Source organism: Chrysoperla carnea, chromosome 2 (assembly GCF_905475395.1).
Source record: "Chrysoperla carnea chromosome 2, inChrCarn1.1, whole genome shotgun sequence".
Taxonomy (NCBI): domain Eukaryota; kingdom Metazoa; phylum Arthropoda; class Insecta; order Neuroptera; family Chrysopidae; genus Chrysoperla; species Chrysoperla carnea.
Window position 1 is genome coordinate 18365949 of NC_058338.1, and position 1112231 is coordinate 19478179.

Genomic DNA, 1112231 nt, shown 5'->3' on the forward strand with positions numbered 1-1112231 from the left:
ATATGATTTTGACGACAATAATTTCAAAATATTTGGTCGAGTAGTTTCAAGTCGGCCGATTTTTTATTCTAATTCATTTTCTACAACTATTTATTATGCTGCGAAGTTACTCGTGTGGATCTCAAGGATTGCACTAGACCCTCCCATCTTTTTTTTGTGCATATCGGTACAGTTATACAATTTGATTATCTGTTAAAACGTTCATAATTGAAAATTATTAATTCAGTGGATTTTTTAACAATATGATTTCCTGATATCTGTATTCATAGATATGAATTACTCCGAAACATATCAGCTAACAAATTAAAATATCCTATCTGTTTTCAACATATTGGAAAATGTATTATTATTTCTAACAGCGCACGATAGTTTCAATGAACGTAAAATAAAACGTTTATGTATAAATTTTACGAGAAGTATATCAAATTTATTATGTCAAGAATTCATTTCTCTCTGTGGACAAGTGACATGACTTACATGGTGGTACGATATAACCAACACTCAGGCGAGATGTACAGTTATCGGCTAGTAGTACAAAAAATAAACTATATTTGTCTATACTAACAATCATCAACAAGATCCTAAGTGGTCGAGCGATCTAAGGAGTTAGACTTTGAAAGTTTGTCTACTTAGACTTAGGTTGCAGTTTCGAATTCAAGCACCGCCAGTGTGAGCAATTCGTCGCTTGGATAAGAACGAAGTACACGACTCCACTCACATGAAAAAAATGTAATTGTATATATGATAGTAGTTTAATAAATAAAGATTAACAAATAATGATGTGGGTGGCCTCTATTATAGGCGTATATGTCAGAGAAACGGAGGTTCAACCCCATTATTATTATTATTATATTAATAATTATAAATGGTTAGATTATGTGCTACACCTCACTACTAACTACTGTATAAAATAACAATGTTATTTTATATAACTATATAACAATTGTAGTGTTGTGATATACGAAGGTACGTATAAAATAACAACATCATATATATTGATTTTTACAATTCCTTTGAGTAATAACAACAACAACAACAATAACATACAACAACATGTCAATGTTAAAATATTAATTAGATTTCATATAGCTTTCTAATTATATTGTTCTATCGTTCTATGTCTATCTGTGTAATATGTTGTGTTCTGTATCCATCTATCATATATAAATTCATTTCATTTATGGGGGTGTGGTATTTATTACCTTAAAATATTAGTGCGGTAAAGGATGTTACAAAATTCGTCTAATAAAGGAAAACGAAAGAAGCCGATTTTGCTAAAACTTGAAATGTGTTTCTTAGGTGTCAAATATCATTAGTAACGCATGAGTTAGTGGTCCAAATGTTTTTGTTTGATAATCCTGATCCTGATATATTATAAATGCGAAATTTTGCTATGATGAATCAAAGAATCAAACTAATTATAACTGCTAACCCATAAGTATATATTTAAAACATACAAGAGATGTCACATTCCGATTTTATACTGGCTATGCTTGCCTCAATACTTAATTTAACGGATTGTTTAAATCATTCTAACCAATCCGTAACATATTTCATATGTTTCCCTATAAACGTTTGTTTGTTTGTTTTTTTGTTATGCTTTCACCCAAAATCTACCGAATGGATTTGAAAGAAACTCTGGAACAATATAGCTCACACATCAGTATAACACATAATTTATAAAGATAATCTGGCATTTCATATGATCATAATTTTGAACCATAAAATGATTTCTGTAAAAATTAAAAATAATAAATGAATTTAAATAAATTCATGGCCATCTTTTCTGATATACTCAATGAATTATGACTATTTTACTCTTAAAAAAAATTGAAAAGTATGAGTTTATTTTAGCTGTATAAACAATCCCTTTCCTTCGAGTGTTATGGAAGGGGAGTAAGTGAGATCAAGGGAGATGGAGGATATAAAGCGGTGGTTGTTACTTTTAAGTCCAGTGATCGGGTTATCGAGCTATTAAACAATAAATTGTTCAACGATCAATGTTAACTGATAAAATTTGTAACTAGGCAACTTGTATGACGTAAATTCTAAGAGTTTGTCAAATATTCGAAAACTATTTTACATGTATAACGTATACGTTATTCAAGTTGCCAATTATTAATTTTGTTTTGTCAACTATAACAGTAATCGTTCTATTGAATATACAATTTATAGCTTATTCACGAATAGAAACATTTGCGCTATTAACTCATGCATTACTAATAATGTTTGACAGGTAAAAAACAAATTCCATGAGGTTTTAGCAAAATGCGAGCGGTTTCTTTTATTTTCCTGTATTTGTAACATCTTTAACTGTACTTTATATTATATATAAAATCAATTTTATTTTAGGTCGATTGTAAATAGTCTAATCTCTAAAATTTTAAGAGATTTTGAAAGTATTTATAGGAAAAGATCTATATAAAATTTGTTCATTATTCTTTCAGACTTTTAACTTCTAACAAAAAAAAAAAAATTAGTTAAAAGTAAAGTAAAATGTTTCAATATTATAACAACAATATTGTTCTGGACAGTTGAAAAATGTTTCAATCCGAGAGTTTTGCGATAATATTGGTTTTCCAACTTTCATTTTTCACGAACGATATCCGAAACGATAGAAAAGTTCGAATATTAACCTAGGCAAAATTGAAATTAACGTTAATTACAATCGACTCACCGACACAATATAATATAAACTAAGCATATAAGACTATTTATCTATAATATAATAATAATATACGTTGAGATTCTCAAAAGATACTTTAAAACAATTTATAGATAATTATGTTGTATGTAGGTATGTATGTTTACTATAATTATTGATAAATTGTTGTTCGATTGATTTGTATCGGTTTTGTCTAATTCGATAATTAGAAATACAAAATTAATAATAATACAGATTGCTTTATTATTATATTAGTTTGTTAAATTAATTTCTCACATGTGATTTTCACTTTGTGTGTTAATAATTAATTTATTGTTGAATAAAACGATGCGTGATTAAATAGTTTTAGTATGTTCAAACTGATTGGATTAAAAATTACTACGAAATAATCAACATCTGTAGAGCTAAGATATAAATAATTACAGTTGGTTAAATCGTTCCACTATTTACATTGTACCTTTTCTATCTATCAGGAAAAAAGTCCATTTTTTTCTCACTTTAAAAAAAAAGACGAAGAAAGGTTTCTGGAGAAAACCCCGGGTGATATTTTGAGAGTCATATTATATATTAAGAGTGTTTTTGTTATTAAAATACTCATTTTATTTCTATATTTTTAAGTACAGCAATAAATGTTTCAGCAGAGAAAGGACAAATCTTCAAAATGAAGATAGATATTTATTTACTGTTTCCAAACTAAATATAATATCAAAACTGAATAAATGAAAAATAGTATGTCATAGGAAAAAGTTTTCTACGACAAATTGACTGTAAATTTTCCACATATTTATTATCAGGTGAAGGTTCAGATTCACATATTTGTATAATCTTATAGGATGATTTGCTTGGGTGTATATTTTCGCGTTACAAATGTAATAGCGAGAAGATTTAAGGATGATGCTGGCTTATTTAAAAAACCCAAATTGCGAACTTTTAAACCATAATGAAAAGTTACAAATATGTTTAATTATAATATAAACAAATAGATTCCGAAGATCTACTGGAGATATGGGAGAAATTTATCAAACACTATTAAACAGATACCATAAAGGCAAGAATTTTCAAAAAACCATTATTCTAGTCGTTAAGCTCGATATCGTCGGCGCGATGGATATATGGGAATTAATGAAAAATGAAGAAGCTAGTGACATCTTTAACAGTGGTTTCTTCTTAGTTTGGCTTAGGCTAATTGATTCATGACATATTATCCGTACGAAAACAGATTCAATGATAATTGAACTAGCTTTTTCTGGCTCGCACGATTATTTTAAAGTCGGATCAAACGTTTCGCTGCAAATATTTAACATATCCAAGACGATTAACATTTCCATGCTAAGTTGACCTAATTAACTGGGTATAATAATGGAATACAAATAACGTATCAAGTGTCATACTCAAATTAACAACTGGAATTGTTGGTTGTCAGGCCAGCAGTCCCACAGCTGTAGTAAGGACTATTTCAAGCTTTGTAGTTAGTTTTACGGATAACGGAATATAAAGTTCTTAGAACAATCCATCTAACAAAAGGAAAGCGTTATAGGTGCCAAGGCATACTCCGCAGTCTGGACTGATTAAATTGAAACAAAGAAAAATGCCGGTAGAGCCATAAAGCAAAAGTTCCGTCCGGCAGAGTGTGAATGGTAAATTACTCTTAGCTAGTAAATCACCATGTACAGTGAGGATTATTTGTATTTGTGTGCGTATGTGTGTATAACTTATATTTTTAGTTCATTTGAAATCAGTGAAGTTTGTAGAAAAGAAGAAAGTTTATGTTTACTTTCTCATATATTATGTGAAAAGAAAATTGTGACAATCATGGTGACTTGTATATATAAAAAAAAAATAGTGTGGACTATTATTTATGGGATGAGAGTGTGAGAGATCAGAGACTAGATCAGACTTATTTTTGCAGGAGAAAAATGCAGTTAGTGAGGTAGATTTTGATATTAGGTTTAAAAAAAATGAAAATTATTTAATCGGGAAATGAAAAGAAGTATGAGCGAAAAATCTTTAACAATATTATATTTAGATGTTGGTGAGAATACTTGTTAGTCGCGAATTTTATTTAAACTGCATTTATTAGTCAACTTGAAATTCCCGGATTTTCACTTCTTGTTTTAAGAAACACAAGTTTGTGCGTCTTATACAGAAAAAAAAAAAACTATTATTTATGGAATGAGAGTGAAGAAGAACTCAAAAAAACAATTTAAAAATTAAGTATTATCAGAAAGATAGTATTTCTACAAAAATCTTTTCTACAAATTTCGTTACTATCTTTTGGCCGAAGCCTTCAGTAGTGCAGCTCGCTGCGACCGGATATGGCTATAAATACCTATTCACAATACACGAATAATAATAAATACTACCTCAATACTATTCAAATACCTGTTCACAATTCTAGATAAATATGGTGGAAGCGCAAATAATACATAAGTACATACAAAGGCAATATAATGCATTATTTATATGCGTTTCCATTCATTTCCACGTTCCGTTTCATTTTCTAACATTTCATTTATTTTCCTTAATTTTTTCTTAAATAAAACATTTCTCATGATATTAAAAAAAAAAAAGAATTAGCGAAATTGTTCCATCCGTTCTCAAGTTAAAGCGTGGCCAGGGTAAAAGAAGGTACATTTATATATATATAGATTATTATGATATTAAAATATATAAATTTTCTTCGACCTTCGAATTGAAAAGTCATGGGATTATGAAAAGCCATAATGATGTTCAGCTTGTAAAAAATGAGAATTATTGCATACTTATTCTATTACAGTATTTAAGGTGTATATTTCGAGTTCATATTACCAAATGACTTATTCATTTTATAGTATTTACTTCTAATTGTTTTACGAACTTTAAATAAGTTCTTTTTCTCAATTAATATTGTACTAAAGTTTTAAAGTTTAAATGTTTTAATTATTTAGGTAAGATTTGTCATTTGTTCATTCGATGACTGGTGTGTCGTCTTATAATTGTGTCTGATATAATGATATTTTACAACAAAAATTCATTCTTTAAATATAAGGAGAACATTTACTCAGAAAGAACAAAAATGATTTACGTTTAAACAGGATGTTTCGGTAGTAGAAACAAGCAGCTTTTACATTGTCCGTGAAAGCTCTTATTTCAAACAGAGTAGCAGAAATTTAATAAAACGAAAAATTGAAAAATGATTACTAATGTTATCAAGTAGTCATCATGTCCAACAAATTCCCTATTGCGTTTTTTTAAAAAGACAACTCAATTATGACGTCATCAGTCCAATACATATACAGGGTGGGTCATTTTAAGCTATAATGGCTTATAGTTCGTTTTGTAGTTAACCAATCAAAAAATAACTTGTAGAGTTTGGTGGAGGACATTTTCAGATTGGACCTAGTTCTTCGGGTTTCTTTAATAGCCAATTTAGATCCTAAATGGTAATAGATAGAATAACACTTTAAATTAGAAAGTGGATCCTCATAAAATGGCTCCCAATTTTAGCCAAAAATTGCTTGTTTTTTTTAATGAGGATCAACTTTCTAATTTAATGTGTTATTCTATCTCTTACCGTTTCAAATCTAAATTAACCATCAAAGTAACCCAAAGAACTAGGTTAAAACATGGATGTCCCCCATCAAACTCTATAATTTTTTGTTTAAATTGGGTTAGTTAAAAAATGAGCTATTAGCCGTTTTAGATTAAAATGACCCACCCTGTATAAGTAAGCTTGCACTTTTTACAACATGTACCTTTTCCTTTTCACAAAAAAGTTTTTCAGTAAAAACAAATAATGTTGAAATATCAAGAAATGGAAATAATTAGATATTAATAAATCACACAACATTAGAAACAAAAGCGTCTTGTACTCCATTATAGTTTTACGAAGAAAAAAAAACACGCAAAAACCGACGTTATTGCAACGAATTATTTCTAAACTCTCACAATCGTAAAAAGTATTGGCAACTGTGGTTACAATAGGTTACAATCCTCTGATTAGCATCTAAAGCTGAATAGTTGTAACACCCTGTATATATTTACGTCCATCAAGTTTTAAACAGTTTTCATTTTATATAAAACTTTATATCTTGGTTCCTTACAGTACTCCTAATAATATTCCTGTTTTCTACATTTCATTATAACACAGAGAGAAACTTCTTATTTTACCTCAAGCAAATAATATTCCTAGTTATATAGCTTGCGCAGCGCAATAGCATGGTATGTATGTGCATGTGCCTTCGTGTTATTCATCACCATCAGGTTTTCTCATTAGTTTTTAAGCAAGCGAAAATGTAGAAATAAATGAGCGACTTGTGGGTACAAAAATATATTATTTTATACAAGCTATATACAAATTATTATATTTATTATTATAACTAAAACAAACTTTTTAAATGAAAATTTAAAAACTTTTTATATTATTTCTACTTACTTTTTGGGTAATTAAAATTAAGGTAACAATAATAATTATACTTTAAATTTTTTTTTTATTAATTATTCATTACTTTATGGTTATGTATTCATCATGACAAAGATATTGTCTTGTTTTTCAAGTGAAGTTATTAAATGTTATTATTTATAGGATTGGATTAATTAAATAATGACCCATTAAAAAAAAGTTTCACAAATGATCAATTGTCTTATATATTAGAGGAGGGTCGAAAATCTAGTCCGTTAAATTGAAAATGTTTCTAACGCAAAGATGGCAAAATATTCAAATTTAAATGTTTAAGAAAATTAAATGAGTACCTTTTTTGTTTTCGATTACCAAATTGTTAAACGCAGTAAATTAATTTTCTGAATTCTTACAGCAAGGCATCAAATACAAAACATAAAATGTAGGTGTAGCTTTTAGAAAAGTATATTATTTTCCATTTTCAGTTTTATATGAAATACGATATTTGTTTAAATTGAAATATGAGGTTACATTTTTATTCCAAAAAAAACAATATCTATGTTCTAAAGATACAGTTCCGTTCAGTAACATGGTTCCAATAGAATCTGTGACAGTTCAACGAATGTAAAATTTAAAATTCAAAAGAAGTTTAGGAGTGTAACTTCCAATATTTTACAAATAGCGTTTTAATTTAACTTATCTACTGTCACTGACTTGCTAAACCCTAAGTAAGTTATCTACGCCACTGAATCAACGCGTAGCAAAAATAATTCCACAAAAAATTTGCATTACAGATCCATAGCTAATCTAGCTAGATAGTCGCGAAAACGAAGCACTTAAGTTCGAAAATTTGAACAGTAAGACAGATTTTATTGCGGTTTTCTGTATTCGATTCGTTAGTTAGACCGTTGTAACAAAAATTGGTTTATAATAATATAAAAATATGCAATTTGCATAATTAATATGCATTTTATAGTTGTATTTCAAATTGACTGCAAATAATCAATTCACAATTCGGTTAACAGTGATTCGTTAACCGTCAATAACGTAGAATAGAAATACCATTACGAGCTCCAACTGGATTTCAGCAGGCATGGAATAATTAGATGGATATAACAAAACCATAGTAAAAAAACCAATAATTTACAAAATATTGTTCAAATATGAATGAATTGTCCAATAAAAATAGCCTACTCTAATGGTCCTAGTTATTCCAGTTTTTTTTTATTGATTTAAGCCTGCTTAAGACTACCATATTGACTGCTTAACGTCATTAGTCATTTTCCCAATACTGAATGTTCTCTGTTTAGAGGGTTTCTAGCATTATGTAAAATTTGATTTTATGACAAGTATCTCATGTCTCATTATTTTTGAATGTAAGTATACATCTACAAAATTCGGGGATAAATACAAACAAAAATTAAATTGAAGAAGGTAAAAACGTGTATATCTATATTTTCACATGAAACTTACCTGTATATTGGCGTTTGTTCATTTTTATACCATACAATCAATACAACACTATCGTTTACTGTTGGTGGTGTCAAATCACATGGTAATAATGCTGTTCCTTTATTTACTGCTTGTACGTGTAACACAGTACCCCCTGTGAACAAAAATTTATAAAGTTAGATACTGAAAATATTATATACCATACTTTTTACTTATATGAGATATCGATTTTTATTTTTATCCTAAAACAAAAGGTTTATAGTGTTTTCTGTAGGTGATTAGAATATTTAAAATATTTTTCAGGAATTATTTAGATTCTCTACTCTGCCAAAATTTTGTATCTGTAAATTTTATAGCGATTGTGAACAATTTTATACTCTATTCTATGTATTACAGGGCTGTACATATATTTTTATTGTTTAATTATTTATGTTTAAGGTTTTATTTTGATTTGTAGTCTTAATTGTTTAATGATTTATGTTTTAGTGCTACAACATGAAGATGATTACCAAGACAATCAAAATCAGTCCAGCTAATTATTCACAAAACAATCTGAACAATAATATTCTTCAAATTTAATTGTAAGAAAAAAGACGAAGTACATTCGTCCTTAAACGTGTAGAAAAACTGTATTTGGTCCCTAGTACATGCAGACAAACATAAAACTTTTCTGTGGGCTGAGTCAGAGTTAAGTTTGCTGATCACATAAATGTGTTGATTTTGTTTATAATACTGGAAATAGTTGCCAAAAGACATACCTAATTAATTTTGGGATTTAATTAACGAGTTATATTATTTACAAGGTAAGCTACATTTAATTTTGTGTAGATATATCTATACAGAATGATCTAAGTTACAGAATAATTCCAATAAATGTTGAATAAGACTAAAATAAAGAGAATTTTAGCTTATGGTCAGGAAAGCTTTCTTATCTTGATACGGGGTATCAAAATTTTGGAAGAATAATAATCGATTTGTGAATATGATAAAAACGCTTGCTAAGAAGGATTGTTAATTTGGCATTGTGGGCCAAAACTTATTCGTGATTAAAGTCTAAAAATCTATATATAAATGTGACCTTGTTTCGAGAGAAAATCTCTAGCGGTGCTGAAATTTTGTATCTAAAAACCCTCAGTATCTGAAAAGAACATGTTCTCGGCTATCAATATATAAAAAAATTTTCATTAATGTAAAATTATCAAAAATTTGATAAAATCCATCTGTTATAGCTTAAAACATCCTGTACATATGTAGGAATGGGGAAAGTTGTGTAAATTAAAGGTGATATTGGCCACATCTTTACTTCGTTGTACTTCAAAAGTATTTTCGTAGAATTTTAAAGAAGTTTTTTTTTTCTTTCTTAAAAGGATCATTGAAATATATTCGTGGAACTTAAAATATATATCTACACATATTCGTAGAATTTTATATGTGCCTACTCGATGAATTTCTAAGAATAATTTAAATATTAATTGCATATCGAAGGTCATGTTCTATATATTTTTATTCTAATATGTTTTATATTAAAAAAAATTTATTGTCTGAATATTAAAAAGTAGATCAGGTGGGAAAGTAAAAGATAAAGTTATTGTTAATACTTGCTTCATATAATATAGATCTTGAGAGCCAAATCAAATGTTTTTAGAAAACACAGATCTTCAAAAATGAAAACCAAAATTTTTATTGTAAATCAAGTATGTTCAATAATAATTTAATTCCTTCAACACAATTCTAGATAGTGCCAATTTTCGTTGCCCCTTTTAAACGAAAATTTTTGAACGCATATTACCAGTAATACATTTAATGCTTATGTTTTAGATTTACCTTAGAACCGTATTGTATATACGAGGTAAGCACATACACGTATATCGCACATTACTACATAAATGGGTAGTAGCTGTCTGTGATCCGACTACTAAGTTCTTTATGAACTCAGCAAAAATATTAATATAACAATAAAGATTAATAAAAAATTTATATTGTAAAAGTTTTTATAAAATTATATATTGTTACTTCAAAAATAATTTATTGCATAATGTATCCCTGTACATAAGCAGTTTTCTTGGTGGCGAAAAAAGTTATGTGGGCATGGCTAAATATTAAACTAATAACTTAAAACCCACCAGCACAATGATTTTTGTAGCTCTAGTTTATGGTACATAGACTTTAATCTCAGTGGTGACTCTTTTTTTCACGATTCTCAGTGGACAGATTTTTTTTTCCATAGTGATATCAGTTGCTTCTTCAAGAGTATGTAATATCACCAATCAGCTTTTGCGGCAGTACAAATTTAACTTGCCAGCATTCGTATTATGAGCATTTTGCTCACGCTCGATTTAAAACATAAATAACTTTTACTTTTCTAAAGGTATATATGGTTGAAATTTTTCTCTCTTAATATCAATAAACCCTTTTCATGAAAAACAAAAATTTTTTTTGATAATTTTTTATGAAAATATAGGTCGATTTTTTTTTTGCCTCCACCGCACACGTGATCTGTGATGTCAATCCGACAAGCAATGACAATAAAATAGTGTCAACAGTTGTATTAATTTATCACTAGTATCAACTTTAAATGAAATCAAACCAACTTTCGTGTAACATCGTGTGTTTCTGGATCGTTTTCGCCAATTTGAATTTTAATGATTTTCATTGTCTGTTTTCTCGGTCATATGGCTTCAAAAAAATCGGGGAAAAACATTAACCCATTTTAGAATTCCATATAATTTTATCTATTTTCGAATTAGGACAGAAAGTATTTTTCGGTCTATTTTTTCCTAAATCCATTTTTCAAATTCTTTTAATCTATCTATCTTTGCAATTTTTGGGTCTCTAAAAGATGTTTCTAAAGACAATTAACATACGTTCATTTGTCACATCCTAATATAGAAATAACTAAAAACTTATAGATTTAGATTTATAATCAGATTACAAAGACAGACTTTAATAATAGCAGTTAATAATAATAATAATAATTCATATAAAGTTCATATAGCATCTAATTAAGTGTTTTATATAAATAAATTTTAAACTATCAACTGTGTAATAACGTTAGTTAGTTAGTCAAAACTAATGTAATAATGTATATTGTATTGTTTATTGACTTTACTCTAGAAATTAATTTTACTTCCAGCCATTTGGTTATTATTATAAATATATGAGTGTATCTTTTGGTATTATTACACTACATGTACAAAAATATTAAAATTATTCATATTTTAATATTTATAATTTATTTATTCATTATTAAATTTTGTTTGCAATTTTTATAGAATACCAAATTTAAATTGCGAATGATAAAATAAAACTTTATAAATACATTTTTTGCTTAATAAAGTTTCCAAAAATCACAAAAAGTTCCAAGGTCATTGAGCTTTTTATTATTCTTTTATCGTTCAAAGTTGGCTGAAAAAATGATGAATCATATAGGTTATCCTTTTCAATTGGATATTTCTATATCAAAATTCTGGAAAGTGTGATAAAAAACTATCTAAAATATTTAGACAATCCTGTAGTTTATAATAATACCATAAAAATATAAGGTTGTCGATGGTATAAAAACAAAATTTTAATTTAATTATGAGTTCATCGAAGATCAATCAATTGATGAACAGAGACTATAGTTAGAGTATCGACGATTGAAGAGAGATATCTATATTATAAAATTTATAAGCAGCAGCACTTTCAATGAATGTAATATATATATTTGTAGTTGCGTGGTATTGTAAATTTATTGTCTCAACTCGAAATCAACTAAAATTCATCCTTATATAAATTGATCAGTGTTTTGTAAGAAAATGGAAATGAATTTTCGAAACTAGTCGTATTTTTACAAGTAGATATTTGTTTTTATTTCCATAAATTTTCGGAAAATGATAATTTGCATGAAATCCTTAAGGTACAATGATACACACATTTAATTTTTTGGTGACTGTAATAAAAGCATAAATATGTAAAATACTTACGCTACACACTTTGTTATTATTCCTTTAAAATCATAATTTAAAAGGAATTATCTGGGTAGTGTGTGTGAGCATGCAAGCAACCAGTTCATCGTTGTGTAGTCTCGACCCTGAGCACATACTGAAGCATAATTTTTATGATTATTTATGTTTGCTTTTTTGAGGATTGGCAAGTTTGGAAACGACAAAAATTCAAGTTTTAACTGTGACTCATGTAACGAATATTTGGAAATCATGTTATTCGATCCTTTGCTTTGATTTTCATATTTATAAAATTATACAAAAGGAAAACTTAATAAGAAAAATTTGAAAAATAGTATGCAACTTTCGGGTTTCAATTTACTTGCTTTTCCGAGAAATTCAAACATGCCCCGCTATTTGAAAAATTACTTTCTTTTTACATAATTCAATTATTTTTTTTTTACATAAATAGCAGACAAAGGCATCGTCATAATGAAATTTCCCCAAATTTGCCACAGTAAAATTTTATTAACTTACTACTATAGGAAATTATTGCAATGGGTCAGATTTTCGAAATTGAAATTTTCACCATACCTTTACGTTTCATGGTTAGGACAAGCCATTAACACTAATTTGGAGAACAAGTATGTGTGTGTGTGAGTGAGTGAGTGAGTGAGTGAGTGAGTGAGTGTGTGTATGTGTGTACGTCCGTAGATATTTTTTTCGTCTTCGATATCACGCGAACAAAAAATGATATTGACTTCGTTGAGGTGTCGATCGATGTGCATTAAAGGCAATATGATCCGAAAATAATTTCATAACTTTCGATCAAGTAGTTTCGAATTGGTCGAGTTTTTATTTTTTAAATTTTTTATAACTTTTTATTTTGCTGGAAAGTTCTTCGTGAGAACCTCAAGGATCGCACCAGACTCTATCGACCTCTTGTTTTTACTTATCTTTGAAATGGCATAGAATTGGTAACATAGAAATTTCGTTTCTTTGTGGACTCACTGTCTAATGGTGTAGTCTAAGTATATGTATATATGTTTGTATGCTATATATTTTATTATATCCTATGAAAACTTGATGTTGTTGCAGTTTATTTATATTACATGCAACAGGAATTATTTATCTATGATTATAATATGGGTACCGAAGAGAGAGTTTTGAATTATGAACATTATCTTTATTTTGTTTTTACAACAACAGCAAAATACTAGAAAGTACAGAGAAATGGTGGCTAGATATAGCTGCAAGTATGTTTCATGCTTACTAGTAAGCTAAACGTTTACATGGAGAAATTTTTACTGATCATATTGTGACCAACATTTGAAAGACAGACTGTTTTGAAAATATGAAACAAATATATACGTTTTGAAAAACACTTATTATGAGATAGCCAGGGTTGTATGAACTTTCACTATATTTCAATCAGGTCTACTTACTTACTGCTCTTTTGAAAAAAAAATACACCAATGAAGATTGACATCCTATCATTCGCTCTACAGACAAATCAATAATTTGGGAACTATACTTATTTTGTATACCATGTGCCACTTATTTTGTGGCTGTACATATTTCCGAGTCTTGTGTTACCAGTCAAAATTTCATGTCAATTCATTGAATAATTTTCGAATTTTGTGGCCACATGCGTACGTATGCTGAATTTTTATAAAATGGCTATCAAATACCCCGCTTCGCTAACAATTTTAACTTAAAAAGCAAAGACAATCGCGTTATAATTCTCACTGATTCTCCTTTTTAATCACAATTTAACTTTCTAAAGGTGAAATAATTTTTAAAATCTATTAAGTAGTTATAATTCAAAAATGACGAATTTTTGTACGAACTATCATCCCCTTTTCACCACTAAAAGGGCGGAGTTTCATACAAAATTTTATTCCCTACTTGATCTCCTTAAAGAATGAATTTTCATAAAAAAGTGAAGTATGTCTCCCCAACCATGAGCTCTTCTGTCAATAATTACATTTCTAACTTCAAAAACCATAAAGTTCTTTCTATCCTTTTTTTCAAACTGTAAGGTGATAAGTTTCAATAAAAAACAAAACATGTCTTTCATCAATTGTCTTAAAAGATTGTTTAGATTGCCCGCAAACTTTGCCCCCGTTTTTCTCGCACTTAAGGATATATATTCTCGGATAATCCTTTCTTATCAGATGCCTACGTCAAAAAAAGAACACAGCCTCCAAGTTTCAGGTCCCTACGATCTGAGATTTAGGTTGTGAGTGGATCCGACAGCATTTTATATATGTAGATGCGATGAGGTAAAAAATCCCCGTGTACTAATAAACTAAATAGACTACGTATCTCATAATAGGGTAATTCTAAAGCTTAAAATTTTAATCGGTGAAAATAAAATATATGTACATCCATCCACTACCACTACGTTTATGTTGAAACGTTTTCAACGTAAATGACATACGGTAACGTGATTTAAATGGTTAAGATTACATTGAATGATAGGATTTTATGTGTCGTTTGAGGACTTTATTGAGGGAAACATGCTGTATGAGTACATATATTTTAAATATTTATTTTATAGACGGATATATTTAAACAGTCAATAGACAATTTATGAAGATGAGCTAAATATATCACAGCCTTTTGAAGTAGCGAGTATCATCCGTGCGGGGAGGAGGGTACACTTACATTCTCCTGTCTTGAAAGAAAATACACAGAAAAATATAAAAAATTCATTGTCTTGTATATTTCCAAAAATAATCGATTGAAAATTTTATTTTCTAGGGTAAATATTAAATTTATTTGTTTTTCGAAAATCTTTTACAAGACCAGTAGCTGAAGCTACCTTGAAATTTTCAACTGCTTGTCTTATATAGTTTTGGAGAAAATGAACATCAAATTTTGTCTTAAGTAGGCCCTCTTGAAATTTTTTTCGTAAATGTAATTGTTTACGAGAAAATGTTTCAAACAAAAGTTCTTTTTTTAAGACCCAAGACCTAAGTAACTTATTTACAAACTCAACCTGAGCACGCTTTACAAATTTCAGCTTGATATCTTCCTTCATTTATGAGTAATCATGTTTACGGACAGATAGACAGAGAAACAACCGGAAATGGACTAATAAGATTATTTTATGATATCATATATAGTTGCCCGCCCTTCTTCTAAGTTTTTATCATACTTTTTGACCCAATATGTCTTTAAATGACAAAAATTTGACCTTCCCATATAAGTTAATAATCAATCCAATATCGTTTAAGTAAAATATTTCCTAGAATTTATGTAAAATTGAGCAACTGACATTTGTGTTATAAAAACTCTGAAATCATTTAGATTAATCCCGAGAATTAAAAATTGGATACTTTGGCAGAGTTTGGAACTTTGGTACACTTTCTCTTTGTCACAATTTGGAGCTTTGGTATACTTTCATCGAGGATTTGCTGAAAAATTGAATTTTGAATTCAATAAATTCAATCTATTTTCTTGGTCGAAAACAATTCTTCAGGGTAAAACACGTTTTAGAACGACGTGTTAAAAAATGTAACATTATTCATTCAGTTGATTCTTCAGTTATAAGACTATTCAATTTCAAAATCATAGAAGTGTCTTCTCAGACGTTCTTCTTGTATATGATGTTTAATTTCTCAAGAGAATCAATGAACATTGTTGCTTTGTAATTGACAAAATACGAAACATTGTTCTCTAGTTTCTACGTTATGAATTATTTAGAGAACGTCAAATGGGACTGTACTTCAATTTTTATATTTAAAGAACTAGCAGGCGAGAGTGTTATACCTAGGATCAAAATTTTCTTAAATATGTTTGTAAATTAAATATGGATTAGCAAAAGTCCCACTAATTCGAAATGGTTTAGATGGAATGTGATTTAAGGTAGTACGAGAGCCAAGACAAGTTTAGACTAGACATGTGGTTGAAATTATTTGTTCCTTATTTTCAACTTTGATGATGAATTTTGTTATAATTTCTTTGTCTTATATTGTAAAGTTATAGCATAATTTACCATCAAAATTGGAAAAACTATATATTTTATAATTTGTGTCTCCACTACCGTGCTCATACATCTTTAATTAGTCGGGCAAAACAGATTTTTTTGTTATTCAATAATTTTTCATATTTAAAAAAAATCAAGCTTTTTATTTCAAATTACCCTGTTTCTCGCATTAAAGCAAACATTCCTTAGGTTGTTTTCTTTTCGATCAGTCAACTGTGTCTTCATAAAGTTGATACCTCATCATAGTTTATTTTCCGAGAAACTGAACTATATTAAAATTATATCCAGGATACTACACCTTACCCTTTATCATTTTTTTTTCAATCAGAAAATACGAGAAAAATCCACTATGCAAAATGTAAATGAAAGCATCATAATTAAAACTAATTAACCTAACTTAATGAACAGGAGCTTATATTTGTGGTGAGCTCATGCAAAGCTCTTTTGCAAAGTTTCAAAAAGAAACTTCAACGTACTGGGAATCAGTATTTTATTCCATTTGGTATTAATTGGTTGATATTGATTTGAGCCAAGTTTTTCCGATATAAGATGAAACGATATCATTATTTTTCATTTAACGGAAAATGGACTTACTTTTCATCAAATAAACATTCTCTTTATTGAGATATGTTATGGATTATAATAAATATTTTAATGTTTTTAAAATATAAATTAAATAGTTTTGTTAAAAAGTCTTCAAGCTATAGAATATTAGTCTTACTTTATACTAAAAATAACCCTTCAATTTAATATTAACGTTGAATTTAACTTAATACATAAACCAAATGGTCGTTATAACAACAGTAGAATATAACCAAACATTTGGTCGTTCAATAAATATGGTGATAATATTAAAGCAAAATATGGTTCCGTATATGTTGTACGGGCGAACAAGTGGATAAAGAGAATAATTATCATACAGAATATTGCCAACTTTTAAAATGTTGTAAGAATGTGAAAGAGTATGCCTTGTTGCTACATTGCTACATCATTCATTTTTCAAAATTTGAATAGATTCATTTTTCAAAATTTGATTAGAAAATTTAACTTTGACATTTTCAATAGGTACCTAGGGCTAGAGGCTTCATCTTTTCAGTGTCACCTGCCCTTCCTTTAGTTTTCAACAATTTTCCATTAGGTTTGTATCAATTAAAAAAAAAATCGACAAATTTTTCTGATACGGAACCCTTAACTCGCACTTGAAACATATATAAGAACAATCTTCATTGAATTACCTTTTTCCTTAAAACTTTTTGAAAATCGTCGCCAATCTTTTAGTAATTTCCAGGTACGTAACCCTAAAGTTGAACTTGAAACATAACGAAGGACACTCTCCAATAAATTAGCTTTCAAACAAAACCAAAAATATCAACATCGGTTCTTTCGTTTAGGCACTACGATGCCACAGACAGACAGACACACATATATAGCGATCAAACTTATAACATCCCTTTTTTTTTAGTTCGAGGATTAAAAATACGAAACTTGGAAACTTCTTAGAGAATGGTCTAACACTTCTGCAATTAAGTTTTGTCTTTGGATAACTACGAAATCACACTTGTGGTAGTTTATCTAATATCTTGACGGTTCTTTTTTTATAATGTTGATAATGGAAAAGTTATAAGATTTTGTTTATCTTAAATGAAAATCATTGTACAATACCTAAATACATTCTAACTTTATACGTAGATACTTATATAGCGACATGCACACACATCACTTTATACTAAGTTTTATGATTGCACAGGTAGTGAAGGTTTTTATTAAAAAGTTTTTTTCTAAATAAAATATTTAATGTTTTTTAATAAATTATATTTATTTTTGTATCAAGTAAAATATTACTTACCACTTTCTAATATAAATAATAAAAATACGAGGTACTAGTAGCAGGTACTCAATTAATTCGTATACTTTACGCAGAGTTATTTTATTCAACAAAATAGCCTTGATATATTGTGTAAGATTTTAAGTTCAAAATAGACATAAAGCTTCATTAATAAGAGAAAACAGGTCGAGTTAGATATCGGTGAGGAAGTTCAAAATTGATATCTAGAAAATTCTAGGTTTCATTTCTTAAAACCCAAACCACCCCAGCATTGAAATTTAAATTCACCCCTTTACTTGTGATACCTCATTTGAAAGGGCATGCAATTGTCTCTTCAACCATCGATCGATTAATCCTTCAGATAGACCATCCAGAAGGTGAAATCATACATTCTTTCTTTTGTGCAGTTTATCTTAAGAATCAATCGATCGATTTCATTTTTTCTGTCATGGTTGAAGAGACAATTGCATGCCCTTTCAAATGAAGTATCATAAGCAAGGAGGTGCCATTTGAAAGTTGGGGTGGCTAGAAGCGAAATGGGGAAACCGAAAATTTTCAAGGTATCATTTTTAAACTTCTCTCTCGATATCTAAATCGACGTATTTTCACACAAAACAATAAACACATCTGGTCAAGAGTTATTAAGTGTGGATACTTGAAATGAACGCACTGTATGTAGCCTCTGCTACGTATAAAGTTTGTGATCTTAAAAAATATTTCGTATCAATAATAATTTCAACCATTTATGAGAAAAGTTGGAAGGCCCACGTGTAGATAAAACAATAAAAATAAATTTTTAGGCCTTGGTATACATTCCACCACAAATCTATTAAAATAAAAACAGAAAGTTTTTCTGAAATAAAATTAATATAAATAATATGAACATAATATATATAAAATAAAATAAATGTAATTTAATGGAATTGACCATTTACAATATCTATAATTTTCTTGTCACATACATACCCAGTTCACAGTTATAATCATAGTTAGTAATATCAAGAGAAAAGATTATAACAAAAGTCGATACACATTATGTGGTTCTTAAGTGTACAGTGTGTATCAGGGAGATAAATACGTCATTACATTAGGCATACTATCTATGGTTTCTTGGAGTCGTGAATATATGTCAACGTAGGTACCCATGCATTTTGTACTATATGTAATTTTATATTCTTTGATCATAAAACCAGATAAACCTTAAGGCGATTGTAAACCTACAGTATCTATTGTAAAAAAGTTTTGGTTTATTGCACGGTACATACACATAAACCAAATACATGCGCTTTGTTGTCAAGTAATGAGTTATTTTTGACTTTACAAAACCACGAAACTCAACTAAAATATATAATATATTGTGTGCAAGTGATGCTTATAAATTTGATAATATAGATATCGCTCTTCAATCATCAATTCTCTAACTGTAGTCGTCTCTGTTCATCAAAAGATGAATCTTTGACGAACTCATAATTAAATAAAAATTTTGTTTTTATATCAACGGCAACCTTTTATTTTATGGAATTATTATAAACTACAAGATTGTCTAAATATTTATGATAGTTTTTTATCACACTCTTATCCTTTTATCCAATTGAAAAGGGTAACCTATATGATTCAACCTTTTTTTTAGTCAACTTTGAACGACAAAATATTTGGAATGGAATTTTTTGTGATTTTTGGCAACTGTATTAATCAAAAATGTATTCATAGTGTTGTGAAGTAGTCGAACAGTCGAGGCTCAATAAAATCTCGACCAACTCAAATCTTCCCAATTAAGGGGCTTGGACTTGTTTCTTTCTTTTCATATTTTATTTAACGCAGTCGCGTTTTTATTTTTTTAATTATTTATTTTATTCACTATGAAAGAACGCCAATAAAACCAATACCTAAGTCATTTTGAAAAATATTAATTTACCCATAAATAAAATAATTAACTAAATCTTTAATAAGGAATATATTGGTATTTAGATCTCCATAGATCAAAATGTATTCCCAAATATTATGAAACACAAACTTACAATATTTAAGTAGGTATTATAACCGAAACTAACATGAATTTTCTTGAACATAATATCCAAATGAGCAATTTATAAATGAAGCACCATGTAAATAACTAAACCACATTAAATAACAACATAGATCTTACCACAAAACAATAATATATTTTGTATTGTTCAAAAACATGTTATTGCTTTTATTGTTATTATTGTGATTATTATGATTATTATATGATGGGTTTTTTATTTAAGGTTTTGTTCTTTCATTCTGAACTGGAATGTTAAACGAAAAATAATAATAAAAAAAAAATATATAAGAAATATTATTGTATATTACTTACTTACAACAATTTTATGTAACTTATATAAATAAACCAACTTTTACATTTATTTTCTTTTTTTTTTTTTTTCATTTATACTGTATTTGTTCCTTTATTTATTGTGTTTCAAAAGTTTTTTAATAACTACATTGTATTATATGTATAGAAATAGGAGACGCAAAGCACATTGAAAAATCAATCATACATATTTATTATACTACAATTTCCTTTTGTAAAGAAGCTTCCAATCTAATTTTCTAAGCTGTGAATAATGGTATAATATTCTGGACTTTGAGATAAACAAAGCTACACGCAAAAAAAAAATTTCAATATAAGGTATATAAGGTAATTTTGACCCAAAAAGTACAAAATTTGGATGCATTTGATGACTGGTCGAATAGTTCTTGAGATACGGACTAAAATCGTATAAGACTAATATAAAATAATAAATGAATTTAAATAAATTAAAAGATTAATTATTTCTTTGTTTTTTATTTACCGTTGTTTTTTGTGACACTTTGAATATTTTTATGCACATAACTTGTACTCAACAAATAACAAGAAAAAATTATAGTAAATATAAGAGTAAAAAGAATTTTTCAAAAGTTATTGTTATTTTTTCAGTTGAAACAAAACAAAAAGTCGACATACATTTTATATAGACAGTACAACTTAAATTATTATTCTTGATAAAGTACGAGTTTCAAAAGAAATCTTACGGTCATGTTCACCAAGATAAACAGAAAACAAATTTTTTTTAATATTGTCGTCAATAATTGTATTTATCATTAATGAAATCGTCTCAAACTTTGAAACTTTTTTCTTTAAATATATTTTTGTACCATCTCAGAAAAATAAGTCTTTACAGGAATATGAATTATATGAAGCCATCATAATAGAAACAAACCTTTAAGAACATTTTTATAACTTTAAGAATTAAAAAAAATTAAATAATAGAAGTAGCAAAAATGCTACAAAGAAGGTTGTAGAAGACGAAAGGTAATTTTAAACAAAAAATTCCCTTTAAATTCTAAGTAGTTTGTCAACTTTAAAATCCACAATCAACATTGTATTAATTACTTCGTTTCTTAAGATGCTTAAATAATTTTATTGGTTTAATGACAACTTTAAAAGAAAAGTTTGAAAGATAAATGAAATAAATAAATATATTTTAATAAATATGTTTCTACATTTATTGGATAATGGTATAAAAAAAATGTACAATGTCATACAAAAACAAGAAACCACTCAATACCATGGCAACGAGTCGATTTTTCCCAATTTTGGAATTGGGAAAACGCTATCTTTAAGGAAGTCACTATATGTTTAACTATATCATAAATTTTTTCGTGGCTATTGAATTAATTTTATTTATTTAAAGAAGAAGCATGGGTACTGATATTTACCAAAATGAGTCAGATAGCTCCTATCTTGGCTGCAATAATGGCATTTGTTGAAATTACTTCAACCATAAACACTACCAGTCTTATTTTCAGCTATTCAAATGGTTATAAATACCATTTTAATTGAATTTGTTTTGCATTTTTATCAACACAAAATCAAAAAAGTCTCGTCACAAAATGATCTTTATCATTAAATGGCAATCAAGTCCAATTAATGTAATTAAAAAAAAAAATTTTTTCGAAGTAGACGAAAATCGAAATGATTCGAGTAACGGTAAATTGTTGCTGAAAAAAGTTCCTGAACTTATTCGCAGATTCAAACTAAATCGAGAAAGGAGTATTAGAAAGTTTATTTTGTTTTATATTGGTATGAAAAATTAATGATTCTATTTGCTGTTTTTTCAGAAAGTTCAGAAACAAATACATAAGACATTAAAGAAATAAGGTAACACTTCGATACGTGGATTATTAACGTTATTGAGGACCGTAATGTATATTTACTTACCATAAAATCCTTAAAACTTCAATCTTTTTTTATATATTTTTAATTGAAAAATGTAAATAGAAGATCCTCTTATTATTTTCTTTTTCAACAATAATTTTCTAAAAGTAATAATAATTAATATTTTATTATTTGAACAATATTTTATCATCCAAACTTGTTTCGTATTTATCGATTTAAAAGTTAAATATATACGAATCTAGGTAAGCAAGTATTAGAAAGTTTTCTTTGTTTTATATATCTTTAAAAAAAATGAGATTCTTTTTCTTTTGTTGTTTTTTCTGTAAAGACATTCTTACATTCTTTCTGTCAGATCTTGATGGTTTACGTAAAAAGATATACGAGAAATATAAAATTTGTAAATTTCATAGATGTGCATATTCATAGAGGTATGCAAATTTATTTTTAAACTGATAGAAAATTATCAGTTCAAGGTTGTATCTTGAATGTTTATGTGTTCATCATACTTAATGAGGCGGAAAAGTTTAAAAATAATCTTACATATAAAAATGATTCGCTGAATGTGTTGCTAAACGCAAATCTCGAGAGCAACTGAATCGATTTCACTAATTCTTTTTTTATATAATTTTCCTTGAAGTGCGAGGAAAAAGTCTAAAAACAACACTTTTCTATATCTCATGCAGAAGATTCGTAATAGGTAATAACTAAAAGTCAACTTGAACTTTAATACCATACCATAAAGTTCAAGTGTTAGTAGAGGGGTTCCGGGAAAGCAAAACAATTGAGTGACGTTAGTATCGTATAATTATTAATGTCAATAAATGTACTATAGTAACATTGCTCAAAAACAAATTGTCTATGGTAAAATGTAAATTGTCTGTGGACCCAACTCTATAAAACCTTCTTGTTCTTTGAGATCATGGTAGAATATATTGGAATAAGTATACATATAGCGAACGAATGATGATACAAAGAATATATAATAAATATACAAAAGTACGAACAGCTAAGTAAAGAGGCATCCAACCAGCAAATATAAGCCCTACAGCAAAATAAAATATTCTCATTTATAACAAACTTATTTAGCAATGTTTGTCAAGAGACGTTCTGGAAATAAAGAACAGAATGATAGAGTTCATTTATTTATAAGGTATATGTACAGGATGCTTTAAACTTCATGTCATACTCTAAGAAGTTTACGTTTTTGGTATTATTTTTTCAAATTTTTTGTAAATATTTTTGAAGTGAAAACTTCTTTAGGCGCATCAGACGATATGTAATATATGAATAATAAATAATTTTTGGTAGGATAAAATTTTTATGATTTCACGTCAGCCGCATGCTATGAATATATTTACAGATATAACACCGTAATCTAGGAAACTAAAAGTTTTATTAATCGAAAAAGCGACACCTATATAATAATAACTAAAGCTGTACAATTAACAATTAACTAAGTTATCTGATCTTTGGTAACTGATTACTGTTCATAGATGGCGTTTTATATTAAATTTGAAAAAAAGACAGTTATTTCAAAGTTTTAAGTTTTTACTTCCGCCGACATATACATCGATATCCTTTTTATGACAGCGATTTCAAAGGATGTTTTATAGAAAAGTTGTTAAGCTTTTCTTTAAATGAAACAGAGTATTTTCCGTTGGTGTGGATTGTAAGAATATAACATAATAGAAAGCAATTGACTAAATATTTGAAATTAGGCTTTTTTAAGTCTTTTCCAATATAATTTAGTTAACGTCTCTGTTTATTTGTAAAAAAAAAAAAAATATGAAAACCTTACCAGAGCAAATATATCTGAAAATGTATAAATTTTGTTAATTTAACAGATGATTCTTGAAGTTGGAACACGCTAAAAGGTTTCAGTTCTACGAATCAGTGTAAACCATTCTAATCGAACCTTTTAACCAAATTTTTCCTAAACTTTTTGCGATGTATTTGAGACATTCTGTTCATGTAGATACATTGTACAGAGGTATTTACGGATGTAGTTTATACTTCTCGAACAAATTTACAAATATCTTTTACCATTTACAATAAACATACAGGAAGTTATGCTAAACAAAAAGCATATAAAAATATATGTATTATGCTTTGAAGTACATGTAAAATATGGAGCTATTCTTTTAGATTATAAAGAAAATACGCAAAAATTATTTGAAAAAAATTTTTTTCTACAAAATTTACATGTGCTTTTATGTTTTATGAGTAAATGTTCAAAATAATTATTATTTCATTTACGAAAGTTATTTTGGTTGCAGCTATGGATTGCCCAAGAAAATATGGCTAGTTTTTTTTCTGACTACAGACTTAGAGCCACTGCACAAAAGTTCCAGTTATTTGTTACAAGTATGGCGAATCTTAATGGGGCAAAATACGCAATTGTGGAAAGGAAAATGATTGTCTTGATTAGATCGATCGATTATGAATAGAATTTGTCGGTTAAATAACGTTCTTCAATCAATTTTTATACTTGCCAAGACACTACAAAGACATATATTTAAGTGCAAGCTATTTATAACTGAGAAAAAAGTATGACCACATTATTTTCCTTAGTAACACATACAAAAATTCAGTTGTATTGCCCGTAATAAATTCCAACTGTTGGGTATGAAACATCGGTTACGTCTTTTATAAAATCAAGTAAAAAAAACTTAGCTTTTCGGAGAATTTTTCTTTAACAAATCATTTGAAAATCGAAATCCGATTAGTTCGATTAAACATTCTGCGATTCTGCTCCGTAGCAAAATGTTTTTGAAATAAACTTGCACTAATCCTTTAATAACTTATCTTTTAATAATTATGTAATTTGACATAGTTGGGGTCGCCATAATTTTAACAAATGACTGGAAATTTTTGGTCAGTGTCGCCGAGTCTACATAAAGAGATAATAACAGGTGACAACTATTTGTATTTATTTAAAGATTATTTTTCGTTAAAACGAAGATAACATTGGTAGATAGGTGGAAGTTGCATTAAAGACTGTACTTCTAGACTCTAGAATCTAGAGCTAGACATCGTTTATATAGCAACCAAATGTATAATAAAAGTTTATGATATTGCAATAAAAGGACAATACAGTATACTTATTATTTAATTCGAAGAATTATATACAACAATATAAATCTTTTTGTAGAATGTAGAATAGAGTAGAAATAGGAAAGTATTTTTTGTGGATGTCAGTCACCATTTATTCTTTGTAACTTTCTAAAATAAACCCTAGAAAAGTTACAAAGTTCAAAATTTGATAATGAAGTAAAATCTTCGATAAAGATATTATTCACTTTTCCGATATTTGCCTTTAATTCAACAATTTTTCTTTCACAAACAACTCATAGTCCTGGATACGGGCATATTTTTCCAAGTCAATAATAACCATGAAAGAAATATCCAACAACAATTTTCGTAGATAAGATAGTGGGGTGACTCGGCACCCATTATTCCATTACCATTTGGAATTTTTATAATTCAAAGTTAGTTATTTTTTTGACATCCGTGGGTGACTTGTAAAAACACATGTAAACACATGTAAAAATATTCTATGTTTTATGTCATGTATTTTTACAGTGTTTTAACTTGCCTTGGGTATTTTTAATTCGGGATTTTTGGTTTAGGGAAAAAATTGTAAACAATAGAAGCAGTAAAAGTATCGACAATAGATCTTAAAACTTGAAAATTCTGAGAGAATAAACTAATTTATATCACATTAACACCTCCGTTGGTAAAATAACAGTGGTAACCGAAACCGTTTGCAGGTAATGATGAATAAATCAACCCTTTTATAGCAATCATTCGAGGCTTCGAGGCATTTTATTCACTTTTTCCAAAAGCTGATATCCCGTTTAAATGTCAGGCACATATTATATATTTCTTTTTTAATGTGCAGATTTTCATGTATAAAAACATGACGATGACACTAAAAAGATATTTCATAACAACGATTTTAATTCTTATTTTAATAAGAAAATTCAAAATATTTATATACAACATTTCAAGTGTAATAATCGTAACAATAGAATTTCTAGATTAAATTTCAAATGTTTGTTAATGCTCTTCTCTTATTATTCCGTAATAAATTTTTATGTGCATTCGTATATTTTGTGTCTTAACAAACACCTTTTAAGTGTTCCATAGTAATATACAGATTGAATATATATCGTTGAATAAAGCAAAATCATTTAGATTTTTATCTGCAATGTTATAATACCAATAACTTAGAAGCCTTTAGACAATATGGAACTGTTTACTAAAATTCTCATTGAAAGTTTGAGCAATTTTTAATTGATTTTCCGAAACAAAGTATCAGAAAGATGATATCTTCGAATCAATGGGTAATTAGAAGCAGTATTTAGAGTAGTGTCTCTAAATACTGCCTTAAATTATTAAGCCACACCCAAAAATGGTGACGTATTTTACATAGAACAAAATTGTTTCGTCAAATCTAATATAATAACTATGCAGTATGTTACCCCACCCTAAGATATATACCTCATTCAAGAGACAAAGCACCAAAATTCTTCGAGCTGATTTGGATAACTAGGTAACAATTTTCTCATCGACTTCTCTTTTCTCATCGTTTTTCTTTGTTCGTTAATTTTTCGAAAAAGCTCCTTGCAATTTAATACAAGTGATAAAATTTAATTATAAATTCTTATAGAATTCCATAATGTAAGAGAAAAACTAAAGGCAGAAGACTCAGCATTTTCTACTGTGGCGATCAAAAATCTTCATTAAATTTATCATCAGTTTTTCAAAATCAACTCAAATACTCCTGTTTTGTTTCCTCTGATTTATTGTATTATTGTAGTATGTGGCCACAGGAAATTTTTTTATATTTACTTCTGTGAAAATTATGTGCAGCTAAATAATAAACAAAGGAGTACTGAAAGAAATTATAAATAAGAAGGCATTTGTGTTATAAGAAAGTGAACTATCTCAAATTACTCTTAAGACACAAAATTTAATTAAGTTTGCTTTCTATTAAATGTGAAACCATTAAAATAAAATACTCAAGACTATCACTTACTTTATATTTCAATACAATACAATAAGTTGTTTTCTTTGCTTTGCTTACGCAGTGAGCTGAACTCAACGAATCAAAAAGTTTGGGAGTAAATTAGTAACTTGTTGAAGAAATTACATAGAGTTAATTGTTGATATACTCTACATAGAATGTGTTGAATGTCAGTGCTTGCATCATTTTTTATAAATTAGAAGAGTTTTAAGAGTCATGGTGGCTTTTCGGCCGTCATTTATTTGGTCATTGACAATTTCGAAAATTTTTCGAAAGTATTTCAGAATTTTGTTTTGTTTTTTGAGAATATTTTAAAGGACCGCTAGTTGAAGTTACCTGCAATTTTTCAAGTGCCTATTTTGAATAGTTTTGGAGAAAATGTACACCAAAGTGTTTCTCATTTTACCTAAAATTATTCATTTCATAGTTAAACGGTTTCATTTTTGAAAATCTTAAATTTATCTAATTCAGTAAATCTTCAGAAATAACTTGATGACTGTTGATTAATAGACTTGACTTTGGGAAAATCAAATTTAGAAATTGTTATATCTGTTTTCTGTTACCATAGTGCAATAATTTAAATGTGTATAAAATGCTTGATTTTGTACGAATGTAAAACCTTATTTGAAGTTAAATTGATTAATTCAGCCGCCCTTAATTATTAATAAACTATTACGGACCGGAGCCGAGCTCATTATATTATGCTCTCACAACAAAGAAACACTGTACCTAAGCTAGTTTTTTAAACAAGGTATTAATAAATCTTGTAAACCTACGCTAAAACATATTTCTAAAACCTAACGCCAGAACTAAATATAAATTTATGAGGAGGTCTACAAGTTGACAGACATGATGAAACAAAACATATCGTCACATCCAATTAAATGTTGATTTCAAAATATTCGATGATTCTCTGGATATAGAAAGTCATGCATAATAATTGCATTGTTAAGAAACTCGACTACTTGTATTAAATAAACTTTACAGAAGTAATTTACCCTAACCCCAAAAACTGTATTAGATTTTGGTTCGCCATTCATAATAATGGTAAACTATAGAGAGTTCGTAAAATATTTAAAATAACAAAATTATTTTTTTACAAGCATGCATTTAAAATGATACAAATCTTAGACAGTTTTCAATATTTCGATAATTCTGATCTATGAAAGAATTATGACTTATGTTTTGCTGTAAACTTATGATATTAAACATTTTCATAATAATCATCTTGGAAAATATATTTTAATAGGTTATTGAATCGGTTTTATTATGTTGTCAGTTTTCAAAAACCTGGAGAAAGGCCGTCAAGAAATATTACTGTGCAAATTTTTAGCACGCAGCATTTGATTCGCTGCTTTATAAGTCTATACGCATAGGTAAATAAAATAAGAAACACGTAGTTTTTATTTGTATATGTTAATTCGAAAAATGAACACGTAAAATGCTAAATAAATAATAATAAAGAAACAAAATACTTTCAAGGATATATGCGCATGACAACAAAGTTTGATTTAAAGGCTCAAAATTTGTTTGTAGGTAGTCTTTTACTCAAAGAATATGTGATTAAAATTTCAGGTTAGGTAACCGTGCAAATTTTTAAGAAAAAAGTCATTAAAAATCGATATAAAATACATTGGCTCTCATGGAGGAATCTCAAAAAACGACATATTTTGGAAGTTTTTGATAATTTTCATTTGGAATGAATGAAAACAAATTTAAAAAAAAACTTTTTAATAGAAAGTAAACATATTAGCAATGAGTTAGAAAAGAAAAAAACTAAGTGTCACCGTCCATATAAGGGATGTAAGAGCAGGGTAGATTAAGGATTGAAATTATTTTTATCTTATTTTCAACTTTGATGATGAATTTTGTTATAACTTCATGAATGTAGACGAAAAATAAGAATAAAATTTTTCGATATGTGTCTTGGTTTTCGAAATATCGAAAGCTAAATAATTAAACAAAATTTTCAATTTTCGATATTTTGAAAATTAAGCCAGATATCGAAAAATTTTATTCTTACTTTTCGTCTTATATCGTCAAGTAATAATATAAATTTATCATCAAAATTGAAAATATCTAATTTTAAATTTGTGCCCCCACTACCATGCTCATACATTCTTAAAGGAGTGAAAAAATTGTAAAATTTATTTATAAGTAACATTTTCGGACCTAATAATCATCGAACATTACTGAAATAATTATATAAAGGTTAATTAATATAATTATTGTAAGAAATTTAGGAAATTGAGCGAAACATTCGAAAATTGAAGTCACATTATTAAATGCAATAAATGGTGGAAACGCATATAAATAGTAGATTACATTGAATGTTCATATGTAATACATATTTATTTGCGCCCACACCATAATTATCTAGAATTGTGTACAAACTCTCTGTGAAGTAGATAACAGAATAACATAGTTCTAGTTATAGATATGGTGGATACCTTTCATATTAGACTTGACGATGATGTTGTTGATGCTGGTTTGTTAATATTAATTAATATTATTATTGTTGTTCCATCATTTCTATTCTTAATTTAATCATTATTATCTAATGATTATTATCGCCATCTTAAATGTAAAACCACCACCATAGAACAGATGTATGTTAAGATATGTAATTAGTTTTTATGGGAAAGGTTAATGTATGATGATGATAACATTAGTGAATATTATTTTTTTACTTTTGTACCAAATAAATTAAATGCGGTGATGAAGTAATTTGAAATAATTCTGGTTATACGGTAAACGTCGAAATGACCGCAGGGAAATATAAATGAAAATTTAATAAATCATGACTGATTGACTGATTTCTGTAAAGTATCTCAGATTAATAAATGGAATTTATGGAGCCCGTAAAAGTGTTTAAGTTTACTTCAAAAAACAATAAACAATAAAATAGGTAATTTAAAAAATCAAAAGTCCGACTGCGTTAAATAAAATCTGAAAGTCAAGCAGTTTACGTTAAATTGAATATGACGCCCTCTAGAGGACATTAAGTTATGATCGAAAAACAAATTTCGATTTAATTATAGCGTGTTTGGTATCAAATTAAATGGCGTTATTAACACTTTTCAAAAATATATATATTGTTATACTTAATTACGAAAATATATACGCAAAATAGTGTAAAATGTATGTTTTTTCGTCTGTTCCCTCCGAGCTCCTAAACTACTTATTACAATTTGACAAATGAGGTATCGTTAGAAGCTTCTTGATCGTCCGCTGATTATGGTTTATGTTCCGTCACATTAAATTGAATACGACGGCCTTTAGAGAAGGTAAAGGTATGAAAGCACTTTTCATATATATGTACGGTGTTACACTTTCTCACAAAATTATAACCCCAAAATGGTTTAAATAAAATAAAGCTCGAAAACAAAAACCTCAACAATTACAGAATCGCACTCTGAAAAGTATGAAAACAATAAAATATTTTCATCTGATTTAACAGGACCATAGGACCGAAAAAAGGTCCCCCGACTGTAATGAAGATTTTACTTATCATAACAATTTCAGATGAAAATATTTTCTTGTTTTCATACTTTTAAGAGTGCGGTCCTGTAATTGTCAGGGTTTTAGTTTTTGAACTTTATTTTATTTAAAGCATTTTGGGGTTATAATTTCGTGAGAAAAGGTAACAACGTACATATATTTGAAAGTGCTATCATAGCTTTATTTTACGAACTATCGAGTTTTATTTTATTCTTAAAACATTTTTCTGTGTTTGTTTTACTTATGAAGAAAGGCCTAATTAAAAGGTAGCTAAAGACATCTGGTATATTATATACAAAGGTATCTGTACAAACATCGTAAATTAACCTGAGAAAATAATACGCTTGTTTTGAATGTTTGTTTATTCAGTACTAGCATAAATAATATAAATTTGTTGTCATGTGCTGTTTGACATTTAAATATTTTACGTAATGAATTCATAAACATGACTATAAATATTAATTATTGACACCTAATATATGCCTTTATAAACAGGATATTTAAACAATCTATAGAAATCAGAGTTTGTTTACAAGATCTTGGTTAACTATTAGAATGCCATCTTACACCTTGAGCGTACCCAAGGGCTGGTTGTAGCAAATTCTCCCTGATATAAAGTTTTTGAAGGGAAAACTTCTTTAGCCGTGTTGAGTATGTTTGTTTTAAAAGTAAAAAATCACCGCTTTATAGCCTCCACCCTCTCTTGATATACACAGTTTGCAATTTTGTTTAATGTAAAATAGTCATAATTCATTGAGTATATCAGAATAGTTGGCCATGATTTGTTTGACATTTACTACTTAAAATTTGTACAGAATTATTTAATTTACGATCCAAAATGATGATCATAGACCTGCTTCATCCATAATCTTCATTTTGAACCATAATTAAAACTACATTATATTATCGTTAATTTTTTTACTTTTTAATGCAATTTTATTCCAATAATTACCGTTTATTTTCACATTTTTAAGGCGTAGATAAAAATTTTAATAATGCTCTTATCTCAATTGTATCGAAAATATCTATTTCAATCTAAAGTTTTTGAAATGTTTTACAATCACTGACATATTTTACACATCATAGAAAATGTACATACGGTATTTAAATTCTAAGCTAATGATTCTATTCTCTTAATGAATACTTATTTATAATACAATCATCATCATATACAACAAACACTTCTTCCTAAAACAAAATTTCATCTCACAGAATCCGATTTGTACATAGAAATGAATGAATATGGTCTTACTATCTAATACATTTACCTATATTTCTCTACCTATACAATTATGAAGTAAAATATCTATACATGTTTACTGTACTTGAAATTAAAGCTAACTAACGCTATTATTGGGAGTTTATACTAGAACAGAACTATACAAGAGTAGATACTACTGTTATATTGAAGCATATGTTAAATTACTGTTCATAGATTCCTTCAAGTGCAATATATAAAGAAAATCTTGCATCAGTTTAATATATCTTGATATTATTATATCAGTCGACCTGTGCGCACCGAATTCCGTAAAGCACACCAAATCAGCGGTACATTTTTAGACCGTGGATTTTTCGTCATTAGCCGTCTCGATAAGCTTTTAAAAGAGAGATAACTTATGAAATTTGATAAAGGAATAAGGAACAACTCACGGACTGACAGAAAACTGGGTAGAGAAATCTGCTTTACTTTAGTACTCTAAAATATATTAAAATCAAAAAAATGGGTGACACATGAAAAACAAGTGAAAACAAACAATTGACTGAGTTAATTGTTGAAATACCATGTATAGGCATTGTTGATTTCGCAACTGTTTGCTTTTTTGTATCATTTAAGTAAAGAAAGAGAGCGTCTCTTAAACACAAAGTTATAAGAGTATCTTTTCTTCTCACATCCTCAATGTATGCTATGTATATGCTATGAACAAACACATGCATAATATATGTACCGTGTAAATTTTAAATATATACAGTACCTGTTTATATACTATATAATGTTTCTAAATTTGCGCCCTCACGGGTAAACAGTTATGTTTACGAAAAAAATGTTGCAAACAAAAGTTGTTTATTTTTTACAAGGGTCATTCTATACCTTTAAACTTTTGTTCCAACGATTTACAAGGTGAGTCCAACGGGCTGCCCAAGAACCAATTGACCTATGTTGCTCGTTTACTAACTCGACCTTACTTTTTTCGTCCTAAGCACGCTATAAAAATTTCATCTTCATATCTCTTTTCATTTTTGGCTTATCGTGTTGAAACGCGGACAGATGAACAGATTTCCGGAAATGGACCAATTAGGTCATTTTATGAACACCAAAATTTCGTTTGAAGCATGAATATTTTTAAAGAAAGAAAGGCTAGGAGACACCTTTTGGCATTTCCCTTTATTCATTTACGAAAATCAATGTATCATACTCTATGTCAGCGATAGTTTTTTTGTTGGAATGGAAAGGCGTTCTCTAAAATTTACTATTTTAATATCAAGATATAATAAATGTAGTTTATATACCTAAATTTAGAGATGTTTATGCCAATCTGTGTAGTTTGTTGTATACAATCATGATTCTTACTTTATATAATAATACATTCACGTTAAGAGACTAAAATATATAGACAGAATTCTTAATTAGTTAATGTTAATTTTATTGTGGGATATATGATCTATAATTTTACTTGGATGTAGTAGTCATAGTCAGATCTAGTGTGGTAGCTACTAATAGATCGTAAGCCAATGATGAAATCAAGTTACTATCATTCTTTTGGTAAGTGCATTATTTATGAATCTTCTGTCTTTTTGCTCTCCTAGAATTTTAGTTATTGTAAAGATCTTTAATATATATTGCTGGAAGCACAAGATAAAATGTAACATTTCTGTTTGTAAGCAAATTGAATATCAAAAATAAAACATCAAAACCCTGCGTAAACATCAAAAATATTTTTAATTTGTATTACGTCGAGAGTCTTTTTAAAGTTTGAAATTTAAGCTTGTCAATGTAGAATTTTCAGTATATTTCAGTGCGCAGCTTGTGACATTCATGTTACTGTGCTTAATACTTAGACGTAGTGTGTATACAAATATATGTATAAACACTACATATATTATAAAAGTTTTAATCGTGGCCGAAGTATATAATTTATGAAAATGGAGTTTTTCAATTTTATTATTTTGACGATGCGTTATTGACTGGCGTTTTTATGAAAATGAAAGACACAAGCAGTAGAACACGTTTAGAAACAAAGGTCAAAATGTTTGAAAACATGGAAAAATTTCATTGTTCTATTTGTTTCTACGTATTATGTTGTATAATGACTTTCTTTTTAAAAATTTGATACTCAACCATTTATAGTTTATCTCAACCATTAACTTATCCTTTACCAATCCTCAAAACGGCAAATATTAATCATAGAAATTTCGCTTCATTATGGGCTTACAGTTTATAAATTGCTCAAATCATTTATAATACTATGAATAACATAGAGAGTCAAGTCGTCACTTGCTACTAAAGTACTCTAAATTTTATGACAAGAAAGTTTTACATTTTGAATTTTATATCATTTAACTTTGTAATATAAATAGGTTATTTATTGATGATTTAATTTAAAAGTTACAGGCATTTCATAAAATTTGTAAATCTTGATATATATCTACAGATATTATGTACAACGTTTTAACTTAACGGTATATTTCATTGACATGGCGTACTTAAAGACGTTTTTTCAAAAATTATTGACTAGGCTAGAGGAACTGTCATATTTGATAATAAAATCGAACCAACGTTTTTAAAAAAATATTTAGTTACCGACGTTTAGTTTTTCGTGTCAATGTGTACGTACACGACATACTCCCTGAAATCGAATCAAACAATTCAACTTAAAAAAATTCAGGTTAAAAATCCCTAAAACCATTAAAAAATTCCTTGAGTTTTTGAAGTATTTTTTTTTTAAACGATCGACAATCATATACAGTTTTGGCAACCGATTTAAATTTATATGAAATGTAATTACATTTGTGCTTTCGTAAATATATATATTCAAAATATTTCTATGCTAAACATTCATATTAAAAAAAAAATACAGACAAAACATATAAAAATTGTTTCTAGATAAATATTTAAACAGTATTTTTTTCTGTACACATTTTAACGTGTATCAGTTAAGTATTTATTCGAACCCATTATTTGATATATTTTATAGTATTTACTATAACATTATTGGTATTTTATAGTTCTGTAATATATCTATTCGTATTATATATTCTATATAGTAGCTACAAAGTGCTTCATGAAAAACCGAACAATTTCTTTAAAGATATGTATTCTTGTATATACCTAATTGTTTGTTGATTGATTTAAAGCACTTTTTTAAATCTAAATATAATACTTCCTGCTATTTGCCAAAATTACCAAAGAAAAACACAATCAAACCATACCTTTAATTGACATTAAAGCAAAATTGATGTTATTATTGCTTTGCTCATATAATTGGTAGAAAGGTAATTTAACGGAGTGTGTTCTTAGCTATGTTTCAAGTGCGAGCTTAGAGATACATACCCAAAAAAAAAAAAAAATTGGTAAGTTTGGAAAAGGCATGACATATAATTTTAACATATAAATAATTACTATAGAAATTAATGGTCAAATAAACCTGGAACAATTCATTTCGAAAAGTGAAATGGTAGAATAAGTAGGTAATTCAAAACAATAATTCAAAAGATCAAACTCAACTCAAATATGTCAATTTTAATTAAAAAATTTCCAAAAATGGGTCTTAAAAAATGATAGCTCTCTAAGTATCCTTTTTATCACATCTGATGTCCTTGACCATCAATTTTAAATGATTTAAGGAAGAGGGTTATGAGTGTAAAGTGTTTATCTGTGCGTCTTGATTGAGAACATTTTATAGCTAAGTTTTCAAAAATCGGTTTACAAGAATTAAATCGCATTTGCCGTGGGTTTTTTAAATTTTGTAAATTTTACTTGCATTTACTTTCTTTAACATAAACATATGATTTACAAATTATAAAATACATGTAAGTAGTTACATCTTAAGCGTGGCATATTTTTTTGGTAAATATTATGAAAATATAAGCCTGACTGGGATTTTGTTAGATTTAGCTGAACTCAAAAAGTTTTTTAATGAAAAACTGAAAGAGCCGTTTGAGAAAAATTAGAAAGAAAACTAAACAGCTGTTGAATTAATTAGTTAATAAGCAATGCAAAGCGGAATGGATCTAAGAAAGATAATATTTTTAACACGAAAGCAACAGACTGGAGAAATGCCGGATCGTGGTAGATATAAAATATCATCTCAAGACGCAACTCTAGTAAAATACTGAGACATAGTAACTTCTGTGCAAAGTAAAGGCTAAAACTATGATATATAGATTAAGTTATAGTGGCTGCCCCCGAAGGGCACACATAGGCTATAGAGCCAATTGTGATACCATATATGTGTTTTACCATCTTTTCGCTGATAATTTCATTTATCAGCTCCTCAATTTCAGAGGCTGAGTGCACCTTTTTCATGCATTTACTATGCACTACACCAGCCCATCACAACTATTAATTAAATAAATTTTGTTGCGACGGCGAGAATCGAACTCGCTACCCTAAGCATACCCCGGACGGAATAGGCTATGCCTTAACCAACTGAGCTTAAACTATGATATTTATATTATATAAGTATTTGAATTGTATGTCTATATTGAAACACTCTGTACAAATAGTAAACATTCATATAAAATAATATTACTGAAGTTAGAGTTAGAGCTATACCAATACGTAATATATATAAACGAGAGAAAAAAAAAACACATAGACACAACTTTAAAAAAGTAGATAGTATGGAATGAATGGAATTGGATTATTGGATGTGCCTTTTCCAATATGTTACCAGAAAATAATGTATAAACATATATTGGGCTGGATAACTGTATAATATAATAAATTATCAAATGTCAACATGATGTACTGTTGACTCTCTATAACAATCCAATAGAATTCAAATAAAGTTTTACAATGATTGTTCTAATAAAATATAACAAAACATTTAAATATACAGATATATATATGTTTAATAAAACTACGTACGTATATACTACGTACGTACTACGTACTACGTACTACGAACTACGAACAAATTTATCACAAAGCCCTATTTGTTTCATCTATAAAATGATACAAACTATAATTAGATTAGTGCGTACGATTTTATATGTTTTTATCTTGTTATACCATGTTTGTGAAATATACCAAGGTAAACTAAGTTTAGTCCCAAGTTTGTAACGCTTAAAAATATTGATCCTATGAACAAAATCAGTCAATTTCCGTCTGTCTGTCGTTTGTCCGTCTGTCATCACGATTACTCAAAAACGAAAAGAGATATCAAGCTGAAATTTTCATAGCGTGCCTAGGACGTAAATAGTAAGATCGAGTTTGTAAATCATCAACATAAATCAATTAGATCTTGGGTAGGTAGGACCAATCTTATAAACCGTCGGAGGTAGAACAAAAATTTAATGGAGAAAAATGTTCCTTTAAAAAAAATTTAATTTGACATTTACCATTTTTTAAATTTTTACAGAAAATTTTAATTTATGGTTCAAAATGATGATTATACAGGGTGTTCTGTTATTGACTGCAGATCGTCGGCCTTCAGAATGAGTTCATAAAGACGAAGAAAAAAGTCATTTACCAATTTTGGATTTGAGCCCTAGTTTGTTTACGATAAATTAAAACAACGCCTTTTATGACTTAATTTGTTTTTTTACTAAGAATCTAATGTTTTCTTGGAAAAATATAATAAAAATAAAAAAGTAGGATTTGACCAAACCAATCAAATACTTTTTTAAAATGTTTTTTCAAAATGATATAATCCAATTGAAATCAGTTCATATCCCTTCTTTAGTTTAATATTCTTGAATAAAATATACTAATATCTACTGATTATCATTGGCTGCTGGTTATCGAATCATAGTCAGTGAATGAACAAATTTATTAATTTTTGCCATACCTGTAGCGCCCAAACTAGGGCTCAAATCCAAAATTGGTAAATGTCTTTATGAGCTTAATGAAGCGGGCGGGTATCAATCTAGTTTTTCACATAAAGTTTAAACACATAAAACATAATATACGATAAGAACTATTTTTTGTTGAAAAGGTTATTTTTTAAGAATGATAGAAGTTTAACTAATTTTAACATAAAATTCACTCTATATATTATATAAAATACATATGTTGGTACATATCTACAAATATTAGATATATAAACTATGCATGACTTCATGTTTGAGGGTAAAAATGTCACTAAAATAAATGTTAAAAAAATTTCATTATAAAATAAATAATATTACATGGTGTTGTTATACATATATGTTGTAAATACATATGTAACAAGTGAAAACAAACAATTGATTGAGTTAATTGTTGAAATACCATGTATACACAGTGTTGATTACTCTGTCACATTACACATACTATACAATTTGCGCTCTTATGGGTAAACAGTGATGTTCACGAAAAAATAATTCAAACAAAAGTGGTTTATTTTTTTATAAGGAACATTTTTTACATTTAAATTTTGTTCTTTCTCTTACGATTTACAAGATGGGTCCTATGGAACCAACACATAATTGACCTATGTTGCTCATTTACGAACTCGACCTCACTTTTTCTTAGCGTCTTAAGCACGCTATAAAAATTTCAGCTTGATATCTCTTTTCGTTTTTGACGACAGACAGACGTCAGACATACAGACAGCCTACACCTATGTCAAAATTTTGTTCATAGTATCAATATTTTTAAGCGTTACAAACTTGGGACTAAACTTAGTATACCTTGGTATATTTCATGTACATGGTATAATAAGTTTATGCATGTTGATAGTGTAGTCAGTAGTGTACTGTGTTGTAACGTCTTGGAAGATATCATGCCTTTCTTATCATGTAAAACAATTTATTTATCAGACAACTAAATAATACCTATATATTTTATACGTTTGTTTAAAAAACTATTTTGCATACATACATTCCGTATTTATAAATAAATATACTACTTATATTATGTAGATACAATGGATGGTATTTCAAATATTGCAAATTATTTTACAAATGAAATACGAACAATATTCATTCTTTGGACATAATGAGAAATTTATGAGATTTATTCGAAAACGATCTTGTTGCCTCATAGGTTCTAAGTAAGATGTCGGTGGCATTATTTTGACGTTGTCTTACGTCTCCGCTTTACTCGAAAGTAGTTGTTTTATCTTTTACGCGTAGCCTTACTTTTTGGAAAAAAAAATACTGCTCATGATATTTGCTGATAAAAGGACCTTCTATAGGTCAATAGAAAAAAACGAGAAAAACTAAAAAAAAAATTTTGTTTTGTTTTTTGATGAAACTCGGTGGATGGGGTAATTTTGATCCAAAAAGTGTAAAAATCAGGTTAATTTAATGATTGGATGCAGAGTTTCTGAAATATCACAATATTTGGATGGATTTTAGTCCGTATCTCAAAAACTATTCGACCAATCGTCAAATGCACCCGATTTTTGTACTTTCTGGGTCAAAATTACCTTATATACTGAGTTTTATCAAAATTGGAGATACCAAAATTTTTTCGATTTTTTGAAATTTTTTTAAGGGGTACGTACCCCTTTGAAAAAATCGAAAAAAATGAAAAAAAAAAAATTTTGTTTTGGAATTTGATGAAACTCGGTTTATGGGGTGATTTTCATCCAAAAAGAATGAAAATCAGGTTAATTTTATGATTGGACGCAGAGTTTCTGAGATACCGTAATATTTTGGTCGATTTTAGTCAATATCTCAAAAACTATTCGACCAGTCATCAAATACACCCAATTTTTGAACTTTTTGGGTCAAAATTACCTTATATACTGAGTTTTATCGAAATTGAAGATAATTAAATTTCTCGATTTTTTGAAATTTTTTTAAGGGATACCCCTTTGAAAAAATCTAGAAAAAAGCAAAAAAATTTTTGTTTTGAAATTAAAATAAACTCGCCGGATGGGGTAATTTTGAGAGAAAAAGTGTAAAAATCTGGTTAATTTAATGATTAGATGCAGAGTTTCTGAAATATCGCAATATTTGAATCGCTTTTAGTCCGTATCTCAAAAACTATTCAATCAGTCGTCAAGTTCACCCGATTTTTGTACCATACCCCTTTGAAAAAATAAATAAAACTAAAAAAAATTTTTTGTTTCGTTCTGATTCAGATTATTTTTCTCCTGAGAAAGATTTCGGATCTTAAAAAATATAAGAAAAAAAAAAGTTTAAATAATCATCAAAATCGGACCCTTCTTTGAGGACTTCTCATAGAAAGACTATTCATAGAAAAGATGTAGCAAAAACAAATTTAATCAATCAGAATTTGAAAACTAAATCTTTTAAATCTATGGCTAATAAAAAAGCCTAATGCCATCAGTTTTTTTTTTTGTAAGTTCAAAATAATTTTCGTTTCTTTTTTTTTTTTTTATATTTTTGTCATCATGATCATCTAATGTAGTCACTTTCAATAAATCAAGTGATGAAATTACACTTTAATATACATTTTACCTCCACATATGTACATTACACTATACATGCTTACACACTATTGTTTATATAGAAACGGAAGCATAATATATTTTACATAAAAATGTCATTTTATGTCTATAAATCTTGAATTTTATTATCATATACTTTTAAATATAAATTTGATTTGAGAGAAAAAGCATTTTGATAAAAGGGACATAAGTCGACATCATAAGAATATACCATATGTTTATATTATAATATATATATATATAAAAAGAGAGTGTTTGTTTGTATGTCCCCGATTTTCCCTAAAACTAACCATTGACCTTCGGTAGGGGATTATGTCATTGGGTAGCCCTTAGGCTCCCATTGTGAATAAGGGAGTTTGGTGGGGGTGGAATTAAAAATGATGTAGGAATTCATAGAAAATAGATAAAAAATAGTTCTAATAATTTTCAATAGATGGCGCCACTGTCAATAGTACAATTTTCACTAGATGGCGCTACTGTCGAACAATCTGGAATGTTCCATGGGTTTCTGTCGAATTTTCTATAATTTTCTCGAACATTCTGGAATGTTCTATGGATTTCTATCGAATTTTCTAGAATTTTCTCGAACATTCTGGAATGTTCTATGGATTTCTATCGAATTTTCTAGAACTTTCTTGAATATTCTGGAATGTTCCATGGGTTTCTATCGATCTTTCCCTTACTTTTCCGTACACACAGAGAGTGTAGACATAATATTGGGATCGGCCAAAAAAATCTTACTGTTCCGTACACACAGAGAGAATTAAAAAAAAGTCTCATTTAACAATTTTGATATTTAAATGTGCAAAAACAACCCAGCGAAGCGGGTTTAACAGCTAGTATATATATAAGAATTCAAGCTGACTGATCGATCAACGCACAGGTCAAACCGCTGGGTCTACAAGCCTAAAATTTTGTACACACGTTTCTTGAATGACGTAAGTGAGCACTAAAAAGGGATTTTTGGAAATTCAAAAATTTGTTTTGGAATTTAATGAAACTCTGTGGGGTAATTTTGATTCAAAAAGTATAAAAATTAGGTTAATTTATTGATTGGATGCAGAATTTTTGAGATATCGCAATATTTGGGTCGATTTTAGTCTGTATCTCAAAAACTATTCGGCCAGTCATCAAATGCAACCGATTTTTGCTCTTTTTGGTTCAAAATTACCTTATATATCAAAATTGGAGATACAAAAAAATTTCTCGATTTTTTGCAATTTTTTTAAGGAAGTACTCCTTTAAACTTATATACTTTGATCCAAAAAGTATAAAAATGAATTGAAGACGGTTTGCTAGAATTTTATCGACCTGCTTCTAGCATTTTATTAAAACCATCATTTTATTACATACTATTGAACACATGGTATACTTGTTCTTCTTGTAATGCATTAAAACAATGAATATGGTGAAATAAGATTTATATTACACAACCAAACATCAAATTGAAAAAAAAACTGTCAAATATGAATCCAAAAATGTAGTTGTAACCAAAATAAATCTACAAATTTAGCTTGGATAGTAAAGTAATTCATACATACCTTCCTGGTTTTTATTTCAAAAAAAAAAAAAAAAAAACATATAGAGAGGCATAATCTAAAATTAAAAAATATTGACTCGTTTAAAAATTTTAATTTCCCCGATTATTAATCAAAGCATTTCAAAATCCAAAAATCCTAATGGATACAACAAAAACAAAATTACAAAACATGATGTGGTTGTTATCACTTTTGAGAGATAACCTTTCTTAAAAAATTACTATTACTATTACTAATATAATAAATTTTCTAATAATTATCACAAGTGACAATTACAAAATTTAAAAAACCCCCCGCGATTTATTCCTTGTAAACCGATTATAACACTTCTTCTTAAATCAATATCAAAGTGATGGTCAAGGACTTCAGATGAGATGAAAAGGATACTTAGACAGTTATCATTTTTTAGGTCAAATTTTTGAAAATATTTTAATTGAGATTGAAATGTTTGAGTTGACTTTGTTCTTTTGAATTATTGCTTTTAATTACCTAATTATTTGACAATTTCACTTTTCGAAATGAATAGGCCTTTTCATCGATTTGTTTTTATTTCGGACAGTTTTCAAAAAACTATTCAACCTAAGAAAAACAAAAATATTTTATCTTTATCAAACAGCGCTTTTTGACTAGGATAGAAGATATGTGATAAGTCTTTACTTAATTGAACTTTGTCCGAAACAAAAAAGAATTATTTTGTAAATGAAAAGCCCTATTGAATCAGGTTTATTTGACCATTCATTTCCATAGTTATTATTTACATGTCGTGTCTTTTCCAACCTGAATCGATTTTGAAGATCATCGCCAATTTTTTAGTTTTTTCGGATACGGAAACCTAAGCTCGCACTTGATAGCTAAGAACACTCTCCGTTAAAGTACCTTTCAAACGAAACCAAACACACAGACACACACACATAGCGGTCAAACTTATAATTCCCCTTTTTTTTAGTTCGGGGGTTAAAAAGGTTATACATATTAATTGAGATTACTGGTTCAGATAGTTGCATTTTAAAGATTTTCTCACAAAAATATTTGCATATATGAAAAAGCGTTGTTATATTATTTTATTCAAATTTTTGTCAACCAAACTTGATATGATGTAATTCTTTATGATTCGGTCGGTATGCCTGAGCGCAACAATACCAGATGTGCAATATTCTATATAGAACGCAATATGTATTAAAATATATTAAAAAATTTGTCATTTAGCAGAAGAAGGAATTTTTTTTTCTTTATTCAGAAAATGATTTATATGATAGAATATAAACTACCAAAAAAAGATGAAAAAAAAAAAAACACACAAAAATGAATTTAAAAGAAAGTCTACGAAGCATGAATGTTGTATATAAGAATGTAGAACGCAATAGCGCAATGAAATGTAAAATGTGATATCACAATGAGTTGTGGATGAACTACTTCTATTGATAGTGCTACTGGTCATCATTGTACATACATGACTTCGTATAATACTAAAAGACGAATTTCATGATGTTGCACTGTAGGGTAGATATGAAATATAGTTTATTATATCACAAACTATGAACAGTGCTGTCACGAAGATGAAACGCACTTAAGCGTTTAAAAAAATTTGATGGCTGGTGACATATCTATCATTTCATTTATAAAAAAAAAACAATATTTATTTACCGACTTCTATACTCAAACTTGAAGTAAGGTAAATGTTGAGCAATAAGGTAGGCTGCGACTTGAAGCTAACTTCAATTGTGTTTAGACCACTTAATAGTGATAAAGTGCATTAAAAAAATCGAAATAGCAGTAAAATGGAAAAGTTACGTAGGTCTGAAGTTTTTTGTGCAATTTGTTATTTATTTTCATCATTTCTAAAGTATTACAACTCGAAAGCAACAATAAAAAAAAGAAAAGTAATGTATTTCATATAAAACGATTATTTTTTTCGTATGATGGTTTATCAATTTTATAATGGAAATAAAGATACTTCCGCCACTCACCACAAGACCGCAGCAGCAAGTGTATAGGAGTACGCACGCACTCCTATACGACTGCTTTGTGTATATAAAGTGAAGCTGACTCCTCTATACAAATTCCAAGACATTTATAGACGTGCTAAGAAGTGGTATTTTGCATTCGTTTTATACTTGAAGGAATTCCTTCAAAATATTAAGGATTATAAATAAGCCGCCAGGGTAAGAGTCGGTCAAACCCGCCGCGAATGATGTTTCGCATCACACATAAAACTAAACTAGGGCTCTTTGAATGGTATATTTTAAGAACCCAGTAAGTCTTTACTTTTGGTTAATAATTTAACCTACTTTTCATGGGTAATTTATCTTAAAATTGCAATACATTAATTTTTTTTTCATATTGTATGTATATAAAATGAAACATTTTCATTGAATATATAGATAATCTTCAATACATAGATATATAGACAGGTAATTTTTCCATTTACAAAATCATAAAAGCTTTCACTTGATAAATGGAATTATTCCAAGCACTTTAAATTCGAATACCAGACAATATATTATTTGAATGAATGTGATAAAATAATGTCCAATTTACTCTATAGATTTTCTCTATATATATAAAATACGAAATAAAAGTATAAAAAAGTTGTAGATTTTCATATAGATGGAGAGAAAAGAAGTAGGATATGTTCTCAATATCCGGACAGTAAGTATAAAACTTGGGGATGATAGTTTATGTGTTACCCTGTCTACAAATACAATGAATGTTTTCGTTCTTAAAAGTCAACACCCTTGAATCACAATCTGCAGGGAATTTGTCACAACCAGTAGGATAACTAACAAACCAATACCATTTACTTCTTGTACAGAATGATTGATTTATTTTGATAAATATATTCTGGTTTAGTCATATCAAGTAATAATGAAAATAAGGAGATTTTTAATTTAAAACGGATCTGCAACTCCCTAACAATTTTTACTATTTCAGTTCTCTGAAGGTGTCTTACTCCAGGTGGCTCTACACGACGGATTAAATGTGAGAGCCATCTATTATTTTGGATAATAATTTACCTATTTCAATGGTTGTTGGGGAAACAATATTTTATATATTTTTAAATAAATAAACAAAACGTCTTTCAAACTTTGCATATCGTTAAAATTCGTTGTATTTCTTTATGTGTATTATCAATTGATTGCGTTTTTTAACTTTTTTTGGATCATTTGTGTAGTGACTTCATTTAACTGTTTAGGCCGTTTTCATTGTGTTCATTAATTATTTAGTCTAAATTTGTTTCAAATATTGCAATAAATTATTATTTTATTTTATTTTACTTGTTATTTTATTTAAAAAAACCTCAAATTCCCGCCATTTAAAAAAAAATTAGTTCACTCTAAGTGCCTTACTCTAGGAGGCCTTTTTGAACAACATTTCATGTTCAGTAGAGTTGCCTATGTCTTTATGTAATAAACTATAATCTGTGATATAACCATAAAATTGAAAAATAAATAATTACCACAGCAAAATTCAAAGCTGTGACTTTTCTTTATTAGTGACAAGCTCTCAAATATAAAGCAGGTTTATCCATGCCAAAGCAAAATAAATATTATCGAGTTAATATCAGTTGAGTTGATGACATCACTGGACGCACAGAAAACAAATTTAAATCGAAATTTAATCGATTTCAAAATAAATTTGTTTCGTTCCTTTTATTTGTGGGCAATTTGTTTTTTATTATTTTGTTAAACAACGGATCCTCCAAAGTAACTAGGAAACCACAAAATCATTTTCAACACTTTTGTGAATAATCCACTAGAAAAACCGTTCAAGCAATGTATATACATTATTTTCCACGACTGAAAAGAAAGAATTTAAAGATGGTCATAAAATCAAATACACGATTTAAGAAAATCTGACATAAAATATGATATTGTACCGTATTACAAAAGGTACAATACCTATACACTCGTATAATAAACGTAAGACGAAGTAAGTACACTTTATATAAATTCAGGATGCATAAACAGTTCTGTTCTTTTTTTGGCGTTCTCTATAATGCACAGTTTTGTATACAACTGTATGTAGAACATATTTTATATGGTTATATAAAAAAAATAAAAATAAAAAAAATTCCGCTTGAAATGTAAAATAGTGTACTTTTTAAACATGCTATAAAAATTATTTCATTTGTATACCAGTTTATTTGTAAGAATCTATATTGGTAAATAATAAGTTGAAAACTAATTTGCCCACCCTAATGTTCCCTGCGGACTAATCTATAAAGGACCTCGTAAATTTCCTTTGAGTTTTGAATATCGGTTTCTACCGGGGCACTAAAAAGTTTGAAATAAAAACAATAGTTAAAACAATCCGACCGCGGTTATTTAACTGAAAAGATTTCAATAGTTTACATAGTGACACATTAAAATTTAGACATGCTTAAATCTTCCCAATAATGAGCCCCGACTGTTAAAGATCGGAAGGATATCTATATTGTGGTTTAGGATTCTGATGAGAATCTAAGTAATAAAATCACAAAACTTAAATTTAATTAATTCCTTACAAATTGAAGCGTTTAAGAAACAAGTGAAATCAAACAATAGACTGAGTTAACTGTGGAAATACTATGTAAAGACAGTGTTGATTACTCTATCATATTACACATACATGCATGTCACACATAAATAACTGATATTCCCATATAATACATACTATACAATTTACAGCTAATTTGCTCTTTCACGAGTAAGCAGTGATTTTTACGAAAGAATGTTTCAAACAAAAGTTGGTTATTTTTTTATAAGACCCAATTGACCAATGTTGCTCATTTACGAACTAGACCTTACTTTTTACGTCCTGAGTACGCTGTAAGAATTGCTTGATATCTTTTTTCGTTTTTGAGTTATCGTGCTGACAGACAGACGGACAGACAACTGAAAATGGACTGATTAGGTGATTTTATAAACACCTATACCAAAATTTTGTGCATTGCATCAATATTTTTAAGCGTTACAAACTTGGAACTAAACTTAATATACCTTGCATATTACATATATGCATAGTTTAAAATGTATTAAATCTATCAATATAAGCCGTCAAAATGTGTTCTGACTTCTTTAAATACCTTGAAAACAATAAGGTTTTCAAGCCTCATAATATTTTAGTAAGGGATATTATTTTGGAAATATTAGCATAATCGTGCACATATCGTATTTTAAACTCAAATCATTCCTCAGGATTCTGATAAGAATCTAAGTAATAAAATCATAAAACTTAATTTAATTTAATTTAATTCTTTGCAAATCGAAGCATTTTAAGAAAAAAGTATTGATTATGACAATATAAAGCCGTCAAAATGTATTCTGACTTGTTTAAATACCTTGAAAATAATAAAGTTTTCTAGTCACTTAATATTTTAGTAAGAGATATTATTTTGGAAATATTTTCATTAGCATGATCGTGCACATATCGTATTTTAAACTCAAGTCAACATACCTAAACATCATACATCAGTAATAATACATAATAGTAAATGCATTTCAGTATATTATATTTATTATATTTAAGTTTTTAGATAGACGTATATAAATAAATCAAATACCATTCTGAATTTATGGTATGTATTTCACAATATCGTACGTACACCTACCTACATTTATTTGTAAATGTTTAAATGTACTCTGTGTATACTATTACTATAAGGGCAAAGTGTTGTGCCGAAATATTTACTGATTGGTGCACCATTACAACTATTTTACGTGTTCTTTAACCCATATATAAAGATACATCCTTGTTTAAGGCGGTTCAATTTTCACCAGGTGCACAGTAAATCTTTGAAAGTATCCCCAAGCTTACATTGCGTTATTCGAATAGAAAGATGATCGGATTAAAGATTGTTCTCTTTGTTTTACAAACAAATGTTAATTTTTAACTATACATGAATACGTTTTGCATGTTATTTTATTCATTTTTCTGTTGCTTGTGTCTGAAAATACAGGTTTGTCACCTACAATTGGCAGACTGTAAAATATTATTCATTTTTTTCTGTCACTTTCACTCTAACTTTAATAGATAGTTCTATTCACAAGTATATTAAGTCAATTAAAAAAGTAGTTCTGGAAGCAAAGGTGTTGCCCATAATTTTTATTAATTCATTGTGATATATATCAAGGTATGCTCAGTTTAGTCCTAAGTTTGTAACTCCTAAAAATATTGATGCTACGTAGCAATTTTTGGTATAGGTGCTCATAAAATCACCTAATTAGAACATTTCCAGTTGTCCGTTTGTCTGTCTGTGGATTCAATAACTCAAAAACGAAAAGAGATACCAAGCTGCAAATATATTATATTTATAACTTGGTCAGATCGTAAAAAGCAAGGCTATGCTCGCCAATGAGCAAGATATAAATGAGCAGGTGAATTGAGATAGAACACAAATGTTCCTTATAAAAAAATTAATAACTTTTATTTGAAACATTTTTTTTGTAAACGTCGCTGTTTATCCGTGAGGGTGCAAATTAAGACAAAACTTTGGTGTCCCGAAACGAAAAAAATTCTTGCTAATACTTTAGAAAATTTTCGAAAAGCAGATAAATGGCATAATTGTGTTGGTTTTCTTAAACTCTTCTAATTTAAAAAAGAATAATGCAAGCACTGATATTCAACACACCTTCTACAGGGTATTTCAACAGTTAACTAAGCCAATTGTTTGTTTTCACTTGTTATATTTAAAACAAAGAGATGAAAATTGTAATCCAAGGTACGATACTCCACTCGTACTGCCATTACATTTCACTATTTCATATTCTATTACATGTACATTAGAAATTTTAAATAATTTAGTATAAACTAATAGATTTTATATGGAAAATAGAGAAAATAATTATTCTAGTATCATCCTATACCGTATTTTAACAATAAAAATGAATCATTATTCTTGGAAAAGTGGTATAAGGAAAGTGGTATTCTTGAAATTTTAAAAGCATCATTATTATCGATAAAAAGATTCAATTTCAGCTCAAAATAATGATTTTGAAAATAGCTTAGACATCCTTTTTTTTTCTTTTAAGAGGATAATAATAAACCTAGAGATTGTTTCCTAGATTTTTTTACTATTTATGTTCTTTTATAATTTAAGCTAAACCTTTCGAGTAATTTAAAATCAGTTACAGAAAAAATTTCGAATTCAATTTCTGCCAATCATATCAGACTTTAAACAACAATGTTGACTATTCTTTTATAGAAAACCTTCAACTGTCTAATCAATTACGAACAAGTTCAATTTAAATGATCCTAAATACACCATCAAGACATTTGTTTGGTGCTAATTTACTGATGATGACTACTTGGTAGTCGAAATACGTATTTAAATAAAACAAAAAATTTATCTTGGAAATTGGAGAAAAATCGAAATTTATTATGCTTTTGTTTATTTTCGATTCTTTGTTTATTTTCACACATCTTTGTGAGCATATGGTCAAAAATCAAACACCATTTATTTAAACAACCCTTTCCAATACAATTAAACGTGAATACAGTTTTTATTTATTTATTTTTTCTCCATCTATATAAAAAATAAATTCAGAATGAAGAAAAATAGAAATAAATATATTATTCGGTGTAATCAATCAATAAAATGAAGCTAAAAAAATAAACATTTCATCAAATACATAAAAAAAAATCAAGTGTAGACATGTTTGTGTTTACATGTATATTTTTATATATTAGAAATGCGAAAGAAAGTATGTTTGTTTGTTTGTTTGTTTGTTGAACGAGATATAATTTATAAAGATATATTAATAAAAAAAAAAATTAAAAATTAATTTAATTTGACATTACCATAAGTTACAGATTTCTGTAAAAATAACCAATATAAAATATTACATGGCAATCTTTTCTGATATACTCAATGAATAATTACGACAATTGTACATTTAAAAAAATAGAAAACCATACATTTATTTTACCTGTGTAAAACAATCCTTACCATTATTTCGAGTGTTATAGAAAGGGGATAAGCGAGAGCAATCTTTACTTTTAAGCCAAGCGAAGCGGATTGGTATCAATCTAGATGTTATAGTCGTATGTATGCATGTGTGTATACAAAACACCATATATTTATGCTTTATTCAAATATTTATTGATATACTTTGACATATAAATAAAATGTTAAAATTTATGTACACACAACACATACCAAGGTATGTTTGTTACATATATTTATACCTTCATACGTATTATACAATCTACATGTTAAAAGATAGATATATGTTTATATATCATATTATATAATATGAATGTTGTATGTATGTGTTATATTATTAGTATAAGAAATGCGTGACTTGGGACGACACTTTTATGTATACACATACTTTTATTTTACAGGTGGTGAAGAGTTTACAATGGACAAAGTTTATTACGAGTTTAAAGTGTAACTCTTCGCACTGTTGTTTTTCCCTATATTTTAAATCTAGCATGTTTTTATATTTTTCGCAGAGAGTTTCAAAAATTTCAGTAATTAAGGACAAAAAGAGAATCATTGTTAAAGATATTTATCTCAAAGAAGGCTGAAAAGAATAATAATATTCATAAAATGTTCTCAATCAAGTCGGTTCTTCCGTTTAAGGGCTGTGATTGAGAAACACACGGACGCTCAGATAAACACTTTAAACTTATAACACTCCTTCTTTAATCAATAGCAAAGTGATGGTCAAGGACATCAGATGAGATTAAAAGAATATTTAGGGAGCTATCATTTTTTAGGACAAATTTTTGGAAATATTTTAATTGAAATTGAGTTGACTTTGTTCTTTTGAATTATTGTTTTATTTAAATTACCCAATTATTTTACCATTTCACTTTTCGAAATGAATTGAGCATGTTTATTTGACCATTCATTTCCATAGTAATTAGTTATATGTTAAAATTTTATGTCATTCCTTTTCCAAACTGAATCAATTTCGAAAATCATCGCCAATTTTTCTAAAAAAAAAGGGATGTTTTAAGTTTGACCGCTAGGTGTGTCTGTGCCTGTGTGTTTGTTTATCTGTGACATCGTAGCGACTAAACAGATAAACCCATTTTAATTTTTTTAGTTTCATTTGAAAGGCAATTAAACGGAGAGTGTTTTTAGTGTTATTAATGTTCCGTACCCAAAAAACTAAAAAATTGGCAATGTTCTTCAAAATCGATTCAGTTTGGAAAAGGCATGACATATAATTTTAACATATAAATAATTACTATGGAAATTAATAGTCAAATAAACCTGGTTCATTCATTTCGAAAAGTGAAATGGTAAAACAATTAAGTAATTCAAAACAATAATTCAAAAGAACAAAGTCAACTCAAATATTTCAATTTCAATTAAAATATTTCCAAAAATTTGTCCCAAAAAATGATAGCCTTCTAAGTATCCTTGTCATCCATTTGATGTCCTTGACCATTACTTTGATAATTATTTCAGAAGGAGTGTTATAAGTTTAAAGTGTTATTGTGCGTCTGTGTGTTTCTCAGTGGCATCGTACCCCCTAAACAGTCGTACATGTAAATAATTATGAAGTATGAATTTGAAATCTACATTTAAAATTTTATCTTTACGTTTCCATTTTAAAGTTATTTTTTCGTTAATTTGCATCCACAACTCTTATACTTGAAAAAAAATCACACAACTTGTATAATATAAAGAAATATGGTATATAAGTTATTCTTAGTTATATCATGTAAATCATGTTTTAGCTTCTATACCACTCACGCCTTGTCACATTTCTCGTCCGTTTCTTGTGTATAAAACAAGTATACAGGAACTTAGAAACTTGTAACTGTACACGTTGACACATACACATACATGTATGTTGTAGGGGTTGCACAATATTTTTGTAAACATGAAAATATTTATTTATCAAATGTGACATTTATATTTGTTTTTCATTTCATTTCATTTAAAAACCAAGTTATATTTTACTATTATATGCAGGATGCAATATGTATACACTTTTAACAATATGAGTATCCGATGCGAATACCATTTGATTTTGAAGTCATACAATTTAATATTTTAAAAGAAAATGATGAAAATAAATTTGCGTTTTCTCGATTTTTTCAAAGGAGTGCCCCTTAAAAAAATTGCAAAAAGTCGAGAAATTTTCTGTTTCTTCAACTTTGAGAAAACTCAGTATATAAGGTAATTTACACCCAAAAAGTACAAAAATCAGGTTCATTTGACGACTGGTCGAATAGTTTTTGAGATACGGACTAAAATCGATCCAAATATTGCGATATCTCAGAAACTATGCTTCCAATCATTAAATTAATTTGATTTTATACTTTTTGGGTCAAAATTACCCCATCCACCGAGTTTCATCAAATTCCAAAACAAAATTTTTTTTGCGTTTTTTCTCGATTTTTTCATAGGGGTACCCCTTAAAAAAATTGCAAAATATCGAGAATTTTTTTGTCTCTCCAAATTTGATAAAACTCAGTATATAAGGTAATTTTAACCCAAAAAGTACATAAATCGGGTGCATTTGACGACTGGTCGAATAGTTTTTGAGATACGGACTAAAATCGATCCAAATATTGTGATATCTCAGAAACTATGCATCCAATCATTAAATGAACACGATTTTTATACTTTTTGGGTCAAAATTACCCCATCCACCGAGTTACATCAAATTCCAAAACAAAATTTTTTTTTTCGTTTTTCTCGATTTTTTCAAAGGGGTACCCCTTAAAAAAATTGCAAAAAATCGAGAGTTTTTTTGTCTCTCCAAATTGAATAAAACTCAGTATATAAGGTAATTTAGACCCAAAAAGTACATAAATCGGGTGCATTTGACGACTGGTTGATTAGATTTTGATATACGGACTAAAATCGATCCAAATATTGCGATATCTTAGAAACTATGCATCCAATCATTAAATTAACCTGATTTTTATACTTTTTGGGTCAAAATGACCCAATCCACCGAGTTTCATCAAATTCCAAGACAAAATTTTTTTTTGCGTTTTTTCTCGATTTTTTCAAAGGGGTACCCCTTAAAAAAATTGCAAAAAATCGAGAGTTTTTTTGTCTCTCCAAATTGAATAAAACTCAGTATATAAGGTAATTTAGACCCAAAAAGTACATAAATCGGGTGCATTTGACGACTGGTTGCGTAGTTTTTGAGATACGGACTTAAATCGATCCAAATATTGCGATATCTCAGAAACTTTATGCATTCAATCATTAAAAAAACCTGATTTTTAAACTTTTTATCCACCGAGTTTTATCAAATTTCAAAACAAAATTTTTTTTTCGTTTTTCTCGATTTTTTCAAAGGGATACTTAAAGGATGAATTTCCTTAAATTCCCTTCTTAGTGCTCACTTACGTCAAAGAACGTGTGTACAAAATTTCAGGCTTCCAGACCCAGAGGTTTGATCCATCAGTCAAGTCACCTTTAATTCTTATATATATATATAGATAAAACAAAATCTATATAACTCCAGGAGCTAGGTAAATGTAATCATGGGATTTTAATTATAATCTCACGGCCGTCATTTTTTAGTAAGCAAATGGATCAAACCAATTCTTTGCTCAACCCTTAGTTTACATTGTATTAACAATTTTCTATGTTAGTTTATTGGTACATAAAGGTACACATTTTATGTAGTTATTAATCCAGAAACAAGTGAAAATTTAACATTATTTCTTATAACTATTAAAAGTTATGATAACACACCAAACTATCTGACATTTATGTGTAGTGTGTGTTTGTATTCAAATTTGTTTTTTGTTACATAATATAATGTTGATTTAGTAGTCTTCTATATTATTATGTAGAAATATTTCTTACAAATTTGATATATTAAATATTATTTTATACAAATACTCCAATCATCTTAGGTTTTCACCTCGGAATCGAACGGAATATGATAAATTTTTGTACAAACCATTATTGTGGTAGTACAAATATTGTCTCAAAAGTTGTGGTCACGCGTGTGCGTCCTTAGATATTCATGGTCAAAGGTCTCTCGTTTCTGTTACCTTCAATAACATTAACATTTATTATAAAAGTTGTAGAGGATAAAATTTTCTACAAAATTTGTCTGAAACTTTTTTTGTACTTTGAACCGCTTTTAGAATAGAAGGCGCAGAAGATGTTGCGCTCAGCTTAACGTATTTCACTGCGTATAAATATAAGGTTTAAAACATAATAATTATTTAATACCTTATATTTACAATTATTGACCCAGCACCGAAGTACGTTAAGCAATGCGCACCATCTTCTGCGCTCTCTATTTCAAAAACGGTTCAACATACAAAAAAAAGTTTCAGGCAAAGTAGAAAATTTTTATCTTCTAGAACTTTTATAATAAATATTAATGCGATTGAAGGCAACAGAAACGAGATATTCCCAAAAAAAGTGATTTTCGAGAACTTTGACCTTGAATACCTAGGGACGCGCACTATTTTTTGACTTTTGAGATAATTTTTGTACTATCAAAATAAAGGTTTGTACAAAAATTCAGCTTATTTCATTAGATTCCGAGGTTGACCACTTATTTTGACTAAGATGATCGGGTTAAAATAAATTAACTGAATTTCATTAAATTCTGTAATATATACTGTAAGAAGAAGAAATTGAACAAAAAAAAGTTGTAAACTATATTGTGTTGCCTCTATCATATGCTTAGCTTTCTGACAATGTATAGGTTTAATATAATTATTATATTTCTATATTATAATTCTATAACGGGACAAATTTCGATGAGAAATTAAAAAGAAGGCAAATTTTGGCTTAGAAGGGACTTCTTCTATAAATCATGCGATTTTTATCTTGATATTGAGGGTCATTTAAAGCCACCTTAGACTTCTGGTTGGTAAGAGATAATGTTTTAAATTAGAAAGTTGTGTTCCATAAAAACAATTTTTATATTTCGATACATTTTATTAAGATAAAAAAATTGCATGGTTAATAGAAGATGTCCCTTCTAAGCCCAACGTTTATTTTTATTGAAAATGAATTAAAATGAAATATTGGATAACAGTTGTCAAAATTATTGAAATAAGAGTTCATGTACGCCGTATCATCTCCTTAATTATTTCATTTTCCGTCATGTGAAGTGTTAAGTGAGTTTTTACTAAAACAGGCAACATTTTTGAGTTTCTCGATCAATTAAGTTATCAATAGTTGTAAAGACCGGCATGAATTTGAATACATTGTTTATCCCATAGAAATAGAATACTAAGTGATATGAAAAATATAAATATTCGGCGGCGGCTCAAAAGATACTTTCTGAATAAAATATTAAAAAATAATATGATATTAAAAATGTAATACATAATAAAAACATGTACTCCAAGTAAATAGATAGTACATGTTATTTTTGTTTCTCATTTATTTACTAGAGATACTTTTATTGAAACACAGTTTAAAAAGACATTAAAACATCACGTGATATAAATAGATAATATAAAAAAAAAATTTTTATATACAAAAACTAAAATCACAATTACGTATCTTCATATCTTTACCACACGCAAATTACAACATAAAAAACGTTTATATTATAACATGATAATATACAGGATGCCAACTACTTTTGCATATGAACCATTAAAAAAAATATACAGCCTGTCTCAAGAAACCTTTATTTCAATGTAGGTTCAAGATCGACTCGTTTTCGTTACTGTCTTTCAAATTATGAATAGGTTTGACAACAAATGCAAGTCATTTCTCTCAAAACTTTTGAAATTTAGATTTCAATTTTAAATTGGTTCCAATATTAGAATTTCGCAAAGGTAAAATGCACATTTACTTATCAGAGATTAAAAATTCCAAGGATTATCATACATTCATAGAGATTTCCATGCCATTTCTATCGAACCAACTCCTATTCAAAAATATAACTAGTTCGTGTTTAATTACAAGGAACAACGCTGTCATTTTCTAATTGAAGGACCAACTCGTTACAGTTAAGAAAAAGAAGACAACTTACTGTAATCACTTACCTGTAGCGGAATGCTTTGAACTGACTATGATTAAGATCAACGTCCAATCCAAGGTATCAATGAGAAGCCAAAAAATGTTTTGCATGAAACATTATTCTGTAACTGACTTGCCTTCGAAAAAATACCTCATTAAAGGGTGGTTAAGGATTTCAAGGACATGCTGTAGATAAACTAAAAAGTTCAAATAAAAACATTATATTAAATTTTGAAACCAATGAAAGTTTTAAATAAGTGTTTTAAGTTACTAGCTATATCATTTTAAGGTGACCCTAAAGGTCTTCAAATTTAAGATTTGCAAAATGTGTTCGAAAAGAAAGGTCCCAAAATGCGTTGTTGTGAATTGTTTTATGTATTTTATGTACTTTACGTTTTATTATGGATAATAGGAATAGTTCGCTAAAACATTACCAATTCTCTCGCGATCTTATGGTCTATTTTACAATCTATAAGAAATATTATTTTGAGTCTAAACCGTTGTGATTTAGAATGAAGATATTATTTGCTCTTAAAACAAAAGTATTTGATTGAAATGTTTAATTTTATTCGAAAAGAACCTTCTGGTTTTTTAAGAAAAAGAAACAAAAACAAAATCAAATTCAAAATCCAAAGCGGTATGAACTTACCAATAAGAATTAATACTTTCAATAAGAATTAAACAAATATAAGACTCAAAATTAAAAAAATTATAAAAATGTAACATTTATACAATTACAGTTCAGTGGCCACATTTTTTATGAGCAAATAAAAGAAAGGAAAAACAAAATAGGAAAATTATTTACGACAGTAAAAAAAATGTGTAAATAGGGGTAGCGTCGATGAGGAGTGACTTGTGAAGTAATACAGATTGACTGATGGTGAAGGTGGCACATATTTGAGTTGTATAATAAATAGAATTTGTAGAAAAATATTTTTTTTATCACACATTTTGCGTGACATTATTTAAAGCTATGAATGTATTATTATCAGAACAACACAAAAATGTATTAAATACATTTTAACATTTTTATTTTATAATTCATCCGGCTTCACTCGAACCAGATTTCATTTTGGGATAAACATCACTATTAGGAAATTAATTTTGCCATGCTACAACCGACACTACCAAATAGTAGGTACTACGATAACAGAGCTTTAACTTGCTTTCAGCAGATATTGAATGAATTAATATATGCCATCTACCAGCACTGTCATATAAATTTTAACCAGTTGTACTTTTCTCGGAAAAATTGTCATTTAAGTGTTTCGGATTTCAAATAATGAAAAACTAAACTTTATAAAAATAATCTAAATCATAGGAATTTTTTTGAATTAAGAGGCTTCTTTCTTTCATTATCCATTGATTGAACTTAAAGTTTTTATAAAACGCGAAAGAAATAATAATAAAAAAAAGTTTCTTGTACAAAAAAAAAAACAAAGTTTTCAATTTTAATTCTATGATATAATTTTTAACTTTTGTTTGAGTAACATATTAATTAATAGCTTTTTGTAGCATTCGTTTAAGACCTTATAATATGTTTGTCTTAACATTCTCGCAATAATATTTTAATGCTAATTATTATGATTATTATCATTCCTTTCTTTCGCTAACTTAATTATTACAAATTGAGCAGTTCTCCCGGTAAAAAAACTAAAAGGAAAAGCATAAATTTAATCGAAGATACCATTTTCGAGTCTTGATCCTTAATACCTCTTAAATAGAAAGCGTGTTAGGCGACGAAATTTAACTCAAAAAACGTCAAAACCGCGAAAATTTCTAAAGTAAGATGGATGGAGAGGGGGATTTTTGCATTAGGTTCTAGAAGATATGTATACACTTTCTGAACATTGAAAATTATAAAATTATGGGGAGATAATTTTCCTCGTTTGTGCATTAAAAATGTATTTTTTGCGATGCACCATTTTAGACATCTAAAAATAAATTATTATCCCTTCAAATGTATCAAATGGACTGAAAATGGTTACCCAGGGATTTTTGAGGTCGCTGAAAACGAAGCCGATGTAAAAAAATCCCCTCAGAGTACTTGGGGCCTTAGGATCCTGATTTCAAAAGCAGAAAATTTTTTTTTTTAATTTTATAAAAAACTTGTAAAGATTATGAAACGTTTTTCGCGGTAAAATGTGAAGTTTCTTCGTCTATGTATTAAATTTGTAAGTTGCACATCTTTGTTCCAATACATTACCTAATTAAAATTGCAGTGCTATTTTAGGCAGCTATTGGTAGTTAATTATTTTCATTATCTGGGAAGTCCAACTCATATGAACAGCTTGTCTAACTCCTTGTTTGACACTTTGGCGTACCAAGAGGCAATAACGCATTTGTAGTTTGTATTAGCAACTCTCGTTTAGTGGGAGAGTTGCTAATACAAAGAAATTCAAATATAAGTACTGATGTTCACAACATCAGATAGATGGTTATGAATTGATAATAATAATAATAATGATAATATGAACCCGTTGAAAACGATATTATGATAGAAAGAAATGTAAAAAAGTTTTTTAAACAAATGATGTAAGTTAGTCGTGCAAATAATTTGTATTAATATGCATGAACACTTTTTACCAATGCTGTGCAATCATCCAAACTGTTATACAAAAAGAGATAAAAAGATGTATAATGTAACGTATATAGAAAGATTTTGATACATTGGATTTTCATTATACATATATTATTTTGTGTGATACATGGAGTGCAAAGAGTATCGAAATCCTGGATAATATATACAGAATGTTTTCTTATTGACTGCAGAACTATTGCATACTAAAAAAAATAAGAAAAAAAAGAATAAAAAGTTCTTGACCAAATTTTGATATGAGACCTAATTTACGAGATAATTATCCTACTCTTATTATAATCAATTAATAAAAAATACATTCCTCAAAATTAAAGTCATCCAATAAAACATTTAAACAGTGGGTGTGGTTTATCAATTTAAATAACCCATCAAAGGTGTGCTTGCAGTCACCAAAGGATGTACTAAAATTTGTAATTAACCAATAAGTATACAATAAGTTTTTATCAACTGGAGTTTTTCAGGGGAGAGCTAAAATAATGCTGCCATTTTCAGTCAAATAGTTTTGGTATATATGGCAGTATAAAAATTAGATCTCAATCACGGATTTATGGTGAGGCTGTAATGGCAAAATCAAAAAAAAATTTTGTCCCTTGAACTAACTAATTTATTAATGTAGTATTTTGTCACAACGACAGTCAATCTAAATCATTCTCAATTCGTGATGAAATGATCTAAAACAGGCGTTCGTAATCTGAAAACTAAGTAACTTTTTTTATGATTTATTTATTTTATAATTTTTATTGAAAGCATTCTTACTGATACATAATCCATAAGTATATATATTTCCTATATAAAATAGCTTTTTTCAATATGCAAAGAATTAACTGAATAAAATTTTACAAATTCGTACTTAGTAAATTAAAAAAAATACAACGCGCAAAATATTTGGCGAATGTGGAGAACGCGTGAGCTAATCTCTCACCACGGGACTAAAGAATCGAATGGCCCATCATCTTAGCTGATTCAGCCTTTTAACTCAATCTATCGGGACCAAATTCACTGTGAATTTCACACATGCTGTATATGACAAAAAACACACACAAATGATTTTCTATTTCACTTGCACTTATCGTATTCTATACACATAAATAAAATTGACTAACTAGTTTTAATTAGTTAACAACTTTGTTGTGGGGTTTAGTAAATGGTATCAATTAGTCAGTATTTTTTAATTGAGCTTCAATGTGAATGTAGCAGATAATATGTTTGTTGCTTGGTATTTATTTTACTTGTACGCTACGATTTAAAATATTATCAACTTCATTCTATGTAGCACTGGTTGCTTGGTTGGTCGGTCGGTGCTTGGTGACGAGCTGTTGGAACATGATGGCTGAGGTTGTTATCGATTCATAAAAGGTTTCATAAAAATGTTAATTGTTCATTGTGTTTCTGTGTTTGGTTCAATGAATTTTTTTATTAGTCAAAGTATTTGAATTATTTAATTTTCTCGAAATGAGAGTTTTATTTCTGTATTTCAATCACACATTTTAAATTAAAAATTTATTTAAAAAAAATAAAAAAATGTTTTTTATTATCTATATGTAGGTATTTATATAAAATTGTGATTTAATTTGCCTCTTACGTCGAGTGTGGAATATATAATAGTTTTTATCCTGAATACCAGACTAATTTTTTGAAAACGTGAAAATCAAAATTTTTTATTTTATTGTTACCTCAGGGAACCAAATATTATTATAGAATCACATATGTTCCAGTCGACGGTTTTTTCAAATGGACGCTAGTTTCCGTAAATATTTCGAAATTTACTTAGGTTACGTTTAGTCACATAGGACCATGCGTAGTAATAGAATTAAAAGTTGAGTTAATTGTAGTAAATAAACGAAAATTTAAAAAAAAATGCAGGTCCTAAAATATATCAAGTGTAGAGTACTCTTGGAGCAAGTGTGATATTAGCAATCATAATTTAACTGAGTAATGAGAGTATGATTGGTATAAAATGGCTGGCAAATCGTCGTTTAGAAGTTCACACAGAAGTTAAAATTTTTGATTTACAAATGATGAAATTTTAATCAAAAAATTTTAAAAAAGAAAAACATGAATGACTTTTTTTTTTTTTTAAGTATTAATTATAATATAGTTTTTTTATTTATAAAATTCTCATAAATATATATTCATGTAAATTGCCCTAAATAATAAAGCTTACGTCATGTTTACACGAAAAACAAAAACCTTAATTCATGGTATTATATTTTGGATTACATTAGATTAGTTTTGTTAAATAGTAATAATTGGTTGTGAATATTATGACATGTTAAATAAAATTACCATTTTATTTGCACATCCGTGTAATTTTAAATCTTATTTTTGAATATACTGGGGGTTATATTTAGCTTGAGACTGCGTTATACCTCGAAAAAAGGGTTCGCCGCGCAAAACTAACCTATCTTACAAAATATGTAAAAATGTTAACTCATCATATGAGGGAAACTTTAAATTGTAATGTTGTTTTTCATAACAAAATCCACAATATTTCTCTTTGCTTTTCGAAAACGCATACATTGAGGAAAAGCTTTATATTCAATCTCTCAGCATTTTTGAACTTTTAACAGACCTTGTAATTCCAATTCAATTTCATGATGAATACAAGGTTTTTAGATATACAGTTTTTGGTTTTTTGGGTTTATAAGAATAAAACGACACCTTAACTGTTGAAATCCATCGAGCGGTTTGGAAGATACAAGGAAAGAAATAAATTTAATGCGCACAAGATATGCGCAAAAAAACATAGCCACTTCTTGACAGTTGGGTAAAAAGAAACCCGTTTCTAAGGCTAATAATTTTGTGATGGTCTTGAAAATTTACAGTAATTTTCTTATTTTACTAAATTCTTTTAAATATCTTACACTATTATGCAATAAATTCATCATAGTAATTTTTCCTTTTTAAATTTATCTAAATAAACATTTAAACGACTCTTAGAGATGGTATCATCTAATCATTAATCCACTCAAGTACTTTTTTTTTAATTTTAATTTAAAAGGAAAAACATTTAAAAGGAATAGTAGTTGTGAATTCGAAGAAATATGAACACATTTCTAGAAGTTTTTTTTCTACATATACTTTTTCAAATATAATAATAATCTAAATCTAAATCTAAAGTTTGTTTTTAGTTTTTCTACACAATTTTTGTAATAAATACATTCATATAAAATTTTTCGTTTTCGACAAATGAGATTTCTTTTTACCATTATCGTTTATAAGATTTTCTTTACACAAAAGTTTAAACCAAAATCTATTTTCCACCTACACGAATAAAAGAAGTTGATTTATTTTAGTTTATCAAAATTTTTGTTCTTTATAAATTGAGAGTTTATGTCAAAATTATTGGATCGCCCTATTAGCTCAGTTGGTTAAGGCGTAACCAATTCCGTCCGCGGTATGCTTAGGGTAGCGTTAGGTAATTAATAGTTGTGATAAGCTGGTGTAGTGCATGGTATATGCATGAAGTAGGTGCCCTCAGCCTCTGAAATTGAGGAGCTGATAAATGAAATTGTCAGCGGAAAAGTGGTAAAACACATAATGGTATCACAATGAGCTCTATAGCCTAAGTGTGTTCTTCGTGGACAGCCAATATAACCTAACCTAACCTATAATGATTGGAATTTATATTTTCAGAGTTTCAAAATTTAAATAGTTGGATGTATAAGAAAAATTAACCTAGCTTTACACGCGGGGAATTAGTCTAGAGAAATAGTACATAAGTGAATAAAATATTTTTATAGGCAATTTTGTTACAGATATGATATACAAATTACATAGTAAACAATATTAAATATTTCCTCAGCTTTACATTTTTCGACCGTGAGTCTATTCTTCGTCAAAGCCAGCACGATAACCTTTAAAATGAGGTGTAAATCATGGAATTAGAAAAAGGAATAAGGAAGATATCACATACCCAGGAAAAAACAGTCTGGAGAAATAATACATAAGATAAAATTTCTTAAAATTTTATTTCAAAGATTTATAAAATTAAAAAAAAAATAGAAAGTTGCAATGGTAAAAATATCAAAACACTCAAAAATCTAATTTAACGTTAAATTGGCAGAAGGTAAAGTGAAAATAATTTTTTAACACTGCATCATAGGTACAGGTATGTATTTGATATCAAATCTCATAGATAACTCAGTATGACCACATAATAGTAGTTTTCAAGTACTTTAAACGTTTGGTTGGGTTGATTCATGGTTTGATTGTTTTGTATAACCGGATGTATCAAGGCAGTTAAAATTATAGCTCACTATTATCTAAATTTTATTTTACAAATCAAAAAACTTGTCTGTAAATCGTTAAGAAATTAATGAAAGCCAAATAACCACAAGAAACCGGGTCCTTCACTGTATACTAAAACTAAAATGTTGGGGAAAATCTAAATATAATGGCAGGGTAAAACGAAGCAAATTACAAAAATCACGAAGGCAAGAAAATTAAAAAACTGGCAATGGTTACTACAGATGAATCATCATATTAGAGGAAATGTGTCTATTTATTATAATCTACGGATAACCGTAAGACAAGCATGCGTAGACGAATATTATATGTCATAGTTGAAAAGATCTATTCAAAGTTACACTACATTTACTTAGCTGTAGAGATTATGATTTACAAAGTTAAATAATATTTGACGTAAGTACAGAACGCGTTAGCAAATCTCTCATCAAGAGAATAAACATTACAGAACGATTGACGCCAGTGCTAACGGGTTAATTTCAATAATCTGTAAATTTAATTCGGAAAGAAAATAAAAAAATCCACTCAACTGGAACTTTTCCGTGACGTTGCTGAGCTTTTATACTATAACATGATACCAGTTGACATCCTGTATGTAAAAATAATAAGAAAATGCAATAATCACAAGAGCAGTGATGTTTCTACGATACATTCTTAGTTATATGTCGTTTCTTGTTTATTTATATGTGATCATCTTTTATGTTGTTTCTATGTTTGTCTTTTTGTCGTCAATTTGACAACCTCAAATAACAATTTATTTATATTAAATTTGTTTCAAAGAATATAAATAACTTTCAACAAATCTTTTTGTATCGTTTATCCTCACAACTACAGCTGTAACACTTCTACTTATATACAATATTAACAATACTAGCCGATACAAGTGAAATTTTCCAAATCTAAAAAACCCCCGACAAATGCGATTTAATTTTTGTAAACCGATTTTTGGAAACTTAGCTATAAAATGTTCTCAATCAAATGGGTTCGACCGTTTAGGGACTACAATACCACTGAGAAGCACATATAAATACTTTAAACTTATAACACTCCTTTTTAAATCAATATCAAAGTGAAGGTCAAGGATTCATTCAGGTTCAAGGTTCATGAGATGAGATGAAAAGGATAGTAGTGGTTTTTTTAAGGTTTTGCGTTTTTATAAAGAACAACTTTCTAATTTAAAGTGTTCGACTAATGTTATAGCCAGTTTGAAATGTTTTTATTGAACCGGAAAAATAAGATTTAAATGAATACTCGTATGCCTTTGAAATTATCATTTTACGTTTGAATCATTTCCGCAACTTATTTTATTTTTCTAGTTTCACGAATATCAAGTTAAAAAAGACAAGACAGGATGCCTTTTTTTCAGTGTTGAACTTCGAGCAATCTGTATTGTCGAGTATCAGATAAAATAATTTTCATGGAGAGAAAGTTAGTTTGGCACCACTTTGGAAAAGGCTTCTCAATTTACAGTTTCTATAACTAAAAGGTGTTGTTCAAATTTAATGGCTCAAGATCAATAACGATAAATTTCGATTAGTATGTAATTTCGTACAAAATGAGTGTGCAAACCACAAATACTAAATTTGCATGGCATTGGAAGATGATATATGCAAATGAACTTTTTTTACAAACCACATTGCATAGTAAAAAATCAAGCAGTAAATGTGAATGGGGAAAGTGTTTCTAGCATACTTCTTTTTTTTTTTTGTTATACTTGTCAACATAAATTGTGATATAATTATGTTATGTTACTTGTTTATGCATAATAAATAGACTTTAACTACCTCAAAATTCTTTGTGACGTGTTCACCAGTTGTGAAAATTAGTATATTAAAAAATAAAAAATAAAATATATAAGCGGAAGGAAAAATATCAAAAAAAAATTTAATATTATCACATATACCATGCACGTTTTATAATATACTTTAAGTTTCAACATTGAGTTATGGTTTTTTAAAGAAAATTTATAATAGAAATATTATTACTTGATAACTTGTCTCCCCAACCTAAGGTTGACAACATATAATTTGGTTAAAACAAGAAGTAAAACAACCACCGTAGTTAATTGTTTTAGATCTTTACTAAATATAAACTTGAAAGCCTAGTTTACTCGAATTGGTTTTTATGGCGATAATTTGACGATATTTGATAATAATAAGCAATTCAGTAGGTACTCTTTCCATTGTGATATTTTAAAAAATGACTTAGAAAAACAAATAAATGAAAATTAAGATCTTCTGGTCCTAAATTCTGCTATATGTACTAAAGAAATTCATCTTTTTTATGGAAGAGAAACATACTTTTTAATTTTTCTTTTTTTTTACAAGGAAGATATTAATATTTGACTACTCATGAATCAATCCTAAAGTTCCTGACGTGAAGAGTTTGAAACTTAATTGGAGAGCTGTTCTTATTGCAAGAGCAAGTTCAGCTGGTTGGTTTGACGTCCACTGATTCAGTGAGCTTAAGGTAATTTTTCACCTCCAGTATTTATATAATTCTTAGCAAAACAACGTAATTCAGTAGCTTAAAATATGTTATAATTATGATCTGTATTTTAACATTTACATTCGAACGAAGGTAATATAATTAAAGGTTATATACATTATACAGCTTATATGTACGTAAATATGTCCTTGTACTCTGATAAATGATCACATTAATCACCTAGGAATACTAACGTACGACTACCTAATATTCAATGTACCCTAGCTAGGTATACTCCTTCACCACTAGTCACCATACACACCAAACAAAAAATTATTCATATTTTATTCAATGTTCCCAGTTCCCTGTCATTTACACCGATAGCTTTTCTCAAAAAATGATACAAAATTGTATCTCCTTAAACAACATGTCTACCATTCTACCATCAGTTTCATTCACTTTTAATTTTAAGTAAAATAAGTAACATTTTTGTGAAATTCGATAATCATTTATATAAATAGAAACTTTTTTTAGAGTTATTTAACGATAAAGATATTTTTTTGTATATTATTCGAGAAAACTTTTTGCATTTAAATTGCAATATTTCAAAAAATATTGATTCGAAACTGCTAGAATTCTTGAGCCTGTTGCCAGTATATAAAGGTAATAGTAATATAAAGCGGCAAGCATTAATTTTAGTTCCCGTGGTAAATTTTTATCAGTTTTTTGTGCTGAATAAACCATAAAAAGAAAGGTCCGAGAAACTTTGTTTTCATCATAAATCCGTCAATTTTCAAGATGACTTGTAAATTTTTCCACCCCCAAGAAGGAGTGGCTGCTATCCCCTGGGTAATGTCGCACAAATTTTTGTTTTTTATTTCTTTAATTAAGCTTTAAACAATGCAGTCGCACAGTTTTTATAAAGATTCATTGACTCTTCTTGGATTTTGTACTTTTTAGATATTTATACCTTACGACTGGCACTCTAAGGCTGTTCGAAGAAATCTGATCTAAATAGAAATGATTTGATATCCATAATGTTTCAACTGGTTTCTTTTCGTAATCATATAAAAAATAAGTATAAAAAAAAACTTTTTGAATTCAAATAATAATAAATTACGAATAATATTTATAATGATAAACCTAAAGCATTATTGTAATTAAAAAATAATTAGGAATTTTATCAAACAATACTAATATTATGGATATAGATGAATTAATGTATAATAAAGTATAATAATTCAAAACTTTATTTATATGTATAATACAATGATGTGTTTATTATTATTGTATTTGTGTTACGAATACAAATTCGTAAAATACTATAGGAAAAGTTACTTCTGATTTAAGTTTTATTTTTACACCGACTATACAATGCCGAGGGTTATGTGTTTGGCCGATATGTATGTATGTTCATCGGTTCGGACCTAACTTCTAAACTACTAATTATATTTTGACAAACGAGATATCGTTTGAAGCGTCTTGATTGTCCGCTAGTTATAATCTATGTGGCGTCAAATTACATATAGCGCCCCTTAGAGGACATTAAGCTATGATAAAAAATCAAAATTCGATTCAATTATAGAGTGTTTGGTGTCAAATTAAAGGGCGTAATTCGCACTTTTCAAAAGTATATTGTTATACCTAATCACGAAATTATAACCGCAAAATAGTATTAAATGTATGCATTGCCGTCTGTTCCTTCCGAGCTTCTAAGTTACTTATCATAATTTGACAAATGAGGTGTCGTTAGAACCGTCTTGATCGACCGCTGGTTATAGGCTATGTACCGTCACATTAAATTTATTACGACGTCCTCTAGAGGATATATGTTGTTATACTTTCTCAAGAAATTATAGCCCCAAAATGGTTTAAATAAAATAAAGTTCGAAAAAAAAAACCCTATAATTACAGAATCGCGCTCTTAAAAGTATGAAAACAAGAAAATATTTAACAACAAAATCGTCATCACAGTTGGAGAGCCTTCAAGATTTGACAGTTTTTCACAAGACCAAAAAGAGTGTAATAACGTTTTTACTTATCATAACAATTGCAGATGAAAATATTTTCTTGTTTTTATACTTTTAAGAGCGTGATTCTGTAATTGCCTTTTTAAATTTTTCCAAACTAAAAAATAAATAATAATAATAAAAAAGTAATAATAACAATATAAAAATAAATAAAAACAATAATATTTATGACATTTTGTTATAATTACATTGATTTCAAATTTGATATATCTTCTGTTATTATCATGATTATTAGCAGCAATTAACATTAGTAATCTGATAATTATATGTACCCATTTGCATGAGTTTATTTTAATATAAACTCAGTTTTGTGACATAATATTGTACAAAATAACAATGCTACAAGAATCATCAAAAAATAAAGACCACAAAATTAAATAATCCTCTACGAAAGGTAGTAGAACAAATTAATATGCACTTAAAAGTAAAAAATAACGAAAATATAATGTAGTTACAATTATTGTTATTTTTGAAGTCGGTGTGAGCCAAGTTAAAGTAGCAAACTGTTCTGTCACAGTTGCTTCTTAGGAGTCGGTGTTAGCCAAGGAAGCAACTGTGACAGAACAGTTTGCTACTTTAACTTGGCTGACAGCAACTCCAAAAATAACAATAATTGTAACTACATTATATTTTCGTTATTTTTTACTTTTAAGTGCATATTCATTTGTTCGTCGAAATCGGTTTTTTTCTGTTAAAAGTTTTTTATTTTATTATTTTTAGTGAAGTAAACTAACTAATTTATCACTAAAGAAAGATTCATCGAAATCGGTTGGTGTGATACTGAGTTATTCGTCAATTTGTCGCGCACATAATGCAAATTTAATTTATTTGGTTTTCACATGAATACCATTGTCAAAACGGGACCACACGAGAAGCACGAGCTTTCAAATAGATAAAGAATCATCAAAATCGGTTCACCTAGTCGAAAGTTCTGAGGTAACAAACATAAAAAAAAAACAAATACAGTCGCATTGAGAACCTCTATCTTTTTTGTTTGAAGTCGGTTAAAAAGTTAATTTTCAGTTCAATTCAGAAAATTCATACCTTCGTATGGATATATGTTTTCATATGTGGAGTCTACATCAAAAAACCGAACAGCTGGATTTTCTAAATTCATGTATTTTATTAGGGAGCAAAATTTTGAGACGCTTAAAAATTATGCAATTTATTTGCTGTAGATACATTCAAATACAAAATTGTAATTATAAATACATCCTAAAATTTTAATCAATGTAAATATTTTGAAACTAATTATAATGCCAGATATGTTATGAAATGGCCAATAATATTATTATAAACATTTGAAAATTTTATTATAAATTAACCCGACATGGATGAGGTCACACCCATGAAAATGTAAATAATTTTTATTGCAACTGTTATAAGAAATACCTTTTACCTTTCCTAATATTTTTAATATCAAAATTGAATGTTTTTGCTGCATTTTCAATCCGGAAATGAATTTAGTGAATATACATACTGTCGAATAGGTATAATTTTACGATTAGGTACTGTCGAAAATCGAAGGTGATTTTTTTTATCAAGACATTCGTAATCTTTAATCATATTATCCTTGAATAGTTATTCATTATATTGGTTATTTCTAAGATAATTTGCATTAACACATAAAAATTTTTATTTTGTTCCTGGATCCAATTCTGAGCTCCATGCAAGCAGGCACTCGCAGTTTCCTGCCACTTCATTTCTTTTAAATGAGCAAAGATCTGAAAATATTTTGATATTAAAATGAAATGTCGAGTCGAAATCAGACTCATTTTCTTCCTTAGTTTGTACAACAACCCATTTAAATTTAAACTAAGGAATAATTTTTTTGAATTAAGAAAATTATTTCCTTTTAGTTAAATAAATAATAAAAACGGACTAAATATCTTGATCTCTTACAAGAACTACGACAACTACACCCTGGCTACTCAGTCAAAATGCTTGTCCTCATTATCGGTTGTCTTGGCGGAATTCGTCACACTCTCGAGACGAATCTATCTCAAATTCCGGTATGCAGGTCTCATCTTCGTCACCTTATCTTTTCTATGCAGAAGGCTGTTATCATAAGCACCCTTCGTACATTGAGATCGCATCAGACTGTCTTCAAGTAACAGCCCTTGAAGTTTATTTTGATATTTTTTTTCTTTAAGTAGGTTTCACATCGCTGCGGTGCAGGGACGAAGTCTGCTGGACCAGGATATCATACAGACTTACGTACCCCCGACTCAGAAGACAGACAGACCAACGGACGTCGCGTGGACTGACGGACGTATAGACTACACGGCCACAAGTCAGTGAACTTTCTTCAAAAGACGTAGCTGCCTTGTGAAGATTTAAGTCTCTCAAGGAGATGGGTGGCTCTGGGGTGTAAATCCTGTATCCTCTCTCCCTCCTTGGCAGGCATGAATTCGTTAATATTTCAAATTTAATAATAATAATAATAATAAGCACATACATGAATTTTAAAATTGAGTTTGAAATTCAATAAATTTTAATCATAGGTATTATAATTCACTAAATCACCACATCAATGGAAATTTTAATTGAATGAATTCGTACACTGATTTTCATACACACACTTGATACGAATGCAAACAAACGTTATTAAATAATCAAGCTCGTTACATTCATTAATTAATATTCACGCAGGTTTGTACATTTTTATTATGTGTGCAATATACCGAGAATATACGGTATGTTCCAAAAATCTTGTCTTGTTTGTCAGTTGTGTGGCATCGTAGCACCTAAACGGATGAGCTAATTTTGATTTTTTTTAATAACATACTGTATATTATGGCAGTTCAATAAAAAACATTTGCTAGAAGCAATTATTAAGGGTGTATGAGCATGACAACAATGTTTGATTTAAAGGCTCAAAATTTGTTTGTAGGTAGTCTTTTACTCAAAGAATATGTGGTTAAAATTTCAGCTTAGGTATCCGTGCAAATTTTTAAGAAAAAAGTCATTAAAAAGCGATATAAAATACATGGGCTCTTATGGAGGAATCTCAAAAAACGACATATTTTAGAAGTTTTTGATAATTTTCATTTGGAATGAATGAAAACAAATTTAAAAAAAACTTTTTAATAGAAAGTAAACATATTAGCAATGAATTAGAAAAGAAAAAAACTAAGTGTCACCGTCCATATAAGGGATGTAAGAGCAGGGTAGATTAAGGGTTGAAATTATGTTTATCTTATTTTCAACTTTGATGATGAATTTTGTTATAACTTCATGAATGTAGACGAAAAATAAGAATAAAATTTTTCGATATGTGTCTTGGTTATCGAAATATCGAAAGCTTAATAATTAAACAAAATTTTCAATTTTCGATATTTTGAAAATTAAGCCAGATATCGAAAAATTTTATTCTTACTTTTCGTCTTATATCGTCAAGTAATAATATAAATTTATCATCAAAATTGAAAATATCTATTTTTAAATTTGTGCCTCCACTACCATGCTCATACATCCTTAATATATGCCGTATTCTAGAATATACATGTATAAATGCTCAAACTTAGACTTTACTATCATACCTACTTTTGTCTGCACTGATTTGTTGCACAGACAAAATTCTATAGAAGTCTGTTTGAAGTTGGTATCGTGTAGACCTACCATTAATGTATATTATCTCCATGCGATTTTAAAATTTTACCAATTGAATAAGATAATGTTCCCATAAAAGGAGATGGTTGTACAGCTTTGTTGAATTTTTTGTACCTGAATTGTACAAAGTGCTTACATATAAATAAATGAATTTCGGCATAATTGTAATCTGATATGAAAGGAAACTGTTTTTCCATACATGCTAATAATAATATTCTATATCATTATTTTTAAATTAATCATGGGATTTAAAACCAAAATTAATTAGCACCTATTTATAATTTTGAAAGTTTTAAATTAATAAATGAATATACAACGTATCATACATGTTTTATTAAATAATCTAGCCCATAGCCGTAGGTATTTAATTTTATATAAAATAATATAATGCTGTTGAATAATTATATATCAAGTGGCTAAAAATAATGGGCCTAGATGATGGTTTTCATTGTGCACGACGTAAGGAGATATGCAACGATTCAATAATACTAGGGATTTTAATAAAACTTTATAAATACATTTTTTGATTAACAAAGTTTCCAAAAATCACACAAAATTCCCAGGTAATCGGGCTTTTTATTATTATTTTATCGTTCAAAGTTGGCTGGAAAAATGATGAATCATATAGGTTATCCTTTTCAATTGGATATTTCTATATCAAAATATCTAGAGAGTGTGATAAAAAACTATCTAAAATATTTAGACAGTTTCTTGTAGTTTATAATAATACCATAATAATATAAGGTTGACGATGATACAAAAAAAAATTTATTTAATTATGAGTTCATCGAAGATCCATCATTTGATGAACAGAGACGACTATAGGTAGAGTAGTATTGATAATTGAAGAGAGATATCTGTATTATCAAATTTATAAGCAGCACTTGCACACAATATATTATATATTTTTGTAGTTGCGTAGTATTGTATTAAGCTAAAAATTAAACATTACTTGACTGCAAAGCGTGTACTTGGTTTATGTGTAAAAAAATAATTACTTAAAAACCCCTATATTTGTCCATTGTCCGACAATTCGAAAATTTTAGAAATTCGAAAGTTCTAAGTAGTTAGACAACCAACGTTTAATTCAGTATTAGATAAAGGATGGTTCCTTACATATAAAAAGATTTGGCTCAGATGCACGGACCATTCGGTAGACTTGATAACATGCTTGTCGCATGATACTGCTTTGCTTTGATGTTCGATGCATATCTATCGCATGAATCAACGAGAATTGGGTATATGCATAAAAATGATTTTGCTCATAAAATTAATTTAATAAATTCTTTGATATACAAAAAATATCAAAATAAGATAAAAATTTAATTTCAGCAATTGATTTTTAAATAAATAAACAAAAGTGGTCTAATATGGTATAAAAATTACGAGACGCGAAACGTGATGCGATTGGTCTGAAGTCGCTCAGACCAATAAATGTTTCTCATTTACAAACTCTACTTTACGCAATACAAATTTCAGATTGATATTCTCTTTTCGTTTTTTCATGTTCACGGACAAAATTTTGTTCATAGCATCAACATAAGTGTTAGAATTTTGGGACTAAACTTAGTATACCTTGATATATTTCATATATACATAGTATAATAAATATTAAATGGACTGGAAATTCATCCAATTACCCAATTAATATAATCAAAACCACAATCAATACAACCTCGATCAGACACTTCATTAATTTGTCTCGATAATTATTAAGGCGAATACAATTGGAGTAGTTATAATATTATTTAATCATTTTAGGAAATTTATCCAATGATTTTTGTACATTATACGTTGAGAAATTTTTTTATAGAATACAGTACCTTTGAGCGGGTAAAGACCTATTTATTCAAAATCCGGAAAATGTCGTCATATTGATAAATTCCCGTACCCATAAAAAGAGATAAATATTCGAAACGTCTCTAAGCACTTTATTGAAGTTCCACTTCAAACGTTTTACAATAAATGAACCAAAGTAAATAAATACAGACTGTTTGTACTTTATACAATATTTCCATTTTTTTTTTTTTGCGTATATGATAAAAGACCACATTTGATTCAATTCTATTGCAATAAGTACTTTATGAGCGTTCCTCAGTGCTTTTGGTATAAAAGCTGTTAGAAGATAGTTTATTTATGTTACCAATTTAAATACAAAATAACTTAGGGTTTAACTTTAAATTCTATAGTTATACATTTTTGTTAAATGTATAGTATGTCTTTCCTAAGTAAACAAAATCACTTTACTGTCGTAATAAAAACAAAATTGAATTTCCAAACGGATACAGTGATGCGCCAAAATTGTAGATTTTGTGCTGTCTTACGATGGAATCGCCATTGTATCCACACAAAATTTATGCATATTTTATTTATTATATGCACGTACTGTAAAAATTTTTTCAAAAGCAGATATATATTAATAAACTAGTGACGTAGTTTAATATTTATATGGCATGGAACTTCGTAACACATAGTTTACATACTCACCAACAATGACTAAGATAACGCTCCAAGAAAATAAATTAAGTTTTCCAGAAAGCTTTATGTGATTATCATCACTGTGTTTTCATGGTGAAAAACTTTTTATTTGAGTAAATCGAATATTTTTATTGAGAAGAAAAGGCGTTTCCATGCCATACATGCATTAATAAAATAAATAATTAAAATAATAAAAAACCCGACTGCGTTATAGAGAAAGAAAGAAGTCCAATAGTTTACAAAGCGACTTTAAGTCGGGGACCATTAAATGTAAACTACTGACTGGACTTGTTTTTTACTATTTAGATTCTATTACTCGGGTTGTTGATTTTTTTCATTATTTTTTTTGAAAGGCCCGATCTTTATTTGAATGTCGAAATTTTTTAAATATATGAGCTCGAAGCTATATTCATGAAACTAGTTCATAGAAGCAAGGTTTAACATGGGACTAAATGGAAATAAATTAAATCTACATTTCCCTTAAATAATATCGGTAGCTATACTTGAATTATCATCTGAAATTGTTCTGAGAAGTAAAATTTTCATGACAGTCATGGGACCGTTCTGTGGCAAACTTTTTATCGGATAGATCCCTCGACTGTAATGGCGAATTTACTCATCATAAAAATTACAGATTATACTATTTTCTTTCTTGTTTTTATAAAGTACGTGATATTTGGCGTGAGACGTCCGGGTTTTAGTTTTTAAACTTTATTTTATTCATAAGCCGTGAAGTAAGTAATAACTTACTAAGCATATGTATATATAGGCATTAAGGGATGGAAAAGAAAAAAAAAATCATTAAATAAGGATAACAAGGTTCCAAATAAAAAATAAACCCAATTGCTGTTTTTTATTCCGGATAAAATAATTTCTATAATAGTTTATTCCTATACAAAATAGGTATATTCAAAATTCAGAAGTGTTTAATTCGAACCAACTTGTAAACAGTAGGTTTGCACAAACCTTACACAATATAAAATGATAAACAAAATATATTTCTGTTAGAGCTGTTTTATTTTATAAACCGTATGTGAGTAAATAGTTTTATCCGTGTAATCCTATGATTGTGACACCATCATACACACAATATACTACAACATAGGTATAGGTATGTATATAAATACAGGATGCTTAGAAAAATATTGCAAAAATATGGGCGGAGAAAGAAAATGTTTTTAATTTAAAAAATGATGATTCTCCAAAGGGAATAGAATATACTTCCATATTTTAAAACCTATGCAAATTCTCAGCTCTACTCCTGAAATAAGCATTTTATAGTCTGCGTTGGGAATATGTTCAGTACATTCAGTGGAAGTTCAGTGAAATAGTATAGCTCATTCTTGCTCTTTCTTTAATGAATTTCAGATATGCTAGCCTTTTGATCGACAATTTTTGGAACCAACTTTATTTAAAAACAAGGATCAACATACTCCACATTTAATTCAAATTGGTCTTCTTGCTCTCAAGTAAAAGTCTTACCATAGAACAACGTTTTATTATTATTTATAAAGATATATGATGAAGTCATTAAGTTAAAATTCATCAAGAAAATGATGCAAAACACGCAATAAACCAGAGCGAACAATTCTTTAGACAAATGCGTTCCTTTAAATATTTAATATATTTATTGACCACCCTGTGCATAACATAATGGGAAATGGCAAGGGAAATAAAGGAATGGATAATAATAAAGGGTTCAAGGATAAACATTGCAGAATGAAAGGCCTGACCTGAATATTTGCGGTTTCAATTATACTTATCGTTTGTTATATGAGAATGTATATCATCATAACATCTACAAATCTACTACAGAACTGTATACCACTCCCTCTCGCTGCGGATATTCTATTAAAACCATACCTACTCAAAATATTATGTAAAAATACATAAATAAATAAAAAAAGTTTTCTGGATGAAAAAAATTGAAAATTATTATACAGGCACAGAAAACTATCAACAAGTACTTGTATCGATTTTATTTACACTATACCAACTTAGAAATGATGATTTAAGAATGATTTTTTAAGTTTTTAGAAACAATTGCCGTATGCATTAACTATAAATTGGGATAGGTTAGGTTAGGTTAGAGTGGCTGTCCTGGGGTGGGACACACTTAGACCATAGGGTCCGTTCTGATACCGAAAAAGGATTGGCCCATCCCCGGCCACTACTCCATGAACCATTTCTCGTCGGTCGGAGAGGTCATCAAAGAAGCTGGCTCAAATAAGTCCATCTTCTCATTAAAATAGTTGGGGAGTGACAGAGAAGATGAGACATTGTCTCCTCTTCCTCACCACTGTGACAGCTCCTGCAGTAGTAGTGATGCACTGCCAGGCCCAAGCGTTCAGCATGCCTATAATAGCCGCAACAACTTTACGAACAGAGGTCCTTGGAAGTGATATAAGATCTTCGGAACGCCTACAATTGTAGACAGACTGTCTTGTAGTACCACAAGTACGTTCCACCCTCCATCTAAGATTGGCCCTTTTAAGATATCACCTTTGAGGAGCAATTTGCAATAAATTGGGATAACTGTGTATATAATTACCAGTTCTAAAAAACCGACTAAAATTATACTTTTTCGTAACTATAACTATGCAGTTGAACTAAGAAAATTTACTTAAGTCATTGTACATTATGCGCCGTGCATCATTTTTATTTTTGGGAATTACTATAGTAACGAAACACTATTTTATTAATATAGTTGAATGGATGGACGTATAAGACAATGGATTCAATATATGGTTTTCAACGAAAACTTAATAATATTTTCTAACAAATTTAAATGAGCAATGATGTTAAAGTAATATTATTTATACAATTTGGTCTCTTATTTTCGCGGAGAAAATGTTTTTGATATTTTTACAAAATCTAAAAAAAAATTGTCATATTCCTTACTAGCAACAAGCTATCCTACTGTATTTTTTACCCTGGCTGGATTTGCTGATAGCTTAAAAAAGTCTATTTTCTTATTTTTCAGGAGGAAAATTGATCCGCGTCGCACTGGTACGATATATCCTAAAATTAAACGCAACACGTGAATTCTATTCTATTCTATCGCCGTTTACTTTTAACAGCACGATTTGTTTCATTTATAATATTTAAAACATCTATTATGTTAAGAAAACAAAGACAAGAAATACAAGATAAACGTGATAATACTTCATCAAACAAAGTAAGGATGAAACAAAGTTATTGTATGTGTTTCTGTGTAAATATTTAGTTAAATAAAATACATAATATTACACAGGTACTTAAATTTATTAATAAAATTGTGATAATTTTCATTGTGAAAATGACATAACAATATTATTATTAATAATTTTAATTTTATTGCTTAATAATAAAATAAAATATTTATTCATTTACTTTAATTACCAACGACTTGTTTATGGGTAACACCTAAATAAACATTATGTTTGATTATAAATTTTGGTGTTTAAATTTATTTTTCGCGTTTAGATACAGCGTGTTTCATGTGAAATCTTTAAGGACGAACAAATTTATCCTTTTTAAACCAACCAATAATTCAAAAGAACAAAGTCAACTCAAATATTTCCAAAAATTTGTCCCAAAAAATGATAGCTCTCTAAGTATCCTTTTCATCTCATCTGACGTCCTTGACCATCACTTTGATATTGATTAAAGAAGGAGTGTTATAAGTTTAAAGTGTTTAATTGTGTCTTTCTCAGTGACATCGTAGCCCTTAAACGGTCGAACCGATTCCGAACATTTTATAGCTAAGTTTCCAAAAATCGGTTTGCACAAAACAAATAGCATTTGTAGGGGGTTTTTTAAATTTTGTAAATTTCACTTGTTATATATAAAATCTAATGGATGCTGCTATTATTCAAGTCATTTTGCAAAAACATGCTTTCACAAATTTGGAAGAAGAATCTTTATCATAGAATTCTAGTGGAGTATTAGTAAGTACTATATAAAACTTTAAAAACTCGTTAATTGGGGATTGCTTTCCAACAAAAAAGGGTGTTTTTAACTCAAAAAAGTAATATTGTTGGAATATCTCAAAACAATGTGATATATATAAAAGTCTTACAAAAGAAGAAAAAGTTTTATCAATTTACTAAAACAAAGGTCTTTTTGAGAAAATTGCATTTAAAAGTAAAAAAAATTGGTTTTTGTATTGCCATCTGCACTGGATTAATAAAAAATTATCATCTGCACTCAAAAATATAAAAAACCAAACCCAATTTTTTTTCACGTAGTTTCAAAATATAAATTGTTTAACTGAACAAAAATTGTTAAACATTACTCAAGGAATTTCAATTTAAAAAAATGAATAATTAAGAATTAATTCAAAGATTTTTTTAAATATAAACAATCTTTTGGAATTAAAGTGACGATACCCATGTATTCAAAAGACTTTGAAGCACTAACAGTTTTTTTATGATTTCATTTGTAAAACAGAATGGAGAACAAAACAAAGAGACTTTACCTTTCACTTTTTATTATCGGAAGTGTACATACAAATATGAATTTAAATATAAAACTTTTATATTTTTTTCTCCTATTTTCAAATCGTTAAATTCTCCTATCTAACACATACGATATAATTTAATAAAATATTACATATATAATAAGAGCGTGATGCATTGTGTAAATGAAATTTGTAATGGAAAATTTTGACGTGACATTCTCTGTTAGTATTATAATAATATACATAATATAATATAAAATTCGAATATATTTAATATCTTATGAATGTGATATGTGAAGTAATGCTATGAATTAAATTAAGGAATTAGATCTCCATAGATTTGTGTATACAACAAATATATACAAACATTACAGAGAGTCCTTTTCTTTTATAACTTTTAAGAAATCGAAGAAAAATCATTATATAAATAAAAATCAGTGTGATGAATTGTACTGAGTTTCGGGATTAAATTTTTTAATATTTTTATTTTTTATGGGTGCTGAAAATCAGTTCCAGCTTATTTTTTACCTGCCTTGGCTTTTATTCAAAAATTTAAAAATAGGTTAAATAAACAAGCCGCGGATAGTCTGGTGCGACCTTTGATGTCCACACGAATAACTTCCTAGCATAATAAAAAGTTATAAAATTTAAAAAAAATTAAAACTCTTGACTTAATACGCTTCGATCCGTACCCAAACAAAGTCGATATCATTTTTTGTTCGCCCGATATATAGGACGAAAAAAATGTCTACGGACTTTCGTACGCCCGTACGTACATACACACAAATACTTCTTCTCCAAATTAGTGTTAATGCCATGCCCTAACCATGAAACGTAAAGATATGTTGAAAATTTCGATTTAGAAAGCAGACCCATTCTGGTTATAGGTACTGCAAAACATGATATTAAGTTATCAAATTATTCAATTAACGAAAGCAATCCTGTAAATTATTGTGAGATTATAGAAACGAAGAATCTATCATTCAAATTTCTTATCTGTTTAAAAAAAATAAGTTGACAATCTCATGTGTATGTCAAATTCTTGTCATAATAAATACGTCTCTCATATTGGATCGACTATAAACATTATTATTATAATATAATTGAATTTACTTTCTCCATTTACGATCACACATCCTACCCACGCTCGTCGTTTTTCGTCGTCGATATCGCGCGGACATAAAATGATATCGACTTCGTTGAGGTGTCAATCAATGCGTTTTAAAGAGAATATGATTTGAAAAGAATTTTATAAAATTTTTATAAAATTATTCATTTAAAAAAATAAAACTTGAGCCTCAAATGAATTTCCTGCGAGTCACACAAGTTGAGAAAATAAATAGCCAAAAAGGCAAAAAATATTTCACGATAAAATCATATTTTTTTGTAATTTAGTATTGCGTATTTGAAAATCAATAAATCTTCTGTGATATTGATCTCTTGTGGATCAATATCACACAAAATAGTTCAAAGCAAAAGTTCAAACTCTCTTTTAACATAATTCTTGCAGTTATTTTATTCGAAGACGACATCGACATTTATTCTAAGACATAACAATGATACAAAAATTCTAATTTATTTCATAATATTAATTAATAAAAAAAAAGAAAACTAACAATTTTCCTTCAAACTTATTTCTATATGGAGAAATATACAATTTATTAATGAATGTTAATTTAATTAAAACTTCAAAATTATCCAAAAAAAAAAAAAAAGCTAAGAAAAAAATTGTTACGATGAAAAAGTTTCTGTGATAATTAATTTAAACGATGTGATAAAAATGTTATATATAGGGTAGGCTGTCGTACCTTGAAAACAACGGAACTTGGAGCAATATTCAGTGTTTATAAATATATTGCTATTATGATCTTGTTTCAAGAATCAAATATTAAAAAGCTGTCAACACAGCTTATCGATAGTCATTTAAAAGTTATATTGTCAAAAAAAAAAGAAAAACATATAAGAGCTGAAAATAGAGGTTGACTCTTATGAAGCTTGAAAAAAATTAAAAAATTACACGATGAATACGGTGCCTGTCAACACAACTAGTGGGGTTGATCATTGGTGAATTATGATCTGGTATCAAGAATCAAATATTAAGAAAATGTAAACAGAGTTTATAGATAGCCATTGAATACTTAAATTGTTAAAAAAAACACAGGGTATTGAAATGATAATGCTATGTGGAGAAGCCATTTTCATATGTAAATGTAAACTATGATCCAAGTTATGACAATCTCCCTTATATAGAGTTAACTAAAAATTAAATATACATTACAAGTGTGTTACAATGACATATTATATATGATAAGGGGTTGGTTAGTGATGGGGTTGGTTTAAGCAGTAGCACTAACTAAGACGTGAATAACTTTTCCCTTTTTTATGTGATAATTTTTAATTTTATTTGTGTGAAACAGTTAAATATTATGTGTTTGGAAAAAAAATTGCTTATTTAATAAGTTGAACAAGCAACAGTTGTGTACTTCGTTGTTGAGTTATTTACAGTAAGAACTTTTTTTAAAATTAAAAATAACATTTTTTCTTGGAATGACGAATTTTTTTTTTTAATTTTATTTTAATTTGATGATTTGGAAGAACACGTGTTTACTAACATTAGGTGACACCGACTCCAAAAACAACAATAATTATAGTGCATATTAATTTGTTTTGGAATTTGGAAAAGTTTTTCTTTTAAAGTCTTTACGAACTTGACCTCACTTTTTACGTCCTCAGCACGCTATAAAAATTTCAGCTTGATATCTCTTTTCGTTTTTTAGTAATCGTGATGACAGACGGACAGACGACAGACAGACAGACAGACAGACAGACAAGTGAAAATGGACTAATTAGATGATTCTATGAACACGTATACCAAAATTTTTTTCGTAGCATCAATATTTTTAAGCATTACAAACTTGGGACTAAACTTAATATACTATGTATATTTCATATATACATGGTCTAAAAATTCAATCGAATTGATGAACTCCTCCTTTTTTGTTTGAAGTCGGTTAAAAATGGTTTATGTTACAAAGTCAACACTTGGATGGTAAAGTAACAATCTTCGTTTAGGAGTCTTGCCACAAGAGTACGGCCAAGACTGAGAGTACTCCCGATGATCATAAGGTAACTTTTTGAAATTTATTCTTCCATAACTATATCACTCAAACAAATAGTATTATATACTCTTTATATATAGGTACATGAATAGAATATTTACTACTTCCATTAATCATCACTTATGCATATTATTCATTTGAACTGACGTAAATATATTAATTAAATCCATATTATGCATCAAAACATCAAAATATGCAGCAGTATATGAAAACCCATCACAATAATAATAGTATATTATAGTAATTAAAACACAAATATCCAATTTGGTTCTATGTTTAAGTTATATTCACCAGTTCCTACAAGGTAATAATTATTTATGAATTATGTATACCTACAGTATATCCCAAGCAAGTGAAATTTACGAAATTAAAAAAACCACCAACAGATGCGATTTATTCCTTGTAAATCGATTTTTGGCAACTAAGCTATAAAATGTTCTCAATCAAGTCGGTTCGACCGTTTTGGGGCTACGATGCCACTGAAAAACACACAGGCGCACAGATAAACACTTTAAACTTATAACACTCCTTCTTAAATCATTACCAAAGTGATTGGCAAGGACATCAGATGAGATGAAAAGAATACTTAGAAAGCTATCATTTTTTGGGACAAATTTTTGGAAATATTTTAATTGAAATTGAAATATTGGAGTTGACTTTGTTCTTTTGAATTATTGTTTTGAATTACCTAATTATTTTACCATTTAACTTTTTGATATGAATTGAGCCACGTTTATTTGACCATTCATTTCCATAGTAATTATTTATATGTTAAAATTATATGTGATGCATTTTCCAAACTGAAACGATTTTCAACTCATAACTAACGAAATCGTGCGACTATGAAACACAAATCAAAACGTGAGGAGAAAAATTGGACTCTCAACAAATTATACCTAACTTAAAAAGGGATGTGATACGCCTGTGAGCCCGAACAAACACTGAAATCGAGTTATAGAGCCGCAAAACATAGGAGCATGCCAAGATAATATAATTTTAACGTCATTTAACAGTTGTTAAAAAATATTGACATATTGTTTTTCCTGTTAAAAATTCGTGGTATATTTAAAAATACAGAGGTAAGGACTCTTAACTATGTGTATGTTTCATCTGAGTAAAAGAACTCAAATTGTGATAACTTTCTTTGAGGCCTTCTGTAGTTAACATTTATACTTTGTGATATAGATAGGTATTACAAAATCAAGTCAATTGCATAGCTTTACCAAGATTCATGCTATTTTCTTCACGTAAAATCTCATTTGTGTTGCATTAGTAAACAACAATAAACGTAAGAAACAGTAATTAATCAGTGTAATAAAATTTATACATAGTGGTATTCAAAATTATAGTAAAACTATTCTAGACCATGAATAAACGACCTGGAAAAAAATATTGCTATACATTATCTACTTATAATGAGCACTACGCAATATTCTTACAATTTCATGACATATATGAGAATTTCAGGATGTGTTTTGTTTGAAGAATGTATAAAACATTTTTCAGGTTATCCATTTTTTCCAATGTGTAGTGACATAAAAAAAACTTTTAACAAAAAGAAAAACGATTTCAAAAGAAAAACTTTTCCATTACAAATTAATCTACACTAAAAAGTAAACAAATAACAATAATATAATCTAGTTAAAATTATTGTTATTTTTGGAGTTATATTATCGTTATTTTTTTACTTTTTATTGCATATTAATTTGTTTTGGAAAAGTTTTTCTTTTGAAGTCGGTTTTCTTTTTGTTAAAAGTTTTTTTTATTTTGTAATTTTTAGTGCATCTGAAGTACACTAAGTAACTTGTCACTAAAAAAACGAATCATCGAAATCGGTTGGCGTGATATTGATTTATTCGACCTCTTGTCGTGCATACTTTATGTAACTATAAGACTTTTATGGTTTTCTCATGGATGTTGTTGTCAGAACTGGGCCAAAATGAAATAGGACCACACGGGAAGCACCAGCTTTCAAATAGATTCATTTTTCTTTCAATAAATTATCAAAATCGGTTCACCCAGTCGAAAGGTCTGAGGTAACATGCATAAAAAAAAATACAGACGAATTGATAACCTCCTCCTTTTTTGTTTGAAGTCGGTTAATAAATATTGTGCAATACAGTTTTCTAGTTCATATATAGAAATTTGTCTTATAAAATCTAGTAATCATGGTATATTTCCCATTTACCGCCCTTCGTATTAAAAAACGGAAATCATATGTATAAAAGATCCGCTTTACTATAACATATACATTATATATAAACTCTTGATAATATACACAATAATAAAATCCTAGTTGTTATTCACAAAAACATAGAAGAACAGTACTTTTAGCAAGCTTACAGTATGATTCATCAAAAATAAAGTTCAAAAATTTAAACTCCGAAGACCACAAAATCACGCTTAAAAAAGTATGATAGCAAGAAAACATTTTCATCTGGAATTCCTATGATATGTAAGATCGTCTTAACAGACGGGTGAATTCTAAGATTAAAAAATTTTCCACAGGGCGGAGCAACAACTTTTTAAACAGGTTGACCCGCTACTTGATTGACAATTTTACTTATCACAACAATTTCAGATAAAGATATTTTTTTGTTTTCATACTTTTTACCTGACTGTCAAGGAGATGTTTTTTTTCGCGCGTACCTTGTATACTTTAAATTTTTTTGGTTTTATTTGAAATGTAATTTAACGGAGAATGTTCTTAGCTATGTTTCAAGTACGAACTTAGAGTTCTGTTCTCGAAAAAACTAAAAAATTAGCAATGATCTTCAAAATAGATTCAGTTTGGAAAAGGCATAACGTATAATTTTAACAAGTAAATAATTACTATATGAAAATGAATGGTAAAATAAAATAAAATCTCTCGTTCTAAAAAATTGGCGATGATCTTCAAAATCGATTCGGTTTGGAAAAGGCATAACATACAATGTTAACATATAAATAATTACTTTGGAAATTAATGGTCAAATAAGCCTGGTTCAATTTATTTCGAAAAGTGAAACGGTAAAACAATTATGTAATTCAAAACAACACTTCAAAAGAACAAAGTTAACTCAAATATTTCAATTTCAAGTAAAATATTTCCAAAAATTTGTCCCAAAAAATGATAACTGTCTAAGTATCCTTTTCATCTCAGCTGATGTCCTTGACCATCACTTTGATAATGATTTAAGAAGGAGTGTTGTAAGTTTAAAGTGTTTAATTGTGCGTCTGTGTCTTTCACAGTGGCATCGTATCCCCTAAACAGTCAAACCGCCATGATTGTGAATCTTTTATAGCTAAGTTTCCAAAATTGGGTTTACAAGGAATAAATCGCATTTGTCTGGGGTTTTTATATTTTGTAAACACTTGTGTACAAAACAACATACTGTATACATACTTTGATATGTTTATATATAAACGCGTATCATTTGTCAAACATGCATATAAAATAAATTGCATCACATTAAAGTAAAGTTGTGAGTGAGAAAACATATGTCTACATATATCTTCTTACTACAAATAATATACTATAACAAACATACATATGTACATATATGAACTATACATTACATGTCACACTAATGTTACAGTATTATTTATAGGATTTATAGCTTCAAAAATTAAATTTCATTCATACACGTTGCATACAATCCTCTGTTTATGGAGGTAACTTTGTTTTAAACGTTTTGAGAAATTTATAAAAGACAAACAAAATTGACAGTCACAGGGACTGCCGATAGATGTGAAAACTTCGAGCTTTTAGTATAAAATTTTGAAATTTCATAATATTTGAATTAAAATTATCAACATCAATCTGGTTTTTACATCTATTGACACTCCGAGCAACAATTATATGCATGTTTATATGGTTTTTTATTATTTAAATATATTACGGGCTGTACAAGATTATTATTTGTGGATAGTATTTGTATTTACATAAATTTCAATATACTTGTTATATACGCATCACTAATATTACACAATACGTCAGCTGTATAGCTACAGATATACTGGTGTAAGAATGTGGACGCACGCACAGCATGTGGGTAACACGAACCCATAATATTATCCCCTACCAAAAAGTGCCCAACGTCGATAAAGAAGTCTTCACTTCAAAACTAACACCTCAAAATATTACTTTGTAAAAAGAACGATTATTTCCATCGTGAATAGATTGCTTTGAAGTCAACAGAAAGACTATATTAAAACAAAGAAACCTTTGTCCGAAATTTCATTATGGTTACAACAAAACTTCTACTCGCATGTCTTCATACCAGAAGCGAATTTTAATTTCGTTGAAATTACATATTCATGATCGGATCTAACTGGCAGTTAGACTGGTTTCAAATATCAGTTTGACTGGAAGTTAGATCTGACCAGAAATATGTGTACATATTAAAAATGATTACGATCATCCTGTGACGTCCTAATGACCAAAAATGATCATTTCTCATTTAAAATCGACACAAAATAAAGAACCAGTACAAAGACATTAATTTTCGGTATTTTTTTATAAATTTATTCTTATATGGAGAATGTAATCATCATTCTATCTATAAACATATAGAGCATAAATTTGAGAATAATTAAGAATGTTGAATTTTCCACAACTCCTTATCTTAAACTAATTCGATAATCTTGTCAGAAATTCAAATTTTTATCCCTTCTAAAAATCGTGTTTTTGAGTTTTATTTATTATATTTCAATTCCGAAATATAAAAATTTAAAAATCATTTTGTATATTTGAAAACCTCACTTTATTTACCCGCTAATGTGAGAATAGTTTTCAAACGACTCCAAGCGTTCCAAAAATTTTGTACTTCTATTAAATATCTGCATACTCCTCTTTTATGAGCAAATAATAAATACCTTCAAATCAAAACTGTAGACAGACGCTAAAAATTTAATACTGTCAGATCAATTTAATGTTGATCTAAGACCATATTTATCTATAATTAGTAGTCGCTAGAAACAGTTACCTTTCTGTAGTATTGATAAATAAAGGTAAACATTTTTATATTATAATATAAAAAAAATAAAGCTGCTACACAACAGATATTTAATATAAGTATATAATTAAAATTATTACATATTTTTTAATGTACTCATAAACGCATTTAATAGCTCAAAACATAATAATCATATAAAAAATATTTTCCAATTTAGTTTTCATCATTTTTTTTTTTTTTTTTTTGTAACAAACACAAAGTTAATGATAATAATAAATGTTTATGTTTTATAAATTAATAAACCGTTCTCTTCACTCATCCCAGAAGAAAAGAAAGGTTACTATCCATGATCAGCCCCCAAACGTACAAGATGGTTCAAATCGCTCAATCTGAAGAAGTTTCTATATTTATATTTCTGCTACGGAAATGATTCTTAGTAGAAAAGCTTTTCATAGAAACGAATATCATGAACTCTATTATCTATAACGTCACTTGTAATAAAAATAATGCCCGTTTTTTCTATGTGGAAAACGGAAAACATGTCAGTTAAACGACCTATTGAAAAAATGTGAACAGCCATTTACTTTTTTCTGGAATGCAAGATAAACGAATATAATAAGAGAGAATTTTAGTGGACTGGAAAAATATTTGGCCGTTTGTCGTGACTTCAACCTCAACATGTCGGAAAATTGAAGGTATGAAAATTTATCAACATCCAGCTAATTTTTACAAAAAAATTATTAAATATTAGTAAAATTGAATGCTCATACTGGCTTACAAATTTCATGAGCCGTTTACTCAAACCTACACCATAAACATGCCAGTTTAACGATGTTTTCTGGCTTCCACATTGAAAACGCCCCAAACTGTTCTTCCCATAACCTATATTCTGTATGTGAAAAACGTCTTAGAACGAAAGCAAGAAGTATAGAATTCTTTAAAGTTCCTCAAATTATACAAAATATATGTTAAGGATGTATGAGCATGGTAGCGGGGGCACAAATTTAAAAATAGATATTTTCAATTTTGATGATAAATTTATATTATTACTTGACGATATAAGACGAAAAGTAAGAATAAAGTTTTTCGATATCTGGCTTAATTTTCAAAATATCGAAAATTGAAAATTTTGTTTAATTATTTAGCTTTCGATATTTCGAAAACCAAGACACATATCGAAAAATTTTATTCTTATTTTTCGTCTACATTCATGAAGTTATAACAAAATTCATCATCAAAGTTGAAAATAAGATAAAAATAATTTCAACCCTTAATCTACCCTGCTCTTACATCCCTTATATGGACGGAGACACTTAGTTTTTTTCTTTTCTAATTCATTGCTAATATGTTTACTTTCTATTAAAAAGTTTTTTTTAAATTTGTTTTCATTCATTCCAAATTATCAAAAACTTCCAAAATATATCGTTTTTTGAGATTCCTCCATAAGAGGCAATGTATTTTATATCGATTTTTAATGACTTTTTTCTTAAAAATTTGCACGGTTACCTAAGCTGAAATTTTAACCACATATTCTTTGAGTAAAATACTACCTACAAACAAATTTTGAGCCTTTAAATCAAACATTGTTGTCATGCTCATACATCCTTAATTTGAAACGTTCTGTATAATAATGTAGCTGCTAGCTATTCGGTAATAATACGATGATGCATTTATTTTTTAATTATCCATAAAATTGTTATTGTAGAAGTAACAACAACAACAACAACAACAAGGGCAGTTCTTTTCATTTTCATAAATTATTTTACCATCACACGTTTCTTTGTTGATGTTGTTGATATGTTCGTAAAATATTTTAATGAGCATCGTTAAATTTTTCTGGTGAAAGAAAAGATCTACGCTTTTTTTTACTGATGAGGGTGGTTTAAAAAAAAAACTTGAATATAATATTTTAAGAGGTTAGTAAAAAAAATATCATACACAAAAAAGTTATTTTTAATAACAAAAATAGAGCGAGACAGTCATTCAGGAAATGCTTCAAAAACTCAATTTGTTTTGCAGGCTGTTATTTTATGAATTTATAGATGTCGGTACATCCAATTCGTTAGCGTTGAATAATTCATTCTCGCCAAAATAAGTAGAAAACTTAAAAATATAACTGGAGGTAAAAAGCAATAAAAATTATGAAAGCAGACAATTATTTGGTTAAATATAAATAGAAAAAATTATTTGGTTAAATATAAAATTAACTCAATCTCTAATAATTCAGAAAATTCAGAAAAAAAAAGTTTTAAAAGCAGCAGAATTTAAACAAAATCCTTAATATTATTGAAGTCAATAACGTTTTAACGAAAAATCCAATTTAATATAAGCTTATAAACCTTAGTATATAATATAACTTATGAATGAAGTTCTTGTCTAGTTAAGGTGAACTAGCTGAGTGCAGTATTAATGCCTTCAAATGCATTAGTCTTTAAAAAATGTTATTTTTTTCAAAAGCTATAGCCCCAATCAATAAATCCCTATTCGATTCGATTAAGACAATGATTTGTTTAATATTGACTAATAGCTTGATATCCACCCACTTCGCTGGGCTTAAAAGTAAAGACCACCTCATTATAACCCCCGCCTCTCTTGATGTCACTTATCTGCCTTCATTTAACACTCGAAATAGGGGGAGGCATTGTTTTACACAGGTAAAATATATGTATATATTTAAAAATTAAAAAAAATCTTATATAGTTTTGTTTTATTGAATGTGTCATGATTCATTGGGTAATTCGTTCACCATTTTTTCAGAAATATTTAATTCATGTTTCAAAATGATGTTCATGGATGGCGTAATGAAATGTTTAAATTTCTTTTTTTTTTTATTAGAGTGATCTTTATAAATTTTAACTAATCTGTTATTCTGATGTATGAGCTATATTATTGTACAGTTTTATTCAAATCCATTTAGTAGTTTTTGGGCGAAAGCGTAATAAACAAACAAACAAACAACTTTACTTTTACATTTATAATGTATATGGATGGATAGGGAAGGGGTGATATGCATTCGCTTGTACATACCATTTGTCATTTGTTTTGTAAGCTTTTCTACATATCTAAAATAATTATATATCCAACTGTTAGATTTGGAAAATTATATCTTACAATTATTCCAAACGCAAAAGGAGTAGTATTTAATTCCGTCCGCGGTATGCATAGAGTAGCGGTTTCGATTCCCGCCGTCGCAACAAAATTAATTTAATTAATAGTTGAGATGGGCTGGTGTAGTGCATGGTATATGCATGAAGGAGGTGCACTCAGCCTCTGAAATTGAGGAGCTGATAAATGAAATTATCTGCAGAAAGGTGGTAAAACACATTAATGGTATCACAATAGGCTCTTTAGCCTGAGTGTGTCCTTCGTGGACAGCTAATATAACCTAACCTAACCTAGAGGGGTTCAATGTTTCTTAATTTCATTTGTCCTTTGTCCATATCTATGCTTGAAAAAACAAACCATCTCCATGAATTATCTAATAAATACTGTCAGTAAAGAAACATGACAGATATTTATTACATTTTTAAATAAATAAAAATTCGTTTATAAACAGAACAATTAATATTGTTTTTTATTTATTTATTTCTAAAATAAAAAAGAATACAAAATGAATTTAACGAGTTAGATTTATTATAAAATAATAATAAAACATATTAACAATATTTTCAAGTGGAATACATACAGTACGATAGTAATTACAATGTTGCATGTTTTAAACAGTATTTATATTGTATTTATATTCTAATAATAATGCACTTGTATAATACCTTATATATTATATACATATGTAGTTAAGGAGATGGTGATATGACCCGATATTGTTTCCTTTACACCAGTGATTCCCAAAGTAGTCAATAGGGACTCCCAGGGTTCTAAAATTATCAACTAGTGGTAAACTGTGAAAATCAAAGTACCAGGATCATCCCTCTCACTAAAAAACTTTCTTTATATGTAATAAGAGTATAAAAACCAGTGAAACCGAACGATTGACTGAGTTAATTGTTGAAATACCAATGTATAGACAGTGTTGATAAATCTCTCACATTACACATACATACATGCCACACATATATAACTGATATTCCCACAGAGTACATACTATTTATACAATTTGCACTCTCATGCAAAAATTAAAACTTTTGTTCTATCTCTAACGGTTTTCAAGATGGATCCTACGAACCCAAGATCCAATTGACCTATGTTGTGCATTTACTAACTCTACCTAATTTTTTACGTTCTAAGCACGCTATAAAAATTTCAGCTTGATATCTCTTTTCGTTTTTGTGTAATCGCGATGACACACGGACAAACGGACAGACGACATCATTCAAAATCCTATTCGCTCCGTGCGTGAGTTTCGTTTCCATGGTAACGATACACTACTTTAATTATAGAATTGTATGGATGCATATATAATTGTATGGATTGCATTTAAGACTTACATTTAAAATTTAATATTCTTGTCTCACAAATTTAAATAAATAATTATGATAATTTACATTTGAAAAATAATATTTGTTCAATTTGATTTCTTATTTTCACAATTTTTAATGCATTAAGTTTAATTAATTCGTGTTTTTCAATAATTTTAATTTGACATTTCTATTACATTAACATGTAAAGAATTGCAAATTAGTCATAACAGCCCCCTTTAACTCCAAAATTTTTCACTTAAAGCGCTGGCATCGATTTTATTGTCCCTACCATGACTACGCACACAACGAATAATACAATAAACTAAACTGTTGATGATTCACGTCAACTAATTCAGACCTGCTATGGAAATAATATTATGCATTTTTTGTGTGTTTTTATTTTATGTATGTAAATAGAATGTAGGAACACCCCCTACCCACCTACAATATTTTATAGAACTGTAATTGGATATAGTTATTTAGTTTTTATTAATATTTTATTAATTTAATTTGTTAATTATCTCGCAAACTAGGCCTTAGATCTAAAATTGGTAAATAACTTATTTCCATCGTCTTTATGAGCTTATTCTGTAGGCCGACGATCTGCAGTCAATAACAGAACACCTTGTATAATAATGCATGTTAGCTCCTTAACTATAAGTAATAAATATAAAATATGTAAGATAGTATGTACCTATGTAGTTATAAATACTCATTGTTCATCATGTTTTTATTCATATGTGAATATACAGCTTTTCTTTCTCGCTCTAATATTTAATAGGAATTTTAATGAAATTGATTATACTTCGTAATGAACCTTTAATAATGAAAGATGAATGAATGATTCGCTATAGGTGAGTATATCGAGGAGGAATATTGCAATTGATTTCCATATCAAGTAGAAATATTGATGCTAAGAACAAAATTTTGGTATAGGAGTTCATAAAATCACCTAAAGAGTTCATTTCCGTTTGTCTGTCTGTCCATCTGTAAACGCGATAACTCAAAAACGAAAATTGACATCAACCTGAAATTTTTTTAATGAGCAACAAAATTTTGACCCAAAATTGCGATATCTCAGAAACTCTGCATCCACTCATTAAATTAACCTAATTTTTATTCTTTTTGAACCAAAATTACCCTATCTACCGAGTTTCATCAAATTCCAAAACAAAAATTTTTTTTTTCGTTTTTCTCGATTTTTTCAAAGGGGTACGGACTACGGACTAAAATTGAGATACGGACTAAAATTGCGATATCAAAATATTGCGATATCACAGAAACTCTGCATCCAATCATTAAATTAACCTGATTTTTATACTTTTTGGATCAAAATTACTTCATCCATCAAGTTTCATCAAATTCCAAAACAAAATTTTTTTCTCGATTTTTTCACTTAAAAAAATTGCAATCTCTAATTTCGATAAAGCTTAGTATATATGATAAGTGAGTTCTTTGACGTATAAAAAAAAACATTATTCTTTGTATAAAATCTAAAGGTATTTTTAGAATAAAATCTAAACTAAATTTAATAACAAATTATTATTAAAATTTGATTTTAATTTTATTTCAATTATATTTGCACCATAAAATGTTTCCAGCTATGATATTCTAAAGTTTTTCTAGGTCACTCCTCAATTGAAATATGACTATTATATTTTGTATTATATGTTTTATATAATATTAGATACATAGTTTTACAAAATATTATAAAATTTTATTTACGGATGCAATAGATGTAAATATTTACTGTACTTCATAAAAATTGTTTTATTGAATAAAATCGGTTAAAATTCATAAACATACTATTGAGTAAGTAGGAACGGAAACATTTAAAATTTCCAATTTGATGGGATGCCCATGGTTCTACATTCTCTATAAAGAAATAGTTCTCTAAAAGAAAAGTACATGGCTAACTTATTGAAGTGATATTTATTTTGTGGAGGTGGTAGTATTTAGTGAAGTAAACTGGATGTTCTTTTTCTTCAATCCATATTTTTTATATTTTCCAGATCAGTTAATCTGCTACACCATACCTTTGAAATTTTCTGGTCTCATTCCGGCCAGAAAAATCCAAAAAAATTTTGGTTACCTGTTTTTTTTTCGCTTTTATATCGTTGGTAGTTAAAACGTATTTCGAATTTGTGAATAAACTGGGTGGAGATTAATTCCATTGATATAACAATTATAAGGATAATCTAGCACAAAAATTGCCTTAAATCCCTTAGAAAATCAGGCCTTTCATATCAGTTTTATTATTTATATCATAAATAATAATATCAATTATTTATATCAATATATTATATACTATTTATGTATAAATAATAATAATAATATCAAAAAATATCAATTTTATTATTTATAACTACTACATTCATCGTTTTACGATGTTATGATAAAAGGCATTTACTGAATATGGTCATTTACTGAACTGACAAAATCGCTTTCGTTTCAAAATGGAAACCAAATTCTTCTAAATGTTGGTCTCGCAGAAATGTCTTCCTTATTCTAGTCAAAATTCTTCCTTATTCTAGAAAAGCTGTACATCCCTTTCGAGAGAGGTAACAAAATGAGGTCCTTTGAAATATTATCATCATGTGAACTAGACTTTAAAAACATGCTAATAATTAATTTTAGTTTAAAAAAGCTAATATAGGTGGATAATAACTTTAATGGGAATGAAAACTTCAAAGCGCTTTGTGTTCCCTACATTCATTCTTTCAACTAGCTGATTTGTCGAATATCGAGCACCCCACGCTTAGAATATTGCATAACAATTAAAATTATTTTCCACTTTTTAGTGTAATAACTCTTTTTTCTTAATCTTTTATTTATTTTCTTAGTTTTTGGTCTCGCTAAGTAAACTATTAAGTACTCTTTAGCTAAAAAAGTAGAATAAATGGATTTCGATCTTACAACCTTGCGCTTGCGAGGAGAACACTATCACCACTATACCATCTGCCCGTTAAGCAACTATAAATATTTCAAGAGAATATTATTAAAGCAGTAGAGATAAGATTATTAATCGTTTATCCTAATGATCCTGATCAGGAAAATAACGTTGAAAGACTCTCTAACATTCAAACACACATTTCCATAAAAGAAAAGCTAAATGGATTTTGATGACGTCATGAAGTTAAAAAATTCAATTTTTTTGATAACAGAGGCATATTTGATCCGATTTTATTGGAATTGTTTTTGAAAGCCACTAATTTTAGCTCGAACTTTTCAGCTTTGATGTCAGTTTTTTACTAACTATCACTTATGTGCTTAATTCCGGGACGAGGACTCCACATTCTTGAAATCTTTTATAGCTAATAAATTTTGACCACAAATTTGAGAAGTATGACCCAAATTTATTAGGATTACATACTTGATTTATTAAAATTGGATAAATTTGGGATGTGATAGAGCAATATTAAATTTTTTTAGATTTAGTATATTTTATTTTCGAAAGATTTACTCCGAATATCAGAGAAATTGAACGCAAATTATTGAATTAGGTACATGTTGTATAAATCAGGTGTTAAAAATAACCTCTTTGAAATTCTATAATATTGTACGGAATCCTAAAAGTAAAGTAACTAAGTTTTGTTATACTTGCTGATCTAAATAGATATACCAACCTCCCAATACATACAATATTATGTACAAAACAACATTAGATAATGTGGGTATATAACCATTAGTTGAATTCATATGCACATAAATTCAATTTTAAAACATTCTACAAATTTAAGTGCAACCAGTATATATATCGTCCTAGAACCAACGGTAACTATATGAACTATGTATATATCGTAACGTAAATACGAAAATAAATATTTAGTGAAAACTATTTTAAAATGTTTTATTTAAAAACTATATTATTTATATTTGGAGTACATAAGAAAAAAAAGTGAAAAATTTGAAGAATGTTCGATATGGTTATAAATACTTAGAGAAAACGAATGTTGTTTGCGTCAATCAAAATATATTCGACAGAATGATTCTCCCCAAGGTGAGGGAGGTTATAGATCTATTTCTCTTACCCCATCGCATAGCTTGTGTCCGAAAGCGGAAATAAATATAACGAAATAGTCTTTATATTTAAAATTTCAATTGCCCAGCGAAGCGGGTGGGTAGAGTTTCTGAGATCACGTAATGTTTGGATCGATTTTAGTCCGTATCTCAAAAACTATTGGACCTGTCATCAAATACACCCGATTTTTGTGCTTTTTGGGCCAAAATTATCTTATATACTGAGTTTTATCGAAATTGGAGATAACAAAAATTTTTCGATTTTTTGCAATTTTTTTTAAGGGGTACCCCTTTTGAAAAAATCGAGAAAATCTTAAAAAAATTTTCTGTTTTTGAATTTGATGAAACTCAGTGAATAGGGTAATTTTGATCCAAAAAGTATAAAAATCAAATTAATTTAATGATTGGATGCATAATTTCTGAGATATTGCAATATTTCGATCGATTTTAGTCCGTATCTCAAAAACTATTCGACCAGTCAACAAATGCACCTGATTTTTGTAATTTTTGGGTCACAATTACCTTGTAAACTGAGTTTTATCGAAATTGGAGATAACAAAAATTTTTCGATTTTTTTGCAATTTTTTTAAGGGGTACCCCTTTAAAAAAATCGAGAAAATCGGAAAAAAAATTTTTGTCTTGGAATTTGAGGGAACTCGGTGGAAGGGGTAATTTTGATCCAAAAAGTATAAAAATCAGGTTAAATTAATGATTGGATGCAGAGTTTTTGAGATATCGAAATATTTTGATCGATTTTAGTCCGTATCTCAAAAACTATTGGACCAGTCAAGAAATGCACCCGATTTTTGTCTTTTTTGGGTCAAAATTACCTTACATACTAAATGTTATCGAAATTGCAGATTAAAAAAATTTTTCTATTTTTTTACAGTTTTTAAGGGACAAATATCGAGAAAATCGGAAAAAATTTTTGTTTTGGAATTTGTAAAAACTAAGTAAATGGGGTAATTTTGATCCAAAAAGTATAAAAATTAGGATTATATAATGATTGGACCTATAGAAAAATGCAAAAGACATTATAATTTTCTGTAGGTCCAATCATGGGCAAATCTTCAAAAAAAGTTAGAGTTCCCCATCGAATAATAAAATCCATAAAATTGAGAACAAACGAGAGGATCTGAATATATATTTGGCTGTAGATTCATCCTCAAACGATACGGCGTACTTAAATTCATGGAATGTATGAAATTCTTTACGAAATAATCATTCGCGTTTCAGTCAATTGATGCAAATTGTTATAAAATTGTTCACTTACCCCATTTTAATACCTTTATTGTCAGTTGTCATCTTACAATGGTACAAATTTATTATAAAATCACTTACCTGAAACAAAAAAAACCGAAATTAGTATATTTCTTAACATAAATATTTGTAAATATTATTAAAATTAACTTTAAAATAAAAACGTATAATATGTATGTTTTCTGAAAATATACCATCATGATTATAATCAGTCGTTTAATTAAGTTATTCTCCACCAAAGAAATTATCTATATTTTAGATCGTTTTTACTCTTTAACTACACGTTATCTTTATGAAAGTGCTTAAAATGATTCAATAAATAATGTTTGTACGCGGTTTATAATTCGAAGTTTTCCGACTAAAGTCGGAAAACTAATATTTTAAGTTGTTAACGTGGATTAACAACTTTCAAATGATTTTCTAGGTGATGTCGAGTTAAAAATATTACAAGCCGCTTTCTCCATGCTAAACAACTGAGTGATACCATTAAAAATTGACAACTATGCATTACGTGATTTAAGACTACCAAACGGTTGACGCTGGTTCTGATCGGTTAACTACACCTTTGCGTATAATTTTAATCTATGGAAAAGGGGTATATAAACAGTAAAGCCTTAAATTTTAAAATTTAAGCATGAGATATCTTCGAAAAACCTAAGTTGACTCAAAATATCTTTATATATGTTTTTCTCAAAAAAGATTTTGTAAATTTACACCCTGATTACATCCAGCTCCTGAGTTGTACAATAAAGAAACAAGTGAAATTAAAATTTTTTTTAAACTGGACAAACTTTTCGGGTACGAAGCCCTAAACTCGCACTTGAAACATATATAAGAACACTCTTCATTAAATTACCTTTTTCCTTAAAGCATTTTGAAGATCGTCGCCAATTTTTTAGTTTTTTCGGTTACGAGACCCTATTCTTGAACTTGAAACATAGCGAAGAACCATCTACGTTAAATGATTTTTCAAATGAGACCAAAAAATTTAAAATCGGTTCATCCGTTTAGGCGCTACGATGCCACAGACAGACAGATACATACACAGACACACACACACATAGCGGTCAAACTTATAACAAAATATGTTAGGTTTGTACACCGCCATTGGTAGATGACAAATATTCACTCTGATCATAAAAAATTAATTAGTAATTATTTATCTAAAAAAAAAAAAAACGAAAAAAAATTCAAAATGGTACCTATTCATTTATAATCATTATGTTCGAGAGCTCATTCAAATATAATTGCTTAAATATGAATGAATATTAAATGAACATTCATTATTAATATATTAATATATTAATTATTACATTATATTAATTGGTTGTTTCAGTAATATTAAATTTTATTCGATTAGGATATATTATAAATAAATTATGCATTTTGGAGCGATAATTATAATTAGTATTAAATTCATCAAAATTAATGGCTTTGTGTGTCCACTTGCTCGATGTAATTCAACGAATTCATAATGCAAACACTAAAATAATAAAAACCGACAAACGTGAAATATTAAAAATACAATAAGTACGCAGAATTGTAGAAAATAGTTTTGAAGGAAATTTAGGTTAGAAATCGTCTACCAATAATGTCAAAAGAGCTTATCATTTAATATTGGCACTAAGGGTCAGTGAACTTCTTGCAATAGCAGAGTATCAAGGTGCCTTAATTCCTCATTGATACAAAAACTGTTTGCTTGAAATATTTTCCTAGATTCTAGAGATATACTGTACATTAACGCTTAAATATATATTAAGTCTACTACACCATCAAAATTTTGCAAATCCCTGGGTTTTTTTTTAATAATACAACTGGAGACACAATTTAAAAAAGTAAAATTGTCTTCTTTTTAACCGACTTCAAACAAACAAGGAGGAGGTTATCAATTCGTCTGTAATTTTTTTTTATGTGTGTTACCTCAGAGCTTTCGACTGGGTGAGCCGATTCGATGATTCTTTATCTATTTAAAAGCTGGTACTTTCCGTGTTGTCCCATTTCATTTTGGTCCAGTTCTGACAACAGCATCCATGAGAAAACCATAAAAGTCTTAAATTTGCATTAAGTATGCACCACAAGAGGGCATATAACTGATTATCACGGCAACCGATTTTGATTATTCTTTTTTTAGTGACAAATTAGTTAGTGTACTTCAGATTCACTAAAAATCACAAAATGAAAAAAACTTTTAACAAAAAGAAAACCGACTTCAAAAGAAAAACTTTTTCAAAACAAATTAATATACACTAAAAAGTAAAAAAATAACAATAATATAATCTAGTTAAAATTATTGTTAGACTTGTTTCTTTGACTGACACCGACTCCAAAAATAACAATAATTTTAACTACATTATATAATCGTTATTTTTTTTTACTTTTTTACTTTTTAGTGCATATTAATTTGTTTTGGAAAAGTTTTTCTTTTGAAGTCGGTTTTCGTTTTGTTAGAAGTTTTATTTTTTATGAAATAATATATAAGTATTAAACAAATGGAGCAGAAATACACATTAATTGATTCAACAGCTACCTACAGGTTTAGATTTTAATCTAGGTTTTGTACTTTAAAAACCTTAACATTAATAAAGAGATCCTTGTACAAATGCATACAGTATAAAATATTTATAGCATTATATCTAATACCCTACCTACTTACTACAATATTCTGTTACATGTAAGTTTTACAGTCACGAAAAAGAATTCATTAGTACAGATTTATGCACTATATATGGTTGTTTATGTGATGTAGTAAAACGTTTTTATGTGCAATAATTTTAAATAATAATGCAGAAGATTTGCGTGAAAAAAAAAAAGAAAAGCTATTCAAAGGTTTATTTTTTAGTATATAATTTTAATCACTATTCATAATACAATTTTAATAAAATATCTATGGCTTCTGTCTATTAATACTATAGAATTTCCTTAGTAATCGATGATCTCCTCTTCAGTATCGAATTTTTTTATCTTTATACCATTTATATATGAAATATACATAGTATATTCAGGTTAGTCATAAGTTTGTAACGCTTAAAAATATTGATGCTACGAAAAGAATTTTGGTATAGGTGCTCATAGAATCATCTAATTAGTCTATTTTCGGTTGTCCATCCGTCTGCCTGTCAACACAATAACTCAAAAACGAAAAAAGATATCAAGCTAAAATTTTTGTATGTGTGACATGTATAGGTATATGTGTAATATGATAGAGTAATCAACACTGTCTATATATGGTATTTCAACAATTAACTCAGTCAATTGTTTGGTTTCACTTGTTTATCTTTAAACTTTAGTATCTTCAATTTGAAAATTAGAAATAATATATAAAGTCATATTTCTAATGTTTACAAGGGAGAGTTGAAAAAATGTTTATTTGAAATTTTCAGCTTTGATTCATTACTAAAGCATCCTCTCTTAATCTCTAAGATAAAGTTTCTTTAGGGGTGAAACGGTATTGCAAGCATGGCGCTTTTAGGTTAACGGGGGAGAAAAAGTGGAGAAAAGAGAGCCTAATGAAAGTCAAGGGGAGAGAGTTTTCGAATGTATCAATTATCTATTTAATGGAATCTTTGAATGTGATTTTTACTCACTTCAGAACGTTAGATTGAATTCAAACTTCCCACACTTATCAAGAACTGATGAAAGTACAATAATTTATTTTGCGTTTGTATGATTATCCTGATTAAGACCTTCAGGAATAACCATTAACTACAAAATGTTTAATGGTGGGAGCGCAGATAACATTTTATAATTTTAACATTTAAAAAAAAATCTTTTGTTCGTAAAACAGCGGGAGGAGGTTTTAAAGATACTTTAAAATGGTTTTAATTTTATCAATATCTGTCAATAAAATATTAACAGTAATTAAATTTAGCAGCCTACACTTTTTTACGATAAAATGATTTTTTTCGTAATCATTCTTTTTTGTTTTATTTATGGAAATGATTTTATACTTTTTAGTTCAGCTAGTTACAAAAACGTGCTCTTTTAGTTCTTTTTAAATATTATTTATTTTTTAGCGAAGCAGTCCGGCCAGGATCAAGGCTTGTAAATTATAAGAGACAAAAGAATAGTAATATTTATTACACGTGTAATTGGCTGGTATGTGAAGTTATAAATATTTCTACAAGGGTTTTAGCTTTACAAATATATAAGAACTTTACTAATTATACGTTTCAGATAAAACAATAAGGTAATAATAAATAATTACGATTTTTCCTTGACAAAATTCCACATTTTCCTTTAGTGTTTTAGTGTTTTATTTTCACGTTTCCTGGTGAAAAATTTTTTGTAAATGATAGCGTATACTTAGTTTCTCGTTCCAACAATAAAGTGTGTATGGATACATTAATTCTTTCAAGGGACTATTTTTGACTCACCAAATGATTACAAAATTGTGAACGTACGTGTGTAGTGCAAAATTTATGAATATTTTACAGCCCTTTCAATTTCATTATTTTTTTTTGTATCGTTTTTTTTTTCCAGTATCATCTTTTAAACTAACTAACTGAAAACTTGTTTGCTTTTTTTCTATTTCACTTATTTGTATAAAATGTGTGGGAATGATCAATAATTCAATGTGAATGTTAGATAGAGAGATATATCTTAGTTTTGTTACCTCCATAGGGAGAAATGAGTCACACTTACATCCATTATATGTTAACGACAAACGATACTTTAATGCCTGCCAAACAAGAAGAAAAGAGTTTTATATGGTTCGAAAGTTGTTATTGTTCAGTATAGAGGTGGGTTCATAAATTTCGCAGACAACTTTCTTCTATGTAGGTATATACTACATATATAAGTATATACTTTTTGTGTGTAGAACCAAAACCAATATAATAGATAAATAAAACCTGTTTAGTATAAATCGAGTAGCACATTATGTATATATGTGAATATATTTTTGTGTCTATATTTCTAGGGTTGTTTTTCTATGGAAATCTATGTTTAAAAACATTCATAATGAAACAATTGATGTTCTTAAATCTGGCATTATAACTTATAAAAAACTAGAGGGATACCCACCCGTTTCGCGGGGTTTAAAAGTAAAGATTGATAAAGATTGCTCTCGTTTATCCCCTTTCTATAACACTCGAAATAATGGTAAGGATTGTTTTACACAGGTAAAATATATGTATGGTTTTCTATTTTTTTTTAATGTATAATTGTCGTAATTATCATTGAGTATATCAGAAAAGATGGCCGTGAAATATTTTATATTGACTTTTTTTACAGAAATCTGTAATTTATGGTAATGTCAAATTCAATTAATTTTTAAACTTTTATAATTTTTTTCATTAATATATCTTTATAAATTATATCTCATGTGTTATTCTGATATATTGCTGTACAGTTTCATTAAAAACCATTCGCTCTTAAAAGATCATTTTCGATTACTTTATTTTTCGATATTCGATATTTAGACCAAGGGGTATCATTACTTGTTTCATAATCTATGTGAGTAAGTGTATATGTAGAAATTGTTATTTCTACTAGAAAAATTTTTAAATTTATGTTATTTTACACACTATCAAGCACCGAATCTTTTACAAAAGATCAATACGATGCTTTCTTTTATGATAGAATAATAACTGCATACATTTTTTTACAGTTATATTTGCCAAAATTTGATACCAACCAGGTTATTCGTATATATGTATTTTTTGTATTTTGTCGGTTTACTTTTGAATGAAACGTATAGGTTTAAATACTAATAAATTCACAAGATACAATCGACAGTTTTAGATAAGTTATGACGTGAATTATATTATGGAAGCTTTATTTAAGTTTTTTCTATTTAAAATCCTTTGATATATAATATTTATAATATTATATTTATCAATATATGATAGGCTAGAAAGTTACATGATAGCACAGGCACCAGGAATGAAACCTAAGCCTACTTCTTCTATAACTTCAACCTCTGTAATTATTTTTGTTTCATTTAAGAAAAGTAGTATTCTTTTTTAATAACATTAACAAGTTGAATTAACTACAAAACCAGATTTCTGTAGTGCTAAATTCGCACATAACACTTATAAAACATTTTACTATTGAAATGCAAATTCGAAGTTTTTCCACGTACCCATAGATCCTCCAACAACCTAATTATTGAATATAAATTGAAATTAAATAATTAACATAATTAAAATATTTATTGATAATAATAAAATAATTGTTTTAATAATCTATCTCATGATTATAACAATCAAAATACAAGTTGATATGAAACGGTGTTAAAATATTCCATTATTTAATAAATTAAATTTATGACAGAAAACAAGTAATTTTAATAATGTTCATTCTTCCTTCATTCCAATATCAAAATTATATTTAGTGAAAATAATTAAACAAGAAACATTTCAAAATTACTTTAAACATTATAGTAGTATACAAACATACACATGTACAAGAAGTCCTGCAATATCGTGTCATATTTTTAAATAGCAATTGAAAACAATTCTTTATAAAAAGAAACTAATGGATCATCATTAGTATTCGAATACTTTTCGGTAGGCATGGTGTCATAGACGTAATTATAAATCATTAAATTTCATAAAAAACAAGTGAAAACATACAATTGATTGAGTTAATTGTTGAAATACCATGTTCAGAAAGTGTTGATTAATCTGTCACATTACACATACCTTACATGCCACACATATATAACTGATATTACCATATAATTCATAGTATACAATTTGCGCCCTCGCGAGTAAACAGTGATGTTTACGAAAAAATGTTTCAAACAAAAGTTGTTTATTTTTTTATTAGAAACATTTTTTACATTTAAACTTTTGTTCTATCTCTAACGGGTTACAAGATGGGTCATACGGACCCATGACCCAATCGACCCATGTTGCTTATTCACGAAATCTACCTCACTTTTTTTGTCCTGAGTACGATATAAAAATTTCTTGATATCTCTTTTCGTTTTTGAGTTATCGTGTTGACAGACAGACAGACGGGCAGGCCGAAACCGGAAATGGGCTAATTAGATGATTTTATGAACACATATATCAAAATTTTTTTCGTTGCATCAAAATTTATAGCTAAACTATGACTAAACTTAATATACTATGTATATTTCATAAATACATGGTATAAAAATATGTCTCATATGATAAACTGCGACCTTATACCGTCTTTTCTATTGTTAGTCATAAATGATTGTAGCGTTGTAGGGCAGGGAATAATTAATTAGTACCTTATTTACCAAAATCGGGTTAGTATTTTTTGAGCTAGTGTCATTGATAAGGTTTATTATCACATCATGATATAAATGATATTCCATTATAGTTGCCACACATTAATTTAAGACATTCTGTACATATATATGTAGACAAACTGTATTAGACGTATAGTTTTAAACAAGTTTCAAATTCCATAGTAATTTTACCACTATGTGTAATAATCATAACAACTATTTCTGTATTTTCGTAGTAATTGTAGAAAGACCATATAATATAATCATATACACAAATGTTCGTGAATATGTGTTTATAAATAATAAATCTCATCTATCAGAGAATTAAAAGAACAATTAAATTTTACTCGCATGTGATGTAAAACTGCAATTTTATGGAATCAATAAAATATCCCTACCCCTATATATTATAAATGTGAAAGTAAGGATGTTTGTTTGTTTGTTTGTTACGCTTTCTCGTAAAAACTAGCGAATGGTTTTTAATGAAACTGTACTGAAATTTAGCTCATACGTCAGAATAAAACATGAGCTATACATTATCAAGATATAGATATTTAAAAAAAATTAAATTTTATCTGACATTTACTGTTTTAAATTCTTACAGAAATCTTTAATTTATGATTCAAAATGATGGTCACAATTCATAGCCACCTTTCTGATATACTCAATGAATTATGACTATTTTACAAATAAAAAAATTGAAAACTGGAGGCTATAAAGCGGTGGTTTTTACTTTTAAGCCCAGTGAAGCGGGCGGGAATCAAGCTAGACCACACATATCATTTGATGTTTTTATGTATTAAATCGAATGTGATCAAAATGCTCATAACCGGACTGCTGACGGGTTAAACAAGTAGACTATTTTCTTACTAGGCATTTCATTTATATATTTTTGAATAGCATTGTTGGATTAAACCATTACTATGGCTTCTTAACTATCTATTTAATCCTGTTATCATAGTTCTATTTTTAGACACTGATTATCGCATGGAAAAAAGATTTTACTAATAATTCCACCATTATTTTGGTTTAACAAGAGTTAAAATGAAAAATTTGCTGTTTTTCCGGAATATCAGATATTGTTTTTCTAAATATTTTATTTGAAATTTTCGAAATATACAGTTTCTATCTCTATTCAATAATAAAATGCAAGAGATAGAGTAACATTAATTTAAAACAAATATGAATAAAACCGTGTAAATTAAAAGACAAGGATAAAATCATAATTATAGAAATATATACTAATGAATAATAACAATTCATTAGGGAGTGTAATATTATAGTACCTACTGTTGTCATCGTCAAATTACTGTTTCTTATTCCCGTCATCGTTAAAACACATTCACTATACACTATTCACCTATTATTCTTATTTACAGGATGTATGGTACTAGAGTTGCCAACGTTTACGTGAAAGTATTTTAAGATGGCTGAGTTTCGAATATTTCTTTCTTTCATGAACTTATGGATGAAGTCTTACATCTAAGAGCGTTACCGAGCATTAGCAACGATATAATAGGTGTAGGCGTCACATGGTGTGTGAGATTGACGTCGAGGTTAGACTCCTTTTTTTTGTCAATCCCAGAATATTTTTTTGAAGGATAATGTAGGAAAGAGGTATACTTTTCTTCAATAAATTTACTTCGATTACTTGTTGTATACAGTTGCTAAGCTGTCTATTTCTGAAAAAAGATGTAAGTATTTTGAAAATAGTGCCCACTTGTCTTGAGACATTCAGTAATTCTCACATTTGAATGAATGTGTAGCTTGTGATAGTTGTTAGAGCTAGTTAGTTTGTGTTTTGGATTTGGTTGCAAGCAATACTATTCATTTAGTTGCTTCATCATATCTATTAACAAAACACCTTATTTAAAATACTATCATTATTATTATACCCTGTATATATGTAATATATATCAAGGTATACTAAGTTTAGTCCCAAGTTTGTAACGCTTAAATATATTGAAGCTACGAACAAAACTTTGATATAGGTGTTCATAAAATCACTTAAAGAGTTCATTTCCGGTTGTTTGTCTGTCTGTGAACACGGTTACTCAAAAACGAAAAGAGATATCAAGCTAAAACTTTTATACCGTGTTCAGAACGAAAGAAGTGAGTTCATCAAATAAGCAACATAGGCCAGTAGCGTCTTGTAAACCGTTAGAGATAGACTTATTAAAAAAAATTAACAAACTGACCGTTTATCAGTGAGGACACAAAACTTTCGCGGCCGAAAGGCCGCCATAATTATGTTGGTTTTTAAAATCATCTAATGCCAGCACTGATATTCAAAACTTTCCACGCAGGGTACTTCAACTATTAACTCAATCTATTGTTTGTTTTTACTTTTTTTCTATGGATTCTGCCATACAGAATGAATATTAGAGGATAACATTCAAATGCGTATTTTAAAAGGCACGGGGAAAGTAATGTCACTATGACATCTTACGTTTTCAGCGCTTTTTGTTAGCTAAAGTCTACAAAATGACTACCAGCGTGGAACACCTCTATCCAGATCAAATAAATATAATTTTATTATTCCCAAAACTAAGGATGTTTTAGTATTGCAAATGATATTTTGAAGTAATATGCAATTAAAATAATAAAATAATGACTCGTGAATTTCGTAGACTTTCGTAAGACCGTAGCTATTTTACACCAACAAGCCATTCTTGTAATACGTAGAATATATTTAAAATAGAATCAGAATGTGACATATGTTATTATTTCTACACATTATCTCTCTTATTTTTGTATATATAACCTACATTTTACATTTTACGTACGCGGGCGCGGATATTCACTCGATATTTGTGTCGAGCATCATTTTTTTTCTTCTTATTAAAATTTTTATTCAAATACCTTGCTTAAAGAATAAAACAATGAATTTATAATTGCCACAAGTTGATATATTTACTGGAAATATGGTTTTTATACCATGTATATATGAAATATACGTAGTATATTAAGTTTATCACCAAGTTTGTAACGCTTAAAAATAATGATGCAAGGAAAAAATTTGGTGATAGGTGTTCATAAAATCACCTAATTAGCCCATTTCCGGTTGTCCGTCCGTCCGTCTGTGGACACGATAACTCAAAAACGAAAAAGATATCGAGCTGAAATTTTTACAGCGTACTCAGGACGTAAAAAGTGAGGTCAAGTTCGTAAATGAGCATCATATAGTTCAATTGGGTCTTTGGTCCGTAGGACCCATCTTGTAAACCATTAGAGATAGAACAAAAGTTTAAATGTAAAAATGTTCCTTATCAAAAATTAAACAACTTTTGTTTGAAACATTTTTTCGTAAACATCACTGTTTACCCGTGAGGGCGCCAATTAGGCGGAAATTTTATAATATGTACTATACTTGATTATCAGTTATGTATGTTTCACATGTTTGTATGTGTAATGTGATAAAGAAATCAACACTGACTATGCATGGTATTTCAACAATTAACTCAGTCAATTGTTTGTTTTCACTTGCTATCTTCAAAAGTATGTAAAATACAATAAAAGTTTTCGAAATCGAGAACTAAGTCCAACCTGATGTCAGAGCCTGATGTCCTCCATCCAACTCTACAATTTTTGTTTGAGTTATTTTTTTATTGGTTCACTACAAAACAAGCTGGTAGCCATAGATTAAAATAACCACCCTGTATACATATTAGACATACATAAAAATGATTAATTAGAAATTAATCCTAACTTGTTTAAGAATTCGGCAAGAATTTAGAGCAGTTTTTTGAAAAATAATAAAATATTATTCGAAAATTATCTCGAAAACATTAAGTCGAGTATACAATACCCAAGAGAAATTTAATTAACGGTATAGAAAATATGATCTACATATTGCAAATGAGGAGGTAAGAAGTAGGTGAGTATAATAATATTTTATCTTACATTCACCCACACAAGCTAGATAGAACAACTATTGTAATGTCATTTTGACCTCGATCTTATATTAAACAATTTAAAACAAAAGTAGGATTACAGAAGTCATTGTCATAATATTATTGGTCAAGCAAGCTATCTAGCCATACCAACCCAACTACTACAATCGCCAATTATTATTATAAGTAAAACCTAGTTATTTATAGGGAGTGATACAATATGTCCTAGTATCATCTACGCGAATAAAATTATCGTAAATTAAATTGGTGATGGGTGTATTTTCTTAATAACCCATCATCACTTCCGTCACGTTACGCCAACTCGTCGATATTCTTAAGGCCCGTTCTTTATTGTTTTTATTTTTTATTTTATTTTAAAACCGGCACTACAAAACCCTCTTATTATACTATATTAAAAATTTAAAGCCAATCTATTTTTCCGAATTAAATTTAAACATATAACATATACAAAAAATTAAAATTTTCCTTATTTTGATACCATTTTGATACCCTTAATTTTTTTTTTTTTGATACCTTATTCGATAAGTTTTTTTATTAACGCATTATTATTTCGCTCCAAAAATCCACCATTTTGTTTTGTTTTTTCAAATACCTATCTAAAAACACTTGAGTTTTTGAGACAAATTTAATGATACCTTAAATGTTGAAATCCATTGAGCTGTTTGAAAGATACGAGGTAATACAGAAATTTACAAACAAATAAACATACATACATACATACAATAAACCATCCTTTACAGTCGGGTAAAAAGTTGTGATTTGTGCTTACAGATTATAAGGTATAATATTTCAAATACAAAAATGCTCAATTTCTCGAAGAATACCTAATAAAAAAAAGTCATAGCTCTAAAGAATTATGCTCTTAATATGGTAATAAGTAAATATTGCCTTGGTTCAAGAAAGCATTTACTTGGTATGCGAACTAATATAAGTTTGAATTTAGTATTGAGATCGTTGATTCAAAAATGATTTTTACTTGTTAAAAAAATTTTATAAACGCTGTCACTTCACTCGAGTAAACTTTTATATTGTGTAGAAGACGAATATACTATGATTATCTGCACTGGGTCAGTCTGTACGTACACTTTAAGTATTGTAAAATATGAAGGTATAATTCATATAGAATGTTATTTAAGTTGTGTTCTCAACATTGTTTGTTAGTAGTTAAATTTGTTATAAATGGTTTGAGGGTGCGAAAACCACATATACTCAACCACAAAAGCTGTAAAGAGATCACTAAACCACTATTATAGGTTCTTTGTCTCTTATTATAATTATTATTATTACTAGTACTATTGGAGAGGCAATATAGTGGCAATGAAATAATGTAAGCTTAAGTTATGACTTTTAATACCACCATAAGATCCATTCATGTTGACTTGGGTGAATACTTAATATTATTATTATATGTTTTCAAAGACATGTTTCCATGTTGCGTGGGTCGTTGTTTAAACTATCTCATAATGCATAAACAATTATAAAGAAACAAAGTTCATTGATTTAAAATATTTCATTTAATTTTTTACGAATTACAATTTACTTCTATCTTGTTTAAAGTGGGACCCACACTCACTCGCGTTCTCTGCATTTTGCTCCCACTTGGTTTTTAAATAGTACATGTGGTTGAATCTTTTTTATCTTCATATAAGTTTTTCTATTTTCTATGTGAATTTTTCAGATTTTTTGAACCTATCGTGGTTTTTTAACCAACTTCAAACAACAAAGGAGGAGATAATCAATTCGACTGTATTTTATTTTATGTGTGTTACCTCAGAACTTTCGACTGGGTGAACCGATTTTAATGATTCTTTATCTATTTGAAAGCTGGTGCTATCTGTGTAGTTCCACTTCATTTTGTTCGAGTTCTGACAACGGCACCCATGGGAGAACCATAAAAGACTTAAATTTGCATTAAGTATGCACGACAAGAGGAAGAATAACTCAATATCACGCCAACCGATTTCGATTATTTTTTTTAGTGACAAATTAGTTAGTGTATTTCAGATTCACTAAAAATCACAAAATAAAAAACACTTTTAACCAAAAGAAAACCGACTGCAAAAGAAAAACTTTTCCAAAACAAATTAATATGCACTAAAAAGTAACAAAATAACGATAATATAATGTAGTTAAAATTATTGTAATTTTTGGAGTCGGTGTCAGCCAAGCTAATGTAACAAACTGTTCTGTAATAGTTGTTTCCTTGGCTGACACCGAGTCCAAAAATAACAATAATTTTAACTACATTATATTGACGTTATTTTTTTTTTTTTTACTTTTTATTGGATATTCATTTGTTTTGGAAAAGTTTTTATTTTCGAAGACGCTTTTCTTTTTGTTAAAAGTTTTTTTTTTCTTTTTTAAACATTGCACTAGCCTTGTTTACAAAAATACGAAAATTTTTCAAACGAAAGAGTTATTGGTTAAAATGGTCAATAAAAAATTATAAGTGTAAACACGATGAATGATAACAAAAAATATTTTAACAAAATTATTTAATTTTGACGACATTTAAAATGTAAAGTAAAACTTTTTCTATGAATTTGAAAAATAAAATTTTAATTGAAATTGTGCACAATAGTTGTGTATATTTTACAATAAACAATAGTTAAGATTTACATTAAAGATACAATTATTTACATGATATGAACTTTGTATGTGCGATTCATAAAATAAAATAGATACAAAACACACACCCATTCAATGTTCAAACACAGCGGGTAATCAAACACCTTTTACAAAACAGATTTAATGGTTAACTTTGATATAATAGAAATAGTATATTTCTATCTACTACCTGTGTTCACTTGTTTCACCTAACCTAAAGAACTAAGTGACTAGTGAGTGCACTTTATATGATTGAACACCTCTGTTCTATAAGCTATGTATTATAAAGTTCTCTACTTCTACTTTCTTAGAAACTGTTAGACTATTAAATAATACCTTTAAAACAATTAAACTAAAACTATTTTACTTAAAACAAATTATCAAACGTATAATGTGTAATAAATGGTTATTAAATACATAATAGTTAATAAAAAACTATTTCGCTTTCGTTCTAGCTGAACTAAAAAGTAGTAAATTAAATTTTTACAAAAAATAGAGTGATTAAGAAAAAAATCATTTGATCATCAAAAAGCGAGGCAATTATTTTCTACTTTTCAGTTCAACTGGTTACAAAAGTTTCTCTCATCAGTCCTTGATAAGTGTGCGAGATTTGAAATGGGTGAAAATCACGATAAAAGATTTCGTTATATAGAGACATAGTTTTATTTAAGTTGGCCTTTTTTTGGTAGCTTGAATTAAATATGTGGGTTAGGCTAGGTTGAATTAGTTGTCTAAGAGTTACACAATTTTGTACCCATTTACAACAAGTAGAAAATTTTTGGGGACGTAGTAGCCCTAAGCTAGTGTGAGGAATTTTTGCTTAATCGTACTTTTTATTAGGTAGTGTAACAACACCACCCAATAAAAAAATAAAGGACTCTCCAACAGTGTCGACTTCTTTCTGAAATTCAACAAGGCTAAGTTTCCTTGACCAACATTTCGAAAATTTTTAATTTTACTTCAGTTGAATAACAGATACTTTGTTAAATTAATGTTGTGAAAAAATAAAATCCGCCTAAGCGTTACAAAGGATTCGTGTCTTTAAAGATATTTACTTCGCATATTTCATGTTTTTCGAAGATGGGGCCCTCAATTACGAAGAAATTTTCTGTTTTGTAATTAATTTTATGTTCTGGTATGCTTTCAAAGATGCTGTCAAAATATAAACCTAAGCATTAAAGATAAAGCAAAAGCATTTTGAAGTTGTTTAATTTCAAATATTTCATACTGGGCGAATATTTCAAAGATATTGTAAGTTATAATCAATATTATAGTTTTGGTGACATTTTTAATAAAGCCAGAAGTTCGTATAATTCAAATATTCTATGCTTTTCCAAGTTCTATGGTATTTATATTTCTTTGAAGACTTGGTTCGTTAGGTAAAACCATGCAGATTTTCCAAACCAAATTCATTCCGGGAACGTTTTAAACTCTATCTATATAACATTCAGTACGAAGGTAAAACTTTAACACAAGTTACGACAGAATACATTGACTTTGTAAAATTTATTAAAGAAAATTTTTTTCTTTTTACATTATGTAACATTATATATTATTATTTTTAATGATTCTGAGAAATTTGAGAATATTTGTGCCATACTGATCGAGTACAATTGCAAAAAATATTTTTCCAAGTATTACAAAATATTATAATTTTGTTAATGATAATAACCATATTACCGCCGTCATACTATGAAGTAACTGTTAATAATTAATTGAGTATGAAGATTGCTTCCCGTTTTTTAGGCAGGATTTTATTGCTTCATTAAGTCTAAAAATTGCGAGAGATTTTTAAAGCATTTTAAGTTTACGGAATTCAAAGTCTTGAAAATTATATAACTTACAAATAAGTAGCAAATTAGCGGATTAGTGACAAAAAACTAAAGAGAAATAGCTCCTGTGTTCAAGCCAAATCTGCAACTATTTAGAACGCAAGATCTAAAAACATCAAAACCTAAGCAACTTCTCTATAATAGACAAACTCAACCCAACCAACCCGTAATTACAAGAATACCCCGGGTCTATAAAATTTTCGGTCTTTTTTTTCGTTCTATATTTTCCGTTTTGAAAAAAGATGAATGACTTTTTCGAAATTTTTGTGAAGGGTATCAGAAAGTGAAAAAGGTTTTTTCATATTGTTAATCGATCACCTAGTAATTCTCATTTCATAATGTAAAGTATGTTGTAATAGAATCTTCTGAATTTTTTTTACATTTTTATTTTCTATAAAAAATTATTGAAGCATATATCTCTTCCTTGTTATTATTTTATTTTTTTAAGTCCTTAGCAAAGATATAATAACAATGAAATATTTCAAGATACAGGAAGTGGAAAATTATCCCTTATGCATATCAATAAAAAAAATATTTGTTTGAATTTACTTCACTTGTCACGGTTAATTTAAAGATGTAGGAGCAGGGTATCATCTTAAAAATAAAGGCCAGATTTTTTTTATATGTAGTTCAAATACATAATATTAAATGCAAAAGTTACAGGGAGGATCACCGGAGTCTTTAATGAATTATTCAATGTTAAAGTTCCAGTTTTAATGCATTGGTCGCATGAAGAAATATCAAAAAACGACATATTTTGAAAATTTTTGATAATTTTCACTTGGAATAAAAGAAGATGAATAAAAAACAACTTTTTGATTGAAAGTAAACATATTAGCAATGATATATAGAAAAGAACAGAACCGAGTGTCACCATATCAGGGATAAACGAGTAGGATATATTTAGGATTGAGATCTCGGTTATAACTTCATAAATCTGGACAAAAAATTAAAATTAAATTTTTAGATATCTTGCCTGCATTAAATTTTTCGATATCTGCCTTTTAAAAATATTGAAAGCTGAATATTTAAACCAATTTTCCATATTTTGAATACATAGTTTACCAATAAAATTGAATATCTATTTTTTATACCATGTATATATGAAATAAATCAAGGTATACATGTTTAGTCCCAAGTTTGTAACGATTAAAAATATTTATGCCACGAACAAAATTTTGGTATAGGTGTTCATACCAAACGTCTGTCCGTCTGTCAAAATAATAACTCAAAGACGTAAAGAGATATCAAAATAATTGAGTAACATAAGTCCATTGGGTCTTGAATCCGTAGAACTCATCTCGTAAATCATTAAAGATAGAACAAAAGTAATGCAAAAAAATAATTCTATTTTCAAGGCTTCAAAAAGAATTTTAGGTTTATATATGGAAGAAATAAGGAGTCCCATAATATTTTAAAACATATCAAATAAAATATTAATATTATATAGTGAAGAAAAATTACGGAGAAAATTCATTGTCAGATAATATAAAATTGACGCAAACTAAAATTCAATTTAGTATGAAAGTTAGTTAATTAACTTGTAAAACAAAATGTAGTAATTTAGAACTTTGTTAAAACTGTATATACTGGAGGTATGTACCGTCTATTATATATATACATATAAACTCCTTACAGAGAGTATTTTTAAAGGAAGATATCTGATACGAAAGCCTTAAATTGTTTTTGTGTATAAGAGAACGTCGAGTACAGTGCAAAAAAAACGTCTAAGGTCTGGTTCTCATTTTAATGCAGTTTTCCTTTGATGAGTATAATTGTTCAATTATGCTGAAAACATTGAATTTTGACAATAATTTTTTCACTTTTATTCATATAACTTATGAGAAAACATGTTTTAGGAATCTCTTGTTGAACATACGTTGTAAAATAATATGTTTTCTAATTCTTTTGGTTACAAGGAACACTGTGACTAAAACTCTGTGTGGTGTCCACTTTATATTTTGTATACCTTGTATATATGTAGCATCAAGGTATACTAAGTTTAGTCCCAACTAAGTTTGTCGATGTTCATAGAATCACCTAATTATCCATGCCCAGTTGTCCCTCATTTGTCTGTGTGTCAAAACGAAAACAGATATCAAGCCGAAATTTTAATAGCGTGCTCAGCACGTGAAAACCGAGGTTGAGTTCGTAAATGAGCATCACAGGTCCATGTCTTGGGACCGTAGGACCTATCTTGAAATAGAGAAAAGTTTAATTCAAAAAAAAAAGTAATCAAATTTTGTTTGAAATATTTTTTCGAAAACATCACTGTTTACCCGTGAGAGTAAACATTGTTTTGTGAAACATTGTTTTTAATTGTTTTGTGAAACATTGTTAAGTACTTTCGAAAACTTTTCAAAAAAACTAAATAAATGGCGGCTGCCAAAATTGTGTTTTTTATACTCTTTTTTTAAACTGACATTCAACACTTTCTATATTTATACAGGATATTTCAACAATTAACTCAGTCAATTCTTCGTTTACACTTGTTTCTGTAATTATAATATTCTCTTTCTCTACATTAACGATATTTTATGCCACATTCATGTGATATGCTCACGGTTTTCTTTCTTTCCATTAACTACATAGCGGATTTTTTCGATAATGTATTTTCAATTTTCTTAAATCTCGAAACCACTTCATTGGTATTATTATTCACAAGTTCATTATACCATACGTTGGAGAACAGAGATATAGACACACAAGATGTACAATTTGTAAAATGCGAGAATTAGTGGTGTTGACGAACGGATTTAATGATTGCCATGAATACATTTGGATCAATATAATGTAATTTATTTTAATTATTCTCATCTTGTTTGCATAATCTTATTTTAAATGTATTTATATACCTATTGAAGGTTTTGTTAAGTCTAATTTTCTTCTTTTGTGTGTATGTGAAGTATATTGAACTCATACAGATGTTATTTTACAAGATGTTCAAAAGACTTGTATGCATTTTTTTGGCTGAGGCTTGTGTACAGGCATCAAGTTGTGATAATAGCGTAGGTGTCGATTTTTTTACACATGATCAGGCAACATAATTTTCAATCAAAAATCATAATTTGAGAGATTTCATAGAACATTTCTGTATCACAGGTTTACATCAACTTTGTATCATACCTGTATCGTGTCTTAGCATAAATCAAATTCAAATAAATCATGCAGCATTTCATTCGTGTATGGCGATTCTTTATTGGTCAAATTACGCAACGTTTGAAAGGAAATTGAAAGCCACACTGATAGTCGGAGCGTAAACATAGGACGATTAACTAAACTAATTAATTACAAGCTTAATTTAATTAGTAACTTTCGAAAATTTATCAGATTACCACTATAATTCTAAATCTATAACGTTTGGTATAGGTGTAATTGCCTAATTAGTTCATTTCTGGTTGCCCGCCCGACCGCCGGTGGACACGATATCTCAAAAACGAGAAGAGAAATCAAGCTGAAATTTTTAAAGAGTGCTCAGCTGGTAAATGTGAAACATAAGTCAATTGGGTCTTGGATTCGTAGTATCCATCTTGTAAACTGTTAAAGATAGATCAAAAATTTAAGCGTAAAAAATGTTTCTTATAAAAAAATTAACAACTTTTGTTTGGAACATTTTTTCCTAAACGTCATTGTTTATCCGCGAGGGCTTGAATTACGACAAACCTTTGGTGACCATTGTATCTAAAACTATGAAAGAAAGAGAGTTCACAATATGCAGGTAACGATATAAAAGAATATCTTAATTTATAAAAATAGATGCATAGCTTTAATATACAAATAAAAAATTATATTCTATGCTCACAAAGGTACATAGTGTGAATACATTTGTACGAAGCTGCATATAACAGCTAGTTTTACATTGAAATCAGTACAAGTCAGTCTCGTTTACATTAATACAATAATGTTGTAATAAATTAATATGATTGTGTTATTGTTAGTCAGCTCAGCTCGTAGAACCTGTAACGTGTGCTGATGAATTAACATAACAATAACATATAAAATGATATAGTGAATAAAATTAGATTATTTATTATTTATGTACTCATACAACAATTATAGGTGGAATTTTTGTGAAATACTATGCTTTTTCAAATGTAATTATAATTTTAAGGTACTCTAGTAAAACAAAAAGAATTTGTTTTTTTTATATATTTCATCTCTGTGCCATTACACCTCTGTATGTAATACAGAGTAGGGCATAAGAATCTTATCTATTGGACTGCTTTTGGATGGTATATCTTGAAGAGATAGTTGACGTTTCGTTTTTGAGTTATCGTGATGACACACGGATAGGCAGACAGACTGGCGACAGATAGACGGATAACCGGAAATGGACTAATTAGGTGATTATGGTGATATGTTACAAACTTGTGACGAAACTTAAAATACTATAATATATTTCATATACATATTCGCTCCGTGCGTGAGTTTCGTTTCCATGGTAACAATACACTACTTTAATTATAGAATTGTATGGATGCATATATAATTGTATGGATTGCATTTAAGACTTTCATTGAAAATTAAATATTATTGTCTCACCAATTTAAATAAATAATTATGATAATTTACATTTGAAAAATAATATTTGTGCAATTTGATTTCTTATTTTCACAATTTTTAATGCATTAAGTTTAATTAATTAGTGTTTTTCAATAATTTTAATTTGACATTTCTATAACATTAACATGTAAAGAACTGCAAATTAGTCATAACAGCCCCCTTTTTTCCAAAATTTTTCACTGGAAGCGCTGGCATCGATTTTATTGTCCCTACCATGACTACGCCACAACGAATACATGATATAAAAATGATTGTAAAATACGGCACAGTAAATTTCATAATTTTAATTTCTATTCCAACTATTTTTACTATAATTACGGATATGTAAAGAAATTATCTGCGTATGTCGGTATCTATTTTTTTTTTCTAATTCTAAGACAGTTTTGTATATTCTACGGAACCATAACAATTCAAAATAAATTTTCTCATAAGCAAATAAAGACAAAATTCCTACAAAGAAAAAGGAACATCCAAAAAATAATTTTTTATGTGGAAAACTTGAGCTATACAAATCTCATTGGTGTACTTTATTTTGTAATATGTGCGCTTACTATATATACGCACTTTGATATATAAATTTCCATCATATGTTTATAGACATCCACCATATTCTTGCTCATACCATTCATATAAAATCAGTATACAAAATATACTACAATCATCTATCCGCTATACAGGTTGATTCAAAAATAATTTAACAGAAATCCAACATGGATTTCTTACAAAAGATACGAGAAAAAGTTCATAACATAATTTTCATTATCGAAATGTACGTAATAGTGTAAGATTTTTTGTCAAATTTTATGATTGAATATACCTCGAGAGTGACTTGATGACATAAGAGCTTGATTTTTTTATCGTTCTGTAAGGAATCTCAAATCAAATTTAAAAAATGCTTACCATTATCATATTTTAGTTAAGTTTGGTCTGATTCAGTATTTGTTTAGTATTTCTTTAGCGATGTTGGGCACTTTTTGGTTTGGACATGCTTATAGTAGTATATCTGTAGCTATACAGCTGACGTATTGTGTAATATTAGTGCTGCATATATAACAAGTACATTGAAATTTATGTAAATACAAATACTATCCACATATCATATGATTGTATATTAATTGTTATTTCAATTGAATTGTATTTATATTTGGTCATAATCTTGTACAACCCGTAATATATTTAAATATTAAATAATCATATAAACAAGCATATAATTGTTGCTCGGAGTGTCAATATAGATGTGAAAACCAAATTGATGTTGATAATTTGAATTCAAATATTATGAAATTTAAAATTTTTATACTAAAAGTTCAAAGTTTTTTTTCAAGGAGCCCATGAACCAAATTTTTCACAGCATTTTTGAATCATCTAATATAAAAGCATACTTCTTGGTTGCCTATATACAATACAATATATATAATACACATTTAAAGTATTTTTATCCAAATATTCTGTCTCATTCTTAACTGTTGTTGCTACTTCTTGCTTGGGTACAGTTGTTGTGCTTTATCGTCCGCCATACCGTGCCGTCTCATTCAGTCATTACACATTCAATTCCTTTTGTTGTTATGCTTGTAAAACCGACCGTTTTATTAAATTGTCTTTGTTTTTGTGTTTTCCCGTCTATTTCCTAAGTATTATCACGTAAAATAGATTTATTTTCATACATAGAATAATGATGGACATATTGTTTTATGTGTATATGTTTATACAGGAAGATATTGTAAGACAACTCGTCACAAAATTTGAAAGCAGAACTTTCTTATGACAGCTCTTGCCAAGATGCTACAGTCTCGTGGCAAGCTCGTGGTTCCCTAGTTGCTACATTCTTCGCCTTGTCTAGAGAAATAACCCAACATATATGTTGGATACTAGAGACTGAAGAAACAAACCTCGACCACTTGTTTAGTTTCGAAATTAGGGAAGGAAAGCTTGTAGGACACTTTCAGTGACGCTGAAGAAGTGAAATAAACCATTGTCAAAAAACAATTCTGTGGATATCATTTAGTACAATGCAGTTGAAAGTAACACAATAACTTTTGTTAGAACTGCTGGATTTTAATCATGGAAGAGCCATTTATAAATAACTTCATGGCAAAAAAATACCTATAATTGCTAAAAGAATCTATTTACGATGGGTAATGCTCATTGTCGAAACAAAAAGCACCAAGTTGAAGTACTATAACAATCATTATCCGGTCAATTTAAACATCCGAAGGTACAAAAATTCGCCCGCGGCTGAAATTTGGTACCTTCATATTGGATTTGAAGGATAAGAACAGATAGTGTCTTTTCGTTAAGTGATGAGATGAATAAAATTCGATAGAAGTTTCTTTATTTAACAAATGCAAAGCCATGAGTAAAATTTTGGATTAAATAGACACCTTCCTATAAAAACAAACGTTGAAAGTTAAATAAAAGCTCCGAACACTAAGGTTATTCTTAGAATTATAACGAACCGTGTAAATATATTCTTATTTTATTAATGAAATTAGGTTGAAATGCGTGGTGAGTATGAACTAGTAATATGAAGTTTTATTTCCTAGAAAAATGCTTGTAAAGTTTAACTATATAAATATTTAAAGTTCTTATGTGCATAAACATCATTTAATTTCAATTTATTATAAAATTTGTAACATAAGTTTGAGAGTTAGTAGATAAAATTGTAATTTTAAAAACACCATTAGAAATCATGCTCAGTAATCAGTACCCGGTAGGCTGATTTCTACGCCTGTCGTAATTTGTCAACATACTCTTGTCGATAATTATTGGCTAAACAAGCAGTACACTAGGTTAGGAAATATTTTCTTGAAGCAATTCAAAAAAGCCAAACTATAATAAGAAAATAACTATTTACTAATATATTTTATTATCACAGGTTCGTTTCTAGTACACTAGCTGGCATAACAGATCTCCATTCGTCGAATAGAAGTGCATTAGAATGAAATGAATTCCAATTCTATTTTGTGACTATCTATTCGTTTTATGCGTAGTCATGGTAGGGACAATAAAAACGATGTCAGCGCTTCCGGTGAAAAATTTTGGCGTTAAGGAGGCTGTTATGACTAATTTGCAGTTCTTTACATGTTAATGTTATAGAAATGTCAAATTAAATTTATTGAAAAACACTAATTAATTAAACTTAATGCAATAAAAATTGTGAAAATAAGAAATCAAATTGCACATATTATTTTTTATATGTAAATTATCATAATTTTTTATTTAAAATTGTGAGACAATAATATTTTCAATGTAAATCATAGATGCAATCCATACAATTATATATGCATCCTATTCTATAATTAAAGTAGTGTATCGTACCATAGAACTCACACACGGTGCGAATACTCTGTTATCAGTTTGTTGTATCAATAAAATTTTGTTAAAAATAAAACCTGTGACATCCTGTAAAAAAGAAAAAAGAAACATGTGGTTGTAGTATATATTTTTTTGACTGACGTGAATATTAAATTTATTTCGAAAGGTTATGTTGTATTAAATATATATGTAATCTGAAAATATATGAATAATATATTAATATCGCTTTAGTAAGATGCCCTTTTTTTTGCTTGGTATTTTTTCTTAGAATTTTTTTTTCTCATCTAAAAAACATTTTATTTTCTTCTTCTATTTTCGTGAGAGACTAATTTGAAAAATTGTTGAATCACTTTAGTGTTTACATCGTCATGAATAATTTTCTTTTATTGACAAAAAACATATTTTTAATCTAATTTATCGAGCACGAATACTTCTTTGGGATTTTGAAAAATAAACATAAAATGCATTATTTTCCAAGAAAGTTTCGTATTCAATATTGATTTGTAGAACTTGAAAAAATAAAGTGAATGTGGTGCAATCCTTGAGATCCACTCAAAAAACTTCCCAGTACAATAAAAAGTTATAAAAAGGTCCTGTTAACATTCATAGATCATGTTGCTAACATTTTTTTATGCGGTTACGATCATTATCGTCATAGATAAATTATGAGTTTCACCCACTTTTCAAATTCTGTTTATCGAGTTTGTCCCAGTTTTTTTATTACCATTAATAAACGGCTCAACCAATTCTGCTGAAAACTTCATTACATTAACTTCCTCTGAGAAGTTATAAGCTGTCAATGCTCGGAAGAAATAATGACTGAAGTGAATAGAATAAGTAATTAATTCTAAAATAATTCTAAGCTTACTTGAGTAGTTACTTAGAAATAAATTTTCATGAGAAATGTTTTTCACAATTTTATTCGAACATAGAGAGTAAAGACTTTTGCGGCGGGTTGTTTGTTTTAAAATTACTTGAAAATCTAAGACAAGTCTTGTGTCATAATCATGATTCATAAAATACGGAGAGCGAGAAAAGATGATAAAGAAAGTGTTTCTTAAAGATGATAAAATCGTAAAAATTGTTATGTAAACTACTGGGCATTGTTAAAATGGTTAGTAAGGTACTGGACTTGATTTTTTCTTTTAGATTTTAATTTAACGGAGTCGTATTTTTTATTTTTTTTTATTTTCTTTTTTTTTCAAGCTAGTTTTACAAATTAATGGTTGATTTAAGCCTCAACGACTCGTCCTATACGAAAGCTATTTGATTTCCGCTGCTTTACATTTTCATAATATTACTTTTGCCTGCTTGAAATACCCCATATTTCTTGAAATATGGGGTGCCAAGTATAACGATAATACGTGATTCGATTTACACCAAACAATTGCAAATAGCCTCTGTTATTAAATCTGATACTTAAACTTTATATCAAATTTTTTGTATTTTGAATAGTTATAGTGACGTCCATAAAATTTACAAATTGAAGGATTATGTAACTACAAATGAATTTATGTACAAAGTATTAAACTATTGTGGTATATTCGACAAACCTCTTGAGGTCTAAACAAAAATCTTCAATATTGTAAGCAATAACCCGCCACATGCATTATAAATCACTTTATAGTTAGTTTATAAAACAGAGGTTAAAAATAAAGTTTGTAACTCACATAAACTCGACAACCTAAGAAAATATAAGATAAATAAATATATTTTGTGCAAAAAAGAAATATTTCGATATAACTGATAAAGTAATAAGATTAAAAGTAGTTTTCACTCACTGATTGATTGCTTGTATTACAAAAATACTAAACCATATTATAGGTACACAAAGAATAAATACTACCACACACATATCGATTGAATTACTACAAGTATAGTAAAAGAGAAGAGTCGATACAAACTGAAAATGTGCAATATTTCGGAATAAACATAAAATTAATATCCTGGAAAGGGCATTCTTTTTTATGGATGAATAATTAACAGCAAATTGAATTCATGAAATTAGTAAGAAATTTTTAAACTATATACTGTTAATGTTTTTAAAATGTAGTTTAGATGAAATATATGCAGTTATTATTAAGACAAACAAGTGAAATTTACAAAATTAAAAAACCCCTGACAAGTTTTTCGAGTACGGAACCCTTAACTCGCACTTGAAACATATATAAGAACACTCTCTCCATTAAATTACCATTTTCCTTAAAGCATTTTGAAAATCGTCGCCAATTTTTTAGTTTTTTCGGGCACGACACCCTAAGCTTGCACTTGAAACATAGCTAATACCCCCCCCCCCTTAAGGTTCATCCGTTTAGGTGCTACGTTGCCACAGATAAACACACACACATAGTGGTCAAACTTATAACAGCCCTTTTTTTTTAGTTCGGGGGCTAAAAAACAAAAGAAAATTCAGATAGAACATAATTTCAAAAGCAAAGATTTTATAGGGGGTTTTGAAGATACACTTTTAAGATAACAACTTTCGTTCTCATGATTGGTTTTAGTTCTAAAACTATCCTACTCATTTTATTATGAAGATTTCTTTTAAAGTATCAGGAATAACGGAGTTTTCTTGCAAAACCCCTAAATTTGAGCACAAATCGAACTAAAACAGTATTGAAAATTCAAAAATCACCTTGAAGGACAAATTAAACTTGATGCGCATAGCTATTGATGTAGTCTTTAAAAATACCGTTTGCCGAGCTTTTTTTTTAAATTGAAAACCTGTATTGAATCGACTATAAGTTCTATATATATTTCAGAATATTCTATACTATAGTTTATTTACAAAGTCACGTATGAATACACCCAAATGGTATAGAACTAAGTAGTTTAGTTTAGTATACAGTTGTCGAGGAGATGGAACGGTATAGCTAAAGCTGTAATAAAGATTACACAAACGAAGCGCTATTATTTTATTTAGTTTCTGTAGGTCTTCAACCGGAAAATATTATTAACCTTAGTTTCCCTTAACATTTTATTATCTCTTGGTTTGTTTGAAAAAAAGAAAAAAAGCAATTAAGGTATTGGTTTTGTACGAAACCATTTATGTAAGAAAGGTATGTGCTAATTAATCCTAAATATGGTCCAGCAAACCAAAGTTTTTAAATTGATATTCGGTTACCGAATTATAATATTTGGCCATTTAAGTCTTATTATTTACCTTAGATTATCAATATACAAAGTGTTTCGTGACTCGATGGACATAGCTTAAGAGTGTGGTAGTCATACAGGATGATGCGACACATTTTTTAAGATATTTAACCGAAGCTTTAAAATCAGCCTACAACAAATTAGCAAATAGGACCGAATCTTAATATTTTGCCACGCGTCTGAGATGGTTAGAGATATTGAAAAAAATTATTTAAAAAATTTGTAATAATTTGGGTTACAATAATGAAAATGTAGGTACTACAAAAAGACAGCCTGTGCATCAAATCTCCAGGGAAAAAAGTCCCTAGAGATTAGAAGATGAATTTCATTGTATGTTTGTTTAGTCAATTTCATTCAAAGATTCCAAAAAACCAGTGTATGTCCAACTGAGACAGTTCATTGATAATAATGTCACATATGACTTCAAGCAAAGCCGCGAAAAAGACGATGTAATCTTAGCTGGTATAAAGAAAGTAAGTAATATCAGGAATTTTATAATCAGATTTCTTAATGGTCCACCAAAGAAATGGAAACAATTGAAGAAGATGCTCCGTTACAAAAAATAATTAAAAAATGAATATTGACTTATTTTAGTTTTTCTAACAATAAAGTCCAGTGTTTTATAAAAATAATGTAGTTTTCTTATTTAAATATTATTGTAAATTTTGAAAAGGACACAAGTCCAGCACCTATTTTTGAAATTTTCTGCCACTTTCAATAAGTAAAAACACAAAATAGAACTCTATTGATACACAATATTTCAATAAACTATTTAGCAATTTTTATTCAAAAGAAAGTTTTTTTCTCCTGTAAAATTTAGTCTGCTGGACATGTGTACTTCCCAAAATAATCGATTCAATTATACGTTATGGGAAAACATTACGAACCCTTGCAGGCTGCATTAACGTTCCTGTTTTAACCGATTTTATAGTATATGTTGTATTGGCATATATAACAAAACGTTCTTCAAAGTTATAATGAGTCTCTCTCACAAGAAACCAAGAATGGTACAGTACTAAATATACTTCTATACACATGTAGAGAGGTATAGTAATGTTGATTTGTGAAATTCGATTAGAAAATCTTTGTGTATGTGCTTCGTTCGTCTGTTGTAAGTTCGTCTTGTGTGTATCGTTTGTTCCATATTTGCCTGTTCGCTGAGAATCATTATATATTTGTGTTTTACATAAACTAGTTGTGTTGTGCGGTTTGAAGGGATGTTTATAGTGTTTTGTTTTTGTTTTTCTTTTTACTATAACTAAGTAACATTTGGTCTCATTATCCGCTGTGTCGATGTGATTAGGTGAACGTAGTATATTATTTGATTGAATATGATGGATATTATAAGAAAATACTTTCGACTATTTCATCACTTTCTGTTTGAAGTTTCTTAGTAAATGAATAGGCGCTGGATCGTAAAACAATTTTCTTAAAGAAATTGAAATACATTTTTGTACGGATTTTCAATGTGTCACCAATCAAAATGGGGTACAGTAAGTGAAAATACGTAAATTGATTTGGTTACAACAGCGCATTTCAATCGATCTCAGAAACTCCGGGTGCGTGTATTACGCGTATGTCCTAAGTATTTTATTGAAAATATACGCCTTCAGATGTTCTATCCATGTGTAAATAATTTGTCAGTATTTTTCTCAAATATTCAACAATTTCAAAAAATTAATTTGCAAATGTTTTATACCTATATCAAAACATATGGCTTAATTGCATGACTTAAATAATTGACAATATGGATATCCCTCTTCAATCATCAATACTCTAACTGTAGTCGTCTCTGTTCCTCAATCCATGGATCTTCGATGAAATAATAATTAAATTAAAATTTTGTTTTTATATCATCGACAACCTTATATTTGTATGGTATTATTATAAACTACAAGATTGTCTTAATATTTAAGATTGTTTTTTTATCACTATCTCTAGATTTTTTGATATAGACATATCCAATTGAAAAGAATAACCTATACGATTCATAATTTTTTCAGCCAACTTTCAACGATAAAATAATAATAAAAAGCCTGATGACCTAGGAATTTTTGTGAATTTTGGAAACTATGTTAATTAAAAAATGTATTTCTAAAGTTTGATTGAAATCCCTAGTACTATTCAATCCTTGCATATCTCCTTAAGTGTAGCGCAACCCTTGTTTTCAAACTATGTTATTAAACTCGAAAAATCATTTAATTTTGAATTAGTTTCTACCACAGTTTACCAACGCGGCCATGTTGTCATGTGTTTTCATGAGTTGTGTTGTTAACTCATCCTCTTCACACAGTTAACGTCTCGTATAAAAACAATGATACAAAACTGACTCATATAATAAAATAATATTTATTATACACAATTTAAATATCTCACATTTGTATTACATAAAATGTGTAGGATGGTGTAAAACAAGCAAACAAAATTAAGTACTTAAGTACAATAAATTAGAATTATTATCAAATAAATATTTTATAGGTATGTGAATATTAGTTTATACACTGATTTCGTTTATATGTATAATATTATAATATTCTGCTCTATTCTTGATGAAAAGTCAACTTTTACAAATATCACAACATGAGGCAGCTTTATTTGTTTTTAACTGTATACCCGATATTAGAAAACTTTTCATCGGATTCATAAATGTTTAATAGAGCATGTTAATCTGAAAACTACTTCTTTTAATCGACTTCAAACAAAAAAGGAGGATGTTATCAATTCGACTGTATTTTTTTATGTGTGTTACCTCAGAGCTTTCGACTGGGTGAACCGATTTTGATGATTCATTATCTATTTGAAAGCTGGTCCTTCCTGTGTGGTTCCATTTCGTTTTGGTCTACTTCTGACAACAAAATCCATAAGAAAATCATGAATTTGCATTAAGTATGCATGACAAGAGGACGAATTACTCAATATCACGCCAATCGATTTCGATGATTCTTTGTTTAGTGACAAATTAATTAGTGTACATCAGATTGACTAAAAATTACAAAATAAAAAAAACTTTTTACAAAAAGATTTCAAAAGAAAAACTTTTCCAAAACAAATTAATATGCACTGGAAAGTAAAAAATAACGATAATATAACGTAGTTGATATTATTGTTATTTTGACTAATGACGCAAAGTGTTCTGTCAGAGTTATTTCCTTGACTGATATCGACTCCAAAACTTACAATAATTGTAACTACAATATATTATCGTTATTTTTTTACTTTTTAGCGGTTGCTTCTAAGCAAAGCTTTTGCGTTCAGATTGTACTTTTGTATGGCATTTTTTGAGATACTCAGTTATTATTAGATACTTTATAAATATTATTATGTATTAAACAACAGAACTTAGCGACTTAAAGTGGATGGATGCTATGCGAGAAGTAAGAGCAAGGAGAATAGTAGCATTTCAGCGCTGGTTGCTATACCGCATTTTATAATCCGATTAAAACTTATGCACACATTATTTACTGCAGAAGAAAATACTTATAATAATAATAAATGCGATGAAGCTTGAATGTTTACTAAATTACTATATTTTAACATTTAGTTAAAGATTGGATGTTAGGAATCAAGATATAATATTTAATATAATATTTATCAGAAAGTTATCTGAGTACCTATTTAGAAGAGTTATGTAAGTCTATTTATTGTATTTTACACAACCATTTTTTGTGTCAAGTCTATGGTACTGGAGCTCGCAACGTCGGCAAAATAAGAATTTTATTATGGCTGATTTTATGATATGTTGTTCTTCTTGCTCTTTCAGTTAGAGCTTGGGCCATCTGACTGGCGGTAGTGGTTGCGTTTAGTACTGCGCAGACTAAATGTGCAGGTAATCATCCTAAATTTTAAAAGTATTTTAGTATGCCTATTATTTTAATATTCTCTTGTTACTTTGGTTTGACAAAACTGTAGGTATTTGAATTTTACTTAAAAAGGAATTAATTTGAAATTAGTTATTAAAAAATAATGCTAATCATTGGCTTAATATGTTCGCTAAAAACAATTTAATGAAATTAAAACTTTTTAGCGTCAAAGTTCATGAGCTCGACAAAGGGTATTTTTATTGCAGTTTGAAAATTCACTTACAAATATATTACAAACTATAAACCTCAATAAAGTTTTACATTGACTTTTTTATTATAAGAAAAGGTAAAAATAAATCAAATAATCAAAAGATAATTTTTGAATCATCATAAAAACTACACATAATTTAGTATCACATTGATATTGTATTTGGGACCTGTACTGAATGATTTACTCTTCACTAACTCACGACCAACTATAATCTCTATGATGGTATAGAAACGGGTAAATAGACAAACATATTCATTTTTGAACCACTTAGTTTTATTTTTAACCTCCGAACTAAAAAAGGGGTGAAGGGGTGTTATAAGTTTGACCGCAATGTGTGTGTGTCTGTTTGTTTGTCTGTCTGTCTTTTTTGATACATTTGAAGGGTAATTTAACGGAGAGTGCTCTCAGCTATGTTTCATGTGCGAGCTTAAAGTTTCGTACCCGATAAAACAAAAAAATTGGCAATAAGATCTTCAAAATTGAATCAGTTTGGAAAAGGCATGACATATAATTGTTTACATATAACTAATAACTATGGAAATGAATAGTCAAATAAACATGGCTAAATTCATTACGAAAAGTGAAAAAGTAAAATAATTAGGTAATTCAAAACAATAATTCAAAAGAACAAAATCCAATCAAATATTTTAATTAAAATACTTCCAAAAGTTTTTCCTAAAAAATGATAGCTCTTGAAGTATCGTTTTCATCTCATCTGATGTCTTTGACCATCACTTTGATATTGATTAAAGGAGTGTCATAAGCTTTAAGTGTTTATCTGTACGTCCGTGTGAATCTCAGTGACATCGTAGGTCTAAAACGGTCGAACCGACTTGATTGAGAAGTTTTTATAGCCAAGTTTACAAAAATCGGTTTACAAAAAATAAATCGAATTTGTCGAGGAATTTTTTTAATTTGGTAAATTTTACTTGTATTTAGTATGTATAGAGTTGTCAATCATCCTGTATGTGATATAGCAAAGATGTTCACACACCAAATAAAAGGATTCACCTATATCATTTTGAACATATCGTTATAAACTTAAACACATATAAAACAATGAAATTGTAATAACGCGATCGTTAAACAATCGTAAATAAAATACAATAAAATCGTACTTCTATCAATGGGTATTCCGTTTTGTGTGTTGTTATAAGGAGTGAGGTTAACTTATGGTAGGTAGGTTGGATATGTTGATATTACGAACACCTTCATCTATTTATAAGATGTAATAAAAATGAATGTAAGAGATGAATAAAGAACATATTAAATGTATGACATAAAATTCTTGAATGGAAACATATGTAGAAAATATACTTCTTGGAAAAATGGTTTTATTTTTTTTTTACAAGAAGTTTAAGGTGAAATTATAACGGTTGCTTTACGTTTATCAGACCAAGTAAATCAAGTGATCAATTGAATCAACTTATGCCGGGTTAAATAGATTGTTCGGGTTAAATTTTGAAAATGAATTTTTAAACTGTTATTCTGAACCGATTGAGTTGAAATCTTGCATTGTTAGCTAAGTGACGTCCTAATATTCTCATCGCTTCCAACATATCTGATATGTGTATATATAACTTTTTTAAAAACAAGTTTTTATTGTACTAAAAGAAAGAAAATAATTATTTCTATAAGTCACTTGTACATGACTGTTTGTAACAGCTTCAGGTGCCGATTATTCCTTGATATTTTAAAGTGAGCGAGCCTCTGACAGATAGAATTAGTCACGTATGAGTGAGTTGCCCTTTAAAAAGTATTTCTATTTAAATTCTTAAAAATTCCATTCTTTGCACCTTAAAACACTTAAAATAAGTTGAATTTTTTAGGAAAATTGTAAATTGTAGTTTTATTTAAAGAGAGTTAATTCTTTATCTGTATGTGTTTCTGTTTGTAGCACCTAAACGGATGAACCGGTTTTAATTTCTTTGGTTTCATTTGAATGGTAATTTGACGGAGATTCTTAGCTATGTTTCAATTCAAAAGGACAAAGTTAACTCAAATATTTCTTTTTCAATTAAAATATTTCAAAAAATTTGTCCCAAAAACGAAACCTCTCTAAGTATCCTTTTCATTTCATCTGATGTCCTTGACCATTACTTTGATATTGATTTAAGAAGAAGTATTATAAGTTTAAAGTGTTTATCTGTGCGTCTGTGTTACTCAGTGACATCGTAGCCTCAAAACGGTCGAACCGACTTGATTGAGAATATTTTATAGTTAACTTTCCAAAAATTGGTTTACGGGGGATTTTTGAAATTTTGTCAATTTCACTTGTTACTTTAACATCTGCCTAGCTTCTGCATATCTCATATGACTTATTACAATCAAATTTTTTAGTTAAAAACGTACAGAACTCTAGATAGTTCTAATTCGATTTGCGCTTTATTATTTTTATTTTATTTTAACATCTTGACGAATAAAATATATTAGAACATTAAATAACTAATCTATATATATTTATGTATATATTATATTACAATCGTGCTGTAGGTAATGTTGGTTTTCTTTAGGTTTTATAAATGACTTCTGCTATTATAACAAAGTTATGGTTATTATATTAAATAGTAATTAAATGTTTCTTACTGATAAGGATTAATATCTTCACATTTTATGTATGAAACATACTTTAATAACATTGCACATAAGTTTTGCACATAATATTGGTTTTATTTTTTATGCAATTTATGGTAAAATTAATGAAAATCTCACTAAATTTAGGTAACCGAATGAAAAAGTAGTAGTCTGTTGATTATGTCATATAGAAAGGAACTGTGGAGTTCACGGATTTTTATCGTAGAAATCGTTCAATGAGTTATAAAAGAAAAAAAAAATCGGGGAGTGCTGTTAAATGTGAGGGTGGAATTTGAAGATAGGGATGAAAAAGTACGTCTTTTGGTTTTATCCAAATATCTCGAATACTAGTTTTCAAGAAATTTTTTTTAGAAAATCAAATTCGGAGAATAATTACATCGGAGAATAATTTAAAAAAAATTTCATTCTAAAACAGTTAAAACTGCTGTCAATATCTTCCAACTCCAACTGGTGCCCTTTATATAAACTAATTCTATATTCTTGCATTTTCAGGGCTAAAAGATCAATCAATCGAACAAAGATCAATTTCTTGTTTTAATGTGTTATCAACAATTGGTTTTATTTTTTGTTTTGAATAACTTAAAATAGTTCAATACAAAATAACGGAGGTGACAAATAAATAATGACTACCAAGTTTTACATAAAAATTGACAAGAAGTATCGATATATTATTATTATTATTATATATATCTCGATTATGTACACAGTGAATAGATGGATGTTTCCGATCTCATATTATTTGTTTATTCAATTGTTGTTATTTTTCAACATATTTGTTTTGTCTCTTCTCTTGTTTGAATGGTATTTTATTTCAATAACGATAAATACTATCCCAACGATGATCAAAATAGTTGAATCTATCTCTATATGTTTAACACTCAATAAAATTAGTTTTCGTTTCAGATATCATTCTTTAGTTATTGAATAATAATTTTTGTTATTTCAGAAAATTAATACTCAAAAACAAACAGGATTGGCTTGTCAACCCTGGATATGCATACATATAGGGCAGACCCATTTTAATTATGTTCCAACTTACTTCTTTTTTTGGTTAAACTAGCAGTTACCCACACTCACTTGTCTGATAAACATATCCCCTCTTTTCTGTAAGTTTAATTTTTAAAAAAAATCTTTAATATATGTCATATTACCATATTACTCGCTGATAATGTAACTTTCTATGTGGGACCTACAAAATGATGGATTTTTATATGTTCCATTTCCTTTTCACCATCTCATAAGTTAATTTTCAAAAATTCTTCAGTATCAAAGAAAAAAACTTACCAATTTGCAAATTTTCACGGTCCTAGCCCCTCGCTATGGCTTTGAGTTGATGTTGACAGATCTTTGTGACGGTAATAATATTTTGTGTTGATAGTTCTTTTTCTAAAGCCTGGTATTTTACAAGCTTTTATTTAGTTTCACCTGTCCCGATGTCTGTCTATAATCAAATCTTGCAAGTCAAATTTGATCCACTTCCCGGTTTCCGATTGAGCTGAAATTTGGCAAGACCATTTAGTTTGGTTGACAATGCATGGTAAGAGGGACGTTTTTGTTGTACTATGAGTAGAAAATAATTTCATCTTTGAGTCACTAATACCCGGCTCTTTTTAAAAGATTGAGGCGCTTAATATCAAGAATGAATCGAAAAATAATTAGGCATGTGGAGTAGATGAGGCGTTCCGATTCATTTTTGATCATTTAAATTGAGCGCCTCAAGATTTTACAAATAGTTGGGTATGAGTGACTCATAGATAAAATTATTTTCTACTTTTAGCACAGAAAAAGCTTGTCTCTTAAAAAGTAATTTTTATTAAAATTTTTTTTGTATATATTCTCTTTATGCGTGATCATTCGAAGGCCATTAATCGGCCACAATATTTGTATACAATAGTTATTCCGACGAAGTCACCACTCACCACTTTTAGCCGCTAACTTGTTTAAGAATTAATTAAAGAGAATTGAAACACTCGAACCCGGACTTCTTGGATTCATGTCAAGCGCCCTAACAATTAGGCTACTCGAGTTCTAGACACGAATGCAATTTTTTCAACTCAATGAATTTTTTAATTTGTTTATCCACTTATTTATTATTATTACTTATTGTTGTTGTTTACTCATTATTATAAGTAAACAACAACAATAAGTAATAATTGTTTAAGAATGTTTCAGTTATGTGTCATATCCGATGTCATATCCGACAGACTTTGTTTGAGTTTACACAAGCTAAGTAAGCGATGGTTAATCAAGGTGGCTGGATTCAAAAGAGCACCGTTTTCGGGCAAATTTATTGATCAGTTTTTATAACTTGAAAGAATAAATCTTAACTACAAAATAAAATAAAAAATATATTGTATTCATTTTTTTAAAATTTGGTTGTACATACCATACCATTATTTACTTTTTTGTTATTTTATACATGAAAATAAACAAACAATATTAATGGTTTTCTTGTTTATCCATGTTGCATCAAAATATAAAATTGTATGTAAATATTAAATTAGTTTACTGATAAATATTATATATAAAAAAATATTTTATTTTTTAATAGGAATGTTATTGTTGTAGACACATTGTTATTGTTTTTTCGAAACGACATTTAAAATGGAATAAACTATTTAAAGGTGAAACGACCACAAAACAACTCGAAACTAAAACCATTATAGATTGAGAACTGGTCGTAAATTTAGGTGAGTATAACCGACGTGATTGAAAATATATGTAAACAATAGGCGAAAAACCGAAGTAAAGCGTGAAAGCCCGCCCGCGTAAATATGGGAAAAATCGTTTAAGTGTGGCTAAAAGTGTGGCTATTTACTAACTTACCTAGTTGAAATTACGCCGAAAAAGGGCGATGCTTGCGAAAGCTTGTAGAAAAAAAACTCACCCTACTCGAAACTACTCCGCTTGAAGTCGACACCATTTTTATTTGCGTGATATCGATCTGGAAATAATTGACCACGAACGTACGTATACACATACACACATACTTTTTCTCCAAATTGGTATTTATGCCTTGCTCATGAAACGTAAAGATATGTTGAAATTTCAATTGCGAAACTCGGATCCATTTGAAGAACTTCCCATACTGGAATGTTAATGATTCTCTCTCAAAACTGATAAATGGACCTTCTTTTGTCCTACCTTATTTGTTAAGAAGGCAATTATTATTTTTACATTCTCACTCTCGTTATTTACGGATGACAAATTTTAACTTTTTTATGAAACTATGAAAGCTGCTTGAGGTTTTAAACTAGAGATACTCGGTTTGTATTTTTGAAAAAACAAGGTGTTTAAAAACATTTGTATAAATTTAATTAAGATAAGATATGAATACATAATATTCGCATCGCAATAGGCGCACAGGTTAATATCATAATTAAGTAACTATAAATTACACAAACTTTGTATAATATACTTATATTATATAAATATACGTACAAATATATATTTTGAGAATTCTAATAATGAGAATCCCTACTGTTGTCTTTTACCACATGTGTACTTCTTTGTACAAAGCATTCTGAAAATATTTGAGAAGTAACATATACAATTACTTAATGGTACAGTAAATCTAGCATTTTGACTGGAAAAAATTACAATAGTGGATCTGAGGTTATAGATCGATAGGGGGGCATGCAAATAACTTAAAAAAAAATTAAGAGAATTTTTCGTTCCGCTGTTTTTGAGAAAATCCAAAAAATGGGAAAAAAAAATTTGGATTGCGTTTTTCTCGGAATCTATTGATTTAAGGGAAAAGTTTTTCAAATAAAAAATGTAGAAGACACTGTCAGCTACATTTTATGTCATTGGAATCAACGCGAAAATGTACTAATTAAAGAGGGTGACTCGTCAGTAATAGAAAAAAAATTAATTAGTTGATAATTATTCGAATTCTTAGTATTTTATAATTAATGAAACATATTATTATACAGTAAATCGCATTTAAGATGAAGAAACCTTCACACTTTCGTCAATTAAGGGGTACCCCTTGGAAAAAATTGAAAAAACCGAAAAAATTTTTTACTCTCAGAATTGGATAAAACTTGGTTTATAAGGTAAATATGACCCAAGAAATCCAAAAATCGGGTTCATTTAACAATCGGATAAGTAATTTTGGAAATATGGCCAGAAATATTGGTCGAAAATGCAATATCTCCAAAACTACCGTCCCAATTGCGAATTTAACGTGATTTTTGAATTTTTTGGGTCAAAATTAGCTTATAAACTGAGTTTTATCAAAATCGGAAATAATATTTTTTTTTTCAATTTTTTGCAATTTTCTTAAGGGGTACCCCTTCAAAAAAATCGAAAAAACCGAAAAAATTTTTTACTCTCAGAATTGGATAAAACTTGGTTTATAAGGTAAATATGACCCAAGAAATCCAAAAATTGGGTTAATTTAACAATCGGATAAGTAATTTTGGAAATATGGCCAGAAATATTGGGCGAATTTGCAATATCTCCAAAACTCCCGTCCCAATTGCAAATTTAACGTGATTTTTGAATTTTTTGGGTCAAAATTAGCTTATAAACTGAGTTTTGTCTAAATCGGATATAATATTTTTTTCTCAATTTTTGGCAATTTTCTAAATTTTCTTACTTTCCCCTTCAAAAAAATCAAAAAAAACTGAAAAAAATTTTTTACTCTCAGAATTGGATAAAACTTGGTGTGTAGGGTAAGTATGACCCAAAAAATGCGAAAATCAGGTTCATTTGACGATCGGATAAATATTTTTGAAAATATGGCCTCAAATATAAGGCGAATACCTCGAAAACTACCTACTCTCCTAAATGAACTTCTCTTTCAAAACTCTCGTGAAATGGACTCGAGTTTTGAAATTTTTGGCTCAAAATTAACTTAAAAATGTGACTTATCCCCCTGTATGACAGTGAAACTTTTCAAATTGATATTCCTCTAAATGACGAAAGTGTGAGGGTGTCTTCATCTTAAATGCGAAAAACTGTATAAAACAAAAATTTGGGTACCTTACTGATCAATTAAGAAGTTTAATTAATTAAAAATATACTAAATAACATAAACATTCTCATAACAGGTTATGATACGTAGTAAATTTTTATTTAATTAATTACTCTCTTAATTAATCGGTAAGATGCCCCAATATTTTTAAAATATAATAATATGTTTTGCTAACTATAACATACTAAAAATTTCGAATATTATCTACTAATTTATTTTTTTCTATTACTGGCGAGTCACCCTCCTTAAGTAATTTTTATGAACACAGCTCTTTCAACCGATCCAAAATTTTCGATCTACTATCAGAATTTTTAAGCACTGTATACTTCAGAGTAAATTTTGAATATTTCTTACTTACTCATGCGGATTACAAAAATATTTAAGGCACCTCTGAAAAATTTTGAAACAATCATTACATAATAATAATGTTGATATCATTGTATAAATGGTAAATACTTATATTGCTCGCGTATAGGGCTGGGTAATGTAGGTATTTAAAATAATTTATATAATTACTTAAAATCTATAAATTATTATTTTAATAGTGGGTAATATTTTAAATTAATTAAAATCAATTCATGTACACATATTTTATTGTAACCAAAAATTTATTTAATATAATTCATATTATATCATAAAATTTATTAATAATAGAAGTCACTTGTGAAAATTGTCGAGGTAATAATATAACTTTTTGTTAAAAAAAATTATAGACGTGACGCACTCTGATTTAGCTAAAACTTTAATAGATTAAAACTTCAGTAAACATAAAATTTTTTCTAGATGAAATTTTTAATTTTTACATCCTTTTTAGTTAATTTGTTATAATTATATTGATTTTTTTGTGATCTTCCACAAAAAATTAACAAGAGACCCATAAAACTAGTAAAGGAGCAAATGAAAGCTTCTACGTCTACGGTTAGAGATAAAAATATAATAATCATAATATCATTTATATTATAAGCTTTTTAGAAAAAAATCATGAAATTGAAACTTTGTGATGTCAAGATTAAATTCCTAAATTCACCAACACGTCTTTGTATATATCCTCACATTCGGATAAAGACAGTTGGATTTGTATGCTCCAAAGAATCCAAGACGCGAGTCAAAAAGTTTTTGAATCCATGTAGGCATTGTGTGTTAGAGATAATTATATTATCGTAAGAGAAAGTATCACAAAGGAATGATTAAAATGTTAATAAAATGATTCATACATATAGTTATATATGTATGAATAGTTATAGTTAATAATAGTTATAGTTATAGTTAATAATAGTTATAGTTAATAGCGTCTTTTGTGAAGCAACTTTTGTTATTGTGAAAAAAATGGAAAAAATGGAATTTCGTGTTTTGATAAAATACTGTTTTCTGAAGGGAAAAAATACAGAGTCCGGAAACTCATTATCAAGCCAAGTTTTTGCTTCCACTGTATTTTTTCCCTTCAGAAAACAGTATTTTATCAAAACACGAAATTCCTTTTTTTCCATTTTTTTCACAATAACAAAAGTTGCTTCACAAAAGACGCTCTATCTCACAAACTAATTGACTTACAGACGTCAAATTTTGACACGAATCATTTGAAGGTTGGTACTATATAAAAATAATATGCATTTAATACTAGCGACGCCATCTATGTGTCAGACCGGGGACTTATCAGCCAACCTATTATAGTTATTTATACATCAAAGATTGGGCATAGGTTTTCAACCTTATAGTAAAAATAAAGTTGCCTTTTCATAGAATACAAAAGCTGAGGACAGAGCTTAAGTAGAAGGGGTTAATATGGTAATAAATTTCGATCTCCTAACACTCAATGACATCGAATCACACAAATTACATAAATGCATGTAGTTCCAAAATTATAGACGTAAATTAAGTTAATTATTTATTTTGGTAATATTACAATTTGTGTAATTTTGTTTTGATTATACGCATTCAAATTGTTAATAAATCTTGGAATGAGCTAGCTCTTAGAATGAATATTTAATTAATATTATAGTGTAAACTTGTCACGTTTCCTGGTCTTATACCACAATAAAATAACTCTAATGACATTCGCCTAAATTTAATTTTCTTCTACAAAACTAAAGAATATTTCAAAACAATATTCATTAACATTATATACACATCTATCACATACCCACCTATATCAAATTAATAAAATATCTTTTATTACATATCTCATGACAAATTTTGGGAGTACAGGATGTACTGGCAAAAGAAACAAGTAGGAATCACTGATACATTGCTAGTCTGTGAATAAGGCTACTCAGAGGTTAAATTATTCACATTTTTAACCCCCGAACTAACAAAAAAAGGGCGTTATAAGTTTGACCGTTATGCGTGTGTGCCTGTGTATGTGTGTGTGTCTGCCTGTGGCATCATAGCACCTAAACGGATGGTTTTGAAAATTAAATGGAGAGTGTTCTTAGCTATGGTTCAAGTGCGAGTTTAGGATACCGTACCCAAAAAAACTAAAAATTGGTCATCTTCTTCCAAATCGGTTCAGTTTGGAAAAGGCTTTAAGGAAAAAGGTAATTTAATGGATAGTGTGTTCTGAGATATGTTGCAAATGCGAGTTTAGGGTTCCATAGCTTAAAAATTTGTCGGAGGTGTTTTTAATTTTGTAAATTTCACTTGTTCAAAATTAACTTGACAATAAAGTAAGAAAAATCGAAAGGGGAGACATTATTCGCAAGCGTGCCCTTCCCTTTTGTTTTTAACTAAAATTATTTGAGCAGCTGTGAAACTTGCTCCAAATACACATAATTTAGATCTTTTTCGAAAACAGTAACCAAGAGTTATTTTCTAACTTAGGGTTTCTTCAAGTTTGTGCTTTTCAATCAGTCTTTTTTTCGATCACAAGACACAGCAGGTGGAATATATTCGGTTTGATTCGGTGCTTTGAAAATTTAACCAATCACAAAGTTTCTGGATATATCTGTGATATGAAAAAAAAATATGTTCACGATAATATTTTACTAAAATTTTCACTTTTCATTATTTGTGTGCCTTTTACTACTAATTCCAGAAGAATATGTTATTGATTTCTATAAAAACGTAACAATCGTGTCATTTTATTTTCTGTAATAAAGGTACTTTTTATTTAACGCCTCATACAACGAATGGACCAAAACTTCTTGGACGATATTTGCAAGTAAGGTACACCTGGTATAAGTATGTTATAAAAGCCATATATGAAGAAGAACTCTCAAACTTTACTAATATTTTACACCATATAACACTCATACACATTTACGATGTGAAAAAAGACAAAATTATAATAAAATGTATGTTTAATGAAAAGAGATAGGTTGTACTCATCCACATTGGAGAATGTTATGTGACGATGGTGATGGTGAGATGATGATGATGCTGAGCATACAAGCAGAAATACACAAGTGTAGACAATGTGACATCATGTGCAAAAGTAAAATCGATTTTGAGTGTTCCGCAGGTACTTTGTTAAAATATTATATAAGAGATGATATTTTCTGTATTTTGTGAGAAGCCCATTGAACAATTAATGATACATAGTACAACCAATAAGCCAGGTTGGATAGGAAAAGTTGGGAAACAGCACCAAGGAACATTCAGCCTAGGATCCTAGGCTATAGGATCCCGAGGAACCTAGCCATAAGCTAGCATGGTATGTTTATTTTGGCTTAAAATTGTTATAATATAGTTATTTTTAGTCGCTGAATAAGAATCCGATCTCCGATTACACGAATTTTATCTCTTATTCTTCAAATCGTGCATTATTGACCCAAAATTCCACTTTTTGACACAAAAAAGGAAAATTAAGTACCTATTCATAATGTCTTTCGAAAATCGTGTCATTTTTGAACACTTAGTTTGCTGTTTTTGTGCCAAAAAATGAAATGGTTCAGTAATCAAAAATATCTCCTAGAGCCAATACCTTCTTGGCCAAACATGACACGGTTTTTGGGAATGCGTGACAGAATCCCTTCATCTGAAATCAGATTTGTAATAAGCGACCAAAAACACCTCCTGGATAACAGTTCGGACGATAAATACTTAGTTTTCCGTTTTTGTGCCAAGTCTTATGTAGTTTGACATGGGGTTCGTACTAAGCGATCAAAATTATCTACAAAGTGGCAATTTTAAGACGAAGTAAGCATTTGGGATACATAAAAAATTTGATACATATTCTGCCCGCTGGGGTCCTATGCGTTAAGATAGCTGAATATTCCTCGAGATCCTATAAACACGTTACAAAAGTTTTATTAATATATTTTGTTATCATTTTTTTCAAGGCCTTTACTTAGACTGCCTTAATATTTAAATGCAAGCTAAGAATGAAAAGTTAAACATATTTGTAGCATTCCCATACATAAAGCTATTCAATTTTTTGATACTTTTTGCTTTGTTGAAACAATGTACTTATGGGAGGACAAATGATATTCAAAAAAATTATGAATATATGTATGTGGGTATGTATGTGGCAGTGTTCGCAGGGATGTTTAAAATTAGGTTAAAAAGTCAAATTAACGTTAATATTTCAAATTATTTTTGTATTATACAATAACTTGTGGAATGTCAAAGTTTAAATAATGTAAATTTTTTTAATATAAAACTTATAATATTTAGTTTTACATTTTTGTGTTGAAACGACATGGTTGGTATATTGAAATAAATTATAACTTTTTTATTTTTTTGCGATTACATATAATATAAAAGAAAAAAAAATATCTGGATATTTAAGCTAAATAAATAGTTATGAAACATACAGATGACAATTTCTCGTTAACAACTTAGTATAGTTAATGTAAATGGACGTATATATGGTATGTTTACTACTCTACATGCCTAATGATTTGAATAAACCAGCAAAAATATTGTTCTAAAACATTCCTTGTAAAAAATATCTGTGCAAGAATATAATTTTCAAATAAGAAATTAAAAATTACAGGCACAACAATTTTTAATTCCGATTTGCTCGATTTTCCAAAGAAGAAAAAAAATTGCAAAAAATCGAAAAATTTTTTTTATCTCTAATTTCAATAAAACTTACTTTATAAGGTAATTTTGACCCAAAAAGTACAAAAATCGGGTGCAGTTGTTGACTGGTCGACTAGATTTTGAGATACGGACTAAAATCGATCCAAATATTGCGATATCTCAGAAACTCTGCATCCAATCATTAAATTAACCCGATTTTAATACTTTTTGGATCAAAATTACCCCATAGACCGAGTTTCATCAAATTCCAAAACAAATTTTTTTTCGCGATTTTTTCGATTTTTTCAAAGGGGTATCCCTTAAAAAAATTGCAAAAGAATATTTTTGGACAAGAGAGTCTGATTTTAGAAGTGAGTGAATATGAACATTACTATATGAATGTCATCTTAACATATTCACCGTCGCTTTTGACTTTCTTATACTATCACAGATTCCTCTCGTAACTACGCTTCACATGATTATACGAACAGGATATGTACCATATAAAAGTTGTTAGACGTCTACGATGACAACACTACCATAAGGAAGAGAGAAGTAAGACCAAAATGCAATTATCTCCGTTTTATATGTGTGTTAAACATATATAAGATTTCTAATTTGTTGTAAATGGCTCATGTAATAATAGGCTCTTTACAATGTTAATAATTTATTTTTTATTTGATTTTTAACTAACCATTTCTAATAAAAACGTTCTAGATGGAGAAGAACTTACAGCCAATTGTCATTTCATAAAAAGATTCTAGATTTTCGAAATATTTAAGGTATACAGTATGTCTCAGAAGTCTTCAGTCATTCCTTAAATAAATCTATCTTTTAAGATGAGGCAGATATACTAAAATGTTTCAGTTGAAAATTGTTAGGAAAATTGTGAGCACTTTAGATCACATCTTGACTGTCAAGGTCAGTTTAAGGTCAACCCACAGTTTTTCTTGGCAAGAGATAGAAGACTACTGAAAATTAAGAGTATTATAACTGAATGTAAAACTGGGAAAGTAGTCTAGCGTTAAACTTAGGAATATGAATACGTTTTTAAACTCTATTTTTTATTTTTGTTTGAGGTATAAAAAAATTACATTATTCAATATAATCCATTGTCCAATGATAACTGGAATTTAGCAGGTAATTTTTATATCACATCATCAACAGAAATTTTTTCGTCAATTTCATGTTACTTAATCTGTTGCAGAAGGATTGTGGTGGTGTAGTTAATAGAAAGATTTTCTTCAATTAACAGGTGTATGATTATCATGTATGATTAAACTAAGTCGATGGTGTTTGCTAGGAAGTATAACGCGTTTGAATCTACTTTGTCACTAATCATTATTTACTGAGACAATTTACTGAGTGGACTGTCGTGGCTAAAATATGTTGACAAAAACTATGGGAGGTATCTACAAAAATATACAAGTAAAGATCCACTTGTTTTCTTATCGTTTTGGATCTTGGCTCTTTTATATTACAGGAGGTATGGAAAACATTCTTCTGCACGTCATTATATATGGGCACTTATACTGTTTTTTCGCATTATATTCAAAAACCTGCATAATAATATGTCATAAAATTGTGCAACTTACCCTTATTTTATCATTTTAATTGCGAATGATCAATGGTAGAAATATAATAAAAGAACACTTACCTGAAACAAAAAGACAAAATTAGTATTTTTTAATTTAAGTATAAAGTTTGCATGAAATGTTTTAAGGAAAAAATTTAAACTGTTTTATATAAAGAAATGTCTATCCATCCAATATATATATATACAAAAGCTATTGAAAGTAGTAATATGAATACTCACTGGCTATACTTCTATATAAATACAATAAAAGTACCACAACACAGTAAAAAAAATTGTAATTTTACAAAATATTAAATAAAGAAGTATTGCACTTACAAAACTAGTACATCATTTTCGCAATACAATTTAGTATTAGTAGGTAACTGAATTTATATTTGATTTTTGGTAGTATACCACTAGTTCGATTTACATCTAGGCATATACATATCACGAGTATGACAGAATACATGCATTAAGCAATGCATCTAAGTGAGAGGTATTATTTATATACATGTGTTGACCCCACTCTCTTCAGGCACACAACAGAAGAACTGTGTGTATTCGTTGTGTGCGTAGTCATGGTAGGGACAATAAAATCAATGCCAGCGCTTACAGTGAGAAATTTTGGCGTTAAAGGACGCTGTTATGATTAATCTACAGTCCTTTACATGTTAGTGTTATAGAAAATGACAAATTAAAATTATTGAAAACACTAATTAATTAAACTGAATGCATTAAAAATTGTGAAAATAAGAAATCAAATTGCATATATATTATTTTTCAAATGTAAATTATCATAATTATTTATTTAAATTTGTGAGACAATAATATTAGATTTTCAATGTCATAAATGCAATCTATACAATTCATTATGCATCCATACAATTCTGTAATTAAGGTAATGTATCGTTACCATGGAAACGCCTCTAATAAAACTCACACAAGGTGCGAATAGATTTAAAGACATCGAAGCCACGATACAAGTCACATTTCATAGAGCATATTTAATAACTCTTACTTAGATGCATTGCTTAACGCATGTACTCTGTCATACTCGGGATATTTATATGCCTAGAGGTAAATTGAACTAGTGGTATACAATATACAATAAATACAATAAATAATTATATTATTGGTGTATGACTACAAGTTGTTTTATTTTCCCAAAATTTTTCGAATTTAATTTTTTTATTTTATTAAAATGATAGAAAGATTTTGTGTTAAAACAATTCATATAATATTTTTACCATTTAAAAACACTATAAAATAAATATTAAATGACATTTTGTTATTTTTTTTAAATTCAATTACTTAAAAATAATAAATTAAATAACAAAATATAATAAAATTCACATTGGCATTTTCACAATAGTTTTGTGTGTTGTGTTATATTAATTAGTTTTAAAAATTATTGCACCATATGGATTCACTGTTGTTGTATTGATATCATTGGAAAAATCCATAAAGTACACCTGACACACTTAACAAACTACTCGTTTCTCGACTCTGGTAGGTAGCGGTAGGTAGGTACCGACTCTATAGTATATCTCTTTGCAACCAATACCAACCACTGCCTATACTATATCATCATGTTTTATAATATAATATATGATTATATATACAGGGTATGACTGACAGCTTCAAATCGAGAATGGCCAGAAATTTCCAAACAAAAAAGGAATTCTTGAGTATTTTTTGTAAGCTGATGGGAATCAGTCAAAAATTCAATGGGAAAAGCAGTTTTATTTCGTACTCATATGGAGACAAGAATTTTTTATTTTGCTTACATAAAAAAATCAAGGTATAGGTCTTTTAACTAATAAAGGTATACACTACTAACTTTCACTTTCGTCCAAAAATTGCACTCCCTGGTAAAATTAATCTCCGCCCTATTTAATATTGATTTGTATATGCAAATTTCAATTTGATTTTAAGGAAGAAACATAAGTCTTCTAAATTTCGAATTACAACAAACCTAACATTTAGTAAACAATATTCGATATTACAAAATCGAAATTAACTTTTATTATACTGTTAGATACGTTTGTAGGACGGTTAGTTTTGTTGCTGGGTCACTAACTTCTAAATCTGTATAACAGATGACCTGATTCCTTTGATTTGCTCGCTTCCTACATGATCTTATATATAATATGATATCCTCTAATTAAATAATATTTTCTCTACAATTGTATCTTCGCTAAATCATATGAGTTTTAAAAAAATGCAGCCATGATTAATGCCTTCTAAAACCTTACAGCCCTCTCAGCCTTGCCCCATTTGCAACTATTATACTTATTCTTTGTTATATGAAATTATTTTCTGCTGCTATCCCGATTATATTCAGATCTATATAGAATATAATGAAGTCTGTAATATTCTAAGTAATTCCAGCCTAGCCCGATTGGTTTAATAGCTTCATTGGAAGAACAGCATACTAAGAATATGCGAAAAATACATGATAATCATATTTTTTGGAAAGCTGTTACACAGCACAAATATTCTTCTTATCTTCAAGGATAAAGTTTTTCGATTTTGTTTGTCCGGTTTGAATAATTATAGAAGTTTTGCTTTAATTACATGATATCACAAAATATGGCCTTCAAATTAGTACACTACAGTGCATTTAATAATTTCTTAAGCAAAGTAAGGGATTATAGAATTTGAAAATTTTTTATTTAAGAATCAAATTGAAATCGGTTGCCAAAATGAAATGACAACATAAAATTTCTAAACACCTGTACCACTCATTTTCTCTCTTTTCTTATATTTCTTGATGTTAAAACTTAAAGTTTCTCCATTTCTTATTGTATTATATAATATGTGTACACTCTGTAATATAATGGCATATGATACGAAACAAAATGAAATTATATTTATATATATATATATATAATAATCATAATAATAATATTTAGTATAAGAGAGAAGAATACATATACAATGAAAATAGAAATAAGTCTCTCTTTTTATAATATGTATATTTTTTGAATGCATTTTATAGATTTGAAGTGTGCTTTTTAACTATACGTACGTACGCTGCTTATATAATATACATATATAATAATGCCTTTTGGTTCAACAAACCATTATCGTAAAAAGAAATGTTTGAATTTTTAACCGACTTTGAAATGAACACGGATATTGTATATTTGGAATACATATATATACAATTCGATAAAAAAAAGGCAATACTCCGACGAATTTGATGAATTACAATTTTGGCCAAACGCCTTGTTATTATTATTATTATTTTTTTTTTGGTATTTACCATCATCAGTAGATTGATTCACTGAAACAGTATGTATTAGTGGCGGATGACACTTCTCGGGAGAATAATTGCAATAAACAATCAAAATACGTGTTTAAAATACAAAAACTTGATCTCAGTTTTAGGGCGAATTTTAAATTTTATTTTAAAATAGCAGTTACTCACCCGCTTCGTTCGATAGCTGCAATTTAAAATCCATACAAACCCGTCATTAGCATATATATTAGTTTTTATATTTCTATCTGCAAAAATGACAAAATTTCTTATTATATTTTCACCCTCTATTGTACCCTCATAAAGAAGGACTTTGAAAATGTTACAGCAGTAAAATTTTGTTTAGAACCATGGGCTTTTATACTTTTTTTTTTTTTCAAAATTTACCAAGAGTCATGCAACCTTTCAACCCTCATTTTAAATCCTTAGGAGATAAGTCTACAAACATTTTTTTCTTAGGGCACCTTTCATTTTAAGGAACATTTGTGTGAAATTTCATGCTTCTAGACCCAGCAGTACATATGCTTCATTTCGATCTACTACAATTCGAACTAACTGTTTCTTAATTTTCTGACAAGAAACACAGATTCTACCAACTGGAGGTTAATTTATTAACTTTTGCATGAATTTAATTGAAAATGTATTTGTTAATTGTTTGTATACTTTTGAAATACCTAAATATATGAATTAAGACAAAAATAACTAAAATTTCAATAGCAAAATTGAGAAACTTTAAGCCTATGATTCATCACCTTTGAGAAAAAAATCATACCGAAAATGGGCGAGATTTGATTGTAAATTCCAGTAATATTAATCAAATTTCTGTCATTTCAATTCTATTAATTTCTGTAATCATTTTGGGGACACGGTGAATGGACTTTAAAAAATTTTATCGTCTGCATGAAAGGAAAATATAACTCATAAATAAATAATTTATACAATAATTAAAAAGCAATACCCCGCAACCAAGTGGGCACACTCTGGACCACGAAAACTTATTTCTGTGCCGCTATTTGGTACACTTACAGTTTTAATCAATATTAAAATAATAAATATTGAAAGAACACTTTAATATTAAAATTTTAAGAAAACGGTAATGTTTTTCTTTTTCGAATTTTGTGTGTCACTTTTTTAAGCTCGCTTCTATTTTTTTTTTAAAAAGTTTTGTTATGATATTTCGTTGTTAAAAAGAATTACTAGACATACAACTTTTTTCATTAAGTTATATAGACAAATACTGCATAAAATTTCATTTTTACCAAAAAAAAAACGTTCTTCAAAATAACAATGTTGCCAGTTTAACACTTCTATGGTCCCTATTTTGAACGTTGGGTTATTATCAGAAATTACTTCTATCAAGCATTATGTTAATTATAAAAAATTTCGAAATGAGCATTATAATACACGAACAATTTTTGAATTTAAACAAGTAAAAAGAAACAATTGACTGAGTTATTTGTTGAAATACTATGTATAGAAAATGAGTGTATGGTATAAAATTTGCCACTTTTTTTATTTCTTCAGTAATAAAAATAAATCTTTTTTTAATAAATGTCAGTTCAAATCGTATTATTTAATATACATGAAATATTTTTTTCTTATTTCTTATCGAATATACATACAAACATGCATACTAAATTCTAGAATATCTAATAATAAATATTTGCCTTCAAATGATACCGAAATCAGTAGCTTTTTATTATATAGAGTGTAAATCAGTGCATGGGTTTTTTTGTGTATGATATTTCGTAAATACAACGCTTGAATGACTATGTATATTCCCACATTTGGTCAATTAATTTGAAAATGGGTCCTCCAAAAACAAATTTTATACAATTCTTCTAAAATAATCGCACAACTTCTCTAAAATTTCCACAAAACAACGAAGATAGACAACATGGGCCAAATGTCAAAACTTTCAAATCTAATTATTTGAAATGGAATTTGCGATGGTCAAGAAAAAGACACTTTTAAAATGGATTGACTAAATGACCCTTTTCCTCAATCATTTACAACAGCGCTTAGCGAATACGAGGAGCTATACGAAAAATAAGACTGGAAAAAAAGAGTCGGAAAAAATATTCCCGAAAAAAAATAGAAATTCCTGAAATTCTAAAAAAAGATTTCGGCAAAAACCACCTGAAAAAAAATAACTGAATGTAAAAATGAGGATACTTTTTCCAGATTTATTTCCGCAGCTTTTTTTCTGGGTCTATGTTTTCCGAATCTCCTATTTCTGGGTCTATTTTATTTTTTTTGGTCTTTTTTCCCGGTGTATATTTTCCAAGGCTTTTTTCTTTCCAAATAACAATTAAAACTTGCAGCTGACAAAACTTGCAACTTGAATAAACAGAAAAAGTCAAGAAAAAATATTTCATCATATCAAAAATCAGAACAATATCCTATTGGCATATGGTACGAAAAAAGATGTATGGTGATAAAAAAAAAAAACTAATGGAAAGAGTGATGTGTTAGAAAAGCATACAAGAAGAATGATTGGAGTAGACATATAGAATAAAAGCTATCCATAAAATATATATAGAGTATACATATCTAGGTGGGTAACATCGGTTGTTCCACATCGGTCAGCAATAAGACACAAGAACAATTTCTTGTGAAATTATCGAATGTTGAGAGTAATACATATATGAGAGAGTAGAAATAGAGGGGGCTGATATCGAAAGATAGCTTGCTAGCTAAATGTGGGAGGATAAGGTGGTTTACTGTCATCATCGTCTTGTTCTTCTTCTTTCGGGGGTGATACAATTCACTTGAATTACATGTGAGAACATTTCCTTCCTTTTATTTCAGCAGCAATAACCTAACTACCCATTGGGCATATGACGACTTTTGTAGTTTGTCTGAATCAAATATTTTTATATTTCAACGAATCCAATTTTTTTTTTTTTTTTATTTGTAACAAAAAAATTTATATCATACGAATTTGACAATAAAACGTGTTGTTAAAAGTTCATTTTAGTTTTATTTATAAGACTGATCGATATGTAGGTTTTTTCCAGTTTATATTGATTATCTTTTGAAACAAATTTAGCATATGTTATTCTAATAGTCGATACATACTGATACATCAAAAAGTCTATAAATAAAAAATGCTTTATTGAACCGAAAAACATTTTCATGCAAAATGATCATGCAAAAATAAATGAAACGAACATTTTCTATAAAAAGATTTACAATTCATAGTGTTCAATCAAAATGTTAAGTTGCATTAAAAAACATTTAATGTAAAAGTTGTGTATACTAAAAATACAAAAAAAGGTACATAGCATTATATAGTCTAGCCGAAAAGCTCAAATTGGTGAAATATAGAAATAACTAGCTTGATACTCGCCCGATTCACTGAGCTTAAAAGTAAAAACCACCGCTTTATAGAATCCAACTCTCTTGATCTCACTTATCTTCCTTCCATAACACTTGAAGGGATTGTTATATGCAGCTAAAGGATATCCACAGTTTTCAATTTTTTAATTGAGTATATCAGCAAACCCTAGCACTTCCAAGAGTGAGCGTAAGTATTGTTTATGCCGAAACCCTAGTTTTTCTTTAGTTTTTTTTTCACCTTTGAATAATTCCACGCAATTCATTATTTTGAGTGGACCATCATTCATATTCTTGAACTGATAAGCTGGATGGAATAAGGGTGTAAGTTGTATGTCTGCCAAGGATATCTTGTCTTTAAAGTTGTTTATAAAAACAGGTTTTAGCTAATTGTTTTTGACTTCAAAATAATTCTATTTATCTCAAATCCAAAAATGTTAGACTTTTTTCTGATTTATATATACAGATTAATAATATAAAAAAATTATTGTAACTAGCCAGCCATAGAATAAATCGAAAAGAAGCGTATTTGAGCGATAAGATATATGTAATAATATGTAAAATCCTCAACTTTAGCCTTTCTTTTATGAAATTTTTATGGTAGGTGAGTTTTCATAACAATAATTTAAAGAAATTTATTAATATATTTTTTATTCAACTTTAGGTTCATGAAGTGTTTTCTAAAACAACTAAAATGAACATCAATAAGTGTGTCCACATCATATATTTAATATTTGACAAAGTATATTTGACTTAGTATGTTGATAAAAGTGTTAGAAAGCTCATATTAGATTTAGAGAAAAGAGTATAAGAAGATGTGAGAATGATTTGATGCGAAAAAACCAAACAGACAAAATGACGGACACCCTCACTCATTCATTCATTCGAGTTGAAGATGTAAGGTATCTTGTCACTTTGTTTGAAATGACCATTGTCTTTTTTAACAATACACATTCAAGTCGTCACCACTTTTTCTTTTTTTTTTTCTGCTTCTTATATTATTTGTATGTTGTTTGCTCTTGTATCTTGTGTATTGTACAGTAACTATAATGTTGTACATTACTGTGGTATGGTCTCCATTTAATCTGTTATATATTTGTTGTATACAAGTAAACAAAATCAGTTTTCAAACGTTACGTTTGTTAGAAATGGTGGTCAATGTTTTTTATTGGTTCATAATAAAAGAGTAATTCGTTCCTAAAAGAAATAAACACTCTTAAGTTTTTGTCGAGAGTTATTACAATTTTCGAGCTACAAATTTTTATTAGTATTATAAAATGGTTCAAACATACGAGAGTACCATTCAGGTCAAGTGGGAATTTTTCGATTTCTAAGCCTTATCAATATGCTGGTTATAATTATTCAAATAGGGTACACTATTTTAACATTGAATGGTTCTTTCAAACCTAACGTCCAATTCTTTACCTACTAACAACGTATGTCCACAGAATATACAGAATGTTCGATTTACATCCAGGCATATAAATATCACGAGTATGACAGAGTACGTGCGTTAGGTAATGCATCTAAGTAAGAGGTAGTATAGATGTTATATGAAATTGAAAAAGTGACTTGTATCGTGGCTTATCTGTTGTAGCTCATCTATTCAACTAAGAAACTCCAAACTCCCACTCTCCAAGCGTCTAACAACTCATATCGAAGCTTCAACACATGCATATAATACCTCTAACCCCTTACATGTATTCTGTCATACTCGTGATATTTATATGCCTTGAATTAAATCGAACATTCTGTATATATTACTTTCAATACCCATTACCAGTCAGAATTGGTTCTAACTAAAAATACCAGTCAGTATTGACGGTGAGCACACAATTCAGTCAAAATTGATATTGGCAGGAAAGAAAAATCAATCAGAATCAATATTGACTGAACACTTCAGTCAATATCGATATTGACCGCAAAAGTCAGTCAAAATCCATATTGAATGCAAGAAAAATCAATAAAAATTTATTTTGATTGGCAAATGTTGGTTAAAAGAGGATTATAAGTATAATTGTAAAATTTACAGTGACAATGCTAAGTATATGACCCTATACTTACATGTATTCTGTTCAAAAATCGTACACATGACTCATGCCTTTCGCCCCTAATTAACCCTCCGTTACTAGATAATTCGGTGAAAATTTATCGTTATTTGAAAAAAAAATTGAAAATTTATTTGTTACTCCTTATCAATTATTCCTAACAATTTCATAGAGATAGGAAAATTCAAGTGGAAGGGGTATCGGTTGATTGCTTAATCTCAATCCTCAGGTAGATTCCAAAGGAAGTGATTTCTGCAGATTCATTTCATGAATCCAAGTAGACGACGTGATTTTTTGTCTTAATCAAAAATATGAGACAATTATTGTTATACCTGATCGGCATGTGTAATAAAAAGAGTTAAAATCTCATAACTATTATCTCTTAAATAAAAAAAAAAAGATAATGTTTTTTGTATTCCGAATAACACGGTACATATTATATAAACTTAGATAGAAAGAAAAACATATTCTAAATTGTTTGTTTACCCCATCATCTCTCAGGTTTGCGTTCATTATTATTTACTCAGTTATTATCATTATAATTGTGGTCTAGAGAGCTGTATACCTGTCCATCTTAATAATGTCCAGTCTAGACAACAAGAATATAATAAATAGTATTTATTTATGTTTGTGTAACCTGCAAAACAATAAATAATGTTGTCTTCTACTACGTATAGGCCGTGAGCACAAAACAAGCGACATTACTGTGATTGTTCCTTTGTTTTTGCCATTTAGAAGACTGATATAGGTAAGGTTGGTCAGAAAGAAGAATGAGGCTACAATCGTGGATGACATGTCGATTTTATAAAAGTCTTGTTTTCGTGTTTTTACACATTTTTTGAATGTTTGACTTGTTACACGGTCATTCACATGATTATGGAAAATTCGTTCAACTAAATATAATCCACTTTCGAAATTTTTTTTAGGATGTCATGATGAATGCTTGACTCTATTTTTACCCTGATACGATGAAGGTTATATGTTTGACAGGTGTGTGAGTATTTATTTTCATCTGCTCCCTCATAACTGCTAAACTACTTATCATAATTTGAAAAATGAGTTATCGTTGAAAGCGTCTTTGCCGTCCTTGGTTATAAGCTATGTGACGTTACATTAAATTGAATATGGTGTCCTTTAGAGGACACAAAGCTGGAACAACTGTCAAAAGTGTCAAAAAACGGTTTCATTTTTAATGTCGAACATACACTTTATCAATCGTCCAAATAGTCGACAAAAAGATTCTTAGAAATTCGCTTCATTACGAGCTGGTGGTCTAATATATTTTAATTGTATCTAGCATTAACTACATTTTATTTAAGTTTGTTCATACATAATGTTTGTTGAATATTTAATTAAAAAAGTCATTTTATAACGTTTACACAATTTACCAAAAATATAGAATGTTGGTTCGTAGATAATTATCAAGAGAATAAATAAAATAATTTAGAATATTCCACGTCCAAGTTGTTAATTGGAAATGCCTGGTGCATAGTAGTTATAGACTGGATGCCTATCAGCATGGGCTGTCATTGTTATTATATCTCTAAAAGCTTTTTGGATTCCAAATGCAATGAAAATTTTGTTTTTAATTAAATTGCAACGTGGTTTTATCGAATCCAACATTAATTAAATGGCCACGAATTTTGTTTAATAATTATTTTGTTCTCTATTGGTACTCTCTATTGATTAAGTTCTACTTATGGTAGGCGAAAATGTTTTCCAGCGCTAGAGCAAAATGTCTTACGTGGTAGAATTTAGAAGGCAATTGTTTTCGTTAAAATAAACATTTCTTGATTTTAATTATTTTTGTTTGTAATTTTAATTACGGGACATTCTGTATATTCACGTAAGAGTAAATTAACTTTATTTTCTAGCAACAGTGTCCAATTTTTATCTTGACTTATTGTTGACTTTTTTATCCTAAATTACACATCAATTTATTCAACCCTTAGCAAAGTGTTCATTTTTATAAAAATAGTTTGAGTTATAAAAAATGAAATGAATAAAAATGACGGTTTGATGTTTAAATATGGAGTTTGGCCGTGCAAGATGGATTTATAAGATATATATTTAAATTCATCGTCGAAAATTCATCATAAATTCCTCCACTAAGGGGAGGAAATATTAGTATACATTTATTTTCATTAATAACACTATTAATTTTGGTAGATACTCTAACATCCTAAGAAATGTTTATTCTGCAGTTAAACTCAGCATATTACGAGAAGTCTCCATCTTACCTGACCATACTCTTAATAAATGATCATTTCCAAAAAAAACTTACACACATATACCTACACGGTAAGAATTATTTTGTGGATATCACTATGTCAATATCGGTGTAAATGGCATACTGTATACTGTACAAGCTTGGTACCCGCCTACTGCACTGGGCTTAATTTTAAAAACCACCGCTTTATATCCTGCACCTCTCTTGATCTCACTTATCCCCTTTCCATAACACTCGAAGGGAATGTTTTCACAGCTAAAATATATGCATAGTTTTCTATTTTTTTAAGTGTAAAATATTCATAGTTAATCCATTGAGTATATCGGAAAAGACGGCCAGGGATTGTTTGACATTTTACAGAAATCTTTAATTTATGGTTCAAAATGATGATCATAGATGAAGCAGTAAAATGTCAGATTAAATTTAATTTATATTTAATTATAGTTCATGTGTTATTCCAATTTATGAGTTATATTGTTGCATAGTTTCATTCAAATCCATTAGGTAGTTTTTTCGTGAAAGCGTTATAAACAAACAAACAAACATTCTTACCTTCACATTTAATATATAGGGCTTGAGGGAATAGTAACATTATCAATAGTTATTATGGTGGACGAGTCAATGCAGTGTATGCGTCAGATCCATACTGGTTGGCGATACCCACAATACTTCTAGTGGATAGCCCTATTCGATACTGTTATATTACCTATGCCAACATAGATACTATATGCATCTGTCTCTATATCATACTAGCATTGAAGTAAACGCTATGCATTTCTTACCGTGTACCTGTACATACAGAAATATTATTGGTATAATCCTAAAGATGAAATGGATGAAAGAGCCCAAGACAATATAATGTATGTTATGTAAATATTGTAACGAGAGGAAAGAATGCTGTGATAGAATATTCAAAAAGGATATATACAGATGTATGTATGTATTTAAGCATACATGTATGTATGTGTAAACACTATTTTTGATATGTTCAACTTATGCTTATGTATGACATACGTCCGTTATTATTTACTATGCGTTTGTATGTAAATAAGTTTGGCAGAAAATCTAGATTTATAACGAACATACAAGATGTTTGATAATTCGATACACTGATTGAAGAAGGTTATACTAGTACTTTTTTGTAACCAGTGCCGGATTAAGCCCATCGGGGGCCCTAGGCCAATAAAATTTTGGGGTCCCCATTTTTTGAATAATTGTAAAATTAATCGTTATTTGTGTATTCATAGCATTCGTACAGCCTATTCATATCATTCCAAGGTTATAAACGAAATAAAATGAACAAAATATTGAATCATAAACTTTATAATAAACCTCATTTCGAAATTTGAAAAAAAAATAACTTGAAATTGAAAATTTTTGTGCAAAAATAATCATATCAGATTTTCGTGGGAGCCCCTGCAGTCGGGGGCCCTAGGCCATGGCCTAGTCCGGCCTAATGGGTAATCCAGCACTGTTTGTAACATATTGAAGCAATAAACCGATAGTCAAACATGTACGGTGTTCGAGCTGGCGCAATTTTTACACTTTTTGTTTAAAATTACGTGTCTTAAAAAAACTAAGGGTTTTTGACCAAAAAAATCTCATATTACTCATTTTGAAGATTGGCAATGTTCTGCAAATTAATTAAATATGAAATATTATTTACCTTGCGATGTTTCGAAACATTTTCATATTTTAAAAATACTTTCTCATTGGCTATTAAGAAAAAGAAAGTTTTATGTCCAAAACGCCATAGTTTGTGTACGACACGGCATTTTGAGTTTGAAAAAGGCTGAAATTGTGTCAGCTCGAAAACTATACATTTTCATCATCCGGTTTATACATAAAATATTTTGAAAATAAGCGCTATAAGTGTAATCTCTTTCAATCTTTGTATCGAATTAATACCCTAAATAATGTAATATGCAGAGTATGGCTACAATGAACATTACAATAACCTTCCCTTTAAGTTCTTACATTTTCTCTCTTGACTTAAAAAATATCTTTTTGATCCATAGATCTCCACTGATAAATTTTTATCTGTTGATGTAAATACCAGTTAACTTGAGGTTTCTGTTACATTTTTTTTTTATTTTAAGTATATATTTTTTTTTATTTCAGTTTTCATTAATTATGATGTTCTACAAGTTATTTGTCCTTATAGCGCATGCAAGTGTATCATAAACATTGATAATAATTGAAAGACTTACATGTTAAGATTTGAATACAAAAATATATTACACAAAAAATAATAATAAATAAATTCTCTAAAACTCATTCCAATCTATAAATCCAATATTTCTCAAGTATCAATAAACAAATGTGAATTACATATAGTTTAGCTCTAATATTGTAGCTTAATAAAAATAATATCAAATGTTCCAAATACTTTCTTCAATCACATTGTAGTTTGTTTATTGTAAACATTAAGACAGAAAAACAGGAACAAAGTACTTAATAAGTAAGACAGAAATAACCAATTAAATAATTTGTGATTTGTTATCGATTTAATTGCGTTAGTTATTTCTTAAACAGTATTTCGAAGTTCATTTGTATTAACTAGTTAAGATTTAATTAGTTGAAAAGTTAGAGGTAAAATAAAAAAAAAATAAAACTAAAATTTTTTTTTATTTATTCAATCGAAAAAAAATGCTAGATGTCTAGCTGTAATAATGTAATTTTCCAGTTTCTCGAAAAAGTGTACTATTACTTTCTTTGATCGCACAAATACCAAAACATAAAGTCGTACACCATTGCACCAGCAAGGACTTTTAGCAGTAGAGTCCGATACCTCTATGACTAGGTAAAGTTGATACACGATACTAGAAGTGGCATTAAAGTCGGTGCTATTTCCCAACTTTTCAACGATCGACATTTTTTCCAGCCAAATTTTTGAAATTTAGTTGAGTTCCATTGACCGTGACGTTTAGGTATATTGTCATAATATGTACATATAATATACATGTATGTTCATAAATTCTGAACACAATATATTACATATCGTTTTTTTTTCTGCTCGATCATTCTATCGAAGTTGTTTAAGCTTTCTTAGTGTATACTTGAATATTTAACTAACACTAAGACGTAAAGGAATGAACAAGAAATAAAAGTAAACGATGCATATACTGAAATCAATTCCCATGACACCGTTTACATATTTTTATGGAAAAATATTCAGATGATGTTCTGTTCTTTTTCACCATCCGTGTTTCCATGAACACACACAGAATACGGGACAGTAGTTAAGGGTGACAATGCCTTTAACTTTTGTCCATAACATTTGACGAAATATGAATTTAGAGTTTCTGAGATATCGCAAAATTTGGGTCGATTTTCGTCCGTATCTCAAAAAATATTCGGCCAGTCATCAAATGCACCCGATTTTTGTAATTTTTGGGTCAAAATTACCTTATATACTGAGTTTTATCAAAATTGGAAATACAAAAAATTTTTCGATTTTTTGCAATTTTTTTAAGGGGTACCCCCTTTAAAAAAATCGAGAAAAACGCAAAAAAAAATTTTGTTTTGGAATTTGACAAAACTCGGTGGATGGGGTAATTTTGATCCAAAAAGTATTAAAATCAAGTTAATTAATTGATTGGACCTATAGAAAGTTACAATGTCCCTATAGAAAGTTACATGGTGGCTAATAAAAAAAGGTTGAAAATTCCTTATGGCCGGCCTTTACATGAGGCCTGCCTAGCTTTCTTTCCCCTATACAAAGTCGTAGACACAAAACAGAATACAGGAAAAAAAACTACTTTGTTCTTATTTATTGCGTATATTCTGTTCGTTTCGTCTCAATAACAAAATGTATAAAATATTACAAATTACCGTCAACAGTTTGTTGGAAACAATATTTAAAATAACTTTAAACTGTTTGCATACCAAATTACAAAATTTTGTTTCGAATATATTATATAAATGTTTTTCTATGGTTTGTATACCGGGTAGGTCGTTTAAATACTAGTTGAAAAATCCTTTAGGTCAACTGTAATACATAGAAAAATTTCCAACAAAAACCGTTGTGCTCAAAGCGTGCATCTCTTGAGAACTTTGAATTTCACCTGGACATTCATAATCACCTCGAACTCTTTACTAATAAAAAAGACCTTTAATTAAAACTTTTTCCTCATAAATAATAGAAAACTTTGTATGATACATCATTTTTTCCAGAATCGAATAGCCGCGACTGAAAGAACATACGAAAATAGATAAATTTCTAGTAACAACTTTCTAGACAAGAACATACAAGAACATACAAGAACAAGATAAATTTTTAGTATCAATTTTCTAATTTCAAGTATTTTTTTTTCTTTTTCAGATACTATCCCGAGGTGACATCTAGATTGCCCGGAAGTTCGAAGTCACATTCAAGGTGTTTTAAATATGTCCCTCATTGAGTTCAAATTTTTTTGTTTGAACAATTTTTTTGTATTTAAGTTATTCACCCTATATAATATTTAACGTAAAAACGAATTTAAGTAGTCAAATTCTCGAAATATATTTTATATGGAGTTATGGGGAACCATTTGAATTTGTAATAACTTCATTGTGAAACGAAATAAGTTTTCATGTATATAAAATGTTTAAATGTTTTTTAAATCCAAAACATTTATAAAGCATAAACTTCAATTTTTTTATTCATCCAGAAAGAATTGATTGGTGTCAAATTGAAAAATAAAAATACTAGACCGGGAAAAAATAGACCCGTATAATACTATCACTAAACTGTCATCCTTCGTCGAAATACTTGAAGTTGATATTACTTAAATTCACAAAATTTAATTGAATCACGCGAGAGAACATTAAATTTATAGTAGTAGTTCGACTTGAAAAAATATGATCCTATTAATGGTCTTCTTGGGTCATTTTAGTCGAATGATCTAGTAATAACCAAGATTTTTCAAGGGAAATATGAATAAAATAAAGTGGCGAACTCATTGGGAACTCAAAAAGTAAAAGTTATAGTGGAAAAATTTAATTATTTTGCATTTTTGGCATTATGTTCGAAAAAATTGCACCTAAATCTGTTTGTTTCATAAAATAGACAATAATTTTCTTGAAAATTGTTATACATTCTAGAACTGGACCACCAAGCCTGAAACACTTCATACACCTATTTGTTCGGAATGTAGTAGTTTATTATTAGATTGGACGGATATCGACACAACCTATCAATTGATAGGTGGTAAACTATTTGGTCACATTCATCAATACACCTACAATATATTTTATATGTGGGCCATCGACATTTATGTCTGCAGAGATACTCTTCATAAAAATTAAATTCCAATCATTCCACCATAAATCTTCTAGCAACATCATTTTCGTACAAAATAAATTACCACTATAAATATGAATTTATTTTTTAAATTAGGTTTGAAAATAAGAAAATCATTTTAGATTATGTTTTTCTTGAATATCCTTTGGTCAGTGAAAATCTGTGGAAATTAACTTTAATATAGAATTTGTAAAATGCTTATAGAATTTGTAAACAGCATCATTTTTTTTAAAGTACTTATTTCCCCTATACAAGTGCTAATACTTCGGAGGTTATGGTAACACCCAAAAATTATTGATGGATTTTTAGGGATTTGTTTGCTTTAAAGTACCATCATTCCTGAAATATCATTTTTACGACTTGCCTGCAAGTGTGGATGTGTGAGTTAGCAGATAGCTCTAAACAACACCTATATAATTCTGATTTGGGAAAAAATAGACCGGAAAAGAATGCATCCAGAAAAAAAATTTCTGTAATCGTGTACCTAATATCATAGTGTAGCTAATACCATATCATTCACATAAAAATATGAATAATGTAGATGTAAAAAGTTTGGCTCAGATTATGGTTTTCAAAATTGCCATGAAAATGGAAAGAAAGACGGTGGCTTGGTTTCCTAAGACACTCATAGCAATCGCCAGGAAAGTATAATTCCAAAAAAGTTCATTGTTTCAAATATACGTTAGTAAATGATTCTTATTCTGCAAATTATTATTTCAGACTTTTTTTTTTAAAAAATTATTAAAAATCCCATTAAACAAGATAGAATAACAGCAGCATATTTAACTGGATACTCCCAAAAAGCCTTAAACAAATTTCTCTTTTTTTTCCACAGGAATCGTGAAAGAAAAAAAACACACCCTAGTTACAGAATATTTTAAGACATTTTAAACAATTATGCAAAATATATTTCACAGATATTCGTTAGTCAAAACAAACGTTTTTGGCGTCTCTTTACCCATTCATAAAAATCATCGATCATTTTATTTACGAAATAAAATGAAACAAAAAGAAATTAAACGCTGCAACAAAATTTGGTAAAGGAGAAAAAATAAATACACATAAGCAATGGATCCTTTCTATACACACGTATTTTCGATATAGAAGTTATTTACTGTACATACAATCCCACAGTAGGAAAAAAAACACAGTAGCAATGAGTGCAGTAACCGTGATCATAAAAATCCTTTTTCGTTATGCGGTTATTACATGTTGACCTCTCATATAAACGACGATACAGTGTAATACGATGATCGTCCTTGATTGCAAGTATACAACAAGCCTTATATATATATATATCTTTATATATAAAAATTACGTGTCACGTTGTTTGTCCGCTATGGACTCCTAAACTACTGAACCGATTTTATATTTGATTTGCACACGATGTGCAATTTTATCCAACTTGAAAAATATTCTATTTGTCTTTTATTTGACAGTCACAATTATCTGTTAGCTCCAAACTATTCTACCAGATGGCAATATCTGTTGACTGGATTTAGTAAGTATTCAATAGATGGCGCTATGTTAAAAATACAAACGTTTCATATGAGCTATAATTTACCAGCATAACCACCACGGGTTGCTGAGGCTAAGGTATAACCTAAATTTATTTTGTAATAAACGAAAGACAAATAAATTCAACTTATCTGCCCTATCTACGTCATTTATAAGTTTAAGTGTCACATGTTATTTACTAACAACTTTGTACTATACTCATTTGTTACAAACTTGAATAAAAGATATTAATAAATTTTAAAATTAATTCATTTGTATTGATTTTTGCTAAATATCAACTGTACGAAAATTTTGATCAATCGAGTTCAAATTCATTCCCTTTCAAATCCCAATCCAGTAGATTCTTATATCATCTTTAACGTTTCCGTCTTCGTTCGTATATAATAATTTCATCGTATTTAGGTACTACGGTACTAGAAAATCAGTCATGTAGGTCGCCATTTTTTTTTACAAATGGCATCTATGTAAAAAAGCATGGTGGTCTTCATAACTGATGTCCTCCTACTGTTCTCCTTAAATAGTTGTAGTTATACTACAATGTAATATAGTAGCCGGGTCTGCTAGTATATATATATTTTCGATATCTTTCTCATTTTCTATATTCTATTCAGAAGAGCAGTAATACACTAAAACCCATCACACACAGCCATAGTACAGCACTCTCTCAACTCAGATCGAACGATATTATTCAAGGCGGTCAACCACATGCATGTTTGCCATGGGCATATCTCTTCCCTAGAACTAACCACTTTAGTACCATCCGTGTTTGTATATAAATACGTAGGTGAGACTCCCGTACCTTGGCATAAAAAATTACCTTTCGTTGTATCCCAGCCTGTTTTTAAAATAAAATAATTCTTCTTTATACCACCAATATTCTTATACAATCTTTATTAAGAATTTCAAAATTTTAATAATTATTAATAAAAATTGTATTTATATTTTATGGAAATATGGAGATTCATTAATCGTAATAGGTCTTAATGTACCTGGAATCACAGATCGATTTATTTTTAACCCCCGAACTAAAAAAAAGGAGTATTATAAGTTTGAATGTTATGTGTGTGTGTCTGTTTATGTGTCTGTCTGTGGTATCGTAGCGAATAAACGGATGAACCGATTTTTATTTTTTTGGTTTTGTTTTGAAGGTAATTTAATGGAAAATGTTCTTAGCTATGTTTCAAGTGTGAATTTAAGGTTCCGTATCCGAAAAAAATTGGCGATTGGCGAGATCTTCCAAATCGGCTCAGTTTGGAAAAAGTTTTAAGGAAAAAGGCAATTTAATGGAGAGTGTTCTTAGATATGTTTCAAATTCGAGTTTAGGGTTCCGTATCCGAGGCACTATAGATCCTCCTTTGAATAAATGTATAGGATACATTTATATCGATATCGAAACACTAGATGTATTGGAATTATTATACTGAAGATGTTGAAAACTCTACACTTTGTTTGAATCTTTTTTATGATGTGTTTTATCTATCACACAAATACATATATAAAATTTAGTCATAAATATAAGAAGTTTTAAAATGTTCAGAATAAAAAAATACACATTTGGTAATGGATATCTCATCGGATTCACTGGACTTAGTTTACAACTGTGTCATTTTTATTTCTGTAAATGTAAAAGTTTCTTTAATTTGATATTGTCCAGTGCATTTTCAAAAAAAATATATAAGTCTTACATTTTCCAACATGAAAGCTTCAAAAGCAGATTTTCCAGTAGAATAATATTCTGTTCAAGTTCTAGAATGAAAGAAAGTGTACTTTTATGTACATGATTTATATAGACTTTAGAAAACAATTTAGATAATTTTGAATCAATCCATGCTTCATTCTTAAGTCGATCTGTTCCAAGTCTTAAAAAACGATTGACAAATAATTTGACCTTCAATATATTGAGAACCTTTCTTATTTAATAAAAAATAAAATATGATGCTATGAAGTTTTGCTTTCAACAAAATTTACTACCAATGAATTTTAAACATGACGTATATTATTATATTTCATCGATACATATCGGAGTTGTTTTTTTTTTTTTAAACGAAACTTTTTATAGGATAAACCACAGAAATTTTATATTTTCATCACATATGTATATTTGAAAACACGTTTCCTAATTATTAAAGTTGGAAAAATAATTGAAATATTTCATTATATTGAAAGACAATGTCAAATAAAAAAATTTACATACCTAGCCTAAGACTGTTAAATAGTTTAGAAGTATTTAAGGCACTGTAAAACTTTGTATAATACTACTTCGATAATGAATGAAAACCAAATCGAAGACCAGGCTGAATTTTTAACGCGCTTATCAAACTTCACTCACGCATAATAATTTTTCTCGGTCCGAATATCAGTTTGCCTCAAAAATATATGCTTTAACCGTCTGGTCATCTTCTGAATCTGCCTACATCATAATCTGATTTTTCATTTTCCCTGAATGATAGAAAACCAACTTAATTTTCAAATGCTTTCAGGATACTTCTGCAAATAAGATAAGTAATCCTATTTATACTTCTAAGCTGCTTTGCCACCGCCTAAATCCGCCACTGATTAGTAATATATGCCAATATGTACATTTGATCTAATTCAAGTACTTCAAATCAGCATTAAAGCTTTTACTTTTTCTTACCTGCTTCATAATTGTAGGAGCAATTGCTTTACTTGTCTATTTCTGCAAATACGAATAGGAATACCATTACTAGATCGTGATCTTACAACCTTATACCCATCTTTTCATAGATAGTGCATGTATAAATATTCCCAACTAGTTTTCATTAAAGCGGTGTCCAGGTGTAGCTGGGTGTACACAACACATACAGATATATACGATGACAGATGAATACTGACAGCGGTGGCACACAACGGACATGTAATGAACTCTACACAGGAAAGAATTCATAATGAGCAGTTTCATTTCATATTTCCTCTTTATTTATCTTCACTACCAAGTCATGAATAATGCAATTAACTTAAGCACCTTTCATTTCATTTATATGTACGTATATGATATGAATATGTGTTGCTGGATGTCGTGAAGTAAGTATATTATGTCGGTTTGTGTCATCTAATGATCTATCTTCACTTATATAGTGAAACGAATTGAAAAATCAACAATCTACGTATGCTATTAAGTTCCAGTGTTTGAACATAAATGTTATGACAACACTGCAGTGACAAAAACAGCAACTATATTATTTCTCTAATATGTTTTTTCTTATCCACCCGAAATTTTCCTTGTTCTGTATAATAGACTAACGGTTCAGAAATGTACCCCTTAGCAAACAAACAGGTAAGAGAAATAATATTAAGATTATACTTCTCTCATTATGCAATTTGTATTTAATATCTGTAATAAAATTGTCTATAAGTAAAAATGGCAGTAAATTACTATTGATATTTCATATGCTGCCTGCTTTTAGCAACAAGTACCGCACTGAGGTATTCTGTAAGAGTCGAGCTAGTAAAAAAGTATTCATAATCCAGCCCTCTTGAAATCAACTTTTTTCGCATTGTTACCAACTCTCAACGTAGAACAGAAGTCAATGCACATTGGATTCTCCCGTAAGTAATTATTGTGAAGTAGAAAGGACTGGGTTTTATGATAAACTACTTATATCATCATACAAAGATTCTATTACTTACTTATAACACTAAAATAATATTACACGTTCAAAGTACTCTTTGTAGTGCATTAAAACTAATATGCGTCTGTTATTTATGATGGTATGAATTATAATTGCCATTTTGCTTACTAACTGATAACCTGAAACCGATTCGATTTTTACAAGTCGACCACTGTAAAAATATTCCAACTTATATTAATTTTCTTGACCACTATTCGTTTAATTATAATCAAATTGTTATTCAAATTTTAGTGTATTCAATTGTTTTGGCTTTTGAGTACTAACCTACGTAAACTTACAGTAAATAAAAGAGTGAGAGGTGTCGTGGGACTTCCGGTGGGTTTCTTTCGCTAAAAATATGCTTTTGGAACTATTATTCCTAATCCTTCGATATCGTTCTGATTTGTTTGTTGATTGGGAGGTAAAGCCAAAAAAAGTGCAACAAAAAAAACGACACCAAAAACCGACCATTTTTATCTGACCTAGGAAACTTAAACTTTTTCAGTCTATTCAGCTTGCCATAAATTTCGAGAAAATGGACAAATATTTTTATAATTTGTTAATTTTTGTTTTGAGTAAAATTTTTATGTAAAAAATTGAGTTGTGATAGTAATCAGATGAGACAACATCAACAATTTAAAGTAAATACAAGGAAATTTTTGTGTTATGACATAATAAATATCCTGATCAAACCAAATGTAATGTACATTTTTTCGTGAACATCACTGTTTACCCGCGAGAGCGCAATTTAGGTGAAAATTATATAATATGTATTATATGGGAATATCAGTTACGTGTTGTATAACTCTGTTTATACATGGTATTTCAACTATAAACTCAGTCAATTATTTGCTTTTAGTTATTTTTAATTAAATTATTTATTTAAATTTCTACGACCCACTTACCATGGACTACTTTTTATAAAATCCATTTAATCTATTTTGATAAAATCCTGAATATAATAAAGAGAAAACTAATCAAAATTATTGCATATCAATGAATTCTACTTTTAATTTTGAAACATACTTTAGTATAATTGTATATTTACCTACAATCCAAATTATATGTTTATTATAACATTATTCGTGCAAGTATTTCAAACATCAGCATTAAGTGGGTTAGTCGTCAACCGGTTTAGTTTTCAACCATTTTTTATAATATGCTAATAAGTGGTATATTATACTCTTAATAACGTAACTTTTCCGCTCTCGTCAATTCGTCGTTAAATAATACATTCTTGTAAATAATAAAAACGTCAATATTTTATTACTTTTTTTTATATTGACGCACCAATGAGGAAAATTTTTTAACTGAACTGTTTATAATTAGCTTGCTTACAGTTAGCCATGAAACATTTGTTTAATAAAGAACCACGCAAATTTAATATTTGATTTGGAATTCAGTGAAATTTTTACAAAGTTTAGGCGTTTAAAAATTTCAGAAAAATAAAGTGTGTGGCCGATGTCGGTAATAATCAGTTTTTAAGATCATTTTCTCCTAAAACGTACAAATATTTATTACAAAATAAGATTAGTAAACCCCGCCCAGGCGGGGGTGTACATGATATACACAGCATCCCAAAAAAATGTATACACTGGTGAAGTTTGAACAAGATTTACCAAAGGGGTTCACAACTACTTATTTGCGAGATAAGCTTAGAGAAGAAAGAACAGTTGAAAGTTTCTTAGGGAATTATTTCGGAACGTTCATCTTCCGGATGCACAAAGGGAGAGAAATTCTTTGAAAAGTATTAGTAATATCCTAGAAAATTCCTCTTTTTTCTGTGGGATTAATTTATGCACAATCTTTATAGAATAAACCAAGCTACAATGAAGATAAAAGATAAAAGCAGCCATTGAAAATGAATGTGCCCAAATACTCATCAAAACGATTAGGAAAATTGTAGTGCCTGGACCACAATAGCCACCAATCTGAATAATTTCGATAAATGACAGATTTCTACACTCGATCACATTTTTTTGGGATACTGTGTATTTTAAAAACTAGAAGCCTGGGAAAAGATTTAACAGAATTTTTGTTTTTTTTGGAACAAATTACCTATTACCTTAAAATAATCATTTTTGAAGACTATGACGCTGAGGCCCGACCCTAGTGGCTCGGTTGATTAAAGCTTAAACAATTCTGTTTACTATATGCCCAGGGTGGTTAGTGTAGTGCAAAAATAATTGAGGAGTGGATAAATGAAATTATCAGGGGAAAGGTGTTAAAACACGTAATGAGCCCTATGGGTGGGTCCCTCGTGACCATCGAATATAACCTAAACTTACCAAAATAATTGTCTATATACTTAGCCGAATTGATTTGTTTGGATTTGAAATGGACATGACATTAGCATCATCTATCCAGGGTTTAAACCAAAAATAACTATTATTTTTGCAAACCTTTTAGTCGACTAGACGAAATATGACGCATATCGTTCTTAAATAATGAATTAAAAGTAGAAATAAACAGGCAGTAATTTTATTACATTCTTATTTACCACTTCCATAACTTTTAGCGCCCTACCTTTTCTTTCTAGATTACAAACGAGAGGAAGAAATCAATTAATAATATTTTATACTTTTTTTTTCTATCAAAATAACACTTGATAACAACTGGAATACAGTCCTTTAGAGTCACTGTAAGTAAAATAGCGTATAAACAGAAACAATTTTTTTGTTATAATAATTGTTGTTTACGACCATGTTTTTCCTGTCAGTAACAATTAAGTTTCAATATAAGAATCATTTGTCAACGTCCAGCTTTCTATTGTACAACAAACTAACCAACTAAAGGTATCTTATATTTCAGAAAAGGATTTTATATACTGCGTGTCTCACAAACATCAATTTCTATCCCTCATTTGTTCAGTTCAGAAGTTTCAGTTCGAATATTTTATCGAGTGGGTGGACTTTCTTTAAATATTACAGAAGGTTTGTCAGACCACGTGCTTCCGAAAACAATATTTATTTAAAGAGCAAGGGAATCTGAGCATCAAATACAATCAAGAAAATATCTATTTGTTAAATCAGTTAAATATTGAGAGATTTTACGTAAACTAATTTTCTCGAGAATACGCTCATGTAATCCCAGTAAACGTAACCGATTTTATATTGCAGACGAACTTCATCCGTACTTCATTCATACTTTAAATTTCAATAAGAAAATAATTTAAAACAAACTTTTAACAAAAAGAAAACCGACTTGAAAAGAAAAACTTTTTCAAAATAAATTAATATGCACTAAAAAGTAAAAAATAACGAAAATATATTGTAGTTAAAATTATTATTTTTGGAGTCGGTCTCAGCCAAGGAAACACCTCTGACGGAACAGTTTGCTACATTAATTTGGCGGACACCGACTCCAAAAATAACAATATTTTTAACTACATTATATTATCGTTATTTTTTACTTTTTAATGCATATTAATTTATTTTGAAAAAGTTTTTCTTTTGAAGTCTGTTTTCTTTTTGTTAAAAGTTTTTTTTTTATTGTGTGATTTTTAGCGAATCTTAAGTAAACTAATTTGTCACTAAAAAAGAATCATCGAAACCGGTTGGAGTGATATTGAGTTATTCGTCCTCTCGTCGTGCATACTTAATGCAACTTTAAGACTTTTATGATTTTCTCTTGGATGACGTTGTCAGAACTAGACCGAAATGAAATGGGACCACCCGGGAAGCACCAGCTTTCAAACAGATAAAGAATCATCAAAATCGGTTCACCCAGTCAAAAGTTCTGAGGTAACACACATTAAAAAAGAAATAAAAATACAGTCGAATTAATAATCTCCTTCGCTTTTGTTTGAAGTCGATTAAAAATATTCCAAAATTCATCCATACTAAAATCAACTTCTTTATGACATTGCGAATATCATAACAATCTTACTTCCTTTATCCAGTTCCATAAAAATTATGTGTTACCCACTCAATAGATACTAATATTTATAAAACAATAGCACACATTCTAACATAGTATAAGTAGGTAGATAGGTAGGTAGTATATATGTATATAAAATATAAATCGTTGATACAAAACATTCTTTACATGTCATATAAAATATTCTATCTCTATTTTCCAGAGAGTTAAATGACTAAAATGGATCATAACAAAACCACATAATATTACAAAAAGTTTATATGATTTATATTAACAATTTGTATGGTATAAGGGATGTTTTAAAACAATTGTCGTGATCAGAATATATCCCTATAAAAAGTATTTGTTTCCTTTATCATAACATATTTATTTATATATATTTCTCTCTTGCATAATATAAAGTATACATATGTAGGTAGCTTTTTAATAACATATTTATTGAAATAGACCAGACGCTAAATTGATATTTATGACGAACATTGCGATTTGATTTTTCTTCATGATTTATTTCTGCTAAAAAGTTATAGAGAAGTTCCTTGCTCAAAAAATGGGTTTAAGCTCCATTTCAGTGGCAAATAATATCAATTGTTGGAAATACTTCAAAATTTATAGCTTTCTTCGATAATTTTTATTACTTTTTTAATTTTATTATTATGTTTACTTTGAAATAAAATGAATTCTTCTCAAATTTGATCGCCATTTATATCAATTTGAAACTGAAAGATATTTGGGTTGATGACTAATATCGAATTTGCCACATCACCCATGAAAATGGCCTTGATACCATAACAAAATTTGAAAGTGAAATTAAAATTGATGAAAAGCTAAGAAATTATAACCTTTTTCATATCATCTCTATGGCGCTGCTCAACAATAATTCCACTTTTGAAGAATCTTCCTCTTTGTTTTATAAGGAGTTTTAATCGAACAAATTTTGGATTCTTCTAAAGATTTTCCAACCAATTTCACTTTTCTGTGAGTGCAATTTTGCACAAAAATTATTACAATTTTATTGAAATATTTGAATACATTACACGATTAAATTATAAATCATCAGTTTTTACATTCCATAGGACACTAATTTTAAAATTTTATTATTTAATTTTAGAACTAGTGTTCTGTGGAATGTAAAAACTGGAAAAATTGATTATTTAATAGTGTTATGTATTGAAATATTTCTATAAACTTGTTATAATTATGAGTGTGGACTAAAATTATGAAAAAATTAAAAATGCTAATTTTGTCAAACCCACTACCCTAGGTGTACCTCGAATAGAATTGGTTACGCTTTAACCAACTGAGCTACTAAGATTGGCAATTTGCTTTTATTATATTTGATTTGTTTCTTTGTCTGTTTTTTCTTTTTTTTCTTTTTTATTCGAATGTTTTTTATTTCTATTTTAGGAAAATCGAAATTTGGATATCACTGAAATTTTGAATAACACTGAATTGTATAATAAGTGAAAAGTTACATGTTACTGCTTATCGAAACGGATCAGTTCATATTTGAATACATATTTGCATTATGTTAATTCACACCAACAGTTCCAACTATGCATCCATGATTGATCGAGCTGATTTTTACTCCAAAAACATTGAATGTCTGGTCTAATATAACTTTTAATACATAATAAATTTAAAACATACAATGTTTAAAATATATAATAATACGTAAGTTATATATTTATTAACACAAAAGGTTATAATTATACTTACATACATAACTGGGTTTGTTAAAATAGTTATTTGTCTTAATTAATTGTTTACAATACAAATAATCAAATACTTTCATTGAGTTATTAAATTACATTACGCAGTTGAAGGTAACTAATAATATTTAATATCCTAGGGTAAGATGTAGTACCTGTCCAAAATGTATCATCACACCTTGAATCATTCTGTAGATACTCGACAGATATTGCTATTTATTGAACAGTATTTGTAGAGAAATGAGAATATTTTACCAAGATGCAGGAATGTTAAAGAGCAGTTGTTACTGTAAGTTTGTTTTCAAATGAACTAAAATAAAAATTTTTGCGAAGAAAGTACAATTTGTCTATTTGCGACTATTGTACATCATACTCAACGTAAATCGGTATTAGTGATATTCAAATTAATCTATTATTTAAAAACAAGCTTTTAAAAACATATACAAGTAAATTTTGATTCAAGGTATTACACCTTCCGCTATACATTTATGTTGCTCTTAATTGAATTATTAATATGTCTTGAATAATATTATAAATCTATGATTTTAATTTTTTGAATGACTTGGTTTGAATGGTATTAAAGAAAGCATCATTTTGGTGAAGCATTTTAAGTAGACTCAAACAGAGCCAAAGCTAATAGCATTTATTTTCCAGGTAGACATGTATTCAATTGCCAATAGTTGAAATCATATGTCTAGAGAGATAACAGCTTCAAATTTTATCGGAACATAATGAATTGGAGTAGGTGTGTTACGTTTTGGTCTAACTACTCGTTCATTTTTGGCATGGAATTTAGTCTTAACTAATTTATAAAAAAATAGATTTCAATTTTATCAATTTTGTTTTTTCTCCAAAAAAAAATGCATACTATGCATTAAGGGTCACAAGACTCAGTGTACAATAATTTATCGTATCTAAATCAAACGGATATAGTTTAATAAATCCTCCCCCCCCCCCGAAGCTTCTTTCCCAAAATTATATGTCATAAAATACTCAAGGTAATAACATCCTCTTATAAGTGATATAAGTGATACAAAAACTTAAATTTTATTCAGTTTGGAATCGTCAGGATATCAAACCTTGGGCTGTATTTAGATAAAATAAGTTTAAGGACAAAACTATTCATGAATATTCTCAGGTTTGTTTATAAACTCATAAAAAATATTATTTCTCATTATAGCACCGGTTGTGTCCTACAAAAATAAGAATGATTAGAATTTAAAACATCATTTTTGACCATAATTCAGTGGAGATACGCTACTACTAATCACATTCCAAATATACCGTTACACACACAGTAATACTTCGGTACAGATATATTTTCGAGAAATTGTATTTGAAGACTACTTCAGGCATTATATAACGACAACCATAATAATATAGGTAGCTGTGCTCTAGCTATAATAATAACTATGGTTTGGTATTTGATATAAGTGAAGAGATACAACAGGGAATGAATGAATGCTAAAGGGATGATATATACTAGAAGACGAAGTATGATGGTACGATGATAAACGAGAATGGAGAGTAAAGAGCTTATTGAGTTAGGTTTGGTGAATGTGTATGTGTGTGTGTGTGTGTGTGAGGGTATGTGTGGTTGTCTATGTGTGTTGCAACAATGATGGCCATGAGAGGAGAATGATGATGCTCAAACTTAACTTGAATCCAACAACGAACGACCCAGCTAAACAATGGCACAATAGAATTTATGCATGTATTGAATGTACTAAAATTAAAGGAATCGTATTGTGTATTTGTTCTTTCAAGAGGAAGCATCTTTACTAGAACTAAAATCAATTCCACAATATCGTAAAAAAATGTATATGTGTATATAAAATATGAAAAGGAACGAGTGTAGTCGTGGCAAGCCCGGTAGGAACTATGTTCCTTTCGTACAAATAACTGTATTAGTTATTAATTATGAATATTAGTTTTGTGGGACGCTTCCTTGCAGGTTTAGTGTCATTCGTTTATTTTCATTGTTTTTATTTTAATTTTTTTTTCTTTCACGATACTGTTTGCATATCTGTGCATTGGTAATTCTGAAAATCTAAAGTTTTAATTCATGAAAGGTAAATACTTGTTTTATTGTTTAAAGAATTAAATATTATAGCTAGTTTAAATTTTTTGATTAATTGTAATATTCGTTTAAAAAAGACATACTTCTGATTTAGTAGTCAACCCAAGTAGATATAGATATCTATATTTAGTAGATATTTAATCAAATTTGGTGGATGGTTTTGCCTACGACCATTCGAACACTAAGAAAATTATTCGATGAATCAGCTCACCAATGAATTATCATCATTGTACTATTAGTTTCATACGTGAAATATTTCGTATAGTATATGCCAAATCCGTGCGTGCGGTATATTGACAATTTCACCCTAGAGAAAGTGAGAGCAAGTGGAAACTCTAAAAGCTCTAATTGTTAAAAGAACAATATTTTTTCTACGAATGCGAGAATTTTTCCTCTTATGAACGATTTTCTATGCAACGACAAATAACTAATTGTTCATCGAGGACGCAAATTGTCGTTTGCAAGCGAAAAGTAAATGTAGTATACGAAATCGACAATTAGTAGTTTGTCATAAGGAAAACAGTACGGACGTAGATTTGTACGAGTTAAAAAATTCGTATTTATGCCTCATTCACCAAATGTTGTCAGCAGATGATCAAATCGTGTACCGTTTTTGATTATTATTGGCCTATTCCTACAGATAAAGACCATATTGATATATGAATAAGATTCTTGACCACTCAATACATTTTACCTAATAATGCTTGTTATATTATATCTATAACAGTATAAGCAAAGGGTAACAGTATGAAAACCAACATAAAAACCTATGACAGGAAGTCCATACATTATATGTATCCAACCAAACTTTAATATGTTATATGAGCATAATTATTTTATCACTAATTCGACTTTGTTTCATTTTTTGTATTGCCAAGCATGTATCTCATTTTTGTGTCTGTGTATATTGTGGTGAGTAAATGAACTAACTAATTATTTACATCAAACATGGAGAGTTATATATATATATATATATATATCGTTAAAACCGATATATTTTGTACCACTTACCAATGATAGGATTAATTTGAAATTTTAATATTCAGAATAAACGGGTCATTTATAGTGAACGGATCATGAGCGCATAACGAATGGAGATTATTCACGATCCTTTTTAAGTTTCCTATTTTCAAGATTGATAAAAATGCATATAAAACTGACGTTTTGTTTGTGGCTCGAGTGTGTACAAAAATTTTTTTATCTGTCGTCTTACATACATAATTTTTTCAAACCTTTTTTCTCGGGTCTGAGGTCTTCCTTATTCACTTATCAATTTCCATGATTTACACCCGCTACCTTTTAAAGTTTATCGTGCTTGTTAATGGTGAAAAAAGACTCATGGTCTAAAAATGTGCCACTTAATGAAACACAGAATACAGAAATAATATTAAAATTTGTTCCGTATGTAATTTGTATCAAATCTTTAATAAAATTTCCTGTAAATAAAAAGAAAGAAATTACTTTCTAATCGTTAAACTAACCTGATTTTTATACTTTTTGGATCAAAATTAACCCATCCACCGAGTTTCATCAAATTCCAATACAAAATTTTTTTTTGCGTTTTTCTCGATTTTTTCCCCTTAAAAAAATTGCAAAAAATCGAAAAATTTTTTGTAGCTTTAATTTCGATAAAACTCAGTATATAAGGTAATTTTGACCCAAAAAGTACAAATATCGGGTGCATTTGATGAGTGGCCGAATAGTTTTTGAGATACGGACTCAAATCGACCCAAATATTGCGATATCTCAGAAACTCTGCATCCAATCATTAAATTAACCGGATTTTTATACTTTTTGACTAAAAATTACCACATCCACCGAGTTTCATCAAATTCCAATACAAAATTTTTTTTGCGTTTTTCTCGATTTTTTCAAAGGGGTACCCCTTAAAAAAATTGCAAAAAATCGAAAAATTTTTTTTGTTTCCAATTTCGATAAAACTCAGTATATAAGGTAATTTTGACCCAAAAAATACAAAAATCAGGTGCATTTGTTGATTGGTCGAATAGTTTTTGAGTTACGGACTAAAATCGATCCAAATACTGCGATATCTAAGAAACTCTGCATCCAATCATTAAATTAACCTGATTTTTGTACTTTTTGGATCAAAATTACCCCATCCACCGAGTTTTATCAAATTCCAAAACAAAAAATTTTTTTGCATTTTTTTCGATTTTTTCAAAAGGGCGCTCCTTAAAAAAATTGCAAAAAATCGAAAAATTTATTTGATCTCCAATTTCGATAAAACTCAGTATATAAGGTAATTTTGACCCAAAAAGTACAAATATCGGGTGCATTTGATGACTGGCCGAATAGTTTTTCAGATACGGACTAAAATCGAACCGAACATTGCGATGTCTCAGTAACTCTGCATTGTAACTCATTATAGGTGACTGGTTTCAAAATCACAGACAAAACAAATACATAACATAATTTTTTATAATTTGAAAATTGTGCAGCAAACTTGGTCGATAAAAGTTTATATAATCATATACGTTTATTAATATACAATTCTTTCACTTTTTATTTAAAGTTATTTAAAATTTTTCCGAGGTAAAAGTTGGGTATAGTTCTAGAAATAATGTCACATTATAATACCTAAGTATTTCAAAATATCTTTCTTTAAAAAAAATGTTATAATTAATTGTTTAATGATTTAAATACTAAAACAAGGAAATCATAAGACATATTCATTATTATACGTACACATAAAATATTGAACGAAAAAATACAGACTTACACTCACTTAAGAAATATGTTTTTAAATTATTACTAACTACTCTTTGTTATATAAAATTAATCTTAAAAACAAATAATACAAAAAGGAAGATACGATTACAATTTAACAAGAACATATCTTAACTGCTACTTATATAAAACATTCTTGTTGTCGGTCTTGTAGTCCGAAACCTCGTTGAAACTGTTTTTTACTATTTTAATTAACGAAAAAACCCGTAAAAATGAGTCTAAATCCTAATTTTTTCATTAATAATATATAATATATAATTTCCAAGAAAAGAAAAGGGAAAATACTGTAAAAACAACTGAAAACTTTGGTGTTTTTGAATACTTGTAAAAGCTTGAGGCGCTTATTATCAAGGATGAATCGAAAAGTAATTAGGCATGTGGAGTAGATGAGACGTTCCGATTCATTTTTGATATTTTAAATTAACCGCCTCAAGCTTTTACAAATAGTCGGGTATGAGTGACTTATAGATAAAATTATTTTCTACTTTTTAGTACAATAAAAGCTTGTACCTTAAAAAGTATTTTTTATAATATTTTTTTTTAAGTTTAAATTCCTTAACGGCTTTCAATTACAATTAAAAGCTCACTATGATTCTGATACGAGATAAAAAAAAACACTTCAAACTTAAAATTGTTCCTAATTAAAAATGTAACATTTTTGGAATTTTCCCTGAAATAGTATTTTTGCTCGTGATTTCTGAAAATTTTCAAACATCCGTTTTCGAAAATTGTGTCTCAAAAAGCTATCAATATTTTTTCTATGAAGATTACTTTTGTTCTATTTCACACTCTTTTAAATTGCATGACAAAACGGCTCTTATCGAAAAAAGGGTCCAATTTTTTTTTCTATTTCTGTTTATATTATTCGTTTTGCAAAACCAAACTTTATACGGAAGAGCATTGAGCATTGTAGTTAGGACATTTCATAAAATTCCATTTAATATGACGATAAAAATATATGTTTATTTATCATCTTAACATTATTATATCATTATTTTATGATTATATAACTTCTTATGTATATACATTTTATTATAACTTAAAGTTGAAGCAAATAATGACTATTATAACGAAAAAAAGAAATAAGAAAAATTGTGAAATTTATTAAAATTATCATAAATATTAATAGCACACAAGTGATGTAAAGTAAGTAACAACGTTACGTTCGTATAATACCTTAAGTACTTATTAATAATAAAAATAAAATTGTTACAAAAAAAAAAAAATTATAATGGTTTGTTTTAATGATTGTAATGAAAAATGTTATTGCTGACAATACAAATTACAATTACTTATACATAGAATGCTGGCTTATATAGACTTAATATTCATGAGATGTAAATAGAACGATGTAAAAATAGTCGTGAGCGTAAGGAAAATGGATTAAACTCCTTCGATACCGATATTCTAAATATCTACATTAAACAATTCTTTTAATTATGATAACTAGATGGAAGCAAAAATTTTAAAACTGTTAAATAATTTTTTATAAAGAATGTTAAAAAGATAAAAACACACAGGTTTTTTCCCTATTTTGCATTGTTTTCACAAGGACAAATTTTTCTTTTGCAATAAACTTGTATAGTATTTTTTCCTCTAAAATTATGAACTTTGAAAAATTTTTTCGACCAAAAAACCGAAATTGAAAGCATCTATATTCCATAAAATATCGACGAATTTACTTTTTTTACCCTTATTTCTTAGAAATATTTTTGTAATCTATGTATTTTAAAACGCGCCCCAAGCTTTTACACGAAGTCGTGAATGAGTGACTAATTTTCCTTAAAGCTTTTTCTAAACTGAACCAATTTTAAAGATCATCGCCAATCATTTAGTTTTTTCGGGTCCGGAGCCCTAAACTCGCATGTGAAACATAGCTTCGAACACTCTCCATTAAACTACCTATCAATTATACCAAAAAAATCAAAATTGGTTCATCCGTTTGGGCCCTACGATGCCACAAATAGACAGACAGACAGGCAGACATAGCGATCAAATTTATAACACCCCCTTTTTTTTTTAGTACGGGGGCTAATAAAACCAAAATAGTTTATTCGCACTTCTCTTAAACTTCGTGGAGTTTTTTATGCAATTTTATAAGTGATCTACCATCATCATAAGTCCCATCATAAACTACCATACGTCCTTTAAATTATTTGCATGCTTAAATAAAGTTGATTTGAATAAATTTTAAGTTGCTTTGATTAAATTTTTTTTATTATTTTTTTTTTTAAACAAATTTTATTATTTGTTTTGATTAATCGAAACTCGTTTTTATCTTAATTCATGACCCATTTTTCTCATAATTTTTATTTAAAAAATGAAAAATAAAAACGTTTTTGAACAAAATTAAATTTAATAAAAAATCCAATTAAGATGTTAATAAACAACTTATGTATTATATTGAATTTTTTTTAAATAATTATACAAATAAAATTCCTCAAATACACATCACATAGGTACTTGAATCAATATTAAAAATTACGTACACAAAGTATGAAGAGAGATCGATATTCGGCCTCTATATACGAATTTTCATAATTATGAAACATATAATTGATATTTTAACACAACACCTAAAAAACATCTAAAAAAGTTTAATATAAATAGTATGGAGGATATATTTCAATTTTTGAAAGTGTTTGGATATGTTTCTCAGTCAAATAAGAGGCTTGTAAACTTCAAGATCTAAAGTAAGTTCATATTATCGAAGTGACATTTTGCACTTGTATATAGATGTTACAGTAAATTACAAATTAATATTTTTTTCATTAATTCTTTTATAAGACCGTATTTTATATTTTAGGCCGTATTTTATATACCTTTGTGTATTATAAAGTGAGTTTGTAACTATACTAACGTCCAAAATACAATCTCATTTTAACAATCTTATTAATTTGTTATTATCAATATTAATTTGAGATTAACTTTATGTCTAAACTGAAGTATTTTTTTCGGTAATATTACCCTTCGTTTGTACTAATTATCAAACTAAGGCCCAAGAAGAGTAACAATAGCTGCATGCTATTATCCCTCTTCAAAAAGACTTTTGAAACGAAACAATGATTCCTGAATATTTTATTCCACAGCCTCGTATTTCTCTTGAGCTATCTTACTGTAAGTTGTTTTATATAACATATAAAAATATAATCTTGAATAATGACCATACAATTCTTGATTATAAGACCTAATAAAAGAATGTAGAGTAAAATGGTTTCAATGTCATAGAATTTGGGAATAAATGTTTCTGATAATTTTATCGTTAGTTAATTACAAACTCTTTGTATAATATTTTATGTATATTATTGAAATGAATTCAGTTATGTAAATTTAATAAATAAATTAACTTTCATTTTTACGAATATTACTGCTTTTGAAGTATAATCATTAATAATTAAATGAAAAACGAAAATATGTTTCAATTTATTTGATTGAATTAATTGAAAAAGTATATTAGTGTAATATCGTGTATGTAAATTATTAAATTTTACAAAGTGGGGTATATAGAAGTCTGCAATTTCGAAAACGCCATAAGATTTAAACGTAAAACATTCACATTTCAGCAATTCCAAATTATGAATTACATAAACTATAGCTAGTTGAGATACAGTCCTTTCATGATTCAAGCGTTTGAAAATGAGTACTAGGAGACCCCCACGCAAGAAAGAAATTATGCCAGTGTCTCAACTGATCTGATGTTTTTCTGCAACTCAGTTTTTTTAGAAAGGGCCCTTTTCTCGGAGAACTTTATAAAAGATTAAAAGAGAGCAATTTTAGGGAATCAATGGGGTAAAATGAACACATATTCACTGTCAAATTTGGTTAAACAATTGTTACAAAATTTGTGTTCGTATTCGGGTAGTGAATACCGACTAGACTACGTACTAGACATACTACAACCCAAAGAGTGTGAATATGAATACGAAAACTACTAACAATAAATCCCAAATTAAATTGTTTGCAGTAACAAAAAGGGATATTTTTTGAATACCACTCGACGAAAAGTTTAAAAGAGAAATGAAAAATATGAAAACCTTTAAAAATAAAGAAAGATTATTAATAAGTTAATTCCATTTTAATTATTCATAAATTATTATTTAAAAATTGAAATTAATTGAAAAAAAAATTTTTTTCCTATATATAGAATTTATTAAAATATATTAAAAACGTTCTTCGTTTCGTCTAAATACAAAAAAATTTTTATACATAAAAAAGTTTTTAATAAGCAACTATTATGCTCAAAAGGTTACTAAACAATATATATTTATAAACAAGGCGTGATGAATACGACTTTTTGAGGTTGGACATATAACTCATTTAAAAAATTCAGTTACCTTAACTGTTCTTATTCTGAGAAATTTAAAATTATCCAGTTTACAATTTTAACCAAGAAGTTTTTTTACATTTCCATTTAAGCAACATTTATCGAGAAATACCCAACTATATCATCCTAATCGAGATATCTGCGGATAACACCCTTGAAAGAACTTGAGATAATATAGCAGTATCATTTCCCAATTCGGCAATAGGTGCATAATTAACCGAAGGGGTGGCAATAGGTGCATGATTAACGGAAGGCGTGGCAATAGGTACATGATTAACTGAAGGCGTGTCAACAGATGCATAATTAATTGAAGGCGTGACAATAGGTGCATGATTAACTGAAGGCGTGCTAACAGGTATATAATTAACGCGGTGCACTTAAGCAACATTTAGTTTTTCTATGTAACCTATGATTTTACTAAGTTTGGAAATGATTTTTTTACACGGAATAGAGAGAAAATTATACGTGTATGTGATTTACTCGGAAAACTCCGAACAAAGTCATTCATTACTGTCAAATTACTGCAATGGGCACTAGTGATGGTCATTAACAGTATTTGTTAATAAGATGAGATAGCACTAGATAGCAGAGAGAAACTTTTTCAAACTACTCCCAAAATGTTCTTCAAATCGTTCTAATCAAAAACTTTCATGGTCACAAAACTTTTAAACGAATAGTTTTCGGGCTACGAGCGATTAAAGCCACACTTACGTTATAGTTGTATAATCCCTAGCTCGAAATCTACTTGTTAAAAAAATTTTGTTGCCATGGGAGCTTTTGATCAGATAAATCCGAAGATCATGTTGGAGGTGGTTTGATCAAGTTTCCCAGAAAGCAATTTTCTTAGTCATTTAGGCCGCTTTTGTTCAGAATGATTCGAAGAACATTTTAGAGTGGGTTAGACAAAGTTATTAAGTTAAGCCATTTTCCTATTTTATATTGCGGAATCCTTTCTAAGGGTATCATAATATTTTTGATTTTCATGCTTCAAACAATTCCATTCTATAAAAACGTTACTAAATGTAGTGCTTTTATAACTAACCGTGATGATACTATGGCACTCACCATTACCCCATAATAATAACTCTGTGCGAAGTAAGTAGTGGTTGTAGTATAGTAGTAGGTTAATTTAAATAATAATTTAAAATACAAATTCCATTGCTTTGGGGTAGATAAGAAAATTAATAAAGTAACAACTCTTTTACATTTTAAGTAACAAAATTGTATATTGAATATAATAGTATTAAAATAATTATTATGAATTTTACTTCTTATATACCTAACACAAGAATGAACTGCCACTATAGTACCAAAGTATAATACAGGAAGGTTCAATAAGATGTTATCACTTATATGCTAGAATATTATATTAAATTTTGTATTGTTACAGACCAATATGGTACCCAAACTAATTTTGGAAGATAGTAATTTGAGAACTAGTATCTTCCTTCACTCTTCCAAAGTCAGTCCGGTGGCCATATTAGTCTACCACAATTGAAAATTGACAATTATGGAACAAAATATAAGGGGTTAACTCCTTATTGAACCACCTTGAATATAAAATTACTGACGTATAGTATAGAGGATGTTTAACAATATCACACTTGACTTCTATTGTGCTTTTATACGCCAGGAAACTTGTTCTATGGGTGTTTCAAATGGATGCCGGGCAATAAGCAAATAAAAGTATGGGATAGTCAAATTACTCACTCGCATTTTCATTTGTTTCATTATGGGTGGTTTCATTACAAAATAGTTCATAGTTTCCTAGAAAGTTTTTGAGTATATGTTTAAATCTATCATACTTTAAACTTTGAAGTCTTCAAGCTGCTGAATAATTTATCTCTAAAAATTGAATTCAGAAAAAAACAGTACCGTTGTCAAAATCAATGAACACAAAATCTTCGACCTACTTTTCGACTTCTATCAGCTGAATCAAATGAAGTAAGTACCACACGCGGGAGCCACAATTGACAAAATTTCGATTAATAATTTTCGGCCATATAAGGTAATTCAAGCAGTATGTTTAGATCCAACTTTTGTCTTTTCACCCTATCTTGGTTTTTAACCTTTTACTACCTTCATGCGATATAGTAACTAATGCATTTTTGTCTAATACCGTCTTTTCTTGGTGAAAATAGGGAGCTCACTAAATTAAGATAAGATATATCTGAAAGAATTATGATCTACCCATAAAAATAATTCCCTAATATTCGAATATTTTATTCTTGACATTAGATGTAAATCTATCTGCAATATCTTAACAATACTCTGTATTTATCCTTTCTAAAACACTTTCTACCATCTAGTCTGTATTTTATACGTTCGATAACACTTTACTATATTTAAGCTTTAATAGCTGTTACAATGAACAAGATAAAATTTTTATGCAAATTAGGTGATTACAATATCCTTTTCTCATACGGAAAATTATTTCCTACTATTTAAGATACAACTAAATTGAAATAAGATTATTTCTATTTGATACAGATGTGAAAATTTTATTTCTCAAAAATAGTACCATCAAAATTATCCATACATTCGTTTTCCAATGGATTTAGTTACTAGATTTTAATCTTTTTAGAGTTAATTTTATTTTCTTGTCCTTAAATCATGTTGTTGACTTTGAACTTTCTTAATCAAAAATTGTATTTATTATTTTTATTGAATTTTTAGTATTATTCTTCAATCCTTGCATATTTCTTTAAAATTTCACTATAAAATTGTAAAGTGGCTTTAGGAACATCATGTATAACATTATAATGAACAGTATCACATATCTGCATCTATACGATACGTATTTAAAAAAATTTCCCGCATAGTGAAAAAAAAAATTGATTAACTACAAAAATATATGTCATAGATCATAATTAAAAAAATTTAATATCTTTTAAAAACATTTTTGGGTATAAATTTCAATTTTAAAAAATGACGATACATTCATTTCAATTGTAACAGCTTTTTCAGTTGAATACCAGTCTATAACCATGCCACATACACCTTTTACAATGGATGTGTATATGTTTAAAAAATATATATATATTCAAATTAATTTCAAAAGTTTATTTATGTATATAACAGTAAACAACAAGCCTCTGCAACAACATAGAAGAACTCATTTAGGGGTTGTCCAAATATATTATCATTTTGTTACGAAAGACTTATCACAATAATTTAAAAAATGATTAAAAATAAAGTTTCTTTTTTAATTCTTATCAATGGGCTCTATATCCTAAGTATGTCCTTCTTGAACAGCCAATATAACCTAGCCTAACCTAACCTTATCATACACTGGTTAATTACCAAAACTGTGATGAAATTAAAGGGAAAAACTCATCGTGAACTGAAGATAAAATTACTTTTTTGTGCATTCTAAAAGTTTTTATTTTAAAAAAACCTAACCCTAAAATAATTTTAATCAGAAGTAAGTTCTCGACGCGATTGGCTTCGAAAAAATTATCGATAAAAATAGCTCAACGATAATTTGTCTTTCTAAGATTTATTCGTCGACCTATTTTTCATTCTTGTGTTTGAAAACTTTCATTAGAACTGTCCATTAAGTTGCCCGGACACTAAAATTAATTTTATTATGTAAAATTACAAAATTACACGTGGTTCTTTCTCAGACATTGGTTATAAAATTAAAGGTTTAAGCCTGCTATTATTTTCAGTGTAAACAAACAAATTTTTTAATGAGATTTTGATGCTACAGACAAATAGAAAAGCAGATAGACACATACACATAAATAGCGATCAAACTTATACCACTTATTCAACGGTTAATAATTTTTAACCTAAAAGACTAGTGTTTCATAAATTTCTAAGCCCTTAAACGATTATAAATGTGTTAAAATGGATATTACATAAAATAAAACAATTTTCAATTTATTTTATGAAAAAAATGCGCAGATAAAGGTTAAAATTTCACAGCGTAAAAAGGACACACTTGACTATTTTCATTATATTCGTTGAAAAAATTCAAGGGTATCAAAAATACATTCAAATAATATCTATTATATCGCGGATTGCATGAAATGAATGAGAATATGAATAATTGAATATTTTGACATGTGTATGCTGCAGGGAATGTACAGCGAGTTGTTTTCTTTGTACTTACAGCATACATTTCGACATCTATAATAAATTATGTTTTATGAAAATAGTAAGTAAAAAAGTTTTTATAGTAAAAGTATTCATAGGTTACAGAATAAATACTTGGACGAAAGTTAACAAATTTACTAGCATCGCAATTTATAAATTAATGACTTTTAAAAACATAATATTTTTTATATAACAAAAAGATTTTTTGATTTTTGTCCTGCTTGATATTGACAATTGAACAAAATTCTTATTAATTCTTTTAATCATCGGATTTAAACTTTTATTTATTCAAGTTGTAGGTTTTTTATGTACTGTCGGATAGTGCCAACGTTTTCAAAACTTGATCATGAGACAAAATATCTCAAAAAAAAAAAGCAAAAAACTCAAAAAAGTCCCAATTCGCATTATTACAAGAAAATTATCCCAAAAACTTGAATATATGAGGTTCATACCATTTTCTTGAGAATTTGATGTTTTGTTATGTCCGTAGTAAGCAAGGTCGATGGAAAAATTCGTAAAAAACGACTTTTTTATTTTATTCGTCTCAATCCGATCAATAGAAGCAAAGCTATTCAAGAAAACGCCATCAAATAATACAATATAGAGATAAATTGTCCCGAAATCGCGTGCAAAAGGTCGTGTGGATCGTTCCAAAACCGAAAAAATTCCATTTCTCTGTTTTTTACACCGAAAGGAGCCTGTAGCGGACGCATCTTTCCGTTGGCTATTAATTATTCAATTATAATTAATAGACGAGGAAGGCTGTGACGATGCATTTACCATAACGACATAAATTGTATAAACATTCATTCGATTAATAAATTCTTAACTTTGAGTTTGATTTATTATTTCTTGCGCGTCTTTCAGGAGAAGGTTCAAGTGAAGTCTTCATATTTTGGTTCCGATACCGGGAATCGAACCCGAGCCTCCTGGGTGAAAATAATATATTGTTTCAAAATTTTGTGATATTTCTTTTAAATATCAATCATTTTTTTAATTCAAACCAATATATTATTTTTTTTTCATTTTCTTTAATTGTTCAATTTTTCATTTTATCATTAATTTTTTTTTTCCCTGGCCAAAAACAATAATTATCAATAATTACATTTTCTTTTCTTATTCACAAGTTAAAATGTCTCTATTTTCTTCCAAATTAGATTAAAAAATTTTTTTTTTCCAATTCTAAAATTGTTTTTGGTCCGTTTTTTTTTTTTAATGCAGATTTTTTTTGTTTTTTCAAAGTTATCTCACTATGTTTAGATTTTTTTCTTTTTTTGGGGGGGGAGTAGATGTAGCGGACGCATCTTTCCGTTGGCTATTAATTATTCAATTATAATTAATAGACGAGGAAGGCTGTGACGATGCATTTACCATAACGACATAAATTGTATAAACATTCATTCGATTAATAAATTCTTAACTTTGAGTTTGATTTATTATTTCTTGCGCGTTTTTCAGGAGAAGGTTCAAGTGAAGTCTTCATAAGCCCATTAAAAAAATTATACTTCTCAAAATTCAAAATCCAGTTGATCTACCCCACTATTTCCAATAACAGGACCATTACTTAAATCTCAGTTAAATTTTTTTGTATTACTAACTTTACCTTTAAATGAATGCTTTAATAAGATAGGCAAAACTAATAACACAAAATGTACTCCATTCTTGATGCACGGTCTTAGCAGTCTGTTATATTTCTACAGTAATTTTACATTTAATTAATTTATTGCAAATCAAAATCAAATAAATTTATTACAATTAAACACAATTTTCAATACCACAAGTATTAATATTAGTAACAACAAAACAAGAAAGCTATTAATTAATTATAAATGTTATTCATCAGTAATGCATAAAAGATTTTATTTATATTTAACAACAATAATAATACAATTTAATTTAAATAACAGTAAGTCACTTATTGTGAAGTTATAAGAATAGTTAAAGAGGTCACGAAACTATATCCTGTATTGTAGATTTCACATGTTTAAAATTAAATATATGTATATTACAATAGGTTTGTATTACAATATGGTTTTAACCCCCGAACTAAAACAAGGGATGTTATAAGTTTGACCGCTATGTGTGTGTGCTGTGTGTTTGTCTGTCTGTGGCATCGTACCGCCTGAACTATGTTTCAAATGCGAGGTTAGGTTTCCGTTCCCGAAAAAAAACCTAAAAAATTTGCGACTATCTTCAAAATTAATTCGGTTAGGAAAAGGCATGACATATAATTTTAACATATAAATTACTTTGGAAATGAGTGGTCACATAAACCTGGTTCAATTCATTTCGAAAAGAGAAATGGTAAAATAATAAGGTAATTCAAAACAATAATTCAAAAGAACAAAGTGAACGCAAATATTTCAATTTTAATTAAAATATTTCCAAAAATTGGTCCCAAAAAATGATAGCTCTCTAAGTATCCTTTTCATCTCATCTGGATATCCTTGACCATCACTTTGATATTGATTTAAGAAGGAGTGTTATGAGTTTAAAGTTTTTATCTGTGCGTCTGTGTTTTTCAGTGACATCGTAGCCCTTAAACGGTCGAACCTACTTGATTGAGAACATTTTATAGCTAAGTATCCAGAAATCGGTTCTCAAAAAATAAATCGCATTTGTCGGGGGTTTTTTAAATTTTGTAAATTTCAATTGTTTATGGTTGATTTAACGCTTAGTAATAAAAAAACATTATGACAGTCAATTAAGAGATCAGAAAATAACTTCTTTGTAACAGAAATAATTGGGTTAGCAACGACAGTGTGATTTAAGCCTAAGACCTAAGTCTAAGTAGTCCAACGGTTAAAGTCGATTGCGCTTTTACTTGCTCGGCCACTTAGCCTGTTGAAAGAATTAAATAAATATTGTCATTTCAAATCATTGATTTGAACTTTCAGTCCCTTATATAGGTAAGCCAGAAATAAACTTTCGGTAACTGTTTGAGCCTTCTACAACACTAACACTGTTATATTGGTAATCAGGCACATTGAAAATTGTGTTGAATATAAATTTCAACTTTATTGTAAGATATTGTATTACTCTTATCAATAAAGTTAGCTAAGACTAGCTGAAAATGGATGAATTGTTAATCTAGTTAAAAAATTAGTTTAATAACAAATGCAAAAATCAGTTTTCCAAAATTCGAAAACACAGTGCCCGTTCAATAATTTATATTACGTCCACAATTTATATCCTGTTGAAACTGGAAATGTTTAACGAGTAATTTTAGTGCTACGGGCAATCAAAGCTGCACATACATTATAGTAATGTAGTCCGGAGATCTACTCGTTAAAAATGTATGTGGCCGTGGGAGCTTTTGAACAGAACGATCTGAAGAACATTTTGGGAGCATCTAGAAAAAGTTTCACAGAAAGCCATTTTCCACGTCTGATAAGTACCTACTATAAATATATGCGTAGCTTTGATGACACGAAACGCGAATGCTATTCGTTAAAAATTTTTGTGGCTGTGAGAGCTTTTGATCAGAATCACACAAAGAACATTTTAGGGAGAGTGACAAAAAGTTTCACAGAAAGCCATTTTCCTATCTAATATTGCGGGCTCCTTTAACTAACTTAACAGACATTCTACTATAGACATTTTAACATTTTATAAACTTTAAGCAATTGCCAGCTAGTATGCATGACGTACCATCGACCATACTAAGTTTAAATACCGAATAAGGTACCATGTATTATTTACTCGAACTCGAGTAAACGCAATCTCATTATATATTAAGCACTTTTAGTCACGCAACTTTAAATCTATAAACTGTGCACACTCAGTAAAGAGTAGTTTATAAGGACTATGATAATTTTTAATTTCGTGAACATGCAAAAAATGTAAATGAAGGTCGTTGGTAAATATAAAAATTATTTTCTACGAATTATAATAATCATGGCGATGGCTTTAATTTAATTTTTATAATATATCTTCGTAAAATGTACAGTAAAGGTTCGAACAAAGTTCAATTTCAAATGTTTGTCTTTCAGAGACTTGTTAAAAGTTGATTTACCTTTCCGAATCAAATTTATAAGTTTAACTTGCTCAGTTTACGATGAGTACAATCTTTGAAATAATAAAAATGCAAGAGATTTTGAATTTTTAAGAGATCATAGTGTAACACACAAAAGAGACAACAAAGTTCAGAACATAGAAATGTATTTAAAAAATCTTAATGGAGCATAATCTATCCAAAGAACTAACCTGCAAGTGCTCAGAATTGGAAATGCTAATTGGAAAAGAAGTCTTGAAAACCGTGCATGAAAATGACAGATCAAATGAAGTATCATACAAATTGGTCGTAGAGTCCGATAAATTCCTTACTGCTTTTTTCAGACCGATAACTTTAACATTATGACGTTATTATGATCATTTCGAAACGCAGCACTTTCGAAAAAAGTCATAGAGAGAAAGTTTGGTAGACTTACTAAGAGGAAGCCACTCACGTAAATTTAAGTATGTAAGTATTAACCATTTAGCAAAAAGGAAGTTGTCCCGCAAACTATAAGTTATTGATGATATCTACTAAATTTTACATGGAAGGATAATTTATGTAATTGCCTTGTACTTTAAAATACCTGTGGGTAAATTTTCAGAACATATGTCTCACATTTCATGCATGTATATGTATACAGCGTGTTCTGTTATTATCTACTGAATATCATTGGCTCCTAGGTATCCAATGATAGTCAGTGAATGAACAAAATCAATTTTTGCCATACCTGTATCTCCCAAATAAGGCCTCAGCGATCCAAATTTGGAAAATGGTTTTTTTTTTGTTGCTCTTGATGAGCATATTATTTTGGGAAGGTTTATGCAGCCAATAACAGAACACGTTGTATAATAGACATATTTACTTATTAGCCAAACGAATATAACTTATGTGTACACGAGCTTTGTAAATTATAGCAGGGAAGGTAACTTTAATAGTACAACAGATTCATGCTGAGGCTGACAAATGTATAAAGCCAACCAACAAACATCAAAACATCACACAATAACATCTAACAGATATACAAATATCACTTAATGTGGTTTTGATGCCATTATCACAGATTGTTCGTAGACATATCATACAAATAGTTTTCTTTCATGTCCGATGCTCTAAGTGTGTATAAAAATGCAATAAAAAATGTTTTATAATGTAAAAAGACCAAATATATTATAAAATGTCGGACGCAAAATGTTGTACAACGATTTTGTGTGACCAACTTTAATGTAAGAGCGACAACACATTTAATCTAAGGTAGGGTTTGCAATACTACAGTGTCTTCGGCATTAGATAATAAATTTTTCAACGAGTTATCTAAATCGTTTGGTAATTATTGTTTATGAAAATGGAGAGATATTATTATTATATTAACACTTCGCTAACAAACAAAGAGATTGATAAACAACACAATTATGCAATGATAAGAGCTGAATGGTCTGTCAATAAAATTTAATAATTGATCATTTTACATTTCAGTTATAGTACAATGAAACTAAATATCTAAAAAGAAAAAAAAGTTGCTTGCACCTTTGAAATTTTTCATACAGTTGTCTTTTAGGTTCTACAATCTTTTTACAATTTACAAAAAAACAACGAATCAAATAAAAAAAAATTCAAATAGCTGTGCACATTTTTTTTTTATTTGACTTTCTAGAATCAAAATTGACCAAGATATGCCAATTTTAAAATGGTGTATTTTTGCTCATTCAATCAAATGAAAAAGTATCAACCTTGTAAGCCATTAGAGAAAGAAAAAGTTTGAAATAAAAGTTATTCCTTATAAAAAAACCTAACAACTTTTATTTGAAATATTGTTTCGTAAACATCACTGTTTAGAGAGATATCTATATTATCAAATTTATAAGCAGCACTTGCATACAATATATTATATATATTTTTGTAGTTGCGTGGTATTTTAAAGCTAAGAATAACTCATTACTTGACTAAAAAGCATGTATTTGGTTTATATGTATGTACCGTGCAATAAACCAAAACTTTTTTTACAATACTGTAAGTTTACAATCACCTTAAATTGTTCATTAGATGTTTTAAATTGGTCAATATTATGCTGACTATTTTCAAGAGTTTGAATTACGAAAAACTATAGGAATTTAATTTAACTTAACAACAGGACAGAAACTTCTATAGTTCATGTAAAGGATGCCTATTGGTTAATCTGGCATTGACTATATCCGTTATTTAAATTCAAATACGGATTATTGTGATAAATTCGAATTAATAACTATAGATATTTACTTTATTATAAACAAAAATATTAATTTAAATCACAAGGGAAAGAAAGGATTACTATCATTTATTGTGGTTTTGGTCTATTCTATAAAACAGGTTATACAACTAATCTTGGCAAACAATTACACAAAGGTTTGTAATAAATATTGGTTACAGAATTGCATACAAAAAAATACGAACAAAAGTTTCAAATAGATGAATAAAATCTTGTGAGTAACAGAGCTCGATTAATCTGGAGAGCCTGCGCAAGCTTTGAAGGTCACAAAAAAAACCTCCATATCAATTCTCAGCTTCATAAATTTTTTGGGTCTGTGGTTCATGTTGGTGAAAAACATTTATAACACATCCAAGCTAATCCCCGTTGACTTTCAATATAGCGCTCAATTTGTAATTGAATAAGCGCATAAACCTAAATTTTCTTTTTTCAATGTTTTGAAACTTTAAGTCGGTAAATCAATAAAACTACTCACTGTTTTGTTGTTACTCCATCTGCTGAATAACTAACCAAAGTGTTAATTTTAACTTAAGACAAAAACTTGTTAAAGTTAAGAAAAATCCTAAACTTTAAGTTTTAAAAAAACTTCTGTTAATTTCTGTATAAAATTCTTAATTAAAACTATTAAGTTCACCATGCGACGAAAATTTTTTCTTCAGACGTTTTCGTTTCTCTTTCGAAAAGTTTTTTAAAATTGTGTGTAAATTTCAAACATTTATGAAAAAATTTTTTTATAAAAATAAGCTATCATTCCCTTTTTGACAACTCGTGAATCGATTCGTTAAAAAAAGTGCCCAGTTTTTTCCGTCCACATTTATATAAGCGCCCACAGTAAATTTTAAAGTAAAATATTGTTAATATGACAAATATAAAATAATCATATCTGTTCAATGATATTTGTTCAATGACTATGGATTTCTCGATTTATATTCAAATTTGATCAGTGATAAAAAAATCTAGTTGTAGTTTGTAGTACAAAAGTTTAGTATATCATAATCATAACACAAAATCAATACTTTTATGTAATTGTTCAGTATATTATGATGATGTTATTAAAAAAACTAAAAAAAAAAACTAAAATAATAACAAAATTTTATCAAACTTCACATCGTTATTAGTAAATGAAAAAAAAAAAAAATTTATAATAAAAAAAACTGAAAATCCATAGGTTTTCCAATATTGGTTTGTGTGGTTGGATTACTGTTTTATATACATAAAAAAAAATCAAAAAAAAAAAAACTCAAATATTGTTGGCATTGAACATTATTTATGGTTTTATTCCTATTGGTATTAAATAGATTCTAAAGGTGAGAATACACAGAACAGAAATTGCCAAAATTACAAATTTGTCCAAAAGTGCACACATTATTCAGAAATACATTAAATTTTAATTGATAGAACTTTATTTATTTTTCTCTAGTTAAGAATTTAGAGACTATACTTGGATTATTTCCAAGTTGCTTTTCTACTTGTCACAAATTAATACAATGATTGATCTATTCAGCTCTAAAAATTTTGATTTTACATATGCCTATTTTATAAAAAAATATCGATCACAACTCCAAAATTATTATATTAGATAATGTTTCCAAAAAAATTAAAAAGCTATAATAATCCATTTCTTGTAACTATATCAAAACTCCCGCTACCAATTTGCAATTGATATTTTTGCTGCAAAATAAATAACGACATTAAAAAATACGAATCATTGTTTTCGAATTATATGTCTTGAATATCCCAAAAATAACATCTCTCAAAAATGTGTGAAAATAAAATCAATTAATAATATTAATTAATTTTTAATGTTTGAAAATCGGTTTATCGGTTGCGGGTTCGAATCCAGGCAGCGGTAGTGTGAGCAATTATAATTAATGGGGGCGGTAGAATTGATCTCATTGTCGTCGCTTGGATAAGAGCGAAGTAACCGACTCCACTCACATCAAAAAATGTAATTGTATATATGATTGTAGTTTAAAAATAAAGAATAACAAATCATAATGTGGGTGTCCACTGTTATAAGTGTATATGTCAGAGAAACGGAGGCTAAACCTCATTATTATATCATAATTATATCTTACCAAATTTATAAAATATATTAACATATATTTGACAATATTATTTTTTTAAGTATTCTGAATATATAATCAATCGAATTTTCTGAAGCAGCATCAGTTGTAATGTATATGATCGAATATCCAAATGAGAGTAAAAAGATCATTTAAGATTTCCCGTAGTAAAAAATAAAATTAGATTTTATCTCAATATTTTTAATCGAAAACATTTTACATTATATGGATTTTTCTTGATAGGAAAAGAGTGCTAAAGTTTATATTCTCTAATGTTTGTTTTTAAAAATACGCTAACATAAGAGTCAATGGCTTACTTTCGTCTTATAAACAGGATGGTTCAATAAGATGTTACACAAAAATTAATTATTAAATTACTCTGTATGACACTATTTACACCGTTTAAACGGTATCACAAATAAAGAAATTAGTATTATTATTGTTATAATACTACGTAAATGGAAGACATGTTATGGGGAAAATTTCTAATTTGAAAGGAATCACTTAAACTAGTAGGTACTACTTCCACTTAATTATTTTCCCATTAAAACTAGTAATATCTAAACTATCGAGCCAAGCTTGGGTTTTTTTTTTGAGTTAAAAAGACACAAATTTTATCACTAATATAAGACCGTTTAAAATGTCTCTACACAAATACCAATTTGAATGTCCCGGTAATGTCTTTTATTTTGTTAACTACGATAGACACCAATAGATGGCTGAAAGAGTCATATTTTGCAGTGCATGTTTCAGTTTATCATGAAAAGACGGATAAAATGATGTTTTCTAATAATGAAACCTAGCTACATCGACTTTGCGCCCCAAACAACCCATTGATACTCATTTTCATGAAAATCGTTGTAGCCATTTCCAAGATTTTAGGACATTAAAATAACAAAACGAAAAAACAATCAAATGAATATTTTTGATTTTAATTTAAAAAAATTGTTGTAGCTCTTGAAAAAAATTAAATTGTGTATAGAAACGTCGTGCATGCATAATAAATTAATATTTATCAAAAATTTGCCTAGATACACGCTGGATCCATATATTTATAAATGGCACAAACATAACATATAACACTTATATTGTTTTCCAAAAATAGACGCCACTCCCGATCCCATTTAAGACGTGATATCTTATAAGAAAGTATATCTCTCCTATTTACGTGGTAACATCCTAATAAACCCTGTATATCCTCAAAAGCTACCATTTACAATCAAAGTATATAACTAACAATCACACATAAACATAGATTAAATCGCATTTATTTTCTCCTGAAAACTTTTTGGTTTGTACTTCTGAACATTTTTATTTTTCGTTTATAATAGTTTAGAATGAAAATTTACCGATAAAAAGGAAAAAGAACAATTAAATAATCTTTAAAAAGTTTTCATGATGTCTTAAAATTTTATTGCTATCATGATTTTTTTTAATTTATTTATTTTTAGAGTACTTTCATAGTTATTGCTAAAAGATTAATGTTTTACTAAAAAAAAAAATAAGTTAAAAAGATTTTAAATATCCTCAACGTAAACACACCTTCAAAAGTAGGACATACTGCCGAAACAGCCCGAAAAAATCATCAGGCATTAGGCAATGGAAGTGTTAATCGACGCACTGATCGACATTTGTAAAAATTCGGTCCCCAGATTTTTACCGCGAAGATTAACCCCGATTTAGTCGACCTAAAGGAATCCATAGTAATTCAGGACGAGGATTTGAGGACTTAAAAAGTATTGTAAAGGTCAAAAAGCTCGAAAAGAGGATACATTATAGATTTTTCAAACAGATCGTCACAGCATTGTCCCATTGGAGGAAATCGATGAAATATAAAAATCTCGTCAGCAGCAGCTGGTACTGATCAACAGTAGAGGTCCTCGTCCACGACAACGCCCACCCACACCATACTTCGAATTGAGCGTCGAAGTTCTGCCTCACCTACCATACTTCTCAGACCCATCACCATCCGACTACCATCTTTTCAACCACTTAGCTAACTTTTTCACCGGTAGAACCTTCGCAAAGACCAGGCAAAAATGACAACTTCATCGAATTCTGAGTACCCAAATTTTATGTCAAAGGAATACAGCGACTTGTGTTACGTTGGTAAAAGTGCACAGAATTTTATTGGCACTTATTTCGATTAAATTTTATAAGTATTCACTGAGACAGAAATAGATAAAAACGGACAAAATTTTGAAAACAACCTACATTAAAGCAAAATAATTGACTACACAATGGCTGACAAAAATAATTAGGAAATTTACGAGCGTAGAAGGTTAAAACCTTTGAAGATTTGAAGTTAAATTATAAAAAACAAAACCGTTTGCTGATTTGAATTTTTATTTGTTATGTTTTATCCTAGCCTATCGTACATCTTTGATTAAATTCCTTAATAACAAGCGAAAATAAAATCAAAATAAATATAAAGCCTTAATATCCAAACGCATTATATTTACCAAATGGAAATAAACAATGTATTTAAAAGTATTGTTTTTTTAAATAGCAAACTCTGAAAACAACTTTGTAAGGGAAGTAAGAAAGATGGTTTTAAAAATGTTTCAATTTGATTGGAACATGTCGATATAACTTTTATTGATCACCTACTTAAATAAAAACATGATCACCATGGATTATTTATTTTGTATTTTATAAATGCAATTAAAATAGCAAAATGAAGAACATAAATAAAATGTAACGTATTATTTCTGTACATATAGGGTGGACCATTTTAATTTATTATGACTAACAGCTTGTTTTGTCGTTAACCAATCACAAAATAACTTTAACAAATGTTGTAGAAATCTCTCTAACTGCAAAATAACACAATCAAACTAAGGATGAACAACCTATTAAGGATGTATGAGCATGGTAGTAGGGGCACAAATTTAAAAATAGATATTTTCAATTTTGATGATAAATTTGTATTATTACTTGACGATATAATACGAAAAGTAAGAATAAAATTTTTCGATATCTGGCTTAATTTTCAAAATATCGAAAATTGAAAATTTTGTTTAATTATTAAGCTTTCGATATTTCGAAAACCAAGACACATATCGAAAAATTTTATTCTTATTTTTCGTCTAGATTCATGAAGTTATAACAAAATTTATCATCAAAGTTGAAAATAAGATAAAAATAATTTCAACCCTTTATCTACCCTGCTCTTACATCCCTTATATGGACGGTGACACTTAGTTTTTTTCTTTTCTAATTCATTGCTTATATGTTTACTTTACTATTAAAAAGTTTTTTTTTAATTTGTTTTCATTCATTCCAAATGAAAATTATCAAAAACTTCCAAAATATGTCGTTTTTTGAGATTCCTCCATAAGAGCCAATGTATTTTATATCGATTTTTAATGACTTTTTTCTTAAAAATTTGCACGGATACCTAAGCTGAAATTTTAACCACATATTCTTTGAGTAAAAGACTACTTACAAACAAATTTTGAGCCTTTAAATCAAACATTGTTGTCATGCTCATACATTCTTAAGATGTTTTATTTGCATTTATTTTCACTTGTTTTTCTCAACTTTATCTCGTTGCAGTAACGTAAACAATTGTGTCTATTCAACTTGGTTCCACTCTGTATATAAGTATACCCGTTTGTTTAATGTTGTGTTTTGTTGTTTTATTTGATGAGAGAACATTGTGTCAATATAAGTAATATCGTAACAACTATTTTTATTAAATTGTCTTACTTTCAAATTGTATTTTCGTTTGCTTGACTTACATTTTATTCATTCGACTGAATGAACGAAAAGAAAAGAAACACGAATACAATACAATTTACTCACAAACTATACGTTTCGTGGAATAGAGAACAATGTGATTTTGAAAACACTGTAAAGAGTCGATCAATTTTACCAAAAAACACATTTTTTACCATCTTGAAATACTTTAAAAAGCATTTACGAAAACGCAATAATTAAACTATGTAAATGATAGATGGTATTTTTATTTAACTATAGTTAAGAAACTGTACCAGGATATCTCACGACTAACAGCTGAAGCACTGAGCGAATAGAACTACTGAGAATAAGTGATTCAATTCCTGTAGAATGTGATTAATAACTTGGTCACCTGGAATAATGTGTACACCTAGTTGGACGTCATCTAATTACTTATGTGCTTTTTTGAATCGATTCAGAAAGTGATTCAGTTTGGAAAAGGCATGACATAAAAATAATTACTATGGAAATGAATGGTCAAATAAACTTGGCTCAATTCATTTCGAAAACTGAAATGATAAAATAATTAGGTAATTAAAAAAATAATTTAAACAATAGTTCAAAAGAACACAGTCAACTGAAATATTTCAATTTTAATGAAAATATTTCCAAAAATTTTTCCCAAAAAATTATAGCTCTCTAAGTATCATTTTTATTTCATCTGATTGATTTAAAAAGGAGTGTTATAAGTTTAAAGTATTTGTCTGTGGGTCTGTGTGTTTCTCAGTGGCATCGTAGCCCCTAAGCGGTCGACTGACTCGATTGAGAACCTTTTATAGCAAAGTTTCCAAAAATCCGTTTAAAAGGAATAAATCGCATTTGTCGGGGGTTTTTAATTTTTGTAAATTACGCTTGTTTATGTAGTTTAACAATGAGTTTAAAGCACAATTTACTTAATATGGTTTAAAATATAATTTTTCATTCACTTGATTATACAATTGAATTTATTTTTAACCCCCGAACTAAAAAGTGGTGTGGTAAGCTACCGCTTTGTGTGTGTGTGTCTGTCTGTCTGCCTGTGGAATCGTAGCGAATAAATGGATGAACCGATTTGGATTTTTTGGGTTTTGTTTGAAAGGTAATTTAATGGAGAGTGTTCTTACTAATGTTTCAAGTGCGAATGAATAGTGCGAACTTTGGCGATGATTTTCCAAATTGATTCAGTTCGGTAAAGGGTTTAAGGACAAATGCAATTTAATGGAGAGTTTCTTAGATATGTTTTAAATGCGAGGACATGGTTCCGTTGCCGAAAAATTTGTCGGTGGTTTTTTAAATATTATAAATTTCATTTGTTTTAATCGCTATGGAAAATTTGTAAATTTAACTTGTTTCAAATATATTTTTAATGTATTTTAAGATACGCATTTTCAAAATTGCACGCTCTCTACTCTCTCTCGTCTTATACATATATATATAAAGATACGTACGTTATTCGTTGGGTACATTGTGTAACATTGAGAAAAACTTTTCCCACACAATTTATTTTTAACAATTCTTAATTATATCTTTCAGTTAAATTTCTTCTTTTTCACTTTGGTTGTGTATATTTATTATATAGAATGAAAATCTAATGGTAGTAACATTTACTAAACAAAAAGTCATTATTTATTTTGATCAAATAATAAATGTTATTACATAAATATAACATTTTTTTTTTTTTAAAGATTTACTTAAAATGTATACGAATGTGCTGTTTATATTTCGGGGAAAAATAATAAATTTTGTATTATCTCATTGCTTTGTTTTAGATCAAAAGTTAGTGTTGTGTTGTTAGGCTCCTCAGGAGTTACTGATATTCATATTTCGTATACATTACAAAAGTATCTTCGCAATCTAATTATTATAGAAATAACATGAAACTAATTAAAAAATCGAAAAAAAAAACCCGAAAAAAACTTTTGGAATTTGATGATACTCTGTGGATTGGGCAATTTTGATCCAAAAAGTATAAAAATAAAGTTAATTTAATAATTGGATGCAGAGTTTCTGAGATATCGCAATGTTCGGTTAGATTTTAGTCTGTATTTCAAAAACTATTCGACCAGTCGTCAATTGCCAATTTTTGTACTTTTTGGGTCAAAATTACCTTATATACTGAGTTTTATCGAAATTGGAGATAAAAATTTTCTTGATTTTTTTGCAATTTTTTTTTTTTTTTTGGAGTTACGTACTCCTTTGATAAAATCAAGAAAATCGCCAAAAAAAAATTTTGTGTTTTGGAATTTGAAGAAACTCGGTGGATGGGGTAATTTTGATCAAAAAAGTATAAAAATCAGGTGCATTCAATGATTGTACCCATAGAAAGTTACAATGTCAACGAGTATCATGGGCAAAACATCATTTTCAAAAAAGTTTCACATCTGCCAGGCGTCCCGTGACGGCTCACATTATTTTTTATAGAAATCTGTAATTTATGGTAATGTTAAATTAATTAAATTTTAACTAAATAAATATGATATCACTTTATTTAATTGGACTATTTTCAAGAAATCTCATAATCTCAATATTTGCATCAGATCTCTTTCTTTGTTTTTAATATTAGGTATTAAAAATTTTTAAGTCTTCTAGATGCATTAACACAATATAAAATTAAAGTTTTTAAAATTACCTCTTTTTATCAGTTTATTAATATCCAACTCGTTTTTTTCTACGACTTTCCTTAAAATCTTTTTGTATTTTACCAACAAAATTTTATTTTATTTAAAAAAAAAACAAAACAAAATGAACTATATAGAACATACATGCATTCACCTACCTTCTAGAATCCACTTTTTATGAGCATGCATTATTTTTGCGAACAAAAATGATGATATTGTAAACGAGAAAAAGCATCTAAAGAGAGAAAAAGTACTTACTATTAGATCCTACTTATTTTTCTCCTAACTGTAAAACATGTATATATGACCAAATGTATTCTGAAAGGTACATTTTAATATGATAGTCGGAAAAGAGTAAGCAGATACCGTGGAAAAATAGTTATTTTCTGGTGCTATCGAATTATACCAATACTTACGTTGTTTGTTCTTTTTATTTTAGAGGTAAGAGAATTGCTCATCATGCAATCTATTTGAGCTGCTTTATTTATGCATTTGAGATGTGAAACATACGAAATTGAGGAAAAGAGAAGAAACTGCTATTGGAGACAAATATAAGTGGCAATTGATCGCTTTCGCCGGTGAATAATCTCCAAAATAAAGTTAATACGACTAAAAATATCGTTTCTAAAGTTAAAAAGAGTTTCAGAATGTTGTTTTATTTTACTAAACCTAAGTATGTGTCATAAATATTGGTCGCTATAGCCAATATAAAGTTAAATCTGATTTTATGATGGCCGATACATGTGAATATATATTTTGATTTTGTCAAGACCTTTCAAGTTCGTCGTTATAATCGATGTCATTAAAACCGGTTTTGATTATAGAAATTCGTAAATTAAATTTTTTTTCTACTTGAAGATCACCGTTAGGTATAACTACTTAAGAATAAATTTAACTGAAGGTATCAGTTTGTATTTATTACTGAAAATTTTCACTTAAGGTGCATAAAAATGCACATTTAGTATGATAGAAATTACGGTGTTTTCTACACTTTTTTGGAAAAAGAAATTGAGGCAAGCAATTAATATTGTATATAGCACATATAATTAAGTTGAGTGTCTCGGATCTCTCTGTGCCCCAAGTGTTGTATTCAAAGTAAGAAAACAAAATCCAGTTTAAAAAATATTCAATAATAAACTACGTTCTTTGAATATTAATAAAATAAATACTCTTAATGACTTTTGTATATTTAATCCCGGTCAGATTCTCTCCTCCTGAGAAATTATAGGAGATTGTTATGTAAGAGTGAACTGAAAAACAGAACATGTTATACTTGAACTTTTTTTTTGCAAAAATAGAATATAACGATATAAATAAAAAAAAGAATCATACAAGAGCAACCACAAAGAAAATATTATCTACTCGTTAGTTACTTTTAAAAACGAAAAACTATTGTACAAATAACATCTTATACACACTCATACTATACATATACAGAGTGTCCAAGAGTAATGAGTACCAGTGGAATGGATTAAAAATGAAATGTGCGCAAATTTTAGACTAAGCACTTTGATATTTTTATGCTCCCACGCCACCATAAACTAGTTACTTCTTCATTAATTTTGAAGTTTATGACTTTCTCAATTAATATTTGTAAAATTGGAACTTTTATATTACACAAGTTGAAGAAATTAAATTTACTAAAAATTATTATCACCCTTTTTAACAGATTTAACAGGTCAATTAACATTTAAAGCTCTAAAGCATAAAATTCGAAGAAAACTTTCCCACAAAATTAAAATTTGTCTTTTGGAACGTAAATTTTCATTGAACAAAATGATTATAAAATTAAGTGAATTTTATTTCTAATAAGTTTGCTAATTATTGTAATATAAATGTAAAGTTTTCTTGGTATAAATCGAACAATTCTTTTAATTGCAAACTAGAATAAAGTGTTATATTGTTAAGGCAAGGAAAATCCAAGTGCTTTTATCATATACTTTGATCATGATCCTTCATTTTTTGTTATTTATCACTTTTGGGGCACTCTATATAAAAAGTTTGGTTTAGCAACAAAATAACAAAACGAGAAACAAATTCAGTTAACAATTCCATTTAAAATTATATTTATTTATTTAACTGTGTCTAGAAGATAATTCGATCACTAATGCACATGTACAAATATGACGAATCACGCAAAAACATACACAACATATTTAAGAGGTGTTTTATATAAAAACACGTCAACTTGGTGAGATTTACAAGAAAAAACCGCATTTATTTTACTTGAGATTTACTATTGCTTAGAGAATCGTGCAAGTATTTTTACCAAATGTGTCCACTCACTTAAAATTATTTTCAAAACCTCGTGCCTTTTAGAGACACTAAAATATTAAGCAAATGAAAATTAATCTTAAATGTTATCAGGGAGAAGTCAAGGAAAATTGATTAATTAAAGAGAAGTAAGTACCTACTGATGAAGAAATTCATTTTATTCACCGTATATAAAATAAATAAAACCGTAATAAATTGTCGCTCATTATTTTGGCAGAAATTGGTATCCTAGCATTACAAATGATACTTTTTAAATTTCATGTTATTTTTCATTTTACATTGCGTGAATAAGTTGTAATATAAGTTATAGGTTAATAAATAAATTCAGATATTGAATCTATTTTTTTTTGAAGATCCTCATGTAAGTAGAATAATATATTTTCTCTTTTTTGTATTCCATTTTCATTTGATTTTTAACCAATTTTTTAAAGTCTACAATAAATTTAGTATCAATTCAAGAAAAACTCGAAATTATAATTAAAATTCTAGTATTAATATATGCAATTTGAAATATACTTCAAATTCGAATGCTTTATTAACTTTATGATATATTTAAGGCGTCTAGTAATTAAATTAGGAGACCGTGCAACAAAAATCATATAATTCCATATTAATGGTAATGAATGAAGCATTCTATTGAAGCTAACATTTCATAAAGTATACTATCCTTGGTTTTTCATATATTTTCAATAACTTTTTCGTTTAAACTTTTGTTCTATCCTTAAGGGATACAAGATGAATCGTTTTATTTTGACTGAATGAGCAAAAAATGCACTATTTTAATATTGCCTTTTTTCGGTCAATTTTGAAACTAGAAAGTTGAAAATAAAAAATTTGCACAATTAAATCGACAAAATTTTTAGGTGAATTTTTTCTTATTTGATGCATAGTTTCTTGTAATTTGTAAAAAACTGATGAAAACCTTAAAAAGAGTGGGTTGGTACCGCCCCTAAGAGGTTGATTTTTTGGTACGAAGTTTTTACAACCGAATAAATAAGATGCAATATTTTTTTTCTTTTTAGTTTCATTTTCACTATTTAAAGAGTAATTATTCATTAAAGAAACAATTTAACATACTGGGCCCGTGACACATAAAATGTTCATGCTCGACTAAAATTTTATACAAATAGACACAGATAAAAGTACTTCATCACAAGTTGACGATGAAGGTCTCCATTTTGAACACATCTAAAAGTAGTAAGAAACTCTTTTAACAAACTAAAAACACACATATTAAACTCTTCTGCTCAAAGACAGCTAATTAATGACTACTACATTATATTTAGGTATATCCTTTCATTGTGAATATGTGTTGTATATGTGCTTGAATTTACTTCATCTTAGAAAGGTTTTGTTAGTATTAATTTATACAGAGTGTTTCATAGAAATGTTTTTGGACAAAGCAAATCAAAATTTCCTTTTGGTGATTCGACCAACGAAATTGGAAAATAATAAAATAGAACAGAAAATTTTGTATTTCACTAATCAAATCAAAGTAACTTTCATGAATATGGTGGAAACGCATGTAAGTGCTTAGTACATACTAAGAATTGTGGTATCGCACAATTTAATGGCGTGTCCACCACTTAATAATTTTTTTTTCATGTACAAAGTAAATTAAGTCTTCTTACCGCGCAAAAATTTCATGTTGAGTTTTCTTGTACCACATAATGAAAGCATATAGTCATGATTTCTTGTTAGTTTGAGATTTACACAATTTTCTTGAGAAAATGAGTACCAGTTGAAAAAGGGTTATATAATACAACAAACCTTTTACGAAACATTTTGAAAATTTATATTTTCGGGATGTCAGACAACAGTTTTGGTAAGTGTTGTCAGATTAGCTTACTACCACCGACTAGAAAAATTTTGATTTGCTAATAGTTCAAAATGTTTTCTTAATTATCTATCGTCCAACTTTTTATACCATGTATATGAAATATACCAAGGTATATTAAGTTTAGTCTCAAGTTTGTAACGCTTAAAAATATTGATGCTATGAACAAAATTTTGGTACAGGCGGTCATAAAATCACCTAATTAGGTCATTTCCGGTTGTCTGCCTGTCTATCGTCTGTCGTCTGTCCGTCTGTCATCACGATAACTCAAAAACGAAAAGAGATATCAAGCTGAAATTTTTATTGTGTGCTTAGGACGTAAAAAGTTAGGTCGAGTTCGTACCGTAAACCGTTTGAGAAATGATCCTTATAACAAATAAACAACTTTTGTAAGATTTATTTTTCGCAAACATCACTGTTTACCCGTAAGAGCGCTTATTATGCGCAAATTGTATAGTATATGTGTTGTATGGGTATATCAGTTATATGTGTGTGGCATGTATGTATGTGTAATGTGACAGAGAAATCAAAACTATACATGGTATTTCAACAATTAACTCAGTCAATTGTTTGTTTTCATACATCATTGCTGTTGAATACATCCGATTCATTCTGTATACGAGTATATCGTACATTATTGACTGTAGACTACAAATGATGAGATTGAAATATTACTTTCATTATAGTGTGTTGTGCCTAATGGTGTAAGAGTATTAGGGTATTTTAGTTATACCTAAATCCAATCTACCTATACTCAAATTTACATACTTGAAATGATTTGACTGACATTTAAGTACATGAAGAAAAATGATTTATCTCACGCACAATGAAAACTATTTGAAGAGTTTATTTGATTTTAATCAAACAATAAACTATATTACCTCATAAGATAATGACTTTGTCTTTATTTTCAAATTAATTAATTTATTTAAAAAAATCAATTTGATGTTAAATGAAAGCCTTGCGCATTATACCCTCTAATTTTTGGGCCCTTGTACTTTTTCCAATGTTTTCTTCTTCAGATTTATATATACCAAGATTTAGTGCCTAAAACACAATGTACTTCGATAGTTTGAATCATGCATAGCTTCAAGGTCTGTGCAGCATTTGTAGTTAAATAAGGTTATTTTATCGGAATTCAGGTAGGCTGAAAACTCATCGTCAATGTGGTTTTGTTTGATAATGAAACAAAATAAAAATTTTTTTTCCGATAATCAAAAATTTTGATTCTTTTGAATAAAGAAGTATCATATTTGTTTTTCGAAAGATTACTAAAAATTACAAAGAAAAACTAAAAAAAAAATTAATTTTATAATTGAAAATGGTTTTTCTAAACTATAAATTTAAACGGCATTCTCGTCGACACTTCGCTTTCGTAACACCATCGCACGGAGAAATAATAAAATATATGAATAATTATAAATTTGTCTCTCAACTGACTTTCACTATATCAAAACACAAATTTCCATTGAAACCGATTGGCTTAGTAAATTATGATGAAATGAAGAAAATTATACTAGTACACAAAAGAGATTCCGTCTGATAAGTTGTCACATCATGTTTATTCACTGAATTTAATGACAATTAATAAATGTCAAAAAATATTTTTTTAATGATTTTTTATTTTATTTTATTTCATATTGTTTTATTGTTTATTAAATTAATCCATCGAAGTTTTTTTTCTACATTAATTTAATTTATTTTTTATGATTGATGCTTCAACGTATGTACGTTAAACGTAGGCCGTAGCATAACTAACTAGGTAGGTTCATAAATAGGTTCATAAATAAAACAAAAGAAAAGTTGTGTTGAATATTTGACAGAAAGTATCTGTTTTCGCTCAGAAAAGATATTTTTACTCTTTGATGCCTGCAATGCTTAATTATAGTTAAAAATTTATTTATATGTGTGTTTCTGTGTGTCTGTTTGTGTATCGACAAATATTTTCGCAAGATTTACCAAACTTTATACTACGAAATTGATTACCAAATGATAGCATTCCTATATTATGATGATATTTAGAAAGATATTTTATTATTGTAATGTTCTGGGAAATAAAATTCGGACAACTCAGTTAATATAAATTGTAGATAAAGTTGAAATATTAGTAGCTATCAAAGAATTCTTACCTTATTTGTCAAGTTAATCAGCAAGTTATTGATATGTTCATTACAATCCTTATGTATCACGGCTTGTTTTATTTTGTTTCACTTACAATTCCAAGAAAAATGAAAATATAAATATTTATATACTTTTATAATTAGTTAGTTGGAAAATGATTGAACATTAAAGTGTTTCTAGATTCGGTTCAATAATATTCTAGAAATAAACTTGACATGTTAATATATGAGATGTAATATCAATACAAGGCCAATCTATTTTTAAAAATTTTATTGGAGGCATGACAAACTAGATCCTGCATGATTTAGGTACTCTGTTGGTTTTTTATACCCTCAGACAAGGTTCAAAATAACCGATCAATTGAAACTTTTGTTTTTTATTTATAGCAGAACAAGTTCGAAATTGATAGGTTAACTTTAAAATTATAAATTAAACTCTTCGTTTTGACATAGAAAAATACCTATTTTTATAAAAGAAACCACACCCATAAAGTATTTCATTTCAAATGAAATCCCCGCGAGAAGCTCAGCTAAAGTATTCATTTCTCATAAAGATCAACATCAAATAATCAAAATTATTTTCATTTGAGGCATTTAGACCAGGCATGGGCGAGTTATTTTAAGTCAAAGACACCATTGTTATGAGTTTATTGCGTGTCATAAACTTTATTCTGTATCTTTATCCAAGTCCGCATTGCTCATAGAGGAGGAAGCGAGACGGGTATACGACTCTTCTACCTAACTCAGTTTGTCTATTAGTAATGAGATAGGTAGAAAAAAATGTTGTCTCTCTGTCTTACTCATATAATTGGTTGACACTGGTTAGGGTATCACTGTCTTACTCGTATGTTACAGAAGTTTGAGTGGCTTCTCTAAGCTACGTTTGCCCATGCATGATTTAGACTCTATACTCTTGCTTCTTTTTATGCATTTTTATTGACACTATTCTAAATTACTTTGGCGTTAAATATTTTTGAATTACGTTATATGTTTCATATTATATGAATTGAAATATAATTTTCGTCGAGCACCAGGGAGTCAGTCGAGGTTGATTCATGCTGGATTGATACGTTACGGGCCCGAAAATAATTGAACAAATTTATAATTTGTATAACATTTATGTTAGGAATCTTATAACATATTATAAAAAATTAAATTATAAATCATAAACTGGAAAATTGTTTTTTTCTCGAACACCGTATTTCACATTGAATTTAAAAACGTTGTTATACATCAAAAGTCAATTTATTGACTGGCATTACTTACAGCTTTGTTTTATTATTTTATTTTGTTATTTTATTTCATTTTTTTATTTATTTACATATAAATATTTAATATCATTGAATAAATTACAAAAATAAACGACTGAATACAAGAAATATGTACAGTAGTATATATTTTATAATAGTACTCCTGGCACATATTAAAGTCGTTTATATAACATGAGCTCAAGTGTAGTTAGTTACAATACTGCAAATATTTTGAACTATATATTTTTATACCATGTATATGAAATATACCAAAGTATACTAAGTTTAGTCCCAAGTTTGTAACGCTTAAAAATATTGATGCTATGAACAAAATTTTGGTATAGGTTTGGGATAGCATAAAATCATCTAATTAGTCCATTTCCGCTTGTCTGCCTGTCGTCTGTCGTCTGTCGTCTGTCGTCTGTCCGTCTGTCCGTCTGTCATCACGATTACTCAATAACGAAAAAAGATATTAAGCTGAAATTGTTATAGCGTGCTGTAGACGGAAAAAGTGAGTTCGAGTTCGTAAATGGGCAACATAGGTCAGTTGGGTGTTGGGTCCGTAGTACCCATCTTGTAAACCGGTAGAGAAAGAACAAAGCTTAAGTATACAAAATGTTCCTTATAAAAAAATAAATAACTTTTGTTTGAAACATTTTTTCGTAAACATCACTATTTACCCGTGAGAGCGCATATTATGCGCATATTGTAGTATTAAATGTATATCAGTTACATGTGTGTGACATGAATGCATGTGTTATGTGTCAGAGTAATGAACACTGTCTATACATGGTATTTCATCAATTAATTCAGTCAATTGTTTGTTTTCATTTGTTTATAAATAATACTGAAAAAATCATATTTTGAATGTGTTAAACAATTTCTTAAATAAATGTACTACAGTATTTAGAGAATTGTTATTTTATTTTGTTCATTTTGTACCAGGCACTGAGAAAAAGGACATTTACTTTATTTAAAAAATTGTTTCGCTCTTGGCACTTTAATAAATGAAATTCATTTGCATTCAATTTAGACATTTTATATAAAATTTGTAAGATCCAAAATTTTTTTTTAAAAAGTTCTTATGAATTCGTAGTAGTGCACCACGGACAACTGGCAATATAGATTGTCCCATCAATATAACAAAAAAATTTACGACATTAAACAAAAGAAAATAACAGGAAAAAGTTTTTATATACCTTTTAAATAAGCCTTTTCGTTTTCGAGGTGTACGAAGCTTCGAACAAAATGTGAAATAGCCAGAAAATTTTCCAGACCGGTAAGATTAATTACTATTAGCTAATTTATACTGATGATGACTGCATGGTAGTTGAAATTCGTATTTATCTATATATATATAAATGTTATGTTGGTTTGTGTTCGCTTCAAAAGGTGTGTGTTTCGCTTAGAGGATGGATTTTATCTATTTTTACCCTCGGCGCAAGTGGGTTATGGAAGGGGAAGTGGGGATGAACAATCAATTATTTTCAAATATACCCAAGTAAGGTATCGAATAAAAGAGCATGACGTGTACATTACGTACATAACTATAACCCCCGACGCAAGGGGATATGGGAGTGGAATGGAAGTAAGGATGAACAATCTGAACTCTTTTATCGGAAGGTTTGGAGATTCTCAAATTTTATAAAATTTACAATTTGTTAAACTATTTTCATGCAATCATAATGTGTCACAGCGAAGCGTGAAAAGGTAACTGGTATAATATAAAAATTGATCTTTAAAATTGAAGAAAAATAGACATTTAATTTGAAATATTTTAGAGTTCTCATTTATTATCTTTATAATATTTCTTCCTATTTGGTAGTTGGGTTAGCTATATAAAGGTGGAACCAGAAAACGGTGTGGTCTATAAGTCGGGAATGTTATAGTCAATTCCTACCTTCAAGTTGCAATTAAATGTCACAGGAAAGAATCACCAAAAACTCAACTGTTGACGAATTAAGGCAATGTTGGGGTGCAGTGTCAAGATGCATTTAAATGTCACAGGAAGGAAAAACCAAATACTGAATTGTTAACGAATTAAACAAACTCTTGGATGCATGCAGTGTCTTCTAATTGGTTTAGAAATCTGGTAAATAAAAAATAATGAGTGAAGTCACGATAGCATACAGGTTTTGGTTCTCCAAACCAACTAACCAGGCCAATCAAGTAAATTATTACTTGATTCAATTTTTGGAACAACCTGTAGTGCAGAGGAAATTTAAAATATCTTAGTGGTTGTACGTGATAAATAAATTCCATTTAAACAATGTGTCTATTAAATAAGTTTATACGGGAAGGAAAAAAAAAGGATAAAGATACCATATATAGAAACAATGTGTAGCTCGTAAATCATTGTCACTTGTGAGCTTATTGATAGGGTAACATAGCTCAAAACATTCAAGTATAAATATAATAACATATACAAATAATAATGTGTTATAATTACCACATTGAATCACATTCTTCTTCAATGTTTGTTCCACACAAAACAAGATTTAAATTTATTTTAATATGGTTTACATAATAATGATTCCCTAAATTTATTGGTATATCAACAGTAAAACCTTATAATTTGGAATTTATTTTACATCTTTTGCTTCCTGAAATATTATCCGATAAAGTACAATCAATTTTAAAGGCAATGAATTAAAAACTATACATAATTATCTCTACGGTGTTGGGGGCTTAAGAGAATTACCTAATGATTTAATCAAAATTTTTAGGTGCATACACACTGCGGATAAAGGCCGAATTTTTTCGAAGTGGTAGAAGTTAAACTGGTGGAAAAAGGCTGGGTGGAGACAAATTGGATGAATGCTATTATAAGATGGTATTTGTTTTTATGTTGCTTTTGGCTGTGCTGTCAGAAAAAAAAAGCATGGTTGCATGCTATGGAACACATATAGAATAGGCTTGCGCACAAGTATCATCCTCATTGGCTAAGCACTAGTCAACTGATGGAATTAATTTGGTGGCGCAACTGATACTACAGTTTGATAGATACTGTGAACAGTATAAATTGTAGGTACACAAAAATATCATTGTGCAGTCCGCCACCAAATTAGCAAAGAGTAACATTCACAATTAGAGCTCTGTGTGTGTGTGTCTGTGCGGGTTCTGTCTGTCGCATCGTAGCGCCTGAACGGATGAATCGATTATAATTTTTTTGATTTCAAACTGATTACTATAAATATAAACAATAAAACGTACAAAAATAGAAAAGATTTTATCCTCAATATCAGGATCAAGTTTATAAATTATATTAGAATTTTATAAAGAGTTTATACTGTATTTTATTCGACATATAATTAATTATAGACAGATTAATTATTGGCATGTGAGGTTTTTTCGAACAAAATTGAATCTCAATTATCATATTTCAGTAATTAATAAAATGTTTATAAAATACACACTCAACCAATGATGTGTGTATTTAAGCATAAGAATGGAATTTTGATTGGGTATATTATTCAAATAACGTTATATTATTACGTTTTTCCAGCAGGGTTCCAATAATATAAATTTTTTTACTCTTTAATTTTTTATAAATAAATTAGTAGCTTCTATTTTCAATTTAATAACCACAAAGCAAAAAGTATAAAAAACTGTGATTATCACTAAGTATCATCAAATATTATTTTTTAATGAATGAATTATGCTCATCCTTATTTTGCTCTTGCTAATTTTTGTTCGAAATTTTCGAAAAATCTTGCTGTATTTTTGCATGTTTTCAAGTATTTTCCCATTTTAATTATTTTATTATACTATGTATATGAAATATACCACGGTTACTAAGTTTATTCCCAAGTTTGTAAAGCTTAAAAATAATGATGTTATGAACAAAATTTTAGTATAGGTGTTCATAAAATCCCTTTATTAGTCCATTTTTGGTTGTCTCTCTGTCTGTCTGTCGTCTGTCCTTCTGTCATCACGATAACTCAAAAACAAAGGGAGGTATCAAGCTGAAATTATAGCGTGCTTAGGACGTTAAATGTGAGGTCGAAATCGTAAATGAGCAACATAGGTCAATTTGGTCTTTTCTCTGTAGGACTCACCTTGTAAACCTACCTTGTTACTTTCGTGACGTCAAAAAACAAGCGATTGCGTCATCAACACTGTCTATACATTGTATTTCAACAATTACCTCAGTCAATTAATATTTTTTAACTTGTTTAACTTAAATTCAGTTTTCTTCAATGCCATCAAACTAAAATTTTGGACATTTCATAAATATTTTCACTTGTAAACTAATTGTATTAACAATTACATAACATAAAAGTTTGAAAGCATTCAAAGTAGAGCATAAATAAATTATATAGAAGGGAAAAATAGAATAAAAGAAAATCTTCATGAAAAATCATTTATAATAACTGACAGTGACTAATCACTGTACATTTCTACAGTTGTGTAGAAGAAGACTCTGTAGTCACTGTTTAGTATCACAATGAATAAGTATCGATTCATTTTAGTTAGAAAAACAAATTATTTTCATGAAGAAAAACGACATTAACCATATTAAAATTATGATTTTCATGTTGCTTTATATAAGCAGTATAGTATTTTTTTCATTAAAATTTATTTTTTAACCCCCGAACTAAAAATAGGAGTGTTATAAGTTTAACCGCTATGTGTGTGTGTCAAGGGATGAATTTTAACTTGTTTGATTTTATTTGAAAGGTGATTTATCGGAGAGTCTTCTTAGCTAGGTTTCAGTTTCAGTGCGAGCTTAAGTTTCCGTACCCGAAAAAAAACTAAAGAATTGGCGATCATCTTCAAAATCGATTCAGTTTGGAAAAGGCATGACATATAAATAATTAGTATGGAAATGAATGATCAAATAAACCTGGTTCAATTCATTTCTAAAAGTGAAATGGTAAAATAATTAGATAATTTAAAACAATAATTCAAAATAACAAAGACAACTCAAATATTTCAATTTCCAAAAATTTGTCCCAAAAAATGGTAGCTCTCTAAGTATCCTTTTCATCTCATCTGATGACCTTCACCATCACTTTTATATTTATTTAAGAAGGAGTGTTATAAGCTTAGAGTGTTTTTCGTGGGAGTGTGTGTTTCTCAGTGGCAACGTGGCCCCTAAATAGTCAAACCGGCTCGATAGATAACATTCTATAGCAAAGCTTCCAAGAATCGGTTTACAAGAAGAAAATCGCACTTTTTAAAGACAATTCATTTATTGATTTGGATCATTAAGATTATATTTAAAATTATGTATGCTAGAATCTGTTCATTGATCTCAATTACGTGTATTATAAACGGTCATAAATAGCTTTTCAAGATGGTTATTAAACGTCGCAGAGCGAAATTTAATTTACGGTCTTAATATTAGTAAAATATATACATTTTCGATACAAATAGACTGTTGAAGGAAAAAAAATTTCCTTTTTTGTAACAGTCCTGTGTTCTAAAGTTTTTTTATTGCTTCAATCGACGTTCATTATTGTGCAAAAATATCGTTTGAAATCTATTTTTTATAACATCAAAAACGATTTTACAAATATCATGTCTAGTAATCTTAATTAAAGAGAATTGAAATATGTAATTCAAGTGCAAAATTTTCCATGTTCAGTAAAAGAGAATTTTTGATTTACGTTTTGGAAAGTGAATTAAGAATAATGAAATGAAAAATGCCCTAAGAATTGTAATAAGTCCTTAAATAAATGAAACAATGGCAATTAAATGTACAAAAAATATTTTTTCATTAAAAATATTTAAATTTTTGAATGCCATATTTTAATCAAATATAATACAAATATATATAATGAAAATTAATATGAAAAATATTCAAAAATTTTATAATATATGAGAAAATATTCGAAAAGTGAAGAAAAAATGTTTGTTCTATTAAAATGATAAAAGAGTGTTTTATATTCATATCCAGTAATAAAAAGAAAAACTGTAAAAATATAAAAAATAAAACGGATGAAAAAAAGTAAGAAAATGAAAAAAAAAACAATCACTAAATTTCACATTTTGTTATATATTGTTGATCATTTCAAATGAAATACTATAAAGACAGGAACTATCATTCAATTGTTTTAAAAATGGTCGCCAATTTGAAAATAGAAAAATAAAACTTATGATGCATGATACACGAATGAGAGTTCAGAAAAATCCATAACATAAATCGGGAATTAGTTTTACCACCTGTTAATTAAAAATCAATATTTTATACTTCACCAGTAAGTTAAGCCAAAAAATAATTTGCCCTTCAAAAAAAATCATACAGGTTTATGAGTCGAAAATAATGCTTTCTATTACTTAATTGATTTTACACCGCCATTATTGATCAGAAAACAAGATAAAACAAATTAAGCGTTTATATGAATATAACATGCTCCTCTTTGGGAGGAGAAAAAATAGTCCTGCCATTTTAACATTTCAAATGGAATGACTTCGAAATCTTCGGAATGATCAGCGACCCGTAATTTCCCGAATATACTTTTCTGACCCATTTTGTTGACTATTTTCAGAATGTTGTTGTTTTTTACCAGAGGAGAGGGGAGCGAATTATCCCAGGAAGGGAACGAAATAAAAAAGGGATGTTATAAGTTTGACCGCTTTGTGTGTGTGTGTGTCTGTGTGTTTGTCTGTCTATGGCATCGTAGCGTCTGAACGGATGCACCGATTTTAATTTTGTTTTTGGTTTCGTTTAAAAGGTAATTTAACGGAGAGTGTTAACGGTTCAATAACAACTCCTTTTGTACAATAACAATTGTTAAATTTTTTCAAGAAAATAAGGTATATCTATGCACCTTCCAAATTTTTAAAAAAAACTGACCCAATAGGTTGCTATACAAAATAATTTCTCTTTTTACACTTTTTTCGTCTAAAATGCCACGACTAGTAGATATATGCCAACTTTCTTAGCTTTGTGCTTCTTGTTTTCAATATCTCTGTGTTTCTTTACAAAAAATATGTGTATTTTATGAGAGTGCTTAGCTCAGTTCATCATGAAATTACGAACATTTGCCACATATCACGTGAAATAACAGTCAATAATAATACATGAATAGTATATTACAGCGTGCTGTGTGTATAAATAGGAGAAAATATAAAGAGCAAATGTAAAACCAATCTCAGTTTCTGTCAACAAATGTTGAAATGATTTAAATGGTTCTTCTTTTTTCCTTTCTTTTATTTTTGAGAAAAAGTCTTTTTCCATCGTATAGTGAAAAAAAAGAAGAAATTGTAAGCTTGCATATTATTGCGCTAAAGTACCCACTCGTTGTTCTACGTTCGTTTCTCTGTTGTAATATGTAAATGTATGTTAAGAAAATGTGATGACGGTAACAAACATAATAAAAACTTCCCAATCAAAACTTATATAAGATAATAATAATGTTTGCAGCCATTTTATATTTTATTACCCACAATCCATCTTACTGGTAAGTATGTGTGTATGTAGGGTGTCCCAGTCCACCTGTTCCACTCATTTTAAATCTGGTGAAGTGATTATCCCAAAATTTATAAACAAAGATTATAAGTTGGATATCGAATAAACATATTCATTATAACTCCACCAGGAGTTTAAAACCAGAAATTTTTATCTAACATAGTATTTTTCAGTGTTGGATTCTAAATAAATATTATTAGAATTGAATAAATTTATCATTTGATGTAGCCTTTCATTTATAAGAAAATATTATCCATAGTTCATTATAAACCAGCTCAGTGGGGGATGAGAATTAAATCGTTTTAAAAATGTTCGGTTACTGACTGGGAGGTTGCGGGTTCGAATCCAGACAGCGGCAGTCCCCATGATTTATTTATGTATACAATTTTTGTATATATTTTAAATTTATTCGTTACATATACTATGTATGTGTTTGTTTGTTTATAGAATGTACTATATCCACTGAGGAAGTGAGAAGAAAGATACTCTAATTACTTTGTGTGTAAGAGTGATCTTTCCTTACTTACATGAAGTAAAAAACCATTGCATAAAACACACAGACTATACATGGTATTTCAACAGTTAACTCAGTCAATTGTTTGTTTTCGCTTGTATTTTTTTTTCTATAAACAATAAATTTTGTGTGTCTGTGAATGCGCTGATATAGTTAATAATTATAGGGTTTTAATTCGAAACTGAAATGAAAATTAATGAGACTTAAAATATTCACTTTCAAAGTAAAATGGCATATATACTATTTTGCAATAATAATTGCTCCAGCGTTAAAATGATGGTGCGGGTGATCTGCGACACAGTTCATACATGTGTACACTAATACACAAACAGATTTTGATATTATTTCTAAGAAGGATTTAAATTTTCTATTAAAATAATGTTAGCGTATATTCTCTAAGTAACAATTTTTTAATAATTTTTCTGCTATACGTATTTATTACAAGTCTGTTCCTAAAAGAATTGAAAAGATACTAAATCATTATTTAAGAGACTTACATTGTTTACCTAGATGATAATGGTTAAGTTGTTTGTTTATTTAAAATGCACTATTGGTAAATTTAACAAAAAAAAATGAAGCTTTCAACCAAATTATAGTTTACAGGCAAAATGGCTATACACCGATTATTAACTCCACACGACAAAACCGATTATTAACCCTAGTTGAGTGCTTGAAATTTTTAAGTTCTTTATATATATTTTTTGAAATTCATTATGGCCAAATATCTCCGATTCAATTATACTTTTCACTGATTCAATGTAAATACATGACATACCCACCCGCTATAATTTTAGTCACAGCAACTCAATTTTATTAAGACTGTTTCCATCATTCATAGCGTAAGATGGTACCTTAGCTATTTAAAATAGAGATCCACTATTAATAATTTCATGTCGTCTTTTTTCCCAAGAACAGTAAGAAGGCTAAGATAAATGACTGCGTTGATATCCATTTTTGTTAAAGCCTCAAACAAGTCGCTAGGGTTGGCAAGTATAATTAAATCACACTATAATTTGGAGAGGTTTGTATAAACTCCAATGGGTCCCAGTACCTTAGTGTATTTCTCAAAAGAGAATAAGAGCAAACAGTTAGTTTTCACGATTGGTACAAAAATATGGCTTTTTGTTGTGAATTTCAGTGTTTGCAGTGAATTGCGTACATATATAGTCCATAGTATTAAAAGTGGTATAGTTGGGTCAAGGCACTTGTGAAAATACGACGTTCAAAAAACGATTCTTAAATTTTAAGCTAATCCATTACATTTTCTAGAAAATAACTATGTATATGTTTGTAAGAGAACAACAGGGTTATTTCTATATTGATTAATAACGTTAATATTGTCGAAAAACTTAAAACTTATGAAGTATAAGAAACCTTGAAAATATTCTCAATATGTACGCTGTGGTACCAAGCCCAATTTAAAATAGTAGGTATAACAATAACTAAACAAAAAATAATAAAATAAAATTAGTAAAGTCAATAACAGTATATTTAAGGGTTCTGTTCATTTATATTGTTTTGAATTTTTGATTGCATTAGTTTTGCGAAGCCTTAAATCAGTAGAGGGTATCACATTTGACAACTCTAACGTTTAGGGCATAGGTATTTTGACAGTAGAGGCTAGTCATCATAATTAGTTCCTAGTTCAATGATTCGTATACTTTTTCAGTTTCATTGAGATTTAATAAATTTTTGTAATGTTTTTTGATGCGCTAGTTCGATTTTTTGAAGGGTGATAAATCCAAAAATTATCCATTATTTAGTTATTAAAAATTAAATTGATAAAATGGCTATACAAAATTAGATATGCATTTTATGAAGATTGCTGCGAACAAATTATATACTTTTATTACATTTTCTTTTTTGTATCGCAGAAAATTAAAAAAAATACATATTCATTAACTCTCTGCAACTCAGCTTCCATTAGCCCGATTGTGGTTACAAAAAAAGGACATTCCAGTGCCGTACATCCTCGTTTTCCAGACAGATATGATTTAAATACAAAGTATACGGAATCCTTTGTTGATTGGTTTTTTCCTTCTTTTAAATAATAATATTAATCATAAATTTTCTTATCAGAATAATTTTAATAATTTTCCAACACTTTTAAAAGACTAATAAAATTTTACAGTCTAGACATCATTATAAAAAATTACTATTTATTAAGAGTTAAATATAAAACATGAATTTTCATTTATTATTTTTTTCTTTTGCAGAGGAAATTAAAAAGGAAAAGTTTGTTATTATAAATACTATTGGCATACATACAATAAATTCTATGAGTGATGGATACAGAAAACATTGTGCTTATTTATCAAAACTGGATTTGTAAAAGGCTTTCTATAAACAACTCCTATTTCAGAAATCGCAAATTTTTTTAACTATTGAAACAGCATTTTGTGATTATTTGTGTGATATGGGATAGCAACCAAAAAGCAATCGCAGTTTCACTGAGTGTCACGATAAAATTAATATTGTGAAAATCATTGTGCAACATTTAATGCATTGAAGAATTAAAATTATTGAGATCTTTTATCAATTAAGCGTTCAGTTCAAGTCATTTATCAAGCTACTTCCACAATTATCTTCATTAGATCCTATTGTCAAAATAAGTTGACTTAGAATGGTTTGCTGGAAAACTTTAAATTACTTGGTTCAGCAAATAATCAAAAAATACTTGACGTCTTATAACTTCTTTCTTATGAGGTTATCTTCGATCGGATGTCTTTAAAACAGAAGCACGAGCAAATAATTTAAACAAAAATTTCTCATACGCAAATTTTTAAGTTTAAACTTAAATCTATCGTTCTTAATGTAAAGCTGTTTAAAAGGGAACATTTTATCGACTTTTATAGAAAACAAAATAAATATGATCTCTTTATTTTTTAGAAATGGAACTTCAAGCTTGAAGAATAATTTTAAGATTAATTGAATACAAATAAAAATTCATTATGATGTCGTTTGAAATTGCAAATGAAATTTTTTTGATTTCCGTGCAAAAATATTGTCTTCGAAGAAAAGATATACGTTATTCTACCATGAGTAGAACCGTGTACATGAGGATAAAAAGAATATTTCATTGCCATAAAATACAACTTCAAAAATCGATCATTATTTATAAAGTGTAATTTTATCTTTCGATATATTTTTTTGTCCACCTTTTTAATACGATATACAATAATGATTCCTGTTTTACTGAGAGTTTTAAAATTATAGAAGATAAAATTATAGAAATGTGTCTCGTTTTCAAGTGAGAACAAAAACAGTCTTCAAAACATAGTCATATTGTTGATGGGTCTGTAGCTCACACCTGCAGTCAACCTTCACTTTTGCCATTTGGCTGAATGCACTTACAAGTTCTTAACTCAAATTGTTTGGCATTTGTTTTATTGTCGTTTATGTTTAACTCGAAAAACAGCTCCATAAGAGTTTGTCACCAAGTCAATCAAGCTAATTATTGAGACACACTCAAACACATACACATTTTTTACCGATATAAGTTATTATTGAAGCATTGTAGACGCAATATTTTACAATTAATACTACTTGAATCGAATTTATGAGCATAAAAAATCTACCTTGAATATCTTACGAACTCTATAAAATATAATAATAAGAAAGTCGAGAACCAATTTTGAAATAAACTTTATTATATAGTATCATGATATATAAATGATGATCCGTCATAAAATAAGATTAAATTCTTTAGTTAAAAACATTTGTTGCCGTTTTTTTTTTTTATTTTATGACTGTCTGTCAAACATTGACTTTAGATGTTTTTGTTGGTGTTGCCTGCTGCATTCTACATAAAAACATAAGTATCAAATAAAATATTTACTGTTTATAGAAAATATAAGCAATATTTTATTCAGGTTGGCATAAAAGAAGTTCTTCACTTTACATGACCGTTCAAAGGGGACATTTATTTGTATGTATTCACTACGAAAATTGCATTTTTGAATACAGTAACCTGGGCATGCAGATTATCATTTTCAGGCTATGATTATTTTAAAATATATTTGCATAAAGTGGTAGTTCTTTTGAATTGCTTAAAGCTATGTTCTTTTCAAATTGATTACTAAATTTTGATAACTTGTATTTACACTTTAGCTTATATATACACTCCTTATTTTCTTTACCATTTATTTCATATGGTTACATATTATATGATTATTTTTCAGCTGTGGCACAAACTCTAATTGCTACGGATTTTAAGGGTCCAATAGACAATTATCTTGTAAAGGGAGTACTTTAGAGAAACAAAATTTAAAATCGGAATTAAAGTGTATAGCCAAATACCATGGCGATTAATATAAGTGAAATTTATAAACCCCCGACAATGTTTTTGGTTATAAAACTCTAAACTCACACTTAAAACATATCTTAGAACACTCTCCATTAAATTACCTTTTTCTTAAGAGCCTTCTCCAAACTGAACCGATTTTGACAATCATCGCCTATTTTTCAGTTGTTTGAACAGAACCCTATTCTCGTACTTAAAACACAGCTAAGAACATTCTCTATTAAATACCCTTTCAAACAAAATCAAAATCGGTTAATCTATTTATACACTTCGATGCCACAGACAGACAGCGGCTGTTTAACGGCACTAGATTTGGCTACACGACTTTTTCTAAATTCGCTCCACTCGGCTCGGTCATGATACGCTAAGGACAAATATCAAATTTAAATACCTACCACAGGCTTAAAATTTGCTTCTCTAAAGAGCCGAATATTTAGGTGATATTTTAGGCTTAATTTCGATAATCATTTAAGAAACCTTTACCAAAAAAAATATTCCTCAAAGTCGAGAGAAGAATGTCATTATGGCTCCCGAAAGAAGCTAAAGTTCACTAAAGACACTATATAAAAGAAATTTCAGGGAAAATAGACCACTTGGGGGTGGCCAAAAGATGGAGGCTCGATAAAGAAGTCTTGCTGAAATTAAATACAACTGATCGATTTAAGATAAAATATAACAGTTTTTACTTGACAAATTTACTTACGTAATTTTATCTACAGATAAATTTATTCTAGAAATAAAACAAAATAATCCAATAAATTAAAAAAGAAAGTAGTCGAAATATTATTGGTTATTCGAATCCACTGTATATAAAATCGTAAATGATTCGTCAATGACATCGATATATCACTAGAATTAGTGGTATGCACTATCAAATATTACAGACAATTCGATGAAACTCAAGTCATGATGATAAGATATTCCAATCTATCATCAACATATCCATATCGCATAAATTGGAGAACCAACAATTTAATTGAGCGGTAATTTAATTATGTTGTTCGCTTCTCCAAGTACACATTGATATCTATATATCTTGTGTCCTTAGCAAGACATATACATAATATATATATATTTGTATTTATGTTATATAACATGAAACGTGAAACTGTTGAAATATTAATGACACTTTTAACATGCAATTTTTTTTTTCATTTTTCTTGCGCGTTAGTTCGTTATTAGGTCAGGTTATCAATTTTGTTATTAAGGACTATTTTGAAGTTATTTAATAAACGTGGTTTTGCAGAAAGTGAGGAAAAAGATATTTGCTACCAAGACTGTCAGGATAAAGCAATATTTCTTTTGTTAAACATAAATGTGAAGTTGGTTTTTTTAAATGTGTACAAGTATGCAAGGTATGAACGTTTAAAATTGATAATTAAACAAAGAGATACCCACTAGTGACGTCATATGGGGGTATCGCCATAGAGATTACGTATAAAACTTTGTTTTGCTAAAATAAGATGGACAACCTTTGCATGAAATCTTTGAATGCTTATATCAAGTCTAGTTTTATATTTTTATGGATATTGGCCAATTCGACATTAGGATTGTCCCCTATAAAGAGCACTGAAATTAGTACGTACAACCAAGGGGGTGGAATCGAATTTTTGTTAAAATTCTGGAAACTGTCAAGATAAATCTGAACTTTAAACTCATCCTTATACAAATTGACAAATCGAAATCGAAAAAAACTATCAGAAAAAGTTGTTTGGAATATTGTTTATGCCCATATACCGATTTTCATGGCAAAATTCGCATGAAAACGGAAAAATTAAACATGCGAATTTTGTCGTGAAAATCGGTATATGGGTATAAAAAAGTATTCTGCGCAATTTTTTTAATGGTTTTTTTTTTTTCAATATCTCTAACCATCTTTGACGCTAAGTAAAATACTACGAATTGACCGACTAATATTTTTTTGTGAGACAAATACTTTCAAACGTTTAGTTGCGTTTCTAAATCTAATCTAGATTTCGTGAAATGACGTGCTTCTGTAATTTTGCTATCACCGCAGAGCAAAAATGTTAACTTTATATAATTTTCAATTGCTCTTTTCTTGAGTGATATAAAATTTGTGGTCAGATTGTGTTCAGAGAGGACATTTAATAAAATTTTGTATCAATAATTGTCTAAAATACTTGAGTGGTATTGGTTAGTTTAAAGTTGGTTGAATATATCTGACTTTAGAGTTGCTTTCTATAATGTAATTAACTTTAGATGTACTCGGTGAAGTCACTCTTGACTTTACATTATGGCTTGTAAAATGTATAATGATCATTCATATACCATAAAATCATTTAACCTTTCTTCATAAAATGAAAGATCAAAATAATATATAATTATTTGTTTTTATTTCAGCTTCTTTTAGTTATATTAAAATCATTACGATCAATCAATAATAATTACTTTTAAATTGAATATATTCGGCAAAATAGAAACTTTTGACCAGAATAAAGAGTCTGTGTGCATTGTTAAAGTATCTCTTACTGGGACTATAGAACAAGGAGACGGTATAAGGTCAAACTTCACCAATCTGATACCAGGATGAGATATATTTTTAATATTCGCTGACATAGTAACTTCTTTTGGGTCCAATCATCAAATTAACCTGATTTTTATATTTTTTGACTCAAAATTACCCCATCCACCGAATTTCATCAAATTCCAGAAAAAAAAAAATTTTTGCGTTTTTCTCGATTTTTTCAAAGGGGTTAAAAAAATTGCAAAAAATCGAAAAAAATTTTTTGTCTCCAATTTCGATAAAACTCAGTATATAAGGTAATTTTGACCCAAAAAATACAAAAATCGGGTGCATTTGTTGATTAGTCGAATAGTTTTTGAGTTAGGGACTGAAATCGATCCAAATATTGCGATATCTCAGAAACTCTGCACCCAATCATTAAAGTAACCGGATTTTTATATTTTTTGACTCAAAATTACCCCATCCACCGAATTTCATCAAATTCCAGAAAAAAAAAATTTTTTGCGTTTTTCTCGATTTTTTCAAAGGGGTACCCCTTAAAAAAATTGCAAAAAATCGAAAAAAATTTTTTGTCTCCAATTTCGATAAAACTCAGTATATAAGGTAATTTTGACCCAAAAAATACAAAAATCGGGTGCATTTGTTGATTAGTCGAATAGTTTTTGAGTTAGGGACTGAAATCGATCCAAATATTGCGATATCTCAGAAACTCTGCACCCAATCATTAAAGTAAGCGGATTTTTATACTTTTTGACTCAAAATTGCCCCATCCACAAAGTTTCATCAAATTCCAGAACAAAATTTTTTTTGCGTTTTTCTCGATTTTTTCGAAGGGGTACTCCTTAAAAAAATTGCAAAAATCGAAAAATTTTTTTTTGTCTCCTATTTCGATAAAACTCAGTATATAAGGTAATTTTGACCCAAAAAATACAAAAATCGGATGCATTTGTTGATTCGTCGAATAGTTTTTGAGATACAGACTGAAATCGATCGAAACATTGCGATAGCTCCGAATCTCTGCACTGTAGCTTATAAATAGGTGAAATAATTTTTTAAATCGGTTAATTGTTAATTCAAAATTGCCGAATTTACATACAAAAAAATCTTTTATATTGGTTTCCTTTAGAAATCTTTAAAAATAATTCAAATTTCTATCTTTGGTGGTTTTGTCCTCAACTCTTCTTGCTGGTTTGAACTTTAAGTACATATCTTCAAAACCATTGCTTTTGGGACTAAACTTAATATATATTCATATATTTCATATACATGGTATAATATTCTCTGAATAAAACACGTGATTCGTAAACGTGGATATTCAAAAACGTAAAGAATACACATTGAAAACAACTAAATGTACATTTATGATTATTATCGTATTAAGTAGTATTTTTCGGTTCTAAAATTTAATGTTAATATAACAGTATTAATATCGAAATTAACAACAAAAGCTATACATACACACACATACATACGTAAACATATACAGAATGTTCGATTTACATCTAGGCATATAAATATCACGAGCATGACAAAGCACATGTGTTAAGCAATGCATCTAAGTCAGAGGTATTATAGGTGCTATATGAAATTGCAAAAGTGACTTGTATCGTTGCTCCTCTGTTGTATTTTCTCTATTCAACCAAGAATCTCCCACTCTCCAAGCGTCTTACAACTAGCTCAACGAATATCGAAGCTTCAACTCATGTATAGAATACCTCTTACTTAGATTCATTGTTAATGCATGTACTCTGTCATACTCGTGATATTCATATGCCTAGATGTAAATCGAACATTCTGTATACAATAATTGAATTTGTGGATAGTTGAAGTTAATGGTGCAATCAACAAAATGGTTACAATATTATAGAAAACATTTATAATACACATTGTATAAAACCAACCAACTGGACTTTAGTATAGAGTATAGAGTATAGAGTATAGCAGAATGAAGGTAGATTCTAGCCAGATATTTATGTATTTGTTCAGGATAAGTCATTGTATTTTGGTTATTTTGTATAGAATACCATATATAATATAGTTGGATAATATTGAGAACCAGTGGCGTAGCTAGGTAAACAAGGGCCCCGGTACAAAAACCAAAAACAAAAAAAGTGAGGTCCCACACACACATTTCAGATAGCTTGAACTACTTTTAACCGATTGGCCCTGAAACAAAGAGATAAAGGTAATAAAATAATACAGTGGCTAAAACTTACTCCTAGCAGGATAAATCTATACGTCGTATTTTTGAAAGGTAGAAACCGTATGTGGTTAATCAAGGAAAAGTAAAATTTCCAAATTCTAAAAAATCCTCGAGAAATTTTTTGCGTACGGAGCCCGAAACTCGCACTTGAAACGTATCTAAGAACACTCTTCTTTAGATTACCTTTTTCCTTTCCTTTCTTCTTCAAACTGAAATGATTTCGAGGATCATGGCCTATTTTGTAGTTGTTTCGGGTTATAGCGTTACAAGAAGAAATTACTTCAATAATTTTTAATAAAAATGATAATAATAAAAATAATAATAATAATAATAATAATAATAATAATAATAATAATAATAATAATAATAATAATGGGGTTTAACCTCCGTTTCCCTGACATATACGCCTATACCAGAGGCCACCCACATCATTATTTGTCAATCTATATTTTTAAACTATATTCATCTACACAATTATATTTATGATGTGGATGGAGTCGGTTACTTCGTTCTTAGCCAAACGAAGACAGTGAAATCAATTTTACCGCCCCATTAATTATAATTGCTCACACTGTCGCTGCCTATTTTCAAACCTGCAATCTAAGTCTAGATAGACAAACGGTTAAAGTCTATCGCTTTAGACCGCTTGGTCACTAAGGCTCTTGCAACCCAATTGCATTATTTTTTTTTTAATTTAAAAGTTTATTTTGATTTAGAGTACTACACCCTCCCCTGTACATATAATACAAAATATGATATGTATAGGTGGATATATTATGAAGTGGAGTAGCAGATAAAATATATGTATTACGTATCAAATATTATATAGAGTGTTTATAGATTAATATTGTAAGTATGGTACGCTTACGAGAGATTATTTTTAAAGGGTTCCGCCACAATTGATCCCCTGATAAGCATGAGGTAGATTTCATATACACAAAATATGAACGACACAAATCTATTTTAAAGCGAAAATAAACATTTATTTTTGTTAAAAATACAATTTGTTTTTATCAAGCGAAAGTTCTAATTTGGTCAACTTTTGTTGGTACCATCCTTTTGGAGAAAATGTATCCTATTTATGTGCCAACAGCTTAAACTACATTTTGAACTACATTGTATATATTTAACCATGGTTTTTTCATTTTAATTTTTATAAGTAAGATTCAACTTAATTGCTAGAATAAAAATTTTAGAAGCTTCTTATATTCTAGATATAATCATTTATTAAAAGAATGATATTATATTTTATGTTTACTTGTGCCAGAGCTTATAAAAGCTACAGTCGTATCAATTAATGTTTTTACCAACTCCTGAGTCATCAATAACAAACCCAATTTTGATGATTTTTTTCCCAGTCGAAATCGCTTATGATAAAAGTTTGAAATTTTGAGTAGATATTGACTTTGTACTGTAGATGTCATTTAAGCAAGGTTTTTTCAAAATGCATCCCCTAAAAGGGTGAAATAGAGTATGAAAGTTTGTATGAAAATATATACAAACCATTTCACCATGTAGCATTCTATAGGTAAAAGAATTTTTTAAATTGATTAAGAAATCAAAAATAGCCATGATTTCACTATATAAATGATTTTTACTATTGGTGCAGAATCCTAATTTTTTTTGAAAATACCTTTCTATAGGTAATGGAATTAAAATCCGTTAAATAGAGAACTCAACAAGTGAAATTTACAAAATTAAAATTTCCCCTACAAATTTTTCGAGTACGGAATCCTTAACTCGCATCTGAAACATATCTAAGATCACTTTCCGTTAAATTACCTTTCAATTGAAACCAAAGAAGTTCAAATCGGTCCATCCGTTTAGGCGCTACGTTTCCACAGCCAGACACGTACACACACATAGCGGTCAAACTTATAATACCTTTTTTTTTTTTAGTTCGAGGATTAAAAATGAAGATTTTTATACATTCTCATGCAAACTTTCATCCCCTATTTCACCCATGTAGGGAATAAATTTCGAAAAATCCTTTCTTAAATGACACCCACAATATAAAAACAATATCCTCTCGAAATTTTAAACTTCAATCATTGGCGATTAAGAATAGGCGTTGATACACCAGTCGGTAAGATAATTTCCTCCCTCTGGCAAGTTTTTGATTTTAAACAATATATAAAAAGAAAGATTTAAAAGAAAAAATCATCAAAATCGAAGGTCTCCCTAAGAATGGCTATTTTATGTATTCCTTTATGCAACTACTAATGTAAAAAAGTATTATAAACTTAAATTTTTGTGATGTATTCCTTTATGCAACTACTAATTTGAAAAAGTATCATAAGCTTAAATTTTTGTGATTGATTTACCATGGTAAAACATTTTTCATGCGGTATATTATGATTATCAAATAAAACACATATAGTAAAATATACGGTATTCCAGCCAAATAATAGTAGAATACTATACGTTGTACGCTAATATATGAAGAAAGTAAGATACACATATACACACCATAGTAAAACAATGTTCACTTTACTCTATCCTTTAGAACTTAATTGTGTGAATGAAAATGGGTAACCAAATTATATTATTCTGTAAGTATTTTGACCATTGTAGAAGTTTAAAGCGGATTTTGAATTGTGGCTTATTGTATATATCTATACAGGGTGATTTTTTAATAACAATTTCTGCCTTTATAGTATGAAGACCTTATGAAAGATTTAATAGCAAAAACACGTTTTTTCTAATTGTAATGTAAACAAAGTATCTAGTTTTTTAAAGACGGGAACGTCTTTTAAAAAGGATAATATTGTTTGAAAATTAATTTTTCTTGAACTAAAAACTGTAAGAATAGTATCGTAAACATTTTCGATAAAAAAAAAAATCTGTTTACAAAATTACTGAGAATTTTCTGAAAAATAGTTTTATTTTTCACTTAAAAAACCCCGAAAACACAGTCGCGGTCCAGAAAAAAAATTGTGTTTCTTTTGGCAAAGAGCAAACATATGTAGTTCTATTTGCCATGAAGACGTTACAATATCAAAAAACATAATTTTATATTCTCTAAACAAGCTATGTTCTCCAATAAATAATCTCGTACATGTTCGCTTTTTGAAATATAAGATGTAAACTTTTTTTAAAATCATCCCATACATGTTTCTATGAAGATTATATTTATATATATTTGTATTATATAAAGGATATTGTTAAACAATATAACTATATTAATGAAATTGATGCAGTTATAACTACATATAGATTATATTATGTTGTTATCATATGCAGACGTGTAAATAGATGTTAAATTCTATGATAAAGACTGAGTGATGAGGCTGTATCCTATCTTAAGTCAGATCTAAATAGATCGAGTAAGGAATATAATAGACTTTACTTTATTAACCGACTTCAAACAAAAAAGGAGGAGGATATCAATTCGACGGTTTTTTTTTAATGCGTGTCTCATAATTTTCGAATAAGTGAACCGATTTTGATGATTCTTTATCTAATTGTAAGCTGGTGCTTCCCGTGTGGTTTCATTTCATTTTGGTGTGGTTTCATCTGACAACGATATCCATGAGGAAACCATAAAAGCCTTAAATTCGCATTAAGTATAAACGACAAGAGGACGAATAATTCAATATCACGCCAACCGATTTCGATGATTCCTTTTTTAGTGGCAAATTAGTTAGTGTACTACAGATTCACTAAAAATCACAAAATAAAAAACAACTTTTAACAAAAAGAAAACCGACTTCAAAAGAAAAACTTTTTCAAAACAAATGAATATGCTCTAAAAAGCAATAACGATAATATAATGAAGGTAAAATTATTATTTTTGGAGTCGATGTCAGCCAAGCTAATGTAGCCCAATCCAATGAAACCCAATCCAAAAACTTTCTTTTTTGAATTTTCGCTACATTTTTGGCCTACAGCCACACTGTGTATACAGGCTACAATAATCTATGCATATGATAATATCTTATAGAAATACAAACACGGTTTTAGGCTGTTTTAAGAACTAAAAATCCAAAACAAATGTTTTTATAGGGTTCCACCCATTTTGAATTTTGATCAATATAGCAGTATTTTCTTGAAGTTTCAAGAAATCTTAACCAAAAGCCAAAACCAATTATAAAAGTTTTGGGTCTTTTGTTTTTGTTTATATGTGTTACCATTAACGTTTTTCTAAATTTAATTTTTTTTATATAAGTACTTCTAATAATCATTAATTACGTGGTAGGACATGTATAAGTATATGGTAATAAGTAGCTAAGTGGACACATTACACTATAGGAACATAATAAATATTCCTATTTATAATAATAATATTGACTCTAGGAATGTTTTTAATAATACCATACAGTTATATAATTAGTGTTATGGTTGTGATAAATTATCGTAATAAAATTTATTTTTAAACAAAATCTAATAAGTAAATACTCAAAATACGTAATTGGTTTTAATCAATTATTGTAATTTTATATTATTATATACCTATTTAGGTGTTTTATATTTTAATGGTATCAGTAATTTATAACTTGCCCTATCTTCAAAAAAAGGCTTTGAGCTTTTTCACATAACCTTTGATGGACAGCATTAGAATGCCATGATTGCCGATGTCTATTGAAGTGACATGGCACACAATGATGATGAAAATTAATTATTGAGACTGCAGAATATACTATAAATAAGTTTCTAAATTAATCAACATTTTCTAAATTACATTCAACTTAACCGAATTTGACCATAATGTCCATGTCCATATACTATAACTAAGAACAAATATGAGATATAATTACAAGTAAAAAGTATTTTTTGAGATACAGCAATTTTTCAATTAATTTTTTTAATAAGTTCAGGTGTTTGGACTCGACATTTGAAAAACTGAAAGATCACATTCAATCGTCACAATGAAACACATTACTCGACGTTTTTAAAAAAAAACCTCTACATTGAACAAAAATAAGCAAACGAATACAAAGCTCAACAACAAATCTAATTTCTAACTTATTTGTCATGTTTTCACTATTTCTCTTTTCTATTTCTCAGTCGGTCTTCTTTTGCCCTGTAGTTCATACAAATTCTGACCGCTGTGTGTTTTGGGATGTTAAATATTATCCTATATACAATATATACATCTCCTATATATATTTTATATATATTTCGAGTATGTAGTTGTTAGTCACTGTGCTGTTTCTTCTAAACGGACGGCCCGATTTTGATGAAATTTATTCTGTGTGTTCAAGTATTTCTCTCTGATGATGGGTTAGGTTTACTACATATATTTTTGAGGGTTCCACACCAAAAAAATTAAATTTCACTAATTGGTGGGAGCGCATATAAATTATATATTACATTATACTACAACTTACTATGATCTATTTATTTTTAATAGTATTGTGAATAGGTATAAATTAGAGCTTTAAGCGAGAACAGCGAATTCCACTGTCGAAGGCCAGACCAAAGGATGAAGGGTGGGTCGTGGTCTTACCAATAGAAAGGAGTAAAATTTGAGTTTAGCGGCATAGGTTTAACGTAATAGGTTAAGCGAAATAGATTGATTGGGATGGGTTAAGCAGGAGTGGTTTAGCGTGTAAGCTAAGAAAAGTATAGGTATTAAAGGATTGGAGTTAGAATTTTTTTTTTAATAGTTACGTTTCTACAGGACACGGGTCCGCTAGTATATATATATTGTATAATCTCGGTCCGCAATAATACAACTTCCAAGTTATTGATGGTATACATAGTCGACAAAGAATAACGTTCGTCAGGATACACAACATACCAACATACCATATTTCCTCTATACATGTTCAACAGAATGTTTAAAAATTTAAAGATTTCTTACGTAGTTTTGAATTTGATTTCAGAGAAGATATATTACTTGTATTTTGTCAGCATTGTATTTCGTCTTTGCCTGTATGTCACAATAGAAAAAATTTCGCTTTTCTCTACTAAGATTAACGCGAGTCGACAATATGTTATAGTTAACGAAACATATTATTATATAAAACAAAAATTTGAATACCATATCGATCAATTAAGCGAGTAATTATTACTTAAAAATACACTAAAAATCATAACCTGTTGAGGATAGTTATTATTATTTTTCTATTACTGGTAAGCCATTCTATTTAAGTTAAAAAATTCGTCTAATAATTCTAAATTTCTCCGTCCAAGCCGAATCAGTTCCATCCTTATTGAATCAGACTATTTCATGGCTACTTCTGATACACAGGCTATAGAACCTTTCTATAGCAAGACTAAGTAATAGTTGCACAAAAATTATATTGGCACGCTAAAAACTAGGATTACATTTACATTTGTCGCTTCTTCAAACAATCGGTAAACATGAGCTCACGCATGAAAATAGGCAGTATTAGATTTTAACTGAATTTATGTAAAAGTTCTTCAAATTTTAAGATTAAAGTTTTGAAACACCTAGTGCATTTTCCAAGAATCACCACAAGCAATGTTGTGAAGAAATATCTAGATATTTATTACAACACACAATTCTACATCGTTCTATGTAGCGTCTGTGTGTATTGTACACAAGGCGACGTCACTATCTAGTCACCATCGTTCATCATCCTACCCTCTGGTCGGAAGCTTTTTCTCTCTCACTTCATCTATCTCGTATGCAAGATTCTACAACAATATTATTACATATCTTACTTTATATCAATCTGCCTTTTGGAGGAGAGATGGATGTTCTTATATATATTACTACAATATATGAGTTAATGCAATAAATGTTAACTTTAATTCAAATCGTCAGAGTGTAAAATTTCATTTCTACAAGATTTATTGTTTATATTTACATAGAAACATAAGAATGGTGATGATTTTAACTAGAAATATGTTGTCTTAATCCAATAATTAAAAAAATTTGACAATTTGTATTAATTTTTTTTATTAAAGAGGAAAGTTTTCTTAATTAATAAAACTCGACAAAATGGCATGATTTACGTAGTATATTACAATATTTGCACATTGTGGTAGTTTCTAAAGAAATGTTTTGTTTTCCAAAGTTTTTCCAAAATTTTAATACTAAGAAAGACTATTTAGAACTATGAAAAAAGAATATTTAAAGGAAATGTCTGCTTACAATCTTGTAAACTACACATATCAAAAAGGTAATTGTAACAATTTTTAAAACACAAATTTTTCTAATCACATAAACTAAAACTTAAAAGTGGAAAATGTATTTGAAAACACACGTAACCATAAAATTAAAAGTAAAAAAGAAAAGAAAATTAAAAGTTCATAATGAAAATAAAAAATTATAAAATTAAAAGTCCTAAATTTGTATTTAAAAAGTACTCTCCGTAAGAACCATCGCAGCGAAATCGGTTCAGCTGCTCTCGAGATTTACGCTTAGCAACACATTTTTAATAATTAAAACTAAACTTTACATCTGAAATACAGCTCACAAGCTACGGAACACCTAGTTAGTGTATGTATAAGTGTAAAAGTAATATACCTTACCTAATAAGTGAAAATTATCTTATATCAGAAAAATGTAATAAATAAAATGGAAATGAAAGCAAATGTATACTATTTTCGAGAGAAAATTTATATACATGACAATATTAAGTGTATGTTGCACCCTATTATTATATTCAACCTACATACATGCTGGCGAAAGTAGTAAGTAGTTTATAGAAATGCTATCTTTGATACTTGTTTGAACTTAATATATACATGAAATGTTAGGTATATAGTAACACTTACTTATATGAGTACTAAAAGTAGACCATTGCATCTAAAATAGTCAAAGTCTCTGATTTATTGTGCTAACACTTTTATAACCTAAGGTAACAAAAATTATGTGTTTCTTTTTTACTGCTTATTTTCAGTACGGAATTAAGTTGATCTCTAATATGATATATTTTTTCCAAGTCCATGATTATTTTCAGCTAAATAATTCGTAATCCATTTATTTTATAGACAAAGTTATGTTCTCAATAAAACGTGATTATTTTGCACTTTCTTACGAACTTTGTTTCGGTTAACTTTTACATCAAGATATACTCAGAATTGCTATTAATACATGCATTGTTTAACGCATGTACTCTGTCATACTCGTGATAGTTATATGCCTAGATGTAAACCGAACGAGTGGTATATTCTTTCCGCGTTTCTATAATTCTAAATGTAATTAAAGGCCTTTTGCATAGTTTTAAATAAAAACATTTTTTTACATTTATCATACATAATTCCATTAAAATAATAATAATAATATTTGTATTCTGTGTCTGTAAATATATCTTGTGTTTAGAATATAAAATGATAGAACATTCATGAATTGATCATCATTGTATGCAATGTTGTCCAACGAAGGTGCACGTAATATTTGACGGATATCGTATATCACAAAAATTGCTATAAAATACTCTTTCAAATAAAAAGAATTATTTTTATGATATCTCTTACACAATTTGTTTATTTTAAGCTTAAAGTTTTATCATTTAAAATGGAAAACTTTTAATATGCCTTAGTGTTGTTGTAAAAGCAAAAATACAATGTACAAAACAAATAAATAACAAATAATAATGATTAAAAACATATATATTTATAGTGGGAAAAGAATATTGTATTTTTCAGTTACTTTGTGTAAAATAGAAGTAATAATTCTTTTGTTATAAATGCTTAAATGTTCGATGTCAGACAGGCTAAAAAGAATTGTTCACTTTAAAAGAGAGGTTAGGTTATACCCTGACGTTTTTTTTCTTTTTTCCTCTGTTTTTTGTTTTTTTGTATTTTCTACTAACCAACGAACACCACTCTCTCGTGCCGCGAATAATAACTGATAGAAGTATAGCATACGAACGTGCATTGAAATAACAATATTTTTATACATGTATTTTAAAAGAAATTTATTACTTTAATCATTTTTATTTAAATTATTATACATTCATATATATATATATATATATATATATATATATATATATATATATATATATATATATATATATATATATGTATATATATATATATATATATATGTGTGTATTAACGGTGTCCCATCGAGTACGCCGGAAGGGACAACTAGTAATAGTAAACACAATTCATTATATCTACTTTTATCAGTAATTGTTTCTGGTTTGTTATCCCAGATACCCTAATAAGCCAGTGTTCTTGCAGTCAAAATTAAGCTCGTTTAAAAAAAATTTGCGGTTGGCTGCTGATTAAAAGATATCAGTTTAGTGAAATTCGCACACTTTTTTTGAAATTCAAAGGTGTTGTCGGATTTTGTTATTGATAGCAAGGAGTAAATTTGGATTTAAACTAAGGGTTCCCAAATCTATCTCTCATATTTCGACCTTTTTTCCTACACTCAAAATAGGGCCCACGGTAGTCTCAAACGCATCTGATTCTCCGGTTCTAGATGAGATAAAATGAATCGGCTGACGGCAAAAGTTGAGTAGTAGTCTACTCTAAAAAATGTGTAAAATTTCTTAAAATTCGTAATAAGCGCACAAAATTACCCCTTAGAAGAATATTTTTAGCCATTCGCAAAAAGAGAGAACAACAAATCTACCAGGTGACTGGGGCTGTAAGAGGTATTAGTTTGGACACTTTCCCATTTTTACTTTGCAGGAAATATGTATTATATCTATTTCGAAAATGCTTAGCATTTATTAAAAAGCATCGGAGCTGTTAAACTACTTTGTCATATTAGCATCAATAGCTATGACACCAAATTTTACCTTTTTTGTAAAATGAGTTAAAATTTGAATTTTTAATACGTTTGCATACAATCATGGGTGTTTTTCTCTTCGCTAAGACATCATTTCCTCACCTTTATTTGTACGATCTTAACTGTACATTTCGTGGATAAAGGTTGAGTATAAGGTTGCTAAGATCATATCAGCTGAAACCTTGAGTTTAATTTTGTACTTTACGTGCTTTATTATGTGCTTACTATATTCGATAAATTTTTGTCGTTATTTCATGTGGTTTTTTTTAATGGTAAATATATTTCTGAAAACTATAAATTTAAGTCGGTTTGTAGAAATGTTTTTCTAACCACGTTTCGGAATAACCGCAAATCAAAATGTATCCACGTTATATTGCAACAAGTCTTTCTAATGAAATTCCATGGAAGACACCCTTTCTTTATGTAAAAGAAAAAGTATAGTGAGTTAGTTCACTAGGTATATTATTTAGATATTATCTGAAGGTTGTTGAATGTGAAATCGTTAGTGTAAATTAACTGTGTGCAACGAGGTTTAATAGATGGAAAATTATTTGAACGAAAAAGAACTACTAATTATGCCATTTCAATATGTAATATTGAAACGGATACGGATGAATATAATCATATTTATTTTTGAATTGAATGAATTTCATTTGCATATGTCATAAGTCTCTCTAAGACTGCCGTATTCTATCTTAGACCAAACTAAGATTTTTTCGTCGAATATTTCGAATTTTTTCTTAAAAGTATCAGTGTTTTGATATTCATGCATAAAAGATAACTCTTTGCTATTATAAGTATAATCGATAAGACGAAATTCATTAGCTTCGTAATGCCGAAACTCTTATTAAGGTAAAATCGATGTGGTAACTACATACAATTTTGATGAAAGTTCACAGCTTAAATTCGAAACAAATAGAATTAAAGCAAACTATACTTCTCATGCTAAATGTTAGAAACGGATTTTCTAACGAAACCTGCACAAACTAATGTAAACCTTAAATAAATACTTACATACGATTTTATTAACTTACTTTTTACATCATGCATATTATGTAATATATCATATATCAAGGTATACTAAGTTTACTTTCAAGGTTGTGGCGTTTGAAAATATTACGAAATATTATTATCGAAAATATTACGAATTACGAGCAAAATTCTGATAGAGGGTGTTCTTAAAATTGCTTAAAGAGTCAATTTTCAGTTGTCCGTCTGTAAACACGATAATTGAAAAACGAAAAGAGATATCAAGCTCTCAAGACGGACAGACGGACAGACAACCGAAAATGGACTAATTAGGTGATTCTAAGAACACCTATTCCAAAATTTTAAGTTTAAGTTTAAAGCATCAATATTTTTAAGCGTTACAAACTTGGAACTAAACTTGCATATTACATATATGCATGGTATAACAAGTAGGTCTTAACACTTTTGTGACAAGAAGTCGCACTTTTCAAATAATTAAATTTGACAACAAAAAAAATATAGAACTAAGAATACTTGTTGATGTGTTCAACGCCGTGGCGCGAAGACCTTTTAAATCAAATTTATTTTTGTCGCACAGAAAGTTGTAAACTGTTTATTATATATAGGTAATTTAATATATACAGAATTTCCATTTAAGTTGAGACAAATACTACTAATAGCTCGAAGGATTTTCAAAAAAAAAAAAACATTTTAATAAGAAGTGGGTAACATTTAAATGTATACAGATTCACCACTTTAAGGTTCACCTTGGCAAGCATGGCCTATTAAAAAACAACCCTTGCTCATTACTGATAAGAAAAAATTTAGGCCTATCCCCAATTGTTGGTTAAGAAAGGCCTCAGTACAATTTTTTCTACAATTTTTAGTTGATATTACTTTTTAAACAACTTTTTTTATATTGAGACACAACTCAATCTCAAGTTAAATGGGCCACCCTGTATTAATACACTTTTACTATTATTATAAAACTTTATTCACTATTTGTTATACAATCTTCACATAAGTACAAATAATAGACGAATCAAGATCAAGAATATGAGATGATGATGATCAAATGTTAAGAGAAACATTTCAATATTTATTTATAAATATTAAACAACCAAGTTTTTGTATTTTAATAACATGTAAAAAAGGTTACAGCAACGAGAGCAATAGAAGTACGTGTATGATGTACCTACTCAAATACTATTGTTTGAGTTGGAACAATCTATTTTCTAACATTAACTAGTACCTACGAGTAATTTTGCAGGGATGTAATAAAATGGAATCCAATTTCTTTGCGATTTAAGATGATGTTTTATTATTGAAGCAGGGCGAATTGGTTCACTCGTATGACATACCTTAGTGTATGTTTGATCAAATGTTTTTGAGGTTTACACAATGGTCAGAGAAGCTATCTTTTGGAAAACAAAACCACACGAGAAAAAGAAATACTTTTTCATAATTTATCGAATTTTATGTAAATCTTAAAAGTAAGCCAAACATTGTTTGCTTTAAAATTTTTGTAAATCTTCAATTGAGCGAATATCTTGAATTTTTAAATGATGCAACTTACCCTAGTCACTGTATCCTACAAAATTGTTATATTCTAAATAGAAAATCCGATAAAATGCAAATCTTATAAATTAGTTTTTCATTAATCAATAATTACCGCACTCCATGTTACTTTATTTGAGCAAAACGGTTCCAAGAAGATATGCTTCAAAAATTTGGCCTTAAAAATACAAATTAACTTAAATAGATTTGTCCAATGATCACTTTGATCAAAGCTACTTAGTTAATGGTTTGAGGTAATGAAGAGATACATACTATCGTCTACGATTTCCTTGACCTATTAACACTCGCGTCAACCGTTCGGTAATCTTAAGTCGCGGGATGAAAGATTTGCTCAAGCGGTTTACACATGCCTCAAATATTTCGCGCCTTAAAATATTATTAAACTTTGTAAATTATAACCTCTGCATAATTTTATATCGATTTATTTTTTAATACATTAGCTAATGAAAAATAGTTTGATTATATTATTATTAAATGTTGATTGAGAGTGAAGATATTACAGCAAAGATATAATCTAAAAAATTAAAAAATAATTAGAAACATCAAAAAGCTGAATATCCTTGAAAATGCGTCGAAGATTGATGTTAAAAGAAACATTTCAACATATTGTGCTTTTGTCATAAGATAAAACTATCAAGTAAAAATATATTTTGATTGCATCAATAAAACATTGAATTAAAAAAACACAATAGAATACAACTCTGTGATTTTAAATACAACAAAATAAGAGACTTTACCTCCTAGTGGCGGTGAGTAATATTTATTCTTATATAACTATTACTACGTAACAACTATAAGAATACTATAATGTATATGTAGTGTACCATATTGAACGTCAAGTTGCAATCTTGTAAATATTTATTGAGACAAATTGAGTTTTATAACAAGTTATTTGTAATAGATTTGTTTTTTTTTTTTTTTATATTTATGTTTTATACAGGATGATTTTTTAAAGCCTTTTGCACTTTTTAGCAAAAAATAATAAAATCCGAAGCTTCTTATAGTCGTCGCATAGTCCATGGTAACCGTTGTTTTATTAAATGAAAATTCCTACCTTTTTTTTATTCAAATTATGACATTTTACCTCAAAAAATAAACTTTTAGTAACTTTCTTTAATTTTGATCCAAAAAGTATAAAAATCAGGTTAATTTAATGATTGGATGCAGAGTTAATGGATATCGTAATATTTCGATCGATTTTAGTCCGTATCTCAAAAACTTTTCGGCAAGTTATCAAATACACGCGATTTTTGAACTTTTTGGTTCAAAATTATCTTATATACTGAGTTTTATCAAAATTAGAGGCAAAACAAGTGTTCGATTTTTTGGAATTTTTTTAAGGGTTTGAAAAAATCGAGAAAATCGCAATAAAATTTTTGTTTTGGATTTGATGAAACTCGATGGATAGGGTAATTTTGATCCAAAAAGTATAAAATTCAGGTTAATTTAATGATTGGACCTATAGAAAGTTACAATGTCAGCGAGTATCATGGGCAAAAGTTCATTTTCAAAAAAGTTAGATTACCCACCAAAAAATTAAAATCCATAAAATTATGAACTAAAGAGATAATAAGTGAGGGCTATATCGTGATAGTTTTTGTTTTTAAAGGAGAAATTGCCCAGCAAAGCAGGCGGGTATCTGCTAGTATAATATAAATTGGATAGGAAGTTTGTCAACTATCCAAGATGTTGGAAGAAATACAGTGTCAATTTGGATATTCTTATTTCATGCACCTATTATACTTTTTACTTACGATGTAAGTAAAAAAGCATATATAATAAAATAGAGATAGATTAAGCTTTTTTAATAAGACCGAGTCTTAAATACAAACGCAAAAAAAGAACAGCCTTAATAAGCCACTTCAAAAAAGTTACATGTTTTTCGAACCATATAGCCTCACAAACTAACTCTACCGTAGTCTTTTTTGAAACATTCTGTATATTTAACCTTCAAACAATAACTAAGCACTAGGTTTTAATATATCTTGGCGAAATTGTTAGATATAGTTTTGACTACTTTTAAATGATGTGAGTTCTATTTAAAGTACTTATACTTTAAAAGAAAAATCAAATCGTTCGTTTTATTTATTCTTGACCATAGAAACCCAAGTCTAAACAGTTACTATATCGACCGATTAAACTACAGCTTATGCATACAGTGAATATTCCTGTCGTTTTGAATGGTCCAGTTTTGCGAAATTCCATCCGGTGTCCCTTACAATATTCGAGACGTAGAATTGTCCTTTTCAAAAACGCAACTGATCGAAAAATTAAAGTATATGTTCCAAAATTTCGGTTTGCAGAACTTTTATTTTGTCGATATTTTTTTTTTTAGAATGTCGTACTTATGCTTTAAAACGAATTAGTATTAGACAAATCTATTTTAGTCGAAAAAGCGAAAATGTTTTCAAATAAATTTTGATAGATACACAAATTAATTACTAAAGCCAAAGAAGTCAAAACGTATTGGTAAGACCAAAAAAAATGAAAATTGAAAAGGCAAAACGGAGATAGAATTTTGTGGGAAATCATTTGCTGGAATGGAAGTAAATGGGGCCAAATGGATAGAAGGACAGCATGATATAGATGTATCTTTAGAGTTGGCATTGTCTTTATTGTGAGTGTAATGCAGGGAAGATAGCCTGGGACAAGGGGGCTATAATGTAGTAGACAGCGAAGCGGCTGAATAACTGCTAGTTGTATATGTATCTACAAATACTATAATAAAGAACACATACATTGTCAAATAAATAAATAAATAAAATAAACTTTACAATCGATTTTCATTCATTTACGGATTTAATTGAGAATATGAGAGATAATAATGTAATTTAAAAAACAATCAACACAAATCGAGTATCGTGTATCGTATGAATTTAAATAAATAAATAACTAAATCGTATTGACTGACATACGACCGACCATAAATAATATAAATTAACCAATTTTATTTTTCAATTTTTAATCCATGTTAATATGATAAACGTAAATGTGTGTCAGTTTTTGTTGATTGTATATAAGTTTGTTTCTTTTTTAGCCCAAAAAAATTCAAATGAAACTAAGACCAATATCGTGGCAAATATTGAAAAAAGATATAAGTTATTAACAAATTTGGCAACAATGACGCCGGATTCAGAGGTAAATATATCATTTTCAATGAGGTATTGGTACAGTGTGGGTTATTTTTTCAATAAAGGTTAGTTTTGAAAAATGAATCCGCAAGTTTTTTTTTATATCAGCATATCCGTCTGAAAAAAAAGGCTTAATGTTCGAAATGGTGCGACATTTACCAGAAATACTCAAAGCGATAATATCCAGTAAACATTTCACATAAATTTAAATACAACTGTTCTTCAAAATATATTTTTTAATGCCCACACCTGAATAAATACATTTCAGCCTGGTTTTATTTTATCTCTTTTTGCTTTACTTTTTGATGAGAGCCCCTGAAGTTATAATCATTCATTTTGTTTTAATAATTTTAAACATTTACGTTTTGGAATGACAACCATTTAAAACAATTACGAATAAAAATCGTTCAGGTTAAAACCAACATGTTTATTTGTGTTTATTTCTGAATAAATTTTTTTTTAAACGAATTAATCCGACGTTAATCTTTTTTATCAAAAGATAAAACTGTATCAAAAATATCATAAAATAGTATTATAACAAATGAATATTATATATCTAGATGTATACAGTGTGTTTAAGAATTATGTTTCCTTTCTCTTTTTTTTATCCAACATGAAAAGAAGAAAAATGACATGTGAAAAAATATAAAATTTTAAATAAGTATGAACAAAGTTTTGGGACACTAAAACCCTTCTGATAGAAAATGCAATAGAAAAACTTCTAAAAGTAAGAAATAGTATATGTTTGCTCATTAGGCCGAGTTGGCATCGCGAGGTAAAAAGGTTGTATTGTAATAAGTTTGACCACTATGTGTGTGTATTTATCTGTCTGTCTGTAGCATCGGAGCACCTAAACGGATGAACCGATTTTGACTTATTTTGTTTTGTTCAAATGGAAGTTAAGTATTCCGTACCTGGAGCAACTAAAAAATAGGCGAAGATCTTCACAATCGGTTCATACAACGCACATAGCAAAACAGGTTGGTGAATGGGTGTCCTCAAAAAATTCAGTTCACTTTCTGAGAAAGTAAACTTTGCGCCTCGATATTAGTTAAGGATGTATGAGCATGACAACAATGTTTGATTTAAAGGCTCAAAATTTGTTTGTAGGTAGTCTTTTACTCAAAGAATATGTGGTTAAAATTTCAGCTAAGGTATCCGTGCAAATTTTTAAGAAAAAAGTCATTAAAAAACGATGTAAAATACATTGGCTCTTATGGAGGAATCTCAAAAAACGAGATATTTTGGAAGTTTTTGATAATTTTCATTTGGAATGAATGAAAACAAATTTAAAAAAAAAACTTTTTAATAGAAAGTAAACATATTAGCAATGAATTAGAAAAGAAAAAAACTAAGTGTCACCGTCCATATAAGGGATGTAAGAGCAGGGTAGATTAAGGGTTGAAATTATTTTTATCTTATTTTAAACTTTGATGATGAATTTTGTTATAACTTCATGAATGTAGACGAAAAATAAGAATAAAATTTTTCGATATGTGTCTTGGTTTTCGAAATATCGAAAGCTTAATAATTAAACAAAATTTTCAATTTTCGATATTTTGAAAATTAAGCCAGATATCGAAAAATTTTATTCTTACTTTTCGTCTTATATCGTCAAGTAATAATATAAATTTATCATCAAAATTGAAAATATCTATGTTTAAATTTGTGCCCGCACTACCATGCTCATACATCCTTAACAGTTAAGATTATAAAACAAACAATTACATATGAGATAGTAATAGTTGACTATTGTCATGTCTCAAATTTCCTTCAGAAATGGAACATCAATATTTTACAGTACCTTGTATATCTAAATGATGCATCGGTAATATTCTGTGTGTGTTATAATACTCAGCTGGTAAAATTGGTAGGTAGTTTTGTGTTATAAATTTGATAATCCCATATAAAATGGGGTATGTTGGTTGTGCTCTTGCTGTCGGCAATTGTTCGATGATGTATATCACTCACTTTATACATATACAGAAAATATATACACAAATCTACATAATGTACCTATACAAAATATATTATCTATGTTTATCATATATTTTGCATAAAGCCATCACAAAGTAAAGAGTCATAGAAAATAATATTTCAAGTAGAAAACTAGAAATATAATATTTCCATGTGGCTCCTAAATTTTCTTGCCATGTGTTCGAAACTACTCGACTACGATGACACTGAGAAACATACAGACGCACAGATCTACACTTTAAACTTATAACACTCCTTCCTAAATCAATATCAAAATGATGGTCAAGTACATCAGATGAGATGAAAAGGATACTTAGAAAGCTATTATTTTTTTAAACAAATTTTTGGATATATTTTAATTGAAATTGAAATATTTGAGTTGACTTTGTTCTTTTGAATTATTGTTTTGAATTACTTAATTATTTTACCATTTCATTTTTCGAAATGAATTGAACCAGGTTTATTTGACCATTCATTTCCATAGTAATTATTTATATGTCATGCCTGCCTTTTCCAAACTGAATCGATTTTGAAGATCATCGCCAATTATTAGTTTTTCCGGTACGAAAACCTAAGCTCACACTTGAAGCATAACTAAGAACACTCTCCGTTAAATTAACTTTGAAATGAAACCATAAAAATTAAAATCGATTCATTCGCTTAGGCGCAACAATACCATATAGACAGACAAACACACAGACACACACACATAGTGGTCAAACTTATAACACCCCTTTTTTTAGTTCGAGGGTTAAAAATGTAAATATGCAACAATTTTCTAGAACACTCTGTAAAATATATCTATTGATACACAAATTCATTTGAATTATACAAAATACTATGTATAATAAATAAACCAATGATTATAAACGATAGCCGAATTGATAATAATCAAAACAATAGATGAATGAATGGATATATATTTGATGTATAATACATAACACAGGTATGAAAATACTTTAATAAGGTACATGGATTTCACAATATTATAATAATAAATAATATCTACATGTGTTGTCCCAAGTGTGTAAGCATATTACTACCAACCATGCTTATTATGGAAATGAGTAAATTAATAAACAATTTTATTACCAGTATCAAACAGTAAAGTTTTATTTGTTATAGACATAAATAAATTTTAAAGCTGATAGATTATCGACGCTTATTTCTTGTAATACAATTATTAATTTATCTCATTTGAAACAATTAGTTCTGAGAAAGAGCTCATATTTTCACCTATATTACGTATGTCAAGTATATTACTTCGATTTAAAGCAATTGTTTAACGTGGATATATTTTTAATAATTTAGCCCTTGTTTAAGTAATTTTAAAATATGTGATACGTGAAAATATTTTTAAATTTTAAATAAAAGTATTTATAAAGAATCTTAAAATGAAAAGTATTTCTAATGTTTCTCTAACCTTTATCAAATTCTACGATATACCTCACCCTTTAAAACTTATCGTGAAGGCTATTGACGAAAAAAGTTTAATAAAAAAGGTTTTATTTTGTTCCTTATGCAATTTGTTTTTTATATCTGTACTAAAATTGCCTATAAATAAATAGAAAGTAAATTAATCAGTTCTCTCTAGTCTATTTTTAGCCACGGGTTTCTTACTGCGGAATTCTGCACGGGAAAGTAAAATTTTAAGCAAACAGAGACAAATTGGATGATCTTAAAAGCTTTTTTGATTATATTTATTTACTTAAATGTTTTAATATTTTTGGCAATTTTTTTGTATTCAAATTGCAAACATGCCAAAGTATACACATACTTAAATGAGCATGCCACCCTTCTAAAGTTTCTAGAGTTCATTTAAGCCTATTTTAACTACATAGAACAAAAAAACCAAGAAGTTGTAATCCTGCTATTACTTCCAAGAGCAATAATTATGTCTATTTTTTAGTAACTACGTCTATTTTGTGAATATTTTTTTTATAATGCGTAATCGTTTTATCGATAAGTCTTAACTTGTAGATTACATTTATTAAAAAAATATACCATTGCAAACATAATTGCGTTAAGAGTATAAATGCATGATTTTCACTATAATTTATGTAACATATATTACATTACTCTGTGTTTACTTAAGAATATGTAGGACGTTTCTACTTATACATATACATATGTAGCTACAACTTACAAAGTTTAAATGGTTGTTGAACTTGTAAAGCTTACAAATAGTTTGCTTGTTGTTTGTTGTATTTGTAGTTAATTTGAAGAAACTACATATTCGAATTGAGTCAAGAAATTGTTATATGTGTTATATAACTTCATAAATAGTACATTTAATAGTAGGTGTATTTATTGTAATAATAATATGCATTTACTATAAACACTAAGTGTTTCAAAAACTTGGAAGGTATAACAAAGTTCTGAGATCACTCATAATGAATATTCCTTTATCACAACTACAATCATGAATTAGCTGGATTGAAAAAGAGAGGAGATTGTAAGACAATCAGTTGTCTTGAACCATTATCCTTGAATTCTGAACTTTTGGCATCAAAATAACTAAAACTACTTTGAAATTCTCCCTCTTTGCTACGCAACCAGTTCCCAGTCAAGTCAAGATGGGTGAATAAAACATTTTTATTCAGTAGGATCACGGAATAATTAAGCGCAAGTAAGATAATGCTTATCATCCGGCTCTTTTCTGCTACTATGTTTGATTAAGAAAATTACTGAAAAATCAAAATCATAACATATATCTTTCAAAAAATTTGTGTTTTAATTTTAAGATCGAGGTAAACTTTTTTCAAATGAAAGAATGGTTTATTAATCAAAGTAACCACCTTTAACTTTTTCATAACATCCTGTATTTTTGCATACACATGTTATTATTATAGTTACTTACCTAAATAAAATACATTATTATGTCTTGAATATACGATGTATTCTTTCCGGTGAAAAAGACCTTAAAAAGGTGTGAAGACAATTGTTTAAACATATTATATGACAATTGTTTAACATCTTAAGTATGCAAACTAATTTATTTATACGTTTTTCATAATTAATGTAAGCTTTTTTAGACAATCGAACTCATATATTAATCCATAAATGCTTCAATGTATAGCCTTCCTATGAGTGCTTCGATGAGGTATCTGAGAACCCTGTATCTTATAGATGAAGTAATTTTTTTGAAACATATTAAGAATAGAATCTCTTATAGTCAAAGGTCAATATTGAAATCAAAATTTGTTTTTATAAAATTCAGCCGTTTTTGGCATATTTCATTTTCTGTTCTAGAAAAATGATAATTCTGCACTGCACTGAATTTAGATTTTTCTACATTTTTAAAAATTTTACTCCAAACTTTAAACTTGTTATTACGACAGACTTATATATGCAATAAATTTAATGGGTCTGAATTTAGTTCTTTGATGTAGTTAGTCCACTCATCGCTTTGAAAATAATATAAAGCTGGAATTGAGTGTTCATTACTAGAGATAAAACGGGTAAAAGTTTGTTCGAATACAAGTGATTCGGGAATGTACTAGGCTGAAGCGCCGGATATTAAGCTACCGGATATTCGGCCCAGTAGTTCTTCTTTTTTTCACTTAACGTTATAGTTTTATGTTTCATTGATTAACAAGAAATGTCATCATTAAAAAAACGATCGAAAATTTTAGAATATTTTGATTCAAACAGTGACGATAACAAGTACGCGGCTTGTTTATTGTGTCAGAATAAAATTTCTCGAGGTGGTGAAAGTAACAGACTTACAGTAGCACATCATCACCTGGTATTTGAATGAAGGAAGATAAAACTGGATCCAACTTTACACGTGAAGCTCATGACACTGGTCTGGTATACGAAGCCGAGCGGAAACGCCATCGATTTTTTCAACAATCTTCTTTACTATCACCGTATAATAACATACATACATTATTATAATGAATATATAGTGGCTTTGTTTATATATAACCAAGTCATAGACACATTCATTATATAATAGAATCTACAAAAGCTATCAACTTAAATTCATTTGATTATTATTATTATTATTATTATTATTATAAACATTTTGTTATTTAAATTTATCTCATTTAACTTCATATATTCTGTCATTTATTATGTTTTATGCACAGAGTTTAGTATAGTTTGATAGTAGTAATATAAGGTAGCAAGCACAAGCTAAATATATTTAGTCACTATCTGTTGTTATTAGTAACAGTAATGTAGTAGGTACTGTTACTTTACTATGAATATAGTAGAGTACTGTCAAAAAGTTATTTTTGGATGGGTGTATGATTTGGTAGACTATTGTACCTTGGTCAAAATAACCCAGGAGCACCATTCAGTTTCTTGAAATATATTATAGCTACTACATGAAGAACATGGAAATTCCAAATTCCAAGAAATGGTGGAGCCCGAGAGGTTTATAGAAATGGCATAATGCTGCCGACCACAAGCATCAAGAGGCATCCGGTAGTTCTGTCTGTAATTGCAAGCAGCTCTTTAAAAAGGATACCTGAAAAAGGCCATGGAGGGATGATCGTATTTGTGGTAATAAAAGACAAATGTACTCTGAGTTCTATCGTTAGTATTCCGAAGGTCTTTTATCTCTTACAAGGGTCGTTTTTAGCAAACTTGGCTACTACGGGAAACTGAGTAATCGGCAAGCACACAAGTAACGTCTGTTACCCAATAAAATACAGAATAAAACTGTGCAATAATGAAAAGAAATTTTCGTGGTTTTTCATCGGTCTTCTTGAGGATTGATTAACGTAAGTTTGGCATTAAATATAAAGGCTACAATCAGCTGGAGTTTTCTGTTCTGAAAGATAATTAACAGAAATTATCGAAAGAGTCACAGAGTGGTTTTGCTCTTTATGAATTTGATTAAATTTTCAAGCCCTTCGACAGTTTAAAACTTACAGTCCAGTCATACGTTGTTCATAGCTTTCGTTCAAAATTTTTGACATTCGATTCGAAAAATATCGATTTTCATAAATTCTATATTCGATCAACATTGAAAGAGTCAATTTTTTTTCTGTCAAACTTACTTTTATAATTTCTCATATTGGCAGACAAAAAAACCATTTATTATTGCTTTATTATGAGATGTATTGTTTTGTCCTTTGTTAAAGGATGGCTTGGAACCTTAATTCAAGGAAAAAAAGGGCAAATAAAGGTGACTATAATTATTAGATGAAGTGTTTAGTGCTATACTCCGTAATATAATCAGTTTCCATGATCCAAGATACATTATGTTATGATCAAAGGTATCCTAGTCTCCCAAAATTATGCATGTAGCAGAGTACTGTCAAAAAGTTGTTTTTGGATGGTATGTATTTATAACAATATTATAAGATATTTTATTTATGTTGTTGCATTTACTTGTTATGTTATATTGTGCATATCATATTTAGGTGTATAAACTTTTATAAAACATATGTGATATGCAACGTAAGATAATTGTATTAATAATAGTTTTTGATATCAATCATCTGTTATATATTCAAACGTTTAAATCTCTAGTACAAAATATTCAATTCATATGCAGGATGTCAACAAAATCATCGGACGAAACCGAAAGTATAAATTCCTTACAAAATCTCTTTACTGTTCTTGTCTAATCTGACTGACCTTCATAAATTTAAATCTAGTTAATAATCGTATTTAGTCTTTAAGAAATAGAAAAAGTTATGGAAATAAATTCTACTAAGATGTTAATTTATTAAGTTTTCGGTAAGCTTCAGTTTTCAAAATAATTGACCAAATATGCAGCTCAATCGCCCATACGTTCGTTTGGATTTCTGCTTATAACCATATTAGCTTCCAGTAACTAACATTTTAAAAAATTCAAAAATACCAAAAAAAACACATATTTTTACTCCATTATTAAATGTGAGAAGTCTTTTACATTTAAAGTTCTAGGATATAAAATAAGAATATTTAATATTTATCTTAGAAATTTTGTAAGAACGAAAATTGCTCCCTTTCAAAGGTTTCTGATTAACATAAAAGGAAAGAAAACGCTAAAAATAATCAAAATTGGAGCTTTTCTTCTGGACTTATTGAAATTGCCTTGTTTATGTATTAATTGATGCGACTAAAAATTAAATTAATAAATTCAAAGTTATAACAAATTTATTCTTTAAATAATTATTATGTTAAAAATAAATTAATAAATATTTGTTTAAACAAAATCATGCTATTATGATATTGTGTTTTTATACCCATGCTGAAATTTTGATAAATAATATTATATAGTATAATTAATAAGTCACATGCAGAACGAAGAGAAAGGTGACAAATAAGGACGGGACGTGAAGGTCTCTTGTAAGAGACGATAAATGTTGTATAAGTTGGAAAATAAAATACTTATTATCCGAAAAACACAGGCAATATAATTACAATTTTTCCAAGAATAAAATCATCTGAATGAGTGGGAAGGAAATCTAATGTCCTAATTTTTATACCCTGTATATATGAAATGTATATCAATGTATACCAAGTTTTGTCCCAAGTTTGTAACGCTTGGAAAAATTGATGCTACAAACAAAATTTTGGTATAGGTGTCCCTAAAATCACCCAATTAGTCCATTTGAGGTTGTCTGCCCGTCTGTCCGCCCGTCTTCACCATAACTCAAAAACAAACAAAAATATCAAGCTGAAATTTTACAGAGTACGACTGTCAATGAAACGGAGGTGCTTTGATCGACTCCTTAAACATATTTTTAATTCTAATTGTAAGCCAAAAATTCTTACTCGTTTTCCTAGTTGGAAAGTGATAGGAGAACAACTCAAATAAGAAGTTGTAATTAATTAAAAGCATTGTTGGAAATAGCTTTTGGGAAAACAAATACATACAGACTGAAATCAAATTTAAAAACAGTCTCATAATAATCTGGAGTTTGAATTCCTGCTAAATATATTCGTCTTTTGAAAAAATGTTTCCTACAAAAGTTTCTGTTCATTTTATACAGGTGTCTTAATCAATTTTTTCTATATTCTGGTTTGAAGCGGTAGCTGAATTCACCAACCTGTTTTGCTAGGTGAGTTCATAGGAAAACCGCATAAACCGCAATCTAACCTAACTATACCTAACAAATCTCATGAATGTACATCCTTAACTAAGACATCCAAGTTCCATATTCAATAAATTGCATATTTTGACTTTTATAAGGAGTGTACAGATAATTTAAGACATCCAGTAACGCTAATGATAAAAAAAGGCATTTGTTTGTATTCTAGGCACATAAAACTTTTATTTATTTTATAAATCATGTTAGAAACTTTGAGCATACGATAGCGGTACATAATACTTTTAACCACAATTATTATTCTATTCTAGCTAGAATTGTAAACATTGTTTAATATGCTCGTTTCTGTTACCATATTATTCTGTTTGCTTGTACTTTGAGTGTGTGTGAACGTAACGTAACGTTAACGTTAAGTTCGTTTGTATGTATGTTTGTTTGGCTGTATCTACATTTTCTTCATCGTCGTTTGCTTCACTTCTACAATAAGTAAAGTATGTGTGTGTGTGTGTGTGTTGTTTATTCTTATGTTTACATTGGTATGACTAACTTTAATTCAAAGGTGTGTTACTTAGATAATTTGTTACTTTTGTTCCAAGAATAAGTTAATAATAATGAATAAGTTGTACCTACGTACGTACTTACGTATTTATGAGTCATACGGAAACCTGTTGAAACGAAGGGGTGGCAATATGCGAGGTCCCATTTTAAAAGTCAGAACTATTAGTTGAGGAAATAAGATTTTTACGGGATCGAGCAATCACTGTGGGTGAAAATGAATGGTCAAATAAACCTGACTCAATTCATTTTGAAAAGTGAATTGGTAAAATAATTAAGTAATTCAAAACAATAATTCAAAAATACAAACTCAACTCAAATATTTCAATTTCAATTAAAATATTTCCAAAAATTTGTCCCAAATAATGATAGCTCTCTCTTTCATCATATTATCTGATGTCCTTGACTATCACTTTGATAATGATTTAAGAAGAAGTGTTATAAGTAAAGTGTTTATCTGTGCGTCCTTGTGTTTCTCAGTGGCATCGTAGCCCCTAAACGATCGAATCGTCTTGACTGTTTTTTAAATTTTGTAAATTTTACTTCATGAAGAGAGAGTTTAAATTATCTAATTGGAGTCACGATTATTTTCAACTGAGTATAGACCATCGAATATTCAATACGGTCGCATTTTTAAGAATGTATATGTACGTAAATATTATAAAACATTACACAACCAAACTCTAATAACAAACCACCTCACCACACCGGTACACCCATTTTAAGTGTGGTGAAAATGAATGGCGTACAGCCAAAGGTGTATATGGAAATTTTTATTTTTTATTTTTATGTACGTCTGCTGGTTTAATGATTTATATCTTTCAAGAATAAACAATTCATCCTGTTACAGACAATCTGGTGAAAGATATTCCTAGTTTGTTTGTTTTTTAAAATATTTTTTTCAGTTTTTCAGTTGGTGATAGGAACGGTAAGAGAAATATTTTCGTAGCACACGTTTTTTTGGTAAAAGCCACAATAATCGTGTTTTGTTATTTCATTCCAAAAAATTTCATTTGGTTTTATTTAAGAAAGTTATTTTCGTTTTCTATGATCAAACACCTAAAAAATAATCCATCATTTGAATAAAGAACCGCACACTCCATCAAAAACTCAAGCAAAATTTAACTCATTTTTATTTACTTGTGTTATGAGCATTTTCCTCACGCTCGGTTTAAAACATAAATAACTTTTATTTTTCAAATGGTACATGTGGTTAAAACATTTTTTATCTTTTTTTTCAGATCTTTCTACAAGTTTTAAAAATATACTTCATGCAAATCCTCCAGAAATGGTCAAAATTTCTCTCATTAAGGAAAAAGGAAAAAATATTAACTTGAAAAGTTTCTTGGCCTGTTCGTGTACTTTCATTAGTTTAATATAAAGTCGTACTAAGTAAATTAAAACAACTTGTGGCAGAAATATGGTGAAATTAGTTTAAATGAATTTAATTATTTAGATTATTTCTCTACTCGTATATTTTCATTCTCAAACATCAAAAATAAATATATAGAAAACGAAGCAGATATTACGATTTACAAAGTTAAAGAATATTTAACGCGTGAAAAGAATATTTAACTAGTGCAAAGGATTTTAAATTTATGGGTATGATTTTGCTAAAGAATAAGATATTTTCCGTGCCTTATAATTTCTATTAATGATACATCGTGTGCGTAGTCAACTAAAAGTATTAGCATAATAATTTCCAGATCCAAAGAAGATTAAGAGTCGTAAAGCAAAGTATTCGGTATATTATAAAAATGGTTTTCGAATCTTTCAGCAATAAAACATCGCAAACATTGTAATATACAGTCATCGTTACATAATTTTTGCACCGGCATGAAAACATTGTCGTTTTCACATTTTTCCGGGAAAAAATGATGTTGACCATCTCTTCTTGTTTTTAAGTTATCGGGTTGTTAGGCGGACTGACAGACAGACAGACTGGTGGACAGACGAACGTACCACCGGAAATGGATTTTAAGAAAACCTATACCGAAATATTGTTCGTAGTATCAATGTTATTAAGCGCTACCAGCTTGGGACTAAACTTAGTATACCTTGATATGTTTCACATATACATGTTATAAAAATTGTGTATCCAATTAACTATCATTCTCACCGTGCAATAATACGAAAAGGATTCACTAAATTGAAACTAATTTTTAAAAAGTATTGAATAAAAATTGTTTTTTATTTGGTCGAACTTTCTATTTATTTGCTGATGTATTTTGATAACGAATTGATATTCACCCTGTATTTGAATTTTAAATAGTAGGACATCAATCATAAATATAAAATATTATATATACCGACCTTATTTACCATTTTCAATGCGGGTAAAACAACTTGTTGAAAAATGCAAAAAAGCAGAACATTGTTTACCTTGTTTTACGGGTTATGTATTCGAAAAGTATTTGAAAAAGTTACTCACCTAAAACAAAGGAAAAAAGTATTAATAATTTAAAAATAAGACATTTTTTATGTGCATGTTCAAATTCTAAATATTTAAAAAAGAATTTTTTAGTGTATTCTAAGTTATAATAATTTTTTTATTATAACTTTCTATACGGAAACAAGTTGTACTATTATAGTATAAAAATAAACCTCCTGCAGAAAACATACAACTTCCAGAAATAAATGACGACGATTCTACGAAAAAAATAGATTCAGAAGGTCAACACACTAGTAATTTTTGCAAATTATAGAAATTTACTTCCAAAATCAATATTAATTTTGCGAAAGCTGTATCTTGACTAATGAGTGATTAATGAATTTTATGGCGTTGATCATCTGAAAAATTCTTAATTCTGTGATATGGCTTTAAATTTCTTATTCGAATAAATATTTCGCCGAGTAAATATTTACTGAACAGAATCATTAGTTTAATTAATTTATATGCTTAAAAGGGCGTGGAAAATGATGTCCAAATGTACGTCATCACAACTTAATTTCAAATAACAACAAAATATCCAGTGACGTTGTCAGCACTTATACCATTAAAACTTTTAATATAATACCAAAGCTATCGCATTGTCACTTTTTCAAGTACCTTTTTTTTCCAATTATTTAAAAATACAGCATCGTAAAATATTATATTATTATAAAATACAGAACATAATAAATAACATGGTTGAAATGTTACTCATCGAAAGTTTAAACTTTAAAAGCGAATGAAATATTAATAAGCAAATTTACGAAGAACTAAATACTAAAAATACATTTCATTTTGCTTTAATCTCTCAAGTAGGTTTTAAAGTGGAACTAATGTTTATTATTGAACTTATAAATACAAATCCAACATTTTGAAAACTTGGATTTTAAATCAAATGGTAAAAACTTCAAAAGTTAATATTACACAAATGCACCAGTTTTGAAATGTTTATATATATATATTTATTTATACATTTATATATAGAGTGATCGATTTAACAATATAAAACAAATTTTCTTAAAAATCTTTAAACATATTGTAATTTGCATAAATAGTATTTTGTGTTTTCACTATCTATTCGTTTAGTGTTGTGCTAAAACAGAAATCCAATTCCACGTTATAGCTAAAGGTTAAACCTCATTGGTACGGAATGTTTATAAAATTTTGGAAAAAGGACAAAGAATTATGAATTATAAAGAATACACTAATTTAGGAGAGAAATTTTTCTCGAAATGTCCAAAATCGGTTGAATGGCTGAAGTTCTATATTTCTATCTATAACGACATAGGCTATTCGTTGTGTGCGTAGTCATGGTAAGGATGCAATAAAATCGATGCCAGCGCTTCCAGTGAAAAATTTTGGCGTTAAAGGGGGCTGTTATTACTAATTTGCAGTTCTTTACATGTTAATGTCATAGAAATGTCAAATTAAAATTATTGTAAAACACGAATTAATTAAACTTAATGCATTAAAAATTGTGAAAATAAGAAATCAAATTGCACAAATATTATTTTTCAAATGTAAATTATCATAATTAATTATTTAAATTTGTGAGACAGTAATATTAAATTTTCAATGTAAGTCTTAAATGCAATCCATACAATTATATATGCATCCATACAATTCTATAATTAAAGTAGTGTATCATTACCATGGAAACGAAATTCACGCACGGAGCGAATATATTACAAATTCACCAGAGTATATATACGTGAATTAGTTTCACATATTGAGATTCTTTAAACAGTATCACCTAAACAGTAATTTTTCTCCACATTTTTTCTGCAAAACTAATACTTACAGAAACGTTCACGATAATTGATATTATGAATTATTTTAAAACAAATTTTTTTTCACATTTCAGGGCATCGAATGTGTGGACCGTAAGTCAGTTAGGCGGATGATATCGTCTGTACATGGTATAGACGTGGGGTACTTTGATTAAATATAAACTAACTTATTTAAATATATTTGAGTTTGTTAATGATGAGTAATCAATTTAACGCTTTACGAAGCACTAATTTTATCTAGTAATTTATAGGCAGGGATGGGTAATAATTAACTGTTGTTATCACATAAGTAAGTATATGTATGCTATGTATGTATACATAATTTTAAGTAATAATATAAAATGTAAATTACATTTATGTATATGTAAAATAATATATATTGTTATGTACTGTTCTAATGGAAATTTTAACACATATATTTCCAGGCAAGGTGTAACAGAACTATCGTAAAATGGCCTTTCTATAGGTGCATTAAAAATGACGAGCAGCAAATTAATAGGTTGGTAGAATCATTTATCAAATTTTCAACCTGATGATATACTTTGATATAACAGATAAACACATGAAACTTGTTGAAAAGGATGGTCAAGGACATCAGATGAGATGAAAACGATACTTAGAGAGCTATCATTTTTTGGGACAAATTTTTGGAAATATTTTAATTGAAATTGAAATATTTGAGTTGATTTTGTTCTTTTGAATTATTGTTTTGAATTACCTAATTATTTTTCCATTTCACATTTCGAAATGAATTGTGCCAGGTTTATTTAACCAATCATTTCCATAGTAATTATTTCCATGTTAAAATTATATGTCGTGCCTTTTCCAAACTGAATCGATTTTGAAGACCATCGCCAATTTTTTAGTTTCTTGGAGTACGGAAAACTAAGCTCGCACTTGAAACATACCTAAGAACACTCTCCATTAAATTACCTTTCAAATGAAACCAAAAAAATTTAAATCGGTCCATCTGTTTAGGATCTACGATGCCACAGACAGACTCACAAACTTTTTTTTTTAAGTTCGGGGATTAAAAAAGAAATAAAATAATAGAAAAGAAGATGTTATGTGACGGAAGATGAGTTCATAATTAAGTTGGCGCCATTAGTTGACTAAAACAAAAATTCTGTTACATCTGGTACACATTAAACACATTAAAATGTGGTGTATACAATTTAAACATATGTTTTATAAGATGATTTGTCAAGATACGAATAAAAAGCATTTAGTATAGGTGCTAAAGTAGACTACTAGTTTGTAGATAAACATTATACCTATTACCTACCTATGAACATGATATTACTTTTACCTATGACATATTTCTGGTTACAATTACATTATCGCATCTAGCACCTATGTAATCCTAACTGTTTTAAAAATGGTTTATGTAATGCTTTCTTGGATATATGTGTAACAAGACGGATGGAAGCTTCACAAAATTTAAAAATATGGATTCAACTTCGTCGTCAATCTCTTAGGCATGGCATTTATTTTCAGAGAATTTTTTAAAAATAGAGGGCAGGCCAAAAATACATTCCAGGGATTGTCGAAACCGAAAAATCTCAAATAAACGGCGTTAAAATCTCAAATACCTCCCCTAGTTTCCACTTTTTACATTAGTTTCCGTTTTTTTAAGTTATTAGTTTTTTCTAACTCGCAAGAAGTCTCGTCTTCACTCAGAATCTATAATTTTTAGGTTTTGTAGGTTTTCTACAATTGTTTCCTGTCGTCAATTGTCAATAGTCCTGTCGTCCCATTTCTTATAACAAACAAAAAATTAAATGTGACACTTGAGCTACGATTAGTAATTCAAATTTCTTAATTACAAAATATACTTAATTGAGAGAGGTTTACTTTTTGGTAACTCCATAATTAGGATTTTAAAGAAATAAAACTTCTAATTTTCTTTGCTTAGTCCATTTTATTTTTTAATATTTTAATAATTTAAAATATGATGACATGTTTCATCAAACATTTTTACTAAAGTTATTTATATTTTAAATCGGCTAAAAAAACGAGTGCTGATGGGTTAGCATAACAATTATCTCAGCTATTTTCATTAGTTTTTTGCTTATTATCTTACGCTAATTCGTTTAAATTTGATTATAAATTATTTTTCATATTCAAAACAGACCGACTCTAACCACTTACGTACTTTGACCAAACTATATCGAATAACTTTGAAAACTAAGGACCTAAATAAAACCCTTTCCTAGAAAATGGTATGAAAAGTTAATTATAAGGAAGTTTACATGTCTGGTACACGTTCTTATTCTAACATTATGAGATTATTTATACAAAAATAAAATTTTTTAAAAACGTACTCTTACAACAACAACAACAAAAAAAAAAAACAAATGACATGTATTCTTCCCATTAGGTTATATAATAAAAATAATTTATATTTCTTAAATAAACACAAGTGAAACAAAGCTTTATAATTATCCATATCCTTAGTCCTTACATACTACAGAGTACTGTATATACATTCATTCATTCATTCACATTGTACACAAAAATAATTTTAAATAATTCATTTTTGTCCTGCTAAATTAATTATCCTTTTTTTTTCTCATGTTTAAGAAATAAAAAAAAAGCACACAATTTACACAAAAGACATTTGTCTGCTTGGTATAACCATAAATATTTGTAATGATACATGTAGTACACTTAGGTACACACACACATACAAACACACCCACATACATTCACTTTCTTCGTTCGCATGGTTTTCTTCACAACGAGAAAATACAGAGAAAATTGAAAAGAAAAATCTGAAAAAGAAATAAAATATAACTCAACGAAAATTTCGATTATATGCGAGTTAAAACTTGTCTATAAAGGGTTCTTATGTACTGCAGTTGTGGGAAAAACTTTGGCCATAGAAATCCATTTATGATACTTGAATAACGAGCGACTACAATAGGATAACGCTCCCTTATTTATAGGGAGACATTCAAGAGTAATAGGAGATATTTGATTTCGACAGTTGTTATTTACTAGAAATCGACACAGAATGGCTTCTTATTGCTATTTCTGGGTAGTGACTAAGATGATGATGGGTAGTGACTAAGATAATTTTGACCCAAAAAGTCCAATAATAGGGTGCATTTGATGATGACCGGTCGAATAGTTTTTGAGATACGGGCTAAAATCGACCCAAATGTTGTGATATCTCAGAAATTCTGCATCCAATCAATAAATTTACCTGATTTTTATACTTTTTGGGTCAAAATAGCTCCATCCATCGAGTTTCATCAAATTCCAAAAAAATTTTTTTTTGCTTTTTCCTCGATTTTATTAAAGGGATAGATACCCTTTAAAAACATTGCAAAAAATCGAAAAATTTTTTTTGTTTCCAATTTCGATAAAACTCAGTATATAAGGTAATTTTGACCCAAAAAATACAAAAATCGGGTGCATTTGTTGATTGGTCGAATAGTTTTTGAGTTACGGACTCAAATCGATCAAAATATTGCGATATCTCAGAAACTCTGCATCCAATCATTAAATTAACCGGATTTTTATACTTTTTGACTCAAAATTACCCCATCCTCCGAGTTTCATCAAATTCCAAAACAAAATTTTTTTTTGCGTTTTTCTCGATTTTTCAAAGGGGTACCCCTTAAAAAAAATTGAAAAAAATCGAAAAATTTTTTTTGTTTCCAATTTCGATAAAACTCAGTATATAAGGTAATTTTGACCCAAAAAATACAAAAATCGGGTGCATTTGTTGATTGGTCGAATAGTTTTTGAAATATGGACTAAAATCGATCCAAATATTGCGATATCTCAAAAACTCTGCATCCAATCATTAAATTAACCGGATTTTTATACTTTTTGGGTTAAAATTACCCCATCCTCATGTTAAGGCCCACTTACGTTAGTTAAGGAACGTGCGTACAAAATTTCAGGCTTCTAGACCCAGCTGTTTTAGCTGTGTATTGATCGATCAGTCAGCTTCTATTCTTATATATAGATATAATTAATATATATATATATATATATATATATATATATATATATATATATATATTAATTATATCTATATATAAGAATAAAAGCTGACTGATCGATCAATACACAGCTAAAACAGCTGGGTCTAGAAGCCTGAAATTTTGTACGCACGTTCCTTAACTAACGTAAGTGGGCCTTAACATGAGGATGGGGTAATTTTAACCCAAAAAGTATAAAAATCCGGTTAATTTAATGATTGGATGCAGAGTTTTTGAGATATCGCAATATTTGGATCGATTTTAGTCCATATTTCAAAAACTATTCGACCAATCAACAAATGCACCCGATTTTTGTATTTTTTGGGTCAAAATTACCTTATATACTGAGTTTTATCGAAATTGGAAACAAAAAAAATTTTTCGATTTTTTTCAATTTTTTTTAATATATATATATATATATATATATATATATATATATATATATATTAATCATCTCTTATTTGATATTAGTTAACTTTAAGCCTAAAACTTTATTTTCAAATATTTTTCGGAACTTAAACTGATTCAGAACAACTACAATAAACTGTAGAATAGACTGAACCATATGTATAGCTTTGATGGATGTTGTCTTTGAATACGTAACCCAAACATAATACGATATATAAACATTATCCTTCTGTGTGTACACGCACGCAAAATAATTTAGATAAAATATATAAGAAGCAAAACCATCTTCGTATTCATCTTAAAACAAACAAGAAGATGAGTGAATTATATTACAAAAACGCACCAAAGTTGTTTGTTGTTTATTGTGTTGTTTTATAGTATGTAAACTGTAAATGAAGTTACAGATTTCTATAGATTGTTTTAAGACTAACTAAATTATTTTAACAAAGTAACAATTCTTAGAAAACAAAGAAAAAGAGGCGTCGTGAGACACTCGGTAGGAACTATATTCCTTTCGTACCTTGGTGCATTATGAATGTAGCGCTTACTTTTTTTATTTACATGATATTTTTCGGAAAATTTAAGGTATTAATTTAAAAGTCAAATGTATGTTAATTTTATACTTAATTTTAGTTTTAACTGTATGCATTAATTGTAGTATTAGTTTAAAAGGGACATAATTCTGATTTAGTAGTCAACCCAATATGTGTGTACATTACGGTTTGTTTCATCAGGATATTTATTATGACATAGCACAAAATTTTATTGTACTTACTTTCAATTTTCTCTGTTTTCTTTAACTCTGATAACTTTTACAAGTCAATTTTGATAAAACATAAAACTTTGACAAAATTAAAAATTGACTTGACAGTTATCAAAATATTTTTACCTCTTCTCAAAATTGATGCCAAGCTTGCCGTTGTCGTTTTTCTTTTTTTTTTTTGTTGTACATTTTTGGCCTTACCTCCCAACCAGCAAACAAATCAGAACAAAAACGTGCAATAACGAACAAAGTTCAAAAAAATTCCATTATCATATGTACTTGTAAAAAAAGGAACTTTTATGTTGCTGTAACTTTTTGCTATAGCAAAAAGCTTAATGATCTACAAATATTTAATTATTGAGATTCTCATTTATTCTGAGATTCTCATTTAGGGATGACTACTTAATATTTTCAAGCTAAGATGGTCTTTGGATGGTTTTGGATCCTACGCAGGCCTAAATCTCCCGGAACTTGTCAAAATTGTTCTAGGAATGCTGAGAAAATGGATATTTCCATTTGAAAACTTAACATCTAATTGTCGCTATTAAAATACTTACTTGAACTTGTACAATGAAGTAAAAACTTCCCTCGTTCGTTCGAGAACAACAAAAAGTGATATTTTTGTGAGGTAAGAATTTCGTTTGAAAAACATTACATATATCAACATAAAAAAAATAAACGAAAGTATTTTATCTGCCCTGTGTGATATAAGAGAACATCCACACTATTTATCTAAGCCATATAGAGGAGATATGGTATTCACAAAGAAAATAGCAAGTGAGAAAGGATTCATAGTTCATATGGTATAAAAAGAGATGAGAAATTTAGCAGTTGTTAGGAATCACACAAACAACGCATTTATAAAACAAAAATAACAAACATTTTCTATACAGTATGTGCAATAATTTATGAGTGCAAGGAATAATAATTTAAGGCACAAACAAAAGGCACGGCCAAAATCCTTTTACTAAAAACAAAACATTAGTGAGTTTTATGAAATTATAAACAATGCTTTTTAAAAGTTCGATTTTTTAGTAGTAAGAAGGGATTTTTGAAAATTCATCGCCTAAGGTGGTGAAAAGGGGCATGAATTTTGTATATGCAAAACCCATGTTAATAATTTTATACACATAGATCAACGTTTGCCATAATATCATGCTACTAAGATTTTTTTATATTTCATATGGTTTACAATATTTACAAAAGATAATTTTTATTTCTTCTCACAAGTAATATGTTAGGAATGATTTTCTATAAAAAAAAAAATCTTAAGCTATATTTTATCTTGTTGTATGAAATATTTGAAACAATGCTTATAAAGCTATATACTTAAAGTTCAAATCACCAGAAAAAGTCGAGGGTAAAACAATTGAAGTTAGAAATTTGAACAACTTGTAGGAATTCAAGGAAGGTCAGTATAATACATTTTCTTACAAAATCAATTACCTTAGAAAGAATATTTGATACAGAACTGCTGATAATGACAGTTCTATAAAATATCTACTAAATTTTTTAGGGGGCGGGCTAAGTGAGAACTACCGATTTGAAGCTTAGCATACGTGCCTTCACAAATGGTATTTGCCTACATTTTGAGTAGTGCATAGAGGGGATAAGTGAGGTAAAGATAGGTTTTCTGATGTGAATACTTTTTTTCACATTAGAATTATCATGTAAGACCAATTCCCCCAAATTCCCGACCCAAGAATCACTGGTAGTAACAGAAAGCAAACTCAAATGAAGGAAAGGGAATTTCCTTTCGAATTATTTCCTAAGTAGCTTGTTAAAGAAATGAAGTTGGACATTTTTACTTCAATTGAATTATCATTATTCCCAGAATATGATTAATATCTATGTGAAAAAAATTACGTTTGTCGTCATTTTAAACATTTTTTAAGAAATAAACAAATAAACAGGAATGAAACATCTTCTTTACTTAGTTGGAAGAGAAAACAAATAACACTCCTTCATTTTTGATTTTCCCCACAGCATAATAAATTCAATACCACTCTTGTATTATATAATCAACTCTTTTCCACTAACTTGTTGTTAAATTATTTTGTCTTATACTTCAGAACAGTCCCTCTTGCCTCTCCTGTAAAATATTTATATCATACCATGGTTATCGCTTTTCTCGCAGACCAGGTACTAACTAACGATGAAGTATACCAACAGCGGTGAGTGAAAACCGTATTCAGGTGTGGTTATAAAGTATAGAAAAACAATCACATCACTTTTATAGAATTCTTGTGGACGATTATTTCATTTTCCCATGTAGATGCTATTTTCTGTATTTTATGTGGATAGTAAAATGCGTTTAGCAAATCAAATTTTACAACCGACATATCTTTAAGCGGATATCTCAATTTCAATGAAAATATTTCCACAATTTTGACCCAAAAAATGATAGATAGCTCTTTAAGTATCTTTTTCATCCCATCTGATGCCCTTGACCATCACTTTGATATTGATTTAAGAAGAAGTGTTATAAGTTTATTTGTCGAGGGTTTTTTAAATTTTGTAAATTTCACTTGTTGTATACTCAGTTTAATGTAGAGCCTCTTTTAACGTACCTATATTCCTCTTTATATTTATTTCTTGTGGAATATATATATATATGTAAAAGTAGAATGTTTATTATTATTATTATTTGTTTGCTCTTCTGATCTCATCTTCATCCCTCATCATATAAAAGAATATAACTTCATTTTTCCGTTGTCGTGTACCGGTACTTTTAGAGCTTCTTATATATACATAGGATGATATACCAAAAATAGAGCAAAAATCTAATAGTCTGGTGTGTACAGCATACAGGCTGCCCCCCCCCCCCCAAAGACAGTTCTTCTTTTTTGCCGAAAAACAAGAATTAGGAACTGAATATAATCAATTAAAATTAAAATATGTCTGAATTAATAGATCCTTAATATATGAACGATAATAGACGATTCGTCAAAAAAAATTATTTGAATTTGATAAAACTGACCATTTGAGAATTGGTTATAGTAGTTGTGTACACACATATACTGCGGTCAGTCATGCGATTGATATACAGATTGTATATTGCATATAAATAACAGTTATGATAGTCAGTCAGTTAGTTATATGATAGAACAGGGCTGATCAGTCAACCCTAGTGTAAGTACAATAAATAAATAAGATTCAGTTATGAATGCCGTGGTATTTAAATGAATTTACTAAAGCTGTTATTTATATGCAATATACAATCTGTATAACAATTTTCAGCTTTACTAAATTCATTTAAATACCACGAAAATCATAATCATTTCGATAGCATATATCTGACCCCTGTTCTATCGTCACTTCACTTTTCTGACCGTAGTATGTGTGTGTGCACAAATACTATAACCAATCCTCAAATGATAAGCTATAGTAAATTCAAAGAATTTCTCTTGACCTGGATCTTAATCCATAAGGTTACATATCTCTAACCGTAATGCAATATACTGAAATGGTTCATAATTACTGAATTTCCAAGAAAGTGATCGATTAAATTGTAACTCTCGTCTATCAAATGTGTTACATTTGCTCAATCAGTTAATCAAAATTAAACTTGTTATTCTAGGTAAAGTAGTATGAAATGGTAGAAAGAGATGAAATCGGATAATCAATGTTACCCAATTTTGTCTCCTTTTTATATGAGTGGATTACATTGAATTTACAACTTTCTATCTTTTAAAATTCAAAGCTCTACAAACTATTTTTTTTTCTTCTTTTACATTTACAAATTTCAATAACTTTTCTTTGTTTTTTTTAATAAACGATAAGCAAAAATAAATTAATGTTTCTTAAAAAAATTAATAGCTTTGGTGGATCAACCTGTAAAAAAAGCAAGTAAATGCATACGGACGCAATTCAATCCGTTGTTGATTTGGTTTATTATTCAAAAAAAAAGTAATGTCACAGAGATTATTTAAATAGTATTTATGTAAAATACCTTATACATAAAAAATTTTAATAAACAAAAAGGTTGAATAGTTATTGTTTTTTCCGGATGAAATGATATCATAAACATCAGTTTAAATAATATTTTACGTTCTACTCTTCTAAACTGTACGAACAAATGATGACTTTTATTTTCAATTTAAGCACTGAAATATGCTGCGAATTTTATTCCTAAGAATCCGCGTGATTCTTATTTATTATATATTACAACAGCCATTTTAAGATAATCAAGAATGGCATATGGTGAATTTAGGATTTTCTGTTGTAAGCACAATGCTGTTAAGAGTAAATCCAAAAAATTTGCTACATGACACAAAAAACCGACATGTAGATTACCTTGGAAACAAAAACTTTTTAATCGATTCATCTTGCCATGAATTTTTACAATCTGTCAATATGTATTTTGTGTCCTAAATTTATGTTTCTTTATTCCAAAAAATTAGGTGCGATTTATCAGAAGTTAAAGAAAAAATAAACTAAATAATAGACTATAGTATCCCATAAATTGGGCAAAGGCGGTAAGTTAAAATTTAAAGAACAAAGAAATTTTATGTTATGTCATAGTAAATATCCTGATCAACCCAATATATACGCACAATTTAAAATTTAAGAATAGAGTAATAATTGAAACGCTACATGTATAATATACGAAGATACGACAGGAACATAGTTCCTACCGAATGCCCACCCGTTTTTTTTAAAATTTATTGAGTTTAACGGTTGCACTTTTAACAACTGAGGTTATATGTAAAGCCGGTTATTTACGTATAACATTTAAATTTTTCAAGGAGTTTTGCTATTTTACTATATGTTAAAGATCGATTAAGATTATCAAGTGACTAGGTAATATATATTTGTAGAAATAACAGTTCTTTATAAACGGCCTGCTACTGTCTATAAAAAACGGCATAAATAAGAGAAAGATACATGTAACAGTATACGGAAATAAAAAAAAAAAAACTTTTAACAAAAAGAAAACCGACTTCAAAAGAAAAACTTTTCCAAAACTAATATGCACTAAAAGTATAAAAATAACGAAAATATAATGTAGTTAAAATTATTGTTCTTTTTGGAGATAGAACAGTTTGCTACATTAAATTGGCTGACACCGACTCAAAAAATAACAATAATTTCAACTACATTATATTTTCGTTATTTTTATACATTTTGGTTTATATTAATTTGTTTTGGAAAAGTTTTTGTTGTTGTTGTGATTTTTAGTGAATCTAAAGTACACTAATTAATTTGTCCTTAAAAACAGAATCATTGAAATCGGTTGGCGTGATATTGAGTTATTCGTCCTCTTGTCGTGCATAATTAAAGAAAATTTAAGACTTTTATGGTTTTATGATGCCGTTGTCCGAACTTGACAAAAATTAAATGGAACCACACGGGAAGCACCAACTTTCAAATGGTGAAAGAATCATCAAAATCAGTTCACCCAGTCGAAAGTTCTGAGGTAACAAATATAAAAAAAAACACAGTCGAATTGAGAACCTCCTTTTTTTGTTTGAAGTCGGTTAAAAATATTAAGACATGAAAATAAATCCTTTGAAATGATCTCATAAAGGATAAAGACGAGAACATGGAGGCATTACACTACGTGTGTGTGAGTATGTTGTTTTCCTCATTTATTCTGTTTATCAGGGTAGAAATCTTTTTTTTTTCGTCTCTCTATGAATGAAATATTTGTATTTATTTATCTAATCTCATATGTTTTATGAAATGTTTGGGAAAAAAGTAAATTCCTTTAAAAAGCAATAATGTATTTTTTTTAGCTCCTTGCGAATAAGAAAAATGTCGGTACGGTATGAGTTCAAAAATTTTTTTTATAATATTTTTTTATCTTGATGAGAGCAGAACAAATTATCTCCTTTTTCGTTTTATAAAACCAATTCATTTACGTTATAAAGAGAATAATGGAGTGATTTAATCGGATAAAAAAAAAACTTCATTGAAAATTTATGAAAAACAACATTTAAATCGAAGTTTTTATGATTTTTTCAAGGTTTTTGAATGATATTTAAACTTTTTTGATTTTTCTCGATATTTATCGCGTGCATCTCAAAGCAATTTAGAGTTTGTAATTTTTGCTTGTGAGTTTTGTTTAATATAAATTTTTTTGTTTCTTATCTTTGTAAAGTGGCCATCAATCTGAATCTGAATTTTTCACATTTTTGACATATAAACTTTTTTAACCGCCCATGATAAGAATCGTTTTGATTACAAATATTTTTCCAATCATTTGTATTACTCTATTGTTACTTTAACCGATTCACTTAGATTCTTAATGTTTATTAGCTTGTAAGAAGGGACCATTTTTGGGTTTGTGGTGATATATATGTTATAATTGATATACCAAGCTTGGATTCAACCATTGCGGTAAAAATATTTTATTAGGGATAGTTTTCCATTTTTGTATATTTTCGTTATTTTTAGCAGAATTTTTTTTAATCTTTATTTTTCTTAACTCTTGACCAGTTTCACTGTAAGCTGGTATAAATAATTTACTATGTAAATTTGTTACCGTCTGTTTACTGAATAAAATAAAATTTTCCGATTTACCATGAATAAATGATGCATTTGTTTATTTGTATATATACAGGATGTTCCAGTAGAAAAAAAAAGATAGTATCTACAATATACAAGGACCACTGTGAACATGGTTTAAACTTTAAACTGACAATTTTGCGAAAGTTTTGGAACTATGTTCCTTATTGCACGTTATCGTTCTGATTTGTTTGCTGGTTGGGAAGTAAAACCAAAAAAAGTGCAACAAAAAAAAACGACACAAAAAACTGATATGCAGATTACCTAGGAATCTAAAACTTTTCCAATTGATTCAGCTTGCCATGAAATTTGAGAAAATGCAAAAATAAATACATGTTAAAGCTAAGAGATATAATTTTAAGTAAGTACAATGAAATTTTTATGTTTTGTTATAATAAATATCATTATCAAACCAAACGTAATGTACGCACATTTTGGGTTCACTACTAAATCAGAATTTTTTATGGATAGGTTGTAAAGATTCATGATTCGAAAGAAGATATTACTGTTCATTGAGGGTCAATACTTCAGTTTTGGTATACAATTTTCGAACACACTGTAGACGTAAATACATATAGTTGTTGTAAGTTCATTTATTATTTATAAATTACCTATAGCATAAATCCTTTCTCTAGCTTTATAGCGATAATATAATTTATTTGACAGTATTCTAAAGACCAAATGCATATACAGCAAACGGATGGTCGTGACATCCATTAATCACTTTATGCAGACAGGTATGAATGCAATAGTGCACAATAAATAATTTAATTTAAATTTAAGCATAGTTACGAATTTTTACCAAAACTATCGTTAGTTTTGAGGCTAAGTATTATGAACATATTTATGAAAATGAGATATAGGAAAAAAGTGTATTTCTCACTCAGTGATTATTCTTTTTGCAAAAAAGAAGGTATTAAAACGACTTAAAGGTTGTAAAGGTGGACCTAATTGGGTAGACCTGAATTAGGTCTTGGGTAGACCCATGTTGTAAGCCGTTAGAGCTAGAATATTAGTTTAAAAGTAAGGAAGTTGAAAAGTAACTTGTTTTTGAGAAACTATTTTTGTGTTGTTTGGACATTAAGTCAATATATTATAATTAGGTGCCCTTTGAAATGGGAGACAGTTAGTAGTAGCATGTTTGACAAGCACTTGGGGTAAACATGGCGAATTAAATTATAATATTTATGAATATATTTACTTAACGCGAATTTGTTTAGGATTAAATGTTTGTCCCCCTAGGATATGAACCATTGACTCAAACTGTTAATGGTTTATATTGAATTGAGAAACCAATTTTCTTTTGTGTGATCTACAAAAAAAATTAATTTTATTCTAATTCTTACGCTTGAAGTATTTGGTACCTCCTTAAAGTTGAGTTTGTTTTCACTTCTATCTGCACTGCTTGTCTTTTTTGGTAGATGCTCGATTTTTCTGTCTATGACACTTTTGGGGTTTCCCTTTCCTGCACAAATATCTATCATTCCTTCAAGATGATCCTTACCCTGCGTATGCATAATCTACACCTACGAATTTGATTTTTTTTTCAAAAATATACGTCCAACGAATAAATACGAATGAGTAAACGAATACCGATAGTATTTATGCTGGTTTTACTACCAACATTTGAAATCGAATAATAGAATAAAAATGATTGATAGATATTCAGTCAATGTATTGTAGTTTAAGCGGGCTGTCGCTTTATAATAATGACATCAAACATTAAATCAAATGCATATATACATACTAATGTGTTTGTGTGTATATTGTAGTTTATACAGCGTGTTTCAGTATATGATAACAGAACATATCGCTGGGATTATTAAGTAAATTTCCGCTATGTGTGTGTATGTCTGTCTGTCTGTGGCATCGTTGCGCCTAACCGGATGAACCCATCTGGATTTTTTTTTGTTTCGTTTGAAAGATAACTTAATAGGGATTGTTCTTATCTATATTTCAAATGCAAGTTTAGGATTCAGTACCCGAAGAAACTAAAAAAAAGGCGACGATCTTCAAAATCGATTCAGTTTGGAGAAGGCTCTAAGGAAAAAGGTAATTTAAAGGAAAGTGTTCTTGAAGATGCGTTTCAAGTGTCAGCTTAGGGCTCCGTATCCAAAGAATTTGTCGGAAGTTTTTTAAATTTAGTAAATTAATTTTATTGGTGGGTATGCAGTTTTTAATTACAACAACGCGACATGCGGTTGTAGCACTCAAACATATTATACCAACCGATGCATTGGTTATTAACAATATTAATAAAAGCAGCTCAATGAATAAGGCTAAAGTTTATGTTTTCCACGGTACATATATATGGACATTAAAAAAATATTTATACTCATATTCATCATCCACAAACAAACAGGGTTGATGAATCTAATAAAAATTTATGAGATATTAAATTAAATTTTTACACTTAATTGTTATTTTTTTAAAAGCATAATAAAATATTTTTTATTACAGCACATGGATTTTAATCCAAAATGGTTTTGGAAAAACGTTTCATAATTCGAAAATATAATAGCTATTGGCCACATGCTTTGCAGTAGAGATCTGTATTCTAAGTTTTACAAATACAAAAATACAATTAAGCAATTATAAGGGCCCTTATAATTACTATATTGTTTAAGGATAAATTTTAAGGATAGAAACTTAGACCTTTTAGTATACAAATTTGAAATTTCATAATAGTTGAATTAAAATTATCAACATCAATCTGGTTTTCACATCTATTGACACTCCGCGCAACAATTATATGCATGTTTATATGGTTTTTTATTATGTAAATATATTACGGGCTGTACAAGATTATGACAAAATATAAATACAATTCAATTGAAATAACAATTAATATACAATCATATGATTTGTGGATAGTATTTGTATTTACATAAATTTCAATGTACTTGTTATATACGCAGCACTAATGTTACACAATACGTAAGCTGTATAGCTACAGGTATACTGCTATAAGCATGTCGGCGCGCGCACCGCATGTTGATGGCGCGTACCCATAATTTGCCTCTACCAAAAAGTGCCCAACGTCACTCAAGTTTTCACTTCAATAATAATAATTGCTATATTGTATTTTGGCGTTTGCAAAACTAAAATATTTCTTTGAACCTAAAATGTCTTGATTAAAATAATAATTTCATTAAAATTATATCAAAATAAATAAATTTAAATAAACACTTTTTAAAAATTAAATAAACTGACCACTTTTTTTTCTTTCTTTTCAATTATAAAATTAAATTATCATCAACAATAAAAATGCTTCACAGTTAAGTACATATATACTAGTCATGCTATTTAATTTTATTTTAAACCAGCACAAATTATTTTACGGAATGTAATTTTCTTCACTATAATATTTAAATAAACTTATACTTTTTGGGTGGTGGTACTAAGTACATTGCCTATAATGTAGTAATATGCGCGATATATTATCAAATAAACTTAAACATGAAAAAATCTTTTGTCAACGTCATGTGACTTCTATGTATAGAAGCTTTTAGTTTTTTAACCGACTTCAACCAAAAAAGGAGGTTGGAAGCTGATGTTTCCCGTGTGGTCCCATTTCATTTTCAAAAGCAAGTATGCACGACAAGTGGACGAATAACTCAATACCACGCCAACTTCAATGATTCTTTTTTTAGTCACAAATTAGTTAATACACTGCACGTTCACAAAAAAACACAAAATAATAAAAAAACTTTTAACAAAAAGAAAACCAACTTCAAAAGAAAAACTTTTCCAAAATAAATTAATATGTTCTAAAAAATAAAAAAATAACGATAATATAATGTAGTTAAAATTATTGTTATTTTTGGAGTCGGTTTTAGCCAAGCTAATGTAGCAAACTGTTCTGTCAGAGTTGTTTCCTTGGCTGACACCGACTCCAAAAATAACAATAATTTTAACTACATTATATTATTGTTATTTTTTTACTTTTTAGTGCATATTAATTTGTTTACGTCACCAAATTGGATGCCCGCGTTTTTCACAGTTTAAAAAAAGGTTTAAAATTTATTTTAAGTTTTTGGCAAGAAAGCGTACGTATTTTTTTCGAAATAAATTTTGGGTGGATTTTTATTAGCAAAATCAACATTTTGAAGGACTTTTTCAAATATAGTCGAATACCCTATTATGCCATTTGGAACACGATGTCAAAAGCTGGAGCTTTTTCAAAATATTATAGTTTTTATATGGAGGTTAACAAATTATATGAGCTTCATAAAGTTTTTAATCGTATTTTTCTCTATTTATTATATAAAAACATGTTTATACCCACTTAATGTAATAAAAAAGAATGTTTTTAATTAGTTTTTTTTTTTTCTGTGAATTTAATTACAAACCTTCAGTGATTTTAAAAACTTTAAGTTTATAATTTTTAATTTTCATCTTTTTTGAATAAATTCTCGTCATATGTGTGACATGTTGAATGAATTTGAAAGCAATAAGTCAATTAGTGTTTATCTTCTTTAGTATGTGGTATGTTAAAAACATCGTTTTCTTACTGTATAGGAAACAGGTTGATTTGTTTGTTAGACGATTTAAGAAATGAAAAAATTCCTTACTGGTCGAGCAGATATATAACAGAAAATTTTGATTTTAGACGAACGTGTAACATTTATTCTGGCGAATAATGAAATTTTCAAACGACCAAAATTAAATTAATTTTGGAATATTTAAAAAGAGTTCCTTTTCTATGATGTGCATGTCTTAGACAGCTTCTGCCGAACGGCCAATTGTTATCTGCAGTCGGTTTTTTGTTTGTGAGTTTTTTGAAATGAAGCCGATTATTGTACTTTTTGGGTCAAAATTACCTTAAGTTTTTTAAGGGGTACCCCTTTTAAAAAATCGGGAAAATTGCAAAAAAAAAAAAAAATTTGTTTTGGAATTTGATGAAACTCGTTGGATGGGGGAATTTTGATCCAAAAAGGATAAAAATCAGGTTAATTTAATGATTGGACCTAAAAAAAGTTACAATATCAGCGAGTATCATGGGCTAAACTCCACCAAAGTTCCCCACCAAAAAATTAAAATCCATAAAATTGTGACCAAAAGGGTGAATAAGTGAGGGCTATAACGTAATAGTCTAAAGGAGAAATTTCCCAGCAAAGCGGGCGGGTATCTGCTAGTATATATATATAAAGCTATAGTTTACTAATAATATTTGATTATTTGTATATTTTCGTGCTACTAAGGCGATGATTTTTTCTGGTATCAACATAGAAAGAAATAAACGAAAAATTTATCTTAGGTTAGCAAAAATAACAGCCTCTACGACACTTTAATTGTTCTATCACCTTTTGTAAATGGATTCTATTCTGGTTTAAGCTGAATGAATGGCAAATAAACTAACGTCCACCATATTTAATTATGAATAGTTTCTGGCCATCCAGACTGTCCTACATATCTCAATATTTTGTGGAAAAACAAGAAGGATATTACCTAATAAAAGGACAGCTTACCTTCCCAATATTCGTTTATTAGGAATGACTCTTTCCTGTGCATCTCACAGAGTGAGATTGGTCTAGATCAAGAAGATTTCGCTACACTACCAAAAATCGACGATAAACTCTGACAGCAGTATACATATGTTTTAATTGTTTTCTATATTTTTTTAAAAATTTAAGTTTTATAATGAAAATGTTCCTTCCTTCCTGGCGTCGGAAACTTTTGAACAGGGAGTTCTTTTTTTATTGAAGCATGTAACTATTTTTTGTACTCCTTCGGGTAGTATTTAGTTTCACGCAATGTTTTCAATTCGCTTGACATGTAAACTTGATTTTTTTTCTATTTTAAAATTGCAGACAATTGAGAGTTGTCATATTATTGTGCACTCCATACACAGGCATTGTACGTACACGGAGATGCAAAAGTTGTTTGAGTGTATCTTATGTGTAAGTTTGGAATAGGGTGATATAAAACAAAGAAAAAAAAAACTGCGAAATTTACTAAAATAGTTACAGTGTGCTTCTCCTTTATTGAGCTTTCATTATTATACCATGTAAATATGAAATATATCAAGGTATACTAAGTTTAGTCCCAAGTTTGAACGCCTAAAAATATTGATGACAAAATTTTGGTATAGCTGGCCATAAAATCACCTAATTAGCCCATTTTCGGTTGTCTGCCTGTCAACACGATAACTCAAAAACCAAAAAAGATACCAAGCTTAAATTTTTTGTTTCTTGTACGTAAAAAGTAAGCTCGAGTTCGTAAATTAACACCATAGGTCAACTGGCTGGGTCTTGAGTCCGTAGAACCTATCTTGTAAGCCGTTAGTATTAGAACAAAAGTTTAAATGTAAAAAATATTGCGTGTAAAAAAATAAATAACTTTTGTTTGAAACCCTTTTTTCATAACCATCACTGTTTACTTTTGAACATGCAAATAAGGTACAAATTATATAGTATGTATTATATGGGAATATAAGTTCTGTGTAGCTATCAATTTACAGGATGTAAAAAAAAAAAAACAAACGATTCCGCAATCAATACTATCTCTACATGGTATTTCGACAATTAACTCAGTGAATTGTTTGTTTTCACTTGTTTTCAAATATTTTCCCATTTTAAATGAAATTTAACTTTTTTATAAATCGTTCCTAACCAGTCGTACTCATTTTATGTAAAACAAATTCATAAATTAACATTTAAATGAGACGTATCTTTATTTACTAATCATCTATTTTGAAAACAAGCTCTTAATAGTACTACTTACATTTTAAAAAGATTACAAAAATAGCTGATTGACTGTGTACAGAAATAAAGATTATATAATTATCATCCACATAAATGAAAAATTGCTCGTAGGCCATGAGCTTCGTTTTTTGAGGATAGATACAAGTTAGTTAGATAATAAAAACAATTGAGATTTAGTCATGATTTGAGTGCTGAATTTATGCAAATCGTGTCTTTAGTTAATGAGTTTTTCCATGACTTTTTTATCCTGTTAAAAGATAGTGGTTGATAAAATGGCAGGCAGTTGCAAATGTTGAAAGAGTTAAAAAATAGTGCGCAGTTATAATAAATTCTTGATAGGTTATAAACATCTTGAAATTTTTCCGCAATTGTGTTGACAATGGCTATCTTTTTACAAGTACAGCAGACAAATAAAATATTCAAATACACGAAAACTCGGTTAAAATCTCATTATTCTTTATTACCAAACTTATTTTTATCAATTGTCCTAACCTATTTTTATCCATTGTCCCAATATAAGACAATATGTTTTATTAAATAGATTCTTCTAAATGTATAAGACATGAAATTATAACATATCAAAATTAATTCGAACAAATTATCAAATTTTCGGTTACTTTAAAATCAACTTTTTAAGACATGGAATTTTACAAAGCGAAACGACTTACTACATTGGAAAAAGTAGTATGCTTTATTGATGATTTCCTTCTTATTAATTGTTTTCTGATTGAAATTGAAAAATAGATTATACCAAGAATCAAAATATTGTCCGATTTCTATGCAATTTAAAAGAACTTGTTAAGTATTTCATTGGGTACACATGTACACGATATTGAAAATAAATTAACGAATATTTTGATCATGATATAGGTTATTTCCAAGTTGCAATTAATGTCTTTTATTAGATTCACATTAATGAATGTAAATTGAACAACCTGTATACATAATCTTACCCGAGAATCCAGAATATATATACACACGCTAACTAGTATAAAAGTAACTCTCTGCAATTTCCTTTTAAAAAGTTCGTGTGTTGTTCATGTGAAAAATAGGACGCATCATTTCTAGCACCATTAAGAAACTTTTAATGTACTCATATACTTAGTAAAGAGAGTGGTTGTATTTCAATCTTTATTTTAGCAATTTTTTTTTCCTTCTCCCAGTTTTCCAAAACAACATATACACGTATACATGTACTTTATACATATGGGAGATTGTTGTACCTTGGATTCAAGTTAATAGTTGTAGATAAGTGACGTATTAAAATATAACAGTGAAAATAATCCCTTTTTATAGCGACGAGCCCTAATGTTACTTGGATCATTCGTAAGATTGTACTCTATGTGCTTTTTTTCTCTTATAGACACCATTTTCTTTTAGAACCAGCTTTAACTAATTATTTCCTTTACTAACGACAAAAGTTTTGTTGTATTTCACACTCCTTTAAAGGGTAGTACGGGACATTATTATTCCTGCACTTCTGATATATTTTCACATAAATTCGTTCTGTACGTAGTCATGGTAGGGACAATAAAATCGATGCCAGCGCTTCGAGTGAAAAGTTTTGGCGATAAAGGAGACTGTTATGACTAATTTGCAATTCTTCACATGTTAATGTTATAAGAAAAGGTCAAATTAAAAACACTTATTAATTAAACTTAATGCATTAAAAATTGTGAAAATAAGTAATCAAATTGTACAAATATTATTTTTCAAATGTAAATTATCATAATTATTTATTTAAATTTGTGAGACAATAATATTAAATTTTCAATGTAAGTAATAAATGCAATCCATACAATTATATATACATCCATACAATTCTATAATTAAAGTAGTGTATCGTTACCATGGAAACGCCTCCTAAAAAACTCACTCACGGTGCAAATAGACCTATTTTTCCGAGCAACTGAAGGATGATTGTGTGCAAGAAACAACACTTCCCCTTAGCTACCACACATACATTAGTCCTATATACCTACTGCAATGAATCATTATTAAACAGTTATACGTTTTAGTGAATAAATAGTTTCTTTTCGTTACGTTTCGGAAAGTGTTTTTTTTTTTTTCACAAAAACAAAAATAGGAAAAAAAAAAACAGAGAGAAAATAATAGTTGTTTATTGTGAAATAAATTTCAATTAACAATTCAAAAACGTCGTTTTCATTAAATATGTATGAGAATTTGTTCACATAGCAAATGTGAAAATTTCATTTTTAAATATAAAACGCCAAATGGTGTTTACTCCAAGAGCATGATACATTTCGTTTTGAAACATTGATTGGTGTTAAATAAAAAAATAATGTCAACCGTTTTCGACCTCTCAGTAAGCATTTACGAAAAATAACGAAATGTGATAAAATTAAAGCCTCGCAAGCACATATAATAAAATTTAAAATATTTTATTTTTATTTTGTACCATAATTTTACATTTTTATATACCTAATTGGGATTAACATGAATTAACACTCGTATCTTACCACAAACATCTATCATTCGCAGAATACAGTAAAAAATCGGTGTTTCGTAAAATGTAGGTGCAATCTTAAATAAAATAGATAATTTAAAAAATTACAAACTCGACTCCGTTAAATAAAATCTGAAAAGGAAGAAACAAGTCCAGTAGTTCATTTACATAGTATATATAATCCATAAACAAGTCCAAACTTGAACAGTTCGGGCCCATTATTGAGAAGATTTTAGTCGGTCTAGATTTTAATGAGTCCCGATTGTTCGCTTATCTCTATGTAAACTACTGGTTTTGTTTCTTCCTTTTCAGATTTTATTTAACGCAGTCGGGCTTTTATTTTTTTAATTATTTTTTTTATTTTAGACTATTTAGTGTCCCAGCAGTAAAAAAACCTCTCATATACTATAATATAACTTTTAAATCAATTTATTCTTCCTAATTAAATCCCTATCTATTATAAATGTGAAAGTAAGGATGTTTGTTCGTTTGTTCATTTTCACGAAAAAATTGGCCCACGGATTTGAATGAAACTGTACAACAATGTAGCACATACATCAGAATAACACATGAGCTATAATTTATAAAGTTATATTTAAAAAAGATTTTAATTTAATCTGACATTTAACATACTGCTCTATCTATGATCATATTTTTGGACCACAAATTACAGACTTCTGTAAAAATTTAAAATAGTAAGTGTCAAAAAAATCATGACTATCTTATCTCATATACTCAATGAATTATGACTATTTCACACTTAAAATAATTGAAAACTGTACATATATTATGGTTGTGTAAAACAATCCTTTCGAGTGTTATAGAAGGGGTATATGTAAGATCATGCAGGCTATAAAGCGGTGGTTATTACTTTTAAGTCCAGTGAAGTGGGCGGGTATCAAGCATGTTTATCAAGCTGGGAAGGAGAAGATAATGTAGGTTCTTTTTCAAAACGATAGAATATCCTTGACAGGAAAGCCCGACAGATCCAACTAAAATTTAAAAATATCCTCATAAAGAAGTTTTCGCAAAAAACTCTTCATAAAGAAGAGACTTTAATGACCTGTCTCATATCTTTATTAGCTATAAAGAACGACAAAATTCGTTCATTCAAGTACATTTTGTTCAAGTGGTTCTCGACCTGCGATCGTTATATATCGCAGAATGAAAATTATTTTATGAACATTATATGGTATGTGTTACATTCGATGTGATACAGATGTATCGAATAGAATCAATAAAATATTTAATAAACCTACATCGAATATGAAAATAAATATAGATACCTACATATAACGTGTACCCATATATTCGTATGCATTCATAATGGCAAATAAATTTCTAGTTTTGTATTATTTAATGCATATCAGATCAGGCAATATAATATTATGTAAAATATTTGAATTACTGGTAGAAATTCTTATAGTTTCAATATTTCAATTCCACGAATTATTTGTTTAAAAGCATTATAGTGAATTTCAATAACAATAATTTTTTCCATTTTTCATAATTAATTTAAACCCCCGAACTAAAAAAAACAGGTGTTATAAGTGTAACCGCTACGTGTGTGTATCTGTGTGTTTGTCTGTCTGTGGCATTGTAGCGCCTAAACTAATGAAATGATTTTAAGTTTTTTGGTTTCATTTGAAAGGAAATTTAACGGAGAGTGTTCTTAGCTATGTTTCAAGTTCTAGCTTTGAGTTACGTTCCCTAAAAACTAAAAAATTGGCGATAATCTTCAAAATCGATTCAGTTTGGAAAAGGCATGACATATTATTTTAACATATAAATACTAACTATGGAAATGAATGGCCAAATAAAACTGGCTCAATTCATTTCGAAAAGTGGAATGGTAAAATAATTAGGTAATTCCAAACAATAATTCAAAAGAACAAAGTCAACTCAAATATTTCAATTTCAATTAAAATATTTCCAAAAATTTGTCCCAAAAAATGATAGCTCTCTAAGTATCCTTTTCATCTCATCTTATGTCCTTGACCATCACTTTGATATTGATTTAAGAAGTTATAAGTTTAAAGTGTTTTTCTGTGCGTCTGCAGCAAAAAATTTTGAAGTTTTAAAGTAAAGTAATAAATTGAATATTACGTGATTTCTTGAAAATGACTGTAGTATAACATCAAACAAAATATGCTTATAATACAAGTTTAGTTACTCCAAACTCTACCATTGCTTTACATTGGGTTTTGAATTGGTTTATTTATATTTACAATAAAATAATTTGTGTCCAAATGAATTATAAATTTATATTATATTAAGTCACAATATAACAAAAATAACAGCAAGAGAGAGCTATACCACCACACATAATCACAATTATAACTAGTTTTGTTAACTTACTAAGTACCAACCACCCCAAATAGTCACTAACTAAACTGTGTTGTGTATATAGGTAAATATTTTGTAGTTTAGTCAGCATCAACATTCAAATGTATTACGTTCAACAAATATATCGGGTGTCATATTTTGATCTATCATCGTTAATTTTTCGTCAAGAAAATTTCGAATCAAAGATAAGTTAAGTCAACTCATATGTTTGTCTTTGCTAAGAGGTACAGAATTACTTAAAATGAGAAACATAGCTTAGAACACTCTACATAAAACATTATTACCTTTGAAACAAAACCAAAAAAAATCAAAATCGGTTCATCCGTTTAGGCGCTACGATGCCACAGACAGACACACAGACATAAAGGTCCATTTTTTTCATCCGGGGGTTAAAAGTATCAACAGCTGACTAGTAGTACATTGTTCCGGTTGGCAGGCAGTGTACTTGTTCTAATTATGCATCGGCTAACTTAAAAACGGCAAAATTTTGTATAGAAATTAAAAACGGCTTCAATAATTTATTAGAACAAGAAAAACATGAAATAAAGACGGTTAAAAGTAACGACACTTTCATTCTTCTATCACCGGATTGCATTTCGATTTCAAGAATGAAAAAAGAATGCTAGAATTGCACTTCGAATTTCATTCGTATCCATCATATTTTAGATTTAGCCATTAGGAAGTAAATCTATTCACAAATATCGAAAGATATTCGTCTAGAAGGAATATAGCTCCTTTGAATAAAGGGTTTACATAATTAAACCGTATTTCCGGGCTTGGTAAATCGTTTCTAAAATAAAGGTATCTTGAGTTTTATTTAACAGGACTTCTGGACTTTCTTACTATTTTGTATCACTTTTATAATAAGAAGAGTTGAAATAAATAGCTATTGTTTGTACACGAGAGTGAAGTTAAAATCGCTCTACCGCTTTTTTACTTGTAATATTAGCGATGAGAGATTAAAATGTGATACTCGGTATATTCAATATATTCAAAGTGTAGCTGAGGCTAAAACTCTAGACTAACAACTCACGCCGGTACGTTAGTGAATATATAATTTTATATACAACAATAATTATGCTTAGTTATTGTAACCACTGTATGTGCTTTTGGTTTTGTGCAATGAGCCGATTGCAATTTGACGCTATTAGTACGACCTAGTTGTAATCAATGAGGACAATATTATGTATACATGTACACTATACGGTTATACGGTGTTGTGTATTATAAAATACAATAGAGACTACGAATAGGGTATAGTTGTATATACTAGGGACCATATTTATACAATGTTCCCAATGACCGACGACTATATTCTCTTCTATTATATAACCCAATAGTAGTTATGTATAATAATGATATATAGCTCTGTATGGCTTAAATTTCTCGAGCTATGCTCTAAATTGAGTTATTACACGACTGCCGAATAAAAAGTAGTTTTATGTTTTCAGGATTCATGTATGTATGTATGTAAATTTCTTTATTAAACCATAATTTTTAAATGTCTGAACAGATTAGCATTTACAGGTATATAACCATTAAATTCTTAATTCGTCAGCACTCCTGTCAACTGTTCGGCAATCTTTCAGTGGTGAGGAGATTTGCTCTCGCGTTTTGCACTTGCATCATATAGTTTGCGCGTTAAATATTCTTTAATTAACTGAGTACGAATTTGAATGAGTGAATACTTTAAGAACAATAATCAAAAAAATCATAATCACATTCATTAATTATACTGTAAATAATTAATTATTAGTACAGTTATTTCACAATTAAATGTTATGACATTGCAATTTTTTGACAAATAAAGTAAACAAACGAAATAACACGAACAGGCAGAAAAATTTCCGTAGGTGATATTTTTTTGCTTACATTTTTAGTCGCGCGACGAGATAAATTCTCACAATTCTCACAAGGGTTTTAAAATTAAAAAAAAATGTAGATTTAAAAAAAAAAATTAGCTTCAAACGATTCTAACAGATGGCGATATATGTTGACTGGATTGAGTAAGTGTTCAAAAGATTGCGCTATGTTAAAAATACAAACGCTTCATATAAGCTACACTAACTTTTCCCCTTGAATAGTAAGGTAATATAACAATAACTTTAGCCACAGAAACGCATGGCCGAGTCTGCTAGTAATATATAAAACTAACTTATAGAGTATATTATATACAATTAATACTAGAATATACATCCATAATATTATTATATACACTATAAAATACTTATATTATATTATTTAGTCTATATTATATAATGTATATTCCAGAAAGTTTATGAAAATTAAATGATTTAAAAGCAAAGATAAGCTTTATTTTCATTATACTAAAATTATAAAATTGAATTTGTTGCTAATAAATTATGTTTATAATAGTTTTATTGTTTATTTTGTCTATAATAATAATAATAATAATAATAACAGATATAATAATCATAATAATAATAATATGTTTTGTTCAATTTTATTTGGAAAACATAGTGTATAAATAAATATATAATACAATCAGTTAATATTTTATCAGATAGTAATTTGTAAAATGTAATACTTAAAATAATTATTTGACTATATTTGAACTTACAAACATAAGCTTTAAAATGCAACGCTATCACGTATCCTGGCATTGTTTTCACATACATTTTTTGCATTGAGAATATTTATTTATAGTACTAGAATAAGAGGTAGAGTAACGTTTCGAAAAAATTGATTTTAAGATGGTTGGATATGGAGTTGTTCCTTTTTCAATGAAACAGACTAGAGATTAAGTTCTGTACTCACATCTGTCATTGGTTACATTAACTGCGTTTGGTGTGGCTGTAGTTTGATTTATTATGGTTTAGTTTTATAACTCAATAATATAATTTTTATTTGCCAGATAGAAATAAGATTGCTTTCATAGTGCGATTCCCGCTTTAATTAACGCAGCTGAATTCAGCTGCCAAACGAAGTTTATTCCTCAATTAAAATAATCTCTCGAATACGTTACCCAGCTACCATTTAACTATATTGCAGAAAATTAAAGTTTTTTGCCAATGTTGCATGTTTACAGATATTCTAAAGTCATTTGTGCGATCTTTTTGAATGTTTTATGAAAATATGTATCAATTGTGACTGTTTTACAAGTCACACTCTTTGGCTGTTGACTAAATTATTCGATGTTCATCTGTAAAATAAGTAGAGAGACTCGTAATGATTTGATTGATTTAACTTTGTTGATATTGACTTTAAATAAGATCTTAACGAGACGAGATATGTATTATATCGTAGAGCATAGCCGTCAAGATTTTTTATTTAAAAAAATTTGGACTTGTTGAGAGAACATTTGCAGCTAAATAAACGCGTTACTTCAATCGAGTAATTTCTTCTTGATCTGTATTCAAGCAGAAAAAAGGTTAATGTATGTTTTTGTTATACTCAATTCCAAAAAGTAATAACAATATGATAAAATCATTAAATATATGTGTAAATGTTTGACTTAAAATTATGCTCATTTGTTATTTGTAGTTTAAATACAATTCAATAATAAATTTGCCGCCATTAAGTCTGTATTGATAGTAGATAACTTGTATAATACAGTAAGCTTTTAGTGAAATATAAATTAAGTCTACATATTGTTTAATAAAAAATGTACCTTGGGCACTTTATGTGCAAATAGTGACTACCAGATCTTTGGCAGAATGATTTCGTTACATAAAATTTTAACCTATCCGTAAAAAAAAAAAGAAAAAAGTATACTAAGTTATGTTCCAAGTTTTGAACGCCTCAAAATATTGATGCTACCAACAAAATTTCTAGAGAAATTTCCCTAACAAAAGCAAAAAGCTAATGATATAAAAACTCTGTAACGAAACTAATGCAAGTAAAATTCAAACATAAATTTCCATTTAATTGGGTACATTTTTATGAAGCATAATGTAAATGACTGGCAATATAATTGTCGTAAAATGTACATCGACTGCCGCAGCGACAAATGACATTGTTACTTGATATACAATCATCGTATGTTGTTAGTTATACCTTCAAACATACATAACTCTCTCTATGAGGTGGTTGATATCTAACTAACTACGTATGTACGTGTTATTGGAATAGAGCGACGCGTCGTTTGACAGATATATTTATGCGACAAATAATCTACTGTTGCAGCAATATCAAGTTTATTATTAAATTAAATTATTATGTAACAAACTGAATTATTATTGTGTTTATTAGGTGAATTCTATTACAGATATTGTAATTAAGAATTATAATTTGAATTCAATTATTACACAATTTATAATATAATATGGTAAAACACAGATTCTGATGACATAAAGCCGTTTTGACTGAAACATTTTGATAGAGAGAAATATTTTGTAGATAAAGCGAACTACCTAAAAAAGTAGTCAATTTACAAAATAATTCGTTACAGGGCAAACTCAGCAGGAAAGGGTCGATAGAGGGGTTACAAATGTTAATACTCGACCTATCAAAAAAAGTTAAATGTTATAGTTCTCGACAGTAAAAAAATCTAGAACTTCTCATCATTTCTTAACATAACCTCAAAATTTTCGAGTAAAACGTAAAAAATCATTTTTTCGGTTTTTAATGTTCTATTCCGCGAAAAAGAAATCAATCGTTATGAAATTTGATACAATTTAATCTATTTAAATTTCTAATAGCCTTGGTATTTTTTGTTTTTTCTAAGTAAATAAGTTTTTGAGAAATTGGTAAAAAATACCTTTTTTTAAAGTCGCTTCAAAAAGGTTTTTTTAACAATAGGCAATTTATGTGACGGTCATTTTCTTCGTAATGACATTAAAATTCATATACAAAAAAAAAAAATATCTATTCCCATTTTGTAGTTTTTTATGCAATACAAATTACATATTTGATGTAATATTGTCTAGAAGTTGTCTTATATACGTAACAAAATGGTAAGAGAACTATTACATTTGAATTTTTTTTTATAGGGCGCGTATTACGACTTAAATCGCAAAAAACCGTTTGTCACCTCTTTAAACTCCCACCCTTCACTTTTGATAGTCACTCTTATAGAGCCACATACACATGCAGTCACACATACATAACTGATATTCCTATAATACATACCTACTATATAATTTGCGTCCTGACGGCCGTTTGTCACCTCTTTAAACTCCCACCCTTCACTTTTGATAGTCACTCTTCTAGAGCCACATATACATACATGTCACATATACATAACTGATATTCCTATAATACATACTATATAATTTGCGTCCTGACGGCTAAATAGTGAGTTTTACGAAAAAAGACCCAATTGATCCATGTTGCTCATTAACGAATTCGACCTCAGTTTTTACGTCCTGAACACAGTGTAAACATTTCAGCTTGATATCTTTTTTCGTTTTTGATTTATCGTTTTGTCAGGCAGACATTGTCAGGCAACTTGGGACTAAACTTAATATACCTTGTTACTTTTCATACATACATAACTACATAGTATAAAACAAAGTCGCTTTCTCTGTTTCTATGTCCCTTTGTATGCTTAAATCTTTGAAACTACGCAACGGATTTTGATGCGGTTTTTTTTAATAGATAGAGTGATTCAAGAGGAAGGTTTATATGTATAATAACATCCATTAAATAGTGGAGAAGTACTGCTATTTTTGAGGTTTCTAATGTGATGTCGTAAATAATTACATTTTTTCTGCATACATTGCAAACGCAGGCTGAACCCTACGAGTTTTATCAAAATAATGTACTAAGTATTGTACACATTGAAAAGGTCTACAGAAAAGTCCGTGATGGTATATGTCTATCTCTTATGGATAACCCACAATAACTTTTTTTTGTCATTTACTTTTTACGACAAATAATGGCTAATTTTCGAAGCGATTTTAACCAATACAGCATTAATCCTTAACCAATTAAATACCTTGAATACATTGTTCATTTAATATAGATCTATATGGCCCTTTACACAGTATATTTAGTATCAGCATTGCACCCGTGCGAAGCCGGGGCGGGTCGCTAGTGGTAGAATAACATAAACAGTTCATTATTTTGTTCTGGATATAGCACAGATTATTACTATAAATATTTCATAAAATATACAACAATATTAATTTACTTGTGAGTAATAAAATTAATATAATATATAAATAAATATTCTAAAGCACAGGATCTATTTCAAAAACGTTGATAGTAAACCGTAATAGAAAACTTCTACTACTTTCATAAAATAAATATGTTTAATTTAAATGTAGTTCCACTTTGTTAGAACAGAAAAGTTATACACAAAGTCTATAAATATTAATGTTTTAGTTATATTGATATAATGTAGATTATAATTTTGTAAAATTTATTCATTATGTCAAAAATTTTTGCTATCATGTCTATAATATAGTTGCGTTTATAGAAAAAGAATAACTAATGTTTTTAAATCACAAAAGTTTACAATTTTCAAACTGTCGGACATAACGATTTACGAATTTATTATTTAATTTTCTTACTAATACAGAGCGTGAAACTTGTGAGTGCGACTTAAAAGTTTCCGAGTCGCATGAAAGAAAACATCTTATTAAAAATGATTTTCGTATATTAAAATAAATGACGTCTCAACTCATCGCAATTAATAGGTACTTGATCAAGAAGAAAATTATCTTTGATAGGAAGGCACTCGCCTAAAATAAATGAAAGAATTTGAATTATTAAATAAAATATAAATTTCTTTTTCTTCAATATGAAGCAGTTAAAATATGTACAAAAACAACAAAAGAAGAAACATGGCATACATTATATTATTTATTAGAACTGTTTTGACTTGACAAACACTTACAGTAAAATTTCGATGTCTTTCAAATGCAAAGAAAATGTACAAGTGAAAAAAATGTTTGACCTAGTTTGCATTTAAGTTTTTAAAGGCTATTTTTTACAGTAAACTTGGTATTTGTTGATATATATAACTCTCATTTAGACGCCGAATTTTTGGATTCCTACAAAAAACAATTTTAGCTTTCTTTCATAATTTTCATATATTTTAATCCAACTGAAAATTTCTTTAGCGAAGGCTTTTTGTTAAAAATGATCCGAGTAGAACAACTTTTACTTGGATCAGTTGAATAAAAAAGACGGTTGAATTAAATTTGACTTTGATTTGCGCAACTGTTTAAAAATCAATTCATGTTAACTGATGAGATGAAGAAATTTTGAAAAAGAAAATGTTTTTGTAATGTCTTAAAATATTGTCTGAAATCTAATCTAAAAATCTGTATAAAGATACATTTAAGGTTAGGTCTTTTTACTCTTAACTTTTCCAGAAATTAAATGCAATCACACACCTTTATATAAGTATGGTCAAATTTTTGCTTTCAATTTTCGCTAAATTAAACATTTTTCTTTAGCTGTTAATAGCATTGAGAAAGAGTTGATTTTTGAACAAACTTCCAATAAGTGGTCAGTTGATGCCTGTAAATTGAGTTATTTTTTCTAACAGTTAGTTCCAGAATAGTTCAGTGAACGGCCTTAAAACACACAACAATATTTATTGAAGAAGTTTCACTGTATTAAATACATTTTGTTTCCCTTAGGAATCAAGAAAAGCCCCCCTCGTATAATCCACAGACATTAATATTCATAACGTATCTTGCAAGCTTGCCACTTTGACTATTATACACTGTTCCGTTTTTCGTTGCTTATTTGGTTGTTTTAACTAACTAACTAAAGGACTACGTTACCTATTTAATGAATTTAGGTTTTATTTAGATTTTGTTTTGTTTTATTTTTATGTACTTAAAGAAGAAATAATAGATTTTGTAAAAAAATTTATTTTACATTTGTGATGAATGTTTTGCAAATATGTCACGCATATTGAAAATTTAAATTTACTTCAACCATATAGATTGAAATTTTGGTTAGAATTTTTAAGCGTTACAAATTTGGGACTAAACTAAATGCCTGGAGAGACGGCAGGATGGTAAATATTGTGTTGTTTGTTTGAAAATTGCCTGGAAACTTGGAAACAGCGCCACAGTTGAAAGAGCTAAGACTGCATATACATAGGCATAATTAGGGAAATCTGTACTATGAGAGTCAACCTTATGAGGACACATTTCAAAGAAAAGCTAAAATTGTAAAATTTTGAACAAGATTTCCTCAATGATCACGAAGAGGCGATTGAGTTGTTTATCGAGAAAAAGATTTCTTTAATGGGGATGTTAATAGGCTTTTAAGGAACCGCTGGCCGAGCCCTAAAAGCAAACCAAACCTTTACGACTTGGTGCAATTTTGTCTTGGGTATGAAATTTTTTATATTTTCATCAGTACTGTAGAATGTTAACCTTCACGTAACTGATATACTTCAGTATCGACTCATGTGTGAATATTGCGATACCTAATCGACTTTCAAATTACAATATATATATATTTACCAGCTGCACCCAGCCACACTTCGATGTGAGACATTATGGTTTCATGGAGGTAATAGATGAGAAGTATCTAGTAAATTTTATGAAATTTGATAAAACCCCGATAAAAGACTTCACAAAGACTGGCAGTTTTTTAATGTTCACATCACGCCCTTTTATTTGGTACCACACTTGAGTCTCTTTGAAAATATTCAATCATTAACATTCATTTCCTGATATTTGGTTTGGTTAGAAAATCTTCTATACTTTTTCTATCTTTATTGGTTTTTGCCCTTGACTTTCTCTTCCGGTTAGCTTTCTCTTTCTTCTATCCTTGTGCAGCTTTTTAACGATTGTTTCAAATTGTTCGTACAATGATAGAATATAATTTCAGATTTTCGATTAATAATTGACATTAATAACATACTGCTTGTGAGAATGAATAATAATTAGAATTCTCTGTAAATATCACATGAAATTAGAGAAAAACCTTGATAACATGACATTTTGGTAAACGTTGATCTGTATTTGTCAATAAAATTAATTTCCATATAAAAAATTTCGTCCCCACTTAAATGTGGGTGTTCGTCTCCTCATGCTTCCATTTCCTGGAGATTACATATAGATAAAAACCATCCTCGAAGCAGGTTGCACATTGTGTAAAAATTTTAAATCGAATCGAATGAGAACTTTTTGAATCCATAAGCAATACACAAACGAACATAACATTTTTATACATAGAGATTTCTCATCGATATATATTCTGTCATTTATTTCTTCAGAATTTTGAACCCATGGAAATGGCTGCAGGCTATTGGTATATTTATATATGCATGACGTGTAGTTAGATATATACGCATTTATAATAATTTTGATAAACATATATACAACTTAAATATTGGTATTAAATTAAATGGGTTTTAAATTAAATATAAATATTCAAAAATCTGCGTGTCAGAAATGTGTAAATTATGGGGTTTCGATTAAGAGTGTTTGAACTTTAAAGCTTAAATTAAACCCTCTTTATATGAAATACTAGCTTTTACCTGCATGCGTCGCTGGGTAATTTCAACTTTAAAAACAAATATGTCTCCTCATCCTATAACTCTCATATTACTACGAAAATGAAAATAATGAACCATTAGTATTCAAACTTTCATATTGCAGTCGAAACAGCAAAAATCGAATTCGCCGTATAGCAGAAACAATATTGTTCTTATGTGTTTTAGTAGTAGAATCTCAAATTTTGAGTAGGTAATATATTTTTCCCTAACTTCATTGATAAAGCTTCTATTTATCCATTTGAGAATTAAAATTTAAATTACAAAATTTAGTTTAGAGAGATTTAAATCAGCAAGATAAAGTTAAATGTTTTTTTATATTAAAATGGAATAAGCATTTTTGTTGTTAAAATAAAATTTTATTTAATAATAGTTTTCACGAAAATTATTATTAGTTCATGAATTATAAACATGCATATATCCGATATTTATAAATCATAATATAATGCATTATATACATTGAAAATTTTACATTTCTAATAAATAAAAAAAGTTCAAGCTACAATTTATATTGAAAAAAATGCAGGACCTGCGTAAGCATATCGAAGTTTCTACTGAAATTAAGCACAAGCACAAGCACAAGCACGAGGTGATATCGAAAGCTAATAAACCGAAATCCTAATGAAATTTTAAATTAAGACTACTAATTATATTTTGCAATGAACTTCTTCTTAAAAAGTTTCATCAAAAATTGTGAAACGTTGCTTAGTATGCTCAAATATGTATCTATACTCCTCACTTTCTAAAGATTCAGAAATATGCTTTTTGATTATTCCTGAATTCTAGTTGAAAATAGTATGCATTATTTCCAAAAACATCATCAACAAAAATCATGTGCAACATATTTTGAAATAAAATTCACTAAAAAAGGAAAGCTTTTGGAATGAATGAATATATTATAGAATTTAATTATTCGCAATGTATGTTTTGAATTTTAAATTTTATGATAATAAAATTGAAAAGTATTAATGTAGACACATTGTTTTTTAGTTAACTATACATAAACATAAAATTAGGTTTCTCTGCAAATGAGAAAAAACCACTCAAGAATATAATTATAGAACATCAGACGTTTTTCTACGGTTATTTATAGATTCAATATCATAGCGATATAATTTGTATTAAATGAGATGTTAAATTGTATAAATCATCAAAGTACATTTCGAACACACAAATAGAAAATTCATCGTTCAAGAAAATATTTTTTTTTATATTTGTAATCTATGTTTTATGCCCCTAAGGCATTTCCATTTAAGGGTCTAATTTCCTGAGGCAAAGGTAATCAATTGCTTCTTTCGTTTTAAGTTCTTGGGATGCCAGATGCCACGGCTTATTTTGAAGTCTTATCTCGAAGTAAAATCTCTCTCTTTTTATTTTTAAAATGTATATTTAGTAGTATTTGTAAGTAATGATCTTCTTTGTTTATCCTTTTATGCTGAGAAAAACCCCTTGTTCAAAGTATGAGAAAAAGGGCCGTAAATAATCAAATTTTTGATATAACAGTTTATAAAAAAGATTAAAAAAAGAAAAAAGCAATTTAAGAAAAAGGTCAGAATTGTTAACAGTATTGCAGAACCGCATATCCCAGGCGAAGTCGATCTCTATAATCCCTAGAGAGCTAATTTCATTTTGAATTCTCTCAATAACGTGTTTTTATAATTTCAGGATTTTCAGATAAAAACTCTTTTGAGAGCGCGTTGCTTCTTTAATATTCGCAGATATCGGTGTTTTCCCCATTATGGCAAGCAATTTTGTGAAATTTAGTGACTTTGTTAACAAATAGTACCTAAGTGTAATTTTTATCATTATATGTGAGAACAAGTTTGGAAATTTCAATAATACAACCTTTTGATACATTAATAAATTAAACCTATTCCTACACTACTTTAATTATAGAATTGTATGGATGCATATATAATAGTATGGATTGCATTTAAGACTTACATTGAAAATTTAATATTATTGTTTCACAAATTTTAATAAATAATTATGATAATTACATTTGAAAAATAATATTTGTGCAATTTGATTTCTTATTTTCACAATTTTTAATGCATTAAGTTTAATTAATTCGTGTTTTTCAATAATTTTAATTTGACATTTCTATAACATTAACATTCAATAGAACTGCAAACTAGTCATAACAGCCTCCTTTAACGCCAAAATTTTTCACTGGAAGCGCTGGCATCGATTTTATTGTCCCTACCATGACTACGCACACAACGAATAATAAATTAATTGTACAAGCTGAATAGAAATTGGACAAATTTTAGAACTGCTAAAAGTTTTGGTTTATGGCTTCTGTCATTCCAAATTTGATGGTCATGTTAACTTTTGATAACACATATGAATATTCTCAATGGCTCTCTGTCAATATAACATTTATTTTGCCCGTCCATTCCTCCATTATTTGTTATAAAGTACACCAATCATTAAAAAATATGGTGACACAATTTAAATACGATTAAAAAACGCTTTTATTATGACACTAAACGACATGTAATTTTTACAAAATAAACATGTAATTTATCACATTTTGTTATTTATCTAATCAAATACATTTATCTTCATTTTCTGTGTTTATTTTTTTGAAAAAAGGAATATTTATTCATGTATATTAGAAAATGGCAACTTATATTTAATTTAAAATCGATATAAATGTCTCTGTTTATAGATCTACTGATAAAACACAAACTATAATGTTATTGCAAAATATTCATTAATAACATATTAATATGTCAATATTGATTGTCGGCTTGCTCGGAAGTTTCCTCCATAATTTTATCCACATTTTTTTGGGAATAAGTAATACCTCTTCAAAAAAAACGGATAAGAGGAATCTGACCATTTCTTCCTTAATGCGTAACTGGTCCTAATAAATTTCAAATAAATTAAAGGAATACGAAAGACGAATTGCGCAACTGTATGTGACAATGGCATATTTTTTTGAACTAGTGTGATATTTAAATTTTCGATATCGCTAAGCAAGAAGAAATACAAATTGTAAGGTGCAAGTTCAATTTCAATGAGTTATATGTATACGAAATTGTAATCGATTCTTCACAGGTTCTCGAAAGTCTCTCAAAAACTTTCATAATACTTAGTCAACCCATTCGAAAGTGGGTTTGGTTAAAATAATTGATACGAAAGTTATTTTACTTTTCAAGACAAAACTGTTGTAACTGTAATCCCAATTTTTTTTGGAAGTTTCGTGACACTCGTACGAACATTTTTTTGAGAAAATTGGTACTGTTTCCTTGCGATTGTCTTTCGGTGTTTTCGGTTCTTCAACACATGTATATAATACTTTTTACTTAGATGCATTGCTCAGCGCATGTACTCTGGCATACTAGTGATATTTATATGCCTAGATTTAAATCGAACATTCTGTATAAAACTAAATGTATACAAAAACAATCCATAATGAATGAATAATTGTGTTTAAATAAAGGAATATAAATTCATACAAAAATAGTTGATTTGTAAATATGATCACTTGTTGTGACACTACTGTCGTAACAAGATTAGTATTATACATTTATAAAACCAAACATTCATTATTGATTCACTGTAGTCCAAGAGAATGTGGACAATTCGTTCAAGTTAAAATTCATTTCTCAGTCGGGTTTGTCGGTAATTTTCTGTTTGGCGTTTTATTCCACTATTTTAAAATATTAATTTGGTTTTGTGTCAGTCAAACAGGGTGGTTTTTTTGAAATTTAATGAGAAATAATGAAAGTCTAAAATAAAAAGAATAATACAAAAATTAAAAATCCCGACACTAAAAAGTCCAAAATAAAATAAATAATTAAAAATATCAAAAACCCGACTGCGCTTAGCGAAATCTGAAAAGAAAGAGACTAGTCGAGTGGTTAACATAGCTATTTTAACAGTCGGGACCCATTAATATCTATACCGGCTGAAATCATAGGCCCCGACAAGTCGCTGTGTGAACTGCGAAACTTGTATCTTTTTTGTCAGATTTTATTTAACGCAGTTTTTATTTTTTTTAACTATTTATTTATTTATTGGATAGTTTATCAGTAATTCATTTTGAAATGGTATGGTGCCTTTACTAAATAATGTGTCCTTTACTCAACTGATTAATATTAAACCTGTTTCGCTTACGAAGCCTGAACTGCATACAGTGAAAATAAATAAACACTTTCATTTTATTTTTAAAATATTTATTATATTATTTTATAAATCCTGTAACAGCTTTAATTAATCAACGTCACTTTAAAACGTTAATTTTATATAAAATAATATCTATACTATTAGAATAATACAATACTTTAAAAACGTAGAATTTCAGCCACAAATATTTAAAAAAAACGAAATGAAAATGGACTGAGTTAATTGTTGAAATACCCTGTACAAACACCGCGCTGCCTTGAAGTTTTTAAAAGTCAGCACTAAAAACAAAATCATTTATGTAGAATAAAAAAGCATTGTGATTGTTTTCAATTTTGTTTAATATAAGATTACTCGACAAGTTATTTGTCTTTATAGTTTATGTCATTGTCTAACCACTAACTTACCTTTAACCGAAAGTCTTTGCCGTTTAAAATTGCATACAAATAAATAATAAGTAAAAGATGTTGAAAAACATATAACAAAAAAAATTTATCAGTTGCAAAAAAAGAACACTCTTTGCCAAGAGTTTGTATAGCAAAACTGGAAAAGGCACTGGACAAAGCATGAATTCAAGAGATCCGGATTCAAATCTTGGTGCGAGTGTATTTTTTTCAATTTTCCTTAATTAATATTATACTTTGGTTTTACAATTTTGAAACGAAGACTCTAAGTTGTTAGCTTAAACAGATGTCAAAAACAGTTGTATCTGAATTATTTTTATATAGCTTTTAAATATGTATTTTATATTTTAAGGACTATTTGTTTGCATCAAATATTTATGTAGAATATCCGTTTGAAGTACCAAATTAAGAGGCAACATAGAATATGTAAACTTACATTTTTTCCACGTCTAATTCTAAAATGGAACATTTTTTAGATTTATTTCTCTTAGTTTTCCAATAGTCGAGTTTTTATACTATTTATGTATTCATGCATTTTTACATTTAGAAAATTTTCTGCTTGGTAGAATTTTTTAATTAAAATATCCGAGAATTAGAGTGATTACCGCTTTTGCCACTATGCTGAAGAAGAGAAACGGAAAATAAATAAATTTTTCGATTTAAGATATTTTAAACAATCATTAAAATATGTTTAGTTAACTGTACAAGAAATAATAGAAAAATATGTACTAAGTGTTACAAAAAAAAATTAAAAAATGGAGTTATCAAATTGTTTTTGGATTCTGTAAGTTATCACAAACTAGGTGTCTTTTCCCAAATAGAATTCGTTTTAATTAACATTAAAAGCAGAAGAATAAAATGGCCCATTGTGCTTCCTTAATAAATAACCCTTTACCTTTCGTTTGGTTCATTTCCATTCTTAAATGAAGCACTTTTTTTCAATGTTTACTTACATCGCTCTTTCCAAACCATGGCCGTCCATTTTTCAAGTTTCTCAGTTTCTATTGTTGAATCGAGTAGTTATGCGGACGAAGTTCTTCTTATGCTTCAGTAATCAGTTTGTCCTAACAGCATCAACTTTCATCAAGTTTCGCATTATGACATAATCACCCAAATTCTGCCATATCTCACCTTATATTTTCTTCGTAATTTCGTCGATTTTTAACGATTTGGTCGGTCGGCTGTTCTTCAATTATGAAATTAGTTACTATTTTTCTGTTATAACTGGTTGTACTTACATATTATACCTGATGCTAAAATGGGATAGGGATCTTTATTTGCATGGAATATATTGTCTCTGAAGAAAAAAATCTCCTTAGTATCCATAGCGGTTTTTATTTTTAATATTGCGATTTATTTAAAAATTTTGTAGCCGTGAAAATGAGTTATTATTAGATAACATTTACTTTATATTACATATATCCAAAGACACTTCAAAAGAGAAGTAATCGAGCATCTTTTAAACTTTTGATAAGCATGGAACCTAAACAAAAACAAAAGCAAAAACTTTTTGAACACATAGTATTAATATAAATATTCTTTACATCAAAAATGATTTATAACATTTGAATTATTCTGAAAATGTTTTGTTATTTGGGCAAAAGGATGAAAGAAGTATATATTCATATATACGGATATTTTTTAAAAATGTTTTTGTAAAGCACAGAGAAAAGCAGCTCACTTACTCTTATTTGTTTGTGTAGTGTTTTCTATACAGAGTGTTTGAAATACTTAGAGCGTCTATCTCGAGAACTTACAAAATGATATATTTGTTTAATTAACGGTATAAACTTTTAATAAAAATTAAGCAGATGCAAATAATATCAATCGTCATGATATTCATTTTGAAGATACTTTTTTTTCCATTTGTTTGGTGCGAATGAAACACTCATGAGTACGTAATAATAATAACGAAATAGAAAGAGTAGCATTTGTGTGATCGTACAGCTATGGATTACTTTCTGGGGATATTCAAAGACAATGCACAAACTTCAGACAAAATGGAAAATTTATCATGAAATCGATGAAAAAACGATTGTTCTTAACTTATATACAGGGTGTCCCGTGACTCGGCGGACATAGATTAAGAACGTATTCTTTGGACAATTTTAAACCAAAACTTCCTTTTATATTTTTTCCAAAACCCAACAGTTTAGGAGTTATGGGTACTATTGAATTTAAGCAATAAAGTAAAGGCATTGTTTAGTAAAGTAGTTAAATGTTTTATTAATTAATAAAATATACCCCCCCCCCCGCATCCATGAACACATTTTTGCTTATAATTGTAGATGTATCCCTCTTAACAGCTTAAGAGATAACTATTTTGAAAATAGTCCCAAAATATATCCAGAAAAACAGTGATTATCAGTATGTAAAATATCAAGATATTTTAATATTTACCACTCTCGTAGAAAATTGTTTTGCGGATTTGCTTTGCGAGAATTTTTTGCAATATTATCTTGAGATTAATTATCGAAACATTCTAGAATAATTTTTTATTCCTCCAATATTTCGTGAATATATTGTTGTATGCATGTTTGTGTAATGTTTGAAAGACTAGTGCCTCGATTTTGTGAATATGTCTGCCTGTTCGTTTGTATCTTTGTAATAATATTCCGTTGTGAATGAAATCAATGAATGGGTGTAGTGTGGTAGTATAAGGTAGGTACCTACTAAAGCTCTACACTTCTATTTCTGGTAGATAGGTGAACCTATTTCGACAAACACACAACAACAGCTTGCTTGAGAGAGAGATATATACATACACACATAAAAGTGCAAATTTCACAATGAATAGAATAAACATAGTGGAAATGCAATATGAATGTGCTATTTATTATATATATGTGTGTATAAAAGAACAAAATTCTGTATAATGGTTTCTATGCTTATATTCTCTTAAACCTACAAAGTGTCTAAAATTTTACATACAAGTGAAATTTACAAAATTAGAAAACCTCCAACAAATAAGATTTAATTCTTGTAAACCGATTTTTGGAAACCGGTTCGATCGTTTAGGAACTACTATGCCACTGAGAAACACATAGGCGCACAGATAAGCACTTTAAAATTATAACACTTTTTCTTAAATCAATATCAAAGTGATGGTCAAGGACATCAGATGAGATGAAAAGGATATATTTGAGTTGACTTTGTTCTTTTAAATTATTGTGTTGAATTATCTTATTATTTTACCGTTTCACTTTTCAAAATGAATTGAGCCAGGTTTATTTGATCACTCATTTCCATAGTATTTGTTTATATGGTAAAATTATACGTCATGCCTTTTCCAAACTGAATCGATTTTGAAGATCATCGCCAATTTTTTAGTTTTTTCGAGAACGGAACTTCTTTTTTTATAAATTCCGAGATGACTATTAATATGATGCCCACTCAATAATCCAACAATTTAATTTAAACACTTTCTGAACCCGACTTTCTCACTTTTAAGTACAAAGAACTGGTTTCTGATCTACTCTGTACAAGTTTTTTTGTCATAATATGAGAAACACTCAAAAATGTCTGGACAAAATTAAATGTAGAATATGAATAAACTATATTACAGAAGCCGAATGCAGTGGAATGAATATAAATACAGAAGGTTGTTATATGGTGGCCAAAGCACAAGCATTCCTTTGGTTTTTGTTCATATTCTTTTATATAATTTTACACTATAAGTTCATTCACAATAAATACGGCGAAAGCATAAGTACTTGTATATAAATTAGTTCCGAAAAATATATTCAATGGTTTCTTTGACAAAAAATTAATTTTCAAATAGATATTATACTTGAGATCTTTGGCTAAATTTCGTATGAATTTGTTTTACAAAATAGCTTTTAAATTTTATTTTGTACAAACTATTGAAATTCAACCAATTGCGACGGTTAAAATGCTGAAAGTAAGAAACGATATGTTGCAGGAGCTGTCACAGTGGTGAAGAGAAGAGGAGGAGACAATGTCTCATCTTGTCTGTCACTGCTCAGCTCTTGTCACGAGTAGATGGACTTAATTGAGCCAGCCTCCCTTTGACGACCTCTTCGACCTAAAGTCAGTCGACGTCAAAGCCCTCCTGCTGTTTTTAAACAGCTCCAAATGGTTCATGGAGTAGTGGCCGGGGATGTGCCAACCCTTTTACGGTATCACAACGGGCCCTATGGTCTAAGTGTATCCCACCCCAGGACAGCCACTAAAAGCAGGTAGTGTTTACTAAAAAGTAAAAACTAAAATTTCATTTTCTTCCATCATATGGATGGATTAGGACTTATGTAAAAAATCATCCCACTTGCATGTGTAATAGTGATCTTAATAACCTAACAAATGCTTTAAAATCCTGAAAACTACCATTGGTGAGTTGTCAAAGCATTCGGTGACCCTAGATCAAGAATCATGTTTATCATGTTATATACGGTAAAGTATAGTTAAATTATTTATTATCCAGACGATGAAATCACTTGGTAAAAGCTATATTCACACTTTTTAATTAAATATTTAAATTACAAAGTGGAAGGTATAGTTACAAGTTTTAAATTCACTTAGTAAAATATTTATAAAACGAAAAACAACATGTCTGAAAAATTTTACTTCACTATATTAAAAATAAGTAGGAAAAAAATGTCATGCTATTATATGTTTAAAAGTACAAAAATAAACCACTCTCTTCATTATAAGGCATCAAAAAAATCTTAATATTATATTTAATAAATGAATTATGAGATATTCTTCTTGGAAATTTTTAATTTTTAAGCACAATGTTTAAAATTTGATTTATTGCTATTAATGCCTCGCCGAAGAATATGTTTAGAATATTTATTTTATGTCTATGTATTCATTGCAGTCTTAATAATTCACCTAATAGGTGCCTCAGTTGGAATGATACTTATATATTTATTACAAATATTACAAAGGACCTCCCCCCCACATTTAACATTGAATTTGGCTATAGGCAGAGAGAATACCCTAAGTATATTTACCATCTTAGTTTGGCAGGTTATATTTGGCAGTGTGTGAATCACCTTAAAAATCACTTTAAGGTTGTTGTCTTGCTATGAGCATATCGACAGAAAATTCTTTATTTGTGTATACTTATTAGGAATATAACATTAACCAACAAAATTTGAAGTCGATTGACCGTCTCTAACTCGAGTTAAATACAATTAAAGTTCGGATAATTAACATGGAGAGCATAGGAAAGGTTGCGTTTTGTTGTTTTTTGAACAAGTTTTTTAATTCTAGAAAAAAACTAGATTTAAAATATTTTCAAAAAACTTACTAATCATTCATGAATTTGTGCATGTGAGTTTAAAAAAAAACCAAAACTATTGACCGCTTCATTCTTGAGATATAGTCACTCAAAGTTTTTTTAATTTTTTTGTATAACAGAAACAATTATATTTAGAGTATAAGTAGTGTAAGAATAATGTCTATTAAATACGGAATTACAGATGTATATTATCATGCTATTATCATACAGAATACGTGATAAATGAACAGTTGAGTTAAAAGCATGTTAAAATTAATACTAATTTGAGTGTGCTAAGCATATCTATACGTACACACCACTGCTGTATGATGCAGTACACTATTTTTACAATATTGTACAAAGACAACCACCTTTAGATTAAAATCTCTATTACTAGATATTACGTTTAAACTTGTGACGAATATAACTTAATACTACTATCTTATTTACCTGGCCTCGATATCAACTCAAATGAAAGCTATAAAGGATTCCATTAATAAATAAACACTGAAAAGTTTAATTGTACTGAGAATGTGAATTCAAGCTAAAGATAATTCGTAAAATAATCTAGGTGGAGTTTATATTTACCTGATTTTTTTATTAACGACTTGGGTATTTTGGTTTTATTTTTTCAAAAAAAATTTGACTTACCTAAAAAAAACACACGAATGTAAGATGTCCCCCCCCCCATCAAACTCTGCAAATTTTGTCTAATTTATTTTATTCATAATATATTTAAATATTCCACCCTATATACCTCTGTATTAAGTAAAATAACCGCTGTTAAAATTGAAAAAATAAAAAGAAGTTATTATTTTCAGTTTTTTAAAGATCATCTGTAAATGTAGATAATATAGCAATCTTCAGTTATTGTTAGATGAATTTAATTGAATTTATGGTAGTAGAGTCTGATGCTTTGGTTGGTTTGTTGTCATCAACGTTTGGAACTAATTTACTATTCGATTATTCAATTATATAAAAGCAATGTGCTTTGTCTCTGGTACACACACACAAGATTAATTTGACGATACAAGCCACATTAGTTCTTGCCATAATACTCCTAGTACAGGCTGAGAATTTTCATTTAAAAAAAAATAAAACCGTGCGTTTCCAAAAGCGATAATTTTGAGAAAAATAATAGCTTTTAGTTATTTAAGAAAATTTGGAAAAGTACTGTCATGAAATTATGAAGAAAAAAAAATACGGGAAGCATTTAAATAATGCACACTGACGTAAAAAAAAACCCCCTTTAAACCTTCATTTTGAAATTCTACTCGATAGATTCGGTTAATTCTTTTTGCTTTACGTATTACTATTTCGCTGAAAAAATCAGTCATTTTAGTTTTGTTTTTTCAAACATCTATCTATAAACATTTGGGTTTTTGAGACAAATATAATGATACTTAAAATGATTTTCCATTGAGCCGTTTCGAAGATAATAAAGAAATTTACAAACAAATATACATACATACAAGATACGTGCGGAAAACATAACCACTCCCTAACAGTCGGGTAAAAACTGTCCATGAAAAGCATAAAACTTATCGAAAGTGAAGTTTGCTAAAAAAATACCTTGGCTGGACGACTTCTATAAGTTCGAAGATAGATTTATTAACAAAATAGGGTAAGATCTTCGACAGGCGTATTCAATAACATGTCTTTTTCATATTGTGTAGTGTTGCAATGGGTTATTTGCGCTTATTTATTTGTAATTACAAATAAATCTAATTACTTCTACAACAACCTTGGCGATAAACCAAAACATTAACACAATTATTATAACAGCTATAAAGTCATTGACAAAGAAAAAAATAAATAAAAACATTGAAAAAACTGTATATAAAAAAAAAAAGATGAAGAAAAAACGGAGAGAAAAATATGACAGGTTGACTATTTGTGTTGTTGTTCACGTGACCAAATAACATGAAATTGGAAAGAATACTGTTAGACAATGGATAAGAAAATATGACGATGTGGCTGAAGTTGTGTTATGTAAGTAACTAGATGAATAGATTGTTGTGTTTTGTTATAGTATATGGAAAGAAAAGAAAATGTATAAAAGAATAAATAAGAAAAAAAAGAATATTATCATCGTTATTTGCACCAACACCATCAATGTCAGCCAGCTCAGCCCAGCCAGTAGTCTTCAATAAGTGAACCAAGTCAACCAAATATAGTATACGAAAATACAGAGTGTTTTTCAAATGATGTCAAATAAATGTAACATTAAAACAGTGGCAAGAAACAGGAAAATTACGAACAGCAGATGTTATAGCACGACTTGTAACTGCACGGCATGAGATTCCTGCATTAAAAGAAAAACTATTAGAAAAAGTAATGACTGAAAGTTGGAATCAAGCAATTAGTGAAACCAGAAGGCAATGTGAGGCAATTGATGCAGCTTTAGAGACATTACTAAGTATTCAAAGCGTTGTAGAAAAATGTCCACCATTAGCGGAGTTACAACATGAATTAGAAGAAATTAGTTTTCAATGCGCATCGTCAATCCCTTTATTGCCATTAGTAGTAGCATCTGATTTTAATGCAAATGCTAATCATCGTATAGAAACTTCCCCAGTTACACCCATCAATGGAACTGCATAACTGCATAAATGGTGTCAAACGGGGAAAAAATTAACGTGAAATTGAATATAAATGACCATCGACTAGGTAAGCACATATTTTTTTGGAACTTTGTTCTTTATCACACGTTACCGTTTTGATTTTTTGCGGGTTGATAGGTAAAACCAAGAAAAGTTTATTACAAAAACGAAATTAAAAACCGATCATTTTCATTTTCAGAATAAGATAACAAAATTTTTTTAAGTAAGTACAAGGAAATTTTATGTTATGTCAAAATAAATATCCTGATCAAACCAAACACATATTGGGTTGACTTACAGTAAAAAGTAAAAAGAGTAAAATTTATGATATAAGAAGGTTCGTACGAAAGAAACGTAGTTCCTATGGATGTCCCACTACAAATCTCGTTCCTTTTTCCATAAAAGCGAAATTTGAGTGTAGTCAGTTCTTTTAGCACCATCTGTCATTCTGTCAAAAATACAAAGTGCACTACACTGTTTTGAGTATACGTTCCTCGGCAAGAAATTAAGTACAAATAATAAAATGAATATAAAGCTTTATATTTACTTCCCTGTTAATTGGATACCATGATCTCCCAATCTACCGCAGTTATGCTTTTTTGTGGAAAATATAAGTTTTAGTTGGCATTTAATAAGAACTAAGGAATGGGATCTTGGAAGATTCAGCAACAATATCATTAAATATATTAATTTGAGACATATAGGTTTTCATAAAAAGTTTTGTTTATTTTGTGCGAACATAAAATAGTGCCCTGCAATACTGAAACACCCTTTATAAACGGAGTTAAAGTATACAGATGGATGCTTACAGCTAGTTGAGTTTTCAAAATACAAAAACATAGACAATGTAACATAAATAAACAGCAAATCGGTAAGAATTGTATATGTTTCTTGGATTGGTTGGTTATATTATGTTCTGTGTACATAGTGGAGGTTTTTCTATTCACCAGCTAGATACCTCTACAAACAACAGGAAGATGAATCGACTTTAAATTGTGACTTGTCACATTGTTTTTCAATGTAAAAAAGGTAGAAAGAAATATGAAAAGAATAAACGGTTTTATACAAAAACAGCTTAGATAAATAAAAGAAATTACTTAAATCATAAAGATTAACAATAATTATTAAAATAATATTAAAAATTACTTCGGCTTTAAGTTTGCACTGAAGTTTCAGGTTACGAAGAGAGAAGGAAATCTTAGTTTTACCAAAGAAAATATTGAGTTGTTTCAAGGTGTATCAATGTCTCAAGTAATAACACCTTTGGTTTAAAACTTTAAAATGTGTGCTTTAAATTAGGTTCTATAATAAAAGGTTTAAATAATTTTATCTGTTTTTCAGTTGGCTAATGTTGATTTTATATATTTTGTCAAATTTACGTTGCATTCATTACCAGGGAATTTTCTTTGAACAACGGAATGAACATCGTCTGAATTTTGCAAAAACATCGCAAGGTCGCGACAGTTTTTTGTTTTAAATATTTTAAATGTAAAAGTAACGTACTTTTATCTAAATATCAATCAGAAAATGCAAATAAATAAAATACATGCATATATTTAAATTAAGCTATTTGATATTCCTTTCAGGGTTTTGTTAAATAAAGGAAACTCGAAAAATAAAAATAAAAAATTTAAACAAAACAATAATATAATGTAAATTAAAAACAAAGAAAAAATTAATTAACATTTTCATTTTAAATTGTAACATATTACGCATATTAATGACCTTGTAACTGAATTGGTTCAAAAGTTTTGATATTTTTATATTTTCCAAATTATTAACACGAAAGCGTTCTTAATACAAAACCGTTTTTTTTTTTTTTTTTTTAATATTGTTATTTTCTCATTTATCCTGGCGAATAATTTTGAAATTGGTTTCAATATTATTTTGTTATTCCATGAATCATTTCTTAATAATTTTAATGCTTAAAAACAAAATTTATTTCAATAATAATTTATGTTCTATTTTAGTACGGAAATAATAACGTACTTAGTGGAAATTGCGAATAATTCAGGAAATAATAACGTACCTAGTGGAAATTGCGAATAATTCAGGAAATAATAACGTGCCTAGTGGAAATTGCGAATAATTCAGGAAAGAATAACGTACCTAGTGGAAATTGCGAATAATTCAGGAAATAATAACGTGCCTAGTGGAAATTGCGAATAATTCAGGAAAGAATAACGTACCTAGTGGAAATTGCGAATAATTCAATAGGGTGGACCAATTTCAATAATGAGAAGTCTTGTCGAGTAAGTAAAGCAATGTATCTCAGCGAATCAAAACAATAAATTAATCTTTTAATACAAATTTCATAACTCTTGTATCAAATTTTCAAAAAGAAACAATCCATTTTGGGTTCCAGATACATACCTAGTAATATAGGTATATTAACACAATATTTTTTTCCTATAAGTTCTATCTCCAATTTTCAACAAATTGTTCTACCATGGTAAGTAAAATTTGTATTTTCTGTCCATTTTTCAAACGATCGTAATTACAGTAATTATTATATACTATCCATTAATCAAATATATATTTCACCTGTTATTTATTAGACGGTACACAATTAAAATGTCACAATAGAATCCGTGATGCATTTTTCAAAGAAGGGAAATTGATATAATGTGATTTTTCTATCAAATTTTCTTTATCGTAATAATAAAATGATAGTAGTAAAACTATGTGTATCCCAGTCACGCAAAAGTTATTATTATTAATTTATGATATTTGAACCTTACACGGGGAAAATGATGAAGAGGGAGTAAAAGATATGATAAATAACTTCCCCAAGGATTTGCAATAATAGTTTCTTAATTTATAAATATATATAATATGTACAAAGTGTCTGATTTACAACGCTCTTCTATGCATAGTGCGAAAAGCATTTGGTTCCCAGATTATCCTTGGGTTTTCATGGCATGTGAGTCCACATTAAAGTAATTAAAAACTAGAACTGGTATGTTAGCCTTTCGCAGAACTAATAGATGATCTTGAACTAAGAATTCATTATATTTTATTATTCATAGAATCATTCTTGAAGAGACGTTAGTTCCAATTTATTCGATTTCATAAACCTACAAAATGAGTTCATCAAATCAATAACAGTATCGTGTCACGATAGTAATAGAGCATTAAATCTGCTTTCTAATATAAAGGCATTGAAATTAATTTATGTTTGCATAAATTCGGGGTTCAAAATTCTAAGTCCACTAACCGAAAGTAGCACCGAAATAACACATTGCATTTACAATTATTAATTGGTTTAATAAGTTTACGCAGGCATAGAAATCAATGCTGTTTTATGTCAGATCAATATGAACGCCAAACTGTGCACTGTTTTGATGGATTAGTAATATTAACAATAGTTATGGCGGAAGAGTCAGGGCAATATGGGCGTCAGACCCACAGTACTTTTGGTAGATAAGCTCTATTTAATATTGTAATATTATTTAAGTTAACATACTACTGTGCCCAAAAAATAAGGCGACATTGTATTTATTTTGAAAATTCTTTATTTATTCTTCCAAATCAATTTCATCCCCTTCAAAGTAATCCCCTCCCGATGCAATGCACTTATGCCAATGTTCGAAACACTGGTTGTACTCACTTTCCGGGATTGCCTTCATTTCCGTCTTCACTGCGGATTGAATCTCCTCTATCGTATCGAACAGTCAGAAGTCGCACGGCGCCAGATCAGGTGAATACGGTAGTTGCGGAACAATATGGGTTGAGTTTTTGATGTAATGATCAAGAATTATGAGTGAAGTATAGGATGGTGCATTATCGTGGTGTAAAAATCATGAATTGTCTTCCCACAATTCCGGCTTTTTTAGGTGAATGTCACCTTATTTTTTGGACACAGTATTACTTTAGTGAACATCGTAGTTAACGCCAGGCAGTCCTTACCGTGTAGTCTAACCATGTAAGAGAAGAAATGTTTAAAACTTTTAAATTTTATTGAATAAAACAACCCTCACCAAAAGCGCCATACGTAGGGAATTTTTAACATTTGGGCCATTGTTAAAACCTTTTAAAAACATCCTGTATATAAAGTCGTACCCAGAAAGTATACGAATACATATTATTTTGTATTTATGTTTCTAAAACTTTATTAATACTTGATGTTTAGTCAATATCTAGGAAATTGTATATGTGCCTATATAAGCATTTCCATTTATTTAAATATTTCCTGAGGAATAAAATTCGTTTGGAGGAAAATTTATGATGAAAATTCAATACAGAAATTGTATATATATGTTTCTTAGGTAGGATATTTTTGATGGTTTATGTTTATCCTTTAATTAATACTTCTTTACAGTTTAATAAATTTACGAAATGTTCTTTTTAATAAATATTTGTATTAAAGCGGTGGGTAACATATCGTTTAGTTTCACCTGAGAAAGTTAATATTAGGTTAATAATAGTTAAAATTAACTTTACCCTGTACACTCAGTACTTTGTACGTCATGCATCTTGTGTTATACTTGTACATCCTAACACCCTGCGTCAAAGGAGCGAAAGTGCCGAGGCAAAATAATACCTCCTTACAAAACTTTCCTTTGAATAACCAAAAGTATTTCTTATGTGTAAATGTGTTCATTATATGTGAGCGTACTCATGCCAGTATATACATTCTGATTTTTGCTTCTATTTCCATAACACAAATGTAAGTAACGCTTAGTGTCTCTTATGTGTCTCTAATCCAAGAGGTCGTTCAATCAGGTAGTCTAAATTGGAACTACTGAAAAAGCGGTCCACTTCCTGTTTAATAGTACAAATTTGTATCGCCAGTTGGCGGGATTTATCTGATTTGAATTTGAATATTTTTATTGACCTTCAAAAATGGTAAGTATAAATATTGCCATCTGCTAGTTGAAATTTCAACTTCTGAATTCGGGTTTTATTCTGATTTATTTAGTACAAATTATTACCGCCAGTCATAAATAGTCATAATTAATTCCTTTACTGAAAAAAATATAAGACATTATTAACGTTATTTTGAAAAAGATTAAAAAATGTTTTTTAAATTTTTATAAATTTACTTAAATTCGAATTTTATTAAAATATAATTTAATTCGATAGACAAAACGAGATCAGTATTGTTTATAAGTGATTGTCAAAGACTTTTGGAGAAACGATTTCTAAAGATTTAAGACTATTCATATATTAGCCGTAAATTTGAGTTCCACAACAACGCAATAATATCTTTATTAGTGATTGTTATTGAATCTCACTAAATTGTTTATAAATAATTATAAAAATACTACCTGTATTACAAAACTATAAATTATTAAAAAATATTTTTTTTTGTTAACTTGAAAACATGATCGTTTTCATTAAAATGAAATAAAATAAAATACTCATCAGTTTACAGCAAATAACAATATCAAAATAGACATTTAAACAATTATTTAAATTGAAGAATTGAAAAAAAATTTATGAATGTATTGAATTTTTTAAATAACATTTATCAAAACAGTAAAATATTAATTTAAAAACAGAAAAAAAAAATTATTTTCTAACTGCCTAACGGAAATTTGTTATTTTTATGTAATCAAATATACACTGGAGCAAAATGGATGTATCTAAAACTTTAACCGAGAAAAACTAATTGATATAAAATTAAATTGATATTACATTAAATCAAAATAACGAAAGGTCTATTCAAGACTAACCGCACTTATTGTCCATGTATATATGAACTTACATAGTTCAAACTAATCTAGCATTTTTAGAAAAATTTGCTGTCATCCGAACTTCATTAAATATTCAAAAAGGTACTACTTCAATAGGTTAATTCTGTTTCATTAAAGTATTCCTGAATTTTAAGTCAGTTTGTCACCTGATTTTATTCGCAGTTTGAATTATTTACATAAAGTTTTTCCTATATTTTCTAATATGCATTGATTTCAAACCATAAACATCGATAATAAGTATTCTTAAACAAAATCGTTCTGATAATTGCGTTAAAATCTTTCCACGAAAATTGGTTAGATTGTAAATTACAGTAAAATTTATTTTCTGCAACTTTGCTAATTAGTTTAGTAAAAATTAACTTATTAAGAAAATATCATTTTATCGTACAAAAGCGTGGGGTGCCGGATTTCAGTTATTGTAAATATTTTATTGACAGATATTGGTAAAAATGAAGTCATTGTAAAATATTTTAAAAAACACTCACATCTTTTTGAATGATGACAATTTTTTCTTTATCACTAAAAATAATGTTCATGAATTTTTTTTTTCATTTAAAGAAATTATATTTTACTTTTTAGTTTAGCTAGTTCGCAAAAGCATGTTTTCTTTAGTTTTTTAATCTATTATTTTTATCAAAAATTGAGTAAAAATATGGTGGGAGCGCAAATAAATGTTCATATTTGCAGATATGAAAATCGTTAATCCTGAAGATCTTGATCTCGATAATCCGACAAACTTACTAAACTATTCTAATGCCATTTCTATTTAATCCGACGTTTTGTGATTAATTTCGTTTGCTAAATTCATAGAGACATACCAAGTTAATAAAAGCGTATTCAAAATGACCTTCACTCCCTTTGAAGGAGTTTTTCGTTGATGAACTGATTATTTTGGATTCAACGTAAATATCGAAGTATTAGATATTACTGGTTTAGATTCCAACATTTGTATCAACAGTGTACTATCGCACTCTATTGTATGTAGAAATATTTTATATATTCATTCATTTAACAAGAGTCAAAAATCAATACTTAAATATGGGAATAGTCTCTATGGATTGTGTTAATGTTATGGTTGTAGTAATGTTGACCAGTAGTACATAGTTAGTTGTTGTTCAGTATAGACTCACAGTTCTCATACATTGATTACTTACCCAGATAACTATAACTATATGTATTTGAAGAGGCCTATTTACTAAACTAATACTATCTAATGAAATATAAAATAGAAGAAGTACTACTCTACGATTATATTATATAAATGGAAGCTTACTACGTTCCTATATTATCTATTAATGAGTACAGTTTTAGAATGCAAAGAATTTTTGGTGATAGTTCGTAATAATAGGGAAAATTCATGTATTTTTTTATTTTTTAATTTTTTGAATTCATTGTTTACACAGTTATAACGTAGTAAAAAATATAAATACTGTTTAAAAATGCGTTAATTAAGTGTAAAAAAATATTTAAAATACATTATAATTTTGAGATGTTTAAACGCAGTCTTTTGGCGCTCTCTGTTGATGACGTATTAATTGTGACCTGTCAATTGGTGACAGTTCAATGTATAATTTAGACTTAAAAAAATGAATTTACAACATAGAATTTACATTCGTTATTATTAAGTTTCCTAATAAGTCGTAGAATCAAATAACTCAATATAATACCATTCAAAATATAAGTAATTAATACCATAATGTGTCAACGAATTTGACAAGCCAATACTATGACGTTATGTCCGTTTTAAAATTTGAATTTCCGTTTAAGAAATTTTGAATTTCTCTCATTGAATTTCAACTTTTATTAATTAATTTTAAGTAATTAAAATGCTATTAATTACTAATATAATGGTTTAGTTGAAATGTCCAGCCAATAAAGTTAGGGAAAAAAATATGTGAAAAAATTTAAATTTCATGAATATTCCCGAAATTTAATAAATGAGACAATAAATGAATTCAATATTTTATTTAACTGTTGAGTATTGTTATACACCGATTTTACATGTTTACGACTCTAGTTTACAATATGAAATACGCCACAACATTTTGCCGTTTACACATCATAGATATTTTCCATATGTAGGAAACATACAAAACGTGCTGCAAAATATATAAAAAAGGTTTCAGTATATTTTCCTAGTTTTCAAGTTATAGAAAGCAAGCAAGCAACGTCTTGTACAGAGTGTAATATATTATTTGGTGGGGATTTTGTTTGCAATTTTATGGATTTTAATTTTTTTGAAAATGAAGTTTTGCCCATGTTTCTCGCTGATATTGCAACTTTCTATAGGTCCAATTATTTGATTAACCTGATTTTTATACTTTTTGGATCAAAATTACAGCATGCACCGAGTCTCATCAAATTCCAAAACAAAATTTTTTTTGCGTTTTTTTCAAAGGGGTAACCCTTAAAAAAATTGCAAAAAATCGAGAAATTTTTTTATCTTCGATTTCGATAAAACTCAGTTTATAAGGTTATTTTGACCCAAAAAGTACAAAAATCGGGTGCATTTGATGACTGGTCTAATAGTATTTGAGATACGGACCAAAATCGATCCAAATATTGCCATATCTCAGAAACTCTGCATCCAATAATTCAATTAACCTGATTTTTATACTTTTTGGGTCAAAATTACCCCACCCACCGAGTTTCATCAAGTTCCAAAGCAAAAATTTTTTTTCCGTTTTTCTCTTTCAAAAAATTTCAAAAAATCTAAAAAAATTTTTATCTCCAATTTCGATAAAACTCAGTGTATATCAGGTAATTTTGACCCCAAAAGTACAAAAATGAATTTGCTGACTGAACTAATAGTTTTTGAGGTACGAACTAAAATTTCACCACCAAAATTACAGAGTTTCATATATACTTTCATCACCAATTTAACCCTCTTAAAGAATGTATTTTTATGAAAAAAGTAAAATAATTTTTTGTCTCAAACCATGAGCTCATATATCAAGTTTTACATTCCTAAATTTGTTCTCTTATTACATACTGTACATATATATTTAAACACATTTGGTGTCTATGTGAAAAATTAATAGCAGATCTGAAACTGACGGCAAAAAAATATAATATAGGGCTAAGCTAACGCCTTTCCAATCACCACATTTATACAGATACATGCCGATGTGCATTGAACACAAGGCTTTGGCGCGGGCTGACACAGACACTCTAGTAGTGTAATGGTGAAGGCAAAAACGGATAATGGTTTGTTCACTATTACTACTGACATGTGTATGTAATTGCTTGTTCACAACTATCCAATTCATTTTTTTTTTTGTTCCTTTCATTTCGTTTTATGTAATACTAGAGTGATACCCACCCGCTTCGCTGGGTTTAAAAGTAAAGATTGATAAAGATTGTTCTCGCTTAACCGCTTTCTGTAACACTCGAAATAATAGTAAGGATTGTTTTAAACAGGTAAAATATATGTATGGATTTCTATTTTTTTAAATGTATAAAAGTCGTAATTATTCATTGAGTATATCCGAAAAGATAGCCGTGAAATATTTTATATTAACTATTTTTACAGAAATCTGTAATTTATGGTAATGTCAAATGACTACTTTTACAGAAATCTGCAATTTATGGTAATGTCAAATTAATTAAAAAAAATTTTTTTTTTAATATATCTTGATAATATATATCTCATGTGTTATTCTGATATATAAGCTATATTGCTGTACAGTTTCATTAAAAACCATTCGCTTGTTTTAGCGTGAAAGCGTTACAAACAAACAAACAAACAAACATGCTTACTTTCGCATTTATAATATATAGAGATTTTTCAAATGAGAAGTTTGGTATCATCAAACATATACACATTACGAACACTTTCCAGGCTTTTTTTTTCAAATACAAGAGGACATCTTGATTTATTTTACAGACATAATATTCAAAAAAAAGCAAGTATTTCTTATATGTTAAAAATAATTTTTTCAATGAAATCAATTTCACAACAAGTGAAAACAAACAATTGGCTGAGTTAATTGTTGAAATACCATGTATAGACAGTGTTGATTACTCTGTCACATTACACATGCATACATGTTACACATATATAACTGATATGCCCATATAATACATACTATACAATTTGCGCTCTCACCGATAAACGGTGATCTTTACGAAAAAATTATTTCAAACAAAAGTTGTTAATTTTTTTATAAGGAAAATGAGCGAAAATCTGAGCATGGGCGGGAATTCTATTTAAGAAATAGTTCCTTAAAGCTTTTGAGCTTCACGGAAGCTTTACAAGCTTACCTGCAATATTTGAGGCTTCGATTAAAAAACGTTAAAGCCCATAAATCATCTATATATAACAAGATTAGATTTTGGAATATTTAATGCAAAACATTGGATTGATAAAATCAAATATTAAAAATAATAACTTGTGATTTAAAACACTCTTGATCCGGGAAACATATGGGAATCGCGAGATAGTTGTGTCGACATTTTATTATCTGCCCAATTTATCATTCTATCTCGTAGCTCCAATAATGAGAAGGATATAAACTCCTAAAATTATCAAGCTATGATATAGCACTTCTCAAATATATATATGTTGATATCTTTTCTCACAAACCCCAAAATGGTTTTAAAAAATTCGAAAACTAAAACCCCGGCAATTACAAGCTTGCACGCATAAAATTATGAAAACAAGACAATATTTTCAACTAAAGTTGTTATGATAAGTAAAATCGTCATTACAGTCGGGAGATCTCTAAGCTTAAACAGTTTTCCACAGGACCGAAAAGAGATCGCCCGACTGTAATGACGATTTTACTTATCATAACAATTTTAGATAAAACTATTATCTTGTTTTCATACTTTTAAGAGCGCGATTCTGTAATTGTCGGGATTTTAGTTTTGGAACTTTATTTTATTTTAAATTCAAGATTAATATAAGCGTGTATTCTTAAAACTTCTAATATAAATTTGATAGCGGAATCGAAAATACAACTTGTCGATTTTTTTATGTTTTGATAAAAGAAAAAGTTGATAAAATAAGAGATAAGAAACCAATATAAGTTGTTTACATTTTATGTATAATTATAAAAAATGACTTATTTCCATAATTAACCTAATAAAAAAACGCAAATTATTGTGAATTTTTTTTAATCATATTCGAAGTATAGATAATAATATAGACCATTCAATATAAAGTTGATGTTATTAATAAAAACATTAATTCAAGTATAATTTTGATTAAAATTGTTATTTTTGCATATCTTTTCAATTATAAATGTGTGATATTGATCTAAATTAAAACATACAAAAATGACCCTTGATTTAGTTTGAATTTATAATTCAAGTTTTTTCAGATCATTAATCTATTTTTGGTGTTGGCTAATTTGAGGGTTTGCAAATACATATCATATACAGGTTGGTTCATTAAAATTTGTTACAAAAGCTTAAAAATTTTAACCTGCTTTATTTTCGTTGAAAATCGATATATGTTATAAGTGTTTAAGTATTAATTGTACGAGAGGACAGGTTTTCTTATGGTTTACGAGTGATCGAAGTGGAAACGAGTGCCTTAAAGACAAGCCTGAATAACCGACAGAATAATCTAAAAAAATTTTAAAATATGTTTTAATTTTCCAAAATATACGAGAAATAACAGAGTGCTGAAGAATCTTCTTCTTCTTTAACGGAACATTTTATTTCCCGTATATGCTAGAATGTTCAAGATTGTTCCGAAAAAATTTGTGATAAGACAATTTTTGTCGTTCACGGATAGGAATAAAAAGGGGGCAAGTGAAATTGAATATTACATTTTTTGAAATTTCAAATTTCTTTTATATAAAACTAGCCTGATACCCGCCCGTTGTACGGGCTTAAAAGTAAAAAACACTGCTTTATAGCCTTCACCTATCTTGATGTGCACAGTTTTCACTTTTGTTAAATGTAAAATAGTCATAATTCAGTGAGTATATCAGAAAAGTTGGCCATGAATGGTTTGACACTTACTATTTTAAATTTTTACAGAATACTTTAATTTATGGTTCAAAATGATGATTATCAATCTGCTTCATCTAAAATCATAATTTTGAACCATAAATTACAGATTTCTGTAAAAATTTCAAATAGTAAATGTCAAGTTAAATTTTATTTTTTTAATTTTTGTTGTTTCAATTGAGATATAAGTTTTTGAACAGCTACTAATATTTATTTTTCTTCTTTTTGTTTGCAAAATTTAACGTCTCATATGGGACGATATTGAGCTTAGACCAATTGAGTCGATATTATTCATAATAATCCTGTATACGATTTTTAAATCGTATTTACCATATATCAAATAAATCACAAACCATTTTAAATAGCTATATGTGTATTTGCATACATATTTATTAGAATAATCAATCATTTTGTAAAACAAATACAAAAAAAAAAAAAACTATATAGACAAAGATAGATCCTAAATATTTATTTTTGATGAGTCCAATCTAATTTGTTCATTTCAATTTAAAATAATAAATCAAAAGTCAGTCGTTAAATGACTTTTTTTAGGTGGTGTTAAATTTGTAACCTATGAGGTAGATTTTCTAATACGATCAGAATTCTTCATCAGAATTTTTAACCTTCAAGCTCATTTCATGAACAATTCTAATTGATTGATAAACTTTTAAGAATACTTGCTAATATTCTAGTCATTGATAGTGGCAGTAAATTTTCAATAAACGTGTATTTTGTATTTAGGAAAAAATGACTATTAAAAGGTTTCTCCTTATTATTACCGAGGATATCGGTAAATCAGATACATGTACCTACGAATAAAAAGGTTGAGGAATCGTAAGACTGATTTATACTCCTCAATCATCCAATTTTTGGACATAATCCTTATCAATATTATATTAAAATTGTACTCATAGACCATTTCAACCAACAACTCTATCGATCGTTATTTCTTGGACAAAGAGGATGAAGAATTAACTCTTAATCCAATACGGATCAATCCAAAATCATTCAATTTTTTGCCGTTAAAGGAGTTTGGACGATTAAACGTTAAAAGCAATATTGACAATTTTATGGAAGCTGATAAATTTTGTATGAATTTATCAAGCTCCCATTTAGAGAGTTAGTAATAGCCCTAAAGAAATAAGTTATACTAACACAATGCTGCAAAATTATATATAGTTAAAGTAGATACCGATATGCATTGTTCATAACTATACCTGAATGTATAAATATTTGAACTCTACGTAAAGACAAAACCAGGAGATATCCAGAGTCTCTTCCAGCTCTAAATAGTTTCCTTGTAGGATCTTCTTTCTGAATATGACTACCTTCAAAAATCTTTTAAAAATCATAAAATGACAAAAACTAGTACCCGGCTTGATGAGGAGCTTTAAAGTTACTGTGTTTCCACTTATAAAACTTTGTACTTGTTATGTTTAAACATACGCTCGATACTACTTCATTGCGGTATATTTTGCATACAGAAGTTACCAACCTGTTTTGTAAATTGTGCTGAAAAAGACTGACGCACATTTGATCTTCCTAAAGGATATGACAATTTCATTCGGTAGCTCAGTGGGTATGTTGCTGGCCCAAAAAATGACAGGTTCATCTGATCTAACATTGATGTAAAAAAAAATGTTAAGATGTTAAGATGTTCATCACAGAGTTAAATGCTAGTGAAAAAACTGTCCTTATAGTCCAGGGAACCAAGAAAAACAGTACAAAATTCACAACCAGAATGGTATAGGACCCTCGGTCTTTATAACCAAACACCAAATTCAACTTTCTGGTCAAGAGTTAGAATCAACTATTATCAAAATGAATGAATGCATCTTTTTACTTTGGTATTTGCGTGGGTAGTTAAAAAAAAAACAGAAGGATGATTATTAAAAATAATCAGCCTGTTAGCGTGTATACAGAGGCCATTTTATATTCACACCGTTCATCGTTTTTCCAACTATTCAATATTTTCCACAACAAATTGTTTGTATTCAATGGTATCAAAGTATGAGTGCTTTTTTGTGCTGCACCAATTTATATTAAAACAATCTGTATGAATGTGTCAGTGTTTGGCTTTTTTTTTGTTATAAAATGATTCTTACTTTGTGACAGAACCATTCGATCAAAATGAGAGAATAAAACAATTGTAATTTATCATAAATCTGTCACTCTTTAACTATTGAATTGAATGCGTGCGTATCTGTTTCAGTGCTCAGTGTTTGCAAAAAAATAATATAAAAATAGAGAGTGGTCATTCATTTAAAAGAAGAATTAATTTTTTGTATTTAGTTAGTTTTTTTATTTTCGAGTATCACATCCATTTTATAGTTTACTATAAAAAAACATAATGTTAAGAGCTTAAATGGTATACAAAACAATCGTTCAATCGTCAAAACAATCAGGTTTTAGGCAGGAATTACCGAATTGTGCTTATGTGATATTGTTCTTAAAAATATAACCGAACTAGAGTGATACCCACGTGCTTCGCTGGGTTTAAAAGTAAATATTGATAAAGAATGCTCTCGATGCTCCCCTTTCTAAATCACTAGAAAAAATGGTAAGGATTGTTTTATTAATGTTAAGGAAGGTCCCTCGGCAATAATAGAAAAAATAAATTAATAGATAAGGATCCGAATTTTTAGTATGTTATAGTTCACGAAATATATTATTGTATAAAACAAAAATTTGGGTATCTTACCATTCAATTAAGAGAGTTTTTATTAATTAAAAATACACTAAATAACACAACCATCCTCATAACAGGTTATGTTATTTAGTGTATTTTTAATTAATAAAAACTCTCTTAATTGAACGGTAAGATACCCAAATTTTTGTTTTATACAATAATATATTTCGTTAACTATAACATACTAAAAATTCGGATCATTATCTACTAATTTATTTTTTTCTATTATTGGCGAGTCACCCTCCTTAAATTAAATTAATTTTTATTTTTATTTTTTTTTTATTATTATTAATATATCGTTATAAATTGTATCGAATGTGCTATTCTGAGGTATGAGCTATATTGCTGTACAGTTTTATTAAAATTCGCTGGTTTTAGCGTGAAAGCGTAACAAACAAACAAACATACTTAGATAGATGGGATGATGAAAATAAAAGTAGTAAAAATTTTCAAAACTTAATCGATACAGAAAAAAATAAAATAAAATTTAAAAAATTTTCAAATGAAATATTAAATCTATACATTAGAAAATAAAAAATATGAACTCAGTACATTCTGACTTCTTACCATACATTTTCACTTCGTCAGATAACTTTTCAATTTCAACTAATATGTTCAACAAGTGAAAATACTTTTAAAAGTTATTTCATATTTCATATTTTCAAATCTATAATACAAAATATATTCATATTCAATATAATTTCACATATTTCTTGCACGCAAGCATTTTATACACTTAAACAGTATTATGTGTACAGAATGTTTCAGTAAAAAAGTACCGGGTTCGATTCTCGCCGTCGAAACAAAATTAATTCAATTAATAGTTGTGATAAGCTGGTGTAATGCATGGTTTATGCATGAAGGAGGTGCACTTAGCCTCTAAAATTGAGGAGCTGATAAATGAAATTATTTATCACCGGAAAGGTTGTAAAACACATACATGGTATCACAATGGGCTCTATAGCCTAAGTGTGGACAGCCAATATAACCTAACCTAAGTATATTTTTTGTAATATTTATTACGAAAGAAGGAGAGCTGTTATCAATAGCGCTAATCAAGCTGAACTTCTCGATAGAGAACAGTATATTTGATTAATATAACCTTGTCGTTTTATGAAGCTAAAACTTTCGCTTTATATGTTACAATAAAATTGGTTCACTATACAGGCCTCCTTAATTGTTCTAAAATCAAAAACATAAAATTTAAAAAAAAGTAATTCCTTCTACCCTCAGATAATACAGCTCTAAAGCAATCTATTATCATCATTCAAATTTGAACGTTAATCTCTACGCGTATGCTTCTGCAGATGTGTATGTTTAACTGGCAGACTAGTTTAGATTATGACTTACTGAAACCGCCTGTACATCTGATGATTTTTCCTTGAACATTCTGTTTTTGAGTGGAATAAGTATACTCAGATTAACACAAGTGAAATTCAAAAATATTAAATTAATAACAAACAAATATACCGACAAAATTCAATATGTATTAGCTTTATGTGCTTATGAATATTAATAATTTATATTTATATATATAGGTGATTCATTATAATTAACCCAGCTAAAAATTTGTGCCACAAATAATTTTTGGGAAAATTTTGTAATTTTTTAATTAAACAAGTGAAAACCAAAAACTGAGCCACTCTTACACACCAAGTTATATTATTTTTCATCTCACTTTTTCTGTAGATATAATAATAAACAAACAAACATATACATAATATAAGTAACGTTTAGGTACCTGTATACATACAATACAAGTTTTCTTATACAACTTAATTTGCATCCTCGTGGGTAAACAGTGATGTTTAGGAAAAAAAAATTCAAACAAAAGTTGTTTATTTTTTTATAAGAAATATTTTTTATATATTTGAAATTTTGTTATATTTCTAACTGTTTACAAGATTGATTCTATAGTCCCAAGACCCAATTGACCTATGTTGTTAAGTTACAAACTTGACTTTAATATTTACGTCCTGAACAACCTATTAAAATTTCAGCTTGACATATTTTTGAGTTAACGTATCGACAGACAAACAGACGGGCGGACAACCGAAAATGGTATAATTAGAAACACGTATACCAACATTTTATTCGTAGCATCAATCAACATTTTTAAGCGTTACAAACTTGGGACAAAACTTAGTATACCTTGATATACTATATATACATGGTAAAAAAATATTTTTTACAAAATAACAAACTATCTTTTTTATTTCATTTGTCTTTTGAAGACATTTTACTAATGTTTTTTGTATAATTATCACTAAAGTATTACTTGTTACTAAGTGCTTTTTAACAACTGCGAGTGTGAATACGTTGATTGTAAGAATAATATTACTAAAGCCTTATTTCCAAAGACGAAAAGGTTAGATTTGGTTTTTGTTACCAATGTATTGTATGATATTTTTCCATAGTTTATTACATTTCCAAAGATGAACATGAAACCTAGTTGAGAGGTAAATTTTTAATCGTGTTTACAAGATTTTATATAATAAATATTGGATCGTCCCTGTATATTATATACAATTTAATTTAAATATCTAAATTAATATATTCATGAAACACATTTAATGAAAGTTTCTCACACATACACACTCCCACTGACACATAAACAATATTTAAATCCAATTGTGTTTATATTTGGCTTTAAATTGTAAGTCTTTTGGTATTTATTTCAATGGTTTGAAAATTGTTGCTATAGAATACACCCTAAAATTATTTTAACTAGATGTATAAGTCGTTTAGATAACAAATACATTCGTAGAATTTGGCTTTGAATTCTGTACTAACTTAATTATTAACATAATAGTGTAATTCAAACCAATGAAATCTAAGTTTATGTAATGGGTTTTTCATTACAAATGTCCGAATTATAGAATTCTACAGAGTGGGAAAAACTATCTAAAATATTTGTTAAGTTATCGATGATAAAAAAACAAAATTTTAATTATTAGAGTTCATCGAAGATCCACCATTTGATGAACAGAGACGACTATAATAAGAGTATTGGCGCAGTGGCGATATCGTAACCAATGAGGTCTAACTGAGGTGCGATTATTGCTAGTTGAATAAGAGTATTGGTGATTAAAAAGAGATATATATTATCAAATTTATAAGCAGCACTTGCACACAATATATTATACATTTTTTGTAGTTACGTGGTATTGTAAAGCTAAAATTAACACATTATTTGACTACAAAGCATGTATTTAGTTTATATGTATGTACCGTACCAGAGCTTTTTTTTATAATTCTATAGGGAAACAAACACCTTAAATTGCGAATGAATCGACAATTCATCGATTGGTAAAAAATATTAAATTAAGTGGTACAGTAAACAATCAGGGAACTCACGAATATTATTTAAACTACTCGAGTTTGATCGAGTTCCGTACAAAATCAACTTGATAAACAATTTATACAATGGAACCTGATTTTCGTGGTCGAGTTAAACATGCATATAACTTCCCCGCGGAATTATGGTCATATACAACTTGCTTCATCAGTTTAAAGGGCTGAAACTTTTGATGAAAAACGGTTTACAAATGAAAATCAAATAAATTTTTGAGTTGAGGAAAGTTGTTCAAATAGCTTCGAATCAATAACGGTCTACTGAATGTTTTCCGTGCAGAAAACTGTGAATATTAGAATAATAATTCATTGCTCTTACGATTTAAATTACTACTTATAAAACGGAGTAGTAAAAAGTGAAAAATAAAAAAAACGTGATTGTTCCAAGATCTAATGCAAAATCGTAGCTATATATTAAGATTTTGATACCAAAATTATGTCATCTTACTGGACGTGTAACAATCAAAATCTATTTTGAATTTGTTAGTCAATTGATTTTATTGACAAGTCTGGGTCATTGTTTTATATCTGTCCCCTAATGTACTTTGAACATTGGTAAGTATGTAATATGTACTATTGATCATATAATGTAAAATGGCCAGCTGTTAAAACATTCACTTTATTCTCACAGGGTGTACGTATTTATCCGGTATATACCGACTTTATTATAAAATGGGCATTGATTTTAATTATTAAACTTGAGAGGCTTTTAAAGATTGAAATATCCGATTGATAATAATATGCACTAAAAAGTAAAAAAATAACGATAATATAATGTAGTTAAAATTATTGTAATTTTTGCAGTCGGTGTCAGCCAAGCTAATGTAGTAAACTGTTCTGTCAGAGTTGTTTCCTTGGCTAACACCGACTCCAAAAATAACAATTTTTTAACTACATTATATTTTATTACATTATATTACTTTAAAGAAATGTTTCAACGCCAAAAGCAAGACCGTTATACTTAACTTTGCTAATTCTATGAATTTTTTACCTTTATCTTACACATAAGATTGTTAGCAAGAGCAAAGTACGTACAAAAAAAAAGTGTGTAAGATAAAGAAAGTCAAGCATAAGACTTTTTGCGATCTAAAGAAATTCCTTATTACTTTTATTTTTTTACTGAATCTACGTAAATATTACGTATGGTTAGTAGGTAATAACATTAGGTAACATGTAGTAATAATAATAATAATCAACTAGATAAACTTGCGTGATTTCCGGAAATGATCTCCTACCCGTCAGTGCTACAATCTTTATAAATAGTCTCATTGACTTTCATTAAAATAAAGTACCTTGTGGAAAACATTAAGCACACATCGGGTTTTTTATTGCCCAGATTTTATACACACTTGATACAGATGAGATTATAACATAAACGTTTGTAAACAAAGGTCAATATTATCATCTGCAACGAACTGTTTAGTTACTCTTTAACAAGTACACGGTAAAAGGAAATTCCAATGATGACAAGGGTAGCTTAGTCATCCCGGAAAATATACCGTAGGTAAATTATCCCTAGTTTGGCACATATTCGATCACTGTTGTATATACAGTGATGTATACAACAACGTATGCTTTGCTAGAGTGTTAAGGTAATAACTTTAAACTATGGTAAATAGATTTAGTGATGGTTCGGTATATGCTATCGTACATATCAATAATTATTTTGTGCTATAAATCTTAATTTAATAACTTATTATACTGAACGTATACAATTTCACCAATTTGAAATTTATGTTTCTTAATTCCGACCGAATTTTGTTTGAAAGTTTAATTCTCTGTCTTATTAAATACATTAAAAATTAAAAAAAAAATTAAATAACTAGTTGACGAATTCTAGAAGAGAAATTTATTTTTCGTAAAAAACATTTCTGTTGCTTTTGACCGTATCAAAATAATAAAACATTGATACCTTATAAAAAAGAAGTACATTAGAGTTGACACCAAGCTTTTAAATAGAAAAATAAATTTTAATAAGATAAAGCTAGTTAGCCTAATCGCAATCTCAAAGAAATAAATCGTGATAATGGCTGTTTATATAAATGGGAACAAAATCGGTATATAAATTCGATTTTTTTGGTAACACAAGTAAATTTGATCGGATCTTGGAATTTTTTTTGAAACCCACTAAATTTGGGTCATTTTTTTCAGCTGTGACGTCAGTTTTTCGATAGTTATCACTTATGTGCTTAATTCCGAAACCAGACGTCCACATTCTTGAAACCTATTAGTGCTAGGTTAATTTTGACCACAAATTTGAAAAGTATGGCCCAAATTTAGTAGAATTACATACTTGGTTTGTCAAAATTGGATAAAATTTCGATGTAATAGAGCAAAATTAAATATTTTGAATTTTGATGACGTCATCAAGTTCAAAAATTCGATTTTTTTAATAACACAGGCAATTTAGAACCGATCTTATTGGAATTTTTTTTGAAACCCACTAATTTTGGGTCATTCTTTTCAGCTGTGATGTCAGTTTTTCGCTAGTTATCGCTTATGTGCTTAATTCCGGGACCTGACCTCCACATTCTTGAAATCTAATAGAGCTAGGTTAATTTTAATCATAAATTTGAAAAGTATGGCCCAAATTTAGTAGAATTACATACTTGGTTTGTCACAATTGGATAAAATTTCGATGTAATAGATCAAAATTAAATATTTTGAATTTTGATGACGTCATCAAGTTCAAAAATTCGATTTTTTTAATAACACAGGCAATTTTGATCCCATCTTATTGGAATTTTTTTTGAAACCCACTAATTTGGGGTCATTCTTTTCAGCTGTGATGTCAGTTTATCGCTAGTTATCACTAATGTGCTTAATTCCGAAACCAGACCCCCACATTCTTGAAACCTGTTAGTGCTAGGTTAATTTTGACCACAAATTTGAAAACTATGGCCCAAATTTTCTAGAATTACATACTTGGTTTGTCACAATTGGATAAAATTTCGATGTAATAGATCAAAATTAAATATTTTGAATTTTGATGACGTCATCAAGTTCAAAAATTCGATTTTTTTAATAACACAGGCAATTTTGAACCGATCTTATTGGAATTTTTTTTGAAACCCACTAATTTTGGGTCATTCTTTTCAGCTTTGATGTCAGTTTATCGCTAGTTATCGCTTATGTGCTTAATTCCGGGACCTGACCTCCACATTCTTGAAATCTAATAGAGCTAGGTTAATTTTAATCATAAATTTGAAAAGTATGGGCCAAATTTAGTAGAATTACATACTTAGTTTGTCAAAATTGGATAAAATTTCGATGTTATAGAGCAAAATTAAATATTTTGAATTTTGATGACGTCATCAAGTTAAAAATTCGATTTTTTTAATAACACAGGCAATTTTGATCCGATCTTATTGGAATTTGTTTTGAAACCCACTAATTTTGGGTCATTCTTTTCAGCTGTGATGTCAGTTATTCGCTAGCTATCACTTATGTGCTTAATTCCGAAACCAGACCTCCACATTCTTGAAACCTATTAGTGCTAGGTTAATTTTAATCATAAATTTGAAAAGTATGGCCCAAATTTAGTAGAATTACATACTTGGTTTGTCAAAATTGGATAAAATACGCAATATATAGTTTCCAATACGCACACTCTCGTAAGGAGTCCAAATAACATACCAAAAAAGTTGCTCGGCATCGCGTTGTGCGAATATAATGTATAATATGACTGGCATAATTCACATAGAATGTATGTATGACATACATTAAATTTGAAAATACTATAATTTACGAAAAGTAATAATTATCTTTTCATATATATTAAGAAGATGAAACAGAAAAACAAACAAGTTAAGCTGCCTAAGCTTAAAATATATTTATTTTGTTTTTGGTATCAAAAATGAAACTGAGGTATATAATTAAAATTATCAAAATGAAAAGTGAGCACCGCACCCTTCATCTACCATTAGAAAGTCATGAATATTATGAGTTGTTACATACATATATAAGGAAATATACAGGATGTACGAAAATCGTTAGGGTACAAAAGCTTTATGTAATTTGTTACAGTTCAGTTATTAAGGAAAATTTGATACGTAAACCACGTGATTCTCTTGCAGCTTATAAACTAATCAAAATAGATTCAGGAAAAGTCCAAATAGATATTTTTATTGATATCTAAAAATCAAAAAGGAAGTATTAAAAATATAGGACACACTTAGGCTATAAAGCCCATTGTGATACCATATATGTGTTTCACCACCTTTCTGCTGATAATTTCATTTATCCGCTCCTCAATTTCAAAAGCTGAATACACCTCTATCATGCATATACCATGCACTACACCAGCCCATCACAACTATTAATTCAATTAATTTTGTTGCGACGGCGCGAATCGAACCCTCTACCCTCAGCATACCGCGGACGGAATTGGTTATGCCTTAACCAATTGCGCTAATACGGCGAAAATTTTACAGTAAAAAAAATGTTGATTTAGTTAATTCTCTTGATTTTAGCATTGCTTTTTTTTATATTGGATCAATAATCGTGTTAATGTTTTGTCAAAATAATTCAGTAATTTTATCGACATGTTAAGTTTAATATCGATTAGTTTGTAACCAAAACATATTTATCGAATTAAAATACATTTAATGTTTTAATATTATTAAAACAAAACAATGTAATAATTGTTTCAGAGAAAAAAAAATATGTAACAATGATAATTGCAAGAATTTTAAATATGAATAAAAATTCTGGTAAATTAATTCAATCCAATTCTTCGAATAAGGTTTTGTTTATTAATTTTCAGCTGTGAAACATATTATATATAGTAGAGTTGAGCTCAAATAATTTGAAGCAGATTAGTCTGATTGTGAATCAATCTTTGCTGTAACCAAGTTGTTGTAAGAGTTTCAATCTAGGGATCTTCATTCTATAATTTTCTCCTAAATTCCTACCTAGAGTGAAAGTTGTTTCTAAAGAGATGCCATGTCGGGACTATAACTTTGCCTCTTGTTTCAAGATCACAACTTGTAAAGACATTTACTTCAAGTATTACTATTTCAAGAGCTCTTTTTAAGGTATTTTCCTTTTTTTTTTTTCAAATTTTACATGTCGAATAACAAACGTAATGTTTTAAAATTTGTTTCTTTAGGCGATTAAATTATTAAAATGGTAATTTTACTTTGGCCCTATTAGATCCGTCCGCGATATGCTTAGGGTAGCGGTTTCGATTCCCGCCGTCGCAACAAAATTAATTTAATAAATAGTTGTGATGGGTTGGTGTAGTGCATGGTATATGCATGAAGGAGGTGCACTCAGTCTCTGAAATTGAGGAGCTGATAAATGAAATTATCAACGGAAAGGTGGTAAAACACATATATGGTATCACAATGGGCTCAAAATAGCCTAAGTGTATCCCTCGTGGACAGCCAATATAACCTAACCTAACCTAATTTTACTATATCAGAAGAATATAGATTTCACTTGTGATATTTTTCAAAACAAAAATAAAGAGATGTTTTTACAAAATCCACATAGCGCTTTCAGATATTAAAATAGATATTTTAATCAACCTGTTTGTATACTTAAGAGACATTTGATAATCATTTTCCGCCAAAAATATTTTTGTTGCGTAAAGAGTTATAATAATTATTTATACGTTGTTACAAAACAAACCACTATTTAATAATTAAAAGATCAAAAGTTATAGAAGATTATCTTGGAAAATTTATTAATGTTTTGTGAAAAATGTTGTATATGCCATGTATGTTGGTGGGTACGAGGTTTAATTATTTGAATATGTACGTACAGACATACATACTTGCATATGAGAGAATGTTGTACCTTCAAATATGTTTTAATATAAAATTTTTAAACGTTTTTATCATTTTCATCCTCGACCTCATTCTCGTTTTCAATGTCGATTGTAAAATTATGTGCAAAGTCGTCGCATCGCACACCAGCGCTCACATAAATCGCTGCATTGCAAGCCATGATTTGCACTTATACTTTTTATACACACATACAGATTTACACGAGCATGCAAAAGTAAGAAGTAGGTTATCGGGAATTATTATATCTAGTGTATATACTGGTCCTAAAACCTACACCGCCTTTCTTTTGATGCAAGCGGCAGACATAATAAATTTTCGAAATACGAAAAGATCGAAAAACCTCATTTCTACTCGAAGTTGGCACTCCAGCCATGAATAACACTGAATTTGTCTTTGTAATCAAACTTGCATTTATCAATCCTTCTAATGTAGCAAAAAAAAAATCATCAAATTTCGCTTTCTAATGAGCTCACGGTCTTATAGGTAGGAATTTCAGGGTCTTTTTACCCCGATCACGGCGAAGGTTATGTGTTTAATATGTATGTATGTGTTTGTATGTTTATCTGTTCCCTCATAAATAAATAATTTGACAAATAAGGTATCGTTGATCGTCGACTTAAAAAGCTATACAGAATGTTCGATTTACATCTAGGCATATATATATCACGAGTATGACTGAAACTTCCGTAAAGCAATGCATGTAAGTGAGAGGTATTATATACATGAATTGAGGCTTCGATATGCGTTGAGATTGTTGTAAGACGATTGGAGAGTGGGAGTTTCTAAGTTGAGTAGATGAACTACAATAGATAAGCCACAATACAAGTCACTTTTGCAATTTATAATACCACTTACTTAGATGCATTGCTTAACGCACCGTTTTGTGAAAAATCTTAAATCTGAGAACTTTTGAACTTTTTTTATAAGAGCGCAATTTAAGGTTCAAAATTTTACCCTGCATACATACATATTAAAACCATACGGATACACAAACCTTTTATGCGCATTGACGTAAACATGGCATTTTCATTTAATAGATAGTGAATTTAATTTCCAATGAAGAATGTATAATAATACATATCCAAACCAATCTACGGTACAAGTACGTTGTATATTATAGAATTTTCGAACAGAAATTGATTACAAACATTTGAAGGGTGTGTGTGTATGTGTGTGTGTGGAGTATATTAATGTAACAACTTCTAATTTTGGCCTGAATATGCTTGTTGTTAAAAAGTTTTTAGTTACCGCTGTACTGTATCATTTATGATATATCATTGGCAATTTATTTTAATAGAGGAAAATGTTGAAAAAAACTGTTCTGATATACTATTTATTTATCTAACCGAATTAATATTATACAGTAAATATAAAACTATTTATTTCGAAGTCATACTGTCCTTTGAAGTTCAAAGTTTCGTATTTTTATATTAAAAATGCAGCTTCATGCTTTTAACGTTCAATAATATCGTTTGTAAGGACCAAAACCGTCTCAAGTCGTTTATTAGATTAACGGTAGTCCTAATTATAAGACAAAAAAAATCCAGACAAAGACGTTAAAGAGTATACCATAATAACTACAAGCCTGGTTTTACTTTTGACTTAATTTTCTTTCATCTTGGGTCCAAATAACCTATTTAATAAATGTTTGTCAAAATCAGTGACAAAAACATTTTTTTAAAAAGGCTTCAAGGTTTACTTTTTAGAATCACCCCTTTCGAGTTTAATAAAAATAATTTTTAAGGGCTATTTTGAAACAAAAATTGACAAAACTGTGCAAAATACTAGCTTGATATCACCTGCCCGTTTCACTAGGCTTAAAAGTAACAACTACCGTTTTATAGCCTCCAGCTCTCTTGATCACATGTTTTCCCCTTCCATAACACTCGAAGGGATTGTTTTATACAGCTAAAATATAAGCACAATTTTCAATTTCTTAATTTCTTTCACATTTATTATATATTAGGATCAGGATTGTGCAATTTTAATGGTGCATATTGTATATCTATTCGAAAGATATAGTCATTTCACCTCTTTTACATTATAGTGACGAGTTTGCTTACCACTTGCTCTAGATAAACAGTTTTTTTTAATAAGTTTTTTTATTTCCACAAAATATGAGTTAAAAATATAACATGAACTACAACGATATATAATACTTATCTATTATAAATATCTTTTGTATAATAATATCACACATACCTAGCTGAACAAGTATAGATCGATATGATCAAACTTGTTAAAGACATTTTTGTAGACACGCATGTTAACTTACTCAACAATGGTGTGAAAATCTATGTTATTATCCGGTCAACTTAAACATCCGAAGGAACAAAAATTTGCCCTGACTGAAATGTGGTAGGATTGATTAAAACACTGCCATAAATGAAATCTAAAAAGTCCTCATCGATTCTAGATGTGGAAAAAATTTACGCGGGTCAATGGTTACAAAAACGGGTTTTTCGTGATTTTCAGCAAAAAAGTAATTTTAATCATAAAATCAGCACAGACGAAAATTTTCGTCTCAGAAAACTTTCAGATTTCTTTTATGGTAGTGCTTTGCTTAATCCTACCAAATTCAGCCAATTTTTTTTTTTTTTTCTTCAAAACTTTTGACTGGGAAACCCGAGTTTGATAATCTAATTTTTTCTTTGAAAGATGATGGTTCCTGTGAGGTCCCATTTCAATTTGGTCCAGTTGTGACAAAGGCATCCATGAGAAAACCATATAAGTCTTAAATTTGCATTAAGTATGTGCGTGACAAATGGACGAAAAACTCAATATCACGCCAACTGACTTTCATGATTCTTTTTTTTAGTGACAAATTAGTTATTTTACTTCAGATTTACTAAAAATCACAAAATAAAATAACTTTTAACAAAAAATAGACCTACTTCAAACAAAAAAACTATTCTAAAACAAATTAATACGTAGTTAAAAGTACAAAAATAATGTAGTTATAATTATTGTTATTTTTGGAGTCGGTTCCAAGTTGATATAGCACAAACTGTTCTGTCACAGGTGCATCGTTTCGGTGGCTGACTTCAAAAATAATTGTAACTACGTTATTTTTGTACTTTTAAGTGCATATTTATTTGTTTTGGATTAGTTTCTTTTTTTTTTAGGTCGGTTTTTTTTTTTTTTTTTTTTTTTTTAAATACTTTTATAGGTAGGTATAAAGCCACCGTTCAAAATTTGAAATTATTTGTCTCAAGTTAAAAGTTTTTACAAGCGTAGCGCTAAGGTTGTTCACACAATTTATATACATATAAATTATATCAATTAGACATTAGTGAAAGAATTTATGAGAATTAAATAATTTCCTGATGAATCTATTAAAAACAAATTTTATTACCAACAAACTGTTATCCAAAAAGTTTGTTTACTTTATATGTCGTGTACACTGTAGATAATATAGAATCATAATATGCAGATCAAAAATTTCAGAATATTTATGGAACACGTAAAATATAAATATTTGAAAATTTATTACACGAGTTATGAAAATTCATTCATGGTATAAACACATTTAAATTGTGCAAAACAAATTATATATGTATACGTAATCTAGTTTTCATTAAATCTGTAAAGTAACACGGAAAACAATTCAATAATAATTATCCTGATATGGTCATTCTAGTATCTAATAGAAGAATAATGTGTGGAATACCAAGTGAACTTTGTAAATTCTTACCATGCCTGCAAATTTACGAATCAAGCAGAGACTATTTCCATATAAACATTTTTTAAAAAAGTCGTAGCGCATGAGCTACGGTAGCTAAGCGCATTCCCTCAGAGATGGAAAAAAATAAACCTTTTTTTTTTTCTTAAACCGCTAGGTGCGTTCAAGTTTTTTTTTTAAATTTTGTAAATTTAACTTGTTTAGGATATTTAAAGTCGCCCACGATGAATATGTAGTAACTAAATTCAGAAATATATGGAAATTATTCTCCGTGTACGAGATAGCATGCCCACGTAATGTACATGTACACTTTCCATAATAATACCATCTATTATATTATTTGTTGTTTTAATTGATATCGAAAACTTATTCTGGACAGGTATTCACAATACTAGCCATTCTAACAAATATAATAAACTGTAGGCCCACGTCCAAAAAACTTCGTTATTACATTACCGTTAAATCTTTCTACAGACTTTCTGTATGTACTTGCAGTCACAGCTCCTTCATAAAAAATTGTAGAGAACGAGGCTCGTTAAAAAGAACTGAGAATATTGCAATAATACTGAAAATACTTCATTTGATTTTTTTTTTTTTTTGAACTATCCAAAACTGTTTTTTTTTTCATTGACGCTTCTGCCTGCTATAAACTTTTTTAAGTTGCTTGAAAGAAATATCCCGCTTCCGAATTTTAAAACGTTCGCCGCAAGGACGTTCGTCTCAACGGTGATGTTATCTTGGGCGTGGGCCTGCGGGGTATAATTAAAAATAAAAGTAAAAGATAGAATGTATAATTTAGATTATTAAAACTAATTTAAACTTTCAATATAGAAAATGAATACAAATTTGAATATCCTTCATTTTGGAATTTAATTTAATTGAACTGTTATCAATCCGTATTTGTCCAATCCCAGGAGGTGTGCATAACTCTTGGGAGTAATATAATTGCAAAATTTGAAGGAGGTTTGCAGTTTTTTACAAATTACAAAAAACTACGAAAAAAGTGCAAAAATTTTGTAGTTATTTGGCAATCTGGGATTGGACATACTTGGATTACACGCATTTAGAACCCATTGAAAGTATTAAAACGATTTCCAGCTTGCTAAAAATTAATCCTTTGAAGAATTTTAATTTTATTAGGCCAAGTTGGGATATTCTAAATTTATATTTATTTATTCTGGATTCCAATCAGGAAAGAGTATTCTTCTCTGCCTAGTGTATAGTGTAAGAATTTTTTTTAAAGAAAAATATCGTGACCTGAAACGAATATTGGATTTATAATAATAGAAAATTATGTCTGCTGATCGATAAATTTCTACTGAAAGATTGAGGGGATATTTTATAATAAAGAGGAACTAACACAAGTTTCCTTCCAAAACTATTTAAGAAATTTAGGCTTTTTTGATACTCAAAGCTGATAAAAGCTGTTTTATTTAGGAGTAAATTGTAATTTAAGCATAATTCTTAAAAAATAAGAATATATAGAAGTAGAACTATTTAAAACTATATAGTTTCTAGTTTCATTCAGATAGAAAATTACTCAATACAGATACATTGACGTAGAATTCTTTTTCTGTCTAATAAAAGGTCAATTTTAATTTTAAATAGAATAGTGTAGAAACATTTACAAGTTTACTTATACGGTTAGTTGATTGATTTTAAGTGGAAAATAATCAAAATAAAACCTAACACTTTCGAATATAATTATATTGGGTTCATTCATTTATTTATTTGATAGAACTGTAAGCTCTTATATACGTACATGTAATACAGGAGCTGGACTCACTTTCAATCAAGATTTAATTATAGATATCAACAAAAGAGGAAAAGTTCTTAAAGTGGGTAGCAACACATACACAAATATAGTAAGCAGTTTTAGTGATTTCAACCCCTATATATTTTATATATATCTATCTATTCTATAAGTATAACTTTCGCGTTCTTTTTTTTTCCAATTAAGTTGACTCCACTTACTTGTAATATTCTGTAGACGTAAAATGTAAGCTGAGGTTTTTTGTGCAACATTTATTATTGTATTGGATGTACTAAACAATTTTGTTTTTATAATTTGTTTATATTGGTCGCCCGAAAAGTTCAGTTGGTTAAGGCGTATCCGTTGGTTAAGGTAGCGGGTTCGATTCCCGCCGTCGCAACCCAAATTAATTTAATTAATAGTTGTGATGGTCTGGTGTAGTGAATGGCATGGTATGAAGGAAGTTCACTCATCCTCTGAAATGAGGAGCTGATAAATTAAATTATCAGCGGAAAGGTGGTAAAACACATATATGGTATCACAATGGGCTCTATAGCTTAAGTGTGTTCTTCGTGGACAGCCAATATAACCTAACCTAACCTAACCATATGTTGGTTAAGTATCTAAGCGCGGTATCACTTACTTATCAAATGCCGATATAATAATTGAATGTAATTGTATTTAACTATGCAGATTTGTACACGAAAAGATAATTGCATTCGAGAATAACTCTACCGAAATACAATCGAGGTAATAACTGGTCCAAAGATTAAAAATAAGAACTTGACTAAATTGAAATGGGACCACAAGGGAAGCTGCAATCTTCTCCTTTTTTGTTTGAAGAAGGTTAAAAATTATAACAATTAACAATAGGTTTTTTCAAGGTCATGGCATGTATTTGAGAAAGTTTGACATGTTTAGCATGAGTGCTATGGCTTTGTACTCGGCCAAAGTTTTAGTACTTCCTGATTGAAGTGGCTACATTGAAACTGTCGATCGGACTTATAACGAGTACATATATATAGTTCTACTATACACATTTTATATATCTTGCAATGTTTCATTTTTAAAAAACGTTGTTTTATGCGTCTTTTAATGAAAAACTGAAACATACACTGCAAAATATGAGTTTTCCTGACATCTATTAGTGTATATCGTAGCTATCGAAATAGAATACATTAGCGGGACATTCAAATTGGTATTTGTGTGGAAACATTCTAAAGGGTCTTATATTAGTGATAAAATTTGTACTTTTTTAACTAGAAAAATATCGAACAAAGCTCGGTCATCCAGATATTATAAGGACTGATTTCTTTAATTCTAATACGACCAACTTTTATTGTGACATTCTGTAAATAAAAGATTCGCTATGTGTAAAATCAAGAGAATGAAAAATATCAAATAATAAGTATGTTATGATTATTATTACTTTAGCTCCTTTGAATGATGCGTAATATTGTATTTTACATTGGTTTTTGTGTAGCGAACGTACATTATAGGCTATATATATATATATAGGCCTTTGAATAATAATGATGCAGCAATTTAGTGGTTAAAATTACCATTTTATGTGGTTGTTATATAATAAGTAATTGAATTGTGATCGTCTTAAAATAATAATTGGTGAATAGATGTAATATTTTATTTATGTATAACGTTATATGTGATTTTTTTTTATGAATAAAAAATTTTATATTCTGAGCCTTAGAGAGATAAAAGATGACAAAAAGATGTTATAATTTTGAATACACGTTTTATACCTTGTATATATGTAATATGCATCAAGTTATACTAAGTTTTGTTCCAAGTTTGTAACGACTAAAAATAGTGATGCTACGAACAAAATTTTAGTATATGTGGTCGTAAAAACTCTTAATAAGTCCTTTTGCGTTTGTCCGTTGGTCCGCCTGTCTCAAAAATCAGATCGTAATAAGTGAGGCTAAGTTCGTTAATGAGCAAAATAGGTCAATTGGGTCTTGGGTCCATAGGACCCATCGTTAGAGACAGAACAAAAGTTTAAATGTAAAAAATGTTCCTTATAAAAAAATAAACAACTTTTGTGTAAAAAAATTTTTTGTAAGCATTACTGTTTACCCACGAGGGCATTAATTAGGTGCAAATTTTATAGCATGTTTTATATGGCAATATCTTGTGGATATCTTTTTTTATTTACGTGACGTCAAAAAACACGATTTCATCATCAACACTGTCTGTACATGGTTTTTCAACCATTATCTCAGTCAATTGTTTGTTTTCATTTGTTCTTCTTAGTTTTTCCAACATAAATAAACTATGAAATATTAATACTTTTACGAAAAAATTCATCAGCACACTGTAAACTTACGAGCTAAATGATTTGCTGACATAACAATCAATAAGTTAGACTTACGAATGTAAGAGCTACACCAAAATCAAACAAATAAATTGAATAGAGAAAATAGCTTTTTGGTTTTATAAGCTGCTTTACCATTCAATAATAATGTGTTCGTAATGATATTATTTTTCATAAAGTGTGTGGACAAGAAAAAAGTGTGATATCACACTTAATACTTTTCTGTTAAGACGATTAAATGAAATATGATTATAGTTTTATAATAATAAAAAAAGGATCACCATGACACGATTACAAGAGGTCATTGTGGCCAAACGATGGTATTTCATCTCAATTTTGAATGAAGTTGTTCCAGCATTATTGGTGATCATGTTATCACAATCACACAGTGCAGACATTCATAAAGACATTTTAATTTGATAAAAATTTCATCATTTGATACATTTCATAATTTTATACTGAAAAATTTTTATCTTTGTTGTCAAATTAAACATACTAGTCTTAAATCGTTTATTTGACGACGATGAAGAACAGCTAGAAGTTAAATGTGATCGTGTACCGGATTAGAAAAAGATTTAAGGATGTACGAGAGTCAGGGAAATTTTTCAAAATTTGGATAAAAGCCTTGATTTTCTTTTTAATTCAGTTGGATTAAGTCTAAATCAATTCTGAAAATTTTAGTGGAGGAGAGTTTGCTCAATTACTTAAATAAATAAATGATTTCAAAAGTAGGTACAAATAATTTCAACCACAAGTCTAAACTTGCCTTGTCCCCTCTATTTCTAAGTTGTTGAAAAAATGTTAAAAAAACATTGCATTTTGAAGTAGAGAATTGACTATTAAATAAATCGAAAAAAAAAACAATTCGTTATTAGGTTTCAAATTCTATAAAAGAAATAAATTTTTACGATAATATTGAATGTCTTCAATAATTCACCGATTATATAAAAATTGTTATTGCTCATAAATCACTAATTTGAAAACGATATTGAATTTATGAACAATAATTCAATGCAAACTAGTTTTTTAAGGCTGACAAAAAAAAAAAGAACATAAAATATTCTAACGTCTAAATTTTATAACACACTGCGATCAGACTTGTATGAGAATCATGATAATAATGATTGAAGCGAATCTGTTTGTATTTGCACGTTAACGTATAAATAATTTGGTATAGGTACACACAATATACACGTAGATTTGAGGTTTATTTGTACGGAAAATAAATTATTCATATTTTTTTTTTTTTAATTAAGAACTTTTTTAAGAAAATACTGCCCTAAATTAAACTCAATTTATAATAAACAAGAAGTCGCATTATTCGACATTTCATTAATATATTGTAATACAAAAAAAAAACAGTTAACTATGCAAAAATTCAAGTGGATTTGGTTTTGGTATGAAAAAATATCCTTATTCTCGATAGACCTGTCACTATTCGATTGACCATTTATCAAAAGTACTGTATGACAAAATCCATGTATCCATTTTTGCTACTGACTAATTCTATGAATACTAGATCATTATAAATATATTTTAATTAAAATGTGACCATCTGGAATCCATTATTGCACCATTTCAATAAACAACTCTTTTTTTTTTAACGAAATACGAATTTTGCATTATATGTTGAAGGTTTACAAAAACACCACAAATCTTTATTCATAATCCTTAAGAATTCGTAAGATACGTCTGTTTCTTATGGCATATTTTCTATTTTATTAGAAATTGTCTATCAATAATCGAAACAGCGCACCATTAACGTAAAATTACATGAAGTTTTATTTATATTTCGTCAACATGTAAATCGATATTTCGTTAAAACATTACGAAAGTGCGAAGTATTATATTATTTTCCACATAATTTCGACCTCTTCAATATGTCTTAATATTTTTTGTATAAATTGAACATTTGGTATTTTTTATGTCTTTTTAAGTTCGATAAAATTATAGTTTATTGAGATTTTATGATGTCTGCAGACATTTCACTTTTGTGTAAATGACCAACATATCATCTACGAATGATGATCTGATGAAGTGGGCCTATTTTCCATATGTCGAAGTATTACGATTCAGGGCTGCTCATAGCGCCACAGTTAAATTCACAACTGAAATTCAAATGAAAAGATCGTTTTATAGGAAACTTGATGAAACAACAAAAAAATTTAATAATATACCTAATATTAACATATCACCATAAACTATGGAAACCCATTAGTCAAAGCTCAGACAAACAGTATCCACAAAGAAAGGTAGAATCCTCGATTTTGGAGAAATTGGGAATGGTAAAAACTTTAACACTTCTAGTAACTTCTTAATTTTTGTTCAGATTTAATTTCGTACTGTTATTTTAATTCGTTCGAAAATGAAGAGGTGATGAATTTAGTAGGGAGTCACTATCAAAACTCTAAGTTCTAGACCTGCAAGCAGAGCTCATTGTTCACTGTTTTACAATGATGAACTGAAAAACTCAACAATTCTAAATTTTTTAAATACTTTATAGCATTTGACCAAACAGCTTATTTTTTTCTTTTCCTTGTACAGCCCTTGTGAAATATTATTCAAAAATATATTATTCATAAAAAATGTACGATTTTTTTGTTTATTGTAGCAATTTTATACCCATATATATAAATAATAAAACAAAAAATAATATGATTGAAAAATAATTTAAGTCAAAATGGAAAATTTGAAATTCCTCGATTATAATAAAAAGACATGCTTTCACTTAGTTAAGGAATTAGCGAATTTATTTTGTGAGGATATTATCAAGAAGGTATGTTACCAAAAGGTTATGCAGTTTTGAATTATGTGTCCTTAATAATTGATTATTATCATGTAATAGAGCTCTTTAAATATGATGAAAAAATAAAAATATAAAAAGGAAAAAGCAAAAACAAAATAAAATATTTGATACTCAACAGAACACAACAGCTTACAAAATATTATAAAACCCATAACATCATGTTTATTCCACCAGAAATTATAAAATATAAAAATTTTCCGTACTTTTTTGTTTTTTAGGACAAACGCTAATACGGAAATCCAATGCAAAAGTTAAACAAAGGAACGGATGAGAGTTCATTAGGAATAAACACTATTGTAGAATGTAGACAGAAGGTTAAAGTGCTGTACCTTGATGAAAATGTACCTACGACCGCAGTTTCTTCTTGTTTGAGGGACAACAACTGTAATGCTTAGTAATCAGAGCGCAAGCGCCCGAGAGAATGATTGTTTATGTTCATTTTTGTTATCAAGTTAAATAGAAATAAAAATTCACTTAGAATATTGAAATATTACATTCATAGCAGTGGTCATTGAGAATTGGTCCCGAAAGTGAAAGTTATATTATCTTGAGTTTTCATCTTTATTCAGCACGCCATGAAATAAGTAGTTGTGGCTGCTGTTTGATGCTGATAGAAGATATTTTCAATATTCCAATCATAAACTCTTTCTTCAGCTTTAAATATTACACATATATAATCGGTGTGCAAATTATCCAAGGTATATTAAGCTGTGATTCATTGTACATTTAAATTTTTATCGACAGCTATATGTAAGAAACTCGCAAGCATCAGAGATTTATTACTAAGGTCACATTTCCACTTTATTCCACTGCTCCATCTATAATCATCGTTTTGAACCATAAACTAAGCAATTTTGTAAAAATTTAATATAGTAAATGTCAAACAAATCATGACCAACTATTCTGATATACTCAATGAATTATTACTATTTTATGTGTAGGTATATCAAGAGAGGGTGGAGGTTATAAAGCGGTGGTTTTTACTTTTAAGCCCAGTGAAGGGGATGGGTATCAATCTGGTATTTTAAAAATATAAATAGGTACAGCTCTTTCCCATTTTATATGAGTTTATATAAATTTTTTATCAATAGATTAATTAAATCTTGTTGGTATTTAATACAGTTACTACTTTTATCTAAATATATAATACTATTATAATAAAAATAAAAATAATAATACTCATAATATAATAATAATAACAAACTTTTTGTAAGTAAGTAATGTTAAGTAAATATCCGTGGAATTTATTACATACTCTAGTGAGCGGTATTTATTTTATATTTAGATATAGATCCATAACGTATATATATGTACTTTACTTGTTATAATATACAAAGGGTTTAGAAAGTTATTCTTCTGGTAAATCTGTCGAAAAACATGCGTACAGTCAGATCGTAGATAGAAACAAATCATATGAAAAACTATGAAAGATGGCGACTAACGTTAAGCTCAAATTGTCATAATAATCAATAAGAATTACAAAGTTTTGGTCCATTCCATCAAGTACTGTTCACAATTGTAAAATTGATTCAATCCGCACGTCTCAGTTGTCCTAGAATCAATGACATCGTTACCTATGCTAACTTTTAATAAATATAATAAGCAAACTGACAGCTGGAATAAATCACTTTTCAATGAGCTTCTGCAAAAGGTTAATCTATTGTAACGATGATTTATTTTGAATTATCTGCGACTGTATGTTGGTCGGATGTCGTTGGATCAATTGATCCATTGTTGGCCAGTAAATTTCCACTTGACTGAATTCTTTTCTGCATCAATTTTCCTAGAGCCAGCTAGCTTCACTTTCAACATTTAAATAATGCAGTGTACATATTATGCTGAAATAAATACTTCCACGCTGTATCATCAAAGTATAATACACAGATTAAAACAAAAAAAAAACTTTATATAAAGCATATTTTTGTTATTTATTTATATTCTTCTAATGTTAGTCGACGGTAACTATACCAAATGGTTTATTTTTTTATTATTTAACATCCGATGTAGAATTGAAAATAACAACTTTATCAGAAATAATAATATTTACTTTACGAAACAAGAATAGAAAAAACGCGATGAATATACAAATCTCAGAAATTGGTAGAAATCCAGGTAATTTTTTTGTATTATTTGTTTATTAAATAGTTTCCTATTCCATAGACGTATACACCTTTACCGGATGCAAAAATTTATATCTCGTAGTTGGTATTAAATTCAGCGTACACACTAAATCTACAATATATGAAAAATAGTACACCTGGACTCGTGATACGAGCTAGAAACAAGTCTATTTATTTCTATACCTAGAATGCATTGCTTAATGTATATATTCTGTCATACTCGTGATATTTATCTGCCAAGATGTAAATCGAACATTCTGTATAATAACCTACTTAGGTCTAAACCTTTTTTCATTTTTTTATTAATGGGCAAAGCGAATATTAGAATTTAGATTTAGATATACTGCACTAGTTGAACCACTTAATTCAACCACTAATTGTATCATGTGATGAAAATAGACCAGAATATGCAATTATTTTATTGTTTATTTTATAATATAAAATTAAATTTTTCCTGCTGTTTACAGATTTAATTACCAAAGTAGTTTTATAATTAAATTGTTTTCATTTATTATTTAAAACATTTATAACAATAATTATTATACTGCAAGGAAGCAAAATAAATACATTTTAAAATGTATCATTAAAATATTTTCTCATTTTTAAATGTAAATTCATAACCATTTAACGTAATTGTCATGCTTCTTTCTTATTTCTATAAAAATAACTTCTCGTATACTGATCTTGCATAAGATCATATTTTTAGGTAAAACGCATTCCTATATCGATTATATTTTACAAAAAGAATCAACAAATATCGGTTTGACTTGAATGAAATATTGTTTAATTAAAGTTTTTCTAAACATTTTCATGTAGTAACTATTAATGGAGTTTCTGTAATGAAGTTTTACAGAGATTTTAATTAGAATATACCTTGTTCTTTTTAAGAAATGAATAGGTCCTATACTTTAAACTTCTAGCGTATATCCTCTATTTTTTTTTGTCTATATACCGCAAACGTTTCGCAGATTTTCCGATTACAGCACTGGGTAATAAAAATTTCGAGTCTTATCAAATATTACCACTTTAATCATCTCTCATTATAAAGATAGAAAATTTCCTTCCAATTGAGAACAAGTGTAAATTACTCTGAGATTTAAAAACAATATCGTGGTTGATAGATGCTAATTAGATAGTTAAAAACAGTAAAAATTTTGAGTACTTACGTCCGCCTCGATACGCAGGTCCAACTTGATTGGCATAATGTCGTAATATTTTTCCTGTAAACAAAAAAATATTTTTACTAAAATTTGAAATAAAAAACTTAATTTTGAATGAATTATATCATAAAAAGAAAAAAAAAACATAATGAAACTTGAACAAATTATTCTAAAGGATTAGTAATCGGCAATATTTAATAAAAAAATATACCCTATATAACTGGGCCGTGGTATATCGTTATTAAGTCTTTTAAAAAATTTTCGCCGTTCACCATCGTAGTTTTACATTCAACGATTGAAAATTAATTGTGCTTCCTGTATATAAACATGTAAGTAAACAAACTATAATTTTCAAAATAATAATTTAAACCAGATACGGCTTATTCAAGTAAACGTAATTCGTTAAGCGTTTTCTATTAAAAAACAAAACTTTTTGGGTTGTGTAACGTTCCTTGAGTATGAATGGACATGAGTGAAACAAGGCAATGAATTGTCAAGGTTATGGGTGGAGCTCTGATGGCAATGTTTTAGTTGAAATTTTCTCCTGTTAAGATATTATAGATAATATATTCTGATGAATCAGGATAAAAAAAACATCAATGCAAAAGTTTTTTAAAAATTTGCCTCTATATTTTGACAAATTTGCTTGACTACTAACTAATACATATTTGCAAACAGGAATTATACAAACTGGATATAAAATAATCCAGAAAATAGTCTGGAAGCCGAACGTCATGGTTCAAGGGCTACAATACAATTAAAAACTAGAATATTAATAAGTACATTAGAGAAATATTTAATTTTATAATTCAGAAAATAGAAAAAAGGAACATTATTTCTTCAAGTTAGCATATTTTCCATATTCAACAACATAAACATATATTCTATGTAAATAGTAAATGATAAAAGCAAAAAGAAAATGATGCATCTACTTAAGTTTTCTAATAGCTTAATTATATACATACTGTGTGCTAAGAAAACTACATCATTAAGTATAATTATCTTAAAAGAACTACTTTATAATTAGCGCAAAAAAAACATAACATACACGTATACAAAGCAAAGAAATACCGGTCAAGTGTGGATAATAATAATGGCTCATAAAGTCGAAAGATATCTTTATAGTTTCTAAGAAGTTGCCAGCAGTGAATTCCTTTATTGTTTTAGTTTAATCAAAATGAAATTAAAAAAAAAAAAAAGTATAGTTAAACTTATAATCAATTTTATATTTAGCAAAGTAAGGCTTAAATGGTTAAGTTAGGTTGGAATGGCTGTCCTGGGGTGGGACACCCTTAGACCATAGGGCCCGTTGTGATACCGAAAAAGGATTAGTCTATCCCCGGCCACTACTCCATGAACCATTTGGAACTATTTAAGAATAACAGGAGAGCTTTGACGTCGTCGGACTTTAGGTCGGAGAGATTGTCAAAGAGAGGTTGGCTCAAGTAAGTCCATCTCCTCATGAAAAGAGCTGGGCAGTGACAGAGAAAATAATGAGACATTGTCTCCTCCTCCTCACCACTGTACAGCAGGCCTGCCACCCAACCAGTATCCTGTAATAGCCGCAACAACTTTGCGAACAGAGGCCCTTGGAAGTGATATAAGTTCTTTGGAACGCCTGCGATTGTACTCAGACCATACTTGTCTTTTAGTTCCTCCCTTCATCTAAGGCTCAGATACTCAGGTTAGAAATACTTATGTATTTTTGAGAACATATTGAATTATTTCTTTAATGAACTTTTTTGATAATAATGTAAGCTAAGAAATTTAAATCAAGAATTAAAACCTTTACCCCTAGCATTCCATTTTCCTGGCTTCCCCATCTGTACTTTTCTCTTGAAGTATCATGATTCTTCCTGCAAGGTTAACTTTAAGAACAGAGATGACTAGCGTTTTCTAACTTTGAAGTTATTAAATTATTTTTCACTATATGCCATATAAAAATAAGTGAATGGTAATTTTATACAAAATACTTTGAAATACTTTGATGGAATGTATAAAGTTCTTTAAAAAACAATCAATTACTTTTTTATGAGTTAAAAATTAGGGAAAAATTTTATGAATAAAATTTTATAATGTATAAAATAGCACTCATTTTTTGTCTGAGAATAAATAGTGTTTCCCAACGGAATGCTAAGAAATATAAATGATAATAATAACAAGAAGAATAGAATAAAATAAACGGTACAAAAATGAAGAAGAAACAAAGTGTGATATAATTAATAGCCGACTGGTTTTAGCGATGTAAATATCAAATTACTGTATTGTTACTATAATTTACTGCTGTGAGGAATAAACAATTATAATTAAAACTCGTCGACGCGTTTCAATACACACAGGATGGTTCGAATGAAGAAAATGTTCTTCAAGTTTTTTAATACCCCAAATCGAAGTTACTTTGAAAGATTGATGCTTTTAATCTTCGATAATTTAATACATGTACCTGCTTGTTTTATAAACTTGTTTAATAATATTTTTGGAAAATAACAGAATTACATAACATATACTAGTTTGGTTTACAATAGGGTATTCTGCTATGTCATAAAAACATCAGTAATTTTTCTTTTTTTTAATTCTGGAGAATAAAAATCTTCTACCGCACTTGCCATTATGTCCTCAGTGGTTATTATTTGATTTTAATAAATAAATAGGTACAAATGAAATGAACTGACGAAAGAATACGGTTAAATTTGACAGATATTTACCAAGCTGTTTACACTGAACTGACAGTTTTTGCCTATATGACATGACATCATTAGATCACATGCTATACCGATTAAAAATTATTATTTTTAATTTTAATATAATAAAACAATTGTATGCTTTTATGATTCTTAATAAGAATATTTAAGTGTATTTCTACATAAATTTTAATTTTTTTCAAATTTCATAATTTAATTTTCACTACCGTAAGTACCTTTTATCCAAATTTTCTAAAAATTAGGACTGTTTTGTTTCGATTATGCTCATTAGCGACCTTGGTCTTTATAATACCTAAAGAAGTTCGTATGTTATTTTATTCTGATTAGATTAAAATAGTAGCCGCGCCAGCGAAGACAGTTATAGATGATGTGGAGAAAATTTGAATAATGTGGACACAACTTGCAAGGAAAACTTTGACAGGTTAAAATAATAATTATAATTATTGAAAAATGAAAATAACAGCCAATTGAAGGTTTCAAAAATAATTAAAATTAACATTATAAACAAAGCTGAAGTAAGTTTATGTATGTTGTTTAAAATAATATGCTAAGCTTATATTTCAGTATGGTTGCTGTGAAAATGACTTCAGCTAAAATTCTACACCTGTCTAGCTTGAGTATTTCTAGTCAGTCAGATATTATAGTACCCGTTTCATGTACGGCAATTCGAAGATAGCATTTAAAGGAAACACAGCGTTTATAAAATATTGCAATTCAGCTGGTCAGTGGCTCAAATAGTTTTTTTTTCGCTAATTCACTAATAAAAGAATTAAATAACAATCCTGTGTATAAATTATACAATAAAGAAAAATATTCCTATTTTAATAAAATAAATGAGAAAAAGGAATTGTTTCATTCAGTTAATTTGTTAACGTAAGGTAACATAGTTCAATTTATACATATAATTATTTATTTATATATAAGATCTACAAAATACTTTCATTTAAAATTATTTCATATACGAACATTGTAAAATATTGGTTAAATTACTTGTAGCTTTCAGTGTAAAAATGAAAACAAATGTCGGCGGAAATGAAACATATTAAGAAATATTATTTCTTTTTCAAATGTTTTTCGAAATAAAATGGGAATATTTTAATGAATGTAGTGTAAAATTGTAATCTAATGTTAAAATGCATGTTGAATTTTCACGGCTATTAATTTGTTTAGAAGCTTCCAACATACAGAATTTGTAATGTTTAACCAAGGGAGAAATTGAGATTTTTTCGGATGATATGTGAAGATGTAGATATTTAATACAAAAGACGATGGACGAGTTTACATTAGTGGTCCTTTTGTACATGTAGTATGGTAAAATGCTTATTTACTCATATTATATTCGTAAATTCACAGCTTACTAAGTGTTGGGAGATTTACTTCAATTTTATTTGTAACAGTGGTAGAAGCGACTAAGTGTTGGGAGATTTACTTCAATTTTATTTGTAACAGTGGTGGAAGCGATGACAAATAGCACTATATATTAGTTGTATCAGTTGTATCAAGGAGGTTATAAAGTATGTCAAAAGGAAACGTTTTGGTATGATAAACATGTACCACAGAACGGCTCCACTCAGAGCAATAGACCTCAGAGATTTCAGGAAATTTTCTTTTTGTACCTGTGACCTATCAGCTGGACAAAAGGAGCATGCAAGCTAGCCGAACATAAAGGAAATTTAAAATACCTTCAAGAGACTTGTAGAACTTCAACATTAGTATACTTTTATTGGATTAAATTGAATTACACTTCCGCCAAAGGCATACGTCGCTATACTCAATTTAAGCATGATCATGTCTTACAAAACTCTGAAATGTATTCTAATTTTCTGCGTGATCAGTTGATTGGCAGGGCCACTCTCGCTTTTGTCGCGTTTTAACGATGGTTTTTACAGTCGGTTAATCGAACATCATCACCATACTAAAATACATTGCGTGTATAACATAAAACAACTATTTAAAAATGTTTTTATTTGAAAAATACAGTTTGAAATTTATTCTATTTTATAATTTTCGTTAATACTTTCGTGATTATAATTTGAATAAAGGAGGAAATCATTGAATTATGAAGTTTTTTTTTTGTTTTACAATAAATACTTATGTTTAACATAGACGCGTGATCACACATTAAAAATATCCTTTTGAAATATCGTTCATCAATTGTGGGATATCCTGAAAAATTTATTTGCCAAGTAAAATAAGTTTGGGTTTGATTTATTTTACGTTAAAAACAACTCGCACTGGAAATATAGCTAAGAATACTCTTCGTTAAATATCCTTTCAAACGAAACCAAAAAAATTTTAATTGGTTCATCCGTTTAGGCGTTACGATGCCACAGACAAACAGACACACAGACAGACACACACAGCGGTCAAACTTATAACAACCTTTTTTTAGTTCGGGGGTTGACAAAGTAAGATAACAAGACAACATTCTCAACTATATAATTAAATGACTGATGAGTTAAACTTCAAATCTTCACGTAAAAGGCACTCATTTAAGACCTACTTTCAATGGTTAGCTCGAAAAATGGACAACATAAAAAAATCTAACGTATAACAAATTGTACAAAATAATAAATTTAAATGTTCTATCACTCCTTAACTGATAATTATTTCAATTTCATTATCATTGGTTTCGGATATTTAATAGACAATAATTCTAAATAATACTATTATCAAAGTATTTAATCTAGCTCGTATTCATTATTATAAAAGTTTTTCAAATGAGGGGAGAGTGTAGAACCTGAAACCAAAATAAAAACAGTCTGTGTTTATAGTTATAGTAATTCCTCAACACTATTTATTTTTTTCGATTATTTAAAAATTAAACAACTAAGAAGATGCGTGACCTATGTCACAAGATCATGAAAAAAATTTCGTATTTATGATTGTTTAAAATGTTATTTCCACTTTACTCGATAACATATACAAATGGACATTCCGCTCATTGCCAACGAATTGTCCGCCAATTTTCGTCTTACAACTGCCATAGCAACATCTGTGGAGAAAATATAGTAGGTACTTATGAATGAAGGTATGTTTTACCCTTGGTACTACTTATCTTATATAAAAACATTAAAAAACATGTTGAAATGTTGTGAGGCCCTTGAATAATGATATAAAGATAATAATGTTCGTGATACATTTAATTATAGATAGACAAAAAAAAAAAATGTTTTCGTTATTTTAAATTTTTTTTCGGTTGACATAATAAAAATTCATCAATTAGAACACCAAAATTTAAATAAAAACAATATCTATACAGTGAGGCCCCTCGACACACGAAAAAGCACCTCGACACTTGGCCGTGATTTAGGGTTCGCGTCCTTTTGTTACAAGCCGACCTACCTCCCTTCCTAGGGGAGTAAAAAGAATTAGAAAACTATTTTTATTACGTTTTCGATAAACAATTTTATAAATATCTTAAAATAAAATATTTATAAAAGTGTATGGTACTATTTAAATTAAATTTACCGGATTTAAAGAAAAATTGTATTCGAGATAGTCCAGTTATCCCAAAAATTATCAATCAGTTTAAACTAACGATAAAAGACGTAAACCGGGTAAAAAACTAATGAGATATGATTCCTTCGGAGACTCGACCCATTTTTTGTGCTAGAGACTTGTTTAAGGTAGTACCAGCATGAAATCACTTTTCGACAGATTTGGCCGAATTTTTTTTCTCGGGTTTATAATAGCTTTATTTATGAATTCCTAAAATTTCATAATTTTTGACCGTTTAGATCGCGAGATATTTAAAGACAAAGTTCGCGATTTTGAGGGTCATGTCCCATTTAAAGCATGTAAAATGTCCGGTCTCTCTCCTATTTTTTATGATATTATTATATATGGAAGAAAAAGTAGAAAAAAATGTTTATACAATACAATTCTAAAAAAAAAATTTAGAAATTAATTTTCACTTTCGAGATATTAATTTTGACGTAAATTGACCGAAATTGGGACGTTGGCATAATTATTTCCCATTTTAAACGGTCAAAATTTCTGAAACTTTGGGAATTAATAGTAAGCATTATTAAATTCTTAAATTTAATTTTTCGTTAAATTCTGTCGAAAAAAAAATTGTACCATTGCTTTAACATAGAAACTGCAAATACCATGCTGGAACATCCTTAAAAACAGAAAATGTTAAAGTCTTAGCTATAAAATTATAAGCATTTCGTACCTAATTTTTGAATACTTAGAATATGTAGAGTATATAAAACAAATATGTTTAAAACTTCTAAATATTTTTACAGAGAACGTACACATACAAATCCTATAAACTTGAACCTTTGACCTGGCAGGCAAATAAAGTTCTTTCAACGAGTAATAAAATGGAAATAAGTTTTTCAATTGTATATACAATGTCAATTCTCAGTTGTACATTTTCACAAGCCAGTATCATATATATTAAAATAATAGCAAAAGTAACAAATGTACCGAAAAAAATGGAAGGAAAATGAATGATTATTTTTCTTATTAGAAATCATTTCATTCTTGACTTTCACAAAATATTTATGGCTTGCATAAGGTCAGGTTGAGATGACTTTCAATGCTGACATTTACTCCCAGTTTTTAAAACTCCTTAATCAATGATGAAATCTAAGTATTTCAAGAGCATTTTCCAGTCCGATTGAATATCATTTCCCAAGATAAAGCAGATTCTTAACCAGACAATACAATTTTGTCTAAACTTCTGTGGTTGTGAAAACGACATTCTTCATAAGTAGTAGGTACTTCTCATGATTCACTATTTGATAACGAAGTGTTACTAGAATGTTAAAAAATAAAAAATGTATTATATTATCGTTTTTTTTTTTACATTTTAGTGCATATTTATTTGCTTTGGAAAAGTTGTTCTTTCGAAATCGGTGTACTTAATGTACTTACTAACGAAATCGTCGCAAAATAAAATTTGCTTAAATTAATATTTGTTGAAAAGATATTGGAACGCTTTGTAGAAGTACTTAAACTGAAACAGCGTTGAATAATAACATAATTTCAAATTTAAATAAATATTACAAGTGTTTATCTTTATTAAAAAAAAAGTGAACAAGTTTTTAAATGATTAGTAATGAATTATAAAATTCTTTTTATATAATTATAATGTATTATGAAAAATAATTTCTCATTATTCATTTTCAATTTAATTTAATCCTATTATTCAAATTATTAATTATTTTAGGATTGAATGCTTTTCTGTATAAAATAATTATTTTTTAATATATTTATATTTATACATAAAAATAAAATATTTTACGTTTATTTCAAAACGAATTTTAGTATCGATAAGCTCAAATAAGAAGAAAACGAACATTTCTATTTAACTGACTAGATTCCCATCTTGATTAAACAGATACAATAAGTCATCATCAATTCTATGAAGCTATTTTCGACTTAAAAATGGACAAATTGTTCGACCGTTGTTTCAAATAGAAAAATAGAAACCACAGACCGTGGTTTTTAGAACTCCTTTTTCTTCCGTTCTTTTTATTATTTTTAGAAATAACGGATGGTTCTTGCTGTAACACAGAAAAACATTTTCATTATTTTTTCCAAGAATGTCAAAAGCGAAACGTAAATGTCCTTGAGAAAAGACAAACATTTCTTGTACGGCGAGTATTTTGTTATCTTATCGTTAAGCAGTGCATCTAAGTAAGAGATATACCTAATAGGTGTTATATGAAATTGCAAAAGTTACTTGTATCGTGGCTTATCTGTTCATCTATTCAACTAAGAAATTCCCACTCTACAAGCGTCTTACAACTATCTCAACGCATATTGAAGCTTCAACTCATGTATATAATACCTCTCACTTAGATGCATTGATTAACGCATGTATTCTGTCATACTCGTGATATTTATATGCCTAGATGTAAATTGAACATTCTGTATAGAGGTTATGTGGAGACAACCTCAGATTTGTTTCATATGAATACTATTTTGTCACACTTCGTTTTTAATGAATATCCAAGGGAAAAAAAATTCAACTGACGCAAGACGTGGAATGTTCTGTAATTAAAAATAAACAAATTTGTTGCCCACATAGAGAAAAACATTTTAAATAAACAAGCAAATGACTGTTTGATAATTAGTGGCGTTCTTCATTAAATATCAACACACAAATTGAAATAATTAAAATATTATCAAACACATTCTTTCTTTTTCTTTATAGAGTAACTAGAGTGATACCCACCCGCTTCGCACGGTTTAAAAGTAAAGATTGATAACAATGCTCTCGCTGAAATAATGGTAAGGATTGTTTTACACAGGTAAAATATATGTATGGTTTTCTATTTTTTTAAATGTATAATAGTCGTAATTATTCATTGAGTATATCAGAAAAGAAGTCTGTGAAATATTTTATATTGACTATTTTTACAGAAATCTGTAATTTATTTTTAATTTTTTTTTATTTTTTATTAATATATCTTTATAAATTATATCTCATGTGTTATTCTGAAGTATGAACTATATTGCTGTACAGTTTCATTAAAAACCATTCGCTAGTTTAAGTGTGAACGCGTAACAAACAAACAAACAAACATGCTTACTTTCGCATTTATAATAAATAGAGATATAGTTCAGTAAACTTTTTATGGCATCGCTAGCTCGTAGTAGCTCTTATATTATATGCATAATAACATAATACAGTCGAGACTACATAATTACTCTTACACTTCATGTAATAAATATCACGTGTTTCATCATTATAACAGCAGTAGCTAGCGCAAATACGAAACAGTAAAGAACTTTGTAACGAAATTCTTATATTATTCTTTTAAAAAACATAACATAAAAACTTTTTATAACAAGAAACTTTGAAGAAAAACAGTATATTTTTTTTTTTTAATATTTCTATTGTAATTGATAATTAGCTTCCAATTCTTTAAAAAATTTATTACAGAAAAGAGCGTTATGTACAGTATTTTTATCGTTTTCTTTTTTTACAAAGTAATATTTTTTAATTGGTTCATTTACTTTAATATTCTTTGAAAAATTTTATAAAAATTAGAATATGAGGGATGTTGGATAATTGAATAAAACATAACAAATTGTGTTGTGTTTCGTCAATTTTATTGTGACTTCTTCTTACTCCTTAATAGTCGCGGAAAAGAAGCACCGAAGTTCGAAAATTTAAACAGTAAGAGTGATTTGAATGCGGTTTTCGGCATTCGATTCGTTAGAGCGTCTAGAAATTTTGTGAAACTTTTTTAAGAAATTAAAAATATGTAATTTCCATAAATAATACGCATTTTAAATTGACCGCAAAAATACAAAATTCACAATTCAGTTAATAGTGATGAAAATGATTCTAAACTTGTTAACTTCCCAGAGGAAGTTTATGTAATGGTGCCGATCTTGAAAATCTCCAGTTTTACATATTTCCACGGTTTCAAGGCTGCAATATCTGAATCAAACCTTTTCAATGTTATGTTCGTTCGGATTTTTCGCCTCGATTATCTCGCGAACCAGTTATGGCAAAAACACGTGACTGGGCTTATACGACGTTTAATCGTATTTAAGAGCTGAAAGAGTTTTCAGCTGAATTAGTTGAGCCGTTTGTTAATGGTAGTAAAAACACTGGAAAAAACTGAATAAACAGAATTTGAAAAACACATCATTTATCTATGGAGATAATGAGCGTTCCACTCTTATAAGATTCAACTCTTATATGATATTTATTGTCATATTTCAACTAGTAGCAAATGATGATGGGATGGATCAAAAGATACTGATTATAGGATTACTACTTATCGGATGACCTGCTTACGGTTTTACGTTTGACCTACATAGTATGTTTTCATTTAAATTCTTTATAAAAAATAATAATGCATCATAAAAAAAATACAATATTAAAACCAAAATAAATTTAAAAAGAATAATAATAATATTAAAAAAATACGAAAATGTGTAATGCAAATAACAAAAAGGCATTAATAACAATAACAATATTAATAATAATATTAAAACACAAACAAAAAAATACTAGAATGTATTGTGTAGCAAAACATTGGTAGATATACTGTAGGTAATACCATGAAACACACCAAAATACATACCTTTACTACCTACCATTGGTAGATAGATAGTAGCTCCGTGGTATATGTATTGGTTAAGGTAATAAATGGTATACAGAGGTGAGAATAAACGTATAATTTATAAGTTTCACACCTGTATCTGTTTGTTTGTTGTTTATTAGTCTGTGAATACAACCATTGCTAATATTATATACGAGTGAGTATATACAGTGAACTTTGTTTAGAGAATACTCACTTAAGGAGATGTGCAAAGATTGAATAAAACAAGAGATTTCAATAAAACTTTGTTTAATAATGTTTCCAAAAATCACAAAAAATTCCTAGGTCATCGGGCTTTTTATTATTTTATCGTTTAAACTTGGCTGAAAAAATGATGAAATCATATACGTTATCCTTTTCAATTGGATATTTCTATATCAAAAAATCTATAGAGCGTAATAAAAAATTATCTAAAATGTAGAGACAATCTTGTAGTTTATAATAATACCATAAAAATATAAGGTTGACGATAATATAAAGAAAATTTTAATTTAATTATGAGTTCATCGATTATCCATCATTTGATGAACAGATTCGACTATAGTTGGACTAATGGTGATTGAAGAACGATATCTATATCATCAAATTTATAAGCATCACTTGCACACAATATATAATATATTTTTGTAGTTGCGTGGTATTGTAAAGCTAAAAATAATTCATTACTTGACTACAAAGAATGTATTTGGTTTATATGTATACACCGTTAGGTAAGGTTAGGTTATATTGGCTGTTCATGAAGGACACACTTATGCTATAGAACCCATTTTGATACCATATATGTGTTTTACCACCTTTCCGCTGATAATTTCATTCATCAGCTCCTCAATTTCAGAGGCTGAGTGCACCTCTTTCATGCATATACCATGCACTACACCAACCCATCACAACTGTGAATTAAAATAATTTTGTTGAGGCGGCGGGAAGCGAACCCACTACCCTATGCATACCGCGGACGGAATTGAGCTAATAGGGCGACATCTATGTTTACAATACTGTTTTCTCCGAATTATCACGTAAAAACCGTACGGGATAATTCTTTTTGTAATATGAGATATTTTCTGACGTTTTTACTGCACTAATTAATTCACTTTCGCAATAAATAGTTTCCACTGTATCGACTATGATATAACCCAATAACCTTAACTAACTTCTATAACTACTACACTCATAAGCTCACACACCTACACACACACACACACATATACAAAATATAGCAACACCGATGAGTCAGTCAAACGCCCACTTCTATAATACTATATAGGTAGAGTGTATGGCGCACACGAAACGGAAGCGGAATTGTATAAAGTGTGATCTATAAATCAGTTTAATAACATTTTCACAACACCTAAATGTCAGATTTCATTTATTTTAATAATACTATATAGTATAGTATTATACCAAATAAAATATACCTACAGTATGTTGTATGGTACGTACATCCCTTGTGGATACGGGTGAATCGTTGAATATTATTTTGTGTGCATAAAACGAGATTTGGTAAATGGTTAAGGAGGAATTTCGTTATTATACCATGCATATGAAATATACCAAGGTATACTAAGTTTAGTCCCAAGTTTATAACGCATAAAAATATTGATACTGTGAACAAAATTTTGGTATAGGTGTCTGTCTGCCTCTGTCATCACGATAACTCAAAAACGAAAAGAGATATCAAGCTGAAATTTGAAATTATAGCGTGCTTAGGGCGTAAAAAGTAAGGTCAAGTTCGTAAATGAGCAATATAGGTCAATAGGGTATTATCGTTAGTCAAAAATAAATTATGAAATTTGAAAAAAGTTAAAATTTATGTAAGAATATACTTAAATATTCCGATTTCGAGTCAGAAAAGCACATTTTCAATTAAAATATTAAAATTAAAAATCGTAATTTTTAAACTGTATATCAACGGACCTAAAACGCGGACAAGCTTTGCTGTTATGTCATATCGGTAGGAGCCATAGACCATCATTTAGTTCAGTATAGACAGCTAGGTATAATATATCCATAGATAATAAGTATTTATATTTATTATAATCAGTGGTCTATGAATATATCTGTCAAACTTATTTGTGTTATTTCGTGTAATGATACCCATATTACGTCATCAAATTGGATGCCCGCGTTTTTGACAGTTTAAAAAAGTTTTTGGCAAGCAAGCGTGTGTATTTTTCCGAAATAAATTTTTGGTTGCTTTTTATTCGCAAAATCAACATTTTGAAGTACTTTTTCAAAAATATTAGAATACCCTATTAGGTCTTGATATAAAAAATGATTTTTACTGTAGTCACAAAATTTGATATATTTTAAAGTGCTGCTACATAAAGCACTTTATTCCCAGCTTTAATAATGAGTATGTAAATTTCAAATCGACTGTCGGTATAATCTAAACGCTCTGTACACATTTACAAGGTAAAAGTGTCGAAAATGAAGCTTGTATATTATCTATATACTTTTTCGATGTTGATGTCGGTAAAATAAAAATATTTTCAATGTTAATTTAATTATATTGGTACATTTTTATGTTCAGTAGTGTGATACCACTGGTGTATTTGCATGTATGACCTTTTGGGATATATTAGCACAGTTAGTTAAGGCGTAACCAATTCCGTCCGCGGTATGCTTAGGGTAGCGAGTTCGATTCCCGGCATCACAACACAAATTAATTTAATTAATAGTTGTGATGGGTTGGTGTAGTGCATGTATATGCATGAAGGAGGTGCACTCAGCCTCTGAAATTGAGGGACTGATAAATGAAATTATCAGCAGAAAGGTGGTAAAACACAAATATGGTATCACAATGGGCTGTATAACCTAAGTATGTCCTTCGTGGACAGCCAATATAACCTAACCTAAACTATATATTTTAAAATTTGATTTTTCACAAGAAAAACACAAAATCATTTATCTCACTAAGGTAGACTTCCTTTAAAACCCATTTATTTACTTTGATAAAATTTTTTGTTAGACGTTGGGTCTTATTAAATGATAATTTTTCATTATTTTTTCTAGGTAAAGTATTTTGATAAAATAATTCAAACCAAAGTGTCCTTAGACAATACCAGCACTTAAAAACTACACACCTTTAATTAATAAAACAAAATTAGCAATGAAAATATTTTGTTGGTGCTATCTATGCAAAACAAGAATCAAATAAAATTTACTGTTTTAAATTTACAACACCCGTATCATTTTTATAAGGTACCTACCTAAAATATAAAAATTATTATGCCATCTTTTATATTTCAACATTTTTACTATGGTGAGGTTTTTTCATTTACATAAAAGTTTTAATGTTTCTTAATGATATCGTAAATACTTGTTTATGTATTTCGTTTAATGTAAGGTAGGTTGGATTAATGAACGTAGCCAAGATTTCCTAATGCATGATTTCAAAACTAAACCTACAATTTTTAGATTTGTGTATTACTTCACATTGAATGGAAGTGAAAAATTAATATTTTTCCGCTGACAAAGTTTCCAATAAAATTGCAATTACATTACTACTTTTTGTAGGAGATAAACAAGGTCAACCCGTGCGCCTAGAGAGATAGAGAGATTGAGAGAGTCTAGAGAAGTATATACAAGCTGATACCCGCCCGCATTGCTCGGCAATTTCTTCTTCTTAAAACAAAGACTATCACATTATAGCCCTCACTTATACTCCCTTTTGTCCACAATTTTATGGATTTTAATTTTTGCCCGTGATACTCGCCCACATTGTAGCTTTCTATAGGTCCAATCATTAAATTAACCTGATTTTTATACTTTTTGGATCAAAGTTACCCCATCCATCGAGTTTCATCAGATTCCAAAACAAATTTTTTTTTCCGTTTTTCTTGATTTTTTCCAATTTCAATTAAACTCAGTATATAAGGTAATTTTGACCCAAAAAGTACAAAAATCGGAGGCATTTGTTGACTGGTCCAATAGTTTTTGAGATACGGACTAAAATCGATTCAAATATTGCGATATCTCAGAAAATCTGCATCCAATCATTAAATAAACCTGATTTTTATACTTTTTGGATCAAAATTACCCCATAGACCGAGTTTCATCAAATTCCAAAACAAAATTTTTTTCCCGATTTTTTCGATTTTTTTAAAGGGGTACCCCTTAAAAAAATTTCAAAAAATCGAAAAAAAATTTTTCGCTCCAATTTCGATAAAACTCAGTATATAAGGTAATTTTGACCCAAAAAGTTCAAAAATCGGGTGCATTTGTTGACTGGCCCAATAATTTTTGAGATACGGACTAAAATCGATTCAAATATTGCGATATCTCAGAAAATCTGCATCCAATCATTAAATAAACCTGATTTTTATACTTTTTGGACCAAAATTACCCCATAAACCAAGTTTAATCAAATTCCAAAACAAAATTTTTTTCCCGATTTTTTCGATTTTTTTAAAGGGGTACCCCTTAAAAAAATTTCAAAAAATCGAAAAAAAATTTTTCGCTCCAATTTCGATAAAACTCAGTATATAAGGTAATTTTGACCCAAAAAGGTCAAAAATCGGGTGCATTTGTTGACTGGCCCAATAATTTTTGAGATACGGACTAAAATTGATCCAAATATTGCGATATCTCAGAAAATCTGCATCCAATATGCATCCAAATGATTGGATGCAGATTTTCTGAGATATCGCAATATTTGGATCAATTTTAGTCCGTATCTCAAAAATTATTGGGCCAGTCAACAAATGCACCCGATTTTTGGGTCAAAATTACCTTATATACTGAGTTTTATCGAAATTGGAGCGAAAAATTTTTTTTCGATTTTTTGAAATTTTTTTAAGGGGTACCCCTTTAAAAAAATCGAAAAAATCGGGAAAAAAATTTTGTTTTGGAATTTGATTAAACTTGGTTTATGGGGTAATTTTGGTCCAAAAAGTATAAAAATCAGGTTTATTTAATGATTGGATGCAGATTTTCTGAGATATCGCAATATTTGAATCGATTTTAGTCCGTATCTCAAAAATTATTAAATAAACTTGATTTTTATACTTTTTGGACCAAAATTACCCAATCCATCGAGTTTCATCAAATTCATGGGTACCCCTTTAAAAAAATCGAAAATGTTTTATTCAGCTTCCATTTACTTCAATCATGTTCGTATACGTTCCTTAATATTTCATTTGTAACCGAAAATAGGAAATGACAATAAACGCAATAAATTGTCAGATGAATATTATGCATTGTAAAACGGATTTTAAGTGTTTTAGGATTAGTAACCGAAAGCTGAAACAAAGGAATAAACGATCTGCATGCACAGTTAAAAGAAATTTTGAGATTCCTGCCCACTTTAGTGGGGTAATTCTCAAACACATTGTAGACATGTATAAAAAATCATTATTTTTTGTCTATCATTAAAAAATAAATTGCCATCACCAAATTAGAGAATAAACACAAAACAAAATTTCGTTTTTACCTATTATAATAAAATTTATGACGCCATTACGTTTATATCAAATTGTTCATCTTTTGTTTCATTTTAATATACATAAATACGTTGTCTGTCATAAATATATTACATTACAAAAACCATTCAAAACATATGTAAAAATAATATCTGACGAAACTACCCTCGTTTTTTATAAATTCAAAAAAAAAAATTTAAAGAAAAAAATGTAATCAGCTTCAAAATATTTACCAAAAAGTGCTCTAAAGAGGACCACAATCAAATTTTTAAATATTAAAGGCCCTTGGCATAAAATATTACACTTTTAACTATGTTTTGCATATAATTTTGTTTAAAGTTTTATGAGTAATTTTAACTTATATTGGTATAATTCCACGGTTAAATCCCTATAGGTATATTAGAAATGTGAAAGTAAGGATGTTTGTTTGTTTGTTACGCTTTCATGCAAACACTACTCAGAATAACACATGAGCTACAAATACAAAATAAAATTTCGTTTTTACCTATTATAATAAAATTTATGACGATACATTTAAAAATATTAAAAAAAATAAACTATTGTTTTGACATTTCATAAAACAGGGTGAAGGACATACAATTTATGGACATCTGCTCAACCAAAGTTATCAGACATACCGACTCCTAACAAAATTAAAAACTGATTATTTGACACACATTTATACCTTTATCTCTTTTCCTATTGTTTTCTTTTCTCTTTAAATTTAGTATTGATTTGTCCATACATGTATTGATTTGTTAAAATATATAAGGAATTCATTGATCGCCAACATCTATACCAAAATTATGTTTGCATTATCAATTTTTCTAAGCGTTACAAATTTGGGACTAAAATTAGTATACCTTGATATACATTTCACAGGGTATAAATATAGAGAAACTTACAACTTTTGTCTAAAAATAATGTATGTTGATGAACTTTAGTCTCAAAGAATAATATTTTTGTAAACGAAAAACATTAATTTGAAATAGTATATACATTACATGTCGGATTTTAAGTAATTTATTTCATGATAAATGTTCCTACCTCAACAGTGATAATTTGCATCTTATTTCCTTTGAAGATAATAAAGTATGATATCAAAGGTAGTTTAAATCATCCTTTTACCGATCACCGATACAACAACGACTGGATAGATGGGCTATTATACATTGTATGAATTCATAAAATTTATTGTTTTTATGCATGTTTTAGGGTACGAAAAACACCTTTTTGAACAAAGATAATATTATTTAGAAGTTTATTAATTTTAATTCAATTTGTGATATTCCTTTTTAACCTAAAATAGCAATTATAAAGATAATATATAAATTTTGTTTTTAATCGACTTCAAACAAAAAAAGGAAGAGGTTATCAATTGGACTGTATTTTTTTTTTTTGTGTGTTACCTCAGAACTTTCGACTGGATAAACCGATTTTGATGATTCGTTTTCTATGTGAAAACTAGTGCTTCTCTTGTGGTCCCATTTTATTTTGGTCGAGTTCTGACAACGGCATCCATGAGAAAACCATAAAAGTCTTTAATTTGCATTAAGTATGCACGACAAGAGGACGAATAACTCAATATCACGCCAACCGATTTCGACACTCTTCATTAAATCACCTTTCAAACGAAATAAATAAAATTAAAATCGGTTCAATCGTTTGGGCGCTACGATATCACAGACTGTCAGACAGACAACCCTTTTATGGTTTGGGGGTTAAAAACACATTCCCTGACTCAACCTGAATATCGATTTTCTTCTATCTAGCCCGATCTGTAGTAGGATTCACTAAAATTCAAAGCCATAAAAACGTGGACAAACTTTTCGGCTGAGAATTTACACCAAATTTCTGAAATCATTTTCCATCTTTATTACTTTGTAAATACCCTTCATTATATTAAAATCTAAAAAAAAAAAACCAATAAATTGTGTTATGGGGGTCCTGAAAAAAATTTTACCACACCTCCACCCTGCTCCATTGACCTTCTATGTAGTGTATAAGTTGATATTTTTGGGGAAAATGTGACTGAAAAATACGCTTACATCAACACTATAATAAAATAAAGTGATTGTTTTTGGATACACAACTTTTTTCCCTTTCAGAAAACTAAACAATAAACAATTAAAAAAAAGGTTTGTAGAACAGAAATAAATAGCATTAAATAATTCAAGTTATATCGTAGATATTCTTGAAAAAATTTTAATTAAAAAATAGTCAAATACTTGAACATTGCGCATGTGATGTAAATAATGAGAGCACATATAATATAACTAGAGTGATACTCACCCGCTTCGCTGGGTTTAAAAATAAAGATTGCTCTAGCTTATCCCCTTTCTATAACACTCGAAATAATGGTAAGGATTGTTTTACACAGGTAAAATATATGTATGGTTTTCTATTTTTTTAAATGTATAATAGTAATTATTCATTGAGTATATCAGGGAAGATGGCCGTGAAATATTTTATATTGACTATTTTTACAGAAATCTGTAATTTATGGTAATGTCAAATGCCTACTTTTACAGAAATCTGCAATTTATGATAAGGTCAAATGTCAAATTAAATTAAATTTTTTTATTTTTTTAAAAACATATCTTTATAAATTATAGGTCATGTGTTATTCTGATATATCAGCTATAGTACTGTACATTTTCATTAAAAACCATTCGCTAGTTTACGCGTGAAAGCGTAACAAACAAACAAACAAACATGCTTACTTTCGCATTTTTAATAATATAGAGATGTTAAAAAAAAAAATACAAAACATATAAACAACATTTTCACATTCTCTCCATGTGAAAGAAAATCGATATACAGATAAACCGTTTAAATATAAAATCAGTTTTCTTTTTTTTTTATACATAATTTACTTGGAAAGTAATTATAAAATGCAAAAGAATATAAAAGTCTGAATCATGTCCACAATCAGAATTCACAGTAGCACGTTCTCTATCCAGTATACCATAAAAATATGTAAATTTTTATAGGTTCAATTGAATCTGTGCGTGGTGTGATCACAACTATATAATATGTATATAACAGACGATTGTATTTGTTATTTTCCGTTTTTCTTTTGATGGTTATTCCGACAGCTAAGAGAATTCATTGCCTTGGCTGATTGTAAAAGTATGTGTATACGAATTATGTGTATGTATAAAAACCTGTTAAGAAAGGAGTGTGCAGAACTATTACGGAAATCTGCTCTTGACTAGATTTCCTGAAAATTTGGTAGAAAGTGGTAGTTCTGTACTTGTTCTATACTGATAATTTTCGCAAGATTTTAGATTAATGGTTCTTAGCTTAGCATGAGCCACGAATTAATTAAGTGAAATGATTGAAATTTTTACCATATACTTTAACGTTAAATTCCAGGCATGTCCAGGCATTTTAACACCCATTTTTTTAGTTCGGAGGTTAAAAATACATTTGAACATTGGACATTGAATTTTCAAGCTAATTATTATTTTATAGAATCTAGTATGTTCCTCATTGACTTTATCCAAGCACATAAATAAGTATGAAAAATAAATTAATAAATGTAAAGGTTTTTTCTCTTTTTTTTTATATGTGGATCCGTCATTTAACAAGTGTCATTGGAAGTGGTAGCCAAGAGATAACTAAAATCGTATACCATGAGAGAAATAAAAATAATTATTAATATATTTGTCTTGTTATAATATATATAAAGTGCATTCTATTTGTTGTGTGCTTTAAGAGAAAAAAAGCACATTAAACAAAAATGTTGAAATAATTAACAAAATATATTATTAAATACATTCACACCGAAATGATTTTACGAAGGAATATGTAGCTATGGCCGTGAAAATAAAAATATTTACATTTGTGAAAGATTAGATCTCAAAATAAGGCAAACAGTCATAAGGTTTTCACCGGTACTTATATCAGCAAAGTGTTCTTTCAGTTCAGATTTTAAAGGACAGTAATAATTAAAGGTATTATTAAAAAAATTTGGAAACTTCTTAATAAGTTCATACTAATAAATTATTTTGTATTTGTCGAGTTATTTTAAAATTGAATAATTATAGTTGATATCATAATTTTATTTAACACGAAATAAATACTATCATATGTTGAAATATATACATTATATAATAATAAAACATACAATATATAATACCCAAAACAGAATTACTCACTAAAAAACATATTGCAAGGTAAAGTGTAGTACCATGGACACAATGTACCCTATAGATACAATGTCAGAGTCTGTTTTTTTGTTAAACATCACTTTATCCGAGAATATTTTTAAGATCTCAGCGCAACGGCAGTAAAAAAAAAACCTTTATGATTCAAGGTACATACAAACGTGATCCGTGGTACATTATGATATAAAAACACATAGTGTGTAGTGAGGAAATAGTGTTGTAAGGAAAGCGTATTCTTATTTTATATTTCAAACAAATGGATTTATACAAATTTTGATCGATGGTTCTTCACTTTCTCTTACTACTACTACTCTACTATACTAAATTTAAATTAATTACTTCTTCACTACTCGTTTTAGTATAAAATCTTGTTTCGTTATAGTTATCATAGATTTAATTTGTTTCAGAAATATTTTTAAGTAAATAAGTTTTTCCAATTAAAATCGTGGACGGATATAAATCCTCATTAAAACTTCACTGATTAAAATTCACTTCACACGTTAAAGATACGAATAACACCGATATAATATTATATATTATAAAGTATAACATATTATATAAGATGATTTATTCCATTGATTAAAAACTTTATTACATCCTGAACAATAGACTACCTATGTAGGTGAATGTAAAATTTTGTTTGAAATAAACTAATTTTTTTAAATCAAAACGAGTTTATCATGTTGCGAGAATTTTCGGAGACTTAGAAAAGAGCAGATAACCGACTCAAAATCTAAAATTGAAGTTGTTCTTTGAGTATAGAAAGCACAGAGCATATAATGGAAGTCTGTACCCTTATATGACGCTTGAAGTAAGATAGAGAATCTACTGTCTTTGTAAATATTTTCATTTTTTTATAACAGCACTTTCATTTCTTCTACCTCATGTTTTTGAAACCATCAAACAAAATTAGAAATAAATCAATTTCATATCCTACTGTAATATGTACTATATAGACTAATATATGTTACAAGAAAAGTCGATTGCTAATAATTAGAGGGAACTTTCTAGGCGAAGTAAGCTCTTACTATAAACATCAGTAACAGTTGACTGAAAATGAGTAATCACACTTTTCTTAGGAGGTTTAGTAACAATTGATGAACGTAAATTAATTTATTTTAAGTGTAATTTGGTCAGATTCAACGTAGAAAAAAATAATAGTCTACATTTCTATTAGTTTCTTTTCTATGGTTAGAAGATAAGGTCACTATCGTGTGATTAGCGTAAGTCTCACGTTAAGATAATTTGGAATAGATAATTATCGTGAACAGAATATTATCGATTGCGTTCAATCACTGATTCACGGGCTATCCATGCCTATAGTGAGAACTAGTTAGCACGGATCTGCAGTTTTTTTGGCTGTTGGTTTACTCTGTGATAACGTTCATTTACTGATCTTCAGAAAATCTGAGAGAAACTCAATAAACAAATTATGTTAACATGAGACGCTAAACAAATGAGAGTGTCCGTATAACCTCACTCTTTTTTTGTATTATATAGTAATTTTAAACTTTTCTATGTCTACTTATTAGAATTACGTATAGAAATTTTTATTAGTTTTTTTAACTTTTCCATTCACACTTATAAAAAAGGATTTTACTTTCCTTATTTGTTTTATATTAGCTAGAACACCTCCTGGCAAAAAATCAACTCTAACTATTTCAAGACAAGAAACAAGACAGTGAGAATACTTTACCTAGCTATAGTTAGCTTTTCGGTTTCAATAATTATAGTCGACTTTACCTAGGAAGAGTCAACTCTTCCTAGTTACAGTGAAAAGTTGAAGGATGAACTTTTTCAGTAACATATATATTAATTACAAAGTAATACCACACTTTTTAATAATATTTTTCACAAATTTTCTATTATTCGTAAAAATAAATTTTCCTCATTAAAAGTAGAAAAAAATTCAGTAATTAAATTACACAAGAAAGAAAAAAAAAGCATTAATTTAATAACGAAATTAATCTTTCATAATTTGCTTTCATTTCGTTTTATTCGCGCATGATTATTAATATTTTAGATATTGTATATGAAACGATAAGACCGTTGAAAAATAAATGTATTCATTTTCGTAGATGAAATATATCGTTTTTTAAAGAATGATAGCAGCATTTATAATCTAGAAAAATTTAATTATCTTTACATGTTTGCCTGGCGATTAAAAATCTATCAAATCTATCAGGTTTACTAGTGCTAGTAAATAAATACTGCGTCCAACTTTTACAAAAATATTTGTTGAATTACTTTTGAAATGATTTTCAAAAAGAAATTTCAAGATCCTTAATCGTTAATGTAAAATTTTTTCATTAGCACGACAAGCACGGCTTAATTCCACGACTAATCAAAAAATAATAGCTCAACATTTCTTTGATTTCGATTTCCTGTCAAGTGAAAAGTAAACAAGAGTATCGTACAGTGGACAGTCATCAATATTACATACAAAATAATCTGTTATAGTTAAAAAATTTGGATTATCTATTCACATTTTTCGTTTGTTATCACTATAATTACGGAATTTTTTTCCCCGGTTCATGTGTGAAGGAGTGGTTGGGTTCGGTGTGTTCCTGAATATAGAAGAGCATATTATTTCATTCACATTATTATTTTAAATGTATTACAATTAAATATGAGTGTCGTAAATCATTTTAATATATGCAAATCAGTTTAATAAATTATTTAATATTTTAACTTATGGTATGATGGAGAAATTTTATTTTCGTATGAGATTTAACGGGCAATAAAATTGTCACATAATAAAATTTGCTTGCCATTTATATTTTTTTCTTTAAGGTCAGAATATATTTGCATACTTTAAACTTAGCTTACTAAAACGAAATTTAATTGAATATTTTATTTTGTTCAAATAGATTAACCACTAATTTCACAAGAAAATGCATGTTTATATTTGTATCCCATGTATATGAAATATTGATGCTATAAACAAAATTTTGGTATAGGTGTTTATAGAATCACCTAATTGGTCCATTTTCGGTTGTCTGTCTTCTGTCCGTTTGTCATCACGATAACTTAAAAACAAAAAGAGATATCAAGCGGAAATTAAATTTATAGTGTGCTTAGGACGTAAAAAGTGAGGTCAAGTTCGTAAATGAGCAACATAGGCCAATTGGGTCTTGGGTCCGTAGGATCCAATTACCCACGTTACCCATCTTATAAACCGTTAGAGATAGAACAAAAGTTTAAATGTAAAAAATGTTCCTTATCAAAAAATAAACAACTTTTGCTTGAACATTTTTTGTAAATATCCCTGTTTACCCGTGAGAGCGCAAATTTCATACTATATATTACATGGAAATATAAGTTAAATTATGTGTGACATATATGTATGTGTAATGTGACACAGTAATCAACACTGTCTATACATGGTATTTCAACAATTAACTCAGTCAATTGTTTGTCTTCACTTGTTTATTTCAATTTCCGTGGAATGTTTCGTATTTCGAAAAAATGATTTTAATAATAATTACCCGATTTTCTTCTACCTCTTATGTTTTACGAAATTGAGTATACGAAGGTCCAATCCAAAGTTCTTTTTGAGATGAAACTTTTAATTAAAATGTAGCTAAAGACTTTCAGAACATTCTGTAATTTTTAATGCTAATGAAAGGTAAAAAAATTACATACGTTCGAGCACGTTAAATAACAAATTAATAATATTTATTTATATTAAAATTATTCAACGATACAGTTTGCTTTCACTCAAATTCAATGAAACAAATATTTATTTAATATAAAATGTATAAAACAAAACTATTAATTAAATAATTCATTCAATACAAAAATATTATATTTGTTAAAAACATAAAATTTAAAACTTTTTAAATTGTTATAAATTATTATTTATACTAAATTAAAACACGTAAAATATAAAACTGATATTATATATAGTACGGTCATAATTTTCTTGAATGTTTGATGTGCTTTATTCTGACAAAGTTGTCTTTACGACTAGAAGATTGTTGGAACTTGAAATTACAAATGGAAGCATCGTCTCAGACTCCTAAAGCTTTCATAATATCGATTTTTCCTTTAATCGTAATCTTATTAATCATTTTCAAACTTATCGTGCTGGCTAATGACGAAAAAAGACTCACGGTCTAAAAAGGTTCCGATTAGGAAAAAACTGGCTACACAAATAATATTAAGAATTGACTTTGTTCATTATGTAATTTGTATATCATAAATGTAACAAAATTGTCTATAAATAAAAAGGGCAATTTAGTATTAGCTTTTTTTGTATCACTATCCAGTTTTATCCACGTATACCGCATTGAGGTATTCGTCACAGGTTGAGCTAGTTTATAGGCATTATAAATCGGTAATCAACGAAAAATTATAAAACTGAATGTATTTCTCTCTAGCCAATAAATACTACAGCATTCTAATGACTTGCATCAAATATAATAAATAATGCTTATACACTTTTGTGAATTTCATGTAGTGTTGATTTTTTAACGGGTTATCTCTCAAGTTAATATAAAACATTGCTGTTCGAATATAAATACATTGCTGTATATTCAAGAAGGAAAAACAATTATATAATAAAACATAACATCAACACATTGGTACGAATCTGTAACAAATAGTATAAAAAGTTGTGAATCCTTTACTTATTATTGTAAATAATAAAATTATTGAAGATAAATATGATACAGGGTGAATCATTTTAAATAATTTCACTTTCTCATATTATATTGTAAGCTATGTTAAAGAATTTTATTCTTTTTTTTAACCGACTTCCAACAAAAAAGAAGGAGGTTATGAATTCGACTGTATTTATTTTATGTGTGTTACCTCAGAACTTTCGACCGATTTTGATGACTTTATTTGAAAGCTGGTGCTTCCGTGTGGTCCCATTTCATTTTGGTCCACTTTTATCAACGGCATCCATGAGGAAACCATAAAAGTCTTAAGTTTGCATTAAGTATGCACGACCAGAGGACGAATAACTCAATATCACGCCAACCGATTTCGATGATTCTTTTTTTAGTGACAAATTAGTTAGTGTACTTCAGATTCACTAAGGAATCACAAAATGAAAAAAATAAAAAGAAAATCGACTTCAAAAGAAAAACTTTTCCAAAACAAATTAATATGTACTAAAAAGTAAAAAAATAACGCTAATATAATGTAGTTAAAATTATTGTTAGTTTTGGAGTCGGTGTCAGCCAAGCTAATATGTATAGTAAACCTGTTTCTTTAATGTAGAACCGTTGCATACACTAACAGAACGATCAACGGACTGCGAGATAATTTTGCTTGTCACACGCACTTCTGCCCGTATTTACTTTATATTTAGGTAAGATACGCTGAGTTAATTTTTAATGTCTATGATTGTAATCAATAAAGTGACTTAAGGACTGCCAGGTGACATCAGGAGGACGTATATACAGATTCGATACTTAAATCATATCACTTTTATTGGTTTTGATGGTCGAAAAGAACTGTTAGATGAAACATTCTTTGTATTAGAAAGCTTCCTGTATATTTGAACTTATTGTATAAAATCTAATGTAATGTAATAACAATAAAAATTAATATCGTGTAATAAGGATTGGTCTACATTTTACTTGGAAACAATTTTATTTTACACAACAAAATGCTATTAAACAGAAACACTAAAACATTTTAAATCAAAATAATATAACATATGTTACAAAATATATTACTTGAATTATTATAGGTAGAATAGATCTACGACCAGGGATTGTATTTGTAGGTCATTTCAGAATGGATTAAATTTGAGAAGTCATTGTCAAGAAGACTGAAGAAGAAAATAATTGAATAAAAAAGGATAAGTAATATTGTCTTTTTGTCTTAGTGTTCATAGACTTGAATGACTCTTTGTTCAGTGTCGAACTATTTTAATAGCCGCTCTTTATTCTAGTTTGGTGGTCATCATAGCTTGGATCGTCACCTCAGAAGCGACATGTGCACGGTCTTGACAACAACCACTCCAATTTTTAACCTTTCCGATAAGGTTTTTAAATAATACTTCAAGCTCTATACCTACAAGGTATAGGAAGGTTAATGTTAAGTGTTGTGTAATATAAGATAAATGAACTAAAAAGGGTTAATGAGTTATGAAAATAATAACGAAATAATTTTTGTATCTTCATAAACTCTGAGTTATAGTATAAGAAGCTTACTTTAATTGATTCCATAAGTAAAATAAATGTTTAAAAGTTTTTGTTTGAGGGTAACATTCCGAAAGAAGAAAGAAATATTCCGATATTTTGTATTTTTTCGCTATAGTTCCAAAGCTCTATGTTCTTTTCAGATTTTTTTTTATTCAAAATTTACTTCAAGGGCATATTTACTTCAAGAACTTCCTGTCATTTCTATGCGATTTGTAGTTTCAATACCACTTCCTTCTCGAAAAATGAGCCACGAAACCTGATTGCTATGATCTTGTCATAAAATTATTAGTTTCCTTTCAACTGAATTCTTGTTGAACTTGAAAAACGAGTTGATTTCAAATAAATTGGACTCTCTAGTCACTAAGACTTTCTTCATTAGGACTACAATTTAAAAAGGAATAAGTAACTTTACAGATTTGTTATATATTATTTCTTTATTATAATCGTACACTTAACACAATGGTGCACCCCGATAAAATTTAGTAATTGTTTGAGAAATCCTTGTCACTTTCATTTTAGTTCATATATATGTATGTTCACTGTTTGAAATCACATATTGTCTTTTATAGATAGATATCCAGGAACAAAAACATTTTTATAAAAATTTAATTTACAGATTAAAGTAAGTCATAAAGTTTTTGATAAAACAATTCATTTATATAAATTTATTCTATAAAATATCTATATAAAATTAAATACCCAATTACATGTATTGCTAATGCGACTTTATTTTACAATGTTTTACTATAACAATACCAAGTATTCCAAAAATCATATTAAATTTCGTTAAACGATTTCTATTTAATGGCTGCCACGGAGAACTTTTCAATCTGGATTATTTGATCTGATCTATGATTATGGATATATAAAAAAATGCTCAAAAAGTACTATAGAAAAAAATTTACAATCCCTGTCATAGTAACAAATCCTATTTGAAATAATTTTCTAAAGTAGCTAAAGTATTTCAAATTAAAAAAAAGGATTTTAACACTAAAGGAATTTTAGCAGAAAAGCGGAGACAAAAATTATACAATTTTTAAGATCTTCAAAAACTTCCGCTTAGGTGTCATGAAAAGTTAGAGGAATTTTTCATCTAATTTTTTCTTTTTTCAAATTTAAAAAAGTTTAATTCAAATTTTTTAAACGAAAGGCAAGTTATTTCAGATGACGTTTAGAATGATTAGTGAAGAGAAAACGGGAGATATCCACTTTTCAGAAAAACTTCCCCTGAAATTCGAGCGTATAGAGAGACTCTCGGGAGAAATTCAAAGTCAGTGTCTCAAAATAAATATATCAATGCCTTTATTACCCGCATAATGACACGAAAATTAAAGTTTCTGTGTTTTTTATGAGTTTCGCACTAGGTAAAAATTTTCATTGGCGGCTAGTTTTATTTCACTTTGTCCCTGTATCAAATGTAAGAGGTATGATATTACAATTATATTCAACATTTATAATATTTTCAACTTTATAAATTTCAAATTATTGTCATTTATAATGAATGTTATCAAAGATTTCTTGTATAAATAATGTTGTAAATTTTAAATGAGAATCAAATTATCTTCATTCATTAATAAATAATAACAAATTTATAATGAGTACACTGATTTATAATTGGTTTTTATTATTTTATATTTATTAATTTGATATAAATGGCGTGTGTTTTTTGATATTGTTTTCATACTTTCACACAATTCATTTATTTCATATTGTATTTCAATCATTATTATTTCATTGTTTTTTATCTTTCTGACATAAACTTATTATTTTCATCCCGAAAATTGAAGAAAAAAAAAATTTTTAAAGTTTTCGCTTGTGTATTACCAAACTTTTTGTGCGATAACTGACTATCGTTTAAAATTTATAAAAAAGTAAAATTTGCCATAATCAAAATTACATTATTTCCAACCTTTATTTAGAAATAGTAGTCAAACAAGCTGTGAGGTGAATCTGGTGCGACCATTGAGATCCACACGAATAACTTCCCTGTATAAAAACCTCGAAACGGCTCGACCGAATAATACGCTTCGACTGACCAAATGTTATGAAATTATTTTTGTAATCGATACCAATTTTTGTTCACGCGATATCGTTCATGAAAAAAATGACCACGAACGTGAATACCTATACCAAAATTTCCTTGGCAACATCAATATTTTTAAGCGTTACAAACTTAGAATACCTTGACATATTTCATATACATGGTATAAAAAGGAAAACATAAGTACATGTTATCAAAAAAGAAGTAATTGAAGATTTTCCTTTATAGACCTACTTTTTTATTGCAAGAAAAAATATCCATGTTTGAAACTTAATTGGAAAAAACGAAAAAACTTTTTTCTTCCAATGTGACCTAAAAATAAACATGCATTATTTCTCGTTATGAAAACCACAAAAGTAGCATCCATTTTATATTAATTATTTCAATTGAAAACTTCCTCGTATGGCTATACACTTACCGGCACAGAGTTTCAACCAGATAGAATTAACTAAACAAAATGTCGTAATTTCTGATATCTGTATCTAGATAATGATTTCAGGTACGGAACCCTTAACTCGCATTTGAAACATATCTAAGAACACTATCCATTAAATTGCATTTTTCCTTAAAGCCTTTTCCAAATTGAGTCGATTTGGAAGATCATCGCCAAAAATTCGAACTTAAAACATAGCTAAAAATACTCTCCATTAAATAACCATTCAATCAAAACCAAAAAAATCAAAATCGGTTCATCCGTTTAGGCACTAAGACGCCACACACATAACGGCCAAACTTATATAACCCCTTTTTTTAGTTCGGGGATTAAAAAGTGCATACTTCCGATAGAGCTGTATACGGTCATAGATCTGATCATTTTTCGAGAAAATACGCTTGTCTGAAACTACGACAATTTTTTCATAATTGTATTTGGACGAAAATCTGTGCCGATGAGTGTATGATGACAACATTAGTTTTGTATTATTTTGTACTTATAACATTTTTACTTTTTTGTGTGTTCAGATAAAACTTTACTCTAAGAAACTCTAAGAATATGTATTGTTATACTCTTTATTAGACATATGGTGTTGATACGTGCACCCATTTAAAGTGTCTGGTTTATGTTTTAAAAGTAAAAAAAAAACTTTCAAATAAGTTTCATTTTAATATTCACTAAATTTAATGTTCAAAGGTTATTTTATAACAAGCAAAAATTTTATTAAAATTTTTCATATACAATTTTTAAATTTATAAAAGTTTAGTTGAACATTTTGAGCTAGCAAAAATTGTCATACAAATTCCGTCTTAGCTTCAAGAGTTTGGACTCTGTATCGATATCAGTCAGTTTTCTTTTATACTTTTATATACATAAAACAATATTTTCCTAACTCTACACTGCAATGTAAATATCAGCTTTAGAGTATATTATTATTTTCTTTAGGAAACGTTTTTCCTTTAAAACGTTTAATAATTTATGTTCATAATCTTTTGTAAATGCATAGAGCCACAGACTATAAATAGCGTTAAAAACAAATGGTGATACACAAACCAATACTCCGATAGTAATAGACGAAATGTAACTGATTCTTAGTATTAGAACAAAAGCAGCGATAGCAAGTCGTAGCTTTTGATTTTAAGAACAAAAATTTTCATATGCTGTATAAAAATAATAATTTCAATTTAACAATACCGCGTTAGGTACAAATGAAAGTGCGTAATTAGCACTTTTCGAATATATATTGTAATACTTACTCACAAAACTAGACCCGAAAATAGTTTAAATAAAATAAAGCTCAAAAACTGAAACCCCGACTCTCTTACAAAATCTTGCTCTTAAAAGTATGAAAACAAGAAAATATTTTCATCTGAAATTGTTATGATCAGTAAAATCGTCATTACAGTCGGGAGATCTTTTTTCCGGCTGGTGAAAAACTGTTTAACCCTAGAGATCCTCGGACTAAAATGACGATACTACTTATCTTAACAATTTCAGATGAAAATATTTTCTTGTTTTTATACTTTTAAGAGCAAGATTTTGTAAGATAGTCGGGGTTTTAGTTTTTGAACTTTATTTTATTATTTTTATTTATGCGAATATAAAACTTTTTGTTCTACAAGTAAATGGCTACTGCGTTTGGAACTTCATTAATATACAACTAAAATCAACGGAGTATCTACAAAAGAAAAAAGGCACGAAGAAGAATAGTAATAGTAATACTTTTTAGCATATCGTCAGTTCTATTCTTTAGTTATTACTATTACTATTATTATTGTTATTATGTTAGATATCACCGTGTGGTATTATATTGCTCAACTTTTGTTTGTTGCCTTACAGGCACTAAATTCACATCAAATTCATTTTTATTGATAACGAAGAAAACAAAAAACACAAAAAAAATGAAAACGGTTATAGAATGTCAAAAGAGAAGGAAACGAATGTTGTTGAAATCGTTTTTCTTTTGAACGTTTAGTATTGAATATCTTTATATGTATAAAATTTATAAACGATTATCTTTGTTATAACATGCAATATGGTTCAAATAAAATCAAATGAGCCAATAGTAGAAGACAAAAAATAATGTTTGTTGAAATCAAACTTAAACTGTAAATCTTTTCTTTCCATCATTTGACTTTATGAACTTTTTATGAAAAGTGAAAAAAATAATTTATTCCTAATTTATTGACAGGAAAACTTTTTATAATAGTAATCGTCAGTGATTTTTCGTTATTGAACTAAAAACACACGCTTTTGTTACTAGCTGCATTAAAAATTATGAAATAATTTCTAAAAGATCAAAAACACCTTGAGTTCAAAACACGCATAACTTTCCAGTTTAATAAATGGTTATAAATTTAGATTTAAATTATTGTAAATATTTATCACATTACCCAGACATAGTCGATATGTTTTTAACTCACTATTATTATATATTTTAAAAGATAAACAATAAGCCCCTGAACTAGGAATTTGAAAAACTGTGTAAATAGAAACAGTGAGATCTAAGCGTACCACGATTATTTGTACACTAAAAAGCTAGGTACAATTAAAGATGATCAAAATTTTCATACAGAAAACTTCCTGGGATAAAATTAAAACATTTCCCAGAATGTATTCCAAAAACTATTTCTAATGATTATTGAAATTTTATCATGAGTATTAAGCTACAAGATAAATTTTCTCAATTTCTAAACAAATTCCATAAATAGATATTGTTTCGATAACATTATAGAGTTTATAACTATGAATTAGCTCATCGTAATTATTCTCTAGAGAGATACGTTAATTATCGCTATTATCATCAATGTTTATGGGCAGAATTTATTCATTATCTATGATGAATTATGTTTTTGATTATTTATTTCTACGAAAATATCGAAAATAGTTACCTAAAATATTGAAATATATAAATACATATAACTAGTGATCTAGGAACATAATTTCACTCAAAGAGTTCATAGAATAAATATACATACTTGATATAACTAGACTGGTATTAATTGCAACGCAGTACGCGATCATTGATAATCTTAAACAATGTCCAATTATTAAACAATAGCAAACAATATACAGATTCATAGTTGCAATCAAAGCAATTTATATTCAATATAAATTAATTATGTAAGCATATGTGGGGAAACAATTACCCTTCAATTAGTAATTTTGAGTAATAACAAACAATTAAGTAAAAGCGTAGCATGAGTAAGTACCAACGAAATTATTTATTAACGAGTAGTATAAAATACAAGTAAAATTTTTTACTTAGAAATTTGAGTATAAAAATTTGAAATTTCATAATATTTGAATTAAAATTATCAACATCAATCTGGTTTTCACATCTATTGACACTCCGAGCAACAATTATATACATGTTTATATGGTTTTTTATTATGTAAATATATTACGGGCTGTACAAGATTATGACAAAATATAAATACAATTCAATTGAAATAACAATTAATATACAATCATATGATTTGTGGATAGTATTTGTATTTACATCAATTTCAATGTACTTGTTATATACGCAGCACTAATGTTACACAATACGTCAGCTGTATAGCTACAGATATACTGCTATAAGCGTGTCGGCGCGCGCATAGCATGTCGGTAACGCGAATCCATAAGATTTTTTCAATAGAATTATGGATTGTTTATGTATTTAATATCATTATGTGTTATGATTATGATTATTATTTTTTTTATGGAAATTCATCACTTTTTTCAAGAGTTGATGCACATGTGATGTGATGCATTAAATAAAAAAATAATATTCATAAATATGCATGACAAAAAAAAATGTACAACGTTAGCACTATAAAACGTATACACATCCAATAGACTAGGAGATGGTGACATATTTAAGTCGATAGGTGTCTGTGCTTGTAGTCTTTAATCTTCCAAGTATTGCATAATGTAATTTCTTGGTTTGTATATTTGTTCACCACTTGAGTATGCCTAAGCAGCGTAAAAACATTACGGTAGGCATTGCTTCCCCAAGGTTCAGGCTTTGTCACTGTTTAGAATCACATAGGTACAAAATAACCGTAACAGGCAGTGCCGAACAGATAAAGTTGTTGCAGGAATACTACGACCATTATATTAGTATTGAATATCTTTCAGTGCTCTCTGAAACACAAACAAAACAAGTGAAAACACACAATTGACTGAGTTAATTGTTGAAAAACCATGTATAGACAGGTAAGCAGTGATGTTTACGAAAAAATGTTTCAAGCAAAAGTTGTTTATTTCTTTATAAGGAACATTTTCAACATTTAAACTTTTGTTCTATCTGTCGGTTTACAAGTCGTCCTAAGCATGCTATAAAAATTTCAACTTGATATCTCTGTTCGTTTTTGAGTTGACAGACAGACGAAAAAATGGACTAATTAGGTGATTTTATGAACACCTGTACCAAAATTTTATAAACTTGGGACTAAACTTAATATACCTTATATATATTTCATATACATGGTATACAAATCATAAAGTGCAATCTATCGCTATCATCCAGTTTGCAATTTTAGTGTTCTATTCCTGTCTATCTCATATTTATCTAACCGTAATAGTGGTTGAAATAGGATAGTAGTAGGATATTCTAACGATACTGTGGTATTATTGTATGATGTATCAACATTATCTCATGACTATTGTAAAAATGTAAAAACAGATTTAATACAAACTTTTTTCCACTGTTTGTCTTTTGTAATTTACATTACTGTATTTATTTACAGGGTAATTTAATCTTTGTATAGTTGCTAGTTCTACATGGTAAATATTTTTTTAAAGATTTTTGTCCAAATTATATATGTGAGTTATAACCGTTTCCTTCCGGGGTCTTCAATAAATTGAAACTTTACTCTTAATGGCTTATCATTAAAAGAATGGATAAAATAAAACCCTAAAATTATGATATTCTGTATATTATGTAATATATATCAAGGTATACAATGTTTAGTCCCAAGTTTGTAATTAATGCTACGAACAAAATTTTGGTATAGGTGTTTATAAAATCACCTAAAGAGTTCATTTTCGGTTGTTGTCTGCCCGCCTCTCAACACGATAACTCAAAAACGAAAATAGATTCGTAAATGAGTAATATAGGTCAATTGGGTCCGTAGGATCCAACTTGTAGCAGTTAAAAAAGAACAAAATTTTAAATGTAAAAAAAATGATCAATGTAAAAAAAATGTAAAAAAATGATTGTTTGAGACTTTTTTTCGTAAAGGTCACTCATTGTTTTCCCGTGAGAGTGCAAATCTAGAAACTTTCGAAATTTTTGAAAACCCAATAAAAAATTGGGATCGTTTTTAAACTCTTCAAATTTATAAGTCAACTGTTTGTTTTCACTTGTTTTTATTAGCGAATTTTCGAAGGAAATGGAGCTATGGTTTTTGTACTGAAGATGGAATTTTGAAAAAATTTCTTTAATGTTCATCGATCCTACCAAATAGATGTCAAAAAATTCTTTCAGCTTTCTTATTATTATAAAGCGAATCCTTTTTTGTACGTGTTTCCGGTAGTGAAGATGTACGTCAAAAACTGCTTGTCCACGTTCCTGGATTATATATTATGCAGGCATTTACAACAGCGGCTAAAGAGTGACAAGTGGTAACAATTACCTGGAACACAAGGACAAAAACATAGTGGCCGAGTACTTGATCGGATCAGAAAGCTAAATCAAAAAACTACAATGAATAGAAATGAATTCACCAATACATAGAAATCAAAATGAATATCACTTATGAATATAAATAGATATTATTTGTCATTTAAATTTTTTTTTATTTTTGTAATATTTCTACTGTACTTCAAATTAATGACAGCAACAAAAAAAAAAAAAAAAGCGAACAATTGAAAATGCTCTTACCATTATTTACATTTTTATAAAAAATGTGCAAAGTACCTGTCTGTTTTTTGTATACATATTGTAATACCCTTTTATTATTATACTATTTTTATATGAAATATATCAAGCTATACTAAGTTTAGTTCCAAGTTTGTAATGCTTAAAAATATTGATGCTGGAAACATAATTTTGGTATAGGTGTCATCAAATCATCTCAAAAGTCCATGTCCAGACGTCTGACTGTCCGTCTCTCCGCCTGTGCCACGATAACTCAAAAACGAAAAGAGATATCAAGTTGAAATTTTTATAGCGTGCTCAGGACGTAAAAAGTTGGGTTCGTAAACTTTTTTGAAGCATTGTTTGGCTAACACCACTGTTTACCCGGAGGGTGCAAATTAGTTTATATGGGAATATCAGTTTTGTATGACAACGCAATCGTGGTATATACAAGATGGGCCATATTAATCTATGTACTTAAACATAGTTTTGTAGTTTACCAATCAAAAAATAATTATAACAAGAGTTGTAGAGTTAGATTGGGGGGGGGGGGCAGCATACTCTGACATCAGATTGAACCTAGTTCTACGGGTTCCTTTGATAGCCAATTTAGATCCTAAACGGTAAGAGACAGCATAATACTTTAAATTTGAAAGATTAACCTCATGAAACAACATTTATTCGAAAAACATTAGTTTTCGAAAGACATGAATATATAAAATTTCAAATTAGCTTTTGAAGAAGAATTATTGGAACTTTCTGGTGGTGGTCAAATTTAGTTTGAAGCAATTTTGTGTTCAGATTTCGTATCAGCATACCACAATCTTATTAAAAAGTAAACAAACTTCTATGGATAAAAAAAACTTCAAATTTCGCTCATTTAGTCTCTATGTGATTGTAGGTACTCTCAAAAAGTATTATCTATGGGATACCTTGTATAATATATTATTGCATGATTAGTCGAATGAAACAGAAATTATTAAAATATTCACATTTATCTTTATAATTGATAATTGCCTGTGGTAATAAATATTTCGAATTCGATATATTTCGAAATTAAATTCCATTCTAATGTAATAATATCTGTACCGAAATGATAATTCTTCACAAATTCTATGCATAGCTTAAATTATCTTTATTAGCATTTAGTCCTTTTACACAATGTGAGCAAAAATATTGCAACGCGCCAGCTGTCCAAAATCGATCAAAACGATCAATCGATCTTCAGAAGAAAAATGTAAAGTAAGGACGTTTGTTTGTTTGTTACGCTTTCACGCAAAAATTAGCGAATGGTTTTTAATGAAACTGTACAGCAATATAGCTCATACATCAGAATAACACATGAGCTATAATTTATATAGACATTTTAAAAAAGTAAAAAATAAAACTTAATCTGGCATTAACTATTTTAAATTTTTACAGAAATCTGTAATTTATGGTTCAATTGCATCATTGATTATGATTATAGATGTAGCAGATCTATAATCATCATTTTGAACCATATTATTAAACTATTCTGTAAAAATTTAAAATATTAAATGTCAAACTACTCACGGCCAACTTTTCAGATATACTCAAAGAATTTTGACTATTTTACATTTAACAAAATTGAAAACTGTGCACATCAAGAGAGATGGAGGCTATGAAGCGGTGTTTTTTACTTTTAAGCCCAGTGAAACGGGCGGGTATCAGGTTAGTAATACTATAACATTTTGTTACGTTCTAATATTATGTATAAAGAAAAAGAAATTTTAATATATTTTTGAGTTTAACTCATCGGAGAAAGGAAAAAATTAAAAAGAAATTATTTATGACCACAAAATATAATTTTTTTTTTCATAGAACATTTTATCAGTAACATCTTTAATCCGATGGTCGATATAAAGGGCCATATTTATTATAGAAAAATAAAATAATAAAGAAAATTCTTAAAGGAAATAATGATAAAAAATTAAACAATAATATTTCCTCGAAAGAATTCTCTTTGATAAAAAAATATTTTGTCAAATAGAATTCAATTGTAAATAAAGCAAAATTTTTTAAAAATTTTCCCTTTTAATATTTTAATAAAATAATATTTGATTAAAAAATGTATACAGAATGTCTTATTATAAAAAGGCACAATAAAAATCTGATACAATGTTGAATTTGTGTGTTGGTCCTCACATCTCTCACACAATACCCTCTCTTCAGATACTTGTACAACGGTAAAACCTTGCACAACTGAGATTATAATGTTCGAAACGTGTCTATTAATTTCATCACACATAGTATTCTTTGGTTTTTTAAACCGCCAACCATGAAGCATATAGGCAGGAGAACGATCGCTATAGAAAATATTGTCCCCGAAATATGGATAAAATAAGTGAGGCGCTGCGATCAATACGTAGTATCAATAAAAGCGGGCTGTTGTGCGCTAATTTCAAATGATATATCAATTTGTACATTATGCTAACAACAACAGCTAACTTCACAGATACTACTTCTTGATGAGAGCGCGGCTGATGGCTTAAAAATGAACTATAAATTCTACAAAGTTTTAGGGACAGGTACGCTAATGCTTTAGTACATAGCGATCTTTCTCCTGTTCTATAACCTTCATGCCGCCAACACTCGCGTCAGCCATTCAGTTAACGTTAAACCATTCGGTGATTTCCTCACGTGTTCTACACATGCGTCAAATATTTCGCGCGTCCCAGTATATTTAAAAAAGTAAATGTTGGATTAAATTAATTTTTATTTATTTTTTATTGTTTTTTAATATATCTTTATAAAATATAGCTCATGTGTTATTCTGGTGTATGAGCTTTATTACCGTACAGTTTCATTAAAGACCATTCGCTAGTTTTAACGTGAAAGTATAACAAACAAACAAACTAACATACTTACTTTCACATTTATAATATATAAAGATACTTAAACCATAAGTTTTTACTAAAACTTGTGTATTTAAAGATTTACTGCGAACTGATGAGAACTTGAACTTTGTATATAGATTTTGAGACACCTGGTAAAATGAACGGGAAAAAAATGAATAAATTTTACATAAAAGAATTTTTGATCTGTTAAAAATAAAATATTAAAAAAAATACATACAAAATTTATCTTGATATATAAAATACGTTTTACCAGTATGTTGTAAAATTGTTGTTTGTTTCATGCAGAAAAATTCTTCATTTTTTTTTTTCTTTTTTTCACATAGTCAACAATATTTTATCAGGTTGTATATATAACATTCCCATGGGAATGCTAAAGATGCCATGGAACAAAAAAAAAAAAAAAGCGTTACTGTCATCTGCCACCAGTAGTGAACATAACAACAATACAATTTACTGTCAGTAAACAGCACCAGGTAGGTATGATACTTTAACTTTGTTGAGTACTAAATGATTCCAAATAATCCATTTACGATCGTTTTAAAACCTTTGTAAGTACAAACAAATTAATCTTCGGTGAATTCTCTACGTTTGTAAAATAGATAAAAACCAATGTGATGACATATAGTTATTTGTCTCAACTATAAATAATTGATTTGTGTAATATTATTTAGACATATCAATCAATGAAGTACCATGTTTGATTAACAAACGTTGCGTTGGTGTGATCATGGTATTCCACCCGTCCCTGTCGTTGGCGAGATGAAGAATATCAATATTTGACATGTTTAATTCTAAGCTTTTAAGATAACTATGACGTTTTCTTCCTCTCGCCAAAGATCCTAAAATTTTTCCTTAAATCATATCATATTCTAGGAACTTTTTTCTAAGAAATCAAGCTGACGAAATCTTAAAGTTTTTATTAGTTCACGGCCTACACCCGCTTTTTGTAAAACAAATTCATTTGTTGTTCGTTGGGTGAATGATATCCGCTGGGAGCGACGTAGCTAATAGTTTTTCAGCAACTTCAGTTCAGCTTAGTTCATGTTTCACATGCATATGATAAAACCGGTCAAACGTAGCATTTAAAAATACGAATTTTGGTTTTATAACTTATGTTTTTGTTAATTAATATCTGTTTATATTTATTATTATATTACATTCGATAGAGCTACACGTCGTTTTATTTCACTTATACATTTACCGTCTGATGTAATGGTAGCCGAAGGTAGCCCAAGGTAAAAGTATTGACCCATCCACCGAGTTTCATCAAATTCCAAAACCCTTAAAAAAATTGCAAAAAATCGAAAAATTTTTTGTATCTCCAATTTGGATACATATAAGGTAATTTTGACCCAAAAAGTACAAAAATCGGGTGCATTTGTTGACTGGTCCAATAGTTTTTGAGATACGGACTAAAATCGATTCAAATATTGCGATATCTCAGAAACTCTGCATCCAATCATAAAATTAACCCGATTTTTATACTTTTTGGATCAAATTTACCCCATCCACCGAGTTTCATCAAATTCCAAAACAAAAATTTTTTGTGCGTTTTTCTCGATTTTTTCAAAGGGATTTTTAACTAGATCGGGTTCCGAGATCGGGCTTTATGATATGAAAATTTTGCTTTTTATATCGCGAAATGAAATTCAGAAGTTCAAATTAACTTTTATAGCTATATAAAAGTGGAAATATGTTTTCTAACGATGGAATATATGAAAAAACCTTCAAATGTAAATCTCTATCTCTACAAATGCGAAAGTAAGCATATTTGTTTGTTTGTTATGCTTTCACGCTAAAACTAGCGAATGATTTTTAATGAAGCTGTACAGCAATATAGCTCATGCTTCAGAATAACACATGAGATATAATTTATAAAAATATATTAATAAAAAAAAAAAAAACAAAAAAAAAAAAAAAAAAAAAAAATAGAAAAACATAAAAATTAAAAATTAATTTATTTTGACATTACCTTAAATTACAGATTTCTGAAAATCTGCATCGAATCATTAAATTAACCAGATTTCTGTAAAAGTAGTCATTTGACATTACCATAAATTACAGATTTCTGTAAAAATAGTCAATATAAATTATTTCACGGCCATCATTTCGGATATAACCCTTCTTATATTTTACCTGTGTAAAACAATCCTTACCATTATTTCGAGTGTTATAGATAGGGGATAAGCGAGAGCAATCTTTATCAATCTTTACTTTTAAGCCCAGCGAAGCGGATGAGTATCACTCTAGTTATTTATACATAGATGAAGAGAATTTGAATGAATAATAAAGTTCGTTTAACATATTATTATTAAGTACATTAAGTATTGAATGACATTATTCCTGATGTGGTAGTGATATTGTTATATAGACGACATCACACACACAATAGTTTGGCTCGCTGATTTCTGATTTCATTGAGTACCTAATAAGCATAAACTTTATAACGTGTCTTCTCATTCATCTTCACCATTTATTAACTGATTTCCTCCTTATCTAACACATTTTATTGTGCTATCCAATGATACTATGTATGTACTAACCAAATTTTCAGTATATACACAGATATCAAATGTCAAATTTATTATCTAGAATAAAGAACAAAATTATGTTCTTTAATTAATTATGTGCAAAATTGAATTTATATTTATAAGATAAAAATTAAGTGTAACAAATTATTCGTCTGAGAACGACACTTTTGGGCACACATTCAACCCAGGTAATTGAAAAATAACTTTCCATAACTGACTAAAACACGGTCATGTTAATTATTGTATTAAAATTCTTCTTTAAAGAGATATGCAAGGATTGAATAATACTAGGGATTTCAAAAAAATTTTATAAATACTTTTTTTGATTATGAAAGTTTCCAAAAATCACAACAAATTCAAAGTTGCCTGAAAATTGATGCATCGTATAGTTTATCGTTTTTCAATTGGATATTTCTATATCAAAAAATCTGGAGAGTGTGATAAAAGACTATCTGAAATATTTAAACAATCTTGTAGTTTATAATAATACAATAAAAATATGAGATTGTCGATGATATAAAAACAAAATTTTAATTTAATTATGACTTCATCGAAGATCCATCATTTGAAGATTAGAGACGACTATAGTTAGAGTATTGATGATTGAAGAGAGATGTCTATATTATCAAATTTATTAAGCATCACTTGCACACAATAAATTTTATGTTTTTGTACTTTCGCGGTATTTTAAAGCTAAAAATCACTTATTACTTGACTACAAAGCATGTATTTGGTTTATATGTGCCGTGGAATAAACCAAAACACTTTTTAACAATACTGTAAGAGTAAAATAACCTTAAATTCATTGACTGATCAACAAAAATACTACATAAAGCTCATATTTACAATGATAATCAACTGAAGGCACTTGATGATTATGGACAACAAATCAAATAAAAAATTCATTCAGTTACAATTATTATTAACATTGTTATTATTACAAGTACATAAAACATGGCAGCATCCATGTATGTATATCGTACAGCATAGTCTATTCTCATTGATTGTATATAGGGAGGTATAAGCTGAGTTTGCTACATATGAAAAAATTTATATGAATTATTCATAGTACCTATATCAAGTTTAGTCCCAAGTTTGTAACGCTTATAAATATTGATGCTACGAAAAAAAATTTGTTATAGGTGTTCATAGAATCACCTAATTAGTCCATTTCAAAAAAGAAAAGAGATATCAAGCTGAAATTTTAGTAAAGTGCTTTGGGCGTCAAAAGTGAGGTCGAGTTCGTAAATGAGCAACATAGGTCAATCGGGTCTCGAGTCCGTAGGACCCATCTTATAAACCATTAAAGATTGAACAAAAGTTTAAATATAAAAAATGTTTTTTTATAAAAAATAAACAACTTTTGTTTGAAACATTTTTTTGTAAATATCACTGATTACTCACGAGGGCGCTAATTAGGTGCAAATTTTATAGTATGTTTTTATATGGGAATATCAGTTATGTGTGTGTGTGGCTATTTAAGAGTGGATATCTATCTTTATTTACGTGAAACAAACGATTGCGTCATCAACACTCTTTACATGGTATTTCAACAATTAACTCAATCAATTATTTGTTTTCGATTGTTTTTAATTGCCTATGAAGTGGATAACAGGACGAGTAAGTAATATGATTAAATTATTTGAACTAAATAACATAAACTATTTTCCATACGTCATCCATTTTTTTTTTAAAACTTCATAAGCATAAGCACCATTATATAACTTGTTGTTATAACATGTTATTTAGTACCTAAAGCATATTATTATTTAAATATTACATAATAGAACATATTATCTCTTTAGTATAAAAAGTTCCTCGAGTGTTCATACAATATTTGTTAAAAAAGTTACAAGTTCTGTAAATAATATTCTATTTTTGTTTATCATCATTATTATTATGATTATTATTATGTAATTCACATATTTAATAATCTCGAAAATATCACAGTCAAAGTTTATATGATGTTTTAATAATAAATATACGTGGAATTATTATTATTATTATACTACATATAGAAAGATTTCTTATCTCTTTAATAAGTAATATTAGGTACAGAGTGTAAGACAATTATGTACAGAGTGCATTTATACAAATCTATGAAAAATAAAAGTCTGCTCCAAAGTTAACACGAGGTTAATATAGAAATATACATCTAAAATCAGTTGGTTAAAGCTTGAAACAAATTGGAGATATTCAAGGATTGAATAATATCGCAATATTTGGATCGATTTTAGTCCGTATCACAAAAACTATTCGGGCAGTCATCAAATGTACCCAATTTTTGTAATTTTTTGGTCAAAATTACCTTATATACTGAGTTTTATTGAAATTGGAGGTAACAAAATTTCTCGATTTTTTGCAATTTTTTTAAGGGTTTGAAAAAAATCGAGAAAAACGCAAAAAAAATTTTGTTTTGGAATTTGATAAAACTCGGTAGATGGGTTAATTTTGCTCCAAAAAATATAAAAATCGGGTTAATTTAATGACTGGATGCCGAGTTTCTGAAATATTGCAATATTTGGATCGATTTTAGTCCGTATTTCAAAAACTATTCGTCCAGTTGTTAAATGCTCCCAATTTTTGAACTTTTTGGGTCAAAATTACCTTATATACTGAGTTTTATCGAAATTGGAGTTAAAACAATTTTCCTATTTTTGTTCTGGATTCCAAAGAGTATAAAAATCAGGTTAATTTAATGATTGGACCTATAAAAACTTACAATGTCAGCGAGTATCATGGGCAAAACTTCATTTTCAAATAGTTAAAATCCATAAAATTGTGAAGAAAACGGTGGAAAACTGAGAGCTATAACGTGATAGTCTAAAGGAGATGCAATGTGGGCGGGTATCTGCTAGTTTATAATATATTCATATAATATTTTCATAATATTTACATAATATTTATATAATATTTATTTAATAATATTTATACAATAGTTAGTTATATAATATTTACATTTAGGACATATTTGCTTCCTACTACTTTTCCGTGTAGCTGCCTTAGTTCCGTGTAGCTGCCTTAGAAGTCAAATTCGGACGTCAATAGTAGATTGTTTTAAACTAAATGCCTGTTCAGTCAATCTTCCATAGAGAACAATCAATATCGCTGCTAATAACTATTTTTATATATATTTTTTTCTCCAATCGAATCTCCAAACACTCTATACAATCTCGAAAAGAAAGAAATGTTAAAGGAATTTAATATAGATATATCTTGACGTAAAATATGTATTTTCTGAATCAATAAACGCCTCCGTGGAGTAACTTGTAGATGGTTGCGTTAAAACTTACTTTGAATGAAAATCATTCCCTTTTTAGCGAAAGATACCGTTTATTTATATTAATAAATAATTTATTCTTATGTTGTAAAGTAGTAATATTTACATGTATCATAATAATGTTACATACTTGTAAATGTGATATAAAATGCACGGGTGGCGAACTGTACAAGCGAAAATTAATAATATGTTCTTGCAAAATTGAACTAAAATTATGATGTCACAATTGTGCTGCGAAAAAAAAAAACCTTGATGTGGTTTGTGTTTTATATAGACTGGCAGGTATAAAATTTATTATCTCCAGCTGATGAGCTAACACTATCTTTTCACTCTTGTTAGCTACAAAAAGAGCTATTAATCACAATCGCTGACAAAAGCCGATCGCCATAGTCGGTTGACATCAGCATCTTAAGTTTCCAGCCATTGTGAAATAATAGTCAAATTACTTCACTTGACCTTAGACCAAAAAATATTTAACAATCGTAAGTAATACCACCCATCTCTATTTCTTCTCTATATATTATAAATGCCAAAGTAATCATGTTTGTTTGTTTATTTGTTTGTTTGTTTGTTACGCTTTCACGCTAAAACAAGCGAATGGTTTTTAATGAAACTGTACATCAATATAGCTGATATATCAGAATAACACATATAATTTATAAAGATATATTAATAAAAAAATAAACAAATTTAAAGATTAATTTAATTTGACATTACCATTAATTACAGATTTCTGTAAAAGTAGACATTTGACATTACCATAAATTACAGATTTCTGTAAAAATAGTTAATAAAAATGTTTCACGGCCATCTTCTCTGATATAATGAAAAATTACTATTATACATTTACAAAAAATAGAAAATCATACATAGATTTTAACTGTGTAAAAAAATCCTTACCATTATTTCGAGTGTTATAGAAAGGAGATAAGCGAGCGCAATCTTTATCAATCTTTACATTTAAACCAAGCGAAGCGAGTGGGTATCACTCTAGTATAAGTATAAGCCAAATAATATTTGAGTAATGTAGGTTGTATTGAAACACAAATTGTAATAATCTATTGACATATTGAATAATTAAGTGTATAAATAATTCATAATATTTAACAATCTATTAAGACAATCAAAGTGTTTCAATGGATATACAAACGTGTCCATAAAAATGGCTACGCTTTTCTTTTATAGAATACTTTTAAATTCTATTACAGGAGATGGAATTTCATTCGATGCATGAATATCGCCTGCCGTCTTTTTTGCTTATTTGTAGCTTTTTCCAATCATATCTGTTAAAAAATATCCGTTAAAATATCCGTTACATAATAAAAATATGTAATTATTACATGTAGAAAGTTTTGAATCATAATTTTTTGTCGAAACTCGAAAGTAGATAGGATTTTGCCTATTTCTTACTTTGAATTGAATGACAGAATATACAAAAATGTATAGATAATTGCTTCTTCACAATTCAGTTAATTAAAAAATTATTTTCAACATTAAATGTTACCCTGCATAGAACAATTTTCTGATTAAAAGCTATTTTCTACCTTTTTCCAGTTTGGAAGCAGGCTGAGCTATTATTAAGTTTGAAAGCCTAGGTTGAATTTATTGTGTGTGATTAAATAAACTATATTCAGTGTGTCGTATTTAAAATGTAGGAATGTCGCATTAAAACGGGTATATATAGGACAAACTTAGGCTATAGAGCCCATTGTGATACCATATATGTGTTTTACCACCTTTCCGCTGATAATTTCATTTATCAACTTCTCAATTTCAGAGACTGAGTACATCTCCTTCATGCATATACCATGCACTACACCAGCCCATCACAACTATTAATTAAAGTAATTTTGTTGTAACAGCGGGAATCGAACCCGCTACCCTAAGCATACCGCGGACGGATTGGCTACGCCATAACCAACTGAGCTAATTGCGCTAGTCGCGATCCATTAATGAGAAGATTTGAGGCGGTAATTTGAGAAAAAAAAACAAGTCCAGCAGTTTACATAGCAACTTTAATAGTACGGACCCATTAAAATCTGCACCGCCTCAAATCTTCTCATTAATGGATCGCGACTATCGCAATTAGCTCAGTTGGTTAAGGCGTAACCAATCCGTCCGCGGTATGCTTAGGGTAGCGGGTTCGATTCCCGCTGTTACAACAAAATTACTTTAATTAATAGTTGTGATAGGCTGGTGTAATGCATGGCATGAGATGCACTCAGCCTCTGAAATTGAGAAGTTGATAAATGAAATTATTAGCGGAAAGGTGGTAAAACAAATATATGGTATCACAATGAGCTCTATATAGCCTAAGTTTGTCCTTCGTGGACAGCCAATATAATCTAACCTTACCTAACCTAGCGCAATGCAAAATTTAAGAACTTATTTGTCAATTAATATTTGATTCAATTTAAACTTTTTGGATAAGTATCTTTAAAAATGTGACCAATCACCATGTATGGCTGTCCAAAGTTTCAAATCGATATTCCTATAAATGACGAAACTATGGGATTGTGGCTTCATCTTAAATGCGACACATTGTATATAAATTGTGACAATTTAAATCTATTACAGTTTTGGTGAACGAGATTGTATAATATGATACTCAATAATTACTGACGTTAATGTGATATGATCTGAAGGGAATTGTAATAGAAGTGATTCAATAGGGAATATTAAATGTCTTAAGGCAAGTAATTGTTTCAAACTTTCAACAATACGAAATATTATATAATATATAATCTGTATTCCCCTATTGAATGGCTAACTAGCTGTGTACTGCTGCAATAATTAATTTCATCAACAGCTAAAAGCAGTCAAATAACTAGATTTGTTTCCTCGGAAATATATATGAGCTAAGTCCCAGGAGCGTTCCGAAGTATTTATAAGTAAAAAAACCAAAGCATTTTGAGCACCAAGCTTCATATTGCACTTAAAAGTATTAAATAACTCTCTCATACTCATACTTGACTCTTTGTAAAAAACTTGAGCGAATTACGTTTTTACACATACAGGAAGTAGAGTAGTACCAAACATAGTACCAAAATAGGTGTTCATAAAATCACCTAATTAGTCCATTTCAGGTTGTCCGTCTGTCCGTCCGTCCGCCCGTCCGTCTGTGGACACGATAACTCAAAAACGAAAAAAGATATCGAGCTGAAATTTTTACAGCGTACTCAGGACGTAAAAAGTAAGGTCAAGTTCGTAAATGAACATCATAGGTCAATTGGGTCTTGGATCCGTAGGTCCCACCTTGTAAATCGTTAGAGATTGAACAAAAGTTTAAATGTAAAAAATGTTTCTTTTCAAAAATTAAACAACTTTTGTTTGAGACATTTTTTCGTAAACATCACTGTTTACCCGTGGAGGCGCCAATTAGGCGGAAATTTTATAATATGTACTATACTTGATTATCAGTTATGTATGTGTCACATGTTTGTATGTGTAATGTGATAAAGAAATTAACACTGACTATGCATGGTATTTCAACTATTAACTCAGTCAATTGTTTGTTTTCACTTGTTTTTCTTTGTTTTTAGTATATCGTAATTTGAAGGTTACTGCTATCGAAATGGTTGATAATTACCATTTTTACCAACCTTACCCTATTTTTGACATAGATAAAAAGCCACAGAGATACGAAAATAATGTTTACTTAATAATTATCATAAATAATATTGCAGCTAACGATTAATTATACAAAATAATTGGCTTTGCTTTTAAACCGATTAATTAGTTATTCATCTATTTGTGAATCTCGCTCCAATCCTACCGATCAACGTAACATAGTAAATGTAAAATAAGTACTCTTAGAATAATGCATAATAATCATTTCTAAATGACTATCAAATTAAAAAACTATGATATTTTTTTAAACCGACAAAAAAGGAGGAGGTAATATTTTTCTTGTTAGTTTTGTAGTCAATCACATTCTTAGATGAAAATCGATTCCTTTGCGTCACCTTCAAAAGTAATTTATCACAACGAAAATATTGATTAAAGTTATCTATTCAAAATAATTTTTGTAGGGATAATCCTGATGTCAAATTTGCCATATTACCCATCAAAATATAAAACTAGACTTGAATACCATGACAAAATTTGAAAGTGAAATTAAAATTAAAATTGATTTCAAAGTTTGTCTATTTCCTTTCAACAAAGCAAAGTTTTATAAGTAAAATCTATGGCGATATCTACTTATGACGTCACTAGCCGGTATCTTCCTGTTTTTTTAAATTAGGAATTTTAAACGTTCATATCTTGCATACAAGTAAAGATTTTTAAAACCAACCTCATTTGTCTATTCGTAAAGTGAGAATCCTTCATCTGAATGATAAAAAAAAATTTAGTACAATCTATTATTTTGAAGTTGGTTCTATTTTATGCAAACTTTATTATTTTTGTATAAATAAAATGACATGGCAGCTAGTGTATATAATATAGTTTTTTACATCAGTTTTCTTACGTGATATAATAATCTACAGTGCGAAGTATTTTGCAAAACACGTTAGTTAAGTATAAATTACATAATATTGTATGCAGTAATACACTATAATACCTATCATAAAATCAATGTTTTACTCATAATACATGCATATGGGTACGACTACGAATATGAATGAAATTCGCCATTGCTGGAAATGCCCTTTTGGTGAAGTTAAGTCCTGTTTCATTATTAACTTCCCAGAGGAAATTAATGTAATGGGGCCGATTTTGAAAATCTCCAGTTTTACATATTTCGACGGTTTCAAAGCCGCAATATCCGAATCAAACCTTTTCACTGTGATGCCTGTGTGTACGTATGTGCGTATGTTCGTTCGGATTCTTTCGCCTCGATTATTTCGCGTAATAGTTATGACATTAACACGTAACCGGGCTTATTCGACGCGTAATCGCGTATTTAAGAACTGAAAGAGTTTTCAGCAGAATTAGTTGAGCCTTTTTTTAATGGTAATAAAAAATACTGGAGAAAACTGAATAAACAAAATCTGAAAAGTGGATAAATCACATCATTTATCCATGGAGATAATGATCGTTTCTGTATAAGCTGCAGTAAATGTTCGAAGAATAATCAATGAAGGCTAACAAGATTATTTTTTTAAAGTTTTTTTCCCCTTTGGGAAGTTAGTCGTGTAGACTACAGGGGTCGCACTCACATGACTTCAGTACCACACCGACTATGTACTGCCAATTATGTTATTTTATGTTTACCCATGGGTAAACATAACATTTTTCGTTGATTAGTTCACCTCAACTTGCCGGCACCGGCTTGCATATATCCTACTTAATGCACTAGACCAGCTCGTGCAGTGTATTCGTTCAGCAAATTTCATGCGTAAGTTATACATGCTCTTAGCCCACTGGTACCGCAAATAACTATTTTGATCAATGTCCTTTGTATGTGAAGCTATTTTAATTCCATATTACGGTAAATATTGTAAGATTCCAAACGTTACTTTCGCAAAAATTCATTTTTTCGAAAATTGGATTCTTGAATGGAATGGATTTTAGAGTACTTATGAGAAACTTAAACCGATTATTATTGGTATGCAAACAAACTCGCATCTCTTTTAGAAATGGAAAACGGAGATCTAAATCAAGTGGAGATAAAGTTGAGCAAATGGTTAAAAATTGACAGTTGATCTTTTTCATTTGATTATCGGTTGTTCTTTCTTCTTCATGAGTTGCCGCAACGTACACTGGCTCTAGATGTGAATTAAAGGTGAATAAAATTCAGGACATTTATATAAGGCTTAGACATATCACAAATAAACATATTTCATAAAGGTAGCATTCACATATATTATGCACATAATATTTATGTTGATTTTCGCTTAATGAGAATATTATGCCACAACATGTATGTGAATGAATTTAACCTAAATACACACAGAATTATAAAACTATAAGTAATTATATCTAACAAATAGAAAATAATAGAGCATGTATTTACTATCGTAGAAAAAAGTGAACAAACACAACAAACAAACAATCATAATAATTATTATTTGAATAGTAAAACCTACAATGTTTAGTCCCGATATTCATCAGCATATATTGTCATTGATAAAACTGCTGTGTGGTTTAATTATGCCTAGTCTTACAACTTGATCTACGAAAATTCTTGTCAGTGGGGCGAGTACCTATTGTCTGTAACTCAACTCTCGAGCTAAGGATTTTTTTTAAATTATATAAAAGAGAAATAATATGATAATCTCGCTTTCGATTGACAATGGTTCATTTTAAAATAAACAATCTTACAAATATCGTTTATATAATAATGTTATATTATAGTAGCTTGATACCCGCTTGATTCGATGGGCTTAAAAGTAAAAACAACCGCATTTTAGTTTTTAACTCTCTTGCTTTCACTTATCCCCCTTCCATAACACTCGAAATAGGGGTAAGGATTGTTCTATACAGGTAAAAAATATGCACAGATTTGAATTTTTTTAAATATTATAAAATCTTGATTCATTGAGAATATCAGAACAGGCGGCCATTAATTGTGTCTCGTTCAACATTTTGACATAAATCATATGGTTCAAAATGATTCTCATAGATGGAGCGTCAATGACATTCAATTTATTTAATGTTTATTCAGATATATGAGCAATATTATTGTTGAATTTCATTCAAATTCATTCATTAGTTTTTGCGTGAAAGCGTAACAAACACACAAATAAATAAACAAACAAACATCCTTACTTTCACATGCCTAAAATAAAGGCAAAAGGTATGAATCTGCTATTGGTAATTGTTTTTACCTATCTATTTTTGTATTAAAATATCTGAAACTGAAATATGTAAAATAAAACCGATGTATAGATTGATAATCTACTATAGTCAAATATAAATGAATGGATCATATCTAGTCCCCACAGACTTTTTATGATATTTTTTTTTTAAATTTGTTCATTTTTGTATTGCACAAAATTTATTGATGCTATGAAAAAAATTATTTCTATTAAAAACGACAATGAAACTAAAATTTTATAAATATATTTCGATTTTTGCCCCAAAGTTCCTAGATCCTTGGTTTTCGAGATAATTATAAAGAAGATTAAATATTATAGCTTTCTAATGATAAATTACGCATTTTTACAGTTAGGATCCAGATTTATAAACGAAATTAATTGCAATCCAAAATACTTTTATGTTCTTATTTTGTGGTATACACAAAATAAAGCTTTTGACGACAATCATATCCAAAAATAAGTTAATAAAAAAACGAATCAAACTGGATTGTCATCAAGTTTTTAGCTTAATTTAAATAAATATTTTTGGGTTGTATATATCACACTATATTAATCAAATTTGTATCTTTCAACCTTAAAATACAATTCTCGCACACAAAATAATATATATTTATTTAAATTATAAACATAGAAGTATACATTAAGGGTGTGTTTGTTGTTTTGGAAAGTTGCTCCCACAGGACTTGGGCACACGTGACAGTGCGTCACACAACAGTAGTGTATAAAAATATATCTACCACATATTATAACATCAAGTATTCTATCTCACGAATGCATCACAATACAACAAACACAAGCAACTACAACAAACTAACACCACCAAACATACAAAGGGTGATATGATACGAAATTTCTATAATTTCTGTGTGTATTCCACATGTAAGGATTTATACAGGTTAGGTATGGAATAATAAAAAAAAGGGGCTAAAACGTCAGCTTGTATGTCGTGGTTATAGAAATTGAACTTTTCTATGCATTTAGACGTTAAAATTGACGGAAAATGAAACCATTTTTCAATCATTTGCTTCTGATAGACTTTCTTACATCATAGACGAAAAACATGCGAATCGAAAGTTAGTTCCTAGTTTTTTTTTATTAATTCGGCATCCCAGTTCCCTACAGTATTGTAAAAAAAGTTTTGGTTTATTGAACGGTACATATAAACCAAATACATGCTTTGTAATCAAATAATGTGTTGTTTTTAGCTTTACAATACCACGCAACTACAAAAATATATAATATTTTGTGTGAAAGTGCTGTTTATAAAATTGATAATATTTGATATACCGCTCTTCAATCATCAGTACTCTAACTATAGTAGCCTCTGTTCGTCAAATGATGGATAATCGATGAACTCATTATTAAAATTAAATAATTTCTTTATATCATCGACCACCTTATCTTTTTTTGGTATTATTACAAACTACAATTGTATAAATATTTTAGATAGTTTTTTATCAACTCTCTAGATTGTTTGATATAGAAACATCCAATTGAAAAGGATAACCTATATGATTCATTATTTTTTCAGCCAACTTTGAACGATAAAATAATAATAAAAAGCCCGATGACCTATTAATTTTTTGTGATTTTTGTTAATCAAAAAATGTATTAAAGTTTTATGGAAATCCCTAGTATTATTCAATCCTTGTATATCTCATTCTTATAGCAAACATTTTAATTTAGAGCACAATAAATTTCTTTAATTGGTGTTTTTCCTATAGTTGCTATCCATGAGAGAAGCAGGAATCAGTGATTCAATTCAATTTATTCATTCTTTTTTTAAACAATACAATATTGCACAGAACATGTCATTAAAAGGGATAGGGAAAAGGGAAGGAGGGGGAAGATATGCAGCTATGGCTGACTTTGTTAGGATTAGACTCATTACGTTTTTAAGAAGATTCATCTACTACTATAATTATTAATTAATTAATTATTAACTATCAATTTTGTTTAAACAAAAGTCATTTCTTTTCAAAATCATCCTATAAATAGAATAGAAAGTATATTTGAATGTTTCTATGTATTATGTGTTATGTGTACATTCGAGAAAAACAATTGTGTATAACATGCAAACGCTCCACATAATTTTTTGTTTGTTTAAGCTAGTAGATATCTCAGAAACATGTTCCCAATTCAGTTTTTTTTTTTTTTTTTTGTATTTGATGAAGAATTACATCCATATGGAATGGTTCAAAAATTTAAAAATTTTACTCTATCTCTAACATTCTCGGTCAGGCTATCAAAGCATACAATCTTTAACGACCTGGAATGCAAGATCATGACTTGTATACGTGAGATCGATTCTCGTTCATTTACATCACATTCAAATTATTCATATGTATTAGTCAATGTGAAGATTTTTAGAGTATTTCATTTGTCAAGGTGAAGATTTTTAGAGTAAATCGAAATTGTGTTTTTACGGCGCACGAGGTGCAAGTCATAATGTATCCGTTAGATCATCCAAACCGTTAAACAAGCAATGCAGTTTTGAAATTTTCTCGGGTCTCGGCTTTTAAACATACGGCTGATTCTTTATTGCAGTGTAACGGAATTTTTTAATGGATACTTATTTCAAAAATATTTGATTTTTGGTAACCGCTTATTGTTTTTATTTCATTGCAACACTTATCGGTGGTGATCGATACACTGATTGCAAAACTGGACAGAAACGAAATTTTGAGAGTCTGGGGCTTCAGGATACGGACTAAGACGATAAGCACTAATTTTATATCGTTCTTTATCCTGCCTTCAAGAATATCTCGCAAAGACTAGAGATGGCTGAAAAATGAAGCTACCCTCATATTCTTCCAAACCCCCCGGCTGTTTGGAGCTAATGCAAATGACTGCGCCTAGTTTTTACCACACAGCATAAATTTCACAAGAAAATTTTGTAATATTTTATGATCAATATATATTTTTTAAAATTTTGAACCAACTACGATGGGAAAATTTGTTCCATTTCTACATAAGAAGCTTTTTATAATTTTCTTCGTTATATATAGATATATTTGTTTGTCTGTTTGCTACAATTTTTGTATTTGGAAATTATGATATTTTACGAAAACGAGTTGAAAATCACGGGAGAAAGTGGAAATTAAATGACAATTTAATGTTTAAAATACTTATTTGTTATGTTGCAAATCAAAATTAAATATAATGGAACCGTTGCAAACGAAACTTTCTCAACAAGATTTTCGTATTTTATGTATTATGTGCTTTACTCAAAAATATTTACTTTACGTTTACGTTAGATAGAGTTCTAAATATCTTTATCCACAACAATGTTAAACTAAATGCACAGGTAGGTACCTACCTACCGTTAGTGAAAATCTAGTGTCATCGTTAAATAATTATTTGTATAAATCAGTTTGTTATTATAACAAAGTTCATATATGAGAACTAGATCAAACTAGAGGTAAATGTTTGTTTGCTATTATTGAACTTCAACTATATTATAATAATACGAACCGGGAATTTATTGTAGTATAGAACAAATAACATGATTACTTTGGCAACAATAATTTGGGTGAGTAACCGTAGAGAAGGCAAGAGCTCATAACGGCCAGACCTTCGTTATTTTTTAACAGACAATAAGAAACATAAATTCTCAAAATTTTTCAATTCGTCATCCTTTTTTTTCTAAATAGTCCATAGTATTTATCGATAAAAACTAATATTGATAAAAGCCAATTGATCTATTAAAAATTAACATTGCGGCAAATTTAAAAGTAAATTCAATCATTAGATTATTGAATACATTTTATTGAAAAAATTCGCATTGCCCTTGAAATGGTTCGCTTTTAAATTATGACGTTTCGAAAATTTTCAGACCTTCGTTATTTTTTAACAGCTAAAATTTTTCTGTGTATGCCTTCAACACAGGTAAGAACGAACAACGATTAAATAATTGGGATTGCGGTTACCTGGGCAGGTAAAAGGTAATAAAGGTGTATAAAATAGTACCTTGGTTTCCTTAAAGTATAAAGTTCAATATTTGTATATTTTCTTCATAATAACTTTAGAAATCACGACTGGAAGTCTACATCTTGGTTCTCGGGATTCTATCCCTGTTGCGTCACCCGATATCTTGAATTTGAGCGTGAATTTTTGTTTATTGATTAATTCGTTTATTATCAATCTTGCACCAAAAATGGTCATTACCAAAGTTATTCGGAAATTAATTTTCTACAATTTTGGTCCTTATCAATTTTTACCTTGGATCGATATTTTTCGATTTAGACCAGAAAAGTGTTGGTCGTGATTCAACCACCGCTTTTCGGGTCTAAATTATTATATTATATATAATTATATATATAGTATTTTACTGTTCATGTGAACTAAATTTTACCTATACTCTTCTTCAATAGAGTTTTGTAAATTTTCAATAGAGTTTTATCATTTTTTGGGCAGAAGAGTATAGTTAAAATTTATTTCACATTAACAGTAAAGTACTATATAAATAGAGATTTTGTGAAATCCGTATTACAACATTTCATGCTTGCACAAATCTAACAAAGAGCACAGCTCACCGTTCACAGTTAGAGCCATCATAGTACTATATTGAAATTTTACAAATACACATGTAGCTGTAATATCGCTATATATTAACAATGCGAAAGCAAGGATGTTTGTTTGTTTGTTTGTTACGCTTTCACGTTAAAACTAGCGAATGATTTTTAATAAAACTGTACAGCAATAACATATAGCTTATATTTCAGAATAACACATAAACTATAATTTATAAAGATTTATTAAAAAATAAAATTTAAACTGACATTTACTACTTTAAATTTTTACAGAAATCTGTAATTTATGGTTCGCAATGATGATTATAGATGTATCAGATCTATAATCACCATTTTGAACTTTTCTGATGTACTCAATGAATTATTACTATTTTACATTTAACAAAATTGAAAACCGTCCACATCAAGAGAAGTGGAGGCTATAAAGCGGTGTTTTTTTACTTATAATCCCAGTGAAACTAGCGGTTATCAGGCTAGTGTATACATATGTGTGTATGGATGTGTCTATGTAAATCAATCCATATGTTTGTTAGTATAGGTATTATGTGTGTCTGTACAATATTCACGTATAATCTTTAGTAAAAATAACTTTGATCAGGATACTCTGGTCCTAAAACAAATATTTGTATTTGAGTTTCACTATTTTTTTATTGCAGTTTTATTTCAAAGCTATATATTATCTTCCTGCCAAGAAGTTATTGTTTTCATCTCGAAAATAGAAACTTTAACTCCCTTAGATGTATTTACATTGCGAACTTAGCATTTAAAAAATGTATACTTTCTGTCTGTTTCATACATCTATGTACTCAGTTTTGGAGACCGAAGTTAAGAAGTATTTTAAAATTAAAAACTTCTCTGATATTCCCATATAATACAAACTATATAATTTGCACTCTCACGGGATAGTAATGAATTTGGATAGTGTCAAGTAGGTGGACATATAGTGGCTGCCATGAATATGGCACACACGGACACACACGGCATATCTCACATGCTTACGTGTCAATATCTACCAGTTTGCTCACCATGGCACGCTGCGTTAAGGAAATTTGTTCCAAAAAACAAAGCCATAAATAAGTAAGCATACCAACTAAATAAAGTGTCATTTCACAGTGAATACAATAATTCGTTTTTATTGGTCTGACTTTTAAAAGCCATTAACAAAGCGTTATATCCAAAATAACATACATATCAAAAGCGATCATAGTAATCGATTACAATCCGGAAGCATGTTTTGGAATGCAGGTATTACCGTAGTTTTTCATGTAATCTGTATGTCAGAAGTCAGAATACCCTATTTTTTATTTGATTTAACTAGGATTTGACTGGTCTTATTGAACTTTGCATACTGATTACTTTTGAATTTTAAAAAGATATATTTATAATTGTATTATTATAAAAATATCAAAGCTAGCGTATATTTTTTTTTTACTTATTTACAAATTCAAAAATTTTATTATTAGAAACTCAAGGTGTTAATTAGGAAGCTGCGCTTAAATTGTTCTGGGTCAGCCAAACGTTAAATTACACCCCAAGCTTAAAATATAGGCTAAACAATGGGCTCCATAGCCTAAGTGTGTCCTTCGTGGGCAGCTAATATAAACTAACCTAACCTAACATACAAGGAGCGACCATGAAAGTGTGTGGGTAAGAATAGTTAATTTACTATTATTTACTTATCTTTCAGTGCTTTCACAAGTATAAGTAAGTACAAGTACAACTTTCGAGCGCATGCCCAAAAGTAAAATGTTGAAAGTACCACTAATAAGGTATTTACATTACACTGCACATTAAAATGTTCCAACAAACAAAAGTATTTTTATTAATGCATTAAATTAAATTAAACTAAGAAGTTGATTGTGCTAGACGCTTTGGCACCGTCTCAAGTAGTGTAACATCTTCTACGAATATCTTATACAAGTTGTATTCATGGTACTTGTAATTGATATTATATTGTATATAGTACAGATTGCTGGCAATTATCCTAGATACGAAATGGATACCGTCTACATATGTTAGGTGAAAGTTATTATTGTTTTATTAAACCTACAAATTGAAATATGTTGCAAAAATCAATAGGACAGTTAAACTTTTGTTATTCAAATCATTGGAACTGGATGAAATTTTATCAATATATATTTTCGACGATACACATTTCAAGAGTTGTTCAAGTTTAAAACTATTCTTAGTTTGAAACAACTATTACTGTTAAACAAAATTTGTGAGTCATGGCATCTACACTTAGATATCAAAAGCACTAAGTAAATTTCGATTTTTGCCCCAATTCCTAGATCAGTTTTTTGTATTTTTAAAATACGTATTTTCGACTACCAAGTAGTCATCATCAGTAAGAATTAGCTAGTGAATGTTACTCTTTGCTAATTTGGTGGCGGACTGCACACTGTTACATTCGTGTTTTTACAATTTATACTGTTCACAGTATCTGTCAAATTGTAGTGTCAGTGGCGCTAGCCAATCAACTGCCATCAGTTGACTAGTCTGGCCAATGAGCATGATACTTGTGCGCAGGTCCATTCGAGTATTTTTTGACGTTTAAAATAATAAATTACAAATCTAACCTAAATTAAAAAACTATAAATAAATCATAAAAATAAATAATCCTTTATTTTTATAACGTATTGACAATTTTTAGAAATTCAACCTTGATTTTGCAATTTTTATTAAATCCGAATTTGGAATAGGTCCTTTGTCCAAGTTCATTGCTTCATTACCCATCTTTTGAATGAAGATGCTTTCATAAGCGTCTAATTCGCAAGGATTGGGTACTGATTTTAAGAGCTTAAGGTTTGATTTGTCGATTTTGTGGTCGTTTTCGATAACGTGAGCGGCTACACATGATTTTTCAATTCTTCCATATTTTAAATGGCCCATATGTTCTTTGAATCTTGTGATAATTTGTCTTCTTTAGAAGACAATGATTGGCTAGCGCCACTGACACTACAATTTGACAGATACTGTGAACAGTATAAATTGTAAAAACACGAATGTAACAGTGTGCAGTCCGCCACCAAATTAGCAAAGAGTAACATTCACTAGCTAATTCTTACTGATGATGACTACTTGGTAGTCGAAAATACGTATTTTAAAAATACAAAAAACTGATCTAGGAATTGGGGCAAAAATCGAAATTTATTTCGACATATCCTAGAGTTCTCATTTATTATCTTCGATAATATTTATATTAAAAGCACTAAGCCCACTCGTGCAAACAGGACTTTTGAATAAACCTGGAAATGCCGATTAACAAGCTATGATTGTAGTAATATAAAAGAGGTTGGCAAATTAATCTTTGCTATTACCTTTTTGCTTACCCATCAAGGAGAGACAAGAAAACATAAATTCGATCCACAATTTAAATATCATTTTACTTTATTACTAACTTTACATCTATCCAACCTCAAAATTGATAGAAAAAAAGGATCCAAGAAATTTTGCTCCTATACGGACTCACGGCGTATTTGGCTCGGCATTATGTTTACCTCGTGGTAACGTCAGAAAAAAGTAAAATTTATAAATTTAAAATTATTTTAACACAAACTTGATGTACAAAAAATGTGGCCTTTAGTGTAAGAAGCTACACTTTACTATAAGATTATATCATTTTAAGTTTTTTTTTTTTTTTATAAATCTATCAACTTTACCCATCGATCATACTTTTATAGAAAAAGAAAAAATTTGGTATATTTCATAAATTGGCATGCAATAAACATATTTATTTACATTTTAATGGAGGTTACACACGAATAATTGATTGACACCAATATTGAATAATTCAAAATCATATTGTTTGACAACTTCTGTGTATATTGAATATATACATTTTATGTATAGGGTTAGTTTGATACATGAATACCGCTAGGGTATTGGAGTGAATGATAGTCGGGGTTGAATATGTATAAAGTGATGAGTGAATTTTTGTATTTGTAACCAACTTCAAACAAAAAAGAAGGAGGTTATCAATTTATACTGTATTATTTTTAATGTGTGTTATCTCAGAACTTTCGACTATATGAACCGATTTTTTTTTATCTATTTGAAAGCTGGTGCTTCCCGTGTCATCCCATTTCATTTTGGTCTATAGCTCTGACAACGGCATCCATGAGAAAACTGTAATAGTATGAACTTTCGATTATTCTTTTCGATTATTCTTTTCTTAGTGACAAATTAGTTAGTGTACTTCAAATTCACTAAAAATCACAAAATAAAAAAAAACTTTTAACAATTTCTTGCTTATCCAGAGAGACAGTGCCCTTAAAGAATTCAGATTTCTGGAGACACTCTCTTACGTGTATCTTTTAAAACCGCCCTTAGACCCCTATAGAGAAGTGAGTTAGATAAGTCCACTTTTGAGATATCATCGAATATCCTCAAAAAGGTCTTTCATATTTATAATCCTTTAAGTATACATTTGCAAGCTCAACTTCGACTAGCACTTATTCTATTCTCTAGTATATATAGTGAACATATTTTACTTCCACTACAACTACTGAAAGTAACATGTTAGCTTAATATGTCTCTAGAGATACAACCAGTACCTCTACCAATAATAACTACCCCATGGCTGATGTCATTATCGCCTTACATACATTTAAATATTGCATACATTTTCTCAACCCCTATGGTTAGCTTAAAAATACAATATAAGTTTGTTGTATCGATTACTGCTTTAAATTTGATGATGATTTTTAAATTTTTAATTTCTTTCAAAAATTACGATGTCAACTTTCTACAACGGAATTAAAGATTAATCGCAAGATGTTTTCTAAATGTGGACGAAAATATTATAATCATATCTTTGAAGAATACAAATTTAATTTAATTTTTACATAAAATATCCTAATTATTGTTGCTTCTAAACAAATTAATTATTTGACATTTCTTAAAATATGAAAGATACAATTTATGGCCTTTTCCATTTTTAATGTCACCTTTACCAATAGCTCATAATAAAAGAAATGTTTCCCTTCATAGAATTTTTACTAACGCATACATATTTATTTAAAAAAACTCATAAGTGATGTGCTAATTTAAATTTGTCTTTGAGGGTAACACAGGGCTCAATAGAATGAATGATAATTGATTGCGCATTATTCTTTTGCATTTTTCAAATTCAAAATCACTCAGGGGAGTCATTTTTCTCCAATTACAAAAAATGTCATTTATCCACTCTACCTATTAAAATCAGTTTTAACTTACGTTCCTTCATTACATGTCAACATTCATGTTAGAACGGTTTAATATTTTATATAATTTAACATTATCAACGATGGTTTTATCACACTTGCTTGTCAGTATTGTATTGAAAAGGGAACACAAGCAGAATTAAACAAAGAAAATAAGTAGCTATAGCTCCAGTGTATTTTAAATATTTTTAAATGTACTTTTTTGAAGGAGAGTTTAAAACATATTCATAGAAAAATTTTTGTTTATTTCGTTATCCAAGTCTTTTTGTTTATTTCTTGGTCTCTGTTTAAACGAAAGATAAATTAAAAAAGCTCTTAGAAACACACAAAAATATTTACACAAAATTTAATTTTGATTCATTTATCAAATGGATTTCATGTCAAATGTTCGAAAGGCTTCGGTAAAAACTTTGTATTAGAATAATTAATAAAAAATTTTCGTCCTGTCACCTTGTCTGCGATATGATAAGATATTTTACAGAACAGCCGAAAAATACGGATTTCTGGTTTATAGCAAAAAATATCAATTACACGAAAATATGTTCTGAACATAGTTACAAAGTAAATTTTTTCTTGGTTCAAAAATATATCTGCTATACTTTAATTTTAATATTCAAAAACTTATTTTCTTAAAATTGGTATGGGATGAACTAGAGTGCATTGACTACTTCGAAAAGGAACTTTTAACTTGAGTCCGGAAAAATATAGTCCCGTTAGGAGTGTAGTTGTAATTATCGGTCCAACAGTAATGACAATTTTGCAATGAAATAAAGAACATATTAGGTCAAGAATATCTTTCGAGTTAATATTATTACCATCCAAGTTTAATCTTCAAATTTCTACGAAGATTATTATATTCTCAAAGACGTCGTTCTAGAAATTTCATGAGGGGTTGCTTTCGTATTGAGCGAATAAAAAAGGAAATATTTGCTTTTTCATGTTGACAAAATTTTGTTATTAAATTTTCATATCTTAGGAGCTATGGCCGTATGATCAATTAATTTGTTTATATCAAATTTTCCCCCATTCTGAGCGATGAGCAAGCTAAAAAATTCGGATTCATCAGGTCAAAATACGTCGAAATAAACTCCTTGTTCGGTAGGAACTGTAAATGTATACAAAACCTCAGCGCCTACACTATAAACAAATAAGCAATATGGCAGTGGCCGGGTACCGTGCGAGAGAGTGAGAGAGTGTCCTCATCCTACTCCTACTTGCATTATGCTCTTATGCTTGTCTAGTTCTATCATGGTAAAACTGTTGTTTAGGAATCAAATTCGGGGGAGCAAGGATATTATGTTTTGACATTATTTTTTAAAGCTGGTATAGGCTTTTTAGCTTGTAGTATAGAGTGGCCTGTGAGCGAGAATAAGGAAAGTTGAAGTATATTATTCGACAGTTTTTTTTTTTTTTTTTAATGTTAAATTGTTTTCCAAAGCGGGTGGGTAGACCATTCTAAAACAATAAACATTGTCTAACATGATGTAACACTAATCGGTAAACATATGTGCTATACGGCTCAGTTAAGCGATGAGACAACATTGTTCAGTTACACCCAGCCTATTAACCAACATAATAATATAAATGTAACTAGATCATCTCTATATACATCATCTCTATAATATGTTCGGGTAAATCGAAAACCCATACAGGATTATTTGTTTGTCATTATAACGTTATAGTAGATTTTTCTTTAATTTGTCATTAACAGTAAATATAAAACTATCAAATGTTATGTCTGATCAATAGGCGTTCTACTTTGTTTATCCAGAAATAAACGAACCATTAAAGCCATTTATTGAGCACTGTTTGTTTTTTTGAATTATTATTTGAACTGAATTGAGTCAGGTTTATTTGACCATTGATTTAAATAGTAATCATTTATATGTTAAAATTATATGTCATGCCTTTTCCAAACTGAATCGATTTTGAAGATCATCACCAAGTTTTTAGTTTTTTCGTGTATGAAACACTAATCTTGCACTTGAACATTCTCCGTTTAATTACCATTCGAATGAAACCAAAGAAGTTAAAGTCAGCTCATCCGTTTAGGCGCTACGATACCACAGACAGGCAAACACACAGAGACACACACATAACGGTCAAACTTATAACACCCCTTTTTTTAGTTCGGGGGTTAATAAAAATAATAATAATAAAGTGAGTATTTTTGGAGTCATAGAAACGAGGCCTAAAGACCTAGATAATTCAAATTTTACACAAAAACAGAGGTGGAACTCTTAGGTCCAACCTATACTGCCGGAACTTTACATTCAAGTGTTTCTGCCTTTTATCTATCTATATATCGCTAGAAAATCCTGAAAAAAACTTCTTCTGGAATTCTTGTTTATCTGAATCATAATTTTGAAGTAGCTTTTTATCTCTAAGTAATTCAAGTATACAGTCTATGTCAAATGGCTTATAGAAATAAAATAAATCGTCTGGTAGTAAAATGTATTATATCCAAATGTAGATTATTATTATTTGATTAGACAGTGATTATTAATTATTTGCATGCAATAAGACAATAATAGTCCAACTTGTGAAATCTAATCTCTATTTGAATCGAAAGATAAACTAGATAGTAGATATTAGATGGAATATGAACTATGGAAACGTAGATATTGGAATATAATTCTGATTTTAATAAATTTACTATCATTAGTTATTGTGAATTTGATGCTTAATTTTAATTTTTTTAACATTTTTGATAAAGATAATTTTATTTAAAAAAACATATTTTTCTTAAGCAAGACAAATGGATTGCTGGGATTCCTAAGCTTACCGAGGAACTAAAATTTACTTATACCTAAACAGATGAAATTATTCTATTAATTTTCATATAAATAATTTTCCGATTAACTTATTATATTTATAATTTATCTTGCTCGATTTATTAAAAAATTATTAAACAAAAAACTTCAATCTTGTCCTTGTTTGTAAATCTTTTAAATGGTAGATCTTGGCAGAATGCATGTTTTATAGCTCATACAATATAGCAAATAATACAACTTATTTCAAATGTATAAATATATAATACGTAGAAAGACAAAACAGTTATCTTTACTTTTGTTTTTATCGTTATATTCGTAATCACTTAATCTCTTAAATGCGGATAAACTTTTAAAACAGTTCAATCAAAAAACATAATGATAAGAATCATTCTGAGAATAGTAAATAATTTATTATTTACTATTGTCTGTGTATTTTCTGTCTGTGGCATCGTAGCGCCTAAACGAATGAACCGATTTTAATTTTTTCTGTTTTCATTTGAAAGGTAATTTGACGGAGAGGGTTCATGAGCGAGTTTAGAGTTTTGTATCCGAAAAAAACTAAAAAATCGGCGATGATCTTCAAAATCGATTCAGCTTGGAAAAGGCATGACATATAATTTTAACTTATAAATAATTACTATGGAAATGAATGGTCAAATAAACATGGCTCAATTCATTTCGAAAAGTGAAATGGTAAAATAATAGGTAATTCAAAACAAAAATTCAAAAGAACAACTCAAACATTTCAATTTCAATTAAAATATTTCCAAAAATTTGTCCCAAAAAATGAAAGCTCTCTAAGTATCCTTTTCCTCTCATGTGATTTCCTTTACCAACACTTTGATTTTGATTAAAGAAGGAGTGTGATAAGTTTAAAGTGTTTATTTGGGCGTCCTTGTTTTTCTCAGAGACATCGAAGCCCTTAAAGGATCGAACCAACTTGTTTGAAAACATTTTACAGCTAAGTTTCCAAAAATCGGCTTACAAAAAATAAATCGCATTTGTCGGGGGTTTTTTAAATTTTGTAAATTTTACTTGTTAAGGAACTATTTACAAGGTTTTTATTATTATAAATTTAGTATAAATAAACAGATGTATAAATAAAATGTATAAATATATCGTTTTAATAATAATAACATAATAATAATAATGTATTTAGCTTGTTGCTGTATAACAGAGTAAATCACAGCAGGAATTGTTTTCATAACATAACAATATAAAAAAAAATTCATTATAATAAGTAAAAAGGAAAAAATACTTAAATAAAATATTTCTTGTATTAAAAAAGTATATAAAAATGTTTCTATTTTAATATTAAAAACATAAATACTTTAATCGTTTCGATTATATCCGGTTGGTGCAATAAATGCTTCTGACAATATAGGTTAGGTTAGGTTAGGTTAGGTTAGGTTAGGTTTTATTGGCTGTCCACGAAGGACACGCTTAGGCTATAGAGCCCATTGTGATACCATACAAGAAATTCAAAAATCAGATTTATTTGCCGATTAGACTAGTGTTTGATATTGCGGATTTTTCATTTGTTAGCAATATCAAACAGATTTTCTTTTGTTATTAGCGTAAATAGGACCCCATAAAAATATCAAAATTAAGTTCATTTCTCGTTTATATGAGTATTTTTCGATAAAACTCTTTTGCTTGAGGGCAACATAACAAATAAATGAGCAAGAAAATTGTAAAATTATCATGAAAACTTTATATGTATTATATTGCTTTCTTTGAAGAATATTCTTTGATAGGCCAAGGGAATAGTTCATCAATCGGCGTTGCCCTCTTATATAAGAAAATCATCTTTTTTTTTTTGAAACGGAATTCCAATAAATGACTACATATTATAATATATGTATTGTAAATAAACTTGTAATCAAAGTCAATAGTGTTATACGTATTTTATGTTTTTTTCTTTTTTGTTATTTCCTGGAATAAACATAGTGTTGTGTAAAAGAAGGTATTAAATTAAAACTGGTGGTAACATAAACTATTTTATTTTATTATGTTATTATTAAAGGTGGGATTTTAAACATGTTGTTTGTTATTACAATGGTTATGCTCCAATGAATATATTGATCAAGCACAGCTGAGTAATTATCATTTAATTGATGAAAACACAGAGATTGCAAGACTCCTAAATTGTTGGAATATATCAAAATATCAAGTAATTAGGGAAGTATAGTTCACTATTCCTCGGATGACCACATTTTTCATACGTATAGAAAGAAGCCGTATATTTTATAGTTTTTGTTCGATTGCTTTTATCATGCAAAAATGGAAGTAAATCACTGAACCCAGAAAAATATTGTTAATTTCAGGAAATTCATTCAAAAACTTAACTTTTTCGACAAAAATATTTAGTTTTATAATATACTAAACAATTTTTCCTGATAATTGTTTTTCTGGCAAGATATTAAGAATCGGTCCTATTTGCCTATTTGTAGTATGCTGAGATTGAAGTTCAGATTTCGGTTAAGTATCTTAAAAAGTGTGACCAGTCACTCTGTTTGGCTGTGCAAAATTACAAATCGTTAATCCTATAAATAACAAAAATATGAGGGTGTTTTCTTTTTATATGCCACCCACTTTATTAAAACCTGGAGACTCCTACTTTTTTAAAACACCACCCACTTAAAAACTGAAAATTGAGAAAAAACGATGCACACAATTAGTGTTGACAGTAATTCTTTAAAAATTCAAGATTAAATGAAATATATCCAAAAAAATATTTTCCAACTTCAGTCAATACGAAACTGCACTGTTTCTTCAGAATAGGGAAAACTTAGAACTTTCATCCCGATCTGTTTGTCCAATTTCAACCTATGTAGTCTAATTTATTATTTTTACTTGCTTAAATTTTACTTACATTCGACTATGCCAAATATCCTAAACTTTAGTGACAAGGGGTAATACGATTTCACCAACTTAAAATTATTATAAATAATTATCCACTATTATAACACAAATAAGCTTTTGAATAATAGGAAGTAAAGAGTAGTTTTAATCCCTAGCGGTTTATCTTGTAGTTTTTATCTAACTATTTAAACATTAAAATTTAATATTCTCAGTTATGACTAAAAACAATTTAAAAATTTTATAATTTACATGGATATAAAACGTACATTATAAAAAAAAGTTTTTCAATGTCGTAAAAACGCGTAGATTAAAATAAGAAAGTGACAATGTATTTTACGTACCGATATAATTCAAAGGAAAAGGTACCTCAAGGAGTACCAGGTTCATTATTTAATAATAAAAATACATATATTGAGTGTACTTTTTACTGTCACTCGTTTATTTAGTTTTTCAAGTAAGTGAGGCTAGTCATCGCTTTCACATTAATACCACGAGCCACGTATTTACTGGTATTTACAACCAAGAGAAGATGTGGTCTCAAATAAACAAGTTCCAACAAGGAGTAATTTATTGTTTTCCACATTCTTTTTAAACTAGCAGTCAGATAATTTTCATGGATGCGAAAAATAAAGTAAAATTAATATTCCACTAGGTAAGATTATTCAAAAATTATTCATTATTACTGCAAAACAATAAAAATTTGATGTTACTTTCCAAAAATTGTGTAAACATAAAAATTCTTACCAAAAGTGTATTAATGTTTAAAAAACTACGATGTTGAATTCGACTAGATTTATCCAAATTAAAAGCACGTACCTGAAAAACAAAAAGAATAAATTAGCATTTTTTTATTGATTCTTCAAAGTGAGTATTGCTTCTGGAATATTTCTTTTGAAAAGTATAAATAATAAGCCCAACAAAATAGTTATGCAAAACGTATGGAATATATGATCAAGTAAGTTAAGACAAGATTCAAGTTAGAAATAATGTTGCAGGCATATTCTACATTTGAATCAAGGATGGTACTTATTTATTTATTAACTAGTTCTCACAGGAATAAATAGATATTATGACTCTATAAAGCTATATATACACAACTTACTCATTCTTACATTTGTATAGAAGGTACTTTTTTGTATAATGCTGACATTGATATAAAAACATATAGTGCTATTGTTATTGCTAGCAGTAGGTGATATAGATCCCATGTGAGTTTTTAAAACAAACTTTTTGATGTCTTAATCACAATTATGTTCCTGTATAACATCGAATTTGAAGTATAATATAAACTATTAGATCAGGAGTTCATGGTATAATGCAATGCTCGTTAATTTGATATTTGTTTTTTTGTTCAAAAATTTTAAATAATTTTTTTGATTCCCTAACACGTACCTAACCTTACCTACGCTGCATAATTAATTCTGAAATCCCCTTTTTTTGTAAGAAGATGATTACTGTATCTTTTTTTCTTACACCAACTGATAATTTCCTTATCTTTCGTATTACTACACATTGAAAAACTAAACTAAATTTTCGCTGCTAATATTAGCAAGAATTGTCAGTTTTTCAAGTTGTGGTTTTGGAGGAATGTGGGGAAAGCCATTAAATTTCATGAAATATTATTTTATGACGAACCCTTTTTCAGTATCACAACGGACCCCATGGTCTAAGCGTATCCCACCCCAGGACAGCCACTCTAATCTAGCCCACTTTTTTTATGACAATAATTTGGGTACTTTATAAAAAGTATTGTTACCCACAAGAAAGTTACAAAATACATGTTCGAATTGTTATTTACGTCTAAGAAAAGTCCCCTAGATTTCTGGTCAAATACGATATTTCAGATTTTGATTCATGGGCAGGTTTTTTGTAATTCCAATACACTCTGTAGACTTAGCAGCCTTTTTGTAAAATAAAGTTAAAAGACATAAACTGGCTTATTTGTAGATAGAAAATGATATCATCCTTTTTTGTTACAGTGAGCTTCTGAACTAAGATTAATACCTTCTGCAACATTCTCAATCCATTGAATACATTACCAATGACAGTATGTTTATACTTGGGGTGTGTACAATGACATAAATGCTAGTGGTTTATACATTCTGAAATAAGTGGTACTTTAACTAACGCTGACATTAGTGGTTTGTTAAAATGAAAGAATACATAGTTTAATAATGTTTTTTAAGGGTTGTATTTTTTAACATTGTTAAAATATATTACGTTCTACCGATAAATATACTAATTTTTTAAGCTCAAAAAGTAGTAGCTTCACTTTCAGATGAAAACAACTGTAGATGATAATCACGAAGATTAAATCAATTGAAAATAAGAGTGTGTGTTTTTTCTCTTATAAATCTTGTTTTTTATCAAACACTCACTGTTTCGCCTCGTTAATAGACGTATAAAACCACAATTAGAAAAATATGTTCAAAATGCTATCAAATACCGAGTCTGATAGCCCCAGGTTGGGTTTCATAAGCCTGGTTGAATTACACCATTGCCCCTGGTATACTTTTCTTTTAGAAACCTAAACAATTTAGTACCTGGGCCTTTGATTTCCTAGTTACGCCTCTGACTGAGACACAGCGAAGCCTAACATGGTTTGGTTAGAGAATTTAATTAGAATCATTCGAAGAGTCATTAGAGTTCGTACAGGGAATGGATAAGCGAGATTTGTTGGCGAGGTAGTATAAACCACGTAACGTGTGGTCGACCCACATTTTTCAAAAGTTGAGTTCGTTTAGATGAATTGATAGTTCAATAGCTATAGATACAATAAAATTGTAACAAAAATATATGCCTAAGAAAATTCATTATTACATCAATTTTCACACGAAAACAATGTATAATGTTTCGAAAATAAATAAATAGATTTCTAACACACCAATAAAATTTATTTGATATGCAGTTGATATAACCTTAATTTCGTGTGAGCTATTTGCGACAACCAAAATCGTTCCAATTGCTTATGTTCAATAAATAATAAATTTACATTTATTTCTTCTCTTGATTGACAGCATGACAGTAAAGAAAAATTCAACAAATTTTAATATCTATTTGTATTGAAATATGTTTCAATCATATGGAAAAAATTATTGAAATAAATACAAACAAATTTGCACATTTATGATTCAACGTAGAAGGAAGTGGATTTCAATTATTTATATCGCGTCATACAATTTTATTAGAAGCATGCTATGCCTAAATGGGTACGTTCAGATGGGTACGGTTGCTTATTTCTCAGTACGCCGAAATTGTATATACTACTAGCTTGATACTCGCCCGATTCACTGTGCTTAAAAGCAAAAACCAACGCTTAGTAGCCTATACCTCTCTTGATCTCACTTATGCCCTTTCCACAACACTCACAGGAATTGTTTTACAAAGCTAAAATATATCTAAAGTTTCAAATTTTGTTAAATGTAAAATAGTCATAATCCATTGAGTATAATAGAAAAGATGGCCATGAATTGTTTGACTATTTACTATTTTACAATTTTACAGAAATTTTTAATTTATGGTGCAAAATGATGATTTTAGATGGAACAGTAAAATGTCAAATTAAATATATCTTTATAAATTATAGCTCATGTGATCTAATGTATGAGCTATATTGTTGTACAGTTTCATAAAAATCCATTCGGTAGTTTTTGCGTGAAAGAGTAACAAATAAACAAACAAACAAACAAACAACATCCTAACTTTCACATTTATAATATAAAGGGATTTCAAAATGGGTGGAATATATAATATTTCGCAAATTATAATTCTAGTTTAAGCTAATTAAATCATAATCAATAAACAAAATGGTAATTTTAAATTAGTAATATATTTTGTATAAATATTAATATCAGATATCAAAAATTATGTATATCAAATTCATAAAGGAACAACAATAACAAATAATTTGTATAATTTACAAATTTAATTTGTGAATACTATGTACTGAAATAAAATTCAAATAATTTGGGAGTGTGTAGTACCATCGAACAAAATTTACAATAATGTTTAAAATTTCTTACTAGAAACAGTCTCCTGTGAAATGGCACTGTTCATTCGTCAATACTATTTTCGAAAATTCAATAATTGTTTGGTGAGTGGTTGTCGTGAATCTATTTCTGGCCGAGTGATTCAAGGTGTATTCTTAACCCTACACCTACATTTTATTTATAGATTATTCATTATGTATTATTTATATATAAAATATACCAAGTGTAACAACGGAAATATATTTTCAATGACCTATTTCAAAACGCTTAATGTACTTTTAAAATTGAATTTTAAACTCTTGCAAAATGTTGCAATTTTTCGATATTAACCCGGCGTTATTATGGCGACCAAGCAGAACACAAACGGATAATTTTTACCGATATACGTTACTGTACACTAAATCAATCATTTGGCAATCTAAGGTTTCTATATATTAAGGAAATTGGTAGTTTTACACATATTTTTTGAATATTTAAAAAACATATAGGTTAGGTTAGGTTATATTGGCTGTCCACGAAGGAAATACTTAGGCCATTGAGCCCTTTGTGATACCATATATGTGTTTTACCACCTTTTCCACTGATAATTTCAATTCAATTTAAGGTTCAAGTTTCGGTTAAATATCTTCAAAAATGTAACGCTTTCCCCTGTATGACTGTGCAAATTTTCAAATCGATATTCCTATAAATATAAAAAAAACGTGTGAGGGTGTCTTCATCTTAAATGCGGCACACTGTATAATATACAGATTTCATTTGAAAAGTTTCCTTGATTTAAGATATTTATGTAATACTTTTCATTACATCACATATCGGAAGGTCAAATATCGAGTTGTCTCACGTAGGTATACTTCCTTAAAATTTACATAGTGTTTTTAATGGATATTTAAATAGATTTTTAAGGTATTTAAAGGATTTTCATTGTATGAGTTTAGTATTTACTGCCACTTCACATTTGTATATATTTCTATACAGCGAAGGCCAATACACCTTTATATACAATTTTAATAGCGATAGTGGGGATATTGCACGGGATAGGAGAGTGGCTCCACTCTAGCGTGGCCACTCGGGGTCTCGGTAAAGCATGTGTTCTTCCGCACGTTATAAATCAGTTAGTCATATTTTGTTCTCCTTACCAATTAATTAAAATAATTGAAAGACACGGCGGAAATAATGTTATCCCGTGAAGCAAGCGAAGCATTCCTTACCCTCGTTTCTATAGATCCTCAAGCACGTTTACAAAAGATCATCAATTGGTGAATCACCCTGTATATAAACCAGAAAAACCAATGCGAATATTAAATAATTCATTTGGTAAATTAAATAATAATTTATGATGTGTATATATTTATATATATATTTAAAATTTATATCAAATTATATATTTTAATAATAATACTAATAATAATTTAATTAATTATTTTGTCTACATCAATATTTACAAGCTAATTTTTTTGTTCAATATAAAACAATAATTTAATAAATGTGGAATTATAAATAATTTATAAATTCAAATAATATTGATTCCTTGTTCTGATCTATATACTTTGATAAAGAAATTTTTGTTTTTTTGAAAATGGCACTGGGCATTTGGATAAGATATTATGCCACTTATGTTCATTTCATATATACAGTAAATAAACTTAATTTTTCGGTATGTCTGAAAGTAAAACACTAAAATTTATTAACAAAAATGTCTGTTTCTCATAAATTCTTCATCTTAATAAAAACTTGATGAGTAACTACCTTTTATCCGTGTGCTTCGCTTAAACATTTTATACCATGCATACATGTAATATGCAAGGTATACTAAGTTTAGTCCCAAGTTTGTAATGCTTAAAAATATTGATGCTACGAAAAAAATTTTGGTATAGGTGTTCATAAAATCACCTAATTAGTCCATTTCCGGCTGTCCGTCCGTCCGTCCGCCCGTCTGTGGGCACGATAACTCAAAAACAAAAAAAGATATCAAGCTGAAATTTTTACAGCGTACTCAGGACGGTAAAAGTGAGGTCGAGTTCTATAGTTAAGGACACTCTCCGTTAAATTACCTTTCAATTAAAATTGGTTCTTCTGTTTAGGCGCTACCATGCCACAGACAGACACACACACATAGCGATCAAACTTATAAAAATCCTTTTGTTTAAGTTTGGGGGTTAAAAAGCACAAAAAGAAGTTAGTTTATAAGTATCCATGGAAGTCATGCGGTTCCTTTATCATAATTTTTAACCTCCAAATAAAATTTCGAATTTCATATTTTATTAATGTGATTAAAATACTGAAACCTATTATGATAGAAAGGTCATGAATAATATTTTATTATTGAAATTTAAATAAAAATACTTTTGTTCCCTAAAAACTATTTATTTAATTTTTTGATATTTTTTCATTTTTTTTTTTTTTTGTCCATACATATTTGATTTGAAATATTATTTGTTTGTATGACTTTTTTGTATATCGGTCGTGTGCGTCCTCGTGTTCATATCATAAATCATTCATAACAAATGTCATTTATATAATTTTTTTTTTTTTTACATATAGACAACCAAGTAACCAGTCAGAGTCAGTCAGGTTCTAGTCATTCTATATAGTTGGAATGATTTGGAATGAGGTGGTGGTACACTTGTCTCTCAAAACGGAAATAATATTTTATTTGAAGCATTTATTCATATTATATTTTTGTTTGCTATTTATTTCAGATTAGACCAGTCGCAAAGTCAAGTGAGCCATTCCTCAAATTTAGTTTGCATTTTTCACATAAGTCTCGAGAAACAATTTTTGTTTAAAGAGTAATGGCCACTGCTAATTATACACTTTTTAAATTGAAATATATGTATAGCTGTAATCCAACATTAAACGCTTTTTAACGTCATAAATATTAATTTTAGAAAAAAAAAGTTTAAAGTAAATTTTTTAGGAAATTTGTAGATTTAAAAGTTAAGTAATTAAATATTAGAAGACATATCGGCCAAATGGTTAATAAGTAAATCATCATAGTTGTATAAGTCATAAACGATTAGTGATACAAAAAAAAAAATTATTTTACAAAAAAGGTAGGTAATTTAATTATCTACAATAAAGGTGATAACCATTTTTGGTCTAAAGTACACAATTATGAAGGTAAAACCAAAAACGGTTGTCCTTAAAATGGAGACACTTTCCCCGTCAATTTTTGTAAGGATTTTGTACATTTACATTCAGTACGTGATACTGAACCTATTTGAATAAATAAATTACTCCCGTAATTTAATGCAGAACAAAAATCTCTGTAGTCTGAAGTAATATACAATTGAATGATTCTTAAACGGTGTATATGAACAGCAATTTAAAGAAATTTAACAAAAGGAGTTATTGAAAAAATCTTATCCTCGTTGTGTGCGTATTCATGGTAGGGACAATAAAATCGATACCAACGCTTCCAGTGAAAAATTTTGGCGATAAAGGACGCTGTTATGATTAATTTGCAGTTTTTTACATGCTAATGTTATAGAAAATGTCAAATTAAAATTATTGTAAAACACTAATTAATTAAACTTAATACATTAAAAATTGTGAAAATAAGAAATCAAATTGCACAAATATTATTTTTCAAATGTAAATTATCATAATTATTTTTTTAAATTTGTGAGACAATAATATTAAATTTTCAATGTAAGTCATAACTGCAATCCATACAATTATATATGCATCCATACAATTCTATAATTAAAGTATTGTATCGTTGTCACGGAAACGAAACTCGCGCACGGTGCGAAGTGTCGAACAATAAAAATATTTATTTGAATAACTGCGAGCATCGCGCCTGTTCTATTTATTTATATTCATACAATATTTTTGTTTGCTCTTTATTTTAAATGTATTATATTTTAAATTAATAATAATATTTAATATAATTTACAAATTGTTGTTTTTAAACACTGTTTATTTAAACAAATATTTTCATAGTCGAGAACTCGAACGTGTGGACGACTGAATGGGGGGTGTTGTTAAAACATTGAAAACATGACAACACAATTTAGTTTTAAAAACATTGACTATTTATATAACAACCTCTAAATGGATATCTTTTGTATGCACGATAAATAATGTTTTTCGTGTAAATTTTTATCAATTGAAAAGTTGTGGTTGAGAAGTTACTTGTTAACAAATTAAAAGAGATATTGAAATTGTGAAAGAATTCTTTTAAAGTGACTTTTAAACGTACATTGGTAAAAGAAAATGGCCAAAAATCATTCTCAATTGATTGAAATTTGTTAAACTAAAGTTTTGTACTAATTCGATCCGTAAAATTATCTTTAAATCATTCAGATTTCAATCAAATTGGAGTATTTTTCGGTGTGCTAGAATATAAGTGATTTTGGTTACAGAGCAATAGTAAATAATAACGTAAGAGTTGAAGATTTTTTAGGAGGATTTTGTTCCCCCTCTGGGAAGTTAGGCGTGTGGACTACAGGGGTCACTATCACACGACTTCAGTACCACACTGACACCAACAAAGCTTTCAATTGCAGAAAACAACATTTAAACTACAATGAAAACCACTCTTAAAAAAAACTTCATTTCAGAAATTTTTAAATTCCATTTGACCCAAGCAACGAAAAAAAGTAGTTAGCTTGAAAACAAAATATGCAAAAAAAAAAAATGTTTTCATAATATTCTCTCTGGTAAGCATTTTGTTAAATATTATTATTTTATGAATTATTGTACAAGTTATGAAGAATTTATATTAAAAGTGTATATGCATAAATCATTACTTTATAATTTATAAACATTTTTGAATTGAATTAATTCATATTTATAAAATAAGAATCATGTAAGTCTTTTATATGAACTTATAAAATCTACAATTTCATAAATATACAATTCATTATACAATAAAGTATATTTATAAGAATAAGAATACAAAATATAATTTTTTTTACATATAAATATATTATAAATATAAGAGTAAAGAAGTTGTAATCCTTCTCTGATACCCTTTGACAAACAATTTGTCCATAAATCATTTCGAAAAAAGGAACATGAATTATATAAACAGTTAAACAGAAAAAAAATGTAAGTATAAAAATAGTTGAATAATAATAATCCGTCATAAAAAAAGACAGTAAAATCATAATAAAAATATAAATTTATACATCTGTTTGTAGAGAAAGTCATTTTCTTATTGTTTGTATGTACAAAACAATTCAAAATTTTTTTCTGAATAAGATATAGAAAATAAAATACATTTTTTAATTTTGTTTAATTAACATTTATTAATTATCATTTATTTGATGTTAACGCAGGAAAAATTAAAAAAACTTTTGATCCAATTAACGGTAATATATTAAATTATCAATCTAAAATTTGGATCACAGGAAAGCTATGTTTCGAACGCCATGTATAAATGTTTCTAGTGGTTCTAGTAAACGATCTTTTTAGGAACATTGCACAAATTATATAATAATAATAATGGGGTTTAACTACAGCCATTCATAAATACAATTATAATTTTTGATGTAGGTGGACCGGTTACTTCGTTTTTATACAAGCGACGACAATGTGATTAATTGTACTGCCCCCATTAATTATAATTTGTTCACACTTCCGCTGCCTGGATTCGAACCCGCAACGTCCCAGTCAGCAGCCAAACGGTCAAAGACTAACAGCTTAGACCACTTGACCACTGAGCCGGTTATATGCACAAATTATAATGAATTAATTATTTTTTTTTATTGAGTTTGGTCATAGTCTCAAAGCAATTAAGCTATTCTGAGAGTGTACTTATCAAATAGATTGTTTCAGGTTAGCGAGGATAATGTCACTTTTATTCCATTCGATTTAAGCAGGCATACCACAAAGATCAGCTAAAGGAACAATTATATCGGAAAGAATGTAAAGTATCTTAGTATTATGGTTAAAGGATGTCTTGCTGAAGATATCAAATTGATAGGTAATCTTATCATAGTTAAACAAAGTTTGATGTATCTTGGGAAGTTTTAGGATCTTAAAATAAATATTTCACGGACACTTAAAAACATAATCTTACAAATCATTTCGGATACTAGTTGGCTTGTTATGTATTGAAATATATTGATGTGATGTACAGGACCCATGAAAAGGAGAAGATATAAAGCTCTCTACAAACGACCTTCGAAAAGCAGCTAACTAAAAAAAACTCCGGTAAGCTCACCTAGAACTGATTGCAAATAAGGTGACCAAAAAATCAAGATAATAAATTTAGATTTAAAAAAGCGACCGAGTCAATAAATTCAACATTCAGTTTTAAGAATATAAAGTTTAATTTTGTTTCAAATTGATCAATTTATTTTGAATATAATTGTATTCATATAAAATATAGATATATATGGTAAAAATAAGGACACAGGATAGCAGTTAAGAGATAAATATGAAAAAAAAAGGTAAACAGATGATGGCGTACTCAGTAAAAAATGGAATACAATTATTAGAGAATGGAAAAAGGAAAATAACTGACATACAAGCTTATTTATCACAGATCTAAAAAATTTTGATTATTTTATTGAGACGTTGATTTTCTGTTTTGACTTTTGCGATAATGGTTTTGAATGTTTGTGAAATAAGTTTTAGATTTTTAAAATTTCATATCATTATTGATTTTCGTTGAGAATATGTGAACTTATTATTCTACGCCAAACTATAGATCTTAGACTACTTGAAAGTTTACATGAAAGCCACAATATTGCTGATATTATGGTAATTAAAATAACAAGTTAATTACTAAGATCATACAAGGTTCTGCAATGTTTTAAAATATTTATTTTATTTTTGATATAAATATTTTATCATTATTATATATTTATTCCAATAAATCATATAATAGACATTACTCCAGTTGAATCAGTTGAATAAACACGTCTAGATACTTTGATTCAGAGAAAATTTTCAACTGATTAAATGTAATAATTATCAGTTACACAAATATAGAATTTTAACCTAGTGGTTCAGTTGATTAAAACATTCCGACCGCAGAATACCTAGGATAGTCGAGGAATACCTGTTCGATTTCCACCGTCACAAAAAAAGTTAATTTAATTAATAAGAGTCATGATGGGCTGGTACATCTATGAAGAAGCTGAAGAATTGAGAAGCTAATAATCAACAGATTATCAGGTAAAAAGGGCGTCAAAATCTACCCTATTACCTAAGTGAGTCTTTTGTGAACAGCTAATGCAATTTTGCTTAGCCTAATCTAGTATACTCTTAAAACTATGCAAATATAGAAATCGTAAGTCTATGAAATTTTTTCGTTGGGAAATTGTTGTACATGTTTACATAAACGAAGGCTATATCTATTCAGCGGATCGGTGTGCTCTAATTTAATTAGTAAAGTGAAAAGAAAAGAAAAGAAAAACCAACGAAAAAAACAGTTTTTTTTTTACTTCTACCTAGAAGTTAAAATGTTTATATGTATGTATATGTATTTCCATCCATCCACTTAGTCTCGTTCAATGTTGAGGTAATAGTAGCCATATTATTCAAGTGTAGAAGAAGCAGCAGTAGTGGTGGATAAAAAAAAATCCCTTTTTAAATGAATGATTATGCAACAACAAGCAAACAGTTCCTGTGCTAAAATGATTCTGATTTGAATATTTAATAGAATTTTACAGTAAGACGTTAATTCGTTGTGTATATAAAGAATGGAATAACAAAATAACAATACGAAATTGTATAGAGACAAAAAAAAAGAAAAAAAAAAAGAGAATACCATATTTTAAGAATTCCGTACCTTTGAAAGTCGGACAATTTAAACATCGTATTTCATTTAGTACGGTTACATTACAATAAATCTACGGAAATGCTCCAGACAATTGAAGGCAGAAAACAAAAAATATTAGCGTATAGAAGAATTAACGTTTTTTTCCCAAATTTTAGTGGTGAATCTAATCTAAAAATTTCGCGAAATTAAAAAATACAGCTTTTTGTTAAAATATCAAAATGTTGAGTTCCAATACCAAAAAGTTAAATGAGAAAGTAGGGGTATCGATATGATCTTTCGATCTATGTGTTGTACAATATCAATTAGTGCCATCAACATGAATGCCCTCTATTATTAACTACTCTTAAACAGCCAAAGCGTTGTAGAATATGTTCTGAAAATATTCAAGTGTTTTAATGATCTCCACTCTGTTTATTTTTAGTTTATTCCATTTTTAGAAATAAGATTAAAAACAATCCATTGTATACACAGAAAATTACTATCATATTACGACTCATTTAGCGTTAGCGTTAAATTCAAACTTAACAGTTTTGTTTACTTAGGTTAATTTTTCTTGTATTTTTTTTTTTTTTTTTTGTATTTCAAGTACTTTCGTTTTGTTTTGATAGTTATTTTATTAAGAACGCCTAAAACTCAAATTAACTTTCGTACTGATAAAAATTCTTATTTTGGGGAGGTACGATTACAAAAGAAATTTGTTATAGAGCAAAAAATGTATGTGATATTAAATTTTTCTTTTTTGTTCTGAATATGAAATTACAACACCTATAAAACAGTTGATACAGGAGAGTTTAGTGATTTTTCAATATTTGTGTTACAAATTGTGCTACAATTGACTGCCAGCGACACGAAAAGAATGTTGCAAAAAACACACAGTGTTTAGAATAAATTTGCTGTACATCTAAACTGGTACCTACTTGTTAAAGATTTGGATACCCAACCGAAATCAAAACTTTAAAATCAGCCTACATCAAATTGACAAATAGGGCTAATTATTTATATTTTGCTTAGCGTCAGAGAGGGTTAGAGATGTCGAAAAAACTATAAGAAAAAGTTGCTTAGAAAATTTTTTATATCCAATAACCGATTTTCATGAAAAATAATTTAAATTTTTTAATTTTTTTTTATTTTGGTCCACACTCATGTTTATTACAAGTTTATTGAAATATTTGAATGCTTAACACTATTAAATTATCAATTTGTTCACTTTTTACATTCCATAGCACACTTGTTAAAAGTAGCATACAACTTAATTTTTGAATTTTTTTAAACTTTTTACAAGCCTCTATACCTCTGTTTACTCACATACTCAAAGGTAAGGTTAGGTTATATTGGCTGTCCACGAAGGACACACGAACACACTTAGGGCTCATTGTAATATTATATATGTGTTTTACCACCTTTCAGCTGATAATTTCATTTATCATCTCCTCAATTTCAGAGGATGAGTACACCTCCTTCATGCATATACCATGCACTACACGAGTCCATCACAACCATTAATTAAATTACCGCGGACGGAATTGGTTACGCATTTGAAGTAATTGACTCCATACTCAAAGGTTAATCAAACTTTTTTCCAAGCAATCTGTAAAAAGCTTTTTTTTTGTCTATGCCTATTCGTATTATAACATTTAATTATTGTACATCTGTATTCTGCACAAACTGATTTTCAACGTTTGTATGCTCCTTTTCATGTTCGTTTAATATTATTATTATTATTATTATTATTGGTAATGATAATATATTACATTAGCTTATTATTTTTAATAGGATTTATGTAATGTCTTTATTACGTTTTATCTGAAATAATTATTGAATTTATTATTGTTGTTCTCATATAAAAAGTTCTTTCATTGATTTTCTTCTCTTATTGAGTGGAAATATCAAACGGAAAATTTATTACTTTTTTTTTTTTTAATATTGAAAGAGAATTTGTGAAAATAATGATTTGTAAAATTCGAAATGAAATGATTTTCAACATATAAGGTATGCTTTATTTAACGGTATTTAATTATACATGTCTGCAAAATTTCTTTTTTATTTGTGAACTCGATAACGAGGTTATATAGGGTGTTAGCTTTTATATACAGTATGTGAAAGAAGTCCTTGGCCATGCCTTAAGTGGAGCATTCTTACAGATGATTCAGATACAGGAAAACGTTTCAAACAAAAGGGAGTATTTCTTAGGAATGTAATCTTGTATTGGCTCTTGACCTTCAAGGTCGGACAAAGGTCATCTCGTTTTTGTTACAGGCAACAGATAGAAAACCACTTAGAAAATTGTTCCTTATTAAAAATGGAACATGTTTTTGAAAAATGAATAAGTTCGATAGAAATCGAATGCAAAAATAGAATAAAACAATTTAATAAACCAAGCAATGAATTTGCAGATCGTGGTGGCAAATTAAAACAAGTCCAGGGACAAAATTTATAAAGGTATACATTTTTCATTTATTTTGTGCGACAAAACACGTTTCTAAAGTAGTAAAAATTTCTAGTCTCAACCAAATGATTGTGTTATTATGCAAGTAGAGAGTGGCACAAAAGAAGAATGGAATACATTCTTTTTGTGAGCGTAGCACTTAAAATTATAACGATAGCGAAATAAATTTATTCCCGAAATATATGGTGCAATAAAGACATTTCCTTTCGCAAGCGGTCAAGTGCAGATTGGGTTCGTACTAAAAAATAACCACGGATTTAATAAAAAAAAATCAGTATATCAAAAAATCAAAAGCAAAAGTAAATCTTAAGTTTTTCAGGTATAGCATTATATCTGTGGAAAAAAAAATATGTAACACGTAAGTTACGTCGAATAACATCGAAGAAATTGTTTTTGATATTCCATCATCGGAACATGGCCAATAGCTCGTTTTTATTTTTATTTTTTAATACAGAATTTGTTTAAAATTAAATAATAGGAAATTCAAAATTTAATTTTATATAACCAACTAACTTTTGGAGATAACTAAGACCGTATATGCGTACATACAGTTGGTATTTAATTATAATAAAATCAAATTTTAAAAAAAATTTCACTAAAAGCTCTAAAAATTCTTAAAGATACTAAAATGATGAACTAAGTATTTCTTTATATCATGATAAATATTCCATACAAAAAATCAATTTATTCAAATGTAAGGTTTCGTAAGGTTAATAAAAATAATGTTAACAATTTAAATAAGTTAAGTTAAGTTCGTATTTACAATTCGATAGGTAAATTTTTCTTTTAATATAAAGCACAGATTGGTTAAAGTAGTATTTTCTTTTATCAATGTTCATTTATCTTTTTGATTTTTAAAGAACATTCACTCACTCCCATTTCTTAAAACAATCAATTTAATGTATGTGTTCGTGTTTTAAATTATAATTTTTTTTTTTTAAACTAAAAACACTGAACTTAACATATTTAATAAAATCTGAATTTGGAAAAATCACAACATATTACAATTACAGATTAAAGAGGGACATATTCCTTAAAATATTAGCGAAAAATCATACATTAAAAAATCATTGGAAAAAGGGATTGAGGTAGGTAGGATATAGTTTTAGATAATGGTTAGAATATTTTTTGTTGAAAGCTGGAATCAGAAGATAAAAAGGTAAGCACTTTTTTCACAAATGACCTAAACAAGGTACAATTATAAAGAATTTGGCATGATAATACAGCTTTAAACTTGGAGAATATTGATAAAAGTTTTTTATGTAAATAGTAACATTTTTAAAAGCACTTTTTGACTAAAAAACCAACATTTATTGCGACTTCTTATGTTGCACCATGAAAAAAGGGCTTTAATAATTATTTATTTATTGTAAACCGCACAGAGAATTGACTTCCAATTTATACAGAAGGCGTGTTAAATACTCATTAATTGACACACAAAATTCAGTTATGTGTATCGAACGCCTTCAACATCTTGGCCGCGACAGAAAGTGAATTTTACTTTATGCTGGGATAATAAACAGTAGAACATTGAAGAAAAAGTGTAAATCAGCACAACATTATGGCAGAATAATAGTACAATATTTTCCTTAAGCGATTTTTATAGTAGAATGTTGAAGAAAAAGTGTAAATCAGCATCATTATGGCAGAATAATAGTACAATATTTTGCTTGAGCGATTTTTATATGGCTTTGAGTAAAAGTTTAAGGAGCTTAGTATAAGTAGGTGATTTATGTTTGCTTCACAAACTTATGGATTTTCTAGAAATTCACACACAAATGATACGTACTTTTGTAGGTTTTCTTTTCAAGGTTCCAGACACATTAATTTAATGATTGACTGTGACTACTTTTCAACTTTTAAACAGTCAAAAAATCAATGTTAAACCTGAAGGTAAACATACATAAGTTTAAATTAAGGATTTTCTAAAAGGAAGTGACCCATTTTTTCTCTACAAAAAAATATCAATATTGACTTTTTTCTTCATAATTCCAATCAAATAATGCAAAAAATTATTATGTTACCAATAATTTGGTGAATTATTTAGAATGAGTACCTATATTGAATGATTCTTTTCTTTTCACTTCAATAACTTTTCTAACACATCATTCAGGTAGGTTGGTTGCCTGCTGCTTGCTGCCAGTCACTCACTCTAAGCTCACTCACTCACTCACAATGAACATTCATTTTTTTTTTAAGAGAAAGACAAAATTGTATTTAAAAAATCACAAGAAAAAATGGAATAAAAAGAAAATTTCTACCAAAATATTTTTTTAACAATAATCCATATGAATTATCTAGTTCAATGGATAATATCCAATTGAAACTTTTTTTTTCTTTTTTCATTTAATTCGGACGAGTAGTTAGATAAAATGAATAGAATTGTTGAATCTGGCGAGCTGTTGTAGCTTTTCTTTCTTTCGTGCTGTATACAGAGTGTTTGTTCGATTTCGTAAGTTTTATGTTATTGGTTGTTTATAAACTTTTTTATTTTTATTTTTTTTTAATATGTGAATAAAGTCTTCAAGACCTGTTTAAAGGATGATAAAACCTATCTAGTTTTTCGATTTTCATTAATTTATTCACAAAAAAATCTCAGAATTTTGAAAATTTAATATCACCAATAGTATTAATAAATTAAAAGACACATCTACTGAGAATACATGACGGATTCTAATTTTTTGAACGTTTTAAAAGAAATTACTTAATAAAGATCGTGATTTTGACCAGATAAAAATATTAGTTTCTTTAGCCGCCAGCACGTTTTTCTTGTTTTAAAATATTTATTAAGATTTTAACTTCATTTTTAAATAGTTTTTTTTTTTTTTTTTAATTTCTACGGACTAGTTTTGGAGAAACCTATGAAAACATATCATCCATGTATCGTTTTCCTATAACACCAATTTTAAATATACTTATCTTTGAAGTCATTTATTTATATAAACAACCGGGCAACCCCCCTTAAAATTTTCAGGATTGATTAAGGCTATGTCCAAATAAATATAAAAAAAATAAAGGCTTTTATCCAAAATTGCCACAGCGGTCGTACATCCTAAAGAGTTTACCAACTTTTATCAAAAAATTAATTTTTTAGCTCATCTTATGTATCTCATTAATTTTTATCCAAAAATTTGTAGTTGATTTTCCCTAAAATTCACGGCTTAAAAATGAGGAAAAAATACTTGGTGCCAGAAAAAGCCTTGATAAACCACGTTTGGATCAACTAATGTCTTAAATTTATTTTTCTCAGTTAGTTTTTGTTTTCCATTCGAAACATACTTTGCAAAAGGAAGCTTGCATAGAAATTATGCGGCATTCACAAAAAATTCTTCTAGAATGCTAAGTAAATATTGCCAAATATCGTTCTTTATGGAACACACCGTAAAGCTTTTTTTTTTCATCTATGACAATATCAGACGAAGTTGGAGGGAAGAAAATGAAGGAATCTCACAAAAAGAAAAGGTGGAAAAAAAATTTTACTTTCAGTCAGATAGATATGGATGGATGTGTGTGTAAAGGTGTGAGGGTTGTTAAGGAAGACGAAAAAGATTTTCAGAACGTTTCATCATTGATGTAATCTTTTGTTGGATTGATGCGTTTTCATTATTTGTTATAATCTGATTTAAAGAAAGTGAAATGAATAAACGGTAACAGACAATGCGGAAATATATAATAATGTTGTACGATAAAAAAAGAAGATGATACATTTTTTTACTTCACCTCATTCTCTGAGCTGTATTTTTATACCATGTGTATGAAATATATCAAAGTATACTAAGTTTAGTCCCAAGTTTGTAACACTTAAAAATGTTGATGCTACGAAAAAAAATTTGGTATAGGTGTTCATAGAATCACCTAATTAGACCATTTCTGGTTGTCTGCCCGTCTATCCGTCTGTCTGCCAACACGATAACTCAAGAACGAAAAGAGATATCAAGCTGGAATTTTTATAGCGTGCTTAGGACGTGAAAAGTGAGGTCAAGTTCGTAAACAAGCAACAAGTCAATTGGGTCTTTTGTCCGTAGGACCCATCTTGTATACCGTTAGAGATAGAACAAAAGTTTAAATGTAAAAATGTTATCAAAAAATAAACAACTTTTGTTTGAAACCTTTTTTCGTAAACATCACTGTTTACCCGTAAGGGCGCCAATTAGGCGTAAATTGTATAGTATGTATTATATGTGAATATCATTTATGTAAGTGTGACATGTATGTATGTGTAAAGCGATAGAGTAATCAGCACTCTTTATGCATGGTATTTCAACAATGAACTCAGTCAATTGTTTGTTTTCACTTGTTTTTTATGTAAACATTGTGTGCAGACTACTTTACATATCTTTAGAGTACACATAGCGTTCGTTATGTGTATTTTTTTAAGCATATAGATACAAGAATAAAATGTAAGAAACTTATTGTGTTTATGTATATATTTGAATTGGTTACTTTCATTGAATTAAAGTGTGGTTTCAATGTTATTTTTTTATATTATTTAACGATCTGTATATTCACAATTCAAAAGTTTTATTTCGTGTGTTCGTTATAGGGAAAATTATTTTGTGATTGGGATACCATACTGTTAAATTTTAATTCGATTTTTAAACTTGTAAAAAGTTTATAATTTTCGTTCGCCTCTTTTTTTATGTTAAAAAATCTTTTATCAAATTTTGCTCAATGTACGATGGCGGCAAGATCAATGATTTCCGAACGATTTTAGTAACTGATGCGTTTTTATATGTATATGAAATAATCCAAGGTATACACTTCAAAAAGTAAAAACTTACTATACTAACCGTGCCGCAAAAGGGATGATCAGTAATTCTACTTTTTTGATGCTATTAAAGATGAAGCTTTTACAACGATATTATACTTGGGTATTACACAGTTTTATGAAATAATATCCATCGCATTTGTTTACCTAACATATTTTTACCATTTACATGAATATTTGTGGACAAAAAAAATACGACACTTTGCTGTACATCAGACAGATTTAGTGGTTGAAAAATACATATTAATTCATATTTGTTTTAATGCCACTGTATATATATTTGATGACAGCAAAGTTTCGCATTTTTTGTCCTCAAGATACTAAAATTATGAAGTTTTTGGACGGAAATATATCTGCACATCTATTTGGAGTTTCCCATTTAGTATAAACAAATGAAAACAAACAATTGACTGAGTTAATTGTTGAAATACCATGTAATAAAGACAGTGTTGATTACTCAATCGTTCGTTTTTTACGTCATATCAGTAGAGAAAGATAGCCAAACATACATACATACATACATACATACACAATTAACTGATATTCCCATATAATACAAACTATATAATTTGCGCCTCATTTGCGCTTTCATGGATAAACAGTGACGCTTACGAAAAATTATTTCAAACAAAAGTAATTTATTTTTTTATAAAGAACATTTTTTATATTTAAACTTTTGTTCTATCTCTAACGGTTTAGAAAATGGGTCTTACGGACCGAAGACTCAATTGACCTATGTTTACGAACTCGACCTCACTTTTTATGTCCTGGGCACGTTATAAAAATTTCAGCTTGTTTTAGAGCTATCGTTTTGATAGACAGACAGACGGACAGGCAATCGAAAATGGACTAATTAGGTGGTTTTATAAACACCTACACCAGAATTTTGTTCGTAGCATCAATATTTTTAAGCGTTACAAACTTGGGACTAAATTTTGTATTCCTTGCATATTTCATATAAATGGTATAAAAAGTCATGCAATTAAGATGTGTGTATAGGAGGATATTGAACACATATTGAAACCATATGTGTTAAAGATTCGCTTCATGTAAGGTTAAATACATGAAGAAAAACTTTTGCCGGAATCATCGACACATATGCAAATATCACAATAAAAGTGGCATGACATTTAAATCTTTAAATCAGTTTATTCTTTTTCAAGTTGTTTCTAGTATATTTTCATAAGTTCTTTTTTTCGTTTAATATTGAATAATGAATTTGATAAATGACACTAAAGGCCTGTGCATGGCATTGAATAGGATACAAATAAACCATTTACTACTGTTTAACTTTATATATAGCATATAAAATTTTTCTCTATATAATATATTCCCAGAAAACGGAAGGATATATATTGTTATATTTTCTAATGTCATTTCGAATATTTTTTTTTATATGTTCAAAATACAATAAAACACAAATGGTACGAAAATGTTATGTTATAGAGAGGCATTACAGTAAAACTTTATTAAAATAGGTATCTGTTGTATAATAAATATTTTATTAATTTTATTTACTGTCTTTATGTACTATTAAAGTCACATTTTAATACGTATGAAAAGAAAAGTAGTCTTTAACATGAATAGATTTCAAAATAAATTCCTTAACCTTAGAACGGGCTGTAATTTGATAAACCCGTAAAGGCAGTTACCTTAAAGATTAAAGACTTTCTAGAAAAATTTATTTATTTCCCGAATTTTCGGGTAGTTAGTTGGAAAGCTAATATTGTCATAGAAATGATCACTGCTAGTATTATAGAATAAAAAATTGTAGCTATAATTTTTAGAGAATAAAGAAGTTCATGATGATTGTTGTTGGAAGTTTCTTGCACAGTATTTATGCTATTCATTTTTGTGCAGTGACGAAATATCATAAGAAAGATACATAGTGCAATCCGAGTGAGCGAGAAAGAATAGCGCATGCGAACCAACAGAGAAAGCCAAAATATCTTGAAGGGAGAAGATAGTGTGAAGTTTATCAAAACACAGAGGCTCAGTTTATTCGGAAAGGTGAAAAGAATGGAGGAAGGAAGGATGCCCAAGAAAATATTACATGCCAAAGTGTACGCTACACGAAGAAGAGACAGGCCTCGACTCAGATGGTTGGATCAAGTTATCGATGCCCTGAAGGTAATGCAAATCACTGGATGGGGATCCGCGGTCAAGGACCGAGCAATCTGAAGGAAAGCGGTCGAAGAGGCCAAAGTCCATCCTGGGCTGTAGCGCCTTATAGATTGGATTGAATTTTTGCACAGTGAAGATAATTTTACTTGAAAAGAAGTGCACATGAATAATTATTCAATTAAAAGAAGACAAGCAAGACTGAGAATAAATATTCATTTGCCTTTGTTTTAAAAGGAAAATTTTTCACTGCGCAAAAATGAATAGCATAATTACTCTGCAAGCTTCAATGTCTGTCGATAAATTAGAGAACGTTTAACCCTATATAAAAATATGATATTACACTTTACCCTATGTTGAAAATTTTGTAGACAAGAGTTTTATTTTTCTTTCCTTTAATTATAAATTGAATGGAATGATAAAGCTTTAAAAGTAAAAAGCATCCTGCATATTGTATTTATAGACTATAATGCACTTGATACATATAATTTTAAAATTAGTAATTATAGCTCTGGAAACTCAGACAAAAAATCAAATTTTGAAACATAAATAAAAAGTAGGGATTCTTGACCATAAAAATGGAAAATGGAAATGACCAACTCAAATTTAGCATATAGGCTCTGAGCGGAGTCATGGTAGGTAGAAGCTGATCGGCAAACGCTCCCAATGTATAATTTTGGCTTTTAAGGAGGCTGTTATGACAAATTTTCAATTGTTTACTTGTAAATGGTATAGTTAATGTAAAATTATAATTATTGCAAAATAGCAATTAATTAAACTTGTTGCATTAAAAATTGTGAAAATAAGAGACAAGAAAATTGTGAAATTGCATTAATAAAAATATCATAAGCTTAGCGACTCCTTATACAGTCTACTGTACTATTCAAATACCATCTAAAAACAAGTAAAAACCAACAATTGACTGAGTTATTTGTTGAAATACCATGTATAGACAGTGTTGATGACCCAATCGTATGTTTTTTTACGTCATGTAAATAAAGATCCACTCTAAGATAGCCAGACACATGTAACTGATCAATTGAATACATCTCAATTTATACATACTAAGAAATTTGCATTTAATTTGCGCCCCCGCGGGAAAACAGTGATGTTTACGAAAAAAAAGTTTTTTTTATAAGGAACATTTTTTATACTTAAACTTTTGTTCTATCTCTAACGGTTTACAAGATGGATCCTTCGGACCAAATCGACCTATATTGCTCATTTACGAACTCAACCTTACTTTTTACGTCCTAAGCACGCTATAAAAATTTTAACTTGATATATTGACAGACAGACAACCGAAAATGGACTAATTAGGTAATTTTATGAACACCTGTACCAAAATTTTGTTGGTAGCATCAATATTTCCAAGCGTTACAATCTTGGGACTAAACTTAATATACCTTTTATATATTTCATATACATGGTATAATACATTATTAAGTATGTGGATATAACATTTTATAAATATTCATAAATAAAAGAACATTCTATAAAATTTTGTATTCAATTCTATTTTGCCTGAGTTTGGATTCGGGAATTGGCCTAAGATATCTTTATATACTGATGCATGTTTTTATTTTGTACATAAAAGCAGGAATAACAAATAATCACTTTGGTAATTAGAAAATCATCACCTAACGTATAAAAACTGTACAGTTATCATCATATTACATGATTGCACTGATTTGGCCAGACTATGACTTCAATGTTTATGTATTTTAATGTTTCTATATTATCCAAACAAACATTACATATTGTTGGTATACATGCATGTTTTATTATTTAAAATAATAATTGGCTACCATTATTGAGAATATTATCTCTCACCTGTCATTATAAACTTTTAGATGCATGCGGTCGCTACATATTTGTTTATTTATTTTAATACATATTTATGTCACGAGAGACCTACCCTTTTCATTTTATATATTAAAATGTACAACTACCTTCAGTTATAGACCATGAGCATAATGAAAAGAAATTTCTAACTTCCATCTACCCTATTAGCTTGAAATTGAGGATATAAAATATCAGCGGTGGTAAAACTATGGTATCACAATGGGCCCTATAGCCTAAGTGTGTCCTTCATAGACAGCCAATATAACTTCACCTAACCACTGCAGTTTTTTAAGTCAGTTTTGTAACTAATGAACTCAAAAATGATGGTTTGAGTTCCGCTACTTCACACCTTTAGGAGATTAATTTCGAAAAATCCAACAGTATATATAAACTTAATATCGTCTCGGAATTTTTAACTTCCATTATTAGCGATTTAGGATGGATTTTAATATATCTGTCGGAGCTTTATATTTCCCCAAGTGTGATTATTTCCCAATCTTCGAAAAGTTTCTGATGATAAAATAAATATAAAAACTTTATAAAAAAAATCATCAAAATCGGAGCTGCTATTGAGGACTTCCCAAGAATGACTATTTTATGTAATCCTTGATGCGACTAGATATGGAAATTGAGTTTTTTATTTTCATATTTCGACGATGGTTTTGGTTTCCTTTAGGTTCAAAAATTTCTTTGCCAACATAATACGTAGAAACAAAGGTTTTCCATGAATTTGACACCTAGCCATTGATAAAACTTCATTTTTCTTTATTATCAATGGTCCTAATATCCAACGGAAGAAGTCATACCCAAATTTTTCATTATGGGCTTCCGATCTGTAATATTAGATAAAGTTTTAATTTAGACATATAGGCATGAACACCTTCATGGGTTTTATCTGACAGAATATTCTTAAAGTTATCCAACCTTTTGAAGTGTACAATTCACACAATATGCGATAATATTTAGATAAAATAATTTTGCTAAGATTGGCCTGGTAATTTTGTTGCTTTATTTTACTTTCTATTATCTTACGGGATCAATCCAACACCTAAGTTTGTTTTATTTAACTTATCTTTTTAAACTGATTTCGAAAGCATGCCAGACAAGGTTTACAATTTTAATCTAAAGTAAAATTCGAACACAGAGATTTTAATCTAAAGTAAAATTCGAACACAGTCGAAACTGTTCGACGAAAATGAAAGATTCCTATCGAACACACAGGAATGTGAAATTATTTCAAATATTTTTGAAATATTTATGAGATATTTGCAGTCAAAGATTGTCTGGGCAAAAAAGGTTCAAAATTTTTATGCTAGATTCACGTTAGACATGTAAACTTTTTTTATTGGGTTCTTCTCATCAAACTTTATGTGTTAATAAAAAGTTTAGTTTGTTTACAATAAGTGAGATATTGATGGCATAATGTGTTTTAAATGACTGTTGTATGCCAACATTTGTACAACCTATATTATCATTGTACCTACATTATGAATGGAGAGCTGTTACATCGTTTCATATGATCTACTTGATGATGGTTTTGGAAAATCACCACTACCAAATAAACATAAATGTAACATTAACTAACGGTCACACATGATTATGTTTTACAAAACGAGTCATATCTGCACGACTACTATACTTTTACTCATTAAGGGTATATGTAGTTAACATTGTAAATGTTTCATTGAATTGGAATATGCATCCAACTGAGAGAAGTACATATAGCTATCTCTCCAACTCTATCTCATATCAAAAACACGTAAGCCGTGGATAAGGTCTGGTGCGACTCTTGAGATCCACACGAATAGCTTACACCATAATAAGTAGTTCGACCGAATCGAAACGACTCGACTGAATATTATGAAATTATTTTCGGATCATATTACTGTTAATACGCTTCGTTCGACACGTCAACGAAGTTGATATCATTTTCTGTTGGTGCGATTACGATCGGGAAAAAAAAAAAGTCATCCGACTGGAAACAACTCGACCAATCTTTTCTGATCATATTGCCGTTAATACTTTTTGAACGACACCTCAATGATGTCGATATAATTTTTTGCTCGCGCGATATCGAAGTCATTACAATAACTTCCTATACCGGGAAGTTAAAAATCATCTCAAATCATATATCTCCTGAAACACACTTACTCGACTCTGGATGCTTATAGCCGGATCTTATCGAATGGAAACGAATGGTTTTCGAGGTTGCCACCCATTTTGAATTACGATCAGGATGATAATTACGTCCAGTTATAATCATTGTGAAAGTTCCATGAAATTTTAACAAAAAAAACCAAATCCAATATTAAAGGGACCGATTCATTTTCACAAATATACAATGATTCATCCAAAAGTTATAAACAATATTATATACTCCAACATAAAATGTGATATTGAATATTGGGATATTTGGATTATTATGTAGATATTTTATACAATAATTATAAATATACAACACCAGGTGTAAAATACAAAAAGATATTAATTTATATTATACAGTGTGCACAATTAAGTCAGTCATCACGATATGGAAAACTGTTTAACCTCCGAACTATAAAAAGGGGTGTTATAAGTTTGACCGCTATGAGTTTGTATCCGTGTTTGTCTGTCTGTGATATCGTAGCGCCTAAACGGATGAACCGATTTTAATTTTTTTGGTTTCATATGAAAGGTAACTTAAGAAAGGGAGTGTTCTTAGCTATGTTTCATGTGCGAGCTTAGAGTTCCTGGTTTAATTCATTTCGTCTACCAATATTTCAATTACAATATTTCTGAAAAACACAAATTGTATACCTATAATCCGCGTCCACATATTGGAGAATATGCAAATCTGCATATTAAACAGTTTTTCATTTAAAAAAGAAAACAAAAAAACAAAACATACAAAACTGTATATAAGCTCTTTGTACAAAACAAATATCATAGCAGACACATATCGCGTGCATTTACAGGTTAGAGATTTCCCTCGCGTTTTCTGTATATAAACTCTTTGGATTCAAAAACATTCATGAAAGATGTTAATATACCTTGCAAACATTTGAAGTTTTACATTAAATTTTTTATTCAGGATGTATGAGCATGGTAGTGGTTGCACAAATTTAAAAATAGATATTTTCAATTTTGATGATAAATTTATATTATTACTTGACGATATAAGACGAAAAGTAAGAATAAAATTTTTCAATATCTGGCTTAATTTTCAAAATATCGAAAATTGAAAATTTTGTTTAATTATTTAGCTTTCGATATTTCGAAAACCAAGACACATATCGAAAAGTTTTATTCTTATTTTTCGTCTACATTCATCAAGTTATAACAAAATTCATCATCAAAGTTGAAAATAAGATAAAAATAATTTCAACCCTTAATCTACCCTGCTCATCCCTTATATGGACGGTGACACTTAGTTTTTTTCTTTTCTAATTCATTGCTAAAATGTTTACTTTCTATTAAAAAGTTTTTTTTAAATTTGTTTTCATTCATTCCAAATGAAAATTATCAAAAACTTCCAAAATATGTCGTTTTTTGAGATTCCTCCATAAAAGCCAATGTATTTTATATCGATTTTTAATGACTGTTTTCTTAAAAATTTGCACGGATACCTAAGCTTAAATTTTAATCACATATTCTTTGAGTAAAAGACTACCTACAAACAAATTTTGAGCCTATAAATCAAACATTGTTGTCATGCTCATACATCCTTAAATGAACGATTAAAAATAGATTTCGATAGCTTAGATGACATTTTTTGGACTTATAATAAAACATATATAAGCGAATAATAGATAACGTTATAAATAATGATTATTTTAACGTGATCTACCATTTTTGGAAGGCCGGCTACTATAACTTGAACCATCCTGCATATTATACACAACATATAATGAGCTAGTATATTATATTATAGTTATACATACCATATATAACATGATAATAATAATATTACTACAATCAGGTATAATGAATTTAAGTAAATCCAAAATTAATATCATTATTAGAACAAATAATAATAATGTTCAAAATTTGTTATTATTTTATAATCGTGAAACAATTTTCAGTTGCCAATATCGATTGCATTTTAATTAAATCTGTTTTTAATATTTATATGTATTGCTTAATCATTGTTAACAGCTAGATTTTACTAAAAAGTAAAAAATAATTATAATTTTATAAAAGCGTGGAATGCTCTCTAAATTTATTATTGCTAGTTTAAATTTATTAACAGAAATTGACCGACCCCACTTCATAACATATAACATAGCAAATAGTTATGATATTTGAAGGTAATAATTTATTAGTATTTAACATTTTTTTCAATGAAAAATTGATTTTAAACGATCGAAAACGATCTCAAACGTAAGAAAGAGCCAATATAAATTACAAATAAACTCGTCACCGAATCGGATCAGGGGCTTTCTAATGTCTAATAAAAAGACGTACGTAAGTTGTTTGATGGAATTGAAAGCTCTATAGAAATAAATTTGCAAAGAGTTCGAGCTTAGAGCTTTTATATTTTCAGAGCTGATTACAAATATATATCTGCCCTGCTTCTTTGTCATCAATTTCATACCATAAGAAATAATTTTCATTTTTATCTCCAGAAATGGCTGACATTTGTTTTAATTAACTCTATTAATTTCATATATACAGATCGATATAACAAAAATTAATGGCATTAGTACCATAGCAGAGGGAGTTAAACTACTGCGAACTTATCGGTAAGCTGTAAACTTTCCCTAAAATAACATTTTAAATTAGAATTTATATTGAGTTAAATAATTTTAAATTCCTAATTAAAATTTAAAAACAATATGATTTTATTGCTTAGCTTAAAGCCGGTTGTGTAATTTTAATTCAATAAATAAGTCCAATAAACTTGAAACCAATAGAACACTTTTTGCAAATTATTGTAAATAATGATATAATTAATAACCAAAACTGACAAATGGATTGGGAAATCGACCATAATTTCAAATTTACATAAATCTATTACGAGACATAAATCAAATCAGATGAGAGCTCAACGCAAAACCGATTAAAGTATTGATCTCATCGTGAGAATTTTAAACTTTTGTGTAATAGGGTCAGTTCTTGTTTATTTTCGGTGAATGATTGTAATATACATGCACATTCTATTCTTTTTGTTATATTACTATAGGTCTAAAGGCAGATGTGGTATTTGACAGTTATTTTAGACTAGCGACCCGCCCCCTCTTCGCACGGCTGCAATGCTGATACTAAATACACTACAGAAAAACTGTGAACGTTGTATATAAAAACATATCGGCTCGCTCTGGCTTCGCACGGGTATAAAATATATAGCCTATGTGATTAAAATCGATCCAGTAGTTTTGATTTATTCATTACTGCCCGTGGCCCGCACGCGTTAAATTTGGAGTAAAACAATCCCCCTTTCCCTATTCCATGAAGATTTCCTGCTATCTTTGTAATATCTAAATTCATACACTACATTTTTACTTATTTACTTTTTACATTTTTAACTATTAACCTCAAAAATAGCAGTACTTCTCCACTATTTAATGTATGTTATTATACATATAAACCTTCCTCTTGAATCACTCTACCGCATCAAAATCCGTTGCGTAGTTTCAAAGATTTAAGCATACAAAGGGACATAGGGACATAGGGACAGAGAAAGCGACTTTGTTTTATACTATGTAGTGATTAGTAAAGTTGAAATATTTCAAAAAATATTTATCCGAAACTGCTAAAACTTCTTGATCCTGTTGCCAGTACCTAAACAAAGTTAATTGAAAAGCAGCAAGTATTGATTTTAGTGCTCGTGGTAAATTCATCAGTTTTTGTACTTAATGAAACATAAAAAGAAAAGTGCGATAAACTTTATTTTCATCTTGACTCCGTCAATTTTCATACAAATGATTTGAATTTTTCCATTTTCCTAGCTTTTTGTAGTATTTTTTTTACATAAATTTTCCAATCGTGTTGATTTACTACGCCTGATTTTAGACCTATATATTTGCATGAATGTATTCTATTGATTTGCAATATGCTAATAATTTAAATGTCATTATTGACATGAACAACCAAATGAATATTGTATTAAGTGCACGTATTGATGTATATACTATCTACTATACTCTGACTTTTATTAATACTACATTAGTTGACAGTAACAAACAAACATCATTCATTATTATAATAGCAGTAATAATAATCATATGTTTACTTAAATTGTGTGTGTACAGGGAGTCCTTTTTGACGATTAATAGCTAACTACATATTAATTTTTTATTTATTGATATTTAATGAGTATGTATAAATTGACACGACAATTGATTAATATTACATCATATGACAGTTGTACTTATTAAAATCATTCATAAAATTTTAGGAAAAAACAAGTAAAAACGAACAATTGACTGAGTTAATTGTTGAAATACAATGTAAAGACAGTGTTGATTACGGAATCGTTTTGCCCTAGTTTGACCCTTCACGAAAAAACAATGAAAAAAAAGTGATATTAGCAACGAATGTCAAAGCTCTTAGTTTTTTAAATTGAACTGCAAACACTGAAAAAAGTTCGGCAATTTTGCAGTTTTCCACGGATTACGCAGGTAGCACAACTTTTTTTTGCTTGCTAAACGCAGTTTCACACTCCTCTAAGAAGTTTGAAAAACATACCTACCAAAAAAGCAGCTTTGCATTGCGTTTTGCGATTTTAATGTAGGATTTGAATGGACTGGCGTACAAATGTTATTACAAATGTTGTTTATAGTTTTGGTACATAATTCCATTGTTCTATTTATTATTTAAATAGAATTTGATTTTAGCGAAATAAAATAGCTAAAGCACAGATAGCACATAGATGCCGCTACATATTTAATTGTAATAAAATAGAATTAACCTATACACATGGAAAAAGCTAACAGCGTATACTGTATGTACCAGCGTGTGTTATTGTGAAATATGTACTAATTATCAATTGAAAATCAGGGGAATAATTATAACTATTTTGAGGAATCTCATTAACATCTACGGTAAACACACTGCATTGGTGGTAACGTAACAAACCAATCTGCGATAATTTACGCGTCACTATTTTCCCACGATCATTCACTTGCGACTAATCACTGGCAAATGATTCAGATAGTGTATGGAATCACAGGATTAAAGCATGCATTCTGCTGGCTCCACCCCAGTAGAGGCATGATCATGGTCATACCGTGGATCAGAGAGGGGACGGAATCGTAGATTTGGCGTAAGAGATAAAAATACCCGCAAAACCCTGCTAGCTCGAGCAATTGCTAGCATAGACAAACCGTCGATCAAAATTACTTGTGAAAAACTATAGATAGCAAACCTCAAAATGATTTTTACTATTTAAAATAGTTAAGGAGCACATTTACACAAAAATATTTACCTAAATCTGTGTAGATGATATTCATCAAATTGTTAAATAGATAAAAATATATTACTTTGAGACGTATTACATTTTTATTTCTTAAAATTCGTTTTCAAACAATATTTTTAGAGTGTTTTTATTATTTCGAATCTCGATAAAAGCTTAGAATATGAAGATGCTTGTTCGTCAATCACATTTTTATAATATATTCATTCAATATGATTTATTTTATTTTTGAAAAGCTACAGTTCGATTGCTTATTCTTGAAGAATCAATATAATGTAAGTTGTCTATAAAGATACATGTGATCCATTAGGAAACTTTTATCATTTATTCTACATAGAGTATAAATAAATTATGACCACTATCGACGATTGAATTACTAAAAGATAATGTTAAAGGGGAAATTAAGGAAAAAATGCGTGTCCATGTAACAAATTCAAAAACTTCCTTTTCATCTCGATATGATGTTTAGCATTAGAACAAAATACAGGACCAGCCTTCAACATTTATAATTAAAGAATCTGTAATCTCCGTTATTTGTATAGTAATAAAATATTTTATCAAAAAGTTGTGAAGGCATTATATAATCATTTCAGTACTGCTATACACTTTTTATAAAAGAAATTATATCCTTGTGACTTGTTTAGGGTCAATACCTAAAACAATTTACCATAGCAAACTTTTAGTAAATTGTACATTTCAAGATGGAAATACAATTGTATGCGAAGAAAGACTGGTTAGTAGTTTTTTTTTTCATTTAAATAGATACAAATCTTATGAAACATGGCTCTACTTGTTGGTACTATAGAATAAGTAAGTTTGAAAAATTTTTAATCTAAGGGATCCCCCGGCGTTTATGACAACTTTAGATGAAAATATTTTTTTGTTTTTTTAAATTTTTGAATTTTAACTTTTTTTTTGGAGTTATTATTGTTTCTATAATTTGTTTTTAGTTCATGACTTTATATCCTCGACAGAACGCCGTCTTCAATTTATTGTGACTTTATAGTCTATCACGTTAAGGCGTAACCAATTCAGTCCGCGGTATGCTTAGGGTAGCGGATTCGATTCCCGCCGTCGCAACAAAATTAATTTATTTAATAGTTGTGATGGGCTGGTGTAGTGCATGGGATATGCATGAAGGAGGTGCACTCAGCCTCTGAAATTGAGTAGCTAATAAATGAAATTATCAGCAGAAAGGTGGTAAAAGACATAATTATATAGTATCACAATGGGCTCTATAGCCTAAGTGTGTCCTTCGTGGCTAGTCAATATGACCTAACCTAACCTAACACTCTTTGAAGTAAATTGAGAAAATCACACAAAAAAATTAGAAATAAGACAAAACAAAAGCAATAGGAGTGTAACAATCTTCATATAGGTTAGATATAATGTGATGAATTTATTATTTTAATCTGCTACACATAAAACTATCATTAAATAGAAATGAAATACATAGAAAATGGGTAAGAAAGATGTTTAAACGATGAGTGGTGCTACAATAATAATTTATTTAAACCATTTAAGTGGTTGGCAGAATGTGGAATGGACCAAGTAATAACAATTGTAATGAGTGAAATGATATTTTTTTAAACGTTCTACTTTATGCACAGTGAAATTTTTCATTCTTGTCTTTTTTCAACTATAAAAAAAAACGGTCTAATATACTCATATAACTTGCATATCGTTAAATATGTATGCTTTTGTTTTGTAAAACCTTAGTAAGTAACGTCACTTAGTTAGTTAGGTCCTTTGAATGCAAAATTTTGAATTACCTACTTTTTTAAGTATTTATTGTGTTTAAAGAACAAAGTCAGTTTAAATATTTCAATTTCGTTAAATATGTATGCTTTTGTTTTGTAAAACCTTAGTAAGTGACGTCACTTAGTTAGTTAGGTCCTTTGAATGCAAAATTTTGAATTACCTACTTTTTAAAGTATTTAATTGTGTTTAAAGAACAAAGTCAGTTTAAATATTTCAATTTCAATTAAAATATTTCCAAAAATTTGTCCCGAAAAAAGATAGCTCTTTAAGTATCCTTTTCATCTCATCTAATTTCCTTGACCATCACTTTGATATTGACTTAAGAAGGAGTGTCATAAATCGATTTATGCCTTGTAAAACGATTTTTGGAAACTTAGGTTTAAAATGTTTTCAATCAAGTCGGTTCGACCGTTTAGGGCCTACGATGCCACTGAGAAACACAATTAAAGACCTTATAACACTCCTACTTAAGTAATATCAAAGTCATGGTCAAGGAAATTAGATGAGATGAAAAGGATACTTAGAGAGCTATCATTCTTTGGGACAAATTTTTGGAAATATTTTTATTGAAATTGAAATATTTGAGTTAACTTTGTTCTTTTGAATTATTGTTTTGAATTACCTAATTATTTTACCATTTCACTTTTCGAAATAAATTGAGCCAGGTTTATTTGACCATTCATTTCTATAGTAATTATTCATATGTTCAAATTATATGTCATGCCGTTTCCAAACTGAATCGATTTTGAAAATCGTCGCCAAGTTTTTAGTTTTTTCGGATACGGAAATCTGAACTCGCTCTTGAAACATAGCTAAGAACACTCTCCATTAAATTATCTTTCAAATGAAACCAAAAAAATTAAATTGGTTCATCCGTTCAGGCGCTACGAAGCACAGGCAGATAAACACACAGTTTGGGGGTTAAAAATAGTGCGTATCAGGGCTACTTAAAAGTAACCTTTCCTCCCAAAATTCTGGTTCTTAATGCCAGGTAGTTCCAAAGTTACATTTCTATTGAACTAGTATTAATTTCGAATGAATGTACATACAAGTTTACAGGAAGGTCGACAAAATTAATGATGCCCACTTTTTTTTACTGACTAATAATTTAAAAGCTATTATAATCTAGCAATACTTATGCAACATGCATCGTCATTGTGTGGTATATTTAATGAGAAAGTATATAACGACAGAGATAAAAACATACATCGCATCGTAAGATGATACCTTTGAGATCGGTTCATTTAAAAGCGGAAAATCTAATTAAAATGGATTATATGTTTTATAACTAAGAAGTTTGTGATGAAAAATTTATGTCATGCATGTATGTATCTTTTACCGGTGACAATTTACTTTTTCTCGACTCATTTAATTTAAAATTTATCGATGTAAATATTTTTGCTTTTGAAATTTCTATAGACAAGTTTTGTTTTGGATCCGAAAATCCAAATCAAAATTTTTCGCTTTTGTCTACGTGTCATTGTCAAGACAATGTATTAAAACTACCTTTAGAATGATGACTTTATGTGTTCATGCTTTCGGGAATCACGCGTTCGGCACATGTGTCAAATAAACTTATAAATCATAACCTCTACAAAACGTCTTATATATAACCTATAACCTCTTATAAGAAATAGTTTGATTACGTGACTGTTGAATGATCGTTGAGAGTGAAAATATTGGGGTGAAGAAATAATCTAAATAATTAAATTCATTTTAACTTATTTCATCATAATTTTATCACAAGTTTTTTTAATCAACTGAGTAGAATATTAAACTAACGAAACTACACGAACAGGGCTGAAAATTTCCTTAGTAAATTTTTTTGCTTACATTTTTATTCTCGTGATAAGAGAAATTCTCACAATTTCTGAAATATTTGAAAATAGATAGAATAAAGGATCTAAATTAATTATTAAGGCAACCCGGAGAACTAAAGATCTAATCTGATGTCAGAACATGAAGTCCCCCCTCAATCTCTCAAACTCTTAATGAAACTATTTTTTGATTAGTTAAACACAAAATAGATTTAAAATGTTTCACCCTGTATATATACATATGACATAAAGGTACTCTAGCGTCCACGCCACATTTTTTTAAATCTGTTTAAAACATAAGATATTGTGTAAAAATATAAATGGTATATTTTTATATTTAATACAAATAAATAATAATATTTATTATATAATGTAATAAATAATGCATTGTGGTTTGTTTGGTATCAAATAACGCATAACGCCACATTACCAATGCCACACCACGTAAATACTATATATATATATACTTTTGGTTCTGTCTGGGCGCGATAGTGATACAAAAGATGCATACACAAGGTAAAATTTAACAAACAGCGTGCGCCGAAACAACGTTACATAGCTGTGACATAACAACAAAAACTACATTTGAACATATTCGCACCGTGTGTCAGTTTTATTGGAGGCGTTTCCATGGTAACGATACACTACTTTAATTTAAGAATTGTATGGATGCATATATAATTGGATGGATTGCATTTATTACTTACAATGAAAATTTAATATTATTGTTTCACAAATTTAAATAACTAATTATGATAATTTACATTTGAAAAATAATATTTGTGCAATTTGATTCCTTATTTTCACAATTTTTAATGCATTAAGTTTAGTGTTTTTCAATAATTTTATTTTGACATTTTCTATAACATTTACATGTAAAGAATTGCAAATTAGTCATAAAAGTCTCCTTGTTCGCCAAAATATTACACTGGAAACGCTGGCATCGTTTTTATTGTCCTTATCATGACTACGCACACAACGAATATAAGTATTTATAAAAGTTTATATGTATCTAAGGCAAGTTAGCAAAAAGACAATAGATGTACCACAAAGGTATTGGATATTTACTAAAATTTAACAAGTTCTCGTATTCAAAAATCGATACATACTCAGGTGTTTAATTAATAAGTATATATTACAACTTATTCTACCTACTAAAAACTGAAGTAGTAGTTTTCGTTAAAATATAAACACCGATCCTGTAGAAGTTTAAGAATTTTTGAAGTATTTTTATCTGAGTATCGTTCAGAATTAAACGATTACGAAACAATTAATGTTATCAGCATTTACGAAATTTTTTTTTTAAATATAACATTTTCAAATCAATGTTTTAATTCATGTACCATAATTTTGTAGCACCTTGCAATACAGTAAGCATAGCCGAATGTTATTGTCATTGACAATGTGAAGCACCCCTAGGGTGATATTCACATCTGTCACATATGAGTATATTATATATTATAAATAAATAGGTACATGTTTGAAAAATACGATATATGATCCCGTTTTTAGATATTATTGAGTAGGTTTGAACGTGTAATGTTCTCCTGTATTGAATAGTTAACTAACCATAAACATTCCTCCCACTAAGCTTACTCGATGCTGAAATATTCAATATTCAATTCAATGTTTACCTTCTATACAAAAACTTTACCAAAAAATGCCCAAATTTGTTTGTTTTTCCCAAAGTAACAACAAAACTTCAAGTAGAAAAAGAGTTTGCTTATCTTCGTTTATCTATTGGTTATGGATTCAGGACTGTCATACGTCTGGGAATTCAAAGCAGATGCTTTCTTTATATAACTGTTATTTTAACCAAATACGAAATTCAGAAAATCTTTGATTTTTACTTTGCCTTAACACATCAGCACTCGCGTCAACCGTTCGGTAATCTTTAGCCGCGTGATGAGAGATTTGATCGCGTTGTGTACATGTGTCAATATTCTTTAACATATTTTCTACATAATTTTATGTAAATTTATTTTTTAATGAAGATTTCATCAAATTTTTATCACACTATATTAAACTAACGAAAGTACACAACAACAGACCCGAAATTTCCGAAGTTAATATTTTTTTCCTTGCAGTTTTACCCTCGTAGTGAGAGAGTAAGGACTTTCTAAAATATATTTTTTTAAACTGCAGATAGATTGAAAAATTGGTAGTTCGAAAAACGATTAAATTATATGAGGATAAAAAAAAGTTTCAACAGCATATACCATTTGAAATGTATCATGATTTTAATCGAACAAAATTCTCATATCGCGCGAGTGCTGACGGGTTAAAAATAATATTGAAACTTGTTAAATTTATAATGTTTAGAATACAATACTTCACCAAAAAATAGCATAAATATACAATAAATACATATATAATAATATTTATATGAAGTGAATCTTTAACAGATGTTTCAACAAAGATAAACCTTCATAGAATTCACGCTGTATAAAATTATGTGTGGTGTGTAATGTTGCTTACCGAAAAAAAATAAATTATTATGTATTACCTACAACAATAGGGTAGGAAATATTTATAACCTATAAATTATTGTAAAAAAAAATATAAAAAATAGGGAATATTTTTGTTACTGATACATGTACTATACTTTTTAAATATTATACAAAAGATATTCTACAAATAATATAATACAGAAAGATATTTTTTACCACTTAATAGTAAATTTATTTCTAGTGGAATAAATAAAAAGTGAAACATAATATATTCTAAATTAAAAAATTATTCGGTCAACACGTTTTATCGAAGGTGTCTAAATAGACGTTCCTTAAATGATGCTTATAAAAACGATGAATAATTGTTTTGTTTAGATAATGGTACCGGAACAATACATAAACTACCGAGTATTTGATTTACCGAAATATGAGTTACGTCTAGTTTTTTTTTCAAAAATTTATTAAACAAAATAATATCCATCTTTTAAATGATAGTTAATAATTTTTTTTTTAATTTCTGTAAAATATGATTTTTCAAATTTTTGTGAATTTTGTCAAATTTTTGATCAAACTCGGTGGATGGGGTAATTTTGATCCAAAAAGTATAAAAATCAGATAAATTCTATTAAGATATCGCAATATTTAGATCGATTTAAGTTTGTATCTCCAAAACTATTAGACCAGTCGTCAAATGCACCCAATTTTTGTACTTTTTGGGTCAAAATTACCTTATATACTGAGTTTCATCGAAATTGGAGATACCAAAATTTTCTCGATTTTTTGCAATTTTATTAAGGGGTACCCCTTTGATAAAATCGAGAAAATCACAAAAAAAGTTTTGTTTTGGAATTTGATGAAATTCGGTAGATGGGGTAATTTTGATTAAAAAAAGTATAAAAATCAGGTTAATTTAATGATTGGACCTCCAGAAAGTTACAATGTCAGCGAGTATCATGTTGCCCATGATACTCGCTGAACTACATTTTCAAAAAAATAAAATCCATAAAGTTGCGAACAAAAGGGTGGATAAGTGAGGTCCATAACTAATAAGTGAGAGCCATAATGGTCAATTTTGACATCTATAAGGTACGATCGATGAACATTTCAAAAAATTTAACCAAAATTGCATCATCAGTACAAAAGTAATAGCTCCATTTCCTACGACAATCCACGAAAAATTTCGATACTAGCATAATAATTTAAAATAAGGAAAATTTTAACGAAAAGTATAATAAATTAATCAATTCATCAACTCAAGAAAATAATATGAACAACAAAAAAAACAAGTTTCTTTTTTAATATATTAATAATATTGTGATGGATATTTCAATAAAAAAAACTGCATTATAAATAACGATGTATTTTAGTCAACCAAGACATATATTGTTATAATAATAATAATAATAATAATAATAAATATACTGAAATTCACTTTAAAAGTGAATTATATTGTTTATATATAGCTCTTAAGTATCATGGGAATTTTCTTATAATGTGTTACACAAACCACGAATGCATTATATACATAATACACTAGTATATGTATATTATAGTAGTGGGTAGCTCTCAGTGCTCATTGCATACGTAATGATCATGGCGTATGGGAAGGTTGTCAAGATACGTCATACTTTTAACTTATGGGGCAAGTTCTTTCTTTTATGTCAGAATTTAGTAAATTGAAGCAATTTGTAGCAAAGTTAAGAAAGTCGACTTTTGTTATTTTAAACTAGCTTGGTACCTACCCGCTTTACTGGGCTTAAAAATAAATACCACCGCTTAATAGCCTCCACCTCTATTGATCTCACTTATCCCCCTTGAAACACTTGAAGGGATTGTTTTACACAGCTAAAATATATGCACAGTTTTCAATTCTTTTAAAATGAAATAATCATAATTCATTATGTATATTTAAAAAGATGAGAATTAAGTATTTCAGAAAAGATGACCATGAATTGTTTGACATTTACTATTCTAAATTTTTACAGAAATCTTCAAAATTATGATCATAGATGGAGCAGTAAATGATCTGTTGTGACTACTTTCCTGTACGTTCTCTGCATAATATATAAATATTATATAACAACCACGACAGTTCATTCATTTCATTATGATATAGAATAGATTATAGATATATACAGTGTGACGCATTAAAGATAAAGACATTCTCATATTCTCGTTAGTTATTGGATTATCGATTAAAATTGTTCACAGTCATACAGAGTGATTGGTCAAATTTTTTTAAGAAACTTAACAGAAAACAGAACTTTAAACTCCTACTACAAATTGAAAAACAGGGAAGATAATCAATATTTTGCCAATCGTCAGAAGTGGATAGAGATATCGAAAAAAATACTATTAGAAAAAGTTGCTTATAATATTTGTTTACCTGTTTATCGATTTTCATATCAAAATTTGCGTTTTTAATTTTTTTTCAATATTTTAATCCATACTACATAACATAATCATAGTTATTACAGGATTATTAATTACATTAATTAATTAAAATATTAATTATTACATAATTATTACAAGAAAGTGTATTTTTTAATTTAATAACTAGTGTACTATGGAATGTCAAAACTGGACAAATTGATAATTTAATAATGTTAGGTATTCAAATACTTCATTTAACTTGTAATAATTTTGAGTAAAGACCAAAGTAATGAAAAATTAAAAATGCGAATTTTGTCATGAAAATCGGTATATGGATATAGAAAAAATAGTAGCAGTAACTTTTTCTTATAGTTTTTTTGCGATATCTCTAACTATCAATTTGTAGTAAACTAAGTTTAAAGTTCTGAAATCGGTAAAAAAAGTCACCCATCCCACCTCTGACAAAATGGTTTCGGATTTATTGGAAAATCTGTTGCCTGACTCTTGAATAACTATTGTCTATCTTTCAAATATCTGTTTTCTGTCTATTGAAAAATATCAAAATCAAGAGGATTTTTAACTTCTAGTCTCTCGTTGATGTATTGTCTCGTTTCTATCCGTGTCTGTCGTGGCATCTCTAGTTTCAATACTCCTTCTTTATTAAGCTCTTGTCAAGATCCATCTTGTCAAGTTGTAGACAAGTAGAATTTATACTAATTATTGAATTTATTTTAATAAAAACATAAATCTTTATAAAAAAAAGAGTAAATAAGACAACAACTCTCTTTAAATTAGTTTACATTCTAGTAAACAGCAACATTTTACTATAACTAAGTAAATGTCCTTAAGCATATTTAAACTGCAACCAGTAATATTTTTTTTTTTTTACTTCTTTTTACCTCCATACACAGACTTGAAACCTGAATCATACTTTCGTGGATTATCTTCGCGAAGATCGCCTCCTTTCACAAGTATCTCATTGGTATGGTTGTGACATACAAGTGGCAACAATCGATGCGGTAGCTCTCTGTGCACTAGAATGTAGATATGATATTAACCAGTATTCCCATGGATGTTTCGTGTTGCTTTCGACTCGGGTACAAAGAGAGCACACAAAAGAGGACATTACAATCGAGACAAAATATTTTCAATATCACCTAAAGCTAGCTACATCAACATTTCTTGCCAACCTTTGAGAGTTATTTGTTAAATATCGAAGATCGTTACTGAAAAATATTTTATATATAGAGGCTATGTTTACATCGAGTTAATTTTTATTACATTTTATTTACATAAAAGATTGTTGAGTACTCATAGAGTACATTTATAGTGATTGTAGTGTTTGGTATTGGTAGGTAGGTATAGATAGATGAGATTAAATTATTATGGTGTTATCATTATAATTTATGATAACAGTTACGCGATGAATCTGATAAACAACCAGAGGGTGATACATACTACATACTACAGTTATTACTATTATCATTATTATTATTACTCTGACTAGTGTTATTATTGGTCTCTAAATCCTATATCTTGTATGTTGTATAATATAGCTACATCAGTCATTTAATCAGTTTATTCCACTTACCTATCAATTTTTGCAAACAAAGTTAGCTTTTGGTAACATAAAATTTTATGGGGAAAACTCAATATAAAAGGTTTCAAATAAAGCCCCACATAAAAATTTTGGGTATTTTCTGCCAAGAAAGTTTCGACTGCAGACATCTTGTTAAATAATTGACTTTGGTTCCATGCAAATTTCATGTAATTTCATTTAAATCATTTTCTTAGTTAAATCGTTATCATTTAGCTCTCTCAAAAATTTGAGTTTCTTAGCGTAAAAACCTGGTTCTTAAATCGGGAATAGTTTTCAAACCTAGAGGGTGTTGGAGCTAATCGTATAGAGTGTTTGTCTGAATCCAAACGCATGAAGTACTTGAATCAAACGATTTATATTTGGTATGAAGAACTTTTTTTACAGTGCATTCATAGGATTCTGCTCATCAAACTCTTTAATTTACTACAAGTTTGCCTGAATTCCAAAAGTGAGAGTTGAGAATCCAAAATTATTTGACTATAAATCATCATATATCCTTAGTATTTTATATTATCCATATAAAATAAAACGCATTAGCAATTAATAAGTAATATACTGTAGTGATACAGTTATGACAAACGAGATCGTAGATGTTACTTCTTTTATATAAAAAGGTTAAAAAAAACATTTTTTTTCATGTTAATTAAATATTTATAATTAATATTATTAATTAAACAAATCAACTTAACAATTGACTGAGTTATATATTGAAATTGCTTGTATAAATAGTGTTCATTACTATAGAGAAAATTTTTACTTCACATATCATCCACTTGTTTCTTCCACTCGTAGGTTCATGTATGGAACATAATATGGAAAGATAAACCACTTTAATGCCATACAGAAACTTCAGGCATAAAAGCAGGTCGATCGATAAGCTCGTGACATTGTAGCACTTAAACGAATGAACCGATTTACTTTTTATTTTTTACGCAGCCTTTTAAAAATCTTCGCTTTTTTTCTAGTTGTTGCTTTTCTAGTTCTTGTTTCGGGTATGAAACCTTAAACTCATAATTGCTACATAACAAACATGCTGTCGATAATAGTACTTTTCAAACAAAAATAAATACAAATCGGTTCATCCACTTAGGAGCTACGGTGCTTCAAAACCAGGTTTGCAAAACGGATGCACCGATTTTAATTTTTTTGCAAAGGTATAATTTGATCGAAAGTTTTTTTGGCTATTGGGTGAATTGGGAAGCCTTTTACTTAGTTTATTGAAATAAATAATTCAAAAAACTAAATAAAAAATGAAATACAAAACATCAGATTTTTCATTTCGTTTGCGGGCAAAGGTAGATTTATAGTTCGAAATTCCAGAGATCGTTGATTCTCGTTAAAATGTTGATAACTCAGGGCTTTTTACAATAATTTATTTAATGGTCAAATTCCTTGAAAAAGTCTAGAGAAAAGATAACTTATTAACATATTTTGAAATTGTACGAATTCTCATTTATCCTTAATATTGCATTATTCTCATTTATCCTTAATATTGCCACTTGTGTAATTGAAACTAGGAAAATTTGATTAATAAAACTGATTTTATTTTAAAAATTCAATTATATTCGAACGTTATAGTTGGAAGGAAAATCTTTGCGAACAAAACAAATAAAATGAATCCCTATTATTAATAAAAAAAATGCATAAAATTTTCACACTTTTAAAGCTATCCCCAAAGTAAAATATAGGTACTGTTGCATATACCTAAACAAAAAAAATTATATATAGTTTAACAAACTTGCTGGGTTGTTTAGTATAGATATAACTAACTTTATACGGCTATTTTTATATACGCCTACAAATTTTTATGATGCTACTAGAAAAACTTACTCATGATTTAACTTTTGCCCAAAAATGTTACACCGTGTTTCAAAAAAGATACGGGCAGATTCAATATTTTCTATGACTAAAATCGTTGAAATGGTTAATTTTTCTATCAGAATTCTACTGCATGAAATCTGTATGTCCAGTCATGGTTTGCAATTGCATGCAGTTATACCATCACTGCATGCAGTTAAATATGTCAACTGCAAACAGTTAAATATGTCAACTGCAAACAGTTGAGTCATGATTGGATATTTATAGTATGTCAGATTGAGGCTTTTTTCTTAAAGTATATCTTCATATGTGGCGCCTAATAGGAGGGCAGAGGGACCTTTTTTTGCAATTTATCACCCTTAAAAAAATTCTGAATACCAACCGATACGAAGTTGTCTTAACACCATTGCGAGGTAAAATATGGCGAATGGTGCCACAAATGTGATACAACTACATAGTTTTATTTGAAATGCAACATAGTTTTAAACGGTTTTTTCCACTTACATATTATAACAAAATAGTGATGTGATTGTCACAACTACATGAGCAGGTAATAAATGTGTGGATAGGAAAAGATAGGATTTGTTAAACACAATTTACGATGAGTATAAAAAAATATTCTTAATCGAAATTTTATGATACTTTCGGTATTAAATAAAAAAAACACACACACAAACTTTATTGAAAAATATAACTTTGCAGATGTTTTAGTAAGTAATAGCCATAAAGGTAACACCTCCAAAAGAAAAAATGAATAGGTCGTTGTGGGTGCTACCGAATGGTTGTTTCACTCTCGTGTTAAAATGAAACAAAACAACCTTTTTCCATTTAATAAGTATATAAAAAAAAATGCGTTAGTGTGAAAAAAAGAAAACGCTGACCTGTTATGAAAGTAAATATTATATTTTAGTGCATACTAGAGTGATACCCACCCGCTTCGCTGGGTTTGAAAGTACAGATTGATAAAGATTGCTCTCGCTTATCCCCTTTTTATAACACTCGAAATAATGGTAAAGATTCTTTTACTCAGGTAAAATATATGTATGGTTTTCTATTTTTTTAAATGTATAATAGTCATAATTATTCATATATCATTATTCATTATCTCAAAAGATGGCCATGAATTTTATATTGAATATTTTTTCAGAAATCTGTAATTTATGGTTATGTCAGATTAAATTAATTTTTTTTTTATTAATATATCTTTATAAATTATATCTCATGTGTTATTCTGAAGTATGAGCTATATTGCTGTACAGTTTCATTAAAAACCATTCGCTAGTTTAAGCGTGAAAGCGTAACTAACAAACAAACAAACAAACACCCATGCTTACTTTCGCATTTATAATATATACAGATGTGTTTATATTGTAGTAGAAGCTCTCTCCTAGAATAATAATACATGTAAAAATTTCGAATGTCTTTTTGAATGGGGCTGAAATAATATCACTTTATTGTATAATATAATACGATAGGTTAATACTTAAAATATTATAGCTTAAAATGTTTACTTCTATTATAGAGGCGATACTTGTAAGAGTTTCAAGATAAAAAAAATTTTGCAATCTTTTGTAATTTTTTTTACGTACCCCTTTTGAAAAAATAGAAAAAAAAAGGCTTTTTGGATCAAAATTACCTTATATACTATCATTTATCGAAGGGGCACCCCTTTGAAAAAATCCAGAAAAACGCAACGAAAATTTTGTTTTGGAATTTGATGAAACTCGGTGGATGGGGTAATTTTGTTCCAAAAAGTATAAAAATCAGGTCAATTTAATGATTGGACCTATAGAAAGTTACAATATCAGCGAGTATCATGGACAAAACTTGATGGATAAATGAGGGCTATAACGTGATAGTCTTAAAAAGAAATTACCCAGCAAAGCGTGCGGGTATCTGCTAGTTTAATTATAAAGCCACAAACAATTTGATTAGAATAATGAATTTATTATACATTTCCTAATTCATCTTTACAGTTAGAAATTGCAATATGTTCACAGTTGGTTGACAATTCATCCCTACATTCTACAAGGGTTGTTTCTAAAAGGAAGTTGAATGATGACTCTATCCGGTTTTATGATAAAATTTACCAAATATTAAACTATAATAAACACACAATAAAACAATATTTAAAATAAATGAGATAATATGAAAATATGTTAAAAGAAAATACAATATCAAAAGGGTAAGTTTTTCCTGTTTTTCGAGTTGAAACTTTTTATAATACAAAAAGGTAAAACAATTATATGTCCAATAAATAATCCAAATAATATTAATTTAGTATATTAAATTATTTGTACGTAAAAAAAGGGTGTAAATATGGTCTATATAGAAGAATTAAATTATCTAAAAATTAAATTAGAAAGACAATGGATTTTAAGGCTATTGTCTGTTTAATAATTATGATATTTCTATAGGTAATTTAATTAGTGATTTTAATTTATATTAAAAATATAATATAAAATGTCAAAATTAAATTCATTTATTTATTTTTAAAATTGCTTTATCTTTATTTTGTTTACTACTCACATGCTGGAAGTAATAACGCTCACATGACCTTATGTGATAATTTTAATGATTATATTTCTCAGACAGGTATATGTAATTATCTTTCTGCATAACACAGAGTTTTTAAAATTGAAATAAGTTCAAAAACCTAAAAATTTCAAATACTTATTTTGGTCCCTCAATATTAATTTGTTTTGGAAAAGTTTTTCTTTTGAAGTCGGTTTTTTTTTGTTAAAAGTTTTTTTATTTTGTGATTTTTAGTGAATCTAAAGTACACTAACTAATTTGTCACTAAAAAAAGAATCATCGAAATCGGTTGGCGTGATATTGAGTTATTCATCCTCTTGTCGTACATACTTAATGCAAATTTAAGACTTTTATGGTTTTCTCATGGATGCCGTTGTCTAGAACTGGACCAAAATGAAATGAAACCACGCGTATAGCACCAGCTTTCAAATAGATAAATCATCAAAATCGGTTCACCCAGTCAAAAGTTCTGAGGTAACACACATAAAAAAAAAAAAACAGTCGAATTGATAATCTCCCCCTTTTTTGTTTGAAGTCGGTTAAAATTTGATCGTTTTCAAAGATGACCAAGTGGCTTTGAATGCTTGGTATTCGATTTTTGGGCAAGCGTGTGTTTTTTCTTAAATTTTTTAATAATAAAAATAATTTTAATGCAGCAAATATATTATTTTACCGAAAATAACAAAAATTTAGGTAAACCATATAACATCGTTAAATGACTTAACCAGCGTTATACTCCGGTTTTACATTATTAAAAACAGTACTCTCAGTCATATAACAAGCATGAATAGTAAATACTAGAAGCATAAAATACGAAGTCTATGTTACACAATTCATTACAATTTTTTATCAGTAAAATAGTCTTTTTAGTTTTTTTTACGCTTTTTTAACTATGAAACTCATACCATACACATATAATATATATACCAAATAATATATTGCATTGTATAAATTTAACATTTAGTCACGTTTTATATGTTTGAAAACTAATATGCGCATGTGCAGAATAATGTATGTAAAAGTATGTGAAATGTATGAACAATGTGATAGCTCAGAGAGAAAATGCTTATGCAATTTAAAATAAAAAATTTATGTTAACCATACATTATACATATGTGCTAATGGTGTATATTACATGTCTGGATATCACTATTAAGTATGCATTATATTTTTTTGTGAGTCCCAAAACTCACTGAAAAAAGTACACTGGTTTTAATTGGATGGTCTAATGAACTCCTAAAACTAGCTTTGTCACTTTCATTAATGATAAATAATTTATTTTCTCTGTATATTTAAAAGCATAACTGACTGACTGGTTGACTCTAACATATGAACGTGCAGCCCAAATACCTGATGCTAGGACCATAAAAATTGGCTTGTTGGTTTATTTGACACTGTAAGTGTGGACTAAGTATGCATTTTTAGAAGTTTTAAAGGGGATTTTATAGCCAAATATAGATTAACGTTTGCTATGATAGCAATGTTGCAAAGTTTTTAAAGTTCCTATTGCAGAATTCTAAATATTCTTCTCACAAGCAGTATGTTAAGAAAGTTTTCTGTAAAAAGTGATAAATTAATGAAATTTCATATAACGCCCAAACGGATGAACCGATTTAAATTTGTTAGTTTCATTTGAAAGGTAATTTAACGGAGAGTGTTCCCAGCTATGTTTCAATTGCAAGCTTAGAGTTCCGTTCTTGAAAAACTAAAAAATTGGCGATGATCTTCCAAATTGATTCAATTTTTAAAAGGCATGACTTATTATTTTAACATATAAATTGTTACTATGGAAATGAATGGTCAAATAAACCTGGCTCAATTAATTTCGAAAAGTGAAATGGTAAAATAATTAGGTAATCCAAAACAGTAATTCAAAAGAACAAAGTCAACTCAAATATTTCAATTTTAATTAAAATAATTCCAAAAATTTGTCCCAAAAAATGATAGCCCTGTAAGTATCCTTTTTATCTCCTCTAATCTCCTCGACCATCACTTTGATATTGATTTAAGAAAGAGTGTTATAAGTTTAAGGTGTTTATCTGTACGTCTGTGTGTTTCTCAGTGGTATCCTAGACCCTAAACAGTCGAATCGCCTTGATAGAGAACATTTCATAACTAAGTTTCCAAAAATCGGTGTACAAGGAATAAATCGCATTTGTCGGGGGTTTTTTAAATATTGTAAATTTCACTTGTTACCTACAATATTTATTTAAGAGACACACATTATGTGTGTTCGTTTTAGTAATGCTACACATTGTTTTATTTACTATTTATGTTCCCCAAAGGCAACATTGTCATTATTATAACACTAAACCCAACGAACCAATGTTGTTGGTCGGTCATAAGTTGACCTGATTCAGAGAAGAGCCAGAGTAACGATGGCTAAGACAACAATAAGCAAAGTAAATATGTATTGTTGTATAAATTTACAAATATAAATTAACATAAGCTTTACAATATTTAATATCTGTTTATGATAAGTAATTATTTATTGCAATATGTGACATAAATACCGTAGAAATGGCTGGAACAACCACTGGAAAAGTATGTCACATGTATTATTTTATTGTGTTCGTTTTCACCATGTGTGCTTTTCTATATGTTTGTTTAAGTACTTCTTTAAGCTCGATCTACACATTTTAGTTTAGTTCTACTTTGGAGGAGATTGAAAAATATATCAGTTTTGAATTGAATGGTGGAAAGTTTCTGATATTTTGTTAACTATATGCATTCTGTAATAGAATCAAGAATTGAAAAGCGATAGCGATAGCACCCAGCGTTTTTTTGCAATTGACAGTATTTTTAGAGGTTGACCATGAAAGTGAATAGTTTGAGGTTCATAAGAAATATTGCCATAAGGTCTGCTAATAGCCAAAGGAGATTAACACCTGGAAGATTGATAGCTGCAAAAAGTTGGCTAGAGAATAACCTTTCATTTAAGTTCACACATAAACGAGAAAATGAAATACCCAAATCGTTAACTATATCATAAAAGCTTAAATTCCTGATAGAGGTGACTAGTGTCAAAATAAAATTTGAAAACTCATCCTAATTGAACAAATAAAATTTGAAAACCCAACCTAATTGAACATAAAAATGAGTAGAAAATGTCAGACTGTCACGGTTCAATAATAACCCATATGTTGCTTTTATTTCGTATCAATAAAATAAATTTACATCTTATTTTTTACAAACTTCTCCTATATTTACGTTTAATAATACAAGTGTTTACAGTATATAATATTTTCTAGGTTATATGCAGAACTATATTGAAGAAATTATGTGTAAGGGTAAATTAAACAAGTATAGGATAGCTCTAAAAGACGTGTATGATTGAGACCAAAAAGTAGTGTAGTATAAATAAAATTATTCAATTCGAGTCTATTTAGCACAACAAAATTAAATAAAATATCTTGGTAATAATGAAAAAATTGATGCATCTTTGAAATTTTATTTAGTTTATTAGGTTGTAAAAACATCGTATAAAAAAGTCGACTATCATGGATGCGCCAAACCCCTCTTTTTGAGGGAAAGAGGAACCATCTTTTTACAAAATACAAGAAAACTATGTTACAAATTTTAAAAAAAGTTTCACTAAAAGTTCTTGCTGATTTATTTGTGCACTTTTTTTTTTCGATGTTCTAGTTTCAAAATTGATCGAGATATGCCAATTTTAACATGGAATTCTTTCAAATCAAAAAGTATTCATCTTGTAAACCATTCGAGGCAGAATAAAAATTTTTATGTAAAAGTTATTCCTTAAATTGACAACATTTATTTGAATAATTATTCCGTAAACATCATTGTTTACCAATGAGGGCACAACTTTGGAAAAAACTTTGCTGTCGATTTTCTCCAAACTATTAAAAAAAAATGTGTTGAAAATTTTCAGGTTGACTTCAATTAGTGGTTTTTTGAAACATTTAAGAAAAAAATTCCAGGAAATACTTGTGAAAATTTCGAAATTTTTGAAAAATTTTGGATTTTTTCTAGAATTTTTTACTCATTCAATCAAATGAAAAAAAAACCATCTTGTAAAGCACGGCTATTTCTCATAAAAAAGGAGCAATTTTTGTTAGAAATCAATTTTTTTGTATTACATTTTTTTTATTACAACTTATCTGTTACCTTTTTGAATACTGTTTTCTTGCATTAAACCCCTATAAATGTTTTTTTTCAATTATTTCGAGACGTTTTGCATGGCTCAACCTCTATTATGTATTATGTAGATTTCCATTGTTTAGGGTTTATACACCTCTAAAATATGTACCTCTATGGTATAGATGGTTTTAACTGTAGCGCACAAACACTTATATATGTACTTTGTATTTATACAGAGAGTATCAAAATAATAATTTACTTCAAAGAAGAGAAGCTAGGAATCTCAAGATTTTAATTTGTGTTTATCGATTTTAAGTTATGCAAAATCATCGACGCGGACTGCTGAAGACACACTCCGAAAAAGACAGTGATCTGTACTGCATACTTTCAAAAAAATCAATTTCTATTCAACTCTTACTTTGAAGCATTTAGAAAGATTTTTCCTTCTACACCATTTAGAAAACTTTGTTCCAAAATTTAAGGAACATAATTTGGATTAAATAGAACTAAGAAAACACTCATTGGAGTAAAATTCATTTTCAATAGACAGCGGACCCGCGGTGGTCCGACAAACGTTTTGCAAGGTTGTGTCGAATTATCGAATTGGTCGATCTATTAAGTATTGTCATAAATCCCCTGTAATCAGGAACTTTTTGTAAAAGAATACCTTGTAATACGACAAATTACATATCAAAGTAATAAGGTTTCAATCATTTTCTATAGTTATGTCGGATAACAAGGGGCGCCGGATTAGACAACGGCGGTTTTACCGCGGGTCTACTGTAAATCATTTAGGGTGTACATAAGGGATTTATATACGTACATGCCACTCAAATAAGCCGTCTATAACACCCTTGGAAAAAATACTATAAGCAAATGTTATGCCAAAAAATACTTATTTATGCCTCAAATCTTGACTCATTCTATATTTAGCAAGCATATAAAATATTATATGATATGTATTTCTATTAAGTAAAAATAAATTAGGAAACTTAGTACATTTGAACATAGGAGACATATTAAATATACATATTTATTCTTTTTACGCTATGCGCGCATTTTGTATTCCCAGTTCGTGACACGAAGTTTTTAATAGAAACTGTGGAATTAGTAGTATAAGAATGGTATAATATTTATATAAATATATAAACATTTAGGGTAGTCTGTAGTACCCTGAATTCAATCTACTTTGAATCACTCTATGATTTTTCTACAGAAATTGCGACCATCTGTGAGATAACAAGCTTACGAAAATAAACTTACTGGAAGGAAATATCAGTTTTTAGTGTACTAAAGTAAATAAATTTGAATTTACTGTTCATTGATTTATAAGTAAAACAATTGAGTTTATGATTTAATTCACATTAGACCTATAACACTTCATTAGTGGGTATTTTAGTATGCCATGTTGATCAGGTGAAGTTTGAGTGAATGGGCATTCACTTCGTATCAATCTGATTTATTACTGAACGCTATCAGGATACGATGGGCGCTTAAAAGACAAATTTGAAGGATTTTCAAGGTTTCAATCACACATATTTTATGATTCTACTTCCTAAAGTGAGCTGTAAGGATTGGCTGTAGAAGACCGTGTCACCAAGAAAAATTGGTGGATACGATCCATGATACACTTTGATCTTGTAGTGTAAATCAAAACTCCCATGCTAAGGCTCACAAGATACTATCGATACCTCTAAATCGAAGTATAGATTGTTATGATTTAAAATATCGCTTTGAAAATCATATATGTAAATTATAATTCCTGGTACTATAATCTCCCCTAATATTTATATATAAATATATAAACATATATATATTTATATTTTGAGTATGCAATATATTTCAAAATTTATTGTCAAATTTTAATTGTTTTCTTTATTTTATTTCATTTCATAACAACACAGACGAAGTAAAGCTGCTGCTGTTGTTGTATCTTCTCTTATTTTTGTTTCGTTTCTTTTCTTATTTATTATACTTTTCATAATTTTAATAAAACAAATGTGCTAATAAAATTACTAATCCCGTAAGATAAACAATAAATTATTGTAAATTATATCTACTTATATACGTGACAAAGTGTGAACATCATACGCGATATAATTTGTTAAGCAGTTTTCTTTTTTTTTTTTAAATTCTCTTTATCGGATATAATTTTTATGATACCTAGCTGGGCACTAGTACGATAAAAAGTGGATTTTTATTTTCTACCTAAAAACAAATGAACAAAGGTCAAAAGTCTATTTCTTGATTGATTGTATGTAAATTTAATCTTCATATATTTGTGAGATATTTCCTTATATATGAAATGTCTAGCATAAAATCGAATTAATGACACTGTTAATTTGAAACACGCCTTGGTTTCCAAATCCTTAGCCTTGAGCAAGAAAATCAAGGTTTTGTATCATTTTAGAATTGGCCAAAAAACATAAAAATAACAATTTTTTTTACACTTCGGTCAGGCTCAAATGAAGAGTGGATATTGGACCAGGCTGGGTCCAATATCTGATAACGAAGGTTGAAACAAAATTCGATGTATAAACAATAGTAGGCTAGTCTTTTTCAAAAACTTGATCCAAATTCCTATTTCCATCCAGGCTTTAACTGATGCTGGTCTGATTTTTCTTGCTCCTGGGGGGATCATACATGGTGATATTAGCCGAGAAATTGAAAGAAAATTATTTTTGATACTATATCTTATTCTATTCTTACTTGAGTATTTAGTTCGTAGCCAATTTTGACATGATTAGCGGTATGATAAAAATAAAAATCTATTTTATTTTCAAGACTATACGAGTGTTATTTCAAAACGATTCAGTTTAAAAAATAGGAAAATAACATAAAGCTGCTTTGAAAACAAATTGCTTTTTAATTTAAGCACATCGTTCAGCTTTTTAAAAATAAACTACAATTAAAACAAGTGTTCAAAATTTCAAGTTGCTGTCATGCTAAAAGTTTCTAGGTAGTTGTTGCCAAGCTAAAAGTGAAAAAAAATTGTGAATTTAATATGGTAGCAAAGTTTATCCACATTTATGAATTAATGACAGGGTAAACAAACTAGTAACCAAGTTTTTATATTTGTTTTCATTTATGTATATAAAAAAATTATTTACATTTAATCTGATAAGCGTTTTATAGATTCTCAATTATAGTATAGACATCTGCTCTACCCGTATGCTTAATCGGTGTTAATATGTTCATTATTCTTTAATAAATACTCATTAAAAACTCCTATCTATATCATCACAGGCGTATACACACAACTATATAAATAATCGTATTAAATCAACCAAAAATAATATTTGTAAAATCTTTAATGGTTAAATGAACTGGAATAAAAATCTTCATTCAACTTTAAAATTAGGTGTTTTTTTTAGGTATGGGTACAAATTTGAGACAAGAATAGAAACAATGTTTTTTTGGATCAAAAATTGAACAATAATAGTTAAAAAACGCGTTTGTTGCTAACTGAACTCAAAAATAAAAAGCAAATAAAGATTTATGAAATCTAACAAAACACGTCTTCGTAACTAGATGGACTAAAAGGTAAAAAATAATTTCTATACGTTTAAAAATAAAATAGACTGATTAAGGGGTGCTTTTTAAGTTACTTTATAATGAAGTTTCTTTTAACAATATCTGGCAATAAAATAATAACAACAATTGAACTCTAGCATACCATCATTTTGTTTTAGGATAAAATAATTTTTTTTTTGAACTTATAGAAATTATTTTCTACTAATTAGTCCAACTAGTTACGGAAGAATGTTTCTTTAAGTTTTTTTATACTATTATTTAGTTTCTACACTTTAGTTCAGGTAGGTACAAAGGAAATTATTTAGGTTTTGTAAAGTTTTTTTTAACCTTCTAATGGTTAATATGAAAAATGATAATGGTAGAGTTGGATTTATCCAGAAAACGTAAAAAATAGTGAAGTGAACTTGGATTAATTAAGTAAAAAATTTTGATCAAATATTTCGATAATCTTTGAATGATCCTCTTCGAACTTTTTTGTACAAAAGCATGTATGTGGTCTTTGTTGCAATAAACAGAAATGTATTTATATTTTTCTATCTTTTGGGATATTTAAAAAATGTTTGCACTGAAACTATGGATAAAGTTTAATCTATGGCGACTAGATATAAAGGTTCAACTAATGTTTGCAATAAAAATACAGCTTTGCAATAAAAACGGAAGATCAGGTTAAATTCAAATGTACGATTAATGAAATACATTTGAATAAATCTTTCAATTTGTTTCCATAAAACCAGGACATATTTTCATATACAATTAACAAAATTTTTTTAATTATAAAATAATTTTTTGTCTTCCTACAATACAACTTTTCAAATGACAATTTTCATTTTAAACTTAGAATATTTACATTAGTTGAATAGTTAAAGATTTTCACGTTTGTACAGAGTACTTTCATGTATGGCTGACTTTTTTTGTTCTATTTTCAAATAGAGAAAGAAGCTTTTAAATGAATTCTGCTCTTACAAATAAAACTTTGTTATTACTGTTAAAAATTCTCTGTATGGAATTCACATGAGATATGGAATATACAAAAAGGTTCGAAAAAAGCTATACTTAACGTAGAATTGTTTCTCGTTCGCTGGGAAACTTTCGTTCCCTTTTTCACAACCTTAGGAGTAAAATTTCCAAAAATTCGTTCTTAGTGGTCGTCTACATCGCAAAACAAGTAACTTTGCTAAATTTCAAGTCAATCGGGTGCATAGTCTTAGAGACCTCGTGATGAATCATAGAGTCAGTATTATTTCACTTATATAAATGTAGATTAAAGGCTGATTTTCTTACCAAACAATTTTCTTTGATGATAGACAAAATTCGCACTCACCTGCAACAAAAAATAATTTTAAATCAAACTTTTTAAATCGTAGAATTTATAATTATGCCGAAAGACAATTTGTTATAGTTAAAATTTGCCGAATTATTTCGCAGATTAAAAAACAAAAAAATTACGACTTTGAAATTAATTGTTTTACCATTTTTGTTGGCCATCGTGTCTCATATTATATGAATTCTGAAAGATGAATGTCATATTACATGAATTATGGTACAACCAATTTAGGCTCTGTTTTAATTTCTTTAAGAGTGGCTGCTAAGAGTAAGAAAGTACGAGTCCAAGCAAAATTAGTATGTATTTTTCATGTATATTTCATTTATTTTTTAATTTAACATTTGCTTTTATCCACTGTCCAAGTTCCTGATAAATCCCCATCACAATTATTAATAAATAATCAATATATCACAATCATTATCACTAAAATTATTTGATAATTAAATATTATGAATTTGTAACATTTTTTACAAATAAACTAGCGAAAATACAAGAACAGTCCGAAAATTTCCAAAGTTTAAAATTTTTTACTTACATCCTTCGTTTCGTGTAGAGAAAAATTATCACAATTTTTAAAGGGCTTCAAAAAAATAAAACTTTTTAAGCTGTTCGCACCGTACGTGAGTTTTATAGGAGGCGTTTCCATGGTAACGATACACTACTTTAATTATAGAACGGTATGGATGTATATATAATTGTAAGGATTGCATTTATGACTTACATTGAAAATTTAATATTATTGTCTCACAAATTTAAATAAATAATTATGATAATTTACACTTGAAAAATAATATTTGTGCATTTTGATTTCTTATTTTCACAATTTTTTATGCATTACCTTTAATTAATTAGTGTTTTTCAACAATTTTAATTTCACATTTTCTATAAGATTAACATGTAAAGAACTGAAAATTAGTTATAACAGCCTCCTTTATCGCCAAAATTTTTGACTGGAAGCGCCGGCATCGATTTTATTGTCCCTACCATGACTACGCACACAACGAATATATAGGTTGAAAAAATTTGAAAAATTCATCATTCAAAAGAAGATAAAGTTATATGAAGATAGAAAAAATTTCAACCACATGTACTATTTGTAAATTTATTGATGTTTTAACCAAAAGCAAAAACTAATGTAATCGATAATTGTTATGAAAGCGTTCAATATTTTATGGAATAAAATAGAAATGTCTCTACATGATTGTCAACCATACAAATGATTGACATCATTTTATTTAATATGCTAAAAGTAAAAACCGACTTTTAAATAATAATAATTGTATATCTATCTTCTTCTAACATATACCTACATGGAATTTATTTTATATGAAACTAAAATTATATTTGTCTATTTCCATTTGACTGAATAGAAGATAAAAGGTGGTACAGAGTAGTAAGTACTTTTACATACATATTATTATAGAACAAGGATTAAAGTCTGACAAAATAATAACGTACATAATCTTTCAACTTATTAAAATAACACCTTACTAACAAAAAATATAGTAGAAACGAGCAATAGTGAATATGATCTCTATGAGACAAGCCAACAACTTCCTGGTAAATTTAAACTAAAATAATTGAAAAAATCAGCATTTTAATAGCATATATTTTGTTATCAAATTCCACAAAATTTATTTTTGCTCTCTCACATCCAAAATTTTATCCAATTTTGATAAAACAAGTATCTAATCCTGCTAAATTTGGGTCATACTTTTCAAATTTGTGATCAAAATTAACCTAGCTCTAATAGGTTTCAAGAATATGGAGTCTTGGTCCCGGAATTAGGCACATAAGTGATAGCTAGCGAAATATTGACATCACAGCTGAAGAGAATGACCCAAAATTAGTGGGTTTCAAAAAAAATTCCAATAAGATCGGATCAAATTTGCCTGTATTATAAAAAAATCGAATTTTTTAACTTTATGACGTCATCAGAATCCAAAAAATTTAATTTTGCTTTATCATATCCAAATTTTATCTAATTTTGATAAACAAAGTATGTAATCCTTCTAAATTTGGGTCATACTTTTCAAATTTGTGATCAAAATTAACCTAGTTCAATAGGTTTCAAGAATGTGGAGTCCTGGTCCTAGAATTAAGCACATAAGTGATAGCTAGCGATAAATTGACATCACAGACGAAAAGAATGACCCAAAATTAGTGGGTTTCAAAAAAAATTCCAATAAGATCGGATCAAATTTGCCAGTGTTATAAAAAAATCGAATTTTTAACATTATGACGTCATCAGAATCCAAAAAATTTAATTTTGCTTTATCATATCCAAATTTTATCTAATTTCGATAAACAAAGTATGTAATCCAACTAAATTTGGGTCATACTTTTCAAATTTGTGATCAAAATTAACCTAGCTCTAATAGGTTTCAAGAATGTGGAGTCCTGGTCCTAGAATTAAGCACATAAGTGATAGCTAGCGATAAATTGACATCATAGATGAAAAGAATGACCCAAAATTAGTGGGTTTCAAAAAAAATTCCAATAAGATCGGATCAAATTTGCCTGTGTTATCAAAAAAAGCGAATTTTTTAGCTTAATGACGTCATCGGAATCCAAAAAAGTTAATTTTATCGAAATTTTATCCAATTTTGATAAACCAAGTATGGAATCCTTCTAAGTTTTGACTCGATAACGAACGTCGATTGTGGCAGTAAGAAAATTTTAGGACACAAGCCTATTCTTCATAATTCATCCATGGCACTCGCATTCATTCCCTTAGTTTCCACTTGTTCATGAAACTTATAAATTTGTCCTCAATTAATATAAAATAGTTTTAATCAAAATATCAATTGCACTAACAATAGAACTTAAGCGATGTTGTTACATTAAGTATGCATACATTGATTAAAGATTCATTTGTCTTAAGTCCGTGGTAATTTGGAACCGAAGATGTGGAAATATTTGGCATAGACTAAAGATGACACCCACAATACAACATGGAAGTTATATAAAATAAGAAATACCATGCTGCATTAATATATATTTTTATATTCCATAGAGAAACTTCTTTAACATATATTTTTACTACGTTTTTTAGCTTCAGACTGACTCTCTTAAGAATAAAAAAAAGTAAGTAAGTCTAGCTGACTGATACTTTAAACTAAAACAAGCTTTATATACTTTTTATTATGATTATTTACTTTTGTTTAAATTAAACACAAATATTATGTTGTAGTTACAAACTGGTGGTGTTGAAATTCTTTCTTCAAATTACATGCATAAAACAAAAGTAAAGTATGGTAATTTATTATTAAAATAAAAATATTTTAGTTTCTAAAAAAAAAAAAGTTGTTCTATTTGAATGGCGCCATTGTTGCTGTACTCCTAATATAAATTTAATCCTTATGGAATAGCTTGTGGTGTAAAACTCACATTACCTCTATGCTATCATTAAGTTCGTAAATAGAAGTAGCGTAGTTTTCCACAGAAGAAATTAAAAACCTATCAGAAAAATTTGAAACATTATAGATCTAGATGTGCTACTTATGGATTAAGAGGCAGACCAAAAAAAAATCGTTGAATTTACTAAAGCTGATAATTTGAGGAATGGTTATAGCAGTAGTGTACACACACATACTGCGGTCAGTCAAGCGAACGATAGAACAAGGGTAAGAAATATACTATCAAAACGGTGCAGGTCTACTTAGTTTTACGTGGTACTAAAATGAATTTACTAAAGCTGAAAATTGTTGTACAGCTTGTATATTACATACAGATAACAGTTATGACAGTCAATCAGTTTAACGTTAGAAGAGAGGTGGTCAGTCAGTCCTTATTTATGAATAATAAAAAAATAAGATTCATGTATGATTTCCGTGGTATTTAAATGAATTTATTAAAGCTGAAAAATGTTATACAGCTTGTATATTGCATATAGATAACAGTTATGACAGTCAGTCAGTTAAATGTTAGAACATTGCTGGTCAGTCAGCCGTTATTTATGTACAGAAAATAAATAAGTTTCATTTATGATTTCTGTGTATATTGCTTGTATATTGCTGTATCACACATTTCAGCTTTAATAAATTCATTTAAATACCACGGCATTCATAAATGCCAATCTTCTTTTCCCTTAGAAATTGAACTGAACTTTATTTTACCTAAGCATATTCAGGAGTGCATGTCTCAAAGATAGTTTTGTTTTGATTCCGTTTCAAAAACATGTTCAACTCGCAAGACCAGTACAATGGTCAAAAACTTAATTTAAAGATACGGGAGAATTCTGATACTATCAAGAGCTTTCGTCGGTAATCAATGTACTAATTTTGAATACGATTTCTTTAAGTAGATTCCACATTTTGTTTCTCATCAAAAATGTCATTTGAATAAAGTTTAACAATATTTCAAACTTCAAAATTGATAATAACTTTATCAACTGCCATAATATTATATGTGAGGTTATAGTTAATAAGATTGACTTGGATATATTATTATACTGTACATTTATATGAGACCAACAACCCTTGTGAGCGTAGCAAGGGTAGTAAATGGATGAATGTTCGTTGTTGTAGCGATATGGATAGATATAAGGGATGAAAAATATTTTATCATTATACATTTTATTCGTGCTAGCAGCAACAACACAATTCACTTCTGCCATAAAAATTTGCCATTTAATCAAAATGTGTAGGTGAGAGAAATGAGTGATGACTCATATTTTTAAAAGGAATAACATCTTTTACTGTACAAATAAAATTTTGTATTATATAGGATGTTTACCGAATATATTGTTTTGTAAGAATTTTTATGCCACGAAATAGAACATTTTAGTGTCATGACTGTATTAACTTTTATTTTTAGTTACACATGTGTTTTATTTGTCAATAAAAGGTAGGTACCAAATAAAATCAGTGTAAAAAAAATTTAAAAGTGATGTTATTTTATTGAATGGCCCTAAATTGCAACTCAACAAAGACTTTTGACGATATTTAATATAATAATATAAGGCCTAAGGAGAGCGGTTTCTATCTAAATTTTACCTATTGTATTTCAATCTAAAGAATGTTCCAGTCAATGTTCCAGTTATGTCGCATCAGTAAGAAATTATGATCAGAATTGAAGTTTTCATCAGCTTATTTCATCTCCAATTTCGATAGAACTCATTATATAAGGTAATGTTGACCTAAAAAGTACCAAAATCGTGTGCATTTGTTGATTGGTCGAATAGTTTTTGAGATACGGACTAAAATCGATCCAAATATTGTGATATCTCAGAAATTCTATATCAAATCATTAAATTAACCTGATTTTTATACTTTTTATATCAAAATTACCCCATCTACCGAACTTTATCAAATTCTAAAACAAAATTTTTTTTTGTGTTTTTCTCGATTTTTTCAAAGGGGTACCCTTAAAAAAATTGCAAAAACTCGAAAAATTTTTTAAAAATCCAATCCAAATATAGCGATATCTCTGAAACTCTGTATCCAATAATATTTAATTATTTTTTGTTTAAAGAATCAAATATTATTGCTACTTTAACTTTATTCTTTATGAATAAATTGTAATATTAATTTAAAAAAGGCATACTTCTCACTTAGCAGTCAACCCAATATGTGCGTACAGTACCCACAATTTATTTTATCAAGATATTTAGTATGCGACATAACATAAAATTTCCTTGGACTTACTTTAAATTATCTCAATTATGTTAAACTCTTGATAAACTCACAACTCATTTCTTTGAATGAAAAAACAAAAATTTTGGACAAAAAATACAAATTAATATATTATCATATTCTCAAAATTCATGGCTGAATCGATTTAATAAGTTTTACTTCCTAGGTAACCTACATGTGGGGTCGTTTTTATGTGTTCACTTTTTTTGGTTTTACCTCCCATCCAGCCATCAAATCATAACGTGCGATAAGGAACTTAGTTCCAATAATAAAACCGTAAGAAGGGTGTGACAAACTTCAATCAAAACTCTACCTTTATCCTCATATGTCTGGTTTTATCAAAATAAACAAACGAAGTCGAAATGGAAAAGGACAAATTGATATAGGTATCGCTGCACTTGACCCTACACAACATAGGTTAAAACCACCATTACTGGGTATAATTTAAATTTTCACATCTGTAAAATTGATATAATTTTTTCTTTCAAAACGTCATGTATAATCAAAAGAGAGGGTGTGCGTACTGCGTATTATCAAATAATGAAACTAGACATCTAACAAACATGATGTTATAAATCTACCTCACATGATATTTAGGGGATATTTTTTTTGTAATCTCTTGGTACATAGTACATACACACATACGATATAAAGTTTGCGGATACAAGTATGTTGATTGTTCTATGTGCAGCGGTAAATACAACATGCCGACGCGCTGATACCGCAACCATAAAAAAATTTGAAATTCTACATGAAGGCACAGTGTAAGTTACTATATATCACGATTCGACATTGTCGAAGTGACTGAGTCCACATAAACACAACTTATTCCTATTTTTGAATGAAAAAATTTTAATTTCATTTTGAAAGATAGTAGTAATACAGTTGCTTTTTCAACGTGTTTTCCGATCCTTACGAAATATCCTACGCATGTTTATTGAAAACAGATAGTGAACATTTAAATAGTGTGACTAATAGTTAATTTATTTAATGTTTCGTGAAATTTCGATATGCATTATTTTTGTATTTTTCGAATTCATGAACAAAATTTCACGTTACTTACCCATCACATTTCGTTCTACAGTTATTATTTTGTTATTTTGATAGAAATTTTCCTATATTATGTACAGACGACCATAAATGATGATTCATTTGTTCATAAAGTACCAAATATAGGGTTCCAACTCCTATCGTTAAATTAATCTTAATTGAGATTTTATTATTTACAATGCTTTTAAAAGTTGACTAATTGTAATTTTTGAATTTGCGACGACAGTTAGTTTTTATCTATTTTCATTAATTTTATTACGATAGTATTCAAGGGTAGATTATTTTATTTTATTAACGAAAATTGTTTCGAAATTATAGGAAAGCGTCAGTAACTTTAATATAAGATCTGTCCTATATCAAGAGAAAACTAAAGTGACTCTGCCTGTACTGTTTTGACAATAGTTATTTACGCAATTAGTGGCATAAAAGCATTATTCTTCAACTTCTGAAAATTCTCGGATCAATTCAAGTAATATATAAAAATTTGTATTAGTTAAATTTACTGTCAAACGAGGAAATCTGCTAAAAAATTTATCCTCAACCAAATAAATAAAACTTATTAGTATTTTAATAATAGTCGATCGATTTTTCAAACTATAACATTTTTTTTCTAATTTGTAGTTATTGATCTACTTTTCGTATATTGAAACTAATAGCCGATTGATAGGCCATCCTGTTTACGTCAACCAGTAATGGAATAAATTTTCGTTAGTTTAATAATAACATTTAACAAGACTGTTGAATATTATAATATATTATTTATAATAAAAACATATAATAAAAACCTATAATTTAGTAATAAATTATACTACTATACGTTACCTAACGTTACCTAACTATATTTGGTTATGAAAAAAAAACGCAAACAGTTTCCTGTTCGTACATCTATGTGTTTATGTTATATTGTATAAAACGTAAAACATGATTTCAGCGAAGATTTTCATTATTACCCCGACTACCTGACTATACAATGGGTTATGTGTTTGACCCATATGTATGTATGTATGTTCGTCTTCATCAGACCTTCTAAACGACTTATCATGATTTGAAAAAAAAGGTATCATAAAAAGCGTCTTGATGGTCTGCTGATTCTAGGCTATATGGCGTCACATTAAATTGAATATGTCGCCCTCTAGAGGACATAAAGTCATGAACTTTAAATAATTGATAATATAATAATATGTTAGGTATCAAATGAAAGGGCGTAATTAGCGCTTTACAAAAATATATGCATTGTAATACTTCATCAAGAAACTATAACCCCAAAATAGTTTAAATAAAATAAAGTTCAAAAACTAAAACCCCGACCCTTTTACAAAACCGGGCTCTTAAAAGTATTAAAACAAAAAAACATTTTATCTGTAATTGTTATGATAAGTTAAATCGTCTTTACAGTCGGGGGATCTCTTTTTGATCCTGTGAAAAACTGGTTACTCTTAGAGGTTCCCCGACTGTAATGACGATTTTACTTATCATGACAATATGAGATAAAACGTTTTCTTGTTTTCTTATTTTCAGAGCACGATTTTGTAAGAGCGTCGGGGTTTTAGTTTTTCAACCATATTTTTTTTCCATTTATTAAAAACAAAATAAGTAATTTAGTGCATTTTACGATATATTTTGAAAAAATTCATAAATATTAACCATACGAGCAAGCATTTCAATAACACTTACTTCAATTTGTAGTTACTTTGGTGGTAGAAATGTTTTGATGTTTACTTCCTATCATATGGCTGGTAAATAGTGCAGTCAATCCTTTGAAAAGAAAAAAAAGGTTTTGGTGGTTAAATTTTTTTGCCTTTTCAAAGTATTGACTGCACTATTTACCAGCCATCCAAAAAGGAAAAGAAGAGGGCAAAAGGCATGTGACCTTGGACACCACACTTGCAATATGAACAACCACTACACTTCTAGTGTAAAGCTTCAAGGAAAGAAGGCTTATATAGCAATAAAGCATCGTCTTGAACGTAGATATTTGAAGAACTTGACCTTCATTGGTCAAAAGCTTCAAAAACAAAAGTAGATGCACCAACGATTACATATGTGAATATTTAAAAATTTGGAAACTAGAATCATTGCTTTCCGTTTAAACAGCTTGAAGTGTAATCAGCTTATAGTCAAGGTAAATATTAAATGATTCATGATTCAAATATGATTAATTAATACCTTTTCGTATCTAGTATAGAAAAGCTACAAATCTAAATTCTTGTTACTTGATATAAGATGCTTCATAGAAATGAAGTTAAACATTTATAAATGATTTTAATCAAATTGAAACAACTTTCCAAGAAAAATATTATTTCAAAAAATAAAAACCAATCATAATGGATTTTAAACATTCTACGTATGCTATATATATATTGTTATTATAGGTATTGAAATCTCAAGTTCAATCATAATTTTTAGTTTTATTACCATAATTTGAAAATATTACTCGTATTCCGTTTTTATCCGCATTAAACAGATATAACATAATAAATTCCCATATAAATATAGGTATATAACGTGTGATAACAAAACTTATATGTTACATAACCAAATTTTGTTAAAATCTAATGTTGTTTATCGTGGGTTGCCCGTTTGTTGCGATCGGGTGGTGTACGGCATGAAGAAGGTGCACTCAGCCTTTCAAAATAAATAAGAAGTAAAATAATTCAACAACATAATTGGTTTTATAAAGGACATTGTGATGTGTCCCAAATCGGAACGCCGTAACAAACTAACAAAAAAAGCGTGAGGTGCTTTTTAAGATATTTTATAATGAATTTACTTTTACCAATATCTTAACATAAAATATTTACAAGATTTAATTGTTGAAATACCATGTATAGACAGTGTTGATTACTCTGTCACATTACACATACATAAATGTAACACATATAAAACTGATATACTCATATAATACATACTTTACAATTTGCGCATAATTTGCGCTCTCACGGGTAAACAGTGATGTTTACGAAAAAATGTTTCAAACAAAAGTTGTTTATTTTTTTACAATAAACATTTTTTACTTTTAAACTTTAGTTCTGTCTCTAACGGTTTACAAGATGGGTCCTTTGGACCCAAGACTCACTTTTTACGTCTTCAGCACGCTATAAAAATTTCAGCTTGATATTGCTTTTCGTTTTTGAGTAATCGTGATGACAGATGGATAGACGACAGACGGCAGACAGGCAGACAACCGGAAATGGACTAATTAGGAGATTTTATGAACACCATAACCAAATTTTGTTCATAGTATCAATATTTTTAAGCGTTACAAACTTGGGACTAAACTTAGTATACCTTGGTATATTTCTTATACATGGTATAAAAATATTGATATTTTTGATCGAATTCATGATGTTTAAAGAGAAATTCTAATATTCAAAATTGGTATATTCAGCTTATCCAAAACTATCACACCCGGTAGATATTGCTATACATGCATTGTTTTTTACATTTTTTTTATTTGAACAATTCAAAGAATAAAGTAATAAAACATTAAAATATGAAATAAAAATTCTACTTCTGCATTTGATATTTATCTTTAATAAAAATGAACATTCAATGTTTTATTCTAATACCTACACTGTATACTTTATGTATACTTTAAAGCACTTTAATTGGATTGGAAAACAATCGTTAATTAGAAATGAAACTCAATGAAACCTTAAGGTAAAAATATTTTTAATAGGAAATAATTTCAATTAAAAAATTTCCATAAATTTGTCCCAAAAAATGATAGTTCTCTAAGTATCCTTTTCATCTCATCTGATTTCCTTGGCCATCACTTTGATATTGATTTAAAAAAGAGTATTACAAGTTTAAAGTGTTTGTCTGTGCGTCCGTGTGTTTCTCAGTGACATCGTAGCCCTTATACGGTCAAACCGACTTGATTGAGAACATTTTATAGTTTCCAAAAAAAAAGAGTTTTTTTAATTTTGTAAATTTCACTTGTTATAAAGTTTGATTTAAAAGAAATTTTAGATCTTACAATTTTAATAAAATAATAACTTCTCAACGTACAATCCATGCAAACGATGATTCAAGAAACTAACAACAAAGTATTACATTTAATAAATATTTTCAACAAATGAAAAAAGAATAACTTGATAGTTTAGTTTAATAGTTTGAAAACTTATGATTTAGTAAGTAATATTTAAGTTTGTAATATAATTTTGAAAAATATGTGTGCTATCACCAAGAATAAATTACTTTCTATAGAAAATCAATAGTTGGTAACATTCTTTGATTCATTACTTGACTGATGTACAATAATTTTTTATTACTTTTTTTTCTACACATGGTGATGATGTTTAACTAAACTTTGCATGGTGTGAAAAGGAAATTTGATTTGATGATACAAATCATATTTAAAAATGAAAAAGAGTTTTTGATATCAATCTTCTACACCAAAATAATCTCATAAAGTGATTTGAAAATTGCAAACTAAATGATTTAAGGTAAATATTAGAAAGATTTAATCATAGGAAGATTTAAAGTAACTTACGGACTTCCATGAGTAAAATTAATACGTATTAAAAGAATTTAAAAAAATTAATCTTGGCATTAAAAAAAAAAAACTTGGCGTTTTTTTTAATGGTATGCCTAATCGAGTTTTTAAGTATGTAATCATTCGAAAGTGATTATAGACTTTTTCCAAAAGTCTAACTAAACCTATTGAGGACAAAAATTTGGTTTTCCTGCAAAGTTTTTGTTTTTATTCTACTTTTTAATTCACTTTTGAATATAAGAAAATAATTGTATTAAACATCTATTATCTCGAGAACTACTTGGGAAAAACATTCGAAAAATTTTTGATTTAAAGAATCCTTTTCAATTTCTACGCTACCAAAAACAAAACAAAAATCACAAAACTGGCTGTAAAGTTGCTCTTTGGTAAATATTTTTAACCTATTTCTACCAGTTTTCGCCATTTCTACCAGTTTTCCACTTTTTACAAAAAGTTTTTATAAAGCTCAATAGTTGAAGCTAGCTACGAATTTTCTTCTCTCTTTCTTTTATATGTTTGGAGAAAATGAACACCAAAGTTTGGTGTTAATTTGCCCTCTCACTAGAAAACATTGATATTTAAGGAATTTTGTGAAATGAATGCCAAATAAAATTTGAATGATGCATTCATGATTTTGTACTTAACATATCTATTTTGCTCTACGACCTAAAAACCTGAAACAAATGCCCAGGATAACTTTTATAAAACTTCCTGTAGATAAAATTCGCTGCCAATTGAGTAAGTACACACAACATACAGTGGATATCAGCAACATTTCACAACTATAACACCCGTGTAATACTAAACTCATCCACCTACAACAACATAATTTACATAATAACTATTATAAAGTTTTACAAGTTTAATAAGTTTTTGAAATTAGTAATTGACTCTGTTTAGATAAATTGGTTGAATAGATTATCGAACTTAATTAGGATTCCATTTGACTATGTGTAAGAATTTGCTGTCATAGGTATTAATCAAATACTTTCCAATTAAAGTTAGTATAATATAGTCTTAGTTAAAGAAAATAAATTAGAATAAACACGACAAAATAGGAGAAAATTTGATCCGGAAGAACTTTACAAACTTCGAATCCAACCTCTGATTTGATAGAGTTGCTCAAATATTGACTGATTAGTACGTCAACCGAGCATGCTTATTTTTCTGACTAACTTGTCAGTCTGGCGTATTGAATAAAAATATTGTTTTAATTAGGTATCTATCATATCCCGACAAAAAATTTTGTTATGCTTATACTCGAGACCCAATTGAGTTGCCAAATAGGGATCTAATTTGGGAAACAACGCAGAGTCTTATTTGATTCTCAATTGGCCTATCCTTAGATATGATGGATTTCCGATCGGGATATCTCACATACCTCACAATTAGAACGAAAACGAAATTATTTCTATCTATATTCAGAAAATACTAAATCAAAAAATATTTCGTACTTTTTGAAAACCAAAAATAAAAAGTGATTGGACTGCTGTCATTTCATTGTATATTACTACTTTGAATTTATCTAATAATTATTTATTTTCACTTGTTTGAATTATTTTTTTAAGAAAATATTCAGCTCAACAAATATTACCTACATACTACTGTCGTCTCTTCACGTCTTGGAAAAACACTAATTACAATTTTTGTAAACAAATCGTATTACGTACGAAGAAATACATAACATGAATTTATAAAGTTCGGTGAAAAATTTATAATCATATACACAAATCTAATAATAAGTGTTTTGAAATTTAGTTTAATAGTATTGATGAAATTGTTGTTGAAGATATCATTCAAGTAATTAGGGCAAATATCAAAGGGATTATAATTTCTAGCTACGAAACATTATGTAAAGAGTTACACCTACATTTTCATAACTAACATATTGGTCCGGGAAAGTCCATGCGAGATAACTGTATTTTAAAACCAGTAAAATATATAATTCTCTCTACCCTTTTGCAACGAAATACGAAGTTGTTAACTCAATCAGTGAGTGGGGGAGATATAAAGTCCCCAAATGAAATAATTCCTGTAAAATGTTTTTGAGATGGTTGCATTGCGAAACAGATAGCTAGAAAATGATCCTTGCCTGGATATAGGTAGACTGATAAAAGCCTCCACAAAATTGCTTCAATTTTAGGACATTACATATCCATCAGGACGACATCTTTAACTGGTTTTAAGATATCTGAAAAGGTAATCATTTCTCATGGATTTTTCTGTGCCATCTCCCGTACCATACATATTAAGTAGGTAAGTAAATTTATTTATGTGTTGACTAACTAGGAAATAAATATGTAATGTGTTATTTTGAATATATAAGAAAGTTTTTAACGAAATATTATTAAAAGTCCTTAATAAAGTAACGAAGATATATTCATTTTATAATTCATAATTATATTTTGTACTTTACCACGAACTATATCAAAAACTTTTTGACTTAACTGAAGTGAAGTTTAATTGAAATGTAGTAGGATGTAATTACCCTGAAAATTTAAACATAGTCCTTCTTAAAGTCTGAGGACTATAGCGAGTTTTGACGTGGAATGGCAGAGGTTGAATGTATTTATGTTGGGTTTATTTGTTAATATTAAAACATGCAAATTATGGACAAATTTTTCATGCGCAAATTGGATAGTATGTTATATATGGGTATATCAGTTATATATGTGTGACATGTATGTATGTATAATGTGACAGAGAAATCAGCACTGTCTGTACATGGTATTTCAACAATTAATTCAGTCAATTGTTTGTTTTCACTTGTTTTAAAATACCTTAGGACTAACTTCACACAAATTTTAAACTTGCTGCTAGTCCAAAGAATATACTATGGCTTTATACCTATATATAATAATTCTTTAAAAATAGCAATATTTCTATGATAAAACAAAAAACCAACTCTAAATATTTTCAAAGTAGCAACACAAAATTAAATATTTTCAAAGTAGATATACATTTTTCTTGAGAAGTACACTGGCTATATGAAAAAGTACTCAAACAATGTCCTCTTTTGCAATATATATTTTTCATATAAACTAGAAGAAAAAAAAAAACGTGTACGGTTTATTTCAGTCACTTAAAGTGTCACAGAAGACGATGTTACTGCTTTTTTTTTTTATTATATGGTATGTTTCAGTTTTTTAGGATCAATATCAAACACTTTTTGTTAGAATATTTAACGAACACAGTATAACAGGATATATAAGAGGCTTGTTTCTACTTGACCTATAACGATAATATATTGCATAAAATATTTTTATAAGAAGTTATATTTGAATATTTCAAGTTCCACATAGACAGAAGAATCAGATGACACTTACCATTATACAGTGAGGCTCATCTAACATGTTTAAGTATAAAATCATGAATATTATCACCCAAAAGCTTTATTATACTTTTTGTATTGTACTTTTTTCAGGTCTCAGAGTCGTGGTCTTCTTTTTTATCACGATTTTAATCTTAGTTTTGATCTCATATGCATCAATATTGCTAATCCTTCTCTTATTTAGCTAATCATAAATGATAATTATTAGGAAATTGTTTGTTTGAGATATTCCAGATCACTGTCCTGGAATTATAGAAACCAGCAGATAAAGAAAATTGGTTTTAATTAATTTAAAAAAAAAATTATTTTTGGTGTTCGTAAAGATCGTATTAAAATTTGAAAACAAATCGTTTTGACGTTGTATCAGTATATTTTATTCGCACAGTGCGTGAGTTTTATAGGAGGTGTTTCCATGGTAACGATACACTACTTTAATTATAGAATTGTTTGGATGTATATATAATTGTATGGCTTGAATTTATGACTTACATTGAAAATTTAATATTATTGTCTCACAAATTTAAATAAATAATTATGATAATTTACATTTGAAAAATAATATTTGTGCAATTTGATTTCTTATTTTCACAATTTTTAATGCATTAAGTTTAATTAATTAGTGTTTTTCAATAATTTTAATGTATTATTTTCTATAAGATTAACATGTAAAGAACTGCAAATTAGTCATGAAAGCCTCCTTTATCGCCAAAATTTTTCACTGGAAGCGCTGGCATCGATTTTATTGTCCCTGCCACGAATACGTACGGTTAATACTTTTGGTCGGTTCAAAACGATCTTATGTAGTCAATTTTCATAGAGTATATGTTTACATAAAGATCTTAAAACCATGCATAATCAATGTTTTCATTTGTGCTGCATCAGTTTATTTTGAAAAAAAAATTGGTGGCACACCCTGTATACTTTTGAATATCATTTAAAATTGTGGAAGTTTTATCAATGTTTATTATTATTTTCGTTACCTTAATTTTTTTTTTATTCAAAAATGTTTTTGAGAGTGAAAGAGGGTATTTTTCTAACTAACTATACATATGTTTTTTCAAAATATGGACTCGAAAAGAGAACGAAAGTAAAAGAGACGGTTTATAAAATAAGTTAAAGAAATATAAGAAATATAGAAATAGAATAAGAAAAGAAAATATTTCTAGTACTAAAACATTAGACTAATAACGCAAGTCTATTATAAACTTGAGACTGGTGAACTTCAGATTGGCTCTTAACTATATACCACAGTAAAGTTTCTTTTCTCAATTTTGCCTTTAAATTAGAATTTGAAAAATTTTTCGTACAAAGGGCTTTGACCTGATGAATCTCCGGCCAAGAAGATCGAGAGTTATAATTTTGTCCAACTTTTTCATGAGCGAGGAACCACTAGGGCTACAAATGACGAACAGTAAAAATTGGTTTGGTGAAAAAGATGTGGTTAACCCTCTGATCGAAGTCAACGACCTTATACTAAATGTCTAGCTATCAAGTCAGATAATGTAAGTGGAGAGTTTTAACAAGTACAGTTTGTGTTCATAAACATTATTTAATCCACTACTCTGTATACAGAATGTTCGATTTACATCTTGGCATATAAATATCACGAGTATGACAGAGAACATGCGTTAAGCAATGCATCTAAGTAAGAGATATAATAGGTGCTATATGAAATTGCAAAGTGACTGGTATCGTGGCTTATCTGTTGTATTTCATCTATCCAACTTAGAAACTCCGACTCTCCAAGCTTCTTACAACTATCTCAACGCATATTGAAGCTTCAACACATGTATATAATATCTCTAACTTAGATGCATTGCTTAACGCATGTATTCTGTCATACTCGTGATATTTATATGTCTAGATGTAAATCGAACATTCTGTATAGTGTATAAATAATATTTTCATAACGAAAATTTGAAAACATAACAAAACTTTTGATAATTTTAATTGATAATAGACTAGATAATAATGTAACTAATAAAATACATAAACATATTGTTAGTTACCATTAATTTGTCATGTAATGGATTCTATTCTATAAAAGAAGAAGAAGTCATAAGAGATGAGAATGAATATTATGTAGGGGTTAAGTAAGTAACAATATCATATATACTTACACTACGCACATACAGAAATAATCATCTTTCTTCAGTTTGGTGCGTGTAAATGTACCCTTTAGTTAATTAACCTTTACATTATGCTTGTTAACTTTTAAGGCAAGGGGTAAATACGCCATCTATATCAGTAATGAATGCTTCAGGTAAATTGATTCAAGTACTTTTAAGAAAGCTAATTAGTAAATATAGAGTCTCCCATTGCGAAATCAACACTATTTTTTTCTCTACTTACATGATAGCTAACTTTTCTATTGCTAAGATATACGGTTACGCTTAGCTATTCAAATATATTTGATGATCGAATACAAGTCTGGAAATTTTGGAACCTTGTTCCTTATCGGACGTTATAATTTGTTTGCTAGTTGCGAGGTAATCAGAGAAAGTGCAACAAATAAAAACAACCCCAAAATGTAGGCTACCTAGGAAACTAAAACTTTTAATCGAGCTTCCCACGGATTTTGATCATGCCCATGTTCATTGTCGCGTAGCTGAAGAGGACAAATATGAGATCTGGGAAATTCTTTACTTTCTTCCGTAGTGTGTTACTACTTTTCTCCCCAACGGAAGCGGAAAGCAGCAACTTCGTTTTGCACAGTGGGCAGAAAGTTAACACTTCCTGCGTGGAAATGAAAAAATTAAATTTTTAAACTCATTCGACCCTACTCTTAAGTAGTTCTAAAACCAATCTTCATTTCACTGTAGAGCTAAAACTGTTGTCTTTTAAAATTTAAAATTAACGATTCCCGTTACATAGTGTATTCGCACAAAATGGGACTATAAGTGTGTATACCATGTATGGCGAATGTATATGTTAGTACACTAACATCAAATTTCACCTAAAGTTAGATTTCTAAGGTCATAAAAAAGTCATTATATTAAATGTAATTAGGTTATGTTCTTACATGCAAATGGATAAACTTTTTCATAAACTTCGTTGTTGTTTTTTTTTATTTTTCAAATGTATTATATTATTATTTTCCTTTTAAAAAGTAATTTTTACTTGTAAAATATAAAAAATAAAAAGAAACTATGAAATATTGTTGTATCCGGTTGATTTTCAGTATATGATATCCAATTTTGGTTACCTAGTCAATTGAAACATTAATCTTATGGAAAAATATATTTATAAATTTATATGATTTGTAAAAATAATCGTATAATATTAATCAAACTTTCAAGTGGCTATGTTTATGAGCCGTTGCAAGCCCAACTTATATCTCCAAATAGAAAAAAAACTTTGTTGAGTTTGGTTGCTAAACGATATTTGGTTCGGATATCAAATCACAGAATCCGATTAAAAACCAGAAGAGTTCCGATGTAGTTATTCTGTGGAATTTATTTAGAAAATATGGCAATATATTTCAAACAATTTAAAATATAATTTAAACTTGACTAACTATTTGGAACAACCTAATTAAAAATTTTCAACTACATCAAACTACATCATTTAAGTATACCCTGCAATTGATTTGCAAAGTCTGGTATCTTCAATTTTTCTAGCATAAAATAATTAGTTTGAAGTTAAACATAAAAAAAAGATAAATTGACTTATAAATTTTCGAAAAAATCTCGGAGGTGATGGCGTATTATAGTGCGGTTTGCAAGAAAAAGAACGAGGAGGAACTCATTTTTTTTTTTGTAAGGAATAAGGAACTCTTTACTTAACTTTTCTAGAGCCTAGTCTTGTCTCGTGTCTAATTTTGTGAATTTTAATGAAAAATGCAATTAAAAAAAATATATATTTCTATTTTAGTAAAAGTAATAACTAATTGCTAAATCCTAACTAGTTTGACACCACGGAGCAAGCGCCCTATTGTTGAAAATGGGACCTATAACTATGAGGCTTGGTAAATTTTTCATTGAAAAAAACCAGAAACCTTCAGTAAGTGTCGAGAAAAAAGGAAAATCGATATCTTTATTAAACAGAGACTTAAAACTTTTCCTCAATATTCTGTTTCCTGAAAAGCTTTCAACGACATATATTGCTTACAAAGAAAACGAAATATAGGAGAAAGATTACAAGTAGACATATCAAATAAAAAATAAATTTTCGTTAGCATATTATATACCTGAAAGGTATAACAAAATCCTGTTTAGGAAAATATAATACTAAATACATTTTTTTGTAATTTATAGTAGATTTAATACTGTAATATATAACGTAACATGCTACTATGAATACCAAATACGGTACAAAAATAATATAGTCTAAGCGTCTTCACACTTCCATGTGTAGACATTAATCCCAAATCTGAATATAGAAAATAAAAAATCCTGTATAATTATTAACAACCACGAAAAATGGTAAATAAATTCGGTCTTTAGCCAAAGTCTCTAACTTGTGTGCTTTTTAACCCACGAACTTAAAAAAAAGGTGTTATGAGTTTGACTGCTATGTGTGTGCTTGTGTGTTGAATTTTCGTGGCAGCGTAGCACCTAAACGGATGAATCGATTGTAGTATTTTTGGTTCCGTTTGAATGGTAATTTAACGGAGAGTGTTCTTAGCTATATTTCAAGTGTGAGCTTATAGTTTTGTACTCGAAAACATTAAAAAATAGGCGATGACCTTCACAATCAATTCAGTTTGGAAAAGGCATGACATATATTTTTAACATATCAATTATTACTATGGAAATGAATGGTCAAATAAACCTGGCTCAATTAATTTCGAAAAGTGAAATGATAAAATAATTAGGTAATTCAAAACAGTAATTCAAAAGAACAAAGTCAACTCAAATATTTCAATTTCAATTAAAATATTCCCAAAAATTTGTCCCAAAAAATGAAAGCTCTCTAAGTATAATTAACATCTCATCTGTAGCCCTTGACCATCACTTTGACATTGATTTAAGAAGGAGTGTTATAAGTTTAAAGTGTTTATCTGTGCGTCTCTCAATGGCATCGTAGCCCTTAAACGGTCGAACCGACTTGATAGAGAACATTTTATAGCTAAGTTTTCAAAAATCGGTTTACAATCGTTAAATCGGGTTTGTCGGGGGTTTTTAGTCTTAGGATGTGTATATGGATGTCAAAATTATAGTAAACTACATATACACGCGTAACATATTACTGAAAGGAAGTATCATTAAAAGACAGTAAAGCACGATATATACATATTGATTTTAATATGTGATACCTTTTGTATGTTAAAAAAATAATTTAATGAATATCATTAAAAAATAATTATTAAAACGTATTCACTATATAAAAGCTGTTTTTTATTTACTATATACAACTGATTTGTTATTAATCCAGTAAAATTATTATTATTGCAAAATATAGATTAATTTAATTAAAAGCACCATATGCATACGAGAAAAGTATTTTACTTCTCTGTGGTTAGAAAAAAAGAAATCCAAAAAGTTATAGATTCAAAACAAATCTCCCAAATTTTTTACTTTAAGAATCATAAGTACAATTGTATGTCCTTGACTTTTAAGATAACCTACGTATCAGCATTCTTTCTCATTAAGGCAAAGTCAAGAATACACAGGTCGAAATACTGGTTTTAGTGGCAGTTTTCGACAAACAACATGTGCTAATCCGATCAATAAATCACCTTTTTGTATAAATATTATAATACTTTGATTTGAGTTTTCATTTGGAATAGACCCGCGATAGTTCAACTTGGCTAAAGTAAAGTAGCAATTGAATTTTTATACTTGAAATTAGATTGAAAATTCAATTTATATACTGGAATTATCTGTATAATATTTATCATAGGTGTTTTCTTGTTGGAAAATGATATAAAAGACGAAAATTATTCCTATCTTTATTTAAAAAATTGATTGATTATATAATTTTATTATGCTACTTTTAAATTAATTTTGTTAAAATTTGCATATACTTTAAAAAGGATTGGGTGTAAAAAATTGTTTGTATAGAGTGAGTAGACACCACCAAGTATGCATTCTGCCTACTAAAGATAAAAAGTGAGCAAAATGCATACTTGGTGATGTCTACTTGGAAGGCCCAAATTTCGAACGGGGAGTCTACTTTGAAGTAATACGTGTGACTCAACTTATTTTGTTACTACGGGACTGTGGGCTATGGTGTTTTGGCATAGGATATTTTATCACCAGGATTAAATATTTTTACTTGGATTCATGGTCTGTAATGAGTAATTAAGCCTTTTTACGGATATATCTGAAGAAAGGCTATCGCAAATTACTCGAAATACTCTCTTCAAATCGATGGAAGATACCAATATATCAACGTTTTTTTGCACAGAAGATAGACAACATAAATGAAGTTTTAATTAAGTAACTTTTACTGGATTATAGAAGCACTTGAATTTAAAAACAAAATACGTTTTTAATCGATTCCAGTGTGCTGTAAATTAAAATCATTACCTAACAAAAGATTCGAATTGTAAATTAAAAAATCTATAGGCTTATATGATACCAATTAAAAGCATACTTCTGTATATGCATATAAATCTCAGTTTTTTTTCTATTTGTAAAACTCGAAACGTGTTGTCATCGAGAGATATGATTCGTTAAGGTACTTTTCTCAATAATCAAAGTCATAACAAAAAACTTATGGCTACTTATTCACTTTTTCTATATGAAAAAACGATGAAAAATTGAAAAAAAATCTCAAAGCTCATCTATCAGATTCGAATTAATATATTTATTACTATTAGAAGTTAAAAAAACGAATTAAATACGTCCATCGACCTACAAACATACATATTAACAAGTGAAAATAAACAATTGACTGAGTTAATTGTTGAAATATCATGTATTGACAGTATTGATTACTCTGTCACATTACACATAAATACATGTCACATATATATAACTGATATAGCCATAACAAACACACTATACAGTTTGTGCAAAATTTTTTTCGTAGCATCAATATTTCTCAGCGTTACAAACTTGGGACTAAACTTAATATACTATGTATATTACATAGGTATATACTTGGTATAAAAAGCTTTTGTAGAATCAAGCAGAATACTTACCACACATATATTGTTTTAAAAAACAATAAGCCTATTAAATATTATGTTGCCCGTATATAAATTGCTTTTATTTTATTTTCAGGATACCGTTGAATAATATTACAAACTAGTAGATACTCGCCCGCTTTGCTAGGCAATTCTCCTTTTCCTCTTTTTAAAACAAAGAATATCACGTTATAGCCCTCACTTATCCTCATTTTTGTTAAGAATTTTATGGATTTTAATTTTTTGGTGGACAACTCTAACCTTTTTGAAAAAGAAATTTTGCACATGAAACTCGGTCGAATAGTTTTTGAGATACGGACTAAAATCGATCAAAATAACAGGTTGGCTGATAAGTCCCCGGTCTGACACATAGATGGCGTCGCTAGTATTAAATGCATATTATTTTTATATAGTACCAACCTTCAAATGATTCGTGTCAAAATTTGACGTCTGTAAGTCAATTAGTTTGTGAGATAGAGCGTCTTTTGTGAAGCAACTTTTGTTATTGTGAAAAAAATGGAAAAAATGGAATTTCGTGTTTTGATAAAATACTGTTTTCTGAAGGGAAAAAATACAGTGGAAGCAAAAACTTGGCTTGATAATGAGTTTCCGGACTCTGTATTTTTTCCCTTCAGAAAACAGTATTTTATCAAAACACGAAATTCCATTTTTTCCATTTTTTTCACAATAACAAAAGACGCTTCACAAAAGACGCTCTATCTCACAAACTAATTGACTTACAGACGTCAAATTTTGACACGAATCATTTGAAGGTTGGTACTATATAAAAATAATATGCATTTAATACTAGCGACGCCATCTATGTGTCAGACCGGGGACTTATCAGCCAACCTATTATTGCGATATCTCGGAAACTCTGAATCCAATCATTAAATTAACCTGATTTTTATACTTTTTGGATCGAAATTACACCATCCTATGAGTTTCATCTAAGTCCAAAACAAAATTTTTTCTGCGTTTTTCTCGATTTTTTCATTAAAAAAATTGCAAATCTCCAATTTCGATAAAACTCTGTATATAAGGTAATTTTGACCCAAAAAGTACAAAAATCGAGTGCATTTGATGACAAGTCAAATAGTTTTTCAAATACAGACTATAATCGATAGATAAAATCGAAGCGTCATAATTCTGGAATTGGATGTAAATGAAGCTTTTTGAAAAACATAATTTTTTTAGACAGAAATATCTACAGAATCCTGGTAAAAATTGTATACTGGACACTATTTGAAAATTAAACGCTAGCATTGCCTAGCAGCGCATAAAAGCTAAATATTATTTTTTTTAAATACAATATAAATGGGAAGATTGTCTAGGTCGGTAATTATTTTAAGTTAAAAAAGAGTTTCAGTGCCCGAGTCAGGCTTGTTACCTGAATTTCACGAATTGAACGGATAAATGATAGTTAATAAAGTAATAGGTTTTTAAAAATTTTGAATGGGTTCATCTTTTTAGGGGCTACGATGCCACAGACAGGCAAACACACAGACACACACACATAGCGATGAAACACACCTGTTTTTTTTCCATATGATTTTTGGAAAGTATTTGTATTTACATAAATTTCCATGTACTTGTTATATACGCAACACTAATGTTACACAATACGTCAGCTGTATAACTACAGATATACTGCTATAAGTATGTTGGCGCTGGCAAAGCATGTCGGTGACGCGTATCCATAACATTTTCCCCTAAAAAAAGTGCACAACGTCGTTCAAGAATTACAATTTACTAACCCAAATACTAATACTACCTAGCTTACTTTCCCCGTGTATATTTTTTACATGTTTATAAATAGGTACATTGTGTTTTTTTTTTCATGTAAAAGGTAGTAAGGTAAAACACAACATGGTAACAACTTTTTTTATATAATTATGAATTTATGTTATTTTATTACGTGTTAAAATATTTTTATAATTAAATGTGTTTTACACAATTTAATTTATTAGGTAGTTTAAATATTTTTAAACTTATATATACCTACCTACATACAATGTTTAATGTTTTCATAAAAGAATTATACATTATTATATTATATTATTTTATTTTATTTCAAATATAAACGTAATTTATTTATAAAAATAAATAAATTATTAATTAAGGTTGTACGATCATAATACTACTTGTGAACCTTCGTGTTAAACGAAGAACGGTTATAATTATAAAGAATTCATGCAATCTCTAGTAATTCCAACATCTTAAGGAGGGTCCCTCACCAGTAATAGAAAAAATAAATTAGTAGTTAACGATACATATTATTAAATCAAAAAAATTTGGGTATCTTATCGATCAATTAAGAGAGAAATTAATTAATTAAAAATACACTATATAACATAGCTAACATAATCATCCTCATATCATGCTATGTTATTTAGTGTATTTTTAATTAATTAATTACTCTCTTAATTGATCGGTAAGATACCCAAATTTTTTTGTTATTTAATAATATGTATCGTTAACTACAACATACTAAAAATTTGGATCATTTTCTACTAATTTATTTTTTTCTATTACTGGTGAGGGAACATCCTTAACTTATTTTATGGAAACTTATTTATTATTCAACTGTGTATAGGCTTTTTCATCGATTTGCTTTGGACAGTTGTCAAAAAACTGGCCAACCTAAGAAAATCTAATATATTTTATCTTTATCAAACATCGCTTTTTGAAAAGATTTGTGATATGTTTTTACTTGATTTAAATCTGTCCGAAACAAAAAAGAATCATTTTGTAAATGAAAAGTCCTATTGAGGAAAATCATTTTGTTATGTGCATATTAAGAAACCATAGTTACTTACAACAATACAGCACAAATGTATGACCATGTAGACATTCATGGGAGAGACAGGTAAAAAAAACTCCTTATAAATATAAATAACAGTTATGACAGTCAGTTAGTTAAATGTTAGAACAGGGCTAATCAGTCAACCCTAATGTATGTGCAATAAATAAGTAAGATTCAGTTATGATTTCCGTGATATTTAAATGAACTTAATAAAGCTGAGAATTGTTATATAGGTTGTTTATTGCATTTAAATAACAGTTATGTCAGTCATCCAGTTAAATGTGAGAACATAGAGCTGGTCAGTCAACCATTATGTATGTACAATAAATAAAGAAATTCTAGCCTGATACTTTATTGGCCTCGCTCTTAGTACAATAGATTTTTAGATTTTTAAGCCTACTTATAAAAGCCATATTGACTGATTGACATCAGTAGGGATTTTTCCAATAGGGATTACCCCTCTCAAGCCTCCATGTGGTTCTCCTGTTTTTATTTACATAAGTATGTTTTCTCGGTGTGGAATGTAAGTAGAAGCAGAACTCCAACCTTGTGTCTTGTGAGATAGAGAGGAGATATATTTTAAAACAAGTTGAAGGAAAAACTGGCTGTATAATAATGTACTCAATTTTCAATATTTAAGCCGTACTTAATTTCCATGTTGAAAATTTTTTCTTAGTTCTAAGTTGTTACATTTACCATGCGCAGAAGAATAAAATATTCAAAGCTTCAAATTTGATTATTTATAATGAGTGAAGTGTTTTTGGAGAAACTTTCAAATTTCTATTTCCTCTTTATGATGAAAACTTACCTTGGGTAATCATTGCATATCCTAAATTGTATTTTCAAGTGAATTATAAATTATATTTTGAACTACTTAAATTAAGTAAATTGATATTGTGAATGTTAACAATTTGTAATTATTCATTTCATTTCTCAGATATTAAAGAACAAGTGGAATTAAATGACACAAAGATAGCGATACAAATAAAAGTAATATTGCAATAATAATAGCGCACAAAAAAAAAACATATGTGACATCACCACGGTCGCGGTATTGCGGTGGTAATAATAACACAGCGGCATTGAATGAATGTTTAAAATATATATAATAATATTGGGAAGATTGAATGGGTGAAAGGATCGTTTAAAATGAATAAATTTCATATAAATCCCGTTAGTCGTTCAAGTGGATAACCCAACTCAACAAAGAGTATGTATTCGAGTAATAAATAAATGTTCATTTATAATAGATATACGATGTACAAAATGAATCAGATGAGAAAATTCATTCTAAATGGTTTCTTAAAGGACCCTGAAAAACTTTTACCGAAAATTACTCTCATCTCAATTTATTTAAATTTTAGATCAATCAAATGATGTAGTATTTAATATACTTATCAAATGTATCCAAGAGAAGTTTTTGAGATATTTGAGGCTTCTGTGTTTTAGTTATAGATACTATTGAAGTACTTTCAAGTTTTACGGGCTCATTCGTGCGTCTTAAGAAAAGTTTCGGTAAAAATTTATAAGGACGAATATATTTCTCAGGTAAATGTGACTGTAATTTATTTTGAGAGCAAAATGAAACACACAAAAGATATTCGTTTGGGGTAGAAAGAGGAAGTACACATCTCTTGAAGAAATTAATAATATTGAAGCTATTGAAAAGAGAAAATTAATTTTGTGATTTGAAGAATTTGTTTTTATCCCAAAAAGGAACATTTTATATTGAATATGGCATATTCAATATAAAATTTGGTTATAATTTCTTGAAACTCTATTTATTGAACGATACTGCATCCTGTCTAAAAGTCCAAACAAGCGTTTTTGATTGTCACTGGATATTTGAAGTTCTTGAACATATTCGTTTAAATAGTTATTTTGCTGAATACCCCTTTTCAAGAAAATTTTTACCGTTTACGTGAAAATACATCAATCTTATTTGTAGCCTTTTATGGTCGGTAAGAAACAAATCTTGCCCTTATGTACGATTGAACGTTAAACGCCCAATGTTGCCTTTATTCAGGTTTCCGGCAATTATTTTCTGCCGATAGCTTCTCTTATAAAGTTTTATCTCTAATCTTTCTGATTTAACTGAGAAAATTTGTGTTTAATAAATGTTCTGATCGTTACCCGTAAATCACACAGTCTAAGAATTGTAATGGTAATTTTTTGTCATACAGTTTTATTCATTTCTTGTTTTTTATATGTACAGATGTTTGTCTCCATTGATGATGATAAGGTAGAGCTATAGCAGCTCTGTAAACCGTAAGGAAGCTGTATAATATAGCACAGAAGTTTTTTCCCTCTAAAAGATTTTTTTTTGTACTTTGTATAGAAAGTTGTAGAGTAATAAAATTGGTAATAAATACAGGTTGATTGAAAATATACAATGAAATTAATTAATCAAAAACAGAATCAAACATTAAATAAATCTATATTTCTACTTAGATACAGAAAAAAAGTTCTGTATCCCTTTATATAAGTTTTAAACGGAAAACGAGCCACCATGTTAGATGGAGAATGATATCACCTAGCTTACCATACATTTTCAACTCAACGTGTATACAAAATTTCAGCAAAATCGATTGGGGATAACTGCTTTAAAATTAAGGTTCAATATTTAACTCGAACAAACATACTGTGTTTTCGTGTTTTCTTTCATTAGGATACTTTCATCTTTGAGATTTCTGGGACTATCAACATTTGGTGATTATATTTAGAAATACTTCAGCAAACTTTACATATATTATAGGAAATTTTTCGAAAAAAAAAAGTAAAAATAAAGTCAGAATAAACCAAAATGAGGTTTTTTCAATGTGTTTAGAAGGATGCAGTTATCAGAAGTGTTAAGGAAAACACTGTCTGAAACGCTGGTTATAATTTGGCTACGATATTGAATTAAAAAATAATTGTTATTCCAGAAGATGAGCGTTGGTGTGTCATGAAATTATATAGTGTTAAAGTTATCGCAAACGAGCGAAATTCTTGAATTCTTGATGATATGAAAAGCTAGTTATAACTGCGCATAAATAACTTTTATTTTCCATATGAATATTTCATTATCAACATATTCGTTTATTAAACCGGCTCAGTGGTCGAGCAGAATAAGGCGTTAGTCTTTGACCTTTTGGCTACTGACTGTATACTGAATATATATTTTTTAAATTTGTGCTCCCACTACCGTGCTCATACATCCTTAATAAATTGAAGTATAAAATTTGAATTTTCTAAATAGTTTAACAGTCCAAAGATATGCATAAAGATGTGCAAAAAAAAGTTTCAATAAGCTATAAAGATCACTCTGTATAGTTGAATGATAAACATGAAGGTAATTGTAAAAAAATTGAACTCGAATGATAGGACCTACTTAAAACCGATTTATATTTACCTATTCATTACTTACAGTGGAATAAATTCTGTATGATTTTTGAAATTATAAAAGAAAAATACATTTCATTTATTAAACATTGGGAATGAATGTATTTGCTGTAATATGTGAGCGAAACGTAAAATAATTTTTCAATTTTTTTCTTTTACTTTCTTTTTTTATTTCTTTAAATTTTTGTTATTTTTTTTAAAAAATATTTTAACATTTCAAAGATATAAAAACAGTTAGGGAAATAAATTAATGCTGCTTTTGCTCAGTTCATACAATGTTGAATAGCAACGAAGAATAAAATGACGTATTTTAAGCATTTTATATGTTTTTATCTCTATGTACAGTACTTACTATTCGCACCGTACATGAGTTTTATTGGAGGCGTTTCTATGGTAACGATACACTACTTTAATTATAGAATTGTATGGATGCATATATAATTGTATGGATTGTATTTATGGCTTGTATTGAAAATTTTATATGACTGTCTAAGAAATTTAAACAAGTAATTACACTTAAAATTTTTGTGTTTGGTCTCTTATTTTCACAATTTTTAAGGCAACTAGTTTAATTAATTGTAATTTTACAATAATTTCAATTTGACATTTACTAAAACATTTACATATAAAGAATAGAAAATTACCTAGGTAGTCTAACAGCCCTCTTTAACCCCAAAATTGTCCACTAGCAGCGCTTGCGTCGATTTTATTGTCCCTATCATGGTCCCTATGCATTGAAATCCGTTTGCTAATAACAGTCCACAGACAAAAGTGATATTTCCAGTGCTTGGCATGCGTGTGGCTGAGCAGATAATTGATATGGAAATCTTAACAAAATACGGACTTTCAGAAAACGAATATATTTCATATTGTTAATTAATGTTATCAAAAAATATGAAAGCGATTTTCAAGCTCAAGTTACACGTTTTTTATATATGTGTACAGAAGTTGAGTGGCATTCAAATGATATTTTTAATTATTTGAAGCTCTTTGCGGAGTATAATATGTATAGACTGCCTCAAAAGAATGCACTAAGAAAATATTTTCGGAAATTAATCCCTCAAGGAGTTAAAATGAGTGTTGGAAGTTTGAATGAAACTTCTTCAATTTTGAAGTTATAAATGTATAAAATGATATATGAGCATTATGGTTCACTCCAAAAGTTTTCTGTATTACTGCTTTCAAAAAACTCATTTTTCAAGGGGGTGAAAGTTTATATGAAACTATGTCATTTTTGAAGTTAGAAATATAAAACTTGATATATGATCTCATGATTTGAGACAAAAGTTTATTTTACTTTCTTCATAAAAATTCATTCTTTAAGAGGTTCAAATTGGAGACGAAAGTTTATATGAAACTCTGTAATTTTTTTGATGGTGAAAAGGGGGTGATTGTTTGTATGAAAATTTGTCATTTTTGAATTAACTATTCAACCGATTTTAAAAATTATTTCCCCTATAATAAGTAACAATGCAGAGTTTCTGAGATATCGCAATGCTCGGTTCGATCTTAAAAACTATTCGACCAGTCTTCAAACGCAACCTATTTTTGTACTTTTTGGGTCAAAATTATCTTATATACTGAGTTTTATCGAAATTGGGGATTTAAAAAATTTCTCGATTTTTTGCAGTTTTTTTGAAAAAATTGAAAAAAAATCGAAAAAAAACCCCTTTGAAAAAATCGAAAAAAAAATTTTGTTTTGGAATTTGATTAAACTCAGTGGATGGGGTAATTTTGATCCAAAAAGTTTCAAAATCAGGTTAATTTAATGATAGGATGCAGAGTTTCTGAGATATCGCAATATTTTGATCTAATTTAGTCCGTATCTCAAAAATTATTCGGCCAATCGTCAAATGAACCCGATTTTTGTACTTTTTGGGTCAAAATTAGTTTTTTCGAAATTTTAGATGCAATTTCCTAAGGGGTACTCATATTATCTGTCACTTTCTCTTTCTTGTAGTGTCCATCTACTCTTGTCTTTCGCATTACTATACAGGATAAAGAAGAGGTCATGTTATGGTTCCTGACATGACATAATAGTTTAACTAACCTTATTCATGGTATGTTCAGTTTTTGTTAAATTGAAGTGTACGTAACTGCAGCTAATAATAATCCTCAGTATATTATATGTGTTGGTTATATGAGAAAAATACACAAGATGAAAATAAATATATAAAATTATTTTACACAAAATTAACTGTCACTTATAAAAATTAGCTGTCACAAAAATGTAAAAACTGATATTAATACACATAATGACATGCCTTATATCATATTTTAACAACAAGAGAAAATAAAAAATGAAAACAAACTTTACTTTGTTTTCCTAGTCAATTCAAATTTTCATCTTTATATATCACGAAGTAACGTATAATAATAATAATAACCAATTTTAGCACTTATATATAGTTTATAAAATGAAATAATTTAAATTTACCGAATATACATATACAGTCAAACCTGGATAGTTGAGAGTTCAAGGGAGTACAATCTCATTCTCGTTTATAGAGTTTTCTCACTAACCCAAGTTTCTCGCTAATGCAGGTACACGGGTAGCGTTTCTCTCTTATAGAGGTACGCAGCAATAACAAGTCACAGCAAGTACGAATGTAATAAATATGAACTATTATAAAATTATGTGCATTATATGCTCGACTGTCGCTTATAGAGAGGTTTCTGTTTCTCACTAATAGAGGATTTGGGAGCTTAAAATGACGGGTCCTGGCTATTACTCTCACTTATAGAGTTTTCTCACTTATCCAGTTCTCACTTACCCAGGTTTGACTGTAATATAAAAATAAATTTTTTTGCTTTCTCATTTTATGGTCAATTATATAGTGATATTGAAAGTTTATTGTTTACATTTTTGAAGAAAATTTATCAAATAAGAGTTATTTTAATAAAAAGATTATCGGACTATAAAAACAAATTTTTTGTTAACGATTCCGATTTTATTAACCCACGAACTAAAAAAAGGGGTGTTATAAGTTTACCTGAGTTTGTCTGTCTGTGACAACGTAGCGCCTAAACAAGTGAACCGATTTTAATTTTCTTGGTTTTTTTTTAAAGGCTTTTTAAACGGAGAATATTCTTAGCTATATTTCAATTGCAAGCTTAGGTTTACAAACCCGGAAAAACTTAAAAATTGGCAATGATCTTCAAAATCAATTCAGGTTCGTAAAGGGATGATATATAATTTTCACATATAAATAAATACTATGAAAATGAATGGTCAAATAAACCTGGCTCAATTCATTTCGAAAAGTGAAATGGTCAAAAAACAAAGTCAACTCAAATATTTCAATTATAATTAAAACATTTCCAAAAATTGGTCTCAAAAAATGATAGCTTTATCCTTTTCATCTCATCTGTCCATGTCCTTGACCATCACTTTGATAATGATTTAAGAAGTTGTGTTATAGAATTAAAGTGTTTATCTTTACGTCTGTGTGTTTCTCAGTGGTATCGTAGCCCCTAAACGGTCGAACCGACTTGATTGAGAACATTTTATTGCTAAACTTCCAAAAATCGGTTTACAAGAATTAAATCGCAATTGTAAGTAGTGGGTTTCTTAAATTTTGTAAATTTCACTTGCCCTATACTGGAAAGTTAATTTTTCTTTTCATTAAAAATGAGAAAAAATACTTATGATTTTACTAACCCCAAAGATGTAAAACACTTGAAAGATAATTTTTATGGTTTTTTTAAATAAAAAAAATGTTTAAAAAGGATAAACAAAAGAAAATTAAATTAAAAGATGAATAAATAATCAAACACTTAAGTGAATAAATAAATGTAATTAATAAACGTTTAATTAAACTATCATATGTATAAAAAGCTTGAAAGCTTGTGCTAGTAATGACGATGATGATCATGATGATGATGACGATGAGAATGATTTTTTAACAAATATTGTACGAACAACAACATATCTACAATAATTACATAAACTGATGATCAGGAAATAATTTAATTATATATAGTAGATAGGTGCTTTGAATAGATTAAGCGAACCCTACCTCTATTCAACTTCAGTTTTAACTTTGAATCAACTAACAAACCAAACAGCCAACCAACGGTCGATCGTGACTCTAACATATTCAAAATGTTGTATACCGAAATCTGGTGCATTATCCAATGCCTAGTAATACAATAGACGAATAACCGATCTTATGCCTAGGAAACTATCTTGAGCACAGCAATATTAATTATTGTACTGGAGCAGATGTCAATAGAAATTCTAATAAAAACTCGTATGTCTTTGTTCACGAAATATGTTCTCAAAAAGCGAAAATCTACACACACAAATTATAAGCACAAATTGTATGGTAAAACCGGTGATGGTCTGGGTCCCTATGTTATCCAACATGAAAAAAATAAGAGTATTCAATGACTAATTCAATTCATATTTCGTGAGCATGTTTAAAAACTATCACAGACAACGAAGCAATCCTGCTCGAACACAAATACGCCGCGTTTTTAACCTTGTGTGTTAGTTTTCATTGATATATCAATCGTGAATGTGAAATAATGAAAGAAAAATAGCGCAACGTACAACATCATCATTAGGCAAATTGCATCAGTGCAACGCAGCTCCAGCGCTGCTAATTTTTTTCTGTTCTAGAATCACTAAAATATGACATCTTTATTAAATTTGTATTTCCAATGATTTATTATGATTTATGTTATTCAAACCGATTAAAAAAACAAGTGAAAACAAACAATTGACTGAGTAAATTGTTGAAATTCCATGTATTGTCATTGTTGATTACTCAACCGTTTGTTTTTTGACAGTCATGTTAGTAAAGGAAGATAGTCACTCTCAGAAAGCCATAATCGTGTATATAACACGACTGTGTTGCGGCTGTTTCTATCTTAATTTGTGCCTACCTTAATTTGTTTTTTCGATCTAGTTTTCATTTTTAGAAAATTGTTTTCAGGGAAAAATGAAACAAACTGCAAAATATAACTCTTCCTGACATCTATTGGTGTTTATCGTAATTAACGAAATAAAATACGTTACCGGGATATTCAAATTGGTATCTGTGTGGAGATATTTTAAATGGTTCTTATATTAGTTATAAAATTTGTGTTTTTTTTTTAACACAAAAAATACCGATCAAAGCTCGGTCATTCAGGTACTGTAATATTTACATGGTATAAAAATCTTAATTTAAAAAAATTTATCGCGTTTTGAAGTCATGTGAGCCTTACGAAATTCCGGAACTAAAGTATTTGTTCAGGATTTTTCACTAAGTATTAAGACATATCTACTTTTGCCACATTCAACATTAGACCTGCCAGATTTTCATAGAGTACCTATATATCTCTACGAACTAGGTATGAACTGGCATTTGTTGGGATTGAATATATACCTATATACGTATAAATGTATGTCATGTTTAATAGCGTATGCCAAGCTAGGTATTTTAACTATCCTATGATGCTTTTAATTCAGGTATAAATTCTGAAAGCATATAATATAGATAATGGATGTCCTCTATTGCAACCAACGGATTAGTTTAAAAGAATGTTTACGTGGATAAAAAAAAATGCATTTGAATTTTAGAGACTAATAGTGTTTTAAAATCAAATCAAACATAAAACAAATCAGTAAGCCGTTTTTAAAACAAGTTTGTATTTATATAAAACTATAGCTAACCAACCATACATTATCTATCCTTTTACGTTACTCTTTTAATTTGAGCTATTGAAAAAGGTCAACCTTTTCTAGTAGAGTTCAAGCTGGGTTAAATTAACAAAAGTTGAGCTAGTACGGGTTAGCAGTTTTTGGGATGAATAGTGGTTAAAAAAATACGATTTATTCCTTGTAAAACAATTTTTGGAAACTTAAAATGTTCTCAGTCGAGTCGGTTCGACCGTTTAAGGGCTACGATGCCACTCAGAAACACACGGTCGCACAGATAAACACTTTAAACTAATCTAACAACTTATCTTTAACCAATATCAAAGTGATCAAAGGACATCAGATGAGATGAAAAGGATACTTAGAGAGCTATCATTTTTTGGAACAAATTTTTGAAAATATTTCAATTAAAATTGAAATATTTGAGTTGATTTTGTTCTTTTGAATCATTGTTTTAAATTACCTAATTATTTTACCATTTCACTTTTTGAAATGAATTGAACCAGGTTTATTTGACCATTCATTTCCATAGTAATTATTTATATGTTAAAATTATACGTCATGCCTTTTCCAAACTGAATCGATTTGGAAGATCATCGCCAATTTTTTAGTTTTTTCGAGTACAAAACTATAAGCTTGCACTTGAAATATTACCTTTCAAATGAAACAAAAAATATTAAAATCGGTTCATTCGTTTAGTCGCTACAATGCCACAGACAGACAAACGCACAGACACACAAACAAAACGGTCAAACTTATAACACCCTCTTTTTAGTTCGGGGATTAATTAAAATATAATTTGGTCGTGACATCCAATACACGACAATAGGAAAATATACATGCTTATAGCTGACTATCCAGGTAGGTACTCTAGTAATAATATAATGGCATTGTTTGATGCTTTTAAAGGAAATTTTAATTTTTTGTATAAATGTGTTTTATCATGTTTGCTTTGTGACATGATGCTTTCTATGTAATAAATATATAATTTGTGAAACATTGAAATTATCGTAACTTTCAATATCATCCAATTAACTGTCGGCGATGTAGATCGGATTGTTTTCTTTCTATTATTGGGGTTCTCTAAAAATAATATATGGAGTAATCGAGAATAATAATGACGAGAAAAAATTTTTGTCAAATATCAAAGGAGTTCAAAAACTTTAAAGCCGATTTTTACTGGAAAGTACATGTCCCATAATTAGGAGCAAAATAAACATCATGATTTTGAATTAAATTATAGTTTAAGCCATTTATATTAAATGAATTAATTCGACCAAACATTCACCAAGGCATATTTTATAGAACTCATTTTAATAATTTAAATTTTTGACGACAAGTTTCAGTATTATCGCTTTAATGGCATTTTCATACCAGCATATTGCAGTTTAGGTCTTACATTATTTTAATTATTCACGTAAAAACGAAAAACTTTTGTAAAAATTTCTTGATTCTTTAGAGACAGGACTTGAATGTTAATTTTTAGGTCAAAAGGACACTAAAAAAGATTATTATATAGATTTATAAAACCGGAGCAACTAATTAATTTTCCATTTTCGTGAATTTTTGAAAGCAATATCCCCGAAGAAATTTCGAAAAAAGCGAGAAATTTTTTTTGTCACTGAATCCGACAAGAACGATTTAAACAGGTATTTTGAATCCTAGAAAAACCAAAATTTATTCAAAATGAATGCTCGAATTGTTATTCGCAGGAATTGAACTAAAAAATAGTATCTTTATATGAAAATCCGTAATTTGATTTTTGGTTATTTTAAGGGTGGTAATTGTGAAACGAATAGCTAGAATGTTTCCCCCACTTTGACTCATGATCAGGATGACCATATCGTACTGTTACTACACATTCAAGAAATTTTAACAAAAAGTCAAATTCATTGTTAAATTTGCGGAGTCCATTACATGCTAACAATACGACGAATTAAAAATGGTATGGTGCTTTAATTGCGGTATCCTATGTTTAAAAAGGAATGTTTTTTCATATGGAATGATACCGCCACGACGCCATAGGCACTAACTATCCCATTGTTGCTATATAATTGTGTTTATTATGCATAATATACTTGTAATAATAAGTGAATGGCAATTAAATATAATACAATTATATGAATTAAATTTTGCGTGCTTAAAGGTATTCTGTATAACAATAGTATACATTTACTTGCACTATTAATGCACATTTTATAAACAACCATAACGATTACATTCTAACGTGACCGCATAAAATATTTATATATGTATATCATATCAATAGCACATATATATATATACAGAATTTTCGATTTACATCTAGGCATATAAATATCACGAGTATGACAGTGTACATGCGTTAAGCAATGCATCTAAGTAAGAGATATTATAGGTGCTATATGAAATTACAAAAGTGACTTGTATCGTGGCTTATCTGTTGTTGTTCATCTATTCAACTAAAAAACTCCCACTCTTCAAGCATCCTACCACTATCTCAACGCATATAGAAGCTTCAAAACATGTATGTAATACCTCTCACATCGATGCATTGCCTAGCGCATGTACTCTGTCATACTTGTGATATTTATATGCCTAGATATAAATCGAACATTCTGTATATATGTATTACATATTAAACTGTGAGCTAGTGACTGAAGCTAAATTTCTATGATTGTTTTGCATTTGCACAGCAACGTTAAGCCAAAAGGAAAATGAGATTTTAATCGTGGCTCGTATGTCAAATTTATGGAATTTTTTTAATTCAATTTTCTTATTTCGACGTTTTTTCTTTTCAATAGATAGAGAAAAATACTAGTTTGTAACTGTCAAAAAGGTTGAAGTCGGAATGGAATTATCTATTTTTTAACTCCTACGACAATGGAAAATAAATTTGTTTCTACGAATTATATTTCCAATAAGTTACATTTTACAACAAAAAATCGTTGACATAAAAATTTGAAATCTATCTATTCGACATTGAAGCCACGATTAAAACTTCATTTAATATTTCAAAACAATTAATTTCGCTTCATTACAAAAAGTAGATGTCTGTCTGTCTTTAGCTTCGACGATCTGAAACCGATTTTTGTTTTTTTTTTATATATTTGAAAGAGAATTAAATGGATATGTGTTTTTAGCTAAATTTCAAGTATGTAATGGAAGCTTTGTACCCGAAACAACTAAAAAAAAGGCGACAAAATTGGTTCAGTTTGGAGAAGACTACAAAAAAAAAGAAGATAATTTTAGGTATAGTGCTCTCAGGTATACTTCAAGTGGAAGTTTAGAATTTCGTACCCGATGCTATATTATCTTTGAAAACAATATTAATACTGTGATATATTATACATCATAAAACAATATTCATAAAAATATCTTGTTTTGTTTCTTGATTTGGTAGTTTTCATAAACATTTCAAATATGCAACTATATGTCATTATATTTTAACTTACCAATCCTTCTATACTTGAAAGCATTTTCACTCACCTACAACAAAAAGAAAAGAAAAATTAATCGATAGTTAAAATTTCCCATCGTAATAGCTGAACATTTTCGCAAATATTGCAATTAAAACCAAATTCGCAAAGAAAAGCTCTATGTTCTTAAAAACTTCGAAGCTCAATTAACGAATGTGTGAAAACCATATCCTAAAATTCGTTGTAATACATTTTATGGCACTATTCTGCGCCTATTATAATGGCTCTTCAATACTTTTTCTGGACGTCAATTTGTTTCAATAGTAAATTCCTTACTTCCTGGCAAGAAATTAGCTTCTGAAAGTCAGATATTGATTCCTTGGCATCAACTTTGAGAGTTAATTGCTCTTAAAGAAATAAAGATTACATAATTTTAAATAACGACTTTATCAGTCGGAATTATTATTGGTAAGATTTCAGTCGGCTTAGATTTCAAAGCCGCTTTTTCACTAAACGGACAAACAAAAACAAAACAGAAACTCGTGTCGAAAAAAAACAAAACTTAAACTTTTTTGAAACTGGCCATGTAATAGCCATTACAGTTTCAGTTTTGTTTTTGATTTTTAATAAAAACTCAATTGTCCGTTTAGTAGAAAACTAGCATAATGGGGCCCGACGGTAAAATTCGGTATGTTAAGTAATGAATTTGTTTTTTTCTTTTTATTTAACACAGTCGGGTTTTTTGGATTTTTTAAAGTTACTTTTTTATTGTTGCAATTTTGTACGGAACCACTTTGTATATCTTTTATTTCTAAACACATCTACTACATTCTGGGCATACGTTGGGTAAAATATATAGTTAAAATGAAATGGTTGGTGTATCATATAAGCGTAACGACAATATGACTGACGTCAGCGATATGTCAATTGTCATCTATGTTGTCATACTGTCAAAGTAAATTTATCTTCTTTAGCGTTAATACTACTCTATCGTTCTCATACTTGCACATATATTTTAATCAAATTAAACGATAACTTAGATGAAGACAGAGAGAGACCTATCTATTTCTATGTTGTATATTTTGTACACCTATGTGACATAGCATAATATATAGTGTGATCCAAAATTAAGGCAGCATGATGATGATGAGTTCTATATCCTCTAGGGGACGTTGAAGAACACTTGATTCCATTTTGTTCTATCTTAAATAATTCGTATGACTTCAATGAATTTGATTTTTGTCCATTGTGTGATGTGATCTAACCACAAGTGAAATTTACAAAATTTAAAAAACACCCGACAAATGCGATTTATTTTTTGTAAACCGATTTTTGGAAACTTAGATATAAAATAGTGTTTCAAATAAAATGTCCTCAATCAAGTCGGTTCGACCGTTTAAGGGCTACGATGTCATTGAGAAACACACGGACGCACAGATAAACACTTTAAACTTATCTAACACCCCATCTTTAATCAATATCAAAGTGATGGTAAAGGACATCAGATGAGATGAAAAGGATACTTAGAGAGCTATAATTTTTTGGGACAAATTTTTGAAAATATTTTAATTGAAATTGAAATATTTGAGTTGCCTTTGTTCTTTTGAATTATTGTTTTGAACTACCTAATTATTTTACCATTTCACTTTTCGAAATAAATTGAGTCATGTTTATTTGACCCTTTTCCAAACTAAATCGATTTTGAAGATCATCGCCATTTTTTAAGCTTTAAGTTTGCACATGAAGCATAGCTAAGAAAACTCTCCGTTAAATTACCTTTCAAATGAAACCAAAAAAGTTAAAATCGGTTCATCCGTTTAGGCGCTACGATGACACAGACAGACAAACACATAAACACTCACACATAGCGGACAAAATTTTAATACCCCTTTTTTTTTAGTTCGGGTGTTAAAAAATAAAGGTCAAATAGTCAATAAGTAAATCGTCACAGTCGTATAAGTCATAAACGATTAGTAATACAATAAAAAGTTGTTTTCCAAAAAAAGTGGGTAATTTAATTATCTACAATAAAAGTTATTACCTACCATTTTTAGTCTAAAGTGCATGGTGATGCAGATATAGCCAAAAACGGTTGTCCTTAAAATATATACACTTCCCCCGTCTATTTTTGTAAGAATTTTGTGCATTTACATTAATTACATGATACTGAACCTATTTAAAAAATAAAATAACTCCTGTAATTTAGTGCATTATGGACAAGAGTATTTATGTAACCTGTATTAATATCCAACCTGTATATTATATTCGTATAATATACAAGCCAAAGGTATGTATTAAATAACAAGAAGCTTATTTTCGTATCATCGAATTATGTTGAACATATTCATAAGATGCCAAGTGTTTTCCCCACTTGTTAAAGTAAGAATAATTTATGCATAACCATCATAATATTACATGATAATAAGATGCGAAAATTTATATAAACTACATTCAATTCTAAAAACAATCAAGAAAATTTTAATCAACTTCCATATATTATGAAATGTGTCTATTATATGTATTATATGTATGTTTGTATGCATTAGACGGTATGTGTTAACGTTAACGTATGATATGTGTACCTTTAATTAAGGATGTATGAGCATGGTAGTGGGGGCACAAATTTAAAAATAGATATTTCAATTTTGATAATAAATTTATATTATTACTTGACGATATAAGACGAAAAGTAAAAATAAAATTTTTCGATATCTGGCTTAATTTTCAAAATATCGAAAATTGAAAATTTTGTTTAATTATTTAGCTTTCGATATTTCGGAAACCAAGACACATATCGAAAAATTTTATTTTTATTTTTCGTCTACATTCATGAAGTTATAACAAAATTCATCATCAAAGTTGAAAATAAGATAAAAATAATTTCAACCCTTAATCTACCCTGCTCTTACATCCCTTATATGCACGGAGACACTTAGTTTTTTTCTTTTCTAATTCATTGCTAATATGTTTACTTTCTATTAAAAAGTTTTTTTTAAATTTGTTTTCATTCATTCCAAATGAAAATTATCAAAAACTTCCAAAATATGTCGTTTTTTGAGATTCCTCCATAAGAGCCAATGTATTTTATATCGATTTTTAATGACTTTTTTCTTAAAAATTTGCACGGATACCTAAGCTGAAATTTTAACCACATATTCTTTGAGTAAAAGACTACCTACAAACAAATTTTGAGCCTTTAAATCAAACATTGTTGTCATGCTCATACATCCTTAACGTTGTTTTAAGAACAGATTTATAACAGGTACACGTTAAAAATTCAACGGCACATCACCAAAAAAAGTTTCTTTAATGAACAGGGAAGATATATACAGTGCACCGCATTTAAGATGAAGACACTCTCACATTTTCGTCATTTATAGAAATATGGAAAATGTTTTTTATGCCCATATACCGATTTTCATGCCAAAACTCTATTTTTTAATTTGTTCATTATTTTGGCCTGCACTCGAAATTATAACACACATAAATGCGAAAGTAAGCATGTTTGTTTGTTTGTACAGCAATATAGCTCATACTTCATGAAATATAATTTATAAAGATATGCTAATACAAAATTTAAAAAAAATTTGAAATTAATTGAATTTGACATTACCATAAATTACAGAGTTCTGTAAAAGTAGTCATTTGACATTATCATAAATTACAGATTTCTGTAAAAATAGTCAATATAAAATATTTCACGGTCATCTTTTCTGATATACTGAATGAATAATTACGACTATTATACATTTAAAAAATAGAAAACCATACATATATTTTACCTGTGTAAAACAATCCTTACCATTTATTTCGAGTGATATAGAAAGGGGATAAGCGAGAGCAATCATTATGAATCTTTACTTTTAAACCCAGCGAAGCGGGTGGGTATCACTCTAGTGTCTCTATAATTATCAAACTAAGTGGAGAAATGGTCGGATGATAAATTGTAGTAAAATTTTATTTTCTACAAGCTTATTATAAAGCAAATTTACTACCAATAATAATTGAATATTCATTTGCAGTCAATGAGTGCGTTCCTGTATGCTGAAGGAAAGTAAAATGATTAATACAGGTTTTTTATTTTTTCGTCGTTTCCACCGTTTAACCATTAAAATAAAACCTAATGGAATACGATGTTAAAACAGAAAATTACTCAATAATTCTATTTTTCACAAAAGCTCTCACAAATAGAGCAAAATCCAATATTGTTAAAACGACCATGAGAACAATAATAACCTTTTATATTGAGAATTTTTTAAAATACTAAACACAAAAATATTGGGGTATTCGAACCAAAATATTATTTCTACGAATTGAGTAATTTTACTAATGAAAAACAAAAATTCGACGAATATCCAATTATGTTTGTAATAATGAGGAAATGAAAATATTTTATATAAAATGATTTTTTTTTGAATGATAAAATTTTTTCATAAAACCCCGGAGCTAGTTCAATTCAATATGTACGATTATAATTTTTCATCTTTTATCATTCGATATGACAAAATAATTGATATTTGGAAATTTCGTTTCAATATTATACCAAAAATGTTCAAATTAAACTGACAAACAACCATTGTATTAAAATATAAAAAATAATCATAACAATTCGAAAAAAATAGTATGACATAAAATATAACAGAATAACATTGATAAAAATTAACTGAAATATTAAATAGTTAATAGGGGAGAGTTGGCTAAATCATATTTTTGAATTTCGCACAAAATTTTTCTTCACTGATAGTTCAAAGCTACATTCAATGTGTAAAACTGCCCACAATTATAATATTTGTTAAAGATTGTTTGTGTTAGAGAAAAACTATATTTAGTTTTCTATATCGGTAGAACAGTGTTCTTTGACTGCTTAGTGACTATGTCTTCAAGAATTTTTGAGTTCAAAAACTTCAGCTTGATGCCTATTTTAACAAGCTTATTATTAGCTTGGTTTGTATCTATGTTACGAAAAGTTTGAACGCGATTTTCACTTATTTCAAGACGTCGCGTGCATTTATTGACTGAAAAAACGGGTGCACTTATTGTCTGGTCGAATAGTTTTTAAGATACGGACTAAAATCGATCCAAATATTGCGATATCTCAGAATGTGCGTTGATCGATCAGTCAGCTTCCAATATATATACTGATCGATCAACGCATATGCTGACTGATCGATCAACGCACACATGAAACCGCTAGGTCGAGAAGCCTGAAATTTAAATAAAAATTAGGTTAATTTAATAATTGGATGCAGAGTTTCTGAGATATCGCAATATTTGGATCGATTTTAGTCCGTATTTTAAAAACTATTCAGCCAATCGTCGGCCAACCGATTTTTGTACTGCACTATATAGATAAGTTTACTATATAAGAATGACAAGCAAGTCCTTTGTACAAGATATTGTATCTTATAACAAAAAAATATTATTATTATTACTTGCTCCCATGGTGTGTTTACTATTTTTTTTCCAGGCGAAGGCAGAAAGCGGCAACTTCGTTTTGCACAGCGGGATGATAGTTGACAGTTAATGAATAATATGAATAGCACTACCTTTCCACTTTAATAATAATTTTTCCAAACTATTAACAAGCAACTTTAAAAAAATTATGCTTATTGATTACAAATTAGCTTTTATATTTACAAGAAAAGTTTCATAAAAAAAAAATTGGAAAGTTTTAAAATGATTGTAAAATATATATACTTTTTGTTTGTTTGTAAGTATATAAATGTTAATAATATATAAAATTATTAATATAATGTCCATATTCTATTCACATAAGAAGTAAACAAGTTTATTATGAGTACATCTTATTACATAAATAATAATAAGCGAAAAAAATTTATTTTATTTTTCATATGAAATAAAATCATTAAAAGTTTTTACTCTAGTGGAATTATTATTTTTTTATAGAAAAAAAAAATGTATACAAAAATTTTATACTTTGTATATGATAGTAAATTATTTTTATTATGTTAAATAATAATTTTTGTTATGATTAAAGCTGAACATTCAGGCGTAATTTGGGACAGTTTTTATTCCTATACAGTTAGAATAATTATTATTATAAGCCAAAAATAAGGCATACTTTTTTTTCCTTAAGACTATTACAAAAATTATTTTTTTTCTTCTACGTGATAAGTATAAATATCTTACCAAATTCATCAAAATTTAAAAGTTCTAGATCAATTAATTAGTAGCCGAATTTATCATAGTTGCTTTTTCCTGATAACCAAAGGGTGTTAAGTTTAAACAGTGCATAACTTGATCAAAGACTGAAAATATCTCTTCTTTGAATGAGATAAATACTTCCACGCAATTTGGGCGTACTACTTACGCTCATATATTAGGTAATTTTACTTTTTTGAAGATAATCTTAATAATATGAAGGCATCAGAATGATTTGTCAAATGAAACCATATCAAAAGGGTTCAGCTTTAATATTTCTTTTACTAGTCGCTCTTAGAGTATTTGCAGTTCTAATGATAAAACTATGGTTAAATCTACTTTTCAACGGAATTTAACAAATCTTTTTTCATAGACTTAGAATAGCACTTACTATTAAATCTTAAAGTTTCAGTTATTTTGACTGTTTTACAGATATTTAATGGGCAACTCCCCCCATTTTGACAATTTTTGTCAAAATTAATATCTCAAAACAAAACGACGTGGCGCTATTTTTTGTTTATTCTAAAACCACTTCTTTTTGCTCCTTCCTACTTTTTTTCATTTCTTTCGAGATAGTTTTTAATATCGTTAAAAGTAGGTGATAGGACACAGCAACTTCGAAATCTCACAGGTAGCATTATTATGAGCCTGTGAGAAAAAATTGGCCAAATCTGACGACAAATGCTTTCTTGTTGGAAATACTTTAAGAAAAATCATTTTTAGGAGAATATAAGAACATGTTTGAGTGTAGTCCTACACGAAAAGACATATCGCCAATGGCGACTCTACAAGTAAACCTCTCAAAAAGTCGTTGGTATATGACAACGTCGCAAAAATTTATTTAGGCTTAATTGTGAAAAACCAAGTTGATCTAGTCTGCCTTTACACATTATTAGCGCATTTGAAATTCATGCGACAAATTTTATATTTGGGATAAAAGAGTTGATTAAGCGAAAAGAGAGGGAAATTTGTAAAACCATCCTTTATGAACTGTAATTTCGTGTAGAAAAAGATGATAACGCAATTAAATATTACGTAAGAAGTCGAGCGCACGGTCAAAATTTGACAGGTCTGACAGCTCTTTATGTGACAACCTTATAATTTTCTCAGTTTTAAATAAAAAGAGTCCAATCTAAACTTCCCAAAAATGTATGTACGTTTTGGGCCCACACAAGATGGAAAAACGACTTTAACCATTTTTTTTATACAGTTGAGTCTTTAAATAAATAATGAGTGAAAATGTCGTTGAATTAATGAAAATTCATGACGAGTAAGACAATCGAAACGTAAATGGAATCTTGAGTTCGCTGATGCAAACAAATTATTCTATATTTATTTTTTCTGGATCAAATGTTACAATGAAATTCTTTCTACACAAAATGAAAAATATTTTCATAATATATTTTTTTAGCTGCAAAAAAATTGTTGAAATAAAGCATTATTTGAAAAATTAAAAAAAAAAAATCGTATTCATTTTAAAAAGCATTGTGGAGATAAAAATAATGTATCAAAAATGTTCATGCATAATTTAGTAATTATTTTATACCATACATTAAAATAAAAAAATGCAAATTTTTTAAAAATATTTAAAGAGAAACCAAGTTTGCGTGTATAAAGTTAATTTGTTCATCATTATATTTTAAACTAATCAAACTAATCTGTAAACACCCCGAAATTTTTAATTAATACACTGACTCTATGCACTAAATTTATAATACTTTGTTTCAATGTTAATGTGTTTATTATAACTATTTGTTGATTGCTATAAAATGTTAATATAATTTTTAATTTCTTACGTAGATTCTTCTATTATACGGGGATGGGTATTTTTATGATAACGGCAAATAATTTAGGTACTGCGGCATTTACAAGAGTATAGAAAATCTTACAGAAAATTTTGAAGTTTTTGAAGTAAAACTTTTTTAGGCATGCTTGACTTGGGGAATAAACTGGAGAATGAATGATCAGAATGTTACGAAAATTTGAGATCAAGTGGAGAGGGAAGATATAAGTTAGTGAGATAGAAAGAGAGACAGTTACGTTTCAAAAACATAACAATTTGTCATACTATAACTATATAAAATATTATTTATATACACAAAGACCCAGTAGCTTAGTGGTAGAACACTGAAACCAGCTCATGTATGTTAAGTTTTTTTTGTTTTTATTACTCAATAATCTTTTAAATAATATTTATTCTATTTGTAAAATGTATTTTCACCAAAAGATGGAGCTAAAGAAGTTTTACTTCAGTTGTGTGGTCTAAAGTACACTCGTTTTTTTTTTTAATATTAGACTTTGTTTAATTTAATAATCACTTTTATTTATCCAAAGCGATAACTATACACATGTTAACTTTTGTTTTTTTTCCTCTTAACGTATGCATGTTTGCATCTTGCATAACCTAAAAGCCATTAGAATGTTGAAATTTTGAATTTAAGACTATGTTGTAACATTTAGTTGTTCATCGCTACTTCAGTATGTCCTTGTATAAAGTAAAATCGAAATTGAACGTTAAAAATTTTCGATTTTATTATCTTTAACTCGAAATTATTCTAATATCTACATAATTTGAGAAAACTATCGGCTACATTGGACTATTCTGTAAGCACTAAACTCACTATATCCAATTTGAAATAAAAATCAGATTCCAATATTAAATTGTTATTGCATAATTTTGGAACATACAATAACGTGAAAAATATCTAAGGAAAACAAACGGTAGATACAAATAGAATTTCCGTTTTCACCAGAACGGTTAAAAAAGATACTCATACAAATAAAAAGTGTTAATATTATTAAATGGAACAAGAACATATCTATAGTTGTTAACAACAAATTTAGTGATATTTTTTTGGCTAGCTCTTTCTATCGTAGAGATTACATATATCTTTCTCTATCATAGTCAGGATTACCTAAACTTTTTGTCAAATAAATGTTATATTCCGTAATGTAACCACCAAACTTTAGCATTAACCTTGAGAAAAAAAATAGGTATAAAAGTGCAAATCCAGGAAAAGAAAAAGATGCAATAATTTGGTAAATATTAAAATCGGTAGGGCTACAATGAAAATTAGACAATTAGGAAAAGACTGTAGCAAAATTTTTTATAGAATTTATCATTTGCATTTATTTTAAAATAAATATTTATGATTTTAATACACAAAATTAAAAATATTTTGATGACAAAATATTCTGGAAATTTTCTTTCATGTTCATGAGTTAATTCGTTAAATCTGGAAATTTAATTTTAGCCCTGTACATAATTATTAACATAAAACAGGTTCATGAATACCGTAATAATGAAAACCCTTTTTCCAACAAAATCCTTGCATCATTTATTTCATTAAATAAAATCTCTTTAAATACATCGAACAATATCTCATATTTTTGAAATAGAAAGGGCAACCATACTATTTGTATGGAACATTGTAAAACAACTTTATAAAACAAACATCCAATTGTTTCACAAGCTTCCTATATTTTGAACTACTAAAATAGGATACACACTACATACAAAGGTACACATACATATATATAAAACAAAAGTTTTGTTGCTAAAATCCCTTACTAGCTAAAATAATGATAGTTATCACACACAAAATAGTAGGAAGAAGGTCTTTTACTTCACATGTATTCAATATTGAATAGTAAGTAGTATTTTTAGTCCTGTATATTAGGGATATAAATACAGAACGTCCCAAATGATTCAGTCAAATTATAAAGTTATAAAAGGGGTGAACCTTTCATCAAATAAGGTTTTCTTATTTTTTGTATTTATTTATTTTTTTTTTTTTTGGTGTTTGTAATGTAAATGTAATGTTAGATCCAAGTTTTTGACCTCGTCAAACAACCGGATTATGCTGAAAATTCTCGAAAATTTTGACCGTATTTCATTTTTTGTGGATTTTGAGCTGGAAGGACTAGTTTTTAAAGCAGGTAAAATTTGTAACAAACACACGACAAATGCGATTTATTCCTTGTAAACTGATTCTAGGAAACTCAGCTATAAAATGTTCTCAATCAAGTTGGTTCGACCGTTTGGGCTACGATGTCACTGAGAAACACACGTACGCACAGTTAAACACTTTAAACTTATCATTTCTTGGGACAAATTTTTGGAAATATTTTAATTGAAATTGAAATATTTGAGTTGACTTTGTTCTCTTGAATTATTTTTTCGATTACCTAATTATTTTACCATTTTACTTTTCGAAATGAAATGAGCCAGGTATATTTGACCATTCATTTCCAGAGTAATTATTTAAATGTTAAAACTATATGCCATATATAGAAAACTCTCCGTTAAATTACCTTTCAAATGAAACCAAAAAAATTAAAATCGGTTCATCCGTTTAGGCGCTACGATGCCACAGACAGACAAACACACAGACACAGATACATAGCGGTCAAACTTATAACACTCCTTTTTTTAGTTCGGGGGTTAAAAAATAAAAAAAATTCGACGAGTATTCTATTTCTTAATTAATCTCAGAAAGAAACAAAATCTATATTCGAATGTCGACTGAAATTCGAATATAGATTCTAGTTCTTTAACATATAAATAATAACTATGGAAATGAATGGCCAAATAAACATGGCTCAATTTATTTCGAAAAGTGAAATGGTAAAAAATAATTAGGTAATTCAAAACAATAATTCAAAAGAACAAACTCAACTCAAATATTTCAATTTCAATTAAAATATTTCCAAAAATTTGTCCCAAGAAATGATAGCTCTCTAAGTATCCTCTTCATCTCCTCTGATGTCCTTGACTGTCACTTTGATATTGATTTAGAAAGTAGTGTCATAGGTTGAAAGTGTTAACCTGAGCGCCCGTGTGTTTCTAAGCGACATCGTAACCCTTAAACGGTCGAACCGACTTGGTTGAGAACATTTTATTTGAAACACACATTAATAAGTAATATTTTCGATATATACTTATGTAGGTAGGTATATGGTTATATTGTTACCTACTTTACTTTTGTATGTATGATGATAACAGGTATTATTGTAAGGTCTCAAAATTAACCAACCTAAAATTTATAATAAAACAATAAGGTATTTAAAGGTAAATTATTTGATATTGTGATGATAAGGAGTTTATTAGATAAAACAGTAAACTACTATAAATATTGGTTCGATAAATAAACAATTAATTATATTATTAAACTTGCACTCTAACAATAAGTTGAGTCAAAGAATGTCTAAATAACGAATCTTATCTAATAATATTTTGAAAACATTTTTAATTGATTTCTCTGCCTAAAAACAAATTTATAAACTAAAGTAATTAATTTCATTTTCAATGTGCAATGGCAGCAATTAATAACTAGCTGTCAATATTTTCGGAGGTACATGATATTTTTGTTTAGGGTTACAAGTAAATTAAAAAGAATTCATAAACATTCAAATTTTTTCAATTTGAATACTCATGTCTTAACTAGATGATATTACTTTGAATAACTGTATAAATACGTAATATTGTTTTTTGTACTAACAAATACCCGCCTGCTTTGTTAATCACGTGATAGCCCTCACTTATCCTTCCTTTTGTTCACAATTTTATAGATTTTAATTTTTTGAAGGGGAACTCTAACTTTTTTGAAAATGAAGTTTTCCCCATGATATTCGCTGACAATATTCTATAGATCCAATCATTAAATTAACCAAATTTTTATACTTTTTGGATCAAAATTACCCCATCCACTGAGTTTTATCAAATTCCAAAAATTTTTTTTTGCAGTTTTTCAACTTTCTTAAAGAGGTACTAGGCCTTCAAAAAATTGCATAAAATCAAATAACTTTTTTTATCTCCAATTTCGATAAAACTCAGTTTATTAGGTAAATTTGATCCAAAAGGTACAAATATCGGGAGTATTTGACAACTGGTTGAATAGTTTTTGAGATACGGACTAAAATCGATCCAAATATTGCGATATCTCAGAAACTCTTCACCCAATCATTAAATTAACCTAATTTTTATACTTTTTGGAAATTACCCCGATTTTATTTATATAAATTATACTTTGAAAAGTTTATAGCAGTCAATGGTAAATGATAATGGTAGTCTTTCTCTAATTCTACGGGAATTCAAGATACTCAAACTTTCTTACTTATTATGACGTTCGTTACACCTTAAATAGTTTAGACTTGACTGAAAACGTTAAAAAGTTAAGGATAAGTAATACTATTACTAACATTTGAAACTGTTTTATTTTATTTATTCGTACAATCAATGTATTTAAAGGTTCAGTTAAAATTTTGTCTACATGATTCACGTAAACATCTAAAATAAATTAATTGTCTATGGACCAATGTAATTAGTGAATCTATATCCTCCAATTATTTTTCTTGTTATTGGTTTAAAATGATTTCATAATATCTTCAAGCATGTAAGAAGAGATTAATAAAAAAAATTATACGATTAAATAGCCTAATTATAGGGAATTTTTTTTAATATAAACCAAACAAAGTACTTCTGTACTGAAAAAGTTGTTTGTTAGTATATTTATTATATTTACAAGTTAATGATGCTTCCTTGCTTTCTTCTTCTCTCTCATTTGTGAAACTAAAAGATGATAATAGTAGAAAAAAAGTTACATTAATAATTGAAAAATATAAATATTATAAGGATGTTTCAATAGTGTTTGAGATTATTGTTGAAATCTAGGGATCTCTAGCCCTATCTCTACATATTATAAATTTGAAAGTAAGGATGTTTATTTGTTTGTGTGTTTGTAACGCTTTCACGCAATAACTAATGAATAGATTTGAATGAAACTTACTTAGCAATAATATAGCTCATACATCAGAATAACACACGAACTATAATTTATACAAAAATATTATTTGTTTCAGTTATTGTATTTATTCTACTTACTTTTTTCAACCGTTCCAGGGAATATAATTAAATTCTACAAATATTGTAACTTTTATATAGACAGAATATATTTTTTACTTTAAATTCTACTTATTTAATAAATAATTGGTTCCGATACAAATAAACAAATGTTCTAAGATCATGATTTAATGTTGCCGTCAGATGTCGTTTTCATCGCGCTCTCTGCGAATAGTAGCAGAGAAGAAATCGTTATGCAAAATACCCGTTTTAAATATAAACTATATAAGGTATGGGTATGGAGGTTAGCTGGCCATGCTCGATCATCGGGCCTCGAAGCAATGGTTCAGAGCACCTAGCCAAATAGATCCTTGTACTCTATTCCCGCTACGCTTTTTCGTGGCTATTACAACCAACTGATGTACTGAAACCCAGGATTTGCCTAGCGCTGAGTTTCCTAATTTCTTCTGGTTCGACTATGGCCGGACCAAACCATTTCCTTCGCTGCTGTATGAGCGCCGGGCAGTAACAGAGAAAATGGATCGATGTTTCTTCTGAATTTTCTCCGCATCTGTCACGCGCGGGAGATTGTCTTTTTCCAATCTGATGTTGGAACTTGTTCAGGTTATCATGCCCTGTGAGTAACTCTACGATGACTCTAATATCAGCTCTGTTTAGTTTCAAGATCTCCTCGGCTCTATTACCGAGCGAGTTTCCTTCACCCAACAGGCTTTTGGCGATTCGCCCTCCCTCGTAGCTGGTCCATGCCTTTAATTGTTGGTTTTTCAGATTATCTCCTAATCTGTTAAGACCTTCTTGGTATGGCATCCTCGCAAGCTTTTCTTGAGTGGGAGCCATGCTCATTCCCAGTTTGGCCAGCTTGTCTGCTCTCTCATTACCGTTCCAACCAGAGTGTCCGGGGATCCAGGTAATATAACTAAAATAAGGTAACTAAAATAAAAATTAAATTGATAAACATACATGCCTAGGTACAAATTAGAATTATTAATCATTCTCTATTCAATGAAACAGAACACAATACAAATATTTCATTTATTTTGGTTGGTGATTTTCCCTAAATTTGTAGATGATACTTCAGCCTGAAGATTATATATATGTTATGTACATAAAGTATATACATGTATACATACAGTATGTACAGTTATATATGCCTATATTGTTCTCAAGAGATACTTCATATCAAACTAATAATATACCCTTGAGAAATAAACAGAAGATATGTGTGTAATGCTTACTAAAACAAATGATGAGCCTTGCCTGAATTTATAGAATCATATTCTATTATGATATATGAAAACGTAATATATAAAAGAAAAGCAAATGTTCCTATCATATACGTATATAACATGTTCAAAATCTTTGATTCAATTCTCTAAAATTACGACAAATAATCAATCAAATCTCCAACAATCCTATCCTTACTATGGCAGGCTATAATCTTTCTCGTAAAAAGGGGAAATTTACCTGAAAGACACTTCTATCTGTTCACTATTGACCACCTAAAAATAATTTTCGTGTCAAGAAAATAGCTTTCGTTGGAAACATATTTAAGGGCTATAGTCGTAATACTAGAAACATATAATTCTATATAAAAATTCCAACAAGATACAATAGATCGGACTAAAGTTTTTTTTTTCACTTCAGATGAAGAATTCTCACTTTACGAATAGAAAAGTGAAGTTGGTTTTTAGAAATCTTTACTAGTATGTAAAATATGAATGTTTAAAATTCCTAATTAAACAAACAAGAAGACACCCACTAGTGACGTCATACGTGGATATCCCATAGAGATTACATATATAACTTCGTTTGGCTTAAAGGAGATGGATAACCTTTGAATCTTTGAACGCTTACACTTCTTAGTTTTTAATCAATTTTAATTTCACTTTTCAATTTTTTCATGGCATCACGTCTTATTTCACATTTTTATGGGTAATGTAGCCAATTAGACATCAGGATTCTCCCCGACGGTTTATATATTTACAGAAAGTCCAGAAATGAGTATAATTAGAAATAGCATAAAAGATTTTTATATTTTTAAGTACGGACATGTAAATTAATATTTCAAAATCGACATATAAATAAATAATAAGAAAATAGGTCACACATTAATAGAAAAACTAAATATAGCATGCGTAAACCTTAGCAAGGGTTTGTTAGTTTACTCTTCTAATAAAGGAAATACGTTGAATTTTTCGTGTTTCAACATGAAAAACAATAATAACCTAAATAAATAATAGTGTCAATAATTGATTGGAAGACTAGATCATATTATACACACACAAAGAAGAAAAAGCCTGTTAAAAATTACCGGTGGGTACTCTTCTTATCGTATTTTGTTTTGATGAGAAGCTAAAGAAATACATAAATTTAAATATTAAATTCACGTTCCTTAAGTAACGTAAGTGTAAACTAAGAAAGGATTTTCGGATTTCTCCATTTTTTTGCAACTTTTTTAAAGGGTCCCCTTTGAGTAAATCGCAAAAAAAATTGTTGTTTTGGAATTTGATGAAACTCTATAGATTGGGTTATTTTGATACAAAAAGTATAAAAATCAGGTTAATTTAATGATTGGATGCAGAGTTTCTTAGATATCGAAATATTTGAATCGATTTTAGTCCGTATCTCAAAAACTATTCGATCAGGCGTCAAATGCACCCGATTTTTGTAGTTTTTGGGTCAAAATTACCTTATGTACTGAGTTTTATCGAAATTGGAGATAAAAATATTTCTCGATTTTTTTGCAATTTTATAAAATCCCTTTGATAAAATCGAGAAAATCGCAGAAACAAATTTTGTTTTGGAATTTGATGAAACTCGGTAGATTGGGTAGTTTTGATACAAAAAGTATAAAAATCAGGTGAATTTAATGATTGAATGTAGAGTTTTTGAGATATCGCATTATTTGGATCGATTTTAGTCCGTATCTCAAAAACTATTCGACCAGTCGTCAAATGCACTCGATTTTTGTAGTTTTTGGGTCACAGTAACCTTATTTATTGAGTTTTATAAGCGCTGGCATCGATTTTATTGTCTCTACCATGACTACGAACACAACGAATACATATTATTGCTGTTGAAGAAGTATACAGCATTTTTTCAATATTTTACGGAGACAACAGCCTTAAGTTCAAAAATAATGATAAAACTTTTAAAATATTTTATTGAACCCTGCCTTGATAAATGACTAGAGCGAACATTGTTATAATATTTTGTGTACTATAACTCAATTCAAAAAACACTTTCTCAAACTTCATTGTCTTTCACAAACTTTCTCAAACTTCATTGAAAAATTTAGTACCTACCAATTAAAATTTTGGAAAATATTAATTTTCACTTGAACACTAACCTTTTTAGCTCAACTTTTAGCTTACATTTTGTTATAAAGATTAAAATTAAAATAACTTTTCATGAAACTCAATACATAACAGATAATCTGCTTTCTAAAAACAGATTTAAAATAAGTATTGACAGAATACAAAGTACAAAGAATATTCTAGAAAAGAACATGAATGACGGTAGAAAGCTCATTTAATTTTATATATGTACATTAATTATTGTCTTCAATGGTATTAACCTTTACATGAACTTGGGCCTGAGGCTAAAACTAAATATTTATAATACCAAAGGATATAAATACATATTGCCTCCCATATTATTATGGACAAACAATACCGTATAAATATTTACGTTCAATAAGTATGTATCTATCTACTCTATAGTCATATTAGATCAGATCATGTTTATTATCCAAAACCTTATAATCATCCAAAGTTTCATTTTGCATGTTAAAAGTCAACTAAATTCGTAATATTAATTTACAAAAAGAAAATGTAACAAATGTAACAAATTTTTTCCAAAAAGTAAGTTTAAGCACCATCGTGTCAATTTTGCGCGGTACAAGTGAGTACAGGTGAGAATATGAATGTCACACTCCCTAGTATCTTACCCCTCAGGGGCTACGATGCCATTGAGAAACACACAGGCGAACAGATAAGCACTTTAAACTTATAACACTCCTTCTTGAAATCATTATCAAAGTGATGGTTAAGGACATTAGATGAGATGTAAAGGATACTTAGAGAGCTATCATTTTTTGGGACAAATTTTTGGAAATATTATAATTGAAATAGAAATATTTGAGTTGAGTTTGTTCTTTTGAATTATTGTTTTGAATTACCTAATTATTTGACCATTTCACTTTTCAAAATTAATTGAGCCAGGTTTATTTGACCATTCATTTCCTTAGTAATTATTTATAATAATATTTTCATAGTAATTATTTGAAGATCATCGCCAATTTTTTAGTTTTTTTGAGAACGGAACTCTAAGCTTGCACTTGAAATAAAGCTATGATCACTCTCCGTTAAATTACCTTTCAAATGAAAACAAAAAATTAAAATCGGTTCAACCGTTTTGGCGCTACGATTCCACAGACAGACAAACACACAGCCACACACACATAGCGATCAAACTTAAAACACCCCTATTTTTAATTCGGGGGTTAAAAAAAAGAAGAAAAATAATAAATTCAAAATTAATACTATAATTATAATACAAGCCCTTTACAATTTTATGTAGGTAATGTAAAATTGTTAGTTACAACCATACACAATAAAGGGACATACTAAAAATCATTAGCAGTGACAACATTACATTTCTATGTATTTGTATGTATATGTAGTTAATTTCAAATGTACTAAACAAATAATAAAACTAGCTAATTATAACTTTAGGTGTATGAAGTTAACTAAAAAGTGAACACAATATATACTCAACATTATTATTATAAAGTTATAGTTAATTTATACTATATTTTGGCTTATATACACTAAAAGTATGACTTCTCTGGACAATAAAAAGTTAGACTACAGTTAATTCAACACACTCAAATTCAAACTCTTCAGGGTGGACAGATTTTAAAACTCCAATCCCTATTTTTTTAGGGTGACAAATTTTGAAAATATATGTATTTAATCATTCTTAGTGTAGTTTAATTTAATAGGAAAAAGCTTTTTTAGTTCCATCAGCTGACACAGCATCCAACTTTTGATTATCAAATTGACCACTTTACTTTTTTTGGCACGTTAAGCTTTTTTTGGCTGAACAAAAACCATGAAACTTGCCTCATCGGTGTTTGTAATTGATCTCCTCCTAAATGGATGGACCAATTAAGATGAAATTTTGTGTGTGTGTTCAAGTAGATGTGGTAATAGTTTAGATTCACTCCAGTCTTCGGTTCAATTCGGTGCACTACAAAATATTTTAGCGGGATACATTAAAACCCAAACTTATTTCTCGCAACTTTATAGACCTCTCTAAAAAGTTCATTATATTACAATAATGTTTAGAGTTTTAGATACACGAATGAATATGAATGGATGTTTGATGGTGACATTACATTTACACTACTTGTGTTTATAATAACACATATAACAACAACAACATACAGTACCATACATACCACTGTAACTGTAACACTAGTAACAACAACAACACCAGTTACAGTTACAGTTACAGTAACAGTTACACAAAATTTATATAAAATTATCTACACAAAATAATCATAATAATAATCATAATGTTTTATATAACTTTTTACGCGTACTATGGGAATTTCATGTATCATGTTTTGTATGTATGTTAAGTGTACGTTAGGTCAATGGCCAGGTGTAGTATTTGACAGTCATTACAGAGCAAGTAAAATTTAAAAAAATTTAAAAACTCTGACAAATTTTTTGGGTACGGCACCCTAAACTCGCACTTGTAGCACAGTTAAAAACACTCTCTGTTAAAGAACCTTTCAAATAAAACCAAAAAATTTAAAATCGGTTCATCCGTTTATGATTCAGTCAATATAGACGAAAAAAAGACCGGACCTGGAAAAAATTACAATAGTGACTCTGAGGTTATAGATCGTTAAGGGGGCATGTAAATAACTTAAAAAAAATTAAGAGAATTTTTCGTTCCGCTGTTTTTGAGAAAATCCAAAAAAATGGGGAAAAAAAATTTAGAATGCGTTTTTCTCGGAATCTGTTGGTTTAAGGGAAAAGTTTTTCAAATAAAAAATGTAGAAGACATTGTCAGCTACATTTTATGTCATTGGAGCAACGTCATACGAGTGAAATTACAAAAAGTAGGTGGCGTTAAAGTATCAAAAAAAGGGTTTTTCACGATTTTCGTTAAGAAAAAATGATGTTTTTGTAAAAGTGTAAATGAGAAAGTTGTTTGACTCAAAATTAACTTCAACTTTTATTTAAACAATTTTTATGAAAAGCTTACCGTTTCCGAGCTATAGTAAAACAATGTATGTTTAAAATAAACCAAGAAAATAAAAAGGAAATCAAGTACTCCTTTTCAAAATTTTAAAAAACTTAACTTTCAGATTTTTTAGCAAGCTGTATTTCAAAAACGGTAAATTTTACAAAAAAATTGAAATAAAAGTTGAAGCTAATTTTGAGTCAAACAACTTTTTTATTTACACTTTTACAAAAAAATCATTTTTTCTTAATGAAAACCGTGGAAAACCCTTTTTTTGATACTTTAACTCCACCTACTTTTTGTAATTTAACTCGTATGACGTTGCTCCAATGACATAAAATGTAGCTGACAGTGTCTTCTACATTTTTTATTTGAAAAACTTTTCCCTTAAATCAATAGATTCCGAGAAAAACGCATTCCAAATTTTTTTTCCCCATTTTTTTGGATTTTCTCAAAAACAGCGGAACGAAAAATTATCTTAATTTTTTTTAAGTTATTTACATGCGCTTCTAACGATCTATAACCTCAGAGTCACAATTGTAATTTTTTCCAGTCAAAATGCCAGATTTACTGTACCATTAGGCACGAAAATGTCACAGACACACAAACATAGCGGTCAATTTTATAACGCTTTTTTTTTTGGTTCAGGGTTTCAAAAAGCAATGCAACAGTTTGAAATTTCCAGTCGTTTTGAAATTACTATCAAATACTTACGCCTGGTTATAGACCAATGTGTGTATTATATAACAATATTTATAAATAATATTTATTATTCATGTTCCAAACTCATTTATTATGATAAATAATATATTTTAACGTCAACAGTTATCGTTTTGGTGTGCTGTGTAATGTGTATTTGTTGGTTGTATTCTATAACATTAGCCCGTGTGTTCAAAAATTTTTTTTTATATTGTGAAAATTCACCAAACACAGTGGCGTAACGAGAATAATGCAAAAGAGAAGAATGTAAAAACAGAAACTGGTCCACAAGAACAACTACCAAATCTGCATTTCTCCACAAATGAGTTTGCTAAGAATTATCTTAAAACTTAAATATCTACACACTCGTCCCTTATAATCAGATAAAACTTTGAATGCGACTTACGGAGCTAAATAATAATATTTGAATCGTTAATGTTTCTATTTTTAATTAAATCTTAATAGAATTATCTAGCTTGTTTATTATGTCCAATATAAGTGGTTTATTTTGAGACATTTCAAGTCTTACACACTAAATGGTACTTTTTTGAAAATACAGATTTGCCCATGATACTCGATGACATTGTAACTATCTATAGGTCCAATAATTGAATTAACCTGATTTTTAAACTTTTTGGATCAAAATTACGCCATCCACCGAATTTCATCAAATTAAACAACAAAATTTTTTTTGCGATTTTTCTCGATTTTATCAAAGGGGTACCCCTTAAAAAATTGCAAAAAATCGAAAAATTTTTTTAAAATCCACTTTTGATAAAATTCAGTATATAAGGTAATTTTGACCCAAAAAGTACAAAAATCGGGTGCATTTGACGACTGGTCGAATAGTTTTTGAGATACGGATTAAAATCGATCCAAAATTTTCAATATCTCAAAAACTCTGCATCCAATCATTAAATTAATCTCATTTTTATACTTTTTGGATCAAAATAACCCCATCCACCGAGTTTCATCAAATTCCATAACAAAATTTTTTTTGCGATTTTCTCGATTTTATCAAAGGGGTACCCCTTAAACAAATTGCAAAAAATCGAAAAAATTTTTTAAAATCCAATTTCGATAAAACTTAGTATATAAGGTTAATTTGACCCAAAAAGTACAAAAATCGGGCGCATTTGACGACTGGTCGAATAGTTTTTGAGATACGGACTACTCCACGGACCACTTGTGAGAAGATAGCAGAATAATTAAAATTCTCTGTAAATATTATAAACCACATGAAGTTAACAAAACCTTGGTAACATTACAAATCATGCAACCGTTCATCTGCATTTGTCTATAAAATTATTAACATGGATTTCCCATATACGAAATTCACATCCCTTTTTTAATCCCTTAGGGGATGAATTTCCAAAATCCATTCCTAGTGCTCACTCACGTCATTCAAGGAGCGTGTGTACAAAATTTCAGGCTACTATACCCAGCGGTTTGAGCTGTGCGTTGATCGATGAGTCAGCTTGAATTTTAAATATATAGATTTTTAATTTTATCCCCACTAGCGTGCCCATACATCCTTAATTAGTCGTTCACAACGGCCTATTAATTGAAAGCAAAATTTATTAGTTCAAACTTTAATTTAAATAGTTTACCATTATCCAGCTACCGTTTTACCATAAAACCAATGCTAAATATGCCTACTTTTTAATACTTTATTTATTTAAATAACCTGGCAAACCCTCCTACCCTCAAATTTTCAGAATTGATTTAGAATAAGCCCAACTTCATATATAAAAAAATCAAGCTTTTTATTTAAAATTGCCTTGGTGCTTAAGAAAACATTCAAAGCAGAGTTGTTTCAAGCATACGTGTTCCAGTAATAAAATGTAAGGAATATGATTATAAATAGATCTATGTACTCTTGTAGCATTAAATAATATTTATACCTCATAAAATATTCAAATGTACATTGGAATACATAAATAAAAAGTAACATTGATATTATCACATATTATGTATAATGACGTATACAATGTGATTCTTTTTAAAAACATTTTTAACAAGTGAAATAAACAATAAAACAAGTGTTAATAAACAATTGACTTAGTTAATTGTTGAAATACCATGCATAGACAATGTTGATTACGATATCGTTTGGTTTTTCAAGTCATGTAAGTAAAGAAGGATAGCCACTCTTAAAGAGTCACATAAACATACATGTCACACATACATAACATAAAACAAGTGCAAACAGTTAATCTTTGAAATACCATGAATAGACTATGTTGATTACGATATCGTTTGTTTTTTTTATGTCATGTAAGTAAAGAAAGATAGCCACTCTTAGAGAGCCACATATTACATATATGTCACACATACATAGCTTATTTGCACCCTCACGGGTTAACAGTAATTTAAAAAAAAAAATGTTCCAAAAAAGTTTTATATTTTTTATAAAGAACATTTTGTATATTTAAATTTTTGTTCTCCAACGGTTTATAAGATGAGTCCTACGGATCCAAGACCCAATTTACCTACGTTGCTCATTTATGAACTTAGCTTCACTTTTTACGCCCTGACCACGCGATAAAAATTTCAGCTTGATATTTCATCGTTTTTGAGTTATCGTGTTCACAGACAGACAGGCGGACGGACGGACAGGCATTCAAAGGATAACCGGAAATGAATTTAAAGAACACCTATTTTGTTCGTGAAGAATAGAAATTTTCGTGAAGAATGTTCGTCAAGAATATCTATATGCTATATATTTTAATTTCTATGAAAACACCTAAATTAAATTATTAGAAATCTACTCTAATTGAAAGCTACATTACATTGAATGTCAATTATTCGTAACGGAAAGCTTAGACAATGCATTTACAATAATTTTACAAACAATTTTAGTCTAATTGAATGCAGGATTGAAAATAAGGACGCTGTGTATTGTCAAATTATCGAATTGGCGTCAACTTGACTCTAAAGTATGCGTAATAAAATATACGTCATTTATGGCATCCATCGAACACAGCTAACGTAAACCTCAAAATATATTTGTATCAATCTAACACACTACCTATATATACCTATAAGCAAATTTCTGAAAATAAAAATAAAGAATTTCACCTTCATGAGTAATTTTTTCTATCCAGTTAATAATATCCATGATGAAAACAATGCACATCAGATACTTTTTTAAATGTAGGATTTCTTAGAAAAACTTCCTACGCTTAAAAGTATAGCGGATGGTTTAAAATGTTAATAATTATGAGATAATCGATTTCTTAAAAATTCATTTCAAGCTAAATGCAGTAAAATATTTTTTTAATTTTATTTGTTGGGAATAAAAATCATTTCATTTCAATTTATATAAAGTATAATTCTAAATTAAAATTAAGATATTTTAAAATTTACATAGAAAGTAAATTCAGTCTGATAATGCAGTCCGAGTGCCCTCCATTGACATTCATGCAACACTTAGTAAAGTGTACGCCTTAACAAAATTGCAAAAAATCGAAAAATTTTTTTATCTCCAATTTCGATAAAACTCAGTTTATAAGGTAGTATTGACCCAAAAAGTACAAAAATCGAGTGCATTTGTTGACTGATCGAAAAGTTTTTGAGATACGGACTAAAATCGATCCAAATATTGCGATATCCCAGAAACTCTGGATCCAATCATTAAATTAACCTGATTTTTATAATTTTTGGATCAAAGTTACCCCATCCACTGAGGGTTTATTTGACCATTAATTTCCTTAGTTATTATTTATATGTCATGCCTTTTCCAAACTGAATCGATTTTTGAAGATCATCACCAATTTTTTAGTTTTTTCGAATACAAAACTCTGAACTCGCACATGAAACATTGCAATGAATACTCTCCGTTAAATTACCTTTCAAATGAAACCAAAAAAATTAAAATCAGTTCATCCGTTCAGGCGCTCCGATGCCACAGACAGACAAACACACAGACTCACACACATAGCAGCAAAACTTAGAACACCCCTTTTTTAGTTCGGGGGTTAAAAAAAAAGTTTTCATACGGGCACCAGGACTTTATATTTATAAATTGCATTAAAAACTGTAGTGTAATTTTCTTCTCGTCTTTATATATATTTATTTTATTTTATTTTATTTTTTTAATATTTTATTTCATAATTGCTTATATATGTTAAAATTATATCTCAAGTTTTATATTATTTATAAATTTGAATATTTTAATATTAATGTTCTAATAAATTATTTCAGGTATGCTGAATTTTATTTTTACATAAATTTTGATATGGAAATCATTCAATTTCAAATTTTTTTGTTTTCTTTTGTTATTATTTATTATTGTTTTAGCATATAAATTTATATTTTTCCATGTGTTTTATATTATGGTATAGGATGGATTTTAAAACAAATTTTAAAAATTTTAAGCGCAAGCTAAAGAAAAGTAAGACGAACGCCAAAACTAAAACATAGATATCTTCTAACGATCGCTTTTTGCAAGCTTAGTTCTATATTATATGTGGGTGGTCGAAGGGGGTTAATTGTTTGAGACTCAAATATTTATCAAGGAAGTAATATCAGGATTACTAAAATCTTGAGACGAGCAGAAATCATACATGGACAGCCTGATAAACGAAAACAGGTGCGTTATTTGACTTAATGTCAAAATAATACTAGTATCACGGTTAAAATTTACGAAAGCCTCGAAAAATTTCAAAAAAACGAGTGAGCGCAGAATAGAGTTGAGTGTGCAAAATATGAGGACTACATTTTGTCAATTGATTCTTGTTTATAAAAGCTTATATATTCATAATCCAGATGTTTCCAGAAAATCTATTGGTTCAATTTTTTCACAAGAAGCCCTTTTCACTGTTTCTGTGGAGTATTCATCTTAATGCATTTCTAAACGGGAATCAATTGACCGGCCTTCATATTTTGCACATTCAACTCTATCCAGCGCCTGCACTATTTATTCTTAATAAATGACGGGAATTTTTATAATTTTACCGTTTCCAAAAAAAAAAAACATCTTTGTCTTGAAGGTGCCGATCCAGTAGCTAAAAGCTAGCTTGTACATTACGGAAACACTCACGTGATAATACTTCAAATTATAACAACATGTAATACATCAAACATATTCGTCTCTCGGTCTAAAATATTTGCCAATGATACTGGTTAAAATCAAAAATATTCAATTATGTTTTTAAATCGAAAAGGTTTCGTTTTAAATTCAATTTAATATAATGAAAATAACTTCAAATTGCAACATTTGCAATGATATTAAATACAGAAACTTTCTTTAAAAAGCAAACAAAAACATTAAATGAAATACAATGCTTTTTCTTTTCTATACTATCCACTCTTAAAACGATAAAAATAAACGATTATAGTCATGATAACATTATTGAATAATATATAAAAATTGATTACATTCTTAAACATTCATTAAATGTATACCGCGTGCTCTTAGAAAAACCATTCGATAGTATTTAAGACAATAGACCTTTTTCACTTTTTTTTTCTTTTTTTTTTTAAATGAAAGTAAATGTCTTGATAAATGGGCTAAAAAAGTTTTTTCTCGATTTCTTTTGGAGTTATATGACCGAGAAAACAGCCAATGAAAATCATTAAAATTCAAATTGGCGAAAACGATCCGGAAACACACGAAGTTACACGAATGTCATTGTGACGTCATTTAAAGTTTATAATAACCATATATTAATAAGACTGTTGACACTGTTTTTTTTGTCATTATTTGTCGGATTGACTTTCTATTGATTGAAACTCTTAAAAGTAAGTAAAATGTAGTATCCTCACACTAGGACTTTTTCAGAGGCAAAACCTGATACTCTTGCAATATGCCACTTACACCATCGATGTCGACACCCCTCTTAGATTCACATCTCATAAGCAGTCCATGGAGGGCTCCATGCTTTCGATCTCACAGAAAAGTGAATAAAAAGTAAGTTTTGATTTTTGCATTGAAATTTCGAACTGAATTTGTAGTAAAAAAAAAGTTGTAACTGAGAACTAGTTGGTAAGAAAGTTTTCACCTATGAAACTAGGTGCCACAATTTTTTTTTTTAATTACTCTATATTGGTATTTTAACTAATGTAAAACGTAACTCACTTGCTCACCCGGTATTGTAACGTACAGTAGCCTGTCAGCTTAAAAGATAGCATAAGCCTTGTGGTTTACAATTTTATTAAACTAGGTCAAATATTTCTGTTTTTGAAAACAAATAAAATTATCTTTATGGAGTCATAAATAGTATTACAAATAGATTTCATTCAATATAAAAATCAAAACTTTTTATTCACTTGTGGAACTATCCCAAATTTTCAAATTTAATCCACATTCATCTCTAGGAATGGAAAAAATATATTGCGAGAGCAGATAATTTTTAGAGGGATGTTAGCACTGGAGGTGAATATTACATTATAAGAGTATCTGATTTCGCTGGTGAAGGTCTCTGAAGGATATTGTGGTTATTTTTTTACTTTTTAGTGCATATTAGTTTGTTTTGGAAAAGTTTTTCTTTTGAAATCGGTTTTCTTTTCGTTAAAAGTTTTTTTTTTTTCAGGTATTATTTATTTTTGTTTAACTTTATTTTCTTGAAACTTTTGTTTACAATTAGTACGAAAAATAAAAATCTATAAGAAATGGAAAATCATTACTACCTCGAAAAGTAGAATTTTAATTTTTATCTAGTCGTACGTCGACTTATTCTCATCTCTCACGACATACCAAATTTCAACATGTTATGCATATCCTGCTTTCAAGTATTCTTGGACCTATTATGTACCCTACATACGAAATATTATTCGATACGGATGGGTGCATTCTAACATAATAATAATATTACAGTACACTATATGGATGATGGATTCATTCTATATATAGGTACATTGAATAACTTAAGGATTCATCTCGATAGTTCCGTAGCTGTCACATGGTCTACTTCATTCTATTCTATTGCACATTGTTTAGACATATATAGTATAGATTTACTCTACTATCACATCTACGAGTATATGTCTAAAATATAGGCAACGTTACTGTTATAATGTTACTAGTTAGGTAAACGACTACTAACATTTATATATTCCATATTGTTCCATCATCTATGTTAACATTTGTTTTGTGGAAATTGTGAAAATTATGAATAATAAATGGTGGGCAGAATAACAATAGACAATATTAAGTATAGAATGATACCTCGTTTGAAAAAGCTTTTCATATGAGTGCCACTCGCCTGATCTCACTTCCCCCCCTCCCACTCTTCTATAACACTTGAAGGGATTTTTTTTGCACAGCTAAAATAAACGCATAGTTTTCCATTTATTAAGTGTAAAATAGTCACAATTCATTGAGTATATCAGAAAAGATGGCCATGAATTGCTGTGCATTTACTATTTTAAATTTTTACAGAAATGATTTTTAAAATAAATGTAAAGTGAACACCAGGTTTATTTAAAATGCGGAATGTTGTTTTTGTTACTTATAATTCAGCTTAGTCAGCTTAATACTTTTGGCTAGTTGTTCATTTGCAAAAAAATATCGAAATCATCTTGAAAAAATGTGAAATGATGTGAAAACTGAATTAAATTAAAGTACATATAAATAGCAGGAGCATGATCTCAACTATTGGCCATTCCTTCATGGCCAAGTGGTGAAAAAATATACAATTTATATCTAACAAGTTATTATTACCGTTCAAATAACAACCAATCGATACAAAGGAATCCAAATCAACTCTATCCAGCTTTAAGCCCTCAATAACCAAGAATAATCCACACCATGATCAAATTAAATCAGATTTGAACTTATCTTAGTAGGTAATCGCTTAAGTTTGGTGCAATTTTTACCAGGGAATGTATGCCATAGTCTTGTTACATTCAATGTATATGCAATTTTCACAAATAGTTTTACATAAAATATATTTATTATTTGTCACTCAATGCTAATAGACTTGTCAATTTTACTAAAGATATTATTGATATGTATATAGAAAATAAGAAGCATCAAACTCTATGTATGTTCTCTCTTAGTGCTTCACTAAGCATTCGATGGAGATAGAACTAGATATTTTGAGTAACTATAATACAGTGCACATAAACCATTGACACAAATCTACTATTCACAATCAATGTACTTTCTAGATTCTAGAACGATTGTGTTAGTATAGGATGAACTTGTACATTCAATACTTAGTTGATCATACAAATTATAGGGCTAAGTGGTCTGAGGATGTACGATAACTATGGCAATTTTCAAATAAAATGCTTGATTTTATATGATGTTGTAATAAGTCTCATACAATTCCGAAAATTTTAGAGAGGATTACCTGATTATTTAAATAAATAAATGACCTTAAAAGTACTCATATTTAACATTATTGTTATGATAAAATGTTAGATGAATGATGATATGTTTTCATAGATTTCTCCAAAAGTAGTCTGTGCAAATTAAAAAAAATGAAAATTTTATTGAAAAGAAAGAAAAAATTCGTTCCTGATTTTTGTACTTTTTGGATCAAAATTACCCCATCCACCGAGTTTCATCAAATTCCAAAACAAATTTTTTTTGCGTTTTTCTCGATATTTTCAAAGGGGTACACACAATTGCAAAAAAATCGAGGATTTTTTTTATCTCCAATTTCGATGAAACTCGGTATATAAGGTAATTTTGACCCAAAAAGTACAAAAACCACGTGCATTTGATGACTTTTCGAATATTTTTTGAGATACGGACTAAAATCGATCCAAATAAATAGTGTTTGTTGATTTATAATACTTCAAACCACATTGGTGTGACTTTCAACAGAAAATGATTTATTCGGCAAAATTAAGATAACAAACTAAACTTATATTCCACTATGTCCCGGTCTACAAAATGCATTAAATACATATTTTATTCAATAATAAAATTGATATTATTTTTATTTTGTTAATTTTATATTTTATTCTTCAATTCACAATAAATTTAAAATAATGAATGTCACTTGACAATGATGAAGCACAACTATCGTACATTGCTGAAGTAATAATAATGCAATAAAATACGAAATAAATAATTGGTGATTTATTCAGAAATAGGGAAAAGGAATTTGTCAGTTTGTACAAGATATACGATCAAAACTCAACGAATGTCCTAAGATTATATAAAATTTGACGCTAAGCTTCTTTCCGTTACCTATTTTTCTAGGTACACAAATGGCCTGACACTTTAAAATATTGTAAGAAAAACATTCCATTTGCACTATTTTTTTATGAATGACTGTGATAGATGAGTCGAAAACATTTTGATAAGTCTGAGATAAAAATTTATGACTACTTACAAATCACAGTTAAATAATCCGTTAAAGAAAATGTAATAGGGACTGGGCATATTCCAGCAAGTAAAGAGGCAGACGTTCTATGAATGCGCAGATAATATTAAAAATTTATTAAACGCGGGAACATTAATTTATAACGCTTAACAAGGCAACGTTACATGTACCATATAGAACAACTGTTGACGCAAACAAAGATAAGCTTAGGCTATTTAGGTAAATTGAGTTGCTACCGGTCACCGATAACTTCAAAGCCTTCTAACAGCCTTTTTAAATTCGTTGGTTATCAGATACGTTTTCCAATTTTTAGTGTATTGCATAAGAAAAATATTTAAAAACAAAATTTTTAACACACATAGTAACTTATATTTGGTATATCTTTATACAATAAAAAAATAAATATCGAATATCTTCATATATAATAGAATAATATTTGTAATAATGTATATAATAGAATTATGACATTAAAATATAAAGCTGTATCGTCGAATTTTCTCAGTTCCCCTTTTTTTCCTTTACGTACTATGCACGATATACGTATATATACTCAATGTCATATAAATTTCATGTTCCTTTTTGCATTTAAAAACAATGATTGATTGATTGATTGAATGGTGAACTGTTTACCTAAACATATTTTTATACTTAAATTTAATATCATCAATCAATTTCAGTCACATGTATTTAATAAATTCAATCAAATATTCAAGACAGTAACTTCACCAATTTCGTTAAAAATTACTATACCAAATACTATGTAACATGGCAAGGTATTGAATACAAGTGCAAAAAAAAGTATTTGAAAAATGCGGAAAGCCTGAATTAAGCTAACACTTTACTGGGTTTCGTTAATTTTATGAAAAATATGAGAATGAATTTCGTTAAAAAGCCTGAAACAATCTTTTTTTTTTGTAGTAGTAGAAAAACAGTAAAAAAAAGTATTAATTTTGATGTATGGAAACACCAACTATTGTGATATAACAGATGTATTTGGCCATTCAAATCAAAATTCATATCTTTTCGACATGAATTGCAAGCTCTAAATATAATATTACATTACCTCAGATTTTTTATATAAGTTTTCCATAAATAATCGTAATTACATCAATTTATTGACATTGGCATGTATTGGGCACTTCTCAACTTGAATTCTCGCTCTCTCGATAATATTCAAATTTACATTCTAGAACTCCAGTACTCTAGGTTTGCAATTTATTAAAGAAAGTTATAAAGAAACACCATATAAGCTCTTGTCATCTGAAATGGTACTGTAATTTCGTTGTATCACTATTTCATGCTTATGAATACAGAACCCTAAAAGAGAATCGATTACTATTTAAGTTAAAATTGAATTTTATTGTTCGTCACATCTTTAAAAGTATATGGAGAAATAAGTCTTAATAATAGACATAATAGGAAGTAGTCTACATAAATAAAACGGTAATCTGTTACATGTATATGAATTCATCACGCGAAAAAAATAGTATAATAAAATTATTTCATTAAATAATTATTCACTGATAATTAAAATTTTAACAAGTGAAAAACTGCCATTTATCCAATATGGTGGCGCTAGCGGCGAAGATACGAAATAGTAAGGTGGAAATTTGAAAAGAATACCTGAAAATCTATAAAATCACCCATTTTCAAAACTTCCGGGAAACTTTACAGGTAATCCTTTTTTTTAACCAAATGATTACAATATTTATTTATTTCGTTGAATGAACGTCCTTAACGATAATACCATATAATACAATAATTGTATATGCATGCATACACATATTTATATTTATTCAATGCCGTTCGAATATGTTCGATTTTTATAATTTTATTATACCTTACATTCGCAATATAGTTTACTGGCATAGCAGTTTCAAGGATAAAACTGCATGCAATTAAATTTCAACATCACAAGTCAAATATCAAAATGAATATAGATAACATTTTCCTTTAAACTACTGATATGGATTCTATAACTTTCTTTGAAAGAAACATACTTAATTAAAAAACTATCAATATGATAAAAATTATTCTTTTGACTTCAAGAGTTTCAAATTTCAATTTTCTATTACACAATGCTAATTATAAAATGATTCCCTATGTATTATAATTGTGAAAGTAAGGATGCTTGTTAGTTTGTTTGTTTGATTTGAATGAAGCTATATCACAATATAGCTCATGAATCATAATAACACATGAGCTATAATTTATAAAGATGTATTTAAAAAAATTCAATTCCTTCTGACATTTTACTGCTCCTCTATAATCATCATTTAGAACTACTAATTAAAGATTTTTGTAAAAATTTGAAGTAGTACCTATATGTAAAACAATTCATGGCCATATTTTCTGAAATACTCAATGAATCAGGGCCGGATTAATCCTCAACGGGGCCCTAGGCAACCATCAACTTGGGGGCCCTTTTTTCACGTCCGTTCCCTTCTTTTTTCGATTAAAAAATACAAACTTAATCTGACTCAATGCAAAGTATACCTAACATCTCGAATCGCTCTTGTCGCGTTGTAGCTCTTTCAGCAGCTTCGATTTTTTTTTAATTGCGAGAAGGATCGTTCGGCAGAACAATTTGTGATCATTAATGTTAAAAAAATCCGAAGAGCTATTTCTGTGTTAGGAAATACATCGGCTAATTGATCTTTCATTAGAATCTTATACAAATGACTATAAGTTGTGTCAAAGTAGTCGGAAATGTCCTTTTTAGGAACTTTGTCTAGTTCGTCGGTCGTCGCCTTTTGAATGCGGCCAATTGAGTTTTATTTATTTGAGTAAAATTTATTTTCAGTTCTGATTATATTTCCTTTCACTCTCTAGAATTTTATGTTTGTAAGAAAATTTTAGAAGGCTTTTTCATTTTTTTGGGGCCCCCTAAAATCGGGGGCCCCAGGCAACTGCCTATTCTGCCTACTTGTTAATACGGCCCTTCATTGAATGAATTATGACTATTATACACTTGACTATTATACAAATTGAAAGCTGTGCTTATATTTTTCTTTCCTTCGAATGTTTTGAGACGATAAGTGAGATCAAGGGAATTGTAGGCTATAAAGCGGTGGTTTTGTCTTCTTCTTCTTCTGAAGCCCAGGGAAACTTCAACTTTGTCATGCAACTCTTTGAACGATGTTTCGGAAAGTAAATCAAAATTACTTTTGAAGATTATGAAAAATATTGTAATTAACATCTTGATGTTTTATTGCCCAATGATTGGACAAAATCTGAGATCGGTACTAAATTTAATTGACGATAAAACGTGAGCAAAAAAATGTCCCCGAATATATATGCTAAAAATTTGGATTTGGATTTTCGGTCCAATTACAAGAACTTTAATAGAATGTCCCTTTGATGGAAGGTCTAAAAATTGAACGTTTCTGTTCAATGTATATATCGATACGTTTTACGAAAATGGCGTAGGCTATTCATATTCTACGTATAAATAATACAAATGAAATAACATAAATTTTATTTGGATATCTAATGCAAGCAGTTTTATCTCTCTCCAGTTGAGAGTGTTGAATGAAATAAAGAAAGATAAGTACAAAAAAAAAAAATAGAAGCTTTTCAAAATCTATATGAAGTAACAATTCTTTAAATATGTAATACATCATAGTTATCTTCCATACATCAAACACTTGTCGTTTTATTCAATGAAAGACATTTAAGAGATAAATCAATCTAGGAATACTAACTCTCTCTCTCCCTTCCTCTCTTTCTAACCACATAAATTATTTGATCTATATAAAAATACACAATGTAGTCTATTCTATTCAAACTGTATAGTAGTTTTAGCCTCTGTATATAGAATTTATACGGAAGAAGGTCTTGGTAGATCGTATTTTAAGTTTTCATTTAACACCTTTTCGAAAACAATTTTTTTTCTTCTCCAGGGCAAATATCTGCCATCAAATTACAATACATTGCATGTAGCTTATTTTTAGCGTCCTAATTTTAAATATTATAACTTCTAATAGGAACTATGAATGGAGTATTCACTGGATATAGATGGGTAATTATGTCTACCCAACCATAGGCACTAAATTACGAAATAATGCACTAAAACTAGATTACTCGGCTAACTTCATTTCACGTACAATTTATTTAATTATTACTATTGTTCAGCGATTATTAATCTTTTACATCCCAATTCATTAATACCATGCTAAGCCCCGCCCCCTTAGACCATTAAGCAAACCCACTAGCCCGCCCTCTGCTTAGTCCATCGGCTAAGCAAAAATTTCAAATTTTTTTTAATTTTTGGACAGGGTTTTGAACTGGCTGGAACTTTTTGCTGTCGAGGAATATAACCCCCGCGTATAGCTCTGATAAATACCTATTCACGATACCACTAGTAGCCACATTTCGTGCGTACCATGGGTGAATCAGTTATCGTAAACAGCACTTTATACTGAAAACGCTGTAAAACTCAATGTTTCTAACACTTGCGGTTCTTCGTAATTGAATTCTGAATGTCCATATAAGTTTAAATATGCTTTTTTACAATATTAACTTATTTTTGAACGATAATTTAAACTGACTAAAAGAAGTTGAATTGATTTAAGTTGGATTTATGAACTGGAACATTTTTAATAGAAGCTGGTCATTAAATTAATTTTACACTTTTTAACTTTTCAATTTATCTTTATATGGAAGTCACAACCGACCTTTTGTATTATCTTAATGTAGGTATTGCAGTATTAATGGATATTACATCTGTGTTTACAGAAAGCGATTCAAATAAAAGCCATTAAACGTTAATAGTCGAAAATAAGAGTGGCTGTCGAACGGAAATGGGGATTGGTACTGCAATGATCTGTTTCCTTTTCTCATTTGCATCGACTGAGCGTGACAATGGCATATTGATATTATAGTTTTCATTTTACACAATTCGAGTTTATATTGAAGTGCCAAATAATAAACAAGAATTTAAAAATTTTGTAATTTTGTTTGTCTCATTTTGGCACTTTTACAAAGAAATACAAATAAAATAATTTTCAACGTTTCGATCAAGTTTTTAAAGAAATGAATGAAAAATAAATATACTTAAAATATCTCATACTTGAATAGCTTCAAATATCTTATATTTGGATAAATGAAAAAATAGATCCCAAAAACAATATTTAAAATCAAAATCCAGTTATTAGTCGTTATTAGTCGTAGTCATTGATCAAATGATCACGTGAACGCGTCCTTAGGTATTCAAGGTCAAAGGTTACAAAAATTAATATTTTGAGAAAATCTGTTTAAACGTTTAATTAAATATTAAGCAAAAAAATCGTATAATGGACTGGGTCAATCGTGAATCTTAGTCTAGTGTTAAGTTGTTTGACTTAATTATTCATTAAATACTACTTAAAGAAATATTTAACACCTTATATTCATAAATATCGATCCTGCACTAAAATACTTAAAACCTGAGAACTCAATCTTCTGAGCCCTCTATTTTAAAAACGATTCAACGTTTAAATGGTTGCAGACAAAATTTGTAGAAAATTTTATCCTCTACAGTTTTTGTGATCAACGTAAATAGGATTGAAGGAAATTAAAAGAACGAGATATTCTCCAAAAACTGAATTTTGCAACCTTTGACCAAGAATATCTGAAGGACAGACAGTCTTTATCATATATGACTTTTGAGACAACATTTTTTCTATCTAAATAAAGATTTATAAAAATATTCAGCTTATTTCGAAGTTGATCCCTTTTTTCACTAAGATGATCGGGTTACATAACATATAAAACACTTTTCAAACATAAGCTATCAAAAAAGTCAACCCGAGATAACAACCCAATACAAATCCTTTTTTCAAACGTTTTTCCTAAGAGATGCACATTTCGCACCTTTAATTGTATCGTGATTGGAAATTTGGTTTATTTTGTACCTATATTGCAAGTAAACTATTTAATTTGCCATAACTATTGGGAAATGGAACTATTTTAAAAGTACGAAGTTACGTCATTGACACATATTAACCTTTCATCTTCGACTTCATTAAATACTGTTAAGAAATTATTGTCGAAATTTTATTACGGTACCTGTTACTGTGTTACTGTTTTCAATGTCAAATAAAAAATCATTTTGTTGCAAGCTATATAGCGGATGGAAACATATTCTACACAGAAGGAAAAACGGAACAATGTGACGATTGTGTGTGGTGATGATGATGACTATTATCATCGAACATAACAACAAATATAATACTATTGTCGTGAAGCAACGTCACCAGAACCAGGTTGTAGATGGGTGGTAGGTAGGGGGTGTTGTAACAGTTGAATGCATACATTGTGTAGAATTCATATTGCTTACATTTGTATGCTTCATATGTGAGAAATCAACAGAGATCTTGTAACAGATTCGTCGAAAAGGAACCGCATATGAAAATAATATGTTTAATATTACAAATTGATATTTCACCAAGTTGCTAATGGAGCATGTGAGTCCATAGTGAAGTTAAAATTAACCAAGGCGTGCGTAGGGTCTGGTGTGGCCCTTATGAGGTCCAAATAAATAGCTTCAAGGCATAATAAATAGTTATCAATCTACATAATCATAGAAGCTGAAAATTTTACGATTTTTTGCAAAATAAATTTTGTTTTCGAATTTGATGAAACTCGGTGTATGGGGTACTTTGATCCAAAAAGTATAAAAATCAGGTTAATTTAATGATTGGATGCAGAGTTTCTGAGATATCGCAATATTTGGCTCGATTTTAGTCCGTATCTCAAAAACTATTCGATCAGTCGTCAAATGCACCCGATTTTTGTATTTTTTGGGTCAAAATTACCTTATAAACTGAGTTTTATCGAAATTGGAGATATAAAAAAATTTTAGATTTTTTGCAATTTTTTAAGGGGTACCCTTTTGAAAACATCGAGAAAAACGCAAAAAAAATTTTGTTTTGGAATTTAATGAAACTCAGTGGTAAGGGATAAGATAATGTCGTTTAACATTATAGTTACAAATTTTCAAGATAATAAGAACATTATTTGTAAAAGTGAACGTGACTGGGATTTTTTCCAATAGAAGTTCCAACACATATTTCGTCTATTTTTTGATATTGTGGTAATATAGGTTGCAAATTGGTACTAGAAGGAGCAAGAACTTTTGGGCAAGTTAAAATTGTGACGTAATTCTGGTGTAATTGTTGCTTGACAATATTTTAACAGACCATATTTTGTATATACCGTAAATACAATTTAAAGGTAGGTAACTGAAACTTCAATATTTTACGAAATCTCTTGATAAAATACTTCTCGTATGCATATGGTGTCTATTCTTCATACGAGAAGATACGTACTGACAGACAAGCAGACACAATGCATTGAATAATAGTTTTGTATGTATTCGCTCCGAGCGTGAATTTCGTTTCCATGACAACGATACACTACTTTAATTATAGAATTAATGGATGCATATATAATTGTGTGGATTGCATTGAAAACTTACATTTAAAATTTAATATTCTTGTTTCACAAATTTAAATAAATAATTACGATAATTAACATTTGAAAAATAATATTTGTACAATTTGATTTCTTATTTTCACAATTTTTAATGCATTAAGTTTAATTAATTAGTGTTTTTCAATCATTTTAATTTGACAGTTTCTATATCATTAACATGTAAATAATTGCAAATTAGTCATAACAGCCCACTTTATCTCCAAAATTTTTCACTTAAAGCGCTGGCATCGATTTTATTATCCCTACCATGACTACGCACACAACGAATACCTACATACACAGATATATAGAATTGGTGGTGATATTGGCGTAAATGACACAGAATGTCACAATAGGTATAAAATATTTACTTAAAATATTTAAGTAAGAACATCTTGAAGTTTAAGAATAATAAATCATATAAGCCCTTACGTATAATAAGGTACTTTTGCAAATGAAAAATAAATTATGAAATTTGAAAAAAGTCATTTTCAAAGCACATTTTTCTTTTATAATATTAAAATTAAAATCGTAATTCTTAAACTGTATATCACGTGACTTAAAACGCGGGCAAGCCCTGATGTAATGCCATATCGGTATGAGTCATAGACCATCAATCAGTTCAGTGTAAACAGCTGGGTATAATATATACATAGATAATAAGTATTTATATTTATTATAATCAGTGATCTATAAATATATTTGTCAATCTTGTCTATGTTATTTCGTATAATGATACTGATATAACGTCACCAAATTTGAATGCCACTGGTGGCTTTTTATAAGCAAAATCAACATTTTGAAGTACTTTTTCAAATATAGTAGAATACCCTATTGAGTTTTTTTATCTGAACAGGCTGATAAATGAAAATGGAACTGACTTTTATCTAAGGAACTGTTAAAAATGTGACTACAATTAAATTTAACTACACTTTGCCTAAATAAAACGCTTTGATTTTTATTGTATTCAAATATCTTGGGTACAAGAGTATTTTATATTACGTAAAAATTAGCCGCTCGTTTTAAATAATTCGCAAATTTTTTCAATGTTTTGTTTTGTCACTTTTCGACAGTTTTCATAATTCATGCAGGTACACCCCATATTTCATACACCAAGAAAATGATATGCTACCATGAATTCAACATATTGAAGTGAGTGATAATATATGAGGTACAATTTTATAAAACTAAAGCTCTTAGTGAATTATAATAAGAGATAAAACTTCATTTGATGAATTTACTCAAAATGTAAAAAAGAAAAGAAAAGCATATGAAGAAACATTAAATATTTTATGTAGGTCATTTATTGATTTATTCCATTTCTATAATTCAATATCTTTTATATATATTATATCATATAGACCCCGAGCCCATAATGAAGCGATCACTATACATGACATTCTTAAGGTCTTTGATATTAATTCTGTCCCATCAAAATCGAGTAACAACAGACAAGGTTATTTTGTTGTTCTGGACAAATATTTTATGTGAAAACTACATGACTTAAGATTTTGAACATTTCTGTTCACCTTTTAACTCGTGACATTTTTTTACTTTTCCTCACCATTCTCGATATATGAGCCTTTGAAAAAAATAGTGTGTTTACCGAAAATTTGTTAGTGACAAAAATAAAGATTATTATGCGTTTCTAATCAAAAATTTTATTAAAAAATCACATGATAGTATATTTGGGACTATTTGAAACACTTTTTGACTCTTGACATTTTTTATCTAACTTTCACTCGAAAATCAAATTGATATGAAAATCGATTTTTAAATTTACGTTAAAATTTTGCTTCATTATGGGCACACGGTCTAATATACCCGTATATAGTATTTTATGTGATAAATATAATATTTGAATGTGATTTAATGCACAGGCAAAGTATATTTTTCGCATTTTATCAAGCTTTATGATGCTTGAGAATATGAATTGGGATGTAACTTTTTCATAGTACAAAACTTGTGTTCCGGTATAAAAATTGTAAATATTTTTCTAAATTAACAAACAATGTTCAAATTATTCCATTTTTGGTATTTGTGTGGCAGCAAAAATTGTCTTATAATAAAAATTACATAATCAATCATGCAAACCAGAAAAAAAATCAAAGCAAATCTAAGTAAAAAAGTTAGCGATACATTTATAATTTACGAAGATACGATAGGAACGCAATTCCTACTGGGTGTCCCACGACCCCTCTAGTTTTTTTTTAATTTTGAGATGTTATATTGCAGCATTTTTAGCAACAAAGTTCCTCGAAAGTAGTTATAATTTTCAGAAACATAATGTAACCTTCAATGGTTTTCTCACAAATGTCAGTAAACCTATGAAAATATTAATAAATTTATGATGATAATCTTTTCAGATTTTACTATAAAACATGCAACAGTATATTTTTCCTTTAATCCTATACTAATTAATTTTAGATTTTTTATCTCACGAAAAACACTTTTGAATTAGATTTTGATCTGTTTTCTTAGCCAAATGTAGAATACTTTATGAGCTAGAATACTGTGCTAAAACCCAGTGTAGAATAGAACAATAAATGTTAGTTTTTGAAGGTCATAGAGTGCATGCAAAAAATTTGGAACTCAAAAAATTAGAGTAAATAAGATTTGAATTGCATTTTGAATCATTACAACGAAAGTTTAAAAACATCATTTGACATTAAGTATAAGGAATCTTTTCAGAAAAATCTAAACCTTTGCATGTCATATCTATATGTATGACGAATCTCTAAAAAATTATTTAATTATTTTAGAGAATTTTATGAAATTTTTGGTAAACTGTATATTCAATCTTTATAGTTTTGTATTATACAGCGGATATAAATCACCCAAAAAGTCAATTTTCTAATAGTTAATAGACAATCATCATACCTACTTGATTTATTTATTTACGTCCTATTCAATAAATTAAATGCGTCATTAAACCTTATCGCTAGTCATTGTATATAAGTTTCAAAAACCTTAACCACTTTAATCATGCATTAGTTAATGAAATAAGTGTTTAAAAACTTTCGACCTTGATTATCTAAAAGAGGAGAAAATACATTAGGTATACATAGAACATAATATATTACACATAAAGAGGATCGATTTTAGTCCGTATCTCAAAAACTATTCGACCAATCATCAAATGAATTTTGGGTTAAAATTGCCTTATATACTGAGTTTCATCGAAATTGGAGATAAACAAAAATTCTCCCTTTGAAAAAATCGAGAAAAACGAAAAAAAAATTTTGTTTTGGAATTTGATAAAACTCGGTGGATGGGGTTATTTTTATTCAAAAAGTTTAAAAATCAGATTAATTTAATGATTGGATCTATAGAAAGTTACAATGTCAGCGTGTATCATGGGCAAAGAGTTCTCCACCAAAAAATTTAAACGTGACGCCACATAGCTTATAACAAGAGGGCAATCAAGAAGCATCTAACGATACCTCATTTGTCAAATTATGATTAGTAGTTTAGCAGTAAGGTCCGAACAGATACATACATTTCGGTAAAACACATAACGCTAGCCAAGCTAGCCAATATACCGTGTGTGTAACTACCATCTTGGGATATAAATATGTCTGTAGTATGACTGAATACATAATACATCCGTATAGTAATGCATCTAAGCGAGAGGTATTATATACATGCATTGAATTATTTTGAAGACACTTGGAGGTGGGAGTTTTTTAGTTACATAGTTAATATTTGTATGCAACAAATCTCCCACTCTCTGCATGCATACAACAGCCTGTCGTATCGTATCTGTTTACCTCTCGCTTAGATGCATTACTAAACGGATGTATTATGTATTCAGTCATACTACAGACATATTTATATCCCAAGATGGTAGTTACACACACGGTATAGTCGGTGTATAAAATACACCGTACCTTAAAATTACAATCGAGTAGTTGTACGTGTTTATAATATATTAATTATTCAATTTGAATATATGCCTAAATCTGAACGAATTCATCTTACTACCTATTATTATATGAATGTATAGAAATTTTATTTTGAAAATAATATAATGTAAATCGATATATTATGTTTGAAGGAAGTTAAACACATTTAACATTCTGATTGCACAAGCAAGAAAGGAAATATTAAGATATCGGCAATATAATCTAACATCCTTCACACAATATAAGTCAAACCCCTGTCATTCAAAAGCTTACACTACTAATAATATATACTACTTTATTATACACGTATCTACCTAGCTCCAGCTACCTACTTTACTCACTATTTTAACCACATCTTGTAATATTCTATTATTTAGTATTATGTGATATTTATACTAAACTAGAAGTAATATCAAATGTTAAATTGCTATCTAGTTACCTAGGCAATAAATCTATTCCTCAATATGTAGTTCCTTGTTATTACTGTAAGAAATAAAGCCGAAAAAAGATCAAAAGGTTGCTATGAAACAATATGACTTTTTATGGGGCCCGGCTCACATTGATAAGAAATTGTGTGCTCTTACTATACGCACGAGTGCGAGCGCTTAGAAGTTCGTCAAAGCTAATTCAGCTAATTTACATATGAGTTCATCGAAGATCCATCATTTGATGAACAGAGACAACTTTAGTTAGAGAATCGATTATTGAAGAGCGATATCTATATTATCAAATTTATAAGCATCTCTTGCCCGCAATATCTTCTATAAATATATAGGAGACTTTCTATAGATATAGATAGTCACTCATCACGATATCTCTGGAACTATAAGACCTACAGACTTGAAATTTGGCAGGAATATTCCTTTTGCTAAGTAGAGGTCAGCTAAGAACGGATTTTACGAAATTCCACCCACAAGGGGGGTTGCGGGGGTGTTCATGAATAAAAAATTCATATTTTTCAATTATGGCTTTTAATAGTTCAAAACTTGGTCAGAATGTTTTAAATTACATTTAGAAATTTTTTTAACCTTCGGAGGGTAGAAAGGTGTAGCGAGAAAGTGGGAAGGAAATATCGAATATTTACAAATATACCTAAGTGGGGTATCAAATAAAAGAGCATGACGTGTACATTACAAAACTGTTATCCAACGCAAGGAAATGTGGAGGGAGGGGTGCAAGTGGAGATGTTGCCCAGCAAAGCGGATAGTTCCCAGCTAGTATAATATATTTTTGTAGTTTCGTGGTATTGTAAAGCTAAAAATAACTCATTACTTGACTACAAAGTGTGTATTTGGTTTATATGTATATGTACAGTGCAATAAGATAATTAGATAGCATTTACTCCGAATCATTAAAAAACACCATTTAAAGCAGTTGCTGGAAGGTCCGAGTAGTGGTTATAAGAGAACGAGTATAGTTTTCAATATTCCAATCACGTACATATTATAATAGAGTGAAATGTATCGATTAAAGATAATTCCTTCAGTTTCAAAGAATGACTATTTCTATCTATAATATAAAAATGAATCGCTGAATGTGTTTCTAAGCGCAAGTTTCGACAGCAGCTGAATCGATTCCGCTAATTATTTTTTTATATTATTCATTGAAGTACGAAGATGATTCTTACGGAGAGAAAAATTAAAAAAATTGCCTGAAAAAGTCTAAAAACAGCACTTTTCTATTCTAGCTGTCCCGAATACACTTTTTTTATCTTACTAGCTGTCCCGAATAGCAGAATAAGTAGTAACAAAATAATAATAAAGAATCGAGGCGGTACGAAGTTCGCCGGGTCAGCTAGTTATTTATATATTTAAAAAAAACACATAAATGTAAATGTTGTTTCATGGAACTATACTCGGAGAGGGGTTTGTTCCATTCACTATCTTCCCATTGCATCACAACTATTCATAGAATCAACATAAGCGTACATCATACCTTACCAGTTAATTGTTTATTTAATTACAATGAATATTGTATTACATTTGAGAAACCATAATACTCCAAAACAAACATACATCCAAACATACCAATACACAGACATCTTTGGCTTGACTTGTGATAACAATATTTACCATTCAAGGCAAACCGTTAGGGGTTAGCTTACTGCAGGGCTATGTACCGTCACACTATGTACAGTCTGCCTTTAAATTATGTGATATAGAACATGCGTCTAGAACTCTGAAACTTTGCATGTATACTTTAAAAACTATAAAATTAAATTTCACTAATGAAATTTCAATAATCGAAACTGCTTAATCTTCAAAAAATAAAATAATTCAACCTCCGCCATGCATAAACTCGAACTTTTGCGACCACCACGACGAATAAAATGATCCTCTATTCTGACCATACTTTAGCCAGCAGATCTCGTTGCAACAAAAGAATGGGAATCCGAGACTCGTATCAAGAAGAGACGGAGAAACTCGATCAAATTTGTCCATGGTCAAAATATAAGAGGTTTATAGCCATTATGTTAAATTTCGAATAATTTCAAGTGTCAGTTTTCAATAGTTGAAAATCGTAATACGTCGCGAAACTATCTAATTTCCTAAATTTTTATCCTTTTTTAATCCCCGAACTTAAAAAAGAAGATGTTTTAAGTTTGGGCGCTATTCGTGTATGTCTGTCTGTCTGTGGCATCGTAGCGCCCAAACAAATGAACCGAGTGTTCTTAGATATGTTTCAAATGCGATTTTAGGGTTCCGTAGCCGAAAAATTTGTCGGGGGTTTTTTAAATTTTGTAAATTTCACAAAGTACAGTTAAAATCGCTTATAGCAACATTTATGAAACGAACAATTTTTGTCGTTTTAAAAACGACAGGTAAATTTTTATATTGATGTGAAACTATGCATACGTGGGACATATTAGTCGTTGTTGGTATTAGTTAGTCGAAAGGGATTAGTATAGGTATTCTGTCAGGGTTTTTCATCTTTGTTTTTATAACCTGTCTGTTGTTATAACCAATGTCGTTTTAACCGATTCTGACTGTATTGCAACAATGTACTACTAAGGAAACTTTTTTTGCAATTGGACTAACTGTGACTAACATAATAATATTATAATGACATTACTAGGAGAGGGCTAATTAAATTTTTGGTGCCAGGTCTATGTTAACCAGTAATAAGACCACAAATAATACTAAAAACAAGCGAAGCTTTGTCCAGATAATATTATCAAATCATTTAAGAGACAAATTGTATCATAATATTAGCTAACAACGTACAATATTATATTCCCTAACATTTGTATTCAGCATAATTGAAGGACTCCCTTCAAAATCATTTCCTTCCTTCATAATAACATCTACGTAACGTTACGAACGGTATAATGATGACAGTAAGACTGTTATTATTAATTGTCATGAATGCAAATCAAATGTTGAATTGTTTATAATTGATTAAATTTATGGGGTCAAACATTAACTAATATTTAATAACAATGATTTTAGTAGATAACAGCATATTTGCATGATATATAGAACGTATGTTATTTGAAGAAACTTCTATAGCGGTATTTGAAAAATTTTGTTAGATGTTGTTGTACTTTTATGAAAAGTTTCTTACCAAAATTATTATTAAATTATTTTTTATCTAATTAAAAGTCAAAATAAGATTCAATATATTTTGATGTAACTGAATATTGAATAGTTTGCACCACCCAAATGCCGTTTCACCGTCGCTTGCATTAAGCTTCTAGATTGGTGCCAAATTAATATGTAAAATAAAAAAAACGCCACCTCGTGGTGAAAAAAATCGAAGTTCTTAGTTTTAAATACAACAAACATCTTATTTTAATTGACTGAAACGTGTTCCAGAAATTCTTAGTCACTATTTAACGCAATTTTCCTATTAAAGCCAAATTTAATAAAAAATTAACAGTTTAAGTTTTACATTCAATATGCGTAAAATCTATTTTCGTTTCGGAAAAATGTATTAAAGAAATATAAAAGGTTTTTATATGAAATAAATTTCTAATTTCTCACCAGTTATGTTTTTGTCTTGTATTTTTTACCAGTAAAGAAAACGTAATTGATATATTTAATTGACCTTGAAAACCAAGATCCATTAAGGGATATACGCATGATAGACGATAAATTTTTCCTTGAAATATTAATCTGTTTCTGGTATTAAAATTATATGATAAAACTTGAAATGCTTCTCATTCAAAAATTTCACAAAATCCAAGTGTTTTAAAGACATAAAAATATGTATTTGGTTTGTATTTTAAAAAAGGAAACACAAAATATTTTTTAAATTTTATTTTATAAATTTTTTCAACAAGATAGAAGACTTTAAATTAAAATAACACACGCTAAAAAAAGTATTATACTAAGTGCAGAATGAGTACATAAAAAATTTTTTTACTTAAGATGATATTTTTCTTTTTTTTTTTCATCATGTTACATTTCCATTTAGTGATTGTTTTTTCCAGAAATGAAACAGCTCTATAAATGATTTCAATTCCATTATAATAAAACTACGAGAGATTGTGAAAAAAGATAGTGCAAGCAAGTAACTAAACCGGAGTAGAGTATTAGTGTGAGAGAAGTATAAGAATATCCGTACTTAGTTTATCTGATATTATAAATTCGAAAGTGTGTCTGTTTGTCTTACTTACATGAAATAAATGTTCGAGCGTGGAGTGATCTATATAAAGCTAATTCATTCCTTCGATAAAGCTACCATGAATCTAATTTCAGCTAAACGACCAGACGAGGATAAGGATTCAAATTTTATATTATAAAAACAGCAAAAAGCAAATTCATTTTGTATTATTTATTCATTTTTCACATTTTATACTCGAAATATATAAAAAGAGGGTATCCAGCAAAGAGGGCACATGATAAGTATTAGAAATTGTATCGACAGATTCGAAATAACTAAACGAAAAACACTTTTAACTTCGATACAAGAATCAAATTTCGATACGTTACACCAAGGACTTTTTATCATAATAGGATGACCAACACTTGTTAATGAAACTTGATGGAATGTGCTGTTTGAGTTGAAGTATCCTGCCCATAAAAGAGCTCTAGAAATAAACTGGTTCTCTTTTAAGCTACAGGCGTCACAAATTTTCGGGTTACATTTTTAATTTGTTCCGGGTTTCGAAAAAAAAAAATTACGAACAAAAGATGTTGGCATTTTATTTGAGTCCTTTAACTGAAACCCTCACCAGTTTAAAAAAAATTATCGGGAATTTACTTTAATAACGACAATTATTCTGTGTTCAAAATATAAGGTGACATTTGAATTTAAACTGCGCGCGTTTTTTTTTTAAAAAAACTCAACCCATATTGTTTCACAACAACCGTATTCACCTGATCTGGCACCGTGCGACTTCTGGCTGTTCAGCAAACTCAAAAGACCGCTCCGGGGACATCGTTTTGATACGATATAGGAGATTCAAGCAGCAGCGAAGACGGAACTGAAGGCAATCCCGAAAAATGACTACAACCAGTGTTTCGAAGATTGGAAAATTAGTTGGCATAAGTGCCTTACAGCGGGAAGGGATTACTTTTTAAATGGATGACATTGATTTGGAAGAATAAATAAATAATTTTCAAAATAAATACAATGTCACCTTATTTTTTGGGCACAGGTATACTTTTATGTGTAGAAAATTACGCATTATGAGAATATTTGTTCACTTGTACGAAGCCGCATATACAGCAAGTTGAGAATAAAATGGAATTAATATGTCACATAAATACATATGTTATTTTATTCACAACACAGATTAAAAATAATTATGTTAAGATTCAAATCTCTAAATCTATGGCATACCATATTTGTTATATATTGTAAGTATAATATCAGTACAAGTAGCCTTGTAATCATACACTTATACTTGTATCATCAGATTAACAGCAAATATCTAAGCTTTTGTTTATTTTATAATTTATTTTAAATTGCTGATATTTCACTACGATAATACCCACCTATATGAATGAAACGTATGTATGATATCTATGATACTTGTTACAATGAGAGAGCTACCTTACCTTGCTATAAATATGAATGAAAACATTCATGTATTCATAGATATAATTAGTGTTGGGTTGAATTCAAATAATTCATTCGAGTTTCTATTATGTAATGACCTATTTTTTACCGTATTATATTGGAATGTAAAGTCGATGATCTATAAGCACAACGATCTAATCACTAATCGTTTTGTAGTTTCAGAACAGCTTGGTGGCATGAAACTAATCGCCTCCTCACTGTATAAGTATTCCAAATAAATGAAGAAATATGCAAAGGAATTGAAAACGAAGAATAGAAATAAAAATATGTAGAAAGAAGATCGAATTCGATGAATTAACTTAAATTATATATTTTCTGCATAAATTCTCCGGAATTGAAACAATTCTAGAATCAAAGCCTTTTTCAATCCGACACTAAATATACATTTCTAAATTAACTATTATCATTTTCTTGATACAATTATTACAAAAATATATTTGAAATATATATATGAATACTAGATGCGCCACGCGGTGTTACCCGCGATTCCTGTATGGTATCCCATAGGAACTGTGCATTTTTTCGGGATAAAAATTAGCATTTTCTCTCCCCTGAGCTGCCACTTGCCTATGCATAAAAACAAATCTATCCCACTGGAACCATTCATTTTTCCAGGATAGGTGCCATTCCAAACTATAATCTATCTCTGTCCCAAATTTCTTCCAGATCCGTTCGAAATTTTTTGCGTGAAAGAGTAACAAACATCCATTGATCTATCCATCCAAACTTTCACGATTACAATATATATCGGATTATAAATATAGAAAAAGTAAAGAATAAAAGTATAAATTTCATGTCATGACACTAGTTAGATAAAATTGTAAAAATGAAAGAATAGAATACAAAAAACTGTTTTAAGCAAGGTTTTATTTAAATGAAAGTAAGTTCAAAATAAATAATAGTTTAAAAAACTCAATACATGCTTTTGAAACTATAGCTGACCTAATAGTACAAAATATTTTCTATAAGAATGATGAAAAAAAATGAATGATTAAGAAAAAAATTTTATCTAATAAAATTTTATCTAAATATTTAAAATAAATCATATAGGTATCTTATACCGATTTGTTTTCATATTTATTTAAAAATGTATAGCCCTCATTTGCCTTTACAATAAACATAAATAATTTTTTTCTCTGTTTATCGCATAAGAGATTTTCATCAAAACTATTGTATTTTTTTTACTTATCGACACACATATAAATATAAACAAAATCATGATTTTCATATGTAATAACGAATGCATATATATAGGTATACACATTTTATATACAATAATCTCACAAAAGCTCTTATTTTTTAATATTAAATGACTTTTTTTGTTTTTAAAATAAAGCATAAACAAATCAAACGAATGAAAATGTAGGTTTATGATAATTATACTAAAACATTGTTGAATACAATACAAACAGATCCCAGGGAAAGTATTTTGAAATATTAAATTCTAAAGTGCAAACTAAAAAACTTATTTTTGCATAGTGCAGAATCTAGCTGTGCTAAGCCAATAAAATTTGTTCACACAACAGCCTTAGAATCGGTTATAGCTTTTTTATAATCACAGATAATAACAACCTTATTTAGCTGAAAATTGTGGCCTTTTCCTTACTTTCTGCAAAAGTAAAATAAGTGCTGCCAAGCAAAAATATTTTTAACTTCTTTTTAATTTTTAATAATCTTATTTAAAAATGGTAACAATTTTTTGACCGACTTCAAAAAAAAAGAGAAGGTTCTTAACTCGAGTGTTTTTTTTATGTTTTTTACCTCAGAGCTTTTGACTAGGTGAACCAAGATTATATGAAAGCAAATGCTTCCTGTGTGGTCCCAATTCAATCTGGTTCAGTTCTGACGCGACAAATGGACGAATAACTCAATATCATGCCAACCGATTTCGATGGTTCCTTTTAACTGACAAATTAGTTAGTGTACTTAAATTTCATCAAAATTTCGTTTCAAATCTATCTTTATATTTATACCGGCCATGTCGCAGCCATTTTCTATTTTCTTCTAACAATTTGTAGTCAACGAACCTTGACACATATTGTTGGGTTCAAGCAATTCTGCTGGAGTTAATGGTAATTCCATATGCCCTCGCAATAATAAATCAAGAGTAATTTGGCCCAAATTTCATTGAATTAGTCTTACTTAATAATTTTTTATTATATTCCTGATTTCAACTATTAATCTATATAATATATGTTATTTAATTTTGATTTTCATTTAATATTTGGAAAAATGAATTTATAAATTGAAAAATCCATTATTTAATTAAATAAAGTAGAAATGTTACAGCTATATTAAACAGGGTTAGTAGAGAGGCATAGAGTCAAAGAGAGACAACAATAACTATACGTTCAAGTTAGTACCTAGATATTTTACTCAACTGTGAATATCGATTGAAAAAAGTGAAAGACATGAAACGTTTCAAGCTCTAGATTTTTAGTTTTATTTATTTATAGGTAGGTATACATACATAACATCAGAGCTAGGCTCAAAACTACATTAATAGTTACATATCAGTCACTCATTCATTTCAACAACAGAGCTATGTACAGCCATCGCCACAAAAATATTACCTGGTTAAATTTTATTTGGTATATATTTGTTGTCAAATTAAACCTGTCTTTCAACTTTTGAAGTCAGGAATCCCTCCAGAAAGAAAAGATGTTATGTCCGACGATCCCGAAAAAATACAGAAAACTATACAAGTTCTTAATAATAACGAAACTTCTAAATGACATGTAAAACATACAAATTTCTATATCAGTTACCATATAACAAACTGCCTTAATCTGTGTTTATACTCTGTATATAACCAAGCGGTTGAAAACACAGTGTGACTTTAATATAAAAAAGATCCAAAATTTTTCACAAAAGTGAACGGTAGGGAAGAACGAACAATCTAGATTAAAAATTTGACAAAAAGTAAGTGCGTTTAAAAAAATTCCATTCGGATCGAATTCAATTTGGATGCATTATGAATAAAAACGGTTTTTTTAACTAACAGCACAGACAAAAATTTTGGCCCAGAATTAGTGGTTTTAAAAAAAAAAAATGAAAAATTTCAAAAAAAAAAAAATTGTTTACTAAGCGAAACCATGTCATTTTGAGACAAACAAACGCCCAAATTTGAGACAGTAGATTTTTCAGCGCATTTAAAATCATTTCTTCATTTATATAGAAAGCTATAAAATGGCTTGAACTGTTCCTAAATATCCATTGTGTGTTTAATATAATGTGCGTTATGAAATAACGTCTTTACTGTGTACATAACACTTTATTTTTTTTAGTTACTTCCAATGCCATGTTAGAGTTAGTTAATAAGTTAAACAACCCATTTGATTCTAAAAAGGTATACTAGAGGGGATCCAGTAGTCAATTGAGATCAACTTTCTCCAAGTATCATTAAAAATTGCTCAAGTATCCGAAAAAAACTTTTGTAGTGAGAAATCATTACCAGTAAATTATACCGATGAAAACATAAAATTACGCAGTTTTATTGAGATAATTACGATTTTTATACTTGATTTGTTTTATCGAGGCCAACTTTTTCAACATTAAAGCTTGTTTTTGAGCCTAAAAGTATAATTTAATTGATTCCAAATTTATAAAAGTTATTTTAAATCAGAGTTAAAAGATCAAAATGTACTTTGTTTTTTTAAACGTTGGCCTCGATAAAACAACGAAGTATAGCTTATACCCTAATAATTAACTTTTTACAAACTTAAAAAAACCTTGCATTACAGACGTCAATATTTTTTTTCTATTTATTCTTACAATACCATTCCTCGATCACTTCCCATATCGCTCCGTGCGTGAGTTTCGTTTCCATGGTAACGATACACTACTTTAATTATAGAATTGTATGGATTGCATTTAAGACTTACATTTAAAATTTAATATTCTTGTCTCACAAATTTAAATAAATAATTGTGATAATTTACATTTGAAAAATAATATTTGTTCAATTTGATTTCTTATTTTCACAATTTTTACTGCATTAAGTTTAATTAATTCGTGTTTTTCAATAATTTTAATTTGACATTTCTATTATATTAACATGTAAAGAATTGCAAATTAGTCATAACAGCCCCCTTTAACTCCAAAATTTTTCACTTAAAGCGCTGGCATCGATTTTATTGTCCCCTACCATGACTACGCACACAACGAATACTAAATTCAGTCCTTCTTTGATAACCTTGTTGAAAATCGGTGGCCATTCAAACTGACTGTTCTTAAATTACTGAAAATGTTTCAAAGAATCAGAGCTTTGTATAAAGCGACGCTTTCTTCAGATGTCCCAAAAGGCCTTCATTCAGATATCAGGGTTTCATGCAAATTAAATACTTTACAAACAAACTACTAGTACGGATCCAATAATATTTCATAAGCCACATTACACATATCTTTGATTCAATACAATTTTTAATCGTAATTGGGTACCCAAGTAAATAACAATAATTTATTAATAAATATATTACATCGGAAGTCATTAACGAAATAAATTTATATATATATTACACAAATTTTTCGTTTTTTTTTCTCTTATTTAATCATAAAGCAGTTATAGAATTATAAACATTTCGTGTTTGACGATCATAAACTTTCTTCCGAAGGCTTATGATAAATATACACATGCAGGTATACTTATTACGTTAACTGAAGCTTTTTTTTTCTGTTCACGCTTCGCTTAATAATATTTATATAGTTGGTCCTGTAAATGCATTTGTAATATTTATACATTGTTTAACTACAACGTAGAATATTGATAGTAAAATATCGAAATTTATAACGAAAAGTTTTATTGAAATGAAACATTACAACATAAATACTTTTAATTATATATTTAGTTCAATTGCAAAAAAAAGATTGGGTTGGGAGGTTATTTCACCATTAGTTGAAAATCGCCAATTCGTATATCTACCCTGTGTAATTTTTTAATTGAGTTACTGTCTCTTACTTTAAACAATAACATTTTAATATATTTGTAGCAAAACAGGCGAACAGCAAGTAGTTTGCTAAATAAACTGTCATCTATATATATATATATATATATATATATATATATATATATATATATATAAGAATGGAAGCTGACTGATCGACCAACGCACAGCTGAAACCGCTGGATCTAGAAGCCTGAAATTTTGTACACACTTTCCTTAGGTAGCCAAAAATTAAAACTAAAGAAATTGTGCACGAAAGCGAAAATAAGTGATGGAAAATGAAGTGCAGTTTATAACGAAATAGTCATTACATTTAAAATTGCAATTGGCCAGCGAAGAGGAGGGGTAGAGTTTCTGAGATATCGCAATATTTGTATCGATTTCAGTCCGTATCTCAAAAACTATTCGACCAGTCAACAAATGCACCCAATTTTTGTACTTTTTGGGTCATAATTACCTTATATACTGGGTTTTATCAAAATTTTTTGCAATTTTCTTAAGGGGTACATACCCCTTTAAAAAAATCAAGAAAAACGCAAATTATGTTTTGGAATTTGATGAAACTCGATGGATGGGGTAATTTTGATCCAAAAAGTAAAAAAATCAGGTTAATTTAATGATTGGATGTATGGTTTCTGAGATATCGCAATATCTCAAATAAAAAGTTTTTTTTTTTTTTAAAGGAACAGTTTTTTACATTTAAACTTTTTATCTATCTCTAACGGTTTACAAGACGGGTCCTACGGACCCAAGACTCAATTGACATATGTCGCTCATTTACGAACTCGACCTGACTCTGTACGTCCTGAGCACGGTGTAAAAATTTCAACTTGATACCTTTTTTCGTTTTTGAGTTATCGTGATGACAGACGGACAGACAACAGACTACAGACAGACAACCGGAAATCGACTAATTAGGTGAATTTATGAACACCTTTACAAAAATTTTGTTCATAGCATCAATATTTTGTTAAGCGTTACAAACTTGGAACTAAACTTAGCATACCTTGATATTACATGTATACATGGAAAACATTCAAATTCGTTATTATTTTCATGGTCTATTACGCATACACAAGGTATAACAAATAAATGTGTTTGTATGAATTTTCGTCGACAAAAAAAAAAGTAACAAGAATTTAAATTTGCATTTAAAGTTAATTACATTCAATATATATTACCTTCTTATCCTTATGTAAGGATATAATTTATTTATAATGTTCCTCTTATATTTTCCCCAAACACAACATCAGGTTTTAACATATTTTATTATAAGATTTAAGAGCTATTTTTACTGTTGAATTTTCATTATTAGTACACTCACTTACGACTAATTTTCTCATTTACTTCACATTTTATGTACGAAGTTTAAGGAATGAATGAATGTATATTAGTTTTGGTGGAATTATGTTTATACGAAATTAACAAGAAGTTATTTTGTTAGATATTTACTGACAGCCACACGGAGAGAGAAGAAAATTCTTTGGAAATTTGTAACAAATAAATAATTGAGTTTTAATTTTGTTTTACTTCTTTTTATACCATGTATATATGAAATATACATAGTATATTAAGTTTAGTTCCAATTTTGTAACACTTAAAAATATTGATGCTACTGTCTGTCTGTCTGTCTGTCGTCTGTCGTCTGTCGTCTATCGTCTATCGTCTGTCGTCTATCGTCTGTCGTGTGTCTGTCTGTCATCACGATTACTCAAAAACGAAAAAAGATATCAAGCTGAAATTTTTATAGTTTGCTGAGGACGTAAAAAGTGAGGTCCAGTTCGTAAATGAACAACATAGGTTAGAGATAGAACAAAAGTTTAAATGTAAAAAATGTTCCTTATAAAAAAATAAACAACTTTTGTTTGAAACATTTTTTCGTAAACGTCACTGTTTACCCATGAGAGTGCAAATTATGGCAAATTGTATTGTATTATATGGGTAAATGTATTTGTGTGACATCTATGTATGTGTAATGTGACAGTGTAATCAACACAGTATATACATGATATTTCAACAATTTACTCAGTCAATTGTACGTTTTCACTTTTTTTTTTTAAATGTTGTTTCTTTTTCGTTATTTGTTTTTAGATAAAATACTGTAATGAGGCACGATTTTCGATACTACTTAGGATCATATACAATCGCTTCCTGTTCTTAATTAAACAACAAATATCAGAAATTTTCTTAATTTATTTTGCAACTATGAAATGTAGCTATTGTTTTAGTTCCTATGGATGATGGAATTTGGATTTAGCTAAAAAAAACGCTTGTGATTTTTCTATAGGCACTCAGTTTTCGAAATAAAAATTTTTCTAAAAATTCCCAATATAATATACATATTTATGTGTCTGTAGCCTCACTGACATCCGAGGGGATTCGCTTAGCTAACGCAGCACCTTTAAAACCTCGTGTGGGACTTGTATAGAGCCTCCAACCCTTTTTTTTAAGGAAAATTTTCAATAATGCGTTTTTTAATAAGCATTGAATTGAATTACGAATCCAAAAAAAAAAAAACATTTAATCCGATGAATTACAAACCAGATATCCTGTGCTAACTACCGCTCGTCGCATTGTAAGGAAATTATTGCACCAGGTTTTAGCAAAAAGTAAGTGGTATATTTAATTTTCCTTAATTAGCCGATTATTGTTAAATCTTTAACTGTACTATTTGTAACAGCGAAAATATGGTGTTTTCAAAATTACGCTTCTGCTAGTAATTTGTTATGCTGAATTTTGATTTTGTTTTTCATGCTATGTTTGGATTTAATTTTTTATTAGGGTAGTTTTGTAGAAAATCTTTCAGTAATATAATTCACCAATTTTTTATGAACCCTCTTTATAAAGTATTAAAATTAAACGTTGTTTCAGTCAACTTTTTATTTTTGTGAAAAACCAACAGTTTTCAATAAAATAAACTAAAACTATATAGCTATGATCAGATATCTTTTTTCCCCAAATACAGTAAAAACATATGAAAAAATATTAAAAGAATCTAACAAAAAAATTCTATGTTCTCTTTTTTTTATTATATGCGTGTGAACAATAACGCAAACATATTTTTGCGGTACATTGAACATTTTATGATCTAACGTAAAGCACGTTTCAAACCCTACTAATAATAATAATAATAATTCCCTTTCCTTATATTTTTCAAACGAATTTCCTGGTCAAAAAAATGAGCTATTGGATTATCGATGGAAGTAAAAATGCAAATTTATTAATAAAACACGGAAAATCAAAGTACAAAATCACTACATAGTATAAAACAAAGTCGCTTTCTCTGTCCCTATGTCCCTTTGTATGCTTAAATCTTTGAAACTACGCAACGGATTTTGATGCGGTTTTTTTTAATAGATAGAGTGATTCAAGAGGAAGGTTTATGTATATAATAACATTCATTAAATAGTGGAAAAGTACTGCTATTTTTGAGGTTTCTAATGTGATGTCGTAAATAATTACATTTTTTTTAAAACTTTAAAAATAAGCCAAAGATAGCAGGAAATCTTCATGGTATAGGGAAAGGGGGATTGTTTTACTCAAAATTTAACGCGTGCGGGCCACGGACAGTAATAAATAAATCAAAACTACTGGATCGATTTTAATCACATAGGCTATATATTTTATACCCGTGCGAAGCCAGAGCGGGCCGCTATGTTTTTATATACAACAGTTTATCTGTAGTGTATTTAATATCAGCATTGCACACGTGCGAAGCCGGGGCGGGTCGCTAGTAGTTAATAAAGCATATATTGTATAACAAACTTTGTTTTATTGGGAAGACTAGCTAACCGGGCGAACTTCTTACCGTCTTACAGTCGGTATTCTCTACTCACACTTAAAGTTTATGGTTTGGTATTAAAGTTCAAATTGATTTATAATTGTTATTACGAATCTTCTGTATGGGAATATAGTGAAGTGTTATTTTTAGACTTTTACAGGCATATTTTTAATTTTTTCTTTTCGTAAGAACCATCCTCGTACTTCAAGGAATATTATAAAAAAAGAATTAGCGAAATCGGTTAAGCTGCTTTCAAGATTCGCGCTTTAGTGCGATCGGAATACTAGCTACAATTTTAGTCAAATCGGAATAAAAAAAGGGTATCTAACTTTTTCTGTAAGAGTAACTTATCTCACATAGCAATGATCAGGAAAAACCAGAGCCAAAAGAAAGTAATGGTGGTTTGATAATTCTAAAAAGAAAATTCATTTGGGCTACGCAGATAATGGATAACGAAATTTTCGTTATCAATATATGGTTATATCTATGGTTTTCTTTACTGTAAGGGTGTAAAAATGTGTGTTTTATTTGAAGTTCCTCCATCTTAATCGATTTCTCATTCTCATCACCCTATCGATTGTAATAACTACATAACATACATAACGACTATTATGGATTCAAATTAGAAAAAAATATCTACTTTCTTCATTGTTGTGGACAGGATCATTCAGGAGATGATTATTCAGAATTATTATTAGACTATCTTCTATTTTCAGCGAAAAGGAGTTACTCAGATACCGTCAATGGAAAAATGGTCTACATTATATAAGTTAGGCTACACAATAATTCCAGGGATATATTTAACAGTGATATTGAATACTTACGGGAATCAGAACTTGTATGTTTTTTAACCCCCGAACAAACAAAAGGGAAACGTAATAAGTTTGACCGCTATGTGTGTGTATCTGTCTGTCTGTGGTATCGCATCGCAAAAGGATGAACCGATTTTGATTTCTTTGGTTATGTTTGAAAGGTATTTTAATGGAAAGTGTTCTTAGCTATGTTCAAGTGCTAATTAAGGGTTCCGTATCAGAAAACAACGAAAAATTGGCCATCTTCCAAATCGGCTCAGTTTGGAAAAGGTTTTAAGGAAAAAGGCAATTTAATGGAGAGTGTTCTAAGATATGTATCAATGGGATTTTAGGGTTCCGTAGCCGAAAAATTTGTCGGAAGCTTTTTAATTTTGTAAATTTCACTTAAAACGAAAAAATTCATACATTATCATGACTCACTGAAAAAATATAATCTAGTAAACGTAGCAGAAACCGAAATAGCTTTTTTTTTGGCAAGATTCTATTTGTATCTTATTAAACACAATGTGAAGTAATATTTTTGTCCAAAGCAAACCATAAACATAGTTTTCTTTTTTCACAAAGATTTAAAATTTGCATACACTTATTTCAGAGCACACTCTTTTGGATGGACGTTTTCGTGAGAGAAATAAGGATTTCTGATATGATTAGCAAATTTTAGTAAAAATGGCATTTTAAAATAAAAATCCATGGAACGCACAGTACGAATAACGTATTATAAAATGAAATATAGTCTTTCAATAGGTTTCTGATAACTAGCATATTGTTGAACTTTGATAGAATGTAGAATGATTTTTTTTTTCTTCTTAAATGTAAATCATGGTTATTTTAAAATTAAAGTTTTAGATGCATCAAAAAATCTGTTTACGTGTTCAGAATACGTTCAAGATTTATGTTGTAGAAATTATACGTTCGAACAAAAAACTTGGATATTTTTATTGAAAATATCCTTAATGTTTTATTACATTCAAATATTTTTCGATAATAAATTTTATATATCATAAATATTATTAATAAATGAAAGACTCTTAATGTTTAATGTATACAAAATTTAGTAAACAAACATTTTTATCTAGTGGCCATACTGTCGGATAAATTCCCGATTGCGTTCCCGAAATTCCCTAAAACTGTCGCCATTGTGGTCAAACTTACTTATACATATAGGATCTTTTTCAATATAATTCCTGATGGGTCGTTTAAAATAAAAAGCCCACATTTTGTGTGATAACAAAAGAACACTTGTATCACATTAATAAAAAAAATATTTGATTTCTAAGGGAAAAACTATGATATTCTACAACTTTTATCAAAATTTACTTTAACAAGTTATTTTTGACAGATTAGCATCACAGTCAGTTATACCATCCCCCATTAAGATTGCGTTTTATTATTTTGACATTCTCGTACAATATTTACAATAAATCCCCTTTCAATAAAAAAAATAAAATAAGAAAATCCAAATACACACATAAGAGAATGGAAAAAATTTAAACTGTGTTTTGTTTTTCTTTTTTTCTTTTCATAAAAACATCTTTGTAGGGAAAATCAATATAGGTGTACCAATGTAATAAATAAATAAAATCAATCGAGGTAAGTAATAAAAACTTTCCAGTAAATTTATTTCCGTTGACATAAGTGAGGTAGGAGCCTAGTTGTTCGACTATAATATGCCTACTACTAAACAGACGAAATAGCAATCACTTTCTTTTTAATACAAAAATATTATATATTAATACTGTATTCATATACCAGGTGTATCAAGAACTACTTTTCTCAACTCAATGAACACTCACTTTTAACATGTACTTATTATTATTAACTCGCTTTTTTTATGTCCAGGTGTCATTTTTGAATTGATCCTAAATTAACTTCCCGATGAGTTGGTGATTTGAAATTTGGACCATAGCTCAGTAGTGGATGACAGTGCATGAAAAACGAAAACGATGAGAGAAAGATGAAGAAATCATCTGCTTTTAAAAGCAGAATAAAAATAAATTAGAATAACAAGAGGTATATTTTATACCATGTGTGTTTCTACCATGTAGGCATATACATATCTGACAGAATACATCCGTTTAGTAATGCATCTAAGCGAGAGGTATTATATAAATTTGTTGTAAGACTACAGATACGATACGACAGATCTTCTGTTGTATGCATGCAGAGAGTGGGAGTTTTGTTGCATACTTACTAGTTATCTGTAACTAAAAAACTCCCACTCTCCAAGCGTCTTCCAACTAATGTTCAATACATGTATATAATACCTCTCGCTTAGATGCATTACTAAACGGATGTGTTCTGTCGTACTACAGATATGTATATGCCCTAGATGGTACAAACACACATGGTATATTTAAAGGTTACTAAAACTTCTTATTTAGTTGATCATCCGGTAAAATTTTAAGAATATATTTCATATTATTATTTTGTTATTACATAACATTATTCCTTTACAGTATTTGTATAAAAGATGTTTACTGTCGGAAAATTGAAATCTATTTCTTGACCCTTCGAATTATAGTTATAAATATTGACCATGCAGCTTTTTTTATACGTAGGACCATTTTTGAAATACAGGGCGCAGAAGATGGAGTACTGAGCTATACGTACCTTAGTGCAAGGTCAATATTTATAAATATTAAGTATTAAATAATTATTCAAATAGTATTTAATCGATAATTAAGTGAAAAAGCTGTATAATAGACAAGGTCAATCGTATAACCCAGTCTAATAAGCGGTTTTTTTCCAAAACTATTCATTAAATTCTACTTAAATAATTATTTAATACTTTATGTTTATAAATATTGACCCAGCACTGAACTACGTTTAGCTGAGCGCAATACCTTCAAAAACAGTTCAACATACAAAAAATAAAGAGATATTCACAAAAAATTGATTTTCGAGACCTTTGACCTTGAATATATAAGAACGCCCACGCGTCACCATATATGACTTTTAAAACAACATTTGTACTATCAAAATAAATATGTTTGTACAAAAATTCAGCTTATTCCGTTAGATTTCAAGGTGAAACCCTAAGATAATTGGAATAGAAAGTATGCTAGCGTTTGGAACCATGAATCGTTTCTCATTACTTAGTAAACATACTATACTTGAACAATAGGATACATACATGCATGAATATACATACACAATGTAGAAAGACAACCAACTTTTTCATTTTAATCGAAAATATTACTTTTTGATTGAAGAAAATATTATCTGCCATTGTATATGATGTGAGTGACGTGAACGTACCTGAAAATAAAGAAAACACAACATCATTAGCTAAGGTTACAAATATTTATAAGAATTCTTTTTTATTCATAGTTATATTTGACACAAAAATATAAACTTTTGACTTTCAAATGTAACCAAAAAAATTAAAATTGGTTCATCCGTTCAGGCGCTACAATGCCACGGACAGACAAACACACAGACACATACACACATAGCGGTCAAACTTATAACACCCCTTTTTTAGTTTCGGGGCTAAAAGGAAAACATTTAAATAATAATAAGCATACACCAACGGAGGAAATATTACCTTGGTGACGGAGATCTGTTGATAACGAGTTTTTTTTTTTATTACATTATTTTATTCTGATATTGTAAGCTGGCACTCAAGTCAGTCAGTCAGTATGTTTTAAATAAATTTGTATAAGGAAATCAATTTTATTAAAATTATATATATATATATATATATATATATATATATATATTTTTTAAGAAGATTTAATAAATGTTAATAATATACTTTTGTTGTTCTGATTCTTAGAATTAGGTAATATTTTTTAATAATAGAAATTACGAATGAATTTTAAAGCAACGCGAGTCAAGTAGTATTCGGTGAACAGATAACTTTAATAGCTTTCTAGAATATTCTAACATGTTATTTTATAATAAAATTTCAATACAGATATATTGTTGCGCTCCTCACAAGAAGCGAATGTTTAAAAAAAAAAAAAAAACACTCCATCAGAGCAATAAATACTTCGTTTCGAAAGAGTCAGGCATGGAGCTTCACCTGCTGCTGAAAAATATTTTAAAAGTGTAAGAAATAATCACAGAAACCATTAAGGTAGTTATTTTTGTGATATTAATTTTGTAAATTAAATTTTTTGTAAAATTTTAAGCTCAATATTTTGATGGAATATTAGTTGAACCTAAATTTTTTATTGGAATTTAAAAAAATGCTAAACGGGTTTCATTTTATTTTTGATTCCCGAACTAAAAACTATGGGTGTTATAAGTTTGACCGCTACGTGTGTGTGTCCATCTGTTTGTGACATCGTAGCGCCTTAACGTATGAACCGATTTTGGTTTTTCTGGTTTTGTTTGAAAGGTAATTTAATGAAGAGTGTTCTAAGCTATGTTTTAAGTGCGAATTTAGGGTTGCGTACCCAGAAAATTTGGTCGGGAGTTTTTTTAATTTTGTAAATTTCACTTGTTATTAAAAGCAGATTTACCTAGGTGAGTGTGTGATCACTTATAGAAAGTTTTTTTCTATATAGAGGTTGTTTGACGATCCAATTAGATTTTTTATATTACTAAAAACAATAGTTATATCTGCAATAATCATCTATCATAACCATGTATTTTAATTAAATGTTTCTCATTTAAATAAATAATTTTAATTAGATAAATTAGACGGATAAATTAATGCTGTATTTTCGCGCATAGAAACAATGTATTTAAATTTGATGGCGTTTATATCTCTCTATATACAGATATATAATTTTAATTCAATGTATTCATAACCGCATATTATTACCCTGATTTTATTAAAATGTTTAACTACTTTGTGTATTTACAAAAACAATTCATTTATACTTCTTGAACATATTTAAATAAAATTGTCATAAAAAGTGCAACTTTAATATTATGTTTGGAGTGTTTTATATTAAAATAAATTTTATTATGCACATTTTTTATTGTTCAAGAATTAAATGAATGGTTTCTTTTGTAAATAAAAGTAAAATAAGGTATTATTATTTTAGTTGATAAAATAAACTTTAGAAAATAGCAATTATTTTGTATACAGGAGAGAAATATCTTTTGGTTTTTATTCAAATTAAAGTGGCGTTGTTATAGATATTATTTATGCAATTCAAAAAGAATCTCTATTCAAATTCTTAACAAGGATCTCTCTTTGTCTCGTCAGTACTTTTATCAGAAAGCTTTATTATTTAAGTACTCAGCAAAGAAAACAGAAATTCGCTTACTTGACTGTTGTTCCAATAAAAAAAATATTGAGTCAACGATCTCAAAATTTAATTAAAGCAAATAAGTATTTGTTTGCTTAAAACTTAGCAAATAAACCATTTCTCAAACCAAGAAACTTGTTTTCTTGTTACAAGCTGCTAATAATTTTCTACAATTTTGAATATTATCAAATTTTTCCCAATAAGAAAATGCCAAATGTTGTTAATAGTACTAGAGATGGTAAAGAAATTTTCAATTTACAATCGACCAACTCGATTGAGAACATTTTATAGCAAAGTTTCCAAAAATCGGTTTACAAGGAATAAATTTCATTTGGGTATTTGAAATTTGTAAATTTCACTTGTATTTAATTTAACACAGTCTGGTTTTTTATTTTTATTAATTATTTATTTTATTTACTATTTTATATCACTTTCTAATCTATTGATTGCAGTTTCAAAATCAATTCCTAAAAACATGAATTTGAAAATTTAATGACATCGCAAATAACAATAACTATCCACAGAAAATAATATTTATATTTGTAATTGAAGTGACAAAACATTAAATTTTACTCATACATAACATCTCGAAGGGATTGCAATATAATAGTTATATAGGCCATTATTATTATAAATAACATACATAGATAGATATATGCCGAAATGGTGGAAATTAGTGTTGCCGCTGTTTTTAAGGTGAGACTTTAATGTCTTCTAGATTCTTTAATACTTTGACAAATGTCGTCAAGTGTCCTAGTCTCTCGAATAACATTCAATCAAGAAGTAAATATTGTAAAACTTATCTCCAATTTCGATAAAATTCAGTATATAAGGTTAATTTGACCTAAAAAGTACAAAAGTCGAATATATTTGATGATTGGTCGAATTTTTTTTAAGATACGGGCTAAAATCGATCCAAATATAACGATATCTCAGAAACTCTGCCTCCAATCATTAAATTAACCTGATTTTTATACTTTTTGGTTCAAAATTACCCCATCCACCAAGTTTCATCAAATTCTAAAACAAAAACAATTTTTTTTTTGCGTTTTTCTCGATTTTTTCAAAAAGTTGTAAGGAGTAGAAAATTTGGTAAATAAAATTTTCTTCTTTTTTTTAGCTGTCTCAGGAATCAATAGTTCTGCAGTCAATAATAGAACACTCTGTATAATAGAAGCCTAACAACATATACTGACACAGTAATGTTTATTCCTTTATTTTATTATAACCCGTGTACAGCTGCACATTGTGTATAATGCGAGCAATGGCTTACATATAAACCATATTTATTTACTGTCATTAATTGTTTACAGATAACCTTACGTGAATTTGTGATTAGTGAAAGCAACATGTATGAAGTCATAGAATTTACTAATTTGAATACGATTTTATCACTATAATTTCTCGCGGCCACACTAACATAAATGGTAACACCACAACTGACTAGTATAACATAGTATACAATGTGTGTTTGTACCATCTAGGCATACCAATATCATTAGTATGACAGAATACATTCCTTAAGCCATGCATCTTAGAGGTATTATATAATGTGTTGAGCATTTAGTGTTAAGATATTATTATGAATATATTTAGCATGTAATTGCCTCTACAGATACGATACGACAGATCTTCTGTTGTGTGCATGGAGAAAGTGGGAGTTTTGTTGCATACAAATATTATTAATTGATATACACATATATATAATACCTCTCACTTAGATGCATGGCTTAAGGCATATATTCTGTCATACTAATGATATTGGTATACCTAGATGGTACAAACACACATTGTATATATATGTTGTATATCACAAACTGAAATACATTAAAATTATTTTAGTAATTTCATCGTAACAATAAAATAATAACAATAATATTTGTAATTTAGTAGACTACTTTTAATACATAGCACACTTTTCCTAGTCTTCCTACATACAAATATACACACATACACTTTAATAGCCATGATAAATATAAAATCTAATAAACAAAGACGAGTTTTACTGAACTAATACAGATATATATTTAATATTTTTAATAATAAAATAAAAATGTAATTTAATAGAAAAATGATCTACGCGAGTAATAAAAACTATAAACCAAAAGGATATTGAAGAAAAATTGTAGGGTACACTCTTATGTACTAAAAATTGAGCTTGTAAAATAATCAGTTTTGGTCATAGTCTTTTTCAGGAAGAATTCGACTTCCAAATATTTTACAAGGAGTGGATTTTTATTTGAAAAAGAACTATCTTATTGTTTTAATACCTTCAATTTTGTCTAATTTCATAGAATTCAGAAAATTATATATCTAGTTATTTGTGCGCGAAATTTCTCTTTTATCAACATGCCTAACTTTCGACCTACATTCGCCAGAAAAGCACTTGTTGTGATCATTTTTAAAACCTAAATGTGTGACAAAGAATAAATCATGAAATTTACAAATAGTTTTCTTGAAACTTTTACTCCTATAACAAAAGTTGGAATGTACCTGTTTGAATTTGTCGAATCCATAAAACAAAAATCATTCAAGGAAATGAAATCTGTACTACAAAGTGCTTCATTGACTGAATTTTATTGAATAATTCACAATAATTTTTTCAGAGACAAGTGAATAATAATGTCCGAAGTTTTTTAGTTGTAATAAAAATAATTTCTCCATTTAGAGATTTTTTCATTTGTTCATATAAATAACAATAATGTGGTTTAACCTCCGTTTTTCTGACATACGCCTTATCACAGAGGCCACCCACATCATTATTTGTTAATCTTTATTTATAAAATTACATTAATTTTTGTTCATATAAATTTGCATACACTGTAAATTGTAATGTGTAATGTTGTTATAAAAGATTGGATTCAAAGAACATAAGTAATTATATGCAGTCACTTTTGAAACTTGAACTGAAAAATACCTTTCAAATGAAACCAAAATTAAAATCGGTTCATCCGTTTAGGCGCTACGATACCACAGACACACACACAAAGCGGTTAAACTTATAACACCCCTTTTTTTAATTCGGGGGTTAAAATTTAAAAAAATAATAGAAAAATTAAATACATTTAATTTCTAAATCATTTTATTTGTCAATAAATACTGAATATTTTCAATGTAATCCATCATCTTGTTTCATTCATATGTTAAGATTTAATCGTGATCATACTAATGCATGAAAAATGCCTCTAGCACGGTGTAAATAGCATATGATATTAATGATTGCATTCGATTTTAGGTTGATTCATGTTTTTGAGGTCTAGTGAACATTCTCAGCAAAACACACAAAGTATACATTCTATATATAAGTATGTGTGTTATATTAGATACGTATAGATATAATGTTGGTAAGAAATTTTTACCACCCTTAAAAACTACCACTTATAAAACACCCTCTTACTTATATGTCAAGAATGTTCTAAGAATCACTATGTTCTTTCATATATCTAATGTACCTATAAGTTGCCCGTAGCATTAACGAATGTATATACATATAGATGTATAATGTATATACGTAATAAATATATACCTTCCTACATGTATGTACATATATGTGTTTTTCCGCATTGATGATGTGGTATGTTATTTGTTGATATACCGAGTGGATATACTCATTTAATGATAAATATAATTATTAATGATACAAGCCCCCACTCAAGAAAAGTTTGCGAGGATGCCATACCAAGAAAGTCTTAACAGATTAGGCGATAATCTGAAAAACCAACAATTAAAGGCATGGACCAGCTACGAGGGAGGGCGAATCGCCAAAAGCCTCTTGGGTGAAGGAAACTCGCTCGGTAACAGAGCCGAGGAGATCTTGAAACTAAAGAGCTGATATTAGAGTCATCGTAGAGTTACTCACAGGGCATGATAACCTGAACAAGTTTCAACATCAGATGGGAAAAAGACAATCTCCCGCGTGTAACAGATGCGGAGAAAATTCAGAAGAAACATCGATCCACTTTCTCTTGTACTGACCGGCGCTCATACAGCAGTGAAGGAAATGGTTTGGTCATAGTCGAATCAGAAGAAATTAGGAAACTCAGCGCTAGGCAAATCCTGGGTTTCAGTACATCAGTTGGTTATAATAGCCACTGAAAAGCGTAGCGGGGATAGAGTACAAGGGTCTATTTGGCTAGGTGCTCTGAACTATTGCTTCGAGGACCGATGCTCGAGTATGGCCCGCTAACCTCCATACCCATACCCCCCCCCATACCCAATGATACACGTGGGAAAAGAGCATTATTGAAGTACGCAAGCGAAATTTCCACAACAAGTACGTAGCACGAACGGAGTAATCGCAGAAGCACATATCTCTATCCCTATATCTTTTAACTGCGTAAAACAATCTAGTCAAATGTTATGGAACGTTGATAAGTGAGATCAAAGCAGGTGGAGGCTATAAAGCGGTGGTTTTTACTTTTAAGCCCAGTGAAGCGGACGGATATCAATCTTGTATCGCATAAAAGTTTATCTATGTCTCAAATAAATTATGATTAGTTATTCTTAAAAATAGAACATTAAAAAAGTTACTATAGAAACTTCTTAGTAGTTTAGATTTTGACAGTAATTTGGCTCATTTGATTGGTAGAAAACCTTTTTCTAAACCTAATTTGATTGATTGAAAACAAATATGGTAATGAACTATTTTTCGATAACTATGTGAGTAATCGTGTAGCCTTATGAACAGGCATTATAATATGTTCCTTAATAGTTCGTTATTTCGTTTCAAAGACAGCCATTCGAACAATATCGACGATTTTTTAAATATGATCCATAAATTTTTTGTCCGTTACAACTATGTACGGCGGTTTTAAAACCATTAATGATAAAGTTGTAAAATAGCAGGCTAATTTGAAAAAGCTGATTTATAATATTAACGTAAGCATCTTGAAAACTGTCGAAAATTAAGAAAAACTTAATTTGAACTTTGCACTTCCAACCACTGAGACCGACGGAATATATAAAACCGATAAAATAAATATAAACTTAGAGTTCTTTAAAAATGTCTGGATAATTTTAAAAGAAAAGCATGCAAAAGTTAATTTAAATTACCCGACCATAAAAGAAAAAAGATTGAAAAAAAACCAAAAGAAATAATTCAAAAAAAGTTATAAAATTTGTATTTATAACTTTAAATATTGTTTGTATATGCACCCGGTACCAACGACGATAGTAGACCATACAATATATGAGGGTGTTAGTAGTATGTTAGGGGTGTTTTTGGTTGGTGGTAAAAGACTAATGACCATAGTAACCACAAAATTGCTTCATAATTTTTAGTAGTAACCTTTTCCCCCAATATGCCACCATATCGTATATAGAAGAGACTTCTATACTCTATAAACTCACATAAAAATCAAGTACTCTTTATATTTCAACACTTTATATCAATTGTTTTCAACCCCGCCCATTTCCTTTTGTTTTTTTTTATTCTATGATCAATTCATTCCATCTTACTTACTTACTAGCTAGAGCTGCTTGCTATAACTATTATTACACTTATAATTTATCATTTTTCTTTTATATCACACAAACAAAACTAACTCTTATCTTATCGGCAAAACTTTATAAATTCATTATTATTACTTTTATTATTATTATTATTATAAATTTTTCCGTAATTATTTTTTTATTAGCTTAGTTTAATTTCACATTTTATCTAGGTTTGATTTATGTTATGTAGTTTTCAAAATTGAGTTTTAAGACAGTACGTTACCGTTATTATTTTATTCTGATTTTATTATGACCTGAAGGAAAGGTCGCAGGGCTAAAAAGTTATACAAAGCTTGCAGAATTTTTTTTTTTGTAGTTCAGTTAAAAAGGATATTAGATTAAGCCTCCTTTCAGATGTTTTGAATCAAAGTAAAATTACATAAATATCGCAGTCTTAGAAAATACCAGCATTTTCAAAAAAAAATTTTATTTTATACATTTTTCTTCTAGATCTTTTTGCATATTTTACATGGAAAATATATTTTCACTTGTGATTAACGATTATTATTTCTATGAAAAATTGTATGCAATATTGCATTTTTAAAATTTTCTATGTTGCTACTAAACTCATTGAATATATTCTAACTCATAAACAATTTATCAAGAACAAGACTAACCTCAAGTTAAAATGTCGATAAACTATTAATAAAATTACTTGTTCTGCGTAAGACATACTTACACGATTTAATAATTATTGGAGTGTATGTAATGTGTGCACTACTTTAGCGCGTTTTCAGAGAAAAATAAAAATAGATAGTTATTTTGACTGTATCGTTAGATTGTTTGTAATTATGCAACAATTTCGGAAATTGATTGAGAAAACTATTTTCGGCCCTTAATAATAGCCCAACCGGAGATGTTGTCCTATCTGTCGTTTTTACCAAAACTCGAACTCGAAGCTCTAAGCAGGTGGAGATATATATCTTTTAAATATAAATAGCTTCAGAAAGGCTTTATTGGTATGGCTACATCGCAGAAAACATACAATACAACACAGGTAAGTACCAAGGGAGCTATCTTTCACTTACCCACAATCAACACATTTTTTGAAAAATTTTGGAGGCGTTTAGCCCCTCCCTTCTCGATTGTAGTATACTGGACAAAAATTAGTGCAAAATTCAGAGAGGCCTATTGCCACCTAAGTAACTACAATTTATTTTTTATTCACATCAGAAACCTTCCCCGGAAGTATTGCAAGTGTATTATATTTCTCTTTTCTGTTTGGGGCTACGAGATGCGTGAAAACCGAAGATAGAACGACATCTTTGATTGGTATTAAAATCTCAACGCAGTTAAAAAACTTATTTGGAAGTAGTTACATCATCACGCTGTATTTAAACTACAGGATGATCTTAAGGGACAGAATCTATTTCGTTCTACTTAATGGCCATACTCTTAAACCATGAAATGTAGCTTAAAATAATCATCAATCTAATACAATAATAGACCGATCAACAGTGGCGTCTCTACGACATTTTCTTAGCGAGGGGGGGGGGTAATAACTTCAAGAAGTCGCCTATTCCATTTTCTCTAGAATGGTCCAGAATAAACCGGTTTTATTTGATTTCCTGCACCAAAACAGATATTTCATAACGAGAACTAAGACTCGTAACAGACTTGGAAGGATATTTAAATCTGATTTTCGATACAATAATTGAATTATGACTCTGGGAACTAACTACTACCGAAGATTTGATTTTGTTTTCTCTTTAAGATTCATCTATTCCATTGTTTTTGTCAAACTTAAAATTTTATTTGAGACCCGATTTTCGTTTTTGTTTCCTGATTTCTGGGGGGGGGGTAGTTACCCCTATTACCTGCCCCCCTAAATACGCCCTTGCCGATCAATTGACATTGTAACGATCTGGTGATTCTTATTTCTTATTGATCGTATGCATAAGATCAAAGAGATCCATGGTTACCATCTCGCATATATTACTTTGGTTAAACAAACAACCAATTAGCATAAGAAGGTGGATTTCAAGACGTCAATCAAGTCGTTATTATTTCTTTTCCACATATCAGATATAAGAGCAACATCTTACATTATGGTTCCGGTACCGGAAATCGAGCCCGAACCTTCTGGATTACAACATTTAAAAGTAAGAACAACCTCTTACAACATGATTTCTCGTAATTAAAAATTTTGCATGTAAATGTTATAAAAAATCGACTTTAACTGAATTAAAAATTAGTTTTACGATATTTCCTATTTGAATGAATTTAATTCAATGTGCCATTTTCAGAATACTATATAACAAATGTATAAATTCCATAATTCGTTATTGTTAACAAAGATGTAAAATATAATAAAATTTCTATCTAGACTGAAAATATTTCCTAGAAAAAAATTTCTAGAAATATTTATTTAATACCTTGTTTATACATTTTCACTGTTAAAATAAAAAATGGATAAAATTAGAATATATAAACTAAATGCAATTTTATATACGTTCTTCAAAGTATTCTCGTTGCCAGTGCCAACCAACGTAAACTATATACATAAATGTATTTATTAATCATAACAAAATGTACATATTTCATCGTTGTTTAATTTTGCATGTGAGTGATTTCATTTACAATCTAGTTCATGTAACAATTTTTTCAAAAGCATCTACGGACAAACAAGTGTGTGTAGTCGGTAGCTAGGATTGTAAACTTAAGACAATTCAATTGGCTTAAAGCTTAGTTCTTTGGAGCCGAATATTGTCACCCAAAAAGTCCAGCTTCTTACACTTATCGTTTCTAGAAGAGGACAAGTGTATAACTGTTCGATCTAATTGATTAATTCGCAACGCAAATAGAACCCTACTTGAGCGACTTTACAATTGATTTATCCGTGAAAATGTTACTCCACTAGCGATTGACTGGTTGTTTTATTTAAATTTTCATTGACTTAGTCGGTGAGATATTTATAAAAGTCTGTTCATTCAACCGGCTCAGTGGTCGTGCGATCTAAATCGTCTGTAGAACATTCAGCTACTGACTGGGAGGTTGCGGTTTAAATTCAGGCAGTGGCATTGTGGGCAATAATGATTAATAGGGCGGTAAAAATGATGCCGTTGCTTGGATAACAAGAAGTAACCGACTCCACCAACATCATTAAAATTTAATTGCATATTGGATGTAGTTTTAAGTAAAATAAATATAAATAAAAGTAATAATGATGTGGTTGGTCTCTGCTATAGATAGATATCTGAAAAATGGAGGTCAAACCTTATTATTATTATTATAAAAGTCTGTTCATTTTTAACAAGAGAAACTTCTTTCTATGATTACTGTGAATGTACTACAATTCTTAAAGGGCTGCTGCATGTTGAAACAATTTTGTTCTTAAAATGAACGGTCTACTGCTAACACACACTTATCAATTAGAGAATGTATTATTTTGTTTCTTAAAAACCCGAATATAAGCGCGTATTCGGCGTTAATTAACGTATTCGCTCTTAAAAAATATGTGTTATTTCATCTATACGTCTAGAGCCTAATAAACTGTAGAAAACGTTGCCAGCTCCTGAACCAAACACGAATCATTCAAAAGGTTTCGTTTATCATAATTTTAATCAACTAATATGTATCATGGTACTCCTTGTTTTGTTAGTCAGTTTGTTTTGTACAATTGCTCGTCGCTATATTTTTAATACAGCATCCTAAAATATGTCTTTATATAATTTCAAAACACTATAATAATATTAAAACTATGTATACTGACTGTTAGATATAAACATATTATACCTCGACCATTGTACATTCATATAATATACAATAACATGAATATTCTTCTATATTTTTCAACTGCATTTCCTTTTTATATGATTATATGAATAAATAATTGTTTTGCATTCTGTGATTTATTCTGATTATTTTATTATTCAACTTGTTATCCATATTGTTAGTACAAGAGGCGATTTAAAAAAACAGTTTAAAAGACTAAGGATTTTCTTTAAAAAAAATGTAATGTACAGGCTGGCGCAGTGGATCGTGAAATTTTTAAAAACTGCTTTTTTAACGAAATTTTTCAACATTATCTTTTCATTAACTTTAAGAAACATTAAGGCATAGTTGTCCATTATATCTTAATTAACCAGTTAAATTTTTAGCGGCCTTCAGAGAACTGAAAAAAAAACGAATTTTAAAGATATTTTAAAATTGATCCTTATGAGAAATCACAGATTTTATTTTATTTCACAAAACTGAACGTTCAGATTTTCAGTTCTCTGAAGGCCCCTAAAAATATAACTGGTTAATTATGATATAATAATGGACAACTATGGCAAGTTTCATTAAATTCTGAACGCAAACTCTATTACCGATAGTACTACCTCAAGCAAATTGTATGGTGTTTTTAGTAATATAGTTAATTTAGTAAATGGAATTCAATTCCAGGGCTTTAATTTCAATTTGATGACGTCCATCTAGGCGATGATTTTATAAAAACTCGATCATTCACAGTTTTTTTCAATTTTTTGTATTGAAATCTTTCATAAAACTAACGATTTAATAAAAAATACCTTATATGTTTATTTTTAAAGAGTTTAAGAGTTTAAAGAGAAAAATAAATTATAAATTTGATAACAATTTTAATTTATGCAGAAATTTATTAAAATATTCTGATTTTGGGTCATATAAGCACATTATTCTTTTATTATATTAAAATTAAGAGTATTTATTTTAATATGTATATCACGTGACCTAAAAAGAGATTGAGATTTTCAGTTTGAACTATTGGAATTGCCTCTTCGACTATCATTTTTTCATTAGTAACAACAGCTTACTTGTTGTTATTCATTGGTAGAATCGAGTCGGTGAGACAAAAAAATTGTTCGAAATTTAACATGCAATTATTATTTGATAGGGGACATCATGTTCTGGCATCAGGTTCGACCTAGTTGGACCTTATTGTTAATTTTTTTTTTGACTCATTTAAAGTGTTATTCTATCTTTTACCTTTTTGGATGTAAATTGACTATTAAAGCAACCCGAAGAACAAGGTCTAATCTGATGTCAGGACATGACGTCTCTCATCAAACAGTTTTTGATTAAGTTATTTTTTGATTGGTCAGTTATAAAACGAACTATTAGTCATTATAGTTTAAAATGACTCACCCTATATCTTATGACATTTAATTTTTGTAGTAGTTTTAAAAATCTGAACATGTTTCGAACCATAAATATTATTATATAAGAATTTGTATGAAATAGATGAAAGAATTTAAAAATTATTATTATGATTATCACAGCATAGCATATTGCTTGGCTTTCTTCATGTGATCTGATTATAAAAATGTCTATACATGACTATGTATGGGAGAGTTGGATAAATTTATCCATGACTTAAATTGTACCAAATTTAGATTGAATATGATATGGCATAAAATAAAATGTTTTATCAACAATGATAATTATCTTTAGTAATACCTGAAACTGTCCAAAATTTGTAAATGATTTCTATTACAAATTTTAAGGAGATATGCAAGCATTGAATATTGAATACTAGGGATTTCAATAAAACTTTATAAATACATTAATAAAGTTTCCAAAAATTACAAAAACCGCCGGACTTTTTATTATTATTTTGTCGTTCAAAGTTGACTGAAAAAATGATGAATCATATAGGTAATTTTTTTCATTTGGATATTTCCATATCATAAAATCTAGAGAGTGTGATAAAAAACTATCTAAAATATTTAGACAATCTTGTAGTTTATAATAAATATCATAAAAATATAAAGTTTTTACACAATATTTGATTCTTTGTAAAAACTGGTACACCTTTCCCCTACGTATATATGATTTTGTGCATGTTCCAGTAAGTAAGAAACATGATCTATTGATATGTCTGATTGACCTATATTATATTTTTGTTCTAATTTTATATTTTTCTAATTTTTAAAATTACAAAAGTTATTTTATTTTCAATATTATTTTTATTTCCTAGAAAAAGATAATTAGTTTTAACAAAATTAATTTTTAAATTAATTCATTTCCTGGTATTAATGAAAATAATACGATAACTCAAAGGTTTTTTTTTTCTCGTTTAATTTTGAATTTTGTTTTTTTGTTTTCAAATGCATTCAAACCTTAGAGCAATTAATACATGTAACCATTATCAAGCTAAGTTGATTAAATACCCTGCAATACTAGTTGAGTAAATCCATTTCTTGAAAAGTTGTTAGCTAAATGTTGATAAATTGCAAAAGAAAAAAGTACTATTACAGATAATTGTACTAAAATATACAATTTAATATGCAGATGTTTTGCACTTTGGTAACGTTTCTGAAAAATTATTTCATCAAATCCAACCCACACTAACTAGTTACTATATTTAGCCAATATATCACACCAACATTGTATCGTATATAAAATATTAAAAACAGAAGAAAAAAATTAAAAAACAAATTACACTTGTATGTTTTTGACGCTTACATTATTTGAACCACAAACTTCAATTATCAATCTACTTAGAATATGAGTGACGTAATTTTACAGAAACGTAAATCCATAATCACAGGATGATTTGTTAACTGGAATCATAAATATCACAAGAGAATTACAAATAAAAAGAACAGCTGGCAAATGTTTCATTTGAAAATTAGATCCATGTCAACTCTATCGAAGTATTAGCGAATCGGTTTTAGTTATGTGCTGGAAGTTAGCAGGGTGATTTTCGAATTACAAAAAATCAAAAGTTGTGCTACAATGTGCAGTTAAGAAAATTGGAATATTCGGAAAAATACAGGAATGGCAGTTTTTTCGAAAAAATAAAAGTTGGGAAATATTGAGTATGGAAGATATTGGGAAATATTGAGTATGAAAAACTTATTTTTAAAATGTATACTACCCACAAGTATAAAACCAACTTTTAAAAAAGTCACTATTTCACTTTCAACAAGATCACTTGTGATTTGTGGCATTATGGAAACGAACCTTTCAGGCGTCATTTTATTATGGTTTTAAACTATTTTTCTTTTTTTCTACTGTCCGAAATGAAAATCATCATGCCATACTTTCTGATAAAAAGCTAGCTGTATTATTTTTTTTACGTAATCATTACATAGTATAAAACAATGTCACTTTCGGCTGCCTGTCTCTAATCATAAGTATACTTAGATCTCTAAAACTACTCGACGGATTTTGGCGCGGTTTCCTACTAGTTCTTCAAAAACTTAAAGAGTTGTTAAGCGATTTAGCTCAAATATTGACAAGATATACAATCATCTTCAAGGATTGATTTTATCTATTTTTAACCTTCGAGGGATGGAAAGGTGGAGCGAGAAACTGGAATGAATAATCGAATATTTTCAAAAATACTCAATTGGGGTATTAAATAAAAAACCATGACGTTTACATTACAAGACTGTAACCCCTACGCAAGGAGATATGGGAGTAGGGATGAAAGTGATGATGTTGCCCAGCAAAGCGTGTAGTACGCAACTAGTTTGATTTATAATCGTGTCGCTATACTTTAACGAATGGAATTTTGAGTCAATGTAAAACATACTTTTCCAAAGTCAGTGTCAGTGTCTAGCATACTTCTGACCCATTAATATCAACCTGTACAATATTGCAATAGGTAATGTTCAGTATTTATATTAGCCTGGCTTGTAGAAAGCATTTTATATATAGTAAAGTTGTATGTAATATAGTTTAACAAACGATGTACTATGTTGAACGTATAAAGTTATTTTATTCTACACATGTGTCAGTTACATGATCGATATAATTGATTGATAGTTATCACACATGAGGTTTGATACTTATCACATATGTGGCAGCCACATTAATGTATAATAATGTTCTCACACTATAACACTATAAGTTATATATATATTGCTCTGCAGAAGAAGACAACACAAATTAAACTATGTTTACAATGGCGTATTATAATGTAAATTGTATTTTATTGAAAATGATCAATTAATTTTATAAGAAGAAATAAGAATTTTATTTATTTAATCTAAATGTAAATGCACCGAATACAATAAAACCATTTACGTCTTATTAATCGTAATCGAAAGCTTTTTCAACAATCTTAACTGGAACCGTTTCGGAATATCGATTAACGGAGTCAAATAACACATCTTCGCTTTGCAGACGATATTAAACCAACTTTATTTATATACCAAACAAGTTGAACTTAAAATAAATGCCGAAAAAAACGAAACTATTGTCAAATGCGAGCACAGAAACTAATATCACAGCTACTTTGAACGAGAACATCATTGAAAGGGTAAGATCCTATAAATACTTGGGACAAATAGACGGGGATTCCAATACTGCAGTGACACAACGAATATCCAACGCATAGAGGACATTTTGGTCACTTAAGAATATATTCAAGAACAAAATTTCAATCTCTCTGAAAAGAAAAGTTATCCACTCTTGTATTCTTCCGATATTGTCACATGGACAACAGACAATACCGTTAACGAAAAAGAATAAAGCAAAACTAATGGTCTGTCAGAGAAATATGGAACGAAGTGTGCTTAGTGTCAAAAGATCCCATAACTTGAGATGCTCCTTCATACGTTCTAAAACAAAAATAAAAGATGTGACCTTCACAATAAAAAAACTAAAATGGGATTTGGCTGGACACGTATCACGATTAAGAGACAATCGCTGGACATTACACTCCACCGTTTGGACGCCATATTAATCAACTCGAAAAAGAGGACGACCACTTACAAACGGGCGTGAACTCATAAAATATATAGGTGCACAATGATCTACAAAAGTTAAAAGCCAAAACTCATGGGTTTCATTGAGGAGGGCCTTTGTCCAACAAGTGGGCTTAATTAAAGCTATACTATTATTATTATTATTAATTGTAAATAAAATTTATCTTATTTAGTGTCTGTTTTAAAATAAATCATTTTCTATATGAAAACTTAGGTATTGGAATTGTTTTTTTTCATTTTAATAGCTTTAGCTAGAAAGGTGTTCGACTAAGAAACATAAAATTTGGAACATTTGCCGTAAGTAATATTGACCAGGCAAGTGTAATAAACGAATTATATATGCGTGGAATTCAAATATCAGCCGTTTGAACATCTGCACCCACATGCTCGTATCAATATGATCCTATTAATGAATATTATCAGCTTTGTACAAATATCTCACGAAGGATATTTCTGTATTTTCCAATCGAGATTTTCATCGAATATATAGAAAGAAAAAAAGAACAAATATTTTATTTTATATTTTTCTGCAAGTCAATATTCTATTCGATAAAAACTTAACAGTATAAAATTTAAAATTGCATTCATTATTATTTCTGCAGAATATTGAACCAGATTTTAATTTTAGATTGGGAAAAAAAAATTGAAATAAAACTATATTGAGAGATTTCTACTTATTCTGTCTGTCGTCTGATTGGAAAAAATGAAAATATCTATATTTAAAAATATAAAAAAGTGTCATTTAAGGAAATGAAAGTGACGTTATTTTCATTATCAGAGACAATTTTCAACGTTAAAATAAAAATAAAAAAAAGAATCTATATTTGTTTGGTAAAAAAAAATTCGCCGTTGTTATCTATGCATATTTAATTTGAATAAAAATGTATTACTGTGAACTTTGTACAGTAATCCACTGAACTGTAAATAGCAGCACAGGGATATTAAATACAATGTTTAAGGCATTATTCTTTGACCGTTTAGCTACTGACTGGGAGATTGCAGGTTCGAGTCCAGGCAGCGGCAGTGTGATTAATTATAATTAATGGGGGTGCAGAATTGATTACATTCTCGTCGCTTGGATAAGAACGAAGAAACCCAATCCATCCAACTTTTTGCCAAAGCATTTTTTCGTAGTTAGCCTGTTATCTTTCAGTTAAATTCAATAATAGTGACATATTTTTAAGTAGCATTTCCTCCGAACACTGACGATTTTCGAAAAATTGTTGAAATGAAAAATGTTGTTTTTAATGAGGATCAACTTTCTAAAAGTATTTTTCTATCTCGAAGAACTGGGTCCAATGTGATGTCAGACCATGATGTCCCACATCAAACTCTGCAACTTTTTTGTAAGTTATCTTTTGATTGGTTAACTACAAAACAAGCTAGAAACAATTATAGATAAAAATGGCCCTCCCTGTATATGGGAACTCAATAGAAAAGAGCGCTCCATAAAAGAATCATAGAAGAAGGCATTGGTATGGTTGCCTTCCTCCTTGAACTTATAAACACTTTCAATTTTCGTTTCACAAATTCTTAAGTTTATTCAAAGATGTTAGTGATGTTTCTACGAATTTGCCTTTCAAAAGTACCACATAATGCAGTAACCATTGGCACTCGTCTCCATCGAACGTAACCTTTCATTATCCGTTTTAGAAATTCGTACTTCTGTCTATCGTAAAGATTTTTTGACGATCGCAGTGGTTCACTTAAACTTATTGGTTGTTTTAATATAATATTAATTATTGTGTTTTATTTGCGTTCAGTGGAATAAAAGATAAAGCCGTTAAAGAAATTTTTTTTGTTCCCTACCATACTTATTGCTTTCATTATACGTATTGATTGAGTTTTAATTAAAATTTGTCGGAAAATATGATTCTAATGGAAAAATAAGTAAATTTATGCATAAAATTTTATCATATAATTATTTTAAAGTGTGCAGTTTTGTGTAACAACCACAGCATGGCAGCCGTCGCAAGCAGTCAAATATATATAAACGTGGATATTTCATTCGAATTGATCAGTTATAACAAATTCAATTGAATATTCATTTCAAATATATATATACAAGATCTAACAGTAGCAACGCAGTAATGTTGATAAAAGGTGACCTTAAATCGCATTAGAAGTATATCCTGTGAAATCCCAGGTAAAGCGGCTTTCTGTGGTCATTATTTTTCATTATTCAGTCCAGATGAAACATGTGTACGCCTGCACTCACTGCGCTGCCGGAGGGAAATTTGAAAATGATTTAAAATAACAGTAAAATAAAAAATTTATACCAAAATTCGGTGTTACTACTTACTTGAGTTACAACTAGTCCAACTCACGGCTTGTTGGGACGTTTTCATTTTAGCTTCTCAAACAAAGATATTAAAGTCATTAAATAAGCGTTATTTGAAGTGATATGTATGAAAGGTTGGCATATTTCAAACCTTGGTTAGCATACCTATGGCGTCGCCCTAAATTTGTTCGTATGTTACCTTCATTTTTAATAAAGATTCAGGTCAATGAAATATACTTCATGCATTTTCACATGTTTCTCACTTACTCGAAGGTCCATTCTTTATCCTTTGATATTTAATTGTTCATCTCTAAGAATGTAAATTCAGAGCTCATATTTAAGGATAATATGTATAGTCGATATCTCTCCTCTTGATACAACCTGTATCTTTACAATAGTTCCTTCGTTTATAGTTATTTAGTTCCTTCCGTTTTAATTATAAATTGGAAGTACGTTAATTAATAATGCTTATAATCATAAAATGAAAATTTTTTAAATATAGTCATTAGCCTTATATCGAGAGAATCAACTCTATTAAACTAAACATAAAAAAATGGCTAGAAAAAAAATAAAACTTGATTATTTTAATGTACTCAACAAAACCTCTTTTTTAAACTTAGCCCCTTAGATCCTCTCAGACTTGTTTCTTTCTCTTCAGATTTTATTTAAAGCAGTAGGGTTTTTTATTTTTTTATAATTATTTATTTTTTATCATTTAACCAGATTTATCCAGTGGTAATATATGCAAAGAATGTAAACCAGAGCTTGGGTTTAAAAAAAAATGATAATAAAATACTTATGCTTTTTTCTAGTGTCCATATTTTAATGATAAACTGCCATGCTATGAAAAAATATAATAAAATCAATCACGTTACTGTATTACTTTGTTACAGTAATTAAATATTGTATGATGTGCTTGTAGCTCGCAGCTTGCACGTTACATTTATTTACAAAGGTTTTTATTGTATAAAGTGTAACACACTGATTACATTACGCTTTATGTATGAAATATCGAAACAGCGTTTTACGTGTAAGTGTACGATGATACAAAAAAAAAAGGAATAAATTGATAGATGTTTTACAAAATAGAAAAAAACTTATATAAAACTAATAATATTGAAACGCTGTGATATCTATTTGAAAATAATCATATTTATTTTTATATATAGATTTTATTTTTCTTTCATTTACGGATATTAAATACTAGGGTATCTCACGACTTGTTCCAAATTTATTTGTCGGACGTACCTATTTGCCATTACATGAAAAGTATGATAGTGTGGGTGAAATATATTATGTGGCGGGTCTGTCACCCTTTCTAGCGGTACAATCACTTACTTTGTTTCTATTTCTATCTCTACATTTGTGGGCGATAAATTTTAAATTTGTCTTTTTTCGATTTCAAACAGTTCATATTGGCAAAAATAAAACAAATAATAAAAGACTAGGGCTAACTATCTGTGAACTACCTGCTTTCTTGAAGCACGTCTTCACTTTCACCCTTCTCCCAATACCCCCTTGCGTAGCGGTTATAATTTTGTAATATATACGTCACACTATTTTATTTGATACCCCACTTGGGTATATTTGAAAATATTATATTATTCATCCCCACTTTCTCGCTTCACTTTTCCACCCCCTGAACAGGTGCACAATGAAAACGGCCTGAACACTTAAATAAAGTCACTACACAAATGGTCCACAAAATGTTAAAAACGCAATCAATTGATACCACGGAGCCACGAATTTTAACAATCTGCAAACGAATTTTGAAAGACGTATTGTTTATTTACTTAAAAATATATATAAATATTGTTTCCCCAACAACCATTGAAATAGGTAAATTATTATCCAAACTAATAGATTGCCCTACACGATTATAACGTGTAGAGCCATCTGGTGTGAGGCATCTTCAGAGAACTAAAAGAGTATAAATTTTTCAGAGAGTTCCAGATATGTTTTAAATTAAAAACTATAATCTATGGATTTAATGAATTTTTTCAAGGCACCCTTGCTGAAGCTGTAATATGAACAAACGTCTGTAAACGAACGAAGAGTTGTCAACCATCATCATCAAAGTTAATAGTGGATTTTTCATTTAAATGAAATTACCTGGATTGGTATGCATGTATTTTTTCTCTCTACCTTCATACCACCTTTTGATTGACATTTCACAAACAAATCTGTATATAAATATCGTCCGTTTATCATTGGTATAGATATCATAGAAATACGAGATTGATTTTACTGAAATTAAATTTATATTTTATATATAATTATTTTTAATACATCAAAGTATAATTGCTTAATAAAAGTAAATATAAGATTTGCAATTGGAATAATTCAACAGAAAATATTAGATTTATAATTGGTATTATTCAACAGTTTAATTTTTTATCAAACACTAGAAGTGTCAAAATATGAAATTTTTAGACAAACATCTACGGATTCCACTTTATACTATGAGGATTCGATCGGTTAGTCGCTTGTTCCAATGTGTGCCGCTATGAATAAAAAGAGGTCTTATAAAGGTTTTCCATTGTATTTGATGTTCTTTTAATCCAAGTTGGGGACTAAAAAATTTCCAAATTTTTTTGCAATTTTCTTAAGGGATTGTTGATTTTACTGAAATTAAATTTATATTTTCCGTACCCCTTCGATAAAATCGAGAAAATTGCAAAAAGAATTTGGTTTTGGAATTTGATGAAACTCGGGGTAATTTTGATCAAAAAAGTATAAAATCAGGTTAATTTAATGATTTTTTTGCAGAGTTTCTGCGATATCGCAATATTTTGATCGATTTTAGCCCATATCTCAAAAACAATTCGGCCAGTCGTCAAATGCACCCGATTTTTGTACTATTTGGGTCTAAATTACCTTATATACTGAGTTTTATCGAAATTGGAGATTCAAAAATTTCTCGATTTTTTGCAATTTTCTTAAGAGGGTACCACTTCGATAAAATCGAAAAAAGAGTATTTTTTATCCAAAAGGTATAAAAATCAGAATAATTTAATGATTGGATGCAGAGTTTCCGAGATATCGCAATATTTGGATCAAAACTCGGTGGATGGTGAAATTTTAAACCAAAAAGTATAAAAATTAGGTTAATTTTATGATTGGACTTATAGAAAGTTACAATGTCAGCGAGTATCATTGGCAAAACATTTACAACTCTAACATTTTCAAAAAAGTTAAAATCCCTAAAATTTGGAACTAAAGGGTGGAAAAGTGAGGGATATAACGTGATAGTCTAAAGGAGAAATTGCCCAGCAAAGCGAGCGGATATCTGCTAGTCTCAAATAAAGCTTACTATCATTTTTGGTCTAAAGTGCACGGTTATGGAGATTTTGTGCATTATGGACAATAGTAACTAGCTTCTATTCGTTGTGTGCGTAGTCATGGTAGGGGACAATAAAATCGATGCCAGCGCTTTAAGTGAAAAATTTTGGAGTTAAAGGGGGCTGTTATGACTAATTTGCAATTCTTTACATGTTAATATAATAGAAATATCAAATTAAAATTATTGAAAAACACGAATTAATTAAACTTAATGCATTAAAAATTGTGAAAATAAGAAATCAAATTGCACAAATATTATTTTTCAAATGTAAATTATCATAATTATTTATTTAAATTTGTGAGACAAGAATATTAAATTTTAAATGTAAGTCTTAAATGCAATCCATACAATTATATATGCATCCATACAATTCTATAATTAAAGTAGTGTATCGTTACCATGGAAACGAAACTCACGCACGGAGCGAATATAGCCTGTAGTATCTAGTTATCAGATGAGTTAGATCGACGTTATATCGTCTCTTAGTCCATATCAACTCTTTTACTAATATAATAATCACCTTAAGTATTCTTGAAGAATATTTCTAATTATGATAATGGTACCAATTAATTATTTTTGAACTCCATATTATTTTATATATTAATACCCAGAAAGAAAATTGTGATAAAAGAAAATTTTAATTAAATACTTTTTCCTTTAACGTTTTTATTAATATTTATATTTCTATAATAATAATAATAATAAAACATACACATATACATACATATGTCATACAAACACACTACTTCAGACAACAGAGAATTTTTGTCTGCATTAAATTACAGGAGTTATTTTTTATTTAAATAGGTTCAGTATCACGTACTGAATGTAAATGCACAAAAAAAATCCTTACAAAAATTGGTGGGGGGAGTGAGTCCACTTTAAGGAAAACCGTTTTGGGCTATATCCCCATAACCGTGCACTTTAGACCAAAAATGGTAAGTCTTCATTGTAGATAATTAAACTTCCTGTCTTTTTTCTATTTTTTTTTTTTTTTTTGTATCACTAACCGTTTATGACTTATACAACTATGACGATATTCGGCCAGTCGTCTAATGTGCACGGTTATGGAGATGTAGCCTAATACGGTTTTCCTTAAAATGGAGGCACTTATCTGACCTTTTTTTTGTAAGGATTTTGTGCATTTACATTCAGTTCGTGATAATGAACCTATTTATATAATAAAATAACTCCTGTAATTTAGTGCATTATGAACAAGAGTAACTAGCGTCTATATAACCTGTATTATACGTATTGAATATATATTTTTGAAAAATTAGAAATTATTCGCCCTTTTTCATCTTTAGTGTGTATATTAATTATTAAATACTAATTATAGAGAATCATTTTAATAATAATTATATATCTATACAATTTTCCTTTTATAATTATATAATGTTGTATACATATACAGAGTAATTAAAAATAAATCATCTTATTATAGACCGGCATGATCAAGAAGTTCCAATAATGACAGATCAAGATGTTCCAATTTCTCGGTTCTGTCTCAATAGGAAGTAATGTCAAGAAATTCGTCTTGAATTTTCCAATTACAATGGCGATTTTATTAGCTCTGCCATGATTAATTAATGAATTCTGCGATAGAACAAGAAACTACAAGGGTCGCAAGTACAAAAGGTTTGAATTAATTTGTTTTGCTATACGGAAACATGAACCATATTAGATTTTGGTCCCGAAAAATGGCAAAGGCAGTTTCAAAATATTATCCACGCAGAAGGAAATGTTTAAGGCTACCTTATCATACGCCAAATGGCAGACCCATAAATAACAGTTTAAAATAATGCCCATCGATCAAAAGAGATAATGAGATTTTGAATCCACTAATACCGTGCAGCGTTCTGGGCTAAAAGGGAAAATTTTCTTTACAACTGCTTCTGTTCTTTATATCACCATGCAATGGTTTCGCGGGTTTTCTTTGAAATTGAACTGCCTTCGGAAAAAACCCTGCGCGTTACTAATGGACTAAGCTTAACAATATTTTTGATCATAAGTTGCGATTTTTCAAATTTGTATTATCGTGAAACCTATTCAATTATTTGGAGCCAGGAAAAAAAACTGAAAAATTTATTATTTCGGTTCGTTGTTTGTACCTGACAATTTTCTTGCTTTAAAACATCAAAACTAGATAATTTAATTATTTTTAATAACCCTATATATTTATAATACCAAATTTAATGAATAAATGAAAATTTTAATATTATTCTTTATTATTATTTAATTCGTTTTCATTTTTGATGAGCTTGTGAAAATATTAAATTTTTCATAAATATATTAATTATTTGGTTTCTGTGATATTAGAGAAGTATGTAAAACCCGAAATTAAACCAGTTGAATAATTGAACTTTTATATTATACATTATACTATATAGAATGGAAAAATTTCACCTAGGCCAAGGCAACCTAAGCAACCTAGGCAAATTTCACCTGCTGCATGCACCCCATGTTTTTCGTTCCCAATCATAAAAGTATTTTAATATCTATTTATTATTTTATCCTTTTTATTCCGTTATAGAAGGTAAAATTAACAAAATGTCAAATAACCCATGAAAAATTTTTGGGGTATGGAATCCTAAACTCGCACTTGAAACATATTTATGAACACTCTCTTTGAGCCTTCCTTCTTCAAATTGAAACTACTTTGAAGGTCATCGCTTATTTTTTAGTTGATTCGGGTACGGAACGCTAAACTCGCACTTGTAACATAACTTAGAACACTCTCCATTAAATTACCTTTCAACAGACAGACAAACAGGCACACACACACACACATAGCGGTCAAAACTACGTACAATATGTATCTAATGGCAGACAAAAATTATTTACTTACCGATTGGCATATTGAGTGAAATATTGTCAATGAAAAAATACACTAAGATCACCCACCTGAAACAAACAAAATACGATTCGAATTAATTGATTGTGTATTAAAAAATTTAACTTTGAAGGACTTTGCAATGAATTATACATTCAGTTTTGCTCTAATATGCCTTCCCTCCAATGAGCCAAAAAACATTGCGGCTATAAACATAGAAAGCTATGTTTCTTGGCTTATTTTCTTCTAGAAAGCTATGTTTCTTATAGCAACCTATTTTGTTTTCTAATAGCAATTTTGTCATCCCTTTCGCCGATTAATTGGATTTCCAAGAGATGAGAATAATTGAACTAAAGTTTTACTCAAACAGACAACAAATATCAAAGTATCACGATCGGAAGATTTGTGGATATAAGAAGTAGCAATTTCTACTTCTTAACGTAGCTATACTTTTGGACATAATTTTTTTTAAATAATTCATATATAACATTGAACAAAAAATATTTAGGATAACTTTATGAATGTAAGCGTATAAAATAAGGTATTAAATTGAAGTGAACAAATTTATTATATTTATATTAAAAAAATGTTTTTGAAATACTTATTCATGTTTATAAAGAATATTGTTTAGGGATATTAATTATAAAATTATGTTTTTCTTAGAAAACAATTTTTTGATAAAGTATATTTTACTTCTTCAATCGCAAACAGAAATAAAACATGTTTAAGGGCATTTATTTAACAAAACCAGAATAATATAAGGGCGTAGTGATAAAAATTTGTGATTATTATATCTCGATTTTTTTTAGTACAAGGGAATTTGATAATAATAACGTTGGAATGTTGGAATCATTAAATTTAGAACCGTTAAATTATCTAGTTAAAGTCATTTAGTACAACTTTTTACTACTACCTGATACAAAATTTATTTAGTCCCGCGTTCATTATCTCTTTCTTATTTTGTTTTACAAAAGAGGTATCGAAAATTTTTTATATTCAAATTTCAATCAAAATATCTATTTTTGCTTATCCCGAATCCGTTTTGACGAGTAAAGAAGCGTCATAAGAAGGTAAATATTTTTTCCACATTAAAAGTCTTTTCACAAAAGTTTATTATCATTCAATGTGGTTCTTGTTCCATAAGTTCTTGTGCCGAGGTTGCAGGAACAGCTCGAACAGAAAGTAAAATATTTTACATTTAATATCTATGTAATGAATCTATAATTATAGCAATAATAATAACAATATAATTCAATATAGTAATGTAATGTAATTGATTACTTTATTGTCTGTATTAAAAATTCTAAAATGCTAAAACTCGTTGAAAAATTTTAGTTGATGGTTCAGAATACTCAATCACGATGGAAAATTAACCTAGGTCAGCAAAAAATTTTTTTTTCAACTCTCTTGTTTATCACGTTGTCGAATCCAAAAACAATATTCATTTTCTTGCATCACGACAGATTTTCAATCATCACTCATTTAAAAATCGGGAATTCAATTGGTTGAAAGCTTTTTCTTTATAACACTTTCTTTTTATTCTTTATGATTCTTCGATTGCACTTTTGCTTTTCATCTTCTGTTTTTCTATGATGAACTGAAAATTTCCAAGAGTAGGCACAAGATTTCCACGTTCAGTCGACATACTAGTCTTGTGAAAGATTCTCGACAAAAAAAAATTAAAACAATTCTTTCAAAAATTTATTAAAACTGATGCAAACATTGAAATTCAAAACTCTCTTTACAGAGTATTTCAATAATTAACTCAGTCAATTGTTTATTGTTTTCTTGTGTGATGTACTGTCAGTCAGACAGTGGATATTTTCGACAGTTGTAATCTATAGAGATATATGTAAATTTATAAAATACAATAACAATCAATTAGTTAAAAAGATAAACATCCCGTTGTCGATACTTAATCGATGGAGGGAGTAGTTATTGAAAATATTTATTATTGAAAGGTGAATAAATGTGTTTTGCTTTTACCGACTTTAAAAGTACGAAAATTTATTTGTATTCTCTGGGTGTATTTTGTGCGTTTATATTGCTTGTTTTTCAATTCTTTCACACCAATTTTTAGGTTTCATTTATTATGGGAATTTACATAACTTACTGAACAAAACGAAGGTTTCTTTGCTTCTTAAGTTCATTGCTCACTCTCATATTGCTCACTCTCATACATAACTGAAATCTTTTATTGGATTTATCGGTAAACTTTTTTCGAAGATTGGCTAAATTTTGCAGAAACAATTATACGAAATAACAATTTTGATACGAAAAAACGACTTTGGGTAAAACTTTTCAGTCCGTTTTTACCTAAACTGCACGATTTGCGGAAAAATTTTCCAAACAAAAAACGTTTCTTTTTTAATCAATGACAACTTTATGAGTTAAAGTGTTCATGTATCGATTACCAGTTATAATTTAGAGTAATCTTGTCATTGAGCTTGAAAACCTGGTACAAGTTTAATGCAAAAGATGTGCGCCTACACACTCAAAATTTTTCGCTTGAAGCATTTTTATCGATAAAAGTTATTTTTCGAGTTTCAAGCATTTATTCCAATTTAAAGAAGTGAAAACAAACAATTGACTGAGTTAATTGTTGAAATATCATGCATAGACAGTGTTGATTACTCTATCACATTACACATACATACATGACACACATACATATCTGATATTCCCATATAATACATACTATATAATTTAAGCCTTATTTGTGCCCTCACGGGTAAATAATGATGTTTGCGAAAAAATGTTTCAAACAAAAGTTGGTTATTTTTTTATAAGGAATATTTTTAACATTTATACTTTTGTTCTATCTTTAACGGTTTACAAGATGGGTCCTACTGACATAAGACCCAATTGACCTATGTTACTCATTTTCGAACTCGACGATAATCCTGATGACAGACGGACAGACAGACGACAGATAGACAGACAACCGGAAATGGGCTAATTAGGTGATTTTATGAATACCTATATCAAAATTTTGTTCATAGTATCAATATTTTTAAGCGTTAAAAAACTTGGGACTAAACTTAGTATAAAGATACCCTGTATAAGTGAAAACAATGCGCTAGGTCTTTCTTCTAGAAACGTTTAATATTAGACTAAATAGATAGGTGGCTGGTACCTAATAAGAACTGTGATATAAAATATATAAAGTATATATTTAACCACTTTTACTATTATTTTAAATATTACATTATGTTTTCAATCACTTTGACAGTTTGCTAAATTGAATTTTCCCTTCAATCATACATACTTAAAAATAACTCGTATGAATCGAAAAAAAAAAGTGAGAAAAAAATCTCATCAACTTTCTTTTTAGAGTGTATTTCATATAATGTGTCAAGTTCTATAACTAGAATGGGGAAACATATTAAACTGATATTCTGTATCAATTGTACACCCCATATTGAACATTCAAGTGTGTCCCATCGGGTATGTCCATTTTTTTTTTTTTAATTCTAAGAATTAAGTGAATCGAAGCGTTCCAAGACTGACGACTCTAATAACATAGGTTCACTACCTATGTATAATCCACCTTGAAACATTTTCCAAATCCATCATGTTCTTCAAATTTGCAAACAATTAATAGTTGCTGAGATATATAATCTCGAAGAAGCATTGTGAAACCGTGAAAAGACAAAGAAAAAGTGCCATACGGTGTATATGACTAGTTACCAACCTAAATATAAATTTCACTTACTCCATTTTGATTGGAAAACCAACAAGTGCCAAACTAGTTTGAAAACAAAAGTTGCATCCTAAGTATCTCCCGTTTGAGGAATGATTTTCTTGCATGTAATCCGATCTCTAATCATGATGTCGTCTTACTACATACAGTGACGGATGTAGGTATCCTTATCCCTATATACTATAAATGTGAAAGTAAGCATGTTTGTTTGTTTGTTATGTAAAAAAGAACAAATTAATTTAATTTGGATTTACCATTTATAAATTTTTACAGAAATCTTTAATTTATGGTTCAAAATGATGATTAAAGATGGATATATCTATGTTCATCCATAAAAACCATAAATTAAAGAATTCTGTATAAATTTAAAATAGTAAATATCAAACAAATCATGGCCAACTATTCTGATATACTCAATAAATTATGACTATTTTACATTTAACAAAATTGAAAACTGTGTATATCAAGAGAGAATGGAGGCTATAAAGCGGTGGTTTTTACATTTAAGTCCAGTGAAGCGGTCGGGTAACAATCTAGTCTATAATAATATATTGTTTGATAAAGCACCAGTTCACTATCTATATGTATACTTGAGACTTGTTTTAATAAGTTTAGTAGGTATCGTCTTCTATTTAGAACTTAATTATCCGAAATAAAAAATGGATGTAAGAAGCAAAAAACTTCTTTTTTTGTACTCTGCTATTATTTATTTTACTTTCTAGTATGATAAATTAGTTTTCGTCAACTCTTATATGTTACAGTAGCTGATGGATGTAGCAGTGAACTGTACTATCTTGCTACGTTTTTTTGCTTTGTACTATTTTATTTTCATTAATTTGCTAATAAAAACTACCACCCTGAATGATATTGTTTTCTTATTTTGAATTTATGTATGTACAGTTATATTAGTTATACACAGTTTTCATTGTAAAATATAAAACATACCTACAAGATAAAATGAAGACTGTCAAAACTTTGCTAATGTCATTATCTAACTTGACAAATAATTAGATTGTAATACAGAGAGTTGTTGAATAATGAATAATGATATTGAGAAACAAACCAGGAATCTCTAGAGTTATCCAAAGTCTTGTTTTCAAAGACAGACTTTATTTTCGAAGCACATATTACAAGTAACAAAATGAAAGTATAACATTTTTGCTTAAAATTTTCGAAATTATTTTCTAAATCAATACATTTTCAACAAATTATGTTATTTCACAAATATTATAGAAATAACAGTGAAATAAAAACTTTAACACCAATTTCAAGACTGGCTTTGACATGAGAACCATCCAACTTTACGCAATCTTTCCTCCACTGGCACCGACGAAGGACTAAAATGAACACTATAACGGGTCCTTAACTCTGGCAAATTTAATATTAGGTTCAATAAATTCCAGCAACTGAATATACGGAATTCACACCAAATCAATAACATATTCAACCATTGGTGCAGATAAATTCATGAGGAATAATCTATTATCATTATTTTAAAATAATTATATTTCATGTATACATAATTATCAAATTTTTATTTGCAACTAATAAACATTCTTTTTAAAAAAATGTAAATAAATAAATGTACATAACAAAGATAATTATATTCAAGTCAGTAATTTCATTCAATTCAATTACGTAAAAAATAATTTATTGAAAAACAAAACCAATATGTATTGAAAAAAATAATATATATTAAAAATAAAAATCTCTATGTACCATAAATGCGAAAGTAAGGATGTTTGTTTGTTTATTTGTTTATTTGTTACATTTTCACGCAAAAACTAGCGAATGGTTTTTAATTAAACTGTACAACATTATAAAATCATACATCAGAATAACACATGAGCTATAATTTCTTTAATTTATGGTTCAAAATGATAATCAAAGATGGAGCAGATCTGAACCATAAATTCAAAGTTTCTGTAAAATTTAAAATAGTAAGTGTGAAACAATTCAGAGCCACATTTTTAATATACTCAATGAATTATGACCTATGCAAGCGGAGCCACGGGTAAAAGCTAGTTATAAATAAATTTTAATTAGAATAAACCAATAATAGTAGTTTGAAAATTGAAAAAAAAAATTAATTTAATACCAACTAATAGAAAAAAAATTATATTTAATGTACCATAAACCTAATTGAAAAACATTAAATTTTAAAAATCACCTTCAATATTGTACAAACTTTTCTTTTAACATCTTAACAAAAGTTCAGAGAGTTTTTCTACATTTATTGAGCCTTTCTACATAATCGCATTACATGTACAAGAAAATTATTGCATTAATAAAACTGAATAGAAAATGATCAACTTGAAACAAGAAAAAATACATTAAAAATAAGAAACAATTTATAATTAAGCTCTCGTTTTAATTAATAATTTAATTTTGAATGGTAATTTGCAGTTGGTAATGTTTTAAGAAAATTTTAAAAGGTAACCTTAACTGGAGCTATTTATATAAAGTTCTTGAGCTTCTTATACCTACACTGGGGTTAACAATTTAGGCGTGCCAAATTCTGCTGATGAATTTTCTAACATCGATGTCGAATTTTATCCACTGAAATTTAGATCTAAGATCTTTTTGAACTTTAATATTGTAAATCTATGAAGTAGAATATGCGAAATCGTGTGTCTCCTTTCCTTACTTTAGCTTCCAAATTTACTCTTTCAAACAATTAATAGCAAAAATCAGTCTGTAATGAGATTGATGTGCATTTTATCCATTGCAAGTTCATCAGTCAGCACCAACTGCATTTTTGGATAGTTAATTAACTACAATTAGGCAAATGCGATCTAAATAACACTAATTATTTAAGGAACAGAAAACAGTAAACAGAAAGGAATCTCTATATCATGCTTAGTTGTTTACTTTTTCTTAGATTCTGACTGCAAAATGCAAATTTATGACTTATAAGGTTTTCTCATGGATCACACGGGAAACACTAGCTTTCAAATAAAAAAAGAAACATCAAAATCGGTTCACCCAGTTGACAGTTCTGAGGAAACAAACAAAATAAATACAGTCGAATTCAGAACCACCTCCTTTTTGTTTGAAGTCGGTTAATTTTTGCATTTAAAAGTCGTATACAAATCATCACCCACATAAAAAAAAATATTTTTTTATGTTTAGTGAATGAATCACGACCTCATGCTGTAATTCCTCGTACAAGATAGTGGGGTTAGGATCGTTTTCTTGGTATATAGGCATAAATAAATATAGCACAAAGGTACTATCACATAAATGTCTAATAAATAAATTGACAAAGGTACACAAAATAAAGTAAACAGCACGTCATTTGCAACAACAAAAATTCAATTTATTGATTTGTTTGTATAAATAATAAACCACGTTCTGTTCTATATAATGTACGTTTGTTTTGTAGTCTGTACTTTGTATAGGTTGAAGAAACTTGATTTTTCACTTACATTATAAAGATCCTTTTTATTTTTGTGTTCATAACAAATCAAAAAGTTGAATTTTCTTTTGAAATATTTCAAATGTGGAAGAAAAAAACACATTATTTTTGAAGATGTACATTTATTTTTTATTATATAAAACTAGGTCGACCTAAAAACAGGATAGGGAAATAGTATAATAGTACCTGAATAACCGTTTGGCTAAGAATTTAATGATAATATTTTGCTTGATACATTTCTAAATTATAATTCGTGATTTTATTTTATGAAAATATATTTAGGAGAGTTGTAACTTAGATACTTAGAAAACTGTTTGTTAAAATGTGCGCAACTAGTCTCATCGTGTGAACAACTCATTAGAGTATAAATAATTGTATGTGAAGTAGTAATAGATAAGAAAATATAGAATAATTATTTAAATGCTTTTCACAAATGAAATAATAACATAATAAATATATGATAATAAGGTACTTAATCGAATTAGTGATGAAATGTTTACTGTATTTAATGTGCAACATTTTTAGTTCTACTTAGTTAACATTCGTTAAGAACATTTAAATAAAACTGACTTGCGACTTCAATCAATATTTTTGAAGTGAAACTTTCCTTAGCGTATTTGGGCACTTTTTGGTAGGGGAAAATGTTATGGGTTCGAGTTACCGACATGCTGTGCGCGCTCCGACATGCTTATAGCAGTATATTTGTAGCTATACAGCTGACGTATTGTGTAACGTTAGTGCTGCGTATATAAAAAGGTCATTGAAAATGTAAATACAAATACTATCCACAAATCATATGATTGTATATTAATTGTTATTTCAATTGAATTGTATTTGTAATTTGTCATAATCTTATACAGCCCGTAATATATAATTGTAGCTCAAAAAAAATGCGGTCGAAGACGCGGGTAAAAGCTGATATTTCTAATGATTTTCAAACATTTATTCGAATTTAATAATTTCTACTACTAAAGAAAAGAACCACAGAATAAAATAATTTTATTTTAGCATAGTTTTTTTGTTGTTCTAATTAAACACGCTCATTTTATTTAACGTATAAAAAATTAATACACTCGTGAAATTTAATTAAATAATCTAGACAAATCCTATCATAATTCTTTTTTTTATTTTATCAATAGAAAAAAATCACTTTTAATTTGCCTATTCCATTCACTGTAAGTAATATTACATTAGAGTTTAATACTTCTTGTTATACCATGTATGTATGCCATATATCTCAAGGTAAACTAAGTTTAGTCCCAAATTTGTAACGCTTAAAAATATTGATGCTACGAACAAAATAGGTGTTCATTAAATCAACTTATTAGTTCACTTTCGGTTGTCTGCCCGTTTGTCTGTCCGTCTGTCTGTCAACACGATAATTCAAAAACTAAAAGAGATACAGGGTGAAATTTTACTAGCGAGCACAGGACGTAAAAAGGTAGGTCGAGTTCGTAAATGAGCACCATAGTCAGCTGGGTCTTGGATCCGTAGGACTCGTCTTAAACAAAAGTCTAAATAAAAAATTATCCTTAAAAAAGAAATAACTTTTGTTTGAAACATTTTTTCATAAACATCACGGTTTATCCTTGAGGGTACAAATTATATAGTATGTATTATATGGAAATATCAGTTCTGTGTGGCTATCTACTTACATGGCGTAAAAAAAACAAACGATTGCGTAATCAAAACTATCTATACATAGTATTTCAACAATTAACTCAGTCAATTGTTCGTTTTCACTTGTTTTTTTTTTATATTTTTTTTTATTTTAACATAATAAAATAGAACATTATATTATTAACATAAATATTATGCTATATAACGCAAGAAATAATGCTATAGTTGTTATTATTATGATTATTATTATTATTAAGATTCTAATCAGAAAATGTAAAATATTCGGTATTTAACTTTGTCATGCTATTTTAACAATCATTCAAAAAAGTTAAAACTACTGTTATTGTTGTAACTTGGTCGATTACAAGGAGAACAATTCAGAAATTAAAAAAAAGTTCATAAGACTAAAACTGTTTTCAATTTTCAAGAAAAAAAATTGGATATCTAGATGAATTTCCATCCATAAGGTCAAGCTCGTTATAGCCGTCCATGATTCTGCCACGAGCTGCTTCGTTTTCGCAACCTAGGCTTATTTTTATTTGAATGCATCAATCGTCGTCGGCTCGTAAAATATCGAAAAATTCTAATTTTTTAAGATAAACTTATATTTGGACAATTATTAAACAATCTTTGTTATGAACTTTTTAGAATTATTGTACCAAAATACTTACAGAATTTTTTTTTTACATTTTTGTTTATTTAATTATCGTTTGCCTCCTTTATTGCTGCTTCAGAACAAAAATATTCAGTAAACTTTTCTCCGTGTAGATAAACTATGTGCATAATATACCTTCATAAATATATGAATATTGTTGTGTCATTGATTCTATTTAGTGATATATAATGACTATTTAGTATATAAAATTTGTACGAAACATTACACTACAGATAAAAGTGCATTGTCCTCAAATCGAGTAGAATGTGGTGTAAAGCGCATTGTTATACCAAAAGGTAGTATGTCCCTATAATATAGCAAATATTTTAAACTTGGCTTTAAAATTTTAAGAATTATTTTTTGGAATATTTTACTTTTATTATATTATACGGTGATTAAGAAATAATGTATAACTGTAATAACTGTATTAAATTTGTCATGTAATTTGTAAGCTAATAAATAGGACAAGTTGGTGACGTAAAATTAGAAACAAATTATTTTTAATTTACATATACAATAAATTTGATAAAATAAACATAAAAAAGTTAAAATAACTAACAGAATTCATTGTTTAAATACCATGCATATAATGAGTTGGTATCGATTTTGTTAACAAGTGTTCAGACAATTAAGTTATAAAAAATTTGCTTCATTTTTCTTTTTAATAAACTCGATGAAAGTACTACTTATTCAGCTCAAAATATATAATTTAAAACTAGGACTAAATATAGTGAAGTCTGAATAGTCGGGATTCAATAAAACATCTCTCTTCCTATTACTGGATTAGCTTCGATTGCTGGGATTGTATTGAAAAATTCATTATAAATAAAATAAAGCATATTGGTAGCATGGAATGGATGAACTTATGTAAGACTGTATTGAAATTATTGGATGAATTGTATTGAATGTATATACAAACAAACAATATCATTTTTGAGTGATTTGTATAGAGCGAAAAATGTGGGTGAACATTATAATACAAGAGACGGTATAAGGTCGATCTTCACTCATTTGATAACCAGTTGAGACATCTTTTTTATGAAATTTTATTGAATTTTAAACATACTATACCATTATTTTCGTTAAAAAATTATCTTTCTTCTGATACCTACCAAATTCGATTGGCTAACAGACCGGTGTCGTTACTTATATTGACTTATCGGTTCATACTTAATGAGGTTACTTCACCAATTTGTTAGCTAATCGAAATGAGTATCAGAAGAAAGACAATTTAATTACGAATTTAATGGTATAGGCTTGCCTGAAAACAGCCGTTCATCGGCCAATAATAATATTACTTTTAATTTAATAATAAAAATTAATTAAATTAAAAGTAACACTTTTCGATAGAAAAACTATGATAGATATGTTTCAAAATCAATAAAATTTCATAAAAAAAATATGTCTCATCTGGTTATCAGATGGGAGAAGATCGACCTTATGCCGTCCCGTAGACCATTAAATATATATTTGTTCATTTATACTTCCAGATATTTCTTTTTTTTTCAAATAATGGTAATATTTATTTACAAAAAACGAGCAATTCAAACAATCTGGAACGTATAAACATAATAAATCTGAAAAAATTATTTAAAAAAATAAAAATGCAACAACACATTTTCCAGAACTCATGAAAAAAACGACAATAATTGTATAATTCACATAGAAATTCGAAGTATATTGCGTGCAGACACAAACAAAAACATGATTAACCGCATTTTTTTTCCATTTCAAGGGCAAACATTTGAAACATAACAATATTACATAACAATATTACTTACTCTTTACCACATACAAAAAGAAAACAGAACTTGCTATAAACGTTTCAATAGCACCATATGTGTATATGTATATGAGGCGTAGAAATAGCATATCCGCCATATTTATAATTTTTTATTATAACAACAGAAAAAACATTATTATTTCAACTAAAGTTCAAAATTATTATATTTATATGTCACGCATTACTTTATTGTACAAAGTATAACAAAATTAGGAGTTAGGTTAGAGTAACATTACGATAAATGGCTTTAGTTTGTTTAAAACGAATAAATAATGAAAAATCTCATCAATACGCCTCTAATAATACAATAGTTCCAGCTAAGAGGTCTCTTTGAATGTTTAATATGTGAAATAACTTTCAAATATCGCCAACACATTAGAGCACACTAGCACCAAAGTGTGTAGTGTCAAAATAACGTTACCTATTTGGGTAATATTTTCGTAATATGTAATTAAAAAGTTTTTCCCGTGATACTCGCTGACATTGTAGCTTTCAATAGGCCTAATCATTGAATTAACCTGATTTTTATACTTTTTGGATGAAAATTACCCCATAAACCGAGTTTCATCAAATTCCTAAAAAAAATTTTTTTTTGAGTTTTTCTCGATTTTTTCAAAGGGTAAAAAAAATTGCAAAAATTCGAAAAATTTTTTTATCTCCAATTTCGATAAAACTCAGTATATAAGGTAATTTTGACCCAAAAAGTACAAAAATCGGGTGCATTTGTTGACTGGTCGAATAGTTTTTGAGATACGGACTAAAATCAATCCAAATATTGCGATATCTCAGAAACTCTGCGTCCAATCATTAAAATAACCTGATTTTTATACTTTTTGGACCAAAATTACCAAATAAACTGAGTTTTATCAAATTCCAAAACAAAATATTTTTTTCGTTTTTCTCGATTTTTTCAAAGGGGTACCCTTTAAAAAAATTGCAAAAAATAGAAAAAATTTTTAAATCTCCAATTTCGATAAAACTCAGTATATAAGGTAATTTTGACCCAAAAAGTACAAAAATCGGGTTCATTTATTGACTGGTCGAATAGTTTTTAAGATACGGACTAAAATCGATCCAAATATTGCGATATCTCAGAAACTCTGCGTCCAATCATTAAAATAACCTGATTTTTATACTTTTTGGACCAAAATTACCCCATAGACCGAGTTTTATCAAATTCCAAAACAAAATATTTTTTTGCGTTTTTCTCGATTTTTTCAAAGGTACCCCTTAATAAATACAAATACAAAATTACCCCATAGACCGAGTTTCATAAAATTCCAAAACAAAATTTGGAGTTAATATAGTTAAGGTAAAATTTATATATAATTCTTTTATATTTGAAATTTCTTAATTTTCTAGTTATCATTGTAGGTACATAGCTCCGTATTGGGACCACTTGCTGGACTCAAACTTTGAAGAATGACTGTTAAGAATCCTATTTAATTAATTATCAAACAAAAAGACAATTTCTAGCACCACCACATAGTGACAGTTTTTTAAACTCCCCCTGGGTGGAATATTCGACGTAGAAATTCGCGGATCCTTACAGAGCGACTTGGGGCATTACCTACTGTCATATTAAAGGCTCAGCAGACAGTAACCATGACCATCAGTAAATCATATGGGCAGCTCTCTAGTTATATATTACTAGTTTTGAAATATTCTGTACAAATGTATTAAATATTATATATTCAAAGTACTTAACAATACTTTAATGTTTGAAAAAATACACAGCGAGAAGAAAATTATTTTCTTTTTTATATTTTTATGTTTACATTTTGTTTTTGTTACGAAGAAAATATTTTTATGTTCTTTTTTTTGTTCCATGAGTGTTTTATAAGTTTTAACTTAAGATGGGGAAAAACAATATATACGACTTATAAAAAAAAAAAAAGGAAAAAAAAATTGTTTAAAAGAAAATATTTTTAAAAGTTATACGGCCACCTTTTATTGTTGTTGTATTTTCATCATCAATTGAAGAAATAAATTTTTGTTCTTAATTTGTTCGATACAAAAGTTTTTGACTGTTCTCTTTTATATTATAAACGAATCTTTGACAGGAACATTTTGAATAATTTATCCAGGCTGAACAAATCTTGGACAGAGTTGGTTTTAAACAAATCTTATTTATTTTTTTTTAATACTTTCTCAAAATCTGATTGGTCTAAAATTCCAAAGTCAATTCCACAAAAGCTTCTATTATTTTAAATTTTTTGAATGACCAATTTTATTTGCGAAGCAGCTTCATTCACATGATACATAATATAAAATATATTTTTACTAACCGTTACTCGTTTACTTTGCTGAGCGTAAGCATTTATCAATAAAGCGAGAGAATTACGCTGTCTGTGTAGAATAATTACTAAGAGTAGCCAATATTTTGGCCAAATTTTCTTCGCTAAATAAAAATATTAGTATCTGTGAGTGAATTATACGAAATTATCAAAAATCTTAGTTTGTGTCGTAAGTAAAAAAATGTTTGTGTAAAAATAGACACATTTATATGAATGTGTGAGTAAAAAAAATATATATGTGTTATGAAAACTTATTTGAAAGTATTTTTTAAAGATATTTTAAACTTGATTGTCTAAGTAAAGGCTCAAAAAATTATTTCATTTCTTTAAAAAAGCTCATAAATTTATCTGTATAAAAAAAGTAAAACAGTTTTGACTGCATTCCATTACGCTAAGGATAATAAGATATGTAAGACTAACAAGGACACAAATGTAATTGTCACCTACGAATACTGAACGCAACTAATCGAAACCAGTTATATACTGTGCCCAAAAAATAGGGTGACATTGTATTTATTTTGAAAATTCTTTATTTATTCTTCCAAATCAATTTCATCTCCTACAAAGTAATCCTCTTCAGATGCAATGCACCTATGAAAACGGATTTTCCAATCTTCGAAACACTGGTTGTAGTCACTTTCCGGGACTGCCTTCAGTTCAGAAGTCGCACGGCGCCATATCAGGTGAATACGGTTGTTGCGGAACAATATGAGTTGAGTTTTTGACGAAAAGATCACGAATTATGAGTGCACTATGGGATGGTGCATTATCGTGGGTTCCGGCCTTTTTAGGCGGATAGCGTTACGCAAATGACGCATAACGTTCAAATAATATTCCTTGTTGACTGTTTGGTCGGGCGGAAGGAATTAATAATGCACAACAAACGCGCGCGGTTTAATTTCAAATGTCACCTTATTTTTTAGACACAGTGTATGCTATGAGCCTATATAGACCTTCATTCCCTTACCTAACATCTCCTTGAAATTTTATTTTCATGACAAAATTAGTTCAGCGTTTTAAGCGTGAAAACGTAAAAGACAAACAGACAGACAGGCAGAGTTTCTTTCGCATTTATAATATTAAGTTTAGGCTATATGTTTATATAAATATAAATATTATCTGTATGAATGCTTTAAAATGAAAAATAATATTTGAATTGTTTCTGTTGGTTTGTTATTTAAGAGTAATTAAATTTATTACATGATATATCATGAAATAGAAACACACAACAATATTAGAGTCAAAGAGAAACGAGAAGATATGAAAATATTCATATTATTTGGGTAACCGCTATAAAAATATTAAATTTATATAAAACAAAAGTATACACACACCACCACTCCGGTTTTAAAATGTAAATATGGAGAATTTTTCACTATATCCATCTTTGAAAATTTTTTGGCAGAAAGTAAGGTTTTATTCATCCTAAAAATTGAAATCGAAAATTTTAAATATTTTAATTTTAAAATACTACAATGCTAATACAAAATTTTCTATAATAAAAAATCCCTATATATTATTATAAATGTGAAAGTAAGGATGTTTATTTGTTTGTTACGATTTCACACCAAAATTAGCGAATGTTTTTTAATGACACTGTACAGCAATATAGCTCATACATCAGATAAAGATATAGATATTAAAAATTTTATTAAATTTAATCATTTACTATTTTAAATTTTTACAGAAATCTGTAACTTATGGTTCAAAATGATGATCACAGACGGAGCAGAATGATCATCATTTTGTACGACAAATTACAAATTTCTGTAAAAATTTAAAGCAGTAAATGTCACAATTCATGGCCACCTTTCTGATATACAATAAAGGCGAAAATTCATGCAAAAATAATGTCAGACATATAGTTTTTAAGATAAATCATCGGAAGGAAAATATAAACTGATATACAAAAAAAGCGCAAATATAAATTCTTTATTAGAAATGCATTGACTTAAGCTCTAAAGGTGTTATCAAGCAGAGTTTGTTACCTATAGGACTGTGTTTTAGTGTGTAAATCTCCATATTTATATTATTATATATAGTTAGTTAATTTATTTATACTGTGTTACCACTGAAATATTGTTGTTAATTTATTAGATTTTATATCATACAATATCATATATAAACGAATAAATTTCATTTATTATTTTCTGAGATTTGAATCAAAATTCAGTTTATTTTTTACTAAAACGAAGAGGCTTGTTAAAATTTTACAAAAAAATATTGTGTTAATGACACTTATCTGATGAAGAGACAGAGGAACACTATAAATTTGTCATTTTGTCTTTTTAATAGCTAATTGTATTTTTAATAGCTAATTAAACATATTAATTTCGCTTGCTTACTTAATCTAAACTTTTCCGGGAGATAACAATATTCAATTAATCTGCACTCCCGTATACTGTATATACTTGTTGAAATAACGCTATTTTTTTGCTCACACATTTACTCTCGTAATTAAAGAAATTCTCACAATTTCTGGAAGGCAATGTATTTGAAATAAGATGAATTATAATTTTTTTATATTAGCAATTTTCGTAGCTTTTTCAGCGGGTGTAAACTATACTAGTAAACGCAACCCCTCGCAGGTGCCAGGCTTACCTAATTTTAATTACTAAATAAATATCCAAAATCCAGCCGTTGAGACATCACCTTTTTCGTGAATTTGTCAGTATACCAACAAAAGCACTTGTGTTAAATGTACATAGTAGTTTTCCTTTACCTAGACTGCCTTAAAATGTAACTTTCGTAGCTTTACATATTTTATGCCATCTGCCTTCTAAAGGTTTTTAATTTTTGTATACAATAATAAGTAATAATCACAAAAGAATTTCGCATGCACAGTTTTATAATTTAATTATTATTATTTTTTATTTTAATTATAAACATTTTAATTTTATTTCGTTTGGTACGGTGGTGCTTACTCTTTTTTAATATTTCACAATCCAATAAAAATTAATTGTTCTGCTAGTTAATAGGTAGGTGCAATATACCAGGCCAGCAAGTAGGTATACATGTAGAAAAAATGTAAAAAGTGGAAAAACTCATGAGCTTCAGAGCTCTATGCAGTAATGTTATATTCCCCCTTATTTAATGTTTCTTAATGTTAGACGTTATGCATTTTTTAAAAACTCGCGAAAAAAAATGGCATGAATGAATGATTTCTTTTAATGTAGAAATATCGCCATAAAAAGGTTGGAAAAGACACACTCCCAAAATTTTCCACTATAAAACGTCTTTATAAAACAAGAAAATAAATGATTTAGATGTATGTTAAAGAGAGAAGTGAGATGGGAAGTTAGTATCCCTAAAAGGTGGATTCTTGAAAATAACCGAACTTACATACTCTCCAGCTCTATTTAAACAGACTTTTCAGATGTGTATAGTTATAAAAGTCTGTTTCCCCCCGAGAGTCTCAATCAGACATTCGAAAAAAGTTCTATAAATGTTGACATAAGATACAGTGCATAAGTCTATAGTTTCGAGAAAGTAAGATTAAAAAGAATTATCTTTGCTGATTTAATTTCATTATAATATAATATAATTATAATATTTTCTATTTTCAGTTGTTTTTTTTACTTTGTTTTCGCAACCGTTTTATTAAAATAATATTAATTACATAATAAATGTTTCATTTAAATCTTGTTATCTTCAAAAGTTTGCTATCGCTTATTTCTTTTCCGCTTAACGAATGTACTCTGTCATACTCGTAGTAGATGCCACAACAGATTGTATACTCCACAACTAATAAATTAATTAATTGTGGAATGGTATAATATGTTACCGAACTATTTTTATCAATATCCTATGATAGAGAAATATAAGGTTCCTAACATGCATAAATGTTAGAGCATAGTTAATATGTGTTAAAACCAACCTTTTAAATGTAATTCTGTATGGTTAGCAAGTATAAAGTAGCTGTTTTATAAGAAGAGAACGTGTTATGTGACAAATACACACAAAAAAATCATACACAACACTCAGCTTTTTTGTGTTTTTCTTCTAAAAAAATACGTATTTTAGATACTACTGACGGTTTGTCGTTCACTACTAATGGACATGTTCTAACTACCTTAGTATATAAAACGACCAAATGTTTTACAGAATGTTTAGAAAGAAGAGTGAATTACTTTGAGCTAAAATAAAAGAAAATTTTCTTATCAGCCCTAGTAATCACAGTTATGCTAGTATATAATCCTAGTAATACGTTAAAAAGTGCGCCTGGTTTCTAGAAGGAAAAACAAGTCATATATGGCCATGTAGGCTCAGATATTCGGAGGCACATAACGGATTAAAGATCACCAAAGATAGTCAATCAATCTCCATTGTATCCATCTCCTGCAGGTACGATAGAATTGGAAAAATAACTGACTAACGGAAGAATAAGAAATATCAGAATGGTTCATAACACTCCAAAACATGACATTCTGTGATTCATTTCGACTGCTTTCAATGTACATCATCTATCATCATTTCAATTTTGTGTTTGTTCTGACTCCTAAATATTTCTGAGACTATTTATTCACCTCATTGAATTAATCAACATTACCAAGTACTCAAAATCACCAAGACATCTTGATCAATACTACGCCATCAATGATACCACCACAGTCTGTCAACACAGCTGACCGCTCGGTTTTAATATGTTACCAGGTACCTGGTTATGTTACCTGGTTTTAGCAATAAAAATATGAAACATACTGTACCTACATATATGTATGTGTATTGTATAATTTATAAAAAAAACCCACAGCGATAAAAAACACATCTTATGCATTAACTACATGTTATAATAAAGCTAAAAATTGCAACCTAAATTTTATGATAACAGCATAGCCACTCCTTGTAAATGTTGTGAGAAAAATATATATTTTTCTCAATTTTTTTATTTGTTTAAGTTTTTGTTTTGTTTGGTTTATATTTATGTTCTGTATTAAATTTGACCTTTTTTGTGTTACCTATTTCGGTAAAATTGTGATTAAATAGAAAATATTTTACTTCAAATTCATTTCTAATATTGACACATTTTATGCAAGCGTTGGTCTTATCTGATTTCTAGGTTAACAATTTTTTCAATAACCCGTTTTGATCATCATCACCAATTTTTTAGTTTAAACTCGCACTTGAAACATAGCTAAGAACACTCGCCATTGAATTACTTTTCAAATGAAACAAAAAATTAAAATCAGTTCATCCGTTCAGGCGCTACAATGTCACAGATAGACAGACACACACACATAGCGGTCAAACTTATAACACCCGTTTTTTTTGTTCGGGGGTTAAACAAATTTTTTTACAACTTAATATTGATGCTAAACTGTTGTGCTTCACATACAGCTATTTCCTTAAAGAAGTAATTTACAAAAAAAAAAGAATGTAACCTATTTTTATATGATTTATTTTCAGCTATTATCTCATTATTAATTCTGTTTCAAATTAATTGAACAATTTATTATTTTCTTTCTTCTATATGTTAAGTAATTATTAAGAAAAATGTTGACAGTTTTTCCCTAGTCTTCTATAAACACATTTTTTCCTATTATATAATCATTTCAACGTGTCATATTGACAACATACACATTGTATTGTTATGAACATAGAAGCATTAATGACATTGATAAAAGTATTATGCTATTATATAAAACAGTGATGAGAAAAACTTCGGTAACCCTCAAATTACTTTCAAACAATTCAAGATAAAGGACTGAAATCGTTCGACGTTATTTATTACCATGAATCTCCTCTAAAACCGACTAATTTAAAATCATTTAAGTCCGCAAAAAAGCCCTTGTTGAGGACAATAGAGCATCTTCGACGGTGTCTATGACTTTCATCTGAAAGTCTCGTTTTAATGTCGTTTGACTCTGATCTTCAAATAATTTTGAAATTTACGTGGAACAATTAATTATTAACACAGGCGAAATACCTCTATTGACCTAGATAAATTTCGCCTAAAAAATTTTTCTTAAGTTAATAAGCTTTTCCTCGATTAAATATAAGTCGTATTTCCATCGAAAGCTAACGGTTTTGAATAAAAGATGTTAGTTTTTTAATGAAGAACAACTTTCTTTTTTCAACTGTTATTCTATCTTTAACCTATTGGGATCTTACTTGACTATGAAAGCAAAACAGAGAACTAGATTCAATCTGATGTCAGATCCTGATGTACATCACTCCTTCAAACTCATCAACTATTGTTATACCATGTATGTATGAAATATACATAGTATATTAAGTTTAGTCCCAAGTTTGTAACGCTTAAAAATAATGATGCTAGAAAAAAAATTTGTCATAGGTGTTCATAAAATCACCTAATTAGTCAATTTCCGGTTTCCGTCCGTCCGTCTGTGGACACGATAACTTAAAAACAAAAAAAGATATCGAGCTGAAATTTTTACAGCGTACTCAGGACGTAAAAGTGAGGTCAAGTTCGTAAATGAGCATCATAGGCAATTGGGTCTTAGGTTCGTAGGGTAAATCACCATAAACCCATATGCAAACCCATCTTGCAAACCGTTAGAGATAGAACAAAAGTTTAAATGTAAAAAATGTTCCTTATCAAAAATTAAACAACTTTTATTTGAAACATTTTTTCGTAAACATCACTGTTTACCCGTGAGGGCGCCAATTAGGCGGAAATTTTATAATATGTACTACATTTGATTATCAGTTATGTATGTGTCACATGTTTGTATGTTTAATGTGATAAAGAAATCAACACTGACTATGCATGGTATTTCAACAATTAACTCAGTCAATTGTTTGTTTTCACTTGTTTAGGTTATTTTTTGATGAGTTAACTACAAAAGGAGCTACAAGCCATAATAGAATAAAATGGACCACCCTGTATACTTTCCTTTATAGCGATAAATAAACAATAATTGTGTTATTATTATATTGAGTGAGCACTTAAATATGTGACAATGACAGTTTATCATCCAAGGTATGTATTTTAGTAGCATGTGTATTACATTAATCAAATTAATTGATATCTTTTACTTTAGTTTATTACGTTTCGAACAAAACTAAAATATGCAACAGCGAAATATTAATAACAATTGATTATATATTAACTAGCTTAAAGTATAACTTTGTAATTGTTCCTCAACAAACGTTTCTTTAAAACATCAGGTTGTAAACCAGGATCCATGTTATTATCCGCTGTGAAAATATTCAAATCATTTTTGATTTTTTTATGACAAATACAACAAAACCCATCTTTATTAATTTGTAAATCAAACCAACGACCATGACATACATTACATACTTCAAAATTCAAATTCTTTTGAAAAAATTTTTCTTTATTTGTATTAATTTCACTTAAATTTTATTCTACTGTAGAACTGCAAAAATTAATTATTTATGTTTTGTTATCACTTTTTTTGTATTTTTCATTATGAAGTTTTTTAATACTTGAAAGAATCTACAGATGGCCACTCAATTAAAATTAATATTAAATGTAGCCAATTATATATTAGTATTAGATGTAGCTCACAGATAGTGCCACTGTCTCTACATACATTTAAATTGTATACATACATGTAATAAATAAAAAATATTGTTGGTTTTTATTATTTATTATTTATATAATTTTTTCTAAAAATAATGATTGATAACACATCTAGACATAAATATGGAACTACAACATTTCGTCTCATGTCTAAATCTTTTGTATTTTTTTGTAAAGTTTACCACCAAAAAGTTACATTTTAACCTAGTAGAGGCTCGCTTCGCTCCCCTGATTATTTGTTCGGGAATGAATAGATGATAAATTCAAGTCAAAAGTCGAATGAAAAACAAATTAATACACAGGAGCTTTAAAGTGAAATTATACGATTTTGTCTACTCTCACTATTATCAGTAAAACATGCAAAACTTCGACATTTCGTAGACTATATGATGAGTTTCATACTAATTAACAAATATTCGTAATAATCTATTACATTAGGTACAAATAAAAAATTATATACAAAACACGTCAAACATAAAACACGTTCTAGTTTTATCCACTTCATCAAAGCTAACCAACCAACTTATAAAATACAAAAACACCCCAAAACCTTTTTTAATAAAAGCAGTAAAACTATTTATGAATTCATGTCACTGTTAACATAGATAAATTAATGAGATGGTGCCTGTGCAACTGTATGTGTATACAGGGTGGAACAAGCTATTTAGCAGTACTTTATCAAATATACAATTTGTCGAATCATTCGATTCGAGGAAATGCCCTTTTCTATATACAGGGTGTTCCCTAGTTCTATATACTAAACTATCATTTGAAGTATATCTAAAAACACTGTCCATTAAAATACCTTTAAAACAAAACCAAATAAATCAAAATTGGTTCATCCGTTTAAGTGCTTAGATGTCACAGACAGACATACACACATAGCGGTCAAACTTATAACAACCCCTTTTTTAGTTCGGATTAAAAAGGGTATTTCTGTCTATATTGCCTATAAAGGCTTTTTAAAAAATTGGAAACTTCCACAATAATAGGTTATTGCATAGTGTTATTGTATTTCATATGAAGTCAATGGCAATAGAGATGTTTTTATCGAAACGGAGTATTGGTAAATTCATATTTCTACCTACGGTTTTAGTAATTTATCACCGTAAATCATGAAAGATATCATTCTGCTGAATTTTCTAAGAAGATATTTTAACAATATAAAAAAAAACTTTTTCTTTGAAAATTTCAACGCGCTATATATGTAAAAAAGGATGCTTACTCGACTGTTAGTGTATTGCGAAATTGCCATTACTTTAACGATTTCTATAATAAGATAAAGTCCTCCTGTTATAACTTAGACCACTCGGTATTTTCATTTGGGAGCTTTTCATCTCTCTTTTCACTTTTAATACTAACTAACTGGTTCCTAGATATCTTATATATTATTTCTTTAGCGTGTTCTGTCCATGCGATATTTTTCTTATTCCTTTATCAAATTCCATGATTGGGCCCTCATTTTCATGTTTATCGTGCTGACTACTGACATACAAGTGTAATTTACAAAATTTAAAAAATCTCCGACAAATGCGATTTATTCCTTGTAAGCCGATTTTTGGAAAATTTCGAGTCGGTTCTACCATTTAGGGGCTATAATGCCACTGAGAAACACAGACACACAGATAAACACTTTGATCTTAGAACACTCGTTCCTAAATCAATATCAAAGTGATGGTCAAGGACATCAGATGAGATGAAAAGGATACTTAGAAGGCTACTATTTTTTGGGCAAATTTTTTGGAAATATTTTAATTAAAATTGAAATATTTGAGTTGACTTTGTTCTTTTGAATGATTGTTTTAAATTACCTAATTATGTCACCATTTCACTTTTGGAAATGTATTGAACCAAGTTTATTGAACCATTTATTTCCATAATAATTATTTATTTATGTCATACTTTTTCCAAACTGAATCGATTTTGAAGATCATCGCCAATTTTCTAGTTTTTTGAGTGCGCAAACCTAAGCTAAGCAATATATCATATCTGTAATAACACAAGGTAAATTACTATTGATATTATTTTATTTCTCTGTGTTTTTGGCCACAGGTACCGCACTACACAATTCCTCACGAGACGAGCTAGTAATTAGTATTAGTATTATAGTAAGTACATATCTTTTCTTTTGTTTGTAATTATGGACAATTTTAGATGTCATGTATCCAAATAATTATCTGTGTATATTATAATGCGTAAGGTTATCAGCTAGTTACGAGTTCTCTTGTAATTTTATTCTTTGGTCTTTTTATTTATGGTTACGTACGATGGTTAATTAGAATAAATAGAAATTTATGAATAATACAAATGTCCTATTTACCTTATAAATAACGAATGATCTATTTGGCTTAGTCCCTAACATGTTAACCAATGGTAACGATTCTAAGTATCTATAGGTTTTTATAATAAAACTTTTTCGAAAGTATACATCTGAAAATGACAAGCGTTCCTACTAAATGTTAAATGTTACATATCGACCATTTTTCAATTTTTTTGTACGGAACCCTAAATTTCACTTCAAACATATATAAGCCCAAAACAAAAAATTGGTCTATCCTTTCAGGCGCTAAGATGCCACAGACAGACATATACACATAGCGGTGAAACTTATAACAACCCTTTTTTTTTAGTTCGGGTGTTAAAAAGGTTACGCTAAAGGTTAGAAAACATTGGAATAAGACAATAAAATCGTTAGAATTGTACATTTTAATAAATCAACTATTACTTTAATATACAATTCAATACAAAATTTATTTGTCTGACTTATTTAGCATACATTGTCTAAAGATATTATTCTCATTCATTTTATAATATTACCTTAACTAACCTCACCTTCTGTATTCGTACTGTACCAACGTACACAAAAGTACACTGAAACAAGGGAAGATAAAGTATCCAGAGTTAAATGTACCTTGAATCATCATTTATAATTTTTCGCCTGATATTGAGAATTACAGGACAACCTTTGTATTGAAATGTGGATATTTTCTTAAAATTCAGATAGACTGAAGATTGGTTGTCAATGTGGTTTCAAATAAGCTAAAACTAAGTTTCTTTTTAAAAAAATTTAGATTCTTCTGATAGTCTATTTACAAGCTACAAATTGCATATTGTTTTATAAATCATACTAAGCATAACACACTTATTATTGGTAGAAAATTATTGGTTTAAAGAGGTAAAATTCAACTTCATTTATTAAAAATACCACTTGAACCTGTTTCTGGACTTTCAAAGTTGTACACGCCTGTGTGGAAAAGGCGTAGGGTTTTGAATAATTCAAGTACTTGTATACATTCTAAGATACTGTTCTCAACAGTGAACTGAAACGATAACATGGTGAAGAGAGGTGCCTTCAATTATAATCGGTAGGGGTGATTCTAGATAAATTAGGGTATGGTTCATGGTACATTATGAAATTGAACCATGGGTCACACGTTTTTTATCGACATTTTTAATATTTAAATTTTCAAGAAAAAAGCCGTGATTTTCCGGAATAACACATAAATGTATTTTTATTAGGTACTACACCTTCCCTTATTATATTTGGGCAACTAAACTACCTATACAAATAATTAAGATACAAGCTTTTGAATTTTGTAACGAAGGTATTATTTAGATAATAAAATGTTGTTTTAGTTCATACACAATATAATTTATAGAATAGAATTTATTTAAATAACTTTGCATATATTTATTTTTTCAAAACCACCCCATTGTCTATCCACCTAACATAATTTATAAAAAGGTTTTCAAAATTCAACAATATAAATAAATAATATATAATATTAATATTAAAAAATATGTAATGCGCCATACATTTCACTTCTATCATCAGTCCATAAAGTTAAACGAAGAAGATTTGGAAAAAAATGAAACGAAAATTGAGTGTTGAAAAAAAAAAAATGTTAAAAATAAAAAAGCTTCAATTCAATATTTTATAAAAACGGTAAGCCAGAATTTTTTAATAACAAAATATTGTTTATTTTATTAAAAATATTCTAAATTTTTATAAAAATAATTTACAATCCAATAGGAAAATAATTATAGTTAAATTATAACCAAATACAATCAAAATTTAAAAAAATATTTTTTTTTTTCATTCCAGCGACCAAGTGCTTAATTTTTATACTAGGTACACTTGGGGCCAAATAGACTTTCCATCAATGCCATATTTCAATATTTAACTATATATTATAGAACAGTTGATTGAATTTTGGGTACAAAACGCTGTGCTTTTGTGAAAAAAGGGGTTTTTGTAGTTTTCTACACTTTTCGGTATGAATTTTTGCTGTAGGGAGAGTTTGCCAGCACTATTTTTTATCTCGTATAATCTATGTATGGAAGTTACCTGGTTTATATATTTTTTTTCTTTTCATTTCAAATAAAAACATCTACGCTGATTCAATAAGAGAAAATTTTTTTCTTCAACCTTGAAGAAATATAAATTTGTGGTCTGAGTACATGTCTACGTTTTTAATATGTTAAAATATTTTTTCTCATGATAAAGATAAAGATTATCTCGAAAGGAATATTTAATAGAATAAAGGCACAAATTTTAAAAAATGTAAACCTCGCCCTAGTAACCTTTGGATTTGAACATTATTGCTTATTAGGCAATTTAAAAACTTAGAGTAACACTTCCAGTTCCTTTGGTCAAAAAATGAACGATCTGTAAAAATGGGATGATCTGTACAAATTTATTCTTCGTTGGGGTAAAGCTCTTCATAAAAGTTTTTGCAAAGGTAAAAGAAATACAGTAGGTGAAGTCTCAAAGAAGCAGTTCTTTCTGATTTTGGTCATCAAATTTCAATTGATTGCTGATAAAGTAGCTTTAGTTTTGATTAATAATTTTTACCATAATATATTCATACCAATGTTCGGCTTTTTAGAAATTATATTTTGAACGCTATTTTAACATAAAATGATTTTTTTAATCACTTTATTTTTGTAACTGATAGAAATGATTTACTACTTTATTCGTGAAAAGCATGTTCTTTAGTGTTTTAAGTGTTCATCTAATTTCAAAAACGTGTTTTTTAATTTGTAATGTAAGAAAATATTATTTATTAAAACTATGGAATGTTATCTGCGCTTCCACATCAAATAGTTTTTAGGTAATTACTAATCCTGAAGATCATGGTATAGATAATAAGACAGTCTTATTAAATTATTATATTGTAATCGGTCCTTGGTAATTATACGAAGTTTCAATTCAATCCGACGTTTTGAAATGGCTGAAAACTACGTTCAAAGATTCCGTCAGATAATAAAACCGTGTTCAAAAACAATGGTGATTTATCCCCAAATTCCTAAACAAGTTATATGCGGTAGGTACATATACACGTTACTTGTCAAAGACGTACGTACACACATTACGTCTATAAAGTAAGACGACATACTGCATTGGGATTACATCTAATTAATAATTTAAAATCTTTAAAAAAAAATGTATTCTAAAAAACTATATACCTAGTATATCAACTAATTTCCCATAAGAATTCCCCATTGTTTAAAAAAAAGCCTCGTATAATATCTCTTTGTTATAAATGTGTTTAAGATTAAAAAAATACACACACACACGAAAAATACACAAAAATGTGAAGTCTAGCTAATATTTACATTTTATGTTTATGTACTTTGTGTAAATAATTTATTTACATACAACCTTAACTTATTATTACTCTTACCAATTTATGAAAGATGCTATTGATACCCGCCCTCTTCAGTAGGCTTAAAAGAAAAAACCACCGCTTTATATAACCTCCACCTTCTCTTGATATACACAGTTTTAAATTTTGTGAAATGTAAAATAGTAATAATTCATTGAGTATATCAGAATAGTTGGCCATGATTTGTTTGACATTTACTATTTTAAATTTTTACAGAATTCTTTAATTTATGGTTCAAAATGATGATTTTAGATTCGCTCTATCTATAATCATCATTTTGAACCATAAATTAAAGATATATGTAAAAATTTTAAAAATGGTAAATATCAAATTAAATTAAATTTTTTATTTTCTTTATTTTTTTTAATGTAATAACGCAACACCCACATTACCCAGTACGAACATGCTTTCTTTTCTCAGAATTTACACAATTTAATTAGCTTAAGGTAGTACTATCGGTAATAGACTTTGCATTCAGAATTTAATGAAACTTGGCATAGTTGACCATTATTATATCATAATTAACCAGTTAAATTTTTAGGGACCTTCAGAGAACTGAAAAAAAGATATTTTAACATTGATCCTTATGGGAAATCACAGATTTTATTTTAGTTCACAAAACTGGACGTTCAGATTTTCAGTTCTCTGAAGGCCTCTTAAAATTTAACTGGTTAATTATGATATAATAATGGACAACTATGCCAAGTTTCAATAAATTATGAATGCAAAGTCTATTACCGATAGTACTACCTTAACAGAGCTCATGTATTCATATTTTATATTTTTTAAAGCTCCTGATAATACATTTTTCCAGTGAATTCTTTTCTAGCTCAAGTTGTAAATATTTATTTGAACTTATTATTTATTTTTTGTTAAGAACGGTAAATAGTCAATTAAAATGTTTACTAACAAATAATTATGCTACCCAATTGTTTTTATATTCCACGTGTTTATACTATTTACTCTAATAACGTCTACTATCCCAAGTCAATTTTGAACTTTAAAGTACAGTAAATGGTGTTACAAAAATAAAGGAAAATGAAGAATGAAGAAAGCGCTCGCATTTTACTAAAAACCTCATGGAATGTATTTATTATGGGTCAAATATCATTAGTTATGCATGAATTAGTGGCGCAAATGTTTTTATTTGTTAATCAACAATAAATTGTTCAATTCAATGCCTTGTATGACGTAAATGTAAAGGTTTTGTCAAATAATGGAAAACTATTATACTTTTATAAAGTATACGTAACTCAAGTTGCCTATGTATTTCAACTTTAATATTAATCGTTCCATTGAATTAACAATTTAATTTTTATTAACAAATAGAAACATAAACATTTGCGCCACTAATTCATGCGTTACTAATGATATTTGACACCTAAGAAACGTGTCACATCTATAAAAAAAAAGGGTAACATCTACACTATTAGGATAAAAACTAGTAACTTTCACCCTGAAAATCGAAATAAAACGTTTCTTTTATTCTGTTTTGAGGTGCGTATAATTATATTTAAAAGTTTTTAAATGTTCGGAAACACTTTCGGGAACAACGAAATATATTCTTATATAAAAAAGAATGAGGGCAACTTACTGATCAATTAAGAGAGTAGTTAATAAATAAAAAATACAATAAATAACATAACCTTTTATAAAGATGGTTATGTTATTTAATTGTATTTTTAATTAATAATTAATCTCCTAATTAATCGGCAAGGTACCCCAATTTTTATATAATAATATGTTGCGTTAACTATAACATACTAAAAATTGGGATCCCTGTCTGCTAATTTATTTTTTCTACTACCAAGGGATGGTCAAAAAAAATTATCATTACATTATTCTACTGTAAATACAATGAGATAAAATTGTTAAAATTCTTTTTATTTTTTTCGTACAAAAATTTTCAGATAAAAAACATTATTTTCTAAAAAAAATTTTTTTACAATATTTTTATTAAAAATACAACTGCGTCTTTCAACATGGTATTCATTTATTCCAATTATTGGTTTATAGAAAAATTTCGTGCCCTATGTCTATTTGGTGAAAGCATATGTTAACAGAAAGAACACTGATAATATTCAAAGGCATATTTTAAAAATTTATGTAAGGTATAATACACAGTAAAAATGTATGAATGAAAAACCCACAAACGAAATTAGAAACTTTTTTATCATTTTTCTGATTGGTGCCTGTATTATATAATATTCGCACAAAAACTTTTTTTTTTAACAATTCTACCCTTGACAACATTTACTATTTTTGGTATCCCCATAAATGAATATGAAAAAAAAACTTCTTTCTCATGTACAGAGTGATTTCGTTTCAAATAAATTATTTTATTATATAACTTATACTAGATCTTTGTAGTTATCACGCTGAAAATTACTGAAAGTTTTTGGTAGTTAAAAGAATCTAAAAAAACATATCAAAGTTGCTGTTATGGGGAACCCCGAAAATAAGTAAATAGAAAATGACTAAAAAAAAAACTGTTCCAACTACATATTACTGACGTATGTGTCGAAAAAAGCCAGCCAACTTTGATGCTAGAAAGTCATACAAAAACAAAAATGTGCAGAATTACTTCAGCTACAACTTTACATTTAGTTTTTTCGAGCCAATGTTTAGTTTTAAAAATTTTACTTTTTGATTCTTTTTCCATATTTTATTACGAATGAGGCAGCGAAAATACCATGGCTGTAAATACAGAAAACTTAAAACAAGGTTTCAACCATTATTTCAAAAACTTCCCTTCTTGTGTGCCATCTTAAACGAAAAATTAAATATGTAGGTATGATAGGTTGAGGCATCTGTTAGTTCCTTTTTTAAGTACTTTATATGAAGTACAAAATGCTTTCAGTATTCAGTTAAGAATATAATGGTCTATCATTCAAATAATCCACTGGTTAGTAAGAGAAACACATTCTCACAACCAAATTTTCAGTACCTTTTTAATGGTTTGAGACTCTGTTAGGTTTGAGCTTCACTTAAACACTTTGGTGATGAGCAAAATTAGTCTCTGTCTTGCATTCTTGGTCTTGGTCTTGCAAATTTTTTACGGCCAAGACGAATAAAGTTATTAATTCGACTAAACTAATACCAATATAACTTTACAAGGCCAAGGTCAAGACTCGCCTGTACAAGACCAAGAGTCGATTCTGCAAGACCAAGACATCTTTTTGCAAGACCAAAACAAGCCTAAAAATAATAACACAAGACCAATATCAAAATACAATGGTCAAGAACAACACTTCTGGGTCTCGCTCATCACTAAAACACTTTATGAACGTTTTATTACGTTCTCCAAAGCGTTAATTGTCTCATTATGAAAAGCATGACTTTTTTATTTGATACCTTGCAAATAATAATATAAAACGGACCAGTTTTCAATGTCAAGTTTTGGTGAATGGCAATAAATGCTTTTTATTTAACATTAGCCGAACGTTTATTCATTTAATACATTCACCAATTTTATTATGTGAAATTTCGACCGTCTGGAAAACGACCTTAGAGCTCCAAGTATGAAATAACCGCTAGTTCAAAACCATACCTCACGAAAATATACCTCATCCTATAGACATGCTCATGTATATATATGTATATATAGTCGTAAAATATTTTAGGGATTTTTTTCCAGTTAGTTTTCAGCATATTATTTATCTATTTACGTATTTACGAGGTAAATACTGTGAACATGTTTTAAAATGTCAATAACATTGACAAATGTATGTTTGTTTATTTATGGTAAATTTTCTCTCATTCTGTAACAGCATAACTATATACAGAATGTTCGATTTACATCTAGGCATATAAATATCACGAGTATGACCGAGTACATGCGTTAAGCAATGCATCTAAGTAAGAGGTATTATATGAAATTGCAAAAGTGACTTGTATCGTGGCTTATCTGTTGTAGTTCATCTATTCAACTAAGAAACTCCCACTCTCCAAGCGTCTTACAACTATCTCAACGCATATCGAAGCTTCGACACTGTCATACTGTCATTATTCTGTCATACCCGTGATATTTATATGCCTAGATGTAAATCGAACATTCTGTATTTGCTTAAAATGTCGAAGTCGAACTTATTTATAATATCAATTTATAAATTCAAAAGTTACAAAACAGTTTTTTTTGTTGTTGTTGTTGATAACTTAACATTTACCGCCTGTTCAATAACACAAATAAACTAAAAAAAATTTGATTTATTATATTAAATTTTTTAATGATTTTTAACAAAAACGCACACGTATAAGTAATATTAAATTTTATATAAAGGGTTTGAAAATAAAATATGTAGGAGGTGACATTATAATTCACCTTCAATTTGTCAGTGCCTTATATTTAAGAAGCAGATATGTAATTGCGCTTATATAAAAATATTAACAATCAAAGGGTTGGTAGGTGGTTTATAGTTAGTTAAATCCGGTGTTACGGTACTGATTTTTTTTCGAGGTATTTGGTGTTGAGACACTGAAAAGAGTTAAAGTAAATTTTTGGCCTATCCTCTGAAGGAGGTGTTACCGAATATCTATGAAGGTTGCACTTACAGTATTAATTACGATTGGATGAGCGATGAATTCTAAGATTTATGTAAAATTATGAACCTTAGTTGGTGTAAAAGGTATCCAAAAATAATTTGTGTTGCTTTATTTTATTTGTTGTTTAAATTGATTCATTTAAGATGTTATGTAACCGTTTTCGAAATTATTAAGTAAAGCTGAAGTTTTAGAAAACAATTTTAGTTTGGTTTAGTTTAGTTTAGATTAAGAATTTTGGTGTATGCCACTTATCTCTTCACAGATGCATTTTGAATAATACAATAATGAAAGTCCTAAAGTTAGCTATATCGAATTTAGAAAGGTATTTTTATATCAGAATGTTTAACACAGCAGAAAAAGAATATAAAATCTTTCAAAGTAAAGATTCAAGCTTATAATTTACTAATGGGCTATGCAACTTGGGGCTAAAACAATTCACCCCTCTTGGCATTAAAATAATATTGCTGATCTCGACTGGTTTTAAAATTTCATCTGACTTTAAAGGCTCCAAAAGCGACCTCACTAAGCCGAGAAAGGTCTTTTTATAAGACTAACGTAAACGCTTTCTTTGAAACATATCATTTAAAACAAATATATATTATAGAAAGTTTAACTTGTTATTTTTGTTGATGATTATATATAATTGAAAGTAATAACTTATTGATAGTGTCATATTCTCGTTTTTTATTACTGTTACCTGCCCCAATAGATGTTACAACAAATCCCAAGCACGGGGTTATAGCACCGCCTTTTTTTAAATAAAAATATAATTGTGAAAGAATTACCCGTAGTTATAACTTTTTTTCAATTTAACTAAATAGATGAATGGTTAAAGTATCAATCAAAATTTAGCTCGTAATTTAATCAATACACCTGAAGATTTATTAATTTTTCTAAAAATTGTTACAACAATTCGCTCTTCTACTTCAAAATGTCTATTTTTAAGAAGGTTTATTGTTTTTGAAATTATACTCTTCGCATTTTGTGGTACAAACGTATAAAATTTTTTATTTTAGACTCAGCCTTGTTGACTCAGTCTCAGAACTAATTGATGTGATATAGTATGCTTTAAATTCTCACTCAAAATAAATATATCGTTAAACGTAAACGAAAATGCCATTGGTAAACAAGTTTTCATTAATATTATGCGTTTCTTGAGTTAGCATGTAATTTTTGATAGAAAATTTTAAAATAACACAAAACTAAGAAATTCGATGATTCGAGAAAACAAATCCCAAATTTTTCAAGCTTTCACACAAACAATTTTTACATTAATAATAACTTTTGTATAAATAAATTTTTTTTCATTGTATGCGGCACAGTGAAAGCAGCATCTTAAAAATATTGATAAGTTACTTTCTCTTTCTTCACCACCAACTCGTATATTGTGTGACGTTTACAATTTCCTCAAAACGATTCTTTTATTATTACTGTTACTTTTTTATGGTTTTATCCTAAAGTAATAAAATTTATTTAAACGAAAAATGTTTTCGATATCGTAAATGTTATTTTTTTCGGTTGTGAAATTTTTTTAATCCATTTTATTTCATCAGTATAAAGAGTTTTTATTTCTATAGAAATTAAATTTTCTTTTATTTATTGATTTTTATGTTTTTTTCAATAAAAAAAAATATGAAATGCTTACGCCACAAGGTATATTTTTAAGCGTGACTTACATTTCAATTATGAAAATTGGAATTTTTCTTACATTTTTTTTTTTCCACTCACAGTTTTAAGCTTTTACAATGTGTGAGATAAACATTCTTCAGTAGGGTGGTTTCACCTTATACGTATACCGTTGTCAATTTTTCATTTCTAGGTATTCTAAAAAGATGTAAGCATATGCGTTTTATGATTCCTCGGAGGCTAGAGGCACTTCAATAATTTTGCGAATAGAATTTGCTTCTTCACTTTTTCAGTTTATTTGAAGATATGTGCCCCTACATTTGTTTGCTTGTATTTATTAAATTTAATATAAAACAAAAGAAAGCCGGAAAAAGTGTCGACAATAGAAAAGTTGGGAAACAGGTCCGATTTTATTTAACTTTTTGTAACGTGTTTATAGAAAGCAAGAAAAATTCAGCCAACTAAACCTAGTCATATTCTGTGACTTCGTTAAGTTGGTTTAATCTTCCTTAGGGTCCTATAAACATGTTACAACAAGTTTCATTAAAATCGGTGCTGTTTCCCAACTTTTCCATTGCATTCGGGCTTATTAATTATACAATGGTTATTTTTTGAACTAACTTATGAAATCTCGCATTACTAATAATAGGGGATCGGACTAAATTTTTTTTATCACTTTTGATAAAGAATTTTTACTCCTCGAATAGAAAAGTGACATTGGTTTTTAAAAATATTTACTTGTATGCAAGATATGAACGTTTAAAATTCCTAATTAAACAAAGAGGAAGATACCCACTAGTAGTGTCCGACCAAAGGTCGATTTTTGGCCGAAGCCGAAGCCGATTAATCGGCTATCGCCACAATCTTCGGTCGAAGCCGAAGCCGAAGGTTTAGAAACAGGATTTTTAAACTTTAATATTAAAGTTGATCTATAGAAGTTGATTTAGAGATTATGATCTCTAGAAGTTGATTTAGAAGTCGAATCTAATGATGATTAAAAAAATTACCTGGAAATTTATTTCAAAATAATAACACTAGGAACCTTCGAAGTCGACCGAAATTCAGGCCGAAGCCGAAGCTTCGGTCGGACACTAACCACTAGTGAGGTCATACGTGGGTATCGCCAAAGAGATTACCTATAAAACTTTGTTTTGCGAAAACGAGATGGGCAACCTTTCAATACAATCTTTCATTGCTTATAACTTCTTCGTTTTTTAATCAATTTAATCAATTTGCAATAATTTATTATTTTATACATTACAATAAATTAAAACATTTTATTTAATTTTATTTAAAAAAACTTCACTTACGACAAATAAAAAAATTATAAAAAATGATAAACTGAATAGAAATAATCCAAATATTACCTAATTCCCGCCATCTTTTCGTAAACAGTTTAGGTACTGTAAGTTCCTGACTCCAGGGGGCTTATTAGACAACATTTCATGTTCAGTAGAGTTGCTTATCCTACTTATCTAATAAGGTTTGTCTTGTCTATAGGTTTGCTATTTATAAAAAATCTCCAATTTTCCCAATTGTGTCAATATATTGCACACAATACATCTTAAATCGTCAAGATTTAATCAATTTTTGAATACGGATAGAAAAAGTTTCTTTTAAACTAAAAATTAATAATAACAAGAATGATATAAACACATTAACATTTAACAGAATAATGTTATAACGAAAAATTTATGTACAAAGAAACACTTATACATTATTGTTATTATAAAATCGAATAAATGTCAAATATTACGAAACAAAAGATTGAAATGTTTACTATATACATAGGCACACCGACAGCCGACAATGAAATGAATTGAACGACTATTGATAAAATAAGAACAAAGAAAAGAGGTAAGAACGAATATAAAGTCAAAAAGCCACGCTATACTCATACCATATAAAAACCTCTTTGGTGAGTATAGTGTTGTATCTTTATTATAAAACCTCTATAAAGGTTGTTTGTGTGTCAGCCAACCGATGAGCTAGCAATAGTTTTGTATGTTTGGTTTTCAAATCGTCTAATATGATTGACATGGGATAAATAATATTTGAGAAAAAAAAGGTCAAGTAGCCAATCAAAACCAATCAAACAATTCAAAAACACATATATATTTTTATATTGTTATTCTTTTTTTATAAATAGTTCGTTAAATATCGAAGCTAAAATTATTTTCTCTAACTTGCCAAAAGAAAACTGCCAAAGCTATCATCATATTGAAGATAATATAAAACTCTAGGTACTGATACAGTATACCTAGTACCGTAGTATCTAGTGCTTACACCTGTATCTTGAAGATATATATATTGAATGCTGTGGCTTAGTTCATAACCCAATATAAGAGATAACAACTTTTTAACGGCTGAACTTACTTTCATGTAGGTTAGGTTAGGTTGGGTTATATTGGCTGCCCACGAAGGACACACTTAGGCTGTAGAGCCCATTGTGATACCATATATGTGTTTTACCACCTTTCAGCTGATAATTTCATTTATCAGCTCCTAAATTTCAGAGGCTGAGTGCACCTCCTTCATGCATATGCCATGCACTACACCAGCACATCACAACTATACATTCAATAAATTTTGTTGCGACGGCGGCAATCGAACCCGCTACCCTAAGCATACCGCGGACGGAATTGGTTTCACCTTAACCAACTGAGCTAATAAGGCGACTACTTTCATGTAACATACTGTAGCTTTTTAATTACATATCATACGCTTTTATTTGATACCAGACTTGGCTACCTATATTTAAAAATATTCGATCTTTCATCCCCCCCCCCTTTCACTCCCTCCCCTATGCACCGCGGTTAAAATTTAGTAGTGAACACATCATGCTCTTTTATATGATACCCTACTTGGGTATATTTTAAAATATTCGACTTTTAATCCCCATTTTCACGCTCCACATTTCCGCACAAAGAAAGTTAAAAATAGATAAAAACAATGAAGCTGGATGTGTATCGGGTCAAAATTTGAGCTTTGAAGCACCATCCTTTCAATCCGTAACAGTTCTTTCAGAAAAGCTTATATTCCTTTTATTTATAAATTTGAAAAAATACAAATTACCTACTGCAAACTGCCAGATATGGCGAAATTTCGTAAATAGCAAACTGCCCGGTGAAAATAACCTATAGCCAATTTAAGTTTGAAAAAACTTGAAAGAATATAAATTGCAGAGTATATTTGTGGCTAATTTTTAAACTCACTGTATTTAAAATAAAAATTTATTTTTTCAATTTTCACCTTCAATGAACTCTTCTCTCTCTGTGTTTTTAATTTTTTTGTAAAATGTGAAAATACCACGGCGTACCACCGTTATCAAAACATCAAAGAATTTATGATGTTGTTGTTTTAATTTAAGTATTTTTATTGTTATAACAATTCGTATTTCTTGATTTAACCTTGACATTTTATTAAAATAATCGGAGACAGGCTATACCCAAAGATCAATTCAACTCATAGTCATCAATTCCTTTTCATTTTTTAATTATTCTGGAGATGTTTTATTAGCAATTATTAGAAATGTTTTTATCCTCACTTTCACACCAATATTAAATTTTAAATCACTTTGAATATTTCAGATAATTAACACATAAAGGTGGAATGACTAGAATGACCTCAAAAACAACTACTAATTAATTTAGTAATTTTGTAGCTGGTTGACCAGCCCACTAGATTCGTACGGAGGCATTTGTGAATATATGTCGATCAGTTTCTACATACCTTAAAAGTGGGTGTGGCAAAAATCAAGATAACTGATCCAATATGATAAGTTTTTAGAGAATTTTGAACTAATTTGAACCAGAATTTAACTTTTTTTTGACGTCAGTCTTTTTCGCACCACATTACAATAACCACTTAACAGAATATTTATTTTCCACTATACTAACAAGTGACAAAATTTAAATAACCCCGACAAATGCGATTTTTTTTTTGTAAATCGATTTTTGGAAACTTAGCTATAAAATGTTCTCAATCAAGTCGGTTCGACCGTTTCAGGGCTACGATGTCACTGAGAAACACACGGACGCACAGATAAAGCTTTTAAACTTAAAACACTTCTTATTAAATCAATATCAAAGTGATGGTCAAGAACATCAGATGAGATTAAAATGATACTTAGAGAGCTATCATTTTTTTGGACAAATTTTTGGAAATATTTTAATTGAAATTGAAATATTCATTATACACAACTCTCCGTTAAATTACCTTTCAAATGAAGCCAAAAAAAATTAAAATCGGTTCATCCGTTTAGGTGCTACGATGCCACAGACAAACAAACACACACACACATAGCGGTCAAAATTATAGCACCCCTTTTTTTTAATTCGGGGGTTAAAAATAATAATACACCGGCTATTTTTTTGGAATATAAATTAAAAAATCATAAAAAAATAACGTATACATTTGTTAAAAATGGTGGGAGTTTACATTCATCATCATCTAGTAAGTCCTGTTAGCTAACCAGAGCTAGTCGCTAGTAGCAAGCTCAACAAGACCACACACACATTGTTAAGTTAATTAATAGGTAGTATCATCATCATCATTCACTCATTATTATTATATGGGAGCACATAGCACACAGCTTTTTTATTTTCTGATAGAAAGTTCTTGTATTCACACACAAAATAATATTCCAAAATTATCTTCACCATTCGTAAACGTTTTATTTAAGGTGTTTCGATAGCAAAATGAAAGTGTTACCAAAAAAATGAAATTTTATGTATCAATTAAGGAGATATGCAATGGATTTAATAATACTAGGGATATCAATAAAACTTTATAAATACATTTTTTGATTAACAAAGTTTACAAAAATCACATAAAATTCCTAGGTTATCGGGCTTTTTATTATTATTTTATCGTTCAAAGATAGCTTAATAAATGATGAATCATATAGGTTGTCTTTTTGAATTGGATAATTCTATACCAAAAAATCTAGAGAGAGTGAAAAAAAGCTTGGTTTAAAACACTATGCACCGTGCAATAAACCAAAACTTTTTTTTAAATACTGTATGTAGACTTACAATCACCTTAAAGAGTATTTAATTAATTATGAAAAATAGTCCTTTTTACATGGTGGTATATGAAATCGTAATAAATATCGGTTTTTAAGTGGTGATTTTAAAAACACCACTCCCTAGTAGCACTCCCAAAGTTAGTACAAATCGATTGACGTCTGAATCATCAAAATTGGCGCGCGCGTTTGATCTCTAGTGCGCCACATAGGAACACATATACATTCTTTTCACTTAATCGCGTCTGGTGGTCGCTATATGGAATTTTCATGACTGCCATATCTTTAGTAGCACTCACAAAGTTAAAACAAATCGATTGACGTCAAAATCATCAAAATCGGACAACGCGTTTGGTGTCTAGTGTGCCGTATAGGAACACAACATATTTAGCTGATAAACACATTACCATTCCTTTGCGTTACTCAGTCGCGTAATAAACTAACGACATTTTTACTATAATTATCACTCCACGGGATTCTTAAACCATTTGCTGTTGGATATGATACGACTCGGAAAATTTAAAAGATTTTCAACCACATCTAGCTCAAGTAGAAATACAATGAACAGAGAGCTAATCTGGCACATAAAAGTTATACTCATTACTTGTTTTGAAGTGAATAAATACCACCACACACATATCATCATTATTAATAATTATAACATTTCATTTTCAATGAGGGATTTTGTGTAATTTAAATAATAAAAAAACACACACAAAAATTAATGTGAATGTATGTAGGTGGTTGAATGAAAGGAAAAAAAAACTAACCCTGAAAAAAATAAAAATAAAAAATGTGTTACAAATACGTGACAGAAATATAAGATTTATAATAATATAATATGGGTTGTGTTCACTTTAAAATATTATTTAGGTTTAATTAAATATTATGAATATGTGTGTCTAAGGTAAGTTAATTAGAGCTCTTGAAAATTTGTTATACCATGTATAAGAAATATACTAAGGTATAGTAAGTTTAGTCCCAAGTTTGTAACACTTAAAAATATTGATGCTATGAAAAAAATTTTGGTATAGGTATGCATAAAATCACCTAATTAGTCCATTTTCGGTTGTCGGTTCGTTTGCCTGTCTGTCAACACGATAGCTCTAAAACGAAAAAATATATCAAGCTGAAATTTTTATAATGTGCTCAGGACATAAAATGAGGTCAAGTTCTTAAATGAGCAATGTAGGTGAATTAGGTCTGGGTCTGTAAGACCCATCTTATAAACCATTAGAGATAGAACAAAAGTTTAAATGTAAAAAATGTGTCATAAAAAATTAAACAACTTTTGTTTGAAAACGTTTTTCGATAACATCACTATTAATCATGAGGCCGCAAATTAGGCGCAAAATATATTATACTATGTATTTTATTTGGGAATATAAATTTTTCAACGAGTGTTATTTTAGGTTTACTCTCGAAATTTAAATAATTATCTTCCTGTTAGGTTTCACGACCACATAAAAATGTCTATTAAGTATGGATTTTCTAGGAATACTTTTGCGCTATTATGAAAAGTTAGGCAATTTAAGGTTTATCTAGCCGTTTACTTGTACTCAGATTGAGTCAAAAATTTCTTCCGGTATAGCCATGCAATCCAAACGGGATGTTAAAAACATGTAAGTCAATTAATTATTTTCCTTAAAGGAAAAATTAAAAGTAATGGATTAAAAAGTTTCAAACTAAATTGGGTAAAGTTTTACGAATGAAGAAAGAATCATTAGCAATAATTAACAAAAAATTATCTACATACGAAATTGTGCACAAAAAAAAAAGAATTTTATAAAATGAATTTTATGTGTAAAAAGTAAAATAGCATAAAATGAACTTAAAAAAAGATAATCTTCACCCGTCCGCCCGCGTTCGTCCCTACATCTTTTTGAATAATGTTCGTTATTAACCAAGTTTATACGACTGTTAGATGTAATAAGCTAAAAGTAAGGTGACAATGATTAAGAAAATACTTTTCACAGTTTAAAATATGGTTTTAAGAAAAGTTAAGAAAAGTTTGAAGAATGCATAAATGGTTCGGTAAAAGTCTGAGTAGCCATTAAGAAAGTATAAAAAATATTATGAGTTAAATAAAATAAATAATTAAGAAAATCAAAAATCCGAATGCGTATTCGGTAAATATTGAATTTCGCATTACTTACAGAGTTTTTTTTTTTTAGTCGACTACCGAAAAATACGAGAAATTTTGTGTGAAAAATAGTTTGAGTTCCGTACTTCATTCGATCAGTTTGATTTATCATCCTGCGGCAACACGTGGTGAACCAGCACTGTGACCGTAAATTTCACACTAAAAAATTTTTAATAGTGTCTCGTTTTTACTCTTGCCACAAGTTTCTGAGTTTTTTAGTCAACTCAGTGGAAAGTTACGGCATGCTAATAACACAGAAAAATATATATTTTGTGTTGATAAAAAAATAATTTTTAATACTTTTCTTCGCAAACATAAATTACAAAAATTATAACTACAGTAACACATTATATAAAAGTTGAAGAAACTTGAAGAAATTTGAAGGAAAAAAAATTACACTCATAACTTTTTTTTTTATTTGTATAAGCTCAGAGATATGTATGTTATGCGATCAGATTTTAAAATATTTTTGTCACAAAACATGCAAAAAAAAAAAATACAAAACTGTTTATAGTCAAACCATAATCGGAAATTGACCTTTATAATTTATAATTTTATTGAGTTGACTTTAATGGAGAAGTTTGACAATTATTTCTTTGGTGAAATAAAACTTACAAAATCCTTATTTTATTTGGTAAATGACTAATAGTAGTGTCAGCTCATTTTTGAACCCAAAGAAAACTTTTCTACTTCAAATTGAAGAATAAGTGGATCAAAAGTTATTTTCTAAAAAGTGTAATTTTAAACTCACATGCACGTGAGTAGAATATTTTAAATCCAGAATATCCGTAATAAGAACGGGTCGTAATATTATCAAATTTTCCAATTCTCCTTGTCCGTTCGTCACCTCGATACTTCAAAAACGAAAAAAGATATTTAGAAGAAATTTCTATAGCGTACTCAGGACGTAAAAAGTGAGTTTGTGTTCGTAAATGTGTAACAATTGTAAAATTTATAAAATGTGGACAAAACTCCAAACTCCATTAACTCCAAAACAAGATAAGAGATAAATGACAAAAAAAAAAAAGATAAGAGAAAAAAACAAAATTACTAGGCTCTTTAAACTAGAGATCTTGTAAAACATTCTCGGAAAACGAAAAAAAATTCTAGGAAATATTTTCTTTCACTGACATTGAAGACTTTCTATGCAGGATATTTCAACAGTTAACTCAGTCAATTGTTTCTTTTCCCTTGTTTATTTGTTTTTTATTTTTAACCCTCGAACTATAAAAAGAAGTGTGTCATAAGTTTGACCGCTATGTGTGTGTGCTTGTCTGACACTCTGTCTGCCTGTGGCATCGTAGCGCCTAAACGGATGAACCGATTTTGATTTTTTTGGTTTCGTTTGAAAGGAAATTTAATGGAGAGTGTTCTTAGCTACTTCAAGTGCGGTTTCAGGGTTCCGTAACCGAAAAAGTCGTGGGTTTTTTTAAATTTTTTAAATTTCACATGTTATTTAACTGAGATCAAAAACTATGTTTACACCACATGAAATATTTTCGTTCTTCAATGAAACAAACATTTTAATAAATAATAAATAATATGGTATATAATATTTTGTGGTTAAGTTTTATATAAATAAAAGTTTATATGATGCGGCTTTGATAACTTCTCATCAAACGTGTGAAACATTTTCAAATACACATTAAATGTAGTTTTGTTATGCAGTCCAGCATACATAAAGTTATAAAATATTGTAAATATATTTATTTGTACGGTTAAATAGTTTTTATATTTATTTTTTAAAATGCGTCAAATGTTACCACATCATACAGGAATTCGATGTTAAACTCTTAAATATTTCTGTAAACTTTTATTCCACATCATATAAAATATTGTTCTTTATGGTTTGCTAAAAATATTTTATTTCATTACAATTATGATCATTTGCTAGAGCTTTGAACTCTACCACGAAGTTGTAGGTAATGTTAAATATTAAATCTGAAAAAACCGGCAATAAAAATATAGAATCTGGAGAATTCAGAAATATTCTATATAAAATTTTGAAAATGAAGTTTTGCCCATGATACTTACTTTCTCTATAGATCCATTCATTATATTAACCTGATTTTTATACTTTTTGGATTAAAATTACCCCATCCATCGAGTTTCATCAAATTCCAAAACAACAAATTTTTTGTTTGCGTTTTTTTAATTTTTTCAAAGCGTAGGTACCCCTAAAAAATCAAGAAATTTTTTGTATCTCCAATTTCGATCAAACTCAGTATATAAGGTAATTTTGACCATAAAAGTATAAAAATCGAGTGAATTTGACGAGTGGTCGAATATTTTTTGAGATATGAACTAAAATCGATCCAAATATTGCGATATCTCAGAAACTCTGCATCCAATTAACCAAATTAACTTGATTTTTTTAATTTTTGGATCAAAATTACCCTATCCACCGAGTTTCATCAAATTCCAGAACAAAAATTCTTTTGCGTTTTTTTTTCAATTTTTTAAGTACCCCTTAAAAAAAATTTAAAAAAAATCGCAAAATTTTGTTTATCTCTTATTTCGATAAAATCAAGAATATAAGGTAATTTTGACCCATTTTTATATTGTAACTTATTATAGGTGAAATAATGTTTAAAATCGGTTAAGTAGTTAATTTTTAATTAACTATTAATGCTTATTTTTTGAATATTGAAATTATTGTATATTAAAAAAACCTTGGTAAAATTATAACATACGTTGATCTATATTTGTCTATAGATAAAGCTATTAACATGCAGTAAAATAAGTAAAATTACTAAGCGTAAAAAAATTTCCATTTTGAATAGTCATTGAACTCGAAAGTGGAGAGTGAAAGACAGTGGCATAAAGAACTTCTCCAATTGAAGATTAATCTCCGAAGTTGAAGAACTTCCTGTATTGTAAAATAAATAATCAAATTTAGCAAATTCACGGTCAAGGTTTAAATATAAATCAAGATCACCAACTAGTAATCTAAATCAAATCTTAAACCAACATTCTCAAAGAACAATTTCTTTTTTTTTCCTTTTTTTCTGTATATAAAAAGATATTTTTCGATTTGATAAAGTGTAAGACAACATTGTAAATTCTTATTTGTCAGATACCAGAGGCTTATAATAGTATACGCATAAATACGATCGGGTCTATATGTACTATAATATACAGAGTGTGTCGTTAAAAATATTATAAATATAATGATCACATTTAGATTATTTTTACCTGACTGCAAAGTAGTGATAATGTTTTTATCAGTCTATATATATACTAGCTTGATACCCGCCCGCTTTACTGGGCTTAAATGTAAAAACCACTGCTTTATAGCCTCCACCTCCTTTGATCGCATTTATCCCCTTCCATAACATTTTTTAAGGGATTGTTTTACGCAGCTAAAAGATATGCACAGTTTTCAATTTTTTCAATTGTAAAATAGTCATAATTCATTGAGTATATCAGAAAAGATAGCCATGAATTATTTGTTTGGCATTTTACTGTTACTTATTTATATTTTGCAGAAATCTTTTATATATGGTTCAAAATGATGATCATAGATGGAGCAGATATATGATTTCTGCAAATGTCAGATTAGCATTAATTTTTTTAATTGATCTATATGAATTATAGCTCATGTGTTATTCTGATGTATGAGCTATATTTCTGTACAGTTTCATTAAAAACCATTCGCTAGTTTGGCGTGAAAGCGTTACAAACAAACAAACAAGCAAACAAACAAACAAACATCTTTACTTTTACATGTATAATATATAGGAATACATTTTTTTTCTATTTATAGTAATTTTATGTGTATTCCTTATGCGGCAACCTAGAGACCAAACGCGTAGGCCGGTTTTTGACGATTCTTTCGTCAATCGATTTGGCATGATCTTGCGAGGATCATGCCGGTATGGCAGTAATGAAAATTAAAAATGGACGGCCACCAGACGCTATAATATGAAAAAGGAAAAAATTAAAGTCTACGAACTAAGATGTGAGAATCATGAAAATCGTATGACGCGTTTGATCTCTAGAGTGGTACAAAGGACTAAACATGCACGAATAGAATTAAATGAAACTCGAAGAGGGTAGAAAATGGGTTATCTTTGAATAGATATTTGAAAACAAAAAAGTGTTAAGTAAAAAAAATAAGTTAAAAAAGAAACCGGCTGCGTTTTTGAACTGAAAAGAAAAAAGTAAGTTTGAAGAAAATTAAATTTATAACAATTAAAAGATAACCCTAAAGATGCGTTGTACAACCAAGTCGTTCTAATCAGTAGGTGCATTGAGAAAACTTTTGAAAATCATATCGTGAAGCCCTCAAGTACCAAAATTTGCCCGATTTCGTTTAATTGTTTACCAAGTAATAAATGTTATAAACGAAACCCGAAAATATTTCAACAGTATCCACTTCTGAAACAACTGGTATACGGATGGAATGGTCGGTCCTATGTGCGTAACAGTCTATATAATATAGACAGATAGTGTTATTGATATCGTTCGGTTTAAGAAGCAGAAGAACCGTACAGTATTGTATCGTACATCGCGATCATTACCAACCGATCGACATTCACAATTTAATGCCCAGATAAGAATGAAACATCTATCCCGTGTGTATAATATACTATAAACGTATATCGAATACGTTTTTTTTATACGTATGTAGTAGGTCCCTTTATCTTTATTGAACAATGGAGAAAATAACTGCCATAGATTTTTTTTCACTTCTGTTTTGTGAGTATAGAAAGAAAAAAATTTACCAAAACTGTAAAATATGTAAATTTTTGAAATACTACAACACCATGGAACTAAATATTCAATACACCAAGGCAATAAAAGATCGATGTAAACCCTGCTAGAACTCTATTTATAACCTAGTATGCCATTTCTGATGGTATGAAAGAAAAGACAAGTGAGATGAATATTTGGTACCTATTTTTCGATTAAAAGAATGACAAAAACTGCTTACTTCAAAATCATTGGACCATGGAACGGCTCATACATCCTTGTTATGATAGTCCTCAAAAGGCTCTTTTTAACCCCCCGAACATAAAAAGAGGAGGTGTTATAAGTTTGACCGCTATGTGTGCGTGTCTGTCTGTTTGTCTGTGGCATCGTCTGTGCGGTTTTTGGTTTTTTTAAAGGAAATTTAATGGAGAGTGTTCTTAGTTATGTTTCAAATTTAGGGTTCCGTAGCCGAAATATATGTCGGGGTTTATTAAATTTTGTAAATTTTATTTGTATTATTTACCCATGCCATGGAAAAATAAGTTTCCATCATAAATAATACCATTAGTAAAACATAGTGGCCATTTCGAGGTCATGGTTATTTTCAGCCCTTGTTTTCGCTCATTTTGGTCTAACAAGATCATATCTACTATTGGAATAAAATATTGAAACGAATATATTTCCATCCAAAATCGTGTTCTTATTTTTCTTCATTTGGGGCCGTTCATAAACAACATCATGCTTAATTTCGCCATATTTGATCTCTCCCCCACTTCTCACTATTAACGACTTACCTAAATATTACACCACAAAATTTACAAACCCCCTCCCCCGCCCTATAAATAGTTCATTTCGGCTAATGGTACCTTCGCAATTATTGATATTTTAAACAATTTATTATTTATTTTACAAGCCAATAAATAATTTACGCAACTAATGCGACTTGTTTTGCAAATCGTTGTTTTTATTAGCAATTTATTATCATTTTATATATATTTTTCTTATAGTGGCGGAAAAATTCATACCCGGTCATTTTATCCCAGAGTTACACATAGTTCCAACTCGCTCACGTTGAACACGAATGGGTATTTAATATTGCATTTAAATAATTTGTAATACATCCAAATTTTTCATCTAAAAGCCCCTGCAACTGATTTTATTTCGATTATCTAATGCGCAGTAAGTTTTTGTTTTATTTTCAATAATTTTTGTTTACCAATATTACGCAAACAAATAACGAATACCTATATATTTATTGATTTAATAACTTTATTTTTACGTATTAAAAAAGTTTTAATTAAAAAAATTAAAATAATATTGTCACATAGAAAATTGTAGGTAGATTTTAAAAAGCATATTCCAAACTTTGTTGTATAAAATGTTGTACACTCACCTACCCACCCATCAAACAACCATCCATTATCAGGTATCGTGGTGGCCTCCTCTCATTCCATTAATACTTACAAATTTAATCAATATTTATACCCATTTTTAAGGTGAAAATCGTTAGTAATTACCTGAAAAATAAATAGAAAAAAAAATTTAATAGAAATATTTTTTAGTATTAAAAATAAATAAATGTTTTTTGTATAATTAAAACTTCAAGTATTATTATTTTTTTATTATTTGGTAATGAATTTCGTAACAAGCTTAATAATTTGGGAATATTTTTCAACAGTTTTTTTGAATACTAATTGTATAGTACGAAAAGTGCCATTTAAATATTGAAATCAATCAGGTTTTAATCTGGGTAAAATAGTACAGTTCAATGGCGACCGGTTAAAATAATTCCACTTATTATCTCAGTTAATAATAACCAGACATGAATCGATACGATATAGCATAGCATGAGAGTTATTTAGAAATAAGTGAGTTTTCATTTTTCAGTTTTAAATTTTATGCGGGATTGGTTATTGGTACCAAAAGGTGGTCAATAATTTGTAATAACAGAATATTTGTGTAAGAATCCCTAATATTATAAATGTGAAAGTAAAGATGTTTGTGTGCTTGTTTGTTACACTTCCACGAAAAAACTGATGAATGGAATTGACTGAAATTGTACAATAATATAGCTCATACATCAGAGTAAGACATGAGCTTTAATTTATAAAGATATATTTAAAAAAAATTTAGTCTATGACATTTCACTTTGCCATTTATGATCATTTTGAATCATAAATTAAACATTTCTGTAAAAATTGAAAACAATCATGGCCACCTGTTCTGATAAACCCAGTGAGTCAAGACTATATCAAATTTTAAAAAATTGAAATCGGTGCATATATTTTACCCGTGCAAAACAATTACTACCCTTATTTCGAGTGTTATGGAAGGGTAATAGGGGAGAGCAAGAGAGATGAAGTCTATAACGCAGTGATTTTTAAATTTAAGCCCAGCGGTGAGGACGGGTATTCACATAAAATGATTTTCCGCATTCAAGCTGGCTAATGCCAACCTTCAAATTACAAGGTACACTTTTAACAAATGACATCCAGATGGTAGCGTTTAGGTTATGAAATGGGAATAAATTAGTGTCGAAATGTTTAGTTTAAACAAATTTCATAATAACTTTGATGCAAGTTTTCTTTTAGCTGACGATCGTAAGATTAAGTGGAACTTCACATTCTCTTTTCAAGATCTATGATAAATCACAATTAAACGTATGATTCATTACAGATCTAGATGTGTACATTTACTGTGTGTAAGCAGTCAGTTTTATTTAATATAGCAGTAGGTAATTCAGTAGTATACGTAGATATATGCACTCTGTAACATAAATCATAACCTGTAGCAATCAACCATTCAACCAGTTAACAAATTACTATGCAGAAATAACAAGCCATTACATTCCATACTCATACAGGTATGAATTTATGCATGTGTACTAAACGTACAAAAATTGCTGGTATATGAAAAAAAAAAAGAAAAAAAAGCGAAGTAGTAATCTGCCAAACTATTATCTGCCAAATCTTATTATAATTGACCTTTTTTTACTCGAAAAAGGTATAGAAAGTTCGACAAGGCAGGTCATACTTTTTATACTCTGTATATAAGAAATATATCAAGGTATATTGTCTTTAGTCCCAAGTTTGTAACTCTTAAAAATATTGATGCTACGAACATAGTTCATGTCAAGAGTCAAGAGTACATGTCCGGTTGTCTATCTGTCCATCAGTTACACAGTTTTCATACAAAATTTTATCCCCTATTTCACAACCTCGAGATAGAATTTCGGAAAATCCTTTCGTATGGGATGCGTACGTCAGACAAAGAACGCATTCCCCAAGTTTCAGATCTCTACGATCAGCGGTTTAGGCTGTCATAAAATGTAAATGTAAATCATGTCTAAAGCATTTTACATGTGTAGATTGAAAGCTTTGAAAAGACTTTTTCCTATGTCATTGATTGCAAAACGTATGAATTCCTAAGACTTTGGAATTGGAAATAACATAAAAATAGTTCATTAGTACGAGAAAAAAACAATATCTAATTCAAAAAACGTTGGAACTAACCGACCTACATAAATCAGTTTTTCACTTTTATTGAATACTTTTGGAAGAAGTTAATTAGATCGATCCCGGTAAATGGAGAATTTCAAATAATGTTGGGGTACTTTTTAGCCTATAGTGCGAGAAGTAAAAGATTAAAACAATGAACTACCAAATTTCTATAAAAATTTTCACATTTATTTAAAAATATTAACTTTACGAAATGATTAAGACTCCATTAAAAATATACAACATCTGTTTAAGAAGTAAGCTTAAATAAGTATAACTTTTTCTCAAGTAGGTACGTAATTTCGCCCACGGCATAATTCCGATTGTAATTATTTAATAATCAAAGTAGCTGAGGTACAAGAATATTAAACTAAGAAAAGAACATTTCCTTATTTCATCTTTTAATATCGAATTTAAAAGATGCATAAGTGTTTTGAAACACCCATTTATGTAGATTTCTATATATGTATAATATAAGGGCATATATAATACATGCACCATTGATACCACGATGTATGGTATATAATTGCGATACGTTGACGAGGAAGAGGTGATTGTGGGTTCACGTTCGTTAGAAATTTTAATTGGGGTGTATTGATTGAAAATATTGTATATATTATTGCTACTCACTTTACTATACTCTTTCAAGTTTACATATCCTCGGCATTTCCTTTTTTTTTTAATCAATCCAACAACGTTCTGTATGTATGTACGTATATTTATACACGGTGAGTCATTTTAAGCTATCCACTTAAATATCTTCCCAGGAAAGCTTTAAATAAAAAAAGTCTCTACAAAAGTTGCATGGCTTGGAGGGGACCATCAATCGATTTAAAACTTAAAAAACAGTTTTAATGGTTTTTTTTTTGTGTTTTGTGGTTTCAAATTAGTTTCAAATTGGTGTGGTTTCTAATTGGTGAACAAGTTCTAATTGGTGAAATATTTCCTATATATAAAACAAATGTGAAAGATAGGATGTTTGTTTGTTTGTTACGCTTTCACGCAAAAACTAGCGAATGGATTTTAATGAAACTATACAGCAATATAGCTCATACATCAGAAGTAACACATGAGCTATAATTTATAAAGATATCTATGATAATCATTTTAAACGATAAAGTAAAAATTTCTGTAAAAATTTATAATAGTAAATGTCAAACAATTCATGGCCTTCTTTTCTGATATACTTAATGAATTATGACTATTTCACACTTAAAAAAATTGAAAATTGTGCAAATATTTTCGCTGTGTAAAGCGATTCCTTCGAGTGTTATGGAAGGGGAGTAAGTGAGATCAAGAAAGGTGGAGGTGGAAAGGTATATGTGATAGCTCCATGGATTCGGAATGATATGTAGAAAAAATTACGAGCTATGACACGCATTTTTAAGACCATTATTTCCATATTTCACCAATTTGAACTTGTTGACTAGACTAACTGAAATAATCCTGAAATAATCTTTAAATATCAAAAAAGGCAAGCATTTATCTAAACCTAATGCTTTCAGAAACAGCTGTTTCTGTTTATAAATTTCAATTTGCCTTTGAAATGGCTTTAAAGGTCAAGTTCAAGATCAAATCAAAGTTTATTATTAGATGGCCCTCTTCAGGATCGAGAGGCATTCTTGTCGAGTTACTAGGTGGATAGATTAAAATGGTCCACCGTGTACATCTGCCTATATGGATGAATTTAAAGCGGATGGATATGTGAAGTGTATTTAAGTACCAATATTACTACCTATACTTTTGTTTAATATCATGTGTTCCGATTGGCAAAATGTTTTTACATGATGATTAGGTAAAATTTTTAATAGATGTATTATTCGGAACATGTTGCAGAATAAAGGTAGTTAAGAGGCATTCAATTGTTTCTTTTGTTTTATCTGTTCTAAAACGTTACATGTAAAGGATTCATATATTTTAAGGGGAAAAGTATACTTTTATAAAAAGTTATCGGTTTTACAACATTGTTATTATCAGAAATATTTTATTAAAGGAATATTTACGAATTTGAAATATCTAGACGAAGATATTAAAAGTTGTATCTTAAGGACTACAAGTCTGGCATCACTTTTACCTATCCGTTTCTTCGAACTTTTTATCAAACCATTAACATCCTTTATCTAGAGATTTAAATGTATATAGAGTCCTTAAGTGTTAAAATATGATTGATTTCAATAGAATTCAAAAACTTCTCTGAGATATTAGTTTTTATAACTACAATCATTACATGAACTGAAGCCGATTGATCAGGTAGACTATGCTTATGAAATAGCCATTATTATACCATGTATATATGAAATATACATAGTATTATAAGTTTAGTCCCAAGTTTGTAACGCCTAAAAATATTGATGCTACAAAAAAAAAATTGGTATAGGTGTTCATAAAATCACCTAATTAATCCATTTCCGGTTGTCCGTCCGTCCGTCCGTCCGTCCGGCTGTCCGGCCGTCCGTCTGTGGTCACGATTACTCAAAAACGAAAAGAGATATCAAGCTGAAATTTTTACAGCGTGCTTAGGACGTAAAAAGTGAGGTCAAGTTCGTAAATGAGCAACATGGGTCAATTGGGTCATGGGTCCGTAGTACCCATCTTGTAAACCGTTAGAGATAGAATAAAAGTTTAAATGTAAAAAATGTTCCTTACAAAAAAATAAATAACTTTTGTTTGAAACATTTTTTTGTAAACATCACTGTTTACCCACGAGGGCGTTAATTAGGTACAAATTTTATAGTATGTAATTAATATAGGAATATCAAAGTGAATATCTTTTGTTATTTACATGACGTCAAAAAAAACAAACGACTGCGCATCAACACTTGCGCATTATATGAGAATGTCAGTTAAATATGTCAGATATGTATGTATGTGAAATGTGACAGAGTTATCAACACTGCCTATACATGGTATTTCAACAATTAACTCAGTCAATTGTTTGTTTTCACTTGTTTTATAAGTTGATTTTCTGAACATAGCAAGTTTATTTTGCAAAATTTAAAAAGCTCGACTAATATTTCGAGTCTGGAATCCTAATTTCACACTAGAAGCATAGCTACCATTCCTTTTTTTTCGTTCAGGGGTTAAAAACTTCACTTATGGGAGAATGGTGGTACAAACGATGATATTTTTAAGTGAACACAGAATAAATTTATCCTGCCTATCGATAGTGTTAAGCCAAAATTGAATGTGCACCATTATCACTATAAACATGTATAGAGTATTGGGTAAACCCGGGAAATAATTGTGGCATTTGGAATTGCGTGCTGGCAAACTATAAATACGATGAAACAGCATTACGGGACCTTTATATTCGACATTAACAACGCCATTGGAAGTATTTTTTAGCTAAGCTCTGCTTCAGACAGGATGGGTTTATATTCACATGCGCAACAACTTTTAATAGTCGATCTGGAGTAAAATATTATAAAACTTTTAATACAAAATTTAAACGTTTAAAAATTTAAACACAATAACACATACCAACTTAGGGCAGGGCCAAGGTTCTTAAAACAATATATATGCGAATACTGAAAACGATACAAAGAAACCTAAATATAATATCTTATATACTGGTACAAAAATGATTTCCTTCCGAGCAATCAGTTCAATAATAGCAATTTTTCATAACTTTCTATCCAACAACAAACTGTGTCTGATTAAAATTTGATAACTAATTATATATTAAATTTAAAGTAAAGTATATATTTCTTTATTATTTAAGTGAATCAATATCCGGAGAAATGCACCCTTGAAAGCATACCAAATATTTCTAAAGTTAATTGAAATTTGACGTTAGAATTGTTATCAAGATCAAGACGACTTACTCAAATAAATACAAATATAATATGCTACACCAACATAAAAACCCGTTGAAGTTCCCTTTTTTGTTATGAAACATAAAATTTCCATATAGTCACGCATTCATAACTGAGAATTCCCATATAATACATACTATACGATTTGCGCCTAATTTGCGCCCTCACGGTAAACAGTGATGTTTACGATAAAATGTTTCAAACAAAAGTTGTTTTTTTTCTTTAAGGAACATTTTTTATATTTCATCTTTGTTCTATTTCTAACGGTTTACAAGACCCAATTGACCTATGTTGCTCCTTTACGAACTCGGCCTCACTTTTTACGTTCTGAATGCGCAGTAAAAAATTTAGTTTGATATTTGAGTTATTGTGTTGACAGACGGACGGACGGACGGCGAAGAACCGAAAGTGGACCAATTAGGTGATTTTGTGAACACTTATACCAAAATTTCGTTCGTAACATCAATTAGAATCAGCATCAAACAGATTCGTAGCATCATTTAGAATGACCGCTTCTATATCAAAATATTGATTGTGTGGCAACATTGAGTATAGATACATAAAATTCAAAATTTTCTTATTAAAAGTTATATTCAGTTTTCAATTTCGAAACATTTTCGACCAAATAATACGAAGACATCGGATATTGAAGAAATATATTTATCGTAGGATAGCATGTTATAGAATCATTTGTGGATATAAATTTGTTGTATAATACTATATTTTGTAATTTTTCGGCATTAAAATTATTATATTTGTTTTAATTAAAAAAAAATAAATAACATTTTCTAAAAATATTATTTTATTTTAGAATCGTTCACATAGATTTTATTTATAACATGCTTAGTGATGAGTGGTGATTAAAACAATGTGACCCAACCTGCATAGTCTGGTATATTTATTGGAGGAATAATATTTATTTTTCTTTATTGGAACGACAGATTTTCCAAGGGAATGAATTTTATTCAACTTATATTATAACTTTTATATAGGAAAAATATATTTTATACTCTAAATTCTACTTTTTTAATAAATAGTTGGCTTCCAATACATATGAACGAAAAAAAAAAGGAGTGTTAGCTATGCTTCAAGTGCTAGCTATGCTTCTAGTGTGAAATTAGGATTCCAGACTCGAAACATTTGTCGAGGTTTTTAAATTTTGTAAAATAAACTTGCAATATTCAGAAAATCAACTTATAAAATAATGGCTATGTCATAAGCATAGTCTACCAGATCGATCGGCTTCAGTTAAATTAAATATTAAAACCAATAATTTAGAGAAGTTTTTGAATTCTATCGAAATCAATCATATTTTAACACTTAAGGACACTGTACATTTAAATCTCTAGATAAAGGACGTTAATGGTTTGATAAAAAGTCCGATGCAGCGGATATGTAAAAGTGATGCCAGACTTGTAGTTCTTAAGATACAACTTTTAATATCTTCGTCTAGATATTTCAAATTCATAAATATTGCTTTAATAAAATATTTCTGATAATAACGTTGTTGTAAAACCGATAACTTTTTATAAAAGTATACTTTTCCCCTTAAAATATATGAATCCTTTACATGTAACATATTAGAACAGATAAAACAAAAGAAACAATTGAATGCCTCTTAACTAAAGTTCTAAGAGCATGATTTAATGTTGCCGTCAGATGTCGTTTTCATCGCGCTCTCTACAAATACTGACTTATAGAGCTAAAGATTTATATTTTTTAAATAAAGCAATGCTATTATGAAGTTTCAGAATGGCTTAACAACAAACTCTAGTTCGGTATAGAATCGGATACAGCAAAGTTCATATATATTAATAAATGCACAAGGTATATAAAATACATATTCAGTATTGAATAATATAGTACAACAAGTTAACCAAACTAAACCACCTAAAGTGAAACAGTATTACCATTATTAAACAGTATTATTATTACAAAAAGTATCTGATATTATAAAAAGTTAAGTGATATTGATTGATAAAAACCATGATTCATTTAAATATGAAATTTATTACCTGCTATATATATGTACAGGATGTTTCATTTAAATTGAGGCAATATACAATAGTACGCCATATTGATTTGACCATTGAGAAAATCATGGAGGTTATAAAGAAAGAGAACGATCGCTATGCGCTAAAGTATTAGCGAATCTGTCCCTGAAAATTTGTAGAATTTATAGTTCATTTTTCAGCCACCAGCCCCGCTGTCGTCGGTAAGTAGTATCTGCGAAGTTAGCTGTTTATGAGTACAAGTAGATGAAGTTAGTACCATTCAAATTTATAAAGCAGTATAGATAAATTTATAAAGTAGAATAGATAATTTATAATTTATTCATTAGTAAATAATAATAATAATTAATAATAATTTCATTATTTGCTTTTTTTTCCTTTGAATGATATTATATACACGTATATTTAACGTTGATAGATCATTTGAAACTAGCGCACAACAGCCCGCTTTTAATGAGACAACTTAGCGATCCCAGTGCCTCACTTATTTTGTCCATATTTTGGGGACAATATTTTCTATAGCGATCGTTCTCCTTCTTGAGATTGATCAGGCTAGATCATTTTATGATCCTGATCCTCTCTTCTTTCGAAATCTTTTGTTTAGTTCAGTTTTTATTAAAATCTTATGTTTTTAATTATAATGATGTAAATTTTATAATTAAACGTCATTGGACAGTTAGCAAAGGTATACTTAACGTCAAAAACTAATTACGAGACACCTGGTATATTTATATAAGTATAGTATTTTATTGTCATAAAAAATATTTCTATATAATTTTCCATTAATTTACATTCATATTATTATTACTGACTCTACTACTACAAGGGGAAGCAGAGTATGAGAGTAGGGGGTGTAAAAAAAAAAAACCGTGTTTGAATAATTTTATATGTTTTATAATAATATTATATTATGCGTCTAAAATATTGATTAGATTAAATATTATCGATAAAATAATAACCAAGACAATAGATTGTAATCTTTTTTAATAGAAATAATAAATTGAAATACGTTCATTCATACCGATGAAATTATCATTGTTATTAAATTTGTGTTAATGATCTCATTAAGGGTATTCGACCATTATTATTTTTCGAAATAGTATTAAAATTTTTATATTCCTAGAGAGTGAATAACATATATCATCAAGCTCGTCTAATTTGTTAGATTGATTTGAAGTGGATATACAGGGTGTTCCGTGACTCAATGAACAAAGCTTAAGGGCGTATTCCTTCGACAATTTTCACTCTAAATTATATAATTTAGTCCAAAACCCAATAGTTAAGGAGTGATATGTGTCCCATTTAATTTAAGCAGTAAAGTAAAAACATTATTGGGTTAGTAGTTTAATGTTTAATTAACTAACAAGTAAAATTTACCAAATTTAAAAAACTCCCGAGAAATTTTTCGTGTACGGAACCCTAAACTCGCACTTGAAACATATCTAAATACACTCTCCATTAAATTACCTTTTTCCTTAGAGCCTTCGACAAACTGAACCGATTTTGAAGATCTTTATCCTATAAATCCTTTATCGCCTATTTTTCAGTTATTCCGGGTACGGAAGTCTAAACTCACACGAAACAGAGCTAAAAAAATCCATCCATTTAGGCGCTACGATGCCATAGACAGACAGACACATAGCGGTCAAACTTATAACACCCCTTTTTTTGGTTTGAGGGTTAAAAATGGTTCTATTGCACACAAATGTAATCAAAAATTTTGTTTCAACATATCATTGCTGCTTTGGATACAGCTGCTCCCATAACAGAAGACCCAGATGCTCTTTAGAGAGCAACGTCTTCAATTAACAGAAGAGCAACAACGTGTTGTAGGGCAGCAGGGGAAGCACGATCCTGGTGGCTTGCATTATTATTATTATATGTTTATACGACTTAAAGCAATAAATTAATGCTTATTTTCAAGATGAGTAAATATGCGACTACTTATTTACAAACGTTTTCCTGTTTTTGAAATTAGAACATTTTTTCAGTTCGAAACATACTTATGTTTTACACCATAAACGTAGTCAATTAGGAAGTAATTTAAAAGGAGGCATGTTTAACAACTAAATGTACAAAGTTGTTTTAATGTAAAAAAATTTAAGTATTCTCAGGTAATGAAATACCAGATATTAACTTACAAACAACGTACACAAATTAGTTGAGATTTGAAGGTAAACATGAAATATTTGGTACGTTAATAAACCTTTTGAACAAATGAATTTGCATACCTACCATGATACAGAGAGTCTCTTACAACATGAGTTATAAATGTGGTTGACTAGGGAGTCTTGGAGGTAACTTTTACCAGAGTTTCATCTCTTCAAATCGTGAATTCAATTATAATAATACTAGCCTTTCATCAAGTAAATTGATCGCATTTTTTATACCATGTATATGAAATATACCAAGGTATACTAAGTTTAGTCCCAAGTTTGTAACGCTTAAAAATATTGATACTATGAACAAAATTTTCGTACAGGTATTTATAAAATCATCTAATTAGTCCAATTCTGGTTGTCTGTCTGTCTGTCGGTCTGTCGTCCGTCGCCTGTCCGTCTGTCATTGCTCAAAAACGAAAAGAGATATCAAGCTGAAATTATATAGCGTGCTTAGGACGTAAAAAGTGAGGTCAAGTTCGTAAATGAGTAACATAGGTCAATTGGATCTTGGGTCCATAGGACCCATCTTATAAACCATATCTTCTCTAAGATGCCAAGGATAGAAAAACAGATACACAGTTGCATAGATACACAGACACGTTAAACTTGTAATATTCCTCTTTTTAATAGGGAGTTAATAAATATCATGTTCCGGAAATAGGTGGTTATTACTGCCGCGCAATTTAAATTGTACCACTTACTTACTTCTTTCGGAAATAATGGCTGCAATTTTCTTCAATTTTATCATTAGATATTTTTTAATCTTTCCTTCATTTCATTTTGAACAGATGAAATGTCATCTGTTAAAAGGTATTAGTGATACGAATTAAATGGTGTTCCCACATGACCAATGTTTTACCTAAAAAGCACAATTGTTAATGAATACGGTCGGCTTCTTGGATCACTCACAACTTATGACACTTTTGATTGCTAAAAAACAAGCTGTAATGAAACTTTATAGCATTATTTTTATACAATGTATATATATGAAATATATCAAAGTATACTAAGTTTAGTCCCAAGTTTATAACGTTTAAAAATATTGATGCTACAAAAAAAGTTTTCGTACAGGTGTTTATAAAATAAATTTACTTTCGTATATCCGTCTGTCTGTCTTCCAACGCGATAACTCAAAAACGAACAATTAACTCAATCAATTGTTTGTCTTCACTTGTTTATTTTATTTCTAAACAATCTAATATTAATTGGAATCGCTAGATAATTCCAAATCTTTTAATTTTGCTAAACAGATTTTTTTAAGATTAATGATTTAGTTGAAAAGTGATTATTTGGTGATTATTCTCATTCAGCACAGAAGTCGTATCTATTTCTTTGGTCCTAATTTAAATTAGATGATTTGAGAAACTCTCGGTTATTGAAAGTATATTTATCTTGTCCAAAATATATTTATAATGCGTTTCAATACTATATCGAACGATGAAATCTCTTTAGTGTCGTTATTTTACGAATTAGATCGTATGTATTCGTTTGTGTGTACGTATACATTCGATATGCACGTATATGTTAGAACTGAACAAATGTAATGTCACCAGGGTATCGTCCGTCACGCGGCATCGAACTTGAGACCACCATATATCCCAATCCTATTTTTGATCCATATAGATATCTATACATATATACTTACCTATATTATATGTATGTGCCTAGTAAAAAGCAATCTAATCATTCAGTTGCCAACTGAAACGACAAACCACTATGGAGTGCGAGAGATATAACCAACATGGCCAATATATTATATAGAATACCTCAGTTATAAATTTCATAGTCAAGTATAGGTCTACTCGTTGAAATAGCACCAATGCAAATACTTTTTGATTAATTCTCCCTTTTTGAGCGTACTTCGACAACAGGTTCGACAAACATTGCTCAAGGTTTGCAAATTCATACATCAATAATTTGTGTCTGTGTGTCAAAATATTTTATATTGTATTATTTTTGGAACAAAGTCCGTTAACGTGGCTTGCCATGGTAATCTTATGGGTAGAAATCGCCACGTAACAGTGTGAGATATGCCGTGTATGTGGATGTATGACATATCCATGGAAACCACAATATGTTCAACTATTTGACACTAACCAAATCCATAACCATTTTGTTAGCTGTCAAACGAACAACAACTTATAAACGTTAATTATTTAATAAACTATTATAACTAATTAGTTTATATCTTTATTTAAAGAAAAGTAAATTAATAAAATTGTATATAAGTATTTATTTAACGTTTACGTTTATTTTAGTGTAGGTCTCGTAAGTCACTTTGTTCCTAATGAGGGACCCACGATCACACTTTTTTATTTTCAAATTAGTTATCAAGATTTGATTTCAAGAAACTTCAAAATACCGAGGCAAAATATGGTTTTGAGTCAAAATATTCATTTATTTATTGCTCTTAAACAGTTACCGAAATTTATTTATTGCTCTTAAACAGTTAACATAGTGATATCTAAAAATAATTTCTTACCGTGCATACACGCTAATATTTCATCACAAAAAGTTGTGTAGTTGAACGTTCATGTACCGGTTAAAAGTTCAAAACTTTACAACGGAACCCAAAAACTGCCTAAAAAGTGTTCATACTATATAATATCGAAACGCCACAACGTCTGCTCCACACCTCTGTCCACATCATCATACGAAAAGGGCAATTTTTATTTTTGGATGTATTGCTCTTATTTTCCCCAATGTAAATGGTATATTTTACCCTAAAATGATTATCAAAATCAATCACCTGATATACACACAAATTTCACTTAAAATTCGTTCGAACACCATAAATTTACCCGTTTATATTGTTGAGAGCGTTGTAGTATTTTAGATAAATTTTAATGGTATTTATGAGAAAATTTATAATATATGTATAGCAAGCAAGCGTATGGTTCGTTATATAAAGTAGTATCATTTGATATTATACACATACATATTCGAAATGGGTCACTTCATTAAAATTTTATAAAAAATAACATTTTCAAACAAAATATTGGTAGTAATTTTGCTTACTACACAAATGTCTGCAGCAAACAATCATGAAATACATATATTCTTATAATGTCTAGTTAAAAGTAATTATTAAATAATGTGGACCTCGCACAAATTAGATATAATCTGTATTTCGGTAAAACTTTTTCAAATTTTGGCAAATGATAGTTCAAGTCATTCTTAAGAAAATTTCCCATGATCATAAGTCATTAAAGATCAGGATTTCATGTTATAGCTAAATGAAAGTTGGAAAATGTACTTATTTGTATAATATATGCCTATGTGTATATAGGCAAATATATAAACAGATATGTATAACTACATGCATACGTGTGTTTTTTAATGTAAGGGTGTTTTTTGAAGAACGAAAATTGGTTACGAACTACAAAGAAGAAGCAGTGTTAAATGTTCAGTGGATCAATAATATGAATTGTCAAGATCAATATTTTCAGCTACATATATAATACGTACATAATTTTTGACAATTAAATTTTTATTGAAAAAATATGTTTTAAATACGACTTGAATTTTTTACTTAAAATGGCAGGAAACAGAATTTGTACATTGAGTTTGTTGAAAAATAACCCAGAAAATTTTTTTTGCAATCTAGAAATTCCACCGGTTACGAAAAGTGGCTTTGTACTTTGATTATAGGCAAATCATGAAAGCTAAGATTCTAAATCGAATAGCTACATATACTATTCGTATAAACAACAACATAACGAATGAATCTAACTAAAAGTCAACAGCCACAGCGATATATTCTCAGTTGCTTCTACCAGTAAAAATGTACAGTACACAGTTGGGCGTAAGTGGATATACAGTTACAATAAAATTGATTTCAAAAACTAAACCCTCTACGAATAAAAATCACGCTCTAAAAAGTATGAACAAGAAAATATATTTATCTAAAATTGCTATGATCAGTACGGAAAAGAGGCCTCTCGTCTGTAAGGACGATGTTACTAAACATATAAATTTCAGACGATAATACGAGTATTTTCTTATTTCATGCTTTTTAAAGCGTCATTTTAATTCGTCGAGGTTTAAGTTTTTGAATTTTATATTAGCTGCCCGGCTCGCGTTGCTATAGCCATTCGCGTCACTTCCACTGCCCTAACTTGCCCCTTTTGTTCACAATTTCATAGGTTTTAATGTTTTTTTAACACACAAAATTCGATCATGTCATTTTCAACTGTACCTCAACAGCTTAACCGTTTTGTGAATTATCTGAATACAGTTCTATGAACTTTTCTCATGAAGAACTCAACAATTTTTTCTTATGGTATTTGCATAAATATTGTGACATCTTTGGTAGAACATAAACAGGTTATAAATCAACAGCTTAAAATAGAGAAAGTAATATTATTTATAAATGTATATCTACTTACTCGCCATTCTGTTATGCGAACGATACGGCAGGTATATTGGTATAATATAACACATACTACACTTTGACATAAAAAAAAATTCTTTTTAGTTTAGTCACGTTAATTATTTATTCATGTGGCCCATTTTCTACATTTCAATTTGTTTGTGAAAGTAATATTACCATTAGCTATTATAATATTAGTTGTAGGAGAAAATGGGGTACAGTGAAACAGCCGCAATATTCCAAGATAAATTTTGTAAACGAAGGACCCAGATTTATTATGAGGTTTATATGTATAATAGTCGTAATTATTCATTGAGTATATCAGAAAAGATGGCTGTGAAATATTTAAAAATATTGACTGTTTTTACAGAAATCTGTAATTTATGGTAATGTCAAATGACTACTTTTACAGAAATCTGTAATTTATGATAATGTCAGATGACTACTTTTACAGGAATCTGTAATTTCTGGTAATGTCAAATTAAATTAATTTTTTATTTTTTTTTATTAATATATCTTTACAAATTATATCTCATGTGTTATTCTGAAGTATGAGCTACATTGCTGTACAGTTTCATTAAAAACCATTCGCTAGTTTTAGCGTGGAAGCGTAATAAACAAACAAACAAACATGCTTACTTTCGCTTTTATAATATATAGAGATCATTCTCATTCCTTGAATAAAACATCAATTTGAAAAACAATTTATTCATTTTCATTTAACAAAACTAAAAATCCATCTACAGCTACACAATTAAAAACCTTGAATTGAAGTTGTACTAAAAATTAACTTTATAAAGAATAATAATATTATTTAATACGCGTATTATATGATAAGTGAAGAAAGTATATAAAGATGATACTATATAATGTTGAATATTATTTTGTATATTTAAAGATAAAGTATAAAATAGAGTAAGAGAATTTGTATGTACTTTAAACGTGGTCAATTAGCTCGTTAATTTCGACAGGCAATATAATGTCTAGTTATGTTAACACAAGTCTCTTCGGCTATAAAAATTAACATTTCGGGATGAGCAACTTAATATTAGCTTCTGTTTGGCTACTGACTGGGAGGTTGCGGGTTCAAATCCAAGCAGGGGCAGTGTGAACAATTACAATTAATGGGAGCGGTAGAATTGATCAGATTGTCGTCGCTTGAATAAAAACGAATTAACCGATTCCAACCCACACCATAACATGTAAATGTATATATACGGATATAGTTTTAATAAATAAATAGTAACAAATAATAGTGGGGATGGGCCTCTGTTATAGGTATATGTCAGAGAAACGGAGGTTAAATCCCATCATTATTATTATTATTAATTTAATATTAGCTTAAACAGAAACTAAAAAAGCTCGAATTACTTGATAACACAAGTTTTTGTATCACCTTCATTTTCTTGTGCACATACCCAATAAGTCGAATTTTTTCAATACAAAAATCTTGAATATACAAAAAGTTTAATTGTTTTATCATGGTCCAATCATGAAAAACAATCTATTTATAATGTGAATTCTTTACAATTTGGAATAAAAAAGCTATACACTTCGAAGCATTATAGCTAGTTACTTTAGAGTCCGATTTCAAGCTCGCACCTTAATCAATCGAAATCTTAGACTCGAAATCATTTGATCTATACGACTATCTTTTCGATATTTTATTCTTGAATAATTGCTTTTGAATTTGATACTTCAAATAAAAACTTACTCAAATCATCCTCATCTCACTAAATTAACACGTGACATGGAAATAAGTTACAGATAAGATTTTTAAAAAGCGAATAACCTCGACAAAAATTATAAAATATTCTATATAGACTGTAGATTATGAATTCGAGCTAAACTAGGAAACTTTAATCTTCTTTAGTATTTTAGGTTGTGTATTTTCACAGCAGTGGGAAAAAATTTTCTTTTGAACACCATTTTCTGTTATTTCGAAACTGAGAAGATTAATTTTACATTTTCTTCGTATGAAATAAAAAAAAACAATAAGTGTACCCAAATTTTAAGCTTATCACCGTTATCAAATTTTGCATTTTTAGATTTTTCCCAATGAAATTTGTGACAAGACCGTCATAATATAGCCACATACGTCACTAAACAGAAACTTTTCAAAAGTATAAATAGGATCGAAATTACTGTTGTGTCTAATGAATTGAACCGTTTCTAAAGAATAGAAAAAAGTTCAAAAAGATAGATTTTATGAATAATTTTATTCCCAAGGTAAAATTTCTTTAGTAAAATACATCTAGCCCTTAAAAAATTTGTTGGAATTCTAACTTCATGACCATACAAATCCGTGCATTTCAGTACCTAAATCCTCAAGAGAAAAAACTTAGTAGCATGATGAGGTGATCATCATAAATGGTAACCAACATTGTGGAATAAAATGTTTTTTTAGTAACTTATACCACCATATTCTTTATCATCTATTTGTCATTCTGTTCACAAATGGACGAATATTTTAATAGCACACAGTACACAGTAAGTTATATGTAGTAGGTAAGAATAATACCATGGTGTAGAAAAATAGGAAAGACATTCCGTATATTGTTTTTGACATAATAGGGAATATTCCTGTATTTTTTTTAATAATTTTAATTCATTGTTTACACCGTTATAGCAAAGTAAAAAATATAAATACTGCTTAAAAATGCTGTAATTAAGTGTAAAAAAATATTTAAAATACATTATATTTTGAGATATTTAAACGTATTTTTTTGGCGCTCTTTGTTGATGACGTATAAGTACGTGATCTGTCAATTGGTGACAGTTCAATGTATAGTTTACACTTTAAAAAAATGAATTTACAACACAGAATACACACTCGTTATTTTTAAGTTTTCTAATAAAAAGCCGTAGAATAGTATGATTCAAAATACATGTCACACATACATAACTGATATTCCCATATAATACATACTATATAATTTACGCCTAATTTGTGCCCTAACGAGTAAACGGGTAAAGTGATATTTACGAAAAAATTACGAGGACCATTTTTTACATTTCAACTTTTGTTCTATCTCTAACGGTTTACAAGATGAGTCCTACGGACCCAAGACCAAATTGACCTATGTTGCTCATTTACGAACTCGATATCTTGAATTTCAGCTTTATATCTTATTTCGTTTTTGAGTTATCGTGTTCACAGGCGGACGGACGAGCGGACAGACAACCCGAAATGGACTAATTAGGTGATTTTATGAACACCTATACCAAAATTTTGTGCGTAGCATCAATATTTTTAAGCGTTACAAGCTTGGGACTAAGCTTAGTATACCTTGCATATTACATATATATGCACGGTATAGTAAAAGTTAGTTTCCAACCTTCTCTGTAATAGTTAGCAAACAATTTTACCATTTTCTTGGATTCCAACCAAACGAAGTACTACTTTTTATCTTTATATCATGGATAACATAAAAATATGAATTTAACACAGAACTGTACCTTACAGTGTAAACTGTAACTGTAACTGTAACTGTATAAATATAAATGCGGTTTGGTTCTTCAGTTTTCTTTATTTTGAAATGATTTCCACACCGTTGGTTTCACAGTTTGAGATAATTATAGGAAATTAAACTTTGTTACTTAAAAAGTATTTTCTTTAACTCTCTCATATTTTATTCAACACCATACTGTAATATAAATATGTCGTATAATATTACGTCCATATGAATGAATGTTGAAAATATATACATAATATATATATATATATATATATATATATATATATATATATATATATATTTATTTATTATTATTATTTTATTTATTCAATTTCTGATAAGAATGTTCTGGTTTTCATCTTGAAAATCAAAATTATAAATTTTATAATATTTTTATGTTTCCAATAATTAACCCGTAAAGTCTTCAGTGTAATACGTTTTACAAAAAAACGCCTTTAACACTATTAAAACAAGTGAAAGCAAACAATTAACTGAGTTTATTGTTGAAATACCATGTATAGACTGTGTTGATTACTCTATCACATTACACATACATACATTCCACACATACATAACTGATATTCCCTTATAATACATACTATATAATTTGCGCCCTGACGGGTAAACAGTGATGTTTACGAAAAAATGTTTCAAACACAAGTTTCCTATTTTTTTATAAGGAACATTTATTACATTTAAACTTTTGTTATATCTCTAACGGTTTATAAGATCGGTCCCAATAGAGGGACAGACGACAGACAGACAGACAACCGAAAACGGACTAATTAGGTGATTTTATGAGCACGTATACCAAAATTTGTTCATAGTATCAATATTTAAAAGCGTTACAAACTTGAGACTAAACTAAGTATACCTTGGTATATTTAATATACATAGTATAAAAATTTAAAAATCAATCGTCATGGCTCTTTTAGCGAATTGCCGAAGGAAATGGAGTTATTGTAAAGTACTCTTGTGATTTTTTCTCTAGGCGGTCAGTTTTCGAAATAAAAAAAATTCCAAATTAAATATTCGATTTTAAGAAAAATGTGTTATTTTTTCAATCTTTGAGAGAATTCGCTTAGCTAACGCAGTTCCTGCGCTACGAATTTTTCTTTTTAATTTTTTGTGCCAACTACTTGGTTGGTAGTTCAGAAATTTCATCTTTTTGAAATCGTTTTAAATCGAAAACTATTCTTTATATATACTGATTTGATTTCCGAAGGTTATATCTACCATCAGTTATTTTTATTTTATTTCTTTCATTTCATTTTCTGTATTTATTTTATGTAATATTTTATTTATTTGCAAACAATTTTTATATATTTATGATTTAACTTGTTTCATTAGAACAAGATTTATACTTGTTCAATACTATTAAACCTTTTGGAAGCTTCAAAAACATGCTAAAATATTAAACCATCAAAAGAGTGCATTGGACTGAAAAAAATTTAGCGGATACTTTGAAACAATTTTTCTAGCTTTATATTCTGAAACCGAATTTTCATTTTCTGCACAAATGATTCACTTTGCATACATATTTTATTCCTACGAAAATTCTACATAAAGTATGTCAGCAATATCTTTCTCTGAAATGAATAGAGAAGTTGAAATCTCAGAATACGAAAGAAGCACTTATACACATTAAAAGTAGTAAAAAAATTTTGTAATAAAATTCCTGTAATAAAATTTTCTTTTAGTTTTATTGACCAATTTTTGTCTTATGTATAAAGTTTGAAGTCTGTATTCTATTCTCAAGACTGTAATTTTGATTCTGGTTGAAAATTTTTTCCTATTCTCAAATAGGAATATATAAAACAAAACGAAACAGTACGTTTGGAATAAATGAAATTTCGAATATTCCTATTCAAAAAATCAAAAGATCAAAGTATGTTATACTGGTGTTCTCTGAAAAGATTTAAATTTCTCTTCTTATTGATTTTACAGCCTCTGATTCTATTTCTAACATTTTGGATATTTCAGGACGATGAGAATTACATACTCTCAAATATTTATTAAGACATATAGGAATATTGCAAATTCTGTTGTCAGTCTAACAGGATTTCTAAGATATTAAATAAAATTCGAACTGTGGATAAATTAGCACTTTATAAGATAACAAAGATAACTCTGATTTGTGACCGAACAGCCCGTAATGTCTTTAAAATTTCAAATTTAATTGTTTTCTCTTAGACTAGATGTGTTTGCGCCAAGTTAGGCTTCTATCTAAGTCAATTCCCAATTGTGAGAGTGAGTGCCCTAATTGATATTGTATAACCATTGTGCCCAATTTTGAAATAAAGGTATTTGGTTAAGTATAATCAATCACTTTTATTATTTTGTTCTATTTAATCGGAGTAAAACTCAGCCTTAGTTAAAAACGAAAATAAGGGATGGTTTATACCACATACTTTCTAAATTCTTAAACTGAACTTTGTAAATACTAATTCTAAACAATTTCAAACTATAATTCTCAAAGCCAAATGGAGCTGAAGCTGAAGTTTATATAAAAAAATGAAACATATGGAATCATTTTAAATTGAAAAGTTTAGTCAAGTAATTGAGGTTTTCATTAAGGTATAATATAACACATCTAACAAGTTCCTCCATTCTGTTTCTGTTTGAGAAACAATATTAACTGTTTCAGTTCTAACAATAATATTCTCAGTATCAAACAATATATGATGTTGCGGTATTTTAATGCCTATATATTTGATACTTTGTGAATGAGGTTCACCACAAAACACAAGAGACAAATTTTTGATCTCTTAGTACAAAATATTCTTGAAATGTCATAAATATTTACCATCTCTTGTAACTACTTGAAAATTTTAATGCCCTTCGGCTATTATCTTATTTACAAATATAAAAATTTCATTTCAAGTTTCAGTAATAGAAAATATTATCTATGTATTATATTTTAAGGAAAATTTGTCCAAATATAAAAGGAAATGATACTATTATGTGCTAGCTATCTAGATTTTCCCGTAAATATTTTAAAATGAAGACTTTTAGGTTTCCAATATCTACAATGAATTATGGTTAACTATACTTTGTTATTTGCCCGACAATCTCATGTTTTCATATATAGTGTGCTCCGAATAATATGCAAACTTTGAAAGCATATTCCTACGTATCTCTGAATAATTTTCAGCAGGGAAACTCATTTTTCGTAGGAAAATTTCGGTGTAATCTAACTAATTTTTATAGTATTCCTTGTTTAGGTGGGTATATTACTCTCTAAGAATCTCGAGCTCTGGGAAAACAAACCTTGATCTGAACCACTGCATTCCCCTCAATCACTCCACATTCAAGCCAAATTTTCCCGTAAAGAGGAATTTGAATATTAAACGGGTTTTTTTTTGCACTCTATAAAACACACATAGTGTTTCTTAACATTTACTTGTTTGGCTTGTTATCATATTCAAATGTGGGTAAAAAAATGTACCTCAATAAGAACCTCAAAAGACTTCTGTATAAAGATTTGAGACAACGTTATAGCACAAGAAACTTTCTTGAATAATGGCACATCAATTTAAAGCCTGTGGATGAAAATTATGCGTGTCCAAGTTTCTTCCAATTCGTGTCCATTGCCATTGATTATCTAAGATGAACATTCTTCTAATAATTGCACATTTCTGATTTAACGAAAAAGAGTAAATAGTAAGTGTAAGTACCTATTAGTACACAGGAGGAATTCACGAATGCGAATAATTGTTCCAATTCGATTATGAAGAGGCCTCTAAGCTTAGATGGTTCTCTTAGTGTGGAATTAACTATTACTGTTACTGACAAAGTAAGGATGGCAGTAAATTGAATTTCTATCCTGGTTTTTTCACCAGTTTACGTATAACAACCTGTGTATACAGAGGTAAAGCATACATTAGCATGAATAGGTGCGTGTAGTACTAACCTACATTTTTTTTCACGAATGATAATATTATGATAGGAAAATCTTTGTTTACTGATGTTGTTTTTTCATGTAAAATATATTGTTCACTGTGCCTTCACATATAATCCTGCATACTAATTTTAATAAAAATTCTTTTTTTAGAAACGTACAAAAAATTCAGAGTTTTTATTTTATTTTTGGGTTGTATTTATTTTTATGTTATTTTGGAAATTGTGAAAATTATTTTTAATAATTTAGGTTATCTAGTACTTATATTTGCGAAATGTTGCAAATCTTTTATGATGATTTATCTATATATTTCCTATGATTTATAATAGAATAAAAAAAATATATATTACTAGGGAAGTTAGTTTTCTGTTTACTAAAGATGTGCCAGAAAAACTAAATTCAATTGACCAACTTTGCCAAGCAAAGAAAATTGTAAACTAATTAGTAAAAAAGCACGAGAAGTTGAAATTCTTTATATGTTCGCGACGCCAAGAACTCTTTTACCATTTTATTTCATGGGAGCCTATATTTATTTTATTTATAATTATTATTCATTTTGTAAAATTATAAAAAAAGAGAAAAATATGAACATGTTTTTCAGAGGTATTGACGCAACTCGCATATTGATAGCACAAAAAAAAAAAAACACTTGTGAATCAACCTTTAATCTTGAACATGCACATAATATAATTAGCCAAAAAAGTCAACATTACTGTGTCAGTATATATTCTAAAACTGCGTAAAATTTGCGATATTCCAGTTAAATAAATTTTATTCTCGAATAACCATTCATTTTTATTATAGTCGATGTTGCGGGTATTTAAAGAAATTAAAGAAAATTAACAGTTAACGTATAACAATCGATTTTTATATCGGAAATAATGAATAATTGCAGTCGGTATGAATACCGAATAATATATCGAAAGTAAAAAAATAATAAAAGCTTTTCATAATGTTATTGTTATGTTAATTGATGTTATTGTACCTATTATTATATTTTATATGATTAATATATTTTCATTTATTTTTCAAATTAATAATTTTCATTCTTTTTTTTTTTTAATAATATTATTCCATTGACAATATTAAAATAAAGCTCCAATCAAAAAATAATAATATTCTTTGAATATTTATGAGGCGTTATTAAGAAAAAAAAAACTTTTTACTGGAACAATATTACATTTCTTCTCAATATGATAAATTATACTTTTTTCAAGAATAGAGTTAAATATATGAAGTTGTTGACAATGTACCTTTTTCTTTTCATAAAATTGTTGACAAGGGAAACCGAACAAAACTTTTTAAACTGATTTTTCACGTTTAAATATGTATTATAATAAACTTAAAAGTTTGTCAGTTAAGGTATTTGATACTTACACATCTGAAGGACGGGCCAGATTCAATTTCAATTCGATTCAAAGAATAGTTTAAGTCCGGAATCGATTTAACTGTTTTTGATTTTTTTTATAATTTAAACCGTTTGATGAAAAAAAATTTCCATGATCCGTTTTGTGTGCCTTTTTGAGAATTGACAATGGTCTACCGTGTATGATAAAAGGAAAGTTATTGATAACAAGTAACGATTAAGTAACAAAACCTTTTATCAACTCTTTCGATAGATCTTGCATACTTCCTGGAATTTTTTCCTACGTATCCTATTATCATTCTTTATTTATCTCATAAACTTTTTTTCTAGCGTGTTTTTTCCTGTCCCCGCGGAATCTTTTTTATTCCTTTATCAATTTTCCAGAATTATCCCTTTATCTTCAACGTTATCGTGCAGCTACTAAAAATTACGAGGCTACTAAAATTGTACCTTGAAGCTACTGTTTCAAGGCACGGACAAAAAATAAACTCGAGGAATTAAAATGTACCGCTTAGGAAAGAAAACAGGTTAGAGAAATAATATTAAGATTCAATCTTGTTCATTATGTTCTCTAACCTTTTTTTAGACACAGGTACCACACTTTGGAATTCCGAACATGAAGAGCTAGTTTTTAACCGACTTCAAACAAAAAAGGAAGAGGGTATCAATTCGACTGTTTTTTTTTCTATGTTTGTTACCTCAGAACTTTCGACTGGGTGAACCGATTTTGATGATTCTTTATCTATTTAAAAGCTAGTGCTTCCCGTGTGGTCCCATTTCATCGAGTTCTGACAACGGCATCCATGAGAAAATCATAAAAGTCTTAAATTTGCAATCATTATGCACGACAAGAGGCCGATAACTCAATATCACTTCGATGATTCTTTTTTAGTGACAAATTAGTTAGTGTACTTCAGATTCACTAAAAATCACAAAATAAAAAAAACTTTTAACAACTTTTCCAAAATAAATTAAAATGCACTAAAAAGTAAAATAATAACGACAATATAATGTAGTTAAAATTATTGTTATTTTTGGAGTCGGTGTCAGCCAAGCTAATCTAGCAAACTAAGAGTTGTTTCCTTGGCTGACACCGACTCCAAAAATAACAATAATTTTAACTACATTATATTGTCGTTATTTTTTTACTTTTTATTGCATTTTAATTTATTTTGGAAAAGTTTTTCTTTTGAAGTCGGTTTTCTTTTTGTTAAAAGTTTTTTTATGATATATATTTACAATAGACAAGAAATGCCTAAATGGCCGAGCGGTCTAAGGGGTTAGTCTTTGACTAAGGAAACACGTAAATCAAAAAACTCGATTACCATAACATCAACATTCGAGCCATGATTCAATCTTCAAATTCCTATATTCCAAAACTTATCTTTCTTCAACTAAAAAATGTCCGACAATAATATTCCTCTACGACAAAGAGTTTCGATTAACCAGCTACAAATTACAGAACACAACAAATTTTTTCTTACAAAAATACTGAGCATTATTATAATTTCATTATCTATTCGATACCTTATAATATTTACCTAACAACAAAATCACTTATTCCTTATTAAACGAAACATCGAAAATAAGGAAAAGAAAAGGATTTCAATGTGTCCTGATTGTGCTACCTAGGAACTCGTTAAAACGACAAATTAAAAAATATGCAAGAATTGGTGGTTGATAATAAAAGAAATAATATAAAAGTGGATAAAAAGTATCAAAACCTCCCACGTTTAACACACCACATAAACATAAAATTTATAGAAAGGTAGATAGCGAGAGCGAGAGAAAGACAGAAATTAAAAGGGATAATAATAGGATTAAACCGTATATATATATATGTATTGTAAACATCTGGGAATATTAACGACACCGAATAATTTCCATTTAAATAAGTATAATATTTTTTAATGACGTTAAAATGATTCAAATAGAAAACATTTATAATTGAATTGTGTGTATAAATATGAATGGATGTAAAATATGGTTTGAGTTTACCATTCCAACAATAATGAGTTACCTATAGCTCAAACTACTGATTCAGTTTTACCTCTATGTCCTCCTAGTATAAACGTGCTGTTTTCCATATTGTTTTCAAAGGAATTTGGCATGGTTTAATAAGAATGTTTGGGAATACACACTTTTTGCAATATGTCACAAAGTAGCACATTAATGGCGGGTTAAGAGGATCCATCGCCTTGGAAATCCACTGAGTTTCATCAAATTCCAAAACAAATAATTTTTTTTTTGCGATTTTCTCGATTTTATCAAAGGGGTACGTACGTACGCGATAAAAAATTACAAAAAAATCGAGAATTTTTTTAATCTCCAATTTCGATAAAACTCAGTATATCAGGTAATTTTGACCCAAAAAGTACAAAAATCGGTTGCATTTCACGACTGGTCGAATAATTTTTGGGATACGAATTAAAATACGAACCGAGTAAGTACTTCGGTTAAGTCAAACATTGTTGGTGTACAGAAATTTACGCACGGAAGTCGTGTGGAATCCAAACCAGTTATTAAGGAAAAATGGATAATTATACGTTTTGTTTTTATTCTATTCATAATTCGATGAACAAATAATAACAATTATTATGATTACACAAACATTGTTGAAATATTGTGGATAAACGTATAACTAGAAATAAATTATAGATAAAAGGATCGAAGCTGAATTTTAAATGCACCGAAAATAATATCGGATGAATTGAAACTATGGCAAGCTTCTTTTATTAGTGGTATTATACACCTGGCAGTAATTTTTATTTAAAGTATCTGCTTTGTGCACCTACACTGGGAAAGAGATTTTTCGTGTTAAAAAACGAATTAATACAAACTACGTATTGATTTGAGAAAAAAAACGGTATTATCGTATGTTACCTACGCATACTTTCGAGAAGTTTACGTATAGTATGCCGTAATGTCAGTGCTTGAATTTTCAAATTACATATCTTGCCGAATTATTTTATGACTGTAGTATCCAAACAAATGAAGTAATTCTGAGTTCTTTTTCTAATAACATAAATGTTTTAAGATAAAATTTAATAGTTTTATCCACAATTTCAACTTTTTGTATTTATCATTCAAGGTAAGGTGAAGTTCCTTCAGCCACCTACGTTTTAAATGTATATGTTACGGAAAAAGTTAAGATTCGTGAATCTGGTTTACCATAAAATTTCGATGTTAGATACGTGTTTGTCAGGTATGAAAAAGACACTTCCAAAAAATATTTTTCCCCCGTCTTAAAAGTTAGTTAAGGTAGTACTATTGGTAATAGACTTTGCATTCAGAATTTAATGAAACTTGGCATTGTTGTCCATTATTAAATCATAATTAACAAGTTAAATTTTTAGGGACCTTCAGAGAACTGAAAAAAAGATATTTTAGCATGACATATAGATTAGACAAGGACACAAGTGAACTCACTGGCAGTCTTCTTTCTCATTCATCATATCGCAAGTTTTGGGCCCTGGCGTTTTCTAGTTGTATAAACTCTTTGGTATACTTTGAATTGTCATAATCGATGACGACATGATTCTTGGTACACAATTCACACAAGTATTTTAATGTCATAACTTTCTAAGCGAATATTTTTATTGCAAAACACTTTTAAATGTAAATATTTTATTATAAGAATCATTTTTTGGTCCCTACAATCGATTCGACGTGTTTTTGCTACAGAGAAAAATTACAAAAAAAACTCACCTAATTAGTTCATTTCCGGTTGTCTGTCTGTCTGTTATCTGTCGTCTGTCGTCTGTCGTCTGTCATCACGATAACTCAAAAACGAAAAGAGATATCTAGCTGATTTTCATAGCGTGCTGAAAGACGCTATGCGTGCTGAAAGACGTAAAAAGTGAGGTCAAGTTCCTAAAGGAGCAACATGGGGCAATGGGGTCTTGTTAACCGTTCGAGATAGAAAAAAAGTTTAAGCGTAAAAAATGTTCCTTGAAAAAAATAAACAATTTTTGTTTGAAACATTTTTTCGTAAACGTCACTGTTTACCCATAAGAGCGCAAATTGTATAGTATTATATGGGTATATCAGTTAGTTATATGTATATGTGTGACATGTATGTATGTGTAATGTGACAGTGTAATCAACACTGTCTATACATGGTATTTCAACAATTAACTCCGTCAGTTGTTTGTTTTCACTTGTTATATATTATTTTTCCTTACTTTAGATACAAAAATAGAATTTAACCTATAGAAAACTTGCTCTTGACAGTACCTTAAACATTTCAAACGTAATTTAAAATAAGTTAAACCTGGGATTTGTATTGTCTAGAAACTTTTCTTTATATATGATAATAATAATAATAATAATAAAAAAAATTTTTTTTTTTTTACTTTGCTAAAGCATACGGTACAAACATACTCTTAGAAAAAACATTACATATTTTATTTAAAAAAAATATAATCTCAAAAGAGATGCTGTAAGATTATTATTATATAAATGAAAGTAGAGGTATATACATGCATGTATGTATGTATGTATGCATGTATGTGGTATATACGTTTATCTACCTAAGAAGAAAATTCATTAAATATATTATATATACTTCTAGAACATACTACTCATTCATAAATGTGAATTATTATTTTAAAAATGAGAGACTTGAGAAAAATCCAAACGATTTTATAAAAATCTATATATGTTTCAGTTATTATAGGGGTAAGATACTTTTAAAAATTTATTTTCATGTTTTTTTTATTAGTTTAAAATATAACCATTGATTATTAAGCATTTCCGCATGACATTAAACTTGATTCTTTAAATAGTCGTTTTTTATTGAGAAAATACAACAATTCAATTAAATTTTTAAAATATAATTAAGTTTTCAGCTGCAAATTTCGTGATTTCGAGGGTCAAAGTGTATATAAAACACACTGTCCTCCCAGTTATTTTATTCCTCAGTTAGAGTTCTAAATGGCCGAGCGGTCTAAGGCGTTAGTCTGTTTGTCTATTTAGGCTTAGGTTGCTGGTCGAATCCAGGCAGCGGCAGTGTGAACAATTATAATCAATAGAGGTGCAGAATTGATCACATTGTCGTCGCTTGGATAAGAACGAAGTAACCGAATCCACCCACATTAAAATGTAATTGTAAATATGTATGGCGTTAAATAAATAAAGATTACCAAAATATAATGATGCGGGTGGCCTCTGTTATAGGCGAATATGTCAGAGAAACGGAGGTTAAACCCCATTATTATCATATTCCTCAGTTAGGCTAGGTTAGGTTAGGTTATATTGGCTGCCCATGAGTGACACACTTAAGCCATAGGATCCATTGTGGTACCATTTTGTATTTACCACCTTTCCGCTGATAATTTAATTTATCAGCTCTTCAATTATTTTCAGAGGCGGAGTTCACCTCCATTCATGCACATACCCTGCACAAGATCAACCCATCACTAAAAATAATTATATTAATATTTGTTGTGGCGACGGGAATCGAACCCACTACCGTATACCCTAAACGGAATTAGTTACGCTTTAACTAGGGTCGATTTCTACACCATGTTCCAACCTTTACACTATATTATTTTTCATGAAATTGCCTTAAAACCTATAAAAAAGAATTGATAAAAGTAAGATGGGTTACATACTATTAAACTTCCTGTCATTTGTGTCTTAGCAAAATCTATTTTTCTACTAACGCATATAAACCCTGCAAAAGGTAGGTATTAAGCATCACAGAACTTTGGCTCCATTATAGTAGCTATCTTCATGTTATATTTTTTCGAACGAACATCGAACGAGCTAAAAATAGAAAACAATGCGGTGATCAGCAAACTCATACTAATACCATGAAGTTGAAACGCTTTTTAAATAAATAATTGATCTAGACAGCTGGGTCAAGTTCATCACTATAGAATTCTAAACATTCTACATCTCATACCATTAGTTTCGATTATCACCTCATAAATTTTAAAACAAATGAAACAAAAGAACATTGTAGAAGTATAATTCAAACATCTCTTACCAAGCAAACAACAACAAAAATGGTGAATTTTATTTAAAATATCGTTTTGATTTGGGATAGATACCTATAGAATGCCCAATAGACCAAGAAAAGGTGAATATTCTAATCCCTAGAGTATTAAAATACCTATTTAAACGTTTGAAATATTGTCCAATTGTTAACAAGATTAACATAGATAACATAAAATAAGAAGGATTTGATTTTGTATAGAATAATATTTATCGAATTATATATTATATATAAATGAGAATAGAATCAATACTTAATGTATTCAATTTTATATTATATGTATCTTTATATTATACTAAATTGATACCCGCCCGTTTCACTGGGCTTAAAAGTAAAAAACATAATTCATTGACTATATCAGAAAAGTTGGCCATGAATGGTTTGACATTAACTATTTTAAATTTTTACAGAATACTTAAATTTATGGTTCAAAATGATGGTCATAGATCCACTCCATCAATAATCATCATTTTGAACCATAAGTAAAATGTCAAATTAAATAAATTTAAAAAAAAAATACATTTTTATAAATTATAGCTCATGTGTTATTCTGAAGTATGAGCTATATCGCTGTACAGTTTCATTGAAAACCATTCGCTAGTTTTAGCGTGAAAGCGTAACAAACAAACAAACATGCTTACTTTCATATTTATAATATATAGGGATGTATTCAAATTATTTGTCATACTATGGATTAACTGTAGGATTTTTGCAAAAAGAATTCAGCAATGCTCTTTTGATTAATAAATCTTTTTTTCAGAGAGAGAGCTCGAACTTTATGTTTTAATTAACATGGTTGTGATTCGATGTATGGAATATGATATTTGACAAATGGCCATTTAACTGGTAGTAGAAGGGCAAGCTCATAAACTTAGAAAGTTTATTATAAATCATTTTAACTTCTAACAATATTGAACCCTAAGATTAAAATTTTGTCTGATTCAAATAAGGTAAAGTCTTAAAAAAAATATTGACATTATTAATATAATACAACTTATCTAATCAAAAGCAACAAAACAGTTTTATCAACAAAAAAGTAATAATTTCATTAGATAAAAAGGTTGTAAAATGTATTTCTAAACAAGAGAATGAGTATGGCCTAGGTATCAATATCGATTCACAGCAAGAGATAAAGAATAGGAATTAATAACAGGGAAAAAATGTCTATTTATCCATAATCCGTTGGACATAGAGTTTGTAAAACATTGAATCCTAGAATATCGCAATGTTTGGATCGATTTTAGCCCATATCTCAAAAACTATTCGACCAGTCAACAAATGCACCCGATTTTTGTACTTTTTGGGTCAAAATTACCTTATATACTAAGTTTTATCGAAATTGGAGATCAAACAAATTTTTCGATTTTTTGGATTTTTTTTAAGGGGTACCCCTTTGAAAAAATCGAGAAAATCGAAAAAAAGAAATTTGTTTTGGAATTTGATGAAACTCGGTTCATGGGGTAATTTCGATCCAAAAATTGTAAAAATCAGGTTAATTTAGTGATTGGATACAGAGTTTCTGAGATATCGCAATATTTGGATCGATTTTAGCCCATATCTCAAAAACTATTCGACCAGTCAACAAATGCACCCGATTTTTGTACTTTTTGGGTCAAAATTACCTTATATACTAAGTTTTATCGAAATTGGAGATCAAACAAATTTTTCGATTTTTTGGATTTTTTTTAAGGGGTACCCCTTTGAAAAAATCGAGAAAATCGAAAAAAAAAAATTTGTTTTGGAATTTGATGAAACTCGGTTAATAGGGTAATTTCGATCCAAAAATTATAAAAATCAGGTTAATTTAATGATTGGATGCAGAGTTTCTGAGATATCGCAATATTTGGATCGATTTTAGTCCGTATCTCAAAAACTATTCGACCAGTCAACAATTGCACCCGATTTTTGTACTTTTTGGGTCAAAATTACCTCATATACTAAGTTTTATCGAAATTGGAGATCAAACAAATTTATCGATTTTTTTGATTTTTTTTAAGGGGTACCCCTTTGAAAAAATCGAGAAAATCGAAAAAAAGAAATTTGTTTTGGAATTTGATAAAATTCGGTTAATAGGGTAATTTCGATCCAAAAATTATAAAAATCAGGTTAATTTAATGATTGGATGCAGAGTTTTTGAGATATCGCAATATTTGGATCGATTTTAGTCCGTATCTCAAAAATTATTCGACCAGTCAACAAATGCACCCGATTTTTGTACTTTTTGGGTCAAAATTACCTTATATACTAAGTTTTATCGAAATTTGAGATCAAACAAATTTTTCGATTTTTTGGATTTTTTTAAGGGAAAAAATCGAAATATATTCGAAAATATAATCAATTTTGTAATTACAACACGATACAAAATTACGTATTGAATTTTAATGTGGTAAATAAACAATTTGTTGAATTAACTATGCTGGAATAGAATTGATTTCACTGACTTATTGTTCAAATTTTGTAAATTTGGATTACTTGATGTTAGTTTAAAAACACTCAGTATTAAATGTTTGCATTGTTAAAATGCTTTAAATATAAAAATTGGTTCATTTAACTAACCGTGCTATTACTACTTCTACTATAAGGTAGGTACTGCTGTTACTACAGACCATGATAAACCATAAAATTCTATGGTTTGTGACGGCATTATCCAGATTTCGTTTGTCAGTATATGCAACAAGATGAAGAACACATTTTACTTACCATCCTGGATGGCGTTGTTTTATACCAGATTATACAGTGTCGTTCAAAGAGTAGGAAGGACTTATTAAATTTTTCAACCGAGGCAGAACAAAAGCAAACATATCTGTTTCAAATATTCAAATTCTTGATAATCGAGCTCACAGGTTAATATTTATAATAATTTTGTAGTTTTATTGGCCTTAGCACACGAACAAATTAGTCTCAGCTTTATAGCGCATATTTTTATCCCTAGTGGTGAATGCACCCTCATACAACATTTCATGTATTGCCATTTTAAAATAAAAAAAAGTGAAAACAAACAATTGACTGAGTTAATTGTTGAAATACCATGTATAGACAGTGTTGATTACTCTGTCTTATTACACATATACTTAACATAACTGATATGCCCATATTAATAGATACTATAAAATTTGCATATAATGTGTGCCCTCGTGAGTAAACAGTGATGTTTACAAAAAAATGTTTTAAATAAAAGTTGTTTATTTTTTTATAGGTAACATTTTTTTTATATTTAAACTTTTGTTCTGTCTCTAACGGTTTACAAGATGCGTCCTACGGACCCAAGACCTAATTGACCTATGTTGCTCATTTACGAATTCGATCTCACTTTTTACGTCCTCAGCACGCTATAAAACGTTTCAGCTTGATATTTCTTTTGTTTTTTGCGTAATCAGACGGCAGGACGACAGACGACAGATGACAGACAGACAGACAACTGGAAATGGACTAATTAGGTGATTTTATGAACACCTATACCAAAATATGTTCATAGCATAAATATTTTTAAGCGTACAAATTATTGGTTATCCCTATTTGTTGTTTAAGCAATAATACTACCATATATTTGAAAACACCGCAAGGATAACACTTTACGGCTCCATCTATGATCAACATTTTGAACCATAGATTAAACATTTCTGTAAAAATTTAAAATAGTAAAAGAATTCAAGCGGTGGTTTATACTTTTAAGTCGAGTAACTCTAGTTATTTTATAAAAATTCATTTTGATTAAATAACACATCAACACGCGTTGATGTGCAAATCAAAAGACGTCAAAAACTTGTTTTGCAAATAACAAGTTATTTCAAATGATTTGGATGACACGGTATAGCTGGTAGCTATACATAGTATATAGAGTAGCCTGTATGTTGTTAAGAGAGTATTTTCCATTTATTGAGAGAAAATCTACATCCCTAGCATTATGTATTCATCTTCCTCTCAGTGTACTCTTAAAACGGAACACGAAAGGAAGACAAAATGTGGAAAAAAACCTCTCATGTATACACGAAAAAAAAAGTATTTAAATCTTGAAAGCATGCAAGAGATATGTTTTTTTTTTTTTTTTCGTTGAATTAAAGGGAAAATTATTTACTAAAATGTGTATTTATATATATTTTTTAAATACTAAACTTAATCATCATTATTTTAATGCATTAGTTTGTGAATAATATGTTTTATTTTTTAAATCCAAAAAACATTAAATTTTTGTAGATTATTTCAATAGGCGATTAAAATTATTTATAAATATGCCTAAAAGGGAATTAGATCACTGTACCATATTTTTAGTACTTAATACACAATATACTATCAGTAAAATACTTCCAATTTTCTATTATTTTAAAAGTTACACTCAAAATAAATATAATACAACATTCGGGAACATTCGGGAAAATTTTCAAATCAGTACAATAGCAATAGCTCCATTTACTTCGACAGTTAGCTAATTAGGACGAATGGCTAAAATTTTCATAATGAATATGGCATTTATTATGTCTTATTTTTAATTTTACCATTAAAAGTAGTTCTTGACAATTGGTTTTTCAATTTGTTACGAGTTTTCGCCCATCTGATAACCAGGTGAGACATATTTTTTATGAAATTTTATTGTTTTTTAAACACTCCTATCATAGTTTTTCTACCGAAAAGTGGTGGCTATTATTAACTAAATTAATTTAAATGATTTTTTTCCCTTGAAAGGCTTTTTTCAGACAAGCTTATACCATTATTTTCGTAATTTAATTATCTTGCTTCTGATACCAATTTCGATTAATTAATATATCAAAGTAGACCTGTTCATGAAGTGAACCAGTAAGTCAATATTCGTTGTGTGCGTAGTGATGGTAGGGACAATAAAATCGACGCCAGCGCTTCCAGTGAAAAATTTTGGCGAGAAAGTATGCTGTTATGACTAATTTGCAATTGTTTACATGTTAATGTTATTGAAAATGTCAAATTAAAATTATTGAAAAACACTAATTAATTAAACTTATTGTTAAACGAGCTATATAATGGTCCACTCTATATATAAAATTTATAATATTAATAAAATGTGAATGTCTAGGCAATATTTCATAAATTAAATAATAATAATTTTAATAAAATTTAAAACTTTTTTATTCTTTCAAATATGTAAAATCACATTAACATAAAAGGTTTTGAAACGAATTTGTATTAATATTTAAATTAAGTTATTACATATATTAAAAAAAATAACACTTTATAAACGTGTAAAACTTAAAAAGGTATTATTAGATCATAAAATACACGTTTCAAACGATTTTTTCTAAACAATTTGTTTTCTAAATGTTTCACACATATACCTAATTTTTATTTATTAAATAACAGTTATTATTAGCAGATGTTTTTTTATCAGTTCATTTTTAAAATATTTTTATGAAATAGTTCCAAAACAAACATAATATATATGCTAATTGGTTCTTAGGATTATAAAATTAATTGGTATGATTTATTTTATATTTTATTGGTAACAGAACGATTGCCCGACAGCATTTGATGGCATTGATAAAAAACATGAAAACCATTGCGTTATTTAGCATAGATACCAACATTGTTTTCCATCAAAATTATCGTGACTGATTATCGCTATTCTTCCAAGGCGACAAAATTATTAATTTAAAAAAATCATTAAACCAGCAACCATGCAAAACGAGGCGATATTTGACATACAAAAATTGACATTTTTGGAATAACGTGTATGTGTGACATGTATGTATATGTAATGTTACAGAGTAATCAACAGTGTCTATTCGTCGTGTGCGTAGTCATGGTAGGGACAATAAAATCGATGCCAGCGCTTCCAGTGAATAATTTCGGCGATAAAGAAGGCTGTTATGAATAATTTGCAGTTCTTTACATGATAATGTTATAGAAAATGTCAAATTAAAATTATTGAAAAATGCTAATTAATTAAACTTAATGCATTCATTATAAATTGTGAAAATAAGAAATCAAATTGCACAAATATTATTTTTAAAATGTAAATTATCATAATTTTATATTTAAATTTGTGAGACAATAATATAAAATTTTCAATCGTTACCATGGAATCGCCTTCAAAAAAACTGCGAATACATGGTATTTCAACAATAACCTCAGTCAATTGTTTGTTTTCACTTGTTTTTAAGTTATTTTTCATTGTAAGTAATAAAATTTAAATATTATTACAATCAATACATTATCGATAAATAAATGGATATTTTATTAATTAAATTTTAAAGTAATTATATAGATACTGAATTATAATGATACATTTAATTAAAAAAGATATTTTTAAAGTATTTTAATTAGTTTTTTACTTTTTATTTTTGAAGTGTTGACAGTTTTTTAATATTTTATATAATATATTAGTTGACATATTATTATTATAATATGAGATTTTTTATATAAATATTTTTATTTAATTACCTTGTTGACACATTTCAAAGAAGAAGATGTGGTGTGGAATGAAGTTTTCTTGTATAATAAGTTATATAATTTGTTTACACTTTTTACGTTTAATTTTAATTATTTTGGCTTTTATGATTTGATTTTAACTTATTTAAACGGTCATCAGAAAACAATATTTATACCATGTATATATGAAATATACATAGTATATTAAGTTTCGCCCCAAGTTTGTAACGCTTAAAAATATTGATGCTACGAAAAAAATTTTGGTATAGGTGTTCATAGAATCACCTAATTAATCCATTTCCGGTTGTCCGTCCGTCCGTCCGTCCGTCCGTCTGTGGACACGATAACTCAAAAACGAAAAAAGATATCGAGCTGAAATTTTTACAGCGTACTCAGGACGTAAAAAGTGAGGTCAAGTTCGTAAATGAGCATCATAGGTCAATTGGGTCTTGGGTCCGTAGGACCCATCTTATAAACCGTTAGAGATAGAACAAAAGTTTAAATATAAAAAATGTTCCTTATAGATAAATAAAAAACTTTTGTTTGAAACATTTTTTTGTAAACATCACTGTTTACCCACGAGGGCGTTAAATAGGTGCAAATTTTATAGTATGTATTAATATAAGAATATCAGTTGTGTGTGTGTTGTGTATTTAAAAGTGAATATCTTTTGTTATTTACGTGACGTCAACACTTTCTATACGATTGCGCATCAACACTGTCTATACATGGTATTTCAACAATTAACTCAGTCAATTGTTTATGGTGTCTTTAAAATTGCATATCATTTTTTGTTTTTTTAGGTTAATGATTAAATTTGTATTAAAGTGAATCTGTTTTTAAGATTTATGTTAATTATTTAATATTGCGTGAAGTATTTACTTTTATAATTTATAAATTTATAACGTTTTATATAATTTATTTTAATTTATATACACTAATTCACTGTATACATTGATCGAATCGAAGTATTTTTAAATACCCACTAATTAATGTTTATTATTTAATTCGTAGTGTAGGTATGTAATCTGGAGAAAGTCATCCCTTTTAAGGAAGTGCACAAATAATTGGTTTACTTTCTAATTGTATCAAGAAAAAAAAAATTGAATGAAGGAAAAGTTTTTAACGAACTGTGTATTTAAAATAAGAAAAATACTTTGGTATATGAATAAATAAAAATACTTAAATAATACATTAATATCGATTTAGAAAATATTTCAAACGATTTGGGATTTTCCTTGACCTAAGAGAGTCCGGTTTCTAAAATGGCCCATAGTAATATCAAGTTGAGATTCGTGGTTGAAATTATTTGTTCTTTATTTTCAACTTTGATCATGAAAATACGAAATTTTTCGTTATTTGTCTTGGTTATCGAAATATCGAAAGCTAAATAATTAAACAAAATTTTCAATTTTCGATATTTTAAAAATTACTCCACATATCGAAAAATTTTAATGATAATCATTATGTTAATCATTTACAGTGGAAAAAAAGCATTAATCATGTGAAATCTGTAAAAAATCTTATACTTTTCGTATAAGAGATTAACTACAACATAAATGTAGTAAAAAAACCGAGGAAAAACCTGATATTTGTAATAGAACATTTTATAATAGAAGCCAAAAATTCTTAATAAATAGGGTCTATGAATAGTTATTACTACACTGTATCCGAATGACTTAATGTGTTTCGGTTTAGAAGCATGTGTTTTCGGTTTATACTTATTCGGTTTTCTCACTCAAATCTCGGATAAGTATAAACTTTAATTTTTTTTTAATGAATTTATTAATATGATTTTTTGCAAATCAATTAAATTAATTTGAATACGCATTTATTTTGGAATAAGTTAAATTTATTAAATAAATTTTATTCATTAGGTTAATATAATTTTCTCATTGATATTGCTTGTTTAAATAGTATGTATATATGTCGGGTCATATGGCGATGTGGTGAGCGAGTCCGACTTATAGTACTAAGATCGTGCGTTCGAATCCCACTAAGGTAAAAAATTTTTTTTTCCCTACTTTATTAATTTAAGTTTGTGTAACAATCCCACAGGTGTTTTAGTCACTCAAAGCTTTTCATTAGGTTAGTACAGCTTTATCACCCATAATGTCTCTTGATATTGTTTCATCATATAAGAGGTGTCGCAGCTCGGTGTTAAGCGGGTGCGACTCGTAGATCGAAGGTCTATGGTTCAAAGCTCGGGCAAATAAAAATTTTAAATTTTTTCTCTACATTTCATGTTCTGATTTATTCAAATTAATTTCATTAATTTATATGCGTGTTAAATTTCCGCGCTTTTTTCGGGTGTGGTCAATCAAAATTATTCATTAGGTCAGTAGTGTTTCATCGTTCATAGTGGACAGTGGGTTACATTTGTGCTCTGTGTTTCACCTTCATTTGACTTCGACTTCCAAACGTCAAATTTCATTTTCGAATTTGTTTCTGAGTAAGTTTTTGTTTTAATTTACATTTTTCTAATTCTTTTTTTGTACATTGTAAAATTCTATATTATATTCAATTTGTTTCACATTTTGCCCAAATACTTTTTTACACAAAACTTTTAATATTAATTAAAAAAAAGTATGTTTGAATCATTTGTTTATTTTTTCAAATTGAAATCACATTCTAGAATTAGTTGTTTTATTATTAGTGATTGACTACAAGTATTTTTATTTGATTTCAAAATTTTTCGAGCTTGCGTTTATTTCCAAGAGATTCAATCTCATTTATACAAAATTTATTTATAATAAATATAACAAAATGAATATGTACTATGGTTCGATAAAATTTTTTGACGTTAGTGTTATTTTAGATGTAGAGTTTACTAATAAACACACAGTTTTAATATTAATAATTATAATTTTTATTTAAAGACGTTCATTCATCAACCTGTTTTGCTATGTGCGTTTATATGGAAACAGTATTTAAATTTTAAATAATTTTAAATTAGTAGAATTTTGAAATTTTTTTTGCATTTCTATTAAATTTGTATAAATAAGATTGAATCTCTTGAGAATAAACGCAGGTTCGAAAAATTTTGAGATCAAATAAAAAAACTTGTAGTCTTATACTAATAATAAAATTATTTTTTATTATTTTAATTATTTATTACAATATAGAATGTTATACCAAAAACCTAATACAAATTCAATTAATTATTTGTTTGTTTTGAATTATTAAATGATTAAATTTATATAATTTTTTATTTGAAAATCAAAAAAATAAAATAAAGAATAAAAAATAGGGTCTATAATTTGAATACGCATTTATTATTGGGACCACTAAAATTTATTTATTCATTAGGTTAGTCCAGTTTTACCACCGATTATGGCCGTATAAATTGTAAAGTTGAACATCAAGTCGTGTGGCAGAGAGTATAGCGAGTTCTACTCGTATTACACAGGTATGGAGTTCAAAATCCAGGTAAGTTATTTTTTCTCTACATATCATGTGATAATTTATTCTTACTAATATAATTAACTTGAGTGTGTGCTTTACCATTCACTATGAATAGCTTAGTTATTTGACATTTATCTACTCCCTTCATTTGAATTCCAAATCTTAAATTTCGTTTTCGGATTTGTTTCTGAGTTTTTATTCAATTTATTTTCTGTTTTGTATTTTGTGTAATTTGTTATATATTTTTTTCAGATATTTTTTTTTACGCAAAAATCAAATATTTAAACAAAAAAATTATTTAACTAGTCGCTTGTTTTTTTTTTATTTTTTTTTTTATCATATCCTATCCTAGAATTATCTTTTTTTATCATATCCTATCCTATCCTAGAACTTTCTTTAATTGTTTATGCATAAATATTATTGAAAATTAAGCAATTTTTAACTTTTTTTGCCCAGAGATATTTTTGGTTTTTTTCACTTTATTTTACTCTAAATATCAGTTCATTAATTTTAATTTGTAAAATCGGTCTGCCCTACATACTGAGAAGCGACGTTGACTAACTAAGGTTAGTATGATGTTTCTCAGGAAAGACTCGTTCGATTTGTCGCTTGTGTTATAACCTATGACAAATTGTGTAGTCAAAAATCAATTTTTTTTCGTTATGTCTGTCTTGAAGCTAAGCGCCTCGATAGGGGACTGTATCAACTCATGATGTCGTTCAGACTCATTTGCAACGTGAGCAGTCATCACTTAAAATGAGTTAGGTATATCTAGACAGATAATGTACGGAAAAAATTATCTTGATTACATGGATTTTTCGCCTGTGTTATAGCCTATGACATATTGGATTGGTTTTATTCTGGGGTAAGTCTACTTATAACTGGGTTGACAAATTGCCTAATTTTTCTTTTTAAATTTTTTTTATTTTCTTTTTAAAATATATTAATTTTAATTTGTAAAATCGGTCTGCCCTACATACTGAGAAGCGACGTTGACTAATTAAGGTTAGTATGATGTTTCTCAGGAAAGACTCGTTCGATTTGTCGCTTGTGTTATAACCTATGACAAATTGTGTAGTCAAAAATCAATTTTTTTTCGTTATGTCTGTCTTGAAGCTAAGCGCCTCGATAGGGGACTGTATCAACTCATGATGTCGTTCAGACTCATTTGCAACGTGAGCAGTCATCACTTAAAATGAGTTAGGTATATCTAGACAGATAATGTACGGAAAAAATTATCTTGATTACATGGATTTTTCGCCTGTGTTATAGCCTATGACAAATTGAATTGGTTTCATTCTGGGGTAAGTCTACTTATAACTAAGTTGATATGGTTAATTCAGATGGACCTTCAGAAATATTTATGCATAAAGATTATTGTAAATTAAGCAATTTTTATTTATTCCTTTTCTTTTTGAAATAATTGAATTTTTTTCCAGAGATATTTATGCTTTTTCATCTCCGACATTGTCATTTGTATAATTCTGTGTTTGTGTTTTGTCAAATTCATATCCTATCCTAGAATTATCTTTTTTTTATCATATCCTATCCTAGAACTTTCTTTAATTGTTTATGTATAAATATTATTGAAAATTAAGCAATTTTTAACTTTTTTTGCCCAGAGATATTTTTGATTTTTTTCACTTTATTTTACTCTAAATATCAGTTCATTAATTTTAATTTGTAAAATCGGTCTGCCCTACATACTGAGAAGCGACGTTGACTAACTAAGGTTAGTATGATGTTTCTCAGGAAAGACTCGTTCGATTTGTCGCTTGTGTTATAACCTATGACAAATTGTGTAGTCAAAAATCAATTTTTTTTCGTTATGTCTGTCTTGAAGCTAAGCGCCTCGATAGGGGACTGTATCAACTCATGATGTCGTTCAGACTCATTTGCAACGTGAGCAGTCATCACTTAAAATGAGTTAGGTATATCTAGACAGATAATGTACGGAAAAAATTATCTTGATTACATGGATTTTTCGCCTGTGTTATAGCCTATGACATATTGGATTGGTTTCATTCTGGGGTAAGTCTACTTATAACTGGGTTGACAAATTGCCTAATTTTTCTTTTTAAATTTTTTTTATTTTCTTTTTAAAATATATTAATTTTAATTTGTAAAATCGGTCTGCCCTACATACTGAGAAGCGACGTTGACTAACTAAGGTTAGTATGATGTTTCTCAGGAAAGACTCGTTCGATTTGTCGCTTGTGTTATAACTTATGACAAATTGTGTAGTCAAAAATCAATTTTTTTTCGTTATGTCTGTCTTGAAGCTAAGCGCCTCGATAGGGGACTGTATCAACTCATGATGTCGTTCAGACTCATTTGCAACGTGAGCAGTCATCACTTAAAATGAGTTAGGTATATCTAGACAGATAATGTACGGAAAAAATTATATTGATTACATGGATTTTTCGCCTGTGTTATAGCCTATGACATATTGGATTGGTTTCATTCTGGGGTAAGTCTACTTATAACTAAGTTGATATGGTTAATTCAGATGGACCTTCAGAAATATTTATGCATAAAGATTATTGTAAATTAAGCAATTTTTATTTATTCCTTTTCTTTTTGAAATAATTGAATTTTTTTCCAGAGATATTTATGCTTTTTCATCTCCGACATTGTCATTTGTATAATTCTGTGTTTGTGTTTTGTCAAATTCATATCCTATCCTAGAATTATCTTTTTTTTATCATATCCTATCCTAGAACTTTCTTTAATTGTTTATGTATAAATATTATTGAAAATTAAGCAATTTTTAACTTTTTTTGCCCAGAGATATTTTTGGTTTTTTTCACTTTATTTTACTCTAAATATCAGTTCATTAATTTTAATTTGTAAAATCGGTCTGCCCTACATACTGAGAAGCGACGTTGACTAACTAAGGTTAGTATGATGTTTCTCAGGAAAGACTCGTTCGATTTGTCGCTTGTGTTATAACCTATGACAAATTGTGTAGTCAAAAATCAATTTTTTTTCGTTATGTCTGTCTTGAAGCTAAGCGCCTCGATAGGGGACTGTATCAACTCATGATGTCGTTCAGACTCATTTGCAACGTGAGCAGTCATCACTTAAAATGAGTTAGGTATATCTAGACAGATAATGTACGGAAAAAATTATCTTGATTACATGGATTTTTCGCCTGTGTTATAGCCTATGACATATTGGATTGGTTTCATTCTGGGGTAAGTCTACTTATAACTAAGTTGATATGGTTAATTCAGATGGACCTTCAGAAATATTTATGCATAAAAATTATTGTAAATTAAGCAATTTTTATTTATTCCTTTTCTTTTTGAAATAATTGAATTTTTTTCCAGAGATATTTATGTTTTTTTTTTTATCTCTTTCTTATATTTTAGGAATACCTGTCCTGTAATTATATTAAGTGATGTCAAATTTAGGCTGATAGTATTTGGGGATTGTGAATTTTTTTTTTTAGAAATTGCGATAATGTTATCTAATTTGTCATGTTCCGGTCACGACAAATTGGATGATTATTTATCTTTTTCTTCTGTTTAAATGTAACCGGATGCACTTAAATAGAAGGAAAAGATCGTGGATTAGGCCTATAGGGGATACCACGTAAAAAAAACGCGCTGATGTATCCTACCTCAATGGTAGTGTGGAAACGGATACAAATTTCTTTTATAATGATTTTCTTTTACAGTGAGAATTTTGGGTTACAAATGACAATCTTGGCTAAAAATGCAACGATCTGCTAAAATTTCAAGTATATCCATCGAATATAAATAATATCAACAAACATTTAAACAAACAACAGACTTAACAACACACGTGAGTATTTGTTTTATGTTTCTTGTAAATAGTCATCCAAAACAACATTTATCCAACTCAACAAGATTCAATGGTTTTCGTGATTCAATATTTTGTTTCATATAAATTATATTTGAAGGTATTATCATTCAATGCCGGAAAATATAAAATTTGTAATAAACTTTGTGCTTTTTATTTCTTTATAAATTAATAATTTATTAATTTATCACTAGAAAATAAATATTGGCTTAGGATATCGATTCTAAGTGCTGTTAAATTAGTTGCAAATATTATTTTATTATTTTAACATTTGGACAACTTTTGCTTAAGCATTTTTCTGTATCTTGCGTTTTTTTTTCTTTCGATTCAATGCAACAATGATATATTTTTCGTATTGCGTCGTATTTTCTCCGAAATCTTACAATTTTCGAAAGAATATTTTCAACCAATTTCCTAATTTAATGTGTTATGCTATCTCTTACATTTTAGGATTAAAATTGATTAATAAAGCAACCCCAAAAACTAGATTCAATCTGAACGAACTATTTTAGCCATAATAGATTAAAATGTTCTACCCTGTATATCCAGAATTCATGTTCCCAGAACATTTTTCCCAACTAGATTAATCAGTCCCTATATGCGTAAAATAGTATAAAATGCGAAATAAAAAACCTTATTTGTATCTTCGATTGTCAAGAAAGAAACAAGCTTTAAACTTGTTATTATTTTTTTATTTAAAATTTGCACTGAATTCTTAAGATCGTGTAAAATCGATCTTTACCGATGTCATTCACAGGTAATTACAGTAAAATTGCGTTATAAAATACTTGCTATTAAATAAAAGGACTTGCAGAGTTGCTGTACATGTAATAAATTAAGGGCATTATTTAATACTTGAAACAAAATATGTAATTATGAATATCATGAATTTATAAATAGGAGCCGAGTCGAGCTGAGCCGGCATCAACACAGTAGGTCTTAACAAAATTATTTACTTTCACTCATAGTACGTCGATCGACCACCGTTGGCATTGTGCATGACTGTTCTACGGGGCAGAGGCATACTAGCGGTGTAATACGTATTGTTTTCAACAGTTAAACAATTTTTTAATTTTATTACAAGATAATTACTTTAATCTGATTACTGGACTCTTTTTTTTTATTTGTTTTCTTTCAAATTCAGTTTCTTTGTCGATATGTCCTAGATATATATCTTTTTTATTTATTCCAAATATTTTGATACTTTGATTTTTATCTTAGTTAAATTTTTCTTGTGTAATTCAATGGCACGCCTCACATGGTTCAAGTATGTTACAAAAGTGATTCAAGACTCAAACAGACTTAATACTCTTTCTATTTTTTATCAGGGTAAGCTTTCATTTGGGAAAGTGGGATCTTAGATTAAAGCAATTCTGGGTAAAATGTAAACGCAATTAGCAACTGTCTATGCATGGTATTTCAACAATTAACTCAGTCAATTGTTTGTTTTCACTTGTTTTATCTTACTTTTTTCGAAAAAGTTTAAAAATTAGTAGCATTTTTATCCAGGCACTGTTCAAGCAGTTATTAAAGGAACCCGATTTTCACCTTTACTGGGATCAAATTAGTTTTTTTCTGTCCTATCTTTTTCGAGCTATTATCCTTTTTAACCGACTTCAAACTAAAAGGAGGTGGTTGTCAATTCGACTGTGTTATTTTTAATGTATGTTACCTCAGAACATTTGAGTGGGTGAACCGATTTTGATGATTCTTTATATATTTGAAAACTGGTGCTTCTCGTGTGGTGCAATTTTATTTTAGTCCAGTTCTGACAACAGCATCCATGAGAACATCATAAAAGTCTTAAATTTGCGTTAAGTATGCACGACAAGAGGAAGAATAACTCAATATCACGCCAATCGATTTCGATAATTCTTTAGTGACAAATTAGTTAGAGTACTTCAGATTGACTAAAAATCACAAAATAAAAAAAAACTTTTAACAAAAAGAAAACCGACTTCAAAAGAAAAACTTTTCCAAAACAAATTAATATGCACTAAAAAGTAAAAAAAATAACGATAGTATAATGTAGGTAAAATTGAGAGTTGTTTCCTTGGTTGACACGGAACCCAAAAATAACAATAATTTTAACTACATTATATTATAGTTATTTTTTTACTTTTTAGTGCATATTAATTTGTTTTGGAACAGTTTTTCTTTTGAAGGCGGTTATCTAAAAGTTTTTTTTTTATGTATTCTGTACAAAAACGATTAAATCAACACCCTTGGAAGATCACCTTTATGATAAATTTCACAGAGATAAACTGATTAAACTCTCACAAGCTTAACATTATCAAATAAATAGAAAATAAATGTTTCTACTGTTATTTATCTCATACACAGAATCAAATAATACCCTACTTTTTATCAACTGACGATACTTTACAAAAATTGACAATCAATTCATATGATATGAACGTGATATATCTATCTCGATTACGCAAATAATAAGATAAAAAAAAAGGTATACCGAAAGATAACTTGTTTTTAACGGAAAACACTGTGAAAAAACAAAACATGTGTGTAATACCTTTTACTATTATTAGGTAAGGGTTATATAATATACTCAAGTTGAAAAAAATTAAGCTAATCTAAAATATTATTTTACAGAAGATGGTTTAATCTTTGACATTTATAATGAAAGTAAAATCTGTCGTTTGAAGATTAGTTGCGGAAACGAAAAACTTAAATCAGTCAAAGTTCAAAAAATTTGAACAAATAGACAAATAGATAATAGACAAATAGATAATTGCATTTTAAAATAACCGTAAATATACTAAATTCACAATTCGGTTACTAGTGATGAAAATGATTCCAAACTTGATACTTGGAAGTTTTTGTAGTCGTTGAATACGAATATCGTGACAGCATTGGTGTCCGTACCCGGTGCCCAAGGTAAATGGTATCCTCGGTGTCTCCTGAAGTTTTCGAGAAATTCGATATATAATCTGTCCAAACCAGTTTTTTGGGGGTTTTTGGAGTCGCTGAACACTAATACCCCTACAGAATCGGACACTAGGTACCTCGAGAACCAATTTTGTCGTGATATTCGTGTTCAGCAACCCTTGAAACCCCCGAGTAATGAGTTTTGACTGGTTATATAACGAATTTCCCGAAAACTCCAATAGACGATGGAGTTGTCGTTCACCCTGGGCACCATTTACTTAGGAAACCAATTCTGTCTGTCAAATTGCATATTTTTAATTTCTTATCAATCAATTTAGGTCACATTCCAAGATTAAAATTTCCTGACTTTCTAACGAATCGAATGCAAAAAACCGCATTCAAATCCGTTTCACTGGTCAAATTTTCGAAATTCAGTGCTTCCCTTTCGCGACTAGATTATCAGCTCTCTTCTAGGCTGTATAGAATATCATAAATGATAAAGAATGTGGAAGTGCAGTGGACAGTGAGGATTCAATTTTCTCCAATAGTAATTCAAATTTTTTTTCATTTACATATTCAACGATCAAGATTAGGTCACATTCCAAGGTCACAATTTCCTGACGTTCTAACGAATCGAATGCAGAAAACCGTATTCAAATCCGTCTTACTGTTTAAATTTTCGAACTTTAGTGCTTCGTAGAAAAGCCTTCATAATTTTCTTTCTGAAAATCTTTTGAAAATTTAATCAAATTAAGTTAATTATTAAATTTTAAGTTTTTAATGACTTTTTTTATTGTACCTCAAAAATCTTGAATGTGGCACAAGGACTAAGAAACTTTTGTTGTTTGGATAAGTTCAGAAATAGAGTGGATAAATTCAATAATGCCTTTTGTTAACAAATAAAAGCTTCAAAATTAATTTAACACAATTTAAATATCCATAAAAATGTTCACTTTACCTTTTTTCTGTTAGGTTGGATTAGGTTAGGTTAGGTTAAATTGGCTGTCCTCGAAGGACACACTTAAGCTATAGAGCCCATTGTGATACCATACATGTGTTTTACCACCTTTCCGCTGATAATTTCATTTATCAGCTCCTCAATTTCAGAGGCTGAGTGCACCTCCTCCATGCATATACCATGCACTACACCAGCCCATCAAAACTATTATTTATATTAATTTTGTTGTGACGGCGGGAATCGAACCCGCTACCCTAAGGATACCGCGGACGGAATCTGTTACTTTAATCTCATTCGCGGTGTAGTAATAACTTATCACTGCATAATGGAAAATTTTTTGTCTCATTCTGTACAAAATAAAAGTGTGAATGTTGCATATTACTGTATTTCTAATAAATGTTTATAATAAATTAGACTTTTCTGATAGTTTTTATTTAAATTAGTTCAATTTTATGGATTGGATTTGTACAAAAACACAATATACAAACAATTTTGTTTGAAAGGAAAAACTAAAGATACATTGCCATTTGTTTACTCCTACATAGAAAAAATCTATGAATATTAAAATAGCCTAAAGCTTTCTTCTTCATATCTTCTTCTTGCTTTTTTTTGAACAAATATATATTTGTCACATGGCTGAAAAAATTTTATTTTTTCTTCATACTTTATTTATTCAATGGAGCGGCACGGCACATACACTGATGGGGATATGTTTACTTATTATATTTATGGAAATAAGAAATAAATTATAGTTATGAATACAATTTACAGGAATTTTTGGTCGCAGATTTGTATGCGCGGTAGTATAATGTACTCTGGGAATTGAATGAAAATGTACATTTTAGATGATACGTATATTTTTATACAGAATGATATAAATTATACATAAATAAAAAAAACTTTTAACAAAAAGAAAACCGACTTCAATAGAAAAACTTTTCCAAAACAAATTAACATGCACTAAAAAGTAAAAAAATAACGATAATATAATATAGTTAAAACAGATGTAGTTAAACTCTGACAGAACATTTTGAAACATTAGCTTGACTGACACCGACTCCAAACATAAGAATAATTTTAACTACATTATATTATCGTTAGTTTTTTACTTTTTAATGCATATTAATTTTTTTTTCGAAAAGTTTTTCTTTTGAAGTCGGTTTTCTTTTTTCGAAAAGTTTTTATTTTTATTTTGTGATTTTTTGTGAATCTGAAGTACACTAACCAAGTTGTCACTAAAAAAAGAATCATCTAAATCGGTTGACGTGATATTGAGTTATTCGTCCCATTATCCTGTATACTTAATGCAAATTTTAGACTTTTTGGATGCCGTTGTTAGAACTGGGCCAAAATTAATTCGGTCCACACGGGCTTTCAAAAAGATAAATAATCATCAAAATCGGTTCACTCAGTCGAAAGGTCTGAGGTAATACACATAAAATAAAAATACAGTCGAATTGATAACCTCCGTCTTTTTTGTTTGAAGTCGGTTTAAAAAGGATAGTCAGTCATGAGGAATTTCGACGAAAGTGTAACCTTTAAACTTTGAAATAAAAATAATTGAAACACGTATAAAAAAGTGTTTCAGAATTTTGTTTATCAAATTCATTCTATTATGAGATAGTTTTATGTCTTACAATAATTCATACTCAAAACTTCATTAGCAAGAGGGCTTAATAAGCATCCCAATTTCTGGATTTTAAGTTTCTTCTAAAGAAAAATAATATCCAAAAAATCCCGCATTAATATGCCTCTAATCTTAATAAAAATTTAAAGCGATTTCTGATAAAGTCTCATGACTAACATATTCTGTCGAACTTGAACTTGAAGCAGTACTTTTTTAATGTTATTTTAATTGGTAATATAAATTTCTAGTTAATTGGACAACCAACTGAGTTTAAATGTTTATAAAAAATAAATAAAAATTATTATTTATTTCTTTAAGTTTAGTTACATTCCTATAATTTATGTTGCTTAAATAACATTAATAAAATTAAACGATTTCCATCATTTCTATTTATCATTTTTATGCTTATTTACAAATGTTATGTAATAATCATGACTTATTTTTAAAAAAATTCAGCTTACACAAGCTGCGTTGGCTTAATAAATTTCTCGAGTCAGTGGAAAGACATAAATAGTAGATAATCGGCACTGACTGCAATATTAACATGTCAGTACAATAGTCAGAATGAGTCAGTAATTTATACAAGTACAGTAGAACTGCGGTAATCTCGCATCTGTCTAATCCGAGCACGATTTATTATAAATACATAAATTTTTCGTGATTATAGAGCCCATTGTGATACCATATATGTGTGTTACCAATCTCTCCTGATAATTTCATTTATGAGCTCTTCAATTTCGGAGGCTGAGTGCATCTCCTTCATGCTTATACCATGCACTACACCAGCCCACCACAACTATTAATTAAATTAATTTTGTTGTGACGGCGGGAATCGAACCCGCTACCCCATGCATACCGCGGACGGAATTGGTTACGCCTTAAAAAACTGAGCTAATTCGTGCTTGTAGACAGAGGTTAAATGAATCTATGAAACGTGTACGAGCACATAAAATATTGAATTTAAAAGAAAATATATTAAATTATAGTTGGTGTGTAAAAAGAATATTACCTACTGCAGTATCTCTGATTACTAAGTCCATAAGCACCAAGATAATTAATAAAAATACTTCTTTGAAATATAAATATTTACGTTTAAGGTGTTGTGTAAACAGATGAATACCACACGCAGTAAGAGTAAACAACATGGTAAAAGATATCTATGGATATTTTAATTACCTACATGTCATTGTTATTTGAGATAAATATTACATATATAAGATGTTAAAAATTTGTCGTGATCCAGAGTGAGTAATTTTACTATAGACACCCCATTTTTGTTTGCATTAAGGTATTTCTAACGACATGAGAGAGAACGCGATATAGTTCTTTAAATAGTTTTATTAGCGCCGTAAATCTGCCAACGAATACTATAGGTATATTGCTTATCTAGTCCCGACAAGTATAGTTTACATTCAGGATTATGTTTTAAACGGGATCCTGCAAAAGTTTTCCATTCGAAAATTAAACATGCTCAATAACGGATTTTGCTGGGACTAATCTGTGTACACAGTGTGGTTAGAAACACAATAGTCACCGAACACACAAAAATTTAACAACGTTGCCGCTGGTGGAATTCATTTCTGGATTAGACTAAATATACGTCCAAAGTAATCTTCAGTTATGGTTTCCGTTAAATCAAAATAAGTTCATCCGTTTAGGCGCTAAGATGCCACAGACAAACAGACAGACAGACACACACGCACACAGCGGTCAAACTTATAACACCATGTTTTTGGTTCGGGGGCTTAAAATTGAACAACACAAACTTCCAATCTTCTTTATTCGAATGTATTTAGTATTACTGTTCCGATACCAATGTTATTTGCTTAATGTGCTGAAGACCTTTATTAATTTCCCATGAAAGAAAGTCACATCCAAGTTGCTACGAATAACTTGGATAAATTTGATTTCGAAACTCCTCTATCTAACAAAAAGGTTGGAAATAAAGCTCATAGATAATGAACGAAATCGGAATGGTTGATACCACCAATATAATTTCACGAATCTTATTCAATAATAATAAATAAACATTCCTACATAGGATTTACTATAATATAGGTATACCGAAAAAATTCGATAGCATACACGAGTAAAATACTGTTAAGAACATACGTAATGTACCTAGTTTTATATAGTAAATTTAAAACTTGTACACGATGAGTAAACATCGTCTAATAATTAATTTAAAATAAATTATTAGTCACTATCATCTTCTTTAATTTGATACCGCAGGTGTGAAGTTATTTAAATTTACATTAAATATCAATTTATTATGACACTTTATTTTTAAATTTTAAAAAATATTATCATGAATTCTTTGTTGTTGCGTGTAATGTACAAATATTTTGGACGAAAATTATTAACTTAAAATGGAAGTGGATAGCAACAAGTTGTGATAATTTCCTTGGACATGGTAAAGTTGGTCACAAATTCAACTATATTAGTAGAAGATCCGAATTAAGGTCGACCTTCACCCATCTGTTTACCGAATGAAAGTTTTTTTTTATGAAATGTAAATTATTTACAAATATCCCTGTTGTGGGTTGCCCTAAAAAATATGGTCCAGACAACTTTTAATAAAATATCAAAACTTGGAAAGCTTGTAAATTTTATTTTTTTACTGATATTTTGTGGACAATCATATGAAAGTCAGTGAAAAATTTCTAAAAATTTTACTCTTGATATTTTCACTAAAAGTAGTCTGGACCACTTTTTTTTAGGCAACCCATTGCAGGGATATTTGTGAACATTTTATATTTCATAAAAAATAACTTTCATCCGGTTAACAGATCGGTGAAGGTCGATCCTAATTGGGATATTAGACTATATGTACTGAATTATTTCTCCTAATTTTCTCGAATAGAATAAGAAACGCAGCAGTTACATAATCTATGATCATCATTGAGAAATTAAAGAATTCTGTAAAAATTTAAAATAGCAAATGTCAAACAATTCATAGCTGTCTTTTCTGATATACTCAATGTATTATGACTATTTTTCAATTTAAAAAAATTGAAAATTATGCATACCTTTTGGCTGCGTAAAACAATCCCTTCAAGTGTTATGGAAGGGGTATAAGTGAGATCAAGAGAGGTGGTGGCTATAAAGCGGTGGTTTTTACTTTTAAGCCCAGTGAAGCGGGCGGATATCAAGGTATATATCGTATCTTTATAAATTATAGCTCATGTGGGTCAATTTCAATATTATTATTATTATTTTTTTTTTTTTTTTTAAATTCTATTCATTCGTAAAATCTTTATTTACCAGCTTGCTTAAATATCAGTGATACATTAAATTATTGAATCATCGAATGCATGCGTGTAATTTAAATAATGAATGTTATTCATTAACTAACTATACATTTGGTAATGTGGTCGACCGTTTCGTTCCTTGTTCCTGGTGTACATACAAACGTATTATTTTATTACTGGCTTCATGCAAGCCTCTTCTATATCTCTGTAATAACGTACAGGAAGATACAACGAAATGTAAGTTATCTTATAAAATCTAATTAGGTGTACGATACTAGAAATAAAATTGTACAAGAAATTCTATTTAAAAAATATAATTCAAAACTAGTGAAAACAAACAATTGACTCTGTTTATTGTTGAAATACCTTGCTTAGACAGTGTTGATTAATCTGTCACATTACACATACATACATATACATACACATAGAACTGATATTCCCATATAATACACAATATATAATTTGCGACTAATTTGCACACACTTTGTGATATATACAAACAAATGTTTCAAACAAAAGTTTTTTATCTTTTGATAAGTAACATTTTTTACATTTAAACTTTTGTTTTATCTCTAACGTTTTAAAATGGCCCAATTGACCTTTGTGGCTCATTTACGAACACAAACTCAATTTTTATGTTCTGAATACGCTGTTAATTTCAGCTTGATATCTTTTTTGCTCTTTTGAGTTATCGTGTTTACAGACGATAATGGACTAATTAGTTGATTTTATGAGCACCTATTTCAAAATTTTTTTGGTAGCATCAATATTTTTAAGCGTTACAAACTTGGGACTAAACTTAATATACTATGTATATTTCATATATATATGGTATAAAAAGTGGAATATATTTATTTGTCATTTTTCGTGAAGCATTCAGTATAAAATTTATATTCTACTATTTTCATGATGAAAAGAATTTTAACGATCGTAGGCTCTAATTAATGTTAATTAAATTTTTAATATTAAATTAATAGAATTTTACACGTTTTCTCTATTAAAATGTAAATATTCATTAAAAATTTTTAAAATAAATAAACTTATTAGGTAGTAGGTATTACTAAATTTAACATTAATATTTAACAATTCTATCATTCATTTTATAAATTACAATATTATCTATTTAAAATATAAATATTATAAATGTACGTCGCACGTAGGGAATTGAAATGAAATGACTTGATTATTATCACAAAAAAATCTGATATACACTCCATAAAACCTCTATGTACTTATAATGAACAAATTTCCAAGTATATTTCAAATTCAAATCTCCTATAAAAAAAGAAAAGTTCAGAAGATTTCAAAAACATATATTAAAATCATGCGATTCATTTTAACCGACTTCAAACAAAAAAGGAGGAGGTTATCAATTCGACTGTATTTTTTTTAATCAGTGTAACCTCAGAACTTTCGATTGGGTGAACCGGTTTTGATGATTCATTATCTATCTGAAAGCTGGTGCTTCCCGTGTGGTCCCATTTCATTCTGATACAGTTCTGACAACGGCATCCATGAGAAAACCATAAAAGTCTTTAATTTGCATTAAGTATGCATGAATAACTCAATATCACGCCAACCGATTTAGATTATTCTTTTTTTAGTGATAAATTAGTTAGTGTACTTCAGATTCACTAAAAATCACAAAATAAAAAAAAATAAAAAACTTTGAACAAAAGGAAAACCGACTTCAAAAGAAAAATTTGTCTAAAACAAATTAATATACACTTAAAAGTAAAAAACTAACGATAATATAATGTAGTTAAAATTATTGTTATATTTAGAGTCGGTGTCAGCCAAGTTAATGTAGCAATCTGTTCTGTCAGAGTTGTTTCCTAGGCTGACACTGACTCAAAAATAATAAAAATTTTAACTTTATTATATATTATCGTTATTTTTTTACTTTTTAGTGCATATTAATTTGTTTTGGGAAAGTTTTTCGTATGAAGTCGGTCTTCTTTTTGAGTGAAGATCAGTTCGTATATAGAGGTAATATGTATAAAACAAATTGATTATTTGTACCTACTAATTTATTTATGTATTTACCAAACAAAGTAAAATATATTTTTATTTTAATTGACATTTATTTGACGCTGTTTGGTGTTAAATTATTAATATTTTGTCATATATTTAATATCGTTAGTGGATATCGTATAATGAAATTTTTCCTGAACGTGTATATTCATATGCTATCAATTTTTCTAATATAAAACCAGTTCGATCAAGATACTTGATCGTGCTCTACAAGTATCTCAAATTTTAATTTCTAACAAGTGATAGATCTTCCAAAAATAAGAATAAACATGTTTCAGTATTTTTTTCAAATTTGATACAGATTTGACAAATTTTGATGAAACCTTTTTTTATAAAATTCCTCAACAATTCAGTATTTTATGGTCTAAAATATATAATGGCGTTCGAATGGGATTTACTTTTATTAATCATAGTTCGAAAACCAAGCGTTTCCGGGCATGTAGAACAATATCTTTTAATAACGCCTAAACGGATGAACCGATTTTAATTTTTTTGGTATGATAATTTAAGGAAGAGTTCTAAGCTATGTTTCAAGTGCGAGCTTTGGGTTCCGTACTCAAGAAAGCTTAAAAATGAGCAATCATGACATGTAATTTTAACATATAAATAATAATTACTATAGAAATGAATGGTCAAATAAACCTAGTTCAATTCATTTCGAAAAATGAAATGGTAAAATAATTAGGTAATTCAAAATAATAATTCAAATGAACAAGGCCAACTCAAATATTTCAATTTCAATTAAAATATTTCCAAAAATATGTGTCAAAAAATGATAGCTCTCTAAGTATCCTTTTCATTTCATCTGATGTCCTTCACTTTTAGTAAATTGCGTTCGGTAGCAACCATTAAGTCTCAGCATGAAAATGTGTTAATTATAAAAATCACACCATATTATACATGATTTCTACATAGAAAACAATAGTAGTAATTGTTTTTACAAAATAAATAAGTTAGTACTGTTATTAACAAAAAGTTTATAATATTGACTATAACACAGAAAATGATTATAATATACAAAAAAATAAATATTTAAATAGTAGATATTATATTCTATACATTTTTTTTTATTATTATTATAAGTCAGTTGTGAGTTGTGGTATAAATGTTTTAAATCAATAAAATGTATTAAACATATAAATTCTTATTCAATTACGTTGTAAAAACGTTCGTTATAGCAACACAATCACTCCGAGGTGTGATCTTATGGTAGGTCTACACGAGACCAACTTCACACAAACTTCTATAGAATTTTGTCTGCGCAACAAATCGGTGCAAACTAAAGTCGGTATGATGGTAAAGTCTGAGTAAAAAAAGTCATAATTCATTGAGTATATCAGAAAAGAAGGTCATGAATTGTTTTACATTTACTTACTTTTTTCAATATTTACAGAAATTTTTAAATTATGCTTCAATTAATAAGGAACAACTTTCTGTTATAAAGTATCATCTTTGAGTATTATCTTAAGATGTGCGATGAACTCAAGAATTTTTGTTAAAAGCCTTTCTTTCAACAAAATTTATTTTTCAAGCAGTTAAAAAAAGACACTATTAGACTTAAAATCTAAATTGGAAATATTTTGCCAATTTTTATTGAGCATGCATGCACAATATAGTTAAGCATCATTTTGAAGGAAGAATACTAAAGATATCAAACGTCGTCCCGTGTGTCTTCTTCGAACAACATCCTTTATTACATTCAGGTCCCGTAGTGTGTACAGTACACAGTACATAGTAATAAGAAGGTTTATTAGAAATCAATTGATTATGTAGAATGATAATAAACACATAAAAATGAATAACTTATTTAAAAAAGATTTTTATTACATTTTATTTAAATAAATTTAAAAAAATAAAAAAATAAATGATATGAATTCGAATTGAACATAAAAATAGACGTTATTAATTGATTATTTTATAAATTATGTGAATACATGCTATGTCAAGAATGTTGACTACCATGTATTATTGAAATTTAAATGTTTTAAGGTAGTATATGATTACCGTACGACATCAAAGATATCTCTATCTCTACATATTATAAATACGAAAGTAAGCATGTTTGTTTGTTTGTTTGTTACGCTTTCACGCTAAAACAAGCGAATGGTTTTTAATGAAACTGTACTGAAATATAGATGATATATCAGAATAACACATGAACTATAATTTATAAAGATATATTTTAAAAAATTAAAAAAATTTAATTTAATTTGGCATTTACCATTTTGAACCATTTTGAACAATAAATTAAAGAATTCTATAAAATTTAAAATAGAAAATGTCAAACAAACCAAGGCCAACTTTTCTGATATACTCAATGAATTATGACTATTTTACATTTAACAAAATTGAAAAACTATGTTCAAGAGAGGGTGGAGGCTATAAAGCGTTGTTTTTTAATTTTAAGCCCAGTGAAGCGGGTTGGTATCAACCTAGTAATTAATATTTATATTGCCTTGTCAAATAGTTCGCGCCTCATTTGTAATGAAACTTAACGTTTTTTCAGTTTCTGTCATATCCATGGCCCAATCAAAAAAGTTCCACTGTAATTACGTTATAGTTTTTTCACTACAAATTCATTTTCACTTCTTATAACACTTAAAATACTTTAAAAAATTTAACATTAATTCTTAAACAAAATTATTTTAGATAATCATGAATAATATTAAACTTCTGTTTCAGTTTAGTTACTTATACTATTTTTAAAATGATAGGTTTATTAGTTGCTGGTTATACCCTTGTATATGTATACACTGTGTAACAAAAGTAGCAAAATATTTCAAATAACTTTTCTGAGAAGCATTTTTCTTTTGTCAATAGTGTCAAATATATACTTAGTGACCTTACTTAGTGATCTTGAAATAAACATGGAAGGCCAACTATTATGAAGGTCAACTTAATAATGTCAAATAGAAACCCCTAAATATTGTGTTGTTGATTCGTGTAGTTACGATTGATATCACGGTTACGACGGAATGCAAAATTCTACCTATAAGATAACGAGACATGTGGATCTTTTGTCTGGTGAGCCATTGATTTTAGAAACCTGACGCTTTTCTTAAGTAATTTACAGCGAGAAAATTAATGGTACTCTTAATTTGGATCTTAATGCTGATATATATAGTGTATGCCGGATAGAGGTAACTATACTTCTCAAAAATCATTCTTTATAATAAAATTTGCTTATTCTGAAAAGTATGTTTAAAGTGTTCTGTGTTTCACAATGATTGAGAACATTTTATAGGTTTCCAAAAATCGGTTTACAAAAAATTAATTCGCATTTGTCGGGTGTTTTTTTAAATTTTGTAAATTTCACTTGTATGAAAGTGTTACCACTACTTTTGTTACACCAGCTACACAAACGTAAGTATAATAGTAAGTTAACTGTAATTACCCGATGAAGCGATAACAATGTCTATAATTAACCGAAGTGGTAGGTACTTAAAAAGAAATTTAGTATAAAAACAAACGTAATGTACTTCTTTTTGAGTATTAAAACAGAACGATTTATTATAATCTACAGCTATACAAATTATATATGTATATAAAATTGCTTCAAACATTCTGAAAAACCACAAAAATATTCTTTACGTAAATAGATCTTGAAGAATTAAAAACATACTCTATATTTACTAAAATATTCCGTTTTTGAGTATCTTTAGAGAATATTGACTGTATATTCGATGTGTGCGTAGTCATGGTAAGGACAATAAAAACGATTCCAGCGCTTCCAGTGAAAAATTTTGGCGATAAAGGAGGCTGTTATGATTAATTTGCAATTCTTTACATGTTAATGTTATGGAAAATGTCAAATGAAAATTATTGAAAAACACTTATTAATTAAACTTAATGCATTATAAGTTGTGAAACTAAGAAATCAAATTGCACAAATATTATTTTTCAAATGTAAATTATCATAATTATTTATTTAAATTTGTGAGACAATAATATTAAATTTTCAATGTAAGTCATAAATGCAATTCATACAATTATATATGCATCCATACAATTCTATAATTAAAGTAGTGTATCGTTACCATGGAAACGCCTCCAATAAAACTCACGCACGGTGCGAATAATATATTCTCAGGTTTTTTATTAATTAGAAATTAAAGACATATATGAATAATTTTCGATAACAACTATGTGTACTTAAAATTGGTTTTTTCAACATTCCAAAATTATGGTACATAGATAAAAAATAAATTTAGAATTTGGTGGAAGCGAAGGGCAAAAACTTTATCGCTAATGGTAAAATAGTTCAAGCTATTTTTTAAAGAAGTCTAAAATATCGATTAAAAAATAATTATTAAGTGTTTTTTATTAAAATCTTAGGATTAAATTATATTATTTTGGTATTTATTATTTAGATTTTCTTTTTGCATCTGATGCGTTCATGAATTGTCCTTCTCCGTCTATCTAAAGGTTTTAAAATGAAATAAAATATATTCATTAGTAGAATTATTCTTCATTAGAGAAGTTCTTCTTTGAAATAGAATTTCAAAAGGAAATCTCATTTTTTTTAAATCAGTAAGTAAACCAATTAAGAATTTTACTTACATTTAGCATATAGCCTTTTATATACATTACACATATCATTTCAATCATTAATAACATTCACAATCATAAAAACTATAATAAAAAATAATATTACGTTTTTTTTTTAAATTTTTATATTTTAATTATCAAAAATGACTTAACAAATAATAAGTATATGATTTTTATACCATGCATATATGAAATATACATAGTGTATTAAGGTAAGTCCCAAGTTTGTAACGCTTAAAAATATTGATGCTACGAAAAAAATTTTGGTAAAGGTGTTCATAGAATCATTTAATTAGTCTATTTTCGGTTGTTCATCCGTCAGTGAACACGATAACTCAAAAACGAAAATAGGTATCAAGCTGAAATTTTTACACCGCACTCGTAAAAAGTGAGGTTGAGTTCGTAAGTGAGCAACATAGGTCAATTGAGTCTTGTAAACCGATAGAGATAGAACAAAAGTTTAAATGTAAAAAATGTTCCTTATCAAAAAATTAACAACTTTTGTTTGAAACATTTTTTTAACATCACTGTTCACTCACGAGGGAATACATTAGATGCAAATTTAAAGTATGTATTAATATGAGATTATCAGTTATATATGTGTGACATGTATAGGTAAATGTGTAATGTGATAGAGTAATCAACACTGTCTATACATGGTATTTCAACAGTTAACTTAGTCAATTGTTTGTTTTCACTTCTTTTCATAACATTTAGTCTTAGTTTATTGTTTGATAAGTGCAAGTTTTAAATACAGAGTGTCGTTCAATTTACATTATGACGGAATAGATCAACAATTTTTCATCCTGCCTGCCTGAACTAAGGAACAAGCATTTATTATACTGAAAATAGGAATTTTTTTTCTATGAATCACTCATACTCGACTATTTGTAAAAGCTTGAGGCGCTCAATATCGAAAAATAGTTAGGTATGTGGAGTGAATTAGACGCTTCGATTCATTTTTGATATTTTAAATTGAACTGCGTCTCAAGCTTTAACAAATAGTCGAGTATGCGTGACGCATAAAAAAATTATTTTCTACTTTTTAGTACAATAAATGCTTGTCCCTTAAAAATACAAACCACAAGACATCACACGATGCGAAATGTGAGTTAGTAAATCACATGAGTCAAAATAAGTTGTTAATATACGTTCATTTTCTAGAAAAATATTACTCAAAAAATTTTACATGGAGATGGTACTTCTAAAAACGTTTTGCAACGTTTACACAACGTAAATTATTAACGGGTAAAAAATAATGTTCACTTAGTACCTATAAAAAACACATTACACATTCAATATTTTTATTTAATACCCATAAAAATTATGACAAAAATTTGAAATACAACTTTCAAGTTTTCTAGTATAATTAAATGTGAAAAATATAGGTTACACGAAACGTGAGTTTTTTTTTTTTGTCAGATATACATATAATATTACATATAATATTATATTTGTGAAACAAACAAAGCATGTATGTTTGGAGTACCTTATCAAATGTAGTGAAAGCATTTTACAGTGATTTTATTATCATCTGATATCACTATATATTATAAATGTGAAAGTAAGCATGTTTGTTTGTTTGTTTGTTTGTTACGCTCTGACGCTAAACCTAGCGAATGGTTTTTAATGAAATTAGCTGATATATATATTTTACTTGTGAAAAAATTTTAGCCCGCCCTATCATAAATCATAAAGCACTCCCCCATTTATAACATATAATTATAAACGCCCCTTTGAAAAAATCGAGAAAAACGCAAAAAAAATTTTGTTTTAGAATTTGATGAAACTCGGTGGATGGGGTAATTTTGATCCAAAAAGTATAAAAATCGGGTTAATTTAGTGATTGGATTCAGACTTTCTGAGATACCGCAATATTTGCATCGATTTTAGTCCATCAACAAATGCACCCGATTTTTGTATTTTTTGGGTCAAAATTACCTTATATACTGAGTTTTATCGAAATTGGAGATTTTTAAAATTTTTTCGATTTTTTGAAATTTTTTTAAGGGGTACATACCCCTTTGAAAAAATCAAGAAAAATGCAAAAAAATATTTTGCTTTGGAATTTGATAAAACTCAGTTTATGGGGTAATTTTGGTCCAAAAAGTATAAAAATCAGGTTATTTTAATGATTGGACGCGGAGTTTCTGAGATATCGCAATATTTGGATCGATTTTAGTCCGTATCTCAAAAACTATTCGACCAGTCAACAAATGCACCCGATTTTTGTACTTTTTGGATCAAAATTACCTTATATACTGAGTTTTATCGAAATTGGAGATTTAAAAATGTTTTCTATTTTTTGCAATTTTTTTAAGGGGTACCCCTTTGATAAAATCGAGAAAATCGGCAAAAAAATTTTTGTTTTGGAATTTGATAAAACTCGGTTTATGGGGTAATTTTGGTCCAAAAAGTATAAAAATCAGGTTATTTTAATGATTGGACGCGGAGTTTCTGAGATATCGCAATATTTGGATCGATTTTAGTCCGTATCTCAAAAACTATTCGACCAGTCAACAAATACACCCGATTTTTGTACTTTTTGGGTCAAAATTACCTTATATACTGAGTTTTATCGAAATTGGAGATTAAAAAAATTTTTCGATTTTTTGCAATTTTTTTAAGGGGTACCCTTTGATAAAATCGAGAAAATTGGCAAAAAAATTTTTGTTTTGGAATTTGATGAAACTCAGTGGATTTGGTAATTTTGATCCAAAAAGTATAAAAATCGGGTTAATTTAGTGATTGGATGCAGAGTTTCTGAGTTATCGCAATATTTGCATCGATTTTAGTCCGTATCTCAAAAACTATTCGACCAGTCAACAAATGCACCCGATTTTTGTACTTTTAGGATCAAAATTACCTTATATACTGGGTTTATAAAAACTTTTCTTCTTAAGGGGTACCCCTTTGGAATAAGTTAACATTTTATGTAATAATCGCTATAAGAAGTTTTCACTGTATATTCCAGGCAGCTACGTTTACTTACTACGTTGCATTGGTTAATAGTCATCAGTCCAACCCTACCATCGTAGTAACTTACTATTATAACTGTTATATAAACATACATATGTATATTATAATCGTTAAATATTTTACTAGGCAAAAAGTACTATTTATTTCGTAATTATATTTTCAGATATACATATACATACATATTACATCTTTCCCATATGTCACATACAGTAGCTCCGTGAAAAGTGGGTCAAATTAAAAAATTATTGTTTAAAAAACAAATTTTTATTTTATTCTTGTTATGTTTTTAGATAGCATTAGATTTTTTCTATCTTTATAGCTGATAATTATACGAAAACTAGAGTGATACCCACCCGCTTCGCTGGGTTTAAAAGTAAAGATTGATCAAGATTGCTCTCGTTTATCCCCTTTCTATAACACTCGAAATAATGGTGGGGATTGTTTTACACAGGTAAAATATATTATTTTTTTAAATGTATAATATATCTTTATAAACTATATCTCATGTGTTATTCTGATATATCAGCTATATTGCTGTACAGTTTCATTAAAAACCTTTCGCTTGTTTAAGGGTGAAAGCGTATCAAACAAACAAACAAACATGCCTACTTTCGCATTTATAATATATAGAGATAACATTATTTAAAATACGTTTCAGTGATACTTTTCAACTTTTCTATTTATCTTCAAAATTATGAACAGAAGTCAGGTTATTTGGGCTTTAGTTTCCAGACTCTTCATTAAGATTTTTGATTAAATGAATATCAATTGTGCTAAGAAAACAATGTATATTTCTGCTAAACAGTTAATTCCTCTAAATCTTTATGCTTTGATATTTCGAAAACAATTACAATTACAGAAAAGTGTTACTCCTATTTCGGTCTACTTTCTTTAAGTTCTTATAGAATCCATTCACAAAATTTGTAATGTAAGCCTCAAATATCATCCATCATACGCACACACAAGAGAGTAACTTGCTAAATCAAGTCAAATATATTCAGTGTTTTTTATATGAGCGGATTAAGATTCATGTAATGATGATATCTTGAAAACATTTTTATTAACATTTATGATAAAATAATTTATTTCTATTGATTATTGATGATTGTCAGCCACAAATTTATAATTCACAATAAATTATTGTTTAATAATACAACACTCTACTCGTCTATTTCAATAGAAGCGCCCACTTACTTATCCAATTAAATTCCATGACTTTTATTGAACTTAAATGTAAGTATTAATAAAAAAATCTAATTTGAATGCCGTATTACTTCTGTACATACAATAAAAAATCAACCTTAAATCACTATAAACAGATATTACAAAAGTATGCACAGACAAATAAGATTAACAAGTCGTGGTTAGAGTCTGGTGCTACCCTTGAGGTATCATTTGGCCGTTGAAACGCTTCGATCAGCACCTCAACGAAGTCGACATCATTTTTTGTTCGCACGATATCGGTCAGGGAAAAATTTAAAAAAAATCTCGCCCGACTCGTAACAACTGGGCCGAATGTTATGAAATTCTTTTCGGATTATATTTAATACGCATCGATAGACAGCTCATCGAAATCGATATCATTTTTTATTCGCACGATATCGACGACGAAAAAAATGTTTACGGACGTACGTACGCATAAAAGCTTTATGAAAGTTGTCTAAAAAAATATTTATTTCAAGCAGTAGCTAAAGCTGTGGTCTTTAAAACTATTACTCATGATGCCCTTGCAGTATATCGTTACCCAAGATATAATTTTAATTTTTTTAAATATTATTATTGGTCAATTTTAACTTATTTTTGTCCAGCTGTCAAAAACATACTCCAATAAAATTTCGACTTTAATCAAACTTTGTATACGGAGGTAGTTAATATAATTTATTCATTTGAAGAAAAAAAAATAAGGTACCATGATTGGAGTACATTCCGATGTTTTCTTTGTTTCTATAAGTGAAAACGTGATCAATTTATTGGAAAATTGTGGTTTTGCTATTTAAATTTTTTTCTTTTTTTTATATAAATTCAAATAATTTAATTTATTATTTATGACAAAGAACGTGTCGATCGATAAACTTATAAAAATATTTATGTATTTTTTTTTTAAAACCAAAATATTATTTAAATGAAATTTTTTGATTTTATTAAACATTTTTTTTAAAGTACTTACTTTTTATGAATATTTTACGTGGATAAAATAATTTATTCGTATTCTAGTAATAATTATTTACAAACACGTGTGGGCAGAAACTTTGTAGTCTTGTAAATGATGCATCTTCTTATGAAAAGAGTTATTATACCTGGTTTTTGGACTTTTTGGGAAAACAATTCGCTGAAAACATTAAACGAAAAAGTTGAAGATAATCGTATTTTGAGCCAAGACTTTCTGTATCTTAATTTGCAACTTTTTTTTATTTTTGTTTTTGATAACATTTGAAACACATCCACTTTGATCACGAAGTGTGTACCTTAAAAAAGTTTTTTTGCTAATTGAGATACTGAACTATATGGAAATACGTCCCGTTTGTCGGATTTTCCGACGAGAAATAAAAAACCAACAGCCTTCTTATCGACTGACCATATACTTTAGCATTTAGATGTGCACGCAATAAAATGTTTTGCTTCTGATTGCATCAAAACCGCACACTTTACAGGCATGGTTACATAAATATTGGCTCCTATTTATGGTTATCTTAAATTAAACTTCGTAGAAAGTCATGACATTAATTAAAACGAAAACTTATGTCGATTGATTAACGTGCCAGTGTAGTTGTTATACCATGTATATGAAATGTACCAAGGTATTATAAGTTTTGCCCCAAGTTTATAACGCTTAAAAATATTGATGCTATGAACAAAATTTTGGTATAGGTGTTCATAAAATCACTTAATTAGTCCATTTCCGGCTGTCTGTCTGTGTGTCTGTCGCCTGTCCGTCTGTCATCACGATAACTCAAAAACGAAAAAAGATATCAAACTGAAATTTTTATAGCGTGCTTAGGACAAAAAAAGTGAGGTCGAGTTCGTAAGTGAGCAACATAGGTCAATTGGGTCTTGGGTCCACAGGACCCATCTTGTAAATCGTTAGAGATAGAACAAAAGTTTAATAATGTAATAGCTGTTCCTTATAAAAAAGTAAGCAAATTCTGTAACTTCTTCTATGCGTAATGTGACAGAGTAATCAACACTGTCTATACATGGTATTTCAACAATTAACTCAGTCAATTGTTTGTTGTCACTTGTTTGATTATCAGATGGATGAAAGTCCATCTTACAGCGTCTTCTGTACTATTTGTTGAAATATTTTGACCTAAAATAAAATTAGCTACAGCTTGTTTCTAGTGTTTTTAGTGGTTGAAAATTGTTGTCTTTCTAGCGTATTATATTTTATAACTGTAGGTTATTACCCTACTCAATGTCTCGCTATAGATATTTTTTATTAGAAGTCGAGAAAGAATGAAAAACAGTATATAATATTATGTTCAAAGTGGTTGTACAAATATTTACAAAAATGGAAAAAAAAAATCGATGGCACACCTTACACAGGATAAGTATTACCAAACGTTATTTCTTTATTGTAAGACCATAAATCAATATTGTTGGCAGGGTACAAAATAGTATACAGGGTATAATGTCCGGATGTATTGTGAATAAATTTAAGTAAAAAAGTGAAATTTACAAAATTAAAAAACCCCCGACAAATGAGATTTATGCCTTGTAAACCGATTATTGGAAACTTAGCTATAAAATGTTCTCAATCAAGGCCGTTTAGGGGCTACAATGCCACTGAGAAACACAGAGATGCTACTAGAGATTAATACTTTAAACTTATAACACTCCTTCTTAAATGATTATGAAAGTGATGACCAAGGACATCAGATGAGATGAAAAGGATACTTAGGGAGCTATCATTTTTGGGACACATTTTTTTAAAATATATTGATTGAAATTGAAATATTTGAGTTGAGTTTGTTCTTTTGAATTATTGTTTTGAATTACCTAATTATTTAACCATTTCACTTGTCAAAATGAATAGCGCTTTTCATTTACAAAATGATTCTTTTTTATTTCGGACTGTTTTCAATCAAGTAAAGACATATCTTATATATTCTATCTTAGGTTGAATAGTTTAACTTTCTGAGGTTGAATAGTTTTTTGAAAACTGTCCCAAACAAAAGCAAATTGATGAAGAGGTCTATTGAGCCAAGTTTACTTGACCATTCATTTCCATAGTAATTATTTATATGTTAAAATTATACGCCATGCTTTTTCCAAACTGAATCGATTTTGAAGATCTTTGCCAATGTAATAGAAATTATTTGAAATTTGTACTTTTTCCGACTATTTTCTCGAAACCTAGGTACTATAGTGAATAGGAACCTAATAAGTAGCTTAATATTAGTGTATTAAAATAATAGTTTCTTTTCAACCTCAACTAAAAAGAGTGATTAGAAAACTTTTGGAAATTCATTGGTATGGCCTTTTGACTAACGCGAAATTAGTTCATTAGGACAATGGCCTGGCCTCATTTTATTCCAATTCTCATACATTTTAGTCACACCCTGTCTATTTACAATACAACAGAACACAGAAGTATCCAGAAATAACAAAAGTATTTTATAGAAAAGTAAAAAAACAGAAAATTGTGGTATAAAGAAATAAAACAAAAAATGATATAACTACATCATCCTTCTCTATTTATTTACTTTTGTTCATTTTATACATGAAATATAAATTGCATCGAAAAAAAGAAAAAAACATTTCCAGAAGACAAATTTTTTTATATACAGAATGTTTCTTCAGTACAAAAACTTTAAGCGCATATTCTTGTGGCAATTTTATGAAAACAAGTCCAAATTAATACACATATATGGGCGCAAACGTTTCGTTTCTAAAATACAGGTGGACATTTGAGAGATCTGTGTGTTTTGCGTTGAATTTACGATTGACTTTACCTTTAGTATTAATTTAAATCCGGTGTGCAACGCCCTTCCACGATTACTTGTTTTTTGTCATCGAAAGATATTTTTGAAAGTGCTTAATTTTTGTTCTGTCCATATTTCTCTATTAGCAACGTTAATGTCTTAAACACCTGACAAACCAAAACAATCAATATTCGACTCGACTCAGGATAAAAACAATAAGACGAAAAAGTAATAATGCTTTATGTGCGTAGATCAATAATCGTTACACATTATGGAGATCAACTCACAACAGATCAATCAAATTCTTGTAGGGTAGGTGTATTTAAATGAATAAGAAACGCAACTACTTCGGTTAATGTCGTAATTTGTCGTGTTGTAAAAGACACTGTCTTAAGTCTGTCTTTCTATGCGTTCGTATGTGTGGCATTTTATTGTATTTATACGAACGCACACACGTATGAATATGAATGCACACATTTTAAAATTTAGGCAATAGTTCTTGCCTTAGCCTGGAATCACTCAGCAGCGCTAGTGCGCAGCGCAATGTGAAGTTACTTAAAATTAAATGTATGCCGTATAGAATTATAAACGATACCCGTTAAGATGTTGTGTTTATTGATAATATTCGTAGATAAATAATATTAGATATAAGAACAAGATTATACATATTTGTCTAAATTATGTAGGGTAGGCAGTGCCTTTCTGTCTATATGTACTGCACGCTACTACTCATATGAACTTTTTATCATAAAATTAACTCAAGAATATGCTCTTTATTTTTTACACTCTGTATAGTGTACCAAGTACAATGATATTATCACATTACCGATGTCGTCACCTCGATGTCAACTCCGTTAGTTTAAGATAAACTGGTTATCTATTTGTGTTATTTTCATGAGACTGATACAGATAAGCAATGAGTTTATCTTTCGTCTAATGTTATCTATTTATAGGTATCTAATCAAGTAAATGTAAACGTATATAATGTATTATAATGCTAGATATATTACTTGGAACTATAAACACATTTTTCAACAATCTTAAATGAAGATAAATTATTAAAATCTCAAAGTTATATTTTTTCATTGTTCGTCAAAAATAATTTCCTAAAAACATGTTTAAAAAATGAGCCACCATACAGGTGGACCTCCATAAAATTTGAAAACAGGGACCTTCAAAGGAGTTTTTTACACCTGCACTAAATACAATTCTTTTTTAGAAAACATTTGTATAATTTGGCAATTTGATGATAGTATTATACAACGAGCTTCCGGTAGGTACGTTCTAAAGATAGGTATGGTAGATGAACTTTCTTTACTAAACCAATGAGTGAATGCTTTAGGCAAACAAATGGTAAATATAAATTACCCTAAACAAACAACAAAAGAGATACGAAAAAACCTAGCCTTAAAAAAAACGACGAATACATATTTAGTTGGATACAATTATTATACATAAAAATACCGAATCTTGGAACTTTATTATACTGAAGATTTTGATAACAGAGGTGAAATATTGATTTAAATATTTATTAAATATTTTTTCTTTACAAGTATATTAAAAATTATATAAGAAATAAACAAGTTACAAGCAAGAATCCAGTTTCCCCCGAATTCTAACAGAAAAATGATTATCTGGTGATGGTTTCAATGTACAATTATTGAAACACACACACACAAACATCACATTGAAAGGGTTTGATTTGGATATTAAGACCTTGAAATCGCGGAAATATGTAAAACTGGAGATTTTCAAAATCGTCCCCATTACATTAACCTCCTCTGGGAAGTTAACAAGACACCTACACCAAGTCTTCTTGCATCATCCTGTAAATTGTAAGACAATAAATACAATATAATCCGTAAGAAAATATCTTATTTTTTGTCTATATGTATTTTTCGTACAGTACTTTCCATTAGATATATGTGGAGTGGAATTAGTTTGATTCGAATAGAGTGGAAAATTGTATTATCTAGGTAGTAAGCAAGTAAATAGCATGGTAAATGTGCGTCAATCATTCAAGTAATTGTAATGAAAAAGTAAAAAAGAAAAATTACTTTATAGTTAGATGGGAATTAAATTGTATTATAAAAAAAATATAGAAATCTTTTTGAAAACTGTGTAAAAGATTTTCTTTTCACTTTATAAAAAGAAATTAATTTTAATGTAGTAAAAAAATTGAATTACTTCATCCATTCTTGTTAATAGCAACGATTTTGCGAAGTGTTTAGTTTCGAAGTGTCGACATATTTAAGAAAAAAATTCAACTCAATAGTTGTGGTAATGGATTGTCGTCTGATTGGTCTAAAGTTATAGACCGTAAGCCCATAAGTAAATGTAAAATTTTATATTTCTTTTCATCAATATTTGTCGCGTTATAATCTCAGTTGGTTAAGGCGTAACCAATTCCGTCCGCGGTATGCTTAGGGTAGAGGGTTCGATTCCCACCGTCGCAACAAAATTAATTTAATTAATAGTCTTGATGGGCTAGTGAAGTGCATGGTATGTGCATGAAGGAGGTATACTCAGCCTCTGAAATTGAAGAATTGATAAATGAAATTATCAGCGGAAAGGTGGTAAATTACATATATATGGTATCACAATGGGCTCTATAGCCTAAGTGGGTCCTTCATGCACAGCCTAAATCTTACAATGAGAAAAATTGGTGTTAAAATTGTATAAAAATTAGGGTACCGCCGGGATAATTTGATTTATCATAAACATTTAGGAAAATAGCTCTTGAACAAACAACGAAAGTGGAAACTGATTTGCATTACTCAATTTCCGAATTAAACTTTAAGTTTTTACCGCGCTTAATGCAATAAGCTAGTTTAAGAATAACAGAATCTTTATTTACTTGTGGGCTTACGGTCTATGAAGAAAATTATTGTGTGTTATCTGTTTGATAATTTGAATTATCCACAGATTCTCTTATACATACTTTTTTTTATTAATGCTTGTTACTCCAAGCGAGTGGTTGGCGATTTAGTTTTTTTTAGCCAAAACAGCATCATTTTTAATGTTAATTTAATTTTGAAGAATTAGAAAGTATACCAAATGTGAAAATATAAAATGAACTATCCTCTATCCTGTACTGGTATTGTTCTTTTACTATATAATATACTTATTCATGAATTGTTGACTGTAATCCTACATTTGAGGTTAAGGATGCAAGTAAGATGTAGTGAGTTGCAAGATATTCGAACATATCTGTGTTGAATATTATCAGCCCAAAATTTTAATTGATTGCTCTAGAGCTTACCAAATCAAAGTCTTCATAGTTCTTAAGATTTTGCAAAACATACCTGAAACAAAGAAACAAAAAAATTAATTAACTGTTAAAATAGCCGCGCTGATGTAGAAACATTTTTCTCTAAAACAGATTCCTTTTGATTACATACCAGAAAATTAGGAAGGTTTTCTATTTCATTTTATTTGATTTTTGTTTATATTTATTTCTGCCTACCTATAGCAAGTAAATAATAATTATCTACTTATGGCAAGTACAGGAGATCCAATACAACCATTTCTCAGCTATTGCACCAGAAAGAAAACCTGTTCGTATCATAATGAATGATGGATTAGAAGATAATCTCAAAAACCAACAATTAAAGGCATGGACCAGCTACGAGGGAGGGCGAATCGTCAAAAGCCAGTTGGGTGAAGGAAGATCGCTCGGTAACAGAGCCGAGGAGATCTAGAAACTAAACAGAGCTGATATTAGAGTCATCGTAGAGTTACTCACAGGGCATGATAACCTGAACAAGTTCCAACATCAGATTGGAAAAAAACAATCTTCCACGTGAGACAGATGCGGAGAAAATTCAGAAGAAACATCGATCCACTTTCTCTGTTACTGCTCGGCGCTCATACAGCAGCGAAGGAAATGGTTTGGTCCGGCCATAGTCAAACCAGAAGAAATTAGGAAACTCAGTGCTAGGCAGATCCTGGGTTTCAGTACATCAGTTGGTTATAATAGCCACTGAAAAACGTAGCGGGGATAGAGTACAAGGGTCTATTTGGCTAGGTGCTCTGAACCATTGCTTCGAGGCCCGATGCTCGAGCATGGCCCGCTAACCTCCATACTCATACTCATACTCATCATAATGAATGCAAACATGGATTTACCGAAGGTATGATACTGCCCTTCTTTGGATCTCTACTTTTCGTACCTTGTTACATATGAGCCTATGTCCAAGACCTATTGTATTTATATAAGTTTACACAACCTTAAATAAAAAATTTCTGATCATTCTTGGGTCTAATGATTCCTGTTAAATCCCTTCTCAATTTAAAAATTGGGTACAACAATGCAAGTATAATAAATTAATTTAACATCTGGAGTTATAGTATATTGTTCTACCAGGCTTTTATCTCGTACATTATTAATTTCGAAATAAGATTAAATATTCCTCGATGACTAAACAACAAAAATCTACTGCTGAATAATAATAAATTTTCTTTGTTAACTTGAACAATAACTTTTTCTACTCATGAATATAAAAATAAAACTCAATTATTATAGTTGAATACAAAAATACTTGCTTTCAAGGTATTTTTATTTCGATGAACCCATCGAAATGAGTCATCGTGCAGAATTTTTTTCCATAATATATCAATAACATATATAAGAAATGTCGGTATATTATAAATATTTAGTGTAGAGAACTGAACTGAACTGTAAACAGAATTAATATTGAAATTGCGTGTTTCATACCAAAGTAATCATATTGATCCCGGATAATTATACTTACACAATGATCAAACCTTATTTAAGTGATACCTATATGTGTACCTTTACTACTAATATATTTTCAGTATAAGTATCTGAAAGAAAACTTTTGTTTTCACATCAAAAATCGAAATTTAAAAAAATCGTGAACACCTGACCGAACTCTCATCAGATGCTTTCTTATTATAACAGAGGTTTTCTATTGAAATGGGATTTTCAACACTTTAAATACTAACGAAAAATGCCGAAAAGATAACCAGGGCAGTTTTCTCTACCCAAAAATACAGATAAATTTTTAACAGTATTAGGTTAGTTAAGCTTGGAGAGATTGTGGAGGTGCACAAATCCTTAAGAATCACGAAAATCCATGAAAGTTTGATATAAAAAGGAAGAAAGAAGACTAGAAATATGCACCTTAAAAACATTTTCTTGATACTTATCTAACCTAAATTTTGACCAGATCACAATTTGTAATAAACGTGTAATTTTTTTAAAATCCTTTCCTTAGTTCATATAATTAAATGAAATTTACTAATATCTACTGATTATCATTGGCTACTGGTTATCGAATGATAGTCAGTAAATGAACAAAGTTATCAATTTTTTCCATATCCGTATCTCCCAAATTAGGCATCATATCCAAATTTGGAAAACAGTTTTTTTGTTGCTCTTGATCAGCTAATTTTGGTAAGCTGGATTTCTGTAGGCAATAACACAACACGGCTTATAGAGAATATAAAATTAGCAATAGTTTTAGTGGACGAGTCAAAGCAGTAAGGGCGTCAGGCCCATACTGATTGGAGATATCACAATACTGGCAGATAGCCCATATTCAAGACTATAATATTACTCATGCCAACGTAAATAGAGCAGTATCTGTCTCTATATCATACCATCATTGTAATAATCGCCATACATTTTTCCCCGTGTAAAAAATGGTAAAATGAATTTTAATATGAATTGACAGTGTATAGATTCTATTAAAAAATATATTGACTCTGCCTTTAAAAGTCTTATGCACCAAGACTTGTTTAATCTATTGTACAGAATTATACTCTACTAAAAGAAATGACATTAAGGTTTACTACTCCATTATATGGAATGTGAGGACCGAAAAATACTCATTCAACACACAACTAAATGTGGCGGGAAACCTATATTTGATAACGAATTGAAAATACTTGGGAAAATAGAGTATGATTTTCATGAGCTTACTAACTAAAATTAAAGTAAGTCTGAATTAACTGAATGTTGTCTGTAAATAACCAAGTCAAGTAAACTTCTGACGATTTACTACATGCTAATTACTACAAGCTGTTCAGGTAACGAGACGATCAACAAATTTTGACCTTGTAAGGATCACTTTTCCATGATAAAACTTAAACAAATTCTTTAGATTTTGACGAATCTCCTTCTACTTATAAAGTATACCTCCAAAATGATAAATTTTTTTAAGTTTGCTGAATTATGATCTGAAATTGAAATGAATTATAGTTTTCTAAATTTTGCGCGCAATTCTCAGTATATGAGGAGTCCGATTTTCGAAATCGAAATTTTCAACCCATTTTAACGTTTCGTTAGGTTTTGTTAGGGCAACGCACCAAGAAGAAGTGCGTGTGTCTGTGTGTGTGTGTACGTACGTTTATGGTTACTTTTTTCCTAATCGACATCGCGCGAACTTAAAACGACATCGACTTGATTGAGACGTTGATCGAAGTGTTTTACCGGCAATATGATCCGAAAAGAATTTCGTAATATTCTTGTTGAGTCGTATTCGAAAAATTAAAAAAAAAATTTTCTTTTTATTAAACTGGGAAGTTATTTGTGCGTTTCTGCCCAACATATGGCCAGTTTTTTATTTTCAATTAAGGGGGCTTGAATTTCCAGTGGAAAGAGGATATTCGTGCGTATGATCAAATTAAAATGTTAGTGTTCTTCTAATTACGATAAAATATACATCCTTCGAAAATACCAGTTACGAAGCTTAGTTTTACAAAAACATATTTTATTTGCAAGTGTCAATTATACTTGTCAACAAATCTCAATCTGATACATACTTAAGAAAAGTTTGAAAAAAATTTATTGCAAGATTAACCAAAAGTTTTTCTATATTCAATAACAACAATGTTGCAAAAATATTTACTTAATTCCCTTTAGAATATTTCGAAAGAATTAGAAACGTATATCGAGTTACCTCTCATATATATTATAAGAAGTTTAGGATATGAAAATAAAAAAAAAAAAAAAAATGAAAGTAGGAAAAGAAGAAAAATCATCCAAAAAGACTGTTATATGTTGTGTATTTGTGTCATTCCCATGGGATATTAATGAAAGGAATATAGGTACACATTATGTACTGACAAGATGATTATGTGAATATAGCGTGGTCAACAATAATTATTAACATTGGAATATAATGAGTTATTATGAGGACTAAAATGTTTTAAAATGACTCCCTTGATACACTTTTTTTTTGTTATCTGTTTATAATTATGATTATTTATAACAAATGATCTTATTTATAATTTAATTTTAACAAATGAATTTATATCGTTTTCATATTCTGTATAACAATGCAAATTTAATTCTGTGATTAACAAATAAAAGCAAACAATTGACTGAGTTAATTGTTGGAATACCATGTATAGACAGTGTTGATTACTCTGTCCCATTACACATACATACATGAAAAATTTCTGTACTATTGTCCCATTTTTGAACGCAAGGACTAAAAACTTCAAAACTCAACCAACACCTCTATAGTCGACAAACTCAAGAAAACCAACGCGTAATTACAACAATACTTTCTAAATTATGTATCTTTATGAATGTACTTTATTTGAAAATAAATCAAATGCTGGAAATATCCTAGAATACTAATTTATAACAAAAATTTACGTCATTTAAAAAAGAATCAGTTAATTTAGGTTAGGTTAAGTTATATAGGCTGTCCACGAAGGACACACTTAGGCTATAGAGCCCATTGTGATACCATATGTGTTTTACCACCTTTTCCGCTGATAATTACATTTATCAGCTCCTCAATTTCAGAAGCTGAGTGCACCTCCTTCATGCATATACATGCACTACACCAACCCATCACAACTATTAATCAAATTAATTACTATGCATATCGCGGACGGAATTGGTTACGTCTTAACCAACTAAGCTAATAGGATGACATCAGTTAATATAAATTATAAATAAATTTAATTCCCTTAAATATAGAAAATACTAATCGTAAAAACGTTTTATCATAAGTTCTGGTCGCGTGCAGAGTGTTTAGTCCCCTTAGCGGAAATGATTTCTAGTAAACACAAGTTAACGTTTCTATACATCATCATCTATGTGCAACATTACTATATGATATAATAAATCAAGAATTTTAAATTATATAAATAATCTGATATCTTTAAATTAAACCTACAGAAAAAGTTTACCCTACAACATTTACCCTATATTGAAAAATAAAATACGGTTTTCAATAACAATTTTATAATATTGATTTTACCATTAGTACCAAATAATAATAATAATAGAACCTAGTTGTATGCATAACAAATTTACAAATTTTTATTTATTATTCAATAAATTCAAGAGAAAAACCTGTTGAAAAAGAAATAGAACACAATTCATCAAAAATAACAGCTTTAAAATATGGAATAACAGCTTTTTTTTATACCTACTATGTATATAAAATATATCAAGGTATACTAAGTTTAGTCCCAAGTTGATAACGCTTAAAAATATTGATGCCACGAACAAAATTTTGGTATAGCTGTTCATTAAATCACCTAATTAGGCTATTTCCGGTTGTCTGTCTGCCTGTCTGTCTGTCATCTGTCTGTCGTCTGTCATCACGATAACTCAAAAACCAAAAAATATATCAAGTTGAAATTTGTACAGCGTGCTCAGGACGTAAAAAGTGTGGTCGAGGTCATAGGTCAATTCGGTTTTGGGTCCGTAGGACCCATCTTGTAAACCGTTAGATGTGTCTATGTATCCATGTATGTGCCTATACATTTATGTGTATGTAAACTCTCTAGTGGTCGCAATTTAAGTTCGATTTGAATAAAATTTGGTATCAAGAAGGGATTTGGTATTTCAAAGGTCAAGTTCGTTAATGAAGAAAATCGACCGATAAACAAGGAGTGGGGGATGAAAAAAGTCCAAATATGAAGTTTTTCATAATAAAAAAATCAGTTTTAAGCAAACAGTACTCTAATGATTTTTTTCTCTAGATGCTTGGTTATTTTTTCAATCTCTGAAGTAATTCGCTTAGCTAACGCAGATTCTTCGCTACGAATTTCAAAAAAAAGGAAACGGGTGTAGTTAGTAAAGAAACGGGTGTATGTTGACTGGACTCGCTAGCGAAGTCGTATTACATAATGTTAAAATTTCAATTTATTGAAAATTGAACAAATTTGGGAAAGAATTGTCAATTGTTTAATTTTTACAATTCCTCAGAACCAAATTGAGGATTCAATATATTTAAGATAATCATTTTATGTATTGGTATTCTTCAGGAATCAGTTGGAGCTTATTTTGAGGCAAAGTAATTTTGCTATCTTTAGAAGTTTTAGTACATAGTACATCGACCTTATAGCATTCAATAAAAGAATTAACATTTTTATGAATGTAATTCGATTATTTTATAAACTTTTAAAAACTCAAACATGAATGTAGGCAGATTATCAACACAAAATAAAATTTCAACAACGTATTAGTTACACTAGGCATGGTGGTAGATTTCCATGAAATGATTGAAAATTTATTCAAACAATAATAAAATGTAACAAATTATTGATTTAATGTGCAAATTAAAATTAAATTAATATCTTCAACCTATTTATTTCACAACATGCAATATAAGGAAGTTTCTACGGTCAAGGCAGTTATAATTTTTTTATAACACTAACTCATTCACTCATTCAGTACTCACTCATTTAATATACATAAGTCATATAGAGAAAAAAAATATGGTGTGAACGTCAAACAACAACCATATATACAGGGTAGGTCATTTTACCAATAGTAGTTTACCAATCAAAAAATAACTCAAACAAAAGTTGCAGAGTTTGATTGGGGGCATCATGTTCTGACATCAGATTGGACCTAGTTTTTCGAGTTGGTTTAGTAGACAATTTAGGTTAGGGTTTTGAGTTAATTAACACTTTTGATTTAAAAAATATATGAAAACAGTCGTGAAGGCTTTGCAATATTTGGGCGAAAGCTTAAATTTTTGGTTACTCAATCGCATTAACAGGTCTCGTTCTCATTCATGGCATCGGGTATTTATCAATAGCTTAGGTTATATTGGCTGTCCACGAAGGACACACTTAGGCTATAGAGCCCATTGTGATATCATATATGTGTTTTTCCACCTTTTCGCTGATTATTTCATTTATCAGATCCTCAATTTCAGAGGCTGTGTGTACCTCCTTCCTGCATTATCATGCACTACACTAGTCCATCACAACTATTAGTTAAATTGATTTAGTTGCGACGGCGGGAATCGAACCCGCTACCCTAAGCATACCGCGGACGGAATTGGTTATGCCTTAACCAAGTGAGCTAATAGGGCGACCAATTACAATAACTTTAATGATACTTTCGAGATAATTTGAAAAAAACGATATTCAATAATTTTCAACTTCCTGTACATGGATGTATTAAATTTTAATATAAAAAAATCGCACCACTTCCATTATCATTAAAGAATAATACGATTAAAATTAAAATCGAAATAATTTTTTTTAATACTTTAATGGAACTCTTTCCATAATGTAATGTATGTTTTGAAAAATATATTTAATATCGGCGGTATTGCCGATAAAACATTCAACTAAATAATAAAACACTCAACTAAGAAAAATTTCGAATAAAAAATATAGAAAATAAGAATTTTTCTTCTCTTTGATTCCTCTTTTTTACATATATTCACGTTTAGCAAAGGTCGTACCTCAGTTATTTTGAATATTGGAAATATTTAGAACAACTTAACAAATTATTGATAGAAACACACGGGACTTTAAAAAATATTACAAATGCGGTAAAATTTTGGGGTCGATAAAATAGGAAGAAACATCAAAATACGAAAACAATTTGGTTAGAAAATTTGAAGTGAAATTAAAAAGTCCTCAGAAAAAGAAAATTTATTCTCTGTAATTTATTTAATTATTGGTTTTTTATATAACTCATATAAAAAGTGTCTCAAAATAGACACAAGATCTAAATTTATCATTATTAGTGCGGTTAGTTGTTAACAATGGATAAAAAACACAGTGTGAGAGCTAACTTTTACAACCGGCGCGCGTACAGCATGTCGGTGACGCGAACCCATAACATTTTTCCCTACCAAAAAGTGCCCAACGTCGCTAAAACTCACTTCAAAAATTTGAACATAAAGCTTTGTATGTGCCACACATAACTTATCGTAGAATTTGATTGATTAAAATATTTAGAGTAAAATCGTGTCATGATTTTCAAAGTACTTCTTGCAATAATTCTAATACCCTTTAACACCACACGTAAATTTGTAAATTAAAAATAATTATTTAATATAATATTGAAAAATTAAGAAATCAATTTTTTTTGGTAAATTTTATAATAATATTTTTGAAGATAATATCAACTTAAAACATATATAAAGTATAATAATTTATTAATTTATTCACAAAAAACTTTTTGAAAGTCGGTATTATATTAGATAGACAAGAATAGTAATATTGAATAAGAAGAATGGCTTATAATTTTAATATTAAAAACTTGTTTCATATAGTTTAGTTAGATACTTGATAAAATTTATTGAATAATATAATATAATGTCATAAGGAATATAAATAATGTTCAAATTATAGATATTTTAGAACGTTCGTCTTTCTAGTTTTAAATTTATAAAATTACTTTTTCGATATAAATTTTTCTTGGCATTTTCGTCGGTAGGTACTTTTAAACTATGGCAAATTATATTCCTTCTTTTAAAGTATATTCAAAGTATGCTTGCGTACTAGAAGGTAATATTTATAAAATTGTTTTTTCAAGCTTTATTTAAAACTTGCAATATGTGCATGTATGTATTTTATTAACCCCCGAACTAAAAAAAGGGGTGTTTGAACGCTATGTGTGTGTGTCTGTCTGTGGCCCCTAAACGGGCAAACCGACTTGATTGAGAACATTTTATATTTAAGTCTCCGAAAATCGGTTTACAAGGAATAAATCGCATTTGTCGTGGTTTTTTAAATTTTGTAAATTTCAGTTGTCTGTATGTATGTTTTTCGCGTCAAATCTTGCAACTGAATGTGTAAAAACTTTTCCAAAACAAATTAATATGCACTAAAAAGTAAAAAATAACGATAATATAATGTAGTTTAAATTATTGTTATTTTTGAAGTCGGTAAAAATTTAAGACTTTAATGGTTTTCTCATAGATGGCGTTGTCAGACCTGGACCAAAATGAAATGGGATCACACGGGAAGCACCACCTTTCAAATAGGTAAAGAATCATCAAAAACGATTCACTCAGTCGAAAGTTCTGAGGTAACACACATAAAAAAAATACAGTCGAATTGATTAGCTCCTCCTTGTTTGTTTGAAGTCGGTTAACAAGCTTTTATTGTATTAAAAAACGACTCTATCAAAATATTCATGTATGAGTAACACCTAGCAACAATTATTTTCTACTTTTCAGTATTTTTTTTTTTTTTTTAATTTAAACTTTTCGTTTATTTTTTGAAAACAATAAATATGCAATTTTGAATTCCAGTAGATTAAGAGCGCATGGTTAAATTCGAGGAATGTCTTGCTGCTATTATCTTTATTCTATATATTTATCAAATATTAACCGAGAAATTTTAATATTTCTCATCCCTGTAAAGCCACCCTTTTACACATAAATTTGATTGTAAATTTAATGGCATTTTTAACTATAAATTTTTCAAGTACGACCTTAGAGTTCCCTTCTTGAAAAAACTACAAAATTAGCGATGATCTTCAAAATCGATTCAGTTTGAAAAAGGCATGACGCATAATTTTAACAAAAAATGGCCAAATAAACCTAGCTCAATTCATTTTGAAAAGTGAAATGGTAACATAATTAGGTAATTCAAAACAATAATTCAAAATAACACACTCATCCGAAATATTTCGATTTCAATTCAAATGATTCCAAAAATTTGTCCCAAAAAATGATAGCACTCTTAGTATTCTTTTCATATAATCCGATGTCCTTGATCATCACTTTGATAATGCTTTAATAAGGAATGTTATAAGTTTAAAGTGTTTATCTGTGCGTTGGTGTTTTTCTCAGTGGCGTCATAGCCCCTAAATGGTGCCGAATCAACTCGATTGAGAACATTTTCAAAATCGGTTTACAAGGAATAGATCACATTTGACGGGGGTTTTTTAAATTTTGCAAAATTCACTTGTGTTTTGTTGTGTCCGTTTAATTTTAAACAGCCTATACATGAATATCGTTCATAAAATTTATTGTTTGAATTATTACATGTCACATAGAATATTGTATATAAATTTTAAATCTTACATGATACATTGCTTTTTAACAATCTATGAAAATAGTACCTTTACATACCAAGTACTTGTTTGGATTAAAATATAAAAGGTGTCACATCGGCTACACAGAATTCTATTTTAATATAAAAAGAGGCAAATAATTATTAAATTAAGGAACTTTTAATTCATTTATTAAAATTGCAGGATGCAAGATTATTTACAGAATGATGAAAGCAGTTCTTTCAAATCCTTGATATAATCATTTTGAGTAAATTTTGGTATTTTTTTAGTTTATCTTGTTTGTCTTGCGTGGTTTGTATCGGCAGAAATTGTGATCTTAAAAACTCACTTCAGTCTTCTGCGTAGTTTTCTAATAGAAATACCAAACAGGTTTTAAGCACATTCATTTTGAATTCATTGCTGAAAGAATCGTTTAAGTTTATAAAAAGTTTAATAAATATGGTGGAAGCTCTTTAAAAAATGCTTTTCGCATTTAAGACGATTCCTACACATATTTTTCAATGGTGTGAAATCATTATTTGATTGGCGTGAAACTTTCTAATTTTTTTAAGACTCCTCTCAAATATTCATTGGTGGAAAAGAATATTTATAAAGAAAAGCGGTTTTCCAGATAAGAACGGTTAAAGTTACAATTGAATTTCAAGCACTGCGATTATACCCTTTACTCTATCGATTTGAAATTTGGATATGTTATAGGTACTCATATTCTACCTGCCCTGGTTACTTTTATTTTTCCTTTTATAAAATCCTGTTAATTTTCCCAATTTTCATTGTTTTTGTACAAATAATTAGTGACGATATACATGGAATAAAAATTCAAAAAAGTATTTGTAAATTGATTATTAACACGAAAAAAGCTTAAATTTAATTTCACTTTAATAAAAACATTCCAAGAATACATTTAAGTCGCGTATTGAATCGTATAAATTATTCTTTATTTTAAAATTAAATGTGACATGCCCGCTGTTTCACTCTGTACTTCGTTTAATTCATCTTATAGCTAGCTATACAGTTCCTTGTACACATAAATTGAATGCAGTAAGTAATGTAAAATGTATTTTCAAAACATAAGAAAACATGACAAATACATTTGTATAAACAAAATATTTGTAACTAAGTACTTAAGAACTAAGAATTAATATTGTCAGGTGTAATATGCATGTATTTTAATATCTATTAATTTTTCTAAAGTTTATTAAAAATAAATAGGTATTGTATACAAAAGTATTTGTAGACAAATATTTTCTCTTATTATACCATGTATATGAAATATACAAAGGTATTCTAAGTTTAGTCCCAAGTTTGTAACGCTAAAAATTATTGATACTATAAACAAAATTTTGGTAAAGGTGTTCATAAAATCACCTAATTAATCCATTTTCGGTTGTCTATCTGGCTGTCTGTCATCTGTCTGTCGTTTGTCCGTATGCCATCACTATTACTCAAAAATGAAAAGAGATATCAAGCTAAATTTTTATAGCGTGCTGAGGACGTAAAAAGTGAGATCAAGTTCGTAAATGAGCAATAGAGTTCAATTGGGTCTTGGGTTTACATGTTCCTTATATAAAAATAAACAACTTTATATACATATATATATATATATATATATATATATATATATATATATATATATATATATATATATATATATATATATTGATGAATATCAATCTATTTTTCTTACTCTAATAATAAGCAATTTGTCCATACTCCGCCATTTTGAAATATAAAACTTTGGAAAAATTTGACTACAGACAGTCAGTTGAGTGTCAGGCAAAATTCAAAAGTCTAGAAAAGTTGATTATATTCTGAGTAAAGTATGATATTTTTAAAAAGTTTTAAAATATAATTGATCAAAAAACGAAGAGTTTGAACCAATATTATTCATTCAAAATTAATTTTGACTGAAGTCTTCAGTCAATACCAATTATGACTGATTTTTACAGTCAATTTATCAGTCAGAACCAATTCTTGTTAATTATAATCTTTGACTGTAATATATATACCGTTTTAAATCACAAAAACCTCAAATGAAATGTTTTTGTTATTCCTAGCTCCGTATTTACGCAGGAAAATCTTTCAAATCACTCCAATTGGTATTTTAAAAGTACTTCACTGTTACAGCAAATTAGGTTTTAGCCTATCATCATTTACTTAAGATTTAACAAAATTGGCAAGTCCGTTGAACAATGGGAACAGAGAATGTATTAAGAAAAAGGATAAACTTTATTTATACAATTTATTGTGATTGAATTTTTATTTTTGATAACAAGATTTATTTAGAGTGTTGTTCACCTGTTTATATAAAAAATAAATAAAAACCTTGAATTAATCTTGAATTCTTTTACATATGTTCAATGCAGCTAAGCCTACAAGATGAAAACAGCAAGCAATACTTTAATAATAAACCCATATGTTGAATATTTTAAAAACCATTGGTGGTGTGCGTACACAGCGTGTTACCAATTCTTTCTAACTAAGTGAGTTTATTTGGACGGGTCCTCTATTTATCATAACCCTAAACTACTAAATAAATACCTATGTTTTTTTATTAAAACAAATTATATAGTATTAAAATTGAGCAATAAAATGTACATAAAGGAGTGATGGAGTTTACTAAATTAGAAGATAAATTCTAGGAAAATGTCAACTTCTCAGAATTTATTAGAACAAAGTTAACGATTCTTTCTTACAAAAAAAAATTTTTAATCAAGAGCTGCCTGGCTTGCAATGTCTGCTAAAAGAGCAGATCTTGTATATTAAAGAATATCGGTCTGAATATTTACATATTCTTTTTCCGACAATAACAGCAGCAGGGAAATTTTTGTACCTTTAATTCCTGGATTATTAATTAGAATGACATTTAGATTTAAAACTTTGGAATAACTGTATTTTTTTAAACAAAATAATAAAATAAACAAACACCATCTGTGAACAGTAATCAGAAGTCACCAAAGATCAGAATCACTTATTTAATTCCTAATCACTTATTATTATTACATAGGTGTCGTTTTTTCGATTGAAAGTTTTAGTTTCTTAAGGTACGGTGTTATATCTGTAGCTATATTCAGAGCATGTTGATGCCGCGAGAGCATAATATTTGATCCTACCAAATATTATTTAGCAGAAGTTTTCACTTCAAAAGTTTGATATAGTAAAAACTTGTATAGAAATTATCAGCTTCAAATCAGGACGAAATGAGAACCCTGACATGAAATTTGCAAAAACTATCAAAAGCAAGTTCGATGCAGACTGCGAGAGTTGTTGAAAACTAATCAAAAGATGGATGTAGTCATAAAAATACTTTAGTTCGATAAAAAAGGCTGACAAAATGATTTCCAAAATTTCAATAAATTAAATAAAAAAACTTTAGGTATATTGGTAGACCAAGATTGACTTAAAATATTTTCCTCTGCTAGAAATTATTTACTATTTTTTAAAGTTCTTTCAAAAAAAGTTTTAATAATAAACTTAAAATAAACACTTTAAAAAAAAAAAGAACGAATTTCCTTAGAAAATGAAAATATAATTTTCCTCTTAAATAATAACAAAGTTACATTTTATCACGTGAACATAATATATATAATACATATACAGTAGACAAAATAAATTTTGACTTAGTGAAGTTATATTTCTATATAATTAAGTGGTGAAAAGAATAATTTTCATTACTATAGAGAGTAAATCTTTTCGGTCATAGAAAGTTTTGTAAGTCTGATCCTTTGATGACTATGTTTTACATAGAAGGATTAACAACAAAGTTGATTCAAGAATGTATATAAGATAATATTATACCCCAATGTTGTTGTATTAACTTGTATTCCCATTTCCCCATACGTATATATGGTTTTTTATTTTTTGTTTATACAGGGTTTTAGAATTCTTGGAAAATATATTAAAAAGAGAATTTTATTTATATTTAATTGACAATGAATGCCTGTAGCTTCAAACTGCAAATATTATAATAAGGTATTATTTTAGATAAATTTGCATACCAGATAGCAAGAGAGCTGGTGGCAACGTTGTCGAGAGTAGGTTAGTTTAGGTTATATTGGCTGTCCACGAAGGACACACTTAAGCTATAAAGCCCATTGTCATACCACATATGTGTTTTACCACCTTTCCGCTGATAATTTCATTTATCAGCTCCTCAATTTCAGAGACTGAGTGCACCTCCTTCATGCATATATCATGCACTACACCAGCCCATCACAACCATTAATTAAATTAATTTTTGTTACGACGGCGGTAATCGAACCCGCTACCCTATGCATACCGCGGACGGAATTGGTGACGCTTTAACAACTGACAAGTGAATTTCATATATATTTCTGTCCTTTATTGAATTTAAGTAGGAGTGAAGTACGTATTGCATTTGGGAGCACTTGCATTAACTAACGCTCGATGCTCGTTTTTAAAGTAACTCAATTTATGTCTGAAAAATTAAAATAGCATTCTTTAATTATTACAGCAAATTTCATCCGATCTACCAAACGAAATTCTCTTAAAATCTCAAGTTCTCTCAGGTATCAGGTGTACTTCATCCTTACCTAAAATCAATATGAAAAGAAAAATCCAAAATCCAGCGAAAATTTTTTTCACGTTGCTGGCTCGTATACCAAGACTTATTTAAAGTTTAATTTCTGTGTTAATTTTGTAATTACCTGTTAAGTTATTGTTTTCACCAAGAAAAAAGATAATTTTAGAATATCTTTACATTAAAAGTATAAAAACTTGATTCCTTAAATCGTATTGAAATGAATTAACTAATTAAACTTATCACGAAGCTATTGGTCTGACCTCTAAAGACCATATTCATCACGGCTTATTTAATTAAAAATTTTATTTTTAGAGTATAAATTTTTGTAAAATTTTTATAAGTAAATTTAATTTAGGTGATATATTTTTAGATATAGCCTATTTTTAGAAATAACAGGAATGACTTTTTAGAGACTACATATTTCATTACTTTCCTTGAATAACATATATATAGAGAGTTAGGTCGATACTTACTGAGTTTTGATAAAAGGTTGTATGATTCCACACTAAAACATTAAAACGTATAAAATGTGAGATAAATCTGTGTTTTAAAGCTCAGCGATGGGAGTAACTACCTACTAGTTCATTATCTTGCTTCTATTTGGTTTATACTCGATTTTATATATACCCTGTATATTAAAACCATATACATATGTTGTTACTCTTTTATATAAGTACGTTAGAAGAGTTTCTTGTGAAATTATATACATGCAGTTGGTATTAACGTTTTTACTAACAATTATGAATATTACAGACTTGAAAGTTTTCCTATATTTTGTAATTTGATGACATAATATGAAAATATAGCGTTGTCTCTTATATTAATTATTCACACGTTTAAAATTTCTGGAAGCACAATTATATCTGAGCTGGCATTTATTATTCCCAATATAATTATTATATTCATCGTTAAAATTGAAAATTTCTTCACATATTCTGAAAATTTTCTTAAATTTATTAATATTTTCTTTTTGTGTTAATTTTGTTTGCCTACTAAAAAGAAAAATTGCAAAAGTTTATGCGGGAAAACATGTTTTCACTTGAGCCATCCAATTGATTGTTTTCACTTGAAATGCAGTATTAAAAAATAAACTATGAAGATGATTCGAAGTCACAGGTTTTGTTTTCTTTGCCATTACAAAACCCGCAAAGAATACTTCGATTTTGTGTAGACATGACAAATTTGTTTTAAACTTCATTAGGGTACCAGATTAGATTCTTTTTTAATAATGCTTTTAATAAAAATTTAAAAAACTGAGTTTATTGCATTCCATACATCCATAATAAATATTAAACAACAAATGATTCAATAAAAGTTATCCTCTAATTAAAATTTGATTATGTACATGAAAATGGATTATATCCTATCAAATATCATTTGACTATATCACATAAATAATTATGTTAAACATTCGATGATATATTTTCAAAACAAAACATGTTCCCGATAAGAAGACCGTCTAATTAAAATCTTGATTGCAGCTTCAGCCATAATAATGTCTATAATTTTATTATTTATGAAAAAATGTTATCGAACAAGCGAAATTTACAAAATTTAAAAAACCCCCGACGAATGCGATTTATTTCTTGTAAACCAATTTTCGGAAACATAAAAATGTTCTCAATCAAGGTTGTTCATCCGTTTAGGCGCTACGATGCCACAGTAAAGACAAACACACAGGCACACACACATAGCGATCAAACTTATATAACCCTTTTTTTAATTCACAGGTTAAAAATAAATTAAAATAAATAATAACCATACAAGTTCCATAGGTATAGCATAAATTCATTTTAGATTTCAAAAATGAGTTCAGTCTAAATAAAATATTTTTTTAAGGTTCACATGCTACTGGGGCATATTCAGAGTATAATATTGTATGAAATATTTTTAACGGGTTTTCAGTCACCTAAAAAATATTGTGCATGTTTATTTGTTATTATTTCCAATATATGTATAAAAAACTAATATATTTTTGTAATATTATTTTTTCAATAAATTAGTGATGAGTTCCCTAAACTAACTGTTTTTAATGATGTGATTTAATGAAGTTCTATCATGCGTTTTTTTGTTTATTAATTCCCAATTAATCTCTCAAGGCATAATGTTATGACATAATACATTTATCATACATGTGCATCAAGACTTTTTACATGGAAAATTTTTAATACGACATAAATCCCAATATGTTCATGATACAAAAAATATATTATAACGTATTCAAAATATATTCAAAACGAATCTTGAATATTGAAATTAGTATTCTTCAATGATTGAAGTCTTCTTTTACTCCCATTTTCCAAACAAACAAAAAATATTCCTCTCAAAAACGAAAACAGATATCAAGATGAAATTTTTATAGCGTACTCAGGACGTAAAAAGTGAAGTCGAGTTCGTAAATCAGCAATATAGGTTAATTGGGTCTTGGATCCGTATGACCCTTCTTGTAAACCGTTAGAGATAGAACAAAAACAACTTTTGTTTTAAACATTTTTTTGTAAACATCACTGTTCACCTACGAGGGTGCTAGTTAGGTGAACATTTTATAGTATGTATTATTAATATGGGAATATCAGTTATGCGTGTGAGGCTATTTAAAAGTGGATATCTTTTTTTATTTACGTGACGTCAAAAAACAAACGATTGCGTCATTAATACTGTCTATGCATGGTATTTCAACAATTAACTCAGTCAACTGTTTGTTTTCACTTGTTTTCAATAAGTAATAAACTACTATTCCACTGTAGGATACTAATCGTCATTATTAAGTCGTGTTCTGAGCGAATTACACTGACATAAAATTTTGTTATAAGTAAGAAACACCTTAGAAATTAATTTTATAAGAGCAATATTATTTTATAAATAAATAAATCAAACCAAAGAAAAAACTTTTTCAATAAAACATTTATTTATGTTTTTTTTTTTTTTTTGTAAAAATAAAATTCTTCTGACTGTCATAAATATATTTTCGATGAAATCACATCATCTTACCTAGAAACAGACAAGACATAAAAAATTTATATGTTTGTACTTTTTTACTTACTTATAAAAGAGTTGCCTCGACCTTCAAGTGAATGTATAATCACTAAATTTTCTAAAGTTTTTTATTTTTTTTATTATATTTATTTATTTTAAGTCGTAAATCCATTTATTGACTTGAAAATTTCTGTCTTTCAACAACATCAGAGTACCGAATATCATGAGAGAGAAAAACAAATTCGTGAGCAGCTGAGTGTGCTCCATCACTAAAGTCATATTTCCCCCTTGTCACTTTCTTCTTACTCAAGTATTCTTTGTATGAAAAGGGATTCTCATTTCTTCTTCAGTTTAAAATGCGAAATAAATAGCTCTGCCTATCTGTCTGTTAAGCAATTACGCCTAAACTAATGAACCAATTTAAATGAAATTTGGTACAGAGATATTCTAGAGCCTGGGAAAAAAACGGCTGTAAGGGGTTCAAATTTGAGGGTGCTTGTATGTATGGAAATTACGTTATTTTAAAGGCTAGAATTTTGAAACTTATTTTTCAGGCATTTGATTAGATAAAAATAAATACAATGATATTCAAACTTGGTGAAAATTACGGAATCATTTCAAATGTGAAAGGTGAAAGCAACAGAGGATATGAACTAGGCCACAGCCTTCAAGATACAGGTATAGGTATTAGTAAGTAACATGGGCTGTTTTAAAAAAAATTAGGGTTCCAAACCAAAATAATAATTTTGAATAAAAGGAGGATAAAGCATATGAAGTGAAGGTAATGACACAATAATATTTATATTTAAAGTTGCCCAGCAAATCGGGTAGTTCACAGCTAGTATCTTCATAAAAAGGGGGTAATTGGGTAAGGGATACTGCTATGTTAACACCTAAAAAATCACATCCTTGACACTTATCCAATCTACATACCGATTTGTAACATTCAAGCTCAATTTAGGGAGGCTGTTCTTTACGTTAAATGACGTAAAGAGTTTTTCCACTTTCGATCCTTCCCAAATTCATGAAATTATACTTCTTTCATTTATAACATCGATCCGCTTAGTAAACAATGGAGCATATCGTTGGAAGAGACCGTTGGGAATGCTGGAATGCAGCGGAAAAAGATATATATCACACATCTACAAAACCCATTAATTGTGTTCTGAGGGCTATGAAATGGATATATAAGGCATCTTCATCCCTCCTTGTTGACTTTCGATACAGTAGATACGTCTACATTTTTGGGGCAAATATGATGAAAACGTAATTCAAGTTGAAAAAATAAATAAATAAATCAAGAAAGTTTGGAATAAATTTTTTGTATCAACTTTCGCAATAAGACTACTATATTAAAAGATAATATTAAAAAGAGTACATCAAAGTATTTATTTGTGAGTATATATCTATGTAGATTGCTTACCTTGATGCATATATGATATAAATGTTCGTATACACTACTGTCATTTATAACAAACTAGCTGTGAACTACCCGCTTTGCAGGGCAACATTCCCACTTTCACTCCTCCCCCTATATTCCATATCATTTTCAAGGTTACTATCTATCACCTAACTAAATTTCATCAAAATCCGTTCAGCCGTTTAGGCATGATAGAGCAAAACTCCCAGCAAAAACCATAAAAAAATCACTAACTCAATTCAGTTTTCTGCCTACTTCCTACCCCCTAAGTACGATGACGTGATCATTTTGATCTTATATCCGTTTTTAGGTAACCATCTATTACCTTACTAAATTTCATCAAAATCTGTTCAGCCGTTTAGACGTGAAAGAGCAAAAGTCCCAACAAAAACGACTAAAAATCACTAACTCAATTTAGTTATCTGCCTACTGCCTACCCCCTAAGAACGATGGCGTGATTATTTATAGCCTATGACCATTTCTAGGTTATCATCTACCACCATACCAAATTTCATCAAAATCCGTTCAGCCGTTTAGGCGTGAAAGAGTAACAGACAGACAGACAGACAGACAGAGTTACTTTCGCATTTATAATATTAGTATGGACTAGTATGGATTATTCGACCAGCTTTTCACTTTTTGCAAACAAAGTAAACCTTTGATGACGCATAGAGTTAGTAGAATCCAGTTGCAAATTTTATATCTCTATCACAAGAGCCCAACATAAAGTTTCGAGCATTTTCTGTCTCTACAAATTCGTATTTTTAACCTCCGAACTAAAAAAAGGGGTGTTATAAGTTTGACCGCTATGTGTGTGTATGTCTGTGTGTTTGTCTGTCTGTGGTATCGTAGCGACGAAACGGATGAATCTATTTCAATTATTTTGGTTTCATTTGAAAGGTAATTTAACGGAGAGTGTTTTTAGCTATGTGCGAGCTTAGGTTTCCGTACCCGAAAAAATTGGCGATGATCTTCAAAACTTTTCAGTTTAGAAAAGGCATGACATATAATTTTTTAATAACATATAAATAATAACTATGGAAATGAATTGTAAAATAACCCTGGTTCAAAGTCAACTCAAATATTTCAATTTCAATTAAAATATTTCCACAAATTTGTTCCAAAAAATGATAGCTCTCTAAGTATCCTTTTCATCTCATCTGATGTCTTTGACCATCACTTTGATATTGATTTAAGATCAGTGTTATAAGTTTAAAGTGTTTATCTGTGCGTCTGTGTGTTTCTCAGTGGCATCGTAGCCCCTAAACCATCGAACCACCTTGATTGAGAACATTTTATAGATAAGTTTCCAAAAATCGGGTGACAAGGAATAAATCGCATTTTTCGGGGGTTTTTTAAATTTTGTAAATTTCACTTGTTTTTAACACTTAATGGATGAGGTTGAAATAAAGAAATTATCGCTAACTCGCGTTGATTTTATTAGAGTTTGTTGAAGTTTTATGAAACAATCTGTATATTATATTAGACGTAGATATAAAATTGATACTTGTATCTACGTGAATAATAAGATTTAAGTAAAATGAAGAATTATAATTTAGTATGAATATTATAGAACGGAAATTGAAAAATACTTTTTACACGATGATTAGATTTTATTGATTTTTTAAATAAAATAAAATATTACAAATGTAAAAATAATAATAATATTCTATCTATAAGTTTTAATTTTTAACCCCCGAACTAAACAAGTGAAATTTACAAAATTTAAAAAAACCCCTGACAAATACGATTTTATTCTTGTAAACCGATTTTTGGAAACTTGGCTATAAAATGTTCTCAATCAAGTCGGTTCGACCGTTTAGGGGCCACGATGCCATTGAGAAACACACAAGCAGATAAACATTTTAAACTTATAAAACTCCTTCTTAAATCAATATCAAAGTGATGGTCAAAGACATCAGATGAGATGAAAAGGATACTTAGATACCTATTATTTTTTTAGACCAATTTTTGGAAATATTTTAATTAAAATTGAAATATTTGAATTGATTCTTTTGAAATACTGTTTTGAATTAAATAATTATTTTACCATTACATGTCATGCCTTTTCCAAACTTAATGAATTTTGAAGATCATCGCCAATTTTATAGTTCTTACAATTTCTGAAGGATTTGGAAAAAAAAAAAAAAAAAAAAAACGACAAAAACGACAAAAAACTGTACATAGGTTGGACAAAATCTGAGAAATTCACCATTTTTATAAATAAAATTATATGAAAATAGAAAAAATAGTTTAATAGAAACGGAAATTTTGCAGGGATTTACTTTTCATATTTTTCCAAGAAATATTTTATTCGAATATATATATAATCCCAAGCTTGACATCAATTTTAAACTCGATATTTTACTCTAATATACTCCGTTTAATCAAAACATAAATGAAAAGGTGAACATATGTGACATGTAAAGTGTTTTTCAATACGAGTGATATTTTTTAAAACTTGAATAAGAAAAGGCAATCAACATAAAAAAGTAAATTGGGCTTTAGTTTGTAGCTTAGACATGAAAGTTATATTGAGAATAAAGTAAGTTCAAATATACACCACAGCTATTTGCAGGTCTGAATTTGGATGTCGAAATTTTCAACTAAAATAAAATAATAACAAAACTTCAAAATATAGCACAATTTAATTTGAAACGTTGAGTTGTTTTAAGCAAAGTATTTCGTACATTTAGTATGGGATTTGACTTTTGGTTAAAATTTCTTGAATCTCTAAAGGTTAATGACGATAGATTATAATGACTGTCCAGGAGTGACACACCTAAGCCGAAGGCTCCATTGTGGTAGGACACTTAGGCTATAGAGCCAATTGCCATATCATTTATGTGTTTAACCACGTTTTTCGCTGACAATTTCATTTATTAGCTCCTCAATTATTTTGAGAAGCTGTGTGCACCTCAATCAGGCATATTCCGTGCACTACACCAGCTCGTCACAAGTATTAATTATGTAGTCAATTATCTTGTAAACCTTAATTCAAATAAAAATTTTTGCAAATTTTTGATCAAAATTAGTGTAGAAAATCATTATACTTAATCCCTTTCAAAAAATTTGAGAAATGTTATTGACAGGGTAATTTTTAAGATAAATATTGTACACTCTCGCCTAGGCAGGCACATACGGATTTGTCTACGTATACAGTCAAATATTATAGAAAACACTAGTGTATTTTTGTATTTCTGGGATGAAAATGATCCTAAAAATTGATTATTATCAAAATCGGAGAAAAATTGTATGCTTCGATTTTCTCGATTTTTAGAAATTAAGAAAAATTGCCCAGTTTAAATTTTCAAAAAATGTAACACAGAATCCAAATGCAATATCGTTTTAAAAAGTATCGTTCTTATTGAAATACCCTATATTTTGATGATTTAATTTTTTTCGGCTTTTGTTATTGTTTTATTTTTAACTTTTTAAATTTATTTCATCCATGTAAAAATGAAATAAAATAAATAACAGTTACATTTCATTGGGATTGAAAACAATGCATATAGGAGAATGTAAAATATTTATTTTCACTCTACAGTTTTGTGAACGTCGGTCAACACACAATATATTAAGTAAATTGCGGTCAGGTAGAAAAAACACCCAAAATGTATTTTAATCTTCACCTAAAAGTAGGTAAAGTGCTTAGCATTATATATGACACACCTTGAAAATTGCAGAAAACTTTGAAGATGCGGAGCAACAAACTTTTTCAAGGGTCGAACAAAATATATGTAGCATTTGCAATTAATTGTCTTCTTATTATTGAGTTAGGTTAGAGTGGCTGTCCTGAATTGAGACACAGTTAGAATTAAGAGTTTGTTATGATCCAAAACCAGTGGGTTGGTGGCTATCCCCGTCTACTACCCTATGAATCAGTGAGAAAAGCAAAAGTGCATTGACGAAAAAATGCAGCAGATCGGATAGATCGTCAAAGGCTGATTCAAATGAATCCGCCATTATCATTTCCTATAGCAAGAGCTGGACAGTCAGGGAAAATCTTCTTCTGTAATAGTCATTATGGGCTGGTAGGTCCAATCGTTCAGCGTTAATGCCTACACCCTGGCTAGTGTCCTGTAATAGATGAACGATTTTTAGTACCACAGGGTGATTCATACTCCATTTAAGATTGGCTATTTTTAAGATTTCCTCATTAAAGAGCATCCAGTTCGCAGAAATAACTCCCATACACCTAATCATCTCTCTATCCAACAGCCTTGGCCATTTTCGTATTCCTTGTTAAGTTTATTATATATAACATTAGAATGTTATATGTATAACATTAGAATGTTATTTCGTAGCATGCTTTTGTTTGGCAAACAACTCTGGCGTATTAAACATAAGCTCCTGAAAAAAAACAGTACATACTAGTTTATTTGGATAATCTATCACCTTTACTTTTGGCTACGGGTAAATGTTTTTTTTTTTTTTTAATACATATTTTCTCTAAAAATAATTTCACAAAAAGAGTTGACAAAAAATAACACACAAAAACCCACATATGTTCAAAATATAAAAAAAAAAGCTTTTTCAAAAACGTTTGGTAGGTATAAAAAATAAATTATATTTATTAACATTAATTTAATGAAAAATGGACGAGCATTCTTGGTGTTATTTAAATTTTGTATATCACATGAAAACTTTTCCAAAATGAAAATATGATTAATATATGAAAATCAAAAATAGATTGACCTTTATGAAAAATAAGGTTAGTTCTAGTTGTCTGGTTTGGATATTTACAAAATTGTCATTTTTAGCTAGGAGCTAAAAATATTTGCCATTTAATTAATTATTTTTATTCAATTATACAGAACCTGAGTAATGTTGATCTATTTCTAAAACCTAAATGATTTGAAGGTCTTCCTTGCTTGATTTGTTGTAAGAGTTACATACGCGAAAAAAAATTAAAAAATTGGCAATGATCTTCAAAATCAATTCAGGCATGATATATAATTTCAACATATAAATAATTACTATGGAAATGAATGGTCAAATAAACCTGGATTAATTCATTTCGAAAAGTGAAATGATAAAATAATTAGGTAATTCAAAACAATAATTCAAAAGAACAAAGTCAACTCAAATATTGCAATTTCAATTAAAATATTTCCAAAAATTGGTACCAAAAATGATAGCTCTCTAAGTATCCTTTTCATCTCATCTGATGTCCTTGCCCATCACTTTGATATTGATAAAAGAAGGGGTATTATAAGTTTAAAATGTTTATCTGTGCGTCTGTGTGTTTCTCAGTATGGCATCGTAGCCCCTAGACGGTCGAACCGACTTGATTAAAAACATCTTATAGTTAAGTTTCCAAAAATTCGGTTTATGAGAATTATATCGCATTTGTCGGGGGTTTTTTAAATTTTGTAAATTTCACTTGTGTAAGCTTCAATTAAATGAATAAAGACTTTAAATTAGAAAACTTTTCGTATCCTGACAACGTACATTTGAACAGGCATTTATCATGTAATACGATAGATTAAAAATTAATCTACATGATGAATACACAAAGTTTTAGAAAAATCATATAATCAATCACATATAAATGTGTATGATTTATATTGGATGTAAATTTTTCAGATAATTTACCAAAATAATTGTAAAATAAATTATTTTTTGGGTTAAGTAAAACGTGATTAGTACTGGTTTTTTTTGGCCCACTGGTTTCCGACAAACTACTTTTTGTTGCGATTTGTAAGACATTTTTTTGCACAAACCTCCGCATCAGAAGTATTTTCCCTAAAAATTGTGCTAATTTTCAGGTTTAGAAAATTTTGATAATTTTAAACTTTCAACCTATTTTCTGGTTTCAAATTAGGAAATAAACAGACAAAAAACTATGTGATATTATTCAAATATCTAAAACGGATACGTCATAGAATGTGGCTCGTCAATGGTATTACATTAATTTATATTATTCTACGTCTTTTTATTAGAAAACTTAATAATAACGTGTGTAAATTTTGTATTGTAAATTCATTTTTTTTTAAGTGTAAATTATACATTGAACTGTCACCAATTGACAGCTCACATATTAATACGTCATCAACAGAGAGCACCAAAAAGACTGCGTTTAAACATCTCAAAATTATTCTCTATTTTAAATATTTTTTTACACTTAAATACAGCATTTTTAAACAGTATTTATATTTTTTACTATGTTATAACGGTGTAAACAATGAATTAAAAATATTAAAAAAATACATGAGTATTCTCTATTATTTAAAACAAATATTTCTTAATTTTTAAAGCAGTTACACTCAAGTATTCTTCAAAATGAATCCATCATACATGAAAACTTCATTAAAATTGTTTCAAGCCATCCCTTTAAGTAAAAGACTAATAAATAATAATTAAAACCTAACCGTACACATAAATGAACAACAAACACCACACACAACTTACCATAAAAAATTACAAAATGATAATAATGATAATGATAATGATAAAACATATTATTCAACTGAAATAAATCACAAATCACTACAAACCCTAGTTCTATACATGTACGTATGGTATGTATATATGTATGTATGGTATGTATGTATATGTTTATGTGTGTAATAATATCACAGTGATATTATTTCGTTGTAGGTGGTACCCCTATATTTTAATATACAAATATAACAACATTATAAACATGTTAGTATTTATATTACACTGCTTGCTGTATATACCATCAAACAAACAAATAAACAACAACAACTCCTCCTATTTTCATTAAAATTTTGTATATTTATTACAAAAATCCCTATACAGTACTTGTAAAAGTAATATACCCATCCATACAGATACAGGAAGAACGTCACTATTGAACAAATAAAAGAAAACAAATCATTCAACCATTTTAAATCTGAACTGATAACGGGTTTAACAAGTGTATTTATCATCATAGTCACCGAGGTAAATATACGTTTCCACAATAATTGTTAAAAACATATACAAAGTTGTAATAGCAACGGAGAAACAATTAACCAACGGTCCAGTGAGCCTAGAAAAACCCTTTAGGAGGAAATCTAAAAATAGATATATTAAGCAAACATCAGGACAATGTTTTTTCATTAGGATGATTTTATAATAATAATAATAATAATGGGATTTTTCATCCGTTTTTCAGGCATCCATCTATAACAGAGGCCACCCACATCCTTATTTTTTAATCTTCATTTATTTTTAAACTACATTCAGGTATACTTTCAATTTTATGATGTGGATGGAGTCGGTTACTTCGTTCTTGTCCAAGCGACTACAGTGCAATATATCTCCTATTAATTCCAGTTTTCCCTAATCTTCCAGTTAGTATGCTTACTAGAAATAACAGCAAAATTAACAAATAAAAGACCTCCAATAAGTTTTATAAAATTCTGAAGGAATTTGAGAATAGGGAATAATTCTGTCGAATGTCGAATTGGCTTTATTACCCATAAAAATGTAAAACTAGATATAATTCTAAGGCAAAATTTGAAAGTGAAATTATAATTTTGCAAAACAGTTTCTACTTGATTGCAATGTTTCTGGCCATAATTTTTTGTCTTGGATTTTAAAGACTTAATCAACAATTTCGCAAATGCTGTCTTTTTTTTGGGTTAAACACTTTCAAAACCCTTGTAAGTGGGAGGAATTTTAAGGATAAAAATTTGTTTACACTTCATTAAGCTTTTTTAGAAGCACTATCTCCAAAAAATATTGTTAGTTATATGTAGTTATATATATATAAAATATAACTATCTGTCTAAATGCATCAACTGACATTTTAACAGGATGCACTACATTGGGGTAGTAGAATCTTAACTAAACACTTGCAGACAAAGTGCAGTTTTTAGAGCACATTAAACTAAGAATGTATAAGCTTGTGGTGCTCCCTATCTGTATTTTATAGCATATGCCTTCATATAAGTAAGCTATTATGTTAAATACAAAATAACATCAAACCATTTACAAATGAACCAACCAAATTATGTGAATAATGGATATATAAGCTATAAACAATGTGAAATAAATATCCTGTAACTAACCCGAAACAAATCACTCATATTTTATGTAAATTTTCAAAACATCCCAAGTGTGAAGCTTCCGATTCCATCAGAGAGTTTATGTTTTCAAAATTAGATTGAAAAATCTTTCAGATGTTGCACAGGTTTGTCTTGGGCTAATCAATTTTCAATCTCAACATTCAATGAAATAAAATATTCGCTATGGAATACCAGAATAGTTTCAATTATTTTCCTTGATTGCAGCATTGATTACAATAAACATCATTAGAATTTTATTTTAACAAGTAATAATATACGAACTAATAATTATATCATACATAAATAAATGGAACTACAGGCGTAAGATAAATGCGTTAACAAATAATAATCAATATTTTTTGATACAAATGATACAAAAGCAAGTGAAATTTACAAAATTTAAGAAACTTACGACAAATGCGATTTATTTTTTGTAAATCGATTTTTGAAAACTTAGCTGAAAATGTTCTCAATCGAGTCGGTTCGACCGTTTAGGGGCTACAATGCCACTGAGAAACACACAGACGCACAGATAAACACTTTAAACTTATAACACTCCTTCTTAAATCATTATCAAAGTGATGGCCAAGGACATCAGATAAGATGAAGAAGATACTTAGAAGCTATCATTTTTTGTACAAATATTTGGAAATGTTTTAATTGAAATTGAAATATTTGAGTTGGCTTTGTTCTTTTAAATTATTGTTTTGAATTACCTAATTATTTTACCATTTCACTTTTCAAAATGAATTGAGCCAAGTTTATTTGACCATTCATTTCCATAGTAATTATTTATATGTTAAATTAATTATACGTTATGCCTTTTCCAAACTGAATCCATTTTGAAGATCATCGCCAATTTTTTAGTTTTTTCGAGAACAGAACTCTTAGCTCGCACTTGACATAGCTAAGAACACTTTCCATTAAATTTCCTTTCAAATGAAACCAAAAAACATCCGTTTAGGCGCTACGATGGCACAGACAGACAAACACGAGGGTTAAAAATGGTACTTATATGATTGAAGTTGGTACTTAGATGAATGTGCCACATATTTTAAAAATGTTACTCACTGTTGTGTTTTTGATCTTGGATATTTTTACGAGGGATCTCTGACACGCCTAATTAAGGGATTTTTACCACAGCCTGTATTTATTATACGTTATTATACACATAACATTTAAACCATGCAGTTTTTAATTCATTATATTATTCTAAAACTCTTATTACTGGTAGGATGGTAGTAGCTGGTAGTAGCATGGGTGAATGTAGTGAAGGAAATGAGCTGTCATTAACAATGATAACAATAAAACAGATGACACACAAATTAAGGAGTATGTGCTTAATGCTTATGTTATAATTGCATACGTACATACCAGTAGTTAATAGTATATGTTAGTGTTAATAACCACCATAGAAGGCAGTATTAGCACGCGTATGAGCGAGCGACCGAGCGCGAAGAGTTAGTGCAGGCGCTAGAATGCGTTTCATATGTAAAAATTTAAGCACTGTATTTTATGCATTTGTTCTTATTTTAAAGACGGGAAATAATGAGGAAACCCATATTTTCAGTGGTTTTAGCTCGATTTTTTCACCCCGTGATAATGCATGCTATAATCAATTCAGAGCTGTAATATGTTCAATTTTTGAAGCAAGAACATTTTTGAGATATAAGATACAGCAAATAAAAGATGTGACTTTATAAATTCCAAAGTTGAAGTGGCAATGGGCTGGAATTGTTTCGTGAATGGGAGGAAGGCGTTTGAGTTTCAAAACCACTGTATTGACACCATGTAATTGTAAAAGGAGAAGAAGGTGTCAGGTCAAACAATTTTGAAAAGATGCTCGTTAATAACAAGCATCTCTGGGGCAGAGGTACTAAGCACTTCTATCTTACATATCTTATATATTAATTCTCTAGCCAATTTTTTCCTAACCACGCGATATCCCCCTTATTCCCTGGCTTGATTGAGTAACAAACATCCATCCATCGATCCATCCAAACTTTCACGATTATAATATACTAGCTTGATACTCGCCCGCCTCATTGGTCTTAAAAGTAAAAACCACGGCTTTATAGCCTACACCTCTCTTGATCACACTTATTCCCCTTCTATATAACACTCGAAGAGACTGTTTTACACAGCTAATAAATATGCACAGTTTTCAATTTCTTTAAGTGTAATATAGTCACAATTCATTGAGTATTTCAGGACAAATGGCCATGAATTGTTTTACATTTACTATTTTAAATTTTTACAGAAATCATTAATTTATGGTTCAAAATGATGATCATAAATGGAGCAGTAAAATGTCGGAATAAATTTAATTTTTTTTAAATTACAGCTTGTATGTTATTCCGATGTATGAGCTATATTATTGTACAGTTTCATTGAAATCCATTAACTAGTTTCTGGGTGAAAGCGTAACAAACAAACAAATAAACATCCTTACTTTCACTTTCATAATATATAGGAATATTAGATGAAGTTTTACGGTAATACAAAAAGAGAAATGTTGAAATGAAAGAAGCTGAGAGGTTTGAGATTAGAAACTGGAAGAGAGATTATGATGTTTTACATACGAAAATGTTTCTAGCGCCTGCATTAAGCGTACGTAGCGTATGAATGAGTGAGTATACATTTAATAGGTATGCATGTGTGTGTGTGTGTGTGTGTGTGTGTGTGTGTGTGTGTGTGTGTGTATGTGTCGAGGGAGTGTGTTAAAGTCATTCACAGATGTGTGTGCGATACGATACATTTTGTACGAGATAATAATGTTGGATATGTTAGTTTTTATTTATTTTAATGAATGACTATAATCTTAAATATTTTAATTTGTTTTTAAAAGGATGTTGAAATTTTAATTAATACTTAAGAGTATTAGTTTTTTTTTTTAATTTTTAAAGTGTGACATTAAATATTATCAAATGTTTGGTTGAGCATAAAAAGATGTCTAATTAGTTTGTGTGTCAATAAATAAAAATTTATGGATCGAAAATTTAAGACACGAATGCTTTTATCAAAAACAGGATATCAGAGCCGGATTTATACAAAGCAACGTCTATGGCAATGCCAAAAATTCCGATGAAAACTATGATAGGAGTGATGTTTAAACATCAATAACATTTCATAAAAACGTATCATCTGGTTATCAGATTGGTGAAGGTCGACCTTATCTGTTAGACCACTAATTTCATAAGAAAATATTTATTAATGAAAGTATTAATGTTATCAGCAAATTTTAAAATATAGTCAGAAACACAATTGACTGATTTTCATCCAAATTGGATTTTTGATTCAACTTTTCGTAAAACAACAAGAAACATCGGTGGAGTATATTTTATGTCATATTAATTGCATTTTTTTAATGGTTTTTGTAATTTTTCGAGCAAAACCATTCGAAAGATATTGGTTTTGTTAAAATCGTTGTGCACTAATAAAAAAGGCTTTATCTGACAATTGAAAACGTCGATATTTTAAGAACAATATTAAAATTGAGCTACAATAGTTCGCTGTGAGCTGAATAATCGATATTTGAGTTTAAAATTTAATTAATTCGAATCATCCCAAAAAAAATCATATTTTTTGTATATCTAAATCAAGATTAGTATTATTGAAAAAAAAAAAAAAAATGAATAAGATTATCCCCTATATATTTATAAATCACATTACCTACGGTATTGTATAGACTAATTAAAAGAATTTTATTTATAATTGAATAAAAATATTATTAAAATAATTTTATTAAATGAAAAATTAGAGAATAGGTTTTTCTCAATTTTATACGATACAATATGTCTGTTTTCACGCTAAAACGAAACATAAGCAAAAATTATTAATTACCGTTTCAAAAACTTTTTTTTAGTTTTTAAGTAAGCCACTATCGTTTTATCGTCATATTCATTAAATGTATACAAACTTAAATGTTCGCTCAAACTAATTTGCTCGTAAGTTTTTGATAAAAAAAGGTTTTTGTTCATTAAAACACAATAAGCTTGATAAACCAACTTTAATAATTAGATAAATGTAATGACAGTTCCAAAGCTTAAGTCTTTGCCACTCACCTCTATATCAACATTTTTTAATTCTGACATTTTTTCGAAGAACATTAGATTTCGGAGAAAATACGACTTAAAAATATTTCATTATTGCATTTATTCGAGAGAAAATACGCCACCTTTATAAAAATGTGTCAGGCAAAAGTGATTTTAAGGACGATAAAAATCATTCGTCTGTGTTAATAGCTTCTAAGCCCAGGTTAAATTTCAAGATCATTTAAAGATCAGGGTCTGCCACAAATGACCTGAAATTATAATTTCAGGTTAAAATCATGGACACAGGTGAACGGTCTCTATTGCTGTTGACAGATTTTGGATAAAGCACCTTTCTGTAGCTAGAAGTTTGCTTTCGATTAAAAATGTTAGTTTTCTTATGAGGATCAACTTTCTAGTTTAAAAAGTTATTCTGCCTCTTTAAGCAACACATTATTTCTCTGCTCTAAAACTTTCACTTCCAAACATCATTCAATAATCACGAACTTAAACTATGTTTAATTAGCAGTGCATTAAAAAATTAATTTATATAAAATTATGTAGAGGTTATGATTCACCCCACACGGAACACGCTTACGTGTTAATATTTTATTAAAGTGTTTGATATTATTTAGACGTCAGCGTACAAACAGCAACGGCGTTTCAATATAATGTCATTATCAGATTACTTGAAACTATATGTACATTGATTATAAGAGATAAATTAACAGGATTATCTTCGGGGTAAAACTGGTGGACGACCAACAGTTAACTTTCAAGAATTCTATTTAAAATGCTGTATCAGAGTAATCGGTTAAAAAAAATAAAAAACTACCCTAACAACATGCACTTCAACGAGCAGACAATCATAGCGACAGAGGGTAGTATTTTTATTAGGTGTATACACTCATCATGTTTGTAGCTGTAAAACAGGAATCTTTGTTAATAAACCATTTTAAAATGGTAAACATTTATGTATGGGATTAAAACTAAAATTTAAAAACCAAATCGACACGTACAGTACTGTAAAAATAGTCAATGTGAAACAATTCATGGCCATCTTTTTCGATATACTCAATGAATTAAGACTATTTTACAATTAAAGAAATTGTGTAAATATTTTACGAGTGTAAAACAATCTCTACCATTATTTCGAGTGTTAGGGGAAGGGGATGAGTGAGAGAAAAGGAGTCTTTACCAATCTTTACTTTTACACCCTGCGAAGCGGGTGGGTATTAAGCTAGTATATTACAAATATGAAGAAAGGATGTTTGTTTGTTTGTTTGTTACGCTTTCATGCAAAAACTAATGAATGGATTTGAAAGAAACAGCAATAATACAACTTATACATCAGAATAACACATGAGTCATAATTTATAAACAAATTTTTTTTTTTTAATATTAAAAAATTAAATTTAATCTGATATTTTACAGCTCCATCTTTTATCTTCATTTTGAACCCTAAATTAAAGATTTCTGTAAAAATTTAAAATAGTAAATGTCAAACAATTCATGACCATCTTTTCTGATATACTCGATGAATTATAACTATTTCACACTTAAGAAATTTGAAAACTGTGCTTAAATTTTAGCGGTGTAAAAGCAATCCCTTCGAGTTTTATAGAAGGGTAATGAGTAAGATCAAGAGAGGTGGAGGCTATAAAGCGGTTATTTTTACTTTTTAGTCCAGTGAAGCAGGCGGGTATCAAGCTAGTATATTATAACTGTGAAAGTGAGTTTGTTTGTTTGTTACGCTTTCACGCAAAAACTACCCAATGGATTATAATGAAACTTTACAACAATATAGCTCATGCATCAGAGTAACACATGAACTAAAATTTCTAGAGATATTTTTAAATATTAATTTTGTTGACATATCACTGCGTGTATATGAAAAATATTGTAAAGCATAAATCAGTGATTTCTGTAAAAAGAATGAACGAGATATAATTTATGGTCATCTGTTCAACCATGATTTTCTGATATGTTCAATGCATTATGACTATTTGAATTTCCATTTTTTTTAAATTGAATACTATACATTTACTTTTACGTGTGTAAAACAATTCAACTATTCCTATCTCGAGTGTTATGAAGGAGGGATAAGTGAGAGCAAGGAAGATAAACTCGTTGAAATGGGCGGGTATTATGCTAGTAGTAACACTATAAAATTCATTGAATTATGTCATACAAACGAACCATTAAGTGTCATGTTTTGATACATGTTTCATTAATTTTTTACCATATACTAACTATTATATAACGTACGTTATATATAGTAGTGAAATAAACATTACAGTTCTATCTATCCATTCTCATTATACATTGTCAGCGATAATCCTATTGCATATTCAACTCAATTTCATCGGGTTATTAAAATTTTATGAATACTAACATTGTTTGCCAATAATCCTTTTAATACAGTTTTTATTGTCCATGCTCCTACTGACATTATTACTATTATTATTATTATTATTATAATGCTTGGCAAGATTAATGATTTTTTTACTTCCGATAAAATTTATGTGCATGTGTATCTCATTAAATTATGCATTGACATTCAAATTACAGTAATTATATTATATATAAATTGGTAGTTTTGAAATTTTTTTAGAAAGGCTTTTAATTTATTTCGTTCAATTACTTTGTTGCGCAATTCTAAAATAAGACGTCTGTTTATTTAATTGATAAACTTTTTAAATTTATTCAAATTAAAGTATTGATTTCTCTCTACGTTTCCGAGCAAAACTCATTACTCTCGTAAAGGATACTGAGGTATATTAGTAAGAAACTGATTAAATAAAGTCGAAAATCCTCCAAAAATCTCCAAAATCGAAATTTTGTTGATAATAAATAAAGTAAATAATACAGAGTAGTACAAATAAAATTGGATTGAAATTGTAATTATTATTATATTTGTTGTTCATTAAAAGGTACCAAAATGTACCATGTTGGCAATTTTGAAAAACCAATGAGTCCTGGTCCAAGAATAAAGCACATAAGTGATAGCTAGCGCAAAATTTACATCACAGCTGAAAAGAATGACCCAAAATTAGTGGGTTTTAAAAAAAATTCCAATTAGATCGGATAAAATTTGCCTGTGTTTTCAAAAAATCGAATTTTTTAACTTGATGACGTCATCAGAATCCAAAAATTTTAATTTTGCTCTATCACATCCAAATTTTATCCAATTTTGATAAACCAAGTATGTAATCCTACTAAATTTGGGTTATTCTTTTCAAATTTGTGATCAAAATTAACCTAGCTATAATAAGTTTCTAGAATGTGGAGCCCAGGTCTAGGAACTAAGCACATACGTGATAGCTAGCGAAAAATTGACATCACAGCGGAAAAGAATGACCCAAAATTAGTGGGTTTTAAAAAAAATTCCAATTACATCGGATAAAATTTGCCTGTGTTATCAAAAAATCGAATTTTTTAACTTGTTGACGTCATCAGAATCAAAAAATTTTAATTTTGCTCTATCACATCCAAATTTTATCCAATTTTGATAAACCAAGTATGTAATCCTACTAAATTTGGGTCATACTTTTCAAATTTGTGATCAAAATTAGCCTAGCTATAATAAGTTTCTAGAATGTGGAGTCCAGGTCTAGGAACTAAGCACATACGTGATAGCTAGCAAAAAATTGACATCACAGCTGAAAAGAATGACCCAAAATTAGCGGGTTTTAAAAAAAATTCCAATTAGATCGGATAAAATTTGCCTGTGTTATCAAAAAATCGAATTTTTTAACTTGATGACGTCATCAGAATCCAAAAATTTTAATTTTGCTCTATCACATCCAATTTTTATCCAATTTTGATAAACCAAGTATCTAATCCTACTAAATTTGGGTCATACTTTTCAAATTTGTGATCAAAATTAGCCTAGCTATAATAATTTTCTAGAACGTCGAGTCTTGGTCCTGGAATTAAGCACATATGTGATGGCTGGCGAAAAATTGACATCACAGCTGAAAAGAATGACCCAAAATTAGTGGGTTTTAAAAAAATTCCAATTAGATCGGATAAAATTTGCCTGTGTTATCAACAAATCGAATTTTTTAACTTGATGACGTCATCAGAATCACTAAATTTTAATTTTGCTCTATCACATCCAAATTTTATCCAATTTTGATAAACCAAGTATGTAATCCTACTAAATTTGGGTCATACTTTTCAAATTTGTGATCAAAATTAGCCTAGCTATAATAAGTTTCTAGAACGTCGAGTTCTGGTCCTGGAATTAAGCACATATGTGATAGCTGGCGAAAAATTGACATCACAGCTGAAAAGAATCACCCAAAATTAGTGGGTTTTAAAAAAAATTCCAATTAGATCGGATAAAATTTGCCTGTGTTATCAACAAATCGAATTTTTTAACTTGATGGCGTCATCAGAATCCAAAAATTTTAATTTTGCTCTATCACATCCAAATTTGATCCAATTTATATAAATCAAGTATGTAATCCTACTAAATTTGGGTCATACTTTTCAGATTTTTGGTCAAAATTATCCTAGCTTGATTAGGTTTCAAGAATGTGGAGTCCTGGTCCCGGAATTAGGCACAAAGTTGATAGCTAGCGAAAAATTGACGTCACAGCTAAAAAGAATGACCCAAAATGAATGGGTTTTAAAAAAAATTACAATTAGATCGGATCAAATTTTCTCAATTTCCTACCAAATAGACAAATCAAAAATCAATTATCAAAACAAAACGCATGCTATGAAATCTATGAAATAATACACGATATCTATTAGATAAACATGCAATGTAAATTATACTTTTTTAACGATACTTTGGAAATACTTCAAAAAGTAAAGATATCCTGACTTATAAAATGCTATTTCATTACAAACTTCAGTAGATTTTATCAATATTTTAATTCATCTTTATTCTCAAAATTTGTTCGAGATGTTTAATATCGTGAAGCTTTCATCCTGAATACAAGAAAGTAAGTTTAAGAGATCGTTCTTTGAGAGAGGTTATACGTCAAATATGGTTCACTACAAAGTTATTTTAATTTTTTCCCCATTTATTTGATATCTTGTTAAAAAAACTAGATATTCAGAAATTATTTAAAAAAATGCAATTACAATGCCTCGCCTTCGTTTTTTTTTTAAACAACTGCAGCCGTGAATAAGAATTATGCAAATAAACATTTAATTTAATTAAGGCAGATATATAACATTGATATGGAGCGGCGGTAAAACTAAAAAGGAATTTTTTTTTGTAAAATATTCATATTTATTTTAGAAATATTCAACGAATTATTATTCTTCATATCGTAATGTACAATTTTAATTACAATGAATGTGTGTCTGTCCTGTTGTCTCCTATAGTCATTTAATACGTCAAGGGTCGAGTGTAGTATTTGACAGCCAGTCCAGAACGGCTTGCATTTTGAGAAGCTGTTGTTAAATTCTTGCTTACCACCTTTTACCTATACACAAATTTCCATAACAGGATATTTCTCTTTGAACAATCCTGGAAAATTATCAAATGGTCCAATACTCTTTATATAAATAATTAGACTTTATTAAAATGATTAATACATACTTGAAACTTCGTGAATGGCTTCATTTCGTCGAGTCCACCAAACTATACCTTTACGGTTTTTTAGAAAAGTGCTGTGTACTCAAATGAGCGCGATAACGTCTTATTTTAAAACGTCTGTTCATACAAATACAAATACATGTTTAGTTTATCAGTCTCCTTGAAAGAAAAGTTTCCGGGTATGCAAATTATCGTAGGAAAGAAAATTGTTAGACACGATCTTGACAAAAGCCTCACCGCTTTGAATTTTGAGTGTCAAATACTCTGACTGACTCTAGACCCATAAAAAATTGAATAAAATGTATCATATTTATAAAAATAGAAATAGTGACCTAAGTACTTAAACAAGTATAATTATAAATTATTATTAAAATTAAAGAAACTAATAGAAATTTAAATTAAACAGAGTAAAAGAAATTATCTATTAACTATATTTAATCCAGTATATGATTACTCATAATACATTCATGTGGTTAGCGAATTACCGTAAAAATCTCTTCCAGTAAAATCTAATTATTAAATCTTATTGCAGTAGAATTTAATTATTAATCCTCCAATAATCACCTATAATCTTAATCCGTATTGAACACGAAGTGAATTTATTTTAGAAAGATCCAGTTGATTCGTTTATTAAACATGTGATATGCTTAAGGATGATCCCAAAAAAATGATCCGATGAAAATATTTGAGACTCTGTTAGAAAAAATAGACAAAATTTAAGAGTAAAATGTTTCGACAAATATCTTAATTTTTGAAATATTGATGTCTACAGATTAAGAAAAAATCACTTATAGAAAAACTAACACACAAATGACATTCATTTCATCAATGTATTTTTTGGAAAAACGAGTGCCGCTTATTATAATTTTCTCTATAGGAAAATATTTGCCACGTTTATGAAAAAAATTTTCAAACAAAAATCGCTTTTTTTTATCAGGGACATTCTTTATATTAAACTTGTATTATATCTCTAACGGTTTACAAGACATCCCAATTGACCTATGTTGCTCATTCAAACCTATATCAAAATTTTATTCTTAATATCAATAATTTATAAGCGTTACAAATTTGAGACTAAACTTAGTATACCTTGATAAATCTTATATCTTAAAACTCTAAAGGACATTAATGAGAATGCATATACATATGATTTTAGAAAGATCCTAAAAAAACGTTATTTTTTGGTAACGTCCTTAAAAACTTTTTTAACATTAAATAAATACAGGTCTGGGCGTGCATACTTTATATAAATTGATTTGACTTTTGACCAAACTAATTAATTTAATTAATTATATCTTGTTTAATAACTGTCCTAAATCATTATTAGGTGACTTCATTCAAAACGATATTTCAAGCAATGATCCCTAAAAAAATAGAAAGCAAATTTTAATATTATACTCAAATCCCATGAAGCAGAATTACGACGCGAATGTAATGAAAGTTGGAATACACAATTTAGATTAATATGTCAGACTTGAAAATGAGAAAATTTAGCTAAATAACCTTATGTGTTGAGAAATAATAATAAATTAATTTCAGTAACTCGAGAAGCATCATTATATAATTTGGTACAACGATCCTTAAAAACCTTTATAAACCACAAGACCTCTCTTCGCTTACACGTAACGTGCGTTACAAAAGCAAAACCTATACAAACTTCAAGATAATAATATTTTTTTGAACCATGTGAAATGATTTACCACCCGTTGTGTGTATAAAACCATATAATAAATAAATTTTTAAAAAAAACTTCACCATCCATAAATAACATTGTTATTAATAAATTAACCATATCATAACAATTACCCGTCACAAATCAATACAAAACCAACCACTTATTACCCACAATACATTGATATAGAAAGTTTATTATTACAACAATATATTAATAACTTTTTGAAAAGATATTGACGGTATCTGTAACGAATTGAGAATTTATAAATTGATCATGTATTGATGATAATATGTTAATATTCATATATTTATATGCATTTTAAAGTTAATTTGTTATGTGTTACATATTGGGTGTACCTTAAAGATGAACGAACTAAAAAAAAGGGGTGTTATAAGTTTGACTGCAATGTGTGTGTGTCTGTCTGTCTTTGGCATCGTAGCGCCTATTTTGATTTTCTTGGTTTTGTTTGAAAGGTAATTTAATGGAGAGTGTTATTAGCTATGTTTTTTAAATGCAAATTTAGGATTCCATACCCAAAAAAACTAAAAATTGTCAATGATCTTCCAAATCGGCTCAATTTGGAAAACGTTTTAAGGACAAATGAAATTTACTATAATTTAAAAAAAAAACTATAAAATTTTCGGGTACGGAACCCTAATCTCGCACTTGATACATAGCTAAGACCACTCTTCATTTAAGTTAAATTCCTTCATCCGTTTAGTTGCTACGATAACACATACAAACAGACAGACCGACACACACACATGGCGGTCAAACTTATAACACCCCTTCTTTTAAGTTCGGGGGATAAAAAAGGCAATTTAATGGAGAGTGTTCTTAGATATGTTTCAAATGCGAGTTTAGGGTTCCGTAGCCGAAAAATTAGTCGGGAGTTCTTTAAATTTTGTTTATGTCACTTGTATTCCAAAAAAATTTTATTGTTTAAGCAAACCTCTCCTCTGTAGATGTACTCTCTGTGAGAGTGAGAGAGACACTCTGTACATACACAAATATACAGAAGCATATTATTCTTTATGAATATAATAATGGTTTAGCTATTTTTTACTAAATTTATTTATGACTTTTTTTATTACTAACTAATTATTTATAAATATATGGTTTTGTGGTAAGCATTGTTGTTTTTTTTTTGTGGTGGTGTAAATTGACTTACCAAAATATATTTTGTCTACTGGATACATATGTTATAATTATATGCATCGTATTTTTAACACAAAAGTGTCAGGTTAAAATCATTACCACCGAAAACAAATTTGTTCATCGAAAGACACAAATTTAGTATGATATCAATCATGCGATAAGTAAAGATAATAGTGGGCTATGGGTAATATTGCGTCTACGTTATATTTAAGCTATCGATCTGAAAAATGCAGCAGGGAATTTGCCGGACACTATGAACACGTAATAACAATAATAATTATTAAACAATAAAAAAATTTATTCCGGCGATGAGCTTGTCTGGCACCTCGAACATGTCGTACATAAGTACTTTTGTTTTTGAATACATAATTAATAATTATTAAGTGTCCGACAAATTCCATTATCAAGCTAATTTAAAAACGCATAACTTTCGAAAAAAGTCGTAGATCCCGAAGTTTCTAGCATGTATTAACCATTTAACAAAGCACCCTTTTTGCAAACACCGATTCAGATCAAGCAACTTAATTCAAAAAAGGTTTTTGACATATTTGGTTAAAAATAATATCATGCCACCATAAAACCTATTTAGCCAGTTGGAAATATACTACAAAATTTAAAGTATAAATAAAAAATTTCTCAAATTCTAAGCACAATGTTTTTGTAAAGAAAAAAAATTAAACTTATTTAAAAATATTTTCCTATTTTTATTGGAAAATATGTATAATAAACGGGTCTAACTGTAATAAATGACGTTTAAGCAGACTTTGGGTAAAAGTTTGACTGAACGATTAAGAAAAAATGACTATAACATTATTCCACTGGGCACCAAATGCTCCATCAAGATGCGTATATTTAACATTAAAAACAATGGGCTTAGAATTTGTACTAGAAGAGATTGATAGAAGTTCTAGAGATCAGTATTCCCCAGAGTTTCTTGCGGTAGGTGCTGTTTTAATACAATTAAAAACATCCTGATCCCGAGCACAAACCGAGTAAAAAAAAACATTTCAAAAACTTTTTTTTACACACAACATATTCACAGTCACAGTCACATTTTTCATGAAACCAATTTTTTGTTTATATTTTGTAGAAAAACCCACAGTTTATAGTACCAACCATAGATGACGATGGTTTTATTTTAACGGAAAGTCGCGCAATAATTACATATCTAGCTGAAAAATATGCAGAGATTGATCCTTTCAGCTTATATCCAAAGGATACACATCCTCGTGCGATTGTCAATCAGAGGCTGTTTTTTGATGCATGTTTATTATACCCTGCTATTCGTAATGTTTGCGTAAGTAATTTGCGAACTCTTTTGCATAATTTTATAGTTATATTCAATGTATAGGACATTCTAAGAGCCTGCAGTAATCGACAGGCTTTGAATATTTCAACAAAACCTAAATTTTTGTCGTTTATTATACATACATGGGAAATCATAAGTCCAACTAGTGACTGAGTGAATCCGTGCTCATAATTAACACTTTTGAAAGTCTAAACAAAATCAATTTATAATATATTGACGAAGGTTTCTTTTTCGTAGCGATCAGTTATATATCGAAACGAAACAACAATATCACGTGACTTAATAGATGGATTAAACATAGCTCTAAACGATTTAGACGTGTTTTTGGACTACGATGATTTTGCATGTGGTAATACGTTAACATTAGCAGATATTTCCCTTTTCGCAACAGTTACATCAATTGAGGTTTGTGTCTTCTATTAGAGGAGTTTAAATACAAAAATTTGAAGAAAAAATAGCGCTGTGTAGTCTTTCAAATTTTCTAAAGTAAAGCAAAAAGTACATACACTCAAAATTGGATTACAATCGTAAAAGATTGTAAAATGCAATTTACAATCTTTTACAATCGTAAAAGATTGTAAATTGCAATTTGTAATCTTTTAAGTATAGTTTTTACCAAGAACAAAAATTGGATGAAGTTTTTTTCAATGTCATGTTTTACACTTTGCCAAGGGAAGTTCTTATGGCAGAGAAGTTGTATGGAAGCTCGCATAATTTAAAATTTGTTCAAGAACCAACCAATTTTTTTTATTCAATTAGATATCAGACTAAAATAATTTTCGAATTTTCGAAAGATGAAAATTTCAAGCAATATAAATAATTATTTCAGACAATTAACTGGAATCTTAAACAATTTAAAAATATTAATAATTGGTTAAAACGATGTGCGACACGTATAGTAGGGATTGAAGAAAATTCAAGAGGATGTGAAATGGTAGCAAGTGTTTTCCTTTCAAAATTAAAACCGGAGCCGTCCTCAAATCAACCAACCATATCAAACAAACCCAGTTGTTCACAATCATGCCAATCCAGCCAATCACAAGCCCAATCTTGCACATCAACACTAGACGATTAATGTTTAAACAGACATCTAAACTTAAATAATTGTTACCAAAGAATTGAAATAAGACAATTAAAACATACATTTTCACGTTTTCATTTTTATGCATTATTCGAGTAAATTTTTAAGATTTCAGCGCCGCGATAGTAGAAAAAAAAAGAACTTTTCGTTAGGTCACCCAGCTGATCATTTTCATTGAATAAAAAGATCAGAAAACGATTATAGAATGCCTTGATATATTTATTTTTAACCCCCGCAGTAAAAAAAAAGGAGTGTTAGAAGTTTAACCGCTATGTGTGTGTCTGTCTGTGGCATCGTAGTGCCTAAGCGAATGAATCGATTTTGATTTTTTTGGTTTTTTTTTTTAAGGTAATTTAATGGAGAGTATTCTTATCTACGTTTCAAGTGTGAATATAGAATTCCATATCAAGGTCACATTGCTCGCTCCCAAAAAAACATGAAGGAAGTATTTTTTCGCCACTATTTTACTGGACTATATTTGTAGATTCTTAAACTATATTTTTCTTCGAAGTGATAAAAAACATGAAGCATATATTTTAATATACACTAATATGAAGTACCTACATATAACATGGATAGTTTAAGTAGATATTATTACAATGTTTTTTTAACTATATTTTAATAACGTTACTCATGTGCACATTAATTACAGTAATTAGTCTCACGTTTATTCACCTTTATCACAACGAAAAACCCTCGTAAACTATGTGGTTTTTACCATCATATACCTATCTAGGGTAGTAAATTTCATGCTAGAATTACTTGATTATTTTTCCATTTCTCTTTTGATGGTGTATTAATATAGAACGTAAAATTATATATTTATATAAGAAATGGTAATAAATGGTTATGTTGCCATCCATACATGTTACTTACTTTTATACATTCGTTTACTACATACACGGAGAAATTTTTGACTATAATGTCAAAACAATTTTGTAAATTATTATCAAACTAATTTTTGAAGTGAAAATTTCTATAGGCACGTTAGACGATTTTTGGCAGGGTGAAATGTCATGTATGTATGTTATCATCATCATCATCAACATGTTTTCGCTAGGTACATCTAAAGCTTTACTCATAATACTTCCACAGAGGTACAGTGGCCTAGTGACAGAGCAGTGGAATCCGACAGCAAAGGCTAGAACTCAAGCCCAGATTAAGATATTTTTTCTTTCTTTAAATTCATAAAATAATTCAATTAATCGACAAAATGGAATCTGATCGTTAAATGAGCTGAATGTTGTTTTTGAGCCAAAACTAGATGGCAGTTTTTTTAATCAAACAAAATTTTTTTCATACAGAGTGTATCATTTCTATGTATGAATCAATCTATTATGGATAATAGGTAATCAATCAAAAAATACCTTAAATAAAAATTGCAGAGTTCGATGGAAAACTTCATGTTCTGACATCAGATTGGAGCTTGTTCTACGGGTTACTTAGTCAATTTAGATCCAGATTTAAAAATAAGAGATAGAAATTTTTTCCCCATAAAATTAACATTTTTTATTTAATACCTTATTTCAATAATTGTCAGCTTTCGAAAGAAAACACGCTAGCTAAAGTTTACGAGCAATAAGCCATAATAGATGAAAATGGTTCACTTTATATAATTATTTTAAATACTTTTGATATGAAAAATTCACCGTGTATAATTAACTATGTAGAAAAAAGTATAAATTTTTTTATACAAATAGCTAAGTAATAGCTATTTTTCATGACCATTTATTAAATAGTATCTTCAAATTAGTAAAGGTGGTATGTTTGATAGAGTAAATTTATACTTTCGCACACAAAGGTGTGTATAAACTAGGCAAGTAAGCCAGAAAATTACTATTAAATGTAAAGAGAAGTCTAAGAATCGTATACAAAATGTACAATACTCAATTGTTGTAATTTTTTATGCCATGCATACCTATATGTAATATATATCAAGGTATAAGTTTAGTGAATGGAAGGGCTCAAAAAGGGAAGCGAATTTTCTATATCCGAACTGCATGTTAATAATTTTATAGACAAATATAGATCAACGTATGTTATAATGTTACCAAGGGTTTTTTAATATACAATATTTACAATATTCATGAGTTTTGTCGAAATTGGAGATACAAAAATTTTTCGATTTTTTGCAATTTTTTTAAGGAGTACCCCTTTAAAAAATCGAGAAAATCGGAAAAAAAATTTTGTTTTGGAATTTGTTGAAACTTGGTGGATGGGGTAATTTTGATCCAAAAAGTATAAAAATCAGGTTAATTTAATGATTGAATGCAGAGTTTCTGAGATACCGCAATATTTGGATCGATTTAAGTCCGTATCTCAAAAACTATTCGACCAATCAACAAATGCACCCGATTTTTGTACTTTTTGGGTCAAAATTACCTCATATATTGAGTTTTGTCGAAATTGGAGATATAAAAAATTTTTCGATTTTTTGCAATTTTTTTAATGGGTACCCCTTTAAAAAAATCGAGAAAATCGGAAAAAAAAATTTGTTTTGGAATTTGATGAAACTCGGTGGATGAGGTAATTTTGATACAAAAAGTATAAAAATCAGGTTAATTTAATGATTAGATTCAGAGTTTCTGAGATACCGCAATATTTGGATCGATTTTAGTCCGTATCTCAAAAACTATTCGACCAATCAACAAATGCACCCGATTTTTGTACTTTTTGGGTCAAAATTACCTTATATACTGAGTTTTGTCGAAATTAGATATATAGAAAATTTTTCGATTTTTTGCAATTTTTTTAAGGGGGTACCCTTTAAAAAAATCGAGAAAATCGGAAAAAAAATTTTGTTTTGGAATTTGATGAAACTCGGTGGATGGGATAATTATGATCCAAAAAGTATAAAAATCAGGTTAATTTAATTATTGAATCTATAGAAAGTTATAATGTCAGCGAGTATCATGGGTAAAACTTCATTTTCAAATATTCGAGTTCCCCACCGAAAAATTAATATTAATAAAACTGGAATTGTCATTTTAGACTAGCAAACTACTTTATACATATATATAAAAAAGAAAAGTTGCATTAGAATAATATGTAATGGAGAAAATATGGTATCATAAATTGTAAAATAGCATCATCTTCGTCTCGTTATTGTGAATGCCACCGTTAACCTATCAGTTGTTATAGATGAGTACCTTACACTGATGATACATATTTTATCATCAAGACAAGATCTTTTCACTCGACCAGTTGTTTGTTATACATAACATGACATATTTAACAATATAATATGTAATACTAAGTAGAGATCAATAGATATATAGAGTGGGACAAAAAAGATTGTGTATAACAAAAAGAAAACCGACTTCAAAAAAAGAACTATTCAAAACAAATTAATATGCACTAAAAAGTAAAACCATAACGATAATATAATGTAGTTAAAATTATTGTTATTTTTGAAGTCGGTGTCAGCCAAGGAAACAACTCTGACAGAACAGTTTGCTACTTTAGCTTGAATGACACCGACTCCAAAAGTAACAATAATTGTAACTACATTATATTATCGTTATTTTTTTACTTTTTAGTGTCTTGTAATTTTTTTTTGGAAAAGTTTTTCTTTTGAAGTTGGTTTTCTTTTTGTTTAAAGTTTTTTATTTTGTGATTTTTAGTGAATCTGAAGTACACTAACTAAAAGAATCATCGAAATCGGTTGGCGTGATATTGAGTTATTCGTCCTCTTTTCGTGCATACTTAATACAAATTTAAGACTTATATGGTTTTCTCATAGACGCCGTTGTCAGAAGTCGACGAAAATGAAGTGGGACAACACGGGAATCACTAGCTTTCAAATAGATAAAGAATCATCAAAATCGATTCACCCAGTCGAAAGTTCTGAGGTAACACAATTTTCTTGAGTCAAGTAATTTTTTCCTATGCACTTTAATTCATTATACTCATTATTTTTCGTTTTATAAATATTTCTTGCATTGAACGTCCTTAAATAATTTCTACCCATACAGCTTAAATAGTAGGATGTGTTTGAGTTCAGAAATATGTAAGTGTACATATAATACGATCATGATAGGTATATAAGTTACATTATATACCTACCTAAAATTCATATTTTATATCGTTTTAATTAATAATATCGTTATATCATATTTTAATTTGATTTCATATAGAACATGAACAATACCCTTTTATTTTATAATCTTTAATGTCTTTTTCACATCATATTTTTGTTCGGTAATTTTAATTTTTTTTTTTTTTGTTGAATACTTTTATCTATATTATTAAACGAATTTATCAAATATAATATTTTAAATTTATAATTTTTGAAAACTGTTAGATATCAGAGTGAAAATTTTTATAAATTAAGTTTTTATTCAAGTGGAAATTTTTATTTAAAGACGTAATTGAAGTCTTGTTTTTTTTTTTTTGAATTTTCAATTTGAATGGAAAATGTTTCTGCAACGCAATAATTTTAATTAATAATCAAGTGTAACTAATAATTAATCACTTTGATGTATATTTTTCTGTTTATACGAGCTCCACGCAAAAACTACCCGTGGAACAATTTTTATGAAAAGTGATCAACAGCTTCTTAGAGTAGGACGAGATATTGCCCTCGAATGTCTCAAACTATTTAGAATCGTGCCATTTTTAACCTCCGAACTAAAAAAAGGGGTGTTATAAGTTTGACCGTTGATGATGTTTGTCTATCTGTGGCATCGCAGCGCCTAAATGGATGAACCGATTTTAATTTTTTTGGTTTCATTTGAAAGGTAATTTAACAGAGAGTGTTCTTAGCGCTTAGAGTCTTGAGAACATATAAATAATTACTATAGAAATGAATGATCAAATAAACCTGGCTCAATTCATTTCCAAAAGTAAAATGGACAAATAGTTATATAATTCAAAACAATTATTCAAAAGAACAAAATCAATTCAAATATTTCAATTTCAATTAAAATATTTCCAAAAATTTGTCCCAAAAAATGATAGTTCTCTAAGTATCCTTTTCATCTCATCTGATGTCCTTGGCCATCACTTTGATATTGATTAACGAAAGAATGTTATAAGTATAAAGTGTTTATATGTGCGTCCGTGTGTTTCACAATGACATCGTAGCGCTTAAACGGTCGAACCGACTTGATTGAGAATATTTTATTTCTAAGTTAATGAGACCAATTTAAAATTTTTGATTTCCGGTCATTAAAAAAACCTGCCACCGCACACTCCCGTAATTTAGATTAGCCCGTAACATCTGTAATAATGTAATGAATATAAAAGAAGACACCAAAATTTTATGAATTGAATACCATTAATAAAATGCAAAGCAAGATCTTAAATAAAAGAGCAAAGTAATAAATTAAATGTAACGAACCTTCTCCTTTCTTACAATTGTCGGTAGATACTGGCAGGGTTTTATTTAATTTGAATTCTCTGTAGGTAGAATTATATCTATAGTAATTTTACATAATTGATGATGATATATTTATTATTATAGTAGTAAACATATACCTGCTAATATACGAATAAAATAATCACCGAATGTTTTATGAAAATTTGGGTATTCTCAATAAACAGAATAAATACATATTAGATTCAATAGAAATCCCTGTTGATTGAGAAAGTTAGATTGCCATTCGCGAATCTTGGATCCTAGTTCTGGATGCCAATAGTTTTTCACACTCACAAAATTGGATAAAATTTGGATGTCATGGAGCAAAATTAAATTTTTTTGATTTTGATGACGCCATCAAGTTAAAAAATTCAATTTTCTTGATAACACAGGCAAATTTGATCCAATCTAATTGGAGTTTTTTTTGAAACCCACTACTTTTGGGTCATTCTTTTCAGCTGTGATTCCAGTTTTTCGCTAGTTATCACTAAAGTGCTGAATTCCGGAACCAGGACTCCACATTCTGGAAACATATAAGAGCTAGGTTAATATTGATCACACATTTGAAAAGTATGACTCAAATTTAGTAGGATTACATACTTGGTTTACCAAACTAATATAAAATTTGGATATCATGGAGCAAAATTAAATTTTTTTGGATTTTGATGACGTCATCAAGTTAAAAAATTCAATTTTCTTGATAACACAGGCAAATTTGACCCAATCTACTTGGAGTTTTTTCTGAAATCCATTACTTTTGGGTCATTCTTTTCAGCTGTGATTCCAGTTTTTCGCTAGCTATCACTAAAGTGCGAAACAATTCGAATCCAATCTTGTAACCCTAAAGACAGAATTGACTTTCAATATCAACCAACGTTCGAAGCTATACAAACGGTATATTAATATAGGTTCCTATAATATTTTAAAGCTTTATCAAATGTTTAAATCATATATACGTAATATACGTAAGTAATGCATTCAGTTGAAAATAAATTAAAATCATTTTTGAATTTAATTTAAATTTGATTTAAACGATTTTATAATATAAATATATATATTATATTATATATACCTACATCATTTACTAAAATCAAATATAACTTAACCTTCTAGGTAAAGTTACTACACAGGGATGCAAAGCATAAAGATGTCTATCATAACAGATTCATTAATTTGTTCATTGGTATAGAAGAAATAAATATTCATCACACTTAATGAGATAAGTTAACTTTAGAGATAAGTCAATTGGTTTAATTGATGACAATGAGTAATAAATATATTCATTTTTTATGGATTGCAGTACAGTCAAAACTAGTTTTAACTATATCGGACATAACGATGAACAAATTGTAACGATGAAATGGGAAGATCCCGATCGAATCCCTATAAATACATATACAGAATGTTCGATTTATATCTAGGCATATAAATATCACGAGTATGACAGAGTACATTCGTTAAGCAATTCATCTAAGTAAGAGAGAGATTATAGGTATTATATTAAATTGCAAAAGTGACTTGTATCGTGGCTTATCAGTTTTAATTCATCTATTCAACGTAGAAACTCCCACTCTCCAAGCGTCTTACAACTATCTCAACGCATATCAAAGCTGCAACACAGGTATAATATACCTCTCATTTAGATGCATTGCTTAACGTATGTATTCTGTCATACTTGTGATATTTATATGCCTAGATGTAAATCGAACATTCTGTATATGGGTGAACTGTAACAACGTCGTTTATACCGACATATCTACTATAGCGACCAATATACATATACAGGGTGGACCATTTTATTCTGTACACCCAAATATCTCGTTTTGTAGTAAACCAGTCAAAAAATAACTTTGACAAAAGATGCAGAGTTTGATGGGGGACATCATGTTTTGAAATCAGACTAGACCTATTTTATATCCTAAACGGGAAGAGATAGAATAGCACTTTAAATTAGAAAATTACACTTTAAATTTTGAAGCAGAATTATCGGACTCATAAATCAGCTGTCTTGTAGGGCTTATGCAAAAAAAAATTTATTTTGGGATTTGGCTTTTTCTCTCCACCAAAACCAATAATACGCGTTATTTATGCAACAAGAAAAATAAAAGTAGCCAGGGTAGATAGAATACCAGGTACTCGTATAACATATCTAAATTTCAAAACGATAGAGTAAAGAGTACAATCGTAGTGCTTGAAATTCAATTGTAACTTTAACCGTTCTTATTTGGAAAACTGCTTTTCTTTATAAACATTTTTTCCTCCAACGAAAGTTTAAAAGGAGTCTTAAAAAAATTATAAAGTTTCACGCCAGTCAAATATTGATTTCATGCTATTGAATAATGTGTAGAGACCCGTCTTAAGTACTGATAATAGAAAATAGGAATTAAAAAAAAGCAATAATAGATCAAAAAAATTGATTAATAATATATCGATTAATTTGAGACACATGCTGTTTTGTATATATTTTAATCTTTTTAGCTTATATAAATCGATACAAGATGTCACGCAAAGCATATTCACCAACTAATTATAAAATATTAGCTAACTTACATATTATATGTAATACACTACAAGCAGATTTTCGACATACGTTCTATGAAAAGTATATTTATTATAGAATATGTATAAATTAATTTGTAATATTATTAATAATAATATTATTTTATAAAATTTTATTTAAGAAGATTAAATTTTATGTTTTGGTAGGTGGATTTTAAAGAGAAAGAGACCGTACAACATGGCGTGGATCATTCATTTTATCATACATACATACCTACATATAGGCCTCGGGCCCATGTCTAAAAACTTTGTAATTACCTCATCGTGAGATTTAACTATGTATGTATATTTTATACCCTGATGAACAACTGCCTATATAAAAAACAAAAAATTGCCAGGCATAGGGACTGCCGATAGAAGTGAAAACTTAGAACTTTTAGTATACTTTGAAATTTCATAATATTTTAATTTAAATTATCAACATTAATCTGGTTTTCACATCTATTGACAGTCCGAGCAATAAATATATCCATGTTTATGTGGTTTTTTATTATGTAAATATATTACGGGCTGTACAAGATTATGACAAAATATAAATACAATTCAATTGAAATAACCAATAATTTACAATCATATGATTTGTGGATATTATTTGTATTTACATCAATTTCAATATACTTGTTATATACGCATCACTAATGTTACACAATACGTCAGCTGTATAGCTACAGACATACTGCTATAAGGATGTCGGCGCGCGCACAGCATGTTGGTAACGAGAACCCATAACATCTTCCCCTACCAAAAAGTGCCCAAAGTCGCTAAACATGTTTTCACTTCAAAAACTATGTACAGTGGAACGTTTCTTTTCAAGGGTACTGGAAAATGTTAGAATATCTCGGACAAGGTTGAAATTGAAAGATATCCGTTAATTTATTACTTAACATGAAAATCATCAAATATTCGTGATTGTAAAATACTTAGGTGACTTTTATAAAATACTACATATTTTCTATAGTTTTTTGTTTGTTAATACCATGGATATAGATGTTTTTACTATGTTTAGCCGCTATTACAGTGTCTCCTACAGTTTCTTGTACTCAATTGGAAAAATTAATTTATACTCACGAATTGGAGAAAATAGTTGGAGAAAGTTGCAATTTTAAAAGTTTAAAAGAGAAAAAAAATTCTCTTATGTTAGAAGTTAGGCAACAGTACATTACGAACATTTTCTCAAATTTTCAATAGTGTGATGATTATAAATATTTTTGGATGCGGGCCCTAGGCCTAATTATGAATTGCTGTGAATAGAACATTATTTTTTTTAAAGTATTATCATTTTTAATCCAGGGATTACTTTATAAAATTATACATATATATATACATGGCTTTTTTTTATATTCTTTGTTTATACTTTGTGCGTATGTTACGGCTAAATCTCATAAGTGAGTATCAAGCTCTTCTTTCCTTTTTGTATTTACACCCATAAAATTATGATAATTGTCATGCAGTAAACTCTTTCCGTATTATTTTCCGTTTTCTTATTACGGAACTAATTTTCTATTATATACGATAAGTAAGCTATTTAGACTCTGCGAAGATTAAGTGTGTCGTTTCACAAAACATCGTACACAAAAGAGAACTTAAGTGTTTGTACAAAATTTCGAAAACATTATTTGAGATACTTTAGAGATATTTCAAAAAAAAAACTGAAATTAACTTTTTTTAATTGACGTCAATCTAAAAAATAAATCGAGAACCTTTTATTTGATTTTGAACATTAACCATAACATATATTCAAGAAAGGAAGTTAAAATTTTAAGTATTGTTCCATTTTTTCATTTTCATAACAAATTTGTTTTTATTTTGGTAAAATGAATGTTTTTGATAGAATTTCTAGGAAGAATTTAGTTATTTATATAAATAAATGCTTAAAATTCTTACTTTAACTGATTACAACTTTCATAACTTTAGAGATTTTGATAGCTAACCGAGCCTAAAAAACAAGTTCAAATATTATTCGAGATTACTCTGATTTAACGAATTTTAAAACCTAAATATGATCTGCAAGAGTATTTTTTACAGACAGACATACAGGCACACATGGAGGTCAAACTTATAACATGCCTTTTTTTTTGGTTCAGGGGTTAAAAATCCCGGTAAGCAAAACTTCAAAAGACAAAAATAATAGGTATTTTATGCGAAAATGTGTTTATATAGAAACAACACCCCCAATTCTTTTGATCTCAAAATAATTCGCAATTATATTTATAGTGTATACTTAATATTATGTATTCATTTTTTCAATTTCAGAAATGAATGTTTTGGACATGACTTTTTAACTTTATTAAATTTATTTTTAATTATTCAGAAATTATTTCACCTGTCGTTAGCAGATATATTATATTAATACGTAATTTATTATTATCTACCTACAAAAGCTAATATATATGTTAAATAATTGTTTTAATGAAATTTTATTTCTCGAATATTATTTATTTTAATTTATAGATTAAATAATCAAATATTTTTCGGTACATAGAATTATTTTGATTGTGATTATTGGTGTTATATAATGTAGAGCAGCTAAAAAATATTAATTTTTGCCAAACTTTTTTATTTTACGAAAAATTGTTTTAGAAATTTGTTAGGTTTTTTTTTTAAAGGACCATGAAAATCACGTTGTCTGAATTGTCTAATAATGATTAATGTTATCAAGTGGTCTTAGTGGTAGAGAGAAGTTTGGTAGACTCGCCAAAAAGTAACTTTCAAGTATGTATTAATACATATTTGAAAGTTATTAATAATTATTAATATCATTTAACAAAACAGCCTTTCTGTCTCACGGCCTAAGTATTCGCACCGTGTGTTAGGTTTATTGGAGGCGTTTTTATGGTAACGGTACACTATTTTAATTATAGAATTGTATGGATGCATATATAATTGTATGGATTGCATTTATGACTTTGAAAATTTAATATTATTGTCTCACAAATTTAAATAATTATGATAATTTACATTTGAAAAATAATATTTATGCATTTGATTTCTTATTTTCACAATTTTTAATGCATTAAGTTTAATTAATTTGTATTTTTCAATAATTTTAATTTGACATTTTCTATAACATTAACATGTAAAGAATTGAAAATTAATCATAACAGCCTCCTTTATCGCCAAAATTTTTCACTGGAAGCGCTGGCATCGTTTTTATTGTCCCTACCATGACTGCGCACACAACGAATATGCTTATGAAGAAAGCAAAATTACTGGATTCAAATTTTTAGTAGGACCACGCAATTCACCCCGGAATTACCAAGAATTGTTTCTATTTATAAGACAAAATAATTCTTCGGAGGGTTTTTTTCGACATGTTTCTTAGGTTAAACCAACGTGCAACGTTGCAAGACACATATGGTGAAATAAAATAATATTAATTATTGAAAGTATGTCATTAGGTTACCATATGCATTTATATAATACTGCATGATTTGTGATACTATTTGCACATATAAAAATAAGTCTTTTGGGATTTTAAAATTTTCATTATAATGACTGCAGTTCATTTTTCATCATTATTTGTATCATATTTTTTTTTAATCCTACAATCATAAAAATTTTTCCCCCGAATTAATTACAAAACTACATTTGTACAATTTATATACATTGTATATGGAGAGATATGATTTACCTTTTATGGTTCAATAAACTAAAAAAAAAAAACAAGTGAAAACAAACAATTGACTGAATTAATTGTTGAAATACAATGCATAGTAAGTGTTGATTTCTTTATCACATAACACATACATACATGTGACACATACATAACTGATATTCAAGTATGGTATATACTATAAAATTTCCGCCTAATTGGCACCCTCACGGGTAAACAGTGATGTTTACGAAAAAATGTTTCAAGCAAAAGTTGTTAATTTCTTGATAAGGAACATTTTTACATTTAAACTTTTGTTCTATCTCTAACGGTTTACAAGATGGATCCTACGGACCCAAGATCCAATTGACCTATGATGCTCATTTACGAACTCGACCTCACTTTTACGTCCTGAGTACGCTGTAAAAATTTCAGCTCGATATGTTTTTTCGTTTTTGAGTTATCGTGTCCACAGACGGATGGACTGACAACCGGAAATGGACTAATTAGGTGATTCTATGAACACCTATAGCAAAATTTTGTGCGTGGCATCAATATTTTTAAGCGTTACAAACTTGGGACTAAATTTAGAATACCTTGCATATTACATATATGCATGGTATAAACAGTAAATTATAAACTAAATATATATATTCGCTGATAATTTTCTGATAGAAAAAGATTTCAAAGAAAACTTTTGTCACTAATTCGTCTTCGAAATGAATTTTATGTTTTAGAATTACGGGTGTGTTAAACAAAGATCTACGTTGTAAAAAGAACTACAGTGCTACAGTTATTACCATATACAGGGTGGTCCATTTTAATATGAACACCTAAATATCTCGTAGAAGAAAATGTTGGTATATATGCGATCTTGACAGATTCTCTCAAAAATCAGTTCTTAATGCAATATGTTAAGCACTTAATAATATTTTGTATATTTCAAAACAACTTTGAATAAATTTTAAATAAAAAAAGTCAGCGCTACATCTATAATGTACCAAGGTACGAATGGAATATAGGTCCTACCGGGTGACACGACACTTCTCGATCTTTATGTTATACCATGTACATGAAATATATACCAAGTTTGTAACGCTTGAAAATATTGATGCTACCAACAGAATTTTGATACAGGTGTTAAAAAATATACATAAAATCACCCAATTTGTCCGTTTTCGGTTGTCTGTCCGTCTGTCTGTCATCACGAAATCACAATCATCACGATAACTCAAAAACGAAAAGACATATCAGGTTTAAAATTTTTATAGCATGCTTAGGACGTAAAAAGTAATGTTCAACATAGTAAATGAGCAACATAGGTCAATTGGGTCTTGGGTTCGTAGGACCCATCTTGGAAACCGTTAAAGATAGAACAAAAGTTTAAATATAAAAAATATTCCTTATAAAAAAATAAACAACCTTTGTTTCAAACAATTTTTCGTAAACATCACTGTTTACCCTTGAGGAAATTAGGTGAAAATGTTTTAGTATGTATTATATGAGAATATCAGTTACATGTGTGTGGCTATCTAAGAGTGGATGATATTTTTCTATATTTACGATTGATCAACACTGTCATATACATGGTATTTCAACTATTAACTCAATCGATTGTTGGTTTTCACTAGTTGTTAAAGTTAAAATTGTTCAGCAAAACGTTTGGGAAGCTTGCTAGTTAGAAAATAAAGTACATACCTTGATTTTGTGACGGTGCTGATGCTACATGCTGCGCCCATACCAACATAACAAACAACAACAGTATTATACTCTTCATATTGAGAAAATAATAATACTTTGCTGTAATTATTTTTCTCCGACAGTAATAATTTTTCTCATACAACATCATAATTAATTCTTATTATATCCCAAACAATAATACCACCCAGTTTTCGTATTTTATATACAACGTTGTTGTATTTATATAAAGTTGGCAGCAATATAGTAATTGCAGTTAGTTGTTATATTAACGTTGTTTTGTTGTGCTTGGCTGTTGTTTCTGTGGTGTGGTCACCCAAATTCATTTAAAAACAATCACTGTATAAAAACCACATTTAATTCACACAAAACACTGTTACACACATTTTATAAAAAAAAGTATTATATAATTAAAATATAAAACAACAACTATAAACACACGACCGACGTTAATTATTTGTGAACGACTTCGAACCGAATATCATGAGATAAAAAAGGAGAGAGATTATCAATTAAATATATTTTAGATAAATTCACACACAAAAATTATTTTGATTAAAAATTTTATAAATATATTTTTTAATCAGGTATGAATAATTGTATTTTATTTTTTTAATTAATTATTTATTAATTAAATTATTACGCACACACAAACAAAAACCACAAAACATTTAATATGGTTATTAATATTTTGTTATTGTAAACTGATTTAATAATTTCTATTACGCAAAAATAACATTCAAAATTTTCGTTAGTAAAAATTAGTTAGAAGTGATCCTTTGCTGTTCTTGAATAGATTTTTTCTAAGTGTTTAAATATTCTTTGATAAATGATATGCTGATTATGATAAATATTTGCTGTTTTCTGAAACCAAAAAAAAAATATTTTTAATTAGTCATCGATTTATTGGGATATTAATTAAATGAGTTTCTATTTTTTTTAATTAATTATATTGATACTTTGGATATTTTTAAAAATTAAATAAATAATTTGTATATTTGTGAATATTTTATTTATGTAAATTAATTCCATAAAATTAATTAATAGTTGTCTAGTTAATCTAATGAGTAATAGCTACTAGTTTAAAAAACTAAATATTTAGATTATGTATATAACTAGCGACCCGCCCCGGCTTCGCATGGGTGCAAAGCTGATACTAAATACACTACACACAAAATACACAAAAAAAGTTATTTTGGGTTATCCATAAGAGATAGACATATACATACACTTTTCAATGTGTACAATACTTAGTACATTATTTTGATAAAACTCGTAGGGTTCAGCCTGCGTTTGCAATGTATGCGGAAAAAATGTAATTATTTACGACATCACATTAGAAACCTCAAAAATAGCAGTACTTCTCCACTATTTAATGGATGTTATTATACATATAAACCTTCCTCTGGAATTACTCTATCTATTAAAAAAACCGCATCAAAATCCGTTGCGTAGTTTCAAAGATTTAAGCATACAAAGGGACATAGGGACAGAGAAAGCAACTTTGTTTTATACTATGTAGTGATACAGGTTATATAGAAGCTAGTTACTCTTGTCCATAATGCTCTAAATTACGGGAGTTATTTCATTATTTAAATATTTTCAGTAATCCTTACAAAAATAGGCGGGGGAAGTGCCTCCATTTTAAGGAAAACCGTTTTAGGCTATATCTCCATAACCGTGCACTTTAGACTAAAAATGGTAATAACCTTTATTGTAGATAATTAAATTACCTACTTTTTTTTTGTAAAACAATATTTTTTTTTTTTTTTTGCAGGCAAGAAACATTCAAACCACGGAAGTGTGCGTACCAACCCAAAAATAAAAGAAGATATTACTCTTTTCGTTAAGCAAAGTAATGCGCGTAATGAAAGAAAAGACCACAATTTATGAAGGGCTTTAAAAAAATACATTTTTCAAAAAAATCTAAAAAATTCATAATTCGAAAATAGTTAAAAATTGTATGAAGATAGAAAAAGATTCAACCACGTGTACCCTTCGAAAAATAAAATTTATTTATGTTTTAAATCGAGCGTAAGCAAAATACTCAAAACGAGAGTGCTGACATGTTAACTGTGTTAGTTTTATTATGTTTCTTGTTTAATTTTAGCTCATCCCATTAAAACAAGGACTATATATACTATAAAGTATAATCAAGGTAAACTTAATAAATTGCAATCAACCTTTGTAACTGGCAATTTTAATTAAAGGTTTTTTATTTGAATTATGAAAAGCTCATGAGCAACAGAGCTTCATCCCTCAAGTTCAATTTCCCCCTTCATTTAATATTTCTTACTGTTAAGATTCTTTTTATTCAAATAAAATTTCTGTGTTAAGTCGAAAACATGAAATGTGTTCAAAGAAAATCGCTTCGAAACATAATTTTGTTCTCTACTTGTATAAAAAAGGGGAAAGAGGGACCGAGAAGTTACTACTCCCAAAAGAAACAGCCGAAACACTAATTCAACTCACAACCAGTTTTCATCTTTGTAGCTCGGTTAGACGAGACTGTTGAGGTATGCAAAGCCTTTAAAACCGTGAAAAGGCACATCTTTGACAATACCTCAACCTAAATAGAGGCTGTAAAGACGTGCATAGCCTTAACAAGATAGAAAAAGCGGTTTTTTTCCGTGGGAATCCCCTTAAAATTGATAAAATGGGCCCTCGCTCTTATATCATTGATCTGCCATATTGCTCATTTAAGCAATATGGGATCACTAAGCATGCATTAAAGCAATGGAAAATAGAACCACAGCAAATATGTCCTGTGTGTAATTAAACGGATTTACAACACACCATATAAGTCTATATTTTCGGGTTAGAAAATGACTAATAAAAACGCATACATATTTTTTACACCTTTTTTGTTGGTCCTCATACACAAATCTAAAATATTTTCACTAAAACACATAAATATCTAGAAAAGTTTACGTGTAGTTTGTGAGTATAGAATGCTTTAGCTTTTTAAAAATATGTACTAAATATAGTAACCATAAAGTTATGTGTGCAACAAACGGAGATGCGAAAAGCTTTTCTATGTATATACGACTCAAACAATTATTATAAATAAAAAAAGTGTAATTTAATTTATATGATGCCGAGAAGGACAACAATAACAAGGGTTGGTTTTTAATTAAAGTTCTTTAGGCAGGCTTGACTGACATTGTGACTAGAAGTAGAAAGTAGAAAGTTATATATATAGATATAGTTCACTATAAATATATAGGCTGCCCCGAAAAAATATAATATCGTAAAAAAGTTGCGCAATAGAAAAAAAGTCAATACAATATCGTAAAATATTCTTTAACTTGGTTAATCATAACTTCTACATTATTTTATAAAAATTTATTTTCAATGCACAAGCTACTTAAAAAAAGTTTAATTACGTGATTATTGATGTTAGACCAACCCTTTTTTGATATCACAAGGGACCCTATAGTCTAAGTAGTGGGGCATACTAACCTAGGACACACTAACCCAGGACAGCCACTCTAACCTAACCATTAACAGATGAATATACGTTTTCTAAATTAATCAACCATGGGTATATTCATAACATATCTGTAAAATAGGTCAAAATTTAAGGTTTTGTGTGACAAAAATATAAGTTTTATCCCCTCGTTAACAATTTAACACCGTAAGAAAGATTAAAATTTTAAGTAATAAAAACAACTGGTTTATAAAGAAACCATAATTCTATACATTTACCGATCGAAAACGCATTTTTCGAAAAACGTCCTTGAATTATTTCATTGTATGTATACGAAACATTTGAAAAGCTCCATTTTCTGATACACCATGTAAGTATGTGGCACAGCTCCAAGTTGAAGTGAAACCACCACCAAGCAGCATAACGTATAAACCCTTAGTGGTAACTGGTAATGTGTGGCTCAGTTAGACCTTTAATTATGTAGATCTCTGTGTGTTCGTGATAGATGGACTTAGTTATTTGGTGACTTTACTTGTTATATTTATTTGTATATTGCTTGTTAAATATTTAAATTCAATTCTAGTAACGACTATAATAATGTAACACAACAAAAGTAAACTAACGCCACTAACACCAAGTCAACGCCAAGCTCCAAGCTCTAGCTTACAACAAAATTAAATGAATGTTTGTTATTTAGTACCTTGAAGGTTAACTATTTCATGTCCATCATGTTATACCACGAAATTTCTTATAACATTTCCTATTACGGTTGTATTCTAACCTAGAAGCACATAATTCGGAAAAAAATTTTCGATTTTAAATTTAAAAACACAAAAAATATTTATAGTATCCAATTTTATACAATGAATATATATAATATTCTAAGGTATACTAAGTTTAGTCCCAAGTTTGTAACGCTTAAAAATATTGATGGTACGAAAAAAATTTTGGTATAGGTGTTCATAGAATCATCTAATCAGTCCATTTTCGGTTGTCCGCCCGTCCGTCTCTGAACACGATTACTCAAAAACAAAAAAAGATATCAAGCTGAAATTTTTGACTAATTCTGTGAACATCGATTTTCATCTAGTGCGAACAATACTATTGCAGATTAATCTACATTTGTATTCTCGAAATACAACCATAAGCGTTTTAGCTTTTTCATAATGAATTTATTTTTTTAACATTTTGTTATTTATAAAAACTAACCCTTTCCCAAAAAAATATGTTGTTAATCGAAAATGACACTATCAAATTGAATGTTGTTTGTATGTGTCAGATTATTCAGTTCGTTGCATTTAAAATGTCAAATTATATTATTAAAGCGGACATTTAAATATATTTTATTATTTATATCCAATTAAATAAAATATGTTAATTGTGATAAATGTTAAACTGAAACCGCAGATTCATCCAAACATATACAATGCGTATTCAAAATATTTTAATACTTCATATTTATGACATATTTATTTTTGGAATAAATTGAAAGTGAAAGTAGCTACCGAGAGTCCATATTGAAGCAAAATTTCTATGACACTTTTTCCTGCTATTCGGAGGATTAATATAGAAGTTAAAAAGGAAGTTGTAGTTTTAATCTTGGCGAAATTTGTTTGCATACCCTTTGTATTTTAAAACATTTATTGACTATAAAATATGTAGAAACAAATGGGAATGTTCACGCCGATATGTTAAGTAGGTACCAAAAGGTATTGAACTTCAAATCGTTCAATCTTTTTTCATTTCTTATCACAGAAGTTATAGCTAGCGAAAAATTGATCTTCACAGCTAAAAATCTTGACCCAAAATTAGTGGGTTTAAAAAAAATCCAATAAGATCGGATCAAATTTGCCTGTGATCAAATTAATGAGCGCCTTTTACATCATTCTTTACTATCTTTTTTGCGTATAAAACATACGTTTTGTTTTGCTGCTCTATTTCTTACTCGTCGGTGGCGGGTGCCTCGTTTACAACGCCCAAGTTACGGACCTGATTATTTTTCAAAGAAAATTCCGTTTCAAATATTGTGAAGAAAAGAGAAAAATAATCAATGTTAAACTCCTTTAATGAATATTTAGTGACAATTAGATTTCAAAAAAGTTTAATTCTTTTTTTAAAGATGATAATTAAATTTTTTTAAATGAAGAAATTTTCTACAAACAAACGAACCTATTTCACCGCGCGTATATTTACAAATTTAACCCCCTTTTTATATGCAAATATTTGAGTAAAATTATTCACGTGCTAATTTTAAATACTATCAATTTATCTTGTCAAATTTTAAGAAGTAAATAATATATATTTTCAAGAGTAAAGAAAGGGTGAATTTAAAATTGTTTTGAAATAACAGTTAATTAAAATTTTCAAATGGTATGTGTATCGCAGAAATTTTAATGAAAATATATTTTAATTTGTCTTCTTTATTAGGGTTATGTAATAGCGGTTGCTAATTTAATTATATATATAAAAAATTTTGGTTTAAGTCTACCGCAAACTTCTATATAGATAGATATAGAGGTGAAAATTGATTTTACATTAAAAGAACAAAGGTGATACAACAAAGATTTTAGGTAGATACAAAGATGACCTTATTTGAAACAAGTCAAAAATTTTTGTGAGTATGGCTTCAGATAGCTTAACAAGACTGAATAATGACGATGTTGATGGAGTTGTCGTTTTTAAGTTATGACTCGAAAAATTTTTAATTACCTTGTTGAATATCAGCTTTGTGTTATTATTTTAATAAAAAGATAATCGACTCTGTGATACTATCGGCTTTATTCCCACACTTAACAAAATGATGTGTCTGTAATCCGAAACTTTGAAAAACTAAAAATGTCTGACTACGGGCGTACCTACATTTTTGTTGAGTTTCATAAAAATCCGAACAAGGTGGTTGCGTCGAAATATTAATACCTGTTAAATATATCGTTGGACCAACCCTTTAGCACCAAGATTCAATCCCAATTAAGAGTAAGGTATAAACAACTAAAATTGAAATAATTTTAAAACCCGAGGAAGGTTTTTTTCAAATATGGCTATTTCTGTCTAAATCTCTATGTTCAAAAGTATGCCCAAAAAACCTTCCTGAAGGTATTTCAAATTTGGAAGTTTATATTTCCCTCATTATTGGGGCAACGAGATTGATTCTTGATGGAAAAAGGAAAATAGAACAATGTCTTTCACAGTTATTAAAATCACGATACGACACAGATTTATTCTACACATCCATATTTTATCCATTTAATAAATTTTTAATTATGTAACCTTGCTTTCTCGCGATCGAATAGGTAATCACATACCAACTGTATATACAGGTAAAAAAAATCCCTATATATTATAAATGTGAAAGTAAGAATGTTTGTTTGTTTGTTACGCTTTCACGAAAAAACTAATGAATCGATTTGAATGAAACTTATTAATCATATAGCTCATACATCAGAATAACACATGAGCTATAATTTATAAAAATATATTTATAAATTATAATTTATTTTGACGTTACCATAAATGACAGATATCTGTAAAAAAAGTCAAACTTAAATTTCATGGCCATCTTTTCTGATATACTCCATGAATTATGGCTATTTTACATTTAAAAAAAAAAAAGAAAACCGCATATATATTTTACCTGCGTAAAACAATTCCTACTATTGTTTCGAGTGTTATGGAAAGGGAAAGAGAGGTTAAGGCTACAACACGGTGGTCTTTTTCAATGTTTACTTGTAAGCCCAGCGAAGCGGGTGGGTATCACGCTAGTTATTAATAAATACATAAAATATTTACTATGTATTTTCTAAACTCTTCAATAAAAAATATCTTACCAGCCTTGAATTACGGAGATGTATTACATTACAGAATATTCATTAAGTTCAAAATAAAATATTTTATATCCTTGCTTATGAATATTCAAAAATACAGCTAGCTTAAAATTTTTATTTTAACTTTGTTAATTGACCGATGGAAATTTTATGGTTTGCAGACCAAATTAACCAAATTTTGTATTTGGAACCGAGATGTCTTAAAAAATTAACATTTGGAGTATGTTTTTAAAATTGTCATGTTATAATGGCAAAATATGGGATCGAACTAAAATTTTCACTTCAGATGAAGAATTCTTACTTCACGAATAGAAAAGTGAAGTTGGTTTTTAAAAACCTTTACTAGTATGCAAGATATGAACGTTTAACATTCCTAAGTTATCAAAGGAAGGAAGATATCCACTAGTAAAGTCATACGTGGGCTTCGCCATAGCGATTACATATTACTTTGTTTTGCTAAACGAAGATGGCAACCTTTGAATGAAATCTTTGATTTTGAATTTCTTTGTTTTTTAATCAATTTTAATTCCACTTACTTTCAAATTTTGTCAGGACATCAAGTCTAGTTTTACTTTTTTATGGGTAATATGGCCGATTCAACATCAGGATTATCCCAAATTGTCCTTGCCGTTGTATGATTGAAAAACGCAAAAGCGTACAAAAATTTTAGATGACAAGACTAATTTATGTCCTACTTAATTAACTTAAATATGTACTTAAAGTAGTACTATCGGTAATAGACTTTGCATTCAGAATTTAATGAAACTTGGCAAATTTTTTCCATTATTATATCATAATTAACCAGTTAAATTTTTAGGGACTTTCAGAGAACTGAAAATCTGAACGTCCAGTTTTGTGAAATAAAATAAAATCTGTAATTTCCCATAAGGATCAATGTTAAAATATTTTTTAAATATCTTTTTTTCAGTTCTCTGAAGGCTCCTAAAATTTTAACTGCTAATTAATGATATAATAATGGACAACTATGCCAAGTTTCATTAAATTCTGAATGCAAAGTCTATTACCGATAGTACTACCTTTAAATATGATTTATGTAATTTTCTTCTATGCTTTTTTTTATGTATTTCAAGATGGGAAAATAATAATTTGAAAAATTAATTAGTTTGTAGTTTGTAGAATATTTTTTGAAATTTCTAACACGATATACTTTCTGCAAAGAGTTTTTATTTTCAAATAAAATTTTGAAAAAAAGTGCCAAGAGTTAAAATACTAAGTCCATTAATATATCATTCCTTAAAAAAAAAAAGAGTTTAAAAATGTTTTTCAACCGGTTTTCTCATCTCGTTTTAATTTAAAATCTATAGTAATTCGTTTACTTTTCGGTGCAATTGAAGTTTTACTTCAGAGAAAAAAAAAACCTCGAAGTATTCTGAATATAAATTATATTTAAACTCGGTGTTTATTTTATTTTCCTCTGTATTATTGACTGAGCTATAAAGTTATATACAACGATGTGAACCTACAAGGATGTGTATATTATAAACAACACAAACAGGGCAAAGAAACCAATTAAAGCAAAAAAAAAAATTAATTGACCGACAAACTTACCTCTAAAACAAACCAAAACGAAAAGGAAAAAATAAGTGCGTAAAATTTGGAGGTGGAATTAGTATTAAAGATTATACTAGGTTAAAATTCTCATGCAAATGGTCTTCTCTCTCTTTGCACAGGGTTTTTGTAGCAAGGTAAGCTTCGATGAATACAGTTAGAAAACTCTTAATAAACATGATAAATTGCTAATTAATAGATAGAGGGCTTCGCAATTTTTATTCATTTGTGTCTACGTATTATTTTGTGGGTGACGAGTAAAATAATTCGTTGAAATACGAAAATCGAAACCCAGAAATTGAATAACTAGAATTCCATAAACATTTTAAAACGGACATAATTATTTCAGCTGGGGACTCCTCTATCAGGAAAGTCTGACAACTTTTTAATTGCCTGGCTAGCTTCAAATTTATAAATATTAATCGAAGAAGGTGTTAAATAAGTACAATTTAATTCGAAATGCAAAAATGATTTTGTCTGAAACTTAATTTTCGTTAGCGTTTTACCCGACTGTCAAGTAGAGGCTATGTTTTTTGAGCTTATCTTGCATGTTTGGAAATTTCTTTATTAGCTCGTAGCTTCCACACGGCTGAATGGATTTCAACATTTAAGGTATCATTATATTTATCTCAAAAACCCAAAAGTTCTTGGATAGGTGTTTGTAAAAACAAAACAAAGTGGCGGATTATTAGAGCAAAATAGTAATATGTTAATCGATTTTAAACTTTCTTTGAAATTTAACATTTTCAAATCTCCTGGAAAAATTCCCGGTTATGAAACGTTTCTTAGAAGAAAACGTTGTTGGTGTGTTAATTTAAAAATATAATTTCAATTATTGCACAATTAGCTCGAAGGGGTAGCGTTTTTCACTGCAAGAAGCATCTCCGACAAATTGTGATGTAGTCATTCTTCAAAGAAAATTCAAGTAGGAAAATTCGAAAAAAAAATGGTGTGCTCTGTAACATCGTATCCCCAATTCCAAGCTGGTGGTAATATTTTTCAAGGTCCCGTTTAAAAAAGTTATTTTGTGTACTTGGTCGATTGGAAAGTCATTTTTGACATGGAATATGACATTGTAAGATTGACAGACGAAAATTTACTCAGTTTCTAGCAAACTACGTCCCTATACATTAAGAGAATGAAGAAGTCCCTATACATTAAATAAACTTAGATTGATCCGCCAATACCTACTATAGCTCGAAGCTTCGATTCTGAAAGCTTTACATTCATCCTTCACAATATTTGAAAAACTCAGCATTGTATAGCGAAACAAACAAGGATCAGAATTAAAAAAAGTTAAAGAGCTGAGGGTGGTGTTTTTTTTTTCATAATTTTTGCTTCCTTCTATGATATTTACTGTTGTTTGTATGTTAATTAAATATGGTATGAGGATTGAAACAAGTTTGTTGAAAATTAAACAAATGACGGTCGACGTTTAGTTTTATAAATTCATCGAAAAAAATAAACGATGAAAAAAGCTTAGAATATAGCTCGAGTGTTTATATGTATTTGTGTATATTTAATAAAGCCAGATCTAGCCAGCTTTGTAAATTATACGTGTAAGTGTGAGTGTGTGTTTGTGTGTGTGTGTGTCTGTGTGTCTGTGTGCACGCTTTTACTCATTTCGAAAGCTATTGTGTGAATGGTTCTACATTATTTTGCCTTTGTATTTTTAAAACATAAACTGAATTGTCGCCGACATATTAGAAAAAAAATTAATCCTTTGTGATTATAAAATTTACCAATAGAAAAAATAGTTTGTTAACTGCTTTTTAACATTTTCTTCTATTTAACAATTTTCTAAACACGCTTCATCCTTGTATTTATCGTATAAATCTTACTTGCAAATTTTTTTTAACTCTAAATAATATCCAGCCTTACTGTATATCAATTTAAACCTCTCTAAAAAATGGTGAAAGTAGTACACGGTAAGAAATGCATGGCGTTTGCTACAATGCTGGTATGGTATAGAGACAGATACATATGGTATCATTGTTGGCATAAGTAATATTAGGGTATTGAATAGGGCTAAGCACCAGAAGTATTGTGGGTATCGCCAACTAGTATGGGCCTAACGCCCATACTGCATTAACTCATCCGCCATAACTATGGCTAATGTTATTATTCCCTCAATTCAGTACACAGCGTGGTGTTCACACCGCTACTGACATAGCTACATCCACAAAAAATTTCTAACCATTGAATAGAAAATAGAGGGTCAAATTGGAAATGAAAGTTTATATGAAACTCAACAATGTAATTTTGGTGGTGAAAAGGGGATGATAGTTTAGATGAAAATTCGTCATTCATATGAATTAACTAATTAACTGATTTTAAAAATTATTTCACCTATAATAACTTACAATAAAGAGTTTCTGAGATATCACAGTCTTCGGTTCGATTTTAGTCCGAATCGCAAAAACAATTCGACCAGTCATCAAATGCAACCGATTTTTGTACTTTTTAAAATTACCTTATATACTGAGTTTTATCGACATTGGAGACGAGAAAATTTTTTGCTTTGGAATATGATGAAACTCGGTGGATGGGGTAATTTTGATCCAAAAAGTTTAAAAATCATTAGTCCATATCACACAAACTATTCGGCCAGTCATCAAGTGCACCCGATTTTTGTACTTTTTGTACTTTTAAGATTTGGAGGATCTCTACCCTCTATAATTCAAGAGAAATCATGAAGGAAAACATGTTCCTGAACACACATACACACATGCGTGTACACAGACATCAATCTAAAAGTGGGGCTACAAATTATCCTAGCCATGAAAGGTAAATTTATGCGGAAAATTTCGATTTACGTTTTCAGACCGATTACAAGTACTTTCCTATACTGTAAAGTTAATAAATAAAACGCTGAAATTTAAAACGACCTGTACAATTCGAACACAAAACGACCTGTACAACATTGTAAACGTTGTTATTAAATCGACCACATAAAAAATAATTATAGGTAAAAGCCTCTATATTATTCGTTCAAATACAAAATAGATAATAGGGATGGATATATGAGATTCTCAATTTTTATGATTATTTATTAACAAAATGAAATTTAAACAAAAATACTACAATTCAATTAGTTAAGCACAAACAAACAAATCAATTTCTGATAACATTAACTGGTTTAACATTTCTATATTAATGAATATGTTACGGATATTCCACGAAATTGAACAAAACAGGAAAAATTATTGTTATAACTTTATTTATATTTCCTGGACACAAATTTAAATCATAAAAATTTCCAATCGTCTAACTCAGTGTGAATGGACTCTGTTTAGGGCAAAAAACGATCGGTTTCTTCTGGGTGAATGAAGTTGACGGTGAATACTCAAATAAGAGTACACAGTATGTGAACAAGTCAGACAAGCCACATACTATGACGTCATGCCCATTTCAAAATTTGAATATCTCTAACTGATTTTATACTTTTATTAATTATTTAAATGATTAAAAAGATATTAATTCTAAAATGGTTAAGTTCATTGTAATTTTGCGTTTCTTACTGTTAGTTCAAGTGAAACCAGCATTTTGCAGACATTAACAAGTGTTAAACGTAATAGGTTACTCTACTATATTTGAAAAAGTACTTCAAAATTTTGATTTTGCTAATAAAAAGCCACCAAAAATTTATTTCGGAAAATTACACACGCTTTCTTGCCAAAAACTTAAATTAAATTTTAAACCTTTTTTAAACTGCCAAAAACGCGTGCATCTAATTTGGCGACGTAATATCGGTATCATTATACGAAATAACACAGATAAGTTTCACAGATATATCCATAGAATTATCTATGGATATATTATACCCAGCTGTCTACACTGAACTAACTGATGGTCTATGATTCATACCAATATGAAATCACATCAGGGCTTGCCCGCGTTTTAGGTCACGTGATATGCAGTTTAAAAATTACGATTTTTAATTTTAATATTACAAAAGAAAAATGTGCTTTTATGACTCGAAATCAGAATATTATAAGTATATTTTTACATAAATTTTAACTTTTTTCAAATTTCATAATTTATTTTCAATAACCGAAAGTACCCGATTCGCACATTATCCATAACAAATATACTTGTGTAGGTGTAGGTATGCATGTATTTTACCCTAACCATAAATAATAATTAGATATTACCAACCAGAACAAACCATAACAAAAACAAATCACTAATGAGATACAATCATCAATGATCATCGTTATTTATTATTTTATTGATAATACAATTTTAAAATGAATGACAATTTCTAATGTTATTTATTAGTTAATGTTATGTTATATATGAACCTCACAACCTCACTACCTCACTAAACAAACCTCATTCACTATATGTATTGGTACCTACTTCATTCAATATATTACATGAATTTATCAATAAAATTTGTGCTATAAAATGTCATGTCTGTATCCAGAGGGTGATTACAGAGTTCTTCACGAAGATGATACAACGCAACGTCACTGGTAGACATTAGTCTCCTTTCCTTCGAAAACTGTTTTAATTAAAAAATCTTACTTTTTTTTAAGAGGATCAACTTTCGAATTTCAAATGTTATTCTCTCTCTTATCTTTTAAGCTCTAAATTGACTATTAAACGAACCCGGAGAACGAGGTCCAATCTAATGTCAGAACATGATGCCCCCACCAAACTCGGTAACTTTTGTTTTAGTTATTTTTTGATTGGCTAACTACAAAACAAGTATATTAAAATGATCCACCCTGTATATAGTTTGAGTTTGATCGGGGGCATCATGTTCTGACATCAGATTCAACCTAGTCCTCGAGTTGCTTTAATATCCAATTTAGGTTCTAATCGTTAAGAGATAGATAAAACATTTGTTCAAAAAACGTTAGTTTTCGGAGGAAATGTGACATTATTGCAATGTAACGAGAGAAAACAGGTTTAAAGTTTATCGATATATGAAGTAAAGGGTCATTCATTAATTACATAAGCATTTTGGGGGTAGGGAGTTGTTAATAAATATTTTCATGGATTTATGTGGCTTAAAGGGAAGGGGGGAGTTAAAAAGTTAAAAACTCAGTCGGTCCGGCTCAGTAGTTGAGCGGTCTAAGACGTAAGTCTTTGACCGACTGATTGGGAGGTTGCGAGCTCGAATCCTTTCAGCAGAAGTGTGAAAAATTAAAAAAATTTACGGGAGCGATAGATATGATCACATTGTCGTCGCTTTTGGATAAGAACGAAGTAACCGATTCCACCCACATCATAAAATGTAATTGTGTATATACGGATGTAGTTAAATAAATAAAAATTAACAAATAATGATGCGGGCGGCCTCTATTACAGGCATATGTCAGAAAAACGGAGGTTAAACCCCATTATTATTATTATATTATTATTGTTATTATTATAAAAGAAGGCAAACAAAAATCATTAAAAAATAGCTCTAAAAATATATATATCGTGTAATTGTTAGAGCGATCTAATGTCAATTAAAGTGGTTGACGAATTTCGCTAAAAAATATCAGAATATATTTGCATAACAGATTTAGATTTAGAAAAAACATTTTATACACTTTCGTTGTAATAATTTTAACATGTATCCCATACCATACCATACCATACATGTATTATAAAATAAAATTAGCCTATAATAATAAATAGGTGATCTAGGTTGTGATTTGTTGGAAGAATGGGATCATTGGAATATTGGTGGTTGTTACAAATTTATGTAACACCAAATATACCAAATATAACATTTATCCATAATATTCCATATACATACAGAGTGATGCATTATTAACGGTCTAATTTATTAACACGCAGGTTTGAATCCATACAGTCATTATTATATGGTTGTAGAACGGAATAACTTTCAATTTTATAGCAATAGCCGCAAAAAAAAGTAGGCTTACATTATTAACGGTCTAATTTATTAACATCGCCATACGCAGGTTTGTATCAACACTATTAAGCGGGGGTTAAAAAAAAAGGATTGGGCTTATATAATACAGTATTTTACTTAACTTTTTTTTTTGTTGTTGGAAAATGTTCAAGGATGCCCACCGAAAATTCCAGTTGGCAGGATAGAGAAGCACGACCTTTAATCGTCATATTTGAAAACCGAAGCTCTTCTGAACCATCACACGACAAGATTAGCGGAGATCATTTTTGTAAATAATTACATGTTCTATAACTAAAAACGGTTGTTCTGTAAAAAACTCTGACAGAACAGTTTGCTACATTAGCTTGGCTGACACCGACTTCAAAAATTACAATAATTTTAATTACATTATATTATCGTTATTTTTTTTCTTTTTAGTGCATATTAATTTGTTTTGGAAAAGTTTTTATTTTGAAGTCTTTTTTCTTTTTGTAAAAGTTTTTATTTATTTTGTGATTCTCGGAACTGGACCAAAATGAAATGGGATCACACGGGAAGCACCAGCTTTCAAATAGATAAAGTTCAAGTCATTTTCAAGTTCAAACATACATTTAAAAATAATTCAGTCGACTTGATAACCTCCTCCTTTTTTGTTTGAAGTCGGTTAACAAATAATTGACAATGTACATAACGTTTTCGAATTTCAAACAAAAGTTTTGTAATATTTGAAGAACCATCATCTGCTGGACAGGTTTTCAGGAATAGCCTCCAGATAATACACACCCGGTATTCGTAATTTGGGTTCGTAGTCACATATACAAACATAGATACGTTTAAAAAGGGTTTGTGCTAGGCTGTGTGTGTGTGTGTGAGTGTATGCAGTATAATAACAACTTTGTTTCATATTTTCTATGCTAATTAAAACACAACGTAGATATATAAACGACAACTTTACTGATAATATGTAAATCGGTAGTAAACACTGTGCACGGATATATAATAACAGTAGATACTACGAGCTAGCTACCTAACTACCTACTATGAGGGTAACAAATGTAACAGAAGTATCCACTGAACGTACTAGAATCTAAACAGAGCCTCCAAAAAGTTCAATAGCTTTTCATATGCGCCAGTCAGAAACGTAATGTAAAGTTGCTTTTTTGGTATGCTATTTGGATCACTTAGGCGAGTGTGATACAACGTTTTGCAAGCAAACAAGCTTCTAGAAAGACCTCAGGATATAAAACGTGGCTCTCTCGGCGACTTGAGTCAGTTTTTCTTGAGAAACCCCAGAGTTCGAAACTGATATACAAATAAATGTAGCTTGCCATACGCGCCAGTCAGAAACGTAATGTAAAGTTGCTTTTTGGTATGCTTTTTGGATAACTTGAGGCGAGTGTGATACAACGCTTTGCAAGCAAACAAGTCTCTAGAAAGACTTCAGGAAATAAAACGTGGCTCTCTCGGCGACTTGAGTCAGTCATTCTTGAGAAACCACAGAGTTCGGATCTTAAAAGAAATCAAAGCGAGAATAAATGGAAAGCATATTAATCAAATTAAATTTTTGAAAATGTCTCTAACTTTGAAACTGATATACAAATAAATATTCTAGAGTGTTCTGGTACTAAAAATTTCGAAATTCGACAGTATATAAACCAAATATATATACCAAAATTCAGTGATTTTCTGTCAGTCTGCTCGTGTTCACAGACGAGAAAAGATTAATTGAAATTAAGAGTGAACAGTAACGAAACAAATTCAAGTGATTTTGATAAGTGAAAAAGAACGAACTATTTGAATATTCTAGAGGTAGAAATCTATAATATTTAAGTTAATAAATGGATCCTTAAATATTATTTATACCATTAAACATGCGATGTCTTTTAACCCAAGCAACGCCGAGTTTGGCTGCTATTACCTTAATCCTAATATAGAAATTTAAAAAATCCATTTTCGAAGAGTAATTAAGCCGTTCTGGAAGAACTTTTTGTAAGTTTTGTACATTATTCTGCTTGCTACTAAATACTAGATACTGTTGTCCTAACCATCCATGTTAAATTGTGTGTACACAGCACTCGTAAATACATTGTATGTGTGTTATTTTACTGCATCTGTTTGTTGTAAACTTACGGACTTGACAAACTGACTAATATATTTATGTTGGTATTACGGATGAGGTAATTCGTAGAAATACTGCCACCTTGTCAGTGTTGTAGAGATCATTCAATATTAACGAGTTTAAAACTGTGTCAAAATCTGATAATCTATTCAAGAGTCAAAATATATGGTTGAATTGCAGCTAGATCTAAGCATAAAACATTCTCTCCAGATATATCTGGATTCCGTCAGAGCCTAAATAGCCGAGCGGTCTAAGACGTTTGTCTTTGACTGTTTGTCAATTTAGGCATAGGTTGCGGGTTCGAATCCAGGCATTGTGGACAATAATGAATAATTAGGGCGGTACAATTGATCACATTGTCGTCGTTTTAATAAGAACGAAGTAACCGACTCCACCCACATCAAAATGTAATTGTTTAACTTTTTACGTCCTGAGTACGCTGTAAAAATTTCAACTCGATATCTTTTTTCGATTTTGTGTCCACAGACGGACGGACGGACAAACAGCCGGAAATGTTAACTAATTAAGTGATTCTATGAACACCTATAGCAAAATTTTGTGCGTGGCATCAATATTTTTAAGCGTTACAAACCTGGGACTAAACTTAGTATACCTTGAATATTACATATATGCATGGTATAAATATATTATTATCAATGTCTTTGTATTATTCTTCATAAGTCTTTCTCAAAGTGGGTGACAACGCCCCCTTGTGGGTGCTAGAGGTCAACAGGGCTTCGGTAAGGTTAATTTGTACAGGATTGATATAACACGGTTTGGGAGCGCTGAAAAATAATAAATTCTTAAAGTGGTTCGACGAAATAAATTTGAGAACTCTGTATTACTTCTATATTTTATGAGTCAACGTCATATTACAGCTACGAAATAAGCTCATCATTCTCGGAGCAAATCAAAGCTTTAAGCTTAAAACAAATTTTATTTTATTGGCTATGAAAAGTATTTGAAGAGTTTAGCTACTGGATAGAATTACTAGATATTCTAAAGAATACCGTATTATAAATGTGCTGCTAACATATAAAAGTAAAAATCCATAGTTGTAAAAAAATGGAGTTTATGATTTATTGGTTTACTGACATACACCCAAGAGAAAAATATATTACATTCTTCTTCGTTCCCCATACATGACACAAAGGAAGTGAACACGTCTGTTCTGTTTTATTTTTCTTGTTTCTTGTAATTAAATAAAGTAAAAATTTCCATACGTATAAAATTGTGTATAAAATGATTGAAAATATATTAAATTTTCTTCTTAAGAAAAAATTTTTCAAACTCATGTATAAAAAATATGATAAAAACAAACAAAAAATTTCTTTGAACTAAATCTTATATCAATGTTTTTAAATTTTATAGCAGTACAGTGATTAAATCTTGCTACAACTTTGGGAGATACTAGCATCAAAATTCAATTGATTTTAATTCTGTATCTAAATCGAGGATTTTGGGGTAGATGTTATAATTTAATGAGCTTCTGGCTGTGGAAAAGGTCATCCTACATCACCGCAAGCCAACCGACGAAGCCCTATTTGCTTTTAAATAAAAAGATAAGTACTTGGTAAAACATTGTTACGAATTGCATGAAGCAATATAGCAAAAACTATAACATAAAATAATTAGCTTCCAAAGAAAAAAATTACCCTTGAAGCATGAGTAAAAAAACGATATTTTCTTGTTTTCATACTTTTAAAACCCGACAATTACAGAGCGCGATTCTGTAATTGTTAGTTTTCGAACATTATTTTACCATTTTGGAGTTATAATTTCGTTATTAAGTATAGCAATGTATATATTTTTGAAAAGTGCTAATTACGCCCTTTAATTTGGAACCAATCACGCTATAATTAAATCGAAATTTATTTTTCGACCATAACTTTTTGTCCTCTAGAGGGCGCCGTATTCAATTTAATGCGACGGTACATAGCCTATAACCAGCGAACGATCAAAACGCTTCAAACGATACTAATATATAGATCCGAACAGATGAACATGCATACATGCGCCGTACTCAATTTAAGGTGACGGTACATAGACTATAACCAGCGGATGATCAAGACGCTTCTAACGATACCTCATTTGTCAAATTATGATAAGTAGTTAAGAAGGTAGGTCCGAATAGATGAACATCCATACATATGGGTCAAACACATAGCCCTCGCCATTGTATAGTCGGGGTCAAAATAAAAACTGCAACAATTTCAATAATTATTTCAACTTTATAGGGTACACTCAGTGTAAAGTTTCACGTATACATGGAACAAAAATATAATGAACAGGAACAACTCATACGAGTCATCTAGAAAATTGGCGTTAAAAAAAAAAAAAAACGAATGGCATGGCGTACCTATTGTTGTTAGAACAAAAAACATGTGATATGATGATAGAAACAATACGGTGTCCTGAAAACTCTTTATAAAGAAATAAAAACAATAAAAAAATTATTTTTTATAAAAAAATTTTGTGATAGATTTTTTTCCACATTTTTTTTTTTTTTTTTGAATTTGATTAATTAATGAAATATTTTTAATTACATGTATTCGCACCGTGCACGAGTTTCGTTTCTATGACAACGATACACTACTTTAATTATAGAATTGTATGGATGCATATATAATTGTATGGATTGCAGTTATGACTTACATTGAAAATTTAATATTATTGTCTAACAAATTTAAATAAATAATTATGATAATTTACATTTGAGAAATAATATTTGTGCAATTTGATTTTTTATTTTCACAATTTTTAATGCATTAAGTTTAATTAATTCGTATTTTTCAATAATTTTAATTTGATATTTTCTATAACATTAACATGTAAAGAATTGCAAATTAGTCATAACAGCATCCTTTATCGCCAAATTTTTTCACTGGAAGTGCTGGCATCGATTTTATTGTCCCCTTCTATGGCTATTTTTTCACCATACTCATTAGTATTTATAAACTTGAAAGCTTCTCATCTTGTGCGAGTATTTAAATGTATGAATGTGTATGTTTCGAAGTTTCGTACATTCTCACTTCGAAAAGGTTAATTTCAACCATTTCATCGATTCATGAGCATTCGTTTAAAAACAATCGGTATAAGTTACCACTTTCTACAATTTAACTGCATGTACAAATTATTTTACTATTTCCAATTTCGATTGTAACAAATTCGACATTCTGTCTCAATTTAAAGAGAGAGAGATACGTATACACAGAAAATCTTTAACCATCATACATTCTGTAACTCACTATTTTATTTATTATACCCTTTTTACATGAAGTATATATCAAGGTATACTTATTTTAGTCCCAAGGTCGTAACGCTTACAAATATTGATAATACGAGCCAAATTTTGCTAAAGGTGTTCATAAATACACCTACTTAGCTCATTTCTGCTTTATTTCTATCCGTCTATCAGTGCGATAACTTGAAAACGAAAACAGATACCGAGTTGAAATTTTTATAGCGTGCTTAGGACGTAAAATGAGCAAAACAATAATTCAAGAAAGCAAAGTCTATTCAAATATTTCAATTTTAATTAAAATATTTCCGAAAATTGGTCCCAAAAAAAAATGATAGCTCTCTAAGTATCCTTTTCATCTCATCTGTTGTCCTTGACCATCACTTTGATATTGATTTAAGAAGGAGTATCATAAGTTTAAAGTATTATATGTGAGTCTATTTGTTTCTCAGTGGCATCATTGCCCCTAGACGGTTGAACCGATTTGATTGGGAAAGTTTCCAAAAATCAGTATACAAAAAGTTAATCGCATTTGTCAGGGGTTTTTTAAATATTGTAAATTTATATTTTGTAATCTATTAAAAATAATGAAAATAATGCAAGCACTGGCATACAACACACTTTCTTTGCAAGGTATTTCAACAATTAACTCAGTAAATTGTTTGTTTTCACTTGTTGTTTTTAGTATTTTAAAAACATTTTTCATTCATTACTTTATATACATAATACGCTTTTATAAGTATATAGACTTCACTTAGACTAATTGTCTGGAGTAAGTACATGTGAAGGTTTATAGAATGTATGTACAAGGTGTGTCGTTAACGAACTATGTATAACATAAACACGATGACTGTTTTTAACCGATTTCAAATAAAAACAGCAAAACGATTTTAAACTAGTTATATTTGGTTTGTAATCGCACCGACAGATTTTGATACATTTCACCAAAAGGAATTCTTGGAAATAATGTAAACTTAACCTTTATTTGCAGCAATTTCCGAAACGGCTTGAACGATTTTCTTGAAAATTAGTATGCAGGGGTTTTTTGGGGCGAAAAATCGATCCAGCTAGGTTTTATTTTTTTAAAAAGTCGTTTTATTCGTGTTTTCCGGAAAAAATGAAATATTGACAGAAAAATGTGACTCTTCCTGACATCTATTGGTGACGAAATAAAGTACATTCAAATTTGTATTTGTGTGGAGATATTTTAAATAGTTTAATATTAGTGATAAAATTTGTGCTTTAACTCAAATTTCCGAGTAAGGCTCGGTCATTCAGGTACCTTAGACAATTACTTAAAAAAATGATTTTGGTAATCACAAATATTGGACTAATAAATTGCACAGAGACTGTAATTAGCATACTGCTTTGTGCATCACCTGTTCTACATTTGTCGATCCCTTATTTTGAAATATTAATTTTTTTAATCTGGCAATAAGGATTAATATGCAATAAGAATTCACCTTTTCATTGCAAAACCTATGTTAATGACATTACTGAAATATTTCCTTGAAGTATTTTTTTTCTTCTATGCACCTTTTTTTTGAAGTTGGTAGTTTAACAATTAAAAAGTAATATTTATTATCACGAAACCATGACAAAAAAAAGTGTTTACAAACAAGTAATTAAAAAGAATTATAAACATTTTTAATGTTTATTATTTGCATTAGACTCGTATAAAAATATTCGCCTATGCGAACTGTTTATAATCTGTTCATGTTACACAATCAATGACGACTACATGTCTGACTCCTGTCTGTTACTATTCGGATTAATACGTACATTTATTTGATTTTTCTTTCCATTTTATTAAAAATAACTCTTTCATGAGGCAACCCCGTATTGTAGTTGTGTCACATTCGCCATAAATGATCTCGCAATTAGGTTGAGACAACCTCACATCGGTTGGTATTAAGAAGAATTTTATTTTCACTTATTCAAATTCATAAATTAAAGAATATTTAACGTGCAAAATATTTGACACATGAGCAGAACGCGTTAGCAAATCTCTCATTACGGGACTAAATATTACCGAACAATTGACGGGAGTGCTGACTGTTAAAAAATCGTGGTTTGCCCACGATTTTGTAATAATATATAATCGAAAGCACATGCCGATTTTGAAATACTTCCTTATTAACTTTCCAGAGGAAGTTAATGTAATGGGGCCGATTTTGAAAATCTCCAGTTTTACATATGTCTGCGGTTTCAAGGCCGCAATATCCGTATCAAACCTTTTCAATGTGATGTCTGTCTGTGTGTGTATGTGTATGTGCGTATGTTCGTTCGGATTCTTTCGTCTCGATATGTCGCGAACCCATTATGATATAAACACTGAGCTTATTCGACGCGTAATCGCGTATTTAAGAACAGGAAGAGTTTTCAGCAGAATTAGTGGAGCCGTTTTTTAATGGTAATAAAAAAACTGAATAAACAGAATTTGAAAAGTGGATAAAGCACATCATTTATCTATGGAGATAATGATCGTTCCAACATAAGCTGCAGTACATGTTCGAAAAATAATCTATGAAGGCTAACAAGACCTTTTTTTCAATGTATTTCTCCTTCTGGGAAGTAAGTCGTGTGGACTACAGGGGTCCCACTCACACGACTTCAGTACCACACCGACTATGCTAATTTATCTCAGAAAGTATTTATGGAAAAGATACAAGCACTGTGCTAATTTACAAATGAATTTCATAAAATTTCTATTTACATAAGTCGATACTTAAAACAAGTGAAAACAAACAATTGACTGAGTTAATTGTTGAAATACCATGTATAGATAGTGTTGATTACACTGTCACATTACACATACATACATGTCACACATACATAACTGATATTTCCATATAATACATACTATACAATTTGCGCCCTCACAAGTAAACAGTGATATTTACGAAAATGTTTCAAACAAAAGTTGTTTATAAGGAACGTTTTATACACTTAAACTTTTGTTCTATCTTTAACGGATTAAAAGATGGGTTCTACGGACCCAACACCCAATTGACTTATGTTGTTCATTTACGAATTCGCCCTCACTTTTAACGCCTTGAGCACGCTATAAAAATTTCAGCTTGATTGCTTTTTCGCTTTCGAGTTATCGTGAAATTGGCTAATTAATGAATTTTATAAATATCTACACCAAAATTTTGTTCGTAGCATCAATATTTTTAAGAGTTATAAACTTGGGACTAAACTTACTATACCTTGATATATATTACATATATAAATGGTATAATAAGAGTTCATCATCTGCATTTAAATTATACAGTTCATATATCATACATGAGCTTGTACTCATGCCATTCCCGCTTTTCTTAGAAGCTACATACTTTCTACTTTCTTGTATAAAGTTGTTTGTTGAAGCAATATTATTGTTGTTATACACAAATATTCATTTCTATGTCATTTAAATGAACATGGCACAGTAATTTCAGGAACAAATTAGGACAATATTAAATCTAGGGCATAACTACGCATGTAAAAGACAAATTATCCACTAATGGAGGGATACTTAGACCATATAAAAATTTTGCTCTATATAATCCTTTTGAGAAAAACGGAAGCAAAGATCGAAAAGCTTAATTCATGAAGTTTAACAACAAAACCTGATATAGATAAACTTGATAAAACTATATTGTTATTGCTTAAGGTAGTACGAGCACCAAGGCAAGTTTAGATGTGGTTAAAATTATTTGTATCTTATTTTCAACTTCGATGGTGAATTTTGTTGATTTTCATCTATTTTTTTTCATATTTTTATATTATGCATATATGTAATATGCAACGTATACTAAGTTTAGTCCCAAGTTTGTAACGCTTAGATATATTGATGCTGCGCACAAATTTTTTTTATAGGTGTTCATAGAATCACCTAATTAGTTCATTTCCGGTTGTCTGTCTGTCTGTCTGTCCGTCATTCTGCCAACACGATAACTCAAAAACGAAAAGAGATATCAAGATGATATTTTATAGCGTACTCAGGACGTAAAAAGTGAGATCGAGTTCGTAAATGAGTAATGTAGGTCAATTGGGTCTTGGATCCGTAGGACCCATCTTGTAAACCGTTAGAGATAGAACAAAAGTTTTAATGTAAAAAATATTCCTTATAAAAAAATAGCCAACTTTTGTTTGAAACTTTTTTCGAAAACGTCACTATTTACCCGTGAGAGCGCAAGTTGTATAGTATGTATTATATGGGAATATGAGTTATGTATGTGTGACATGTATGTATGTGCAATGTGATACAGTAATCAACACTGTCTATGCATGGTATTTCAACAATTAAATCAGTCAATTGTTGGTTTTCACTTGTAATTATTGTATGTTCGGGTTTTTTGAACATTAGATTCTTAAAAAAATATATTTAAATACCGTAGGTACATAAAATGTTTTGTTGTTTTGCATTTGTCTAGAAGTGTCAATTATTTGAGGGTTTCAATGTTTGAGAGAATATGAAATTGCTAACAACGCACATATATACAACGAGAAGTCAGTCACATGCAATTATTATTGTTGTATCTGTGAATGAATCAAAGTTGTATTGTGTGACAGGGCTCAGAGCTTTAGATAGAATAACAATGTTAAAATAAAGCTTTAGGTATACATAGAAAATTCTAACTCCACATAACTACGAACAAAACTGACTACACAATTCTGATTATAAAAAGTGACACTTTGATTGCCTACTGCAGAAACAACCAACTCTCCTTTAAAAATAACTATTAAGTATGAATTTAACCGAAATATACTAGATTCGTAAGTTCAGATCGTTTTATCGTGCTTGTTTTTATACCATGTATATGAAATATATTAAGGTATACTAAGTTGAGTGCCAAATTTGTAACGCTTAAAAATATTGAGGCTACGAACCAAATTTTGGTGTAAGTGTTCATTTAATCACCTAATTAGTCCATTTTCGGTTGCCTGTCCGTCTGTCTGTCAACACGAAATCAAGCTGAAATTTTTACAGCGTGCTCCGGACATAAAAAGTCAGGACATAAAGGTCGGGTTCGTAAATGAGCAACATAGTTCAATTGGGTCTAGGGTCTCTTGGACCCATTTTGTAAACCGTTAGAGATAGAACAAAACTTCCTGAGATAGAAAAAATGTTCCTGATAAAAAAAATAAACAACTTTTGTTTGAAACATTTTTTCGTAAATATCACTGTTTACCTGTGAGGGCGTCAATTAGGAGCATATTATGTAGTATGTATTACATGAGAATGTCAGTTATGAATGTGTGGCATGTATGTATGTGTAATGTGACAGTGTAATCCAAAAGGTCTATACATGGTATTACAACAATTAACTCAGTCAATTGTTTGTTTTCACTTGTTTTTTTCTTTAAGTATAAACTTAATGTAACTTAAATTTTTGTCTTTTTGTACCTAGGCTTGGACGAAATCCGAAAACCAGACTTGGGCCAATAGCTGATACCTAAGCTGGAAACGATGTTATCATTGATGAAAAATGCTCAACAATCTCCATCCAGACTTGCTACGGATTTTATCAAACCATATAAAATAAATACATGGCCTCACATAAACATACACACCCATTCAGACAACACATTGTAATGTTGCTGTCATTGTTATGCTACAGTTTCCAGTTCCAAGGCTGGCTATTGAGAGAGTCGGTACAAAAAAACCTTCTAGTAGTAGTTGACTGCTGTTTTTCTAAATTGTTTTTTTTTGTATATCACATGCGTTTTACGCTCGTCCTGTTCTATAGTATTTCGTATTTTAAAAAATAAATGATTTATCTTCCCTTTTCCGTGATGTATGAATACGTATACATAATATGTGAAGGACTCAAGGTTTTTTTGTCATTTTTAATTGGAAGAAAAATAGAAAAATACGCTTTTTTAAATAATTATAAAACTTATGTTTTTATAACAGTGTTCTATTGTTTGTGACAATACGTAATGATTCATAGACATAAAGTTACAGTCTATTTTTTGGATAAGTTAGACATTTGCAAAAAGTCAAAAATTTATAATCCGGTAAAGTATTTATAATCCGGTAACTGTATACATCAGAGCTCGCTTCAAATGCGGGAGTATCATTGTAAATTTCTGTAGGTCGTCCAATCATTAAATTAACCTGATTTTTATACTTTTTAAATCAAAATTACCCCATCCACCGAGTTTCATCAAATTCCAAAACGATATTTTTTTTGCGATTTTCTCGATTTTATCAAAGGGGTACCCCTTAAAAAAATTGCAAAAAATCGAGAAAATTTTGGTATCTCCAATTTTGATAAAACTCAGTTTATAAGGTAATTTTGACCCAAAAAATACAAAAATTAGGTGCATTTAACGACTGGTCGAATAGTTTTTGAGATACGGACTAAAATCCATCCAAATATTGTGATATCTCAGAAACTCTGCATCCAATCATTAAATTAACCGGATTTTTATACTTTTTGGGTTAAAATTACCCCATCCACTGAGTTTCATCAAATTCCGAAACAAAAATTTTTTTGCTGATTTTCTCGATTTTATCAAAGGGGTACCCCTTAAAAAAATTGCAAAAAATCGAGAAAATTTTGGTATCTTCAATTTTGATAAAACTCAGTTTATAAGGTAATTTTGACCCAAAAAGTACAAAAATTGGGTGCATTTAACGACTGGTCGAATAGTTTTGAAGATACGGACTAAAATCCATCCAAATATTGTGATATCTCAGAAACTCTGCATCCAATCATTAAATTATCCGGATTTTTATACTTTTTGGGTCAAAATTACCCCATCCACTGAGTTTCACCAAATTCCAAAACAAAAATTTTTTTGCCCATTTTCTCGATTTTATCAAATTTTTTGTTATTCAAGGAACGTGTGTACATTGTTTCCGGCTTCTAGACCTAGTAGTTTGAGATCAGTCAGCTTCTTATATATATATATATATATATATATATATATATATATATATATATATATATAGATTTCATAAAATGGTAGGCCATACATACTATTAATTGCTTGCATAATTAATAGTTAAGAGAATGATGTGTCCATTACATACATTTTTTTAGTCAATTATCACTTTCTATAGTGAATACCATGACTACACCATTTTAAAGATAAATGTTGCTAGCAAAAACTAATTTGCTACACCTAAAATAAACAATCAATTTTAATACACTGACTGTTGTCAAGTACAAATTATTTCAATTTTAATCAACGTCAAGGTCATTTGAAAATAATTTTCTTACATTACAAACTTAACTCACTAGTCTTCAATTGCCTTTAGCATATACAGCGTACCCCATTATAAACAAACAAACCATTTCATTTTAGTACTAGAATGATATCCACCCGCTTCGCTGGGTTTAAAAGTAAAGATTGCTCTCGCTTATTCGTTTTCTATAACACTCGAAATAATGGTGGGGATTTTTTTAGACAGGTAAAATATATTATTTTTTTTAAATGTTTAAGGATGTATGAGCATGACAACAATGTTTGATTTAAAGGCTCAAAATTTTTTTATAGTTACACTTTTACTCAAAGAATATGTGGTTAAACTTTCAGCATAGGTATCCGTGAAAATTTTTAAGAAAATAGTCATTGAAAATCGATATAAAATACATGGGCTCTTAAAGAGGAATCTCAAAAAACGACAATTTTTGAAAGTTTTTGATTATTTCTACTTAGAATGGATAAAAACAAATTTAAAAAAAAACTTCTTAATAGAAAGTAAACATATAAGCAATGGCATAGAAAATAAAAAAACCAAGTGTCACCGTCCATATAAGAGATGTAAGAGCAGGGTAGGTTTAGGTTTGAAATTATTTCTATCTTATTTTCCACTTTGGTATAACTTCATGAATGTAGACGAAAAATAAGAATAAATTTTTTCGATATGTGCCTTGGTTTTCGAAATATCGAAAGCTGAATAATTAAACAAAATTTTCAATTTTCGATATTTTGAAAATTACGCCAGATATCGAAAAATTTTATTCTTACTTTTCGTTTAATATCGCTAAGTTATAATATAAATTTATCATCAAAATTGAAAATATGGATTTTTAAATTTGTGCCCCTACTACCGTGCTCATACATCCTTAATAGTAATTATTCATTAGAGTATATCAGAAAAGATGGAAATATTTTATATTGACTATTTTTTCAGAAATCTGTAATTTATGGTAATTTAAAATGTCAAATTAAATTAAATTTTTAAATTTTATTTCTTTTTTTTATATATATATGTTTATAAATTATAGTTCATGTGTTATTTTGATATATCAGCTATATTGCTGAACAGTTTCATTAAAAACCATTCGATAGTTTAAGCGTGAAAGCGTAACAAACAAACAAACAAACATGTTACTTTCGCATTTATAATATATAGGGATTTAGGCGCAGGTAGATATAATGTATATTGTATATACCTACTTCATTTGTATTTTAGTATATATAGCAATACATATTTGATTTCAGCCATTAAATATGTATTAGGTTTAAAATCCGCAGGGTTTGAGCTATGGTTCTGCAGCTATGGTTTGAGCTATATACGGTAGTGTATAAATTACATAAACCATATATATACAGAAAATCAACCAAAAACATGTATTAAAATGTAGGTGTTCTTCACTTAAGGAGGTTCATGTGTCGCCCATAGTAAAACAGTATGTACATTTTAAATAAATAAAAATTTGAAAACTTTTTTTTGAAATTATGAGAGTTAAGGATGGACAAGCACCAGGGAAATTTTGTTTAAAAGGCTTGATTTTTTTATATAAAGTTGGACTAAGTCTAAAACAATTCTTGGAAAACTTTTGGGGGAGGGCTCCTTTGCTCCCTTTATCAGTTCACAATATGAGATGATTTCTTTTTAGTCTAGTTCAAATTTTCTGTGGGATGTTCCCTTCCAAGTAGAAAAACTTTTAGTTGAAACATTTTTTTAAAAGCTCTTCGTTGACGAAATTTTCAACAGTATTGTTGTTTAAAATGGGACAGTGAATCTCCAGAAATGTATTCCAATTGTACATAGTACATGACTGTATATAAGAATGTATATATGTAATAGTGATGGGACGAATCATTAAATTAACCTGATTTTTATACTTTTTGGATCAAAATTATCCCATCCACTGAGTTTCAACAAATTCCAAAACAAAATTTTTTTCCCATATTTTCTCGATTTTATTCAAGGGATATACCCCTTAAAAAAATTGCAAAAAATCGAGAAAATTTTTTTTTTTATCTCCAATTTTGATAAAACTCAGTATATAAGGTAATTTTGACCCTAAAAGTACAAATATCTGGTGCATTAGACGACTGGTCGAATAGTTTTTGAGATACGGACTAAAATCCATTCAAATATTGCAATATCTCAGAAACTAAGCATCCAATCATTAAATTAACCGGATTTTTATACTTTTTGGATCAAAATTACCCCATCTACCGAGTTTCATCAAATTCCAAAGCGAAATTTTTTTTTTGCCGATTTTCTCGATTTTATCAAAGGGGTACGTACCCCTTAAAAAATTGCAAAAAATCGAGAAAATTTTTGTATCTCCAATTTTGATAAAACTCAGTATATAAGGTAATTTTGACCAAAAAAGTACAAAAATCGGGTGCAGAAGCCAATATGATAAGCTTGAAAATGATGTGTGATTCATGGAATTCGATAAAAGAATAAGGAAGATAAGGTATGGCCGAAAAAACATGCTGGAGAAACAATATATTAGGATTAATTAAGATAATCATTCACATTAGAATTAATTAGAATTATTCTAATTCGCATTAGAATTTGAGAGCGATTCATTTGAAAGCTAACATTCGCATTCACATTCGCGAATATACAAATTTCTCATTCGTCGCATCACTAATATATAATATGTATATGTAAAATAGGAAGTACCTACCTTGCTATTTATCTACCTGTGCATATAGAAGAATAATTCTTCTTCATCTACATAATATTCAGATTCTCTTCAACTTGAATAAATTACTTATAGCATGTACTCATTTTTAGTAGTAGTGAAATTTTGTATTGTGTATGATATTATACGAAGAATAAAGAATGTTCTTTATATATATGTACAGCGTGATTTTTTAAAAGTTTCCTCCTTAATATTTCGAAATAAACATGAAAAATAATCAGAAACCTGAAAGCACGTACCACCAACGTTTTAGAGGAAAGTAAATACAGTATTTAATTTTTGAAGTGAAAACTTCTTTTGGGACGTTCAGCACCTTTTGTGTGAACAAAAATCATACCACTCGCGTCATCGTCACCGAATGTTCCATACATACTACAGAGCCTAAGTGGGGGAGCGGTCTAAGGCGCTAGTCTCCGATCGTTTATCCACTTAGACTTAGATTGCGGGTTCGAATCCAGGCAGCGTCAGTGTGAACAATTTATAATTAATGGGGGCGGTAGAATTGATCACATTGTCGTCGCTTGGATATGAACGTAGTAACTGACTCCACCCACATCAAAATGTAATTGTTAAATATGTTTGTAAATGAATAAATAAAGATTAACAAATAATGATGCGGGTGGCCCTTGTTATAGACGTATATATATGTCAGAGAAACGGAGGTTAAATCCCATTATTATTATACCCATTCTCACCCAGATGAAAGCCACGGCTAATAACCGGGATCAAATATGAATTATTTTAATATACACATTATATGATTTATTTATTGTATATAAGTAATATTGATGTATAAATATGATATTTTCTTTGTGAATAAAGTTTATTTCATAGTTAAAAGGTTCTGGCACCTCACTTTCCATTCGTAAACAAAGTTCACCCCTTGTTTTGATCCCTAAAAATCACGAATTTTCATTTTTGTCAATTTTACTTTCTGTTTTCGAAATATAAGAGTGGGAACTTTTAAATGAATCATCCTGTAGATATATACAGATCCATTTTCATGTCATAATAGCTTATAAATGACTTCAGTTTATAAAAAAAGCTGTCAAAGTATCAAATTTGTCTATTTTTGTAATGACTAAATTAATTTTGGTATGCCGTAATAAAATTTCAAACATTTGAGCGGAATGGCCCTTCTTTTAAACGATATTCCTGGTAGCACGGCTGGAAGTTTGTTTATATGATCTTTTCTGTCCTTGAAAAACTTTACGTTAAATTTAAAAAACTATTGCTTCGAAAAAAATTCGTTTATTCTTTCTCAACCCTCCAAAATTTGTCTTTTACTGCGCAGACTAGTCTATATGCATTTTAAGGACACTTACGTTGTGGATTTTTGTAGGTGTATGTAGAACCAATCATAAATATTTTATCCTTTTTCTAAACATAATAAAATAATTGTCTATTATTTCTATCAATACCATAAAACTCAGGGTACATCCTTTTCGTAAAAATTTTTCTTTGATTATTATTGGTTTAAGGATGAAGCATTAATTATTATTGGATATTATATTAAAGCCCCTACTCAATTTCATTTTTCCGACATATCCTGCGCCGAGGGCCAACAAATTTTGTAATTACGTTACACAACTATAGACTCTTTTATTTCATGTGGCATTACAACACATTCTCCTTAGACATTGGCATAAATGACTAAATTCGAATATGAGGATGTATTACATTTATGAGTTAACTTTTATTATTTAATGATAATATAATTTTATTTTATTTTTGTATACAAAAATCCATATCTTACCATTACCTACGATGTCCATATACGTTTCCTTGGAAATGAGAACAGCAGACGAGATATTTTGATGAAATCTGTACTACACGTATTTTTAAAATACCATAACTTTCTGGAAGACATTTATGATATCAATGAATTTGCTTGAATTTCTTAAGATTGAATCGAAACGATTTCATGTATTGAAATTTTTCAGTAAAAATATACGCATCAAACAATATCACGTTTCATGTATTGACTGAAAAATGTCACGCATACCTAGTGTTTCCGAATTGCCATCATTGAAGGATATGGGCGCTTCATGAAATGAAACAAATGAAACCCAATTTTCTTAGAAAATTTCTAATAATTATTAAATTTTTAGTAGTTTGTTAGTATATACTTAATAACATTTCAAAGTGTAAATTAAATTTTCAAATTGCCCCAATTATCTATGTAGATTATTATGTAACCGTGTAGATTATTCAATATCTATCTATTATAGTAGGGGAAGGTGTAGTATCTAGCACTAAAATTACATTTATGTGTTTAAAAAAAAATAATACTTACCAAAATGTATTTTTTTTGAGAATTTAAATATTAAGAAACTAATCTATCTAAAATCACCCCCGCCGATTAGGGAACAGTATCATACATTTTATGTAATCGAATGATTGAAAATCCTGTACGTTTCTTCCACAGGTATTCACTACTTTAAGAGTCCAACAACAGATTACTCGCATGATTCCATAAAAAGTTTATTATGAATGGAAAAAAAACTACTGTTTTGGATGGTAAACATGCTTACTGAAATACTTTTCGCTCTCAATATTTCAAGTACCTTAACAATATTTGTTCTTCAAATATGTTAAGTTTTCATTAAAATATTAATATTTTTGTTAATAAGAACGTTGACATTCCAATTTTATTAAATTTAGTTTGTGACTTTTTGATTCTTAAGAATTGTACACAAAAATAGCATACATTTAATACATTTTTATATTTTATAAATGGAATTGAAGTTCCTATCTTCTGTCCTGTAATATGAGTTTCTACCTATTTTGCAATCCAAAGTGACGGAAAAATCAGTTTTGTAGCACCTTTCTCGATTTAGTTATTTTTTAGTTTAATTCTTAAATACTAAAGTTCTATATTTTACGATTTTCCAATTCGTTTTATCCAACTTGGCCCAGATACAATTTAAAATTATAAATCCGCCACAGTGAAAGATATTCGAAGTTTAAAAATACTTTCGAACGTGACTTTCTTTTGCATATACTGTCAGTCCCATTTTGATTTTGTTTAATAAATTATATATCATAAAATTTTATGAGCAAATTTTTTACTACAGAGGGATACATGTAGAATCTATCATATACTATAACTAAAACGCTTTGAGTCAAATGTAGTGTCAGACATGGAATCACCCACCTGCATTCTGATAAAATACGAAATGATGTTCAGATAATATCAATATCTGTCACACACAATATGATTAAAGAAGGAACATTTGATTAGGAACTACATCTTACCCTATATATTCTACAGATAGATACAATAATTTATATGGTGAACAAACAATTGATTTAGATTTGTATTTGAATGCAGTTGGTAGGTAATACAGATATAGATAATATGTATATATATACAGGATGGGCCATTTTAATCTATACACCTAAATATCTGGTTTTTTAGTTAACCAATCAAAAAGTAACTTCACATAAGTTTCAACAATTAATGGGGGGCATCATGTTCTGGGGGGAACCATTTTTTCGAAATTCATCAGCTTTCGGAGCAAATACGACTTAAAAATATGTCATTATTGCATTTAATCGAAGGAAAACACAATAACTACAGAAAAATGATTTGGTCAAAAGTTTTCAGGGGTAATAGAGGACATTCGCTTTTGTCCACGACTTTGACCTACAATTATCGATAAATTTTAAGCGTATTTTCTTTCGATTAAATGCAATAATAGCATATTTTTAATTCGCAATCCCACCGAAAGCTAATGTTTTTCGAATAAATGTTTTAAACAAAAATTGTTAGTTTATGAGGATCAATTTCTAATTTAAAGTGTAATTCCATTTAAGAAACCCAACCCATTTAAGAACAACGTCCAATCTGTTGTCAGAACATGATGTCTTCCATCAAACTCTGTAACTTTAGTTGAAGTAATTAGGTGTATAGATTAAAATGACCCACCCTGTACATATATATAACTAACAATCATAAGATATATTATATCACATTATAGTAGGAATTTTCACTAATTTCTAGAATATTCATTACTATTATTGCGTATAATTTATAATGCCATCTGTTTCATTCAAACAAAATATATCTGTAGATAAAGTCACTACTATTCACAAAATCATTTCCAATTTTATAAGTTCATGAAAGTTCAAAGTGCCCAGTTTTTTCCTTCCATGTTTCGAAATAATATGTAATTTTCTACTCTATTCTAATCTTTCGGTCATGACAGTTGTTTACTTTTTCGTATGAATACAAATATTTTTGTATTCATACGAAATTTTGGACAACTTGAAGCTCATTAATAATTTTCTATATTCTTATTTTATTATTATCTTATAAAAACCTATCAAAAATCCCTCGTAGGGCAAAGTGAATTATATTTTGGACACCAAGAATGAACAGTAGAAATTATGGGAAACAGCGTAAAAGATGGTCGGATGAGTTTACGGTGGAAATACATGGTCGTTAATTGCTATTGACAAACAAGCATTTTCTTTTGTGAAAGGAGAAGCCGTTGCCCATTTATTGGGATCAAGACTTATTATTAAGCGAATGTACACTCTAAAGAGTCAAAATAAACGATAAAGTTGAAACATTCTGACAGAAAAGTTGAAACAAAGTGATATTACTATAACAGTACATGATATTCACATATAGTGTAATAGCTATATCACTAAGAATGGTCAAACATGTACATTCTTTGTGACACAGAGAGTACCACAAGGATCGCTGTGTCGACACCACCGATTTTTTTATTTATCACATTATTTCGAAAGATTTAGTATTACTTTTTTGCAAACGAAACGTTCTTTCTAATTAATTCTTGATGGCGAAAATTAATGAAAAACATTGTTGTCTATTTTCTCCAAAAATATAACAGATAGGGAATTGAAAATTTGTAGGTATGTACAACTAGTAGTCTTGTGAAACATTCGAGACGAACGAAAAAAATTGTAGAGAATATTTTCGAAAATTTCGATATTTGCAATCACTTAAATTCATCAACCATACATTTTACTATTATATTGGAAATATTTGTCATATATTATACGGTACATTTATTCACATCGTATTCATTTAATTACAACAAATTATGACATCTAATCCTGACCTCAACTCCTCTTCTCAATTGATTATAAAACAAAACTTACATTGGTGTAAGTCAGCGACCTAACTAAAACTTGGTTTGATTAGTTTTATACAATCATATAATATAATAATAATAATAATAATTTGTATACATTCATTCTTTACACGCATAAATTTCTCATAACAGTCAAGAAGTATAATTAACATTGATTTAAAATGTCATCATTAATTAGTGACCTTTCATAATATATTTAATTATTTGAACAAAGTGTTCAAAACTATATAAAACCATTAAATAAATACTTATTATTATTATTAGAAGTTTTATATGATTATTAAATTAATTTTCAAGAATATTAAATTTATTATTATACTTAATCATAGTTTTAGTTCATATATTTAATTCTCTCTATTATTTTTACCCGTCTGTCAAGGAGTGGTTATGTTTTTCACGCGTATCTTGTATGTATGTATGTATTCTTGTTTGTAAATTTCTTTATTATACCATGCATATATGAAATATACATAGTATATTAAGTTTAGTCCCAAGTTTGTAACGCTTAAAAATAATGATGCTAGGAAAAAAATTTTGTCATAGGTGTTCATAAAATCACCTAATTAGTCCATTTCCGGTTGTCCGTCCGTCCGTCCGTCCGTCTGTGGACACGATAACTCAAAAACGAAAAAATATATCGAGCTGAAATTTTTACAGCGTACTCAGGACGTAAAAATTGAGGTCAAGTTCGAAAATGAGCATCATAGGTCAATTGGGTCTTGGGTCCGTAGGACCCATCTTGTAAACCGTTAGAGATAGAACAAAAGTTTAAATGTAAAAAATGTCCCTTATCAAAAATTAAACAACTTTTGTTTGAAACATTTTTTCGTAAACATCACTGTTTATCCGTGGGGGCGCCAATTAGGCGGAAATTTTATAATATGTACTATACTTGATTTACAGTTATTTAAGTATGTGTCACATGATAAAGAAATCAACACTGACTATGCATGGTATTTCAACAATTAACTCAGTCAATTGTTTGTTTTCACTTGTTATTTATAAATTTTCCAAACTACTCAATGGATTTCAACACTAAAGGTATTATTCTATTTATATCAAAAAAACTAATGTTCTTAGATAGGTGTTCGAAAAAATATTACAAAATAGCAGATTTCTGGAGCGAAATAGTTATTTGTTTATAAAAAATAATTATCGAAACCTATTGAGTAGGATATCGAAATAAAGCAATTTAAAAGGGGGTTACAAATATATATATATATAAGTTGAATGTTTAAATTTAAAAAGAAATATAAAATTGGTTTACAAGTTTTAGTATAGTATAATAAAAGGGTTCTTTAGTGGGTTAAAATAAATAATTAACAAAATGAAAACCCGGCTGCGCTAAATAAAATTTAAAAAGAAAGAAACAAGCCCAGTAGTTTACATAGCGACTTAAATAGTTGGAGCCTATTTAATCTAGACAGACGAAGTGACGTTAAAGTCTCTTTGTAAATTACTGGACTTGTTTCTTTCTTTTCAGATTTTATTTTTTCTTTAGACTATAAGTGTTAATAATATCTTATGGAAAAGGATCTAGAACTATAGACCGAGTTATGTTCTACTCTGAAAAATTTAAAAATAGTGGCAAAAATTCTGAACCCAATCGTATTTATGGGAGGGCCTCACTTCTTAATTATTTCGTTTTTCTCCTTTTGACTCATTTTTAGTTTTTTAGTACTCGTTTAAAATGTGAAATAATCCCTATATATTATAAATGTGAAAGTAAGCATGTTTGTTTATTTGTTACGCTTTCACGCTAAAACTGGCGAATGGTTTTTTAATGAAACTGTTCAGCAATATAGCTGATATATCAGAATAACACATAAACTATAATTTATAAAGATATATATTTTTTTTAAATAAAATAATTTAATTTTACATTTACCATTTTTAAATCTTTAGAAATCTGTAATTTATGGTTAAAAAACATAATTATAGATGGATCAGATCTATGATCATCATTTTGAACCATAAATTAAAGTATTCTGTAAAAATTTTTAATAGGAAATGTCGAAATCATGGCCTACTATTCTGATATACTCAATGAAGTATGACTATTTTACATTTAACAAAATTGAAAACTATGTATATCAAGATTGGGTGGAGGCTATAAAGCGATGGTTTTTACTTCTAAGCCCAGTGAAGCGGGCGGGTATCAATTTAGTTTTATATAAAAAAAAGCAAGAAAATGATTAAATATCAATTTTATAAAAAAACAAATAAAATCTAAATTCTAAATGTTTCCAAGATGAAAGTATGAAATGCTTATATTCATTGTTATTTTAGAAGCCGCTTTTTCAACTGGTTCCAGCTAGGAATATAAATTGATACAACTGAGACTGACTAATGAGAAGCAAAACCAAATAAAGTTTCTTTATTTGTATTATTTACAAACCTGGTGCTGTTGAGTTTTTAATGGCATAAATCTAAAAAATAATATTTCATAATACAGCTTTTATTTAAACTTGAAAATTTTAATAGTTTTATCAACAAACTCTCATCAATAGTTACTAAAACCGATTATTAGTGTACGCTTGTGTTATCCTCATAAATCTATCATCGTCCATTAATCTTTCAAGTATAGATAGATAACTTTTCTAGGTGAATACGTCAACGAGTTTTTTATAAAATAATTTATAGTGAGTTTGTTTTTAACTTAAAGGGTAGAAATTTATTGTCTTCCTCCCGAAACCGAACCTTCTTCTACAGTACCCTTTACGCTGTTAAGACATCCAAGACAAATATTTTAAAATCAGATTTACGATTATGATGCTTTAAACAAAAAAGTACCCCTTAAAAAATTGCAAAAATATTTTTTCTTCTCCAATTTCGATAAAACTCAGTTTGTAAGGTAATTTTGACCCAAAAAGTATAAAAATCGGGTGCATTTGACGACTGGTCGAATACTTTTTGAGATATGGACTAAAATCGATCCAAATATTGCGATATCTCAGAACCTCTGCATCCAATCAATAAATAAACCTGATTTTTATACTTTTTGGATCATAATTACCCCATTCAATGAGTTTCATCAAATTCGCAAGTAAAAATTTGTTTCCGATTTTCTCGATTTTTCCAAAGGGGTACCCCTTAAAAAAATTGCAAAAAATCGAGAAATTTTTTGTATCTCCAATTTTGATAAAACTCAGTTTATAAGGTAATTTTGGCCCAAAAAGTACAAAAATCGGGTGCATTTGACGACTGGTCGACTAGTTTTTGAGATACGGACTAAAATCCATCCAAATATTGCGATATCTCAGAAACTCTGCATCCAATCATTAAATTAACCTGATTTTTATACTTTTTGGATCAAAATTACCCCATTCACGGAGTTTCATCGAATTTTTTAAATAATTATTACTATTACCGATCACCGAGTTTCATCGAATTTTTTTAATAATTATTACTATTATCGATGATACAATGATTTATGAAATTAGAAAGCTATTGGTCTTGCCTCTAAGAGTTAAATCTACTACAGCTTGTTGAAAACTTTTAGATAATAATAAGTTTATTAAAACTTATATATTAAAATTTCTATTGAAAAAAAAAATGTATAAAAGTTTGATTAAATTTTGTTTTAATTAATTTTGTATATATAGACAATTTAAGTCTAGAAGCTTTTATTATACGTGTTTAACGGTGGTTCATAATGAACGTTAACATGTAATGAACTGGTTTTTTTTGTGGAGATAAAGGTGTTAATCCTTTATATATGAATGAAATGTTTTATTAAATACCATTATTTGATGTATTGATTAATTTTATTTAATAAATAATGTTGATGGTGACAGACTCAATTATATCTTTATGGTAGCCAATAAATCTATACATTTTATTAAGACCAGATTTTTTTCAAATTGATGATTGAATCGCTGCAGAGCGACTTTTTAAGTATCGAAGAGGTTATCATACTAAAAACAAACAGTTTGATATTCAATGGACTCTTGAACTAAAGATATTTATTGCAAAACTTTCTCATCTTGGATGCCACACAAGTTAAAAATTTTTAATTAAAAAGATATGCAAGGATTGGATAATACTAGGGATTTCAATAAAATTTTGTAAATACATTTTTTGATTAACAAAGTTTCCAAAAATCACAAAAAATTCTTAGGCATCTGTCTTTTTATTACAATTTTATCGTTCAAAGTTGGCTGAAAAAATGATGAATCATCAAAAAATCTAGGGAGTATGATAAAAAAAAGAAAAATGAAAACGTGAATGATTGGATCAAATAGACCCATCAACAACTTTGAAGAGAAATGAAAATCCTTTCTCATAACATTAACTGAATACGAATGCAAAAATTTCTCGGAAATAACGTTTCCACAATCATATTATTGCGTAATAAATAATTAAAGCATGCTTTTGAAATTAAAAACAAGTGAAAACAAAAAATTGACTTAGTTAATTGTATAAATACCATGTATAGACAGTGTTGATTACTCTATCACATTACACATACATGTCAAACATACATAACTGATAATCCCATATTAATGCATACTATAAAATTTGCATCTAATGTGTGCCCTCGTGAGTAAACTGTGATGTTTACAAAAAAAATTTTTAAAACGAAAGTTGTTTATTTTTTTATAAGAAACATTTTTTACATTTAATTTTTTGTTCTATCTCTAACGGTTTACAAGATAGGCCCTACGGACTCAAGACCTAATTGACCTATGTTGCTCATTTACGAACTCGACCTCACTTTTTACGCCCTTAGGACACTGTAAATATTATAGCTTGATTTCTTTTTTCGTTTTTGAGCTATCGTGTTTACAGACGGGCGGTCGGACGGACAACCGAAAATGTACTAATTAGATGATTCTATGAACACCTATACCACGATTTTTTCGTGGCATCTATATTTTTAAGCGTTACAAACTTGGGACTAAACTTAAAATACTATATATATTTCATATAAGTAGTATAATTATTGAATACTACAATAATATCGAAATTATAATATTATTTTTATAAAAATAACAAATAAGTATGTATTGGTAATAGTTTTTTTATGGTTTCCTAAAACAATGAATAAAATAAATATTGATGATCAAAGAATAATGCTATAAGTATTATGTTTTCTAATTGTCGCGTCGCGTCGCGTCCTTAGTCTTCACTCAAGTAGGTAATATACGTATACAAACTATACCATCCATCCCTAATGTAGTTAATAACTTTATATTATATATCCAAATAATGTATGTTGACGACATGCATACATATACTACTTATTACAAGTGTAATAAGATATAAAAAGGTCGTCTACCCTAACAAAAAATAATAACTATTTAGAAAATATTTTAAATAATTTGTTTATCGGATTTTTTTATTCATGGTTACTACAATTTTTATTCAAATCTATGCTATATAAAACTAGCTTTTGCCCAAGGCACCGTTCGTGATAATGATTCATTTCAATGGATTCCAGGCATGATTTAGTGAATCATTGATCCCGTCTACATACCCTTGCAATATTGGCAATGCCAACTTTGCCAAGACCCATAGAAATCTTTCAACCCGTTTGTCCTCGCTCAGCCCACTTTCTAAATATCAACTTTACATTACATATCTTTGAAAAATAACGTGTCATTCGGTCTGGGAGTTCCCTACACTCCATTAAAGAATGGAATAAAAAAGTGATTCAGCAAACTTTTGTCTCAATTTATGAGTACTCATATCTATTTGTATATCTCTTACTGGATGACTTTTTGAATCATGAGAGCTCATATATCATTTTTGGTATTTCTAACTTCAAAATTAACCAATTTTCATAGGCTATGTAAGCCATTCAGGCAAAATGGAGGGTGATCTTGTAAGGTTTATACTTATTGTATGTTCTAGTCCTAAATAATGAAACAAAGTGAAATTTACAAAATTTTAGAAACCTCCGACAAATTTTTCGGGAACAGAATCCTAAACTCGAATGTGAAACATAGCTAAGAACACTCTCCATTAAATTACCTTTCAAACGAAACCAAAAAAATCAAAATCGATTCATTCGACTCGCTTGGGCACGGTGAAGCCACAGACAGACACACACACAGATACACACACAGAGCGGTCAAACTCATAGCACCCCTTTTTTTAGTTCGGAGGTTAGAAAAATATCTCTCAGGAATCTTTTAATGACTATACTCCAACACTTAAAATTGCAAAAATAAAAACTGAGTTGTCGGTAGGTGTTTTAGGTATTTGTGAAAATTTTATACTTTTATGTTACCTGATAGTGGTAAATGAAAAAGCTTTGGTAAAACCATAAAAATTAATTAAATACAACAGAAAATTTAAGTATATCGTTAATCCCTTAACCACTTTAATCAACAAAATATATTATTTGATCAAATAGCTATCCATAGATCAGATTTATATTTTTTATTATATAGGATGGTCCATTTCTTACTTTTAACACCACCGCTTCAAAATTTGAAACTTTAAAAGGTGTTTGTTTCCCTACGGTATTGAAAAAAATTTTTGGTTTATTGCACGGTACCTACATACATATAAACCAAATAATAATAATTATGCTTTAATACATGCTTTGTAGTCAAATAATGTGTTATTTTTAGCCTTACAATACCACACAACTACAAAAATATATAATATATTGAGTGCAAGTGCTGCTTATAAATTTGATCATATGGATATCGCTCTTCAATGATTAATACTCTAACTATAATCGTCTCTGTTCATCAAATGGTGGAGCTTCGATGAACTCATAATAAAATTAAAATTTTGTTTTTATATCATCGACAACCTAATATTTTTTTATGGTATTATTATTAACTACAAGATTGTCTAAATAATTTAGTTTTTTATCACACTCTCTAAATTGTTTGATATAGACTTATTGGGCACTAGTAATCGAATGATAATCAGTGAATGAACAAATGTATCAATTTTGTCATGCCCGTATCTCCCAAATTAGGTCTCAGATAGAAATTTGGAAAAGAGTTTTTTTGTTGCTCTTGATGAGCTTTTTTTCTGGAGCTAGGTTTCTGTAATCAATTACAGAACACGTTGTATAGGAATTTCACTTTAAAGCCGCCCTTGCAGCCGCTGAACTACCAGATCCAAAACGAACCAAAATATTCCCCACATTATATTTGTAAACATCCCTGTATATTATTTATATATTTTATTATAAAATTAACAACATAATTTAAGTAATTTTATGTAATAATAATAAACGTGTATCAATTTGATACTGTTAAATATGGATGGTTAGTTTTAGGTACATACACACACCCACACATAGACACATGTCCACTTATCCATACATAAACATAACAACATTACCTACCGCAAATATTTCTCCACTCTGTGCTAATAAATTTAATTGACAATAATGTTATTTTGTTAAAGGCATATTATAATCTAATCAATTTAAAATATATTTTATACTTAATTAAACTATATGTTTTCGACGATTAATTAACGTGGTTTAACAGTGTTGAGGCGGTTAAGTAGTTTAACGGTAAAGTGGAATCAGCAATCATTATTGATTTGATCTAATGATTTAATTGGGGAAAGTGGTCAATAATGATCCTACAGGGGTAATATGATCCCTCGTTGTTTTAAGTAAACCAATAAAGATTTCTAGTATATTTATCGATAGATGGTTTCCGCGCGATCAAATTAATCGTTCAACAAAGACTTATGGTGATGTATAAGCTAATTTGGGTTTCGTAGCAAAAATATCACTTTTACTGCTTATGATTTATGGTAAGACAAATTTCAACATAAAATTTGTTTTTTTGCATTAGTTTTTGTCGGCTGGCTATTTGTACTCTTGACTTTTGTTGACTTTTAATAATATTTTAACACATTTTCATAATCGTATAGTAAATTTTTAAAGGTTAGTTTTTATGACTAAATTAAAATATGTCGTTACGGGTAAAATGATTCCCTTTACATAGGCTTAAATGATCCCTATTTTGTGTGTAAAATTATATCATGTAACGGGTCTTGAATGTGTTGGATTTAGATGAATTTACCAGTAATTTTTTACCCACTACCCTAACAAGGTCGATCAAAACGATTCATTTTGAGAAATATTGAATAGTTCTAAAGATTTGAACAGATCAAAAGAAATTTACATACCAATATTGTAACATTTGAATGAAGAACTCGAAAATATTTCGACGTTCATTATGTCGAATAGTTTTGCTATAAATTATATTTTTGCTTAGGGCGATCATTTGAGACTACCTTCCTCTACGTATTAACAATAATTAAAAATCAATGAAACATGTCAAATTCAATGATAATCTGTTGTTAAAATTTATAAATATAACCTCAAAAATTCCCTTTTTTACAAAAGCAACGTAATTTTAATTTATAAATTATTTTGATTATAAACAAAATAAAACTTATATGTGATGTAATTATTATATTTTATTAATATTTGTTGGAATTTAATATATTTCCAACATTATAGCACAAGTCGACGGATTTAACCCTTTTTTTCACAAAGTCAGAATAATGTTTGCTGTGAGATCCCGAATTTTTTGTCGTTTAGATCGCGAGATAATCAGCTACAAAATTCGCAAATTCTAGGGTCAGAGCATGTAAAAAACTCACTGTCCTACCAGATATTTTTTACGATATTAAAAAATTCTCTCGGCAGAATTGAAATTTCAAAGTCGAAGTAGGTGGGGATGAAGGAAACCTAAAATTTTCTAAGTACCATTTTTAAACTTTCATGTCGATACCCAAACCGACGTATTTCCACTCAAAACAATAATCCCATCAGGTTAGGAGTTATTAAGGGTGAATTCCGTCCATCTTTTGTGTAGTCTATCTTGAGAACCAATCGATCGACTTCATTTTTTTTTTACCATGGTCAAATGGTTTATAAGAAGGTATAGGGTACATTTAAAATTTCAAAGTTGGCGCGGCTCGGTGCGAAGGGGGAAACTTAAAAATCTTTAGGTAACATTTTTGAGATTCCCTCTCGATATCTAAATCTACGTTTTTTCACTCAAAACAACAATCACATCAGTTTTATTAAGGACGGACACTTTTGAAATGATCACACTATCTATAATCTAAGTATAAAAGATTTACGTTCCATGTTCAATTAAATCAGAACCTGTGTATTTTTTTTCAAAATATATTCGAACATTTTACGAACGGTTGACTCTTGAACTATAATATTATTAATATTATCATTCCATGTTTTTTTTTTTTTTTTTTTAATTTCATAAAATAATGTTTAATAAACTCAATTTTGTTATTCATACAATTATAGGTATGTTGTTACAACAATAGAGAGCTTGTTTACATTTAGTAATAACAATTTTCTGTAGTGAAAATAAAATTGTAAAAATAAAAGAGTTTTGACGTAAAAATATTTAAAAAAAAAAAAACGCCCATTTATTGCATATTCATTTAAAAAACATTGATTTAATTAACAAATGTATAAACAAAAAAATTTATTTTCAAATATCAAAAAAAAAAAAATTCTAATAAATTTTATGATACCTCTATATAAAGGCTACAAAGAGAGTTTTTTTACTTAGCATGTTAAGTTTATCTAGATTTTATAGGTTTTCCTATTGGAATAGGGTATTCTAGTATATTTGAAAAAGTACTTCAAAATGTTGATTTTGCTAATAAAAAGCCACCAAAATTTTATCTCGGAAAAATACATACGCTTTCTTGCCAAAAACTAAAATAAAATTTTAAACCTTTTTTAAACTGTCAAAAACGCGGGCATACAATTTGGTGATGCAATATCGGTATCATTATACGAAATAACACAGGTAAGTTTGGCAGATATATTCATAAACAACTTATTATAATAAATATAAATACTTATTATCTATGTATATATTATACCCAGCTGTCTACACTGAACCAACCGATGGTCTATGGTTCATACCGATATGACATCACATCAGGGCTTGTCCGCGTTTTAGGTCACGTGATATACAGTTTAAAAATTACTACTTTTTATTTTAATATTATAAAAAAAAAATGTGCTTTTATGACTCGAAATCAGAATATTTAAGTATATTTTTACATAAATTTTAACTTTTTTCAAATTTCATAATTTATTCTTCACTACCAAAAGTAGCCTTTTTCTTTTCTCCGTTAAAAGACAAGTTGTATATATATTTCATCAATTTGAACTTGTTTACAGACTATAAATCAAAAATCTGTATCCGCAGATCTCTGACAATGCATACCCATATCCGCAGATCTACATTTTGATCCGGTATATCACCAGTAGATATTATATGGACGTTACATGATTGTTCTATTAATTTTTTTTTCATTAAATTGAGCCCAATACAATACCTACTGATACATAGTACATGATCGATCCCCACCACCCATTTCTCGGTGTATTTAGATTTGATAAAAACAACAAAAATTCATATTTTCCAAACGATGTATATGCTGCTGGCGTAAGTACGGAATTATTTATGGTATTGCTTGTCCGATCAATACCTACTCACAAAAAAAATAAAAAATAAAAATAAAGTATATTTATTATAAAAATATGTAGATAATTGAAATAAAAATTGGTTACTTAATTTTAAATAAAATACACAAACGGTGAACTAATTAAAATAATTAATTCAGAATTCTATCCAAAAAAAATGATCGCCGATTGCCAAACGATACGATTTCTATGATTTGCGTTTGTTGAAATCGATTTTTAAGACAGAACGTCGAATCAAATAATATTTTTATACCATGTTTATGAAATATACCAAGGTATACTAAGTTTAGTCCTAAGTTTGTAATGCTTAAAAATTTTTGATACTATGTACAAAATTTTGGTATAGGTGTTCATAAAATCATCTAATTAGTCCATTTCCTGTTGTCCGTCCGCCCGTCTGTGTACACGATTACTCAAAAACGAAAAAAGAAATCAAGTTGAAATTTTTACAGCGTAGTCAAGACGTGAAAAGTGAGGTCAAGTTCGTAAATGGGCATCAAAGGTCAATTGGGTCTTGTGTCCGTAGGACCCATCTTGTAAACGGTTAGAGATAGAACAAAAGTTTAAATGTAAAAAATGTCCCTTATCAAGAATTAAACAACTTTTGTTTGAAACATTTTTTCGTAAACATCACTGTTTACCCGTGAGGGCGCCAATTAGGTGGAAATTTTATAATATATACTATACTTGATTATCAGTTATGTATGTGTTACGTGATAAAGAAATCAACACGGACTATACATGGTATTTCAATTAACTCAGTCAATTGTTTGTTTTCACTTGTTGTATGTAAATTAACTATAATTTAAATTATATTTTCAAAAAAACTTTGTTATTTTTAATCCGTATACTCACTCGTTGTAAAAGTATTTACGTGGAAGAATGTTTTTGGATTGTTTATGACGTCGTAGTACATACATATACACCAAGATAAAAATATATCGAAACGTATAGAATTGATGTTACAAATTCAGTTTTATATAGAAAATCGTTTTTTATTTTTTGTAAACGTATCAAATATTTCATTGAAAAGTTAGTTTTTTTTTTGTGTCATTTCTTTTTAAATAAACCTAACAAATAAAAGTGGTTATATTTGTTTCAGCTTTTGTGTACATTTATATAAAATTGATTTTTTGGAATTCAATAGATATATTTTTTCTCAGTTGTGTTCAATTGCGCAAATGATTTTTTTTTTTCATTTATTTGAAATGAATGTAATTCTTAAATGTTTCAGTGAATTTATTTGAAATTGAATTTTAATTAAAATTTTAAACCTGTATTTAGTGCGCATCGACTTGAAATGTGAAAATTCTATTTATTATTATTAATAAATAGCTTTGACTCAACTACTTCGTACAATTTCAAACATTATTCAATAATAGTTATCGAAATTATTATTAATAAATGGCTTTGACCCAACTACTTCGTAGAATTTCAAACATTATTCAAAAATAGTTATCGAAATTATTGCCAAAATATGCACTGCAATATTAATTATTCTATTGTAACGGGATGGGTATAAATACGATAAGGTTAAATATGCATTTTCTGTGAAATAAGTAATGAGTTGCATATCCACCACCAGGGAAAAAAATTTCTCCTCCGGGTGGAAAGTGTCACTTTTTACCTCCATTCTTTACTTTTGTCCCTAGCCGTGTAATATACTATTTATTTGTTATACATAATCATAGAATCAACTATCGCAAATATTTCTGTAAATATTAGTTTTTCAGAAAATAAGTGAAAACAAACAATTGACTGAGTTCAGCTCGATATCTTTTTTCGTTTTTGAGTTATCGTGTCCACAGACGGACGGACGGACATGGACTAATTAGGTGATTTTATGAACACCTATGAGAAAATTTTTTTCCTAGCATCATTATTTTTAAGCGTTACAAAGTTGGGACTAAACTTAATATACTATGTATATTTCATATATACATGATAAAAAAACATGGAAGTATTAATAAATAGGAAAAACTAATAAAGATTGTATTTTATTAATTAATCAAAATCTCTATATATTATAAATGCGAAAGTAAGCATGTTTGTTTGTTTGTTTGTTTGTTTGTTACGCTTTCTCGCTAAAACTAGCGAATGGTTTTTAATGAAACTGTATACCAATATAGCTTATACTTCAGAATAACACATGAGATATCATTTATAAAGATATATCAATCAAAAAATTAAAAAAATTTTAAATTAATTTAATTTGACATTACCATAAATTACAGATTTCTGTAAAAATAGTCAATATAAAATATTTCACGGCCACCTTTTCTGATATACTCAATGAATAATTACGACTATTATACATTTAAAAAAAATAGAAAACCATACATATTAGCTGTCTAAAACAATCCTTACTTTTAAACCCAGCGAAGCGGGTGGGTATTACTCTAGTAATAAATAAAGTAGGCTACAAAAATATAAAACTAAAATAAATCAGACTCCAGCAATCGAAGATGTCATCAAAGTTAAAATAATAACATTACATTTAATTAAAACAAATATTATAATAAAGTAAAAAAGAATAAAACAGTCCCCATGTACCAATTCATATATTTCAAAATCGATCACTTATATAAAGGCCATAATCGAAAAGCCAAACATAAAATGTATTTGTGTGAAAAATATTTACCAAAAATAATAGAAAAATGAATAAAAACACAATATTCATAACCATACTTTACGTAGACATAAAACATTGCACAGTAGGTCGGCACTATGAGATATGTTGGTTTTTTTTATTCTCCGAAAATATTTTACAAGAAAAACACTACCTTTGTTTTTCAAACGTGTCTCATTTCACGTTAACGTGAATAAAATAATTAATGTAATTTACACGTTACACACTTTCAATGTAAAGTTTAATCGCACCGTGCGTTTCCATGGTAACGATACACTACTTTATTTATAGAATTGTATGGATGCATATATAATTGTATGGATTGCATTTATGACTTACATTGAAAATTTAATATTATTGTCTCACAAATTTAAATAAATAATTATGATAATTTACAATTAAAAAATAATATTTGTGCAATTTGATTTCTTATTTTCACAATTTGCATAATGCATTAAGTTTAATTAATTAATTAGTGCTTTTTGATAGTTTTAATTAAACATTTTCTATAACATTAACATGTAAAAAACTTCAAATTAGTCATAACAGCCTCCTTTTTCGCCAAAATTTTTCACTGGAAGCGATGGCATCGACTTTATTGTCCCTACCATGACCACGCACATAACGAAAAGGTAAAAAATTTTTATTATAAAAAAATAAACGACTTGTAAACATCACTGTAAACTAACTAAACTTTGGCGTTCATTTTCTCCATAATTATAACAAATAGGGACTTTAAAATTGACAGGTAGCTTCAAATAGTAGTCTATTTCAAATTCTAGAAAATAGTTTCCAAAATTTTCCGGAAACATTTTTTCGTTAACATCACTTTTTACCCGTGAGGGCGCAAATTAGGTTAGAACAAATGCAGAATGTTCACATGTATTGTATTGTATCAGGTTTACATGTTTGTACAGGTGTATGTGTTTGTTTATTACCATGTACACAGAGAAAGTGAAACGAAAGATACTCTTATCACTTTGTGTGGAAGAGTGATTATCTTTTCTTTACTAATTTGACGTATAAAAAACAATTGCGAAATCAACACTGTATTTGTTAATATTTCTTTAAGGTGTACTCAAAAATTTGACTAATAAGTGCTAAAATAAAACACAAGTCAGGAACGGGAAGAGTTAAATTAAACGGTTAGTGTCCCACAAATGATGTAGCACTATGTGGCATGGCATTTCGAAAAATGGATGGTTTTTCTCTTGTTTTACTAAAAATCCATAAATTTTTAACTTATGTGTACGTTAACGTGCAAATAGTACCATGGCCTTTGTTTTTATTCCCCAAAATACAGAAATATTTCAAACCGTTTTATTATACAATTTTTTTATTGCAACTCACGTACGAATATAAAAAAAATTACGTACGTTACGTATATACAAAACAAGTGAGTGTTTGAAGCATATAAACACGGATATTTTTCGCTCATTGTCACAATATAAAACGGTGAAAAAAAATTTTAAAAAACCTTTTTCTCATACACAGAATGTCACAGACATATTTGAAAATCTAAATGCTTTCTTTATTTATACCAATCTTCAAAGCATTTAATTTTATTCAGCTAATTTAAATTGTTTCGAAAAACTATTTTAAATTATCGGAAAATGTCATCGAAAAACAGTCTAAAAGGAAAAATAGTCTAAAAGCAGTCTTATTAAACGAATAGATATCATACCCGTTCGTATATATTACCTTACCTGATAGCTAATTCTATATATGTTTTATGGAAATTTGTTCAGCCATTTTAAAAAGTCGGTATATTCTAAAAAATATTATCACAGATTATGGCTAATCAGTGAATAATTGAGATTGCTTTTATTGAAAACCTATTTATCTTTTAAATTATTATTAATTCGTAGAATTTGAATATTCAGTTTGGCAAACATTCCTAGACTAACGTAACAGTTTTTCGACTTATATTCGACGTGACTATATTGACAAATACATTTTCCATAAAATTTGTTTAAGAAGATATGCAAGGATTGATTAATACTAGAGATTTCAATCAAACTTTTTTGATTTCAAACCAAATTTTCCAAAACTCACAAAATGCAAAATTTCCAAAAATCAAAAAAAATTCCTAGGTCATCGGGCTTTTTATTATTATTTTATCGTTCAAAGTTGCCTGAAAAAATGATGAATCATATAGGTTATCCTTTTAAATTGGATATTTCTATATCAAAAAAACTAGAGAGTGTGATAAAAAACTATCTTAAATATTTAGACAATCTTGTAGTTTATAATAATACATAAAAATATAAGGTGATCGATGATATAAAAACAAAATTTTAATTTAATTATGAGTTCATTGACGATCCATTATTTGATGAACAGAGACGACTATAGTTAGAGCATTGATGATTGAAGAGCGATATCTATATTATCAAATTTATAAGCATCACTTGCACACAATATATTACCTATATATTTTTGTTGTTTTGTGGTATTGTAAAGCCAAAAATAATTCATTACTTCACTACAAAGCATGTATTTGGTTTATATGTATGTACAGTGCAATAAACCAAAACTTTTTTATTATACTGTAGGTTTACAATCACCTTAAATACATTACTTAATACATTTTCCTCAAAATTTTCTTTATTTGGTCAAGTTTTTCCGCTACACTCAGTATACAAACAGTATGGAGGTATCATATTGTTTACAAAAACATAGCATGCAAATGTTTTATGCAGCAGCATTTATAGATGGCAGACAAGCAAAGTAAAACACAAAATTATTATTAGACAAGTAAGCAGCAGGCATATTATATTTATTATTATATACATTTTATAATTTAAATTGTATAAAAAGCGTATTATACTTAAATTTCAAAATATTATTAAAAACAACATGAAAATTATTTAACCTAGAACTGACTTTTTAACTTATATTCATTATAACTATGTTGTAGACATAATCGCAATCATAATTATATAAGCTTATTTATTAAAAGGACGTTTTAAAATGAGAAGACATTTTAATTTTCTTCGTATTTTCCAGGCATTTTAAAATTCACGCGTTTATTATGTAGTTAGCATAAATATTTAAACAAATGAAAATATACAATTGACTTAGTTAACTGTTGAAATATCCTGTATAGACAATTTTGAAAACCAGTGCTTCGAAAGTTTTTCAAAGTATAAATTTTCGAAAGTTTATCAAAGTTTCTACAAAAATTTGCTTTTTGTTTTTCTAAAATCTTCACAAAACTCACTAGCTGAAGCTTTCTACAAAAATTCAACCTTCTATCTTTTATTGTTTTGGAGAAAATGGACACCAAAATTTTTCCCGAATTTGCTGCCTCACGGGTAAACAATTTATATTCAGGGAAAAATGTTTCAAGCAAAAGTTGTTTCTCTTTTTACATGGTACATTATTTTACATTTAAACTTTTGTTTTGTCTCTTACGGTTTACAAGATGGGATCTTCGGACTAATTGACTTATATTGCTCATTTATAAACTCAAACTTACCAAGTTCGTTCTGAGCACAATATAAAAATTTCAGATCGATATTTCATTTCATTTTTTAGTTATGCTATATGCTGACAGACAGACAGACTTAGCTTCAGCTTATTAAGAATTAATAAGCTAATTATTAAGAAGGTTAAAGATTATTGGTCTGGCATTCAAGGGCCATATTCACTAAAACGATTTATTTATTTGTGATTTAATCATAAAATCTAATAAACAATTAATAATATTAAATTCTTTTTTTTATTCAATTTGTTTTTATTACTGCTTTAGTGTAAACAAAACACGCTTTTAAAAAAAAACCAGTTTGTTTTCTACTAAACACCGAATTTGAATAAAAAATAATTTTTATGGCCATGAATAATGGATAGATAGTTTCATCAGTAGATTATTTATTTCACATCCCTGTCATAAGGTCAATTTTTATAAATAATAAAATTAACTCACATCATTTTTTTAAACATTTTTATCTCTACGTTGGATTACTCATAACAGCATACAGGTTTTCAGGATAGAAAATCCATCGAAGTTTTCTGACTTGCCTTTAGAATTTTGTGATTTAAATTTAGTATTTTGATAAGTATAATTTGGCTTACATACTGTGTCCAAAAAAGTGACATTTGAATTTAAGCTGAGCGCGTTTGTTGTGCATTATGAACTCCTTCCGCCCGACCAAACAGTCAATAAGGAATATTATTTGAACGTTATGCGTCATTTGCGTAACGCTATCCGCCTAAAAAGGCCGGAATTGTGGTAAGACAATTCATGGTTTTTACACCACGATAATGCACCATCCCATACTGCACTCATAATTCGTGATCATTTCGTCAAAAACTTAACCCCGCAACCATCGTATTCACCTGATCTGGCGCCGTGCGACTTCTGGCTGTTCAGCAAGCTCAAAAGACCGCCTTGGGGACATCGTTTTGATACGATAGAGGAGATTCAAGCCGCAACCACGACGAAACTGACGGCAATCTCGGAAAGTGACTACAACCAGTGTTTCGAAGATTGGAAAATCCGTTGGCATAAGTGCATTGCATCGGAAGGGGATTACTTTGAACGAGATGAAATTGATTTGGAAGAATAAATAAAGAATTTTCAAAATAAATTCTGAGATTCTTTATAATCTCTTTCCTCCTGAGATTCTTTATACTCTAATCATACTTTTATTGAAAGTCAGGGATTTTTCAACCTAAATTGTCATTTTAAAAACATATCATCCCGACAGCGAAACCTAATATTAACCTAATTTTTTTTTCGATAATGATTGTAGGAAGATTTCTAATTAAAATATTTGTTGTTATAGTTTTATATTATAATTTTTATTACGGTATGCATGTGACTTATTTACGACTCTAAATTACTATCTAGCAACGAAATTAGCTATCTAATTATTATCACTTTAATAATTTATTTTACAAGTCGATCATTTAAAAAAAAAAGGCATTATTTTTTTCAATTAGATTGAAGGATCTTGAAATACATTTAATCATTTCAAATCAAATTGACAATCTAATTATTGAATTGTCACAATCAATCAAACTTAATGGAATAGTTAACGTAATATAATAAAAAAATATATACATTTATAGCTACGTTTTATCTGTTTTACATTATACAAGGTTTTTTTTGGACATTGAGTTTGTGCTATAATTTTATTTTTATTTCATTCGGTTATAAGAAAAAAAAATATTTTTCTTTCAATTATTATCTCGAAATATTTTTATGTCTATACAAACTTCCGTTCTTCAATTTACCTTTTATACCATGCATATATGAAATTTATCAAGGTATATTAAATTTAGTCCCAAGTTTGTAACGCTTAAAAATATTGATGCTGTGAACAAAATTTTGGTATAGATGTTCATAAAATCTCTTTTCGGTTGTACGTTTGAATGTTAAATGAGCAACATAGATCAATTGGGTCTTAGATTCGTAGGACTCATCTTATAAACCGTTAAAGATAGACCAAAGTATATTGTAAAAATTGTTCCTTATAAAAAATGAACAACTTTTATTTGAAAATTTTTTCGTAGTGCTCATCGAGAAACATAGATTTACTTCAATAAAATAATAAATGAACTTGGTTGTTTTTATGTAACGAAATATTTTGAAAGCGCTTCTGAAAATATTGCGGGTATATCATGAGTATAATGACTGTTATAACGAGTGCTTTTTGGATTAATCACTCATTCTTCGTTTTACTCCGGGATCTTTTCTGCTTTACTTTCAGCCCTCATCTTTTGTCTTTTTTTTTTTGTTATAACGCACAAAAAGCTACCCCCCTAGCCACTTTGATATCAATCATAGCAATGAGATACTTTCGAAGTAAGATGACAGTATGGTAGTGAGTACTTCACTTCGGTTAACTTTGTCGAGCTTACTCCACAAGAGAATGAATGTAGAGGCCCCGATAGTGCGGGGCTCAATTTCATGATTTCTTCTGACATGCCTTCATTTTTTGTGAAGACCAATGATTTCATATCACGGAAGTAAACCTATGTGTTTTTAGACTATAAATGTTACGAAAAATAGTAATAATTTTAATTGAAACTAATTAATGTTTCAATTATAAGTGTTACTTAATACTAAGTTACAGCAAAAAAAAATCGAAACATTCTATAAATAGAACATTATTTTAAGCAAATAATTAAGAGTTATTAGAAACCTTGACTCAGTTAGTTACCATCAATTATTAAACTTTTTATACTGCACCACTTTCTTATACTAAAAAGAAAATTGTTAACTTTATAAGAAAATAGTACAAGATTATAGTAGTATAAAGACGCCTATCATAATTTTTTTTTATCGAAAAGTGTTCTTGGCTATGTTTAATTCAATTAATTTTAATCAAGTTTTTCTATGAACAGTTTTTCTCGTAATTAAATTATCTTTCTTCTGATATCAATTTCAATTGGTTAGAAAATCGGTGTAGCTACCCATATTGACTTACCTGTTCAAAAATCGATTCAAAAATTTGTACAGAATGCACGTTCGGTACAGTATCTTAAAGGTATCTATCAATGTGACGAATATTTGTCAATAAACGCTTAATATAATTTAGATATTTTAAAATTAAAAAAATTACTTTTAATTTCTTTTTTTGTTCTATTTTTGTTTTTTATTTATTTTGTGTTCAAGGCGTAGAATCCATAAGCCTATTCGTAGAATTCGAACAGAACTGGTGCCATATCTCCATATTAAATGAAACCTATCTGTTCTGCACTCAACGGATATGTTACACACAGTTTTGTGACAAATAATTGCATATAAGAAAAATATTTTAATTAATTGTGTACTTTAATTTAACCAAAAAAAATAAAAATAAAACTTCCGATTCTCTCTACATATAAATCAAAAAAAATATATATATCGTTTTAACTAGAACTCAAAAATTCATTAATATTTTGTTTCACTTGAGTGCACAATTAAAATATATTTGCCAGGAAAAAAAATACAGAACAATACAGAAAAAAAAGAAATGTTTATCCAGATAAATAAAAACATAGAGAACATAATCAAAATGATGAATGTTCGTTCATAATAAAAATAATATTATTTTAGAACAAAAAAAATTAATTAATATATATATATGTATTATAATGGGAGGCGCGACCGATCAGTTATGACGTTCCAGCTACAGAGTGTCCATTCAAAAGTGGACAGAAACGAGTCCAAAATCGCCAGTCTAACAAATTAAATCAACAATGAATCTCTATCTCTATATATAATAAATGTGAAAGTAAGAATGTTGTGTTTGTTTTATACGCTTTCACGCTAAAACTAACGAATGGTTTTTCATGAAACTGTACAGCAATATAGCTCATAATTCAGAATAACACATGAGCTATAATTTATAAAGATTTTTTTTTTTTTAAATAAAAAAACAAAATTTAACCTGACATTTTACTATTTTAAATTTTTACTATTAGAAATCTGTAATTTATGGTTCAAAATGATGATTATAAATGGAGCAGATCTATAATCATCATTTTGATACATAAATTAAAATATTCTGTAAAAATTTAAAATAGTAAATGTCAAACCATTCATGGCCAACTTTTCTGATATACTCAATGAATTATGACTATTTTACATTTAACAAAAGTGAAAACTGTGCACATCAAGAGAGGTGGACGCTGTAAAGCGGTGTTTTTTACTTTTAAGCCCAGCGAAACGGGCGGGTATCAAGCTAGTTTTTAATAATTCTACAATTTTTTTTTAAATCTTCAAATAATGCCATTTAAGCAAGCAATCTTTATATAAATATTCCGCTTGGTATGCGTTGATTTTGTTGGCATGAAATGTATTTGAAGAAATTTTTTTCAAAAAAGAAAAATGTTTACCTTCAGAGAAGTAATTTTAGTGCCAGAAAAAGAAATTCCAATAATGATACAAATATTCTTCTTAAAACATTGAATTTCTGAACAATATCTCCCAAAAATAATTTTTTTGTAACACAGATAAATTGGCCAGGGCTATAAATAAGAACAAAAATGTATAAAATTTCCATTCCTTCAAAAACCAATTTCGTCCATTTTTTTCAACTCAATTACAAAAAATTGCCTTTTTTCAGACATCAAAATGAAAAACAAAAATTGGTAAAGCCAAATTCGATATTTTTTTAAACTTTTGCTTGTTTACGTTGGGATTTTAAAATTTTTAAATTTTCTATAATTTGCTTTTGATCCAATTTCTCCACTTTTACACACAATAAAATATTTCTATTTCTACTTTACTTTAACTTTAAAATATTCATAAAGTGTTCAGGATAGCATAATTAAAAACTGGGTAGAAAACTTGGACCAATTAATAATTATAAATAATAAGATAAATACATATTTTTATACAGTTATATTCAGGTAAATATACGATTATGTACATGGGGCTCTACCAACTCTTTGAGTTGAACCTTATTTAAAAACCGACCGAATCTATACCAATATACAATTTTGATGATAAAAAATTTAAGAAAAAATAAGTGGGAAAAAAATACGTTTATTTATTTATTAATGAAACAATTTTATATGTTTTGTAAAAACATTCATGATACATTTACCAATCCAATAATCCAGCAAAATTATCACAATACCAAATGGAAAATAGCTACTGAGAGAATTGATTGTTTAAGCCCCCTACAAATGCATAAATATCAAGGTTTGATCTTTTTAGAATTATTAAAATTGTAAACCAGAATAGGACCTCACGGACCTATTTTGAAAAATAAAATTATTTTGATTTCATCTACTTTGACAAGTCTGTTAAATTTATGAAAAAGTGTTCCGAACAAAAGTTAATTTTGTTCAAAAAATATGATTTTTGTATTTTAAACTATTCGTCCAACTTATAAAAATGGCTCTCATGGACTCAATGTATCGATTTTAATTTTAAATAATTTTAGTTTTGGAGGAGTATTTTGGAAGAACTATTTTTAGAGTATATACTTTTTTCAAGTCCAACATATAGCATATGTACAAGTTTTGTTGCGAAACATATTCTTTGCTTTTTGTTTTGTCGTAAAAAACATCGCTGAAATTTATAATTTTCGAAAAAATTCATCCGGAAAAAATTGTCGAAAATAATTCGTTGAAACAATTCCTGACAATTTAAGAGCAAATTTCTCAACAATTTTTCGATGATCATTCGCTTGTTTGGCGTTTGGGGGTCTTCAATAGTTAGTTCAACAAAAATGAGCCCGGGTTCTGCCTTCTAACTAGTACGACGATAAACCTACAATGACAAAAAGCTTTTATCTGACACTTAGCAAAACAAAACTAAACCAATGCGTATTCGTAGCTTGACATCTCAAAAATTGAAATAGTAACATTAAGGAGAAAATGGACACGAAAGTTTTTTACTAATTTTCGTCCTCACAGGTAAACAGTGACATTTACACATTTACGAAAACATTTACAGTGACATTTATATTTAAACTTTTTTCTTTCTCTAACGGTATACAAGAGTCCTACACAAGATATCTCTTTTGGTTTTTTACAGAGAGGTGGACAAACACACAACCGGAAATTGACTAATTATGTGATTTTTTGAACACCTTTACCAAAATTTTATTCGTTTCATCACTTGGGACTTGGGACTAAACTTAGTATACCTTGATATATATTACATATATACAGGGTAAAATTACTGAATGGAAGAATATTTCTGAATTGAAGTCCAAAATGTAAAATTATTGGACAAATCATAAAAATCGTAATCACGTTTGTTCGATATGAAAACTGGACTAAAACATTTTGATACACGTGCACTAGATAAGTGTATTTACACGCATTTTCCTCTTAAAAAATGAGATAAATTCAGTTTATACCAAAACATAATACGAAAAAAATATACTTAAAAAAAAAAAACTTTTTCTCCTAATATTTATCATGAATAATAAATATACGTTTTTTTTTTATTGATTGTGTATGAGAGCTCCCTAACATTTTACCTATTTACTTTTTTGTGTGTAGCTCCTAATTTCAAAAACCAATTGATTTTCCTTTCTTTATGAAAATATGTTTCTTATATTATGAATTTTTGTTATATAATAAAAATGATTTATTTATGGAATATTTATTAAAGTTTGGATACATTTTTGTAATGATTGCCAAGTCTACACACATGATGTGAAATCTCTATATCCGATATATATCAAAATTTTGATATTTAAAAAAAAAACTAAAATGTTTTATTTATTAAGGTACTTAAAATTAGACAAATGAAACCAAAACATAAAATATTGTTCTAGATCAGGCAAAATCAACTAAAAATCATAAAATTTTATAAATAAAACTCATAAAACTTATGAAACAATTTTATAAATTCTGTTCAGTCAATGGTCATACCTACATTTAGGTAATAAAACAATAAATATTACAAATAATAACTCTAGAGTATAATCAGTCGTTTAATTATCAAATCAGTCATCAGTCATTCGTAACAAACTGTTAATTGTCAAATAAAAAAAAATGTCGTATTCATAATTGTCCTTCGTTTGTCTACAAGGAAGATAAAGGTAGATCATCTTCCGCTTCTGAATCTTACTTAAACTTACTCTTGCGTAACGAGCTTTTTCTGACACGACACGATTAGAACTTAGTATTAGTATGTTTTAACTCTACTCCAATGCCATGCAAATTTGGGAAGAAGAAATACAGTAACAAACGCCAAAAATTACTAAAGAATATTAAATTTTTTTAATATCATTTTTGTATTGATATATAACATAAAAATTCATGTGATATATATCGGATATATATCATCATATATATCCATTGATAACTTACCTTAATAAGCCATCGAACCTTGGCTTATTAAGGTAAGAAAGAAAATCGTAATAATTTGATTGACTTTTAAGTAGTCTAATACTTTTTATTTCATTTTACTTAGGAGGTTAGTTACTCAGAAGAATACACAGTTATTTTTTACTTCTTAGGGCATATTAATTTGTTTTGGAATAGTTTTTCTTTTAAAATCGATTTTTTTTGTTATCTGGAATACACAGGAAACACCAGCTTTCAATTAAAAAATGAATCATCAAAATTGGTTCACCCAGTCGAAAGTTCTAAGGTAACAAACAATAATATATAAAAATTATTCCGACAAAGTAACATTAAACATTTTTTTGTAAACAATCAAAATAATGAATTTAATAAGTTTTAATCTATGCACGAACATTTAAAAAAATTAATGATTGTTTGACAAGCAAACCCTTTTTATAAAGGCTACTCGATAATCTATAACCCCACCTTTATAAAATAATTCATTATAACAATAAAAACAATAAACAATTAATTATGTTCTTTGATTTAATACCAATTAATCATTAAATTGATTTGATTTTGATTAATTTTACATTGAAAATATAATTCGAAAATAATCTTCAATGTTATCGGTTTTAATTTTTTTATATTATGATCTCTAATCATTACGATTTCTATATATGAACAAAAATTTAAGGAACCTACACTCGATTCTTTTTAGTCGTACATGTGAACCCATTATGAAATTTGACATTACGCAATTACAAAGGTTTTCCCAAAATTATCGGACCAAACACTAACTATGTATTCATTACAAAATTCTAAAACTAAAAGTCTTTTGACGTTTTTCGATCTGACGCACCGTTTATAATTGTAGCCATCTTAATGGTCGTTTTTTTTCATCGAAATGTTTGATAAAAATGGGAACGCACAATCTTCCGAACAATTTTCTGCCCTCAAAAATGGTGAAAATCGAAAAAAATTCTTTATTTAACCTCCCCGACAGAAATGATTCCGGACATCCTACAATTTGCTACAATTTGCAAACCTACAAAGTTTCCCTAAAATTTGCCCGGCTTGATATTAGAACCCGAGAAGCGGCCCAACTGTTAGCCTGACCAAAAAGTAATTAGTTTTGAAAGGATCTTAGCTTAAATGTCCGATCGCGGAAATCGCCGGGGGGAAACTTAAAGATTTTAAAGGTGAAATTAAATGGAAAATTTCAGCTTTCGATCACGAAACCTTAGCAGTCAGTATCATTATTACACTTCAAAACCCAAAATTCATAAACCCCTCTTTGTTTCAAGAACAGTTTCACAAGACACTTAAAAGTTTGTGGAAAATATTCAACATTTCTAGAAGAGTTTTACATAAGCCAGAATTTTTTTTAACCCCCACAAAAAAAGCATATCATTTGAATACCAAAATATAAAAAAGGATGTAACATAATTAAAACCTGAACAGTTATGTTTTTTATTTGCGATAAATACGAAAAAGTAACTAAGACAGGAGTTTTAAAAACTGATTTACTGAAAATTTTTCTTCTTTAAAACCTATTTTAAAACAATGAGGCTTTAAACAAATTTCAAAATTTTTTATTTGCATTTAATAATATAAATATGGTGGAGGCGCTGTGAAGAATATACAATATAGTCACTACCTTCATTAACGTTAATTTTTAAATTCGTGAAAAAAATTTCTTTTCCGCTCATATTTCTTGGAATTTTATTTTATATAAATGTTATAACTTCATAATTTTTTAAAAAGAAAAGGGATAATAATTCTAAATAGAAAAACTGCACCTTAACGGAAAAATAAAAGACTATTTATAATTACCTTTTTAAAAAAATCCGACACTTCACAACAACAATTTTATCAAAACAAAATCACCAATCACAATATTTATTTTTTTTATAATTCACATACAAAAAAGCACAAATAGTAGAATTATTTTTAAAATTAATAAATAACCAAATTAATCAATCAATCTGTTGTCATCATAAACGTATAAAAAACTAATAACTTTAAAAAAACCAAACAGTAGCACAATTTATTTATAAAAACCCACGTTTGTAAAAAAAAATGTTACACCACAAATTATGTTATAAAAGAAAAAACTTTAAATTTTCACACGTTAAACACTTAAATGATAGTAATTTTTTGTAATTTTTATTGTCACTCACTTTAAACTCATTAAAAATGTAAATAAGAACCTATTTTAATTTTCCACATTATTTCCCAAAAGAAAACATTCATTGTTTCAATAGATAAAAATCATCTTAAAAGGATCTTTCGGATAAAATAATTGATGATATTGTCTTATGATAAATAGTGCATTTTTAGATATGTTTTTCCAGTGAAACGTGTTTTTCTACACACAAGTGGATGATATGTTATTCCTCTGATATATAAATTACACACTATATGTATTATATATATGTATGCTTAGATTAAACACCAGTCCAAATATCGGATAAAGACTATGCATAGCACGCGAACTGCACGCGTCTACAGCTATCAGTAGACTGAATGACGCGTTATTGAATGTGTATTGTAATTGGTGCGCGCGCATTTTTACTAACATGAGAAAAACCGAAATGATATTTAACCAAGTTTTCTACCCTCCTCTACCTAGAATCATGTAAGTCCAACAATCAAAACAGGGTTTGAAACATATTCGTTTAATTGTTGTGTTAGAAATGATGATGATAATACCTTTTCTTATCCATATGTTGAATATCCTTTAGTTTACTGTATGTATGTACTGTTTGTTCTATATAGATATATATTTCGAAGTTTTACCCAACTAAACTAAAACTCGACTCGCCTTTTATAATCGTACCTACCTCATATGTACTGGATTTTATTGTTAATCATAATTTATTTTTTCATTAAAATATTAAAATTTATGTTTTAACATACTATTTATTGTACGTTCACAATATTATCGTCAATTGTTAATACAATAATTGTTGTACTATTACACGAATATTTTATTCGTGTACAAAGAAAAAAATTGAAACATAATGGTGGAAGCGCACGTTTCATGGAATATATGATATGGTATATTCTACACAAAAATAATTTCTATTTTGAAGTTTTTATACAATGTATATATGATATATATATCAAGGTATACTAAGTTTATTCCCAAGTTTGTAACGCTTAAAAATATTGATGCTACGAGCAAAATTTTGGTATCGGTGGTCATAAAATCACCTAATTAATCCATTTCCGGTTGTCTATCTGCCTGTCTCTACCAATCATTAAAATAACCTGATTTTTATTCTTTTTGGATCAAAATTATCCCATCCACCGAGTTTTATCAAATTCCAAAACAAAATTTTTTTCCCGATTTTCTCGATTTTTACAAAGACCCTTAAAAAAATTTCAAAAAATCGAAAAATTTTTTGTATCTCCAATTTCGACAAAACTTAGTATATAAGGTAATTTTGACCCAAAAAGTACAAAAATCGGGTGCATTTGTTGACTGGTCGAATAGTTTTTGGTTTACGGACTAAAATCGATCCAAATATTGCGATATCTCAGAAACTCGGCTACCAATCAGTAAAATAACCTGATTTTTATACTTTTTGGATCAAAATAATTCCATTCACCGAGTTTTATCAAATTCCAAAGCAAATTTTTTTTCCGATTTTCTCGATTTTTTCAAAGGGGTACCTTTTTTCCCTTAAAAAAATTGCAAAAAATCGAAAAATTGTTTGTATCTCCAATTTCGATAAAACTTAGTAATTAACTTAGTAATAACTTAAGGTAATTTTGACCCAAAAAATATTTTGCTCTCAATTCTGCTTGCCGGTTTGAACTTTAAGTATATAGCTTGGTAAACATTGGTAAACCTTGGTAACAATATAACACACGGTGATCCATATTTGTCTATACAATTATTACCATACAGTTCTCATATACAAAATTCGCATCCCTTTTCAGCCCTTTAGGGGATAAATTTCCAAAAATCCCTTCTAAGTGCTTACTAACGTTACTTAAGAAACGTGTGTACAAAATGTCAGGCTTCTAGACCCAGCGGTCTCAGCTGTGCGTTGATCGATCAGTCAGCATCCATTCCTATATATATAGATGATACTTTTTTTTGCCGATATCGTAATAAATCATTCTATATTTAAAATTCTTAATTTATTTCGTATGTAAATTAATTGTAGAAAATAAAAACTTTTAAACATCATGATGTGTTTATAAACATAAACATTGAATGCATAAGTCGCCGGATGCGGTTCAGATTTGGTTCAATTTATTTAAATATTTAAATGCCATATGCAATAATTTTTTTTTTTTATTCAATTTTTGCTATATATTCTATGATTTTGCATAAAAAGTATGCAAATTTTAGAGTTTTAGAGACATACCACATTAAAAGAGAATGTTTTAACATTAGTTATGAAAAATATTATCCTGCAAATTTTCATGTATTCCTTTCTAAATTACCTTTTCTATTCCTGAAAATGTCTAAATGAAATGCTTTGAGCTCATGAATCATGAGATAGTTATTCATGAAATGTTTCAGGTGCTTAACTTCATCATTCCCTCCAGAGATTCTTCGAGTTCTTTTTTTAAATTTTCTCAATTTTTAAAAGAGTTGCTCCTTAGAAGATTATAAAAAACGGATAATTTCTTTTTGTTAGATTTCTACAGTTGGTACTCTAAAAATTTGTCGTCCAATTACGAAATCAACCAGATTCTATTTATGGAGTGTTAAAAGTTATAAAGAACCATAAAAAGTGAGCTCATAAGGCAGTATTCTGGTCTAGAAAGTTGAAGAAAGCCATTTTCGAAAAATCGAAACCACTTGGCAATCCGGAGTGATATTATGAGATGTCGCCTAAAATCGTGCGGAAAGAGCTAAATCACGAAAAAACTTCAGTCGATATTTCAGAAAAAGATGCAATATGTACTAATCACAAGCATAACTTTAAAATTTTCGTGGTCTTACTTTTTAGTTGCATATTGACACTCAACTCACCTTTTTTTTTCAAATATTGCTTCCTTTGAGTCTAATTCTACTTTTTAACAAGTGAAAACCAACAAGTGACTGAGTTAATTGTTGAAATACCATGCATAGACAGTGTTGATTACTCTATCACAGTACACATGCATACATGTCACATATACATAACTGAGATACCCATATAATGCATACTATACAATTTGCGCCTAATTTGCGCCAAGGGTAAACAGTGATGCTTATGAACAAAAGTTTCAAATTTTTTTTGCATTTTTACTTTTGTTCTATCTCTAACGGTTTACAGGATGGGTCCTACGGATCCAAGACCCAATTGACCTTTGTTGCTCATTTACGAACTCGACCTCACTTTTTACGTTCTGAGTACGCTGTAAAAATTTCAGCTTGATTTCTTTTTTCGTTTTTGAGTAATCGTGTCCACAGACGGACGGACGGACAACAGGAAATGGACTAATTAGGTGATTTTATGAACACCTATACCAAAATTTTGTTCATAGCATCAATATTTTTAAGCATTACGAACTTGGGACTAAACTTAGTATACCTTGCATATTACATATATGCATGGTAAATAATGATAAAGTTTCTATTTCTTAAGTCCATATTCTCCAGTACTGTTTTGCAAGCTTTTTTTTCTTTTAATTACAAACATTTTTGTATTCGATTCTTCAAATGTGTCATTCCTAGCCATTTACATTTTGAATATTCTAAGTATCTATTAAAACACTTCTATGATGTATATAAATATGTCACTAATTTTATAATGAATGTTTTAAAACATTTTTAAAATGTTTTAAAACATTGTTTAATAAAAAATAAATGAATAATTGATATAATTTGAAGGTGGTAATAAAATAAAAAAATACACAAATATCAAAATTGAATCAATTGATGAGAGTTTTTTTTTATTATAGCTAATAGCAATAGCATGTACGTGTACTAGGCCATGAGCTAATAATGAAGTGAAAATTGTATGATGAAGAATGAAAAATTCTTTGTTCCATTTGATTATATTTTTATTAAGAATATGTAAATTGTAAAAGAGAGAAGTAGAAAATTTTGTTTTTCTTTGAATGCCTGAAACAGCTAAAATATTAACAGCTATTAAAAAAACTTGGAAAAATTAAAAATTCTGTAAATCAAGTCAATCAAAATTTCTCTATTCGCACCGTGCGTGAGTTGAAATTGGAGGCGTTTCCATGGTAACGATACACCATGGAATTTTATAGAATTGTATGGTTGCATATATAATTGTATGGATTTCATTTATGACTTACATTGAAAATTTAATATAATTGTCTCTCAAATTTAAATAAATAATTATGATAATTTACATTTGTAAAATAATATTTGTGCATTTTGATTTCTTATTTTCACAATTTTTAATGCTTTCAATTTAATTAATATGTCTTTTTCAATAATTTTAATTTGACATTTCCTATAACATTAACATGTAAAGAATTGCAAATTAGTCATAACAGCCTCCTTTATCGCCAAAATTTTTCATTGGAAGCGCTGGCATCGATTTTATTGTCCCTTTCATGACTACGTACACAACGAATAGACTATATTTTCGATTTATATTCGTATATTTTATTACAAATGGTGACTAAAAGCCCGTGGGACAGAAAGGGTGCTGGGACAGAAATGAATAATACGAACTTGGACCTTCCAAACTTCCTCTCTACGACTTTTTCCGAAAGGGCTACGTTTACAAATGAGCATGGTATATTTAAGCTATCGGTCTGAAAGAACATGGTCTGTAACAAAATAATCGTACTTAAGTGCAGGTAAAAAATAATCATAGAATTTTCATTTCATTATAGGCTTACGGTCGGTATGTTTTGTAGACAGATACATGCGAATGAAGCAATACAATAGACTGTGATGCTGTATATAAAACTCAATTTGTAGATTTGATTAATTTGGTATCATCACAGGCATGCAATAATAAAACATACAAATTTTCAGGTATTTTAAAAAGTATATCTACGAACTAAATTTTTTCTCGATTTGGTTTTTTGAAGATCACAGAATGAACAAACATTGCGATTGTGTTATATTACAAAGTGTCCGTAACATAACTAAGGGCAATTTTATCCCAGACAATAGACTATTTATTGTATCATAAGTATTGGAGCCGAGGAGATCTTGAAACTAAACAGAGCTGAACTTAGAGTCATCGTAGAGTTACTCACAGGGCATGATAACCTGAACAAGTTCCCACATTAGAAAAAGACATTCTCTTGCGTGTGACAGATGCGGAGAAAATTCAGAAGAAACATCGATCCACTTTCTCTGTTACTGCCCGGCGCCCATACAGCAGCGAAGGAAATGGTTTGGTCCTACCATAGTCGAACCAGAATAAATTAGGAAACTCAGCGCTAGGCAAATCCTGGGTTTCAGTACATCAGTTGGTTATAATAGCCACTGAAAAGCGTAGCGGGGATAGAGTACAAGGGTCTATTTGGCTAGGTGCTCTGAACCATTGCTTCAAGGCCCGATGCTCGAGCATGGCCCGCTAACCTCCATGTCATACCATACCATCATAAGTATTGGTGGTTACCACCTTCAAATCTCCAAAATATTTGAGCATGAAAAGAAATACATCGTAATGTTGTTAAAAAAAAGCTGCATAAAGTTGCCTCGGTTTGCATAATCATTGATTTGTCAAGTTATTTGACATTTTTGTAAATTATCCACATACTAATTAAAGCATTTTTTCTTGGCTGACCAAAACGAAAGTTATCTTGGTATTGGTCTAGATCTTGACGAATGAATCTTCTTGGTTAATCATGTTTTTAACTTTTAAGTTTCGATTGAATCTTATTGCATTATTTCTCAATTTTTTGGAGTATTACTTTTAAGTTATGTTAGGTTATATTGGCTGTCCACGAAGGACACACTAAGCCTATAGAGCCCATTGTGATACCATATAATGCATTTAACCACCTTTTCCGCTGATAATTTCATTTATCAGCTCTTCAATTTCAGAGGCTGAGTGCATCTCCTTCATGTTTTTTCTTTATTTCTCTGGTTAAAGTAAAGATGTGAAAGAACCACTTCAAATATTGGCTATTATTTAAATGCAGACAAGTTGCATTATTTTCTTAGAATAGAATAACAAAGGTCATTGTGCCTTGTTACAAATTTCAACTTATTGCACCCAATATGTAATATGATACTATGCATTTCTATATAGCATAGACCGATCCGAGCCTATACATACCAATAAATGTATTTAATTGAATTGATATATACATTTACCTATGCAAACCAGGTACAACGAACGCATATTCAATACGTATTCCATTCACGCTGTTGTCACTACCGAATTACTGGCATGGTGTATACGAACGTACACGTTACGCTACGGATGTATGGACGTATTTTAGATTCCATTTTCGACTATTTGTATTATTTTATACACATATATATAGGCAGTTGTACCTATCAGTATCGTGAATTCATTGGACCAATATTATTGCATTTTATCATCATAAACCATTTTAAATTAATTGGAATATAATTAATTAACTATTTAAAACATTATATAGCATATACAAACAAATCCATGTTTTGTAAATCCATTCGTTTATTTACAGAATGGGAACTAAATACAGCTGATTGCACGAACTGGTAAAATATTTTGTAGAATATTCTAACACCCATACCCAAATTTTATCGAAGCATCAACATTTTTAATGTGTGGTTCCATTTCAATTTGGTCCAGTTCTGACAACGGCATCCATGAGAAAACCATAAAAGTCTTAAATTTGTATTAAGTATGCACGACAAGAGGACGAATAACTCATAATATCACGCCAACCGATTTCGATGATTCTTTTTTTAGTGGCAAATTAGTTAGTGTACTTAAAATTGACTAAAAATCACAAAATAAAAAAAAAAACTTTTAACAAAAAGAAAACCGACTTCAAAAGAAAAACTGTCCCAAAACAAATTATTATGCACTAAAAAGTAAAAAAATAACGATAATATAATATAGTTAAATTATTGTTATTTTTGGAGTCGGTGTCAGGCAAGCTAATGTAGCAAACTGTTCTGTCAGAGTTATTTCCTTGACTGACACCGACTCCAAAAATAACAATAATTTTAACTACATTATATTACCGTTATTTTTTTACTTTTTTGTGCCTTGTAATTTGTTTTGGAAAAGTTTTTCTTTTGAAGTCGGTTTTCTTTTTGAAAAGTTTTTTTTATTATACTATACTTTTTATACAACTAATCTCTATCACGAATAAAACTGTTCATACAATTTTTGCATCATCTGTTTATCATTTTTTGGTACGATTAATTAGAATCTTTACAAAAACAAAATATGTAAATATTAAGTAAATTGTTTCAAATAAGCCAAACCCAAAATGTGTTTATTTACTTTCTGATTCACACATAAAATAAGTAAGCTGGCAGGCAGGCAGCTGATATCTTTATTCGAACATTTTATTAAATTAATGCACCCCTAAACTGTCATACATTATATTTAGTGACTCTAAATGAGACATATTTCTTTGGTTCCGTATATAAAAACAAGAACACCTTAGAAGCACAAACCGTTTACAGTAATACCGCGTAAAATGGGTAAATCAAGTATATTCTTTGCAAAATGTATTCTTCCCTTTATTCAAGAAGAAATTGGCAGAAATATTTATCTGATTTTTATCCTAATTGATTATTAACAATATTACTGGTCAAAGCTGCGCAAAAGATGGTCTTCTCTTTCTATAAGAAGAAATTGGCAGAAATAATTTTCTGATTTTTATCGTAATTGATCATTAACAATATTTCTGGGCCAAACTACATTTACTGGGCATCATTTTGAACTTTTCATTTGAAGAGAACTGGGAAAAAATATGATTAGTGATTTTTGATTTTTTTGACACGTATGTGCGTATGTTCGTTCGGATTATTTCGCCTCGATTATCTTGCGAACCAGCTATGAAATTAACACGGGATTAAACACATCATTTACATATGGAGATAATGATCGTTCCAGCATAAGCTGCAGTACATGTTTGAAGAATAATCAATGATGGCTAGCAAGACCTTTTTTAATGTTTTTCCCCCTCTGGGAAATTAGTCGTGTGGACTACAGGGGTCGCACTCACACGACTTCAGTACCACACCGACAATGTACTACCAATTTATTTATACATAATATATATTACCCATTTTAAGAAAGCTTTTTTCCGATAGGAAGGAGAGAAAATTAGAAATAAATTTTAAGAGTAATTTTTTTACTGAACTATAATAAAAACACCCACCTCACACTTAATCGTTTCGACTTTTACCCCTAAACATTGTTGATTCGTGTATTTAGTACCATATGAATCAATAATAGTTTTACTTGAACAACGTACCTTAAAACAAATATTTATAGGTAGCAACAGCACATACGTTATTGTAAAACATCATGACTTAAACTAAACATATTTCATAAACAGCAGACACCATGATTACATCATATTTTAGACAGTCAGCAAACGTTCTTGTCAAAATTGGTCATTTTTTTGTTGTTGTTGCTAATGTTATGATTTTTAACTTATTGTTAACAATTTTAACTTCTATATATACAACATGAACGACAGTAAACGTGTTGAGAAATCCAACATAACTCATCTCTATTCAAAAATATTCTTCTATAAATAATAAATAAAAAATAGTTTTAAAAACTTAAAAAATACGCTTTTGTAACAAGCTGAATGTACAAGCTATCATGACTTTATGGCCTCTACAAGACGCCATATTCAATTTAATGTGACGCTACATAGCCTTTAACCAGCAAGCGATCAAGACGCTTCTTACGATACCTCATTTGTCAAATAATGATAAGTAGTTTTGAAGCAAGGTCCAAACAGATGAATATACGTACATATCGGTCAAAAACATAACCGTGGCCATTGTATAGACGGGTTAAAAAACTAGCAGATGCTGTTTTACAGAAAAATCATGAATTTTTTTCAAAAAATATTTAGGCAACAAGTGTCAGTCCTAAAAAATGAAGACTAGTTCATTACACCATAATGGTTTAAAATTAAGTTCATTCCAATCCATTCCCCAGTAGAATAATAATAATAATAATTAAGCCTATTAACTATTGAACTACAGGGCAAAGGCCTCCCCCAAATCTCTCCACTTGTTACGATCAGTGGCGAGTCATTTCCACATTCCTCCTGAGTAGCTCACAAGACTATCAATCCCTCGTTTAATCTGGCGTCTTTTCCTTCTTTTGCAATTGTATAGCGTCCAGTTTGTGATACGCACTGTCCAGCGTCTACCAGTCCAGCCCATTTCCACTTTAGTTTGTTTGCGCAAACCGTAACGTCTTTTAGTTTGGTTTTGCTGCGTATAGTTAATTAATTATTTTGTCTCTTAGTTTTATTTGGCACATACTCCTCTCCATGCTTCGCTGACAGGTTCTAAGTTTTTTAAAGTCAGAGGTATTGTAAGCTAGGGTCTGAGTGCCGTATGTGAGAATTGGGAGAATGCAACTGTCAAATACTTTGCGCTTCAGGGCCAAAGGTAAATTGCTTTTGAAGATGTACTTCAAGGAACAATATTTTCGCCACGCATTAGTTGTTCTTAGAGAGTGCCCAGTAAAATAGTGGTACCCAATTTTAAGAAATCCAGTGAGATGGTTCTGTATATAGAGGTTGTATGACGTTTACAATAAATATTTTTATTATGAATGTTATAAAATGTTTGTTACTCATTGTTTACAATTGTTTAATGCTTTATTTTTCTATGAAAATACTATTATAATAATAAATATTTTTCATTAAAACAACCACCATTAACAAAATTAAATTATACATGTTTTTTTTTTACCAAAATTTAATTACGTTTTAATTATTTACTCTATTTTTATGTCATTTTAATTATATTGTTTGTTTACAAGTCTAGCCTTTCTCGAAATAATTTTCAAAAAAAAATATACGCAACTCTCCATGGACTGGATCGATTAGGCTTGGTTTCAAAATTTAGCCTTTTTCTTTTAATTTGAAAATTTGTACTTTATTTTTTTGTTATGATTCTTAGTCAATTTGGATAAAAATTGGTTCAATCATTTAGATCATAAAAATATTTGAACCAAATTTAAATTTCATGAACATTCTCTGTTTAGGCCGTTCAGTCATGAACTAGTTGAACGCTTCCTAAATTTGCTGTCTTTTGACAGTTTAATGATTGATACATGATACTCTGACACATGTTCTCAACGCCATTTTTCTAAAGTTAATTTCGTGGTTTAATTTCAAAGTTTTTTAATTCTAATTCAATCGAACATTAATTCTACTAAATTAAAGTGGTTTTTTCATATATCAGTTATATTTTTGTGATTTGCGTTATTTCTTTGATTAAAAAGTGATGTGTTTTGTCAATCCATAAATTGTAATTTGCATTAATTATCTTTACAAATTTGAATTCTATAATTAAACATTTGTGTTTTGTTTGAAATTATCGTCGTGATACTATGTGCAACATTCGAGAAGCTTATATCATCGAGGTTTCAGATAATTCCCACTGTCCATCCTATTTTGCCAACCAAACCTCATTTACCACGAGATAAACATCGAAACACATGTGAGTACATATTTCATTTAAATCAATCCACTGTGAGTTCATTTTTGTTTGGGCGCAATTTGCCCCTACATTCTCTATTATCTCATGTTAGGCAATGTAACTTGTCTTTAAATTATAAGATTTTGCTTAAATGAAATAACTATCTTATTGTTAAATATCGAATACATTTATTTTTTCGAAAGTTTCCCATTACATGGTAACCCTCACATATTGAAAGTATATCAGATAAGCCAATCAATTAATATTGTTGTTATGGACTTGTTTGATCAAAACAGTTTTCTTAACCACAAGTACCATTACTATCATTATTATTATTATTATTATTATTATTAGATAGTACCTACTACTGTCATTGTTATTATGAATATAATTATAATATGAATTAATAATTGATTTAACATTAACAACAACAACAATAATAATAAACAATAACACATATACACATAGTATAGTATATGTAGTATAGTAAGTATTAACATAGTCACATTCTCATAAAACATATGTATCAATGATTCATTCCAGTCACATTGTATTTTAATGCTTTGTATATTGTACCTATAACCTATTATGTTATAGTTAGATAGATGTAGTATGTAAGTATGGTGTGTACAGTATGTTTATTGTATATGGATGTAGTAAATATATGAATGGTATGTTTTGTATGTATACAGTGTGTCCTGAAAATGATTAGCCATGATTTAATGTGGTTGTAGCTTTAAGTCTTGCTCCTACATATGCAAAATGTTGAAAGTTAAAAACGGAATTAGAAGCAAAAGAAGGTCTTTTTGAATTTTTTTATATATACTCTTACATATAAGTTAAAAACGAAATTAGAAGCAAAAAAAGGACATTTTTTTAATTTTTAATCTGCAATAATGAAGCACAAACAACAAGCGTTGCTTGGTAGTAAAGTTAAAAATGTTACAAACAAAATATAATAAAAGGAACCGCTCGCATTTTGCTAAAACATCATGGAATTTGTTTCTAAGATGTCAAATATTATAAGTAACGCATGGAATAATGGTGCAAATGTTTCTATTTGTTAATAAACAATAAATTGTTGGTCCAATCTAACTGTTAATGTTAAAGTTGACTTACAAAATTAATAAATAGACAACTCTAATTACGTATACTTTGTACATGCAAAATAGTTTTCGATTATTTGACAAACACTTAACATTTATATCAAAGTTGCCCATTTATTAATTTTTTAAGCGAACTTTAACATTGATCTTATCATTGACTTAAAAATTTATTGTTTATTAACAAATACAAACATTTGCGCCGCTTAGTCATGCCTTACTAATGATATTTGACACCTAAGAAACACATTCCATGCGAGCGGTTTCTTTCATTTTCCTGTATTAGCCAATTTTTTTTAACATCTTTTACTGAACTATAGTAGGTAATATTTATTTACAAAATTCAATAGAAATTTCACAATGCCGTTAACTAACTTTCTCGGGCTAGATATTCGTATCCAGATATTTTTCTTTAAATGAAAGTCACAAACTCAAATAGAAAATTTTGATTTACTGAAAAAGAAAAAAAAATTTACACACGCACAGAAACTGCGGCCTAGCGGACAAGTACAAGTCCCGACAATAGAAAATTTTTTTTAAAATATGGTTGATATTGAAAATAAGCAAAATTTTGAAAATATCAATAATTTTAAGCATTTTCTAATAACAATGAAGAAATGGCTTATTGTATAAATAACATTATCTGTTGAAAATACAGTATAATAAATATATTTAAAAAAAAATGAAGAAATGCTTAAAAGTCTGTAGTCTCCACTGTTGTACATCATTGATGACATAGTGTTTCGTTACATGAATAAGTTTCACAGAAATTGAATGTCAAAATCTACTAAAATTGATAAATTTTGACATTTTGACATTTAAAAGAGTGCTTACAACCTTATATCATGACCACCAGAAAAATAAGATCTCATTAAAGAATGACTAAGTACTTCTAGAACACACTGTATAGTTTAGGTAGGTTATGGTTACATTTAATATATGTATGTATCGTGTGAATGTGGTATGGTTGACAACATTTAGTCGTTTTCAATAATACTTGCATCCTCAATCACTTTTAGACGGATGAATTTCTATCGATTTGTATAAAAATCAATGTAAGATTGATTAAACCAATATTATCAGGTAGACTGATGTATATTCGTGACTTAAACAGCATACTGTTGCGCATCTCTGAGAGGCTCATTTTTTTTACGAAGTTTCTACAACCGAATAAACAATTGTGGAAAATTTCAAAGATTCATGAATTTTTTCCATTGAGATATTTAGTTTCATTGTACTACATGCGAAACTTAAAATGATCCAGCGAAAATTACTTAATTAAAGAGGAAAAATATTACTTCTTTTTACAAGATAATACATCAAAGCAATGTAACACTTTCTAATAATTTTAACTTGAAAACATTTACACATACTCAAACTGTATTTATTTATACGTACATATGTATTACTGTATATACAATACAATTTATCATTTAAGTAAAGGACTTGTGTTGCGGTCATGTGAACAACATCGTATGACATATCCGTATACCTACCTCTATAGGGTTGACGATGACTAATATGACTCATACAACATCCCCATATAATCATAATAATAATAATAATATCAACGTATTTCTCTTTCCATCCCTAAAGACAACAATAATCACACTATATCATATAAATATATTTATATACATATATATATTGTATATAATATGTAATCCGTAAAATGTATCCATGTAATCTACCTACTTTTAATTTTATACTTTTGGTACTTAGAAGTTAGATTCTGTATGTTTCAATGGTAGTATTTTTAATAAACATACGGTACAAAAATATGTAGCTAAAAATAGGTACATGTTCTTTTTGTACTTTGGTGTATATGGTGTATATGGTGACGACTGGTCGAATAATTTTTGAGATACGGACTAAAATCGATCCAAATATTGCGATATCTCTGAAACTATGCATCCAATCAATAAATTAACCTGATTTTTATATTTTTTGGATCAAAATTACCCCATCCACCGAGTTACGTCAAATTCCAAAACATAAAATTTTTTGCGATTTCCTCGATTTTATCATAGGGGTGCCCCTTAAAAAAATTGCAAAAAATCGAAAAATTTTGTGTATCTCCAATTTTTATAAAACTCAGTATATAAGGTAATTTTGACCCAAAAAGTACAAAAATCGGGTGCATTTGACGACTGGTCGAATAGTTTTTGAAGTACGGACTAAAATCGATCCAAATATTGCGATATCTCAGAAACTCTGCATCCAATCATTAAATTAACCCGAATTTTATATTTTTTGGATCAAAATTACCCCATTCACCGAGTTTCATCAAATTCCAAAACAAAATTTTTTTTGCCGATTTCCTCGATTTTATCAAAGGGGTACCCCTTAAAAAAATTGCAAAAAATCGAGAAATTTTTTGTATCTCCAATTTTGATAAAACTCAGTATATAAGGTAATTTGGACCCAAAAAGTACAAAAATCGGGTGCATTTGATAACTGGCCGAATAGTTTTTGAAGTACGGACTAAAATCGATCCAAATATTGCGATATCTCAGAAACTTTGAATCCAATCATTAAAGTAACCTGATTTTTATACTTTTTGGATCAAATTTACCCCATCCACCAAGTTTCATCAATTTTTTTGCGTTTTTCTCGAGCCCTTAAAAAAATGGCCCGATGTGTCGAGGTACAGTAAAAATTCTCTTTGAAATGCTCAAATGATTCGTCTAAGAGTACTATCCGATCCAAAAACATTTATGTATAATGCTCCACCTGTAGAAATAGATAGTTTTATTACACTGTGATAGTATAGTACTTACAAACCGGGTATGTAATATACATAGAAAAACGTGGGTGTACAAATATAATATTATTCTTATTTATTTATTTGTATAAAAGTAGGTACTACATATTTATATTGAATTAAAGATTCAATAATATGTTTTTAAAAATATCTATTGAAGTACTACAGCTGAACCCCATTTTTATGCCCTCAGCAGCAACTCATTATAATTTTTTTAAACCACATATTAAGGGAGATCCCTCATAATATAGTAAGTGAGAGTGGTAAAAATATGGTACATTTCTTTTACCACTAATACAAAATGCCCGTGTAGCTTTATTTTTATATTGTGTATAGCTAAATACATTTGGGTACCCATTATATTTTATCTTACTTGAAATTTCACGGAAATTAAAGCTGATGGCCTTACAGAATTTTCGTCTTACAAAGTAACGGCGAACAGGAGAACACCACAAAAATAATTTTGGAGTAGTGTCTTCAAAGCTAAAGGTAGGGTTTAATATAAACACTAACCAAATTTAATATAAACCAAAATTATACCCAACGAGATGATGACATAAATAAAATAAAACAAAAATCGTAAAGGTCAATTTTAAAATATTGATTTAAGAAGTCAAATACGTGTTTCATTGTTTAGAGAATTAATTATTATGGCTATTTGAGCTAACAATGTAATAAAATCTTAGAAGTAAAATTTAACCTACTTTTAACTAATATTATAACTATTTTAACCCTATACTTTATGAATTAATTGTAATATTAATTTAAAAAAGGCATACTTCTGATTTAGTAGCCAACCCAATATTTGCGTACATTATGTCATTTGCGTCATTTGGCTTGATCATGATATTTATTATGATATAACATAAAATTTCCTTGTACTTACTTTAAATTATCTCTATTATCTTTAACTTCTGATAACTCACAACTAATTTTTTTTTTTTTTAAAAACATTAAATTTCGACAAAAAATACAAATTGACAGATTGCAAAATATTTTTGTATATTCTAAAAATTCATGCCAAGCTGAATCGATCAAAAAGAGGTTTAGTTTCCTAGGCAATCTACATGTCGTTTTTATTTGTATGTTTTGGTTTTAAATCCCAACCAGCAAATAAAATAGAACGTGCGATAAGAAACATAGTTAAAACAAGTGAAAACAAACAATTAAGTGAGTTAATTGTTGAAATATCATGTATAGACAGTGTTGATGCGCAATCGTTTGTTTTTTTGACGTCACGTAAATAACAAAAGATATTCACTTTTAAATAGACACACACACAACTGATATTCCTATATTAATACATACTATAAAATTTGCATCTAATTAACGCCCTCGTGGGTAAACAGTGATGTTTACAAAAAAATGTTTCAAACAAAAGTTTTTTATAAAGAACATTTTTTACATTTAAACTTTTGTTCTATCTCTAAACCGTTAAGAGATGGGTCCTACGGACCCAAGACCCAATTGACCAATGATGCTCATTTACGAACTTGATATCACTTTTTACGTCCTGAGTACGCTGTAAAAATTTCAGCTCGATATCTTTTTTCGTTTTTGAGTTATCGTGTCCACAGACGGATGGATGGACGGACGGACGGATGGACGAACGGACGGACGGATGGACGGACGGACGGACGGACAACCGGAAATGGATTAATAAGGTGATTCTATGAACACCTATACCAACTATGTATATTTCATATATACATGGTATAAAAACCATAAAGTACATTAAGCTATGTTATTTGCGTACATATGTGTTATGGACTGTCATACCCAGTGATTTCTAAACGTTCTAGAATGGTAAATCGCTGCATTATAAAACTACAAACTGTGCTGAATATATTCACAAACTGAAGTACACAAAAAAAATATAAGAAACTGGAAATTTCAATTTAAAACTTATAGAAAAGCCGTATATTATTATTATTATTATTTTTTTTTTATATTAAAAACCTGATGATATTCTTTCTTTAAATAGCTTGAAGTGATCTTAATTCATGGTGCGATTGACTAACACGTGGTGCATATTATAATTGTAAAATCATTCAATAAACACTCGACTAATTAATTATATCAGAATAGTAAATTAACGTTTCAATACATAATTAATCACTGTTGAAGAAGGTTAATAATATTCTACTTGAATAAATATTATAATAATTATGTAGACATATATTTACCAAGTAAATCCAATGACATTTATCTATATCTATGTATATAAACAGATCAAATACAGCTTCAACAAGATGAATATACTACAAGATAGCAAGTAACAGAGTTAACTATTGAAATACCCTGAATTGTCTTGGAATTATCAATTATTAAATTTATATGATCAAATCTATTTTTAACCGACTTCAAACAAAAAAATAGGAGATTATAAATTCGACTGTATTTTTTTTAAATGTGTGTTACCTCAAAACTTTCGACTGGGTGAACCGATTTTAATGATTCTTTATCTATTTGAAAGCTGCTGCTTTCCGTGTGGTCCCATTTTATTTTGGTCCAGTTCTGATAACGGCATTCATGAGAAAATCATAAAAGTCTTAAATTTGAATTAAGTATGCACGACAACAGGACGAATAACTCAATATCACGCCAACCGATTTCGATTATTCTTTTTTCAGTTTCAAATTAGTTAGTGTACTTCAGATTTACTTTAAATCACAAAATAAAAAAAACTTTTAACAAAAAGAAAACCAACTTCAAAAGAAAAACTTATCCAAAACAAATTAATATGCACTAAAAAGTAAAAAAATAACGATAATATAATGTAGTTAAAATTATTGTTATTTTTGGAGTCGATGTCAACCAAGCAATTTTGTTTTTTCGAAACGAATTTCTATTTTGTTTTTGTTTATCCGTTTAGTGGAAAATCGACATTACCTCATTTAACACCGTGTTATAAGTAAAGGTGTCCATAATATTCTTTGTCCATATATTTTTATTAATTAAATAACAAAGATTCGAAATATAATCCGCAGTAGATTCTAGTCTTTAAATTTACTATCACTCCAAGAGATAATACTTAAAATTATCGCTATTTAATTTGTCAACAGGTTTTAACTATTACCATTTACATTCTTACATAAAGATCATAGTTATAGTTCGGTGAACAAATAATAATTTGTTTACAATTTTAAATGAATTTTAATGTTATTACATAAATTTGTCTTTTAAATAGGTTTCATGAAAACTAAAACATGTAAAATAACAAATAAAAGTCAAGTTATTTTTAAATAATTTTAATTCTGCAGTCATGTGAAATGATTCAGTTGGAATACTTACCTATCGAGTAACAAATAGTACCAAAACCGAGCACATGGCCTTTAAAGGATAACATATAATTGTAAAATTAATTTTTTTAAATTATTTTACTTCCTGTGTACTTTCCATTTGAGTTTAAACGTTCTTACAAGTTTCCTATTTGTAATAACCATCAAAATGATGTAGGAACAATCACTAAAAGTGTGTCTGTATGTGGCTTATCAGGAACCCATCTTTTCCTTCTCACGTGTCGAGGTACCATCTGACTTATTTGTGTACGCACCGGACGGAAACCCAAAAATATTGTGTATAAAAAACAATTTGCGAAAAACAGAATATACGATCAAACAATCTTTTACTTTATGTGGCATTGCCATTCTTTCCCGGGTACAACTAGTTAAATATATTTATAAATAAATAACATAATAATAAAAGTGGAAACAAAAATAAAAATACATATGTACATACATGTTATTACTGAGGATATCCTTTTCCCAATTAGGATTTCCCAAGGCAAAACCAAGTTAAAAATAGGATGGGTACAACGACTCAAACACAGTTTTCATATTCAAGGCCACATTTCACTCATAAATAATACCAATTAATCACTCGTAAGTAATACCAATTACATCTAATAATTTTATCGTAGTGTTTTCAAAACATTTATTATACTTTAATTACTCTTTTTCTGCTTGTCTCTTAGTTTTTTCTGACTGCGCTAATTGTTAAAATACCATGTAAAGGCAGTGTCGTTTGTTTTTTTACGTTATAAAAGTAATAAAAGATAGCCACTCTTACACACAAAGTAATAAAAGTATCTTTCTTCTAACTTCTTCTTTGGATATAGTATATACATGTTATAACAAACAAACGCATACATAAAATATGTAACGTATAAATTTCATTCTAACGTATAAATTTCTAAATTTTGTAATGGTTGACCTTACTCTCGCAGCGAACAATAAAAATGTATTAGAAGATTGTATTATGACCTTTTCATTCTCTCCCCCGCGTTTGTCTTCCTGAATGCAATTCCCTTGTCCGTTTTGGTTATTATTTTAGCTCAGATTTCATAACTTCACTGAAACCTTGACACCTTGCCTGGTATCAGAATGACTACGTCACACCCTCGGCATAAGCTGTCTTTTGGATCCGTTACGTATTGAAAGACATTCAATCATTATTAGTCATGGTAGAAGGGCTAAAATGTTTTCTGCTAATAGCTTTTCATTTTATTCTTTCAAAAAGAAAGTTGCTTCTTATCTTTTGAAGTAACAACGATGCTTAAAAACTATATAAAAATTGAGGTAATAATTTTATTTGCACTTTTTCCAATTTGTGATCCAAAATGCATCTACAATAAAGCATACAGCAGTTTACACATATGTTTGCATTACATACATACGATACACATTTATGAAGTTGAGTATTTTCTATTTATCGATTACACTCATAGCTCAATGCTATCTATGTATGCTTTATGTAAACTAATAGTAGTTTAGGGACTTTGATGTATGAACCTGAACAGACAATAATAAATTGACGCTTTGGTTGATGTTACCTACATTTTATCTCATACCATTACCAATCAAGTCAATAAATATCATCATCATATATATAACATATATAGTATGTTTATCCGTTATTTGGATATTCCATTTTTTTCTAATTTTCATGAACTGTGTTACGTATTGACTCTGTGCGTAGTCATGGTTGGGAATGAATGAATTTTAGCGTTAAAGGAGGCTTTTATGACTAATTTTCATTTTTTAACATGTAAATGGTATAGTAAATGTCAAATTTAAATTATAGAAAAATAACAATTAATCAAACTTGTTGCATTAGAAGTTGTGAAACTAAGTGAAATTGCAGAAGCAATTCAGAAGCTTATTTACTGCGCGGAAGAAAAAAAAAGGTTCATGGATTTTTTTACATGCCCTATCATAGAATATTTTTGAAGGCTGAAAATATCACCATGAATATGACCTTATTAACCCCCGAACTAAAAAAAGGCTGCTAAAAGTTTGACCGCTATGTGTGTCTGTCTGTCTATCTGTCTGTGACATCGTAGCGGCTAAACGGATGAACCGATTTTAATTTTTTTTCTTTCGTTTGAAAGGTAATTTAATGGAGAGTGTTCTTAGCTATGTTTCAAGTGTGAGCATAAAATAAATCATGATTTTAGAAATTTGATATCAAATGCCATCTATGAACAGTAATCAGAAGTTACCAAAGATCAGGTTCCCTTTGTTAATAGTTAACTGTACAGCTTTAATTATTATTACCTAGCTATTATCCTATCAAATATTATTTATTATACATATATTACATCTTTACCACGCGCCTATAAAAGTTTTCACTTCAATAATGGTGGGCGACACCGTAGCCAGACTTAAACCACATACTCACATTATACATATATTGTGTTTTAAACAAATTATTATTAAACTACACTTCTGTTGATATGAAATAGCGTCGTCCATGCAGCTAGCTAACCATCCATCCAATTCATTCATACCATCAATTAAATATCCGATCAATTTAAATTGCCCTCAAATTTAATTTGGCTTTATCTAACAGAATATACAGGTAGCAAGGCTAGAGTTAACTAACTCTAACTGCTGTATTATTAGACTCTATACTCTGTGTTTGGTTGTGGTTTGAATATTTTAATAATAAAATATTATTGTAGCGAATTTTCACACTATATTTTATTGTTCAAGCCAGTCAAGTTTTTTTTTCATTGAACATTATTTTATGTAGAAAATATTAGACCGGTCATTGAAGTAAAAATAAATTGTGGTTTAAGGAGATATGCAAGGATTGAATAAAACTAGGAATTTCAATAAAACTTTCAATAAATACATTTTTTGATTAACAAAGTTTCCAAAAAACACAAAAAATTCGTTTTTTTTTATCGTTCAAAGTTTGATGAATCATATAGGTTATCCATTTCAATTGGATATTTCTATATCAAAAAATCAAGAGAGTGTAATAAAAAAACTATCTAAAATATTTAGACAATCTTTTAGTTTATATTAATTCCATAAAAATATAAAGTTGTCGGATATAAAAACAAAATTTCAATTTAATTATGAGTTCATCGAAAATCCATCATTTGATGAACAGAAATTAGCTGATTTTACAAACATTGGCCACCCCACGCTTTAAATTTCACATTACAATTAAAATTATTATCTAAGTTCTTTTTAGTGTAATAAAGCGTAATTTGTTTTCTTACTTTTTAGACTCGTAAAAATTACTAACTTTTTGGATAACAAAATACAATTTTTTGGTTATCAAAAGGCGTAGAAATGAATGATTCAAGAAAGACTAAAAATTTGCTGTATGAATTGGTAATATTTATTGTAATTTTAAAGGAGGCAGTGGTTAGGTTAGGTTAGGTAAGAGTGGCTGTCCTGGGGTGGGAGACATTTAGACCATAGGGTCCAATAATGCTTCTTAATTTTAATCAACTTTAAACTATGTCAATTTTATAAAATCGTAGTGTCCAATCTTAGCGTATGATTTCAGTATCAAAACCTTTTTTACTGATCCTCTAATGTCTTGCCTAAATATATATTATGTATTGTTAAAAATGTGGTTATATAAATTTAAATGGATGAGAAATGTCTACTAAAGTTATATTTTATTTCCAAAACTGTTATAGATATTTATATTATATTTATCTAGACAGATATCGATTAATTTTATGACTTTATCACTTTACTATTTAAATTTTTCATCCAAATTTATTTTCTATTGTTAATTAGTAATTAGATGAGTAAGTAATGTCGCTAAGTTAACAAGTTAAAATCGTAGTCTTTTACTTTAAAGAGCCTTGTATGCATATATCTATATAAGTCTCCGATCCAAGACTTTCTTTAGAAGTTTTTCAAGAAGTTTTGCCCATGATACTCGATGACATTGTAACTTTCTATATAGGTTCAATCATTAAATTAACATGAATTTTATACTTTTTGGATCAAAATTACCCCATCCACTGAGTTTCATCGAATTCCAAAAAATTTTTTTTGGGTTTTTCTCGATTTTTTCACAGAGGTGTCCCTTAAAAAAATTCCAAAAAATCGAAAAATTTTGTGTATCTCCAATGTTGATAAAACTCAGTATATAAGGTAATTTTGACCCGAAAAGTACAAAAATCGGGTGCATTTGACGACTGGTCTAATAATTTTTTAGACACGGACTAAAATCGATCCAAATATTGCGATATCTAAGAAACTCTGTATACAATCATTAAATTAACCTGATTTTTATACTTTTTGGATCAAAATTACCCCATTCACCGAGTTTCATCAAATTCCAAAACAAAAATTTTTTTTGGGTTTTTCTCGATTTTTTCAAAAGGGTACCCCTTAAAAAAATTCCAAAAAATCGAAAAATTGTGTGTATCTCCAATTTCAATAAATCTCTGTATATAAGATAATTTTGACCCAAAAAGTATAAAAATCGGCTGCATATGATGGCTGGTCGAATAGTTTTTGAGATACGGACTAAAATCGAATCGAACATTACGATATCTCAGAAACTTTGCATTGTAACTTATTATAGGTGAAATAATTTTTTTAATCGGTTTAGTAGTTAATTCAAAAAGGACGAATTTTCATACAAACTATCATCCCTTTTTCACCAACAAAGTTACAAAGTTTCATATATACTTCCATCTCCAATTTGACCCTCTTAAAGAATGAATTAATATGAAGAAAGTAAAATAAACTTTTGTCTCAAACCATGAGCTCATATAGGATATACTATGCAAAAGAAAAATATATTCATAATAATTAATTATACATAGTATGTTACATTTTAGATTATCGATAAAGATGTCATGTTAAAACATTCCCGAGAGCGAAGTTGCTAGCAATTTTAATGTGATTAATATATTAATTGCACTAATTTATTTATAAATTTAATTTATAAATTTTAAATAATTAAATATGAAATCCAATGTTAAAAATAAAATGTATAATGTAAATTAAATTGCAAAATATTAAAGGACATTTTAATATTTTAAAATAAATATAAAATCCAATACATAATTTATCAAGTATCTTTGATTATGACGTGTGTATGACAATGTGCTGTATATTATTGTATATTATTATTATAATGCTATGATTTATGTACTATAGTAGTTAGTACCTAATATTTAAACAACACAGGTGTATTTCATATAACAATATATAATCATTTAAATTACAAAATAATATAATATATTTTATTGTAGGTAGATACGTACGTGTAGGTATGTATACATATACATCTCTATATATTGCGAAAGTAAGCATGCTTGTTTGTTTGTTTGTTTGTTACGCTTTCACGCTTAAACTAGCGAATGGTTTTTAATGAAACTGTAAAGCAATATAGCTCATACTTGAGAATAACACATGAGATATAATTTATAAAGATATATTAATAAAAATAAATAAAAAAAGAATTAATTTAATTTGACATAACAGATTTCTGTTAAAGATTTCAATATAAAATATTTCACGGACATCTTTTCTGATATACTCCACAAATAATTACGAGTATTATAAATTTAAAAAAATAGAAAACCATACATATATTTTACCTGTGTAAAACAATCCTTACCATTATTTCGAGTGTTATAGAAAGGGGATAAGCGAGAGCAATCTTTATTAATCTTTACTTTTAAACCCAGCGAAGCGGATGGGTATCACTCTAGTGCATACATAAATACATACAGGGTGTTCTGTTATTGATAGCAGAAAATTATACCAGTAAATGAAGTTTATCAAGACAAATGGGAAAGCTCTTTACCAAATTTCGATCTGAGGCCTGATTCGGGAGATGTAGCTATGAGAAAAATAGAAAGATTTATAAATTCACAGACCAATTCAATTCATTTAATTAGTAGGTGTCACTTTAGAATATAGAGGGGAGTATCATAAAACAATAATTGATTGTAAATTGATTTAATTGGGTAGCGAATTCTAAAAAAAAATATTTTGTACAAAAAAATAAGAGATAGAAGAATACATTTTTTTTAATAGAAAAAAACCAATCACACCCACTCCACTAAAAATTTGATAAAGAATTTCTTTTATTTGAGTCTAATGGACAACGAATGCCTACTATAGAAAAAATATACCTACAAAGCTAGTAGATATTATGGGAATGCATGTATTTGTTAGAAAACGGACTTATTAACAAACCAAAACCAATTTTATACATTTAACGATTATAATGAGCTTAAATTTCCAACATTTATCGGAACTCGGATTTGTAGCGTATCACGTGCACGATATGATGGTATAATATTATGGTACTGAACAAGATAGAAAACATTGACAATGTTTATAAATACACCCAACTTCATTTACAATAAATATGTAGTGTGTTTAGTAATTCCATAACCACCTTATATGGGCTCATACTAGAGTTCTTACTAGAGAAAACATTTAATTTACTATTTGACGAAAATAAACGACTTTCGAGGTCAAAAAATTTTAAGATTTTTCACATTTAATTGGGCTGAATTCAATAGCTGGTTATTGACTCTTTTAAAATACAATTGGCGGGCACATTTCAGAAAACTGCCGCAAGTCATAAATTTCCAAAAATGTGTTAATAAAAATAATTTAACGAAAATGTATTTCAATGGACATTTTTTCATGTAAGCTAGTAGCAAATCAATCAATTTTAATACACCATGTATATATGAAATATATCAAGGTATACTAAGTTTAGTCTCAAATTTGTAACGCTTAAAAATATTGATGCTACGAACAAAATTTTGATATAAGTGTTCATAAAATCACCTACTTAGTCCATTTTCTGTAATTTTGTAATTATTGTACCTTTAATCATATTTTTTAATTTATTTGACCGGATCATATATTTTGATTATGTGCCACAGACCTTAACTGCAACAGCAATTTGATGCAACTAATAAAGTCAACTATGCTTTGTCTAACTAGAATTAAGTATTTTATGACAATTATTCAAAGTACATAAACAAACATAATAAACTATACATAAAAAGCCCAAGGCATTTTTAAATTAAATAGTCAAAATTCATTATAATGCAAAGAGTTATAAGAAAAGTACAATTTCTTTAGAAACAATGTTTTATACAACTTTATTTTTTCTTTAAATTAAGTCTTTGCATTAAAAAATATACAGTGATGGGAAAAAGTTCGGCAACCCTACAATCACAGAATTGTAGAGAAAATTTTAGAATATTGATATTGCATTGAGTTTTTGAAATTTTTTTCCATATTTACTACCATACAATATGTGCTACCCACCTATTCAAAATTCTTAACGAATTCTTCAATGAATAATTCATGATATAGATAATCATCGTAAACTATAAATAAACTTTTGTTTTTTTAAATATTCCTTACAAATGGTATAAGCCAAAAGTGGCACTTGCTCTTAGAAAATGTTTTTGTCTATTTCCATCTTTGCCAAATTCTGTGTAATATCAATTTGTATACACGTCAATCTGACGTCTTACGTAAACGTTACTTATGGTCCTCAGGCCGTATACGTCTTACGTCTTACGTATACGGCTTGAAGGACCAATAGCTTACTATGTATTGGGCAGCACTATAGATAAAATGTGTTTTCATCCTTGCTCAAATTACGCGAAAATTTCTGACACTACCTTCCTTACAAATAAAACAAATACTAAAAATATTTTTGACATGGTGCGGAATTATCGACACACTTTATATATATATTTACCTATTTAAGTCACTTAGAACTTCTGTTACATTTTTAGAACGATTAAACTAAGAATTGTTCCACTGTCCTAGCAATTAGTTTGAATTTTTCTAACAATGTAAGCCACTATGTCCTCTACTAAGAGCTGACTTATTATTATAATCTACGAACCCTTTTATTATCTTCAAATATATTTTTTTTTTGTTCATCACTACTGAACTACTAAAACAATAGCCTTAGCAAAGTGCCTAATAATTAATTACTTATTTCAACACTTAGTTATATAAATTGAAAATAATTTTAATATTTTGTTCGGATTCAATTTATAAATAAATAATGTATTCTTTTTTGATAATAATAGGTTTAGTAAAAACACGATTACCTTTTAAGGAACAGAAATATATTTATGGTCCTTTTTATTAATAAATGCTTATGGTTTTTTACTGTATTATTAACTTAAACAGGTTTTGCTTTTACTTTTTTTATTGTGATAGTTGTTTATAAAATTTTTATTAATTAAGTTTGGTTTTACAATAAAAAAATTAAATCAAAAAATTCTACCACGTTACAAAAAACAATTAAAAAGAAATATGTTTCTTATAGAGCCTGTTCACAGAATTTCAATTTAATAGTCTAAGATCCGAATTAGGGTCGACCTTCACCCATCTGTTTACCGAATGAATGTTATTTTTTATGAAGTATAAAATGTTAACAAATATCCCTGTAATGGGTTGCCTAAAGAAATGCGGTCAAGACTACTTTTAGTGAAAATATCAAGAGTAAAATCTTTTGAAATTTTTCTCTTACTTGCATATCTAACGAATTTTGGTCATAAAAGTATGTAGCAGCTCAATAGTAAAAGCCATAAGAAATATGCAGCGGCTGAATTGTCGATCTTTTCATTCTCTATTATCCCATATATACAAGTTGAAAATAGTAATTACGTGCATCTGTTAATTTATTGACTCGCATATCTAAATAAAGATAATTTTGTTACAAATACGGTGGCATATGATTGGTCACAAAATATTGGTCAAAAATAATGTTTACAAGCTTTCCAAGTTTTGATATTTATATTAAAAATAGTCTTGACCATATTTTTAAGGCAACCCGTTACAGGAATATTTGTTAATATTTTACATTTCATAAAAAATAACTTTCATTCGGTAAACAGATGGGTGAAGGTCGACCCTAATTCGGATCTTGTACTATAACCCCAGAGGAAAGTGTTTATGTGATGTTTGTATGCCTGTCTGTGATATCGTAGCAACCACAGGAATGAATAATTTTGATTTAGTTTTGTTTGAAAGGTAACTTGATCCCGTGTTTTTCGATGTTTTAAAAGTTCAATTTTCATGGGAAATGCGATAAAAAGCCAAATTATTTTATCAATTTACTAGAGTGATCACCCACCCGCCCGCTTCGCTGGCTTTAAAAGTAAAGATTGATAAATATCTGTAATTTATGATAATGTCAAATTAAATTAATTTTTAAATTTTTTTGTTTATTTTTTAATATATTTTTATAAATTGTATCTCATGTGTAATTCTGAAGTATGAGCTATATTGCTGTACAGTTTCATTAAAAACCATTCGAGAGTTTTAGCGTGAAAGCATAACAAACAAACATGCTTACTTTCGCATTTATAATATATAGAGATAGAACTTCTCATGCGATATTGCAAGAATATTTTTTAACGTCTGGTAATTAAATACAACCATAATGACTACATTTATTTGGATCCACAACAAAATTTGATAAAAACTAATTAACAAGTCAAATATGAGTTTGGTTTGTTGCCAGAGATATCGTATCTCATGGTGATAATATCTCTCTGTATGGTAATTGATCTGAATAACAACTTTACTGTTATAAAACAATATCATTTAATTACTAGTCCTTAGAGATTGAAGACTACTCTCTAACTATTATGTACTGACTGGATGCTGAATGTAATACGGTTAGATTTTAAACAAAACAAGCTATCAATATAATATAATATGTATATGTATTGTATTATATGTATATAACTTACAATATATTTAGCTGGTAGTCATATACCCTGAAAGTATGAAGTAATTTAAGATGTCTTTATTTCTTATTAGTACTATTCCTTCGTTGAAAAAAATAACAATTTCAATCTCACTTTAAAAAATTTCGTTGTAAAATATTTATTTACAAAAGTGATGATCTAGAGCCAAGAAAGTAATTTTCCAAAATTGATTTAATAGAAGAATAAGACAATATGTTCATGTAAGTGCGACTCTTATGCTCTACTCGTCCAACTTCTCAGGTAATGAAAATAACGTTCAATAATTGCTTAGAAGTTAAAATTACTTCAATATTAATCATTGTACTGCGACATACATCACTACCCGGAGGCTAAAAATTTATCAACATAAATAAAACAATTTCTAGTTTAATTTTTCTCCACCACTTCCCAACACCATAAATTCTACGCTTTTTTTGATTCTTTACAGCAAATCTTGATGTTATTATGCAACGATTGGCGTAAATTCAAGATCACTATCACGTTTCACAGTTTGTTAACGAAAAATGCACTGTCTACGAAAAAGGCACTGTCAATCTCCTTTTAAATTCAACTATTTTGATTGAGACGAGAAAATTAATGTTTTTAAAGTGAGAGTTATCTTAAATTTTCTGCGATGAGTCGTTCGCAAACCCAATTCATTGAATAAGAATCAAGAAAATTCTACCTCTTTAAAGAAGCGTTACTTTGTAATGTAATTTGTTTCACAATTTCAGATGGGAAGATATTTCAGGCTAAGGAGCCGACCTAATAATGGTGTTGTTTGATTATTAGTTGCAAGGATGTTAGTACTTGTAAACAGAAATTAATGTAATGATAGCAAACCGTCATTCTTAATCACGAGCAGATACAATTTATATAACGCCACTAGAAGTCAGTGTCGGATAAAACTGACTTAAAATATTATTTTTAATGGCATTATTTATAAACTGACCAACTTCATTTTACCAAATAAAGTTTCTTTAAAATTACTTTTTGGGTACCATAATTTCGTTTCATATTCGAAGTGTATTTCAGTTTACATAGCGATTTAATTGCCGGGATCGATTAAAATCTAGAGCGGCTGTTATTTTCCTAATAATGGGCCCCGACTGTTAAGTCGCTATGTAAACTTCTAGACTTGTTTTTATTTCTTTTCAGTTTTATTTAAGTTTGTCGTGTTTTTTAATTCTTTAATTAATTTTTTTTAATGTTTTTTTACAATTTTTGTTTGTTTTACCTGCCAACCCTCAAACAAATAAGAACGATAACGTCCGATAAGGACCATAGCTCCAAAAAAAGTCTTCGTTATTTCGTTTCATAAACTTATTTAGGAAACATGAAATGTTTAACCAAAAATATAAGCTTTTTTAATCGTGCTGCACAAGGAAATTGAAAAATTTAATTCCATTTAAATCAAATGACCTCCTTGAATGTTTCAAATTATAACATTCTAATGAAATGTTGAATCATTTCTTTAATAAGATATTCAATAAATAAATATCTTACCATCATTTTAAAAATGAAATGGACATTTAGTTTATAGCAAGAGTGTTAAATTATTATTATAGTTATTATAGGCTGAAAGTGTAGCTTATAATTATGGTAAAAAAGTATCCTTTTTTTACCCAAACTCTACTCTCTTGAAATCTATTGTGGAGGCATAACAAGACTCAAGTTACTAAACACATAAAATATTATATACTTTGTGCTGGCTATGTTTTTACATTATAGAGGAAGTTGGGTTTTATGAAATACAGTTTACATTTCTACTACAGATATGAAAATAATGATTTAACCTTTTCATATTAATTTGTCGCAAAGAATTCGATCATCTTATCGAATATAAACGAGCAATAAATGATGTTCGTCTACTATTATCCGATATTCCAACGAAGTTTGTGACCTCGAGCAACGAACGCAATTTTGTCAAAAATCGAAAAAATCCGTAGAAATTACAGCTTTTTTTCCAGATTTTTTCGATTATAACCCTAAAAATGGTAGTTTTTTAAATATTTTTTTCCAGATGTTTTTAAACTAGACTTAATTTGCTATAATATGATACTAGAATCGTCACTGAAGATCCAATGGTTTGCGAGAAAAATCTGTTCAAAATTCATCATTTTTTCTAACTTCGCAATTTTTTGCAATATTTCAGACTTCATTCCAACTATTGAGAAGTATTTCCACTTACCTCCGACGGAGTGTGCTAGTGTTGTTCAGGGTCAACATTTATTCAAAACGACATAATATATTGCAGAAAATTGCGAAAAAATGATAAACTTTGAATAGATTTATCTCTGAAACTATTGTATCTACAGAGTCTCAAATTGTAGCAAATTTAGTTTACTTTTAAAACATTTTGAAAAGGTACTTCAAAAACTACCTGTTTAGGGTTGTAATCGCCAATATCAGAAAAAAACCGAATTTTTCTCGACTTTATACCAAATTCCTCTACAATGTTATTATTATTATTCATAATACTACTTTTCTTATTATAAAATTAATTAACAGAAATGAAACTTTTGAATTATTATAATTTTTATTTTATGTAAAAAATGTGTTTTTAATTACTTTTTATATTTTTTTTATAGGCCTAAAATATATTAATTCGAATGCATGAATTATTTTTTTATACTTTAAAATGGGAAAAAAAATTAATAAATAATATTAAATTGCCTTTTTTATTAGTGCTTGAATTTGTTCCGAAGAACAGATGATAATTTATATTCAGAAAGACGTTTATCAAACTGATTTTCTAAAAACATGAAAATATGTATATGTATAGCTAATAACTATAGACTGGATCAACTGAAATTGAATTTTTAATTTAGAAATTATGCCCAAAAAATATAAAGTATGTATTATACGTGGATATCACTTAAATGTATGCGACATATTTGGTGTATGTATGTATATTTCTTTCGTTTAATTTTAGGTATATGACGTAAAAAAACAGACGATTGGGTAATCAACACTGTCTTTACATGGTTTTCAACAATTAATTCAGTTAATTGTTTGTTTTTACTTGTTTTTAAAGTAACTAACACCAGAGTTTTATTACTCTATAATTTGAAACATTTACAGAAAATACACTATTTGTTTCAAATTATACTTGCTGTTGTTAAATTATATATCAAAGATTAAATTATATATGTAATATATATTTGAAAACAAATAAATTATTACCCTTTTAAACGATTCCAACCATAATAATGTAGAAGGTCTTATTGGTTAAATTATTGATTATAATGGTAGGGTTTAAAGAAATGAAAGTGATGAAAACCGAAATAATTAAAGTATAATTTTGTGAATAACATTTATGTGTATTTCGTGGTCGTCGGTGATAATAACAGACATAAAAAGAAATAATTTTTAAACAAGAAATATTTCTTTCATATACCGGTGTGATTTGTCTATACTGGAGTTGTTGTTAAGGTATTCGTTTCCCTACAGTATGGTAAAAAAGTTTTGGTTTATTGCCCGGTACATACATATAAACCAAATACATGCAATTATTTTTTAGCTTTACAATACAAGTGCTGCTTATAAATTTGATAATATAGATATCGCTCTTCAATCATTAATACTCTATCTATAGTCGTCTTTGTTTATCAAATGATGGATCTTCGAATTATAATAATTAAATTAAAATTTTGTTTTTATAACATCACTTTCCTTATGTTTTTATGGAATTATTATAAACTACAAAATTGTCTAAATATTTTAGATAGTTTTTTATCACACTCTCTATTTTTTTTTTTGTATACAGAAATATACAATTGCAAAGGATAATCTATATGATTCATCATTTTTTCAGCCAATTTTGAACGATAAAATAATAATAAAAAGCCGATGACACCATTTTTGTGATTTTTGGAAACTTTGTTAATCAAAAAATTTATTTATAAAGTTTTATTGAAATTATTCAATTCTCGCATATCTTCTTAATAATAATATTGATTTATATATTTTCCATATGATCCCACTTTTTAAATTTACAATTCAACGAAATTAATTCGATACCAGTATTATTTTTTTTCTTAATTCATTCAAAATCATTTAATCTTTTTTATATTATCATAACTTTTTTTATATTTCTATTAACAAGTCTGTTGAACATAACTTACGCCCTTAAGATAGTACAAATAATATATAATTTGTACGAGATCAATCGAACAGGTATCATTTAGTTTTAGCTGTAGGGTCAACTATATTGAGACATTTGTATATATACACTTTGTTTAAAAAAGCCTATGCCCAAATTAAATTATAGAAAATATTTTATTGTTACAGGCCCATATACTTATCTATTTATAACAAATTAATGTTAAGCATTTGATGTGGACGGATTTCATAAACGGGGCTCTTCTTATTTCATTTCTCATCACAAAATGCAATAAATATTAATAATAATAATATCCAGTAGTTATAATAAAAAAATAATATTTTGTAATAGTACAGGACACGTTATAAGGTCGACCTTCATCCATCTGATAACCAGATGACATGTTTTTATACCATTTCAGTGATCGATAAACACGCCTGGGATAGCTTGTATATCGAACTTTTGCACTACTATTTTTGCAATGGGTGATTGGTAAACCTTAACGAATTGGTGTAAATCTGTCAATATAATAAGTAACTACACCGATCTGTTAACCAATCGAAATTGGTAGCAGAAGAAAGATAATTTAATTACAATAATAATAGTAAAGGCTTGCGTAAATTTTACATTCCTGGTGCAAGGTTACACTCTTTACCATTTTATAAATGTTTATAAAAGATAATATTTTTTTCCCTTAAAGATTTTCTGTATCTCTCAAAGTTTTAAATTTGTGCTTTAAAAATTAATAATTGATATAATTAAAATGTCTCAAATAACTTACGAATGAAAAACAGCAAATAATATAAAGAACTTCACAAAAAATAATTTAAGCTATAAATGTCTTCTCACAAAATGTCTTCTCTTAATAATTCCAAAATCTTACCAATTATGGAATAAGTCATCAAATTGAAAGTCTTCTACAAGGCAAATTTGAATTTGTTATTCAAATATAACAATGATATCGATAAAGCATCTCGAGTTTTTAAAATTAAACCGTTTTTCTCGATTTTTTCAAAGAGGTACTCATTAAAAAAATTGCAAAAAATCGAAAAATTTTTTGTATCTTCAATTTTGATAAAACTCTGTATATAAGATAATTTTGACCCAAAAAGTACAAAAATCGGGTGCATTTGATGACTGACCGAATAGTTTTTGAGATACGGACTAAAATCGACCCAAATATTGCGATATCTCAGAAACTCTGCATCCAATCAATAAATTAACCTGATTTTTATACTTTTTGGATCAAAATTACCCCGCCCACCGAGTTTCATCAAATTACCAAACAAAATTTTTTTTTGCGATTTTTTCGATTTTATCAAAGGGGTACCCCTTAAATAATTTTCAAAAAAAACGAGAAATTTTTTTTATTTCCAATTTCGATAAACCTCAGTATAAAAGGTAACTTTGACCCAAAAAGTACAAAAATCGGGTGCATTTGACGACTGGTCGAATATTTTTTGAGATACGGACTAAGATCCATTGTAACTTATTATAGTGTGATATATGTGATTAATTTTCCTCTAAAATATGGTATACGATATTAATAAAAAATACTGCACACAGGTACGGTACCCTGTTTTGTAAGAGAATAAATTTAAAAATCTTATGAAATTTAATAAAATTTCAGATTTTACAAAGCCAGAAAGTGAAAAGAATGTAAGTGAGAATGAAAAGGAACAGAATATAAGTTATGTAACAAATATTCCAAATAGTTTCAGATAAATATGAAATATGATATTATATTTTACAAGGCGAAAACCCGTTTAAAATTCATAAGTACACTTTTTGAAGTCTAATTTTTAAGTGAACAAACATAAAAGATCCAACTTTAAACATCTTTAAAGAATTTCTTTTTGCAATCTTCCATTTTCAATTTTAAAAGTTTCCAAATTAAAAATTCACAAAAATTATGATTTTTTTACATATTTCGACTGCAAAGAACTTGCAAGCATCAGGAAGTGGTTACTTTTTTCATATGTTTCAACAAATGAAGCCTCTGTTTTATTCGAAATTAGACTGTTATTACGTCAAAACATTTTTTTTCAAAAACTCGCCATCGAGTTGATGTAGAAAAATCGAAAAAACTTTTGTACATTGTCAACTTAAATATTTTGTATTTTAATTAATGCTATTTAACCACTTTCAAAGTATGGTACATTGTTTTAAAAAGGCTTTTTATACAGGTGATTTTGAATAAATTTCCACCCTTAATTTCGATAAGCACGAAAAGAAGAAGCAAGAAGCTCTAGAAGCCCAACAAAGAAGCTCTAGAAGCACGTATAGGCTTCTTTATTGGGAGAATAAAAATACAATATCTAAACAAATTTTAGGTATTATCAATTAAAATCCATTTTTTATTGAAAAACAAATAACTTTGGTCGATTTTTCTTATTATTTTAACATTTGTTAACCTTAAAACCGTAAAACTTGGTGCCAATATAACAAATTTCCAATGAAAATTTGCTTTGTCCGAGCAAAGAATAAAAGTCTGTTCAAAAGATTTGTAGTTCCAAGTAGAAAAATAAAGTTAACTCCTTTTTAACCATGAAACCAACTCCGTATAAAGATACAAAATACTGAATTAACGTTGCTACTTAAATTTAGCCGATATATGTTTAAGCTTGAAAACTTCATTAAAACAAGTGAAAACAAACAATTGATTGAGTTAATTGTTAAAATACCATGCATAGTCAGTGTTGATTTCTTTATCACATTACACATACAAACATGTGACACATACATAACTGATAATCAAGTGTAGTACATATTATAAAATTTCCGCCTAATTGGCGCCCTCACGGGTAAACAGTGATGTTTACTAAAAAATGTTTCAAACAAAAGTTGTTTAATTTTTGATAAGGAACATTTTTTACATTTAAACTTTTGTTCTATCTCTAACGGTTTACAACATGGGTCCTACGAACCCAAGGCCCAATTGACCTATTATGCTCATTTACGAACTTGACCTCACTTTTTACGTCCTGAGTGCGCTGTAAAAATTTCAGCTCGATATCTTTTTTCGTTTTTGAGTTATCGTGTCCACAGACAGACGGACGGAATGACAACCGGAAATGGGCTAATTAGGTGATTTTATGAACACCTTTGACAAAATTTTTTTCCTAGCATCATTATTTTTAAGCGTTACAAACTTGGGACTAAACTTAATATACTATGTATATTTCATATATACATGGTATAAAAATCATCCTGTGTAGACTACAACCTGCCTTGTTACATAATAATCAAAAATCTTATTATTAAATTTAATAATATTTAAGATTTTACAATGTCACAAAGTGAAAAGAATGTAACGTGAGAATGAAAAGGAAGCGAATATTATTTATGTAACAAATATTCCAAAAAGTTCTCTATACATAGAATGAAATGTATTATTATTATATTATATTATATAATATGTATATATATTTTAATAGGCCATAATTATAAATTATGGTTAATTTATACACCATATTCTTTATGAATATATTCCTTACTTCTCTTATTAATTGTTCCAACCCCTTTCGTATATGTAATATTATTATGTATATACACATATACTAAACGCCTGGCTTTATAATACTCAAAATATAAAATTAATAATTTAAAATCAATGCGTAGAGAATTGTACGTATAAAGGTACGAATCATTTTGTAACTTTAATTTATTGTCAATTAATTAAGAATATTACTTGTATATCTTTTTATTACACTCGTAGACAAAACAATCAGATCATTATATATATATTTGTAATAAGCTTTTTATTAGAATACCTTTTCATTGTCCGGAAGGAATTGAAGTTTTATTTTTATAATTAAATATTTACGATAGTAAATAGTCTACAGTCGATAGTCTACAGTAAAGCGGGGGGTATGATTTTCTGAATAACACTCTTAAGAAACTTCGCGAGTGATTTTCGCGCGTGATTAGATAATTTTCTTTTTATACCATGTATACCATGTGTGTTTGTACTATCTAGGCATATACATATCTGTAGTATGACAGAATACATCCGTTTAGTAATGCATCTAAGCGAGAGGTATTATATACATGCATTGAACATTAGTTGAAAGACGCTTGGAGAGTGGGAGTTTTCAAATCAATTAATAATATTTGTATGCAGCAAAACTCCCACTCTCTGCATGCATACAACAGAAGATCTGTCGTATCGTATCTGTAGTCTTACAACACATGTCTATAATACCTCTCGCTTAGATGCATAACTAAACGGATGTATTCTGTCATACTACAGATATGTATATGCCTAGATGGTACAAACACACATGGTATATGAAATACACATACTATATTAAGTTTAGTCCTAAGTTTGTAACGCTTAAAAATATTGATGCTACAAAAAAAAAACAATTTTGGTATAGGTGTTTATAGAATTTTCTAATTAGTCCATTTTCGGTTTTCCGTCGGTCCGTCCATCTGTCAACTCGATAACTCAAAAACGAAAAAAGATATCAAGCTGAAATTTTTACCCATCTTGTAAACCGTTCGAGATAGAACAAAAGTTTAAATGTACGAAAAGTTCCTTATAAAAAATTAAACAACTTTTGTTTGAAATATTTTTTCATAAACATCACTGTTTATCCGTGAGAGCGCAAATTAAACGCAAATTGTATAGTATGTATTATATGGGTATATCAGTTATGTATATAATATGTGTTACATTTATGTATGTGTAATGTGACAGAGTATTCAACACTGTCTATACATGGTATTTCAACAATTAACTCTGTCAATTTTTGTTTTCACTTGTTGCAAATAGCATTCATTTTACTCATCGATAAACTTTTTTACTATTTTTAATAAATTTTACTATTTTTACTAAATTTTCTAAAGCGTGCTTTTTTCAATGGTTATTTCTGCTTACTTTAGTGCATCTCCATCAAAATTGTTTACATATATTATATTTAGCTGGATATATTTATTATAATAGTTTACTGTTTATAAATAAATTATTCCTTGAAATTGTGTCTGTAAATATAGATTTGTATAAAGTTTGAAACCTGTAACCCACAAAAGCTGAAAATTAGAAAAAAATGTATAATATTAAACTACTACTTTTACTTTTACAAGCCAACAAGTTCAAATTGCTGAAATATAGAAATACTGGCTGTAAAAATACTTGATATGGCTCGTTGAATTTGGAATGAAATCGAGAGAAATTAGCTAAAAGCGTTTTGCAGCACATCAAAAATTGAAAAAGTTAAAATAAACATATTAAGATGAAAAAAAAAGGTATTTCCAGTAAAAAAGTCCTATCCTCGGAAGTCTCTCCATTATTTATAATTTTAATTTAACGCTGAAAAAAGTCGAAAAAAGGTAATTTTCACCATTTCCACAAATTTGCTCAGACGCTTGGTGCTCAGGGTAAACGGTTCCTCGTCGTCTAGTGAAGTTTTCGGGAAATTTGTTATGTAATAAGTCGACACTCGTTACACGAGGGCAGACTGAACTGATACCAGGAGACCATTGAACCAGGTACTTCTGAGACTAATTCCGTCATGATATTCTTGTTCAGCGACCCCTAAAACCCCCGAGTAACGAGTTTCAACTGATTATATGATGAATTTCTCGAAAATTCCAGGAGGCGGCATGGATACCGTTTTAACAGGTATCTCTGAGACAAACTCTGCCACGATAGTTTCATCACTATTACCCGTATTTTGAATTTAATATTAACGGTCAATTAAAAATGCATATCAATTATGCTAATTGTATATTTTTAATTTCTAATAAATCAGACTAGCTCACAAAATTTCTTGACTGAACGAATCGAATGCCGAAACCGCATTCAAATCCGACTTACTACTCAAAGTTTTCGTACTTTGATCTTTTTTGATCTTGGTTTCTTCATGCATATGCTATATTACATTCTAATACTCAAATATTATTTATCTATTTGACTATATCTGTTTTATATGCATGACTATATTATTACATGTTTTCTTCTTGTATGTTGATTTAGCATTATTGCCGTAAGCAGCTTCAGAGAAGAAGAACTCCGCATTCTCAGAGAATGAGCAATCATCATCGTAATCACACACAATGTATTCTCTTTCTTTCTCTCATTCCATAAGTGTTCTTTTCACTATACAAACATACATAACAACATCTCTGTTTATATGTATTCAATCTTATATATTATTAGTTGGTTGTTGTTAACATAAGGAATCCATGCGTTTTAATGCCCTCTTTATGCTATATAGAGTGTACTTACTATTGACACTTACTCAAAATGAACATGAAATAGAATCTGGCCCAAAAGTCTGGATTTCATAAAGTTTTTAGAACTCAAAAGTGTAAGACATGGTCTTTTAGCCAGTGTCTAAAGCTCAGTCTTAGGCTTATCCAGTACGATTCACTGGGTAAACATAATAAGGACAAGTGAAAACAAACAATTGACTGAGTTAATTGTTGAAATACCATGTATAGTCAGTGTTGATTTCTTTATCACATTACACATACAAACATGTGACACATACATAACTGATAATCAAGTACAGTACATATTATAAAATTTCCGCCTAATTGGCGCCCTCACGGGTAAACAGTGATGTTTACGAAAAAATGTTTCAAACAAAAGTTGATATTTTTGATAAGGAACATTTTTTACATTTAAACTTTTGTTTTATCTCTAACGGTTTACAAGATGGGTCTTACGGACCCAGGACACAATTGACCTATGATGCTCATTTACGAACTTGACCTCACTTTTTACGTCCTGAGTACGCTGTAAAAATTTCAGCTCGATATCTTAAAATGCATAATAAAGCTTAAAACTATGTCATTATTGCATTTAATAGAAAGAAAATACACTAGCTTTAGACAAATGTTTATGCAAATGTTATCAAGAACCATTAAGGTCATTCGTCTGTGTTAATAACTTTTAGGTTTTGGTCAATTTTCAAGATCATTTGAAGGTCAAGGTTTTGATATGCCGCATTAAGAACTATCTTATTTTGTGTGTTCAAAAGTTGTTAATAATATTCGATTGCGACACAAAAATTTTCTATTATATTCAATGGAAAATGGAAATCTTTAAAATGCATTTTTAATATATTTTTCATTTGAGCGATTTTGAAGAATTCACCCTGTTTAATATCATGTGTAATAAATCTTTCATTTTAAACTTTCAATTTACTGATGCCTAACACGAAATACGCCAATTACTATAATGTCTAGCAATTCATTTTAGGAAGACTTCAACTTTGTCTTTTCAAGAGACACTTAAATGCCTAAGTCAAGTTTTCTTGCTAGGGTTGTTAATAGTTTCTTTTGACTTTTCTATTTTTTGAATAACTTTTAATGTATTAAATAATATTCCATAAATCATTTTTAAACTATTTACTTAATAGCAATAATGAAAACAATATGTAGCCATTGACATAAAAATTAGACAAGGATACAGGAGAACTCACTGGCAATCTTGTCTCTCATTCATCATTTCCTAAGTTTTGGGCCCTTTCGTTCTCTAGTTGTATAAACTCCCTTGGTATTTCATGAATTGTCATAATAGATGACGTCACGATTCATGGCGCACGATTCTGAGGTGTTTTAATGTAACAATTTTTATAAGCGAGTATATTTATTGCAAAACACTTTTAAATGTAAATATTTTATTATAGGAATCATTTTTGTGGTCCTTAAAATCGATTCGACGTGTTTGTGGTACATCGAAAAATTTACTGGAAGTGTGTATTGGGACTTTTAATGAATTTCTAATTTGTTACTTTCATCATTATTTGAAATATTCATCTCTTGGTATACATTTTACCGCCATTCAATGGCTGACTTGTCTTTCCTATACTATATGTATGTAAATATAAACTCAACTGAATCAATATGTAACGGGTGTGATAACATTGTTTTATATTTTGTATTTATCTTTTGGAAGTGAAATAACGACAGAGATCAGTCTTTGGTTTGTATGCGAGTAAATGTTCTACGATTCATACTTTGTATGTACATTTTACACACAATGTAACAGATTAGTAGTTATAGATTATGGGATTCGAAGGAAATTTGGTTCAAAATTTAGTAAAAAAATCGAAGAAGTAAAATATTTAGGAAAAAATTATTTCCGAATATTCACGCAAAATTGGTACATGAACGACTCCGGACCGTTTTTTATGGAGAATGACTTTAGGTCAAATGTCGTTAGAATTTAGAAAAATATTCTTGTCATTCTGCCATTGTTTCTCGGAATATCTCAGAAACGGCATGTTTGCGAGAATTGTACTCATTAAGATATTTGTTCAGAATGACAAGAAGAATATTTTCCCAAATTCTGGCGACATATGACCCAAAGTCATTCTCTATATTTATATGTTTCATAATAATCATATGCTAACATATACCTCAAGATCTCCAATTTTAAATAATCCAGCTGAAAATTTGGAAGTTGTTTTTGAAAAAAAAAACCCTAGTAAAAGTTATTCTAATCGAAGGGAAGCATGTCACAGTTGCCTTAAATTCGATCTTGAATTACATGGTCGAACCAATTAGCAAATTTGGGTTATTTTTTCCACAAACCATTCTTTAAAGATATTTTCAGTTGGATTGTTTAAAATAGGACATCTGGTTTAAAATGGGAAATTTAATATTATATCGAAATAATTTTAGAATTCTACATACACTTATTTTGATTCGTTAAAAGGTAAATAAGAAACTCTTTATCTCTACTTTATCTCTGCAGCATATTCAAAGCTTATATTTTACACTATGTAGCTGCTGGCATTTGATATTTACAATATGAATTACAAATCGAACACATGTTTTTGCAACACTCTGTAAAAGAACGTTTAAGTGACTTGTATAGTTTGGTTCCTGTTATATCAACAATAATTTACATCAAACTTCAAAACTTCATTGTTAAATGCAAAATATTGTGTTCTTTTAGAGCATTGGTTCCCAAAGTGGTCTATTTGGACCGTCAGGGGGTCCACAATGATCTACAAGGAGTTCATGTGAAAGAGGGGGTCCCCTGTGAGCTTTAAAGTGAGACTTAGAGACTTTGCCTGTGAGATTTAAATAGGCGTCCACGATAGTTTATTTTAAGCAGTTTGCGACCATTTTCATTTTTCATTAATGGAATAACTTACATAAAAAGGTAATTTTTTTGTTTAATTTTTACCTGAAACATGACGTTTTAACTTAAATTCATTCTACTCAGACTTTGAATTCTGGGTTCAAAAAATTATATCTGTTTGCTTATCCCAAAAATTTACAGATAGCTTCAACTAGTCGTCTGGTGAATTATTCTTGAAAAACAAAAAAATTTTTTAAGATTGTATTGGTTTTTCTAATTTATAAAAAAATAATGCAAGCACTCATATTCAACGCATTCTATACAGGGTATTTCAACAATCAAATCAGTCAAGTGTTTGTTTTCACTTGTTTTATTTTTGCTTCTGTCTCATTAATAAATGTACAAAAATTAAAAGTTAAATCTTACACCTCACTGTAATAACAAATCAGTCAAAACTCATTTGATGTTGATAAATTTTCAAATATGTGATAGTAGCTAACCAGGGAGTGGTCTACTAGACAAAAACGTTTGAGGGCCTCTGTTTTATAGCTTCTATAATTGCTTCATTTTTTTTTATAATAAAGACGATAATGTGGCAAATTTTTATACGCGATTTTCTAAAAGAAAATTTTAATATTTATATAATTACAGTCGATATAGGTTAGTGCGTTTGTCCTTATCGGTCACAATTTCGATCAAAATGAAATTTCGTATCTCGCGTGCTTTTTGGTATTAAATAATGGATGTTCGATAACAAATAAAATGAATCACAAGAATTTTGCAGGTATAAAAAAAAATTTACAACAAATTTTCCATTTCATAATTTCTTTTTTTAAAGTAACGAATTACATAAAATATATGTAAAACTGAATCAATGAATTACTTTAATTTATAAGAAATATTATGATACAGAAAAAAAAAACGCAGTCCTGGATGAGGAGTTTTTCTACCATAAATCATGTTCTAGTGAAATACTCAATTAACAGTATTGCTTTAAGCTTTAGAGTATATTCTAGTCAATTATTTCAGTATGTTGAAATGGTGTCGCACTAATCAGTATCATAAATATAGTATGGTTGCTAAATGAATAATTGAACTACAATTTACTTGTCTTCCAAGACTTGGGTTTCTCATTTCTCGACCTTTTTTATTTGCCGAGGCACGATAATTCTCGAGCCGGAGAAATTTTATAAATTTTAATAAAGCACGATGTTCATTTCAAATTTTTGGTTTGTTACAAAATTAGATTGATTACTTAGGTCAATTAAATCAAATGATAAATTCTTTTATCGAAATTCCAAAGAAAAGGAGCTATTGCTTTTGCACTGATAAAATTTTTTTTAAAAATTTCTTCAAATGTTCATCGAGCCTACCAAATACATGTCAAAAATGACCGTCGTTTAGAAAAAATGTATCTAAACGTTTATGTATCTGTACCCTCTCAAGCGATCGCAATTTATGCCCGATTTGAATGTATAAAAATTGATTTGAAAGCGCAAAGTACAACTAGACGCTAAAATTCGTTTTATATATTAGACTATATATGATTTCAATATTGTGCTAAAATATGGTTTCAGAGCTGCCGGTCGTATTTCAACCAACTCATACGTAGGTAGTATATGTAATTTATCCAATAAATGATAATTATTAATTAATGTACGCACCTGTAAATGTACAATTTACAATTGTATTACGAACGTATGAAGCGTTCTATACGTATATATATCACACGTTAAAACTTGTTGTAATAACAATTGTACATATTATACCACAAACTTAGGTAATAGGTATATCTAAAAACCTGGATACCGAAAATAAGACTAATAAATGTTGAGCTGAATTAGAAGGACTTCCTAATTTAGAATTAAGAAAAAAAAAACACTTAAAAAAGTATAATATTTGTTAATATGAATCCTGTTGGATATTAATGTACATTTGTCTTAAAATTTTACTTAAAAAACATTTTTTTCAGCATTTTTAGTTTATTTGGACATTTTCCAGAAAGTAATCAGACAAAAAAAGCTTAACAATTCAAACACGATTTCATTCGTGAAACTCAAATCTAGTCAGTTAACCTTTAAAATAGTGTATTACATATCTAGGGAGCAAAATAAAGAATGTCTCAGATCTCATGTTTATTGTAGCCCGAGGCGAAAATCGGTCACTTCTTTTAGCACAACGGAACGAAAATTTCAATAATTCACCATTTTTTTGGGGTGAATGTGTCCCTATTTAAAACAAGAAGAGGTTAGGTTAGGTTAAGTAAGGATAGAGTGGCCGTCCTGGGGTTGGACACACTTAGACTATAAGGGCCGTTTAGATACCGAAAAAGGGTCAGTCCATCCCCGGCCACTACTCCCCATGAACCATTTGGAGCTGTTCAAGAATAGCAGGAGTGCTTTGACATCAACGGACTTGAGGTCGGAGAGGTCGTCAAAGAGAGGCTGGCTCAAATAATTCCATCTCCTGATGGCAAGAACTGGGCAGTGACAAAGAAAATAAAACATTTACTCCTCCTTCTCACCACTGTGACAGCTCATTCATTAATCGTGATACACTGTCAGGCCCAGGCAACAAGAAGGCTTGGTGTGTTTGGTTTTGTTTGAAAGGTAATTTTTTGTTCTTAGCTATGTTTCAAGTGCGAATTTAGGGTTGTGTACGCGAAAAAAACCTAAAATTGGCGATCTTCCAAATCGGCTCAGTTTTTAAAAGGTCTTAAGGAAAAAGACAATTTAATGGAGAGTGTTGTTAGCCGAAAAATTTGTCGGGGGGTTTTTTAAATTTTGTAAATTTTACTTGTTTTTTATTTTGTAATATTTTACTGGCGTAATATTGGACAGCAGGCATCTGACAAAGGACATAATTATTAAATATGAATATTGATACTAAGTATTGACGCAACATAAACCCTAAGGTGTATATTTACTAAATCAGAGTGTATAATGCTCAGTGGAACATAAGTATATATAATAATAATCTGATCCAATTGAAATTTGATACAAGTAAAATACTACCTAACCTAACCTAAAATACTAAAGGTAATGTAATAAACATAATATATACCTACATATTAGTTCCAAATGTGTATTAAGGGATCCCACACAAAATGACCTACTATGTTAGAAATAATGGTTTAATTTTGGCTCATGTGTGTTGCGGTAAAAATGTGGAGCGGCAAAAAAATATGTCTAATATCCATCGGGAAGAGTCCATACTAACTTATTTACGCAATGGTTTCAACATTTCGTAGAATTTGTAAAACCAACAGTTCATACCAAAAATATAGTAATTTAATAATTAAAAGTGCAAGCAATTATCAAAGAAAAAACACAAATATAATTTGAAGTACTATATTCCAAATTATCTGCACCCTTAATCAGGCCCGTACACAAGAAAGGGGTTTTGGGGGGTCAAAACCCCTCCCATTGAGAATTTGTCTACATAAATTCTGAATTAACAATGTAGTCCTGTAAATTCACCAATATATGAGACGCCTCCTCACTTCCTCTACAAAAGTTTGAATATTATTGATGTTTATATAATTTAGTATAATTTTATGATAATACCAAAAATTTGTTAAACAGAAAACTAGAAAATATTCTAATTAATTCTAGAGAGTTATATTTTATTCATAACTGGAATACTATTTAATAAACAGTAAGTTTCTAAAGTACAGTAGATAAGTACAGTAGGTTTGATTTATAATGACACATTATAAATCATAATCAATTCTGAATAATATATTTAGAATAACGCCCAGGTGTCGTAAGATGATTGATTAACATCATTATGAATCAAATGTTCATAATTTTAATTAGTCATAATATGTTCCACTACTATATAATATTTACTATAGAATATATATATATTATAGTACAGGGCTTAATGGCACTCCCGTTAAACGTACTAGTCGGTTCCTTTATTAAGGTGATTGTTTCCCTACAGTATTGTAAAAAATTTTTGTTTTATTGCACGGTATATACATATAAACCAACTACATGCTTTGTAATCAAATAATGTGTTATTTTTAGCTTTACAATACCACGCAACTACAAAAATATACAATATATTGTGTACAAGTGATGCTTATAAATTTGATAATATAGATATCTCTTCAATCATCAATGCTCTAACTATAGTCGTCTCTGTTCATCAAATGATGGATCGTCAATGAACTCATAATTAAATTAAAATTTTGTTTTTATATCATCGACAACCTTATATTTTTATGGTATTATTATAAACTACAAGATTGTCTAAATATTTAAGATAGTTTTTTATCACACTCTCTAGTTTTTTAATATAGAAATATCCAATTGAAAAGAATAACCTATAGGATTCATAATTTTTTCAGCCAACTTTGAACGATAAAATAATAATAAAAAGCTCGATGTCTAAGGAATTTGTTGTGATTTTTGGAAACTTTGTTAGTCAAAAAGTGTATTTATAAAGTTTTACTGAAATTCCTAGTTTTATTCAATCCTTGCATATCTCCTTATATTCTCCAACAAAATATGCCACGACAAACCTACTCGTCATTATATCAAATTTATTTGATTTTATCGGCTACCATCTTACCCGTAAATAATTCATATGTACGCCATTTTACCCTATACTATTATAAATGTCTGTAGCCTTATATGTAAATAGATTATTTATTTTAATTTGATATACATTTATCTTCATTTTTAAAGCAGAAGCGGTTTTATTTTGATAGTTTTTTTAAGCTGCCTGTCACGTACTTATTTCGCAGTTTTTTTACCTCATTATAAGCTAATGTTCTTTTATTAGCTAATGAATCATCAACCAAAAATATAAATAAAAAAAGATAAAGTTATCCTTCATTTTAAAACGCTTTACCAAAATAAGTCGAATGGTCTTTTGAAAAAGTTAAATTTGAACTGAATTATTGTACCTTTATTGTACCTTGGGTATACCTCGAAGTTGGTCCCGTATAAATTGGAACAAAAATTCCTACCCTAAAGGTGGGAAAATAGGGATGATTTATTGTTCACTCTTAGATTTTAATGCTGAGTTGTGTATTACAAAAAACTCACTAAAAAGTACAAAATAAAAATTTTTGTTTAAAAAATAGAATAATTTTCTTATGAGCAATGTCTTTAGCTAAAAATTGATGTCTGAGGGACTTCTCTAAGCCACGTTTGCCCATGCCTGTATACAGTATACACTATTTATTACCATTATTATCATAATATCTGCTTATTGTTTGCATCTATTTTGTGAAGTGTTTATTTACCTGTAAGATAGCAACAGCAAGCAATATGATACAACATATCATACGTTTATTTACCTCAGTGAAGAGTGAGTAACATGTCTATTGTGAATCAAATGTTTACCAGATATAATCCTCCCAGGTATTGAAATTGAAAGTACATTTCTAGTAAATATATGTATTAAACTATATTTACAATTTAAATTACCAGACAGAAAAATCAAGGCAATGCTTTTGTAAATATACACCATAGTAAAAGTAAAACATTGGACTTTTACTCACTATTACTGCGTAATGACCTAAATGTTATAAACGCAGTATAACTTAATAAAAATAAAAAAAAAGTAAAGTAAAACCTGGTAAAATTTTGTGTCATATTTTATCCTACACGAAACTATGGGTTACGTAGAATGAATTTTCCAATTATCCTTTAGAAGAAGAACTTGTACCATGAAGATGTCGTTGTACACATCCTTTTTAAAAATACAGTCAAAGCTGGTTAAGAGAGAGTTGAAGGGATCGTGAATTTTTTTTCGCTTAAGTATAGAGGTTTTTCACTAAATTGTTTCTTGCTTAAAGAGGTACAGGAGAGGTCTGTCTCACTTGGAGAGGTCTATTAAAAATATTCTAAATATTAAGTTTTAAACATAGTAAAGCATAAAAGTTGATCTTTAGGGGGCGGACTAAACGAAAACAAGCGGTTTAAAGACTAGCGTTTGGGTCTTCAAAGTTGACATTGTTGTGTATATTGCAGTATATAGAGCGGATAAGTGAGGTAAAGGTTGGATCTCTAAATGAATCAATAATTCACTAAATGAATCATTATCACAAATGATTGAGAGAAAAGTATACTGTATCACTTTTTTATTTCATTCTTTAAAGGAGCACAGCGAACTCCATGGACGAATGTCGCGTTTGTTTGTCAAGGGGATGTTAGTAAAGTTGGTTCTCTAAGTCTTTAAAAATGGTTCTCTAAATGAATCAACGAAATGAATCATTTATGGAATACATTGAAATGAATCATTATCACGAGCGAAGCCGTGGGCAAAAGCTAGTTTTGTATATAAGTCAAAGTCTATCATATATCTTTTAGTTACTATAAGGTATTATATTTTAGATTTTGAAGGTGGCAGACATATCTCTTGATTGTATTCGAATTTCAATTGACACAAAGTGTTTTTAATACAGAGAACCAAGGCGACCAAGTTCATTAGTTAAATGATTTCGTTGCCCAAACAAAAGACGATAGATAAGCTTTGTTATCAATTTACACATTTCTGTGGCCTAAATATTACTGAGATTTCGGATTTTCAGTTTGTCGGATGTGTGTGAACATATCCATTGCTCTTAAGTTTTCCGATTTTTTTTCACGGCATTGAACTGAAGTTGCCGCCTAAGTGATTCATTAATTAAAATATGCTATTCTTAACAATAATTATATAAAATTTTCTATATTTTTCGATAAAATCTTCAGGGAAATGCTTGTTGTTATTCTTTTTAATGAGAATCTTTTAATTTTTATTCTTAAAATATATAATTCAATAATAAATTTTATAAACTTATTATTAATTGAAAACTTTCTATACACAAGAAGGAAATGAAAAAAAAATATATATATACAGCATTAAAAAGTAAAAAGTTTAAGACACAGTGACGTTAAAAACATTTTATTTTTACTTTTTCATTGAAATTCTTTTTCTGCTCATACTTTGGAAATTAGTTGTTTGAGAATTAATTATCTCTTGTTTCATTTTAAATTTTACAGAAAGTAGGTATATGTGTATATGTTTAATGAAAAATACTATTAAAGGGAAATACATAAACACAATTTAAAACAGCAAAAAAAAAATTATATTTATTGAAATACAGGATGGTCTGCTCATGAACAAGTAAGTCCAATAGAATATGATCTTTGCACAGTGGTTCTAAATCCAGGTGAATATGACCTTGTAAGATTTCTGTAACTTCAATAAATTATTCTGTTCCAAATTTCAAATATACCTAAATACTAATGTCACCATCTTTTCGTTTTCTAATTTATGCCTAGTTGAGGTGAAAATAATTTTTTAGAAGTATATTTCGATTCATTTATAAAATTATTGAATCTGAAACATTACCTTATTGAGCCAAAATAATAATTTCTCCGTCGAAATCCGTCGAAAAATTAGGAGGTTGTTTTGAATCAAAGAAAGCTGTTAACTTGTTCCAAACATCGAAGTTTTAGATGTACACGAAATCGTGGATTTTGTGTAAAAGTATATTTATCAAATAAATAAAATTACTCAAACTAACTTTTTTACTTTATTTATTTTGGTATATTATCCAAACGGGCTTGGCAATCCAACTGCAATACAAAAAAAAATGCCATTTACAAATTTAGTACAGTAAGTTCTTTTTTTCAACGAAATAAATTTTTGTCTCAAGGAAATAAATGCTTGTTTCAATAAAATAAGTTCTTTCTTCAAGGAAATGAAATTTGAAAACAAATTGTTATACAGTCAAAAATATTTACTTGTTATAAGCACATCAACATTCAAGTACCGAAACGTGTTTATTTCAATCCAGTAATCTAACTGTGAATCGGCTTTCTATATAATAGGTAATATGTACGAAACAAAATTATAATTTTTGCACCAAATAACGAAAACTTTTTTTCTCTAATGCCATCTTGTTTGTAATTACATTAAATAATTCGAAATTATTTAAAAAAAATTAAATTTGTTCAAAACCAATCACATTTAAATTATAATCGAAGACAAATTAATAAATTACTACAAAATTGACAGGAATGGTGAATTTAAAGAATAAATAACTAATTTTTCAGTGTCGCACCTTGTATAAATAATTTCACGAATGACTACACACATTTGAACAAAAGGCAGTAAATTTGGTTTGAAAATGAATTAGAAATCAGAAAGTTAATTTGAACATTTAATCAATGTTCGTATTGTTATTTTATAAGTAAAACAACATACCTACCTACAGATAACACAACAATAAAATATATTATCGTTACCAGAAAACTTATATAAAAACAATAAATAACAGTTGCAAACAATTATAAACAATTTTAAGATTCTTTGGAGTTCATCGCAAATACTTCAAAAACAAATACTCACGTAAAACATATTCTTTTTGTAAAGGATGTTTTTTTTAAGTTAAATTCGAAATTAAACACATAAAAATAACGTCAATTCTCATGACGTTATAGCATATTGAAAGGCTTATTTTTGTGTTTAAGTATAATTATAGATCTTAAGGATGTATGAGCATGACAACAATGTTTGATTTAAAGGCTCAAAATTTGTTTGTAGGTAGTCTTTTACTCAAAGAATATCTGGTTAAAATTTCAGCTTAGGTATCCGTGCAAATTTTTAAGAAAAAAGTCATTAAAAATCGACATAAAATACATTGGCTCTTATGGAGGAATCTCAAAAAACGACATATTTTGGAAGTTTTTGATAATTTTCATTTGGAATGAATGAAAACAAACTTTAAAAAAACTTTTTAATAGAAAGTAAACATATTAGCAATGAATTAGAAAAGAAAAAAACTAAGTGACACCGTCCATATAAGGGATGTAAGAGCAGGGTAGATTAAGGGTTAAAATTATTTTTATCTTATTTTCAACTTTGATGAATTTTGTTATAACTTCATGAATGTAGACGAAAAATAAGAATAAAATTTTTCGATATGTGTCTTGGTTTTCGAAATATCGAAAGCTAAATAATTAAACAAAATTTTCAATTTTCGATATTTTGAAAATTAAGCCAGATATCGAAAAATTTTATTCCTACTTTTCGTCTTATATCGTCAAGTAATTATATAAATTTATCATCAAAATTGAAAATATCTATTTTTAAATTTGTGCCCCCACTACCATGCTCATACATCCTTAAATAACTGTGAAATGAAGCCAAATTTAGAAGTCGTATTTTCAAGTAGTTTGAGACGAAAATCGACTATATCAAGGCAAATGTTGGATTTCAAGTACTCTGATGATTTTCTGATTTCATACAAATTATGCAAATTTTCGCTTTATGGAATCGTTATTCTTGCGTAGGTCTATTTATGGGGAAATAGCAAAACATAGAGTGTAAATCTGTCAGTTGTCAAATTAATTTTCAATAGAAACAGTGTAGGTATTATTGTATCATTTTCTCATCATACCCACTTAATGTTTCATTTTAGTCAGTCTCGATGGGCCTTGGATCAAAATCATATTTAAGGTAGGTGTATCGGGACGATGCCACTGAGAAACACATAGACGCACAGAAAAAACACTTTAAACTTATAACACTCCTTCTTAAAGTAATATCAAAATGATGGTCAAGAACATCAGATGAGATGAAAAGGATACTTAGAGAGCTATCATGTTTTGCGACAAATTTTTGGAAATATTTTAGTTGACTTTGTTCTTTTTAGTTATTGTTTTGAATTAAATAATTATTTTGCCATTTCAGTTTTCGAAATGAATTGAATCTGGTTTATTTGACCATTCATATCCATAGTAATTATTTATGTCATGCCTTTTCCAAACTGAAAAGATTTTGAAGATCATCGTCAATTTTTTAGTGTTTTCGAGTACTTCCGGAAACACAAGCTCGCACTTGAAACTAAGAACACTTTCCGTTAAAATACCTTTCAAATGAAATCAAAAAAATTAAAATCGGTTCATCCGTTCAGGCACTACGATGCCACAGAAAGACACAGACACACAGCAGTCAAACTTATAACACCCCTTTTTTTAGTTCGGGGGTTAAAAATGTATTATCCAGAAAATTTTTTGTTTATAAAGAAACTAATATATGTATAACTATATAGTATCCGCTTTGTACTTATAATTATTAAAGGTTTGCAGTTTTAAATCGGAGGGATTTTAAGTTTATATAGATTTCTCTTATAACATTCAAAGTTCAATTTTAAAAGAACACTCAATAAAAAGAGTACATGGATAAAATAATTTAATTCTTATACACATTATTATTCTTTTTTGCGAATAAAATAAGTATTTAAATGTAAAATTGGATAAAACCAAATGTTTCAATTTATTTTCACAAGCCCCTTTTTATTTTTATTCTTTATGCTTTTTACGATTTACTTACTTACTTGCTTACTCAATGAATGCATAATAATATATATAAGACATATTTATGGTGATTATTTAATGATGTGAATTGATATGTAAAAATTGCATGCGCATATTATATACTAAATCACAATTTTTACATTATTTTTACCACTCACATAAATAAATCACATGGGTACACTTGTATTCAAAAGTTTATTTCGTTAATCACTTCCTTTAAAACGGTTAATTGGTTTCTTATTAATGATTTCCTATTAATTCACTAAAAGTAGTAATCAATATACAACGTGTTGTATTATTGACTGCAGAAAACTAGCTTCCGAAAATAAGCTCATCAAGAGAAACAAAAAAACTATTTTCCATATTTGGATCTGAGGCCTAATTCGAGAGATACGGGTATGGCAAAAATTAATACACTTGTTCCTTCATTGACTATCATTTGATTACCAGTAGCCAATGATAATGAGCAAAGATGTGTAGGTCTATGTATACACATCCGCTTTTTATGTAAGAAGTACTCGGATCAATACCTGGCTTCAAAGAAAATTCAAAATGGTTACCGAAAATTCAATTTTTTACTATAATTCCTCTTTTGCCTACCGATAATATAATACTCGATTAAAACAAGTATATCAAGCAAAGAATTTTATTTTGGAGATTTTTAAAGTGGCTCCGATCCAAATCCGAACTGAAATAGTTTGAAAATCCACAATGTTGACTAGAAAATTCAGTTTTGGAACAAAAAGTCATTTTTTCAATAATACAAAAAAAAATTTACAAAATCAATATATCAGAAAAATAATGCTACCTAGGGGGTTTCCATGGTCACTAAATCCAAATCTATACTTATAAAATGTGAAAATTCAAAATGGTTACCGAAAAAGTCTAAGTACCGAGAGTAGATCGCCTCTTTTTGATATTGTTAAAACTTATTTTCTATTTACCAACGTGTTTCACACTGAAAGTTACATTTATCCCTGTGAATGCGTCTATCACAAAAATTCTGAACATTATTAATTTCTTTATTCATCATAATCTGTATAGAGTAGGAAATCTGCGGTTTAAGTAATCAAAAACAATATTCGAATTTTTAATTTTCTAAACTTTTAGTACAATGGGTATATTTTCTTTATAAATAATGTATACAATATTTAAATTATTAAAATGTATTTGAGAATAAAATATATAATATTTCTTATATAAATCAAGCTTTGGGTTTGTTGTTTGTTTTATATCAAAAAAATGGAATTCAGTATTGTGGAAAATGTATCTCTTATTTTTATCAAAACATTTGAATAAGTTTCTAATATAGAAATTCATATAAAAATCCTACCGATGGGAATATTTCAACCGAAAAAATTTTTAAATTAAAATCATGTTAATTTATTTCTCAATATATTCAAATCCTATAAGTAGTAAGAAAAGTACAATATTTTATAGCTCGCGTGCATTAAACAACACACTTATACGAAAAATAATATCGTTATGGAAAATTAGTTTGGGTCAAACTTCTTCAAACTATTGATTCTAATCGTCCTTGATGAGTAGGTAGATCAAAAAATTTCACAGGAACAAGTCTTAAAAGTTCGGATTTATTAAAACATGGGATTTCAAACATAAGCAAATACCACTTACTTTCGAGGGTATTTATCGGGCATAATATACGTCTGAGGAGAAACTTTTATGATATAAATAAAATTTAAACCTATCGTAAGAAAATAATTTCTTTTTTCGAATGATGAAATCGAAACAAAAATAAAAACATTTATACGGGAAAAAACAATGCAGATGTTTACTTATTGTGGAAAGTAAATTTCTAACTTGCAAGAGCAATTTACCTCATAAACAACTCGACGTAATATGTTTCTAATTTTCGTGCAATTAAAATTGTAACGAACCATAAATTTGTACATTTTAAAACTAGGTAAATTTGCTTTGATTATTAAAAGATGATGAATAAAACAAAAATTTCACATTCGCTACGGTTTTCCTGGAATATATTATCATATTCTAACGGCGCATATAGAATGAAAATATTTTATAGCGACGTATAGTATCGGGTATAATAGCAAATGTCTCTAGTCTTAAATTCTTTCTGAATTGATTTTTACTTTACTTTTTTTATTATACTAACGTCAACTGAAATATTTGCGTGAAATCTCAACTGAATTTTTGGGAAAAGAATGCCTTTTTCTCAAAATATAAAATTATAATAGAAGGAAGATATAGAAAAAGCGTATAATGTTCTTAAATCTGTCTAGCGGTGAATTTAAATTAAACCACTTGCATTCGCTGAATTTTATGTCCATTAAAACAAGAATTTTTATCCTTTATGTGTTACAGGAGTACATCTACTTTGTCGCGCTGATTCATACGTCTTTGCTCGAACATTGTCTCTGCTATGATATTAGAGGCCATTTTATTCCTAACCTATTTCGTTATTTTAATAAATATTTCTGAAATACCATTTGTAGCATCAGTGATATTATAGTATTAAATATCACTATTCGCCAGAAGTATTGTGGATAACCCCAGTCAAAATAGGCCTGACACCCATACTGGCATCGGCTCATTCGCTGTTGATCAGGGATGGATACATTTAATGGTAAAAACATATTTTATAGCAAATTATAATCATCAAAACCGTAAAGTTTTTAATTCACGCTTATACTTACATAGTGATATCCGGGAAAAATTTCTTACCGTGATGATTGTCCAATATTTGCATTAACATTGGTTTGCCAAGCCTTGGTTTCTTAAAAAAAGAAAACCTAGGCTGTCCAAACTAAGCTTTGATTTATTAGCCTTGGTCAAGACTTGGGCCAAGACTTATTATATGTAGTCAATGATTGGGCAAGGACTGACAGATCAAGGTTCGATTTATTGACCTTAGCCAAAGCTAAGATAACGACTGACAAACAAAATCTTGACTTACTAACCTTGATCGTAGCCTTGGTTTATTAACCTTGAGCAAACCAAACATAGGCAAGCCGTAGTAAACCAATGCTGATCCAGGCTCGATTTCAACGGCAGCATTGGCAGATCCTATACAAATTTGTCAATGTCACTATTAATATTTTTCACTATAATACTTTTTGAACTATTACACTAACTAATTTTAATAATAATGTATACCGACAGACGCTTTTGTTGTCTTATCTAAACAATCGTGTGTCAACCTAAATATAAATATATATCTACCTTATACGTATTTTACTTTTATATACCTAACAATTTAAATAAAATACCATAACATCCTGTTACAACATGATAAAAACTTCGTTGTCAGTCAATTAACCTCATAAAGTATAGACCCATGTTGTTGTATATGGTTTACTTTGGAAGAAGGATTTTGTAAAATTTTGCATAATGATGTCTTCTATCAATTCACACGCCCTTATATTATTATTATTATCATTATATTCCCTTCGATGTTATAATAATGTATAAATTTTCCTGTGTCAATTACTTTTTATACAAATACGCAGAAAGGATAAAAGGTAGCAAATATTATAAAAACAGAATCTCAAACGTCTTCGTTAGTCAGTCTCAAAAAATTATACCTATTAATTTAATTTTCTTTTTAGACAGTTCAAAAATATATCTTTATAAATATTAGCTCCAATTTGTAATGTATGACCTATATTATTGTAAAGTTGCGTTAAAATCCATTGTCAGTTTTTGCGTGAAAGCGTAACAAACAAACAATCCTACTTTCACATTTATAAAATATAGAGATAGCCAGCACATAGGCATAGAACGTCTCAGCCTTTGTTAATTTAATTCGCTCGAATCATGAATAAGAACGAACCGACTCCTAGTCTTCGGCCAATCTCATGGATGTTTTTTGAAAAACGGTTAAAAAGATGTTGATCTCTGATAACGATGGACATGTCTGACAAACGGAAGTAGCACCCATTGTTATTATTATTATTATTTATTTTAAAATAAAATTCAGTATATCCAAGAGAACATTAAACCATTCTAGAATTACTGAACAAGAAATAAGGTAGATACATTTATGTTATTCATGGACTCTAATAAAAACCTTCCTCTCTATCATGTCTATCATAATAATAACAATAATAATTATCATTATGATAATAATGATAATATGAGAAGACATTTTGTAACAAACAAGAAATATATAACTTTAATATGCACACATTATAATTAATTAAAATATTACTATCATTATTAAAGTAAATAACAATTATATTTTGACAAACTATATAAATGTATGTAATATTGTATATGTTATGCGCAATGATAGAATTTGCACATTTTCTGCATTATTTGATCAATTGTCTTTAATAAGTATAATCATATATGTAATAGTCATATAGAACAGGTAGAGAGAGAGGTCTTGTCTCAAGTAGAATAATCGAAGTTTCTCCCTCGTACAGTTGAAGACCAGAATAATATTGGTGCTTCGTATTACTTCTTAGAGTGAAATTATATAATTATTATTATTGTCTTTAACTGTACGCTAGAGAAACTTATCAGTTGTCCCATTTTCTTTGAGACTCTCACTTGAAGCGAGAATAGGGAGCTGGTCTTATAAGAGTATTACATATATGGATATAATAAAATATTGTTGTGAGTTTATTGTAATCTAACCTATATTTTCTCCAGCAGTGGCTAAGGTTGCAGCCTAGAAAAGTTCATAAAAGTAGGTGTTAGAATAATAGAAAACATAAAAAACGAGGGATATACAAAATATTACTAGAATCGATATCATTTCAAAGGATTAAAATAATTGCACCTATATTTCTATGAATTTAAACGTTTACATTTACTACAATAAATATTGGAAATTCTTCAAATAACAATTCTAGAAAATAACGATTCCTTTTTTTTCAATCATCCTTAGTATCGATATACAAATGGATACGATCTTGTAGCTTTACATTACTATATCCCATCGGCTTAAAATGATTAAAATTTCTACGTCACTTATCAATTTAATTTTAATTTTTAGTTCTATATTGTTGCTATAAACGGTGATATTTTGTGAATATATAAACATGTTTAAACTTTCTTTGGTGTAAAAATCCCATATAAAGCTGAAATCATCTACTGGATATAATTATAGTGCTTTCTATAAGTTGTTCAATACACTACTGTTAAAAATGTGATTTTGGTTAGCTTATTTTAAATCGAACATGAGATAAGCGGCGTTTTTCAGATTTTTCAAGAAGAGAAACCTCCGATAGTTTCGGAGATACAGCTTTTCAAAAAACAGAAAACAGAAGGCCTAAACAGAAAAACCGATTTTGATTTTTTTGGTTTCGTTTGAAAGGTAATTTAATGGAGAGTGTTCATAGCTAGGTTTCAAATGCGCGTTTAGGGCTACGTACCCGAAAAATCTAAAAAATTGGCGATGCTGTTCAAAATCGGTTCAATTTATAAAAGGTTTTATCGTTTTTTTTAAGAAAAACGATAATTTAATGGAGTGTCTTCATAGATATGTTTCAAGTGCGAGTTTAGGCTTCCGTACCCAAAAAATTTGTCGGGGGTTTTTTAAAATTTATAAAGCACATCGCACAATTTATATGTAATCTGCATTTCGGTCAAACTTTTTCAAATTTTGGGGAATGATAGTTTAAGTCATTCTGAATAAAAGTTCCCATGGTCACAAGTCATGAAAATGACAGGATTTCAAGTTCATCTTTAAATTAAAATTGGAAAATGTTCTCATATATATTAAAAAATTATTGTTATTTAATTGTGAAAAATCATGTACGTATAATATGTAGCTGAAAATATTGATCTTAACAATTCAAATTATTGATCCACTGAACATTTAACACTGCTTCTTCTTTGAATTTCGTAACATATTCTTAAAAAAAAAAAAACAAGAATTAAAAAACAACACCCTTACATTAAAAAAACACACAAATGCATGTAGTTATACATATCTGTATATGTATTTGCCAAAACACACATAGGCATATATTATACAAATAAGTACATTTTCCAACTTTAATTTAGCTATAACATAAAATCCTGTCATTCTCATGACTTGTGACCATGGGAACTTTTCTTTAGAATGACTTAAACTATCATTTGCCAAAATTTGAACGAAATGTAGATTACATCTAATTTGTGCGAGGTCCCACTTGTACACATTTAAAATTTTTGTTATGAGTGTAAATCGTATCCATATTAACACTTTACTCAACATTTATATTATTATCATAATAACACATAATAACAAACAGAAGCAAGTTAGAATACAAATAATATTAAAACATACATACATATGGTTAAAGGCATCAAAAACATCATCAAATCTTCTATTCTATGTACATATGTATACCATACCCTATCCTATCCAATCTAAATATTACTTCGGTATTGTTTTGATTATCATGCTCTTACGTAGGTGTCTAATTACCAACCATTTATTAATGGAATGTTAAGAACTCATCAAGCTAGTCAGTCGTATGAACCCTCTAAAATAAGTTAAGTGACTATATGCAAATTATATTCTTATCAATGTGGTGTTTTTATTCTTTTATCTTAAAGTAGAAAACTTCATGAAAAAGAAACATAAATGGTAGTGTAATTGCATTTTAATGAAACACAAAATAGTATTTTTAAAATGAACACACAAAATAGTATTTTAATGAAATATTTAAACGTATGTATTTAAAAAATAATCTTAATAAGTCTTAAATCTAAATTCATTGCTTTGGTTCTGATAATATTACAAAATCTGATATGGGTTAGTAGTTAGTAGGTAGGAAATATGGGTTAACAGTTAATGAAAATAAAACCAAATATGTTAATCTACGAAACAATGATGGCAAAATATGAAAAGTGGGATAATTTGACCAAATCCAATTAAATCATTTTGTACTTTTTTTAAAATCCCTGCCATACTTCAACAGTTTTAAATAAAATTTACTAAGGTCTACTGATTATCATTAGCTACTCGAAAATTAAACCAAATTTGGAAAATAGTTTTTTTGTTGCTCTTGATGAGCACTTTCTGTTCTCAATAACAGAACACGGTTTATATATATACAGTCAAACCTGGATAAACGAGAGTTCAAGGGAGCACAATCTCATTCTCGCTTATAGAGGTTTCTCGCTAATCCGAGTTTCTCGCTAATCCGAGTTTCTCGCTAATGCAGGTACATGGGTAGCGTTTTTTCTTATAGAGGTACGCAGCAATAACAAGTTATAGCAAGTACGAATGTAGTAAATATATAATATGATAAAATTATGTGCATAATATGCACAACATATATTATCTGTCGCTTATAGAGGTATAGATGAGTAGCAGTCTCACCTACGGAGGTCCACGATTGAAAAACAACTCTCTCTTACAGAGGTTTCTGTTTCTCGCTAATAGAGGTTTTGGAATCTTAAAATGACAGGTCCTGGCTATTACTTTTACTTATAGAGTTTTCTCACTTATCCAGTTCTCACTTAACCAGGTTTGACTGTATATATATTTATAAAAAAAAATCTTTATTCCTTTATATAGTACTCGACGACATGCAACTAATGGAACTAAGCGACAAATTTTTGAAAGACTTTTTCTTCCAATAATTACCTTATTCAACGTAATAACGGGTCTCCAAAATTTTTAAATTAAGAATATTGATAAATATTAGTGTGGGGTTTTTTAACCTTGAAAGAAATACCTATATATTAAAATCAATTTAAATTTTGTAGCTTTTATTTTTTATAAATAATAATATCATTTATTAAATAAAATACACTATTATTGATTAAATAAAATATAATGTCCTATAATATAATACCTTTTCGAATTAATAACAACCAATTTACATTAAATGGAAGTTATGTGATTTATTACTGATGTATTTAATAATATAATGATATAGATAGCATATAGCATTGCATAGGATAGCTATTCGACATGATATGATAAACATCATGTTCTACGGATATTTAAAAAAAATGATAATAAAACTTTAAAACATTTGATCAAAACAAGAATAATATTGGAATCGATAGGCAAATGGTTTCGTATTATATGTATTACAGTCACTTTATACATTACAGTTTGCATCAGATGCGATAGTTCTGATTTTTCGCATACTTGTTCTATAATTGACTATATATGACTATAATTCTAAAGGACTAGTAATATAATTCTAGTTTTTTGACAAATCCTTTTCAGTAGACTAGATTTGCTACAATAAGAAACGAAAATGGACTTTGTAGACCCAATAGTTTCCGAGATTAAGCCTTTCAAAATTTATCGACGTAACTTTATACATCAGACCTAACTTCGGTAGTTTTGATTTTTAGCAGACTTGTTTGAGATCTTTTTATAGCTATTTATCCCCGTATCCTTCATAGTACAGTAAAAGACGTTACAAAAATCGGCTAATAAAGGAAAATAAAAGAAACCGCTCGCATTTTGCTAAAACCTCATGGAATGTGTTTCTTAGGTGTCAAATATCATTAGTAAGGCATGAGTTAGTGGTGCAAATGATTCTATTTGTTTATAAACAATAAATTAATACAATGTAAAAGTTCACTTAGAAAATTAATAGGCAACTTGTTAGACGTAAATGTTAAGTGTTTGTCAAATAATCGAAAACTATCATACATATATAACGTACACGTAATTCAAGTTGCCTATTTATTAATTTCAGCGAATCAACTTTAACATTGATCGTTTCATTGAATTAACAATTTATTGTTTATTAACAAATAAAAACATTTGCACCACATGTCTTACTAATGATATTTGACACCAAAGAAACACATTCCATGAGGTTTTAGCAAAATGCGAGCGAATTCTTTCATTTTCCTTTATTTGTAGCATCTTCAACTGTACTATCTATGTTGATTTTGAAACGTATGATACAGTTTTCATAATTGGAACGATAATCGTGATGTTTTTCACGTATAATGTGATGTAGTTTGATATTGCAAGTATAATTTAGAAGACAAAAATGAATCATTTTGTTATTAGATCGTATAATAATTGAAACTGAATTCTAAACAATAACATCAATAATAATATTACTTATCGTATTTCATAACAGACATAAATATTTTATTTAATAATTGACATTATAAATAAACTCATTTCATTTCTAATATAAATACTAAATATAAAATGAATTGTAAAAAAAAAAAAAAAAAAATTAACGAACAGAATATTATGTTATTTATAAGGTATCCCTGAAAACTATGGAAACGATCTACCACGTATAGTAAACCCAATAACTCGATTTAGCTATACTTACCTTGGTACAAAGTTGCCTCCTTTGGAAGTTCTGAAAAATTTTGAAATATTTTATCGTGTTAAAACTCACCAAATTTCTAGGTCAATTGACACAAAGGATGGTAAGTATGAAATTTTTATTTAGTAAGTTGTTTACTAAATATATACTTGATAGGCCTGGGTTTACTATCATGGTTTATAGTCTAGTCAACAAGTTAAAATTGGTGAAACATAATTGGTCGTCAAAATACGTGTGATTGCCAATTGTATTAACTAAAAAACAATACTTTTTGTTTTCATTGTAAACTAAAAAAAAATGTTTAAATAATTGTCGCAAGATTTTTTTTTGGCTTTATTATAGAATTCATTCAATCTATAAAAAAAAATAATTCAAATTTTTGAATTCATACAAAAGAAATGATTATTGAATAAATCAATTAAGTTAATTGATTATTAAATTTTTTTAAACAATAATAAATTATGTTTGGAAATGGAAATCAAAAAAGCATAATAAACAACTCATAAATGTATACTACATTATTTTTATCCATTATTGTTTACACTTTCATCAGTGTTCTCCTATAAAAATACAGATTGTTCATTTTAATTTAATAATTTTTGAATTGATGAATTCAAAAATTTTCGATAATAAATGCTGAAATTTTTGGGATGAAATGACCCACCAGGAAACATCTTGAAAAAGATGCTCCTAAATGTAAGTAAGTAAGTTCAAGCACCATGGTGGTGTAAAAATATGAATGTTACACCTCTTGGTATCTCAACCCTGCACCAGCAAATATGTACGCCGTTACTGGATACTAACTCCGCATAAGTATTCGAAGCGAATTACATAAATGCCGTATAGAAACAAACACGCAGAGCTTTGGAAATTGACGGGTGATCAAAATTTTTTTCAGGTAGGTACCAAATAATACTTCAGGTATTGAAGTTACCATGTTTATTTCTTCAAACCTTTTCCTGATGTTGTACGTCAAAAAATTCAAAACCTTTTAGTGATGTTGTACATCACTGGTTTTGAAAAAAAACGAAACGTAAAAAGTTCATTTCATTTGGAAAAATATCAAAATGGCAATTATGACACCTTTACGTCATTTTTTCTTTCTCTGGGCACCAAAGAGCGTGAACTCCCAAGCTAACAACAGTATTATATACCTAAAGTTCAAATTGTTTGAACTTTGTTATTTTTAGTTCTGCCTCATAATGCAGGACTTCGGAAGTTAATTTTTCTTTATGAACATGTTATTGACTTTGGAAAATTAAAATAGAACAGTCTATATAAATTGAATACTTTTTATACCCTGTGTATGCGAAACAAATGTCAAGGTATACTAGTTTTAGTCCCAAGTTTGTAACGGTTAAAAATATTGATGATATGAACACAATTTTGATATAGGTGTTCATAAAATCACTTAATTAGTCTTAATTTTTATAGCCAGGCCGTAAAAAAGGAGTTTGAGTTCGTAAATCAGCAACATAGGAGACGATTAAATCTTGGGTCCGTTGTATCGATCTTGTAAGCTATTCGAGATAGAACAAAAGTTTAAATATAAAAAATGTTCCTTAAAAAAAAAAATTAACCTTTGTTGGATTCATTTTTTTGTAAACATCATTTGGTGTTCATTTTCTCCAAAACTTTAAAAAATAGAGAGATGGAAATTTGCAGGTAGCTTCAACTAGTGGTATTGTGAAATATTCACGAAAAACGAGTTTTCGAGATACTCGAAAATCAAATAAATTGTTGCACGAAAGGCCGACAAAATTGTGTTGGTTTTTTTTAACTCTTCTTATTAACTTATAATATATAATGACTGACATTCAACACTTTCTATATCGGGTATTTCAATAATTAACTCAGTCAATTGTTTGTTTTTACTTGTTACAATAATATTGAATTGTGTAAGGAATGCAGTTCGATCGATCACACGCTGTGTACACATTTCAATCGTTTACTTTGTTTATGTTAGTATGTACATACATCAAACAACAACAATAACATAACTTGTTTGTTGCATGCCGCCACCCTCAAACAATTGGAAAACAATCAATTATAAGGTGTCTCAAAATCAGCGAGCAAACGCATGAATATAGCCAAATGTTCCTTAGTTTACAAGATATTTGGAAAAACCCAAAAGGGGTGCTTTTTTACCCCTATCTTCAATTTCCACCATCTAATTTAATAACACTCCACGATTTTTTCTTCTTTAATAACCCATTGAACTTATATAATTATAACAATAATAATCTGTGAACGCTCTAGTTCCTTAAGGCCCTGTTTTTTCTGGCATAATCAATAGCCAATATACAGGATATAAATTTGAATGATTCTAAAAATTTTGAGCAGTGAAGTTTTGAATAAAATAAAATTGCCCGAGGCCAAATTAACTGTTTTCCTCGAGATTACACAGAAAAATATTCCTGTGTAATTTTGCATAGCACTGTGTAGGAATATTTCTCGTATCCCGAGAAAAAACTTTCATCTTGGTTTTCCGGCAAACTTTAAATAAAAATTGCAATTTTTTTTTAAATTTTGCCACATTAGTTTCGATTTTAAAGGGCATATTTGTTCTGGATTTGAAATAATCAATAATTAAAAACTAATAGAAACAGTAGAAATAAAAAAAATAATAAAAAATATTTTTATTTTTTTTTTTAAGATTTATTTTATACATATAAAAAGATATAACGTAATCAAATTACATATAAATAGTTTGACGTACCTGCGTATACTGTTTGTGATTAATATGAAAAATTATTATTACTTCAATATTTTAATTACATGGTAATAATTTAATATCTAATAATCATAAATCGAAACATCCTTTATTAACTATAAATTATTTATAAAAGATTTTTAATTTTGTGTAATTTTAATAACCATTATGATTTTAAATATCTATAAACGGTATAGTTTAGATTTAAATTTTAGAAAGTTTTTTGTATATTAGGTGTATCTATTAATTAAATCTTTCAGACGAATATTTTAGTGGTGATACCGATAACGGCTAGAAATAAATAATTAGTAGTTATATATTTAGTTTTAATTAATTTCAAACAATTAATTAATTATTTTCTATACTTTATTTAAATATTAACATTAATTATAATCAATAATAAAATTTCAATGAGAATTTAAATTTTCTTTGCGATATATACGATGTTAAAACTTCATTGATAATTTTTATTTAGATCGATTAATAAAATTTCAGAAAATCTAACAAACATTCCCATGCACTCGATTATTTCGATGCTTAATGGGTGGTCACGTAAAATTACTGTTTATTATTTTAAAAAAACCTATTGAAAAAACGATTAATTTAAACGTGTATGACTATATTTTTTGGCCTCTTCTGAGAATAAGAATTGAAAATAAAATTATTAAAAGAAAAAAAAGCAATTAAAAGAATGTCTGTTTGTTTTGAAAAAGTGAACTTGAGTGTCGAATCAACCTCTATAATGCTAAAGAGTCGCTTATCTTCCTATTATTATATGAAAAAAAGGAAATATTCAATCAATCAGCTGGAGGAGCAATTAAAATTTTGCCGAGCTCATAACTTAAATAGTGCAGCCCTCTCAATATGGTTCTTGTTCAGTATTGTCAAACAAACTGCCTAACAACTTCAACTGGGAAATTTTTACCTGTGATAAAATAATTCCAGAAAATGATAGCTAATTTCTGGACTATTACATTAAAAATGAAGATTGAAAGAGATTAGGAGAAAGTGGTCTATAATGATCCCTCAGGGTAAAATGATCCCCCGTTGTTTTAAGTAAACCATTAAAGCCTTCTAGTATATTTATCGATAGATGGTTTCCTCACGATCAAATTAATTGTTTATCAAAGACTTATGGTGATGTATAAGCTAATTTGTGTTTCGTATCAAAAATATTAATTTTACTTCTTCTGATTTATGATTAGACAAATTTCAACGTAAAATTTCTTTTTTTGTATTTGTTTTTGCCGGCTGGCTGTATTTACTCTTGACTTTTGTTGACTTTTAATAATATTATAACACATTTTCGTAGGTGTATAATAATAAATTTTAAGGTCAGTTTTTATCACGAAATTCAAATATGTCGTTATTGGTAAAATGATCCCCTTTATAGAGGCTAAAATGATCCCTGTTTTGTGTGTAAAATTATAATAGATAAAATGATCCCCCATCATGTAACGGGTCTTGAATATGTTGATGTAGATGAATTTACCAGTGATTTTTGTTTTCATACTAATCGTTGATGCACTGTAAATGAACAGTTAATATTTTATCCACTATCCTTACAAGGTCGGTCAAACCGATCCCTTTTGATGAATATTGAATAGTTTAGAAAATTTGAACAGTTCAAAAGGAATTTATATACCAATATTATAACATTTGAATAAAGAAGTCGAAAATATTTCGACGTTATACATATGTCGAATAGTTTGGCTTAAAATTACATTTTTTCTTAGGGGGGTCATTTTCGAATACTTAATTCTCTGACCAGCGGACAGAGAACAGTCAAATTAGATAATTAACAGATACCTAATAGTAAATCTAAAAGTATAGTGATTGTTCATAAAATAAAACTCAATAAAAGACTCATCTTCAATTCAGGTGTTGCTTGATAATATAATGTAGGTAAGTACACTGTATTTAGGATAAAAATTATAAAATTTATATATTAAAATTGTATATACTTAGTAAACATATTCGTGATGTATTGCGGTTACAACTGATTTAAAGATGGTCTAATGATGAATACGTGACCCCATGATTATTAAAACAGCACCCAACATTTTATATTTAATAACACTTACAACCACATAACCTACCTAGCTATATACCGTGGCAGGGGCGGATCGTGAATTTGTGGGGCCCTTGGCGAATACTAGTTAGAGGCCTGCTTACATAACTAACTGTCATTTTGTCAAAAAAATTGTTTTCCATAATGATGTAAATGTACAGTATGGGAAGAATACAGCGTGTCTACATAAGTTGGTTCCATATGGAAAACTTTTTTATTGGAAGGTTTACGATAAAAAGTTGAGTATGAGTATGAGTATGGAGGTTAGCGGGCCATGCTCGAGCATCGGGCCTCGAAGCAATGGTTCAGAGCACTTAGCCAAATAGACCCTTGTACTCTATCCCCGCTACGCTTTTCAGTGGCTATTATAACCAACTGATGTACTGAAACCCAGGATCTGCCTAGCGCTGAGTTTCCTAATTTCTTCTGGTTCGACTATGGCCGGACCAAACCATTTACTTCGCTGCTGTATGAGCGCCGGGCAGTAACAGAGAAAGTGGATCGATGTTTCTTCTGAATTTTCTCCGCATCTGTCACACGCGGGAGATTGTCTTTTTCCAATCTGATGTGATAAAAAGTTATTCTTTGTAAAAATCTCTGCTATCGAAAAAATTAACATTCACCTCTTCACTTTTGACATTGAAACTACAGAGTGTCTACCAATTGAAAAAGGTCCATAGAATGCTAATGGTCGTTTTTAAGTGTAGACCAATTAGAACAGATAATAAGGGAAACATTTCAAGAAGTCACTTCCGAGATATTTAGGAGTGTATTTAAAAATTATTATATGTTATATTAAGTAACCTTTTTAATTTCTTTAAAAAATCGCAATTTATGGAAAGAAATGATAAATGATTTAGTCGATAGTTTTACATCGTTGTCCTGTATTTGATTTCTATATACGATATCCTGGAGAGAGGACGTTCCGCTTCACAGCTAGTAATTGGCACAGTTAAAAAATTTTTAAGATGGTATAAAAATTTGGAAAATACAACAAATTAGGGTAAAAAATATACTGCTAGAGGTGTAAAACTCTGGCTTAGACTGTAGAAAGTAAGATTTAAACTGAATGTTCGCCTTCGTCATCTGGATAATAATATTACTTACACTTTCCAAATCTACGTGTTTCATATTTTTGTCATGCATACAATAAAAAATTAAAATAATTTTTGATGCTGAGAGCCTTTTTATATTCACGGCATCCTGAACTTCATCTCAAAAATCACTTTAGTAGATCCGCCTCTGTACTGTGGTGCACCAGTGTAGTTTGTTCATTAGCAATTATCATATATAGGTATACCTATATGTACATATACCAGAAACTAATCCATCGTCTTGTTTAATTATGAGGGGCGTATGTAAAATTATACCTACTACCATATAAAAACATCTAAAGAAATCAAGGGAAACATCAATATCAGTTTTATAAAATTTATTTTTTTATGTGAAATATTATTGTAAAGACGAGCCCAGATTTCTTTAGATCTTATTAATACGGGATGAACCATTTCGATATCGTAAAAATGAAAATGATACCAAATATTTAAAATTTTGTTTATCAATTAATCACCCTTTTATACGTCTTTTGTACAAAAATTCATATCGATTCTCTGTACGGTTTATGAGAAATTAACTATATCAAAGTCATGTTTTTATGACTAAAATTTTCAGAATTGATTTAGACTTAGTCAAACTTCACATTAACAAAAATCAAGCCTTTCTTCCAAAATTGCCTTGGTGCTCATACATCCTTAATATCTCTATTCCAATTGAATTTCTATCGTAAATATTTAATTACCGAAAAAATGTTTCGAACAAAAGAAAGTTGCTTTTTATCATAAACCATTTTCTAAATTAAAGTATTCTTTTATCTCCTATCGGGAACGAGTCCGAGGTGACTTTTACATGGCCCTAAAGGTCACGGTCAAATTTAAGATCTTTAAAATTGACTGAGTTAATTGTTGAAATACCATGCATAAATTTACGCCTAATTTACGCCCTTACGGGTAAACAGTGATGTTTACGAAAAAATTTTCAAACAAAAGTTGTTTAGTTTTTGATAAGGAACATTTTTTACTTTTAAACTTTTGTTCTATCTCTAACGGTTTACAAGATGAGTCCCACGGACCCATAGGTCAAGACCCAATTGACCTATTTTGCTCATTTACGAACTCGACCTCACTATTTACGTCTTGAGTACGCTGTTAAAATTTCAGCTTGATATCTTTTTCCGTTTTTTAGTTATCGTGCCCACGGACGGACAACCGGAAATGGACTAATTAGGTGATTTTATGAACACCTATACCAAAATTTTATTGGTAGCATCAGTATTTTTAAGCGTTACAAACTTTGTACTAAACTTAGTATCCTTGCATATTGCATATATGCATGGTATAAAAAGTGACAAAAAACAAAGTTTTAACACGGTACTATAGGGATATAATAAGAACTTTGAAAGTATTTTTAATTCTTATTTATTTCAAATTTATTTTTACTACTACTGGACTCTAAGAGTAGAACAATTTTTTTTAAATAGTAAGTAATTAACTTTTTATTAATCAAATTTTAAACGATTTAATTATACAGTTTACATTTGATATAAAATTTGATTATACAAAAATTAATAATTTTTCAGTTGTTTTTCAAAACTGCAAAATCGATTTAAGGTTCACAAAATTAAAGGTTAAACGGTCAAACACTGAGAAATCAAGATTTAATTTTAGATAATAAAACTCTTTATATATTTGCAATATTAATTTTTAATTCTATACAGAGTGGTCCTAAATGTCCGAGCATGATCAATGCAGTAGTTTAGAGAGGAACTTATTCAAAGGCAAAAAAAAAAAAACTTTAAAAAGGAAGGTTTCGGCATCTTGTTTAATACCATTCTAGCGCGCAGTCTCAGAAGTGCTTGGGTTCATCAACTTTATGAAAAATAGTTTCAACAAAAATTGTCGGAAATTTTTTTCCCTAAAGAATAAATATTTTGATTTTCAGTCACTTCTCCAAGTATCATTTTAAAGAACTTGTTGCGCTGAAAATTGCTCGATAGCCACTGTAGGGGGATGGAGTTGGAGGTTAAACGATGAAGAATGCTAGAAATTATTTATTTAATATAGAACTAAAAATAAATCTCTCTTTTCAATTTTAAATAAATATTTTAAAAATCTAACGACAATATCCGAAAGTCATAAAAGCAATTTTGTTTTACTTTTCATTAAAGAACTTACTGGAATTGGAACTGGAATTTAAAAGCAAATACAAATAAAAAAAAAAATAACTAAAAAATTAAAGTTGTAATAAGTACTTTAACTTGAACGAATGGATAGTAGTTTGGTATATCCATATCCTACAGGAGTTTGGTATAGTAGTAATAAAAATGTTTAAAACTACAACAAACAATTTTCTATATTACTTTAATATGTTTATGTCGAAAGAAGGCTAAAATTGAAATGTGACAACTTTGCAATTCCCAGCGAATGTACGAAAATTATCGAATATTTATTTCCAAATTGTTCTATTTTCATTAAACTTTAAGAAAAATAATTAAAACGAAAAAATCAATAAGATTTTCGTGAAAAACATGGAATTTCTTTTGAAAAAAATCTAAAATTAATTTCGTATAATTAGTAACGAAAGATCAAAATATTTTTGCGTGTATGTGAATTTGATCTTAGACATGACGGAAAATTAGTGATGTGCAAAATTATTATCGGTTTTGCAGTCTTGAACTTTTTTCCAAAGCCAATATAGTTATCACTTCGACAAGACCAAACGAAAAATGTTGAAAATGATGAAAAAATTCATCAATCTCGTAAACGACTCAAACGATTTTCATAAAAATGAATATGCTGGGGTTTTTTTGAGAAAGAAACTCGATCTAGATAGGTTACATTTTTAGAAAATTTCGTTTTATCCTTATTTTGAGGAAAAACTGAAACAAACTGCAAAATATGACTCTTCCTGGCATCTATTGATGTTTATCGTAGTTAACGAAATAAAGTACATTACCGGGACATTCAATTTGGTATTTGTGTGGAGATATTTTAAAAATGGTTCATGACGACATTTTTTGCCATTGCCCAAGGGCGGTGCATTATGTAAATTCCGCTTTGGACAAAGGAAAATTAACTCGAACTGGTCTAACAAAGAAACTAACATAGATATATTGACGAATTTCATTCAACACTATTATAAACGTATAACTATAGTTTTAAAATTTAATAAACAGGCTATCTGCAATAACTACACAACGGCAAGCCAAAGCATACATACAATAACAATATAATATTTCTTTTAACGGTTTAATACTTAAATTACAAATAAAAAAATTTTAATAAGTGCATATTACCTACTATACTATCTATACAGGGTGAATTTCTAGGTAAGTTTAGGCAAGGTTTAGTTGGGCATGGTAAACAGTAAATTTAAATGATCAGAAGTTTTGATACTCGCTCGAAGGACAGTGGCATAGACTTCATTACAGAGGGCACGGAGGGGGGAGGGGTGTCACGTCTTTATTTTCTCGAAAAATAAAATATAAAATATACAATAAAGAAATTTCTTTCGTTTCTGCTTTCTTAACACATTTCCCACAATAATTGTATTTGTTGATATCCCATTTTAATTTATATTCTAATAGTTTAAACTTTATAAATGATATTAATGATATAAGACTATGAAAGGGTTTTATATTAGGTCATATGAAAAAATTTACTGCAGTGCTGTATCATAGGGCTAGGTGGTGCAGTTCACCAAAGCTCCATAGGTCAGAGGCCTCCTAAGCTTTGAAAAGAAAGCGGCAACTAGTTTCCAAAACCTCAAGCCTGCTCACAAAATTTTATTTTCTGGTGTTAAATGTATATTAACAAAAACAGAAGTCTTAATTTAAGACTATCAACAATAATTTTGTTATGTGCATTGTTGTTTATTTATTCCTGTTTTCCTTCCTGAAACGCACGGGGAATGTACTCCTCATAAAGACAACGTATAGACTTATTAAGTTCAAGTCGCTGTATTACTTTCTTGTCAAAAGCTTGAGGACCAATCCGTCAATGTATGTTCAAGCTACGTGGAAAGAGGGGGTGGTGGTCGGTTTTTCCTCTATGCATGGAACCCTCGATATCCTAGCTACGCCACTAATTTTCTGTCGTTTATTTTAGTTTTGTCCTATGATACAATCACTATCTTGGGATTCTCTCTGTACGCCAGTCACTAACAATAAGTATTAATGCCATATTTAATATTTTTGAGTGTACGGTATAGTAAAGTGAAATGCAGTCACTCGTCGATAGTACTTTTATATAAAAATTAAATAACTCTAGAAAATAATACTATGAAATAACAGTGAAATAATCATTGTGAATATGTCTTCTCTTATTCACTGTGGTAAATTAATTTTCAGATAGTTTTATATTTCATATTTGAACCATCGCACAGCAAAAATGGGGTCATTCGAATTTTCATACATAGCTTATAAGTATTTGTATTGAATTCTGCCATTCTTTAAAAATTTTATTTCTTGGATTGTTAAGATGAATTCAGACCAGATCGTCGAACGATGAGCTGCCACATAAATATTCGCAAATGAGCAGCTCGAAAGCTAAGTTAATTGTCTGAGCAAAAATCACAACTAGATCTTCGTATACAAATCGTTCTGCTCTTTTTTGTCATCCTCGTCAAAACCCGTAAAATTTTCGTAAAATCTTCAGCTGCTCACACTTGTTCACTTTTCCCGAAAATTCGATTTCTATATGTAATTTTTTTTGTAATTTAATTAATCAAACATATTTTAATAAATATTTTTATTTTACCTGTAGATAACCTTTCTATTGATGAATTTACTTGAATCTCATCCCCTTTGACCCCCCCTCCATTCGGTGGAATTACATGTCAAAGTGGGTGACCCTTTAAATTCATATTTTTTAGTACTCGTAAAACTACCTGGGCAGCCCATTGACCGAAAACCTTCCACTTTTCTTCCATTTGTTCACTTTTTCTTTTGTTTTGAATTATCAGTCAATGAAGAGCACGAAGGGCTGTATCGTTTGCCGATACTGAAAGTACGGGATAGTATACATATTTTTCGGCCAATGGTCGCATAAAGGAATATATAAAGTAGCCATTCTTAAAGAGTCCTCAATACCAGTTCCAATTTTGTGCGAATCCCTAATTTTTTTTGAAAATAAAATACGGCTATGTCACTTGCTGATAATTTAATATTCTATAGATGAAAGAATTTTTAAAACCATTTACGTAGTGAACTCAAAAATAACGGTTTGTATATATTTTCATACTAAATTTCGTCTCCTATTTCTCCCTTTGGGGGATACATTTCGAAAAATCCTTTCTGAAATGACACCTACAGTATAAAAGTAATATTCTATTGAAATTTCAAACACCTATCATAAGCGGTTTAAGCTGGACTTCGATCTATCTGTCGGGACATTGCGTTTTCCCCCCTCTGAGAGGTTTCTGATTTTAAATGATATACAAAAAGAAACATTTAAAAAAATCATCAAAATCGGAGCTGTTCTTGAGAATTCCAAAGTAAAAACATTCATTGATGCGACTAAATAAAAATCATGGTAGAATATACAAGTATATAGCCGGTATTATATTATTATAATACAATTTAACATTTCATAATTGTTAATTGATTTACGTTTGATAAATTATAGTGGGCTATCGATGAAACCAGTGAATTTAAAACATATAAGACCACCGACATTGCATCGATACAAACAATATTGGTGTAATGCAGTACCTATATGTTTGTAGGTATTATGTACACAAAATACAAAACCAAGCTATCTATATCTCTTATATGGGTTATGGGTAGTAAATGTTCTACCCACAAACTTCCAAATATAATAAGTTTTACAACCTACCAAAATATTTAATTAATTATTGTGATCATTATAAGAAGAAATCTTATATGGATGCTTGAGTTTAATAGATAATGCAATGCATTATAAAAGTGATTTTTTTAGAGATTTGATTTTGTATTACAAAAGATTCGAAGGGTTCCGGTCCCTGTCTAATCCGACACTCTTTGTAATCCCACATAACTATAACAGTAATTACAATGCATATTTATTATAGATACATTAATTCTTTGTAGCTAAAGTTAGAAAATGGCTAAAACCTTATCACTTTGATATGTAATTTGTCGAATTTGTGGTAGTACTTTATAGTCCGACAAATTCGATAATTCGACACCACTTTGCAAGACGTTTGTTGGATTAGCGCGGATTATTTTTTAGTTTACTTTATTTATTCAGCGGAGGATAGGTACTTAAAAAGAGTACGCTTAAGGAAAATGCAAAAAATTTGGAAACAAATCTCCCAAATGGAAACCAAAATCTAAAAATATTTTGTTATTTCAAAAATGCGAAAATGGATTTCCTTTAATAATTAGGCAGGTAGTTTCTTCAAACACTCAATCAAACAAAAGATAATGTCAGCAATGAAATCGTAAGTAATCAATAAGCAACGAAACAATCAAAATTTTTCGGGAACTGCGCTTGGTCTTTGAGAACCATTACTTAAAAAGTTTTTATAACTAGAAACTTATAGCTTTTTGGTCAAAAATATAATTTAATAAACAATTTAAAAAAAAAAAACAAACAAACAAAAACAAAAAAAAAAACCATATCCCATTGAGAACGTATAAACGTATACGACCTCACGTAGGTGTTATTAGATCTAAAATACTCAACAAATGTATGCAATTGTTACAACAAAATTGTAAGATTAATGCCTATAGTTAGTATAACATTTTTAGTTATTTTTTAATTGTTTTACTCTTTGAAAATTTACTACTTTACTCAACAAATGTATGCAATTGTTACAACAAAATTGTAAGATTAATACCTATAGTTAGTATAACATTTTTAGTTATTTTTTAATTGTTTTACTCAACAAATGTATGCAATTGTTACAACAAAGTTGTAAGATTAATACCTATAGTTCAAATCTAAGTCAGAAGATGTGTTAAATAAACAAATGTCTGTCAAATTAGATGATTCTATGAACACCTATAACAAAAATTTTTTTCCTAGCATCAATATTTTCAAGCGTTACAAACTTAGGACTAAACTTAATATACTATGTATATTTCATATATACATGGTATAAAAATCGAGGGAAAATGAGGGAAAGATATATTTTCATGTAATTATGAATAAAAACAAAATGAATATGTATTTCTATTATGAATATATTGAAATTATTTTTGTATTGTTTGTAGCAAATAACTTAAAATTATAATTAATAATTAAATAAATATCATACAATTACATTTAACTAGTTTTCATTTTTTTCTCTGGAGGCGGTTTCATTCCTTTCTCTTGTTTAATCTCAATTTTCGTTTCTTTAGTATCCGTTGTACTCGTTGTATCTGGTTCAGTTTTAATAGATGGTGCTGGTGTAGCAACTTTCTGTTGTGGGAAAGGAATTGGAAATTTTCGTAATAATTCACCAAGAAGCATATCAACCCTTTGTCGTTGAAATACAGAACTTGGTTCTTCTCGAGGTTTTTCTATTTCTTTTGGTTTTGGAGTTTTTTCAGCACCCAATCTTTGTGTTTTAAAGTCCCATGAATAACCTTTTGTTGGATGATAACGTGAAAAACTTGAAGCTTCTTCAAATGAAGATTGTAAATGATGTACGGCCGAAAGCTAATAAGAACATTCAATTATTTTATTAATACTTGAAATATGTATGGCTTGTGTAGGGGATGATATAAATATTATCCAAGATAATAAATGAGAGCTCTAAAATTATTCGAGATAAATTTTGAATTTGAAATATGTCCTTTATCCAGTGAAACAAACATATGACTGAGTTAATTGTTGAAATACCATGTATAGACAGTGTTGAAAGAAAGATATCGACATTTTAAATAGTTTAAGTTATAAAGTTTGCATCTAATTAGCGTCCTCGTGGGTAAACAGTGACCTTCACAAAAAAATGTTTCAAACGAAAGTTGTTTATTTTTGTATAAGGAACATTTTTTACATTTAAACATTTGTTCTATCTCTAACGGTTTACAAGATGGGTCCTACGGACACAAGTCCCAATTGACCTATGTTGCTCATTTACGAACTCGACCTCACTTTTTACGTCCTGAGTACGCTATAAAAATTTCATCTCGATATCTCTTTTCGTTTTTGAGTAATCTTGATGACAGACGGGCAGACGACAGACAGACGGAAATGGACTAATTAGGTGATTCTATGAACACCTACATCAAAATTTTGTTCGTAGCATCAATATTTTTAAGCGTTACAAACTTGGGACTTAACTTAATATACTATGTATATTTCATATATACATGGTATAAAAATACTTACAAGTCTTGAATTAATCACACTAGCTAAATCAGGTGCTTGATGAATAACACCTGCAATTATATAGTAATCCGCTTGTGGAGTAGCTTGAGTTGGACTATGCCGATATTGTTTACGAATTACATATAAAATTGGTTCTTGAACATGAAGTAAAATATACTCCAAACCAGTCATATTACTAAAATAAATAATGTAAAAATGAACTTGGATTAGCTAATAATGATGGATCCATGTTAACTTACTTCAATTGTTCCGGATTAAGCCTTTGCATTTTAATAATTTCATTATTACATGTTCGATCGAAAAATGTACTCGCCGAAAAATAATCCATTACGTTTGATGTATTTAAAATTGGAATCCATGCTGAATCGTACCATGATACAAGTAAAGGATTTTCTTGAACGGAGGGTGTCATTCCAACCCGATTGGGCATCATCATTTTACGATTATTCTAAAAGTTAAATGTGTATTTTGAGGTTATTTTTATTTCATATCTCGATCTAAATTTAGAAAGTGGTTTTAGTTATACACTTTAAAAACTAAAAATATTGAAAATTTTCTTTATTTATGTATAAAGGTAATAATTATTAATATTTTTTATATTTTACCTTTCGAAAATTTATAGAAAAAGGCAGTTCTTTTAAACGTAAACAAAACTGTAGTACAACTAATTGCCTGTTGTTGATGTCAAATTGTCAAGCAAATTGGAAATTTTTAAAATGTCCAAATTTAAGATAATTTTTTATATTAAAATGTTTGAAAACTTATTTTATACATTTTTATCAATGAAAAATTGATATTAAATATCTTTTGCAGATGATTCAATCAATTTTCTTTTTGAAATTAGGTTAAGGTATTTGCCGTATTTTTTAAATTTGTTCAATTTTATTAATGAATTTAATTGTACAAGAAGTACAACAATCGAAATATTCGAGTAAATAAGTATGCGATCGAACAATAATTATAAAAATTGCAAAAATTATATCTGTAAATAAACATAAAATGGTCCATTCATATCCCCGGATAGTTCTAGAATCGGTCTGAAAAATGTGTAGGCATTTTAGAGAATACTAAAGATATCAAGAACATTTTTTCTTTTTCGATACCCTGGAATTCGTTAATTTAGACGAGAAAGTCTTAGGTGTTAGGTGTCTCAGCCTTAACCATGAAATTTTGGTTTTTTCGGTTTGTTTTATCTTAGTACGATTCTTATCAGAATCTGAGAAATAATAATGCGAAAAGACTATTCGGACACCATCGTGTGTCTAGCGCGAGTCTCACGTTAAGATAATTTAGAGTAGATATTTAGCGACTTTTCCTAAAAAAATCTCCTAGAACGTCAAGTAAAAACCCAAATTAAAACATTTTTAACGCAGATTGTGAATCCTGTTGTTTTCTCCCTGCAATTGTGTTCATTCACTGATCCAGGGATTGCTCATGGGTCGAGTTAGCATGGCTACGGGTTTTTTTGGCTTTTTGATTATCCTTGTGATTGCGTTCATCCATTGATTCCCAGAAAATTTGAGAAAAGCACAAAAAACTTAGATAATAATCATGCAACTATTTGATCCATGGAGACTAGTTAATCCTCAAAAAAATTGGAAGCTATTTTGATTTAGTAAATTTTTGGTATGCATTATTAAAATTCACAATCTCACTGTTAATTTACACCCGATCAAGATTGTAAATTGGCAAAATTGATGTAAAATATGTTGTTCCCCCACCGAAATCTTTTAAACGTAAGAGATATAAGAAAAGTTCAAAGAAGTTTCTTAAATAAAAAAAACTTACTTTCATAAACTCAATAGATTTGGGTATACAAAGAGTATTTAAACAATTTAAAAATTCCTTTTTGTAAATTTAGATGGCGTGCGAAGATCTTATTGTATGTCCACTGCATCGAGTTCCAGAACGTATAAAAGAATGTTGTCAGTTAATAAATTCTGAATGGAAACGAAGTGAAACAGCACGTATTCGCAGTCTTGAATGTTCATCTGATAATTTACCAACAAGTTTAATATTATTGAAAAATGGTATTGTCGTTGGTCACTGTAAATTATCACGGATACCCACAATAAACGATGCATGTTTTGTTGAATCTGTCGTTATCGCTAAATTATGTCGTGGATTTGGTTTAGGTAAATATTTAATGAAGAAAACAGAAGAATATTGTAGAACATTTTTAAAATTAAATACTATTTATTTATCAACTAGAGGACAAGAGAACTTTTACGCAAAATTAGGCTATGAGAATTGTGAACCTGTATCTATATATGGATCTTGTACTAAAACAAATAGCACATCGACTCATAACAATAGTAGTAGTCCGAGTATAAAGTTAAATTTTACTAATTGTCCACCACCACCTCCAATGCCTTTAAATAATTCTCCAAATATTTTACCAAATGATAAAACTTTTATGAAAAAGCATTTAAATGAGAATTAATTACCAAAGGTGAATCACACCAGCTTTAATTATTATGAAATAAGAAATCACGGTATAAAAGAATTTATTACAAATTTCATCGACATCATGAATACGTTAGACTTGAAAGCGTTTGTAACGCTTTAATCATATCAATCGTACACTGTGGGGTGGACTGTGACCTATATTGACCTAAATAACCTGCACAAATGCCACTGTCCAAAAAGTTACAGAGCATATTTGCCGGTCTTATTTAACGAACCGTCTCCTAATTAAAAATAGCTAAACAAATATTATTAGACAAAATTGATCGAAATCAATGTAATTTTTGCCCTTATAACAAGATATCTGTAAGGGGGAATTTGCAAGAGAGAAAGTAATCCATGTAATCCATTCGTCCAATTTTAATTTTATTAAATTCCGATATCAGAAATATGTCGGTAACAGAATTCTGATCGAATTTAGAGCGTGCAAGTTCCCCGTTAATATTAACAATTTAACAAGTTTATACCGCGTGCGTTTATGCAGTAAAAGCATTTTAAAAATTTATAAATAAAATAGCAATCCGTTAATATACTGAGAAATCGATCAGGACATGATATTTGATCCAAAAATAATTTTCTTAATAAAAAAAAATGGATCGAGTGAATATTTCTCAACACATTCGGCGATCACCTCTTTGCTTTATTGCAAATACTTTTATTGACTAAACGCATTCATTAACAAGATGTGTGTTCAAAAATAAATAGTACAAAATATAATTTATAAACAAATAAATTTTAACAGAACAAAATATAACAAATAAAAAAATGCGTATTTTAGTTTTGATTAATTATTTAATCCTTTTATAGCCATTTTACAAACTATACAATGCAGTAAAAAATAATGCTCAAAGAGCAACAACCATAAAACAATTACAAAGATACTAACATTTTAGTATTTAGAAAGGAAATTATCCAACAACTTTTGCTATTCCACAAGATTTACCGTAATGCTCTGGTTTTGATAAACTTGAAACTAAGAATTCTCCAAGATCGTATTTGGAAATCACACGCCCAGGTGAAGCATCGTGTTTAATTGTGTAATTACTTTTTGGTTCATCTAAAATAAGTTTTAAATTAATAATAATTGAAATAGATGAGAAAAGTTCTTCGAAAATTTCTACCATTTGTGGATTCTTCCAAGGTAAAACATTTCCTGGTTTTAAAACCGAACAATGATAAAAAGCTCGGAATTTTAAAGTACATCTCCAATTTTTATGAGACCGGACGAAAAATTGTTACGAAAAAAGTCAGTTTGGACAGAGTGTGGCCTGCCTTTAAATGTACGACCATGAGGACGCTTACAAGTTCGTAGTAACGATTATTATATCGTTTTGATCAAATATTTGATTCAAAACCAGTTGGATTTTATATTTTGGATATTTCTAAATAATTTTTGTTGTATGGATTTTTTCACCTAACCTCACCGTTTTTGAGATGTCGACATTTTAAACTTTTTTAATTTAAAATTTAGTTATCAGCAAGTTTGACAATTATCGAGTACACCCTCATACGAAAAGTTTGCACTCAGGCCTGTAAATTTCGGAGGTGTACTTTTAAATTCTGACCTCAAATCTTATTTCCTTAACTAATTGGAAATAAATGTTAAAGCTTAATATTTAAGTTCTTGAAATAAATCGTGATTGTCTCACAGACCTGCGATGTGGGGGATTTTCCAAGGTAGAAGAGTTAATCCAGCAAACCATTAGGCAAGGTTTAATAAGTAAATATTATTTTTAAATTAAGGCGTAAAAGTGCTGTTTAATTTAGGTTTGGTTTTAATCTGAATTTGGATCTTTATAACTTAAGTTTGTTTGGATTATTAAGCAAAGCCAGTCTATCGAATTTAATGGAGGTCGTATCAACTAGCCACTTCAGAATGTTAAGGAAAATTGTTCAATTTAACTGTTATGCCCTCAAATTCTTTGCAGGAATTTTCAATGTGACTATATGACCTGATTCGCTACTCTGGAAATAACAATTTTAACTTAAATTACCCGCAATATGTGGTGGAAACACAGCTATATAATTTAATCCAGAATTTTTCACTACATCCAACATTCGCTTATGATCAGCATTTATTTCATTGAACATTTTTGGAACTTTCTCTGGATCCATAAACAAAAAGGACGATAGACAAACTGACACAGTTGTTACATTTGCTGCTTTCATTGCTTTTACAATATTTTTCATTCCTTCACTCATATCTGTGGTCGCCTCTAATTTATTTCGTGTCCCTAATGCAACAACAACACCATCGACTCCTTGATTTACCGCATTTAAAACTGTATCATATTGTAAGGCATCACCTACAACGGTTTGAACTTTTGACCCCCATGAATCAGGAATTTTAGATGTATTTCGAACAAAAGCAAGAACAGTTAAACCTAAAATTTGATTTATATGAAAATGAAATCCATCTTATATATAAATGTTTATTAAAATATACCTTGTAGTAAAGCTGCATCAACTGCTGCCATGCCAGTTTGACCCGTTGAGCCAAATACTAATATTTTGTTCATTTTAATTGTATATTATTCAATTAAATCCGGTCAATATTTAAGACAGTTCAAGATGACTTTATACTTTTTAATCAATTATCATAATTATTTACTCTTTTTAAATAGTTTGTAACCGACTTCAAACAAAAACGGAGGAGGTTATCAATTCGACTGTATTTTTTTTTTTTTTTTTTTATGTTTTTTACCTCAGAACTTTCGACTGGGTGAACAGATTTTGATGATTAATCTTTATCTATTTGAAAGCTGTTGCTTCCCGTGTGGTAACATTTCATTTTGGTCCAGTTTTGACAACGGCATCCATGAGAAAACCATAAAAGTTTTTGCATTAAGTATGCAATTTAATTATGAATAGAAATAACTTCTCTTCTATTTTCTCTAAAATTGATAATCGAGTAACGACAAAATAATGTTAATTTAAATAATTATGTTTTTATTATCGTTATTTTTTACTTTTTAGTGCGATATTAAGTTGTTTTGGAAAAGTTTTTCTTTTGAAGTAGGTTTTCTTTTTTTTAAAAGTTATTTTCATTAAGTCTTTCTGATAAAATAATGTGTACCAAACTTAGAATAAATATTAAACATAAAAATACCGGTTTCAAAATAGCGCGCCAAAAAGCAAAACATTATTTTGTCGTTATTCGATTATCAATTTTAGAGAAAATAGAAGAGAAGTTATTTCTATTCAAAAAAATGTTTCAAAGAAAAGCTGTTGGAATTTGAAGAAGAACTATCCAATTAAAATTTTCCTTTTATCTCTTATTTGCTTTATTCATAACCAAATAAAACAGATACAAAGATTTAATTTTAAGTATTTAGAAAGAACTTGTGTATCTGTATTCTTTGATTTAAGGTTCTGCTAGAACTTCTTGAGCCTGTTGTCATATATTAATAAAGCTGATTGGAGAGCTGCAAGAATTAATTTTAGTTCCCGTGTTAAATTCATCACTTTTTGTTCTGAATAAAACATAAAAAGAAGGGTCCGCTAAAATTTTTTTTCATCATAACTCCGTCAATTTTTATGCAAATGACTTCAAACTTTTTTCATTTTTAAGGTTTTTTATAGTACTTTAAAAAGTGTACGGTAAACTTTTTTCAAAAAACGTCAAATTTTCCTATTATTTGAAGTTAAATACTCCGAATTTCAATCACCAATAACTCGGAGAGTATTGACTTTTCGAAGTATGTTTCAATGTCACTTTTTGCTTAGAATTCATTCCTATATCGATTCCCGTTGTCATTTATAACATAAATTTTCCCACCTCCGAAAAAGGGTAGCTCTCACCTCCTGGACAAGATCGCTCAAATTTTTGTTTTTAAATTCTTTAATTAAGCTTTAAACAATGGAGTCGCACAGTTTTTATAAAGACTCATTGACTGTTCTTGGATTCCAAGTTATAAATCGTACGACTCTCCACTATTAGTAAATTAATTAATAAACGATGAGTAAATTTCTTTAAATTAAAATAGAGAAAAAAAAATTTCCAATAAATCCAATACAAAGTGATTTCTTTTTCTATAAAGACCATTTTTGTTCAAATTGAATGAATAAACTCACAAAAGGCTAATAATTTTGCTATCAATTACTGTCTATAAATTATTCGGTTTACAAAAAAATTTTTGCGTATTTATAAAGAACAACGGTTTTCACTTAATGCACATTATATCTTTTTTTAAGTTATAAAACGCGGTTTAAAAAATTAAAAAAAAAATTGAATGCAAGTAGGCGATGATTATGATGTTTTGTTAAAACAAAAAAGGCGATCATTTGTCAACAGATCAAGTTCGAGATCAAAATTGTATATCAAAGCTGACGCGATGTAATTTTGGTATGAAAAAATACAAGACTAATTTGATAAAAATTTACAAAATAAAAAGAAACTTTTCGTAATAATTATAAGAATGGATGAAAATAATATATTTATGAAATTACACAACTTGGAGGATTCTGGATCCTTACAAGATATACAATTAGATAACACACAAAGTCAAATTATTTCGCAAACATTGTCTCAAGATATAAAATTACACGAATCACCAGTACAATGGGGATATGTAATAGATACAGATTCAAAATTGGATATAAAATTACAAAATTACGAATCAAAACCAGCAACTATAACTGTTATCAAAATTGGCGGTATAGAAGATTTAAATCCATTAAATTTTACAAACCACATGCCAACGACCATGAATCCCATGCATCATCAGGTTGTTATTCAAGACAAAATGTTAGTTGATCAAATTCACCAACAAGCTGCAATGGGTGTAACAAAAATGAAAGAGAAACCAAAAAAGAAATACACTCCACAAACATTGACCAGCACTCCAGCAGTTGTTTGCCAAAATTGTGATGGCTCATTTTCTACAAAATATCAATTTCAACGACATCAGTGTGAATTTAATGCATCCAAAGTAATTTTAAAGAGCGAAATTCCAAAAAGACAAATTGAAAAACCGAAGACAAAACATGAATGTGATGTTTGTCATAAATCTTTTATGACTGACCACAATTTGGATCGACATCGATTATCGCACGGTGATAAAAAACCATTTACGTGTCAAAATTGTGGAAAAGGTTTTGTCTTAGAATCCCGATTAAATACGCACATTGAAACGCATTGCAAATTATCAACCGCTGAACCAAAACGATTTTACAAGACAGATCTCTCAGTATGGCAGTGTTGGAATTGTCAATTGGTAACCATTTTAAAATAAATTTTTATTTCTAATAACATAATTTATAATTTTTTTTAAACTAAACTTAGTATTGGAGATTTTACGGACTTTTTTAAATACATTTATAAAAACAACTAAAACTAAATATGACAGCCAAAAAAGTATAGCCAACTTTTTTAAATGGCAACTGCAAGCGATGCGCATTTATCACTCTTTTTATTACCCATAATCATAGATAAAATATCCGTAATATATCCATGTCACATTTTGTTACGCTAAGCAATATTGCTCCCTCCGCCCTTCTGTTTGCGTGACGTGTTTTATTTTTATGAATAACCCCCTTAACAAATGTTTGGTTCCTATACTTCAATTTTAATAAATGTAATTTTCTAAAATAATTTTGACCCATTAAAAACGAAATTTGACCCCTTTGACGTCAGAATCGTATACAATATGTACCTTGTTCCTCCGAAAATTTTTATCTACTCAACAAAAGTGTTTTCGATTTAGATCACAGCAACAGAACCAAACCATCTTATTCATATATGCGATTTGACAAATCCCACATTTATATCACCAAAAGTAATCATACCATTACAACAGAACCCAACATTGAATGATGAACATAATAAAATTGTTAATACCAATAATACGTTCATATTTACGGCAAAGCAAGATGAAAACGGTATCGCAACAACTTTATATGAAAATACACGAATGGATGTATATCATGGTAAGTTTTTTATGGCTTTTATTAAGACAATAAACGGCTTCGAAACACAGAGATAATATCATAAAGCTCCAAAGTCACCGCCCAAACGGTTGACCGCAGTAGACGGGTATACGTGCTTATAACTCTCTCTAAGTGCTATAACTATAATAGTTTAAACAAAAATGTGTTGTCGTCAGCGCAATTGATTGTAGTTGCAATTATTATTGGCTGCGAGATAGAGAGGGAAGAACATTTATCAGTTCTGTCTCATTTTTCTGGGGATAAGAGTTCACTTATTGTGTTTCCTATGTGTATACAGCTCAATGGTATTATTATCTCTATGGTAGTTATGTTCTGTTTTATAACCTAAACTGGGAATTTTTTTTTTTAATCACGATTTTCGATAAATTTTGAAACGAGAAATTTTTATTCTATCACAATCTCATTTTTGTATTTAATATTTAGGATATGAACATCAAAATCCTAGAAAATAGTACTGTGAGAGGACAAACCCCGATAATTATTCTTGAACAAAATTAGAAAACTATAACTTTACGATGAGAAAAAGCTTGTTTCAGAATTTAATGAACCAAATTCGCAATTTCCCCGACCTAACCCGTAAAATTCGATTTACGGAGTTTAATAGCAAAAGTGTTGGAAATCTGTACCCAAGTTGAGCTAGTTTCAATGAAGTGTATTTTGGGGAGTGCCAACTTCCTAGTTCACCCCCCCCCTTTTTTTTATCAAAATATTTTGAAATTTAGTAGTTTTTAAAACTTGCCTTTATAGCCCCACCAAATTAAATTAGAAGATTAAAAAAAATTTGTCTTTAAAATTGAGTAAATATTAAGGAAGTCCTTTGGGAAGCTCTTCCCGGCTTTTATGTATCTAGATATGTGTTAAAAAACATGAAAAGACAAAAATTATATTTCTCTGAAATGCGTAGGGAGAAATATGACCTTGTTATAGAACTCTACTCACGAGTTTTTTTTTATTATCCTAGATAATAATTTAACTACTACATCAGACACAACAACCTCAATGTTATCAACTCAAAATAATTTCGATGAAAATTTTGAAAAAGCAATCAATGACGGTATCGCGGTGGATACGGTATCAACAACATCATCTTATGAATCAACCGATCCACAACTTGATTCAACACAAGAGAGCAATAATATAACATCAACAACAATGCTATTACAAGAAAAACAAGAACAATCACATACATTTAAAATCATAAGTGTTGAACAATTATTTCAATGTGAATATTGTAATCGTACCTATGCGAACAAGGATGTATTAAAAGAACATCAAAACTCACATGGCACGGATAAAAACTATCAATGTATGTTTTGTGATGATTCATTTGATTCATATACAAATGCATTAATTCATTGGCAGCATAAGTGTGATGAGAAAACCAATCTATTTTGTTTACCAAAAATTATTATCTGTAAATTCTGTGATAAAGGATTTAAATCGCATGAATTATTATATGCACATAAATATAAATTAAAACATTTTGTACCAAAGGTATTTAAAGACGATAGCAGTATGCAAATTGAATCGGTAACATTATCATCACAACATGTTGATTATCAGCAACAAAATGGTAAGTACTAAGTAAAAAATATTGATTTAAGTATGCGTAAAAATGTATACCGAATCTCGCGGGATCATGCAAAAAGATATATTTTGAGTGGTAGAAAAATGAAGACAATTTTCTTCGATTTTCATTCCTTTTGCCAGTTGACGGATACCCGGTTTTGTAAAATTTCAGACCTCTTCATTTTTATACCATGTATGTGAAATATATCTAAGTATACTAAGTTAAGTTCCAAGTTTGTAACGCTTAAAAATATTGTTGCTACGAACAAAATTTTGGTATATGGATGTCAAATTTTTTCTTAAAAAACTGTTGCTTTGACTTTTGTGATTTTTTTCGCTTAACTTAGCCATTGATTAGCCGTAAACAAAAATCCTAGGTATCTTTCTTGGCTTGTTTTGTTCTATAACAACGTATTTTTTGTTTTCTGATACCAATTTTGTCATCCATTTCATAGATTAATTGTGGATTATTATTGTATTTAGGTGATGAATTTACAACATTATTTGATAATTCGCAACATGATGACTGCAGTAACTCACATGATGATGTTAAACCAAATTTTAACATAACATACACCGTTGATAATGGAACTCATCATCATCATTTGTACACAGAAATGCATGATCGTAACAATGATTTAGTGAATTTTGATATGAATAACAATGTAGGAGGCTATGTTGATACAATTACAATTACAGAATTTACAAAAAAAGATAGCGAACAGCATTTACAATTAACTGTAGATGATACAAATAATATACTACAATTAAATGATGTTGTTGATAATTATAATACAATTACAAAACAATTACAACAAGATAATGATGATCATATTGATAATATTCATGAAAATATATCACCATTACATGATAATTGTGCAAATGATTTAACACAAATTGATGAATTTTTGAATGATATTGCAAATAAAGTATTAAATAAAAGTGATATTAAAAAAATTGATAATGATAATGATAATAATAATAATAATAATAATAATAATAATAATAATAATAATAATAATACAATTACAAATGATAATGACGATAACTTATCAAATATAATTACAAAAGAAAATAATATTGATGATGATAAAGTATTATCAGAAACAATGCCATCATTAAATGATAATAATGATTTTGATAACGATGATAATTCAATGCGTCGTAAATTACGTAGTAGTACACGAAAAAGTAATGATTTAATAAAAAACGATCAAAAATCATTATCGGAGAATAAAAAATGCGCGAAAATATTATCGACAACACTACAAAATGAAAATTTAAACAATCGTGTTAGTACACGAAATATGGAACGTATGAAAAATAAAAAAGAGTTTAATGATGATGATAATGCGAAAATCAAAATTGAAAATATCGATGAATTTAACGGAGAGGATAAAGAAAATAATGATGAGAACAAAGAGAATACGTTAAAACGAAAATGTGATGAAGAATTATTTTTACAAGGTGAACAAGGCGTAATTATTGATAATATGCAAAATAATAATGATTACGTAAAAAATTTGCCGGTTGTACCTGTGAAAAGAGGACGAAAACCTAAACCAAAATTGCCACCAAATGAAATTGTATTACTTTGTAGTGAGGAATATCGCTTTCAATGTGAAAAGTGTGCTAAAGTTACACGAAGTATTGATGATTTAATTGAACATCGACAATCAGATCATGGTAGTAATTTTGACTGTAAAGATTGCGGTCAGGTAATTGCTGTTATGTGTTTTTTTTTTTTAATTATGAAATTCTCTCTACGCTTATCGAAAATTGTATAAACTCTATACAGCTGAGTTAAATTATGTTGATCTCAGTTGCGGATTTAAGGGGTGACTAGCAGTTGCCCACTAAGAGCCGAAGAACCGAAGTGCATTTACGAACACTAAAAAAAGGGTCCCATATATAGATTTCTTCTTCATTTCCGGGTAGAGATACAGAAGATAATCTTTCATGTCTTTCATTTTTTTATGGTAGTCGATTAACTAGACCAAATTCTACGAATGAGATTTAATGCTACTGCTACTAGAGGATACCAAAGTTAAGTAATCGCACCTTCAACTTCTTCCACCCTTAACCATGTCTGGTTCACTTCCCTTAACTTCTTGGTACCTGTCATAGCCCTTAACCTTGAATTCCTTGATTTCGATCAAAACTTGTTTATAATTAAGATAATCAATTTTTTGTTTGTTTGATATATATTACTATTTTCTGCTTAGGTTGTTCATAGTGCAAAAGCATTAATGATACATTGCCGTGCCCACCAAAGTTTAAAGCCATTCGTTTGTGATCAATGTGGCCGTAGTTATTCACAAACATCACATCTTTGGCAACATATGAGATTCCATCAAGGTATTGTTATAGAAAGTGTAGGTAATGCTGGATCTCTCAGAAAACACACTCCATCAGAACCATAGTTTTTCTTGATGTGCTAGCCGCCTCACAATATCCATTAAAAATTTGCTCAACAAAAAAAGACGAATTTCGATAAAATATAAATGGCAGCATTCCTTAATTCTTTCTTTCTTGTATGTTAAAGAAAAAGGGAATTAAGTTATTTGATCGTTATTAGAGTAGGAGCCCATAACGGGCAGAATTATTCAAGATTTAAATGACTATTAATCCGGCATTGCTTACCATACTATTTACTCATCGGTAATTACAGATTAAGAAATCAATTTTTATTCAATTTAGGTATTAAACCATTTGCTTGTCCACATGAAGGATGTGAAGCCCGTTACACAATACGACCAGATCTAAAGGATCATATACGTAAAGTCCATACAAGAGAAAGACCTTTTCGATGTGCAGTGTGTGGTAAATGTTTTTTAACTGGTTCCGTTTATTATCAACATAGATTAATTCATAATAATGACCGTCGTTATGGATGCGATGTAAGTACTAATTTATTCAACAAAAAAGTATGGTATCTTTGTGTGCCATGTGTAAAATGGGCACTAATATTTAAAACCTTCTTTAAAAATTAGTGGGTTTCAAAAAAAATTCCAATAAGATCGGAACAAATTTGTCTGTTATCAAAAAAATCGAATTTTTTAACTTAATGACGTCATCAGAATCAAAAAAATTTAATTTTGTTATGTCTCATTCAATTTTTATCCAATTTTGATAAGCCAAATATATAACCCTACTAAATTTGGGTCATTCTTTTCAAGTTTGTGATCAAAATTAACCTAGCTCTAATAGGTTTCAAGAATTTGGAGTCCTGGTCCCCAAATTACGCACATAAATGATAGCTAGCGAAAAACCAACATCGCAGCTGAAAAAATGACCCAAAATTAGTGGGTTTCAAAAAAATTCCAATAAGAACAGATCAAATTTGTCTGTGTTATTAAAAAAATCGAGTTTTTTAACTCAATGACGTCATCAGAATCCAAAAAATTTAATTTTGCTCTATCACATCCAAATTTTATCCAATTTTGATAAACCAAGTATGTAATCCTACTAAATTTGGGCCATACTTTTTAAATTTGTAATCAAAATTAACCTAGCTCTAATAGATTTTAAAAATGTGGAGTCCTAGTCCCGGAATTAACACAAAAAATATTTTTCTTATTAACAGATGTGTGGTAAAAGATTTTTTCGTGCCGATGCTCTTAATAATCATCGACGTATACATACCGATGAAAGACCATTTCCGTGTCCTGTTTGTGGTCGTGAATTTCGTCAAAAAGGTGACAGAAATAAACATCATCGAACTCAACATCCAACAGAAATTTCACTATCGAATACAATTTCATTACATAATCAAACAATTTAATGTAATTGATATAAGTAATTTAATTTCTTTCATTACTAAGCTATTTTTATATTATTAAGCTATAGAAGAAGTTGTAAATTCAAATTTTGGATTATAGTTTTATATTATCATGTTTTTTATATATAAGCGGACAAATAGGTCGGCAAAAGAAATTAAATTAGTGACTGGGGCAGGTAAAAGTTGTTGAGATAGATTTTTGTTAATTTCTTTTCACCTGTTGACTGATTGGCAGGTACACTCGAGCCCTTCAGCAATTCATAAACCTAAATAGTAGTAAGTAAATTCCAAATTTTTACATTTCGCCCTATCAAATTTAGGAGGGAATAAAATTACGAAATCGTTCTTATGATTGGTCTAAAAAGTTGAAACAACATGATCTATGTTACCAAAGTCAAAAATTCTCTGAGGTCTTTGTTTACCATTTTAAAATGTATATAAAAAAGTATTTAAGAAAATTAAATTTACAATTTATGTAATTTTTAAATGCTTTTTATTTTAAGACCGTAGATAAACAATAATTTAGAAAAATTGATGGATTTTTGTTTTATACTTTTTTCAACACACTTTTCTACCCTGTGTATCGTAATAACGAAATGTATTTAAAAAAAACACAAACTGTGAATTGCCCCAGAAGCTTGTTTTATTTTCTGTGTTGGTCTTTGGTTAACTATCAATTTTGTAATTGTTAATTATAAGAAGATATTTTTTGATACCAATATGTTTTTTTTTAATGATATTGTATTATTATTGCTGTTATTATAAAAAAATATGTAATTGTTAATAAGAGTTATATGCAAATAAGTTATTATATTTTTTGCTCTCAATAAAGTATTATACAAATGATTCGATTCCAAAATAATAGATTTAGAGATTCCAGATCAAGGTTCTTAATTTCGCCCGTTTAGTCTTGGGGGGTCACCAAGATTGGTTTTGGATGGATATGGCTTAAGAGCGAATTCTTTGAACAATTTTCAGTCGTAAGTGCCTTATATACTTTTGTTCAAAATCCAATGGTTAAGGGTTATGTGCACAATTATGTTCCCAAAGTTAATAGTCAAGAGGAGTAAACTTTAGTACATTAATCTGGTAGGTCATTTATCAAGGTATACTAAGTTTAGTTCCAAGTTTTTTACGCTTAAAAAATTGATGTTACGAATAAAATTTTGGTATAGGTGTTCATAAAAGGTTAGAGATAAAGAGAATAAAGGTTAAAGAGACATTTTCGGCGTTTAAATCGGTTCGGGGTTACCGATTTAAAATTGTTTTTCTATAGTTAAATGATAATGCGCCTTGTGTACTAAATAATACTTACTTAATTAACTTAAAATATATTAAAGTATTTGGATTAAACAAAAAATCGTCTCAAGGCTAAATAATGATTCGGATATCTTCCTGTGAATAAAATTTTTCTGTAATTACTCATTACTTCAAGGTTTGTAATTGTATTTTAATGATGATGTTCATAGAAAATCATGTTAATCATATTTTAGGTGAGTGTAATATTTATGTGTCCTGTATTTTCAGCCTTATCAATGGATATGCCGTGTACAAATCGTGTATATAAGATACTCCGTAAAAATACAACAAAATGTACAATAATGTATCTCAATGTCACAAAAAATGCTCGTTTTAAAACATTCTAAGTGTTACTATTATAACATAACATATGATGAGTACGCTTAGAATGTTTTAACTGTGGCACTTTTTTTGACAGTGAGTGTACAATATGATTTTTCATGATAACTTAAAAGATTTTTTTTTTTTTTGTTATAAATAAATAAAAATCGTTATATATTTTAAATTTTGTTTTATTTTTTAAATTTTCTATCCTATTTTCCCTTTTAGAACAAAATTATTAATTAATTAATTATTTTGTAAAGGTAAGTATTAACTTTATTAGATTTTTATAAGTAATACGGTTGGTTGTGTGGGTATAGCACTTGCCTCTGAAACCAAGATACGCTGGTTCGTACCCTGGTGTAACATTTTTTACTTTTAAATTAAATTTGAAAAATTTTTCCTGATGTTAAAAATTGTCCACTCCTTTTATAGTTTAAATTATCTATATAACCCACCCTCTTGCTATAAATAACGTCAGTTATACATATGTCATAAATCACTCTTCTGTAAGGGGGTGGGAATTAAAATAACATAAAATATACCACGCTCTCTTACTTATTTGTAGCTTTTTCTTAATATACATTGAATAAAAAGAAAAATGTGGAAATCAATATTATGGGGGGCTAACTTAATAACAAATAATTGTTTAGTAAATAATAAATAAACAACGATGGAACAAATAATTTTAATGCTCAAACAATGAATAACAAACAACAAGCAATAGACTAAAAGATATAATAATTAATTAATCCGAAAAAAGATTTGGTCTCCCACATAATTTTTTTCGGATTAATTAAATATAAACCTTTTGTAATCCATTGTTCGTCGTTATTCTTCATTGTTTGATTATTTGTCATTAAATTAGCCCCCCATACTATTGATTTCCACTTTATACTTCCTTAATCAAGGCATTTTAAGGAATTATTGATCGTATTGAATTATTATAGCCTGTGTAAAAAGTATATTACATTATTGATAATTTTGTTATGTCAAAGGTGGTGTAGTGGCTAGCCCATTCGCCTCCGCTAACAGAATATTTCGGTTCGTGTCTAGCAATGTCCCTATTAATTTTTAATTAAATAAGTTATAATGCCGGATAATGTCATTTTTTTAGATAATTGTTATGAGAATCAAAAGCGACAAATAAGTAAGAGAGCGTGGTATATTTTATGTTATTTTAATTCCCACCCCCTGACAAAGAGTGATTTACGACATAGGTAGTAAAGTAAACATAATTAATTTTATTTTTTTTGTGAAATGACATGTTCTCCTATTACAAAATCTTACAAAATTTCATTTATCAAGAATAAATTTTTTAGCATTTAGCAAAAGCAAGCAAATAAGTATTTTTTTAATATTTTGTAATAGGCGAATATGTTATTAAAAAAAATGGAATAAAATGTAAAACATGTTCTTCTGTTACAAAATTTCAAATTTTGGTCTTAACGAGCGATTTTTTAATTTATAAATACTAATTTTAATATTTTGTAATAGGAGAATATGAGTGAGATAAACTATATGACATGTTCTCCTATTAAAAAGTTTCAAATTTTGGCATACCAAGAAATTTTTGTACATATTTTTAATATTTTGTAACAGGAGAACATGATTTTAAAGAGTGAAATATATTTATGATTATTTTAATTCCCACCCCCTGACAGAATAGTGATTTATGACATATGTATAACTGACGTTATTTATAGCAAGAGGGCGGGTTATATGGATAATTTAAACTATAAAAAGAGTGGGAAATTTTTAACACCAGGAAAAATTCATTTAATTTAAAAGTAAAAATATCAACTAGTCCAGGATACGAACCCGCGTATCTTGGTTTCAGAGGCAAGTGCTATACCCACACAACCAACCGTATTACTAATAAAAATCTAATAAAGTTAATACTTAGCTTTACAAAATAATTAATTAATTAATAATTTTGTTCTAAAAGGGAAAATAGGATAGAAAATTTAAAAAATAAAACAAAATTTAAAATATATATAACGAATTTTATTTATTTATTACAAAAAAAAATGTTTATTTTGTTATAAATATATGTACATATTGTACATTTTCATAAAACAAATTAACAGATTTTTCTTTTCTTATTAAGAAGATTCGAACGAATCTTATGTAAAAAAAATAATTTTTAACTTTGAGCTTCGTATTTCAGTGTACCTACATATAAATAAATACGTAATTCATAAATCCTAAAATTTGAAAAAGATTCACCATTTACTTACTTAGATATAAATTTTCTTTCTGCCATAAGAGCCTGTGTATAAGGAGAAAAAAGAACTTCATTTGAAAATTTATATCTAAGGAACTAAACGGTGAATCGTTTTCAAATTTTAGGATTATATGAATTTACGTATTTATTAATATGTACTACTAAATTTCGAAGTTCAAAGTTGAAAATTATTTGTTATTCTCCTATTAAAAAATTTGTTAAGATTTAAATATGAAATTTTTTAACAGGAGAACATGTTATATATTTTATCCCACTTTTTTATAACATATTCGCCTATTACAAAATATTAAAAAAATACTTATTATTGCTTAGCTCCGCGATCTTAGCACCTCATGTGCGGAATTTCGATTGACCAATTATACCATCTGAAAGGTCAGAAATTGGTCATAAAAGGTCAGTTGGTCTCATTAATTGGTCAGCATCAGAAAATTTTTTATTAAAGATTAAAGTTTTTCAAGGTCAATTAATAAGTTTAGCACCTCATTCGCAGAAAAAATAAAAAACTCCACCTATGCGCGATCGGGAAGCATTCGCTGATAATGACCAATTATTTATATTAGCTGACCAATTGGTCAGCTAATATTGGTCAGCAAAAAAATTTTTTTAAGATGAAATTAATTATATGGAATTATGTGCAAGTAATTCGTAAATAGTTTTTATGTATTTTGATTTCATTTAAATAAAGTTGAAAACTCAAACCCTGTTTTTATTTTATTTTTCCCCATCTCTCTGTAGCTATACAATATTATTTCAGTTAAAAATAGGTAAGTATTTCGAACTTCACGATAGGTAAGTATTTCAAACTTCGTTTGCCATTTTTTTTTTTGTAATAATACTACTCAAAATTTTCCGAAAATGAGTTTTACTTTTTGTTATAATTTAAGAAAGTCGAAAATATGAATATAATTATTTATTAATACGAATAACAGAGCCCTAATGGTATAATGGTTAGCGTATCTGACTTCGAATAAATAGTCTCTTGGTTCGAAACTAGGTGAGGACATATATTAAAAAAGTTCATTAAATCTTTTAAGCAAAATCTGATTTTTATTTTCATTTTTTTTCAAATTTCCACCACAGCATGTTTGCCTAGTAAATGATGAAAAAATTAGTTTTTTTTCGTTCAAAAACTTCAATTTTTTTCACATTTCTACTAGGAGAACATCAAGGGCGGACGGAATAAGTAGTACCTGATAGCAAGGTAATTGTTGTCACCTCGTAAGTCAGAAAGTTAGTGGTCTGCACACCCGTGTTTGGTGAGTGTGACCTCTAGTGGGCAGACCAATAACTTTCTGCCAAAATAAAATTTTAGACTTTCGGGGTGAAAACACTTACTCACCTTTCTCCTTATCAGGAACTACTAATTCCCACTTATGTTCTCCTAGTACAAATGTTGAAAAAATTGAAAATTTTTTCGAAATTATATTATTTTTTGAATATAAAATTAAACTGACCAATTATTTATATTAGCTGACCAATTATCAGCGAATGCTTCCCGATCGCGCATAGGTGGAGTTTTTTCAATCTTTAATAAAAAATTTTCTGATGCTGACCAATTAATGAGACCAACTGACCTTTTATGACCAATTTCTGACCTTTCAGATGGTATAATTGGTCAATCGAAATTCCGCACATGAGGTGCTAAGATCGCGGAGCTTTATTGCTTGCTTTTTTGTTGTATATGCTAAAATGTACATGTTTAATGAAATTTTATAAGATTTTGTAATAGGAGAAGTACTCCACCTTTGACATATTATATGTATCAATAATCTCACCTTTTTTCAATAAACTTGTTTTCTTAAACTTAGTATTTAATTTTCTTCTAGTAATCTTTTTTTGATTCAACTTACCCGTTATGTATTTCTTTTTACTCACCTTTTTTTTAATAAACTTACCTATAAATGAATAATTGTATTAATATTTTGTTAAAAATGTAGATTCTGTTTGATATTCCTGAAATCGATGTAAAGGATAAAATATAAAGATACTATAATAGTGAATAATAATAATTAAACCAGAAAAATTGATAAAAACGATATTTTATTATATATATTTGTACATATTTCATAATTTCATAAATTAATTATAATCTAACACTAAAAAAATTTTCTGGGGGGGGGGGGGGAAATTACGTTAGCTGCAGCGTATGGGGAAAACTCGCAACACGAATTTAGATATAAAAAATTCATAAGATATAAAAAATCCCAAGAACTTTCACTAAAATTTATTTGGGTCAAGTATGAGAGTGACGTATTATTTGACCCATTACAATGATGATTTAAAATAAAATTCAAAGTAAAAAAAATTACTTCACTTTCTGAATCACCAATTCACGACGTGAATTTCAACGTAGTGATGTGATAATATATTATATGTAATGGAATTTGAGGTTGCATTTTAAATAATAATTTTCTTATAGAAAAACAATACAAACACGATAAAACTGTAGGGGAAAAGAGCGTTTTTAAGCTGTTTTAGAACTGTACAAATTGCCAGTGTTTTGTGCAGTTTGTATCATAAAATTATTTTGAGTATTTATAGTACAATCATCCTAGATTTTTAAATCGCAATTTTGGGGGGAAGTCCGACTTATTGGTTACGGTTAGAGTGGCCAAAGGAAAGATTAAATTTGAATAGGCGGGATGCTACCCCGCTTAAAATTTCTTAAATATACAGAATGCCCGACTACATACGCTTGAACCAAGTTTTAAGTAAAAAAATTTGACCTTAAAACAATCAAAAATTTCTTCTAAAAGTTTGCTCATAAACACTTAATAAATTAATTAACTATAGCTATTATACAAGAATTACTACCATGTAATAAATTTTTTTAATGAGTCATAATTAATTTTTTTTACTGCAAACAAGTCGATATTTTTGAGGTTCCAAAATTATCTTGTATAATTAATAGAAGAATAGCATTAATAATATTAAGTGTTTAATGAATATTTTATTAAACTAAGTGTTCTCTTATTATAGAGAGAATTGACTTTGAAAAACAATTCAAAATTCAAAACATGTATTTTTCTAAAGAAAAGTATTTTTGGCATGGTAACAAAAAATATGCATCTGTAATTTAAATACCATATGTGGCTTACTTTTTACTTCTAAGAAAAAAGATGTTTACCTTCAAGACAAATTTTTTATTTTACTGGCAATAAATTAATTACACATAAAAACGATGTTTATACGTAAATATAATGTACATTGTACCGAATGGTGATTTATGGTAAAATTAAGGATTCCGTAATGGTTTAGTTCTTTTCATATTCTATTGCAAAGGCGTTGCCAACCAATGATTCGGGAGGCTAGGATGATGGAAAGAATTTATAGTTGTAAAATATAAAATTTAAAACTTTTTTAAATCAAAAATTTTAAAACGAAAAGTTATGCGGAATCTTGCAATCTTACGTTTTTCGAAACTTCTGCAGTCACTTTCCTTCAAAGTGCCGGACTGCAGACACGCCGTTTAAATAACTTTTATATCGACATAACTCTTTGTTGAAGATCAAAGAGATGGAAAGAATTTATAGCTGCAAAATATAAAATTTGTGGAATCTTGCAAACTTAGGTACAATTTTCTATCTTTCTGTAGTCGGATACTTTCTTTCAAAGTGCCGGACTACAGGCACGTCGCTTAACTCTTTGTTGATGATGGTCAAACCAAAGTCTACAGTGTCTGAGAGTAAATTAATGAGTAGTTTAATTTACACGGACTAGTTTTGGAGAAATCTATGAAAACATATCATTCATCTACCATTTTACCAAAAAACTCGTACATCCTTAGGTAAATAGTAAAAAAATGCTGCCATTTAATAAAAATCAATTAATCAATTGAAGTGTTTTATGAGCAAAAATAATATGTTTTTAAAATACTTCATAGTTATTAATTAATTACTTAGGAATAATTATTATAAAAGTACTTAAAAGATATTTTCAAGAACTTTTCTTCGTTTTTCGGGCTTCTTCACGAGCCCTCACGTAAAAAATAATGTTCCCGATAAAATATTTCACACTCAATCGACCTATGGTACCCATTTATGAACTCGACCCCATTTCTTACGTTTTGAGCACGTTATAAAAATTTCAACTTGATATCTCTTTTCGTTTTTGAGTTATCGTGTCGACAGACAGACAAAGGGACAACATCTATACCAAAATTTTGTTCGTAGCATCAATATTTCTAAGCGTTACAAACTTGGGATTTAACTTTAGAAAACTGAATATATATTACATATTGTATAAAAAGCTTGGCAAGAAATTATTTACTTTCAGAACCATTTCAACTATAAACATAGGTAAATACTCGCGCTTAACAAGCATTTATTGTTTTCCGGGATAAACAGTTTTTTGAACGCAGTTGCGGTTTTAATTTACTCCCACATAATACTATACTTATAAAATAGGACGGATATTTGCGGTTTACCCCTTAATATTGTTGTTACATATTTGGATAACACTTATTACCCATAATTGCATCGTCATTATAAGTACGCTAAAAGAAATATACTTATTTATATATATAAACAATTCCAACTGATTGAATCAATATTTACTAAACTGTTGATGAAAGTGTTAGCTGTGTAAAAATGTCTGAAATATTAGAAGTTGAATTAATATACTTGTATCCGCAAGAGAATGCAAAACTTCATCATACTGAAAATTACGAATTACTTTATGATGAACCAGCCTGTCCGGTTTTACGTCGGGGTAATCCCTTTACGGCCGTTATTCGATTTGCAAACAGACCGTTTAACGAAGATACTGATGTAATAAAGTTAGTTTTTACTTATGGTAAGTTTGATTATATTTATTTAATTCAGCTTTATATTTACTTTGTTTAAAAAACAACAAAATTAAACATTCCTATCAATGATATTGTTTAAAAAAATTTCACGGTTTTTCATCCGAAGTTAGGAGGAATTCTTGAACCGTTTCCCTTAATATCTGTTCAAAACGGGCTACATTTCTAAACGATCATTAACATTCCTATTTTTATATATACAATAAAAAAGTTTTCCATATGTAGCCAACTCAGCTAGACACCCTGTATAATACAAAATATTTTAGGGCCCAACGCTCATGTTACCAAAGGGACAAAAAATATTCTACGATTAACAAAAAAAACTATTAAAACTCATAAAAATTTATGGTCAGCGAAAATTATACATCAACAGGATACGACGTTAACTTTACAGGTTTGAAATTTACTTACTTATTTATATAGAATTTACTTATATAACGGTTTAATAACGACACTTCTAGATCACGACATCTGTTAATTGTCCAGTCGGAAATTGGAATTTATATGTCGAATCTGGCTTAGTTAATTCAACGATTCAATCCCAAAATTTTGAATTTGATGCTGATATTTATATTTTGTTTAATCCATGGAATAAAGGTAATTTTTTTGTTGTTGCAATTCTAAAGATAAGTTTTACAATAGTTCAATCAATGGAACTGCTTTAATTATAGCATCCTAGATCACCCTGCATATTTAATTAAACAATTTGTTTTTTTAGATGATGTTGTATATATGCCAGATGAGCGCCTATTAGATGAGTATATATTAACAGATGTGGGAAAAATTTGGGTTGGACCAATGGGTTCAAGTCGAGGAAGAGAATGGGTTTTCGGTCAATTTGATAAAAATCTATTATTGGGTACAATGTTAATGTTGGAAAGATCAAATACAACATGGTCTACGTAAGTAAATGTACCAGACCGTCAGAGAAAATGAGAATTTTCAAAAAATAACGGCTTACTATTTGTAAACAAATGTTAAAATCTATGATTTAGCTCCACGCCAATTCATTATATGGGTGTCTTAAATATGGTATGGATATGTAAACTTAAAACACGATGTATACCTATCTTAATGCCTTATTCCATTATATCGCACGCTTATTTTAAATTTAAGTTTTTTCCCTGAACATTTTTTCCCGAAATTTTCAAAGTTTGCTAGAACATTCTTATGCCAGGCAAAATTCGGTTCTCAATTATCATTCGACATTCTGTATAGTTTTGAATAAATTAAATTTAAATTTTTAAATCGTTTTAAACGGTAATATATAATATACAATATTGCAATTTTTAAGGCCATTATGGAAAGTTATTTTCATTTTCTATGCCAGTCATTGTATTTCCATACTACAAATAAATAACTATTATTAAATATTAAAACATTCGTTCTGATTCTAAAGACGTGGCGATCCAGTTAAACTAACCAGGACTATATCAAAAATGGTAAACTCAAATGATGATAATGGAATATTAGTCGGCAGATGGGATGGGGACTACGAAGATGGCACCGCTCCAGCTGCTTGGACTGGTTCAATAGCTATAATGGAAGAATTTTTAGAAAATGAAGAACCTGTTAAATATGGACAATGTTGGGTATTTGCAGGCGTCGTTACTTCTAGTAAGTTAGACATGTTAGTTATGATTTACACCCATGCTGCGGATAAAGTCGCAATTGTGGCAAATACTTTCCCGTCGCAACAACTCGCTTCTAATGACTCTCTTAACTTTCAATCTCAGATGGGTCAAGTTTAAAATGTGCCCTAACTAATTTCTGAAATAATTTACTTTCGCAATCTTTATATTGTTTATGATTAGGAAAGTTTTATAATTTGAATAATTTTTTAGTTTGCAGAGCTTTAGGAATACCATCTCGCGTAGTATCAAATTTAGTTTCTGCCCACGACGCAAATTCAACTTTAACTATTGATCGGTATTACGATAAAAATAACGAAGCCTTATCAAGTGATCCTTTAAATGAAGAAGGAAAAGATTCAATATGGAATTATCATGTCTGGAATGATGTTTGGATGGCTAGATGTGATTTACCAATCGGTACAATTAAATAATATCATCTACTGAATTGTTCATCCAAATTGTAAAATTGCTTATGTTTAGGATATGGAGGATGGCAAGCAATTGATGCCACACCACAAGAAACAAGTGATGGAGTTTTTCAGTGTGGACCTGCTTCACTAGAAGCAATAAAACAAGGTTATTTGGGTTATAATTACGATGTTGGATTTATGTTAGCATCAGTGAACGCTGACCTTATTAATTGGAAGGAAGATCCAAAATGTGAAATAGGTTTCACAAAAATATACTGCAATAAATACCAGTAAGTTCCTTGAAAAGACGCGACACAAAAACTGACTTATTTGAAATGTCATACAGCAGTAACATTTATAAAAGTGATCATACATCAGTTATTCCTCCATTATCAATAAACAGATCAATTTTTTAAATACCGATTCACTCTCTCAATCATAACGACCGGAATATCCTCTGTGGCTTGCCGTATATTAGTTGATCAAAAGGCCCTGAATAATCAGTATATACAAAGGATTTTAGATAGCTCCATAAGAAAAATCTCTTAGGCTAAATCGAGCAAAATCGACGACCAATGAAAATAGCTTCTTAGGAATATAAGGCATTCATCAAAATAATCTCTCAAAATCTGTCATCACTCTTCGAACCTTCCTTCTGCCACTGGCATGCTAATAATTAAGTAGTCCTTGAATATATATATAAAATATTTACGTGTTTTAGTATTGGTCGAATGATCTTGACCAAACAACCATGGATATTTGATCCCAATGGAGACAAAGATCGTGAAGATATTACAAATCAGTACAAACCCAAGGAAGGAACTGAGGCGGAAAGACTTTCGTTAATGAATGCAGTAAGAAGTTCTCAGTTGGCAAAGAAGTAAGTTGAATTACTTAGAAGTTTTGAACCTATCTCGAATTATACTATTTAGAAAGGGAAATATTTCTCCTTACTAAATAGTCTACAGTACAGAGGGGGGGGGTATGGTTTCAAGAATGTCACTCTTACGAAACTTTGTGAGTGGCTTCATTTCAGTAAATGTAATCCTACAATGTTTACATTTACGGAAACCCTCTGTACTGTAAACTAAATAGATTATATCAGATATTATTTAAAATATGAAATTTTAGATTTTATGATCTACCCAGTACTGAAATGGAAGATATGGAATTTGATTTAGTAGAATTGGATCGTATTAATATTGGGGACAGCTTTCAAGTAACCATAAAAATTAAAAATAAATCAAATGAGCAACGCACAGTGCAGACTTCATTATCAGCTGCTAGTATTTTTTACACAGGAGCTAAAGCTAATTTGGTTAAAAAATATTCAAAAGAAATTGTACTTAAACCACATACAAGTATGAAAAACATGTTAACTATTTAAGGGCCAATTTACTGAAAAATCGGAATCTTGAAACTTGCAATATTTTCGATACGTAAATTATCAAGTAAATTTTTATAATCATAGAAAATGTAAAAGATTGACGCTATTTCGAAAAATGTGCCGTAATATTTCTGGTAATTTTTTAAGATCTATAAAGTGTAATCGTTAAATATTTAGATCTGATAAACATACTATTTTTCTTATTGATTGATTGTTAAGTACGATGTATCGGTTAAACAAACCCATATCTATTCATGTGAACAAATGTCCGAAAACTATCGTTACTGATTGTCAAAAAAATAAACTAAGAAAAAATACACTATTTATTTGTAGACGCATCCGAAAACATTTCCGGATGAATGTGTTTACCAAATTTCAAAATAATTTCAAGTTTGATATCGAAAATTATTCCTAATACTTGACCCACCCTATTTTCTTGCAACCAAGCATTTTTGTACTTTCTTAAAGAAACACTCTGTAGATTCTAATCGTTTCCATTATATACAAGAATTCATGTTGGAAGACTCGAATTTTTTAAAGCCTTTTATTCAATAAAATTTATTCAATTAAAAAAGTTATTATCTTTGTTTAGCTGAAAAATTAAGTTTAAATATCACCGCTGATGAGTACACTGATAAATTGGTAGAATATTGTATTATGAAACTGTATGCAATTGCCACTGTAAAGGATACAAATCAGACTTGGGCTGATGAAGATGATTTTCAAGTGTTGAAGCCTAATATTGATATTAAGGTAAAAGTTACAAAGATATACTAGAAGTAAAAAAGGGGAGACCAAAATTGGGAAAAAAGCCCTTTCCAGACTTCTACCTGTCCCTAATGAGCCCGCCAGTAAAGTCTGCACCTAATTTGATCTTATTTATCATCTTGAATTATTTTTTCCTAAAGAAATAAAATCTATTGCATTCCTGAGATTTGTAAAACACATTCAGTATGTGTTGTTTCTTTTTTTATTCTCCAGTAAATAGACTTCTCCAGGGCAGAAAACCTCTACTTCAATATACAGACTTTAAAATAATTATTTTAATAATAGGTCTGTAAATATACAGCTTTTCGATAGCATTAATTGTAATCCCATGTTTTTTTTTAGATATTGGACGAGGAAATTACAGTTGGTAAAAAGAGTGAAGTAGAATTATCATTTACCAATCCCTTAAAGAAAACGCTCACAAATTGCAAATTCCACATAGCTGGGTCAGGTTTGATAAAAAATCAAAGAATACCATTTAGAAATATTCGTGCAAAGGAACATGTGAAAGCAAAAACCTTTTTTATACCGAAATCATCAGGAGATCATAAATTAATTGCTACATTCATTTCCAAAGAATTAGTTGACATGACGGGTGCAGCCAAAATTGAAGTATTGGACAGCGAAGAATAATTTCAATGAATATTCAAAATCTGCCGGTTAGTTTCTAGAATAGTTGTAAGTTTCTTCAATAACTAATAATTTTTTGTGTGCTTAATTACCTTGTAAGATAACTATTGCTGTTAATAAAAATGTATATTTTTAACGGATCTTTTCGTTTTAAAGACCTTTGTTTCCAAAATTACGATGTTTAACCTTTTATTGAAAAAAATTACACCGTGGGACAGAAAGGGTACCTTATTAAAAGATTAATAAATACTTGAAACTTCGTGAGTGGCTCCTTTTTGACGAATCTACTAAACTTCTCTCTAAGACTTTCTTCGAAAGTGCTGCGTTTTCAAATAAGCATCATAACGGCATATTTAAGGTATCGGTCTGAAAAAATGCAGCATGGAATTTGTCCGACACTATGACCACTTGATACCCCACCTAAAAATAGGATTAAGGAAATAAAACAACCATAAATACATGATATAATTTTCCAATATAAAATGTCAACAATTAATAATATCGCAAACAATCGTGTACATTTTATACTGAAAATGTATCTTTATTGCAGCTATATATAAAGTGAGGGCGACAAGTATCATTGTTTTGTTTTGTTTTGTTTTTCTTTTTTTTTTCTTTTTTATTAACAGAAAGCATTTGAGCTTAAAACAAGTACCAAAGACAAAATAATAAGAGATCTTTGATCTCCACAATATTTTGTTTTCTGTACATAAATTTTTTTATCTGACAATTTCTTGAACTGATTTGTTTGTTATTGGTATTTATTTATTAACCAAATTATAATAATTAATGGTTTCTGTCATATGTTTCTTTTTTATATTAAATATAATGAGAATGAGAAAGAGATGCTATATGGGAGTTTTTACACATCTGACCATGAATACATAATATGTCACATGACATATTGGTGTTTTGTTATATATAATCCAATCTGTATATTCCAAACACACAGTGATCGCTGAATCCTTCCTTATAGTCGTAGAGGCTTCATCAAGAATCTAAATTGAAGCTTTAATTATAACGGTGGAAAAAATAAAATTTTAAAAAGGGATTATATCACTTTTGTAAAAATGTAACTTACGAGACCATACAATTTTGCTTTTATCAAGTTTTTCAATATTTAAATGATCGACAGAGCTTTAAAATCTTCTGTGTAAACAGACTACGGAGTTACGGAGATATACAGACTGGAATATTACGAATACAATCAAAATAATATTTAAAACACTTCAATATACTTAAATTATTAATAAATATAATAATAACTATATAAAAATCTTAATATTATTTAGTAAATATGCCATATTTTCAAATGATTTCATTTCAATAAATAATATTGAAATGTTTTATATATTCATTTTAATGTTTTCATTTCTTTTTTTAAACCATGAATAAATAAAGTCTTTAAAAAATCAGTAATTATACGTTAAAAAGTTCTACGTTCAAGTTCAAGTCAAAGGTTTTTTGATTATTCTAAACATATCTGAAGCATAGTGAGTTTTTAACTAACCAATTCTTTCTGATTATTCATTTTTTTGGGAAATATGTATTATGATTTTTGGAACTTGATCATCTACAGATATTCTCTAATTGGATTTGGCAGTCGTTATGCCGTTCCTCCTGAAAAAAAAAGCGTTTAGGACAAAAAGTACACAGAAGTGTTTCTCTACCACTTACGAGTTTTTTTTTTCTTAATTTGTAATTAATCTTTTTTAATGAGCGATATTTTTCAATTGTTATTTTTTTACTTTAAAAATGACTGATCTAGACCAGCTTTATGTAATAATAAGTTGACTTAAAGTTCGCCTTGGTAGTGCTGAAAGAAAATTAGTTGATTTTTTCTCCTTTTTATTGAAACATTAATTAACGCAGATTAGTAATACAATTAGTAACCAAATCCTAATAGCCGCAGAATTTGTTCTTTCTTGATTTCATGATGAAATTACACTCTCTCAGCTGACTTGTATGACGCTGACGAAGATTTTACTGCTATATAATAAAATTTAGTGATTTATTCGTAGCAATCTATCATATTTTCCCCCACCATCCAAATCTTCGAATTACTTCAATATGTTAAAATCCACCACGCTCAAGATATGTCTAGAATGATCAAATAAAACATTTGGACTCAAAATAAAACTCGCACGAAACTTTTTTTGCGTCTAAACCCTTATTGGTATAATTTATTTGATTTTAAAAAAAATGTATGCCATAGTTGATTTTTGTATGTGATATAATTATTGTCCAACTAAAATAATCAAACGACATCACTTTTTTTTTTGTTGTTTTAAATATTTGCGAACACATTTTGTTTTAAACTTGCACCATTTTCACTGAACTAATATAATTATTATATAATATTATAATACACTCGCGGTGAATTAAATGTTTATATATAAACGATTTGTTTTAAAAAAATGTTTTTTTTTTTTTTGTAAATTTTTTGTTTTTAATTTTTTTTTTTTAATTTTTAGCAAATTGTCGCACTTTTTAGGACATTTAAAATTAAAAAAAAGTGCATATTAAATTGAGTAATAAAATTTTTTTAGAGTGTGAAATTAACTCACTTTATTTTTTTGTCTGGACAAATCATTTTAAAAAAGGTTATAGCGGTCACAGTATTATTTATAGCACTCAAAATTTTTTTTTGTTTAATGATACAAAGAAATGTTTTGTGTTAAGATTGATTTTTTTCGTTTTTTTTTAGCATCAATAAGAAAAGCGTCAAAAATAGTTATAGTCCTATTGACGAAGTTTTGTGATATAAGTAAACATCCATTTTTTTTAAATATTGGAAAATATTACACATTATTAAAAGATTTTAGTTGATTTTTTTACCCCATTTTTTAAAAATTATTTGACATTCTTTTGTTTTACTATAAATATTAATCTACGATCAATTAACACTACTAAAATAATTTCTATTATTTTATAATAATACGAGTTGATTCTTTTTATGTAACAATCGTTCTTTAGATGCACATTTTTTTGGATACAATATTTAAGATACACAACAATCTTGAATTCCTAAATTTCAAATAAATGAAAATTTACCCTCATATTGAATTATACCTTCACTTTTTCACTTAATTCTTACTTTTCTTGATTTTTTAAGAGGAACACCTATGTAGATCGTTTATTGTCTTAGAGACTTCTTTACAATACGTTCTTTGATTAATTTGAAAACCTCACGACATCTAGCCAACGAATTTTCTTTAAAACTATATGTAATAATAGTTGTAATTTCCATCTGTAATTCTCATGGTTCAAAATTCCCTTTATCTGGACAATCGATCAATCGAACAAAATTCATAAAAGCTTAAAAAAATTATTTTCTGTTTAAAAACTAGAACGTCATACTTAATGAACAACTGCTTCAGGGAAACTTCGATTTTTCATAAAAAAACGTAATAAAAATTAAAGTTTTTATTGTTTTATCTTCAAATTAGTCCTTTCAAATATATCCGTAACGTAACGGCGACTTTCATTCATTAACCAATACCATGAAAAATTTCGAATATTCATACTACACGTACAGCGTTTTTATCGGTGAAATGAAACATCCATGTTTTCATTAATTTAAAAAATATATGCTAAAGGAAAATATGATTACTTACAATTATTTTCAATTTTTCCAGAATTTCTTAACATCTTCAGTTAATCTACGCTTTTCGAATCGTATCGAATACAATAAATGCAACAGTCAATTAATGCATTCTCACACTTAGTCTATGACACAAAGCGTTACAAACACACTGGTTTACAAAGGTGTTACCCCTTAAAATCACTATAATCTGCTTACACTGTACTAAGTATCGTCGCCCAAAAGTACATTAATTACTAATTTTTTCCTCTGATTCATTAAATACAATATTCATTAAAACATTCAAATTCGATATATCTAATTTCATTCAACTCAATCCTACATATCTTTGAATTGTTTCCAAATCATGTATGATGCGTGTTTTAATTTGATGATAAAACCACCATATTGTTTTCTGTATGATTATTCTAGTAAGTTTTGTAAATAAGTCAAAATTATGGTATTTATTTATTAAATAAAAAATAAATCGTAACAAATAAAAACAAAAAACAAAAAATACGAGACACAAAAATACATTTTTGTTTAGTTTAGTAATGTTTTAATGAAACAAAAGTAAATTCTTTGTTGTGTCTGGTCACACTCATCAAATCTAAAGAGACGATTGAAAATATATTGAAATAATCTTCTTTTTTTTTCGTATAATATAAATATGAGAAATGTTTTTTTTTTTTTTTTTAATTATGTAATTATTGTTGTGCTTTAGTAAATCCAACACTTCACGAAGACAACGCACGTATTTAACACACACACAACAACAACTTGAAGATTGATGATGTCGATACGAAACAATCGACTCCAAAGTCCAAATTTTTTTAAAAAATCCAATATGTCTCAGGCAGCAGCAATAAATTTGTATTTTGAAATATAACATCATGTTTAGAAGAAATTCCACCAAATAATATATATATATAGGTTTATATATATGTATATATATAAAGCATTTTATCTTACAAAATAAATCGTATTTCACAATTTTACATCATATACTATTTTTTGTTTTTAAACACCGATCTGGTGTGTTCAAACTCCCAGTACCTCCAACTAGGAAATCATTTTGAACTGTGAATCGGTATATATTTATAATCCCAATTCACTCGTTTTTTTTTAAGACCACGAAATTCATATATATTTTATTTTCATCAGTTTTCGTGGTCACACGGCGCAGTAAAACAATAAATACCCAGTGCGTGGTTTATTTTTGTTGTTTAAATATTGTAGTACAACAGCTGTTGTTTCTAAATATAAATAAATCATTCCGCTTTTGATGTTTCGTCTTTAGTGCTTTGTACATCTTTTGCAGTATCATTTGCTGATGAACCGGATGAATTTTGAGCACTAGATGCACTATTTACTTTTGTTGTTAAATTTGCTGTATTTGTATTTGATGGTATGTTGTTTGTCACTGCATTTGATACAACATTACTTGATGAGTTCGTATTATTCAGTTTGATTTCTTCAGTTTTTTCTTGTGATGGTGTCACTGTACCGCCTAAAATATTTTTGTAATATGTTAATTAAATTTATACTGAAATTTGTTTTGTTTAATCCCCTCCCCTTTATCACACAATATTAACAAAAAATTTTAATGAAAAGTGAACATTCTTCCCTTTTTTATATAGAAAGGCATATCAAGATTTACTCTTCTTACTTTTTGAACACTTCTCGATCAGAGACCTCTCTTTATTTGAGATCAAAAATCAAAGAGTCCCTGGAAGTTGTGATTCGATATATCATTAATGAGATAAATAACCTTGGTTAATTATAAACTTTTCAAGTAATATTAGAAAAATTTAAATGTGTAAAATAGACGCAAATGAGTTGATAAATAAAATTTTTTTTGGACAAAAACCGAAAAATCGCTTATAACTGTTTTTATTTTTTCATAATAATATGAAAGTAACAGTTTTAAAAAACTTTTCAAAAGAGAAACGAAAACGCCCAAAGAAAATTTACTGTGTCCAAATAACATTTGTAATCTGTGAATTCTTTTTTAAATTAACTATATTTAATTATACATAACATTAAAAAATTTTCTTGGCTAAGTTCAAAATTATTTATGATAAACAATTAAAATAAAATAAAAAAATTATTATTTTTTTTATTCAACAACCCAATTGTAGAAAATAAATGTGTACCAAAATTTACGTTCTAAGTTCTAAAATACAAAATTTGAAACAAAAACTTCTTTTACAATGAATGTTTTTGTCGAATATAAATAATGTTGGGAAGCCTACTATCAAACTCCACTCATTGAACGATAAATGTTCTTGCAGTGGTGTTAGCGAAAACTTCTCATTTAATCTAGCACAACATATGAAATTCATACAAAATGAATGGATCGTATGAACAACGAGTGTATGTGCGTGTAAAAAGCTATAATGCTACATGAACCATTAATGCATATAGTCAATAAGGGAAAAAATAAGTTAACGTTAGTCAATCTGCGCTGGAGTACATATCTCGGAAATAATCGATGAAATTCGATTATCTTCTTCAGGAAAGTTTCTTCTATTAATGTCAACACATATTTTTAATGTGCATATTATTAACGAATTTCGTACGTGGTCTTACATGATGGAAATTGTTAATCGCACCTTACACTTCAAGTCAAGTTTTGAATAATGTATTAAAGGAGCATTTAAATATCCTTCGGTAAAGTCGAATTCGACCTTACAATTGTATTTGTGGAGTTCTACCTGATAAAAGTTCCACGAAGGAATTCCACCTGATAAATTTCTATTTTCTCACGAATAATTTATCCCCACAAACATTTCTAATATAACTTGAATAAATATGCCGTTTCTAAACGTTTTGCAAGCTTAATGTGTTAAAATTTCTCAAACAAATTTCTGACAGTAGATTCCTATGTTAAGTTACGATAAATATTTTACATTAAGCTAGAGCATTCATATTTCAACGATGATTTCTCCAACGCAGAACTTAATGAATCATCTTAATTTGCCTTCTGTCGTACTTTTTTGTAGCCGTGAGAGTTGCTGATAGTATGGATTACCAAAATTGTAATGTATTTGCATTCAAATCCCCAGATAGAATATGTTACATAAAGCTGATAGAAAACCAAGCTTTGATTTTTATTTTATATAAATTTAGCAAAAAGGTGAATCTTTTTAAGTTGATTTTCATAAAAGCAGTTCTTGAAGGCCCGAAATAGAGTCAGATAAAAGCATACAGAAGGCGTCCAACGATTCATAGAAAAGAATACAAATTTCTCGTAACCAATTCACCAAAAGACCAAGCCCCACATTAAATATGTAGCGTAAATATACGGACGTTCACTTTATTTAATTATAATATTAAATAATACCTATTAGAGAACTCACTTTGTCCTCCTCCTCCATAATACTGTTGTTGTCTCGATCCACCGGTTTGTGATCGATTCTGTGATTGTGCTCCAGATTGTGGATTACCGCCACGATGACCTCCCCGTTGTGAGTTGTTATTATTGTTGTTACCACCAGACATTGCAACTGGTGTTTGTTGTATAGATACAGGCCTTTGTATTGGGGCTGGATAACGTGATGTTCCAGGTGGTACTTGAGCATTCAATTGCTGTGACCGTCCACCAACCGCCGCCATATTCATATTATTTTGCGCTTGTCGATTATTTTGTTGTTGTTGTTGTTGCTGTTGTTGAAAAACTAATTGGGATTGTTGAAATATTTTGTATATATATATACACATATATTTAAATTTATACTATATTTGAATATGATTGAATGTTACTTAATCACATAATACAATGTAAAATTAATCTAGTTTGTGTAATTATCTTTTGGAATCATAAGCTAATTTCTAAATAAAATCAAAGATTCAAGTCAAAGAAAGTTTTAGTATTAGTTTTGATTTTAATTTTATTAAGTTTAAACGATTTTTATTATCAAAAACTGGATGGAAACGGTTCTTACTAAAATTATCTCTTAATATTTACACGAAATTATAAAAGAAAGTGAAGCTACTCCACATATAATACAAATTAAATATTAAATTCGAATTTAAAAAATGCAAAAATGAAAATCGAAAAAGATGGCACAAATTACAGAATTTGAGATACGTCTCGCGCAGTATGTACCGAAGAGAAAAATTACAAGATGTTTGTTATTATTTTTTAATAAATATGTTCAATAATGTGCACTTTGTTTGAGAATTAAACAAAAGATGTTGGAGATTTAAGCTTTAAAATTTTTGAAATCATGACGGATTTATTAAGATTTTAGCCGTTTCTCTTATTTGGTAACAAGAGTAAAAATAAATAACAGTGTGAATTTATAGGTGATGTGATACGTAATATTCGATCTTATTCTCACACTCTCTATGTAGCTAGTGTTTGGAGTATGTTTAAGGAAACTTATTTTCTTCAACTAGTACCTCGTTGATAAGAAACTCTAACAAATATTAGATTAATTTTAGCCCTATTAGTTAGCTCCAGTAATAACAAGTACTACGAGCCTGTCCACCAAAATTTATTTTTTAACTTGATTTTTTTTTATTCCGCTTTATAGCTCTACTATGTTTCTTTTTCCACGTCTTTGTCTAGCTTCTTTATCCTTCTCGGCGTCCTCAAATCATTCTCGAATAAGGATGAGGTTTTTTTACTCTGTGTGTTTTTTACTGGTGATATTAAAAATTAATTTTTTTTTAATCCTATGCGTGGTGATATTTTAAATTGAATTACTGTTAATAAAATTTTTTTCGTAACGGTTTTTTACAGGCAAACAATTTTGTCTTTCTTCTGATACCAACTTCGATTGGACAATATAGGTAACTACACCTATATCTCTGTTAACCAATCGAAATTGGTACCAGAAGAAAGGTAATTAATTTACGAAAATAATGATATAGGCTTGGCTGCAAAAAATCATTATGGAAAAAAAATGATTAAAATTAATTTAATTAAAAACTGCCATGTATACTTTTCGATAGACAAGCATAGTCGTGTTTAAGAATCAAAAAAATTTCATAAAAAATATGTCTCATCTGGTTATCAATTGGGTGAAGGTCTCCTACACCGTCTCTCAGACTATTAAGGCTTATAGAAAGTTTAAATTTTGTTTGATGTATACAGGATATCTTGTATATCCTACATGAAAGGTATTCCTTGGTATATATGTTTCCACCCGAATAATTCTAGTATTATTTTCACAGCTTGGAAGGTATTATTTTTCTTTTTGAAGTTGATAACAAAATGTCAGTGAGATGAAATAATAAACATTAAATATAATTCACGAAAATAAGCTCTAATGATCATTATGTTTAAAAAACATTATAAATATTTACTGTTTACCAACCTAGCAACGATCTATTAAAGTTGAAAAAAAGTCTTGCGCGTGCTCTGTTGAATTATTATAGTGAGTGACATCAAAAGGATGGACAACAAAAGCAGTATTAATACTTAATTTTAATTTATTTTTAAAAAATTTCCATTTTTATGACTGAAAATCATCTAATACATGTGATTTATATTTACTTATTTCTAATTATTATATGAGTACAAAGATAAATTGATGGACAGGCTCATTCAATATTTTTGATGTTGACACATACCTGAATTTAGGACAGACGTAAACATATCTTGAGCTTGACCTCCTGGTGATTTTAATTGTTGTTGCCTAGTATTTTGTTGTTGTTGTTGAGCATTTGGACCACCAGGTGTATTTAATCCACTAACATTACCCTGTTGAGTACGATATTGCTGTTGGGCAATGGCTGCGGCCGCTGCAGCCATTTGTAAAGGTGCAGTTAAAAATTGTGATCCAAAATTTTGTAATGTTCCACTTGAACCACTATGATTACTAAACACGTTATTTTGTAATCCAAAACTTGTTTGATGTTGATGTAATGGCGGCGCTGATGGTAATGCTGAATTACTTGCTTGTTGATAAAACCCTGTTTGAGCTCCTGTAAATTTTTAAGAATTTATTAGTCCAATATTTTACTTAAATTGTTGGATGAAAACTATGAAACAATTTTTTCGCCATGTTTTAAATTTTACACACTCAAAAATATTTGTTGAAATTTTGAAGTAAATTTTAATTTGCATAAATTTACTTCCAGTACCTAGAAAGTATTACCCTTTATTTCAATTTCGAATTCAACTATCTCCTTCAATTTTACGATTTTTAAATAAAATTTATATTACAAATGGTATAATAATATACTTGCTAAATTTAAAGTTTTTTTTGAAGAAGGAAGTATAATCCTTGTACTTGTGTTTTGTAACAAAAAATATATAACCTACTGAACTAATTTACATACCCGCATTCGCTGAATAATATGAATTTGATGGCTGAATTTGTGCAGGAACCACACTACTTTGCACAGGACCTCCCGGACCACGCATATAGCTGGGTGGTAGCGTAGGATCATATGGTAAATAAACTTGTCCTCCTTGTTGCGATTGTGCTCCATATCCTTGTCCAATTGCTCCTGCTTTTGTTCCAATTGCACCAATTTGTTGCGAGGATGGTTTAACACTAGCTGACATTAATGAATTTGATGTGGATGATATTAAAACAGTACTCGGATTATTATTGATTTGTTGTGATTGACCAAAAGGTCCTGTGGCTGCCATTCTATAAGGTGATGTTAAATTTTGATACACGTCCGGTGGCGGTTGAGCATTTGGTGGGTGTGGTGGTCCTGTTTGTAAATACATTGATTGTGGTGCATTATATGGTGTTGATGCCGTTTGACCAATACCATATGGTGCGGGAAATTGTGAGAATTGTGAACGACTTTGATCCATTTGAAATGCTCCATATAAACTACCCTGTGTCGGATGTGGTGATATATTAAATTGTACTGTTGGCGGTGATGGTATTGCTGACATTCCACCGTATGGTGCATTCCCTGCCAAATTTGGCTGTAAAAATTCAAATTTCAGTTAGTTACTTAAATTATTAAACTCATTTTTTAGATAATTACAATTCGAAGGGTAATGATGAAGAATTAAAATATAAATATTGATCATGGACTGTTTATTTATTTAAAATTAGTGAAAAACAATTGATAGAGTTAATTGTTGAAATAGATAAATTTTCAACTCCCTATAATTTATAGTTTTTTAGAAAATGCTTTATTACATTTTGTAACCTGGACAAAACAAGTCTAACAAATACGATTAATACAATTATCAACTTTTGTAGAGTCATTTGCAGAATTTTAATTTTAATTTTAATTGTTATATCTTTACTAGGCATAAAAAGTAAATAAAACCAACCTGATAATTAATATGTTGATTAGCTCCAGTATAAGCTTGAGGAGGTTGTTGACTAATACCCATCACTTGTACGGGTGGTGGACTCAATGGATGACCAGATCCTAGATGATTACCACCAGTTGGTTGTTGTCCAGTTCCAGTATTTTGCGTAACAGCAGTTGGGCCACCAATATGACTTGGTGCAACTGTTGGTGGTACAACTCCTGTACTTGGTGATGTTCCAATATGATGTTGTGTGGTAACACCACCAACTGTGGGTACTACACCACCAGTTCCATTACCGGTCGCTGCTTGTTGTGTAGGTTTTACTTTACATACATTTGTACTATTATTTGTTACATGACTTGGTGATGGACTGTAAACTTCATGGTGGGTTTCATCACTTGGTTCATTACTTTTACTGAATGCTGACGCTGGATCTAATGTTGCAAAGTTTGCTGTTGTGTTAATAGTACCTTCTTCAGTGGTCACATTATGTTCTAATACTGGTGGCATACTTTTCTCCCATACTTTTTTCACTGATGCAATTTTTAAATTGAGTTCTGCTGTTGATGGTGATATTGTTGTATTACTTGTCATTGCATGAATGGAACGTGGCAAACCTCCTAAACCTTCAAAAATAAATTTAAGTCAATATTTCTCATTTATTATTCCAATGAATTAATTTTAAAAATATATTTCTCCCTAATAGTCGCTTTAATTTGCAAAATATATGGTCGGAATCTACTTTTTTTATAGCTTAGAAAATTTTATACAAAAAAAATATCTACAAATTATTTAAATTTATTAACGAAATCGAATCTGTGATCAGGTACTTTAGTTGGATCGTTTCATGGCCGGCAGAGTAGCTTAGTTAGTCACTTTGAAACTTGGTGACAGTGCAGTCACTATCATATATACCTTGTATTAGTTTTTTTTTTTAGTGACTCACTTAGCAACTCACTTGATCATCATTACTTAGTTTTTTACCGATGTGTATTGCGTCTAAATTGTAATGGCTCGAGATATACTTTAAAGGGTAATATAATTTTTGTTTATAAGTCAAATTGATTGGGTTTTATTTAGAAATACTAATAATCAAACTAAATAATCACCTTTTTTGTCATCCGTTAACTGTGTTAAATCTGAGTCGAAATTAAAATCTAATTTCATGTCAGCAGAATCTTCCGCTGCTTTATTAAACGACAATGGTAATTGTATCGGTTCTGGTTTCTTGTCAATCATTTCATTAATTGGCTTATTAAATGCTAACATTGTTTGATTATCAATATCATTATCATCTAGTTTATTTATTGTGCGATTTTTATCAATCCCTCCTCCACCACCACCACTATTACTACCCCCACCACGTTGCTGTTGCTGTGTTGAATTTTTAACATGATTATTAAATTTAGTTTTTAAATCACCGGGTGATTTATAGTTTGTATTTTCAAAAATAATTGTATTAACTGGCGGTGTACTACCATCTAATACAGACTTATCTTGAAGTTTTAAACTTTTATTATCTGTATTGGGACTGCTGCGTTGACTTGATGTACCCGATTGATGTTCTAAATCTACACCACATTTATCAATTGCTATATTTAGCGAATCTTGATGAGTATTCTTGTCCCAAGCATTCATTTGTTGAGTCATTGGTTCTTTTACTGAATATAAACTAACATTTTGATTAATTTTATTCATTTCATTAACATCACACATAACATTACCCCCACCACCTTGTTGCATTTGTTGTGCTTTATGTATGCGACTTTCACGTTGTCGTATAAATCGTGGTGGTACATTCTTTTGGCGTGGACGATCAAACTGACTCTTATTTGGTGGATTTACTGGTGTACCTAACAATGGTGGAATGTTCGCAGACGATGTTGATGTAATTGGGCCATTTGATTTATTTATTGTTACTGTCGTTGACTTTGTGACTGAAGTAGTACGATTTGTATCTTTTGTTTCTTTTTTTGTTGTCATTTGTTTAATATTTTCATCCTTTTGTGGTTTCACATTTTTTTTACTACGCACTTCTTGAAAACCGTCTTCACCAACATCTTCACTATTCATATCTTGATGATCCTCTTCTTTTTTTGGATCTTTTGATGTTACTTTCAAATCTGAAAGTGCATTTGTTAATGTGTTTGGATCATTTAATTGAATTTCATCGACACGGTTTACTGTGGTTCCACTGCCGTCTTTTGGTTTGGACACGGATTGTGAACTACGTAAATTACTACCAGAATTTTGACGGTTTGATTGATTTGATGAACGCCCTTGGTATGTATTGTTAGAACGTTTCTCAGCACCTGGTGCACGAGATGTCGTTGATGATGTTATTGTTTGTGAACCGGATCGACTTCGATTTGAATTGTTTGATACTGTTGAGTTATTTGAATTTTGTCGTTGTGTTTGAGATCCTACAAAGAAATGCAAATAGTATATTTATATTTATTATAGAAAAGCCAACAGATTTACTTTAGATATTAAAACTCATCAGTACGAGCAAAATTTATTTTTGTTTTTAATTTTTTATTTCTATCTATTCTGATTTCATCTATTTTAGACTTTTTAATTTAAAAAAAAAAAAAAAAAAAAGAAGGAAAAAAAAAGGAAAGTTATTTCCACAAATTTTTTATTAGTTGCATTTTTTTATTATTCAAGATCTTATACTATTATTATAACCTTATTTAAAATTAAAGGGTTCGAAAAATTCCACGATTACTATAGAAGTGATTAGATAACTAAAATCAAGGATCTAAAAGAGAGAATCTCATTCAGTAAATTCATTATTCGTTGTGTGCAAAATAGGCGGAGGAAACACAACTGAATCGATCACGCATCGCTGCCCTCTTATGAGATTTTTAATAAATCACACGTTTTATATAAAATATGACTATTTTTCAATTGTTTACATGTAATTGGTATAGTAAATATCAAATAAAATTTTGAATAATCACAATAATAAACTTATTGCATTAGAAATTTTTTATTAAATTTGTTAGAAAATAGTATTTTCCAATTTTCAATGTAAATCATATATATGTTATCGTAATATTATAATTTCCGTCAGATTGTAAACTAACTAGTAAAACTAACTTCCAAAAAAGGGTCATATACCAGCCCAACCCGTGCTTACTCGACCAAGATGAACTAATATAGCGCAATAAGTTGATTTTCGTTAATAAGTGTTTAGTTAGCGCTAGTTGGAGTGTTTTTTTTTTGTAACCAGTTTACAATCTGACAGAAATATCCATAAAATTATATTGATAAAGTAGTGTGTAATAACCATGAAATATTAATATCTTCTTGTGTGGGTATGTTTGTATTCTTAAATTTAAAAAAAGCCACATATTAATTGATAACATGGGCGTCGCCAAGGGAGGAGGTAGGGGCACCTGCCCCCTCTACAAAATAATTCAAAGTCTACTCATTTGATTTAAAAATGTAATATTCTACTGAATTCAAACTTTTATTTTCATTGATCAAATAGCATTTCTGGTAAATGAAATAATTATACAATTGGTCTAATTTTAAAACACTACTATTTTCGAGTTTTTATTCTAATATACTTTGACTTGTCAAATTAATAATTAATGCTATGTTGGTATGTTTAATTAACGTTGTCCAACAATTATAATTTTTATTGGCGATTGTATGAAAGAAAACGCTTCATCGTTCATATTATATACCCAAATGCTACTGTAAAAATAAATTCGCGATCTAAAAGCTAGTGTGAAAGCATTGATATATGAAGAGAATAATAGATTGAAGTTTTACAGTATTTTGCAATTTATATACAGTCGGTTCGTCCGTCACTTTAATCGGTGTATGCGGCTATTGAGAGTCGTTTTGCATAAGATAAAGAAGAAATATTATTAATAAATGTATAATCTTAAAAAATTATTACGTTTGCTTTAAATTTCAATAAATTAAGCAAAGCAGTTAAGCTTTTTTAGCAGTTTTAGAAAAATGTCGATTCAAAATTTTTTTTTAATAATTCATTTTCTGCATCTTTCAGGTTACCCCTCTTTGGCATATTGGTTGGCGACACCCCTGATTGATAGCGAAGCGTGAGAAGTTAAAATTACCTTGAGTTTGTTGTGTTGATGAATTTGAACCGCTTTTACTTCCAACACTAATTTTTCTTCCATTACGCACATCTTTGCGTTCACTTTCTGTATCGGAATTATTATCCGATGTTGTTTCACCATATTCATCAGAATTTTTATTTGATCGTTGTTTCCGACTGCCAGAATGTCCACGACTTTTATCACGCCGTGAAGATGTTGATTCTGTATCTGATTTACGTTGCATACGTGGTGGCACATTTGTATTTTTTGATTGTGTTCTTGAACTTCCAATTATTCCAGCTGATAATGCTTGCTGTTTTAATTTGGTTTTTTCATCAGATGAAAGAATTTCACCTCCAATTTCATCACCGGAATTCACCTTTTTCTCACTTTCAAATTGAGATTGTGATTGTTGACTGAATGGACTTTTGGTCGTTGGAGGACCATAGCCATCCATTCTTTTACTACCAGTTCCACCTCGTGTTGACCGAAAATTACCACGTCCACGCCGAGAAGGCTCACCTCGTGGAATGTAACCTTCTCGACTGCTACCACTTGAGGGACGTGATGATTCATAATTACGTTTATCAAATCGCCGATCAGATGTTACATTTACGTTTGTTTTCTCTTGTTTCACTTCTAAATTTTTTTCGTCCTTATCAGCTTTGCGAATCGGACTTCTATGTGATCGTCGATCGTCCTTGCTACTTTCATTTGATGCAGATATTTCGTCACCTGATAATTCGGAATCAGTTTGTTTCCAATCACTACTTCGGGATGATGACGGTCTGTGGCCCATTCGTACTTGTTGTCCACGTCGACCGCCACCATCACGACCACTACTGCTACCAGATCCACTCCAACCACGATACACATTATAACCACCAGATCCACTCCATCGATTATTTCTATTATCGCGCCCACCCCCTCCTCGATTATGTGACGTGTTACGAGTATTTCGTTTGTCATCCTTATCTTTAATACTATCGTGTGTATCTTTATCGATTTTATTTGAATTATCAGTAATTTCTTCCTTTATTTCAATACTTTTATCATTACTTGATTTTTCATTTTCAACATTTTCAACAGGAGCCACATTTTCAACAGCTATGGTACTAGGTGATATAGCATCAGCCCATGCTTTTGGAGAATTAATATTTTCAATACTAGAACGTATTGGTGTTGTTTCTTTTTTTGGTACAACCCAATCGTCATCGTCAGCAGGCGTTTTGCGGTCATTCACTTTTTCGTCAATCTTTTTCATTTCAGGTTTTTTATCCAAACTTTGTCCGGAAGTTGAACGTTTTAATTGTGTTAAATTACGTTTCTCACTACGTAATTCATCAGCTTCCATTTTTTCACGAGTAATAGGACCGGGTACTCGCCGATCACCTCGTTCTTCTCTATAACTGTCTTTGCGTTTCTCTTCTTCAAATGGTGCTCTTTCATCTGCCCATGACCCAGTATATTCTAGATCACGCATTGAATCACGCGAATGACGTGATTCTTTTGATGCCCTTGAATCACGGCTATCTGGTCGTTGAGGACGTTCATCCCTATAACGATTATCATCTCTAGATGGCAATCGATCCATGTCTCTGATGCGATCATCGCGGTCATACTGATGTGAGCGACGATTATCTTCAACGTTACGATGACGATCAATATCTCTGATATCTTCTGATCGACTACTTCGATCAACAAATTCGCGACGATTATCATCACGATATTCGTTACTATCTTGGCGACTAATTTCACGATGATCACGATCTCTTTCATGATCACGATTCATGTCATCAAATTGTTGTCTATCGCGATCACGTTCTTTTCGATCACTATCATCACGATTATCCCGTTTATCATAATCATATTCTTGACTATTGCGATAATTGTTTCTATTATAATCGTCATAATAACGATTGTCTCTAACGTCTCGTTCACGCGAATCGCGATTATCTTTATATTGAACATCTCGACTGTCTGATGATGAATTTGATTTTCTAGAACCGGATTCAACATATGAACGATGTGTAGGAGGCATATTATGTTGTCTATAACGATTATCGTCTGGAGTATAACGATCACGTCTTGTATCACGATGTTGATCATCATCAATATCGGAATCATTACGATATCGTCTAGAATTTTGAGATTGGATCCATCGTGGATCGTACTGTTGAACAAACGGTACATTTGAGTTAGAGTTTGATTGCTGCTGTTGTTGTTGTTGTTGTTGGCTAGGTGGTTTTGTAGCCGGTGGTAGCTGTGGACTTGCTGTACCACCTGGAGCTCGTTGTCGTTCTTGTTGTTGAAAAGCTCGTTGAAAACGTGGTGGAAGATTCACTTGGAATTGTCTTGAAAAATTGGGTGCTTCCCGATTTTCCCGTTGTTCACGCATATCACGATCACGATCACGTTCTCTATCAGCTCGATTAACATTCACATCCGATCTTTGTGAATCACGATCACTTCCACGATCAGATGTATTTCTTTGCTCATTTCTATGTAAGTTCCTTCCTTCAATTTGTGTCAATTGTCGGAATTCTGATAAACCATGTGATACACCACTACGTACATTTTCAGTTTCTCTATCCCGCACATTTTCCCTTTCACGATCACTATCACGTTCACGCTCACGATCGCATTCACGGTCACGATCACGGTCTCTTTCTCGTTCCCGTGTTTCACGGTCTTTCTCCCAATCGGGTACTGGTATTGGAACTGGAGTTATAATTTGTGGTGGGACAACAGCAGGATTAATGGTTCCTTGCGATTCTTCGAATGTTTTTCCATCGATTGTTTGTTTTTCTTTAATTCTTCTATCTAATTCTTCTAATTTTTTATTAGCTGCTTCACGTTGTTCTAGCCGAAAACGTTTTTCTTCTTCCTCTTTACGTTTCTTAGCACGTTCTACTGCTAATGCCACTTCTTCTGATGGCTGTTTTCTACGTTGTATCCATAGTTCATCATCTTCATTAGAACGGCTACCACTACGTGAACTTGATTGGCCACCAGCTGATTGTGGTGGATTGCGTTGATCTTGTGGTTGTGGTATATTTCTTGATGAACTCCATCCACGTGAAGATGCTTGTAATTTACTATCGGCATGTGGATCGTGTGGTTTTTCAGACTCTTTTGGAGGTAATGAACTTTGTCGAACACTTTCTTTCCGGGATTCAGATTCAGGAACTGTTTCATCATCACTAAATGCAAGTTTTTGACTAAAACAAAAAAAAATTAATTAAGAGGTTAAGAATAATAAATGAATTCATTTTAATCTAGAGAAAGTGAAATATAAGCAGCTCATGAAACTTCGTTTAATCTTAGCTTCCATTTTGAAACAACAACAAACAGATTACAAATAGTAAATTTAACAACTATGCATTAAATTTCCAGCCTAGGGTCTTAATACTTTTTTTTCATCTCAATATAATTACAAAAATAAACAATAGAAAATTTTTTCGATCTTATTTGATCGGTCTTTTCGTCTAGATACATAGTAAATTTAAATAAGAAGATAAGTTTATTTAAGGACGTTCCCAAAAAATTACGTTTGCTCAGAATCATTTTTAAATCGATGAGAATTAACTATGTGTAGCTTTGATAATCCGTAGCTCGAAAACTACCCGATAAAAAATTTTGTGGCCGTGAGAACTTTAGATCAGAACGATTCGAATGAAAATCCATATCAATCCTTTATTGAAGTGTTTTTAAAAGTGTGCTTTATTATGTAACAAGACTAATTTTCTTAAGATTAATTTGGAAAATTAATATTTACTAGTTCAAAACATGAATATATTTTCCTATAGATAAAATTATAATAAGAGAAAAATAAATATTTCTTCTATAAATCTTTAAGCGTCAATATTTCAAAAACGAAAAATTTTACTCTTCATTTTCGTCAATAATCCAAGTTCTAACAGAATCCACTCTCAAAATTTGAAACTTATATCTCAAATATTTTCATGCACTCTTTTTTTTGGGAACGTTCTAAATTTTATTTATACCCAAAGAAAATTATAAAATCATTCCTTACTTATAATCAATGTCATCATTTGCTGCCCAACCAGCATCTCTGGTCATATCATCCATTCGATTTAAATCTTCTTCTTTTATAATTGGACGTTGTGCGAGATCATCCAATATAGAAGGTGGTGGTCCACTTGGTTGTGGTCCACTTCTGTATCTACTACTTGTAGTTTGACCACGGGGTCCACCCGTAGTAATTGGAGGTGTCGCTCCACCATGTAAAGGTGGCATTCCAACACCACCACTTGAATTCACAACTGCATGAAAATTACCTGCAGGTGATTGCGTTAACTGATTCATAGGACCGCCAGCTGGCCCAGCATTTGTCGGAAAATTACCTTTGTACATCTGAAATAAATTTTGGTTAATTATTAAACAAGGATTTAATTTATGAAAATAATATAACGACCTCAAAATTGATATAAAAAAAAACCATACATTTTTCAGAAAATGCTTTTGAATGACCATAAATATAAATTGCATGAAATACAAAGAAGGATTTCTAGACTGAATAACATTTTTTGTTCATATTTTTCTTTTGATTCCTGAATTAAAATAATTTTATTTTAAAAATTACAAAATATTGAAATATATTATGTACGTGTATTTCGGGCAGAAAAGCGAAGTATGTCTATAAATTAAAGCCAATTAAGACACAAACTAAAGCTTAAATTATCAATTCATATAAGATTTTAACGTTACATAAAGTATTTTACGAATATTATTCATCACATCGTGAGATTAGCAGCTGTTAAATCTTATTAAATTTTTTATTACAAATTGCAGGTCACATAAATGTAAAAAAAATTATGACCCATGATTCATAAAACCGACTGATATCTATCTGCCTGTAAGTGCTATTTTGGAGTTACTAATACATTAGCGATCTAATAATTCTCAAGCTTCTTATAAGAGCATCGCCAATGGTATTATAGAAAAAAGTACGAAATAAGGATATTTTAAATATAACTTCCAGTATTTTCATATAATTCCAGATTTTTGCTTTCTTTTATGACTTAATATAAAGTGGTCACACTGAAATAAATATAAAGCTTAAAATACTTACAAAAGGTGGTATTACTCCTCGAAACTGTGGGAGCGGCTGCTGTAGCATGTGGTGGCCGACCGGGACCGAGCCCTGCTGTACCGAGCTGCCCACCTCTGGCGCCCCTCCTGGGCCCCCACAACCTCCTTGCATCCACGACCCTTCGGTCTGTGGGCGCAAGCTGGGTCCAGGACCATATTGGGTGTCGGCGCCACTTCTCTGTACGGTGGCGGGGGCTACGTTCTCCGCAGTATCTGCATTCCCTGACAAACTTGGGAATTCGTGTTGAAATTGTGCACTCTGATATGGTGGTGGTTGACCACCACCCGGGATATCTGAGCCGCTCATTACAGCACTCCATGATTTATTATCGTGTGACTGTGTTGAGTAAGTAACTGGTCTGCTTTCTACAGATGGAGTAGTACCGCCACTAGGAGGTGATTGAATTTGATTTCCACTGGGAATACCAGTATTTGGATGTTGTAATTGTTGTTGTTGCTGTTGTTGTATTGGTTGTTGTTGTTGCTGCTGCTGCTGTTGTTGCTGCTGCTGCTGCTGTTGTTGATGTTGCTGTTGTTTTGGTTGTGGAAGAATTGTATTTGTAACAGGAATAGCAATAGCCGCCTGGTGTGGAGTTAGCCCGCCTGGGCCTGTTGTTGCTTTGACCGGTGACTAAATTATGAAGTAAAAAAAGTTTAATGAATTTGAACTAAAATTTCTACTTAGTAATTTTGAAAGTCGTTTTATTTCATTACTGAAGTGAAAATTGAAACATTTCGAATTGGCAGAACAAATATAATCTCTTTTACACCAAAATCATGAAGCAACCTCTTCCTTAACAGCCGACTTATTGGATTCGAAATTTTGAATTTCCAACTTTTATTTTCGAAGAGAGATTTCAGTTTACTTTTGTTCAATATTTCCCTAAAGAGACTGCCATGCTGGATCCGCCATTTTGAATAGCACATTTACTAACAAGTAGTGGTCCAAATTTATTGTTTTAAGCTATTTTTACACCACTATAAGACCTTTGCCAAGATTAAAATGGAAACTGAATTTTGGCAAACTTTTTTATGATACAAAAATTTATCGAAAATAAAATTCACCTTCAATATTAGATTCAATTTAAAAAAAACTGTTTTTTAGAATAAAAACGATACTTACAATACTAGTGTTTTGTGGTGTGGTTGTTGTGGGGGCGCTATTTGTATTTGATGATTCAACGGGAGATTTTCCCCAAGTAGCGCCTTGAGTAGTCGAACCAAGTGTTCCACCAGTTGTAGGTACCAAGGACACAGCGGTTGAATCACTGCCTCCACTAGTTTCAGCTTTCAAAGAAGGTAAATTTGCAGGAGGGCGACGTGCGCTTGGCACCTTACCCAAACTTTGCATGCCATGTTTGCGAGGGAGGGCTGACTTTGCCGCGTGCGGCTCTAATGATTCACCCTAAAACAATAAATAAAACGATTGAAATGATAGTCGCATCAATGAATGTTTTTAATCGGGATTCCTCAATAACAGCTCCGATTTTCATGATTATTTTTTCAAAATGTATCTTTGTATATTATTTAAAATCAGAAAGAAACATTTCAGGGGGGGGGGGGGATAATCTGGAGGAGGAATAGGCAATGTCGCGACTGATATATCCACGCCCAGTCTAAATCGCTAATGACAGAATCTAATGATTTTATACTGTAGGTGTCTTTTAAGAAAGGATTTTTTGAAATTCATTCAAGTGAAGAGGAATAAAAGTCTGGCCACATCTCTTACAATCAGATGGTTATAATTTATACACAAAGATGCATCTAAAAGTGAATAGTCAACCGATACTTTTGGGGGTGATTTGACTTTTAAGGATGTTATAAAATTGGGGAGCTTACTACCTTTTCGAAAAATTTCATAAGGGTATATTTTTTTTAGTCTTATTTCGTTTAATACAACATCTTCATATTCTATTTTTTATCGAAATAAATTTTTCTATCGTATATGACAAATAAAAACACAATACGTAAAATATGGTAAGAATTTTGCAACTTTTGAGAAGGTAAACAAATGTAGTACAATTTTTTAAGGAAAATTTGACTTTATTTCAACTTAAATAGCCGGTAAAAACAATCTTCGAAACGCAAGTCTAAAATTTCAATTTTTAACCGACGAAAAAACAAAACGGAGGCAAGTCTTATGCCGACGAATATATTTTAAAAAATTTAAGACAACCAATAACTTTATACTGAGTGGTCCCCAATTGTGACAATTCTTTTATTACTGGATAGGGTAGCAACATTTCAAGGGTGTTGAAAATAGGGGGTCCAAAATGTAAGTCAAAAGAATGGTATAATATTCGCTTGATATGGGCTCGAATATAAAGTCTGTGGATTATCATGTATTAATAAAATGACACTTAGCAGGCGCCATTTTGCTTAGCCTAGGTACTAAGCGTATCATATTAAAATCATATCCGCCTGTTAGTAAGAAAGTAGGTAATTAATGTCAAAAATTCTTTCCTTTTTACTTGGCTGCTAGTCCATCAAATTCCGATCCAAGGTCTCTATGAGATGCCCACCTTTGATATGAACAACTTTTGCTTTAATTCTTTTTCTGTATTTGATTTACCTTAGAAGAAATACCTTCTTAATGCGTGGAAAAGGCTTCTGGGACCTGTTGTATTTATATATATAGCACTTTTGATAAATAAATTCGTATGCTACATCCATGAGTATGAGAGCGTACATATAGATTATACGATGTGTATAAGAAAGATATATATGTTTATATGTTTTCTTCTTAGATCATATATTTTACTAGATATGCCCAACGTATACCAAGTACGTACATTTTTGCTTCACAGAGAAAATTAACAAAGACAACAATACAATATTCAAACAGCGGGCATAGAAACACAATAACAGAGCATAATATTCAATGCGCATGATCGTATTGACGAAAGTCAGCTGCTTCAATAGTTACTGTTTATTTAATTAATTCTGTATAAAAATTCTAAAAAATGGTTAGACAATGTTTTATTTGCAAGGAATATTTTACGGTAGACATGTATCATAGGTTAGTAAAGTTTAATTATTAAATAATATTTATGAAATGGCAATTATTATGTTTTAAATACGCGCCAGGATAGTATATGACATATAAAGACATGCGCATTAATAACAATGCTCTCTCATTTAACGACTCCACCCACAACATAAATATAATTGTATATATGAATGTAGTTTAATAAATAAAGATTAAAATAATAATGTGAGTTAGCTAAGAAAATTTTAAAGTGGGTTTAAAAAGTATCCCAGAAAGCTATTTTCCTATCTTATCTTGCTGAGTCCTTTTCAAAATCCCGATTCCCCTCAGACTTTCTTGAAACATAGCTAATAACACTTTCTATCAAATTAACTTTAAAAAAAAAAGAAAAAAAGAAAAGAGCTACGGTACCACAGACATACACACACACACACACACACACACACACACACACATAGCGGTCAAACTCATAACACCCCTTTTTGCGTGGAGGATTAATAAAAATTAAACTGAGAATTATTTTAAAACAATTAATGTATCAAATACTCACCCTGCTAACCCTATACAAACTATTGATATCGAGACTCTGATACTTGGATTTTCCTTTCTCCCCCTTGGAGGCCAACCCTGGCAGAGTAGTCATGCTGTCTGCACGCAACCATTTAGATCTCCGGGACCCAGCGAACGAACCCTTTTGCTAAAATAAAAAGAGTTTCGTATAAAAACACTATATTTAAAAAATTTTTCTTATTTCGAAACAATTATTATCATTTTTTTGAGTTCTGTTAAAATTCTAACTATAGCTGTAAAAATTCAGTAACATGACAAGTGTATTTTCAAATATCGATCAATTCGAAATTCGATTCGGTATAAACTGCTAGTAGTACGACTTTACGATTTTTATTAATCTTTTAAGTTTTATATATTTCGAAAAATAATTGTCCCAACTGAATGCGAATATAATTTTTATTTTTTATGACTTATAATTTTCCCAATGTTTAAATAAGTTTGGAGATTCGAAAAACGCTTCATTTTTTATCAATTTCAAATCTCAGAAATACTTGGCATACAGTTTTCTAAACAACAATATTCAAAAAATTTTTTTTTTTAATTTTTGGGGGTTGAAATTGGATAAATTTATTCTAAAAACAATTCTTCCATTAACAAACTTTTATGATTTATATTAAGGATTATTATTATTTTCTTATTTTATTTATTTATTTATTTTTTGTTTGTTGATAATACATAGCCCATTATAATTGGAGCTTTGAGCTACAAATAATTCGACAGAAATTCTAAAAACTTTTATTAATTTATTTTTATTTATGCAAAAACCAATAAATTAACAACAACAAAAGCATGATACAGCTTCTTGTTTATAAAATTTACAATACGTCCTTAGAACTCATAGATAGGAACCTAGAACTCGTAGATATACGTCCTAAAAACTCATCCAGGGGATAAGACGAAAATCAATAAAAAAGTTTTGGTTTTCTAGATATTAAGTTATTAAGACTTGTAAAATACGTCATTCTAATAATTACTTAGTTGATAACTTAGCAAAAAAGAAAGACGATGTAAAATTTTTTGGGTATCGAGGTCAAATATGGTTTTTTTTTGTCAAATGTTTATTTTTGATAAAAATATAATTTGATTCGCCTAAAATAGATCTCTTAATGGTAAATATAGTCGTATATTCTTAAAGTATAAAATACATGATTCACATATAACACTTTAGATAAAAAAAACTTCCAGAGTTCGTTATTTCGAAAAACTTTACTTTTCGTCAGAAAATTCGAGTTGTATAGCAATCCATAATCAAACTTTATCATCCAAGAAACAACAATCGCTATAATATACACCACCATAGTCAAAAATATTTAATTTTCTTTACCAAGCTTCGATAATTCAAAAAAAACTTTACTCTTTTCGTCTCAGATCAACAAGTACTATAAGGATTTCTCGCCAACCTTTCTCACAAAGAAAGTTGTAATCGAAAATTTTAATGTTTTTAAGTCTATTTAGTATTCGAAATTGGTTCTAATGCGTTAAATACCGTGTCTATGATATCAGATAGAATTCGTGCATATAATTTGAAGTAAATTGAGGCGTTTTTCGAAATTCCAGGCTAAAATATAAACATTTATTTCATTTGTATAACAATAAATTTAATCTAAACCAAAATTAGATTTTTAACCTTGATGTTGACTTATACATAAACGAATAATCTATAGTTGGGCACTTCGTATGTTTATGCATATTAATACCTAATTTAATTCATATGCTCTCTAATTATTAATTACGCTTGCAAAAATTTATTTACGAAATAATTAAATTTATTATTATAACAAAAGTCTGATTTTCAAATACTTATGAACAAATTAAATAATTAACATTTATCTACCTGTATTTGTAAGTAATAATAAAACCAAAATATTTTCAATAAAAAATATTCAAAAATTAAATAAAACGCAAAATAAATATAAAAAATTACGATGTAAACGTTAGTTGATGTCTCCCAAAATACAGACCATAGAAGTCAATGACACATAAGTATCACAGAACTTATTAAATTCAATTATTTGTTTTTTTAATTTTTTTGATAATCAAAATTTTGGTGATAAAAATTAACAATAAGTAAATTCAAAAATTGAAAGAATATTTAATTTACACTTGTAATTAAATAAAAAAAAATCAACTGAAATGCACACAATGTCATAAACAAAGAACTTTTGATTACGAGACATGTCATACAAGACTATAAAACATCACTTGATCGCTTAATAAAAAACAAAAATACGCATTATTATTGATTGAAAACGTATCGTTATAAAAATTACAATTTACAACTATTTTATTTCACCATTTGATTATTGAATTATTCAATGAAATATCAAAAAAAAATTTTTTAATAAAGTTGAATCGCCCAACCCAAAGTGACAAGCCAAGTATTAATCAAAAATAAAATAAAATTACATAATTCTGCCGGTCAAAATAAACATAAAATACATATCAAAAATATTCAAAGAATTGTACAAGATTATCAAAATATTGAATAATTTTTAATATAACGGTATATTATTTTTAAGTCGGCTTTCATTTACAAACTATGACAAAAACATAGAGATCTAATACATTGAAAATCCCGGTAATTTTTACAAAATAATTACTTACCTTGGTCCGTCCAAATGGGTAAATAATATATAACTGGAAATTAATCCGATTGAATCTAAATTAGGACGGATGATCACAGATTTCAATACTTTTTTTGCAACTATACACTATTTTTCACCACTTGTCAAGATGGCGTACGCCGAGACGAGCAACTCTTCCGCGATCAATAAACTGACGTCACACGACGCCAACCATGTAATATGTACCAACTGCATGAAGAAATTATCCCTAAAACGATTTTGTGGTAAAATTAAAAATAAAACTATTCAAAAATTAAAAAAAAATTATTAATAAGATTTTGAAATACAAATAGATGAATATTATTATGATCAAATGTATTTAGATAGCAATATTATATTTAAAAATATTTGGAATTTAATTTATAGTCAGCAATTTATATTTTAAATTTTTATCGTCGATATAAGATGTATCAAAATCATCAAAAGAATGGATACGGCTAGATATGACTTTAATGTGGTATTCAAGTTTTCAGGATTACAGCAAAACCGTATTCATATATGAACTGAGCAGAATTGAGGAGCGCAAATATATTAAAAAACAAACAATTGACTGAGTTAAGTGTTGAAATACCCTGTATAGAAAGTGTTGAATTCATAGATATATAACATATAGATAGAGGATCTTTATGGCGTAAAACAGCGCCTCAGTGTGAGTGACTAGGAACTAAATAAAACCATTCAACGCAAGCGGGATTATAATCGTCATAGAGATCTCAATATTTTTTTTAGTTCTAGCCACTCATTTGGTGGTACTAGTATATATCTATATATCTCAAATTCCGACCAATTTCAATAAATGAAATCCTCTTATCTATATGTTATATATCTATGAGTAAAATCTAGTGATCGAATCATCTCGTTACGTTTAAGGTGCGCAATCTATTGTGCACACCTTTCACTTTTTAGTAATGCTTGTTTGGATTTAACTTGTATACTTGTGTGCTGTCGACAAAGCATGTATAGTTTGAAACTGACAATGACCTGAAGGACACAACACACTATACAACATTTAAGCACAGCACACTAAACATCAATTTTGGGTCAATCTGTCAAGAAATCGATGTTTTAGAAAATAAAATTGTTAACTGTTGCACACATGAACATTTAATGTCATATGAAGAGCAGAGCAATAATAGATCTAAAAACGAATTTTTTAACAAAGAGTTGTTGAAGAATGAGTATCTACTCAGCGAAAATATTTTAATTACTAGGAAAATTAATATACGAAACATAAATATAAAACACTTTTATTTTTACTATAAATTATTTTATAAATTAATGATTAAAATAACCATATTGCATTTTACTTCAAAAAGTTATCTTTTTGCAGTTAGAGATAAATAATATCTTTTAAAAGTAATTTTAACCCTATCGTTTTACAATCAAACCATTTCTTTTAATAAATTCTCTTCAACCATCTTCTTAAACTGTTGCTTACAAATCTTGAAAGAATTTCCCGTTCGCCATTTTGTTCTCAAAATCTATCCATCAGATTTCGAATATAATAATTCAAACCACTTTTAATTGCGTGGATATTTATTCCAAGTGTTTAAGGAAGATAAATTATAAGACAGGTTTTGGATGAACAATTTTCCATCTCTTTTTAAAATATTTGCTATAAATAGGGATTAATTATGTAGACTTCATATTTAAGTAGTATACATAATAGACTTTTGTCCACTAAGAAATAAAAGTTTCTAATGATTAATCATGATATGTAGATAACAAAACACAAAATAATTTTTCATAAAAAATAAGGATTATTATTATTTAAAAAAAAAAAATAATAATTTTAGTAAAATTAGGTATTCAGTAACACCATTTAGATTACAACTGAATAAACTTGCATACGCGAAAATGCTTGTATGCCAAGTCGTAATGCCATTCAAGACACCATGAAAATGCAAATTGTGCAAGCAAATTAAAGCGTTTATTTTAATAATCTTTTTTTATTTTAACTAATTATTAATCTTTTATTCTAATGTAACCTATAAACCAATTTTAAAAATTTAGGACAAAAGCCTATTGACCAGATTCGATAGTTTCTGAAAATTTATATTCAGAGGTTAGGGTTGAAACGATGCAAATTCTTTACAACATTAAATGCGAAGAAAAAAAAACATTTCACGAACTATAATTACATTATAGATCGGTAAGATTAAATCCGCAATCAACAAAAAAGTTTAATTTAAACCAATTCACGTTATAAATTCCGTTTACGTCACGTTTTTGTAAAATATTAATGTGTTCACACTTGTCATACCGTTTCCATTCCTGTTATTGCGTATGCAAATTTTATCAGGTAATTTTATAGATAGAATTATTCTTGTGAATATTATAAAAGTCTTCCAGTGACTTTCTTTTTGAGATTATTTTTTCAGATAAAAACCTACGAAGGTGAGTATTATTGGCTATTTTCGAATACAAGGTCCGTTTTTTTTTTTAATGAAAACTATTTAGCTAAAACATTTTAACTCTAAAAAGGCGTGACGTCATAGGCCAGTAAAAATACACTCTAGTTTCGCACTAAATTACCAATTTACTTTTTACGTCCTGAGCACGATGTAAAATTTCAGCTTGATATTTTTTTTCTTTTTTGAGTTATCGTGCTCTCAGACAGACACCGATAATAGACTAATTAGGTGATTTTATGAACACCTAAACTAAAATTTTGCTCGAAGCAACAATTTTTAAGCGTTACAAACTTGGGACTAAACTTAGTATACTATACCTTGATATATTTCATATATACATGGTATAAAAACATTACATCAAGATTTGGAAGACTTGTTTTCAGCTACTATAATCCATCTAGATGGCTTAAATGGTAAGAGAACTGCCACGGAATGTTAGAGCTACTGAGATCCAAACACGCAAAATCAAAATTATATGTTTGCAAAATTAGGTATAGTGAGATAAAATTCGTAAACTGTACAGTCGCGTATAAATGGAGTGTAAAATGTGTATTCAGCAGTCTCAGTAATTCAGACACTCACTAGTTTGGCATGTCTAGTAATTCGATACCCTTCGCCCGCGTTTTTCGCACTGCTTTCTATGCCTGTGATAGTAAGTTCACTAAAAAATGTTTGCTTTATTTGATTTGTCATGAATTTATATTTATTTGGGATTGAATAGAATTTATGTTCTATTCAATCCCAGTAATCCGGAATCTTCTAATTCTACTCTACATACATAGATTTCGGTATAATTATATCTTTTTTAAAAGGTATGAATAATGTGAATTGATTTTTTTATACTATTTTTGGATCTATATTCAAATGTTTTAGAGGGAAATTAACTTCAAATAATCATCTAAAAAGTATTATTAATTTGTGTAAAATAGTTTATATCACTTTCACAAATTGCTTAAAACATAATATACATAAAATAGAAGTTTAGACTTCGAAAAAAATTTTATTTGATAACATGTTCCAGGTAATGAATATACGGATTCTTAAAATTATAATTTCTTTTGGCTGCGCAATGCTAAATAGTAACAATGCCTTTATATTTATTTTAAAAATTCAAGTTAAGAAAAATTAATTCTTAAATATATATTTTCAATTTAAATAATAATTATAAGAAAATATTCAAGTCTTATTATGTATGCAAGGGTGATGCTAAACGTGGTGGCGTTGTTAGATTTCTTGCGGATCTTAATTGTTGTTCCCGTCGACATTCTTCAACTTGCCTACTTAATTGATCCTTAAGCACTAATAATTCTCGAGTACGTTGATACACAGGATCTTGTGGACGCATACTAGGATTCCATCGACAATAGTATGCTTTCCATAAGCGTATATGCCGTAACGACGCAACTGGTATCAAAACACGTTGTTGAGTTACTGGTGCCCAATATAATGGATTTTTGTACAAATCTATTTGACTATTTATAAATGACCATAGTGAAACTGTCCTTTGTTTAACACCTGTTTAAAGCAAATTTTTTGTAATTAGGTTCTATTTGTAATGTGTTTACATTTTCAATAATTTTATCATAAGATTTTATCACAATAACATTGGCCGTGGTGAAACTGACACTGAAGTAGCAACAGCTACTTCAGGCTGTCTTTATGGGCTCTGATTGAAAGGCATACAAAAGCTTTAATTGAAGAAGCTCTTGATACCAATTGGTTTTATCCATAAACAAATATTTTACGTATACATTAATACAGTAGGGTCTCGATAGTTCGAACACCCAAAATTTACACAAAATTTGGAAGATGTGTATTTATAGGGTTCACACTACTAAAACTTTTTAAGTAATATTCTTACCTTCTTGTACACGTTCTCGTTCTGTATTATATAAAAATGTACCAAATCTGCATGAGTATAAATGATCCAAAATGGTTATCAAAAAGTGATCATTAAATTCAAAAGCATTAGGAAACTGTTGTGTTATTTGCCAAACACAATCCAAAAATTGTAAGAAAACTGGTGATCTATCGGCATCGCTATGATGATCGTCCCCATGTCCAATACGCTATAAAAACAAACAAATTTACTTATTTTTTTCGATAAAGTTAAACATTTATCATTCTCACCTGTTGAAATTTATGTCCAAATGATAACCATTCTTTTTCGATGAGTACTTCAAATCCACGTATTGTTCGATAATATGGATCCAACATTAACATTGCCAGTGCAGTTAATTGAGCAGTTCGATCCCAACCATCAGAACAATGAACTAATACTGAATTTCGATTATTTTCTACCTACAAATTAATATTACGTTTCTTAGTATCGTTACCCGTGAACCTAACATTTCGAGTTACAGAAACAAGATCTGAGATAATTATTTTAGTTACTCAAAATAAAAGCAAGGTTAGAAAAGTCTAGAAACACGCGATTCACTGAGAAAATCACGTTAAAAAATAAAAAAAGTCTAGTAGATTTCCATTCATATTGTTACTTCTCAACATCGCCAAAGAGCTAATTTAAATTCTTTAAAAAGATTAGAATTTCTAGGCGTTTTCATCCTTTTATCCACCTTTTGAAATACGTACTTTATCCACAATTCTGACAGCACCAGCCAAAACACATTTAATATGTTTCAACCAAAATGTTGCTTCTAAACCTGAAAGCCATCGTGATTCATCGGTATGTGGAAAGCAAAGTTCTTTTAATTTTCTAAGTGATTCTCGCATAACATGTATGTTATGAATATCAACAAAGACTAATTCAGCATTTTGATATGCATCCTCGGACTCATATCCACCACCTTTCGCCTTATTCGCAATAGCATTTGCACTTGGTCTTGCATCCATTATTGACATTTTATGAGATTGCGCATTTGCATCCATTATTAATTGAATATACCGTTCATCTTCACGACTTCTTTTTCCACCAACCTAAGAGATAAATTTTTTTTTTAGTTTCTCTTTCGATAAAAGTGGTTATAACTTTTAAATCATTTACCCCGACAAGTGGTTGTGAACATCGTGTTATTGTAGCCAAAGATTCTGGATGAATCCATGAAAGAACTGGAATTCGTGCACGACTTCTAAATTGTGCAACAGCACGAATATCTTCTTCTGTTGCAGCCGTTGGTATAGCCCAAACTGCAGGATAACTGTCACAAATTTCGTATGATTCATTGATTTTAGTTATTTTCCACATGTCATTATTAACGCCCTGCAAAGTAAACACTTCTTTGTAATTAATCATTTTTTTGAAATTTTAAAAAATGGTTTACTAGGTAAGCGATAGAGACACAATTAGGGACAATTTCTTTTAAACCCGATGTCATTGTTGCTGGGTATCCAAAACCCGACGGTTTTTAAAACTTTAAAACAAAATACGCGGTTTTTTCTGCTAACAGAAGCTGTGGTCGTTGAACTCTTTGAGCATATTAGCTATTCTATTTACTGTTGTGTTTGGCAAATAACACAACAGTTTCCTAATGCTTTTGAATTTAATGATCACTTTTTGATAACCATTTTGGATCATTTATACTCATGCAGATTTGGTACATTTTTATATAATACAGAACGAGAACGTGTACAAGAAGGTAAGAATATTGCTTTAGTGGGGTGAACACTATAAATAAACATCTTCAAGTTTTATATATATTTGTAATAAGTTTCGGATAATTTCGGATATCAGTGGTTAAAAACAGAAAGTTAAAAAGAGTACGTACAACCGATTAACAAGAATGACGTCCGGCATACGTCTGCATGTATTGTACACAATTCGACAGTGTACTGCATGAGAGCATGTATTGTTAGAGATGTTATGGAACCCCGTTCTTGTTATTGAATTTATCGAATATCCAAAATTGTAGAAAATAAATTGTACTACAATTCACAATCTAATGCAATAGAGCCTCGATAATCTGAATGACATCCCCCCTTCTGCTCGCGCAAGCAGCTGTTTCACCCTATAAAAAGAGCCTGAAGTAGCTGTTGCTACTTCAGTGTCAGTTGTAACATTTATATATAAAGTTAAGTTTTTTCAGAATCGACTGTCAAGAAAGAAAACCAATTCGAACAAATTCCTAGCTTTTTCAAAGCTTATTATAAAAAGATTTGTATTGATATAAAAATAATAATAATTACCATTCGTTTTAATTCTGCGATTGGTTCATAAACATTCCATCCAGATTCAGGAAATTGTTCATTATATTCGTATGCAAATAATGGAAGTTTATGTGATAAAGGAAATGCAAATTGTTGTAATTTTTCAAAAACATTTCTACGTGAATGATTTTCTTGTTTATGTGCAAATCTAAGATTTCGCATATCTTTACAAAATACCTCAATTCCATAAGAATTTTCACCTCGTGAAGATGCACCACCCACTTTTTCAATTCGTGAAACCTAGATAAACATTTTAATCAGAACTCTCTGCAAATAAATTTGAGTTTTCAACTACATACCACTCCAAGAGGCACATCTAAGATAAAAGGAGTGTCGCGATCAACTGAACGAAAATGTAACTTGTAATTAGTAACACTTAAAGTTCCTCTTGTGGGTCCACTGTACGGGCATAAATATGTAACATCTCGAGCAACACCTTGAAGTCGTTCACCAGGTAAAAGTGGAGGTTCATCGGGTCTAACAGTCGGTTGTCCCGTATCAGATGATGTCTACAATTAAAGTAAATTTTAGTACATATATTTTCTAAATATAATTAATATGCAATTTCTTCTGTTATAAACCGAATTGTATGTCTAACCTCTCTTACCGATTCATGTCCATGTTTTGAATTTAATGAACTAGATTTTGAATCAGAATCTGAAAAATGGTCGTGTTTTAAATTTAATTGAACTCTATCCGTGTTCAAAATTTCTGCACTTCCTTTTTTATTATCCATAATTATTGTCAATTTATTAATTAACCTTTTTTTACTTGATTATTTGACATTCTGATTTGAAGTGTATTTGTTATTGGTGAAAGGGCGGTTTTGATTAATAACTACATAATCTGCGCATGTCATTATATTTAATTAATTAATTAATTAAAATATTAAATTAATGTATGCAGCGTCATCTTAAAATTATAATTATATATTATGAGTCGTAATGTTCTAATTTTTTATGAAAAACTAAATAATATTATAACATTCCTAGTATCATATCCCGGCGCCACGGATATCGTAATCGCCCCAATTAAATCGATATCGAATTTGGATTTTTCTTTTTAAAACCGAATATATTGTAATTACTATAAACAAATAAAATTCAAACATGTTCATACAAAATATAAATTGATCAAAGGGTCATTAACATATTCTGTTTTATGTAAATATGAAAAGCATATGAATGTGATCTTCCATAATAATAATTAAATGCGTGCATGATTTCACGGTTTACCATCATTTAATTAATTTCCATGATAAACGTCCACTTATCGGTACAATATAATTATTCGTCCGATAACCGGACGAATAATAATATATATTAATCGGCCGTATCAGTGGCGTAGCGAGCCAAACTCACAACTGGGCCACAATACCTTTTAAGCGCCCCCTCACATTCGAAAATATATAAAATATTATGTCATATAAAATATAAAATATACTCACAAATTAATAAAAAAATAAAAGTGATTACAAGGCTGAGATACATTGCATCTCAGCCATATGGCCAAGATGAAATTTCCTTGCCAAAAGTATAATACTCATCCTAGCCACAGGGCTGAGATACATAGCATCTCAGCCATATGGCCAAGATGATATTTCCTTGCCAAAAGCATAATACTCATCCTAGCCATAAGGCTGAGATACATTGTATCTCAGCCATATGGCCAAGATGAAATATCCTTGCCAAAACCATAATACTCATCCTAGCCATAAGGCTGAGATACATTGCATCTCAGCCATATGGCCAAGATGAAATTTCCTTGCCAAAAGTATAATACTCATCCTAGCCACAGGACTGAGATACATAGCATCTCAGCCATATGGCCAAGATGATATTTCCTTGCCAAAAGCATAATGCTCATCCTAGCCATAAGGCTGAGATACATTGCATCTCAGCCATATGGCCAAGATGAAATTTCCTTGCCAAAAGTATAATACTCATCCTAGCCACAGGGCTGAGATACATAGCATCTCAGCCATATGGCCAAGATGAAATTTCCTTGCCAAAACCATAATACTCATCCTAGCCATAAGGCTGAGATACATTGCATCTCAGCCATATGGCCAAGATGAAATTTCCTTGCCAAAAGTATAATACTCATCCTAGCCACAGGGCTGAGATACATAGCATCTCAGCCATATGGCCAAGATGATATTTCCTTGCCAAAAGCATAATACTCATCCTAGCCATAAGGCTGAGATACATAGCATCTCAGCCATATGGCCAAGATGATATTTCCTTGCCAAAAGCATAATACTCATCCTAGCCATAAGGCTGAGATACATTGCATCTCAGCCATATGGCCAAGATGAAATTTCTTTGCCACATAATACTCATCCTAGCCACAGGGCTGAGATACATAGCATCTCAGCCATATGGCCAAGCTGATATTTCCTTGCCAAAACCATAATACTCATCCTAGCCATAAGGCTGAGATACATAGCATCTCAGCCATATGGCCAAGATGATATTTCCTTGCCAAAAGCATAATACTCATCCTAGCCATAAGGCTGAGATACATTGCATCTCAGCCATATGGCCAAGATGAAATTTCTTTGCCACATAATACTCATCCTAGCCACAGGGCTGAGATACATAGCATCTCAGCCATATGACCAAGATGATATTTCCTTGCCAAAACCATAATACTCATCTTAGCCATAAGGCTGAGATACATTGCATCTCAGCCATATGGCCAAGATGAAATTTCCTTGCCAAAACCATAGGCAGAAATACATTGCATCTCAGGCATATGGCCAAGATGAAATTTCCTTGCCAAAAGCATAATACTCATCCTAGCCACAGGGCTGAGATACATAGCATCTCAGCCATATGGCCAAGATGATATTTCCTTGCCAAAAGCATACTACTCATCCTAGCCATAAGGCTGAGATACATTGTATCTCAGCCATATGGCCAAGATGAAATTTCCTTGCCAAAACCATAATACTCATCCTAGCCATAAGGCTTAGATACATTGCATCTCAGCCATATGGCCAAGATGAAATTTCTTTGCCAAAAGTATAATACTCCTCTTAGCCACAGGACTGAGATACATTGTATCTCAGCCATATGGCCAAGATGATATTTCCTTGTCAAAAGCATAATACTCACCCTAGCCACAGGGCTGAGATACATAGCATCTCAGCCATATTACCAAGATGATATTTCCTTGCCAAAACCATAATACTCATCCTAGCCATAAGGCTGAGATACATTGTATCTCAGCCATATGGCCAAGCTGAAATTTCCTTGCCAAAACCATAATACTCATCCTAGCCATAAGGCTGAGATACATTGCATCTCAGAATTCAGAATTCAACTCAGCTCAATGAATGAACTGAAAATAAATCTCTTTGCGTATTCAGCTCTTGAATGAACTGAAAATAAATCTTAGATAAAAGTTTATTCAGCTCTTGAATGAACTGAAAATAAATCTTAGATAAAAGTTTATTCAGCTCTTGAATGAACTGAAAATAAATCTTAGATAAGAGTTTATTCAGCTCTTGAATGAATTGAAAATAAATCTTAGATAAAAGTTTAGGTAAAACGATTCAACTACTTTGAACAGTATCATTCTGTTTCAGCTTTCATATTATCTATTTTATTTCTTTCAAGTGGCACAACCCCAGTCATTCCTAAGTAAAAATTTGTGCTTGAGAGTGACACTATCACTTCACTGGTAGTGTCCAAAAGTTGTTTTTAATATTGTCCAGGGTTGCTTTCTTACATCTTCGTACTTCTTACGAACAACAGCTAATCGACTGCTATATAAAAACAGGTCAGGATTTGATAGATTTTTTAGTACCTATATAAAGTAAAATGTAATATTTGCGTAATCTTTGCATAATTTTTTAAATTTCAACAAACAAATTATCTATTATTATTTTGAAAGGCTGTATTTAGGACCTTAATAAGCTATTAGTACAGTTACTGATTTATTTAAATTCTAGCTAATTCTATATCCTAATAAATTTAAACTTTTTTGGCTAATTCGATACAGAATAAGTCAAATGTGAAATATTATCAAGGACATGCGTGTTTGTGGGGGTTCCGTCAAAATTTAAATTCCAAATAAACATAGTGCGCATGTGTTGTAGAAATGTCAAAATTTGCGTATGTTTAACAAATTTGTTATTTTATTATTCTAAATACATAAGTACTTATTCTAAATACATAAAGAACGCCATACCCCAAAACATATCGCAAGTTTTGGGGTATGGCGTTCTTTATGTATTCAGATTCCAAAGTTGCTCCAGTTATATAATCAATTCAATTTTTAAACAAAATTTTCCATTTTCACGAATTTTCCGGAAATTTTTCATCGATGTTATTGGGAAAAACATTCTAAGCAAGAGGTTCAGGAGATGCTCAAAATTTTCGTCCTTTTTGCCCGAAAACCATCCGTCCATATAGCCGAGATATAGCCAATTTTCCATTTTCACATGTCACTTTTTCAAAACTAATTTCACCAAAAATTATGAAAATTTTTAACATTTGTATTAGGAGAACATAAGTTACAAGGGAAATAGTAGTACCTGATAGGGCAATGGTAAGTAAGTGTTTTCACCCTAAAAACCTTTTTCTTTTTTCTAGTATTAATTATTATAAAACTTTTAACTATTTGTTCGTTTCGTTTCGTTTCGTTCCATTTACATAGCGAATCATTTACACCTTATGTGCAAATAAAAAAGAAAGGATTGGAAAAAGCAATTTGATAATTTGTAGTAAAGAAAACATAACATAGTAAAGTATTAATTTTAAAAATTATTTCAGTGAAAAAACTTACAAAAAAAAAAAGGATTACAAAAACAAAATACATCTAAATGCCATCTATGGTAAACTTGTTGAACTAACATTTATTTCGATGGTGGTGCCATCTATGACAACTTAATGAACTAACACTTATTTCGATAGTGGTGCTATCTATGGTAATTTTGCTGAACTAACATTTATTTCGATGGTGGTGCCATCTATGGTAGACTTGTTGAACTAACATTAATTTCGATGGTGGTACCATCTATGTTAAACTTGTTGAACTAACATTAATTTTCAATGGTGGTGCCCTCTGCCGCTAATCAATGAAACTAACATTTTACCTCGATTTATGGTTAAAAATTTTAAAAGCTTCAATTCAAAACAATGTGTTATATATTTACATAAATGCTTTTTGTATTATTTAGTAGAATTTATTGAAATAGTTTTGTGTATAAAATTAATAAACAAATGCAATCAATGAACATTATAAACAATATATATTGATTTTTTCATTTATAATATTTGAAATTTAATTTATTATTAACAAAATTAATTTATTCATTTTACCTCAAAAAAAAATTAAATAAACAAATATCACAACCATAGATAATAACTACAATCTATCGTTATATATTTTCATGTTTCCCCCCATTTCCCTTGTGTATGTAAAATTTTGAATTTTTAATTGATAATATTTAATTACATATTAATTATATGTAATTAAAATACATAAATAAATAACTGGAGCAATTTTGGAATCTGAAAGAGTATTTACGGAGCAATTTTTTGATATTTTCCGCTGATACATATGATTGTTTATTTTCTATTATTATTGCTTTTTTGTTTTTCTTTCCCTTCCCACTCCCTCCAGTTTATGACATTCTCCTTGTGAATGACGTCATCACATACCTGTTTGAATTGCAATTATTGATTTTAATTAATTATGCAAAAATAATAGATATTTATAAATCGTAATTGTTATATCCCGAAAGAAATAAACGGGAGCAATTTATTGATAGAAAAACGTTAGGAAAAACTATCAATTTACTGAGATATTGGAAAATAAAATTTTGTATTTTTAATTGCAAATATTTAATTAATTGATAATTTAATAATTGGAGCAATTTTGGAATATGATGGAGCATTTAGAGAGCAATTTTTTGATATATGATTTAATAAATTTTATTAATATTCCACGCTAACTATATTGTGGTATTTAATTTTGTATCTGAATTGTATAGCCCTCTATTAGAAGAATGTTTAACTTATAAAACTCTTTACCACCAATGTCTATTTAATACACCAGTACTACTATCTGTGAATAACAATTTGACCTAAATAAAAATTTGAAAATAAATGGAAAACCCAAAAGACGAATCATGAAAAAATGATGACCAATCGATTAGAATAAAGAAAATTGGAAAAATACAACAGAGGGGTGATGCCAAAAATTTTGAAACTTGCCAAAAAGTGAATAAACAACTACGAATGAACAAATGATCAAATATAACACCAATAATGCATAGAATGACCAAACGATAGTGATAAAGGAAATGGGAAAATCCAAAAAGGGGTACCATCAAGTAATTAACTTTGAAACAGTGAATTCAAATATATTAAAACTCGAAGAAATTTTCAAATTAATAAATTATGCTATTTGTGCTTTTTACATGTGGTACATGTTGCAACGTAATGCCCATACATTTTTTCAAAAGTAAGGGTTAAAATATTCGAAACTAGAAAAAATTTTCAAATTAATAAATTTTATATGTTAATTGATTGTATTACATGTGGTACTTGTTGCATTTGCTTTTTATAAGTAACATAGTGCCCATGTGCTTTTTCATAAACAAGGGTAAAAAGAATAAAACTAAAAAAAAAAATTTTATATGTTAATTAGTATTTATATGTGATACTTGTTGCAACATAGTGCCCATGCACTTTTTCAAAAGTAAGGGTTAAAACAATAAAACTTGAAAAAATTTTCAAATTTATAAATTTTATATGTAATTAATTGATTATATTACATGTGGTACTTGTTGCAACAAAGTGCCCATGTGCTTTTTATAAGTAAGGGTAAAAAAAGTAAAACTCAAAAAAAAATTTTAATTACAAAATTTTATATGTTAATTGATTGTATTACATGTGGTACTGTTGCAACGAAGTTCCCATGTGCTTTTTATAAGTAAAGGTGTAAAAAAGTAAAACTCAAAAAAAAATTTTAATTACAAAATTTTATATGTTAACTGATTGTATTACATGTGGTACTTGTTGCAACCAAGTGCCCATGTGCTTTTTATAAGTAAGGGTAAAAGAAAAGTAAAACTCTAAAAAAAAATCTTAATTACAAAATTTTATATGTTAACTGATGTATTACATGTGGTACTTGTTGCAACCAAGTGCCCATATGCTTTTTATAAGTAGGAGTAAAAAAAAGTAAAACTAAAAAAAAAATTTTAATTACAAAATTTTATATGTTAATTGATTGTATTACATGTGGTACTTGTTGCAACGAAGTGCCCATTTGCTTTTTATAAGTAAGGGTGTAAAAAAAGTAAAACTCAAAAAAATTTTTTAATTACAAAATTTTATATGTTAACTGATTGTATTACATGTGGTACTTGTTGCAACCAAGTGCCCATGTGCTTTTTATAAGTAAGGGTGTAAAAAAAGTAAAACTCAAAAAAATTTTTTAATTACAAAATTTTATATGGTAACTGATTGTATATTACATGTGGTACTTGTTGCAACCAAGTGCCCATGTGCTTTTTATAAGTAAGGGTGTAAAAAAAGTAAAACTCAAAAACAAAATTTTAATTACAAAATTTTATATGTTAACTGATTGTATTACATGTGGTACTTGTTGCAACAAAGTGCCCATGTGCTTTTTATAAGTAAGGGTAAAAAAAGTAAAACTCAAAAAAAAATTTTCATTACAAAATTTTATATGTTATTTGATTGTATTACATGTGGTACTTGTTGCAACAAAGTGCCCAAATGCTTTTTATAAGTAAGGGTAAAAAAAAGTAAAACTCAAAAAAAATTTTAAATTAATAAATTTTATATGTTAATTGATTGTATTACATGTGGCACTTGTTGCAACATAGTGCCCATGCACTTTTTCAAAAGTAAGGGGTTAAAAAATTAAATCTTGAAAAAATTTGCAAATTTATACATTTTAGATGTTTGATGTTTGTATACACATGTGGTACATATTGCTACATAGTGCCCATGTACATTTGTCATGAGTTAGGGTATAAATCGGAATAACCTCAATTTTCCGAATTATATGATATTTCGATTCCATATCGATCTATATCGAATAATTATAATGTTTTTTGATTAGTTTTATTGGGCCGATCCTGGAGGTACTGCAATACCAGGCCAACCCGCGGCAGAAGAGGAGCAAGCCCCTAACACTCCGCCATATTCCAAAAATCAGTTTAATATACTGGTCCCGCTATGCGGGACGTACCAGATATTAAGCTGATAAGAACAGATTAAAGCGTTTATTTTAATAATCTTGAAAAGATACAAATAATAAAATATACAGTATAAAAACTTAAATAATCGCAACAACGTGTAGTAATAAAATATATAAACAATAAAAAAGAGTTAAAATGGTTAAAAAAACAGATAGATAAAATTAGACTACACATTTAAAAAATTAAAAACACAATAAATAATTTAAAAGAGTTTAAAAACAGAAGGATAAAATAGTGTCACATATCACAGTCAAACAATTTTAAAAAGAATAGCACAGCACACACATATCACAAGCACTTTATCACAGTTGTTGGTGGGGAGGGATGGCTCAGGTGTTCGGGCCATCCATACCTGTGTGCAGGTTCACAGAGGCTGATCATGGTACTGTCTCTGTCCGGTTAGATGTTCGATGTAAATGTCACGTGACCAGCGGATCGTGTCTGACGCCATCAACCGTGCCATGGTCTGCGTATATTTTGGAGATATTCCCAAAGACTTCGCAACCCTGTAGTTCTGTGCTAGCCAGGACCCGAGCGAACCAACGACAAAAGCATCCAAAGAGACCCTATAGCCTTTCGAGGATAACTCAGCAGCAAGTTGGTTATATTTATCGAGCTTTTGCTGCCGAGCCACCTCTAGAGCATCTGGGGCACCCTCAAATGGAATGCAGATGTCTATGATTTTGACTTCCTTACTAGCCTCATCCAGGACCACCAGGTCAGGACGAAGAGTACTCCGTACGCCGGGTACTTGTCTATTGATGTTTAAGACAGCACCCGGGGGTAGACGCGATCCGCGAGCAAGACGGTCTTGGACGGCATTATGCCGCCGTTGCCACGCCGCTGAATGGACGGTACAATGATTCAGTACGTGTGGTAATGTCTCATTGACATAACCACAACGTCGGCACCGTTTATCCCCGTTCCCGAATCGCCGTGCTCCATTTAATGGAACGACGCCGAGTCGCGCTCGGTGGATAAAGCGGTAGTCACAAAATCGAGTGTACCGACCATTCAGCAGGAAGTGGTTGCTCGCTTCCCTTAGATTTGTACAGGAGTACGCCTTTCCCTGATCTGGTTTTCCTAGCAGTCTAGCAAGGTAGAATGCTCGAAGTGCTGAACGTAGCATTCGAACAACAACGGATCGCGCCGTCTCCGGGACAATTATACGCTCCGGTGTTTGCCCAGGACGATTGATAGTGACAGACAGATCGCGCTTTTCTCTGCACCAATGGAAACCCACACTAATTTTGCTGTTGAGGCGACGGCACGCATTTCTAGCTTGTGACCACAAACTAGAAATGTCTCCGCCGTCGCGTGCTAATCGACCCTCTAGTGAGCCAGACAGATACTTGGCGAGCATATCCTCGGTTGGATCTTCTCCGATACGACGTCTCACTACACGTTTAAGGCAGGACCAAGCCGTTTCCCTGACAATGGTGTCTTTGCAGGTCAGCAGTCTAAAAGCGTGCACTACGGTGCTTACGTCCGCGGAATCGGCCAACGGTAAAAGATTTGCGCCACCCTGGTACGATGGAATATAGAGAATTTCCGGAGAGCCACGTTGAGGTAGGTTCATCCATTTCTTGGCTAGCCTTTTGATAGTCTTGTCTGCGTCAGTCAAGGGTCCTTTGGCGACGTTGCCGCCTCGCAGAATAAAGTCTAGCCGAGAAAGGATGAACATGTTTGTGGCTTCCAATTTTTGCCAGGGTGCGAGAAGAGAATCGTGTACCTTCTGAACGTCCTCCTTGATAGCCCGAATGGCATCAAGGGGGGTTTGGGTCACTCGGAAGCCCGTTGGTACACCTAGGTGTTGGTACTCTTCCCCGTCTTTTAAAACCGTTAGTCCTCCTCCTTGGATGGTAAATTCCGTAGGAAAGACTTCCCGTCTTCGCCTGCAATCAACGTGCAGTGAGGCGCATTTCGGAGGTTGGAACTTTAGACCCATCCACTCAGCAGTTGATCCTACTGCATCCAAGAGAATTCTCAAGGATTCAGCATTTTTTCCGAGAAGAACGATGTCATCAGCATACGCGAGAATAGAGAAGCTATGGTTGTGGAGCTTGTAACCATGCTGAGCTGCCAATCCAGACGCCACCCTTATGAGCGGCTCGATAGCCAAGTTGAAAATAATAGGACTAAGTGGACAACCTTGTTTTACGCCCGCACGAATGTGGATTGGACGGGTTTCTCCGTCCTTAGTGCGAATTGTGGTGGTGGTATTAGCGTAAAGCTCGGCTATCACACTTCGTATCTTGTTGGGTAGCCGCATCTCTTCCAATACCCGCCGAATATGGTCATGTGGTACAGAGCCGAAAGCATTGGCTAGGTCAAGCCATGCCAATGCGATCTGTCTGCCATCTCGGCGCGCGTCATCCAATGCACTTTGGACTATGAAGTTGTGTTCATAACAGCCTTCATACTCCAGAAATCCTTTCTGCATTGGTGAGATATTGTCTGAGAGCTTCGCCCAACAGGTGACACGGTCGGCGATAACGCCGGCATACAACTTGGCGATCGTGCCCCCCAAAGTAAGAGGCCTCCAGTTCGACAGCTCATCACGGTTACCTTTCTTATATAGCAGTACGGTGCGGGAGTCATTCCAAGCCAGTGGTGTTTTTTCCTCACGGAAGCAACGGTCGAAGATTGCAGAAAGTACTACGCAGCCGGGGTCGGAACGTTTAAGGCACGAGTACCTTATACCGTCCTTCCCCGGAGCGGTGTTAGAGGTTTTAGCCAATCGCGCACATACTGATTCTTTTGAGATGGAGTCCAGTAGGAACGTGAAGCGTTCGTCTCCATCTCCGCCATCATTTTGGTCAGATCTGAATATTTGCCGGATTTGTTCAGGAGTTGGTGTTATTTCCTGATCCTTATGAGCAAATATTCCACGGAAATGTTCATGGACCGTTTCCGTGTTGACCTGACAAAATGGTGAGCTACCTGGATCACTCAGTATGCTGGTCATGGCTTTTTTCTTGTTGATCTTATATAATTTCTGAATCTTCGCCGCGTCCGCAGGGTTATATTGTGCACGGCGGGGGCGGTTTCTCATAGGCCGAGGCCTATTTTGAAAACGCTGCACGTTTGGTGGTGGTCTTTCGGCCACATGGCCTGGAGTGCCTCTCGCAAGGTCTGCTGTGATGGTTGCTACTGCCGCCTCAAATTCCTCCCAGCTGGCGGCGTTATTTACTAGTGCAAGCCACCGAACTTGGTTTTTGGTCAGTTGACTGTCGGCCAAGTCGGTGGGTGGAATTGGTGTTGGTAGCTCGTCAACATTGGTTCCGGCAACTACCGGGGTAGCGCCGGGATCAATGGTGACAAGGTCTGGTTGGTTTTGGGCGGCTGTAGCAACCGGTGGAAGTTCAGTCTCCATTTCTCGAGTAATGCTGGTGACACCGTTCAGCTCAGCGGGTGATCTAGTTTGGCTGAGTGGTTGGGGTAGTGATCCTAGTGGATATGAGTTTATGCCAACCAAGTGATCTGAATGCGGTGGGTCTAAATAAGTGTGGGGATCCATCGATACATCGTGACACAACCTTTCAGTTACAGTACCAAGAGCAGCCCCTGTGCCATTATCGGTTTTAGGGGGCGGGGGCTGTTGAGTGGCACTTGTCGGGTTGACGGTAGATGGTAGCTCGTCGTCACTGCTGTCTTCGAGTATTTGATGTATGATCCTTGTCGTGATGTCAAATCCGGTGGATGTGCTGGGTTGAGGCCCAGATGGTGGAGCGATGTTGGAGGCTCCTGCCTGGGACACCGATCTTGCGCGCGTAATGCGCCTTGGCGGGGTTACTGTAGTTTGGGATTCCGGCGAGCTCTGTGTAGTTTGCGTAGCCAACCTAGTTGGTGGTGGTTGACTACGTGCGGCCCTTACTGGTTGTTTCCGGGGTGCGGCTGTCTTAGGTGGTGCAGTTGCCGCACCCGGTTGGTGAGTCTGATGGTGTTTTTTTAAAATTTTCAGAGACTCAGACCGGAATCCACATTCCGCACATTGAAACGTAAAGATCGGTGTGCCGTGGTGAGATTTTATATGCTTTTTAAGGTCGGAGTGGCTCTTATATTTAAAGATGGAACGAAGAGCAACACCCCGACCTGCCGGATGCGTATCCGGGACATCCACCCAGCACATCTCGCAGCGAAACTCTGCAGGGAACGGAAACATGATGGTCGTGTTAACCGTCCCTGCAGGCTCAACTGCCACGTCTTCAGCCGAGGACATTATAAAGAGTAAAGTCCTGGTCTTGTGATTTTGATAGTTATTTTTGAATTATCGAAGGTGAGGCCAGGAGACTAAAGAGTCATCCTGACCTCACGGTTGGTGCTGCTATTGACGGCATCCATAGTAGATGGGAGTGTACACTCTCACTAGGAGAGTGCACACTCCTAAAAGTGATCCGTGTTACTACCCAAAGGTGGTGGTGGGTTGTTCGGTGTTTGTAAAATGTACCACTTACTTTAAACTGTTTCTTCCTCTTCCCGGCCTGGTTCACTGGCCTTTGTTTGTTGCTTAGTCCATTGCTTTAATCCATAGTATGTTGAAAACTTTTCCACTTTCACTTTAAAATGTCGATTCGTATAAAAATTAAGCTGATAAGAACAGATACTACACTTTGATCTTAGCCATAGGGCCGAGAAGCGATACTTACTGCGGGTAAAAAACATGCTTATATACCCTAAATTTCATAAAACTACCTCCGCGAATAGCACACAAAGTTGGAACATCGTAGAGCGAAACAGTGAAACTCTAGTTGAGATAGGCATATATATACATATAAAACAGTATGTAGCACATATAAAAAACACTTAAACATAACACATAAAACATGTTTAGAAAAAGATAGCTTAATATAAAAATGAAAGTTAAAACGAAACGCTCTCTGCTGCGAGTAATGTTACAAAATGCCATAAAATCAAAAAATTAATACTAGGGTATATATTGGTATATTTGATCATTTACTTCAAAAGTGTTTGTAATAAATGCTTATAAGAATTAAAAAAGTAATATTATATATAATTAGTTTAATGTTTATTTGTTATAATTGTCAATTCAATTTTCACTAAAAATCGAATCGATGCAAAAAAATTTGAAAAAATTTTAATTTTGACGGTGTATTAGTTATGTGGTCATTAATCACATATTTGATACATTTTAAGCATATTTTTACATTATTATTTAGGTAAACCTTAAACACATAAAATAACCTCTAGTTTAGAAATTTACATGTAAATTTGGAAAATTACATTAAAAAATAAATTTAATAAACCCTTTCCCGAAAAAGTGAATCAAATTTAATATCATAAAGTGTCAAATACTCCACATAAGAGGCAAAAAACTCACATATGAGATAGACTTGCGGTTTTATAATTTCTAAATTAATAAAATGTACATTTTACTATTAGATACTATCCGAAAAATATACATTCATGAGAAATATTATTGATATAAGTGACAACATACTCCACATAAAAGATAGGTGAAAACTTGTAGTCCAATTCAATTTCTAAATAAAAAAGAAAAACATGATACGGAGTATAAATGGCAGCAAACACTACAAAAAGGCAAAAAAACTACATAATAAGTAGGTTTCAGGCGATAACTTGTAGCTAGTCCTATATAATTTCTACATGGAAATAAATTTACTATACTTTTAATAACCGAAAAATATACATTCATGAGAAATATACGAGGTATAATATATACGAGACAACATACTTCACATAAAAGGAAAAAAAACACATAACTGGTAGGTTTCAGGCGAAAACTATTAGGCTTATAAATATCTAAATGGATAAAATTCTCATTTTACTATTACTAACCGAAAAATATACATTCAGGAGAACGTAATAAGTGATTTCGGTAAGTAATAGTAAAATGGGAATTTTATCTATTTAGAAATAATGGAACTAAAACTTTTCGTTTTTAATTAAAGTAAAACTGTTAATTTTTCACAATTTCCGCAAATGGTTTCGTAAAAAATACTTTAATTTGATTTTTTCCTGATGTTCTAGAAGAATTTTTAAGAAAAGATACTAAACTTAACTTTTACCAACCAAATTATAGTATTTGGGGGTGCTATCTTCACGGAGAAAACTTCTATTTAATATTACCCTAAATTGTTCCAATCAATTAATCATCACGACATATAACAAGCATTAAAATGTTAAATACATATTTGGAATTTGATCAATGATCTCAAATTGAGACCAATGGATTTGGTGCACTAACCAATGAAGCATTTTCACCGATTTGCTATTCTTTCGAACAGTTGTCAAAAAACTATTCAAGTAAAGAAAATAGAGTATCTTTTAACTTTATCAAGATGGGTGGCCTTTACTTTAATAGTTTTTTGACATCTGTTCGAAATAAAAAATTATCATTTTTTAAAGTTATTAAGTTATTTCTTATGATCATTATGTTTGTCCTGTTCTGTTCCCGAAGGTTCATTATCTCATTCATTATAATACAAACATAAATCTTGTAAAATAAGCGAGAGGACAAACTCAAAATGGACACTTTTTAATATTTGAGATTCTATATAAAAATTCCATTGGTCCAAAAAAGAAAAGATATACGTTTTCGAGTTTTTCATATTAAAATTGCAAAAATTATACAATTACGTAATGTGTATTACTAATATCGAAATATCAACCGATACAGGCATTAAACTTTATATCTCAATACATAAACCAAAGTCGGTTTGGTTAGATCATTTATAAATAACTTAAGAACGGCTGGACTGATTTTAATGATCTCTAACTATTAAAAAATCGTTTGGAAATCAATATCAGTGGTAAATTTTATTTAAAATCACATTGACTATCTTATAAAAAATAATCAGTCCAATTGATAGAATTTATTTACAATGGATATGTAATACATAGGGTCCTTTATCGCCTGATTATGACGCTTATTTTGTTGGGTCTATTGACGACCCCCTTCACAAACTTGATCAATGTTGTTAATTTTTTTGGAGTTTTATATATGAATTTTCAAAATAAAAAATACGTTTATTATCCGCCAAAGTTCGTGATCGAATCACCTAACTCTACATATGTGACAAATTTCAAATTTTTTTCGCCAAGTAGATTCTGAGAAAATATGCTGCAACAGATACATAAACAGAGACAAACAAGAGGGTGATTCTTATAGGGGTTCTTTTTTCATTGGATGGAAAAGGTAAAGGGTAATTTAAAGAATAAAATAGAATATATATTTTTTTTTAATTCATTAATTTTAATATTTTATTATCATTAATTTGCTGTTTACAATAATTTTTATTTATATCTAACAATAATACATGTTATTGACATTTTTGATCAGTTCGATATTACAGAAAGAATTATAGGTCTATACCCTGAGAATTGAATTTTATTCTTATAAATATTATAATTTTTAAAAATAATCAAAATAAGAAAAAATATGTGAAATTGTGCAAATTTATTATTATGATTTTGTACTTTTTTTATTTTGATTACAAATATAAGTGATTTAAATTTTTCCATGTAATTTTTTTTGTTTTTTTTGGACGTTTAGAGAAATAAATTTGCTACCAGATTGCCCCAAATTGAAAATTTATAAATATTGAAAGTATTTTTTTTTTTTTTTTTTTCAAAACAGACCTAAAACCGTTTCTCTTATTTTATTTAATATCGAACTTCAAAAGAATATAAAAAAAAACTGGTTGAATTCACTTTTATGGAGCATGCTGAGTTTTTAATAAGTTAGCTAAAATACATGTTCGATTGACATTTACTAATAATAACGTAACTGTTTTTTTTTTTCGTTTCTTTCCACATTCGTTGCATATTACATCATACAAATAATTTATATTTTACTACTATTACATTATCTACAATAATTTTTCCGATATTGAATTTTAAATATAGACCGACATTGCATTCAAGAGAAAATTTCCTTTAAATGCAGGCTTCCGGAAGTATTTTGTCGGTTACAGTTATAATGCAAGTTGCTCATCAAAGAAGATATCTTAAAAAAGGCCAATCTTTGATGGCGAGAGGAACGTACTTGTGGTATTACAAGACAGATATGGTCTGAGTACAATCGTAGGCGTTCCGAATATCTTAAATCGCTTCCAAGGGCCCCTTTTGGTACGCTGAACGTCTGGACCTGACAGTGTATCATGACTATTGCGAAGCTTTTACAGTGGAGAGGAGGAAGAAACGATGTCTTAACTTCTCTGTTACGATCCAGCTCTTGCCATGAGGAGGTGGACTTACTGGAGCCTGCTTTTCTTTGACGACCACTCCGACCTGAAGTCCGTTGGCGTCAAAGCACTCCTGCTGTTCTTAAACAGCTCCAAATGGTGCATGGGGTAATGACCGAAGATGGTCTTAGGCTTTTCAGTATAACAACGGACCCTATGGGCTAAGTGTGTCCCGCCCCTGAACAGGCACTCTAATCTAACATAACATACAGTTATAATACAACCTTACTAACAGTTTCAGTGACGAACGAGCAACCACAAACTTTTTAATATAACTCATTATCGCGAGTCGTTCGTCCTTCGTGTGAAAAGCTTTTAACTGTTTGATTACCAACTGTATTGTTATTAGCGCATTAGCAGTCTATATTTATATAATAAGTTTGTGGAGTTAATCCATTTTTGTTCTCCCTCTAAAATATACGAAACTGCATGAAAAGCCTATTTTTGAGAATTTGAGTAATTTTAAAAAAAATAAAGTATCCAAATTGAAAATACTTTGTAAAACGCCAAAGATATATAAATTATTTAATGATTCGAAGGACGGAGATGATATGAAATTACTCATACTATCCAAAATACTTAAACTATGTTTACAATTGTTCAAATAATTCCACATTTCCTGATGCTTGAATTCTCATGATTGAGATCCCCGGCGATCAAATTGCTCACGAATCGGAACGAAAATATATGGCTCATATATTATGACTTATTGAAAGGAGATGTGTACGTTCGTGAGTTACACTTCGTGTTAGAATAACTTTAGTTAAAATATTTACGGATGTTTGCTCAGTATTGAAATACTTAATAATTTTATATGGTCCTATTATATATATATTAGAAAATCGATTGTAACGCCTCTCTGTTAGATGTGAGTTGCCAATGATAGTAGTTCATATCGAGTATTTCTTTTGAAATTTGATCAATATTTCATTGTATTATTTTATTGGCTGTGCTTAGCTGATACAAAAGACAATCTAGACGACGACCCTCTACAGACATTTAACTCTCCTGTATATCGATAATTTATTTTTTACATTATATTATCGATATATGGGGTGGAGAATGTCTGGAGAGAGCGGCGTCGCCTAAAATGTTTCTTATATCAGTAATTACAATCCATATCCCATTCAAATTATTTTATTTAAAAATAAGATTTCAATCTTATTTCAAATAGTTTTCATAAAATATTAATTATATTTAATAAATTCGATTAATATTTTAAAACTCAGCATTAAAGTGAATTCTAAACATAGATATTTTTACTACCAGTCACCAATTTTAAATAATAAAGCTGAAATTACATGTGAAAAAACTGTAAAATTAACACATGCGTTGTACGAACAAAATTATGTATTACGTTAATTTATCGATAGCAAAAATACATTTTTTAGATTAATTGAAATTTCCACATCGTATTTTATTATGTTTCTTTTTCAAGCATGCAATTTTAAAATTTAATGATTAAAAACATATTAAGTTATCTAGTAAACGTTTAGAACATATTTCACAATTCGATTTCTTTAATATTGTGAAATTTTGTGAAAGGTTATGGAAGAAAAAAACAAAGAATTTATGAAGCAAAAAATGACCACGAATTGCGAGACATTACTTTTATATAACCCAAAAATTCCAATTAGTATAATAATTATCGGTTTGTATAAAAAAAATAGGCCAATATATAAATTTTAACTTGAACAATAAAGAAATAAATGTATCTGGAAAAAAGTTGAGCAAAATTTTCTAGTAAGAACTTCGTGTTTGGAAATAAATGTTTATTTATTTACAATAAAAAAAAATTGAAGTTCTAGTTCCAGGAAATAGTATTTCAATTTAATTAACAAGATTTTAACAAAGAAATTAATTTAAATTTATAAAATACTGGAAGAAACTAGTGGCCGTAATGCAGCGGTAAATACAAACTGTACGGCATTTTATATTATCTATGCTTTTCAAAGTATTTTTCTGCCGCTATTTTTCTGCTAAAAAATTACGTTTATTATTTATAATTTTATTTCTCTGTTTAAGTCTTTTTTAATTAATTGAAAGCTCATTTTTTTAAACATTTTATATGTTATTTATTAAAAGTTCTTAAAAAAAATTATTTTTGCTATCAGTTATGAATTATTGTATTATTACAGAAAAAGGTAATTATGTATTTTCAAGTATTAATTAATTAAAAATTTTTTCATTTTTTTGTTTTGTTTTGTTTGTTTTTGATGAAATTGATGATTTTTATTTATGCCACAATGATATTTGATCACAGTTTTATATATTTATAGATGAATTACTTTTTTAAATTAATATATACGCATAATTAATTAATTTACTTCTATTTTTCAAATTGAAATGTTAATTATTGTTCTGACATAAAGAATTCAAATTTCAAACTTATTCACTTAGCTATTATTAAATTGTTTGAAATTATAGTAAAAAATAAATAATAAATATAATGTACGTTAAAAAGAATTGATTTTGTTGTTATTAGCGTAGAATACATCTGTAAATAACCTTTAATATATCAAAAATCAAATTATCTATATTCTTTTCTAATCAATTTTTTGTTACTTTAAGTTATATCCAAAAAATATAACCACTGAGTCAAGAGTGTGTAACGAAATCAAGGTATCCACAAAACAAGTGCTTACATCGACTGACTAGTCAACATCTCCATCCAGTTCAAACTTACAAAATTATTTAAATATATATTTTCGATTTCATAAAATTGTTCCGGTACCGGGAATCGAATTTGAGTCTCCTGGGTGAGAACCAGATGTTCCAATGAATTATGCTGCATCATTCCTTTTTAGATACTCCTCTTCCCTTATTCCCCTGGTGGAGGGAGGGGAAATAATGTAATTGAATCTAGGTATCCACTAAACAAGTGGTTGCTTCTTTGCGAATTACCAAAAGAAACCAATTGTGCCAATTCAACCAAACTTGAATTGGATGTGATCAGAAAATGGGCATGTTCGGTTTTAAAAATATTAATCACATAAAAAAGTTAAAAAGGATTCAAATCTCAACATTCGTTTTGTGCCACTTTGTATTAAATAAATACCCTCGATTTAAAATTTATTTAAAAAAAATTCTATGACTTGTTTAAGCGTTTAGTGGTTTGTAATTTTTTTACTGTCGTCCAATATGTTTTAAGATTAAGATTGCAAATCACTTGAGTCTATTGTAATAGAACTAGTTTTCAACCACTTTCAAATCGATTGTTTAGTTTTATTCTGATTTCACAGCGCTGTTAATTTGGTTAGTTTTTATTATCGTGGCATTATGGTACCTATTTTACCCAAAAGTTCGTTAAATCAAAATTTAAAAGAAACTAAGAAAATGAATGCAATTGTTTTTGTTTGCAATTTTTATTTAGTTTATTTCCAACCTAAATTGTGTCTAAAACTCTCTTTACAATCAAATTTAGCTATTATGCCTATTTTAGGAAACTTAATCATTAATTTAAATTTATAAACAATTAATATAAAGCTTTGTGAAAGCAACCGAATGAAAACTTTGTTAGATGAAGTGCCAAATAAAATTTTTCGTTTATAGAAGATGTCGAAGTTCTATCAAAACCACTTTTGTAACTTTTTCACATTTTTAATAATCAAGCTATAAAACTATTTTTGATTAAAAAAAATTTTAATTTGATTTTTGACATAATTCTTATAATTATTATGCAAATACAACACATTTAATTAAGAAGGAAATAAATGAAATTTTCAATCATAGTTGAAAATTATATTATGTAATAAAAAAAAATGATATCCTATTATTATCTAATAATAATTGTTTACGCGGCTCTACAGAAGAGATCAAATGTTACGGAAAAAAATTAATTACACCATTAAGCTATCGAATTTCAATTAGTAATAATAGATTTTCATGCGTAAATTTTGTATCTAATTTAATTTACGGAAAGGAATTGTTCATCCGAATCATTCATTGCCCACTTTAAGGTCCTAAAACATAAAATCTTTGAAAATTGATAGCGACCTATGATCCGACATTTGAAAAGAATATTCTTATTTGTTAATAAAATTCAATGGTTAAATCGAATTTTGAATGAACAGTCTAATAAATTTTGCTTACTTTAGCTTTATTAGCCTTTCGGTAGTGGAAACAGACATTATGTTAAATACACTCAGACAATGCTGCAGTGGTGGATTAAGTAAAAAAATATTTTTAGAATTTTCATACAACTCATACAATCGTTTTTTTTTAACAGTTCGAACTCATTATGTCATCATTCTATTTACAAGCGAGTGTACAATTTTCTAAAGCCAAATTCAAGATTGTAGGGAGAAAATAATTTTCGATTTTATTTTTTCAACTAATAAATGGCAGTGAATTTCGTTACATTACATGCATTGGAAAATATTATGAAAATTAGATTTGTTTTCATGAAATTAATCCCAAAATTATTGTAATAATATGAACAAAGTGCATTTTCTCCAAGTATTTCATCACGGTTAATTATTTTGTTAATATAATGTTTGTTAATATAATCATATCGAGAAAAAATAAAATTGAATATCTTCAATTTACTCATTTCTTACTCGAAGCGGCGTATTTTAACAAATAATATTTTAAATTTCAAAAAAACTATGTTGAAATACCTTAGCTTTTAGACAATAACTATGTTAAGTGAATAACTATCAACCGTTTGAATCTGTTGCAATCCTGTGTTCGATGTATTTTGCATTCTTAGACATCAGAAGTATCCTCAATTTGTGAATAAGCTTAAAGAATACATTGTATATCATACATCTTGTTTTTGCACTATATTACAAATAAAATGAATTTATGCGTATTTAGGCAAATTTCACAGATTAATATTTCAAAATGGACAAACAAAGGTTGGTAATTTTTTTGTATTCATATTAATGTATGAAGAAAATTTTTACTTGTAGCTGTTTTACTTGAAAAAAATACTTTTCGTATTGAAACGTCGTGTATACAATAGAAAATAAAATATCAAAAAAATATTGCCCTAAATATCCACAAATTCATTTTTATGGACGCGAAAATCATGAATAAATTACAAATATAATTTGAGGCAGTTCAGACCATTGATTTATTAAGTAATTAACATGTTTTAAAATATAACCACACAAATGCAAATTTTCCAATCGAATTTTCGATATTTTTAATTATTTTCATTAACGAAAATAATACGTTCTTTTACATACAAGTCCAAAATTATCTTATAATAATCTTATAACTATAAATTTTAGCACCGAATTTATATTTTGGTTACACTCTTGTAAAGCTGATGCAAAATTTGAGCTATCTTTAATAAATCAATCTACTGGGTGACGCAAAATAGACGTTATAGTTTAAATTTCTTACAATTTTTTTATTTCTGACTGTTTTATTTGAGGATATTTGAAAGAAAAAGTGTATGATAAGTCCAAAATAAAAAGCAATATTCCCAATGTAATCGGGTCCTTAAAACTTACAATTTTGAGAAAATTTATGGAAAAACCACAAAGAAGCGTAGCATAAAATGACACTTCTGAGACATCTTTTTTAACCAATCGAAAAAAATTAAAATTACAAAATATTAAAATTTTTAAAGAATTCAAACAGACATTTATTTTGCGTCACTTCACATTTATGTGAAAATATTTTTTATTTTTATACTTAACATAGTTATTATATTATGTAGCGTGAAACATAAAAAAAAAGACAAAAACTATTTCAGAAAAAGAAACACAAATATATATAAATTAAATTGTAATACAACGTATTTTCGATTTCATAAAATATTCTAAAAATGTTTACTCAATTTCAATAAAAAAAGGGATTATATTTTCAACAGCAGCATTCAGATTTTGAATATTGTCAACATTCTAAAAACTATTTAAACTTTATTTACATTTTCAGGAAAATAATCACTGTTCTTGATCTTTCAGTTCTGTATAAACACATTAATAATCCTGATTGGCTTATGACCTTTTTTTTATCCATGGCCATAATAAAATCGAGAAAAATTAATTAAAAAAACCGAGAGGGTTTAACATAGTTTAAAAATTATGTTCATTAATTTGTAAAAATTCAATTGGACACATATTTAAAACAATTATGAACCAATTTCAAGTTTATAAATTTAAGGGAACATAATTCAATTCATAAAAAAAAACATATCCTTAGAAATTAAAGTAGAAAATTTTTCTAAACGCATACCTCATTCATGTTTTTAATTATAAATGCCGTTTTTTAGTTAAAACTAAAATTATGCTTTAAAAATATACAACATTTTACAATATTCATCGATATTTAAAAAAAAATGTCTTTAGAAACTAATTCAATTAAAATATAAATTGATTCTATAAATTAATTACCCAAATTGGAATACGTTAATTTATTCAAATGACTACATTTCTAATAATCCAATCATTTTGAAGATGGTTTTATATCGATTGAAATATCAGTCCCACGAAACCAAACTTTCATACGTCGAATACGATTTGCTATCTCAAAATAAAAAAAATTATATGGGTGTCAATTTTGGAGATCAAATTTTGGCTAACTCAAAGAGATTAAACATCTTTTTCCTTTTCAAATTTTTGTGTAGCATATTATATGAAACCCAACTAGATAGAGGTTGCTGAGTAAAGACAAAGATAACTAAAGAAATTTACAACAAATCTTTTAAGCGCAAGAAAAAAAGGTTAGACTAAAGATGGATGGAGCGATGGATTGATGAGGTTGACAATCAACGTATCTTAAACGCACGAAATTAGCGCAGTTTATGCCAAGATAGACGAATATTATCAAGGCAACCAAGACAAGGTGAATTGTAGCGCTAATTGATTATTACCAAATTTTCTACCATAATAATGATTTAAGTAAAGGCAAAAATTTCTTATAAAAAATAACAATCTTTATTTTTCAAAATCGAAAAACATAATTGAAAATTAACGTTTACCATTTGGGTTCCTTTCCCAATTACAAGTTTTCACAATTACACATCTATCGTCACAATAAGTACTTTCTTACAATTAAAATAAGATTTTTAAATAATTTTATCCCATGATTTCATCAAATATATAAATAATTTTAAAATTTGCTTATGTAAACTAAAATTTATATATTTAACAATTTTTCATTAATTAATGCGACATTTACAAGAAGTATAAAATTAATTGTATTGAGATAATTTTGAATATGATTTGAGATTCGATTGTAAGAATAATTTATTAAATAAAAATCACGAACTCGTAATTGAGCAGTTAGTTTTTTTATGGAAGTTGGTTTTCTATTAAAATAATTTTAAATGAAAATGATTTTATTAAAATTCATTCTAGATCAAATGCATACACGCATATGACTTTAAATCACTAGCGTATGCATCTTAACAAATTACTTTGTGTACAAGCTTAGATATGATAGAATAAATAAACGACATATATATATGTCGTAGCCAACAAGCTTAATAGCTGTTCAATTCACACTGTCAATATGGCGTCGGCAAGCAACAATATTGTTGCTGTTTCTCACAATTTAATTCCTTTGGCGCAAAAGTACAATAGAAGAGTGTAGTGAGAAAAAGCTGGAACATGGATGGTACTGCTAAAAACTGGTTTTCACAGCAATAGTTACAGTACACTCAGATACAAACCATGGCGATGAAATTTGGTGGAATTCTAGGAATTCCAATGTAGTCATAGGCCTGCTGTGAATCTTTTTCACAATAAAATAGATATGTTTGTTTTAAAAACAGTTTTTTTTCTGATCCAAATGCCAAATTGATTAATTATCGATTTTTGAATTAATATGGATTTTTAAATTTAATACTTCCTGTAAATATCATATTTAATGAACAAGAATGTTAAGCAAAACTCAATTCTTGAATCTTCAGGACATCACTGAAATATGAGATAAAAAAAATGTTCTCTATTTATTTTGGGTGAATTTAAATTGAAATGAATAAACTAGAAATTTTTATATTACTTATTCGATGTTAGAATAGATGCACGCAAGAAGACTTGAAATTTAAAAGAAAATAAGACCAAGACTTTCAGGCTTTTTTCAAAGCGATCCGACTCAAAAGTATCTCATATTACATTTGTGTATCTCATATTACATTGAGGAGAGTTGGCAGTAAGATTCTCTATCAATTTAAATAAATTTTTTCCATTCATTAACCATCTACCACTAAAAATATGATGAATAAAGTATGACAACATTTATTTGAACTTTTTTTTAGAAATATAACTTGTAAAATTATCAAATTTTTTGATATTCTAATTTACAATTATTTTTTAAATTTTTTATATTAACAATTTTTTAATTTTACTTAAAAAATACATATTTTTATGTGTATAAAATTATATTTTAATCATTATTATTTTCGTCGATGATAAATCGATAGCCTTTTTATTATGTTGGAAAAATGGTAGGAGTAATCATTTTTTTTGTTAAAAATATAGTTAAGTAAAATAAAATATAAATTATGTTTAAAGCTATTTTTATTTAACGAGAAATAAATAAATATCGATTTTATAAAATATTTGCGGGGTAAGTAAAATCATAGCATGTTTGGGCACAACTATTGACCAATATTAACTCAGTAACTCACTAAAAATGCATGCAAATATACACTGACAGACTTTTAAATTGAAACTACAATGGAACTCCGGTAATCCAGCAAACGTTTGGTAGGGCAGTATCGAACTATCAAATTTGTCGGATTATAGAGTATTGCCTAAGAAACTCTATGGTCCGGAATATTTTACAAAAGAGTACTTTGTAATCCGACAAATTACAAATTCAATGATAAGATTCTAAGATGTTATACTCTGAAGTACAAATCATACTTTATAATGTTTGTCGAATATTCAATAATAATAGACATTTGGATTATAGGGAGCGCCAGATTAGCCAGGGGCTGGTTTACCGGGATTCCACTGTAATCATAAATGTATAATTGTATATCGCCAAAAAATACTACAATTTTTTTGACTCTATCTTGTCTTTTAGTTAGTTTTTAAAATAATAGTTTATTTTAAAGACACTTTGTAATAAAAACTAGAATTAATCTAAAATAACACGCTTGAACAATGTAATAAGGACAGATATTGATATTGAAAAGATTTTTAATTTAAAAAAAACAGAATGAATATTTCATTAAAATCGATACTTATTTTTAAAATAAACTAAACGGACACAAAATGTTTTAACACATATTTTTTGGGGATTAATTATTTTCACCAAACTTCCAAAAAAAAAAATAATTCATACATTACGATTTAAAAAGTATTTATCCAAATATCATATATAAAAAAGAACAAACTTACAATATCGAATCCGATATTTCGTTTTTGCTTTAAAAGAAAAGTAAATTATAAAATAAATTATCTAGTTTTACTTACAAATAAAAACACTTCAAATATGCTTTAAATTATAAATAAAAATTAATTATCATCATCTTAAATCATCACATCATGCGGCATCAAATTTTGTGGTGGTCATAATATTCCAATAAGGATTGAGCTTTTTGTTGTACCATTTTTTCACTTAAAGATAAATTAATTAATAATATTCCGTTGTAAGAGAATATTTTTCCCGTTATTATTTTATGTTTAATGGCTGCACCATTTTTTTATATTTTTATTAAAAAAATATAGTTCTTTATTTGTTATTTTGATGATGGATTTATCCTTTGTTTAATTAAAATGAACTAAGAGAATTCATCTATGCGAATTAGCCCATCACCTGCTACCTTCTGGCATTGTTACTGTTATTTATTATACCATTCGATACAGTCGGTGCCATTTCTAATTCAACTAGCAATGGAAAATGATCTAAAAATTATGAAAAAAATTAATTAACCGATAAATGTTAAGCTACACATGTTTCGATAACTCAGGGAGATGCAAAGTTTAATATTAAGTTACTCCAAAAGCACGAGTCAAGTTTCATTCAGTTGTGAAGTGAAGTTACAAACAATATTTGCAGAAAATTTAATTTTTTACAGAATAAATTTATTTTTCTTTAATCTACAAAATTTCGTAAAAGATAGAAAAAAGGTTGATTAAAGAAAATTCAAGAACTATTTCGAAATATTCTGAAGAAAAGAAACCAATGTGTGAATAAAAAATTTCCACCACACAGATACTGGTAAGAAATCAAACGTCTAGCATTATTTTATGCTCAAAGTATATATTTAACACATACTTAAATCTAACATGAAAATTTCCTCAAAGCTGAAGTTACTGGACTGTGAAAAACACGCTATTAATTGTTTGTTTAAAAAATTATTTATTACCTGACGGTACATGAGGATGAGGACAACCCACAATTTTATTTTCTCGAAACCAATCTGTCGATAATGGTCCTAATAAACCTAATGGTGTCATACTTTGTTTTGAATAGAAAATGTAGTCAATTATACCCTTAAAATCAAATCTAAAAAAAAAAAAAAATTTTTTTTATTAAAATTGAAAAAAAAGTGTGTAGAATTTACACGTTGCAGCGAAGAATATATAAAATTTAATACTTACGTGTAGTTGGTGTAAGGCATAATATTTTCACTATAAGCCGAGGCAAGTTTAAAGGAATGTGTGAACTCGTTTGATTTGTCACAGCCAGAAATCTTTTGTAGACAGGATTTATAACCGAGTTCTTTAAAATCTCGATGATCCGATGATACTCGACCACTCGATAGAAATTCAATAACCCCTAAAAAACGAGTTTTTATTTATTTTTGTGATTTATTATCATTTATCTCAGAAATTATCAAATCATTTTGATAATTTTAAATTGGTTTTTCTTTTTCATTTTTTAAAAATTAATGAATCGATTTCAGTTTTCTAATATTTACAGAAAAATTTCAAGTGTTACTTTTCTCCTCTTCCTCAACGTCCTAATTTTATGCGTTCCTTTTTATCAATGTTTTCAGCATACCTTGATGTTATTGCGCAATGACTGGCGCAAATACGAAACCGTTATCACCTATCATTCGCAAGAAATCGTTAACGAAAAAAGCCAACAAACGAACGCATAAACATGCATACACTTAGGCATAAACCCAAAAGTGATTGGCAATATAACGTAAAGATAAGTCAACAATTTTGATTTAGATTTTCTGAGCCAATACGAGAACTTTCCTATGGGAAGTTAATAATGATTAAATTTACCTGAATCGGGTAATGAATTAAAATCTCCACATAATAATAGTTGAACACTGTTATCCTGTTTATGGCCTGGTCTAAAATTATTACTAGCTTCGTCCAGTATACAACGTAATTCGTTTGATAACATCATCGTTTGTATTAGTTTTACATCACAATATTCTGGATCCCAATGAATATGAGCGGTACAAACTAGTAATGGTTGTTCTAGATGTGATTGTTCATTTCCTAAACCTACATTTTGATTAAATTAAATGAAATTTAAATTAATAAACAAATGATTAAAGTTATAATTTCAATATAACTTCGAAACAAATTTTGATTCAGCCATTTAAACTATTATAATAATGTTTAAACAACATCGAATTTAGATTGCTTACCTTCCCAAGCTTCTTCGGTTGTTTTTAATAAAGCTGCTAATCCAATATTATCTTTAGGCATAACACGATTTAACATGTGGTCAGATCCATCTGCATTCGCCATTGCCAGTTGATTAAATTCGACTAAATGTTCTTTAATTAAGGTAAACCTGTATAAAAAACAAACAGCGTGTAATTAATAAGAAATAACTCTCTTTCCAAATAATAAAATTTGTTAAATTACCCGACTGTCAAGGAGTGGTTATGTTTTTCGCGTGTATCTTGTTTGTATGTATGTATATATGTATATTTGTAAATTTCTTTATTACCTCGTATCTTCCAAACGGCTGGATGGATTTCAACAATTAAGGAATCGTTACATTCGTATTAAAAATACCCTTAGGCAGGAGTTTGAAAAAAAGGTGAAAATGTCGGATTTTCGGCGCGAGATAATACGTTAATAAAAAAAATTACGTAGTTAAAAAGAAAAAAATAAGTTCAGTAGTTTACACAACGACTTTACCAATCGGGACCCATTATTGGGAAGTTTTAAGCCGGTCTATATTTTAATGGGTTCCTACTGTTTAAGTCCTTATGTCAATTACTAGACTTTTCTTTTCAGTTTTTATTTAACGCAGTCGGGTTTTTTGACTTTTTAAATTTATAATTAAAAAAACAAAAAAAAGTTTACTACTACAGTTAAGGGGATGCTTAAATGCACTAGTTTTTGCCGATTTAAAAAAACCACTCCTTTTGATTTGAAATTTTAAGGGTATTTTATGGTACAAAGGAATACATTAGGCCAGAAAAAACTCGACTTTTTTCACCATAAAGTATAAAGGTATGTAACTTAAACAAAAATTTTCAACAAATTCGATTTTTATGTTTCCGCTTCTTGATTTTTTATTAGATTGAAACTTTTATTGAAATAAATGTAATTTTTCTTGTCTTCTTTATATTTATGAGTTAGATATCGAAATATTGATAATTTAATTTCATCAAGATATTGAACGAAATAGTAGAGTATAACAATTGCTTATAAAAGAAAAACTTACTTAGATGTTCGAAAAAAAATTGCACAACCATCAACATATTTTCTATCATTTTCAGCCATTGTCTTAGCACGTGATTTTGGTGAAAAAATACCATCAAAACCATCTTGTTTTAATTCGGGCAAAAAGAAATTATAAAATTGATCAGTTTCAACCTCTTGTAAACTAATTATATCCGCTGAATAATGACGTATTTCATCTAGAATACCCTTTTTTCGATATTCCCATTCCAATGCCCAACTTGGACAATAACCGTACATTTGTCGAGTGGCATACTTATCGCATAATACGTTATAACACATCACAGTAAAAATACCTATGTTTAATAATCAAATTAGTTCATTTATCTTAATTAAACATTAATTATACTGAATGATAATCAGTAACTTTTGTCACCCTAAATATCTTTGAAACTAAAACTCCTAGAGAAAAATTAGTTTCCTTTTTGGATTGTCGCTTTTGAGCTCAATAATTTTGGTTGCACTAATTTTTCTGTAATACTTATAAGATTCGAAGATATTTAAGGAAGTCATATTCACTGATCCAGTATACTTGTTGAAATACTTACAGGAAGGTCGATTCCTACTTGGTCTTGTCAATGGTATCCAAGGACGTTGAGGCGGATGAGGTGCAGTAACTGTAATAAAAAAATATAAACATTAGTTTCGTTTGTTAAAAATTAACTTCAATAAATAGTAAATAAGTTTGCTACCGTAAAATGTAGGAAAAAGAGGTTTTAGTCATAAATTCTTGAGTTTTTTTTCTTTGAGTTGAGCTTGTAATGTGTCACATAATAATTTTTTGATCGAAGTACTGCAATTTTTACTTTGCATTTCCACGATATTATTATAGTGAATGATTTTTGGATGGAGCTCCCAAATTGTGACCCCTTTTTAGCTCTAGTTTGGGCCATGCATCCGCCACTTAAGTTCTTTGGGGTATTTGAAATAATAATGGTAAATGGCTTAGGTAACGATTTTAACGTTTTTTAACGCGATTTAAAATATAAAATTGGTAATTCAAACAAGAATTAATTTAGAAAATAAATTAAAATTTAAATAGGTATAATAACAAATTATATTGAATTAAACAAATGTCCTAGCCTTGACATTGATAAATGTTTACATATGTTCAAACAAAAAATAATCATAATAATAAAAAAAATACAATGACCATGCTTTCAACGATCATTATATTGACCGTGAAATCAATTTATTTGCAATGTAACTATGCAAATATTATGTAACATATACCATTGCAGTCGTTGAAGTGATAAACATTACAATACAATCATTATCTGTAGTTCTGTATAGTTAGAGAGCTGTCCATATGATTTACTGATGGTCATGGTTACGGCCTGCTGAGCCTTAAATATGATAGTAGGTAATGTCCCAAGTTGCCCTATAACTGTCCGTGAATTTCCACGAGCGATATTCCCACCCAAGGGGAAGTTTGAAAAACTGTCACTAAGTGATGGTTCTGGAAACTGTCTGCTTGTTTGATAATTCATTAGGTGTGATTCTGAACAGTCACCATTCAAAGTTTGAGACCATCAAATGGTCTCCATACATAATTATGCCGAAAAAACCGATAATGTCCCTACGAGGTATAAAAGTTTGAGGTGATGGTTCTGAAAACTGTGTAAAACTTGTTTGGTTGTAAAACTTAAGGTTTCATCTCTCCGATTGTGGGTCGGAGTCTCTATCTTTCCAACTGTATGTTCGGTCTCCATACATCGGCATGAACTTTCCGGATTCAAACGACAAATTTCCAAAAAAAAAAAAGAAACTTCACACTTAGAACGTTTTTATGGGCACAGACTATACATACGATTTTTGTTTGATACACACAATATTATAAACAATATTATATCTTGGCTTTTTTAATAATTATACCCAAGTGATAATTTTTCCAATAAAAAAAGAAACAATAATTTTCATGGAATTTTTTTTTTTGTTCAAGGTAGAAAATTAATTACCAGAAAATTGATAAATAGTAGTTAAATATTTGTTATAAATAACTGAAAATTGATAAATAGTAGTTAAATATTTGTTATTTTGACGAAAATATTTGCTTAATATTTTCGTCGCCAAAAGGATTGTGGTAATATATATGTCTTGTGATATACTTAGATATTTCCAACACGTTTGTAGTTACTAATAATGAAATAGGACTTCATTAATATCGTTTTCATATTCTCATAAATGATCTAATATTAAGTTTAGTCTAAGTTTGTTTCAAATTAGTGAAATATAGAAATACTGATCGTAAAAATACGTGTTATAGCTGGTTGGATTCGGAATTTTTTTGTTTTGTATGAAAGGTAATTTAATGGAGAGTAATCATAGCTATATTTAAAGTACGAGTTTAGGGTTCTGTACCCGAAAAAACTAAAAAATTGGCGATTATATTCAAAATCGGTTTAGCTTGGAAAAGGTTTTAAGGAATAAGGTCATTGATTGGTTCTGAGATCAAGTGCGAGTTTAGGGTTCCGTACACGAAAATTTGTCGGAGGTTTTTTTAAATTTTGTAAATTTCACTTGTTTTAAAGATACGATTTTAAAACTTTAACCTTAGAGTGATGTACAGAGTAGTTCCTGTACTTACTGCTACTTGATACAAGTGATGTAGAGAGTAGCTCCTATATTCTCGGGCTAAGTTTAAATAAATATTTTTACCCCGACGACGTCGAGGGTATTGTGTTTGACTGGTATATATGTATATTCATCTGTTCCTTCATAACTTCTAAACTACTTGTCACAATTTGACAAATGAGGTATCGTTAGAAGCGTCTTGATTGTGTGGTTATAGGCCACATTAAATTTTGTAGTTGTCGAAGTTTTAGTTTTTGAACTTTATTTTATGTTATGATTAATATTAAATGGTGACGAAAAAGGTAATCATTTATAAAAATTTTATTCAATAATCTATCTTTTGTTTAATATTTATAATATAAACATTTATAATAGAATTTCACGCTGGAGATACCTTGAGAATGATATTTTTACAAGATAGTGGGCTGATTGTTTCAGTGAGCCTTTGTACAAGTCATCCTGTATAAAAAAACATAAAATCTTAAAGAATACTAAAGTTATTTCTCATGATTTCTACAAATCTAAAGAAACACAAATAGAAATCGTTTATTAAAATATATATAAAATATGAAAAGAAATTTAAATACAGAAAAAAAAAATACAATTAAACTGTAACCACCTCCAAGTTAGAAAGTCTTGAATTATTCATGAATAATAATAAATTTTTATTCAAAAAATAAAAATCATATACCTACGTATACAAGACGAAGATACTCCAAATCAAGAATATGTTAAATTAGTCATACTGTCTTTATTCATAAATTACAACAAATAAAAGAAAAAACGATGTGAAAATCCACATAACTTCTATATGAAGATTTGCATAGCGTAAAGTTGAAAATTTTATTTCAAAAAAGTTCAAAGGTTTTGATTGAAAATAAATCAAGACAAAATAACTAAAACGACAATAATCCAGGAAAAACCAACTGAAAACAAAATAAACATCACTTGACCCTTCGGTAACCAGCTCAAGCTTTGTAAAAAAGCAGGAATCAAACTCGTAAAAATAATGGACTATGGCAACATTACCAAACTGGTTGCAAAAATAAAGCAGGGGACAATTTGCAATGCAAAATTGGGATTCCAACTTGACCCATAAGGTAACCGGGTAATTTTCCACGTGAAATTACAGCTTTCAATTTATCTATATTCAGATTATAATACGGAGTTTAACCAAATTGCGCCTCCACCAAAAAATATAATATAAATTCAACTTTAAAAATTTTTCTTAAGAAAAGAGATATTTTACGAATCTGCTAACATGAAAAGCGGATAAAAGAACAAGAAAAATACGAATTTTTGTGTTAGTGGAAATTGACTTCGATATTTATCTTATACTAGCTTGATACCCGCCCGCTTCGTTGGGATTAAAAGTAAAAATCACTGCTTTATAGCCTCCACCTCTCTTGATTTCACTTATTCCAGTTCCATAACACTCGACGGCATTGTTTTAGACAGCTAAAATAGTTTTCAATTTTTCAAAGTGTAAAATAGTCATAATTCATTGAGTGTATCAGAAAAGATGGCTATGATTAGTTTGACATTTCTATTTTAAATTTTTACAGAAATCTTTAATTTATGTTTCAAAATGATGATCATAGATGGAGTAGTAAAATGTCAGATTAAAATTAAATTTTTTTTATTATTTAAAAAAATATATATATTTTTAAATTATAGCTCATGTGTTATTCTGATGTATGAGCTACATTATTGTTAAGTTTCATTCAAAACCATTCATTAGTTTTTGCGTGAAAGAGTAACAAACAAACATCCTTACTTTCACATTTATAATATATAGGGATAGGGATAGAGATACTACAAGCTACAGCTGTCGAGATCTATTTTAAATGGTACGTTATTATCGCTTCAGTATATGGAAGTTAAAATATAAAATAAAATAAACATAATAAATACAAAAAGAGGAAATTATGATGCACACAAACACACATACAAGGTAAAGATTAATAATAAATTGTTCTCTTTCCTGAAGGTGTAGATTTTGTTGCTGTGATAGCGGGTCATCGACTCGTTTGTCTACTATATTATATATATTATATGTATATCCATTTTATGGCTGTATTGGTTTCAAAAATATATGTTGAAGACTACCTAAATGACCTACTTAAGAGAATCTGTTCGATATATTTTTTTTATTGGTTGTGCCCAAAAGTATTAAGGATGTATGAGCATGACAACAATGTTTGATTTAAAGGCTCAAAATTTGTTTGTAGGTAGTCTTTTACTCAAAGAATATGTGGTTAAAATTTCAGCTTAGGTAACCGTGCAAATTTTTAAGAAAAAAGTCATTAAAAATCGATATAAAATACATTGGCTCTTATGGAGGAATCTCAAAAAACGACATATTTTGGAAGTTTTTGATAATTTTCATTTGGAATGAATGAAAACAAATTAAAAAAAAAAACTTTTTAATAGAAAGTAAACATATTAGCAATGAATTAGAAAAGAAAAAAACTAAATGTCACCGTCCATATAAGGGATGTAAGAGCAGGGTAGATTAAGGGTTGAAATTATTTTTATCTTATTTTCAACTTTGATGATCAATTTTGTTATAACTTCATGAATTTAGATGAAAAATGAGAATAAAATTTTTCGATATGTGTCTTGGTTTTCGAAATATCGAAAGCTAAATAATTAAACAAAATTTTCAATTTTCGATATTTTGAAAATTAAGCCAGATATCGAAAAATTTTATTCTTACTTTTCGTCTTATATCGTCAAGTAATAATATAAATTTATCATCAAAATTGAAAATATCTATTTTTAAATTTGTGCCCCCACTACCATGCTCATACATCCTTAAGTAAATGCATTCAACCATTATTCGAAATACGGAAAAGGAAAAAACTTTCTTAGACAATACAAGGTGTCTTTTTTAACTTGAAATATGCGTGCAACTCGAAAAATAAGTTTAGTCGTGGAAAATGCTTCAGACGAAAAATGTAAATTTCAAAGGCACACATCTTATATGAGTATTGAATTCAAATTTTATCATTTTAACCAATAAACAACTTTCTAATTTGAAGTGTCCATCTATTTATTGCCAGGTATGGAATAGAGTGAACTTTTCATTGAAAACCTGGGTTAAGTTTAATGCCTGCGTAAGATGTGCGCCTATAGACTCAACAATTTTGGCTTGAAGAATTTGTATCGTTAAAACTTATAAAACATCCTGTATATCATACCAATTATAAACGGGGCTAGCGTTAATCCTCGGGGTACTCCGAGTAAGATATTCGGCACTCTTTATTCCTAGTTGCTTCTAAAGGATGTTAAATTATAAAAAAACGTGTTTTGTCTTCTAATACGAATGTTAAAGGCACAGGTATTTCTGAAACTATCTAACAGAGTTTGAAATGCAACTCAAACTCAAAATTAATTAATTTAGCGAAAATATCTACCATAAAATAACTATCTCAATTTGAGTTAAGGACGTTCATGCATCACCGTGTCTTCCTAAATGTGTTCATGGAAACAAATGTAAATCTTAATCCTGGTTTGTTAGAAAGAGTCAGGTATGGAATGTTTGGGTCAATCTCTGCAAAGATTGTTTATTTATTTGTTAATAACAGTATCATTTACCAAGAGAAGCATTCCTCCAGATTGAAATGTAATTACAGGAGGTACTAGGAACCTATAAATCTACATGCTGGGGATACGATTGCGGTAATATTATTTGTTATTTTAATATAAGAACTGCCTTGGCCTTTTTGGACAACTATTAAGCTTAAAATTAGTAAATTTTGAGGTTTATAACTTTATCCTGTATTGAATCGTATTGGCATAAATCGAAAAAATAAAAAAAAAATTTTCTGTTTCAGAATTCGATAAAACTCAATTTATAGGGTAATTTTGACCCAAAAAATTCAAAAATCGTGTTTATTAGACGATTGGGCTAGTAGTTTTTGAAAAAAACGAGTCCTTGGATCGATTTTTGCCGATTTCTCGAAAAATTACCCGCCCAATCGTAAAATGAACCCGATTTTTGAATTTCTTGGGTCAAAATTACCTTATAAACTGCGTTTCATCAAATTCCGAAACAAAAATTTTTTTTCGATTTTTTGCAATTTTTTGAAGGGGTACCCCTTGGAAAAAATCGAAAAAATAAAAAAAAACTTTTTGTTACAGAATTCGATAAAACTCAGTTTATAAGGTAATTTTGACCCAAAAAATTCAAAAATCGTGATTATTAGACGATTGGGCTAGTAGTTTTTGAAAAAAACGAGTCCTTGGATCGATTTTTGCCGATATCTCGAAAAATTACCCGCCCAATCGTAAAATGAACCCGATTTTCGAATTTCTTGGGTCAAAATTACCTTATAAACTGCGTTTTATCAAATTCCGAAACAAAAAATTTTTTTCGATTTTTTACAATTTTTTGAAGGGGTACCCGTTGGAAAAAATCGAAAAATCAAAAAAAAATTTTCTGTTTCAGAATTCGATAAAACTCAGTTTATAGGGTAATTTTGACCCAAAAAATTCAAAAATCGTGATTATTAGACGATTGGAATAGTAGTTTTTGAAAAAAACGAGTCCTTGGATCGATTTTTCCCGATACTATGCGAAAAAATATCACTATAAAAGTATACAATTAATTTTGTTCATCAATTAATATTGTTCATTGATTACAAATATCAATCTATTCCACTTAACCCGCTTTATTGCACTAAAAAATGGATAACAATTTTAATTATCATGTAAAATTCAAAGCGTGGAGTGATCGATATCTATCAAATCAGCTAATTTAAAGAACGAATGTAGAGAGCACCCCACGCTTTGAATTTTACATAGCAATTAAAATTATTATCCACTTTTTTAGTGAAATAAAGCATGTTTTTTAGTTTATTTAAATGCTCATGTCGACCCGCGGGTCGACATGAGCATTTAATATGTTGTTTAATATGTCGTTATATACTGTGTTCACGCCAGATTTTTTGATGAAGACAGCCATCAGCTTTTAAAAAGGAGAAACTCTATCATTAGAATATAAAATAACATAAGAATAAAAAAGAAAGCACCCAGAATAAAACGAACAATGATTAAGATATGTTTTTTATTATAGACACCCGCCCAGCCGTTGCCGTTGCCGTCAAGTAACTATATAAGTTATAAGTAATGTATATACTACACTACAAACTACAATATTTTAACCATCTGAATGTTTTGACCTACTAACACACTTCATGGGATTGAGAAGATAATCTCAACACAACGAAGAAATACTTTATTAGTATTTGTCGATTTTAATGTAGTTTAAATATTTAAATTTATTACAATCAATTGTTTTGTTATCCAAATGTTGAAAAATATATTATTATTTGTACTACATTTTAAATAATAAGTGTTTATCACTCTATCTATCTACCTACATTCAGGATTCCGTAGATAAATCATTGTATTACAACAAGTACTCTACTTTGTTATTTCATTCATCTATAATATCTAGGGTAGGTACGTTCAGTAGTGAAAAATAAATTATGAAAAGACTTCGCAGATTTCGGTCAAACAAATTTTGGGAAATGATAGTTTAAGTCATTCTGAATAAAAGTTCCCTGGGTCACAAGTCATGAAAATGACAGGATTTCAAGTTATCGCTAAATTAAAGTTGGAAGATGTACTCATTTGTATAAAAAAATTATTGTAATTTAATTGTCAAAAATCATATATCGTATACGTAGCTGAAAATATTGATCTTAACACTTCATATTATTGATCCACTGAACATATAACACTGCTTCTTTTTTGAATTTCATAACATATTCTTCAAAAAAACAAGGATTAAAAAACAACACCGTTACATTAAAAAATATACGTATGCATGTAGTTATACATATCTGTATATGTATTTGCCTATACACGTATAGGCATATATTATACAAATGAGTACATTTTTCAACTTTCAATTTAGCTATAACATGAAATCCAGTCATTTTCATAACTTGTGACTATCTGAACTTTTCTTTAAAATGACTTAAACTATCATTTCCCAAAATTTGAAAAAGTTTGACCGAAATGCAAATGACATCTAATTTGTGCGAGGTCATTTGATAAAAATTAAAATTTATGTAGAAATATACTTAAATATTCTGATTTTGAGTCATAAAAGCACATAATTGTTTTAATATATTAAAATTAAAAATAGTAATTTTTAAACTGTATATCATGTGACCTAAAACACGAGCGAGCCCTGATGTGATGTCATATAGGCAAAAACGCACATGATGAAAGCACAAGTATTGATACAGTGACAAGTGTATTAATACTTAAACATGAAAATGATTTTGTTTGCAAAAAATTAATATGCTTTCATATAATTAATATGCTATAGCGTGCTGAGGCCGTAAAAAGTGAGGTCGAGTTCGTAAATGAGCAACAAAGGTTAGTTGGGTCTTGGAACCTTAGGACCCATCTTGTGAACCGTTAGAGATAGAACATAAATTTAAATATAAAAAATGTTCCTTATAAAAAAATAAACAACTTTCGTTTGAACCATTTTTTCGTAAGCATCACTGTTTACCCATCAGAGCGCAAATTATGCGCAAATTGTATATATTATGGGTTTATCAGTTATATGGGTGTGACATGTATACTCTATGTCAAAAAAAAAGCTCGATTAAAAACATTCTAAGTGTTACTACTATAACATAACATATGATGAGTACGCTTAGAATGTTTTAACTGTGGCAGTTTTTTTGGAATTAAGTATATGTATGTGTAATGTGACAGAGTAATCAACACTGTCTAAACATTGTATTTTAACAATTAACACAGTCAATTGTTTGTTTTTACTTGTTTTTACCTTAAAATGATATATCTCGAATTTCAACATACCTATAGATTTTATTCGTGATAAGTTCTACTCAACAATTCAGCAAATTAACACATTCCGTGTTTATGAGGTATTACTGTACAAGTTAAGTTTTTTAATATAAATAATACGATCGTCCATAAAGTTAATGTGAGAAAATAATTTATTATTTACTGTTCTTTTTGTTTAAATAAAGATGCATGTGTTGTTTTTTTTTTTGGGAGTTCTTTATAAACACGAAAGTGTTATATTTAATCAATTAATTAACAAAATTATGAAGAAATATTATAATGAATTTAAAAAAAATAATTAATATTATTTTATTAAGTTAAGAATATTTATTTATATGTAGGTTAGTATGGTTATTATTTTGAACTGGATGTCATTAGAATTCTATGTGATTTGAACTGAATTCAATTGTAATAGCCTAGATTTAATGAGAGATTTTTTTAATTACTTATACTATTGTTTTACTCTGCTATAAATTTATTTATAGCATGATTATGTTTATTCTTATCATCAAATATTTATTAAAATTCTAATACATCTTATAAAATCAAACTCATGAGCGCCAGAGCTCCATCACTACATCATATGTCCCTCTCATTAGATAAGTATTTCTTGTTAAAAGATGTTTTTTTATTGAAATGAAATTATTTCAATTTCGAAAACATACAATATCAACATAAAATAGTGATAAGCGGGGCTCAGAAAAGTTCTTTTTTCAAAACCACGTAGCTTAGAAAAGGCTGTACAAATATTCAAAACGATTTAAAAAGCGAAAAAATATTATTTTTTAACAAAAAAAGAGGATAGGGAAGTTGATACTCCTAAAAGGCACAAGACTACTAAAAACTCTTATTTTCGAAAATGAAGCTACCTGCAAATTTTCAACTCTCTATCTTTTATAGTTTTGGAGAAAATAGAAACCAAAGTTTTTTTCTCATTTGCCCTCTCACGGATAAACAGTGACGTTTATGAAAAATTGTTTCAAACAAAAGTTGTTTACTTTTTTATAAGGAGTTTTTTTTGCATTTAAACTTGTGTTCTATCTCTAACGGTTTACAAGATGGGCTCAAGACCCAAATAATCTATGTTGCTCTTTTACGAACTTAGACTCATTTTTTACATAGCTTGATATTAAACATTTCGTTTTTGATTTATCGTGTCCAAAGACAGGCGGACAACCGGAAAAGGGGTGATAAAGTGATTTTATGAACACCTATACCAAAAATTTGTTCGTAGCATCAATATTTTTAGGCGTTACGAACTTAGAACTAAATTTAATATACCTTGATATATATTATATATATGCCGGGTATAAACATGATGACAAAAGGCTAGGTTTAACATGGAACCAATTAGAAAATAAAAATTGATATTATCGATATTAATAATTATTTAAACTTTTCACAGATTTTTAAAATTTTGTTTCAATTTTCTATTATTTTAAAATTATTTACAGGTTGGTGATTGAACGATCCAACACAAAGCAATCTTAAACTTTGTGTTGGGTTTGGTGTGGATTTAGATTAAATATATAGAGTTGTGCGATGTGCCACCTTGTATTTAATAGCAAATTTCGTACAAGAAAATAATCTCTAATATATTATAAATGCGAAAGTAAGGATGTATGAATGTTTGTTTTTTTGTTTGTTACGCTTTCACGCAAAAACTAGCGAATGTGTTTTTAATGAACTGTACAGCAATATAGCTCATACTTCAGAATAACACATGAGCTATAATTTATGAAGATATATTTAAAAAAAAAATTTTTTAATTTAATCTGACATTTACTATTTTAAATTTTTACAGAAATCTGTAATTTATAGTTCAAAATTGTAGATTATAGATGGAACAGATCTATAATCATCATTTTGAACCATAAATTAAAGTATTCTGTAAAAATATAAAATAGTAAATATCAAACCATTCATGGCCAACTTTTCTGATATACTCGATGACTTATGACTATTTTACATTTAACAAAATTGAAAACTGTGCATATCAAGAGAGATGGAGGCTATAAAGCGGTGTTTTTTACTTTTAAGCCCAGTGAAACAAGCGGGTATCAAGCTAGTACTAAATTAAAAAAAAAAAAAAACATTGATCTAACCAAAGTGTTTATTTGGTGTGCGACTTTCACTTTTCACATTGGTTAGTTAGTATTGTATTGTGAATTATTATTGTTTTTTGTTGGTTTACCGATATTGTATTTATTTTCTATATTTGTAAATTTAGTACTTATTCTTTGTAGCACGATACTCATAATAATGAGGTTTTTAATATTATTTTTTTGTCTTCGTTCTTATGAATAATTTTTGTTAACTACATAAGTAGTGAACCTACCTAGTAAAATGTTCAATTAATGGAAACCACAAAATAATTTTAGATAAACTAAAAACATTTACGATACTGTGCTGTGCCCATTATTTAGGACATGACATATTCTTAACTTTTGGTACAGTTCAACTTATTCGTTATGTTTTAAGTGAATAATTATACCATGTATATATGAAATATACATAGTATATTAAGTTTAGTCCCAAGTTTGTAACGCTTAATAATATTGATGCTACGAAAAAAATTATGGTATAGGTGTTCATAGAATCATCTAATAAGTTAATTTTCGGCTGTCCATCCGTCCGTCCGTCCGTCTGTCAACACGATCACTGAAAAACGAAAAAAGATATGAAGCTGATATTTTTACAGCGCACTTAGGACGTAAAAAGTGACACAGGACCCATCTTGTCCAAAATATTGATGCTACCTTCAAAATTTTGATATAGGTGTTCATAAAATCACCTAATTAGTCCGTTATCGGTTATCTGTCCGCCTGTCTGTCTGTTTGTCAACACAATAACTCAAAAACGAAAAGAAATATCAAGTTGAAATTTTATAGCGTGCTCAGAACGTAAAAAATAAGGTTGAGTTCATAAATGAGCAACATTGGTCAATTGGGTCTTGGATTCGTAGGACCCATCTTGTAAACCATTAGAGATAGAACAAAAGTTTAAGTGTAAAAAACTTTTGTTTGATATATCAACAATCTCGGAAATGGATCCAACGATTTTCATGAAATTGAGTATACAGGAGTTTTGCGGGGCGAAAAGTCGATCTAGCTAGGTTTCAATTTTTAAAAAACGTCGTTTTACTTGTGGTTTCAGGAAAAACTGAAACATTAATTGCAAAAAATGACTCTTCCTGACATTTATTGGTGCATATCGTAGTTAACGAAATAAAGTACAATACCGGGACATTCAAATTGATATTTGTGTGGAGATATTTTAAACAGTTTTTATATTAGTGATAAAATTTGTATCATTTTAACTCAAAAACTACCAAACAAAGCTCGGTCATCCAGGTGGCTATCTAAGAGTGGATATCTTTTAGTAAAGATACTTTCATTCACATAAAGAATTCAGTATCTATAGGATATTTAAACAATTAGTTTAAAAAAAAATTTTAATCGTGTGTAATAAAAGTAGCAAATTCATTTAGTATGATTTAAATAATTTATGATATAAATTTGATGAATTGAAAGTTTTGCTGTAAAATATTTATCAACTTTTAATATTTATAATAATAATCAGGATTAAACGTGACTCATGCTCATCATGATTCATAAAGAGTAAATCTTTTGTTTTGTAATTTAACAAAATGATTTCAAATGTGTTTTACATTGATTTGAATGTGACTTTTTAATTGTAATACTTATACCTTTCATTTTTTGTTCCTATACCGGGTGGGGAGAATGTAAGTATATCATCAAGCCTAAATAAGCAACAAATTAAAGTTAAACGAATAATTTACTTTTTTTTCTTTATTGTAATCAATTCAGGTGAAAAATTTTATAATTTTTCAAAATTTTGAGTTTTGTATTCAAAAATCACGTACAATTCGTCAGGCAATATGGGCAATTTTAGGTTATTTTGAGTTGTTTCTTATTGTCCCGAATTTTATACCAATCCTAACCAATACTATTAAAGCAGTTAAAATTTGCTAATAACATATTAAAAATTTTTTACAAAGGAAATAGTAAATAGTTAGGTACTTTTGGTCATGTTTTTGTTGAATTTTTAGGTTTATTTTTCTGAAACTTAACAGGTTTCCACTAATAGAATAAAATTAATATATCAAATATTATTAAAATAAATTTTAACAAAAAATTATATAAATAGTGGTTATTTGATTTTCATATACAAAATATTTTGAATTTAATGAATTTTTAATAAGTTTATAAAAATTAATTTATAAAAAAAACATCGTCTAAAAACGTAATAAACGGTTAATTTAATTTATTTTCATAAATAAAATGAGATATTATAATAATTGCAAATAATTTTAATAAAAAAAATGTATTTATTCACAAAAAATAAGCACAACAATACTTTGAAGATTAGTGTTGGTTTGACCATTTGTGATTCATGACCTCGAAATAGTCATCTACATCTTACTTCTTTTAAGTTTTTGTTTAAGCTCAATTTACTAAGCACCTTTTATTATCAAAAACAGTCTAGGTAGGCAAAATAGGTTACATTTCTAAATAGTCAAATTCATTCGACTGCATTGCTCTTAATTGCAGAAGGGTCAGTTTTAAAACGAAAGTTTAATTTAACGAATTGGAATCTTGATGAATCTCGTTTGTCAGAATAAGTAAACAAAATATAAAATTATGCCAGTGTGATCATGTAAACATCAGCAATAATTTACTTTTTTATTTATTTATAGGCAATTTTATTACAGATATGATATATAAATTACATAATGAACAAAATTAAATGTTGTTATTATTTCTTAGCCTGTTTTTCCTAAGCGGTAAATTTTTAGACTGTCAGTTTATTTTATGTGAGGGGTCAGCACAATAACTTTGAAAATGAGTTGTAAATCATGGCATTTGTTTGGCATGGTGTTTATAAAAAATTGTTATAAACAATTGATGTTTCTTTTGAAATTCGGAATCAGTGATTCAAAATACTAAGAAAAAGCTTTTGTGAAAAATATATGAAAATAGGATACAAAATAGGATGCAATATACTTCCACAAAGTACTCCTGGAAGGATAGGATGTTTGTTAAAGAATAAAGAATTTATAAATCTTGTAATGCTTTGCCAAATATATAATTTTTTTAGATCTTTTGATGAGCACGATAAAATGAATCGATTCCTGAATTATAAATACCCGTACCAACACTAATAGAGGCTATATTTTTTCAAAAATATTTAATTTTTTATTTTAATAAACGTAAAATTAAATTTTTTTATCGTCTTTGTTTACCAATGTGTGTGTAATGTGTTTGTGTACTCATATATTTTAATTATGGCATTTAATTAAAAGTTATTATTAACATAAGTACAGTAAACTTAATTAATATGGGAATTTTAATGATAAAATACATAAATTTGGGTTACAATCATATATTAAACCGACACAAAAATTTTTATTTATTTATTTATTAAATTACTTGCAGTCTAAAGGTAAAATGAGCGGAACGATATCTTTATTGTAATAAAAAAAAAGATCGAGGTGTCGTGGGACACCCAGTAAGAACTATATTCCTTTCGTATTATAAATGTAACGCTTACTTTTTTTATTTACAAGATAGTTTTCTGAAAATTTAATGTATTAATTTTAGACGTCAAATACTTGTTTGATTCTTTAAAAAAATTAATTTTATAGCTACTTTTAGTTTTTACTGTATGAATTAATTGTAGTATTAGTTTAAAAATGACATTCTACTCATTTAGTAGTCAACCCAATATGAGAGATATCTTGAAATTTTAATATTTATTATCTATTTTTAATGTTTAATGGATCTTGATTAATTTATAGGCACGAAGATCTTAATAGTTGATTTTTTTAAGAACTGACTTTTCAATTGCTCTACTAGCTTAAACTTGACGGATAGCTACTTTTTTTTTAAATACTCTAATAATAAGACAATCAACTCTGAAACACTGTCGACTTTTGTCCGATATTCAATAAGGCATTAAATTTTTTCGTAGTTTCGGCACTTAGAAATCTAAGTGGCGGACTATGAACACTCTGCCCTGTTAAGTACCAAACAAAAGTCGACAGTGTCGGAGATTCTGTATTAGAGTATGAATGAAGGTAAATATTTATTTATCTATTTTAAGTCGGCGGTACAATTAAAAATTTACTGGGTCTATCACTTAAAAAACCTCTTCTCAGTGCTAGACTAAAGATTAAATTAAAGCAAAATTTTTGATTTGTTGCAAATAAGTCTACAAAATGTGCGGTAAGTTTTAACTTACTACATCTATTTTCATAAAAGTAATCTTAGTAATTAAATGCACTCAGCGTAAAGGTTAAACAACTTCGAACACTATTTTTTTCTTAATATTTCGAAGATTTAACAATGAATGTTGTAAAAAAAATGTAGGTGTGAAATGTAATAGTTAAAATAAATAATATAACATATAAATAGAAATATAATAGTTAAAATAAATAATATAATATTATTATTATATTATAGGTATTTTATTATTATTGATATAAAATAAAATAATTAATATTTGTCCTTGAATAAATTATCAAGTTTTATTTCTAATATAATAATTTTTTTTATAATACGTACAATATTGTAATTATTATTTTATTTACTTGCAGATTTTATTAATTACCAAATAAATACGTAATCAACATTTAAGTTTCATATTTACAACTTACAATTATCATTTTCATATAAATATTATAATCGTGATATTATTCTGAATGTTGATACCATCATTGTCGACATTAAATTAGATAAGTTGTTCGATTCGAAAATAAATTGGTTTGTGTTCGAAAATCAAGTTGACTAATTTTATTTGTAGTATTCCATTTGTCAGAAGTTGGACAAAGGCTCAATATAAGCCAAACAGAAAATTGTTTAAGATAATAGTTGTTGTGTTACAAAAAGACACTTCATGGTAAAATAAAAATTTAGACAGATTCAAGTCTTTCCAATAATAGGTTCTCTAAGATAGAGGAAAGGAATAGCGTAATGAATGATCAATATTCAATACCGAATTAAAGCAACAAGTCGCCCGTACCAAATTCAATCAAAAGTTCCCCTTTCTTTACTTTCTTCGTGAAGCTCTTTGTCTGTTTTGAAACTTGTTTTTATTAGTTTTCATTAATTCATCGCTACCCCTTTTGTTGCATTGCATAAGGATCCATCAAAAACTTAAAAAAAACATATCACTCAAGCTACGAAGCTGATTCATTAGTGTCAATATTGGTTAAAATTTGCAAAAACAAATACATTTTTTCAATCAACAAACACAAATTCTATATAACTTTAAAATATATGCCATATTTCAATAATAAAATGTAATTAGCTGGAAGGTACTCAATAAAATCAGACCATTCTCCACATAAATTAAGATATAGTAATATAATTATTATAATAAATAAGAGAGAATAATATTTTTAAATTAGTGTGAAAAATAAATCATGTATTTACAATTATTTATTATCTCTATAAGCTATTACCATTTATTATGGCTTTATTAAGAACTTACACTTACTTATTTAGCTCAATAGATTTTCGATCGTAAAGTTTTTAATCCAATTATCTTAGCTAGTTTTTTTATGGTTTTTGAAACTTTCATTTACTTATAATGTGAAAAGAAAAAAATTTTAAGATTAATTTTAATAGCTGGAAAATTTAAATAGTGTATCCGCAACCAGTTACCCGCTAACAAGATATGAACTACATTGGTGCAGCAAACACCTATAGAGTCATAAGAGACGGCCTTATAGTACAAACAACAAAGGCTTTAAGCTTCAAAATTCATCAAACTCAATAAAAATCGATTATAGGTAGTTGGTAGAATTTACAATAATAATATCAATAATCCAGTATCGTAAAGCGCAGGGAAAATGTATTGTCAAATATAAACAATAAAGTGTAGTTTAATTAAGCAAAAGTTTCATACGAAAGTTGTAGTTGAGGTAATTCTGCTAATTTTTGTTTTCTATTCGGCTTTTCCAGCATTAAAATTATTTGAGATATGATACTTTCAATTTTAACAATTTTTCACGGATAACTAAAAAAACCGTATATTTAATCGAAAAAAAGATATCACTATGAAGTTCATGAAAAACAATGAAATTCTATTGATTTTTAGTGGCAAATTAGGCACGTAGTAAGTCTAGCAAACTCTACAGACCACGTGCACTTTTCACTGGTTGATTTTTTTTTTAAATTTAGCGTTTTTTATTTGGAAATAAATTTGGTCAAAGGACCTCTTAAGGGGCGCCTAGGTAGATTTACGGAAACTAAAAAAAGAAAAGTGGACAAATAGAAGAAAAGCATAAGGAAGTGCCTTTTTAGCAATGCATGTCCCTTGTCCAGAAGATGTCATATATTTTTAATAGCTTGGTCCACAAGATATTTCGGCAGCAAAATAGAATAAAGTCATTTTTTAAAGAAAATAGGAAATTTTACTCGAAAATTTAAACTGGTTAAAATTATAAATAAGTTTTAATTTCTTCTTCTATCGAAAATGCCATAATCATCCCGATACTTTTAACTAAAAATATGGTCTCGAAAGTGGACGTAAAAACACTAGGTTGGTTAAAAGCATCAAGTGAAATTTTATTCTATCATACTATTTAAATGATAAAAGAAGTATTTAATCTCTAAACGAAAGTTGTTGATATACAACACAATAAAATCTATAACTGATGACTAAACAAAATTTTATTTTACCTCCGTATATAGGCTACTTAATCTGTTATACGGATGGATCCAAAACCAATACTGTAGCAGAATTAATCCTTCTTAGTTGCCACTACAACCCAAAAAATAATCTCACAATGAACGGTCTCAGCCGATTTGTCATGAAGAGAAAGAAATCGGCATTCACATTCTGTGTAAATACAAAATTCCCTTTCCCAAAAGACACTATCATTTGGTATGAACTTCCAAACGGGTGAATTGTTACCAAGAACTATCGAATCAAGACTGTGGGATTTTAACGCTAAAATATCAGCGTCACTATTAAAAAAAAATGTAAACCATACCTGTTAGACTTAGCTTAATTTTTTATTGAATGAAAAGACAAAGGATGCCTACTTCATTATACATTTTGCTCTTCTAGTAACATTAAAATCGCTCTGTTTTTGTTCTTTGAGCGTATAACGATTAAAAAAGGCAAAAAAGTTAATTCTAATTTGATGATTTGTTGAATTTTAAACTGCAATATGATTTTATTTTGTACATAGAGGTTGTATGGCGTTAAAACCAGTTATTTTATAATAAAAATCGACCTTTTGTTCAATAATAACCGCACATAAAAATTCATTACGGATTTTAAAATAAATTTTTTCTATTCAAAAAATATAGAAAAATACTTTAAAATGAAAGCATTAATAAATAGCAATTCAATAAATTAATTTTATTATTATTTATTAAGAAAAACTATAAATTCAATAATTTTTTATTGCAGTATATGTAATTAAAAACCAGTATAAAATGGTATTGACATATCGAAAATTATTCAGAAAAAAATTATCATGAAAAGATCATGGATGTATATAACTGCTAATATTCAGATTCTATCAATCAAAAATTTAGTCTGAATTAGAAACGGGGTTATAGCACACTCATTTATCTCTACCGCTGTTTTTCGTAATTTAAGAATTTCCAATTAAAAAAAGGGAATTTTGGCATAAATCAAAAAATATTATTTTTCTTTAAATTATCAAAATCTTTAGACAAGGACGCTTTCCTGGCTATAAGTTTATTAAGAAATCGCAGAATGCATTCATATTTGAACTAGGAAATTTTTTTAAAAGTGGAATCTCCTAATAAATTATGATTTTTTTTTATACTGTCGCCTTATACTAGATTATTGAATAGATAGATTTATTTAGTTTAAAAATAGCGAGCATGTTAAATTAATAATAATGATTTTTTGTTCATATTGAGAAATAATATTAGATAATTGCTTTAATTTTATTTAACAAAATTATTTTAGCATTCATAATTCATAAATATGTTAGTAATTTATTATACTTAAAAAAATTAACTACACAAGGGTATTCCATTGTTTTCGGAAAGTTCCTTATTATTTGCAATGGAATTTCATAGAGTTAGTCAATATAACTCGTTCAATTGCTACGAAGTTTTGAAACAATTTCCTATGCTGGAGATTGTAGGAAATATTATTCACCATCATGGTTGTAGAAAATAAAATTTACTACAATTTATTATGTGAACATTTTTTTTGCAAGTTTAACATTTATAGAGACATTCAACACTCAATTTATAGAGACTTTCAATACTCAATAAAATACAATACTTCTAATTTTTGAAAAGATTTCCAATTGACTATTTTTTAGCGTTGAGCGTAAATATTGAAATGACTTCTGCTTTGAATTTGAACCTATAATTCTGTTACAATACCTTAGCATCTTTTTTTCGTTTATTAAGCAGCCGAGTTTTATGAATTACTCATTTATGCATTATAAAAAGAGTATACTATATTAACTATAAATAATATTGATAAAGAAAGCAGCGGTTCATTAATTAGATAAAAACAAAGAAAGCAGTTCGACAAGACACCAAATGCATTCATAATGATGTGAAAGCTTCTTATTAATTATACGTATTTAGTTACTACAACATTACTTCAAATCAAGAAAACCAGTCAAACATTTTATATACAGTCTGTCACTGCCCTCAAAAAGTATTATTTATGATGTTAGATAGGTACACTACCGTTCAATATTTTATACAAATAGATCTTAAAACCTATTTACACCAATTGTTTTAAAATTGGATAAAATTTGAATGTGGTAGAGCAAAATTAAATATTTTGGATTTTGATGACGTCATAAAGTTAAAAAATTTGATTTTTTGATAACACAAGCTAATTTGATCCGATCTTATTGGAGTTTTTTTTTTTTAAACCCACTAACTTTGGATAATTATTTTCAGCTGCATTGCCAGTTTTTCGCTAGCTATCACTTATATGCTTAATTCCAGGGCCAGGACTCCAAATTCTTGATACCTATTAGAGCTAGGTTAAGTTTGATCACAAATTTGAAAAGTATGACCCAAATTTAGTAGCATTACATACTTGGTTTATCAAAATTGGATAAAATTTGAATGTGATAGAGCAAAATTATTTTTTTTGGATTCTGATGACGTCATAAAGTTAAAAAATTTGATTTTTTTGATAACACAAGCTAATTTTATCCGATCTTATTGGAGTTTTTTTTGAAACCCACTAATTTTGGGTCATTCTTTTTAGCTATGATATCAATTTTTCGTTAGCTATCAATTGTATGCTTAATTCCGGGACCAGGACTCCAAATTCTTGATACCTATTAGAGCTAGGTTAATTTTGATCACAAATTTGAAAAGTATGACCAAAATTTAGCAGGATTACATACTTGGTTTATCAAAATTGGATAAAATTTGAATGTGATAGAGCAAAATTAAATTTTTTGGATTCTGATGACGTCATAAAGTTTAAAAAATTTGATTTTTTTGACAACATAAGCTAATTTTATCCGATCTTATTGGAATTTTTTTTGAAACCTACTAATTTTGGGTCATTCTTTTCAGCTATGATATCAATTTTTCGCTAGCTATCAATTGTATGCTTAATTTCGGGACCAGGACTCCAAATTCTAGATACCTATTAGAGGTAGGTTAAGTTTGATCACAAATTTGGAAAGTATGACCTAAATTTAGTAGGATTACATACTTGGTTTATCAAAATTGGATAAAATTTGAATGTGATAGAGCAAAATTAAATTTTTTGGATTCTGATGACGCCATAAAGTAGTATTCTGGCAGTCATTGGGTTCCGTAGATTGTAGAAGAGTTTTAAAGAAAAAAAATTTAATCAAATAATAATACAGAATATGTTTTTGTGTTGGAGTGTACGTTATAAGATTTCTCTGATTTATGGAAACGTTTTAAATGCTAATTACTTAGTTGTTGATGTGAAGAAACAAATTATATTAAGAAAAAAAAATTGTACAACAGAAAAAATAATACAAGTGAGAGTTTTAATAATATTGTATTTTAACAAAAGAACATTTTTACACTTATGTTACAATGAAAATTACTTATTATCATCGTTAATTGATATTTGATTAAGTTGCTTCTGTGCCTGTCTAAACAACAATAAAAAAATATCCTTTATATAAAAATAATAACTTTTGTTTGAAACACTTTTTCGTACACATCACTGTTTTCTCACAAATTAGGGGAAAATTTGGTAACCCTTTTTTCCACAGCTATAAAAGATAGATAGCAGAAAATTTGTAGGTAGCTTCAACTATAGTAAGCCTTATGAACTATTTTTGAAAATAAAAACTTTCCAACTATGTTAATTTATTCAAAATAATGCCAACACTGTCTGTACAGGGTATTTCAACATTTAACTCGGTCGATTGTTTATTTTCACTTACCTTAAATGGCTTACGCAATTTTGCTAATATTTGGTAAAAAGTTTCATACAAACCGTTTCATTAGACAAAAAAAACCCTATCAAAATAATAATTAATATTAAAATATCTTCGTACAACGAGAGATTTTAAGTTAGCACATTTCTACGAAAATGGATGCAAAGCCTTTAAAAAAAATTATATACATAATTTATTAGAAAATGGAAGATGGGGATTGAAATAAGACGACGACTAAAGTTATGTATCATTAAAGGTTTAATGGAACAAATTTTGGTTTTTCATCTTGCTACAATTCTCCTCACTCGATTACCGTCACAGTTTATTTATTCGCAGCCATTTCAACATAAAAATATGGTTTAGACTGTATTTGGAGAAAATACAAAAGAAGGCATTTTGTTACATGATCTTGGAATGTTTTAACAACTTGATAAAATCTTGGGCTGGCTGTTTATGGAATAGGAATAGAATGTTTCTCTATGTACTTTATTGACGAAAATTTTTTTAAACCTTCACAAATAAACGTGTTGTATGTTTGTCCTTTCCAAACTCTTGAATATAATGATGGAGAATGGAAAATTGCCATGCATAGGGCTATGATTTCAATGGATATCTTACCGAGATGTTAAATATTTTTAATTCACGTTGGATATTATAGAGACATTTAAATAACTTTCAAAAAATAAAAGTAAGACGTGTAATTGACCCTTATAGAAATGGACAAGATAATTTAAAAAAATAAACCCACTTTAAAAAAAGGTAACCTTAATTGAACAAAAAAGTCTACATAACAAGTTAAAAATAAAAACAAAAAAAGATTTAATTAATTTGATTTGTTTTGTTTGAGAGAAAATAGAATATTAAAATAAAGTAGATAAAATCATACTTTGAAGATTTTTTTTTTTTTTAAATCGTTAAACACGAACAGAAATCAGAGGTTACGTATCATAAAAATATCGTCTAGTTTTATGTATATGAGATGTCCCATGAACCATTTTGAACCATGAACTCATATATAATTTTTTACATTTCTAACTTCAAAATTGAACAAGTTTCATACAAACTTTCAACTCCTTTGGGAATGAATTTCCAAAAATCTCTTCTTAGTATACGCTTATTTATGTCTTTTAAAAACGTTTCTTTAAAATTTCATGGTTCTAGACCCAGCGGTTTTAGCTGTACGTTAATCGATCAGTCAGTTTCTTCTTTTATATATACAGGATGTTTTTTTGGGTTGGCATATGCTTGAACTTTGAAAGATAAATTAGTTTACGATTGAATGTAACATATTATATCAAAATTAGTCAAACAGACCATGATGTAAATATTGTGTGCATAATTAAAATGTAAACAACAAAAATAAGTAATTTGAAAGATAAGTTTATAAGCGGGTCTATAGGCCCACATCTTACGCAGACATTAAACTTGACTCAGGCTTTCTGGCTTTCTGGCTCAATAAAAAGCTAGCTCACTCTATTCCATACCTGATAAAAGATGGATGAACACTTTAAATAAGAAAGTTGTTATTGATTAAAAAGGTAACATCTTTTGTCCGAAACATTTTTCTACAAACCGTAGTTTATTCAAAAACGGAAGGGAAAGTTGTACCCAAAAATCGTTTTTTCTCACCTTCGTGTAGAAAGTGTCAACTTTCGTCCCGAAAAATGAAGTTGCCTCTTTCTGCCTTTATCAGAGAGAAAAATAGTATACACACCACGGGAGCAAGTAAAGAAAGATGTGTTATATACTATTTCGTATGTCTTCTTCAAAATCTAGATATACTTCGAAAAAAATTTTACAATGAAAGTGGTGTGTTTTTGTATAAAAACCATTTTTTGTTCAAATTGAACGAAGAAAATTACAAAAAGCTATGATATGTAGTTTCTTATAGGGTCTTAGAACAAACAAAAAATGTTTGTGTTTTTAAAACGAACAACTTTCTAATTTAAAATGTTCATCTAATGTTTGCTAGTAATAAATTAGAAGGAGGTTTTAATTGAACTGGAGAACTTAGTTTTAATTCAATATCTTAAGGCATAAGTAAGTATTTAAAATAATAAACATAGCCAACTTTGATTTGAATCCACTGAATACGGAATCCTAAAAACGAATATTGTTGAAAGAAGGCAAGATAAATATGATAATGATGATTCTTATCGTCCTAATTCTTGTGAGAATACATTTATGTACGTTCATAACTATAAAGTAACAATGCACTGGTAACTATGCTACAACCAGCTAATGGACCGGCAGCTAACAATAATTTAAATCATCTTTATATAAAGTCTTTCCAACATCACCGAGCAACAAATCTTTAAGTGTCAAAAAAATAATTTTTTCAATTTTTATCCATTCGAATTTGAATTTCTTCCTTAAGGTTGATCGCCTCAAGTTTTGACAAATAGTCTGGTATGAGTGACTCATAGATAAAATTATTTTCTACTTTTTAATTCAATAAAAGCTTGTCCTTTAAAAATTTATTTAAGACTAAAAAATGTATAAATATAAAATATGGTGCAAGCGGTGGGAAAATCAGGACGCCATCTTACCATACAATGTCATTCAAACTAAATGTGCATGCAAAATTTCTGCTCAATCGGAAACCGGGAAGTGGATCAATTCGGCTTGCAAGATTTGATTACAGAGAGACAACAGGACAGGTGAAACTAAATAAAAGCTTGACAAATAGTAAATTATCGTCTTTTTTAACTCTGTCCATCTTAGCGGAAGAAAATTTTCGTAAATTTGTTATCTTTTTAATTAAGATATTTACAAAATTTTCAATAAGACTATTATTTTAAAATTTTAACGTAAAGTACGAATTGTAATTTATGGATTTAGGAAAAACAAGACCGGAAAAATAGAACCGAAAAAAATTTCTGTAATTGTGTCTCATTTTTGAACGCAAGGGCTAAAAACTTCAGAATCCAATCAACTCCTCTATAGTTCCTCCGTAATAACAACAATACTCTGGCTCTATAAAATTATCGGTCCATTTTTTTCCGATTACCATAATTTATAAAAGTAGAACGTTTTTACTTAATTTAATAGATTAAAAAAAAATTTAATTCCTGGTTAGTTTTTACTTCTATTCAAAAGTCTACAGTTATGAAAATTTTCGCGGGGAAAAAAGTTTTATGTCACAAACATAAATTTAGGTTCTCAAACTCCCAACCTTTCTAAAATGACTGTCAAATACTGCGTCTGTAAAATTATCGTATCCGTTTTTAAGACAATTTAACAGTGTTGTTAGCTGCCGGTCCCCAAGTCTTAAGATATAATACCATTGATATGTGAAAGTAAAAATAATGTGTATATTGTGTGTTCACTGAATAATAATAATGCTGCTCTGGGTATTTTAAATAAAATTATAAAGAAATTTAAATCTTAATTAAAATATTGTGACATATTTGGGTTGCGTATACAACAAGTCACTGCTGCTTATTATTTTATGAATTTATAATAAAAAACATAATTCTGTTTTACTTTCTTAAGTAAGTGAAGTGTAACAAACATATAATATTCGTAAAGAACTTAAAAAATGCATTTGAAAAATTATTATTGTTAATTAAGGGAGTATTCTAGACCAAAATTTAAAAAAAATCAATTTTTATTTGTGCATATTTTCAAAGTTTAGACCTTCAAAAATATATCCTCCAAAAGAATTTTAAAAATTAAATTTGTTTACGGAGTTACAGCTATTTTAGTGACGCGGTAGTAGTGATGAGAAAAATTAGTTTCGGTCTTACAGTCTTAGTCTCATATTTTTCAAGACCAGGACCAATATAATACCACTTTTTAAAAAGAGATCTTGTACATGTAGATAATTGATTAATTTTTTAATTATTATTAAAAATAAGACTCGATTGACCAAGACCAAGAGTCCTATTCAATAACCAACCAAAACGTCTATTTATTTTTGGTCTCGCTCATTCACTACACGGCAGTTAAGCCGGTCCTACCAAAACGAATCGAAAAATATACCATTTCTGGAAACTAATTTTTTCAAAAAGGTTAAGTTAGCATGGCAGACCTTCTTTACATAATCCTGTATCGTCTCTAATATTTTTATCTAAAGATTTTGGTTTTTTTTTATTATTAAAACTAAAAACCGAACAAGACCACTCTCTTTTTGAGTTTTGAATTATTTTTACGCATAATTTTTGTGTGCACATTTCATTGTCCGTTAAATATTTTTTAGTTTATTGATTTAAAAAAAAACCATAAGTGGTAGTCTTTAATAGACCATATTGCTACTATGAATAAAGTTAGGCCACGATTGTCTTAAAATATTATTTCATATTTAATTAATAAAACTATAATTAGACAGACATACTTGCGACAGTATCAATTTAATTAAAATATTTAATGACATAACATTTAAATTTTTTTAAATATTGACACTGAGAAAGTAGCCGAAAGGCATATTCATAGTGTTTAGTAGATTAGTGGATCAGATGTTATATATTGAGATCCTTTAATTTTTTAAAAGAAACTATTGAAGTTGCTTTATTGACTTGATTCACATAATGTATTTATTAGTTTAATAGCAATTACAATCGGAAATGCATCTTTATTGCAAATATTAAGTGCTTCGAATGAAGTTTTGGTAACAAGCCCGGCAATGCGTTTCACCAAAGTTGAACTTCTTCGATCCAATTATCACGGGAATCATCGTGCAAAATTGAATATTCTAATTCAAAAAGTCGAGCAAGAGTTTTCATCAAAATTTTTCATTTTATTGAGAAACAGACAAGCTAAATTTGATAAAATATTATGATTCAAAATGCGATTTATAATCTTCAACTGAATCAGTCTGTATATTCGAGCGTTGAGTTTGTTATGACGCGAACATTGGCTTCATCAATTCTATGTTGTATTCATCGCAGATATCGCTCATGGTTTTGAAAATTTTCCTGAACTTTTCTGCAACGATCCCTCTTTTTACAATCAAAATATGTTTCGCAGCATCAGCCAGTTTGATAGCTTCGCCTATATTCAGATTTTCTGTTTGAAGTTCTCGACTCAAAAACAAAGAATGTACCGAGCTCAAAAAATGCATGGATATCTTATTAGTCAGTGGAAATGGGTCTCATAAATGGGTGTATTTACAGGACTACATTGTTAGTACAAAATTTATGTGGACTGATTCTCAATGGGAGGAAATCCGTTCCCCAAATCCCGCCTCTTTCCTACGGGCCTGGTGGCACTGGTTGCTTAAATGCTAACAAATTGGACGTGCCTTTGTACATTTATCAAAAGATAATTAAACATCAATTAGTAATTCTTGATAATAGCAAAAATTAATAAACAGCAAACACTTTGCATAATAAAACTATACATTTTCAAAAGAACTATGTTTTTCCATTATGGCCGCCAAAATTATTATTGTGTAGAATCAGCGATAACAAAACCTCAAAGAGTGTAGTTTATAAACAGACATGCTTAATTAAATTAATGATATAAAATATGAAAGTTTCATAATATTATTAGCTAGTTCTAGCTATCTATTAAAAGTTTCTTTTTATACACTTGTTTTTCAAATATCTTGATGTGATTAATTTGTTAAAAATAATTATTTTGTACTTGGGATATGAATCAATGTGTTTTTTCATTGTAGCTATCTATACTTTATTCATATTTAATATAACTAACTAGTTGTCATTAAGTTATATATGGCTATGTTAAGGTTATCTTTTATTAATTTTTTATTCAATTATGAATATTATCGATTCATATATTCATTTTAAGATAATTTCTACTGAAATAAACACGTCTTTAGAAATTTCAATTTTTGTTGTTTGGAGAAAATTATACATATTTATTAATCTGTTTATATATAACAAGACATGATAAAGACGATATTAACAAGTTCTTTGTTAATCGACTTCAAAAAGAGGAGGTTTTATAAAAATTGTATATATGCCAAAGTAAAAATATAAGGTAATAAAGTACTGAATTTCGACTTTTCCTACCTTGAACAAAGTAAAAATTTTTAACGGCATATCAATTTATAGCATTCCTTAGTCCGTTTTGGCTAATTTTCCGATCATAATAAATCCGAATCGATACAAACATGAGTTGTCAAAATCGACCAATAATTGCATCTTTCAGTGCTCTCATATCACATTAATATATTTTATTAGTTCACGGTAAGAAATGCATGTCGATTATTACAATGCTGGTATGGTATAAGGCATTCTTAAAAGATGCACTTTTTGGAAGTATCAAAAAAAAAAAAAAATTTAACTTGCTGCTAAAATATTGTGATTGAAGAAGTATAGACGAAGAGATTAAGCCCTAAAAAACCGCTCTACCATAATACTTCGACCTAGAGGAAAGATTTTCACTCACGGTTTGAGTGAAATAATCATATACCACCAAATTCTTTGGATAAACAGGTTTGTTGGGCAAATGTTTTGATAACGTATGGAACTTTAATCACCTTATCAAAGCAAAGCATTTTAAATTCACTTGTATAAATAACAATGTTATAAATAACTTATTTATGTTGGATTAATCGGCATAATCAGTATTTTAATTGGCATTCAAAAATAATAGATTTTTAATGACAAGAATCGTTAATTTTTGCGTACATACCAAATAAAACAATGGTTAATTATAAAATAAAAATAGTTATATTTTATCCACTTAGAGATTGCCTAATAAACTCAAGTATTTTTCAAATTTTTATAATTTAAAAATCGTGGGTTGCATTAAAAAAAATATTTTTTAATTTTTAACTTTCAAGCAGTTCCACGTTGAATGCAAAAAATCGCATCTTTCTAGCATGAAATCTCTAAAATTATCCGCCGTTTGATTCACACTTTCGCATTTACGAATATGAGACATACAAATGTATACTTTAAACTATGTGCATAAGAAAGAGGTGCCAAAATGAAGGTCCATACGAGAATTCAGTTTATTAACTCTCACTTTGAGTATGAATTGATTAATTGTTTTTGAAAAATATTTATCTTTTTTTTTACTATGCAACTTTATAAACGGAAATTGATCTCTCAAATTTGAAAAACTTGAAATTAGTTCATACAAAAACAAGGACCTTTAACTTCAAATATAGGTATCATACTCGATTCCAATTTAGCCGTAAACTGTTTCCCATTGCAGTCTCCTTTAATGAAAATATTTTTAAAACATACCTAGAATTATTTAGCCTTGATTATTATTTTATGTTCAACTACATAAATCAAATTTATTGGTATATATGTAACAGTCAATTGTTAGTGATTGATATACGACTTAAATCATTTCATTAGCGATCATTTCGATAAAGAGAGAATTAACTAGTTTGCTACCAGTATTTGATTAAAATCGCATATAAAATATTTTGCTTCAATTTCTAAATACAACTTCATGCAACCCAACACGGTTTGCCTTTGTCATTCCTATGAAAACTTTTGAGTTTCTCATGATTTCTTTTTTATGTATAGACGATTTTTGAAAATTAGATTGTATTCAAAATTTACAGTTCAATTTTTCCACATTATTTTAGGATTGCACTCACATGGCATAATTTAATATCAGTGGTAAAATGAACTTTTTGGTTTTTAGTGAAAAAGTTTTTAGGTACTAACTAGTGGACTTGTTTTTGTTGGTGAAGTTATATATAACGCAGTCGACTTATTTGCTTTTTAAATCTTTTTTTTTATTTTACCCTTTTTAGTTTCTCAAATACCTATTCAACGATACCCCACTTAGAATAGTTCGTCGACTTTCATTTTCAACTTATGTAGGTATGTATGTTTGGTCTTTTGAGGCGCTCTAGAGACCGAAATCGTGAACCAATTTTAATGATCATTATTATGTTAATCGATTTTTCTAATTAATAGCTATTCAATGATACCCCACTTGACATAATTCGTCAATTTTGATCTTTTCTTTTCCACAATATGGCGTCTGGTAGTCACCATATTAAATTTTCATTACTGCCATATCTTCAATAGCACTCGGGATGGTAAATACAAATCGATTGACAAGAATTATCAACAAATGTACATTCTTTTTCACAATATGGCGTCTGATGGTTGCCATATTGCATTTTCATTACTGCCATGTCTTCAGTATCACTCACAAGGTTAAGATAAATCAAACCTTTGGCCTCTAGTGTGCGTACCACATAGAAATACACATATGTAGACTGATAAATACATTAAATACTCTTTTGCGTCTTCAACGTCGACTTTTGCGTCATTTTTTTCAACTAACTGAATTATTGATGTTCCCCTTTAAGTTCATAATATGATCAGCGTCAATACTTCGACTAAAATAGAAATACACAAATACAGAACCTCTATCTTTTTCGAAACCTGTCAACAATGCCATTGACAATTTATTTGTTTAAAAAACAAAAGATCATTGTACTAAGAAAAAAAAAGAATTAAAATGAAATTACAATCATAAATTTTATTATTAAAAAATTATTTTAAATTAGTAAAATAATCATTCTATCTAACGTTCTAAGCGATAACACATAAATAATAATTTTAAAAAAATACTTGAGAACAATTGCCGCGAATCTAACAAACAGTTTGCGAATAAAAAAATAATAATTCAAAAGAAACAGTGATTAATGGACAATGATTGATAGATTAAAACAAAGGTAAAATACAATAATAATAAAAATACGTTTTATTATTGTAGGCGTGCGAATGAATCGCGCTCCTCTTTATGAAACAATAAATATTATAAAAAAATATTTTCAAAAGATTCAAATAATTTGTGCAAATATAAACAAATAAACAGCAGGTTGTTTTTTTTTTTTAAAGTTAGTTTTAATGTGAATAACAAACACACCTCGCATACAGATTGGCACACTAATAGATAAAATACACTCCCCAAAAAATAAAAACTTAAACGAATAGGAAGCTTCACCTTGCGTATGTACCGTCACTGCACATATTCCATTCAAAATTATTACTAATGATAACCCATGGATATATATATTTTATCAGTAATAATAATATGCACAATGACGGCAGACCAAAAACTTCATGTTCCTCGTTACGTGATTTTTATATCATATTCAACCACTTTTATTATTTATTTATTTAAAAATCAAATATGTAACAATCTTAAAATTAAATTTTAATCTCATCTAGGTATTTTATGTATCATTTTCATGAAAATACCCAATTTAAAAGATTTTAAGCTTTGGTGCGGGAAAAAAAAAGACGATTTTATTATTTAATGGATTTTTTGGTGCGGAACCCTATTTTTATGTAAATAAAACACAGCCCATGTGGCTTACTGATAATGTAGCAGTCTGTAGGTGAAAGAATTTTTAAAATGGGTTAAGTAGTGAACTCAAAAATGACGGTGTTATGTATATTCATACAAACTTTCATTATCTATTTCACCGCTTTTTTGCGAGTAATTGAGGTTTCACTGCAAATAAAATATGCATTCAAACTGATAGAGTCTTTTTTTTCCCAAATGGTAATTTTCCCATATACATGAATTTGTTTTGCGTTGCGTTTGAGTCTAAGGCGCCAGTAATGATTGCTACTTGTAGTATTTACTCTAAACGGTCACGACATCTATTGGTCCACTCTGTATATGTTGTGAAACAATTGCAATTAAATGAACGCAATGATAATCATTCATATTTTATGTATAATAATAATATATAAGACAACATCAAAATGTTTTTATAAATATTATTTATAAAATATATGATTGTCCTTGACAAGCCGCCACCGCCGACCACTATTGTATTACTGCCGCGTGATTATTATCTTTTCAATCCTTTCAAGCACTACTGGGTCTTCAAGTCTAATGTAACTAGAAATAGTTGACATGGCAATGGCATGTACTGCGCACTATCTTTATCTCTGAGTTTAATGCACTTTTTTATCACAATAAAAATTATCATAATATTAAAAAAAATGGTTTAAAGAACTCGATGCTTTTATACATAAGCATATAGACTTAGAGACACTAATGCAAAATTTCTAATCATCTGTTACACGATGACGATTCTTAAGGTAGTATTTTTTGTCAAAATGGTAACTCTCCTTCATTGGAAAAACGCTTCTTCTATGCTACGTGTGTTAAAAATGTCATTTCTAATTGCAATTATCTCATGTTTGGCGGGGTAAATTGTCTTTAAATTTTAACAGCGTGTGTATTAATTAGGATTTTAATTACTTATGTTAAAAGTTTTGAAGATTTCTTAACATTTTGCTAGAATGACCCACCCACCTTAAGGACGTTCCCAAAAAAAAATAGTGTATGCAAATATTTGAGACTTACGTTTCAAGTTTTGAGAGTGGATTATTTTAGATATTAAAAATTATATTAATAAAGTTCAACTACTAAACACATAGTCCAATTTCCATTTGAAATCAACATAGAATTTTTAAACTTACTTCATATAACAATATTAAATATATACTAATATTGTACACTCCATCTTACCTGAAACAATAAAACAAAATTCGTAAGTATTTAAATTTAATAATTTAATTATTAATATTAATTTTGGTGACTTTCGTTTAAATTTACGAAAATGTCAACGGTAATACATTCTTTAAACCAGACATGGGCGAGATATTTTAAGTCGAAGTCACCATTGTTATAATTTTATTGTGTGCAATAAACTTTATTGTGTTTCTCTTTATCCAAGTCTGTATTGCTCATAAAGGTAGAAGCGAGACGGGTATACAACTCTTCAACTTACCTCAGTTTCTCTTACAGTAATGAGATAGGTAGAAAAATAATGTTGCATCTTGCGTCTTACTCGTATTTTTTGTTGTCACTGTCTTACTCGTATTTTAGATACAGAAGTATGAGGGATTTATCTAAGCCACGTTTGCCCATGCCTGCTTTAAGCCTTAAAGAATTAAGAATATAATTCTATGTGTAAAATAAAATTAACATTCAAGTGAAAATGGTTAACTGTTTCTCAATCTCATAAATAAAAACAAAAGCGGTTTAGGCTGTGCAATGATACGTCAGTTAGTCATTCAGGACAAAGCATTTTATACGTATAGATTCCCGAAGCTAGATCGAAGCCTACAAAAAGAAACCCCAGCGCGATCAAAGCTAGTAAACATTACAAAATTAAATGTGTAATAATTTCGCATAGGTATTGTTGCTTTTTACAATTATAGTTGTTCTGCTTTAATCTAAATGTAATGTGTGAAGACATTGTATTTTTACACCATATGTAAAATAATTTTATAGTCATATTCAGTGTGATCAATAGATATTATTATTATTATACCTTATGGATTATTTTTTATGTTGTTTCTATTTGAAAAAGAAATTCATTATGCTCTGAATTTTAATAAAAACACAATATGTACAACAATAAAATAAGTAATTTATTTATTATTTATATTATGCAAACCATATACATTATACAAAGTCTAATCTCTTGAGAAAGGATAGTCAATGATCTCTAAATGTCGATAAAAAATTATATTTCCGTAACTATGTATTTAACCTGTATTCAAAACTTTTTCTCTACTTCGAAAATGGTGATGAATGTGTACGGATTGCTTTTAAAGACTAGTAAAATAACTGAATTGATTTAATTTCCTAGAAATAGAAAAAAATTCTCAATAAGGGATCATCCATTACGGGGAGTGTCAGCATCGTGATCAGAGACTCTGAAACCCCCGGGTGTACTTTTCTTGTCCATTTTGTTGAATATATTTACATAATATTACTGTTTTGTATCTGTGGGGGAGGGGCGAATTACTCCAGGAGGAGTATATCGAAAAAGGCTCTGAAATCGTGATCAACGACCCCAAAAACTCCCTAGTATATTTATTGTCCATTTTGTCGAAGGAGGAGTAATATATCATAAATCTAGCTTCGGAATCGTGATCATCGACCCCGAAAACACCCGACTATCCTTTTTTGGCTTATTTTGTTGAATTATTTAAAAGTTTTAAAATTTTCAAACATCATCCCAGACATGGATTCCAATAATTGGTTTATTTGGCCTATAGCAATGACCAAACTTTCTAGCGGCACCAAATTAGATGCTGATTTTGATCTATGCACCTTCCAGAACATTTAAAAAAAACTGGACCAGTAGATTGAGGTACAAAAAATTCCTCATTTTACACTTTTTTTGTTTATAATGATTCGTCTGCATTTTCTAAATATCCGATAATGGGCAGCATCTCAATGTGTTTCAACAAATTTCTGGCAATAGTTTTCTTACTTCTACAAGTTCGTTATAGTTCAGTTTCAAAAAAATTTATGAAAATCGAATGAACTCAACACACAATGTTTGGGTGTGGCAAATAACAATGTACGCGACCGGTATGTTATAAAGGAAATTAATAAGAAACATATGTAAAATATTTAATAATCATACAACATACTATGGATATATTATTTACTATAAAAAGTATTATAATATATAAGTTATATATCACGATTCAAACTAATTCAAGGTTACACACAAAAAAATACAAGAAAAATTACATACTATTCTATTAGTGAGTCCAATAAGACAACAAGCATAAAAAAATTAACTACAAATTTATTATAAAATCATTTTTTATAGCACACTACTTTTAATGAGATTCGTTGATACTATATTAAAATATTTTTATGGTTTTAGCCGACTGCACATAAGGAGGGTACTACCTAATCATTTATTATTATACCATGTATATATGAAATATACATAGTATTATAAGTTTAGTCCCAAGTTTGTAACGCCTAAAAATATTGATGCTACAAAAAAAAAAATTGGTATAGGTGTTCATAAAATCACCTAATTAATCCATTTCCGGTTGTCCGTCCGTCCGTCCGTCTGTGGTCACGATTACTCAAAAACGAAAAGAGATATCAAGCTGAAATTTTTACAGCGTGCTTAGGACGTAAAAAGTGAGGTCAAGTTCGTAAATGAGCAACATGGGTCAATTGGGTCATGGGTCCGTAGTACCCATCTTGTAAACCGTTAGAGATAGAATAAAAGTTTAAATGTAAAAAATGTTCCTTACAAAAAAATAAACAACTTTTGTTTGAAACATTTTTTTGTTAACATCACTGTTTACCCACGAGGGCGTTAATTAGGTACAAATTTTATAGTATGTATTAATATAGGAATATCAAAGTGAATATCTTTTGTTATTTACATGACGTCAAAAAAAACAAACGATTGCGCATCAACACTTACGCATTATATGAGAATATCAGTTAAATATGTCAGATATGTATGTATGTGAAATGTGACAGAGTTATCAACACTGCCTATACATGGTATTTCAACAATTAACTCAGTCAATTGTTTGTTTTCACTTGTTTTTCAAAAAAATTCTTTTAAAAAAAGTTTGCTATGCAACTAGTGTGCTATGCAATGTAAAAACTGAACAAATTGATAATTTGGTTACCTAGTAAATGTAGGTTACCTAGGAAACTAAAATTTTTTGAATCGATTCAGCTTGCCATGGATTTTGAAAAATATACAAAAATATTTTATATACTGTCAATTTGGTATTTGTCAAACTTTTATGTTTATACCATGTATATATGAAATATACATAGTATATTAAGTTTAGTCCCAAGTTTGTAACGCTTAAAAATAATGATGCTAGGAAAAAAATTGTGTCGTAGGTGTTCATAAAATCACCTAATTAGTCCATTTCCGGTTGTCCGCCCGTCCGTCCGTCTGTGGACACGATAACTCAAAAACGAAAAAAGATATCGAGCTGGATTACTCAGGACGTAAAAAGTGAGGTCAAGTTCGTAAATGAGCATCATAGGTCAATTGGGTCTTGTAAACCGTTAGAGATAGAACAAAAGTTTAAATGTAAAAAATGTTCCTTATCAAAAATCAAACAACTTTTGTTTGAAACATTTTTTTCGTAAACATTACTGTTTACCCGTGAGGGCGCCAATTAGGCGGAAATTTTATAATATGTACTATACTTGATTATCAGTTATGTAGGTGGCACATGTTTGTATGTGTAATGTGATAAAGAAATCAACACTGACTATGAGTGGTATTTCAACAATTAACTCAGTCAATTGTTTGTTTTCACTTGTTTATACTAAATTGAGTTGTTTATACTAAATTGAGTTAAGTTATCAGAAGTGAAAGCTAACAGAGATAATTTAAAGTAAGTACAAGGAAATTTTTATGTTTTGTCATAATAAATATCCTGATCAAACTAACCGTAATGTACGCACATATTGGGTTGACTACTAAATCAGAAGTATGTCTTTTTATACCATATATGTAATATATATCAAGGTATACTAAGTTTAGTCCCAAGTTTGTAACGCTTAAAATTATTGATGCGTGTTTTATAGCGTGCTCAGGGCGTAAAAAGTGAGGTCGAGTTCGTAAATGAGCAACATAGGTCATTTGAGTCTTGATTCCGTAGGACCCATCTTGTAAACCGAGATAGAATAAAAGTTTAAATGTAAAAAATGTTTCTTTTTTTTAACCTTCAAAATATTAAAAAACTTAGCTACCTTCCTTCTTTTTCAATGTGACCCAACACATCAAAGATTGGACACCCTCTTGAATTTTAAACATTTAAGACCTTGAATATATACAACATGTAAGTATATTATGTTTATTAGGTGAATGCTCTATGATTTAAATAAGTTAAGATTAAAAATTAGATCATACAATAATAATTACCCATAATTATTTTATATTTGTTTTGATTTAATGAATCCCACCCAACTGGATCACACATACAAAAATATTCCTCAGTGTTTCGGATATATAGTCAAAAAATATTAATCAGTGCGTCAGTTTAGGAGATGTCATGGAATATGTATTCGCAAATTGTTGTAAGCAACAGGGAAAAACCGCTGATTTGTTATTTTCAACCTCAACCGTGTTTTTATACCATGTATTGTATATATTATATATCAAAGTATACTAAGTTTAGTCCCAAGTTTGTAAAAATATTGATGCTATGAAGAAAATTTTGGTATAGGTGTTGGTATACAATCACCTATAATTAGTCCATTTCCGGTTGTCCATCCGTCTGTGAACACGATAACTCAAAAACGAAAAAAAAATATCAAGCTGAAATTTTTACAGCGTACACAGGGCGTAAAAAGTGAAGTCAAATTCGTAAATGAGCAACATAGGTCAATTGGGTCTTGGATCCGTACAACCCATCATGTAAACTTTTAGAGATAGAATTGTATAGTATGTATTATATGGGAATATCAGTTATATATGTGTGACATGCGTATGAATATGTAATGTGACAGAGTAATCAACACTGTCTATACATGGTATTTCAACAATTAACTCAATCAATTGTTTGTTTTCACTTGTTAAATGAGAAAAATTATTTAATTCCATTAGGAAATGTATTCTATGTAGCCAAGTCGTGGGCATAGTCTACAAATACAGATTCCTGATATGCAATAAATTTAATATTTCTATTTTATGCAGCAATTTACGTGTAATTTATATAAAATGTATAAAATAATGTTGTTTACTGTTTTTTTTTTTTTTTTTTTTAATAATACAAAGAATGTTTAATACCTAACAACTTTATATTTATGCATGCATTTAACTTTTACTTTCATTCAAGTGAAATATTATTAAAACCAACTACTGTTTTAAACTAGGAGCTGATATAGGTGGTTCTTTGTCCGATATAAACTCTTAATTTATGAAAATATGAAAGTTAATGTTCCTTATGTCTATTCAAATATCCACTGTCAGCATATATAATAGACTAGTGATGATCAAAATTAACCCATCCACTGAGTTTCATCAAATTCCAAACCAACAATTTTTTTGCGATTTTCACGATTTTATCAAAGGGGTACCCCTTAAAAAAATTGAAAAAAAATCGAAAATTTTTTTTAAACTCCAATTTCGATAAAACTCAGTATATAAGGTAATTTTGACCCAAAAAGTACAAAAATCGGGTACATTTGTTGACTGGTCGAATAGTTTTTGAGATACGGGCCAAAATCGATCTAAATTTTGCGATATCTCAGAAACTCTGCTTCCAATCATTAAATTAACCTGATTTTTATACTTTTTGGATCAAAATTACCCCATCTACCGAGTTTCATCAAATTCCAAACCAAAAATATTTTTTGCGATTTTCACGATTTTATCAAAGGGGTACCCCTTAAAAAAATTGAAAAAAATCGAAAAATTTTTTTAAACTCCAATTTCGATAAAACTCAGTATATAAGGTAATTTTGACCCAAAAATTACAAAAAACGGGTGCATTTGATGACTGGTCGAATATTTTTTGAGATACGGAATAAAATCGATCCAAATATTACGATATCTCAGAAACTCTGCATGGTAACTTATTATAAGGTAACATTATAACTTGATTTTTATAAAAATGAAACTTTAGCTACAATTAAACCTTCAAATTTTTATATTATCAAACTTACCTTTTTCTAATCAAAAGCAATTTTTTTTAAAAATTTGGAAATTTTGCTCCATTATGAGCTCAGGGTCTAACATAAAACATGTAATAAATGTTTAACCATATTTTCAATTAAAAGATTTCATTTATTCACACATGATTGATGTTTAAACTGTCATGTCGATTAAATTTCAATACACTTTAAGAATCAATAAATATGACCTTCGATTAAAAACATATTTTGATATTAAAATCTTAAGTACTAAATAATTAAAAGCAAAAAGAACATAAATCCTATTTAAAATTAATTGTTTTAAAATTCCTTGTACACAAATTACGAATATAATTTGCATAAATACAATAAATTATGATCTAAAGTAGGTATAAATACACCTCAATAAAATAAGCAACATTTGTTTTTTTTTTTTAAACAATTGTTTATTGTTCAATATAAACATATTTATTTCAATTAACATTCTGAATGTGGTCGGCCAAGAAAAATTAAATTTTTCGTTTTTTAAAATTTCAGATTTTTAGTTGCCAGTCTCTTAAATAAAGGATGGGACAATACACTCTTTAAAACAAGTGAAAACAAATTATTGACTGAGTTAGTTGTTGAAATACCATGTATAGACAGTGTTGATTACTCTGTCACATTACACATACATACATGTAACATACATATAACTGATATACCCATATAATCTATAAATATATAGGAGACTTTCTATAGATATAGATAGATAGATAGATAGATAGATAGATAGATAGTCACTCATCACGATATCTCTGGAACTATAAGACCTAGAGACTTGAAATTTGGGAGGAATATTCCTTTTGCCAAGTAGAGGTCAGCTAAGAACGGATTTTACGAAATTCCACCCACAAGGGGGGTTGCGGGGGTGTTCATGAATAAAAAATTCATATTTTTCAATTATGGCTTTTAATAGTTCAAAACTTGGTCAGAATGTTTTAAATTACATTTAGAAATTTTTTTAACCTTCGGAGGGTAGAAAGGTGTAGCGAGAAAGTTGGAAGGAAATATCAAATATTTACAAATATACCTAAGTGGGGTATCAAATAAAAGAGCATGACGTGTACATTACAAAACTGTTATCCAACGCAAGGAAATGTGGAGGGAGGGGTGCAAGTGGGGATGTTGCCCAGCAAAGCGGGCGGGTAACAGCTAGTACATACTATACAATTTTCGCATAATTTGCGCTCTCACGGGTAAATCGTGATGTTTACCAAAAAATGTTTCAAAAAAAAGTTGGTCATTTTTTGATAAGGAATATTTTTTACATTTAAACTTTTGTTTTATCTCTGACGGTTTTCAAGATGAGCCCTACGAACCCAAGACCCAATTGAGCAATGTTGCTCATTTACGAACTCGACCTCACTTTTTACATCTTGAGTACGCTGTAAAAATTTCAGCTTGATATATTTTTTTGTTTTTGAGTTATCGTGTTGACTGACGGACAGACAACCGAAAATGGTCTAATTAGGTGATTTTATAAACATCTATACGAAAATTTTTTAATAAACTTTTACTGAAAATACCAGTAACAATTGACTTTACCTAGGAAAAGTCATCTCTTACTAGTCTTCTTCAATTTGAAGCTTTCAAGCGTTGACATTCTTCCAGGCGTGTTATGAATTTTTTCATCACACTACGAAAAATTACATGCTAGATAAACTACCTCCTGTCAGATCTGTTCTTCTAGTCATCTAGTGCTTAATAATATACTCTAAATGATAAAAATTATACGCTTTTATGACAAAGTGCACAATTTTTAACTATGCCGCCTCACTACATTAAATTAATTCAACTTTCGTAAAGTATGAAAATCATAATAACAATTGTGTAGAATTTCGTTACACATTTTAATTTTTAATTAAGTACATTAAAAATGCATCAATTTCTCATATGAAATGTGCATTGTTAATTAGAAAGTATACAAAATATCGTGAATTATGTGATGTGAAGTACTAGAAGTTTCACTAAAAAAGAATTAAGAGGTACATCATAGCACGGTCGTCTTCAATATCAATAGTCTCAGTAGTTTAAATTAATATAAGATTCAAAAATATGAAAATTGTATTCTTGATCACTAATTATCCAAAAAAAAAAAAAAAATTTCATACGTGTTAATTACAAAAAAATTTATTCAATAATTTAATTAATACGTGATTGAAATGAAAATGACTCCCTTTTTGTGCGCAACAGTTTTATTTTCGTCTACATATAACTACCAGACTTTTTATAAGATCAAAAGTTAATTTATAATTATGTATTTATACAAGTTTATAAAAAACAAAAAGTTTATAGAATTTACTATAACATTCATTAAAAAATCCATTAAAAAACATTCAGTAAAAAATGTTCCTTATATAAAAAAATAAACAAACATTTTTTCGTAAACATTACTGAGAAGGGCGCAAATTACGACAAAACTTTTGTGTCTATTTTCGCCAAAACAATAAAAGATAGGCAGTTGGAAATTTGTAGGTACTTCCAATTAGTGGTTTTGTCAAGCATGCTCAAAAATCGCAAAAAAAAATAAAAAACTTTCAAAAATCAAATAAATAGTGGGCGAAGGTCTTCATAATTGTGTTGATTTTTTTTTTAAATCTTCTAATTTATTAAAAATACTGCAAGCACTAACATTCAAAACTTTCTATTCCAACAATAAACTCAGTCAATTGTTTGTTTTTACTTGTTTTTAAGTTGTATTATATTTACCCAAATATGTTTACTTAAGAAGTTTTTAAGTGAAGTAAGTAGCTTGGTAGTAGTGGAAGTTTATTATTTAATATATCTCCACCCCCTAACATCTGTAAGTGATTTAAATCGGATGAAATTACTTCGCTGATATTAAGCCAGAAGCTAAATTCAAGTACATTTAAAAAAGCCATCAAAATGCAAGTGTTATTTATTTAGTTCTAGATTCAGATCGGGAATCGCTTTATTTATTATATAGGAGTCTTTCATGCTTTACGATTGATACTCAAGACTGTTACGACTATGGGCGTTACCCTGAGCATAACAAGTAGTGAACCTAAAACTTTGTTCGGAGTTGCCTCAACCTTATATAAATTCCATTGGTGCAATTAAAAGCACCGTGAATGTTTGAGCATACTAAGCGACTGAAATCACTTTTTGTTACTATGTAACTGCGTGACTACGGTCACTTCAATCGCGCCATCACAATTAAACCTTAAAATTTGTAACAAAAGTACTTTAACATACATTTTACAGATCTTGCTATTAAAGCCTTGACTAAATTATTTCTTTTATTATATTGTCTATCGTTAGTTTGAAATAAAGTATGAAACCATCTTAAAAAAAGAATTTTCAATAAAAAAAATTTAACCATGAACTTGGGACGAATTAACAAAAAAAAAAATTATTTATATGTATAAAATATAAATAATAAATAAAAAAACTATTATAAACCCACTTTTATTCTAGAGAAATATAATTATATTGTGCTAGTTGTAATAAATTGGCAGTGGGTTGGCAGGAAAATATTTTTGTTGTAGTTAAATTTGCAATATCTGGGTCTTCAAATATACAGAATGTTCAAAAAGGATTGTGTCATATTTCAAAGCGTAAAGTATGTAATAATCTGAATAAAAATAAACTAGTCCAATCATATTAGGGTTTAGCCTCGGAACCTAACGAAATAAGCTGAATAATTGTATAAACTTTTATTTTGATTGCACAATTATTTAGTTGCAGACATATTCACTTTGTTACTATCATTTTTGGAAAGTATGAATCTGCATTTCGTGGATCATACTGTAGATTTCATAAAGGTGTTAAGAATGTTTAATATAATAAATGTGCAAAAAAAACTAATGAATATTTAGTGTAAATGAACTTTTAATTTAGTTTGTAAATTTTATAAATTTATGTAGGTATAATTAAAAAGTTTATACTACATCCATTTTATTCAAAAATTTGTGGATTTGAAGGCGAATAATTATTATACAATATTTATACTCACCTTGTTTGTTATATAAATACTTATGTAATGGCTAGTAGTCAGGCATTTTAAATGATGGGTTATGATAAAAAGTTGTCAAGAGTTAAAAGTTTTATACCTTCAAGGCATTTATATTCTGTTTTAAGTAATTCGGAAAAAATTTACCGTTTCATTTTTATGGACATTTTTTAAAAAAGTTCTTTGTTGAAGAAATTTCTAGCCGGATTATTTAAAATGGGGCTTCTGATATATATAACTGCTTGTTTTCTCTAACAGAGCTTGATGAAGATACAATAAAATTAACGAAACGTTGCTTTTAAAAAAAATTATAATATTTTTTGTCCACTTCTTCTTGAAGGGAGACATCTCGCAGAAGTCTTAAATTTGATCGTAACTTGTAAGATCGTTGAAAAATTGATAAGAGACAGAGGAAAATTTGTAATTAGCAAGGTATTCGTTATGAATAACAAGATCCTTTTGTTAGAAACTGTTTTTGGTATACCGAATGAAAGACACACCGACTCCAAAAATAACAATAATTTTAACCACATTATTTTATCGTTACTTTTTTACTTTTTAGTGCATATTCATTTGTTTTGGAAAAGTTTTTAATTTGAAGTCGGTTTTCTTTTTGATAAAAGATTTTTTTATTTTGTGATTTTTAGTGAATCTGAAGTACACTAACTAATTTTTCACTAAAAAAAGAATCATCGAAATCGGTTGCCGTGATATTAAGTTATTCGTCCTCTTGTCGTGCATACTTAATGCAAATTTAAGACTTTTGTGGATTTCTCATGAGTGCCGTTGTCAGAACTCGAACAAAATGAAATGGGACCACACGGGAAACACCAGCTTTCATATAGATAAAGAATTATCAAAATCGGTTTACCCAGTCGAAAGTTCTGAGGTAACAAAAAATACAGTCGATTTGATGAACTCCTCCTTTTTTGTTTGAAGTCGGTTAAAAATGGAAAACCCGGCATATATTTTAATAGTTGTATATAGTTTAAGAAGTTACAAGATCATTGAAATGCTGCTCATATAATAAATAATTTTTAATTTTTGTCCAGGACGTTTTTTGTTTCAGTGTGAAGGACAGGAAACAATATAAAAGAAAATTTGAAATGATAAATAAAATTTATATAATTAAAAATTATTTTATGAAATATATATGAAAAATAAATACAAACATTTTGTATTTAAAAAGACATGAAAGTTTCGATAAACATTTTTAAATAAAATTATGATAACGATAAATTCAAAATAATTGTTAAGTTACAAATAATATTACAAATAATATTGAAATTAATTTCGTTTACACAGAAAAAAATATATAAATATATAATAATAATATTAATAATAATAATAATAATAATTACAAAATACCTTTTTAAAAGAATTTTATTTATCGGAACAAAATGTATATTTATTTTTAAAAAAAATTATATAAATATTTATATTCGTTAACAATAAAAGAAAATAAATATTTAATTTTATATGTTTTGTTTATTAGAAAATATTTCTACAAATGAAAAAGAGTCATTTTAAATAATGGTAACTTTATTATGAAGATAAAAAAATTTTAATGAAAAATACTTTTTAAAGGACAAGGTTTTATTGTACTAAAAGGTAGAAACAAATTTTATCTATAAGTCACTCTCATACCCGACTTTTTGTAAAAGTCTGAGGCGGTTAATTTAAAATATCAAAAATGAATCGGAACGCCTCATCTACTCCACATGCCTGATTACTTTTCGATTCATCCTTGATATTACGCGCGTCAAGCTTTTACAAATAGTCGGGTATGAGTGACTTATAGATAAAATTATTTTCTACTTTTTACTACAATAAAAGCTTGTCCCTTAAAAAGTATTGTTTATTAAAATTTTTAATTTAAGATTAAAAAAATGTATTTATATAAAATATGGTGGAAGCGATGGGAAAATCAAGACGGCGCAACCTTACCATGCATTGTCATCCAAACTAAATGTGCATGCAAAATTTCAGTTCAATCAGTTGAAGATATCTACTTCAAAATTGAGTTCAAAGAATCCACCGTAATATACATACATACATTGAAAGTTAACTAAAAGCTTTTAAAAAGAACCCCACACAAATCTATAGATATGGTAAAAGATAGTAACGAGGGAATGTTAAGTCTCAATGGTCCCAAAATTTATTTTTGATTTTCGAGGTCGTAAATACATAGAAACATAGACAATTTACTTTTGTCAGGTCTTTAAAAATAGAAGAAGTCGGCGATATGAAAATTTTCAATAATGTGACCTCAAAAACCATCCCCTCCTCTTTGAGCATGAAATTTCTTACATATATTAATTTAAAGGAAAATTAAAAACACGTTAACGTTTCATTTATTTAAATATTTTCAAAACAAAATTTACTGAGATAAAACTAATATTTATTCCGATAAATTATACTAAACCATTTTTTGTTTGTAAAATTGTGAAAGGAAAAAAATTCCCACATTTTAAATTAAAAAAAAAAAAATATATAAACTAAAAAAAATAAAAGCCTATCATTAATTAATTTAAATGATAAAAACAAATGAATACAAAAATTTCTATGATAATTTTAGCAGAAAACTTCGCACTTTTTCCCTGGAATAAAATCTGGACAAACGTCAAAACACCTTTAGATATATGAGGGTAATATTAAAATTTCTTTCAATTCTCGTAACGACTTAAATGTGGCAATGAAGAAAAAATTATAAAAATTTAAAAAACTTCGAGCAAATGTGTTTTTTTTTTTTAAAGCTCTCTCCAAACTGAATCGATTTTCTAGAAACTAAAAACACTCAATTAAATTATCTTTCAAAAAAACAAAAATCAAAATCGGTTCATCCGTTTAGGAACTCTGATGCCACAGGCAGACAGGCACACATCATCAGACAGCGGTCAAATTTATTACACTCCTCTTTTTGCGTGGGAGGTTAAAAACGGAATCTTTTAAATTTTGCAAATTTCACAGAGAATGTGAAAATGAAAATTACCGCGTATGCGAAATATACATTTTGTTGGTTCCCCCATTGAAAGAGGGGAAGCAAATATTAAGTTTTGAGTTAACTTGATCACTTATTTTTTTAATTTTCTTAATTCCTTTACTCGAAATTTAAGACGTAAAAAAAGTGCGAAGTTTATCTCCATCTGTAATTTTTATCGAAATGAACAAAAAATTTTGATATATTAAAAAAAAAAGAATTACTAACTTAATAAAAAGAAACAAATAATGTATCAAACGAAAAAAAGTTTCTTAGTGACTCCTTTCCAGTCAAAAATGTTCTTTTAAAATCTTGATATTTTTGATTAAGAAACATCATTGAAAAATGATTTTTAGAAATACTCTTTATTTAATGTCAGTCTTTTAATATGTCTAAACTTCTAAATTGTTTTATCACGTTCAGTGTTATTAGTATCGTTCAGTATCGCTTACAATTAATAATTACAGAAAACAGTAAAAAAAAGGCGATTAAAATATTTCCATCGATACTATTAAACCCATAATCCCATTTATCACTTTAACATATACATTCAAAATTTAAGTATTACGATCTAAAATAGAGTTATTAAGGTGTCTGTTTCAAAATGACATTACTGCCGAGGATGAAGTAAGTTTTACCAAGAGTCTAGTAGGTAAATTATCCACGTCTCAGATTTTTTCTACTCCGACGTCAATAGTTTAGCTACTCGTAATGAATAAAATTAGTAAGTAAATAAATTTTTTCGGCTTTCATTTCTATAAAAGAGAAAGTCTGTGATCTCCTTTGCCTCCAATTACATGGGCGGTGAATGTAGCGGAATAGGAAATCCTATTTATGCAAGACACTTTTTCAATCGTTATTCATCATTTAATGTTTATAGTACAGGTACTTGTAAACGGACACATTACATATACAGAGTTTTTCAAAAAAGAGAGATCACGCAACAATTTTTTATCATATATACGAAGGAAAATTGTATTATTAGACGAAACAATAAGTTGTTAATTAAATGGGAGGGTGTACGTAAAAGATGACTTAAAAATTAAAAAAAAAACCATTATACATGTATACTTTATACGTAATACAAGTTGCCTATTTATTAACTTTTAAGCCAACTTTTGTATTCACCGACTCGTTAAATTAACAATTTATTGTTTATTAACAAATAGAAGTATTTGCCTCACTAACTCAAAACCTTGCTAATGATATTTGACACCTAAGAAACAAATTTCACCAGGTTTAAGCAAAAAGTAAGCGGTTTATTTCATTTTCCTTAATTAGCCGAGTTTTGTAACATCTTGTAATATGTGTAATAGCCATAAAGATTGTCGAATATTTCTGCTTTATTTGCACATATATGTTTTAAAAAGAAAAATTGCTTCAAAAAAACACGACAAAATTATTTCAATATAAGAGTATTTCATTTGAGATTTTAATTTCTTCTTTTAAAATCGTGAATATTATAAAATTGTGAACACGTAACACTTAAATTAATAATAAATACCTGAGACCCATATGTTGTTGAGTATTTCAATTTGTTCATAATAATAAAAATTCATTTTTATGTCAAATACACAAATTGATTTCAACATTTGTTTTTTTTTTAAAGTACACTTTACTCATAAATAATTGGTTTGTTTTATTTTGTTTACATCTGATGTTAATTTGAAAACATTTATTATATTTTTTTAAATTTTTATTATGTAGTAGACGGAGAAAAGTTCATGGTTATTATGAATTGAAGTGATGTTTCAAAAATACTATTTGTTGTTTTATTAATATCTTATATATTTTTTCTCTAGTCTCTTTTTCTGTGGGTCCACGAGATCTTTCCTATTTCTTTATCAAATCCCATGATTTACCCTTCATTTTAAAGCTTATCGCGCTCGGTTAATAACAAATAATAAACTCACGATTTAAAAATGCACCGCACCGATTTTGTTATAGTTTTGTTCAGTATGTAATTTTTATATCATATCTGTAATAAAATTGCCTATACACAACAAAAGGATTTTTGTGAAGAATTTATGATTTTAATTTAGTAATTGTGATGAAATTAATGGTAATGATTACTGATTTGCATATTGATTTTTGTCAAGGATACCTTTTCTGATCAATAAAAAAGTTAATTCAATTAATTAAATAAGTTAAGTACATTACTGAAACTAACCATCCATGACTCATTTCAATTCCAATCATAAATAAAATATGTAAAAAAAGTATTATGAAGTTATGTTTAGTTTAAATCAAGGTCTTACGAGGAAAATCAGTAATTCTACCCTAATAAATCATTGTAATCGAGACAGAATAAATAATTTGTATCTCGTTCAAAATTTATAAATATTTATGTTTTAAAGAACGGTAAAGTTCGAAAAAAATAAGATTGAATTATACTGAAGAATATTCATTTTGGATGCAATTTTTGAGGACGGTTTTAATACGAAGCCAAGACTGAGTAAATTTTGAGATGACGCTTTAAAATAAAGATCGATAAAAGAAATTCATAATATAAAAACATGCAGAGTAGAATATTTATTTTCATCGATTTTCCTTCTATTTCAGAAAGTTAGATAAAAATTAAAAATCTAGATTAACCAAATTTCGACAATTTCTTCCCGACAATGCAACCATGAATTTCTCTCCGTATACAATCAACTTAATAACGAAATATTAACACAATATTTGATCATCAGAGCCGTATTGCAGACATTGTTTTGTCTATTATAAAGGTCTAACGAAACAAGAGCAAACAATATTTTCAATACGAGTTAAAGCCTTTTGCATTTATCAATACTTGAAATACTAGATAAGCGATGAGATTTGAAAGTTTAAGCACTTAGCCACGCAAACTATACTAAATAAAATTAATAACAAAATTTTTAAACCACAATTTGACTTTCTCTAATAAATTTTAGTTTAAGTCTTTTTCTTTTTTTGAAAACTTAATCGATTTGAATAAAATTGTCCTTACAGATTTCAAATTCTATAACAAAAATATTATTTCAAAAAAAGTGAGCGATTATCACTTGAGTTTATTTCATAGGAAGGTGAAATTTTTTAAAAATAAAATAACTGTCCTAAAAAGTTTAAACTGAATTTCAAAATTTCATGGCTTTTTAATGCATTGATAATGGTGGTAAAAGATTTTATGGATTTAAACTACTCAAACAATTAATTCTGTAAATTATTTTTTGAACAACTTATATTTTGGAGTTATACAAACATGAGTGTTTATTCATCTCTGACACAAATTAGCTGTTTATATATTTCGCCATATTTGATTGCTACCATTTATGTAACGACAACTTTATAAACAAGTAAGAAATCAATTAAAATCGTTAAAAATGTTATCGATAAGTGCTCTTATGAAGACAAGTAATAAAATATACAGGGTGAATTATAAGTCACGACGAATCATTGCAGAATAAATTCGTCAAGCCTAAATAAATCGGGAAGTCCTTAGAAATTGTTTAATACTAGTACCGTCAATAAGTAGGTTACGGTAATTATCGTTTATAATTTCTCGAATAGTATTATGAAAAATGAAATTTCTGTAAAGCGTAAAATTGTTGAAAATTAATTTTCGCAAGTTCTATCCATCCTCAAAATTTGAAACGTAAGTCTCGAATATTTTAATACACGCAGTTTTTTGGGAACGCTATTGAATCATGGGAATGGTGCATTGAATCAAAAAACTTCGAAAGATTTTTGACTTAACAAATATATTTAACAGAGATTCGTTGTGACTTATTATAGAGCCCGTATAATTTCAGAGTAACAATATCCAAGTTGAATTAAGATGCGAAAAGTCAAAATTACTCTTCTACAGTTAAAAGTAACCGACTAATTTGTGTGGTATCGTATGACAGGTCATAATCCTTTTCCTCAGACAACCGTTGTAATCGATCGACAATATTGTCATCAGATGAATGTTTTGATGTATTTTGTGCTGGTGAACATGAAAATGAAAGGAATTTAATTTCTAAATCTCGATGACCGTTTGGTGATGTGACAATTTCCGTGGATATATTTAATTTTTGTGAATTTTTAATTTGCGTAACATTATTTAATGAATTCGATGAAGATGAATATCGACCTGACCCAATGACACCAACATCACCATTAGATTTAACCCGAAGATGATGATCCGGCATAGGATCGCTCCAACTTCGCCGTAATGTTGATACCATTTTATCAACTGTTGACGGCGCATTATAATCGGAGTTTGTGAATTGCAGACCCGTTAAAAACGATGAATCGACATTCCAAATTTGTCCGCAAGGATCACATAACTTACATTGACATGATGTGGGCGAACAATGATTCTGTTGATTCGTTAATTCTTGGATATCATCAAAATCGTGATTTAAATTTGGTATATCTGATGATATATCACTTGGGGTCACCGGTGGCGTAACTGTTTGTTGAGTATCACTTGTGTTCACTTTTAATATTTGCGTGGTTTGCGGTGGTTTACGATCTTTTTTTCGCCGTTTACGTGGTTTTATAATACGTGGTAAACAGTTTTCCGAATTATTTGAACTTGAACTTTCATCACTTGCCACACTTAATGTGTCAGTTGCCACACTCACTGAATTATTATCACTTTTCACTTTTGTTGGATCTATTGATGGAGGGGGCATATTATAACGGACACCACCCATGTCAATGTAGTTATTATTACATTTTTGTGGATAATTATGGTTTGTTTTACGGGATGAATTATTATTACGACCAGTAAGTATTAGCGGAATACCTTGCGTATGTATTGCTAAACGTGATAATTGTGTTTGTGGATGAAATTTTTCATTACGTGCAGGTGGGGATGATGGTGTCGGTTGTTGTTGTTGATGGCATTTTCTTATATTTCCACGACATGGATATGAATATAATGTTGTACCATCGACCCAATTGTCATTAGCTGACCCCGGTGGAGTTACATATCGATTATTTGTATCTTTATGCTTCACATCCTGCGGATTACTATTATGCCTTTGATAATTGTAATTTTTGTTCAATCTTTGGATCTGGTGTTTTGGACGTGCTGTAGTGGTTTGTATTAAGTAACTTCCAATATATCGTTCAACGCCTACATTGTTACCGGGTGTTGTTTTCACACCGGCTGAACTTGGACTCATTGTATGATTCCAATGGAAGTTGTTAACTGGTACCTAAATTAAATGTTTCTTTGTATTAGGAATATGTATTCCTGTTTAAAGTTTGGGAATATTATTGCAACATATAAAATAACTTCAATTTATTTTTCTTTCTCCTTCATGCAAAGTAACTTTTCTTATAATTTTCGTGAAATTTTTTTATAAAAATGAAATAAATCTATTATTACGCTATAATTATGCATCGTGCACCGTTTTAGCAAAAACAAAAATTGGAAATTTTGATAAGGGACATCATATTCTGACATAAGGTTTGACCTAGTTCTTCGAGTTGCTTTAATAGTCAATTAAGATCCCAAAAGGTAAGAGCGATAGAATAATAATTTAAATTAGAAAGTTGATCTTAAAAAAGCAAACATTTTTTATTTAAGACATTCTTTCGAAAATAGATAGATTTCGGAAGAAATACGACTTAAAAATTTGTCATGATTGCATTTAATCGAAAGGAAACATAGCTACAGAAAATGGTTTAGCTAAAAATTGACAAGGGAAATAGTTCATGATTTAATCTGAAATTCTAATTTCAAGGTTATGCGACCTTGATCTTCCACCTGATGTTGAAAATTTACCTGGGCTTAAAAGTTATTAACACAGACGAATGGCGTTTATTGTCCTTGATAACTTTTGCTTACAAATATATTTCTAAAGCTAGCGTATTTAGCGATATGATATAATTACAAATCCTAAAAAAAAACTTGCGAAAAGTAGTATCTTTCGGGTGTCATTAAACATTTTGGGGAAATATTTATTCAAATAATTTAGTGCTACCAAAAATAATTAGATCTCTGAAAAAATGAAAAATTCAAAAAAACATATCCCAAAGCCAAATCCTTAGTTGACTGCAAAATTTGGGTTAAAAGCTCAAAAAAGTTTGCAAATCCGATCAAAATTAATCCCGATTGTAGTCTGAACCTGAAGAAGTTACTTCGCCTGAAAGGTCAGTTCTTTGTTCACTAAATTTTAATTTAATATACAAACTTTGATTTCGAATCAACCAAAATTAGGGAATGTAAGATAATTTTGTTAACACCCGATAGATTATCGATATTCTTATTGTGATGATTGCGTGATAACTCTCTATTGTTATGCATTTTCGTAAAGAAATATCACCACAACTGCACAGCACCTATTGAAAAGAATTATAAAAAAAAGAACACATATGTTGCAATAATTAGTTATTAAAATGTTTAACCATTGTTATTAACTGTTCCTTAACATCACTATGTTAATTTTACTTTAATTATCTAAGCACTAATGGTTTGTTAGATAGTAAACATAATTATTATGTATATTTATTTATTTAATTTTGTAGTTTTGTTTTATTTAAAAAGTGTCTGTTTTAATTTTATGCACAGAATGTCCTCTCTCGTATGACTGTAAGAACACAAATTTTTCTTGTATCTAAAACTGTATCATATTGATAAAGAATGCCTTGAGTTTTTAGATAGAAAAATATCCAAAAGTCGTTGGCAAACTTAAAACTGCACACTCCAAATGGAATATTTTTCAATACTAAATTTTAGTTACTAAGTTGTCCCGGTCTGCTCATGCGGTTGTGTCAATCACACCACTATTTTGCTATAATATTTATAAGTGGTAGTAAAAATTAAAAAAAGATTGTTTAAAACTATGTTGTATTTCAAAACAACATTTGAAGTTTGTTAGACAATATATTTATTACTTTCATACAAACAACTCATGCGGTTGTGTCAACTTCACCACTCAACCCTGTACAGTAGTTGTATTCATTCATGTTACCCATTCCCTAGATTTTACATATATAATTTTTAGGGCTAAAAAAACTTTACTTCGTTGAGGTATGTAGTAAATTATAAGAATGCAATTTTTTAAAGAATAATGTTGGAATAGCTCTCCCTGTACTAATTGTTTTTATTTAGAAAGTTTATAATTTTTTGTATAGTTATATATAACTACTACTTGTTGAAATTTACACAGGTAACACACAAATGCGATCAGAAAAGCAGAATGACTGCCCTATTCTCGTTGTCAACAAAGCGTAAATTGTATTACATTGTATTCAAAATTATATCCATAGATAAGCACAAACGTACTTAATAGTTATATGCTGTTATAACTATTACGATGCATTTTTATAAATTTTATAACTTGAAAAAGTATTTATCACGGTATACACTCGCTAAAATTTTGACTTATTACTACAAAGTAAATTATTAATTACTTTATAAATGATTTCTGATTTCATCAACAATACTCATCGGTGAAAAATATACAAAATCTTTAAATACCTATAGTATTTCCTAAATATCTTTATTCGAAAACAAAATGGATTATGATTAAGGCTATTGTCTCCGTACAATATTGTAAAAAAGTTTTGGCTTATACGCACGGTGAGGAGTATACATGCCGGTCGTCAGATAATGTGCTATTTTTAACTATACTAAAACATAAAATTCAATTTCAATGAAAGGCCATAATGGCGCTCGTGAGAAGAAGGACTAAATTAAGTCTACTTTGTGTTTGATTTCAACTTCTCTATTTTTGTCTAACACATTGTTTAGATACATATTTTACTCTTATTACTTTCTTTTAAAACTTTTAAAATATATTCCCGTACAACAGAACCATTTTAAGTTTTTTTCTTTTGGCACTTTTTGTAAGACGGAGGTAGTTATCCTTTACCTCTATTATTCATATTCAATATATAGTGTATGTATACAATTTTGTTAATATAGATATCTCTTTTCAACCACCAATACTTGCTATAGTTGTTTCTGTTCAACAAAAAAATTGATTAACTTTGCGTTACTATATCTCAACAATGAAACGGTCAGTAACTTTGGTTTTATAGCATGTATATATTTAATATATATTAAGGTATACTAAGTTTAGTCCCAAATTTATAACAATTCTAGAAGGATGTTTTAACATTCTTTTTCCAATAATTTAATAATTTTTTTTAAATACAACTGTTATAACCATCTTGACAGTTTCAATCATTTAATGTTTTTATGTTCAAAGTTCAATTATCTAGAAAGTCTAAGGTTACAAATCCCTTTAAAAAATTGTAACTGTAGTTTATGCGATTAGAGCTGCGGGTCAGAATCAATTTACATAACATGTGTATTATATGATTGCGATTTTAAATATGCAAATGTAATGCAGTTGTAACAAAATATTACGTCATTTTAATTATTTATTACACACATATATTTTTCATGAGAAAATCTCTATTATAGATATTTTTTACCTATTCAATTTCACTTAAAAATAATCTTAAGAAGTAGGTTAAAAACAATAGATCTGTGTAAATTGTTTTTATATTCAAAAGATGATTACGATCGCAAATCCTATACGACTAAACATGCCCTAAAATTCAAGTCAAGTCAATCGCGAAATATCTTCGAAAATATATTTTATTTAAAGAGCGTAAAATTCTCTAGACATAACCCTCGCAAAATATTTGGAAGGAATCCCGTAAAATGGTTTTTTTGTTTGTTTATATTTTCAAATATACAGGGTGGACAGATTAAAATGGTCCATCACCAAATTGGGGGGAAAGAATAGGACTGTCTGAAAAGCACAGTTTAATTAAATTTCAGACTTTTATGGTTTTCTCATGGATGCTATCAGAACTGGACCAAAATGAAATAGGAAGCCCGTATACTGGGCTTCCCACATGGGAAGCACCAGCTTTCAAATAGACAAAGAATCATCAAAATCGATTCACCAAGTCGAAAGCTCTGAGGTAACACCCATTAAAAAAAATACAGTCGAATTGATAACCTCCTCCTTTTTTGTTTGAAGTCGGTTAAAAATTAAAACAATAAACGATGATTTGTAACATTTTGATTAATTTGTGCACTTTCTTGTTTCCTTTTTGCATGTATAGCACTTTAAGATTATCATTTATTTATAATCAAATCAACAGTTTGATTATTGTAAGCGAATTGTGTATATTAAATTTATGATTGCTTAACACATTATTGTTATGTTATTATTATAATAAATAAAAAACTTTCCAATAAAATGTGATAATAATTTCAATTTTAATATAAAATCAATCAATCTATCAATCAATTGAAATGAAAATTGTAATAAAATTCATTGATTTTATAATAGAATTTAAAAAAAAAAAAATCTATGAAATTCACACAGCTTCTAGTCCACAGTATTAATTAAAGTTTTAATTAATTACTACAAATTAAAAACTTTATGACGAGCCTGAAACATTTTTGATTCAAGGAGATTTATCGTAAATATCGCATTTTCTTTCAGGACCTCCAAAAACTTTTCCAAAATTAATGAATTTTCTAATTATATATTTTCAATAGCTTTCTTTAAACATATACGACAAACAAAAAACGCATCCACACGAAAATCGAAACATTAACATCGACAAAGTCAATTTCTATAAAGATCCACAAGTCAGGATTAAAATTTTATCAATCCTCTAAATAGTCTAAATGGGAGACAAAATATAATCAATGAAATGTCGAAGTCATCATAAAGAGGTAAAATTAACATGGATCAGATTATAGTAACAGAATTCCACACGGCAACTTACATACCACTAACATATATAACTGACCGAAGAACATATAAAAATTGATACTATTTTAAATTCAACAATAACACTGCTTGAAAATATTTTATCCAAAATTAATTTTTTTGCTCATCACATTAGAATACCGTCTTAAGAATATGTATCTTTCAGTCAAATACTAATTAATATTCATAACAAGTGCTCTGTTATAAATATGAATCATTTATTATTCTTATTAATAATTTTATTTGGACAGGTTACTTTTTCAGTGGAAATAATATATTATCCTTGAAACAGACAGGAAAAATAATTTTTCTCATACAAACGAATGATGATTTCATTACTAAAAATTAATATTATTATTAGGCGTGTATGATTACAGAATGTACAAAAACAAATTTCCCTTGTATACATGTGTTTCATTAAAATTAATTACCATACTTTTGTTTGATTTGTTTTCGTTAGATTTATGACAATGATTAATGCCTAAATAATCTACCACAATGAATAATTTGACATATCGTTTTAATATCACTTATTAATAATAATAAAAATGCAATAGAGTCTCGATAATCGATCGACACTCAATAAACACCAAGGGTGTTCCGATTTCTAGGATTGTATAAAAAAATGCATTAGTAATATAGACTGAAGTATTATACAAGCGTATTAAAGGTAATATAATCCGAAAAGAATTTCATAACATTCGGTCGATTCGTTTCTAGTCGGGCGACATTTTTCTAAAAAGTTCTCCCAACCGATATCGCGCGAACAAAAAATGATCTCGACTTCGTTGAGATGCCGATAATTCCCATTTTTTTGATAAGTTTTAAACCGACCTTGAGGCTTTAAGATCTATCGATTCAAAATTACCATTTTAATCATTGGTCAGTCAGTAAATGGATGTATGTTTGAATAAGTTATACAAGTACATAAATTAAGCATAAAAGCGTTTTTTTTTCAAGTTCTGGCAGTAATATTTCGAAAACAGAATGAAAAATGACACTATATCTGCTTACTTTTGGGGAGAATTAAAATACAGTATCTTGTTTTTATGCATATAAAAACTAAATCCAAATTCTAAGTATAAAAAACAATGTTAAAACAAAGTAGTAATTATTAAAATATTTATATAACAAATAAAAATAAATAAATCTTAAGATTTATAAAAACCTACAATTTACCGTCTATAAAACTTGATAGTCACTAAATCTATGTCAGTAGTTTTAGTTTATGGATATCAAACATAATAACTACTAACTCATAGATCTAAATACCGGGTGTGTTACGAAAAGTGTTACGGATGTCATTAGAAAAATCAGTGTAGCGATCAAATTGTTATCATGAAATTCCCCAACTTTTCATGATTATAACAAAAATTATGTCCAAAGTCTCATAATTATTCGAAAAAAAAAAACAGAAATACTTTATTTACAAAAATTTTTTAACCGGTCCAGTAGTTGAGTTTATTCATGACAAACAAACAACTTCCTCTTTATAATATTAGTGTAGATAATTTAATATTATTAATATATAATTACAGTCCTCTTTTGTATCAATAACTTTAGATTTTCGAGAAAATATTCCGAAATATTACAAAGATTCGGAGAACGCAGTATGTATCAACAACTTTGAAACTTCACATTATTAAATATTTTCATCGAAGGAGCCAGAACCAGAAATTCATTATTGGTTGACGAAAATTCTCGCTTATACAGAAGCGATTTCTTAAAACATTTTTTGAACAGCAAAGTTAAACTTTTAACTTGTTATGTTGAAAAATTCGTAACCACGTCGTAATAACAATAATGAAAAATGCTTTCAGAGACTTCTTTTCCCTTTCATGGTACATTTATAAATAAGGCTTTGGTGAGGAGACAACCGGTATGTTAAGAGTAGGTACACAATTAGACAACAGTTATAAATGTTGATTAATGTTCCAGCCGTTGCGTTTATTCAATTAAAACAACACACTCACATAACTAGCTGTACATACGTATATCGTTCCTACTTTACCTGGAAATTATGGAAATCATCCTGTTAGTTCTAGTTTAAGTTTTCAGATAAAACTATAACTGAGGCGGTTCGATGCATAAAGCTTTTAATATTGATTTAGTGTTCTTAAAGAGATGGCTAGCTAATACGATAATAAAGATATCCTTTTTTATATCTTTAATATACTCGATTCAATTTACGATTTTATTCAATTTAGAACTGGTATCCTAACTATGTAAAGTTAAAATCAAGAACAAAAAATCATAGAGGATTGGCAATATGTTAACCTTGACTAGGCCAAAAAAACCTAATAAATCGAACTTTTGTTAGAAGTTCTTACGCAAACCTCTACATAAGGTCATAAATATAGTCTTGGAGAATCCAGCCCTTGACCAACCCTTAACCAATCTAATAAACCAACCTCTGATTTTCCAGTTTTTATCCTATCTTTAGTTAAGTTTAATAAATAGAAGTCCTGATTTGCTGTCCCTTAGCTAAGTCTCAATCAAATGAGTAAAGTTTAATTTATATTGATGTTTTTCGCTCCTATATAATAAATAAATTATAGCTGAGAAATTCTTGTTTTTGGGTAAAGATCTGAAACCCAAATGTGGGCAGAGTTAAATTGAGCCGGGTTTGGCTCAATCCAAAACAATTTTCTCTCAGACTTTAAACAATATTGGTTGTTATTTCGTATAAAGATAGGGAAGGTTAATGGTGACTTATATTTTAAAGTTGAGAATTATAAATTTTTGTGGAATCATTTTCTATGTTTGTTTTTGTTTTATGTTTACTACACACTTAAAATTGTCTTGTGTGATAACATAGATTTTGTGGCACAACATAAATAAAACAAATAACTAAAAACTTGTTTCATTATAAATAAATAGTATGATAGTATGTTAGTACGATATCCACACTTAATTTAGACCACAAACAGTTTAACCACATTATTTAGTGAGACGACAATAATGATTGAGATTCTAAATTTACATCATAATATATTACCATATATCTTACTACAAATATTACGTCACAAATATATTAAAATAATAATTATATTCAAATAAAAACGTGATATAATAATAAACGCTTCTTAAGACGATGTACTCATAGTGATAGATACGATTTCGTTAAGTTATCGGTTTTAATTTTGAAAATCTTTTAAAATTAGAAAATTTGGAATTTTTATAATGAGCAAAGTTGCAGAAAATAACATTAACAACAATTTATGTCCAAAGAATTTTCCCCTAACTATAATATTACGAAGATATAAACGTTCAATGTTTAATTTTGGAATTAAACTTTTATTCTAAAACCACTATTTTTCGAATTCGTTTGCTGTTCCGATACTTTTTTAACACCCCGTTTTTTCTTAATTAAAGTATGTTGAGTATTTTCAAATTTTCGATTTAAAATTTAACCTTAGATTCGTTTTTGCATAAGGTAATCGTTTGAACTGTTTACTTATCAAACAAGTTTCGAATAAATTTTTTATCAAAATTTAAAAGTCAATGATCCATAAATTTAGTATTATTACTATTATAAAATAATGATTCTCTTTATTAATAAAAGACCACACATTAAACTAATAATTATTAAATTAATGTTTGTTTATCGAATTAGATTTAATTATTTATAAAAAAAAAATATACACAAAAGCATTTTATAGAAGTATATTAATATCACGCTCATTAATTTACTTATTAATTGATAGTCAATTAATAATTAATTTTATTAGAAACTATTAAGTTTAGTAAACAAGTAAAACCAGAACTTATATAAATTAAAATGATTCGCCAAATGTGTTGCTAAGCGCAAAACTCGAGAACGGCTCAACTTATATAAGAGAAAAAACGTAAAAAATGCAAGGAAAATAGTAAAAACAAAACTTTTCTTTTCCCACCATCTACAAACTGATTTATAAAGAAATAAATATTTTCATGACAATCCCCGTTCGAATATTCCCTATTCCATATTCCCTATTTTTTTAAAAGATAAACTACGACATTAATTAAATAAGGAAGAGAAAGAATAAAAGTGAATCCCAATATAAAAGTCATTAATTTTAATAAATTTTGCCGCTTTTTATTTATTTTTTTTTTTTTGACGTAATTGAATTATAATGCATTTAAAATAAATTTTACTAAGAATTATAAAAAAACAAAAACAAAACAAAATGATTAACTAAGGTTATTTTATTTAAAATAAAATTGTGGATGACCTAGCTTTCATTTCCATTAAGATAAATAAAATATTGTTTGATCAATATTTATAACCGATTCAATATAAATATAAATAAGATAAACAAAGAAAGATTAATTATTTATTAATATAATCTCGAGTACTTCACTATTATTATTAAATTTGCTCTTGAAACATTTTTAAATATTGAACATATTTCAATTACATGTTGTACATAAACATACACATTCGTACAGGGTGGAATGAATTTATTAAACACGATAAACAACAATATTTCCAGTTATAAGTAAATCACAATTTGAAGTTTCTCAGTTAATGACATCAAAATGGACAAAGGACCCACACGATAGTATAGGAAAATGACTTTCTGTGAAATTTTATCAAACCGTCCCGAAAATGTTCTTCGGATCGTTCTGATCAAAAACCATCACGGCCACAAAATTTTTCAATGAGTAGTTTTCAAGCTGCGACGATCAAAGATACGCATACCGTGAGAGCTCTTGATCAGAACGATCCAAAGAACATTTTGAAGGGCGATTTGAAAAAGTTTTACAGATCTCCACTTTCCCATCTAATCGTTGGGGGTCCTTTAAATAATAATGAGCGGTTTATTTATTAAATAGGAAAAATATAATAAATTTTCTTTTCTCAAGGTAGATCATATAGATTAGATTAAATAAGATATTTTGTACTCCTGCAGAAGCGCTACAACTAAAGGGTTTTCCTGGACGACACTTTTAGTTCACTTCATCCAAGTGTCAGTTCATTCCAAGTGGTGTCGTTTGAGAGAAAGTTTCCTCCTCTTAATTGAGAGATTGATTTTGAGATTACGCTTATTGATTTTACAGTGGTCAGTAAGTATCCTCAAATGATTTTTCACCAATTGCAAACGCTCATAAATCTTTTTCCAGACACAGTGCTTTTACAATGATCTTGGGCATGAATATTTCCCCAAAAGCAGTTAGACTCATGATTTCCCGTTTTTATTGAACGCAAGTATACCATACATTCTTTTACATTAGGTTTCATTTTACATTTTTGGGACCCTAGGAAATGAATCTGGGTCGTTTAGCGATGGTTCATTCACTTATATGTGCTAATTTCGTTCCCATTAGATTAGATAAGAAAAAGTAATATTTTTAAGGTATAGGTACAGCCTGTATTTAAAGTTAACAAGTGAGACCCGCCACCAACCACTATTAAGTATAAAATTCTTTCCTTATTAGTAAATGTGTTGTAAGGTCAGTGAGATATTATTTTTATTTTTAATGGTATTTTAATTCTTGTGGAAAATATAACTAAGAAATAATTTTCAATTCTTAATATGAATTTCAATCGAAAGAGAATTGCTTAAAATGTTTCTTTTTTATAATAATAATAATAATGGGGTTTAAACTCCGTTTTTCTGGCATACGACTTATCACAGCGGCCACCCACGTCATTATTTTCTTATCTTTATTTATTAAATTACATTAATTTTTACAATTACATTTATGATGTGGGTGGAATCGGTTACTTCGTTCTTTTCCAAGCGACGACAACGTGATAAATTCTGCACCTCCATTAATTACAATTGTTCACACTGCCGCTGCCTGGATTCGAACCCGCAACCTAATTCTATGGAGTCAAACTTCTTTTTTATAGAGCTCTAGTTGGATTGAGGAAAAAACTCTCACCAATATATGCTGCGTCCGTAAATAATATGAGTAAATGATTGATTTCGAATGCAAAATGGATACTTTATGCAGTCAGTTCAGAAATTTACACTCAGCAAAAAAAAATGTACCCAATTTTAAAGTTTTTGAAATTATATTTACATTTTTAAACAGTGGTAATCGGATTTTCAAGAGAATTATATGCATACATGGATACAAATTTTACATTTTAATAATATTTTAAAAATATTTAAACTAAATAATTATTTATTTATCATTAAAAACGAATTAATTCAGTATCTACTTTTTTTTTTTAATTATATTATAATTTTTTAATTGCATATATTCATTTAGTAAATGTTTTTTGCTGTAAATAAATAATTAATGTGTAATATTTAACATAATTTATTTAGAAATTGTATAGTTTTAAAATATTTAAAAAAAAAATTGCATTACTAGAAGTTCTATTGAAACCTTTTTTTAGACCATATAAAATGTAAGTGATTTAAAATCGTTAAGATCTTTCTCTGTGGAAACTTAAGCCTAGACTGTCAAGCTAGTGATTTGGCTAGCTAGTAAGCCTCATTTGGTTTCTCACTTGAAAATTAATCAATAATTTTCTAAATTTAATATAATCCAATCATAAATTGTACCACTAATTCGAAAGATGAGTTTATTGAAAAAAAATTAACCTTACTATTTATATTTCATATTTTTTTAACTTTTTAATATTAAAACTTTCTAAATTATTGAAAAGAAATCAAAAATAACTTTCACCTTATATTCTTAAGTTATAAATCATAATCAAGGAAATAAGATAAAATATTAAGGAAAATTACAATTATCACCTTCTGTTTTCTACTACAATTATTTGTATTCGAATATAACCTTAGTAACTTCGGAAGCTCGTTTTTCGATTACAAAAAAATTTTTATTCGATATTCGCATAGAAAAAATAATTTGTGAATCAAACTTATTTTATCGTAGCGCATTGGTTGGGGAATCGTTAAAAGGGTTTTAGAAACTTTTCTCTTTAGGCAAAAATGTTGCCGAAATAAACTTCGGAAGTTTGAATCCAAAATTTATTTTTATAAAAACGGGTACCTTGATTGGATAGCCACTAAAACATCCCCTTCTTAATCTAGATAACACAAAAGAAGTCAGTTTTTATATTTTATGTAGAATCTTCTTTTACATAACCAGAGCGTCTCAAATGTCACAGATAGTACCTACCACCTAAGGTGAAAAATTTATTTTCTAGTTTTTTTCTATCAAAATAAAAGTTTTACTTTAAAAAATGCATAGAAAAAAGTTATTATTTTTAAATAACTGAAGGAATGTTTTTATTAACTAAAAAAAATTTAAGATTGATTCATTTTTACTAAAGCACAAGAACCTTTAATCATAGTTAGACACAATTTTGTTTTTTGAAAATATTTTTAAAATTTTGGTGAAAGTGTATGCAAATCACAAATAAATGGCATTTTATATACAAAAAAATATTGAATTTGAATTAAGAATGAAAGAAAGTAGTATGCTCTAATTAAAAATGGAAAGTTAATTTTTGTTTTTTTAGGATAGTCAGTCAAATTTATTTCCGGTTTCTTAAATGCCATATATACCTTAGCATTTACATTATTATTTATACCAAAAATCACACTCGTCATCTAAAAAATTGCACTTTTTAGAAAAATTTCAGAGTTGGATCTCCGAAAAAAATAAACTAATCCGAATCGCTTAGAGTTCATTTGAAAAGTTGTAATTTTTCAATTTTAAAAACAGAAGCTGGAAAAATTATTATAATTACCAAGCACTCTTCACTGAGGGTGGGTTTTCGTACTAACTTTTTCTAACCAAGTTACACATTATAGTACATAGCTTTAAACACTCAGTATACAGTGTGTACAAGAAATGTTTTAAACAAAAGGTGTTAAACTTAAAGAAAAACTTGTATTTGATTTTGACATCCAAGATAATCTAAAACCGAATTCGAGTTCGGAACCAACAAAATTACATTCAGCAGAAGTTGGTTATACAGAGAAATAATTTTGTATTAAAATTCTAACGGATCTATTCATATTTCGAAAAAATGTTTCAAACAAAAGATGTTTGTTATTTTATAAGGAATAACTTTCGAATTTAAAGTGGTTTTCTATTTCTAATCAATTACGAATTCAAGTTGTCTTTTGTCTTTTGACTAGAACTTCAGCTAATCCAAGAATTATTTTTTAGATATTCCATTTTAGGCTTTTTTTTTGAAGTTATAGAATTCCTCTTACGCATTTCTCATTAAACAGTGACTCTGGACCGATCAGAGGGGACAAAAGGAGGAAAACCACCCGTACACGGGCTCAAAAAATAGGTCCGTAAATCGGAAGTTAAAAAAAAATAAAAAAATTTCAATAATTCAATAAAAAAAAACAAAACCTAAAAATTTCAAAAGACTTCTAGCACATACTGTAGTACATGCGACACTATAAATAAAAATATTGATATTTAACCCTATGACTTCCGCGTGATATTTAATATTTATGATTATCGGACGTAATAAATTTAAATAAATAACATTTTATTATGTACATGCGTTTACAATTAAACACGTTATTTGTTTTTGTGAATAATTTAAAAGTTTTTTTAAAAATATTTTATAGGTCTACACAGAAAATAAATTATTGTATTTATTATTTTTTTATAAAAACTTGGGTGGGTTAAGTTATAAGAACCTCATAAAGTATATATACAACAACTTTAGAATTTTAATTATTTCAAGAATTATGAATTTAATTTTAATTATTTCAAGAATTATCAATTCTTCCAACTTCTTCTGTATAGTATTTTTTTAAACTCTACATCTACACTAAATATACAGAGAAAATCACCTAATTAATCCATTTCCGGTTGTCTGTCTGTCTGTCTGTCCATCTGTCATCACGATAACTCAAAAAAGAAAAGAAATATCAAGTTGAAATTTTTATAGCGTGCTTAGGACGTAAAAAGTGATACAATATTTTCTATGGAATCACATTGAGTACTATTATTCTACTGCTTTTTATTAGAAAACTTAATAATAACGTGTATAAATTCTGTGTTGTAAATTCATTTTTAAAGTGTAAATTATACATTGAACTGTCACCAATTGACAGGTCACATATTAATTCGCCGTCAACAGAGAGCGTCAAAAAGACTGCGTTTAAACATCTCAAAATTATTCTCTATTTTAAATATTTTTATACCATGTATATGAAATAATATACTAACGTATACTAAGTTTAGTCTCAAGTTTGTAACGCTTAAAAATATTGATACTATGAACAAAATTTTGGTATAGGTGTTCAGAAAATCACCTAATTAGTCCATTTCCAGTTGTCTGTCTGTATGTCTGTCTGTCAGACGTCTGTCTGTCCGTCTGTCATAACGATAACTCAAAAACTAAAAGAAATATCAAGTTGAAATTTTTATAGCGTACTTAGGACGTAAAAAGTGAGGTCAAGTTCGTAAATGAGCAACATAGATCAATTGGGCCTTGGGTCCGTAGAACCCATCTTGTAAACTTTTAGAGATAGACCAAAAGTTTAAAGTAAAAAATGTTCCTTATAAAAAAATAAACAACTTTTGTTTGAAACATTTTTTCGTTAACATCACTGTTTATCCGTGAGAGCGCAAATTGTATAGTATGTATTATATGAGAATATCAGTTATGAGTGACATGTATATATGTGTAATGTGACAGAGAGAATTATTATCAATTATTATTTTACCAAAAAAAATTTTGGATAAATCTCTTCAAAATTGTGAGTAAAATCGAGCAAAAACCGATCCTATTACAAACAACATTGACTAATAATTTCCCATATTATATGTAGAGTTGTCCCGTGATAATCGCATTCGATTAATGTTTTTCTAAGCAAAAAAATTCTTACAAGTTATTAAGAATTAATAACAAAATGCTAACGCAATTGCTAAGTTAGTTTCAAAACTATATGACTGAAGTCAGGGTCCTGATGCCAAGGTTCCAACCCATATTTAGAAATGATAACATTTTTTTTTTTATGATTTAAACTACACTTAAAATATTGACATAGTTTTTTTTTTATTTCATTACATTCAGGATCATTAAAACACAACATTTCACCTTGCGCATGTTAAGGACGTTCAGACACCAACCTGTTTTGCTATGTGCGGCGTTCATAGGGACACGATATGTAAATTTTAAATAACTTTAAATTATTAGAAAATTGAAAAAAATTTTGAAATTAAAAGTATCAAATATTTAAACACCATGTATATATGAAAAATACCCAGGTATACTAAATTTAGTCCCGAGTTTGTAATGCTTAAAAGTATTGATGCTTCGAACAAATTTTTGAAGTAAGTGTACACAAAATCACCAAATTAATACATTTTCGGTTGTCCGTCTCTCTGTAAACACGATAACTTAAAAAAGAAAATAGATATCAAGCTGAAATTTTTATAGTGTACTAAGGACGTAAAAAGTGAGGTTGAGTTCGTAATCTGTCTTGGGTCCGTGGGACCCATCTTGTAAACTGTTACAGATAGAACAAAAGTTTAAATGTAAAAAATATTTCTTATAAAAAAAATAAACAAGTTTTGTTTGAAACATTTTTTCGTAAACATCGCTGTTTACCTGTGAGAGCGCAAATTATGTGTGTGTGACACCACAGTTGTGTTATATATACACCACTGTAAAAACGACTGCGTAATCAACACTCTCTATACATTGTATAATAATTAACTCAATCAATTGTTTGTTTTCACTTGTTCAACTTTAAAGCCAACGAAATTAATTCAATAACAATTTTTTTTTTCTTAAATCATTCAAAATCATTAACTTTTTTTATATTATCATAATTTTTTTAATTTGTCTATTTTCAAGTCTTATGAATGTACGCCCTTAAGTTTTCTGTCATACGATTGACAATTTAAGCATACGTTTTACGGCTATTGTTAAAATTACATAGCGTTAAATAGACCCGACATGTAAAGCTTAAAGAATCAATAAAATTAATTTACTTTATCGATAATGCTGAAGGCATTTTAAGTAAATTTTAATAATAATTTTCCCCAAGGAATATAGATATATTCCCGGTTTAATGGTTCTCCCCGACACCTAAATTATCTCTCTGTCAAAATCAGGTTGCTCGATTTTGACGTAAAAGAAGCACAAACATACAAATAAACAATTAAAATACATTGACATTATTTTATTATATAATTTAAGTATACTTCTATACTTCTAGATTCTAGTGAACATAATCTATTCGGAGAGTGCAGTTTCCAATTTTACCAACTATTTTAAAATCACCGGTATAATTTTAATTTTACCATTTTACCCCATTTTACCAATAGTGCTTTTTATAACAATGATTAAACATTTTGGGGGAAACTTTAAAAGTATTAACAAAACTTTAATTCTTACCACGTGAATAATAAGTAACGAAGCTTATAATCCCAAAACAATCATTTTGATATTTATCCAAAATAAAAAATTACAAACCACACAAAAACTTAAAATACACCAAAATAAACAAAAAATAAATAAACACGGTCTTAAAAATTATTATCAATAATCACATTATTGCTGTTATCACAATTATTCACACTTTGTGATTGAAATTAGGTCACAATTTATTTTCAATACAGAATTAATTTTATCCTCATTTAAATAAAATTAAAAAAAAAAAAAAACTAAATCAAGTAAACACTAAACACTACAGAAATCGCACCGGGTCGTTTTTTTATATTAAATCATTCATCATATCGTGTTGCTTCCATTGTAGTAGTCTACGTTGTTCATAGTCAATTGCTGCTTGTTTAGTTTACTCGACGCTTGATCTTCATCAAGTGAGTAGTGGGACATTGTATTTATTCCCCACGCAATAATAAACAACGCAGAACCGCAACATTATCAAATGTTTTCAAATAAAAAACCGACTTTTTTTTTTTGATGGGTGGTGTGATAATAAAAAATCGAATGTTTTTTTTTTCTCCAATATTTGAAAATAAAATTAAAGTATTAGAAAGTATTTTTTTTTGTCCATAAATTTCATTTTAGTGAAATAAATCAATCGTTCAAATTTTAAGCAGTGGATCATCAAGGTAGTTTCCCAAAAATAAAAATTAAGATTATCGTTTACAATCTTAAAAGATAATTCTGTTAGAAGTAGGAAATTGCTCGATTTTACCATAGTTTCAAAGAGTGATTAGATCCAAATTTCCAGATAATCTGATGATTAAGATGAAATCCCTATTTAGAAAACATCGCATGCGATCAATAACGCCATCCAAATCAACAATTCATTAAGGAAACTTAAAAAAAAAATCAACTCCTTGATCATTTTGTCCCGAAGATAAAAATGATGACTTTTAACATTAAAATACATTATACTTTCTTAAAAGGACCCCGCACAAATCTTATGGGAATAGGGTTTCGGTTAAATAAGCTAATAATCCGAAATTTTGTAGATCTTAGCATTTCAATCAAAAGTCTCGATGGACATACATATACAACGTTAAATAAATGAATTCCTCTTTAGAATAACCCAAAACAGAGTATTATTCTAGGATGCTACTATATTATATTTTCTACCGTCCGGTGCAAATATGATAAGATTTTGGGCATTTGCATACGTGAACAGGCTACAAATAGCAAGGCTTTTCCCATAACACCCTTGCTACTTTCAATGTTTGCCCTTGCGCTTCGTTAAAGGTAGGTAAAAAACTGAGCTTAATTGGAAATTTAACTCGTTTAAATTGAAACGGTAATTCAGTGGGGATAATTGGAATTCGAGGTATGATAATACTTTCCCGACATTTGTTAAAATAATGGTACCAAGTTTAGTATATTCTGGTCCAATCGAAACTTTCTTCGATTGTTTTACACAGGTAAAAGTATAGATAGAACAAATAGAACAAAAGTTTAAATGTAAAAAATGTTCCTTATAAAAAAATAAACAACTTTTGTTTGAAACATTTTTTCGTAAACATCACTGTTTACCCGTGAGAGCGCAAATTGTATAGTTCGTATTATATGGGAATATCAGTTATATATGTGTGACTTGTATGTATGTGTAATGTGACAGTGTAATCAACATTGTCTATACATGGTATTTCAACTATTAACTCAGTCAATTGTTTGTTTTTCTTTGTTTAACTATTAATTTTTCATAGATATTTGATGGACATGGACATAGGACCAACTTATTCCGCATATATCAAGGTATACATCCATTCTTTGAAGTGATCACCCAAGTGTAATGAGACAAACAGGTTAGTGGCGGCTGACAGACTCACTCACCGTATACATATTGACATAGTATGAATATACTGTGGAGTAATTATTATTAATAATAATATAGTAGTAAGTATACTCCATACAATCTGACTGACTTGACTGACTAAGAAGAAGAAGTCTGTTACTCGGCCGCGACTTCACTGCCTGCACTAACCTACTTACAAAGAACACACTCTATAACTTATAACAAAATAAAAATATAGCGTACTCTACTGTTAAAACTACACATTTCAGTGAGTAACACCAAGTATTTCAAAATTATATTTTGTTTAATTTTAAAAGAAGAAAATTTTGTTTAATTATTCAGCTTTCGATATTTAATAAATCAAGGCAGGTATCGAAAAATTCCTTTCTTATTTTTCGTCTATATACATAAAGATATACTAAAATACATCATCAAAGTTGAAAATAAGATAAAAATAATTTCAAGATTAAATCTACTCTGCTCGTACATTCCTTATATGGATTCGGAAAAGTCATTCGTTCCATATGAAAATTATCAAAAACTTAAAATTAATTAATAAAAGTACAAATTCAGTGAGAGAAATTCAAATTTTAAAACGGACGTGACGTCATAATACGTGGGCTTATCAGATTTGTTGACATACTGTATGGTAAGTGTAAAATGTACATTGAACTGTCACCAATTGACAGGTCACATATTAATTCGTCGTCAACAGAGAGCACCAAAAGGACTGCGTTTAAATATCTCAAAATTATTCTCTATTTTAATTTTTTTTTTTTATACTTAATTACAGCATTTTTATATCGTATATATGAAATATACATAGTATATTAAGTTTAGTCCCAAGTTTGTAACGCTTAAAAATTTTGATACTACGAAAAAAATTTTGGTAAAAGTGTTCATAGAATCATCTAATTAGTCCATTTCGATTGTCCGTATGTCCTTGATCAATTGGGTCACTGTTTACTCACGAGGGCACCCATTATATGTACTATGTATTAATATGGGATTATCAGTTATGTATGTGTGGCATGTTTCTATGTGTAAGAGTAATCAGCAGTGTCTATACATGGTATTTCAACAATTAACTCAGTTAATTGTTTGTTAAACACCATTTGTATTTTTTAGTATGTTATAAGGGTGTAAACAATGAATTAAAAATATAAAAAAATACATGAATATTCCCTATTATTGTTGCCATGCTCATACATCCTTAATAACTATTATCTTTTCATTTTGAGTTGGATAAAAATGAGAAAAATAAAAAGATTTTTGAACAACTTTCTTAAAATAATTTTGGTTATCACGGTACGATAAACACGAAAGATTATACATAAAAGTTATATGTTCATTCGATTATACAAATGTTGTTTTTTTTTTTTGTTTTTTTATTTGATATTTTTAGTGAATGACCTACAAACGAAATGTTATTAAATGGTTTTTTTTTTTTGGTTTCAAATTGATATTAGTCACCACTTTCTCACTTTACGTCCGGCTTTTCTCTTTGTCTTTAATACTTTTTAAAAAAAAGATGTAATAAACTTTCCAAAATTTTATATACTAGACTGACTGTACCCTGTGGCTTTGTCTTCGTGAACTTTAATTTTGAGAATATAAAATTTGGTGTAAGCTCCACACAACTTCTATATACAAAATCAAACAACATTGATATTTAAAATTTATAACGACAGTAGCCAAATGAAATCGAGAACATTTTTTGGGGGAGGTTTTATGAAGAAAAATTTAATAAAAGCAAAAAAAATTTTGGAATTTTATGAAACTCGGTGGATGAGGTATTTCTGATCCAAAAAGGATAGATAATATGGTTAATTTAATGATTGGGAGTTTTTGAGATATCGCAATATTTGGAACGATTTTAGTCCGTATCTCAAAAGCTATTCGACCAGTCATCAAATGCACACGATTTTTGTACTTTTTGGGTCAAAATTACCTAATATACTGAGTTTTATCGAAATTGGAGATAAAAAAAATTTCTCGATTTTTTGCAATTTTTTTAAGGGTTTGATATCCCTTTGATAAAATCGCGAAAAAAATTTTTGTTTTCTAATTTGATGAAACTCAGTGGATAGGGTAATTTTGATCCCAAAAGTATAAAAATTGGGTTTATTTAACGATTGGATGCAGAGTTTCTGAGATATCGAAATATTTGGATCGATTTTAGTCCGTAACTCAAAAGCTATTCGACCAGTCGTCAAATGTACCCGATTTTTGTACTTTTTGGGTCAAAATTACCTTATATACTGAGTTTTATCGAAATTGGAGATAAAAAAAATTTCTCGATTTTTTTCAATTTTTTTAAGGGGTACCCCTTTGATAAAATCGAGAAAATCGCAAAAAAAATTTTGTTTTGGAATTTGATGAAATTCAGTGGATGGGTAATTTTGATCCAAAAAGTATAAAAATCGAGTTTATTTAACGATTGGATGCAGAGTTTCTGAGATATCGTAATATTTGGATGGATTTTAGCCCGTATCTCAAAAACTATTCGACCAGTCATCAAATGCACACGATTTTTGTACTTTTTGGGTCAAAATTACCTTATATACTGAGTTTTATCGAAATTGGAGATAAAAAAATTTTTCGATGTTTTACAATATCGAATTATGATACATCCTGTATAATAAAATAAACTCTTAAGATAACAACATATTGGATTCGTAAAAAATATTACCATTCATTGTATTTTAGTGAGAGACAGACACTCAAAAGAATAATAAATAAATAAATTTATGGATGGCCCACTTTAAAACAGATCCGTGAGATTGAAAAAAAAAAGTAACAATTATTAATTTTAATAATATTTTACATATATCGACTGATATTTTATTCATACTTTCAGCAAATTTATCCAAAAGGAAATTATAGTATCCTTTTCACGAAATCCCATCATCGGTACAAGACTAATTAGCCCAGAAAAAAGCTTAAAAAAACCAAGTGAAGCTTCTTCACCGGGAATATCTCATTCTAAAATCATGTGCGAAAAAAAAGGTCGAAGGTCACGAAAATAGGGTAACCATCCACCACTGCATGCAAATAAAGATAATTCTGGTGGAAAAACTTCACTTGGATTTTTTAATCAGATCGGCTGTTTTATTGTCTCATTTATCTGAGGTATAATAGAATAAATCTAAAAGAAATGATGTTAAAATATTGCAATTTTTATCCGATAAAAGTTGAAGGCGATAAAAAGAATGTTGTTTTTTTAAAGAGGTGTGTATCTGTGTGTGTGCCGAGTATGTGTGTGTGTGTGTATACAATTGTATGAAAAATTATATCTGTTTTAGGTGTGTTTTATATTACAGTAATCCTAGCCGAATTGCAATAGTAAATCGCATTTTTGGGGAGAAGCCTGACTTTCGGTTACGGTTAGGATGGTCAAAGATAAGTTTAAATTTCAAAAGGCGGGATCGTACTCCTTGGAGAAAGGCCGCCATCTTGGCTTTAAGTTTTTTTTTGAAATAACTGCTACACTATTAATTTAACGAAAAAAATGTCGAAAGCATTTTTGTAGAGAATAAGGTCCCATGCGTAAGTCACATATTAAACAATCTACAGAAGAGTTAGTGCAAAATAATTTAAGCGACTTAAAAATCTAGGATGACTGTACTATTAATGCATTTTTGCAATCGCTTTTAATTTATAAATTCATTCTTTATATTTTTGATTCATATTATTTTACAGAATGTCTTAAGGTAGTATTATATCAGTACCGAAGTCATACCACCCTAGTCAAATCATAAATATAGTTATTGAAATAAATACCACGATACTCGAAGTCAACCATAATTCATCTTTATAAATCAGAAATAATTTGTTTTTTTCAATCTATTTTATAAAACTACAAAATAAAGGTAATGTACTTCCAGTTAATTACACTAAATGCAAAAACATATATTTGTTTCAATTTTATTACGTCAAAGAAATCAATTTATCGTTAAATTTTAGATAACTTTTATAAAATGCCCTATTTTTTTCTAGAAAGTAGAAATAAATATATATTTTCCGAAAGCTAAATGTTTCTAGTTATCAAAACGCTTAAGCAATCGAAAATCGGATAAAAATTAACGGAATTACAATTGTTTAAGTGCGCAAAGTACACGAAAAATGGATTTTCCACAACTTGCAAATTTGGAGAAGTTAACATTATCATGATGTACACATCAAGGCATACAACTTACACTAGGTCTTTTGAAAAGTGCAAAATCACTGTAGCACGGTGTAAATAATAGATTCAGTATCATATAATGAATGTAAATGCACAAAATCCTTACAAATTTGGAAGGAGGAAGTGAGAGTGGAAGACATTTTGAGAAAAATCGTTTCAGCCTATATCTCCGTAACCGTGCACTTTAGACCAAAAATGCTAATAATCTCTGCATATCTAGTTTTTATTAACCTTGCACCCGGTAGTGCAACATTGAACGTGTTATAACTTCATGAAGAGATGTCGGTCTCAAAAAGTCAATAAATAATTCGCAATAGTCGTATAAGTCGTAAACGGTAGATGATACAAAAAAACCTTTATCAACCAAAAAGATAGGAAATTTAATTATCTACAATAAAGGTTCATTACCATTTTTGACCTAAAGTGGACGGGTACAGAGATATAGGCTAAAACGGTTTTTCTCAAAATGACGGCTCTTTTGCCCTCCAAAGTAAGGATTTTGTGCATTTACATTCAGTACGTGATACTGAACGTATTTTAAAAAAATAACTCCTGTAATTTAGTGTATTGTAGACAAAGGTAACGGCCTTCTCTATTACCTGTATTACTAGAACTGTTTGGCATTTTTTAAATGATGCAGATATTTCTACAATAATTTTAGTCACAGGAAGATATGGAACCGTATCCAATATTTCTTAATAATGTTTCACAAAATTAAAAGCCATAGTCCTCGAACGATAAAAATAATAAAAAATTATATAATAAAATTCACTTACCTTGTAGATTGTCCAGCATGTATGTAAGAAGCTTGTGCGTGCCGTTGTTATCATTATATAATGACATAATTTCCTTATTTAATGGATTACCATGCAATCCAAGTACATGTAAATGGAACAATTTTCCGAGTTCATAGGGTAAAACACGTAAGTGATTATTGTTTAATAAAAGTTCCCTAAAATTAAAAACAAAAATTAGTATAACATTTTTTTGTAATATAATATATTTAATAAAAACTCATTCCTGTAACAAAGAGTAGATAAAAATTATTTTTCTAATAGCTATAAAAACAACCAAGATAAAAGCCAGCAAAGATTTGTTTGTATCTTTTTTTAGCAAAACAGAATTTGGCATGGAGTTCTTATGGCAAACATGGTATTAGACGTCAAATACGAAGTACGATCTCTCTGTCTAATATCTATCTAGTAGTTTAAAATGCTTTATATTATCCGTTTTTCTTGACCGATTTTAATTTTAATTTCTCTATAAGTCGCCGGCATTATGATACAAAAATTTTTTTAATTTTTTTGACTTGGCAACCTCTTAATAAAATTGAAAACAAGGGTGAAACATTTTTATGACTCAAATTTGGCTGAAAAAAAATCCCTTCTCACGGAAAACGTTTTCATCATAAATATCTCAAAAACTAGACGTTTAATCCCTAAATGAATCAGATTTTTGTGTTTTTTTAAGTAAACAATGCTCTAGTGTCAGAAGGCAACGAAAGAAACTAAAATTAAGCAAAAGTATTAAATTATCAATTAGACGCCGAAAAAATATTCACAAAAAGTTCATTGTCCCCTCCAATACATATTCTGAATCCGCACTTTTCATTTATATTAAAAAAAGCTACGTATTATGCACGATATATCCGTATAGAAACTAAGAACAAGCTGAATTTAGGCGAAGATTCTCAACGCTTTACCATCTTCAAACTATTAACCAAGTCATACAAAAAAGCAACGAATATAAGGCTTTTGACAATATAGAACATTATGTATCATATCAAGCTTTGGAAGGATGTGGGGTACAAAGCTCATCAGAATTATAAAAAATATATACGACACAAGTACGTCAAGAGTATGGCTGGAATGCTTGGATCAATCATTTGCAATAAATAAAGAGCTTAGACAAGGAGATGTCTCTGTTACCATTAAACGCTTAAAATGGATGTGGACAGGACACGTTGCCACGTTCAAAGGCGCTCAATGGAGGCTAAAAAGTTCTGTATGGACAACGTATAGCCAATACAAGGAATCGAGGGAGTCCGCTAAAGACTCAGGATCGTAATCTGTGGAATTCTTTAGGGGGGACTTTTTTCCAACAATTGGGATGTTAGACTTTATTATATTATATATCTGCACTTGACATCTATACAATCATTTAAAAATCAATGGATATTTTCCTGAGAGAAGTACTGCCAACTAAAACTAGATGGCAGCGCCAGTAAAAGTATAAATGTAAATAATAACCGTGTAAATTAAGATCTATAGAAATATAATAAATTCACTTGAAATTTCAAGAATGAGTTACGAATTCCAGTTTAAATACTTGATTGTTATGGAATGTAAAAACTATTTATACGTACATTTACAACTAATTTCAGGGAAATGATCCATTGATTTACGTGTATTTAATTAATAAATATATTTATTATACCTGAGGTAAATGAGATCGCCCAACTCAGAAGGTAGAGATCGTAGTTTATTACTGGATATATCCAAACTACGTAAATTTACCAACCGACAAATATCAGGTGGTATTCTTTGCAGACAATTATCATTCAGGTACAAAGAGGTTAGGTGTTGTAACTGCCAAATATTTGGGCTTAAATTTCGTATAGTACCTGTTATCTCCAACTCCTAAAACAAACAAAAATAGTTATCCTTCATTTTATTATTAGTATAATAGTTATTCCATTTGGGCCTTTTTCTGTCAATTTCACAATATTTTCTTTTCAAGTATTAACGAATTTGAAGGATTATTATAACCACTCTTTTTTAGACTATCTTAGGTCATGGGTTAAAATAGTATGGCTAACTCTATTGTTGTTTCTGATTATAATCGTAAAAGCAACAAAATTTTTCTCTAAATTAACTTTATAAAAATATCGTTGAACAACTTTAAGTGTGTATGTCTTAAGAGATAGAAAATCTTTTTTTGCCTTCTGCTATGTGGCAATATTGTCAATCAATAAAGCATATGGTGATCCCTAAACTATCACGAATAAATAAAAAACAGTCGCATCTCGATAGACGTAAATTCGACCAATTTGAAACCACAGCATCTTCCACATCACCATAGTGCAAGGTTAAAACTTAAATCGAAATATACCGCTTTATCATCCTACCATAACGTAACAAAACGAAATTAATAGTTGAATAATATTTACCTGCCAATAGGACTTTTTTCCCGCTTGCGCATCCTCGGTCGACATAATTTTGTGACGACGCCTGGGATTACTATTCTCAAATTTGTCTTTGTAATTTGAACGGGTTGACATTTTAATGAAGCCTAAAACAATAATTTAATACTACAATTAAATATATCAAGTATTTAAAAATATTCTTTTACAAAATGGTTCTTGTTAATGTAAGTATAAACAGAGTTTTTCAAAATATTTAGACTTCTTTTTTACACATACATATACTTAAATAAGATCCCAATCAAATCGAATGAAAAAATGGTTTCATAAATAATTATAGAGACCTTTACTTTGTGGAACTCCATAATTATTATTTGAAGAAATTATACGTTCAATTTACTTTGCTTAGTCCACTATATTTTTAATATGAATTAAAAAATACTGGACCAAGCAAAGTAAATTGGAAATTTCTATTATTCAAATTCTAAATGGTTTCTTTTTTTTATTTTTCTATAATACCCAAAAAGACGAACTACCTAAACAATTGAAATGGAACATAAAATCTTTGTACAATGGGATTTTAACGCTAAAAAGTCAGCGCCAGGAATAAAAAAATATAAACCATACCTGCTGGATTTTTTCATTGAATGAAAAGACTAAAGATACCTACTTCATTTCACATTTTAATGTATTGAGCCGTATTTGTTCCCCTATTTTTTTTTTAAATGCGATAGTCTTCCTAGTATTTTATATAAACTTTGTAATTTTATATACTTAAGTCACGCTTTACTTTTTTTGAAGAATTGCACATTAGCACACAACAACGATACTTAAATGACATAGTGACCCAAATTAAAATAAAAACAATTTTTTAAATATTTTATATAATTCATTAACAAAATTTTCAAAAATTATTACGTTAATCTATCTTATAAATGTATGAATGTATGGTATGCAATATACAATATTGTAAACAATATTTCCGTTATATATTTTATATCTATGTGTTTCTATCGCGAGTCTTTCTTAACATTAAAATTTCATAAAGCGGATTTTTGTACATTTTACCCCGAATAAACGGTGACACTGACTTAATTTTTTTGGAAATGACAAACTCGATAATTTAGGCATTAAAACAAACCATTTGTATTGAAACCACTTTTCCACATGATTCGAGTAGGATCCTTTACATTCAATAAATAATAAACCCTAAGGTAGTACGGGCGCCAAGGCAAGTTTAGACTTGTGGTTGAAAACCACCATCCCCTACCCCAAATTTTTAGAAATAATTTAGACTTAGTCTAACTTCATGTAAAAAAAATCAAGCCTTTTATTCAAAATTGCCCTGGCGCTCGTACATTCTTAAGTAACTAAAAGTTTTGATATTTTTCATTTAATTAACTCAGTTACATTTGTTACATTTATTTATGTCCTTACAAAATATCACATTCAAATTGATGGAAACTACATAGAATGAATTGCTTTATGTATTTCAACGATGAGGTTTCACCTAGCAAAAGTCTGTGCCCATTCTTAAGCTACAAATATGTATATTGTATTAACATCCAATTTTATATTCCAATTTTGCTGTTTCAAAACAATTTGCAAACTAGCATATTGAAAAAATCGCAATTTTTGTATTTTTCCCAAGAAAATTTCGGAACTAATTACATTGTCATTTTTTAGTTGGGAGTATTTATTAAAAATCATTTTGCTTACTGCGAATTTTCGCATATTTTTAAGAATTGATGCATATTTCTCATAAAATTTAACATGGGAAAAGTTACTTCTTTAACATTCATTCAGATGAGACTGTTAATGAAAACTAGTGAACAATCAATAAATCGCAAACGCTCCGAGGAACATTGTAGCCAACGATTATCGTTTAAAGTTTAATCTTTAAATGATGATCACTCGCCTAGTTATTGTGTTAGATCTTTCAAGTGATTTGTACAGCAGTTCATTCTGCATAATTTTCACAGGTTGTGATATTTTCTAAGGAAACTTTCGTAGTAACTAAACAAGCTTAATAAATTTAATTTTAAAATATTCACATTGCAAAAATTAAATAAAAATGTAACTTTAGCTTAAAATATGATTTTGGATTTTTTTGCCGTTGGAACAATTTTACTTATGAAATTTAAGGCGACCTTTAACTTATTTAAGGTTAACTTTTTAGATTTGATAATTACATTGTTAGACATCTAAGATAATATAAATATTTTAGTTTAAAAAATATACTGAAAATTTCATAAGTGAAAAAAGAGGTCTAAAATTGTTACAAAAAAATCCTATTTTCTTATTTGTAGGCTGAGAGATTTAAAATTTTAAAACAATTATTGATTGATTTAAAATTTTAAAACAATTATGAACAATTAATTATACACAATTATAACAATGAATGTAATACATAAGAAAATAATTTTTCTAAAACAATTTCTATGGTTACAAATAAAATAAAAAATTATTAAACAGCATACAATTCTTATTGTTGTCTAATCTTGTTCAGTTTGAAAAGTTAATATAAAAATTATCAGTTTTCTTCAGTGGAAAGTGTTGTATTTACGAATGAACTTTAAGTATTTACACAAAAGGTTTTACTTTTCAAATTATTGTATAAAATAAAAGTTGTATGTCAAAAATTAAAAAAAATTGTCGAATAAATTATAAAAAACGTAAACAAATTTGAAATAAAAATTATATAAAATTGAACTCATTGAACTGTTTATATCAAAAGTTATTTTGATTTCCATTTCCTAACCTAAGTAACATCCATCTGTTATAAAAGATAAATCATTTGTTGGTATTTACTTAAAATAAATAAAATATTAATAAAAAAAAATAATAATAAATATAATAACAACCTGTTTTCATGTTCTCCAATCGTCAAATTTCATGCAAATAATTAAAACTTAAGCGATGAAAATCATATAGATATATAAAAATCACTAATTAATTAAAATTACGTATGCAAATAATTATGAACAGTTCATACCTTCATCTACCTCTGAACTAATTTAGGACTTTTATTAAAATTATTTATTAAAAAGTTCAAATATTTAAGAAAAACACTTCAGTCAATTGACAAACACAACACATCCATTTATTCACTAATTTTGCACATAGTGGACATTGACTCGAATTGTATATTTAATTATTTTTTCCATTAAATTAGTTGATAAATTATATTTATTTTTAATTTGATATTTATTACAGTCTAATATTATGCTATTTTAATTAAAAAAATATTATTTTATTTTAAAAAATATACATTTTATTTTAATATACTGATTTATATACAATAAGTACAGTGGAATATTCTCGACTATGTTTAGCTCTAATTTGTATACATATTATACAAAGATAAATATGAAAATAAAAATGGATTCTAAGGGCTTGTTTATATAGTAGAAAAAAATTAAGATAACGTTTGGTTTCTTTTTAAGTAAAATTAAAGAAATACATAGGAAATATTATTTATTTTATTTTTATTTATCTATTCACATTAATAAGTATATTTTTTTCAATTGTATTTCTTCAATGTCTATGTGAGTCTTTTTTACGAACAAGTCAATTTTTGGTACGGCTATAGCCAAGATCCTTATTGTAATTCTGTGATTTGACATAGCTTTTAAATTACCATATATCATATACTTAAACAGCTCAGTGATCGAGCGAACTAAATCGTTCGGCTACTGATTGGGAGGTTGCGGGTTCCAATCCAGGCAGCGGCAGCGTGAGCAATTATAATTCATGGGGCGGTGAAATTTATCACACTTGACATACTGTCGTCGCTTGGATAAGAATGAAGTAACCGACTCCAACCACATCATAAAATTTTATTGTATATTGGATGTAGTTTAAAATAAAATAATGATAATAGGTGGCCTCTGTTATAGATAGATATCTGAAAAACGGAGGTTAACCCACCCCCCAAATATGATAAACTTACTTGGCTAACCATCCCTAGAACTAACTTTAGTATCCTGGATTGATTTATATTATAAGTATACCTACTGTATTAAATAAATGTTAAATTAGTAATGTTTTGTACCGCTAGACTGTATAGTGTCCACGACCACTTCTTTCTACTTACCGTTATTATATTGATTAGGTCAAAACTTTACCAAAATAGATACTAAAAATAAAAAAAGGGGAAATGCAATAAAATTAAATTGCTATTCAAAGAAAAGTTAACTTAAATTTTAATACAGAAAAATATTTTTTATATATCATAAAAATTATAAATTTTAATATTTTAGCGGTAAAATTTTAATTTTTTGTATAAAATTGATAAGCTGGGGGATCAACGCCATATTGCTGACAGTAGTTATAAAACCTTTGATAATCTATTAATAGATAGGCCCGGCCCATCGTGTAGGCCTAAGTATGTAAATTTTTGCTTCACAGAGAAGATTAACAAAGATAACAATACAATATTCAAATAGCTGACAGAGAAACACAATAACAGAGCATGGTATTCAATGCGCATGATCGTATTGACGGAAGTCAGTCGCTTCAATAGTTACTATTTGTTTAATTAATTATGTATAAAAGTTCTAACAAATGGTTAGATATTGTTTTATTTACAAGGAATATTTTAATATGTATCACAGGTTAGAAAAGTTTAATTATTAAATATTTATTAAATGGCAATTATTATGTTGAGAATACGCGCCAGTATATTATATTGTATATTAAGACATACGCATTAATAATCATACTTCGTGATTTATTATCCTTCTCAATCATCTTGGAGAGGTAGTTCCCACTCTGTTGCAAATCTAGTTAGTATAATTTTAAAGTATAAAACATAGAGATAATACAAATAGAGAACCGGGCTTACAGAGAAGACTGCTAGTGAGTTCCCCTATCCTTGTAATAATCATATGTATACATATACACTTATTATATACGACAGCCAGTAAATGAGTTAAGTGTTGAAATTCCTTGTACAGACAGTGTTGAATTTGTCAGTGCTTGCATTATGACACACTATCCATCTAAAGAAGCACACGTCAGGTCACATCACTAAACTGCGTCTCAACTTGCGTTTTGTCTTAGATTGTATACGAACGAACAAGCTGTGTAAAATTGCCGAAGACCTATAAGCCTTAGTTGTTTTTAAAATCATGATAATATCCACCATAGTCATTTGGTGTAAATGAAAACTGGTGACCCTTAAAATGTTCCTTGTTTTTACTAGGAGAAACTCTTTTGAATATAGTGTCGCCAGGCCCTCTAAATAAATTTTTAATTTCTGGAAAATCATTTGTATTTCTTCTAATTGTTGATCCTCGTGCTCTATCAGGTATATGCGGATTATAGTCAATAAAAACATGTGCCACTTTTGCAACATTTGCACCCTTTAATGAATATCCAATATGTGGACCTTCAGGTCCATTATTTGCTTCAGTTGGATTATCTATATTTAATTCAAGTGTGTATTTGATTGGTTGCTTAGTTTTCGGATCTATCACAGTAATTTCAGCTATCATTTCAACTGGACACAATTTTAATTCATGTGTACCCAAACCAGAAGATTCCAAAACCGTGTCTACATATGTCGTACGAAAATCAGACGGTTTCACCTGTATTAATGGATTTTTAGCTATTCGTTGTAATTCACGATTTAAATTATTTAAAGCTATATTCAGTGCATCAGATATTTGTTTCTGGGATTCTTGCGGTGTTATTATTTTGCCTGTACGAATATTTACATCTGTAATTTCTTTTGTAACTAATTCACGTTTAGCACCTCCATATCCTCCACTTAATATAAAATATTTATGCCAGTTTTGTGATAATGTATAATGAATATTTGGATCTGTTGCAATTCGATTACATACTTCTTGACGGAAAGTTTTTGCATTCATAAGTTGTTGTATTTCTGGATATAGTCTTGAAATTGCTTCATACAAGCAATCATAGCCCAAATTTGATGTATTATCGCCTTCAATATAAAAGTGGTTATTTTTTAATTTAAGATTAATAACATCACCACCTTCTTCTCCGAACGTCTGACTCATATCCGTATCATCTCTTTCCACAATAATTTGAACTTTTTCTAGACCTAGAATTATAGAATAATGAAATTAATAGTTGAATTTAGTAATATTCAATGAATTGATAATTAATACTAGTAAACCTTGAACTTAATGTTGTAATTTGATAGTAGCTCGACTTTAATACAGGATGAAAGAAGGTTTTTACAAATGAAAAAATGGGTAAAAATGTAGTCAAAATAAGTCAATTTAACTACAACCGCCTAGATTATCAAAAACTTGCCCTCTTCGGCTTTATGCAAAGCAGAAGTTGCATTTTTATGTCAAACTATATTGTGGAACTATATTGTGTATAGTCAACTATATTAACTATACACAATGCTTGATAAAGAAATAAAAATTTGGGAGTTTACACTGATATGGTACGTTATTTTCTTATGTGGTGTGTGTGCTCGCCTGTGTGATTACTGTTAAGGAGACGTTCTTTCGTTAAATATGTTCATTGATGCCTTCTTTAGTTTAGCATTACTTCTAATAATTGAAAAGTATTTTTTGAATATCCCTTATTATTTGTATGTGGAATGTTTTAAAATAAATAATAGTATTCTATTAACGGTATGACACATAAAACAACAATCCACACAAATTAAAAGAAAAATAACCCCCAAAGAATAGAATTTCGACACACAAAAAATTACACTAACGTTTCGAATATTCCTATACAAGCTGCATCCCGCGGTGCTACCCGCAATTAAGAGATTTTGAGTTTTTATCGTTACTGTGTAAATTAATCAATCCTTCTTGAGAAAAATGCGCTAAGAATCTATTTCGCGAACTTTTACAAAACCCTTTAAAAACACGGTTCCTGTATGCTATCCCATAGATGTTTGTAGATAATAAACTACAAACTGCTACATGTCCCTCTTCTTTTAATGTGGGCTTCATAACTTTATTTTTGTGATAATCTTTACAACTAGATATGCAACCCCATTTTTCAAAACAGTCACTAATCATATGAGTAAGTGTTCGACTGCTTGGCGATTTTCTATCTTCAAATGCCACAAAAAATAAATTGACACATCCCTGTGCCGAATGTCCCCCAAAATACCAGTTAATAATTTGTACTTTTTCTAGTATTGTGTAATAACTCAATGTTTAAATTAAATGATTGTCGATTACAAAATTCCCTAGTTTTCTAAGCTCAATAATAACTAAATTTTTGTATACCTAAATCATGGAACAATGAAATTAATGCTTCTACACATACGGTATCCATTGGAATATTTTCCATCATTAATTTTGCGTACAATATTGGATCTGTTACATTTGAAAGACATTTATATAATTTTTTATGATATTCTTTATTAAGAAATTCAATTTCTTCTGGTGATCCATCTGAATCGATTAAATTTTCTAAATTTTCTTGATATTCACTATGTAATTTTTTAATTTCTTTCTTAGCCAGTTCATTTAATTTTGTTTTCTTTCGATTTTTTAAATATTCTTTGGCACAATAATATAAGGATCGTACGGCGCCATTTAACGTTGATCGAATAGAATTAGTAAGTAAATAACTTGTCTGTCTACCAAATTCAGTTTTCCACATTGTTAATAATTCCTCTTGAAATTCTTGGTATTCATTATCAACAGAATCACAATTTTTTTGAATATTATTAGCATTTAAATAAATAATTAATTCATTATTTAAATTATCTAAAAATCCATCCATTATTAATGCTATGTCAAGTACTTCTAATACTAGACTCATTTTACGTATTAATTCAGCAAACAATTGTGTAATTTGAAATAAAAAAACATATTTATTATTAAGAGCCATTTGCCGTTTAACGACTCCTAAAAGAATAAAAGAAATTAATACTCATAAAAGATGCAGCTAGTTCGAAAAAAAAAAATCTCTTATATGATGACACATTTGAAAAAAAAGCTAGCTTAATTTGAGGATCATATCCGAGTACTCAAAACCACAATTGCTGAGAATCGACCTCAAAGTATAGTAAATTTGTTTTATTTTAAAATTTGTTTTGCAGAAATATCATTATTTTTTTATTATTCATACACACTAATTTTTTCAAAAATAAATGCTGTATTTAGGCTGGGCTAGGTTAAAGTAGCTGTCCTGGGGTGAGACACACCTAGACCAAAGAGTCCGTTGTGATACCGAAAAAGGGTTGGCCCATCCCCGGCCACTACTCCTTGAACCATTTGGAGCTACTTAAGAACAGCAGGAGTGCTTTGACGTCAACGGACTTAAGGTCGGAGAGTTAGTCAAAAAAGGCTGGCGTAAGTGAGCCCACATACTCGTGGAAATAGCTGGGCAGTGACAGAGAAGATGTGACATCGTTTCTTTCTCCTCCTCATCGTGAGAGCTTCTGCAGAAGTCATGATACACTATCAGTTCCAGGCGTTCAGCGTGCCTACCGCCTAGCCAGTGTCCGGTAATAGCCGCAATAATTTTGCTAATAGAGGCTCTTGGAAATGATATAAAATTATCAGAACGCCTGTACTCAGACCATATCTGTCTCGTAATACCACAAGTACGTTCCTCCCGCTATCGATGATTGGCCTTTTTTAAGATATCGTCTTTGAGGACAACTTGCATTATAGCTGTGTTTTTCTGCATGTCTGTGACATCGTAGTTCCTAAACGGGTGAACTGACTTTGTTTTTTTTTTTTTTAATTTAATGTATAATGTTATTGACTATGGTTCAAGAAAACCGGTTCAGTTTCGAGAGAGTTACAAGGAAAAACCGCATCTGTCGGGGGGTTTTAAATTTAGTAAATTTCACTTGTTAAAAAATCTCTTTCCTTGAGAGAAACTTTTTTGTTTTCCACTACTAAATTGTTGTCCTCAATTTAAGTTTACTTACCGCCGCAGACACCACTATTTATTACATTGATCAAATTCGCTGATATATTTACAATTTCTCGAAGATTATTTTCACTACCAAGTATAATTTGTGTAAATCGGTTAATAATCGCCTTTGTTTGATCTTTACCATACGTGTTATATAAAGTTTTTATTGTATCTGATATTGGATGTGTATTTGTTTGCAAAGCCGAATTAGCAAATCCTGAACAAACACTTGTACAAATATTTTCACATATATCACTGATATACTTATTACAAATACTATCAATTTCTGCGCTTGCTAAACCGAATAAAATACCTTCCATTGTTTGACAAAGTATACGCTTTTGTATTTCTTTAAATACAGTTTCTTTTCCAACTGTTTCTATTAAATTTTGACCACTTTTTTCTAATAATTTTTTATTTGTATTACCAAATAATTTATACCCAGTTCGGGATACACGTACACCTCTCGATATAAATGCCGCAATTCCAGCTGTTGTAATTGAAAATAATAAGCTAAAAATAAGTAATAATTTAGTAGTAAAATTTTTATAATAATATAATATACAGCGTGATAGATTACGAGATATCACTACATAAAAGGATTAGCATAGCGAAAATACCTCTTAGAAGATTCTTAAAAATAGAAAACAAGGAATGTTAAAATATATTACTGATTCTCAAAAGCGAGGATCTAATGCCTCTGTTAAAACATATTTCGTAACATATATTATTTTGTGTAAGCTTCCGCGTTCAACTATTCTAAAACTGTTCTAAAAAAGATACTCGAAAAAAATATAAATAAACCAAGAACCATCTTTTAATTAATAATTTTAGAATTGAAGTCATGAAACCAGAAATTTTGTGAAAAGTAACGGAAAAAAATAATTTAGGACAAACACGAATATGGGGGCAGAAAATGGCCACATCTTACAAGAACTTCATTTCACCTACAATTTACTTGATTAAAACTTTTGATCAGCGATTTAATCTTAATTAACCGGCATCTCGAATTCATTAATAGCTAACAATAATAATACTTATACATGATAAACTGTAGTTTGGAATTATAGGGATTTCCCGTTTACACAGCGTTGGGCCGTAGTGTTGAATTTTTAAAGTAGAGGCACGGCGGATGCTTGAAATATATAGTTAACAACTGGCAGATAAAAAGACTAAGAGTGATTGTAATCAAATAAATTAACAGATAAAGTTTAATATAGAAACTTTCGGAAATTCTTCCGAATTCCCGTATACCCAACCCGCTTCTGATAAGTATAAAAGGTTAAAGATATTTTTCTAATGGAAACTAAATTAAATACTCACCTGCAAACTTTATAGTTTATGTATTGTTTTAAACTGAAATATCCTGAATGTAATGCACCCATTGCATACATAATGTCGGATAAACCTTCGCTAATTAAAGCGCCAGCCACATGAGTGAATAAACCAGCTGAATAACTTTCAATAAATGCACCTATAATAACTTGTGCAAGACCAAACAAAAATATCGCTGATGTCCAAATTATCATTTTCCATGTATATTTTTTCTCATTAAATCTAATTAAATCGTCTAAACAATGCAATTTAAACACATACATTTCTAAGTAATTTGAAAAATCCCCTTTTTGAATGTATTCTGTTATTGAATAAAAAAAGCTATCTGGTGCTTCTAATACATTTATAGATCCAGATAAATACTGTAAGTTATAACTGATTGATGGAATAAATTCATCAATGGATAATGAATCCTTTTTTAATATACGTTTTATTGTTTTTGCTAAATCAGTTTCTTCAACTCCCCTTAATTTTTGATATTGTTTGCATACATAGTCAAATACTGGTATTGTATTGGGTCGCTCAAATATATCTTTGATTTTACTTTCAATATCAATACGTTTTTTAATACGAAATGGTTTAATTATATTATTTCTGATTAATTCATTCATTACATTATTATGTGGATTAATTAATAATGGTATTTGAATTATTGGTGATTTTGTTTTCAATTGATTCACTATTGAATTGAATGCACATCGATAATTGAAACATTTTGCTAATATTGCATCAACTGCATTTTCATAAATTTCATTATTCAATAACTGAACAGCATTTAATTGTTGAACCTTCAATCGATAACATTCATCGTTATCAATTTGTAATATATTTGTTTTTACAAGTTGATCCAAAATAAGTTTTGCTTTATTTTCAAAAATATCTTCACAATAAAAGTCGTTGATTGTAATTTTATCGTGGAAACTGAATGTAACAGACTCAAATTTTTCAGGAACAATTGTTGCCGTTCTATTTGTCGATAATACACCATAAATTTTAAAAAGTAAGTACTTTTCACGATCCATATATTTAAGACATTCAGTCTTTTTAATTACATAAACAATATTGCCTTTAATAAAATGAATTTTTGTTGAGATACGAGTACGTAATACTGAGAGTTTTTTTAATGAACACACCTTTGAAACTTCGAACGGTGATTTAATTTTTGCAAGATCGATCAATAATTCTTATTTTCAGGGCGTCAGAAAATCAAAACGGAATAACAAAAATTGTCTATCAATTTTAAGATTGTGTCGCAATCTAAAGTTTTCGGGAGTCATGAAAGTAAAGGCAGTATTTTCGAGAATTTTGCCAAATAAAAAATATTTCATTCACTATAAGGAAGGAAGTTTCAAAAGTATGGTAAATTAATAATCTATAATTAATAGCTAGTGTTCAAAAACATTTCTAATATAGAATCAACGTTAAATATTATTTACTATATAACTACACATTCATACATAAATCTGGCTATATACTACAGGAAGAGACAGGTATTGGTCGTCTTTGGTAAATTTTTTACCTTCGACACTAACTCTGTTTTACACCCAACGTACACCAAAGTATTCGAAATAAAATTGTAAAAGACATTTGCTTTAATAAGGAATATTCATGAAATTTAAATTTGGTTCAAATATTTTTCTTTCGTAACTTTAATGACTGGACATTTCAATTAAACCATTATTTTAGAAATTAATATCTTTTTAATTACTTAAAATTAATTAATAAAAGTACAAATTCAGTGAGGGCATTTTAAAATTTCTAAAACGTAAATTCAAATTTTTATACGGACGTGACATCATAGTACAGGCTTGTCAAATTTGTTGACATACTGTATGATATTAATTACTTACATTTTATATGGTATTTCATTAAATTATACTATTCTACGGCTTTTTATTAGAAAACTTAATAATAACGAGTGTAAATTCTGTGTTGTAAATTCACTTTTTTAAAGTGTAAATTATACATTGAACTGTCATCAATTTCAAAAAACTCCGTTTTAATATCTCAAAATTATAATGTATTTTAAATATTTTTTTACACTTAAATACAGCATTTTTAAACAGTATTTATATTTTTTACTTTGTTATAACGGTGTAAACAATGAATTAAAAATATAAAAAAAATACATGAATATTCCCTATTTAAGTAAGTATTACTACGAGTGTTATCTTGAGTTAATTGATATGTATTTTTTAAATAAAAATATTACCTTTTTTTTCATTTTGGTTTTTATATTCTTCCCATAATTCACCATTATAATAAATTATATTCGTTTGATTAATATTATGAAAGTTATGTGTAACTAATTTATGATTTTGAATTTGTTCAACAATTAATTCCGCTAATAATGAATTAGCACTTTTTAATTTATTATAATCAATCATAACATATCTGGATTCATTGATTAAAACATTTTGTTTGATTAATTCTTTCCAAAACATTTTACGACTTGGTAAACATAAATTACGTTTTAATGTTTTGCGAAAATCATTTAAATCAATTTCATCACCTTTTTTATCATTTAAACATTTAATTAAATGATTGTATTCAATTCCATAATCTTTACAAATCTTTGTAACAATTTCTTTGGATATTGTTTTTGATATTTTTGGTTTTCTTATAAGTCCTTCATCAACAAATACTTTATGTAAGACGTATGAAACTTCGTCGGTAACATACACATTGTCAATCAAAGTATATGGATATATTGTTTGTCCTAAAACATAGAAATTATTTGATAACATGGTGTATTGACCTGCATTCAACAAATTATCTATAATGAAGGGTATGATGTCGTCAGAAACTTTGCCCTTCGTTTCGGATTTCTCCAGAATACGGTTCCCGTATTTCTCACAAGCATTTAAAAAAAGAGTAAAATTTATGTCTCATAAAAGTTTTGTTTAAAATATTTCTTTAAAAACCTAAGATGTGCGAAATTTCTGACTATAGCTCCCAAGAGAGCGTTTCCAGAGATATTGGTCAAAGGGGAAGCAAGTCAGAAATTGTTGCTTTAGTGAGAGGCAAAATTTTATAAATTGAACACTATTTAGGAATACGAAAATGATTAAGCAGCTAAAAGTAAAAGCAGCTAGATCCAGATGGAGACTGGACAAGCTGGAAATTTGCATTGACATTATTTTAGCCATTTCAAATATTTGCTAAAAAGTCACATATAATTGGCACTATTTACGAATCCGATGTCCCATTACACGGATTCTATGATGTCTTCCGAAAATCGTGCCATTTTTTATAAAAACTTAGTTTGCCGTTTTTGAAACAAAAACGTGAAATTCTTGAGCAAAAATTTTGGAAGACGTGACAGAATCCGTATAATTTGACATCGGATTCGTAATCAGCAACAATAAATTTTTCCTAGAGTTTGGACGATAAATACTAAATTTGCAGTTTTTGTGACAGAAAAGTGAATTTCTTGGACAAAAATGGCACGATTTTCGGAAGATGGGCAGAATTCGTGTCATCGGACATCAGATTCGTAAACAGCGGTTAAAAATTCCAAAAAGAGCAAAGTTTGGACGATAAATACTTAGTTTTCCATTTTTGTTTTTTTAGTTTTAGATACTGTAAATAGTGTTTTTCTAAAAAAAATATTTACCTAGAATGTCAGTGATTGATTGTAAAAAAAATGAATATAATTTACAAATATTCTCTTTTTGCTCCACATATGTATTTATTTGACATACACTGCTTTTTGCTGCCATTGATTTTACAATTGCAGCATAATTTGATATAATTGATGAACGTTCTTCAAAACTTGCAAATGATTTTCGTAATTCATTTTTTACAGAGTGTTTACTATGATTCTGTTCTCCAAATTTTTTACCATGTGCATACACTTTATAATATCGCGCAACTTCACAAAAATTTGGTTCGCTTTCAATCACTTGATTAAATAATTCAATTGCGACATTTATATAATTCAAATACGCTTCTTCATCGACTACGAATTTCGAAACAGCATTTACAGTTTCTTGAACACCTTCAATATAATTAGTAAAAATTATATATTAGAAAATAATTCTACAAAAAGTTGCAAAAATTTTAGTTCAAGGTTAAATATATTCATTTGGTTATTTTTAGTTTCCGACCGCAAAAAGAGGGATTTTATAATTTTGAAAACTATGAGTGTGCATGTCTGTCTGAGGCATCGTAGCTCCGAAACAGATGTAACGTATGATAATTAAATGGAGAGTGTTCTGAGCAATGTTTCAATAAAATCGGTTAAGTTTGGAGTTCAATAAAATCTCCTCCTTTTTTGTTTGAAGTCGGTTAAAAATATCAAACGAAATGTTTTAACCATAAATTTAAAACTTGGAAACACCTTTAAAACTAAATGTACTCTTTCGTAAGTTTATTACCTTCTTTTACTCGATTTGGTTTATTTTTACATAAATATTTACCGAGCATAATCGCTTTATTTGAATTATTCTTTACCCAAGTTTTCCAATGAAATTTATCTGATTTTAAATCTTTCAAATTATTCAAAAAGCCATGTAATGATAATAGTAATTGACTTTTATCTGGTGAATCAGTATTTTTCATTTTTTTAGTATTTCTATCGAGCCAATAAGTCCATTTATCCAAACAACTTTGCATCAATATATCATGAACTTCATTTGGCGTTTTAGCTGTTTTTAACTTTTCACTTAAATTTTCATAAACTTTTCGAAATTTTTCAAAATATTCCTCTTCAACACTAATTTGTTTTTGAAAATATTTGTTAATTTCCGATATACGTTGTAATTCGTCAATATCACGTTGTTTTTTTAAATTAATTACTTGAACAATACTGTAACCATGACCAGTTGCATTAATAATCAATTGTCCTGAGCCACATTCACCACACCGTGCTGCTCGTCCAAATGCTTGTTGTTCAATTCGTGTATTATTTGGTAGATAGGCTAATATCACGTGCAACCCACCTAATGGAAAAAAAAGTTATCAAATGTGAAAAATCACACCAGATCATGCAAGGTAACAGGTTCGGAAAAAATTAGTATAAATATTGCTTTTCCAGTAAAAATATATGAGAAATTTGAAGAAAAAAACTGCAAGAGCATGAGGCCATTGAAACTTATATCAGGCCAGTGTACACAAATCATCCAAGGTAGGTGGGGTGTTTCAAATTTTTGTAACTACTAAATTCGGGTCTTCTTCTGATTTTAATTAGAACGAATTATCATCGCCAATTGGCGAGTTGCAGCTCCCAGTTATCAATACTCACCATTAGTTTTTAATTGATCACTTAATTTGATATCAGTACCACGTCCAGCTAAATTTGTTGCAATTACAATTTGTTTGGTCTTCAAACGTTCATTGCCTTGTGCTATTGATAATTCCTCATAATCACGTTTATAACAATGTACATTTGTTTGTTTTTGTAATAAAAATTGTTTATGCAATAAATCTGTATCTTGTATTGTTTCGCAGATAATTAGTACAGAACGATTTTGTTGTTCCGTCATTATATTTGCTGTTTCACATATTTTTTGTATCCAATTGTATTTATTATCGCAAATGATTGGTTCATATTCAATAAATAATTTACGTTTTGCCGTCGGTATTGTTATAAAATTTACTTTATATAAGTCTTCCAATAATTTACGTTCAATTTGTGTACCAAGTGTTCCAGTTAAACCATATAAATTTTCATACAATTTAAAATATGATACGTTTGATATAAACACAGCTTTTAAACTTTGTAATGATATACGGCAACCTATAATACAATCAAAATACTCCATTTAAGGGCAAAAAAAAACTTGGTTAACAGCTATGAGACTTTTTCTCATCACTTAAGTAGGTAAAAAAAATCTCAATTCGGATGGCTTCGTTAAACTTCGGAGATCTTCGTAGTTTCCAATAGCCATATGAGAAATTATATACAGAATGTTTGATTTACATCTAGGTATATAAATATCACGAATATGACAGAGTACATGCGTTAAGCAATGCATCTAAGTAAGAGGTATTATAGGTGTTATATGAAATTGAAAAGTGACTTGTATTTGTATATATTATCTGTTGTAGTTCATCTAATCAAACTATGAAATTCCCACTTTCCAAGCTTCTTACAACTATATCAACGCATATCGAAGCTTCAACACATGTATATAATACCTCTCACTTAGATGCATTGCTTAACGCATGTATTCTGTCATACTCGTGATATTTATATGCCTAGATGTAAATCGAACATTCTGTATAGGTATTATGGAGAGTAGGGGTAAGGAAGATCATCTTAGTGTATCAAGAAGTGTCCGTCGAAAAGAATTAAATAAGGATGGCGCTTTTGTAGCAAAAGTGTACATTTGAAAAAATGTGCTCATAGTAATTAGAGTAGGATAGGATGTAAGCAAATTATTAGAGATGGATAGAAAAGTTCACATTAAACACCATTTTACTATTAATTTCATCTATAATTTTTTCGAAAATTCAAAAGACTATTTTCGAGGGTAAATAAAAATACTATTTTAGTCTATTATTGACCCCCACTAAATGAAAACGAAATCAATATAATCCAAACAGATTCAGAATAATAATTACTGATTAAAATTACTGTTTATTACACTACTAACCATGTTTCAATTGTAAAAATTGATGTAATGCTTCATCCCATTGTGAATTTGATAAATCTGTACCAGTATCACGATCTAATATTATTATTTTTGGATTAATATCTGAACTAGTACCAGTTCGATCCACATCAACCACATAATCATTGCCTTCACACATGAGTAATGCTGTAATTGCATTTTGTATCCATGACTCTAAATGTAATTCAATAAATGGTAACAAAGAGTTTGGTACATGTATACGTTTGTCACGTTTTATGCGTTCATTTAGTAAGAATGTAAAATCATCTTTATACTTAATATATTCTGTTCCAAATATTTCATCTATTACTCTGGAATTGATTTTTTTTATTAATATTCGCCCTTTCTTGTCTAAAATCTTAACTTCAATCAATCGTTCCCATATTTTATTTACAATACTTTGAGAAGTTCCCTGTATAAAATAATATTCATTATAAACTCTAAATAGTAATTTAATCGTTTGTAATCTGACCTAATATTTTTTCAGATTTTAGACATATTAAAATATTGAATACCTTAACAATGAATTCCTTTAAATCGTTTCGTGTAATTATACCAAATAAATCATTAAAAATTGTTTCCTTAATTAATTGAACGTTAAAAACACTTTCTAATTGAGTTAATGTAGTAGCTGCTTTATTAATCCATTGCCAGATAAATATATAAACAGATTCCAATGTATCCAATTCTGGTATATCATGTGATAAATACAACATATTATTACCCTTGTCAAGTAATAAACTATCCACTTCATCCACAATAATATTTTTAAAACGACGATTACCCAATACATTTTTATTATAGAATTTATCCAATAAATAATCACGTTGAAAATTTGATAAATCACCATATACTATTTGACAATCGGAATATGATTTCTTTCGCTCTTCAATATTTTCATTGCAATTATTTGAAACTGTTACACCAAATAATTCATAAATATCAGAATTACCTAGAAATATATTATTAATTAGTATTATAGAAAAAAGTATATGCAGTTTTACCCGACTGCGTGACGTAAGGTAGTGGTAGGTAATGTGTTTATCGATTTATGTATGTATGTATCTCTTTTCCTTTACGGCACTCTAGAGACTAAGCACATAGGCCGATTTTGATGATTCTTTCGTCAATCAGTTTGTCTTAATCCTGCGAGTAATAGTAATGATAATTAAATATGGTGACAGCCAGACGCTATATTGTGAAACAAAACTCAAATAGACAAACTAGTGGGATATTATTTAATAGGTATTAAAATAGACAAATCGATTGATGTAATTGAAATCATTAAAATATAAAGTCCCACAAAGAACCAAATATACATTCATAGGCTCAAAATGAAAGTCGACGAACTATGCGAAGTGGGAACTATGCGTTGAATAAAAATTGAAACGAAAAAAACAAAACCAGTAGTTTACATAGCGATTTTAACAGCCGGAACCCATTATTGGGACCCGGCAGTTACAGATTTGAGTCGATCTAAATTTTAATGGATCCCGGCAGTTAAAGTAGGTATGTAAACTACTAGACATTTTCTGTTCAATTTTTATTTAACGTACTCGGGTTTTTTGATTTTTAAATTAATTTTTCGGGTTTTTATTCAATAAAATCAGTACAATTTTTAAAGAAAAGGCATCTACTATTATAATTTGATTATGAAATAAAAATAAATATTACCTTTTGGTGGTTCCGATTCAGAATCACGTTTCGCCAATACCGACGAACTTGTTACAATATCAACAGTTTCACCACATAGAGCTTTTACAATTGATGCAGCTACAACAATTAATGATTTACCTTCACCTGTGCTCACTTGCTCTAATGTACTTTTATTATGTAACAATAATAAGACAGCTAATAATTGAGTATGACGTAAATAGAAACGACGTGTTAAATAAATGCCACGATTAATAATTGCAATTACTTCACAATAATTTCCTCCTTTAATTAATTCATTACGTCCGATAATTTTTTTTAGCCATTGTTGAATATCATCAATTGTATATTGTTTTATTGGTAATTGTTGATTATAAATTTCACTTTTATATTGTTGATCTGATATTAACAATATCGTATTTTTAATTGTTGTTAATATATCAATAATATCATTGGAATTATTTGTATCATTTTTAATTAACTCGATTAATATTTTTATATCACGGATTTGATCATCAGCACATTGTAATTGTTTCATAACAGTATCCCATTTTTTTAATTCAGTTTTTGATAATTTTTTTATAACATTTTTATCTAATATCCAATCACCTAATTTAAGAAAGTTAGTTTAATATTTTAAGAAATTGCTAAATAGGAAACAGGCTTTAGTTACACATTAAGTTTGTGTTCATTTAGGACGCTTTTAACCCGTCAGCACTCACGTCGACCGTTCGGTTAATTTTTAGTCGCGTGATGAAAGATTTGCTCACGCGTTCTACATGCGTCAAATGTTTCGCATGCTCAGAAACTTTTTAAATCTTAGCCTCTGCATAATTTTATATAAATTTATTTTTTAAAAAGATATTGATTACTAAAATAATGGTTTAGTTATTATTTAGAAATGTCCAGTTATTAAAGTTACGGAAGAAAAATATTTGAACCAAATTTAAATTTCATGAATATTCCCTATTGTATATTTGACTATAATTATCTTATTCTTACCATTATAAAAATTATTTAAATATTTATTTGTTAATAATTCTGGTGTTAATTTTTTCGAATGTTTATGTAACAATTTTAATAATTCTTGAACTAATACTGCACTTGTACGATTTTCAATTGATATTATATAATATGATGCAATATTTATATATTCATCATTTAATTTAAATAATTGATTTAATTGATTCTTCCAATATAATTCATTTAACGCATATATCCATTCAGTTAATTGTAAATTACGTAATATATTAATTATATCACTATCAGTTGTTTCATTATTATTATTATTACTATTATTATTATTAATTTGACTTAATAAATGTATTGTTTTTTCTATACAATCAATAGTAATTTGACTTTGTTGTAATTTTTTAATAAATAATATTAATATATTTTTATAATTAATATTTGATAAATATATACGTAATTGTTTTTTAACATTTAATTGTAATAAACAATGTAAATAATTTTCAATATTCATTAATATCAATTCATTAATCCAATATTTTGTATCGTATGTTGAAATAATCCATTCAATTAAATATATATCATCAATATAATCCATAATAATTAATATTATATAACATAATTCATAATATGTTATTTTATCATTAATGTTTATTGTTAATCGATCTGATATTGTTTTTAATAATCGTTGATTTTCTGTTATTGTCAGAGCATTTGCGACTATGGAAAAGAAATTAAAAATATTTATAAATACGCTAGATTATGTAATTATAATAGAGAAGTTGCTTGCTTTTTTCATTTTTTTTTTTTTTTTTTTCAAAGTTTAAATTGGTTTTTCATGTAGTTTTACAATTGTAAATGGTTTTAAACTGTAAAATCAAACGCCAGTGATGTAACCATATCGCTTTGGAGAAATGATAAAATAAGACGGAGGATGATAAATGGTTTGTCTCTCAGCTTATTTTCACTATATTATAACATAATTTTACATGGATACAAGTGTATAATTAAAAACATGAGCTTTTATCAAAATCTTAGCCAATTTGCCGAAGGCCATTTCCTATACGGATTCTATAGGGCCTTTTGTTTTATCATGTATCCAATAAGTATAAATTTTTATAAGCTATCCTGGCTACTATTATACCATGCATATATGTAATAGGCAAGGTATACTAAGTTTAGTCCCAAGTTTGTAACGCTTAAAAATATTGATGTTACCAACAAAATGTTGGTATATGTGTTCATGAAATCACCTAATTAGTCCATTTCCGGTTGTCCGTCCGTTCATCCGTCCGTGGGCACGATAACTCAAAAACTCAGGTAGTAAAAAGTGAGGTCGAGTTCGTAAATGAGCAACATAGATCAATCAATTTTGTAAACCGTTCGAGATAGAACTGAAGTTTAAATGTAAGAAATGTTCCTTATAAAAAAATAAACAACTTTTGTTTAAAACATTTTTTCGCAAACACCACTTTTTAACCATGATGTATAGTATGTATTATATGGAAATAACAGTCATGTGTGTGTGACATGTTTATATGGCTGACTATCTCTCTTTACTTACAGTGAAAAAACAAACGATTCTCTAATCAATACTGTCTATACATGGTTTTTCAACAATTAACTCAGTCAATTGTTTTCACTTGTTTATTATTTTTTGAGATTTTTTTTGTAATGGAAGAAATTACTTACCTATTTCCAAACGTTGTTTTAAATTTTGTTTTTCATATATATCATTTGTATTACATAATTCAATAATATTATCAATATGTTTCAAACCATCACCAGTATCAATAACATCTTTTACAATTATATTATTATTAAAATATAATTTTTTTGTTAAATATTTATCAACATCATGTTTATATTTCATATTATTAATATTATATAATATACATTTATATTGATTATTTAAATGATTACGTATGATGTCTAATTCATAATATTGTTGATCAATAATTAATTCAATATAATTATCATGATCATAGACACAATTAATATATTTTTTAGCATTAATATTATGTGAGTCTAATAAACAGTAAACATTATTATCGTTATCATACGCATATAATGATAAATTTATGTTATATATTAAACATAATATTTCTCTATAACATGAACTGAATGGTCCATGTTCTTCTAAATGTTGATAATATTTTTTAATTAGTTGATCATTTTTAATATATTCATGCATATTATATTCATGATTTAATTGTTCATTTAAATCATTGATAAATTGATTTAATTTATGATATCCATTTGATTGAATTTTATATTGAAATAAAGTACGTAAACTTATATCATTTATACATTGGTACCATTCATTTATAAAATCTTGATTGTTGATATAATTCAATTCATTTTTTATAGCCATCATTAATGAATCAATTACTTGTTTTTGTTGATTCATATAATTTTTATAGTTATTATATATAGAATGAATCAATTCATTTTCATCATTTAATTCTTCACCTAAAAAAAAAATCATTCAATTAATATTGCAGTAATTAAAGCTTGTAAATAGGGTTTTTCTTGCAAAATAGACTTTTCTTTTTGAGAACCCCTTCAAATAGGGTATTATCGTTAGTCAAAAATAAATCATGAAATTTGAAAAAAGTTAAAATTTATGTAAAAATATACTTAAATATTCTGATTTCGAATCATAAAAGCACTTTTTTCTTTTAAAATATTAAAATTAAAAATCGTAATTTTTAAACTGTATTTCACGTGACCTAAAACGCGGGTAAGCCCTGCTGTGATATCATAGCGGTATGAGTCATAGACCATCAGTTAGTTCAGTGTAGACAGTTGGGTATAATATATACATAGATAAATATTTATATTTATATTATAATCAGATGTCTATGAATATATCTGTCAAAATTATTTGTGTTATTTCGTATAGCTATACCCATATTACGTCATCAAATTGGATACCCGCGTTTAAAATTTAATTTAAGTTTTTGGTAAGAAAGCGTGTGTATTTTTCCGAAATAAATTTTTGCTGGCTTCTTATTAGCAAAATCAACATTTTGAAGTACTTTTTCAAAAATAGTGGAATATCCTATTAATGAATTTCCTATTAAAGAAATAAGAGAAGATTCATTATCATCATTATTTTTCGGGAAAACAATGATGAATTTTCTTATTCCAGTAATGCAACTTATACCAAGTTTTAGCTTTTTATCTATAGAATACAAATTTTCAAATGCACAGAAAAAAAAAGGATTATTACGGAAAAATCAACCATTTTCCACGTTTTTCACAATTTTCTAACTATAGTCAACTATAATATTTTATAGTGGACCGACCACCTGTTTGTAAAAAAAAAAATTGTTATTCGTAATGTTCATATGACATTTGTTTACCTGTTTCTAATATAAATAACATCACCGATAGTTTAAATATTGTGTGATCACGGTTTTGTATGTTCTTTTTTATATAATCGATTAATTCTTTTCGTTGCTTTAAATCTGTTGATTCGTTTAAATATTGTTCAAATGTACCCAAGGATTCATGCGATATTTTAGGGAATTGTGAGTTTACATCTTCGGGCGGTGATCGTTTCAAATATTTCGTTTGTTCTGTTTTTGATAAAACTTTTCTATTTAATTGTATAATATTGTTATATTGTTGCGTAAATGTTTCCTCTTCGATTTCTTTATGTATTTTATTGAATACAGCAAAATGATATTTTTTCGATAACATCTCTTTGACACCTAGATATAGAAAAATTCATAAAAAAGTGTTATTTTGAAAGAACAATTTTTTTATCCAATTACAGGGATTAAACACTATCAAACATTTCATCAAATACGTTTGTCAAACTTTTTCATAACATAAATTTCACCGTCGTGTCCATCAAATATTAATAGTACAGTCGACAGTCCGCGTTTGTTTACAAAAAGTTTGGCTCTAAACATGTCTTGCATCTTCAATCTTCCATGGGCTTCATCATCTTACGAAGAAGCCAACAGGCTAGAACGGTCGTACGTACGTGCTTGCTTCTGCTGCAAGAAGATTTGTAGGATTTATAGTTGGTTATTGTATCCAGGAACCACAAGTTGAACAGTATTTCATCATAATTCGGATATAACCAAATAATTAAGGTGAAATTTTGAAAAATGATCTTTTTTTGAAGCGTAACGAATTGACATGTTTGAATAGTCAAAATTGTAGGAAATTTAACGCTCTTCAAAAAAGAATATGGATGCTTTTGTAGGGCCTAATGGAAAAAATTTATTGAGAGAAAAAATCGGAGGAAGGACGAAAATTTTGCAATGTCCCCTCCTCTTTTCATCGAAATACAAAACTTTGGAAAATGTTAATTGACAGTCCCTGAACAACATCCCAAAGTTTCATTAACTTCCGCCCTTTTTCCATCTAACTACACTTTTCCCAATTAAATTTGCCAAACAAAATGTTTGATAGTATATAGACCCTATTCTAAAAAAAACTTGCCAGTCAAATGTTGATGATTAGGTTTTAAAAGTATTGTATATAATTGTTGACATTCACCAACATTTAATGATATTTCTTGAATTTTCAACCAGCAATCAAGCGATGCAGAATTTCTAACTAATTCAGCATGTAATTTATCAAATTTTAATAGAGATTTATTTTGTTTTGACTTTTTCACAGGTATATTTTCATTTTTCATTGGTTTAGCTCGTTTTCTTGTATTTTGTTCATAATTTACGTGACGATTGATATTTATTGTTACATTAATTTCATGTTGTTGTTCTTGTAATGATTGTTGATCAGCTAGTTGTTGTATGTGATTGACATTATCATGAATTTTTTCTAATATATCTTGAATTTTATAAAATGAATTTTCATAGTTCATTTGAATATGTTGTATCGATATTGGTTTTTGTCTGGTTGCTTGCACCTCACGATTTGTTTGATTAGCTTGTTTTTGTTTTTCATTCCGTTGATATGTTTTATTTGTATTTTCAACACCTCCAATTGGTGTAATACTACCTATTTAGCCAATAATAATTAATAGTATTTAAAACAAAGTATTGAACTTAAAATAGAAAGCCTTACTAAAAAATTTTTGTTAACTCTGTAGGGATTTGAATATTTTTAATATGAGGAACCAGATCTGTTGACTGATTCGTGTACCTGAGACCGATACTAAGGAACTCAGGAGCCAATAAATACACGTTATCAAATTGAAAATTGCTGCAATTACACTCACTACTTTTTAGGAAGGGAACTACACCCATCATATGATCGATTTGAAAATTTTGATACGTAATATATGTATGTTACCCAAGTCAAAATCTCTCAGGCGGCTTTTTGCCTAAATTGATAGTAATTAACATAAGAGTAAAGGCAAAATGGGGGAGAGTTGACATAATCGTATCATTTTACCTTAAAGAGTCTGTACATTTAATTTATAAACTTTTTAAATGAATTCAAATGATAGAGTATCAAATTAAAGTATTGATTTCTCTCTACGTTTTCGAGCAAAATAAGGAATTAATTATTCTCCTAAATGATACTGGGGTATTTTGCATAAGGAACTGATCAACCTCCAAAATCGAAATTTTGTTGATAATAAATAAATACTTTGTATTACTAATACAGAGTAATATAAACAAAATTGGATTAAAACTGTAATTATTATTAATATATTCGCTGTTCATTAAAAGATATCAAAAAATATCATATTGGCAATTTTGATAATTAACCTATCTCTAATAGATTTCAAGAATGTGGAGCCCTGGTCCCGGAATTAAGCACATAAGTGATAGCTAGCAAAAAAATGACATCACAGCTGAAAAGAATGACCCAAAATTAGTGGGTTTCAAAAAATATTCCAATAAAATCGGATCAAATTTGCCTGAGTTATCAAAAAAATGGAATTTTTTAACTTAATGACGTCATCAGAAACCAAAAAATTTAATTTTGCTCAATCAAACCCAATTTTTATCCAATTTTGATAAACCAAGTAAGTAATCTTACTAAAGGATCATACTTTTCAAATTTGTGATCAAAATTAACCTAGCTAAAATAGGTTATTTAATAAAATAAATTTTTATTAAATAACCCAATTGTATGCATATTTTTAAAATACTGTTTGAGCTTAGCTCTCTGCAGAGTCAAGTTTTCTGTTAAATAGTATTTAATATAACTTACCCCATTTTTTATTATTACCACACCAAATACGTGTTTGTGCGTTGTTATCATCATTAAAATATTCAACTCTTAATTTTGTTTTATGATCTTGGCCAAAATATATTCCACTATTCCAAAATTGATAATCGGTGAAACCAATATCACATCCATTATTACCATGTTCTCCATATAGACCACCTTTACCATTCGCGCCTTTTTTACCCTTGTTACATTCCGTCTTAATCTGATTACTACAATCCACCTGAATATCACCTGGATATCCTCCATCTCCTCCAATACCACCCTCACCACCCGGTGTACCAGCTTTCCCTTCAATTCCCTTGTATAATACTAACATCTGACGTCGAAACATTCTAGATATACTAGAACCTGTAAGCGAAAAGAAGAAATAAATTGTAAAACAGTAAGATATCAATTAAATTATAATTTTATTGCTGTCAAAGCGAGTAAAATAGCCTTTGTTGGCTGCCTGTAATAGTCAACGTGGTAAAGTTTAGAACATAAAGTTGATTTTTTAATCAGAAAATTTTGGGAGTTAAATGGAAAAGGTTTTTTTTTGTAGTTTAATAAAGGTGAAGTTTTACGAAAAAAGTAGTCGAAAGTTTTTGAAAAAAATTAAGTGATTAATGACCATTATAAAAATTAAGTGATTAAAGACCATTATTACCTGGTATAATCGATGTTACATTACCAGTGAAAGAGCTCATTCCAGTTACACCTTGATAACTAAATATTATCTCATTACCAGTATTTTTAGTTGCTTCTCGATATCGTAAATAGAATCCGACCTCGTCTTCATCTCGACTCTCCGTAATAGTGGAATCATTATTGAGCTCACTTAAATTTTGATCTAACAAAGCAATTGTTTGATCATTATCGGTAGCAAGAGCACTGAGAGGTCCTCTTTGTTCATTAACAATTGATGGATATTTGGTTTTCATATCATGAACTTTCAAACTTAAACCATTTTTACCACGGCAACCTCGTCCACCTTCTTGCCCATCACTACCATTACCACCATTTGATATAATTGTGAAATGCTGTGAGTTCTCAATATGTTCACATTTGATGTACACATTACCACCACTCTGCCCAGCTTTTCCGTCTGAACCTAGACCAATAAGATTATTTTATGAAGAAGATTTCAGGGTCAAACAATGAAATTAGGCAAATATCTATCTCAAACATATTTCCTTTTTTACTGGTCTAATGCTCTAGTCTACTTAATCTTGAATAGTTAAACATTCCATCGAAAAGCAGAAAAGCCATTAAAAAAACATTTTTTATCTCATTTTAAATAAATAAGCATTAAACTAATATAAGTAATTGTGTTCAAAGAATTTTACAGATATGAATCCAATTTTTTCATTAAAACATATACATATAAGTTTTATAATTTTTGAAATTATACTTCTTTAGACGTGTTATGAAAAAATGAGAGTGAATTTTTATAATCACGTCCCAGGGTGACACGAAAACTACATGTTGAAATTAGTTGCAATTTTTTAACACCATGAAGTCACGAAATGTCACTCGCCATAGACAAGGATATTACATTTGTTATTACCGAAGAAGTATAACTTCATTGTTGGTAAAAATATTTGAAGAAAGAATAATTCTTAGAAACTCTGAAAAAGTCTTAGAAGCTCTGAATAACTCTGAAATTCTCTACGTTTTTGGATTGTCTAATTCAGACTTAATAAATCTGTATAGCTCTGAATTAGACATTCCAAAAACGTTCAGATATTCAGAGTTATTCAGAGCTCCTAAGACTTTATAAAAGTTTCTAAGACTTATTAAAACTTATTATTTCTTCAAGTATTTTTTCCACCAGGGTTCTTACGTTCTCACACATTTCGCCATTTTTATGGCTTATTCATTAAGTCTAAAGTACACGACCAAAAAAATGTATCTTTTAGCCTTACCTGAAGAACCATATTGTCCAAACTCCGTAGCATCATTTGCTCGTTGTGTATAGACATGTGTATTATCCAGACCAGATAAATTCCACACAACCGAATCATATATCTTAATACTTTCCACAAATATAACAATATTTTTACCATGCCAAACATTATTATCAATATTTGCATCAATATGCATAATACTTGCACCAACAAAACGTATTTCCTCAACATTTTGATGATTTGTTAAAAAATATTCCAAATCAAATAATATATCACCAAATACAATATTATATTGTGATATTTCAATAAAATTACGTCCATTATCTTGTTTAATTATAAATTGTTCACCAATATTATTGATTAAATACGACGGTGAAATATATTCTTTGATAAATCTTTTAAATTTCATTTCCAAACTGAAATCATACGGTTCGATGAATGTATGAATTGCTTGTTGTAATTTTTCCAAAGTTGGCATATTTATTTGATTATTATCTAAACCACGTATATTATGTAATAAATCTTTAAATTGTATATCATCATCAATAAATTGATTTAAATTTAATTGATTTATAATTGGTAATTGATAATTTTTAAATTGATTAATAAATTTTACAAATGCATCAAAAAATATTAATTCATTTTTAATTGTCGTACAATATAATAAAATATTTTTATTTAATTCATTTCGTATAATATCGATTAATTTATTTAATGTATCATCTGCTATCATATTTGAATGTTTAATTAATAATTTATAATAATTTAATTGATTCAATGGATTTGGTATATCATTGATGTTCGTTATGGAATTATCAAATGTTAAAAATATGTTTTGTAATTGATCGTAACATTTTGTATCGTTTAAATTTTTTAAATAATTTTTTATTTCATTAAGTAAATTTTTTATACAAAAAAGTATGTAATTTTTTTGTATATGTAATTGATCGATTGGATTGTGTACAATCGATGGATAACGCTTTTCAATAATTGATTTGACTTCAGTAAAATTTGCTTTATATTTACTGATTTCATTATATATAATTCTTTCTATTAATATTTTATCATCAACTGTATCTTCATCCTTACAATGATCCATTAAGATTTTCATTGTATATTGGTTGTTTAATGCATTATAATCATCTCGTATATTCAATAATCCACCTATAACGAATAATAAAGACTAAATATTTAAAAAAAATTTTCTAATCTTCACATCAAAGGGGGATTATTTATATGGCAAACTAAACACGTGCATGCAAGCGCGAAGGGATAATGGGCGCGCGTGTGGAAGTTTTTAAACAAACATAAAACAAGTGAAAACAAACAACTAACTGAATTAATTGTTGAAATATATTGTATAGAAAGTATTGAATGTTAGTGCTTGCATTGTTTTTAATAAATTAGAAAATTTCGTCCAAGAAATTCGAAAATTTTTCACAAGATTCTAGTTGAAACTACCTGCAAATTTTCAACTACCTATCTTTTATAGTTTTGGAGAAAATGGAAGTTTTATCTTAATTTGCGCCCTGACGGGTAAACAGTGATGTTTACGTAAAAATGTTTCAAACAAAATTGATTTTTTTATGAGGAATTTTACCGATTGACTTAAGTTGCTCATTTGCAAATTCAAACTCACTTCTTACGTCCTGAGCAAGCTATAAAAATTTTCAGCTTGATATCTCTTTTCGTTTTTGAGTTATCGTGATGACGTATACGGGCAGACGAATGGCCAAAGGTGATTTGATGAACACCAACAAAATTTTGAATTTTTAAAACTGCTTAGAGGCGCAAAACAAAAACTTTACATTATATAAAGTTAAAAATTTTTACATGCACTTATCTTGGGGTGGGGGAGATGGTTTGGTTGGTCGTGGTTTAAAAAGTTTTATAATATATTCTCATTATGTTGTCTATAATACATACCAATTTCATATGCTTTAGATAAATTCTCAAATTGTTGAGATGTCTTCCATATTGTTTTATATTCACACACTGTTAGCATATCCTCTAAATTATTGATGATTGTTATTAATTGTATTTGTTGCTTTAATTCTATACTTTTTTGCAAATCTATTTTCAAACGTGTTTGTTTCATTTGTTGTATTTGATTGATTATTTTTAACAGTTCTTTACAAGATTCATTTTTTAAAATAACTGCATCATCTGATAAATGTTCTAAGGGTATCTCATTTAAATGATTTGTACATTTATTTAACCATTTTATAATATTCTTTGTGGCATTTATACCTTAAAAAAATATATATTTTGTAAAAATACTTAAACTAGTAGGGTGCCTTTCTCTCCGTGTGGTGGGTTCAAAAATATCAGACATGAAAAGTTACCAAATTACTTAAAATTTGACTAAATTCCCTACTACTGTGAACAAGACTTTATTAGTTAGCATAAATTTGCCTATTTGGTCCGGGTTCTTAGTCCATACCTTCATTATATACTAATTTTTCATAGTACATAAAAGCTACATTGTAATAATGATATGCTAATCGTTCACAATAATCAGAATACATCCATGTACTAGCATTTTCCTTCATATTTTCTCGTAATTTTTTGTATGACATATATATACTATTCAAAAACATATTCAGCCATGGTGAAGTATTCACTTGTGGAAAATTATTTAAAGTATCAGTGATACTTTCTAAATTATCATCATCTTCTACCATATCCATTTGTCCCCTGGTCATTTTCATCTCTGAATATCTAAATAAGAAAACAAACTTTTATTAATAAAACGGATCTTATTTTAAGAGCGATATAATCGTAGGATAAAAAAATGGTATAGAACTATAGAATGGATAATTTTGAAATGATACTGCTTTTGTCTCAAATGTATGTACACTTTGTTTTACAAAAAATGCACGTGTTATACCATTTTAAGTGATATAGCTATAACATTATGTGTGAATCACATTTAATATATGTTATAGTAACAACACTTAGAATGGTTTAAGTTAATTTGACTAAGAGTATATATAATGTTCATTTAAAAGTAAATGAGAAAAGGGGCTGAGAGGATAAGGAAAACCATGGATTAGTAAATAATAAATTAAATTTTCTATACACATATATATTTTTGATATTTATAAAAAATTAAATTTACATTTGGTTAGTTATATCAAAAAATTAATGCAACATATTAACACAGAATGTTACATAGATTTGGCATATAATAATAATATTCAGGGCAAGAACCTAGCCCTTACCCCTGGGAAAAAAACTTTCATTGATAAGTATCAGTATTTTCTATCACTAGATAGAACTGACTAGATATCATAAATGAAATACTACTTTATATCAAATGTGAAGTAGTTTACTAGATTCAACATTTTCATGAATTTTTTGTTCGAATGTCGTGGCAATGTCGTTGTAAGTAAATTTATAAATGATCGTATTTCTAAATAATAATATTAAGTATTAAAAAGTGGCATGTGAGATTTTGTGAGACACCGAGTTGGAACGAAGTTTACAGATGACAGGCGTACGTTAACCTCAAATATTGTAAAGTATATGATGCCCACATGTTCCTGCCTTTTTATATAAAGCATACAAGAAATACAAGAAATTAAATACCATACACCTTATCAATTCAATTAGTCAATTTAATCCGTGCGTAGTCATGGTAGGGACAAGCAAATCGACGCCAGCGCTTCCAGTGGATAATTTTGACGTTAAAGTATTTTCAATTTTTTACATGTAAATGGTATAGCCAATGTCAAATTAAAATTATTGAAAAATAACAATTAATTAAACTTGTTGCATTAGAAATTGTGAAAATAAGATACGATTGCCATAAATTGCAATAAATAATATTTTTTAAATGGAAATTAACATAATTACTATTTAAATTTGTTAGAAAATAATATTAAATTTCTAATGTTATACATATATGTAATTCATAGAATTATATGTCCATCTATACAATTATATTAATAAAATAGTGTATAGTATAAAACTCATGCACGGTGCTAATACGTTTATAGCTATCCAATAGAATTTATTATTAAAAAGTATTGCCACGGTCGAAATTTTAAGATTTTTACCAAGTGTGTAACGTATATACGATAAGGAACTTCGCTTTAATATTTGATTAATTGATTCGTCGAAAAAAATGATTTAAAATATGTCATAGTTACATTATGTTTTTCTTCCGCCTGTTTAATTCTTTTCTCAATCCTATTCCCTGCGTCATTTGCCATACGTTCTCGCTCTTTACATATTCCTGAATATGTATGAATAATATTTTTATCCGAATCTTTTGATATATTTAATTTTTCTAAATGTTCACGACATAATATCAACTCATATGTACCCTTATAATCTTTTCGTGCTGTTCTACCCTTGATTTGTGTTTCCTCTTTGATATCCATTGAGAAAAAAGTTTGTATAACATGAACACCACCATTTGTTTCAACAGCCACGCTTGATTTATAATCAACGCCTCGTCCCATTTCACGTGTAATCAATGTACATTTTCTCGCTATACCTGATTCATTTATAATATATTCTTTGTTCTTTGTATTTATTGTTAATATTTGTAAATTATCAATTTTATTTTCATATTTTTCATGAAACTTATTTAAAATTGTTTCTGTTTCAAATACAACTAAAATGGCACGTTCTTGTTTCTTATTACGATCAATACTACTAAATATTGATATCAACCAATTTTCAACATCATCTTTGATTGTAAAATTATTAACATCATTAAATTTTAAATTAGATTCTCCAAAAAATGATGGCATCATAGACATTTTTCTAATATTATAAACATTTTCAACAGTATTTTTTTCATATGAATTTAATGTGGATAATGTTCCACTTACACCCAATATTAATGGATATTCTTTTGGTAAATTTGCAAAAGATATATAACCAGTGTATATATTTAAATAACCATAATTCTGATAGTTTTTATCATCATAATTTGATTGTTTTAAACGAAAATAATTAAATGTATTACAATATTGCCGTACTGAATTTGTAGTATATTCACCGGTACCCGATTTTTTCAACATTATATAACCATCCTCATTTAAACGAAAATCATCCTCGTTGTAATTAGATTGATGTATGTCTAATGCATCCTCAATCATTAAATCTAAATGATCATTAAATAAATGTTTATTTGTATATGTTTTATCAAATAAATTATATGATTTTATTTTTTGATAAAATCTACAAAAATTTTTATCTGTATTTTGTGTTAAGATTTTTTGTACATAATCATTCATTAATTTTTTTATTTTATCTTTATCCGTATAATTATCTTTATGTATTAAATCCCATAAATATATTTGTAATTTTTTTAGACTTTCAAAATTAATTAATTTACATGAAATATATGTATTCCCGTAAAATGTTTCTGTAAAAAATACATCAACTTCATCGATTAGTAATATTGTTTGTGATATGTTATTTTTAATAAATGCCCCATCAACTACATTATTATTTTCGTTTAATATTTGTTTTTCAACTAAATCACGAATACCATAGTTAGTACCATTTACTTGACAATTAGTTACTTCATTTGCCATATAATCAAACGTACCATATTTAATTGTACTTTTATTAAATTTTTTAAATAAGAAATCGAATTCATTTTGATCACGTTGTGATAAATAATCACTATAACATACTAATTGTATATTATATCCAAATAAAGATAATAATAATGATAATAGACCTAATATTATTGATTTACCTTGTCCAGTTGAAATTTGGGCAAGATGTTTATCAATAATATTTGTATTATTATCAATACTTAATAAACGTAATATACTTAAGATTTGTAAACAATGTGGTTTTATGTATTTATTTGATATATTTTTTGATACATTTATTGACCAAACAGCACTTATACCAGCTAATATTTTTGGGATAATTTCTGTTTTAAATTCTGGCGTCCATTCATCTAATGGATAACTTTCATTTTCTATTGATTCATTAATTTTATTAATTAAATCGATTTCATTTTTAGTAATATTTAAATTAAATTCTTCTAAATATAAATTATAACATTTCGTTAAAATATCATAATTTGTATTATGATTATGATTATTTTTATTTAAATCTTTATATAAATTGATTGCTTCTTTAATACCAATTTCATCTTGTTTACGTAAAAACCAAAATGATTCTTGGATTGTATTAATACTTTTATTAAAATTATTAAAGTTTTCACTGTTTGTAATAATACTTTGAAATGGGTAAATACTTTCATCATAAAATAATTGAAAATCACGATAATCAGCTTGTTCTTTTAAATATAAAAATGTTTTATCAATAGCTGAAATTAATGAATTTGTTAGTTTTAAACGTTCATCAATATTCATTTGAAATTTCATTGGTTGAAGATTTTGTAAAAAATTTATAACTATTTGTATTAATTCCTTAACGACATCAATACAAAAATGTTTTGGAATTGGATTAATTGTTTCACAAAATAGTTTTGGATCAGTTACAAGGTATGTACATTGATTTTCATCTTTGATTTTATTATCAACAATTTCAAGACAACTTAATTTCGATGTATGTTTAACATACCATTTAAATTCAATTTGATTAATTGTTAATGTAAATTCATTAAATGTTCGTAATAATGAAATAATTACATTAATTTGTGAATTTTTCACAAATATATTCTCAAATAATTTTAATAAAAGTATTGTAACATCTTTTAATTGTTCTTGTAAATGATTACATGTAAATTTTGTATATAAATTATCAATATATTGTTTTTTATTTAACCAAAATCCATTAAATACATCAATTAAATTTGTAAAATAATTTAAATCATTACTATTATGTATTATAGAATTAATAAAATCAATTTGTTTATTAATTATATCAATTGTTTGATTATCACTTTTATCAAAATCAATATTACTTAATATATTTACAATATATTTGATAATATTATGTAATGAAACACGATATGTTTCAAATAAATTATAATTTTGTTTAATCAAATTTATATAACCAATAATTAATGAACTAATTATATTATTAATTTGATCATTGATCTCGTCTAAATCTTTTATAATCTTTGATATTGTTTTATCTAAGATATATAACCATATCAATTGATTTTCTTGCAAAACATTTAAAATTGAATCATTGCCGGTAAATAAATTTTTAATTGATTGAAATATTAATTTTAATTTAGATTTAGATTCAGATTCAATAATTTTTAATTGATAATTAAATTTGGATTTTTTTGCACAAATATATTCAGGACTAAAATGTTTCATTAATTCATTAAAAATGAAATACCATTGATATTCTAATGATTTATATTTTAGTAAATTTGTTGTCCATTTTAATTTATCAATTAATTTAATATTATTATTAACATTATCGATTTTTATTAATTCTAAATCATTATTTTCGTCATACATAATTGTATCAATTTCAATTGTTAATTCTATGAAACTTTTAAATAAATACATGTAAACCTTACTCGTTAATGGTACAACATCTTTAAGATTATGTAAATTATCTGTATTAATTTTATTCAAATTTTGTATAAATTGTAACCATAAATATTTTAAATAATTATGGAATATATTTATATAATAATCTTTACGTTCTTTTATTGGATACTTTTGTTGTTCAATAAAAATCGATATAAATGTAAATAATTCAATATCATCACGTGATATACATAATATGCGTAATGAATCACGTGATAATATTATATTTAATTCTGTAACAATTGTACCAATAAATATGGATGTTCCACATGTATTTAATAATTCTGTTTTATGAATTTCTAAACCATTTTTACTTGTTTGTGTGATAAATTCAACTAAATTTTTACGATTTATAATTGATGCATTACGACGTGGGAAATATTGATTACGTTGATCTAAATCATTTTCGATGTTTAATAATTGCCTGGAAATTATTTTTAAGTGATCTGAGATGTATCGATGTTGAAAGATTGCATTTAATAAATATTTATTCGAATCATTTGAACGTGTTAAATAATTTTTATTTGCTGTTATTAAATTTAATATATGAAATAAATCTTCTGCGTTACAAATGTTATTCGATGTATTTTCACATATTTCTGTAATTAATTTCTCGAATTGCTCTTGTACATCATTTTTAATATTTAATTTCGTATCATGGTAAATTTGTATAATTTCAATTGTATTTAAAATATTCCGTTTAATTTCTTCAAATGTACCTTTCAAATTAATTCCATCCAACGATGATATAAATTTGAAACGTCCAATAAATTCACCATTATTGAATGTTAATAAATTATCATGTCCATAAATTCGAATAAAATTTATCTGTTGATCATTTTGAGAACATATCAATTGACATATTGAAATTAATTTTAATTTTCCATTCTCCCATTCACCATCAATATATTGATTTTCACATTGACTATAAAATTTTGCAAAACCACGAGAGTTTTTTAAACCGATATTGCCAATATAATAATTTCCGTTACGTCCATATAAGTGTTTATTTATTGAATCTTTATCGCGCCATGCATGTTTTCGAAAATTTGACGGTGTTGGCAAGTGAATGTCATCCAACAATACATGGTTGTCTTCATTGTTACTTTCCTCATTTTCATCTACATCTTCATAATTTCCATTATCATCATTGACTATTTCAAACGTTGATAGATTCACTTTTGCTTGTGTATTTTCCATGTTGATGTATTATATACAATACATTCGTTAGAAGTGATATTTATACCTGCAACAAAAATAAATAGTAGGTAATAAAAAATTTTAAATCCGTCCTAATATCTATACCAATTTTTGTACCATAAACAGCGCTAGATTTATACTAATAGTAAGGCAAATCTACCGGATTTTGATAATCAATTCGGAAAATTTTGAGAGAAGGCTAATTTTTTTTAAATAGGTTCCTTTTCTTGTAAAAAACAGAGAAAATCAGTTATCCGGTTCCGGAATGTTTCCAGAATTTCAGCTCAATTCCTTCATTTTTCGAGAAGTTATCAAAGAGAGTTGAAAATATGAGTTTCTTGCGGTTTTCTTGAGATTTTAATTAGACTAAGTTAATTGATCGTAATTATAAATAGGAGGGATAAAAAAAAAGCAGACCGAGTTTTTTTATGATGTGTTTTATAGGCAGTGCAGCCTTTTCAAATAAAAATAAATAATATAAAGTTAATTTTTAATTACCTTTTTTTTTTGACAATTATTTTCGTAATCTCGTAGACACAGATATCACAAACGACATTACTTTTTCAAGAACAACACAAATTTTATGTTAATCACTTCACAGTTTATAGCTTTAAAAATAATTATCATTTACAGAACAATCTACACTAAATATTCCTATCACTTGGTGATTTAGAGGCAGAGCTAATGTTATTATAGGTCACGGGTTCGAATCGTGTATTAAGTATTAATATTAAAAATTGTGAAATCGACAGGAATTTTTTTTTAGTATTTATTATGAATTATAAATTTTGAAAAAGACATCTTAACAAAATTTAAACTCTCCTTTTTCAAATGATTTTGGTTTTTTTCTTTTTGGATCCGTTAAAAACCGCCGAAGCTTTACTATTTTGAATATAAAGTTGGCTGTAGAAAATTAAAATAAGAGATTTCGAGCGTGAATGAGCAAAAAAATTAACGATCTTAAACTTGGCATATCTCGGTCAATTTTGAAGCTATAAAATTGAATAAAAAACGAAAGTGCACAAACACTTCAGCAACAACTTTTATCAAAATTTCTTCTTGAGAATTTTTCTTTATTTGTGGAATAGTTTCTTTGTAATTTGTAAAAAACTGATTTTTTAAACTCCTAAAAAGGTTTGTTTAAGATCTCCCTTTTAAATAGGCGATTTTTCGGTACGAAATAGTTATAGCCAAATAAAAAACTATGCCAATGTATAAACCAATTAGCCATTGTCGGATAGTTATTCTTAAATAACATTAGCCATAGTAAACTTATTATCAAAAAGAAAGTAGATATTTTTTGGCATCTACAATTTGCACATAGATTGGGCTAGCGAGTAAGAACCCAAATTTTTACATGTTTGTTTGTTTCTAAAATTAAATATGAAAATTTATTTAGTTTTTCATATACATGATGATAAATTACAAACTCATCATTAGCAAAAAGAAAGCAGATATTATTTTGCACATACAATTGCAAATAGATTTGGCTAGCGAGTAAAAAACCAAATTTTTATTTGTTTCTAAAATTAAATATAAAAATTTATTTAGTTTTTCATATACAGGATAGTTCATTGCAAACTATCAGATACCCGCGCGATTTGCTGGGCAATTTCTCCTTTAGACTATCACGTTATAGCCCTCACTTATCCACCCATTTGTTCACAATTTTATGGAATTTAATTTTTTGGTTAATTTCGACCCAAATATTATGATATCTCAGAAACTCTGAATCCAATCATTAAATTAACCTGATTTTTATACTTTTTGGGTCAAAATTACCCCATTCACCGAGTTTCATCAATTTCCAAAACGAACTTTTTTTTGACATTTTTCTCGATTTTACAAAGGGGTAATTTTGTTAAAAAAATTTCAAAAAATCGAGAAATTTTCGTTATCTCCAATTTCGATAAAACTCAGTATATAAGGTAATTTTGGCCCAAAAATTACAAAAATCGGGTGCATTTGACGACTGGTCGAATAGTTTTTCAGATACGGGCTAAAATCGACCCAAATATTGCGATATCTCAGAAACTCTGCATCCAATCATTAAATTAACCTGATTTTTACACTTTTTGGGTCAAAATTACCCCATTCACCGAGTTTCATCAAATTCAAAACCAAAATTTTTTTTTGCATTTTTGTCGATTTTTACAAAGGGGTACCCCTTAAAAAAATTTTTAAAAATCGAGAAATTTTCGTTATCTCCAATTTCGATAAAACTCAGTATATAAGGTAATTTTGACCCAAAAATTACAAAAATTGGGTGCATTTGACGACTGGTCGAATAGTTTTTGAGAAACGGGCTAAAATCGATCCAAATATTGTGATACCTCAGAAACTCTGCATACAATCATTAAATTAACCTGATTTTTATACTAAGGAGGTGAATTGGCTAGTTTTCTATCCAAGTCCGAAGAAATCTAATTCAACCGGAAAATGTTTCAACAAAATAATTATCGAAAATTCTTACTAGAGTTATTTTATTTTGCCTAAAAATTATTCGATGAAAAAAAGCTTTAGCTGCGTGCGTCAAGTATAATTAACACCCTGTATAATAAAAAAAAGTCGGCGAGGGTGTATTGTTTAAACTAATTTTGCACGTACGCATAAATTCTTAGAATATATAAAAATACGATTTATTTCACTCTTCCGGGAATTAATTGATACTTGACCTTCAAATTTATTAAACGGTTATTTTATTTACACGCCATACAGAGCGTCACACCTTTATTAATATTAATAAAACTTATTTGCTTTTTCTAAGTGTACACTATTTCGAATAAATTTCCTGTCAAAGCAAAATTGCCACCTTTGACATTAAATTACTGTATTGTCTCAAATAATTATCACACAGACATCTACCAGCAGTCGTTCAAAAGCTGCGACGCATAACAGAGACAGAATATGGACCTTACTCGCGTTTATAACTCATATAATGAAAGAATAGTATGCCACAGAATTAGGTTTTTCATATTTCTGTAAGCAAAATTGTTGGGAAATTGATGTTTGAAAATGTATGAATAACCATAGTGGACCAGAAAAATAACTTGAAATTCTTATTATAATTTAAGCTCCTTAAATTTCTATCAAAAGGGTTTCTCTTTTTTCTCTACGATTAAAAATAACGAAAGATATAGCACTGTAAAAATCCAAAAAAATTATTTGCGGGGGTATATGAAGCGGATAATTTAAACTTTTCTGAATATAAAAATTCGTTTCATAACATTAAAAATGATAATCGGAAGCTCTTGTGCAATCATTTGCAAAGTTTTAGAATTATGAGTTCCACCTTGTATAATTAATTTATCACATTATCAACTTTCAACTGCATACATTCAACAAATTGATTTGAATAAAAGACTAATAAACTTTATATAATTAAAATAAGTAGGTATTTTGTAATCAAATGCAAATTTTTCGATGACAATAAGACTGTCAACTCTCTCGTTTTGGACCGGAGTCCCCGGTTTTCGAGGCGTTTCTTTGATCACCAGTTTTCAAAGCGTAATCTCCAGATTTTATGGCCAGAATGTTTCACAAGAACATTTTTTACATTTAAACTTTTGTTCTATCTCTAACTGTTTTGAAGATGGGTCCTACGGATCCAAGATCCAATTGACCTATGTTGCTCATTTACGTACTTGACCTCACTTTTTATGTCCTGAGCACGCTATAAAAATTTCACCTTAATATCTGTGTTAGTTTTTGAACTACCGTGTTGGCAAACTGACAGACGGACAGACAACCGAAAATAGACTTATTGGTGATTTTATGAACACCTATACCAAAATTTTATTCGTAGCATCAATATTTTTAAGCGTTCAAATTTGACATTCCTTTTTGACATTATTTAGTATAATCCAGAAATTTAATCAGTGTGTTATTGACGACTATGACATACTGATACAAAATAATGGATAAATAAATGGACAATATATAGTAGTATTCGTTGCAGTATTGTCAGATTTATTTAAGTAATACAATTTTTAGAGAACTATATTTTTTCTCTTTTCGCGAAAGATATCACGTTACTGTCTTATATCCTTAGAAGTACCTTAATATTTTTATCAAAAATAAACGAAATAAGAGAAGAATGTAGATAGACGAACATATACTCGATGAACGAAATCCTAGAAATCGATAACAGACATATAAAAGCGAATGTACTTCGATCAGTTTCGTACTAGAAAATAATGGAACAAACCTATATAATAATAATAAATATCTGTTGCAAATGGTTCGATGACCGTGGGATTCCCTTTATATATACAATATTTTAAATATAACACAGAATATATATGTTACAATAAATGTGTGAAGGTCATTTCTGTCCGAAACAATGTTTCAATTCAAAGTATTCTAAAATAGAATGATTTGAATTTTTTTTATTAAAGCTATTGTTTGGGATAATATTTTCGATAAATACCATTTCCACGATTTCATTCAATCAAATTACAAGAAGATATTTTAAATCGAAATAATTTTAAGAAATTCAGAAAAATATAAATTAATATCTTACCTTATAAAGTGAAACCAAAATTATTTTATTTTTAGCCCATTTGTAATTAAGCACTAGCTTTAGTCACAATTTTATAATTAAGAGTAAGACTACTAACAATAAAAGAAATTTATCCCGATCACAAACAAGTTGTACTAATCAATGCAATTACTCATTATGCCATATAGTATGTTGAATTGTTGAATGTTGATTGGTAAATCATGCAAATTGTCGGTTGCGAATATCAAAGAACATGTGCGCGGATGACTTTCAAGTACATAATATTTTAAAATAGTTTGTTATCTGAAGAAACATTCAAAATTCTCGGTAAAATAATATATTTTTCTATTTACTTTACAGAATTTTTATGTAAATTTTACATATGAATTTTTTGTTTATTTTTATTAGTATAATAACACGCGTTATCGCGAATCATAATTCAGTGAGGAAGTGGCAACACCTCCCCTACCAGAGGAGCGAAGTTTTGTTTAACAACAAAACGTTGTATGATTTTTAGATTTCATGTAATTTACACTGGATTTAACTAATAAATTGTAACAGTCGTGTAATAGGGTGCAGACAAATTTTTAAAACTAAATATTTAATCAATTCTAAGTATCGTATTATAACGATAATGCAATTGCAAAAATATCGATTCCGATAGTAGTGTTGATAACAATAAGATCAAATCCTTTTTACTTCTTTTTACGAACTAGAAATTAATTAAATTCGATTTCGAATTTCAATAGAAATATTCATTCTAAGCGATTCCTGCTCGAGGGGGTGTGGGTGGAAAGTGGCAACTTCATTTAGCACAGCGGGACGAAAGTTGATACTTTCCACCCGGAGGAAAGAAAAAGCTATTTTACCCCTTTCGTGCATCACGTCACTAAGCAAATGTTAAACGCAAGAGTACTTTAGAAATCTGGTATGGAATCCTAATTGACTATTCAAAATAATTTTATACGATAAAATATAATCTAAATCTAATTAAATTTATGGATACAAAGAATTGATATAATAAACATATAATGAGTTCTTTTGAAATTTGATTGTGTATATTTAAATTTTTTAATATTTATATTCTGATATTATTTATAATAGATGATAATTAATCGATATTAAGAATGTACGAGCGCCAGGGCAATTTTGGATAAAAGGTTTAATTTTTTTTATATGAAATTCGACTGTTCTATACACATTTTTCATTGGCGTGAAATATTATATTTTATTTATTTTTACTAGGTACTTATAATAGAGTCATAATAAACGTACTTTCAAGTTTATAGACTAACTTAAAATTTTTCTAAATTTTACCTTTCCAGTAGATCATAGAAGATTTGATAAAAATGTATGCTGCCATTCACCAATCACGGGAAACCAATTCTTCGCATTAATTTTTAAATGCAAACATGCTTTTCGTATTTTGTATAAAATTTAAATTAACATAAATTCAATTTTTGGTTTTTAGTTTGTATTCTGCTTTGTTTAGGTTATGACACTCTTATAAAACATTAAATATACAATATTATTATTTTGACGGAATATGAACCGGGTGTAGGCAATGATATTTATTAATACGACGTGAATCATCTTATGTATTCTGCAAATCTATTATTTTTATGAGAAAATAATTAGAAATTTATTTAAAAACATTTTTAGGTATTAAAACCTAATAGATTTTATTATAAAAATTCTTGAATCCTCATCAACTTTTCTCATAAAATAATATATTAATTATGGTTCACAAAAACTTTTTCCATATTCAATAATATTGACCATATTCCTGTCATAAATTGTTAAAATTAATTAAAGAGAGTGAAGAGACATATCGTCATATTTTCTTTTGTATTCCAGGCACAGACTTATATATACATAGCTTGAGTCCTGTCCATAGAGATAATATAGATAATTAGATAGAGAACACTAGCCTGTAAGTGGATGCGATATGCACAGCGAGAAAGAAGACTCGTAGTGAGTTCTCCTGCGTCCTTGTTATAATCATATGTATATTGATACTTATTATACACGTATTAGACAAAGACACAGGAGAACTCACTGACAATCTTCTCTCTCGCTACACATATCACAAATACTTCTCTATCTGTATTACCTCTATGGTCCTGACATACAGAAAGTGGATATACAGATAATACCATAGAGCTACAAAGTCACCGCCAAACGGTTGATCGCAGTAAAGAGAGACAGATAAAGTAGACACGTATAGCTGTTTTCGCCTCTCTTATACGCCTACTATTCTCTCTTTTCCTACATCTCTCATGACGGTCAAGAAAGAAAAATTCACTTATTGCATTTCCTGTGTGTATGAAAGAGCTAGAGAGAGATTCCTGCTCGACCGTGAGGCGTAACTGACTCTTGACTATCTAGGTCGATTTTCTGAATCAGAGGGCATTAAGTACTTTGTTTTTCCCTCTAAGATTTTTATGTCGAAATTTTCTATTTCATGTTAACGTGGTTACAGTTCTATGGTATTATCTTTATACAGAAAGCAGCCGATTAATGCTCTATATCATTTACCATGTAGTTAAACGCCACTATTAGTTAAAAAATTGCTACTTTTACTACCTATATTTTCTGTTTTCGATCCAATGCCCGAGCGTAAAATGAATGTTAAAACCTATTAATATTCTAGCTATAGAATAATAAAACCTGACGAAATCTAGCTTATTGTATTCTTTGCTTATGCTCATTGGTCTCCTCTATCTTATTCTCTCTGGGTGAAAATTTAAACGTCATTTTTATTTCATTTCACATGCCAAACTTCAAACACACGAGATTTACACTTAACCTAAAATTTTCTATCAACTTCGCAAATATTTTTCATTAAAATGGGAAAATTAGATGTTACAATATTGAGATATTTAACGTACGATGATTTTCGAGTATTAACAGCGGTTAGTTCATAATATACCACAGCTTGTATACAAATTTACGATAATAATAATATATAAATTTTAGGTTGAAATGGGTATGAAGAATCACGAACTTGTACCAGGATCGTTGGTTGTATCAATTGCAAATTTAAAACATGGTGGTGTTCATAAATTATTAATGGATTTATGTAAGAAACGTTTATTGAGCTACGAACGTGGAAAACATTGTTAGTATTTTATTGTTATTACTTTTCAACCTTGTTAACAAATACAGTTTTAGAACCTAATGGCTGGCTCCAGCCGCTGTGAACCATAATCAGAAGAAAGATAGTACTGGCACCTCATGTATTTTAAAAACAGAAATGCATTAGCACTAAATAATGAGCGCTCAATATATTAACTGAGCGTCCTTCTCAGCTAAATCAGTCAGCGGTGCAAGAATTGGCGTTTGGAGAGTGAATTTTAGGTCCACTGAATTTGAGTATTTCTTTTCTTATTTAAATTAGGTAGGAATGAAGTACTTCTAGCATCTGAGAGATGTTAAGATTTTAAAATTAACAATTTTCACCTGTAAAGAAGTGCACTGGTAAATGAGGTCAGGTGCCATGTGTACTTCATTCCTACATAGTTTCAATACGAAAAGAAATATTCAAAATCCAACCCACAGTAATAGTAATAGCAAAATCTAGTCGAATGTATGATGCTTGCCAACGACCAGCCAGATTTTTCTGTTGTTTGTGGCTGTATATATGCCCCTTATCATTGGCAAACTGTAAAGAATTGTCTATTAAATGACTAACTTTAAATTTACAGATGATGGATACAGATTAACAAATTCAGGGTACGATTACCTTGCACTAAAAGCGTTAACAGCACGTGATGTAGTTTCAACATTTGGTAATCAAATCGGTGTTGGAAAAGAAAGTAATATTTACACAGTTGGTGATCCAGATGGCAACACATTATGTTTAAAACTACATAGATTAGGACGTACATGTTTTAGAAATATCAAAGACAAAAGAGATTATCATCAACATAGGCACAAAGCATCATGGTTATATCTATCACGTATTTCAGCAACTAAAGAATTTGCGTACATGAAAGCATTACATGAAAGAGGATTTCCAGTTCCAAAACCAATTGATTTTAACAGGCATTGTGTGATTATGGAATTAATTGAGGGTGCTCCATTGATTAATGTTGCTGAAGTTGATAATGTTGAAGATCTGTACGATGAATTAATGAATTTAGTTGTTCGCTTAGCTGATTGTGGTGTTATTCATGGCGATTTTAATGAATTCAATATTATGTTAACCAATGAGGGAAAACCAATTATCATTGACTTTCCACAAATGATTTCAACTAGCCATGCCAATGCTGAAATGTAAGTGAATTTTATGTTATATGTTTTCATTTCCAACAGACAAAATTCTTGCGAATGATGTTATCTAAGATGTTATCATTTATATTGTAGTACTTAATTTTTAATTTTTCATCGATGATGGGGAAAATAAAAGACGGACGTGAAACACAATTTTTAAAATTTCTCGATTAGTAAAATTGGGATTTTTATAAAAAGTAAAGTTGTTAACTGTACACTTAACCACAATAGGGAATATTCATGAAATTTAAATTTGGTTCAAATATTTATTTTCCGTAACTTTAATGACTGGACATTTCAACTAAACCATTAAAAACCATTTAAAAATTTCTAAAACGGAAATTCAAATTTTTATACGGACGTGACATCAAGTACGGGCTTGTCAAATTTGTTGACATACTGTATGATATTAATTACTTACATTTTATATGGTATTTCATTAAATTATACTATTCTACGGCTTTTTATTAGAAAACTTAATAATAACGAGTGTAAATTCATTTTTTAAAAGTGTAAATTATACATTGAACTGCCAAAAATTGACAGATCACGTACTTATACGTCATGAACAAAGAGCGCCAAAAAAACTGCGTTTTAATATCTCAAAATTATAATGTTTTTTAAATATTTTTTTACACTTATATACAGCATTTTTAAGCAGTATTTATATTTTTTACTTTGTTATAACGGTGTAACCAATGAATTAAAAATATAAAATACATGAATATTCCCTATTTAAGACGCGTACTCAAATCCCTATGTACCCGACTAAATATTTCCAATTTAACTATATTTTTGTGTGTATTCTTTAGGTATTTTAATCGAGATGTAAATTGCATCAGAGAATACTTTAAAAGACGATACAATTATGAGAGTGAACTAGCACCACAATTTCAAGACATCAGTCGCTCAGATAATTTAGATGTAGAAATTGCTTGCAGTGGATTTACAAAAGATATGAATTTTATTGATGATGATGAAATTTTATTAGATAAAACAAATGAATGTGAAACAACAAATGATGATTCAAGTGATGAAGATCAAAAAGAAATTATCGACAATAAAAAAGATGTTACTAGCACTAATATTCAAGAATATAGTAATTTAATTAAACAGCTGTCAATAAACCATAAAGAATCGCATGCTAATAACGAGGATGATTGCGAATCATTTAAATCATGTAGTTCAGATGCTGAATATATAGACGATGCGAAAAGTGTTCGTAGTGTATCGACAACAGCTACCATTGCTCCAGAAGTAATTAAAAACAGAATTAAAAAATCATTAGTACAACGTGATCGTAAGAGTAGAAAACCAGTTGTAAAAGGCGAAGCTAGTGCTGTTACTCGTTCACGTCGTGCAAATAAAGATACGATTAAACAGTCGACTGGTATCTGGGGATGGGAATAATTTTTATTAATATTATATTTTATCCATTCATAGAATTTCGTTTTTCTTCGCGAAAATGAGAAGAATTCCGTGTATTTTATGTATTGAATTAATGAGATTTATAAAGTGTTATTGTATAAGTATTTCTAAAAAAAAATATTTCAAATAAAATGTTAGTTTTATTAAGAAATCAACTTGAAAATTTTAAAGCTTTCTTTCATCTCTTTACACCTGCAGAAACTTGCAGGGCGTCAGTCAGGTTTAGAATGTTTGTGTCTGAAGCCTTGGATCCATCAATCCTAAGAGAAATTCCGACGGAGAAGCTGTGGGCTTTCTATCTGCTTAAAATAGCATTTCTTACTCGGTTAGCTGCAGTCCAAAAAAGCTCTTAAGTAGCCCGCCTTCCACCTTTGATTAACAGGAATACTTATATTTTTTAACACAAGATGGTATGTATGTCATCACACCATGAAATAATACCTGTAAAAAATTAGTGTAGAAATGACTAAACAAATATCTCGATAAATAATTTTTAGGACGATATTTTAGATAATTTTTAAAAAATTCAACAATTCTGGATGGATTTTATAGATTTTTAATTAAAATCATTTAATTACATGTAGAAAAATATAAATTATACGTTTTTTATTTTTATCTTGACCTGGATCGACGCGATTTACTTGATGATGATTTTTTATATTTGTAGCTGTCATCATAATCACGACTACTTTTATGTTTAGAGGATTTTGAAGAATTCGAATCTGTATATTTATCTCTACTATACTTATCGTACTTATCGTAATTTCTACTTCGATTTCGATATGAATCTGTATCGTCATCATTACGTTTGTATTTTGAATCATATCGGTCATCTCGATATTTATTTTTTCTATGATTTTTATATTCATATTCTGAATCAGAATCGCTCGAATTTTTATTTCTTGAATATTTTAAATCGTTTTCTGAATTTGATTTTGAATGATTTTTTTCACGTTTATCATTTTTATCTGAATATCGTTTACTATGTTTATCCTGTTTTCGATTTGATTTTGATATGTCACTATCTTCTGAATCTGAGTCATATTTTGAATGTTTTTTATATGGTTTTGATTCGTACTCATTTGGGTCTAAATTTTTATGTTTATCTGTTTCGAGATTTTTTTTATCTTTTTTACCATATTCTTCATATTTTTGTAAATCTAAAAACGTAAACAATACATTATTATACATTATTCACCTTTCAGATTAAAGGACACGTGTGTGTATAAATTAAGAGTCCGCGGACAGCATCTTTTTTTTTTTTTTTGTTTAATGATTAATACATAGTTGAAACTTTGTGAGTGGCTTTCTTTTGGTGAGTCAACCAAACTATTTTTTTACGATTTTTTTCGAAAGTTTTTTTTTCAATAAACTGCGTTTAAATATCTCAAAATTATAATGTGTTTTAAATATTTTTTTACACTTAAATACAGCATTTTTAAGCAGTATTTATATTTTTTACTTTGTTATAACGGTGTAAAAAATGAATTAAAAATATAAAAAAAATACATGAATATTCCTTATTGTTTAATAATTATTAATGTTATCATATCAAGTGGCCATAGTGTCCGACAAATTCCCTGCTGCATTTTTCAGACCGATAGCATAATGTGACATGATATGCTCATTTAAAAATGCAGCACTTTCGAAAAAAGTCGTAGAGAGGAAATTTGGTAGAGAAGAATTAAAACTTCAAAAATAAAATTGAACTTACTAATTACTTTTGAGTTTTTATCATACTCAGATTTGGTAATAGGTTCCACTAGAAATTCTTGTAATGATACGACATTTCCAGTTAAAGCTAGTTTAATAATTATTGATCCAGCATCGTCATCAAAACCTTGCACCTAGAGCAAGATTAAATTAAGAAATTTGATAAATATATATATATTGTTTATTTAAAATTTCCAAAAATACATATTTCATAAGTATGGAAATTGTTAACATAAATTTACCTGTCCCAACATGTTATTATATCTGCCCGAAATAATTTTTACATACGCATTCTTTATAATCTTTAACTGTTCACCATTATTAGTTGCTTGTGATTTTGTACTGTTTTTATCTGTTCTTAATTTATCGGCACCTAAACCCATACCTTTTGGTCGGACAGCTGGCATTTGATGAGCTGTTCTAAAGCAGAAAATTATTAAATTAAGAGGTTGAAGAAATATTTTCGGAAAATAGTAACAAATTCAATTCAGTTTTTAAGTTTTTCCGGGTACAGAATCCAAAATTTGGACTTGAAACATAGCTAAGAACACACTAAAATATCTTTCAAACGAAAAAAAAAATCCAAATCGGTTCATCCGTAAGTTAGCAAAACAATACTACACAATCAACAGAAAAGTATACAGGAATACTTCACAAGTAACCGTGAAACATAAAGATATGTTGAAAATTGCGATTTTGAAAATCGGACTCTTTACAATAACTTCCTATACTGGACTATCTTTAAAATTTGAACGACTATATTTCAAAAACTCCTCAAGTTTAAACAAAAGCGGTAACCTTTCAGATGGTCGTGCAAAGAGCAGCAATATTTTTAAAAGTGTTCGAATTCAACGTCTGATAATCACCAGCATGTATAAAAATGTATAAGTAAACTACATTAAGAACTTACTTGGGATTGTTCCCATTTTCTTCTCCATCCTTCCATCCCATACCTCGAAGCATTGCAAAACCAAATTCACTTATAGGAACATTTTCATAATCATCTAACGTTGACTAAAAAAGGAAGAAAAACTAACTCAATTGAAGAGCATAGTAAAACGTATAAATAATAGAACCCATCTTCTTTTTACCTCTGGTTCACCAGCTATTTCACCATTTTCTGATAATTTCGGAATTGTATGAACAAGTGGTGCTGCTTTATTTGTAGTAATATTTTTCGATTCTAATACAAAAAAAATTAAGATAATTCGCACAAAAAATAAATATATTCAATAATTTTACCATTTATTAATTCTTGTACTGCAATATCTTCTAAAGACTTTTGTGTCGTGGAATTTTCAGAAGTAATAATTATAGGATCTTCCGAAACTGGAATTTTTTTGGTATTCTTGCTCAATGGAATTACCAAGGGTTCCTTTTTTATTTCATTTTCACTTCTGTAACAAATTGTTTTACGTTATTGTAACAGTATTTAAAGTAAAATAATTGTTTTCTATATCTACCCGATAACTTTTATTGAATTTTCTTCGACACAGTCGATTAATTGAATATTTTCCGTTTTGGTATCTTCTTTATTATCTGAATTTACAATATTTGACTTTTTTAATTGTTTTGTGAATGAAAATGAAAATTTCTTTTCTTCATTACTCATTTTTATACTTTATCAGTTCAAGTATTTGTTTTCGACGTTTTCGTATATAAATATAACCTCAATTTATTTTGACACTGACGTTTTATGAAATGATGGCAGCACTACACACAAAAAAATTACAGTACGCCCGCGATATTTAAATTCGAAGTGGCTATCCGCACAATACCGTCTACGGTCTAGACCGTCCACGGTATACCGTATACGGTCTATTTAGACGCGGTATGAAACTATTTTTGCCCTTTTATACCGTGGGGCCCTTATACCGTGCACGGTATACTTTTTCACGGTATACTTTTTATGCCGTCGAGGCATAAAACCGTGTGCGGTATAGTCTCGTCCACGGTATACACAATATAGACTGGAAGGCTTATTTGAAGCAAATGAAATATACCGTGTGCGGTATACTCTCGTATGCGCGCACACGGTATGTTACATTTCTGTAGAATACGCTTTCCCATCTGTATAATGTATACCGTGGACGAGACTATACCCCACACGGTATATTTCATTTGCTTCAAATAAGCCTTCCAATCTATATTGTGTATACCGTGGACGAGACTATACCGCACACGGTATAAGGGCTCGACGGCATAAAGAGTATACCGTGAAAAAGTATACCGTGCACGGTATAAGGGCCCCACGGTATAAAAGGGCAAAAATAATTTCATACCGCGTCTAAATAGACCGTATACGGTATACCGTGGACGGTCTAGACCGTAGACGGTATTATGCGGATAGCCACTTCGATTTAAATTTCAATTCACTCAAGCAATAAGCTATGTTCGTTTAAAAATCGCTTACATTCCCAGCAGTAGAACGTTCCCATTTTGCAAATGCGCACATTAAAAAATTAGAACATGTCTTGACATTATAATTTCTTTCGCGGGAAATAGATTTAAGTGAAATTATTATTACTGTATTTTAAAAAAATATTTACCTTTTATTTAATTAATTTAAATTTCTTAGATTCCCTTTTATTTTTATTCTTAAAAAAAAATACTACCTAACTCTATTTTCTATTTATAATTATGTTTGATAATCGAAGGTAAATTTATTTTACTATTATTGAATTAATTGTGAAAAACTAATATAAAATATTTAATAAATTTTCTATTACCTATTTTTGTTTTAATTTATTAAAAACTAAAATAATATACAAGTGGTAAATGAAATTAAATATTTTTTAATGAATAGGTTATGTTTACATTTTTTGTGTGGAAAATAAACAAATTTAATTATGAAATCTTGTTTTTAGTTCCCTAAAATCAAAAAATGAGTGGAAAAAAATTTAATTTTGCTAAACACAAATTACAACAATCATCATTGTTATCGTTTGTAACAAATTCTAACACAAATTCTGCTTCTAATAAAAAGTAAGTATTGAAAATTTAAATAGGAAATATAAGGAAACGTAAGTTTGTAAATATAATTTTCATTTATAGCCAGAACAGTGCTGATTCTAATTTAAATAAAACTTCAGATATTGTTGACATTGACGATGATGATGATGATTTTCAGCCAACTCCTAAAGGTAAACAGAATTTTGTGTTCATAACATCTTTACGAAGAGTATACGGTCCCTTATTTGAAAGTAACTTCGATCTGATTCACCTAGCATAATTTAAAACAAAATATTGTTAAAATTCGAATAATATACGAATTTCCCGAAAACTATTCTTGCTGTAAACGGCTGAATTTGTGTGTGTCAAGTATTTTTTTTAATGATTATTACTGCTGTGCAGAGTTATTGCTCGTTTTAAATGATTCAAAATTATTTCTAGAGGAGTATCGTTTAATATTCAGTTTAAAATTGTCTGTTTCAGTTTTGATTCAAAAATTTAATTTGTACCCTTGAGTCAAAACTGGAGAACATTTTTTCTCAAAAGCTATTAGTCTTTAGTTGTGGCCAGATATGGATGCGAACGACACACAACAACGAAGATAAGCAAGTGTCTAAATATATAACATCGCAAGATACATTGATTAATACAATCTATACATTTTGCGATGTTATATGTCTATTTGATGTTTGCCTAATGATGTTAATCTTCGTGTCTGGCCGCAGCTTTTCTTAAAATTATACGGAGATATTTATACATATTAAACAATTTTCTTAACCCGCCAACACTCGTGTCATCCGGTCTATAATCTTTAGTTGCGTGATGAGAGATTCAATCAACTTTATAATTTAAAGTGTGATCCTATCTCTTACCGTTTAGGATCTAAATTGGCTATTAAGAATCCCGAAAAACTAGATCCAATCTGATATCAGAAAATGATGTCCTCTATCAAACTCTGCAACTTTTGTTTAAGGAATTTTTTGATTGGCAGCTACAAAACGAGCTATTAGCTATTACAGATTAAAATGACCCACCCTGTATACCATTTGAAAAATAATAGTTATTTATGTCTTAAGTCGAGCGTGGGTCTAAATGGCTACAATTAGAGTACAATCAATAGAAAGCGAGATATTTTCAAAAAACTTTTCATATTTTATTGACCATTTATTCTGAATATCGTCTGGTAACGTGACCAATATTTTATAATTTAAAACTACTGCTCTATTTTAAATTAAAATTACATTAATTTTTAGACTTTAAAAATAGAATTAATTTTAAACAAGAAACTCGCCCTAGTATAACTGCAGATAGTTTCACAGACGATGGAATTAGGTTTAAATCGTTATCACAACAATCTGACAAAGAAAATGCTAATATATCGATTATGGACACTAGTAATAGTCATAATCCATCACCAATAAAGAAAAAATTTGATTTTAAGAAAGTAAAGGAATGTATAGAGCGTATAAATGACAACGACAGTATTCCAAATAAATCAAAACCTTCTGACACGGTTGAAAAACATGTTAAACAAAATGCAACTGATTGCCCAAAACAAGTAGCTTCTGAATCCAGTACTTCTAAGATACTTAAAAGCGAACACATTGAAAAACATGTTCGGCAAAATATAATAGATTGCCCAAAACAAGTAGCTTCCGAATCCAGTACTTCTAAGATAGTAAAAAGCAGTCACGTAGAATCTCCTCCATTTAAAGAGAAAGATTTAAAAACAGAATCAAAAAATAACAACTTAACGAAAACATTAAAAAAATTTGATGATTTAGTAAAAGATGATTTTATTAAAAGCACCCGTTTATCTACAAAAACAACAATTTTGTCACGAAAGAAGCCATTATCTACAAAATCTAATGAAAAAACCAGCAACGATGAAATCATTCACAGAAGTAAATTTTTTACAAGTACATCAGAAAAAAATGATAACACTTCCAAAGCTACGGATAATTTACCCCCTTTAAATGAATTGCAAACGGAATATATTCAAGTATTAGAAAAAATGTGTGCAATTTACGATAGCATACCGGAACGAATTTTAGAAGGTGTTAAAACTTTTGATCTATTAGATATGAAAAAATTAAAATTTGAAAAATTTCAATTATTAAATAAAATTAAGAAACATCGAATTCATGATAAATCTTTAAGTCCGAAAAAAGATGATTTCGCTAATAAATCAATAGAAATAATAAGTCCAAAAAAAGATAAAAATGATTTGGGTAATAAATCAGTAGAAATAATAAGTCCAAAAAAAGATAAAATTATAAATGATTTTGGTAACAATTCAGTAGAAATAATAAGTCCAAAAAGTACAAATAAAGTAATTAGTCCTAAATCCACAACTCAGAATAATTCATTTCTTAAAAATTGTACAGAAACATTAAAAACGAAACAATCGAATACTTTAAGCCGTGTGCTAAAAGCAAGTAGTACTTTATCAGCAATTTCTAAACTTAACGAATCTCTTGAAATAATTGAAAAAGAGAAACGTAATATACAATCAGATGATGTAGATAATAAAAAAATGTTCAATAATATTGCGAAAATTCCATCCAAACCAACTAAATCGATTATATCAAACGATGATTCAAAACCTGGTAAATCAACACAAGATGAAGACTTTGATTTCGATGAAGATTATAGTCGTTTTGATTGGGATGAACCAATTACTGAAGAGGAAAAAATAATGAATAATTCAGAGAGTTCAATACCTGTAGATGACGATGGCTGGCAACAATATTGTATAGATGATTTTGATGATGTGATACCGATGTCACAAGAGATTATGTCACAAGAAACCAAAACTAATGAAACGGCAAATACTGTGATTCCTGTTAAAAATGCCAAAATTGATACAAATAAAAAATTATATGCAAATCCAATGGGTGATTTTCAGACAAATGTTCAAAATGATGGAATCACTGGTATGTTTGATGGATTAAATTATCCACATTCAGGTTAGTATTCGAAGAATAAGATTTAAAAAAAATTTATCACAAATTGTTTTGTATCATCTGCGAGAAGTATTAAAAAGTTTCAGAGTTTTCTCGATGGCAACTTATACAAGATGTCACCCGGGACTCGATGGGCATAGCTTAAGAGCGTATTCTTTGATAAATTTTAAGTCGAAGGTGCCTTATATTCCCAAAACCCAATAGCTAAGGAGTTATGGGTAATATTAAATTTAACCAATAAAGTAAAGATATTGTTTAGTAAAATAGTTTAATGTTTTATTCATTTAAAATTTTTCTTCGTGCACTACAAGAGAAACTATTTTCGACCATGTGTAGGGTTGCTTCTTCGTCGGAAAGTTCTTGCTGAACGTAACGTTCTGCATTATTTTTGGCTTTGTAAATGTAGCAATTAAATTAACCTTAAAATTACAACTTAACAAATAAGTAACACAAACATAAACAGTCAGTGCGGGAATATCAGCGGCGGTTTCATGATGGAAGAATTCGTAGTAAACAAGTGCATCGTCTTTTGACAGAAAAAGATAATTTTCTTAAAGCTAATGCAGAACGTCCCGTGCAGTAAGAACGTTCCGACGAAGAAGCTATCTTACACATGGTCGAAAATAGTTCCTCTTGTAGTGTCTTTACTTTGTTAGTTAAATTTAATAATGCCCATAATAAATTTCGATTTTTGCTAGAGTTTCCTAGATCAGTTTTTTGTATTTTAATAATACGTATTTTCGACTACCAAGTAGTCATCATTAGTAAAAATTAGCTAGTGATTACTCTTATTATGATGAGTAACATTCATAATAAGAGTAATCACTAGTTAATTCTTACTGATGATGACTACTTGGTAGTCGAAAATACGTATTTTTAAAATACAAAAAACTGATCTAGGAAATTGGGGCAAAAATTGAAATTTATTGCGAAATATCCTAGAGTTCTCATTTATTATCTTCGATAATATTTATAATGCCCATAATACTATTGAGTTTTATACAAAAGTATATACACTTTCGATACGGACATCCTGTATTTAAATATCTCGAAAATACTAGAATTTCAAATAAAAAATAATACTCTTTGTGATTTTTTTTTTAAATGTTTGAATGTAAGCTTTTTCTTATTTCATTTTAATGTTTTAGGCGTCTTAATGGAACAATTTCATGAAAAATTTGGTCTTCAAACATTTCGACCAAATCAACTACAAGTAATTAATGCAGCTTTATTAGGCAATGATACATTTGTTTTAATGCCTACCGGTGGTGGGAAAAGCTTATGCTATCAATTACCAGCAATCTTAACGCCTGGCGTTACAATTGTTATATCACCATTAAAATCATTGATATTAGATCAAGTGAATAAATTAGAAGCTTTAGATATACCGGCTTCTCAACTGTCTGGAAACATAAACGAGCAACAAGAAAATTCGATTTATACAGGATTATGTTTGACCGAACCCGCATTTAAATTATTATATGTTACACCAGAAAAATTGATTGCTTCCAGAAAATGTCAAGATATATTAAAAGCATTATATAAAAGAGGAAAATTATCACGTTTTGTAATTGATGAAGCACATTGTGTATCACAATGGGGTCATGATTTTCGACCTGATTATAAAAGATTAAGTATACTACGTAATGAGTATCCAGGTGTACCAACAATGGCATTAACTGCTACAGCAACCCCTCGTGTACGTTTAGATATTCTACATCAATTAAAAATGACGAACTGTAAGTGGTTTTTATGCAGTTTTAATCGGCCGAATTTACAATATTCTGTCGTACCAAAAGTAGGTAAAGCTACTGTTAGTGAAATTGCACGCTTAATAAAAACAAAATTTTCTAAAGGATCTGGTATTATTTACTGTTTATCACGTAATGATTGCGAGGATGTTGCACATCAATTAACAAAAGAAGGTATACGTTCACTACCATATCATGCAGGTTTAACAGATCCACGACGGGAACAAGTTCAACACATGTGGGTGGACGATAAAGTACGTGTTGTATGTGCAACAATTGCTTTTGGAATGGGTATCGATAAACCTGATGTACGATTTGTAATACATCATTCAATACCAAAAAGTATTGAAGGTTATTATCAAGAAGCTGGACGAGCAGGACGTGATGGTGATCCTGCTCAATGTATATTATTTTTTTCATTTGGTGATGTGCAACGATTAAAAAAAATAATCTGTGCAGATAAGAGTGTACAAGGGGCGACTTACGATCAACATATGGATAATTTAAATCGAATGATACAATATTGTGAAAATAAAACTGATTGTCGTCGAACGCAACAATTAAATTATTTTGGTGAAAATTTTAATCGAGAGATATGTATTGCAGACAAAGAAACAACCTGCGATAATTGTTCAAATAATAATTTATATAAATTAATTGATGTAACCGATACATGTAAATCACTGGTGAAATGTGTGAACGATTTATGTAAAAATAGAAACTTTACGGCGTTACATATTGCTGATGTTTATAAAGGGGCTGCGATTAAAAAAATTATTGATAATAATCATAATAAACATCCAGCATTTGGTGAAGGGAAACAATGGGATAAAAGTGATATTATACGTTTACTCCAAAAATTAATATTAGAAGGTTAGTACAATCAATAAAAATGTAAAATTAAAACGCAGGTCAACACTCAGTTTTGAGTCTATGTTCTAGATATTACATTTCTGCTGCTTAAAGATAAAAAACCGTTCATTGAAAAAATTGATTAAAATTTATTTTAGTAAAAACAAGTGAAAACAAACAATTGACTGAATTAATTGTTGAAATACCATGCATAGACAGTGTTGATTACTCTATCACATAACACATACATACATGTCACACATACGTAACTGATACCCCCATATAATACATACTATACAATTTACGCCTAATTTGCGCCCTCACGGGTAAACAGTGATATTTACGAAAAAATGTTTCAAACAAAAGTTCTTTATTTTTTATAAGAAAGATTTTTTACATTTAAACTTTTGTTCTATCTCTAACGGTTTACAAGATGGGTCCTACGAACCCATTGATCAAGACCCAATTGATCTATGTTGCTCATTTTCGAACTTGACCACACTTTTTACGTCCTGATTACGCTGTAAAAATTTTAGCTTGATATCTTTTTTCGTTTTTGAGTTATCGTGTCGACAGATGGACAGACAACCGAAAATGGACTAATTAGGAGATTTTATAAACACCTATACCAAAATTTTGTTCAAAGCATTAATATTTTTAATCGTTACAAACTTGGGACTAAACTTAGTATACCTTGCATGTTACATATATGCATGGTATAAAAATAACCATGAAAACTTATTGATAGAAGAACTATGATAGGAGTTTTATAAATCAACTAGGGCGTGGCAAACTAGGGTGTGGTCCGTAACTAGGGCGTGACAAAGGAGGCACCCGACGAAGTCATAAAGTTAAAAAATTCGATTTTTTTGATAACACAGGCAAATTTGATCCGATCTTATTGGAATTTTTTTTGAAACCCACTAATTTTGGGTCATTCTTTTCAGCTGTGATATCAATTTTTCGGTAGCTATCACTTATGTGCTTAATTCCAGGACCAGGACTCCACATTCTTGAAACCTATTAGAGCTAGGTTAATTTTGATCACAAATTTGAAAAATATGACCCAAATTTAGTAGGATTACATACTTGGTTTATCAAAATTGGATAAAATTTGGATGTGATAGAGCAAAATTAAATTTTTTGGATTCTGATGACGTCATAAAGTTCAAAAATTCTATTTTTTTGATAACACCGGCAAATTTGATCTGATCTTATTGGAATTTTTTTTGAAACCCACTAATTTTGGGTCATTCTTTTCAGCTGTGATGTCAGTTTTTCCCTAGCTATCATTTATGTGCTTGATTCCGGGACCAGGACTCCACATTCTTGAAACCTATTAGAGCTAGGTTAATTTTGATCACAAATTTGAAAAATATGACCCAAATTAGTAGGATTACATACTTGGTTTATCAAAATTGGATAAAATTTGGATGTGATAGAGCAAAATTAAATATTTTGGATTCTGATGACGTCATAAAGTTAAAAAATTCGATTTTTTGATAATACAGGCAAATTTGATCCGATTTTATTGGAATTTTTTTTGAAACCCACTAATTTTGGGTCATTCTTTTCAGCTGTGATGTCAGTTTTTCGCTAGCTATCACTTATATTATCAATTACGAATTTAGCCTTACTTTTTAAGTATTAACATCTATACCAAAATTTTGTTCGTAGCATCAATATTTTTAAGCGTTACAAACTTGGGATTAAACTTAGTATACCTTCATATATATTACATATATACAGTGTATAATAATAAAGACTAAGTATGTTAAGAGGGTATCATTGAATAGGTATTTAAAAATCCCAACTAAAATGTATAAAATAAAAAAAAATAAAAAACCCGACTACGTTAAATAAAAACTGAAAAGAAAAAAACAAGCACAGTAGTTTACATAGCGGCTTTATCATTCGGGGCCTATTATTGAGAAGATTTAAGAAAAACTAGATTTTAATGGATCGTGAATGTTAAAGTCGCTATGTAAGCTACAATCGGGTTTCTTAATTTTTTACCCACAAAAAATTAGCTAATAAAATACTTGATTTAATTGTACTAGGTATTTTAAAAGAGGAATTAGTTGTTTTTCGTGATGTACAAACTGTATCATATATTAAAATTGGACCAAATGTTGCTAAACTTATGAACAATAGTCTTAAAATCATGTTTCCAATCAAACAATCAACAAAGAAGGCAACAGCAAAAGATAAGAAAACAGCAGCGGTCAATACTACAAATAATAATGAAACAACTGAGAAATTACGTGAAATTTCAGAAAAATGTTATGAAGAACTTTTAGAAAGTTGTAGACAAATGTCACATGCAAAGAATGTCACACTTGCTGCTGTTATGAATATACAAGCGCTACGTGCAATGGCGGCTAAATTACCGGATACCGTCGAAGAAATGTTAACTTTGCCACATGTGACAAAAGCTAATTTTGAAAAGTATGGACATGAATTGTTGGAGATTACCATGAAATACTCTATAGAAAAGTGTAGTAAGTATTTTCACAAAAAATTTTTATCTCTTTATTCAAAATTTTTCAAGTAAAATGTTTTTTTTTTTGTTTTGTTTTCTTGAATAATTATCAAAAAGTAGCTTAAGTTATTATTGCATCTTTCAATTGCGTGATTATTTTCAGTTGAAATAGCTATACCAATCAGACTCAAGATAGTCTCACATTTCTCTTTTCAAAAGGCTAGATATCTTTCTTACTCTATTATCAAAATTTTTGCTGGATTTTCCAATGTCGATTCCTTCAAAATTGGCACAGGAATGGTTAACATCTCTAGGCATCAAGATAAAGATAGACTCGGTGTATACTAATCATCTTATTAGAATCATTCACAATTTTTTATTTCAGTGGAGGTTTTCCATGCAGCGTCTGAAGATTATGAACTTGATGAAGCTCCAACACTTTTAATCTATGCATCTGATTATCTCTCCAGAGGCACCATCTATTAAAACATGACTTAAACTAAAATTGTAGGTTTGATAGGGGACATCATGTTCTGACATCATATTGGACCAAGTTCTTCGGGTTACGATCTAAATTGTCTATTGAAAGAAACCCGAAGAACTAGGTCAAATCTGATGTCTCCCATCAAACTCTTAAATTTTTGTTGAGATCATTTTTTAATGGTGCCTCTGGCGAAATATTCAGATGTATGGATTAAAACGACCCACTCTGTATACTTGATTATTTTAAAAACTCAAATGTTCCGCAGGTTTATTAAGAGAACTGAAAGAAAAGCAACAAACAATAACTGCTACACGTAACGATGATAATGATTATACTGACTGGGATTACGAAGCTAGTACTGCGACAAGTTCTAGTAATAGTTTTAAAGGAGGTACCAAACGTAAGGCAACTGGAAAAAGTTGGGGAAATACATCTAAACGGTAAAATTTTAAATAATTCATTCAATATGATTATGCTCTTCTATATTGTTTTTTTATTGTTGTAGATTTAAAAGACGTGTCAAATCTAAATCAAGCCCGAAATATAAAAAGAAAGGTACTAGTAAGACAACTGCTAAGACTACCTCTAAAACTAGTTTTAAGACGAATTCTAGTTTAGGCTTTATGTCAATGCCAACTGGAAGAAAAGCGAAATAAATATTTTAAAAATACTAATAATAGAATAATTAATTCTCGAAATGGCGATTCTGTGTAAATATATTAATTGTTCGTGTATTAATTTTATTAATTGTTAATATATTTTGCTAATTTTTAAATATATAATTTTGAATTTTTACTTCTAATCATATTGGCAAGTGATATTTAAAAAAATGTATAACTATTGGAGAAACACTTTTATACGTCAAGTTAAAGTGAGTCAGTTTGCTATAATTAAAACAGTTTACTACAAAAATAGAAATATTTAAAAAATTTATCCTATAAATAATTATTTTTATATTTACTTTATTGGTAAAATTGTAAATTTTAACAATATCGCGATGTTTTGGACTAGCTCGATCCTAGTAAAATTAATGCCCCGTTAGTGAAAATCAATTCGACCTACTGTTCACGAGACATGTAGGATGTCGTTTTTTAAGTTGACGTGTGCTTGAAACTCGATAAATAAATTTAATCTAGGGAAAATCTTTTCAAACGAAAAATGTTAGTTTCAAAGGCACACATCTTATATCGGCATCGAAATCGTTTTTAAGTTCAATTAAAACCCTGCTCTGATTCATAACTGACAAACATTAGATAAATGCTTTAAATTAGAAAGTTGTTCTTTATAAATACGCAAACATTTTTTGTCTGAAACATTTTTTTTGTAAACCGAAGTTTAGATAGTATTCAATTTGAACAAAAATGTTCTTTATAGAAAAACAAATCAGTTTAATTGGATTTATTGGAAATTTTTTTTCGAAGAGTGCCTAGATTTCCCATAAACAATTTGACGAAATAACAATTTTGAAACGAAAAAACAATTTTGGGTAAAACTTGTCAGTCCGTTTTTCCCTAAACTGTACGGTTTGTGGAAAAATGTTTCGAACGAAATATGTAACTTTCTTAATCAATGAAAATTTTTTAACTTAAAGTGTCCATTTATCGACTAACAGTTATAGAGTGACCTTTTCATTGAGCTTGAAAAAATAAGTCAAGTTTCACCTGGTTATCAGATGGGTGAAGGTCGATCTTATACCATCTCTTAGACTATAGTATAAAATATTAAAAGAAAAATGTATTAAATTTCATAAGATTTTAATTTTTAAGATTTTATTATAAACATACAGGATGTACAACAAGACAACTAAAAACGCATACAAACAAAAAACTATACAAAACTAATAAAGGCATATCTTTATATGCAATTGTTATAATATCCGTTATTTCATTGTTGTATACAATTGATCCGGTATTTCTTTGTTGAACTGTTATTTGTTTATCTGATTTCAAAACTACGCATTCATCATTATTATCACTTGAGGCATGGTTTGATAAACTCATTAATGGTTTCACGTTCTCTACTAGATCAATCGTATCCCATAATGTAAAAACATCGAATACCAACGGTAAAAATACCATTGAACTAAATAAAACAACACTTCGAAAATACAAAACGTTGTATCGATGAAATATAATTGGCCTGTCTAAAAAATCTACATAATCTTTGTCTGGTGTCAGTGATGGCACTGGTAATGTACGCACAGACGAAGTCACTTCATTTATAAAACCCATTAATTCAAGAGGATGTTGTGTCACACAATCTTCGTATATTGTTGAATAAATAATCGTTGATAAATAATAAACCTTTGTATTATATATTGCAATTGTAAAGTATGTTTCAAATCTTACACCAAATAATAAATATTTATGTCGTATAATCACATTCGATAGATCATCGATTGAACTTAACAATGAAGACATTGTTGTATCAGAATTCATTGTCCAATGACTAATCGAATCGTATGATAGTATTTCATCTAATTTTCGAAACAATGTACTTGATGAACAATTCTCATATAATAAATTACGAAAATTCTCTAATGAATTAACACCATTAAATTTTTTACAATTTAACGGTTCATGTTGTATAACACTTGTTAATAAATTTTTTAAAATACCGGTTACAATTGTTGTACTAATTGTTGCATTATTATTAGCATTTGTACCGGAAAATTTTGAAACTGTACTACTACTATCTTCAATTATTTGTTCCGAATCATCATCATTATCAATATTCGATTGTTTAAATATTTCTTGTATATCTTTTGTATTTGTTTCAATAATATTGTTCGATGAATTATTTGTTGTAACTGTTTCGGTTATATAACTTGAACTAATTTTCTCTGAAATTGATTTTTTACATAGATTTTCCTCTTCAATAGGACTTGGTATATCTATAATTGATTTATCTTTCTTATTATATGGTATATTATCACCATCAATAATCTCATCTAATTTATTTAAAACATTATTTACTAAATTTGTTGATGGTGATTTAATATTTTTATTAATAATTGTACTCATACGATTTTCAAATTGTGGTCCTAAACGATGTTTATATTCTTGACGTTGTGCTTGGATGTAATATTTTTTTGGCATTGCCAAACTCTCAAAACGTCGTGTTGATACTATTCCGTTTCCAATATTATTATTATTTTCTTGTTTTAATAATCGCTGTTTATTATTTTCAATTATATTTGATTTATTGAATGCAATTTTTTTTAAATTTAATACTTTATTTACTGCATATCGTTCATTTTCACTTAAATTGAATTTACGTGGTTTATTTTCCATTTTTAATTGTTCTTTTATTAACGCATTTCGTTTTTGTGTTTCTAATTTACTATTGTTTAATTTTGGACTTGATTGATTTGATGATGATAATTCATTTTCTTTTACACAAATATCTTGAGCATTTTTGTTATTCGTATCTATTAAATTTGTGTATGTGTTATTTATAAATAAATTTTTCTTTTCATTTGTTACTTTTTCTAACGGCTTCTCAGGTTTTTCTTTATATTTATTATCGATTACTGTTCTATTATCATTATATTTTGTTATTTCATTTTCATTATAAAGTGTACGATTACTAACGCTTCCACCACGTATATAAGTTCGTATTGGTGATTCTATATCAAATATATTATTAACAGTGTTATTGTTATTACTTTTCTTTTTTGGTATTTGTTCAAATGGTTTTTCAGCAATATCTTTTTTCGTAAATTTATTATTATGTGGTTTATAATAACTTTTAACAGTTACTGGCATTATAGTCATTGTTGTTTTGAATCGTGCATTTGGATCTGTTATTAAATTTTGTAAATATTGTACATCGGATAAAGTAATATGTTTGTTTTCATTATCGTTATGATCTTCATTTTGAATACTTGCATCATCTTGATTATCATTTTTTAATTTTTTATCATTCACGGTTTTTTGTTTGATACGTCTTTGTTTTGAATATTCAGCAGAGAATGGTGCAATTGCCGATGGTGTTACTTGACTTAGTAATCGTGTTTCGTCATCGTCTAGTAGTGGTTTTGTTTTTCTATGATTGATTTTAAATGATTTAATTTTTTGTTGATAATCGGAATTTTGTGTTGGTGATAAATCGTTTTGTTCTTTATTAAATTTATCAACAAGTTTTGATGAGCGTGAGGATAATGGTTGATAATTTTTATTATCGTCACGTTTATTTATTAAATCATCTTTTTTGGTTTTGATTTTATGCTGTTTATCACTTCTACTATATAGTTTTCTTTTATTTTGTTCAGATTCACTTGTTTTTCCAATATTTTTCTTACGGTCTTTTTTCTTATCTTTATCCTTTTAAACAAATTAAACAATTAAAATATAAACACGCAGTACCATATTGAATTTATCATTTTCATCAAGAGTGATAGAACTTTAAAGCTTTCAAGTTTTATAGTTGTTTAATGTTTTAAAGCTCCTATTAATGGAAAATTCTTTATTTCTATATAGTTAAGAAGATGTTATAACTAAAAACATTCATATGAGGTGGCTGCGATGTGCCAACTGATAAATTTGTTGTCCAACCACCCCCTGAACATCATTTTACTCATAATTAAGATAAAAAAGCTAAAATAGGATATCAGGCCGTTTGGGACATGTACTACCGAATTTAATGCAAGCTCTGATGTATAAAGTTACGTTGATAAACATTGAAAGGCTTTATCTCGGAAACTATTGGGTCTACAGAGACAATTCTAGTTTCATATTGAAGAGGTACTATCAAAAACTAGTCCTTGTAAGGTTAGAATCGCCAAAATCTGAAAAAAGCCGAAAAGTTCACAGTTTTTTTGATTTTTGACAAAGTTGCTCTCGGGGTAACTTGGATTATTTATTGGGCCAACATCATAAACAAGTCTGCAAAAAATCAGAACTATTTGACAAAAAACTATGATGTATAAAGTTATTGGACTAATCAGGAACATACTTGAATTTTAAACGAGCTTGCAAGTCAAAGTCCAATAAATTCAAGGTGATTCTAATATGACCCCTTCAAGTACATCATATTCTAAAAGTAATTTTTTCCAAAAACTTTTCGTGGAAGAAATATTTTTCAGACCACAAAGTTACTAGTAAAATATCATAGAATTTCTCTACCTTTGTTACTCTCTCCTTTTTCTTTTCATTCGTTGAAGATTTTTCATCATACGTAATACTATTATTGATACTAGTATTTCCATCGCCACGGGGTTTTTTTATTTTAATCTCAGCGCTGATATCAGTATTAATATAATTATTTGTAATACGTTTCCATTCAACAACCTTCTGTACACTATCTTTAATTTCATGACGATATTCATGCTGATGTTGATGTTGGGGCTGTGTTTGCTGTTGATTTGATGTTATAAATGATGATGAATCAAATTCCATTTGTGTCACAACTTCCTCAAAATTATTATTGCTTAATATTTCTTCTTTCTTTTTTAATTTATCAATATATTCCTTCTTCTCTTTACGTTTTGGACGTAACGCTACTTTCTTTTTATATGATGCCAAGAATTTTAATTTATCAATTAAACTCATTAAATCATCTTTGTATTCACGATTTAATTTGAGATCTGTACATAGTACACGATTTTTATCAAGTTCTTTCATTGATTTTTCAATTTCTTTGACTTTTTCCTCTGATAATGTATCGTTTAAGGTACTATTGTTACCAACAATATTGATAATATTGTCAAATTGTTTAATATTCGTATTATCAGTTAGTGATAATGTATTTTTTTCATCAAATTTAATACAGTCATCTTTCTTAGCATCATTCGATGTTGGTAATTTTGTAATTTCTTGAACACACGTTGAGGTTGGTGTCGTTGCTGCTGTATTAAAATCATTCTTATGCGCAACAACCTTAATATTAGAAAAATGCGATGAAAAGAAAAATTTTAGTTAGATTTTTTATGAAGTTTCTTGTAGAATATAATCATATGAAAGATTTTCTCAATTCCAAAAAAAGGCATTGTTGAAGCACTCGCGTCTCACTCTCGCAGTGAGATTTGTTGAAAAGATAATAAAAATCACATTTATTAGTATATACATACATACAGACTACGTCTAAGTATTATGTACGCTAACAAGACTGTTGTCACAAGTAGTGCACGTGCGTATTCAACACATGGCGAATACTCTACAAGATTCCGTCATAAATTATCTAATATTTTTTTGGGAAAAGTAAATTTGATTATAATACCTTTGCAGCACAATTATATAATTCTGTTAAACATTTTTGAAAATATGTTTCTGAATCAACAAGACTTTTCGTTAAATCTTCTAAATATTGTTTTTTGTTATTTCGATCATCGCTCTGCTGTGATGATAATGACGAAGATGACTTAATTGTTGGCTGTTTTATATTATCATTACTACTATTATTATTATTATTATCATTATTATCAGTAATATTTGGATATTCTTTAAATATGCATTGACATTGATTGAAATTGAAAAGATTTGTATTCATGGCATGTTCATGATGGCATAGTTTATTCAATTGATGTTCAATATCTGATGATAAATGTAATGATTCACTAATTACTTTTAGATCACATAATGTATTTGTTACTGTTTTTATTATATCTGAATTTACAGATTTTGTTGTATATATTGGTATTGTTTTTGACTGTTCTTGTTGTTGCTGTTGCTGTTGTTGTTGTATTAGCCGTTGTTTTTGCTGTTTTAATTCTTTTTGAATTGAATTATGTTCATATGGCTGATATTCTGGTGCATATTCATATTTATTACGTAATAATAAACTAGATGTTGACCCTAGAGAAAAAGCCAATATTTTAATATTCTTGATATAAGAAAATTAAAAAAATATCCACACTAAGATCATATTTTCTCCTCATTGAATGATTATTATTTAGATAATTTTTATTGAAAAGGGATTTTTGTCTCTTGGGAGTAGGGAAGGCATACGAACTTGGAGGCTTGACACCTTGAAAAGTGAAATTTACAAAATTTAAAACACCACCGTCAAATACATATATAAAAAAAACTGTAGATAGTTTGAAAAAATCTAAAAAATTCATAATTTGAAAATAGATAATTATATGAAGATAGAAAAAGGTTCAACTACGTTTGAAAAATTAAAGTTATTTATGTTTTAAATCGAGCGTGAGTAATAGCTCATAACGCGAGTGTTGACGGGTTAACACTCCCAAAATGCGTTACATGCAAATTCTAAACCCTATAGCTCAGTTTGCAGGATCTATTAAGAATTATATTTTTGATCAAAACTGATGTCTTGAATTCATGAAAACGTACCTAAACTTATTGGATTCGATGTTAAATTTTCATCACAATCATCAATTCGTGTACTTTGAATTAGTCTTTTACATTGTATCGATTGTTTTTTCGTAGATTTCGATTGTTTCTGTTGTATACTATTGTTATTGCTGTCGTCAATAATTGTTGTTTGTTGTATGTTTTTTAATTTTGGCTTTTCTGTAACTGGTTGTTGTATCACCACTGGATGTTCATGTTCATCACTATCATCATCATCATTATCATCATCATATGAATTATAATGTAATCTTTCAGAAATACTTTCATCAGATTGATTATCATTTTGTTGTATTATCTCATTGTCAAATGATTTTGTCGATATTGATGATTGATCAATACAATCTTGTTTGTCATTTGTTTTATTATTATCATCTAAAAATGCAATTATATCCGTAAATAATTCAGTGTCTTCTGCTTCAATATTATTTTGATCAGTACTAAATACTTGTTTTAATATATCAATATTAAATACTTCATCATTATCGCTAGTTGCGTTTGATTCACTTGCATTTTGTGTTGATATTTCACTTTTGATTGTATCCAATATTTTTTTAATATCATCATTATTACTTGATGTACTTGAATCATCATTATCACCATCCATTCTCATCTATGAATCATTCAAATTATTCGAATAGTTTTTCTATTTACATCAAAAACCTATGTTTCTTTTATACTTTCTTTTTTTGTATTAATCTAAAATATGGATAGACATTTAATAATACTAGACTACGAGATACTTGTACCAAATTTCTATAGCCATAAGTATGGCAACCCCTAACATGTCGAATTACTTAAATATTGAAACTTATGGTCACAGCGCTGTAATAAAAAGGTAATTTTGTTTCGGATAGTGAAAACTTATTGCGCTTTCTAAAAGCAATTCCGAAGTTTTTGAAAATAGATAATATTTTTCCAGTTATAGTAAGATGCATGTGGAAACTTTTTCAACTTAGTTTCCAGTTTGTTGGACGATAATTAAACTCCATTCTTAGCTATAATAGAGATAGTTGATTTTTAAACAGGTTGTCTCAAAAATTACGGCGAAAATCATTAGGGTGTTAAGGCATCGGAAAAATGTACTTCTATAAAAGTTATTGAGACTATTACAGGTCATAACTCCTTTTGACCTTGATAATTTTCAATGTGAAATTGAGATCAATTTGGTTAGTTGGGTAGTTTTTTTTGAAAGTTTAATATAGAAGAGTTTTGTACACCGATTGATTGATTATACACACATTTATTTTCTTACTGTAGCGATGGAATGTTTTTGGAATTATTAAATGCTTCAGGCTTGGTCTGCCGAAGTGTGGTTTAACGTTTGAGATATAAATTTGGGACATGGGAATTTGAATAGTTATTATTTGAAATAGTACTAGATCGTTATTATTTGAAATAGTACTATGTGGGTTGACTTTTCTTGGGAATTTTTGGTCAAACGGTCAACAAGGATTTTTTACTTGCCTAGAGTAATCGCATCGTAGAAATGCCGAATAATCGAAACTCGGAAGAATTACAAATTCACAAACACAAATATGGAAATTTGAAGTTTGTCAAAGCACATGTATCTCGAATAAACAAGAGTTACATTAGACAAGATAATTGATTTTAACTATAAAAGGCATACATACTTGGAAATGTTATTCTTATTACGATTTGGTCCAAATTCATCAATTTCTGTCTAAATATGAACAAGCTCCTTATGTTCTTAGTAAATATTTTTTTGTCAGAGGTTTATATTCAGTATTGTGCTGGTTCATCCTCATAAATTTTGATTAAAATCCTCTTCTAAAATGACTTTAAATTTACTATTCATTTAATAATTTTGTTTATTTCAATAAATATTAAAAAAACAAAATATATTGTTTATTTTTTGACATAGCACGCCCAGAATCAACCCAGAATATAAGTATAATTACGTGATAAATCTGAATAAAATAATAATTTTATAAATTTTCGAGAGAAAGTAATTTTTAAACAAACAACTTATATTTTTTTTCCACAGTCACAATTTTCCGGAGTAGTAGATATATATGACAAAGTATGCAGAAATTGAAAATGACGGCTAAAATTCAATATAATTAATTAATTTTGTTTATAGCAACACCAGTATAATAACTGCCGCCTGAAGTCTGGACACTTTGAATTGAATTTTTAATTGTAAAATTCCAATTTTTTTGCAATTTTTTTTATTAAAAAATGGGAAAAATTATCATTTTTTTTATGTATACCTACCCTTTAGTTTCCAATCGAAGGTATTTCATTTACGGCCGAAGCCGAATGCTTAAAAACTCTGAGAAATTTTGTGCAATATTGGCTGCAATTAATAATATAAATGTTTTTAAAAGAGTGCTCATTCGAGAAAAATTCTTTCAAATAGATTCTGCCAAAAGTGTAAAATGTTGTTTTGAATTTTTAAAATCACTGATGCAATTAAATTTAAAAGTGATTTTCCACCAACGGAGATCGATACAATATAATACAGCGTCAATAAATTAAAATAAATTTGAAGATCTATTGATTATAAGCTAATCTGGTTTTATTTTTATTCAAATGAAATAAATTGAAAGTCATTATCAAATAAAACATGAACATAAATTATCTTTAAGTTCTGTTATTCTTTATTATTTTTTATACCCACACTAAGCAAAAAACGCTTTTTTACTTAAAAATACGCAATTTGCATGTATATAATTTTGTTGAGATAAGCTTGGTCCTTGTTGCTGCTATTTCTTCTTGGACTAGAAATTGCGTAAGGGTTGTTGAAAATTCTGGACTATTTAAAAATAGAAGAAATTCAATATTTTTCAAGATGTACCTCGCGTGTTACGCCCGTTTTTACTGTTATACTCTTTACAAATCTCTATTTTTCGAGATATATAAATATCAATTTTTTATAGTTAACAAAGCTGTATACAAAATTTCAATTAGATTCGAAATCTAGATATATATGATCGATAAACAATTTTAATAAAATACCCCCCACTGTGATTTTTCACACGAGAGTTTTTATGTGTATACGGTATCCTAAGAAAATTAATATAACTGCTAATTTTTAAGATAAACTTTATATCATACTATTAATAATTATCAAATAAAAATTTATCATAAGAATTTTAATATTAAACTGGTTTTTACTGAAAATAAGGGGTTGGCTATGTGAACTTATTTACAATGTCAAATTTTTTAATTCACTTATTAAGATAAAATTGTTTTTGTTCTAATATTTATTTGATTACAATCATACATAATTGATGTAATTATTTTCAAAATAAATTATTATGCAACTAATTAATTTGTAATTGATAAATGGTAAGTAACCAGGTAGTCTTAAGTGGAACTACTGAAAACAGTTCCACTTCCTATTTGAATTAGTATTAATTATTATCGCCAATTTACGGGGTTTATTTGCATATTTTGATTGGCCTTTTAAAGTACAAGTATTGCCAGCAGGTAAATTAAATTGGAACTACTGAAAATAGGTCAACTTCCTGTTTTAATTAGTATGAATTATTATCGCCAGTTGGCGAGGGCAACTCCCAGTTTTTAATAAAAAGATCAAACTTGTCTCTGTAACTTTGTCCTGTTTTAGTAAAATAAGACTAAATTGAGTTCCGATTTTGAAGAGAAAAAGAATTTCTTCCATTGATACGTCCTTTTAATACAGGCAATAGAGAAGTCTGTTACTCTTGTGCATAATGCACTAAATTACAGGAGTTATTTTTTAAAAAATAAATTCAGTTTCACGTACTGAATGTAAATGCACAAAATTCTTACAAATTTATAGTAGTATTGTGTATATTGTAGAGTAATATTATGCATATTGTCGAATTGTTTGTTTTTTCAAATGTCCATCGATCCTAATTAATGGATGTCGAAAATTCGTCCGCTCCTATTCGGGACGAAAAAAAAGTCCGGAAATATATAAATATATTTCTTAAATTTATTAATTATTCAATTTATTTTTAATTTACTACACATGAAAATTTAATTGGATTAATCGGATCTCGATTTCGGTATACCTTTCACTGCTGTATATGGTGTATATATTATGATGACTCTATTATCTAAGCTACGACTGGAAAAATATATAATAAACTTATTTTTTTATGAATGAATTTTATGCTCCTAGTATTCGAGGCAAGTGATTCCGTTTTATTTACGGTAAAACCAACGGATAACTTCTTCGACAAAAATACATGATGTAAAGAAATGTTTT

At 28.7% G+C, this 1112231-nt stretch overlaps 18 protein-coding genes, 1 non-coding gene and 2 pseudogenes across 27 annotated transcripts; 9 read left to right on the forward strand and 12 right to left on the reverse strand.

Moving 5' to 3' along the window:
• Positions 1 to 8397: 8397 nt before the first annotated feature.
• Positions 8398 to 741813, reverse strand: LOC123292521. The gene is made up of 4 exons (XM_044873235.1): positions 741454 to 741813; positions 330970 to 331023; positions 8517 to 8649; positions 8398 to 8431 (listed from the first exon to the last, which is right to left on the reverse strand). The coding sequence occupies exons 1-4, from the start codon at positions 741602 to 741604 to the stop codon at positions 8398 to 8400; spliced, it is 372 nt and encodes a 123-aa protein (XP_044729170.1). The 5' UTR covers positions 741605 to 741813.
• On the forward strand, positions 310971 to 311136 carry LOC123294343 (annotated as a pseudogene).
• Positions 726540 to 728246, forward strand: LOC123293487 (glutathione S-transferase 1-1-like). Its single transcript, XM_044874333.1, has 4 exons — positions 726540 to 726794; positions 726946 to 727152; positions 727402 to 727569; positions 727994 to 728246. The coding sequence occupies exons 1-4, from the start codon at positions 726654 to 726656 to the stop codon at positions 728237 to 728239; spliced, it is 762 nt and encodes a 253-aa protein (XP_044730268.1). The 5' UTR covers positions 726540 to 726653; the 3' UTR covers positions 728240 to 728246.
• Positions 741814 to 812925: 71112 nt separating the features above from the next.
• Positions 812926 to 879896, forward strand: LOC123292442 (N-alpha-acetyltransferase 80). Of its 4 annotated transcripts, none has more exons than XM_044873103.1 (2): positions 812926 to 812950; positions 878528 to 879895. In XM_044873103.1, exon 2 carries the CDS (start codon positions 878528 to 878530, stop codon positions 879107 to 879109), a length of 582 nt encoding a protein of 193 aa, XP_044729038.1. In that variant the 5' UTR covers positions 812926 to 812950; the 3' UTR covers positions 879110 to 879895. The 4 variants fall into 4 exon arrangements, with proteins under 4 accessions (XP_044729038.1, XP_044729036.1, XP_044729037.1 ...); XM_044873101.1 differs by lacking the exon at positions 812926 to 812950 and adding an exon at positions 877150 to 877240 and having other exon boundaries at positions 878528 to 879894; XM_044873102.1 differs by lacking the exon at positions 812926 to 812950 and adding an exon at positions 877457 to 877516.
• Positions 875612 to 877379, reverse strand: LOC123292440 (mediator of RNA polymerase II transcription subunit 6). Its single transcript, XM_044873098.1, has 4 exons — positions 877272 to 877379; positions 876906 to 877114; positions 876667 to 876841; positions 875612 to 875991 (listed from the first exon to the last, which is right to left on the reverse strand). The coding sequence occupies exons 2-4, from the start codon at positions 877100 to 877102 to the stop codon at positions 875614 to 875616; spliced, it is 750 nt and encodes a 249-aa protein (XP_044729033.1). The 5' UTR covers positions 877103 to 877114; positions 877272 to 877379; the 3' UTR covers positions 875612 to 875613.
• Positions 879897 to 879904: 8 nt separating the features above from the next.
• Positions 879905 to 881737, reverse strand: LOC123292441 (flavin reductase (NADPH)). Its single transcript, XM_044873099.1, has 3 exons — positions 881579 to 881737; positions 881127 to 881516; positions 879905 to 880189 (listed from the first exon to the last, which is right to left on the reverse strand). The coding sequence occupies exons 1-3, from the start codon at positions 881649 to 881651 to the stop codon at positions 880041 to 880043; spliced, it is 612 nt and encodes a 203-aa protein (XP_044729034.1). The 5' UTR covers positions 881652 to 881737; the 3' UTR covers positions 879905 to 880040.
• A 1834-nt stretch (positions 881738 to 883571) lies between these two features.
• On the forward strand, positions 883572 to 887541 carry LOC123292522 (gastrula zinc finger protein xFG20-1-like). The gene is made up of 5 exons (XM_044873236.1): positions 883572 to 884348; positions 884838 to 885060; positions 886043 to 886654; positions 887134 to 887426; positions 887470 to 887541. The coding sequence occupies exons 1-5, from the start codon at positions 883572 to 883574 to the stop codon at positions 887539 to 887541; spliced, it is 1977 nt and encodes a 658-aa protein (XP_044729171.1).
• A 152-nt stretch (positions 887542 to 887693) lies between these two features.
• On the forward strand, positions 887694 to 890837 carry LOC123293137 (zinc finger protein 879). Its single transcript, XM_044873853.1, has 4 exons — positions 887694 to 888368; positions 888876 to 889008; positions 889351 to 889550; positions 890237 to 890837. Exons 1-4 carry the CDS (start codon positions 887760 to 887762, stop codon positions 890432 to 890434), a joined length of 1140 nt encoding a protein of 379 aa, XP_044729788.1. The 5' UTR covers positions 887694 to 887759; the 3' UTR covers positions 890435 to 890837.
• Positions 890838 to 898764: 7927 nt separating this feature from the next.
• On the forward strand, positions 898765 to 908377 carry LOC123293209 (hemocyte protein-glutamine gamma-glutamyltransferase-like). 2 transcript variants are annotated; one of them, XM_044873948.1, is made up of 12 exons: positions 898765 to 899093; positions 899370 to 899497; positions 899565 to 899700; positions 899822 to 900005; positions 900503 to 900720; positions 900948 to 901154; positions 901218 to 901437; positions 901869 to 902027; positions 902279 to 902508; positions 903127 to 903287; positions 903645 to 903961; positions 908240 to 908377. In XM_044873948.1, exons 1-11 carry the CDS (start codon positions 898889 to 898891, stop codon positions 903933 to 903935), a joined length of 2139 nt encoding a protein of 712 aa, XP_044729883.1. In that variant the 5' UTR covers positions 898765 to 898888; the 3' UTR covers positions 903936 to 903961; positions 908240 to 908377. The 2 variants fall into 2 exon arrangements, with proteins under 2 accessions (XP_044729883.1, XP_044729882.1); XM_044873947.1 differs by lacking the exon at positions 908240 to 908377 and having other exon boundaries at positions 903645 to 904068.
• Positions 908378 to 908638: 261 nt separating this feature from the next.
• LOC123293208 (protein PRRC2C-like) lies at positions 908639 to 930266 on the reverse strand. 3 transcript variants are annotated; one of them, XM_044873944.1, is made up of 12 exons: positions 930113 to 930266; positions 927489 to 927635; positions 925073 to 925354; positions 923930 to 924580; positions 922871 to 923211; positions 918853 to 922055; positions 915868 to 917181; positions 914774 to 915384; positions 913810 to 914416; positions 913099 to 913452; positions 910878 to 911195; positions 908639 to 909025 (listed from the first exon to the last, which is right to left on the reverse strand). In XM_044873944.1, exons 2-12 carry the CDS (start codon positions 927579 to 927581, stop codon positions 908787 to 908789), a joined length of 8013 nt encoding a protein of 2670 aa, XP_044729879.1. In that variant the 5' UTR covers positions 927582 to 927635; positions 930113 to 930266; the 3' UTR covers positions 908639 to 908786. The 3 variants fall into 3 exon arrangements, with proteins under 3 accessions (XP_044729879.1, XP_044729880.1, XP_044729881.1); XM_044873945.1 differs by having other exon boundaries at positions 908847 to 909025; positions 910862 to 911195; XM_044873946.1 differs by lacking the exon at positions 908639 to 909025 and having other exon boundaries at positions 910990 to 911181.
• Positions 930267 to 933461: 3195 nt separating this feature from the next.
• On the reverse strand, positions 933462 to 937522 carry LOC123291454 (myotubularin-related protein 2). Of its 2 annotated transcripts, none has more exons than XM_044871752.1 (8): positions 937318 to 937522; positions 937010 to 937219; positions 936690 to 936950; positions 935551 to 935766; positions 935139 to 935483; positions 934677 to 934847; positions 934408 to 934615; positions 933462 to 934061 (listed from the first exon to the last, which is right to left on the reverse strand). In XM_044871752.1, the coding sequence occupies exons 1-8, from the start codon at positions 937444 to 937446 to the stop codon at positions 933733 to 933735; spliced, it is 1869 nt and encodes a 622-aa protein (XP_044727687.1). In that variant the 5' UTR covers positions 937447 to 937522; the 3' UTR covers positions 933462 to 933732. The 2 variants fall into 2 exon arrangements, with proteins under 2 accessions (XP_044727687.1, XP_044727686.1); XM_044871751.1 differs by having other exon boundaries at positions 937309 to 937522.
• Positions 937523 to 944819: 7297 nt separating this feature from the next.
• LOC123294331 lies at positions 944820 to 945008 on the reverse strand. The gene has a single exon (XR_006535085.1). It is a non-coding gene; the product is annotated as a U2 spliceosomal RNA (small nuclear RNA).
• A 4491-nt stretch (positions 945009 to 949499) lies between these two features.
• LOC123294340 lies at positions 949500 to 949601 on the reverse strand (annotated as a pseudogene).
• Positions 949602 to 962646: 13045 nt separating this feature from the next.
• LOC123292164 (CCR4-NOT transcription complex subunit 6-like) lies at positions 962647 to 1044155 on the reverse strand. 2 transcript variants are annotated; one of them, XM_044872722.1, is made up of 11 exons: positions 1043956 to 1044155; positions 1041119 to 1041240; positions 1040386 to 1040588; positions 1038726 to 1038901; positions 966307 to 966375; positions 965742 to 966054; positions 964708 to 964856; positions 964334 to 964561; positions 963698 to 963875; positions 963463 to 963602; positions 962647 to 962998 (listed from the first exon to the last, which is right to left on the reverse strand). In XM_044872722.1, exons 1-11 carry the CDS (start codon positions 1043963 to 1043965, stop codon positions 962913 to 962915), a joined length of 1674 nt encoding a protein of 557 aa, XP_044728657.1. In that variant the 5' UTR covers positions 1043966 to 1044155; the 3' UTR covers positions 962647 to 962912. The 2 variants fall into 2 exon arrangements, with proteins under 2 accessions (XP_044728657.1, XP_044728658.1); XM_044872723.1 differs by lacking the exons at positions 1038726 to 1038901; positions 1040386 to 1040588; positions 1041119 to 1041240; positions 1043956 to 1044155 and adding an exon at positions 966451 to 966544.
• LOC123292165 lies at positions 1014580 to 1032002 on the reverse strand. Its single transcript, XM_044872725.1, has 2 exons — positions 1031924 to 1032002; positions 1014580 to 1016103 (listed from the first exon to the last, which is right to left on the reverse strand). The coding sequence occupies exon 2, from the start codon at positions 1016068 to 1016070 to the stop codon at positions 1014748 to 1014750; it is 1323 nt and encodes a 440-aa protein (XP_044728660.1). The 5' UTR covers positions 1016071 to 1016103; positions 1031924 to 1032002; the 3' UTR covers positions 1014580 to 1014747.
• A 1203-nt stretch (positions 1044156 to 1045358) lies between the features above and the next one.
• Positions 1045359 to 1052352, reverse strand: LOC123293226. Its single transcript, XM_044873973.1, has 4 exons — positions 1051295 to 1052352; positions 1049985 to 1050484; positions 1048324 to 1048950; positions 1045359 to 1047164 (listed from the first exon to the last, which is right to left on the reverse strand). Exons 1-4 carry the CDS (start codon positions 1052326 to 1052328, stop codon positions 1046206 to 1046208), a joined length of 3120 nt encoding a protein of 1039 aa, XP_044729908.1. The 5' UTR covers positions 1052329 to 1052352; the 3' UTR covers positions 1045359 to 1046205.
• A 32203-nt stretch (positions 1052353 to 1084555) lies between these two features.
• Positions 1084556 to 1087647, forward strand: LOC123291435 (serine/threonine-protein kinase RIO2). Its single transcript, XM_044871725.1, has 4 exons — positions 1084556 to 1084708; positions 1084773 to 1084914; positions 1085501 to 1086071; positions 1086881 to 1087647. Exons 1-4 carry the CDS (start codon positions 1084643 to 1084645, stop codon positions 1087476 to 1087478), a joined length of 1377 nt encoding a protein of 458 aa, XP_044727660.1. The 5' UTR covers positions 1084556 to 1084642; the 3' UTR covers positions 1087479 to 1087647.
• Positions 1087648 to 1088108: 461 nt separating this feature from the next.
• LOC123291436 (G-patch domain and KOW motifs-containing protein homolog 1-like) lies at positions 1088109 to 1090849 on the reverse strand. The gene is made up of 7 exons (XM_044871726.1): positions 1090673 to 1090849; positions 1090452 to 1090606; positions 1090301 to 1090392; positions 1090120 to 1090223; positions 1089452 to 1089629; positions 1089211 to 1089343; positions 1088109 to 1088656 (listed from the first exon to the last, which is right to left on the reverse strand). The coding sequence occupies exons 1-7, from the start codon at positions 1090819 to 1090821 to the stop codon at positions 1088109 to 1088111; spliced, it is 1359 nt and encodes a 452-aa protein (XP_044727661.1). The 5' UTR covers positions 1090822 to 1090849.
• A 974-nt stretch (positions 1090850 to 1091823) lies between these two features.
• Positions 1091824 to 1094557, forward strand: LOC123292523. The gene is made up of 6 exons (XM_044873237.1): positions 1091824 to 1091866; positions 1092077 to 1092194; positions 1092264 to 1092352; positions 1093415 to 1094220; positions 1094293 to 1094493; positions 1094549 to 1094557. Exons 2-6 carry the CDS (start codon positions 1092094 to 1092096, stop codon positions 1094555 to 1094557), a joined length of 1206 nt encoding a protein of 401 aa, XP_044729172.1. The 5' UTR covers positions 1091824 to 1091866; positions 1092077 to 1092093.
• LOC123291551 (Bloom syndrome protein homolog) lies at positions 1094413 to 1101400 on the forward strand. The gene is made up of 5 exons (XM_044871871.1): positions 1094413 to 1095130; positions 1096276 to 1097751; positions 1099791 to 1100231; positions 1100962 to 1101136; positions 1101202 to 1101400. Exons 1-5 carry the CDS (start codon positions 1094698 to 1094700, stop codon positions 1101350 to 1101352), a joined length of 2676 nt encoding a protein of 891 aa, XP_044727806.1. The 5' UTR covers positions 1094413 to 1094697; the 3' UTR covers positions 1101353 to 1101400.
• Positions 1101401 to 1102468: 1068 nt separating this feature from the next.
• On the reverse strand, positions 1102469 to 1108616 carry LOC123292524 (SUN domain-containing protein 2-like). The gene is made up of 8 exons (XM_044873238.1): positions 1107992 to 1108616; positions 1106916 to 1107490; positions 1106182 to 1106575; positions 1105823 to 1106106; positions 1104445 to 1104925; positions 1103974 to 1104324; positions 1103557 to 1103853; positions 1102469 to 1103391 (listed from the first exon to the last, which is right to left on the reverse strand). The coding sequence occupies exons 1-8, from the start codon at positions 1108614 to 1108616 to the stop codon at positions 1102469 to 1102471; spliced, it is 3930 nt and encodes a 1309-aa protein (XP_044729173.1).
• Between the last annotated feature and the right edge of the window lie 3615 nt (positions 1108617 to 1112231).

Coding starts and splice junctions, on each gene's coding strand:
- LOC123293487 (XM_044874333.1), top strand. CDS start 726,654: ATGACTATAACATTATTCCACTGGGCACCAAATGCTCCATCAAGATGC. Junction 726,795..726,945: donor ATTCCCCAGAGTTTCTTGCG/GTAGGTGCTGTT, acceptor TATATTTTGTAG/AAAAACCCACAGTTTATAGT. Junction 727,570..727,993: donor CAACAGTTACATCAATTGAG/GTTTGTGTCTTC, acceptor TAATTATTTCAG/ACAATTAACTGGAATCTTAA.
- LOC123292521 (XM_044873235.1), bottom strand. CDS start 741,604: ATGATGTTGTATGAGAAAAATTATTACTGTCGGAGAAAAATAATTACA. Junction 8,650..330,969: donor ACCTGCGTATCGAGGCGGAC/GTAAGTACTCAA, acceptor TTTTGTTCACAG/GGGGTACTGTGTTACACGTA. Junction 8,432..8,516: donor GAACAAACGCCAATATACAG/GTAAGTTTCATG, acceptor CGAATTTTGTAG/ATGTATACTTACATTCAAAA.
- LOC123292440 (XM_044873098.1), bottom strand. CDS start 877,102: ATGATGATGCCCAATCGGGTTGGAATGACACCCTCCGTTCAAGAAAAT. Junction 876,842..876,905: donor CTTAATCCGGAACAATTGAA/GTAAGTTAACAT, acceptor TATTTATTTTAG/TAATATGACTGGTTTGGAGT. Junction 875,992..876,666: donor GTGTGATTAATTCAAGACTT/GTAAGTATTTTT, acceptor TGTTCTTATTAG/CTTTCGGCCGTACATCATTT.
- LOC123292442 (XM_044873100.1), top strand. CDS start 878,373: ATGTTGTTCCCCCACCGAAATCTTTTAAAC. Junction 878,403..878,527: donor CCCACCGAAATCTTTTAAAC/GTAAGAGATATA, acceptor TTGTAAATTTAG/ATGGCGTGCGAAGATCTTAT.
- LOC123292441 (XM_044873099.1), bottom strand. CDS start 881,651: ATGAACAAAATATTAGTATTTGGCTCAACGGGTCAAACTGGCATGGCA. Junction 881,517..881,578: donor TGATGCAGCTTTACTACAAG/GTATATTTTAAT, acceptor ATCAAATTTTAG/GTTTAACTGTTCTTGCTTTT. Junction 880,190..881,126: donor GTTTCCACCACATATTGCGG/GTAATTTAAGTT, acceptor AACTTATTTTAG/ATGAACCAAAAAGTAATTAC.
- LOC123292522 (XM_044873236.1), top strand. CDS start 883,572: ATGAAATTACACAACTTGGAGGATTCTGGATCCTTACAAGATATACAA. Junction 885,061..886,042: donor ACGAATGGATGTATATCATG/GTAAGTTTTTTA, acceptor TTATTATCCTAG/ATAATAATTTAACTACTACA. Junction 886,655..887,133: donor TGATTATCAGCAACAAAATG/GTAAGTACTAAG, acceptor TATTGTATTTAG/GTGATGAATTTACAACATTA.
- LOC123293137 (XM_044873853.1), top strand. CDS start 887,760: ATGCCATCATTAAATGATAATAATGATTTTGATAACGATGATAATTCA. Junction 888,369..888,875: donor ACTGTAAAGATTGCGGTCAG/GTAATTGCTGTT, acceptor TTTTCTGCTTAG/GTTGTTCATAGTGCAAAAGC. Junction 889,551..890,236: donor ACCGTCGTTATGGATGCGAT/GTAAGTACTAAT, acceptor TCTTATTAACAG/ATGTGTGGTAAAAGATTTTT.
- LOC123293209 (XM_044873948.1), top strand. CDS start 898,889: ATGTCTGAAATATTAGAAGTTGAATTAATATACTTGTATCCGCAAGAG. Junction 899,498..899,564: donor ATACGACGTTAACTTTACAG/GTTTGAAATTTA, acceptor CGACACTTCTAG/ATCACGACATCTGTTAATTG. Junction 901,155..901,217: donor TAGATGTGATTTACCAATCG/GTACAATTAAAT, acceptor GCTTATGTTTAG/GATATGGAGGATGGCAAGCA.
- LOC123293208 (XM_044873944.1), bottom strand. CDS start 927,581: ATGACTACTCTGCCAGGGTTGGCCTCCAAGGGGGAGAAAGGAAAATCC. Junction 925,355..927,488: donor GTTTGTATAGGGTTAGCAGG/GTGAGTATTTGA, acceptor TTATTGTTTTAG/GGTGAATCATTAGAGCCGCA. Junction 911,196..913,098: donor TACGTCTGTCCTAAATTCAG/GTATGTGTCAAC, acceptor AATCCCAATTAG/TTTTTCAACAACAGCAACAA.
- LOC123291454 (XM_044871751.1), bottom strand. CDS start 937,446: ATGGATAATAAAAAAGGAAGTGCAGAAATTTTGAACACGGATAGAGTT. Junction 935,767..936,689: donor TCGCAGAATTAAAACGAATG/GTAATTATTATT, acceptor TTTACTTTGCAG/GGCGTTAATAATGACATGTG. Junction 935,484..935,550: donor GTTCACAACCACTTGTCGGG/GTAAATGATTTA, acceptor TTTATCTCTTAG/GTTGGTGGAAAAAGAAGTCG.
- LOC123292165 (XM_044872725.1), bottom strand. CDS start 1,016,070: ATGAGTCCAAGTTCAGCCGGTGTGAAAACAACACCCGGTAACAATGTA.
- LOC123292164 (XM_044872722.1), bottom strand. Junction 964,562..964,707: donor AACCGAAGAAGCTTGGGAAG/GTAAGCAATCTA, acceptor ATCAAAATGTAG/GTTTAGGAAATGAACAATCA. Junction 963,876..964,333: donor TAATTCATTACCCGATTCAG/GTAAATTTAATC, acceptor CTCGTTTTTTAG/GGGTTATTGAATTTCTATCG.
- LOC123293226 (XM_044873973.1), bottom strand. CDS start 1,052,328: ATGGATCGTGAAAAGTACTTACTTTTTAAAATTTATGGTGTATTATCG. Junction 1,048,951..1,049,984: donor AAATAGTGGTGTCTGCGGCG/GTAAGTAAACTT, acceptor TTATTCTTTTAG/GAGTCGTTAAACGGCAAATG. Junction 1,047,165..1,048,323: donor TTCATTGTTCCATGATTTAG/GTATACAAAAAT, acceptor CTATAATTCTAG/GTCTAGAAAAAGTTCAAATT.
- LOC123291435 (XM_044871725.1), top strand. CDS start 1,084,643: ATGGGAAAATTAGATGTTACAATATTGAGATATTTAACGTACGATGAT. Junction 1,084,709..1,084,772: donor ATTTTCGAGTATTAACAGCG/GTTAGTTCATAA, acceptor TATAAATTTTAG/GTTGAAATGGGTATGAAGAA. Junction 1,086,072..1,086,880: donor AGCCATGCCAATGCTGAAAT/GTAAGTGAATTT, acceptor TGTATTCTTTAG/GTATTTTAATCGAGATGTAA.
- LOC123291436 (XM_044871726.1), bottom strand. CDS start 1,090,821: ATGAGTAATGAAGAAAAGAAATTTTCATTTTCATTCACAAAACAATTA. Junction 1,090,607..1,090,672: donor AATTCAATAAAAGTTATCGG/GTAGATATAGAA, acceptor AATTTGTTACAG/AAGTGAAAATGAAATAAAAA. Junction 1,088,657..1,089,210: donor TAAAAACTCAAAAGTAATTA/GTAAGTTCAATT, acceptor TTACGTTTTTAG/ATTTACAAAAATATGAAGAA.
- LOC123292523 (XM_044873237.1), top strand. CDS start 1,092,094: ATGAGTGGAAAAAAATTTAATTTTGCTAAACACAAATTACAACAATCA. Junction 1,092,195..1,092,263: donor AATTCTGCTTCTAATAAAAA/GTAAGTATTGAA, acceptor TTTCATTTATAG/CCAGAACAGTGCTGATTCTA. Junction 1,092,353..1,093,414: donor TTTTCAGCCAACTCCTAAAG/GTAAACAGAATT, acceptor ATTAATTTTTAG/ACTTTAAAAATAGAATTAAT.
- LOC123291551 (XM_044871871.1), top strand. CDS start 1,094,698: ATGTTCAATAATATTGCGAAAATTCCATCCAAACCAACTAAATCGATT. Junction 1,097,752..1,099,790: donor CCAAAAATTAATATTAGAAG/GTTAGTACAATC, acceptor TAATTGTACTAG/GTATTTTAAAAGAGGAATTA. Junction 1,101,137..1,101,201: donor TGGGGAAATACATCTAAACG/GTAAAATTTTAA, acceptor TTATTGTTGTAG/ATTTAAAAGACGTGTCAAAT.
- LOC123292524 (XM_044873238.1), bottom strand. CDS start 1,108,616: ATGGATGGTGATAATGATGATTCAAGTACATCAAGTAATAATGATGAT. Junction 1,106,107..1,106,181: donor AGTAGCGTTACGTCCAAAAC/GTAAAGAGAAGA, acceptor ATTTTGAGGAAG/TTGTGACACAAATGGAATTT. Junction 1,104,926..1,105,822: donor AAAAGGAGAGAGTAACAAAG/GTAGAGAAATTC, acceptor AGTGATAAACAG/CATAAAATCAAAACCAAAAA.